General features: G+C 43.4%; 6 protein-coding genes and 6 long non-coding RNA genes across 19 annotated transcripts; 6 read left to right on the top strand and 6 right to left on the bottom strand.

Annotated features, from left to right (window-relative positions):
- Positions 1-44,728: 44,728 nt before the first annotated feature.
- On the top strand, positions 44,729-47,155 carry LOC310688327. The gene is made up of 2 exons (XR_014516847.1): positions 44,729-45,160; positions 46,881-47,155. It is a non-coding gene; the product is annotated as an uncharacterized lncRNA (long non-coding RNA).
- A 6,058-nt stretch (positions 47,156-53,213) lies between these two features.
- Positions 53,214-229,504, top strand: MARCHF3 (membrane associated ring-CH-type finger 3). 3 transcript variants are annotated; one of them, XM_083464642.1, is made up of 6 exons: positions 53,214-53,399; positions 74,800-74,904; positions 169,635-169,878; positions 178,386-178,590; positions 204,834-205,043; positions 229,044-229,504. In XM_083464642.1, the coding sequence occupies exons 3-6, from the start codon at positions 169,691-169,693 to the stop codon at positions 229,200-229,202; spliced, it is 762 nt and encodes a 253-aa protein (XP_083320768.1). In that variant the 5' UTR covers positions 53,214-53,399; positions 74,800-74,904; positions 169,635-169,690; the 3' UTR covers positions 229,203-229,504. The 3 variants fall into 3 exon arrangements, with proteins under 3 accessions (XP_083320768.1, XP_083320770.1, XP_083320769.1); XM_083464644.1 differs by lacking the exons at positions 53,214-53,399; positions 74,800-74,904 and adding an exon at positions 126,511-126,530; XM_083464643.1 differs by lacking the exons at positions 53,214-53,399; positions 74,800-74,904 and adding an exon at positions 131,526-131,606.
- Positions 151,522-153,220, bottom strand: LOC310688366. Its single transcript, XR_014516898.1, has 2 exons — positions 153,099-153,220; positions 151,522-151,757 (listed from the first exon to the last, which is right to left on the bottom strand). It is a non-coding gene; the product is annotated as an uncharacterized lncRNA (long non-coding RNA).
- A 2,225-nt stretch (positions 229,505-231,729) lies between the features above and the next one.
- On the bottom strand, positions 231,730-233,558 carry LOC310688558. The gene is made up of 2 exons (XR_014517036.1): positions 233,479-233,558; positions 231,730-232,050 (listed from the first exon to the last, which is right to left on the bottom strand). It is a non-coding gene; the product is annotated as an uncharacterized lncRNA (long non-coding RNA).
- Positions 233,559-241,887: 8,329 nt separating this feature from the next.
- On the bottom strand, positions 241,888-269,994 carry LMNB1 (lamin B1). Of its 2 annotated transcripts, none has more exons than XM_083464545.1 (11): positions 269,764-269,994; positions 254,081-254,237; positions 252,529-252,654; positions 251,395-251,565; positions 249,620-249,745; positions 247,853-248,073; positions 246,932-247,157; positions 245,169-245,273; positions 244,123-244,242; positions 243,745-243,861; positions 241,888-242,572 (listed from the first exon to the last, which is right to left on the bottom strand). In XM_083464545.1, exons 1-11 carry the CDS (start codon positions 269,919-269,921, stop codon positions 242,531-242,533), a joined length of 1,569 nt encoding a protein of 522 aa, XP_083320671.1. In that variant the 5' UTR covers positions 269,922-269,994; the 3' UTR covers positions 241,888-242,530. The 2 variants fall into 2 exon arrangements, with proteins under 2 accessions (XP_083320671.1, XP_083320670.1); XM_083464544.1 differs by lacking the exon at positions 269,764-269,994 and adding an exon at positions 266,154-267,247.
- On the top strand, positions 243,008-630,578 carry LOC310688356. The gene is made up of 3 exons (XR_014516888.1): positions 243,008-243,636; positions 470,759-470,879; positions 630,404-630,578. It is a non-coding gene; the product is annotated as an uncharacterized lncRNA (long non-coding RNA).
- On the bottom strand, positions 322,590-327,317 carry SPMIP10 (sperm microtubule inner protein 10). Of its 2 annotated transcripts, XM_083464690.1 has the most exons (4): positions 327,245-327,317; positions 326,095-326,242; positions 323,917-324,025; positions 322,590-322,856 (listed from the first exon to the last, which is right to left on the bottom strand). In XM_083464690.1, exons 1-4 carry the CDS (start codon positions 327,276-327,278, stop codon positions 322,650-322,652), a joined length of 498 nt encoding a protein of 165 aa, XP_083320816.1. In that variant the 5' UTR covers positions 327,279-327,317; the 3' UTR covers positions 322,590-322,649. The 2 variants fall into 2 exon arrangements, with proteins under 2 accessions (XP_083320816.1, XP_083320817.1); XM_083464691.1 differs by lacking the exon at positions 327,245-327,317 and having other exon boundaries at positions 326,095-326,279.
- Positions 330,669-343,529, bottom strand: PHAX (phosphorylated adaptor for RNA export). Its single transcript, XM_083464641.1, has 5 exons — positions 343,361-343,529; positions 336,297-336,922; positions 334,133-334,253; positions 333,816-333,899; positions 330,669-332,470 (listed from the first exon to the last, which is right to left on the bottom strand). Exons 1-5 carry the CDS (start codon positions 343,448-343,450, stop codon positions 332,201-332,203), a joined length of 1,191 nt encoding a protein of 396 aa, XP_083320767.1. The 5' UTR covers positions 343,451-343,529; the 3' UTR covers positions 330,669-332,200.
- ALDH7A1 (aldehyde dehydrogenase 7 family member A1) lies at positions 349,959-379,672 on the top strand. The gene is made up of 18 exons (XM_083464563.1): positions 349,959-350,161; positions 352,779-352,832; positions 353,279-353,344; positions 354,514-354,594; positions 355,006-355,129; positions 356,990-357,122; positions 358,585-358,629; positions 359,613-359,690; positions 360,739-360,836; positions 361,369-361,410; positions 363,094-363,188; positions 367,105-367,189; positions 371,541-371,647; positions 373,754-373,870; positions 374,276-374,373; positions 374,558-374,631; positions 376,168-376,243; positions 378,556-379,672. Exons 1-18 carry the CDS (start codon positions 349,961-349,963, stop codon positions 378,608-378,610), a joined length of 1,629 nt encoding a protein of 542 aa, XP_083320689.1. The 5' UTR covers positions 349,959-349,960; the 3' UTR covers positions 378,611-379,672.
- On the bottom strand, positions 400,617-458,990 carry GRAMD2B (GRAM domain containing 2B). 4 transcript variants are annotated; one of them, XM_083464605.1, is made up of 15 exons: positions 435,324-435,425; positions 428,785-428,841; positions 417,743-417,865; positions 416,224-416,311; positions 415,392-415,458; positions 414,862-414,965; positions 414,218-414,313; positions 410,526-410,597; positions 410,357-410,437; positions 408,768-408,879; positions 407,393-407,515; positions 406,081-406,171; positions 405,042-405,146; positions 404,525-404,618; positions 400,617-402,596 (listed from the first exon to the last, which is right to left on the bottom strand). In XM_083464605.1, the coding sequence occupies exons 2-15, from the start codon at positions 428,802-428,804 to the stop codon at positions 402,555-402,557; spliced, it is 1,218 nt and encodes a 405-aa protein (XP_083320731.1). In that variant the 5' UTR covers positions 428,805-428,841; positions 435,324-435,425; the 3' UTR covers positions 400,617-402,554. The 4 variants fall into 4 exon arrangements, with proteins under 4 accessions (XP_083320731.1, XP_083320729.1, XP_083320730.1 ...); XM_083464603.1 differs by lacking the exons at positions 428,785-428,841; positions 435,324-435,425 and adding an exon at positions 458,735-458,990; XM_083464604.1 differs by lacking the exon at positions 428,785-428,841 and having other exon boundaries at positions 435,010-435,531.
- A 242,279-nt stretch (positions 630,579-872,857) lies between the features above and the next one.
- On the top strand, positions 872,858-883,854 carry LOC310688365. The gene is made up of 3 exons (XR_014516897.1): positions 872,858-872,963; positions 879,777-879,856; positions 883,823-883,854. It is a non-coding gene; the product is annotated as an uncharacterized lncRNA (long non-coding RNA).
- Positions 883,855-999,020: 115,166 nt separating this feature from the next.
- LOC310688371 lies at positions 999,021-1,043,822 on the top strand. The gene is made up of 3 exons (XR_014516903.1): positions 999,021-999,133; positions 1,031,601-1,031,677; positions 1,043,762-1,043,822. It is a non-coding gene; the product is annotated as an uncharacterized lncRNA (long non-coding RNA).
- The last annotated feature ends 109,611 nt before the right edge of the window (positions 1,043,823-1,153,433 follow it).

The raw sequence follows: 1,153,433 nt of genomic DNA on the forward strand, positions 1-1,153,433 counted from the left end.
TGGGAGCTCACCCCGTCACAGGGATTCGAACCACCAACCTTCTGATCTGCAAGTCCTAGGCTCTGTGGTTTAACCCACAGCGCCACCCCGCGTCCCTACAGTGCCACCCGTGTCCCTAGTTCATTCATAGTCTTCTGCAATTGAGCAGGTGAAATAGAACTGTTGCTTTGTGGGGTAGTTCGCAAGGTTTATGACTGATGTTTGACACCAATGCTCCCAATTACTCCTCTTAATATTGCCTCTCTGGTTCAAATAGAGAGATTCTTTGTTCGGAGATTCTGTGTTTTCCCTGGATGCTTCCAGTCTGGCGTTTATTGTGAGATGAGTTCTGCTTACATGTGCAAGTTTTTCAGAGTCCAGACAACGCCATCAAAATTTCAGTCCATATTCCCCGCCCCCCTTAATCCAGATTTACCCTTTACAGTATGTGGGGAAGTTCAATACATTTTTTTTCAAAGCCCCACTGTTGCCAACAACCTGGCTGTGATATACAGTGGTACCTTGGGTTAAGAACTTAATTCGTTCTGGAGGTCTGTTCTTAACCTGAAACTGTTCTTAACCTGAGGTACCACTTTAGCTAATGGAGCCTCCCGCTGCCGCCACGCCACCGCCGCACGATTTTTGTTCTCCTCTTGAAGCAAAGTTCTTAACACGAGGTACTATTTTTGGGTTAGTGGAGTCTGTAACCTGAAGCATATGTAATCTGAAATGTCTGTAACCTGAGGTAAAGTAAAAGGTAAATGGACCCCTGACCATTAGGTTCAGTCGTGACTGACTCTGGGGCTGCAGCGCTTATCTCACTTTATTGGCCAAGGGAGCTTGCGTACAGCTTCCGGGTCATGTGGCCAGCATGATGAAGCTGCTTGTGGCGAACCAGAGCAGTGCACGGAAACGCAATTTACCGTATTTTTCGCCCTATAGGACGCACCGTCCGATAAGGCGCACCTAGTTTTTTGGGGGGGAAATAAAGGGGAAAAAATTATTTCCCCCCCAGGCACGGGGCTGGGGTGGGGGAGGCCCGAGCTTCCCCCGACCCCAGCCCCCAAACAGGCAGCGCTCTGCAAGCCGTGGGAGCCCAGCGCTGGCTCCCGCTGCTTGCGGAGAGGTCCGTGAAACCTGGACGCACTGATCTCAGCGCACACAGGCTTCGGCATGCCCACAACTCTCCACAAGCAGCTGATCTCAGCGCGCGCAGGCTTCGGCATGCAGGCAACTCTCCGCAAGCAGCGGGAGCGCTCCCGCTGCTTGCGGAGAGGTCCGCGAAGCCTGGAGAGCGAGAGGGGTCGGTGCGCACCGACTCCTCTCGCTCTCCAGGCTTCAGCGAAAGCCTGCATTCGCCCCATAGGACGCACACACATTTCCCCTTCATTTTTGGAGGGGAAAAAGTGTGTCCTATAGGGCGAAAAATACGGTACCTTTCCGCCAGAGTGGTACCTATTTATCTACTTGCACTTTGATGTGCTTTTGAACTGCTAGGTTGGCAGGAGCAGGGACCAAGCAATGGGAGCTCACCCCGTCGCCGGGATTTGAACCGCTGACCTTCTGATCAGCAAGTTCTAGGCTTGCCTGTGTCCCTGTACCACTGTACAAATGACCTATTTGCTACATTACGAGTGTTCACATTCCCAACCTAGAGCATGGCAAAGTTGGGGTTTTTTGGCTTCGTTCCCCTCTAGCTGTTCACATCAGCACAGTTTCAGTAGCGGCAGATTCATTTCTGTTTGTGTACACAGCAGGTTTGAGGTGTCTTTACCTTAAACAGACGGTGTGTGGCAGGGGGGCGGGGATAGAATATATATTACCTGTGCAGAGGGGGGCAGCAGGGGCTATTGCCCCATGCACACATCCAGAAGAGTACAACTGTCATTTGGATGTTGTCGTAGTTGTTGGATATTCTCTCTGTGTGCATGAGAATCATTTGTTCCAGAAACAAAGAAAAACAGAGAAGTTTCAAGAAGCAGCAGAAGGCTGAGGTTGTTTTGTCTATGCAAGGACGTTTTCTGTGGGAACTGTTCTTTGGATGTGCACAGTGTGGCAGGAACTACTGGTAACAACGGTTCTGTGTAACTTGTTGTAACTTCTTGTGAGTCTCTTGCTTGCATCTTGTGCTGAGAGAAGCAGAGCGAGAGCCTTGGAGCCTTGTTGGACTCTAAGCATGCCTTGACCAGCATGGTGTGGTGGTTAAGAGTGGTGGACTTGTAATCTGGTGAACCGGGTTCGCGTCTCCGCTCCACCACATGCAGCTGCTGGGTAACCTTGGGCTAGTCATACTTCTCTGAAGTCTCTCAGCCCCACTCACCTCACAAAGTGTTTGTTGTGGGGGAGGAAGGGAAAGGAGATTGTTAGTCGCTTTGAGACTCCTTCGGGTAGTGATAAAGCGGGATATCAAATCTAAACTCTTCTTCTTTTTCTTCTTCTTGACCATGGCCATGGTGAATGTTTGTATATATTTGCTACCAATATGCTTTTATGCCTCTACACTTGACTGAATCTTTATGGCATCCCTGAGTGTTTATTGCCGACTGTGTGAAACTTCAACCCCAAAGATTCTTCCAAGGAAGGAGCTGCGTTGAGATGCAACTCTGCTGAGTATGGATACTGCCACATACACACAGTGAAAGTTACCCAATCCTTCTAAATCATCCATCAGAGACTGAAAGATTGATCCAGCAGTTGTCCCATCCTGCCAGCCACGGCAAAGCTCAGTGGAGAGTCAGCCAATCAGCCAAGTCTCAGAGGAGTACTTGCCTGGAGGCAGAGTCCACATGCAAGGTTCAGTCCAGTCCTAAGGTTAAGAGTATCTCAGTTCACATAGACAATCTGGGGGTCAAGTAAGCCAAGGGTCCAAGGTCACGAGAAGCAAGAAGCAGCAAGGTCTGGCCAGGAACAACAAATGTTGTTTCCAGTGACTGACTCTGAGGCTGGAAACCCTGCTTGAGAAACCTGGAGCCAGCTGGTTCACATCAGGAGCAAGAAGGCTGATCAGCAGCAAGTGGAGTCACTTCACCTTCTGCTCCTTCAGGCTGCTGCCCAGCTGGTGAAGCCGACTCCTGGCCCGTGACAGATGTATGTGCTCAGTCAAGAGGTTAAGCTCACCACAGAAAACAGCCATTTAGCAGAGTTGTCTCTGTTAGGTCAACACCAACATATACAGACTTTTTACAGATGTTGCAAGTAGGCTTCTCTCTCTGAGCCCAGAGAGGGCTCTTTGCATCAAAGTCCTTGCTGTGCTGAAGTCCGCAGCCAAGTCCTTAATTCAGTTGCTTGCAAAGTCCTGCAACTGACAGAGTTCTCTGAGTTCTGAAGTTCGGCTGTTTTCCAACTTCTTCCTCAGACAGTATCTCTTCAAAAAGTCTTCACTCTAATCCACAGTTCCAACATATAGCCTTCCACAATTCCTACAGTGCCCTACCATGACCCACATGGTATGCTGTAACCTGAGCCCTTTTATACACAGAGTTACTTGCCAAATCTGCCCAATAACACAGATACCAAATGCCTGTAGGTGCCTTGTAGGGCATGTGCAATCTTTGCACATTGAAAACTAACCCATTCGCTGTATTCCTTAACAGGGGACTCCCAAGGAAGAGGCAGATCCGACCTCCAAGGAGCATGCCACAGCCATTGCTGTGCATTCCTTGGAGTCTGCTGTCCTTGTGGATTCTGATGTCTCATGCTTGGGTCAAGCCTGATTGTACCAAATACTGCAGTTCCACTAGCACAGCAGACTTCAACTTGCGCAAAGGAGATTTCCCCTCCTCTTACCTGCAGCCGTCGGAGCACCCTCAAAATCTGCTGCAGAGGCAACTTCTCGGAGCATGTGGGGAGAGGTAGGGGAAATTACGTTAGCGGAACTCTGCTCCTACATCATTGGATACAACCCTTGGTCAATTTGTTCCTAGGATTTGAATGCTAGAGCTTGGATCATCTGCCACAACATTCAGTAAACTGATTTTATTGCTTGGATTTATAAGGGCAAATCTTTATAGGCCACATGCTCTACCTCTGACATTTTAGAAAGCATGGGTTTAAAATATATAACTTAACCTCATGCTGAATTCTGCCTTCTTTATAACCATGACTTCTGAAATCTGTTTGCAAGGCAAGGGTGACTATCCTGTTGTGGCCTTCCAAATGCGGACTCAAGCTCCCATCACTTCCAGCCAGCAGGGTGAATAGTCAGGGATGATGCGAGTTGTAGTCCAACAACACCTGAAGATCCACAGATTAACCAATCCCCATTGTGTCAATGAAAATTTGGCAAAATCAAAAACTTCCTTTAAAAATCAACCCTATTCATGTCTACTTGTAAGTGAGCCCCATTGAGTTTGGTAAGGCTTACTCACAGGTAATGTATATAGGTGAGGTATGTAGCAGGCATAGGCAAACTTGGCCCTCCAGTTGTTTTGGGGCTACAACTCCCATCATCCCTGACCACTGGTCCTATCAGCTATGGATGATGGGAGTTGTAGTCCCAAAACATCTGGAGGGCCGTGTTTGCCTATGCCTGGTATATAGGGATGCGGGTGGTGCTGTTGAGCCTCTGAGGCTTGCCAATCAGAAGGTCGGCGGTTCGAATCCCCGCGACAGAGTGAGCTCCCATTACTCTGTCCCAGCTCCTGCTAACCTAGCAGTTCAAAAGCACCCCAGTACAAGTAGATAAATAGGTACCGCTGCGGGGGGAAGGTAAACGGCATTTCTGTGCGCTCTGGCTTCCATCATGGTGTCCCATTGCATCAGAAGCACTTTAGTCCTGCTGACCACATGGCCCAGAAAGTTGCCTGTGGACAAACGACGGCTCCCTTGGCCTGAAAGCAAGATGAGCGCCACAACCCCAGAGTCACCTTTGAATGGACTTAACCGCCCTGAGGTCCTTTACCTTTTTACTTATACAGTGATACCTCTGGTTGCACACGGGATCTGTTCCGGAGCTCCGGTCGGATACCGAGGTGTGCGTATCTGGAGGTGCCACGTCGGCGCATGCTTTTGGGCATGCATGTGGTGTGTAGAGCACATCTGCACATGCACACATGGCAAAACCCGGGAAAACACTTCCGGGTTTGCCGCATGCATATCCCGAAAGATACATAACTGGAGGTGATCGTTAATAGAGGTACCACTGTATAGCCTTGCAACTTTATAGAATAATCTTAAACCCTGGCTGGGAGCAGTGGGGCAGAGCAGAGGAGAGGATCAATCCCAACATCCAAAGACCCGCATGCTTGCACTGGCAATGGTGGAGGTTGGTGTGCATTGTCATTTTTGACTACATGAGCTCCAGGTTGGAATACAGTGGTGCCCCGCGAGACGAATGCCTCGCAAGACGGAAAACCCGCTAGACGAAAGGGTTTTCCGTTTTGGAGGTGCTTCGCAAAACGAATTTCCTATGGGCTTGCTTCGCAAGACGAAAATGTCTTGCGAGTTCCTGCGGGTTTTTCCCCCCCCCCTTTTCCCCAAGCCGCTAAGCCGCTTATCAGCTGATCCTAAACTGCTAAGCCGCTTAACAGCTGATCCGCTAAGCCGCTTATCAGCTAATCCGCTAAGCTGCTTAACAGCTGATCCGCTAAGCCGCTTATCAGCTGATCCGCTAAGCCGCTTAACAGCTGATCTGCTAAGCCGCTAAGCCGCTAATAGCGCTAATCTGCTAAGCCGCTAATGGGCTTGCTTCACAAGACGAAAAAACCGCAAGACGAAGAGACTCGCGGAACGGATTCTTTTCGTCTTGCGAGGCACCACTGTACCTCTATGGGAACTGGCCTGGCCTAGGATCCAGCAGATCACAGGCTGCCCCTGCTCTGTCTCAGTAAAACCCAGTTTCAGGGGCGCCATGCTGGATTCCGCTGTGGGAAATACCAAGCTAACTCTATACAGTCTAACCTATTGCTGTATGCCCAACCTATCTGGAGGTAGTGCAAAGTGTGAGCTGCAACAGGAAGCCATTTCTCAGAGAGGCGGGGCTGCATATATTTGCATGCTCACCAAAAAAGCACAAAATCTGCTGCCTTGGGCTTAAAATACAGTATTAAAAAAGCAGTCATTATGGAGAAAAGTTGTGAAATGGCTCTTCAGAAACTATATGGTATCTGAATAGGGTTTCCTTACAACAGGTGGGGGTGGTGGAGGGGTATATACAACTTCTAGCCATTTTTGAATACCCTTGAGGGAGCATCTCCACCCCCATCATTCAGCCCGGACACTGAGATCCAGCTCTGAGCACCTTCTGGTGGGTCCCTCCCTGTGAGAAGTGAGGTTACAGAGCAGGCAGAGGGCCTTCTCGGTAGTGGTGCCCGCCCTGTGGAATGCCCTCCCATCAGATATCAAGGAAATAAGCAACTATCTGACTTTTAGAAGACACCAGAAGGCAGCCCTGTTTAGAGAAGTTTTTAATGTTTGATGTTTTAACGTGTTTTTAATATTCTGTTGGAAGCAGCCCAGAGGGGCTGAGGAAACAAATAAATAATAATTTGTGATTGTTGTTATTATTATTGACATAATATACTGGCCATAGATCTCTCCCTTCCTTTATTTATAAAGTATTACATTTATATCACACCTTTCCTGGCTTAAGTCTCGCCGGTCCTAGTTTGACGCTCTATATCATACTCTATAGTCCAGGGTGGGATGTTCTACAGCTTTTCTTCATGCTTGTCTTAGCCTTGGGATGTCAATGATTAAAAAAAGAAGAAGAGGAAACTTACTTTTTTTAAAAAAAAAAAAATACTGAAACCTGAAAATCCTAATTAAAAATGAAATAAAATATTGCTCCATCACTCAAACCTTTATATTCCGTCGGCAATAACTTAAGACAAAACACAATTCATGTGAAGCTGATGCAATTTCTTATCTATGTAAGCAAGCTTTAATTAAGCCCACTATTAATAGTCAGTGCACTTTAAAAGTTATACATCTCTGAGAAGAGCATGCAAATGTTGGCACGTATTCCATGGCTCATTAAGACCCATCCTCCCTTAATTAAAATGAAATATTAAGCCGGAAAAAATGTGATTGCCACATCTTTGCATCTTTCGTTGGTCACAGTATGTCAAAGTTTCAATCCCATGCATGTTTAACTGGGAAGAAATCTCGCTGAAGGAAGTGGAGCTTACTTCTGAGTAAACAGACATACAGTCCGGCGGCATGCCAAACTTTCAAATGGAAGAAGTCTCCAAAGGGCAATATTTATCCTTTCTGACAGCCATGCGAAGATAGCGAAATTGCCTTGAGATAACATTTCACATCACCTTGAAGTCCTGTGATGGCCTGGGAATCTGATTCAGAGGCTGAACCGGAGGCTGAACCCCCCCTCCAGGGCCGGCTGAGCTGGGGCAGGGCCTTGAATCTGAAGGGCCCGCACCTGTGCCAGATCCTCAGGAGCAGGCACCAGCTGAATCCGTGGCCATGTTGCATCTAGTTTAAGAAAAGCCACATTAGGTTCTTAAGTTCAGACATTACAATTATTAATATTTGAAACAGTTTATAATATTTATGTAGTCTTATTATCATCGGAAGACCTTCCATCAAGGATGCTTCCCAGCCAAGGAATGCACACAGCAGAGAGTTAACTCTCTATAGTCAAAGATAACGCAGTCGCTTCTGCAGCTCTGAAGACCTACACACCCCAATCTAGGCATCTATTCCCAGGTCTGTGTTCAACATGTTGACATGCGGAGGGCCGTAAGGTCAGTTGGCTAGCCCCAGCTGGGCCGTCTCTTTCCAGCCGTCCTGCTGCGAAGACCCATCGGCCTCCCCTCCAACGTAAATCAGCGACCTGGGCTTCAAAGCAAGGGCACACTATCAGCAGATCAAACTACGCAGATCAAACTACGCACACAGAATAGGCGTGAGGCTTGTAAAAGCATACTACAACTACAGATTTAATAATCATAAATCAGGACAAAGAAACATGTCGTCTATCTCTTTGTCTTCTCAGAGAGACAGAGAAAAGCAAAAGCAATACATACAACAGAAGTTCCCAGCAAGCTGTGCTGGAATGTAAACAGGCATGTGACACGCAACAGTTCCATGTCTGCTCCTTAAGGTGGAATGGACTATTCCCAACACAACATGTGTTCTACGGAGCAGTTGCAGCAACTAGGGAACAGTCTCCGTCCTTGTCAGGATGCTTTCCTGGTTGCCCAGGAAAGTATAAAGAAAGGACCTTTCTTAAGGATTGCTCCGTCAGACCGCACAGGCTGATCTGGTCCTGTTCTCAGGGTGGCCAGCCAGATAGCGTCATAGGATAGTATAGTTGGAAGGGACCACAAGGGTCATCCAGTCCAGCCCCCTGCAATGCAGGAATTTTTCTCCCAACATGGGGCTTGAACCCACAACCATGAGATTAGGAGTCTCATGCTCTACCAACTGAGCTATCCTAGGAACCTCACAAGGAGGACATGAGCGCAATGGCACATTCAGCACTTTCAGTTCCCAGTCTTCAGAGACATACTGCCTCCGACAGTGAAGGCAGAACATAGCCACCACGGCTAGGTCTTACATTACGAGAAGGTACACGCCAAATGTTTAGGGGACACCCTGTAATGCAGGCATGAGCAGTGCCGGATTTACGTACAAGCTAAACAAGCTATAACTTAGGGCCCCACTCTCTTGGGGGACCCCCAAAAATTTAAAGGTAAAAAACCTGGATGCACATTTCCAAAATATAAGATAAAAAACAAATAAAATAAAACCTACATACCACAACAGAGTTTAGTGTTGTGTAGGCTCCTATGATGTAAGTAATATAGGTAAAGAAGAGTTTGGATTTGATACCCCGCCTTTCACTCCCTTTAAGTAGTCTCAAAGCGGCTAACATTCTCCTTTCCCTTCCTCCCCCACAACAAACACTCTGTTAGGTGAGTGGGGATGAGAGACTTCAGAGAAGTGTGACTGGCCCAAGGTCACCCAGCAGCTGCATGTGGAGGAGCGGAGACACGAACCTGGTTCCCCAGATTACGAGACTACCGCTCTTAACCACTACACCACACTGGCTCTCAAAGGGACCCCTGACTATTAGGTCCAGTCGCGGACGACTCTGGGGTTGCGGCACTCATCTCGCTTTACTGGCCGAGGGAGCCGGTGTACAGCTTCCGGGTCATGTGTCCAGCATGACTAAGCCGCTTCTGGCGAACCAGAGCAGCGCACGGAAACGCCGTTTACCTTCCCACCGGAGCGGTACTGTTTTAAATGTGTAGTTGTCAGGCTTCAGAGACTCGGTTTCCTTCCCTCCTTTTGCCGTAGATAAGCAGGACAAAGCGAAAAGAGTTGCTTATTATTTAAAGAGTCTTTAATCACAGCAAAAGAACAAAGCAGCCATTCTCGGAATGACGGTGTTCCCAATTAAGGTGTTCACACAATTCCATGCCTTGCAACCTGATCTCGCAACCATTGTGCTTTTTGTGTAGCCACCTTATCTGCTCTACATGCCCTTGGACTAATAGGCTGGACAGTCTCCAGTGAGAGAGAGTCTGTTAACTTACTCTCTTTTCCTGTTCTTCTTCACTTTGCTGTTCACTCCCCAGTTCTTCCCAGCTTCTGCCTTCTGTGTGATGTCCCTCTGCAAACCACTGTTCCAGATCTATACTGCTCCACTGCTCCTGGGCAGCTTCAGGATCCTGGTCAGAAGCAGGGGGAAGGGGGAGGCTCTCACCATTCCTCACCGGAGCAGTACTCCTCAGCCTGGTCTCTGAGAGTAGTGCATTTAATGTCATCTAGTCTTCCTGCAAAGAGATTGAGATGAACGCTCAGTGAGCAGGTCATCGAGAAGCATCCTTCAACTGTGTGCTTGCATAAGATTAGGTGGGCACTAGGCAAGCTGTTATTAGGGACGCGAGTGGCGCTGTGGGTTAAACCATAGAGCCTAGGACTTGCCAATCAGAAGGTCGGCAGTTCGAATCCCCGCGACGGGGTGAGCTCCCGTTGCTTGGTCCCTGCTCCTGCCAACCTAGCAGTTCGAAAGCAGGTCAAAGTGCAAGTAGATAAATAGGTACCGCTCTGGTGGGAAGGTAAATGGCATTTCCGTGTGCTGCTCTGGTTTGCCAGAAGCGGCTTAGTCATGCTGGCCACATGACCCAGAAGCTGTACGCCGGCTCCCTCGGCTAGTAAAGTGAGATGGGCACCGCAACCCCAGAGTCGGCCACGACTGGACCTAATGGTCAGGGGTCCCTTTACCTTTTAGGCAAGCTGTTTCTTCCTGCCAAACATTGCAAGGAAAGAAGGAATCTTCACCAATCCATGCAGAGCTAGGCAGGCTGTAATAAGCCAGTGTAGATGTGAATGCCACTCTGTAAAGTCAGATGTAATTACTGACGGGAGCGGGCAGGTTTGATGCAGATGAAACTTCATTTGAAGTCGTGCTCTTATACTTTTTGTTTAATTAAATGTGCCCTTTATTTATTTAGTCATTATTTGTCCATAAATGTCTCTCTCCGAAATATAAAAATCACCCAGCCGAGATTGTGCTTTACAGTTGTAATATGAAGTAAGGAATGTCTGCATGTGTCCTAAAGAATTGGTTGCCAAGTCCCTGCTGTATTATTCAGAAGGCTTCGCAATTTGTAGTCACATTCCAGCTGTGCTTCACATTATTCCGAAGAGCCTGGTGTTTGCCAACATTTCCTCTCCAGTCTACGGATTGGCCTGGCGTGTTATGTTCTCTTCTGTGACTGCCGTTTGCTCCATTGCAGCACAGATACACCCAGAACACCACAAAGAAATCTATTGACACCAAGAGCCAAGCACCTGTTACTAGTAATGGAGCAACTACATTGCATGAATAAGGTCCCATTTTCAATCTCCAGTAGCTCTAAGGAGTGGTGGGAAAGATTCTGAAACCCTTGCCTGTCAGTGCAGACAAGATCTATGCTCTTACTCTGCATAAAGGCAGTTTCCTCTGTTTGGTGTGCCAGAAGTCAAGCGCTACATCTCTCCTTTTGACCCAGTCTTTGTATAAGTAGTGAAGAGTCTTAATATCAGAAGTGGTTCCACTTGCCCTCTCATCTAGCCCCTGACTCTTTAGTCAGGACAGTAAATCACGTCTGACACTGGGAACCAGTGGCATAGCGTGGGTTGCCTCTGCCCGGGGCTGCTCAGATAGGGGTGGGAGGGAGGGAAATGGATGGAGCACACATGCAACTGCCTATTGGCATCCACATCACCCAGGAGATCACCAACACAGAGATGAGAAAGAAGAGTTGTTCCATTGTCAGGAGAAGAGGTCACTTCCTGGTTTGCATGGAAAGGCTGTTTTCAACGGAGCCCAGTGACAGAATTGCACAGCTGTATTGAGGCAGCACCAGGTGTCGAAATTTTGTTCTTCCTAACAATTTTGCGCCTGGGGCAACAGCCCTGTGGCCTCCACCACACTATGGCACTTATGGCAACTTCCAGATAACCTGTTTATTGAGTATTCATCCTGATTCGTCTGGGGGGGGGGGGACCCGCTGTAGACTATGAGCCTTCACTCTGATTTGTTTGCAGGGAAGCTAGACAATGTCACATCAAAGCAGACGTCATTCCATGCTTTCCATCATCACTTTTCTCTTCGCAAAAACACCAGTCTTTGGATAGACTGGATGCATTGCACAAGAGCTCCAGATCAGCAATAACTGGACATGCCAGCTATCTTACCTTGAAGAACAAAGACAGTGACAGGAGCAAGTGAGGCGGTTAGGCTGGGATTGAGTTCCAGTCCCACAACATTGACCATGTTCTTCCTGCCTACTCAAGTCATGCCTCCATATCTCCACAGCGTTCTGACTTTGCCTTCGAAGCCGTAAATATGAGAGCAGGCAGATGGAACAAAACAGTCCTATGCGATGACATAAACAGAAGGTATTGATAAGGCTGTGAGGAGGCTGCTGCCACCATATTGCTCTTCACTATGAGAATCCCTGCTGGAGGAAAATCACATACACTTACACTAGAACAAAGTAGCATTTGGCATCCAACCAAATCTCAGTGGTACAGGGAAGACCAGATGGTGTGTACAAAATGAGACAGGGTTTGTTGTTGATTAGTTGCTAGACACAAGTTGTTGAAATGGATACGATACTTGCTTCCCTAGTGGGTTACTAATTATTTTGAGGGGGAGAATATATGAATTCCTAAGGTTGCAGGTCAAATACAGTGGTACCTTGGTTCTCAAACTTAATCCGTTCCGGAAGTCCGTTCCGAAACCAAAGCATTCCGAAACCAAGATACGTTTTCCCATAGAAAGTAATACAAAATGGATGAATCCATTCTAGACTTTTAAAAACAACCCCTAAAACAGCAATTTAACATGAATTTTACTTTCTAACAAGATCATTGATCCATAAAATGAAAGCAGTCATAAATGTACTTGTACTATAAAATAAATAAGACAGTATTGTAGATGATAAAAATTAAAATTTATTTATTTTTTCTTACCTGCACTGATGATAGTCATTGTTTGGATGGCGGGCTTTTATCCATTTCCGCAGTCACACAATCAATCAATCAATCAATCAGTAGCTGAACTGGGTTCCACACAGTCACAAAAACAAATTACAGTGGTGCCTCGCAAGACGAAATTAATTCGTTCCGCAAGTTTTTTCTTCTTGCGAGTTTTTCGTCTTGCGATGCACGGTTTCCCATAGGAATGCATTGAAAATCAATTAATGCGTTCCTATGGAAACCGCCTTCAGACCAGGTCCGGGGACAGTCTGTCCCCCGACCTCTTCTGAAGGCTGGGGGAGGCAAGGGCTTTTCTTCCCACCCCCAGCATTTTAAAAAACCCCGGGACAGCGGAGGACTTCTCCGCTGTCTGGGGCGATCTTAAAATGCTGGCGGGTGGCATTTTAAAATTGCCCGGGACAGCGGAGGACTTCTCCGCTGTCCGGGGCGATGTAAAAGCCCCTGGGAAGGCAGGCAGGGGGGACAAAGACTTTCGCCCCCCGCCCACCTTCAGAAGAGGTCCTGGACCTCTTCTGAAGGCGGGCGGGGGGCGAAGTCTTTGCCCCCCCCCCCGCCTGCCTTCAAAAGCCGTCCGGGACAGCGGAGAAACGCGCTGCCTTTCTCCGCTCTCCCGGGAAGGCAGGCAGAGGGGAACAAAGACTTTCGCCCCCCGTCCGCCTTCAGAAGAGGTCCAGGATCTCTTCTGAAGGCAGGCGGGGGGCGAAAGTCTTTGCTCCCCCCCCCGCCTGCCTTCAAAAGCCGTCCGCGATAGCGGGAAGCGCTTCCCTGCTATCCCGGACTGCTTTTAAAATGCTGGCGGTGGGGAGCAAAGCCTTTCGGCCCCCGCCGGCCTTCCTGGACCTCTTCTGAAGGCCGGGGGGGGGGGAAAGGCTTTGCTCCCCACCACCAGCATTTAAAAGAGGTCCCCGGAGATTTCCCTATGGGCTTTCTTCTTGCGAAGCAAGCCCATAGGGAAATTCGTCTTGCGAAGTGCCTCCGAAACAGAAAACCCTTTCGTCTTGCAGGTTTTCCGTCTTGCGAGGCATTCGTCTTGCGAGGTACCACTGTAACTGAAAAAGCCTCAAAAACAAAAACGCAAAATAAATAGCAAAAACAAAAGCGCCAAGCTTAATCCGTTCCGGAAATCTGTTTGACTTCTGAAATGTTTGAAAACCAAGGCACGGCTTCTGATTGGTGCAGGCGCCCCAGAAACAATATTCAATTGCCTCATCGGACGTTCAGCTTCTGAAAAAAGTTCGAACACTTAGTTCCGGGTTTTCGGTGTTTGGGAACCAAGGCATTTGAGAAGTAAGATAACACTGTAATAGGATGTCCCTTTTTTCATTGAAGAAATGTTGGAGGGTATGTAATAGCAGTAGTAGTAGTAACAATTTTTATATGCCCATCTGACTGGGTTACCCCAGCCACTCTAGGAGGCTCCCAACAAAATATTTAAAACACAGTAAAACACCAGCTATTAAATACTGTGAGGAAACTGCTCCAAGTAGGGTGAGATAATGTTGGGAAGGGAGAGATTTTGCTCTCTGCCACATAAAGAATACCCCCCCCTTGTGTGAATGGAGCAGTCAAGGGAATGAAAACTCCTAGCTGCTGCTCCATCATGTCATATTTGACCCTTGCATTCTCATTTTTCAGCCGAACACAACTGACAGCAGCCCTCTTATATGGAAGCCATAGCCAAGCCACTTAGACAAACAATGTAGAGTACTGCATCACTGTGACAAGATGAGTGCTCTGTTTACTGACTATGTATTGCAAAGCCTTCATAATTTGAAACATCCCAGCTGATGAAATTAGGGTCTTGGGAGCTTGGTTTGTCACCTGGCCAGACAGCGCTGTTCAAACGCCTGCATTAGATCCTATGTTCAAAAAGCCCAGTTTAACAGAGCAGTTACAAATGAGTCCGAGGGAGACAGCAGGTTTCAGACTCGATAGTAGACGTGGTGCTTTGCTCGGTGATTAATTTTGCTGGCTATGGGGGCAGGATCAGGACTTGTTCCTTCAGGGTCTGTCTTGCTGCGTTGCTTCTTGGTGGATATGAGTAGCGAGAGTGGATTCGGAGCCTGTACTCATGCTTCCAGATAAGGAATGCTAAACACAGAGGAAGGCAGAATTCTAGACAGGAAATCTGCAAAGAAAGAGATTGGGGGAGAAGAGTGATTAATCAAGGAAATGCTATACCAGAGAAGCAGATAATCTATAGGGGTTAAAGTAAATTCGTTTCTTTTTATATATAAAAACATTCTGCAAAAATTAATAGCCATTAAGGGCACCAGAATTCTGCTCTATGCTGATGTCAACCCAAAACCATGCAAAGAACTCATGTTTCATGAATCATAGGTCATTTATATTCCTAGCGGTTTTTCATCCATTATCTTAGGCAGAAAATACTGCTTTCACTGCAAGACCAGATATGGTATTTTGGATGCCTCGGGGAGGCAGTTGATAGGAACAAATATTTTAAAATTTGCAGCAAGCAAGTTTCAGAAGACCCTTTTTGGGGGAAATAATGATCAAATTGTGAAAAGGCACATAGTGGGTGCTATCCAACATTAGTCAAAAACTTACAAAATGAATTTGTAATAGGACAAATGTAAGAGTCTACACTTAGGCAGAAAGAACCAGTTGCACAGATATAAGATGGGGGATACCTGAATTGCCAGTAGTACTTGTGAAAAGGATCTAGGGGTCTTAGTAGACCATGAGCTTGACATATCTCAACAGTCTGATGCTGAACCAAAAAAGCTAATGCTATTCTAGGCTGCATCAACAGACGTCTAGGGTCCAGATCAAGGGAAGTATTAGTACCGCTCTATTCTGCCTTGGTCAGACCACACTGGGAATATTGTGTCCAATTCTGGGCACCACCATTTAAGAAAGATGTTGACAACCTGGAATGTGTGCAGAGGAGGGCAACCAAGATGATCAAGGGTCTTGAAACGATGTCTTATGAGGAGCTCTTGAAGGAACTGGGTATGTTTAGCCTGGAGGAGAGGAGACTGAGAAGAGATATGATAGCCATCTTCAAATATCTAAGGGGCTGTCACATGAAGGATGGGCATGGAGGCTCAGATCTGAACCGATTGATTCAAATTACAAGAAAGGAGATTCCGACTAAACCAGGAAATACTTTCTGACGGCAAGAGCTGTTCAACAGTGGAACAGATGCCTTCTTGAGGTGGTAGACTTTCCTTCCTTGGAGGTTTTTGAGCAGAGGTTGTGTGGTCAATTGTCAGGGATGCTTTAGTTGAGATTCTTGCATAGCAGAGGGTTGGACTCGATGACCCTTGGGGTGGGTCCCTTCCAATTCTACAATTCTATGTAAGGGAGAAAAATGGAAGGTCAGCAAAAGGTTGAGCCTCAAGTGCAACTATGAGAAAGAACTCTAGCAAGGAAAGGGAATACAATTCATGAAATGGGTCTCTAGGTAGAGTGGCAAATTAAGGGAGGCTTGACCTCCTTTATCTAAAGCATCTTAGATTTAAAGAAAGAAAACACATTCTGTAGCAATACAATAAATTCAAGCGAGTAAGCAAACAAGAAAGGAAGAGATGCAAAAGAAAGAGGTTGGAAAATTAGAAGGAACCATGTTAAGCTAAGGAACTTGCCAGAGGGAGATCATAATGATGGCTTGAATATATTCTTAGAAGAAAAATTAAAATCTTCTTGGGCCTTCCTGACCGTTGTGCCACAGAGACTGAGCAGGCAGAAATGAGCGAGGGCAAAAAAAGGCTGAATTTACCTAGAGGCATTTTAATTAAATTCCGCTGTGCTCAAGTCTATGAGGCAATTCTTCCCGCGACATGGAACGGTCACAAGTTTTGTTTGGAAAGGGGAAAGATTCGAATCCTGGATGTTCATTCAAAACATGTTACCGCAAAAAGGGGATATTAAAGGAGCAATTACTTAGGTAAAGGTAAAGGGCTCCCTGGACAGTTAAGTCCCATCAAAGGTGACTATGGGGTTGCGGCACTCATCTCGCTTTCAGGCCAAGGGAGCTGGGCTTTGTCTGCAGACAGCTTTCCAGGTCATGTGGCCAGCAGGACTAAACTGCTTCTGACACAACAGGACACTGTGACAGAAACCAGAGCACATGGAAACACCGTTTACCTTCCCCACCACAGTAGTACTTATTTATCTACTTGCACTGGTGTGCTTTCAAACTGCTAGGTTGGCAGGAGCTGGGACAGAGCAACAGGACCTCACTCTGTCATGGGGATTTGAACTGCCGACCTTCTGATCAGCAAGCCCAAGAGGCGTCCTTGGTAGCAATTACTTACCTGTGAGTAGCATAGGTGCTGCTTTGCAGATGGAGCTAGAGCTCTGTTGGCAGGATAACACTTATTATCGAAGAGACCTGGGAGGTCACCCAGATTTTCCTGAAAAATTCAGGCTAGATGGTTGACAAGCCTGATCCCATCGAGGAGAACTCATCACTTCTACTCCAAACACTCTTGCTGTTATGAAGTGCCTCCTAATCCTTAGCCATTATCTGCTTTCCATCCATATCCACACCTTGGCTTTAGTCCTGCCCTCTGGAGCATCTATGAAAAATTCTGCTGCATCTTCTTTTTGACAGTCAGATATCTAAAAACTGCTGCTCATTAGTGCCACCAGAAGTCCTCTGACATTCTGGTAGAAAGCTTTGTGCTCATAGCTGTCTCACTATCAATTCTTTCCTTTCAAATTCAGAAGGTAGCCATGTTTATCCATCAATCCATGGTAAGGCAACATGTTTTTCAGGCAAGGAAAACGTCACAAAATAGCGTGCAAACTTTCAGATGCTCCAGAATTCTTCACCAGGCTAGATATTAAACAATGCTGGGAGTGGGTTCTGGGTGAGGAGGTTGGCTGTGATTTCGCCACTGAAGAAGTACAACAACTGTACAATATCCTAAATAACATCTTTGAGCAGGGAACCATTTGTATCCCATGAGGAGCAATTAGTACTTTCCTCTCTTGCAGCAGGAAGGAAGCAATCATCGTTTCCATTCCCCCGGCTCCTGTTAGTTATGTTATTTGGATATCATGGATATCACATCAAGATTTATCACGGGAAAAGCTGGAACAATCCAAGCAAAATTTGTTCAAGCAAGACAAAGGAGTTGGCTGAAACAGGAAGAATCTTAGTTCTTTTGGCACTATGCTTCATGGGAAAATATACACTGTCCATTTCAGCTAAAAGTAACAGCAGGTGTATTGCTATAGTCCTTAGGGATACACGGAACATAAACAGCTTAAGAAGCACCTGTTGGGTCAGGCCCATGGCCCATCAAGTCCCAATGAAGTTTTCACAGAATCAGAGAACTGTAGAGTTGAAAGGGACCCTGAGGGCCATCCAGTCTCACCCCTTGCAATACAGAGATATTTTGCCCAATGTGGGGATTGAACCCACAACTCAGATTAAGAGGCTCATGCCCTGTGCTTGTTGCTGGGGGGGGGGTCACTAATTTTTGGGAAAGTGCTGACACCAGACAGTGGTGCAGCTAATGTCAGACTATGAGGTTCTGACAGGGGTCTTCTTGAAACAGCCACAATTAACATTTTTCTTCCCTGACCATCATCAAATTTTTTTAAAAAATTATTTGGTTTTTCAAATTAAAGTTTTACAATCACATACCCAACATACATCATAAAAACAAGACTCCAAAGAATCTCCTGGATTTCCCTCCTCCCCTTTGTGGGTCCTATTGTTACTCATTTCCTCCTGCATCTTTTTATAATAATCCAAATCTTTTACATCTCCATTATATCCAAAATTCACCATTAAACTATAAGTGTTATTCCAATCCTGCTAGTGATTCTAACTGTTTACAATTATTTTTTAAGATAAATTATAAATTTCCCCCATCCCTTATTTAAGTTTTGGTCTTTCTGGTTTCTGATTCTTCCAGTGAGTTTTGCCATTTTGGCATAATCCATCCACTTGATCTGCCATTTTTCTCTGGTAGGGACTTTATCTTCTTTCCATCTCTGGGCCAATAACATCTGTGCAGATGTGGTCACATACATAAATAATATTTTCTGCTCCATTGGGATTTTGGCACCACATGTCTTGTCTACATCTCAAATAAAAAGATAGCGAGATACAGTGGTATCTTGGTTTTCAAACTTAATCAGTTCCTGTCATGGACATGGCTTCCCACAGTCAAGATGAGCAGGATGAGTGAGGGGGCAGTCAGTCAGAAGAGGAAGAAATAGACCTGCCTCTTTCTCAGTGAGCTGAAGGCAGTGGGCTAAAAAAACCCAACCCTTTCAGGAGGAGGAGAGACTGTACTTTATCAGCACAGCAAGAGTGGACTGGACAGTGGCCCATTCTCTGAGGAGCAACTGTTAGTCACCTTATGGGGAGGGAAAACTCTTTGTCAGAGGAGGAGGTCGGAGTTGACCCCAAGAGTCTGAGGGCGTGCAGACAAACAAAGGTTAAGAAAAGGTGTCAATCAAAGAAGAAGGGGGTGGGGATTTTGTGTTTCCTGTTGGTGGTGTACTTTGAGCTCAGATGCCTCAACTTCATTGTGATAATACAGCCGCTAATATTAACTCTGAGGTTAATTACTGTGTATTATAAATCTTCTTGTAAATACAACTACTGAGTGCTGATTACCTAAGCCGGCAGGATGTCAGTTCGGGAAGTCTGTTCCAAAACCAAAGTGTTCCAAAACCAAGGTGCGCTTTCCCATAGAAAGTAATGCAAAATGGATTATTCCATTCCTGACTTTTAAAAATAACCCCTAAAACAGCAATTTAACATGAATTTTACTATCTAATGAGACCATTGATCCATAAAATGAAAGCAATAAACAATGTACTGCAGTCACACAATCAGTCCATCAGTGGCTGAACTGGGTTCCACACAGTCAGTCTCTCTCTCTCTCTCTCTCTCTCTCACACACACACACACACACACAACCGCAAAAGCAAAAAGGCAAAATAGCAAAAACAGACAGACCTCAGCCAAACACTCAAAACGGAAGTGTGGCACTCAAATTGGAAGGGTAACACTCAAAACGGAGCATGTTCGGCTTCCGAAAAATGTTCTTAAACCAGGACACTTACTTCTGGGTTTGCAGTGCTTGTGTTCCACGTTGTTTGAGTACGAAGGCATTTGAGAACCATGGTATCATTGTAATTCTACTGGTCTCTGTAGCTCAGTATGGGGTGAAGACAGGCCTTGTGTGAATCATTAAATCAGAACTTTCCAAACTTTTCATGTTTCATTTCTTTCAAGATATACATTATTTAGTGCCACAGTAATTCAGATTTACTATCAAACTGGAGGTTCAACTAACCTGCTTGGCAGGGGGTTGGACTCGATGGCCCTTGTGGTCTCTTCCACCTCTATGATTCTATGATTCCATTTCCAGCCCCGGAAGGAGCAAGTGAGTGTTTGCACGACACACCTATACAGGTGTCTCAACACACAGTTTGGAAAACTCTGCATTAAATAAAGTCTGGACCCAGCATCACAGGGGAGAAACTGGTGACCTTCAAGAGAGCCGAGGCAATGTGGGTGACCCCAGCCCTCTCACGCCAAGTTTTGAGTTAGCTGCAGAAGAAATCCTACTTACATTTTTAACATTATGAAGTTTCTCTGTAGAAAGGTAATTTAACACACACAACCAAAACCTATGTTTTCTACCTCCCTAAAACCCACTTCAGCTACTCCAACCCCTACCCCTAAATATCAATCTAAAAATATACAAGGCTACGGGAAGCATCAAATAAAAAGATGAATGAAAATGTGTAAATAGCAAAAACAAAATATAAATCCTCTTCTCCTTTCTCACACACGCACGGACACACACACTCTTACACTGCTCCTACCACTCCTGACTCCTGGACTGGACACCTCTGGTTTGTGACTTTTAAGCCAGAATTCAAAAAGATGTCACAAAGGAGGGCAGGTCACTGTTACCTTGACAATCCACCTACCTTGGCATTGCTCCTCAGCCTTCAAAGTTCTTCAGAACTTTGAGGCACCTGATAGTCTGTCCGAAACATCTTGTTGAAACACCTCTATGTCTTGCCAAATGCGAGGTGGTTCTTTGTGTGAGATTCAGAAGCAATACAAACACAAGTGACTGAGAAAATTAAAGATTTTATTCTAAACAGCAAGCATTATATACATTACCAAGCAAGCACTTCGATCTGCCACTGGGAAGCCCTCAAGAAGTGGTGAAGTGACCCCCCAGGTTGTACGACCCCCTGACCATGAGTTTGTACACGCACATCTGAGGTATGCCTCAAAATCATCTAATTTATAGATTATTGATATCTAGCCTGTATGGCTTGCCCAACTGCCTACATGCAGATTATTCATTAGCTAGCCCCCTCTTCCAATACCCCACGTTCCTCCAAACAATGTCTAACATCAAAGAAGGTCAGAAGGTACCCTGCATTATCGCTTCTTCCTTCCACCAGATTATACATTAAAGGTTGCTCTCAGCTATCATAGAGTAGAACAACAGATAGTGGGGAAGTAAACAGAAGCAGGAAGAGAAGACCATGTCAGATCACTTATCTCCTTGAAATACAATTGTCTTCTGGATAAATTGCCCCTACACTTGGTTCATATTCATATCTCCATTTCAGATTATCCTGATTTTTAAGAGAACCACCCCTCCTTTTAAATCTCCTTTTAAATACAGTATGAAATGCATTTCGATAACACAGCATTAGGCAATTTGCTTTACAAGCAGGAGGTCCCAGGTTTAATCCCTATCATCTCTGGGTAGGGACATTTTTTTTCCTTCTAAAAATAAAATAAAATAGGGATACTCTCCTTTTGACTCAAGAAAATCACAATTTTTATAATTCAAAACAGGGGAAATAAATACAGTAAATGGACCAAAGTACAAAGATTCACAAAATGTTTAGGGGTGTGCATACCCCTGTGTTTCCCCAGAAAAAAAGCATTGCTTCTATGATTCTGTTGTTTTGATGGGGTGAAGTTAAGACACTGGAATCAGCAGGAATCGTCCAAACATTATTCAGCTATGAAAAGCTCTTGTTTGGAAATTTGCTGAAATATTTCTGTTAAGGAATTATCATTTTCTTCCATATCAATAACCTTTATTTATTGATGTGGAACATTTTTAAATCCTGCCTGTGAGCATAAAATATCCAAGGCAGCTAATCTTGCCAACACTGAGCCATCAAGATCTTCAGTGCTGTTGAATATTGTATTGGAAGGCAGTCCTGTTGAGGGAAGTTTTTTATGGCAGTTGTTTTTCATTGTGCTTTTAATACAAGGTGTGATCAGAAAGTTTGGAGAATGGTCACAGAAATCGGACAGCAAGAAATATTTGAACATACATACCTTACAGGCCTTCAAAGTAGCCCCCCTCGGATACAATGCACCGTTGACAACGTTTGTAGAACTGTTGGAAACTTCTGGAAAAGTCATCTTCTCGTACTGCTGTCAGTTCCCTCATCACAGTAGCTTGGACGTGTGAAATGTTGGAAAATCTGTGCCCTTTCACTGCAGATTTCAGTTTGGGGGGGGGGAAGAAATGCGGTGGGGCCGGATCACGAGAATATGGAGGGTGGGTGTGATGGCCTGGGAATCAGATTCGGATGCTGAACCTGAGGAATCCCAGCCTGCACAGGAGTCCCCGCCTCCAGAACCAGCTGAGCCGGGGCTGGGGCTTGAACCTGAAGGGTCCTCACCTGTGCTGGATCCTCAGGTGCAGGCATCAGCTGAGTCTGCTCTGGCTCCGGAGGTGATCGAGGACCCATTGCCTGCAGGTGCTCCACTCTCTTTTTTGTGATAAAAAAAAAAACCAATAAATTTTTTATTGGTTTTTCAACATTTATATAAACGCAAACAATGCACAATACAAACAAACAAACAAACACATAAACACACAAGTATAATTTCAATTCTTTTTTTTCTTAAACCCTACTTCACCGACTTCCCCGTACCTCCCCTTTCTGCATCCCTATTCCCAAATTTATTTCAGCAAATCCTCCCCCTTAAATTTATCTAATTTTCCCTTGTTCTTCTCTTTTACTTAATCTTTTACAGCTGTAATCCCCTTTTTTCTATAACCTCAACATTTTAGCACTCATTAATTTTACAATATTTCTTAAGATAATTTTAAAATTTCTTCCAATCTTCTTCCGCCGTCTCTTTCCCTTGGTCTCGGATTCTGCCAGTCATTTCGGCCAGTCCTATATAGTCTATCACCTTCATCTGCCATTCTTCCAGAGTGGGTAGATCCTGTGTCTTCCAATACTTTGCGATGAGAATTCTTGCTGCTGTAGTAGCATACATAAAAAAGGTCCTATCTTCCTTTAACACCAATTGGCCGACAATGCCCAAGAGAAAGGCCTCTGGTTTCTTGGGAAAAGTACATTTAAGTACCTTTTTCATTTCATTATATATCGTCTCCCAGAAAGCCTTAATCTTTGGGCACGTCCACCAAAGGTGGTAAAAAGTACCTTCAGTTTCGTTACATTTCCAGCATTTATTATCGGGCAAGTGATAGATTTTTGCAAGCTTGACTGGGGTCATGTACCACCTGTAAATCATTTTCATAATATTCTCTCTTAAGGCATTACATGCCGTAAATTTTATACCGGTGGTCCACAACTGTTCCCAGTCAGCAAACATAATATTATGACCAATGTCTTGTGCCCACTTAATCATGACTGATTTAACAGTTTCATCTTGTGTATTCCATTTCAGCAACAAATTATACATTCTTGACAAATTCTTAGTATTGGGTTCTAACAGTTCTGTTTCTAATTTTGATTTTTCCACCTGGAAGCCAATTTTCCTGTCCTGTTTACACAACTCCATTATTTGATAATAATGGAGCCAATCTCGTACTTTGGACTTCAATTTCTCATAACTCTGTAATTTCAGTTTTTGACCTTCTTGTTCCAGAATTTCCCAATATTTTGGCCATTTGGCCTCCATGTTGAGCTTTTTCACAGCTTTAGCCTCCATTGGCGACAACCACCTTGGGGTTTTGTTTTCCAACAAATCTTTATATCTAATCCAAACATTATATAATGCTTTCCTCACAATATGATTTTTAAAAACTTTATGAGCTTTCACCTTGTCATACCATATATATGCATGCCATCCGAAAACATTATTAAACCCTTCCAAGTCTAAAATGTCTGTATTCTCAAGAAGTAGCCAATCTTTCAACCAGCAGAAAGCTGCTGATTCATAGTACAGTTTTAAGTCCGGCAGGGCGAATCCCCCTCTTTCCTTTACATCAGTTAAAATCTTAAATTTTATTCTGGGTTTTTTGCCCTGCCAGACAAATTTCGAAATATCTTTCTGCCACCTCTTGAAACAGTCCATCTTATCAATAATTTGCAATGCTTGAAATAGAAATAACATTCTAGGCAATACATTCATCTTAATGACAGCAATTCGACCTAACAAGGAAAGCTTCAAATTTGACCATATTTCTAGATCCTTTTTAACTTCTGCCCAGCATTTCTCATAATTATCTTTAAATAGATTCACGTTCTTAGATGTCATGTTAATCCCCAAGTATTTCACTTTCTTGACCACAGGTAAACCTGTTTCATTCTGGAACCTCTCCCTTTCTATACCTGTTAAGTTTTTCTCCAATACTTTAGTTTTTTGTTTATTCAGTTTAAAACCTGCAACTTGACCAAATTCTTGAATTAATTCAAGTACCCTTTTTGTACTAGTGTCTGACTCTTGTAAAGTAAGTACCAAGTCATCTGCAAAGGCCCTCAGTTTGTACTGTTTAGCTCCGACCTGTACCCCCTTAACCAGCTGGTCCCTTCTGATCATGTTTAGCAGAACCTCCAGGACTGATATAAAAAGTAATGGGGATATTGGGCACCCCTGTCGTGTCCCTTTTTCAATTTTAAATCCTTCTGTAACCACATTATTTACAATTAGCTTTGCCTTTTGTTCAGAATATATTGCACCCATACCATTCTCAAATCCTTGGCCTACCCCCATCCCATGTAGATTCTTCTTCATAAAACTCCAAGAAATGTTGTCAAAAGCTTTCTCCGCATCCACAAATATCAATACTGCTTTAGTATTTATATTCACCTCTAATAATTCCAAAATGTCAATAATATTCCTCACATTATTTGACAAATGTCTTCCTGGGAGAAAGCCTGCTTGGTCCTTATGAATCTCTTCCATCAGTACTTTTTTCAATCTTTTTGCCAAAATGTCTGCAAAAATTTTGTAATCCACATTAAGTAATGATATAGGGCGGTAGTTCTTGAGCTGAGTCTTTTCAGTCTCTGTTTTCGGTATGAGTGTAATATACGCTTCTTTCCACGATTCTGGCGCCTTTTCCCCCTCTAAAATTTCATTACAAACTTCCTTCAGAGGTTGTAACAACCACTCCGCAGGTGCTCCACTCTCAGCCCCATCAGGGGAAGAGGAGGTTGCCTCTGGGTCCGGTAACCCTCCATCCTCTCCTGAGCTGCAGAGGCTCAGGGCAGAGAGGCGGAGGGAACTAAGTTCCTGCAGGAGGAGTGGTCACCTCCAGGCCAGGAGAGGTGAGTCACCTGTGGACCGGGGCCGCCCTATGCCTCGGGGCAGATAAAAGCCAGCCAGCCCAGTCCCAGGTTGTGGGAGCAACATTGTTGGTAGCCTGTTCCTGCCTGCACCCTGTCCTGCTCTTCTGCCAGAGTTCCTGACCTCACCCAACTCCCTGCCTTGGACCCCGCTTCAGCCTTGACGGACAGCCTCCATACCACACCCTTGACCTCAGACTGGACTCGGACTACACCACACGGTAACCCCCTGGGACCAGCACAGTGGGACAACTCAGTAACCTCAGTAACGATTTCACGTGGAATGTGCAATTCTTCCACCACCGTTCAGGCCGACAAATGCCAATCCCACATCAATAACTCATCATCTCTGTCGACATTTGCCACTGTTCTGCTCGTTGATGGTTTGCCAGACTGAGGGTCATCTTCGATGGTTTGCCACCCTTCAGAGAAACGCTCAAACCACTCATACGCTGTCTTTCGAGTTACAGCTTCATCTCCGTACACAACTGTCAGCATTTTGTGGGTTTCTGATGCCGATTTACCCAGTTTGAAACAGAATTTCATATTGACTCTCTGCTCCATTTTTAATCACAACGCACTGCACTATTAACAGCTACAAAATGCTATTGCATGAACGTAGACCTGTCAACAAATGCCAAGACACATGGACATATGTTAGCTAAGATACGGGCGAACGCCTCCCTCGTGTCTCTGCGAATCTGGCAGTTCCCATTATCACATACAGCAGTGATTCACCCTACTTTCCAGTCACACCTTATATTTTGTTGGGAGCTGCGGCCACCCGGTCAGATGAGCACCATATAAATAATAAAATTATTATTATTATTATTACCCAGGAAAGAGGAAACGGCAGGCAGAAATAGGGGTATGTAGCTAATCCACAAATAGGGTAGATTCTTGAATTCCTTGAGCCCTTGAGATTTTGCCATGTGATGCCAATAAAGGTTTGATGATAATGATGATGATTTTGCCCTTTGAACTGGAGTAAATCACTGTCCCCTGTATTATAAAGCAGTTTTCATGCTCTGTGATATAAAGGGTGATTGATTAGCTACTGCACTGTAACTGCTTCCTTTGGTTGCTGTAATGAAGATGTTTCAATCCTTTTAAAATAGCATATTATATTTGATTTTATTGCCATTGCTTCTGACAGCCTGCAATAATCTTTTTTAAAAAATATAAAGACATGTTGCGGGTGCAGCCTGTTCATTGGCACGCCTGTCTTCTGCTGATGTCCGAAATGTGAAGCCAGGAGACTGTCTGTCTCGTATAATTGCATTGCAAGCAAGTGGAAGTCATAAGGTTGGGGTCACTTTTCCTGGTGATGCTTAGCAATGCAAACAGGAGTGCCCTCCACAATTTATTTATATATTGGTACAAATGTATTGATTGAAAAGAGGGTGAAAGTTTGTTTTTTTTCCTCAATTGGAAAACAGTGTGAAGCTACTTTCCAAAATGTATAAGTTGTTGCTAGGATGGCATACTAAAGATGAAGAAGTTAAATCAGTGATGATACAATGGGCATAAGATATTGGGCAATAGTATTCAGTTTTCATCTGGGGAAAAGTTATGGAGGGAGGATTTAAAATTTACTGCATGCTGTGCATTGAATAAAAACTATATGAAAATGATGTATCGTTGGTATTTAACACCTATAAAATTAGCAAAAATGTATAGCACTGCTTCAAATGTATGTTGGAAGTGTAAGGAAAAGGAAGGCACATTCTACTATATGTGGTGGACATGCAAAATAACAAAGGCATTCTGGGAAATGATATATAATGAGTTGAAAAAAAAGAAGTTTAAAATAACGTTATGAAAAAACCAGAAGCTTTTTTACTAGGAAATTTAGATGCAGAAATACCAAAGGGAGGAGAAAAGATTGTTTATGTATGTGACGACAGCAGCGCGGGTACTACCGGCCCAGAGATGGAAAGAAAATAAAGTCCCGACCAGAGACGAATGGTTGATAAAGTTGATGGACTACGCCGAAATGGTGAAAATGACTGGGAAAATCAGAAACCAAGAAGATGGAAACTTTAATAATGTTGACGATTATGATTCTTGTTTGAATACAAATGTATGTTGTAAAATTGATTTTTTTAAATTAAAAAAGGGGGGGAGTATCCCCCCCCCCCAGCTAGAGTGAAGGCAGTTCTCATTTCATCACATAGCCAATTCTGATTAGCTGTGTGTGATGCCTTATTTTCTGGGATTACCTATGTCACAATTTGTAGAAAACAGAGATAGTACTGATATGGTTAAAATGCTTCCACTTCAGTGCAAGAGAGGGCAGGATCAAAATAACTGTTCTTTTAGAAAATGCCGCCCAAACCAAAGCACTACTTTCAAGCCAACTTTTTCTAGACCTGGTTCAGACATGACACTAAACCACAGTTTAGCATTGCGTTTCTCATTCCCCTCTCCTTTGGCATGACCCCAAAGGAGAGAATGGAAGGATCCACTTCTGTTTCCAGAGCTCAAAGGGAAGCCAAGTTTTGCACATGGTTTTGGGCCATGTGCAGAGTTCCAATGGAATCAAGCTTCTCAGTAGCACCTGTGCCCACAACCTCATTTGTGGTTTACACTTGGGGGGAATCTAATATATACGTATATAAAAAGCATAATTTTATCGGTATGCCACCTTTGCGCAGGTCAAACCATGCTCAAGGCATCATATGACATGAAAAGAATACATAACTACAGCATAACATCCGCGACCAGAAAGAAGAGGAATATCAAGAAGACTGGAAGAAATTTAAAGACTATTTGAATAGAGATTGCAACATTGAAAATTAGAAGTTACCTGAAAGTATCAATTAGGCCTAGGATTAAATTAGGATTTAATTATTAAATGAGATTTAGAAAGTTAAGAAACTTGACTATAATTGGAATATTGTTTTTGAATAATGATATTGGAAAACTGCTACATTTAGTTACAAGGAAATTCAGATGGGAGGGACTGGAGTAAGTCAAGTAATATGTTTATGAGGCTGGAAGTTTAATCAATTATTAATTTGTATTGTGTTTGCGTACTTGTTGTTATATCTTTTGTTGTTATTTGCTTTATTTGTTTTATTTTTTTCCTATTCTTTCTTTATTGGTTTTTTAGTATGTGTTATATTTGTAAGAAACCTAATAAACATTATTGGGGGAAAAACACATAACTACAGCATAACAAAAGCAGTCATAAACCATAAATCAGACATTAACAAATACAAAACCAAACTGAACAATTCCCACATAAATCACAACAAAATGTAAAATAAAGATACAGAAAACCAACAGCAACATCTCTCACCCCCCCAAAAAAAACCCCCAATATTCCCACTCAAGAGTCTGTTCAGCAGCCTCAGCTTTTGTAGCTGGAGTCAGTCAAGGCCCCACCTTGCCAGGCCAGGTAGGACAAGGCCCACAAGGAAGGTAACAAGTCTTCCAGGATTTGCAGCCAATATTGAGGCATGTGTCAGAGCAATCATTTGGATGCTACTTTAATTTATGACAGCTTTCAAAACACAGGTGGCCATTTCATGCAGTAGCTTAATGCATGGAGGAGCCAAGTGCATGCAGTGGTTTGTGCAATGTTCTTCACCGGAGGCCTTCTTAAAAAACCAGGACCGTCATATTACAGTCATAGTGTACGCACCAAACCTGCATCTAAGCATGGAAATGTTTCCAAATTTTAATTCAGTTTTTAAAAAATGAATGTGTATTTTAAAACTATGTCTAAAGCCGCCGCCTTCTTCTTCTTCAATCACTCGTAACCGAGTAAGATTGTCTTCCATGAACACGGTCTTAACAGTGAGTCCATAAGTGACTGTGGAGGCCAATTCTGGATCCACACGTCCTTCCACAGTGGGGACATAGGTTTCCGGGTGGGTGTTGATCGTGGTGAGGGTTTGTCAAGTGTGCCTTCCTCTTAGCACGTTTCTTGTCCTGAGTTCGAGTGCCTTCAAAGCCCATGACACCTTTGGTCTAGGCCGTTCTCCAATTGGAGAAGAAGAAGAAGAAGAAGAAGAAGAAGAAGAAGAAGAAGAAGAAGAAGAAGAGTTTGGATTTGATATCCTGCTTTATCACTACCCGAAGGAGTCTCAAAGCGGCTAACAATCTCCTTTCCCTTCCTCCCCCACAACAAACACTCTGTGAGGTGAGTGGGGCTGAGAGACTACAGAGAAGTGTGACTGGCCCAAGGTCACCCAGCAGCTGCATGTGGAGGAGCGGGGAAGCGAACCCGGTTCCCCCGATTACGAGACTACTGCTCTTAACCACTACACCACACTGGCTCTCACAGGCCAGTGTTTCACAATTGTTGGTGTTTATCCCACAATTGTTTTTTAAGATTTGCCTTGAGAGAGTCTTTAAACCTCTTTCGTTGACCACCAGCATTACGCTTTCCATTTTTAAGTTCGGAATAGAGTAGTTGCTTTGGAAGACGATAATCAGGCATCCACACAACATGACCAGTCCAACGAAGTTGATGTTGAAGAATCACTGCTTCGACATTGGTGATCTTTGCTTCTTCCAGTACACTGGCATAAGTTCGCCTACCATGTTACCAAAGTTTCTCCATTTTGGATTCTTTGGTGTGCATCTTTGGACTACCAGAGTTGAGCCTTGTTCTGTTGCCCAAAGCCAATGCGGCAACTTTCAGTCAATGGAAACCCTTTGACTTTTTGCCTTTCCATTCTGACTTGAGAGCCAGTGTGGTGTAGTGGTTAAGAGCGGTAGTCACGTAATCTGGGGAACCGGGTTCGCGTCTCCGCTCCTCCACATGCAGCTGCTGGGTGACCTTGGGCCAGTCACACTTCTTTGAAGTCTCTCAGCCCCACTCACCTCACAGAGTGTTTGTTGTGGGGGAGGAAGGGAAAGGAGATTGTTAGCCGCTTTGAGACTCCTTAAAGGGAGTGAAAGGCGGGATATCAAATCCAAACTCTTCTTCTTCTTCTTCTACTGGGGAATGTAATTCTCGTGAGTTTATTGGTCCCTTTTGTGATGCCACTGGATGACTATGGAATGGGCAATTTGGAAGAAAGCCCTGGGTAGTAAATATATTGGGTGATTTAAGAAGCTAAACTATCATAACAGAAATTATGGTTGTACCACAGGGGATATATTATTTCTGGTTTCCTGGCCAGCTAGTATAAAATACAAAATACATTTCTGTTTTTCTATCGGTTCATAGTTGCTCTGTCAGGCAAGCCTTTGGCTTTTAACAACGCACATGTGATTAGGCAGATAAAGAGATCATGAGGCAGAAAATAGATCTTAACAGCTGATTCCAGATACTCATAAGTGTGTTTAATAACCTATCATTTGATATCCCATGGTTATAGCAGCCATTAGCTTGACACTCTGGGATTATTTAAGAAATTGCCGTTATTAAAAACGGGCAACTGAAAAGTGAGACATATTTATCTCTTAGTTTTACGCACAAGCAATTAATTGGTCTAAATTATACTTGGTTCTAATGCTGGGGCTTATTTATAGTGTAGCTGAGGATTTATTGCTCTGCTCTGCTTCCTGGAACATATCACTGGCCAAGTTTGGGCATTCTGTGTGATTATTATAGCTATTTTGCAAAATGGTGAGGGAGAGAGGAGTGTCCGGAGCTCTAGGAGGTTTTATTTCATTACATTTTAGATTTATAACATGTTTTAACCACATAGGCTAAGAGTGGCTAACAACCTTATAAAGAAAACTAAAGCTATTTTTTGTTTAAATCCCACTAAAATAACGCTTACTTGTCCTCAGCCAGTAAGGTCTATTTCACACAGTTGGATTATTCGTACAATAAATGTGGACCACACATCTTTCACTGAGTTTATATTGCATCCCAGCACACAACTGCAGTATTCCTCTGCTCCTTGAGTAGCCAACATGGTACCCTCCATATGCTTTGGACTACAACTCCCATCATCCTGGCCATTGACCATGCTGGCTGAGACTTCTGGAGAACATCACATTGACTTCCTCTACTCTACTTCCACACTGTTTTTTTGTTTTATTTTATTTTAATTAGATATCGCCCTATACCAGGAGGTCTCAGGGCTGTTCACAGAAAAGATCACAATATATAAAATCAAAATAAGAATAATAACCCAATAACACCCCCCCCCACACACACAAAAAGAGCCACATTTTAAAAGGGTATAGGATGTCAATCAGATCAATCAAAGGATTGGTTAAAAAGGAACATTTTTGCCTGGTGCCTAAAGGTGTATAGTGAAGGCGCCAGGCGAACTTCCCTGGGGAGAGCATTCGACAGACGGGGCGGGGGCAATGCAGAGAAGGCCTCTTCTCATGTTGCCACCCTGTGGACCTCTCAAGGAGGAGGCACACGAAGGAGGGCCTCAGAAGATGATCTCAGGGTCTGGGTAGGTTCATATGGAAAGAGGTGGTCCTTGAGGTATTGTGGTCCTGAGCCATTTAAGGCTTTATAGGTCAAAACCAGCACTTTCAATTGGGCCTGGAAATTAATTGGTAGCCAGTGCTGTCGGACCAGGATCAGTGTAATATGCTCAAACCAACATGGCCACTGAATTCTGCACTAGCTGAAGTTTCCAACTGTCTTCAGAGGCATATAACACATTGCAGCAATCTAACCTTGAAGTTACCAGAGCATAGACAACAGTAGTTAGGCTATTCCTGTCCAAATAGGGGCGTAGCTGGGCCACCAGTCGAAGCTGATGGAAGCTACTCTGGGCCACTGAGGCCACAATTGAATATAGTTCTGCCAATGTCACATGCCCATCTTGCAAAAATCTCCAATGGTCACAGAATGGCCTAGTGGTTGTATAGTTCATGGCACTTGAATGAGGCCTAATGTAGTATATTTGTGGGATACAGGTTTGCAAAGATGGTTACTGATATTTAATCCTGAACCCTGCTAGTCATTGACTGGCTCCACTTTGGTTGGTTTGTCTTTCCAAATCCGCCTCTGGAAATGGTCTGTGGCTTGCTTGTGACCAACAAACTAGACTATGAAACCATGGTTTGAAGGCAGCTTATGAATCTTGGCTTGTGTTAACCGCAATGTCATGTCACATGCCAACACACTATCCTGGCTTAATCTTAGTTTCATAGAATTGTAGAGTTGAAAAGGACCACGTACTGCAGAAATTTTTCACCCAAGGTGGGGCTCGATTCCATGAGCCTGAGATTAAAAGTCTTATGGGCTACTGAAGGAGCTAATCTTATTTTTGTGCCCTGTCTCACCTGGGTATAGAACATGGTATGGTTACTTTCCTTGTGTATAAAACTCTTGCTTGGTTTGTTCCACCAACCATGGTTTAAAACAAAGCTTAGCATTATGTGAAAACACAACCACTATGGCGTCTGCTCTCTTCTCCACTTCTAAATATGTCTCAAAGTGTTTGAGCAGTGGAGTGTTCAACTTTGTTGAAAGTTCTCTGGCTAAGTAACTGGCAGTCAAAGTGTCACATTTAGTGTGCCGACAACACGAACAAGAATTATGCTGCAGTATATTTTTATTTCCTTCTAGCCCGTAATGATGTCTCATTATAATTTTACTTCCATGCATCGTGTTAAATAAGCGAAAATTAATTTGCTCTTAATGCCGTTTTTAATAATGTCACATAACCAGTCCACTATAGCTCCTCAATCACTGGGACAAAGTGCATTGGGCCAAATGTGATCCAGCGAGCAATGTTTTACCATGCAATTTTCCTGATCCAAATAAAATCATTTCTGAAAAATACAGGCTGTTCACATGTCCCAGTTTTTTAGAAAGAAAAGTTGTGATTTTGCTGTTGCTTTTGAACCTTTCTTCATAGAAAGATGAGGGTAGCAACACTCTAATTCTAGTGTTATATACAGTGGTACCTTGGGTTACATACGCTTCAGGTTACATACGCTTCAGGTTACAGACTCCGCTAACCCAGAAATAGTGCTTCAGGTTAAGAACTTTGCTTCAGGATAAGAACAGAAATCTTGCTTCAGCGGCGCAGCAGCAGCAGGAGGCCCCATTAGCTAAAGTGGTGCTTCAGGTTAAGAACAGTTTCAGGTTAAGAACGGACCTCTGGAATGAATTAAGTACTTAGCCCGAGGTACCACTGTATCAGTATATGTTCTAATTGGGATTGATGATATACTTTTAACCTGTTTTGACTCTTATGGGTTTATCTGACTGTACTCTGCTTTTTCCTTTAAAGTGGCATATAAATTAAATAACAACACCAAATCAAGATATGGTGCAAAGGGAAGGAGCAGCGTGTGACTGTACCGATCACGGTAATAAGACTACAACTCCTGAGTGTTAGTTATATAAGGAGACATGGGACACAGGTGGCGCTGTGGTCTAAACCACTGAGTCTCTTGGGCTTGCCGATCGGAAGGTCGGTGGTTCGAATCCGCATGACGGGGTGAGCTCCCGTTGCACTGTCCCAGCTGCTGCTAATCTAGCAGTTGAAAGCACACCGGTGCAAGTAGATAAAAGAGGTACCACGGTGGCGGGAAGGTAAGCGGTGTTTCTGGGCGTTCTGGTTTCCATCACGGTGTTCAGTTGTGCCAGAAGCAGTTTAGTCCTGCTGGCCACATAACCCAGAAAGCTGTCTGTGGACAAACGCCGGCTCCCTCGGCCTGAAAGCGAGATGAGCACCACACCCCATAGTTGAATTTGATTGGACTTCACCATCCAGGGGTCCTGGACTCTGGGGTGCAGTGCTCATCTCACTTTACTGGCCGAGGGAGCTGGCATTTGTCTGCAGTTTTTCCGTGTCATGTGGCCAGAATGACTAAGCCGCTTCTGGCGAAATCAGAGCAGTGCATGGAAACGCCGTTTACCTTCCCGCCAGAGCGGTACTTATTTATCTACTTGCACTTTTGGGTGTGCTTTCGTAAGCATTACTTACTTTTGAGAAAATATGCATAGGATTGTACTGTAAGTGTGCCTACCTGTTGGATTGTATATATGGAGTTGTATCAAACTTAATTATACTGAGTGCTTTTTTCTGGGGGGTACGCAGGGGTACACACTGTCGAAAATCAAGCCTATATCGGGCAATTCTCCCAGGCACCCGGCTTGGTCTCCTGTTGACCTCCCTGGCTGCATTCCCCAGCAAGATCCAGGCTAGGTCACGATAGGCGATTCTTCCCAAACGTGGGAAGAACACACCCCCTCCCTCCTGCTCCCCCGGCAGGGAAAAGGAGATAGACAGAAACGTATTTACATGCTTTTATTTCTGTCTTTGCAGCATTACAGAAAACATGTCTGTACTCTTCAAACTCCAGCAGTCAAGTGACAAAGACTTCCTGTACTTCCTGTACATACGCAAGAGGAAGAGCTCATATTACACTCTGAGCTTATTCCGGTGCATTGCCCTGTGAACTGACTGTCCCTCTGTTTCCCACGGACAGTCCCAACATTCCATCATGTAATGCTTTCAAGCTAGCAGCTTACAGCTGCATTGCATCCATATCGTAACACACACACACCCTAAACATTTTGCGAATATTTGTACTTTTGTCCATTTATTGTATTTATTTTCCCTGATATGATCTATAAAATGGTGATTTTCTTGAGTTGAAATGAGAGTACCCCTAAACATTCTTTTTTGGGGGGTGGAAGCACTATACTCTGGATAAACCCATTGAAGTCAACAGACAATTCGTTATAATGAATTTAAATTCACTTATTTCAATGGGTCTACTCATTAAGTCAGGTAAAACCCATACTCTTTATATGCAGCAACGGTATCATTGATACTGTCTTTCTCCCCCACCCCAATAAAAAAGCAAGAAAAGGAGCCACATTGAGGGGGGAAGTCAGCATTAATCAATAAAGTTACAAATCAATATGTGCACCAAATTATAGTTTATAATCTTCCCAAATAAAACTTAAACTGCACTTTTCTTTTTTAAGTAAAGCTTGCTTTAAAGAAGTCCAGCAATAAAATATTTCATACATTAATTTACTGTTGCTTTTTAAAAAAACCCACAAGGTAATTTGCAAGCTTTTAAGTCACATTACAAAGTTAAATCATCTTGACTCTTTTTCATGTTTGCTGCAGGACGCATTAGTTTAACATTTCAGCCTACAGTACCGGTTGTTTATTAGAATAATTTTGAAGAACTACGAATATTTTATGCCAAGCAATGCAGTAAGATTATCAGAGGTTCAAAGCACAGCACTTTGTGTTCTGCTAATACTGGCTAATACTTACTGGCATGTGTCTCCTTGAAACTGTGTAATGTATTTATATCAGCTGTTGTTTTAGTGAATTTAAAAGAGGCATTACAGGAAGAAAATGTAATGTAAATTCTAAACAGTGCCTCTTGTGCTGCATTAAATTACTATGCTTGTCTGGTAGTAAACTTTTTTTTCTCTCGGAGCGATGTGAAAATGATTTATAATTGCATTTATGTTTCAAATCTTTCGTTGAAGCATCCTTGCTATCTGGTGACTGTCTGCTGATATATAACTTACGGCCCCCAATTAAAATGTGCCATGCGTATAATTGCAGGGGAATATTTTATCATTTCTACAGGGTATTTCTGGTTCTGGTTTCAGAGCTTGACAAAATGCTCAAGTCCATTGCAAGGGCTGGCGGGGGAAGCAAGTGCCAGTTTACCAGTTCACCAAGGTAAGCACAACTTTGCTGAATGAACCAAGCATGATGACCCAAAATGTATTTTGGAAAACCTTGGAGGCAGCGAATCACAAGAGCAGGCGCTGGCAAAAATCACGACGCAGGGAGAACCGCGAAGCCAGCTGATGCCTCCTCAGAGCTCCATCATTATTTCAGACATGATATACAGTGGTACCTCGGGTTAAGTACTTAATTCGTTCTGGAGGTCCGTTCTTAACCTGAAACTGTTCTTAACCTGAAGCACCACTTTAGCTAATGGGGCCTCCTGCTGCCGCTGCGCTGCCGAAGCACGATTTCTGTTCTCATCCAGAAGCAAAGTTCTTAACCTGAGGTACTCTTTCTGGGTTAGCAGAGTGTGTAACCTGAAGCCTATGTAACCTGAAGCATATGTAACCCGAGGTACCACTGTATCAGTATAGCACAATGTTTAGCAGGTGATATATCGCAATGTTGAAAACCAGATATTGCCCAGCCTTACTGTTCCCCCCGACTTAGTTCCATCTTTATTTCAGACATCATGGTATATTGATATATTGTGATATTTAGTCAGTGATATATTGTTGTAAATCAGATATTATCCAGCCCCAATCGTCATCATAGTAATGACCAGATTTGAGGTTTATTATTATTATTATTATTATTATTATTATTATTATTATTATTAAATCATTTATACCCCGCCACTCTGGGCGGCTCCCAACAGAATATTAAAAACACAATAAGACATCAAACATTAAAAACTTCCCTGAAGGGCTGCCTTCAGATGTCTTCTAAAAGTCAGATAGTTGTTTATTTCCTTGACATCTGAGAGGAGGGCATTCCACAGGGCAGGTGCCACTACCGAGAAGACCCTCTGCCTGGTTCCCTCACTTCTTGCAGTGAGGGAACCGCCAGAAGGCCCTCGGCACTTGACCTCAGTGTCCGGGCTGAATGATGGGGGTGGTGACGCTCCTTCAGGTGTACTGGGCTGAGGCCATTTCGGGCTTTAAAGGTCTGCACCAATATTTTGATTTGTGCTCAGAAACGTACTGGGAGCCAATGTAGATATTTCAAGACCGGTGTTATGTGGTCAACCTCCTATGACAGATGATCAAGTCTATGCCTACATCTTACACTTATTTCAGTTCCTCCAGTGCCTACCATTTTTAAGTGGATGACTCCTGCGGTTGGTAGCGTGGAACCCTCACAATTAGACAAATGTTCCTGCCAAGCTGTAAAGAGGATTTGGGGAGGGAAATGGAAGCAAATGTTTGATGCAAGGTGTAATGGGTACCGCAGAACTAACAATAAACCTGATCCTGGAATATTTGGTTTCGCTAATATGATCCAATTAAGCTGAATCAAAGCAGCCTTGGGTTCATTTGCTCAAAGCCATTCCTTCGATGAGGAAACATTAAGTCACAGGTCTCCTTCTCCCTTTCTCTCTCTCTCCTTCTCTCTGCCAGCTGCCCATGCGGTTTTATAATCCAAAAAAGCAATGAGGTAGTGAATAACGGGATTACTTTTAGAGGTTAATAATTGGGTGATGGGAAAGTCTTTTGTGATGCTTTAGCACATGCCGAGTCATAGCAGTTTGAAACGTTAAGGGCAAATTGTCACCAAGAAACTGGAAATAGTATTTTAGATTGGCCTCTTTTGTTAAATGCGTGCTTATGTGAATGTGGGATTGATTTTTTCTCTCTTTTTTTTGCAGGGAATGTGTGGACTCGCGGAGCAAAGTTATCTCCCTAAAGTGCAGGCTTCTTTTAATAGCTTAATTCGTGTTCCCAGCTTGGGTCCACTCAGTCCAGCCTCAGTTATGTTTTTAAGTCAGGAGGGAAGTATGCTGTGAGACTGCAGGGAAGGGATAAAACTCGCCATTTCACATTCTTGGTGCCCAGCAGGTCTGTGTGTCCGTTCTGTGGAAGATTTTGCTTTCCATTTGCGACTGGAGCAACTGAGTGCTCTGCGGAAAGGCATTACCTTTTGAGAAATCTCCTTTGGCATCCCATAAAAAAAGCTGCTTAAAGCTAGGCTGCTGAGAATCTGACCAGTAAGAGTATTATTTTCAGAGAGGTCTCCTACTGGAGCTACATCCCTGTTCCAAAAATGGACTATTGTCGAGTTGGCTTAGTTCTTTCTAAGGGAAGTGCCAGGCTATTTAACTGTCCACGTCCCGCGACTCTGGAGTATGAACTCTTCTAAACGTAACTCTGTTCTGTGTTCATCTCCCTCTCCTCCCATGAGTTTTAATAATAATAATAATAATAATAATAATAATAATAATAATAATAATAATAATTTATACCCCACCCATCTGGCTGAGTTTCCCCAGCCACTCTGGGTGGCTCCCAATCAAGTATTAAAAACAGTACAGTACGTTAAATATTAAAAATTTTCCTGAACAGGGCTGCCTTCAGATGTCTTCTGAATGTCATGTAGTTGTTTATCTCTTTGACATCTGATGGGAGGGCGTTCCACAGGGTGGGCGCCACTACCAAGAAGGCCCTCTGTCTGGTTCCCTGTAGCCTCACTTCTTGCAATGAGGGAACCGCCAGAAGGCCCTCGGCGCTGGATCTCAGTGTCTGAGCAGAATGATGGGGGTGGAGATGTTCCTTCAGATATACAGGACCGAGGCCGTTTAGGACTTTAAAGGTCAGCACCAACACTTTGAATTGTGCTCGGAAACGTACTGGGAGCCAATGCAGATCTCTCAGAACCGGTGTTATGTGGTCCTGGCGGCCACTCCCAGTCACAAGTCTAGCTGCCTCTTTCTGGATTAATTGCAGTTTCCGGGTCACCTTCAAAGGTAGTCCCACGTAGAGCTAGTAGTCCAAGTGGGAGATAAGTAGAACATGCACCACTCTGGCGAGACAGTCCGCGGGCAGGTAGGGTCTCAGCCTGCGTACCAGGTGGAGCTGGTAGACAGCTGCCCTGGACACAGAGTTAACCTGCACTTCCATGGACAGCTGTGAGTCCAAAATGACTCCCAGGCTGCACACCTGGTCCTTCAGGGGCAGTTACCCCATTCAGGACCAGGGAATCCCCCACACCTGCCCGCCTCCTGTCCCCCAAAAACAGTACTTCTGTCTTGTCAGGATTCAACCTCAATCTGTTAGCCGCCATCCATCCTCCAATCGCCTCCAGGCACTCACACAGGACCTTCACCGCCTTCACTGGTTCTGATTTTTAAAGAAGATGTAGAGCTGGGTGTCATCTGCATACTGATGAACACCCAGTCCAAACCCCCTGATGATCTCTCCCAGCGGCTTCATATAGAAAAAGGATTTGGCCTCTGTGAACTTTGTTTCTGAGATCTGAAAAGAAGAGAAAAATTCCACTGCAGAAAGGGTCCACCTGGCAACTTTTTATCGGCGTTTCCAGATGACCTGTTTATTGATATTTCATCCTGATTACGTAAGAATCATAGAATCGTAGAGCTGGAAGGGAGACAAAGGGTCAACTAAGTCCAACCCCCTGCAAAGCAGGCATCTTTTGGTGGGATTCGAACCCGCAACCTGAGATTCAGATGTTTTCAGGGAGGCGTTGGCTGTTTCAGGAACATCCATTTTGACATGCTGGGTGGCCGTGTGTCAAAGCTAGTGTTACCCCATCACTCTCTTTATTGCAAAAAGTCTGATTTGGGGAGGAAATGAGCTTGTTGCGCAACTTGAATTTGCTGCTCTGTGATTGAACCCCAACTGGAAATAGCAAAGGCCCGACTGCCCCATGTTCCTTGTTGAAGAATACAGCAGCAGGCCCATTGTCACTGAAAGAAGCCTATCATGCAAGGCTGAGGCTCAGTGACAGAGCACATGCTGTCAGGATGATGTCAGCGGCTCCCAGCTGGTTGCCCAGGAAAGTAGAAAAACCAGGAAAAGTTTCTTACCGCCCTTTTTTCTTTCAATATTACAGAGAGAGGCTATAGAACCTAGTCTCTTGGTTAATGGCGTTGTCCCGAGTGACTGTCCACCACCATCTCTCCCACTTCCTCATTCGTCATCATCACCATCATCTCCTCTACAGGTGCCGCTAAGTGCCCTCTGCCTTTGAGCTCTTTGCTCTCCTACTTTTAAGGCTTGCCGGGTTCTGGAGATAGAGGGTCTGGAATGCTTTCTAGTGACAACATGTCAGCCAGCTGCGCCTCCAGTTCTGCCAGTGCCAGATTTATGTATAAGCTAAACAAGCTATAGCTTAGGGCATGGGTAGGCAAACTAAGGTCCGCAGGCCAGATCAGGCCCAATTGCCTACTGGATCCAGCCCGCAGACGGTACGGGAATCGCCGTGTGGATCGCTAGCAATTGCGTTCTTTCCCTTTCCCTCCCTCTCCCTCACACAGCGGTTTCGCCTCCTGCCTCCCTCCTCCTGGCTTCTCCATGCCCTGCCTAGAGGAGGAATGAGGCTGGGCTTTGTTGGTGCCAGCAGCAGCAGCAGTGCTTGAGCGGCCGCCATTTTAAGCAGCCCCTCTCAGAAGCCTTTTTGCACACCACTCATCGTCCCTCCAGCACCGCCACTGCCAGCCCCTGCTGCTCGGAAGATACAGGTAAGCAGCCACCGGGGCTCGCGGTGCTCTTGCATCTCCCCCCCCCAAAAAAAAAATATAGTCTGGCCCTCCACAAGGTCTGGCCCCCTGCTGAAAACGTTTGCTGGCCCCTGGCTTAGGGCCCCACTCAATTGGGGGCCCCCAAAAAAATGAAAGGGAAAAAACTGCATGTACATTTCCAAAATAAAAGATAAAAAACAAATAAAATAAAACCTACATACAGCAACAGTGTTGTGTGGGCTCCTATTTGTTATGTGCAAATGGCTTTAGATACCTATTAGGTCCATAAATTACCATATAGCATATATTCAAAACAAAAAACAGCGGCCATTTGTTGTTAACAAAGGACAGCTGGACATACTAAGGGTCCCATTACCTTCAGTAGCTTAGGGCCTCATCAAACCTAAATCCAGTCCTGGGTTCTGCCTGTTCCTCCTCTCCCATTATTTCCTGGCTTTTCCCCTCATCTGCCTCTGAGCTGTGAGCTCCTTCAAACCCCTGTTGTAAATCTATACTGTCTTCCATTTCCTCCTCCCTGGAAGGGTCAGGATGGGGAGGCGCTCTCCACCATTCCTCCTCTGCCCAGCCCCAGACATCACAGTGCCCTCCCACCCTGTGGTTTCGGTCGGTTGGGGAGGCATGTATGGAATGCCCTTTGCAAGTCTGGCACATGGACATGTTCTGCGTACTCCCATGATCTTTCTTCAGGGCCATAACCCTTCCACACAATCTGGTATTGCAACTTCGTTCTTTGCATCCTGGAGTCTAGAATTTGCTCTCCCTCTACCATGACGGGAAGCGGAGGTTCTTACGGTGCTGATGTCAGGGACCCCATCATTATTTCTTTTTCATATAAAAAAGCCCATGAGAGGTTTCCAGTCCTTAACCAATGTTAGCAATGGCTTTTCTCTGATGAAGCATGTCCATTTCAGCATCTCAGCCAAGTCTGTTGATTTGAACAGCCTTCCTTCCATTGCTGGGTCCTTCCATCTTTGTGCATGTAAAAGTAGTGTCTTGTAACCATAATCGAGGTCCTTTTCCACGATGTCCTGTTCTCTTCTGCTCCGGTAGCAGCAGCAAATAGGCTGATTCCAAGAAATGGAAATGATGCCTGCATCTTCTCACGGCATTGCATTTTACATTCCAGTTTGCATTTTATATCGTAAGCAGCCCTGTCATCCTTTGATTATTTATTTATTTAATAAATAATAATTGTGACACACTGCACGCTGGCTTGCAGATCCTGACCTGGCATGCTAACTCCTTTGCTCTGTGCCACAGAAGCCAGCGGCATCTTAATATGGAGCAGGTTATGACAGTGATGAAGATCTTGCAGGATCAGTTGTCTGAGAATATGTTAGCAAGGGAGCTTCATGTGTCGCACAGTTTCATTTAATTGCTGTCTGTCTCCCCCTCTCTCCTGAAGCATCCCTGCTTCTTGTGTGATGAAGCCAAAGCGGTGCTTGAACTGTGGGAATGTTGAGGATGGTAGGAGAGGATATATTGATTAAATATTATCCTTCCTCACTCACGTTAGTGAGCTAGTAGCAGAGCACATTCCCTTGTACATTGCAGGAAGCTAGTTGATGGATTCATGAGAATCGTTTGAGTTAAGCAATCCAGTCTGGCTTGTCCATATTGGAGTGTTCTGTCAGTGTTTGTAAAAAAAAAAAAAAGGTTCTGACCTCCCTTCGTCGCCTCAGCCTGGTCCTCGGACTCTTGTCAGCATAAAAGAGTCCACGAGAAGAATATCCTTGCAGATTACTTTCTGCTTTTATTCTTAAAAGTCTTTCTGCAAAAGCGACCAACTGTACACACATCAACACTACCAGCTTTCACTAACCAACCAACCAACCAACACCAAACTAACATTTCTCACTCTATATATATATAAGTACAACCCGGTGAAAGGGTGCATGAGTCACTGCAGGCCGCTGACTCATGCTGACCCAGCTTTTTTAAGCATTAAAGAAACAGCGGCCAATTTTTAGCCTTGACATGTTGCTGGTAAATCCCCTTTAGTTCCCTCTTGAAAACAATAATGACATAGCAGTCTTCTTTTAAAAGTGATGATAAGGTTTACTTACATTCAGTTCACAGAATGATCCTGAAGGCAGGCTTTAGTTTGCAGTTACAGTTACAGAGAAAAGTGTGGGTTCATCCTCTTGTGAGGGAGATGCCCATGTGCTGCTGGCTGAGAGCCAGCAGACAGCAAAAGGCATCAAGAAGAGATGGGATCAAGAGAGTGAGAGATGGCTTCGTGACTAGCCCCTTTATAGGGTCTGCCAGGGTCATGCCCATCTACCTGGTCACATGCAAGTGGAGTAAGTTCCAGATCAGGTGTGACAGGAAGTCCTCCTGGCTGGTGCAACATTCCCCTGTGAAATATACTCGGAGTCCTATAGTGATTTCATGCTCTTTATTGCAGCTTGTAAAACAGTGATTGAATTCCCCCCCAAACCTCAGGCTTTTATATACATTATTTACACAATGAGTCCCATCTGATTGGCTGATTTTGCTTCCCTCCTGGAGCCTGATTGGTCTTTTCCTGCAGGCCAATCAGTTGTTGCATTCTATGATCCTACTTGCCTAGGATCCAAGGTTAGTACATAACACCCTGTATGTCCACTCTGGGCAAACAGGAAATGTTGTATTTGACTGCTTCAGTGATGTTACATCCCACATGAACCATATGAACACAAGGTAATGTAACAGAGCCCTATAGTTCTTTGGATGCATGCAATAAAACACATAATTTAAAATGGCAACATTTTGGAGGAAGACTTTGTGTTGACCTTTCCGTGCTCTTTCTCCAACTTCCTTGAAAGGTTTGCGCTGCCGAGTTCCATAATACTAATTCCCAGAAACCGTTGGTGTTCTTGTCCCCCCCACCCCCGCTTTATATCCTTCTGCTCTACATATATTTGAGGTATCTGAATGCTTAGCTGAGTGGATGAAAATCAAGATACAGCAGTGTCAAGGTCAAAGCTGTCCGTCACTCACTGACAGCGAAGATGAGCACCTTGTCAGGTGTAGCATGAACATGATGCAAATCACTCTCACAAAACTGCAATTAGAACGGCAATTGCTGGATTCACTTCCGGCTAGATGCTTTAAGGTTGAGATATCATATAGAGGAGGCTCTTCTCGATGTTAGTGGGCTACAGCACCTGGGGGGGGGGGAATCACATCTGTCAACCAAATGCCCCTTTGGTTTCAGATAGTACATGGGTAGATGAGTCTAAAAAGCCCAGGACACAAATTTTCACGGTCCTCTAGCAGCTACAGTGGCTGATTTACCAGAAGGAACGTATTTAGTGTTAACTCTTGAAGTGTATACACGAATCTGACTGAACCAAGCCTCCTGGTGTATATTATGCTCTAAGAAGCTTAGTTTGGTCAGGAACAATTACATAGTTTCAGAGTTAACACTAAATACATTACTTCTGGTAAATGAGCTACCATATCCTCTAGAGGGCCGTGAAAATTTGTGTCCCGGGCTTTTCAGACTCCTCATACAATCTGAAACCAAAGAGGCACATTGGTTGCCAGACATGAAGTATATTGGCATTATTTTCAGCTCTCCTACCCCACTCTGTGGAGTAAAACGGTACCTTGGTTCTCAAATTTAATCCGTTCCAGAAGTCCATTCCAAAACCAAAGCGTTCCAAAACCAAGGCAAGCTTTCCCATACAAAGTAATGCAAAATTGATTATTCCGTTCCAGACTTTTAAAAACAACCCCTAAAACTGCAATTTAGCATAAATTTTACTATCTAACGAGATCATTGATCCATAAAATGAAAGCAATAATCAATGTAATGCACTATAAAATAAATAAGACAGTATTGTAGATGATAATAATAATAATAAAATTTCTTACGTGCACTGATGATAGTCAATGTTTGGATGGAGGGCTTTTATCCATTTCCACAGTCACACGATCAATCAGTAGCTGAACTGGGTTCCACACAGTCACACACAAAAAACAGAAAGAGCCGCAAAAACAAAAAGACAAAGTAAATAGCAAAAACAGACAGACCTCAGCCTAACACTCAAAATGGAAGTGTGGCACTCAAAACGGAGCATGTTCGGCTTCCAAAAAATGTTTGTAAACTGGAACACTTACTTCCAGGTTTGCAGTGTTTGGGTTCCACGTTGTTTGAGAACCACGGTACCATTGTAATTCTACTGGTCTCTGTAGCTCAGTGGGGAGTGAAGACAGGCCTCATGTGAATCATAAAATCAGAGCTTTCCAAACTTTTCATATTGGTGACACACTTTTAAGATATACATCATTTAGTAACACAGTAATTCAGATTCACTAGCAAACTGGAGGTTAAATTAACCCATTTCCAGCCCCGGGAGGAGCAAGTGAGCGTTTGCATGACACACCTATACACACTGCAGGTGTCGCAACACACAGTTTGGAAAGCTCTGCCTTAAATGAAGTCTGGACTCAGCATCACAGGGGAGCAACTGGTGACCTTCAAGAGAGCCAAGGCAACATGGGTGACCCCAGTCCCCTCACGCCAAGTTTTGAATTGGGACAAGAAGAAATCCTACTTACATTTTTAACATTATGAAGCTTCTCTGTAGAAAGGTAATTTAAAACACACAACAAAAACCTACTCCAATCCCTACCCCTAAATATCAGTCTAAAAATATACAAGCCTATAGGAAGCATTAAATAAAAAGATGAATGAAAATGCATAAATACCAAAACAAAATATAAATCCTCTTCTCCTCTCCCACACACCCATGGACAGACACTCACACTGCTCCTACCACTCCTGACTCCTGGACTGGATACCTCTGGTTTGTGACCTTTAAGTCAGAATTCAAAAAGATGTCACAAAGGAGGGCAGGTCACTGTTACCTTGACAACCCACCTACCTGGGCACTTCTCCTGAGTCTTCAAAGTTCTTCAGAACTTTGAGGCATCTGATTGTCTGAAACATCTTGTTGAAACATCTCTGTGTCTTGCCAAATGCAAGGTGGTTATTTTTATGAGATTCAGAAGCCACTAGGAAGCCCTCAAGAAGTGGCGAAGTGACCCACAGGTAGCCTAAGGTTGCGTTGCTAGATTTTTTGTTTCACTTACTAGAACATGGCAACTGCATCTACCTTGTTGTGGGTGTCTGACTCCTATCAGCACTTATAGGCCCACCCAAAAGCCTCCAGGAAAGGGCCTCATCCAGGCATGTTGGTTCTGAAAGGCATCTGGGGTGACTGTAGCCTGTGCATTGCCAAACTGTGGCAAGACCTTGGAGGGATGGAAGCAGGAGGCCTCCCAAATCTGCTGTGCATGTTGCTGTAATCACAGAAGCCTTTGGGCATGAAACTTACCATTCTAGAATGAAATCTGGCATGTAGTTATGGGATCTGGCTGGTTTTTATCCAAGTCTAGGGGGAAACCCACATGCACCAGTTTTACAAAAGTGGAACCAGTGGAGTTCTCCCATACCTAATTGGTATGCATTCTTCTACTTCTTCTTTTTGGGTGATTACTCATAGCCAAGTAAGATTGTCTTCCATAAACACAGTTTTAACAGTGAGTCTGTAAGTGACTGTGGAGGCCAATTCTGGATCCACATGTACTTCCACAGTGGGGACAGAGGTTTCCAGATGGGAGTTGATCACAGTGAGGGTTTGCCAAGCTTGCCTTCCTCTTAGCACGTTTCTTGTCCTGAGTTCGAATGTCTTCAAAGCCCATGACACCTTTGGTAAAGGCTGTTCTCCAACTGGAGCACTCTCAGGCCAGTGTTCCGTGGTTGTCTGTGTTTATACTACATGTTTTTCGATTTGCCTTGAGAGAGTCTTTGAACCTCTTTTGTTACGCTTTCCATTTTTAAGTTCAGAATAGAGTAACAGCGTAACAGAATAGAGTAGTTGCTTTGGAAGACGATAATCAGGCATCCACACAACATGACCACTCCAACTAAGGTGATGTTGAAGAATCATTGCTTTCACACTGGTGATCTTTGCTTCTTCCAGTACAATGACATTAATTCACCTGTCTTCCCAAGTGATGTGTAAAAATATTGGGGGACACCATTGATTGGATCTTTTGAGGAGGTGGAGATGGCGTTTATAAGTGGTCCCATACTCTCCCATACCTAATTGGTATGCACTCTATTATATGCAGGCAGCTTAAGATTGCCACTTTGAAAGCCAACAGGCACGTCTACAGAGGAGGCAGCTGAAAATTAAATTACTTTTCAATGTGCAGGCTGCCAATTTCAAAACTGCACATTTCTCTGGAACTAAACTGGCACAAGAATTCTTTCTCAAGAGCCAATTGATCTGTAGTGCACCTTCTCATTGAAGGGCCAACATCTGCTTGCTCAACTCATTCAGAAATTATTGCTGGCTGCACAAGATGGTATCCAATGAGTGTTTGTCTACTGAAGGAAAGCATCTTTCATTAGAATGGGTCGGAAGGCAATTCTCAGTGATTCCTCCTTCCCCTATAGTTTCCTGCGTCCTCTGAAAATCTGTCCCACAAGGTCCTCCATTCCTTCTGAGCAGATTTTGGGCACCATGCAAGACTCAAAATGGTCTTGCATCCTATTGCACTGATGGGTGCTTTCCATCCACAGAAGAACCAATGGAACCATAATAAATGCAATGAAAAGCTATTGTTTTACAATACACCAACTCTACACTCTGATTGCAAATGTGTTTTCTTTAGAGGCCATTCCAGTTACTTCAGTGCAGCTAAGTAAGTATGCATCCTTTGTTTTTAAATGCTTCTTATTTGAGTTTTGCTGTCTTTAACAGTTTATTTTGCAGGAAGCGGACATCACTGTTCCAAATCGCTCATCCCGGTTTGGAAAGTACAAGTATGACATTCCTGTCTTTCATCTGCATGGGCAATTTCTAATGAAACATCGTGTGGATATACAAAAACTGGAGTATCGGCTGTTGAACCTAGAGCTGCAAGATGATGGCAGCGGGTGAAGAAAGGATTTGTAGTTCAGCTGTGGGCTGCAGAAGAATGCTTAGATCATTTTGTATCGCCTTCTTCACAAATAAGCGGCATGAATTTCTTGAAATTCAAATTTATATGTTTTACTTGGTTTTGCAGCCTTGATAAAACCCTGCAGAGCAATGCATACGCAGTTCTATTCCCATTTCTGGCTACCAAACAACTTGACTTTTAGATAAAAAAGAATCTTTGTCACCATCACGTTGACCTCCATGTTGTTAAAATGCTGTTCTTTGCAAATGAAGAAATGGCAAGATTATGTCTGCATACTTCTGTGCTTGTAGGGATTTAACAATGCACTTCAACTTCTTTTGCTCAAAGTGGAAAGGAGAGAAGGCATATTTTAGATTAAATGTAACTTAGATGATGAAATACAGTTGCTTGGGACTCTAGAGTATCATTGCAGCTTTTCAGATACCTGACATGTGACACAGCACTAATATCTATGTAATCATTTATATTTATTGTGGAAATCTTAAGCTCTTTGGAGTTCCTGCTAATACCATCTGCATCAGCTCATAAGTGTCTTTGTTGAAAGTCAACCAGCATAATGCGACTTGACCCTGAAATAAAATGGAACATACTGAATATGCTTCTCTATGCCACCTTTCTCTCCACGTTATCAAAAGCGATACAATTTTTCTCGCAAGCCTGCTAGCAAAAGATTAGGGATGCTCACATTCTTCTTTTAAATTGCTACTAAGGGCAGGATATACAGTTTTCTAATGGTGCTGAAACATTGTTTTTGCTTAAGGGCCTTTGGGATTTATTGGATAGGCGAGCCATTTCAAACAATTGAAAAAGAGCTTGAGTTTCTGTTAAATGTGGTTGGCTAACCTGTGGCCCTCTAGACACTGCTGGACTACAAATCCCAACAGTTCCAGCCAACATGCTGGTAAGAGATGATGGAACCATCGTCCAACAATATCTGAAGGTCCAAAGGTTATCCACCCCTGTTAAAGCTGGGGATCTGTAAATGTTACCAAACCTGGAAATGAGTTCCATGGGCATGCATAGAACATGCCTCCCCAACTTGGACTACAAGTCCCATCATCGTCACCACCATTTATTAAATTTCTCCGTCTCCGCCTGACCATTGGCTGTGCTGGCAGAGTTTAATCAGTTGTGAACACATTGCCAGCTTAAAAAGTAGCTAACTTGTTTCTCCCTGTTGTGTTTCAAAGCACATTTGCACAATGATGTTAATGTGCAATTAGAAGTATTTCTAAATTGCCAGACTGCCCAACTCAAATAAAATATTGTGGGGGACCAGGTGAGCCCCACTGCGCAAAATTGATCTTAAGATGTGGCACACACCATTTGTTGTTTTTTGAAATAATTTCTATTTGATTTTACACGTGTAGAGTTACAACAATACAAAGTGCATATCCATATTTAGAGATTTCTCCAAATCTCTAGAATTCCCACCATCCCCTTCATGGGTCCTATTATAAACCTTTTCAACTACCGGTACATATTATTTCATCATCCAAATTTTATGTCTCTCCATTTTCTCCTTAATATCTTCTGCATTACAAGTGTTATTGTAATCCTGCTAATGTTTTCATCTGCTTACAGTGCTCTCTCAAGTAAATTATATCCGCCCCCCCATTCTTTATTGAAGTTTTGGTCTTCTTGGTTCCTGAGCTTTCCGGTCAGTTTTGCCATTTTGGCATAATTCAACAGCTCAGTTTGCTATTCTTATCTGGTGGGGACTTTGTCTTCTTCCCATCTCTGGGCTAGTAACATCCGTGGGGCTGCTGTTGCATACATAAAAAGTCTTTTTTGCTCCTTTTGGATCTCGGTACCTACAATTCCTAATAAAAAAGCTTCTGTGTGGGTTTTTTTAAACAAAAGTTGTTTTAAACATTTTTTTCAATTCATTGTATGTCATTTCCCAGAATGCTTTTGTTACCATACACGTCCACCACATATGGTAGAAGGGTGGCACATGCCATTTGAATGGCAATGGCCATCAGCTTTGGGGTGCCCTGGCCCCCTCAAATATTTTAGGGGAGGTGAAAAGACCTTGGCCCCTAGGAGTTGGCTCCTATGGTCCGTCCACCCCAGTAGTCGCAGAGGCAGTGGCGTAGCGTGGGGGGTGCAGGGGGGGCCGGCCGCACCGGGCGCAACATCTGGGGGTTAGGGTTAGGGGGCGCAAATCCATGCATTGGGGGTGCAAATCCATGGGTTAGGGGGCGCAAATTACTTGCCCCGGGTGCTGACAACCCACGCTACACCACTGCGCAGAGGGAATGTGGAGTGTCTTCAAATGGCTTACATTTTGAAATCGGATCAAGGCTGGGTTTGGCGGGAAACGTATTAAAAAGCAAGAAAGTGTAGGATAGATGGGAATTGTGGCTAACATGCGCACACAGCTTCAAACCCGCAGTGGCGTGTGAATGCAGATGAAAGTATGTACCCAGCCCAAGTTTGCTATTAGTACAGTGGTACCTCAGGTTAAGTACTTAATTCGTTCTGGAGGTCCGTACTTAACCTGAAACTGTTCTTAACCTAAAGCACCACTTTAGCTAATGGGGCCACCTGCTGCCGCTGCGCTGCCAGAGCCCGATTTCTGTACTCATCCTGAAGCAAAGTTCTTAACCTGAAGAACTATTTCTGCGTTAGCGGGGTCTGTAACCTGAAGTGTATGTAACCTGAAGCGTATGTAACCTGAAGCGTATGTAACCCGAGGTACCACTGTATATGTGTTTTCCTCACATCTGAAAACCCCGTTTATCTAGGAACAAAGTAAAGCTAAGCTGCGCTCTTGCATATTGCTTTGAAAAAGACTACGTATTTTTATGGCGGAAGAAGCACACATCCAACTTCTCTGCTAACCTTGTTTCTACATAATTTCCCTTCTGCTGTAAGACTTTATTCTTAGTATGCTTATGCCTCATTAAATATCATTATAAGGAGCTACCATAAAGCAAGGCCCCTGCGTCAGCCCTGAGTGAAAGCCCCTGATGTGATTTGCTTTTACTCTCATGGAGATGTAGACAGAATGAGTTGAGAGGTTATCACAATCAGAGTAAGTGCACTTACTTTGAATAAAGGATTGAGAGATTCTGTACACAGTGATATTCAAGCTGGGCTTCCCAGTCAACTCAATCTGATAGAAGGCTTTTTATAATCTCTCTTCTAAAGAAAACTGCTTGAAGGACACTGTTTTCCCAGCAAACTCAAGAGCATTTTAAAAAGGGATAATTATTCATTAATGCCAAAAATTAAATATTTCAGTCGTCAGTTTAGTTGTTAGCTTTCTGAATAGATCTTTGGTAAATGGAGAGTAATATTCCCTTTATGTGCTTTCTCTGCCCCGCTCTTTAAATCCTTTCCTCCCCCCCTTCATCCAGACTCTTTGATGCTTCTGGTTGCTTTGATTACAATTTGTGTTCTTTCTGCTTCGCACTTTGAACGACTAAAGCATATTGCTTTAAACAACTAGAGCTTATTATGGTTATGAACTCATTCATCTTCATAACTGGTCCAAGCTGTGAGTGAGATTTTTAATGCCCACCGTTCAAGCAGGGAAATGGAGGCTCCGGTCCAAAAACAATTGTGTGGAAAGTAAGTGGCTTTAAAGAGTTGAACTTTGGCGCGGTGGCCCTGATCCAGGCATTTATGCAGCAGCAGATTGTATGCAAGCTATTCTTCTGGCATAGCAAACTAGGCGCTGGCAATTTTGACAAGCACTGATTCCACCCAAAAGTGAGAATTTTGGAGTGATTGGAACAAGCCTTCCCACGCCACCAGCATGTGATTGGAGTTATCATCTGTCCATGGCAGTGGGGGTGAACTTCTGAGTCCTGAGTATGGTTGGGTATTACTCAGTTGAGCACCTTTACCCATGGGACCCAATTGAGGGACACGGGTGGCGCTGTGGGTTAAACCACAGAGCCTATGACTTGCCGATCAGAAGGTCGGCGGTTTGAATCCCCACGACGGGGTGAGCTCCCGTTGCTCGGTCCCTGCTCCTGCCAACCTAGCAGTTCGAAAGCACGCTAGTGCAAGTAGATAAATAGGTACTGCTCCGGCGGGAAGGTAAATGGTGTTTCTGTGCGCTGCTCTGGTTCGCCAGAAGCGGCTTAGTCATGCTGGCCACATGACCCGGAAGCTATACGCTGGCTCCCTTGGCCAATAAAGCGAGATGAGCGCTGCAACCCCAGAGTCGGCCATGACTGGACCTAATGGTCAGGGGTCCCTTTACCCTTTACCCATGGGACCCAATTGAGGAAGTGATCTACAGGTGCACAGATTACCATTCTTGGTGAGAAATGAATGTGTTGAGGCATCCCCTCTCTCTCTGGGAGAGTTCTGCTTCTGGTTGTAAGCTAAGGTACCTGTCTCATATCAGCCATGAGAGGATGAGCAACGTTTGGGTTTAAAAAAGGGTTCTGTTAATCTTCAGTGCTATTTTTCTAGAAAAAGAGGTGCCAGAACTCATCACAAATACCTCCCCTTTTCTCTTATAATGGCAATGGTGCCCAGTTGAGAGGTGCCGAAACTGAGCTCCGGCTGAAAAAGCCCTGGTTATTTTAAACTCTACAAGACAACTACAAAGAAAGTGGTTTGCCCTATAGGTAAAGGTAAGGACCCCTGGATGGTTAAATCCAACCAAAGGCGACTATGGGGTTCCAGTGCTCATCTTGCTTTCAGGCCAAGCGAGCCAGCGTTTGTCCACAGACAGCTTTCCAGGTCATGTGGCCAGCATGACTAAACTGCTTCTGGCGCAATGGGACATCGTGACGGAAACCAGAGCACACGGGAACGCCATTTACCTTCCTGCCACGGTGGTAGCTATTTATCTACTCACACTGGTGTGCTTTCAAACTGCTAGGTTGGCAGGAGCTGGGACAGAGCAACAGGAGCTCACCCCGCCATAAAGATTCGAACTGCCAACCTTCCAGTTGGCAAGCCCAAGAGGCTCAGTGGTTTAGACCACAGCACCACCTGCTCCCACAGGAAGTAAAATAATAATAATAATAATTTATTTATTTATTTATTTATACTCCGCCCATCTGGCTGGGTTTCCCCAGCCACTCTGGGTGGCTTCCAACAAAGTATACAGTGGTCTGTTAAACATTAAAAGCTTCCCTAAACAGGGGTGCCTTCAGATGTCTTCTAAAAGTCTGGTAGTTCTTCTTCTTTTTGACATCTGGTGGGATGCACCAGTAAAAGGTAAAGGTAAAGGGGCCCCTGACCATTAGGTCCAGTCGTGGCCAACTTGGGTTGCGGCGCTCATCTCGCTTTATTGGCCGAGGGAGCCGGCATACAGCTTCCGGGTCATGTGGCCAGCATGGCTAAGCCGCTTCTGGAGAACCAGAGCAGCACATGGAAACACTGTTTACCTTCCCGCCAGAGTGGTACCTATTTATCTACTTGCACTTTGATGTGCTTTCGAACTGCTAGGTTGGCAGGAGATGCACCAGTAGTGCCCACCAAAGAAGAATGGATAAGTAAAGTGATGGGACTCTGCGGAATCCACAGAGCTACCAGCTAAAATAAGAGAAATAAATAAGGTGGGGGGGGTAAGAAAATAAAATAATAATAATAATAATAATAATAATAATAATAATAATAATAATTTATTATTTATACCCCGCCCATCTGGCTGAGTTTCCCTAGCCACTCTGGGCGGCTCCCACTCAGTGTTAAAAACAGTACAGCGTTACATATTAAAAACTTCCCTGAACAGGGCTGCCTTAAGATGTCTTCTGAATGTCAGGTAATAAAATAAGAGAAGAACCTAATGGTGAACGTTTTGTGGAAGAATGGAAAGCTTTCTCGGACTATTTCGAACCGCCGACCTTCCGATCGGCAAGTCCAAGAGGCTCAGTGGTTCAGACCGCAGCGTCACGCGGGGACGGAGGGGTTAATGGGCAGGTGTGCGGCGCCAGCTGCATCCGCATCTACCTGGAGCATCTTTCCGGCGCTCTTACCTGGACGCTTTTCCCGGTTGGCTTCCCCTCTGTGGCCACTAGGGGTCCTCCCCGCCGCCCTTTGTCCTCCTTAAACGCGGCTTCCTCCGCCCGGTTCCCTTTCCCAGGGCGAGGAAGGCAAAGAGGCGGCGGCTGTCAATCAGGAGAGCTGGCCCCGCCCCCGCCTGGACTGCCTCTCTCTTTCCAGCGCAAGCAAATAGGTCCATGAATTGCCGGCGCGGGGGGCGGACTCGGCTGCTCGCCTGCCCGTCCGCGGATCCCGCAAGGGCAGAGACGCGGCTGCCCGGCGCCTCCCATGCCGGGGAAGCTGCGCCTTGAGAAGCGGGACCCCTCCGGAGAAGGAAAGAAAGAAAGAAAGAAAAAAGGGTGAGTGGATCTTTCTTTCTTTCTCTCTCTCTAGCCGGGCTGGACCCGGAGGAGACGTGGAGTCTTCCATAAGGTCCGCGCGTGATTCCCTTCTTCCAGGCAAGAGCTTGCCTAGGGACCCCCACCCCCAGTTTGTAAAAGGGCTGGGCTCTTCCCTATCCCCCACCCCCCAACTTAGTTCATACCAACCAGAGAGAAGAGAGGACGATGGTTTTAAGGAGAGGTTGGCACTCAGCAACGAGTCTCCTTTTGCAAACCTAAAATACAGGAAGCCGGAGAATCGTAGAGTTGGAAGGGACCTCGAGGGTCATCCAGACTGACCCCCTGCAATGTAGGAATTTCAGCCAAAGCATCCATGACAGATGGCCATCCGACCTCTGCTTAGAAACCTCCAAGGAAGGAGAGAATCTGTTTCACTGTTGAACAGCTCAGAAAGTTTTTCCTGATGTTTAGTCTTGTAACTTGAAGCCATTGGAGTCCCATCTTCCAGAGCAGGAGGAGGGGGGGGAGACCCCCCTTTTATCATTTTTGTTACCTTTCCTCCCCCAGTATTTGCCCATCTTCTTGAGAAACTTCGGTTAAGGTAAGATCACAGAGTTGTTGCTCTGCTGAGAACGACAGACTTTTAAAAATAGGTCTTTAAAATTGGGGACAACGGCGTATGGGAAAAAGTTGTCATCCTTTCTTGGCAGTAATTTTCTTAGCAGTATTTGGTTTTTGTTTCCACCACCCAAAGGGCAGAGTATGCCAAGGGAAGCTTCCCTGATGGTGTTTCATACTATAATGTGACAATTACCTTGTGTAAAGACGGAAAAAGCAATTAATGGAGCACACAGAAGGCTATGTATAATACAGATGTGCAATACAGAGCCTATGTTCTAAATAAATGTGCATGCAAGCCATCTCTAATGCAGGGTGCAGTTGCTGTACATGTCAGAATTGTGTGTATGTGTGTTTATTACAAATATAACACATGCCATGGTAACTATTTGGTTGTAAACACAAACTAACAAAAGCTGGCTGGCTTGGACTAAATTTCCACTTGGGCTATCTTTTCTTCCTGTCTTAGAATAGCGAGAGATGGGAATAGTTTTTCTTAGGGCAAACAAATACTCAGTAGCTATCCTACCCTTAATTTCTTTTCCTCCTATATGCTGGATTTGACAACAGGGGGGAATTCCAGCCACCATCCATGATAGTTGCCCAATGCCTCTTTCTGTTTCTCTTGTTTGCAGGCTGTGTTAAGAGATGCTAATTTCTTTGGAGACTGTATATGTAGTATTTTTTGTTTCCCTTCCTTTGTTTCGGCCAGATGAGGAGCTGCAATGTATGTGAGAGGATTGTAAAGCCGAATGCCAAGTCTTGAACTTCCCCTGCGCGGTTGGGGGATGGAAGCAGACTGCCTAGCGATGTGTACTCTGTGTGTGACCTCCTCTGTGTGTGATTGCGTACAAGTCTGAGTCTGCCTGTGTCCGTGAACTTTACGAGCGCTCGGTTCCAAATCATTCAGTGCAGATTCCACACGGCTTGCTGGTTTACAGCCCACAGTCTGCCAGCGAGCCCATCTGTTAAAACACACTCCAGACAGAGCTCAAGAATCCAGGAAAGAGTCGCAAAAAGAACACTGCCTTTCCTGAATCTTAAAACACAGTATGAAATTAGGCATGTTGTTGAACTTGTGTGTAGCTTTGGAAATGGTGGTTTTGAGAACCTGAGCACAACTGAGTTAACATCCTGGCAAATCAAGGGTCTGGAGGGCTTTTGTTGTTGTTGTTGTTTGTTCCTTGCCAAATTGTTTTTAATGATAGGCTTCTGTGAATGGTTTGTTTGTTTGGGCTATTTTGAGGCTGAGAGGCAATGAAGAGTTATCTAATTAATGGAAAATCTTCACATCTTAGTCTGTTCCAAACCATAGCTGGTTAAGGAAATCTTGCATGCCGTTTTCCTTAACTGTTCGTCAATCCAAAGCTGTGCTGTGTCTGTAACAGGAAAAAAACTATTTCATGTGGTGCTAAAAACAGAGACATTCTGCTGACCCTGAGGTTTATTGAGAAGTAAGTCCAATAGATTTCAGTAGCACTTACCGTGAAGTAAATATGCTCACAATGATAACCCAAGAGGAATAAATGCACAGTGATTAAAGTGAGTATTCCACCTCAGTAACTAAATGGTTTACCAACATGTTCTGTGGAAAACTCCGAATCCCTCTAGGTGATGGTAAAGGACATATTGCTTGCATGTTCTAGGCTTTGTGTGTGTGTTGTGTTTGCACTAGCTGAGTGTTTTGTGTGTGCACTAGCTGCAAAGAGATAATCCTGTCTGCCTTCACATACTGGAAGGAGCAGCTTTGTGTATAGGAAACAGTGGCGTAGCGTGGGTTGTCAGCACCCGGGGCAAGGCAAGTAATTTGCGCCCCCTAACCCCCAGATGTTGCGCCCGGTGCGGCCGGCCCCCCCTGCACCCCCACGCTACGCCACTGATAGGAAATATTTGTTTAAAAATATAATTCTATAGACAAAATAGATACCTGTGCTTAACAAATATTGCACAAACTTCGAAAGGTGGGGGAAGAGGATTAAGGCAAAGCACAAATATTGTTTTGTTTTTATTGTAAGAGAGATACCCAAATCTGTACCGGGAGGGGCTAGACTGATGTCCATATGTGGTGCAATAAACGCAGACTCAGTATCAATAAGGTGGAGATTCTTTTGGTAGATGGTTACTCAGTCCAAGAATTGGGAAAACTTCCCTGATTCCAGTTAATTCACAACTTTGCCATTCCTCCAAATTCCTTCAAATATGCTTCTATTACTTGCATATTTTCCGCCCAATTTTCAATTATCAGCAAGGCGCCACCTGCAAATAAGCTCATTTTCTCTTTTCCTTTATTACCTTTCCCTTTTATATTTTCATCATCTCTAATTACGTTGGCTAAAACTTCAATAAGTAATACAAATAAAATTGCAGAAAGGGGGCATCCTTGTCTTGTACCTCAGGTTTAGTGTTATTTGTTCTGTTATGCCATCGTTCACTATGGCGCATGCCTTATTCCTTGAATATCATTGGTTTACAGGAATCAGGGAAACTTCCTGTTCTGGGTAGCATCGAACTCCCCACCCCCAGAGAACAGGTGCAAATAGCTTCAGCTGTGAGGACTGCCTATGTCCAGCTAGCTATGGCCTTTCCTGTATCAGAGTAATCTGACTTCAATGATTCATGCTGTAATAGACTCCTCGTAGGACTACAGCAATCCATGGGGCCACCTTGAAGACAGACCGGAACCTGCCGCTGGTGAATTATGCCACTAAAGGTAAAGGGACCCCTGATCATTAGGTCCAGTCGTGGCCGACTCTGGGGTTGCGGCACTCATCTCGCTTTATTGGCCGAGGGAGCCGGCGTACAGCTTCCAGGTCATGTGGCCAGCATAACTAAGCCGCTTCTGGCAAACCAGAGCAGCGCACGGAAATGCCGTTTACCTTCCCACCAGAGCAGTACCTATTTATCTACTTGCACTTTGATGTGCTTTTGAACTGCTAGGTTGGCAGGAGCAGGGACCGAGCAATGGGAGCTCACCCCGTTGCGGGGATTCAAACCACCAGCCTTTTGATCGGCAAGTCCTAGGCTCTGTGGTTTAACCCACAGTACCAGGTTGCTATTGGGGAGCAGCAAGACGGGATCGTGTGTTACTGATCCAGGCAGATGATTTGTGCTTCCTTGCAAGAGGGGATGGTTCCTGCCTGTTTGAAGGAGGCAGTGGTAAAACCACTCCTCAAGAAACCTTCCCCAGTTTCTGATCTCCCCTTCTAGGGCAAAGTTCTTGAGCAGGTCTTGTGGACCAAATCCAGGCACTCTTGGAGGCAACTGATTTTCTACATCCATTTCAATTGGGGTTTAGGACCAGTTTCAGCACAGAAACTGCTTTGATCACCGTGTCAAGAGAGAGGCAGAGGAAACGTGTCCCTGTTAATTCTCCTCAACTTCTCAGCGGTGTTCAATACCATGGTATCCTTCTGGAGCGGCTGTCCAAGTTATGGGTGGCATCGCTTTTGCAGTGGTTCCAGTCCTACTTGAATGGAGGTTTCCGGGGGGCGATGCTTCAGCCTCATGGAGCCTTCAATGTGAGGTTCCTCAGGGTTCAATTTTATCCCCTATGCTGTTTAACATCTACATGAAACTGCAGAGTGGGGTTATCAGGAGGTTCAGAATACATTGTCAGCAATATGTTGATGGCACACAACTCTACTTCTCCTTTGCATCTGCAGGTGAGGCAGTGGAAGTGCTGGACCATTGTCTTGCCTCAGTTATGGACTGGATGAGAGCCAATAAACAGAAGCTCAATCCAGATAAGATGGAGGCCCTGTTAGTGGGTGGTTCCTAGCATAGCTGTCAACTTACAGATTTGAAAATAAGGGACCAGCAGCCTTGAAAATAAGGGACCAGCAGCCAAAATAAGGGACCTGCAGCCTCACCTGTTCCAGGCACTCCAGTCTTCCTGTCCTCCTGCAGTCTGGTCAAACTCATGCTGGTAGCTCCGAGAACACTGTCCAACCAACTTTGTAACCAGAGGTTCAACTGAATAGAATCTGAATCACATGCACCACAAGGCCTATGCAGCCTCAACTTAAGATGGCTCCCCGGCCTGGCTTTGCACTGCAAAGTTTGCAGCAGCACGTGCAACAACATGGCGTCCAGCATTCAAAAAACCCCTCAGCTTGCATTAACTAGCCACACACAAGGCATGCAAGCTCCACCCCCCAGTCGTTCTTAGACTCCTTATTGGGTGAGCAACACAGCCAAGCAACACAGTTGGAGCCTCCCTCCTCCCTGGCCGGCAGGGAGGGAGGGAGGGAGGGAGGGAGAGGAGCTGCTTCCTTGAAATTTAAGGGACATCATTTAAGGGACATTTAAGGGACATCCAACAATAAGGGACAGCAGCGGGACATGGCGCTGGAATAAGGGACTGTCCCTTCAAATAAGGGACACTTGACAGCTATGGTTCCTAGACCAGGTGGATGGGAGGTTGCCCGCTCTTGATGAGGTTACACTCCCTCTGAAGGAGCAGGTATGCAGCTAGGGATAATTCTGGATCCTTTGCAGTCCCTTGAGGGTCATGGGCACAGATGAGGAGAGGCCCTGCTTGTAGCCCCCTGCTCCTGTCCAGTAGCCCATGGGACCACACCACAAAACAGGGCCTTCTTGGTGCCAGTACTTTGCTTGAGGAACTCTTTCCCTGTGGAGATTTTGTTGTACCCCCATGTAATTGTCAATTTAAAACATATTTGTTCAGGCCTTTGGTCTGCAATTTGAGTGGAGTTTAATAGTCCCATGTACTGTTGTCTGCTGCATCGTCTTGTTGATGTTGTTTTTAATTATTGTGTTATGCTGACCATGAGGACGGAAACCTCTCTGGCAATTTTTCAAAGAACTAAAGCTGATCTATATCTCACAGCATCGCTTGGTTTTCTTCTGAGCCCTAAATGCATATTAGTAGGTGCTGATTTGCACAGACAAATGTACAAAGAGTCATTATGGCAAATTATAATGAACCTAGAGGAATTGCTGGCAAGATCACCTGGCTGTTTTCACTGGAGAAACGGCAGGTGTTAGGTTCAGGAATATCTGACTTGGGCTTACATTTCTCTTCAGTCATGGATGTTTGGTCCTAGGTGGCCTTTGACAATTGTGAATTGCCAAGTACCTTGGCCTTCCCTTCCAACCAAGGGTTCATCCAGCCTCAACTCTGATTGCCAGAAGCTTTCTGGCAATAGTCTTTCCTGGTACAGCATTGACAGTGCACTGAGGGATGAATCTGAACATGTGAGATAAATTATTGGATTTGAGAATGAATGGTGAAATGTCTAATGCTGTCCCTGGTGATGGCACTTTGTACTAAGGAAGACCTTTCTATCACCTATGACAAAAAAAAGCTAAGTCTCTTGTCCTTGAACTTCATGTGGTTTTCCCAGAAGGGAGGAATACCTCAGTATAGGACCAGGCATTTGGCTTCATCTATACTTCTCAGAGCAGTCTGGCTAAGAGAGCTGATGCTAGGAAGGACTGGAATCCATACATTCAGGGTTTGTGTTCCACATCTGTCACCTCTAAATCATACCCCAAATTCATCATCCAACATTAGCTCTTCTGGAGCCTTCAGCCTCCCTCACAAATGGCCTAGCCATGATTAGGCTAAATAACCAATGTGAGAGGGAAAAGGAACAGCAGACCCAAGACATTTTGCTACTTGAGCTAAAAGGCAATGTGGCAACCATCTTTCTGTACACAGAAGCTGACCAGACTGGAAGTTGTATCATGTTTCAACACTGATGACAGGGCAATGTTCTTTGCCATATTGTGGGCACAGGGCAGGCTGTCTGGTGTGTGTATACACACAGTTCTTGGTCACCCCTTCCCTTGTCTCCAGCATTTGCTGCCTGAGGCAGCTGCCTTGCCCTGCCTTACGGTAGGGCCAGCGCTAAAACTATTTTCTATGTGGATGAAGCTCACAGTTATTTCCGTACTACAGCTTTGGAGAACTTCTGATACAGTTTCCAGACCCTACAAGTGTCCCTATTTTCCAGGGACCGTCCTGGTTTTACAGAAGCCATCTGGGTTTCTGATTTGATTCCAAAATGTTCTGCTTTTCCTTAGGACATCCCTATTTCCATCAGAGAAATGTTGGTGGGTATGCTAGGATGTCCCTATTTTCATCGGAGAAATGTTAGGGGGTATGGAGTTATCCAACCCCCCGAGCCATTTGAAGGCAGCCCTGTTTAGGGAAGTTTGTCAATGTTTGATTATGTTTTTACATATGTTGGAAGCCACCCAGAGTGGCTGGGGCAAACCAGTCAGATGGGCAGGGTATAAATCAAGGGTCAGCAACCTTTTTCAGCCATGGGCCAGTCCACTGTCCCTCTGACCATGTGATGGGCCGGAGTATTTTTTTGGGGGAAATGAACGAATTCCTATGCCCCACAAATAACCCAGAGATGCATTTTAAATAAAAGCATACATTCTGCTCATGTAAAAACATGCTGATTTCTGGATCATCCGTGGGCCGGATTGAGAAGGCAATTGGGCCGCATCCAGCTCCTGGGCCTTAGGTTGCCTACCCCTGGTATAAATAGTAAAATGAAAGGAGATATAGCCACAATGCCTAGTAGTCATTAATGGTCTTACCCCCCATGAATTTGCCTAAAACCCCTTTGAAGCTATCAATTTGGCAACCATCACTGCATCTTGCGGTATCAAATGCTATAGATTTTAACTATGTGTTACAATCTAGCATTGTGAGAGAGTGAGGAAAACATCTCTCTGTCCCCTTTCTCCACGCGAAGCACAATTATATTCTCTTCTAACAAGTTTCGTTGCTGAGTCAACTACAAAGGCCCAAATGTTGCAATCTCCCCTCAGCCAGTCAGCATTTTCAGAGGACTATCCGCCATGACCCCAAGGTCTTGATCCCCGTCAGTCACTGAAGGTTCACCCCCTGTTAATGTATATGTGAATTTAGGAGTTTTTGCCCCAGCATGCATCACTTCACATTTGCTTACATTGAACTTTTAATGTTTAATCCTTACAACCAGGGCATTTTTCCAGCTGGATCTCACTGGAACCCAATTCCAGCAACTCTCAGGTGGGCGCCATTGCCATTATAAGAGAACAAGGGAGTTGTTCATTGAGTTCCGGCACCTCTTTTTCTATAAAAAAATAGCCCTGCTTACAACCACCCCTTAAGATAGATCCCTATTATATTTTCTGTACAGTGGTACCTCGCGTTAAGTACTTAATTTGTTCCGGAGGTTTGTACTTAACCTGAAACTGTTCTTAACCTGAAGCACCACTTTAGCTAATGGGGCCTTCTGCTGCTGCCGCGCCGCCAGAGAACAATTTCTGTTCTCATCCTGAAGCAAAGTTCTTAACCTGAATCACTATTTCTGGGTTAGCGGAGTCTGTAACCTGAAGTGTATGTAATCTGAAGCGTATGTAACCTGAGGTACCACTGTATATGAGGAGGAAGGGCAGGCAGAGAGACAGACAGACAGACAGACAGACAGAGAGGTTTACTCAAGGCCACCGAATTTTGACAGAGGCAAGACTAAAACTCGTGGCTTCCTGCTTCCAAGCTCGGCTTCTCAGCCGTTATACTACAGTATCTGAAAGCAGCCCGAGTGAATTAGATTTGAGGGACACGTGTGCTGTTAGACCCCTGCGAGTGAGGAGAATTGGGTCTTTAAAATAGAATTCTGACTGCTTGCTAGTTCTTCATGGGTGCTCTGATGACAGCTGAGGCAGAAGCCATCAGCCTCATCTGTCATCCGACACAGAAATGATGAGCCTGTAATACTGACCTTGAATAATGTTATGCCGAGTGAAGCATGCACAAGAACGGGGACCGGACCGGACTCCCAATTAATTTAGTCCTGGAAGCTGCAGCTTTTCGGCAGTGCTGAAATGAACGGGCTAACTTTCCTAATAAAATCTGAACTGTCTCATTGCCGTTCACCAACACATTCAAACTTGCACCTTGGCAAAAGCTCACCTGTCCTGAAAGAATGGCAACTTCAGCATGAAACAGGGATGCGCAGGTCAGTGTGCGAAAACAATGGCGCAAGGAGCATTGCTCCTGTAAAAAAAAAGGCCTGAGTGTTTACACTGGGTTTGTGTGAATATCTGATCAGATCTGGAGATGAATAATTTTTTTAGGTATAACTTCAGTAGCCAAAATTTCATATGATTTAGGGTTGCCATATTTCGAAGAAGACACATTTGCCTCCTTGGGGCTACCTGTGAAGGTGACCCGGAAACTACAACTAATCCAGAATGCGGCAGCTAGACTGGTGACTGGGAGTGGTTGCTGAGACCATATTACACCGGTCCTGAGAGACCTACATTGGCTCCCAGTATGTTTCCAAGCACAATTTGAAGTGTTGGTGCTGACTTTTAAAGCCCCAAATGGCCTCGGCCCAGTATACCTGAAGGAGCGTCTCCACCCCCATCATTCATCCCGGACACTGAGGTCCAGCTCCAAGGGCCTTCTGGCGGTTCCCTCACTGCAAGAAGTGAGGTTACAGGGAGCCAAGCAAAGCAGAGGGCCTTCTTGGTAGTGGCACCCACCCTGTGGAACGCCCTTCTGTCAGATGTCAAGGAAATAAACAACTATTTGACTTTTAGAAGACATCTGAAGGCAGCCCTGTATCAGGAAGTTTTTAATGTTTGATGTTTTATCATATTTTTAATATTCTGTTGGGAGACGCCCAGAGTGGCTGGGGAAACCCAGTCAGATGGGTGGGGTAATAATAATAATAATAATAATAATAATAATAATAATAATAATAATAATAATAATAATAATAATACTTTTAACTATGGATTGCTATGACGACTCTTGTATTACATACCCATGAAAAAGAGGATGTGTCCTGCAAAAAGAGGACATATGGCAACCTTAATATGACCATGCATGGAATTCAAACAATTTCGAATTCATTTTATGGCTCTCTTATTCTATGACTATAGCACCTTCAGCTGCTCCAGTTGGGTTTGTTTACACCGTAGAGACTGAGTTACGCATGTTGAAAACAAGAGAAAGTATCCCTAGATGATGACAAGCTCTATGTTGTCCTCTGTTGTGATAGCATTACCCTGTATATACAGTGGTACCTCTGGTTAGGAACTTAATTCGTTCTGGAGGTCCGTTCTTAACCTGAAACTGTTCTTAACCTGAAGCACCACTTTAGCTAATGGGGCTTCCTGCTGTCACTGCACCGCTGCCACACGATTTCTGTTCTCATCCTGAAGCAAAGTTCTTAACCCGAGGTACTATTTCTGGGTTAGCGGAGTCTGTAACCCGAAGCGTATGTAACCAGAAGCATCTGTAACTGAGCTACCACTGTAAAGTTAAAAATGGGCAAACAACCTCTTAGGAATCCTTCCAGTATAGACAAGAGGTTTGTTTTCAGGTTAGCTCTAAACCAACCGTTGAGCATCCTTGATGATACCTGAATATGGTCACTGATCAACAATGGAAATGGCAACACAAAATACCCATCACTATCATAATTGGCCCTTGATGAACAAGTGAATGCCCGAACTCCAAAATTCAGGTAGTTTGAGGGAGCTATGCGGGATCTTTTTAGCTAATTTCTTAATGTATGCCAGTTTCCCCCAATCTTACGCCTTCCAGATGTTTCGAACCATTACTCCAATTGGCATAGCCATGTAGATTGAGGAAGGCTCATGTATACAAATTGGCTGTAATCTCTAGTTGTATATGGTGATGTCACCTTACTTTGATATGTAAAAACTATTAATATTTTAATATTAATTTCCGAGTGCCATGTTTGCTTTTAGCAAACTAACAAATACTATCAGTTAATGGAAATCTGTTTGTGAACTTCTTGAGCAAAGCAAAATGGAAAGATTGCTCATTCTGAGTTCTGAATTGCTGTGTCTGAATTATTGAAGTATATGTATCTTTTTTTTTTTTTTTTTGGTAATTTTCATTTATATACATTACGACAATTATTTAACCATAATTTTAACATTTTAAATTCCGAGTCCCTTCCCCCTCTTTCTGTGGTTCCTTAACTCATTCTTTTAGTCATCTATTCTCATATATATCTTATATATATATTTAAAACAGCAGGTTTTTACGATAATCCTGCCAATGTCTTGATCTGTTTACAGTTTGTTTGTCAATACTTAATAAACCATTTCCATTCCTTTCTAAAAAGTTTGTTGCTTTGATTTCTTATTCTTCAGTAAGTTTCACCATTTCTGCACACTCCATTAGTTTCTGTATCCATTCTTTTTTCGTCAGGACCTCTTCATCCCTCCACTTTGGGGCAAATAACATTCTTACAGCTGTAGTCGCATACAGAAATAAATGTCTATACTGTTTGGGTAGTTCTAATCCCATCATTCCCAAGAGAAAAGCTGCTGGTTTTTTTTTTAATGAATGTTTAAAGTGTATGTCTTGAATATCTCCCAGTTTTATGCAACTTATGTATTTAGCTGTTATAAGAAGTGGAGTTTGATTTGGAGGCATATTTAGAAGCCATCTGTTTCACAGCACATGAGTGCCCAAACAATTGTAGGCCAAGGAGAAGTTTAATTCTTGAATTACGGTGAAAGCTTTTTGTAAGCTCATGGATATGTGGAAAGGATATATCTGTGTCTCCAAAACATCCCATGCAATGGCAATGGAAATATAGGTGACCTTTTACATGCCTTAATGGAAATAGAGGACTTTCACAACTAGGGTGCTGAAGTGACAGTTCTATAGTAGTAGTAGTAATAGTAATAGTAATAGTAATAGTAATAGTAATAGTAAATTATTTATACCCCACCCATCTGGCTGGGTTTTCCCAGCCACTCTGGCCAGCTCTGAACAGAATATTAAAAACACGATAAAACATCAGACATTAAAAACTTCCCAATACAGGGCTGCCTTCAGATGTCTTCTAAAAGTCAGATAGTTGTTTATTTCCTTGACATCTGGTGGGAAGGTGTTCCACAGGGCCGGCAGCACTACCGATAAGGCCCTCTGCCTGGTTCCCTGTAACCTCACTTTTTGCAGATCAGAAGGTCAGTGGTTCGAATCCCCATGATGGGGTAAGCTCCCGTTGCTCAGTCCCTGCTCCTGCCAACCTAGCAATTCGAAAGCATGTCCAAGTCCAAGTAGATAAATAGGTACCGCTCTGGTGGGAAGGTAAATGGTGTTTCTGTGTGCTGCTCTGGTTCGCCAGAAGTGGCTTAGTCATGCTGGCCACATGACCCGGAAGCTGTACGCGGCTCCCTTGGCCAATAAAGCAAGATGAGCGCCACAGCCCCAGAGTCGGTCACGACTGGACCTAATGGTCAGGGGTCCCTTTACCTTTACCTTTATTGAGTTGTTGTTTTTATTTTGATTTTATATATTGTGATCTTTTCTGAGAACTGCCCTGATACCTCTGGCATAGGGCAGTATATAAATTCAATCAATCAATGAATCAATCAATCAATCAATCAATCCATATCATAGGAGGTCTCTGTCCATTGCAATGCTAAGTACTGTATTTTAGAAATGTTTGAGAAGTGCTTCTGTGTATATGTGGATGCTGCATATGTCAAAGCAGGTTTTTGGGTTCTTGCCATGTGCTGTAAGTTTCATATTTGGCCGGAAAATAAATGGAATGAAATATTATTTGGTCACCCGTGTAACTAGTAAAGCTCTGCCCAAAATATACTTGTTTCAGGATAGATTCTGTATGACATCCTCCTCCTTGCTTGTTTAGCAATACTGCAGTAACTACTGTCTTCTAGAAAGTCAACATTAATAGGCAGCATCCTGTTTATCTGAAGTAATATTCTTTTACTGGATCTGCCTTTTGACATTTATTAACAGTAAAACAGCTTGCACAAACAGCTTCCAAATAACTTCTGACAAATAAAAATGAAAATCCCAGATAAATAACACCAGACACCACAACTTGGACAGATAACTATTACGTTATATTCTCCACTGTTAGTTGTAGACCTAATTTGAGCCAAGGTTTGCGTGTTCAGACCCTGAAATCTCCCCCCTAAATAAATGCACACATGACTCAAATTTTTGGTTTGGTTTTTGGCAGAATTTAGGCCACAACTTTATTGATTACAGAAAGTGATTGGTTGCATAGCCTCTGGTTCGACTAGCTCCCTGCCACGCAGGTAGCGCTGACCCAGGATTCCAGCACAGGTCAGCCAAGGGTGAACACCTGGATAAGCTGAAAGCCGGGAACAGGCTGTCTCCGCCACCCAAATGTCCCCCTGGACTCAGGCACGGGCACAACCCCCTCACAGGGTTGACCAAACCATCGAGTCCCTGGATTCCTTTAATGGAATACCCTTCACATAGGGGTGGTGAGAGCGTTCTCCCATCCCTGTCACCTGAATCAGTGCCTATCTGCAACCTTACAAGTTGTGACGATTTGCTACGCGGCAGGCGAAACCCAAATGGCAACAGCCAATCAGCCAAGTGGGGAAAATTCCTGCCGTGCCCCTGTCCCAACGACAGACGACACATGACGGTAAAGCAAGGTCAAGCGCAACAAGCCCTAAAAGTAGGGAGAGGTGGGCGGGTGTTCTGAATGCACACGCCAAAAGAGGAAGCTCTGGGTCACGTGCATGGGCATAAATAGGTCCTTCAAACCGTTTGGACTGCGTCCCATTGGCCAGATTGTACCCAGCTTCAAGGGACCTACCAATTGGGTGTTGTGGCTGACCATTCGTACCCACCCACAACACAGGGTGTCGGTTTGCAGGGTCTCACTGCAATACGTGCCCTCTTTAAGGGAGGACCTGATTTACCAGTAAGAATAACAGTATGTATCATTTGTACAGTGTTCTCAGTGCCTTTCATGTGCCATCTCTGCTTGCAGCAACCCTGTAAATCAGTATTATTCCCCATATTGCAGATAGGAGGACTGAGGCAGAAATGGCATTTCTAAGCCTACTAGTGAGTTCATGGCCGAGATGAAATTTTATTGAAGGACCTCCTGATTGGCAGTCCAATTTCTCGGCCACTCTGCTACACCATCTCTGGTTTTTAATACAAGGTGCAATCCTGGATCATGTGAAATCAGATGACTAGATATGAGCAGGTAGAGTTGTTGACCTTGCTACTGAGTCACTCACATTCATGGCTCTTGTGATCTGGTTCAAAAATAGATTCCATGCCAAGGAATGTGGCTTCCCTTCAGGATTGGGTCTTGTCCTTCTTTCAAAATACTGCTAAGCAAGTGTCTGTAAAACTAAGGGAAAAAAGTAAGCCAGTGGTCTGAGGAAGTCCTAAAGGTGAAGAGCAATCATTCTGGTGAAAAGTCTACATCACAATGGAAGGGCAAAGAGTCCGGCATCTCCTGAGGGGTGAGAGGTGTTGAAGGTTCCATACCCTCCAACACTTCTCCAATGGAAATAGAGACATCCCATTCCATAATGATAATTTTACTATTTATACCCCACACATCTGTCTGGGTTGCCCCAGCCACTTGGGGCGGCTTCCAACATATATACAGTGGTATCTCAGGTTAAGAACTTAATTCGTTCTGGAGGTCCGTTCTTAACCTGAAACTGTTCTTAACCTGAGGTACCACTTTAGCTAATGAGGCCTCCTGCTGCTGCCACTACACAATTTCTGTTCTCATCCTGAAGCAAAGTTCTTAACCCGAGGTACTATTTCTGGGTTAGCGGAATCTGTAACCTGAAGCGTCTGTAACCTGAAGCATCTGTAACCTGAAGCATCTGTAACCCGAGGTACCACTGTAAATACATAATAAAACATGAAACATTAAAAAAAATCCCTTTATAGGATTTCCTTCAGGTGGCTCGGTTGTCTGATAACTCCATACCCTTCAACATTTCTCCAATAAAAAAAAAAATAGGGACGTCCTAAGGAAAAGCAGGACATTATTGGATCAAATCAGAAACCAGGACAGCTTCTCTACATCAGGGACGTCCCTGTAAAATAGGGACACTTGGAGGGTCTGAGGTTCCTGTGAATACATGTAAATGAAATTAGTTACAGCTATTGCCATACTCTGGGAAATTTAAAAAATAACTTTGGAAAGCAAATGTCCCCTTTAAAAGGCAATTATATGCATCTTTGTCTTAAAATCATTGTTCCGCACCAAATATTCAGAGACACAATTTCATACAAATGTTGTCTCTACTGATCCTAGAAGTTTAAAAAAAGAAAAGAACAAACCCGTTTAAGTCTTACCTTGGAAGCACTGCACTTCAGAATTTTAAAGAGAAACTATCGTTTGGAGACCTTGAGCAGTAAACAAATCCTGTTTTTGCCTCGCGACTAGACATTCAGCAGTCATAACCATGACATCTTCATCTCTTGGTCATGTGGGCCTTTCTCCTGTTGTTTTTCTAAGAGGCCCACCCAATAGCACCCCTGAAAGATCATCAGGATCAATGCGTCCTGCGCATATTGGGTTCTGTTTGTTTTATAATGAGATATGAAAGAGAAGCCGCCTCGTTTCCCCTCTCCAGTTTGCCTACCAATAAAGCTACAGCGTTGCCACCAGTGAAATTTCATTTTTCATTGAAGTGTCAGAAAGCATTTAGGTCCTACTTCTGCAGGGAGCCCAATTTCCATAATGCTGCGCTACTGTTTCATTATTCTGATATCAGTTTGTTCATGTGGTTCTATTTTGTTATTTTAATTGTGATGTTTTTGTACCTTCTCGACCACCATTTGGCAAAGTGCAAAATAAATAAGAAATGGCAAACTTTAGACATGCTTTAGGCTTTTCTTGTGGCATTCCCTGACAGAAGTATGGTATGCACAAAATTACTTTGCTTCCCTGTGGGGTATTTCTAGAATATTGATGGAAATTGGAAATTCAGTGCAGAAGTTGGAATGTGATTTATTTATTTTTTTACAAGGCAGGAAGCAAGTGGCAAAGATCACCATTGTTATACAGGATTAGCAATCTGTTATATAAATGTCCTGCGGTAATCTTCACAAACAGCAGGGACCCAGGCTGAGTGAGCCTTAGCCGTTGCCTGTTACTTTACGATTACTTCCTTCCAATTTTTCAACCCAGAGTAAAGAAAGATTATGGAAGTAATAGTGCATAGTGAATCCAGTCTTGGGTGACAGTTCAGCAAAGGAAATGAAACCACAATAAAACAAAATTCAAATTCCGTAGGGGAGTTCCCATATGAGGCCGGGGGGAAGCGTGTTGGCACATAAGTATGTCCGCCTATGTATGTTATTCACCTTATTTGGGTGTTCATTCATATGATTTTAAGAATCGTGTAGAGGGGAGAAAGGGACCATGCTCACTGGCTCACCTGTTTGGTTAATCCGGACTGTGTTAGAATCACTTCTGCCATTGTAGAAGCGCTTTCTCTAGTAGTGATTTCTCCCAATCCACCTCCATCATGGAAATAGCTGCCAACCACTGCCTGTTTGGTCACCCAGCTGTTTCTATAATCAAAACCCTAGAAATTAATAAATGGTAGGGTTTTGATTATTTGGGATGTGAAGGGAGAAATCAGAATTCCTGGGCTAAGCCTATGCAAAATGACCTGGCCAAGCTAGGGCCATTAAGAAACCACTGGGGGCCAAAGAACTGTCCTTCTCCCCTTGTCCCGAAGTGTCAACAAAGACTGGGCTTTGAAAGGTTGCCAGGGCAACTTGGTGCGAGGTTTTAACAGGCTGTTCTTTGAGAAAGAAGCAGGAAGAGAAAAGACTGGGATCCATCTTGGGCAGGCTGGCTGAAGGCTGGCTGGGAGAGATGGCTTGGACACCATGGACTGCTGTGGAGGACAATGAAATGACCGTGCTGTAAGATCTGGACTCCCTCCATGCAGACTGAAGGTGAAGAAGCCATATTTCTTAAAACTATGACAGTCTCCACCGTGTCTCAATTCTCCAAAGGACCACAGGCCCTGGGTGAGTGCCTGGAACCCCCTGAGATCCTGCTGCAGCTCAACAGACAGTTGGAGTGGAACCCAACTTTTGTAACACAGCGCCCAACCACTGCATGTTTGGTCACCCAGATGTTTCTCCCTGTAATCCTGTGATCAAAAATGGAAAGAAGCGGTCATCATGCTTGTGTAGCTGTGCTTGGATTAATTCACATTTTGGTAACAAGGAATGCTGTAACATCTCTTTTATGAAAAATAACAACTTGACAATAACAATGTCCTCTACCAGGGCAAGCAGCCGGTGTCCCAGAGAGGCAAGAAACAAGCACACACCGTCCTTTCCCTAATCTCGTTGCCAGAAATGGATTGTGTTCTTGCTGAAAGGCAAAGCGGCCCTAGTGATATATTAATGATCTGTTATAAACGATGAGACCAACTAAATCCATACTTTAAAATTACAACAGAGCAAGAACAGTTGTCCTGTGATACATGTGCTCTTTCCTAAGCATTTGTTTGTTGGACAGCAATATCTTAAATCTGAACAAGGAAAATGAATAGGCAAATAATTAGACCTATAAACTGATCAACTTTGTTCTACTGTTAGAGAAACGCATATACAATGCTACCTTGGTTCTCAAATGCCTTGGTTCCCAAACGCCAAAAACCCAGAAGTAAGTGTTCTAGTTTTTGAACGTTTTGCGGAAGCCAAATGTCTGGTGCGGCTGTTGGCTATTGTTTCCGGAGTGCCTGCACCAATCAGAAGCTGCACCTTGGTTTTTGAACATTTCGGAAGTCAAACGGACTTCTGGAACAGATTAAGTTTGGCGCTTTTGTTTTTGCTATTTATTTTGCATTTTTGTTTTTGAGGCTTTTTCGGTTAATTGCTTCTTCTGGCTTTGTGGATGATAATTTTTACTATCTACAATACTGTCTTATTTATTTTATAGTATAATACATTGATGATTGCTTTCATTTTATTGGATCAAGGGTCTTGTGAGATAGTAAAATTCATGTTAAATTGCTGTTTTAGGGGTTGTTTTTAAAAGTCTGGAACGGATTAATCCGTTTTGCATTACTTTCTATGGGAAAGCATGCCTTGGTTTTAGAATGCTTTGATTTTGGAACGGATTTCTGGAATGGATAAAGTTTGAGAACCAAGGTTGCAAACAAGCCCTCGTGGCTGACTACCATCAATTCCCACCGCCCCCATTAGGAAAATGAATCCAATAACAGCATATTAAAATGCTTACTTTTTCAAAACAGCCACTAGCACAGGGGTCAGCAAACGTTTTTGGGAGGGGGCCGGTTCACCGACCCCAAGACCTAGTGGCGGGCCGGACTGCTTGCGCAGGCTCGTGTGCACTGGGTGGAGGGGGCTTCTCTCTCTCCCTCTCTCTCCCCCAGCCCCTCCTCTCCCCCTGCCTACCTCCTCCGCCACTCTGCCTGCAGTTGGGAGCTGGCGGCAGTGGCAGCGCTGTTAGGATATAGTTCCATTCCACCTTAAAAGGAGCAGGCATGGCTGGTGTATCACATGCCTGTTTACTTCCAGCTCTCACTGGGAACTTCCGTTTGTATATAGCTTTTGTATTGCTGCTGTTTTTCCTGGACACGGAGGCAAGCAGTCATGTTTTTCCTGTGGTCAGGAGCCAGTGTGGTGTAGTGGTTAAGAGCGGTAGATTCGTAATCTGGGGAACCGGGTTCGCTTCCCCACTCCTCCACATGCAGCTGCTGGGTGACCTTGAGCCAGTCACATTTCTGTGAAGTCTCTCAGCCCCACTCACCTCACAGAGTGTTTGTTGTGGGGGAGGAAGGGAAAGGAGAATGTTAGCCGCTTTGAGACTCCTTTGGGTAGTGATAAAGCGGAATATCAAATCCAAACTCTTCTTCTTCTCTTCTTCCATCTCCCTGGACGTATCCCAACAAAAGCGCCTCTCCTTTTTGGGCCAGTTTTCCCGGACACCAGGCATGGGGCCAGTAGGCGTGCCAAGCTCCAGCCCATAGCGCAGCCATGGGGAGAGGCAGGTGGTGAGGCTTCCTAGCAAAGCCCAGCCCCCTTCCTCCGCAGGGCGGGGAGAAGCCAGGAAGAGAGAAGGAGGAGAACAAATTGCGGCGATTGCAGAACCGTTTGCGGGCCAGATCCAGAGGGCAATTAGGCTGGGTCCGGCCCACGAACCTTAGTTTGCTGACCCCTGCACTAGCACAACTTGTTTGTTTTCTGCTTCCGTAACAGCTAAGTTTGTGCGGAACTCAGTGGAAAGCAATCATGATCTCTAAGCCTCTCTTGGCATTTCCCCAGGTACCGAACAGTTCACAGTAAATCAAGTTCATTGGGGGAGACCTTGTTTATTCAGAAGACTTTTGCAAACGTCTTGCAGCATTCGATACGTTCTCCTACGCTCAGGCGAGCTGAAAAACAAAGCCATTAGAACAGAAACTCGTGTGATTTCTTGGCAGCAGCTGACTGCTGTCAATATACACGGTATGCCAAGACTTGCCATATTAATAATACAAGGGGAGAAGGCAAGAAGGAGAAGAAAAATCTGATTGATTGATAAAATACCAGGTTCAATTGGCTTGTCTATCGAACAGGGAAGGCATGTGTTTCCACTTCCTAACTTCTCCGGGTAGCAAAGCAGCATGAATTCATACAAAATGTATAGCATAAGTTTTTGCATTTTTTTTTCAATTTTTTATTTTAGGTTCTGGAATGGGCACACATAGCTGGAATATTTCTCAAGTAATCTGAGCAATGCTCTTTGGGTAAAGCCACAGCCGGGCATGTTCTGCTTCCTCTCTCTCTCTCTCTCCCCCCCCCCCCCCCCCGTGAACACACTGTATTTTGAAAGCTCTTTTATGATGCACGAAAGCAGCTGTTTTGGAGCTGAAATGGCACCAGGCTTTTTAAAACGCCGTTTTAACTAGGTATGCTACAGACTACTTCCATCTGTGCTAGGCTATTTGGTGGAGCTGAGCCTTGGGAGAGATGGTGTTCGCCCACATTTTGCAATGCAGATAAACCTCAGTAGAAGATTTAGCTCTGCACCTGGCTGTAGTTTAAACAGGACTGCTTTCTTGCAAGCAACACAGCTGTGGTTGGTAGTGCCATTAAAAAGCAAGGTGTGTACCGGGATAGTAAAAAGCAAAATGTGTATTTTAGGAACATACCAGTTACCAGGGTCACATTCCTCATTACATTTTCCGGCGAGGCTTTAAGCGTTGTTGTTGTGTTTTTAAAAAATAAAATAAAAATCCCAGTGATTTTGAAATGGAGAGGGTCTTCATTGGATTTTACGAGGAAAAGGTGAGAACAGATTAATAATAATAATTTATTTAGGTGCTACTGGAAGGAATTTTTTTATTTTAATAATTTATTATTTATACCCTGCCCATCTGGCTGGGCTTCCCCAGCCACTCTGGGCGGCTTCCAACCAAATATTAAAATACAGTAATACATCAAACATTAAAAGCTTCCCTGAACAGGGCTGCCTTCAGATGTCTTCTAAAAGTTTGGTAGTTGTTGTTCCTTTTGACATCTGGTAGGAGGGCATTCCACAGGGCAGGTGCCACTACTGAGAAGGCCCTCTGCCTGGTTCCCAGTAACTTGGCTTCTCGCAGTGAGGGAACCGCTAGAAGGCCCTTAGCGCTGGACCTCAGTGTCCGGGTAGAACGACTGGGGTGGAGATGCTCCTTCAGGTATACTGGACCGAGGTATATGGTAACATAATATTAAGACCAGTGTTCAAACGTAGCCAGGCGCATTTTGCACCTGACTATTGTCCACTTGCGACCAAGTGAAGAGGCCTGGGTGCCAGGATGGCACCTGACGTCTTCAACAGCGTTCGAAACTCCCATTGTTCTGGGCACCATTTTTGCGACAGGGGATTTCATTAACACGAGCCATTTCTGAGCTCTGGGTGCAGTACTATGCCTGAGATTTCAGATTAAAACTGCAGAGTGGAAGGAAAGGAGGAGCTTTTTCTGCCTCCCCCCTTCCAGCCGCTCTCTGAAGACCGTAGAAGAGACCCTCTTAAGAATATTAAGGGGGTGACCCAAACTGTATAGAAATTTATTCATGTGTGCAGCTACAGCGGCAAGAATGCTACTTGCCCAAAAATGGAAAGAAGAGGAAGTCCCAGTAAAGGAAGAATGGATACAAAAACTGATGGAATATGTGGAAAGGAGAAACATTACCTGAAAAATAGGAAATCAAGATACCAAACTTTTTATAAAAGAATGGAAATGGTTTACTGAATATTTACAAACAATCTGTAAACAGATAAGTACATTGGCAGGGTTATTGTAATAACCTCCAGTTTCATAAGAGTATATATTTAGAGAAGATGATCAAATGAGCAAATTAAGTTAATTAGGATATGCAGAAGATATTAAAAATAAATTTAAGGAACCCCAGAGGTCAAGTTTTGAAATGTCAAAATAATTGTAAAATCAGTGAAATGTATAAACCTAGAAAGTATAAATAAAAATTGAAAGAAAGAAAGAAAGAAAGATAAGGCTATCAAGCCGTTTTGTCCCCAAATGGCAACCAGACATTCTGTTTTGGTGACTATAACCTTGGTTTCAGGAGCCATTTGGCACCTCGCTGATATATCTTGGGTTTCTAGCGCCGATTAAGCATCTTTGAAAAGGCAGTACAGTGGTACCTCGGGTTAAGTACTTAATTCGTTCTGGAGGTCCGTTCTTAACCTGAAACTGTTCTTAACCTGAAGCACCACTTTAGCTAATGGGGACCTCCCACTGCCGCTGCGCTGCCGGAGCACGATTTCTGTTCTCATTCTGAAGCAAAGTTCTTAACCTGAAGCACTATTTCTGGGTTAGCGGAGTCTGTAACCTGAAGCGTATGTAACCTGAAGCATATGTTGTAACCCGAGGTACCACTGTAGTAACTTGTGAGTTAGTGACTTTTCTTTTCTGCGCATAGCTAAGAAGCATCGGTTTTTTCACCACGTCTTTCTGTTTCTTCGTTACATTTCAGGTTTGGTCAGTCGCCTTTGGCCCCAGCGAGCCAAGTTGGAGCGTTTCACCACCGCCACCACTGTTAATCTAAAGCTCGCTGCCGAAATGACAACTGGCGTCAAAGGTATGGCCTCCGCCGCAAGTAGCAGAAAGGTGTTTTCCGATGCTCCAGTGAGAACGCTTGAGGGGAAGGGGGTTGTCTTTGTCCGTCCTTCCGTTGGCGCTTTGGGGAGGTGAGACGAGCCCCTTTGCCACTCGGATGACGCAGGTGGTGGCATGCTAGCCTATACATTCCCTTTGCTGCAGGAACATGGAGTGATCAGGCTGAGAGCATGGGGAACTGTGACGCAGGTGTGTTTAGCAGCCCCTTGTGCAGAACATATGGATGTGCCGTTTGCATGAGTGTAGGCCCTCTGGAACCCATCAAAATGAGGATTGTGCTCAGGCTTTCTACCGACCATTCAGATGGCCGAAAAGAAGCTGCGGATGCCTCGTCGCGCCAGTTGAGCTCAGCACGGGGACGGTGCAAGTGGGTGGCGGGGTCCGTGGGCCAGATTTACGAGCCTGGTGGGCCGCATCCGGCCCCCGGGTCGTAGTTTGCCGACCCCTGGTCATTGTTCTTCCCTTAATTCTTCCAGAGGTGGTTGTAATGCTCCTCTTGAAGAAACTTCTCTTGAACTCTCATTATTTCTCTGCCTATCGTCTAGTAGCAAATCTCCGTTTGGGGGCAAGATGCTTGAGCAACTGTACTGAAAAGCTTCAGGTGCAATACTGATTTTCTGGGCCCATTTCATTGTGGCTTCCAACCTGGTTATGGAATGGAAATCCCTTTGATTGTCCCCGATGACTGATCAGATGTGTGATGGGGAGTGCATCCCTGATTATTCTATTGGATCTCATGACTGAAAGTAAATTGGAAACACTGTTTCTCAAAAGATCTGCAAGTTGGTTCCAGAAGGTGATATTGCCAGATTGGAATAGGGTATCATAGTACTTGTTTTATGGTATCCCACAGAGTTCTGTTCTGTCCCCATGTTACTCCAAGCACAATTCAAAATGTTGGTGCTGACCTTTAAAGCCCTAAATGGCCTTGGCCCAGTATACCTGAAGGAGCGTCTCCACCCCCATCATTCTGCCCGGACTCTGAGGTCCAGCTCTGAGGGCCTTCTGGAGGTTCCCTCACTGTGAGAAGTGAGGTTACAGGGAACCAGGCAGAGGGCCTTCTTGGTAGTGGCACCCGCCCTGTGGAACGCCCTCCCATCAGATGTCAAGGAAACAAACAACAATCTGACTTTTAGAAGATAGGCAGGCCTGTTTAGGGAAGTTTTTAATGTTTGATGTTTGATGATGTTTTTAATATTCTGTTGGGAGCCGCCCAGACTGGCTGGGGAAACCCAGCCAGATGGGTGGGGTATAAATGTAATATTATTATTATTATTATTGTTATTATTGTTGTTGTTATATTGCATTATGGGAATGGTCATCTGAAGTTGGGTGCTATCAATAAGTGGAAGACACCCAACTCTGCTTCTTCCTTTCATTGGAACCTGGTGTGACTGTAAATAAATAACAGGTAGATGGAGTCAGTAGTAGGCTGGATGTGGGTTAGTATACAGATTAATACAGACAAGACCGATGTGCTGTTGGTCATTCACTTGTCAGCTGAGGGAAAGGATATTCAACCTGTCCTGAATGGGATTGTGTTCCCTCCTAAGGATCAGGTCTGCAGCTTGGGTGTGATTTTAAATCCCTGATTGCTGATACGTGCACAGGTGGCATTCATAGCTCATATTGCCTTTCATCGGTTCTGGCATGTACGCCAGCTGCACCACTCCTTGGAGAGCTATACTCCGGTCACAGTTATTCCATCTCCGATGACATCCTATGGAATAGGGCATAAATTGGTTAGGGTTCACATGAATGTCCTCACTTCTTAATTCCAGCTTCCTAAACATAAACTAAAATGCATCAATCCTTTGAAACTTGCACTTCTCTGCATTTTGCAATGTAGTTTGCCCAGCAAAGTAGGGACCAAAATGTATGTTTGGGGAAAGTGTGTACACAAATGTGTATATTAGTGAAAGCAATGTGTAGAAAATTAATTATATCACAGGAAAACGGCTTGCAAAAATGTGTATATCGGGCAACAATGTGTACAAAAATGTATGAAAGAGGAGTAAGGTGCATGAAAATGCTTATCAGGTTTTGGATAGATGTTGCTATATAAAAATTGCAAATTGGTGCAGAAATGGGGTGAACTGGATATAAGATTGGAGAAATGAGAAACCAGGATTGCTGGATTGCTCCATCCCTGTGCGTCACTCATGGAGCTGCTTTTAAAAAGCTTTTTGCAACTATAGCTGGCACATTTGGGCTGACCACTGAGAACGTTTTACACCAGTGCCTAAATGATCTGCACTGTCTGCTAGTTTGCTGCTAGGTGGAATCCAAAGTGCTAGTCTTGGAATTCCCATCATCCCTGACCACTGGTCTTGTTAGCTAGGGATGATGGGAGTTGTAGTTCAAAAAATAGCTGGAGACCCAAGGTTGGGAAACACTGGTTTAGAGCTTTAAAGGCTATCTATAGGGACACGGGTGGCGCTGTGGTCTAAACCACTGAGCCTAGGGCTTGCTGATCAGAAGGTCGGCGGTTCAAATCCCCGCGATGGGGTGAGCTCCCATTGCTCAGTCCCAGCTCCTGCCAACCTAGCAGTTTGAAAGCACGCCAAAAAGTGCAATTAGATAAATAGGTACCACTCCAGCGGGAAGGTAAACAGCGTTTTCATGCATTGCTCTGGTTTCACCAGAAGTGGCTTAGTCGTGCTGGCCACATGACCCGGAAAACCTGTCTGTGGACAAACGCCGGCTCCCTTGGCCAGTAAAGCGAGATGAGCGCTGCAACCCCAGAATCGTTCATGACTGGACTTAACGGTCAGGGGTCCTTTACCTTTACTTTTACCTTGAATCTGTCCGTCAATTATAGTTTTTATCAGAAGCTCCTCTTAAGATTATTATAGCAAACATTAGAGCAAGGGATATTTTTGCTATTAAATTCTATAAAATATTAAGGATTCGTTGTATTCAGTCTTGATTTAGAGCAGGCCCAATTAAGGCATGATTGGCCTCCATATTTGGTCAAGCCCTCATCCACTTGCCCTATATCAGGTGTGGGTTGGGTCAAGTAATGGCTAAGACAAAAAAGGGGTTTGCAGGCTGTTTGTGGTCCTTTGTAAGTCTTGAAGATTTGTAGTGCTTGAAGAGAGTGGTGTAGTTAAAGAGGAGTGGAAACCTCTTATAAAATACTTAAAAAGTGATCGTAAACATACTAAAACACAAGTAGGATTTGAATAACGAACAGCCGTGAACTATGTCTTTTATAATAATATGGAGATGATAGGGTGCAAAATGAGTCATAATATGCAGCAATGTTAGAAATTACTCCACTCCACAGAGGAGTGGAGGGGAAGTCAAATGTTAGTTGAAAATTATGGAGGAATTTAAAGATGTATGTGTGTTAAGCTTGTAACCTTTTGAAAATCAGTATTCTCAGAAGCCCCAATGATCAGCTGATTGTCACGGCTTCAAAGCAGTGCACAGGGCTCTAATAATCAGGGTTGCAGGAGACCCTGTGCAAAGTTTTGAACCTCTCAGGGGCAAAAATGGGTCACCTGACCAGTGGCGTAGCATGGGGGGTGCAGGGGGGCCGGCCGCACCGGGCACAACATCTGGGGGTTAGGGGGCGCAAATCCACGGGTTAGGGGGTGCAAATCCACGGGTTAGGGGGCACAAATTACTTGCCTTGCCCCGGGTGCTGACAACCCACGCTACGCCACTGCACCTGACATCATCATGTCAGGTGACTGACAGGCAGGCAGCCCCACCCACCTGGCAGAGGTGGCCAGCAGTCCCCTGCTTTACAGTGTCATTAGTATATTTTAACATTTATATTAATACCAGAGGTGTACATGGCATTTCACAGAAGATCGTAGTTGAAAAGAAGCTTACAATTTAAATGTTGACGAGACAGAATGATGAGACCAAGGCAAGGGCAGCTAGGGAAGAATGCAAGCAATTTTGGAAAGATGGAACACTCTTATTAAATGGTTCCCCTCACACAAATACGTTTAGGATCACAGAGTGTGGCTTTGTATCATAACAGACAGAAGAATATAAAAGAACCACACAAAGAAGGCAGTGCTTTTCAGAACCAGTGGTGGGCAGATATAAAATAAAGATTTAGTGTTTCAGATTTGAGATTTTTAAAAGCTCCGACAATCCTATAGAGCTGAACAAGGAAATCAGTCATCTCAAACACGAGACGGGAAATGTCATGGTAAGCCGAACTGATGCATTTTCCACCAGCCTGACACTCCTCTTTGTACATTGATGCCATCTGAAAGAGTTTCTAAACTATCTGAATTCATACCAGAGAATGAGCGGGAACCCTCTTTCCCCCAATTCGGATAATGCCCTTTTTCATTCGGGAAAAGGTAACTGAAGTATTTGGGCTTGTCTGCTGCTGTGATCTTAGAACCATGCGAGACATCAATGTCTGTGCTGTAATAAAGAAGCAATTGCTGTGGTGTAGCAGGAATGTGAAATAAGCTTGTTGCCGGTGGGGGGGGGGGAGGAGAAGGGCTGAAAACACATGAGCGAGCAGCGTCTCCTTCTGCAGAGGAAAATGAGAAGGATGCCAAAGACCTCGGTTTTAAAGCCAGCTTCCATAAACGTCAAGATTTAGAAGTTCACGTGGCCACCCGTTTGCTGTGATTCTTCCACAGGAAGGGACTTCATCTGCTTCCTAATAACCCACAAGTTATTTTCTGAAAATGGCAAACCATCTTCTTTTAACCACTTTGTTGTGTATATTTATTTGCAAACTATGTACAGTGGTACCTCGGGTTACAGACACTTCAGGTTACAGATGCTTCAGGTTACAGAAAGCGCTAACACAGAAATAGTATCTCAGGTTAAGAACTTTGCTTCAGGATGAGAACAGAAATTGTGCAGCAGCGGCACAGCAGCAGCAGGAGGCCCCATTAGCTAAAGTGGTGCTTTAGGTTAAGAACAGTTTCAGGTTAAGAACGGACCTCCAGAACGAATTAAGTTCCTAACCAGAGGTATCACTGTATTCCACTTTTCCCGTAAATTGTTCTCATATTAAAGCCCAGAGGCTGCCCTGTATACTTGAAGGAATGTCTCCACCCCCATCATTCAGCCTGGACACTGAGGTCCAGCTCCGAGGGCCTTCTGGCAGTTCCCTCCCTGCAAGAAGTGAAGTTACAGGAGACCAGGCAGAGGGTCTTCTTGGTAGTGGCACCCGCCCTGTGGGACACCCTCCCACCAGATGTCAAGGAAAAAACCAACTCTCTGACTTTCAGAAGACATCTGAAGGCAGCCCTGTTTGGGGAAGTTTTTAATGTTTGATCTTTTATCGTGTCTTTAATATTCTGCTGGGAGCCGCCCAGAGTGGCTGGGGCAACCCAGTCAGATGGGCGCCATATAAATAATAACGTTATTATTATAATAGAATTATAATCAGTGGGGACCACTCCCCTCTCAATTTTTCTGGAATTAATAAAATTGTCAAAATTGTCATAGATGGGAGGGGGGATTTAACCATGCTATTTTCATTAATTCAGTGTTAAGATACCAGATTTTTATTCTGGTACTGAACAGAATATGCACATATGTCCTAAGAGCGTATTGACATGAAAACTGTGTTGCCATTTCCGGCACAAAGGACATGATAGACTTCCTTAATAATATGCCAGCTCTTTCCTATGTTGGTGCCATCTTGCACCATGGGCACCCATAGTGTGGGACACATCTGCTTCTACTTCCTTTTCAGCTATTGTTAAGGGTATTTGATCTTCTGGGTGTTATTAGATTGTGTATCTCCTAATACAGTCTTTCAAAGTTACACAGTAGATTGATGCTTTTCTCTCAGACAGATGGAACCATCATCTGCCCACCCCCATCCAATCTCTCAATGAGTTGCCAAAAATCCATTCACATCTTCTAGTTTGTAAAAGTTTGCACTATACACATACTGAGGTCTAGCCCCCTTTCTGTTGGGATTTTATAGCACAGTAATAACCCACCAATAGCTGTTTTGGGGAAACCAAGTTTGGGCAAAATGGAAAGTGGCTCAACGCATATGCAAGATCAGCCCAACATAGGATATTTTCATATGAAAGAGAGAAAAAGAGGGAGAATAAAGGAGCTTTAAAATAATTTAGGCACATACGTGACCTGCTGGATTGGGCCAAAGTCCCATCTAATCTAACTTCCTCTTCTCACAATGGCAACTGAATGCAGAGCCTCCAAGTGTCCCCATTTTCCAGAGACAGACCCAGATGTACAGAAACCATCCTGGTTTCTGATTTGACCCAGGAATGGCCCACTTTTCCTTAGGACATCCCTATTTTCATGGGAGAAATGTTGGAGGATATGGAGTTATGCAGCCCACGAGCCAAGGAGATAAGCAACTGTACACCCTTTAGAATAATTTTTTTTAATAGGTAAGTTTTTTAACGTTTATGTTTTATTATGTTTTTATATATGCTGCAAGTCATCCAGAATGTCTGGGGAAACCCAGTGAGATGGGAGGTGTATAAATAATAACATCATTATTATTATTATTATTATTATTAACCCTATTTTTATCAGATTAATGTTGGAGGGTACACAGCTGTGAATGAGAAGCCTGCCTGTAGATGGCACATAGCATGGACTGACTTTAGAAATATGTGCATCTGAAACTTAAATCTTCTTGATTTTCACACTGGGAAATTAGTCTGGATGTCTTCACCTGAGGGGTTCCTTACAGCCCCATGATTCTTGATTGTGAAACAGACGTTTGATCAGAAGAGGATAAATGAAACCAGGAGGAGTGGTGGAGATTATCTTGACTTGATAGCTCTGGCAAGAGTGGCCAACTACCTGCTTTTGTTAAGGTGATTTGTCTCAATGGATGGTTTCTCCCTGATAGGACAGATCCATTTGGGAATCTAGGCTTATCCTCCCGTCCCAAGGAGCCTTGCCTGAGAGATAAAGAGGGCAACAGTCTAGCAGTCTTGTGTGAAGGGAACACAGAAGCCTGCCACACTGTGAGAACCCAGTGTTGATGCACTTTTGAAACCTTATGTGGGTTAGCAAAAGGTAAAGGACCCCTGGGTGGTTAAGTCCAGTCAAAAGCGATTATGGAGTTGTGGTGCTCATCTCCCTTTCAGGCCGAGGGACCCGGTGTTTGTCTACAGACAGCTTTCTGGGTCATATGGCCAGCATGACTAAACTGCTTCTGGCACAACAGAACACCGTGATGGAAACCAGAGCACACAGAAACGCTGTTTACCTTCCCGCCGGAGCGGTACCTATTTATCTACTTGCACTGGTGTTCTTTCGAACTGTTAGGTTGGCAGGAGCTGGGATAGAGCAATGGGAGCTCACCCCGTAATGCAGATTTGAACTATTGACCTTGTGATCGACAAGCCCAAGAGGCTCAGTGGTTTAGACCAAAGCACCACCTGCATCCCAAATAAACAAGCACACAATCACTGATAGGTCCCCCCACCATTGTGAGGCTCAAAGCAATGAAGATGATGCCTCCCCAGCTGTTGCCATTGGCTGTGGGTTTCTTGTGATGTCACAAAAGCACTTGGCAACTCAGTAGAGATAAAGCCAGACCAAGGGGAAAGCCCCATTCTATTTCCAGCAGGACACACCTGGCAATGGATGTGACATTCAGCACTGCCCAGGTTTCTTCCACTTGGAGGAGGCAAACTGGTGAATGGAAGGAGGCAATCCTGTGGCAGTGGGATGCTAGGGAGTGATAATAAGGCAAGTTTGCTTGCTTGAAGGCTGCTGGCATCTGTGGTTGGAAGCTGGAGGACATCTCATGATGGACCTAACAGTAGCTTCTGGCACAATGGGACACCGTGACAGAAGCCAGAGCACACGGAAACACAGTTTACCTTCCTGCTGCAGCGGTACCTATTTATCTACTTGCACCAGTGTGCTTTCAAACTGCTAGGTTGCCAGGAGCTGGGACAGAGCAATGGGAGCTCAGCCAGTCACAGAGATTCAAACTGCCAACCTTCTGATTGGCAAGCCCAAGAGGCTCAGTGGTTTAGGCCACAGCGCCACCTGTGTCCCTTATGTGAGAGCAGAATCTGTTTGAGTGTTGATACTATGATTCCCCTCCCACCCCCATAATTTGTTTGGTCTGCTTTCATAAATAAAGCATCATCACAGAAACCCCATAGGTCTCCAGTAACTTTGTTCAAAGGAAGCAAACCCCATGGCGTGAGGCGTACCCACTGAAACCTCTTGCCACTCGGAGACTGTGGTGCATGCTATATCATCAGACATGTTTAACTCGACTAAAAGAGCATGCTGGTATTTATTTCAGAGTTGCTGCTCTGTGTGCTGTTTTGGTAAGAGTGGTTTTCACTGAGGAAAATAAAATATCAAGCCTTTATTCCCCATGCAAAAGGAAACTTACTTGCAAATCAGCTATGCTTGATAAAAGACACAGTTTCTATTTAGGTCCTTGGCAATCTCAATTTTTTAAGATGTAGGCAACGCAAGTCCAACAGGATGAACTATCTAAGTTTATCTTTAAGCGTAATGATATTGTAGTGCTTGCTTCTAAGAATGGGGGTGCTGAAAGCACAGCTTAGCATTCATAAGGCACTTTCTCTGTGTTATAATCTTTACCCCTCTCATCTTTGCAACAAAGCTGGGAGGTAAGCTTTAATATTGGAATTAATAATTATGATCGCCACCAAAAACTTACTAGAACGGCTGCTTCCATTCTGTGAACTGTTGATCATAGAATAAATTTTCCCCCAGCATCGCTTTTTAATAATAAATGAGTAATCTGATTTATTTATTTACTGGGTTTTTCTCCCTCGCCGCCACAAAGTTTTAAAATGCCATACAAATGCTTCCTATCAACAGCCTGATAGGCCTTGGTTGGGCTAACTCTGCTGCATGAATCAGTCTTGATCAGCGCACAACATGGATCTTGCCTTTGGGCATTTATTTTCATTTATTTTTAAAATAATGTCTATATACCAGGTTTATCTGCCAATGATCTCAAGGTGGTGTGCATGAGGCAGGTTAAGTGAGCTTCCTGGCGGAGTGGAGATTTGAACCCTACTCTCCCGTGTCCTAGTCTAATGCTCTAAGCATGGGTGCTGAAAGAACGCATGCACTTCCTTTCCCTCTGCCATACATTGGACTACTGCAATGTGCTGTTCTACGTGGGGCTACCTTTGAAGGTGACCTGGAAACTACAACTAATCCAGAATGCAGCAGCTAGACTGGAGACTGGGGGCGGCTGCCAAGACCATATAACATTGGTCCTGAAAGACCTACACTGGCTCCCAGTATGTTTCCAAGCACAATTCATAGTGTTGGTGCTGACATTAAAAGCCCTAAACCAGGCATAGGCAAACTTGGCCCTCCAGATGTTTTGGGACTACAACTCCCATCATCCCTAGCTAACAGGACCAGTGGTCAGGGACGATCATAAATTGTTGTTGTTCTTGTTCTTCTTCTTCTTCTTCATGTTGTTGTTAAGAATGCTATACAGTCATACCTCGGGTTGAATGTGCTTTGGGTTGAGCGCGTTCGAGTTGCGCTCCGCAGCAACCCGGAAGTAATGGAGCACGCTGGCACGCTGGCATGCGCAGACGCTCAAAATGACATCATGCGCATGCACGGAAGCAGCAAAACGCGACACGCGCAGACGTGCCGTCGCGTCTTATGTTCTGTTCGGGATGCGAACAGGGCTCCAGAACGGATCCCGTTTGCATCCCGAGGTACCACTGTATATGCATTCCAACCTCTTGGGACTGTAACGCTCCCACATGCAATGGGCCCTGCACAAGGGAAAGATAAGTAGTGGTGGCTGAACTCTTTTAGAGAAATTGTAATCTGCTGCTAATGATTGAGAAATTCCCAATTATGCAGTTGGTCAGAAACCCCGGTGTTTCTTGGAGAGCAGTTTGAAATCTGCTAATCAATCATGAAAATACGTAAGGATTTCTGTGCTTTGTTATGGATTAGTAGCAAGCTCCAAATCTCGTAGATGAGATGCGTTTGTTCCAGGGCACTCCTGGAGGAGAGCATCTGCCTTCCGAGGCCACTTCCCATGCTTTTGTTTGCGCACTGAACCAACAGCGTGGGAAGCTGCCATGTGGATGGGCCCTGAGATAACCATATGCCATAGAAAACTGTGCAGCACTTTGTTGCATAAACACTGGGTATTTATTGACGAGGCTTGAGTCGGCTTGGCAGCAACTGCAAACACCATCGTGCAAAATGACACCTGGGCTGTCAGGATCCCTGTTCCCCGTTGGTGAGGAGTACCACATTCTTAGAATTATTCATTTGGTTATTATTATTATTATTTTTATATATTGTATTCCACCCATCTAACTGGGTTGCCCCAGCCACTCTGGGTGGCTTTCAACTAGTGCTTTCCCCCCCTTTTTTCTTTTATTGTTGTTAGCCGCTCTGAGCCCAGCTTTGGCTGAGGAGGGCGGGATATAAATAAAATTCTACTATTATTTATTAGTATTATTATTATTAGAAAAAGAGGTGCTGGAACTCACCGTGAAGTACAATAAAAGCCACACATTTTAACAACAACAAAAGAGGTGCCAGAATTTTGTACCCTTGGGTACCCCCTGAAAAAAAAGGCATTGCTTCAAATGCATATAAAAAAATAAGAAAACATTTTGGAGGATTGCATCTGGGGAGAATAAATTTGTTTGGCAATCTTCCCCTTTTTTGTGTGGGTAATAAACTGTGAACAGAAGGAATGAAAGAGTCGGCTTTCTGTGACTTGCAAGGTTCTGCAGTAAGCTAAGAAGCAGGGAGGAACCCCACGCCAGGTATTTGTGTATCGATAAATGCACACACCAAAATTGAAAAGGCCGTTTGAAAAGCTTGCAGAACACATTGCCATTTATCACGAGAGAGTGGGCCCTCTCTTCCGCCTCTAATTCCGTGTTTGCTGGTGCTACTTTGAATCTTTGAAACCATCCCCTCATGCTAGATTAAGCACTTGGATCGGTGCCCAAAATGCCTGGGGTTATTTGGATGCGTCGATGGAAGCATGCAGCGATGATTGAATTTGAATCTGTTATTGGAGCAAGTATTCCTTCATTTGCCAAACAGCAGAAATAACCTAAGCTTATGAACACAGGGTACCCTGCACAGATGGCTGTGGAGCTGTTGCAGTTAAGAGGCTGTTACTAGGCTTCCTCCCCCCCCCCCGCTCCACGCCCCCCACCCCCACCCTTAAGAGAGTTACATGCAATACATGCGTTGCCATCTGAATGCTTCTGAATGCGTATTCTCTCTCTTTTCCTTTCAAAGAAGTTTTCCGGGCATATTTTACCTGACATGAAGCTTACCAGGGCAAGGGCCTTTTTGAAGTTTAGATCCGAAGTCCATCATCTTACTCAAGGCCAGGGCTGATGACCTAGTATTCCCTCCCCCTCCCCCTCCCCCAATTCTTTTAAAGAAACTGTGGTGTGGGGTGAGTTCCTCCCGAAAACAGCAGGGCATCACACATGTTTGGAAGAAGGATGCTACAGGAGGGTTTTGAGCCCAGGAGCTTCTTCCTTTTGCTTAAATGAGAAAGGAATAGATTGGTCTGCGGAGTGCTCTGCCCTTGAGGGTTTTGCTCCCTGCTGCCGCAAACAGAGGCATAGCTCTTTCTGCCTTGCTGTCTCGCTTCATTCTCTCTGGTGCCAGACAAGGGTTTGGAGGGTGGGGGGAAAGGAGTTGTAAGCACATTATGGGGCAGCGTGATTGGTCTCTTGGGAAGATGCCAGATTCTCAGCTCTCCAGCATCTTTTCCCCACCCCTAGTTCATGCAGAGAGCAGCACTGATGTATTTTTTAAAAGAAATCTGGAGACGTCCCAGCAATCTGTCTCCAGCGATGAGGATAAAACTGAATGACCGCGTAATAAAGCAGAGCTCACCTTTATGCTCACCTGGACTATGAGGTTGTTGCTTTTACTTGAAACAAATAACTGAGACTGGAAATGCTGCTTTTCTGGGAGACTGACACTGGAGAATGACCATGTCTCCACAGAGCACCGCTTTGGCAAGGTGAAGTAAGGATAGTGCAAATGTAGCCAAGAAGCTCAAATCATAAAGGTAAAAAAAGGGTAAAGGACCCTCAGATGGTTAAGTCCAGTCAAAGGAGACTATGGGGTTGCGGCGCTCATCTCGCTTTCAGGCCGAGGGAGCTGGCGTTTGTCCACAGACAGCTTTTTGGGTCATGTGGCCACCATGACTAAACTGTTTCTGGTGCAACAGGACACTGTGATGAGTGCCAGAGTGCATAGAAATGCCATTTACCTTCCTGCCACAGCAGTACCTATTTATCTACTTGTACTGGTGTGCTTTCGAACTGCTAAATCAAATATATGACTTGACACTCTTCTTTGGAAATTAAACCAATGTCCAGACTTTAACATTCCAAAACTTTACTTGCAGAAACTTATAGATGAATTAGAACATAATATTTACATGCTTGTCCAAGCATGGGCTTAGAGTCTCTTCTTCTTACTTCCAAACAACACTATTTTCCTCTCTTTCCAGAGCTCAGCACTTTCAGCCTTCTGTATCTCAATTAGGCCATGCCTTGCAGCTCCTATGAGAGATTTCCACTTTCTCCTTCTCCTGCAATTTTGCTCTCTCTCTCTCTCTTTCAAGCAGAGAAGAAGCACTGCGACACTCTACTCAACTTAGCAGTGTCCACAGTGGAGTCTAAAACACAGTCACCTTGCATCACATAAAATCACTGGTTATCTTCCATGTGTCCAATGTTAGCCAATCACATGAGAACTACTAGAATACTCTCTAGAATTCAGTTACCAAACAGTCAAATCTAAACCCATAGTAAAGCATGCAATCATTTACAATTTCAGTGAATTAAATTACCGTATTTTTCGCTCTATAACACGCACCCGACCATAACACGCACATAGTTTTTAGAGGAGGAAAACAAGAAAAAAAATATTATAAATGAAACAGTGGACGTATGATTTTGTGGTTCATTCTGTGGCCACAGACATGTGATCTGACGGTGAGTTTGGGGTAGCCCAATGCAAAAATCCCGAGGATCCATGTGGATCCATTCTTTGTAACCACGTTTTTGCACCACTGCGGCCCCAGGCAACAGTGGGTGCGTGATTTTTTTGGTGCAAGCTGTAGCCATGGACATGCTATGTGATCTGATGGTGAATTTGGGGTGACCCAGTGCAAAAATCCTGAGGATCCATGTGGATCCGTGCTTTGTAACCACGTTTTAAGTGGGGAGAGAAGGAAAAGCACTCAAGGGACAAGGAACACACGTGGGGTGGGTGGAGAAGGATGCTGTTAATAATGCAAAAAAGGGATATAAGAGGAGAAGGCTCCTCTCCTCTCCCGCTTTGCTCCTTTAAAGCAAGCAGGCTCTCTGTCCCTCTCTCCTCCCCATTCAGCGGCTCTTCTCCCACTTTGCTGTTTCAAAGCGAGCCACGGAGGAGGGAAGGAAGGGAAACCATGGATCCTCTATGCAGCTCACAACTGCAGCAGATCCCCCGCCATCTGTAGGCATTCGCTCCATAACACGCACAGTCATTTCCCCTTACTTTCTAGGAGGGAAAAAGTGAGTGTTATGGTGCAAAAAATACAGTACTATATTTAAGAGAGCTGAACACTGAAAATGTGGTGGTATGTATATCACCTTGGCTATGAACTCCTTTGATGGCAATCCACTTGAGGGAGGCCTTACAGCTGTCTAGTTCATTCATTCGTTCATTCATTATTGCATAAGTATCCAATTTTTCTTCATGCAGCTCAAGGTATGGTTCTCCTGCTCCCCATTTTATCCTCACAACAACCATGTGAGGTAGGTTAGCCTGAGAGATAGTGACTGGCCCACAGTCACCCAGCGAGCCTCTTCGCTGAGTGGGGATTTGAACCTGGTTTCCCAAGTCCCTAGTCCAGAATTCTATCCATGACATCACACTGGCTCTCAAACTTTTAAGACTTTTAAGTCTCAGACTTATCACCCTCTTCCATGCAATGCTTGTTCAAACTCGGACAGTGGCGTAGCGTGGGGGGTGCAGGGGGGACCAGCCACACCGGGCGCAACATCTGGGGGTTAGGGTTAGGGGGCGCAAATCCACGGGTTAGGGGGCGCAAATTACTTGCCTTGCCCCGGGTGCTGACAACCCACGCTACGCCACTGAACTCGGATCAAACTATAGTGGAGAGACATCTTGTTCCCAAGTAATGGAAGAGGGGACCAGTGCCATCTTCTTAAATATACACTGATTTTTCTCTGATCCTAAGATTAGGCCCTGCCCCCACCAAATAAAGATTTCCCCTGCCCCCACCAAATATCCCAGATTATTTTTGAAGTTGCTAGGAATGGTGGGTGAAAATTGCAAAGCATTCGTATTTCTCTGAATTGTTTCCCTTCGAAATGAACAAGGGCAGGGGGCGGCAAGGTTTGCCTCGCCTGGGCCGGTTCACTCCAGTGGAGATCCTTCCATGGGCCGGCGATTTCCGGCGTCTGCGTCTGTGCAGACACGATTTCTGGTGCCACAGAAACAAGTCCCCGCACCGTGCTGGTTTAGTGCAGTGCGCAGGGACTCGCTGAGCGCGCGGCTCAGTTCAGGGGCAGCTCGTGGGCTGGTTAAATGACTCCCGTGGGCCACTTGTGGCCCATGGGCTTAGGTTGCCAATCCTTGAACATGGGTGTGCTCCACATCCATTTCTTGGAAATTTGTGTGTGTGCTTGAAGAGTCAATGTAGCTCTTCATATCCTTTCACAATTGTTTGGGTGCATGTGTATATTTTGAAATCTAGTATCTAATTGGAGCACAGAGTATCAAGAGAGAATACAGCCCCAAAGTTGTTGCAGTGGGAGATTCCAGTAGCGCTGGCAATTTTTAGTTGGCTTATGTTACTGTTTTTAAAGACCTCCATGTGTCTCATGGCATGGCAGAGGAGTGCTCTAAAGAAGATTAAAATTTGAATGGAAATGGAAATAAAATTTGACCCAAGTGTGGGCAGGATTGTGGGGAGGGGGAGGCTATGAAGTGCTTTTTTCTGGGGGGACGCATACCCCTACATATTTTGTGAATCTAATGAGAGAAGAAACTGGATTTTTTTAAAAAAAGTTTCTTCTCTAGCACAGTGAATCGTCAGTTCCATTGCTACCCCCGATGGTGGCCTCATTTCCTTTCCCAGTTTTTCCTGAGTCTCAGACAGAAGCGAGCATTTAATGTGTGAAGCAGTGTGGAATGTGGATGTGTGGTGTTTTACTGATGAAAGTTTGGCCTCACTGAGGGGCAGTATTTCAATATGAGTAGGAAAATTACTAACTATTCGTCATCAGAGGAATCAGGAAGATGTTAGTGCACACAGCCTCATGCCAATGTGGAAGTTACTGTGAGCTATCAGCTGTGTAATATGAGGTAATAATGCTTGTTCTTTGTACTTGTGTCCATTTACTGTATTTAATTTTGTCTGTTTGAACTATAAATTGGTGATTTTCTTGAGTCAAAATGAGAGTACCCCTAAACATTTTTTTTTAGAAAGAAAGCACTGAGGATATGTATCACTATTTGGCATAGTCCAACAGGGACTTCTGAAGATCATACAGTGGTACCTTGGATTACAAATGCTTCAGGTTACAAACGCTTTGGGTTACAAACCTGGAAGTAGTTGCTCTGGGTTGCGAACTTTGCCCCAGGATGAGAATGGAAATTGCACGGCGGCAGCGGGAGGCCACATTAGCAAAAGCTCACCTCAGGTTAAGAAAGGTTTCAGGTTAAGAACAGACCTCCAGAACGAATTAAGTTTCAGGTTTCAGGTTAAGAACAGACCTCCAGAACGAATTAAGTTCGTAACTGGAGGTACCACTGTATAACCTTATATAACAACAACAACAACTTACTATTTATACCCCACCCATCTGGCTGAGTTTCCCCAACCACTCTGGGTGGCTCCCAACAGAAAATAATAATAATAGTAATAATAGTAATAATAGTAATAATAATAATAATAATAATAATAATAATAATAATAATAATGTGATACAACATCAAACATTATAAACTTTCCTAAACAGGGCTGCTTTCAGATGTCTTGCTATAGTGATTCTTAAAGCTTTGGGGAAAAGAAAAAAGATTGAATCAGTGTTCAATGAGTTCAGCACCTAGAATGGGGCCCTATTTTGTCTCAGCAACTCTGTGCCTCTTGAAAACCTACTCCAGAAGGCCGGGGACATGGAGAAATGGCATGGGAGGTAGTATGGAGTCGGGGGGAGGAATTGATGGAAATTTCCCAAGCCCCTACTTCTACTTGTGGAAGACTCTAAGTTCTAAGACCCTTGCATTCACAAAAGTGCATGTTATTTGAGTGAAAGACTCCTTGCTTTGGGGATCCAACCAACTGTCACTTGGGCAGAAATTCTGCCTTAAGGAAAGACATCTGAATGTTCCACAGCAAATCTTTGATAAATAAACTACCGTGCACTTGCTTTACCAGAAACTACCGTAATCCTCTGGCAACATCCTTTAGCCTCAGTTTTCCTGCCTAGTAAAATGAGGACCACGACCACCATATTGGTCTGTTATGAGGATAAATTAGAACAGGGAAACGTGCTTTTCTGAGGTTTGGAGGAAAGCTGGGCTACGAAGACAAGCAAATTATTTGAAAAGAGATAAGACAAAGCCGTTTGTTTACAGTGAGATAGTTCTAATGTTCTCCTTGAGAGATGTGCGACAGGATTGTGTTTAATCCATTTGGAAAGTGAACGAGAAATTGCCGTTTTCAGAGTTGCAAATGACAGCAGTACCTGCAGCAACTAATCCTGCTATGTCAAGATGATTACTTCATAAGTACACCCCTTCCTTCACCACAGGCTTCTGCATCGGGAGAAACGTCTCTGTAACCAATTAGTTGTTTTGACCTTTCCTGGGTTCTTGCATTGTCCTCAGTCACAAAAATAGACAGCTGCCTTCAATGACTAGAGGCATGTATTGTTATGGGGGGACGGGGACTCTGTGTCACAAGAGATGAGGGTGACAACATAGGAAAAACTGTTCAATCAATTTAACAGGCTCTGCTCCCTCGGGGAAGGCAAGCTGGAAATGTCCGTGTCGTTTGCTCTGGGCCAGTGCGGCTGTGGGTAACCTCATACTTCGTGTCTGTCTACTAAGGCATGGATGATGCACATGGGAACACTGAAGGCACATCAAGACATGCGTTTCCCCCCAAACGTTGGTTGATGAGCCTTTTCCAGGTGCCATTTCTGGGTTGTTTTTATTATTATTTGTATTCAAAATGGGGGGGAGGGGTAGAATTCCTTTTAAAGTAAAGTGTTGTTGTTGTTTAGTCATTTAGTTGTGTCCAACTCTTTGTGACCCCATGAACCAGAGCACGCCAGGCACTCCTGTCTTCCACTGCCTCCCGCAGTTTGGTCAAACTCATGCTGGTAGCTTCGAGAACACTGTCCAACCATCTCGTCCTCTGTCGTCCCCTTCTCCTTGTGCCCTCAATCATTCCCAACATCAGGGTCTTTTCCAGGGAGTCTTCTCTTCTCATGAGGTGGCCAAAGTATTGGAGTATCAGCTTCAGGATCTGTCCTTCCAGTGAGCACTCAGGGCTGATTTCCTTCAGAATGGATAGGTTTGATCTTCTTGCAGTCCATGGCACTCTCAAAAGTCTCCTCCAGCACCATAATTCAAAAGCACCAATTCTTCGGCAATCAGCTTTCTTTATGGTCCAGCTCTCCCTTCCATACACCACTACTGGGAAACCATAGCTTTTACTATATGGACCTTTTTAAAGTAAAGGATGACACTCCAAATAACAACAACAATTTATTTATACCCTGCCCATCCAGCTGGGTTTCCCCAGCCACTCTGGACGGCTCCCAACAGAATATTAAAAACACGATAAAACATCAAACATTAAAAACTTCCCTAAACAGTAATAAAAATGCAATTAAAAATCATGCAGCACCTACAGTATGGAACTGCAGTGTGTATTTTCCTTCTTCCGTTAGTCACCATGTGTAAGACAGTGAGCTATGAATGCGGGTAGATTGTGGTGTTTTGTGTGTGTTCTTGTCAACCTGATTTGATTTAATATTGGTCATGATGAGAAATTCCTGAAGTAATGGAAGATGTTTTTTTAAAAAAACTTTTTATTGGGAAAGATAAAGCCTGTTTACAGAGGCTTATGAGTAACCTATAAATCAAATATAAGTATTTTAAATATATGTATATACAGACCCCATTCTAGGCAGCTTTGAAAATTAACTGCAAAATTTCCTTTCTTGTGTTTGTGTGTGACATGAAGAATAATTGCTTTAATTCTCCAAACTTGTAATCTATAAACACTGAGTTATGTTAACTGTCTGTGCTGGGCCAGGTGGTGATGTGGAGCTTTAGGAAAAATAGTGTTGGCTCTGAAAATGTTGCAGTACATGGAAGCAGGCAGCATTGATTTCTGTCTCATTTCTAGCCAGAATGCTGGAGTCACTTGGCCAAACCTGCAAAATACTGTTGCTGTTTTTTCAGATAGAGATCTAATAAACAAATCCAATCTTTTATGCTTAATTAAATTTCAATTTTTTTAAAAAAAAACACACACCTCACCAACCTCAATTTTTAGTTCTTTGTATCCAAATAAACCTTCCATCTGCCTGGTTTTATGTGCAGAATTGTTCATGACAATCTATTCGTAACATCAGCAAGGTTCAATAGCAGGATCAAAACTGCTCACATTAACCAAAGTAGTGTAGATAACTATATGGTTTGAAACTGTGCCACAGAAGGCACCCTTAGTGCAGAATCTGGGAGCTATCATGCAAAAAATTGAACACTCATTTTAAAACAATGGCAGATTCCCTGCTGTTATTGCCAAGAAAACCTCTAGATATGAACAGCTTGGTGCTTCTACCAGGGGCCTCAAGAGTATTGTTGAGTATGAAACTTATTACTTCTGGCACAGATCCCACTTACCTGTTAACCCACAAAGGATCCTAAGTTATGCAATAAAAGGGCTAGCAGAAAATATGGACAACTGAACTTAATTTACTGACTCTTTTCATTCAGTGCTGGATCCAATTTGAACCTATGAATGCATCAACGTGGTCCCTGGGTGTTCTCTCTGAGTGGAGATTCGCTCTCATTAGAAAGCTACTCTTCCGACAGGCAGAATGAGATTTATGGAAATGTTATACTTTTCATAGAAATCAATATTATTCCTGTGCTGAGCCTTGGAGAGGTTAGATTCTTGCGGCCATCACAGCTGTGAAATGCAGTGCTCATAAAGTCGGCAAGATGCGCAGGTTCATTAAATGAGTTGCTTGTATGTTTATGTTATCCAGATGGCCTCTAAGAAGAATGGCCACTTCACCCTTGTGCTCTTATAATTCTGGAAGATGCCCAGGGGACACCTGGGGGAGGCAGTCAGGAAGAGACTTGTGAGGGAAATGTCTCCCAAAAAGACAATTTTGGTTTATTTTTCAAAAAATAAAAGTCCACACACATTGAAAATAAATCCACATATTGCATCTGCTCTGTAATCATCCTGCCATTTTTGGGGCAGTGCCCCTTTCCTAGGGATGCTGCCAGTTCCAAACATTCAGATTTCATGCAGCTTTTGTAACCTCTGAAGGGCTAGTTCCATAAATGTTCCCCCGGTGTCTCCTTCCCAAAGCCCCAAAAGCTTCTGTCCAGCTTAGGGAGGGAGGTGTGATGCTCACACGCACAACATCAGACACGCAATGTCCCACATCGCCCTTGGAAGCTGGCGTCTGTTCCCCTGCGAAACATTTCGCCGCACGCCACTGGCTACTGTTGACCTTACATTTTGTGGACCTTTCAGGTAGTAATGTTCTTTTTGGAAGCCGCCTTCCTGGGCTGAAATGTACTTCCAGATATATGTATTAAGACAGCTTCTTTGGCGATCACTCGTAGCCGAGTAAGATTGTCTTCCATAAACACAGTTTTAAAAGTGAGTCCGTAAGGGACTGTGGAGGCCAATTCTGGATCCACATGTCCTTCCACAGTGGGGACATAGGTTTCCAAGCTGGAGTTAATCATGGTGAGGGTTTGCCAAGCATGCCTTCCTCTTAGCACATTTCTCCCTTTTGTCCTGAGTTGGAGCGTCTTCAAAACCCATGACACCTTTGCTAAAGGCTGTTCTCCAACTGGAGTGCAGTGTTTCCATTTATGTGTTCAGACCCAGAAACCTCCCCTCTAAATAAATTCACACTTGACTCAAATTTTGGTTTTGGTTTTTGACAGAATTTAGGCCACAACTTTATTGATTACAGAAAGTGACTGGTTGCATAGGCTCTGGTTCGACTAGCTCCCTGCCATGCAGGTAGCGCTGACCCAGAGCTCTGTCATAGGTCAGCCAAGGGTAAACAGCTGGATAAGCGGAAAGCCGGGAACAGGCTATGTCTGCCACCCAGATGTCCCCCTGGACTCAGGCACGGGCACAACCCCCTCTCAGGGGTTGACCAAACCATTTGAGTCCCTGGATTCCTTTAACGGAATACCCTTCACATAGGGATGGTGAGAGCGTTCCGCAACCTTACAAGGTGTGCCAATTTGCTACACGGCAGGCGAAACCCAAATGGCACCAGCCAATCAGCCAAGTGGGGAAAATTCCTGCCGTGCCCCTGTCCCAACGAAAGACAACACACAACGGCATAGCAAGGTCAAGCGCAAAAGCCCTAAAATTAGGGAGAGGTGGGCGGGTGTTCCAAATGCACACACCGAAAGAGGAAGCTCTGGGTCATGTGCATGGGCATATGTAGGTCCCTCGATCCATTTGGACTGTGCCCCATTGGCCAGATTGCACCCAACATTGAGGGACCTACCAGTTATGTGTTGTGGCTGACCAATCTTACCCACCCACAACACAGGGGATCAGTTTCCAGGTCTCACCGCAACACGTGCCCTCTTTAAAGGAGGACACAATATATCAGTGTTTATACTACCTTTTTTAAGATTTACCTTGAGAGAGTCTTTGAACCTCTTTTGTTGGCGACCAGCATTACACTTTCCATTTTTAAGTTTGGAATACTGTAGAGTAGTTGCTTTGGAAGATGATCATCAGGCATCCACACAACATGACCAGTCCAACGAAGTTGATGTTGAAGAATCATTGCTTCGACACTGGTGATCTTTGCTTCTTCCAGTACACTGGCATTAGTTCGCCTGTCTTCCCAGGTGATATGTAAAATATTTCGGAGACACCGTTGATGGAATCTTTCAAGCAGGTGGAGATGGCGTTTATAAGTGGTCCACATTTCACAAGCATACAGTAAGGTTGGTAGTGCCATAGCTTTGTAACCGAGCATTTTGGTTTCCCATTAAGATATAGGTACAGTGGTGCCTCGCAAGACGAAATTAATTCGTTCCGCAAGTTTTTTCTTCTTGCGAGTTTTTCGTCTTGCGATGCACGGTTTCCCATAGGAATGCATTGAAAATCAATTAATGCGTTCCTAGGGAAACCGACTTCAGACCAGGTCCGGGGACAGTCTGTCCCCCGACCTCTTCTGAAGGCTGGGGGGGGTGGGGTGGACAAGGGCTTTTCTTCCCACCCCCAGCATTTTAAAAAACCCCGGGACAGCGGAGGGCTTCTCCGCTGTCCGGGGCGATCTTAAAATGCTGGCGGGCGGCATTTTAAAATCGCCCCAGACAGCGGAGGACTTCTCCGCTGCCGGGGCGATTTAAAAGCCCCTGGGAAGGCAGGCAGGGGGGGACAAAGACTTTTGCCCCCCGCCAGCCTTCAGAAGAGGTCCTGGACCTCTTCTGAAGGCTGGCGGGGGCGAAAGTCTTTGCTCCCCCCGCCTGCCTTCAAAAGCTGTCCGGCCCAGGCTTCCCGGACCTTTCCGCCAGCAGCAGCAGCGCTGCCGCTGCTGGCGGAGACTTGCCGGCATGCCGAAGCCTGCGCGCAACGCGCCCAGGCTTCGCGGACGTCTCCGCCAGCAGCGGCATCGCTGCCGCTGCTGGCGGAGACTTGCCGGCATGCAGAAGCCTGCGCGCAACGCGCCCAGGCTTCGCGGACGTCTCCGCCAGCAGCGGCATCGCTGCCGCTGCTGGCAGAGACTTGCCGGCATGCCGAAGCCTGCGCGCAACGCGCCCAGGCTTCGCGGACGTCTCCGCCAGCAGCGGCATCGCTGCCGCTGCTGGCGGAGACTTGCCGGCATGCCGAAGCCTGCGCGCAGCGCGCCCAGGCTTCGCGGACCTCTCCTGCCTTCAAAAGCCGTCCGGGATAGCAGGAAGCGCTTCCCTGCTATCCCGGACTGCTTTTAAAATGCTGGCGCTGGGGAGCAAAGCCTTTCGGCCCCCGCCAGCCTTCCAGGACCTCTTCTGAAGGCCGGAGGGGGGGAAAAGGCTTTGCTCCCCACCGCTAGCATTTAAAAGAGGTCCCCGGAGATTTCCCTATGGGCTTTCGTCTTGCGAAGCAAGCCCATAGGGAAATTCGTTTTGCGAAGCGCCTCCAAAACGGAAAACCCTTTCGTCTAGCGGGTTTTCCGTCTTGCGAGGCGTTCGTCTTGCGGGGTACCACTGTATACAAACACACACCGTTTTTGTGTGGAGGGGAGTTATTAATCTCCATAAATTGTAATATGGAAGGGATGTCACACTCTCCAAATGTACTATCAAAGGCGTGAGGGCGCAAACATCTCATATCCCCATGTCCACTGCTCCATCTCCTTCCATTTCCAACGGGTGGAGACGATTGGTGCTGCTATGTGTGGTGGCATGGGGATTAGGATTGGCTTGCACAGCTCTGCCAACAAAGGTCCGTATAGTAAAAGCTATGGTTTTCCCAGTAGTGATGTATGGAAGGGAGAGCTGGACCATAAAGAAGGCTGCTCGCCGAAGGATTGATGCTTTTGAATTATGTTGCTGGAGGAGACTCTTGAGAGTCCCATGGACTGCAAGAAGATCAAACGTATCCATTCTGAAGGAAATCAGCCCTGAGTGCTCACTGGAAGGACAGATCGTGAAGCTGAGGCTCCAAGACTTTGGCCACCTCATGAGAAGAGAAGACTCCCTGGAAAAGATCCTGATGTTGGGAAAGATGGAGGGCACAAGGAGAAGGGGACGACAGAGGACGAGATGGTTGGATAGTGTTCTCGAAGCTACCAGCATGAGTTTGTCCAAACTGCGGGAGGCAGTGGAAGACAGGAGTGCCTGGCGTGCTCTGGTCCATTGGGTCATGAAGAGTCGGACACAACTAAACAACTAAACAACAACAACAAAGCACAGCTCTGCACTTTTTAGATAAGTTTATGCTCTCGTGCATTTGGCTGAGCACTATTGTGCCGGATCTGAACTTCACAAAATACCCTGGAAAATCTAAAAAGGGGGATAATAATAAAATGCCTTTGTCTCATCATAGCCATATGGTCCTTTGTCTTCAATTTATTTTCGTAATCACTTGTAAAGGTGGTTAATGCGGCACGCAGGAACCATTTTTAACTGAAACTGCTGTGCCCAGAAATCTGGGTGTTAAATGTTGGATTTTTTTATTTTGACTCTTGTAAAGTTTTCCTGAGAAAGGATGTGATGTTGACGATGTGCTTTATCAGCCTTTGCTATGGCAACTAATGGCAACAAGATAGGCTCTTCTCCTGGGCAGAGTGTCTTCTAGAAAACAACGGTACTAGTAGTTCTATCAAACAATGTTGTTGTTGTTTAGTCGTTTAGTCGTGTCTGACTCTTCATGACCCCATGGACCAGAGCACGCCAGGCACTCCTGTCTTCCACTGCCTCCCGCAGTTTGGTCAGACTCATGTTTGTAGCTTCGAGAACAGTGTCCAACCATCTCGTCCTCTGTCGTCCCCTTCTCCTTGTGCCCTCAATCTTTCCCAACATCAGGGTCTTTTCTAGGGAGTCTTCTCTTCTCATGAAGTGCCCAAAGTATTGGAGTCTCAGCTTCAGGATCTGTCTTTCCAGTGAGCGCTCAGGGCTGATTTCCTTCAGAATGGATACGTTTGATCTTCTTGCAGTCCATGGTACTCTCAAGAGTCTCCTCCAGCACCATAATTCAAAAGCATCAATTCTTCGGCGATCAGCCTTCTTTATGGTCCAGCTCTCACTTCCATACATCACTACTGGGAAAACCATGGCTTTTACTATATGGACCTTTGTTGGCAAGGTGATGTCTCTGCTCAAACAATGTTAAAAATGTTATTTTGAAGTGACAAGTGATATGTCAGCAGATATGTCAGACAAAGGAGATGGCGTTGGACTTTCGGAGGAAGAGAGGGGAACTAGCCCCGTTGTATATCAGGGGGGATGTGTGGAGAGAGTCTCCTCCTTTAAATTCCTGGGAGTTTACCTTAGTGAAGACCTCACTTGGGAAAACAACATAACTCAGGTGGTTAGGAAGGCCCAACAGAGACTCCATTTTCTCAGGGTCTTGCGAAAGAACAACGTTAAACAACAATTGATGACCTCCTTCTACCGGTCCTCTCATATTGTATCACAGTGTGGTACGTTGGCTTGACAGCCATGGACAGAATGTTGCTTTGACAGCCATGGTGAACGCAGCATATGATATCATGGGCTGTCCCCTGAGCCCTCTAGATGACATTGCAAGGGATTGTTGCCTTAGGAGAGCGAGCAAAATTCTCATGGACGATTCACACCCTGGCCAGCACCTCTTTAAACTTCTACCCTCGGGCAGGAGATATAGAAGTATAATCAGTCGTACCAACAGGCTAAAAAACAGTTTTTATCCATGGGCTATTAGGCTGCTGAATGGAAAATAATATAGTGCAACTGACTTTGGGGTTGGTGTGTTGTGCAACAAGCACACAGAGTGCAATGAGATTGAGGAGGTTTGGGGGGGCTCGGTTAATTTCATTGTACACAGGCTGTACGTTAACAATAAAGGTGGTATTATTATTATTATTATTATTATTATTATTATTATTATTATTATTATTATTTCCCTCTGCCACCTTCCACTTTTCTCTTTCCCAGTAATCATTCTGCATTCTGTAGACCTCATTGGACTGTTTTCTGAGGGGGTTTATATATACTGTTACCAGAATTTATGGAAAGGTGGGGGATGTTGCCCCTCCAGCCGATATCATACACCCCCCACAACTACCAAAATCAACACAATCACTCCTACAAATGTCCCCACAAAACACTTCATCACACAGTTCCCCACCATCACCTCTATTTAAAGGGCCTCCGCTGCCACATTACCAAATGTAACAGTTCACTGATAAATGTATGTATGTACTGGCTCATTGGGGACGCGGCTGGCACTGCGGGTTAAACCACAGAGCCTAGGACTTGCCGATCAAAAGGTTGGCGGTTCGAATCCCTGTGATGGGGTGAGCTCCCGTTGCTCGGTCCCTGTTCCTGCCAACCTAGCAGTTCGAAAGCACATCAAAGTACAAGTAGATAAATAGGTATACCGCTCTGGCGGGAAGGTAAATGGCATTTCCATGCACTGCTCTGGTTCGCCAGAAGCGGCTTAGTCATGCTGACCACATGACCCAGAAGCTGTACGCCGGTTCCCTCAGCCAATAAAGCGAGATGAGCACCGCAACCCCAGAGTTGGTCACGACTGGACCTAATGCTCAGGGGTCCCTTTACCTTTTACTGGCTCATTGGGAAAACTTTAGAAAGTCATATAAAATCGCTCCAGCATCAGAATTGCGCCATTCCAACTTTGTTCTGTTCAGGGAAGGAATGGCTACCAAGGGGGGAGTCTGGAATATGGGCAGCCATAATCCCTCAAGCCCGAGACCACATACTCAGCAGCCTCTTGCCTGGATGAAAATCGCTGGCATCCTGGCCCCTGAGTGCCAGACAGGTAGCAATTCCAGAAACAATGGTAAACCCAACCTCAGTTGATTAGGATCTTGGTCAAGACAAAGGGGTGTGATTAACTTGGCTGGGAGAACAGGAAAATGTACATATGTACTCACCTTTTGTTTTACTTAATGGGTGTGAAGTGGAGGTCAAGGGAGGGATGGGGACAAACCTAATTCTCAGGTTTCTGCCAGGAGACCCTTCCCAGATTGTGACACAGCTGTGATGTATAAATGTGATGCTTCACTAAGGGTGTTGTGGGTAAAAAGGGAAACTTATAAAACTTGGAGCCATCCTTTGTTCTGGGCTTCTTCCTGCTTCTTCCATGTGGTGGGTGGAGGTCCTGTTGCAACAGTTCCTTGAATAAAGATAAGGCCTACAGGCTTATATTCTTGGCTGGTGTCTTTGTTTGGCAATCCAAGTGAGCCCAGGGATTTCCTATCTCTCTCTCTCACACACACACACACACACAAACACACAAACACACACACACTTTTAGGTTTGGAGTTTCTAAGAAAATATTTTTTAAACACTTGTATAAGCCTTTCTTTGTTTTTCTTTCTGTTTTTGCTTAGTTATTTATTAATTTATTAAAATATTTATATACCACTGTACAGTGGTACCTCTGGATATGAACGGAATCCGTTCCGGAGCCCCGTTCACATCCTGAAGCGAACGCAACCCGCATCTGCACATGCACGGGTTGCGATTCACCACTTCTGCGCAAGCTCTTGATGTCATTTTGACCGTCTGCGCATGTGCAAGCGGCGAAACCCGGAAGTAACGCATTCCGTTATTTCCGGGTCGCCGCAAAGCGCAACCCGAAAACGCTCAACCTGAAGCAACTTCAACCCGAGGTATGACTGTATCTTAAGAAATATATCACACTGGTTTGCAGCAATATCAAAACCAAAGTTCCCCTGAGTGTCTTTCTCTTCTTTCTCATTGACTCTGTTTCGGCTACAGTGAGGGCTCTTTTTCCAGTCGGAACTCCCCCAGAACTCAGTTCCAGCACCGCTCAGGTGGGTGCCATTGCCATTCCAAGACTACAAGTGAGGTGTTTATGGTGAGTTCCAGCACCTCTTTTTCTAGAAAAATAACCACCTGAGTTTGCTATTAGAAAGAGTGATCATGCGTGATATAGGGCACTATGATGTCACTTTGTGGAGATGCACAAGATGTAAAAATGAAGAAGTTGAAGGCAGTGGCTCAATTTTTTGCATGTAGCAATGAATTGTGTTGCTTTTCCCATCTGTTATTGTGCCTAAAAACGATTTAAGCATGAAAACATGTTGCAACAATGTGAGCCATCTCTATTCTGCAGCACTTTGGCTTGGTCCTTAATCATAAGCAAACTTCCTGGAACGTTTAAGTTCTATATTTTCCTATTTTGTGTGCTCTCTTTTTTTGACAGGCCATTTAGTTCATTTAGCTGCTCTGCTTCCTTACTGCTTTGTGCTGATTCAGTTGCCCAACTCATTTTGCATCATTTTTGCCTATCATAGTTGTGTTGATCAGTGCAGAAATAAAATGGCTCTGCATCGTAATCTGCATGAATTTACAGGAACTACAGGCCTTGGAGCCATGCAAAGCCATCCTTTATGCATACCGTAAGCTGCAATTTCCAACTGAGCCAGTATGTGTTTCCTGAGATGAAATTTGAGGCAATCTCATCTTAGGATCCAGCATAATGGAGCAAGCTGATAGAGGGCCTTCTCGGTAGTGGCACCCGCCCTGTGAAACGCCCTCCCATCAGATGTCAAGGAAATAAACAACTATCTGACTTTTAGAAGATACCTGAAGGCAGCCCTGTTTAGGGAAGTTTTTAAGGTTTGATCTTTTATCGTGTTTTTAATATTCTGTTGGGAGCTGCCCAGAGTGGCTGGGGAAACCCAGCCAGATGGGTGGGGTATAAATGTGTTAGAATTCCTGCTCCGTGATTGCAGTCATAGGATTTTTGTCTATCACCTGACAGTGTATGTTTTGACTCCACAGAGTGGGAAGTGACGAAGACAGGATGTTTGTGTTACTGTGTTCCGTGAAGTGGGACTATTGTCCTTTGTTCTTCTTTCTCTTTGCTGTCTGGTGCTAGAGAGAGAGGGAGCCATGTTGCTGTGTGTGTTTATATGTAAATAAATTAGATTAGCCAAAATGCTGAGTTGCTGAGGTCTGTCACTCAAGCTGCGAAGACTCTGCGGATCCCTAAGTGTGTCGATGTCTGTTTGCATTGGTCGCTGTGATGTTCAGGCAGAAGAAAGCTTCTGAAAGTCTGCCAGGGTCCTACTCGAGTGTAGGACGAGCTCCTGACAAAATGATGGTGATGGTGATGTCTGGTCCTCAGCCAGAAGCCCCATATGAATGCAGCAAACCTAAAAGAATGTTCAGTTCAAGTATTTGCAACAAATAGCATACCCTCCAACATTTCTCTGATGAAAATAGGGACGTCCAATGAACTAAGAATAAGAATTTTATTATTTATACCCCACTCATCTGGCTGGGTTGTCCCAGCCACTCTGGGCAGTTTCTAATACACATAAAAACATAATAAACCATTAAACATTAAAAAAAAACCTTCCCAATACAGGTCTGCCTTTAGATGCATTCTAAAGGTTGCAAAGTTACTTATATCCTTGGCTCGGGGGTCACATAACTCCATACCCTCCAACATTTATCTGATGAAAATAGGGACGTCCTGAGGAAAAGCGGGACACTCCAGGATCAAATCAGAAACCAGGATGGCTTCTATAAATCCAGGAAAATGTTCTTGGAAAATAGGGACACTTGGAGGGTCTGCAACAGCACTTCAGGCAATCATGAAATGATTGTTGAGTCATACAAATTTGCTCACCATTCTTCTTCTACCACAAACCATTTCGCACTTCTTTGAGCTTTACGCCATCTGCCCACACCTGTAATTCCTGTAGCACCTGGTATGTGTAATAGCTGTACCTGAACTTTTGTTTATAGCGGAGCAGAACTTGCGCTCCATCACAAAGCCTCACATACATCCATTACCAAGAGTACAATAACACCCGCAGCACCTAATTGGTGGGTGACTGGAGAGTGATGTCAGCAGGACGTGTTTTTTCCTTTTCTTGGAGGAGCTAATAAGAATAAAATATCATTGGAAATTAATAGGGCTAGTTTTCCAGTGGTGTAAAAGATCTGGTCTGCTACTAAGATTTTTTACAGCTATAGGTAACTGTGGATGTAACTGCATTGTGCCCCTCTGAAGGCAGCCGTGTATCGGGAAATTTTAATTTTTTTAATTTTTTTGTTAGAGTGTTTATTAATTTTCCATGTATCAGGAAATTTTTAATGTCTGATATTTTACAATTTTTTATATGCCCTGGAAGCCACTCAGAGTGTCTGGGGAAAACCAGCCAGATGAATGGGGTATAAGTATTATTATTATTATTATTATTATTATTATTATTATTATTATTATTATTATGCAGACATCTCCTGAGCAATATGCTTAAAACAATGAATGTTGCCAGTAGTTCAAGGGTCTCTTGTTACTGTCACAGATCTTCCTGGTTTTTGCAGCCCATTTTTGCCTCGGTAGCCGTTCTGCAGCCATTAATCCACCATGAAAGGAAAATGGGACTTCCTAGGACTCCTCTTGGAAATGAAGTAGTGTCACACAAGGAGTCAGAAGAGCACCACTTCCAAATGCTGAACAGTTTTGAGTTGAAACACCCAGTTTTCACAGCTGTACCAGTCTTTACTGTACTTAGCGGATTTTTCTACTCAGGGAAAACCTGTGTAATACTGCGTGACTCGCAGGCAGTGTGGGAAAAGAGGTTGGGACACGTTCCACTCCAGTATTATGATGAGCTGATGTGCAGGTGAAATGAGTATCTGAGATGCTGCAAATGCAAAATGGCTGATGCTAGAAGAACCCTCTGTTACAGTAGTTCAAGAACATCCTATCCTGAATGTTCCAGTTTGGCCAGAACAATGTATTGGACTTTTTACCTCCCTTTAAAATGGAGTCAAGCTCACATGTAAGGCGTGTGTGTTGTCTGTTTGAGCTTAAGTTTTATGTTTTAACAGAGCCATAGCTACAGTGGGTAGTTGCGCTAACCAGGTTTTTTTTGCCTCGGGTGAAATCTCCATTGAGGCTCCCAGCCTCTGTGTGTGTGTGTGTGTGTGTGTGTACACAAATATGCATGAGGGTGTCAAACAGGGTCTTTGACCCGGGCGAAATTTATTTATTTGGCTCTTCAGATTAAAATTTCACAGTCACATATCTCCCATACAACATAAAAACAAGATTCCAAGGAATCTCTTGGACTTTCCTCCTCTTCTTTGTGGGTCCTGCTGTTAATCATTTCCTCCTGCATCTTTTACAATAATCCAAAACTTTAATCTCAATTGTATCTAAAATTCACCATTAAACTACAAGTGATATTCCAATCCTACTAACGATTTTAACAGTTTACAATGGTCTTTAAGATAAGTTATAAATTTTCCCCGTTCCTTATTAAAATGTTGGTCTTCCTGATTTCTGACTCTTCTGGTCATTTTAGCCATTTTGGCACAATCCATCAACTTGATCTGCCATTCTTCTCTGGTAGGGACTTTATCCTCTTTCCACCTCAGGAAATAAAGCCTGGTTTCACCCCTGCTTGAATGGGTGCTTGAAAGAGAAACTTCTTCCATTCAAGGTAGACAGGAGTAGGTGAAAGCAGCGATTAGTTCAATTTCTGTAAAAGGCCGCTCTTCTATGTTGCAGGGTGAAATTTCCTTATGGCGGGAAACTTCACCCAGCATATAACTCCCCGCTGGAAGAATTTGCACTGCCTGCCAGTCTGCTACTGGGCCATGTTCAAGGTGGTTGTGTTAATAAAGATAAAGGTAAATGACCACTGGATGGTTAAGACCAGTCAAAGGTGACTCTGGGGTTGCGGCGCTCATCTCGCTTTCAGGCTGAGGGAGCCGGCGTTTGTCCACAGACAGCTTTCCAGGTCAGGTGGCCAGCATGACTAAACCACTTCTGGCGCAACAGGACACCGTGATGGAAACCAGAGCGCACGGAAATGCAATTTACCTTCCTGCCACAGCTGTACCTATTTATCTACTTCCTCTGGTGTGCTTTCGAACTGTTAGGTTGGCAGGAGCTGGGACAGAGTAACAGGAGCTCACCCAGTCATGCCGATTAGAACCATTGACCTTGTGAGTGACAAGCCCAATAGGCTCAGTGGTTTAGACCACAGCACCACTGCATCTCGAATAAACAAGCACACAATCACTGATAGGTCCCCCTGCCATTGTGAGGCTCAAAGCAATGAAGATGATGCCTCCCCAGCTGTTGCCATTGGCTGTGGGTTTCTTGTGATGTCACAAAAGCACTTGGCAACTCAGTAGAGATAAAGCCAGACCAAGGGGAAAGCCCCATTCTATTTCCAGCAGGACACACCTGGCAATGGATGTGACATTCAGCACGGCCCAGGTTTCTTCCACTTGGAGGAGGCAAACTGGTGAATGGAAGGAGGCAATCCTCTGGCAGTGGGATGCTAGGGAGCGTTAATAAGGCAAGTTTGCTTGCTTGAAGGCTTCTGGTATCTGTGGTTGGAAGCTGGAGGACGTCTCATGATGGACCTAACAGTAGCTTCTGGCACAATGGGACACCGTGACAGAAGCCAGAGCCCACGGAAACTGTTTCCCTTCCCGCTGCAGAGGTACCTATTTATCTACTTGCACTGGTGTGCTTTCGAACTGTTAGGTTGGCAGGAGCTGGGACAGAGCAACGGGAACTCACCCCGTTGTGGGAATTCAAACCACCAACCTTCTGATTGGCAAGCCCAAGAGATTTAGTGGTTTAGACCACAGTGCCACCCATTGCATTAAGATATAAGGCATAGTACAGGTCAGGACCAGCTTACTTGAGGGACACCTTTATCCAGGGCTATTTTTCTAGAAAAAGAGGAGCTGGAGCTCACCATGAGCTCACCCTTGTTCTTTTAGAATGGCAATGGTGCCCACCTGAGAGGTGTCAGAACTGAGGTCCGCTTTGCTCCAGCTGGGGGAAAAAAGTCCTGAATATGTTGACTAACTGCACTTTCCAGAAACTATTTAAGATATTTTTGTTCTGACAGGTTTTCCCAGCTAGATAAACTGGTCTCTGCCACGAGTGTCTATTTTGTATGGTTTTTGTTTTGTTTTCAATGTATCTGCTTGGGTTTCCTTGTATGTTTTTAAATGTTTTAAATCTGTTTTGTGTTTTACATCACATTGAGGCAATTATACAGAAGATGATTAATAAATTAAATAATAATAATAGTGAATTTAGTCTGTGATTATTAAAACATTAAAGTTTATAAATCTTCAGTATCATGGTATTGTTGAATGACTATTTTAATAATGTATGTAAGATATTATCTTGGTAATTTGCACAATGATCCTGCAAGATAAACCAGTAATAATATCCCTAAGGCAGGTACTTTTGTAGAGGTCTGATTTCCCTTCCTGTTTATTTCTCATATTATTTTAGCATTGTCTGCATCACCCAGGCCTTCTGCATGATTAGTTTAAAACACCAGTACAGCATTTTTCATTAGCGTGTTCAGGCCAGCATGCACCTGTAAAATCAACTCCATGCTCCATAAATTATACTAAATTACTATGGCTGTTGTGTCCCAATACATCATGCACCAAAAATTCTGACAATCCTTGCATTTCTATGTGATGCAGTAAATTATAAGATTTTTAATAGCCCAGCTTTTAAAGTTCTTCTTTGCTCTTGGCATGCAATAATTGAAGTGCTTGGGAAATCTCAATGCCAGACACAGCTTATCTCTTATTTTTACATGTAAGCCAATACCCACTACAGTCATAGAATAAAATCAATGTCCTCTTGTAGGTCATGAACTAGGTGCATAACAGGAAGCAGAGCATGGGCATAAATGCACCGTTTTCTCAACAGAGGGATGTAGAAAGTTGAGTCTTCCCAAGTGTCAATAGTGGGAGCTGTGCTTTTTAATTTGTTCATAAACAATCTAGAGCAGGGTTTCCCAAACTTGGGTCTCCAGCTGGTTTTGGACTACAATTCCCATCATCCCTGACCACTGGTTCTGCTAGGTAGGGATGATGGGAGTTGTAGTCCAAAAACAGATGGAAACATTTGGAAACTCTGATCTAGAGTTAAGTATAAGCCAGAGGCCTGCAACCCGCGGCTCCAGAGCCGCATGTGGCTCTTTTACACCTTTGCCGCGGCTCCGGGACAGATACTAGCGAGGGGAGGAGGTGCATTGTGCGCCCCAACACTCCCCACTGTGGCGGGCGCTGTACAGGCTGTGACGTCGCATGGGGGCGGTGCGTGTGTTAGTCACGCACCGTCCCGACGTCACCTTCCCGCCCGCCCACCCGCTACATTGTAAGGGGCATGTACACTGGTCACTGCATTGAAAGGGGGCATGTACGCTGGTCACTGTTTTGAAGGGGAGTGAAGAACACACCCACACAAAAAAAGGTAACTTGTTAATTTAACGTTTATTTCTATGAGGAGGAGTAATTCTGAGGGGTCAAACAAAGAAATAATAAAAAGTGACAAAAAAGTTATTTTTATAATGACGAGTTTTGCGGCTCCCAGGTTTTTTTTCCTTCGGAAACGGGTCCAAGTGGCTCTTTTTGTCTTAAAGGTTGCAGACCCCTGGTATAAGCATATCATCATATGCTGGTCATAATTGTTCAAGATCAACAAAAAGGGATTGCAAACTGCTTCAAAAGGACCTATTCAACCCGACAAAATGGGCCATAAAAAGGCAAACGCAATTCAACGTAAACAAGCATAAAGTGAGGCATGCTGGTGGCCAAAAATCCTAATTTCACATGTACACTCATGGATTCTGAAGTGGCCTCAACTGACCAGGAGTGAGAGTGTGTACAGTTCAGTTCAGGTCACCTTACCTAATAAATGGTTATTGTAGAACTGGGAGAGGTTCAGAACAGGGGAAGCAAAGTGATCAAGGAGCTGGAACAGATTCTGCAGAAAGGATGTATACAATGATGCCTGGCATGGGGAAAGCGGATAGAGGAAAGTTTCTCTGCCTGTTTCGCAACACAAGAGCTCATGGGCATCCAGTGAAGCTACGTGTTGCAAGATTCAGGACAGGCATCGAAATATACCATACCCTCCAGCATTTCTCCAATGAAAACAGGGACATCCTATTCCATAATAATGATGATAATTTTATTATTTATAGTCCACCCATCTGACTGGGCTGCCCCAGATGCCTTGAAGGGCTGTGTGTGTGTGTGTGTGTGTGTGTGTACACACATACACATAATAAAACTATACAGGGCTGCCTTCAGATTTCTTCTAAAGGTTGTCTTGGCTTGGGGGTCGCATAACTCCATACCCCCAACATTTCTCCTAAGAAAACAGGGATGTCCTAAGAAAAAGCAGGACATTCTGGGATCAAATCAGAAACTGGAATGGTTTCTGTAAATCCGGTACTGTCCCTGGAAAATGGAGACACTTGGAGAGTCTGATACAGTGGTACCTTGGTTTTAAAACATAATCCGTTCTGGAAGACATGTTCAAAAACCGAAAACTCAATAGCCAACAGCTACGCCTCCAGATCTTGCTGTTAGAATTCCTGCTCCATGATTGCAGTCATGGGATTGTTGTCTATCACATGACAGTATATGTTTTGACTCCACAGAGTGGGAAGTGATGGAGACAGGATGTTTGTGTTACTGTGTTCCGTGAAGTGGGACTATTGTCCTTTGTTCTTTTTCTCTTTGCTGTCTGATGCTAGAGAGAGAGCCATGTTGCAGTGCTCCATGTGTGTTTATATGTACATAAAGTAGATTAGCCAAAATGCTGAGTTGCTGAGGTCTGTTACGCAAGCTGCGAAGACTCTGCGGATCCCTAAGTGTGCCGATGTCAGTTGGCATCGGTCGCTGTGATGTTCAGGCTGAAGAAAGCTTTTGAAGCTCCCAAACAATTGAACAGGAGGCAGAGAACATGCCAGTCGGGCATGTGTCTCTGCCAGGGACCTACTCAGGTGTAGGACGAGCTCCTGACACTTGCAGTCAGCTGAAGCCGCGTGGCATGTTTGACTTCTGAGGCGTGTTCGCAAGCCGAAGCATTTACTTCTGGCTTTACGGCGTTCGGGAACTGAAATGTTCGTCAACGGAGACGTTCGAAAACCGAGGTACCACTGTATACTTCTTTAGACACAGAACATATTTAAATCTGTGGAATTTGCTCCTGCAAAGTGCAGGGATGGTGACCAACGTGGTTGGGTTTAAAAAAGGGTTAGGGAAATCCATGGAGGATAAGGCTATCAGTGCCTGCTAGGCATGATGGCTATGCTTTTAGGGCTGGAAGCAGTATGCTTCTGGGTACCAGTTGCTGGAAAACACTGGGAGTGAGATTGCTCTTGGGCTCAGGTCCTGCTTATGGGCTTCCCATGGGCTTCTGGTTGGCCACTGTGGGGCCAGGATGTTGGATTAGAAGGGCCACTGGGCTGATCCATCAGGTTCTTCTTATGTTTTTATATTCATAATAAATTAAAGAAGATGTCACTTTGCATTTCCTAGTGCTGAAAGTATTGCTCTGATGTGTGGAGATCTTTCCTATTCTACTTAATTCAAGAGGGTTCTGAAAGCTTCTCTGTGTGAAAGAAACAAGCAGAAGGTTCATGTTGTTTGGGTTATTGCTTCAGAGAAGCTGAGTACAGCTGGCTTAAACTGGCTCTGTTATCTCTTTCTGTCAAGATCATGCTGACTATAATAATAAGGCCAGAAGGAGCCAGGGTTTACTTTCTATCGCTCTTTCCTTCTGGTGTGGTGTTCTGTATATAGTATTCTTAGTGTTAAGGTTTTAGACTTATTATAAGTTATTTTAAGTTTAAGTTAAGTCTGCTGCAACTGGATTTCTTATGGATAGGGCCAATCCTTATTGTATTGGATTTGTGACCATTATGCCCATTTGCCTTCAGTAGCAGTAAAGCTCTGTTGGATGAAATATTAATTGCCTCTGGTCTATTTTTGGGGAATCCTGCAATGTGTTTAGGTTTTTACTCTGGTAACTATATGTCGGAGTTCTGCTCTGGATCAATAAGAGTAGTATTCAATGACAGAAGAAGCCACTTATTACCCACTGGTTAAGTCTTAAAATATTTTAGAATCAATTAGTTCTAAAATATTTCAGAATTGTTACATCGTAAATATGCTACCACAAGAATGTGGAGTCCTGTGTCCTTAATGCCACAGAAACTGAGAGAGTTCTTCCAGTTTTAGTCATTGTAGTAGGGTATTTGGAATATTCCATTCCTAATTTGTCACGGGCTAATATGGGTTAGATCATAACAGCCGCTTAGTTGTCTAGCTGGAAGAAAAGTGACTCCGTATTACTATAAATCTTTTTCTTTGTTGCTTGGGTGGTAGCTTTTTTATTTTCCTGTCATTGAAGAAGGAAAGACAGAGGCGAGCAAGTGGTTATCTGATCTATCTGCTACAAGTAGAGCCGCTGATATAGCAAACATCACTACAAGCACTTCAAAAGAATGGTTAGCACTGCTCAGTCAAAAGCTGGATCCACCATGGGATATGACAGGTGACTGCTTCTTCATCTCCATCTTCTGCTTGTGGCACCGTTATAGAAGAAGAAAGAAATCCCACAAGAGTAGTCTGTGAATTAGAGCAGATCCGCACTTGTTTTCTCGCTGTCTTTTCCCCTACGTGCGGTTCAGATGATGTGACTAATATTACAAACATTGTGTTTTGTGTATGGCTACCCTTCTCAGCAACTGCCTTGCTATTGGAAAGTATTTTCATTCCGTCCCCCTTTTTCCTCTCTCTCGCTAGCGAAATTGATTGTAACGAAGGCTATTTGTTGATTTCCATCTGGTCAATTTTACCACGTCCACTGACCTTTTTCGGACCGTGGGAAGGCAATGCAATTAGGAATTATGAAAGGGAACAGGTCCCCCTCCTCTCTAGCCTTCGTTTGTTGATCTGCCTACTGATGCTGAATCGGCAACGATGACTGTAGAAATCACCTTTTTTGTTTTGTTCTGCCTATTAATCTGTATAATCATCTGTACAAGACAAAATACACCGTTTGGTACACACAAAAGAAAAGAAATGGAAACCAAAGTTAAGGCAGCTGAGATAAATAACCTTAACTATCACAGAAAACATGCTGAGAAATTAACCTAAAAAACCTGGCAGGGCAGCATAAAAAAATTGCCAGGTGTTGTTTCACGTATTTTCAATCCCCCTCCCCACTGACTTCTTATTGTGAAAATATGTGGTGGCGACTTATATCAGACATTAAAAAGGATACAGTGGTACCTTTGTTTTCGAACATCTTGGAAGTCGAATGTTTCAGTTTTCGAATGCCGAAAACCCGGAAATAAATGCTTTGGTTTTCAAATCCTTTTCGGAAGTCGAACATTAAACACGGTTCCCGTATTGAGTTTTTTGCAAGTAAATGCTTCCGGAAGTAAATGCTTCAGTTTTCAAACATTTCAGAACACAAACAGTCCTCCGAAACAGATTACGTTCGAAAATAGTGGTACCACTGTAGCACAAAACAAACAGTTCAGTATAAAAAAAAGGTTTTAACCTTGATTAAAGTATTGTACACAGTCTAAACCAGCATAAACTGATGTTGATACCATGGTGACAATTATGACAGCACCAAGAATTCTGAAAGAATTCTGAAATCTGGGTGACAAAACAAAGAAGCCACTCACCTAACTTCTGAAAAGCAGGAACCCAGATAAAGGTCTTAAAAAATTATATTAACTGTTGAGAAAGTACATATGAGAGAAGGCAGACCATTAAATGTAGTACCAAGCCCCTTGTGATAAGATTACACCTTCAAGATAACCATAATATGTGGCCTGGCTCTCAGCCAATGGTGGTGATATTTTTTATATCGGTATTCACATATTCACAATCAACTAATGAAATGGCCCTTTCGGCACATGGTGGGACATATATTAGGGATTTTTTTATAATAAAAAAAAGAGTTTTGAATAAAGTTTGTCAATATGATAGTCACCGTCACTCGAAACCCTCCTGTTAAGGAAATTATACCTTACTGATATTTTAAAGGTAAAGGTAAAAAGGTAAAGGGACCCCTAACCATTAGGTCCAGTTGTGACCGACTCTGGGGTTGCGGCTCTCATCTCGCTTTATTGGCCGAGGGAGCTGGCGTACAGCTTCCGGGTCATTTGGCCAGCATGACTAAGCCGCTTCTGGTGAACCAAAGCAGCGCATGGAAATGCCATTTACCTTCCCGCCAGAGCAGGGACCGAGCAACGGGAGCTCACCCCTTTGCGGGGATTCGAACCGTGACCTTCTGATCGGCCAGTCCTAAGCTCTGTAGTTTAACCCACAGCGCCACTCGCGCCCCTACTGATATTTTACCATACTGCAATAAAGCATTTTTTAAAACTGGGGGGGGGGGGGGAGAGAGAGAGAGAAAATTGGAAGATCCTTCTCAGGTTTTATGAAAATCAGGACCAAGCCGAAATTGCCTTCCCAATGTCTTACTGCCCCATTTGCAGGTGGTGACATGGTGAAAATTTTGATGATTATGGGTGGGGGAATGAAACTGTTGCTTTCTGTTGCCGGCTGGCTGCTGCTATCTTTTCCCCAATATCCTCCATCACAGTGATATTATGTCGCCACATAGCTGTGTTCTTTGGATTTTTGGGGGCGGTGGGAGGATGAGGAGTCAGCAGCTGTTGGAAGAATAGCAGTGGGATCTCGCTCTCACAAATTTTGTTCTTCTCCCTGAATTTTGCCAGGGGATTTTGAAACACTTTGGATTATAGCTCCCCTTTTGTCCCCCACCCCCTTGTCATAATTCAAGCTAAATTTGGACTCTGTAGCGTCTGAAGTCAGTTGAGGTTGATGTAAAAGGGTCATCGTGACACTCTGAACTTCTGTTAACTGAGGTGATGCAAGACCTCTGTGACATAACGTTTCTTTTCCTCCCTGAACTTAAAATCCGGTCACACATTTGACTTTTACACCTGGAAAGTATGCATATATGAGTAAATAAGTTACTCTTTTTGGTGTCCCTGCTTATTTTGAAGGAGGAGAGTTCAGAGAAGAGACCTTTGCGGAGATGCGCCCTCTTTTAGAGGGTGGGCAGTTCTGTATCTGGAGCATTCGAAACCACTTCCATCCTAGCCATTGCAAAAATGGCGCCTGCTTAGATCATGGTGTTGGATTCGCAAGTCTTGAGCTTGAACAGGGGCAAAGCCAACAGTTATCCTTTAATTGTGGGCCTATGCAAGTCATTTTTCTCTTTTACAACACAAATTTTAGACATCACTCGATAAACGAAATCTGATGAGTTTGAGAAGCTTTGGATAAGCGCTTAAGGACTCCTTTTACCCAATTCCACCCTCCCCTCCCCCCACTTTGGGCCTAACAAATACTTTCCCTGGAACTGTTAGTGTTTGCAGAGCAAATATTTGGTCACCATGTGGCTTGAAGGAAACTAATTTGGTGCAAGGTTCGAGTGGGCTAAACTGCGCATTACACTAAATGTGTGTGTTTGTGTGGTTTGTGGTAACAACTGATAGTTTGGGTTTCTTTTTAGAGGGGGCTGTCTAGATTGGTAGAGAAGTTCAACTCTTTTGTTAGGGCCATAGAGCTCACTAACTCCCTTCTCCCCCCCCCAGCTGCCATAGGCTTCAAATCTATGGGGCCCTGGTCTCTTCAACCCCCCCCCCCCCGGAGAGTATTTAGGGGAGCTCCCCAAAAAAACATTTCCTGCAAATTAGTGCCTTCTTCCCTCCCTTGGGCAGACACCTCCCTGCCCCTCCCCCCCAGCCACACACCACCATCTTTTCCCGACTTGCCTACCAACTTTTGGACCATTTCCAAGCACATCTGAGCCAAGGCAGCTGGAGAGGTCAGTAGGAGAGGTAGGTGGTGGTAGGCATGGGGGCAAGAGGCAGGGTGTGGGAGGTGGGTGTGCAGGCAGAAATTGTTGCAGGCATGGGGGGGCAAGAGGCAAGCAAGGGGGGAGGGGAGGCCTGTGCCCGGTCGCAAGCAGTGTTGGAAGGTGTGCGTCGCAGAAGTGTGAGTAGGGGGAGAAGTGTGTGGTGCGCCCCCCCCCCCATTCAGGGGTACCTTGGTTCTCAAACGTAATCCGTTCCAGAAGTTTGTTCCAAAACCAAAGCGTTCCAAAACTGAGGCGCGCTTTCCCATAGAAAGTAATGCAAAATGGATTAATCCCTTCCAGACTTTTGAAAACAACCCCTAAAACAGCAATTTAACATGAATTTTACTATCTAACAAGACCATTGATCCATAAAATGAAAGCAATCATCAATGTAAAGGTAAATGTAAAGGGGCCCCTGACCATTAGGTCCAGTCGTGACCGACTCTGGGGTTGTGGCGCTCATCTCGCTTTATTGGCCGAGGGAGCCGGCGTTTGTCTGCAGACAGCTTCTGGATCATGTGGCCAGCATGATTAAGCCACTTCTGGCAAACCAGAGCAGCGCACGGAAGTGCCATTTACCTTACCGCCAGAGCGGTACCTATTTATCTACTTATTTATCTACTTGCACTTTGACGTGCTTTCGAACCGCCACTAGGTTGGCACAAGCTGGGACTGAACAACGGGCGCTCACCCCATCGCGGGGATTCAAACTGCCGACCTTCTGATCAGCAAGTCCTAGGCTCTGTGGTTTAACCCACAGTGCCACCCATGTCATCAATGTACTGTACTATAAATAAGACAGTATTGTAGATGATGAATTTTTTTTAAAAAAAATTTCCATACCTGCACTGATGATCGTCATTCTTTGGATGGGGGGCTTTTATCCATTTCCGCAGTTGCACAATCAATCAATCAATCAATCAATCAATCAGTAGCTTAACTGGGTTCCACACAGTCACAAAAACAAATTAACCAAAAAAGCCTCAAAAACAAGAGTGCAAAATAAATAGCAAGAACAAAAGCGCCAAACTTAATCCGTTACGGAAGTCCATTTGACATCCAAAATGTTCTAAAATCAAGGCACAGCTTCTGATTGGTACAGGTGCCCTGGAAACTATAGCCAACAGCCACATTGGACGTTTGGCTTCTGAAAAATGTTTGCAAACCGGAACACTTACTTCCAGGTTCTGACGTTTGAGTACCAAGGCATTTGAGATCCAAGGTACCACTGTATTTTGTTCAAGTTAGCCCCGATGCAATCAGCTATTTGTCGCTGGAAGGAAGTTGCTTTTGGATCCAGTAAGGAAACTCTTGCTTTCCCGCATTCTAAGAACGTTTCCTCTCTATGAATGGGCTTGGATTCCATTAAGAGACTATGAAGGCTCCTACTGGCAGAATAGCGAGGCAATTTTTGCCAATTCCCCTTTCCTTCCATACTGCTCTGGCGAGTCTCTAGAGTAGATTTTTTGGAGAGTTGAGGGGACTGTGAGGGCCTCGCCGCTTCTGCCAGTGGGGACATTCTGTGAACAGGGTTCAGCTCTTAAGCAGTCTGGATCCAAGCCATTGTCTCTGCGGAGAACATGTCAAATAAAGCTATGATAATGCAATACAAGGAAAGGAATGGCCAATTACAGAAGAAGCTGTCAGTGCTGTCTGAGCTGTTCTGCAAGAGAGGCTACCTAATGCTACTGCAGTATATGAAAAGCTTAACCAGTCCTACTGAGGACCTTTGGAATTGCAGATGAGGACCCTGTACTGAGGCCAACGATATTTTCAGGCCAGTTGTATCGCCTCCACCTTCACCCACTTATATTATCCTTTCTGGTTTCAGTTGCTTGATCAGTGCTACTGGCTTCATGACAAATGTTTTCACTCAAGCCAGAGACAAGAGGAATCTCTGCCAAGCCAAGGCTAATGCAGTGTTGGTTTATTCTGTTTTTACAATTTGCCGAGTTTATCTGGCAGTCATTTACTGACATTCAACACATCTGCTCTATCGCTTGATATGCATTTTAATATAAAACCAAGTGATAAACAAAGCTTAGGAACTCAGGTTGCCAAGTTCTCATTTTTAAAAAAGTCAGAATGTTGATCCAAACTTCAAATGTGGAGTCCTGACTTTGTGTCTGTAGAATAAGGCTTAGTAAATGTCTTCGCGGCTTTGCAGTACAGTCGTACCTCTGGTTAAGAACTTAATTTGTTCTGGAGGTCCGTTCTTAACCTGAAACCGTTCTTAACCACTTTAGATAATGGGGCCTCCCGCTGCCACCGCACGATTTCTGTTCTCATCCTGGGGCAAAGTTCTTAACCCGAGGTACTACTTCCGGGTTAGTGGAGTCTGTAACCCAAAATCTTTGTAACCCGAGGTGTTTGTAACCCGAGGTACCACTGTACAGTCATACCTTGGATCCCAAACACCTTGGGAGTTGAACGTCTTGGCTCCCAAAGGCCGCAAACCTGTAAGTGTTCCAGTTTGTGAACATTCTTTGGAACCCAAATGTCCAACGTGGCTTTCACGGCTTCTGATTGGCTGCAGGAGCTTCCTGCAGCCAATCGGAAGCCGTGCCTTGGTTTCCAAATGTTTTGGAAGTCAAACGGACTTCCGGAATGAATTCCGTTCAACTTCCGAGGTACCAGTATACATGATTAAGAGATTTGCTTAATGGCAAGAAGTTGTAGTACATAACGATCAATATCCAATATGGCACGTGGATGATTGTGCAGGGGGAATTTCCTGCTACTTCCTCCCCAGTGGAGACCCTGTTCACTCTCTAAAGCCTCTCCTAAGAATCCAGAGAACCTCAGGTAAAGCCTGAGGAATGAAAGTCATATCCTCCTACATTTTTCCAATGAAAATAAGGATGTCCTATTCCATCATCATCATACTCAGCCCATCTGACTGGGCTCCCCCAGCCACTCTGGGCAGCTTCCAACATTTATAAAAACATAATAAAACATTAAACCTGAAAACACTTCCCTATACAGGGCTGCCTTCACATGTCTTCTAAAGGTTACCTAGTTATCTCCTTGGCTTGGGGGTTGCATAACTCCATACCCTCCAACATTCCTCTGATGAAAATAGGGGCGTCCTAAGGAAAACGGGGACATTCTGGGATCAAATCAGAAACCGGGATGGCTTCTGTAACTCCAGGACTTCTAGAAAATAGGGACACTTGCAGGGGTTGAAAACTTGGGAGGGCTGCATTGAGAGCAGGCCACCAGGTAAAATTGGGTGAGGGCATCTTATGAGAAAGTGCTGCGAGCGCATAGGCAGTAATCCTCAAGATGGCAGCAGGGCAGGGCAGGTGAGAATGATGCAACATGAGCAAGGAGGTCATGGCAGGAAGTTAGCCGGCTGACGTAAGAAATGTACCCTATCCAGTTTTTACCATTCATCCAATGAACTACTCTATACTAATTTTTTTTTTAATAAAGTTGAATCATTGTAGCTATATCATGATGATTACAACTCCCAAAGTGGCTGATAACAATGAATTAAACCCTGCATTGGGTTTGGAAATGAATGGACAACCAAGACAGCAGTATTAAAATGGGGGTTATTATCACAACCAGGAGGCAGGTTCCATTTTTCTCCTCTAATCCCTATACAGTGGTACCTCGGGTTGCAGACGCTTCAGGTTACATACGCTTCAGGTTACAGACTCCACTAACCCAGAAATAGTACCTTGGGTTAAGAACTTTGCTTCAGGATGAGAACAAAAATCGTGCTACGGCGGCAGCGGGAGACCCCATTAGCTAAAGTGGTCTTCAGGTTAAGAACAGTTTCAGCTTAAGAACGGACCTCCGGAACGAATTAAGTTCGTAACTAGAGGTACCATTGTAGTTTTTTGGGTTGGTTTTTTCCAATTTATGCTCCTGAAAATACCACTTGGAGAGACTTGGAAATCAATAGATAGTCTTGAAATAGTATCCCAGCCTTCTCCAGTTTGGTACTGGTCAGATGTTTGTCCCTCCCCATTGGTTGTGCTGGCTGAGGATAATGGGAATTATAGACCAACACACCTAGAGAGCACGAGGTTGGGGGAAAGTGTGATATGCTATTAAATGACTAAAACAGTTCTTCAAACTATCCTGTTTGTTTAAGGAAACTTCTATTGGGTATTCTGCACTGGCAGTAAGGAAATTAACCTTGCTTGTTGGTGGTTTTTCCAGAACATGCTTTGGAAAAAGATTCAAGAACTGAAAGGGGGAAGGAACTGAAATTAAAGAGATTTGTTTATGTAAAAAGTTATATAACCAAGAGTCAAAGCTGTAATTTTTTTTTGCAAAGTTTGCCTCCCTTTATTGAGCACTCATGTTCAAAAAACAAAGTCTATTTTGGGGCTTCGGCCTTGTATCCACTGAAGGTGACAGGACTTACTTCTGAGCAAATTTGTATGGGATGTCATGGCACATGTTCATTTTCTTTTGGCTCAAGTTGCTTCAATATTTTTACAAAAAATACTCAGGCAAAAAAAAATATGTGAGCATACCTAAACTCATTATATGTTGTGAAAAAAACAACTTTGATGATTATCCAAGCAATTATTCTTGGATGTAATTAGCATTCAGGATCAGAACTGAAGACTAAACAGTCATTTTCCTTTAAGACACTAATGTGTTTGTTAATGGTTTCAAACGTTCTTTGCTTCACTGTTGAAATAATGAAGCTGCAGATGATTCTTTTGCTTCAAGATCCACCATTTAAAGTGTTCATAATCCTTAGAGTACCTTAAAACAGTGTTTCCCAACCGGTGTTCCGCGGCACACTAGTGTGCCGCGAGACGTTGCCTGGTGTGCCGCGAGATGTTGCCTGGAGGGAGGCGGGCGAGTCGGGTGGCGAGAGGCGGGGCGGCAGCGGCGAGGAGAGGCTGCCCAGCACGGGGCTCTCGCCGTCTGCCTGGCTGGCTGCCTGCGTGGCGCTGACGTCACGGGGCTGTAACGTGCCCCACATAGGCACACGCGGGGCGGCGAGCGAGCTCCCTCCCACATCCCATCGCCGCTCGCTTCGGCCGGCCTACTGGGCTGTCACAGGCGGAAGGCCTGCGCATGCGCGAGGTTTTCGCGCCTTCGGGATTCCCTTCACGCCTTCCTCCTCCCGGGTCCTTGAGAGCGCGGGAAGCGGCAGCGCGAGACCGGCGTTGAGCCTGGTAGGTATTGCGCTTGCCAAGGCAGTCATTTGGGAAATGAAAACTTGCAAAGCAAGCAACCAGTTCAATCTGAGGTACGTGTATGCTTAATATCCTGTATCTGAAACCTGTTCTGCCCCCTCCCCCACACTTGGTGCCATTTTCATCTACACATGCAGCAGAGTAAGTTGACCCAGAATAGTACCAATTCAGATGGCAGATGGGAGAATGACAGTGCTGAATGCTTTCCCATGTAGAACAGTCCCTGCAAATAAAAACCTAGCATATTTGGAAGAGGGATGCTAGCCTAACCATTACCTTCTATGCTGTTACTATTTTTTTTAATTTTTTTTACATAAGTAAAAAGTGACCTTTCCCCATCTGGCATGATACAAGCCCATTCTTACAACTCAGAATTTTTTCGACTATTTCAGCTACATATGTAGAATATGCCTTCATTGATTCCTATTAAAGAGAGTTACTTTATATATAGTCAATATAGGCACAGAGTTAATTTTTTAAACATTTTCTAATGGTGGTGTGCCTCGAGATTTTTTTCATGAAACAAGTGTGCCTTTGCCCAAAAAAGGTTGGGAAACACTGCCTTAAAAAACCCCCCACAGAACTGACATATTATGGGAGAATTTTTATGACCATGCCTTTGCTTTCATTTCAAGGAACGCCGAATAAGAATTGCGCCAGATTAGCACAGGAGAATTTGCTACAATTGATGAAGTTTGCTGGTGAATTTAGTTAGTATTTTCAAAGATTAATTCTTGGCCCTCCATCATAATCTTCTTCTTCGGTGATCACTTGTAGCCGAATAAGATTTTCATCCATGAACACAGTCTTAGCGGAGTGTCAAAAGATGACACAATATCATAGAGGCATCAACATAGTTTCTGCTCTTTAAAAAATCAAAACAAAACTCTATATGTTCTGAGTCGTCCTGGGGTCAACAAACGCTGGCTGCTCTGCCTGGGTCACACCGTGGTTTATTAAACTATGGCATCGTGTTAAATTGCTGGACAAGGTTCACACATAACAATGGCTTGACAACAAACCACAGTCTGAAACCATGGTTTGCTGGTGCCTTATGTATCTTGGTTTGTTTTCAATATTGCTTGCTGTCTCACCCTTCCTCAACTGTTCTTTGTTCTCTAGTAACATTTTCCATTGGATTCAGGTGTTGACAAGAAATCTCACTGTTTCTCAAAAGCTCCTGCAGAGATTTGTTGGACTGGAGCGCGGACATGATGTGATTGCCTTTTGATAAAAACCCAGTATTTCTTCTAGTTGGGTATCTGTTGCACGCCATAGAAAACTCTCTTTGGACCTTGAAGTCACATAAACTCCTACACTTTTGCCAGCGAATTCCCAGAATTAGAAGCCTAACCTTGCTCAGAACTGTGGCTGGAGATCCTTCTTGCCTAGTGAACAAGTTCACCACGGCAATTACTCTATAGGAATTGAAGTTGAAAATAAATAAATAGATCCTATGCTGATTCCAGGGAAAATCCCACCACCTTTTACTTTTATCCCAGTTTACAAGAATCCTTTCCGGAGCTGAGCAGAAAGAAAGCAGTCATCTGAATGCTGCTGAGCACTCAAAGCTTGGGGCTGCTTCTTCCAGCTGCTTCTGTCTGTCTTCATCACGCTGTTTGGGATCATCTAGGTGGTGCAAATGTTGAATCAGCTGTTGCTGAAGCTACTGCTCTTTTGCAATCACGTGGCCGGCAGGGACTACAGGAAGCTGCGATTGTTCACTCAGGAAAGTGACACAAGTAAAGCAAGGATCTGATTGATGAATGTGGTTGGTTTTCTTGTGGTCTGCAGGATCAGAAAGACTGCTTTGACTCTCTGAAACGCAGGCTGAATGGACCACGAAACAAAGGGACTTGTGCCTTCTTAGCAGCACACAGGGAGACCAACACTGACTGGAAAGCTAAGTCCTTTTGCGATGCTTTTAAGGACAAGCTCCTGCTCTTTTGCATATTGAAAGTCAATTCAGGTTAATTTGAGAATGGAGGTCTACAAAGGCAAGGCGCTTCATTATCACCATGACATTTCAGTAGCTTCTGGGGCAGTTGCAATGGATTAGGCAAAATACCAGCTCAGCAGTGATCCGTTCGGTGGCCGAGTATACACTTCAGAGGATGGCATTTGGGTCACGCAGCTGCATGTACTTCACATAAGTCACTACCATATATGCTGGCTCAGCGGTTCGATTGCAAAAGCGGGGAGCTTAAAGGAAAGAGAGGAATGCCTGCAACCCATAAGCTAATTTCCGCAGCAATTTTGCTTGCTAATAAAATGTATGGAAAGATGTCTGCATGTCTGCGCGGTGATGAAAAGAAAACCCACGTGGAAAGTTGCACACTTTAGTTGATTAATTTCACCCACTAATCAATTGAAATTAAAATCTTATTAAAATCTCCTCCTACTGCAGTTAATTGTTGGGGGCTGACAGTGCCAGCACAATACATTTTCCTACCTGAAGATTAAGCCTTCTGTTTTTGTTTTTTAAAAAATAAATGTTGCAGGTTAGGTTACTTCCTTGCATGAAAGAGCAAGCATGAGGAGCTTAAAATTAAGTGAAGTCCTACATCTCTTTTAAGACCTACAGCCATATAGGCTATGTAAAATATCTTTTAAAAATACAAATAACACAATAGCTCATGTTGTTTGTATTATTGTTGCATACCCTCCAACATTTCTCCAATGAAAATAAGGACGTCCCATTCCATAATAATAATTTTACTGTTTATACCCCACACATCTTACTGGGTTGCCCCAGACACTTTGAGCAGCTTCCAACATATATAAAAACACAATAAAATGTTAAACATTTTTTAAAAAAACACTTCTCTGTACAGGATTGCCTTCGTATATAAATAAAATTAAAAAAATTAAAAAATTGTCCAGTAGCACCTTAGAGACCAACTAAGTTTGTTCTTGGTATGAGTTTTCGTGTGTGACAATTTTTTTATTTTATTTATATATTTCTACTACGTCAGACCAACACGGCTACCTACCTGAATATAGGATTCCCTTCAGACGGCTTGGAAGTCGGATAACTCCATACCCTCCAACATTTCACCAATGAATATAGGGACAGCCTAAGGAAAATGAGGGACACGGGTGGCGCTGTGGGTTAAACCACAGAGCCTAGGACTTGCCGATCAGAAGGTTGGCGGTTCAAATCCCCGTGATGGGGTGAGCTCCCGTTTTTCGGTCCCTGCTCCTGCCCACCTAGCAGTTCGAAAGCACGTCAAAGTGCAAGTGGATAAATAGGTAGCACTCCAGCGGAAAGGTAAACGGCGTTTCTGTACGCTGCTCTGGTTCGAGCTTCCTGCAGCCAATCAGAAGCCATGATTTGGTTTTCAGACGTTTTGTAAGTCAAATGGACTTCTGGAACGGATTCCATTTGACTTCTAAGGTACGACTGTACAAGCTTCTCCTGGGTTTTCTGCTATATTTTAAACCTAGGCAAAGGTTTGGTAAAAGGTAATTATTCTGTATCCTGACCTTAGGGAAATTACTCAAATTCTAATTGGGTAATTGAATTATGTTTGCCTATGATTCTTCTTGATATGTTAAGCATTATATCACTGGCTGAAGCTTTCAGATACAGTTGCTAAATATCCACGCCACCCCCCATACTTAGGTTCCAGAATCGTGGAGATGATATAATCTCTTCTTGGTTCATTTACTCAGTCCAAATATGTCCAACTTTACTGTGAATGCTTTCCCAGTATAGAGAATGGCTGGAATTGGATGGTACAAGATTAATGTCTTTACACAGCAAATTATTTGCTTGACTTTTAGGCTGAAGACAGATGGTAGTTGCTCCAGAGGGTAGAGGATAGCTTCGAAAAGGAATAATCACTCCTAATGTCTACAGGCCTCCTCCATTTGCCTCTTGTACAATCTGTTCTGCAGATTTTCACTTGGGACTCAACTATACGGCTGCAAATAAAACGTTTTAAGTGTGTTTTTAGTGCAATATACAACATGACGCTACATGGCGATGGTGAGCCTCATGGAAAATTCAATGTATTTTTAAAAACGCTTTTAAAACAAAGCATTTTCAGAACGTTTTTTTATGTGTGTGTAGATTCCACCTTGGTTTTGAAAATCTCCGAAATGCATTTGACTAGAGAGCTGGTGAACCTTGTGTGTATGTTATGGGAAACAAAGTCTCTCTTGCTAATTGGTCAGTTCCCTTAAAATCCATTGTGATTCTCTAGTCTTTCAGGGCAAGTCTGAGCATGTTTACTTTGAAATACATCCCAACGTCTTCATTGGTTATCATAGTCCAGAGGAGGGCCTGACCAGCTGGAATCTTGACTAGGAGCATTCCTGTTAGAGGGCTAGGATTGTTGTTGTTTAGTCATTTAGTCGTGTCCGACTCTTCATGACCCCATGGACCAGAGCACACCAGGCACTCCTGTCTTCCACTGCCTCCCGCAGTTTGGTCAAACTCGTGTTGGTAGCTTCGAGAACACTGTCCAACCATCTCGTCCTCTGTCGTCTCCTTCTCCTTGTGCCCTCCATCTTTCCCAACATCAGGGTCTTTTCCAGGGAGTCTTCTCTACTGGGAAAACCATAGCTTTAACTAAATAGACCTTTGTTGGCAAGGTGATGTCTCTGCTTTTTAAGAGGCTGTCTAGGTTTGTCATTGCTTTTCTCCCAAGAAGCAGGCGTCTTTTAATTTCATGGCTGCTGTCACCATCTGCAGTGATCATGGAGCCCAAGAAAGTAAAATCTCTCACTGCCTCCATTTCTTCCCCTTCTATTTGCCAGAAGGTGATGGAAACCAGTGGCCATGATCTTGGTTTTTTTGATGTTGAGCTTCAAACCATATTTTGCACTCTCCTCTGATACACTGCAACTATCTGCTGTAGACATCATGTGTCAAGTTCAAATCTCCCTAAAATATCTTGCAAACAACCTCTCATGCACCAGCTCGGTTTTGAAAGGAACTCTTCCAAAGAGTGCTTTTTTGATCTTCAGTTCTTGCGAAGCTTATCTCAGTTGTTGATAACACCGTTTAGAAAAAAAATATCCCTGGACAAATACTTGCGATTAGTCACCTAAAATTAAACTTGGGCAAACAGAAGAAACAGTTGAGGTGATTAAGATGCAAAAGGGATGCAAGGCTGCAGTCTGGAAATTGATGCTATGCCAGTATTTTCTGTCCCACCTGGGAGATGTTGCAGTCACTTTTTCTCCCACAGGTTTTGCATATTTCCTAAGGGAAGGTGAGAATCTACTGCTGACTCAGGAGACGCAAGTGGCGCTGTGGTCTAAACCACTGAGCTTCTTGGGCTTGCTGATCAGGAGGTTGGCAGTTCGAATCTCTGCGACAGGGTGAGCTCCCATTGCTCTGTCCCAGCTCCTGCCAACCTAGCAGTTTGAAAGCATACCAGCGCAAGTAGATAAATTGGTACCACTGTGGTGGGAAGGTAAACGCCGTTTCCGTGCGCCCTGGTTTCTATCACGGTGTCCCGTTGCACCAGAAGCGGTTTAGTCATGCTGGCCACATGACCCGAAAAGCTGTCTGCAGACAAACGCTAGCTCCCTCAGCCTGAAAACCGCAACCCCATAGTCACCTTTGACTGGACTTAACTGTCCAGGGGTCCTTTACCTTTACCTTATCAAAACATTTGAAAACCAAAGAGCGGCTTCCAATTGGCTGCAGGAACCTCCTGCAGCCAATCAGAAGCCGCAGAACCCCTGTTGGACCTTCGGGTTCCGAAGAACGTTCGCAAACCGGAATACTCACTTCCAGGTTTGCGGCTTTCGGGTGCCAAAATGTTCGGCTCGCAAGGCATTTGGGATCCAAGGTACGACTGTATATATTAAAAAATCTTAAACAATTAACTTAATGGTTTTACTGAGGGTCCTTTACGTCTTTCAAATATGAAGCACGAAGATATCTCCTCCATCTCAACAGGCAAAAACTGATCCTATGCATGGTGTCTCAGAAGTAAGTCCCGCAAATCTTATCCCCAAACCTCCTCTAAATTGTCTCCTTAAATTACTGTATTCCTCCTAATTAATATTCTCCCCACATGACGATTGCTCCCAGTCAACTTCTCCTAATTTTTATGCACTCAGATCCTGCCCTCTGCTCCCACCCTCATACGCCATAAGATTAAAACTTTCTATTTAGTTTTATTGTGCACTGACCACAGGATTGGGTTCAGATCTGTCTCTCATTTTAGGAAGCAGTCTGATCTATTCTGAACCATCCAATTATACTTTTATTTCTGGTCTGAAGCAGTTTAGCTAAAAACAAAGCTCTGTTTCTCACCATTCAGTATTAGAGGGAATAAAAAGTGGCTGTATTATTATTATTATTATTATTATTATTATTATTATTATCTGCTTCTTTTCTAGAAGTGGATGACATTTGTAGGCATAGCAGCCGCCCCTCAGAGTGGATTAAGACTGCCAAATTACAAGCAAATCCACCCAGAGGGCTGGACATTTGTTTCTTTGTAGAAAAAGGAATTGCCTCAAACTTGTTCGTTGGAGGGGAGAACCGGATGAAATTTGCAGCAAAGGCATCCCTGCCAAATTTCAGAAGAATGGCTGTGATGCTTTTCCTGCAAGAACAGGCTTTGCAGGATGGGATGTGTAAAAAAAAAGGAATCGCTTAATCACCCATAGTGTTTTGTGGCTTGAAAACTGAAGACACAGGAGAGGTGCTCCTGAATAACAAACGCATCAAGTTGCAGACAAACAGATCCAGGGGCTTTTGTGCTTTAAAGTTGATTGCAGGTAAGTAAAATGGATTCATTTTCCTCTGTGTGGTCTTCTTTCTACTTACTTATCCCTTCCCCAAACCATTGTGACTGCAGAGCCATGGTAAATCTTCCCTGCTGGTTAAAAGTGAGATATGTCGAAAGATGCACATTTCCTTTGTATATTGTAAACTTTACATCTAGAAAGCTCCACCCTTCCTCTACCCAAAACAGGCGTTTCCTGTATGCAGTGCTTTTTTCTGGGGGTACGCATACCCCTCAACATTTTGTGAATCTTTGTACTTTCGTCCATTTACTGTATTTATTTCCCCCGATTTGAACTATAAAATGTTGGTTTTATTGAGTCAAAAGGAGAGTACCCCTAAACATTTTTTTAAGAAAAAAAAGCACTGTCCCTACCTGGAGATGATTGAGATTGAACCTGAGATCTCCTGCTTGTAAAACAGATTGCCTAATGCTGTGTTATTGATATGCGTTTCGTATTGTATTTAAAAGGAGATGGGATGGTTCTCTTAGAAATCAGGATAATCTGAAATGGTGATACAAATATAAACAGAGATGTTTCAACAAGATGTATCAGGTGCCTCAAAGTTCTAAAGAACTTTGTTCTAAAGAACTTTGAAGACTGAGGAGCAGTGCCCAGGTAGGTGGGTTGTCAAGGTAACAGTGACCTGCCCTCCTTTGTGACATCTTTTTGAATTCTGGTTTAAAAGTCATAAACCAGAGGTGTCCAGTCCAGGAGTCAGGAGGTATAAAACATAGGTTTTGGTTGTGTGGTTGTACAGAGAAACTTCATAATGTTAAAAATGTAAGGATTTCTTCTGCTGCTACTCAAAACTTGGCGTGAGGGGACCGGGGTCACCCATGTTGCCTTGTCTCTCTTGAAGGTCACCAGTTGCTCCCCTGTGATGCTGAGTCCAGACTTCATTTAAGGCTGAGCTTTCCAAACTGTGTGTTGCGACACCTGCAGTGTGTATAGGTGTGTCATGCAAATGCTCGCTTGCTCCTCATGGGGCTGGAATTAGGTTGGTTGAACCTCCACTGTTTGGCGTTCTTCCTGTGTGTTCCTCCTGCTTCCAAACTGCAGCTCCAAGCTTCAGTTTTTCTGAGATCAGCATTAGTTCAAAAGCAACCCTATGCTCAGCTGGAAGGAATAAAGAGGTAGGTGCTTTATTTACACACACACACTCACTGGGACCCACCAACATCTGCCCAAAGGTCAGAAGGCCTCTCCACTGGTCCCTTGTGATGTGTTTGCTAGTGTAATGCTCTCCCTTCCCTAACCCAGCCCTAAACGCTGGACATGACATCTTCCTATGTTAGCAATAAAAAATATTTGGTTCTGCTGATCACACTGATGCTTAATCAATGTTTGGTAATAATGGATGGTGGGAGCTCTGTTGTGAAGGATGCATTAATTTTCCGGGCCTGCGGTGATCTTTCTCCTTTTGCAGCATCCTTGCCAGTCATGCCATCAAGTAGCTCTCTTAATGGATGTTGCACATCTAACCCTTAACAGCTGGAAGAAAAATGGCTTTGTTAATGGGCAGCGCAAGACGGAGCTTTGCATTCAAAACAGAGCTGCAGAATTAAGTGGTGGAAGGGCATTGGCCCTTGTATAACACCAAGCCCATTGTCTGCAGTTGGGATTTTTTAAGGCGGTTTGTTAATAGGGCAATAAAAACGTAGTAGTTAATAGCCAGGATTTTCATTTTTTTCCTCAAGGCTGTTTGGATATTTCCCCTATGGGAGCACATGTTTAATGTTTAATAAAAGGAATTATGTTTGCAGTTAAACCAATATTCTTAGGGTGATTTTCAGCTAGGTTTTACTCGGACTGGACTTGTTGAAATGAATGGACCAAAGTTAAGTCATGTTCATTAATTCCAGTGGTTTACTCCAAGTAAAACATAGTAGAGCGCCACCCTTAATGCTTTCCTGCCTGAGATCATCACCGACTATTTATTCGTGTGCCACTTTCCCAGAAAATTGTTCTGCAAGTGATTCACGGCATATTAAGTGACTGGAAAGGAATACAATGCAGGAGACGTATGAGATACAATTAGGAATAATTATAATAACAGTTAGCATTAAAAAAAAACACAACACCATACACCCAACCTTCACAACATCAGCTTTTACATAACGTCACCTTTTAGTTCAGCTATGTACATTTCTCTGATGAAAATTGGGATGTTCTATTCTACATCAGGAAACCTCTTCTGCATTTGATCTCACTGAATATATGTATACGTCATAGACACATATACATTAGTCACTGTGGGCCAATGGCAACCTCTCTGCTGTACCTACCACACAAGATTATTGCAAAGAAAAAATGTGTGAGGGAAGGGATCGTGTGCAACATCTTCCACTGATAAATGGAATAAAATATTCCTTTAGTGATAAGCTGTCTTGAGTCCCTGTCAGGAAAAGGCAGGGTATCATCATCACCATCATAACCAAGTGGATTGGTGACCTCTTCCTTCAAAATTATAGAAAGGGCTTCATATGCCCACTTCACCATTTCCTTCATTTGCTGCAGGTATTTTATTTTCAGTATAAACTCCATTTTTGCACCTACGCACAAACCCCACTTTTAATTGTTCTCTGAGACATGGAGGGGAGGAAAAGGGAAAAGTGGGACATTCCGTGATCAAATCAGAAACCAGTATCTCTTCTGTAATTCCAGGGTTGTCCCTGGAAAATAGAGACACTTGGAGGGTATGGACCAGGCTGTCAAGAGAGCTGTGCCCTGTGCCTACACCTACGGGTCAAATGTCTTCTCTTGTCTCCAGCCCATCTATTTCCCATAAGGTTTTACCAGAACGGAATTCAGCCGCACTCCTGTTTGCCAGGTATCAGCAAAGATAAACTTGCATATTACAAGGATACAGGAAATTGTCTTACGCTGAGCCAGACCATTGATCCATCTAAGTCGTCTTCTTCTTCTTCTTCTTCTTCTTCTTCTTCTTCTTCTTCTGCGATCACTCATAGCCAAGTAAGATTGTCTTCCATAAACACAGTTTTAACAATGAGTCCGTAAGTGACTGTGGAGGCCAATTCTGCATCCACACATCCTTCCAGAGTGGGGACATAGATTTCTGGGTGGGAGCTGATCATGGTGAGGGTTTGCCAAACGTGCCTTCCTCTTAGCACTTTTCTCCCTTTCATCTTAAGTTTGAGCGTCTTCAAAGCCTATGACACCTTTGGTCAAGGCTGTTCTCCAATTGGAGCGCTCGCAGGCCAGTGTTTCCCAGTTGTCGATGTTTATCCTATTTTTTTTAGATTTACCTTGAGAGAGTCTTTGAACCTCTTTTGTTGACCACCAGCATTACGCTTCCCATTTTAAAATTTGGAATAGAGTAGTTGTTTTGGAAGACGATAATCAGGCATTAGCACAACATGACCAGTCCAACGAAGTTGATGTTGAAGAATCATTGCTAGCGTCCATCTAAGTATTCTGTACACTGACCAGCCATCCCTCTCCAGGGTTTCAAGCAGAAGATACCTGGAACTGAACCTGGGACTTTTTACATGCATAGCTGATGTTCTAGGACCAACCCTGCCTGTCAACATTTGCCGTAAAGAAATGATTTGAAACCCGAATTATCCTTCTCAGAAATGTCATCCTGTCAAGGCAAGATTCAGGCACAGCTCAGCAGTAGCTCACAAGGTGCCAGCAAAGGCACTCTTTATTCAGAGAAACAAAACAGTGCAGGGCTAAGGAGCACAGACACTTTCTTTATCCAGCTCGTCCCTTTGTCTTTTATGGGAATCCTGTGGTTGGAGTACCTTCACAGTCGTACTCTTGCTACGGGAAATTTTTCCATGTGAGCAGATAAGTTAACTGCATGAAATAGTGGAGTAATATAAGGGGTAATTGGACCCGTCTTTAAAAGACTCTGTTATGAGGCGAATGACTGCAATCGCCTGCCACTAAATTCATTCCATTTGAAATGGCTTATGGGCAGTAAAAAAAATTACGAACACGGTGAGCTTTGGTATCCTATGAGCATTGAAACTGCAGAATGGAATGGAATGATAAGGCTCTGAAAATGCAGCGTAGGTTTTTCTGGAGACTTTGGGATACATTTTTTTTTAAAAAAAATGAAGAATATCAACTGACTAAAATAAGAATTTTAAGCACGTGCATCCAAAATGTTAAGAACCGCTCCATCTCAGGTCAAGTTGTGAGAGCAAACGGCCTAGATTTTTCTACACAAGGTTGTAGGGTACTACATGAAGTCGCTTCTGGTTCATTTGAAGAATTAGGGAGAAAGCAAAACAGAGCACCATTCTCTTGCACAGCCTCTGTTTAAACAAAATGGAAGCTGGGTGAGCGGTGCTTCTGGGGCAGTCTTCCTTCTCCTGAGGACCTCCAGATGGTTTCAGATGCAACTCCCAGCAGCCAGAGGCAGCCTAGTTGGTGGAACCTGTAGTCCAAAACATTGGAAGGCACCAAGCTTGAGAAAACTAGCCTAGAAAGAGAACTAGCCTTTGATGTCCTTAGCATTCCACCAGTCTTCAAATTCTCAGTATGTGACTTAGGAGTAGCAATATTTTTCAAAATAACTTTTGTTTTCTCTCTTAATGTGTGTTTTTGGTAGGCGGAAATAGAAAGTGGAAGGGTAATGATTCACTAGCTTAAAAGGAGCGGAATGTATTTCTGAAAGTGCTTTTATGAAAAGAAATTATACATACCGAGAGCTTTAGCCTAGAAATGGTGTGACAAGCTAGAGAGATAGCAAGCATTCAAGTGAATTGATCTGAAAAATCACCTACTATCCCAAATTATGCAACAAAGCAAAACTTCAGAAGAGGAAGGTTGAATAATACTTAGAACTCTTCGGTTTCTTATATTTCTGAAAGCCCTAGGAGATAGTTTAGGCTCGAAGAGAGGGAGACAAACTCTCCAAATGTTCCTATTTTCCAGGGACAGTCCCAGATTTACAGAAGCCATCCTGGTTTCTGATTTGATCCTGGAATGTCCTGCTTTTCCTTAGGATGTCCCTATTTTCATCAGAGAAAGATTGGAAGGCATGGAATAGGATGTCTCTATTTTCATCAAAGAAATGTTGGAGGGTATGGGGTGAGTGTGGACCAAGATAGCTCAGTGAGCATCGTGGCTGAATGGGGATTTGAACCTGTGTCTCCACAGCCCTAATCCAACACTGTAACCCAGGAGTAGCCAACATGGTACTTTCCATATGTTGGTGAACTACAATTCCCATCATTCCTAGCCATTCCTGCCTAATACAACTTGCACTTCAAGAACATATGGAAGGCATTATATTGACTACCCCTGCTCTAACCATTGCATTGCAGGGGGTTGGACTAGATGCCCCTTAGAGTCTGTTCCATTTCTATGGTTCTTTGAATACTGCCCCCCGCCCCCATATGATGATTTATAGTGGTACCTCGGGTTAAGTACTTAATTCGTTCTGGAGGTCCGTTCTTAACCTGAAGCACCACCTTAGCTAATGGGGCCTCCTGCTACCACCGCATCACCAGAGCACGATTTCTGTTCTCATCCTGAAGCAACGTTCTTAATCCGAGGTAATATTTCTGGGTTAGCGGAGTCTGTAACCTGAAGCGTCTTTAACCTGACGCGTATGTAACCTGACGCGTATGTAACCTGAGGTACCACTGTAGTATCTTTCTTTGGGAATGAGGAAGCTGTTTGGAATCCTTCCTATGGAAACAGATGCCCAGGATTTTCTTCACTACATCACCTATAAAATGTAGCATTTTATCAATACCACAACGGGCTAAACAATACTCCCAGTTGTCAAACGTAATCTGGCACCTGATTATTGTCCCTTTTCTGATGTGTATACACCCCACACAGTTCAGTGGGTGTATGTGTGTTGTACACATATACAGTGGTACCTCAGGTTAAGTACTTAATTCGTTCCGGAGGTCCGTTCTTAACCTGAAACTGTTCTTAACCTGAAGCACCACTTTAGGTAATAGGGCCTCCTGCTGCTGCCGTGCCCCCAGAGCACGATTTCTGTTCTCATCCTGAAGCAAAGTTCTTAACCCGAGGTACTATTTCTGGGTTAGTGGAGTCTGTAACCTGAAGCGTATGTAACCCGAGGTACCACTGTAATCCCAAAAGGAACGAGGCCAGGACATCATACAGTGGTACCTCAGGTTACAAATACCTCGGGTTACAAAACTTCGGGTTACAAACTCCACTAACCCAGAAGTAGTACCTCGGGTTAAGAACTTTACCTCAGGAGGAGAACAGAAATCGCATGTTGGCGGTGCGGCGACAGCGGGAGGCCCCATTAGCGAAAGCATGCCTTAGGTTAAGAATGGTTTCGGGGTAAGAACGGATGTCCGGAATGGATTAAGTTCGTAACCCGAGGTACCACTGTATATTCTTTGTAAATATTTTATTAGTTTAAGAAGGTCTGGTGTGATATCTACTATAAACACTCCATTTCTCCATGTTTAATAGGTCATATTCACTTGAAACATTCAGCCCTGAGGCTAGCGGTTGTGCTCCCGGATTTCTAACATCATTCTTTGGCTTCTATTCGTCTTCTCTTTCCCACCCTCCCAATGCTTTCCTACCCCTCCAAAAAAAATTCCCTTTTAAAACTTGAGTCTGGAAATGTGAAGAATGGGGGGGGGGGGTGAACGGGTTGACTTGTGTGGATGTATAGTCTAGAATCAAGGATGATCCTTTGATGCTTATCTTTGTTGTCATTCCTCAGTCCCAAGAATGTAAGGCTGGGAGATAAACCATGATAAAACAGCAATATCACCAAGGAAATAGAACTGTCATCGCTCAGTGATAAGTGCAGTGCTTTGCATACGAAGGTACCCCCAGGTCTAGTCTCTGTCATTTCCAGAGCTGGGCTGGGAGAGACCCCAACTCAGAGCCACTGAATCACTGCCGTTCAGTATGACAATACTTTTTGTTTCCTCCTTTAACTTTTGTGCATCGTTGGCTACCTTAGAAATACCAAACAATGTGCTGGAAGTGGAAAGACATTTCACTTACTTGGCTGGTTTGAGGAAGGAACTGGAAGTTCCCTTTTATTGTTTTTAAAATATCAAACTACAGCTACAATTAAATGCTGACTTCCTGTGTGTTGGCTTTGGGAGTTTTATTGTATCTGTCTATGCTACAGCAGGTTGAAAGGAAAGATTTGAAAGGAATGGAGGTGTTATTTCCACGTCAACCAGACCAAATTATTTGTAATCTCTCTACCCCAAGCCTTGCCTGTGTGGGAGAACAGAGCAAATAAGAGAAAAGAGATCAGCTTTATTCTCATACTTTAAAAATAGGTAAAGGTAAAGGGACCCCTGACCATTAGGTCCAGTCGTGACTGACTCTGGGGTTGCGGTGTTCATCTCGCTTTATTGGCCGAGGGAGCCGGCGTACAGCTTCTGGATCATGTGGCCAGCATGACTAAGCCGCTTCTGGCCGTTTACCTTCCCGCTGGAGTAGTACCTATTTATCTACTTGCACTTTGACGTGCTTTTGAACTGCTAGGTTGGCAGGAGCAGGGACCGAGCAACGGGAGCTCACCCCGTCACGGGGATTCGAACCGCCAACCTTCTGATCAACAAGCCCTTGGCTATGTGGTTTAACCCACAGCGCCACCCACGTCCCTAACCTGAGGTACCACTGTCTACCACTGTATAAAAATATGTATTGGAAGATATAGTTCCCCCTTACACTGACCGAGTTGTAAGGTATGAGAAACATACTGGCATATGTGGTGTGGATGTCATTATGTACACAAGTTCTGGAAGCAGGTTACATTTGAGATTGGCATTATTGCTGGCAAATAGGCCTCCTTGGACCCTAAACTATGTCTCTTAGCCATTTGGACTCTGGGGTTGCGGTGTTCATCTCGCTTTACTGGCCGAGGGAGCCGGCGTACAGCTTCCGGGTCATGTGGCCAGCATGACTAAGCCGCTTCTGGCGACCCAGAGCAGCGCATGGAAACACCGTTTACCTTCCCGCCGGAGCGGTACCTATTTATCTACTTGCATTTTGACGTGCTTTTGAACTGCTAGGTTGGCAGGAGCAGGGACCGAGCAACGGGAGCTCAGCCCGTCACGGGGATTCGAACCGCCAACCTTCTGATCGGCAAGTCCTAGGCTCTGTGGTTTAACCCACAGCGCCACCCTGTACTTAAATAATAATAATTTGTTAATGTGTAATTTCCCACTTTTTCCAGTTTGTGATCAAAGGCAACCTGCCAGCTAGGTAGGTGGGTTTATAAACTTCTCTTTTTTACGGCTTCCCTGGAACACAAAATGGTGAGGAAATGTCAAGCAACAGAGCATTGCCGCCTTGGGTTTGTTGAGTTACAGGTTGTGCAGGCTTGCTTGATCAGCATTGAACCATCACAATAATATTGAAAGGTTTGGCTGGGGCTGGTGGAAATTGTAGTCCAAAACACCTCGAGAGCAGCAGGTTGTTGAAGGCTTAAACAGAATAGCACAATATTCCTGTTTTGGATGGAAGCGTTTGGTTCGGCAATTGACGGATAATAAACAACCGACCAACAATAAATAGGTAATGTTACTGGAACATGAGTGCTTTTCCAATGCTTTATCATGAAGTAGGTATAATGTCAGAAGACAATCTAACAAACATTTAGGAGGGGAAATAGAGGGACACAGGAAATTGTCTTGGCCCGGATTCAATCATCTGGTCCATTTCAAAGCGAGGACAAGAAGTCCGGTTATCTAATTGCATATCTGATGTTCTCGTGACGCTATCGCTCCTTACAAATAGCTCTCCTTACGTAAATAATTCATGGCAATGAACTTTGTGTTGCAGAGCAGTATGAAAGATTCTGAATGTTCAGACGGCAGGAGCTTGTGTGACTTGTACACACACCCACAAAACCACACACAATCTGTAAAAGATCAGGCATCAAGAGAGAGACTGAGACACTTTAAAGTATATGAGACACAGGTATATGTGGAATAGATTTTAGACAGCCAAGTAGTACGAAATCCCTATTGAAAAGTACCAGGTGGATGAAAGGAGTCTTGTGGCTTTTTCTGTAAGGATATCTCCTTTATTAAGGAACTGCAGAAAGAGAGAGAAGGAAGTCAAGTTTTGAAATGTTAAAATGATTGTAAAATTAAGGAAATGTATAAACCTGAAAAGTTTAAATACAAATTAATAAAATAAAATAAAATGAATACACTTTGAATGAAAAACTGCAGTTGTCGAGGTTAACCGAGAAACACTGAAACACAAGCTAGCTTCTCATGTTGACTGAATTGGCACGGGATAAATACTGCTGTTTTGCAGCCATTCACTAATTCTATGGCCTAGCAGTTGGGTGGTTCCGCCATCATTGCCAGCAGAGGATGCCATGGCAGTCATTTGCTCAGTCGAAACTTTACTGGCTCAGTAGGCACCTTGGCAAATGAACTGAAAAGAAAGGCTGGGTTCCCACTTAGAAATATAACGAGGAGAGAGTACGTCATCTCTTGCACGTGAAACATTAGAGATTTAGCAGGCTAACAGTCCAGTCCTCTAAGAATTTATAGTGCAGCTGCATAGATGTTTGTGCGAGATGACTGACTTGAGGATTGCTGGCCACTGGGGTCCTTTGTAGTAATTGGTAGTTCATTAAAAGGACTGTCTGTGTGCCAATGGTGCTGCACTTTCTGGAAAAAAGGGAAGTTGATAACGGTTCCCATTTAATTTCATATATTGCAGTCGCAGGCTTTATTAGCAGAGAGCGAGGAGTGAAAAGAAATGTGCTGTCTTGACCTCTTCTAACTTGTGAGATACCGTTTTAACATTGTACCTGCTAAGGACAAAATAGTTGGATTTATTTTATTTTATTTCTTTAAGCAAGAAGAATTTGCTTTGAACTGAAAGCCTCCAGTCATGGTGTTTGCAGCTAGTTCATAAAAGTTTCTGAGCAGATGAGCATGTTAATGAAGTCCTGGCTCATTTGTTTTAAAAGAGAAAATGTAACTAGAAAAAGGGACTTTAGATTAGCTCTGAATATGTGAGTGGTAACCTGGTTTTAATCACTGGATGGTCTTGAATAGCAATGACTCATTGGTAGCCTTTCCAAAGGCAAGGCAATGTTTTGTCTAATGTTTGCTGACATTCCCTCCAGGTTAGGATTAGGGCTGTTCCAGAAGTTGTGGGTTACCTGTGGTAGAGCAGGTAAACCACTGAATCTGCTTTGAGATATTGCTTCAACATGCTCACCTGTTATGGAAGGACCTACAGTTCTAAGTGGGGTTAAACCTCTAAGACAAGGTTCTAATCAGTTGTATTTCTTGTACCAGCAAGTTCAGCTGTTGCATCTTTTGCTAAGGTGTTGCTTTATTGATTGATGTCGGACTTGAGATAGCATATCATCAGTATGCAGATGAAACCCAGCTCTACCTCTCTTTTAAATCAGAACCGGTGAAGGCAGTGAAGGTCCTGTGTGAGTGTCTGGAGGCAGTTGGAGGATGGATGGTGGATAACAGATTGGAGTTGAATCCGGACTAGACAGAAATACTGTTTTTGGGGGGCGGGGGGCAGGTGTGGAGGACTCCCTGGTCCTGAATGGGGTAACTGTGCCCCTGCAGGACCAGGTGTGCAGCCTAGGAGTCATTCTAGACTCACAGATGTCCCTGGAGGCACAGGTCAATACTGAGTCTGGGGCAGCTGTCCATCAGCTCCATCTGGTACGCAGCCTGAGACCCTACCTGCCCGCAGACTGTCTCGTCAGAGTGGCGCATGCTCTGGTTATCTCCCGTTTGGACTACTGCAATGTGCTCTACGTGGAGCTACCTTTGAAGGTGACCCGGAAACTACAACTAATCCAGAATGCGGCAGCTAGACTGGTGATTGGGAGTGGCCGCTGAGACCATACAACACCAGTCCTGAAAGACCTACATTGGCTCCCAGTACGTTTCTGAGCACAATTCAAAGTGCTCAAAGGCACTGACCTTTAAAGCTCTAAATGGCGTCTCCACCCCCATCGTTCAGCCAGGACACTGAGGTCCAGCTCCGAGGGCCTTCTAGTGTTTCCCTCACTGCAAGAATTGAGGCTACAGGGAGCCAGGCAGAGGGCCTTTTCAGTAGTGGCACCCGCCCTGTGGAATGCCCTTCCATCAGATGTCAAGGAAATAAACAACTTCCCTGTTTAGGGAAGTTTATAATGTTTGATTGTGTTTTTAATATTCTGTTGGGAGCCGCCCAGAGTGGCTGGGGAAACCCAGCCAGATGGGTGGGGTATAAATAATAAATTATTATGATTTGATTATTACTGACCAGCCTCCTCACTATGGCAGCAAGTTCTTGCTGGGTGACAGTATGGTGTACAGGGAAATGAAATGTAAAATATCTCCTCAGAATATGATGGATTATCCCTTGCCACATTCCAGAGAAACACTGGGCATGTCCCAACATTGACAAAACATAAGACCTAGTGGAGTAAAGTCTGTGGTTTGGTAAAGTCCCTTCCATTTTGAAACTTATTGGCAATCAAAAACTAGTGAAAGAGTCACCATGCAGTTATTTTCCCCATTGGTGGCATCCTGGTCTAATTGTCTTCTGCAATAGTCCTCATGTCACAAAACCCCAGTGCTGGAAAAGAAGCTCATCCATCTCTAGAAACAGTTATTGTTCAACCATCCAGCCATTTCTGCCCACCTCGGTGATTTCAGGCAATGTAGGGCCCGTGTCGTGTGAGAGGAATGGGATGGAGTCAAGTGCTATGTCTTTTTCATCTAGCAGCGACACAAGACATGGATTCAGCAGCCGTGAGCAGACTTAACTGAGTCTTCCCTCTCCTTCCATAAGCTAACCGATCTCTTTTTCTCAACGATTAGTCTTCAGTTTGATGCCAACTAAACATCAAGTTGAATTGCTGTTGTGATGAGATGTTGTCGTGTACTCGCTGGGTGGCCTTAGGCTAGCTGCTAACTCCCCACCCCAGCGGAATTATGGAGATAACGTATATGAACTTCTTCAAACATTTGAAATGTGCTGCATAAATGCCAAGCGGCAGTAGAAGACGGTGCAAAACTGAGCCACAGTTGTCATCTGGCATTTTATTTCCTGCTATAATTGTTTGCTTTTTCAAATTAATAACCTGCATTTAAGCTACCGAATACCAGTTCTGTCGTTTTCAGCTAAAATCCACAAGCCATTTACTTCAGTGCAAAGCTCTTTGTGTCTGTTGAAGAGCCCTTAAACGAACTGCTCTGGCTTCACCGCCACCTCCTGTGCTACAGTTGAAGCAGTGATTGACAGAGGTTTTTTTATGAATGTATACTCTTTCTCTCCTGCCAGTGGTCTCTCACGCACACACAAATGCAAATGCCGACTGAATTTGTCACATTAAAATGTTGGAAAGCGGCGTTGTTTACTCATGCCAGATGCTTGGCAAATCTGAGCAAGCTGAAAGCTGGCAGAGCCTCGCTGTCATAAGTCCATTACAGCGCAGGCGTTTGCTTTTCGAAGGACTGAATAAAGGCATAGGGATGGCACAAGATCAGTCGTCCTTTTCTGCTTATCAACTCATAGTACGTAAGAAAGATCCCAAGTCACTTGTTCAGTCTCCAGCAGGCATCCTCAGACACAGAACCCACTTTTATTTTTTTATTATTCAATTTTACACTATACATTTGAACTCAAACATTAATCATAATTGTCAACATTTAAGATTCCCTGAATCCTTAGACTTCCCTCCCCCCCTCCATGGTTTCCATTATCAAACTTTTTTTACTGCATCGCATATTTTCTCCGTTTTTCTTAAAATAGTTCATTTTTACCTTAGTTTTTAATACAAGTGTTACTCAAATCCTGCCAAAGTTTTTAGTTGTTTACAGTGTTCTCTGAAGTAAATTGCATCCCCCCCATTCCTTATTAAAGTTTCTATCTTCCTGGTTTCTGATTTCCCTGACCAATTTCGCCGTTTCAGCATAGTCCATCATCTTCATCAACCATTCATCTCTGATCTTGACTTTATCTTCTTTCTATCTCTGGGCCAGTAGTATCCGCGCTGCTGTCATCGCATACATGAATAATCGTTTCCGTTCCTTTGGTATCTCTGCATCTAAAATTCCTGTAAAAAAGCTTCGGTTTTTTCCACAAACGTTATTTTAGACATTTTTTCCAACTCAATTCAATTCAAAAGCAGAATGCTTTTGTCATCTTGCACATCCACCACCTATAGCAAAACGTGCCTTCCTTCTTATACTTCCAACATACATTTGAAGCAGTTCTATACATTTTTGCTAATTTTGTGGGTGTTAAATACCAACGATACATCATTTTCACATAGTTCTCCTTCAACGCACAGTATGCTGTAAATCTTCAGTCCTCCCTCCATAACTTTTCCCAAGATGACACAGAACCCACTTTTAACTGAAACACTCTTTTGGATACCCAATTCTTAACTTTTTTCCCATATATTTGCATAGCGGTTGCTCTCCTGTTGTCATCTGTTGTGGATCTGGCCACAGCCCGCTACTGGGTCCCAACCCACCAGTTGAAGACCAGTGGTCTAAAGCAGCGTTGGAGAACCTGTGTGCCTCCAGATGGACTACATCTCCCATCATTCCTGACTATCTGCCAGGCTGATAGAGCTGTTGGGGGTTGGAGTCTACCCACATCTGGAAAGTCACAGGTTCCCAACCCCTGATCTAGGGAGCGTAAAGTAAATATGAAAAGAGTAAAAAAAGACGAAAACTAAAGGTAAAAATAAAGGATGCCTGGACAGTTAAGTCCAGTCAAAGGTGGCTATGGAGTTGTGGTGCTCATCTCACTTTTCAGGCCAAGCGAGCTGGCATTTGTCCACAGACAGGTTTCCAGGTCATGTGGCCAGCAGGACTAAACAGCTTCTGGCGCAACAGGACACCGTGACAGAAACCAAAACGAACGGAAATGCCGTTTACCTTCTCACTGCTGCGGTACCTATTTATCTACTTGCACTGGCATGCTTTCGAAGTGCTAGGTTGGCAGGAGCTGGGATTCAAACCGCCAACGTTCTGATTGGGAAGCCCAAGAGGCTCAGGGGTTTAGACCACAGCGCCACCCGTGTCCCAAATAAACAAGCACACAATCACTGATAGGTCCCCCCACCATTGTGAGGCTCAAAGCAATGAAGATGATGCCTCCCCAGCTGTTGCCATTGGCCGTGGGTTTCTTGTGATGTCACAAAAGCACTTGGCAACTAAGTAGACATAAAGCCATACCAAGGGGAAAGCCCCTTTCTGTTTCTAGCAGGACACACCTGGCAATGGATGTGACATTCAGCACTGCCCAGGTTTCTTCCACTTGGAGGAGGCAAACTGGTGAATGGAAGGGGGCAATCCTCTGGCAGTGGAATGCTAGGGAGCGTTAATAAGGCAAGTTTGCTTGCTTGAAGGCTGCTGGTTTCCATGGTTGGAAGCTGGCAGACGTCTCATGATGGACCTAACAGTAGCTTCTGGCACAATGGGACAACGTGACAGAAGCCAGAGTGCACAGAAATGCTGTTTACCTTCCCACCACAGCGATACCTGTTCATCTACTTGCACTGGCATGCTTTCGAACTCCTAGGTTGGCAGGAGCTTGGACAGAGCAACAGGAGCTCACTCTGTTGCAGGGATTCGAACCACCTACCTTCCGATCAGAAGCCCAAGAGGCTCAGGGGTTTAGACCACAGCACCATCCGCCTCCCTATGAAAAGAGTAAACATACAGGATATGCAACAAGCCCCCAATATTGCAATATTTATTTCCTTTCTTTTGTAATTGATAAAATAATAGAAACTACTTAGCACTGTGCAGCTAAGCACCACAGACAGACCTTGTTCTCCTTAGAATAACCCTGTGAAATAGGTATACCTTCTCCCCGTATTTCTGATGTCACAGAGGGTGGTTTGAAACTGAACTTACATACCCTCCAACATTTCTCTGATGAAAATTAGGACGTTCTATTCTATTATTATTATTATTATTATTATTATTATTCTCCACCCATCTCACTGGACCCCAGCCACTCTGTGCTGCTTCCAACATATATTAAAACATTAAACATTAAAAAAATTCCCTATATATGGCTGCCTTCAGATGTCTTCTGAAGGTTGTATAGTTACTTATCTCCTTGGCTTGGGGTTGCATAACTCCATTACCCCCTCCCCCCAATATTTATCTGGTGAAAATAAGGGTGTCCTAAGGAAAAGCAGGACATGCCGGGATCAAATCAGAAACTGGGGTGGCTTCTGTAAATCTGGGGCTGTCGCTGGAAAACAGGGACACTTGGAGAGTCTGAACTTACCGTAAGTTTCTGATTTGTGGTCTACAGTGGCGTAGCATGGGTTGTCAGCACCCGGGGCAAGGCAAGTAATTTGTGCCCCCTAACCCGTGGATTTGCGCCCCCTAACCCTAACCCCCAGATGTTGCGCCCGGTGCGGCCGGCCCCCCCTGCACCCCCCACGCTACGCCACTGGTGGTCTAGGCTTCTAACCAGTGGACTGTACCTAGTAATGTTAGAGGCATATCAGTGAATATGCAACACGACTGGAGTCCTCATTTCTCCAAAATGAAGCAGATAAGCGTGTGCGCCCGCTTTTTATCTGAAGTCAACGATTCACAATGCAATGCATCGTATCAGCATGTAATCCTGTCTGCTGCACTTGGATTTAAAGGGGAAGGACATAAAATTAAACAAGGTCATAGTGCCTATGGGACGATGTCAGAGTATTTGGAAGATAGTAGCAATTTTTTTAAAAAAAAATAAAATGTGACAAAACTTCCCAATCTCTCTCTCTCCTCTACCTTCACACCAAAACTTCAGCAATTGGACTGTATGTAGAATTACTGAGGCCATCATTCTTTTATTTTAGCAATCTGTCCAAACTACTCTGCAAAACACCCCCAACTTCCTTTCTTCTTTGGATCCATCATCTAATAGGTTTCCGAGAATAGTACATCAAAGTATTACAAAAGCAAAGTACAGTTTAAGACAAAGGCAGTTAGAAAATGTGTTGCCTACCTGCTCAGGCACAAATCGTAATAGCGAGAATTGCCCCCCTTTCAGCTCTACGGAGCACAATGGCTGGTTAGTCCTGACTTGCCATAGGCTCTTTATTGCATAAACATTAGCGTGCTAATAGCCAGTGGTAGCTCATCAGAAATGACAGCCCTGCCTCTGGAGAAGAGAAGCAACAGACACAAGCCTGAGGACCACTGCTGCTGTTTAAGAGGTGCATCAAGGCAAACGCTCTTGCCGCATTTCATTCTCGTTATGTCACTCACTGCCCTGCCATGAATCTTTGCATGCTTTCTATAAGGCTATGTGTGGTCGTTTTAATGGAATCGGATCCCACAAACACACGTGTTAATCCTTTAAATGTGCAGTAGCATCTGTGCATCCATATATAACCTAATAAATTTAATAGTGTCTCCAAAAGTTTGGGGTCCGGGCAAGATGAGCCAAACGAATGAAATTGCCAGGATCAGAAATCATGAAGCAATGAAGTTTTAGCTTTGACGGAAAGAAATGATCAAGGGGTCTCCAAATGCAAGTCTGGGGTAAAGGTGGGGGTCCTGGATCTGCAAAGGGTGAATAAAACTTGTTTCGTTTATACTTTGCCCCTTTAAACTAAAACTAAGGCCTGCAATGAGCTTGAGATGAATGCTAAGCTTACATTGTATAGCTGACATTTCCATTGGCACGTGTGAAACTTCTGGGATACAAAGCTGTCAGTCAAGTCCAACATTCCAAGAGGACTAACTGCCTCTATGTGGCAGGCAGTTTGGTCAGATGGTTGGTTGGTCAGTTGCTGCTAGGAGTGTTAACTGGTAACCTCTCAGATGCAGTCTTCTCATGACTTACTACTAGCTAGTATATAGTTTATCTGTTATGTAACCTAAGCCTGCCTTCAGAAACAACTGTGTAAACCTGAATGAATCTGATAGTAAAGTAAAAAGGTAAAGGGACCCCTGACCGTTAGGTCCAGTCGCAGACGACTCTGGGGTTGCGGCGCTCATCTGGCTTTACTGGCCAAGGGAGCCGGCGTACAGCTTCCGGGTCATGTGGCCAGCATGACTGAGCCACTTCTGGCGAACCAGAGCAGCGCACAGAAACGATAGCAAAGTAGTGTACAGTGGTACCTCGGGTTACATATGCTTCAGGTTACATACACTTCAGGTTACAGACTCCGCTAACCCAGAAATAGTGCTTCAGGTTAAGAACTTTGCTTCAGGATGAGAACAGAAATTGTGCTCCGGTGGCGTGGCGGCAGCAGGAGGCCCCATTAGCTAAAGTGGTGCTTCAGGTTAAGAACAGTTTCAGGTTAAGTACAGACCTCCGGAATGAATTAAGTACTTAACCTGAGGTACCACTGTATGTTAATATGATTCAGGTTCATGTGTGTTTTCTTTAAGAGGGACAGAAAGGGATTATCAACCAGGAAGGTATAATTATTGATAGGACTCAAACGAGTTAGCAACCTGCTTGTCGCTGCATAAACTCAAACAGGGGGTCGTTTAAACTGTGCTAAATTATATAAATGTTCCCACAAAACTTTCTATCATGGTGGTATCCCCCTCCTCTCTAACAATGGGATTTAATCTGGGTTTCTGGTTGTTGTTTGATTGTTGCCCACTGCGGCCCCTCAATGCTTTCCTGCTAGAGGAGAGCTGGGAACTGAGTTTCTGTAGGCTTGTCACCAGTAGGAATCAGCTCCTCAGCCAGGCATGTGGAGAGTGAACAGTCGTGTACACTTGCCCTAGGCCTTGGAGGGATAAATTGGTCAGGGGCCCCTACCAGGGACCGGCTACTTTTTTGTTTGAGTTTATAAGTCAAAGGTAAGGGACCCCTGGACAGTTAAGTCCAGTCAATGGCGACTATGGGGTTGTGGCGCTCATCTTGCTTTCAGGCCGAGACAGCTGACGTTTGTCTGCAGACAGCTTTCCGGGTCATGTGGCCAGCATGACTAAACCGCTTCTGGCACAATGGAACACCGTGATGGAAACCAGAGCGCACGGAAACGCCGTTCACCTTCCCACCACAATGGTACCAATTTATCTACTCGCGATGGTATGATGGTACGATTGATTTGGGGTCTTTAGATTTCATGCTTATCCCAACCTGTTAATTACAGCACAAATCTGACTAAGGTAAAGGTAAAGGTACCCCCTGACCATTAGGTCCAGACACGGACGACTGGGGTTGCGTACTCATCTCGCTTTCAGGCCGAGACAGCCGGCGTTTGTCCGCAGACAGCTTTCCAGGTCATGTGGCCAGCATGACTAAACCGCTTCTGGCATAACAGGACACCATGATGGAAGCGCATGGAAACGCTATTTACCTTCCTGCTGCAGCAGTACCTATTTATCTACTTGCACTGGCGTGCTTTCGAACTGCTAGGTTGTTAGGAGCTGGGCCAGAGCAACGGGAGCTCATCCCGTCACGCACATTTGAACCTCTGACCTTCTGATCGGCAAGCCCAAGAGGCCCAGTGGTTTAGGCCACAGCGCCACCCGCGTCCCTTATGAGATTGAGTTTATAACCTTATTCTTACAATACTCCCGCCCTGGGCTTCAGACAAGCTCTGCACAGGCCTATCAGAAGTTGTACATTTTTACAAAAGTTAACCACCATGAATTTAGCTCCTGGCACCCAGAGCCTCTGCAGTGCTCTTACTACACTTTTAGCTGATACTTTAATAAATTAAATAACTAAATGGGTGGTACTTATTTCTCCTCATACAGCTGCCTCGCTCAATGCTTCAGCAGGTTGAGGTGTTAGGGACTTGCCTCTTGCTTGTAGGTTGTTTATGGGACGCTGGTGGTATCAGCTCAACTTCTGGCATGTTTGGAGGAAGCAATTTGTCTGGACCAAATTCTAAGAAGCCTCAGGCCCTTACCTTGAAATTACCTTGGTCATCAGGGAAGAGGCAGGGGGAGTTCATCCTTGCTGAGCCGCTTTTGATCTTGTTGACCACAGCATCCCCTTGCAGCTGCTCCCTAGGGAATTGGAGACACAGTGGTTCTCCTGAAAGGTCACTTTCAGAAGATAGTATTGAAATATGACTGCTTGGCCCCATTGGAATTGGCCCAAGGTCCCATAGGACTAAGGGATGTGGGTGGCACTGTGGTCTAAACCACAGAGCCTAGGGCTTGCTGATCAGAGCCTAGGGCTTGCTGCCCCCCCCTTCCTACGCCCCTGGTTCCAAGGCGTTCAGCAACCAAGGTACGACTGTATATTTAAAGAAGATGAATAAATGAGTAAATTAAGTTAATTTGGATATGCGGAAGATATTAAAAACAAATTTAAGGAACTACAGAAAGTGGGGGAAGAATGCAAAGTTCTGAAATGTCAAAATGATTGTAAAATTGGTGAAATGTATAAAATTAGTGAAATGCATAAACTTGAAAAGTATGTATGTATGTACAGTACGTATGTATATAAATGAATGAATGAATGAACTGCACAGGTTACCAATTTTCTTCAGAGCTCAGTTCCAGGTGCTTATATCCAAATATAAAGTCCTGGACATCTTGGGAACATCTTGGGAATATTCAAAATTATTCCTCCTCCAGTACTGGCCTGCCTATGGGCTTAAGATCCACCAAGGAACCCCAATTGTGATTCCAACAGAGGACTGGTGGTGTGAGAACTTGCGGCACAACCTCACTGCTGAAGCCTTGTTCCGACTTCATGGCATTTTGTCAACAGGTGAAGACACACCTGTTTGCCCAGGCTTTGGGGACAGAGGGAGGTTTATTGTCAGTTCTGTTATCCTTGGTTATTGATTTAATTTGCCTGCTGCTTCTGTGGGGCACGCTTCTGACAGTTAAAGTATTGACTTAATTTTTTTTGTGAGTATTGGATTTCAGATGAGTTATTTTATTGTTTTAATGTCATATATGAACTTCTGTCCAGGGACCATGAACTCTGGCGGGTGGGTTTATAAAAGCTGTAACTAAAAAATTTTAAAACGATCATTATTTATTATACTGCTTAATGCTGGAGTAGGCTGACAATTAAAAATAGATTACATTACCCATCCGTATGCATCTCATCACTGCTGTGTCTGCAGTTGTATACACATGTGCCTTGAAATAAGTCTTATAACTCAGTAGGGTTTACTTCTGAGTAGACATTTATAGGAATACACTGTAATTCCCTGTTCTGTTTTTGGTTATAGTCTTCAGATGGGAGTTTTTTCACTAAATTTTCTTTTTAGGAAATAAGTTTCAATAGATGGTGTGGGAACACATGCTAAGCAGACTTCCTTCTGGATCATTGTTTCCTTCTGGTTTGGGGAGTTTAAAAAGAAACAATGGACTTTTTTAGGCACCAAAGCTACGCATCATGTTTATATTGCAGCCCGACTATTGTGTCTGAAATCCAACAGTTCCTCGCTTCTCTTTTCTCTGCCCCACCTCTCTTTCCCCAGCTGTGGATATAACGAACCTAGAAGGAGAGAATTACTGGAAAGTATAAACTCTAGAGGAAACAATCTGCTGTACCAGAGTTGCTTTTGACAGACCATTAAACAAATTGACATCACATATGAATAACCCAGAACAATGCCCAGATGGTGTGGGAACTGTAATTAACCAGGAGCAATTCAGCCATCTCAACTGTGTGAATAGAAAACTTGAAGAATTAAAAGTGCATGAGGAGTTGGGGGGGGGGAGATCCTGATAATTGCATATAAGTGGGATTGCTGTCATGAAAAGAGGATCTTTCAGAGTTTCGAACGATGGCAGGGACTCCTCTCAATGTATTAATGGTCAGTTTTATAACCTTCAGTTCATGCCCCTGTGATCTCATTTAACCTAGACAGTTCTCACTGCTTTGACTTATTCGTACAATACACCCATATCTCCTGATGCCATCCTTCTTAAAAAGTGGCAGATTTTTATTTTTTAAGAAGTGCATGAGCAGACATACTGGCTTTAGTATTGTGCAACCTCACATACCCCATTAAATGCTTCTTGAAATTTTGTCACCAATGTAAATCAAGTCTTTCTTTTCCCCCTTCCTCTCCACCCCCCCCCCCCCAGTTTTTAAAGGGTTGCTGGTATATTCTACAGTGGTACCTCGGGTTAAGAACTTAATTCGTTCTGGAGGTCCGTTCTTAACCTGAAACTGTTCTTAACCTGAAGCACCACTTTAGCTAATGGGGCCTCCTGCTGCCGCCGCGCCGCCAGAGCACGATTTCCGTTCTCATCCTGAAGCAAAGTGCTTATCCCAAGGTACTATTTCTGGGTTAGCGGAGTCTGTAACCTGAAGCATCTGTATAACCTTCGGAAGCAAGAGAAGGCCTTCTGCTAGCCATTGGGTTAGAGCAGGGCTTCCCAAACTTGGGTCTCCAACTGTTTTTTGGACTACAACTCCCACCATCCCTAGCTAGCAGGAACCGTGGTCAGGGATGATGGGAATTGTAGTCCCCAAACTGCTGAAGACTCAAGTTTGGGAAACCCTGGGCTACACATTAGGGCCCAACATTCTTACTCCATTTCTCACTGTTTCTAAAGCGCTTCTAGCCCTAATCTTTAAGTGCTTTCATTCCTTCGTTCCTCAGTTAAGCAGAAGATAGTGTGAAAATGAATCATAATCTGCATGCGCATTTCTTATTTAGCAGAGCTCAGTCCAAAAACCTGGGTCTTCTTGGCACAGGATTCGAGTTTGTTACACGGTTGTGATTAAGCTGCCGTGACCTGCTTACCTATTCCACGGTGATCAGGAAATTCAATAGTAGCTGTGTTAATTAAGCAAGAGACAACACTTGATGTGCCAGAGGTGTGCTTGGCATACAATGAAACTTTCAACCTGTGTTCACATCGCCTAATTCTTAAGGCTAGAGCACATGCTTAGTGGAACCATGAAAAAGTATTAAGAAGTATTAAGTTGCAATACAAAGCTGTAGTGAACATAATCAATCCAGCCATTTGTACACTGACATTCATAAACACATCCCCCAGAATGGTTTGCAAGACAATTAAAAATCCAGAGCAGCAGCAATAAAAATATATATGGTGAAATATTAATGACTAGGAAAACAATTTTGAAATTTCTGAAATTGCCAGTGATTTAAAATGCCAGGATAAAATCATCTTAACCTGGGGCCTTGTGAGCCAGTGTGGTGTAGTGGTTAAGAGCGGTAGATTCGTAATCTGGTGAACCGGGTTCGCGTCTTTGCTCTTCCACATGCAGCTGCTGGGTGACCTTGGGCCAGTCACACTTCTCTGAAGTCTCTCAGCCCCACTCACCTCACAGAGTGTTTGTTGTGGGGGAGGAAGGGAAAGGAGATTGTTAGCCGCTTTGAGATTCCTTTGGGTAGTGATAAAGCAGGATATCAAATCCAAACTCTTCTTCTCTTCTTAAAAGAGATTGGAAAAGGTGTAGGTCTTTTTGGGAGTGTTCCAGAACTGGGAAACCACAAATGAAAAAGCCCTTTGTTGCCACTTGCTGCTCCCAGTCACCAGTCTAGTTGCTGCATTCTGGATTAGTTGGAGTTTCCAGGTCACCTTCAAAGGTAGCTCCACGTAGAGCGCATTGCAGTAGTCCAAGCGGGAGATAACCAGAGCATGCACCACTCTGGCAAGACAGTCCATGGTAGGTAGGGTCTCAGCCTGTGTACCAGATGGAGCTGATGGACAGCTGCCCTGGACACAGAATTAACCTGCACCTCCATGGACAGCTGTGAGTTCAAAATGACTCCCAGGCTGCGCACCTGGTCCTACAGGGGCACAGTTACCCCATTCAGGACCAGGGAGTCTCCCACACACACCCCTGTCCTCCCAAAACAGTACTTCTGCCTTGTCAGGATTCAACCTCAATCAGTTAGCTGCCATCCATCCATCCTCCAACTGCCTCCAGACACCCAACACAGGACTTTCACCACCTTCACTGGATCTTCTTTAAAAGAGAGGTAGAGCTGGGTATCAGGCAGAAAAATTCTGCTAGGATTTGAGAAGATAGACAGTGCCAGTATTCCAGTAGCCCAGAGCATGGCCAGATTTAGGTTTGATGAGGCCCTAAGCTACTAAAGGTAATGGGGCCCTTTATATGTCCAGCTGTCCTTTGTCAACAACAAATTGTCGCTGTTTTTTGTGTTGAATATATGCTATATGGAAATTTATGGACCTAATAGGTATCTAAAGCCATTTGCACATAATAAAATATGCATTTTATTAAAGTGATTGTTGAACTGAAATACAATTAAGAAGAAGTATATTAATAGTGAAATATAATTAAGAAGTATATTCATAGTGAAATAATCATTAAGCTCTAACATTAAATGATTTTTTATTCACAACAGACTTAATAATGCAAATACATTGGCATTTGGCAATAACAAAAGTACTTTTAGAAACACAATTTACAAAGACTCATAATTTGGGGGGCCCCCAAGAGAGTGGGGCCCTAAACTATAGCTTGTTTAGCTTATACCTAAATCTGGCACTGGCCCAGAGATATGACTTCGTGTGGCACTTCCAGTTTGTAGGAAACTAGTAAAACCAGCCAAATGCTGAGGTGTAAACCTAATCAATGTTTTAGTTCAACCCAGGGGTCTTTTTTCTGGAGCCCAAGAGCTGCACAGAGCACACTCTGTCACCTTCTCATTTGGCTTTTTGCAGCCATGCTAACATGCAGTGGTCTAGTTTTTCACTTTAGCCAGTAAATGTGAAAGTCAAACTGAGGTCAGGCTTGGAAGAAAAGATGCGCTGTAGTAAATCAATGTGTCATAGGATCGAATTAAGCCTTCCCTATTTTTGAAAATACACTGCAAGTAAAGGATCTTTTTATCTGCGCCTAGATAGGAGGTCACCGTTTCTGCAGAGTACGGATTCTTGCGACTTTCTCCCTCGTTGCGAGAAATAAGGAAAGCCGCCTCCAATTCCTTTCTGAGCCACAGCCACCCAGCCATTATTTTGCTCTGTGGCTCCTCCAGCGATAAGAGAGATTTGCCAAGATTCATGATTCAATGAAGGCTGTTGCTGCTGAAGTTGCGAGATAGCGGTTCATTACAAGATGGAATTGACTTATCGCGAAATACAAAGGACCTAGAGCTGTTTATCCAAACATTACCAGTTCCCATTTTAATGGACAGCCAAGAATAAATAAATAAAAAGCAAACACAACATCTACAAAACGAGAAAGTTAAAACATCGTCTACTGAGCAGGATGTTCGCAGTGCAACACATAGTAATATATCTATTATAATATTTTTTAAAAAAAGAAAATACAGTGGCTTCAGTCCTAAGATAAGTTTACTTAAGGAACGAAAGCATCCTCTGCCACTGGCATATCTGAATAACTTCTCTGGGAAATTGGGGGCTTTTGGGTGGTGTGAGGGGGCTTTCGGGGGTGGGGAGTCACTCAAAATCAGATGGCACATCCAACTATAGCCTTCCAAATTTCCCTGAGGCATCATTTTATTCATGCACACAGTGTGCGGTTTGCTCCTCCATGTTTAAAAAATCTTTTGAAAATAATATATATATATTTAAAAACACCCTGATACTGGAAGATTCCAAATCAGTGACATTTATTCCAAACACCAATTTCCATCGTTGTATTTTACTTTTATCATCTTTTCCATTTTTTGCTACCCATTTATTGCAGTGTATAATCTTCCATGAACTGTGCATGTAGTGAAATGGCGTTGCCAGTGAATGGATTTCATTATTCAGTTTTGCAAAGCAAAAAAAGAAGAAGAAGAAACCATTGGCAGCAAATGGTTTGAAAATGAAATTAAGGCATATTGAGAAGTATCGTGAGTCATGGTTGTGCACTGAAAGTTTTTCTTATAAGTGTGCAATAAATTGAGGAGTAGTTACAATGGATTGCCTTAGCCCCTTTCTCTAAAACTCATCATTAATTCTGGGAGAACAGCTCCTTGCTCCCCCAGTTGCACTGCGTAGGTAATTTATATAGATGTTCATAAAAGACCCTCAAAGCTCTGTGCAGTTACTTTCAGACCAACGCAGCTGAAAATTTCCTATACCCCAGAATCCAAAGCAAGGGTGATACGAGCTCAAAGAAAACCAGATAGATTTGCTTTTTCTGTATTGATTAAATCTGGCATGACTATATGTTGTAAAAGATTACTGCAGAATCCAGTGGGTTGCATCCAGTTGTCTCCCTCCACTGATGGAAGGCTCTTTGATCCGATGGCAAAAGCTTCCAAGAGCAGCAAGTGATTTTCGCTGATTCTCCGTTTGAGCTGGAAAATCAACGGTTTGCTTGTTGTGGACCGCGAGACTTTCAAATGACACTTTTTTGTCCCTGTCAAGAGGGCAGAATCAGATGACCACAGTGCAATCATTTAAAACTGTCCGTGTGGTGTCCGAAATCATGTTGTGAGATAGTGCCCTATATCCTCCAACCAGAATACCCACACGTAGGGGAGGGTGATGTGATGTAGAATCCTGGTTTTGCGAGCATCTGCATTATATAGGGAGCTCACACAAGTAGAAACAGCCCCTCACACTTTAGACCAGTGGTTCCCAACCTTTTTTTGGCCGTGCCCCACCTAAGCATCTCTAAAATCCTGATGCCCCACACCCGTGACATGTTATGTTTTCCATTGATATATTATTTGACATCTAAGTAATTTTTTAGCTTATTATATATCAGTGGCAGTAGTGGTGCTCTCTAATGATTTGCAGAGTAGCATTTCTTCAGCAAAAATCGCCTTTATTAATATATAGTGGTACCTTGGTTCTCAAACTTCATCCGTTCCAAAACCAAAGCGTTCCAAAACCAAAGTGCACTTTCCCATAGAAAGTAATGCAAAGTGGATTAATCCGTTCCAGACTTTTAAAAACAACCCCTAAAACAGCAATTGAACATGAATTTTACTATCTAACAAGACCATTGATCCATAAAATGAAAGCAATAAGCAATGTACTGCAGTCATGCAATCAATCAATCAGTAGCTGAACTGGGTTCCACACAGTCACAATAACAAAACAAAAAAGCCGCAAAACAAAAACGCAAAATAAATAGCGAAAACAGACAGACCTCAGCGTAACAGTCAAAATGGAAGTGTGGCACTCAAATCGGAAGCGTAACACTCAAAATGGTTGCTTTGAGGATGCCATGAGATAGGCATGCACACCCGCTTGAGCTCTCTAGTGGAAAGGAGGGTAAAGATATAATAACGGTAAAATAAATGCAGACATAATCCCAATACTACTGCAGTTCGGATAGCTCAATTGGTAGAGCATGAGATTCTCAATCCCAGGGTTGTGGTAAGAGCCCCATGTTGGGTGAAAGATTCCCAGAATGCAGGTTAGATGACTCTTGTGAGGGATGTGGGTGGCGCGGTGGTCTAAACCACTGAGCCTCTTGGGCTTGCCGATTGGAAAGTTGGTGATTCGAATCTCCATGATGGGGTGAGCTCCTGTTGCTCTGTCCCAGCTCCTGCCAACCTAGCAGTTCAAAAGCACGCCAGTGCAAGTAGATGAACAGGTAATGCTGTGGCAGGAAGGTAAACAGCATTTCCGTGCATTCTAGTTTCCGTCACGGTGTCCCATTGTGCCAGAAGCTACTGTTAGGTCCATCATGGGACGTCCGCCAGCTTCCAACCACAGATACCAGCAGCCTTCAAGCAAGGAAACTTACCTTATTATTGCTCCATAGCATCCCACTGCCAAAGGATTGCCTCCTTCCATTCACCAGTTTGCCTCCTCCAAGTGGAAGAAACCTGGGCATTGCTGAATGTCACATCCATGGCCATGTGTGTCCTGCTGGAAATAGAAAAGGGCTTTCCCCTTGGCCTGCCTTTATATCCACTCAGTTGCCTAGTGCTTTTGTGACATCACAAGAAACTCACAGCCAAGGGCAACAGCTGGGGAGGTATCATCTTTATTGCTTTGAGCCTCACAATGGCAGGGGGACCTATCAGTGATTGTGTGCTTGTTTATTTGGGACACGGGTGGAGCTGTGGTCTAAACCACTGAGCCTCTTGGGCTTCCCAATCAGAACATTGGCGGTTCGAATCCCCACGATGGGGTGAGCTTCTGTTGCTCTGTCCCAGCTCCTACCAGCCTAGCAGTTAGAAAACACGTCAAAGTGCAAGTAGATAAATAGGTACCGCTGCAGCAGGAAGGTAAACGGTGTTTCCATGCGCTTTGGCTTTGTCACAGTGTCCCGTTTTGCCAGAAGCATTTTAGTCCTGCTGGCCACATGACCCAGAAAGCTGTCCACGATCAAATGCCGGCTCTGAAGCAAGATGAGCACTGCACCCAATAGTCCCCTTTGACTGGATTTATAACCGTTCAGGGGTCCTTTACCTTTTTAGATTAGCCTTGTGGTCCCTTCCAACTCTAAAATTCTAAGATACTAATCCTTACTTTCTTTAATTTTTGTATGGCATGGTAAACTTTATTTAGGGGACTACTGCATACACCCTCTCTGATTGCATGGAGCCCGGACAGCCCCGTGGTTTTCCACGGATCTGAGGGCAATGAAACAATCGTTGAGACGGCTAGAGCGCCGGTGGCGGATAACTCATTCCGAATCTGACCAGACACAGGTTAGAGCTCAACGTCAAGCCTACCAAGTGGCGATAGCAACGGTGAAGAAGAATTTCTTCACCGCCTCTATTGCATCTGCAGAAAACAGCAGCAGGAGACTTTTTCAGGTGGTTCACAATTTAGCGGAACCACCTGCAACATTGGGGCCCAGTACGGGCCACATGTTCTCCTGCAATGATTTTGCAAAGTTTTTTGCAGATAAAATCGCTTAGATTCGGGAAGAAGTAGACTCCACCGTGGGAGCAGGGCCGGGGCGGGAGAGTGCTAGAGTTCTGTCTAGTCAAGTTGAGTGGGATCAATTCCAATCTGTTACCTCCGAGGATGTGGACAGGCTGCTTGGACGAGTGAAACCAACCACCTGTCTCCTGGATCCTTGCCCATCCTGGCTAATAAAAGCTAGACGGGAAGGACTGGGTGATGGGCTTTGTGGGGTGGTGAATGCTTCCCTCCGTGAGGGAGCCTTCCCAGACCCGCTGAAAGAGGCGGTTATTAAACCGCTTCTTAAAAAACCATCTTTAGATGCGGCCATGATGGCCAACTATCACCCAGTCTCAAATCTTCCATTCTTGGGCAAGGTGATTGAGCAAGCGGTTGCTGAACAACTCCAGGCACGCCTGGAAGAAGCGGACCATTTGGATCCCTTCCAGTCGGGATTCAGGCCTCATCATGGGACTGAAACTGCCTTGGTCGCACTGGTTGATGATCTCCGGCAGGCTAGGGACAAAGGTGAGAGCTGTTTCCCAGTTCTGCTGGATCTCTCAGCGGCGTTTGATACCATCGACCATAACATCCTTCTGGACCGTCTTGAGGGGCTGGGAGCTGGGGGCACTGCCATACAGTGGTTCCGCTCCTTCCTCCTGGGCCGTGTTCAGAAATTGTGGAGGGGATGAGTGTTCAGACCTCTGGGCTCTCACTTGTGGGGTGCCTCAGGGTTCTGTCCTCTCCCCCATGCTTTTCAACATTTACATGCAGCCACTGGGAGAGATCATCAGGAGGTTTGGGCTGGGTGTTCATCAGTATGCGGATGATACCCAGCTCTACTTCTCTTTTAAATCAGAACCAGTGAAGGCGGTGAAGGTCCTGTGTGAGTGTCTGGAGGCGGTTGGAGGATGGATGGCAGCTAACAGATTGAGGTTGAATCCTGACAAGACAGAAGTACTGTTTTTGGGGGACAGGAGGCGGGCAGGTGTGGAGGATTCCCTGGTCCTGAATGGGGTAACTGTGCCCCTGAAGGACCAGGTGCGCAGCCTGGGAGTCATTTTGGACTCACAGCTGTCCATGGAGACACAGGTCAAATCTGTTTACCAGCTCCATCTGGTACGTAGGCCTATCTGCCTGCAGACTGTCTCGCCAGAGTGGTGCATGCTCTGGTTATCTCCCGCTTGGACTACTGTGGGGCTACCTTTGAAAGTGACTTGGAAACTACAACTAATCCAGAATGCGGCAGCTAGACTGGTGACTGGGGGCGGCCGCCGAGACCATATAACACCGGTCTTGAAAGACCTACATTGGCTCCCGGTACGTTTCCGAGCACAATTCAAAGTGTTGGTGCTGACCTTTAAAGCCCTAAACGGCCTCGGTCCAGTATACCTGAAGGAGCGTCTCCACCCCCATCGTTCTGCCCAGACGCTGAGGTCCAGCGTCGAGGGCCTTCTAGCGGTTCCCTCATTGCGAGAAACAAAGCTACAGGGAACCAGGCAGAGGGCCTTCTCGGTAGTGGTGCCCACCCTGTGGAACGCCCTTCCAGCAGATGTCAAAGCGATAAACAACTACCTGACATTCAGAAGACATCTTAAGGCAGCCCTGTTCAGGGAAGTTTTTAACGTGTGATATTTTACTGTATTTTTGGTTTCTATGGAAGCTGCCCAGAGTGGCTGGGGAGGCCCAGCCAGATGGGTGGGGTATAAATAATAAATAAATTATTATTATTATTATTATTATTATTATTATTATTATTATTATTATTATCCCTATTGTTATGTGTTGAAGTTCTCACCCTGGCCACCAGGGGTATTGTGTATATAGTTTTCACTCAGGTCCACGTCAGTTAATTTAGGCAGGAAACCCTGGGTTGTTGTTGTTACAATGTTGACAGCCAGCTGCCTATAAAAGCAGGCCAGCTGAGCTATTTGCTGTTCAGTTCAGTTCCACCTTACTTATACAGAACTACTTGGAGAAATCTCTGTGTCGTCTGCTATGTCCACCCACTACTTAATACCTATCATGCGAAACTATCCATATTTAAACTCCCATAAGGTTAATTTCAAACTTAACCTGGCTCCCCTCTCTTCTGATTAATGACAGTGATAGTTTTGCTCTTTGTGTGCCTCCAGTCTACAAACTGAGATTTCAGTGTACCTTTGAATATGATTCTGCCTACTGAGCATATTTGCTAGCAGATAGTGTTGGTGCTGCTGTGATGATGTTGCAGCGCCAGCATGACATCATGTTTTGGGAATTTTACGTTAAATATAGCTTAGCAGCCATCCGAACCCTTCCATCCCACCTTGATCACTGAGATCATGTGTTAATGGCATCTTTGGTTGTCTCCCAGTTAACTAAATAAGAAACATTCTCTCCCGCAGCCTAGCATTCCATGTACTGGAGCAACAGGTTCTGGGGTGGAGAACCTGTGCCCCCCCCCAAAAAAAATTCGATATTTTTTCATGTATAAGACTATGTTTTTTTGCTAAATTTTGTTAGTCAAATCAGTTCTCATTCTACTTTACATTTCTCTTGCTTTCCTTTACATCAGATGTTCTCAATGGACGTCAAAATATCCCCTTGTCTCCACATGCAGTGGGTGATTTGCAGAAACGTGAAATTTTGCAAACTTGTATCTCAGTTTCAAAAGAGTCATAAATAGGCTGTAAGCCCTTAGCTTCATATTAAATTGGAAAATAATTAACCGTGGATAATGATTAACTTCCACAATCAACGGCATTTTAATAATTAAATATATTTGAACGTCAGCTAAAATACACATGGCATGTTTACCGCATGCTGGCAGAATTTATAGTTTCTCGCGCAGAATATAAAAACCAAGGATGATTATTTGCTTTCCCAACACACATATTTTTCATTCTAAGGGTGATTCTCCCCTAACTCCCTATTTTAAATAACTGGCTGCCAGGCTGTTAGGACAGCTTCCCTTGGTAACAAGCGAGTTGTATTTTTCTTCCCTTGGTCTTAAAGTCTCAAAGCTGCAGGATACCAAGTTTTTGAGTTGCATTTCTTGGAACTTAATAGGAGACTCCTGGGAATACTGTGAAATAGGAAGTTTAGTGTGGGTTTCTGAGTGCTTGAAAGCGTTTGAAGACTGCGGATGCATTCAGTGCTGTTTTTAATAAAGGTGCTGAAAAGGCACAAATGGGAAATTCACATAAGAGCTCTACTTCAATATTTGTATAACTTCTGCCTCCCACAGCTTACAGTATGAGAGCTTTTTTTGTCTCATGTGAATCAAAAACCACTCAGGGTTTTCTGCAGCGACTCTGAGGGGAATCTCTCCTTGTTGAAATGGGAGGGGGGGGAGATCCACTTTGGTAATTGAATTCATCAACATGGTAGTTCTTGATGCAGAGGAGAAATGAGCTCAATTTATGCACGGTAGTCAAAAGTGCAATGAGGGCTCCAACTTGGCTTTCTGTTGTAAATGCAAATGAGCCCGTGTTGAAATTCATCTCCAGGCTGGCAAGGCTGCCGTTTGACATCTCCATATGTTTGACTATAACTTAATAAGAATCCCTGGGCCTCGCTCGCAGGCATGTGCGGAGTCCTGCCGTTTTCCTTGATTTCAGAGCCACGCATCTCCTGCTACGCAGTCCTTCCATGATGGAAAACGAGCACTTCATTGATGGGACCATTTGAGGAATTTCTTGCAAATACGTTGACAATAATATTGCCTTGTTGGCATTGCCTTGGCATGAGAACTTACACATTGGGTCCCTCACTGCCTTGGAATTTCTCAGCGAGTGATTGTGGCGATCACACAGGGTCCCCGGATGTTTAACGGTCTATTGATCCCTGTGCCACCACTGTGCCCGCTTACCCACTGCCACCAACCCGTTACTGTGGGTAAAACACTGAGTCCAGACAGTTGTTAAAATTGAACCAAATAAACAAGTTTATTTTAGCAGCATTAACAAGTTTATGGTTTCTCAGATACAGTCATACCTCGGGTTGAAGACGCTTCGAGTTGAGCACGTTTGAGTTGCGCTCCTCGGCAACCCCGAAGTAACGGAATGCGTAACTTCCAGGTTTCACCGCTTGCACATGTGCAAACGCTTGAGAATAAAACCCCAAGGTGGCTGTCACCAATGGAAGCGAAGGCTCAGAAAAAGCTCAATATGGAGGCTAAATGGCCGAAATATTGGGAAATTTTGGAACAAGAGGGAGACAGATTAAAACTGCAGAGTTTTGAAAAATTAAAAAATAGAGTGCGAGATTTGCTTCATTATTATCAGATAATGGAGGCATATAATTTGGATTAAAAAATTGGCTTCCAGGTGGAAAAATCAAAATTGGAAACAGAACTGTTAGACTCCAAAACTAAGAATTTGTCAAGAATGTATAATTTGCCGTTGAAATGGAATACTTAGGGTGAAACGGTGAAATCTGTTATGATTAAATGGGCACAAGATGTTGGACATAACATTATGATGGCTGACTGGAACAGTTATGGACCACAGGTATGAAGTTCATGGCATGTAATGCCTTAAGAGAGAATATAATGAAAATGATATACAGGTGGTACATGACACCAGTCAAGCTTGCGAAAATTTATCATTTGCCCAATAATAAATGCTGGAAATGTAAAGAGATGGAAGGTACATTCTTTCACCTTTCGTGGACATGCCCAAAGATTAAGACTTTCTGGGAGATGATCTATAACGAAATGAAAAAGGTATTTAAATATACCTTTCTGAAGAAACCAGAGGCCTTTCTCCTGGGCATGGTCAGCCAATTGGTGCCAAAGAAGGACAGAACTTTCTTTATGTATGCCACAACAGCAGCAAGAATACTTATTGCAAAGTATTGGAAGACACAAGATCTACCCACTCTGGAAGAATGGCAGATGAAGGTGATAGACTATATGGAACTGGCGGAAATGGCTGGCAGAATCCGAGACCAAGGAGAAGAGTCAGTGGAGGAAGATTAGAAGAAATTTAAAGACTATTTACAGAAACATTGTAAAATTAATGAATGTTAGAATGATGTTGGAATGAATCTATGTGACTTTAGCAAAAATGTATCAAAGATTTAAGAAAAATAGACTATTAATTGGTGAAAAGAGGGAAAGTAAACTTATATTAAGATCAAGATAAATTTTCAGGATAAAAATTTTGAAGAGGGGGAAAGGATTTGCTGAAATGGATAATTGACTTAGAATACAAAAAAGGGAGGTGTGAGGAGGTCAGGGAAACAAGCAAATGAAAGATAAGTTATGGGAAGGCTCGATTTGTTTTTGATTTTGTTTTTAATTGTTTCTATTTTTCTGTTTGTTTTTTATTGTGATGTGCTGTTTTGTCATTGTTTAATTTGGTGTTTTTTCTTTTGCCTTTTTGTAAACTTAAAACCTTAATAAATACTATTTAAAAAAAAAAAGAACTTTGCTTCAGGATGAGAACAGAAATTGTCCTCTGGCGGTGCGGCAGCAGCAGGAGGCCCCATATGCTAAAGTGGTGCTTCAGGTTAAGAACAGTTTCAGGTTAAGAACGGACCTCCGGAACAAATTAAGTACTTAACCCGAGGTACCACTATACATTCATATTTTGAACACATACAGAGGGAGTGACATGATAAAATTGCAGTGGTACCTCAGGTTACAAACTTAATTCGTTCTGGAAGTCCGTTCTTCACCTGAAACCATTCTTAACCTGAGGTGCGCTTTCGCTAATGGGGCCTCCTGCTGTCGCCGCGCTACTGGCGCGCGGTTTCCATTCTCTTCCTGGGGCAAAGTTTGCAACCTGAAGTAACTACTTCCGGGTTACTGGAGTTTGTAACCTGAAGCATTTGTAACCCGAAGCATTTGTAACCCAAGATATCACTGTGTATGTAAAATAATATTGACCTGAAGTGGATTAATGGAACAGAATAAGGAAAGAAAAAATAGTTTATTGGACTAATATTATTTAATTTAATGTATTATTTGGGGTGTCTGAGCCTACAGGCTGAAAATGGATTACGGCACTGGGAGAAAACTAGGCACGAATAAAAATACCCACACCTTAATATAAATTCACCAGTCCCAACAGATTTGAATCACAGCCTCGCTCTTTCTTTTTTTAGCTAATGGAAAGCTTTCAGTAAACGCTCAGCCTCGGACAAATTTCTAAGAGAAGTGAATCGCACAACTTTAGGTCAGCCACAAATATCCTGTTTCTGATTCCCATTCTCCAGTGTGAATTGGAAGACTCTGTAGGTTGGTCTAATGGGTCATGTGGGGAAAAGGCAGTTTCTTTCAGTAGGAAACATTAAAGCCCACTAGAAGTGTGAAGGTCAAGCTATTACCTGGCTAGCCAACATGCTTGAAGTACTGATGTAAGTACTCCAAACAAAGATTACCCCGTGTTGAGAATAAAGAAGTGATAGATATGGTTCTAGGAGAAACGTGACCTTCTACCTGCGGGCTCCATCCTTGCCCTACTTGGTTGATAGCATGTAGCAAGAGGGGATTTGACAAACTGCATCGATGAGATGATTAATGCCTCCTTGAAAACAGGAGGATTTTCCCAGCTCTAATTCTAGCCTTCCTGAAACGCAATCTTTGATCTTCCCAGCAAACTGTTAAAAGTACAGGTCTACACCTGGAGGTTACGAGAACAGAAGGCTATGTCTTTAGACTGTCCTAACTTCTTTGCATTCTCCCAAAATTGCTTCCCCAGTCTCTGCACTGCTCTTGCTGTACGTAGCATTGCTTTTCTATATCCATGCCTCACAGGAAAGCCAATTCATTAGCTGCAAGATTTTTAGCGCTCCTTGGAGGGGCGGTTGTGTGTATTGCAGTACCATCACCATTCAGCATCCACACACGAGGAGTCAGTCGGGAGCAGTCTGACTCCCTGCACTTTTCACACCTGTCATTTAAATCAACAGCAGAGATGCAAAAGGGAAAAACTCGCCTGACTCCGTGATGCTCCCTTGAGGAACAAGCGGGTTGTAATGACAGTATTCTCTGCAGCAGCTAGCGTGATTTCTTTCTCTTCCTTCTGCAAAAGAAAATTTTATGGGGTTTTTTTTAAAAAAATTATTAAAATTTTACAACAAGTTTTAGCATAATTCAAATTACATTTTACATTTTCAATTACCCCCCCCCCCAGCTCTCCCAACTTCCGTTTCTGGTTTATAGCATACCGTATTTTTCGCTCTATAAGATGCACCTTTTCCCTCCTAAAAAGTAAGAGGAAATGTGTGCGCGTCTTATGGAGTGAATGCAGGCTGCACAGCTAGCCCAGAAGCCAGAACAGCAAGAGGGATTGCTGTGCAGCGATCCCTCTTGCTGTTCTAGTTTCAGGGATATCCGTGCAAAGCCTCTTCAACAACATTTGATTCAGAATATTTTTTTCCTTGTTTTCCTCCTCTAAAAACTAGGTGCGTCTTATGGTCTGGTGTGTCTTATAGAGCAAAAAGTACGGTACTTATTTCTTCTGCTTATAATTTTATATGCCTTATGTACTAAAATTAAAATTGTACCTTGTCAATCTGTTGTTAACATTTTAACCTCATATTTATATTTTCTGTTTATGTTTGTCCATTGTAAGTGTATTACTTGAATCCTGCAAGTGAGTTCATTTCAATGCATTGTTTCTGTATATACATCATAAAAGGTTCCCAATCTTTTTTGAAGTCATTGTTGTCCTTATCTTTGAGTCTCTCAGTTAGCTTCGTCATTTCAGTGTACTCCATCAACTTTTCTTGCCATTGTTCTTTCGTTGGTAGTTCCTCGCTTTTCCATTAAAATTTTAATTTCCCTTTGCCTACTTTCCCCCCAGACTTCTGCCTTCTACACTGCAAGAAACAAAATGCAGTATGGCAAGCATTCGTTTTAAGATGCAGCAATGGTATGGTGACATTTTGAACTTACCTGTCACCTGAACGGGGCAAACCAGATAAAGGGAACATCCTCCATTTGGTGCCCTTTCCTCTGTTGAGGAAGGTGCAGGATCATGCTTATAACCCACAAGTTGCAGAGCTTATTGGAAAACACATCAAAAGTACTTGGTGAAGTTGGGTGAGCAACTTGTTCAGAAGAAGACTGAAGGCTAGAAATGCAGCTCTGCAGTTATGTGTTTAACCAGACGTACAGACAGAAGAAATGGTTTTTAATAGCAAGGGACTACTGTTTCTCATTTCAACCATCTTGATTGCTAAGACTGGCTTGAAGACGACCTTTTTCAGAGGCTCCCCATTTTGGATATTAGATGAGTGCCAACCCAACATTTTCAGTGGCAGCACCCCATCTTTGGAACATCTCCCCAAAATGTACTTTTAGGGACACCTACATGATCGTTTTGGTTCAGTGTTGTATTTATTCAGTGCCAAAATTCCGCTTCTGTTGTCTAGCTCATAAGGTTACGAAGATAGCCTTGAAACTAGATGAGAAGTGTCAATGAGATCACGGGAGCCAACGAAGGAAGCTTAGCAGGATTTTTAGTGGCCAGGGAGCAATGTTTCACTGTCCTGCATTGCTCTCTGCTCCCTACCCCCCAAAAAATATGAATAGCAGAATCAGAATAAATTATGCAAGATAAGTAAATACATATACATTTGCATGACTTAGGCAGGTTGCAGAATTCCGATTTCTTGGTGCAGAATTTAGATCATTCCTTAAGCATATATATCGGCAAGGGTCTTCTGCCTATCATCACCACCTCAGACCTATGTCTTAACAGCTCTTAACAGCTGTGCCAAACCGTGATGAAATGTGTGAATGACTAGAAAATCCCTGTGGTAGTCTTTTGGATTCTGACTTTTGTGATTTGGCAACCGTTTTCTGGTAGGTCCAGTACTCATTCTCTTGGCTTCCCCTGTTTTTCTGACTCTCTGCTATAATGATACAATATAGGCCTTGTCAGCATCTCTGAATGAACCTTATGGCCCTGAAAATGAACAATATCTGCTCATGGTCAAAAGCTATTTCCATGTGTTTCATATGAAAGCGCATAAAAAGAATACAGCAGCATTTATTCAGCCAGGGGTTTTCTTAGGTAGCAAGATTTATTTTTGCTTTTGTATGCACTGGCATTGCCTTAGTCAATAGGTACTTCTCAGAACAATCATTCTTGATATTTACCTCCAGAGTTCAATATGCGCTGCTTATTACTTACACCATTTTCAAAAGTGTATATCATGCTGCATTTTATGAGGGAAATATTGAAAACAAACTCAACTGTTGGAATTGGATGAATTGCATTATAGGGCTTCTGCCGGGGTTGAATTATTATGATTTTTAATACATGTTCAAAAGGCTGGTATTTATTTTGTGTTGTCGGAGCTTTTCTAAAAATCAGAACTTTGGAAATCAGGGTGGCACTGGTAAAATGCTGGGATTAGACCTGTTTTCAAATGTCAACGTCAGCCATGAACGTCAGCTGCCACGGCCAAGCTGCTCCCTCGCTTTCTGTTTTCCGTATAACAAAAATGATTTCCATCAGATTTTCAAGTGCCTTGAATAACAGAAATCCCATATCCATTGAAATTAATAGTCAGATATTCCTATTTTAAAAATATGTTATCAAGCTGCTAAGAAGAAACATATTCTGCTGGGCTGCCCAAATAGCTCTCTCTCTCTTTTAAGTAGCCGCTAAAGCAAAGAGTTGCGCATATATTAATATTTTGCTCTTAACGGCATCATCTGGTGGTTAAGAAATACCCTTAAACTCCTCAACTGACTGACGGATGCCTTTGTCAAAGCATGGATGGTCATTTTATGCAGAATGATAATCTTCCTGCTGTACATAATGAGGTCAGCGAAGCAGTGAGCAAGGAAATGTATAATTCTGTAGCATGGGTCTATAAGCACAGCCCTGTCTAGGCTATTTAAGTTTAATGAGGCATCTACTGTGCTGCTGCATACTCTCGTTGAACAGTCTCAGCATGCATTTCAAAACTAAAATGTAGCTCATAATCCATGTCCCTACGCACGCTCCTTGGAGAGTCTGTGGCTGCCGTTCTCATAAGGCTGCATTCTTTTGCATTTCTTTGTGTGCTAATGGTCTTGGAATTAGTCATTTGCTCCATTGTCATTGTATATGAGGATCACAACGCTATTCTTTTTCTTCATTGTTCTTTGAGCGTCAGAACTGCAACGAAGTAGCGCATAGGCAACATGCATGCTCCCTAGGGAATGTATTCTCTGCAAAAGTAGCTAAAGCCATCCCCGCAATGATAGGTGTATCGTCAAGCACTCAGCCCTGTTCGTAAATCTTCTTCTTCTTCTGCGATCACTTGTAGCTGAGTAAGATTGTCTTCCATAAGCACGGTTTTAACAATGAGTCTGTAAGTGACTGTGGAGGCCAATTCTGGATCCACACATCCTTCCACAGTGGGGACATTGGTTTCTGGGCAGGAGCTGATCATGGTGTGGATTTGCCAACCGTGCCTTCCTTCTAGCACGTTTCTCCCTTGCGTCCTGAGTTCGAGTGTCTTCAAAGCCCATGACACCTTTGGTAAAGGCTGTTCTCCAACTGGAGCGCTCGAAGGCCAGTGTTTCCCAATTGTTGGTGTTTATACTACTTTTTTTTTTAGATTTGCCTTGAGACAGTCTTTAAACCTCTTTTGTTGACCACCAGCATTATGCTTTCCATTTTTAAGTTCGGAATAGAGTAGTTGCTTTGGAAGACGATCATCAGGCATCCGCACAACATGACCTGTCCAACGAAGTTGATGTTGAGGAATCATTGCTTCGACACTGGTGATCTATGGGAGTGGTATGGCATCTCTGATGTCTCTCTGCCTAGATCCAATTGCTTTCTTGCCTCAGCCAGCTGCTTGGCTAACTCTGGAAAGTGCCACAAAGTGCTTTGTGGCAGTTGATTATCAAACTACAAAAGGAATGGCCAAGGTTTTGATTTTTAAATTATTTTGGTGTTAAGGCAAGGAAAGCGTGTCCTCCCTAAAAGAGGGCACGTGTTGCAGTGAGACCTGGAGACTGACCTCTTGGTTGTGGGTGGGTATATTGCACAGCCACAACACCCGATTGGTAGGTCCCTCATTGCTGGGTTTAATCTGGCCAATGGGGAGCTGTCTAAACTGGCCAAGGGACTTATATATACCTACGCACATGACCCAGAGCTTCCTCTTTCAGCTCGTTCATTGGAACACCCACCCACCTCTCCCTATATTTAGGGAATTTTGCGATTGACCTTGCTATGCCATCATGCATTGTCTGTCGTTGGGACAGGGGCACGGCAGGTATTTTCCCCACTTGACTGATTGGCTGTTGCCATTTTGGGTTTCACCTGCCGCGTAGCAAATCGTCACAACTTGTAAGGTTGCAGATAGGCACTGATTCAGGTGATAGGGATGGGAGAACAGTCTCACCATCCCTATGTGAAGGGTATTCTGTTAAAGGAATCCAGGTTGTTTGGTCAAGCCCCAAGAGGGGGTTGTGCCTGTGCCTGTGCCTGAGTCCAGGGGAGCATCTGGGGAGTGGACAGAGTCTGTTCCCAGGCTTTCCACCTACCTCAGGTGTTCACCCTTGGCTGACCTATGATAGAGCTCTGGGTCAGCGCTACCTGCAAGCATGCAGGGAGCTAGTCAAACCAGAGCCTATGCAACTATTCACTTGATGTAATCAATAAAGTTGTGGCCTAAATTCTGCCAAAAACCAAAACTAAAATTTGAATCAAATGTGCGTTTATTTAGGGGGGAGGTCTCTGGGTCTGAACACACAAATAAAAGAATGGTGTTCAGTACAGTATTTGGATTGTGTCTGCCATGCTCTATCATGGTTGTTTATATATCTACAGTGTGTGTGTGTGTGTGGCCAGATTGGTGGCTTCTGCCTGTGGTATCTCAGCCATTGGAGCAGAGCTGATAATGCAGAATCTTGGAATGTGACAAAATCATCATCTTAGTACTTGCTACAGGAGTCTGAGAAAAGTAGGGTACCAGAAGCTGCTGATTGCTGGAGCGACAGTGCATTTCCCATAATGCCTGCTTCTGCGCTTAGCATTGTGAAGACATGGGGGGGGGGGAGTGGGGAAGAGCCCTGGGAGGTCAGAATTCCCAAAGTGTTTTCCTGCCCTTCTTGTGCTCCACAAAAAACTATAAAAATCATTTACAAGAAAGAAAGAGGGAATAAACCTATCCCTGAGGAATCACACAAGCACTCGCTCTGGGGAGGACGGGAATCAAAGGATAGGGCTCAGAAATGGGAAGGGGGAGAGTATGAAAATGATTGCTGGCACACACACAAGCACTTATAACTCTTTGTATGTGTTGCCCCATAGCCACTCTCAGCTTTCTTTTCCTGTTGCGCAACCGTTTTCGGTGGCTGCTACACTGAGCCTCAACAGTGACAGGACAGTGGAATACCATTAAAAAAGAAGGGGGGGGGAGAAAATCAATAAAATACATTGGATAGGAGTATTCCCCAGATAAGCAGTTAGGTGGCATTTTTTGAATTAATGCCAGGGGCACTAAAACACATTTCTTTCTCTACCTTTAATGTGCTTTAACGCCACCTTCCCCAACCTGTGACTGCAGATGTATTGGACTACAACTTCCATCAGCTCCAGGCAGCACAGTCAACAGCAAGAGATCATAGAATCATAGAATTGTGGAGTTGGAAAGGGACCCTGAAGATTCCCTCTTCCAACCCCCTGCAATACAGCTGTCCCATACGGGGATCAAACCTAAAACCATGGCATTATCAGCACAATGATGGGAGTTGAAGTCCATTGGCAGTGAAAGAGCACCAGGTTGGGGCTGGCTTCTTAATTCTTCTTCTTCTTCTTCTTCTTCTTCTTCTTCTTCTTCTTCTTCTTCTTCTTCTTCTTCTCCTCCTCCTCCTCCTCCTCCTCCTCCTCCTCCTCCTCCTTCTCCTTCTCCTTCTCCTTCTCCTTCTCCTTCTCCCTCTCCTTCTTCAACGTACCACCCTTCATCCAAGGATCACAGGGCAGTTTACAGTACAGTGGTACCGCTAGCCCAGAAATAGTACCTCGGGTTAAGAACTTTGCTTCAGGATGAGAACAGAAATCGTGCAGCCGCGGCGCAGTGGCAGCAGGAGGCCCCATTAGCCAAAGTGGTCTTCAGGTTAAGAACAGTTTCAGTTAAGAACAGACCTCCAGAATGAATTGATTCTTAACCTGAGGTAAAGGTAAAGGGACCCCTGACCATTAGGTCCAGTCATGACCGACTCTGGGGTTGCGGCGCTCATCTCGCTTTATTGGCTGAGGGAGCTGGCGTACAGCATCTGGATCATGTGGCCAGCATGACTAAGCCGCTTCTGGCCGTTTACCTTCCCGCTGGAGTGGTACCTATTTATCTACTTGCACTTTGATGTGCTTTCGAACTGCTAGGTTGGCAGGAGCAGGGACCGAGCAACGGGAGCTCACCCCGTCACGGGGATTCGAACCGCCAACCTTCTGATCAACAAGCCCTTGGCTATGTGGTTTAACCCACAGCGCCACCTGCGTCCCTAACCTGAGGTACCACTGTCTACCACTGTATAAAAATATGTATTGGAAGATATAGTTCCCCCTTACACTGACCGAGTTGTAAGGTATGAGAAACATACTGGCATATGTGGTGTGGATGTCATTATGTACACAAGTTCTGGAAGCAGGTTACATTTGAGATTGACATTATTGCTGGCAAACAGGCCTCCTTGGACCCTAAGCTATGTCTCTTAGCCATTTGGCCTTACTGACCTTAACTTCTCAACAGGGAATTCTATATCCTTTGGTTGCTGCTCATCTAGTGATCTCTCAAGGATGGAAAGATGCGTCTTGTTCTCCTGTGGCTCGATGGTTTAAAGAAGTCTTGTTCATTCCCTTTTCCGGAAAAATGACTCATAAAATACACACTGCCAGGGGTGATGCAGACCCCTCTAACTTTGTTTCTACTTGGGGGCCATTTGTGACTTATATGAGCAATCTTTCTCCTGGTTAGCTCAGTCCTTTCAAATATGAATTTATTTGGCAACGTCCATGAATATTTGGTATGTTTGGTAGAAATATGAACCTTGCATTCCACTGTGGAATATATTTTATGCCACTCATTTTCTTTTAAGTTTTCTATGTTGTTGTTGATGATGATGAAGTTGATGGTTATGTTATCTGGTAATTTTATTCTTCCTGTTTTATTGGCTGTTTTTAAATCAGTAGAGTGAACCTACGGAATTAGCAGCTAGCCGCAGTCAGGCCTTTGAAGCGTCCTTCGCTATTAGGGCCGCTGACTTCTAAGGAAAGGGCTTGTTCTGTGATGTTCGTATTTGAACAATCTGTATGTGGTCTTTTATGTGCATAAACACACACACACAAATACGTAGCATAATAACCAACAATACACTCACATCTTCTATAAGGCCTGGAGGTGTTGTTATACTCTCACACTGGTTGAGGAGAGCAGAGCATGGCACTTCCCAGTAAATTAACCCACATTTTCTAATGTCACATATTTCTGTTGTTTGTGTTTCTGTGAAAAATTGGCCCCTCAATTGTTGGGGGGGGTTTGCCCACTCCTGCCTATCACAAGTTCTGTTTTCCTGTACAATTACTGTCCAGCAAAACATTTTAAATGTCATTACTTGAAATGCTTGGGAGAAAAGAGCGTGGCATACACAAGTATGATTTCTCTTTTTCGCCACCCCCCTCTAACCTTACCTTGCAGCCTGTATTATTGCTGCATGCAGGTTATCATTAAGGGGCCGGAGTCGTGGGGTTGGGGGAAGAAAACCCCTCTGTCATTAAATACTGATTTGGGTGTTGTGCTCCCTATTTGATGGTGTAACGCACTTCGTAATAACAGGTTATTTTCTCCGAGAGATTGCGAATTTATTTGGTACTTTTCTTGTGTTTGTGGGGAAGAGGCTGACGTGTAGCTGAAGCGAGCCCAAGCTAGGTGTCCTTAGCACCTCACAACTGGGGGGGGGGGGGAGTGGAAGGTGGCAGCAAGGGAGAGAGAGAGAGACAAAAGGTTTTCAGCCTTTCCATTTATCACCAAGGCATTAAAGTCTGTGGAGAAAAGTAAAGGGGGAAAAATTGCTTTTCAAGATAATACACACTTCATAGAGATGCAGTTTCTCAACTCCACGTAATTGTGAGGCTGCTCATCCCCTGCAAATAGCAGGAGCAATTTTTAAAAGGGGGGGGAGAAATAGGAGGTGCAGGGGGGCCAGAGAGAGAAATATCTCATTTTCAAAGAGAATCAATAAGACAGTGTTGTACACAGAGGTGCTTGCTGCACTGTTATTAACAATTCCTGCCTTTCTATTCTCCCCCCCCCCTTTCCACCTTTGTGTTAGAATATTTTCTAATGGGAAGCAATGCTCTTTGAGTCCTGCTGAATTTTAATGATGGAGACGTTGGTGGTTTGTTGCATGTGTGTCTTGCCCGGCGTCCGCTCTCAGCAGCCCCTGCCTTCGATAAATTGTTTTCTAATCTTTCTTTCCTAGATGGAAATCCTGTATGAATGTGGAAGCCATTAGCAGAGTAATTGCTGTCTGTTACCATGACAACCAGCCGCTGCAGTCACCTGCCCGAAGTCTTACCAGACTGCACCAGCTCGGCTGCTCCGGTGGTGAAGACGGTGGAGGACTGTAGCAGACTCGCGAATGGGCAACCGCAGTATGTCATGCAAGTTTCGGCCAAGGACGGGCAGCTGCTGTCATCAGTAGTACGGACGCTTGCCACACAGAGGTACGGTCGTACCGAGCCAAGGAAACATCCAATTGCTTGCTAAGCGTGGGGAAGAAAGTGCCGGGAAGGGGAGGGGGTTTGCGATTGCAAGACCCGAACCTTCCTTAGTGCACTTGGGATCTTTCATCTCCGAAGTCACAGGTCCGTTTCAGGGGCAGGCGGATGGGAAGCTGCACGTTCAATTCTTCTGTATTATTATAGCCATGCTTTCCGAATGATGCGCACGGCATTGCTCACTTTAAAGAGAGCAAAAGCTCGACTCCTCTTCGAGTTCGTAATGTGTTGCAACTTTGTCGCGATCCCCGACGATTCAACTCGTTCCGCTTCGCGCAAGGAAGGGGGTGCGGGGACCGCTGGGGGAGGCAGGTGGCAAAGGGATGGAGAGGCCATTAATCCTCCTGAGGCGAAAGAGAAAAGTTCAGGAGTGACATTCTGCTGACTTGAGCATGGTGCTCGCAGCTTCCCAGTGAGGGCTGTCGTTTCACGTTTGCATGTGTGTGAGAGAGATTGGGAGGAAAACTCGTATCTAGCCTCTCGCGTTCTGTGTGGAGTATTGTGGACTTTCATCTTTTATACTTCTAGACCACGTTTTGTATAGCTGGGCAGCTGGGCAAACTTGATATTCAACACGATGCCCGCTGCCTAGGTACAAAATTTGCTGTTCTCTTTCATGTCCATGGACTGGAGTGGGTCTTGGGGGTGGTATTGTATGAGATTTTTTTCACCGCTGGCAGGCTGCAGTTTGATATGGTGTAAGTAAGCAGTGGTCATGTTATATATTTTTTAAAGTCCATTCAGAAGAATGTCTAATGGCTTGGTATGTCTATTGGTAGGCAATTGGTCAATGCATGTAGAATATACTATTTACGAAAATAGTTATATTTTGTGGGGGGGGCATGTTGTTCAACCAGTGCTGATTTCAAAAATATCCCCTGTCATGCCCTTAACCATAGCTTTTCTTTTCAGAAGGGTAGACTGGAAGCTCCTAGAGTGAGCTGATATCTTTCTAGAAAGTTTTGTGTATGAAGAGCTGTGCTTCAATTACATTTTTAAATTCATAGATTTGCCTTCCAATAAACCAGGCAGAGGGCCTCCTCGGTAGTGGCACCCACCCTGTAGAATGCCCTCCCACCAGATACCAAGGAAATAAGCAACTATCTGACTTTTAAAAGATATCTGACGGCAGCCCTGTTTAGGGAAGTTTTTAATGTTTGATGTCTTATCGTGTTTTTAATATTCTGTTGGGAGCCACCATGAGTGGCTGGGAAAACCCAGCCAGATTGACAGGGTATAAGTAATATATTATTATTATTATTATTATTATTATTATTATTATTATTATATACGTTTTTATAGCAGTGTAGACAAAGGATGTGGGTTAAACCGATCAGAATGTCGGCGGTTCGAATCCCCGTGATGGGGTGAGCTCCCATTGCTCGGTCCCTGCTCCTACCCACCTAGCAGTTCAAAAGTACGTCAAAGTGCAACTAGATAAATAGTAACTGCTCTGGCAGGAAGGTAAACGGTGTTTCCGTGCGCTGCTCTGGTTCGCCAGAAGCGGCTTAGTCATGCTGGCCACATGACCCAGAAGCTGTACGCCGGCTCCCTCAGCTTATAAAGCAAGATGAGCGCCGCAACCCCAGAGTCAGCCACAACTGGACCTAATGGTCTGGGGTCCCTTTACCTTTACCTTTATAGCAGTGTAAGTGTGCTTTTTTTAAAAAAAAAAAAAAAGCGCAATTAGTTAGTTAGTTAGTTAGTTAGTTAGTTAGTTAGTTAGTTATCCATCCATCCATCCATCCATCCATCCATCCAATTTGTATCCTGCCTTTTCTCCAATGAGGTCAAAGCAGGATACATGACATTTGTTTAATCCTTGCAATAACTACCCTGCAGGGTTAGTGAGAGGTGATGCTGTGCACAAAGGCTACCCTGAAAGATGCATGACTGAGAGGGAATTTGAGCCTCCAAACCTACTACACCAGCCTTCCCCAACTTTGGTCCACCCAGCTGTTTTGCACTACAGTCACAATAATAGCTGACCATTGGCCATGCTGGTTTGAGGCCGATGAGAATGGTGGTCTAAAATGCCACACTGTTAGGAGAAGCTACACTACGGTATACTGCCTCGGAATGGAAATACTTAAAATAAGCAGAAGAGGATCATATTGCTAAGCTATTTTTAATTGATGTAACTCTGAATTAGGAATAAGACAGCTGAGCAAACGGTAATGTTTAAGAAAGAGAACAATGTCTGAAAATATGCACAGGCACTCTCCTTTTCTTGGCTTGGCAAAAGTTGGACCAGGCTTGGTTCTGATGGAGGAGTCTCCTTTCTTGTAACTGGAAGCCATGAGTTTGAGTTCTGCCTTCCAGAACACCAGAAAACAAGCTTTCTCCCTCCTCCATGTGACAGCCCTTGAGATATTTGAAGATGGCTATCATATCTCCTCTCAGTCTCCTCTTTTCCAGGCTAAACATGCCCAGCTCCTTCAACCTTTCCTGTTGCGTTAAGGAGATTGCTTCCTTGGTTGTGATGGAAAGGAGAGACAAAGTTGTGTGTCGTCAGCATGGCTCCAAAACTCTGGTGAGCTCTTCCAGAGGTTTCATGTTTACGTATGTTAAATAGCATGGGACAAGATGGAGACCTGAGGGACCCCATATTTAAAGCACCACAAGATTGAATGGGAGACACACACCCCAGCCCCACCTTCTGAACTTTCCCCTCTAAGAAGGACAATATCCACTGTAAAACAGTGCCCTCAAGTCCCATCCGAGACAGACAGTCCAAAAGGATGCCATGGATGATGGTCTCCAAAGCCACTGAGAGGTCCAGTTCACCATGCAGATTGCCGACCAAGATAACCAAAGCAGTCTTCGTTTTACAGCCAGGCCTAAAACCAGATTGAAATGGATCTAGGTAATCTGTTTCATTCAGGAAGCCTGATGCTGAGATGCCACCACGTGCTCCTAACACCTTGCTGAGGAAAGGAAGATTGGAGACTGGTCTAGAATCAACCACAGGCCTAACCAGTGTTATTTTTCTAGAAAAAGAGGTGTCAGAACTCACCGTGAACACCTCCCTCGTTCTCTTAGAAAAGCAATGGCGCCCACCTGAGAGGTGCTGGAGCTGAGTTCCTGTGAGTTCCCCCTAAAAGAAGCCCTGGGTCTAACTCAGTTTAAAGCTGCTTGATAGGCAGGGTTGGCCTGAGACGTTTTGCTGCCTGAGGCAAAAGACAATATGGTGCCCTTTCCGCATTGCATGTACAAAAGCTGACGGGGCTAAATCTTCCTTCAGCATTGGCAAAGGTGTGATGTCGTTCACAGGAATTAAGCTTAGCAGGGGCAAATATATACCTGTGTCCTTCAACAGAGGGGAACCTCTGGGGGGCGGAGCTCAGGCCAGGTGATGGCCGCTGCTTCCCCATCATCATCATCATTTATTATTTATACCCTGCCCATCTGGGCAGCTCCCAACAGAAGAAGAAGAAGATAGCAATAGAACATCAAACATTAAAAACTTCCCTAAAGAGAGCTGCCTTCAGATGTCTTCTAAAAGTCAGATAGCTGGTTATTTCCTTGACATCTGAAGGGAAGGTGTTTCACAGGGTGGGCACCACTACTGAGAAGGCCCTCTGCCTGCTTCCCTGTAACCTCACTTCTTGCAGTGAGGGAACTGCCAGAAGGCCCTCGGAGCTGGACCTCAGTGTCCAGGCTGAACAATGGGGGTGGAGATGCTTCTTCAGGTATATAGGGCTACCTGAGGTTGATTCCTGCATTGCGGGGAGTTAAGCTTGATGACTCTCGTGGTCCCTTCCAACTCTACAATTCTAGAATTCCACCTCCCTTAGCTTAAGGAAAGTTCCAGCCACATTGAATCATTTGTCTCTTCTAAGATAATCCACTTTCCTTTTATAGTTTAACGATCCTTTCCTCAATCCTTATTCGTGAAAGAGTCTGGGGAGCCTAAGGAACATGAAAAACAGGCAAGCACATACAGAGATATAAAGAATCAAAGTGGTGGCAGGTGAGCTGGTGGTCTTCCACAAGTGGAGAGCTTGCAGTCGCTTTGCTTCTCAGCAGTCCTTGCTGCTGCCGCACCACATCAAGCCAAGGTTTGAGCGTGTTGTCTAAGCCCAGGCTGATGGTTTAGCTCTCTCTACGGCAGGGGTCAGCAACCATTTTCAGCCATGGACCAGTCCACCATCCCTGAGACCATGTGGTGGGCCGGACTATATTTTGAAAAAAATAAAAATGAACGAATTCCTATGCCCCACAAATAACCCAGAGATGCATTTTAAATAAAAGGACACATTATACTCAGTTTAAAAACATGCTGATTCCCTGACCATCTGCAGGCTGGATTTAGAAGGTGATTGGGCCACATCCGGCCTCTGGGCCTTAGGTTGCCTACCCCTGCTCTATGGGCTAACCGTGAGCTGTAACCATGGTTTATGACTCTTGGTTTATGACTCATGATTACCATGGGGGATTGAAACTGTGAGCCCAAGTTTGGATGTCACAATAAGCCAAAACTTGGCTTAGCTTGGTAAAGGTAAAGGACCCCTGGATGGTTAAGTCCAGTCAAAAGCTACTGTGTGGTTGCGGCACTCATCTTGCGTTCAGTCCAAGGGAACCAGCGTTTGTCCACAGACAGCTTTCTGGGTCATGTGGCCAGAAGAACTAAACTGCTTCTGGAGCAACAGGACTCCGTGATGGAAACCAGAGCGCACTGAAACACCGTTTAGCTTCCCACTGCAGTGGTACCTATTTATCTGTTTGTACTGGCCTGCTTTCGAACTGTTAAGTTGGCTAGAGCTGGGACAGAGCAACAGGAGCTCACCCCATCGTGGGGATTCGAACCACCAACCTTCTGATTGGCAAGGACCAACAGAGAGCAAAATGACTGTGACTGGAACTTAGCATGTTTGTGCTGAGCTAAATGTGCCAGGCCATTGCGAGCCTCTGAGATTCACCAATGAAAACTCTTCCTTAGAAGGGCAGGATGCCTCTCCTCAACAAAGCAAGCCTCTCCTACTCCTTAAAGGTGAAGGGACCCCTGACCATTAGGTCCAGTCGTGGCCGACTCTGGGGTTGCGGCGTTCATCTCACTTTATTGGCCGAGGGAGCCGGCGTACAGCTTCCGGATCGTGTCCTGGTCTGGCGAACCAGAGCAGCACATGGAAATGCTGTTTACCTTCCGCCGGAGTGGTACCTATTTATCTACTTGCACTTTGACGTGCTTTCAAACCACTAGGTTGGCAGGAGCCGGGACCGAGCAATGGGAGCTCACCCCGTCGTGGGGATTCAAACTGCCGACCTTCTGATTCACAAGTCCTAGGCTCTGTGGTTTAACCCACAGCACCACCCTCCTCCCCCTCCTACTCCTTGCTTACCACCAAACAAGAACAAGAGACAGTGCACCTCATCTTGGCAAAGCCAAATCCAGCCAGCATAAAAGGAAACTGGAAGTACAGATTGAACCTTTCAATGAACTTGGAAGAAGCAGAGACAGGAACTGGTTCTACCTGGAAGAGGAGAGGTGATAGCTATGACATAAGGAAGAGAAGACAGAAGAAAGGAAGTTAGGGATCAATACCTGATAGGGATCATATGTTAGCCAGCAAAATTCTACCAGGAAATAGAATTGCTATCTCCACAGAAAGTAGACTTGCTAAAGACGACAAGAGAGCTTGTGTTTCCATCTAGATCTAATAGCCGCAGAGGCTGTATCTGGAGCGTGCATCATAAAAACCTTGTACTTGACAAATGACGCATAGGTAATGTCAGAGAGTGAATGTTTAATCCCGTCTTTAAGGGGCACCACCTAAGGTTTCCCTTGGAAGAGAAGATACAGTTTTGGTCATGTTTGTTGCAATTTTAAGTTTAACCTTCTTGACCATACGCCAAGTGCAATAAGCAGAATGAATACAGGAATGGAGAACATATTGAAAACGCTTAGCCTGTTCAGCCTGGCCGAAAGGAGTTGTAGAGTGCATATAACTGCACACTACGAATACACTAGAGAGACTGAGAAAGACCATGGGTATAAAAACTAATGGCTATACGTGGTCCATTAAAAATTAAAACTTGGGAGCAGAATATGGTTTCCAAGGAAAAGAGGCGAAAAATTCTTAAACAGACTGCAAAATAGTCATCTGAGCAAAGAACCTCGCTGATCTCAAAGAACATTAACAAAGGATTTTCTTTTTTTAAATATTCATGTTTTGTGTAATGGCTTCCTAGTAATGGCTAGGAAGTGGTCTTTTACCAACCAAGACTTTAGTATACCCTGCCATTTTTTACAGCATGCAACAGTTTGCACAGTAACGCTCTGCTACTGCTATAGAGGGGAGAGCAGGCTGTGCATATATTGTTCAGTCGGTGGGTGGTAAACACAAAGGTCCCAATGCCTTTAGTGCATTTATAGCCTAACTGTGCTGGTGAGAAAACAGCCTAGGTTGGTGTGTCCCAGTGAACATAATTTGGGAAAGTCACTGGCCTGGTTCAAATGTAACAGTATCCACAAACTCCCTTCTCTCTTAAGCATTAAAGCAGCACTTCAGGAGTGTGTTGAACTACAGCTTAAAGTCCAAAACAAAAGAAATTACAGCTTGAGCCCGGGCTAAAAACAAACTATATAATATAAATATATTATATTTATATTATATAAAAGGATGTCACATAGAGGAGGGAGAAAGGTTGTTTTCTGCTGCTCCAGAGAAGCGGACACGGAGCAATGGATCCAAACTACAAGAAATAAGATTCCACCTAAACATTAGGAAGAACTTCCTGACAGTAAGAGCTGTTCGACAGTGGAATTTGCTGCCAAGGAGTGTGGTGGAGTCTCCTACTTTGGAGGTCTTTAAGCAGAGGCTTGACAACCATATGTCAGGAGTGCTCTGATGGTGTTTCCTGCTTGGCAGGGGGTTGGACTCGATGGCCCTTGTGGTCTCTTCCAACTCTGATTCTGTGATTCTATGATTCTATGAAACCATAAAAAGCTAAAGGTAAAGGGACCCCTGACTGTTAAGTCCAGTCGTGGACAACTCTGGAGTTGCAGCGCTTATCTCGCTTTACTGGTCAAGGGAGCCAGCGTACAGCTTTCGGGTCATGTGGCCAGCATGACTAAGCCGCTTCTGGCAAACCAGAGCAGCGCAAGGAAACGCCATTTACTTTCCCGCCGGAGCGGTATCTATTTAGCATCCATGACAGATTCTATTGGGAGCCACTGGAGAGTAGCTGGGGAAACCCAGCCAGATGGGTGGGGTAAAAAAAATAAGTTGTTGTTGTTGTTGTTGTTGTTGTTACCCGGCTGAATTGCAATGTACATTGCAGCACAGAAACAAAACAGTGGGAGAAACGATACAGTGGTACCTCTGGTTACGTACTTAATTCGTTCCTGAGGTCCGTTCTTAACCTGAAACTGTTCTTAACCTGAAGCACCACTTTAGCTAATGAGGCCTCCACTGCTGCCGCGCGATTTCTGTTCTCATCCTGAAGCATAGTTCTTACCCTGAGGTACTATTTCTGGGTTAGCAGAGTGTGTAACCTAAAGCGTATGTAACCCAAGGTACCACTGTACTATGGAACCAAAGATGTTACACCTCTCTAGATAGTTTGTGTCTCGGAATTTGCTCTGCAGCTGGTTGGTCTCCATATCTGCAGGTGAGAAAAAATGCCACCCCAGGTCAGGTTAGCTAGTAGAGATGGAGGAGATACCGTACTTTTCCATCTATTAGACGCCCCTGTGTATAAGACCCCCCACTATTTTGGGGGACTCAATTTTAAGAAAATGAGGGGAGATGGCCCAACATTGTTGAGCCTCCCCCCCATGCAGCTGCGGGCAGGAAACACTCCCTAGATCATTTCCTGTGGGCAGGTAGCGAGTGTTTCCCTCGGGCAGCAGCTTCGAGGAAAGTTGCGCTCCAGCCAGCCAGCCGGTTAGCTGAATGCGGGAAACGATCCAGGGAGTGCTTCCCATGCACAGCGGCAGCGGGGGAAGCTGCGCACCACTAACCAGTGCCCCCAGATCGTTCCCTGCGCACAACATCTCCCCACCCCATGCCACTATCCGTGTATTAGATCAGTGTTCCCCAACCTTGGGCCTCCAGCTGTTTTTGGACTACAATTCCCATCATCCTTGACCACTGGTCTTGCTAGCAAGGGATGATGGGAGTTGTAGTCCAAAAACAGCTGGAGACCCAAGGTTGGAGAACACTGTATTAGATGACCCCCAGTTTTTTGACATGATTTTTGTGTCAAAAAACCTCATCCAATACACGGGGGAATACAGTACACCTCCTAAATTGGGGTGGGATGTGACTGCGTCCTCTCGATGAGTGAAGCTACCTTGTATACTATTGTCTGGTGTGGTTACTGTGGAAAGGCTTGTAATTGTGTGGCGATGAGTTGGCGTGGCAATGGGGTTGGGCCAGATAATCATCCCATTTCCTCCCCTCCGTGACTCCGATACTAACCCACGACCCCTCTTCCTTGTCTTCCAGCCCTTTCAATGACCGACCAATGTGTAGGATTTGCCACGAAGGCAGCAGTCAAGAAGACTTGCTCTCTCCCTGTGAATGTACGGGAACCCTGGGAACTATACATCGCAGCTGCCTGGAGCACTGGCTGTCGTCTTCGAATACCACTTACTGTGAACTCTGCCACTTCAGGTTTGCAGTAGAGCGCAAACCAAGGCCGCTGGTCGAGGTCAGTAAACGGGGCATGTCCTCCCAAGCTTTGCTTTAATGATGTCTGTTTTTACACCAGGATCACAACAGATTTGCAGCTTCGATGAAGCAAAAGAAAAGCTATACATTTGGGGTGTTTTTAGAAGCGGGGGGCGGGGAATGAAGGGCAGGAAGAGGGCAACCGTAATTAAAACCTTCATTTTTCCTCAAAGAACATGGGTGAGAACAATAGGACAAATGGTTTGGCTCCTTTGTAGGACTCTGCATACTTTGGGGGAGAATATTTACAGCATATATTTTGTTCTTTGCTTTAACAGAGACCTCTTGGGGGGGGACATAGATCTACAGAACACTATTTTAAAAAAAACACATTACTGCAGATTGTAAAATGTAGATCAAGGATTAATGTTTTTAAAAGTCACCCCATGGACGGATTTTTTGTATTGCCACTTTATAGATTTAACACTGGTTTGTTTATTGGCCAAACATTAGTCACATCAGCCAATTTTTCTTCTTCTGGTTACTTACGGTCTGAGACTTGCAGGTTGTGGATACAATTATTTTAAATAAATTGGACTGCACATAAAATTTCAATCTGCTCTCTGGGCCGCAGCCGCAGTCTCTTCCTTTCTTTTGAAATATGATATTATTACAGGTCACTTCTTTCCTTTAGGAATTTGAAAACGGAGCCGTGATGATGAGAATTCAGAGTCAGCTATACAATGAATTATAGAAAGTTGGTTGAGAAAATGACAACATAAAAATAACTTATATCAATCACAGTGGGGGCAGCATAATTCTGATCACACAAAGCTGCATGGGTGCTTGTCTACAACAGTGGAGCCTTGCTTCATAGGGAGCTGTTTGGCCCATCTAGCTCTGGCGGTTCCCTCACTTGCAAGAAGTGAGGTTACAGGGAACCAGGGCCTTCTCAGTAGTGGCGCCTGCCCTGTGGAACGCCCTCCCATCAGATGTCAAGGAAATAAACAACTATCTGACTTTTAGAAGGCATCTGAAGGCAGCCTCGTTTAGGGAAGTTTTCAGTTTTTTATCATGTTTTTAATATTCTGTTGGGAGCTGCCCAGAGTGGCTGGGGAAACCCAACCAGATGGGTGGGGTATCAACAATTATTATTATTATTATTATTATTATTATTATTATTATTATTATTATCTTGTCTGCACTGATAGGCAGATGTCTTTCTCTGCCCATCCTGTGGATGACAGGGGTTTAAGTTGGGATCTTCTACGTGCAAAACTCTGCCATTAACCGACTACCCTTTCCATTTGAAATGTAAATGCTGACCACAACAAATTGGTAATACAACAAAAGAAGTCGCTACGGACGTGCAGCACAGCTTAGCAGCCCCTGACAGTCCAGAATGTGCTTCCCTTCAGATTTTGTAAGGCAAGGGTAAATGGCAGTTGAAGGAGAGTATTCTTTCCGTCAGGGAGCAGGAAATCAAGCTGCCTTCTTCTGTTCAGTCTCCAACTGATGGCTTGAGCCACACTGTCATCTTTTTGTCACGGTATTCTTCCTGGCAAGGCGGAGGCCTAGTAATCCAGTAGCCCTTTAACCCCTTGCCAAAGGGTCCTTCCATTCAAGGACTGCAGTCTGAAGGTAACTGGCAATTTGATCCAACTCTTCTTTCTGGCAGTTACGAGCTTCATGGTTAGTTCGATCTGACAAAGTCTTGTGGTACCCTAAAGTCATTGTGGCGTGAGCTTTAGATTTCAGTTAAGCAGCTAAGTTTGGATAACAAGACAGTGGCATCTTGAACAGGCGTCTTATACAGCAGAAGCCCAAAATCAACATTTTTGATTATCAGTAAATGCAACTTTTGCAGGGAGGGGGAGGAGTGTGAGACTGTAAGTCTACTAAGATAAAAAAATGGTCGCAAGATAGCATTGAGTAAATAAATAGATTTTAGGGCCCAATTTATTGCAATTTCACCTTTGGGATTGAAAATGTTCTTTGCACAAATGGAATGTGACATTTCTTGAGAATTAATAGTGACTGGGGAAGTTGAAATTGAACGTTAACCCTTCCAGAGCTGGAGAAGCTTTGCTTTTTAACATCCTATGGAGAAATGAACATTCCCTCTGACCAACGGAAAAAAGCAGACGAAATCAAGAAGCAACAAATATGTTTGTGTTTGTTTGTTCAATGGAGGGGAAAACAAAGGAACAGTAGTAACAAAATTCATAATACTAGTAACTACTGTATTTTATCGTTGTGGACTTTTCAATTATCCTTCCCAGTAAACATTTGACTGGTATTGCAAGGCTTGCAATAACAAAGCTCTAATTCATGGGTAGGCAAACTAAGGCCCGGGGGCTGGATCCAGCCCAATCGCCTTCTAAATGCAGCCCGCAGACGGTCTGGGAATCAGCGTGTTTTTACATGAGTAGAATGTGTCCTTTTATTTAAAATGCATCTCTGGGTTATTTGTGGGGCATAGGAATTCATTCATTTGATTTTTTTCAAAATATAGTCTGCCCCCCCCCACAAGGTCTGAGGGACAGTAGACCAGCCCCCTGCTGAAAAAGTTTGCTGACCACTGTTCTGATTTAAATAAAAAATATGTTCTAGATGTAAGAGATTGTTACTTTGTGGAAAGCCAGTGAACTAAGGCTTCATTAGATACTGGAAGTATATAAAATATCAAAGTACAGTTAACAGGAACATATGCAAACAGTAAAGCCGCTGAACTGATATACAGTATGAGATTTCCTCCCCAAATGGGCATTTTTTCTATTATCCCCTGAAGAAGTTGGTAGAGCATGAGACTCTTAATCTCAGGGTTGCGGGTTCAAGCCAAACCTTCTTGCATTGCTAGGGTTGCACTAGATGAGACTCGTGGTTCCGTCCAATTGTACAATCTATGATTCCACGGCTTAAGAGCTGGCATATTGGTGAAATAGTTATATTTACTGAAATATAATGTAAGATCTGCAAATCAAGAGCCAATTCATAAGTGAGGGCAGGTGATTTTATTCCTTATAAATATAGGGGAGCTCCCTTCCGTCCCTCCACCCGCTTTGCTGGGAAGGCAGCACTACAAGAGGCGCTGCGCAGCTCTCCATCTTGCTGTGCTGGCTTCAGCGATAGCTGCGCAGCCTGCATTCGCTCCCTAAGACGCACACACATTTCCCCATAATTTTAAGGAGGAAAAAAGCACATCTTATGGAGCAAATAATACAGTACAGTGGTGCCTCGCAAGACGAAAAGAATCCGTTCTGTGATTCTCTTCGTCTAGCGGTTTTTTCGTCTTGCGAAGCAAGCCCATTGACGGATTAGCGGATTAGCGCTATTAGCGGCTTTTAGTGGCTTATCGGCTGATCGGATCAGCTGATAAGCAGCTTAGCGGCTTAGAAAAAAGGGGGGAAGAGGAAAAAACCCGCAGGAACTCGCAAGACATTTTCATCTTGCGAAGCAAGCCCATAGGAGATTCGTTTTGCGAAGCACCTCCAAAATGGAAAACTCTTTCGTCTAGCGAGTTTTCCGTCTTGCGAGGCATTCGTCTTGTGGGGCACCACTGTACTTGGTAAGAACTGTTTTTTGGTTTATCTCCTTCTTGGCTGCCACCATGGGAGGGATCAGATTCCCTGAAGCCTGACATTGCCCTACTAAATGACCCTTGGTGGGTGTGGGGGCTGAGCATGCACGCTGTAACCTGGCAGCAAAGTGTTGATCCTAGCCCAGCCTATGGACACTTCAGACCAGGGGTCAGCAAAGTTTTTGTGGCTTGGGATGGTTCACGGTCCCGCAGACACTGCGGTGGGCCAGAGTGTTTGCCAATGGGAAGCCGGCCAGCGTTGCAGAAGGCGGTCCCTGCTCTGCTCTGCTCTGCGCTGGTTTAGACCCTCACCCCAAGCCTGTAGCTTCACTGTTTTTACCAATATTCCTTCCAAAGTAAACTCCCCTCCTCTCACTAGTGTAAAAACTGAGGAGTCAGCATGGCTGCCCAAAAGTATCCCGCCATCACTCTTCATGGATGGTAGCTCTGCACTGCTGAGTTCTATTATACTTTATACGACTGATGAAATTAGAGAGTAGACACGTTTCCGTTGGGTACACCTTTCAATGAGCTGTTGGACAAGACGACTTCTGTGACACGCTTAATCCTCCAGTCTCTTGTAGCTTTTTTTGTTTTGCTTTGCAGAGAACGTGGATTTGTGCCAGAATCAGCCTTGACTTGACATTAGCCTTATGCCTCATTCATTGCGCAAAGCAGGTGGGCTTAAAGGCTTCAGTTTACAGCAGGGGTCAGCAGGGGGCCGGTCCACTGTCCCTCAGACCTTATGGGGGCCGGACTATATTTTTTTGGGGGGGGGGGTAAACAAATTCCTATGCCCCACAAATAACCCAGAGATGCATTTTAAATAAAAGGACACATTCTACTCATGTAAAAACACACTGATTCCTGGACTGTCCGTGGGCAGGATTTAGAAGGCGATTGGGCCGGATCCAGCCCCCAGGTCTTAGTTTGCCTACCCCTGGTTCACAGCTTCCTTTCCATTTTTATCTTACCACAACGTACTTGTGCTCCATTTTTTCAGAGTAAACCTAGAGCATAGCTTTTTAAACAAAGGCCAGTCATTATAGGTCCTCTCTTATTATTTCACAGTCTAGCCTAAGATCTTTTTCCGTGTGGAACAATAATCCTAGAGTGGAGTTTACGAGGTCAGCTGCATACTTTATAATTGTGAGGAAATGGAACCAGGAAAATGAAAATTCAGATGCCAGGCTTTGCATGATGTTTTGATCTTCCTTTTGATAAGAGGCATCTTTTTCTTTTCTTTTTTGGCCCTAGTGGGAGAGATTAGATTTTTCTCATTTCTTTTTCCTGTTAAAAGACCACAGTGCTATAGATAAGAATTGTATGAGCAATATAAAAGAGGCTTGTTTCCTGCAGGCGGCAGAAGTTTTAACCAAATAGCAGAGATTCTGTTCTCACAAGATCAGGCATAAAAATGTAACGGAAGTGATATAGTGAATAGGCATTCTGAAGGCGGACCAGTTTATATTTTACTGCAACAACGAAAACAAAAAACCACATTTGCAATGTGCATTGCTGACGGTGCATGCCTTATCTACTGCTGTAAAAACTTGGTCTTCCAAAGGAAGTTGCAGTTCACTGGCCAAAATATAGCACAGCACTCCCCACTTTTTAATAATACTTTATTCTGATGTATCAGACCCATGTAGAATTTTAACTCTCTTCTTTCCTCCCAGCTGGACCCAAGAAAGCAACCACTAAACTATGGTCTAGCATCATGCGCATGAGACTGGGATGGGCCTCAGATGCACACATTCTCTCTCCTTCTCGTTGGACTTTTATGCATGGCAATTCCCTGCTTCCATTCCTGGTTTGAGGCATATCATGGTTTGCTTTTTCTCCCAACCAGCAAAGTGTGGTTTGTGCTACTGTCAGGGACAGGATAGGAGGAGAAATGGTGTAGACTGCCTGTGCCTCCTCAACCTTCCAGAGAAGAGGAAGACAGTATAGATTTACAACAGTGGTTTGCGGGAGGTCAATGCTCAGAGGTAGATGAGGGGCGAAGTTGGGAAATAATGGGAGAGGAGGAGGTGGCAGAGCCAGAGGGGCAGCTGGCTAACACGTTATTACTAGAAAGCATTCCAGATCCCTCTTCTCCCAGAACCCGGCAAGCACTGGAAGTAGGAGAGCAAACGGCCTTAAGTGGCCACCATAAGGTGTGTGATGCTATTGACCAGGCATAGGCCAACTCGGCTCTCCAGATGTTTTGGGACTACAACTCCCATCATCCCTGACCACTGGTCCTGTTAGCTAGGGATGATGGGAGTTGTAGTCCCAAAACATCTGGAGGGCTGAGTTTGCCTATGCCTGCTGTTGGCGATTGAGGAGAGAAGGGGGTGGAGATTACTCGGAGAAATGCCATTACTCCAAGAGGCTGCATTTCTAAGCCTCTCTCTGTGAATATTGAATAAAAGACATTGGTAAGAGCCTTTCTTGACTATCTATTCCTGGCAGCCTACCATGGAGGGGATAGGATTCCCTGACGCCTGATAGCTACCCTGCAAAGCAGATTTTTAAAACAGACTCAAACCTTCATTTGATGTTACATTTGGCCACGCTAGTAATAAAAGTGAGTTCATGTCCTTCCTTATGTGGAATTCCTGCACCAGGTCTCAGTTTCCATTCCTGGCATCTCCAAGTAGAAAAGACACCCATCTGAAATTCCAATGCCAGCTTTTAAGCTTTCAAACACACTAATAGATAAGAGTTACCCTATATTTTCTGCACAAGAGGATCACAGTGTCATTAAGCTGATAGTGTTAGTCCAGGGATGGGAACCTGTAGTGGGACCCCCGGGTATAGGGCGGTATATAAAATCTAATAATAGTAATAATAGTAATAGTAATAATAATAATAATAATAATAATAATAATAATAATAATAATAGTTGTCAGGGATTATGGGAGTTGAAGGTCCACAGGTCCTCATCCCTCTTAGACCAAGCACAGATTTGTAAGTTGGTTTGTTATGTAGCAGTTCTTTCTGTGCCCAGAATTCCACATCAGACTTAGTATTTTTGTCTTTAATTCAAACTGTCCTTTCATGTTACATTTAGCTAAGTTTGCACATGTGGAATGACTCCCATATTAACTGCCGATCCAGTCATGAATGAAGGAACGAATAGGTGTTGCAGGCAAATTTGCTTTGTCTTAATTATATGTGGGGAAACGAGTGATTTTCCTGACTTGGAGGACCTCCATCATGACAAAATTTGATAATTCACTGATCCGATAAATGCCATTTCTTCTCTTTTGTGTTTTTCTGCTTAAACATAATATGAAAGAGTAAGACACACTGCATGAAGACGTGACAGAAACATGTCTTATCATAGAGTCCTATATGAAATGGACAGCCCATTTCTGCATTGCTGCTTCTTGTGGAAAGCACAGTAGAACTTCTAGAAGATTAAATTCAGTGACATGGATCACAAGACTAGAAAAGTTTTATTTTTGAGTATACCCACAGACTTTAGTACATAGTAAAGAGTGAATGGTTTCTGGATTATACTCTGGGTGTCAGTAATATAAGGAATTTGGGCATGAATTTCCAGGTCGATATTTTTATTTCCAGTGCTCAGGTACACATAAATTTAAAAATAGAGTCGTGGGTTACTTTATAAGTTACTACTGTGTTCTTGTAACAAAGAATTGTGTTACCTCTTACCAGATCATAAAGGACTATATACAGGCAGCCCCCCATTTATGTGAGGGCAGGAGTGACAACTTGTGCCCCCCCCACATTGGAGGGGGAAGCATCATGTGACACACCATGTGATGTCATGTGACATGTCCCGTCCAGTGGGACATGCCGCAGGGCATGCGCTGGGGGACAGTACACACAGAGAGCCAGTGTGGTGTAGTGGTTAAGAGCGGTAGACTCGTAATTTGGTGAACCGGGTTCGCTTCCCTGCTCCTCCACATGCAGCTGCTGGGTGACCTTGGGCTAGTCACACTTCTCTGAAGTCTCTCAGCCCCACTCACCTCACAGAGTGTTTGTTGTGGGGGAGGAAGGGAAAGGAGATTGTTAGCTGCTTTGAGACTCCTTCAGGTAGTGATAAAGTGGGATATCAAATCCAAACTCCTCCTCCTCTTCTTCTTCTTCTTCCCCCTCACTTGTTCCCTCCCGGGTGGGGAGTGAGGCACCCGGAGGGCGGTGGTGGGGGATGTCGGCCCCCTGAATATTGGGGGCTGGGCCCCCTGGTTCAAAATATTTAGGGGGGCTGTAGCCCTCAGCGCCCCCTATACCCGGTGTCAGTGTGCGAGGATTATGTTCTGAGGCACCGCACGCATCAGTAAAACCACGTATAATGGAAACCTGTTGAAAAAGCCTGCAAACACCGTGCCCCCATTCTGCCCTTTTAGTGGCATTTCAGTGACATCTTTATGACATTTCTGGGTTGGCGTGTTACACGTAAACACAGTCCCTCAGATATTGAACATGTACTTTAAAAGAAAATGCAGGGGATGCTATAATCTAGTAAAATAAAAGTTAACATGCAATATAAAAATACATGCAAGCCATCCTTTGATGCTCCTACTCAACTTTGCGTCTTGAGCCCTGCAATAAACATCATTGATTAGGACTTGTTACTTTCTTCTCTCTCTCTTTTTACCAGTCACTGGGCAGCTGGGAAGCTGTTGCTGGGGGATGGGCAGTCAGCTTCAAGCATGAAAGGATTAAGATGAGCTTGCTTGGTAATTGAAAGCTTTCTGAAGCCTTGTACTGAAATATGAAGCTCATCTGACTGTTTTTCCATGTAAAGCTTTGAACCGACTTCCGTTCCGTCCTCCCTTTTGTACATCCCAGCCCTCCGCTGTTCAGCGAAGCAGGAGTTTGGTATCCTGTTACCGCAGCAGAAGGCCAGATGCTCTCCGACACAGTTCACAAAGAGATCACTGTCAAGGCTAGAAGGGAAAAGGGGTTTTCGGCATGTAATCAGCGAGACGAAATGGCCCACTGGCTTTAAGGGCTAATGGAGGCAAGAGCTGGCATTCCACCCTGCTGAAGCCAAACAGGGGACAACTTCATTACACTCTCCTGAGGTGGTTAAAGGCAGGGCTGAAAGATTTATCTTTTTCTTTTAAAAGCTCATTTCAAAGAGTAAGAAACGAGAGCAGTGAGAGACATTAGGACAGAATAAAAATGATGATGTCCAGCTAGAATAAACAGCTTGGAAAAGCTGAAAGGGCTCCACTCTGTGTGTAAATAGTAAAGGTAAAGGTACCCCTGACCATTAGGTCCAGTCAGGGATGACTTGGATTGCACGCTCATCTCGCTCTATAGGTCAAGGGAGCTGGCGTTTGTCCGCAGACAGCTTCCGGGTCATGTGGCCAGCATAACTAAACCGCTTCTGGCGCACCACAGCAGCACACGGAAACGCCATTTACCTTCCTATGTTTGGGGTCTGGTAATAATGATCCCCATGGGACACGGGTGGTGCTGTGGGTTAAACCACAGAGCCTAGGACTTGCCGATCAGAAGGTCGGCGGTTCGAATCCCCACGACGGGGTGAGCTGCCGTTGCTCAGTCCCTGCTCTTGCCAACCTAGCAGTTCCAAAGCACGTCAAAGTGCAAGTAGATAAATAGGTACCACTCCGGCGGGAAGGTAAACAGCGTTTCCGTGCACTGCTCTGGTTCGCCAGAAGCGGCTTAGTCATGCTGGCCACATGACCCAGAAGCTGTACACCGGATCCCTCGGCCAATAAAGCGAGATGAGCGCCGCAACCCCAGAGTCGGCCACGACTGGACCTAATGGTCAGGGGTCCCTTTACCTTTAATAATGATCCCAGTAGCAACAGGAGATCTACATGAGGCCTTGTAGCTATATCCTATATACCTCAGCTGAGTGGTAACTTAAAAATGGTTGCTAGCACCCCAAAAACATTTTTTTTTTTTGGTGTGATATACGTAGCTCAGGAGCCACTGTGGCATAAAAACTCCTAATCTGGCTACCTCCCACACCATCTACTCCTGCACCAATCTTGGGTTTCTAGCTTGCTCATGCACACACTCTGTTATGTGTTCTCATTATGAACTTCCATTGAGCGTTGTTGCCGCATACTCTTTTAGAAAAAGCCTGACAGCTTTCAAAGTCCAGATTAAGAAGTGTATATTTATCCAATTACTGTAATTTGACATTTTTAAATCTCCCAAATCCTACTCTTTGTCTTGCATATTTCCTGGCAGCTGGTAGAAAACAATGACTTTAGTGTCTTCTTGCCTGTGATGAAGTAAACCAATTTACGATAAAGCCTGCGTATTGATTCTAGGATGTGGATTTCTCTTAACATGAGCTGAAAACATGCTGTGACCTTTTAAAATGGCTTCTGTTGCCGATGGTGGTCATCCCATGTCCTTTATAACCTTCCCCCTTATATCTGATAGGCTGAGCATTTGATGTTGCAGTCTGCTGGAAAACTCTGTACTGATCTCGTACGTTTACAGCCAAATCTACAAAGTTATCCAGCTTGTGTGTTTAGCCTGAGCCTACTTTGTCCCTTAAACATTGCTGATTTTCACCGGTGAAGATTTAGATTTTGTATACGTTTCCTTGGAAATAAATTCCACTAAGTGCATGGAATCTGCTCCCCAAATTATTCTGGATAGGATTGACATGCTATGCACACTTACTTGGGGAGTGCCTTTGATTGAACATGGTGGTTTAACGTCTCAGCATTTTAGGATCGAGGTGTGTACATCTGTAATCCTACGCAAATATAGCTAGGCCAAAGTCTTATTAAAGTCAGTGACACTTATTTCTGAATCAACATGGTTAGGATAGGACTGATAAACCCAAATATTCAAGCTCTAGCTGTGGATCCATTCCTATTTAAATAGCTGATGAATTTAAAATTCCCCAAGGATTTAAATGACTGAGTGTTGGAAATTGCACTTAGATCTTCAGGCTAGCTAGAATATGTGCAGAGTCTTATGAGATGTGTTCACTATATGCTAATTGCTCATCCAGAGAAGGTCAAGAGTTCCCATTTAATCCACCTAAGGCAAATGATTGCTTGACATTTGCTTCTGTTCTGAAAAGTGCCTGTACAAAAATGGCACACTTTCCTTTAAGAAGTGCTCAGTGTTCATTCTCGTTAGCTGTGTAAAATCAAAACTCTTTAATCTTAGGGTTGTGGGTTTGTGCCCCACACTGGGCAAGAGATTCCTGCAGGAGGGTGGACTAGATCGGGGTTCCCCAACCTTGGCCCTCCAGCTGCTTTTGGACTACAACTCCCATCATCTCTAGCTAGCAAGATTAGCGGTCAGGGATGATGGGAATTATAGTCCAAAAACAGCTGGAGACCCAAGGTTGGGTATAATGGGTTGGGAGTTACTCGTGCGTAATCCTGCTCCGTTTGAGCATTAGATTGCCTGGTTAAACCCTCCGGACTGCACAGCCCATCTCAGCATGGCTGCCCTTAGTCACTCGTAGAATCTGTCTGTGGGCGTTTCTTAAAGCGTTGCCAACATAAGAGTTGTTTGACGCCCAATCGTCTCCGCCTCTCACTGCACGGGAGTCTCCTGCGCAGGGTGGGCGTGGGCAGCGGGGTGCTTGGGCTCTCCTCGCTAACTTCCAGTGAAGAGTCCTGGAGCCCCTGCACCTCCCTGTCCCGTTGCTCTCCTGGATCCCTGGTGTTACACTCATTCTCTTCCCCTTCTTCCCGGCTGAGTCTCCCTCTAGCGCTTGGACCTTCCCCTGCAGAATCAGAGACCCTCTCCTTCTCCCGTGCCTCTGATGGCAGTTCCCTGACATTGGGAAACCCTGGACTAGATGATCCTCATGTTCCCTTCCAGCTCTACAATTTTATGGTTCTATGAACTATTTATTTCTTTTGTACAAAACAAGAGAGGCTCAAGACTATATACTGATATATGTGAGTATAAATTAAGATCTGGTAGTATACAGTGGGGGGGGGAGCATTTGATCCCTTGCTAAATTTGCCTGTTTGCCCTCTGATGAAGAAATGACCAGTCCATAATTTTAATGGTAGGCTTATTGTAGCTGTGAGAGACAGAATAACAACAGGAAAACCCCCCAGAAACCCAGAAGACAAAAGTCAGAGATTGCTGTGCATCATAATGAGTGAAATAAGTATTTGATCCCTTTGCAAAAGATGTCTTAGTACTTGGTGGCAAAACCCTTGTTGGCAATTACAGAGGTCAGACGTTTCTTGTAGGTGGCCGCCAGGTTTGCACACATCTCAGGAGGTATTTTGTCCCACTCCTCTTTGCAGATCCTCTCCAAGTCACTGCCATTTCAGAATCAGGATGATTAGAAAGATGTACGAAGCCATTCATTTTTCCGATCCTGATGTTTTTGTCATTGTCATATGTCATGAAAACAGGTGACATCCCAGACAGTTGGATAGCTGGATTGATGGGTAAAGGTAAAAGGTGAAGGACCCCTGGACGGTTAAGTCCAGTCAAAGGTGACTATGGGGTTGCAGTGCTCCTCTCGCTTTCAGGCCGAGGGAGCTGGCGTTTGTCCACAGGCAGCTTTCCAGGTCATGTGGCCAGCAGGACTAAACCGCTTCTGGCGCAACGGAACACCGTGATGGAAACCAGAGCACTTGGAAACACTGTTTACCTTCCCACTACAGCGGTACCCATTTATCTACTTGCACTGGTGTTCTTTCAAACTGCTAGGTGGGCAGCAGCTGGGACAGAGCAACGGGAGCTCACTCCGTCGCGTAGATTCAAACTGCTGACCTTCCAATCGGCAAGTCCAAGAGGCTCAGTGGTTTAGATCACAGCGCCACCCACATCCCTAGGATTGATGAGTAAACATTACTGCCAGTTTATTAAGGGGATGGGAGAATTATCCTAATCCTTGTCTACCTCAAGTGTTTCAGACTGTGGCAGGCTCGTGCAACTTTCAGATGAATCTTCCCATTTAAACTGCGTACTTACAGAAATGACAAACTTAGACAGCATCTTAAAAAGCAGAGACATCACCTTGCCAACAAAGGTCCGTATAGTTAAAGCTATGGTTTTCCCAGTAGTGATGTATGGAAGTGAGAGCTGGACCATAAAGAAGGCTGATTGACGAAGAATTGATGCTTTTGAATTATGGTGCTGGAGGAGACTCTTGAGAGTCCCATGGACTGCAAGAAGATCAAACCTCTCCATTCTGAAGGAAATCAGCCCTGAGTGCTCACTGGAAGGACAGATCCTGAAGCTGAGGCTCCAATACTTTGGCCACCTCATGAGAAGAGAAGACTCCCTGGAAAAGACCCTGATGTTGGGAAAGATGGAGGGCACAAGGAGAAGGGGACGACAGAGGACGAGATGGTTGGACAGTGTTCTGGAAGCTAGCAGCATGAGTTTGACCAAACTGCGGGAGGCAGTGGAAGACAGGAGTGCCTGGCGTGCTCTGGTCCATGGGGTCACGAAGAGTCGGACATGACTAAACAACTAAACAACAACAACAGCTTACAGAAATGCATTTCTGCAGAGCTTTGTGGAGAAAGAAAAAACAACCCCATAGTATGTGATATTTTAGGGTCACCGGAGCATGGATAATAATTCTGCTGTTTGCCTCTGTTGTTAATAGCCATCCACTTAACAGATCTCTCCCCACTGACATTTTCTATAGCTTTAATTTGATTCTGTGCATGGTCACCTCTGCATTTCACCCCAGACAGGAGTCTTTCACAGCTTGCTAGCACCTACCATATGTCTGCATCAAAAAGCCCATTCAGCACTTTATCGAGATCATTGTGCAGCCTTTGCCTCCATGAATGGATCTGCTGGCTTGACTTTTTCCTCTGTAGAGTAAGTTGACAGTGCACTTTTCTGAAACACAGCCTGGAAACTACATTTAGAACAGAAACATGTCTAGGAGAAATTAGTGCATGCTATATTAGGATGTATGCATATGCCACTTTCAGTAACTGCTGATGCTTAATATCATACATCTTAATTTATACCAGAGGGTAAAATAACATGTAATGTATTCAGTTGTGTTCTGTGTATAGTGAAGTTTTTCCAGTAATATATTTGTGTGGGGGTGGTGTGCTTCTATTTATTTATTTTAGTCATATCCAGTCTTGCAATAGTGCTAGTCTTGGGCACCTGAATGTAGCCAGATGCCATTGTGATACTAATGTGAGGTCCAAATTTAGATGCTACCTTAATCCCACACTTTGGCTTCCGGTCTCATTTTCTTGTTTCAGGAAAAAAGAATTTGAAGGGCAGGGAATCCCTTTTCGCCATCCCTGTGTTCATGCATACAGTGGTACCTTAGTTGTCGAACTTAATCCATTTTGAGAGTCCATTCGACTCCCGGAACCATTCATAAACCAAGGTGCGGCTTCCAATTGGCTGCAGGAGCTTCTGGCAATCAATTGGAAGCCACGGAAGCCGTGTCGGATGTTCGGCTTCCAAAAAAATGTTTGCAAACCAGAACACTTACGGTACTTCCAGGTTTGCGGGGTTTGGGAGCTGATTTGTTCGTGAACCAAGCTGTTCAACAACCAAGGTGCCACTGTAGAAGGATAGCTTGACCAAATGCAGTTTAAAAAGTAAAGGGACCCCTGACCATTAGGTCCAGTCGCAGACGACTCTGGGGTTGCGGTGCTCATCTCGCTTTATTGGCCGAGGGAGCCAGCGTACAGCTTCTGGGTCATGTGGCCAGCATGACTAAGCTGCTTCTGGCGCGCGAACCAGAGCAGCGCACGGAAACGCCGTTTACCTTCCTGCCAGAGCAGTGCCTATTTATCTACTTGCACTTTGACGTGCTTTCGAACTGCTAGGTTGGCAGGAGCAGGGACCGAGCAACGGGAGCTCACCCCGTCGCAGGGATTTGAACCGCCAACCTTCTGAACGGCTAGTCCCAGCGCCACCTGCACCCCAAATGCAGTTTAAGGAATCTGATTTGAGTAAAGTAGAATTGGAAACTAGGGGTCAAAGAAAACAAACTCAATTCAGTGAGGTTGTGCATAGGGAAGTTCCCAGTAGATTGAGCTCAGGTTCTGCACCTGCAGTTCCCACCACAATCAATGAAAAGTCCAGGTGCTCATTCTCTAACGCTGCAGGTCACCTTTTAAGCAAACAACTTTCCCTCCAACTCTTTGGCAGTCGGCTTTGAAAGAAGCACTTTCAAGTTCCTCTTGGTTGTCTTACAGTTTCTCATTACAAGGATTCATGGAAATTGAACAAGGTGTGGGTTGCAATCAATCATGTCTAGAAGCAGCCCAATTGTAATCGGGGATTGCAACAGCACCTTCATCCAGCTGCTATCCTCAGCGGTATTTTCTAAGGAAATGAGATAAATCCTAACAACAGAACCCTTCAACCTTGCATAAAATGCCCAAGAACTGCGCAAGAGTTCTGTCTGAATGTAATTTAACACGCCGCTTTGTGTGTGTTTTTTCTAAAATGTCATCTTCCCAACTGCCTTGCCAGAATGTTTGACTAACCTTGAGGTGACAGCAATAAGTGATATGCAAGGAAATTTGAACATTTAGTCCCCACCTTCAAGCAAAATTTGGCATTTGCAAAGACCTTCTGTTCCAGAATTTTCTTTTAAAATGCCATTGAATTAATCCTCCAAAAGTATACCCCATGGTTAATACATGCTAATCATTCCTTCATAACTGCAGCCTCTGGTGATAAACATGTACAGTCATACCTTGGTTCAAAAATGCCTTGTGACTTGAACGTTTTGGCTCCCAAACACCACAAACCCGGAAGTATGTGTTCCAGTTTGTGAATTTTTTGGGAAACCGAACGTCTGACGTGGCTTCCGTAGCTTCCAATTGTATGCAGGAAGCTCCTGCAGCCAATTGGAAACTGTGCCTTGGTTTTTGAACGTTTTCAGAAGTCAAACAGACTTCCAGAATGGATTCTGTTCGAGAACCAAGGTACGACTGTATGTACAAATGAGCTGTAGCACATCTTGCAGCCCTGAGAGTATTCACACCTCCTGTTGTCACTACAGAATACATTGTTTCAGTGCAGTCGTTGCACACATTCAGCTGTATGGTCTGTAGAGCAGGAATAGAGAACTTTTTAAGCCTGGTGGGACTGGTTTTTCTCTCACTCACCCTTCATGGGCTATGTTAGACAGGTGGGTGGACCTGTCCATCTCCTGATGTCACAATGATGTCAGGAAGCCTTTTTTTGCCCACAGGGATCTTCAGAAGCCACTTTGAAGATCTGAAGTCCAGTTAGAAGCACCTTGAGAGGACCTTCTGAAGACACGGTTGGATCACAAGAAGCCCATCCCATATCTTTGAAAGGGGCTTTCCTGGTGTCATCAATGTCATAAATGATGTCAGGTTTTGAGCAGGTGGCTGGGACATGGACAAAATGGCCTCATGGGTCAACTGAAGATGCCTGACAAGCCTAGCTAGACCTGTGCATTGGGGTTTCCCCATTCCTCCTTTACAGTAACAATCAATAGGCAAGCTGGTGTGAAGGCATGTTGAGATACTTACTCCTGTTTACAGGATCTGACTGGGTCAAGAGTGGTAAAGAGCTGGAACAAGATCGCAGAAGGGAATTTTGGATATCTGCCCGGCACTAATGGCGGAAGGCTAGATCTCCCTTTGTCTTGGATTTGACGCACTGAGAATTGCCTTTCTGTGCAGAAAGCGAAAATGGATGAGCGTCGATGAGAACTTTGGATTACAACAGGAAAATGAAGAAGGAGAAAATTAATATATTTCACACAGAACTACAAAGGCCTAACCTGCTTGCTAAATGAATTCAGAGGCTGTTAAAAATAAATGAAGGATCAACATTGGAAATGTTTTAGTGGGACTGTTTGGACAAATTAAGGAATGCAGTACAATACTGGATCATCACTCCCCAAACTTCAGAGCGTGGGAAGTCACCAAAAGATATATAATTTGGCATGAATATTTGGCTTTTTTGATTGTATTATAATTTGGAATGTTTTGATGTGGTTTTTACTGGATTGTTAAAATGGAAAAGTTAAAAAATATTATTTTTTTTTAAAAAGAGAGGTAAAGAGCGAACACACCAGGTCCAAGAACAACGTTTCACACATGTGAAATGAGTTTTATATTTATGAGAAGTAACAGAGGCACTGTATGTAAAGAGAGAATAATGGTCAGCTGTGATAATGGACTAACTTCAAGTGAAGGATCAAGTGGATATTAAAGAAGAGATGAAGTGGAAGCGGGAAACCTGATTTTTTAAAAAAGAAATTGTATTAAAGTAATTTGGTCTGATCTGTAATAATTTGGAAAACCAATAAAAAATATTCTAAAAAAGAGAGGTAAAGAGCGTGCCTGAAAATGCAACGGGCCTAGTGGTGAATTCAGACTCAAGGAGTTGAGATCTCAAGATGTTGCCTCCGGTGAGGCTTCCTGTGTCAGCATTTCCTTCAACTGGCCAGCGGTGAATGTAAAAAACCTTTATTCCCAATCGCGTATATGCAGTTTATCTTCGGCATTTGCATCCTATCTTGTAGAAAAAAAATATATATCCACACGTAGCGCACGGCAGGCACGAAAGAGATTCTGCTGTGTGTGAAAAATCATCTCTGTGGTTCTGAAGCATGGAGGCTGCATTCAGACCAGGAGAGCTTGGCAGATATTTGTGTCTCTGGCAGGGAATATGGCTACTGGTTGACAGATTGAGCTTTTCATGGAAGAGCTTCATTATTTATCTGGGCCGAAGTATCACTTTGTTTCCACAGTGGCAGTTGTTGTACCTCTCATCCTTCACGAGTAGAGCCATTTTCTTTCCAGACTGTGTCCTGCCGGTTAACTTTTTGCCATTGCATTCGAAAAGGTGCTGTATCAATTTCTCCTGTGTCGTTGCCATCCTACTAATCCATTTTATGCTGATATTAAATCTAAGCAGTTCAAAGAGGTGCTATGGTGGTTGTTCCGGAAATGCAAGCTTTTCAGCTTGCCAGATGGAACGATGCCCCCTCCCTCTGTTCACTGTTCTGGGGGGGGGCGGTTTCCCGGTTCCCCCCTAAAGTATGGTTACCAGATTTTTTTTAATGAATCCGGGGACACTTTTTTATTTTTATTTTGAAGTTGAGTAGCAACAGGGGGTCAGTAGTGGGGATGGTGAGGCAAAAGACCCTGGGCCCAAGCACACATGCATATTTTATAAAGGTGCAAAGCCCTTCTTTCGCACCCTGTGAAACATTAATCTGCAGAGTTTTTTAAAAACCGGGCAACGGCGCACCACCCGCAACTCCCGAGCCTCCCCCGATCAGTCAAAACAAAGAGGGAAGGGGATAGGAGATCTGTACTGCCGGATGTCCCTGGTTCCCCTTCAGCAGTGGCGGCGGCGGCAGTCAGCAGCCCAGAGCCAGCCTGGTAGCACAGTTGGCTCTGGCTGGCTTCAGGAGCTGCTTACTGCTTGCTGCATTGTCGCCCACCATTTTTCCTTGCCAGAAGTCCCCATATGATGTGTTACGCACAAGACACATCATATGGGGACTTCCAGAGAGGAAAAATGGTGGGCCCAACAGCAGCGAGCAGCTCCTGAAGCCAGCCAGAGCCAACTGTGCTACCAGGCTGACTCCGGGCTGCTGAGGCTGTTGCTGCCATGTTTCCCGGGGACAGATTTGCAAATCCGGGGACTGTCCCCGGGAACCAGGGACACCTGGGAACCCTACCCTAAAGTCTATTTTATAGCAATGGGGGAAGGCCCATTGCTCTAAAGGAAGTTCTTGTGCAGGCTTCCAGTGATGGGACTAGTCAGTAGAATCCCACCTATACCTTCTTCAAAAATCTACTTTAGGGTATTCTTCCACGTACTTCTCATCCCCTGCTTTTGGTAAATGCCATCCGACATGTAGTGGGATGGATGCAATACACAGATGTAATAATTCAAATTCATAATGTATTAATAATAAAAATCCTGGAAATTTTAAGAAATAGATACAGGAGAAGTCAGAAGAACTGTTGCTCGATAGCAGAGGGCAAAGTGTTATGAAGTGTATGATTGATTTGGGGTCTTTAGATTTCATGCTTATCCCAACCTGCAGTGGTGTAGCGTGGGGGGTGCAGGGGGGCCCGGCCGCACCGGGCGCAACATCTGAGGGTTAGGGTTAGGGGGCGCAAATCCACCAGTTAGGGGGCGCAAATCCATGGGTTAGGGGGGGCAGATCCACGGGTTAGGGGGGGCAAATTACTTGCCTTGCCCCGGGTGCTGACAACCCACGCTACGCCACTGCCAACCTGTTGCAAAGTTACAGCACAAATCTGACTAAGGTAAAGGTGAAGGTACCGCTGACCATTAGGTACAGTCACAGACGACTCTGCGGTTACGCACTCATCTCACTCTATAGGCCGAGGGAGCTGGCGTTTGTCCGCAGACAGCTTCCGGATCATGTGGCCAGCATGACTAAGCCGCTTCTGGCGAACCAGAGCAGCACATGGAAACGCCATTTACCTTCCCACCGGAGCGGTACTTATTTATTTACTTGTACTGTGACATGCTTTCAAACTGCTAGGTGGGCAGGAGCAGGGACCAAGCAACGGGAGCTAACCCCGTCACGGGGATTCGAACTGCCGACCTTCTGATCGGCAAGTCCTAGGCTCTGTGTTTTAGGCCACAGTGCCACCTGCATCCCTACAAATCTGACTAGTTCAGTTTAAACTGCATTTAAGGGAGGGGGTGTTTGACTTGTATGAGTTGCATTCCTTGTTCACTGGTATGTTAAGTGTTACGTTGAGGCGGAAAAGGCCAACTAGATGTTTAGCAAATGTAAGTGGAATTACAGGAATATGAAATTTCTTTATCTCTACCTGTTTTGTTAGAGCTTCAGGATAGACGTGATGCCTAAAGGAAATGATTATGTATATCCTAGATTGTGAAGAATTTTCTGTATGGATTTTTATTTTATTTATTTTATTTTGGAAAAGTTTTACATCATAGTCTTTGCTGGTGCCAGCTCAATGGGCACAGAAAAACATCTCGCAATCTCAACCCCAAGAGACTTCCCTAAGAAATGTTCAGATTATTTTTTAAAGTGCTGCACCTTCCTAGCCTAAAACAGAAATATTGAAAAACAAAATAGAATGTTTGTGAAATGGCATTTCTAGCCTTCTGGAAGGGAATGGCCTTGTTAGCATCGTCAGAAATCACTGTTGCGATCTCTTATAGGATTAAAATAAGAAGACATGCAATTTAGACAGGTCACAGAACTCATTATTCTCACAAAGGAAATACAACCTTGAGGAAAGACGTCTGAATTGTGTGTGTGTTAAATAGATTACAGACTCACAGGCACATTGCAACAGGTTCAGAGGAAGGAAACAAAGATTGCCAGCAATGTGGAGAATAAGTCCTATGAGAAAAGATTGGAAGAACTGGGTATGTTTAGCCTAGAGAAGAGGAAACTGAGGTGGTGGTAGCAGTGGGAAACATAAGGGCATCTCCAAATAGCTGAATGCCACAAAAAGGGGAGGACGACTTGTTTACTGCTGCCCTAAAAGAGAGGGCAAGGTGTTAAGGGTTTAAGTACAGGATGGTAGAATCAGCTGAACATCAGAAGAAATTCCTGTTACATTGAAGAGCAATTCAACAGCCAATTTCTGGGAATGTTCTAGGTCTCCTTTCCTGCATCTAGGCCTGGTTTCCTGGTTCTGTTATTACAATTGTGCAGCTATTGTGCTTTAAAGCATTAAAGCCAAAGAATCTAAGACTCCTGGAATCTACATGTGCCACAACTTTATTTTTTCACTGAAGAATGAAGCAAATAAAGCCACAAATAAGTCTCACACACTTTCATTTTTCAGCTTGTATGAATGTTAGAATTCCTCCTCCATGATTGCAGTCATGGGATTGTTGTCTATCACATGACGGTATATGTTTTGACTCCACAGAGGGGGAAGTGATGGAGACAGGATGTTTGTGTTACTGTGTTCCGTGAAGTGGGACTATTGTCCTTTGTTCTTTCTCTCTTTGCTGTCTGATGCTAGAGAGAGAGGGAGCCATGTTGCAGTGCTCCGTGTGTGTTTATATGTAAATAAAGTAGATTAGCCGAAATGCTGAGTTGCTGAGGTCTGTTACGCATGATGCGCAAACTCTGTGGATCCCTAAGTGTGCCAGTGTCAGTTGGCATCGGTCGCTGTGATGTTCGGCCTGAAGAAAGCTTTTGAAGCTCCCGAATGATTGACCAGGAGGGAGGGAACATGCCAGTCGGGCATGTGTCTCTGCCAGGGTCCTACTCGAGTGTAGGCTGAACTCCTGACAGTCCATACTGAATATTTTACCATTTGAAGCCATTCACGTGCTTCCCTCATGTTTGGTCTGGAGGGTCCCCCAACTTTCTGGAATGGGTTTAAGGAGAGTTGCACAGGGAATTGCCATGAATCCGCCCCTATTTTGCTGGTGGAACCTTACTGTCTCCTGAGTGACACTGTGGGCAACAGCCCAGTGATAAGAGAAAAGGTTGCTTCTAGGTGACCTGTTTGTTGAGCATTCATAGAACCATAGAACTCTAGAGCTGGAAGGGTCCCCGAGGGTCATCTAGTCCAACCCCCTGCAATGCAGAAATCTCAACTAGATCATACAGGGCAGGTAAAGGGTAAAGGGACCCCGGACCATTAGGTCCAGTCATGACCGACTCTGGGGTTGCAGCGCTCATCTCACTTTATTGGCTGAGGGAGCCGGCGTACAGCTTCTGGGTCTTGTGGCCAGCATGACTAAGCTGCTTCTGGCGAACCAGAGCAGCACATGGAAACACCGTTTACCTTCCCGCCGGAGTGGTACCTATTTATCTACTTGCACTGCATGCTTTTGAACTGCTAGGTTGGCAGGAGCAGGGACCAAGCAACGGGAGCTCACCCCGTCGCAGGGATTCGAACCACCAACCTTCTGATCAGCAAGCCCTAGGCTCTGTGGTTTAACCCACAGCGCCACCCACATCCCTTTACAGGGCAGGTAGCCACCCAAAAACCTCCAAGGAAGAAGAGCTCACCATTTCCAAGGGAGTCCATTCCACAGTTGAGCTCTTACCATCAGAAAGTATTGTTCTGTTTTTATATGTGCTGGAAGTCACCCAGAGAGGCTCCCAGATGGGTGGGTAATAATAATAATAATAATTTATTTGTATCCCACCCTCCCTGGCCGAGGCTGGGCTCAGAGCGGCTAACATCATAAAAACAACACAATAAGCATAAAAACAGACATCAATTAATTAAAATACATCTTAAAATTAATTCAGACAAGTTAAAATCTGGGCAGGTGGCAATTATCAGTGTTGAATTGAGAGTGGTTAATAATTGCCAAGACCAACAGTTTCCACTGATTATGCAAGGACCTGTGAGCGGGTTGGAGGCCTCCTTCGGGCTTGTTTTATACAAAGGAAAGTGAGTCAAACTGTATCCTGCGCAAAGGCCTAGCAGAACAGCTCCATCTTGCAGGCCCTGCAGAAAGATGTCAAATCCCACTGGGCCCTGGTCTCTTGTGGGAGAGCATGCCACCAGGCCGGGGCCATGGCCAAAAAGGCCCTGGCTCTGGTCGAGGCCAGTCTAATTTCTAATAATAATAATAATAAAAGGTCTTCCTGATGTTTAGTCAGAATCATTTTGTTAGTTTTGCCTCAGTTCTCATTCACCCTGATTTGTTTGCAGAAGGTGCGTTGGGAGGTTAGACAATGTCCACTGTTTACTGAGCATTGCTATTCCACACTTGTCTATTTCCCCAGAAGTTGTTCTTGTTGTTACGGAAGGGAGTTTATTGCACAAGGACATTAAATCGGCTTCAATTGCATGGGATGTGACTGAATCCCACCTACAAAATAACCACAGCCTGAAAATGACTTGAAATTGTCTTGGATCTGCTAAAAGATGCATTTATTTGGGTGGTTTTAATGAATATTTTTTAACAGTTATTTACACTTGAGAATTTTGCATTCTTCTCATTTTTTAAAAAATTTTGCTGCTATCTAGGTTTCAAAAGTAATTGAACTGTCTGATAAAAAACAATTAGAGCAAGTCAAAGGCTACAGATATGAGACCTGCTATTTCTTTGCTACAGTTACCTTTCTGGTTTATTCCCCAGTTCATGATTTGTAGCATACAATGTAACTTGGGATGGTGGGGATATTATTAAACCTGCTTTAGAGGGGGAAATGTAGCCATTAGAGCTATGTTTTTGTAAGCTTCTTGCTACAATTGTAGGAACTGAGACATTTGTTTTCTCTGCTCCTGTTTTCCAAATCTTCCTTCCTATTTTGTGCGGACTTGGTGACATTTCGGCTCTTCCCATCTTCTTTTCCTCTGCCCTTTTCCCTCCTCCTCTCAACGGCTGAGATTTATTACTGGCTTCATATTACTTTTAGTATCTCAGTAACACAGGAGAAGTTTCTTAGGTTAGAAAACTCAATTGCAGCCTTACCCTCTCTTAGTTCATTGTGAAAAGTGCTTTGAGATACGGCGCTGCAAATTAGGACTTTCGAAAGGACAAGAGTCAACTTAGTCAAATCCTTAGCTCTAAGGCAGGAGGAGACCCCGGCCACAACTCCAAATATCAAACAGAATAGTCACTTCAGAACATGATTTGTTGCTAGAAAAATCTCTAGACTCAGCAGGAAAAAATACAAGTCATGAGCCATATAGTTGTGTGGGTTTTTTTGGTTTTTTTTTAAAGGTAAAGGGACCCCTGACCATTAGGTCTAGTCGTAGCCGACTCTGGGGTTGTGGCACTCATCTCACTTTATTGGCCAAGGGAGCCAGCGTACAGCTTCCGGGTCATGTGGCCAGCATGACTAAGCCACTTCTGGCAAACCAGAGCAGCGCACAGAAATGCCGTTTACCTTCCCGCCAGAGCAGTACCTATTTATCTACTTGCGCTTTGACGTGCTTTCAAACTGCTAGGTTGGCAGGAGCAGGGACGGGAGCTCACCCCGTCGCAGGGATTCGAACCGCCGACCTTCTGATCGGCAAGATATGAGTGTGTAATACTTTTGTACCTCTAGTATAATGATCAGTGAAAAACAGTGTGGTCAAAACTCTTCTCTTAAGTAGTAGTAATAGCTCCACTGGGTGACCTTGAGCTTGTCACTTTCTCTCACCCTAACCGACCTCACAAGGTGGCTGCAATGATAAAACAGAAGGGAGGATATCTGTGTACGTTGCCTTGAAAGGCAAGATGCACGTATAATTAACTGAATAGCAGCAATCGTGCGATCTATAAGCAGGGATAGTGATCTCTACAGTTATTTCTCTAGGGGCTGGGATCTAAGTGAATTAGGATACTATAGACGTTTTAAGAGTTTAGGATTTTAAGTGCATTGGCTCTGCTAGTTTGAGAAAAGAGAGACACAGCAGTTACTGGTAAGCAGCACAACTTATTTATTCATTAGCTTTCTTGGCTGCCCTTTACCATAACGTCCCAGGGTGGGGTACATATTTTTTTAATACAATTATGAAACAAACAAAACAGTTACAACCATAAAACAGGAAAAGTGCAAAAAGTCTGTGTGTGTGTAAACAGTTAAAATAGTTCCAATATATGTGCAGGCTAGGATAAATATTGCCACCTAAAAGCCTTGTTGAAAGGTGAAGCTCCAAAAAGACAACATGGATAGTACCTGTCTAATGTAACAGAAGGAAGTTCCAAAAAATACCGTATTTTTTGCCCTATAGGACGCACTTTTTCCCCTCCAAAAATGAAGGGGAAATGTCTGTGCGTCCTATGGGGTGGGTGCAGGTGTTCGCTGAAGCCTGGAGAGCGAGAGGGGTCGGTATGCACGGACCCCTCTCGCTCTCCAGGCTTCAGGAAGCTATCCGCAAGCCTTGGGAGCTCCGCGGGCCCCGGGCTTCGTGCAGATATCGGACAGCCCCACAAGCTCGGGGGACAGAGGGGAGGCAGAGCGCCGCCATCCCGCTATTCCCCGACCTGGTTTGCAGAGTTGCCTGCATCCCGAAGAGAGATGCCTGCATCCCAAAGTGGCTGGGGGGGGGATAAATTTCCCCCCCTTGATTTCCCCCCCAAAAAACTAGGTTCGCCCTATGGGCCGGTGCACCCTATGGGGCGAAAAATACTGTAGGTGTCACCACACTGAAGGCCAGATTCCTACATTGCATGCATCTCCTGGTAAGATGTTATCCGCAGGAGGCAATTTTGATGATTGGTTGGATATATAAGGGGGGAAACGATCTTTTAGGTTTCCTGGTCCCACACTGTAATACATGCATTGCATTGTAATCTGAAACTGTTTAGCATTGCATTTCAGCTATTCCCTCCTTAAAAAAAATAAGTAAGTAACAGGTTTCATGGTACCTCTAACGGCAGTGGTTTTCTCTCTCCCAGACCCTGCCTAGAGGTTTGCCAAATTGTAAAAAAGTGATCTTTTCAGCCTGTTCCTATGCCCATGCCCATCCATTCACAAATATATAAATACAATACAAGGCTTATAGGCAGGTTATTGATGCTGTTTCAACAAGAGAGCCATTACTAGTCTTCATTAAATTAGTTTTACCTTCAGTTTCCAAAACACACCTGTAAAAGCCAGCATTCCCCAGATAAGCTGTGAAATGTCCAGATTTGGGAAAGGGTGAGAATAAGTGCTTTTCTGTCCTATATACTTGGTCTGTATGATCAGTTTTTTCTAAGAGCCTTTTCAGCAGTTACCTCATATCTTTGAAGCTCCCTCCCTCAAGGGGTTTGTTTGGCTCCCTCCCTATCTTCTTTTAGATAAGCATTAAATACTTTTTTTTCTCTCTTTGAGAGAAAGAGGGCGGCGCGGATTTTTAAACTGATACTGCTTTTAAAATGCTTTTAAATTACAGTACATTTGACTTAGTTTTCTGGTCTGAGTTATTTCATGCTGCTGTTTTGACATTTTATATACTCGTTTTATATTTTCTATCTTTTTCCATTTGATTGTAAGCCACCTTGGACCAGGGTGTGTGGGGTGTGGACTTTGTTTTGCAACGTGGCACAGAAATTCTTAAATAATTTTTATAGCATTGAGTGAATTATCAGCTTTTTGCAAGTATTGCATCCTATAAATGAAAAAAAGTCAATGTAAACAGCAAATAAACCCAACTTGCCCTATTTCAGATGAAGTACCTTCACTTTACCTCTTTTTAATAGTGGTTTTTAATAGCATTTTCTTTTTCTTTTTTTGTTTGTTGTTTGTTTTGACAAAGTAATAATCATAAATAAATAAGAATAAACATGTGCACCCCACCACTGAAACCATTCCATTGTAACTATCCAACCTCCCAAAATTTCAACACCTCTTGTGATGGTTTGACACCTTTCCATTTTAACAGTACAAATTCTACAAACATCCTCCACATCTCCTCAAAATCATTTCTCCAGCATATTCCCCGTCTTTCTGTAATGGCACATGTTAATTTTTTGTTAATAGCTATATCCCACACCTCTTCATACCATTCTTCCATTTTATATTCTGCTTGCCCCTTCCAATTCCCAGCTACAACAATTCATGCAGCTGTCAATAAATTTGTGAGCAAGTCCTCCATAGCCTGTGAACCTTACCTCTCTCTCTCTCTCTTTCTTTCTTTCTTTCTTTCTTTCTTTCTTTCTTTCTTTCTTTCTTTCTTTCTTTGCAGTCATCTGGCTTGTGTTTTGGGTTGTTTGAACCATCCGTTTTACAAACAGAGCAGAGAACTAAATAAAAAGACAGTGGAATGTTGTGAGTTGTGTTAAGGGAAGGGAGCCAAGTTATCCGGATGAAAGCATTGATTTTGTTGAGACTTATTCTGTGCTAATTCTTTCTACAGTGGCTAAGAAATCCCGGCCCCCAGCACGAGAAACGAACTTTGTTTGGGGACATGGTGTGCTTCTTGTTTATTACTCCGTTGGCTACCATCTCTGGCTGGCTGTGTCTTCGGGGAGCAGTGGACCACCTGCACTTTAGTAGTAGGCTAGAAGCTGTTGGCCTCATTGCACTCACTGTCGCACTCTTCACAATTTACCTCTTTTGGACACTAGTAAGTACTCTTTCTTTGTTGTTTTGTTGTTAACTTTCATTTAGATTGGAGAGCCATGGTTTTTTTCATGTCGCCATGATGTAGCAGTGTTCAAAGATCACCCCGCACAACTCTTGTCTTATCAAAAGAGGATCCAGCTTTGTAACTTTGATTTTGACTGCGGAGATGTAGAGTTATTATAAATTTATTTATTTGATTTCTCAACTTAAAAATTTACAGAAATATATCAAAAATAAATCATAAAAACAAGATTCCAAGGAATATCCTAGACTACCATCCTCCCCAATGTGGGTCCTATTATTAATCCGTTCCTCCCACATATTTTATGATAATCCAAACCTTTTACTTCTTCCATTATGCCGAGAATCAACCTTAAACTATGATTGCTATTCCAATCCTACTAACGATTTTAACTGTTTAGAGTGGTCTTATAAGTTATAAATTTCCCCCATTCCTTGTTAAAATTTTGGTCCTCCTGATTTCTGACTCTTCCGGTCATTTTAGCCATTTCAGCGTAGTCCATTAACTTCATCTGCCATTCTTCTCTGGTAGGGACTTTATCTTCTTTCCATCTCTGGGCCAGTAACATCCATGCAGCCGTGGTCGCATACATCAATAGTCTTTTCTGCTCCTTTGGGATTTTGGCACCTGAGAGATGTAAAGTTAGCCTCTAAACATAGGAACTTTGGACAGACTCTAATTAGAGAAGGGAGAAGTTGAATGGACTTGGAAAAATGGGCTGAAGAGGCAGGGCACTTCAGTTTCCGATGTGTACACGCAAAGGAGAGGTGGATGCTTCCCTCCTACAAAACAATACCTTTCCATATCAGCTAAATGCAAAATAAAATCTGGAGTATAGGGATCCCACCCAGCATACATTCCTTTCCTCAGTTAGTAGGTGTTGGAAGAAAAACGCTTGAGACAAGTGTGCTTTCTTATTCTAATGCAAATTCTGCAAGACAGCTGAACTTGCCTCAGGACAAGAAGCTCACAAGACCTTTCTCAGTCTCCCTAAATAGGTCTTCTGTTGACACTGGGCAAGAGCAACCTGGAATGCACTGAACGAACTACAGTGGGAAAGAACTGAACCGTTCTCATTCCTTTGATATGGAGTGCCGAAAAGTCAACCTTTTCCAAGGCTCAGTGATGTTCAGAAATAACAAGTCTGCTTAACACTGTAGGTTAGACAATGATAATGTTGTTACAGTGTTGAAAGGGTGGTTTTGCGGGGGGTTTTACTGCACTAATTTGAGTTCTAGCACTTTTAAAAATACAATCTGGTTTCCTCGTCTAGACATCTGTGACTTGGTGTCATTGACTGAACTTGCTCCTCTAATCTGTGGGAAAGGTTGGCAGCTCGATCACAAGTTCGTTGGAGACAGAATACATGAATACGTCAAGTTGGCCTTATCTGTTTCCAGGGGACTGCCAGTCTGATGCACAGGCATGGAGAAATTGCACTGAATTCTCTTGCCTGGAAGATGTCTTATTGTGGTACACGGATTTGGGGAAAGGAGCAGCTCATAAAGCAGGGATGGGGATGGAAAAACCTCTGGACTCCAGCTCCCCCTCATCCCTAACCATTAGGCATGTTGGTTGCAGCAGATGAGAGTCTGAGGTCAGCACCCCACAGGCATTTTGACATGGAAGTAGAAGTGCTTTTGAAGTTGCACTTGCAATACTTGCACTTTTGTGTGTGTGTTACTATGAGATAGCAAGTTTAAACTGTGTGTACATCACATCTGAAATACCCTGATATGAAAGGCAAAAACTGACATCCCTGAAATTGCTTCTCCTTACCTGAAATTTTGCAGTACCTGATCTGCTCCTCCATGCACCCTGCCTGTTGTAATAATCAAAGTTGTAGTAATGGAAACAAGTGAGTTCCATCTATGTTCAGGTTTTCAGCAATGTGCAATAACTAACCTGTTGACACACTAAATCGAGGGTGGGATCCTTTTTTGGGTGCATTCCCTCATGCGGGGACTGGATCTCTTTGGTGGGCAGAGTGAGAGGCAGGTGGACCAACAGTCGCGACTCTTATCTGAGCACAAAAGCCTACATTTTGAGCCACGCCAATGTCAGAAGTTTCTGTACAGATGCATATCTCCCCGGCCTCTGTTCAGGGAAGCAAGTGGGCATCATCATAGTTCAAGGACACATTCCAGCCAGGCAGAATCTCTCAAGGAGGCTGTGGCATGAAGAGTCCCAAAGAATGAACAGAGGGCCCCATTCGGGCCCTAGGCCTGAGATTTCCCATCCCTGCATTAAATAGGTATTTTGAGTTTTGTGAACGAAAAATATTGTGGCATCTTAAAGTAGCCTTGGGAATTCCACGCAGTAAGAGTGGGTTAGTGGACGGAGACACAGATATCTCCAAAACCAAAGTGCTGCACCAACAAGTACAAAATAACCCCTCTGCAGCACCACAAATCCAACTCAATGGTGTAACATTGGAAAATGTCGATCACATCTCCTACCTGGGCAGTTATCTTTCCACAAGGGCCGACATTGATGCCGAAAATCCAGCATCGCCTGAGCTCTATGAGTGGGGCTTTCTCCCAATTGAAGTGCAGAGTGTTTGAGAACCGGGACATTCGCAGGGAAACCAAAATGCTTGTTTACAAAGCTGTTATACTACCAACCTTACTGTATGCTTGTGAAACATGGACCGCTTATAAACGCCATCTCCAACTCCTCGAAAGATTCCATCAACCGTGTCTCCGAAAAATTTTACACTTCACTTGGGAAGACAGGCATACTAATGCCAGTGTACTGGAAGAAGCAAAGATCACCAGTGTCAAAGCAATGATTATTCAACATCAACTTCGTTGGACTGGTCATGCTGTGCAGATGCCTGATGATTGTCTTCCAAAGCAACTACTCTATTCTGAACTTAAAAATGGAAAGCGTAATGCTGGTGGTCAACAAAAGAGGTTTAAAGGCTGTCTCAAGGCAAATCTTTAAAAAAAATGTAGTATAAACACCAACAATTGGGAAACACTTGCCTGCAAGCACTCCAATTGGAGAACAGCCTTTACCAAAGATGTCATGGGCTTTGAAGACACTTCAACTCAGGACGCGAGGGAGAAACGTGCTAAGAGGAAGGCATGCTTGGCAAATCCACACTGTGATCAACACTGTGGAAGGACGTGTGGTTCCAGCATTGGCCTCCACAGTCACTTATGGACTCATTGTTAAAACTGTGTTTACAGAAGACAATCTTACTCGGCTACAAGTGATTGCCAAAGAAGAAGGAAGAAGAGGAATCTCCATACCTCCCCCAGAAGCCCACCTGGTTTCTGTGCTAGCCATCCAGGGAGTAAAGTTCTTCCATGACCAGCATGGAAATGGCAAACAGGATGTAGAGTGATGTGTCTCTCATCTGTCATCCTACCCAGTGCAAGTTGAATAGTCAGCATTTTTACAATGGCTATGAAGGATGAGAATGTAGGTTACAAGTCTCTTAGTTGGCTAGTATTGGGGGGGGGGGGATAGGCTAGTGATTTTTATGGGCATATCTACAGGTCTAGCAGATTTAGTGTGCCATAAGCTTTCAAAGATGCCTGGCGTGTTATCCTCAGTTGTCAGAGAGAGAGAGAAATTACAGAGAGAGAGAGACCTACAAGGAAAATAGTAACCAGCAGGACCAAAAGGTCATGCCGTGAGAGATACAGTCTGACATTCTGTGACTGTGCCTCTTGCGTTTTGTGATCTTTTGGACCCACCGTTCACATTCCTCCCCCTCCCCCCCCCCCCGCAAAATGAGAATGACACTTCATATATCTGCTTAAGTGAGCTTTAGTCTACAAAAGCTTATGTGACAATAAATCTGTTTTGCCTTTAAGGTGCCAGAAGACTCTGGCAGCTTTTACATTGGGCTCTTACTGGGGAACAGCCACAGTGAGTTCCACTCACCTTTTACAGAGCATCCATTCAATGTCATTAACACAACACCACTTCTTGTCTCTACTCCCCCCCCCCCCAATATCTCAGAAAATCCAACTTTTAAAACTTATCGCCATCTTTGCGTCTTTGAATGCTGCCTTTCCATAGTAAACCATCTTCAAGGTGGCTCCTGGCATCAAAACATGGTGTGTAATTCACTAACAGAAGATGTAAGAAATGTAGCCCTGTAAACAATAAACTAATGAAAGTATCTCACATTGAAAAATTAGACAATCAGCTGATAGAGGTGAAGTTACAGGGAATCGGGCAGAGGGCCTTCTTGGTAGTGGCACCCACCCCTCAGATGTCAAGGAGATAAGTAACTAGACAACCTGAAGCCAGCCCTGTATAGGGAAGTTTTTAAATGTTTTATTAGGTTTTTGTATATGTTGGAAGCTGCATATAGTGGCTGGAGCAGCCCAGTCAGATGAGGAGGGATTTACTTTTATTATTATTATTATTATGGACGCGGATGGCGCTGTGATCTAAACCACCGAGCCTCTTGGGCTTGTTGACTGTAAGGTCAGCGGTTTGAATCCCCGCGACGGGGTGAGCTCCTCTTGCTCTGTCCCAGTTCCTGCCAACCTAGCAGTTTGAAAGCAGGCCACTGCAAGTAGATAAATAGGTACCACTGCGGTGGGAAGGTAAATGATATTTCTGTGTGCTCTGGTTTCTCTCACGGTGTCCCATGGTGCCAGAAGTGGTTCAGTCATTCTGGCCACATGTCCCGGAAAGCTGTCTGCAGACAGATGCCGGCTCACTCGGCCTGAAAGCGAGATTAGCGCTGCAACCCCATAGTCACTTTTGACTGAACTTAACCATCCAGGGGTCCTTTACCTTACATCACCACCACCACCACCATCATCCTTATTATTATTATTATTATTATTATTATTATTATTATTATTATTATTATTAGGTTGTGCTGTAAGACTCTTACCAGGTGTAATTCTGACCTTATTTTCTTTTGCCTCCATCTGCCTCCCCAATTTCATAGTCTGCAATTTCACACTAACATTTTTCTGTTGCCGCCACCCCACTGTTTGTTATCTGTTCCAGCCTTTGAAAGTCACCGGCTTTCTGATTACAGTGCAAGCAGTCTCCTCCAGTCAGTAAACCAAATGATTTGAAACCTGATTTGCTTCGGTCCCCTCCAAATATGTAACTTTCTAAAGAAATGCCATGTGCGTAGCTCTTTGACTGCCCCCAGTTAGGAAACCACTGGAGTGAACATATATATATATATATATATATATATATATATGCAGGTTTTGGTGTCCTCGGGTGTCTTCCCGTGTAAAAGTTGGGGTGTCTAGGCGACGTTTCGACGAGGTCTCACTCGTCATCTTCAGGCTGGTGCTTTCGGCTTCTTGTTACTGGAACAGAGCGGGATCTCAGTGTTTGAGTTCCTATAAATACTGTAGAGGGGTGTGGTGTATTGCCTCAAAAGTTCTGGGCAGAGGGGAAGTTCCCAGGCTAGTGTTCTTTTCTTCTTTTGTTCCTTAATTACTTGAGGGATATCTTGAGTGATTTCTTGAGTGATATTCTGAGTACCACTTAGGTGGGTCATTAGGTGTGGATTAGTTGCTAAAGCCTTCGTGTCTTGACCTCTTGAATTTGTGAAGAGTTTTTCTGGGAAGATGGCTGTACTGCACTTAGTTGTGCTTTGGCTTGGCTTCGTGTATAGGGGCGAGCTGTGGTTTTGTGCCCTGTGCCAGCCAGATCTGTGTAGGGATTGCAGGGGGGTGCAGCATCCGGAGGTGCCACTATGGTTTGGTTACTGGATGGTGTCTGTAATTTATCTGTGGAGAGGGTCTGGGTTTGGGTCTGGTGTGGTTGATTGGTGGTGGCGTTCTGTGTGCCTCTGGATCTGGTGTCGGTTTTTGTGGGGAGGGCTAATTTCCAGATGTCTGGCAGGCGGGACGTGTCGTCACGCTTGTTCATGTTGTGAGGGTGTTTCTCTATCTCGATGGCTTCCATGATTATTCTCTTGTGGTGATGTTCCATGTTAAAGAGCAATTTGGAATCTGCAAAATTAATTTCGTGTCCTGTTTCTTTCATGTGTTGGAAAAGAGAGGAAGATTTTTCTTCTTTTTTGACGGCATTCTTGTGTTCTGCGATACGTGCATTTATTCGTCTGTTTGTTTGTCCAATGTACGTGGCTGGGCAGACTTTGCAGGGTATTTCATAGACCCCTTGGTTTTCCAACTGGATTTTATCTTTGGGGTTTCTGAGGATATTGGCTATTTTTTGGTTGGTGCAAAAGGCTGTTTTGATATTGTGTTTATGGAGGATTTTGCTAATTTTATCTGTAGTGCCCTTGATATAAGGAAGGAGGGCCATGCCATTGTTTTCTTCCGTGTCTTGGTTTTTGGGGGGTGTTTCTTTTTGGATTAGCTTCTTAACCCTGTTTTGCTGGTATCCATTGGCGATTAACACATTTGAGAGATTCTGTAACTCAGTTGTCAAGTGGTCTTTGTCAGCCAGGCGTTTGGTTCTGGAGATGAGGGTCTTGGCTACGGAGTTTATTTGTGCAGGGTGGTGGTGTGATTGAGCATGTAAGTAGCGGTTGGTGTGTGTTTTTTTCCGGTAGATAGTGTGTCCTAGGGAGCCATCAGGTTTTTTGTAGATTAGGACGTCAAGGAAGGGAAGCTGGTTGTTGGCTTCTATTTCCATAGTGAATTGTATTTTGGGGTGTAGGCTGTTGAGATGTGTGAGGAAGCTATCTAGTTTTTCTTTCCCGTGTGGCCAAATTACAAAGGTGTCGTCAACATATCTGAGCCAAAGTTTGGGTTTGTGTTCTGACTTGTCTAAAGCATTGGTTTCAAAGTGTTCCATGTACAGATTTGCGATGACCGGTGAGAGGGGTGATCCCATAGGTGCTCCTTCTATCTGTTTGTATCTTTGTCCATTGTGGATGAAGTACGTGTTGGTTAGGCAGTGGTTGGTCAGGTCCAGGATGTATTCGGGGGGATTGTATTTGTTTTGAATGGCTGTCAAGGCTTCATTAATGGGCACTTGTGTGAAGAGAGATACAACATCGAAGCTCACAAGTAGGTCATCGGGCTGTAGGTTTTGCTTCTTTATTGTTTCTATGAACTGGAAGGAGTTTGTAACGTGTGAAGAGATGGATTCTGCATAGGGCTGAAGTTGCTTAGCGAGAAATTTAGCGAGATTTTGTAGAGGTGAGCCTATGGAGCTGACTATTGGTCTGAGTGGTGTTCCTTCTTTGTGTATCTTGGGGAGGCCGTAGAGTTTGGGGCATCTGGATGATTTTTCTCTGGGGATGATTCTTAGCTGGATTTCTTCACTGATAGGAGAGGCTTTTATTTTGGATTTGGTGGTTTTTTCCAGATAGGTGGTGGGATCTGTTTTTATAGGTTGGTAGGTAGGGTCTTGGAGTAGATTTGATAGTTTTGCTTGGTAGTCCGATGTGTTCATCACAACAGTGGCATTACCTTTGTCTGCTGGGAGAATGATTATGTTGTTGTCTTTCCTCAGGTTGGTGAGTGCTTTCTGTTCTTCTTTGTGTAAATTGCTTCTGGGTGGTTTGCTGGAGCAGAGGATGTTGGTGACTTCAAGTCTGATTTTATTGGCTTCATCTGGGTTGATTTTGGTTAGGCTAGCTTCGACTCCGCATATGATGTTTTCCGTGGGGATGCGTCTCGGGGTAACTGCAAAGTTGAAACCTTTGGAGAGTACTTTGGTTTCAGTTGAGGTGAGGATCCTGTCTGATATGTTATGTACTGTTTGTTTCATGGGTTGTTGTGGAGGGTGGCTGGGCTTCTGGCGTCTCTCTAGTTTGTGGAGTTTGTTGGTGTGTGTGTCTGTCTTATGTGAGGTCTCAGTTTCAGCTCTCCAGACGGCTAGTTGTTTGCATTTGTCCCAGAGTGCAGGGTGGATTTTGTTACAGAGTTTGAGGTGAAGAGTGAGCAGATCTTTGTTGGTTTGGTTTAGTAGGTATCTTTTCTTATGTAGTTCGTTTCTGATTAGGGATAGTTCAGTTCGTTTCAGGATCCTTTCGGTAGCTGGGGTTTTAGAGTGGAATTTAAGTTGGAAGCATGTGGGAATTAAGTTGTTGTCTCGGCAGTTGCGTAGGAACAAGAGATCACATAAGATGGTGGCTCTTCGGATTTCTAGTTTCTCGTAGGTTCTTGTCAGCTGGAAGGTTTCCTCCCCGTAGAGGTGAGATATTTGTTTTCGTAGATTTTCACGGGTACAGGAATGCAGGTTTTGGTGTCCTCGGGTGTCTTCCCGTGTAAAAGTTGGGGTGTCTAGGCGACGTTTCGACGAGGTCTCACTCGTCATCTTCAGGCTGGTGTTCTAGCCTGGGAACTTCCCCTCTGCCCAGAACTTTTGAGGCAATACACCACACCCCTCTACAGTATTTATAGGAACTCAAACACTGAGATCCCGCTCTGTTCCAGTAACAAGAAGCCGAAAGCACCAGCCTGAAGATGACGAGTGAGACCTCGTCGAAACGTCGCCTAGACACCCCAACTTTTACACGGGAAGACACCCGAGGACACCAAAACCTGCATTCCTGTACCCGTGAAAATCTACGAAAACAAATATCTCACCTCTACGGGGAGGAAACCTTCCAGCTGACAAGAACCTACGAGAAACTAGAAATCCGAAGAGCCACCATCTTATGTGATCTCTTGTTCCTACGCAACTGCCGAGACAACAACTTAATTCCCACATGCTTCCAACTTAAATTCCACTCTAAAACCCCAGCTACCGAAAGGATCCTGAAACGAACTGAACTATCCCTAATCAGAAACGAACTACATAAGAAAAGATACCTACTAAACCAAACCAACAAAGATCTGCTCACTCTTCACCTCAAACTCTGTAACAAAATCCACCCTGCACTCTGGGACAAATGCAAACAACTAGCCGTCTGGAGAGCTGAAACTGAGACCTCACATAAGACAGACACACACACCAACAAACTCCACAAACTAGAGAGACGCCAGAAGCCCAGCCACCCTCCACAACAACCCATGAAACAAACAGTACATAACATATCAGACAGGATCCTCACCTCAACTGAAACCAAAGTACTCTCCAAAGGTTTCAACTTTGCAGTTACCCCGAGACGCATCCCCACGGAAAACATCATATGCGGAGTCGAAGCTAGCCTAACCAAAATCAACCCAGATGAAGCCAATAAAATCAGACTTGAAGTCACCAACATCCTCTGCTCCAGCAAACCACCCAGAAGCAATTTACACAAAGAAGAACAGAAAGCACTCACCAACCTGAGGAAAGACAACAACATAATCATTCTCCCAGCAGACAAAGGTAATGCCACTGTTGTGATGAACACATCGGACTACCAAGCAAAACTATCAAATCTACTCCAAGACCCTACCTACCAACCTATAAAAACAGATCCCACCACCTATCTGGAAAAAACCACCAAATCCAAAATAAAAGCCTCTCCTATCAGTGAAGAAATCCAGCTAAGAATCATCCCCAGAGAAAAATCATCCAGATGCCCCAAACTCTACGGCCTCCCCAAGATACACAAAGAAGGAACACCACTCAGACCAATAGTCAGCTCCATAGGCTCACCTCTACAAAATCTCGCTAAATTTCTCGCTAAGCAACTTCAGCCCTATGCAGAATCCATCTCTTCACACGTTACAAACTCCTTCCAGTTCATAGAAACAATAAAGAAGCAAAACCTACAGCCCGATGACCTACTTGTGAGCTTCGATGTTGTATCTCTCTTCACACAAGTGCCCATTAATGAAGCCTTGACAGCCATTCAAAACAAATACAATCCCCCCGAATACATCCTGGACCTGACCAACCACTGCCTAACCAACACGTACTTCATCCACAATGGACAAAGATACAAACAGATAGAAGGAGCACCTATGGGATCACCCCTCTCACCGGTCATCGCAAATCTGTACATGGAACACTTTGAAACCAATGCTTTAGACAAGTCAGAACACAAACCCAAACTTTGGCTCAGATATGTTGACGACACCTTTGTAATTTGGCCACACGGGAAAGAAAAACTAGATAGCTTCCTCACACATCTCAACAGCCTACACCCCAAAATACAATTCACTATGGAAATAGAAGCCAACAACCAGCTTCCCTTCCTTGACGTCCTAATCTACAAAAAACCTGATGGCTCCCTAGGACACACTATCTACCGGAAAAAAACACACACCAACCGCTACTTACATGCTCAATCACACCACCACCCTGCACAAATAAACTCCGTAGCCAAGACCCTCATCTCCAGAACCAAACGCCTGGCTGACAAAGACCACTTGACAACTGAGTTACAGAATCTCTCAAATGTGTTAATCGCCAATGGATACCAGCAAAACAGGGTTAAGAAGCTAATCCAAAAAGAAACACCCCCCAAAAACCAAGACACGGAAGAAAACAATGGCATGGCCCTCCTTCCTTATATCAAGGGCACTACAGATAAAATTAGCAAAATCCTCCATAAACACAATATCAAAACAGCCTTTTGCACCAACCAAAAAATAGCCAATATCCTCAGAAACCCCAAAGATAAAATCCAGTTGGAAAACCAAGGGGTCTATGAAATACCCTGCAAAGTCTGCCCAGCCACGTACATTGGACAAACAAACAGACGAATAAATGCACGTATCGCAGAACACAAGAATGCCGTCAAAAAAGAAGAAAAATCTTCCTCTCTTTTCCAACACATGAAAGAAACAGGACACGAAATTAATTTTGCAGATTCCAAATTGCTCTTTAACATGGAACATCACCACAAGAGAATAATCATGGAAGCCATCGAGATAGAGAAACACCCTCACAACATGAACAAGCGTGACGACACGTCCCGCCTGCCAGACATCTGGAAATTAGCCCTCCCCACAAAAACCGACACCAGATCCAGAGGCACACAGAACGCCACCACCAATCAACCACACCAGACCCAAACCCAGACCCTCTCCACAGATAAATTACAGACACCATCCAGTAACCAAACCATAGTGGCACCTCCGGATGCTGCACCCCCCTGCAATCCCTACACAGATCTGGCTGGCACAGGGCACAAAACCACAGCTCGCCCCTATACACGAAGCCAAGCCAAAGCACAACTAAGTGCAGTACAGCCATCTTCCCAGAAAAACTCTTCACAAATTCAAGAGGTCAAGACACGAAGGCTTTAGCAACTAATCCACACCTAATGACCCACCTAAGTGGTACTCAGAATATCACTCAAGAAATCACTCAAGATATCCCTCAAGTAATTAAGGAACAAAAGAAGAAAAGAACACTAGCCTGGGAACTTCCCCTCTGCCCAGAACTTTTGAGGCAATACACCACACCCCTCTACAGTATTTATAGGAACTCAAACACTGAGATCCCGCTCTGTTCCAGTAACAAGAAGCCGAAAGCACCAGCCTGAAGATGACGAGTGAGACCTCGTCGAAACGTCGCCTAGACACCCCAACTTTTACACGGGAAGACACCCGAGGACACCAAAACCTGCATTCCTGTACCCGTGAAAATCTACGAAAACATATATATATATATATATATATATATATATATATATATGCTTTCGTAGATTTTCACGGGTACAGGAATGCAGGTTTTGGTGTCTTCGGGTGTCTTCCCGTGTAAGAGTTGGGGTGTCTAGGCATATATATATATATATATATATAGTTTCACTTGCTCTGTACTTTTCCTGCTCTGCTTTTCAAGTCCTTTCCTGTCTGATTTTCAAAAACTGCATCTTTGGCATTTACCTTAAGACCAAGTAAATGAAATAAATGTTCCAAAGTAGCCAAAAGAAATTGGTGCCTGTCAGCTGCGCAACCTCTGCATAAGTTAAACCGTTTAATTTTAGACGGGCTGTTATTTCTTTGTGTTGTCTAGCATTCATAATGCTCAACATAAATCAATGGGTGGCTGGTGCCCTGTTCCCTCTGCCAGTTTGTGACGCTGCAGAAATCTTTATAGCCTTCAGTTTGACCTGGTCCACCCTCCCTTAAGGAAATCTCAACACCTAAACACGACAGCAGCTTGCGACACAACAGCCTTATCTCTGCAACCAGCAAAGGTTTTCAGGGAAGGAAGCTGTGATATTAGCTATTGTCACTTCAGTACCCATATAGCTGTGAGACAATGGCAGCTTTCCTGGAAACAACTATTTTCACTTTCTGCCAAGCTGAGGGAGGAATAGGACCTCTAAATACAAAGGGAAAGGGTTATAAACGAAATATTATGCAGCTAAATTGACACCATCTGCACACAAGCAGGTGGTAGTTTCTGGCTTGGAGGAATCCTAAAGTTTGCAGAAATTAACCTCTCCCTTAAAAGGGGGGGTCATTCTGAGTGGGGAAAACAGCTCATTGAGAACTGAATGTGCTCAATAACCACGGAGTGCTTTTATTTGGGGGGGGGGCACATAGAAAATGGAGGGAGAAGTGGAATGGATAGTCCTGGAGGAGGGTGTGGTCTGACTGCCTGGAACAATGAACAAGAACACTCTTCGCTGCAACATTTTAATGCCGATCGTACTTGCGATGCCCTAAAATAGCAGGCTCTTAAGAGGGATGGAAAATTCTGCAATCACCATTTCTGTAATTGCCTTATATCAAGTGGTGCTAAGAGCTGCCGTTCACCTCGGGGACTCTGAATGGGGTGGATTAAGGATCCCAGACAAAATATGAAAGGTTTTTGTGGAGACGCAGAATCTCTTAAAATAAAACAGTGCCATCTGCCAGCGCTGGCCTGCCTGAGATGATGGGCATGATGGTGCCACTTATCTCGCCATTTCCATGTACAGGATCCTATCAGGCTGGCAACTGAATCTTGCTTCATCACAGCTGCTGTGACAGCACCCCACAACCTCCTCGCTTGAGGGCAGTAGGCTAGCTTAGGGGGCCTAGGATGGGCCCCATGGCATAGAAGGCTCCGTCCCCCAATATCTGCACCTGCATCACTTTGCCTAATACCCACAGGGGATGGGTTCCGCCCAACTTAAGGGTGGCCCAGTGCACATAATTGACGTCATGTGGCAGGAGGAGGTCTGATGGGGCCGGCCACTGGTGGGGCCCGGTGGGGCCTGTCATAGCCGGGGGGGAGGGCTGGCGAGGCCTGTCGTAGGCCAAGGAATATTGATGGGGCCCATCTCTCTGCTTAAAATTTAGAGGGTCCTCAGGAAGAAGAAGTTCCCACCAGAGAGGGATGGCAGACCAAACTGATGGACTACGCGGAGATGGCGGAAATGACTGGGAAAATCAGAAACCAGGAAGAACAGAATCTCAATAAAGAATGGGGGGAATTTATAACTTTCCTTGGAGACCACTGTACACAGCGGAGCTCTTTAGCAGGATTTGAATAACACTTGTAATGTAACTAGGGATATATGGGATATTTAAAAATTGGAGTGACTTAAAATATGCAGCGGAAAAGGACTATCGACGGAACCCATGGAGGAGTGGGCGGGGAATCCAGAGATTTGGTTGAATCGTTGTTTATTTTTTCATAATTCATGATTTTGAATGTGAATTTTAATTTGTAAAACTAAATTATACACACACACACACACACACACACACACACACAGTGGTACCTCGGGTTACATACGCTTCAGGTTACATACGCTTCAGGTTACAGACTCCACTAACCCAGAAATAGTGCTTCAGGTTAAGAACTTTGCTTCAGGATGAGAACAGAAATTGTGCTCCGGCGGCGTGGCAGCAGCAGGAGGCCCCATTAGTTAAAGTGGTGCTTCAGGTTAAGAACAGTTTCAGGTTAAGTACAGACCTTCGGAACGAATTAAGTACTTAACCCAAGGTACCATTGTATACACACACACACACACAATTGGGGGATCCTCGGCCCTCCGGACCCCATAGATCGTGCCCCCGCTAATAGCAGAGCCAACCCTACAGCCAAGCTCCTGCAGCCAATCGGAAGCCACAGAAGCCCTATCAGACGTTCAGGTTCCAAAAATAGTTCACAAACCGGAACACTCACTTCCTCGTTTTTGATGTTCAGGAGCCAAAATGTTTGGGAACTAAGCTGTTTGAACTACACACACACACACACACACACAACACAACACAACACAACACAACACAACACATATAGACACTGAAAAAACAGGCAAGTAACAAAGGAGGGAAAGTAATACCTCTTTTTAATACAGATCTTTTTCATATTTCTCTAGTATATTATATTCCTTTAATAAGCATTCACATGGTGGTCAGCCTTTCATAACGGATTCTCTTCTCTCCAGAAAATAGCTGTTCAAAGAAAAGGGCTGTGGAACTATTACTCTGTGCACATTAAGAGCATACAGAGCATATTAACACTTTTATCACTGATGGTTTCTATTTTCCAGTAATGTTCCTCTGCTTCTTTGCTGCACTCCATGGACTGTAAATGTCATCTTAAGTTGACATTTTAACTATAGGGTGCAGGCCGCTCTTTCTCTGGGCCCTGAAAGCTTCCTATTTTTTATTATGTCTCCCAAATTGCTGCTAGTGACTTGGAGTGATGTAGGAGGAGTTCTTTCCTGAAACACAGTATTTAACTTGCACCCTGAATATGCTTAATCGCTGCTCAGGTGAATATGCATTTTAACTGCGAATGCTAACAACTATTTATCAGTGCAACTCCTCAGAATAATTTGCATCTTAAAATAACTCATGAGATTAATATTTTTAAAGTATTTTTCAGCCAGGAACAAAATATCTATAAGCTGCACATATTTTTTGCATTGTTTCCCATGTTTATATATCGTGGTCATAAGCCTGATACGAATACTAGATAGATGAGTGTACTTCTAATAAATTATCAATTGCATGGTAACCTATAGCTTGTCTTTGCAGCCAAGTGGGAGATCTGATTCCATTCCTATTCTATTAAGTCCAACAGGAGGGGGCTTTATTAATGAGGCAATGTGCTCTCCAGCTCAGGCGAGGAAGAGATTTCAGATTTTCGTTGTGTATCAGCAGGGGCTCAATTTAATAGGGAACATACATAACTGTTGGAACACAAAGCTGGCAATATAATAAGAGGACGCAGTGTGTATACAGAGGACTTGTACACTGTAGTGCTAAACATATATAATGGGAACAAGTTCCATAGGAAACTATGCGACACGTGGCCCGAGCATGTGGGCTATGCGCTGGAGGGAGCTGCAAACTCACACACTTCCCCCACTGAATGGCTGCATAGCTCAGTGGTAGAGCATCTTCCCTGCATGCAGAAAAGGCCCAGATTCAATGCTTAACATTTCCTGGTAGGGCTGGGCAGTGGCGTAGCATGGCTTACCAGTGCCCGGGGCTGCACAGAAGCAGGGTGGGAAGGAAATGCATGGAGTACACATGCACATGCAACTGCCTAAGGTGTCCACATCACCCAGGAGATCACAGGTGCAGGGTTAAGAAAAGAAGAATCATGTTGTCTGGAGAGGTCATTCCTGGTTCTCATTGAGAAGTTGTTTTCGGTGGAACCCAGAGACGGAAGCATGAGGCTGTTTTGAGGCGGCACCAGGGGTTGAAATTTTGTGCCTGGGGCAACCGCCCCTGTGGCCCCCTTCTCCACGCCACACCACTGGAGCTGGGACTTTCCCTTGGCTGAAATCCTGGAGAACCATTACTAGTGCGCAGACCATTATGAGCTAGATGGACCTGTTGCCCGACTCCGTGTATGACAACTTCCTGCGTTCCACTGCGCATGGAAGTTTTAGTGCATAGTAGGGCAACCGGCATGATTCATCCATGAAAAGTGGGGCACAGATGTTGTTAGGCCCAAGCGTAAAGGCTGTGGTTGACAAAGGTTCTGTACATAATGGGAGATGGTACGAGCCTCAGCCTTACTCTCACCTGACTCTCTGTCCAGTCTAGAGGCCGCCCTACAGGCAAACCAACCCTCGCATTCAAGTACAGTCATACCTTGGTTGCCGAATGGAATCCGTTCCGGGAGTTGGTTCGACTTCCTAAAACATTTGACAACCAAGGTGCAGCTTCCGATTGGCTGCAGGAGCTTCCTGCACTCAATCAGAAGCCGCATTGGACGTTCAGCTTCCAAAAATTGTTCGCAAACTGGAACACTCACTTCCGGGTTTGCGGCGTTCGGGAGCCAAAACATTCAAGTCACAAGGCGTTCAAGATCCAAAGTACAACTGTATGTGTCTTGTTCTGTAAGGCACTATTGAGCAGAGTATGGAATGACTTGCCTTGATCTGGTATAGGGGTCTTCACTATTGAGATGGGAGGCAATTCTGATCTGCTTGCCAGCTGAACCCCTAATGGGTCAACATAGTTGCCCCAAAGTCATAGAATCATAGTTGAAAGGGATCCCGTGGATCATCTAGCCCAAGGGTAGGCAAACTAAGGCCCGGGGGCCGGATCCAACCCAATCACCTTCTAAATCTGGCCCGTGGACGGTCCAGGAATCAGCGTGTTTTTTACATGAGTAGAATGTGTCCTTTTATTTAAAATGCATCTCTGGGTTATTTGTGGGGCCTGCCTGGTGTTTTTACATGAGTAGAATGTGTGCTTTTATTTAAAATGCGTTTCTGGGGTATTTGTAGGGCATAGGAATTCTTTCATTTCCCCCCCAAAAAGTATAGTCTGGCCCGCCACAAGGTCGGAGGGACAGTGGACCGGCCCCCTGCTGAAAAAGTTTGCTGACCCCTGATATTTTAGTCTAGCCCCCTGCAATGCGGGAATATATGCCCATACAGGGCTCAAACCTATGACTTTGACGTTATCAGCACCACAATCTCACCGACTGATCTCACCGGCAAGGCTCGGTACAACTAACCTCCTGGGATGCTATATAGATGTTTTCAAGCCCTATCTCAATTTCTGTCCGGCTGCATGCCGCGTTTTGATATTTCAGTGTGCTTCATTAGGTCCTGTTGCTTAAAAGTATTGACACTAGATCATTGTTCTTAGATTCACTCACAATGGCCCAGCAGGTGACCCCAAACTACACAGTGATCGTTATAGGCGAATCTAATTGTTCCTTTGCTCGGACAAACACTCATAACATTCGACTGTAATATTCCCTGAGCACTTTGGTTTCAAATGTTGTATGGGGCTTATTTTTAGCCCATTAAAAACTCTTCGGCAGGAAAGACACGAGTGCAGCTCCGATAATCCACGCTGCCTAATCGCACACACGGCCAAATAATCACAGAAAGTAGCTAGCCAAACTTTAAATTTGGTAGCGACCTCAGGCTGCTAGCTTCCAAAATGTGCTGGCTTTTCTGTTTCCAATAGTCCATTTGCTGCCTTGCAGTGCTTTTGGCTGCCACAACTGAGTACTGGCCAGAGAGAAGCGTTCTGTGTGCCAGTTGGATCACAGGAGGATAGCTGAATCCATGGGTGCTTGATTAAACTTTGCCACCCAGTGGCACCCATTTAATTTTGGCTTTGAGATACCCACAGATAAGTTGAGGCCAAATGAATTGCTCAGGACATTTCTGAGTTTCGTAATGGCAATGCCTAGAGGAATGGTTACCATAGCAGACCCTCCAAGTGTCCCTATTTTCCAGGGATGTCCCTAATTTAGAGAAGCCATCCCGGTTTGCAGTTTGATCCTGGAATGTCCTGCTTTTTCTTAGGATGTCCCTATTTTCATCGGAGAAATGTTGGAGGGTATGGTAGAGAAAACCAATAGTTGTTAATAGCTGTATTTCAGGTGTTATTTATGGTATTTGGGTACCATGCCATTAAAAGGTGTGTTTTTTAAAGTTACATTGTCCCTAACACAGACCTTCCAAGGGTCCCTTTTTTCCAGGGACAGACCCAGACTTTTAGAAGCCACCCTGGTTTCTGATTTGATCCCGGAATGTCCCACTTTTTCATTGGAGAAATGTTGGAGGGTGTGGAGTCATGTGACGCCTGAGCCTAGGAGATAAGTAACTAGACAACCTTTAGAAGTAGTAGTAGTAATTTTTTGTTTATACCTTGCCCATCTGGCTGGACATCCCCAGCCACTCCCCAGCGGCTCCCAACAGAATATTAAAAATATGGTAAAACATCAAACATTAAAAACTTCCCTTAACAGAGTTGTCTGTTGGAAGCCACCCAGAGTGGCTGGGGCATCCCAATTAGATGGGCAGGGTTTAAATAATAAAATCACCATCGCCATCATTGTTATGGAATAGGTTGTCCCTACACTGGTACCCCAGTATTGATGTATGGAAGTGAGAGCAGGACCATAAAGAAGGCTGGTCGCTGAAGAATTGATGCTTTTGAATTATGGTGCTGGAGGAGACTCTTGAGAGTCCCATGGACTGCAAGAAGATCAAACCTATCCATTCTGAAGGAAATCAGCCCTGAGTGCTCACTGGAAGGACAGATCCTGAAGCTGAGGCTCCAATGCTTTGGCCACCTCATGAGAAGAGAAGACTCCCTGGAAAAGACCGTGATGTTGGAAAAGATGGCGGGCACAAGGAGAAGGGGAAGACAGAGGACGAGATAGTGGGACAGTGTTCTTGAAGCTACCAGCATGAGTTTGACCAAACTGCGGGAGGCAGTGGAAGACAGGAGTGCCCGGCGTGCTCTGGTCCATGGGGTCACGAAGAATCGGACACGACTAAACAACTAAACAACAACAGTGGTACCTCTGGATATGAACCACCCCCTTTGTGAATGCTTCAGGCTATGCACGCGGCAAACACGGAAGTAAAGTAAAGGTTTCCGCCGACAGCTCCTGCACAGGAGCGGGCTACTGCCACCCAAGCCTGTGCAGAACAGTGCACCTCTGGATGTGAATGTTTCAGGGTAAGAATGGACCCCCAGAACGAATTAAGTTCGTATCCAGAGCTACTACTGTATTTTGAGCGGATAAATGTTGGAGGGTATGCCAACACCAAGTGATGCATATAATAATAATAATAATAATAAATTTTATTTATATCCCGCCCTCCCCAGCCGAAGCTGGGCTCAGGGCGGCTAACAACAATCAAATAACCATATAATTGAATAATCACACATTCTAAAATATTTCATTATAAAAATTAATTAAAATCAAATTGATGGCAACCAAAGTGCAGTGCAGGTTGCCAGAGGAGGGAGTCAGGCTGCGCCCTGACCAAAGGCCTGGTGGAACAACTCTGTCTTGCAGGCCCTGCGGAAAGATGTCAGGTCCCGCAGGGCCCTAGTCTCTTGTGACAGAGCATTCCACCAGATTGGAGCCACAGCCGAGAAGGCCCTGGCTCTAGTTATGGCCAGCCTAACCTCTCTGAGGCCTGGGACCTTGAGGATGTTTTTATTTACAGACCGTAGGTTTCTCTGTGGGGCATACCAGGAGAGGCGGTCCCGTAGGTACGAGGGTCCTAGGCCGTATAGGGCTTTAAAGGTTAAAACCAGCACCTTAAACTTGATCCTATACTCCACCGGGAGCCAGTGCAGGTGGTATAGCACCGGGTGAATGTGATCTCGCAGCGAGGACCCCGTAAGGAGTCTCGCTGCGGCATTCTGTACCCGCTGGAGTTTCTGGGTCAGTCTCAAGGGCAGCCCCACGTAGAGCGAGTTACAATAATCCAGTCTGGAGGTGACCGTCGCATGGATCACAGTGGCTAGGTCAGGGCGAGAGAGATAAGGGGCCAGCTGCTTCAAAAGCTGCCCTCTGGGTGATCAATGCACTACTGCAGCCCATTGAACTTAAGAGTTTAGTGGAAGTAACTATTTTAGGAACAGAGACCCATACATTTGCAGAGAAGCTCTTTTCCGTCATCCTTAAATAAGATCCTGTCTCCCACAGAGACTGCTGTTTCTCCATTTGAATGAATCTCATCTTTGTTTCCACGATCAACACACAAACCTCGTCTCTGTTCTGCACAGGAAAGCTTTTGAATCCAAGATTCTGGGGTGTGTGGTTTTTTTAAGCATTGAAGGGGCAAATCCTTCCTTGGCTCATTGAGCCTCGCCTCAGCAAGATTGCACAGAATTACATCTCCCTAGAATGGCTGATAGTTCGCCAGAAATACTGCACAGTGTTTCAGAAAACTCAAAGGGGAATTTAGAAATGGTTAGGCTTCACATTTTGGGTTTGTGAACTATTTCTCTAAGACTTGAGCAAGTTGCAGCTGCTGCCCAGAGAGCTTGCTGGCGAAACGGCGAGGCTGAGCTGTCCTGGCCGCTGCTGAAATTTCAGTAGCTGACATCACTTGGAGAGTGCCTGAAGGCAAGAACCCGTTGTAAACAAGCTGTCAGGCTTAACTAGGATATCCTGTGAAAATGTCTTAAACAAACGAGCAGCCACTTGGAGCCTGGCTCAACAAAGCAGCTATTCCTGGAGAAGCCTTGCTTGAGCTTGCATGGCGATCTAAAGAGAAAATCCTGCTTTTTCAAGAGGCACCACTAGGTTTTTCCAGCCAGAATTTTACATCCTAAATTGTACCCAGGTGGTCACCGCCCTACAAAATGATATCAGTATGATGGAGAACATGGAAGCCCAATGGCCACTGTGAACTAGGCAGCTGCAAGCACTGAATATTTTTTTAAACCCAACCCTAATCACTTTAATTTTTATATTATTTTTTTGGCTTAAAATGGGGAATCATTTTCAACCGAGTGCTGCATTGCCTATTAGCGCACCACCTGGGGGTTTCATGACAGTGGTGACCAATGACAGTGGTGACCACTGACCACTGGCAGCAGTGGGCACAAGTGACACCACTTAGCCATATTCAAGCATTCATTTCTCTTAGATTCCTTCCCCACACATCTGGCAAGATCTGCCCACTCCAGCCTGTCAGTCTCCTTTTTAACAGTTGACCATCATTTTTACGAAGTGGGAAGTCTTCTACTTCTGGAGGGTCCCCCTGTTATTTAGAAGCCTTACATCATATCAGGGGATGTTGCTTTTTTCCTCCCCTTGGCATCTAATAATAGCAATTTTGAGGCTGTTAGCAAATTAAAATTTGTTTCTCATCAGAGGGGATTTTTTTTTCTAGTGGCAATCCACGATATGGATTGAATGTACTTCCGTTTCTTAATACGCATTTATTGGTTGTGTTATGTGGAACTGGGAGTGGAAAGCTAATGTACTAAGTCCTACTGCAATGCGCTCTACATGGGGCTACCTTTGAAGCTGACCCGGAAACAACAATTAATCCAGAATGCGGCAGCTAGACTGGCTACTGGGAGTGGCCGCCGAGACCATATTAGACGAGTCCTGAAAGACCTACATTGGCTCCCAGTATGTTTCCAAGCACAATTCAAAGTGTTGGTGCTGACCTTTAAAACCCTAAATGGCCTCGGCCCAGTATACCTGAAGGAGCATCTCCACCCCCATCATTCTGCCCGGATGCTGAGGTCCAGCTCCAAGGGCCTTCTGGCAGTTCCCTCACTGCAAGAAGCGAGGTTACAAGGAACCAGGCAGAGGGCCTTCTCAATAGTGGCGCCCACCCTGTAGAACGCCCCCCCCATCAGATGTCAAGGAAATAAACAACTATGTGACTTTTAGAAGACATCCAAAGGCAGCCCTGTTTAGGGACGTTTTTAATGTTTGATGTTTTATCACTTTATTAATAATAATAATAATAATAATATTCTGTTGGGAGCTGCCCAGAGTGGCTGGGATATAAATTTGTTGTTGTTGTTGTTAAATTAAATAATTTAAAATACATGGACATGGAACAAGAACAAGTTGGGCTATACATCCTGGCGGAATTTTGGCTGACCTGGGATTGGAACAGACTTAGAGCAGGGGTGGGGAATATTTGTAGGACTGCAACTCTGACCATCTCTGACTATTGGCCATGTTGGTTGCAGCTGATGAGAGCTAGAGCCCAGTATCACCTGGAGAGCCAAATCTCCCGTCCCTGACATAGAGCATAGAACCAACCTTTGATTGGTGGTGCCATCACTGGGGGCTGCCCAATAGGCATTGACCCATGGCAGAGCCGATTGGGTGGTAGGTCCCCATTTGTGAAGGCCCGCCTTAGTGAAGTGCATCTGTCTCCCTTACTGACTTCCAGGCATTTGATGGTTGAAAGGTACTGGGTGAAATTATCATCCTATCAGTGCAAGCATTTTAGCTTGCCAGATGCAAAGAACTCCCCCCTCTTCCCCCAAGCCATTGGGGGGGGGGAATACAGGGAGGGAAGCCCTGTTGTGCAAGCAGAAGTCTTTGCCCAGGGCTTCAGCTCACAGGATTTGCTGAGTGAATCTCGCCCATCGTTCCTGGCACCACTGAAATTACGGGTTGAGAAAATGTATTTAACCGTTTTTTAGAATGCTATTAACAGTGTTTTCAGTATTGATTGTGTTTGTGGCCCTGGGCTCCTTTGGGGGGAGGAGGAGGGGCAGGAAATAAGTTAATGAAATAACCATACCTCCCTACTGTGAGCTTATACATTGCACAGCTGGGTAGCTCTTTATAATCTTGCAAGAGCCTCAGAACTGCTTCTCGATGGCTGGACCTCAACCTTCTTCTGTAACGTTTAATAGGTCTGGTCCTGTTATGAGTGCGCACCTGGACTCACAGGGACGTTCATATACACAACTGCCGAGAGGTTTGGGATCTTACCTGGTGTTATGGCATACACTTGTTATGGACGTGTGTTAACATTATGCCCACAGGATGCTCTCACAAAGAAATAAAGGACGTTTGGTTTATTAGATGAAATGGGAGTGACAGAATCTATAAAGATGCTGCTTTAGACAGCAAACTTACATTCTAAGCAGGTAGCAAATTATGATACATACACACCTTGATTAAAGAGTAGAAGATTCTCTAACTGTTCTGAAAGGCTTACAAAAACGTGGGCATAAACTTGAATTGAAGAGGGGGTGGGGGCAGTTTACCTACCCTTTAAGTAAAGGAGAAATATGCTGAGTCCTGAGGAGCACTGGGGTAAGTGCTGTCCTGTTGCAGCTAGCCAACTAACCTTGTGGAGCTGTGGTCTAAACCACTGAGCTCCCGTTGCTGTGTCCCAGCTCCTGCCAACCTAGATGTTCGAAAGCACACCAGTGCAAGTAGATAAATAGGTACTGCTGTGGTGGGAAGGTAAACGGTGTTTCCGTGTGCTCTGGTTTTTGTCACAGTGTTCTGTTGCACCAGAAGCGGTTTAGTCATGCTGGCCACATGACCCGGAAAGCTGTCTGTGGACAAATGTCGGCTCCCTCAGCCTGAAAGCAAGATGAGCACCGCAACCCCATAGTCACCTTTGAGTGGACTTAACCATCCAGGGGTCCTTTACCTTTTCACCTTTACCTGTATATAATGCTTTTTTGTATAACTTTTTGCCAAGGTATGCCAGTGGAGAGGGGAGAGGCTGTAAAATGTGTCTGACAATTTGCACAATCCCTTCCAGACTTTCCTGCCTAGTTCTTACCTTGCCCATCTTTGGCCATCGTGTTCCTGATTGCTTAACAAAAGAGCAAAAGACTTCAATAGTATCTGCACCTGCGCATCTCTGTCGGTGATCTGCCTTTACATCACCTTACCATTGTGGGGATGGATCTCACTGAGGAGTTGAGTATCATGTACAGTCTTACCTTGGTTTTCAAACAGCTCAGTTCTCAGACGTTTTGGCTCCCAAACGCCGCAAACCCAGAAGTGAGTGTTCCAGTTTGTGAACTATTTTTGGAAGCCAAACTCCCAACGGTGCTTCCGATTGGCTGCAGGAGCTTCCTGCAGCCAATCAGAAGCCACACTTTGGTTTCCAAACATTTTGGAAGTCGAACGGACTTCCGGAATATATTCCGTTCGACTTCCAAGGTATGACTGTACTTGAAAACTAAATTTGCATGTGTTTGTCTTCTGGTCATTTATGGGTCAACTCAGGATGTGCCCAAATGCCTTTCAGCAGGGGGCTGGAATCTGGCTTGTTCCAGGATCACCAAAGCTCATCATGGAGGGTCTCATGTTATATTTGAGTTAATCTTATACTTATGCCACGATCTATAAACCGTATCATAAATTCTGATTAACGCTGGACCTTGAAATGCTATAGCTGAGTGAAGATACACTATATGAAATGCATTATTTTTTTTTGCTCTCCGTGTTTCGCTCTTCTCATCTCAAATATGCCCTTTCCCCTTGTTCTTCCTGCAGGTATCCTTTAGGTACCACTGTAGATTATATAATGAATGGCGTCGGACCAATCAAAGAGTTATCCTCCTCATCCCAAAGTCTGTCAGCATCCCTTCAAACCAGCAGTCATTGCTGGGCCTGCATTCGGTCAAAAGGAACTCAAAAGAGACAATCGTTTAATTGTGATAATCATGAGCTGGGGCCATGAACTACATGCGGGGGTCTAATTCCATCCAAACCTGATAGTGGTTATTATGAAAAGACAAGACTCTTTACTCCGAAGAGAGGACACGACTGTTGGAATTGAAATCATGGATGCTGCAATCATATGATATTTGCTGAGCTGCCAAACCTGCTTAAACTTTAGCAGATACTGTATGAAATTCCTCAATCCCATGTTGATATAGCTGCATCGCTAGGGATGCAACCCTTTTTTATTGTTGTTTAAAGATTATTAAACTATGATGGCAAACAATGCAAAACACGTCTGTGGCGGTATTTCTTTAAGTGGTTCGACAGGTTTCCTGCCGCATTCCTCCTCTCCCACCTACATTAAACAAGAAGAATAGGAGGATGTTGTGCTGCAATTGAACTTTAATAAGTGAAATGCCATTTGAAAAGAGAGAGAAGTGTTGGTTTGACACACACAGCACATTGGTCTCATAAGAGACTTAAGATTTTCTGCTCAAGCCTCACAAAGACTGGCCAAATGTGCAAAAGAAAGTCTATTTCCTGATCACCCTTTATTTGGTTAACATACATGGGAACAGGAGCTTCCCAATTACCGTATTTTTCTCTCTATAACACTCACATTTTTTCTCCTAAAAAGTAAGGGGAAATGTCTGTGTGTGTTATTGAGTGAATGTGTGGTCCCTGGAGCAGACTGGCCCGAGTGCAGGGGCAAAAATCAGATCCCGCGTCACGGAGGAGGGAAAGCTGTAGAGGAGGCTGCTGCTTTCCTGCATTCTGCCTCAGGGTCACCCCAAATTCACCATCAGATCACATAGCATGTCTATGGCTACAGCCTGCACCAAAAAAATCACGCACCCACTGTTGCCTGGGGCCACAATGGTGCAAAAACGTGGTTACAAAGCACAGATCCACATGGATTCTCAGGATTTTTGCATTGGGCTACCCCAAACTCACCGTCAAATCACATGTCTGTGGCCACAGCATGAAGCACAAAAATGATACATCCACTGTTTCGTTCGGATTTTTTTTTTCTTGTTTTCCTCCTCTAAAAACTATGTGCGTGTTATGGTCAGGTGCGTGTTAAAGAGCGAAAAATACGGTATTTTCAATGGCATATTTTCAAATTCTGCTCCTGGGTGCCTTTCCCCCGCTAATGAGGAAGAAGGTAGCCGCTGCTCAGGTATGGGGCTATAACTCCCACCATCTCTGACCATTGACCATGTTAGCTGCAGCTGATGAAAGCTGGGTGTCCAGTATCTGCCCTCCCCCGCTTTAAATGCTTAAAACCTGCAAATTAGGTAGCGATTAGCATAATCTGCCAAATGTTGGATGATCTGCTCCATGTGCTCCATGCAAGGTTAAAATATTTTGATTGGTTTCTTTAAAATTGTCATCTTAAGAGCAGAGAAAAACAAGGAAGAAAACACTTATTTTGGCCATGCTAAAGATAATGGACGGGACGCGGGTGGCGCTGTGGTCTAAACCACTGAGCCTCTCAGGCTTGCCAGTCGGGTCAAATCCCCATGATGGGGTGAGCTCCCATTGCTCAGTCCCAGGTTCTGCCAACCTAGCAGTTCAAAAACATGCCAGTGCAAGTAGATAAATAGGTACCGCTCCGGCGGGAAGGTAAACGGCGTTTCCGTGCGCTGCTCAGGTTTCGGTGTTCCGTTGCACCAGAAGCAGCTTAGTCATGCTGGCCACATGACCCAGAAAAACTGTCTGCGGAGTGGACAAACGCCAGCTCCCTCGGCCTGTAAAGTGAGATGAGTGCTGCAACCCCATAGTCATTTTTGACTGGACTTAACTGTCAGGGGCCCTTTACCTTTAAAGATAATGGACTGGTTACTAACAGCAGAGTCTTGTACACGTTTAGTCAGAAATAAGTCCTGTTGAGTTGAGACTTCTTTCCAGGAAAGTAGGAATAGGATTATAGCTAACCATGAATGCTGAGTTTGCAGAGGAGAATCGGCAATGTATAGTACAGGTTTTGTTAGCCTCGCGCCCTGCAGAAGCTTGAGCTACAGTTCCCACACCACCCAGCAATGTTAGCTGGGGCTGACAGTTGTACAGTGGTACCTCGGGTTAAGAACTTAATTCGTTCTGGAGGTCCGTTCTTAACCTGAAACTCTTCTTAACCTGAGGTACCACTTTAGCTAATGGGCCTCCCGCTGCCGCTGGGCGATTTCTGTTCTCATCCTGAAGCAAAGTTCTTAACCTGAAGCACTATTTCTGGGTTAGCGGAGTCTGTAACCTGAAGCGTCTGTAACCCGAGGTACCACTGTAGTCTAAAACATCCGATTTCGTATCTGACCAGAGGAAATCTCCTTGAGGGATATACAGGAGATTCTGCATGTTTTTCCTATCTATCCCCTCCTTCTGGGATTCATAGCAGAACATCCTGGGGCATTACTCTTGAAGGCCAGAGTAATGTTGTAGCTTCATACCTCACGTACCAAACATATCAGTGCCATAAATACTGGTGTAAATCTTGAGTGAGCCACGTTACATCAGAACAGAGTTTTGCCCTAGTTCTCCAGATTTATTTTGTAAAAGGAGCTTCTGCATACATAACGGACTGCCTCATTAGACGTGTTCTAGGAAGACTGGGCCTGAGTTGCATAACAATCAAGTAAAGCTACAATTCTCTGCTGGATTTTCCGCTTGACAGGTAAATTTAGATGAGAGTATGTAAGACTACTTCTTCGTACCAGTGAGACTTCAGGTCTATTTGTGAACAAATGTTTACAGCAAGCTTTGTAATTGTGGCCAATTCCAATTTGGAATTCTTTTTTTAAATTCCTGGGTGGTGGTACGCCTTGCTTACGACTGCCCCTTCCTAAGGAGGGGGGGAAATTGTTTTATTCATCCCCTTACCCTTTTTAGAGTTAAGCTATCAATGGACTTGCTTGTACCAACAATTACTGCTGGCAAGGCGGTGACATGTAGCTTCTGTGCAATTTATTATCTTTTTCTAAGTCATGGCAAATATATAGGGGGTAAGCCGGCATTTGGCTTATATTTCCTGTTACAATGGTCGAATGGGAGAGGATATGTAAAAAAATATGGCTTATATTTCAGATGGAATAAGCAACTGTTATTTGGCCAAAAAAAAACAACAAAAAAAACCCCCCACATAATTAAACGAAGAAGTTTGACCACCTTTTTGAACAGATGAATGTACAGTGGTGCCTCACAAGACGAAAAGAATCCGTTCTGTGATTCTCTTCATCTAGCGGTTTTTTCGTCTTGCGAAGCAAGCCCATTGACGGATTAGTGGATTAGCGCTACTAGCGGCTTATCTGCTGATCGGATCAGCTGATAAGCGGTTTAGCGGCTTAGAAAAAGGGGGGGAGGGGAAAAAACCAGCAGGAACACACAAGACATTGTCGTCTTGCGAAGCAAGCCCATAGGAGATTCATTTTGCGAAGCGCCTCCAAAACGGAAAACTCTTTCGTCTAGCGAGTTTTCCGTCTTGCGAGGCATTCGTCTTGCGGGGCACCACTGTATCCTTATATAATTTTGAATACATTCAAAACAGGAGCATGGGTGCCCTTTAGATACTGCAGAATTCTTCGAAATGACAATCCAGTAAAAGCTACGATATTAGGACTTCAGTATTTCATTTTATTTCAGCAGTGCACCACAGCCTGAGGTCCTTCACTCAAAACCCTAATTAAAATGGCCCCCCACTGCCCAATCTATACCTGCTTGGCATGTGAGCAACGAGTGCCAAAGCTCCCGAGGCTTATTCAAAGGATTAGCTCTGCAGCTTCATCATAGCACCTATGTGACTTAAGACTCCAGAGCCAAAGATTTATGCCTGCTCAGGCTTTTGGCACTGGAAGGCCTACTTACGCCTTATGCAGGGGTTTCTTACCCCTTGCCAGAACACTGGTAGGAGGTGCCCAAGGGGGGCTTTCACGACAGGGAAGCACACAGATTGGCCCGCTGATTAGATTGTATACCTGAAGGAGCATCTTCACCTCGCTGTTCAGCCTGGACAATGAGGTCCAGCTCCGAGGGCCTCCTGGCGGTTCCCTCAGTGGAAGTGAAGTTACAGGGAACCAGGCAGAGGGCCTTCTCAGTAGTGGCACCCGCTCTGTGGAACGCCCTGCCATCAGATGTCAAGGCGTAACTATACAACCTTTAGAAGACATCTGAAGGCAGCCTTGTATTGGGAAGTTTTTAATGTCTGAAAGTCGCCCATACTACTACTACTACTACTAATAATAATAATAATAATAATAAATATGCAGCAACAAACCTAAGTTCATTAAGCCGTGGTAGGCTCTCATATTCAGAGAATGAGTTGTGTTCAGGATCACCATGTATCCTAGTTTTCAAAGGACAGTCTCTATTTTGAAGCATCCAAGTGTTATTGAGGAACTATAAGGGAGAACTGAAGATGCCCATGAAACATTTAACACATGCACAACAGTCTGAGCAGGGACGAAAACCACCTGGTGCCAGTCTTCCCCACTATGGCATAATGTAGTGTGTTTCTTACGGTGGATTGGCACCTATAAATTAGCGTGCACAAATTTTATGCAAAGTTATATCTTTAATCATCTCCTTTTGAGAATGTGTGAAGTGGTCCTCTGGGTGTGTTTGGCCTAGTGAACCATAAATAGTGCAATCAACAAACCAGAAAGGGGTAAAATGCCTACTCCCAGTTTGTCAGGGCACAACCTACACAGGGAAGGCTCTTCTTAGGACAGGAACATAAACTTCAAATGCGAGTGTTGACCTGTCAATCAACTTGTACCTGGGTAGAGAAGGCTCTCAGGGTTCTACAATTTGAGAAACAACTTTCTATTGTTTAGTTAACGCAACTGAGAATCATGCAATTAAATACTTTAATGGGGGGGGAATCATTTGCAAGGCATTTTTCAGGTTTTGCTGTTTCCTCATCTACCCAACTCAGGCACAAAAATACAAGATGGGGCAGCAAAGAGAAGCATAAGGAAAGGATTTCCATCACTCCTTAGCAGCTGCCTGAGGCTCCCTAGGGACGGCAGCCTTGCAATGTGAGAATTCCAGTATCAGCATTTTAGACATGTGATAAATCCATTTTTAACTTTCAGAATCCGAAAGGCTGATCTTAGTAGATACCAAAATCTTCAGACTTTACAGTTTAATTGTAAGAGTACATTCAATAGGGAAAGCAAAGAGAAATATTTCTGTGTGGTTTTTATCCTAAAATAAAGCTGATCTAAGAAATAGGTTTTACATTACATTGCCTAGCTCAGCAGAAGGCAGAAAGAAGTGCTTCCCAAGCAGCAACTGTGTCACCAAGTGACAAAAAAAGTTACTCTAGGGTACCTTGCCATCTAACCAAGAGAAAATATTTAGCATTGGTAGCAAAGTTCTGATGCAAAATTGGATGAGGGAGTTTGTGATACTGTTGTAACATTTCGATCAATGTGCAATCAGAAATTTAGTTTAATGGAAGTTCTAATACATACATTTGACAAGCAAGACAGTGACAGTTATTTCAAAGTATAGCTGCTTTTGACTGTACCCTGAGTGCTTTCAACTGAGAACACAGAGAGGTTCAACATGAAAGCTTTTTCACTACTCCAGTCTGGTAAATAACCAGTTTTATGGTCCAGGAAAGCTAAGGGGATGATCAGCATTATGTTAAGAGATGAACCCAGGGAGGAAGCAGAACCAAGGTCTCAACTTGGGATATTGGTTTATGCATGAAGTTGCATTCTGTGAAGGATCATTATTCAAGCTGTAACAAACAGTAATCCAGTAACAGGTAGGTAGCCGTGTTGGTCTGCCGTAGTCGAAACAAAATAAAATAAAATTCCTTCCAGTAGCACCTTAGAAACCAACTAAGTTTGTTATTGGTATGAGCTTTCATGTGCATGCACACTTCTTCAGATACACTGAAACAGAAGTCACCAGACCCTTATAAGAGGGTGGGGAGGGGTATTACTCAGAAGGGTGGTGGGAGTGGGTGATTGGTTGATAGATGTGGTAAACCTGTCACAACTTGCAGGAAAAAAGCAAGGGGTGAGATGGCTAAAAATAGCTTTATCATGTATAATGAGATAAGAATCCAATGTCTCTATTCAGACCAGGTCTCTCCATGGTTTTAAGTTTGGTTGTTGTTGTTTAGTCGTGTCCGACTCTTTGTGACCCCATGGACCAGAGCACGCCAGGCACTTCTGTCTTCCACTGTCTCCCGCAGTTTGGTCAGACTCATGTTTGTAGCTTCGAGAACACTGTCCAACCATCTCGTCCTCTGTCGTCCCCTTCTCCTTGTGCCCTCAATCTTTCCCAACATCAGGGTCTTTTCCAGGGAGTCTTCTCTTCTCATGAGGTGGCCAAAGTATTGGAGCCTCAGCTTCACGATCTGTCCTTCCAGTGAGCACTCAGGGCTAATTTCCTTAAGAATGGATGCGTTTGATCTTCTTGCAGTCCATGGGACTCACAAGAGTCTCCTCCAGCACCATAATTCAAAAGCATCAATTCTTCAGCGATCAGCCTTCTTTATGGTCCAGCTCTCACTTCCATACATCACTAGTGGGAAAACCATGGCTTTAACTATACGGACCTTTGTTGGCAAGGTGATGTCTCTGCCTTTTATGATGCTGTCTAGGTTTGCCATCGCCTTTCTCCCAAGGAGCAGGCGTCTTTTAATTTCGTGACTGCTGTCACCATCTGCAGTGATCATGGAGCCCAAGAAAGTAAAATCTCTCACTGCCTCCATTTCTTCCCCTTCTATTTGCCAGGAGGTGATGAGCCCAGTGGCCATTATCTTCGTTTTTTTGATGTTGAGCTTCAGACCATATTTTGCGCTCTCCTCTTTCACCCTCATTAAAAGGTTCTTTAATTCCTCCTCACTTTCTGCCATCAAGGTTGTGTCATCTGCATATCCGAGGTTGTTGATATTTCTTCTGGCAATCTTAATTCCGGCTTGGGATTCATCCAGCCCAGCCTTTCGCATGATGAATTCTGCATATAAGTTAAATAAGCAGGGAGACAATATACAGCCTTGCTGTACTCCTTTCCCAATTTTGAACCAATCAGTTGTTCCATATCCAGTTCTAACTGTAGCTTCTTGTCCCACATAGAGATTTCTCAGGAAACAGATGAGGTGATCAGGCACTCCCATTTCTTTAAGAACTTGCCATAGTTTGCTGTGGTCGACACAAAGGCTGTGGTAAGAAGTTGCAATTCAGCAACTTCTCTTTCCAGTCTATTTCTGAAATTCTTCTGTAATATGACAGCTACTTTGAGATCTTGTATATAAATGTCCTGGGAGATTGAAGTGTTCTCCTACTGGTTTCTCTGTCTTGTGATTCCTGATGTCAGATTTATCCTTTGGCGTAGGGTTTGGCCAGTTTGTCCAATATAAATGTAGGGGAGGTGTGGTGATTATAGGGGAGATTATAAGTGATTAACTTCATTACAGAACGGCCAAAGAAAAACAAGTCTAGAAATCTCATAGATTCAAAAAACACAAAATAGCAAGGTGATCAAAGAATGAAATGGTTGGGGAGCGTATAAGTGTGTAATATAGTCACAACGGGATCAATTTTTGTTTTTGGGGTGTAAGGCAGGCAGAACAGTGTCTCAGCTAAGACAACTTATTAGTAGAGCTATCTATGAAGGGTTCTGCATCACGGCTTTCTTCTTGGGAGATGTTTTGTAGCTCCCACCTCTCTATCATCCGACTACCGCCTATGCCTGGCTGTAACCTTGTACAAAAAGCAGACAGATACAGAACTCTCCATTGCGATGCATTCAGGCAGTAAAATAAACTGGGAACGGGAATGTTATAAAATACAGGCATTATTGTAAAATCTTAGCAGATACCACAATGCAGCGAACCTGCTGATACGAAGACTACACCTTATGTTGCAATGACAAGTCTAATTAAAAATTTAGCATGAAAAAAATGGGGTTAGGTTTAAGGACTCGCCAAATCCAAAGAAACTCGGAGTATCGTTAAGACAGCCCTGATATTTAATTGAGAGGGAAAGAGAAAATGCAAAACAACAACTATCTCTAGTACCTCATTAGAAAGAAAACAATTGTTTTGGGTCTATAGTCCAGGCAAATCTTAGCTACTCCGAGTAAAAAAAAAAGCAGAGAAAGATAATTTTAAAAAGCAATAAGGCTTCCCTTGGCGAACCAATTCTCTGTGCAAACAGCCTCCAGAGCAAAAGCCATGAAGCTAGATATTGTAAACATATCACAATGAGCCATTACCAAGCTTGGGCAAAACATTTGCTACAATTCACATATATAGGGAAAGATAACATTGGAGCCTTCTCTAAATATTAGCCGCCGCCACGTATCTGAAATTACTACTAAAACAAAAATAAAACTTCAATTTCAATAAATGTTTGTAAACCAGGATGGTGGTGGTTGCAAACAGCTTTTCACAGTAGCAGATTCATTAATTTCCAACAGAAAGTTATATAACATAGAGAGGGATTTCAAGGAAGAGGATCAGCGGTATTTAATACAGGTAAATAGCTTGTGCTATCTGACAGATTCTCAGTAGAAAGCTTTGCTTTTAAAAAGTTTATTTTCTATCCTGTAGTTTTTGTTACCATGTTAAATTCCAAAGCAACTTTGTGCCAGTTTTTGAAAGGCTTGCTTTTATGCAGAGATTAAAAATTATACAGGTTATGATAAATTTATTCCTTGCAGCTGTAAAGGGAAATTTGTCCAGAACAAATGGAATTAAAAAGCCAATGAAGAAGTTTGTTGCCTGTTTCTTCCCAAGCTTCTTCTCCCAGCTACTGAAACAAGATGCCAAGATTTGGCCAAAAAACCCCAAACTAGATAGAATTCAAACTATCGTACAAAAAGCAAAAAATCTTTTTTTTTTACAGCTAACGGGAACCAGCAGCTATCAACCTAATGAACACTTCCTAGTTCTGTATACTATTTCAAAACAAGCTTGATTTGGCGTGAAAGTCCCTTTCCACTGAAGCCCCTTCCCCATCCTCCGTCATGCAGAGATTCACAGATTGTCTCAAGATGCTTTGCCAAAGCAGTTAGGTCTGTACACCTTGACACTTAGCAAAAGTGCAAATCCTACTTCAGCCTTTGGTATAGAAGTTATTGACAAGCAGGGCTTCGGATTTCTCCCAAGAAAATGCCTTGACCAGAACTAATCAAATTAGAACAGCTGAAGTTCACTTTTCTGGCTTGTCACCCAACAGGAAATTTCAAAAATAAGATGAGGCAGAGCTTGCCGACAATAGAATATGTAACACTTTCTCCTCCAAAGGAAGAACATGTCTCATCACTGTATCTTTAGCTGACATTCAAATACAATCATGCATTTAATCATTTCCTAACTGCACATCAAAGACACCCATCAGGATAGCTGGTAAGAGGGACTATGGCTCGGTCAGTAAAACCTGAGACTCTTAAATCTGAGGGTCATGGGTTTCAGTCCCAAGCTGAGCGAAGAATTCCTGCACTGCAGGGAGCTGGAGAAGAGGGTTCTTGTGGTCCCTTCCAACACTATGATTCTGAGTCTATGTCAGCTTCCCCAGCCTAGTACCCTTCAGATGTTTTGGATTCAAACTCCCATCATCCCAAATCAGCATGGATCTGCTGGCTGGAGCTGCAAGCTCAAAGCTTATGGAGGAAACAAAACTGGGAAAGGTCAATCTTGGTTGATATGTATTTTTCCCCAACTACATGTTCAACTCATCCAGTATCCTTAGTTATAACAGGAGAGGGAATGACTGTATGTTAGATGAACTTGTACATAAATATAGGGTGGGGGAGAGAAAATATGGCCTAGCGACTGCCTCTCTCTTTTAATCCTATTAATGTGCATACTGTCAAGTGACCTCTTGACTTATCGTACTCTTTCTTCTACCATGGAAAAAGAAGGTATACTACTTTTGCCAAGATTCTCTCACAAACACAAGACACAGAATTAGGCAATTTATCCTATAAAGATCCTTTACATAACATTACACCATCTGATATTTTATGACACAGCAAAAAATGATAATTATCAAATTAGATGCTAATCAATAAGTAACTGTCCCTTTGCTGGTGTCTTAACAGTACTGAAGAGAGCAAAAGATCTAACATGTAAGCAACTTTACTTCAGCTCCTCAGCACACAAAGTCTATTATCTAGAATGATTTTCAAGGTATCCTTAAGCAAATCCCATTTTATTTTAATTTCCCATGACTCTATTACACTATTTTGATAAACGAGAAGCACAAACATGTCTACAAACCTGAATTTCATGGTTTCTTCTCAGAGCTATTTAGCTAGAGCACTATCAAGGTGTAAACTGATGCAATTCCAGGATTCCAAATGGTTGTTCTCATCAGCCAAAACAAATCCTATTTCTGTTACAAGACTAAACTTTAAATGGGGCATTAATTTTGGTTAACATTTACCAACTTTCTTACACACTTCCCTGCCAAACATTACTTATAAAAAATGAAAAGGTGCAGGATGACCACTTTTAGATCCTTTCATCAACATTATCTCTTTAAAGCCCTAAACGGCCTCGGCCCAGTATACCTGAAGGAGCGTCTCCACCCCCATCGTTCTGCCCGGACGCTGAGGTCCAGCGCCGAGGGCCTTCTGGCGGTTCCCTCATTGCGAGAAGCAAAGCTACAGGGAACCAGGCAGAGGGCCTTTTCGGTAGTGGCGCCCGCCCTGTGGAACGCCCTCCCATCAGATGTCAAAACGATAAACAACTACCTGACATTCAGAAGACATCTTAAGGCAGCCCTGTTCAGGGAAGTTTTTAATGTATGATATTTTAGTGTTTTTTTGGTTTCTGTGGAAGCCGCCCAGAGTGGCTGGGGAACAAATAATAAATTATTATTATTATATTATTTATTTTACACGCCCTATGAGACACTTGTAGCCTATTTCAAACACATTATCAACCTGAGTTCAACACAGACCACTTTCCTCCATCCTCAGCTTGAACCAAGCACCACTCAGTTTATCCTCTTTGGGGGGATAAACAGTCCAAATCTTCACTTCACACATTAAAAGGCATTGTGGGGAAGGATAACAGAAGTGAAAGGGAAGTGTTCTAGGGTGTTGTTTCATTTCAACAACATTCATATCCTTAGATATGAATCTAAGGTATGTTGTAAGATATGATAGCCAATAATGCATATGAATGTAGCATCTCTCTTAGACATTAAGTAGATATTAAGACATTTTTAATCTCCAGTACTTCAGCACAGCTCAAATGTTTACTTCTTGAGTTTGATACGGTGCTGTAATGAACCTTGCAAAAGTAGAAGTCAATTTTATCAGTGAATTGCCCTTTTCCTATCTTCAATGAACACTCCAATAGCAAGACTCCCATCTTGTGGCGGAATGGATCGTTGTAGAACATGAATCGCCAGAGAAAGCTTTTGGCTTTCATGGCATTTAGAATAGGTCATGTCTATTTCTGATTTCCGTATCCTTTCTCAAAATACGTATCGTTGAACATTCCTCTTCATGGCTGGAAGCCAATTTAGCTTGATTTTGTACCCTGGCAAAGGAACATTTCTGCTTGCAAAACATTTAAAACAATGCACCTACAAGCCAGAATATTTGTTTTTTTTCACTTTCATTAACTGATAACAGTAACAAAAAAAGGCACATTCCACTTTCCCAATTATAACCAGCTATATCAAGGCTTCTCTGTAGCCAACCTAAGTAGCTCTAATCAATCCAGCTAATAACCAAGGGTTAACACCCACTCAATAAGGAAAAGGCAATCTGTAATAAGACCAATGAACAAAGAATCTATGAACAATAGAGATGATTCTGAGATACTGCTGACACAGCTGTAAGCACTGAATCTCTAGTTTGGTTGAGACATGGTAGATGCAGACAATGTAAGGTTGCCTAAAGGACTGGAACTCCTCCTTTACCTACTTCACATATCAAACTTTTCTATTAGTGTTTTGTTAGCATGAAAGAATAATTTCTTCTAAATATCAAATGCGGGTGGCCCTTTTGCAGGGGTGAGGAATCCCTGGTCTACAGGTCAATTCTTGCTTGCCTTTAGAAAACAGCCTAAGGGGAGAAAGACATTGAGGTTCTCATGTCTTGGAAGAGCAGGGAGGAGAAAGGGATCTCTCGGACCTTGAATTAAATTGGACGGTTTGCAAAGCAGAGGGATGGTCTCCCAAATATGCTCCAGGCTGGGTGCAAGGAACCTCCTTGCCTTGGAGAAAAGTGTGGGGAAATGCCCCTCAGAAGCATCCAGTCTGCAAGACGCTTGACCAAAGCAGGAAGACTGCTCCCCATCTTGTTATAGGCTGGGTTCAACATCAGGTGGTGAAACTCCAAACACACAAACACCCCCAGGAAAATCTAAGCAGTATTTTGTTGTGGTTACTGAAAGCTGATTGGTGTTTTAAAGGTGTAAGTGACAAGCATATTGTAAAATGTTGAAGGCAAGTACAATTGGGATTGAGGACTGGAGTGATCATTCTGTGATATTATAGCAGTGGACAAAGCTGTATTGTACCTTTTGAATAAATGTTTACTAAAAATAAAGACAAGTACATAGCTAAAACGAATTGGTCTAAGCAGAAAAGGTACACCGGTCATTAAAGACAGTTTCTTTCACCTACAAATATGATGGTTCCACATATCATTTCTAAAGGAAAAGAGCCCCCCCCCCCCCGCCAAAAAAAATACAAGTCCCTTCTTAAGGTAACTTTTATTTGTTAATTTGACATGAAAAGGTATGCAGGTTACACTAGAATTTAAAAAACACACCTAACACATTATCATAAGCCTGATTTGTGGTAAAGTTTCTAAGTGAAGCAAAACTAGCAAAAGAATTTTATTGAATCCTTCATCCTTCTATTTACGATGCAATTCTTGGATAATGTTCTTTACAAATGTTCCAAGTAAAACTTGTATAACCTGATAGCTAAAATACAAAAGTTTTCAGTACAAAAGGTTTTGTTGAGTGCCCCTTTACTTCCCCTTCCAAAAAAAAAAAATCTAATAATGTAAAAGGACAAAGAGTAGATGGCTAATCTAACTAACAAACCCCCCACACAGTAGTTTATTATTCTTAAATGAAGATATTAGAAAAGGACCAGCATAAAAATGAGGACTGTTTTTGAAAAACAGTACATTATTCAGTGTCAATATTTCACATTTCAAAAAGCTATATATATGGGTTTCACTTACAAAAAGCTCCATCTCTGTGACAAATGAAATTAAGGCCAGACACAGCTTTAAAATTCACAAAAGGAAATACAAAAATATTGTGCTTCCAAACAGGTTCTCCTCTGCAGGAAGGGATTAACATAACTGAGGATATACAGATGACGAGTTTACATGATTGCACAGCTTTTGTTGGCTGTTCGTGGGTCTCCCTGTTTTAAAGAGGGAAAAGACAGCTTTAATTAAGGTTAAAGTAGGGACATTTTAGGTATCTTTCAATAATTGTAGTTTGATGAACTGTTTTTTTTAACAGTCTGCCTTCTTCACTGAGCTTTTTGTCATGGGAACTGCTTGTGGACAAATTCATGGGCACGTTTTATCAAGCAGGAAACACTTTGAGCCAGGGGTGGAGAACATGTACTTTCTTCAGATATTGTTTACTCCCATCAGTCCCTGCCAGCATGAGCAATGTTCAGGGATGGAAACCTTTGAAGGGCTTGAGCAGGAGCTCATATGAAAAGGATAACTACCAGAACATTCTAAATTCATGGCTGATGAGCAAGGAGATCTTGCTCAGAGAGGAACCAAAACCACTGCTTTCCACCATATAGTGCCTTATTGGAAAGCCAAGTTTCAAAATGTAAACAGAATATTGCCTGCCACAGCTCTAGGCCATGATTTTGATCTAGTACAATACAAGCCATGCATGTTTAAAGCTGTGATGAGCAATGCAATTTAGTTTCAGCCCTTTTAGCCAGAGTTGGCCCACATGTTCTCCAGCACATCAGTGTCTCTGCAGCCATGAGATTCTCAAATTACCAATGAGAGCCTATGTTAGGGATAGGGAACCCATGGTCCTCCTGTTGCTGTTGGACTACAACTCCCATCATCCCTGACTATTAAGTCATCCTGGCTGGGGCTGATGGAAGTTAACCCAATAACATCTGGAGGGCTAGGTTCCCCCGCCTTTGGGCTCTGCTTGGGACTCACATAATGCTTACCTCTATAGTAGCCACTAAAATTGCTACATCTTAAGACCTTTAGATACACAGGAGGTTACTATGGACATAACTTTGCTTCACTGTGGCAATATGAAAGAGTTGCAGAATTCTTCCAAATACCAATATTTTGATTTTTTAAAAACAATAACCTGGATTGTTCTCCTGCCAAGGTCACTACAGAAATAGGTTTATTTTCCATATCACTATTTAAGTTACAGGAAGCGGGTGGCGCTGTGGTCTAAACCACTGAGCCTCTTGGGATTGCCAATCGGAAGGTCGGCGGTTCAAATCCGCATGACAGCGGTGAGCTCCTGTTGCTCTGTCCCAGCTCCTGCCAAAATAGCAGTTCGAAAGCATACCAGTGCGAGTAAGTTATAAGATACCTGCTGGTGGAATAGATCCTCTTGTTCTACAGCTTCAGCTGGTTCTTCATCTACTTCCTCCACCTCTTCAACTTCAAGTAAAGTTGTCTTGAAGACGGTGCTTCTCTGAGCAACTTCCTGTAACAGATGCAGCTGTTCAGTTATTCAATGCTTGCAACATTAAGGTAATGTTAAGCTATCTGGCATTTTTTAGTGACCATTTGCTGGATGTTAGTATGACTGTTGTCAATCTAGAATCTGACACAGACTGTACTAGTGGCATGTACCAGTACACTATATATCCAAGCAAAAAGTACAGCTCTGTTCCACTTTGGGGGCTATTCTCATTATACAAATTAGTTTGTGATGAGCATAGGTTAGCAAGGTTTCCAACATTACCTCTCCCTGAGAGTTTTTCAGCACAACTTTCACATCTTTGCCAGTGCCCCAAGAGTTTTGGTTCTTCCAGATGAGGTCAGAAGGAGGACTGGCCGTTACTCCGGCATTAGCAGCCCAGATCTGGGAAAGGGAAAGATACATCAATCAGGATTAAAATAAGTCTTCCAAAAAAGAATTGTGCAAGCTGTATCTATAGCAATAGTTCTGGAAGCAAATAAATGGCAGAAGACCTAGACAAAAACATTCAGCTTAAAGGGATTGAACGATAATAACTGCATTTGTAATGAGTTAAATTTTCTTAGCTGAACTTTATAAAAAGCGATTTATAGAGCACCATACAAGTTGCACCCCATTTGCAATATCTGCAGATATTGTAGATATCTGCAGGGTGCCCTTCCAAAACAGACCCAGGACCCACAGCTTTCTGGAGAGTTCTGTAATTGCCATGGGTGCAGGTTAGATGGCTCACACCAGCTTTCCAAACTTTTCCAGTTGGCGACACACTTTTCGCGCATGCATGCTCTATTCTGCCTCTCATGTTTAGAGGTGCCTAAGCGCAAAGTAGCATCACTCGCTAAGCAGGAGTTACTGTTTCCCTCAGAATACTGACACAGGAAAACTGGTGTTGGGGAGGAGTGACAAACCCACCCATCTCCACCTTTTACATTTTGCTTCTAACCAGGCTCAGCACCAGAAAGCCTGGCAGTAGAAGAAACAGCCTAAGTCTGAGAGAAAAATATCGAGACTGGCACAGGGAAAAGGTTAAAAGCTCATTCTGTTCCAACCAGATAAATATTCCACCACCATTTTCCTATTATTCCACCAAAGGGTTTTCAAGAGATGAATTTACTAGGATCACTGTGTGTAAACAATTTTTGCAACTCTTTAGGAAGCCACTGAAAGTCCTTAATAGAAAATGAAATACATACACCTAGATTGGAGCAGCAGCAGCAATTACCAAAGAACCCACGTTAGACCCAAAGCACGTTTCCAACACGCTAATCCCAAGTTACATTTTGATATCTCAAAAAGTAGGTTTCACTTACTGTAACAGTCTGGCCTGCCTTCAGCACATATCTTGAGGTATATTTGTAAGTGACAGAAGAGTCTCCTATTTTCCTTATCATCTCCCAACCTCCCATTGGTTGGTCCTAAACAAAAGCAGGTGATGTTTTCATGTCAAGCCATTATGTACTCATTTCTGAACATTAAGACTGCAGTCTTATAAACCAGGTTGTTTTTATCCCCACCCGACCCCTTATGAACAACATTTGACATAGACAGGCTGCCCACCTGTCAATCACCTGACATCACCTTTTCTGACTGCAGGGGTCTTCAGAAATCCCTCTGTGATCTTGCACAGCACATTGAAAAGGGCTTTGCCAACTGCTAGTGCCTGCAGGCATCCCTTTCAGTTAGTAAGGTTTTTAGCTGCCCCCCCCCAACCCATCATATGTGTCAAATGTAGGACAGGTGCACATGCCTTGGGACAAAATGCTCTGGTGGGCATGATTAAGACCACAGGCCAGAGGTACCCCATTTCGACTATATATGGTTACCTGGGAGGAAGTCCTGCTGAATTCAGTGGGGCGTACTTCTGAATATCAATGTATAGAATGTCACTACAGTGCACTTGCAAGTTATATGCATTTAACATGTGCGCATTAATTTTTTATTTTTTTAAAAAAAATGATATTTATTGGGAATTTAAAGTTACATAAAAAAAGAAAAAGAAAAAGCAAGAAAAAAGAGATTAAACAATACAAATCAATAAAAGGAGAATAAAAAGTACAAAACATACAATACACTAAAATCAAAAACAAGAGCAAAAGAATAAATTTAAAAACAAATCCAATATTCCCATATCCTTATCTTCATTAACTTGTTTCATCGACCTCCTCACACCTCCCTTTTTTGTATTCTAATTATTAATTATCTCAGCAAATCCTTTCCATCTTTCCCTGTATTCTGTCCTTTAGTTGTCTTAATTTATTTTAGCCTTATCTTACCATAAAAAAACTTTAGAACTTAAAAACTTATTTATACATAACTCCTTATAACATTTCTACTAAAGCCTAATAGTTTCATTCCAAGATTTTCCTAACAGTCATTAATTTTGCAATATTTCTCTAAATGAATTTTTAAGCTTTCTGCCAATCTTCATCCACCATCTCTTCTTCCTGGTCTAGGGTTCTGTCAGTCCTTTCTGTCTGTTCTATCTAGTCCATCAACCTGGTGATCTTATGTCCAAGGCTCTTAACTCTTTTCCATGTCCCTTCTGCAGATCTTCTTCATAATTGTACCTGCACTTTACTTTGTCTTCTGCTGGTCTTGTACGCATTCAGCTTGGCAAAAATATTAATTAAAAATGGGGTGGAAAGAAGGGGGGCATCTGGAGGGGGGAGGCCTTTGGCAATCCCGCCTGCCATGGCACCCAGTTTGTTTTAACTAGATATGATTTTGGCTTTAGGCACTATCCCTGGAACGTTTAAGTAGCTGGCTTACCATATAAGTCATTATATACACTTGAACATTAAGCCATTCAAAACACAGGGAGGATGGTGAAATAGATATGCCCTCTAACCCTTTCTATCAACTTGATCGCTATGCAACCCTTATTGTTTCACCTGGGACACATCTTGTAAGACCATTTAAGAGTTTTACACTCTTGATCCACTCTCAACTTTTGCAGGACAAGTCATCAGTCACAGGAGAACATTTGTTTGTTGCTGCTGCTTCTTTCTCCGGTCATCCAGGGAAATGTCATCTACATTTTAACCACCTCATCTGATTATTCAGGTTTCCATACCTGCTCAGAAGTGTTTTTCAAGCGGATAAACTTGCCGTCTACATCTATTTCCTCAATGCAGATATTTCCAGTAGCGGAAGCTGAATGAGAGATGCTAACGCTACTACTGGCCTCAGATTCCTCAACATCAACCCTCTTCCTCTTTCCCCTGGTTGTGCGCACACTGCGGCTGGATGATGCCCGAGAGACTGTCACACGAGAAGATGGGCTGGGAGTAAGTTTCAATCTGTGGAAGAAGAGAAAAAAGGAAACCCATCAACACACACGTTTCAAGTGTGCTTTCATCTCTCTCCTTCTCAGGCAGCATGGATTAGTAACATGTTTTGTAAACTCTGATAATTACTTTTGAGTATATTAATTACCTGCAAGGTTGGATTTCAAGCAAGTATGTGCATTTTGGATTATTCCCCCACCATTTAGAGTGGGTGGGAAGAACCAGGGCTGGGACTAAGGGTTTTCAAGGACAGGGTTGGCCTGGGAATGAGGGATTAAGTTTCCTTTAAAAATTATTATTATACTATTTCAGTTGGGAGTGCCCAGGGTGAAGAGCAACATTTAAATCAACCATTAAAACTTCAAGAGAAAATATTTGCCTTGCAAAACACCAAGCATAAGAGGAATAGTTTGGCTGGATATACCTATAAACCATAATTTAAATGCCTTCTATTTCATAAGACATTATACCTGGAGAGATACTAGTGTTCACATTCAGCAACTGGGGAAAAGTTTTACACTTGACTGAGAAGCTCTTTCCATCATTCATCTCTAGTTGTCAAAACATTTTGCTCTTCACATATAGCCAATATCCCTTCCCCTTCTTAAACATGGACTGCATGTGCCTGGAATAATTGGGCAGGTAGTTGGAGTACATAATCTTTAGGATAACTTCCATTCTCCTGTAAAATGACAACTATTTCTTACCTTTCTTCTTCACCTTCCAAGAGCTTTCTGTATGCACTGATCTCCATGTCAAGCGCCAATTTTACATCAAGGAGTTGTTCATAATCACTCAACTGCTGTTGCATTTGGTCTCTTATCTCTGCCATCTCTCTCTCTTTATCAGACAGTGCCCTGCGAAAGTTATCTCTTTCTTTAGCCAGGATATCCTCCAGTTCTTGCATCCTTTCTAGCCATTCTCTAGACTAAAAAAGAAAATAAAAAATGCACAGACACCAACTTCAGGAATTTTAATTTCTAAAAGCCAATATTCAAAGACATAGAATGAATATGAAGAGCTATGCAAGTGTTACATTCCTGTTTTTAATACAAATTGCCTGTTGTGCAAGGTATTGTGTCTATTGCTTCATATTTAAAAGTGACAAAGCTGATGTCTATGGTTGTGAATCTGTTTTCAAAAAAAGCACAAACAGAACACACACACGTACAGACACTTCCTATGTTGGGCAAGAATAAATCTAGCAAGTCACTGAACAATTGCAGAACTGGCTCATTACTGGAACACAGACAAGCTGCAGCACTTCTTATATTTTCTCATTTGCTAGCATATTACGCATATTGGGCATGGCTTAAGAAAGAGAATGGCATTAAGATGCAGCTGGTGATAATCAGTGATGTTGTGCACACTGAACAGAAAATTGAAAGTGAACCAAAATAATCTCAATTTTGCAACCCATATAGTTCTGTAAATTAAGCAAGCTTACATAAATGCCTGGATTGGCTATGAAGGACCATTTTGATTTTACTGGTTAAAAGAAGGGGCTAAGGAGGACCCTGAAGCCCTACCCCAGACCCTGCAAATAATGTTTGGGCCCCTCTAATCTTCTGAGGAATCACTACATATCACTACTGTATGTCAGTTTCACTCTCCTATCCTGACATGGTGAGAGAAGTCAACCAGGCTCTGCTGACTGAGATTGAGCCAAAGGCTTCTTCCTGGGACCAGAGCTATGGGGTGCTGGCGCAGGGATGAAAGTCTGTCATTTGTTTTAACTCTGTATTTACTGGATACAAGATGAGATCCCAAACCATCCTTGACCTCCCCTCACTGACTTCAAACCTTGAGAGGGGCTGTAGCACCAACTGACAGGCAAAAACAAACAAATCCACCCCTCCCCAGTGCCAAGTTGGAGAGGAACAATATAAGAGTTTCTGTTTGCCCCTGAAGTGCTATGTTTCAAAGATGCAGCATAAGGTCAGGGAGAAGTCCCCACTCCTTTGGGCATGTCCTAGTGACAAGCTTTAGTTGGCCAACAAAGTCACTCAAAATTTGGATATTCCCTACAAACGTTCCAGCATATCTTCATAAGCATAAGGGCCAAAAACACTGTTCATTATTTAAAAATTAGAAATGAAAGCTGAGAATCTCAGGAAACTGAATTCTATGCTCCAGCAGAATGATAGCACAAACACACAATGAATTCCTCTTGTCTAAAAAGAAGCACTTGTTCATTTTCGGTAATCAATACAATGGAGTCAGACTGAAGGATAGTAACAGTTTCATAAATCAAGAGGGGAACAAAAGGTGGAATTGACCCAAAAATGGACAACAAATTGGCCCAGTCTATTTCAAACGCAGGATTTTTTAAAAAAGAATAAAAAGATTAAAGTACAACACACACAACAGTAGCCCGGAAAACCACTGAACTACTTGTAATGTAATGTATAAAATATCTGAGAAGTACTTACCCGCTACTAAGGTGATAAAGACAGGACTGTGGAATCCCTTACCTCTTTCTGCAAATTAGCCAGTTGGGAAGAGAGGCTGTCAATGCGCATGCGACTTTCCATGAGTTCTTCTCTGACAGTGTTGGCTGCAGAGCTAGACATTTCAGAAGAGAGTCTGGCGTTCTCAAGCTGCAGGAAAACAAGCAGAACACACTCCACATTTGGTCTGCCAACAAATAGAGAAGCAAGTGCTTGTACTTTAAAATATCTGCAACAACGTTAAGTAAGGCACACATTGCGTGTAATACAGGAAACCTGTCATGCAGGCTTTTCTGAAAATCTGACAGCTAAGGACATATGTAATATTTCTCCGGGACAACTCCTCCAACCACAAAAAATATTCAGATTCTTTTATCCTTATTTTCCCCTTAGGCCACGTGCCATTTCCTCAACTCTTTTATCAACTAAATATGGAAGCATTTAATAAGCCAAGGAACTAAGATAGCAAATAATGTTCAAAGAAATGCAAGGATTTACTAGAAAAACCATCAAAGCGACCTTCTGAACTTATAAAATGGCTCCTCAATAACTTTCAACAGTGATCCAAAACTGTTCAGTCATATAGCTACAAGTGCACTTAATTTAGTTGAAGGTAATGGTGTTGTTGCTTAATGCTTTTAAAAGAAAACAATCCACATCAGCTATACTACAGTTGCAAGTTTTCCAATGAAGTACAGCTTCACAAGACAGCACAAAGATTAACAGACAGTATCTTAAGAATGCCTTCTGGGGCTAGCTAAATTTTAAGGCTGCATATGAAGGAAAGAAACACAGTTGCAGGAAATTCATTTGACTGCCGAATGACTCCGTCTTGGAAAAGCAACTACAGTCATACCTCATGTTACGTTTGCTTCAGGTTGAGCATTTTCAGGTTGCATCCTGTGGCGACCCAGAAGTACCAGAAAGGGTTACTTCCGGGTTTCGCTGCTCGTGCATTCACAGACGCTCAAAATGCCATCACTTGCATGCGCAGAAGCAGTGAATCGTGACCCACGCAGACGCAGGTTGCGTTCTGCTTATGTTGCGAACGGGCATCCGGAACGGATCATATTTGCAACCAGAGGTACCACTGTATTCACCATGTTAAGACCTTCAGGGTCTCCATAGAAGTAAATCTACAAATGTGTGCAGGAGTCTTTAGGTGCATAGCAAAGGCCCTTTCAGCTCAACTGCAACTAAGTAGGATGCACAAGACAAGGAAATGTGATAGCCTGGAATGTTGGCCAGATATGGAAGACTAGCAGTAACTTTGGCTGCACTGATTGGATAGCCTTAAATTGTGCGGGCCCACACTACCTTTTCTTAAGCAAGTGGTTTATGAACAGCTCATTCTGTACTAGATCAGTCAGGTATGGCACAGGGAAGCCTGCAGCCCCAGGTTGACTAAAAGAAAAAGCCCTGCTCTTCAAACATTCCAATTGTCTACAGTAACTCATCTTTAACATTAGTAAAGCTTTTCTGAAATGTTAACATGCACCCTTCTTGACTTGAATATATATTCCACTTTGCTTCTTTGCCCAGATTTAAAAAAAATGTGTTGAGTTTTATTCACTACAGCTACACTAGTTCAAAATAAGTTTTGTTTTTAAAAGGAGCATTCACGTTAAAGGAAATTTCTATTTTGAATGTTAGTGTTTAACCCATTACTACCTATCAATCTCTAGAAGAAATGAAATTTAAGCTCACATCCAGAAACAGTTTCTATTTCAATTATTCAGACAAAGTTTTTGTAACGCAACTATCAGGATTTTATTATATGCAAGAGTAAAAATTAATACTTTGGCATGGTATGTCTCTTCAAGCTCATCCTTATACATTTTCACTTGCACATCATGCTGCTCTCTCATTTCTTGAAGCGCCTGAGCAAGTTTGTGCTCATAATCTATCCGACGCCCGGAGTCCACCTCAACAAGACGGGTCTCATGCTTTCTTCTTGTCTCATTGATTTCCTAAGGAGGAATAACATTACTTTTCAATAACACAATTTCACTAAGCAACGAAAAGCAAGGATGGCATATTAAATAAAGTATGACCCCATTGGCTTTCCAGCTAGATTGCAATTGCTTTGTGTACTGATAAGAAGGAAAGTCTCGCTTAAATAGGTTTCTTGGGGCTCAGCTTTTAAGAGAAATACTCCAAATATTTTTTTTGGGATATGCCACTTTTACGAGGATGCCCCCCCTCCAAATCTTCTTACTAAATGTGCTGCAATATATTACTGTTATGAGCTTGGGGATTAGAATGGGTATCCTCTTGGGATAGCTTCCAGTCTTAGGGTTCTTTATTTGTAAGACTGGATCTAAGAATATTGCTAAAAAGGTCAAACCAGTTCTTCTGTTAAGTAAACAGTCCTGGCCATGTCTCTTCAGCACCCCCTTTTGCCATGTAAGCTAGGACAATGGGCTGGCACAGGAAATAGCTGGAGACGCTTCAGGTATAGAAAAAGGAGGGTATATCTCCTCCTTCACTGACTGGAAGCAACACTGAGACAGACAGGGATACAAGCACAAGAAACCCACAGTCTTGGAGAGTCTGAAGTAAAGATGGAGAAATGTATTTGGTTTGCTTTTATAAACAACTGACCTTATACTCACTTCCCATACTTATACATGGATCAAAACACAATAATCCTTCTACTCAAATTTTTTACCAAAATGCATAAAACATGTATTTTAGGATAAATCACCTTTAGAAATACATACATTGAGACATAGCACACATCTAAATTTAAGTTCAAATCAAAACACCAATTTGTGTTGTTGTTTTTAAAATTGAAGTTTAGTGCTCACAGATCAGAAATAGACTGATCCATCTATCACTACTTGGAGGCAGACACAGAGACCTGATTTGAAGCCAGGGTGCACACTGGCTTGTCACTGCATAACATTACCTTAGACCCTGAACTATATTACCTCTTCATAAATATTTTTTCGGAACTCCAGGTCTTCAATCAAACTTTGACAGCGATTTTCAAGATCCACTTTCAGTAAAGTTTCATCCACGAGCTGCTTCTTAGCAGCAGCTAAAGCAGCTTCAAGCTTAAAAGAAATAATTAGAAATTAGCAAAAACACAATTCCAGCATAAAATAATTATCACAAGTAAAAACTAAGTGCCATCTGGCAAAGTTTTCATAAAGCTGGCCAATTATAGAATAAAGCACATTTGATGCACTGAAATTAAGTTCACTCTTCATTAAGTACTGCTCATTTACTGATCCACAATGTCTCACATACTGTTGTCTGGTTTATCATCATGGGAACAAGCAACGGCAAGTCTTGGAGCTTACACACTGCACCCCTTTGCCTGGCATAAAGAGCTGGGAGGTTTTTGCTTCAGTTCAAAACTAACATTAGGTAAGTGAACCCAGACAAGCCACAGTTAGTCTTAGCCAGTGTGAAAAATGCATATATAAACTAGGCACCAAATAGCTCCCCTTAAACCAAGGTTACACTCACCAAAATGGAATGTCTAGTTGCCATTTTGGGGCAAGACAGCTCTATAGTCTTATTGTTCAAATGGACTGACTGTTATTATCAGTTAAACATATGGCTAGTTCAGATGACGACTCTGGGCTAGGTCAAGAGCATTGAAAACTTAAAGAAGAAAAGTCACTTGATTCAGCAGCAGTCCACATATGTACTGGCCTATTCCAATCTCTTTTTCTTAATGGTGACTGTCCCTGCTCAGGGTGCACAGAAAAAGTAATTTGGTTCCAGAAATTCATTCTGATTGTGCAGATAACATATATCTAATTCAATTCTACAAGATGGGGTCTTAATGTGTGAAAGCAGCTCATTCAATGTTCCCCAGATGGTGGATATGCCAGGTGCTATGCTGGCGCCCAGGAACCTTCATGTGGTCGCAAGTGGTCAAAAGCCAGCTGCAAAATGCGCCTGGCACCTGGCTAATGTCAAATACTGGTCTTAGCAATGATAGGCCAAAACAAGTAAATTTCAACCCATAGTTTAGGAAAACTGATCTGCTTCAAATAACCATAGTTAGGATTAACTAATTTACAGTCTGAACACAATGCTAAACTGTAGTTGATTTAAATCAAAGGTTAAAGGTTTTGATTGCCTCCTGGCTGCACCAAAACAGCTGAGGTGCGAGTGCATAAGATCTAGGCTACTGTACATTACAGTAACCATTATCATTACATCCAAACTAGGCTATTATGAGAAACTAAGTTGCTTCCTATGGTGTCACAAGTGCAATAGACTTCAGGTTGCACAACAGACTTCACCTTCCTTTCCCACCCCCCATTTAGCCTCCTGTTCACACCAAAATCTGCTCTGGTGTGCAGATCCCACCCTGTAATTTCTCAACACACTCACCAGTTTTGTTTTAATTAAAATAGTGAGCATTATTAACTACTCAACGAGCTGTAGCCACATTTGTAAGATGCTGTTGCTGCTTATTCCAAGCTGGCCTGAAGCACACTGTGTAGTAACTTATATATTTACCTGAGCAATCTGATCTTTTAAATCTTCAAGGTCCACCTCCAGGCTTTTCTTGTCACCAAGTGCTGTGGCAAGTGCAGCTTCTTTAGCATTCAGAGCAGCTTCAAACTCTCGAAGCTTAAGCATTGCTCCATTTAGATCAGATTCTTTTTTTGCATAGCTAAAAACAACAATAATTAAAAAACAGGAAAACGAAGTTCAATAAGGTGCCTCAGATATTTTCTTCAATGCAAGATGAAACTTTAAAAGAGCTGTATGACTATCGTTCGATTCCACTGGTTTGTGGGGAATGGAAAATCTGCTAAAAGACTGAAACTCTAGTGAGATGTAATTTACTTCATCCTTACAGTTCTTAATATATAAGCCATGTGAAGATAAAAGCCTCATTCTGTGTAATCCTTTCTAGTGAAGAACTAGTACAGTGGTACCTTGGGTTACAGACGCTTCAGGTTACAGACTTCGCTAACCCAGAAATAGTATCTCGGGTTAAGAACTTTGCTTCAGGATGAGAAAATAAATTGTGCAGCGACGGTGCGGCAGCAGCGGGAGGCCCCAATAGCTAAAGTGGTGCTTCAGGTTAAGAACGGACCTCCAGAACGAATTAAATTCTTAACCCGAGGTACCACTGTAACACTAAACTAATATTTCATGATAGTACATAGCTAGATTTTCATAAGCGATTAAGATTTTGCTGGCTGTATATAAACCAATCAAAAACACTTAGCTATTTTTGCAACGCAAGCACTCTATGCCAAAACAGTGAAGAATAAGATTGCAAAGATGCTAAGATTAAGTATAGCCTCTATTTTATAGACAAAAACCAAAGTGCAATATTAACTTGCTGAATGACTGTAGAACCTGAAGTTCAAGTTATTCAGCACACTCAACTGCTTTTAGCACCATCATAAAATTGTTATTGTGCAGCTGGGACACTAGCACTGTAAAAAGTAAAAGCCCAAAACATATCTACAAAAAACTTTGAATTTGGTACAATCCAAATTATGTGCCAGGGAAAGCAGTTCTGTGAGCAGAATAAAATACATAAGCAGAACAAATTTGTACAATCTACTCTCCTTTTCCTAGTCATGGGGAAAAGGCAAGCAGCTACTCAAGTTACTAAAACTCCACTCATAGCCACTGGAATAAATTTAATGGGTCTACGCTGAGTAAAACTTGGTGGGATATGACCTATAATTTTCTCTCTCCTTGCTGCACATCTATAGAGCTCTTAGGTAGAAAACTTAGATGAAGAGTGATTTGATGTCCTTCAGGCCCCAGAACGGAAGCTACCCCAACAGTACATAAGTTGGTGGGCAGGCCTGCAGCGGAAACCAAAAAACCCACAATTCTTCCCAATGCAAACACTGAGGTGGGCCTTCATAAGTTTCATAGGAAGCCAGCTTATGAAATCCTCGTCTTAATGAGAACATACTAGAGACTTTCTATATGTAACAAGTACTTTACCAAACATTTGCTTATTTGCTTAAGTGTTGTACAACTGTGGCTTTTATGTATTTGTTTATTTATAAACTACTTCACAGCTAAAGCTATCAAAGCTGTGTAATGTTATAATGCAGTTCCTTATTGTGGGGTGCCATACCCCATAACTGGAATATCCATTGTTCTCCATACTGTCACCAAGATGAGTCTGGGCTAGAGAGAAGAAACAGAAATTCCATTCTCAGCAAGGAAGGTGGTTTCCAAATCCAATAGCTCAGGGAACAGATTAGTCTGACCCGGAAGAGATAACAAGAGGTGGAACATACTAAGAACACACACATTTATTCGTTTTTACCAGGAGCCTGGTTTACTTCTTGGGCAAAACTGAGTTTCTTTTCTTTTACTTACTATTACCTTTATGGGTTTCCAGAATACTGAGCAAGATGGTCTGGCTTAGTAAAGGGCAGTTTCTGAGTCTCCTAGGTAAAAATGCAAGTAGTCTCAAACCCTTTGCCACAACACTATTCACAAAACATGAGTTTCAGGGCCACTACAGCCATTTCACCACAGCTAGGGCTTGCAATTCAATGGGCTAGACTGAATGTAAAGGAAGCAGGCAGCTGCTGGCCAAACAATCCAGTAGGGGTGCTAGGTTCACACATGCCACCGAGCCACTGTTCGGTACTAGGAAACCTCCAGTCTGGAGCCTAATTAGGGTTAGGTCTGCCAGGCCTCCCCATTGGGACCATGACATGATTTGGCTTGAACTATGTCCACCTGTTATCACCTGGCATCAGGCGCAGCACAGGTAATCCTGTGTGGCAAATTAATCACCACGCATCAGGAGTGCATTCGAAGGGCACTCTTGAGTCTTCCTTTGCTGCTAGTGGTATACTTCACTGCTTTTTTAAATTTGGCACCCAATTCAAAAAACAGTAAATTACTGTAATGTAGATGGTGATTTGTTCTCTCTTTCCTGGGAACCTAAGTTTGTTCCCCACCCCTACCCCATATATGCTTTTAAAAAGTGATAAGGCAGTAAAAAAATACAGTGAAAAGTAACTTAGTTTTAAGATTTCTAGCACAGCCTTTAAAAACATATAGTACCTAATTATTACAGGCTGTAATATTCAGCATCAATGACCTTAAGAGAATAATATTGACTAGCTTTTTCTCTCTGCATTATTATTGTCCTTAGTTATCAATGGCTATTTACACCATCAGCTCAAGATGATGTACAATAAAACCAGCAAAAACACAGTTAAACACACAAAAACAGCAGATGTATTTAAATCAAAACAATACAAAATAGACACTCATGGCAGAGACCCAGTCACCCAGCTGGTAAATTCTCTGTTTCTAGAAAGCTCAGATAGTGTGCACCTATCTTATCTTGAAAAGAATGCCACTCTACATCCATGCCCTATTTGGGGGCGGGGGGGGGGGTATGCCAAGGAGTATCTGAGACATATTAAATTCATGTAAGTTCAAAAACTCTTGATTTAAGAGTACTGTGTTACACCAAACACGTGGGGCCAGCACATGACAAATTGGACAGTTTTCAGTAAATACTTGAAGTGACCCAGCTGCCTTACTTTGCCGTAACCATATGGCACATTTGGCAAATCACTGAAAAGCTTACAATTACAGTAGTTGTATGCTGAATCAGAGTAAATGACAGACAAGAGCTTCATCTACCTATAGTCTGATTTCATAAGCACAAGGAATCAAACACTGAAAATAATCATTGTGCCAACAGTACAACGGCCATGTGCAAAAAGGATGATTTGGATAATAGTCTGAATTGCAACTGAGGGAGAAACATTCATTTAAATCAGATTATACTAACTCTCCTATTGAGGTCCATACTTTAACATAGCAATATGGACTTGGGACAGCTGTTTCAACTATGTTTACCCTCTGAACAGTTGCCCTGTGCACCAGCTGAACTATACTTAACACTTGCTGAATCAATCAAGTCATTGTCTTAAGAACAGGCCCATAGGGATGTAGATTTTCAATGCAATTTCATAAATATGCCTTTTTAACAAAAGGACGCAGGAAAGTAAGAATGAAAAAAAACGTTATTTCCTTAAAAGAAATCTTCTGTTCCTGGAACTGGATGATAGTAACAGGGGGAAAAATTGTACAAGATTCTGTTCCTCTTAGCTGCTGGCAATCTTACTATGTAAGCTAAATGATTGACAGCTAATAGATACTGTACAACCTTTCACGTCTGCAGCTGTGTGCTTAAGAGTTTCTCTTGTGGCAATCCTCAACCTAGCAGTTGCAAAATATAGTCTATACACTTATTCACCACAGAACTTTCAAACACTACGGTATTGATTAATGTGAAATTGGCACTACATGCAGTATATTCTTTTTAAATTGTGTTCTAATTTGTTTAACTGTTTTAAAACTTACTTTTCATCACATTTAAATAATATGAGGAAAATTAAGACACAAAGTCTGAAGATTACAGAAGCCCCTGTTACTGATATGAAGTCTAGTTTTCCACAATAATATTTAGATGGCAAAAGTACCATGCTTTACAATTTACTCTTAGGCAAGATTGCACAATCTTGCAAGCAATTTGAAACTGATGTATTTGGTTTCAGGTAATGCCACCCAATACAGATTTTACAAGCATCTGATTTGAGATTTACTAATAAGCATTAAGTATTATACCACAGAACTTCACATATCCATTTCACTTTTCCAACCCTGTCAAACTTATTTTGACCATATTCAAAATCATGCAGTAGCAGCACAAGGAATGAAGCAAAGTTGAGGTACAATTAACAAGCAGCTAGGTTTGTTTCCTACAGTAGAATGCACAAGGGTAATAGGCAATACACTTACCAAGGACACAAATCCATCCTATTTACTGCTATATGTATGCAGGCAACTCCCATTTACATGTGATCTATTTGTATGTGACTGCACACATGCGTGGTGCCGGGTATTCGGAAATAGGGAGCACACTCCTGGCTTGCAAGGAAACTCACCCCAGAGGATCTCATCGTGAAGTGGAGGGGCAGCGGGGCTTTGTTGAACTGTTCAGCCTCACTGCCTAACAACTGACGTGCAGGCTGGGTTCGAAATTAGTAGGGTGCCAGGCACATTTCACGCCTAAAGATTCTCCATTTGCGAGCACCTCAAAAAAGTCTGGGTGCCATTTTTTGCACCTGGCTTACACTAAAGGATTACTGAACTATATGTGCTTTGAAGCCTTGAAGTATACAATAAGGATAGACAATATGCTAAGGAGTTTAACAATAAAGAGTAGTGTGTTTTGAAAACTGAAGCATGATATCAATATTTTTAGTATAAACACCAAATTAAACACAAATTAACAATTTCTGCTAAAAATGTGATATTAACAATGTGTCACTTATGTGAATTGCATATTAGTTCATGCTTATCAAAATAATAAATAGAAAGTGTGGCTGACCCCCCTCCCCCAAAATGGCCAATAGACATTCTGTTTTGGCATCCACAACCCAGGTCCCAGGAACCATTTGGCTTTCTATCCCAGTTTCTAACACTGTGTGCCAGGTAGCGCAGCAGCAGCCGCTTCCCAGTGCATCAGCTGAGCAAGCCCTGCTGCCCCTCCAGCTCACGCTGAGATCTTCTTTGGGTTCTGGGGACACGTCTGATGCTAGGAAGTGAGGCTGAGCAGCTCAATAAAGCCCCACTGCCCCTCCAGCTTGCGAGGAGATCCTTCCCAGAGTCCGAAGATGTCCTCTTTGGGATCTCAGGTGGGTTTTCTCATGAGCCACTATAGTTCTCCAGGGTGCTCACCTGTGTACAGTAATATCTCTTACAAGGGTTTTTCTCACTGGGTTGTTACTCATTTTAACAGCAGAAGTTAAGTAGTTCACCCAGAACTGAGTGCTTATACAAGATTGTTCTTAACATTAATGGAGAAAGCAGCTCTCTATAATATTGGTTTTTCCCTTCTTAACTTCCAGAAAGCCAACCTGCTACTTAAAGTTGAATACAACCTTAAGAGATGTGTCAAAACACACCACCCAAGATTAGGAATCACAGATTTCTGCATTTTATCTGGCTATTAATATAAGCTACTATAAGAAGTAACAAAGGAACCAGTGATTATATTAAACTTAAGTATTATACTTACGTGTAAGTGCACATTTCACAAGCTCAAACAGGAGTTACCACAGATGTACTTTAATCCAAGCCCTACTTCTAAATCACACAAAATTTGCTTCTAACTCAAAACCTTTGCAAAAAAAGAGAAGAAGTTTCAACTCGTTTTTGAGGTAGGAATACAATAACTCAACCACCATCCAATTACCGTATTTTTCGCTCTATAACACGCACCCGACCATAACACGCACGTAGTTTTTATAGGAGGAAAATCCGTAGGCATGCCATCCGTAGGCATTTCCTCCATAACACGCACAGACATTTCCCCTTACTTTCTAGGAGGAAAAAAGTGAGTGTTATGGTGCAAAAAATACGGTAATTAGAACATGACATCTAAATAACCCCACATGGGCTTGGAACTAGATAAACTGCTTTGCTTTTGCCAATCATGTGCAAATCAGGCCTTAAGATGAGAAGCAGGGCCTGAGGATTTAAAACAAATAGATGAGAATCAAATTACTGGCACTTTAAAATATCCCTCCCACCCCCGGTTTCCAACCTTGTTTTCATTAATATGGAAAATCCTGTTTATTAAAGGTTTAAGGGGGTAGTCTGCACAGAAATTCCTGTCCCTTCAAAAGATGTACATTTACTTTGATCTCAAAGTATCCCATTCACCATAATTATTCTAGCAATTTGCAAATCCAGCTTTTCAGTGGTAAGCTGGAGTTCCCAGAGAAATAGAATCCATATCAAGAGTTACACTATTCAGTCACTAGGCAGAAAACCACATCATATTTCTACTATAAGATGCTTCAGAGCTAATTATGACAAGCGAACACATGCACAGCACTAGTTTATTTTCCCGGTTTTTTAAAAACGAATAAATGTAATTTAGAAAGCGTACAACTTCAACAGAAGCAACAAGAAAAGGGGCAACAGTTAAGCACAATACTTCTCAACTTCATTCTGCTACAGATTTAACAAAGCTACTCAATTTGGAATTGACTGACAAATGATGAAGTGCCTAGAGACACACAGTCAGGTCATGTATCCACAGCAGTGACCAGAGAAGAAATGACTGCTAGAGGGGCACAGAGAGAAGAGATGTCATGACGCATCTGTAGCAGTGAAACCAGACGCCTTCATCTGCCCCAGCTGCAATAAAACATGTCTCTCCTGTATTGATCTCTATCTCAAGACAGAAGGAATGAATGAGTTCATCCTCCTGAAATCATGTTTGGACCCATGCACTGCTTTTTCAAGTAACAGATTTTAGGGCAAAATGCAGCAGAGGCATCTGCTAACTTAAGGAAAGAGGAGGCATTTTTGCTGATTCCCTCTTTATCCCTCCTCTTCATGCCACTTACCACAGGAGGGTCCCCCAAAACCATCTAGAACATTATTGGAGAGAATGCAGTGGGCTGAGAAGTAATAAATAATCTCTTTAATTAGCAGACTCTTCTGCTGGATTAAAAGCCATTTCACATGCATAATTCCCACACTTAATTTCACCCTTACAATTTAGACCAGCTATACAAAACCCTAGAAGTTACTGCTACATAGAAACCTAATTATGAAAAGAGCAAGGCAACAGAAACTCAGTAAAGATGGCCTCAAGATTTAAGAACCACCACCAAGCCACAAGCAATGGTCTTCACAAAAGCAGAACACCGTAACTCCAACCAGCTATTGTGGATTCTCCTATTCTACTGCCAACATATGAAAACATAATTTTATCTCAAGCACTCTAGTCAATTTGAAACTGCCCAGCACAAAATTAACGAGTGTGTGTTTGTGTGTGTACAGATAGATGGTTCTACAAATTTATCCTTCATGACTCCATTACCACCACATATGGATTGATGGATGTGCAACGTATCTCCTAACACAAAAAGATACATACCTGGCTCTACAAGAATGATAGCATCACCTTCTTTTCCTCACTGCAAGACAAAGTCCCTAAGCTGCAGCAGCTAGACACATTATTCTTCCTCCCAAATATTTATATATACTAATACACCTCACAAAACCAGAAGGCTGTTATCTGAGACTATTACTAATGTTTAGAAGTAGCTTTTCCCAGGCTTTAAAACTTGCCCACCACAAATTATACCACAGCAAATGTTGCTGAGGAGGCACAATTAGTAAAACAGAGCTCTGAATATGGTGGCAACAAAGCTTTGAACTCTAATTTATAGCATTAAAAAACCAGTTAGCAGTTCAAACGTGCAAGTTGAATCAAGAAAAGCATGCAAGCAGACGCAAAGAAGGACGCCATAAGCATAACAGCAAAATGAACATAACTTTCTTCTTGAAGAAGTTTTTAGATCAGGGATCAGTCAGCAGGTAAGATGCAACCACTGCAGCAATTTTATCCAATTTAAATATGTGGACAGGGATGATCCAATAGACATTTCATACATAGTACTTTCAAAAAGCTTTTACTATCGGGTCCCTTACCAAAGTGATCTTAACACATGGGATAAGAGGACAGACCCTCTTATAGAGCAGTAACTGGTTAAAGAACAAGAAGCAGAGTGTAGGCTTAAATGGACAGGATGTAAGAAGTGGGTCCCTCAAGAATCTGTATTGGAACCAGTACAGTCATACCTTCAGGTTGCGTTTTTTTGGGTTATGGGCCGCTCTTTTTGGGTTATGGTACCCGAACGGGTTACTTCTGGGTTTCGGCGGTCGTGCATGCGCAGAAGCACCGAATCGCAGCCCACATGTGCACAGACGCGGGTTGCGAACGTGCATCCCACACGGATCACATTTGCAACCTGAGCGTCCACTGTACTCTCTCTCTCTCTCTCTCTATATATATATATATTAAACATGCAGTTGGGGTGAGCAGTGAATTGACCAGGTTTTCTGATGACACCAAATTATTCAGAGCATTAAAAACAGAAAGAGACCGCAAGGAGTTCCAATCATCATCTGAGGCACTTCTTTGCTCCCTCCACAAGACACCTGGGGAGTAGCAACATGAGAAAGGGCCTTTTCTGCAGTGGCTCCCTGTTTGTGGGATGATCTCCACAGGGAGGCTCCCCTGGCACCAGAGTTCAAAATTAGAAGGGTGCCAGGAGCATTTTGCACCTAAAGATTCTCCATTTGTGAGCACCTCAAAAAAGTCTGGGTGCCATTTCCCCCCCTGGCTGACACTCAAGGATTACTGAAATGTATGGAGCCTTGAGCTGTACGTTAAGGATAGACAATATGTTAAGGAGTTTCACAATAAAGAGTACAATAGTACCTCGGGTTAAGTACTTCATTCGTTCCGGAGGTCCGTTCTTAACCTGAAACTGTTCTTAACCCGAAGCACCACTTTAGCTAATGGGGCCTCCTGCTGTTCTTATCCTGAAACAAAGTTCTTAACCTGAAGCACTATTTCTGGGTTAGCGGAGTCTGTAACCTGAAGTGTATGTAACCTGAAACGTATGTAACCCGAGGTACCACTGTAGTGTGTTTTGAAAACTGAAGCATGGTACCAATATTTTTATTGTAAACACCAAATTAAACCCGTATTAACAATTTCTGCTAAAAATGTGGTATTAACAATGTGTCACTTATGTGAATTGCATATTAGTTCATGCTTATCAAAATAATAAATAAAAATTGTTGCCGACCCCCCCCCCCCGCAACTAGACATTCTGTTTTGGTGCCCACAAGCCAGATCCCAGAAGCCATTTGGCTCCTAGCTTTTCTATCCCAGTTTCTAACATTGCCTGGTGCCTTCATTACATATTGTTAGGCACCAGGCAAAAACATTCTACTTCTCCTAGGCCACTTGAGAGGCACATTTGCAGCACATTCTTTTCCTCAAAGAATTCTGGAACTGTAGTTTACTGCCCCCTCAGAGTTGTAATTCCAGGAGTACTGCCATAAGAATACAGAAGTTGGCCAACTTTGATGATGAAGTGAGCAAAAGATGATTACTTGGCATAGTTTTTCACTGTGAAATATACTACAAAAACTGCAACACCTGAACCATTTTTTCAAGGTATTCAAAATTGTCCTAAATAAATTTTAAAAAGCTTTTAGAACATATAATTAAATACATCTTACACAATTTCACTTAAACGATTGCAACAGTACACTGCCAACAAACAAAGAAATGCAGAGCTTGGGAGGGGGATCAGAGAAGAGAACTGGAAAAATGGCAGGCAACAGGACTTCTAGCGCCTTTCCGCTCCCCCTCCACTACACCCATTCTGTTTCAGAATAAGATTGGGGGGCAGAGGTCTACAGGGAGAAAAGTCTCATTGTGTTCTCACCCCAAGTGTATGGCCACACACCACATTTGAAAATGGTTAAAATAAACTAGGGAATAGCACAAGTGGAAGCTTCCTAAGAAACAAATTTTGGGTGCCATTAACAAAAAATAAAAAGGCAAAGCAACAGCAACAGCAAACTGACAGGACAAAACTGTTAAAGGAAAGTTTTAATAGCACCCCTGAAGGCATTCCTTTGCAGAGCTCTGGAGGTGTATGAATCAAGCTTATCAGTGCAAGCAAGCACCTGCTCATTCCAAAGAAGTGAGGCCAGCCAGCAAAAGGAACATACCCAATACTAGAAAGCATACAAAATGGAAAAGGTTCCATGGAGTTATGAACCAAATTATTCACTGAGCACTGGAGAAAAGGAGCTATCTGCCCTCTCCCAAAGTTACACACATTTCTTTAGGCAGGCAGCTCTGCAAAGCTCAAAAATGTAAACATGAACATAAACAGGAGTGATTTAAATTCTCACATGTATTGTTAATGCTTGACCAGGAATGCTCTTATCAAAATAGGAAAAAATTCATATTAAGCGCTTCTCTTTCAAGAACTGCATTTAAAATAAGTACCTATCTTGTTGCAATATATCTCGCCGGTTTTTCCCCCCCTAAAATCAACAAAAGTAAACACAGAAAAACTTCCCCTTCTATTTTAGCTCTAAAGTGGACTACCACTTTAGATAAGCTATTTAAAAAGTTAGCCAAATTGTGTAAGTTGACAACTTTGTACATAAGTATCACATGTTAATAACCCATGTATTTAGATCAAATCTGAACATATGAAATGATGATGAAAACATGGCCCACCCCAGTGTCATACACCTCATACTGTCAGTTAGGCCGGAAACTGCTCTTAAGAAGAAACCTCCCAGCCCTCTTTTTCATTCATTCAAATATTACCACACTAGCTATAGCACATGGCAGCAGCTAGAGGAGTCAGACTAATATGCTCACTACTCGAGAAATGAATGGGAGGAAAGGGGAGGAGACAATAACACGCTCTCAAACCATGCCTGATTCTCATCTCTCAATGGAGTAAAATGTGGATTTTGAATCTGTTGTTAGCTCAAGCTTTGCCTTGTTTTAAAGTGAAGATTACAAAACATGCTCTTACTTTACTGCTCACCTTTACATAGAGAACATGCATGGACAGAAATACAAATAAATTAACAGAAGGAACCAGAAAGGAGGAACCGAACATCATGCGCACCTCTATAAAACAGGATGAAAAGTGTTGCCGAGGGAAACACATGAATAAAGAGTTCTCTCACACCAAAATCTCTACGTAGATAGCATGATTCTAACTTCTGACATGGTATCTCCCCAAACATGAAAGTGAGGGGAAGTTATCAAACCCTCTTATGAAACGAGCTTCATGGAGGAGTTCCACGCTGACCTATATTAACTGCTTTGGGGGCACGCAAATCTAAGGTGGCCACCCCAAGCAGGAGTAGGGAAGGCATGAGGAAGTATGGTGTGGAGATTCCAAGGGACAGGGTGGGGTTGGAGGCAGGAAATGGAAGAGGGTCTATGACGTCAACATGCAAGCAGCGGAGTAAGACCCAGACCCTGGTCTCTCCAGCAGGCAGTCCGCTTCAGTCATGTGCTGCAATGTGAGAAGGGAGCTTCTTGGGGACCAAGAGAGGCCACATGCTCCTGGCCTGATGACCTCCAGCCAGTGTTAGAAAGTGGGATATGAAAGCTAGGAGCTAAACGGCACCTTAAAACGAGGTTACAGGCGCAACAACGGAATGTCTGGGCACATGCTTTCTATAACAAGAATACAGTGCTGAAAATGAATGAACGGCAGCTAAAATGTTATGTTCATTTTTCACCTGGTTTAGCCCACCCCCGTAATATCTTCTCCGGTCTTTGGAAGTGGGGAGGCAGGGAAAGCTCCTCTTTTCCTTCCACTCTGCAGTTTTAATCGGAAATCTAAGGCGCAGTGCTATGCCCAGAGCTCAGAAACAGCACGCAAAACGCGCCCAGAACAATGGGAGTTTGGAACACCGAGCGCCAAATGGAGTGAAATATTGGGGGGGGGAGCCCCGCCTCACACAATCACATGTTGTGCACGCGCAACATTTGAATGCCCATCAGCTTTGGGCGGGGGGGGGAAACCCTCTCACATATTTTATTTGGGGGGGGGGGGCTAGCCCTAGGAATTGGCTTCTATGAACTCTTATTGAAGCCAAGATAGGACGAGAGATCGAGGGGGCCTCCGTCTCCTCCTCGGCCACTTACTTGCCCAGGAGCTGGTCGTGCTCGTTGCGGATCTTGCCCAGCTCGATCTGTAGCTTGGCTCTTTCCCGGGCCGTGTCGTCCAAGGCTCTCCGGGCATCGGCGAGCTCGGCTTCGTAGAGGGACTTGAGGCCGGTGAGCTCCCGGCCACGCACCTCCTCTCGCTCGGTGACCTGGAGGTGGAGCGCGCTGTTCTCGATCTCCAGGCTGCGCACCTTGTCGATGTAGACGGCCAGGCGGTCGTTCAGCTCGCGCAGCTCTTCCTTCTCTTGCAGGCGGCTGATGCGCGTGGGGCTCAGGGGGGTGCTCGCCGCGCTGCCCCGAGAGCGCTGCCCCGACGGCGTCGAGGCCATGGCCGCCACCGCCGCCGCCATGGCGCGCAAAAAACGCGCGGGGAAAGAGGGGGAGGGAGGGAAAGAAGCCCAAAGGGAAAAAAGAGGGGAAAAGAGCCCGAAAGGGGTTCAAAAGCGGAGAGCTTGGCAATGCAAGGGTTAAAAAAAAAAGCACAGCAATCCTAAAAGCAAATTGCCAAAAGAGCAGCGAGGCAGGGAGAGGGAAAAGTTAAGCGCGAAAGGAAACGAACCGAGGATGCAAATGAATGAATAAAAATAATAACCCGCGAGGGTGAGGAAGCGAGCGAGCGGGAGAAAAGGGAGGAGGGGGGGAGGAGGAGCGAAAAGAAACGAAGGCGGCTCTGCAGGTGCTTCGCTGAGGCGAAATGGATGTTCCAAGCAAATAAAGAAAGGGAGCGAGGAGAAGCGGCTCCTGCTCAGCTGGGACCCGGCGCCGCTGCAAGGAGCGGAGCCACCCGCCCGGCCAGCCTCGCGTATCCCGCCTCCGGCCGCTCCTCCCCGGGCAGAACACACAAAACAGGCGGGCTCTGCTCCGAACCAATATGGCCGTCGCGCGCTCGAGCGCCGGCCCTCCCTCTCTTCCCTTCCTCCTCCTCCTCCTCCTCCTCCGCTCGCCTATGCCCCCACCGCACGTGACCCGCGCTCAACCAATAGGGCGCCGAGCGGGGCTCTTCGCCGAGGTCTAGACGCTAAATTCAAAACCCTCAACTGCCGGCGAGGCAGCGGCGCGCGCGCGCGCTCTCTCTCTCACACGAACACGCCCACCCACGGCTGAAACCCCCAAGTGCGCGTGCGCGGTTAGGCCGCCGACGTTCCTTTCTTCTCTCCCTCGCTCTCCGCCATCTCTTGTGGAGGAGGAGGAGGAGGCGGAGGAAGGGAGCGGGCGGACGGGCTGCTTGTTTATCGGGCCCTGGAGCGCTTGGAAGGAGCCGCTGTGTTGTTTTTCTTTCCCCTCGCGCACGCATTTGTCCTTCCTGGCTATCTGTGAGGGCTGGCGGCGTGAAACTTCCCCTAAGCCGCTGTTAAGCGGGCAGCCCAGCATCCTCTTCCGTTCGGTCTGTTTGAACGCGCGGACCGTTGGCTTTCGGCGGGAAAACCCTGAGGGGAACCGAGGGGGCTGCGTTGGCCAGCTCAGGGTGGCGTCCAAGATGCGGGGATGGGAAGGCCAAGGTTGTGAAACAGGCGGGCTCAGCCCTGCCGTTGAGACAGGTGAGCGCTTCAGGCGCCCCGTCGAAAGAGTCTCGTCCCGTTTTGATGGATACAATAATGGAATACTGAATGGTTTAGTTTCTGTAAAATATGCTGGGATTTATGATATCCAAAATGAATTGTGGAAAGAGAAGAAGGGAAGTCAATGGTTTTAAGGATGTTTAAATGAGTATTTTAAATGGCAAAACTGGAAATTTGTGTTTGTGTACGTACATGTGTGTGTGTACACACACATTTTATATATATATATATATATATATATATATATATATATATATTTGCTTTCGTAGATTTTCACGGGTATAGGAATGCAGGTTTTGGTGTCTTCGGGTGTCTTCCCGTGTAAGAGTTGGGGTGTCTAGGCGACGTTTCGACGAGGTCTCACTCGTCATCTTCAGGCTGGTGCTTTCGGCTTCTTGTTACTGGAACAGAGCGGGATCTCAGTGTTTGAGTTCATATAAATACTGTAGAGGGGTGTGGTGTATTGCCTCAAAAGTTCTGGGCAGAGGGGAAGTTCCCAGGCTAGTGTTCTTTTCTTCTTTTGTTCCTTAATTACTTGAGGGATATCTTGAGTGATTTCTTGAGTGATATTCTGAGTACCACTTAGGTACTCTTTTCCAACACATGAAAGAAACAGGACACGAAATTAATTTTGCAGATTCCAAATTGCTCTTTAACATGGAACATCACCACAAGAGAATAATCATGGAAGCCATCGAGATAGAGAAACACCCTCACAACATGAACAAGCGTGACGACACGTCCCGCCTGCCAGACATCTGGAAATTAGCCCTCCCCACAAAAACCGACACCAGATCCAGAGGCACACAGAACGCCACCACCAATCAACCACACCAGACCCAAACCCAGACCCTCTCCACAGATAAATTACAGACACCATCCAGTAACCAAACCATAGTGGCACCTCCGGATGCTGCACCCCCCTGCAATCCCTACACAGATCTGGCTGGCACAGGGCACAAAACCACAGCTCGCCCCTATACACGAAGCCAAGCCAGAGCACAACTAAGTGCAGTACAGCCATCTTCCCAGAAAAACTCTTCACAAATTCAAGAGGTCAAGACACGAAGGCTTTAGCAACTAATCCACACCTAATGACCCACCTAAGTGGTACTCAGAATATCACTCAAGAAATCACTCAAGATATCCCTCAAGTAATTAAGGAACAAAAGAAGAAAAGAACACTAGCCTGGGAACTTCCCCTCTGCCCAGAACTTTTGAGGCAATACACCACACCCCTCTACAGTATTTATATGAACTCAAACACTGAGATCCCGCTCTGTTCCAGTAACAAGAAGCCGAAAGCACCAGCCTGAAGATGACGAGTGAGACCTCGTCGAAACGTCGCCTAGACACCCCAACTCTTACACGGGAAGACACCCGAAGACACCAAAACCTGCATATATATATATATATATACACACACACACAAAAGGTCTTGTCCTTTTCTGCCAAGGATATTCTTCCGCAGACACCCGAGAAGTGGAATGAAGAAACATTCCTGGCAACAAGGGCATTGGCAGGATTATTGTAATAACCAGCAGTTTCATAAGAGTAAATAGTTAAAGTCAATGAATAAAAGAAGTTAATTTAGAATGGGCAGGAAATGATAAAATAAATTAAGGAATGGCACAAAGAGGAAGAAGGAAGTCAGGTTTCAAAATGTTAAAATGACAGTAAAACTATTGAAATAACTGAAAATCATAAATATAAAAAATAATGATAAAGTAACTTGGCCGCACACCTCTCCATTGACAGGGATGCCTTTTGCTGCTCTCTGTCTTGTTAGTTCTTACGTTTGTACACTTCCCTTCAGCTGAACCTCACTAGGCAGTTCACAACATAAAGAAAATGAAAACATATTTGACTGTCGCAGTGCTAACTGGCCTTTCAATCCATGCTCCAAGGTTTGAGGAGGAAAAGGGGAGTCTTCTAAAAAAAGGCCTGCCTTTTCTCCACAAATAAATTCAGATTACATGTATTCAGATTTAGGAAATTCTGTGAAGGAAGTTCCTCCCCGCCTGTCCTACCTTGCCAGGAAAGTGGGAGCAAGTGGCTGTTTCGTTACAGCCTGCCAGGTCCTCCGCCCCTTGTAAATATGTACTCCCATTTCTGCAAAGCTATAACTTTTCCCTTGCTTCAGCGAAAAGAGGCCTCCTTTCTGCAGCAGGTGGAGTTTTCTTGGCATTTCGCTTGGAGGCAATGGACACAAGACGAACTAAGATTTATAAGACAACGCTGAGCAGATCTCAACGTTGTATCTCCTATAAGGAAAACAAAAACTCATTGGCAGGTTCTCTTCCGATAAAAAAATATGCAATTCTGAGGAGGGGCTGGTAAGCCACTGCTAACGTTATTTGTCAACGGCTGTCCTGTACACATGACATGCAGTGGACGCTCGGGTTGCAAATGTGATCCAGGCGGGATGCACATTTGCAACTCACAGTGTTCAGAGCCCCCAGTGGCGCATCTGCACACACGGGGGTTGCGATTTGGCGCTTCTGCTCATGCACAAAGCGCAATTTAGCACTTCTGCGCATGCATGACTGCCGAAACCCAGAAGTAACCCATTCCGGTACTTCCGGGTTTTGGCAGGTCCGTAACCCAAAAAAACGCAACCTGAAGCGTCTGTAACCCAAGGTATGACTGTATAGGAAAGCTGGACTCTGATCTCTTGTGCACCTTTCCTTGGAGACTAAAAACCAAGAGAGAGAAAAATATATTATCGTGTGATAATATGTGTGGCAGCCTCTGAAGACGGTTGGGAAGCTTCAGCAAATGCAGAATTCAGAGGCCCAGTTGCTCACCGAAGCAAGACAGTTTAAGCCATCCTGGTTTGACTGCACTGGTAGCCAATTAGTTTCTGGGTCCAATTCAAAGTGCTGGCTTTTACCTATAAAGCCTTAAATGGCTCAGGACTGCAATACCTCAAGGATCGCCTCTCATATGAATCAACCTGGACTCAGCAATCACCATCTGGGCCCTTTTTTGTGTGCTCCAGGAGAGGGTCAGAGGGTTGCAACATGGGAACGGGCCTTTTCTGCAGTGGCTCCCCATTTGTGGTATGCTCTCTCCACGGTGGCTCGTCTGCCGCCTTCATTATCTTTAGGTGCCAGGCAAAAACATTCCCCGTCTCCCAGGCCTTTGACTAATTACAGTATTTACTTAAATCTAATGCACACCTTTTTTTTTGCCAAATCACATTGCAAAAATTTAAGTTGTACATTAGATTCGATGGCACATTTACAGTGGTGCCTCGCAAGACGAAAAGAATCCGTTCTGTGATTCTCTTCGTCTAGTGGTTTTTTCGTCTTGCGAAGCAAGCCCATTGAAGGATTAGCAGATTAGCGCTATTAGAGGCTTTTAGCGTCTTATCTGCTGATCGGATCAGCTGATAAGCGGCTTAGAAAAGGGGGGGACCAGCAGGAACTCGCAAGACATTGTCGTCTTGCGAAGCAAGCCCATAGGAGATTTGTTTTGCGAAGCACCTCCAAAACGGAAAACTCTTTCGTCTAGTGAGTTTTCCGTCTTGCGAGGCATTCGTCTTGCGGGGCACCACTGTACATTTGCCAGCAAATACTTTTTTGGTTTTGAAAATTGAGGTGTGCATTAGATTTGATGGTGCATTGGACTTGAATAAATACGCTAGATAATGTGGGGGTAATTAGGGAGGCAGGAGAGGTTATATTATTTAATAATATCATTCCAAACTTGCGCTAGCAAGTTCCATATTCTAGCAGAGTTCCAAACATCGCCCTTTTTAGATTATGCAGCGATCAGCTTGTTGCTGACTCATCTGAGTCTTACTATTAAAGATTCCTTCCTGGTAAAATCCCTTGCCTTTCCCTCTTAAAAAGAATACAGTGGTGCCTCACAAGACGAAAATAATCCGCTCTGCGAGTCTCTTCGTCTAGCGGTTTTTTCGTGTTGTGAAGCAACCCTATTAGCAGCTTAGCGGCTATTAAAGGCTTAGCGGCTAAAAGGCTATTAGCGGCTTAGAAAAAGGGGGGGGGACCGAAAAAAATCGCAAGACTCGCAAGATGTTTTCGTCTTGCGAAGCGCATCGAAAAATGGAAAACCCTTTCGTCTAGCGGGTTTTTCGTCTTGCGAGGCATTCGTCTTGCGGGGTACCACTGTAAACACAATAATCTGATTAACGTTAATATAAAAATAGGGACACAGGTGGCACTGTGGGTTAAACCACAGAGCCTAGGACTTGCTGATCAGAAGGTCGGCGGTTCGAATCCCCATGACAGGGTGAGCTCCCATTGCTCAGTCCCTGCTCCTGCCAACCTAGCAGTTCGAAAGCACGTCAAAGTGCAAGTAGATAAATAGGTACCGCTGCGGCAGGAAGGTAAACAGCGTCTCCGTGCGCTGCTTTGGTTCACCAGAAGCGGCTTAGTCATGCTGGCCACATGACCTGGAAGCTGTACACCAGCTACCTCAGCCAATAAAGCGAGATGATTGCCGCAGCCCCAGAGTCGGTCACGACTGGACCTAATAGTCAGGGGTCCATTTACCTTTACCTAAAAATAGTTTACTCACAGATTCATTCAGGTTCACAGACATATCCCTGAAGGTAGGTTTTGGTTACTTAACAACTACAACTATTCCATAAAGAAGTTAGTCCCAAGTGACTGCAGCTAAGCAGTCACTTATCCAATTATACAGCAACATCCAAAATGGAGAACACACACACTAATCAGAATGTGGAGGCCGTGCGCTCCTCCATGCTAGTACAACAGACCACACCCTCTTAAAGTCACATGTCTACTGTAGGAATGTTGTACTTGACTGCAGTTTTACATCCCACAAATCTATGGCTTTTTAAACTGGAGGGGGATGTTTTTGTTTGTTGCTATGGTATGTATTTTTATGTTTTTATATTGCAAACAGCCTTGCAATTTTTAGGTGAAGTGTGTTATAGAAATTTAATAAATAATAATAAATATCTTAACTGGGTTTGAACTGGCACTCTAGCAATCCATGGGGTCAGAGGGTAGAGCAGCAGTGGGGAACCTGGGGCTCTTTAGATGTTGGCCCCAGCCACCATAGTCATTGGTCAAGGGTGATGGGAGCTGCAGTCTTAACTTCATCTCTGGAGGGCCAGAGATTCCCATCCCCTGGGGTAAAGTATAACCCCAGTACTGTATGTATAAAAGACTACATACACAAAAAGGTAACTGAAACAAATCACTTGTTTTATTGATGCATAATGCATTCAGAAACTAATGTTACAAATTTGATGAACTTTGAAGGGAAATGTAACAACGTAGAGGAAATGGCAGGCAGCTTATTTAGACAATGATATGGATTAAGAATTACATAATTGCACTCGCAAAGTAATGCAGGGTAAACTGAATAGGCATATAAGGCCATGTCTACATTATGGTCTTAAAATACAGCCAAGTTCTTTTTTCAATTCATACTGAAACTAGTTTGGGTTAAAATTAATCAAAACAATATTTCATGAGACAGAAGAGCTATGGATAATATTCTATGTACTATGCTTTTCCTTATAACTGAAAATTGTGAAGCTCTTTTGAAGTTCCTATTTTAGCATACAGAGTTTTCAAAAAGTATTTCTAAGTTTCCTGACATTTTGAGATAAAGTACTTCTAAAAGTCAGAATGTTGTTTATTTCCTTGACATCTGATGGGAGGGCGTTGCACGGAGCAGACGCCTCCACCGAGCAGGCCCTCTGCTTGGTTACGTGTAACCTCACTTCCCACAGCGAGGGAACCACCAGAAGGCCCTTGGAGCTGGACCTCAGTGTCCGGGCTGAACGATGGGGGTGGAGATGCTCCTTCAGGTATACTGGGCCGAGGCCATTTAGGGTTTTAAAGTTCAGCACCAACACTTTGAATTGTGCTCGGAAACGTACTGGGAGCCAATGTAAGTCTCCCTACATTGGAAGAGGTGGTAATCCTTTGTTCCTTATTCACACTGCTCACAATAAATCTAGCTTTCCATTTTTGACTCACCACACACTGATTTGGTAGACTTCCTCTTTCATCTGTTAGTCATCAGTGCAAACCAACTTCCCCTCACAAGCACTAATCCTGATCTCAAACTATCTAAATCTCAGTATTAGAACCTCAGGAGAACTGTGGCAACCCACATTCTGCACCTAGCAATGTTTATTTGGAAGTAGTCCCACTGAGTTCAAAAGTGCTTTTTCAAAGAAACATGGACAGAAATATATAGTCTTTAACATTTGCTAGAAATCTAAAGTACATGTGGAGTGGTAAAATCTGCAGATAAAATGAAGCCAGGAAGCATTGGTTATAGAGAAAAATCAGGAAATTATACAAGATTAACTGTATCTTCTCATGTTCTGAAGTAATAGAAATGGAATGTAATTCATAAGTAAATGTCTCTGGAGGCAAATGACTGTACAACTAGGCACTGTGAGTGCAGGAGCAAAGGATAGCAATTTAGCAAGGCTAAAAAGCACAGCAGGTCCAAAAGCAAGAGTCATGGTCCCTTAAAGCAGCGTTTCCCAACCGCTGTTCCGCGGCACAGTAGTGTGCCGTGGAACTTTGCCTTGTGTTCCGCGTGGAGGCGGCCAAGTCGGGCGGTGAGAGGCGGGGCGGCGGCAGCGAGCACATGCGGGGCTGCGAGCGAGCGAGCTCCCACCATCGCCGCTCGCTACCGGGCCTGCGCATCCGCTCGCTAGTGAGCGGGGAATCCCATCCGCCCCCACGTGAGGGGGAATCCCATCCCAGCCCCCGCGAGAGCAGGGGAATCCCATCCGGCCACGCCTCCTGGCCAGCCAATCGGCTGGCTGGTGGGGGCGTGGCTTACCCTTTTTAGGGCCGGAGCAGAGAGGGCTCGCCCTCTCTTCTCCGGCTAGCCCCATCGCCGCTCGCTATTGCCGCTACGAGGTGCCGCTACTGGGCCTGCGCCTGCTCGGCAAGCACACGTGGGGCGGCGAGCGAGCGAGCTCCCACGTCCGACGGCACCAGGCAGGGGCCCTTGGCCGTGCCGGTGCCCACCGTGCCCGCCTCCGCCCAGGAGGGCGGCAAGCAGCCACCGCCACCCCCGCCGCTGCCCGGCAACCGCGCCGCCACCCCCGGCTCCCCGCGGCGGGTGATCGTGCAGGCTTCGACGGGCGAGCTGCTCCGCTGCCTGGGGGACTTCGTGTGCCGCCGCTGCTACCACATCCCATCGCCGCTCAGCCTGCGCGTGCGCGATCGCTGCGCGCTGACGTCATGGGGCGGGGCTTTAATGGTGGTGTGCCGCGAGATTTTTTTTTTGTAAACAGGTGTGCCGTTGCCCAAAAAAGTTTGGGAAACACTGCCTTAAAGAGAGATAATATACAAGTGTTTATATGCTAATGCTAGAAGCCTCTGAGCCAAGATGGGTGAAACAGAGTGCTTAGTCTTAGAGGACTTCATTGATATAATAGGCATAATGCAAAACTGGTGGAACAGAGAAAACCAGTGGGACATTGTTATATCTGGATACAAATGCTATAGGAATGTCAGAGAAGAATGTACTGGAGCTGGTATCATTCTGTATGTTAAAGAGGTCATTGACCAAGTCCAACATGCTAGAAATCCCAAAAGGGACAGACTCCTCCACAGAAACATTGTGGGTGATGAACAAGGCCCTAAGAATAATATAGTACACGAGGTGTGCTATCGTCCCACTGAGGAAAATGCTCGAGGAAATATTAGGATGAAGAATAAAATCAAGGAAGCATCCATAAGAAGAAATGTTGATTATGTTAGTAATGGGCTATTAGAACTAGTCTCGCATAGATTGGCTACATATGTGTTCCAGTCACAACAAAAAGGAAAAATTTCTAGATACCCTAATATGACTCTGCCCTAGAACTGTTGCTCATGGAACTGATCGGAGGGGTGGTGACCCTAGAATCTGGCACGAGGTATAAGAAGTGATGTTAAGCCAGTTGGAAGCAGTAGCCATAGTGCTATTAAATGAAATATACATGTACATGGCCAATTGCCAAGAAAAGCCAGCATGGTCAAATCTGAATCAAAATAATAATAATAAATTTTATTTATATCCCGCCCTCCCTAGCTGAAGCCGGGCTCAGGGCAGCTAACAACAATAAAACAGTACAAAAGTACAGCATAAACAACACTCTAAAATCATTCATTATAAAATTAATTAATTCAAGCCACTGGCAACTATTGGGCCAGAGCTCTGCGAAGATTGCCGAGGGAGGGAGTCAGGCTGTGCCCTGGCCAAGGCCTGGTGGAACAGCTCTGTCTTGCAGGCCCTGCGGAGAGATGTCAAGTCCTGCAGGGCCCTAGTCTCTTGTGACAGAGTGTTCCACCAGGTTGGAGCCGCAGCCCTGGTCTAGTTGAGGCCAGCCTAACCTCTCTGTGGCCTGGGACCTTCAAGATGTTTTTATTTGAAGACCGTAATTTTCTCTGTGGGGCATACCAGGAGAGGCGGTCCCGTAGGTACGAGGGTCCTAGGTCGTATAGGGCTTTAAAGGTTAAAACCAGCACCTTAAACCTGATCCTGTACTCCACCGGGAGCCGGTGCAGCTGGTATAGCACCGGGTGAATGTGATCTCGCAGCGAATACCTCGTAAGGAGTCTCGCTGCAGCATTCTGCACCTGCTGGAGTTTCTGGGTCAGTCTCAAGGGCAGCCCCACGTAGAGCGAGTTACAAAAATCCAGTCTGGAGGTGACCGTCGCATGGATCACAGTGGCTAGGTCAGGGCAAGAGAGGAAACTACCCCCCCCCCGCCACACACACACAAGCAGATGAATGTTAAAAAAGAATTTGAAAGACAAAGGCTTTTAACAGTGAGTCCGTAAGTGGCTGTGGAGGCCAGTTCTGGATCCACACATCCTTCCACAGTGGGGACATAGGTTTCCAAGCAGGAGTTGATCATGGTGAGAGTTTACCAAGCGTGCCTTCCTCTTGGCACATTTCTCGCTTTCGTCCTGCGTTTCAGCGTCTTCAAAGTCCACAACACCTTTGGTCAAGGCTGTTCTCCAACTGGAGCGCTCGCAGGCCAGTGTTTCCCAGTTTCCAGTGTTTATACTACATTTTTAAAGATTTGCCTTGAGAGAGTCTTTAAACCTCTTTTGTTGCCCACCCGCATTACACTTTCCATTTTTAAGTTCTGAATTTACAAATTTACATTGGAACAACTCTGAAAGCATACTCACCATGCTCTGGTCAGCTATCCCTGTCGCTTTCCAGAGTTGAGCTTCAGGAAACTAATTCAACTCATTGTCAGCAGAAGCTGGCCTCCGGTGCGCATTATGCTGATTGGTTGGTTCTGTGATGTCACAATAGGACATCCCTTTCTCCCTCATCCTTCAATCCAGGAGAGGTTTGAGAAAACTAAAAATGCACTGTGCTTTTTTTAAAGAAAGAAAGAAAGAAAGAAAGAGAAGGAAGGAAGGACAAGGCACCAATGGATGCTAAATTGAATAAAGAAGCAAGTATGTAGTCCTTTGAAAAGGTAAAGAAATAAAGTCTACCTGAACCATGTCTGAACATTGGAGTTTCTGGAAAAATATGGAGGAGGAATCCAGGCACACCTCAGGGGAGACTAAAACTGTAGCAACTGCTGCTATGTACAGTATACATTCATACCACACCCTATTGGTCCTTTATAAAAACATTAAAGAGCAGTGTCCTCTCTCTTTTTTACACAGTTCAGGCCTTTAATGATAGAGGTTTTTCCTCTCCGCTTTCCCCAGTCTGTTGTAAGCAGAAGGGATGCCTTAAGAACAAGAGCTACAGAACAAGCTGCCTTGCTGCACCTGCCACAATATAAAGTTGCCATAGAGTTAGGATTACAGCATTAAATAGCTCTGTGTAGCAGCTGGTGCTGAAGTGAAAGAGTCTGTGTGCACACATAACCTCAGAGCCAAAATAATAAAATTGTGTGCGGTGCTGAGGAAGTTGAGGTCCTGTCCAGATGTTTAATGCTGGCTTCAATTCCCTTTCTTAGGCTGCCGCCTGGGCTCAATAGAGCTTACTTCTGGGTATATATATATATAACAAATATTTATTTCCTGGGGGAAAAAACAACGGCATTTTTCCTTGAGTAGAATATAAGTGGATATCCAAAAACATGCCATTAAGCCATCTTACAAGGCAAAAAGCCCAAGGTAACCATGGTAGGGTTGCCATATTTCAAAAAGTAAAATTCCTGACACCCGCAAAGTTGTCGGGGTTTTTTTAAGAGAATCACCAAAATTGTTGTAATTTTAAGCTGCTTTTTGCATACATGTGAGTTTTTTCCAACATTTTGCAGATTCCCCCCGACGCCATTTTTACACCCGAAAACCAGGCCCTGTCAGGAATTTTCCTCATGTATGGCAAGGCTAGAAGAAGGAGGAGTTTCCCAGGGCAACGGGGTTGTGATGTCATAAAAGTCCTTTTACACAGGGTTTGTTTTTTGCAAGGTTTTCTGGGAACAAGGAGGAGGAAGCAAGGAGAACACTGTGCGGCGATGAGAAATGTTATAAAGAAATATGAAATGTGGGTGGTTCTGTGGCTATCTCAGAGCACTGGGTGTGCTTATCAGTGATGTGGATGCCCCGTGTTTGCACATGTGATGTGAGCACGCCCTGTGGCGTGTGCACACAGCCACTGCAGAACTTGGGGGGGCTGCCCCCCACCCCCCTTGACGCACCTGCTGATTATCATCAGGTCATGGCAAAACTAGCTGGATTCAATTAGCTGACTGCAATGCATCTATTGGGAAATGGAGTGAAATCAATCATTGGGTTTGTTTCCATAGATGAGTGTCAGGTATGGAGGTACAGCTTCAGTTTGGCCCTTTCAGTGGTCTTAGCTAAAGGTAAAGGACCCCTGACAAGTCCAGTCGCAAACAACTCTGGGGTTGTGGGCCTCATCTCACTTTACTGGCCAAGGGAGCTGACGTTTGTCTGCAGACAGTTTTTCCGGGTCATGTGGCCAGCATGACTAAACCACTTCTGGTGCAATGGGACACTGTGACAGAAACTAGAGCACACAGAAACACCGTTTACCTTCCCACCACAGCGGTACCTATTTATCTACTTGCACTGGCGTGCTTTCAAACTGCTATGTTGGCAGAAGCTTGGACAGAGCAATGGGAGCTCACTCCGTCACAGGGATTCAAACCGCCAACGTTCTGATTGGGAAGCCCAAGAGGCTCAGTGGTTTAGACCACAGCACCACCCATGTCCCAAATAAACAAGCACACAATCACTGATAGGTCCCTCCGCCATTGTGAGGCTCAAAGCAATGATGATGATGCCTCCCCAGCTGTTGCCATTTCTTGGGTTTCTGGTGATGTCACAAAAGCACTTGGCAACTGAGTGGATATAAAGACCTTAGGCTCAGTGGTTTAGAGCACAGCATCACCCGCGTCCCAGGACTCAGCTACACAGCTGCAAATAAAACGTTTTAAGTGTGTTGTAGAGGGCATTATACAAATGAGACACTTTACGGCGATGGTGAGCTATAGCAAATTCAATATATTTTTTCAAAACTTTTTTTTAAGAAACATTTTCACAACGTTTTTAATACGCGTCTAGATTCCACCCCAGTCTCTCTCACTGTCTTGCCTACTGCACATATGTACAATTGCAGACACAAATAGGCGTAGGAGGTTTTATAAGCATTTTAAGATCATATATGAACAAATAAATCTTCATAACTGTATATATAAACCACAAGTCTGAAACCCCACAGAAAAAGTCCTGAACAAATTGACCTCAAATATTTCTCTGCAAGGTCAAAGTGGGAAACCTCCCCATTGTCTCTTTCCTCACAAATCCTGTCCTCACAAATCCTGTCTTAAGGGCACATTCAAGATATGATCAGGGTGTGAGCCTGTGACCTAGAGTCAGGAATTAGTTATCATAACAAAAAAGTGGCCAGGATACCATTTAATCCAATCAGCTAACCTGCCAGACAGGAAGAAACAACACACCCAGATTTCTGCTCCTTCTCTGATGTGTTAATGGAGTGATCTGGGCTACACCCCTTCTGTGATGTATTCTGTGATTTATTTATGATGCTTTTGGGAGTGGTCTTGTTCTGCAGGGCTGGCAATTTCAAATGTCTATATAAGGGCTTAAAATAAAAAATTCCTTCCAGTAGCACCTTAAAGACCAACTAAGTTAGTTCTTGGTATGAGCTTTCGTGTGCATGCACACTTCTTCAGATACCAGTGTGTGCATGCACACGAAAGCTCATACCAAGAACTAACTTAGTTGGTCTTTAAGGTGCTACTGGAAGGAATTTTTTATTTTGACTATGGCAGACCAACACGGCTACCTATCTACTATATAAGGGCTTGTGCGCCTGTGCTTGAGGTCTCTTCCCCCCCCTCCGTGTATGGGGGGGGAGCACCCTGTTGCAACACCTTTAAGAAAGATCAGGCTTATTAGCTGCCTTGCTTCTCAATATTCTATGGTTGGCCTCTGTTATTTTTCCCTATAGACAGAGAACCTAAAAAGAGGACTCTATATGGGCTCTTGGGTACCCCATAAGTAGAAAAGAGCAGGTTTTTTTCTTATAACAGAGGTAACTTGGTAAGGAAGAAAAAGTTTAAGAACTTTTAAAGTCATGTAAACAACACTTCCAAGCTTTAGCAAGTGGAATGACCAGTTCTCCATCTTTATTGTATAACCAGTTTTCAGCCGGAATGAGGAAAATAAAGCAATAGCCAAGGAAAATAAAGCAATAGCCAAGATTATATCTTGTTCATTTTGAACACGATCACTTTACATAACTTTTGATTTCTGCAGTGTATGCATTTTATTCTTTATGCATATGCTGCTTTTTTAACCTTTCCTATGACGCGGGTGGCGCTGTGGGTTAAACCACAGAGCCTAGGACTTGCTGATCAGAAGGTCAGCGGTTCGAATCCCCGCGACGGGGTGAGCTCCCGTTGCTCGGTCCCTGCTCCTGCCAACCTAGCAGTTCGAAAGCACATCAAAGTGCAAGTAGATAAATAGGTACCGCTCTGGCGGGAAGGTAAACAGCGTTTCCGTGCGCTGCTCTGGTTCGCCAGAAGCGGCTTAGTCATGCTGGCCACATGACCTGGAAGTTGTACGCCGGCTCCCTTGGCCAATAAAGCGAGTTGATCGGCGCAACCCCAAAGTCGGCCATGATTGGACCAAATGGTCAAGGGTCCCTTTACCTTTACCTATGCATACAGTGAAACCTTGACTTATGTATGGCTCTACTTACGTACGATTCCAGTTACAACCTTCAGTAGGTGCTTCGACTTATGAACTTTCCTCTAGATACAAACAGAGGCCTTGCCAGCAGCCCGGAGCTCACCTGGCCGGCTGCAGAGCTGCGCTGGGGCCTCTGCTGCCAGGGAGAGGGCCCCCATCCTACCTCCAAAACTATGGAAGAGGTTCCGCCTGCAAGAGGCACAGAGGGCACACTGCAGCCCCAAACCCCACCGAGAAACTAACCTGAGGAATTCCAAAGAAGAACCTGGCCTGGCAAGAAAAAAAGTGACCCTGGCCAAAGTGAACCAGCACTTTACTGCCCCACCCACAGCTTGTAGTCAAGTAAGCCCATCCACTCTCAGTGCACGTAAGGAAAATAAAATGTTAATTTTTTCATCTACAATACTGTCTTATTTATTTTATAGTACATTGATTATTGCCTTCATTTTATGGATCTATGGACTCGTTAGACAGTAAAATCCGTGTTAAATTGCTGTTTTAGGGGGTGTTTTTCATCATCTAGAACAGATTGATTCACTTTTCCATTACTTTCTATGGAAAAGTGTGCCTCTACTTATGTATGTTTCTAGTTATGACCGGACTTCTGGAAGGGATTATGGTTGTAAGTAGAGGTTCCACTGGTAGAACCTCTACTTACGACTGCCTCTACTTGGGCCCGATCCAAGTTGCGACTGCGGCAAACCCGGAAGAAAATACTGGGTTTACCGCGATTCAGATGGACGGACCTCCGGAACTGATTACGTCCGTAAGTAGAGGTTCCACTGTAATAGGCCAGAAGGAGCCTGGGTTTTGCTTTCTCTTTCTATCTCTTTTCCTTCTGGTGTGGTGTTCTGTACATAGTATGCTTAGTGTTATGTACTGAAGTTCTCACCCTGGGCCAGCAGAGGGATACTGTAGATAGTTTTCACTCAGGTCCACATATGTAAATAAGGGGTTGAAAGTGATGTTCAGTGATTGGATAGTTACAGAAAGTTGTTACAGTTGCGTTGTAGTGGAGCTCTATATAAGCAGGCTGGCCGAACCCTTCAGTTCAGGTCTGTTCTGGCCTGTGAATAAATAAGAGCTGTTTGAAGAATCGCTGTGTCGTCTGATATGTTCACCCACAACTTAACACTTAGCGTTAAGGTTTAGACTTATTATAAGTTATTGTAAGCTTAAGTTAGGTCTGCTGCAACTGGATTTCTTATGGACGGTGCCAATCCTGAATGTATTGGATTTGTGACCATTATGCCCATTTGCCTTCAGTAGCAGTGAAGATCTGCTGGATGAAATATTAATTGCCTCTGGTCTATTTTTTTGGGAATCATGCAATGTGTTTAAGTTGTTACTCTGCTAACTACACATTGGAATCTGCTCTGGATCAATATTGAGTAGAATTTCATGACGGGCCTGGCACAGAAGCCCTTCACATCCCCAGAGGGAGAAGTGACTTTGCCACAGCCAGGAATGCCTTCCAGCCAGCCGGTATCGCAAGCTTCGAATTTGCCCTGTCAGATGCGACACTGCTGAAGCGTCAGCCCTCCATATGGATCCCAAAAATAGATATACACCCAATGCCTGATCAAAAGCCTACCTACACCTGTAATCAATAAAAGTTGCGGCCAATTTAAAATCCCATAACGCTGTTCTATTCGGTTTGAATCCCCACGACGGGGTGAGCTCCGGTTGCTCAGTCCCAGCTCCCGCCAACTTAGCAGTTTGAAAGCACACCAGTGCAAGTAGATAAATAGGTACCGCTCTGGCAGGAAGGTAAACGGCGTTTCTGCACACTGCTCTGGTTTTGGTGTTCCGTTGCGCCAGAACGTTGCGCCACATGACCCAGAAAAACTGTCTGCAGACAAATGCCAGCTCCCTCGGCCAGTAAAGTGAGATGAACGCCGCAACCCCAGAGTCGTCCGCCACTGGACTAAACTGTCAGGGGTCCTTTTTCTTTTTCTTTTTAAACTCTAAATCTGCCCCTAGACATATAAATTAATAAATGCAAATCCATATCCTCTTCTGTCCCCCCTTTCAGAGATGCGTTTTCTTCTTTTCCGGCAATACAGTGGTACCTCGAGTTACATATGCTTCAGGTTACATACACTTCAGGTTACACACTCCACTAAGCCAGAAATAGTGCTTCAGGTTCATAACTTTGCTTCAGGATAAGAACAGAAATTGTGCTCTGGCGGCGCGGCGGCAGCGAGAGGCCCCTTTAGCTAAAGTGGTGCTTCAGGTTAAGAACAGTTTCAGGTTAAGTACAGACCTCCGGAATGAATTAAGTACTTAACCCGAGGTACCACTGTATGTAAGCGGCTGCTCTACCTGCTTAGCTTCAGCAAGGTGAAGACTCTACCCTGACAACCATAAATCCGCCACCTAAACATGTTTCAGAATATCAATTATATTTAAGTGCTGAGTTTTGCACACCATCGGTGCTGGAGGCACAGTTGCGGAAACTTACATTATGATTTCACCTCTTAAATGTCCCTGTTGTGCTGTAGAATCAAGATCAGCAGAAGTAGCAATCATGGTGATGTGCGAATCAGGCATATATTTAAAATTAATTCTACTTGAAACGGACACTGTAACAAACACTCCAAACCCTGCTCTCCCTCAAAATATGTCTTGTCTGCCATGGACCTTTCTTCCAGCCACAAAGGAAAGGAAGATCAGGGATGACCCTATTATCAGACAGAAAGAGGCAAACACCTGAGACAGCAGAGACAGGGGAGTCAGCCCTGAGGGAGACTCTTTTTACTCGTAAGGCCCAAGCAAGTGAGCAAGCATCTTCGTTTGTGTGTGTGTTTGTGTGTGTTTCAACTGCAAACTCATAAATAATATAATGGAGCCTGCACCATAAAATCATTAAAACAGCATCAAATCATAAAACCCTTAAAACACAATAAATAGGGATTGTAGGACAAGATCTGCGAAGAAAAGTAAAGAACTTGTTTATGTATGCCACAACAGTAGCAGAGTCTTGTTAACAAAAGGATGTAAGAATGAGGAAATCCCAACAAAAGAACTGTGACAAGAAAAATTGATGAGCTATGTGGAATTTGGGCCAAATTGACATATAAACTATGTGAAAAGGACAACTTCAAGGAAGAATGGGAGCTTTTTCAAACTATCTAAAAAGACAACAAAATGAACTGGACATTCACAAATTTATTAGCTGAACATATGATAGACAAAGTAAGGATATGTACAATTTTATAACTTGCAGAAAACAATATATGTAAAGAAATCAGGGAGGGGAGCTGAGGGAAGTCCGTGGGGGGGGGGAGAGGGAGGGTTGAGGGGGGAAGGGGGGAAATGATGTAATTGGTTAAGAGGATTGATAAATTGTTATGTGGAAATTGGTTAATAAAAATATAACACAATAATATAACAAAATCAAAAGCAAAGGTTTAGTTTGAGTAGAAAGAAGCTAAACAAATGTAATCAGTGTTGGGTAATCAGGATGACTCCTCCAGATAACCACAGTGATCTGCCTAAGGGACAAGGTAATCCAGGTCATTTAGGATTTTATACGCTTGAACTTTGCTCAGGAATGTACCACCAGCAGGTGCATTCTGCACTAGCTACAATTTATCAATGAAAGACAAGCGCAGCGTAGAGCACATTGCCAGCAGTTCAGACTGCAGGTTAGCAACTTGCTGCCTCACTGCCTCTGTCCAGGAACAGCTGTACCAGATGAAGCTGCAAGGACTCTTCAACAGTACTAAGGACACCTGTGCCTCCGTTGACAGTGATGGATCTAAGAGATTTCCCAAGCTACATACTTGCTCCTTCACAAGACAGTGCAACCCTGCCAAGAACAACCAACAGGGAACAACTCACTCACACAGGGCTTACATCATACCAGAATTCAGCCTCAGTTTAGTGTCTCAGGGCTGTCTTAAGCATATCCGGCACTGTGGTGCAAAGATCCCTCCAGCGCCCCACCTCCCCACCCCATTTCCCAGAGTTGTCGACCTTTTCCCAAGCCTCTGCGGGAATCGCTCACCTCCTGCGGAGGCTTGGGAGGCAAGCTGCACGCCTGCCAGCCATATGGTTGATGGGGGGCAGCTGGCAGGCATGCAGGAGGGAAAGGGGAGGCCGCCAGCAAAGCCGCACAGCTCCCCCACTTGCTGGGGAGCCCCTGAGAGGCCGGCACCCTGGTGCAACACACCAGTAAGCCCAATGGGAAAGACGGCTCTGTATTAACCATCATGTAACCCATCACTGGGACATTGGTGGCGCTGTGGGTTAAACCACAGAGCCTAGGACTTGCCGATCAGAAGGTTGGCGGTTCGAATCCCCACGACGGGGTGAGTTCCCATTGCTCGGTCCCTGCTCCTGCCAACCTAGCAGGTCGAAAGCACGTCAAAGTGCAAGTAGATAAATAGGTACCGCTCCAGTGGGAAGGTAAATGGCTGAAGGTCACATCCATTGCCATGGGTGTCCTGCTGGAAACAGAAAAGGGCTTTCCCCTCGGCCTGCCTTTATATCCACTCAGTTGCCAAGTGCTTTTGTGACATCACAAGAAACCCACAGCCAATGGCAACAGCTGCTGAGGCATCATCTTCATTGCTTTGAGCCTCACAATGGCAGGGGGACCTATCTGTGATTGTGTGCTTGTTTATTCAGGACACGGGTGGAGCTGTGGTCTAACTAAACCACTGAGTCTCTTGGGCTTGCCGATCGGAAGGTTGGCGGTTCGAATCTGTGTGACGGGGTGAGCTCCCGTTGCTCTGTCCCAGCTTCTGTCAACATAGCAGTTTGAAAGCACATCAAAATGCAAGTAGATAAATAGGTACTGCTCCGGTGGGAAGGTAAACAGCATTTCCATGCGCTGCTCTGGTTCGCCAGAAGCGGCTTAGTCATGTTGGCCACATGACCTGGAAGCTGTACGCCGGCTCCCTCGGCCTATAGAGCGAGATGAGCACCGCAACCCAGAGTTGGCCACAACTGGACCTAATGGTCAGGGGTCCCTTTACCTTTACCTTTTAGCCCATCACTAACACCAGACATTGGTCCAGGACTTGCCTCACTTCATTTGTAGTCTATCAAGATCTAAATGGCCACAGGTTAATAGGCCACCCCTGAGTCTAGAACTACATGCACGACCTGGAATGAACCCACGGAAAGCTCTGGGGTCACACGATGCCCTGTCCTCTTCCAGGAGGACTTTGTCCGGGTTAGTTTCCCTTTCGCCATTTCTTGCAAACCGGGGAGATTGGTTGATCACAAACTCCAGTTAGTAAAACGAGCCAGATTGAAATAAAGTTGGCTCGATCAGAGTAGGATTTGCAGTGAACCAAGATATCTGGTTCTACATTTCAAAGGATGTGGGTTTCCCCACTGTGATTTTCATATTATAATTGCTCTTGTGGTTAAACTGTTTCAGGACCTACTTTTTGCTAGAAAATGTTAAGACAGCAACTGTTTAACTGCTGCTTTTCAAGACCTTTGATAAAAAACTAAATTTGTTGTGGTTTCACCTTGGCTTAATGACTTTGTTTTCATTTCTGTACCTTGTGGACTTTACTCACCTCTTTATCTAGCTTAGTGAACTGGCTCAGTCCGTAAGGAAGTTGATAGGAAATGACAAAGTTATAGTGGGTTAAGGGCTGTTTTAGTGGAGGCAACCAGGGAAAACACAGTTAACTGGTTTTCTCCCTCCCTCTCGTGGTGCCGGCTGCGCCCCATGATGTGACAATGGCTTACGTTGTTTTTTGTCCTATACTTCTCTCTCCTCTATGATGCATGCATCTCAAAAAAAGCCGAGCAAATGTTTTCATACTTGTTCTCTTTGCATACATATTGATACACTGCCAGTTCAAATAAGTGCAGGAAGTGCAAATCATTAATCCATTGCTGTATGAAAGGTTACGATCTCTTCTTCTAGTGTGCCGACATCATGTGTTTGGCTGACTCTAATGCATACATAACCCATAATTCATGGTCCAGTGCTAAATTTCAAATAGCAGGAATGTAATTAATTAAAGGGTGCATATCACTGTGGTATTGTAAGGCTTCCAAGATTAAATTAATAACTAAACTTAGTGGGACTTACTTACAAGTAAAATGCAAATAACTTTGCTGAAAAGCTGTGATCGTCTGCAAATTCTCTTGGGAGTACAGTGGTACCTCGGGTTAAGTACTTAATTTGTTCCGGAGGTCCGTTCTTAACCTGAAACAGTTCTTAACCTGAAGTACCTCTTTAGGTAATGGGGCCTCCCGCTGACGCTGCGCTGCCAGAGGACGATTTCTGTTCTCGTCCTGAAAAAAAGTTCTTAACCCGAGGTACTATTTCTGGGTTAGCGGAAATAAAAAAATTCCTTCCAGTAGCACCTTAAAGACCAACTAAGTTAGTTCTTGGTATGAGCTTGTGTGTGCATGCACACTTCTTCAGATACCCATTAGCGGAGTCTGTAACCTGAAGCGTCTGTAACCCGAGGTACCACTGTAATTCCTTGGTCTGTAATCCTACACACTTAACTAAAGAGTGTGTCTGAATGCAGTGGGAGTTCACATCCAGTGCCGGATTTACATATAAGCTAAATAAGCTCTAACTTAGGGCCCCACTCTCTTGGGGGCCCCCAAAAAAATTAAAGGAAAAAAACCTGGATGTACATTTCCAAAATATAAGATAAAACACAAATAAAATAAAACCTACATACAGCAACAGTGTTTTGTGTTGTGTAGGCTCCTATGATGCAAGTAATGGGCCCCGCTTGCTCCCTAAAATATCCCTGGTTTGCTCATTTCTATATATAGGGTGTCTACATTCTGCATGGGACGCGGGTGGTGCTGTAGGTTAAACCACAGAACCTAGGAGTTGCCAATCAGAAGGTTGGCAGTTCGAATCCCCATGACGGGGTGAGCTCCCGTTGCTCGGTCCCTGCTCCTGCCCACCTAGCAGTTCGAAAGCACCTCAAAGTGCAATTAGATAAATAGGTACCACTTCAGCGGGAAGGTAAACGGCGTTTCCGTGCACCGCTCTGGTTCGCCAGAAGCGGCTTAGTCATGCTGGCCACATAACCCGGAAGCTGTACGCCAGCTCCCTCAGCCAATAAAGCGAGATAAGCGCCGCAACCCCAGAGTCGGCCACGACTGGACCTAATGGTCAGCCTTTACATTCTGCATGGACTGGTTGCATGGTAACATGCAGCATGCAGCTGCAGCCTGCAGTGCAGCACAGTTGAACATATAAAGGGCCCCATTACCTTCAGTAGCTTCGGGCCACATCAAACCTAAATCCAGCCCTTATACATCTTATGCTATGTACCCACCATACATAGATTCTGTAGGAGGAAATAATGTGCTTTAAATGTATGGTAGGTATGCAGTATCAGCAAATATGATTAGGATTGCATTGCACATCCCATTTACATCCAAGTGAAGACTAATAGAATTGACCCGAGATACGCAGAGATACCATTGACCCCCCAGCTGGGGAGGCTTGCTAACCTTTCGGATAAGTCTAAACTTATTTTCTCCTCTTAGGCAAGGACCACAAGATGACCTGGATGGTTGCCAGATTCTGCGCGCAGATTTGCAGGCACAGACCACCCCCTGAAACAAATTAGTTCACTAGGAAAACAGTCGAAGTCAGCCTCTATGGTGGCAGGGCCAATTTGTATGGTAGCCCAAATTTTAGGTCTTTATGAGTATATGCGTTTATCTTAGATTTTAATCTTTAAGATGGTGTTGTACAATGTTTAAAATGTATATTTTATTCTTGTGAAAGCTGTCCCAGCTGTGCTTTTCGAGCTGGTCTTTGACCGTAATAAAATTACGAAAATGAAATAATAGAATTAACCGGTAAGACAATATTGTGACATAAAGTTCTGCGGATTAAAACCGACTTTGTCCAACAGATTAAGTAATCTAGAAAGTTGATGGGTAAGATTTAAGAAGATCGTTAAGATGAACAAATATTTTATGCTGTGAGACTTAAAAGGCAAAGAAATAACAGTAGGTGCATCAATGTTTGCTGTTATTGTTGCAATGCACAAATAAATTCAAGATCCAACCATATGCATTGTGGAATTCTGTACTGTGGATAAAATATTCAGTAATGCAAATTGGTATAGGTTTAGAATCATGGGTTGCAACAGTACATTTAGAATTTGATTGATAAATGAGGCTGATCATGGAGTTTCTGCTGATGCTATTTACCATATCTATGGAACGCTAAACACTTTTTTTAATAGTATATTTGCAGATGGCGGTTTTTCTTCTGCTGCATTTTTGGCCGTGTGTTGGAGTCTCACAAGACTATAATCTTTTAATTAAAAATGGATATGTTAATCCCTAGTATATTCTTAATTTAATATTATAGGCCATTCCTTCCAGGCTTCACATTAGTGCTACGTTTCAGCATCCAGTGAAACAGTTTTTCTAAAACCTATTTGCTTTTTAATTAAGAAGTACATAAAGTTAATGCAGCCATTTAATAGCTAGTGCAGAAGCAATCAGCCACTTCTAACAAAGCAAATGCACCTGCTATTAATAACCTTCTGCATGTTTGGTTCCACTGCAGCTGGTAATATTCATTTTAAAAGTTAAGGGCACTTTCTGGTTGGATAGTTTCCTGGAGCAGAAATTCAGTACGGGGTTGTTTTTCCTTCTTTTGTGATACTAAAAAATATTAGCAAACAGGCCGATATGAATGTTAGTCTCAACTAGTTTTAATTCTTTGCTCAAACTATCAATGGTTTATCCCTGTTTTTCAGACTTTTGGAGAATGATTAATTGTTGTTGTTTTTAACTTGGCTTCATTGTTGACACTAGGCAATGGAAACGGTTATGTTTTCTTGCCTTTTATGGGAATATATCATTGCCCGTTACAGCGACGTTTTTGCAAATGAAGAAAAGCTTTGAGCACTTTGAAAAAAATTTACTTTTTGAGGGGAGGCACATCACTTTATATAGCATAGTGCATGCTAACTTTTAGGGATGCGGGTGGCGCTGTGGCCTAAACCACTGAGCTTCTTGGGCTTGCCGATCAGAAGGTCAGTGGCTCAAATCCCCACGATGGGGTGAGCTCCCGTTGCTCTGTACCAGCTCCTGCCAACCTAGCAGTTTGAAAGCACACCAGTGCAAGTAGATAAATAGGTACTGCTGTGGCAGGAAGCTAAACAGCATTTCTGTGAATTCTGGCTTCTGTCATGGTGTTCCCTTGCACCAGAAGCGGTTTAGTCATGCTGGCCACAAGACCCGGAAAGCTGTCTGTGGACAAACGCCAGCTCCCTCGGCCTGAAAGCGAGATGAGCGCTGCAACCCCAGAGTCGCCTTTGACTGGACTTAACCGTCCAGGGGTCCTTTACCTTTTTCAATCTCTCACTGCTAGCGGTGACATATTGAATGCTGGCGCAATTCTGGCTGAAGTTAAATCTGAGAATAACCAACATGTCTGGAGGATCCTTGTGCTGTTCTGAGCAATGTTGCTGATTCCTGACAGAGCAGAATAACCAATCGTGAAACATGCTCTTGGCAATCTAGATCCAGGTGATTCAAACTAAGGAGACAGAACTAAGAGCTTTAAGAAAGCAGTATAAGGCTCTCGCTCGCCTCTGTGGTGGTTGTGTCAAGGTTACTACAGGAGTGCTCTGCCCTGCAAGGCCTCCACACAGGCTGAAGTTCCTTTGGCCTTGGACTGCTACACCTGATGGTGGCGTCCTGCTCCATGCAGAATAAAAAACATAATAAAACAAAATAAGGTATTTGACTCATTGTGTGGGGAAGCAAAACCGATACAGTGGTACCTCGGGTTACAGACGCTTCAGGTTACAGACGCTTCAGGTTACAGACTCTGCAAACCCAGAAATAGTACCTCGGGTTAAGAACTTTGCTTCAGGATGAGAAAAGAAATTGTGTGGCTGCAGCGGGAGGCCCCATGAGCTGAAGTGGTACCTCAGGTTCAGAACAGTTTCAGGTTAAGAACGGAACTCCAGAACGAATTAAGTTCTGGAGCACACGATAAAATAAATTTACTTAGTGAAAGAGACATGTCTAGAGAGGCTTGCTTAAACAATTTTTTTAAAAGGGCGCTGTAAACAGTATAGAGAAAGCACCTGCCTGATATCAATGGACAGGAATTCCACCGTGTACAGTCTGCCAGGTGGAAGGATCAATTTCTTGCAAGTGCAGAACAAGCATTATGTGGTACTTGTAAAAGTGCCCGTGTCGCAGATTGAAGCAGCTGAGTAGGCATATATAAGGTAAGGGGATCCTTAACTTAGGTTACCATAAGATCTAGGCCATTGTCATTACCGTATTTTTTGCCCTATAGGACGCACTTTTTCCCCTCCAAAAATGAAGGGGAAATGTGTGTGCGTCCTATGGGGTGAATGCAGGTTTTCGCTGAAGCCTGGAGAGCGAGAGGCATCAGTGCGCACCGACCCCTCTCGCTCTCCAGGCTTCAGGAAGCTATCCGCAAGCCTTGCAAGCCTGGGGGAGGACGCCCCGTGCTTTGGGAAGGTGTCCGCAAGCCTCCCGTGCCTGGTGGAAGGTCCTGCCGGGCTCGTGAGGCTTGGGGCGGCAGCCTGCATCCCAAAGCACAGGGTGCTCTCCGGAGGACGCCCCGTGCTTTGGGCGAGTGTCCGCAAGCCTCCCGCGCCTGGCGGAAGGTCCTGCCGGGCGCGCGAGGCTTGGGGCGGCAGCCTGCATCCCGAAGCACGGGGAGCCCTATGGAGGACGCCCCGTGCTTTGGGAAGGTGTCCGCAAGCCTCCCGCGCCCGGTGGGAGGTCCTGCCGGGCGCGCGAGGCTTGCAGGCAGCAGCGTGTTCTAGGGGCTGGGGTTGGGGGAAGCTTGGGCTTCCCCCGCGCCAGCCCCACGCCTGGGGGGGGGGGGAATAATTTTTTTTCTTTATTTCCCCCCCCCAAAAAAACACACAGGTGCGTCTTATGGGGCGGTGTGTCCTATGGGGTGAAAAATACGGTATTTAACAAACAAAATATCACACTGAACTAAATAATGCAACTTTATTCCATACCAATAAAGATGACCGATTCAAGGTAAATTCAGCAGAAGGACTGCAGCTCAGGTGTAGACAGTGACACGGCCAGAAAGTTTTCTGTTTCCTAAGTTCTCGACTAATAATGAATTGCAACCAATTACACATACAATATCAAACCTGACAACATTTCTCCAATGAAAATAGGAATGGCCTATTTCAATAATAATAATAATTTTATTACTTATGCACCACTCATCTGACTAGGCTGCCCCAGCCACTCTAGGAGGTTTCCAACATATATGAAAACATAATAAAACATTTAAAAACTTCCCTAAAGATTGTCTAGTTACTTATCTCCTTGGCTCAGGGTTCACATAACTCCATACCCTCCGTACCCTCCAACATTTCTTCAATGAAAATAAGGACATCCTATGGAAAAGCGGGACATTCCAGGATCAAAACAGAAACCAGGACGGCTTCTGTAACTCCAGGACTGTCCCTGGAAAATACAGTGGTGCCTCGCAAGACGAAATTAATTCGGTCCGTGAATTTTTTCGTCTAGCGAATTTTTCGTCTTGCGAAGCACGGTTTCCCATAGGAATGCATTGAAAATCAATTAATGTGTTCCTATGGTCAAAAAAAGTCCAAACAAAGCCAAATTTGGTACAACAAGAGTTTATTAAGTGCTCTTTAAAGTCACACATACTGTAAAGAGCATTTCAAAATTCAAACCAAGAATTTTTTTAAAAAAACAGCAGAGTGGCCCAATGGTCACAGGAAATCATAAAAATGCAGGGAAAAAACCACAAGCTTCCAGATTCTTGCAAACCCCTCCCCAACTGTTCCCCCAGCCACCCAGCACACAGAAATTCAAATCCAGATTTTTTTAAAAAAACAGCAGAGTGGCCCAATGGTCACAGAAAATCATAAAAATGCAGAAAAAAACCACAAGATTCCAGATCCTTGCAAACGCCTCCCCAACTGTTCCCCCAGCCACCCAGCACACAGAAATTCAAATCCAGATTTTTTTTAAAAAAACAGGAGAGTGGCCCAATGGTCACAGAAAATCATAAAAATGCAGGAAAAAAAACCACAAGCTTCCAGATTCTTGCAAACCCCTTCCCAACACCAAGTCCTTGAATTCCAAACACCCCAACCCAAAATCCAAAAACCCCCAAAAAAGTTTTAAAAGCTTAACTTACCAAATGGCTGCAAAAGAAGTTTTGGAAAAGCTTCAAAAATCACCAAAGTCTTTAAAAACCTCAAAAAAGGCTACTATGTACACTGCGTTCTATGAGTTGCTCCTCGAAGTCAAGTTGCAACTGTATTAACGGTGTTAAGAAAAAGGAAACAAACTTGCAAGACGTTTTCGTCTTGCGAAGCAAGCCCATAGGGAAATTCATCTTGCGAAGCAGCTCAAAAACGGAAAACCCTTTCGTCTAGCGAGTTTTTCGTCTTGTGAGGCATTCGTCTTGCGGGGCACCACTGTAGGTTCCCCTGGAGGGTCTGCAATATTAGACAAGCTTGGCAGTTTCAAGGATCTTCACATTTAGTGTTTTTTGCTCAGCCAGCAAGGCCAATGGTCAGGGGATTATGGGAGTTGTAGTCCAGCAACATCAGGAGGGCAGCATGTTGCCTACACTTTCTCTAGGAAGGCATCCAAATATTTTGCAGTACAAACTGTCAATCTCCCTATGCAAATTACCCAAATTTGCATGGAAAACCTTTTCAGTTTTTTCCACTTAACATCCGGGATTTGGGTTTAATTGTACATTTTGTGTTACTATTGATTTAACTTGTGCCATGTACAGCTCTGGAATAAACAACAGAAATGTCAGTACAGAAGTGCCTTAAATAGACAAATAAATGATTGGACGACCCATGTAAGACGCGATTCCTCTGTTATCAGGTGTCAAAATTAATATATGTAATGCTTTGATGAAGAGAACAAATGGTGAATGTAATGTATTTCCAATCTTAAAAGGAAAAGAGTTTATTGCATGTCCCAAATGTTGATGTTCCAAACTTTCCTTTTTTGACACTCTGAATTTTCCATTTTTAGTTCTTGCTTCATAAAAGATTGATAGTTAAGAATTTCCATTTTTTTGAGGCGTATGTCTAATGAAGCAATTTGAAACTGCTTAGTTATGCTTTTAGAGTCATTTTTGAAAGATTAACTCCTCTGCATTTGATTAGATGGCCGTTGAGAATTAACTTTAAAAATGCAAAATAGCATCCCTCCTCCCATTGCTCTTGTAAATAAGTCAAACCATTTAAAACAAAATGGAAATTGTCTCTCTCCGATCCTGCAGCAAGGAGGAAATTTATACTAATCTTTTGCACTATTAAGCTGCAGCATTAAACACACTTACTTGGGAATGAAATTCACAAGTGGGATCTGTAGCAAAATGTGAACCAGGAAGTGACTATCCAGACAAATAGTTTGTTTTTCTAGATTTATATCAAAAAAATCTGTCTCCTTCTCTTTTCCCGGTCATTCCATTTCCTTCCCCCTCCCATCCATTAGCCAGTTTTGCCCCTTCCAGATCATATTTACACAGCACTATGATACCGCTTTAAACAATTGTGGCTTCCCCCAAAGAATTTGGGAAGCTGCAGTTTGTTAAAAAAGCTGACAATTATTATTTTTAAAATGAAATTTTATTTGATTTTCCAAAATATAAACATACAACAAAAACAATACCCAATCTAATTATCGAAATGACTCTGAATCTCCTGAAATCCCCCCATCCCTTCCCTGGGTCCTATTGATTCTATTTTCAACTGCGTATCAATACTTCTCCAATTTTTCATCTTCCTAGGTTATCTATATGTTCTGTTGCATTACAAGTGTCTTTAAAATCCTGCCAATGTTTTGACCTGTTTACAATGATTTCATATATACATTATAAACATTTCCCATTCTTTTTTAAATTTCTTTTCTTCTTGATTCCTGAGCTTCCCAGTTAGTTTTGCCATTTTGGCATAGTCCATCACCTTGATTTGCCATAGGAAGCTGACAACTGATGGGAGACCCCTATTCCCTTTCCAGAGCTACAATTCTCGGTGTGTTTAACGACCAATCCTTCGCAGTGAACTCTGGAAATTGTAGGCGGTTAGGGACCCCCTAACAGGGACACAGGTGGTGCTGTAGGTTAAACCACAGAGCCTAGGATTTGCCGATCAGAAGGTCAGCAGTTCGAATCCCTGCGATGGGGTGAGCTCCTGTTGCTCGGTCCCTGCTCCTGCCAACCTAGCAGTTCGAAAGCACGTCAAAGTGCAAGTAGATAAATAGGTACCGCTTCAGTGGGAAGGTAAACGGCATTTCCGTGCACTGCTCTGGTTCACCAGAAGCGACTTAGTCATGCTGGCCACATGACCTGGAAGCTGTACACCGGCTCCCTTGGTCAATAAAGCGAGATGAGCACTGCAACCCCAGAGTCGGTCACGACTGGACCTAATGGTCAAGGGTCCCTTTACCTTTAGGGACCCCCTAACTGCTCTCAGCACCCTTAGCAAACAATGACTCCTAGAATTCTTTGGGGGAAACCATGACGGTTTAAAACTGGTGTTTTAAATGTATAGTGTTGTCGTGACCTCAGTCTCCAACATCGCATGCTAGTTGAGCTCTTATGGGGTTGATTTGACCCCCACCCCACGGCGAGTGGGGTGGCATCTACAAGCCTCAGGGTTATCTCAGGTTTCCTGATACCTCTCTCATCTGCATGAATGATGCCTTTTCGGCTATGAGCACAGGTGAATTTGGATTGGCATTAGAAGAAAACAAAATAATGATGGTTGAACTCAGTGGATCTTATTAGTAAGAACACATACATAGGATTGCACTATCATCAGCTGTTATGTACTAAGCTTGGATCCTAGAACAATAGACAGGTAGGCTCCTAGAAGGCAGCAGCCTGATTGGTCTGCAGGAGCCAACCAATCCGGATCCAGGAGGAAGTGAATCAGCAACCTGATTGGCCTGCAGGAGCAGCCCAATCAGGCTCCAGGAGGGGAGTTGAATCAGCCAATTACGCGGGACCCATTGTGTAAATAATGTACAGTAAATATAGCCAGAGGTTTTGGGGTGGGGGAGTCACTCACTGTTTACCATGAGCTGAAATAAAGAGCATGAAATCAACACTCAACTTTGAGTACATTTCATCAATAGTAATAGACCCTCTCTCTACCTTTTGCCTTTTATAAAGTGACAAGAATGGGGGAAAGTGCACAATGAAGTTATTTGGTGTCGTGTTATTTGCACTAGCGCATATTCAAGGCTGGTTGTGAGTTAGTACAATTACCTGGATTGTTATTGGAAGTCTCTCCAAACCCTTTCGACACCTATGATTGTAGTCCTATAATATTGTTGAGTTTTGCATGCAAGACCCTTCTAACCCCTGGATCCAGAAAGTGTTAAAATGTAAGCCAGGCTAGCTTCCTATGTTGAAGAGATTGCCTGGGTGATGGGCCATTAGGAGAACAAAGAAAAGGGGGTTCCGTGTGTTTTGGCAAATGGGTGGGGCCAACGTTGCAGCTATGGGAAAAATAAGACCCTCTTCGGGTGTTAATGCTGTGAACCCCTTCCTCAAAGGCTCAGGTTGTATATATGTGTGTAAATAAACCATATATCATAAAGACACTTTAGTGTCTGCTGTGCCTCATCCCCAACAGGAAACACAAATCCTGGGTACCCCTGGAATCTCACACCACTGAGAGATTGGAGTGGTGTTAAACAATATGGCTCCCAGTCTCTTTCTGAGTGCAATCCAAATTGTTGGTGCTGAGCTTTAAAGCTTTAAACAGCCTTGGCCCAGTATGCCTAAAGGAGTGTCTCCACCCCCATCATTCAGCCTGGACACTGAGGTCCAGCTCTGAGGGCCTTCTGGCAGTCCCCTCCCTGCGAGAAGTGAAGTTATAGGGAACCAGGCAGAGGGCCTATTTGGTTTGTCATGCCCACCCTGTGGAACGCCCTCCCATCAGATGTCAAAGAGATAAAGAGCGACACAACTTTTAGAAGACGTCTGAAGGCAGCCCTATATTGGGAAGTTTTTAATGTTTGATATTATATTATGTTTTTATATATGTTGGAAGCTGCCCAGAGTGGCTGGGGCAACCCAGCCAGATGGGCGGGATATAAATAACAAAATAATACTATCATTGTTGAGTAGGAAATCCCTATTTTCATCTAAGAAATGTTGGAGGGTATATTATTATGTGTGTTCCAAGTTCTATTTTCCATTGCACAGATTTTCTGAAAGCAAAGGCATACTTTGCCACAGCCTAAAGGAACCACTAAAACCCATATCAATATGGGACACTCCCCCCCCCCCGTATGCCCCTCCAAAATCTCCTTCAACTGTCTACTTACAGAGCTTTGATCTTGCTCGTATGCAGAGCAAATCTGCAGATGTTTCTGCTAGGTTTTCCTGACACTAGGTCAACTAATGAAATACAGCTTTAATATTTCTGCTTCCTCCCCTGCCAGAGTTATATTTCTATTTTCATTGAATTATTAAAGGATTACACTCAGGCTTTGCTGGTGCCAAAAGAATGCTTGGAATCCTAAAAATTAGCTTTTTGTGGCTAAGCAGATAAGAATATAATTTAATGTGGCATCTCATGAAGGGTTAGATTCCATCGTGGTATGTTTGGCAGCTGTATTTTCGGAGAAATTGACCTGCCTGCAACTGATGAAAGACTTTGGTCTTTGTAATGTTTATTAACACAAAGGTATTTGCTGTGTTGGAGTACATACTGGGAGTATTATGCATGTCTTGAACAAGTTAATACAAGTCTTCACAACTACCTTGATGTTGAATTGATTCTCTGTTGAGTTTGCTTTGCAAGGATGTCATCTGCTTAGATATGGAATGACAGCTTCATTGTGTTCTTGTATTCCTGTGCCAAAAGAAGAGATTTATGAGCTTGCATAAGATAAGAGAATGCCTTGCTAAGTAGGGTTTTATTCCTCAACAAATGCAGTTAATAGAAGGTTTGTTGGGCTTTTCCAGTGTTTGTGGTACACCATTCAAGGAAAGCTGAGCAATGAAGAGTCTAGACACACCTCTGCGGGGAAGACGTTCCTCAGTTTATCACTTTGTTACACCCACTGTTGGAGTATGAAAATGATGGCTGCCAAAATTCAAATTGGCTGCAATGCTATAAAAAAATATTTAAACTATTCCTGGCGCAGGCCACAAAACGTAGTTGTAGGAGGAACTCAAGCACAGTGGATAAGGAAATTGGGTACAAAAGGTCACAGGTTCACTCTCTAGCCCTCTAGGTACGGTTGTCTGAAACTCTGTGCAACCAGGGATGGAGAAAGAACCTATGGCCTTTGCTAGTCTCTTAACGCCCATCAGCCTCAGCCAGCATAGCCAGGAATTGTGGGAGTCAAGACTGAAGGGCCTCAGCTGTAAAAATCCTGAGCTAGATGGACAAATGTTCTGACTTTAGGAGGCAGCCCCCACGACAGCGGGAGATCATTGGCGAAGGAAAAACAAGGGTGGTTGAGGGTAATTATCATTGCAAATTCCCCCCAGGGATAGGGGGAATGGGCTTCACTCACAGTTCATCTCAGGAACCTGACTCTTGCTCCAGCAAGGAATGTGGGGGGCAGGGAGGCGCTGGGTGCAAAAGAACTTCACCTGGTGAAAACCCTCCAATGGCGCCATTAAGAAGCAGAGATTCACCTGTTTATGCTGCTTACCCTCCCCGTCTAACAGCTGACATACGGGGTAGCACAGCAGCAGTAGCAGCTGCTTTCCCATGTGTCCTCCAGCCTCCTGCCAGCCCCAGAGCTTCAATTCTGGTTGTGGATATTTTTTGACACAGTGTTTTTGGTATGGATTGAGGAGAGAGCAGCAGAGAGGGCACTTTACGCGATTTCACTTATGGTGGCCCAGAATGTGACCCCTGCGTATGGGGGGAGTCACCTGTACAGTGGTACCTCGGATTACAGACGCTTCAGGTTACAGACTCCGCTAACCCAGAAATAGTACCTCAGGTTAAGAACTTTGCTTCAGGTTAAGAACAGTTTCAGGTTAAGAACAGACCTCCAGAACGAATTAAGTTCTTAACCCGAGGTACCACTGTACTGTTAATGTAGTCTTAGATGCCATGGGCCTGTAACCCCAAAGCTACATGCCAGCATAATTAAGATGGCTTGCTAGTTCTCTGGTCTCTGGAATCAACAGACTGTCTATAGCAGGATGAATCCACCCATTTCTAGGAAGTGTGAGCAAGCTGTGCTTCCTGTGGTTGTGCATCTGGCCTAGTGAATGAGGGGACAACTCATTTACTTCATCAGGAGGAGCTGCATGAGCTGTTCCTGCATTGGGAGCCCACACATGTCCCCACAGTGAAGAAGTGAATGCTCATTCTTCCTCCATTACCCAATAATTGCAAAGAGAAACACAGTTCCTCTTTGGGCGTTTTATTTGATCATTCTTCCTTGGAGAACATATGCTTCTATTTCCTTTATAAGTGGATTTTTCTTTCTTCCCGAGTGAAACTGGCACAGTTAACTGCGCAAATGTTCTCCGCATGGAAAGAAATAAAGAGATTTCATAAAACATGAGAACAATAGCGACACATATCTAAAAGTGTGCCATTCGTATGAAGCACTTTGTTTTGATGTTTTTGCTTATTATAAATGCATTTCTCAATAAAAATTTAAATGTCTATCTAGAAGAGACATAGAAGGAAGATGGCTAGCATGCTGTGCTGTGTCCACAATGCACACTGAATGTGTTTCTAATAGGTAAGCAATGAAAATAAAAGAAAACCTCAAAAGAAAGAAGGCATCGTATTACATTCCACCCTATATTTGTTCCATGCTGTGCTCTTTCCTGTTCTGCTGTAGTTCATCTTCTGCCCAAAACTGCATTATTAGTCTTGTTATCTGTTGTGGTGAAATTATATACCGTATTTTTCGCCCCATAGGATGCACTTTTCCCCCTCCAAAAATGAAGGGGAAATGTGTGTGCGTCCTATGGGGCGAATGCAGGCTTTCGCTGAAGCCTGGAGAGCGAGAGGCATCGGTGCGCACCGACCCCTCTCGCTCTCCAGGCTTCAGGAAGCTATCCGCAAGCCTTGCAAGCCCGGTGGGAGTTCCCGTGGGCTCACAAGGCTTGCGGACAGCAGCCTGCAGCCCCCGCGAGTGTCCGCAAGCCTTGCGCGCCCGGCAGGAGGTCCCGCCGGGTGCGCGAGGCTTGGGGCGGCAGCCTGTCGCCCGAAGCACGGGGAGCCCTCCGGAGGGTGCCCCGTGCTTCGGGCAGGTGAGCGCAAGGCTTGGGGTGGCAACCAGGGCGGGGGGGGGGAATAAATTTTTTTATTCATTTCCCCCCCAAAAAACGAGGTGCGTCCTATGGGCCGGTGTGCCCTATAGGACGAAAAATACGGTAACTTACGGGGGGAGCGGGTGGTGCTGTGGTCTAAAGAACTGAGCCTCTTGGGTTTGCTCATCAGAAGGTCAGTGGTTCAAATCCCCACGACAGGGTGAGCTCCCGTCGCTCTGTCCCAGCTCCTGCCAAGCTAGCAGTTCGAAAGCAAGCCAGTGCAAGTAGATAAACAGGTACCACTGTGGCGGGAAGGTAAACAGTGTTTCTGTGCACTCTGGTTTCCGTCACAGTGTTCCATTGCGTCAGCCAGAAGCGGTTTAGTCATGCCGGCCACATGTCCTGCAAAGCTGGCTGTGGAGAAGTGCTGTCTCCCTCAGCCTGAAAGCAAGATGAGTGCCACAATCCCATAGTCGCCTTTGACTGGACTTAACCACCCAGGGGTCCTTTACCTTTACCTTTTTATATAACTTACATAATTAATTTGTGAATTATGCTGTCATTCTTTTATTCCACCCCTGGCATGTGTTCTCCTTTAGCTGTCATGGAGCGGGTGGTCTGAAGAAGAATGAGAGGAGCTCAGTAAGCTGGGCAACCCTTTGGAGGGGTCTGTGGGTTGTAGAAAGTGTCAGTTGGACCCATGAAATTGTCCAAGCCTAGGGACATGTCTGATAGCCCGGGGGGTGATGGGTGTGATGGCCTGGGACTCGGGCTCAGAACCAGAGGAATCTCAGTCTGCACCAGATCCTTTGCCTCAGGCGTCATCTGAACCAAGTCTGGGGCCTGATCCTGAAGAGTCCCAGTCTGCACAGGTTCCCCTGCAACAAACACCAACTAAGCCGAGTCAGGGGCCTGAGCCTGCCCTGGCTCCAGTTGCGGGGATTACCTCGTTGCCTTCAGCTGGGCCATCACTTACAGCTGCTCCACTACCGGTTTGGTCAGGGGAGGCTGAGGCGGCCTCTGGGTCTAGTAACCCACCGACGTCTCCCAAGCTGCAGAGACTAAGGTCTGAGAGAAGGAGAGACCTGAGTATTCGCAGGAGGAGTGCTCGCCTTCGGGCGAAACGGAGGTGAGTCGCTGGGGGATCAGGACCGGCCATTACCCTGACAAAGATAAAAGGCTGTTGGACCCTGCCCCAGGTTGCAGGAGCAACATTGCTGTATGCCAGACCCTGTCTGAGATCCTGTACCTGTCCTTGCCTTGTGCCCTGCCTTGATCCTGTCAGACTGACTCCTAGCAGAACCTATGGATTCTGGACCACACCTGGACCGTGGTTCTTGGGTTACCCCCGGGCCCAGCAGAATGAGCCAGGGTGGCACCAAATGGGCTAGCAGAAGAGTGTTCTGCTCTAGTGACACCAGACACTCCATCTCCTATTGTGGAACTAGTGGTTCTCCCTGTCAGTGATGAGTCTTCTTCAAAGAACAGGACTGCCGAGACTCAGTCAGATACTGAACCAGCATAGACATCATCTCCATCTCCTCGGACATGGAGACACCAGTGATGGTGCAAACAGGCCTTGCAAGCTCAGCCAACCCAGAGAAGTGCCAGTTTGCCTGCCCAATCTCACTATGGCTATTTCCCATGCTAAGTGCTGTGCCCAACCCATCCTTCCAAAGGAAAGTGTGGCAGGTGTGAGTCACTTGTTGGATCAGTGCATTCGCTTGCACTTAGCCTTGTATCTAATCCCCTTGCATACCTGTTGAACCATGTAAATGTTCCTTGTTGATGTACCAATCTAGTTTCTGGCAGAAGCCCAGCTGGGGGTTCATGTTCTTCATCAGCAGCGAGGCTTCATCATCAGCTCCATTCATTTCAATGCAAATGAAACTCAAAGCGCAGGAAGGGGATGTCATCAATGAAAGCAGAATAGAGCAGAATGGAAAGGGGCGGATCACATTTGGCCTCGCACAGGATGATGCTGAAATTTGAAAGACCAAAGTTCATCCTTGATTAAAGCAACAACAACAGGGTTGATTTTCATCCTGGGCATGGGCAAATAAGCGAACGTGGGCAATTGCCATTTCCATTTTTGTCGGAACTCTCCAACAGCCTTATGCGTAAAGGTAAAGGTGAAGGGACCCCTGACCATTAGGTCTAGTCGTGACTGACTCTGGGGTTGCGGCGCTCATCTCGCTTTATTGGCCGAGGGAGCCGGCGTACAGCTTCCGGGTCATGTGGCCAGCATGACTAAGCCGCTTCTGGCAAACCAGAGCAGTGCACGGAAACGCCGTTTACCTTCCTGCCGGAGCGGTACCTATTTATCTACTCGCACTTTGACGTGCTTTCGAACTGCTAGGTTGGCAGGAGCAGGGACCGAGCAACGGGAGCTCACCCTGTCGCGGGGATTCGAACCACCAACGTTCTGATCAGCAAGTCCTAGGCTCTGTGGTTTAACCCACAGCGCCAGTCGCATCCCATAGGGTTGCCATATTTCAAGAGGCGGATGTGAGGGCAATCTGGCTGCAACATCTGTCACCCCATTGATCGCCAGGGTTGATTCGGCTGATCTGGCTGGCTAGGCGGTTGTCCCCTTCCTCCCTCACCGCTCCATGTGCGTCCCTCCCGAAGCCGCATGCTCGGTGGAAGAGGATGACCATCCCAGAGAGAAGGAGTGTACAGTGGACGCTCTGGTTGTGAACGTGATCTGTGTGGGATGCACATTCGCAACCCGCAGCGTTCGCAACCCACATCTGCGCACGCGCGGGTTGCGATTTAGCGTTTCTGCGCATGCGTGACCGCCAAAACCCAGAAGTAACCCATGCTGGTACTTCCAGATTTCGGCGGTCCGTAACCTGGAAAAACGCAACCTGAAGCGTCTGTAACCCGAGGTATGACTGTACCGTTCTTTAGTCAAGGGTATACGATAGCTGCGCTCGCCTGCTAGAACCTCCAAACAAGCTCAAGGCCATATTTCAAGAGGTAAAAATCCGGACACACAAAAAATGTTTTAGGGCAATTGCCTGACAGCCCCTCTGCCACTGCTAAGCTCACAATATAGAAGCAATGTGGGAACAGAGGGACAGTCTGTTCACAGTGCTGAGCACCGGATTTAGCTCAGAGTGTAATGTGAGCTGTACAGGAAGTACAGGAGGTGGAGTTTTTCTCTCTGCTGTTGGAGTTTGAAGAGAGCAGACGTGTTTCTCTGTAACGCTGCAAAGACAGAAATAAAGGCATGTAAATACATTTCTGTCTATCTCTTTCCCCTGCCTGGGGGCAGGGAAGAGTGGTGTGTTCTTCTCACGTTTGAGGAGGATCGCCGATCGTGACCTAGCCTGGATCCTGCTCGGGAATGCAGACAGGGAGGTCAACAGGAGATCAAGCCGGGTGCCTGGAGAGTGGCCAGTTTCTCCTGATTGAGGCAAGATTTCCTGACAGTCTAAGCCACCCACGCCAAAGCCAGAGCCCAAGCCAAAACCTGGATTGCCCAAGTCAGAGCCAGAGCCAGAGCCTGAACCAGAGCCGCCAGAGCAGATACAGCTACAGCTACAGCTACAGCTATAGCTACAGATACAGATACAGGTACCCAGTGCTTTTTTTCTTTAAAAAAATGTTTAGGAGTACTCTCATTTTCCTACTCATATTGAAATACTGCCCCTCAATGAGGCCAAACTTAGATTCTCAAAATGTTTAGGGGTATGCGTACCCCTGCGTACCCCCAGAAAAAAAGCACTGCATATACATATAGAAAAAAACCCAAAATCCCAGATATTTGCTTTAAAATGTAAAATTCCCCCTGGTTGGGCATGTAGGACCCCCCAAAAGAAGACACGTCTTTGTGATGTAATATGATAATGTTTGCCGATGTAACATAAGAACTTTAATAAATAAATAAAATTATGGAATTCCTGGATGTATGGCAACCTTACTTATGCATGAGTAATCTTCCAAACTATTTAGCACAAATCAAATAATTTTGCAGCCCACATGATTGCTATTTCTGGCAAGAAACAAACAGTTTTCGTAAATTTTCAAGATTAACGTGCAAGGTCAAATTATGCAGAAAGTGAGAAAAATATCCCATTAATGACAATATTAAAGACTGATAAAAAAATTTTAATATTTGTGTGCTCTCCAGGTAGTACCCAGTATTTATCGCCTTCCGCGTAGATGCCACACATTCGCCAAACTTTGCATAAGAAGTTACAGATCAAAAAAGTGTATGTGACTCTGCTCAAATAATCTCATCAGCAGAGAAAGGAAACATTTAATTCATGCCACAAGCAGCCAATTTCTTACTGAACAATGATAGCATGTCTCAACAGGGACCGCAGAGATGCATTCATACTGCATTTGTTTCTAACCTCTTGGATAACTGACAAGAGATTGTGGGACTGACACATCTGATGAATGAAAAGATCAATAGAATCACTTGTTTAACCACTAGGCTACGTCTTGCTAGTATTTTTGGGTGCTGACTCATTACGAAACCACCTACACTTAACAAAAGCTGGCTGACAAGTCGCCCCTCCTGCAGAACTCCAGCCTTTCCAAGAACAACATCTGTCACGCTTTTACACAGAGGCAATTTGTCTTGCCCAAACATGATAGGGTTTCCACTTAACTCTCTTCCTGACCTTGGTCACATGTGTAAAAACAAAGTGCTGCTTCTCATTCTCAGGTTCCCTGCTAGTGTGAATTCCCCCTTGGTTTGTTTTTCAAAGACATAATTTGCATTAAAGATTTTCTTCGTTTGCAAAAAGCACATGCATTGTCTCTTTCTTCAGGTTGTGTTTTCTACAGATCAGTTACATTTGTCGTGAGACATCGGTGTTATATTCAGAATAGGGATGGGAAGAAAGGGGGGGCTGGAAAGAGGGGCTGGGGTGGTAAAGCTTATGTTCTTTTACTTAGTGCATGCATGGAAATTTTGTGTCAGTGGCACTTGGGCAGATTCTCTTTCTATTTGCTTGTTATGTCCCCTTGGCAGTGAGCCGTCCCGGATTTATGTACAGTGGTACCTCGGGTTACATACGCTTCAGGTTACAGACTCTGCTAACCCAGAAATAGTGCTTCAGGTTAAGAACTTTGCTTCAGGATGAGAACAGAAATCGTGCTCCAGCAGTGTGGCAGCAGCGGGAGGCCCCATTAGCTAAAGTGGTACTTCAGGTTAAGAACAGTTTCAGGTTAAGTACGGACCTCCGGAACGAATTAAGTACTTAACCCGAGATACCACTGTATAAAGTGATGTGCTTCCCCTCAAAGTGCTCAAAGCCTTTCTTCATTTGCAAAGTACAGACCTCCAGAACAAATTAATTACTTAACCCGAGCTACCACTGTATAAGCTAAACAAGCTATCGCTTAGGGCCCCAATCAATTGGGGCCACCCCCAAAAATTATGAGTCTTTATAAATTGCATTTCTAAAGGAACTCTTGTTATTGCCAAATGCCAATGAGTTTACATTATTAAGTTTGTATGAATAAAATATCATTTAAAGTTATATCTTAATAATTATTTCACTATTAATATACTTCTTCTTAATTGCATTTCATTGTTAATATACTTGGGACGCGGGTGGCACTGTGGTCTAAACCCCTGAGCCTAGGGCTTGCCGATCGGAAGGTCGGCAGTTCAAATCCCTGTGACGGGGTGAGCTCCCGTTGCTCTGTACCTGCTCCTGCCAACCTAGCAGTTCGAAAGCACACCAGTGCAAGTAGATAAATAGGTACCGCTGTGGCAGGAAGGTAAACAGCATTTCTGTGCACTCTGGCTTCTGTCACAGTGTCCCATTGTGCCAAAAGCTACTGTTAGGTCCATCATGAGACGTCCGCAAACTTCCAACCATGGATACCAGCAGCCTTCAAGCAAGCAAACTTGCCTTATTATTGCTCCATAGCATCCCGCTGTCAGAGGATTGCCTCCTTCCATTCACCAGTTTGCCTCCTCCAAATGGAAGAAACATGGGCAGTGCTGAATGTCACATCCATTGCCAGGTGTGTCCTGCTGGAAACAGAAAGGGGCTTTCTCCTTGGTCTGCCTTTATATCTACTGAGTTGTCATGTGCTTTTGTAACATCACAAGAAACCCACAGCCAATGGCAACAGCTGGGGAGGCATCAACTTTATTGCTTTGAGCCTCACAGTGGCAGGTGGACCTATCAGTGATAGTGTGCTTGTTTATTCGGGACATGGGTGGAGCTGTGGTCTAAACCACTGAGCCTCTTAGGCTTACCGATCAGAAGGTCGGCGGTTCAAATCCCTGTGATGGGGTGAGCACCCATTGCTCTGTCCCAGCTCCTGCCAACCTAGCAGTTTGAAAGCACGTCAAAATGCAAGTAGATAAATATGTACCACTCCGGTGGGAAGGTAAACAGTGTTTCCGTGCGCTGCTCTTGTTCGCCAAAAGCGGCCTAGTCATGCTGGCCACATGACCCAGAAAAACTGTCTGCGGACAAACGCCGGCTCCCTCAGCCTATAGAGCGAGATGAGTGTGCAACCCCAGAGTCATCCGCGACTGGACCTAACGGTCAGGGGTACCTTTACCTTTATCTTATTAATATACTTCTTAATTGTATACCAGTTCAACAATTACTTTGATAAAATGCATATTTTGTTATGTGCAAATGGTTTTAGATACCTATTAGGTCCTTAAATTACCATATAGCATACAACAGATCTAAAAACATAATAAAACATCAATCCTAAAAAAACTTCCCTAAACAGGGCTGCCTACAGGTGTCTTCTAAAAGTCAGATAGTTGTTTATTTCCTTGACATCTTAGTGCGTTCCACAGGGAGGGTGCATACACTCCCATTACTCAAAACATTTTGGACTCGTTAGCTGGACTGGTCATGTTGTGCGGATGCCTGATTATCATCTTCCTAAGCAACTACTCTATCCCAAACGTAAAAATGGAAAGCATAATGCTGGTGGTCAACAAAAGAGGTTTAAAGACTGTGTCAAGGCAAATCCTTAAAAATGTAGTATAAACACCGACAACTGGGAAACACTAGCCTGTGAGTGCTCCAACTGGAGAACAGCCTTTACCAAAGGTGTCATGGGCTTTGAAGACGCTTGAACTCAGGACGCAAGGGAGAAATGCGCTAAGAGGAAGGCACTCTTGGCAAATCCACACCGTGAACAATTCCCGCCTGGAAACCAATGTCCCCACTGTGGAAGGATGTGTGGATCCAGAACTGGCCTCCACAGTCACTTACGAACTCACTTTTAAAACCGTGTTTATGGAAGACAATCTTATTTGGCTGTGAGGGATTGCCAAAGAAGAAGACTGAATCGTATTCACTCTGCTTTGGAGTGAATTGGATAACGTTGCGTTTTTGGTGAAACTGTGACCCTGCAGGTTAGGGCACTGAAGGTTCATTTTGTAAGGCGCCGTGAAACATGGGATTTTCACTTCCAATCAATGCCGGGGTCCTTTTGCTGGTTTTAAGCAGAGTTTTGGATTGAATCGGACGACGTCGCATTTTCTGCAAAATTGTGAACTTGCGGGTAAGGGCCCCGAAGGTTTTTCATGGGGTGCAGTGAAACCTTCAAACGAAAGATAACAGTGGATCTAAACAGACTGTCTAAGTACACAAATTAAAAACCAGCTAAACAAGATGGGAAGAAAGAAGTCGCAACCCCGTACTATCAAACAGGTGGGGTGGGGGGAAGACAAAGAAATCAAGGTTTTATTGATTACAGTTCTGGCAGCAGGGGCTTTCAACAACTTGGGTGCCAAAGGAAATAAGGTTTTAAATCACAAACCAGATCGGTTTTCTGTGTCCTGTGTGCTTCTCCATATGTTTTGCAAAGTCATCCTTGGGAAATGTCGTTTTGATAGAGTGGTTTAGGGATTAATTTCGGGGCTTTGTTGCCCAATAATTGAACCAACAAGACTTCCAGATATGACAAAGTAAACCTTCTTCCCAGATATTTACAAAAGTGAGTCGCTAAGGATTTTAAATGGTAAAAATGGAAAAGAACTCAGAATTAAACTGAATTGCAAGGACCTGAATTTACTAGGGAGAAATTCATAGTGAAAAAGCAGTTTAACAGAAAAGCAAGGACAGAAAGATAAACTCCTGCAAGGTTGGGAAGTAACAAACCATAAACAATATTGAACCAAAGGAACACCTGCGTTGAAAAATACGGTAGCTAAATTGCACGGAGCAAACGTACAAAAGTGTCTCTGGCGCCATCTGGTGGCCAAAAGGGAAACGGGAAAGTGAAATAGAAACAGTGGGAAAAGAGAAAGAAAATAGAAAGGGAGAATAATGTACTGAAATGAATATATAGACAAAGGATTTGCTGTGACAATTAATAACTAGGATACAAAAAAGGGAGGAGTGAGGAAGTCAAAGAAAGAAGGTAATGACAGTTAAGGATTTGAGAATATTGGATTTGTTTTTAAATGTTTGTGGCTTATTTTTGTCTTTTGATTGTGTTGTGTTATTTTTTTATTTTGATTTTTATCAATTTGTATTGTTTGATTGTGGTTTGTTTTTATTTTGTTTTCTTTATTTCCTTTTCTTTTTTGTTTTTTTCTGTAATTCTAAAACTCTTAATAAATATCATTTAAAAAATAAATAATGAAATGAATAAAAAGACATTGGGGGAAGGAACGGAAAGTGAAAAGAAAGAGAGAGCAAGTGAATATAATAAGATTGAGGTTGAGAAAGGAGAAATGGCGACAAAAGGAAAGCAGGCACCCTGGCCAAGGAGAGAGAGGATCTGAGCAAGAAGGGGAAGCCAATATAATGGAATTCTTAATGGAAATTAGGAAATATTTACAAAGCCATTCTATGAAAGTTGATGAGTTCTGGTGAGTTCCGGCTGAAAAAAAGACCCGCGTGTACAGGACACATGCAGAGATTAAATGATCAGGCACAAACAGGGGTCTAGACACGTCGAAAAAGCGTCTCAGGAGAGAACATAGTTAGAGTCATGCTGAAAAGTCAAGGAGAGGCCAATGGCGAATCATAATGGTTTTGCAGGCTGGAGAATGAACTAATTTAGACTGCAATCCTATGCCCACTTAACTGCATGCCCTTTCAGTATCATTTGGATATCAGAATTACTGCGCTTAGTTAAATGCTTACGGCATGTCACATACCATAAATGAATCTCCTTGGTTTAACAAATAGGATTCAATGTCCTTGTTTTCAAAAGCTTAATGTGGTAACAGAAATGCGCAGTCGTTATCTGCTGGCCGTTTTGCTTCATTTTCCCGCCAGTAATAGTTGTTTGAGTGTTCATTATTTGTAGCTGTGGTTTCAGGCAAGCGCTGGCTTCTTAAATCAGGGTTCTTGATCTTTCCATTACATCTGAATTGAAAAGAGATAGCGTCTCTCTAATAGAATTGCCATTCAAAAATTGGGACCATCGCTGTAAACAATGCTATCACTAACTCCTTTTTTTTTTTTACGTATTGCCATTAATTTCAGATCTCATTCAGATTGATTCTTACAGGAAAATATTTTAATAGATTTTGACATTGTCCTCAAAGCAGGCAAACCTGACAAGCAAAGCGATTGGCTGCCCTCTGCTGGAAATACGTACGTTTTGACTAAGGAACGACTGTGCTTATTTCAGCATCAAAATATACCGTATTTTTTGCACCATAACACTCACTTTTTTCCTCCTAGAAAGTAAGGGGAAATGTCTGTGCGTGTTATGGAGCGAATGCCTGCGGGTGGCGGGGGGGATCTGCTGCAGTCGTGAGCAGAGGATCCATGGTTCCCCTTCCTTCCCTCCTCCATGGTTACAAAGCATGGATCCACATGGATCCTCAGGATTTTTGCATTGGGCTACTCCAAACTCAGTGTCAGATCACATGTCTGTGGCCACAGCATGAACCACAAAAATCATATATCCACTTTTTCGTTTAGAATATTTTTTTCTTGTTTTCCTCCTCTAAAAACTACATGCGTGTTATGGTCTGGTGCGTGTTATAGAGCGAAAAATACGGTAACTTTATTTCAGTTGTATATAACTAAATATATATGAAGTGTTTCAGTAGCAGCCTAAAAGACTAGAAAATACCGGTTGAAATGGTTCATTTAATGCAAGCCAATCAATTCCAAAAGCGTTAAGAGGCATGTTTTGAAAATTCTGCAAAACCTTAATCCACACATTGCATAAAGTTCAATTAGTTGCGGTTTAACATCAAGATCTTTCCCTGGCTCCTGATTCGCACTGATTATTTTTTGCTCTGGTAAATAAAATAGCGAATGACATCTGTGAAATAGTTTTTTTAATTACTTCTAATATGTATAACGCTATCCAATCACAATTTTAAAATTTGTGCCATTATCCATGGCATTTGATGCTGTAAGAATCATAAGAATTCACAACCACATGATTATTTATTTTTACTATCAGTAATATTTTTTTAAAAAGACTCGTATCACTTGAGATGGTGTTTTCTCCTTTATGCCAGAATTCATTTTTTTCAAGCTCACATTGGATTTGCTTAAGTTCAGAAAAGTCTGTGTTTTGCAGAACTCAATGAAATGGACCTAATAGTTTTGCCATGTTGTTGTTGTTTAGTCGTTTAGTCGTTTAGTCGTGTCCGACTCTTCGTGACCCCATGGATTAGAGCACGCCAGGCACTCCTATCTTCCACTGCCTCCCGCAGTTTGGTCAAACTCATGCTCGTAGCTTCCAGAACACTATCCAACCATCTCGTCCTCTGTCATCCCTTTCTCTTTGTGCCCTCAATCTTTCCCAACAAGCTTTTCCAGGGAGTCTTCTCTTCTCATGAGGTGGCCAAAGTATTGGAGCCTCAGCTTCAGGATCTGTCCTTCCAGTGAGCACTCAGGGCTGATTTCCTTAAGAATGGAGAGGTTTGATCTTCTTGCAGTCCATGGGACTCTCAAGAGTCTCCTCCAGCAATAGTCTCTTCATTTAAATAAATGGTGTGAAATGATGTCGTGAGCCACTTTGCGCAATCATGGAAAGGCGAGCTCTATACACATTTATCTGGGAATCGGTCCCATTGAGCTCAGTAAGGCTTGCTTCTGAGTAGACACGCGTACGGTTGCCCTTGTCAGTCAAGGGCTTGCCTGCAGGAGTGCCATGCTTGATCTCTCAACATATTCACTTTTCTGTAATAAAGGTCTGTTCTCCAAACATCTACCGCCACCCAAGTATAAATTGAAATACACACCCTATTTCAAGAACAGCTCTCATATCCATTCTAGAAAGGGGGAAAGTATATACAACAAATTGCTGCACATCCATCGCTCAGTGGTAGATCACCCCCCCCCCCATTTTTATGTATTTTTATTTTGTACTTTTCAAGTTTGTACATTTCACTAGTTTTACAATCATTTTGACATTTCAAAACTTGACTTCCTTCCCCCTCTTTCTGCGGTTCCTTAAATTTGTTTTTAATATCTTCCTGCATATCCAGATTAACTTAGTTTGATCATTTATTCATCTTCTTTAAATATATACTCTTATGAAACTGCAGGTTGTTACAATAATCCTGTCAATGTTTTTATCTGTTTATAATTTATCTGTTCAATATTCAATAAACCATTTCCATTCTTTTATTTAAAAAATTGTTATGTTGATTTCTTATTCTTCCGGTAAGTTTCACCCTCTCTGCATATTCCATAAGTTTTTTTTTAACCATTCTTCCTTTGCTGCCGCTTCTGCTTCTTTCCATTTTGGGGCAAGAAACATTCTTACTACTGTATTAGCATGCATTAATAAGTTTCTATACATTTTAGGTAGTTCTGTCCCTATAATTCCCAAAAGAAAAGCTTCTGGTAAAATGACAAAGGTTATTTTACAAAGGTGTTTTTTTTATACAAAGTTTATTTTAAACATCCTTTTCATTTCGGTATATATCATTTCCCAGTAAGCTTTAACCTTACTACAAGACCACTACATATGATAAAAAGAATCTTCTTTCTCTTTACATTTCCAACACTTATTTGATTTATATTTTTGCCAATTTACTCAGTGCTAGGTACCATCGATATAACATTTTCATATGATTTCCTCTTAGACCATAACATGCTGTAAATTTTATACCCATATTCCACAATCCTTCCCATGCTTCCACGTCTATATTATGATCAATATCTATTTCCCAGTATATCATTGAGGGTTTTACTTGCTCATCCTTTGTCTCCCATTCCAATAATATTTTATACATTGGAAGAGCATCCTCTTGGCTTGCAGACTGTTCCAAATTTAATCTCCCGCATTTCCAGGTAGGACTGGGAATGTTCCAGGTCAGTAACATTGGAGTACCACTTCCAATTGGTGTGTTAGTATTATCATCAATAACAAAAGTGTGTAAACTGACCTTTATCTGAAGATCACAGGGCAGTTCACAACAGGGGCATAGCTTGGGGGGCTGCGGTCCTGGGCACACAATTTTGAGGGGGCACAAACCAGGCATCCCCATGCAGCGATCTCCGTCCTGCCCTACCTGCCGTCAGGGGTCTCTGGGCCCTGGAGCCTGGCGTGGCCTTGCCACTGCATCCCCTTGCTGAACGGCCGCCTGGCCAGCACTCGCTCACTCCTCGCTCAGATGGTGAGTGGCTGCATGAGGAGGGAGAAGGGCAAGGGGCGATCCCAGCATGGCCCAGTCTGCTTTGGCGGGATTCACCCGTCAAGGGCTGCGTTGGCCAACTCAGCTTTCCCCTGTGCGGGCAGGCAGGCAGGCAACACAGCATGCCCCGGGCACCAGCAAATGACGCTATGCCACTGGTTCACAGCATAAAAGGTGTAGACGACAGTGAATGTCCATCAGCCAGAACGAATTAGCTGCCTCGGGTGGTGGATGCTGACAGGAGGGCAGTGAAGTGATGGAGGAGAGGTGGCAAGCTCTGTGCGCCACTTCGGCTGCCCGTCCCCCTTAAAGTTAGCCTGCTGAACTTGGTTGTGATGGTGGGTCCCGTCCCCCCCGTCATCAGTGTGGCTTCTATACATGTCATGGAAGGCCACCATCTTGTCATTTGAGCAGCAAAATGACTTCGGCCAAACCAGGGGTCTGCAACCTTTAAGACAAAAAGAGCCACTTGGACCCGTTTCCGAAGGGGGAAAACACTGGGAGCCGCAAAACCATTGCGACATTCAAAGCATGCGTGCCGCTGCCCTCCAATCTGACAGCAGGCGGGAAGGTGACGTTGGGACGGTGCGTGACTAACGCACGCACCGCCCCCATGCGACGTCACAGCCAGTACAGCACCCGCCACAGTGGGGAGTGTCGGGGCGCACAATGCGCCTCCTCCCCTCGCTAGTATCTGCCCCGGAGCCGCGGCAAAGGTGTAAAAGAGCCACATGCAGCTCCGGAGCCACGGGTTGCAGATCCCTGGGCCAAACCAAGCAACCTTCCAGAGCATGACAGGTATACAGACTTTGACCAAGAGGCTGATCCAGAAAGCCAGGGTAGCCCTGGGATGAGCAAACAGGAACATACATCAGTGGCAGAAACAGCACCAAGAACATGAGTAGGCAAACTAAGACCTAGGGGACGGATCCGGCCCAATCACCTCTAAATCCGGCACGCGGACAGTCCGGGAATCAGCGTGTTTTTCATGAGTAGAATGTGTCCTTTTATTTAAAATGTATCTCTGGGTTATTTGTGGAGCATAGGAATTCATTCGTTTTTCTTCCAAAATATAGTCCGGCCCCCCACAAGGTCTGAGGAACAGTGGACCAGCCCCCTGCTGAAAAAGTTTGCTGACTCCTGACCAAGAAGAAAGAAGATGAAACTCAGCAAAGAGGACTCGTTGGCAACATTAGATACAAGCCTTTCCCTTGCAGAAGTTGAAGCATTAGCATTACACCTGCTCAACTACCAAAGCTAATTAGCCCCCTCCGCCCTTATTTCAAAGCTATTTTTAATGTTTGTATCAGAAAAGCACCCGGCCAATTTGGTTGCCAATAAATATCTCCACAGACTTTTCTGAGATCACAGTCTTTCCAACGAGTGGCTCCTGTCCAGGTTTGTTAATTGTCTTACTTTAAATGTTGTGAGGGTCTTATGGGGGGTTTGGGGGGGGTATTGGGGTTGTTGTTCTTATTTTGATTGTGCATTTTGTGTTTTATATTTATTTTATTCCATGAACTGCCCTGAGACCTCCAGGTATAGGGCAGTATATAACTTCAATAAAACAACAACAACCATGACCCTCTTTCGGAACTTAACTTTATCCATCTGACAGATTCAACTGAGGAAAATTCAGTTGTAAGCAGAAACATCTCGATTTCTATTTCTCTCGACTCCAGATCTCTAAGGTAGAATTCCTCACAAAAATACATCCTTGAAACCTGAACATTGGTATTCAGAAACCACTTTTGGTTTCTCGTGCTTTCCTCGCAGAAGTACATAAAGCATGGTTGTTGCAAAATAATCAGGATGAAGGGAAAGAAGGAGCCAGTGCTCCTTCATAGAACCAAGCTCTCAGTCCTGGAGATGGATCAAGATAACATTTAACCTTTCCATCCCCATACATTCATCTGTTCCGCTCGGCTTTGCTGAAAACTGGAGTTTGACTGCCTCATAAATCTAGGAGATGCAAGGTCACAGTCATTTTGCAATCCCACCACACGAAGAAAAGAGGTTGAAATGTTATTTGGACCTTAACGCTATTTTGCTGGAAACAGAAACTCCATTGATGGGAAGAAGAATGCTTCACAAAACATACTTTGGGCAGTCAATATCTACTGAATTCAGACCAGAAAGTTTATGCTGTGAGGCTCAGGTCTTGTTGTTTGCAAGATTTAAAAGATGAGATCGAGTGTAGGAGAAAAAGCAGCAACAACAACCTCCAGCTGGAAATATGAGGCGCCGCAGAAAGATCAATAACTCGTTAAAAGTGACAGTTTGAGCGCGAAGGAAGCTCAGTCTGTCTTTGAAGGCTTCGGTTCAATTTAACAAATGAGTTCCGCGGAGCACCATAGATGCTCATGTGTGATACATCTCGGGCCATTTCTATAGGCAAGGTAATCCCGAGTGCTTCAGTGGGAAAAATAGGTGTGTTGATGGTCAGTTCAGGAGCCGCAAGAACTCGAGAACTTGTAACAGAATCACAGAATCATAGATATGGAAGGGAATTATGTGGAACAGTGGCATGCGTCATTGGACTGAGGGGACTAGGCTAGTTCCCTAAATGTTCCTCTGGCGTCTCCTTCCCAAATCCCAGGAAGCTTCTGCCCAGCTTAGGAAGGGAGGCGTGAGGCCTTGATGGGTCCAAGAAGAGGCGTCGCAAGATCAGGTGGTACCTGGTGCAAAAAAATTCTTGCCAACCCCCTCCCCACACACATTCAAATTATTAAAAGAAGGAAATATAAGATACAGTCGCAAGTGTCATTTTCTGGTTTATTTACTGACAGTGGCGTAGCGTGGGGGGTGCAGGGGGGGCCGGCCGCACCGGGCGCAACATCTGGGGGTTAGGGGGCGCAAATCCACGGGTTAGGGGGCGCAAATCCACGGGTTAGGGGGCGCAAATTACTTGCCTTGCCCCGGGTGCTGACAACCCACGCTACGCCACTGTTTACTGAACATTGGGAGTATAAGCAACTTTGGCTTAGCGGCCCAGGAGGTCGTCCATGGCGCCCGCGCTGCCCAGAGCCCAACCGCTGTTGGTGGCCGCCTCAGCCTCTGTAGGATGGCCTTGGCCTTTGCAGGCCACTGCTTCCTCGGCAGGTCGCTGCAGCGGCCCAAAAAACCCAACTGCTGTTGGCAGGGGGCCTTGGCAGCATCGGGAAGTCGGTCTTGAGAGCACCAGTCCTTTCCTTGCCTTTGCCCTGCCCTCAGCCTGCAGCTGATTGGCCAGCTGGGTTGGGGGCGGGGCGAAGGTCCCAAGGCAAGGGGAGTGGCATCCAGGACCCAGGAAGTCCCCCCACCTCTCGGAGAGGAGCTTCAATAAGTTTATTTCTTAAATACTTATTCTTTCCAGTTTGTCACCCCCCTCAGCGGTGACACCTGGGGCGGCACACCCCTACCGCAGCCCCGTTCCGATGCCACTGGGTCGAAGATCCATCCTGCCATCTTCCCAAAGCCCGTCCAGGGCTTCAGCATCCCTTAAGGGCCCTGGCACCTCCTTTGCAAAGCCCGGGAAACTCCTGGTTGGCTTAGGGAGGGAGGCACAAGGTCAGGATATCACAACGTCACACGTGTGACATGGGTCCCCCCTCCCCATCCCTCTCACAAGCTGGTGCCTCTGGCCCTCAACTGCTCCCCTACAAAAAAGTTCACCGCACACCCCTGATGTGGAAAGCAATTAACAAGGAACAAGAACAGATAACAAGTGGCGAAGGCCAGGCTTGCTGCACCTCAACAAGGATGCTGTTCCACAGAACGAGGGCAGCTATTCAGAAAGCACTGCAATGAGCTATTCTGGATCATGGTGCTTACATGTGAGCAGCAATGCGTGAAAGGGGTATCTGTAGTCCTGGTGGTCTTCCGGTTGCTATATTTCAAGAATATGGTGGCACTGTGGTCTAAACCACTGAGCATCTTGGGCTTACCAATCAGAAGGTCGGCGGTTCGAATCCCCGCAATGGGGTGAGTTCCCATTGCTCTGTCCCAGCTTCTGCCAACCTGGCAGTTCAAAAGCATGCCAGTGCAAGTAGATAAATAGGTACCTCTGTGGTGGGAAGGTAAACAGTGTTTCCATGCACTCTGGTTTCCGTCACGGTGTCCTGTTGCTCCAGAAGTGGTTTAGTCCTGCTGCCACATGACCCAGAAAGCTGTCTGTGGACAAACACTGGCTCCCTCGGCCTGAAAGTGAGATGAGCACCGCAACCCCAGAGTCGCTTTTGACTGGATTTAACCGTCCAGGGGTCCTTTACCTTTACCTTATTTCAAGAAGTAAAAAATCTGGACATTGTTCAAAAAGTTGTTGAGCTGTTTCGGGGTGGACATCAGGGTGGCGATCGGGCTTCCGAAATTGCCATCTAGGAGGCAACAAGGAACTGACTGCTGCACAGTGCTTCTGCTGGGGAACAGATAAAATCCAGGACATTTACTATTGATTTAACCCCGGGGAACCAATTTAGCCCCCACCTCCCAGACATTACTGGAATTTTCCGGTACATATGGTGACCCTACTTCAGATGAAAAGTGGAACTCGAAATTCTAACTATTCTTTTACATTTCTCTTTGGTACCTGAAAGGAGGGGGGGGGGGAATTATATTTTATATTGCTGCACCTCAGACGTTTCTTATCTGATTTTCCTGAAATTTGTCTCCTTCCGCTGCAATAGTGGTGATGCTGGGCTGTTTCTAAGCGGTTGTTTCTGGTTTGCGTTGATTCATGAATTATAATTTTTATTACATTGCTGTGAACTCAAAGAGAGTGCCATCTCTTTGTAGTGGTTAAGAGCGGTAGACTCGTAATCTGGTGAAACGGGTTCGCTTCCCCACTCCTCCACATGCAGCTGCTGGGTGACCTTGGGCCAGTCACACTTCTCTGAAGTCTCTCAGCCCCACTCACCTCACAGAGTGTTTGTTGTGGGGGAGGAAGGGAAAAGGAGAATGTTAGCCGCTTTGAGACTCCTGAAGGGGAGTGAAAGGCGGGATATCAAATCCAAACTATTCTTCTTGGAAAAAGGACGGTGATGTATACCGTCTTGGATTTTTAAAACCCTATTTGGAAGTGCTGACAGAGGAGCGAAAAGTCACAAAGGTTTAATAACTATTTTGGCTGCAATCTCCCTTTCTTGCTATAAATATTGCTTTACGTGATGTAGAGACTATCTACCGTGTAACTTTGAAGGAGAGAAAAAACCCAGTAATATATGTGTTCTACTTCTATTCAAGAGGGTGGGGGGAGACTTTTTTTACACCTGCTGTTTAGAATGATTATACCTGCTTTTAAAAAAAATATAATCTCTGTAGATGGACAATACTAAGCACATATAAAGTGTAGTTAAGTGTTTTGTTTTGTTTTTTAAAAAAACCTCTGCTTGTCTGTTTCCACGGCAACTTCAGAACCGTAAGTCCTTAATTGTTTAAAAATTGCTTCTCCCTGCAGTGTGCTTATTAGCGAGAAATCCTCCCCAGACCCCCAAATCTGGAATTAATTTAAATAAACGCTCAGAATTATGTATTTGTATCAGTGCTGCAGAGTTTTAAAAGTATCTCGGTGCATTGGTATATTTTACATTTAATTATTACACTTCACAGCCAAGTCCGGCACTTAATGGTCTTTGTAAATAGTATGGGCAATCTAAAAACATCTCATCAAATGCTTCTCCCTTCTGCCCCTAGCCCAACATTTCATCTGGCGTAGCTGCTTAAATCATGAACGGAAAGTGTTTTGAGCATTTGGGGCAAGTGTTGTGGAAATAATAATCAGCAGCTCTACAGCATTTGAGAGCATTCAAAGCAATTCCCGCACATTATTATCCATCACCACCATCATTTTATTTGCATGCCGCCTTTCCATAGTTAAAACATTGCTCAAGGCGGCTTGCGACATGACAAGATTTACATAATTACCAACGTAACAAAAGTCATAAGCAATATAGAAAACAAACCAAAAAGTACACTACCAAATGGAAAACAATTTCCACATAAATCATAAAATCCAAAACTAAGGATACAGCATTAATATCAGTTGCAATTTAAAATGACATACAGTGGTGCCTCGCAAGACGAAAAGAATCCGTTCTGCGAGTCTCTTCGTCTTGCGGTTTTTTCGTGTTGCGAAGCAAGCCCATTAGCGGCTTAGCGGATTAGCGCTATTAGCGGCTTAGCAGGCTTAGTGGATCAGCTGATAAGCGGCTTAGCAGCTTAGCGGATCAGCTGTTAAGCGGCTTAGTGGCTTAGGATCAGCTGATAAGTGGCTTAGCGGCTTGGGAAAAAGGGGGGGGAACCCGCAGAAACTCGCAAGACATTTTCGTCTTGCGAAGCAAGCCCATAGGAAATTCGTTTTGCGAAGCACCTCCAAAACGGAAAAACCTTTCGTCTAGCGGGTTTTCCGTCTTGCGAGGCATTCGTCTTGCGGGGCACCACTGTAGATAAAAAATAAAAGCAATTTTAAGAAAGCCCAGATGGAAGGAGGCCGGCAAGGCCCTTCAGGCCCTCAGCAGCAGGTGAGTCTCAGAATTCCCTGCAACAATCCTGTTATTTCCCACTTTGGACTGCGCCAGCCTGTGGATTTGCAGAGGTGGACCAGGCTATGTGCCTCCTGCTGACGACAGAGTCTGCAGAAGAGTACCTGGTTTTTTTGGGGTGCACCCTACTGGGCTCCAGGCACCTGTCTCCTCTCTTACCTACCCCCTTCTATTTTGGGGAAGTTTGCACATATTTATACCTCTGTAGGGATGCGGGTGGCGCTGTGGGTTAAACCACAGAGCCTAGGACTTGCCGATCAGAAGGTCAGCGGTTCAAATCCGTACAACGGGGTGAGCTCCCGTTGCTCGGTCCCTGCTCCTGCCAACCTAGCAGTTCGAAAACACATCAAAGTGCATGTAGATAAATAGGTACCACTCTAGCGGGAAGGCAAACGGCATTTCTGTGCGCTGCTCTGGTTCGCCAGAAGCGGCTTAGTCATGCTGGCCACATGACCCGGAAGCTGTACGCCGGCTCCCTCGGCCAATAAAGAGAGATGAGCACCGCAACCCCAGAATCGGCCACGACTGCACCTAATGGTCAGGGGTCCCTTTACTTTTACTTTTACACCTCCATAGGGACGTGGGTGGCGCTGTGGGTTAAACCACAGAGCCTAGGGCAGGGGTCTGCAACCTTTAAGACAAAAAGAGCCACTTGGACCAGTTTCCGAAGGGAAAAAAAACTGGGAGCCGCAAAACCACTGCGACATTTAAAACAAATATATCTCCGGAGCCGTGATCTGACAGCGGGCGGGAAGGTGACGTCGGGATGGTGTGTGACTAATGCATGCACCGCCCCCATGCGACGTCACAGCCAGTACAGCGCCCGCCACAGTGGGGAGTGTCGGGGCGCACAATGCGCCTCCTCCCCTCGCTAGTATCCACCCCGGAGCCGTGGCAAAGGTGTAAAAGAGCCACATGCGGCTCCGGAGCCGCGGGTTGTAGACCCCTGGCCTAGGGCTTGCCGATCAGCAGGTCGGCGGTTTGAATCTCAGCAACAGGGTGAGCTCCTGTTGTTCGGTCTCTGCTCCTGCCCACCCAGCAGTTTGAAAGCACGTCAAAGTGCAAGTAGATAAATAGGTCCGGCAGGAAGGTAAACGCCGTTTCCCTGCACTGCTCTGGTTTGCCAGAAGCGGCTTAGTCATGCTGGCCACATGACCCAGAAGCTGTCTGCAGACAAACGTTGGCTCACTCAGCCTATAGAGCGAGATGAGCGTGCAACCCCAGAGTCATCCGCAACTGGACCTAACGGTCAGAGGTACCTTTACCTTATACCTCCGTAGGTTTCTTTGCATCTAACCAGCATGCTTTTTAAAAATGCAAATAGCATTAGCCGGTGTGCATGTGACAGGAATCATTGGGACTGCAGTGAAAATTTAACACTTTCCTCTTCTCTTGTGGTCCCTTGGAAAATCTCCCCTTTGAAGAGCCAGTGTGGTGTAGTGGTTAAGAGCGGTAGTCATGTAATCTGGGGAACCGGGTTCGTGTCTCCACTCCTCCACATGCAGCTGCTGGGTGACCTTGGGCCAGTCACACTTCTTTGAAGTCTCTCAGCCCCACTCACCTCACAGAGTGTTTGTTGTGGGGGAGGAAGGGAAAGGAGATTGTTAGCCGCTTTGAGACTCCTGAAGGGGAGTGAAAGGCGGGATATCAAATCCAAACTCTTCTTCTTCTTCTACTTGCATTGGGAGAAAAATATCCATTGGCGTCAAACCCTTCAGAGGAGGGTTTTTCTTCATTATTGCCGTGAGGAAGGAAAGAGGTAAACTTTCTTTCCATACCTTCCGCCATCAGACAATTACCATCTAGTGCCATCTTTTTTAAACAGAACAAAACTGCCAAGGCCCAATTATTAAAAATGAAAAATTAAAGGAGATTGAGCAGGCATGGTTCACAATGGATTGTTTAAAATGGGGGTAGTGTGTTCGCAGCTTTTTCCATTTCTGAAAGTCTGCTCCCTTTCAACTCTACCCGACTCAATAAAAGAACATTAGATTTGACACAGAGACTTGGATGCTCCTCATAAAACATCCCTGTATAATGACCCAATTATTTAATAAGGAAAAACCCTAGCCTAAATCTCTGGAAGTGGTTGCCAATCAAATTTCAAATTCACCCAAGCAGGAAGAAGGAAGAAAAAGTCACATCATTCGTTTAACGGAACACCTTACAAACTTTTTTTAAAAAATAAATATGTGGGTCTGGCTGGTTGTCTTTCGTGGGCTGTAGCGAGATTTGTGTTTGTGCTTGAGTGGGTGTGGATTTTTGGATCAGGTTAGTCTTCTTCTATTTGTCCCCATGTCATTTTCAGTTTATTGGTTCTAGTAAGGCTGTTTCTCATACTATTTGATACCATTGGTCCATGTTCACTCCTGACAGGTCTCTCCAGTGTCTGACTCTGCTGCTTCCGGCTGCTGAGAGTAGGGGGGTTATGAGCTCTTTATGAGTGGGCATTATCTTGGAAGGTGTTCAATAGGGCCAGTTCTGGGGTGAGTTCTACTACTTGCTTAGTTATTTTGAATATTTCTTGTATTACTGATGTCCAGAGTTGTATTCTGTTTTTTTTTTATATATAAATTTTTATTGGTTTTACAAAATTTTTAAAACAATACAAACATATAAAAAGACATACAAACACGTATAGTTTCATGACCTTTTTTTTCATAAACCTTGTTTCTCGGACTCCCCCATACCTCCCCTTTCTGCATCCCAATGTCCAAAATTTTCCAGCAACTTCTAAATAGTTCTGTCAAACATATGTCTTCTTAATCTTTCCTTCAGTCTAATCTTATATCGCTGTAACCCTTTCTTTCTCAAAACCTCGACATTCTAACATTCATCAAGTTTATAATAGTCCTTAAGATAGATTTTAAATTTCTGATGTCCAGAGTTGTATTCTGGGACATTCCCACCACATGTGGACGTATGTGCCTGTGGAGGTGCATCCTCTTCAGTATTTTGGTGATGTTCCTGGGTGTATCAGCGCTAGTTTCTTTGGTGTTAGGTACCATCTGTAAATCAGTTTAAGAGTGAGTTCTTTTCTTTTCTCTGATATGGATTTAAAGGGAGGTTTAGACCACATTCTAGTCCATTGGGTGAGGTTAATCTCATAGCCTATGTCATCCTCCCATTGTTTTTGGATTATGCCGAGGGGGGTTGTGGGATTTTGGAGCAGTATTTTGTATATTGTGGATACCACCCCCTTGCCATGTCCCTTTGTTGTTAGGAGGAGATTTTCGAAGGTTGTCAAGGGCCTAGTTGGTGCTGATTTTACTACTGGATTGTTTAAGAGCATCTTACAGACTTGAGCAAAAGTTAACACAATTAGAAAAAGGGTGAACAAATTGTGCGCTGTTTTCATGCAGCATTGTTTAATTTGTGGCCGATGCAGCTGTCACTGGAGAAAAGCACCTCAGAGTCTAATCCTGAAGCCATAAGCCACCATGGACTTATGGTATCTAGAAAGATGGGAATAAATGGGAATGTCTTCAACGGTCAGTTGACAGGGAACTTTTTGAAGAAGCTGCTTTCGGTCTTCTCCATGACAATGCCTTTCACGCTTCTCCAGAAACAGACTGTCTTCAAGGGGACCGGTATATAGCTCAACAAGTTTAGCATGCTAAGGAAAAGAATTCAAGCAATTGTCAATAAATAACAACATCACCGCCGATAATAAAATACCAAGAATTAAGCAACTATGAACTTAGGAAGTCCTTCGGGATTTGTACTTCTCTGGTTTTGCCATTTGGTTCTTCAGTGTGTAAAAGCGGTATGAAAATCACCAACAGAGATGCCTCATATAAGGGAAATCGCTTTGCAAAATGGTGTGAAATGAGCTTTATCTGCGCTAGAGTATATGAGAAAGCATGGCGTGAACTCCTTATTCTGTGCAGCCAACAGGACACAGAATCAGAAGAAGCCTAATTTGGGGAGAAGATCCCCACAGGGCAATTGCTTTCTTCAAAGAACTGCAATGTCACCAAAAGACCAACTCCAAACAACCTTTATTTATATCTTAACATTGCCTCTGTGCTTTGGTCTTTGACATCTGAGATGTATGTTTTCAGCACGCATCCTATTCCTGTGATTGTCATTTGCTTGAAAATGTTTTTAATACTGTAATTTAGATTGTAACATGCCCTGGAACCTTAGGACGAAGGGTGGGTAAGAAATAATAATAGTGATAATGGTGATAATGGTGATAATGATGATGATGATAATAATAATAATAATAATAATAATAATAGAAAAGCTACAATGGTGGATATGAGTGAACAATATATACATCATTCAACTTCCTGTATCAGGACATTATTATTATTATTATTATTATTATTATTATTATTATTATTAATAGAAAAGTTACAATGGAGGATATGATTGAATGATATATGCATCATTTAACTTCCTGTATTGGGACGTTTTTAATGTTTGACATTTTATTATGTTTTTATATGTGTTGGAAGCCGCCCAGAGTGGATGGGGCAAGCCCGCCAGATGGGCAGGGTATTAAAAAATAAAATTGCTGTATTACATTGGAATGATATCTATGTTAATGATAAGAAATGCTCTCAAATTGCAGTGACTTCAACAGGTACTTTGTCGATGCTTAGTATCTTTCAAAAATTAGAGTCCTTCTTAAAATGAGAGTCTCCAAGGAAAAAATCTATTTCCCTTACCTTTAAAGCCATATCCCGATACTTCATATCTTGTTTCCAGGGCATCACGTAGAGCTTTGGGATCATTCCATGTCTGTACGAAAAGCTTGGCAAATGGCAATGAATCAGCCTGGAACATGACAAGAGTTGGTTTTACGCACACACACACACACACACACACACACACCATGTGGATGTTGCTGTTTTTAAAACTTATTTAAATACAGAGGGGGGAGACAAACAACACAGAGGAGAACAATTCCCTTCCTTCCCACCCCTATCTGAACTTATATGACAAAAAGAACCAGCACGTGGTTTAGTCATGGAGGTCCAGTTGTTAAGAGTGTTGGACCAGAGAGGAAGGGATGCAAGTTCAAGTCCCCACTTGGCCATAACCTTGGGCCGGCCACATTCCCTACCACAGAGGTGGCGAAACTATGGGGTCTTTGGAGGAAAGGTGGTGCCTATAAACAGAAAACAAACAAATCAAGTCACATGCTTACCCCTTTCCTTGGCGATGGTCTGGAATCAAATTGCAGAGTTAGGAAAGAATTTAACCAAAATATTATTCCTGGCCTGAAACTCTGTCAAGTTTTGCCAGTTCCTGCACGAATCTTCTGGAATTAATCCATTTACTAGCCATGGATGTCTGCCCTTCGCATGATGTCAGGTGTAGAACAGCTGGGCATGGCTTGCCCCAAATAGCTTGGCAACCCAAATTTGTTCCATGAGATGATGGTTATCCCCCTTTATGATATGCACCAACATGGAACTAAAGGAATATCTGCCCCATATGTTGAAAGCACTGTGATACTGTTTCAAACTGTCATGGCTTCCCCCAAAGAATTCTGGGAGTTGTGGCTTGTGAAGGGTGCCGGCGGGTGTTAAGAGATACCCCATTTCCCCTCACAGAGCTTCAATTCTCAAGAGTGGTTGAGCAATCAAGCCCTCTTCCCAAGGAACTATAGTTCTGTGGGAGGAATAGGCAGTCGCCTAAAAACTGTCGGCGCCCTTAACAAACTACAGCTCCCAGGATTCTTGGGGGGGGGATGGCATGGATGTTTAAAGCTGCACCATAAAGCTTTGAATGATGAGTAGATATAAATAGGATTGCACAATCAACCGGTTTGGCAGGCCTGCTTTATTGTTAGTGTACTGGAAGAAGCAAAGATGGCCAGTGTCGAAGCAATAATTCTTCAACATCAACTTCGTTGGACTGGTCATGTTGTTTGGATACCTGATTACCGTCTTCCAAAGCAACTACAGTGGTACCTCTGGATGCGAACGGGATCTGTTCCAGAGCCCCGTTCACATCATGAGCAGAACGCAACCTGAGTCTGTGCATGCGTGGGTTGCAATTCGCCTCGTCTGTGCATGTGCGTGACATCATTCTGAGCACCTGCACATGCATGAGCGGCAAAACCCGGAAGTAACCCATTCCATTACTTCCGGGTGACCGCAGGATGCAACCTGAAAAGATTTAACCTGAAGCGTCATACCTCATGTTATGTCCGCTTCATGTTATGTTCTTTCAGGTTACATCCCGCGGCGACCTGGAAGTACTGGAAAGATGCGCCGCTGCGGGTTGCGTTCTTTTCATGTTGCGAACGGGACTCCAAAATAGATCCTGTTCGCAACCAGAGGTACCACTGCACTCTATTCTGAACTTAAAAATGGAAAGCGTAATGCCGGTGGTCAACAAAAGAGGTTTTAAGACAAGGCAAATCGGAAAAATATATAGTATAAACACAGACAATTGGGAAACACTGGCCTGCGAGCGCTCCAGTTGGAGAACAGCCTTTACCAAAGGTTCCATGGACTTTGAAGACGCTCGAACTCAGGACAAGAAACATGCTAAGAGGACGGCACGCTTGGCAAACCCTCACCACGATCAACTCCCACCTGGAAACCTACATCCCCACTGTGAAAGGACGTGTAGATCCAGAACTGGCCTCCACAGTCACTTACGGATTCACTGTTAAGACCGTGTTCATGGAAGACAATCTTACTCAGCTACGAGTGATCGCCAAAGAAGATTGTTAATCTTTAACATCACAACTTTCCTTTCCAAAATGGTTTAATGTGCTTGCTAGCCCATGGGGGGGGGGAGGTGATCAGGACCCTCAGGGAACAGAAAGGCCCGCCCACCCACCCACCCACTCCTGAATGCTCCTGCTGGAGATGAAGTCTCTGTCTTACCCTTTCAGGTCAGTATTGACTGCCTTTGAAACCAAATTGGGATTAGAGTCCTGTCCAGGCACAGCATTTGGGTTACTCATGCTGCCGCCGTTGTCACTGCTGCTTCTCTGGGCTGAGATCTGTGCAAACAGCCGGTCCCTGTGTGTGCCTAGGTGAAGATTATGATGCATCAGCCATTGTCAGGCTGATGACACTAGAGCAACAACAAGGGAAAATGTTATTTAAGAAATATCGGGAAGGGATCAGGTCCACTTGAAAACGGTGTGATTAGATAGATGTAGAAGAATATCATGATACAACTTCATGAAAGTGGACGAAGTTAGAAGGAAAGGCATTAATTAGGTTCCCTGGAGAGTCGCAAATACTTAATCAAAACAGCTTGAATTAAACTATTCCTGGGAGTGTGAAGCTTTTGCCATGCCAAGTACTGGTGGTGAATAAAAACCCCATGCAATACCACCTAGGTAGGTAAAGGGACCCCTGACCATTAGGTCCAGTCGTGGCCGACTCTGGGGTTGCGGCACTCATCTTGCTTTATTGGCCGAGGGCGCTGGCGTACAGCTTCCGGGTCACGTGGCCAGCATGACTAAGCCGCTTCTGGCGAACCAGAGCAGCGCACGGAAACGCCGTTTACCTTCCCGCTGGGGCGGTACCTATTTATCTACTTGCACTTAAGAGTGCTTTCGAGCTGCTAGGTTGGCAGGAGCAGGGACCGAGCAACGGGAGTTCACCCCGTCGCGGGGATTCGAACCGCTGACCTTCTGATCGGCAAGTCCTAGGCTCTGTGGTCTAACCCACAGCGCCAGCCGTGTCCGCGATACCACCTAAACAGCACCAAATCCAAGTGGAAGCTGCAAAGGAAGTTCCTCTGCCTTTGGCGCAGTTTGAATTTGGTGCCTTACACTGTCAGCCACGTCCCGGCAGTGATTCAAGAATTCGGCAGTGACTCAAGAATTCCTGCTTGCTGTTTCGCGACCCCACTTCTCCAAAGTGTGCCTTCCATAAGCTGGGAAAGGGGCCTAGGTAAAACTATGATGGCAAAGGAATGATCTTAAGGTTTATGTTTCTCACCTCCAACACCATACGATAGCTTGTTTGGCTGGTTCCCCACCCCTGCTGGAGTCAGGTCCTCAACCAAGCAATTACTCACCAGAGGCCGGCGAAGTATGTGGGATGTGATCCATGAGAGGCAGTCAAGTACAACATTCCTTGTAATGCTAGAGCAGTGTTTCCCAACCGGTGTTCCGCGGCACACGAGTGTGCCGTGAGACGTTGCCTCGTGTGCCGCGAGATGCCTGGAGGGAGGCGGGCGAGTCGGGCGGCGAGAGGCGGGGCGGCGGCGGCGAGGAGAGGCCGCGCCTCCTGCTGCTGCCTGGCGCTCCTCCTCGCAGCCGGCAGCGCTGCCTGGGCGCCTCCGCGCGACTCTGCCTCGCTGGGTTTGGTCTCCCAGCAGAGACGGGTCACACGCGCCCCTCCCTCCCTCCCTCAGCCTGCGCGGAGGGAGAGCCAGAGAGAGGCATCGCTCCTGCGCTCCGAGGTGGATTGAGCGCAGCTGAGAGGAGCTGCCGAGGGAAAAAACTTTCACTTTTGTGCGTCCCTCCCGGCGTGACGCTGCGCGCTGATGTCACGGGGCGGGGCTTTAATGGTGGTGTGCCGCGAGATTTTTTTTCAGTAAACAGGTGTGCCGTTGCCCAAAAACGTTTGGGAAACACTGTGCTAGAGAACACATGTGGGGGAATGTTTGGTCCACCCAGTTGAAACTTCCTGTTCCTCCTGGCTGGAGCATCCTTCCTTTTGCATGTGATAGAAGGTGGGTGTGACCTTACCTGTCCAGGTAATAAAAGGATGAGTTGCACAGCACCCCCTTTTTTCACCTTCTTTGTTTGACCAGCTTTTAACTAGGACTGCTCTGGTAGCTCTCAGCTAGCAGCAGCACTGGTATTATTCCCCCATGGGGTAGATCCACATGTACACATTTGTAACGAAGTCTGCTTTCAGGAATCCAGCTGTGAACTGATGTGAGTAAACTTCTTTTATCATCTTTGAATAAGATTGTGGAATCTTTATTTTTTTTAAGAGGGATTCAAGGGAACTTACCAGGAATGCACAATTCAATCTGAGACAGATTGAACTGTATAATAGTGAGAGGCTCACACGAGCCTGCAACCAGTTATCTGCTGTGCGTGAGAAGGGGATTGTAAACTCTGCTAAGTAAAGGAACTTGCTAGCACAAGTTAGGAAGGGTATTAACAAAGAACATATCCTCTCCTGTCACCCTGAACATTCCCACAAAGTTAACTCTTCCTTCAAGCAAACCACAGCTTAGGCCTAGCACCCTCAGCAACTCTTTCAAGGAGTGTCTTTGAACAGCCACCCTCTGCTCAGCCTGTTTCATTTATCTCTGTGTTCCAGGAGACCAGTGGAGAGGGGAGCTGGTCACAGCAGAAGGGGGAGACTCCCTGGATTCTTCAGCAGCCTGCCTCCACTCTGCCTCTTGGTCTCCCTCTGCTCCAGCCTTAGAGTCTGAACTGCTCTCTGCACAGCCTCTTCCTGCTCACTAAACCCCATTGCCTCTTCTGCTGCTGACACCTCTTCCCAGTCTGCTCCCTCTGACAGCTCACCGTCATCCCACCACCAATTCCCTGGCTCTGACCCTCTTCTTCCCTAGGGGCTTCCCCAGCTGGTGCCTTCTCTGCATCCAGTCTGTGACACTGGACTAGATAGATCTTTGGTCTGATCCAGCAGTGCTCATTGTGGGTACTCACCCACTCCTTTTCTACAATGCATTTGAATCATCGGATGCAAACCCATTCAAATGCATGGCCTGATGCTGGTGAAGGAATCTGGGTAGCTGAGTTATGAAGAGAAAAACCTGGGTGATATCAGCTTGTTCCCCTCCTGGTCCCTATACCATTTCCTGCAGGGACTGGGTGCAATGGTGATTGCATGAGTGACCCAAGGACACTTGCTTTTTCTTTACTAAATATGCATGAGGAATTGTCCCCATTGTGCTCCCTACCGGGATCAGATCACGGCCAAGAGCTGCTCTTTGCTTAAGAAAAAAACACACAATGGCCAACCATGTGAGTCAAGTCACATCTAGCTTGCCCTTAGAAGTCTGGCAAAGAAGACAGTACAGGCTCCTTAAGTATGTTTATATCCATAGCCTTAACCAATTGTATCTTCTATAGTAGTGGCTAAAAATCTGTTATTTTTATCCTGCTCACTGTATAAAATGCCATAAGAGACATTCACGCCTGAAGGGCTCATGCTCCAGAAACTAAGTAGATAAAATGGGTGTGCTAAACTCGAGAAAACGACAAGACAATATTGATCCGTTCCACAGACAGCGGCCTCCGGCCATCACCTATTTTATCAACTTTTCTTCCCCCTTTTGATCCCCGCAGCAATAGCTTAAAGAAGGATTAAAAGAATTCCAGGGCAATGTGGTTCCCTTTTAAGTGCAATGGGAGTTTGTATTGTTAGTTTCCCTGAGTACACCTGTCATGTCAAAAGGACTGCAAGGCAATAAAGGGAGACTACAGGAGTATGGGAAAATAAAATTTTGCCAAAGGCAGTTAAGTGATCAAATACTTTTTGACACAACGGGGGATTGAAACATGTGTGCTCAGTGCCATCTTCTCCTGCAATAACATTTCTTACAGTGATTCATTGTGCAGGTCTGAGCTGAGTAGTCAGATACTCATAAAAACCGCATTGCAAGTGAAGCGTCCATACATTGAGAATAAGCACACAATGCTGATTATTCTTGACTCAATAACCCCAACGCTGTGCTGTTTCACTTTCTATATTGTTTTTTAAGCCTCTTTCAAGCTCAGGGGTGGGGTGGGGCGGGGTTAGAAATCAAACATTCGGTACACACCAAGTTTTATTTAAAAATCAAACTATCTTTTAATTCCTACAACTGAACATAAAACCATACGTGAGAAACTCTGCTTTTGTCCTCTCAGTCTCTTTACAAATGGGATATTTGCATGCCTATCATTATGGTTCAGGCAAATGTGTTGCTAGATTTTAACTGTTAAATCCCATGACCTTAAAGGAAATGATCTTCAACTGTGATGGAAAAATCAGGGATTTATATGCTCGGTCTCATTTAAATGTTAAAATATTAAATAAAGCAAAAATAAAGTGCTCTTGGCAACTGCAGATGGCAAAACAGTTTTACTCCAATTAAGTGGTCTTAATTAAGAAACAGGCTGTGGGGTGGTTCTTTTAGACTTCCTACACCCAGCATAAGGTTGCTAAGGATGCAGTCTATTAACAGCCTTGGCAAAGAACCCTACTTTACCAACACTGTAATGGTGTTTAGAGCAGCATTTCAGATAGTTTTCTAGCTAACAGCCTGCTTTCATGTGTATATTCCCAGAACAGCAGAGGATTGTAGTCCCTAGGATGTTAAGGACTAGAGTTGCAAAATACCAATTAATAAATAAATGGAAAATTACCAAGACCACTGCAAAAGGATGTCCAACTTGAAGTATATGCAATAGTTATCTTTTAAGTACAGTACAACCATCTTATAGGTGAAGTTTGAATTCTCTACAATACGGTTTGAGAGAGCAATCCTTTATTAGCTGGCAATAACATGTCATTGTTTCCACATCCGGAACAGCAGTTTTAACTTAACATTTTGGAATGAAAACACAAAAATAAATACCCCATACGCGTGTGAGGTCATCTCGGATACCAGATACTAAGAAAAGAACATTTCTATCCCAAGAAATTTAGTTACTGTGGATATCTTTAGCCTTGTTGATCTTTAATGATCTATTGATAATTGGTATACTTGTTATTTGAGCAGCAACTCACAAAACAATTAAGTCAGTGTAGTCAAGATTTAAGGCAATTTAGTGCCATGAATTTTCAGCGTAGGTGATATGCAGCAGACTGTTAGACCCTCTGAAGGCTATCAGCGGACCACAGCCTAAGCCTCAACAACCCTTTCGTGAAATTGTTGGGCATTAACACAAAAATACAGAGGAGAATGAGCCAAGAAGTCAGCCTGGATAAGTTCAGATGGGCTTTTTTTCACCCGACAAGCTGTACTATGCACAACTGCCATGTACAACACAACACTTGCATGTAGCTAAACTATGCAACTCAGATTCCCACCCCCCATAGATAATGAAGCAAACAAAAATATGCATTTAGAAAGAGTACTGTAGTCCTAAATGGTAACCAAGAATCTTGAGTCTGGCCTACTGGGGGCTGCAATTCTGTAACCAGTTACATTGTGTTCAAGGCCCAACAGATTTCAGTGGTACTTAAGTACATGTAATTTGACACAATATCACACCATTAGCACAAAACTCATCAGCATAACTAAAAGTGTGGTGCAGTAAATCCATGTGTCTTACTGAACAATATTCAAAAATGGGATAAGAGTTCTGCAAATTTTTGCATCTACCGCTTCAGATAGGGAAAAAAAAATCCCAGATACTTTGTCATTTAAAACAAAACATAAATCTGAAGTTTCCTTACAATCTTCTAGAGAAAACAGTCTCGTGGATAGTAATGTACATTCAGACAAAGGACACCTAATACCTCTGCACTGCATTCCTTCCTATTATTAATGCTGCATCTAAAGAGACATTTTCAGTAATTTGCAAGCATTTGGAATACCGTATTAGAAAAATGTTCCCAAACTCTGCAACCATGAACACCATGCTTATTATAAATGCTTCCATGGCAGATTAAATGTCCAAGTGTGGTATGTCACTTTGTTGCATATTACCTTCAGTTAAATAATACAGAAAACATTTCTATGCAGTTAGCAGGCGCCAGACATGAGCTTTACTCTGGAATGAGAATATTCAGTTTTGCTCTTACCTAGAAACTATCCCACAGGTGAGGGAACATAGCATAACTAGGTGCTGAGCTATATAACAAAGGAGATAGCGGATCAAAGTATTTTCATGATCTAAATCAAACTGAAAACTCAAGTATGGACACTAAGTTAGAAAACAAAGGCCCTCTTCAGTATACAACCATCGCCACTAATGAAAACAAGACGTAGTCTTAATATAAAAACTGCAATTTAATATATCTCACAAAAAGCATGGTCTCTCAAGTACCCGATGCATTAAAAGAGGTCCACGTCGTGCGTGTGATCAATTTCAATAGCATCTTCAGGATCCAGTTTCATTTCTCCATGTCCTTCCTGCAAGTCATCCAGTGAAGCCAATGCCTCGTTTGTATCACTAGCAAAAGTCTCTCTCGAGGCATCATCATATTCTTGAAGGTTGAGCCCTTTAATAGCTTTCTTCATCTTTTTCCCCAGGACTTGAATTCTCCTCTTCTTTGCTGCTTTCTTGTTCTCATACTCCTTCTGGTTTTCAATATAGAAGATTTCCTTCAAAGAGAATGTTAACACTCCATGAAGTGCTGAGGAATAATAGGCAATGTCACCTTTCAGAAACCACCACTTTCCTTCGCTAACCTTTAAACTAGAGATGAAAGCTAACTGTATGACAAAAAGAACAAAAATCTCTTTTGAAGAATGCCATATCCTTTCAAATGCCGCTACAGAATATTTGAAAATTAAGACTTCAGCTCCCTGAAGTGAGAGAGGCGCTCTATTTTAAACAGCTGCAAGTCTGCCTGCCCAGAATACAGAAAGGGCTGTTTCTGAAGCCCATCATCGCTACAGTCATTTGTTACATATTTTGCAGTTAGAAGGAAGATTTTAATTTTATGATTTCACTGATTTACTAATAGACTAGGGGGAAAAACAGGGAAATATGATGACTTTTTGGATTATGAAAAATGTTAGGGGGTATTTTTTTACTGTCATGTTCTTTGAAGAGCAAACCTTCAGAAATACAGTTGTAAGCTACAAATGCTAAGACTGCTAAAAAGGCCTGAGGCCACCTTGTCTGTGAGTCCTTTAAGACCCGTTCCCTACCCCTGCAGATTTTTTTGTACCTAGCCTGGGAAGGTGGGGCCCAGACTGACTCCAGCTACAAAAGCTGAGGCTGCTGAACAAACTCCTGGGCTGGGGGGTTGTTTGGGGGGGGGGAGTTGTTCGATGGGAGGGAATGGTTGTTACTCTTCTTGTATCTAAATAATGATGATAATAATGAAGATGATAATAATAATAATAGTAACAACAACAACAACAACAATATTATTATTATTCCGCCCATCTGAGTGGGTTGCCCCAACCACTCTGGGCGGCTTCCAACACATATAAAAACATAATATAACATCAAACATTAAACACTTCCCCATACAGGGCTGCCTTCAGGTCTCTTCTAAATGTCAAATAGTTGTTTATTTCCTTGACATCTTGATGGGAGGGCATTCCACAGGGCGGGCGCCACTACTGAGAAGGCCCTCTGCCTGGTTCCCTGAAACCTCACCTCTCGCAACAAGGGAACCAGCAGAAGACCCTTAAAGCTGGACCTCAGTATTCGGGATGAATGATGGGGTTGGAGGCTGTTTAGGGCTTTAAAGGTCTGCACCAACACTTTGAACTGTGCTCAGAAAACATACTCTTAGTAAAAATATTAAAAATGGGATCTTTAAAGAACAGCTGGCTTAACGAGATGTCCATTTTCTACTTTAGAAGATGTATAAATTGAAATCAGAAGTCAGCAAGAAGAGATATACTTTAAACATTCTCATTTAACATTTGCTTTTCAAAGTAATCTAAAAATGTGCTTTTTTAAATGGTTTACATATATTATGTTATTTACCTTGATTTGTTCTCCAGTTACACTAGGTGTGTTTTTCAGCAAGTTTAAATAAACTCCTCCCGGTGTTCTTCTTCTAGTGCCATTCTGCATAATGGAAAAATAACCTTTTTAAAGCTTTCTATAGACATAACAGCTGCAATCCTATACACTGTTCAACTCAATAGGACTCGCTGCTGTAAATATGCTGTTCCTCAGAAACTCAAAATATTTTTAAGAAGTCGTGCACAGAACCCTTGGAGCAAAGATTATGTAAAATATATATATATATATTTGTTAAAAGATTAAGTATGTAGGCTGAAAAAGCAATTATTTCCTACCACTATGAAAAGGCCTCCATTTTGTTCCACTTCAGCTGTTTCCATCAGTAGTTCAATAGATTTTTTCTTCCCAATGATTTTCACAACCCGTATGATCAGATCCTTCTTTGGCTCACAAAGCCTAAAAAGAGAAGGGAAATTCTAAGAAAACTGGAAACCCTTGCATTTTGTAACCTGCTTGAATGACAAAACATAATTATGAACAAATGTACCCCTGTTACAAGTTTAGCACTATCTGACACTCGCCTAGCATTGCTGTAGTGAAGGCTCGCTGTGCTGAGTTTTGGGAAGAAGGGTGGAATATATCTGAATTGGTAATATTTTTTAAAACTGAATTGTCAGCCTGTACTTTCTACTTTTAGTTGCCCTTGACCTTACTGCTTACCATCACTTACTCCCCCAATTTTACACACACTCCCCCCTAAGGATAACCTTCCAGGCAGGTGGGAGTGCAACCCAAAATTATCTTTAGTCCTTTGAATATGGTTTAAGAATGTTTTCAGTTATTGGGAATTACAGACAGACACCTATTTTAACTGAGTATTACCAGCTATCAAATTATGAGGGTAAAGAATGGTCCAATGATAATTATATGGTCTAGTGGAACTTTTTACCTTGAAACTTTAATTTTATAAAGTCTCATTCTCTGGAGCCTAAAAGCATAAGATACACACTGGCTAATTTGCTCCAAATTCCACATGGGGCAGCTGTGCCCTCTGCAACAACTGCAAACCAGGCAAACAGAAAGACTGCATCATCCACAGAACCCGTTGGCCTCATAAGTATCTTCTAAAAAGGGGGGGACGGGACACAGGGAACCTTCCTGTTCTCTTCCTGACAAAGTACAAAACCGCAAAATTTTACAACTGTATCAGTCCAAGGCCACAGTGGGAAACCAGAAGCACACAGCGGATAAACCAGAATTAAGAAGATAATGCAATTAAAACATTTACACATGCACAGACCCAATAATCACGACAAACTGTAATTCTGTTTGTTCATATTACTTTTGGTTCCTATTGATATAACTTCATGCTTTTCTCCAGTTAACCACCGCCTTGGTAATTTCACAAACCCCATGCAATTGTCTAGGACACAGATTCGGTCTAAAGAGGAGAAAACGAGATAGTACCAAAATGGGTCCAACGTGCATTCCTAACTTCTCACAGTGATTTTTTAGTTGTGTCTAAGTAAATCAAGATATATTTCAAGCATATTCTATGGCTGTGCAGCGGAGGGTGCCACACAATTCATGTGAACAGTACATATTTTCAGGGTGAGTCTAAACAGCTGAATTTTATCAGAGTCCTGAGGTTTCTGTATAGTGCAGTGGGGTTGTACCAAGCACCATATTTTTTGCTCTATAGGACGCACCAGACTACGCACCTATTTTGGAGGAGGAAAACAAGAAAATAAATATTCTGAATCTCAGAAGTCAGAACAGCAAGAGGGATCGCTGCGCAGTGAAAGCAGCAATCCCTCTTGCTGTTCTGGCTTCTGGGATAGCTGCGCAGCCTGCATTCGCTCCATAAGACACACACACATTTCCCTTTACCTTTTAGAAGGGAAAAAGTGAGTCTTAAAGAGCAAAAAATATGGTAATTCTTGGACGGCTATATAAATCTGTAATATTTTGACTGAATATCTGGGCGACTAGGGGACTTCATGCAAATAAACATTATGAACTGGGGTTATGCTTTGGGGAAGAGCTGTAGAATCTGCTTAGTATGCAGAGGCTCCCAGGTTCAACTTTACACACAAGATCAAATAATTCAGTCAGTTTTAAGTAGAAGCCAAAGCATTTGTCTGCCCAGTCACCATGAATTGAAACAGAAACCTCAGAACTCTGATTTCATGCAATGACTAAAAACACTGGCAGGTGGGAGCAGCCAGACTAGCTCAGTTCACAGAAACTGCTTACAAGGGTACCTGCATATTTTGCTAAAGACTTGGTTTCTTTTTAACCGGAATCTCAAGGATCTGGTATCCCTGAGCCAATGAAAGCACGGCACTGGCGGGTTGGTCACCCTGTAATAGCTTTTCTTTAGTACCGTTATTTAAAAAAAATAAAAATAAACACCCAATGTCCCTCAAGTTTTGTTATTGTGTAAGGTGACATTTATTGAAAATCTGACGAAGGTGTATTAAAAGATCAAAACCTTACCGGTAGGCAATTTCATCTGCCACTTTTTCCTCAGGATCATCCTCAGTAATTTCATACCTCCCTTTGTAATTCATTTCTTGTCTTTCACCCAATCTGTCCTTAACAGGCCGTTTCCGTTTCAAGACGCCTTGTCCAATTTCCTCCTCCTCCTCCTCCTTTGGCAATGTCTTTTTGTCATCCTGCATATATTCATCTAACTCTTTGTCTAATGCTTCACCCACTTCTGGCTCAGATTCTTTCATCAGCTTTTTCGCCAACAAGTAATTGTAAGTCTCTGATGCCCGGCTTCTATCAATGCTTCCCTCCATCCCTAGAATCCCAAGTTCTGAGGCCACCGCATCTTGGTTCTGCTCCTGAAGCACTGCCCCCCAGATGTTGTTGATCTTTTTACCCCCTACAGTAATCTGTTTCTGAGGGATCGGGCCAAAATTGAAAGGCTCTGGTTTAGGGGGAGGAAGATTCGAACATTTCTGTCGCTTCCGCTTCCACAGACAGCTGTCTTCATCTGAATCTGAGAAGCTCTCGTCACTGGAGTCCAAACTTTTGGTTGTACGGTAAGGGACACTTGGTGCGCAGGGGGGAATGCCAGTTGGAAAGGATCTGGCTGAGTTGATATCATGCTGTTTCTGAAATGGAAAAAGGAAAGCAAGACAGATGTTTGCTGTCGTTGTTTAAAAAAAGGAACATTTTATTGTGCACTAATTTGCCACCCTATAGGAGATTTTTTTGGGGTGCAAAACTTCCCAAGGCAAACTAGAGTGTAATCAGCCTCCTCTCTCATCATTTTACTTTTGACACTTGCACGCTGCTATGTTTCTCTGGGAAGCTTACAACAAATTAAGTAAAGTAAGTTCAAAACAAAACCAAAAGCTACATAAATGCAAACACAAAACTCACCGCACCCCCAAAATCAAAACAAAGATTTAAAACTCTATTATCCACAAGAAGACAGGCACTAGAGCAGGAAAGGCTTGAGGTCCTCAAACAGGATACACAGTCTTTCAGGAGAGTAAAAAATGGGGGGAGAACACCCATCTGTCCAGGTCCCCACTGACATAGGATCTGAGCCCATCTCTCTCCTCTCAGTCTGACCATAGGCAAATCGGAAGCAGGGAGGTGCCAAGATCCAATTTAGAGCCTCTGGCACTCAGCTTATTCTCATTTTCTCCAAGCTCCTCATGTGTATCAGCATGCCAAATAAGAATGAATCGCTAGAAAATTGTGATCAAGACTCAAGGCAAAGCTCAGTTCCCATTCTCTCTCACACACACAACCTCTTTAACTTTTAAGCGACAGTACTCCAATTTGAACTGAACAGGTATTGAATTTCAAAGTGACTTACAGTATTGAATAGAGAATCAGCTTTCACCCCCTCCTATCCAACTGGTCAGTTAAAACGTTATAAACTTCTGAGTACCATTCTAAGTGCGCAAGAACAGCCCTGCTAGATCAGGCCAGTGGTCCATCTAATCCAGCCTCCTGTTCTCATAGATAGATGCTCTTGAGAAACTGGCAATCAGGATCTGAGCACAAGAGCAGTCTACCAGGCTGCAGTTTACTGGTGTTCAGGCGCAATACTACCTCCAACAGTAGAGAGAGAACGCAGCCATCCTGTTTAGCGGCCATTGCTAGTCTTCCTCCATGCATTCTGTCTCAGCTTCTTTTTAAAACTATCTAAGCTGATAGCACTGGAACCCTGTGGGAGCGATTTCCATAGCTCAAATATGCCCTGAAGAATTACTTTATTTCACCTGATTCTTCTTGCATTCAGCTACATTGAATGACCATGAGTCATACCTTGGGTTGAATGTGCTTCAGGTTGAGCGCTTTCGGGTTGCGCTCCGCAGCAACCCCTAAATAACAGAGCACATTACTTCCGGGTTTCGCCACTCGCACATGCGCAGACGCTCAAAATGATGTCACGTGCATGCGCGGAAGCGGCAAAACGTGACCCGCGCAGTCGCATCTTACGTTCCATTCAGGATGCGAACGGGGCTACGGAACGGATTCCATTCGCATCCCAAGGTACCACTATACTATGAAAGAGAGAAATGTTTCTCTATCCACTGTCTCAATCCAGCAACATCTGAGGACCCAAGGCTCACGCACACTGGGTTAGAACATTTTTGCTGCTCTTGCACACTTCTAGGCACTTTTATTTGGAAGGAATCCACCTTTGAATCACTGGAACTTTCATTCAAAGAAATATGTTCATTGACTGCCCTGTAATTGGCTTTGGCAAGTTAGGCCTTAATCTAACCTTTTTCATGACATAGCTTTAAGGTTAAAATACCACACTGATTTGTGGCCTTCTCTTCGAAGCTCAAATAAATTCGCCCACTACCAAGCTTCCAAGTACCTAAGGAGGCTGAAAACCACATTGGATTGGTTTAAATCATCAAGGGGGAAATGGGCCAATTGAAAAAACTGATTTAAAATGGGAAATAAATGCATTTCCAGGGAAAGTGTGCATATCAAGTGGTTGCTGCATGATTAGAACAAATTGGCTGGAAAGTATTTAGACTCTTACAAAACCCAGAAGCATACAGTAATGTGAACCTTACCCTCTGCATGCACTGCAGAATCTTATCTGCTTAACAAGAAACAAATTTCTGTTTAACTCTCTGACTACACATGCAAGGACACAAAGTATAATCACTTTCTTGAATGTTAAGCTTTCGATTCCACAAACTATTATTTGCAACTAGGATCAAATTAGTAAGACAACAAGTCTTGCTTCCATCCACAGCAGAAGTTGGCTACCCCAAGCCTGCTTGTGGCCAGATATAAGGCATGACCCTAGCCATAGAGTATGGTGCAGAAAGCATTATTCCTATGCTGTAGGCACACTTGTAAGGAATGCGGGTGGCGCCGTGGGTTAATCCACAGAGCCTTGGGCTTGCCGATCAGAAGGTTGGCGATTCGAATCCCCGCAATGGGGTGAGCTCCCGTTGCTCGGTCCCAGCTCCTGCCAACCTAGCAGTTCGAAAGCACATCAAAGTGCAAGTAGATAAATAAGTACCGCTCCGGCGGGAAGGTAAACGACGTTTCCGTTCGCTGCTCTGGTTCGCCAGAAGCGGCTTAGTCATGCTGGCCACATGACCCGGAAGCTGTATGCCGGCGCCCTCGGCCAATAAAGCAAGATGAGCGCCGCAACCCCAGAGTCGGTCACGACTGGACCTAACGGTCCCTTTACCTTTACCTTAAGGCACACTTGTCACCCAATCACATAGCATGGGTATGCACAGCTGCTTTCTTGGCAACTCTTATTTCTCTTTGTGACAGCTTGCACAAAAGCACAGGAATGAGGCTCCTGACCCCTCTTACTGGCTTTGCCCCTGCCCTGTGCTGATATGTGGGTCCCAACTATTTTCCTCTTGGTGAAATGCTGCTCTCAACTTCTGCTTTTATTTTATCAAATTTCAAATGCTTAATAATTTTACTTTTATCTAAAAAACACACCTGTTTTGATGTACCCTATTGAAAATTCACAGCCCAGATTCCTGAATGACAATACAGTCTTACATAAAGAATGTACGTCTTGTCTCTTTCTGACACCTGGAGGAGCTTCAGAAACTTAGCTATTGCCATGTATCATCTGGAAGGTTTACATATAAACACAGCATATAAATATTTCACCTATTAGATATACTATGAGATTTATACATATATTGCACATTTGCTGTTTATTTGGTTCACTTCAGCAACAGAAGGCTGCTTTCAGACTATCTTGGTCACATAATGAAATATTTAACTGTGTTGTGTTTGAAGGATATCTGATAGTGTGACCAGCACATTTCAGCAGAGCCTAAATTCTTGAGTTCTACTGCTACTCAAGGCCTCAGTGTCACAGTCAGATTTTAGGGGAAATGTTGAAAGCTCAAACAAGAGAAGCACCCCATTTTTGTTATCACAGAGCATTACCCAGTGTTGTTTTACAAAAACCTAGCATAGATACATGCTTAGAGACTAAAAAGCCAAATATAAAAAGCAAGCAAAGTGAGCACATTGCAGTTTTAAATGATTAGGGGGGGGAAACCTGTGGCCCTCCAGATGTTGTTAGACTACAACTCCCATCAACCTGATCATTCACAGTAATAACTGTGGCTGATGGGAGTTGCAGTCCAACAATATTCCTGCGTGTAAACATGCTAGCTTTCTAACGAGGAGGGCAGAATGAAAGACTAGGAGAGGTAGAATAATACACTACTGACCCCACTTTAGCCACCAGCCCAAAAACTATCAGTGTTATGATCAGCTTACAGCAAGTTGCCCTTGCAAAGTGTAAACATGCATGTGGCTATTTGAAAGGCCCACACTGACCTGACTTTCTAAGTGGAAGAATTTTCAGTTTAGCTACTGTAGTCAAGGTCTGCTTTGTATTAACAGTCCTCAGCAAGTCTGGCACCACATTTCCACTGGGCTAGCTCTGCTTACAGCAGAACTGGGTCAAAATTTTGACGGGAGAAAGGAAAATTGCTAACATTCACAAAAGGTTCAAGTAATAGGTCTTTCAAGTGCAGCCAATTGAGCTTTGTTGGGCTTGGGCACAGCCCTCTAGGTGCAGGCAGTAGTCAGCTACATCATCTGGCGCAGGAATGTATGGCCTTTGTGGTGGAATCTGAAAACACCCATACCCTGACACCCCAGCTTGTGTGTAGAGGTTCAATTCAACAAAGCCCAGCAGCAGCTGGTTTCCACAAATGGGTGTGGGGAAAAATGGCCATGGGTCCAAAAATTTCACAGCAATACACTGTCTGAATTTGAGTGCATAGATGTTATCAGTCCTCCTCCAGCCTCCGCACATCCCCAGGTACTAGGACCACTTCCCACAGCCAGAAATGTAGAAATACTATGCTCAGATTTATAAGCACCATCTCCCACATGTGGCATAAAGTATACATCCATAAGTAAACACGCCTATTTCTACAATCCTTCCACCCCTTTCTGAGGCTGAAAGCATGTAAAAACTGAATACATGCCTACGGAATATCAAATGTATCTCACTGATTTCTACTGGATGTATAATATTTCTATGCCGAGATTTGAAACAGTGTGGAACTTCACAAAAAATAGCACTACCTTGTTAGTTTTGATAATTTTATGTAAAATATGTAAGAGTTCTACCACATTTTTTACTTAGCCATACCAGAGGTGATGGTAATATAATGATGAGTATCATTTGCTCTACAGAAACTAGCTGACAAGTCCAGAAGCTTGGAAAATGAATGACCAATTTGGCGTATGCTGAAAGCTTTGGTTGAATACCTTTCAGGAAAGTGAGTCTCCTCTACTTCATTACACCATTATTCTCTTTCCTATCTAATGATAGACAAAAGCAGCACAGCCCTAAACATACAAGCCAAACTTTGATACAGAGGTAGTTTGAACGCACTGTTTGAAATCTCTTTTAGGACATCTCTACTAGCACAAGGAGAATTTGGTGGCAATCTTGTTAAGAACAGTTAATGCAGACAAACACTAATTATAATAGTTTGTTTTAAGTTAGAAAGCCAAACATTGTTTTAAGTTAGAAAGCCAAACATTGTTTTAAGTTAGAAAACCAAACATTGTTTTACGTTAGAAAGCCAGGTCAATGTGGCCCTCGAAACAGCCACACACAGAGTTGTTCCTTTCAAGTACAAACTGCCATAAGCAAATCAAGAAGGCTTGGTCTGGGGGGAAAATTAAGACCATGTCTGCTTCCATATATCGTTAGAGAGCCATCACTGTCTAGTGCCAAGTGTCCCCAAAACAGACGTCCATACATGTGTCCACAGAGGCCTAGTCTGGCAACCACAGGTTCCCCTGCTTCTGCTGAAGCCTGAAAGAAACATTATATTGTTGCCAACAGAATAGGATGTAGAGTGTGCTTGGTTGCAGGAGATTTGTGTGGCGGCAGCCCATGGCAGTTCCCCTGATTTACAAATGTTCACGCAGGCCCCCAAAGTTTGGAGACTTCTGGTCTAGTAGAGACAACTAGATCTGGATCAAGCAGATATGAGCCCAAGGTGGTTCTGTCCGGCTTGGCGAGGGAGGCGTGAGGCTCAGATGACTCCAAGATCCGTCCTGCCACCTTCCCAATGCCCAGGGAGTAGGAAGGAATGAGATAGGTTTTAGGTTATGTTATGCCTTTAACAGGTCATGCTATATTCTGGATTATGTTATGTTTTATAGATTATGTCTAAATAGGATGAGAGTGTCGGAGATACGTGCAAATGTATATGTGAACCCGGTCTTTGGGTGGGTGTTTGATTTTCGTTGTTGTGTATACTGTGTATATACGGACAATGACAATAAATTTATCTATCTATCTATCCATCCGGCTTTTGGAAGGAGCCAGGAGGGCTCCAGCATCCCATCCGAGCCCTGGCACCTCCTTCCCAAAGCCTGGGAAACTCCTGACCGGCTTAGGGAGGGAGGTGCGAGGCTCACACACACAACATCAGGCTATCACATGCATGACGTTGCCCCACCCCCCTCACAACCTGGCACCTCTGGCCCGCAACTGCTCCTCCATGGAAAATTTCACCGCACGCGTTGCTGCACCCTCGGCTTAAGGCAGGCACCCCCAACCTTCAGCCCTCCAGATGTATTGGACTACAATTCCCATCATCCTTGACCACTGCTCCTATTAGCCAAGGATCATAGGTGCCACTTAAGGTGCTGTTTGGCACCCCCAGGTTCCCCATCTCCTGTTTCTAGGCGTCGCTTGTGCATGGGAGAACGGGCCGGACCCCAGGATCTCCCCAGCGGGCACCTCCAGACGGCGGTGACTTCAGGCGCCAACCTGCCAGCCGCCGGGGCAAAACGCGCCTGGTGAATTTCGAACGCCACCGACGGGGCGACGTTTGCGGGAAGCAGCATTTCTTGTCCTTGGCGGCCGCCGCGGAGGCAAAAGCGAAACGCAGCGGGGAAGGCCGCAAGCCGGGGCCGTCCCCTCACTCGCTTCGCCGCGGCTTTTCCCTCAGGAAAGAGAGCGCGGAGCTGCTCTGGGCCTCAGCCGCCCAGGCGGACCCAAGCCTACGGGGAAAGAAGCGGTTGCCGCCGGGCAGCGGCCTCACCTGCGAGGGGCTCCTGGCGGAGGCGGGCATTTCGCAGTCGGAGTCCGAGATCTCCCCGTCCTCCTCCATCCCGCGAGCCTCCAGCGCCATCTTTCCCGGCTCCTCAGCCAGCGCGGGAGGAGCGCGCGGGAAAAGGCCCGGCCTCAGCCGAGCCAGGACTACAGCGCCCACAATGCTTTGCGCCGGGAGGAGCGGTGAACGGCGGGACCAGCCTTCCGAGTTGCATGCCGGGACTTGTAGTCTGGGACTTGCCGCTTTCGTCGCTGTGGGAAAGACTACGCAGCCTGAGGGGGGGGGAGTGGCGGGGGAGGGGGAAGAAACGGAGACTACGCGCGTACTTTCGTAAAGCAAGGAAATGTTTAATAAAAATAATATCATTAAAAACAAAAACCAGGCACACGCGAACCACAGGTCCCGAAGTGTAACGGACTCAGCGTGACCCGCTCCATATTTCCTTCACAAAGATGTAAGGGCTAAATGTAGCTCTATGCATCCATCTAGGAACAAAGACACTGGAACAAGAGAAATGCCTCGAGAGAGAGATGTTTATAAAAGAATGTGTCCAGTTGGATCTAACTATACAGCATACCCTCCAACATTTCTCCGATGAAAATAGGAACGTCCTATTCTATTATTATTATTATTGTTGCTGCTGTTAGTGTTATGTACTGAAGTTCTCACCCTGGGCCAGCCAGGGGATACTGTAGATAGTTTTCACTCAGGTCCACGTCAGTTATTTTAGGCGGGAAACCCTGGGTTGTTATTGCTACAATGTTGACAGCCGGCTGCCTATAAAAGCAGGCTGGCTGAGCTGTTTGCTGTTCAGTTCTGTCCAGATTACAAATAAAGAGCTGCTCTGGAGAAATCGCTGTGTCGTCTGCTATGTTCGCCCACAACCTAACAGTTTTTTACTATTATAACAATAACTGTGGCTGGGTTGCACCAGCCACTCTGGGAAGTTTCCAACACATATAAAAACATAATAAACATTTTAAAAACTTCCTTATCAAAGGCTGCCTTCAGTTGTCTTCTAAAGGTTGTGTGGTTACTTATCTCCTTGGCTCAGGGGTCACATAACTTAACACCCTCTAATATTTCTTCTATTATTATTATACATGTGACTGTGTTGCCCCCAGCCACTCTGGGCAGCTTCTAACATATATAAAAACATAATAAAACAAACCTTTAATAGCTTCCCTATCCAAGGCTGCCTTCAGATATCTTCTAAAGGTCATATAGTTACTTATTTCCTTGGCTCAGGGGTCACAAAATTCCATAGCCTCCATCATTTCTCCGATGAAAATAGGGATGTCCTATTCAATAATAATAATCATCATCATCATCATCATCATCATCATCTGCACATCTGGCTGGATTGCCCCAGCCACCCTGGGCAGCCTCCAACATATATAAAAACATAATAAAACATTAAACTTCCCTATACAGGGCTGCCTTCAGATATCTTCTAAAGGTTGTCTAGTTACTTGTCTCCTTGGCTTGGGGGTTGTTGTTGCATAACTCCATAGCTTCCCACATTTCTCCCATAAAAATAGGGCTGTCCTATTCTGTTGTTGTTGTTGTTGTTGTTGTTGTTGTTGTTACACTCTGCACATCTGACTGGATTGCCCCAGCCACTGGGCAGCTTCCAACATATATAAAACATAAGAAAACATCCAGCATTTCCCCGATGAAAATAGAGACGTCCTATTCTATTATTATTATTCTCCGCACATCTGAATGGGTTGCCCCAGCCACTGGTCAGCTTCCAACATATATAAAAACATAATAAAACATTAAACCGTTAAAAACTTCCCCATCCAAGGCTGCCTTCAGATGTCTTCCAAAGGTTGACTAGTTACTCATTTCCTTGGCTCAGGAGTCACAAAATTCCATAGCCTCCAACATTTTCCCGATACAGATAGGGTCATCCTATTCTATTCTTCTTCTTCTTCTTCTTCTTCTTCTTATGAGGCATCTGATCAAGGCCTGTATTTTAAAATGAGCTTAAAGATATATTTGCAAATGTTTGTATGTTTCATGCCAGGCAGAAACCAGCTGGCTAAGTACTTTGGCAGTTGTTTATCTTCCTGCTCTCCTGAACAAGGCCCCCCCTGATTTATAGCAGTAGCAGGAGACAAGTTTTTCAAAGTTGTAAAAGGAAATTACAGGCTGGGAGCAAATGTTACACTGACCCTACATATTACAGAATACAATCAAGCTGCAAAAACACTAATTAAGAGTTGGTAAATAGTAAGATTTATTGTTTAACAGAAAATAATACCATGTGCCTCCCATCAGACTCTAGCCATATTTTCCTAAGGTTTAAGGTATACTGAGAGAGTTAAAGGGCAATAAATTTTGGGAAGAGCTAATGGGAAAAGCAGCTGGCTGGGAAAGGGGGGTGTAAACTGAAGAGGCTTCTTTTGAAGCTGTTTTTACTGAGTTCCTTTTTTGCTTTGCAAAGGCCTTTTCTTCTAAAAAGCTATCTATGTTATGTATGAGATTTGTTGGCTTAATGTAATTATGCAAAGGATTTAGAAAGTAAGAAATGTTAGATTCTTATGTTAGTTTCTTATTTCATTGATGGTGTGTGAGAATGTGAACCCAAGATCTCTGTTTAGATACAATTTAATACCATGAGCCATTTGTTTTGGAATGCAGGGGCAACAGGGGCAAAAGGTGATCTGGTAATTAAGGTGCCTTGTCGAGGCAAATGTAAGATATATGGCTACTTGTCTGCCATTTATGGATAGAAGGAAATATAGCTCTTTGTCTCCCATAAAAGGTAATAGGAAATGGGTGTATCTTTTATGATTGGTTCTAGCAAACAGCCAGTAGGAATTTCAACCAGGCTGATTGGACAGAGGCAGCCATAGGAGGAGCAAGGGGGCTGGGCTGAGGAAATATAAGTGCTGGCCATCAGGGCTGGAGGGGGGCAGAGCTTTGGTAACCATATACCACTGTGCCTATCATTTATTTGTCTGACAAATTATTATTTTAATTTCTCTATTGCTGTGTTGAATATTTCATTCCAGCTAAGCGTTAACCACGAGCAGGGTGCTACAATTATTTTCCACACATCTGACTGGGTTGCCCCAGCCACACTGGGCAGCTTCCAACATATATAAAAACATGGTGAAATTTTAAACATTAAACTTCTCTATCCTAAGCTGCCTTCAGATGTCTTCCAAAGGTTGTCCAGTTACTCATCTCCTTGGCTTGGCGGTCACGTAACTCCATAGCCTGCGACATTTCCCCAATGAAAACAGGGACATCCTAAGCATGGGTGTCCCCTAAATCAATACAAATCAATACAAATCTGAGGTTCTGACCCTCCCCAACAAAAGCCAGCCACCCCCAACAAAAATCCTTGCTCCGCCCATGGTCCTAAGGAAATGTGGGACATCCCAGGATCCAATCAGAAACTGGGGTGGTTTCTCTAAATCCTGGGCTGTCTCTGGAAAATAGGGGCACTTGGAGGGTCTGTGATCTGCAGCTTTTACCAGAGGCCCAAAGGGTAGGGGTGGCAGGGGGCAGTTGCCCTCCCAATCAAGTAAATAAATTTAAAAATACTTAACTAAAAGTAAAACTACAAAAATAAAACTTAAAGTTAACTCTTTTGGGGGAGGTGTTATTGGGTTGTTGTTTTTATTTTAATTATATATATTGTTGTTTTTATGTTAATCTTTTCTGTGAACAGCCCTGAGACCTCCGGGCAGAATATAAATTCAAATTAATAATAACAACAACAACAACAATAATCAGAATATTTGAAACTGAAATGTGCTACGCTTACTGAGTGTGCCCAGAAAAAACTGCATTGGGAAAAAAGGAGGAATTTGAGAAGGAAGTGCTGACAAGGTTTTCAGCAGATCCAAGGAAACTTGCTTTAGATAAAAAGGTTCTTTGCGATTTTGCAAAATATACCCATTAACAGCATGAAAGGTACTCCCCGGTGTTAATCTTTTTTATTTAACTTCCTGGTTTTCAAACGGCTGAAGGTTTTGACAGATTTTTCTGAGTGCTTGGGGGAGACCTCGGATTTCTCCGTTAACAGGGTCAAAAGAAAGCAATTTAAAACAACTGTTGTTTTAAACGTATCGCCTAAAACAGTGGATTTGGAGAGAGAAGGCTTGTCTAATATTTCAGTTTTGCATCGAGGCTTCTTCTCTTTTCCCAATTGGAAAAATGTAAGGACTTGATACAGTTTTGCCATGTGACTATCACAGCTCAAGGCCTAGACAGAAGAAAGGTTGTGCACAGTGGCGTAGCGTGGGGGGTGCAGGGGGGGCCGGTCGCACCAGGCGCAACATCTGGGGGTTAGGGTTAGGGGGCGCAAATCCACGGGTTAGGGGGCACAAATTACTTGCCTTGCCCCGGGTGCTGACAACCCACACTACGCCACTGGTTGTGCATGCTTATGGAAATCATCCAGGTACTTTGTAGTTTCTCATTTATCTCTGTCTTTTCCCTCATGTTATAGCTGGAAGCTTAATTGAGCAGGATTTCTTGCCCCACAGTGACATGGTGTAGAAAAATTACTGATCAGTTCTATTTGTTGAATGATTTGCCTATGCAGTGATTTAAATCCCGGTCCATAAACAGCCTTAAAAATATACATGTCTATGAGCTTCAGAACATGGGTAGACCACATTTCCCAAATGAATGTGCAACCATTTCTGTGATTTTCCCCCCTATTCCACCTGCGTTACAAGCCAGGATCAGGACCAAGGTTTAGTAGCACTGAGCAAAGGGGAAAGCGGCCTCTTTCTAGCTGAAAAACCAGATATCTCTCAGGGCACCTCTCAGACTTTATTGTCTCTTTGCCAGATGTCAGAGTCAGAACTTGTGAACAAAATCTCTCTGAAGTAGGGTCACCCGAGTTCATAATCTCTGTGAGGCTTCTTGTCAATTTCAAAGGCTTGTGCCTGGGCTGCCCGCCTTTCTAGGGGCTCATTGTGACAATGAATGGTATACCATGGCAGTTATAGCCACAAAAAACCTTTTAATTAAGTGAAATCGGAAGCTGCTCTTTAAGTATATGTTCTTGCTTGATCTACTTCTGGGGCAGCTGAAGTTCCGACTGCATCAGAAACTGCACAACTTACAGCCAGCTGGAGCCTACTTGATGTTAGGAACTAAATTAACCTTTTAGGAATAAGACTTGGTCTAAGGGTCACTAGAACGAAGTTCAAGAGATACAGCGCAGAATGAATATCTGAATGTAATGGATTTAAAATCTTTGAATTATTTAAACTTGTTTTCTTTGGAGATCAAAGGTAAAAATCCCCCCAAAAGAGGACATGATGGGGGGGGGCAGGCTTTTGTTAGCGGGGTGCAGAACCTCAGTTAACGGAGTATTTTTAATGCTTTTCAATAATTTTTGAGGATTGGCTATGCCCATGGGTTGGCCAGCCACCTGTCAGAGATGCTTTAGTTAAGAGTCATACATTGCTGGGGGTTGGACTAGATGACCCTCGGGTCCCAACTCTACGCCTCTATGCACAGAAAACATTACATGTCGGTCTGTGCCAAGAAGTAGCAGCAACTAAACCACACAGAGCAAGGCTGCAGACATGCGCTCAGTAAGGGGGCACAGACCCCTGCAACTGACTTAGCCCGGAGTCCCCATGGGCCATACTGTATTTCGGATGCCGTATTTCAAACAGTGAATATCCAGACAGATAAACTATTTATTTATTTTTTGCAGAGCTGTTGAACTCTTTTGCAAAATAAAAATAGAAAAAAGAGTTTTGACATATATCTGGATTTTGCTGGACATTTAAGCGATTTCCACCCAGATGCTGTTTGCGATGGCTCAATACTGCCTATGCCCGGGAATTTCCGGATGTATCTATGTCAACCCTAAGTAATGCAACCAGGGAACAGAACTGGATAAATTGCATGAAAATGACAGTTGTGGATTGGAAATAGGCAAATGATTCCATCTCATGAGTTTTTTTGGGCAAAAAAGCCAGGGTTTCCATATTTCGTAAACTTCCTGAATCAAATCTGTTTGAGGGTTTTTTCCCCCGGAAGTCCACAAAATTATTGAGCGTTTTTAAAATGGAAACCCACCAAAATGGTTGAGCTTTCTTTTTGGGAACAATCCCAAGTGGTTGGGCTTTTTCGGAGGGAGAAACTTCCCTCCAAAATAGTGATCTTCCAATTAGGGAACTGTTTCTGCTGCTTTCCCCATCGGGTTGCCATACGTCCTGATTTCCCGGCCCAAATCCCCCCCTTGATCTTCAGAAAACAGGGATTTTCCTGACTCGTGGCCAGCCTATCTTCGGAGTTCTTTCCCGGGGAAACCGGCTTGCCGCGCGCCCGGATTCCCCCGGACCCCTGCTACTAGAGACAGCGGTGCCGTGTCCGGGACATCCCGGACGCGTGGCAGCGCCCGGCGAGAGGGGCGTCGCCTTCCCTAGCGTCACCTGCGGGGACGAGGAAAGCTCCTGTTGCTCACCTCGCCGCCGATTGGACGCGCCTCCGCCTGGTCCGTGGGCGGGGTGCCCTGCCGGCCAATCGCCGCCGTCGGAATGTGTTTTGGGGGGCGTGGCGGATCCTCTCCCCCTCCGCAGCCTCCTGGCCGGCGCGCAGATGGCTCTGGGCGGCGCGATGCTGCGGACGACGCTCCGCCTCTGCGCTCTGTCGCGACGCGTCCGCTCGGCCTCCGTCGCTTCCAGCGCCTCCATGTCGACCCTGCTGATCAGCCAAGGCCGCTACTCGTGGCTCCAGGAGCTGGGGCTTCGCGAGGAGAACGAGGGCGTCTACAATGGCTCCTGGGGAGGCCGAGGAGAGGTAGGCAGCCGCGGGAGGGAGCAAGCCTGAAAGTCACCGCAGCCAAATTTGGAGCGAGCCACGGATTTGCAGTTCTCCATGTGCTCCCAGACATCTGACTTTAGCAGGGTTTCCCGAAACAGCTTTATTCCTATTATTTCTTTAATTTATATACATTGCAACCAACGCCTGATTTATGTATAAGCTAAACAAGCTATAGCTTAGGGCCCCACTCTCTTGGGAGCCCCCCCAAAAATTTAAAGGAAAAAAATATTAATATACTTCTTCTTAGTTGTATTTCGGTTCAACAATTACTTTGATAAAATACATATTTTGTTATGTGCAAGTGGCTTTAGATAACTATCAGGTCCATAAACTACCATATAACATGTATTCAACACAAAAAGCAGCAACAATTTGTTGTTGACAAAGGACAGCTGGACATATAAAGGGCTCCATTACCTTCAGTAGCTTGGGGTCTCTTCAAACCGAAATCCGACCCTGATTGCAACAGTGATTTAGCCATCATTGTAACATTATCATGCTAAAATAATTGTAAAATTATTGGAATGTATAAAATTGAAAACCACAAATTTAAAAAATCCTCTCTTCTCATATCTAATATATTTTCAAAACTGCCAACGTCTTGATCTGTTTGCAGCTTGTTATTATATAAAATAATTTTCATTTATATACATTGCAACAATTATTTAGCTATAATTGTAACATTTTTACTTTTGACTCCCTTCCCCCTCTTTCTGCAGTCCGTTGCGTTTAATTTCATCCTTTCCTGCATGCTCCGAATTGTCTTATTCTTTTAATCCTCTCTTCTCATATCTATCTTATATATGTTTTCAAAACTGCAGGTTTTTACGATAATCCTGCCAATGTCTTGATCTGTTTGCAGCTTCTCTCTCTATACTACAATTCCCATCATCCCTAACCTCTGGTCCTACTAGCTTGGCATGATGGGAGTTGTAGTCATCAAAAAGCAGCCGACTTTGGGAAACCCCGCTTTAGACGAAAGCTGAAAAGACAGTGAAGATTAGCTGGAAGCGAAATACAGTGATTTGTTGTGGTTAATTAACATGGGAGCGTTGGTAGCAAGTTAGCCCACGCTGGGGCATGTCTAACATGCCCCTGCGGTGCACTTTTTATTTGAAAAAGTCATCATCCCGAGACAGCACAATGGTGCCACAATTGCATTTCCCGATAAATTGCAATTTGTGAAGTTCTGCGATGGCCAAGTCTGGCTACAACCAGGTTGCTTTTGGAAGTCGAAATGTCCTCAGGTTTATGATGTGGGATTTGTGCACATTCATATTCTGTGGAAAAGGAGCCTGCCTTTTAATGTGTAACCTTTCGGTGGTTTTGAAACACACTTGATTTTGTCTATCTTTTAACAAAAATGTTGCCCTTTACCAGTTGCCACAGTTCGTTTCCTGGCCAGAATCGGCAGGAGAAAGGGACACGTTAATCATTCATATTGTTGGGCTGAGAAAATGTTTGTCCTTTGGCTATGCTCCTACCTTTGGACCTTCTCTTTCTGGAGATGTTTGGGCACCCTATTTGGAGGGCTCCCAAAGACATCTAGCCTGGCCACTGTAGGTGGATGCTGGTCGAGAGGGAGGGATTCCAAACCCATTAGGCCTTCCTTAGCTATTTATCATGCATATGTATAGCCCGCTCTTTAATAATATCAAGAGAGTATAATATCCAGAATATCAAACCATAGGAATACGGAAACATGCTACTTAGGGCTCTTGCCTGGTCTCTTGGGCAGAGTAGGAACTGCTTCTGGATCACCAAGCAAGAAAAAAATCTATAATTGGCTGCTAACTCTTGTGTATATCTGCATAATAATAATAATAATAATTTATATCCCACCCATCTGACTGGGCAGCTCCCAACAGAATATTAAAAATACAATAAAATATCAAACATTAAAAACTTCCCTAAACAGGGCTGCTTTCAGATGTCTTCTAAAAGTTGTGTAATTCTTGAAATCCGAAGAGTTCCACAGGGTGGGTGCCACTACTGAGAAGGCCCTCTGCCTGGTTCCTTGTAACCTCACTTCTTGGAGTTAGGGAACCACCAGAAGGTGCTCAGAGCTGGACCTCAGTGTCTGGGCTGAATGATGGGGATGGAGACGCTCCATGTATATTGGGCCGAGGCGAGGCTGCTATATGCGATGGGCAGAACAGCCCTGTGCATAGTCTTAATAATCTACTTAGAAGTGAAACCCATTCAATTTGGCCTTAAATGCACTCGGGAGAATAAATATAATTGCCTCAATCTAGGGACGGGCAGCAGAAGGCTGCATGTTTTGTGCGATGGTACCATCTCTCCCCAGAGCAAGGCCGCTTCATAGGAATCCAAACTCAGGATCTGTGTATCATCTTATGGGTTTTCCCCACAACGGTACTGCTCAATGTGCCCATAGCTTGCTTTGGTGTGCAGATTGTGGTTCTCATTCCGCTGCAGATCAGGGTGAGTGTATTCAGATTGAGATAATAGGACCATCCATACTATGTCCTTTCCCGATGTAGAAGCGACTCTTGAACCTTAATCCTTAAAGCTAGAGAAGAAGCTATGTTCTTGGTGATTAAAGGGGATTGGCATATCTTTCTCTCTTTAGATCGTGACGACATATTGCCCTGCAAACAATCAGCCAATTGCCAGAGTTCGTCAGGTATGGGTCTTTTTCTTTCTTTGATCAGTCTATAGATAAATGCTACACTGGAAATTTTTGCAGTACTCTTCACATAGCCAAAGGCTAGGTTTGGAATGTCAGTAGAGCTAATTGGGGAGGGGCTGTGGAAAAGTAGCTGAGAGCAGTGGAAGATGGAAATTTTATGGTTGTACGCTCCCTTCCTTTGCTGGATTTAAATCACATGTGTTGAAATGGTGCTTGCGCCACAGAAATGGGTTCGTGGTATATTTCCTCTTTTATTCTACCACTTCAGGCAAACTATTTCCAAAGGTTCTGAAGCTTTTTTTGTTCAAATAGCACCTCCTTCTTCCATAAAACTAGAATTTGCTGGCTGGGTACATTCTTTTTCCATTGCTGTTTTCTACAAGAGTCAAAAAATTACAAATGTTGTGACTCTTGTTTATTTAAAAAATATATCATTACAGGCCAGTATTGAAGACTATGAAGAAACACTAAAGAAAGCTAAGGAAGCCTGGAAAGTATGGGCAGAGGTACGTTTGAATTCCTTAATATTTTTCTGAAATACAGGCAGCCTCCCGTTTACACAGGGGTTGTGTTCAGAAGCACCTCGCAGGTCGGCGAAATCATGTGTAATTGAATCTCATTGAAAAAGCCTGCAAACACCGACCCCCGTTCTGCCCCTTTAGTGACGACGACAACAACAACAACTATTTATTATTTATACCCCACCCACCTGGCTGGGTTTCCCCAGCCACTCTGGGCAGCTCCCAACAGAATATTAAAAACACGATAAAATATCAGACATGAAAAATGTCCCTAAACAGGGCTGCCTTCAGATGTCTTCTAAAAGTCAGGTAGTTGTTTATTTCCTTGACATCTGATGGGAGGGCATTCCACAGGGCGGGTGCCACTACCAAGAAGGCCCTTTGCCTGGTTTCCTGATGTTTCCAAGTCACTTCTGGGTTCGGCACTATTCGCTTACACACAGTCGTGCATGCATTGAATGCGCATAAACGGGGTACATTCTTTGATGAGCCACAGACTCATTAAACTCATTTTTATTAAGCAACGCTGTTAGATTCTGATGTGTTTGCCTTAATTTGTGTGAGTCCTCTTTCTGATGCTTTATGCCTTACGCTGCCACTGTAAGCAGTTGCTATTAGAGTTGTGCTTTACAAGTGGCAGTTTGTTTGGTAGATCTGTGACTTCATTAGTACTAGAAAAGTAAACGGCAACACCAAGATTTCAAAGATGTGGGTCATAGAAAGGGAAGCCACAACTTTTGAAGAACTAAAGACACACTTTGGCACACTTGCATTTTTGAAAAACATCTGCATCTCTTGACAGATTTATTTGAATTGTCTTATGAATTCTCTCTCTCTCTCTCTCTCTCTCTCTCTCTCTCTCACACACACACACACACACACACACAATGGGAAGTATCCAGAAGCATCTGTAGCTTTCGAAATACCAAATAAATTTTTCTTCTGATTTCCCTGGATTCAGACAAGTTGTGTCACTCAAGAAATCACCCACGATTTTTTTTTTCAACTGATAGGATTAGTTACCTTGATACTTTCAGTGGTGTTAATAGAGATTGCCTCATCTGGATACACATTATTTAAACGTACGGTTTTGGACAAAGTCCACAGTGTTTCGTAAGACTGGGCTTAAACCCGTTTTTCTCTTCTTTGTCTAGGTTCCTGCACCCAAACGCGGAGAAATTGTGAGACAGATTGGTGATGCCCTGAGAAAGAAAATCAATGTTTTGGGAAATCTGGTACGGTTTGCTGCTGCGACAGTAATCGCTCTGGCTGAAAGTTTTGGGACCATGTCTAAAATACAGCCACGTCTGTAAAATAAGAAATGATACAGTTTCATTTGTGTGAATACCGTGGGGTTGCAAACCCCGACAATCGGCAACTGATCATAAGTGCTTGCAAAGTGCAGAGCTCTGCTTTGCCCTCACAATTCGATTCCAAACTGCCTGGGCCAAAATGGACCACCCGGCGCCATTTTGACAGCAGGTGATTGACTGCCCGCCTGTCAGACTTGACACATGGGAACTGAGGGGATGGGGATCCAGCTCATTGGTCAGTGCAGTTCCTTGCCTCTGATTCATATAGGGCTTAGTAGAATATTTCCTATTCAGTGATTGAACAGGACCAACATATTTCCTTAATACCGTCAGGTTTCTTTGGAGATGGGGAAGATCTCTGCTGAGAGTGTTGGCGAAGTCCAAGAATATGTGGATGTCTGCGACTATGCAGTTGGCTTATCCCGGATGATTGGTGGACCTGTATTGCCTTCGGAAAGTAAGCATGTATCTTTCCTTTTTTTCTTTCTGAATACATAGGTAAAGGGACCCCTGACCATTAGGTCCAGTTGTGGCCGACTCTAGGGTTGCGGCGCTCATCTCGCTTTATTGGCCAAGGGAGCCGGCATACAGCTTCTGGGTCATGTGGCCAGCAGGACTAAGCCGCTTCTGGCGAACCAGAGCAGCGCACGGAAACGCCGTTTACCTTCCCGCCGGAGCGGTACCTGTTGATCTACTTGCACTTTGACGTGCTTTCGAACTGCTAGGTTGGCAGGAGCGGGGACTGAGCAACGGGAGCTCACCCCATTGCGGGGATTCGAACTGCCAACCTTCTGATCGGCAAGTCCTAGGCTCTGTGGTTTAACCCACAGCGCCACCTACGTCCCTCTCTGAATACATACTGGATGCTATTAAGTAACCCAGGGCAGGAAAATCTCAGCACTGTCAACTTTGCAGCTGCATTTCACGGCTGTTATCTTGAGCATGTTGGCACAGTGAAGAAAATTTGTATTTTCTTGTATTTTCCTCCAAGGAGCAGGCTGAGCGATGCCTTCATGGGTTCCAGCGGAATAAGTTATCATCCCTATGGATCACCTTGTATAACTCCTCAAAATGCACAAATAAATGGGATGCAAGCGCAAGATTCTCCTTGCCAAACCTTGCTTCCCACTCAGAATACAAAACTAGGAAGAAATAAGCTCTTCTGGCAGGATTGCAGCCTTGAGATAACAACAGATATAACTTTCATTGCATGGCTAACAGTTGGGTGTGGACTTTTCAATTACTCGGCTAGGAGCGCTCCAATTTTCAGTGAGCAGAGGTGGGAGGTTTAACCCTTTCCTTGCGTTGAGAGAATAAAGGATCACACCTCCACTTTCCCCATGTACTGTGGTCCTAGTGAAAATCCTTGCAGCTGGCATTATGATTTTTTTCAAGCAGCACAGGTAAATAGGTTGAAATGGATGTATTGAATAGTATATGTGAAATATGCGGCATTTATGTGTAACACTGGAAACCATGGAAGGGAAGTCCACGGGTGAAGAAATTTATGGGTTTTTTTGTTTTTGTGAAAAATCAATAAATAATATTTACAAAAAATATCATTTTTTTCAAGCAATACAGTTAAAGTACTTTTATATGAAGTACTTTTAAAGTACTTGCAAAAAGAGATCTTATTTCAGATTATATAAAAGATGCCTGTAAGCACTTTTGGGCTCAAAAAGTAATGAAATCGTCCAGTAACTGGTGACCTCTTAACTTACAACAGGTGTTGCACCTTTTGAGTATATTTCATGGCTGTTGGAAATCTGTACACCATGCTTGAAAAGACCACTAAATTGGGAGCAACCATTGAATTAGGCTCCTTTCGTGCTGGTTTGCGCTCAGTGCCGAAACATGGTTTAATGCACTCAAACCATGGTTTCTCAGGCTGGCTTTTTAAGCTAAGCAGAGTCTGTGTTGAACCAGCGCCTCTGTTTTGAACACAGCAATAAGCTCAAGATTATTTTAAAAGCGGAACTTTACCGAGTCAGTCGTCCTCTGAAGTATGCCGGAGGAGAAAGGGAGGGAGGGAGCCTGACTCTTTACTCAAGGTGGTTTCGGGCTTGTAGATCTCATCCTATGCAAACAGTTATTTTTTGTGCTTTGATGCGAAGGGCTCTGCCATCCGATTATTTACTAAAAGAAGCTCGGTGCCTAAAAAAACTATCACAATAAGCTTTACGACACAGTGTGCTTGTGGGGATGGAATTTGGCTAATTCTTGTGTACACTGAGTTCCTTGGATAACGAGATGGATAAATAGAATAAATGAAATCCTATGCTCATCAAATGTCCTCTCCTTGGCTTTTTATTTGCAGGGCCTGGGCATGCCTTAATAGAACAATGGAATCCTTTGGGATTAGTAGGAATCATCACAGCTTTCAACTTTCCTGTAGCAGTTTATGGCTGGAACAACGCAATTGCAATGGTCTGTGGCAACGTCTGCCTCTGGTAAGTCGATCTGTCCTCCTTTATGGTGATGGTTTTAACTGCTGGCCTCTAATCTAACAAGGGGCGCTGCGCCGTTTGAGTATATTTCATGGTTGTTGGAAAGCTGTGCACCGCAGATGCAGAAACTGGGCGTTGATGGATTCCAACTCCCATGAGCTCAGTCAGCACGGCCAATGGTTGAGGATGATGGGAGTTGTAGTCTAGCAACTGGCCACCTCATGAGAAGAGAAGACTCCCTGGAAAAGACCCTGATGTTGGGAAAGATGGAGGGCACAAGGAGAAGGGGACGACAGAAGACAAGATGGTTGGACAGTGTTCTGGAAGCTACCAGCATGAGTTTGACCAAACTGCGGGAGGCAGTGGAAGACAGGAGTGCCTGGCGTGCTCTGGTCCATGGGGTCACAAAGAGTCGGACACGACTAAACAACAACAACAAAAAACGTCTGAATGGCCACAAGTTCCCCGACCCTTCCGGATGCTAAGTATTTATTCCCTACACAGCAGTTCTCTGGAATGTACTTAAAGCAGCGACTGTTTCCATTTCTTTATTGAATCTCTGTTCAGCAGCTAAGATGGTTGCCTAGAACTACTGAGTCATATTTTTACAGTGGAAAGATTCTGATGCTTATTTGGTTAGGTACCCTGGCCATTGGACACTTGGGACCAAGTGAAGATGTTGGACATCTCCACCCTCTGCCTGGGGATCATTAGATCTGGACTGTTTTTACACACTAGCAACACATCCTGTAGAATTCTATCTGTTATATTTTATTTGCACAATCGGAATGAATTTCAGGAACCAAAATGCTTTTTCTGTGCAGCCTGGGCAGGAGCAGTGAATGAGATTATAGTTAATTGTTCTAGCTTATTTTAACTTATCCCACCTCACTGCTGTGCTCGCAGTTGGGAAGAATTTTCTTGTATTATGAATAGTCCGTGTCACTGCTAAGAAAGAGGTCGGAACAGGCCAATATATAGTTGGACTGTCCCTGGATCAAGTGACTTTTCCCCTTTAAGTTCTTGAAGTTCTTATACTAGCTGAAGGTTGTCATCTGAACCAGCCAGATGCTTAACTGAGAATCAATCACAGTCAGTCCATCGTTTGAAAAACAAGACTTTAGAGTCATCTTGCCCTGAAATGGCAACAATACATTCCATTTTGGCAACTGTAACCTTGGTTTAAGGAGACATTTGGCATGTAGCTTATACATCTTGAGTTTCTAACTCTGTACCCAAGTTCTAAGTAACCAAACATTGGTGGCCTGTTACTTCAAAGTTGCATGTTGTTTGGAGTTCTCTCATTTTAGCACCTGTTAAAATGAAAAGATGAGAACCTGGTAATCTACTGATTTAGGTAATTTTAGGTGTTCTAACGTAGCAGTTTCTTAAAATATCATGCAATGTTCATTTTAAAATAAGCAGTTGGGAAGAATAATCTTTCCTGGTTTGTTTCCCTCCAAAGGAAAGGTGCTCCCACAACGTCGCTCGTTAGTGTCGCCGTTACAAAGTGAGTTTTCACTTACCTCTATTGCTAGAACCTCTGTGCTTCCTTTCTGTCTCTTGTTCGTTCTTCTGCATTCTTTTAAGAAGCTGGCCGAGTGCCGCCTTCGCTGCAACTTGCATTCTAGGCTTCTCTGGTAACGTCTGAAATGAGAGGTCTAGGTCAACCTCCCTACTTTGGTTGCATTAGGGAGGGATGCGGATAATAATAATAATAATAATAATAATAATAATAATAAATTTATTATTTATACCCCACCCATCTGGCTGGGTTTCCCCAGCCACCCTGGGTGGCTTCCAACAGAATATTAAAAACGTGATAAAACATCAAGCATTAAAAACTTCCGTAAACAGGGCTGCCTTCAGATGTCTTCTAAAAGTCAGAGAGTTGTTTATTTCCTTGACATCTGACGGGAGGGCGTTCCACAGGGCAGGCGCCATTACCAAGAAGACCCTCTGCCTGGTTCCCTGTAACTTCACTTCTTGCAGTGAGGGAACCGCCAGAAGGCCCTCACTGCTGGACCTCAGCGTCTGGGCAGAATGATGGGGGTGGAGACGCTCCTTCAGGTCTACTGGGCCAAGGCCATTTAGGGCTTTAAAGGTCGGCACCAACACTTTGAATTGTGCTCAGAAATTTACTGGGAGCCAATGCATGTCTCTCAGGACTGGTGTTATATGGTCCCGGCGGGCACTGCAAGGTCATGTATGAGCTGCCTCTTCTCCACATAGTTCCACATCTCATTTTGGGGGGTTTCTACAAACTCTCCAGAACAGATTTAGGGGGTACATGTAGGTGAAGGAGGGGAAAGTCCTGTTGACCAAGCCGAAGTTCTGTGCATGCTTCCAGCTAGCTCTCGGTTGAATACGACCTTTTCGTCTGTGCGTTTGGCAAGGTGATGAAAAGTCAAGTCTCACTATGTCCTGCAAGTGTAATCCTTTTGCCAATGAACCATCAGGACATCTAATCAATCTTCTTTCTTTGTTTCCTAGAATAGTTGCCCAGGTTCTGGAGGACAACAAATTGCCTGGTGCTATCTGCTCTCTGGTCTGTGGTGGGGCAGATATTGGGTAGGTGCAACATTTGGTATTTTTATGCACAATTTGGGAAGATAGTCTGGTGGATCTTAATTAATCTCTTAACGGTCCTTTTAATCTACAGCTGCAAATATTTCCTACTCTATTGACTCATTGCATCAGAACAACAACGAGCCTTCGCTTAAACTGTGATCTCCTTACTAAAGGAAAACCCATCCCCTCAGTGACCTAGATTTGACACGACAATGCCATCCCCATCATATCTGCTTGGAAGTAAATTCCGCTGGGTATGGCGGGGCTCACTCCAGATAAAAGGATCGCATTGTGCACTCACTACCACAAATATGATGGCTAGAAATGTCAAATTCACTAGGAGGTTGAATTTACAGTAAGAAACCACACTTGTCCCTGATCAGTCATTCTAAAAGCCATTCTGAACCTTCCTCAAGGTTCAATTTTGCACACTTAAAAGAAATAGCTGTCTTGTGGCACCTTTGGTGTGTTCTCCCTCCAAATACAAAAACTTTCAAATATACGTGCTCCATAATCTTTGAGTGGCAGAGCGGAACGCTAAAGCGGTGGTTTCCAAATTTTTCCCATTGGGCCACTTGAAAATCGCTGGTGGTCTTGGTGACCACTCAATGATCTTTCTTGGTGGACCACTTTTTGATCTTTCTGCAATTGCGATAACTTTGGGCTAGATCCGGCATGAATTTTAATTGCATTTTACGGCTGATATTTCTTTCGATTTGTTGTTATTGCCGTTTGCATTCCATAGACGTCTGATTGTGATGTGATCAAATACAGTGTAGGAAACAAAAGAAGCAATGGATTTGGAAAAATGAATGCACACTGGGACGGCAGAAGGAAGCTTGTTCATTCTGTTAAAAATACAGACTTTCCGTTAGACAAATAGCGAAGTTGATGGCTGAGGAGTGTCACAAGAATTATAAATTTGATTGGCACAAATGTAACGTGTTTTGAGAGTGAAGGGCAGGGCTCCCCCTTCCTCCCACCCTAACATACTTTCTCATTCTACCTGTTTTGCCACTGACTAAGAATCTTCCTCTGTCCTTTGTAGCAAAGCGATGGCAAAGGATGAAAGAGTGGATCTCTTGTCCTTCACTGGCAGCACCAATGTGGGCAAGCAGGTCGCGATGGTGGTTCAGGAGAGATTTGGTAAGTGGCGTATCGTGATCCAGTATCTCTCCTGAATTCAAGGAGTCTTACAATTTTCCATGTTGGCAACTGCTCCGTGTTCTTCAGGTGAAGGGCAGTACACAAATTCAAATAATAATAATAATAATAATAATAATAATAATAAATTAATTAATGCAAGTGGAAAGAGTGCTGGCTTTGGTCCAGCAGAACTCTTCCTATGTTCTTACAAGAAGCATCATGCACAAGTCCTTTGCATGCACATAGAGGAATTCTGAATTGTGGCCTGCCTCAAGGTTTTTTTTCAGCTTACAGAAAAAGCTGCTTTTTAAAAAAACAACAACAACTTTGACTCCCTTCTTCTTTTGTGATCCTCTTTATTTATTTAGTCCATAAATTTTACACACTGCTTGGTTGTTGTTTTTTATATAAAAAAAATACTCGCTCAAAGATGCAAAGTCAATATGACAACTGGGCGTGAGGAGGGCATATTCCTAGCTAGGAATTGTGGGTAATGTTCACATGGCTTACTGCTTTTTTTTATTTCCAACAGGACGGTCTCTGTTGGAGCTTGGTGGAAACAACGCTATTATAGGTAATTAATATTTTCATTAAACGTTAAAGCCGATCTCTGGCTGAGTGAATGCGCATGGCCAATGGCTTTGCTGCAGATACTTAGGATTTTCCTGGAAATTTGAGTCCACGTGCTTTCATGATGAGCTGCTGGTGTGTGCATTTAAGAGGGTGCTCAATATCTGTTTTGAAGTGGCACTTAATAGCCTTTCCTTTCAAGCTCACTCCACCAAATGAAGGTCTTTTGCTTCATTTGTTACTTGCCACGTTCCTGCCCAAAATTCCGCAGTCCTCTTTGGCCTCCTAATGCCAGCGAATAAGATTCCAGAGAAAAAACTGGGGTGCCCTTGTTTTTCTTGAGCATAAAGTCGGGGGCCGGATGGCAGCTCCAATTGCTTTGCTGCGTTTGCTACAGTTCCAGATCAACGGTGGGAGCAGAATGGTTGCAGAGCAGTTATATGTGGATTGGAGTTGCAGTTCAGCAACATTGAGAGGGCCAGAAGTTCCCTATAGAAGACGTTTCTGCTTTATCTTTTTTTGTGCAGTGTGTGTTTTGCACTATCCAGTTATACTCCACTGTGTACCTGTCTCACCAGATCCGCGGGGAACTGGGCAATTCTCCTCGATTCAAAACAAAAGGGGGTTTTCAGCTGTTACTCAGAGTAAAAAAATTAGAGTTGAAATCAGTGGGTTGAACTTAGTTATGTTTGGTGATTTTTAACTACTACCTACAATTTTTTTTGGGGGGGGGATGCGGGTGGCGCTGTGGGTTAAACTACAGAGCCTAGGACTTGCCGATCAGAAGGTCGGCGGTTCAAATCCCCGCGACGGGGTGAGCTCCCGTTGCTTGGTCCCTGCTCCTGCCAACCTAGCAGTTCAAAAGCATGTCAAAGTGCAAGTAGATAAATAGGTACCACTCTGGCAGGAAGGTAAGCGGTGTTTCCGTGTGCTGCTCTGGTTCGCCAGAAGCGGCTTTGTCATGCTGGCCACATGACCCGGAAGCTGTACGCCAGCTCCCTCGGCCAATAAACTGAGATGAGTCCAACCCCAGAGTTGGCCACGACTGGACCTAATGGTCAGGAGTCCCTTTACCTTTACTTTTACAAGTTTTTTTATGTGTGTGGCTGCTGGCAATTCTGTACTCTGAGGCCTTTCAGGTGTTTTGCTACTGCCTATAAAGGCCATTGAATGCCTTCAGAATCAAAACCTGCTTCTCTCTTCCCTAATTCTATTTTCTTTTTTGAAATCATTTTTATTTGGTTTTACAAATACAAAGTTATAAAAATCCAAATATATATTCACATACAGAGATTCCTCCGAATCTTGGGACTCCCCGCCCCCTTTATGGGGTCCCATTTTGAACATTTACAACTGCATATTCTTTACAACTGCATATTCTTCCATACTTCTTCCATAACTTTTATATCAATCCATCTTGTCCATGGTATTCGTTACAAAACAAGGGAAATCAAAATCCTGCCAATGTTTCCATCTGCTTACAGTGGTCTCCTAAACAACTTATAAAAAATTTCCCATTCTTTTACAAAGCTTTTGTCCTCTTGGGTTCTGAGTTTTCCAGGCACCTTTGACATCTCTCTTCCCTCATGCTTTTTGACTGACTGCTCAGACCGTCGGTGAGAGTCTCCTCCGTCTCCCCAGTTGCATCTGAATTCTCCCCTTTCTGTATCTTCTCAATGCCTTGCAGTCTTCGACGATGCCGACCTTCAGCTGGTCATTCCGTCGGCCCTCTTTGCGGCTGTGGGGACAGCAGGCCAGAGATGCACAACTGCCAGAAGGCTGGTAAGAAGCGCTGGGATTTCCGTGTCTTCTCCAAACGCCTGTTTGGATGGTAGTCGGACGCCTGCAGTGGTGTTAGGAACAGTGGTGGTTTGTGCCCAGGGCCAGATTTAGGTTTGATGAGGCCCTAAGCTACTGAAGGTAATGGGGCCTTTTATATGTCTAGCTGTCCTTTGTCAACAACAAATTGCTGCTGTTTTTTGTGTTGAATATATGCTATATGGTAATTTATGGACCTAATAGGTATCTAAAGTCATTTGCACTTAACAAAATACAGTGGTACCCCTGGTTACGAACTTAATTTCTTCCAGAGATCTGTTTATAACCTGAAACCATTCTTAACCTGAGGTACCACTTTAGCTAATGGGGCCTCCCACTGCTGGCGCACAATTTCTGTTCTCATCCTGAGGTAAAGTTCTTTGTCGGATTCTCAGGCCGCAATCAGAGGTAACTGGCCACTCCCTAGGCACTCGGCTTGAGATCCTTGTTGACCTCCCCATCTGCGTCTCCCGGCAGGATACAGGCAAAGTCACATTCGGCGATCCCACTCAGCGTGAGAGGGACACACCATCTCCTCCCTCCTCCCTGCTTCCCTCAGGGAGGGGAAAGAGCAGACAGAAATCTATTTACATGTCTTTATTTCTGTCATTCCAGCAGTACAGAGAAACACGTCTGCACTCTCCAGTCTCCAACAGTAGAGCGAGAAAACTCCACCCCTGTACTTCCAGTACAGGTCAGATGACACTCTGAGCTAACATCCGGTGCTCAGTACAGTGAATAGACTGCCCCTTTGTTCCAATAGTACAGTTCCAAATATCAACATCCTGTTTTGCATTCCAGCAACTTGCAGCTCGCTCTCGCATTGATGCTTTTTCCTGACATCCTTAACCCGAGGTACTACTTCTGGGTTAGCGGAGTCTGTAACCCGAGGTGTTTGTAACCCAAGGTGTTTGTAACCCGATATACCACTATATGTATTTTAATATTAGATAACAGGTACAACAGCTTGACCTACATTCAACTGTGCTGCGCTGCAGTCTGCAGCTGCATGCTACATGTTGCCATACAGCCAGTCTATGCAGAATGTAGGCACCCTATATATAGAAATGAACAAACCCGTGATAGTTTAGGGAGCAGGCTAGCAGGTGGGGCCCATTACTTCCATCATAGGAGACTACACAACACAAAACACTGTTGCTGTATGTAGGTTTTATTTTATTTGTTTTTTTATCTTATATTTTGGAAATGTACATCCAGGTTTTTTTTCCTTTAATTTTTTTGGGGGCCCCCAAGAGAGTGGGACCCTAAGTTACAGCTTGTTTATACATAAATCTGGCACTGCTTGTGCCCGTTGTGGCTGGTAGGATGGCAGGCCAACAGCTCGGTGGAGCCAGAGCCCAACAGTAGACAGAGCCTGGTAGTTATCGCTTTGACTCCCTCTTGGCCGTCCTCCTTCCTGGAATTGTGCAAAGGGCGACACTGCCACTAAGGAAAAAGAAGCGAGTAAAGTCTGGCTGACGACGGACTGAGCTTGGTTTGTCCTAATGCAGGCAAAGGCAAACTTGGCCCTCCAGATGTTTTGGGACTACAACTCCCATCATCCCTAGCTAACAGGACCAGTGGTCAGGGATGATGGGAGTTGTAGTCCCAGAGGATCTGGAGGGCCGAGTTTGCCTTTGCCTATCCTAAGGGACCAGCCTCCACCGATTTAGGAGGGGCTCTTGTGTTTGTGCGTGTCTGTTGCTCCCCTTCTCCTGCCTGAGCAACACAATATCTGTCCAGTTCCAGGAAGGAGTTGTCGTCTGAGCACATCAGCCGTTTTAAGCACTGCTCATTCTATAATGGTCTGACTGCCCGTAGAAACTTTTCAATGAATCATTACATAACTATTAGGTATATTCCTGTTGCATTATTATGTAATTTATGTGAAAATACTCCACATCATAATGATGGAATGCTCTGTTGTTGTTCGTTCGTGTATGCCTTCCATCATCATTAAAACAACAACAACAACAACAACTTATTTATTTATACAGTGGTACCTCGGGTTACATACACTTCAGGTTACAGACTCCACTAACCCAGAAATAGTACCTCAGGTTAAGAACTTTGCTTCAGGATGAGAAAATAAATCGTGCTCTGGCGGCGTGGCGGCAGCAGGAGGTCCCATTAGCTAAAGTGGTGCTTTCAGGTTAAGAACAGTTTCAGGATAAGAACGGACCTCCAGAAAGAATTAAGTTCTTAACCTGAAGTACCACTGTACTCTGCCCACCTGGCTGGGTTTCCCCCGCCACTCTGGGCAGCTCCCAACGGAATATTAAAAACATGATAAAACATCAAACATTTAAAACTTCCCTAAACAGGACTGCCTTTAGATGTCTTCTAAAAGTCACATAGCTGTTTATTTCCTTGACATCTAATGGGAGGGCATTCCACAGGGTGGGTGCCACTACCGAGAAGGCCCTTTAGCAAAGAATGGAACCAGAAGAACTCTGGTTAATTCTGAAGCGATTATCTTTCTTTAAATTTGTCTCCAGCACAGTTTGTATTGGTGCGGTTCTGTAAAAATGATACATATTTTTTTCAATATTTCAAGCATTGGATAGTTTTTGTTTGCCAAATGAGTCATGCTTAGCCAACAGATCACAGGCTTCATAGCAGCCTGGGGGAAATCCCAAATGCTCTTTTAATTTTTTTTTTTTATTCCAAAACCATTAGTTCTAAACTCAAAAGGGGATTTTTGTAGAACAAGATTTTCCCTCCCCCCCCCGACCTGTCTTCCAAATATTCTATGGAGGGTCCTTAAGCTTTTCAAGGTGTATTTTGGGATGTTGGAGCTGCAGGAGGAGAAAGGAAAGACCCGTTCTATTAATGGCTGTCTGCTTGTGCGTGATGTTTGATGTCTCCCGTTATTACTGCTCGCTTTTGAAATAAGGTTATTTAAATTCTGATCAGATCTCCCTAGTTCACAATGAATAGGAAAATACAGTTCCGAATTGCAGGCTTATGCAAATGAATAAAACCCAATAGGTGAAGCAGAAATGTTGGCACATCTCATTTAAGTCAGCAGTTACTTAAAACCTCATGGGTATTAGAGAGATTTAGGAGAAGTACCTAGCTTTCTCTTGATTGTGCACAGCGAAATAATTCCACATTTTTTCCTTAAAGACCAAAATGTGCCCTGGATTCTAAGTCTTTGATTAAATGTTTTAACTCAAAGTGCTATTATTTGGCTTTAGGCAGACCAAAGATCTTCAAATTCTGTTTTATGGTTTGCCAGACCAATTGCCGCGTAAAGAAGAGCCCTTTGTATGCAAAAGTAACTGGATTCTAGAGCCTTTCGCTACTGCTGTTTGAATATGTTGGGCTTTGTTAATTTCCGCTTTAAACGTCTTAGGAATTTTACCCTGAGATGGTGGAAGAATTTGCCAGCTTTCAAAAACGCCATCTGGTTGAGAAATAGAATGCGCATTTTTCAGTATGTATCTGGGGAGAAAGAGGAACTTGCCATAATTTAGCTTGATATTGAGGACAGAATAAAAATGGAAGTACTTCACAGTCGTATCTTGGTTTTTGAACAGCTTAGTTCTCTAATGTTTTGACTCCCGAACACCACAACCCCAGAAGTGAGTGTTCCGGTTTGCGAACTATTTTTGGAAGCCGAACGTCTGACGGGGCTTCCAATTGGCTGCAGGAAATTCCTGCAGCCAATCAGAAGCTGCACTTTAGTTTTTGAACATTTTGGAAGTCACACTTTGGTTTTCGAACGTTTTGGAGGTCGTAGTTCCAAGGTACGACTGTATTGGCATTTTCGCCATTCAGAACAAACCTTTAGCAGCCCCGCTGCTCTCTGCAGGACCTTGGAAGTTAGCACCTCTGTTGCCAATCTTAAACCTATTTTTTTCTTCTGTTTTCTTAGTTTTTGCATGAAAGCATCCATGATGAAGTGGTGGAGAAACTTGTAAAGGCGTACGCACAAGTCCGTATTGGAGATCCTTGGGACGGTAAGAGCTCCTCTTTGCTCTGGGAAGCATTGCATGGTGGTTCTTGGTTGGCATTGGAGTTTGGGAGAACTGAACAGTTGCCCACTTCCCAAGCTGCCATTTTGGGGGGCGGGACGCTTCTTCATAGCTCTGCCTCTGCCTTATGGGATTACCTGTGAGGTGTTTGAGAAGAAACTCTGTGCGCACATGTGGGGGGGGGGGGTTGAACCACCCAAAGGCCTTGCCCAAACTGCTGCTTCTCTTGCTTAGGAAAAGAAAATTGCTTCAAGCGGCTCCAACTTGGGCCAAGCGTAGCTAATCCGAACTTCTCTCTATATATATGTATATAATGCTTAAAGATGAAAGTCTATGAGTCATGGTGAAGGGGAGAGCATGTATACAACTTCAACAGGGCTTTGTTTGTTTTGTTGCTATTTTGTTAATGTTGTTAATACTATTTTATAGATATGAATAGTGCCGTACTTTGTGAATCCTATAATATAATATAATATAATATAATAGGTTGGTGTAACTCAGGGGACAGCAAACTTTTTCAGCAGAGGGCCCGTCCACTGTCCCTCAGACCTTGTGGGGGGCTGGACTATATTTTGAAGGAAAAAAATGAACAAATTCCTATACCTCACAAATAACCCAGAGATGCATTTTAAATAAAAGCACACATTCTATTCATGTAAAAACACCAGGCAGGCCCCGCAAATAACTCAGAGATGCATTTTAAATAAAAGGACACATTCTACTGATGTAAAAAACACACTGATTCCCCGGACCGTCTGTGTGGCAGATTTAGAAGGCAATTGGCCTGGATCCACCCCCCGGGCCTTAGTTTGCCTACCCATGGTGTAACTGATGTTTAGCTTATTTTTTAGTTGCTTTGTTAAGAGTGTTACATAGATGGTAATTATTTTATTTGGGATTTGGGATTGTCTTCCTGATGATTTGGTAAATATTCTTTACAATTTGTGCTGTATTTGTGATGTTGTATTATGTTATTTTTATCTTTTGTTTGTAAGCCGCTTTGGGATTCATTGGAATAAAAAGGGGCATAGAAATAGGAAAAAAAAGAAAGAAAAAGATCTGATCCTATTCACAGTGCAATAGTCCTAGGCATTATCTGGATTTCAACATTGTGATATATCAGCAGCTTGAATCCCTTGATATGCTGATATATCACAATGTCTGGAACGTATCTTGGCTGCTTCTTCCTCCTTAGGGTTGCCGTATCTTGAAGAGCAAAAAAGAGGGCAGCAGAAACCGCTGCCAGCCTGAGCCCCCCACAAAAAAACCCCCAGACATTTCCTTTAAAATGTAGAAATCTGGTAATATAAAAAATTAGAAGTCACTTGAAAGCACCAAATAGGCCTATGATTAAGTTAGGATTTAATTGTGAGTAAGTTGGATTTAGAACAGTAAGAAAAGAGAATAAGATAGTTAATTGCTGGAAATAATTTTAGTTTAAGAATGATATTGGAGAGCTGTTACATGCAGATACATGCCTCGCAAGACGAAATTAATTCGTTCCGCAAGTTTTTTCTTCTTGCGAGTTTTTCGTCTTGCGATGCACGGTTTCCCATAGGAATGCATTGAAAATCAATTAATGCGTTCCTATGGAAACCGCTTGCCAGGCTGGCGGTGCGGAGAAGGGCTTTTCTCCCCACCGCAAGCCTTCAGGACAGGTACGGGAACAGAGGGGAAGGCGCGCAGCGCTTCCCCTCTGTTCCCGGGGCTTGCGTGGGAGGAGGGTTTTTCCTCCCCACCGCCAACATTCAGAACAGCATGCTGAATGTTGGCGGTGGGAAGGAAAACCCTCCTCCTACCCCAAGTCTTCAGGAAAGCCATCCGATGCCGGGCGGCGGGAGGAGGCTCCCCCCCCCGCATCGGAGCTTCGTTCCGATGCCCGGCGGCGGGAGAAGGCTTCCCCCCCGCCCGGCATCGGAGCTTCGTTCCGATGCCCGGCGGCGGGAGAAGGCTCCCCCCCCGCCCGGCATCGGAGCTTCGTTCCGATGCCCGGCGGCGGGAGAAGGCTTCCCCCCCCCCGCCCGGCATCGGAGCTTCGTTCCGATGCCCGGCAGCGGGAGAAGGCTTCCCCCCCCCCCCCGCCCGGCATCGGAGCTTCATTCCGATGCCCGGCGGCGGGAGAAGGCTCCCCCCCCCGGCATCGGAGCTTCGTTCCGATGCTGGGCGGCGGGATAAGGCTTCCCCCCCCCGGCCCGGCATCGGAGCTTCGTTCCGATGCCCGGCGGCGGGAGAAGGCTTCCCCCCCCCGGCCCGGCATCAGAGCTTCGTTCCGATGCCCGGCGGCGGGAGAAGGCTTCCCCCCCCCCCCGCCCGGCATCGGAGCTTCGTTCCGATACCAGGCGGCGGGAGGAGGTCCGAGGACAGTGGGGAAGACGCGCTGCGCTTCCCCGCTGTCCCGGAGATTTCCCTATGGGCTTTCGTCTTGCGAAGAAAGCCCATAGGGAAATTCGTTTTGCGAAGCGCCTCCAAAACGGAAAACCCTTTCGTCTAGCGGGTTTTCCGTCTTGCGAGGCGTTCGTCTTGCGGGGTACCACTGTACAATGAAATTCAGATAGGAGGGATCTGAGGAAGTCAATGAACAATGTAAGAGAAATTGGGTTTTAAAGGTATGTGTTTAAGATTTCTTCTTTTTTGTTTTGTTTTTTAGTACTGTATTGTGTTTTCTTTTGTGTGTTTTCTCTTTTCTATGTTATATTTGTTATAATTGTGGAAAATTCAATAAATTTTTTGGGAAAAATAATAATGTAGAAATCTGCCCAGATGACCATGTTGGCCCCCCAAAAGAGGACATGTCCAGGTTTCCCCAGACATATGGCAACCCCGTTCCTCGCCACCTAAGCTTCCTGCCCCCCAGCCAAGTGAGCCCCGATACTGCTGTTGCTCTCGCGAGCTGGAGGGACTTCTTTAAACGGTTCGGTGGAGGCAAGGAAACCTTTTTGTGCCCCAGCTGAACAAATCACTTTGTTGTTTTGTTCACGCGAAACAGCAGGGCTTCTGTAAACAGCTCAGCCGAGGCATGGAAGCCTTTTTCCAAGCAAGCTTCATCATAGCTAGAGGAAAGTTCCTGGTCTGCGTCTGTTCTGTGGTTTGCTGCTCCCTTTGCTGAGCCGGCAAAGCGACAGACAAAAGCATTTTCTGGTTTCGAGTGGTTGATCGTTGGGGCAAAACTTTGAACCAGTTATCATGATGTGGATTGAAATCTGGTTCTCAACGATCTATTGCCAGATTGGCCAGGTCTATAGTGCGGTTCTCTTTTTATATACATATAAAACATATACGAGGGACGTGGGTGGCACTGTGGGTTAAACCACAGAGACTAGGACTTGCTGATCAGAAGGTCAGTGGTTCAAATCCCTGCAACGGGGTGAACAGCATTTCTGTGCGCTGTTGTGGTTTGCCAGAAGCGGCTTAGTCATGCTGGCCACATGACCTGGAAGCTGTACGCCGGCTCCCTCGGCCAATAAAGCGAGATGAGCGCCACAACCCCAGAGTCGGTCACGACTGGACCTAATGGTCAGGGGTCCCTTTACCTTTATACAGTGGAACCTCGGTTTTCTAATGTCTCAGTTGACAAATGATTTGGAACTTGAACGCTGTAAACCCGGAAGAAAATGCTTCCGTTTTCAAACATGCCTCCGAAGTTGAATCCTCGAGGCAGCTTCCGTATTGAGTTTTTGGTTTTCATGTTTCGGAACTCGAATGGTCTTCCAGAACGGACTACGTCCAAAAACTGAGGTTCCACTATGTACACATACATTTTATACATTTTTTCCTGTTTTATCATATAATTAGTGCATAGTATGTTACAGTCAAACACCTGGTATTAGGAAAGGGGGGGGGGATAACATAAGCATAAGACATATGTCTGTAAATAATAGTATCATAACTATATATCTCTAATTAATAATAGTAGCGTAACTTGTTCCTCCAATTTAATTCACTCTTATAAGCCTTAATTTTAACTCCCCTTCCACTCTTTTTCTGGTTTCCTATCTGTTGTCTTTTTGACTTCATTTTCTTACTTTACTAAACTATGTTCATTACCATTGTCACGTCTACAGCTGTGTATTTCTTTCCCCCGGTCTGTTACACTTATTTTCTTGTTATAATATTTCCCCCATATATTCTTTATATTATGTCCAGCCCTCTTTTGAATTCTTAATTGTCTTTATTTCGAGAGAAGAATGGCACCTTAGAATATTGGAATATATAGAACTTGGTGGCGTGACAAATAGATGAAGAAATATAGTGCAGTTCTCAAGACGACACAGCGGTAGGCATTGTGGTAAATGTGAGCTGTGGGCCCTGCTCAGATATACACTTTTCTTTTTTGCAGCAAACACCCTCTATGGCCCTCTGCACACGGAGCAAGCGGTGAAGTTGTATGTTGATGCCGTGGCCCAGGCCAAACAGCAAGGCGGCTCTGTGGTCTATGGTGGGAAGGTGATTAATCTCATAAATACTTGAAAATCTCTCTATAGTTTCCCTGCGATTACAAAAAAAGTTAAAGCTGTCATCTTGAACTTGTTTCTCCCAACAATGGTGCACTTTTTTTTTGTTGGAGGATAAAAGCTGCTTGCAGGATGGGTCATTGATTAGTTTTATTTCTGATCAGGGTTTTCTGGATGACGGATAATTTTAAAACAAAGCCCTACCATAAAGCCTAAAAGGTGAAATTCCTTGGTAATATCCATGGGCTTTTCAAAGTTGATGGGGAATCTTCTGTCTTTGTGAGGTTACGAGTTCTGCTGAAAGCAAGCCGTTTTAGTGAAATGAGACATTTTAGTGAAATTTCCGTCCTGTTCGGTTCTGCAGGTGTTGGAAAGGTTTGGCTGCGTTACGACTGTTCCTTTGTGTCTGTGATGGTGCGTAAAACACAAGAAGGGTTCAAGCGCAAACGGAACAGTTGATGTAAGCCTGATGGTTGGTCGGCTGGCTTCAACGTTGACGTGAATAGCTCCATTGGTTAGAGCGTGATGCTGGTGACGCCAAGGTTGCAGGATCAATCCCCGTTAGGGACAGCTGCATAGTTAGACTAGAACAGGGATGTCCAACTAACCAAAGAGACTGATCTACTCCCAGAAAAAAAACTCGCAGTGGTCTACCCATGGGGGGGGGAGTTCAGAATTGTTGAGCTTTTTTGAGGGGGGGCAGTTGTTGACCTTATTTTAGGGGGGCTTTCCAGAGTTGTTAAGCTTTTTCGAGGGGGGGGGCTTACCTAAGTTGTTGAGTTTTTTTTATATAATAATAATTTTTTATTTATACCACGCCCATCTGGTTTCCCCAGCCACTCTGGGCGGCTCCCAATCGAGTGTTAAAAACAATACAGCATTAAATATTAAAAACTGAAGGCCCTCTGCCTGGTTCCCTGTAACCTCACTTCTCACAATGAGGGAACCGCCAGAAGGCCCTTGGTGCTGGATCTCAGTGTCCGGGCAGAACGATGGGGGTGGAGACGCTCCTTTGAAAGTAAGCGTACAGAATTGCAATAAATCGCTCACCAACATCTCAGCCGCTAACAGATGAATGCAGCGCTGCAGCAGACAACAAAGGAATTTCCACTAAACGCGACGCAGGGGAAGACCGAGGGGGGTGGTCAGAGACAAGATTCTGAACAACACGAGCGATGAGGATACAGTGATTGACCTGTCGATCGCGGTTGACCGGTTGGACACCCCTGGAGTAGAAGATCCTCAGGATTCCTTCCAACTCTTTGATTCTTTTCACCAGCCAGCTGTGGAAGACTTTGTCCAGCCTGCAAAGAAGCAAAGCGTGGTCAGAGTCAAATATTCTGCTAGAGCAGATCTGGCCAATGCCATGCCCTCCAGACGGGCTCCCATCAGCCCCGGCCAACATGTCCAGTGGTCAGGGATGATGGGAATTGTAGTCCAGCAACACCAGGAGGGCCAACAGTTAGTCATCCATGGGTTAAAGGAAGCAAGTTTTCTTCTAGACTGAAATCTCTTATGCCACTCAGAATCTGACTTAAAGCAGGGCATCTCTTGATGGGCCCGAATGTGTATGCCTTGTTTGGCAGAATGTATTTAAAAACGGAAAGCTCTTCCACAGGTCTATCTGCCCCACTGCTTTCCCCCTGGAAAATCTGCTTTTCAGCGCTGAATTCGAACAAGCGTCAATCTATCCGCAGATGGACGGTTGTTTAAGTTCAGCGGTAAATGGCTGATTTTCCTGGGCAAAGCGGCCGGAGAAATGAAAGTGTGGATGAGCCCAAAATCTCCTTCTTGAGACCAAGAATAAACTAAAAAGATGACTCTTCTGGCCAGTCAGTTCACAAAAACATGTTTGTGGCATGATCACCGACTTTCGAACACTTCTAGAGCTGCAATTTTTTAGCTTTTCCTGACCCTGCATTCTGTGCCATGGACACACCAACCAGAGAGAGTTTTATGAAGTGATCATTTTATTTTCTGACAGTTACCTCCTTGCAATTGGAGAAGCAATCGCATTGGAGCATCGGGCATTTTATGTATGACCTGTCTTGCCCGAAACCAACTGCTTCCATTTTCGTTTTCACCTTTTCCATTCCAGGTTATAGATCGTCCCGGAAACTATGTTGAGCCGACCATTGTGACCGGCCTTCCATATAACGCGCCGATCGTGCAGACGGAGACGTTTGTCCCTATTTTGTACGTGATAAAATTTAAGGTAAGCAAACAGGTCTGGTTTGGGTGTTAAAGACCCCCTTTTTTTACACATTCAAAGGTGGTAGCATCATGAAGAAGGGAGGAGAAATTATTGGCTCATAAAAATGGTGCTGAATTGCACGTGTCAGCCTCCAAGTATTGGAAATTATTTATACCCTGCCCATCTGGCTGGGTTTCCACTCTGGGCGGCTCCCAACAGAATATTTAAAAAGCGATAAAACATCAACCTTTAAAAACTTCCCTAAACAGGGCTTCCTTCAGATGTCTTTTAAAAGTCAGTTTGTTTCTTTGACATCTGATGGGAGGGCGTTCCACAGGGCGGGTGCCACCACCAAGAAGGCCCTCTGCCTGCTTCCCTGTAACCTCACTTCTCGACTCATTTAACAATGTGCACTTTCATTTCCAGACGGAAGAAGAAGCCTTTGCATGGAACAATGAAGTAAAACAAGGTCTCTCCAGCAGCATCTTTACCAAAGATTTGGGCAGGATATTCCGCTGGCTCGGGTATGGCTCTTCCCTTTTCTGTGGACAAAGGTGGGGGATATTCTATTGGAGGGCGGGGTATTTACATCTTCTTCAAACATTGCCTAGATGAGATTTCCAACTCCAGCTTCGTTGTTGGAGATTGCTCCTTCTGGAGAATTGAGACTGACGTCTGCTTTGGTAATCGATTTTCCTTTCTTTCCAGGCCAAAGGGATCAGACTGTGGCATTGTAAATGTCAATATTCCAACCAGTGGGGCTGAAATTGGAGGTGCCTTTGGTATGTCCCCCCATCCCTTCTCCAAAAAAATTGTTGAATGCTATTGGACCTACAGAAAGTTCCTAAATTTCCATGCAGATCCATAGATGGGGGTGGTTATAGTTTACAGATGACCTACACAATTGTGTCTGCTTTTGGATCCCTCCAGTCTCCCAGCTTTAGTCCAGGGTATTCGTTGTGTATTTTGATGTACAGATGGATCCTGTCTGCCCCATCCCACCTTACGGTCAGGCTGTAATAAATTGGGCACCATCTAGAACAATGATGACCAAACTTGGCCCTCCAGCTGTTTTGGGACTACAACTCACATCATCCCTAGCCAACAGGACCAGTGGTCAGGGATGATGGGAATTGTAGTCCCAAATCAGCTGGAGGTCCAAGTTTGGCCATCACTGATCTAGAAGGAAGGGCTTCAGAGTTAGACATACATCAAACGCAAATGTTCCTATTTATTCAGCGCAAGTCAAAAAGATGCCTTATTCCAAGTTTTGGAGTAATTCTTTGTTGGAGTATTTGGAGTACAGTGGTACCTTGGTACTCGAACAGCTTGGCTCCCTAACAAATCGGCTTCTGAATGCAGCAAAAGTGAGTGTTCTGGTTTGTGAACGTTTTTTGGAAGCCAAACATCTGACGCGGCTTCCACTTGGGTGCAGGAAGCTCGTACAGCCAATCGGAAGCCGCGCCTTGGTTTTCGAACTGTTTCGGGAGTCGAACAGACTCCTGGAATGGATTAGGTTCGAGACCCAAGGTACCGCTGTACAATGGAACCTCTGTTTTTGAGTGTCTCAGAAGCCGAACGATTCAGAAGCCGAATGCCGAAAACCTGGAAGTGAATTCTTCCGTTTTCAGGCGCGCCTCAGAATTCAAATGGCTTCTGAGGCGCATTTCTCCATTTTTCTCAGTGGAATTTGCCGACCGCCTATTGTGCCTCAGTTGTTGAACGTTTCAGAAGTTGAACGGTCTTCCGGAACAGATTATGTTCAACAACCGAGGTACCACTATATCTGTAGAAAAAATATGTAGCCTAGGCACTCCTGCTCTTCAATGCAATTTCTGTACAGTGGTACCTCAGGTTACATATGCTTCAGGTTACAGACTCCGCTAACCCAGAAATGGTACCTCGGGTTAAGAACTTTGCTTCAGGATGAGAACAGAAATCGTGCTCCGGCGGCGCAGCAGCAGCAGGAGGCCCCATTAGCTAAAGTGGTGCTTCAGGTTAAGAACGGACCTCCAGAACGAATTAAGTACTTAACCCGAGGTACCACTGTATAAGGTTTTTGTTCTCTAGTTGGAAGAATGTACTGAATATTTCTGGCTTCACGATGGAATCCCTGCTATCATGAGAGCTGTGAATTTGAGACGACTTGGGCATTTTCAGGAGGATAGAGGATGCTGAGATTGTTTAGCCTTCAGTGAGGAGAGGAAAGAGGCCGAATGTTTCTATAGCCTGTCTAGATATGAGCTTCTTTGAGAAGTGCAAAGCGACATTCCTTGGTTTTCAACCTGCAACATCTCTTACCACCCCCTTCTCCCTAGGCGGTAATAAACACACTGGAGGCGGAAGGGAATCTGGCAGCGATTCGTGGAAACAATATATGAGACGATCCACTTGGTAAGAGCTCAAGGGTTATGGCCATGTAAATATTATCCGAGTTGCCCTTCCGGGGAAAGCCAAATAAGCAAAGCAAACCACAATTTAGCCTTAATCGTAAGTCTAAAGGGGGAAAGAACGCAAAAACATAATTTAATTAACCGAGTAAAGATCCAAAATCAAATGTCAGCGTTCACCACTGCCCTCCTCCCTGCAGCTGTTATTTTAAAAGTAACAAACATGGCATGCTAAACACATGTGCGCATCCTCTAACTTGACCCTAATTTACTGAGAATTGGATTATAATTTTGTGTCGTTTCATTTCTTTTCCTTAATGTTATATGCTTGGTTGAAAATAAAAAGTACAAAATCACAAGTGCACAGAGTGAGGTAAGACACGCAAAAAAGGAGCAAGAAATAGTCCCCACAGAAAACCAGACAGAAAAAAGATTCTGTGTAAAACAAAAAAAAAGGGGGGGGGATTCTTATTGTAGTTAACCAGGTTTAATTTAATAGTGTTATTTCAATTAAGAAACCCCTACGCCTATATGCCAGTGTGGTTTGCTGTGTGACTTGTTCCATTAGTGTGATAGCACAGCACTAGAGGGAGCTGTTATGTATAGCTTAATGTATATGCATAACTGAATTAATTATATATGCATTATTCACGTCAGGAGTAAGTCCAGCTTGTTTATTTCCACCTTATGTGTGTCCACGTGTCTTTGTTATCCTGGCAACTTCAGAGTAGAGGTGTGCACTTTTCTGGCAGAAACTCTGCCAATGCTTTCCTCCCAAAACTGTGACATTAGTTTGTAGTTGCTTCAGGCTGATCCACATTCGCCTTATCTCGGTGAGAGCATTTTTAGATCTACTAGGCTGCTGTGGGGAACAGGATTGTGCACTTAACAACAACAACAACAACAACAATGCCGTACCTTGGTTTTTGAACAGCCTAGTTCTCGAACATTTTGGCTCCCGAATGATCGAAACCCAGAAGTGACTGTTCTGGTTTGCAAATGTTCTTTTGGAATCCGAACGTCAGATGGGCTTCTGCAGCTTCCGATTGGCTGCAGGAGCTTCCTATAGCCAATCAGAAGCCATGCTTTGGTTTTCAAATGCTTTGTTGTTGTTGTTGTTAACAGCAGAGCAGCAACTTGCATCCCATTCAGTGATGCTAATTCAGGGATGGGGAACTTGTGGCTTTCCAAATGTTGGGCCTCCCGATTCCCATCAGTCCCAGCCAGCATGACCAGTGGTCAGGGTTGATGGGAATTGTAGTCCAACAAGATCTGGAGAGTTGCAGTTTCTCCATCACTGTGCCAAACAGATCCAGAGTGGTGTGCGAGATAATCCTGAAGCCATATGATATGCTGACTGAAAATGCAAATACAGTAAATGGTTTCTAAAAGCAACAGTGGAACACAGAATTGCAAAAGATGTTCTATGTTAAAAATGGCAGCAGAAAAACTCATGTTATACATTATTATTATTATTAGTAGTAGTAGTAGTAGTAGTAGTAGTAGTAGTAGTTTCATTTCTTAATCACTTTATGTGAAGCATCCTGAAGTGATTTTCAATATAAAAATGTCTTTAAAAGCAGTTAAAACAATTGATTATGCAAAAATAATTTTAAAGAGCAGCTATAAACATTAAAAGCCCAATGTCTTCAATTTCTTTTTTCTTTTTTTTACATAATTTTTATTAAATTTTCTGTTTTACAATTTAGAATATTCATTTAAACAACCTTAAAATATTGATGGCTTCTCTTCTTCTCTTTCCATGGTTCCTTTTTTGTAGCATAAATCCCTGCATATTTTACATAAACTAAACCGTTCAGTATTCCATTACTACATCCATCAAAACTTATCTACACTGTTGAATTTATCTTAATGCTGCCAGCATTTTCACATGTACACAATTTCCCCCCATATATTCAATAAACATTTTCCAATCTTCTTTAAACGTATGTTCTTCTTGTTCTCTTATTCTATATGTTAGATCTGCAAGCTGTGCATATTCCATCAGTTTAAGTTGCCATTCTTCTTTGGTTGGGTCCTCGCTTGTTTTCCATTTTGGAGCTAACAAAACGCGGGCTGCAGTAGCGGCCTACATAAATAACCTTCAATTTTGATCGAATTGTTTGATCCAGTAGGGTTCTTGGCTTTTCTTTTGCTCCTATAACCTGCATATTTTACTTAATGGCTGGGGCAACCCAGTCGAATGGGTGTGGTACAAATAAATTATTATTATTATTATTATTATTATTATTATTATTATTATTATTATTATTTAATTTTCAGTGACCAAATCTACTTTATCTGTTTATCTTTCAGCACCATCAATTACAGCAAGGATTTGCCTTTGGCTCAAGGAATCAAGTTCCAATAGCATCCTTGCAAATGTGCTACCCTGGCTGAACTTTGCGTTGAAGAATCAAGTCCCCGTTGATTTGAAATGTTGGACGTGGAACTCCCTGTAATCATGTGGTGTTGAGGATACTTGACTGCTCCAGTGTCCCCGGAGACATACTGAGGGTCCCTCGTGGCCCCTGGGCCCAAATCCCTTTGCCGCGATAGCCGTATTAAAAATGACTGCATTTTACGGAACCCAAGTACTCAAAAGGGTCTGGAGAGGAGGAAGGCTGAAAAAAGCTGTCTTTGTGCTACAGTGTGAGGAGGACGGGAACATTCTCCTACGTTCGATCTCTCGGTGCATCACAACACAAATATACAGGCACACCTCGTTTCATTGCGCTTCAGTTCATGGCCCTTTGCATATATTTTTCCTGGCCACTTCCAGGGTAAGGAAGCCCCACACCCCACATGCTGCCCCACTTTTGGCCGCAGAAGTGGAGTTGAAGCTGTTTCCCTCGCCCTCCTGCCCCCGCAGCCAGGTGAGCCAGCTTAATAGACTATAGTACGGTGCAAACATCACTTTTATACGCACTGGGAAACCCCTCAAAATTGTGTGACTTGCTTCATATTGCAAATTTGGCTTGCCGCAATATCTCCGAGGTATGCCTGTATATCATGCACTCCGTAATCGTCTGCCTTCAAACCGCCTTGCCATTGCTCCTACTGCTCAGCTCCCAATCTTACACAGACGACTGGAAACAGATTTTGGGGGGTGATTTTTGCGCCCAGCTCCTCCCCCACCAGGCCAATTTTGTCGACCCCCAGGTATGTCCCCGAGAGTCCCTTTCTAGAAATCCCAGTTAGGCAGAATATTTGCACACATTCTAATCATGTATCCTGGATTCTGGCGCTGTACTTAAGTCCCAGAGAAGCACCTGTATCTCTTTGAATCTTAGATCATGACCTACAAAATTCTACAACGCCGCCTGTGCCTGTTGCATTGGTCACGCACAACGAAACTGTGCCAAAGTGTATTGGAAAGGATTCCTATGTAGCTGGTTGCAATGCAAAAATAAAACTTCTACAATTCTTGCTATCCTGACCGACCTGCTTATTTATTTACTTGGGATCTCCAGTGTGCTGAAAAGTAATAATAATAATAAAAACTCTCTGGGATTAGGCAGAATTTTTGTGCTCACAGTGTGCTGCTTGTGGTGAGATGAAATTCATTCCTTTTTCTTAAAAAAACAACTGTGAAACAATGGCTATTGAAGGCCTATGATATTTCTATGCAGTGCTATTTTTTCTAGAAAAAGAGGTGCCGGAACTCACCATGAACAGAGAGGGACCAGAATTGAGTGAAAGCGAGACTATGTAAAAGTGTCGTCTTTGGCAATCACTCGTAGCCAAGTAAGATTGTCTTCCATTAACACGGTCTTAACAGTGAGTCCGTAGGTGACTGTGGAGGCCAGTTCTGGATCCACACCTCCTTCCACAGTGGGGACATAGGTTTCCAGGTGGGAGTTGATCACAGTCCGGGTTTGCCAAGTGTCCCTTCCTCTTAGCATGTTTCTCCCTTTCGTCCTGAGTTTGAATGTCTTCAAAGCTCATGACACCTTTGGTCAAGGCTGTTCTCCAATTGGAGCACTCGCAGGCCAGTGTTTCCCAGATGTTGGTGTAAATACTACATTTTGTGCAAAGCATAAGACCAGCAAGCTTTTTCAGCAGGGGGCTGGTCCACTCTCCCTCAGACCTTGTGGGGGGCCAGACTATATTTTGAAAAATAAAATGAATGAATTCCTATGCCCCACAAATAACCCAGAGATGCATTTTAAATAAAAGCACACATTCTACTCATGTAAAAACACACTGATTCCCAGACCATCTGCGGGCCGGATTGAGAAGGCGATTGGGCTGGATCCGGCCCCCAGGCCTTAGTTTGCCTGCCTGTGCATAAGACTAATGGCTGTTCACAGCAGTAGTAACTTCTTCCCAGTTTTTAATACCCCAGAGGGAAATAAATCCTCGGGTAACATACAGCTAAAGATACATTTGTAGGTGGAAATTATTATTGAACATGCGGTTGGGAGCAGGGCAGAGGAAGGAGATGCTTGGCCCCCCCCCCACATGTTTAATCGGGTTTCCAAAAAAAAATTTAAAAAAATCAGATCGGCTGGTGAGAGGGGCAAGGATGTGTTGGGTCCAGTCCTGCTGCTTCCTCAACAGATTCCCAGCACAGACCCTGCAGAAGCTGCCTGTTTCTTTCCCTGCTGCCTAACCACCCTGGGTCTCTCCAGGAGGGCTTCCTCAATCCAATCTGGGCCAAGCCTGGACTGAACCCAGTTTGGTTGGGGATGTGGGCTTCAATCAGATTGGACACACAGCTCTAGGAAGTGGCAGTGTTGCATACCCTCCAAGTGTTCCTCTTTTTCAGGGATGGTCCTGGATTCTCAGAAGCTGTTCCAGTTTCTTATTTGACCCCAAAATGTCTTGCTTTTCCTTGTTTAGTCGTTTAGTCATGTCCGACTCTTCGTTACCCCATGGACCAGAGCACGCCAGGCACTCCTGTCTTCTACTACCTCCTGCAGTTTGGTCAGACTCATGCTGATAGCTTCGAGAACACTGTCCAACCATCTCATCCTCTGTCGTCCCCTTCTCCTTGTGCCCTCAATCTTTCCCAACATCAGGGTCTTTTCCAGGGAGTCTTCTCTTCTCATGAGGTGGCCAAAGTATTGGAGCTTCAGCTTCACGATCTTTCCTTCCAGTGAGCACTCAGGGCTATTTCCTTAAGAATGGATAGGTTTGATCTTCTTGCAGTCTATGGGACTCTCAAGAGTCTCCTCCAGACCATAATTCAAAAGCATCAATTCTTCGGCGACCAGCCGCCTTTATGGTCCAGCTCTCACTTCCATACATCACTACTGGGAAAACCATGGCTTTAACTATGCGGACCTTTGTTGGCAAGATGATGTCTCTGCTTTTTAAGATGCTGTCTAGGTTTGCCATCACCTTTCTCCCAAGAGCAGACGTCTTTTAATTTTGTGGCTGCTGTCACCATCTGCAGTGATCATGGAGCCCAAGAAAGTAAAATCTCTCACTGCCTCCATTTCTTCTCCTTCTATTTGCCAGGAGGTGATGAGCCCAGTGGCCATGATCTTCATTTTTTTGATGTTGAGCTTCAGACCATATTTTGCGCTCTCCTCTTTCACCCTCATTAAGAGGTTCTTTAATTCCTCCTCACTTTCTGCCATCAAGGTTGTGTCATCTGCATATCTGAGGTTGTTGATGTTTCTTCCGGCAATCTTAATTCCAGCTTGGCAATCATCCAGCCCAGCCTTTCGCATGATGAAAGTAAAATCTCTCACTGCCTCCATTTCTTCCCCTTCTATTTGCCAGGAGGTGATGGAACCAGTGGCCATGATCTTAGTTTTTTGCCCCTATTTTCATCGGAGAAAGGTTGGAGGGTATGGAGCTATGCAACCCTACGGACTTTTTAAATGCTTAATTGCATTTTTATATATATGTTGGAAGCCGCCCAGAGTGACTGGAGCAACCGAGTCAGATGGACGAGTTATAAATAATAAAACTATGATGATGGTGGTGGTGGTGGAATAGGACGTCCCTATTTTCATCAGAGAAATGTTTGAGGGCATGGTCTTGTTTGCAGAAAGTTTGGTTACCAGGCCTTTGGGAGGGGAGGTTATTTCTGCATGCAGAGGAAGGAAGTGTATTGCGTCTAAAAAGCATTGCTGAAGAAATGCTCCAAGCTCAACATGCATCCGAAATTGCAGTTTGCTTGTCTTTGGCCTTCTGGTTCTCACTATTGCAGCTTTATCTAAGCTTGAATGAATGCCTAGCAACTAGGTGAAGTCCCAGGACCTCTTTGTCCCCATCAGTTTTTACAGTTCTTCTGGGCAATTCTGAACATCCTACAGTATCTGTAATTCTGATTAGGGATAGCCAATCCTTCTGACGGAAGGATGGTACAGTGGTACCTTGAGTTAAGTACTTAATTCGTTCCGGAGGTCTGTTCTTAACCTGAAGCACCACTTTAGCTAATGGGGCCTCCTGCTGCTGCTGTGCCGCCAGAGCACAATTTCTGTTCTCTTTCTGAAGCAAAGATCTTAACCTGAAGCACTATTTCTGGGTTAGCGGAGTCTGTAACCTGAAGCGTATGTAACCTGAAGCGTATGTAACCTGAAGCGTATGTAACCCGCGGTACCACTGTATTTTTGCAGCTACATGTAAGCAAATTAGGCAGATGTTGGGAGGGGGGGGGAAATGTTTTGATTCTCAAAATTCATTGGGATGGCTTTTTAGCACAACTCCCATCATCCATTTGACGGTTTGCCATCCTGGCTGGGACCAATGGGAGTCGTCATCCGAAAAATCTGGAGGGCACTAGGATAGGGAAGGCAAATTCTACCTCTTGGCTTTACAGTGTCCTCAGGGAAGAACAGCACTTTGGTTTGCTAGATAGCTTTTGCAACCATTCCAGTGGGAAGAGGCCTTTCAGAAGCAGCCTTCAGCAAATATTCTTGGCGTGGAGTCCAACGTTGCAGATAAGCTTTTTTAGAAGAGCAGTATTTATGAGGTGCTAATGAAACAAAGACAAGTTTAGAGATACTGTAAACAAGTTGATGATCCTTAATTTCTGGTTTAATTATCAGAGGCTATTGAGTAGATTATAAACTGCAGTTGCTGCTAGTTGATCATTGTTCCCCGAGGAGCATTGTTTGAGTAGTTGTAAAATATGTCCTAGAGCTGCGACCGTATTAGGCGTTGCAAGGAGCTGCTTGCCACTTCGTGCAGCTGCTGTTTGCGTCTTCTGCTGTTGCTCAATTGCCATTGAGCACATAACAGCAGTGAATCCAGAGTGTTGAATTACACGGACGATCAATAATTCACCGGCCAGCACTGTATTTGCTTTCTGACAGGATGACCTTGAAGGAAATATTCTCTTCCCCTGGCATCTTTTAGAGGTTGGTCAATGAAACAGACACTCCACTGTATGCAACACAGTGCAAGAGGTGGTTTTGCACCCAGGAAAACTCTGGCAAGAGACTGCTTACCGGCTCGGTTACCTGCTAACACAGGCTTCCTCAACCTTGGCCCTCCAGATGTTTTTGGCCGACAACTCCAATGATCCCTAGCTAGCAGGACCAGTGGTCAGGGATGATGGGAATTGTAGTCTCAAAACATCTGTGCTAACATTTTGTACATGCTATTTATAGCACTGGGGAACAATTTTTTTTTTCATTTTCTGTTGCCTGTGATTTTTCAACTGTTCTTATATGTTCTTTCAATGCTGATTTCAAATCTGAAATATGTAAATATGACATATCGGCAAAAGTCAGAAATTGAAAGATAACTATAGCATGTACACGAAAATCGATTTCAGATTTGAAATCAGCTTTGAAAGTAAATATAAGAACAGTTGAAAAATCTCATGCAAAAGAAAATGGGGAAAAAAATGTTCCCCAGTATACTGTGTGTCCCAAGGGAATACATTTTTTTGCATACCTCCAACTGTACATGGATATACATGTCATTTTAAATGCTATACATGTCATGTTCAGTGCTATATGTCACTTACGTTTATACTCATATTGTACTACTTTGGCTATGTGTTTAATAAAATATTAAATTCTTGCATTGTGTAAAACAAAGATTATGGTGAAAAGCGAAAAACATGAATCTATCCAAATAGTGTTCATGCACCATGTCATGTTATCAATGTGGTCTAGGGATGGGACAAATCTGTCTTCTCTCCTAATTTTTCCAACTTTAACATTCAGTTTACCGCATTTTCACATCCGTTTCTGAGTTTTAAAAAAATCCAAACACCACAAAATTTGTCAATAATTTAGTGTGCATTTCTCCTAATATACACATTTTGCAAGCATTTATTGCTAATAATGTTTTCCTCCCCTCTATTATTTCCATTGAGATACACATTCACACACACACACTTTCCCCTAACACAGAAACCTCTTTAGTTCCCATTTTTGGTTGGAGAACTGCTTTGCAAAATTCAGAAAAGCGCACATTTCGGAGGAAAACTCCATTTTGCTTTGCACGTTTCAGAAAGTGTGAATTTAATTCCCATTAAAATGCAAACCACACTGACTCTCTCCCCCATCCCTAGTGTAGTCAGTAGGAGGCTGCTCCTCCAACACTGTTACAGACCAACAAGTCCTGTTTTCTTTCCCCATGAAATTATAATTGTGCTAAGGATAGTTCCTCTCATTTCCCCAGAATATATATATATATATATATATATATATATATATATATATATATATATTTGCTTTCGTAGATTTTCACGGGTACAGGAATGCAGGTTTTGGTGTCTTCGGGTGTCTTCCCGTGTAAGAGTTGGGGTGTCTAGGCGACGTTTCGACGAGGTCTCACTCGTCATCTTCAGGCTGGTGCTTTCGGCTTCTTGTTACTGGAACAGAGCTCTGTTCCAGTAACAAGAAGCCGAAAGCACCAGCCTGAAGATGACGAGTGAGACCTCGTCGAAACGTCGCCTAGACACCCCAACTCTTACACGGGAAGACACCCGAAGACACCAAAATATATATATATATATATATATATATATATATATATATAATATTATATTCCAGGTTGGCTGCAAATTATTCCCCCTCCCCCAATATTGCTGCCATATCCTTATTTGTGAACACTGAACGAAGCTATTGTTTTCGTTTCCCTCTGATTCAGAGAGCCCAGGACTAATTATTATTATTCTTTTTTACAATCCTTTCTGCAGGTAGCAGCCATGTGCTTCAATTCTAACCAAATCATTGGGCTGAATACATTTGTGGCTTGGAAGTCAATTTACATTGTCTCGATGCTGCAGCTGGTATGAAATTGCTGATCTAGAATGCACCGGCAAATTTAATTCTATTTAATTTGGGCTTAGTTGGTGCCATGGGTATCTTTCATACCGTGGATGTTAAGTTAGCATTGCTAGAAAGGCAGCATTATAGCCAAGAATGGTTACTGAGGTTATGAATAGGCCACTTATCTGACCCTGTATCTTATATTTGTGGGTTTGGCAAGTGTCACTGCTTACATTTCCGGAGTGAGCATGTGCATTTGAAAGAAAGGAAGAATATAACTTGCTAAATAACTGTCTTTACTCCATTAAAATACATGCTGCAACAACATATCCTCCAGCGAAAATAGGGACATCCTATTCCATACCCTGGGACGCAGGTGGCGCTGTGGTCTAAACCACTGAGCCTCTTGGCCTTGCTGATCAGAAGGCTGGGGGTTCAAATCCCCCAACGGGGTGAGCTCCCATTGCTCAGTCCCAGCTCCTGCCAACCTAGCAGTTCAAAAGCACGTCCAAAAAGTGCAAGTAGAAAAATAGGTACCACTCCGGCGGGAAGGTAAATGGTGTTTCTGTGCGCTGCCGGCTCCCTTGGCCTGTAAAGCGAGATGAGCGCCACAACCCCAGAGTCGTCCATGACTGGACTTAACTGTCAGGGGTCCTTTACCTTTATGCTTTATTCCATACCCTTCAACATTTTTCCAAAGAAAAGAGAGACGTCCTCTCCAACATTTTTCCGATGAAAATAGGGATGTCCCAAGGAAAAGTGGGACATTCTGGGATCAAATCAGAAACTGCGATGGTTTTTGTAAAATCAGGACCATCCCTGGAAAATAGGGACACTTGGAGGGTCTGCAATAAATTAGTTACTCCTTAAGGTGCTACGAGAATATTCCTCCTCCTTTTGGGTACAGCTGAGTGATTGGGTGAAATTATGGAAGGAAGGTTTAAAATTTACTGCATGCAATGCCCTAAAAGAAAATGTGATGAAAATGATGTATAGATGGTATATTACACCTGTCAAGTTAGCGAAAATGTATAAAGTCAGTTATAAATGTTGGAAATGTAAAGAAAAAGAGGGAACATTTTATCACATGTGGTGGGAATGTAAAAAGGTGAAATGCTTCTGGGAGATGATATATAATGAGTTGAAAAAAATGTTGAAATATACATTTATAAAGAAACCAGAAGCATTTTTATTGGGCATTGCGGGGAGTGATATAAATAGAAAGGAATGTAAGCTCTTTTTATATGCAATAAGAGCAGCAAGAATATTATTGGCCCAAAAATGGAAGCAAGAAGAGTTACTGGAGGATGAAGTTAATGGACTATGCAGAATTAGATAAACTAACAGGAAGGATTCGAAACCGGCGAGACCAAAAATTCATGGAAGACTGGAGTAAATTTACGGACTATTTGAAAAGTATTTGTGAAGAACAGAAAACGTTTGTAGGGTTGCAAGAAGTTTTGTGAGGAGTATTATTAGAAGCATTGTAAAAATGGACAAGGGGGAGGATGATTTGTTAAGAGATGTAAAGGCAATATAAAGTTAAGAAATGCATAAGACGTGGTTAAAACGGTGGATCATCAGAGGTGCTGATGGAAGTCTAAAAAGATTGTATAAGTGATAAGTTTTGTGGTACATTTTATAATTTATATGTAAATTGTATATTATAAAAAAGAGAATATCCCTCCTTCACCTTCAAAATAGTCTAACACAACTGTCACTCTAGAATAAAACAGGCAGTAGCTGTAACAATATTGTGCTGTTCCCCATTCATTCCTTTGCACTAGGTGTTAGCGGATAACTCCTGGGTCATTCCACTAACGTTTGAATGAGGATAGAAATTTTTTTGGGAGGTTAATATCCATAGATTAGATGAAAAATCAAGTTTAGAGGATGAGGATTCACCAGTCCTGCGATGTGCTAATAGTTTCTTCTGTTATTCTTTTGTAGCCTTTAGGTGTCACTGTTGGTCAGTGGGAAACATATACTTGATCGTAGGAGGAGGAATGTTAGTTTTCTCGGTTTTCTCTTTTTCTTCTCATGAGGTCACAATGGATCAGCCTCTGCATTCATTAAGGCAGATGTGTGAAATGCAAGCCTCTACTTTTATGAGCTCTTGTACGTTCCAGCACAGCTGGGGACATTGGTTTGTGTGTTTTTTTAGTTGATAATTACATCTACTTCAGTCAGCTTAAGTCTCAGTTGATTAATATCATTCTGCACATACCCGCAGCTCCAACAAGTAAGATGAAAATAGCTTTTTTAGGTTTAACTGCAATCTAGCAGCCGTTTTCCGCCATGAACCGTACACCATATTGTTTTGGCAAATATACACAGGTGTGTTTGCTTACTCCCATGTAACAGGCAATCTGCCAGATTGTGCTGGTGCTAATGTTATTGCTGTTTGTTCAGCAAAAGTCACCAGGCCTGTCTCTGTTCTGTTTCTGAGTTCTTTTAGAACACCAATTAATCCGACACCTTTCTTTTTTCTTCTTTTTAAAAGCCAGACACGTTTGCTTGACTGAGGTTAGAAAAACGAACAAATACATTGAGGTAGGTGAGAAGGCAAGCTGTGCCCCGAGGGCTTTGCTTCCTTGCAATCCTTTCCCTAGTTTCCTGCTTAGAAACTAATGACTGGGTTGGTGAACTGGGCAAGCATGTATTGTGCCTGCCTTTGCTATTGAAGAATTGATACGTTTCTGCAACGTGGTGCTTTTCTGTACTGCTGGGACAAATGATCAAACCACTCCAACAGTCTCTGTGGAGCTACTGGCAGCGAGTAGGAATATTGGAGAATTCCGGTGGAAATGGGAGCGGACTTTGTGTACTAAGTCCAGAACGGAAACCAACCCAGTGAATACAATTGGCATTTGTTGTTTTCAGCCTGCAAACAGTGTGTAATTGATGACTCTCCACTACCCCATTTGCATGGCATGGTTTAAACCACTGAGCCTCTTGGGCTTGCTGATTGGAAGGTCGCCGGTTCGAATCCATGCAATGGAGTGAGCTCCTATTGCTCTGTCCCAGCTCCTGTCAGCCTAGCAGTTCAAAAGCATATCAGCACGAGTTGATAAAATAGGTACCGCTGGGTTGGGAAGGTAAACGGCATTTCCGTCCACTCTGGTTTCCGTCACGGTGTTCCAGAAGTGGTTTAGTTACGCTGGACACATGACCCGGAAAGCTGTCTGTGGACAAACGCTGGCTCCCTCGGCCTGAAAGTGAGAAGAGCGCTGCCACTCCATAGTTGCCTTTGACTGGACTTAACCAGTCCAGGGGTCCTTCACCTTTGCCTACCTTTGCATCAAAATAAATGTAGAATAATGTAACATCTATGTAAAATTCCCCCACCGTGGGCAGCGAGACAAATGGCATAGTTTTTGTTAGAAGCCGAACTGCAGCACAAGAGAGACAGTGCTGCATGCAATGAACATTGGTGAGAATAGAAATTGGTGCCTTCTTACATCCCTGGCCTCCTGCCAACCTAGCAGTTTGAAAGCACGTCAAAGTGCAAGTAGATAAACAGGTACCGCTCCAGCGGGAAGGTAAACGGCGTTTCCGTGGGCTGCTCTGGTTCCCCAGAAGCGGCTTAGTCATGCTGGCCACATGACCCGGAAGCTGTACACCGGCTCCCTCGGCCAATAAAGCGAGGTGAGCGCCACAACCCCAGAGTCAGCCATGACTAGACCTAATGGTCAGGGGTCCCTTTACCTTTTACATCCCTGGCAGGGAACATCTCATGGTTGGGGAGCAGGGGGAAGTTCTGTTGTTCAATGTGTGTCTGCAGGTTAGGTCCAAGTGCGAGGTGGAGCTAGTGGGTTATATAAGGGGTGCAGGGGTCATGTTTTTGTTTGCCCTCTTGCCCTGGGCAAGATAACTCACTCGAATCAGTTCGATCATGTTTCCTTCTCTGCTGAGGTCTGTAATTTAAATGTCACTCTGGTCCACCCATGTATTGTGCTCTGCCTCTTTTTATTACCTGTTCTGGTTGCAGATGAATCTTAAAACATTGCGGCATAAACCAAAAACTGCCACTCCTTATGAATCGGCTCTCCGAGGAAGAGAAGCAAGAGATGTCTCCTTTACCACTGTAACTAGCTCCAAAACCCACGGCATAGTAGAGCTCTGCGATATGGAAAAAGCAGTAAGGACAGACCTCTCCACACCCTAGTTTTCGGCTTGCAGTGTGCATTCTGCATTCAAATTTCCTGAAATGGTGGACCAAAAGCAAACTGAAGGATTACTCAAGGATTTACTGACTGTATTTGTACAGGAGTGGCAGCTAGCGAGAATTCTGTATATGAACGAGCCAAATGCCCTCCTTAGCCTTGCTGAGGCAAATCGAAGCTCTTGATTAAAAGCTCGCATCTTTATAGCAAGAAATGGCATCAAATATATAGAGAGAGAAAGTATAAGGTATAAATATTAAGTGGTTTATCTGTTGTCAGCACAATCCTATGCCTTTATAGCAAGAGATGGCATCAAATAGAGATAGAGAAAGTATAAGGTACAAATATTAAATGGTTTATCCGTTGTCAGCACAATCCTATGTCTGATAGCAGAAATCCCACAGAATTCCTGCCTGCCCCTTGGTTGCACAGATTCAAAGTCCTAGACTTTAATAAATATAATAACCATGTTTATGGCACTCAGCTGATAAATGTAGGGGAACATAAGTAGCCAGAAAGAGGAAATGTGAAACATTATCGAAGGACTAAGGCATTATCTTAATTTCCCTAAATAATTACTGTCGTACCTTGGTTGACGAACGCCTTGCGACTCGAACGTTTTGGCTCCCAAACGCCGCAAACCTGCAAGTGAGTGTTCCAGTTTGCGAACATTCTTTGTAACCCGAACATCCCACACAGCTTCTGCGGCTTCTGATTGGCTGCAGGAGCTTCCTGCAGCCAATTGAAAGCCACGCTTTGGTTTCTGAATGTTTTGGAAGTCGAACGGACTTCTGGAATGGATTCTATTCAGCTTCTGAGGTATGACTGTACTAGGTAAATCCCCTCAAATAGAGCCTTCCCAGGATGATGTTACTTCTGTGTCAAGACATATTTAAATATCTGCTCGTTTTATGACACTTTTGCCTCGGTGATGGCATAATATATTTTTATGACATATTATCTGAAGACAGCAGTGTTTGAAGGCAACGTTCAAAGTTTCCAAGTAGACTGATTTCAGCCGGTCTGAAGCAGTACATCTGTTTTTATGCCTTTCGTAATATGTAGCTAGGTAAGTGCATAAGGACAAGTCCTGCTGAATCAGGCGAATGGCTCGTCTTGTCCAGCATCCTGATCTCACAGTGGCCAAGCAGATGCCTCTTTTGATAAACCCATAAGCAGGATCTGATCCCCCACACATTTCCTTTTCCCGTGGCTTCCAGAAACTAGCATTCAGAAGCATCAAAGGGACGGACACCAAAAGTGTGCTTGTCTCCCTTTCTTTTTTTGCTGACTTTTGACCATGGAAGGGTCAAGTTGCCAAGGGTTTTATTGTGTTATTATGCATTCTAGCTGTTGTTGTTGTTTAGTCGTTTAATTGTGTCTGACTTTTCGTGACCCCATGGACCAGAGCACGCCAGGCACTCCTGTCTTCCACTGCTTCCCACAGTTTGGTCAAACTCATGTTAGTAGCTTCGAGAACACCATCCAACCATCTCGTCCTCTGTCGTCCCCTTCTCCTTGTGCCCTCCATCTTTCCCAACATCAGGGTCTTTTCCAGGGAGTCTTCTCTTCTCATGAGGTTCCCAAAGTATTAGAGCCTCAGCTTCACGATCTGTCCTTCCAGTGAGCACTCAGGGCTGATTTTCTTAAAAATGGATAGGTTGCAGTCCATGGGACTCTCAAGAGTCTCCTCCAGCACCAGAATTCAAAAGCATCAATTCTTCAGCGATCACCCTTTTTTAGTGATGATTGGAAGTGAGAGCTTGACCATGCATTCGAGTATCACCGAGTAACAAACACAAACAATTGACCAGAGTGCAAACTGTTCCCTTCACTATATTTTCTAAGCAGTTGGTCCTTACCTTTCCCACCCCGACCTGGCCACAGTGATCCATGCGACGGTCACCTCCAGGCTTGATTACTGTAACTCGCTCTACGTGGGGCTGCCCTTGAAACTGTCCCAGAAACTCCAGCGGGTGCAGAATGCTGCAGCGAGGCTCCTCAACGGGGTCCTTGCCATGGGAGCATATTCACCCAGTACTCTACCAGCTGCAATGGCACCCAGTGGAGTATAGGGTCAGGTTTAAGGTGCTGGTTTTGACCTTTAAAGCCCTTTGTGGCTTAGGGCCCTCGTATTTACAGGGCCGCCTCTCCTGGTATGCCCTGCAGAGGACCTTAAGGTCCATGAATAATCATAGTTTAGAGGTCCCAGGCCCTAAGGAAGTCAGATTATCCTCCACCAGGGCCAGGGCCTTCTCAGTGATGGCTCCGACCTGGTGGAATGCTCTGTCCTATGAGACCAGGGCCCTGCAGGATTTAACTTCCTTCCGCAGGGCCTGAAAGACAGAGCTATTCTGCCTGGCTTTCAATTTGAACTTAGCCTGATCTTTTATTCCCCTTCCTTCCCTCCCCCTCCCCTTTTTATGAAGATTACCCGCTCTGGGATCCCACAGCTAATTCTCCCCTGGTCTCCTTACTGGCTCAAATAGGACTAACTTAGCCAGCTAGCCCTGGTGATCATCTAATGTTTACTGGATGGATTTCCCCCCTAAATTGATTTTTGAATTCTGAACGTATTGTTATTCACATCTTATACTGTATTTTATGCTGTTTTTTGTTGCATTAATTGTTTTAAATTTGTTGTTAGCCACCCTGAGCCTGTTTTTCTGAACCGGGAAGGGTGTGGTACAAATAAAAAAATATTATTTATTATTATTATTATTATCCATTGTGCCACATTGGTATTCAGTTTCTTTATTTTGACGAACAGATGAATCTTGGAAAAATTAAGTTGTGAAATAATTCACCTCCCTTATAGCATACCAATCTGTCTTTCATACTATTACAACATTGTGGCCTGAGACATTATGCTGGCGAGGCAAGGGTTATGTCTAATTCTACACATTTATTTCAGGCTAACGTTCGGCATAGGTTGCAGCCTCCGGTTCTTTCGCTTTTATATTGGAAAGACCCATTTTCTACATATCTGTGACTACCACAAAGGAGAGAGTTAATTTTTAATTTTTCACTTGGCAGCACATTCAAATTATTGCCTTCCAATCTCCTGCTAAGCACTGGCAAGATGCCTTCTCAATGGAAAATTACCTCATCAAATCCTATTATTTAAGAGTACAGGAACTGGCAATTGCCTTAACATTCTTGACCTGCATCTGTTCTATCTATCTTGTCAAAGCTCAACACAGTTGTTTAGGGAGAGTGGATTTAGTCCCCTGCTGAAATAAACTTGCTTAAGCGAGGTAGCATTTTGCTCCTTGCTTATCCTACTTTTCTATTAAAAAACAATCAAGCCTGGTAATATAAATAATAAACCCATGCAACTAGCTTAAGGGGGGAAAAGGAGTTATAAACAGAACAGACTAGCAGACAAATGTTTTATAACGATAGCAGTAGTACCCTAAAAACACTGATCGGAAAATAAAAATTGTTGGTGCCCACGAAAAAGCAAAGACAGTATGAAGTGTGGGGTGGACCCTTCTGGGGAGAGCATCATGCTAAATGGTTAGGGACGAATCCTGTGGTCCCTGGAAGGATGGCTGAAGGAACCAAGGATGCAGCAGCAAAGCTAATAATAATAATAATAATAATAATAAATGTATTTATACCCCGCCCATCCGGCTGGGTTTCCCCAGCCACTCTGGGCGGCTTCCAACAATAGATTAAAAATACATTAAAACATCAGTCATTAAAAACTTCCCTAAATGGAAAGAGAGCTGTCCGCTGTCAGGATTGTCCATCTATTTCATTTATTTTTATTTTATTTATTAGATTTATATCCAGTTCCTCTCAGAAGTAATAAGAAATAGAAGCCCACATGCTCCGGATAAAACATAGTGACCACCTTTGAAAGCTTTCCCTGTATTTCTCTTTCCTTTTGCTTTTGAAAATGCTTTTGTGGGTCTTTGGACACCGATATAAAGAATGCATGCATATACATCAAAAAATCTCAGGGTAGCCCACAAGATAAAAATACAACAAGAAAGCACAAGTAAGGAGTTAAAACAGAAACGGCAAAACAATAACCTTCAGATTAAACATCAGGAAAAACCTTTCTGACAGTCAGAGCTGTTTGACAGTGGAACGGTCTCCCTCGTGAGGTTGGGGACTCTCCTCCCTCAGAGGTTTTTAAGCAGAGTTTGGATGACCATCTGTCATGGGTGCTTTAGCTGAGATTCCTGCATTGCAGGGGGTCAGTCTGGATGACCGTTGGGTCCCTTCCAACTCAATGACTCCCCTCCCACAAACACCTTTTTAAAACTGAGAAACGGGCCAATTTTATTACAAAGCTTTTTCTTCAAAGAAATGAAAATAAAAAGTTATTTTTTAAAAAAAACCACACCACAATATAATTATTATTAATAATAATACTTTATTATTTATACTCCAGCCATTCTAGGCGGCTCCCAATAGAATATTAAAAACATGATAAAATATCAAACATTAAAAACTTTCCTAAACCTAGACAGCATCTTAAAAAGCAGAGACATCACCTTGCCAACAAAGGTCTGTATAGTTAAAGCTATGGTTTCCCCAGTCGTGATGTATGGAAGTGAGAGCTAGACCATAAAGAAGGCTGATTGCCAAAGAACTGATGCTTTTGAATTATGGTGCTGGAGGAGACTCTTGAGAGTCCCATGAACTGCAAGAAGATCAAACCTCTCCATTCTGAAGGAAATCAGCCCTGAGTGCTCACTGGAAGGACAGATCCTGAAGCTGAGGCTCTAATACTTTGGCCACCTCATGAGAAGAGAAGACTCCCTGGAAAAGACCCTGATGTTGGGAAAGATTGAGGGCACAAGGAGAAGGGGATGACAGAGGACAAGATGGTTGGACAGTGTTGGCGAAGCTACCAGCATGAGTTTGACCAAACTGCGGGAGGCAGTGGAAGATAGGAGTGCCTGGCGTGCTCTGGTCCATGGCGTCATAAAGAGTCGGACATGACTAAATGACTAAACAACAACAACAACAACAAACATAGATAGATAACTAGATACAGTGGTACCTCGGGTTACAGATGCTTCAGGTTACAGACTCCACTAACCCAGAAATAGTACCTCGGGTTAAGAACTTTCTTCAGGATGGGAACAGAAATTGCCCAGCAGCAGCAGCGGGAGGCCCCATTAGCTAAAGTGGTACCTCAGGTTAAGAACAGTTTCAGGTTAAGAATGGACCTCCAGAATGAATTAAGTTCTTAACCCGAGGTACCACTGTAGAGCTTTCCTGCCCCTTCCCCAAAAGACACAAATAAAGTGTAACAGAACCTATTAATAAATCACATTATAAAGAGAACAAAATGCAGCAAACCACAAGGGAGCTGGGCATGTTTAGCCTGGAGAAGAGGAGGTTAAGGGGTGATATGATAGCCATGTTCAAATATATAAAAGGATGTCACATAGAGGAGGGAGAAAGGTTGTTTTCTGCTGCTCCAGAGAAGCGGACACGGAGCAATGGATCCAAACTACAAGAAAGAAGATTCCACCTAAACATTAGGAAGAACTTCCTGACAGTAAGAGCTGTTCGACAGTGGAATTTGCTGCCAAGGAGTGTGGTGGAGTCTCCTACTTTGGAGGTCTTTAAGCAGAGGCTTGACAACCATATGTCAGGAGTGCTCTGATGGTGTTTCCTGCTTGGCAGGGGGTTGGACTCGATGGCCCTTGTGGTCTCTTCCAACTCTATGATTCTATGAAGATTGCAATGTTTGGTATTAAATTTAAAACGTACGGAAGTCAAGGTGGGGTGGAAGGAAGCAGTGGTGATGGCCAGTCACGGGGGTGGGTACAATTCTTGTTTGTGTAAAAAGTAGTTTATTTTTTGTCTATGTGTTTCTATGTTACTTTTTTTACTTTTTGTATTTATAATAAGTAATAATAATAATAATAATAATAATAATAATAATAAAGACACAAATACAAGGATCAGATCACATCGAAAATATGAGATTACGCTTCTGACCATTTCCCCCTCAGTTGCCTGCCTGTAGTGATGTACCTGAAAGATCATCTCGCACCAATCAATCATTGTGCTCTTCAGGTACCATTTATCAGGTCTACTCTGTACAATATAGGAATCAGGACAGCCTTTCAGCAGAGCTCTTTCCCAGTCTGCATCTCTATTGCAATTGCTTTTAGTTGCTGCCCAGCTATCGAAGGTCAGCATCAGAGACATTTCTGAAGCATCTTGTGACCTGTAATATCACTCCAAGTCATGGCTGATGCAACTCACTTCCATCTAGGTCATGGGTAGGCAAACTAAGGCCCAGGGGCCGGATCCGGCCCAATCGCCTTCTAAATCCGGCCCGTGGATGGTTCGGGAATCAGCGTGTTTTTACATGAGTAGAATGTGTCCTTTTATTTAAAATGCATCTCTGGGTTATTTGTGGGGCATAGGAATTCATTCATTTTATTTTTCAAAATATAGTCCGGCCCCCCACAAGGTCTGAGGAACAGTGGACCGGCCCCCTGCTGAAAAAGTTTGCTGACCCCCGATCTAGGTCCTACCTAATCAGTCCATGTTTACCTCGAGCTGAGCAACTGATGTCAACACCTGTTACCTCCTAGTGCCAGTACGTAAGCAGTAAAAATATGTGATACCAATTAATTATTTCTGTGGGTGCGGCAACAGGGTATAATTTTAAAGCTTGACAGCCAAACCCAATATTGGAATCTGAGTTTCGATATGAGCGTTGTCATATTACAAATGCCAGAAGAGAGACTGGGGTCAAAATACTTGATGGCAACCAAGTTTTGAAACACCTCAGTTTCCAAGTTGTGCTGCCCAGTTTGTGGAACTGAGTGCCACATGCAGATCTGGAGAGCACCAACAATGGGGTACTTTTGCAAATAGCCATAGATATTTCAGTTTACCCCAGCATTTTCAGACTGTTGATACTGATTTTTGTTGTTCTGGCTGCTGCTGCTGTTGGGATGATGTGACTTGTTTGGATGTTTTAACTAGTTATTTATTGATTTTCATGGTTTTGTGCATACTGTGAACTGCTTTGAGATTTTTAAGCAAATAATGACAATAAAGAAATAGAGATCTACATAAAAGCAACAACAAATGCCAGAAAAGGCAGATCTTACTGGTCGTGAACAGTAAGAAAAAGCAGAGCAGAATGCCATCATAGGTACAGTGGTACCTCACGTTACATATGCTTCAGGTTACATACACTTCAGGTTACACACTCCACTAACCCAGAAAGTGTTCCAGGTTAAGAACTTTGCTTCAGGATAAGAACAGAAATCGGGCTCTGGTGGCACGGAAGCAGGAGGCCCCATTAGCTAAAGTGGTGCTTCAGGTTAAGAACAGTTTCCGGTTAAGAACGGACCTCCGGAACGAATTAAGTACAGTTTCAGGTTAAGAACAGACCTCCGGAACAAATTAAGTACTTAACCCGAGGTATCACTGTAGTTAATAGAGAATATGGCGGCGCAAATTAAGCAATGTTTTCATTTTGGAAGGGTTCAAGGAGAGTAACAAACCCCGCACAACTACCACCAGTCACATGTATTTAGTGCGGTGGCTGCAAGTAATCTACTTCCAGCTACAAAGGTGGTCCACAGTAAACCTTATCAATAAAACCTCATTCTTATGAGACTGCCCTCCAAGATATGGGCCAGAAAAATAATGATATCCTGGTTTATGAAATGTATTGTGAGGTGGGCTTCAGAAGGCCTGCTCTGCTTGCAGAAGAGAACATGGGTAGGGTTCTGTTGTCTTCCTTGGTTTCCAACGCAGTGGGTTGCTGCTGCTTACCAAGACAGAGAAGGGCCAGGCATTGGGAGCTCAGTAAAATCCATCATGGCAGGAGCATCAGGCTGGCATCGCTGCCATACACCACAGATCCTTCCCTGTGCCCTGCTTCTTCTCTCCGGTAAGCAGCAGGGACCTGCTATCTTGGGAAACAGAGGAGTGCCATCTGCACTTCCTCACTGGTCACAACATTTGGTCTAAAGGCCAAACTACCTAGGATCCTATAATTGTAGAGTTGGAAAGGACCCCCAGGGTCATCTCTGTAGTGGCACCCACCCTGTGGAATGCCCTTCTGTCAGATGTCAAGGAGATAAATATATACAACTTTCAGAAGACATCTGAATGCAGCCCTGTATAAGGAAGTTTTTCTTTTTAATGTTTATAATGTCATGGTTTTTTAAAATGATCTTTATTAATTTAAATTACACACATATACAAAGAATTTACAATCTCATACTACAAAAAGAAAATTAAAGAAAAAACAATTAAGAAAAAAGAAAATACAGAAAAAAGCAGATTTACGTGCATAAAAAAACTGAATCATCCTAATTAATACTTAAATAAACACTTAAATAAGACTTATGACAAAGTGAGTCTTCCAGTCATTCTCATTGTACTGTTTATACTGCCGTTGCTTTTTTCACAGTTTTATATTCTTTAATATTGTTCCCGTCTACTCCACAAACGGTATTTGTTGTGTTTACAAGTATCACTCAAGTTCTGCTAATATGGTGTGGTTGGTACAATATGATCCTATATAATCCTTAATTATTCTCCATTTTCCAAATATTTTCTGGTTCAATACTCCTCTAACTCTTCCCATCAGTTTTGCAAGTTGTAAATATTCTAACATGTCTTACGTTTTTATAGATGATAGAAGCCACTCAAGGTCACTGGGGCAACCCTGTCAGATGGGCAGGGTACAAATAAAAAAATTATCATTATTTAGTCCAACCCCCTGCAATACAGGAATCTCCGCTAAAGCATCCATGACAGGTGACCATCCAACCTCTGCTTAAAAACATCTGAGGAAGGTGAGTCCATCACCTCCCAAGAGAGACCGTTCCACTGTTGAACAGCTCTTTCTGTTGGACTTCCTGAGGTTTAGTTGGAATTTATTTTCTTGTAACTTGAAGCCATTGGTTGGAGTCCTACCCTCCAGAGTAGGAGAAAACAAGCTTGCTCCCTCCATCATGTGACAGCCCTTAAGATATCTGAAGGCTATCCTATCTCCTCTCAGTCTCCTCTTCTCGAGGCTCAACATACCCAGCTCCTTCAACCGTTCCTCATAAGGCTTAGTTTCCAGACCCTTGGTCATCTTGGCTGCCGTCCTCTACACACATTCCAGCTTGTCAACATCCTTCTTAAATTGCGGTACCCAGAACTGGACACAGTATTCCAGGTGTAGGATTCTCTGAGTGGAATTGTCAATGCACTTTATACAAGGAAATTGAGAGATATAGAGTTGTGTTTAAATAGGGTGGTAGCTTTTTTTAAACCAAAGAAGTCTACACGCTATTATCTAGAAGCGTCTTTTGTCTGCTTCTGCTAGGGCTCATGCAGTTTGTTTAAAGTGCAACACACCTGCAAGCTTAAATACATAACGATTAAGTCAGTGTCCAGATCTTGCCATTGCACAATATCCTTACCTAACATGTTTGCTCCCATTTGGACTTACCTTTGCTGGAATGTTGCCATGTAGGACAAAGGCCACTTTCTACACCCAGTCTTGGTTTGCTCAACAGCAGCAAAATGACATCTTGGAAATCCACAATGTGACTTGCATGTCACTTGCATCAGTATGGTAAAACCCAGTCAGGTGCAAGGCATCTTGGGTTTCAATGATGGGAAGGCAATAGCATGAAAAGAAACATGGCTCCCAGGCAAATTCTGCTCCACCTGCAGCCTTTGTGTGACTCAACCTATTTTTAAAAAATTAAGACTTAAAAGTATGTGCCAAGAAGAGCCAAATTCTACAGCTCTGCATAGCTGTTCCCCCCCATTAAGTTGATTTACATATTTTTTGCATTCTGTCTTTGATGGCCATGGAAGGGGAAACTAGCGAGACTATCGAGTCAGCAGGCATCGGAAATCCTGTTTAAACGTTGTAGTCCAAAACTCTTGTTATTTTACCAGGTGATACCAGCACACTCTCAAGCCTGTCCTGGGATCTTTAGAAGTCTGAATTTTTCTCCCAATGCCACATTTCACACCTTTGCTGCAATTACACAGAATCCCAGTGTGCTCACAGATGCTTGTGAGCAGAAATCCTAGAATCCTAGAGTTGGAAGGAACCACGAGAGTCATTTAGTCCAACCCTCTGCAATGCAGTAATCTTTTGCCCAAAGTGGGGTTCAAACCCACAATCCTGAGATTAAAAGTCTCATGCTCTACTGACTGAGCTATCCCAGTAGTCCAGTAACAGTATTTGCAGTATTTGTCTTCGGAAACAATTTCTCTAAAACTCTGGTTACATAAAATTGCCTGGCATCTACAGATGACTTTATTTGCATGTAGAATATTACCCAAGGCCTCTATTGCACTTCATATCTCCGTATGACCCAATGCTACAAAATCAAAGAATGGAATAGGGTGGGGTTGTCCAACTCCCTGCTCCATACAGGAAATCCAGAGCTCAAGCATAGTCAGAGGATGTTTCTTCATCTTCTACTCAACACTTTGCAGTGAGGGAGATCTCATCACCTCCCTAGGAAACTGGACCCATTGATGAACTGCTCTTATCGTGAAGAAGTTTCTCCTAAGCTTCAGCAGAAATCCATCCTCCTGTAACTTAAGCCTCTTAGATCTACTGTAGTCCTGTCCTTGGGGGCAGCAGACAGCAAGTCTTTGCCCTCTTCCATATGACAGTCCTTTAGGTATTTGGAGAGTGCTGCTAACATATTCCCACTCTCCTCTTCAAGCTAAGCCTTCTCTGTGCCTCCAATGTTTTCCATAGTGCTGACCACCCTCGGAGCCCGCCTCTGAACCCCTACTTGTCAATATCCTTCTTAAAGTACAGCAGCCTGAACTGGACACAGTACTTCAAATGGCATGAGCAGAATTAAGTAGAACTGTTACACCCCTTCCCTGGAAACTATGGTTCTCTTAAAGCAGGTTTTGATCTCATTGGCCTTTTTTTTGGGGGGGGGGCAGCCATTATCACCCTTCTATCTCATGTTCAGATTGTGATCAGCTAACCACGTGCAGAATTAGCTTCCAGGTTAGAAACACTTGAATACATACTCGCACACACTGCAGTTTTAGAAAGTTTATTTTAAAAATGAATAAGTTACATTTCACAGAAATGATAAGGTAGTCTCTCTACTATGTAAAGAAAACACTGTATTTTATAGATCCGAGTTATTTTAAATAATATTAATATGAAGCAACTCATCTGGCTAAAACTAATGAATTACCAGGTTTTTCACTGATAAGGCACTATGAAGACAGTAGTATGCGGCAGAATATGGGCTATGGATATTCTAGTGGCAAAAAGTGTTGCTATTTGTCCTTCAGTTTCTCAAAAATTTGTTTCCTATGTAAAAGAAGCTTCCATTTTTCTGTCCTATTCTTAGGGTACTTGAAAATTTCTGTAGAATTTCAGTCAATAAAGGGTTTTGAGCTAATTTTAAGGATGGTGCATGTGGAATTTTTTTTCATTCCCAGGGAACATTTTTTCAGCACTCTGCAGCCTCCCTGGCTGCCTGCACTTATTGATGAAAAAGTCCCATGTAAGGACTTACCTCATGTCTTACCCTGGGCTTTAATTGAAGTGCAGGCACCCAGGAAGGCTGCAGAAGTGCAAACTAGTGTTGAGATGGTTTGCGGACTGAAAGACACTTGCAAACACCTCAAAAGTAAGGTAAGCACATCCAAAGCCTGTACCCTTCTCCCAAAAGTATTGCATCAAAATTTCTTTCATCCATTTGGAAATGTCCTAATGCAATTCCTTTTCATATTGATGGGAAATGGTTGGAATAAATGCAGGAGAAATTGCCAACACAGCACTAAAAATAATGGTTCCATCGTAGATCAAAATACCATGGAGTTACCATTAATAATAATAATAATAATAATAATAATAATAGAATTTATACACCATCACATAATCTTTGAGAATTTGTAATCACTAGCTAGCCATTCTTCCAACAGAGTGAATGAAAGCAACACAATTGAATGACAGATTGCAATCCTCAAACCTAGTAACACATGTACCTAGAGTCAATATGATTTAATTTTTTTTAAGAAAACCCTTCCTTTGGAGTACTTCAAGTGCATTTTCAAAAATAAATACGGTAATTAGGTGTCAGATATCCTGATACAGAAATTAAGTACATGAAAGCAATTATTAATTTAGGTATCTGCAGACCAGTTAAATGGGCTAAACTCTGCTGGTATATTTCTGCTCCAGTAAAATTTATGGGTTAGGCCCAGACCAAGTTTAACACACCCATCCATCATCTGGACCAACCCTATGCAACTAGGGTTGTCAGCTTTTCAATTAGCCTTGCTAATGAGCCTTCAAGAACATTCTGACTTGTGGGGTGGCCCATTAGCAATGGATGCTCTTCCAGAAAAACTTTACTCATTGCTACATTTCTTTGACAGCAGAATGGCATGCAGAATAGGGCCATTTGGCAAGTCTGCACGGAATGTGTCACCTCCTACTAGTGAAGAACATGAGCAAAGTGGGAACGGTGTTTTGCTCAGCACCTCGCAGAATGAAGCCCATTGGGTCCTGCTGCTTAACACGTCTGTCACGTGCCCAATTTCTGTTTCGGCAAAAAAAGAAAAGTGAAACAAGCTGGGCAATACATGCATGTGAAAGACACATAACTTTCCAGACATGATTGTACAGCAAATGTTACATCCGCACCAAGCATTACTCTTAGTCACACAATATTAAGTCTGAAAGTCACACAAAGAAAGTAGAATTACTGTGGATTTAAGTAATATAACAAAGCACCAAGATCAGTCTTCCCAGTTATTCACAACGTTATAGGTAATAGAAAGGCATCATCCTCTGAATAGAGACACTTTATTGCACAGATTCAAACTTCCACGGTCAAGTGGAGAGTGAAGTTTTTGGAGTCAGTTGAAGGACATAACACCCTGGCCAGCAGAGTCTGATGTCACATTTAGAGTTGCTTATCAGGAAGGAAACGAAGTACGAATGAAGGTAGCTGGCAATTCATTCGCCATCTTCAAGTAGCTTTTGTAAATTGCTTTGGATCTTTAATAAGGAAAGAAAAATACAAGAGAAAGGATTTGAATAAAACTTGCAGCCACTTGTACAACAGATGAACAGCCCAGTGTCATACGCTTTGCTTAACTGGAGTATGTTCTCTGAAGTCAAGGCACTCAATCCAGTCAAATCCAAGCAGCCCGCAAATTAAATTCTATAAACTCTGTAGCAATGGTTTGCACAAACAGTTCTTATCCATCCTCAGGGATGCTTTTAAATGGACAATCACTGGGGAAAGTATCCTGAGGTCAACTAGCATGCTTCGAGTGCCTCTTCCCCAAGGTCTATGAAGATTCTGTTCGTCTTTGTGTGATGAGTATTTGTTGATGGGCAACAGAAATACCTTAGCAGGTTTCTGTTGTCTGTTTCAGGAGTGAGGAACCTGTGGCCTTTTGAGATGCTGCAACTCACCACTAGTCCTGCTGGCTTGGGCTGATGGAAGCGGAGTCAGCAACATCTCAAGGGCCACAGTCTCCCCATCTCTGGTCTATTGCCTATATACTAGTGAACATATTGCAGAAAAGCAGCAGCAAATAGACGTGTTCTGTGGTTTCTGAACCACGTCATCACGTAACTTTTTGAATTTTGGATGTGGAACTATTCTTGGGGAAGTACAACACCGAACAGAAAAGTACTCAGGGGAAAACCTCTCGGTCTGAATTAACTTGACTGTAACTGAGATTTGTACATTGCAGTGTGAAGGGGCCTCCACACCTAGTTTTAGGCTCCATTCAATCTCCCTGGTAGAGGTTAGCAAGTTCATTTGTTTCGACTGTTGGCAAATGAACCTAAATGGGTACCATCTGCAGGGAGCAGGAAACTAGACAAGCAAATCTCCTAATAACAAATGGCAGAAATGAAGCCCCTGTCCATTGGAAATACAATATTGTTTGGGAAACAGAGTGACTGATTAAGGCTTTTCTTTTAAATAGAAAGGCAGGCTTTGCAGTTTGCCATATAAATATGAAGGGCTCATTTGCACATTGCAAAAGGGCTTAACGTGTTCTGTTCCAGCTGTCCACAAGGGCAAATTTTCTGTCCTCCATAGAAGCCTCAGTGCCATGGTAACGATTAGAAGCTCTGTGGAAGTCTTATGTTGCGTTTTGCTAATGCAAAATCATTCCCACAAAGAGCCCTTTTATAGTGAGCCGTAAGAAATTATGAAAATTATTTGTAAATAAAACTCACAAGAGCTTTGGGAGCTAGGGCAGGTGTGTGACAGGTAAGGATGCAGCTGCAAAGGAAGAATCTAGCCATCTTAAAGTGCACCTGAGATTGTTCCTTGTCAAGCAGGGCTTGTATCTGCCGCCATTTAAGTTGGCACCAAATGCCACTCGGAGCTGCTATGTGGAGCCAATTCTGGAAACAAGTGAGACTTGTAAGGCTGATTCCTTTGCACAATTCAGTTTCATATTCCCTTTGACCACCATGGTTTGAAATCAAGACATATAAGCAAAGGAAAACGCGTTGCCTGTCATGGTGAGATCAGGCGACTGACAGGTAGGCAGCCCTACCACCTGTCAAAGTAGCCTGTGGATCCAGTTCCCCTAACCTTCAGGTAGGAATTTCCCCCACTACTTTGCCAAATGGGCTGGCACAAAAGCAGTGCTAAGGGTTTGGGAATGGTTGTTAAGCACCATGCCACCCTTATAAACATTAATTTCACTTTCCATGCTCATACAGACCAGCAGCTGTTTCTTAGGACAGGAATGGGGAACCTTTTGCCCACCAGATGTTGTTGGACAACAACTCCCATCATCCCTGATTGTTAGCCATGCTGCCTGGGGCTGATGGAAGTTGGAGTCCAACATCACAGGTTCCCCATCCCTCTTCTAGGACTTGGAAGGTCTGGCTACCTTGGGAAACTTTTTTTTAAAACGCATCAATTCTTAGTTACACAGTTCTCTATTAGTCACCTTTTCCAGTTTGATAAGATTAGCTGTTAGCTCCTCAGAGAGACCAACAATGTTAAGAGGCAGTTGAGATCCTAGACCTTCTTTTATTGGATATCTGAAATGGAGAGTAAATGTGGGGAAAGGGAAGCAGAAGACAATTTAAAAATGCACAAAGGAGATGTCTGGAGTTTTGTGAGATAGTGAGATAAGCAACTAGAATGAGAATGTACAGAAATATAGCACTGGATTAAATTTTACAGTTTTACCTCATGTCAGTTAAAGATCAAACACCAAAAATAATGTGCACTATGCATATGCAATCGTATACATGTCTATTCAGAAAAAGTCCTATTAAATGCAATGGGAATTACTCTTATTGTAAGTGCAGATTTAAAATGACTGCTTGAAGAAGAGAATGAAAGCCTAACTCCAGGGGAGAAACTATGGGATAGATGATGATGAAGCTAGGTCTAGCAGGATGACTATAGTATTAAAAATGGAAAGATAAAGAATATTCCAACAACAAAATTATTCTTACGCATGGGGATGTGAATCCACATAGGAAGCCATGCTGCCAAGCTGCTCTTCCAGAATGTAGATTTTATATCTCATGTAGAAAGTCGAGAAAATGAGTACACAAACACTGTAGGAGAGGTGGATTGAGGACAAAAAAAACACCACACTTGATCACCACACACCAAATCGCTGTTACATTCATTTAGCGATGTAACATTATAAGGAATTTAACAGTTAAATTTCCACCCCATTAAGCTGATGTGCCTCAATTTCAGACAGCAAAGCTCAATAGTGCAAAAAGACTTTCAGAGTGACATTGCAGGTATTTTTTCCTCAAGTTTTTTCCTTTTGGTAATATAAACTCATCCAGATCTTCACCCTTTACAACAGAGGTGGCTAATGTGGGGTCTTTCAGAATACAATGTTGGACTAGAACTCCCATCAGCTCTAGCGAGCACAGCCAATGGTCAAGAATGATGGGAGTTGTAGTCCAATGACATCAGGAGGGCAGCAAGGAGGCTATGCCTTATTTAAAAGATGCAATGGTGCTTAACCCTCCACTGCTTGCTGCAGCCAGGGAACCAGCTGATATCACCCCAGAAGACAGCAGAATATATACAGTGAAGCTCTACTACTGTCTACTCCACCAACCTACATATCTGCAACCTGGTTTGCAATGTTGTTGGCTGTTTCAATTCACCCATGGTCTTTTAAAATATCTCTCAATCTCCTTTCAGTTAGCTTCCAAGGGTCCGGCAAAATGCTTTTAGAAAATCGCATAAGCCTATTATCCATATAACACAACTCTGAGCAATTTATAAAGGTCACACATTTTTTGCTTCCATTTTCCGCAATGGAAACTTGTACTGTGGAACATATTCAGATTCTTTACTGGTGTGCAGCTAATGTGTGGGGGGGGGGGGGGGAGAAAATGTGCAAGCCATTTATTTAGCCACAGGAATCCCAGCATTCTGAAAGCATCCCAGATTTAAGCCAGCAAAGTTTCCCAGAGTCTTGCTTTTGCAACCTTGCAGTTTGGGGAATGGGTTATATATACTTACAGAATTGCATAGAGAATAAGTATGTGGTTCACAGTCAAAAACTTCTGGTAATTCACTCTGTAAAGGACTCCAAGGATTCTAGGAGGAGGCGCTATGAGAAGAATAAAATATTTATTGAAGAATCTGAAAATGATACGACCAGACACGCTCCATAAGACAACAACTGCCAAATGACTATAGGGTGCAAGTTGACTGTTGTTGTTGTTTCTTCCTCACTAATTAAAAATATTACAATATGTTAATTCAGGTTATGCTCTGAGGCCACTTAATGAAGGGTAACTGGCTTGGTCTATTATGCAATATGATTATGCTCTAAATCAACTGAGCACATTGTTTAGAGTTAAGCCATCAGCACTGGACACCTTTATACCTAAGGAAGCCTTGATTAAAACCTACAGATTAAATATGTGGTTAATAGACTGATGAGCTAATGTTCTCAGCCATATGTAAGATAGCATTCCAAATTGCAAGTTGATCTGAATGGGATATTATTTAGAACAGTGGGGCAAAGAAAGGAATTCTATAAATATGCAAGGCTATGATTGTACTACATGGAGCGGAACCTGCACAGAGCAAGATCTGGTGTCATAAGTAGACTCCAGCTGTAAACCAAAGGAACACATAGCTGGGAGAAGTTTCCAATTATGGGTGCAGTCTTTGCCCATTCCTTCCTCACTTCCTACCTACAACAGGCATTCTCCCTACCGAAATGCTGATTTTCACCTTTCTGATTTGTATGTCACATTCTATCAGGAGGTTTGCATATGTGATCATAGAATAGAATCATAGAATCATAGAGTTGGAAGAGACCACAAGGGCCATCGAGTCCAACCCCCTACCAAGCAGGAAACATCATCTCCTGCATCTTTCCAGAATTTTGCCTCAAAAATTAAGATCAAATAAAACTGAAAGTCTGTATACATTTTTTTTTTGCCACTGTGAGCTGGATCCACAAAAATGTGAGCAGAAGAGAAGCAGCTGCTAGCTTTGTTTGACAAATACTTTCATATGAGTTAGTGCTATCAGAGGTAGATTCTGTAGCAGTTCTCTGGCTTCTGCTTGGGCAAGAGGTTGCATAAGTTCTTGCACAAGTAGAAGAACACCTGCAGAAGTAATTTCACTTTTCACTCCCAGTGTTCTGCACAATGTGCAATATAGGGAGCCTCTCTGTGAGCAGGAGATACTTTCCACATATAGAAGGCGATTTCTGGATTCTACCTATGGTCATTTTTAATTTCTGAAATCCAACCCTGCCTGGATCTATCAGCCTAGCCCACAACACCAGCTTCAAATGGGGATTTGCTCTATTTACCATTTCTTGGAAGATTCCTGATTTTATCATCACACAAATATTTAGCCTTAACATCTGTATGGACAGCCTTTGACTCCACCCTGGAGGTTTTCAGATGAGTCTGGGTCTCAACAACATGGTAATCTGTTGAAGAACAAGCATTTCAAACTAAAACAAATGCATGCAGTATTGGGATAACCAATGCGGTGTACTCCAGATGTTATCAGATGACAATTCCCATCATTCCCGGCCAGCACGGCCAATTATCAGGCATAATGGGAGTTGTGAACAACTTAAGGCATTGCATAACACCACAAAGTGTAATGCAGGTGCATAAACATTACTGTGAAGTTAGCCTCATTTCAGTAGGACATGTCTTACATCCATAATTTTTGTGGTTGTCAGAACCATGGATCAGATGCTTAACAACCAGATTGATTAAGATTTTAGTGTAGTCTGCCTAATACTTCAGCACAGGATTCCAAGAGGCAAAAATGGTTTGCCTGGATTCTGCACATTTGTGGGGGGTGGGAAGAGAGGAGATGTCCGATGGTGGTGGCTTCAAAAAGTATGAAGGTGTTTGATCAAAACACTGACAAGAAGTGGCCTGTAGCTCAGTGTAGTGTACATGTTTTGTATGGTCCCAGGTTCAATTCCTGGTGTCTCCAAGCAGCCTTGGGAAAGGACCTGGCAGAAATCTGGAGATCTACTGCTAGTCATTATGTAGACAACTCTGAGCCAGAAGGACCAATGGTTTGACATGGTATAAAGAAACTTCCAGCATTCCTGATCAGCATGAATATGCTGAGAAGACATTGATTTGGCCTAAGTGCTCGAAAAATGAATTTGCAACCTCAAGATGAGGCTTCACACAATTATGTTCCCTTGGTGCTACTGAATAGCTAATACTTCAATCCACAGTGTGATTTTACACAGAGCATGTTGGGACTAACCTATTAATTCTCTTGGACAACTGCCAATATGTGTCAAACTGTGCCTGACCCCTCCCCTCCATACAATAAAAACCAGGCCTTATATGGACAGGTCTTACCTATGTGTTGAAACCACTACAAAGAATTTAAAGCTTTTTGCACATTAAAAAGTACTACATAAACAACAACATTTCCCTATCTTTGGCTGCATGCACACCATACTTTTAAAGCATATTTAAAGCACATGGCATCTCCCAAAGGAAGCTGGGAAATGCAGTTTACCCCTCAAAGAGCTATAATTTCAAGCACTCTGAACAAAGCACAGTTCCCAGGACTCTTTGGAGGAAGTAATGAGCTTTAAATGTACAGAGTGTATGTAGCCTCTGGGAAAGTGCTCTAAATTCCTAGATAAAAGGCTGCAGTTTCTGCTTCTGGATAGTAAAGAAATGGTTTATTATTCAAACCTTGGAAGGCTTCCAGTTCTGGAGTTTGAGAACCAGTGCTGCTGGATTCTTCCATCTCTTGTCTGCGCTGTTGGATGATGCCATCCAATTCAGAAAAATCTTCATTGAAATCCTGAAGAAAAGATGCACCAGAAATGTTAGTTAAGAATTAACGATCTGCTCAATATTCTGCAGCCACCCCCCCAAATGTCACTTTCAGCAATATGGATCAATAACATCACAATAGTAACAAATATTAAGCATATCTAAAGCAATGTGGCGCAGTAGAAAATAGAAAACTTAGGTTGCAGTTCCATAAAGATTTTGATCCGTCAAGTCAAGCTCTCTCAATCTAATCTAGTTTTCAAATAACTTCATTCACCTGAAACTCTTGAAATACAGTTGGAAAGGATTCCAGAGCGTCACCAGATGTTATTTAACTTCTTAGTACAAATGTTCCAGAAGTTACAATTCTCTTACAATTCGCTTAGCTTGTTGCCCAAACTAGGGCTCTTGGTTAAGTTCTCTTTTCACCAACCACAAGCCTGGGTTCAGATGACCCATTAAGCCACACCTGGGCTTATTTCAGGGCATCAAAGAAGTAAAACAAGGACTGGGGAGGGGGAAAGTGGCTGCAAGCTTTTCTCCAGGAACCCACATTTTTGTGTGGTCCTGGAAGCCTATGTCTTGAGAACCAGGCCACAGTGAGAGATCTATGATAGATTTCTGCTCAATTTACATGGAGACTGAAAATTCCGAATAATTATTGCTTTTATATCTGAAGATATTCATGTAAACCTCAAGCTTTAAATCTGGTTTGCCTGGGAAAAGGGCAGAACTAGATCTTAAAAAGTGTGATCCACCTTACTCAAATATATAAAACACTGATTAGCTCATTTAAGGGGAAAATGCATCTACATTTGATACGCCACATTGAATTCATGAAAAAGGATGTATCTTTGATGTCCACATGCTCACAATGACATCTGAAAGGGGAAGTCTCTGTGTGAGCATCTACTTGTCCATGCAATCAAGACTGTGGACTGGTATCAATCATGTGGAAGCCTATGCATGAACAGCTGTTCATGTGGAAGCTTCTCTTTTCAAATCTCTGTACAAGTTACTCATGATGAATGTTGGAATAGAGCTCTAGTGACTTGCCAGAGGTTGACCAGGGAGCTTTACAAGTAAGCAATTAGTGAAGCATTTGATTGCAGTGAGCTTTCAGTAATCATAATGACATCAAGTCTTCAACAATCTTAATAACATCAAGTTCAGCATGTACATGCAGGTGTGCATCATGCATGAAATGGTCCATTAATGCCTTTGTCAGCTCACTGCCCTCCAGATGTTTCTGACTACAATTCCCATCAGTCCTAGCCAGCATGTTCTGGTTGGGATTGATGAGAGTTGCAGTCTGAAATGTCTGAAGAACAGCAGGTTGGCAAAGGCTGGTCCATGCCAGAATTGGAGCAATGAATTTCTTACAAGGCTTCCAATACTACCTCAAAACAAAAATCTTATTACTGAAAATTATATTGGCTCATAGCCATTCTATATTGTTCTTCATCAGTTCTTTGCTTTTAATTTTATTAAAAAACAAAACTTACCAGTGGTAAAGTTGTCGGGCGATTTGCCCGGAAGCTATTTTCTGGAGAAGGGAGACTGGGACTGTTGCCAACACTAACATCCTGAAAACACATTTTAAAATGACACCATTTGATCAACTACTAATACTGAGAACACACACCGACACACCTGAAAAAGGTTTTCACTCACCTCTAGATGTTGACAAACTGATTTTAATAGTTTGTAAGCAGTGTCTCTGGACAGAAAGGACACGAACATGTACTGAAAAGAAAACCACCAAAATTATTATTCAGCATTTGGGGAGACTGCCATAGCTTGCTTTAGCTAAGAACAAAGGCACATAAAAGTCATTGTGTGTCATCCAACATGGCAGGCTACTTTTTATCATGTGCCTGGATCATTTGTACTTACTTATCAAACCTTTATTAGGCATTGTGCAAATAAAACCATAAAAGAGGAAATAACATATAAAAGCTTTGAAATATATATAAAAGGCAGCAGTTGGCTACATACATATATATATATATACATATAAAATCAGTGGTTTTCGTTGTTAACCTGCTCCTTGGAGGACTGCTACCAAAAACTCGGCTACCCCCGCCGTTACCCTTTGGTCGACGTCGGATAGGCAGAATCCCACACATTCACCTTGCTGGGGTTCCAGACCACCCAAAAGAGGGGACAGCACGCGTTGACGTGGGATACTGTGCAATGGGCAATGAAAGAGAATATGCTCTACAGTGTCCGGGACATTCATAGAACATCTGCAGAATCTCTTGTTTCTAGGAATGTTTTGATATCTTCCCCTGACAAATGCTGAGGGAAAAACATTCAAACGGGCCAGCATAAAAGCCCTACGTTGGGCTGGGATTATTAATTTAGTGACGTAATTGGCTCTGCTATCTAAGATATTTAAATCATAGAATATGGGGGAGCAAATTTTGTTTACAGCTGCCATAATATTTTGTCTCTCAACATCCTTTAGTCTAGTTTGGATATTATGGAAAATGTATTGCTCATTAGAATTGAACAGGGGCTCCAGCTCGATGCCTAAAGATTCAATCTTTTTTTCGAGGTACTGATACCATCTTGATTTATAGGAGTCTTTGAGCAAATCAGCGAGCAGACTTGATGGAGGGCAGCGAAAATGGCAGCGTAACCAGTACTTTATTGAGGTGGACCATGCCCAATATTCCATTGTGTGTATGCCTATTTCTGCACACATTGTTTCATATTTGATCACAGCTGGGAGTCCAAGAATACGTCTCAGAAAGCTGGAGTGAATCTTTTTTAAATCACTGTTATATGCTTGGACCCATAGCGGGATTCCATAGAATATCTGGGATTGCACTTTTGTTTGAAATATCTGATTGGCCGCAGGAATAAATTGATTACCTTTCTGATAATAAAAACGGGCAACTGCTGATGAGGTACACTTTGCCTGTTTTATGGCATTTGTGCGATGATTTGCCCACCCTAAATTGCTCTGGAATAAGATTCCCAGGTACCTATAGATTTTCACTTGTTGGATTTCTTGCCCTCTTATTTTCCATTTCTCTAATTTCCAACCATTCGAGAAGACCAAAATTTTTGTCTTCTCATAATTTATAGAGAGTTTGTTACATTCGCAGTAAAGGATCAGAGAAGATATAAGACGTTTCAGACCCAAGCTCGTTAATGATAGTAGGACAGCATCGTCTGCGTATAATAAGAGAGGAACTGGTTTCTGATTAAGTTTAGGGGCATGTGATTCTATTTTTTGGAGGTGATCTGGCAAGTCTGATAAAAATAAATTAAATAGAAAGGGAGCGAGAATACACCCTTGTTTTACCCCTTTCGAGTTTGGGATGTCTGATGAAAGGTGACCTTTGGTGTTAAGTTTGACTTGACAGGTATTGGAAGAGTATAGATTTTGTATTAGAATCAATAAGCGCTGATCAATTTTTAATTCTGCGAGTTTCCTCCACAGCTTTGGGCGGTCAATTGAGTCGAATGCACCACGAAAGTCTACAAAAGCAGCATATATCTTAGATTGCCTTTGGGATCTATATTTTTCAACCAAATGCATAAGTATAAGGCAGTGGTCTAATGTAGAGCAACCTTTGGAGAAACCTATTTGTTCTTTCCCTGGTAAATTTAGATTTTTCATCCAGGTAAGAAGTTTAGATAAAAGGTGCTTAGCGTAGATTTTCCCTATCACTGATAATAGGCTTATCGGTCTGTAATTCCTTGGTTCTTTTGGGTCGCCATTTTTAAAGATTGGGATAATTATTGATCTTAACCATATCTCAGGTATGATCCCATATTTATCTATGAGAGTAAACAATTGAGCTAAGGGTTCTGCCCACCAATCTATATAGGTCTTGAATAATTCTATTGGTAGACCGTCTGGCCCAGGAGATTTCCCCGATTTGAAATTTTTAACTATCTCTCTAATTTCCTCTTCTTCTACCCTTGGCCACTCCTGGAGTTTATTGATTTTATTTTTAGTGGTCTCATTTCCTTTGAGTTCACTGTGTAGATTGTTAAATACAGATGTGAAGTATTGGGACCATTTGGATTCTGCAATTGGTGGTAGAGTTAGTTGGTTTTCGGCTTTCAATCCTCCGTACACCAGGTTCCAGAACGCTTTGTTGTTTTTACTCTGAATTGAGTCAAGTAATTGTAGCCATTTTTGGGTTGCATATTTCTGTTTCTTTTCGGCCAGAATGTAATGGTATTGTCTTTTTTCATCAAGATAAGAGGGCTCTAGTTTAGCGCGATTATTTTTAAATGTTTGGCGCAGCTTTCTTTTTAGCTGGAAACATTCATCATCAAACCAAGGGCTAGCGCTATGTTTAAGTACCCAAACTTTAGGTGGAGTACTAAGCTCTACGAACATTTGGAAGATTTCATTATAAATTTTCGGAATATCACTGCTCGCTTCGGCAGCACATATACTAAAATTGGAACGATACAGAGAAGATTAGCATGGCCCCTGCGCAAGGATGGATCATTTGTATCCAAGATAGCTGCTGTCAGTATTGAGTTCCCCCTACAAGCTGACCACTACTAGGATATCTCAATCCTATGGCCACACTCAGATAAGCCTGCCCAACAGCTAGTTTTCCTAGACATACTTGGAGGGGCAAAATAGGCCTGTATCTCTATTACCACTGATTCAGGTGAAATGCTTGCATTCCTGAGGGCCCCAGCCACCACCATACCACATAGCCCAAAAACTATGTATCTTGGTTAGACAACTGCAGAGAATGGCACCAGTTGTAAATCTCTGCATTACAGGAGGAGTGTTACTCTTCCCACAACATTGGTTCAGGGTCTTTTAAATTTTATTATTTATTAAATTTGTACACTGCCCTAAACCCGTAGATCTCAAGGCGGTTCACAACATAGTCACAATATAAAAAACAGAAAATACGTAATAAAAGCAACCCAGTACCACCCCCACCCCCCCGCTTCCACAACACACTTTAAAAGGGTAACAGATGTCAATCAGCTGAAGGCCTAATTAAAGAGGAACATTTTCGCTTGGTGAAAACACTTCTTTTGTATTAAGAGTTCCAGATATTTTCTTGGCAACTGCTTCCTGATGTTTCCAGTAACTGGGGCTAAGGATGGGTAAAAACATGAGGGGATGATAAGCAAGCCGTGTGTTTATTTTATTTTGTTTTAGTCCAAGTTAGATCTTGCTTTTCTTTTCTGTATAAATGCAAAGTGATAATAAATAAAAAATAAGTAAAAATCTAACCTTCAATAAAAACCAGGACAGCCAATTAACAAGACCAACAGCTAATGGAGAAGGACAGGGAAAGGGGAGGAAAAACAAAACAAAATGGGGAATTAAAAGGTGCTAAGAAGCTTCTCCCAAAATGTGCACTTACCCTATCAGAGACTGTTGTTATAACCAGGGCATTTGGCACTAGAAGGGCTGTCTTAGTTTTCTTTATCAGTGTCACTGACAACACAGGTATACTAATCTGAAATGAGATTGTATCAGTTATTAAAGATGGTAACTTGGCTCCAGTAGTTTTCATGGTTACTGAGAAATAACCCATTGTGAGAAAGCTGGTTCTTGCATAGACCTGTCACAAAGCAGCTGACATCTGCTTCCTAAGATACTTTGAGATATACAACTAAACATGCAAGTCACACCCTGCTCCATCTCCAATTAAACCCTTGCTTAGAAGGGAAGCAGTATGCTGCTTCCTTAACTCGGCTTCTCCAGAGATACACATATTGAACTGAGAAGACTAGTCAAATTACGTTACCACCACCAGCTGATTTGAGGTTCTTTTTGTAGACCTAATGCTGTATTAACAATTGGTATAGTCACTTCTATTAATAAATTCAAGATTATTTCACCCAGGGTTGTGGGATTGAAACCACCGGATCCTTTTTAATTTTCTAATTCTACAAATGTTCCATTATTTCCATTAACATTTATATCATCACCCCAACCATATTAAAAAAAGAATTAGGCAAGAATAATCAAGTCCAATGCATCATAACACTTGACTTCATTTACCTTAGTGTCTTTGCCAAAGACCTTAGAATGGAAGCAAATCCAGTTCTCCGATATGAATAGCTTTCCTTGGTACAAGATTTCTTTTTGTAACGCACAGGTAAAATCTGAAAGGGTCACAAGTACAATATTATCTAACAGCTGCACTTGTGCAATGCTGTAAGCAATGTATTAAATACTGTCTATGAAATGTAAATGCTGTTATTCATGGAGGGGGAATTACTCTGAAAAAGTCAAATAGCTTTAGATCATATCCTAAGTCTCTTGCAGCTGAACTCTGATCTATTAGGAGAAAGCTACTCAATACAAGATAGTCGTTGAATTATATTTGGGAAAGGAAACATCTTGGCTATGAACTAGAAGAGACTATCAAAAACTAAACATCCAATTTCACATGTCAATGGCCAGAAATCTCTCACTAATATTTTAGCTAGTAATAGAATTCCTTGCAAAAACTTTGAGGCAAGCCAAAGGGTTAGTGTGACAGAAAATTCAATGTAACGAAACAGGAAAAAATATAGCATTCAACTTACTTTTTCTCAAGGGTTCATCAATTGGGACATCCAGAAACAGCTTGTGAAAGTGAGCATTTGCCTTAAACTAAAGTTGAGGAAACAAATGGATACATTTTGGTTATTGCTGCATTAACATTATTATATACACCAGCTGATGTCTATCTTTGCATCAAGCAACTAACTGTTAAGTCCCTTTTCTACAGAAGATGTAGGAACTGGGGTTATATTATGCTATTCAGGAACAGAGGTACAGTTTGAGGGCCTAATATTATTGGAAGGGAACGAAGTCCCAGGCAATGGATAACAGTGGCAGTGGAAACCGATTGGGTCAGAGGCCCAAAATGCCACTGTTATGTCTGAGGGAGAATTATTTTGATACTTTGTGCAAGGTCCAAAAATTCTCGAGGTCATTGTTGTAGTTTGGCACAATAATACAGCAATTCACTTTGCCTAAAGTGGGTATTTATTAAAAATAAAAATAAAAATTAATACTGCTCTTCATCAGAAGATCACAGGGCAGTTCACAACATAAAAATATAAAATGAGAATACAAAATATATTGTAAAACAAAAACAAACCAAGCCCCCAAACACATTTAAAAGCCCATACAAGAATGTTTAATCAGCCAAAGGTCTGGTTATAGGGAAACACTTTCGCCTGGGAATTAAAGATATGTAATGATGGTGCCAGGTGAGTCTCCTTGAGGAGAGCATTCCACAAATGGAGTCACCACAGAAAAGGCCCACTCTTGTGTTGCCACCCTCCGGACCTCTTGTGGAGGCACATGAAGAAGGGCCTCAGATGATGACTGCAGGGTCTGGATCCCAAGCAAGTAGATTCTCTCCAGTACCTGATTTGAGGCACTCTTCTTCCTTTCGGGCTTTGAGACGTTCTTGCCATCTGTTGCCAAGAAGGTATTATCCACTATTGTCTTTGACCTAGAGCAAGGCAACATCCCATGAATATAACACTGTTTTCAAAATGAGGTTTTTCTTTTTTAAAAAGCTCCCAGGCAGCATTTCTGCTGCAGGGATGGGGAGCCTGTGGCCCTCTAGATGTTGTTGGACAACAGTTATCATTCTTGACCAATGGCCATGCTGGCTGGAGCTGATAAGAACTGGAGTCCAACAACACCTTACCCTTAAAGGTCTCAGGGGGGAGTTCTTTTACATAATCTGCTCACTTTTGATACCCGTGTTCACCACACTTTAAAAATAAATAAATCCAGAGAAATAGTAGGTAGATCTGGAGCCAATATGCTTATTTTGAAGTTTTCAAATGACTACTACTGGAAGCTTTGTAAACACCCGCTCAGTCACAAGAACCATGCATGTAAATTACACATTTTAAGGAAACCATCACTGAAGTACAATGTGGCCTATGGTGTGCTGGGGAGAGTGGACACCAGGTCATGCCAAGCCTATGACTGAAGACTCCTCCTTTACACAGGCAACATTCATCATATGAGCTCAAATGAATTCAAACCCAGAGCCCTAATTAACTGATAATGGTCCCTTACTGCCATTAATGATGCATAGGAATAGGTTTAGTTCTGCCCTGGTATTTATCTCATCTGGGGGAGAAGAAAGCTAGTTGCTCCATCCATAATGGAGGTTCTTCTATCAGGGAGCAGATTGAGGATGAGTGTAGCTGCATGTAGAGAAGAAGGAAGGAAATACAAATTTGGCAGGGAGGAATGCATTTACAAAAACTATGCTGATGACAATACTGTGAAATGTATATGCAAAATGGATGTACAGAAAGATGAGTATGGTAATGGCACACATATATTATTACATAGGTGCAGTATAGAATTTTGGGCCAGCTTATGATAGGACAAACTGAAGAGCTATCAGCCAGTAAGATCTTCTGTTAAGAACCCAGAACATGAATATCTAACGAACTGGCAAAACACCAAATCCTATTTCCAGATTTGTATGGCATTACTACCCTTGTTTCTAATTACTAAGCTACGACTTTGCAGAATTAAGTGAGAAGCTGAAGATTATTTATAGATTGAGACTCACTGGTTACTCATATGATATCAATTTCAGGTTTGTTTATGTGTTCAAGAGAATTAAAACCAGATGTTTAATAACTGAGAGGAAGGGGATGTGTCTGTGGTTAGTTAGGGACCCTCCACTCATCTCTATTTACTACAGTTTGTAGCAGGGACAGGTAACCAGTGGCCAGAGTCTGGATCTGGTGGCCATCTGGACCAGCCTTTCAAACTCTCCTGAGCCCCACACCACATTGGCAGTGGTCCAAATGGGACTGCAAAAGCAACATCCTCTGGAACTGTGTGTCTAATAGCTTTCTTTGGAAGAGTTACACTATTGAAAAGTTTGTTTATTTGGATTCTTTATTACCGTGAAGTTATAACCTTCTTCTGGTCTTCAAAACATTCAAGATCACTTGGTGATGTCTGTGACAGCCCAGGATATGGTTTCCCACTCTTCTTTTTTTCTTCTGTCCCATTTTCACTTTCTGAACTGCAGGAAAAATGATATTTATCATCAGTGCCACTGCATAATTCCTTAAATTCCAAGCCATCTACATTTTAAAAGCAAACTTTAATAAACAAAGCAAATCCCAACCCATCACCCTAAAATCTAATACTTAAATTGTGCACCTGCCTGCCTGTTTATCTAGTTAGGATTTAGCACCATGCTTTCATAACAAATGTAACATTTTTATACCAACTGCAATATGTACACACCAGCTAGTTCAGTTCTCTTGTTGCTAGCTGGGACTTTGCACTGCTGCTTATCACTGTGGAGATTTGCTCCTGCCACCTTTGATCTATTCTGGTTCTATGATCCGAAGCACTTTTAAATATTTATATAATCTAAAATATCAATGTTATCTAATACTGCAGACCTAATCATATTTTAATTGGGCATAATCCAGTTGAAATCAATGGGATGTTCAAAAAGAAACGTGGAATGGGGCCATCATTGTGAAATATAAATATGCTTATTCTTGGGAAACATGCAGTAGGAATATTTTTTTGTCTGCTGCTGCACTGAAGACAACAGTTGTTCTTGGGTGTAAGACAAAAAAAGCAGGAATAAACAATGCCAGCCCAATACATTTTGCTGCCTGAAGCAAAAACTAAATAGTGCCACCTCCTGCTGCACAACTCAGACACCAATTCCTGCTTTCATCTATCACCCCCCCCCCCGCCACATGGTGCCACCTTGGCAGGGCAAGTGCTAAAACAATAGCATTAGAAGTCACAGTGTGCTATCATAGCAGAAAGACCACTGTCTGTATATCTGTAAAGAAAACATTCTGGAGTTTGTTGTGTGTGAATATTGCCAGTACAAGCAGGATAGAAGGTAAAATGACTTGAGGAAAGACAAATAAAGCAAGGTACTGGGTGTGTTGAAATAAGATGGCTTTGTTTTGCTAGTGTAGTTAACAAATATTGTACCTGTCCCAAGCAACATGAGCTGCCGGTTGCAATTCCCAGCAAAGATCAGAGAAGAGATAGCCGCCTCACTAAGTCTGCAGCCTATAAAGGTTGTCTGCAGCATATAATCACTTTACTAATTTGAAGGAGGGAAGGAGCAGATCCAGACTGAAGTGCAGTTAAGGCAGCAAAAAGCTTGGGATATGCACTATGCTCAGTGCTAATGCATTTATTTACACGGAAGCCTCACTGCTTTCAGTGGAACCTACTTCCAAAAAGCATTCTCAGGAATGCTTCCTTAAGTACAGCCTTCTTCAACTTTGGGTCCTCAAATGTTGTTAGAACTATAACTCCCATCATCTCTGATCACTGGCTAAACTGGCAGGGGATGATGGAGACTGTAGTTCAACAATATCTGGGGACCAAGCTTGAATAATTCTGCTTTAGTGACAGGTAAAGAGACATGGTAAAATGGAGCATGTTAAATTTTTCTATTATGATTAAATGAACTTTGGCAGGTTCTGCTTACTTACGGCTTTCAAATGGTCACTCTTTTCACAGTCAGGGTGGTCATTTCAACCAACAGGGACAAAAAAACCAACCAACCCATTCGTCTCTTCCTCCCTAACATTTTCATTCAGGTACACTGAGTCAACTTCCCTTCAACAAAAGAGCTGAAGCTCAAGAATTCATCATACTTGCACTCAATGACAATGAAAAATGATAGAGTGCTGTCCTCTGGAACTTGACAGCTCGCATCTTTTTTTACCAATAGAAATTGATTCAGTGTTTCTCATTCTCTAGGAACAAAACAACCAGCAGTTCAGAATGAGAACTGTCACTGAAAAGCAGCTTCTTTACATTTTCTCTTTCCCCTTTCAGATCTCTTGAGATAGAAAAGCTTTAACAGTTCCACTGGCAGACGGTCTTTCAGCTGTGGGATTTGTAACCCAAGTTGCAAATGGCACAACCAGTGTGGTGTAGTGGTTAAGAGCGGTAGTCACGTAATCTGGGAAACCGGGTTCGCGTCTCCGCTCCTCCACATGCAGCTGCTGGGTGACCTTGGGCCAGTCACACTTCTGTGAAGTCTCTCAGCCCCACTCACCTCACAGAGTGTTTGTTGTGGGGGAGGAAGGGAAAGGAGAATGTTAGCCGCTTTGAGACTCCTGAAGGGGAGTGAAAGGCGGGATATCAAATCCAAACTCTTCTTCTTCTTCTTCACAACGTCAAAACTGAATATTTTCATTCTCACTAGACAATATGATTGCCATTGCTTCAGAGAGTATGTTTTCTAAGGTGAATAAAATTAGTCTTCTTACTCATTCAAAAGAAGGCCCCATATTGAATTTAATGGGATTACTTTGTAACTGCACAAAGGATTGCACTGAGAGTCAATCATATCCGTGGCATGTTTGTTGTATTGTTAGGCTTGGGTGTTTGTTTGGTTTTTTTGAAATCTTGAGATTTAAATTTTTATTGCAAGCTGCCATCAATTTGATTTTATAATTGGAAAACAGGATAAAAATATCTTAAAAAAATAAATACAGCAATGGAGGACAGGATACAACAGTAATCCTGATGGGAGATATCTAGGAATGCCATGTATGTGGCCCCAAAGATGGGACATAAATGTACAAAATGAAATATTTAAAAACATGATGGCCCCACATCCAATTTATTTGTGCTTTTTAGAGACCTTCCGAATGGGTTGGAGCTACTTAGTTATACTGCAGTCATAAAATAATAAGTTTATTTTATTTTGAAGGGCTGCAGAGTAGCTTCTTCTTCAGGGACTTCAACTGAACTTTGTGACAATAATTTTCATAAGCATTATGAGAAAGCAGAACTGAGATTTTGATTTTTGCTTGATGCTTGTAATGCAACAGAAGGGAAGGAGAAAAATCACAGGAAATGTATTGTAATTTTAAGATATGCACTGTGAAAAAGAATGCCTCAACTTTAAGAGAATGCTTCAACTTCAATGACGACAGGTTTTTAAACAAAATATTTTATGTATTTAGAAGTTTTTGTTTGTTTCCCATATGATAGAAGTTCATATTTAGGAATTATTTTTGAAGCTTCAGGATGATTAGGTGATATAAGGATGTAAATGTACCACTTGTTGGAATTAGTACAGTGGTACCTCAAGTTACATACTATTCAGGTTACAGACTCCGCTAACCCAGAAATAGTACCTCAGGTTAAGAACTTTCAGGATGAGAACAGGATGAGAATATAAATTGTGCTCCGGAAGCGTGGCAGCAGCAGGAGGCCCCATTAGCTAAAGTGGTGCTTCAGGTTAAGAACAGTTTCAGGTTAAGAACGGACCTCCGGAACGAAATAAGTACCTGAGGTACCACTGTAACTAAAAAGTCTGCAGACAAGTACCGTATTTTTCGCTCTATAAGACGCACCAGACCACAAGACGCACCTAGTTTTTGGAGGAGGAGAACAAGAAAAAAAAATTCTGAATCTCAGAAGCCAGAACAGCAAGAGGGATCGCTGCGCAGTGAAAGCAGCAATCCCTCTTGCTGTTCTGGCTTCTGGGATAGCTGTGCAGCCCGCATTCGCTCCATAAGACGCACACACATTTCCCCTTACTTTTTAGGAGGGAAAAAGTGAGTCTTATAGAGCAAAAAATACGGTAGTTACCAAGGTTAGGGTGTTGGCTCCTATATATAAAGAATCTGCTTGATCCACTTCACGTTTGGAAGAGAGGACATGATAGATGGGACAAAGGAAGTTATGGCTTCTGGTAAAACAACCAGAATTACATTGAAAATGCTTTGCCTTCCACACCTATCTTTGAACTGGCTTGAGAGTGCTGCAGGCTATCACCCACCTTTGACCTATCTCTTACTTTTTCTGCTGATGCATAGTGATGCAGAAGCAATGAAGTCACTGAATAGAATCTACTGGATGTCATGGCGTAAAGCCTAGCATGTTGCTGCTTAAGGGCTTGTGTACACTTGCTGGAATCCACATTTTCTCCCTTTGAATTTGACCTTATTAGTCAAATTGAAGTTGAAGATCAAACCTGCTTGATCCTGTCCAGACCAGCAGCTATTCCCTTTTGTCTTTGTCTGCACCTTACAATCTGTTCGTTTGAATGTGTTAATTTTGCACAACCAGGGCATGAACATAAGAATCAGCTGAAAAATTGTGTCTGCCCAGGAATGGCACACTTCCAGGAATTCGGGGGGGGATCGGGGATCAAGGCAATGCATCCACTCTCGGTAAAGCAGTTTGGATATATTTTTCAAAATGTACCGCTGGAATGGGGAAATCTGAATTTACAGCGGAAAACCAAAGGGAAAGGGGCTGTTTGAGGGTGATGTCATGTGGATGATGCTACTTAAATGGGAATGCAAGCAGCTAAAAGCGCATATTAAAAGGAGCTCTATTCCCTTCTGAGAGCCACATACACATGGTGAGTGGTGCAAGAAATAAAAGTGGGTGGAGCAATGGATTTAAATTTCACCCCTGTGCAGTGAACTAGTTTCTACACACACCTCTCTATCCTCCGTCCAGGGAAGCAAGAGTCATTATCAGAGTTCAGTGATGCATTCCAGCCCAGGAGGGTGTTAAGCAAGACCAGTGAGGCCTGTGGCTTGGGGTGAGAGGTTCTCCATCCCTGCTCCTTTGTAGCAGCCTAAAGTTGCTTAGGGGAAGGGATGGAGTAAAGAGCAAGCAATGAAGGAAAAGGGATGAGCAAGGTTCTTGAAGGCTCTTCCTCCCACCCATGGATTCTCTCCATGAAATTTCCTTGGCCTTCTGCTAGCAGCTAGCTAACAGCTAATCGGTCGCTATCAGGATTAAGAAAAATTTTAAAGAACATCTTTGTAGAGTCTAGTCAACAATACTGGAAGTAGCCAGGGCTTTTTTCAGTAGGAACTCACTGGAACTTAGTTCCAACACCTCTCAGGTGGGTGCCATTTCCATTATAAGAGAACAAGGGAGGCATTCATGGTGCTTCTGGCACCTCTTTCTCTAAAACTTGTGCTGGAAGCAGCATATCATAACTTACAGATGGGGACAGGCAGGTGTACCACTGTGCAAGAATTAAGATCCAATGGAAAAGATACAGACATGTAACCCTTAATTTGTTATTCAAACCTGTGGTGCAAATCCCAGCAATTCTCATTGAAAAGAGACAAGAAAATTTGCATTTGCATCCTGTCCTTGATTCCATTAAGTCAAAACAGCTTGATTTAGACCTGGTTGACCTTCTCCACAAAGAGGCATGCTGTTTTTCACAGTGGAACCTAGCCGATAATGTGTAGATTGTAAAACATGCTGGATTAATCATGCAGAAGAGGAAGAGGACACCCCCCCCCCGGTTTATGCACATGTACGCTGAAGGCTCTTTAGCTCTTTGGAATCTCTTTTCTGCCTTTTGCACTATAAACTATAAACATGGCATTTAAATTGGTAAATAAAATAGGGGGTGTCCTTAAAAATACAAAAATAAGTTGGAAATCCATTCCTGAAACCCTGATAGCTCAAAGAATGACCCTGCTTCATGAAATGTAATCTTCATCCAGCATTGGGGGTAAACAAAACACTCTAATGTTTTGTTTTTAAATATAACCCCTGTATAAATTAATCTTATTGCTCTGCATATGAGGTAACTTGCTCTTAACCTTTATTAAATACCTTGTAGGATAGGCACCTTTTTGTCCAGCAGCTGTATGTGTGAAGCTGCACATATTAACTCACAGATAACTATCATAATTTAAAATGATGACTGAATAATTAGCTCATCCAAGAATGGGAAGACATTTCTTCACTTATAGAGTAACATTAATGCCAGGATTACAAAAGCTTTTGAAACAGCAATCTATGTGAGCAATTAAAAAAAAAAAACCCCACAAAATTATCTAAACAGGAAGTGAAATTTATAACTCATACAAAATAGTGAAGTATTTTGTAAAAAGAGGAAATTGATTCATCATGGGTAAATCTTGCTCCGGGATATAACTGTCAACTATTTCCAAAGACTTACATGCCACTGTTGACAGCCAATCTATAATGAAACACTAGCCTTTCACATCCTAATACAATATGTACGTTGCAGATATACTAGTTGGTGGAAACATGCCTACAATGAAGATGCGTTCACTAAAAGTTACCAGTTTTTTTAACCAAGGATATGAAATTAACAACTCACTAACTCTTTAATTTTAGAAAAGCATCAGGAACTATAAAATCTCTTTTATATTAAGACACCTCAAAAGCATACTAATAATCTGATGTGTGAATAGAAGGAGGACTATTCAAAAAAGGACATCCATATACATTTACAGGAGGCAACAAACTACAAAGCTTTCTTCAAAGTTAAGATTTCAGTGAAATTTGCCCACAATCCAAAATAGTTATCCAAACTATAATGAAGTAGCCTCATGGTTCAGGTAGCAAATGAGAAGACTGGCAGGCTGCATTCCCGCCCAACACAGATGGGGTTGCCTGTCACTGCCACCGTCACCATAGCTGGCTGCCTCCCCACTGGCTACTATAGCCACTGTCACCCACAAGGAAGTGCCATCACCAGCACTCTAACAGGGCTCTCCTGAACCACCACTCCTCACTCTGAGGAAAGATTCCTTTCTCAGAGCAAAGCATTGTGGGGATAGTGGCTGTAAAGATTCCTGGATCCACTTCTACATTGTGAGGGTGGCAAATCTTGGTTCAAATTTGAATTTCAAGATGCATTTGACACTGTCATGGGAAACTAGTGGCAGATACCAATAATGCCTCACTCCATGGACCCCATCCTCAGAGTGAGGCGTCCATTCATTTATTGAGGCCCTCCTCAAACCTGTTGCTTTCCCTCCTTTTTCTTAGGGACGATCTAATGTAAAATCCATGACACTGTCAGTGTATCATTTTGGGTTCCTAGTACAGACTTACAACACAAGCACCATGATTCAATCCAGTGTTAGAAACTCAGATATATAAGCTAAACACTAAATGGCACCTTAAACCTAGGTTACGGTCACCACAATGGAATGTCTATGCGCCTGTTCCCGCCCACCTGATGGAAATTATTGGTTGTTGTTGTCGTCGTCGTTATCATTTGTATGACTTTATATTTAAAGAACTAATCTCAAAGCCGTTTACAACACATTAAAACATCAAACAAAACAATTCAGAATAAAACAAATTCAAGCCTCAAGGAAAATATTTCAGATCCGTCTCTAAGTGATGTTTTGCTTTCCCCAGTCTCCAACCTGGCACTCAGAAATCTCTACACGGTTGCAACTGGACCTGTGCCAGTCACAAAATGAGCCTGGAACCTGGCTAATTTCTAATACTGATCCAATCCCATTCAATATTACAAATCTTGAAAGAAATGTTTCTCTTGTGATTCTTAAACTAGATTTCCCACAGTTCTGGTATTATACCATGGCTCACAACAGGTCTGACTATATCCCTTTTCAGGCATTCAGACTGAAAAGTGCAAAGGGGCCAGTAGGAATTTATGCGTGGAGTCCCACCCCTTTGATGTTGCTGTATCAGCTGGGCTCATTCCCCAACCAATACGTGATCAGTGTTAGTCTTCAGGGAGCTGTCTTACTTGCATATAGGGCTTTCAAAATGGGAATGGGAACCCCAACTGTCAGTGATATTTTTGTTTATGCTGCTGGACTGTTACATTGGTCTCTGTAGTATACATGTTCAAATTTCTACTGAAATTTATTTTTGTTTCTCCTCTGTAACTCATCTGGTACTGTAGATGAACAAGAATTTGTTTGTTTGCAAGATGGAATACAGGAAGTGACCCTTTTATTTGTGTGACAATGTCAGAGCCAAATTCAGTATCCATTATACAAGCCGATTCTTTGAAACATGCACAACAATTCAGCATGCCCTCTCTCTGTAGGAAAGGAGAAGATGAAACAACCTGAAGGAAACACATAACAATTTAAGAGATTGGTTTTGTGGAGGTGGTTTGAGGAATTAAGTGGGCAGCTGCTCATTAGATGCACAGCGCATTAACTACATTATAGACACATAGTAATTAAGCAGCAGGAGTACCTCTTAATTCTTGACCTGGGAAGGCACTATTCATGCATTTACTCATGTGTACTCCTGGCCCCACTTGCAACCTTTGCATGTTGAGCATGGAGATCTGAAAACCTTTGCACAAGCATCTGCTTGTGAATAGGGACTCCAGATGAGTGACATACCCAGCTGCTTCCATGGATTCCCTCTAGGCAAACAGTTGCTTTCATGAAAGATTCCGTTCAGACCTTTGCACTCGGCATGCAAAAGTGGGGAGAAGCAACAGTGTTACAATGCATGTGCAAGGCTATAATCACAACTCCACACCACCTGCTGCACACAAAAGTCCTACATGTAAGTAAATGCATGACTAGGGCTATACGTGCATCCAAATGCAGATATAAATAAACAACTCATTTAAAAGAACACAAATCAAACTAACAGTGCAATCCTGTGTGTGTTTATTCAGAAGTAAGTTCCATTATGTTTAGGATTGCAGTGTAATAGTTCATGTTTGTTGGGATTCTCCAGACTGAATGGATCAAGGCAGTAGGCAATCTGCTTGAGTGATATATGCAAATACAAACAAAAACAACACCTCATCAAAATTTTTGAAACCAGAGACTCACCAAAAAATGTCAGAGCCAGTGTGGCATAGCAGTTATAGAGTCTGTCTAGGACCTTGGAGATCAGCGTTCAAACCCTCACTTGGATGTGAGGCTCACTTGGGTGACCTTTGGCTAGTCACTAGCCAAAGGTCAGTGTAACCTACCTCACAGGGTTGCTGTGGGAATTAAATAAGGAGGGGTGAACTCTGTATGCCACCTTGACCTCCTTGGAGAAAAATGTGGGATATAACTGCAACAAACAAGATACAGTGGCACCTTGGTTTAAGAACAGTCGTTTACGAATGATTTGGTTTATGAACTCCGCAAAACTGGAAGTAGTGTCCTGGTTTGCGAACCTTACCTCGGTCTAAGAACGGAATCCGAACAGTAGAAGGGCACCAGTGGCGGGAGGCCTCTTTAGGGAAAGTGCGCCTCGGTTTAAGAACAGTTTCAGTTTAAGAACGGACTTCCGGAATGGATTAAGTTCATAAACTGAGGTACCACTGTACTGGTTTCTGTGTAAAACCACACCTGACAGACACTAAAACAACTTTTCTGTCTCGAAACAATGAAGTGAGCCTCTTAACATATAATTAGCAAAAGCTGAGAAGTGTGCCTGTGAGTAATGGGTCAATGGAATCCCATCTGCTCAGCTGACTAATGTGTTCCCATGATCTGCAGGAAATGCAGCAGAATAAAGCTCTGATATTCACTGCAGTGCTCTCACACCAGCTCCTGTGACCTGAATGCTAAGCCATCCTACTCCAGGGATGTGTAATCTGTGGCCCTCCAGATGTTCTCACAATTCCTTGTCATTGTCCATGCTGACTAGGGCTGATGGAAGTCGGAATCCAGAACCACTGGGAAGACCCCAGGTTCCCCATACCTGCTGACTGTTCTAGCAAGAACGGCAGACCAAAATGAGCACAGGCATCAGATCCAATCATGCAGGCAGATGTTGGAGCTCCAAATAAAATACAATGCTCATATGACCTGATTATTTTAAACATAGCAATTATTTAATATAGTAAACGTATCACTATAGATGGATAGAATATAGAATATTATGGAATATTTACAGTAAACATTGATATAGCAGTGCAGTCAAGTGATTTAACAGAATTAGAGTGAATGGTTTAAAGAAATTCTAACAAGGACCCTTATGTGTGGAACCCCATGAGCTGAGTTTCCACTTGCTGTTGTTTGACTTTATAAATGGAATTTCTGTGTGTATCTGTGGTGGGGTTGTTTTTTCACAGTTGTTTACTTTTGCTCATATGACAAGAACAGAGCCTGATTCAAAACACTGTTAGTAGGGTAGCAGACTGCATAAACAGCAGAATTTTCCTGCTCCAAATGTTGCTGGACACACGGGGCGGAGGGAAGAGATTGGCAAGCACTCTTAAGATCATTTGTGCATAAACCAATCTACACGCTACTAGGTTTGTGGAAATATTTGAGATGCAAATATGTATCCTAGCTACTCTCATGTCTTCCTCTCCCTGTTGTTGTTTCCCTTCCCCAACTTCTGTCTTTTTCACTATCAACTTTTAAAGTCCTTGACCCAGTGACTTCGTATGTTACTTGTTAAATTTCCATGTATATTAATAGCACCTGATACATAATAACATGAACATGGGGAGTTTTGTTTGATTTATATCCCAAATTAATTGTGATGTTTCTGTCCTGGTCTTTTTGGGTGGTAGTGGTTTAGTTTCTATATTGGAAAGAGGACTAGCTCAAATACCAAATATATTATTAACTTATTTCAGTAAGAGTGTCTTCTATAGTGACAAATATTCAGCAAAGGACTGTCTGTGGCCTTTTCATGTGCCCTGTAAGTGGTGCCCCTAAATTTAGATCAATATTCAAAACTCCTATTGTTCTAGGCGCATTTTGCAACAGGGAATTTCACTAGTGCGAGCAGTTTTTGAGCTTTGGGCGAAGTACTGCGCCTAAGATTTCAGATTAAAACTGCAGAGTGGAAGGAAAAGAGGACCCTTTTCTGCTTCCCCACCTCCAGCTACTTTCCAAAGACTGGAGAAGAGACCCTCTTAAGAATATTAGGGAGGTGGGCAGGGGAAGGATCAGACCATGTGAAAAATGAACATAACATTTTAGCTGCAGTTCGTTCATTTTCAGCTTTGTATTCTTGTTATTAAAAAAGCGCACCCAAGCATTCTGTTGTTCTGCCCATAACCTCGTGATCCTTAAAATATTGCAGGACCACAGTTTGCATCAATCACAGACAGCATGTTTAATGGCCAGGGATGATGGGAGTTGTGATTCAACTATGTCTGGTGTGCCACAGGTTCCCTAACTCTGATCTAGATTAGCCTAGAAATTTGCACGATAAAAATAAGTAAACAGCCTGAGCACAAACCTCTGATTATGGGGATGCATCCAGTTACTTTCACATCTATGGCACAATGATTCTTGACTGCAAGTATGACAAGTTAAAAGGTGTTAAGAGACAATGTAGACTACTTACACTGGATATTTCACATTAGATATAATTTGCCTGCTAATTTTGCCCTCTGTTCAGTTTGGAAAAATTACTTTCAATTTTTATCAAGTATTTTTCAGTTCCTTAGAGCAGGTGTAGGATTTTCTTCCTCAGGGAGAAATTCAAATCAGTTCACGTTTAAAGCTGAATTTATCAAATTCCCACTTTCCAAAGCAATACAAGAACTAAAACATAGCCATCTTTCAAAATTTGCACTTATCTAAATTTTGCAATCCAGTTCTCCATTCCGCCCATGCAATATTAGCAGAAATTGTGCACAGAAATGAATATATTAGTTAAAATAACATATCTTTGGAGAAATTGGTGGAAAAAATGTGTACATTAGTCAAAACTGCATACAATAAATGTGTTTATTTAGGATAAATTCATACTAAAAACCTGAAGAATTTGCATGAGGAGTTTAAAAAATAAAGTTCGCAAATTGCTGCAGAAATGTACAGAACTGAATTTAAGGTTCAAAAAACGATAAACTGAAATTGACAGATCCTTCCATTGCTACTCTCAGCTAACTGTGCCTAGGATTGCAGCCTAAGTAGGCCATCACTACAGAATGTGCCAAGCGCTGATCAAACTACAAATTGACAGCAGCATGTTTAATATTATTATTATTTGCTCCAAGGCGACATAAAAGCTTAGTTGTGTATGTAGTTCTCCGCACAACCTGCCAGGAAAAATATAGGAGGAACACAGCCTGCAAGTAAACACCTGCCACTTTAGATGACACCTGGAATTAAACTGGTGATCTCTAGTGTGAGGCATGATTTGCTGTATTTAGAGTTTAAACGCCTACCTCTCTCCACCTGAGGCTGTAACCTCATCTGGACTGGACACAGAGGTGGAAGCCTAACATGATTGACCATACGTTACAACAACAGCAGCAGCAGCAGCAGCAGCAGGGCAAGCCACTAAATTTACAAGAAGCTTTGAAGTTCTTCACATTCGCAGAGAGAAACTGACCTTCAAGTGACAGGTTTTTTTACACGGTTAAGTTTCCTGAGTCAAATATGTTAGGCATTCATACTCTTTAAGAGCTTTTTTCAGACAAGTGGAAGTCTTCTACATGGCAGGTTTTATCCGGATAGAGGAGGAAATGACAAGAGCTAGATAAAAGAAGATAAAAGGCAGAGCAGTAAGCTATGAACCTTCTGGCTCTTTCACCATCACCACTAATCTAGTGCATGCTTGAATAACAGAGTAAACAGGGGACAGAAATTGACAGATGTGATCCTCTACCAAACTCCATTTTGAAGTTATCTTCTTAGAAAACCTGGAAGTGCTGATGCCCCACCTGATGTCTAGAAAGGTATAGGGATGCACCATTTGGCCCCATCTACATCCAAGGACCCTATATCTCCCCGCTCTGCAAGGATCTTTCTACCACGTCTCCCTTTGTATGAAGGGCAATTGGTCTCCAGATCTACACTGCTTCACTTATTCTGGCTGCCTATCAAAATCCACTAATGTTCAGGGCTTGGATTACAGGGGAGCTAGAGATGGATGGGCCCTCTTATATTGTGTGGTTGCTCCTTTATAGGCTGCTTATAGCCTGTGTTCGCATAGGGCATTCATGCATATGTGAGCAACTGTTTCCATCTGTGCATGCATTTGTGCACCTTCTTCTACACACAAGCTCTTTAAATTTTGTGTCTCCGAAAATCTATCTCAGTGGCTCCCATCTATTGCTTGATGAGATATATTTGTGCTGTGAGTATTAGAATCTTAATACACTGGCACTACTAAGCCCATCAACTGACCCCGGTGCAAATAATAATAATAATAATAATAATAATAATAATAATAATAATAATAATGGAATACCCCACCCATCTGGCTTTGTTTCCCTGGCCACTCTGGGCAGCTTCTAGCAAAGTATAACAACATAATAAAACATTAAACATTACAGGTCTGCCTTCAGAGGTCTTCTAAAGGTTGTGTAGTTCTATATCTCTTTGACATCTGATGGGAGGGCATTACACAAGGTGGGTGCCACTGCTGAGAAGGCCCTCTGCCTGGTTCCCTAGAACTTCACTTCTTGTGGTGAGGGAACTTCCAGAAGACCTTTGGAGGTGGACCTCAGTGTTCGGGGCTGAATGATGGGGGTGGGGACCCCCCCAAATAATCAATTATATTATTTCACCATTTCAATTTGTGTGTGTGTGTGTGTGTGTACAGGATACAAAAACTGACCTATTAATTTGAACTACCTCCATTAAAAGAAATAACACATGGTAGTTCTTCGGAAAACACAATCCAAGATCCTGCTGCAAACAGCACTGGATGCAGTGGGGGTATTTTGGCCCATTGTCCCTGCATCAGTAGCTAGTCTCTCCCCCTGAATTACTCTTCAGCACTCTTGCAGGATGCCCACCACAACATTACAAGCAATACTCAAAGGCTCTTTCAAGGCAGGTTTCTACCAGTCCCTCAAATCCTATCCTGAAGGTTGCCAGACAAGCATTTGATGCATAATTTTTATTAGTTTACAAAAGTCAAAGTACATAACAAACTTTATCAAAACTCATATCTGTTCACTTAAAGAAAAGAAGTTGACTTCCTTCAGTCATTCCACGAATCGTCCAAAATAACATTAAACAATAAATCCGCATTTCCATATTTGTAAAGCCATAAGTCATTCTCATCCATCCATTTTCTTTTAGCCTTACCCTTTACCTCTTACAGAGCTCCTTGGAAACCTACTAGTGTTATCTGTTCATCGATTAAGCTTTCCAGATATTTCGTAAGACTTTCCCAATTTTCAACAAACCTCTGATCTTTTGTGTATCTAATTTTACATGTCATCCTGTCCATCTCCACATATTCTAATAATTTACTTCTCCATTCCTCCGTTGTTGGAATACTCTCCTGCTTCCAATTTTTTGCTATTAGGACCCTTGCTGCCGTTGTTGCGTATTGGAACAATTTATAGTCTTTCTTCTTAATTTCCTTTCCTACCAAACCTAGCAAGAACGCCTCTGGTCTTTTGTTAAAGGTATATCTTAACATTTTTTTCATTTCGTCATATATACTCTCCCAGAACCCTGTGACCTTTGGGCATTCCCACCACATGTGGTAGAAGGTACCCTCCCTTACCTTACATTTCCAGCATTTATTGCAGGATCCATACATTTTGGCTAACTTAACCGGGGTCAGGTACCAGCGATAAAACATTTTCATTAGGTTCTCCTTAAGTGACACACAGGCCGTGAATTTTAGGTGTTGTTTCCAGAGTTTTTCCCACTCTTCAAAATAGATATTGCGGCCAAGATCTCTAGCCCAGTGAGTCATTACCGCCTTAACCTCTTCGTCAGCTAAGTTCCAGTCCAGTAAGTACTTGTACATTTTGGATAATATTTTTGTGTTACTCCCCAGGATCTCGGTTTGGAATCTAGAGTTTTTGTCGGCGTAGCCTTTATCTTTTACATCTTTCCTAAACATATCATTTATTTGGTGGTAGTGTAGCCAATCGTATACTTGAAATTTAACCTGATCGTACGGCCTCATTTTCCATTTTCCTTCCTCCTTCATAAGCAGTTGTTCGTAAGTTGCCCAGTTGGTTCCCATATTAATCTTTTTGATGGCCATTACCTCTAATGGAGATAACCATTGGGGTGTTCTGGGTTCTAACATCTCCTTATATCTTTCCCAAACCTCCAACAGAGGGCCCCTGAATATATGGTTCCCAAATCCTTTGTGGCCCTTCTTCCGCCCATGCCACAGGTAAGCGTGCCACCCATATCGGTTATCGTGACCCTCTAAGTCTAGCACTTCCCCGTCTTCTAATTTTATCCATGTCTTTATCCAGCCAGACAAGCATTTGACCTAAGCCTTGCAGACTAAGGTGCCAACCATGAGTTCTACCAAAGAGACTTTTCCTTGGGTTGCCTGGCAAATGGAATGGAAGTGTGCAAGTCTATTTTATTTGCCTCTTCTAGATACAAGCCTCTGCTGCCAGACAATGTGTTTGGGGCTATCTAAAACAAGAGCACACATACAGTATAGAAACTGTGTGTCTCTTTTTAACAAAATTAAATGTAGAAACTGTTAAGCTGTTTTTAATGGCAGAACTTAGCCAGGAAACGGCGAATTTATCAAATGCCTCTACTGAACATGCCAAGTAGAGGAGTAGCAACCAAGGCAGAAGGCAGATTCCAGACAATCCTGAATCCCAGCCAGTGCCATATCTCAAATTAAGCTCTGTTGATGATTTTAGAAAATTACATCTTACAACTGGGTAGAAATCCTACAGAGAATGCAAGATTTAATTCATAACTTAATTATAGCTGAATTAGCCATTGACATGAACGTCAACTATCTAGGACATGTCTACACATGTATTTCCTTTGCTGTCACAGTTTTAAATCAGTGTCCAAATAAACGAGGCATCCTGTTGCATCAATTCAAGCTGCCATACTACCTACCTAACCTACCCAGAGCTTTGTATAGTTTAGCCTTCTTATGCTGTGTTCACCTATATGTCCGAACATAAAACAAATCCCTACGATGCCACCCAATCCAATCAAAGCCTCAGTTCTCTATGTAAGAAACAGACCAAGGAACAGCACGTTTGTGTCTATTTATTACTAAGTGTTAAGTGGCGACTGGCAAACGTGTGAGATGGATCATAAATCAAGCCACAGTCTGAATGCTTATCACCTGGTAAATATGTACAGTGCTTATGATGGAGCCAATTTGCAATGAAGAACTATCCAGTGAAAAGTTACTGATTTATGTACATAACATGTGGCAACAGACTGAACCAAACTTAGCATAATGGACTTTTACACGCCATCCCACTACAAGCTTGGAGCACCACTGTTACAGTCATCAAACCACCTAAACCATCTTGTTGCAGCCTCTTTGGGGGAGAGCACCACATCCCATTTCATTGCTGTGACAAATCAAAGCCACTCTGTACTAACCAATTAGGGCAACCAATTTGGGCAACCTTTTGAACACAAATAGCCAGACAGGGCTGTGGCCCCCAAACGAGTTAAATATAAACATGAACAAAAATTGCCACGACAACCAATTCCCACAAACACTGGCAAAACCAGCATGAGAGCGCTGTGGCTTAGTTCTGAGAAGTTACTTCTGTACAAAGAACACAAACGTCAAGTCAGACAAGTGGCAGAGTAGTCCGCAGAAAACTTGTCTGAGGATTGGAATGCTTTTGCAGAACATCTGAAGAGCCATTAGAATTGCACAAAAATGTGAGCAGCATTTGAAATATCAGCAACAGTAGAGAGGCATTAAGGCCAATAACCCAGGATATATATGTGTTTGTGTGTGTGTTTATGTATATATGTGTGTGTGTACACACCTACACACACACACACACATACATACATAAACACACACACAAACACATATATATCCATAGAAGTGTGTGCACACACCTATACACAAACACACGCACACACACACACACACACATATATATATATATATACACACACACTCACACATATATGGAGTGTTAAAATACACAGCATTAAAGGATAAACATAGAGAGGTTGACCATATTTCAAACAGTGAAAATCCGGACAGAAAAGTTGGCAAATTGTTGAGCTTTCCGGGGGGGGGGGTTCTTAGTTTTGCCCAGAGTCATTGACCTGTTTCCTTTTTTGGGGGGTGGGGGGCAGAATTGTTGAGCTCTTTTTAGTTAAGTTTTGCGCAAAGTTGTTGCAAAATCGCAAAAAAAGAGAGAGCTACCTAACATACACCACCATGCAGGGGCTGTGTGTGTGTTTAATGGTGGACCATGATTCATCCAAGCTATTGCTAATGGCAAAGTATTTGCATATGGTTTGTTTTTTTAAAAAAATAACTTTTTCATAAAGTCCCCCCCCCCAAAGGTTTATCTCTCTCCCACCCCCAAAAAAGAAAGCGCACATCCCCTTGTGACAGGGTGGCCATGTGTCCTCCTCCCCCCGCCCCATGTCCCCCCTTTTCCCCCCAGGGGTCCAACTTGGAGAGACTTATTTTGATCGGCCGTCCGAAGCGTCCTCTGGGAAAAGATGGCCAGCCTGGCGAGGGGAACAGGTGGCTGCAGCTACGTGGTGGTGAGGAAAGGCTACTTACTGGGTCAAGGCAGCTTTTTCCTTTTTAGCGGCGGCCGCCCCGTCGTGCTGGAGGTCAGTCATGAGGAGGAGCACCATTCGGAAAGGGGAAGCCGAACACCCGTTTCCCCCTTTTCCCCTCACGGCCAACCCACTCCTGGCGGGGGCTAGAAACTTTCGCCCCCTTCCCCTCCTCCCTGCTTCCTGTCACCTCACGACGCTCCGCATCCTCCGAGGAAGAAAAGAAAGAAGGAGAGAAAGAGAGAGAAGGAGGAGGAGAAGTTTCGCAGCCCCGCCCCCCCCCCACCGCCCCGCGCGCGCCTCAGCCTCGCTAACCTGAGCGAGTTTCGACCGGTCTCCGTTCGCGACCGAGGAGGAGAAAGGGAGGGAAAGCCCCGGCGAAGGCCCGTCCCATTCTCAACCCGCAGAGCGAGTCCCGGCGAGGCTGGAGGGAAAGAGGAGGAGGAGGAAGAAGAAGAAGAAAGGAAACCGGCCCGACGAGCTCCTCTGAGAGGGAGCCGGTGGCCCAAAACGTGCCCGGGAAGAGCGCGGCAGCGCGGGGCATGTCGGGTATTCACCGCACGAGAACATTCCAGAAGGCGGCGGGTTTTTTTGGGGGGGGGGCGAGCTGCCCCCGTTGGTTGGGCAAAGGCCTCGTGAGGGGAAGGGCCTTCGTTCGGATTTCCCCGCCTTTTTTTTTGAGGAGGGGGATGGCGCTTTTGAGGGGAAAAGAAAAGAAAAATGCTCAACAAGTTCTTGGGGGTGGGTCTAAAAATAAACCTCGAAAGCTTTCGGGGTTTCCCAGAAAGAAACTAAAGCACAACCATTTTGGGAGTTTCCAGAAAAAAAACCACCACAACTCAACCATGTTGGAGGGCTTCCCCAAAAAGAAAAAAAAAAACCCTCAACAACTTTTGGGGTGTCCTGGTTTTTACTTATAGAAATATGGCAACCCTAGCTGCTTATTTCGTTCGGTTTAGGGTTGCCGTATTTCCAAAAGTAAAGTTTCAGACACCTGCAAAGTTTCCTTTTTGAAGGGTGCCAACAAAGTTGATGAGCTGTTTTTTTTTTAAAGGAAAGCACCACCAAAATTGGGTACAAACCCAAACCTCCCGCCGAAATTGTGATTTTCAACTTCCAGGTTCCCCCCCCCCTGACACCGTGTTTACACATGAAAACCAGGAATTGCCTGACATGTGGCAAGCCTAGTTCCATTCCTGGATTGCTTCCGGTGAAACACCTCAAAGCACTTCCACAATATAAGCATGGGGACATACCCGCCAGTTGCCCCAGCCACTCTGGGCAGCTCCCAACATAATTAATAATACAATAAAACATTTAAAGCAACCTCCCCATACAGGACTGCCTTCAGATGGCATGGAGGTGAGATAACTCCAAACCCTCCAACATTTCTCAGAAGAAAATAGGGATATTTGGAATTTTAATTTGGACAAAGTTGGGAAGTTTTACTACAGAAACTTGCTTGTTGTCCAAAATTAATGTTACTGAATATTTCGGATGATGCCAATGCAGATACATTGTCAAAAGAATATATATGATGTTGGCAGCACAAATAGTAATTGTGACTCAGTGGAAAACAGCCCAAAATCTTGTACTGGACTGGATGCTTGATAACACTCAATTTGGAATATAGCCATAACAGAGAAAATCACACATTATTTGAGATTTCAGTAAAACACTTTTTATACAATTGGGCATTCTTTTGTGACATATAACCCTCATGGCAAATCTGAAGCTATACTTGATGATCTTGATAACACCAATAGTCTTCACTTGGAGTTTGTTATTTTAACTCACATGCAACTCATGCCTATTTTACAGTTTTTCATCTTTGGATATTCATAGAATCATAGAATCATAGAATCATAGAGTTGGAAGAGACCACAAGGGCCATCGAGTCCAACCCCCTGCCAAGCAGGAAACACCATCAGAGCACTCCTGACATATGGTTGTCAAGCCTCTGCTTAAAGACCTCCAAAGTAGGAGACTCCACCACACTCCTTCGCAGCAAATTCCACTGTCGAACAGCTCTTACTGTCAGGAAGTTCTTCCTAATGTTTAGGTGGAATCTTCTTTCTTGTAGTTTGGATCCATTGCTCCGTGTCCGCTTCTCTGGAGCAGCAGAAAACAACCTTTCTCCCTCCTCTATGTGACATCCTTTTATATATTTGAACATGGCTATCATATCACCCCTTAACCTCCTCTTCTCCAGGCTAAACATGCCCAGCTCCCTTAGCCGTTCCTCATTTGTTGTCAACAGTTGATTTAAAAAACTTTTATCAAAAAACAAAACAAAAACCCTTTACCGAAACCCACAAACAGGCATTTAAAAACATGGTATGTCATGGGAAGATGTTCCAAAATGTAAGCTCAGTTTCTCCATTCTACAGAGTGGACCTTTTCATAAGATGCTATCTTCAGGAGACCGTCTCCTGCGGAGTAGAGTAACCCCTTGGATATATAAGGTGTAAGATGATCTTCTCGATATCCTTGTCCAAAGCTGTATAGGGCTTTGTATACCACCAGCACCTTGAACTTAGCTAAACTGGTAGACAGTGCTCACATCCAACTTGGCTTGAATGACACAATGTCAACAGAAGCATGTGTATTGATGTTGCTCTCAGGTTAAGTGTCATTAGCCTGGTTTCATTATAAGTCCATTTCTCCCCTGCATTTTGCCTCTCTAACAACTGCTGCAGAACCAAACGCTTTTTAAACAGGTGAATTTCTCCTTTTAAAAAATCATCTCTATGCCAGAAAAAGCTTGACTCACTAACTGCTTGTGCACCAGGAAGCTTTTAAGAGCCCTATCAGAAATCAAAATACGGGCCCTTGTGTCTTTTCTTAAGGAATCCACAAGGTTGCATTTTCTGGTCCCCAGCCCCACTCCACTCCTTGATGAATGTCATATCTGATCATGCTACTGTTTCCTGGATTATATTACCTTCAGTTGCTTCAATAACACCAGGTTGCATAGCTTCCACAACACCAGTTTGAGGATGCTTGAGGAATTCATATATTGCAAATTGAGCTGACCCAGTCCCCAAGCTCCTCAGCTAATATATGAACTGAAAAATAGTTATCCATCAGACTTTTTCTGAATACAGGTGACTCTCGACATGCTGAGGTTATGTTCCGGGGATAGTGCCTAAAGCCAAAACCAGGTATTGTCAAAACACATTGGGTTCAATGGTGGGTGGGATTGCTAAAGTCTTTTTTCCTTTTTGATTTTCTTCCCTTTTTTTGGCAAGCCTGTAAAGCTGAATGTGCACAAGTTAAATGTGCTTAAGTTGCGGGTTACTTCTACTGCAATAGTTCTTTGCCCAAAACATTATGAAAACAACTTTTAAAATGCTTATTTTGGGATAAAATATATTCTGAAATATGTAAAAACTTGTTTGGAAAGTCATATTTGATACATAAGTAAATACAAATTATTGTTAATATTTTATTTATTAAAATATTTATAGACCACTATTTCATAAAAAGTGTCTTACGACAAGAATACTTAAAACCACATTGTAAAACCATATTAAAAAGTTAAAAACAGACATTGATTAACCATTGTGGAGAGATTTATTCTTTATTGCCTGGATAAGCTTGGCGGAATAGAAAAGTTTTCAGCAGGTGTTTAAAAGCTAAAGCAATTTAAAAATTTGCAGACGAATGTGGGGATAGAATGGAATGGACTTATGGCTGAACACATGTGAAAGTGTGAGTAACGATGACAAAATTATGCTCCGCAACATGTCCATTGAATGAGACGTGCTCCCAGGAAGGTGACTATAGGACTGCAGCCTTAGACACTGTGATTGTATTAATCTTGGGTAAAACCTGGCAAATCATTTTAATCTTAATAAAAAATTCCTTCCAGTAGCACCTTAAAGACCAACTAAGTTAGTTCTTGGTATGAGCTTTCGTGTGCATGCACACTTCTTCAGATACACACGAAAGCTCATACCAAGAACTAACTTAGTTGGTCTTTAAGGTGCTACTGGAAGGAATTTTTTATTTTGACTATGGCAGACCAACACGGCTACCTATCTACATTTTAATCTTGAGATTGTGCCAGCAGCATCAAATAGGAAGCAGAATCCCCAGTACTCTATTTGCATTATTGTATCATCAGGTTAACTGACTTTGTTCACTGAATTAATGAAGCATTGACATATGCTTTTTTCAGCAATTTCTCCTCATCCCATACTAGGGTGGATCTACACACGGGGGGCGGGGGGGAAACACAATAAATAAATCAGAAATTAAATTGTTATGACACAAAAACAACAACACGCTATGTAACATTGCAAAGAAACATTCCTTGCTCTCTGATGCTACCTGGTTTTCTATGTTCATAACACATTCAAAGCGCTGGATTTTTTTTTTTAGTAATGTAGCTGAGTCCCTAGTCTGTTTTATTCCAGATTAAAGAATTTGGGAATGCTCTTACATCCAAAAATAAGGGTTAAGAGGATTGCCAACTTTTCAACAATATTTCATTTCTTTATTTCTAAAACTGGCATCTTGCTGACTAACTCAGGAGGTTCCCATGGTGTATTAACATACAGTATTAAAATGGTATTGAATTAATGCAAAAATAAAAATATAATCCAGTCATTTAAAGGAACCAGCACCCAAATCCAGCTGGCAGGTGAATATACTGTTGCTTGTGAATGACTCATTAAACACTTGAAGTTCCTTAAAACACTTGTGTAACTTCATTGAATCCATTGCAGAGTCACGCATATCCTAATGTGCAATTTCCTGTGGCTCGTTTTTCTTGTTCTCCTTGTATGTGGCTTATAATGTGTCAGAACATACTCTTACATATTCCTGTTACATTTATTTATTTATTTATTTATTTATTTATTTATTTATTTATTTATTTATTTATAGTCCCTGTCTTGCAATAAAATTTATTTCCCCTACATAACATTGAGCAACTACAGTATAATAACGGTATTTCACTTAGCATGCATAAGTCTCCAAAATACTTTTTTTGTGCTATGGTTGCAATGGACAGGGAAAATGTTCATTCTTCTCCACCATCCGGCCTTTCGGATTGTGATGTCACATTGTTATTCTCCCCCTCCTCCTTCACAAATTGTTCTTTGATGACAGTAAAATGAGAGGCATCTCTGGAGGGGACAGGGTCTCCTTGTTCTGTGATAATAGATTCCTCAAGTCCTGCTGCTCTCAGCTGGGTTTACGTTGAAGGACTTAAAACAACTTCGCTTCATTCTGATTTGCTTTATTCTGCTTCACTGTATAGTTGCAATTCTATACACTTGGGGGTGTTACTGTTTTCATTTTGATTATGTATTTTGTGGTTTTATATTTTGATTTCGTTCTGTGAACCGTCCTGAGACCTCTGGGTATAGGGCGGTTTACAAATTCTAATTCTAATACTAATAATACACTCTTATTATACACTCTTAAGCGCTCCTTGTGCATTCAGCTGAATATGTGAAATGGCAAGTGGGAACCATCAGCCCTTCACCCTCAGTGAAGCTCTTGAATGCCCTTCCCTGCTGAAGCTAATTGGTGCATAGAGTTTCCAACATGGGAATGGGAACCTTCAACAATGAGGAAAACCCTGTGTGCAGTTTCGCTGGTTTTTAACATTGTGGCATAACACCTACCCACCCTAATTTGCAATATAGGCCAGGTAAAAAAGCATGAAATATGGACTTTGAACCAGTTTAGGACGATATATCGCCCAGCCCTAACGCACAATCATGATTTGCAATATATTGCCAGGTCAGAAATTATGAAAACGGTATCATGATACGGACTTTGAACCTGTTTGGGATGATATATCAATATATTGCCCAGCCCTAATGTGCAGGTGAAGCAGCTCCCTTCATTCTAAAGTTGATTATGCATTGGTCAGGGGTGTACCTGGTGCATAGCATCATTGAGGGGAAGACTTTACCCTGCGCCTTTCCCCTTTGCACATTCAGACTGAGTGCCTATAGAGAGTTTCGCTTGGAAACCCCTCTGAGCTTCATAGGAGAGCTGGGAAACTGGGCCATTCCATATCTACGAAACAAACCCTACTGAGCTCTTCCTATCCCATGGCGTCAACTGACTGGACATTAAGGAAGGCAGCTACTGAAACCTAGATGGCCTCTTGAAGCCAACATTCAGCCTGCAAGGCTTGCAGTCAGAAGACAGTGCTGGTGACACAGAAGACAACGTTTGGTGTCTGACTGCTAGGAGCCCTGGTCAAGATGCCCCTACCCCCAGCACATTGCATTAGCAAAATTATCCTATTTGTTACAGGAAACAACTTTTACTTTGCACGCGGGCTCAGACCTGGTGCCTTATGATTCCAAGTCAATAAACCAGAGCACAGATGCATAAAAGAGTCTTTGCCCTGGGCCTATCAGAATAGTTTAATTCTTAGTATATTTGCTTTGTCCACTATGGTCCTGCAAAGAACTTTGAAACTTAATAGTCTGCACAATTGTACTATTGGCCCAATAAAACAGATTAGCTAACCCTGCTTTATCTCCATTGTGTATGTATATGGATTCATTGAACTCACATGAAGTCCATCCAAATACCTCTCTTCCCTTAGGAAGCTAAGCATTGCAAGTAATATATTAACAGTCCTTGCAGTGCTCTCTGACAAACAGAGGCTGCAGGCAGCTATTGTGTAGTGTATTATACAGCAGGGGTAGTCGGCGTGACATACTCCAACATTTCTCTGATGAAAATAGGGACATCCTATCCCAGAATAATAATGACAATAATTTTATTATTTCTACCCCACCCTGATTGGGTTGCCCTAGTCACTCTGGGTGGCTTCCAACTTATATAAAAACATTAAACATTAAAAAATTTCTGTATACCAGGGCTGCTTTCAGATGTCCTCTAAAGGTTGTGTAGTTACTTATCTCCTCAGATCAGGGGTTGCATAATTCCATACCCTCCAACATTGCTCCAATGAAAACAGGGACACCCTACCATACTCTCCTACATTTCTCTGATGAAAATAGGAACGTCATGAGGAAAAGCAGGACATTCCAGAATCAAATCAGAAACTGGGACGGCTTCTGTAAATCTGGGACTTTCCTTGGAAAACAGGGACACTTAGGGGGTCTGGCATGGTGCTATGCAAATGTTGTTGGATTCCAAGTCCCATTAGGCTCAGTCGGTCTGGCCAAGAGTCTGGAACGATGGCTGCATCTGGGGTACACTATGTTTGCTACCCTTCTATACAAATAACCAAAGCTGGTGAAAATACACAATCTGTGAAAATGCATAATTAATTTGGTCTTTGCTTGTTGGGAATATGCAAAGACTAAATCCCTATGAACGACAAAAGCAGAAAGATCATGCAGATTGCAAAAGCGGCTATCGGTCCTTAGAGAGCTCCTTCTCAATTGCTCTTCGGGTATCCATACTCTGTGTAGCATGGAAGATTCTTGGCTCATTTGGATATTACTGCAGGCCCAATCAATTGTGGACTGCTTCTCTTTCATTAACCAGAGGCCGTTGCTCAGGAATGGGCTATGGAATGGGCATGCTTGCTGGTGCTGATGTGGTTTGTATCCCACAATATCTGGAAGGCATCAGGACATGTCCTGCACAAAGTATGAGCTTCCACTACAGACGACAAAAGGTGTGAAGGGAGAGTCTAAGCCCATTCATCTGACATGATGAGACTCTTCCTCTTTGTGTCTTGCTCATTGGCGACATAAGCCTGATGCCCCCCCCCTTTTTTGGACAGGAGGGAATGGGCATAGCCAGGATTTTGGGGGGGAAGGCAGGCCTTTTGTTGGGGGACACACACAAAGCCTCAGTTAGTCTATGTATTTTTTATTGATTTAGGGAGGGCTGCTACCCCTCCCTGTCCCCCCTTGGCTATTTCCCTGTGCCCGCTCTATGGTTTGAGTTCTCATACATTTGCATTGTCATGAATTGGGGGGGGGGGTAGACTCTCCATATACAGTGGTATCTCGGGTTAAGTACTTAATTCGTTCCGGAGGTCTGTACTTAACCTGAAACTGTTCTTAACCTGAAGCACCACTTTAGCTAATGGGGCCTCCTCCTGCTGCCGCGCTGCCAGAGCATGATTTCTGTTCTCATCCTGAAGCAAAGTTCTTAACCTGAAGCACTATTTCCGGGTTAGCGGAGTCTGTAACCTGAAGCGTATGTAACCTGAAGTGTATGTAACCCGAGATACCACTGTATCTAAGTTTAATAAAGGGTCATAGAACCATAGAATTGTCAAGTTGGAAGGGACCACAGGAATATTTTGCCCAACATGGGGGTCAAAACCCAGAGATTTAAGAGTCTGGTGCTCTACCAACTGAGTTAATCCAGCTAGGATAGAATTTAGCTGCTTTTTGGAATATGAAGGGAAGATGCCAGGCCAGTGAAAAATACAGGCTGAACCAGTTCTCCTGTTCAGGAGATTGCTGATAGCGATGCCCTTATGAAAAACACAAGAAAAACGTAAGTACCGGGCCATTAAGAATGATTGATCATGCAGGCGCCGTTCTTCCCGCAGCTGAGAACTAGACAGAAACAGAAGAATTGAGAGGGGCAGGTTGTCAGGGTCAGAAGGGGCATGATACCACCCCAGGAAAAGAGGGTGTCCTTTTACAACAGAGGTTTGGGGAGCAGGGATTTTCTGGGAAGAAGGAGCAGGAAGAACTCCATGCAGAGACTGAAGGGCGGCAGAAATGCTGGCTGGTTGGAGCAGGCTGTTACAGAGCGATATGGCGATGGCGCTTAGGATGCCTCTCGATCCAGTGTTGCCCTGCCGGGAAGGACAAGCCCCTCTGGAGATGTAAATGTTGTGAACTCTCTCTGTGTGTGTCAAGATTCAGGTTTTAAATAGTGTAAAATAAACTACATTTCACAAAGACTCGAGTCTCCACTGTGCCTCATTTTCCGCAAGAAACACAAACCCTGGTTAAGTGCCAAGACCCCTGGAATCCTGCTACTGCCCAGCAGCAATTGGGGTGGCCAGTAACACTATGAATGCTGGATAGGGCATTGATGTCCCTAATAATGGATTAGGGCTAATCAGGTCTCTAAATTAACTGAAAAGACTTCAAAGGAGAGTGGGAAACAAGCGTGCAATCCCACAGCCTGTTCTCAGTTTCATATCCAGTTATGGATGCGAAGCATTTCCATTTGCACTGGTCCTCTGCAAAACAGGCACAAGGCATGCAGAATCAAATTGGAAACTGCAAGGCCCAGATCCTGAGGGTGATTCTTTAAGAGATGTACAGACGAGACAATTCAGCCAGGTGCGGCAACAAAGAGAGAAGCCACACTTGGTGATGTTCTCCCTTCCTTCTGTGTAACTCATAAAGACACAGAAGTCCTCTTAGAGGCTGAACCTGGCAACTTTATATGCAATGCCACCACTTGGAGAATCCATGGATTGGACTGTGCAAATTTGGACAAGATGGATTCTTACACGGGGCTCCAGATTTTTGAGGAGTGAAGTCAACGAACTACTCCCCATTCAACGGTCATTAAAAAATTAATGTTTTAAAGGGGCCTTAAGTTTCAAACCCGCAGAGTCTTACAAAAGATAAATAGGAAACTGAGCAGTTGCCAATGCAGATGGAAAATCTTCTCAAACTGTGAGCTTTTATTCTGCGGCAAGATCTTGTTACGCAACTACGCAGCTCAATCGTAGCTGTATTATTATGTAGTCTTAATAGCCTATGTATTATGGATGCAGGGAAAACATCTCTGTGAAAAGCCAATGCAGCACAATTGGAAGCCCCTATTCAGTCGAGCAATCCACACCCTAAACGGCCCATCTAGATGATTAACAAAATTGCATCTCGCCCACTTAGCATGACATTGTAGCCATGATTTAGATTAGAATATAGCAATGCTACATACAGGGCTGAACAGTACCCTCTTGAACAAATCTACCATTGTTACATTTTAATTTTTTTTTACTTGTTGTACTGAGATCCATTCTTCATATTTTTCATGGCCGTTCTGAAATCCTGCATAATTTCGGATCTTGAGGTCTTAACCCATCTGCTCTGAACTTTGGAGAATGCTAGATCGGCACAAAGTCCTGCTTCTCCCCGAAGCCTTCCAACATACGCAGAGAGTTAGCAACAGGAATTTCTATCATTCGCACAGCACTTTGGAGAATGTTAAGCAGCAGAGGCTCCCGCACTTTCTTATCTTTGTGAGACTGCCGTCAAATCCGCTTCTTCCCTAAGTGCTTTGTGCATACCAGAGGGAGGGAGCTGGTGGTGAGGCCACACAGCGGAAAGCCAATATTTATAGGGTGTTATGTACACGGATAAATTGGCATTTTATATTCAAATCAGACAGGGCAGAATTATCAAGTCAGTCTTTGATAGATGGTTTGTGCCTTAAGGAATAACAAGGGCTTCTGCAAGGATGTTTTGGGGAGGGGGAGATTAAAAACAAAACAAAAGGGGGAGCAGGCTAATTTCTTTTTCTTTTCTTTTTTGAATATTTTATTAGTTGAATATAAGAACAGCATATAATCAAATACAAGCAATCAAATACAGTTTCCCCCTAACCCCTAAAAAAACCCCAGCCCCAACTACGTCCAGGTAATTACATTAGTAATATAATCAAATAAAAAAATATTTCTACAGTTGCTGGTTTAAAAAATATCATTCCACATGCTCCCATGTGTCTTAGGTGGTTTAAATGCATGTTCTGTCTTTGATGCATATGTAATAAAGGAGGATCACGTTATGTGAAAGTTACATAGTTTCTCACATTGTTTTCTTTCATGTACCGTTTCTGTTAACTTTTCCATCAAAAATAATTCCCAGACATAAGCATACCAAACTTCATATACATTCACGTTTAATGTCCTCCAGTGTCTAGCAACAGCAAGACATGCTGCAGTTATAAGATGCACAATTAAGTCTTTGTCTCTAAGATTTTGTAAGGCTAATTTCTCAAAAAGAATGAGAAGAAGAAATGAGTACGTTTTGTCTCAGGTTTTTCAAATGCTAGAAATCTATTGTATTTCAAATGTGAAATCTAGAGGTTATGGTTCATCAAGGGAGGGACCAGCTCCACTGTAGACATCTACAGTATGAGGAATAATTTAAGGCAAGTTACAGGGCTATAAAATGCCAGGTATCATTTCTGTAAATTTGTACCTACTGTATTTTTTGCACCATAACACTCACTTTTTTCCTCCTAGAAAGTAAGGGGAAATGTCTGTGCGTGTTATGGAGCGAATGCCTGCGGGTGGCGGGGGGGATCTGCTGCAGTCGTGAGCAGAGGATCCATGGTTCCCCTTCCTTCCCTCCTCCGTGGTTACAAAGCATGGATCCACATGGATCCTCAGGATTTTTGCATTGGGCTACTCCAAACTCACTGTCAGATCACATGTCTGTGGCCACAGCATGAACCACAAAAATCATATATCCACTATTTCGTTTAGAATATTTTTTTCTTATTTTCCTCCTCTAAAAACTACGTGCGTGTTATGGTCTGGTGCGTGTTATAGAGCGAAAAATACGGTAATTTTGTATCCCGAGTGTGTTTCTTCTTCCTCCTGCTGTGGATATGTTCTAACAAACTTTCTGAAGTCAGAACCGCAGCATACAGTGCTGGAGAAATGTGATTTTGCTGCACTGCAAGTGTTGCCTTCAGGAATGGCGTTTATCCCATGCTGCATTTGAAAAAACCACTGCACAATGAATGAACAAAAAAGGGCATCATCTTGAAAGGTCTTGATCAGTTTAATTGGGGTCCTGTTTCTTTGCCAGGATCCGAAAGTGCTGCTTTAGGCACATCAAGGACTCGGGACACATCTGGAGAGATTCTCCGTCCTTTTTTCATTGAACAGCAGATTTCTGTGCTGCATCACACAGACAACCTTTGAAAGTTGCAGCTGCGAAAGGGATTTTCTGTGCCACATGGGGTACAGACTGTTCCAGAAACACAAGCCGAGCCACCACCACCACCTCTGGCAGGCTGAACACTGGTTCTCGGGCATGGTTTTCAAATGGATCTTAAAGAAATTTTTTGCCATGCATTTCTAACTTCAAGTGCACATGTTTTCAAATAGATACACGCAAATAGGACATCACAATGTTTGGTTACAGAACTAGGTTTGTCTCCTATTCTGAAGATCACCTTTCTGTTCTGTTTATATTCCTGGAGCCCGAGGGAGATATAACACAGCTGCTGGTGACAAATTCTGACTTTAACATTTCACGGTTTTTAGTAGTTTATTAGAAACTGTTTCTAGAAACTTAAGAAGCAAACCATAATAGCCAACCTGTTTAGGGGGATGCCAACTGGTTCCATAAGAAGACCTCTCCACATATGTTTTCCCCATATATGACAATGCCAGTCATGGTTCTCCTTCATCTAGCAATTCTTCTACCTTCTACGCACCACATTTTTCACTCCACAAGACGCACCCGACCATAAGACGCACCTAGTATTTAGAGGGGGTATGCAAGAAAAAAAAATTCTTTAAAGGGAGCGCTGAGCAGAGCCGGTATGCATCCCTGGCTCTGCTCAGCGCTCCCTTTCATGAGCTGTGTGGAGCGTGTGTGCGGCGCTTGCAGGCATTTCCCCGAGGAGGGAGAAGGTCAGCCCATCACTGACTTGGGGAAAAGCCCCCAAGAGCCACACACACGCTCCGTGCGGCTCTTGGGGGCTTTTCCAGGAGGTGGAGGAAGGGACTGAGGGGCTAAACCAGAAGCTAGAACAGCAAGATCCTTCATCCAGGCAAATAAAAGCCATTATCAGAACTCAAGGACACATTCCAACCAGGCAAAAGGAGGGCACAAAACAGGGCCAGTGAGGGGAATAGCCTGGGTAGAGATGATGTAACTTGGGAAGAGGTATGGTGCTGGAGGTTCCTGAGGGCCAGATACAGAAGCGTGGAAGATCACATTTGGCCCCCAGGCCTGAGGTTACCCACCCCTGATCTAGCCCTAGTGGAATCTTCTGATGGATAGCCTTCATACCAGGAAGCCTTCAGCAGGAAAATCCTATGTTTTGTGATGGAGCCCATTCTCATTTGTTTGCCGGGTCCCATCACATTGACTGAATTCTGTCCTAGACTATCATACCCCTCAAGAACCAGATACCCCTTAAATCAGGCCATCCAATTTTGGATGTGTGCTCATGTGTGACAGCACTGCGCCCCCACCAAATTTTGGGGGCTCCATACTCTCATGGGGATCACATGAATTGAGCAGGGGTGCATCCCAGAAGATGTGAGTCCTAGTTTTTGGCCTGGATATGTTGGAGGGAATGTTCACATTGTACACCCTGGAAGTCTTTGTATTCTTCTCTCCTGCCCTCTTTAGCAGTGTTGGGTTTTTTGGGGGGTTTTGCATTCTGGCCTCCTTGGGAAAGACACAGAGTATTTGTGCACCCATTTGTTGAATGCTTCATTAAAGGCCCTGGCAACCTGAGGTCCCCTGTAATAGGCTTGGGTCTACTTTGGAGTTAGTCCTTAGTTCTTATCCAATTGATATGGAAACACTTTGAACCTCTGTCTACCTGCAACCTTTGTCTCCTTTCTTTCAAGTTAGTGTTGCCCATACCTAACACCTTTCCCAGGAGGGCATGTGACCTATGCTTCAGACTCTCTTACTCACCATAGCGCTGCATCTACCAGGGAAAAGCGTTTTGACATCTAGTTCACTGTTCCTAAAATCATCTCTATTTTTCATTTAGTCTTCTCCTTCCAGTTCTCCTGCCTGGCTCTAATAATCAACATGCTCTCCAGACCCTAGGCTCCGGGCCTTATGACAGGATGGAACCGTTCCAATGACAGGGGAAAACCCTATTGATTTGTTATGGTGAGCCATAAAAGGTTCATCACACTTCTCCTGAATGACTTCTCCTCAGTGACTTCCCTCCCACTGGATTGTTTCCACTATCACATGCTGTGAGTTGGCAGAACAACCTCTCCTTGCCTCATTGGAGGACATTCATTAACAACCATGAAACATTTACTTTACCTTCTCCAGAACAGTCCTAGTCATGGAGCTCTGGAGGAAGGCTGCTTGATCAAATCTATCTAAATCTGTGAAACACTGTGCATTGGACTGAAACGCATAGACAAATGCTCTTCTTGATAGGGCTGTCATCCATAAACTGCTCTGCTCCTTAGGCATTCCAGATCACCCAGTTTTGCCTGCCCAGAAAAATGAACACCCAGAGGGGGGAAGGACAGTTTGCTTACCTGCAATTTATGTTCTTTACACTGTCATCTGTGAAGTCCCCTCACCCTCCTTTCCTATCTCCTTTCCTTATGTGGGATAGGTAAAGGTAAAGGGACCCCTGACCATTAGGTCCAGTCGTGACCTACTCTGGGGTTGTGGCGCTCATCTCGCTTTATTGGCCGAGGGAGCCGGCGTACAGCTTCCGGGTCATGTGGACAGCATGACTAAGCCACTTCTGATCGAACCAGAGCAGCGCACGGAAACGCCGTTTACCTTCCCGCTGGAACGGTACCTATTTATCTACTTGCACTTTGACGTGCTTTCGAACTGCTAGGTTGGCAGGAGCAGGGACCGAGCAACGGGAGCTCACCCCGTCGCGGGGATTCGAACCACCAACCTTCCGATCGGCAAGTCCTAGGCTCTGTGGTTTAACCCACAGCGCCACCCGCTACGTGGGATACTCCCATGGTAATGATAATGGAACTGGGCAGAAGAATGCTCACCCTCTTCTTTCAAGCAGACTTTCTCTACCTGGCGCCCTCCAGATGTTATTGGACTACAATGCCCATCACCCTAACTATTGGCCATGCTGGCAGAGGTTGATGGGAGTTGTAGTCCAAAATATCATGAATGCACCAGGTTGAAGGAAAAAAAAGCTACTTAAAGGCATGCACAAAGGGAGAGCAATGTTCCCTTTGGAAGTAGGAGCAAGGCTTGACATGTCAGCATCTAGGCTTTTGGCCTAGAAAATGCACAGGCATTACTCATGGATTCTAGAGAAGAGGAACTGATACGTATGACTGAGGAGACATTAGTTAGATATATGCGGTATTTGAATACCAAGAATACTACAGGAGGAGAGCTGGAGGAGTCTTAACCTTATTCACCATCACCACTCATATCTCTGCAGCAGCACTAATCAAATATATATGAGAAATGAATACCTTTCTCTTCCCTCATTGGCTCCTGATTGTCAGTTTTCAGCTGTTTATCTAATTACTGCCTCGGATCATTTGCCTGTCGCATAGCTGACAATGGTATGGATTTTGGCCAGCCTGAAATCCTCTCATTAAATTACTTAAAAGATCAAAGATTTGCGAATACAGTTGTGAGGAGTAACCACTTGCATAGCAAGAAGGATATAATATTATTTTTTTAGCGGTGCTTCTGAGTAACTGAGAAAACCAAACTCTTAATCAGCTACGCTTCAAAGAATGGATGTGACTGCCCACAGGTAATACAGTATAAAAATAAGAGGAAAGGGCATCACACCTAAAACTAAAACTAAAAAAAAGCCTGTAGCTTCAGCAGAATGCATTGAACATTTAGGGTGTGCCTGTTCATGCACTTAATACCACAGATAGATATGGGCATTGTTTTCTCTGTACTGTAAGATCCTGAGAAAATCCATGACTGGCTCTGGTTTCCTGCAGCATGAGTAATTGGCATACGTGTAGCAAGATGAATTTATGAAACAGCATCACATACTATATATTGGCAGATCACGTTATCCATTCACTTACTCCATTTACAGCCCACCTTTCCTCGAAGGAGTTCAAGGCAGCAGCATCCCATTTTATGGTCACAATAAGTCCCGTGACATAGGAGTGGCTGAGAGGGAATGACTGGCCCAAGGTCACCCCGTGATATTCGTCACTGAATGGGGGTTGGAACCTAGGTCTGAGAATCATGTTGTAAGGATGCCCAAGGGGGTCGTGGGGTCACATTGCAAAGCCCTGCTTGCTACAGCCAATCCATGCACTGAATAAATTCCAGCAACTAAAGCTTATCCTACCGTAGAGACAAGCCAACCGTTTCAGGAAGCACATATAAATCTACAAAAATCATCCTTTGCAGTATTCTAAAAATCATCCTTTGCAGTATTCTCTACCACAGAGCCTAGGGCTTGCCGATCAGAAGGTCAATGGTTCGAATCCCTGCAACGGGGTGAGCTCCCGTTGTTCGGTCCTGGCTCCTGCCAACCTAGCAGTTCGAAAGCACGTCAAAGTGCAAGTAGATAAATAGGTACCACTCCGGCGGGAAGGTAAATGGCGTTTTCCATGTGCTGCTCTGGTTCGCCAGAAGCGGCTTAGTCATGCTGGCCACATGACCCGGAAGCTGTCTGCGGACAAACGCCGGCTCCCTCGGCCAGGAAAGCGAGATGAGCGCCGCAACCCCAGAGTCGTCCGCAACTGGACCTAATGGTCAGGGGTACCTTTACCTTTACCTTTAAAATAGGATTATGAACTGGACGGGGATGTCTCCAACTTTTCAAAAGTATTTTTAGAAGGTTTTTTTTTTTTTTAAAAAAGGAATCTTTCTATGTTAAAATACAAATACAACCAAACGGGAGAACATAGTTGATACAGAGCGATGAGGACACTACTTCAGATGCCTCTTCCAGCAGGAGAATCTTAAGAGGTTTTCAAAATATGCTGCAGGTTGGTTTTTTTAAAACTTTTTGAGGAATTTTATTGTTTTGTAGTTTTTTCGATTCATTGATGTTTGTGTGCATGTACATGTATAATATATATATATATGTATATACAGAGGAAGAGAAAGAATTCATTATTTTTGTAAACTGCTTAGAGGCTGTTTCAGTACTGAGCAGTATATAAATAAACATATGAAGCAAATAGATCAGAATGGTTGGCTGTTTGCTGCAACGCCAGCCAACATGATTAGCCCCCTTGAAACGAGATCAGAGTGCAGCAGAATCGATTTTCGCACAGTAAGTCTCATTATTTGGGACACAGGTCAGCTGGGCACGATCCAGACAAATATTGCTTGCTACACCACAGTCATTTTAGATTGATTCCGTCTCCATCCCTGAGTCACAGATACTTCATCATCGTGGAGACATGTCAAGATGTGCACTTGTATAAATGATAGTGCCCTTGCTAGAAACATCTTTTGGGTAAGGCCAAAATAGCAACATAAACTCTGCTAGATGTTGAAGGTAAAAATACAATCCAGGAAACAAACCTGATGGCCTCTTTTTCTTTCTATCTTTCTCAGGTCACAATCATGATGATTCCCAAGGGTATCTGTCTGGTGGCACCATGTGGATAGTTTTCAAATATTATCTGTATAGTTAAACGATCTAGACATAACCATGCCGACAAAGGTCCGTATAGTTAAAGCTATGGTTTTCCCAGTAGTGATGTATGGAAGTGAGAGCTGGATCATAAAGAAGGCTGATCGCCAAAGAATTGATGCTTTTGAATTATGGTGCTGGAGGAGACTCTTGAGAGTCCCATGGACTGCAAGAAGATCAAACGTATCCATTCTTCAGGAAATCAGCCCTGAGTGCTCACTGGAAGGACAGATCCTGAAGCTGAGGCTCCAATACTTTGGCCACCTCATGAGAAGAGAAGACTCCCTGGAAAAGACCCTGATGTTGGGAAAGATGGAGGGCACAAGGAGAAGGGGATGACAGAGGACGAGATGGTTGGACAGTGTTCTTGAAGCTACCAGCATGAGTTTGACCAAACTGCGGGAGGCAGTGGAAGACAGAAGTGCCTGGCATGCTCTGGTCCATGGGGTCACGAAGAGTCGGACACGACTAAATGACTCAACAACAACATTTAAACGATTTCTAGAGTTATATCTGTCTATCCCAGGGGTCGGCAAAGTTTTTGTGGCTTGGGCTGGTTCACAGTCCCGCAGATGCCACGATGGGCCAGAGAGCGCACATGCATGCGCAAACACTATTTATGGCGCTCCTTCTGGCGCAGAGGAGGTGTGCGCAGCTTCCCATTGGCTGCCAGACCTTCCTGCAGCCAATGGGAAGCCTGCCAGCGCTGAGGAAGGCAGTCCCTGCTCTGCTCTGGTTTAGCACGACGCACGGGAGCCGACCGAGCAGGTGGTGGGGGTCCCTGAGTGGGCGGCGGGGGTCCATGGGCCAGTTAAACAACCCCATGGGCCGCTTGTGGCCCATGGGCTTGAGGTTGCCGACCCCTGCTCTATCTGTTATAGGAGGGCTTTTATCCAGCCAAAACTTGTCGAAACTCAATTCCAGCATCTCTCAAGTAGGTGCCATTCCAAGAGAACGAGGGAGGTGTTCATGGTGAGTTCCAAAACCTCTTTTTCTAGAAAAAGAGCACTGGTTATAGGATCCAGAGCAGGTCAGGCATTTGCTATAACAAAACAGGATTGTTGGGCTATAGCAAATATCAACAAACTAGTGTGCGTCTGTGTGTGTGTATGTGTATGCCTGCATTCAGAGAAATCCAAGTCTTCTGATGAAAAGGTATAGGATAAAAATGCTATCTATTGATTAGCAGGGGAAAAGGGGAGCCAAACACACTGTTTTGATTGGCTATTACGCAACTCTAGTAGGATTGGTTTTCCATCCCAAGGTGGGATTGCAAACGGCGTTCTGAGAGTACTTTGAGCAGCTGGAAGTTGGGGAAGAGGAAGGAAGAGAAAGAGTGACCGTATGGAAGCGTTCACCCTTAACTAATATGTAAGCTCCGTGTCTTGTAGTTTAGGGTGGAAAGCAACATAACAAAGATATCTACCAGGAATCAGAGGACAGGGTTTTTCTATTTTATTTTGATTACCTGCTCAGCTTGGCTGTCTGTGTGCAGAATTAAAATTGTTACTGCTAGAGAATGAAATACATGGCTGAATGTGCTTTTCTAGTGAGGTTTGGACAAATTCAATTCCCCTTTTCAAGGTTAACAGCTTTCACGGCAACAGCCAGGTTACCTTTTTATACTTGAGGGTACAGGGTAACAGAAGGAAATTCATTAAGTGGTGGAGGTAGACTGGTATATATCTCATTCCCTTCAGGATGAGATGTGATACAGTGATGCCTCGCAAGATGAAATTAATCCGTTCCGCGAGTCTCTTCGTCTAGCGTTTTTTTCGTCTTGCGAAGCAACCCTATTAGCGGCTTAGTGGCTTAGTGCTATTAGCGGTTTAGCGGCTATTAAAGGCTTAGCGGCTATTAAAGGCTTGGCGGATTAGCAGCTAAAAGGCTATTAGCGGCTTAGCGGCTTAGAAAAAGGGGGGGGGAGCGGAAAAAAATCGGAACACTCGCAAGACGTTTTCGTCTTGCAAAGCAAGCCCATAGGGAAAATTGTCTTGTGAAGCAGCTCAAAAACGGAAAACCCTTTCGTCCAGCGGGTTTTCCGTCTTGCGAGGCATTCGTCTTGCGGGGCACCACTGTAGTCCCAAGACTGGCAGAAGGCCCAAACAACACTGCGTTGCAAACTTTACACAATCCACTTCCATTTGTACTTCAAGAACGCTGGCTGTCCATAGGTACAGAGAATGCGCCATACAATACAGTCATACCTCGGGTTACGGACGCTTTGGGTTGTGCAATTTCGGGTTGCGCACCGCGCCGAACCCGGAAGTACCGGAATGGGTTACTTCCAGGTTTCGGTGCTTGCACATGCACAGAAGCACCGAATTGCAACCTGCGCATGTGCAGATGCAGCGCTGATGGGTTGCAAATGTGCTTCCTGCACTGATCACGTTCGCAACCCGAGCGTCCACTGTACAGTCATACCTCGGGTTAAATACGCTTCGAGTTGAGCGCGTTCGAGTTGCGCTCCGCGGCAACCCGGAAGTAATGGAGCGTGTTACTTCCGGGTTTCGCCAGTTGCGCATGCGCAGACGCTCAAAATGATGTCACGCGCATGCACAGAAGTGGTGAAAAGCAACGCGTGCGTGCGTAGATGTGCCGTCGCTAGATACGTTTACCTCTAGATGCAAACGGGGCTCCGGAACGGATCCCGTTCGTATCTAGAGGTACCACTGTACTTTAAATAAACCACAAGCAGATCAGAGTCTAAGGCTGTGTACGCACTAACCCATCTGTAGCATAAAAATGTGTTTTTTTAAATCAATCCAGCATTATTTATGCTCATCCTCAATATATGCCCCAGGTGATGCCAAGCGAAATGAGACAGGAATGGCAGCATCTGCCCAAGGGCGAGGAGGATTCTTAGGCGAGGGTGGAGATAGCTCAAGTGGTGACTGGGAGAAGCATTTTAAAACAAGTGGGAGGGCTGTGTCCAGTGCTTTTTTTAAAAAAAGGTTTAGGGGTACTCTCATTTTTGACTCAAGAAAACCACCATTTTATAGTTCAAGTCGGGGAAAAATGAATACAGTGGTGCCCCGCAAGACGAATGCCTCGCAAGATGGAAAACTCGCTAGACGAAAGAGTTTTCCGTTTTGGAGGTGCTTCGCAAAACGAATCTCCTATGGGCTTGCTTTGCAAGACGACAATGTCTTGCGAGTTCCTGCTGGTTTTTTCCCCCTCCCCCCCTTTTCCTAAGCCGCTAAGCCACTTATCAGCTGATCCGATCAGCAGATAAGCCGCTAAAAGCAGCTAAAAGCTGCTAATAGCGCTAATAGCGCTAAGCTGCTTATCAGCTGATCCGATCAGCAGATAAGCCGCTAAAAGCCTCTAATAGCGCTAATAGCGCTAATCCGCTAATCCTTCAATGGGCTTGCTTCGCAAGACGAAAAAAACCTCTAGACGAAGAGAATCACAGAACGGATTCTTTTCGTCTTGCGAGGCACCACTGTACAGTAAATGGACAAAAGTACAAAGATTCACAAAATGTTTAGGGCTATGCGTACCCCTGCGTACCCCCAGAAAAAAGCACTGGGTGTGCCATACATTGGGGTTCTTTTGCTCAAGCTTAAGCTTAGCTACCTATCCTAGCCTCTGCCAAGGTATCTTTTGAGCCTTCAACTTGTAACCTGAGCTGATGCAAAGGTCATGTGCTAACTTCCTTGATACAACTCTCAGGATTTCCTGAACAGTGAGTCCAAGTCTTTTGTTTGAGGGTGGGAATCAGGACATTCTAGATCCTGCTGTCCACAAGGTGTGGTTACTTGATATGGATTTGGAAACCCTTCCCATGATTAGGTCATCCATGCCTTTTCCTCCTTACACATGCCCCAAGTGGAGAAAGGAAGCGGTGATTGTGATCTTGGTATATTCCCACCTATAGCATCAATGGGCAGGTGTGCCCATTTCAACGGGGCACACCATGGGGTAAAGCAACGAGCTTTTATTTTCACAGCGAAACTAGTTTTTTTACGAAACACTTTTCAAGAGCAAAAATATGCAATAGAACTAGATTTTGTGTGGACTATGATATAAAAAAGCAAGGACTCAGTTTCCATTGATTCTAGAATAAAATGTTGTGCGGCTGCAGCCTCTATCAAGATAGCTGGTGCCCATTTTATTTAGCTCGACTGAATTGCCTGCTGCTGATTCAACACAAAGCACACAGAAATGATTGCATTTCTCAGCGTTATTGGCAGTTGTTGATATTCAATAGCTGATTCAAAAGAGACATCTAATTTGGGAGGGGAGACGGAATATTTGCTTCTGTACAATTTCTCACATTTGCGACGTCAGCAATATCAAAGTGTCTCATCAACAGTTTGATAGCATTATGTAAGGATGCCAAAGTTCTTGCTTGTGGAAGCTTCACAGTGCAACCGTGAAACTGATTCCTGTTACCTGTGAAGCAGGCTTGGATCTCATCCCAAAGTTGATTTAAAGTGCACTAGAAAGTGCCAGCTCCAGCATTTTTAGGGTGTGAGGAGACGGGCTTGGGCAAGGTACCCCCAGTGTGTCTGGTAACCTGGGATATCCAAATCAAAAATTCTTTCGGTCCACATCTCATCTTTTGGGTGCTATGGCAGTACTGTGGGTTGGGGAGCTAGACCACATTAGCTCTAGAGATGGGATAATTTGCATATTTCCAATCCACTACAGTGGTACCTCGGGTTACATACGCTTCAGGCTACATACGCTTCAGGTTACATAGTCCACTAACCCAGAAATAATACCTCGGGGTAAGAACTTTGCTTCAGGATGAGAACAGAAATCGTGCTCCGGCGGCGTGGTGGCAGCGGGAGGCCCCATTAGCTAAAGTGGTGCTACAGGTTAAGAACAGTTTCAGGTTAAGAACGGACCTCCGGAACGAATTAAGTACTTAACCCGAGGTACCACTGTACTGTCATTTTAATGTATTTTACTCAGTTCTGTTCCATGGTTGCATTACTTAGGGTTGCCAAACGTCTTGGACATAGCTGGTATTTGGCCTTCGCAAACAGTGTCTGGGAGAAAAATGGTTAAATGTCTGGGAAATCCAGACATATGGCCACCCACGTTGGGAATGTTGATTTGGGTGAATTTAATAATAAAAAAGCTCAACAACTCAAAAAGATCAACAACCTTTGTGTCCGGATTTTCACTTTTTGAAATTTGGCAACGCAAATGTACATTATACATTTTTTTAAAAAAAGAAACCAGAATGCACATATAAATGCATACTATTTATATATTTAAAGCCCCAAGAACTGTTAGAACAGCCAGAAAATGCCAAAATCTAGTTGAAAGCGTGATTCCCATCTGTACATTAGTCTGAGAGGTGTGGATTGGTTCATTTCATGTAGGAATGAATAAAGATCAAATTCTCCATGCACCCCTATTTCCGTCATATCTACTATGGTAGTGAAAATGAAGCTTGTGTGGGAAATGTAAAGAAAAATAAGGTACTTTCTATCATATCTGGTGGACCTGCCCCAAGGTGAAAGACTTCTGGGAGAAGATTTATAATGAATTGAAAAAAATGTTGAAATATACATTTATTAAAAAACCAGAGAGGCCTTTCTTCTTGGAATAACAGGTCTGGAATTGCCCAAGAAAGTTGTTAAATTATTTTTGTATGCCACAACTGCTGCTCAAATTTTATTAGCTAAGAATTGGAAAACACAAGAAGTACCAGCGGTGGAAGATTGGCAGATGAAGATGATGGACTTTTCGAAGCTAGCCGACCTGACTGGAAGAGTCCGTGACCAGAAGGAGGAGGAGTACCAGGAAGAATGGATGAAATTTAGTTAAATATGTTAAGTTAAACTAATTGGGAAAAAATTCAATTACCAGATAGGTTTAGGATTTAAATACGTAATGTGATGAATCAATATGTTTAATGTTGAATTGGAAAAAAAGAAAGATGTTAAGCGATTAAGTTAATTTTTGAAGAATATTGGATTTGGAAAACCGTTAAAATGGTATACATTGAAATTCAACCAGGGGGACACGAGGAAGTCACTTAACAATGTAACTGAGTTTGATTTAATTCGGTGGAGATTTATGTTTGTTTGTTTATATGTCTGTTCATTTAATTTTTTGGGGGGGGAATTAATAAAAAATGAAGCTTGTGTGAATCCACTTTGCGTCTCATAACTGAGACTGAACTCTCTAAAACTGCCGATTAGATTAAATGGGGTGTGCCACAAATGCTTGCCTCTATTCAGTTATCCCAAAAGTGACCCTAAACATTTTAATTATGGGGTCTGCCTTTACAGAATCCGAGCTTGGCCGGACCTGATCCTCGATGCAAAACTGAAGCTTCATTAACGTCCCAGGAGAAATGTATCAGCTACACTGAGTGACCCATTTAGAAGCAGTAGATAATAATCCATTGTGTCATCGGTAAGGTCATAATTATAAACCATTAGGTCAAAATACTCATGGAACGATTGGAAAGAATCTTTTAAACATACCTGATGAACACCGAACCAGTACTCTCGGTAGCGCTGAGGGGAGGAGGGTCGTCGCTTGACTTGCGGGAGCGGGACCGTCGCTTCAAATGAAAATCCAAGTCTTGTAGATCGTGCATCTTCTTAACCATTTTAACAAAATTAAATGGCCGTTGGAAAAAGAATAAATGCTTCTCATCTGTTCCTGAACATATCCTTCCGCAGCACAGGTGTTTGCTGATATTTGACGTCGATTTTTATGCTGAACCTAGCTCAGGAAGGAGCTTTCTTTATGAGTTAATAAGTTACTTATTTGAGCAATGTCACATGCCTCTTGTGTGTACCTGTCTGAAGGCAGCCTTATTTACTTAGTACTAAAACCTGGGTATTAGTAATACTAATATACCACTAAGGGGGCTAAGAAATTGAGCTATTTAAACATATATTCCTTTGGTAAACGAAGCAGTATTTGAAAGCCGTACTCTCGCAACATGGCTCATTAACCCGCTTTTATACTGAGCAGCATTGCTAAACACAGTTTGCCAAATCTGTGCAGTAAACTGAGTCTGGGTATTGGAAATGGGTTAAGTTTCTAAGCACTGGTAAATCCTGCCTCCCATTGAACCCTGCTAAATCCGGTGATTTCGGTGAGATCAAGGCTAAGTAGCAAAGTACATGTTGTATCAAAGGTTGGCACAGGGCTGGGGAAAACCCCTACCAAAGAATTGGGGAGCTTTCAGAACTCAAGGTCAGACTCAATAAGATACAGGAGATGCACAACTGGATTCCTCATTGCTTTCTGTTTTTTCTTAAGAGCAGTTGGAGTTGGAGCCCTTCCTTGCTTGCCATTCCCCAATTTCCAACCTTTCCCAACCTTGGGTCCCTAGATGTTGTTGGACTACAACTCCCATCAGTCCTCGCCAGCGTGGCCAGTGGTCAGCGGTGATGGGAAATGAATAACACTGGTTCTGAGAGATCTGCATTGGCTCCCAGTACGTTTCCGAGCACGATTCAAAGTGTTGGTGCTGACCTTTAAAGCCCTAAACGGCCTCGGTCCTGTATACCTGAAGGAGCGTCTCCACCCCCATCGTTCAGCCTGGACACTGAGATCCAGCGCCGAGGGCCTTCTGGCGGTTCCCTCATTGCGAGAAGTGAGGCTACAGGGAACCAGACAGAGGGCCTTCTCGGTAGTGGCACCCGCCCTGTGGAACGCCCTCCCATCAGATGTCAAAGAGATAAATAATTACCTGACATTCAGAAGACATCTTAAGGCAGCCCTGTTCAGGGAAGTTTTTAATATGTAATGCTGTACTGTTTATAACACTGATTGGGAGCTGCCCAGAGTGGCTGGGGAAACTCAGCCAGATGGGCGGGGTATAAATAATAAATTATTATTATTATATTATAATACCTGGGACCCATCTTTAAGAAAGTCAGTCAGTCACAGCGGCGGACCAAGCCGATTGGGTGGCTGGGGCGGTGCGTGTTCCCTGTGCCCAGGGGCAGGGGGCTCCGTGGGGCCTCCAAGGAGTCTGCCTTCCTCCTCCCACTCAGCTGCCCTACAGCTGAGGGGGAGGCAGCGGGTGGACCGTTTGGGGCAGCACAAAGCCTGCGGACCTCCAAGCCACAGAAGAAACGCGAGGCTCGGGCACGCTGCAGGCCCCACAGTGAGTACTGCCCGACATTTTGTCACACCCTTCAGTGGTGACACCTGGGGCAACCCGCCCCCACCGCACCCCTTACTCCGCCCCTGGTCAGTCTGTCTGTCTGTCTGTCTGTCTTTAGTTTGTTTACCACCTAATAATAATAATAATAATAATAATAATAATAATAATAATAATATCTTTATTGTCATAACCATAGATCTCAGGGCAGTTCACAAGATATTAAAAACAAACAACCAGAAAATACATAATAAAAACAAAACCAACCCAATAATTTTCCCTTCCACAACACATTTTAAAAGGGCATTGTGATGGTCTGGGATTTGGACTCAGAGGCTGAACCTGAGGAATCCCAGCCTGCACAGAAGTCCCCGCCTCCAGAACCAGCTGAGCCAGGGCTGGAGCTTCAGCCTGAAGGGTCCTCACCTGTGCTGGATCCTCAGGTGCAGGTACCAGCTGAGTCTGCTCTGGCTCCTGAGGGGATGGAGGACCCATTGCCTGCAGGTGCTCCACTCTCAGCCCCATCAGGGGAAGCTGAGGTTGCCTCTGGGTCCGGTAACCCTCCGGCCTCTCCTGAGCTGCAGAGGCTCAGGACAGAGAGGCGGAGGGAACTAAGTTCCCGGAGGAGGAGTGCTCGCCTCCAGGCCAGGAGAGGCGAGTCACCTGAGGATCGGGGCCGCCCTATGCCTCAGGGCAGATAAAAGCTGGCCAGCCCCAGTCCCAAGTTGCGGGAGCAACATTGTTGGTTGACAGTTCCTGCCTGTACCCTGTCCTGCTTTCCTGCCGGAGCTCCTGACCTCATCCGACTCCCTGCCCTGCACCCAGTTTCAACTTCTACAGAACCTTCGACCTCGGACTGGACTTGGACCTCGCCTCTTGGTTAGCCCACGGGGCCAGCACAGGCATTGAATGTCAATCAGCCAAGGTCTGGTTAAAGAGGAATGTTTTCGCCTGGTGCCTAAAGACACCAGCCAAACCTCATTGGGGAGAGTATTTCACAAATGTGGAGCCACTGCAGAGAAGGCCCTGCTCTCATGTTGCCAATCTCTGGATCTCTCATGGAGGAGGCACACGAAGAAGGTGTCTAGAAGATGAGCAGGGGCTTTCTTAGACCTACCCATCAATGCCTCAAGACTAGATGTGGCGGACAGGAGCCCACCTTGAGGACTGGCTTCCGTATGTGGAATAGGGAGGGAATGCCATCTTGTCCTTTACCTCTGGCAGAAAACTGTTTTGGGGCCTAGCCTTGGAGTCAGAACGCACGGCAACTATGCTTCAAGTCGTTGCCTTTTGCCAAATTGCACAAAGCTTTATGTGACGCGGAGATGAGTTTTGACTTGGCTGGTATATCTCACGACAAAGCTTGCATGAAGGTATCTTCAAGTAAAGTAGGCATGGGGAACCTGCTGTGCCCCCCCCCAAATGGTCTGGGAGGAGAGGAGTGTTGTAAACAAAAATTGCCCTTCTCCCTTATGGGGTATCCAAAAGCCCATATAGAGTCCTTACATAGGTTCCCTATTGGTAGGAGAAGATAACAGAGGCCAACCAGAGAATATTGAGAAGCAAAGCAGCTAGTAAGCTTGAACTTTATTGAACTGTTGCAACAGGGTGCTCCCCTCACACGAAGGAGAGAGGAGGAACCCAGAAAAATGGCGCGCAAGGCTTTATAAAGACTTTTGAAATTGCCACCCTGTAGATCAGGACCACCCCCAGAAACATCATACATACATCACAGAAGGGGTGTTACCTAAGACCACCCCTCAGATACATCACACCTACATCACAGAAAAGGCGGTCTAAAAACAGAAATTTGAATATTGTTTTTCTCCTGTTGTTGTTTATCTCCTGTCCGGCAGGTTACTTGATTGGATTGCCTGGGGAGCCCGCCCATTCTTTTGTAGTGATAAATACTTAGTTCCTGGGCCAGGTCACAGGCTCACACCCTATTCATATCTTAAATATGCCCTTAAGACAGGATTTGTGAGGAAAGAGACAATGGGGAGGTTTCCCACTTTGACCTTGCAGAGAAAACATTTGCTCAGTTTAGGAATCAAAATGGTTCCAGGTTGGTCTTCCTGTGCTGATCAATTTATGTGCTTGTTTGGTACATGTCAGGGAACTGCCATCAGTGCCGGAGGGAGAGAGAGAGCTCCAGAGGGATCCCAGAGAGCGTCCCGGGACTGGGAGAGGCAGCCCATCTTCTGGGGAAGGGGAATCAGCTCAGCTCCAGTGGAGAAGGGGGGCAGATGGGGGAATCTGAGAGGGAGTCACATGACTCCTTGCCGGGGACCAGCGGGGAGAGTAGGGGTCCTCAGCTGCCTACGCCTTCCTTGCGCAGAAGGCTTCCGCGCAGGGAAAGTAGGAGGAGACTGGGCGTGAAAGAACTTCTTTGCCGGAAGAAGTTTAAGAAACGCCCACTGACGGATTCTGCCAGCGATTGAGACAGCCACGGGTGAGTGGCTGTCCGGACAGAAAAGGTTCACTTAGGCAACCCAGCCAGGTGTGGGAACCGGCTTACGCACGAGCAACCCCTTGAACCATTACAGTACACTTATGAACATTGCCATATATCTAAGACCATAAAATTCCTGTCACAGGAGCCTAGCATCATCTATTTTTTTATAAGATATTTATTAAAATTTTCAAAAAAATTACAAAAGAAAAAGAAAAAAGAAAAATACAAAATACAAAATAAAAATAATTAAAAAACAGTTCAATCTTTCCATCACATATTTTTCATTTGCTTATTTCCCGGACCTCCTCACGCCTTCCTTTTCTGTATTCCAGTTCCAGTTGTTAATTCAGCAAATCCCTCCCCTCTTCATTCATCTTAATCTTCAATTTTTAAATATTATAACATTAATTCCCCCCCATTAATAACCATTTTCTCATATTCCCTTATAGCATTACAGCAAAAGACCACTTAGTTTCTATCCAACATCATTCTAACATTCATTAACGCCTAGCATCATCTAGAGGACCACAGGTTCCTCACACCTGAAGTAAGAGACATGATTTTTAGTCCTGACTTCACGCCCGTCAAGATAGAGAGAACTTCCATTAAGGAAGGTATAGAGTATAGAGAAACTTTTTTTCTGGGGCCAATATACAAGCACAAGACAGCAGCAATAAAACAATGTCTGTCCAATAAGATGAATCATGTGTGCAGCTGTGTCTGTGTTCCTGGTTGTTCTCTCTTTTTCCCTCCCTCTCACACACACGCCTTGAGGAATTGGAAAGCTGCATCACCTTCAGCGATCAATATCAACACAGTTTGAAAGAGCCAGAGATTCGATTGCATTTATTCCGTGAGGCTGGTAGCATTTCTGAGCATTTAAGCTGGCTAGGAAGTTTCCACAATGTGGAATGTTTTCCCACACAAAACATCCCTTGCTATTTGCTTGTTTCATTCCAATACTTTAAAGCCCTTCATCAGTTTTGTCTCAAACATGATTCAAATGAAGATTAAATGAAACAAAACACCATGCACACAGAGTATCATAAACCAAACGGCATTAAAAAAATGCTTATTAGTATTCGCAATGTTTTGACAGAATAAGTCCAGCTAGTTGGATTGTACAGTGGTACCTCTGGTTAAGAATTTGTTCCGGAGGTCCGTTCTTAACCTGAAATCATTCTTAACCTGAGGTACCACTTTAGCTAATGGGGCCTCTTGCTGCCACCACCGCACGATTTCTGTTCTCATCCTGAGGTAAAGTTCTTAACTCGAGGTACTACTTCCGGGTTAGCGGGGTCTGTAACCTGAAGCGTTTGTAACCCGAGGTACCACTGTACTTTACAAGCATGAGACCTGCTCTCTTTTAACACTATAAGAACTCTGGGCTGGATCTACATTGATCTCCTAAAGGTTATTAAATATAATGTTCTATAACGTTTAATCACAAGTAGTTCCCAGGATGTCTCTAGTCCAGACACTGATGAGACCCAGACCTGCTTAGCTTTAGCAAAGTGGTGGCTTCATAGAATCATAGAATTGTAGAGTTGGAAGGGACCCCAAGGGCCATCTAGTTCGAAGTGCAACTCCCTGCAATGCAGAAATCTCAGCCAAAGCTTCCATGACAGATGGCCATCCAACCTCTGCTTAAAAACCTCCAACGAAGGAGAGTCCACAACCTCACGAGGGAGACTCTTCCACTGCTGAGCAGCTCTTCCTGTCAGAAAGTTTTCCCTAATATTTAGTTGGAATCTCCTTTCTGTCAGGAGGTCCTACACACGAGTAGGAGTAGGAGTCCAGCAGACACACATGCCCGACTGGCATGTCTCTCCCAGTGTGGTGTAGTGGTTAAGAGTGGTAGATTCGTAATCTGGGGAACTGGGATATCAAATCCAAACTCTTCTTCTTCTTCCCTCCTGGTTGTTTGTTTGGAAGATTTAAAATCTTTCTCCAGCCCAAACATCACAGCAACTGATACCGCAAAGGCATCAGCACACTTTAGCAGAGTATAGGCAGTTAGCGTTCAGACTCAGTAGCGCAGCATTTTGGCTAAACTATGTTTATTTACATACCGTATTTTTCGCTCTATAACACGCACCAGACCATAACACGCACATAGTTTTTAGAGGAGGAAAACAAGAAAAAAATATTCTAAACGGAATAGTGGATATATGATTTTTGTGGTTCTAGCTGTGGCCACAGACATGTGATCTGACAGTAAGTTTGGAGTAGCCCAATGCAAAAATCCTGAGGATCCATGTGGATCCATGCTTTGTAACCATGGAGGAGGGAAGGAAGGGGAACCATGGATCCTCTGCTCACGACTGCAGCAGATCCCCCCTGCTACCCGCAGGCATTCGCTCCATAACACGCACAGACATTTCCCCTTACTTTCTAGGAGGAAAAAAGTGAGTGTTATGGTGCAAAAAATACGGTATATAGTGGTACCTCTGGTTGCGTACTTAATTCATTCCGGAGGTCCATTCTTAACCGGAAACTGTTCTTAACCTGAAGCACCACTTTAGCTAATGGGGCCTCCCGCTGCTTCCGCACCGCTGCCACGCAATTTCTGTTCTCATCCTGAAGCAAAATTCTTAACCCGAGGTACTATTTTTGGGTTAGCGGAGTCTGTAACCTGAAGCGTCTGTAACCTGAAGCCTATGTAACCCGAGGTACCATTGTACACACTTGGAGCATAGTAACTCAGCTCCTTCCTCTTCAGCATCAGACAGCAAAGATAGAGAGAACAAAGGACAAAAGTCCTACATAACAGAAACGCAGTAATCCAAACATCCTGTCTCCATCACTTCCCACAATGTGGAATGAAAACATACACCATCATGTGATAAAAACCAATCCCATGACTGCAACACAGGAAAAGAATCCTAACACTTTCTTGTAACTTGAAGCCATTGGTTGGAGTCCTACCCTCCAGAGCAGGAGAAAACAAGGTTGCTCCCTCTACCATGTGACAGCCCTTAAGATATTTGAAGATGCCTATCCTATCTCCTCTCAGTCTCATCTTTTCCAGGCAAAACCTCCCCAACTCCCTCAACTGTTCTTCATAAGGCTTGGTTTCATGTGCCTTGAGACCTTATCCACATGAGGTTGTGTTTTGCTTTAACTCCCAGATAGGTAAACAGGTTACCCTCTGGCAGCAAAACAACAAAGGCTGTGTTATTTGCACAACAAAGGTGGCACAAATATTTTACATGTATTGCTGTTTGTCAGGGGTTTAGGAGCAGAGGCAAGGGCAAGGGAGGAAACAGAGAGCGAAGGGGAGGAGGCAGAAGAAAAGATGAGTGATGACGACGACCCGAGATCTCCGAGTCTTTCCAGTGAATCAGAGGATTCACAGAAAGGAGCACCAGTGGCCAGGGCAAGGGGGGAGTCTAGGGGGGCACCCCAGGAAGATAGAGCCAGAGGGGACTCAGAGGAGAGCAGTTGGAAATCGGGACCAGCGTCACCGCCAGAGAGCAGGGAAGAGGAAAGGAGCCAGGGGGCAAGCGCTGGCAGCTCACCACAGGAGGGAGGGCACGAGTCAGGAGTGGCCACACCTCCATCGGGGAGCGAAGAAACGGTTAAGCGGAAAGTGGAAGGTTGGGCGCGCGCGCCAAGTTCAAATGCAGAGGAAGGTGGCGCAGTAAGCAGCCCGGAAAGGGAGCCAGGTCCTAAAGCCCGGCGCAAGAAGACAGGAGGGTCCGGGGGGTCAGCGTCAGAAGAATCCCGGAAGGAAGAGACCCCGGGGGGTAGAGGGACCCAGAGGAGGACAGTCAGGCGGAAAAGGTGGAGCCGAGCTAGGATATTAAGTTGGTGCACACGGGGCGGAGACTCAGACGGAGCCTCGCCGATCTAGCTACTAGACGTAGAGTTGCGCGCAGCAGCGTGAGAATGGAAACTGTAACTCAATAAAGACTTTTACTTAATGATCGCTGGCTAGCGTGATCCTCTGTGAGCTAGGATCTTCAAGCAGCTCTGACACTGTTGTCCATGAATTCATTGATTGATTGTTTTGATCGTTCTGTTGCTGTTGGTTGCCTTGATTTTTTATATATAGAAAGGTGGAATACAGATATTTTCAATACACAAGCCTAGCTTGACAATCTATGTTGCACAGAGACAAAGACTTATGTTTACTTTGGAGGGCAAATTGCAAGTTCTACCAAATGGTAGAATCCATGTCTCTGCTGGAACTGAGATACTTAAAGAGAAAACGTACCAAACAGTTGCAGGATCAAAGAAACACCCAACAAGAGGCCAAGGTCTTGCGTCAAAACTGTGAAGGAGTGATTTGAAAAGCCTGCCGGTATCAATCTATCTAGACAAACTGCAGACTGTTGAAAAGAAGCTGACATATAGCAGAGTATTTATCCATCAAATCTGATCGTTATGACATCCTGCGGTTTATCAAGCACTGTTTGGAGATGGATATGTCCTAGGGAAAATAATAAAGGGGATTTTCAAAGGATTGGACAAAAATAATACCCAATGACTTACACAAAACTTTATCTTCTATTTATCTGGAAGAGTGGTGGGAAGATTTCTAATAATAATAATAATAATAATAATAATAATAATAATAATCCCGTTTCTTCTGTAGGAAAGGTGAGTTTTAGTTGTCAGCTGAGTTATATGCCTTCTGAAACAAATCTTTCATGTTTTGAGGGGGGTGTTTGTGTGCTCACTACCTCTGTAAGCAGTGACTCATACAAAAGCCTCGAAGCATTGCATAGTATGACTGATTCATCAACACATCTGATGATCGTGAATGGAGTTATTCATAATGAATTGTGATAACAATCTCTAAGCCTTAGCTGATGGAAAGCTTATGCTCGATCACAGTTTCCCGTTGGTGATAATGTACTAATGATGGATTTGCTTCTAGTTAGGAAGGAATCCAATTCATTATGAATTGTGCACAATATAATGCAATTATCTAACACACTTGATTTGTCCACAATATGCATTTTCAAAAATAATTCTAATTTTGTAAAGAGATGCAAGCCTAGCCCACCAAGAAACAAGAAGAGGAGAAACGAATAGGTGCGTTTAACATGTTTTATGCACTTGAGAAATTGGCTGAAGAGGCAAGCCAAGGTTTTAAAGTGGCTTGTCTCTTCTGCCGAGTAGCTAGCTGCAGTAGAAACTTCTCAAAGCCGTTTGGCTCTTCATGTTAATCTCCTTTCCATATGAATTGTCAGTCTTGCATTATGCCACAGGGAGCACAGTTACACCTGGAGCTCCAGAGTTTCCACTGATGCTGGCACAGGATGAACTATTGAAATTTGGGGTAATTAAATGAGCAATAATGCCAAGAAAGCAATACATACTCATGTACAAAGAATGCTTAAATAGCTGGAATCCATATTAACATGTATTAATATAAGCTTTAAATTAAGGATAGAAGGATGTGCTGTCAATATAATGATGATACAATGGATGGCATTTATAAGTGGTCCATGTTTCACAAGCATATAGTAAGGTTGTCAACTGTGTCTCCGAAAAATTTCACACATCACTTGGGAAGACAGGCGAACTAATATCAGTGTACTGGAAGAAGCAAAGATCACCAGTGTTGAAGCAATGAGTCCTCAACATTAACTTCATTGGACTGGTCATGTTGTGCCGATGCCTGATGATCGTCTTCCAAAGCAACTACTCTATTCCGAACTTAAAAATGGAAAGCGTAATGCTGGTGGTCAACAAAAGAGGTTTAAAGACTGTCTCAAGGCAAATCTAAAAAATGTAGTATAAACACTAACAACTGGGAAACACTGGCCTGTGATGCTCCAATTGGAGAACAGCCTTTAACAAAGGTATCATGGGCTTTGAAGACACTCGAACTCAGGACACAAGGGAAAATGTGCTAGGAGGAAGGCACGCTTGGCAAATCCACACCGTGATCAACTCCCACCTGGAACCCTACGTCCCCACTGTGGAAGGATGTGTGGATCCAGAATTGGCCTCCACAGTCACTTACAGACTCATTGTTAAAACCGTGTTTATGGAAGACAATCTTACTCGGCTACAAGTGATCACCGAAGAAGAGGAAGAAGAAGAAGAAGAAGAAGAAGAAGAAGAAGAAGAAGAAGAAGAAGATATAATGGTCATTATAACTCAGCACTCAAATGCTAACATTTTGTTTCAACTTTCAAAATTGAATTGCATTAAATATATGGACAGCTTTTGTTTATGTAAAACCCTGAGATTTTTCTTTCTTTCTTTTTTTTTAAAAAATGAAAATAGTTTCGTGCTCTATATTGTGTACATAAGGTGTTGTTGGGAGTAGGATACAGTGCTTATGAAAAGAATAATAGCCGTTTAAAACAATGCCAATCTTTGGGCAATTTATCAGTAATAAACCTTTAGGCATTTAAATGGCCATTAATCCAAATATGTAGTACATATTTTTTAGGGATAGCATCAGGTTTGAGTAGGCCTTCGACCTACTGCCATCATCAATCTTGTCCCGTCCCCCCCGTACTATTGTCCTGGACGCGCTGAAAAACCCTACCCTGTTGGTAGCAGTACTTATGCAGTTGCTGCCAACATTGTCTTCTTCCTTCTCCTCCTTGGCTATTCACCCAAGTATTTCTGACTCTCCAAGTATCCCTATTTTCCAGGAACAGTCCCGGATTTACAGAAGCTGTCCCAGTTTCCAATTTGCTCCCACAATGTCCCGCCTTTCCTTGTTGTTGTTGTTGTTTATTCGTTTAGTTGTGTCCGACTCTTTGTGACCCCATGGACCAGAGCACGCCAGGCACTCCTGTCTTCCACTGCCTTCCACAGTTTGGTCAGACTCATGCTGGTAGCTTCAAGAACACTGTCCAACCATCTCGTCCTCTGTCGTTCCCTTCTCCTTGGGCCCTCCATCTTTCCCAACATCAGGGTCTTTTCCAGGGAGTCTTCTCTTCTCATGAGGTGGCCAAAGTATTGGAGCCTCAGCTTCAGGATCTGTCCTTCCAGTGAGCACTCAGGGCTGATTTCCTTCAGAATGGATAGATTTGATCTTCTTGCAGTCCATGGGACTCTCAAGAGTCTCCTCCAGCACCATAATTCAAAAGCATCAATTCTTCGGTGATCAGCCTTCTTTATGGTCCACCTCTCACTTCCATACATCACTACTGGGAAAACCATAGCTTTAACTATACGGACCTTTGTTGGCAAGCTTTTCCTTAGGATCTCCCTATTTTCATGGGAGAAATGTTGGAGGGTATGGATTTATGTGACCCCCGAGCCAAGAGGATAAGTAACTATACACCATTTAGAAGACATCTGTATAGGAAGTTCTTAATGTTTTATTGCATTTTCATATACATTGGAAGCCGCCCCGCGTGGCTATGGAAACCGTTAGATGGGTGGGGCATTATTTTTATTGTTATCATTATTATTATTATTGAATGGGATGTCCCAATTTTCATTGGGACATGGGTAGTGCTGTGGTCTAAACCACAGAGCCTAGGGCTTGCCGATTTAAAGGTCGGTGGTTCGAATCCCCGCAGCGAGGTGAGCTCCTGTTGCTCAGTCCCCCCTTCTGCCAACCTAGCAGTTCGAAAGCACGTCAGAGTGCAAGTAGATAAATAGGTACCGCTCCGGCGGGAAGGTAAACGGCATTTCTGTGTACTGCTCTGGTGTCGGTGTTCCATTGCGCCATAGCGGCTTAGTCTTGCTGGCCACATGACCCAGAAAAACTGTCTGTGGAGTGGACAAACGCTGGCTCCCTCAGCTTGTAAAGCAAGACGAGCGCCACAACACCAGAGTCGTTCGCGACTGGACTTAACGGTCAGGGGTCCCTTTACCTTTACCTTTATTTTCACTGGAGAAATGTTGGAGGGTATGGTATTTGATTTGGTAGTTTCTATGCCTGGTATTGGGAGGTGGGTGGCGCTGTGGGTTAAACCACAGAGCCTAGGACTTGCCGATCAGAAGGTTGGCGGTTCAAATCCCCACGATGGGGTGAGCTCCCATTGCTCGGCCCCTTCTCCTGCCAACCTAGCAGTTCAAAAGCACAAAGTGCAAGTAGATAAATAGGTACCGCTCCGGCGGGAAGGTAAACGGCGTTTCCGTGCACTGCTCTAGTTCGCCAGAAGCGGCTTACTCATGCTGGCCACATGACCCGGAAGCTGTACGCCAGCTCCCTCGGCCAATAAAGTGAGATGTGCGCCGCAACCCCAGAGTCGTCCTTGACTGGACCTAACGGTCAGGGGTCCCTTTACCTTTTATGCCTGGTTTTATTCTCAGAGACTTGCCCAGGTTTAAATTCCTATTGATTTCAATGAGAGAGTTAAGTCCATGCTCAGTTCTCTCCTATGAGAATCAACCAGACTTGAAAGTGGTTAGTAGTGACGGGATTATTATACTTCCTATTGAGAACAAGAAGCAGTGCCAAAGCTTCCCTCAACATCACAGTGTAGTTATGCCATCTACTGTTCTCTTCAAGTATCACATTTAATTTGCCTTGGCAAAATTGTGTGGTGAGCCCGTTTATTTGAATTGTGACGAATTTGGATTTGAGAGGCAAATTTCATATCCCGAACCAAAGATGCAAAAAGAAGCTTAGGTGGGGCAACGGCACAGTAATACCAAAGAATACCAAAGAAGTCCAACGTGGCAAAATTAAAACAGTTCTGGCTGATGTGTTGAAAATTAGCATAAATCCGTATCAAAACGCGCCAATTGTTTGTAACAAAAGGCCAATTTGTAACTGAAGTGTCAACGCATCGATTGTTAGAGTCAAATTGATAACGAGCCAAAGTCTAGTACATGGCAAACTAAGGCCCGGGGCCGAAGCCTTCTAAATTTGGCCCACGGACAGTCCAGGAATCAGTGTGTTTTTACATGAGTAGAATGTGTCCTTTTATTTTAAAGGCATCTCTGGCTTATTTGTGGAGCCTGCCTAGTGTTTTTACGTGAGTAGAATGTGTGCTTTTATTTAAGATGCATCTCTGGGTTATTTGTGGGGCATAGGAATTCATTCATTCCCCCCTCCAAAATATAGTCTGCCCCCCCACAAGGTCTGAGGAACCGTGGACAGGCCCCCTGCTGAAAAAGTTTGCTGACCGCTTCAGTCTGTATATTATTGCAGTGAAAGAATCTGTACTTGCAACCAATTACCGTATTTTTTGCTCTATAAGACTCACTTTTTCCCTCCTAAAAAGTAAGGGGAAATGTGTGTGCGTCTTATGGAGCGAAAGCAGGCTGTGCAGCTATCTCAGAAGCCAGAACAGCAAGAGCGATTGCTGCTTTCACTGCGTAGCGATCCCTCTTGCTGTTCTGGCTTCTGAGACTCAGAATATATTTTTCTTGTTTTCCTCCTCCAAAAACTAGGTGCGTCTTGTGGTCTGGTGCGTCTTATAGAGCAAAAAATAAGGTAATCTCATATTTTGCTAGTAAAGCAGCGGTCTACTGTATGTGCTACTATTGTAAGGCATGTTGGAGTGCTGATCATCCAGTGGCCAGCTCTCTCTTGCTCTGAATCAGGCACGCCAATTCTAGGGGGCAGAGGTGTCACCAGCCCCCTCAATATTCCTTATCAGGGGAGTGATGTTGGATAGAAATTAAGGGGTTTTCAGCTGTAATACTATAAAGGAATATGAAAAATGGATTATTAATAGGTAAAAACTTAATGTTACAATAGCTTAAGATTAAAGACTAGGATAAACAAAGAGGGTAAGGATCTGCTGAACCAACAAACTGAACTGGAATACAAAAAAGGGAGGCGTGAGGAGGTCCGGGAAATAAGCTAATGAAAAATAAGTAATGGAAAGAATGAGTTGTTTTTAACTATTTTTATTTTGTATTTTCTTACTTTTTTATTTTTATTTTGTAATACTTTGAAAATTTTAATAAATATCTTATATAAAAAAAATATTCCTTATCAGGGGGCTCAGCGGGATTGGCACAGTCTAGCAGAAGACTGCAGCAGTCTGAGTGACATCTCCTGACACTGCAGAGGCTGGGGCAGCTGTCCGCTAGGAGGCACAAGTCTGGCCAGTGCAGCGTTGGAAGACACCAATTTTGGGGGCCAACCAGTGCCTGTGCTCTCAGTGATGCTCAGTCTACCTCCTTGTCTCAACAAAGTGACAGTGGTGCCTCGCAAGACGAAATTAATTCGTTCTGCAAGTTTTTTCTTCTTGCGAGTTTTTCGTCTTGCGAAGCACGGTTTCCCATAGGAATGCATTGAAAATCAATCAATGCGTTCCTATGGAGACTGTCCGGGGACAGAGGGGACCTGTTTTAAAGCAAGGGAAGGGGCAGCGGGGAGAATCTCTTCTCTCCGTTGCCGCCCCTTGGTTCAAAAGGGGTCCGGGGACAGAGGGGAAGGCGCGCGCGCGCCTTCCCCTCTGTCCCCGGAGATTGCGGGGCTAGCAACGGGGAGAAGTGATCTTCTCCCCACCGCCCCTTGCTTCAAAAGAGGTCGGGGTGCGGGGGCAAGCTTCGTTTTGCGAAGCAAGCCCATAGGGAAATTCGTCTTGCGAAGCAACTTGAAAACGAAAAAACCTTTCGTCTTGCGAGTTTTTCGTCTCGCGAGGCGTTCGTCTTGCGGGGCACCACTGTACCTCCAACTCCTCAAAAGGTTCCCCAGCAGAGTCTCCGAAATTCTACACATCACTTGGGAAGACAGGCAAACTAATGCCAGTGTATTGGAAGAAGCAAAGATCACCAGTGTCGAAGCAATGATTCTTCACCATCAACTTTGTTGGACTGGTCATGTTGTGTGGATGCCTGATGATCATCTTCCAAAGCAACTACTCTATTCCAAACTTAAAAATGGAAAGCGTAATGCTGGTGGTCAACAAAAGAGATTTAAAGACTGTCTCAAGGCAAATCTAAAAAAGTGTAGTATAAACACTGACAACTGGGAAACACTGGCCATGTTGTGCGGATGCCTGATGATCGTCTTCCAAAGCATCTACTCTATTCCAAACTTAAAAATGGAAAGCGTTTAAAGAGGTTTAAAGACTGTCTCAAGGCAAATCTAAAAAAATGTAGTATAAACACCAATACCTGGGAAACACTGGCTTGTGAGCGCTACTATTGGAGAACAGCCTTTACCAAAGGTGTCATGGGCTTTGAGGATGCTCGAACTCAAGACGAAAGGGAGAAATGTGCCAAGAGGAAGGCACGCTTGGCAAACCCTCACTGTGACCAACCCCCTCCCAGAAACTCATGTCCCTACTGTGGAAGGACATGTGGATCCAGAATTGGCCTCCATTGTCATTAATGGACACACTGTTAAAACTGTGTTTACGGAAGACAATCTTACTCAGTCTCCTTGTCTCAACAAAGTTATAGTCCCCCTCTCCTTTTCTAACATTCACTGCACAATTTATAAAACCCAGTATATTAAAAAGATTCCGATTGTGTACCTGCAACAGACAATGCATTATTTTTAAGTACAAGGTAAAAGGTAAAGGTAAAGGTACCTCTGCCCGTATGGGCCAGTCGTGTCCAACTCTAGGGTTGTGCGCCCATCTCACTTAAGAGGCCGGGGGCCAGCGCTGTCCGGAGACACTTCCGGGTCACGTGGCCAGCGTGACGAAGCTGCTCTGGCGAGCCAGCACCAGCGCAGCACACGGAAACGCCGTTTACCTTCCCGCTATAAAGCGGTACCTATTTATCTACTTGCACTTAGGGGTGCTTTCGAACTGCTAGGTGGGCAGGAGCTGGGACCGAAAGACAGGAGCTCACCCTGCCGCAGGGATTCGAACCCCCAACCATGCGATCGGCAAGCCCTAGGCACTGAGGTTTTACCCACAGCGCCACCCGCGTCCAAGTACAAGGAGGATGGTGTAAATCTATGTGGTTTATTCTAATCATACACTATAGGGCTCTCAGTGATAAAAACCAGCTTTGCAAAGCACAGTTAGAGATCTTTCCATTGTATTTTGGAGGAGTTATAATAAGTGTTGGCAGGATAGCATGCAATTCTCACTGCTTACGTTTCGCTTTGGTTATAGCTTCAAATGTCCTCATACCTCACACGACGGGAAACGAATGCAGAAAACAGAAAGCAGTGACAACTGCCGATAGCTTTTATGAACTGGATGGCACCTCCATGCGACTGTAAAATGATAGGCTGCAATAAAGACTTCCGGTGAATAGGGCATAACTATGTAATAGCAACAGAAAAGAGGCAAATTGTTGAGCATGTAAAGGTGTTTTTCAGGTTGATTTACTTTTCTCGCTCTCTTTAGCTCTGCACTGCCTTTTCTTGCCTACTGAAATTCAGAGGTTTTATTGTATTTCCATTGACTGCCAGACAACCTGCTAATGAGGGCAGAAGCGAAACGAAGCGGACTCGACTCAACCGAACATATCCAATAAGCTCTTAGTGGCTTCAGCAGATGATGCGTTTGCATTTAGACAAATGGAACACAATGGGTTTTTTCCTATTAAGAGCTACAGCCAGCTTGAAAAAGATGCGGGGGAAGCTTCTGAGCATCAGGCGCACAAAATTCATGAGCTACAGGAGAGGATTATTATTATTATTTTAATTCAAATGAGATCTAACAGCATTCATTGCTGAACAAAATGATTTCCACCATTGTTTTTATCAAGGGACACTCCGATCTGGGCAAGACTTGCTCCCAATATGTTAGGAGTCAAAACAATGACTCCATGAATCAGCAGCCTTGTATATTGAAAGACACGGACAGGATTGGGTTGGGGTTCAGATGTGTTGATGTAGCAACGATGGCCCATTAGTGGCCATATACCACTTGAGGGAATGGGGGAAGCTATAGAAAGTGACCTTTAGTGTGTATGGCCTGTCCCTTAAAAAAAAAACATGTCTGGTTTATGATAGCAACTCATACCCTCCAACATTTCTCCAATGAAAATGTCTTCCTCTTCTTCGTCTTCTTCTTCTTTTTATACCCTTCCCATCTTACTGGGCTGCCCCAGCTACTCTGGGCAGCTTCCAACAAATATAAAAACATAATAAAATATTAAACATTAAAAATCTTCCATACACAGGGCTGCCTTTAGATGGCTCATGGGTTGGATAACTCCATACCCTCCAACATTTCTCCGATGAAAATTGATACATCCTAAGGAAAAGCACGCCGTTCCATGATCAAATCAGAAACCTGGGTGGCTTTTGTGAATCTGAGACTGTCCCTGGAAAATAGGGACACTTGGAGGGTGTGGGAAAACTCCATGTCTTGTTGGGTACGATTCCCTCTGTAGTTGAGTGGAAATGAGATGGACACTTAGCCTTGCCTGTTTAGATGCTTTGCTGAGCCACTGATTTGTTTTTTAAGATACAATCACTGAAGTTGACCTGACTCCTGCTTCTTCTTGATTATTAGGAGGGCACAGCGTTGTAATATTCCCTCACTCAGGGAATACCCTTCCCAAACCTGCAGGATGCTACCCAACCACCCAACCACCATATTTCTCCACCCCATGTTTCTTTCTTTTTTTAACTGAAAGACCAGCTCAAAGATTTGGCAATGGGAGGGAATTGTTTCCAGGCAGCTGAACACAATTAGAAACTAGCTCTGTTAATGTTCACTTTGAGCAAATCGAATGCTGCTGGACAAATCCAACGAATAAGGCAACATCCTTCCCCTCTGCTCTGGGCTGCTCTTATTTATGGTGCCCTTAATTGGTTCTGTGATGCTGAGAGAGTGCTTTGGCAGCCAACAGGACGATTCCAAGCAGATTGAATTGTAAATAACCAGATGTTAGTGGGATTTCAGACAGAGGTCACTGTAGGAAAACACAAAAGCCGCTGCCTTTTAACTCCACTGTAACACACTCGGCTGTGTGATGTCGATGCCTTGTCTAATTGATGTGCAAAGACCAAGACGCTAATTTGGTGTTGTCTTGTAATCAAGCAATGGAAGGAGGGGGGCTTTGCGGATTTCTGCGAGACAAATGGATTCCCTCTCTGTGGGCACTTTTACTTTTTTATCTGAATCACAGAGGCAGGCTATCCACGATTTACAAGGAAATGTAGCGCTAGACGGCGTGATTTAGAGCTCAAATGAAATTTGATCTGGACATTGTCAAAAGCCAACAGACACCGAAAAGCAAAAGCAGCCGCAACGTTAAAACTTCAAAATGTGATGAAATCCGAATGCTTTTGGACTGCGGAGGCCATTTCCTTGGCTGAATCGTTGTCACCTGGCTTCAAGAGATCCCTTTTTATTGTTTCAGATTGGGTTCCTGACCTCATTTTTCCATTCCTCCATTGCCCGTCCAACAAAGACAGTGGCCCCCCTGAGCAAAATATAGCTCAACTACTATTGTGCATGCAGTGCCTAGAAGACTGTTGGCAAACAATGAATATAATTCAGCAAGTGGATGTTACTGCAAGGGCTTGTCCATACAAAATAATTCCTCCGTGATTTCCAGGCATGGTCTACACTTTCAAGCACTTTTTTTTGCCTTGTCACTTTCCCAGTGGTGTAGCATACAGGGGGTACTCAGGGCCGTCTTGTCCATAGAGGCAAGTGGTGAGGGGCGCCAGGGCGCCAAGTTCTGGAGGGCACCAGGGAAGAGGCAGAGGCTGGGCATGGCACCTCCCAGCATCAGCTCACCACCCATGCCCGCCTAACTGAAGCAGCGCCGCGCCCGGAGCCTCCGCCTTTTCCCTGCCAGAGGAGCTGCCCTCCAGCCGCTGCCCACCTCCTCCAGCCCCGCAAGGCTGCCGGCAGTGCTGTAAAAAGGTCAGCAACTCTGGGAAACCGGCAGCGGATATACTTAAGACGGCCCTGAGGGTACTTGGCCCAGATGCAAAAATTTTAAGGGCGCAAGTTGGACGAGGGATGCCTCCCCACCTCCAAGCCTCGGTTACTGCTGGAGCTGCTTTCAGTTCAATGGACTGAGTTTTCAAGCTGAAATTTGGAAGGTTGTGTGTTGAGAAGCATCCCTACACATTCTGGCTGTAGAAGGTAGCCAAAGAGGGTTCCTACTTCACTTTCGGCCGCACGGTCTACTGGGAAATGTGCCTTCTCCTGAGCTGCATGTTGTGGGTTGTGGTTTTGGTGCCTCACCTCCCCACTGAAGAGGTGGGCAAGCTGCAAGGGCTCTTTTGCAAAACCTGCTGGCTGTTACAAAATAATGTGAAACGACTTTCTAAAATGTATAAATGATTGTTGGAATGGTTTACCAAAGATGAAGAAGTTAAATGATTCAATGGGCAAGAGATTTTGGGTACAATATACAGTTTGCAGCATGGGAAAAACTGTGGAGAGAGGATTTGAAATTTACAGCGTGTCACACATTGAAATAAAATTATATGAGAATGATGTATCACTTGTATTTAACCCCTAGTAAATTAGCGAAAATGTATAGGACTAGTTCAAATGTCTGTTTGTAAGGAAAAGGAGGGCAACCTTTTACCATATGTGGTGGAATTGTAAAGTGATAAAGGAATTCTGGGAAATGATATATAATGAATTTAAAAAAAATGTTTAAAATAACCTGAAACTGATACTTGTACTTCCAGTTTACTTGGTAACCCCCCTCCCCGGGAAAAGTTAATGTTTGAATAGCAGCTGGTTAAGGAACAACATTGGGCAGATGCCATGATTTGATCTTATCTGGACTGTGTGTCCATATGGCAGCTACCTGCAGTGGAAGGCTCCTGGACTGATTTGGCAGAAACACCAGTTTGTGAATTTACAGAGGGGAATCTTGGACTACAGATTTGGACTATAAAGAAGAAAAGACAAAATCCACACAGAAACATTTTATTTGGACTTAAACTCACTTGCAGAATGAATGCAGAGGCTGTTGAAAAAAATGAAGGATTAACATCAGAATGTATTAAGGGAATTATTGTAATATTTTGAAATGCAGTAGAAATATGAGATGATTAGGATTCCCTCTGATCTCAAAGCAAATTATTGGATAATTTGTATAATTTGGAATATATAATTTGGTTTGATTGGAAAATTTTAATAAATATTATTTTTAAATAATAATAAAAAACAGAAGCCTTTTTGTTAGGAACTGTAGGCTCAGAGAAACCGGAGGATCTGAAAATACTGTTTATGTACGTTACAACAGCTGCAAGGATGCTGCTAGCCTAGAGCTGGAAGGATGACAAGAGACCTACGAGGGCAGACCGGCAGATGAAATTTTTGGATTATGCTGAGATGGCAAGACTGACCGGGGAAATCAGAAATCAGGAGGATCAAAACTTCATCAGAGAATGGGACAAATATAGACTGTCTTTAAAAGACCACTGTAAACACTTGAACTCTTTGGCAGGCTTTAAATATTGTGGTACCTCTGATTATGCTCGCTTCAGGTTACGAGCTCCGCTAACCCAGAAGTAGTTGCTCCCGGTTGCGAACTTTGCCCCGGGATGTGAGCGGAAGTCGCGTACCAGTGGCGCGGTAGCAGCAGGAGGCGCCATTAGCAAAAGCGTGCCTCATGTTAAGAACTGTTTCGGGTTACAAACGGACCTCCGGAATGAATTAAGTTCGTAACCAGAGGTACCACTGTAACTCTTGCAATGACACAAAGGCTTTGAATAAAATGGAGAACTGTAAACGGGATGGACTTAAAATATGCAGTGGAAAAAGTTACTTAAAGAACCCACAGAACGAAGGAGGGAAGTCCTAAGATTCAGAAGAATCTTGTGTAAAATTCTAATATTTGCAAGAATATTATTGGTGTGAATGAATTTATAAAATAAAATACAATACAATAAAATACAATAAAATAAAATAAAATAAAATAAAATAAAATAAAATAAAATAAAATAAAATAAAATAATGCCTCACTGAGTTCAGTGAGGCGTATTCCTGAATAAGGGTGTATAGGATCTCAGCCAAGCGGCATTTTGTTTCCAGGATTATTTGACTGTTCAGGCTGGTTCACAATTTAATGTACATGAAATTTGTGTTTACAAAGTAGGCACAGTCCTGGCATCCAGTTTGGATGGAGGGTTGGGAGTAAGGGTGGAATGCCCTTCTCTCTCTCACTTTGCCTGTAATGTTGGATGTAAAAAAGAACGGGTGGGTTGGAATATGGTACGGAGCAGAAAAAAACACCTCTTTCTTGCTGTTTCATGGTTGTAATGGGAATTGGGGTTGCTTGTGGGTAAACTGCAAACTGCTCCAAGCTAGTCGTATAGCTAAAACTTTCCCTGGTTTGACAGCCCTTGCAACGCGACTGTCTTAGTCACTGGCAGAATCCGTGAGTGGGCGTCTCCTAAATTTCTTCCAACATAGAAATTCTTTGACGCCCTGTCTCCTCCTAGATTCTCTGTGCGGAAGCCTTCTGCGCAGCGTGGGCGTGCCAAGCGGAGGTCCAGTGCTCTCTCCGCTGATTTCACTGGAAGAGTCTCGGAGCCTCCTCTCCGCAGTACTCTCCGCCTCTCCTTCCTCCCTGGTGTCCCCTGGATTTCCTTCCCCAGCGGAAGCTCTCTCTCTCTCCTTGCTAGTTCCCTCCCCTGCATCATTGGAGCGTCTTACCTCTCCTCTCGCCTCTGATGGCAGTTCCCTGACATCTGTCAATGTTGTGGGTCACTGATGTGATGCCTGCAGGTGTACACAGGCCCTTCCCTGATGCCCACCAAATCTTTTCCGCCACCCATTACTCTGCTGAAATTAGACTTGGGGGAAGTATTCTCTTGTAGCCAATTTATTTATTTGATTTATTTAAATATGTATACTTTGCAGTTTGGTAAATTAGGTCATGGTGGCTTACAATATTCAACATTTAATAAAAAGGTAAAGGGACCCCTGACCATTAGGTCCAGTCGTGGCTGACGCTGGGGTTGCTGTGCCCATCTCGCTTTATTGGCCGAGGGAGCCTGCATACAGCTTCCGGGTCATGTGGCCAGAATGACTAAGCCGCTTCTGGCAAACCAGAGCAGCGCACAGAAACGCCGCTTACCTCCCCGCCGGAGCGGTACCTATTTATCTACTTGCACTTTGATGTGCTTTCGAACTGCTAGGTGGGCTGAGCAACGGGGATTCGAACCGCCGACCTTCTGATCGGCAAGTCCTAGGCTCTGTGGTTTAACCCACAGCGCCACCTGCATCCCTATAACATTTAATAAAATCAGTCCCTAAATATCCACAAAACACAATTAAAAAAAACATCAACTGTAAACATCTGTGGTGTTCATTGGTTTAAATGTTGCTAGGATGCAGTGCTTGGCTTAGCTGCTGCGTGTTAATCTGTGTGGTGCACACCATAATTTCTCCACTTTGCAAATGCGCTCATGGGCCCTGTGTCGTTGGCAGTCCTCAGACCAGGCTCTTGAAACTGCGTGGACAAGCTTTTTTTCATATGTCACATTCCTGGTACTAATAGAGATGCTGGGAACATCTGTGTGAGCAAAAAATGGCGCTGTGTGACATCGGAAGTAGACTTCAGAGCAGAGCTTTGCTTCACCGGAAGAGATCTGGCCGTAATACGGCACCAGTTCAATATTAAAATGAAAAAATAATAATGGCTTGACTAGCTGGTATACGTACTTATCAGGTAGCTAAAGTGGAAGAACCGCTTATGTACTCGAAGCAGAAGGTGAAATTCAGGGGGCAGAACAGTGCGTCTGTTTTCTAACAGCTCTTACCAGCTTCTGACCTGTATTCCCCAACCCGATATGCAAAGCTGTATTCCTAGATGTTAACTCCTGCCTTTGCAAATCGCAGGAGGATCTGCATGGATATTAGGAATAAAAAGCTCGAGTATGTAAACCTGGTGTTATTTTATTCTAAACTTATTTGATCACCGCAGATTATTACCAGTCAATTTGTACTCCGTCTAAAACAGCCTGATGACCTGTAATGACTAGGATTTGAGTCCCGTAATCTGAATTTACTTAACAAGATAATTAAATATTTAAAGTCAGTTCATTTACAGGCTGCAAGGGATTACCCCTCAGCACACGTAGATTTCTGTCCTTCCATTAGTATGCACGGCTGCACTCCCCCAATTTTTGTTACAGCTTGTCTTTCACATCTCATATCTCTGTCTTTGGCATAGCAATTAGGGCCTTAAAAAGCTTTCCGTTGTCCTAGGAACGAAAGCAGGAAAGGACGAAATGCTGAATAAGGCAAAAATGGATCCAGCCTGCAACACGGTGGAGAAAAGCACTCAGAAAAGTTAATTAAGCCCGGGAAACAGGCAGCAAGATAATTAAAACGAGGCTTAATTTTATACGGTATGCATTCTGGGCTGGTTCCCCTCTCTCCCCCTCAAAGGCTGAAAGGATGTCACAGAGAGTGGAAAACCCCACGCCTTTGATCAAATTCTCAGGAAATCGTTATGCCTGATGTTAAGCAGTTGGACGTATGAATGTGGCAAGATAAGTGCTCCTTTACATTTCTTAACAATGTTGCCATAGCTGTCAACAAACAGGAGCATGTAATTTGCTGCTGCTGCGGGCGAAAAAATGTTTAAGTTGACTCTTCGCTAAAATAAATGTTTTTAAGAGGTGCCGTGGTTAATACCTGACATGTCAGACACGAGTCTGTGCTACAGGCTGCAGAGTTCTAGGAAGGGGTTTGAGTGAAATGGAATTGGAGAGAATTAGATGGGACCAGAGCTGTGGCAGATCCTGGGGTCTTAAATGTCAGAGGCACCCTGTTCGAAACAACCCATCCCCCCAAGGAAATCAACAAAGGAAAGTTTGAAAGAATATTGGAAGTTAGAAATTCAGGAACAGATTTTAGATGAAGAATCAGAAAGAATCTTTCGGCAACCACTCTTTGTTGCGGCCTCTAGGATAATCCAGGAACAGGGCTTGAAGTTGGTACAAAAATGGTATTATACACCTGTAAGGTTATTATCATATTACAAAATCTGGAAGAAAGCATTGTTGGAGGCAATATGGAGTGATGGGAATGTACAGCCATATGTGGTGGGATTGTCCGTTAGTTAATGAATTTTGGAAACAGATTGGTATAGAAATATCGGGAATTGTGGGTAGGAAGGTGGGAATATCTAAATTAATGGTTCTTATTAGTCTGAGTAAGGTAAAGGTAAAGGGACCCCTGACCATTAGGTCCAGTCATGACCGACTCTGGGGTTGCAGCGCTCATCTCGCTTTATTGGCTGAGGGAGCCGGCGTACAGCTTCCGGGTCATGTGGCCAGCATGACTAAGCCGCTTCTGGTGAACCAGAGCAGCACACAGAAACGCCGTTTACCTTCCCGCCGGAGCAGTACCTATTTATGTACTTGCACTTTGAACTTTTGAACTGCTAGGTTGGCAGGAGCAGGGACCGAGCAACGGGAATTCACCTCATCGCGTGGATTCGAACCGCCGACGTTTTGATCGGCAAGTCCTATTAGTCCGCGTCCCTATTAATCTGAGTAGCACTGAGTTAAAAACAAAAGAGGAATGTAAATGGGTAAAATTGACGGTAACCGCAGCCAGACAGGTTATAGCGAGTAAGTGGAAAAATGCAGAAGACTAGGGGTGAACCAATGGAGGAAAAAACTGAATAATATTATAATTTTAGAATATCTAACTGTGAAGATACATAGAATGAACGGGTTTAAGGTCAGTGAGAAAAAGAAAGATTGGTTTGAGAAGATATTGAATTATTTGGGTAGGTTTGAACATTTTGGGGCATTTAAAATTTTAAAAGTTAAATAAACCTTGTGGATGAAGGAGTGTTAATGTATATAAAACTGCACATATGGTTGATTTGAATATATTATTATTGATTATGTACACCCAATGTATCAGCCGCCTGGGAGGTGTCACTGTTTGTGTTTTGGTTGTTGGTAAAAAATTAAAAAATTAAACATAAAACAAAACAAAACAACAACCCCAAATTCAGCGCCCCCTGTCACTCTCCCTGCATTCTGCATCGTACTGTAGTTGTGGAGTCCCCAGTGGTACCCGAGGGCGAGTGAGCCTCCCTTAGAATAATGTTGCTCTGATGCAGGAACTGGGAACCGCTGTCCCAGGACCCCTTCATGCATTTCTGTCTGGCCCTTGGGACTCTTTTCTGGCCACCCTTTTACTTAATTTCCTGCACTCTTTGCAGGCAACACCAGCCCTACTTCCTAAATTTCTGGAGTATTTTTGCCTGGGTGGAATGTGTCCTCATATATTTATTACATTTATATCGTACCCTTTTCATTTTCATTTTCAAATAAAATTTCCAAAATACAAACAGAAAAAAGAAAAAAAGAAAGAATACAGTTGACTTCCGTTTCATCCATCCATGGTTTCCTTAAATTAACAGTTGCTGCTCTGCATTTTCCCCTAATCAATCTTACATCTATATTTTCCTCCATACAATGATTAACTGCGGAGCTTACTCCAAACTGACTCATTTAAAAAAAATAAATTACAATGATTTTTCATATAATCTATGTAATAATAGTTTCCAATCCTCTTTAAACACTGTCTTTTCTTGGTATCTAATTTTACTTGCTAGGTTTGCTCATTCGATACCCTTCATCCAAGGATCACAGGGTGGTTTACCAACATAAAAATGCAAAATGCATAAAATAATAATAATAATAATAATCAGTAAACCCACCCCTTCCCTTTGAACTATAATATGACGATACCTCCTACATGCTTGGATGCAGTATAGAGAGGTACTAGAGTACTGCAACAAAGGTAAATTTACATTTGCTGCTTCGCCTGCTTTATTTATTTTTTAAAAGATATTTATTAAAGTTTTTTTAAAAATATAACAATGAAAAAAATAAAAAATAAAAAGAAACAAAATACAAAATACAACATAAAAACAGTTAAAAAACAAATAATTTTCCATAACATATCTTCCTTACGCTTATTTCCCCAGACCTCCTCATACCTCCCTTCTTTGTATTCCACTTCAATTTGTTAGTTCAGCAAATCCTTACCATTAAGCTTTTACCCATTTATAAACCTTTTTTTTCGTAACTCCTAAAGCATTACAGCTGGAAACCCCTTAGTTTCTATCCAACATCCTTCTAACATTCATTAATTTTACAATATTTCTGTAAATAGTCTTTAAATTTCTTCCAGTCTTCTTTCACCAACTCTTCTCCCTGGTCTCGAATTCTGCCAGTCATTTCTGCCAATTCCATATAGTCGAGCTGCTTCGCCTGCTTTAGCCTCCAGCCTTGCCCGCCACTACTATGTGGCCCTCAGAAGCTTTCTCAGATGGGAATGTGGCCCTTGGCCTCATAAAGTTCCTCCACCCCTACTCTAGCTTGTAGCTGCAATGCATGACAATGCTCTCGGTTCATTAAACCTACATGTTTCCATTATAGTTTTTCTCCTGGATGCCGTTCGGGGAAAGGCCACAGATTAATGGCAAGCGAAGAGCATGTTATGAGAGGAGTCTTGCCAACGACATTACATTGGGTTCGCTGTGTTGTTGCTGGTAAAAAGATCTTCTCGTCTTCTTCTCAGGTGCACTCGCTGCACCTTGGTTGCAAATTAAAAGAGCAACTCCTGCTTTCGATTTTGCTATTGCTCTTCTAGCTGATTACATCTTTTGAGAACAATGTAGCCGGTCTAGCCTTATTTCCTGTGAAGAAATAGCAGATATGCAAATTAAATCAGAAATTCAGTTGTTGCGGGGTGGGGGAAGATGATGAATACCTACCGTTCGCAGTCCATTGCGACAAGTTATTAATTTGTAAGATGAAATATAAGGTTGCACAAGAAACCATCTCTGTTAGATGATTATGCTAGGGTCAAGAAGTTCATATGCTTGCCTGTGAGAGGAAGGATGCTCACGGCCAAGTCCTTGGTCTGCCAAGTTTCATATTGTACAATGACTGGTGGTGGCTCTCACACTAAACAGCCTCGGCCCAGTAGACCTGAAGGAGCATCTCCACCCCCATCGTTCATCCTGGACACTGAGGTCCAGCTCCAAGGGCCTTCTGGCAGTTCCCTCACTGCAAGAAGTGAGGTTGCAGGGAACTAGGCAGAGGACCTTCTCGGTAGTGGTGCCTGCCCTGTGGAAAGCCGTCCCATCAGATGCCAAGGAAATAAACAACTATCTGACTTGTAGAAGACATCTGAAAGCAGCACTGTTTAGGAAAGTTTTTAATGTTTTATCATGTTTTTAATATTCTGTTGGGTGACACCAGAGTGGCTGGGTAGGCCTGGCCTGATGGACGGAGGATAAATAATAATTTATTAATTTATTATTAATAAATTATTATTATTATTATTATTATTATTATTATTATTATTATTATTATTACAGTGGTACCTCAGGTTAAGTACTTAATTTGTTCTGGAGGTCCGTTCTTAACCTGAAACTGTTCCTAACCTGAAGCACCACTTTAGCTAATGGGTCCTCCCGCTGCCGCCGCGCCGCCGGAGCATGATTTCTGTTCTCATCCTGAAGGAAAGTTCTTAACCCGAGGTACTATGCCTGGGTTAGCAGAGTCTGTAACCTGAAGCGTCTGTAACCTGAGGTACCACTGTATTATCATTATTACTTCAGGAATCTTTCCTAGGCCTGCCCTAGAGATGCCAGGGATAGAAGGGATTTTCTGTGTACAAAACAAAGGCTCTACCATTTAGCTATGGCCCAGTGGATAAGTTTCCCCAGCAGTAATATCCATACTTTTTATTTGGGGTGGTGATGGGGATAATTAGTGCTGTCAAAACAGATTTTTTTTTCCTATGGAAAGTTTTGTGGACCTCATGACCTCTGGATCAGGGGTAACATACATCACTGAACTTACCAGATGTCAGATGGCTGGATGAGGAGGAATGGTGGAAGCAACCTGACCCAGAGCCCCCAGGGATAGCACAGAGGGAGAAGATCTGGACCCGGGCTCCTGGTGGGGGGAAACCAGCCACACCCCAGAGGAGGGGATGTGCTGGGAGGTACTGGAGGCTGGGAGCATGAAGGATGATGAAGAGGAGGAAACGGACAGTGGCCCCAGCACAGGGCAGAGACAGGAATCAGGCTTGGCAACTCCACCACAGAACCACGCTTGACAGCTTTTCTGCTTAGAGCAGTGATGGCCAAACTTGGCCCTCCAGCTGTTTTGGGACTACAACTCCCATCATCCCTGACCACTGGTCCTGTCGGCTAGGGATGATGGGAGTTGTAGTCCCAAAAGAGCTGGAGGGCCAAGTTTGGCCATCACTAGCTTAGAGCCTGCAAGTCCCCCACACTCCCAGAACAAACTATTGCATGTCACCGAGCAGAGAGCCAGGCAGAAACAGAGAGGATCCTTTGCGGCTGGCTGTAGACCAGGCTTCCTCAAACTTGGCCCTCCAGATGTTCTGAGACTACAATTCCCACCATCCCTGACCACTGGTCCTGCTAGCTAGGGATCATGGGAGTTGTAGGCCGAAAACATCTGGAGCGCCGAGTTTGAGAAAGCCTGCTGTAGACAGAGGGAGGGGCCTGACACAGAGGGATAGAGAGTGAGGTGGGAGAGTGAGCCAGTGCAAGCAACTCAGATGTCTATGTATGTTCTGCTTCCTTAATAAAGAAACCAACTGCAAGTTAGCTGGTGATTTCCTGTCTTTCTCTGATCTGTGAACAACCTGTTCTCCTTGTCAGCTCCCTGACACCAGCCACGGATAAAGTAAACGTCTATTCCGCCCCCTCCCCAAGATTCAACAGGAAAACCATCCCAACACATGTTTAAAAAATGATAGCTCCGTTTATTTCAGGGTCCCCTTTTACTCTCCGTTATCTGAGCCTTTGAACGGAGCGATGTTTTTCGTTTCTAGTTTTTGGCTGTAATCATCAAGGCTAGAAATTAATAATAATAACAATAAAGCGATTCCTGCTGTTGTAACTTGGGGCTTTGCACATGCAGTTCTGCTCTTTCAAAAAATAATAATAAAGAAAGGAAAGGCAGGATTTCAGTGCTCTAACAGGAGGAACAAGAAAGGTAATCTTTATGCGCTGATGAAGTGACATTGATTTAGCAGCGATACATGAGCAGATACTAAATTTAATCAGGTTTTATGTAAATCAAACCCCTGGTGTATCATTTTAATGATAACTGAAAATAACTCACTCTCCTCAAGCAACACTCATTTCCATGTGCAACACTCCCTCGTCAAGAGAGCCTCGGTTTTGCACCAGACAAAAGGGAAACTGTCAGGGAGATCACTGAATCGTGCTGCCTACTAAGACATCACTTCTTTCTCCCACTACATTCAGTTAAGCGGCAGGCACTGTGATTTTCCATTTTAATGAATACAGTATTTTCTGCCGAAAGGAAAGCTGTTGGAGTGGGGTGGGCAAACCCACAAGCATTAAGAACAACTGCAGGACAGGATGGCAAAAAACCCCCAAACAAACTACATCTTTTAAGTCATTGGTGTGAGCCATGGGTGGGCAAACTAAGGCCTAGGGGCCAGATCCGACCCAATTGCCTTCTCAATCCGGCCCGCGGACAGTCCGGGAATCAGCATGTTTTTACTTGAGTTGAATGTGCCCTTTTATTTAAAATGCATCTCTGGGTTATTTGTGGGGCCTGCCTGGTGTTTTCAGATGAGTAGAATGTGTGCTTTTATTTAAAATGCATCTCTGGGTTATTTGGGGGGCATAGGAATTCGTTCATTATTATTTTCCCCCCAAAAATATAGTCCGTCCCCCCATAAGGTCTGAGGGGCAGTGGACCGACCCCCTGCTGAAAAGGTTTGCTGACCCCTGGCGTAAGCAATGAAAAACTAATGCATTTGTTATGGTTCTGTTTCCTTGGAATGAAGGTCAATGGGGACTGTGTTGTCATTAGGATTTTGGGTTTTATTTACCCACATATCCAACCTGAGCATAGGATTTGGGGGTGGGTGTCACAGCATTAACACTCCAGCAGATTCCACCCCCAATTAAGTTTCCAGGGAGACCCCCAAGCCACAGCTTTGGGGTTCTGCACAGAGGAAGAGAAGGCCTTGTGCCTCCATTTTTCGGCATCAGCCAAAACTTGCACCCTCTCATCCCCCGCTTGGCCTCTTCTTTCCCATCCTAGGGTGATGTGGCCTCCAACCTGGTGAGGAGAATGGAGGAAATGCCTACAATGTTTCTAGAGCACCATCACTTAGCTGTCGCTATGGCAACTAGCAGATCTTTTGAGATGCTGATGGGAGCACTTAACTGGCTAAGGCCGTTACCTGACAAAGGGACTAGTCTGAGTTGTTCAGCAGGTTTCATTTCATAGATTCTAATGTCACACAGATCTTCATCTAGACTGCTCCCGCACCCCCCGCTATAACAGTATTAAGGCTGTCAAATATCAAACTGCATAAATTTTCACGGCCACATTCCCAGCTTCTCCAGAGGTCCAAATTTTGCCACGGCAAATACAGCAACACCCATACTTAGAGGGGTATAAATAACCCCACATTCCACAAATATTAAGATAATGTTCTTTAAATAGTGTAACTAGGTGAAACCATGGCCGCTTCCCCATTTCATAACACGGCAAATCTTGCAGCGTGTTGAGAAGGTTTCTTTTAAGGAGCCCAAAGTGGCGTACAAAGTCTTCTTCTTCCCCCTATTATCTTCATAAGAACCCTGTGAGGTTATATAAAGCTTTTTGCGGTCATGCTTAATGGTCAGAAAACATTTGCATGACACCCTGTAAGATAACCATTAAAAGGCAGCAGAAGACAACTTCGAACATGACAACAAAAGCGTGCAATACCTAATGAAAGCTCCAGCTCTCACAGGATAAATCAAGAGCAATTCCCATGAATTCACCCTTTGCCACTTTGCAAATCTACAAAAGAAGGGAATTCAGTCTGCATTTAGGAGAAGATGCGAGAAGCGTTAGCCAATATATTCTGCTATGACATTTATGGCCCCAGTGAACCATCTCAGTGCACTGCAGTAATTAAAAACTCATTTCATAGGAGCGTATTATTCCTTGATTCACAATTACTGTGTCTTTCAAGAGCCTCCAGGACCCAGGCGTTATCAAAACATGAAGCTTCCTTTACTCGCGCGATTCCTAACAAATCTTCAAAGGAGCTGTAAAACCTTTCTGAAGCATGCTGATAAGAATCATGAATTTTAAAAAAAGAGGATGATACGAGCATTTTAAGTGAAAATAATTAGGCCACAGTGGATGCTTTCAAAGATGGAAGAGTATGAAAGAAACTACCCCCCTCCTCACCACCACCATGAACTAATGTGCCAAGGAGCCATGGAAGTCGGACAGAAACATTGCATTCATTCCGGCACCAAAATATTAGATCTGCAAAGATTGCATCGGGCCCTCTCCCCCATTTTTGATCCATTTTTGAAACACGAACAGGCAAGTGGACCTGGTGATTCTGGAGCAATCTGTCCACAGTACGATGTCTCTAGTGCGCAATGTTACATTGTTTGAATGATTCTGTTCCTTTGCCGCTTTTTATTCAAATAAATCCCAAGTTAAACAACCCAATTGCGAGCGGTTTGCATGGCAAACATTTAATAGGTTTGGGGAGGTGGGGAATGAATGACGCAGGCCTCCATCACGCAAACAGCGCCGCAAGCCCATAGTCACCTTTGACTGGACTTAACCATCCAGGGGGCCTTCACCTTTTACCTTACATGTGGAGAAGCTTCTCTCCCACTGAGCTACAGCCCCTTCTTGGACCATCTCTGGAACCCCTGGAACGAAAAGATGATGACATTATGAGTCCCGCTTCCTGATAAACACATCCCATTTAGGGGAACCCCAAAATGTTGGCCAGAAACCAGAAAAGAACCCCTATTATAAGAAGGCTTTGAAATGGATGTTTTCAGAAATTACTCAGCCTTCTTAATATACAGTAGATGTCCTTCAAGCCATTTGAGTTCACTTCAGCTTCATTAAAGGTGTGCATGAAATAAACTACCACTAACTACACTGTTTAAATATTGATTTAGCCATTTGAATTAATGTAATTTTCAGTTTTCCCTCCTTACTTAATGCACTGCAGGACTTTGGTGACCCAGTCAATAAGATCAATAGTCCTGAAATGAAACAGCAGTTGCTTACCTTTGCCCTTCTGTCTGCTTATTTCAGCAGGGGGCCAAAGATAGCTCTAAAATCATCTGAGCCGCCTATGAAAGGTTTGGAGATAGCCCAATGCTTGAATGGATGTTTTCAAATTGGTACTGAAATGTTTTTTCCCCCTCCCCAACCAGGAATATACAGGACTCTACTCGCCAGTACTTAGCATGAATATATTGTTACAAAAGTTGGGTGCCGCCCTGACTCTCTGCAAGATTCCAGGGGGTTCCAGGCACTTGCCCAGTGTCTGTGTTCCTTTGGGGAACTGAAACACAGCGGAGACGGTTGTAGCTTTAAGAAATATGCTTTATTAACCTCTTTACACTTTCAGTCTGCATGGAGGGAGTCTAGCTCTTACAGCATGGTCATTTCAAAAGGGGCTTGTCCCCCACAGCAGTGCAGTCACGTAGTCCGAGACATCTCTCCCAGCCAGCCTTCAGCCAACCTGCCCAAGATGGATCCCAGTCTTTTTTCTCTGCCCTCCGCCTTCCCAGCGCGACTTGCTAAAAATTCTCTTTTCCTGTCGCCTCACACCCAGTTATCCTGGCAACCTTCCAAACCCCAATCTCTGTTTAAATAAATTCATAGATGACAATGCTACCAATGACGACTAGGCAGGTATCAGGAGCTGGACTGAGGAATGGTGGGAGCTGCCCCCTCTTCTCCTGAACCTTCCCAAGGGCAAGAGTGATTTAGAACAGTGGTTTGTAGAGGGGCATAGTCCAGAATGGAAAAGCTGGGAAATACTGAGTGAGGAACAGCTAGAAGAGGGAACACCAGGAGAGAGACAGCTGGCAGATTCAGGGTCCTTGGACAGCATTCCTGACCCCCCCTTCACCCAAGACTAGACAAGCATGGAAAGTGATAGAGCAAGAAAGCGCAGAGGCAACAAGCTCAGATTACCCAACATAGGAGTGACGTAGATTAATGGGGATGGAGGGGGTAAACCTTTCCTGAGAGCAACACCATTTTTAGAGAGATATGCATTCCTTTGTCTCTTGCTGTGATTATTAAAGAAACTGTCTGGTAAGAATGCTCCTTTCATTGACCTGCTTAATTACTGCCACTGGGGAAGGGATCCGATCCCCCAAAGCCTAATGGCTTTGTTCCTTCTCCACTGCTGGAGGGGGCCTGACCTGCGGTGTGTGTGTGAAGCCATGCACAATTTTGTGTTGCCTGGAGAAGCCGGCCATTGAAGCTGTGACATGTGACACACATGATGTCACATGTGCACAATGCATGCTGGTCCCCTTCAGCAAATATCGACGGGACCAAAGACCCCTCAGCCCCCTAGAGTTGGCATACCTGCTCTGAATGCAAGTTGCTGGGAATTACAAGTGGGGAGTTGTGCTGTTGCACTCAGGTCTTCCTTGAGGTAAGCTTCCCCATGGCATCTGGTTGGCCAAAGTGAGAACAGGACGTCAGATTAGATGGGGCATTAGTCAGATCCAGCAAGACTCTTACTACGTTCTCAGATCTTTGGCGTTCTTTTTGCGTGTGTGTGTTGCTTGGAACCCTTGTACAGTGCCCGCATTTCCAGTGTCATCCTCATCTGGAGAAGATTAGGTGGGTATTTGGCCATTGAGGTGGGTTTCTCCTCTTGGACCTAAATTAGCCAACAGTTGCACAGACATTTAAGATGGCCCCAAAGGGAAAACAATAACATGTGCTGAATATTTGAAGTATACTGCTTTTCTTACAGGTCTGCAGAGGGCAGAGATACACACCCAGACCTCCTAAGCAGGGTTGCTTGCTTGAATATTATGGGAACACTGTAGCATACACCGCTTGGTCTTGAATTAGAAATCTCTTGTGCTTGGCTCATGCAGTGATTACAGAAAGTGGCAGGGATAACCCAGGCCTTCCCATGTTTGATGTATGCAGTCTAATCAAACATTACATTGAAGACTTACACAAAATCGCAACATACTGTATGAACAACTTGCACATTTTCTTCTTTGGCAATCACTCATAGCCGAATAAGATTATCTTCCATGAACACGGTCTTAACGGTGAATCCGTAAGTGACTATGGAGGCCAATTCTGGATCCACACATCCTTTCCACAGTGGGGACATAGGTTTCTGGGTGGGAGCTGATCATGGTGAGGGCTTGCCAAATGTGCCTTCCTCCTAGCATGTTTCTCCCTTTCGTCCTGAGTTCGAGCGTCTTCAAAACCCACGACACCTTTGGTAAAGGCTGTTCTACAATTGGAGCGCTCGCAGGCCAGTGTTTCCCAGTTGTCGGTGTTTATACTGCATTTTTAAAGATTTGCCTTGAGAGAGTCTTTAAACCTCTTTTATAAACACAGACTTGCCATGGACAAATTCAATGATATTTGGAATCCATTCTCACAAATACTGCAATAGGTTAAGATCTGGTGAAGTACAATAACAATTTTGTAAAGTATACAGTTTTGGGCCCCCCCTTCCTTTACTTTCCCTTCTACACGGGTGCTGTTTCTCTTTTTCTCTTTTATTTGCGTCTCATCATGTTTAGTGCACATATAATTATGTACTTTTAAACTTTCAAAAAAGATGTCTGGGGGGGGGGGATGTTTGATGTAAGCAGTCCACCCTCCCCACCCCCGCTCTCTGTGCCACATAGTGGCCGTGATTAGAAAACAATGGCTTAAACTGGGTAAGAAGAATTAAATTAACCGGAACAAAACAGCAAAGTGGAAGCAGGCCTCCTGTCCTAGATCCAGATTACACAATGGAGCACGGCGATCAATAATGCAAGCCTCATGCTTTTCCCGCTGTGCCTTCCCACCTCTGAGAATGAATTCAGATAACAACTCCTTGGTTATTTTATTCACTTCACGCAAGCCTCTTTGGAGCTTATATCACATCTCGGGTAGGTAACACGAAATCACATTGCCACCAAGCGATGCAAAGGAGACCGGCGAGCATCATCATTAAATAGTTCGGCTGTATGTAAGGCATGTGTGTGCAGAAAATCATAACATTAACATCTCATTTATCATCCGGACCACTTACCGACAGGTTACAAAGGCTGCCAGAGTATCTTGATCGCTGATTGGTTATAGAGCTGTGGAGGGCGAGGGAAGGGGAGATAATGCAATTCCAGTTTGCAAATGCATTCTTATGTAAAGCTAATCTAAATTTGCTTTTGTGCTTAAATAAACAGCCTACTCTCCAGATAGGGATAGCCGGGCTTCCTTTGTCTTCCCTGGTTATATTTTCATTCACTTTGTAACCTTCTCTATTGTATGGGAGTGTAACAGATTAAAAACAGCTCCAGGGAAGCTTCTTTCCAAACTGCCGATTTCCTTGTTTGTTTTGAAAAGGCCTTCTCATCAATGAGGGAAGGAAGCACGTTGGTCTCATGAATATTACCCCTTTCCACATCCTCTGTGTCCTGCTCTTCCTCCTCCCCCCAGCACTTGGCTCCTCTCTCTCTCCCCTTCCATTGTTTCGCAGGCGCACACTGGAAAGATAAAGTGACGATTAAAAATGCTCATCATGACCATCTGCGTGTGTGCCCTGTACATTGTCAGTCCGCTGTTGGGTATCAAAGCTGTATCATCAATGTTCTTTGAAGACTAAGCAGGTTGGACATGCAATTTAGATGAAAAACAATTACGCCGTGTTAGCTTGCTTTTGGCAAGAGTAGTGGGGCTCATCTCAGAGACGGGAAACAAAAGCAGCACTTCATCTTCATGAATTTCAGATGAGGGGGGAAGAGAGAAAGCGGGACAGAGAGCGTTGTCTGCCAGGAGTCATTCTGTATAACCTTCGCCTAACTAGCTCCTTTCTCAGAAGAATATGCTTTGCTTCTGCCACCGACTTCAGGGAAAGGGAGCATTTATTTCATCTCCCCAGCCCCGCTTCCTGAAGACAGATAATGCTAATCATTCCACTGCGAGGATATCTTTGTAGTCACCTTTTGTCTGAGTATTTACATTTTAAAAGGCAACCACAACTGGGACTAAATTCATCACTGGAAAGCAAAAGGAACCATTCAACTTTAAACAGCATGAATGTTATTATAAAGACACAGAGGCTGGTTTTGGGTGACCTCACTGGGGGGAAAAGGAAACACACGTGAAGAAAACTTTGCTGAGGACGCAAGTGGTTGTTGTTTCTTCCTTTAAATCCAGTGGCGTAGCGTGGGTTGTCAGCACCCGGGGCAAGGCAAGTAATTTGCGCCCCCTAACCTGTGGATTTGCGCCCCCTAACCTGTGGATTTGCACCCCCTAACCCTAACCCCCAGATGTTGCGCCCGGTGCGGCCGGCCCCCCCTGCACCCCCCACGCTACGCCACTGTTTAAATCAGCACCTTCACCTTTGAGAATCAGCTGAATAGCTAGTCAGCAGTGGCTGGCAGGCATATCCAGTCTCTAAATAGTATTTTCAAACACCTGTCTTGTAGCTGGTGGGCTGCGACCAGGGCGGTCTTTACCTGGGGGTGCAAGGGGTGTGGGGCACCCGGGCGCCAAATTCGGGGGGGGGGGAACCAGGCGCCAACCGCTGAAGTTGCCTATGCTCTTAATTATCTACCTGTTATGAAATAATAAATAATTCTGTTCAAGCTAAAAAAACAAAATACATATATACCTATGTATTACCGAAATGTATACCTACTGTTTCACTAAAGGACTTTTGACTTTGTGTGCTCATTTACCAAAGATGCGCCTCGCCAGCGGCGGCGCTTGTCATTCACGGCGGCGCTTGTCAGACTCAACGATGGCGCGTGTCATTCACAACGGTGCCATGAATGCAAAATTAACTCTTACTTCAAAATATTATGTTACGTATTTAAAGCCCTAAACGGCCTTGGTCCAATATATCTGAAGGAGCATCTCCACCCCCATCATTCTACCTGGACACTGAGGTCCAGCACCGAGGGCCTTCTGGCGGTTCCCTCACTGCGAGAAGCCAAGTTACAGGGAACCAGGCAGAGGGCCTTCTTGATAGTGGCGCCCTCCCTGTGGAACGCCCTCCCACCAGATGTCAAAGAGAACAACAACTACCAGACTTTTAGAAGACATCTGAAGGCAGCCCTGTTTAGGGAAGCTTTTAATGTTTGATGTATTATGGTATTTTAATATTTTTTGGGAAGCCACCCAGAGTGGCTGGGGAAGCCCAGCCAGATGGACGGTGTGTAAATAATAAATTACTATTATTATTATTATTATTATTATTATTATTATTATTATTATTATTATTGAGCTCCTATATGGCAGCGGGGTCAGCGGCACCTTTGACATGACTGATGTTTCTCCTAAGTAGGTGCCTAAACAATACTTACACAGTGGTACCTCAGGTTACATACACTTCAGGTTACATACACTTCAGGTTACAGACTCCACTAACCCAGAAATAATGCTTCAGGTTAAGAACTTTGCTTCAGGATGAGAACAGAAATTGTGCTCCGGCGGCGCGGTGGCTGCAGGAGGCCCCATTAGCTAAAGTGTTGCTCCAGGTTAAGAACAGTTTCAGGTTAAGAACGGACCTCCGGAATGAATTAAGTACTTAACCCGAGGTACCACTGGTGTCACTGTATACTTAAATATAAGTGTATTGTAAATAAATGTACAAATAAAAAGGTTTGTTTCTTTTTCCTCCCTTCTTTTGTAAACAAGAGATAAGGCGTAAGCGTGGTGTCTGACATAAGCATAATAAAAGTTAATTTGGGGGCTAAATAAATTTGGGGGTGCTGGGCGGATCTTTGCACCCCGGCGGCGCATATGCTAAAGACAGCACTGGCTGAGACCATTAGTGGATCACAGCCAAGTAGGTTGCAATGGGAGCATGAACACCATGCAAATATAGGGTAAACAATTAAGAAATGGGTCCCTGAATGAATATTTGGGTTTAAAGTGGGTCCTGGGTCTAAAAAGCTTGAAGGTACTTGTTTAAATGTATTTCCTAATGTTAAACCATTTTACATATAAGCACTTGCAACATTTGTACCCTGAATGGCATTGAAAGCTCAACATAAGACCGTGCCAGGTTTAGGGTGGTGAAGGCTGCACAGGGCGCTGGGTCAAGGGGGCCCAAAATCAGGAAGACCCATTTTGGGGCACCTGATTTTGGCCTCGCACAGGGTGCAATATTACCAAAGATTTCCCAAGTCCGCCCCTGAATAAGGAATCCCTCTTGGTCCTTAAGGTATGAAGTCAGGGCCCCATCAGGGTATAGATGGACATTTCATTCTCTTTTTTAGATGGACTTCCTTGATGCTTTTAGAAACCCAGATTTCAAACTGTTCAGCTTCTTAATTTCAAAAACTGGGACTCGCATCTTTCAGGACACACCCCTGGGCAAGTCATGTGACTCGTGCGGTGATCTTGCTGTGAAAAAGCATTTTTGGGGGAGAGAGCACGGCATGCAAAAGTGCAGCATAGGTGACAGCAGCACCCAAAATGGCCACTGTGTTCTTGCATGCAAAAAATGGGATGTCCCATATTTTCCAGGACACTTGGCGGATATGAGATTTCAGTTATGCATTCTGTTGATTTCAACAATTCCGCCCCCCCTTTTCTTCCTTTAAAAACCCTTTTAATTTTTGCGCAGATAAATATATTTGTATTTGACAGGCATCCAGAAAGTGTTTTTTTCCTGTTTATTGCTGAAGACAACCACAGTGCTTCCTGTACTGAAACTTAAATGCGTACATTTTTATTCCACAGCTGTGGTTTTATAAATACTTCCAGTAATAGCCAGATACTGTTTTATGTTTGACAGCTTGTAACTGTGTTTTTTTCCCTGGCTCTTAATAATTTCTGTAAATTTACTTTTGACTGTTTCCCATGGGAGTGCAATGCCATAAAAATTCCAAATGGTATTAAATACTCTTCTTTTTAAGAGCACTGTAAAAACTGGTTGGCGAGTATGGACTAGACTAATGGAGTGGGGGTGGAATGAAAATGTTCAAATATTTACTAATTCCTTCCTCCACCCTCGCCTTTTAAGACTCTTTCCCTAGGAATAAAGGAGCAAAACAGTTCATCTCAATATGTAAACATTTTCATATAAATGAATCAAACTCCAAGAGAAATGATGTCCTATCGTTTCTTCTATTTATGAATTTCAGGAGTGACTTCTGATCCTTCTGTAAGCCAAAAATATATCATATAAGGGCAAGAGGGAACTACTAGCAGACCAGGGGAAAAGCCTACCCCCCCCAAAAAAGAACAACTATTGGGGGGGGGGGGAGAGAATCAAGAGGCCAATTCTTCAAAAACAGCCCATTGAGGAATCATCACAGGAGAGAGAAGGCAAGGACCACAGAGGGGATAAGTTCTATCTCTGTATCTTTTCTGCCATCGTCCCTTGTTCCATTTCTCCTTTTCTTTGTCCTCTAAAGGAAATGAGGAGAAGAGAATGGAAGAAGAGATATGCGCATAGAAAAAGTATAGAGGGAACTATCTCCTTGTACGGCTAACTCATTCACACAGTGAATATAATTTTTTAAGTGAGAAAGAAAGGTGTTCCTAGAAACCAACAGATAATCCGGGATGTTTATGCAGCTGGGACTGAGCCATAGCTGTCAACCGCCCCTTATTTGGCGGGAAAGTCCCTTATCCCAGCGCTGTGTCCCGCTGCTGTCCCTTATTGATGATGTCCCTTAAATTTCCTGGGTTTCAAAGGAAGCTGCTCCTCTCCCTCCCTCACTGCCGGCCAGGGAGGAGGGAGGCTCCAGCTGTGTTGCTTGGCTGCGTTGCTCACCCAATAAGGAGTCTAAGAACGACTGGGGGGGGTGGAGCTTGCATGCCTTGTGCAAATCAAATTGGACACATTGCCTAGGGACTCGTCTTTGCTCAGCGCTTCCCAGCGGAGAGGTGACGGTGGTTTCCCTTGCTGCATCCCCTTTGCTGGGTTGCTGCGCTGTGGGAATCACCGCTTGAGGCTTCGTTCGGCTGCTGGCTGGGCTTTCTGACTTTGGCTTGGAGGGGCTCAGAAGTTGAACATACCTGTGCCTGGAAAATCCCTTATTTTGGCTGCTGATCCCCTATTTTCGAGGCTGCTGGTCCCTTATTTTCAAATCTGTAAGTTGACAGCTATGGACTGAGCACTCTTTCCCAACCACTTAATGACTCAACAATGCTTGTTGTATCACTTCCTTCAGCTCATCTCAGTACATGGATATGTCTTAGAGATGGACAAGAGATGGAATATTACTGTTGCACCTGACCCCAATCTCCACAAGATGCCAGGGGTTCCAGACGCTTACGCAGGATTGTTTTCCCATTGGGAAGATTGAGACATAGCAGAGGCTGGTGTCTTTGGGAAATATGGTTTATTAACACACATTTACACCTGGAAGTCTGCAGTGGAGGGGGTGCAAAACATTATACCTCAAGAGTGTCTCTCGTTGACCCTCTCATAGCTTCTGCAAGCTTGGCTCCAAGACAGCAGTTAATCGTGGTTCCCGGTCTCTTAGTGCAGCCTTTACTAGGAAGCATAAAGATGATTCTGATCTCCAGCCTCCTTACCTGCTCCTTCAGGTATACAGGGCTCAGGTATACAGGGCTCCTTCAGGTATACAGAAATTTATGTGGGAATGTTCAGGGAGGCAGGAGAGGATATATTGTTTATTAATATCCTTCCTAACTTGCGCTAGCAAGTTCTTTTACTTAGAAGAGTTTTACATTCCCCTTTTAAACGCACAGTGGATAGCTGGTTGCAGGCTTGTTTAAGCCTCTCACTATTAGGTTCTTGGTAAGTTCCCTTATATCCCTCTTAAAAGAATAAACCCGCCACAATCTTGTTTAAAGTATATAAAAGACGTTTACTCACATCAGTTCACAGTGGGCTCCCTAAAGGCAGACTTAGTTACAGATATATGCATGTGGATCTATCCCATATGGGGACAATCCCAATGTCCTCTGTTGGCTGAAAGCAACTGTTGGCTGAATGCGTACCAAATCTCTGCTGGAAGAATATTCCTACCTCAAGGGATCTGTGACACAAAGTGCTCAATTTCTGGTTGAGGCCAGCTACCTCAACTACCACCATCCCTCTGTTGGCTGAAAGCCAACAGAGCATTTCTAGCTAAAAAGCTGGTCCAATGATGGAGGAAGTGAAAAAGAGAGAGAATGTGCTGCGTCTCTTGTCCTTTTGTTACCTGGACAGGTAAGGTCACGCCCACATTCAGTCACATGCAAAGGAAGAATGTTCCAGCTAGGAGGAAACAGGAAGTTTTCGACTGGATGGACCAAACATTTCCCTGCATGTCCACTCTAGGAAAACAAGGAATGTTGTACTTGACTGCTAAATATGTATCACATCCCACAATTTAGGGCTTTAAAAGTCAGCACTAACACACCTAGAATTGTGCTTGGAAATGTACTGGGAGCCAATGTAGATCTTTTAGGACTGGTGTTATATGGTCTTGGCGGCTGCTCCCAGTCAGCAGTCTGGCAGCCGCATTCTGGATGACTTGTAGTTTCCTTCAAAGGTAGCTCCACGTAGAGTGCATTGCAGTAATCCAAGCGGGAGACAACCAGAACATGTACCACTCTGGCAAAACAGTGCGCTGGCAGGTAGGCCAGTATACCACATGGAGCTTATGGACAGCTGCCCTGGAAGTAGAACTCACCTGTGCTTCCAGGGACAGCTGTGAGTCCAAAATGACACCCAAGCAGTGCACCTGGTCCTTTGGGGGCACAGTTACCCCATTCAGGACCAGAGAATCCTGGTCCTGCCTGCAACTCCTGTCCCCCAGAAACGGTACTTCTGTCTTGACGGGATTCAACCTCAACTCAATTTCAATCTTCACTGCAGCTCATATAGGCATAAACTTAAATACGGACTTATGAATAAGCAAAACCTGCCACTCATTCTGCCTCTTATTTCTGGCTTTTCCCTTCTATCGTGCTAAGATCAGGCTTTGCCAACTTGCTGCCCTCGAGATGTTTTGGGGTGCAGCTCCCATCAACTCGACATCTTGAGGGCACCTGTCGTAGATCAGGGGTCAGCAAACTTTTTCAGCAGGGGGGGCGGTCCACTGTCCCTCAGACCTTGTGGGGGGCCGCACTATATTTTGAAAATAAAAATAAAAATGAACGAATTCATATGCCACACAAATAACCCACAGATGCATTTTAAATAAAAGGACACATTCTACTCATGTAAAAACACACTGATTCCTGGACCGTCTGCAGGCCAGATTTAGAAGACAATTGGGCCGGATCCGGCCCCCGGGCCTTAGTTTGCCTACCCATGTCATAGATCAATCTTAAGCCAGTGGATACATAGTACTAAGGTACTATACTGAGGGTACAAAAATCATTTGAAGCAGCTGGGACCATTATTTTTTTGCTCTCCCTCTTGCCACTTCAAGTGAAAGGTCCTTTCAGTTGGTTAGGACGCTAACCCTAGCATTTGCTTCAGTCTTTGTTAACTGGAACTTCTTTCAAAATCCTTTGATAGAAACGACCTTTCCCCTGACCTTTATCTAGAATTGTTTACTTGAGTCTCATTGGAGAGAAACATTCGACTTACAAAACCCCCCACAATAGATGCATTACAGCTTAAATTATCTCGAGACTTTCTGTTAGGCTATCCAATTTAGCATGTGCATTGTGTGTGCATGTGCATATATTATCTTAGAACTCGAAAACTGCCAAATTAATTTCCTTTTTAAAAAAAATATGTTTTACTTCACCCATTCGATCTTCTATCACTACATTGTGTCTGTTCACAAGGTGTGCGTTAACCTAGCCAGAGACTATAAGATGGTTAAACTCAAACTAAGGAATATCAAAAATTTGTTGAGTAATAAAGTAAAAAACAACAACACCTAGGCTATAGGCTACCTTGCTCACTTTGCTTTGAGGTGGAAAACCAAGACTAACACCCTCCCTCAAATAAAACTGGTGACATTTTAGGAACATCAGTATACAAAATAGGGAACAGCTTCTAAATACAAATTAAAGTCTGACCAAATGTTTCATTTAGGATAATGCCAGAACACGGCATATATAATAGTAACCTTTTTTTTTTTTTGCAATCCATAGTGGAAATTAATTTTGAGGATACTGCCACTGCCGCTTCCAAATCTCCCTTTCCCCCTCTGACCATAGTGGCATTTGTCAGGAAAAAGCAGCAATGCAAAAGCCAGCAGCAGGTGGCTGGAATGCAAAACAGGATGTTGATGTCTGCAACTGTACTAGTGGAGAAAGGGGGCAGTCCTTTCTCTCTACTGAGCACCGGATGTTAGCTCAGAGTGTCATCTGACCTGTACTGGAAGTGCAGGGGCGGAGTTGTGACTCTACTGCCGGAGTCTGGAGGGTACAGACACGTTTTCTCTGTACTGCTGAATGACAGGAATAAAACATGTAAATAGGACTCCTGTCTGTTCTTTCATCCCCTCCCTGGGGGAGTGCAGGGAGGGAGAGAAGGAGGAGGGTGTGTCCTGCTCACGTTTGAGGAGGATCGCCGATTTATGACCTTGCCTGCTGGGAGACGCAGACGGAAGGTCAACAAGGATCCCAGCCGAATGCCTGGAGTGAGGCCGGTGTACCTCTGACCGCGGCTGGAATCCTGACAGCATTTTCCTTGTATGGCAAGCTTTCAGAGAAATGATTCCCTTTTAGCAGACGTGCTGTCTGCAGATTTTTTATCAACATTCAAGTCTCCAAATTGCATCGGTGGTCCCTGCTTTGGTTTGACTCAGACAAGGATTTGTCCAAAGCAGTCTGTTTTAATTCAGAATTCATCAAAATCCTATACACTAATTTCCAAATCAGTTAAAAAAAGTATCTTTGTGACAACTCCTACTTATTTGTGTGCATTGCTCCTAATATATACATTTCCCCATGTGCTTTCCTCTAATGCATGCTGGGATATTATTTTCACAAAGGTGTGAATTTGGTGCACACCTTCCCCTGATGTATGCCTATCTTGCTTGGGGAACGGCACTGCAAAATTCGTAGGAGGGTAAGTTTTGAAAGAAAGCTGCCTTTCATTTGGTATGGGAAATGTGAAATCTGTAGTTTTGCATGAAAATGCAAACTGAATTCTTTTCTCTCCCTTCCTGAAGCTCACGGGGGGCTGTGGGGTAAGGAGAGGAAACAGAAATATAGTTGTCTACTGAGCATGAAGCATCATACACGGTCTGACCCCAACCCATATTTAGAATTTGTCTTGGGTTTGTTTGTCACCTGTTAAGTTGTGGGTGAACATATCAGACGACACAGCGATTCTTCAAACAGCTCTTGTTTATTCACAGGCCAGAACAGAACTGAACTGAAGGGTTCAGTCAGCCTGCTTATATAGAGCTCCAGTACAACGTAACTGTAACAACTTTCTGTAACTATCCAATCACTGAACGTCACTTTTGATCCCTTATTTGCATATGTGGACCTGAACTATCTACAGTATCCCCCTGCTGGCCCAGGGTGAGAACTTCAGTACATAACATCACCAACTGCCTTGTAGGTTACATTGCTATCTGTCCTGCGCTAGATTGATTTCTCTGTGCTCTGAGAGACCAAGCACTAGTCAATTTTCTTAATTAGGATTGCTTATCAATACAAGATCAGACTCCTTGCAGGAAAAGTGATTCTGGCTATGGCACCTGTCAAGGTAGCACTGCCGCTGGTTAAAGCCTGCCATTTTATTCCTTATTTATGTCATTCTTTCTCGGCAGCCCTTTTACTCTTTGCAAGAAGAGCTTGGATAAACGAAGCAGCAACAGTTTGTAAACTCACGAGCAAAATGATAATGCAGAGATCTTGCTGTAGATTCCACCCCCGCCCAACAAATGCATCTTTCAATGCCATTTAAAAAGGCTGTTTGGTAACAGTCACCCCCCCCACAAGATCGTGTGCAAAGTAGAAATGTTGGAGTTTGCAATTTAAAATGAAATACCATTCTTAATATAGTGAGCACACTGTTTCTCTGTTGCTCTTTACTTCCCACGGATCTTTAGCGTTAGCAAGTACATAAATCTCCTTTCGTGACTCCCAAAAATGAATTGGGAGAATTATAAGTCTCATAGCTGATGTGGAGGCAAGGTGGGTTTTTTAAAAAAAATGTTTTTTTTTTTAAAGGCTAGGCCTGCCTTCTGCTGTTCAGCATGAACAACCACACAGTCGCCCCAAATTTATTTTCAGAGTATTTTAGTGACCTTGAGCACAAAATGGAATCACAATACCGTTTCTCTGAGGAGATGCGCTTACGATGCGCTGGTTCTTGAAAGCTCTATCCTTGGAATTCCTTCAGGGGCTCACCTTCATCATTTTTTCAAATATAAAATAAAAGCTTTGTATTTGCAGAAAACACCGTCTCACAGGCTTTCCCTCGCGTGCTCTCTCCTCCATTTCTAGCTTTGAAGTCCCACAGCCCAAACGAGGGATGTAAGATAAGGGATACTGACTTTTCACTGCTCTGGGAGCAAGTTTCATCTCCTCCATGTATTTTAGGTGAGCATGGACATGTGGCTTTTAAACAGGACTCTGTGCATTTTTTACTCTCTTGATGCAAACCCAGCATCCTACAATGTTTTTTTAGTCATTTGTCAAATTTATATTCTGCCTTTCCACTCAAGGATGATGATGATGATTGAAAAAGGCAAACCCCATGCAAGGGATCATTAGGAATCAAAAATCAAACTGCCTGCAATTTCCTGTGGGAGATCTCACCAAAATCTCGTGAGAATGCTCACAGAGCACAAGAGCTCTCATGAGATTTTGGTGAGGTCTCTTGAGGGAGATGGCACCGCCTGTCTACCAGTGGCTGACGCAGTGAGGTGGTCATGAAGGTGGTGAGAAGGGTGGGGCAGCAGAGCAGGGTGCCATTGTCCATTTTACCTCAGGCAGTGAAATAGGAAATACTATTCCTGTGATGAAAACAGGTCAGAATGGAAGTTGCTGGCTTCTTACATTCCTAACCACCACTATGAATCGTGGCTCAAAGTAAACAGGCACCCATTGTTCTTTACAAATGGGTGTGGTGCCCAAAGACAGTGGACCCAGACCCAGGGGGCGGATCTACTGTGAAACTAATGAAGCTTAAGCTTCGGGGCCCCTAATCCTGGAGGGGCCCCAGAAGCAATTTTAGTCTAGGTAAGGGTAAGGGGACCCCTGACCATTAGGCCCAGTCGTGACCGACTCTGGGGTTGCAGTGTTCATCTTGCATTATTGGCCGAGGGAGCCGTCGTACAGCTTCCGGGTCATGTGGCCAGCATGACTAAGCCGCTTCTGGTGAACCAGAGCAGTGCACGGAAATGCCGTTTACCTTCCCACCGGAGTGGTACCTATTTATCTACTTGCACTTTGACGTGCTTTCGAACTCCTAGGTTGGCAGGAACAGGGACCGAGCAACGGGAGCTCACCCCGTTGCAGGGATTCAAACATTGCTTTTAAAAAATGGGTCTAGTAAAGGTAAAAGGTAAAGGACCCCTGGATGGTTAAGTACAGTCAAAGGCAACTATGGGGTGCCGCGCTCATCTCACTTTCAGGCTGTGGGATCCAGCGCTTGTCCACAGACAGCTTTCTGGGTCATGTGGCCAGCATGACTAAACCACTTCTGGCACAACGGGACACTGTGATGGAAGCCAGAGCGCACAGAAATGCCGTTTACCTTGCCACCACAGCGGTACCTATTTATCTACTTGCGCTGGTGTGCTTTTGAACTGCTAGGCTGGCGGGAGCTGGGACAGAGCAACAGGAGCTCACCCCATCACATGGATTCGAACCGCCAACCTTCCAATAGGCAAGCCCGAGGCTCAGTGGTTTAGACCACAGCACCATGCCCCATTTGAGTTGCCCGACTCAAATTGACTGATATTTCATTGTATATATTTCAACAATTCCAAAGTTTGAGAGTCAGTAGCACAGATGTTGTAAAGGTGTGATGATCCATCGTGGAACAATCCCATTGAAGAAGATAACAGTGGTTACCCAAACCTCATTGCTGGTTGCGAAGGGGGCCTCGTAACAGTTCACGCTACAGTGCCCCAAAAATGTAGGTCCACTAATGCCCAGACCATTCAGATCTTTATTGGTAATGTAATGGGAACCTGCTGTCAATACCCCAAGCCAGATAACAATTGGCCAGCCGTGCTCTGAAACAACGTCAAATGAGTGCAGGATGACTTCTCTGACAGGGGGAAAGGTGTCTTGCCAAATGCAAGGTGGTTCTTTTAAATGAGATTCAGAAGTAGTACAAAACGCAAGTGAGTGAGAAGATTAAAGATTTTATTCTTTTTTATTATTATTTTATTTTTTTACCAACAACCAAAACACAAACAGTGACACCCCCCAGGCATGCAGATACATTGGGTATACTTAATCAATAATAACATATTCAATTCAATCATATGTACAATTCTATATACATTAATACTCCTCCCTCCACAAAGTTTATTTAACTTTTAACATTTTAATTGCCCTAAAATTGTTCAAACCTACCCCAATAATTCAATATCTTCTCAAACCAATCCTCCTCTTTCCCACTGACCTTAAACCCTTTCATTCTGTGTATCTTCACAGTTAGATATTCTAAAATTATAATATTATTCAGTTTTTTCCTCCATTGGTTCACCCCAGCTCTTCAGCATTTTCGCAGTTACTTGCTATAACCTGTCTGGCTGCAATTATCACCAATTTTACCCATTTCCATTCCTCTTTTGTTTTTAACTCGGTGCTACTCAGGCTAATAATAACCATTAATTTAGATATTCCCACCTTCCTACCCACAATTCCGGATATTTCTATACCAATCTTTTCCCAAAATTCATTAAAGATTTTATTCTAAACAGCAAGCAATATATATATACATACATACCAAGCAAGCACCTTAATCTGCCACTTGGAAGCCCTCAAGAAGTGGCAAAGTGACTTCTCCAGGTAGCCTCAGTCTGCACGGCCACGTGGCCATCAGTCCACGCATGAGCTTCTCAGACTCTGCCCAACACCATCTGATTTATAGATAGCTAGCCTGTTAGCCTGCGTGACTTGCTCAACTGGCTATGTGCAGATGATTCACTAGCTACCTCTCCCAATGCCTCACATTCTCCAAACAATGTCTGGCATCAAAGAAGGTGAAGGTACCCAGCGCTATCACTTCCTTCTACAGATTAGGGCATTAAAGGCTGTTCTCAGCCATCAAAGAGCTGAACAAGAGATAGAGAGGGGGAAGCAAACAGAGGTAGGAAGGGAAACCAGGTTAGATCACAAACTCCTCAAAATACAAATATCTTCCAGATAGATTGCCCATACAAAAGGTCAGGAATTGGATTGCTAAGGTAGCGAGTTCTCAGGTTAAATAATGGTTTCATTGAAAACATGGGCAATAATTGTAAATGGTGAGCACAATCCAGCTGGCATAAAGGAACCTTAACTTCCATGGCTTTCAACTGGAGAATAACACATGCGCTTAATGGTCCCCTCTTTGAACTCAATGGGACCTTAAAGTGCTTCACTTTGATTGGGTCATCATGCCCATGAGAAGTAATGAATCTGTTTGTTCACTAGGTGACAGTGTGGCATATCAATAACTTCGGTTCCTTTCCCGTCGGAAAGAAGAAGCCAGGATGCCAAAGAATTTCTTTAAGAAGTTGCAATGTAGGTCATAGCGAAGAACTTTCTCATTTGCAAGAGTACAAAAGAGGACTGGAAAAGAGTCCATCTGAAATCCACTGCCAAAGTAAAGATTAAAGATACCTTTCTTAAAGGAATATGGCCACAGATCTTTTCCTTTTCCTTTATTAAAAAAACACTTCTGTAACATAATTAACTCCCCCATACATTTCCAAGGTTACCTTAACTGTGCGCAAGAATCCTCTGTATTGCAGTTCCCAGAAAAGAAACTGTGGGAGAACACTTTCTATTTGGACGATTAGCGGGGTTTCAAATTACAAGAAAGGACATTTTTAATTTCAAGGTGTCATATGATTATGACATCCCTTGTGAAAGCTGTTCTCCAAGTGAAAAACTTTTGAATGTTGATGGGAGGGTGTTTTCTGAGTCTTCTTTAAAGTACAGTGGTTCTCGAACTTAATCCATTCCGGGAGTCTGTTTGACTCCTGAAACCGTTCGAAAACCAAAGCGTGGCTTCCGGTTGGCTGCAGGAGCTTCCTGCACTCAAGTGGAAGCCGCGTTGGACGTTCGGCTTCCGAAAAACATTCACAAATCGTAACATTTACTTCCTGGTTTGCGGTGTTTGGGAGCAGATTTGTTTAACAACTAAGCAGTCTGAGAACCAGGGAACCACTGTACAGAAATGGTTGCAAGTCTTCTCACAGTTGCAATGCCTGATTTTGGTAGAGGGCCTGGTTTGCACGTCATATTAACCATGGTTACTGTCAGGTTTAGTGCTTCTCCCACACAAGACACGGAATGCTGCAGTTTAAGTAGCTGAGGTTTATTTCTCAATAACAGGCTTAGAGCAGTCCAAGCTTCCACAAGTCATCCTTCGCTGTCGGAGTCAGTTGACTGGCTTCTACAATTAATCCAGAACGCGGCAGCTAGCCTGGTGACTGGGAGCGGCCGCCGAGACCACATACCACCGGTCTTAAAAGACCTACATTGGCTCCCAGTACGTTTCCGAGCACAATTCAAAGTGTTGGTGCTGACCTTTAAAGCCCTAAACGGCCTCAGCCCAGTATACCTGAAGGAACATCTCTACCCTCATCGTTCTCCCCGGACACTGAGATCCAGCGCCGAGGGCCTTCTGGTGGTTCCCTCACTGCGAGAAGCCAAGTTACAGGGAACCAGGCAGAGGGCCTTCTCGGTAGTGGCACCTGCCCTGTGGAACACCCTCCCACCAGATGTCAAAGAGAACAACAACTAGCAGACTTTTAGAAGACATCTGAAGGCAGCCCTGTTTAGGGAAGCTTTTAATGTTTGATGTATTACAGTATTTTAATATTTTTTTTGGAAGCCGCCCAGAGTGGCTGGGGAAGCCCAGCCAGATGGGTGGGGTATAAATAATAAATTATTATTATTATTCAGACCCCTCCCAAGGCCATATATAAGCCACATCTTTTCCCGACTCCTGCTGGCCTGCCTCTGCTCTAATGGCTTGCTCCGCCTCCTACTTCTTGGTGACTCAGGTGCAGCCAATTTCTCCTTCTCTGGAGATTCCTCTCTGCTTGGCGAGTCCCTGACAGTTACATTCAAACTTGTTGGTGGATCTCAACCAGCACACCAGCACATAAGGAAAAACTTTTAGCCAATCACCACCTGTTGCTAGGTTTCCCTATCTCTAAGCAGACTTTCTCACATACTCTTGCTTTACTTGGCTTCTTGCCAACTCACTAATTGTCCACTTCAAAGCTGCAGTTTCTCACAAACCTCAACGAAACTATGGTTTAACATGAACACGCAGCATGTTGGAGCACAGTGCTGAAAGGTTGTCACTCCATTCCTACCCTGCTCCTCCTATACTGCCAGGAAATAAACCAGGGTGTGGTCTGTCATGATGTCTGAGCCCAAACTCAGTTTGTTTCTCTCCAGACAAATCACACCTAGCCCTGACTTGGTGTGAGGCCTAAAACCCCTTGAGGATGAATCAGACAGGCTGAGAACCTTGAGGAGCTGTCAACAATATTTTTGTGCGTGTGGTACTGGGAAGGCAAATGGACACATGCAGATAAATTGACACCAGTAGCACAACTTCTTTTGAATGCAATGGCAATGGGTTCCATTCAAAGACCCAAACAAAACTTTGAGACAACTCAGACAAACACAATTTAGATCAGAACAATTTGGCGCAGAGTGTTTCACGTGTAGGGGAAATACATGTTCATTGAAGGTATGAGTTGCTTTTATTTGAAAGGGAAAGAAAAATACCAATCAGGATATTATTTTATTCCTGTTCCTAACTTACTGGGAGAGAGTAGCACAATGAAAGAAGGGAAACTGTGGGGGAAAACATTAAGAATGGCTTTACCGACCTTTGAAAACAAAGGCTCTCTTTTGTATTGAACCTTCCAGGCTTGCTGAGAAACATCTGAGAAAGACTTGAGTACCAGTCTTTCCCCCTTGGCTTATTGGAGAACCATTCCATATTCTCTTTGAGAATAAAGCAGGGTGAGAGATTCTTTCTAGGGTACTAAGGCGATTCCGTCTTTAAAATTTGGATGAGGGTGGGGGTGGGGAAAAAAGACTTTTTCTTTCAAGTTTGGAGGTGTCCACTGATAGACGCGGACCACAAGTATTTTACATTCGCTTACTGCAAGGCCATTCCCTATTCTCTTTCAAAACCGAGCGGGCTACTCATTGCATTTCTTACAAGCTGGTGCAATATTTTTAGAAACGGGAAGAGAAGCCATGTTTGAAGACATCTCTTGCCATCAATGGGGGTTGCTTCACGCAAATGATTCAAGAAAACAAAATAAAGGAAATCAGCTTGTGAATGACTAAGGGCAGCAGACATAAATGATTGGCGATTGGCTGAGCAGGCTGGACCTTTGAAGTAACTTTAAAGAAAGCAAATAAAGTTGCTGAATGTTATCAAAATCATCTGGGTGTGAGAATTTGACCTGGAATCACAAGTCCAGAAATACTCAGAAAGCTCAAAGCGCTCAACTCAAGTAACATACTCGAGTAAGTCCCACTGAATTTAATGAGGCCTACTCATGGGTAACTGTGGTAAGGATTGTAGCCTCAACCTGCTTCTTACTGGGAATTTTAAAAACCAATGGAATGCAACCTTCCTTGTTGTGATTTTCATATGGAAAGAAATGATCACTTTTGTTACCTGTACAGTACATACTTTATCTAGAATCCTCATTTAAAGCCTGAGACTCTTTGCGAAAGGGTTGTTGAGACAAAGCTATGCAATGTGAATTTATTTTTACCAGCTCATGTTGTATATTTGTATGATGCATACTGTCTTGATGGCTTTGAATTGTGTTGCTGTTGTTATTATTAAGGTGTGGTTTCTAAACATTTAAATAAAGTGGGGGCAAACCACCTGGAACTGGAATTTTTGATGATCCATTCATGCCCTAAATATTTGTTTTTGTTTTGTTTTAGGAGTGCTCTTGCCCCACTCAGCGCTCACAGCCAAATCCCAGCTGAATTTTAAAACCGACGGAACACAACATTCATTATTGCTCTTTTTCACATGGTATGAATACTTTGGCACACAAAACTATTTCAAAATGTCAAACGCAAAATTATGTTTACCACAAACAATTAAAACATAAATTAGCTTGAGCATCGTGTTTCAGCAGACACGCACACACAACCATTTTCTGTATAAAATATTCATTTTATGAAATAAAAAGTTGCAAGAAAAAATGACATAGGTGATTAATTGAAGAAGAGGGGCTTCGATCCTAATTCTGGTTCTAAGCCCTATTGCATTTGATGGGACTGACATCTGAGTAGACACTGTCAGAATTGCAGCCATAGATGGCTTTGTGATAGGCCACTACATTAACTTTTTCTTTAAGATGCCACAAGATTTTTTATTATTTTTGCTCCACAGCACTAACAGGGCTACCCATCTGGAAGTAAAATAAACTACCAGATGAAATTGCAAATGAGTATTTGACTGGATCAAGGTACCGTATTTTTCGTCCCATAGGACGCACCGGCCCATAGGACGCACCTAGTTTTTTTTTTTTTGGGGGGGGGGAAATAAAGGAAAAATTTCCCTCTTTATTTCCCCCCCCCAAACCAGGTCGGGGAATCCAAACCAGGTCGGGGAACAGCGGGATGGCAGCGCAGGGCTCCCTAGGCTGCGGATGTTTTCACGAAGCGCCGGGCGCTCTGCTTTCAGCGCGCCCTGCACTCCGGGAAGCAGGCTGCTATCCGCAGCCTAGGGAGCCCTGTGGGAACTCCCGTGGGCTCCCCAGGCTTGCGGATAGCTTCCTGTAGCCTGGAGAGCGAGAGGGGTCGGTGCGCACTGACCCCTCTCACTCTCCAAGCTTCAGCGAAAGCCTGCATTTGCCCCATAGGACGCACACAGATTTCCCCTTCATTTTTGGAGGGGGGGGGAAGTGCATCCTATAGGGCGAAAAATACGGTATATTTGTACGTCACTAACAGGATGAGGCTCCTGATCTTCCTGGTAGCTGTTGAATCGGGAGACCCACTTTAGTCTCTGATTCAACACTTGTCCATATGAACATATAAGAGACTGAGGTTCAAGACAGCATAGGGTTGTATCCAACGTTGTGTGAGAAGAAGGCAAATAGGCACAATATGCATAACTCCATACCCTCCAACATTTCTCCGATGACAATAGGGGCATCCTAAGGAAAAGTGGGACATTCCAGGATCAAATCATAAACCAAGATAGCTTCTGTAAAATAGAGACAAAGGGTCTGAGCTGCATTGTCAGGGGCTACAGTGGGAAGAGGGAATTGTCTGCAACTGGGCAAAAGTATATTTTCTTCACCAGTTCATGCAATGTTGGCTACCACCCATATTATGTAACTAAGCCCCAAATCTGGAAATCTTACATATCAGACTCTGACAATATTTACATCTGTAGAGTAGCTCAGAATGAGAAAGATGGATGACAGCTTCACAGCCCACAGACTTCCAGACTCCTTCCTTTCTTGTCTTCCTATTAGACTCAGGGAATTATCCCTTCATTTGGCAGTGCTTTCCAGAAGACTTTAGGCTTCTTTTTTTAAACTGTAATATTCAATATCCATAAATTGCGGTTCCCAACTGGTGTTTTAAATCCGTACTATGCTGCTACCCTGACATGAACTGGTCAAATGACTAGTGAAAACGACATAATTGCAGCCCTAGCAAATGCCAAGCTTTTGAAAAGCTTTTTTCCTAGAGTTGTAATGACTTAACCTTTTACTTAGTCAAAGAATCTGAGAAGAGAAGAGGAAATGATCTTAACGGGGAACTCTATCCATAATACAACATATGATAAGGCACATGCTTGCAGCAAACGAGAGCTGTGCTAAAATTTTTATGGCTCAACGCTTTCATTGTGAAAAGGGGGGCTTCCAGTGTCCTTGAAATATGCTCACATAGTCCGCGAAAAATGTATTTTTGCTCCAGTGTGCTTCAAAGTGTGCTCTAGTGTTGATTTTAGCAGCCATTTCTGAATCAACCCCACTCTCAGCAGGGTTCTTCTTGCTAACCACATGATTTGGGAATTATTTAATAATGGCTGAAATGTGCAGGGGGGAGTTGATTTCCCCCCCTTTTGGGTAAAACACATCCATATTTTTGGCTCAGCTCTGCTACAAACAACCCCATGTCCTGGATAAACAAACTCCAGCAACAAATAAAATCTGCATATCTTTACAGCCATAATTTATATTTTATAAAATAAAGACACAATCTGGCTAAAATAAAGCATGGCAAATCTCAATGATTTCATCTAGGAAATCTAAGCATGCACTCAACGCTCTGATTGAAATCAATGGGACTTTAAAGTTCTGAATGTCTCATGTTCTGGAGAGATTTCTACCAATGAGGTTACTTTAGGGACAGGTTTATACAGTGCTTTTTCCCTAAAAAAATGTTTGGGGTACTCTCATTTTGACTCAAGAAAATCACCATTTTGTAGTTCAAATTGGCAAAAATAAATACAGCAAATGGAGAAAACTACAAAGATTCACAAAATGTTTAGGGGTATGTGTCTCCCTGCGTACCCCCAGAAAAAAGCACTGGGTTGATATAGTCTGATGTTATTTAATGTTCTGTTACTGAGGACAAGCAGGCACCTTTGCAAGGTAAATACATCCTAGCTTTTTACACCCTGTTATCTACTTTTTGGTTTGTATTCTGCTAGAATCACTTTTTGCAAGATAATTGGCTTTTTTTTGGAAGGGTGTTGCTTATAGCTTCATTGTAATATGCACTGCCTTCCTTGTGAGAGATTGCCTCAGTGCCCTTAAATCAGATAATTATTTGAGGGCAGCTATCACCCAAGACAGGGACATGGGTGGCGCTGTGGTCTAAGCCACAGAGCCTCTCGGACTTGCTGATCGGAAGGTTGGCGGTTCGAATCTTCGCAACAGGGTAAGCTCCCGTTGCTCGGTCTCAGCTCCTGCCAACCTAGCAGTTCAAAAGCATGTCAAAGTGCAAGTAGATAAATAGGTGGGAAGGTAAACGGCGTTTCCGTGCGCTGCTCTGGTTTCGCCAGAAGCAGCTTAGTCATGTTGGCCACATGACCTGGAAAAACTGTCTGTGGACTAATGCCGGCTTCCTCGGCCAGTAAAGCGAGGTGAGCCCCACAACCCCAGAGTCATTCGTGACTGGACTTAACTGTCAGGCGTCCTTTACCTTTCGTTTTTATGACCCAAGACATTACAGTGGTACCTTGAGTTACAAACGCCTCAGGTTACAAATGCTTCAGGTTACAAACTCTGCTAACCTAGAAGAGTTACCTCGAGTTGAGAACTTTGCCCCAGGATGAGAACGGAAATCGTGTACCAGCAGCGCAGTGGCAGCAAGTGAAAGCACGCTTCTAATTAAGAACAATTGCAGGTTAAGAACGGACCTCTGGAATGAATTAAGTTCGTAACTAGAGGTACCACTGCATTATCGTTGATCTGATCCAGAGAATATTCCACCATTAAAAAACCCCTGCCTTTTGTGTATCTCACATAAATCCCAGTTCATGCGCATGCCTAAAGGCTCTTCTCTTGGGTACCAGTCAATCTCTAGCTTTGTGTTCACAGGAATGGTATGTTTTCTCTGCTCAGAATGGGGTGTGATTATTTTGTTCTCTTAAAACATCCAATTCCTCAGAATTGGCGGAGTTTAGTACCGATGAAATAACCACATTCTAATGAACGTGGCTCAGAATTAGATGTGATTTAAATCACCACGACTTCTTGCGTCTTTAGACACCCAGTTGGCACTCCACTGTTAATATTAACTGAAGCACATAATTTGTTCATTGCTCATTCATGGATCCTTTTCAACAGAAATTCAATATCCACAGCTGTTCTAGCAATGGAAGTTACTATGGGGATCTGAGATGTGGATCTCAGAGTCCGAGGCTGTGTACACATTGACAGCTTAAGACACAGCTAAGCTGTTCTTTTTCTCAGTTTGGATTGAAGCTGATTTGGGGAGCAGCACATTAATGCACAGTATTTTGCAAGAAATGACCGAATACAGTACAGGTATGGATTGTGGCTAGCTTTGTGCATATGATGCTCCCCAAACCAGTGGTGGAAGCACACTAGATACAAAGCAAGAAGGAGTGTGAACACAGTCTGATGCCACGGCCAAAATGGGGCAAGCAAGGTTTCAAGGCTGGCTCTTGATTCCATTTGTGAGCCCGCCCATTTGGACATTCTCAGTAAACTCTGATTTGGCTTACAGTGTTGTGCGAACCACATCAGCGTCTGGAACGAGGAGTTGGCCAGATAACTGGTTATGAGGAAGAACTAAGTGTAGTCTGAAATATTGCTCCTTTCTTCTTTGGCAATCACTCGTAGCCAAGTAAGATTGTCCATAAACATGGTCTTAACAGTGAGTCCTTAAGTGAGGCCAATTCGGGATCCACACATCCTTCCACAGTGGGGGCATAGGTTTCTGGGCGGGAGTTGATTACCGTGAGGGTTTGCCAAGTGTGCCTTCCTATTAGTTCACTTCTCCCTTTCGTCCTGAGTTTGAGCATCTTCAAAGTCCATGACACCTTTGGTAAAGGCTGTTTTCCAATTAGAGCACTCGCAGGCCAGTGTTTTCCAGTTGTCGGTGTTTATACTACATTTTTAAAGATTTGCCTTGAGCCTTTAAACCTCTTTTGTTGACCACCAGCATTACACTTTCCATTTTTAAGTTCGGAATAGAGTACAGTGGTGCCCCGCAAGACAAATGCCTCGCAAGATGGAAAACCTGCTAGACGAAAGGGTTTTCCGTTTTTGAGCTGCTTCGCAAGACGATTTTCCCTATGGGCTTGCTTTGCAAGACGAAAACGTCTTGCGAGTGTTCCGATTTTCCCCCGCTTCCCCCCCCTTTTTCTAAGCCGCTAAGCCACTAATAGCCTTTTAGCCGCTAATCCGCTAATCCTTTAATAGCTGCTAAGCCTTTAATAGCCGCTAAACCGCTAATAGCGCTAATCCGCTAAGCCGCTAATAGGGTTGCTTCGCAAGACGGAAAAACCGCTAGATGAAGAGACTCACGGAACGGGTTAATTTCGTCTTGCGAGGCACCACTGTAGTTGCTTTGGAAGATGATAATCAGGCAACCGCACAACATGACCGGTCCAACGAAATTAATGTTGAAGAATCATTGCTTTGACACTGGTGATCTTTGCTTCTTCCAGTATACTGGCATTAGTTCGCCTGACTTCCTAAGTGATGAGTAAATTTTTCAGAAATATTAAGATGGGGTATGGCAACCCTGTTCCTTCCCTAAAGAAGTATTCCTGCTTACTCATAATTTAGAAACTTTTTCACTGACCTCAGCAAGTGTCTTTTTCAACCTCGCTGCCATCTAACCTCAGACTGTGGATAAGATCAGTAGCGAGTTGCCTACATTATTTATGACACGCATTGTGTCATTTTTTAAGAATGGTCCTTTTTGTTTAGCCACACTTTCAAAATTAAAATATCTGCTACCGAGTAAATGTGTAGCTAATGGCATCTCCTGCCTGAATATCTAGAGAAGAAAGAAAGAAAGAAAAAACCCAGGGAACATTTTGTAAAAGTTAATGCTGTTCTAAACATCTTGCGATTAAGTATCAGATTATTATGTAAAGATGGTTCAGATTGTAAATGCTTTTGTTGGTTTATGTATAGGTCAGATTCTAATTTATGTTTAAGTACCGAAATGACCAAGGATTAAATACACAAACAGCCTTGGCGCATACCTCCTTGTTCTGCTTCAGATGTTTGCTTTTCTTACTGCATCTTGGCATCTTTACATACTGTCAAATTGTTGAAGCTTTGCCTCCCTTGTATGGGAATGCGTGAATAGTCAAGAGAAAATAGCCGCTTGCTGAATTGCACTTACTGACAGAATGCACTGGCAAAATGGAGGGGGGAGGACTGCACAATTGACAAAGACGTGTTGTTGGTTGTAGGATCTGTGGCACAGCATCTTGTCATTTGTACACCCTCAGTTCTCTTTTTCAGCTGACACTAGAGCGTTTAGAGATCTGAATATGCACATGAACTTGTTTTTATTAGAGCAATGTATGCGTTTTTCTATTATTGAAAGCCCTAATTACAGCTGCCCATTGCAATTGCCAGCTGATGATATCCCTTCCTCATATATTTAAAGAAACAGATAAGGAGATATAGCGTCTTAGAAGTGCCGTGTATTATGGGCTGTACCTTTGCCTCTCCAAGTAAGTTCTAGTGAGCATGCTGTGAGGTCACAGTATAGGAAACATTTTTTATTCTAGTCGTTACGCTTACGCACACAGTAACTAATGCACCAATTGTACGCACACTTATTTCAGAGACCACTGAACTCAGTGGGATTTATTGTCAAGTAAACAGGCCGGGAAACACGCAGGGCCAAGCTAACAACGAATAAACATGTCATCTGTCTAATATTATTAGGGAATGAAATCTTGGCAGCGTCCCTGAGATCCTTTAGCAGGAAATCACTCTAAGAGATGCAATCACACCGTAACACAATATTATTATATATTACTTTTGAGGAACTAGCTGGTAATGCATTAACAGGCAAAGATGTGGAATAATAATGTTTGCTGCACATAGAATAAATCCATAAATTTACTGTCTAACTAGGGGTGAATGCTGGCTACAGCCTTCTAATGGAAAACCAACAACATCAGTTGACTGAAATAATGGACATTTTTCGAGTCGCACTTTTCACTGGGAGATATGGGGGTAGAAGCTTAGTCTATGTTCTCTTCTATGACCTTGGAATAAGAGAGCATTGTCTAAACTGTTTGGCACTGACTCCTCAAGCAGCAAGTTTCCCCAGTCTCACCTGAAGATGTGGGGACTGAATCTGGGACCCTCTGTGGGCAAGGCATGTTCTCTGCCATGTGGTGTGTAAGCACAAAGAAATTCTTCATCCTGTGTGTGTACAGCCTAACAGATGACCACCACGACCAGCTTTTGTGAGCGCTGATTGCCCTTACAGGTAGGCTCAGGGGAAAAAAAAGAGCCCAGCTCTTCCACTTCCCAGACACTCAACAGCACGGTGTAATAGTTGGATCTGGCACTATTACAGGCGTCACATCATACTCATTCTGTACTTGTAAGAAAGACTCTCCTCCTGCAAGAGAGGGGAGTGGTTGTGCGCGGGAGCCGAGCTCCGCCTCTAGCAGGGGGCATTGCCCCCTGCCTCCCACTCACCTGGCTGGTGCCCACGCTCATCAGCAGGCACCCAACCAGGTGCCTCCGAGGGGGCGTGTTTAGCAGCCCAAATTGCTGTGGCACCAGCCTTCCGGCCTCACTTTTCGTCGTCCCGTCGCGAGTCACCCACCCTCCACTCCCTTAGAGCTCAGGGTCTCAGTTTTCTTTTGGCCTAGCTATGGACCTTAGGTTGATCGCCCTGGTCGTCCCAGGGGCCTGGTAGGAATTTTTCCATTTGGCATTAGGCTTTTTGGTTTTTTCGCCTACCTCGTAGCAATCGTCACAACTTTCGTGGTATTGGTGGGTAGGTTAGGCATTGGAATAATGTGTTGTGGTGTGTTGAAGGGCTAGGTGTGGCCATCGCCTATGCCTTCAATTTTTGGGTATTCCGTTAAAGGAATCTGGCGGTCGTGTATTCTGTCCGATGCCTGCTTGGCGGGAGGCCATGGCACAACCCTCGGTGACATCAGGGGAGAGCCTATAGTTGGATTAGCATCAACAGGCTCCACCTACTGGTGAATAAACCCCCCTTGTTTTAGACTCACCCCTCTCTGAGGGGGTGGAGTCAGCTGACATAATCCAATGCCTAAGCCAATACCTTTTCACTTGCTGTAATCAATAAAGTTGTGGCCTTTTCTTGCCCATTAACCTTATATCACGTGTCCTCGTGTTTTCATTCCACTACGTGGGGATCGGGTCCTCGAACCACAACCTATCCATTCTGAAGGAAATCAGCCCTGAGTGCTCACTGGAAGGACAGATCATGAAGCTGAGGCTCCAATACTTTGGCCACCTCATGAGAAGAGAAGACTCTCTGGAAAAGACCTTGATGTTGGGAAAGATGGAGGGCACAAGGAGAAGGGGATGACAGAGGACGAGATGGTTGGATCGTGTTCGCGAAGCTACCAGCATGAGTTTGACCAAACTGCGGGAGGCAGTGGAAGACAGAAGTGCCTGGCGTGCTCTGGTCCATGGGGTCACAAAGAGTCGGACACGACTAAATGACTAAACAACAACAACGACTTGTAAGAAATCAGCTTTTAAGTGTAGCATCACCTCAACTCTAGAACTCCCTACCTATTTGTTAAGTATAGTAATTTAATTCACTGAAATGGTAAAGGCTTGCATGCATTATGATGTGTTTAGATCTGACTGTTTGGTAACTGAATTCTAGAGAGTATTCTAGTAGTTCTTATGTGATTGGCTAACATCGGACACATGGAAGGTAACCAGTGATTTTATGTGATGCAAGGTGACTGTGTTTTAGAATCCACTGTGGACACTGCTAAGTTGAGTAGAGTGTCGCAGTGCTTCTTCTCTGCTTGAAAGAGAGAGAGAGCAAAACCGCAGGAGAAGGAAAGAGTGGAAATCTCTCATAGCAGTTGCCAGGTATGGCCTAATTGAGATACAGAAGGCTGAAAGTGCTGATCTTTGGGAAGAGAGGAAAATATACCGGTATTTTTAATTTTTTAATTTTTTAATTAATTAATTTTTATAATGAATGATTTTAGAATGTTGTTTATGTTGTACTTTTGGACTGTTTTATTGTTGTTAGCCGCCCTGAGCCCGGCTTCGGCTGGGGAGGGCGGGATATAAATAAAATTTATTATTATTATTATTATTATTATTATTATTATTATTATTTGGAAGTTAGAAGAGACTCTAAGCCAGCCTTTCTCAACCTGTGGGTCCCCAGATGTTGTTGAACTACAACTCCCATCACCCCTAGCTAGCAAGGCCAGAGCTCAGGGATGATGGGAGTTGTAACCCAACAACATCTGGGGACCTACAGGTTGAGAACTGCTGCCTAAGCCCATGCTTGGATGAGCATGTGACTGTAAATATGTTTTAATTCATCTCTAACTATACGTTTCTGCACATAAAGTTTTTGAATGATAAAGTCTGGACACTGGTTTAATTTCCAAAGAAGGGGGTCAGTCATATATATATGATTTGAGCTTCTCAGCTGCAATTTCACTACCCTTACTTCAACACTATTGACACTGGGCTGTATTCTTTTTGGCACCTGCTTAAAACATTTTTGCTTAGGCAAGCTTATCTACACATGTAGCATGCTGGCATGTATGTTAACCTCTGTTGATTTTAATTATCGTTTGAATGTTTCCTAATAATAATAGTAGTACCCTGCCCACCTGAATGGGTTGCCCTAGCCACTCTGGGCAGCTTCCAACAAAATATAATAACACAGTAAGACATACACCAAACATGAAAAAATTGCCTTCAGATTTCTTCTAAAAGTCGTGTAGTTGTCTATCTCCTCAACATCTGTTCTCACAATGAGGGAACCGCCAGAAGGTCCTTGAAGCTGGACCTCAGTGTCTGTGCTGTAAGATGGTGGAGATGCTCCTTTAGTTAAATAAGTATTTGACTATCTTTTATTGATAATTTTAATTTTAACACACTTGCTCCCACCTTCAGGGTTCTGGCCAATGCTTGCAATGGTGGTGGGGTAACTGCCAAGCATTAGATGTGTATTTTTAAGTTTTACCATATTTTATTTACATTTATTTATATTAGGTAGATATATCTACATTGTGGCTTATTCTACCACCATTGTTTTTGCTTGTGTGCCTGCTGTTAACTCCGATAACTTCTAAAGTTGTGAGGGAAACGAAAGGACTCAGATGTTAGGCAGAGGATGCACAACGTTCTGCTGAGCTCCTGGTTCCATGGATTAAGCCAGAGAGTTCAGATGTTCCTTCCAATAGTCCTAAACCACACATGGATTCCTAGGAGTGAGGAATCCAGTGGGATAGACACAGCCAGGATTTGACCACAAATAAATCTGAAAACAAGCAGAAGTTCAGCATAATTTCCTTCATACCTTTCTACCTTTATAAGTGAGAGAATGAAAGTTACATTTGCCAGTCTGCAATTGGATGTTTTAGTTTGCAATTGTTGGATTCTCAACAGGAGGCTCAAAACCGCACAGCTACCTTTTGATCCGTCCTTCCAAAAATCTATCCTTCCCAAACGTACAAAAGAATAAAAAATTAATGGAGGTGAGAACACTCAGGGAATGGCTAAGCATTTCAGATCAGCTTTGTGGCTTTCTGCTTCGAGCGTTTGCCTGCAACTTGAAGCGCATATGAACAGCAGAAAAAAAAAGTGTGTCAAAACAGGCCTGCATAGCAGGAGGCCCAGGGGCCAGTTGCATACCTGCCAGGTGTCCCGGGAAAAAGGGGTATCCTGTTTTCTTGTGTGAGGTTGTGGCAGCCATTTTGGGTGCCGCAATCTCGCACCAAAGAAAACACTTTTTCAGGGTGAGATCGTGGAAGGGGTCACGGGACTCTCCTGGGAGCACTCTCCATTTGCAGCTCCTTGCACTTCCCAGTACGGACGGTTTGTGTTCGTGTGTCAACGTTTTTGGAAAGGCATCTGATGTCCAAAGTAGATGTGACATGGCAAGGTCTGTTGCTTTAGCTTTCCACCCCTTTCTTTTCTCTCTCTCTCTCTCTTTTTTAAACAATTTTTTAATTAGTTTTTTTAACATATCATTTTCAACAGTAATTAAACATACTTTTACATCTTTATTATTTTTTTGACTTCCATCAATCACATCTGAAAATTGTCCAGTCTAATCACTTAATATACATTTCTTACTTTCACTGTTACATTTAAGTAACTAATATAACTAATAACTAATATCTCTATTCTTTTTCTGCTTTGCAATGTTTCATATAATTTTCCTTACAAAACTTATTGTAGCCCTACTAACGTAGTTTGTTGATCACAGTTGCTCTTCAAATAGTTCCTATATTTCTTTCAATCTTCTGTGAATCTCTGGACCCGCAGGTTTCGAATCCTTCCTGTCCTTTTATCTAATTCTGCATAGTCCATTAATTTTGCCTGCCATTCTTCTTTCGTCGAAATTTCTTCTTGCTTCCATTTCTGGGCTAACAATACTCTTGCTGCTGTTGTTGCATATAGAAACAATTTAACATCTTGTCTATTAATGCCCTCACCTATAATACCAGTAAAAATACTTGCCTGGTGGGGAGACACCTTGATCACCCCTTTCTGTTTCTCAAAACATCTCTTTCTCTATGTGATTTAGATTGGGACCGCTGTGCCGGGAAAGAAGGGGACTGCCCCTCACCTGCTATTAATGCATAGCTAAAAGCAGTTTTAGCTATGCACTCCTGCCAACCTAGCAGTTCGAAAGCATGTCAAAGTGCAAGTAGACAAATAGGTACCACTCCAGTGGGAAGGTAAACGGCGTTTCCGTGCGCTGCTCTGGTTCGCCAGAAGTGGCTTTGTCATGCTGGCCACATGACCCGGAAGGTGTATGCCGGCTCCCTTGGCCAATAAAGCAAGCTGAACGCCGCAACCCCAGAGTCGGTCACAACTGGACCTAATGGTCAGGGGTCCCTTTACCTTTTAAAAGCAGCTGGGAGTGGGACGCGGGAGGCTCTGGTCTAAACCACTGAGCCTAGGGCTTGCCAATTAGAAGGTCGGCGGTTCGAATCCCCGCGACGGGGTGAGCTCCTGTTGGACCTAACGGCCAGGGGTCCCTTTACCTTTTAAAAGCAGTTGGGAGGAGGGCAATTTGAACCAGAACCACAGCACGGAAGCACCCCTGGGAGTTTTAGTTTAAGCTTTGTGGTGTCTACGTGGCAGGGGTTTGAACTAGATGACCCCTCGTGATCCTTTCCAATTTTACAGTTCTATGATTCTACTTCAGAGAGAGTGTTCTCACTTTGCTTGTGGATAAAGAGTAAAGGGGACCCCTGACCATTAGGTCCAGTTGTGACCGACTCTGGGGTTGCGGCGCTCATCTCGCTTTACTGGCTGAGGGAGCCGGTGTGCAGGTTCTGGGTCATGTAGCCAGCATGACTAAGCCGCTTCTGGAAAACCAGAGCAGCGCACGGAAACACCGTTTACTTTCCCGCTGGAGCGGTACCTATTTATCTACTTGCACTTTGACGTGCTTTTGAACTGTTAGGTTGGCAGGAGCAGGGACCAAGCAATGGGAGCTCACCCCATCGCGGGGATGCGAACTGCCGACCTTCTGATCGGCAAGTCCTAGGCTCTGTGGTTTAACCCACAGTGCCACCTGCGTCCCTTGCATGTGGAGAGTTGTATACAAAAATACACACGCACCACTGTTTCCAATATTTTCCTTAAAGATCTAACTGGGCATTGTCCATCTGCCCGTCCATCCATCCCTCCCACTGCAGCAGAGGTTTTATGTTTACCTCTCCGCAAAAAACGGCCATTCAGCAGCCTTTGTGCCTGTCATCTCGACTTTAAAAACAGAATTTATGGCCTTGTTTTCCTCTTAGTCGTTGGCGTGGTCCATGTGCAGCTGGCTTTGCAGATGTTTTCTGAGCAAAGGCAGTCAGTGACTTTTTAAGACTTTGCAAATGTCGGCAGAATTACAACCTCGTATGTTCCTGCTGCTTTGGAAGGCTGCAACACACAAGATGCTTCCGTCCTCCTCGACGGCTAGCTCATTCCCCGGCTCGCTGGACACAATTCAGAGAGGGAGAGTGCAGAACACAGTGCTTTCCCGACACTAAACATAACACAGATGTCCTATTAACATATATAGACATATGTATATGCCACACTTGCACTCGCTTTACAGAGCTTAAATGTCAGAGTTGCATATCATGGACTATATTGCCGCGTGGAAGACTTTGGCTTCTTAGGGAAGCCTTTTCCAACTCTTGGCCCTCTGGGTGTTGTTGAATTACACCTCCTATCATTCCTGACTGTTGGCCATGCTGAATGGCAGGAGTTGGGAGCATAGCTGTCAACTTTTCCCTTTTTAAAAGGGAAATTCCCTTATTCCGAATAGGATTCCTCGCAAGAAAAGGGGAAAGTTGACAGCTATGGTTGGGAGTCCGGCAATATTTGCTATTGTTTGCCATGCTATCATGCAGGGGCACTATTGAGTGGAGGACGAGCCCCCCCCCCCATTTTCAAGGAGAGGACAGTGCCCTCAATATTCTTTGGCCTGTGGTGAGTCCTGTTGGGCCTTCGCATAGCAACAACGGGCCCCGTCAGGTCTTCCTGTGGCTGCACTGGACACTACCAGGCCTCAGGGGCGTAGCAAGGGGGGCTGTGGTGGGGGTAGTCTGCCCCAGGTGTCACCACAGAGGGGGGTGACAAACAGTAAAAATTTTTTTTATAATAAACTTATTGAAGCTCCTCTCCGAGAGGTGGGCGGGGCTTCCCATGTCCCGGATGCCACCCTCCTTGCCTTGGGACCTTCATCCCGCCCCCCAACCCAGCTGGCCAATCAGCTGTGGGCTGTGGGCAGGACGAAGGCAAGGAAAGGAAAGGGCTGCTGCTGCTGAGGCCAAGTGCGGTCTGCCAAGGAAGCAGCCGCTTGAGGAGGCCGAGGTGGCAGCCAACAGGGCTTGGGCTCTGGGGCACGCAGGTGCTGCGGACGACCTCCGGGGCCGCTGGGCAGCCTGCGAGGCCGCCTGCGGTCTTAGCCCCCACATCCCCCAACAACAGCGCTTGGGCTCCGGGATGCATGGGTGCTGTGGACAGCCTCCTGGGCTGCTAAGCCAAAGGTGCTTATGCTCACAATGTTCAGTAAATAAACCAGAAAATAACACTTGCGATTGTACCTTATTTTTCTTTTTAATAATTTCATTGTGTGTGTGGGGGGGGGGGTGAGAAGAAATTTTTCGCACCGGGCACCACCTGACCTTGCTACGCCTCTGCCGGGCCTCCTCCCACCATGTGACATCATGCGCATGCGCTGGGCACCCCAGGTTGGGCAGAACCCGGTGCCTTTGTTATTGTGGAATGGTTTTGAAGTGGTTGTTTGAGTTACATTCCTGTTCTCTTTGCTGTGAGCCACTTTGAGCATGATTTACGTCTCTGTGTTGAAAAGTGGCATACAAATTGTCGGGGGCTGGGCAGAGGCGGAGGAATGGTGGAGACCACCTCCCCATCCTGACTCTTCCAGGGAGGAGGAAGAGGAAGACAGTATAGAGTTACAACAGGGGTTTGCGGGGGGGTCACAGCTCAGAGGCAGATGAGGGGCAAAGTTGGGAAATAATGGGAGAGGAGGAGCAGGCAGAGCTGGAGCAGCAGCCGGCTGACACGTTGTCACTAGAAAGCATTCCATAGCAAACGCTGGGCCAAATAACGCGCTTTCTTTTTTTTGAAGAACCCAAACTGCAGCAGCAAAGAAACGGCGCTGCTTGTGACACATACAGAGCAGAATGGGAAATTATAATTTTTTACATCCCTAGTCATCTGTGTCCATTCCATGATCAGGATCGTTTGGCTATAGTGGTTTAATCATTAGTAACCTTGAGGACAGACTATTATAATGTATTTTATGTCAGACTACCCTTGAGGCTGGTTCAGAAACTGCAGCTGGCGCAGAATTTGGCAGCCCAGATGCTATTATACATGAGCTGCTGACAGCATATTACATCTGTGTTGAGGGAGCTGCACTAGTTGCAAATAGCCTACTGAGCAATCTGCAAGGTTCTTACTATTAAATATAAATCTTTAAACAACCTGGGGCCAGTGTGGTCATCTTATTCGCTATACCCCTGCCAGATCTTTGTGATCTGCTACTGAGACATGTCTGATAGAGCCTGGCATTGTCTGACCATCACGGATTTTAAAAAAGCGGATTTAGTTATGGAAATTTCTACCTAATAGAATCAAGCTGGCACTGTCTCTAATGAGTTCTTTTTTTTATTATAAATTTTTATTAATTTTCCAAACACAAAATAAAAACAAAACAATACACAATACATACACAAACAAACAAACAAACATATAAACACGTATAATTTCATAACCTCTTTTTCATAAACCTTACTTTCCTGACTTCCCCATGCCTCCCCTTTCCTGCATCCCTGTTTTATAATTTCTTCAGCAACCCCTCACTTCAATTAGCTAATTGCTTATTTTCTCCCCCCCCCCTTCTTCTCTTACTTAAACAATTACAGCTGAAATTCTATATTTTTCTTTTCCCTTGACATTTTAGCACTCATTAATTTTACAACAGTTCTTAAGATAAACTTTAAATTTCTTCCAGTCTTCTTCCACCGTCTCCTTTCCTTGGTCACGGATTCTGCCGGTCATCTCCGCCAGTCCCATATAGTCAATCACCTTCGCCTGCCATTCTTCCAGCGTGGGAAGTTCTTGTGTCTTCCAATACTTTGCTAAGAGAATCCTTGCTGCTGTAGTTGCATACATAAAAAACACCCTATCCTTCCTTGACACCATTTGGCCGACCATGCCCAATGATGGGCATGGTCTCTAATGAGTTCTAGGCACCATCTTTAGACATGGTTAGTTCAGCAAGCCTTATTAAAATGATTTACTGATTTTAACCCCTTTTTTCCAGGCTCCCTCCCCAAACACACACTAACAGAGGATATTCTCTGCAAGTAAGAGATCATTCTCTTACTTATAGCAAGTAAGGCTATAGATTCTGCAGCAGATGTGTGCTCAGGAGTCATCGTTCTGGAGTTTGGTAGCAGGGCCTGATGTTTGGAAGTAGGCAGAACGACAAAGATGTCCCAACAAATTTCCCCTCCTTGCAAGGTTTTAAAGATGTGGGATGGTGCGCTCACTTCTGAGACTCAGTGCTGAGCTTGCAAGAGTGTGCTCTGTCGGGGCAGGTGAAGGTGGTGCCTGGTTCTAGGTGACAATATTCCTTGCACCGTGCTGTGCTGCACTCCTGTTTTCTTCCCACACAGGGCAGCCCTGTCCTCTGCCTGCCCCTCAGATCTGGGGCATCACGCGGCACCAGCCTCTCCCCCTTCACACCCATTCTCCAGCATCCACCATTCTCCAGCATCCATCAGAGCCAGTATGGTGTAGTGGTTAAGAGTGGTGGACTCATAATCTGGTGAACCAGGTTCGCTTCCCTGCTCCTCCACATGCAGCTGCTGGGTGACCTTGGGCTAGTCACACTTCTTTGAAGTCTCTCAGCCCCGCTCACCTCACAGTGTTTGTTGTGGGGGAGGAAGGGAAAGGAGAATGTTAGCCGCTTTGAGACTCCTTCGGTTAGTGATAAAGTGGGATATCAAATCCAAACTCTTCTTCTTCTTCCACTACTAGCTGCCTAAGGGAGAAGGACAATAAAACAATAAACAGGGTGGCAATACAATGACTACTACCAAAGGTGTTGTGGGCTTTGAAGATGCTCAAACTCAGAGCGAAAGGGAGAAACACGCTAAGAGGAAGGCACGCTTGGCAAACCCTCACCGTGATCAACTCCCACCCGGAAACCTATGTCCCCTCTGTGGAAGGACGTGTGGGTCCAGAATTGGCCTCCACAGTCACTTATGGACTCATTGTTAAAACTGTGTTTATGGAAGACAATCTTACGAGTGATCGCCGAAGAAGAAGAAGACAATGACTACTGAAATCGACACAAGATAATATCACCAAAGCAACTACAGTGGTACCTCGGGTTACATACACTTCAGGTTACATACACTTCAGGTTACAGACTCCAGTAACGCAGAAATATTACCTCGGGTTAAGAACTTTGCTTCAGGATGAGAACAGAAATTGTGCAGCGGCAGCACAGCAGCAGCAGGAGGCCCCGTTAGCTAAAGTGGTGCTTCAGGTTAAGAACAGTTTCAGGTTAAGAACGGACCTCCGGATCGAATTAAGTACGTAACCAGAGGTACGACTGTATCTGTAAACAAACAATAAACGTCCATGGAAATGGCAAAAGTAGTTTCTTTCCCAAATAAGTTTTATCTCAAACAATAGCAAATGCAGTAAATAAAGAATTCACTTGTGATATACCTGGGTTCAGGGCTTGGACGTCGTTCCGGTAATTTGATGTATCGTTGTTAAGGAGCTTAGTCATCAAGCTTTGTAGTAAATAATATACAAGAGAAGACAGAATGTAAACAACTTAAAGCAGGCGTATCTCCGTCCCCATCTGCATGTTTCCATCGGGAGGAGCATAGAAAGAGGACAATGTCCTTCAGTTTGTTAAACCTCCTTAGGATGAGGACGACAGCAGCAACCCTGGAGAGACAACAGGATGGTCTCTTGCAGCTGCCGCTGCTAAGGACCATTGCTGTCTCATCCTCCTCCCCAAATTTGGCAGTGGCAGGAAACAGAGAGGGGGAAACAGGGACATTCTGGGATCAAATCAGAAGCCAGGACAGCTTTCATAATTCTTTTGGTATTATAATTTTTATTAAATTTTCAAGTTTTACAAATTAAACATCTTTTCTTATACCAAATGTTCATTGACTTCCCTCCCTCCCCTTCCAAGGTTCATTTAACTTATCCAGCATTTCTGCAAAGTTTAATAATTCAATTTACTTTTCTTGCAATGCTTCACAATATGTTATACTGTTGAATTACTTTAATATTGCCAGCGTTTTTAACTGTAAACAATTATTTTCAATATAATCAACAAAGAATTTCAACTCTTCTTTAAATACCTGTTCTTTTTGTTCTCTTATACTGCTTGTTAGACCTGGTAGCTCTGCAGATTCTATCATCTGAAGTCCTTCTTACTAGGGACCTCTCTCACTTTCCACTTTTGGGCTAACAAAATTGGAGCCTCTGTTTTTGCACACATAAATATTTTTTTATGTCTCCTGGAAACCTCGGTCTGAACAATTCCGAAAAATGCCTCTGGGTTCTTCTTGTGTGTGTGTGTGGTTTTTTTTTTTTTGGTTTTTTTTTGGGGGGGGGAGTTGTTTTAAACATTTTTTTCATCTCATTATATATCATTTCCCAAGGCTTTCATAATTTTGGGTCTATCCCTTGGTACACTTGGACGGTAATTCCTGTTCCCAACAACTATAGTATCTGCATTATCACTGACTACTTTTTCTTTGGTTCTAAAAGAATACGTGACTGGCACTGGGCACAATCCACCAGGGAATTCTTCTGAGTAAGCACCGTTGTGATGATTCCCGTAGAAGATGATAGTACCCATTTGTTGCAATGAGACTTGAGAAGGACACTATTCCAGTGGATTGGGCCCCTTGAGAATATTTCACTTGTTTTCCTTGGCCTGTAAAAGAGTTCTATGTCACTCAAACCCTTGCTTTTCATAGTACAGTCGTACCTCGGAAGTTGAACGGAATCCGTTCTGGAAGTCCGTTTGACTTCCAAAACGTTCAGAAACCAAAGCATGGCTTCTGATTGGCTGCAGGAAGCTTCTGCGGCCAATCGGAAGCCACGGAAGCTGCGCCGGACGTTCAGCTTCCAAAAATAGTTCGCAAACCGGAACACTCACTTCTGGGTTTGCGATGTTTGGGAGACAAACCGTTCGAGAAATAAGCTCTTCGAAAACCAAGGTATGACTGTATTAAAATTAGCTAGCCTTAAAAAAACCATCATCTCACTTGCTTCAGGCTTTTTGAGAGTGCTTTTACCCCACTGAAAGATTGTACTGGGTCTATATTTATTAGCATTTGTGCAGGATTACGCTATCTGAGGCATCAGCAATAATGTTTAAAGTATTTTGTCATTGCCAGCATGTGGGTAACAAATCCTGAAATTGCTCAGTTAGCCTTTGTCATGCTCTTGCATACAACATTCATCCGTTTTATTTGGATTTTGTCATTTGCGAAAGGGATGTTTTGAATTAATTCTTCCTTGCTAGAAGCAGGCATTCAAAGAGTTTGCTACCACTAGCCTTGGATTTGATGTGACGGAAATATATTTAATGCAAAGCAAAGCACACACACGAAACTTGCATTGAAAGCTCATTGTGACCGCGTTCATGCAAAGCGAATTATATTAATAGCCTGCTATTGTTAAAATGTCAAGAGTCTTCCCCCACCTCACATTTTGAAGGATCATTTCTCTGTTCAGGGTATTTGGCTTTGCTTATCGCTTCTGACGTGGGAAAAAGATAAATGTAATCTTACATGAAATATTCAACTTCCCTCCACCTCTCCACCTCTTTTTCTTAGATGATCTAAAGGAATAGTTACATCACTGACACATGGAATGTAGCTATGAACTAAAGGAGAATTCCTTCAGCTCACCAAAACCCACATTCCTTAATTAAAGTCACAGGCAGTTCAAGTCCTATTAGGCCTGTATCTGCTCTGCTGTTTATCAGCCTAGTACATAATGGTCAGGGATAAGATAAACTCTTAGAGAGTTGGCTGAAGAAGTGTGTGCATACGAGTGAAAGATCATTCCTGCCTTTGAACCATCTGCATAAACACTCGATAAAGGAATGAGTTGCACAACTTGAGGTTAATGCAAATCAGGAACACGCTAGGGCCAAATTAGATGTGAGGCTAACTGCACAATTGGATTTAACAAATAACAACAGCAATATGTTTCTGTGCGCAGCCACACAAAGCAAGACTGGACTTTAATCCTTTCCTCCCTGATTAAATTAGTTCTCTCCCAAAGTTGCTATTTTTTTTAGGAGAGAAGTGTCTATTTATGCCAAAGGTAGCACATAAGAAGGGTTTTTTTTTTTGTGGGGAGGGAAATTCATTGGGATCACGGGTTGGGAAGGTAGGGGTTAGCTGATTCCTCCCCCAGCCGTATTTTAGATGATCATAAACTAGGCGCAGAAAGTATTCCTCTACTTTTCACTATTTTTCATTTTCTTTAATTGCCCCAAACTTCCTCAAAGGAAGAAGAAATGCGAGCCATTGTTTTAGTATGCTAGCCAGGGACGCAGCAGCGATTCATTCTAATGGTTTTGCTCCAGCAAGCCAAATCAAATTCAAAGTGATGTTTTCATCTGAAAGTCTATTTGGATCCAAGATGGATGAAATGTTTTATTTTAATTAAAGCCATTCCTTGCAGCTCCATAAATAAATATACTACTTTGTATTCCATCAGTGAGGAAATTCTGGCTGCAAGCTTGGCAAGAGCAGCAAAAAGCTTGCTCTCCTTTTTTCAAGAGAGAGAAGAAAGGCGGGCTCAGCTGGTTCAGATCAAGAAGGTTTCTTCATATTCTCTCTGCATTTCCACTTCATTTCTTTATTATCCATTATTACTATTGCCCGATAGTGAGCGATGCTCAGTTTTGCAGGATTTGCATATGCATATTAATCCAATTTTCAAATAGTAAATACACCCATGTTACGGAAAAGCAGCAATGCGAGAGCGAGCTGCAGGTGGCTGGAAAGCAAAACAGGATGTTGATGTTTGGGACTGTACCATGGGAACAAAGGGACAGTCTATTCACTGTGCTGAGCACCGGATGTTTGCTCAGAGTGTCATCTGACCTGTACTGGAAGTACAGGGGTGGAGTTAATCTCTCTGCTGTTGGAGTCTGATGAGTGCAGATGCGTTTCTCTGTACTGTTGCAAGGACAGAAATAAAGACATGTAAATACATTTCTGTCTGTCTCTTTCCCCTCCCTGGGGGAGGCAGGGAGGAGGGAAGAGTGGTGTGTTCTTCTCACGCTTGAAGAGGATCGCCGATAGTGACCTAGCCTGTATCCTGCCGGGAGACGCAGACGGGGAGGTCAACAAGGAGCTCAAGCCGAGTGCCTGGAGAGTGGCCAGTTTCCTCTGATAAGGCTTGAGAAATCCGACAACCCATTCACATTTGTTAATATGCTTGATCAGGTTCCAATAAAGGGATCACCCAAAGGCAGATTTCTTTGGGTTCTCCAGTGGCATCCTATCGCCACCTGACCATAAATATTGGCAAATTGGTGCGCAACACTTTGTGGGATACGCTAATATGTGTACAGCAGACCCTATTTTCCAGGATTTACAGATCTGATCCCGGAATGTCCTACTTTTCCTTAGGACATCTCTATGTTCACTGGATAAATGTCGGAGATAAATCTGCCCTTTTCCCCTTATGGGGTATCCAAGAGCCTGTATAGAGTCCTTATGTGGGTTCCCTATTGGTAGGAGAAAATAGCAGAAGCCAACCAGAGAATATTGAGAAGCAAAGCAGCTAGGAAGCCTGATCTTTATTGATCTGTTGCAACAGGGTGCTCCCCTCACACGCAGGAAGACGGAGGAGGACCCAGAACAAAGGTGTGCCTGCCCTTATACTGTGTAGACATTTTAAATTCCCTGCCCTGTAGCTTAAGACTACATACATCATACCTACATCACAGAAGGGGTGCAACCCAAGACCACCCCCAACAAACATCATACCTACATCACAGGAAAGGTGGTCTACAACAGAAATTTGAATGTTGCTGTTTTTCCTGTCTGTCAGGTTATCTGATAATGCCTTATCTGATTGCCTTTCCTGGTAGTCTGCCCATTCCTTTGGGATGGTGATTCCCAATTCCTGAGACAATGGGAAGGCTCCCTGACCCCCTCCCTCCTTGCAGAGAAAACATTTGGTCAGTTTGGGAGTCAAAATGGTTCCAGGTCGGTGTTCCTGTGCTGATCTATGTACTTGCTTGGTTGGTACATTTATGAACATTTATTATATATATAAGACCTTAAATTTTATTATAACAGAGGGTATGGAGTTATGTGACCCCTGAGCCAAGGCGATAAGTAATGACACAGCCTCTAGAAGACATCTGAAGGCAGCCCTGGATAGGGAAGTTTTGGGTTTTTTTAAAAAAAATGTTTAATGTTTGATTCTGTTTTTATATACCGTATTTTTCGCCCCATAGGACACACTTTTCCCCCTCCAAAAATGAAGGGGAAATGTGTGTGCGTCCTATGGGGCGAATGCAGGCTTTCGCTGAAGCCTGGAGAGCGAGAGGCATGGTGCGCACCGACCCCTCTCGCTCTCCAGGCTTCAGGAAGCTATCCGCAAGCCTTGCAAGCCTGTTGGGAGTTCCCGCGGGCTCACAAGGCTTGCGGGCAGCAGCCTGCAGCCCCCGCGAGTGTCCGCAAGCCTTGCGCGCCCGGTAGAAGGTCCCGCCGAGCGTGCAAGGCTTGGGGCGGCAGCCTGTCGCCCGAAGCACGGGGAGCCCTCCGGATGGTGCCCCGCGCTTCGGGCAGGTGAGCGCAAGGCTTGGGGCGGCAGCCAGGGCGGGGGAAAAATAATTTTTTAAAATTCATTTCCCCCCCAAAAAACGAGGTGCATCCTATGGGCCGGTGCGCCCTATAGGATGAAAAATACGGTATGTTGGAAGCTGCCCAGAGTGGCTGGGGCAACCCAGTCAGATGGGCGGGGTTTAAATAATAAAATTGTTCTTACTATTATTATTATGGAATAGGGCGTCCCTCTTTTCATCAGAGAAATGTTGGAGGGTATGTGTACAGGGGAAATAAAAAATATTTGGCTACAATGCAAGTGCTTATTTGATCCCACCCAGAATCCCGATTTCGGATTTTTAGAGAACAGATCTTGAATGGAGAGAGACATTTGGCAACGTTTGCCCTTGTCTTATAGAAAAGGTTGTGCAGATTTTGGAAGCTGTTGTTTGCCTTCGTATGACAACTATATTTTAAACTTAAGTCTCCTTTGCAAGAAACTGAAGTCCAAGAACCTTCTGTTCCAAAAGGAAGAAAAAAAAGCAACTAGGTATATTCTGGACAGCTTTTACTGATGACTGAAAGCTGTGTTCAGCAGTATCTTGCTGGTTCTTAAATTATAGAGTAGAAATCAATTATTCTTCATTGCAATGAGCTGGAATATGAAGCATATGGAAACAGAATCTATTTCCCATCATGTCATCTTGTAACTGGGGGCAAAATACCTTCTCTTAGCTATGAGCTATTTTAATGTGACAAATTGCTCTCATTCTCCCTTCTTTCCCCCAAGAGCCCTTCCATTAACCGGTCAAGAGTTTATTAAGGATATATTTATTTATATTACTGCCCTGCTTTAGCCTTATTTATAATCCTCCATTTTACAGTTAAGGGTTGTTAATGGGTTGTTTTCCTCATAATCAGAGCTCCAGCTAACGTAAATATAGCATAGCATGTAGTTTCTCCCTGTGAAGGGGGGGGGGGAAGGGAAGGGGAAAAAAAAGAATGAACAGCAGTAGATGTGGTATTTATTGGACTTCTTAAAAGAGAGCATGAAATAGTGCTATATTTACTTCCGGGTTGGCAATGGCGGAATTCCTCTGATCGGGAGGAATTTGCCCCGCAGGAATTTGGGTCTGTACCGCCACGGCGAAGGTGGAGACCCGTAAAAATCACAGGCGGGAGAAGCCTGTGAACGTGGGATTCGGCGGGCACCTTTTGCACCTCCCCTACTCGTGGGGAAACCCGGTTTCGGGAATCCGGAGCGACGTGGGGTGAGCGGCGCGGTGCTTCGAATCGTCTGCTTCTTCCATGGAGCGAAGCCGCATAGCTGTTGCCGGAGAGCACTGACTTTTTCCTGTGGACAATTGGACTCTAAAGTAATTACCCGTGAGTAGAGCTGAAGTGGGAGAATTGGATTTTTAAACGGTTAATTTGGCATCGAAACGGGGAGGTTCAATAAAGGAAGTCCGCCTCCCCTTTTGTAAATAAATTAAAGCAATGAGCCTGCAAGCTGAAGTCTTGGAAAGCCTTTTGTAAAAAGACTAAATCTCCATCGGTTGAGAAAGAGAGGTATTCGGGGGTTAGTATGACTGCCAGAAATGTGAATTTATTCAAGGGTAATTGTGAAGGACGTTGGATTGAAGAGAAGGGGGATTTGGAAATATGGACAAATCTGAAGTTGTTATTGTTGGGCCGAGTTGCTGTGGTGGGGATGAGGGTTGCTGTGTTGTCGGGGATGTTGCTTTTGTTTCAAACATTGCAAGCTTTGGATGGGATGGATTGTTTCAGGAGGTGGCAGAGGGACGTCTCTAGATTTGTTTGGCAGGGCAGGAAGCCACGAGTAAAATTTAAGATATTGACAGATGCCAAAGAAGGAGGTGGACTTGCCCTGCCAGACCCCTAAACTTTGTTGTGAACCATCTGCTTTTTGCTGGCTGAGAGAATGGTTGCTTCTTGAAAGCAGTGAAGTGTTGGATAATAGCAGATGAAGTTGATGGACTATATGGAATTGGCGGAAATGACTGGCAAGATCCGAGACCAGGGAGAAGAGTCGGGGGAAGAAGCGAAAGTTTAAAGACTATTTATAGAAATATTGTAAAATTAATGAATGTTAGAAGAATGTTGGAATGAAGTTATATGGCTTTAGTAGAAATGTTATAAGGAATTAAGTATAAATAGATTAACAGAAAATTAAAGGAAAAAATAAGGCAAGAATGTGTTAAGATAGAAAACAGAGGAAGATGGAAAGGAATTGCTGAAACAATAAATAGAAGTGGAATACAAAAAGGGAGATGTGAGGAGGTCGTTGGAAATAAGCGAATGAAAGATAAGATATTGAAAATGTTTGAGGTGTTTTTAAATTGTTTTTGTTTGTTTTTGTTTTGTTTTGTATGTAGTGTTTTTGTATTGTATTTGTATTGTTCTTCCCCCCCCTTTTTTGTTTTTTTGTAGTGTTGTGTTGAAATTGTTCAAAAAGTAATAAATATCATTTTTTTAAAAAGAAAAAAAATGAAATAGTGCTATATTTCAAATGGCTGCTTTTTAGACGAGCATTATTTTTACAATCATGCAATAAAAAGAAAACACATATTTAGAAGCCAGAGGGGTATTTTTCCTTATGAAGAAAAAGAAAGTAAGGGGAGGGGGGAGAGAAAGCAACATAAAAGTAAAATTATTCTGCAGTCTATACCTATAGGAACCAAACTGTCAAGCTGTTGTTATTGACATCTGTCTGTCTCGAGAGACAGTGGAGTGACCTGTCCAAAATATTCGTCTGCGTTTAATGAAAGCAATTTTTTAAAACCACTCTAAATGCCACAACCCTACGCAGAATTAAGTCTACTTGATTTCATTTTCGCCTGTGCCGTGATGACAAAAAAACCCCCAGAGTTCAGTGCTCTAGGTTGTGCCCTTTCTACTGTAGGCATCTAAGTCATAGCAGCTGGAAGAGAAGAGGGCTGCAGAGGTCATATAAAGAGCCATTTTTAGAGGGGGTGTACTATTTGCCATCCTTTGTGGACCCCCTAGGAAACTTCTCTAGCCTGGAACCAGGCACAGGGGGAGCAGCTGAATGAGGAAGCTCCACCAACTTTGGATGCTGTCCATATTCTAAGCAAGCATAGAATATGGGCTAGAATGATGCCAGCAAATTCCAAGAAGCCTCTTCATTATGAGATTGGGGGGGGGGGTTGTTTCTTGCATTTGTTTGGGCCCTTGGTTAGAGCCAAGGTCCTTGGGTAGAGTCCTAGGTAAAAGAGAGGTTGAGGAGAGTGTTGGAAGGAGAAGAAAACATTATCTGTACAGTGGTACCTTGGTTGTCGAACTTAATCCGTTCTGGGAGTCCGTTCGACTCCCGGAACGGTTCGAAAACCAAGACGCAGATTCCAATTGGCTGCAGGAGCTTCCTGCACTCAATCAGAAGCCACGGAAGCCGCCTCAGATGTTCGGCTTCCAAAAAACATTCGCAAACCGAAGCACTCACTTCTGGGTTTGTGGTGTTCAGGAGCCAGAACGTCCGAGTACCAAGGCATTCTACAACCAAGGTATAACTGTATATAGGTAAAGGTAAAGGTATCCCTGACCATTAGGTCCAGTCGTGGCCTACTCTGGGGTTGCGGCGCTCATCTCGCCTTACTGGTAGAAGAAGCCGGCGTACAGCTTCCGGGTCATGTGGCCAGCATGACTAAGCCGCTTCTGGCGAAACAGAGCAGCACACGGAAATGCCATTTACCTTCCCACTGGAGCGGTACCTATTTATCTACTTGCACTTTGAGGTGCTTTCAAACTGCTAGGTTGGCAGGAGCAGGGACCGAGCAACGGGGGCTCACCCCGTTGCGGGGATTTGAACCACGATCTTCTGACCGGCAAGTCCTAGGCTCTGTGGTTTAGACCACAGTGCCACCCGCGTATACTTGTTAGTATATTTGTGCTCATGTTCTTTTGTGTGCATAATTTTCTTGGTATTTTTTTGTTTGTTTACGTTTTCTGCACGCCATATTTTGTATGTGACAAGATGCAGAAGTGGCAATCTAAATAAGTAAATAAACAGGCCACACGTCACAAATGTCACCAGCCGCTCATGTCGCTAAAGGAGGGCAAATCTGTACCACCATTGTTTTCACGTTCATGCACTGTTATCAAGTGCTAGTCAGTTGGCCCGAAACTTCCATCACACATTGGTATTCTCCCTGAGAGCCTCTTCAACCTAAACAAGCTGTAACTGTCAATGGAAAGTCAACTTGGCCATGTCAAATTAATTATCACACGAATGTGCGACTCTAGCTGAAGACATGCCCTAGCTTAGATTCTGCCCCAGCCACCCAGAGACTAGCAATTTCCCCTGCTTTGGTTGCATTGTAATTAACAGGTTTCTGCTTATAGTGTTTTGTTTTGCACTTTTTAAAAACATGTCATCTATTCATAATAGGTTTTGATATAGCAAATTATCTTTTCTGCAAGTTGTTTCCCTTTGTGTTTGCCAGAATCTGCTGTTCTCTCTGTTTTCCAGTAAATGATTGTTTTCTCTGTATTGCTTTACGTGTTGTAATTGCTTTGTTATCTATTTATAAAAAAAAGGTAGGTTCAGTTTACTCCTTTCATCACTGACAGAGCCTCAGTGAATGGGATTGCCACTCTCTCCTCATTACCATAGTTTTCTTCTGCTTAGTTTTTAACGATAATTGTCCTTGTCAGCTCTGTGTAACACTAGCTGCAAAAATCTTGTGGTTAAAACATGGGCGTGCACACACACACACACACACACACAAGCACTGTCGCACAACACAAAGACAAAGGAAGCTAGCAAGAGATTAATTAGGCAGGATATTTTGTTGATAAAGGAAATGTTTGCCTTTCATGTCACGGAACAGCTGGGTTGGAATTCTCGGAGTAAACATGACAAAAGAAATGGAAGATGACAAAATAAAAATAATAATAAAAATAAAGCCGGGATAGATTTTGTGTAAGCAGGACCCACGTTGGGTCCAAATGGCACTTTTGTCGTGCCAAACCGATGTGAAGTTTTTTGGGTTTTTTGGTGCTTTTGCAGGATATGCACTTTAGTCCTCAAAGATAATGTTTCTTCAATTTGCTCTCATTTGCTCAGAGTATCACGCTACATGCAGCTGCTGGGTGACTTTGGGCTAGTCACACTTGTGGTTCGAGGACCCGATCCCGCATAGTGGAATGCAGTGGCGTAGCGTGGGGGGTGCAGGGGGGGGGGGCCCGGCCGCACCGGGCGCAACATCTGGGGGTTAGGGTTAGGGGGCGCAAATCCACGGGTTAGGGGGCGCAAATCCATGGGTTAGGGGGCGCAAATTACTTGCCTTGCCCCGGGTGCTGACAACCCACGCTACGCCACTGGTGGAATGAAAACACAAGGACACGTGATATAAGGTTAATGGGCAAGGAAAGGCAAGGAAAGGCCACAACTTTATTGATTACAGCAAGTGAAAAGGTATTGGCTTAGGCATTGGATTACGTCAGCTGACTCCACCCACTCGGAGAGGGGTGAGTCTAAAACAGGGGGGTTTATTCACCAGTAGGTGGAGCCTGTTGATGCTAATCCAACTATAAGCTCTCCCCTGATGTCACCGAGGGTCGTGCCATGGCCTCCCGCCAAGAAGGCATCGGACAGAATACACGACCGCCGGATTCCTTTAACGGAATACAGTCCTCAAAGATAATGTTTCTTCAATTTGCTCTCATTTGCTCAGAGTATCACTCCACATGTAGCTGCTGGGTGACTTTGGGCTAGTCACACTTCTCTGAAGTCTCTCAGCCCCACTCACCCCACAGAGTGTTTGTTGTGGGGGAGGAAGGGAAAGGAGAATGTTAGCCGCTTTGAGACTCCTTCGGGTAGTGATAAAGAGGGATATCAAATCCAAATCCAAACTCTTCACAGGGACTTTAAAGCAGATCTGATGAGGTTTGGGAAGACAGAAGAGTCTTAGTCTCACTCCAAAAAGATAGCAATGTGAATGACAAATGGTCTTCCTCAGGGAAAGCATTCCATAGCTGAGGAAGGGGACATGTCGGAAAAGCACCTCTCTTCATAGCACAGGAAGAATCTGTGTCATTGTGCCAGCCCCACAAGGCAACTGAAGACGGCATCTGGGACCAAACTATCTCCCTGTGTCCTCACTATCTCATACCCTTCAAGTGTCCCGATTTTCCTGGGACATCCTGGAATTACAGAAGCCACCCCAGCTTCTGATTTGATCCCGGAATGTCCTGTTTCCCCTCTCTGGCGCTGCCCCTGCGGCCGAGCTCGGAGAGGAGGCTGACCCAGTGCTTCCAATGGTGCCATGCCCTCGCGCAAGTCAGCTGACAAGAGCACAACACCAAAAGACACACGCCCTGATTTTCATCAGCAGAATCTTGGCGGGTAGAAGAAGAGGAAGAGTTTGGATTTGATATCCCGCTTTATCACTACCCGAAGGAGTCTCAAAGCGGCTAACATTCTCCTTTCCCTTCCTCCCTCACAACAAACACTCTGTGAGGTGAGTGGGGCTGAGAGACTTCAGAGAAGTGTGACTAGCCCAAGATCACCAACAGCTGCATGTGGAGGAGCGGGGAAGCGAACCCGGTTCACCAGATTACGAGTCCACCGCTCTTAACCACTACACCACACTGGCTCTCCTCCTCTCCCTGGTTTGATGTGAGAAGTTTCAGCATTCCAGTCATAGGGTAGAGGCAACATCTGTGGCTGTCAACAAAGGATGGGGAACCTGTGAGGCTCCAGATGTACGGTCAATTGTAAGCAATGATGGGGGTTGTAGTCCAACAACTTTTGGAGGGCCATTGGTTCCCCATATTGCTCTAAGCATTCTCCTTTTGCCACCCATTCTTATCCCAAGCTTTAATCAGCTGTGGAAATTCCTTTGGCAGCTGGAGCAGGAGAAAAGGCAAGCCAGCCTAGGCATTCAAGGCCTTGAATAGGCATGAGAACATTCACTCCTGAGCCTATGAACTTTGTTTTCACAGAACCGCTCATCGTACTGGGCTCAGTTTCATAATTCTGCAGACGCTGTTTCATGGTGGGTCTGTACCTTCTGTCTGGTGAAATGCTTTTTAGAGGTAATTGCAAGTTGAAAGAAACACTTTAGAGCAGGCTTTCAATTTTTATTTTTATTTTAAAAATAGTGCTTCTAAGCAACAGCTTTCGGTACGAAACCCTCTAAAGTGTAATGGTGCCCAAGAAAACCACTTTAGCTAGTTTTTAATTATAACGAAAGGTGAAGGAAGAGTTCGCCAACAAAGCAACGCAACCCCTAACAATTTGTTCCAACTCAGTGAGGCCCAATGAGCCTTGAAAGAGAGATGAAAACATATCTCTGAGTGATCCTCAGTTTTCTTCTTTAAAGGTGCAGAATAACAACATGTACAGGCATTTTATATTTTATTTATTTATCTATGACATTCTCATAGCACTTAATACGGCAAAAAAGCAATAAAAAACCCCAACATTCAGTAAACTAGTTAAAAATTAAGTATGACTGTATGTCACAAATAAAACTTAACAGTGGAGGGAGGCGAATGGGGGGTGGCGGTTCGAGTAGCATCAGTTGATGGGGAGTGAGAAAACTTCCTATTTCCATCTCAGGAATGTTGAAGGGTATGGAAGTTTTTAGGATACAGGAAGTGCTTGGCCTCAGGAGAATGCTCAGCTCTTTGGTTTATACACAAGCCACTTATTTCTGGTTTTGCAGTGCTTTGACAGGAGGCTTTTCTGTTAAGTGTGTTGCTCTAAATGCACCCACCAGTATCTGAAGTGGGTTCTCCATGTGTGGAGCTGCTCTCTGTTCTCTCAGTTCCTTATCTTCCAGTTCCATACCTTTTGGGCACCACATTTCCTGGTTTCTTCATTATATATTAGGGCTGGTGATGTATAGATAACAGAACGGAACTGATTGGCTCCAGCATCTAAAAATAGCTTGCCTGCGTGAAGGGAGTGTGACAAACCTATCTTCCGGGAAAACAAGACAAGTGCTTTGTTGCATGTAGCCAGGCCATCTCCAAGGGAAAATTTTTGACATGACAAATTTGACATCTGTACACTACTTTGGTTATACTATATTGAGCAAAAATAATATTTAGCATACGGCATGAAAACCTATTGTAAATTTTTGGCTTGGGAGGCAGAGGAAAGATACCAAATTTATTCGAGTCTACCACACCATTGAATCTAATGTGCACTTCAGTTTTCAGAACCTTGAAACAAAAAAAAGTATTTGCCAGCGAATTTAAACGTGCCATCGAATGTAATGCGCACCTGAATTTTCTCAACATAATTTGGCCAAAAAAGGTGAGCTTTAGATTCAAGTAAATTGTTTAAGACTGCCATGGTGTTTTCATTTAAAGTATTGTATTGGAAGAAAAAAATGGCAAGGGTTTACATTATATATGTAGCTTAGGACAGAGTGTCAGTTCAAGATGATTCATTGTGCTGCCTTCACAAAGATAACAACCAGGGAATATCTCTGAAAGGTTTGGGAGAATATGCCGTTGCTAAATAAGAGGATACTTATTACATATAAAAGCAGTGATAATAGAAGCAGCTATTATTTTAAAATGCCTAAATAGCGTAGCTCTAGATGTAATCTTTTCCCTGTGACTAATTCATACTTTTGGCGAATGCAATTCTTTGCTAGTAAGTGGTAAGTTACTTTAAACATTTTTTCCAATTCATGATATATCATTTCCCAGAATGCTTTTATTACCTTATAGGTCCACCACATATGGTAAAAGGTGCCCTCTTTTTCTTTACATTTCCAACAGATATTTGTACTTGTCTTATATATTTTTGGCAACTTACTAGGAGTCAAGTACCACCGGTACATCATTTTCGTATAATTTTCTTTCAGCGTACAACATGCTGAGAATTTCAAATCAGCTTTCCATAATCTTTCCCAATCTGAAAGTTGAATATTATGTCCCAGATCCCTCGCCCAGTGTATCATTGAAAGATAGAGTTTCTAACCATGATAGCTATGTTCTACCTTCACTGTTGGAGGCAGTAGTGAATGCTTCTGTGAGAATAGGATGCTAGACTAGATGGGTCAATAAACTGATCCATCAGGCTCTTGCATACTTATAGGGTCCTCTACCCAGATCCATTTTCTCAGGTCTTGTCTACAACAAAGCCTCTTCCTTTAAAGAGGAAAGTGCATAAAAGTTATAAAAATTGGATAAATGGCTCATTTAGTGTTAATGTGTGAGATGTTTGATGCAGGGAAAATATAGGCAACACTTGTCTTGAAAATTTAGGATATCACTTACTGGGAGAAACAATTGTCCAGGGAGACTAGTGGACAGATGTGATCAAATATTCTTCTATGATTTTTCATCCTGGTGAAACCTCCAGATGGGAAATGTTCTTCTGAGCATCTGTGCTTTTTTCCCCATCAGGAATTTCTTGACAAGCAGATGTGAAAATGTGAGTCAAAAACAACAGCGCAGTAGCATTTTCTAATTTTGTACACGCAACACAGGCACCTCTAGTCCTTTAGTCACTCGGTTTATTTTATCTTTCAGTGTATGTCAACTTCATGAAAGTCATGGTTGCTTGAGGGCGAGTTTGTAAGAGGGACTGGAGACGGGAAGCATCTCAGAGGGGATGCGAGTTGCAAGAAGAACGCTGCCGTTCTGAGCCACATCTGCTCTACAGAGGTCAAAGGAATAATTCTTGTGCTGCAATTCAAAGTCTATTTACTTGAGAAAAAGCCCCATTGGGACCTGTGGGGCTTTCCTCTTAGTAAACAAGCAGAGGCTCAGGCTTCAATGCTAGTGATTTGCATACTGCATCCAAAACTAGTACAAGAATTGACAACACATCTGGCATGTTAAGGGCAAAGCAAATAGCTGTCGTTATTGTAGCTGCTTGTAGAAATGATTCTGTGGGAACGGACAGGGCAAATGTGAGGGTGAGGAAATGGTTCTGGGTCAGACAGAAAGGCCGTGTATACATTCACTGAGTGAGTAAATAAATGAATGAATGAGAACAGCCTTGTAAGGCAAATGATCATTATAGTCTCCATATTGCAAGAGGCTGGGTGAGCTGTGGAAGCTGTCCTGAAAGTGTAGGCTTATGCCTTTTACTTTGCCAGAGAATTGCTTACCCGCGTCCCCAGGGCCGAGAAGAGAATAAAAAAATTCCAGGAAAGTTTCTTCTTTGGAGAAAAGAGTTTATTGAGATCTGAGCACAGAGTCAAGGTCTGTACTCAGAGACAGCCAACTGGATAATTCCTAAAAATATTCTGGCTGTAAAGCAAGTCACTTCAACAGTCTTTCTTATACCCGCCGTACTTCCCCAATCGACTAGCAAATATTGCTTGCTAAATCATTTCTGTCTTTCTGCTAAGCCAGCACTCCCTCCCACCTCCTTGTGCACGTGTCTTCTTTTGTTAGCTAAGCTTTTCCCTTCGTATCTCTTCCTATCTTGCATTACTTAAAAGCAGAAGTAAAGCAGGAAACATCTTGTTAGTGGTTTTCTTCTTGCATTACTAAGCAGAAGTAAAACAGGAAACTTCTTGCTAGTGGTTTTTCTAGTTAACAGCAGTTTCTGGCTGGGCAGGAAGCGACCTTCTGACCTGTAGCTAGCATCAGCAGTTTCAAGTAGCTGATTAGGCAGGAAGCGGCCTCTTGACCTGTCTGTTTTAGACTTTGCAAGCTACTGCAATTTTTTGGGCTGTTTTTAACCATCCTAGCAGAGTGCAGGAATGTACTATGTGTAGATAATATTTAAGAGCAACAGAATAAAATATTGAGATAAACCTTTCTCCCTTTACTCCGTCCTCTTCTTTTGAACAATCTATTACTTAGATTCGTTCTGGGGTAGGGGTCTATATTCTCTCATTACAGCAATCACGCGAGGTCCCATCATGCGAGACATCATCTTTCCCATCATATGTTGCAGGCATTGCATTAAGCAGGGTATACAGAAGCAAAGAAGCAATAGAAGCATTATTGGGCCTATTCTTCCCACAAATACGATACCGTTCATGCCAACAGAAATACGAGAGCATCCATATGACAAGAGCGGTACATATCACTCCTACCCACCAAACCCAATATCTCCATGGTTCCTCCCACCAATATTCAGGGGGTGTGCTCATTGTTGAAGAGCCCACTGATATTTGTGCCTCAAGGATCTCATCCTCAAGGATGAGAGCCCACCGGTGAGCTGATGCTCCCACTATGTGGGTCAATTTTTCTATTAACCCTGTTGGGTGGATTGAACTCTCGTGCTGCCTCCCCAGTGACCAGAGCATATGGAAGCTGAAATCCTGGGGTGGCAATTCTTACTGGCACTTGTTTAGTAATTTCAATGCACACCTGGCTAAGGCTCCCACCCCTGCAATACTTGCATTAAGATAGGTTCTGTCCCATCTATGACCTGGGTTAAGAGTAGGACCTGTTCTATCAAATGAGGTTGGTACAGTGCTCTACCTTCCGGATAACAGTTGACTACCCTCCCACAACAGCAAGAGCGGTACAGAACTAGATAGATTTCGAACGTCTCTGCAGCTTCCCGTAAGAGCACTGTCCATGCGTGCTGGTCAGTGGTGTGGGAGAGGAGCCACAACGGGGTAGTGGGGTGTCTTAATACGGTAATCTCATCAGACCCCAGTTTCCAATAGCCAAGGAGCACGCCATCTCTTACCACCGGCAAGACGAACCAGTCGTAGCAGAGGTCAGCAGGCCAATAAGGGCGGTATGGTTCGGTAGGGTCAGGGCAATAAGACATAGAGCAAGTCAATAAAGAAAATAAGAGAGAAAAGAGAAAGTCTTTGTAACTGTCCTTGTGATGATTAGTCGCAGGATCGCGTTGCCCGTGGTCCAACGCTTTTTCCTGGTAGCGTCAGACACAAGGTGATGATCAACTTCAGAGGGTCAGCAGGATTTCTTTTGCAAGTCCAGACACCCTTCTTCAGATGCGTGTGATGTACCCAGGGGATCACCTCGACTACTTTCACTGCAGTTGGGGATGAGGGGGTCGTCAGACGCTGTCACCCAGAGGGACTGGTGAACCGGCTCAGCGAGACTGCCGCGGGACTGCAGGTGTACGCTCGAGGGAATACCTGGAAAGGAAGCAAACACACACAACAAACACAGGGATTGCACTTGTTCTTGGGTGATGTGATCTCCCATCTGCCCCAAACTGGCGGGGATGCCTCGGACGAAAGGGGTTGGCCTGCCATATAGAAGTTCAAAGGGTGATAGTTCTCAGTCTCTTGGTTGGCGCACAGGGCACATTTTGGGATATAGCAGCAGTTAGTTGAGGTAGAATATTCTCCCAAGGTGTGCTTTAGCAGCTGGGCCTCCCAAATGGGTGGACTCGTGGTAATTCTTTACAATTGTGCTGGCCAGATGTTGGGGCACAAAAACACGGCTGTCTGGTCCTTCCTGGAGCGTTGCTCCTTCTTGGCTGGTCCACTGCTGTTCATCAAGGGTGTAACGTGGTTCCACATCATCTGGAGTGAGTTCTGGTACCAATATCAAAAGTCCTGGTGGTGCCTCTAAATTGGCTGGAGAACAAATGTCTACGTTGGGGGCGCTGCCTGTGGGCGCCCCTCCCATCCAATTCTTCACCGTGCGTAGAGATATCAGCCTCTGGAGTGATATCAGCAAGGCAGTCGTCACTGGAGGGGATCTTCAGGATGCTGAGACACAGTCCAATCTGAAGCAGCTTTCTCCACTTGAATGTGGTGGACCCAAGGGGTGGCGCCAGCGATCTTCACAGCTGTGGGTGTGGAGAGCAGATGGGCCCTTCCAGCACGGTTGCAGTGGTGCCTGGGACCAGTCTTATCCACACCTCGTCACTTGGCTCAAACTGGTCACGCAAGGAGTTCGGGCCTGGGTTGAGAGAGAGAATCTCGAAAGAGAGACTGTACATAATTGTTCAATTCCACATCTTGAGCAGGGATAGGTGAAAGCATGCACACATAAGGAACCGGTCTCCCAAACATCACTTCAAAAGGGTGACAAGTGAATACGTTTCAATGGGAGGCTACAAACTCTAAGCAAAGCCAAGGGCAACATGAACACCCAATTAGACCCTGTTTCTTGGGTCAATGGTTTTTCAAAGTCCTTTTCTTCCTTTCCTATTTTCCAGAACTTTGGGGCCTATATGCAGTACCCACCATCTTCCTTCTTCACTGGCAACAGTGGGGTGTTTCACTGTGATTGGCATTGTTTCAAGATTCCATGTTGAAGCAATCGCTTCAAATGCACCCACACTCTTTCAGCTGCCTGTCGTGGGATGGGGTATTGGTTTTCTTTATCCTCCGCCCATAGTCCAGGGTCAACATCATGAAGCAGGCTAACAGGGAGGATTCCCTCCTCTTCTTTTACCATCATCAAACATCAATGGTCTCACAGGGGCATTTCTAAAGAAAACTCTCCTGCTGGTCCAGTTGTCATCATTACTTCCCCATTGGTTGGAAGGAAATCTGGGCTTGCAATTTTGTTAACAAGTCTCGGCCCAATAAGGAATGGGACACTCTGGTATATACAAAAATTTGTCTAGGCAGCAGGTAACAGACTGCAAAAACGGGGCCTTTTGTGATTTACCTGTGGCTCTAATTATATTAACCACTTGGTTTGTGGGTTTTGTTACAGGCACAGGTAAGACTGAGTGGGCAGCTCCCTTGTTCACCTTCTCCTACCTGTAATAAGGTAGCTAGGTTAAGGGCTGTGGCAACCTGAAACTTCAGGCGTGAATGTAATAACAGCATCTGGCACTTCCTCTTGGAGTTACACAGCTGGTGTCCTGTCCAAACGTGAATTTATCTGCCTTTGTGAGTAAGGTGGCCACTGCCACAATCACCCTCATACGAGGGGGGGGGGCAACCTCTGTTCTGCTGGGGTTAGCTTCTCTGACAAGTATGCGACAGGTTGCTGCCAATTTTTCAGTTTCTGGCATGAGACTCCCTTGGCTACCCCCCCTGGTCTTCATCTGTGAACAGGGTAAAAGGCTTCTTGGGGTTTGGATGCTAAGCACTGGGGCTTGTCACTTTGAGATCCTGAAAAGCCTGCTGCTGTTCCCTGCCCCATATAAAAGGATCCTTCTCTATTCCCCTAGTTGACTCATGCAGGGGCCAAGCAATGCTTCTGTAGTTAGTAGTGAGTCCAGGGGATATTGTTCATCATCATAAGTGGGATTATAGGTTTTTAAAAAAATCCCTTCAAACAATTTTATAATCTTTGCTGGATTCTCCTCAAAAGAGGGGTTCTGATTTCTTCAATTACAAACATCTGCACTTGAAAAAGGGTATATGCTGTCTGTGGTGCCTTCGCTTGTCCAGCTGGGACAGGGGCTGGTGGATCATAAACCCTCTGAAGGGGCATTTCTCCAGTTGCCTGATCCTTCCTGGTTTTCTCATACTGTCTGTGAGACATAACTCTCTTCGCCGCCTGTCCCCACTTACGTTGCCATCTCTTCCTCTTCTCAGGGGTGCAGATTTCTGCTGCCTCAACTAACAAAGGGCTTACATCCAATTTCTTTCTCAAATGGCTTTACAAACTCCTTTAGTCTCTTTTTCTGTCTTTCTGTCCACATTTTCTTTCCTTGATTCATATCATCTAGTGTTTTCCTAAACTCTTCGTTATCTTCCTTATCTTCCTCTTCTTCCGTCTCACTATCCTCCTTCGCAGGTCCTCCCCCCCCCTACACCAGCACCTCCCTGTGCTTCTTGATCTTGGCCGGGGGGGGGGGGGGTTGGAGGGGCTGTTGGTGGAGTGTAAGGTGGTGGCTTAATCACTCCCCCTCCTCATCTTCTGGGTCTTCTAACACCAGAGGTTTCACTGTATAAATCCTGTTCTGTGTGTTGCTGTCACAGCAAGACTTTAGCCATGGTAGATTCTTTTTTTTACATTGGTCTTCCATGTAGAGATATAGGGGATCTGGTCTGGGTGGACATTTAATATATTTTGCCACAGGGGGTTGATTTGCCACAGGGGGTTGATTAATTGCAAATCAAAGCCACGCAGTTCCCTGGGTTGACAAGTCCACCTCACATAAAGTTTTGAGTCTCTGTTTTTGTTTTGTTTTTGTTTTTTTCAATTTGAATCCCCAAATCATCACTCTTCGTGGCTGTTTTCCAGTTATTTAAAAAGCATTCCAGAGGAATACATTGGCTTGCTCCAAATCCTATTTTTTTCAGATACTCCCGCTCCTAACTGGGTTTTCAAAATTCTCTCACACTCCACATGCTACAGTTTGTCAGAAAATGCACAATCCTACAATCGCTCGGCCAAGGGGACACTAAGCCTTAGCCCTCATTCAACAATTCATCCACTGGAGTATCTGACACACATGTCAACAAAACATTCAATTCCCTCTGCCCCATTCCCTTTCCCAAACCTTTCCCAATTCCTTTCCTGGTGGCATTCTTACTGCCGGGCACGCTACTGCCAACTACCAGGTGAGGCTGATCAGACCTCTGGCCCCTCGGGCCCCTAGCCCTTTCCCTCGGGCCCCTAGCCCTTTCCCTCGGGCCCCTAGCCCTTTCCTTCGGGCTTACCTTTTCCGCTGCGGACCTGTCCCCTCGGCGCCGTTCTGTCCTCTTATTCTCCCTCAACCAGATGTCTCTGCTCCAGGACGGTGTGGCAATCTCCCCCTACAAACTGGCAGGGTGTGCACCGGAAATGCGAACGCCGATCGGAGCTGTTCACCTTGGTTGAGCCTGGCCCTCCCCGGGGCCCCTGGGGTGGGGCAATTCCCGGCCAACGCACCAAGCTGTAGGCTTATGCCTTTTACTTTGCCAGAGAATTGCTTACCCGCGTCCCCAGGGCCGAGAAGAGAATAAAAAAATTCCAGGAAAGTTTCTTCTTTGGAGAAAAGAGTTTATTGAGATCTGAGCACAGAGTCAAGGTCTGTACTCAGAGACAGCCAACTGGATAATTCCTAAAAATATTCTGGCTGTAAAGCAAGTCACTTCAACAGTCTTTCTTATACCCGCCGTACTTCCCCAATCGACTAGCAAATATTGCTTGCTAAATCATTTCTGTCTTTCTGCTAAGCCAGCACTCCCTCCCACCTCCTTGTGCACGTGTCTTCTTTTGTTAGCTAAGCTTTTCCCTTCGTATCTCTTCCTATCTTGCATTACTTAAAAGCAGAAGTAAAGCAGGAAACATCTTGTTAGTGGTTTTCTTCTTGCATTACTAAGCAGAAGTAAAACAGGAAACTTCTTGCTAGTGGTTTTTCTAGTTAACAGCAGTTTCTGGCTGGGCAGGAAGCGACCTTCTGACCTGTAGCTAGCATCAGCAGTTTCAAGTAGCTGATTAGGCAGGAAGCGGCCTCTTGACCTGTCTGTTTTAGACTTTGCAAGCTACTGCAATTTTTTGGGCTGTTTTTAACCATCCTAGCAGAGTGCAGGAATGTACTATGTGTAGATAATATTTAAGAGCAACAGAATAAAATATTGAGATAAACCTTTCTCCCTTTAAAAGGTTAAAGGGAGGCAGGAGTGAATAGAAACAGCAAAACAGAACAGAAAAGGGAAGGCAAGCCTTAAACTGGTGCTTGAAAATGGCATTTTATAAAATATTAGCAGAAAGTATCCAGTGTTACCAAGAATTATAAGGCACTAAAATATATTGAGTTTTTAAACTGATTTACAGTGGTGCCTCAGGTTACATACGCTTCAGGTTACAGACTCCGCTAACCCAGAAATAGTGCTTCAGGTTAAGAACTTTGCTTCAGGATGAGAACAGAAATCGTGCTCCGGTGGTGCGGCAGCAGCAGGAGGCCCCATTAGCTAAAGTGGTGCTTCAGGTTAAGAACAGTTTCAGGTTAAGTACGGACCTCCGGAACGAATTAAGTACTTAACCTGAGGTACCACTGTAGTTAGTTTCTTAAAGGGAAAAAAAAGTATTTTTGAGGGATGTGTACGCCCGCCATTCAGATCTGAAGCCTGATTGAGTGCTCTTGCCCAACCCAACTAAGACCCAGCCCCAAATCAGTTTGGGGGCCAAACCATTGTGCCCAATTCCATGACGATATATTCAGAGGTGTCTGAGTGCATAGACAGAGAAGCAACTTTCTCAAATACTTTCCCCCTGAAAATGCACTGTGTCCTACTAGTACAGACCCTCCAAGTGTCCCTATTTTCCAAGGACAGTCCCAGATTTACAGAAGCCATCTCGGTTTCTGACTTGATCTTGGAATGTCCCACTTTTCCTTAGGACGTCCCTATTTTCATCGGAGAAATGTTGGATGGTATGGAGTTATGCGACCTCCGAGCCAAGGAGATAAGTGTATAAGAGATACAACCTTTAGGAGACATCTGAAGGCATTCAATTTTTGCACGTAAGTTCTGCTCTCACTGGTTTTATACAGGTTTTTAACTTATGGTGGCTTTAAATGTTGTTGTTTTTTGGCCATTGTGATTTTTTAAAATAATTAGCTTTAGTGTTTTATGGTGCTTTGCTTGGATTGCATTTGTATATTTTAACGTCTCCGTAAACCATCTAGGGAACCACAAGCTTCCACCAAGTGATTATGCAAAGTGCCGACAATCCATATCTAGCAATAGGTGGTAATTTATATCAGGGATCAATGTGCTGAGACAATCATTTGCTGCAAGCTTCTATGGGCCAACAAATTTCAGGAACAGAATAGCGCTTGGAATAACAACAAAGGGAAACTCTGAGGGCCATGTAACTCAGAATACAGTGGTACCTTGGGTTACATACGCTTCAGGTTACAGACTCCGCTAACCCAGAAATATTACCTTGGGTTAAGAACTTTGCTTTAGGATGAGAACAGAAATTGTGCTCCGGTGGTGCAGCAGCAGCGGGAGGCCCCATTAGCTAAAGTGGTGCTTCAGGTTAAGAACGGACCTCCAGAATGAATTAAGTACTTAACCCGAGGTACCACTGTATTACTTAAACAACAAGCAGCATCCCACAGCAAAAAAAACAAGGGAGCTTCACAGTTCCATCTTAATCCTAGAAAGAATCCTTCATTGAGATTGCTCACAGTCCCTCTCCTACAGCAGCTTCTTATGACACACCCTCCAACATTTCTCTGATGAAAATAGGGATGTCCTATTCCATACCCTCCAACATTTCACTTATGAAAATAGATATGTCTCCTCCAACATTTCTCTGATGAAAATAGGGATGTCCTATTCCATACCCTCCAACATTTTTCCAATGAAAATAGGGAAAGTAGAACATAAGGAAAAGTGGGACATTCTAGGATCAAATCAGAAACTAGGACTATTCCTAGAATATAACGACACGGAGGGTCTGTAAGAAGGTTTCCAAGAGCAAAGGGAGAACTGGCAATACTCTGTGACATATCATGCTGGGTTTCTAAATCATGATATAACAAAAATGTGGGAAAGGATTTGGTATAGAACTGGACAAATTTGCCTGGTAGATTTGCCAGTTCTGTGGTACCTCAGGTTACAGACACTTCAGGTTACAGGCTCCGCTAACCCAGAAATAGTACCTCAGGTTAAGAACTTTGCTTCAGGATGAGAACAGAAATCGTGCTCCAGCGGCGCGGCAGCAGCGGGAGGCCCCATTAGCTAAAGTGGTACCTCAGGTTAAGAACAGTTTCGGGTTAAGAATGGACCTCCAGAACAAATTAAGTTCTTAACCCAAGGTACCACTGTAGTGGGTTAATCATATGTTGTCAGGCCTGCTTGACAACAGGGCAGGATAATGTGCTTCATGCATTCTACTTCCTGGTTAGTACAGAGACATAATCTTGCAAAGTAAGGGACACCAGAAAAGCTACTTGGGAGCATTTCTGAGGAAAACACATTAAATCTGGCCTTGCTAAAAAGAAAGAAAGAAAGGCTACGGTAATTGGGAACTGTCAAATTCCTTAAATATTCAGCTGTGAAAAATGACCCGACATACTGTATACTGTTGGTAAGCATGAATAGGCCTGGAAATCACAGAAGACAATATCCCACAATCTTTGTTTTACTGAATTAAGGGCAATGTCATAGCCCATATGTAAGAGAAGAGCTGAGGACAAACCAACTGAAAGAGCTTTTTGAGAAATGAGGTGAATCAATTGCATTTGCAAATGTGCACTGATTTCCATGAGTCGTGTGGACATCTGGATTCAGAAGGCACATCTTCCTGCCATGTCAATGTCTGCCAAGAACATTACATGTTCTGAGTCATAAACTGGAATGCGCAAAAGTAGGAACACGATAGATCCAAAAATATTTTGCTTCAGGCATAGTACTGGGCTGATTTAAATAGCATTTAACGAATAGCAGGCATGTTTTCCTGCTATTTCAGAACTTTTATGATATTTCCGAGGTCTTATTATTTGACATTCCAAAACAAAAGGGAACCTGCAAGAGTGCTTTATAATATATTGTCTGGAAGCCTACCACCCAGATATTCCCTGACTATGTATACCAGAGAAAAGGACACAGAGGGATCTATATCTATGTTTTTCTTCTTCTTCTTCTTCTTTGGTGATCACTTGTAGCCGAGTAAGATTGCCTTCCATGAACACGGTCTTAACAGTGACTGTGGAGGCCAATTCTAGATTGACACGTACTTCCACAGTGGGGACATAGGTTTCTGGATAGGAGTTGATCACTGTGAGGGTTTGCCAAGCGTGCCTTCCTCTTAGCACATTTCTCCTTTTTGTCCTGAGTTTGAGAGTCTTCAAAGTCCATGACACCTTTGGTAAAGGCTCTTCTCCAATTGGAGCACTCGCCGGCCAGTGTTTCCCAGTTGTTGGTGTTTAGACTACATTTTTAAAGATATACCTTGAAAGAGTCTTTAAACCTCTTTTGTTGACCACCAGCATTAAGCTTTCCATTTTTAAGTTCAGAATAGAGTAGTTGCTTTGGAAGACGATCATCAGGCATCCGCACCCTATGACTAGTCCAACAAAGTTGATGTTGAAGAATCATTGCTTCGACACTGGTGATCTTGCTTCTTTCAGTATACTGACATTAGTTCAACTGTCTTCCCAAGTGATGTGTAAATTATTTTGGACATACATATATCTATGTATCTGTATCGGTACAGTGGTACCTCTGCTTACAAACGTGATCCATTTCGCGGTGCTGTTTGCACCCTGAAAAGTCCGTAAGTAGAGCTCCACTACTGCGCATGCGCGAAGTACGCAAATTGCTTATGCACGCGCAGTGAACCCGGAAATGTTTGCCGCGTTCGTAACCTGAAAAGCCGCAACGTGAAGCAAATGTAACACGAGGTATGACTGTATCTGTCTCTGTATCTGTATCTATCTCCTGTGAGTATTGTGTACAGTAGCCTTTTCTGGCTGTTGTTCTCCAATGCCTGGTATTGAGAGCTATTTGCAGCCAATTCTGGACGCGGTGTATCACCAGCATGGCTAGTAGCTACTGACAGACTTATAGTCCATGAATTTGTTTAATCCTGTTTTGAAGCCATCTAAATTGGTGGCCATCACTTCATCTTGTGGTAGCAAATTCCATCTGCAAAACTATGCACTGGCCTAATCCAAGCCCTGCCTGCTCTGGTGCATTGCATCGACCCAGTTCAGAACCCTGCATCACTCTGAAGCTGAAATGGAGAGTCACCTCTCTCCAGAGAGCTAGCCTGCGTGATCGAAATCCCTGGTCGTTCAAGACTTCATTTTGTCCATCTTCTGCCATTCTGTTTCCCTTTCAGCATTTCCATTTTAGGTAGCTCTCTGTTTGCCTCCGCGTAACATGTCAAATGACCCTAATGTTGTCTTCTCCATTTTTCAATTATATGGAAAATACATCTCCCCACACCCCAGCGATACAGAAAACTGCTGCTTGCTACTTGCTCTCATCAAATGTTGGGGGGGGGGGGGTTTGAAAAGAAAAGAAAAGAAAAAGAAAAATGCTTTGCACATGACACTGCAAGAGCCACTCTTTCGAGATAAGACTCAACATATTTCCCAAGCAGTTATTTTCAGAGCCCAGTTTCGGCAGGCACTATGAATGAGCACGAACTGCTGACAATGAGGGAATATCTGCTCTGCTGCTTTGGCTGGGGGTGCTCAATCACAGAATAGTCAGGCAGTCTCGGAAAGGGATGCATTATAAAACGGTTGGATATTTTAGGCTGCTTGTAGTTAGTCACTAAAGCTGGCCTTCGATAGTCTCATAAGGCTTGGTGACAGACAGTAATCTAATCTGTCTTCCCATTTGTTCTTTGTTCTTATCTACTAAAAGCAACTCTATCTTCCAGTTGGCTGAGCTGTGTGCTATTTAAAAGATGAACACGGCATTCCATCTTGTTGACACCAGGAAAGCGGAGGTGTTTATAATCGCCATTGTGTAGAGGCAGGCAAACACTGCCAATGATATCCTCAGATTTCCCCCATCCCTTATCCCTTATTTTTTGGGTGGTGGTGGGGTTTTTTGTTTTTGCTTTTTTTTGACTAAAGAACATCTGGGAGGTGGAATGCTTTAAACAAACGAAGAAAGAAATATCCTCAGAAACACATACTCACAGGAAATATCTGGGTGGTGGACTTGCCACCATTCTCCTTAATATGTTGTTGTTTAGTCGTTTAGTCGTGTCCGACTCTTCGTGACCCCATGGACCAGGCACTCCTGTCTTCCACTGCCTCCCGCATCTCCTTATTATAAAGAACATCATTCCTACAGGTTGGAATTGATCATTGGCATTCTGCAACAACCAGTAGGAGTTCATAATACAGGGTATTTAGCAAGTCTACTGCCCAAGCCTTTTCTGACTGTATTTTGGATAATGGAAAAGGTACCTGACCTAAAAAAAAAAGCAAAGACATCTGATAAAGCAGGTTCTTATCTATTACAATTTTATCTGAGAATGAAAATGATTCCTTGGATTAAGCTGAGAGAGGAGCTGAGTTTCCCTAGTAAGCTTCATGGTTAAATTGAGATTTGAATCATGGACTCTTTGGCCCTAGCCTGATATTACCACTAAACCATAGCTGTCAACTTTCAGATTTGAAAATAAGGGATCAGCAGCCTCACCTGTCCCGGGGATATCTAACAATCCAGGATAGCAGTGGGAAGCAGCGGGAAACGGTGCTGGAATAAGGGAATTTCCCGCAAAAAAAGGGAAGGTTGACAGCTATGCACTAAACCACTTTGGCTCATGTCAAAATAAACATGTTAGTGGGTTTTATTTTTATGTGCCATAGGTTTGTTTGTGGCACATACATATAGAACTGATCCCACGTTAGCAGTGTTATCAAATTGTGTGTTATAAGGGGTGGCGGGCAGGACTTTGGACAAATTGACAAATGGACGTTTTCACCAATTTAGCACTAAAGAGTGGGTTTTTGTGGAGAAAGCTCTAGGGCAAACAAAGAGAGGCATAGGCTTGGACGTGATAGTGGCATAGCGTGGGGGGCAAAAGGAGAGGTTGCCCCGGGCACAAAATTGTTAGGGGCTCAAAATTTCAACACCCAGCGCTGCCTCAATACAGCTGTGTGCTTCTGTTGAAAGCGACTTCTCCATGCGAACCAGGAAGCGACCTTTCCAAACAATGGAACAAATCTTCTTTTCTTGTCTCTGCGGCTGCAATCTCCTGAGTAATACAGGTGTTGTTAGGCAGTTGAATGCACATGCATACTCCATCCGTTTTTCTCCATTCCACCCATCCCTCCACACAGCCCCGGGCACCGGCAACCCAGACTACACCACTGGGACATGGAGCTTTTAAGTGTGGACCTGTGCCTGAAAAGAGTGGGCTGAAAACTTAGTGTGGTAAGCCTGGAGTGATAACAAAACCAGCTTTATCACTACCACCCCGTTAATCTTTATGCAGTCTCACAGTTTTCAATGGTGGTTCGTATGCATGCTGCCTCCATCTTCATCCGTCGAGGCTGGGGGTTCATGCAACATTTAAAAAGAGGTTAATATTAGCTGAATCTAGGTTTTTGAATGCCTCAAATACGCCTCTGGCACAAGTTCCTCTGACTCGGTAAGATATTCACAGTTAACTTGGGGTTTCTGTCTTAGAGAAAAACAAATGAACCTGTCCTTGCCTTAACCTCCAACACCTATTCAGGTGCATAAATCCTCCTCTTCAAACTGTCTCGCCCTTTACTCCTGAGGGAAAAATAAGTGTCACTCAAACTCAGTGAGTCGTGCCTTTAACACCCAGCTGTTTGCTGAAGTCCAGCAGAGTTCTGCCGTAAGTAAATGCCACAGTCTAAAATGAAATATGGATGTGGTTGATTCAACTTATTCTTTTCGCTGCTATTTTTTTAAAAAACCAATAAAAATGTCAGCAACGGAAGGGGGGGGAGTGTGCATTTGATTGGAGTGAGGTGTTCTTTTTAAACTCTTAAAGATGCTAATGGCCCATTGTAACATTCTGTCTTTTTCGAGGGCTGAAAAGATATTCGAAGGCAGCACAGCTGGTCTGGCTTTGTGCTTGCCATTGTAAACCTCTTTGAGGAATGCTTATATTTTGTCTCTGATTTGATGTGTTTGTGCATGACTGCCAGAAGGTGAAGGAGTCTTCAGAAATGGACAAGTGAAAACTGAGGCGGGAGGAATCTGTATTCTGTTTCCTTTTGCAGATTAGTGGTATGCTTTTTGTCTACTTAAATCACTGTCCGCTGCATTGTTGCTGTAAAAGCTCCTTGCCACACTTATGAAAATCAGCTGTTGTAAACCCCCCGGTGGAAAAGGTTCTTTTTTGTGTCTTGGATAACTGAGTTGGAAAGCTAGCTGAAAAACTACTTCATCCCTGGACGAAACACCATCAAGAATTGAAATCTGTTGAAATGGAATAGGGCTTGGAAAATGAATCATGATTAAGAAGTGAGAAAAATGTTTTCTTATGGCCTTAGCAGATGTTTCTTTAAAAGAAAGAAATCCCCCCTAAAATTCTTAAAGGAACACTAGCCCTTATCCAGAACCAACATTGGGATTCCTTCCCGGTAAATAATGTGTTTGGGGCAATAGGTAGAGTTGCCATACATCTGGAATTTCCCGGACACATACAGAATACTGCTGTTTCTATCAGTGTCTGGGCAGAAATCAATTAAATGTCTGGGAAAATATGGGTGTATGGCATGCTGTTTTTGCCAATTTCCCATAAAAATAGCTCAAAAATGGCATTTTGGGGGTTTTTGTCAATAAAATCTCAACAACTTTGCCCCCCCCCCAATCCTCAACAACGTTTCTGTTTGGATTTTCACTGTTTGAAATATCACCATGAGGTACAGTGGAACCTCGGTTTTCGAGCGTCTCAGAAGTCGGGCGTTTCGGCTTTCGAATGCCGAAAACCCAGAAGTAACTGCTTCAGTTTTCAAACACCTTTTGGAAGCCGAACATCCCACATGGCTTAGGTATTGAGTTTTTCAGACGTAAATGCTTCTGGAAATGCAGGCTTTTCGAACGTTTCGGAAGTTGAACGGTCTTCCGGAACGGATTAAGTTCAAAAACCGAGGTTCCACTGTGTCACAATGGTGAAACTTCAGAGGAATTGGAAGGAAAGCAAAATAAATTTAGATTAAAAACAGAGCAATTTCTCAGGGGGAACTTTGTCGCCAGGACACATCCTTGGGTACAATCCTGCAATACAAGAATGGTTATGAAATGCTGGAGCAGCTAACCAACTCTTGGAAAGATGTAAGGGCTCAATCAATACTTTCATCTCCCTACCACAGCATTCATACAGTAAATACAATGGCTTGTGTGTGTCCAATTAAGCCATACTCAGAATAGATGAACTGAAATCCATAGACAAGTGGACTATGGATCAATCGATTTCAATGGTCTACATGGAGTGTAGCGTACTTGGATGTGACACAGGGGTGGGATCATGACAGTTTTCTAGGTAATCAGTTTATCTGCTGAAACCTGGAAAATGGACACTCTTTGAAAACAGAGTTTCTCCAGTGAGCTAGTAGTGGAAACCAGAAAGGGACTAGAGTCAGACCAAAAGAATATCAAACTGGAAAAATGGAATAAAATAAAAACAAAGAAGTGACAAAGATGTGTCTTTCAGTTATTGCTAAAAATAAAATGAATGAATGAAATATAAGAGGCAATTCTGTTAAGGTCAGTCAGAGAAATATAAAAGTAGCAATGATAGGAGTAATGGGCTAAAAGAAGCAATCAGCATTACTTTGTAGACTGGCAGATTCTTGAACCTCAACAAGGCGCAGGGAAACTCATGAAGGTCGCTCAGAGCTACTAGCAATAAGTCTTGTGTCTTCTTCACATCGACATATGGCTAAAGCCTGTCAAGGCATTCTGTTTCCCAAATTCCAGCAGGGTCCGGTGAAAGCAGAGCAATTGCTACCCTTAATATAGGCATTTGGATCTACCTCAACCATGAGCCAGAATTTCTTGACCAAAGTTTGGCCCCATTCTACTCCATAGCTCACTTGAACTCTCACATTCACTGCACATCCAGATTTCGCCCACCAAATGAACTGAGTAGCTATTCTCACATAGAAGAACATCACCTGGTCCCTATTAAAGTAGTCGGCAGCTGCTACACTGTCAGAAGCCTTAGCATGAGTTGACCATTAGTCTGTCAATACAGAGTTAGACTTCACTAACGGGCCGTCGTTCTCCAGGGTTTCAGAAAATAGCATTGGCCCAGCCGTACCTGCAGATACTGAGAAGTAGATCTTCTGCCTTCCGGCTTCCAAGCATGTGCTCTACCACAGAGCTTCTGTCAACAGTTCACCCCTTCTATCTGCAATGTGTTTCCCAAGATATATGCATAATTGCCAGCTTATGGAAACAGAGTGAAGATCAATTTATGGATTTGCAGCACAGGGCTTTTATTCTTTCTTTACTTATTATTGTTTATTCTGCTGTGGGTTAAACCACAGAGCCTAGGGCTTGCTGATCAGAAGGTCGGCAGTTCGAATCCCTGTGACGGGGTGAGCTCCCGTTGCTCGGTCCCTGCCCACCTAGCAGTTCAAAAAGCACGTCAAAGTGCAAGTAGATCAATAGGTACTGCTCTGGTGGGAAGGTAAACGGGGTTTCTGTGCGCTGCTCTGGTTCGCCAGAAGCAGCTTAGTCATGCTGGCCACATGACCCTGTATGCCGGTTCCCTTGACCAATAAAGCAAGATGAGCGCCGCAACCCCAGAGTCAGCCACGACTGGACCTAATGGCCAGGGGTCCCTTTACCTTTACATTTATATACCACCCGTTACCCAAAGATCCCAGCATGCTGTGAAACAGTAAGAGCATGATTTATGCAGCACAATAAAATAATAATAATAATAAAATAACAAAATAATAATAATAATAAATAATACACAGCAAAATACAAAAATAATCATAATGACAGCCCCCCCATTTAACAGGTTATAGATAATTTAATGGCCGAAAGCCGGGGTAAAGAGGAATGTTTTTGCCTGGCACCTGAAGACATAGAATGCCAGACGAACCTCTCTGGGGAGAGCATTCCACAGATGAGGAACCACCACAGAAAAGGCCTCTTCTCGTGTTGTCACCCTCCAACCTCTTGTGAAAGGGGGACATGGACGCGGGTGGCACTGTGGTCTAAACCATCAAACCTCTTGGACTTGCCGATTGGAAGGTCGGCAGTTCAAATCCCACAACGATGTGAGCTCCCATTGCTCTGTCCCAGCTCCTGCCAACCTAGCAGTTCAAAAGCATGCCAGTGCAAGTACAGTGGTGCCTCGCAAGACGAAATTAATCCGTTCCGCGAGTCTCTTCGTCTTGCGGTTTTTTCGTCTTGCGAAGCACGGCTATTAGCGGCTTAGCGGCTTTAAGAAAAAGGAAACAAACTCGCAAGAACTCGCAAGACGTTTCGTCTTGCGAAGCAAGCCCATAGGGAAATTCGTCTTGCGGAACGACTCAAAAACCGGAAAACTCTTTCGTCTTGCGCGTTTTTCATCTTGCGAGGCATTCGTCTTGCGAGGTACCACTGTAGATAAATAGGTACCGCTGTGCTGGGAAGGTAAACAGCGTTTCCATGCATTCTGATTTCTGTCACGGTGTCCCATTGTGCCAAAAGCGGTTTAGTCATTCTGGCCACAAGACCCAGAAAGTTGTCTGTGGACAAACGCCAGCTCCCTCGGCCTAAAAAGCAAGATGAGCGCTGCAACCCCATAGACACTTAACTGTCCAAGGGGTCCTTTAACTTTGCTGGTGTACACATTATAACTTTAAAGCACATTTGAAGCGTATTTCCTCCTCAAAGAATTCTATGCTGGTGTACACATTATAACTTTAAAGCACATTTGAAGCGTATTTCCTCCTCAAAGAATTCTATGCACTGTTGTTTACCCCTCATAGCGTTGCAGTTCCCAGAGAGCCTTAATCAACTACAGTGCCCATCACTTTTTGAGAAGGGAAATGTCATTTAAATATGTTTCAAAGTTGTATCATGCACATAGATTTATTTAACTTTTTAGATCAAGCATTCTCTTCATTTAATTGGCCGATTTCAGAATTTGTCATCTTACTACCAGTCTAGCACAGGCAAATCTGATTTGAAAATGTGGTTTAAAAATACCGTTCAGCCAAAAGGGTAACATAAAATATCACTGCTGTTTTATGAGCTGAAATTACATATAAGAAAACATGATTTCTTCCCTTCGTGTACAAATGTTGAAAGGTTAGTCTGGATTAGTTCTGCATTTTTTAACTTCATCACTCGAGACTACTCAGAATTGTAATTCAACCATTTGTCAGGCTGGATGTTATATCAAACAATAAAGCTTTATCAAAGACACATGCTGAAAACAAACATGCTCAAATTTTTTGTGTTTTTTTTTTAAAAAGAGGGGAGAAACTGAATGAATGGTTTTCATAATTTTTCCTATGAAGTCAAATAAAACTTGTATGAGATGTTTCTATTAAGCAACATGAGAGAAAAGACTACAATAACAAATTGTGAATCAGTTAGAACCAGACTTCGGACAGCACATATTTCGTTAATTATACTTCATTGCTTGCAGTTCTTTTTCCTGGATTAAATTTTGAAAGGGCACAAAAGAGCCCCAAAACCCCAAAGTCAGGCAAGTTATGTAGTACTAGAAACTACGACCAACCATAGCGGTACCTCGTTTGCACTGAGTGTAGGACGCTTGGCTACCTTCTTCCCTGAAAGGGAAACAAAATGCCATTAGGGGGTTATGAAAGAAAGGAAAGAAAGCTGAGATTCTCAGGAAACCAAATATGGTGCCTGAGTGTTGTTTCTGTGCTGTTCATGGGGAGTGTACTGGAGGAAGTTCAGAGCTTTGGTACGTTCGTATCACATTCTCTGATCTATGTACCGTATTTTCCGCTCCATAAGACTCACCAGACCATAAGACGCACCTAGTTTTTGGAGGAGGAAAACAAGAAAAAAATATTCTGAATCCCAGAATATTTTCTGCAAGAGGGATCGCAAGAGGGATTGCTGTGCAGTGAAAGCAGCAATCCCTCTTGCTGTTCTGGCTTCTGGGATAGCTGCACAGCCTGCATTCGCTCCATAAGACACACACACATTTCCCCTTACTTTTTAGGAGGGAAAAAGTGAGTCTTATAGAGCAAAAAATATGGTAACTAAAAATGTATTTTATCACAGCACCGGCTTCCACTAATTATAGGGCAGACACAGCATTGCCTTCTACTGTGTTGAAGAGGGGGGCTCTATGCTTGAAGAATATTTGCCCAATGTCAGAAGATGTGCTTCAAAACTATGGGAAGATATAACAGGACGGTGGTAGTCTTTCCAGACAGTTGCAAAACAGCCCTTGCTAGCAGTTGCCCAGAGGCGGACGCGAACAGCCTGTGGGATGCAATCCACTGAGAGCAGTCAAATACAACATTCCTTGTTTTGCTAGAGTGGACATGCAAGGGAATGTTTGGTCCAGCCAGTCGAAACTTCCTGTTCCTCCTGGCCTGGAGCATCCTTCCTTGCATGTGACTAGTGGGTGGGTGTGACCTTTCCAGACCTGGTAAAAGGCCAAGGCATGCTGCCACTCTCTCTTCCATCTTCTTTTTGTCCTGCAAATTTCCTGGAAATGGGGTCCTCCCTTAAAGAGGGCACGTGTTGCGGTGAGACTGGGCAACCAAACCCTGTGCTGTGGGTGGGTATGACTGGATAGCCACAACACCCAGTTGGTAGGTCCCTTGATGCTGGGTTTAATCAGGCCAATGGGACACTAGCCAAACGGATCAAGGGACCTATATATACCCATGCATGTGACCCAGAGCTTCCTCTTTTGGCCCGTGCATCAGAACACCCGCCCACCTCTCCCTACTTTTAGGGCTTATTGTGCCTGACCTTGTTATGCCGTCGTGTGTCGTCTGTCGTTGGGACAGGGGAACGGCAGGAATTTTCCCAGTTGGCTGATTGGCTGTTGCCATTTCGGTTTCGTCTGCCATGTAGCAAATTGTCACAACTTGTAAGGTTGCGGATAGGCTCTGGTTCAGGTGATAGGGATGGGGGAACACTCTTGACATCACTGGTAATTTATGAACGGACTGCTTACAGGCACAGACTCTGTATGGATAAAAACGATAAAATTTGGAATGTAGTAGGCTACATTTACAGAAGCACTAGAACAGTAACACTATACCAATTTATACAAGAATGTTTGGGGAATGTATGCTTTCTCGTTTTTGCATATTTTTGCTTTTATATGTATCTTTGTTGTGGTTGCTTTTCTCCCTCTTACTTTTCCTTCTTTTTTCTGTATCACTTTAATTCTTATAACTGAAAGTCACCTTAATAAAATATAAATATTTTAAAAGTCAGAAATCAGACCATTATAACAAAAGAAAAAAGCGCTATGGAAATCTGCATAGAATTTTTTTCTGCTGTCTTGCGCCCTCTGGTGTTCCATGTTTATAATGCATTCAAATCATTGTTTCTTTTCTAAGAAAGCTGAGTCCTAGGTCATTTCTCTGAAAAGAGAAATGGGACTGCATTCTTAGTGGTGATACCCTACTAATAGGAATGCCTCTTGTCTCTAATGTCTCTAAACGTATTTATTCATCCAAACTTTTGAGGCAAATGGTATGCTATTTGCACTGTAGATATTAACAGCTTCTCTTTTTTTAATAAGATAACTGTGCATTTTACATGCTTTAAGTGTTTTATCTCTTTTTGCACAGGGCGGGGTATTGTCTTCTGCGGTAAGCTATGTCAGGTTCCATTTTGGATGGAATAAATATTTAAATATAAATATATTTATATATAAATATTTTGCATACTCATTTAAGGCACTTTTGTGCCACTTTTAAAGGGAGGGAAACATCTCCCAAGGCATGAGGGGAAACAAAATTGGGCTTGGTTGAACAATACATATCTTTCTTTTGTTGTTTTAAAAATATTAAATGTCAAGTTGACGCATAGTATTTATACATAAATTCCATTAGCAAAGTTAACGCAGCATAAACTCTCATCTTGCATAACTTGCACCTAAAACTCAATAAAAGAAGAAAAAAGTAATAAAAAACACCCAAAAAGGGGGGAAAAGAGAAAGGAGAGAAAACTAATAAACCATATGTTTAAGCTTCCTCTTGTGCTCATACTATTTTGTTTAATGGAAAAAAGGGAAACTCATAAAAATTAAGATTTTCAGATAGGCAAAATAAAAGATTAAATGATTGTGGCCCTGGTCTTCTTAAGTTTATCCCCTTACAAAGCTGCTTGAACAATATGTATCATTCTGACATCGAAAGCATAGGACCAAAAAGGTAACACTCCAATGAATTCAGCTTCCTCTTCTGTTTTCTAATTTGAATACATTAACGAAACCACTAAGTGTATTTTAAATAACATGAACAATTTTGTTTAAGTGTGCGCAGAGCCTTCAAAGTTATTAGCAGATTTGCTCAAGAATTAAATTGAAAACCTGTTTTAGCCTATAGCAATAAGAGCTACTTCGTTTAAAATAAAGGAACAAACTTCTGAATGCCTTGTATATTTGCTTTACCATTTACAGATAGGTAGCCGTGTTGGTCTGCCATAGTCAAAACAAAAAAATTCCTTCCAGTAGCACCTTAAAGACCAACTAAGTTAGTTCTTGGTATGAGCTTTCGTGTGCATGCACACTTCTTCAGATACACTGAAACAGAAGTTGCCAGATCCTTCTATATAGTGAGAAGGTGGGGAGGGGTATTACTCAGAAGGGTGGTGGGAATGGGTGATTGGCAGATAGCTGAGATGAGCCTGTTGACGACTCTTAACGACTGCAATAGGTCTTACAGGAAAAGGTAAGGGGTGAGAAGGTGAAAAATGGCTTTGTCATGTATAATGAGATAAGAATCCAATGTCTTTGTTCAGACCAGGTCTCTCCATGGTTTTAAGTTTGGTAATGAGTTGCAATTCAGCAGCTTCTCTTTCCAGTCTATTTCTGAAATTCCTTTGTAGTAAAACAGCTACTTTGAGATCTTGTATATTACCAAACTTAAAACCATGGAGAGACCTGGTCTGAACAAAGACATTGGATTCTTATCTCATTATACATGACAAAGCCATTTTTCACCTTCTCACCCCTTACCTTTTCCTGTAAGACCTATTGCAGTCGTTAAGAGTCGTCAACCGGCTCATCTCAGCTATCTGCCAATCACCCATTCCCACCACCCTTCTGAGTAATACCCCTCCCCACCTTCTCACTATATAGAAGGATCTGGCAACTTCTGTTTCAGTGTATCTGAAGAAGTGTGCATGCACACGAAAGCTCATACCAAGAACTAACTTAGTTGGTCTTTAAGGTGCTACTGGAAGGAATTTTTTTGCTTTACCATTGTGATGGCTGCAGGACTTGTTTGCTAAAGTTTGCTCACCAAAGGACCAACTGCAAAATGCAAACCATACAGTAGTTAACTATGGTAAGGATTCCCAAACTGTGGTCTGTGGCATGCCCACATTAAATAGTCATCTTGATTTTTAATTGTACAATAATTGAACAAGAATGCGTTTTATTGTAATGCAATTTGAATTCACGGCACACATATTGTAATACAGTCATACCTTGGTTGTCAAATGCCTTGGTACTTGTACATTTTGGCTCCTGAACAATCGAAACCCGGAAGTGAGTGTTCCGGTTTTCAAACGTTTTTTAGGAAGCCAAACGTCCAGTGTGGCTTCTGCTATTGTTTCCGGCACGACCGCACAATCGGAAGCCAATCGGAAGCCGTGCCTTGGTTTCTGAACGTTTTGGAAGTCATTCCAGAATGCATTCTGTTCGAAAACCAAGGCACGACTGTACAGTAAAATTTGATATACAAAATAAAACAGGCAATAAAAATGCAATTAAAATCATACAGTATCTAGCGCAGCACATAACACTTACTACAGCAGGCAGAAAAATCATGAAGGGGTCCAACAAGACCAGAAATTTTCAGGTGGTCCATGGGGCAGAAAGTTTGAGAACTAGTGGTCTATGGCCATCATTTTAGGCCATCATAAGAATAACATCGCAGAGACAGGGTGGTTGTCATAGTGAAACTATCTTACAGACATTTTGACTCGATTAACCTTGCTGTCTCTTTCCCTGGTGATGGGGCTGGACAAATCTGTCAAAGCTGGTTTCTCTCAGTTCTCATTTTTCCAATCTTGAGTCGCGTTCTCCACATTTCTGCATCAGCTTTCAGTTGTTTTAAAAAGTCATCTGGAAAATACATCAGCATTTTAACACACATATCACCTACTGTGTCCATTTGTGCAACCTATTTTCCATGATATAGTGCATTTGTAATGTAATTTTCACTAATACATGCGTTTCCATACACACTAATATACAAATTATTGTATACATCACTTGGTTGGAGAATTTTTTAAAAAAATAATTGTATGATTCATATGTCCTTGTTTCTCAATCTGAGCCTTTAATGTGGCTTTGTGGTATCTTATGCATTGTGACTTTCCATTATTTTTATAGTTTGGCAATTATTTATTGTCATTGCTAAATGTAAACTGTTTAAATATTATTTGCTGGTTACTATTACTTTCCAACGGGCTGTTGAATATTGCTTTATCTGATATAAGGTGCTTATTTTAAAGTTATGTTTTTATTAGGATTTTTTTTTTTTGTATAGGATCAGATTGTTAATAGGTGTGCGATCTTTGCTGTGTACAGTGGTACCTTGGTACTTGAATGGCTTGGCTCCCAAACAAATTGGCTCCCGAACGCCGTAAACCCGGAAGTAATTGTTCCAGTTTGTGAAGGTTTTTCGGAAGCCGAACATCCAATGTGGCTTCCGCTTGAGTGCAGGAATCTCCTGCAGCCAATCGGAGGCCATGGCTTGCTTTCGAACAGTTTCGGGAGTCGAACGGTCTCCCGGAACAGATTAAGTTTGAGAACCAAGGTACGACTGTATTGTGTTACTTCTTCAGCTTGTAAACTGCCTTCAAATGAAATGAAATGGTGTATATTGGATTGCAGTCCGAGGCATTTTTAAATACGACACCTCCTATGTGTGCTTTATCCCATTTGTGATCTTTTCCGGACCTCGCCTGGAGAGTGACTAATGCCTTAAAGGCTCCATTGGAAGTGCCCAACTTTTCGACGTGGTAGGCCTTTTCTAATAATTTAGGTAAAGGTAAAGGGACTGCGCTGGATTATGGAGAAAGCTAGAGAGTTCCAGAAAGACATCTACTTCTGCTTCATTGACTATGCAAAAGCCTTTGACTGTGTCGACCACAGCAAACCATGGCAAGTTCTTAGAGAAATGGGAGTGCCTGATCCCCTCATCTGTCTCCTGAGAAATCTCTATGTGGGACAAGAAGCTACAGTTAGAACTGGATATGGAACAACTGATTGGTTCAAAACTGGGAAAGGAGTACGGCAAGGCTGTATATTGTCTCCCTGCTTATTTAACTTATATGCAGAATTCATCATGCGAAAGCCTGGGCTGGATGAATCCCAAGCCGGAATTAAGATTGCCGGAAGAAATATCAACAACCTCAGATATGCAGATGACACAACCTTGATGGCAGAAAGTGAGGAGGAATTAAAGAACCTTTTAAAGAGGGTAAAAGAGGAGAGCGCAAAATATGGTCTGAAGCTCAACATCAAAAAAACGAAGATCATGGCCACTGGGCCTATCACCTCCTGGCAAATAGAAGGGGAAGAAATGGAGTCATTGAGAGATTTTACTTTCTTGGGCTCCATGATCACTGCAGATGGTGACAGCAGCCACGAAATTAAAAGACGCCTGCTCCTTGGGAGAAAAGCGATGGGAAACCTAGACAGTGTCTTAAAAAGCAGAGACATCACCTTGCCAACAAAGGTCCGTATAGTTAAAGCCATGGTTTTCCCAGTAGTGATGTATGGAAGTGAGAGCTGGACCATAAAGAAGAACTGATGCTTTTGAATTATGGTGCTGGGGGAGACTCTTGAGAGTCCCATGGACTGCAAGAAGATCAAACCAATCCATTCTGAAGGAAATCAGCCCTGAGTGCTCACTGGAAGGACAGATCGTGAAGCTGAGGCTCCAATACTTTGGCCACCTTGTGATAAGAGAAGACTCCCTGGAGAAGACCCTGATGTTGGGAAAGACTGAGGGCACAAGGAGAAGGGGACAACAGAGGACGAGATGGTTGGACAGTATTCTTTAAGCTACCAACATGAGTTTGACCAAGCTGCAGGAGGCAGTGGAAGACAGGAGTGCCTGGCATGCTCTGGTCCATGGGGTCACGAAGAGTCAGACATGACTAAACGACTAAACAACAACAAAAGGGACCCCTGGGATGTGGGTGGCGCTGTGGGTTAAACCACAGAGCCCAGGACTTGCCGATCAGAAGGTCGGTGGTTCGAATCCCCGCAACGGGGTGAGCTCCCGTTGCTCAGTCCCTGCTCCTGCCAACCTAGCAGTTTGAAAGCACGTCAAAGTGCAAGTAGATAAACAGGTACTGCTCCGGCGGGAAGGTAAACGGTGTTTCCGTGCGCTGCTCTGGTTTGCCAGAAGCGGCTTAGTCATGCTGCCCACATGACCCGGAAGCTGTATGCCAGCTCCCTTGGCCAATAAAGCGAGATTAGAGCCGCAACCCCAGAGTTTGGACCTTAAAGGGACCCCTGACCGTTAGGTCCAGTCGTGGACCTAATTTACAGAGCTCTTTTTAACAGCGGTGCTTCATTCCCATTTACGGACGAGAAACCTGGCCGCATCGTGAGTCTACGGCATCCTTCTGGACCACATGGGCGCTGTTTATAGAGACCATATGAAGCTTTAGTTGACGTTCTGTTCTTTGGCTGTGCTTCACAGACCACACACAGGCTTGTAAAAAACGGGTGGACTCGCCACCCCTGCCTCTTCGTTTACCTTGCCGCTTTGCATTTCATGCTGATCTTTCGCAGGCGGGCCTAACTTATTTGTGCCGCGTTTAGCAACAGGCAGCACTTCATTCCTGAATGGATGCAAACAGGCAGCAAATTGGAAATACATGCTCAAGAGATATAGGTGGATGCTATCGTGTAAACCCTACTCGGTTTTCTGAAATTACAATTAGGACACCCCTGGATGATCTCTGATCCTGCCGTATTATGATGTGACAGATGTATATTGCTGTGATTTCTCTTGTGGCGCTGGCTCTTGCTTCCTTGTCAGCTTTAATAATAAAGCAACTGGACGGACTAAATTGAAATGATTTATCTTCTCTGAATGTTATAGTCAAAGCATGCTGTCATAGTAACAGGTTCGGCTTCCTCCAATGAGGTTGTCACACACGATGGCTGGCGCTGTTTGAAACCACATCACGTCTTATAATATCACTTGTTACCCTCTCTCTCCCCCCCTCCCCAATCAAATCATATGCAGTTTATTCTTTCCACTGACACCTAGACTTCCCCTTCCAACTTCACATTAATCAAGAGAGTTACTAAACAATGATCCATCGCTTCTTTACCAGTAGAATCCTTAGTGCTAAGGTACAAAAAAATAAAGAAATGCTGTGTAGAAGCCTCTTCTTCAATTTCTTATTTTCTGCCCCATGAAAAAATGCCTTCCATTTTTCTGTCTCACCTTCAGAGCACCAACTACAGTGGTACCTCAGGTTACAGACATTTCAGGTTACAGACGCTTCAGGTTACAGACTCCGCTAACCCAAAAATAGTACCTCAGGTTAAGAACTTTGCTTCAGGATGAGAACAGAAATCGCGTGGTGGCGGCACAGCGGCAGCGGGAGGCACCATTAGCTAAAGTGGTGCTTCAGGTTAAGAACAGTTTCAGGTTAAGAACGGTCCCCTGGATGGAGACAATTGGAGGCTGCAGAGCTTTGAAAAATTAAAGAATAAGGTGCAAGATTGGTTTCATTATGCTCAAATTCAAGAGGTTTTTAAGTTGGACAAAAAAACAGGATTCCAGGTGGAAAAATCGAAACTAGAGACAGAACTGTTAGAACCTAAGATTAAGGTACTTTCGAGAATGTATAACCTGCTGCTTAAATGGAACACTCAGGATGAGACAGTCAAATCAGCCATGATAAAATGGGCTCAGGATATTGGGTACAACATTATGTTTGAAGACTGGGAAAGGTTATGGACCACTGGTATGAAATTCACGGCATGTAATGCCTTGAAGGAAAATATGATGAAAATGATATAAATGGTACATGACCCCAATCAAGCTTGCTAAGATATATCACTTGTCTGATAATAAATGTTGGAAATGTAAGGAGGCTGAAGGGACATTCTTTCACCTCTGGTGGACCTGTCCAAAAGTGAAGGCCTTCTGGGAAATGATTTATAATGAGTTAAAAAAGGTATTTAGGTATACCTTTCCCAAGAAACCAGAGGCCGTCCTCCTGGGCATTGTCGGCCAGAAAGTGTCAAAGAAGGATAGAACTTTTTTATGTATGCAACTACAGCAGCAAGAATCCTTATCGCTAAATACTGGAAGACACAAGATCTACCCACACTGGAAGAGTGGCAGACGCAATTGATGGACTATATGGAACTGGCTGAAATGACTGGCAGAATCCGAGATTTGGGAGAAGAAATAATGGAAGAGGACTGGAAAAAAATTAAGGACTATCTACAAAAATATCATAAGTTGTATGAATGTTAAAAACTGCACGATTTGGAAATTTTAGCTTCAGCGATTAGATTTGGTGAAACCGGAAAATAAGTTATAAGTAAGGAAAGGTTGAAATTTAAAGTAATATTATGGTTGATTTAAAGTATAAGTAATTGACAAAAAGTATTTTAAATTTAAAAGTATAATATCTGAAAGGTACAAACTAAGATATGAAATAAGGTAATAATTTGTTGACATGTTTATTGTAGAGAACGCATGGTGGGGGAGACGCGAGGAAGTCCGGTTGGTTATGGAAAATGTTTTTGAAAATTGGATTATTTTTTCTTTTCTTTTTTCTTTGTATCTTTTGTTTTCTATCTATGACTTTTACATTCTTGACTGTGTATTCGAAAATGTAATAAAAATATTTATATATAAAAAAAAAGAACGGACCCCTGGAATGAATTAAGTTCTTAACCCGAGGTACCACTGTATCTGAAAGGCTGTCTCCAGCCTTATAGACCCTCTTGGGTGTTAAGTTCATCAGAGGGGGCCATCTTCACCCCCTCCAGAGGTTTGCATGTTTGCGTGTGTTGTGTGTTTGTGCGTAAGTCTGGGAGAAGGTATTCTCTGTGGCAGTGTCTAGTTCAGTGCCGAATTTACATATAAGCTAAACAAGCTATAGCTTAGGGCCCCACTCTCTTGCCCCCCCATTTCCCCCCACTATTAATATTCTTCTTCTTAATTGTATTTCAGTTCAACAATTACTTTGATGAAATATATATTTTGCTATGTGGAAATGGCTTTAGATACCTATTAGGTCCATAATATTACCCTATAGCATATATTCAACACAAAAAACAGTGACAATTTGTTGTTGACAAAGGACAGCTGGGCCTCATCAAACCTAAATCTGGCCCTGGTCTAATTGTGTCATTCCCTTTCCGCAGAGGTGTCTCTGCAACCTTCATCCTCTAATTTCAACTACTTTATTTTTTTCTTTCTCACCCTTTACCCTAAGGACCCTGGGTGGGTTAGAGCATTCCAACGCAATACTAAAAACAATTAAAAACAACATAAAACCATAAAAATAAGGTGGATCAAAAGAAACATACATGCCGTTTCTCCCCTTCCCCTTTGAACAACACAAGATTGCAGGGAGTCTCCTTGCGCTGTTTTGATTGAATTTTAATCAATCAATCAATCAATCAATCATCAGTCATCTTATTTGTGTGCCGTCTTTCTACAGCGGAAACCATGCTCAAGGTGGCATAAAGGTAAAGGTAAAAGTAAAGGGACCCCTGACCATTAGGTCCAGTCACAGACGACTCTGGGGTTGCACGCTCATCTCGCTCTATAGGCTGAGGGAGCCGGTGTTTGTCCGCAGACAGCTTCCGGGTCATGTGGCCAGCATGACTAGGCCGCTTCTGGCGAACCAGAGCAGCACACGGAAACGCCGTTTACCTTCCCGCTGGAGTGCTACCTATTTATCTACTTGCACCTAGCTTTCGAACTGCTAGGTGGGCAGGAGCAGGGACCGAGCATCCCAGGAGCTGAGATTTCAACCGCCGACCTTCTGATTGGCAAGTCTAAACCTCTGTGGTTTAGACAACAGCACCACCCGCTACATTACATATACATAAACAATAAACAAAACATCAAAAAGCATACAACCAAATTGAACAATGTTCTATGAGAAGTAATTGTACCATTTATCCTTTATTAGGTACTAGCTAAATAACAGCATTCCCTCCCCCCCAAGAGTTATCAATTAGTTGACAACTGTTATTACATTAAATGGCACCTCACCTCACATATCAAGTAAAGCATTTTAATTGTGTTGCTGTGCTTCTAGATGCCTCTTGTGCATTTATTTTTTATTATAAAAATCATACGGTAAGCTGCCCTGAACGCTCTGAGTGAAATGGGGGGGGGGGGGGAGAGAGAAGGGCTAGAAATTCTGCAAATAAAATTAACAAAGAAACAAATGCTGTGTTAACAGCAATTAATTCTACCGATTCTGTTCCTGTGACTGAAGTGGGAATAGGGTTGGGGCTGCTAATTTTCTTGCGTGGTTGTCAAAGAGCACCACACATGCCCTGTGTGAAAAGAGATACTGGTTTATGGGTTTCCTCTCCCAGGAAACTTACACAGAATGCGACCAGAGCTTGAGAATTAGATAACTTTTCAGGCTTCATCTAGCTCTAATTACATGCTAAGGTAATAGAAAAAGTCTTAAACTAGACAGGGAGGCAACACAAATAATATAGCCGTGTAGCTTCATAGGATATTAACCCACAATTATCCTTCTCTCTGCGTAGCAACTGATGATTGCGCAGTAACCACAATTTAAGCTCTAAATTAGATATAAACATGAAGCAAGATAAATCTAACAGACTAGCTACCAAACTTTTTAAAAAATAAGATTTTCACCAGAAGGGAAACTTGTTCTTTTGTTTAGTCTATGGTTGCTTTCGTAAGGACACAAATTTATCCAGATTTTTTTGATGTGAATATCTTAATGTGGGCTGTTGGTCTTGTTTTTAAGGAACAAAATTTAATCAGGTTGCATATTGTGTCAGACGGATGTTCAAAAGCCTTTGTTTTTCACCCTGAAACAAAGAAAATGGAATGTTTTTCATATGCTACACAGAGTCAAACTCGAAAGCTGTGTCGATGAGACATTCATCAATTGTTAAAGTGTCTATAAGTCTCCTCTGCACTTTTGGGAATAAAACCTAGTCTGTAGCTCCTATTAGCAGTAATAGCACTTCTTATTCATCCCCCACTGTGTTGAAAATGTGTGCTATAATGACTAATTTAAATTTTTCTCTGTTAGATTTAGTGAGTTAGAAAGTTTATATTGGAAATAGACCAGCTGGTGAATATTCATGCACTGTAGACTCATATAAATCAAGATGCAGTTGGGTGGAAGGACTTTTCTATTTTTCGCCTACTCTTAGGAAAGTGTAGGATAGATTTTTAACCAAATCTTCGAACTTCTCAAATACTCTTTGGAGGCAATGCGACCCCAATGGAGTAACTCTATGTTCCTTTGTTATAATCTTTTCCCTTTCAGAACTGTAAGCCTGAGGGCAGTATTGGATCTTGTTTCCCCCCCAACACAACTACACTATAGTGCCAAAGTTTGGAAACACTTTATAAATAATAATTCCTAACAATGAATGTTGCTTGTTGTGCTTGTAAACTTTAAGGTCAATTGGGGCAAGCCATGCTTTTCTACTGTTTATAGCTCCAAAGTGGATGTCTTGAACTGGCAGAGCAATGGGGAGGAGGAAGAGGACTGGGAGGAACTGGGGCAAGCTGGGGATGGGGAAGGAGAGGTTGGCGTAGGAAGTACTCGTGGGGTGAAAGAGGATGATGAGGGGATGGGGGTTGGTGCACAGGAACCAGGGCAGCAGGACCCATCACCAGAGCCAGAGGGGCCCTGTCTCCATGAACATGGCAGGCTCTGGGGCATAGGGAGCAGCGGGTGGGCTGCTCCAGGAGGCTGAGACAGGCCAGGGCCCACAGCCCAGCTCACTAGCTGATAATAATAATAATAATAATAATAATGGGCAGCTTCCCTCTGCCTGGTCCCCTGTAGATTTCCTTCTCACAGTGAGGGAACCGCCAGAAGGCCCTTGGCGCTGGACCTCAGTGTCTGGGTAGAACGATGGGGGTGGAGACCGGTGTTATGTGGTCTCGGGGGCTGCTCCCAGTCACCAGTCTAGCTTCCGCATTCTGGATTAGTTGTAGTTTCTGGGTCACCTTCAAAGGTAGCCCCACGTAGAGCGCTGTACTTCTGTCTTGTCAGGATTCAACCTCAATCTTTTAGCCTCCATCCATCTAGCTAGCTCTGGGAGGTGGGGCTCTCTAGCTCTGGGAGGTATGTGATTCCTTAGTGGATTAGGCCTGAAACAGGTGAGTATCACCAAGCCCAACAGCGTAGTTAGCCACTCGGGTGCCCGGGGCGGTGCACGTGCCCTGCACCTGGGGACAGAGTGAGCTGCCCATGGGGGCAGGGCGAGCCAGGGAAGGGTGCACTGTGCACTGCGCAAGGCTCTCCGCCGCTCCCCCTCAGCTGTAAGGTGGGCAGACGCAAGCCCCACGCTGCCGTTTCAAGCAGTGTGGAGCCTGCAGGCGCCAAAGCCACCACGTCACTCCCTGGAAAGATGCGTGGCTCGGGCACGCTGAAGGCCCCGCAGTATGGTGCCCAGTGCCAGCTGTGGTTTCTTGCGTTTGTTGACTGAACTAAAAAGTTTCATGAGCCCACTTTGTAAAATTTTATTTTAAAAACTTATATTTTTCCTATTGTGTCACTCCCTTCAGTGATGACACCTGGGGCGGCCTGCACTCACCACACACCCCTTCCTAAGCCACTTGCCAAGCCCAGATGCAGCAATTGGCATGCAAAGTATAAAAGGGCACCAGAGCTGAGATGCTTGGTCTGCTCAGCTGCACTTGTTGATGGCAGTGGCGTAGCGTGGGTTGTCAGCACCCGGGGCAAGGCAAGTAATTTGCGCCCCCTAACCCGTGGATTTGCGCCCCCTAACCCTAACCCCCAGATGTTGCACCCGGTGCGGCCGGCCCCCCCCTGCACCCCCACGCTACACCACTGGTTGATGGACCTCAGCTTGGATGTTCCAGGATCTCTGTGGGACTGTGCTTTGGTCACATGGATTGACCCTGGACTCAGGACTTGACATACTGACTTGTCGCCAGGTAGGCCAGGAGTTCAGTACAAAGGAGTTTGGAGCATATTTATAGGCAGCTGGAAAGAAGTATTGTATCCACCTATTATATCCATCTATTCAGAAGTGTGTGGACCACCTTTCAGCCATTTGGTTACAAGATCCTCATTTCATTTTTATTTCTATTGTGTCTTCCTTAATAATATTCAAAATGTGGTTAGTGGCTTGAGCCATGGGTGACTGAACAAAGCATATTTCTAAATGGGATAGAATAGATTGAGTAGACAGACATGTCCCATTATGGACAGGATTTGATTTATTTATAAGGAAACAAGCCAGCAGGTCTCTAACAGAACCCAGTGACTGGACAGTATGTTTTGGATACAGAGCCTGTAGGTTTCACAAGGTGCCCTAATAAAGCAGTGAATTCCTAAGACTGAAGCAAATCCAAGGACAGAGCATGACGCGCATGTTAGCAGGAGGGTAGGACAGCAAGTGGGTATAGAAATCAGAGAAGCAGATTGTAGGAGCTAAGGAACAGAAAGAAGATGGTAGCTGAGAACTAGTCTAAAGGAGTTATACTTCTAGCAATTGCTGAATGTGAGGGCTTTCATCCTGGTGAAACACTGAAATAATAAGGGCCTTGCTTTTTCGGAAGCTCGAGGTCATTTCATCCCACTTTAACTTACATTCTTAGGAGATATATATATATAATAGCAGTCTTGGGGTCCCTTCAGACTGGTGTCTCACTGCAGGTGTATACTGAAGCTACAACAGTGGTGGATTTATTTTGCTTTAATTTGTTTGGCAGTACAAACTACAAATCACTTGCTATCCAGAGAGGATACGGCACAACTAAAAATGGGGCAACAATGAACCCGAACATTAGTGTCGTAAAAAGTCATGGGATTTCAGCAGGAAGTTATGGGATATGTGTTAAGGATAATTGTTTCATTGAAATGAAAATAATTCTGTATCTGCCTATATGTGTATCGCTAAAGGGAGCATGGAAAATTCCATTGGAGCTAAGTAAGGCTTTCTGAGTGCCTAACAGGTTGATAATTAACTAAGAATGTATGCCTGCAGTTCTGTCACAAGGTGTTTAACTTTAGGTCATGTGAGGCGTATTCAATTGCAAATCTCCATTTTGTGTGATATAGTCTTTGTTCTCAAGACAAAGGGTATGCTAATCTCTCTCTAGGAAAGAACAGCCTCAGGCTGGAATGGTGTGTGTGTGTGGAGAGAAAGAGCTTTGACTTCCGTTCTCTTTGAAGTAATTCCATATTTCTAAGATGCTGGACCTGTGCTTGCGACTGTTTGGATGAATCATAATTGTTGTAAGACTGGTTTGGAACAAGTTCTGTTAGTAAAGCTTTGAACCCATATTTTTGGACTGGGCAATTTTTATGCCGAGAAGATCAGTTTTTATTCATCCTTTTGCTTCCAAATGTGCAATATTAATAACTGTGATCATACGCACTGATTGGAAATGAAGCACTGTGATCACCCCCAAATGTTTGCAGACACAATTGGTATTGAAAGTGAGATCACAGGTGACTTCCTCGATAGCATCATGATCACAAATAATCAGGGTTATATCTGGAGGGGTCCTTGCTTAGAGGTGGTGTGAGCACCTGAAAAGTTGGGCTTTTGAAAATGCTATGCTAAACACCCATTTGGGTCCCTTGTGGTCCATTTTGAGTGCAATCGAGACTCCTTCAGGCTTTGACGAGACTCAAAATGGGGCTCACTTCCTGGTCCGTGTATTTCTTCCTTCCAGCTCCTCCTCCTTCCTTCCACCAAGCAAAGAAAAGAAGAATAAAACAACAACAACAACATCATTCGCCTTTAAAAATAAATAAACCATATTGCATAGAATTTGTACTGATCATGCCACATTACTTCCATTTTCTTCTTTTTAATACCTGCATATCTTGAAGTTAAAGCATGTGCTACACAAAGCTCCAGAGGCAATTGAAATGGGTGATTTATTTTCTTTTTTTAAAAAAAAGGCAAGCCATAAATGGTGAAGTGCGATGATCAAGCCCCTGTGAATTTTTGCTATTTTTTTTTATTATAAAGGAGCAGCAATCACTTATCTTACGTCTGCCATAGTTCATTGAGAGACAGCCCTTGAAAATATAATAGCTGGATGATCTTAGGATGCAAGGGATGCTTCAGATGTTTTCAGAGACTCGTTGAAACGTGCTTCACTCTGACAAAAGCAGGAAATGTTAATTTTCACCTCTCTTACAAACACCGAGATGATATGTAAAGGAAATGCTATTGTCACAGCAAATGCACTCTTGAGGGATTCAAACCCAATTAGTACTTATATGATGCACTTTGAATATATTTGAGGCAGCAGCGAGCAAACTGGTAAACAGCTTTTCATATTTAGCTGTCAGGTTCGGGAAGAAGCCCACCCTTTTTATTTTCAAACATAAGAGCTCACAAAGCTTTCCACTTGAATTCACTACAATGCTACACCATCTCTTGACAGTTTACAAAAAATATTTATTATAACTTATGTCCTAATAATAATAATAATAATAATAATAATAATAATAATAATAATGGGGTAGCCGTTCTGGGCCTTCCCCTGTACCTCCAATTCCTTTTCCCCTTAAAAAACCCCCTAAAATAATTCTTTTAAGTTGACTTCCCACCCCCACAGCATTTTTAATCAAACCTTTTCTACTGCATTATGTCTCTTTCTATTTAAAGAAGTTTCGCTATTACAATTATTTAATGATTTTTCTTCCATTGCTTTTATCTTGACACCTGCCCGCAATTTCATTTGACTGTAATTTTTTTTAATAGTCCATGAAAAAACCTAAAATATTTTTTGGGGCGTGTGTGTTAATATACAGCGGTACCTCAGAATTCAAATGGAATCCGTTCCAGAAGTGCGTCCGACTTCCAAAATGTTTGGAAACCAAGGTGCGGCTTCCGATTGGCTGCAGAAAGTTCCTGCAGCCAATCAGAAGCCACGGAAGCCATGTCGGACGTTCGGGTTCCAAAGAACGTTCACAAACCGGAACATTCACTTCCGGGTTTGCGGCGATCAGGAGCCAAAACGTTTAAGTCGCAAGGTGTTCATCAACCAAGGCATGTCTGTACTTTGATTAGATGCCATCACAATTTGCCCAGAGATTCTTCTTTTAGTTCTAGCATTTTCCTAAGCAGACATTCTTGGCAAGGGATTGTAGGTGGGGAGAAATGGCCAAGCCACATTCACATACTGTCCAACTTTTTCTGACCCCAAAATGGGACATGTGTCTTCTGGGACATGCTGTTGCCTGAGTCACGGGGCCAGCACCTCGCTCTTGCCCTGAAATAAGCACTTTTTTCATGGCGAGAGCGCAACGTGAGAGCGTGCAAGATTGTGCCCCCCCCCAAATGGCCCCCGTGACCTCACACAAAAAACCTGGATGTCCTGTTTTTTTCTGGGCACTTGGTCGATATGTATTCAGCATACTGGGCCCAGAAAATGCTGTTGGGTCACTCATAGCTCTAAATAAGCCCCGAGAGCAAGGTTTTGCTTCCAAATTTGCATCTGTACATCTAGGCCTGTAGCCAGCACTGCTCACACAACAGGTTTGTGTGTGCACAACAGAGCTTCCTCTCCCTTTCTGTTATGTACTAAGCTTGGATCCTAGAACAATACACAGGTAGGATCCTGGAATGCAATAACTGATTGACTTGCAGGAGAAGACCAATCAGGCTCCAGGAGGAAGTTAATCAGCCTATTAGGCTGGTAGGATCATAGAATGCAACAACTGATAGGCCTGCAGGAGAAGACCAATCAGGCTCCAGGAGGGAAGCAGAATCAGCCAATCAGACGAGACTCAGTGTATAAATAATGTACAGTGGTACCTTGGGTTACATACACTTCAGGTTACACATGCTTCAGGTTACAGACTCCGCTAACCCAGAAATAGTGTAGCACCCTGCTTGTGGTTAACGCTTAGCTGGAATGAAATATTCAACGCAGCAACAGAGAAATTAAATAATAATTTATTTGTCAGACAAATAAATAAGAGGCACAGTGGTATATGATTACCAAGCTCTGGCCTGGCCTCCTGCCATTATGGCCAGCACTTATATTCCCTTAATCCACCCCCCTTTGTTCCTCCTGTGGCTGCCTCTGTTCAATCAGCCTGCTCGAATTTCCTATTGGCTGATTGCTATAACCAATCACAAAAATACACTCATATCCTCCTGTCCTTATATGGAACACAAAGAGCTATATATTGTTACATCTATAAATGACAAATAAGTATTAATATATCTTACATGCGTCTCAACAAGGAATCTTAATTACCAGCTCACCTCTTGCCCTCCTTGCCCTATTGCCTTCTAAAACAAATGGTTAATCTTAAATTTTTATCTTGAACAGATGTCAGAGACCTCGGGTTCATATTCTCATGCATCATCAATGAAATATCTCCTTTTAGAGGTCTTTAAACAAAGGTCTGACAGCCATTTGTCATAAGTGCTCGATTGGCGTCTTCTTGTCTGACAGGGGGCTGGGCTCAATGGCCCCTGTGGTCTATTCCAACTCTAGGACTCTATGATTCTATGAAATAAGAATTTAACATTTCTTTCTTTCTAGATCCTTTGCATAATTACATTTAAGCCAGGATATTTCATACATTATCATAGATAGCTTTTTAGAAGGATAAACTTCCTAAAAGTAACAAGGAAGGAACAGTTTACAGCCTCAAAATAAAATAGGAAAAAAGCCTCTTCCCCTTTTCACACTTCCCCCCTTCTCCAGCCGGTTTGTTTTCCATGTGCTCTTGGCCTTTTGACCTTAGGCTCAAGTTTAAGGCACATGGTTTTATTTTACTGTTTACCAAACTCTTAATTATATAGGGTCTGTGTAACCTTGGTCTTCAGCCTGTAATTCCAGCTTTTACGACTTCGAGAATTGTTTTCTGCTATCAATCAAAGGGGGGGCCCTTGTCTAGGAGGAAAAACATTGCCAAGGCTCTCTGAACAGCTGGTCTGCCTGGCATGAAACTTTTGAAAGTCTAAGCCCATTTACCTGATCAAGATATAAGCCAATATATGCCTTGATTAAAAATGCAGTCCATATTCAGATGCCACAATCCCCCCTTTCAAGCTCAAGGACCTTGCTACCAAGCGTCCTTGATAGCTTGATCTTCCTGAGTTAAAGCTCTGTATAGGGCCATGATATGAGGTAGAGTTTCATTTGAAACCATCTTGCTAATTGTACTTCTAAAACATGAAATGATACATGGCATCATACATAAAACCATTACTACTACCGTCAAGAAAAACAAGCAAGACAATAGTATCCCTTTGAGTCCTGTGACATTGGGTAACCATCCCATATCCCATCCTTCCCATGTTTGTACTGGGACATGTGCTATATTCTCCATCTTTGTGGCCAACACACGGATTGCCTCACCATTATCAGAAATGTTAAAGCAACAGGCATTCCCTGTCAAGTTCAAGACTCCACATAGGCCTCCCTGTTTGGCAAGTACATAATCCATTCCCATTTTCAGCTGCAAAATGGTGGCTCTACTTTCATCCAGCTGTTATGCAATAAGTCTCAAACTCTGGGCCGTTGCATTGGTTACAAGTTCCACTACTGCTTGCAATCGAATTATTCTGTTTAGATTATAAATAGGATCCCGTGCCCCTTATATGAGCTCACCAGGATTCCAGGAGGCAGGATCATAATAGGCTATAATGCGCTCTGGTGGCCAATCATCAGTATCGCTCCAACTTTGGGTACTTCCTCCTGCTATATGAGAAATATACTAGTGGGCAAAATCCACATTGGTGGTAATACCCATCCCAGGAAACAAGTCCCACTCCATTTGGAAGGGAGTTTCTTGTATGCCCATTCTTCACATATCCACCACAACCATCGGGTCTGAGGTTTTTGGTATGTGGAGTGCATAAGGCGAAATATCACAAGAGGTATAGAGTTCACAGTGCAGTATGTTAGATTGCCTTTCTTCTGTCACAGTTATGTTCCATACCACTTTCCATGCATGAATAAAAGGAAGTGCACAGGGCAAGGTATTCCGAGTTCGATAGGTAGTACCGTGTGCCCAGGTATTCTTAATATTATCCCAAGTATAGTGACAATGAGAAGAGCCTATCATGGGAGAATCAGCTGCATCTGATGATTTATGTACACAGAATTCCCCTTGTACAGGTATAACTCGTAATGGTTTAGTTGAGTTCCATCCGGGGAAATTCTGTACTTCTGTTTGGTGTAGCATTTCGCTTACCATACCAATGGCATTTAATGGTATTGGTAATAAGGGCATACCTCCCTCTGAATCATCTGGCCCAAGAGAGCAAACAAGGCAATTGGTCCTATTTCCAACACTGGCTACCATTTCAGCGAAACCTACCCACATATTGTGGTCATAGCGGAATCCATATTTAGCAAATTTGGTCAGATTCAAGGACCCTTCCCCTTCCCAAGGGATCAGGATTAATAATAAAATCATGTTGATGTCTAGCATATGCATTCCTTCCACAAAAGATTACCTTATTGTGATAGCATAAATATTAGTCCCAATATAATTCCCCCAGTGACAGGAATGGGGAACCACCAAGACCAAAACATATATCCCAAGGATCCCCAATGTGTAATATCCCTGATAATTGTTCCACAAGGGGGCAGTCAATCAATTGTATAAGAGAATCTTCCCTTTCACAGTCTCTGGTTCAGACGCTCCTCAAGCTTCAGGCGTGCGCAGGTCAGCCAGCTTCCAGGTTTGTGGCTGCAGCAGGCCGGTCGTCTAATGTTGCCCGTGACCTAGCCCGTTCCCCGTAGGGCTAGATACAGGGGTTTTTGGAGAGAGTCAGTTTTAAAGGATTAGGGGGGTCACCTTTGCACGTCCAACTGCCTTCGGACTTCTTCAAACGGGAGTGATGAATCCAGGGGGTCACCTCAGCTACCTTCACCGCTGTTGGAATAGAGAGCAGGACGGTGTAAGGTCCACGCCACTTAGGTGCAAGTGGATCACGTTTCCACTCTTTCACCCATATGCTATGCCAGCCTGGAGCTGATGAATCGGCTTGGCAATGCTGCACGGCGTGCGCTCGAGGGCCCACCTGTTAAGATAAAAAACAAAACAAAACAAACAAACACGGGAGAGAGACAAAAACACGGGAGAGAGATTGCACTTGTCCCTGTGTCACATGTTCTCCTATTTGTTTGAGGTCAGTTGGAATATCCTGAACAAAGGAGGGCGGCCTCCCATACAGGAGCTCAAAAGGTGACAACTTAAGTCTTTTTGTGGGTGTGCACCGAACACGAAACAGTGTTATGGGTAACACGTCTACCCTCCTGAGACTTTAGACATATTAGTGGGCTTCTGGCATGCCCTGCAGATACCTTGCACAAGCGTCTGGCGATAGGTGGTAAGCCTGGCCAGGTGAATTGCATTGTTTGGATCCCAATTAGGATCTTCCAAGGGAAAGTTTTCCTGGAGATGACGGTCAATATTATAAATATTTCCCACTCTGGCCTGCTCACGCAAATATATCTGTGCCTTTTCAATTATGTCTCTCCTTTCCTCAGTGGTGAAGAGAGTATTCAGGAGCTGGCGACAATCTGTCCAAGTAGGACTATGAGTATTTACTATTGAGGTCACCAAGTCCATCATAGCCTGAGGTTTTTCTGCGAAAGATGGGGTGTTTTCCAATTCATCAGATCCGTAGTTGTGAATGGAATGTACTGGAGGATCGAAGTTCGAGGTGGCCTTGGTCCGGGTTGCCCATTAACCAGCACAGGCTCCTCAAGTGCATCAAATACTCTTCTAAGAGGGGCTACTACGTGACCTTTTTCTTCGCTTTGCTCTAGGGACCTCAAATCATAGGGGATGGTATCTGTCCCAAGGCGTTCTTTTAGCAGCTTTATACGCCTGGCTGTATTGCTTGCTGACCGATTAAGGTCTCCCTGTAACTTCTGTAATAATTCTCTAGGACTTGGATGTACAGGGGTTTGGGGTAGGCAATCAGTTGTTCCACTAAAGGAGACTGTAGATGGAGTTCTACTGGGACTCACAGGTGGAATAACCACTTCTGCTTGAGCTTCATTATAGGACTCCAATGCCTCCTGAAGATATTTTTCATAATCTATCAAGGAATCAAGTTCTGTGACTCCACCCCCATTATTCATTCCACTTTCTTGCCTTGGGGTTACAACTGGTGGAGGGTTTGGATTAGGCTCCCTTCGATGTGGAGCATAGGGTGGAGGTGGAAACACCTCTTCCTCTGGTCCCTCAAAAATGGGTTTGAGTTTATTTGGCAAGATTCCTTTCCTAGCTTCGGCTTTTACAGCCAATAATTTGCATCGTTGGACTTTGCATTCCCTTATCCATGGAGGATTTTTATTTAATGTGCTCAGCCAAGAATCTATATATGAAAATTGTTCTGGGCACCCTCCAGTTTCTTTGGTGATGTTAGACCAAAGTTTGCTTACTAAATTTATATCAAAGGTTCCTTGAGATGGCCATCCAATATTTTGTTTTGGCCATTCTAGTTCACATAACGTTCTCAAGCGTTCTGGCGTCATTTTGACTCCATATGCCCCTGAGAAGGCTTTCTTAAAATTATTTAACATACATTCAAGAGGTGTATTTCCCCCCTTTGAACCCCCAACTCCCATTGTATGGCCCTGTGAAGTATCCACTCAGTCACTCACACACACACCTTACTGGGAAACGAAGTAGTACTCACTCCACACTTAGGTCAGCTACACATTGTACTTTCTCACACATGCAATGCGCCGGATACTTCACCACACACTACCTCCCATTCTTCCCTTTTCCCTACACCAGACCACCATCTGATATACCCAGCCACCTAGCGTACTCAGTTCCCCTTTACTGAGACGCAGAAGTTTGATCAGGACTTCTCTTCCTCCCAATTAATTGGAGGGCCAAAACCCCTTAGTGCACTTACCCTTAGCTGGTTCCCTGTTTATTTCTCTGGTCCCCCCCGGTCCGTCGCCGTCAGTGGGCAGGGTATCAGACAGACGAGACTGCTGCATTCCCCTGGAAAAAATTTTTCCAGTGCGCGCTGGGTAGGCACAGTTGTCCTCTCTCTTGTACCCCGCTCAGTGAGGCGAAGGGGCTGCGTTCCAGCAGACCACTTATCCGAGTCGCAGGCACCATAAAATGTAGCACCCTGCTTGTGGTTAACGCTTAGCTGGAATGAAATATTCAACGCAGCAACAGAGAAATTAAATAATAATTTATTTGTCAGACAAATAAATAAGAGGCACAGTGGTATATGATTACCAAGCTCTGGCCTGGCCTCCTGCCATTATGGCCAGCACTTATATTCCCTTAATCCACCCCCCTTTGTTCCTCCTGTGGCTGCCTCTGTTCAATCAGCCTGCTCGAATTTCCTATTGGCTGATTGCTATAACCAATCACAAAAATACACTCATATCCTCCTGTCCTTATATGGAACACAAAGAGCTATATATTGTTACATCTATAAATGACAAATAAGTATTAATATATCTTACATGCGTCTCAACAAGGAATCTTAATTACCAGCTCACCTCTTGCCCTCCTTGCCCTATTGCCTTCTAAAACAAATGGTTAATCTTAAATTTTTATCTTGAACAGATGTCAGAGACCTCGGGTTCATATTCTCATGCATCATCAATGAAATATCTCCTTTTAGAGGTCTTTAAACAAAGGTCTGACAGCCATTTGTCATAAGTGCTCGATTGGCGTCTTCTTGTCTGACAGGGGGCTGGGCTCAATGGCCCCTGTGGTCTATTCCAACTCTAGGACTCTATGATTCTATGAAATAAGAATTTAACATTTCTTTCTTTCTAGATCCTTTGCATAATTACATTTAAGCCAGGATATTTCATACATTATCATAGATAGCTTTTTAGAAGGATAAACTTCCTAAAAGTAACAAGGAAGGAACAGTTTACAGCCTCAAAATAAAATAGGAAAAAAGCCTCTTCCCCTTTTCACACTTCCCCCCTTCTCCAGCCGGTTTGTTTTCCATGTGCTCTTGGCCTTTTGACCTTAGGCTCAAGTTTAAGGCACATGGTTTTATTTTACTGTTTACCAAACTCTTAATTATATAGGGTCTGTGTAACCTTGGTCTTCAGCCTGTAATTCCAGCTTTTACGACTTTGAGAATTGTTTTCTGCTATCAATCAAAGGGGGGGGGCCCTTGTCTAGGAGGAAAAACATTGCCAAGGCTCTCTGAACAGCTGGTCTGCCTGGCATGAAACTTTTGAAAGTCTAAGCCCATTTACCTGATCAAGATATAAGCCAATATATGCCTTGATTAAAAATGCAGTCCATATTCAGATGCCACAATAGTACCTCGGGTTAAGAACTTTGCTTCAGGATGAGAACAGAAATTGTGCTCCGGCGGCGCAGCAGCAGCAGGAGGCCCCATTAGCTAAAGTGGTGCTTCAGGTTAAAAACAGTTTCAGGTTAAGAACGGACCTCCGGAACGAATTAAGTACTTAACCCGAGGTACCACTGTATATAAAAGCCTGAGGTTTGGGGGTAGAAATTCAATCACTGTATTACAAGCTGCAATAAAGAGCATGAAATCACAGCAGGACTCCGAGTATATTTCACTTTCCATCTAGTTTGGACTATATGGATCTTTAGGCTGATCCAGCAGAGAATTCCTATGTACTCATCTATAAGTGCCATTAAACACTGTCAACTTGGCTTCTGAGTAAATATGCATAGAATCAAGCTGGTAGTTTATTTTTTTTTTTAAATGCTTTTTATTATATTTCCTTCATCATACACATCCAAAGAAGCACATCCAAAAAGGTACATTAAAAGTTAGACATTAGACATTAAAAAAACACTAAGTAAGAAAAGAAAAATAAAGAGAGAAGAATAAAAGAAAAGACACCTACCACACAGTTACATCGACTTCCTTCCCTCCTGATTTCGGGTTTCTATTTTTAAAAAATTCATCTTACAGCTGGTGTTGGTTTTAGTTTATAACATCGGAAGAGTTAAATCAGACCTACTGCAGTTGTTAAGTTACCAGAGTTGCCTTCAATATATACCATAAATTTACTCCAATCCTCTTTTAACTTTGTATTTTTTTGATTTCTAATTCTTTGCGTCATTCTTGCCAATTCTATAAAATCATATAGCTTCAGTTGCCAATCCTTCACCGTTGGTGTGGTTGGGTTTTTCCAATTTTGGGCAATTAGCATTCTAGCCGCAGCTGTTGCGTATTGGAACAGGGTTTTATCTTTTTCCGGTATTTCTTTTCCAACCATCCCTAGTAAAAAGGCCTCTGGTTTTTTGGGAAATGTGAGTTTAAATATTTTTTTTAGTTCATCATATATCTGATTCCAAAAATTTTTTATTCCCTCACATGTCCACCACATATGTATAAAGTTCCCTTCATTTGTTTTACATCTCCAGCAGGCCTTGTTAGAATCAAGCTGGTAGTTTAGATCCATTGAATTTAGGCAAAAGTCATCCATATAGGTCTCTGCAACAGAATCAACACTCCCCACACCCCGTTCCCCCTTTCCTCTTCCTCTTGCCAGTGTACTGTTATCAATTCCTGGAAAATCATTTGCAGTACAGAAAAGCGCCATTTCCTTTTGCATCTCACATGCGAAGCAATCCCTAGAGATACATTTCTGGCAGATTCTTCAATGGACTTTTCTATATTCCAGTAGAACACAGGCCACTCTCTGCCTGCCATATTTTTTTTAGATACCAACACTAGCAATTTAATGGGCTCTTGGTTGGCCGAGATAGAAATAATGGGGACTTTTTATTTTAGAAAAAAACAAACGGGGAGCTTAGAGCACAGTGGCAAGCTACTCAACAGGATTTTCTTTTTCCTCCCGACAGAACATGTTTTATTTCACAAGGGCGATCCGGGTTTTAGCTCTATTAGCTCTTGTTTGCCTGACATTACCAGGTGCTTTATTAGACTTCAGAGATTCTTGTTTTCATCAGCAGGGGAGCAGAAAGATGGTGTTCCACCGTGTCACTTGGCCTTGTGAAGCATCAACTTCCCCGTTGTGTTTCAGTCAGGGAGAAAAAAAATAAAGCTCCTTTCTTGCTAGTGGGTTTGGATGAATTTTGAAAAGAAAACTGCAACGAAGAGATGGCTGCTTTGAGGGAAGCGTTTGTTCTCCAACGCTGTATTTTATTATATATTTTTCCTCCAACCATGTATTTTATTATATCTATATCTGTTTGGGGGGGGGGTGAGTCTCTGGATTAGGGTTGCCATATGTCCAGATTTCCTGGACATTTCTGGAATTTAGCCATTGGAAACAGTGTCCGAGCGGGAAATATCCCCTCAACAACCTTTGCTAAAAAAAGTATCTCAACAATGGATTTCCACTTTTTGAAATATGGCAACCCTAGTTTCTTTGTCTCAGCCATACGTGACTTGGCTTGTTCCATCACACTTTGTACACACATTTATTTCTGAATGAAATAAATTCATGGATGATTCAGTCAGTAAGCTTTAATTGCAATAATGAGAAATATCAACAATCATAGGAACCAACTCTTAAAGGGTGAGGTCCCTTCAGCTCCCCTAATAAAATATTTGGCAGGGCCCTTCAAATTTGATGGACATTGCCATTCAAATGACTGTGTGTGTGTGTGTGTGTGCGTGTGTGTGTGTGTGTGTGTGTGCCGCATCTTGTGATTGATTTTGTGGGGCGGGGCTTACCTGCCCCCCCATATTTTATTCAAGTTGGCACCATTGTCAGCAATGCAACACATTCAGCATATAGAGGGCAAAGATAATATATTATCAGATGCTCAGTACTTGTGAAGGTTACATAATCCTATCCATTGTTACAAGGGACTTGGCCCCAGTGAAACCATGGGGTTTAGTTTAGGTATTTGTAGGATAACACTGTATAGTACCATAATGGTAAATCTGTAAGTTTCCCTAGGGTGGGAGTTGATAAACTTTGCCCTCCCCCAGACGTCGGGCAAATCCACACCACAAATTAAAAGCACACCCAGCATGCATTTAAAACACATGGTTCACTCCTCCCCCAAATCCTGGTAACTGTAGTCCCCCCAGAACTCTAATTCCCAGTCTCACTTGCTAAATATGTTTGCAGAAACTTATATGAAAAGCTTGGCCTATCGCTCAACATCCGAAAAACCAAAGTGCTGCACCAGCAAGCACAAAACAACCCCTCTGCAGCGCCACAAATCCAACTCAATGGTGTAACTTTGGAAAATGTTGATCACTTCTCCTACTTGGACAGTTATCTTTCCACAAGGGCAGACACTGATGCCACTGTGGAAGGAGATGTGGATCCAGAATTGGCCTCCACAGTCACTTACGGACTCACTGTTACAACCGTGTTTATAGAAGACAATCTTACTCGGCCACAAGTGATCGCCGAAGAAGAAGAAGAAGAAGAAGAAGAAGAAGAAGAAGAAGAAGATTCCCAGTATCTTTAACAAACTACAGTTTCCAGGATACTTGCTTACCTAAGAGTAAGCCTCCCTAAACTTGATGGGACTTACCATATTTTTTGCACTATAACACTCACTTTTTTCCTCCTAGAAAGTAAGGGGAAATGTCTGTGCGTGTTATGGGGGGAATGCCTACGGGTGGCATGCCTACAGGTTTTCCCCCTCTAAAAACTACGTGCGTGTTATGGTTGGGTGCGTGTTATAGAGCGAAAAATACGGTACTTTAGAATTGGCCTGTATCAGGTTGTGCTGCCCGTTTATTAAAACAGGATTTCCTTCCTATCATTAAAGCAAGAGGTACGTAGCTTGAAATGATTGACTGCATAATTCTTAAAAACATCCCAATGTGAATGTGTGTATCTTGTTTCCTGAAAATATGCGTACCTCTTTGTACGTTAAGAGAAACTAAAAATAATGTTCAGCATATGGGGAAGTGTTGGTAACCTGAACGTCTAACTAAATAGGATTGCTTTACACAAGCTGTTGCTTGTTTCACCATGCTGATTTAACGTCTGCAGGGAACTTTTTGTGTAAATAACAAACCCACATCCACATTAAAGCCTGCATAAAACACATCAATCCTTTTCATTGTGTTTTGTAAGCCATGACACATTTGATGACTTATTTTCATTGTGCATATTTCAAACCCACTTCCTTATAATTCCATTAGAGAGGAGCACACATCTTCATGCTTTATCTCATTAGCATGTGTTTATCATATGTTTTCTCCGTAATTACTATACTTGAATAATGCACACAACATATTAGATCCCATCCTTCTAAAATGTGTCAAGGCAGACTCAAGTGATAATCCCCCTCTCCTATTTAGGCTCTTGTGCATTGAAATTTTGATTCCCTTTCAATAATAATAAGGATTCCTACTGTTTGGCCACTTTATCTTTAGAGAGGCTAAAGAGAACAATGTAGGGACGCGGGTGGCACTGTGGTCTAAACCACAGAGCCTAGGGCTTGCCGATCAGAAGTTGGCGGTTTGAATCCCCGCGACGGGGTGAGCTCCTGTTGCTCGGTCCCAGCTCCTGCCCTCCTAGCAGTTCGAAAGCACGTCAAAGTGCAAGTGGATAAATAGGTACTGCTCCAGTGGGAAGGTCAACAGTGTTTCCGTGCACTGCTCTGGTTTGCCAGAAGCGGCTTAGTCATGCTGGCCATATGACCCAGAAGCTGTCTGTGGACAAATGCTGGCTCCCTCAGCCTATAGAGCGAGATGATCGCGCAACCCCAGAGTCGTCCACGACTGGACCTAACGGTCAGGGGTACCTTTACCTTTACTAAAGAGAACAATAGATACCTCTGCAACTGCTGTAATGATGCCTGCTTTTCTGTTGCTCTGCAGTGACTTTAGTCAAAGGTTTTGCTATCAAATTGTTTTCCTGGAGTTCAGTTCTACCAAACAGCAGCAACATCTGTAGGTGGGCTCAAAAGCGTGCTAAGTTGCATTTGGCATTGAGACTGGTTTGTGGCAGCTTTATCACAAACATTCAGTGTATCATAGGGGTCAGCAACTTGGAGACTGTGGGCACACATGTGCCCACAAAAGCCTTCCTTGGTGCAGACAGGGTCCCTTGTTAAGTATAATTGTTTAATCAGCACTGAAATGAAAAATTCCTGTGTACTGCTAACAGTGGGGATTTTCCATGGCAGTGAACTAAGAGCTTTCTGACCTCCAACTGAGTTAATGATTAACTGAGAATGTTCTCGGCTATAACACACGAGTGTTTAACCTTAGATCACATGATTAAGGTATTCAGCTGCAAATCACCACCTTGAAGGACAGGGTGCAGGCTACTGTAGGCAGGAATGGGAGGGAGGCAGTTTTGATTTCTGGAAGAAGTAAAGTTATTTATTATAAGATGCTGAGGCTGTGCTGGGCATGCACAAGATAGTGTATGGGATTTTTGGGATGTATCACTATTGGTTTTTTTATGCACCCAGTTGCTTCATGCTTCGCAATATTAGTATCTGCAATATCCCTCATTGAAATTAGCTTTGACAGAATCATTCTATTGCAACCAATATACAGTGGTACCTCAGGTTACATACGCTTCAGGTTACATACGCTTCAGGTTACAGACTCCGCTAACCCAGAAATATTACCTCGGGTTAAGAACTTTGCGTCAGGATGAGAACAGAAATCGTGCTCTGGCGGTGCGGCAGCAGCAGGAGGCCGCATTGGCTAAAGTGGTGCTTCAGGTTAAAGACAGTTTCAGGTTAAGAACGGACCTCTGGAACGAATTAAGTATTTAACCCGAGGTACCACTGTAATAGGTTGTGGTCTGGGTTTGAGGCCCATAACGGTTTCCCCAGCCAGTTTGCAAATGTGCCTGCAGGCCCAATAATGTTGGTAACCCATAGTATAGAGAAAGGAACCACATTTTGCGGGGAGATTGCAGCAATCATAAATCTGATTATTTAAAAATTATGGGTTTTTTGTTTTTTAATTTAATGCTTATGATGTGAAAATCTGTGTAGGTGAAACTTGTGGTTAGTTTAAGGCTGTGTTAAGGTATACAGTAATGTAAGATTCCAAATAAAGCAAACATTTACATTGTATTAAATTGTTTCAAAGTGAACTTTGGCTCTGGGGGCGCTTTTAACTTGGTTGACAAATTAAGTGACCAAACTTTAATGAAGCTGGTGACTGCGCAAGTCTTCTTAAGCAGCTTCAGGGAGTTGTTTGTGGGGGAAATCCTAATGTGAGATAAGACTGATTTGTGTTCAGTTTAATCACGGTATCACGTTGCTTATTATTCGGCAACAAACATCTAGCATTATGTGGGTGGAGAAGAATTGTCCACAAACTGAAAGGACTTCACTAAGAACTCTGCATTGCCAACTCCTCTGTGAATTCTGCGTCTGAATCCTCTGCCAGGCTACAACAGGGAAGAGTGATTTATATAAAAGCAAAACTCGTACTCACTTTATGTGCAGGCAAACAATACAAGCTATTTGTAGCCGAAATGGCACTGGAGAAAAGCTGAAAGGAACTGGAAAAGAAAACAGAAGGGCTTTGTCCCAGTACACAATATCAGAGGAGTTTCTAAATTTAACGGCAAATGCTCTGATACCTACAGTTCGCCTCTGTCCTCTTTGCAGCTGCAAGATGAAGAATAAGAAGGGAAGGGTCTAGATCCAGCATTAGCGCAGCCAACCGGAACCCAGCCTCTGTTTTCTGTCCTCTTTTGTGGTCCTGGGACATGATCCAGAGCTGTCAGGAACACTAGCAAAGAAGGCTAACCGTGTAGTTCTATGCATGCATAGTAAATCCCACTTGTCCAATGGGCCTTGCTCTCTAGAAAGTGTGCTGAGGATTAGAGTGTAATGTTGTAATCCCCTATCTACAATAATCCCCACTGAACTTGCTGGGATTCACTGCTGAATAAAGTTAAAGTGTAAAGGGACCCCTGACCATTAGGTCCAGTCATGGCCGACTCTGGGGTTGCAGCGCTCATCTCACTTTACTGGCCGAGGGAGCCGGGTACAGCTTCCGGGTCATGTGGCCAGCATGACTAAGCCGCTTCTGGCGAACCAGAGCAGTGCACGGAAACACCGTTTAACTTCCCACCAGAGCGGTACCTATCTACTTGCACTTTGACATGCTTTCGAACTGCTAGGTTGGCAGGAGCAGGGAGCGAGCAACGGGAGCTCACCCCATCGCGGGGATTTGAACCGCCAACCTTCTGATCGGCAAGTCCTATGTTCTGTGATTTAACCCACAGCACCACCCGCGTCCCTCACTTCTGAGTAGTGAGTACAAAATTGCACTGGAAGTTTTTATTTATCTATCTCACCATTTCACCTTTGCTAGTCCTGCTACCCCATAGGCTATGTGTTGGCAAACCTCCTCTAAACACATAGGCTGCCCTGATTGCACAAGGTTTGCCATCATGAGGATGTGCATTTACATGTAGAGAATTACCCCCCTTTTAGATCTTCTCCCAATGCATGAATGGTGGGGCTGGGCGTGCAGTCTGAGTTTCCCCCTCCTAACCATGCAGTGAGGATATTATGTCCAAATCGTCTCCTTTTATGCTCTAGCAACACTATAAAAGATCTAATAATGTCATCCGCATGTCAGGGGTTCAGTCACCTGCTAATCTGCCAACATGATATTCCACCATCAATCACCCAACAATGTTCTTCTGCTTTTTACATGCAACAAATGGGCCAGTATCTATGAAAAAGAATGAATGGAAACAAATTGGACACCCGAAATAGCAATATTGACAAAGCAGGATTGAATTGACCCATTTTTTTGAATAATTACTCTGCATGTGTTAATTGACTTACCAATGCTACCAACGTCTCTCTTATCAACACAATGGTTGTATGTGAACGACTGTTGTTAATACTGTAATAATAACGGTTTATATTGTTTTGCATTTAATTTTCTTCTACTCTTACTGCATAGCATTCTTCCCCCATCTCTCTCTGTGTGTTTTCTTTCAATTCAGGATAACACTCTCATCTGATGCTTGAGAGCTTACACATGATGAATTGTTAGTCTTTAAAACGCCATAAGGCTTTTTGTTGTTTTTGCTCAAAGAGACAAACACGGTGACCTCTCTCAGCAGTGAATGCTTTCCTCTGTGGAGAGAAAAAACACACCACACATTTCAGGAGGGCATGTTGTCCTTCATATTCTTTGCTAAGCACATAAAATTGACCTGAGTCTCTTGTCATTTATTTTTAATAGATTCCTGGCAGTTCCTTGCCTTGTTTTGAGAACAACTCGGACTGCCTGTACCTTTTGGATAAGACGTGACTCGGGCCAATTTTTTAAAATTGTTAGCTAGGCTACTCTAGCTTTTTGATATGTCAGCGAGTGCTTATGAGTCAACAACATGTTCACTTTGAAGTTGAAATCCAAGCTAAAGTCTGTATTAGCTAACCTGGTAAATGTAACCCTGAACATAAAACAGAACTCTGCTAGTCAGAAGACCACAAGGAAAAACTCGTAAGTTTTGAAGGAACTGAGAAATTTAAGGATGGTGCATGCAAATCTCATTGTCCCAAAATACAACCTTGCCTCTCAAAACTGTGCCCCCCAGATCCCGTCAGTCCATTTCAATAATTTCAAAATTTCAGATCTGCTTTAGTGTGTGTGTGTACGCTCTCTCTCTCTCTCTCTCTCTCTCGCACACACACACAAGTTATGTGCACTTAATATGTGTGATTTCAACTATACACAGTTGAAAGCTGACCAGCTGAAATCACACAAATTAAATGCACAGAAGGAGAACTTACCTGGCTCTGGGAGACTCTCACGAAATATCAAAAGCCTCCTAAAACCCAATAAACAAGGTGGCAAGTTTAAAATCTCGCTGCCTTGCTTGGTGATGGTGGTGGTGGTGGTGGGTAAGACCCATTCTCTGAGTGGTGCAAGATTCCAGCAGTTACTGGCACTTACCCAGGGTTCATGTTTCCTTTGGAATGAGGGACAGCGGAGACTGTGGTGTCTTTAGGATATATGGTTTATTTACACTTCTCTACAACCTGAGCCCACGATGGAGGGGTTTACAGCATTAGCACCCCAAGTCAACTGATAGCCACAGCCTTGGATTCCGACAGAGATCAGGCATAGCTTTGTCTCCCAGCTGCGCAGCTTGCTGGGTTCTAGCTTCTCCTTCTCTGACACCTCAACTCTCCACCTCTGGCCTTTGTCTTTCTAACTACTAAAGAGTTGGAGGAGGGGCAACACCCATTTTCTGTGTGGCACAGAATCACACCCTTTGTTACCTTAATGGCCCATACTTAGAGGGCCATTGTGTCACTGGGAAGCTAGCCTGGCTATTCCAGGAATTTAATTCATGTTGGATCAAGGAATTAGAAGGGATCTCAAGTATCCAGTCTCCCCCCAACTCACAATGATAATGGCCCTCTTCTTTAAAAAAACAAAACAAAACCTAGTTTTGTTGTAGCTTGTCAGAAAACATCCACATCCTAAATCATATTCTCTCTCGGCTCCAGTGTTGCTACAAATAACTTCATAAAGCATTGTGAATTCTGCAAGTGTAAATTATACCATATCCAATCATCTGATAGTCATGAATTAAACATGCGTGGGCCTGAGCGCTAAAGCAGAATGCAAAGCAGTCATCTGCCTTTGTAAGAGGTGATGAAATTAAAACAAAAATCAGTTCTGCATTGCATCTGTAAGTCAGAAGATGCGTCAGGTTGCAGTCCTACACACAAGCTGCTTAAATCTCCCTAATGGGATTTTAAGCAGTTCAAACTGTGTGTAGGATTGCAGCCTTAATGTTTATGTATAAATATCGATGATTAATAGTGAAGTTCTTCCAACCAAGAAACAATAAAAAGCCAGCTAATTCCATGGAAAGTGTGGCGTTATTGATGATTTACACGCCAACTTGCTATTGAAATGTCCCTCCCTGTTCATCATGATTCAAAATGCTTCCTTATTCTGATTCAGGAGATTCTAAATGTTCACAGCAATAATGACTGGTGATCAACCTTGTCAGTCTTGAAGAATGATTCAGTTTGTGCCATTGAAGAGGAGGTTGAATCAACACAATGAATCAGCTGCTGCTGCTGCTTGAGATGGGGGTTATTTGCAGTTTATGAGTTTTATCCCGAGCTCAGAAGACATTTAAAAGAGCACAGATCACCCAGAATGCTCAACGTCCACTGAAGTGAAGGCTAAAAGCCAGTGTTGACTGCTGCTGATTGAGACAGGTGGGCAGAAGGCAGGGAGGTCAACACTAGGTGGCGATAGAGATAATGAAAGGCTATAGTTTCACATTTTTTATTTATATGCATTTGTCACTCCATATTTTCAGTCCTATAGCTGTGCTATAGTTGTTTGTTTGTTTCACTTTTCTGAACAGATGTTGTGTTTTCGATATGGCCCCACAGAATCCTGGTTTTATAGTACTCCTCCTCTAAATTAGATCTGTCACTGAAGGAAACCATGTAAGTTGCATCTGAGAGTGATTCAAGTTTTCCCATGAAGATGCACCCAAATTTGCAGAGGAAATAGTAAGAGAAATGCTCAAGTTTTTAAAATCTGCTATGAAAGAGAAGCCTGCAACTGACATGAATAAGCTTCAGTGAAAATCTGCAAACATTACAAGCTTCTTTCTGATGCAGGGATTGGAATTTTTATTTGGATTTAATGGCTTTTCACTCCATCGCATGTCTGCTTGGAACAAACCAACCGGTTAAGCATGGAAACTTTGTGGAGAATTCCAGAAAAACAAAACATGCTAGATAAGCGTTCATAATGACCAGTGTCATATATCTACATTGTGGTCTGAAACAACCTTCGGTGACCTCCCATTTTAATCAACAGATGTTCTTCACATTATCTAAATCTTTCTTAATTTTGATTAAGAAATTGATATTATGGAAAATCAGTGGAAGTTTTTTTAAAACGTGATTGATTCTTATTACCTTTCTGACCTGTTAAAATAGAAATGATAAAATAGTAATCCATTGCAATTTATGAGGTGCATATTTATAGTCATTTAATAGATGAACATTACAAAAAATATGAACGGCCAGATATAGTCTTGAAATCTGTTGTTCCAAAATATTGTAAGTAAATAAACAAATTCCTACTACTTTGATTGTCTCCTGTTCATAATAAATCCATAATATGAAGCCGCACAAGAAGTCAAATTTGAATTGCAGCATTCAAGATTCTTCGGTATCATTCTGTAACAGGAGGAGTTTTTTCCTCAAGTAGCTTTAGCGCATTATATATGTGTGTGTGTAGCAGTGAGTAAATTCACAGCAAACAAGTCTCTTAACACACAGGAGAGAGAGAGATTTGGGATTGGATTCGTCAACAACCACCACCTAATAAAACTAGCATAGCAAATTCATTGACATTTCCCTCATGAAAGCGAGACAGTCTGACTGACTGTAGCTTATCTCGAAAATAACATCCATTGGCTTGCTGGATGCTTTTAAAGACCTAAATTGTGTGTTAATTATCTGTGACAGAGATTCGACTGATTAAATTTATTCCAATAAGCTTGCAACAAATAACGCGCTGAAATAGCTCTTAGCATTCTTTCCCTCCTCTCCTTTCTCCTGACAAAAGGCTGCTGTTCTCCTGTGTTGTGTTAACACTACAAGCGAACACTTAAAATTTTGAACAAGGAAGGAAAATAAAAGCTTTTCATCAGTGATAAAAAAAGAAGGGAAAAAAAAGAAATATTGTTTTGTGTAGGCAGAGTAATTCAGCAGTGGCTCGTTTTCCATCAGCTTTTATTTCACAGCAATTGTAAAATAAACCACTCGGAGCACATGTTGTTAATCTCTAATCCCCAGAGTGTAACTGCCGTTACACAACAGAGGTCACATACTAGCTGAAGTGTGCAGTAAAAAGGTGGAAATTAATAGCGGTCGTGCTGATATTATTCAGTGGGCTATTTAAATCTTTTAACAGCATTATGCCAGTATAGTGCCAACCAGTTGCCATTATGCCATACTGCACAGAAGAAACTCTGACAAATATGTGGTCCTTGCTTCTGAGTTATAGAGCAAGAATGCTTTTTATGGATGAGCACCGCACCCCATCGGACCGCGGGTGGCGCTGTGGGTTAAACCACAGAGCCTACGACCTGCTGATCAGAAGGTCAGCGGTTCGAATCCCCACAACGGGGTGACCTCCCGTTGCTCCTGCCAACCTAGCAGTTTGAAAGCACGTCAAAGTGTAATTGGATAAAAAGGTACTGCTCCAGCGGGAAGGTAAACGGCGTTTCCGTGGGCTGCTCTGGTTCGCCAGAAGCGGCTTAGTCATGCTGGCCACATGACCTGGAAGCTGTACGCTGGGTCCCTCGGCCAATAAAGCAAGATGAGCGCTGCAACCCCAGAGTTGGCCACGACTGGACCTAATGGTCAGGGGTCCCTTTACCTTTACCGCACCCCATAGTTGCCTTTGACTGGACTTAACCATCTAGGGTTCCTTTACCATTTTACCTACACAGACCCCTGAGATCATCCTCCGAGGCTGTGTGCCCTCCTCCGTGAGAGGTCCAGAGGGTGGCAACATGAGAACGGGCCTTTTCTGCAGTGGCTTCCCATTTATAGAATGCTCTCGCCAGGCAAAAACGTTGCTCTTTAACCAAGCCTTGGGCTGACTGACATTCAGTGCCCTTTTAAAATCTGTGTGTATTGTCTTTTTGCTTTAACTATGTATTTTGTGTTTTTACGTTGTGTTCTTACGTTGTAAACCACCCTGAGACCTGAGGGTATACGACAGTATACCAATTTAAATGATGATAATGATAATAATGAATAAATATTTTGCAGTTTGGAGAGAGTGAAAAGCGTAAGAATGGACACTGTTTGGAAGAAATAATTGTCCAGACCCATAAAAATACTATCCAAAGTTTACTTGCAGAACTCTCAAAAACAGAGCAGAAGCATCAAAGATACATCTAAAATATCCACACCATGTCTTGTGCTGTCCAGCACAGGTTCAGCATCTCAGTATAAATAAATAAAAGACTCCAAAAATCCAAACCTTGTCCCCATTGCGGCCTGCCTAAGGCTATGCAGCTTCTCGAAGAGCTTCATTTACACCATTACTTTCTCTGTGGTGTTCATAGAAAGACTGAAGCCACCACACTTTCAAAATGATGATTTGCAGTTCAGTACCTTTGTCACTTGATCTAAGGTTACAACACTCACATGTTAGCTAGTGGAAAACAACAATTCGTTAATTATCAGCTCAGCAAGAGCCCAGAGTGCTCTTCGTGGTTTTCAGTGGAATCTCCTCATGTTGAGCCTTCATTAATACACAGACATTTTCCATTTCTGTGTCAATTAAACCAATGATACTTAACAGCTGCTTCCTGGCTCCTCCTCCTAAGCCTCCAGCCATTCCGTTCTGTCAAAGGACAGGGCTCTGTTTGCAGTGGAGGGCATTATTTCGCCACCAGAAACTTTCAGTCACCTGTCCATTTGGACACATTGGCACTGTGGTCTTAAACCACTGAGCCTCTTGGGCTTGGCGGTTGGGAGGTCAGCAGTTCGAATCCCCGCAATGGGGTGAGCTCCCATTGCTCTGTCCCAGCTCCTGCCAACCTAGCAGTTCGAAACCACACCAGTGCAAGTAGATAAATACTGTAGGTATGGACTGCAAGAAGATCAAACCTCTCCATTCTTAAGGAAATCAGCCCTGAGTGCTCACTGGAAGGACAGATCCTGAAGCTGAGGCTCCAATACTTTGGCCACCTCATGAGAAGAGAAGACTCCCTGGAAAAGACCCTGATGTTGGGAAAGATGGAGGGCACAAGGGGAAGAGGACAACAGAGGACGAGATGGTTGGACAGAGTTCTCGAAGCTACCAGCATGAGTTTGACCAAACTGCGGGAGGCAGTGGAAGACAGGAGTGCCTGGCGTGCTCTGGTCCATGGGGTCACGAAGAGTCGGACACGACTAAACAACAACAACCACCGCTGTGACGGGAAGGTAAACGGTATTTCCGTGTGCTCTGGTTTCCGTCATGGTGTCCTGTTGTGCCAAAAGTGGTTTAGGCATGCTGGCCGCATCACCCGAAAAACTATCTGCGGACAAACACCAGCTCTCTTGACCTGAAGCGAGATGAGTGCTGCAACCCCATACTCACCTTTGACTGGACTTAACCGTCCAGGGGATGGGGAAAGGGGATCATTCTGTCATTTGCTTTTGGCAGCAAAACATCTTGGGGCAATCCTGGGTGACAGTCTCTTCGCCTTTGTGATCCAAGAAGGAATATTCAAGTCATCTAGACAAAGCTTGATTATGGGGAAAGGTAGCACACAAGACCATTCATCATACACCTGCGTCAGCAAATGTCAGGTTAAGATGGTGAAACCTTAGAACCAACCAACTAACCAAACCTCAAAGAAACACAATCCAGGCCTGTTTGTTTGTAATAAAAACTTAAAGGGGCTTCCAAGAGATATCAACATTATCAATGAAAGCAGTTTTAAACAAGTAATTAAAAACATGTAAAAGATAGCTGAAATCAACAGCAGGCAAACAAGAGATTAAAACATGTCAACATCCGCATTTCTGAATAGGCTTGCCTAAACAAAAATGTTTTAAGCAGATGCCAAAAAAAGAGTACAACAAAGATGTCAATAGGCAAGGAGTTGCAAAGTGTGGGTTTTGCCACACTGCAAGACAAATTTATTAAGTGTGTGAAGCAAATATTATGTGGCACCTGGGACTGCGCCACTTCTGCAAATTGAAGCAGGCAAGTGGACAAATATGGAGCGGGAAAACCTCACAAGTAAATTGGTCTCTAGCTGTAATGCTCAGATCAACTGTGTTCACGATCAGCTATGGATAATAGTCAACTATGTATAATCAACTATGTGTAATATCTATGCAGAACATAATAATCAACTATGTATAATGCCCAGGTCAACTAGCTATTCATGTAGAGTTCACACATGCATGAAGGGGAGTGGGAGGTATAGGGGAATTTATAAAAAATTCTAATATAATATTTCTAATTGTGTTGCATTTATATATAGCAAAGGGAAGTCTATAGCAATTAGGTAGATTTTAATCTAGTCAATTATGTAATAGGCTTATGTTAGAAAATGAATATGGATTTTGAATTTGATGTTTGTAATTCTTTTTCAGTTTTGGAATAAAGTTTTTTAAAAAGAGAGAGTTGCCATAAGTCCTCTTTTCCCAGTACTCTTTTTCATGGGTCTGTATAATGAGAGTTGTCATAGCGATCCATAGCTAAAAGTTGTTGTTGTTGTTTAGTCGTTTAGTCGTGTCCGACTCTTTGTGACCCCATGGACCAGAGCACGCCAGGCACGTCTGTCTTCCACTGCCTCCCGCAGTTTGGTCAGACTCATGTTTGTAGCTTTGAGAACACTGTCCAACAATCTCGTCCTCTGTTGTCTCCTTCTCCTTGTGCCCTCCATCTTTCCCAACATTAGGGTCTTTTCCAGGGAGTCTTCTCTTCTCATGAGGTGGCCAAAGTATTGGAGCCTCAGCTTCAGGATCTGTCCTTCCAGTGAGCACTCAGGGATGATTTCCTTCAGAATGGATACGTTTGATCTTCTTGCAGTCCATGGGACTCTCAGGAGTCTCCTCCAGCACCATAATTCAAAAGCATCAATTCTTTGGCGATCAGCCTTCTTGATGGTCCAGCTCTCACTTCCATACATTACTACTGGGAAAGCCATGGCTTTAACTATACGGACCTTTGTTGGTAAGGTGATGTCTCTGCTTTTTAAGATGCTGTCCAGGTTTGCCATCGCTTTTCTCCCAAGGAGCAGGTGTCTTTTAATTTCATGACTGCTTTCACCATCTGCAGTGATCATGGAGCCCAAGTAAGTAAAACCTCTCACTGCCTCCATTTCTTCCCCTTCTATTTACCAGGAGGTGATGGGCGCAGTGGCCATGATCTTCTTTTTTTGATGCTGAGCTTCAGACCATATTTTGCGCTTTCCTCTTTCACCCTCATTAAAAGGTTCTTTAATTCCTCCTCACTTTCTGCCATCAAGGTTGTGTCATCTGCATATCTGAGGTTGTTGATATTTCTTCCAGCAATCTTAATTCCGGCTTGGGATTCATCCAGCCCAGCCTTTCACATGATGAATTCTGCATATAAGTTAAATAAGCAGGGAGACAATATACAGCCTTGCCGTACTCCTTTCCCAATTTTGAACCAATCAGTTGTTCCATATCCAGTTCTAACTGTAGCTTCTTGTCCCACATAGAGATTTCTCAGGAGACAGATGAGGTGATCAGGCACTCCCATTTCTTTAAGAACTTGCCATAGTTTGCTGTGGTCGACACAGTCAAAGGCTTTTGCATAGTCAATGAAGCAGAAGTAGATGTCTTTCTGGAACTCTCTAGCTTTCTCCATAATCCAGCACATGTTTGCAATTTGGTCTCTGGTTCCTCTGCCCCTTCGAAATCCAGCTTACACTTCAGGGAGTTCTCGGTCCACATACTGCTTAAGCCTGCCTTGTAGAATTTTAAGCATAACCTTGCTAGCGTGTGAAATGAGTGCAATTGTGTGGTAGTTGGGAGCATTCTTTGGCACTGCCCTTCTTTGGGATTGGGCTGTAGACTGATCTCCAATCCTCTGGCCACTGCTGAGTTTTCCAAATTTGCTGGCGTATTGAGTGTAGCACCTTAACAGCATCATCTTCTAAAATTTTAAATAGTTCAGCTGGAATATCATCACTTATAGCTAAAAGTATAAATCGGCAAATGTCTCCTCTTTTCTGCTCTTCAAAATATGATAGTCCTTTTGGATACTGTAATGGTTCTAGGGGTTGCTCGTGCATAAGCCGGTGCTTATCTCCCCGGCTGGGTGCAAACACCTGGCTGGGTTGCCTAAGTGAACCTTTTCTGTCCGGACAGCCACTCACCCGTGGCTGACTCAATCGCTGGCAGAATCCGTCAGTGGGCGTTTCTTAAACTTCTTCCAGCAAAGAAGCTCTTTGACGCCTAGTCTCCTCCTACTCTCTCTGCACGAAAGCCTTCTGCGCAAGGAGGGCGTGGGCAGCGGAGGACCCCTACTCTCCCCACTGGTCCCAGGCAAGGAGTCATGGGACCACCTCGCCACTTCCCCCCTCTGCCCCCCTTCTCCACTGGTGCTACGCTGATTCTCTTCCTCAGAAGATGGGCTGCTCCTCCCACTCCCGGGACGCTCTCTGGAATCCCTCTGGCTTTTGCTCTCTCCCTCCGGCACTGATGGCAGTTCCCTGACAGATACATTTCCATATTCTGGAAATGTTTGGCTTTGTGCTGTGGTTTATTATTTGGATTAATTTTATATGACCAAGAGTCTCGTGTTGGACCATATGGCAACATATGGGAGACATTTGGTTTTTATTAGCAAGCTCACTTTTGCCCTTGTTTTTATTGCCTGTAAAAGCTTCAGTCTCTTTAATAACATGCAGATCTTTGTTTTCCATTCAACTTGTTTTAACATATTATATCACTGTATCATTTTGGGGGGCTTGCATGCAGGTGTAAAAAGGAGGGCTTAGCCTGAATTTTCCAGTGTTTAGTTTTGGATTTGAGGTTTTTTTGGGGGGGAATCCATTTGAAGGAGCAGGATTATTTTACTGCCTCACTGAGAAACTTTGCTTCTTTGTTAAAGAAAATGTGCTTGTTCCTCTTCTTAAGGAAATCAGCCCTTAGTGCTCACTGGAAGGACAGATTGTGAAGCTGAGGCTACAATACTTTGGCCACCTCATGAGAAGAGAAAACTCCCTGGAAAAGACCCTGATGCTGGGAAAGATGGAGGGCACAAGGAGAAGGGGATGACAGAGGACGAGATGGTTGGACAGTGTTCTCAAAGCTACCAGCATGAGTTTGACCAAACTGCGGGAGGAGCTGGAAGACAGGAGTGCCTGTTGTGCTCTGGTCCATGGGTCACGAAGAGTCGGACACGACTAAACGACTAAACAACAAAATGCTTTCCCCTATGGATACACAATTCCCTTTTCAAGCATGATTCATGTGTAGGACTATCATAGAATGGAACCACACAGGCAGCTTCATTTTCAATGTTGCACCCCTCTCTGATCCTGTCCTTTTTGCCATCCATATGTTCAGCATGAAACACCTTATGAAGAGAGCTACAGTATGGACTCTCTTTATCTAAATAAAAAATTCCTTCCAGTAGCACCTTAAAGACCAGCTAAGTTAGTTCTTGGTATGAGCTTTCGTGTGCATGCGCACTTCTTCAGATACACACCAAGCTCATACCAAGAACTAACTTAGTTGGTCTTTAAGGTGCTACTGGAAGGAATTTTTTATTTTGACTATGGCAGACCAACACGGCTACCTATCTGTAACTGTCTCTTTATCTAAGTTCTCTTGGTGATCCCATCTTCTTAAAGTATACATATATATTAATCCTAGGGATATAAATTCCCCCCCATGTTCAACACTATCAGACATTTCCTTGTTGGCTACATGACCCGTAAAGCTGTCTGTGGACAAACGCCAGCTCCCTCGGCCTGAAAGCGAGATGAGTTCCACAACCCCATACAGTGGTACCTCAGGTTAAGAGCTTAATTCATTCTGGAGGTGCGTTCTTAACCTGAAGCTGTTCTTAACCTGAAGCACCAAATGGGGCCTCCCGCTGCTGCTGAGCCACCACTGCACAATTTCTGTTCTCATCCTGAAGCAAAGTTCTTAACCCAAGGTACTATTTCTCGGTTAGCGGAGTCTGTAACCTGAAGCGTCTGTAACCTGAAGTGTCTGTAACTGACTTCCGGGTCAGCGCCGGATCGGAGGAGCAGGCTCCGTAGAAACTGGGTCTTCCCGCCATGGCGAAGGTGGGGACCCGCTAGAAATCCCAGGCGAAGGAAGCCTGGGAACGTAGGGTTCGGCAGGGCACCAGGAGCGCCCCCCTACTCACCGGGAACCCCTTTTTGGGGCGCCTGAGCGAAGTGGGGTGAGTGGCGCGGTGCTGCAAACTGATTGCTATTTTTACGGAGTGAAGCCGCATAGCCATTGCCGGAGAGCGCTGACTTTTTCCTGTGGACAATTGGATTCAAAACAAGTACCCGTGAGTAGAAACGGAAAATTGGATTAAGAAATATCTTAATTTGGCATCGAAGCGGGAAGGTTCAAAACAGGAAGTCCGCCTTCCGCTTTTTGTTTATAGACTAAAGCAAAAACTTTGTAAGCTAAAGCCTGGAAAGCCGTGAAAAAAGTCTAATTTCCTTCATTTATAATTACTGAAACCCCCTTGGAAGTAATAGAAAAGGGGGGAGAACTTTGTTTAACCCCTGTAGGAGAGGGAGTGAAGAAGGATAAACTTCCACCGTCTCTAACCTGGGAATGGGGTGTCAGAGACAGAAATAGTTGGAAAGGTTCATTGACTGTGAATGGAACATTTTGACAGATAGCTAAAGAAGAGAAATAGACTGATTCCAATGTTGCCTTTTGCATTCTAAAGAAACAAAATATCTGAAAAATATCTGAAAAATGAAAGTAATTTTCCTTTGTTGGACTTGCCTTAAAAAATGGATACAAATAGAAATTGCCTCCCCTAGAGGGAGCTTGTTAAATTGTTGCTGCAGTTTACTTGAGGACTCAACAGCTGTGAGATTAAGATTGTGGGACCAGTCTTTTCTGACCTTGACTAAAGATGAGCTGGGAGGAAGATTGGGTGCTTGCTTTATGCAAGACAAGTGCCTTGCTGGAACAGATGCACGAGAAGATGAATTTGATGAATGAGAAAATGGACTTGATGACTGTTGTGGTTAACAACTGTGGACAAACAGGGAATATTGATACAGAAACCATTCAGGGACCAACTCATGAACCTGTACTGACTGGGCAAGTGCAGAAGATAATGGAGGAGGATGCGGTTGCAACTCAAATAACACAAATGGAGAAACCCGAGGCCCTACAGGAGTATAAGCCACTGTCATTGAAGATTGAAGTTGGAGTGGGCCAGGGGGAGTCTGGAGCTGAGGAGGGTCCTAACTTTGGAGAGACCTTGAAATATGTTTCTAAATATTTTTTGGATTACATTGATGACTGTGGGGAGTGGGGCTGTGGGGAATGGGCGGGTTTGATGAAGGGAGATGGAGACAATTTTGGGTTGGAACCCCCCAGAGACCTACTCCTCAATGAGAAAGGAAAGAAATTAAGAAAGAGACCAACAAATGACAAGGAAAAGGGCAAGTATAAACATCAGAAGAAGATCTGCAGAAGGGACATGGAAGATACTTAAGGGCCTCAGACATAAGACTTCCAGGTTGATGGACTAGATGGAATGGACAGTAAGGACTGACACGACCCGAGACCAGGAAGAAGAGACGTTGGATGAAGATTGGAAGAAAATTTATAAAGAAAATTTTTTATTTGGGGAATTAGCCTAAAATCAATGAATATTAAGGAAAATGTTGGAATGAAACTATATGACTCTAGCAGAAATGATATTAGGGGTCATGTATATTTGAGTATTAAGATTCAAGCTTTAAGGTACTTTATGGTAAGATAAGGTTAAATAAATTAAGGTAATTTGAATAACAGAATATGGGGAAAGATGGAAAGGATTTGTTGAGTTAATTATTAGGTTAAATTGTTAAGATAAGTTATTTAACAAAAATTGAGAAAGATGGAAAGAATTTGCTGAAACAACTAATTAAACTAGAATACAAAAAGGGAGGTGTGAGGAGGTCAATGAAACAAGCAAATGGAAGTTAAAGATATGAAATTTGGGATTTGTGTCTTTTTTTTCTTCTTTTTTATTTTTTTGTTGTATCGCTGTATTGGTTTTTATGCTTTGTGCTTTTTCTTCTTTTTATGTATTGTAGTGTTGTTGTTATTTCTATTTTTTCTTTTTTTCTATTACTCTGAAACTATGAATAAGTATTATTATTTTTTTAAAAAAGAAGTGTCTGTAACCCGAGGTACCACTGTAGTCACCTTTGGCTAGACTTAACTGCCCAGGGTTCCTTTACCATTAGCTTTTTTTTTTAAGCAGACATTTCCTTGTTGGACTTTGCGGTTAATGATCTTCTGAACTGGGGTGCTTCCTGTCCCGATGGAAGCTACCTGTGGGTTTTAGACACCTGGAAAATCTGGGTTCTAAAATGAGCATGGAGTCTCTAAAACTACAGGAGGCTCCCTACTTCAAAAGACCACCTGCCAATTTGTGGAGGAGGTTAGAGCATCAGTGGGGGAGCAGAGCTTAGGCACTTGTCCCTGCAGCCAGCTCCATTAATGTGTGACCCCAAAATTTCAGATACAACCCAGACTGATGCCACCTGCCTGCCTGCAGACTGTTTAGCCAGAGTGGTGCATGCTCTAGTTATCTCCTGCTTTGACGACTGCAGTGTGCTCTACATGGGGCTACCTATGAAGGTTACCCAGAAACTACAACTAATCCAGAATGTGGAAGTTAGACTGTTGACTGGGAGTGACCACCAAGAGCATATAACACCGGTCCTGAAAAGCCTACATTGGCTCCCAGTACGTTTCTGAGCACAATTCAAAGTGTTGGTGTTGACCTTTAAAGTCCTAAATGGCCTCAGCCCAGTATACCTGAAGGAGCGTCTTCACCCCCATCATTCTGCCCGGACGCTGAGGTCCAGTGTCGAGGGCCTTCTGGCGATTCCCTCACTGTGAGAAGTGAGGTTACAGGGAACCAGGCACTTCTCGGTAGTGGCGCCCACCCTGTGGAATGCCCTCCCACCAGATGTCAAGGAAATAAACAACTACAGTGGTACCTCGGGTTAAGTACCGGTACTTAATTCGTTCCAGAGGTCCGTTCTTAACCTGAAACTGTTCTTAACCTGAAGCACCACTTTAGCTAATGGGGCCTCCCACTGCCGCTGCGCCGCTGGAGCACGATTTCTGTTCTCATCCTGAAGCAAAGTTCTTAACCTGAAGCACTATTTCTGGGTTAGCGGAGTCTGTAACCTGAAGCGTATGTAACCTGAAGCGTTTGTAACCTGAGGTACCACTGTATCTGACTTTTAAAAGACATCTGAAGGCAACCCTGTTTAGGGAAGTTTTTAATGTTTGATCTTTTATTGTGTTTTTAGTATTCTGTTGGTAGCTACCCAGAGCGGCTGAGGAGACCCAGCTAAATAGGCAGGGTAACAACAGCAACAACAACACCCCCAATTTGCTGTGTCAATTACTCATTTTGGGGCATGGCACAAAACATGGGGCTCACAAACTTTGCATCAGTTTGGGCAGGGGATCTGAAATTTTGGGCTCACACATTAATGAGCTCCTGCAGCCCTTCTCCCTCCCACCCAATGAAAAGATGCACATAGAAGGCTACAGATTGCCATTTGTTTTGCTGATGTGATGTCCATATTGCCATCTGAAGGCATCTAAACTATTCTAAAGGAGAAACAGCTTTGTCTCCTTTTAGATGATACATCTGATAAGAGCATCCCTTTCCACATCTCAGACTCTCAGGTTATTGGCTTACAGTTGGATGCTGGTTTTATAGACTCTATAAAAACAACATGGAAGAGCTCAAAGGGCTGCTCTTCCCCTTTAATGCTATGCAGTGCACATGCCATGTATCTCTGGTTTTCTAAATGAGCAACAGTTTTTAAGAGATCAATTGTGGCAAAAACAACATCCGTCCTTTCTTGCTGCATTTTGTATTTCTTAGCTGCAGAACATTAAACGTGACTAGATTTACAATTTTATCCCTATTTGTTTAAATGAAAAACTGGCTGTGCCAGCTGAAATATGACTTACAGGATATGAAGAATGGAAATCCAGAACTCAGCTGGGATTAGTTTTGAGGCAGCAGGCGGGGGGTGGATGGGGAGGAAACAGCAATAAAAATATCCAAGCTAAATTCCTAACATTCTTAACAGATTGTTTGTCTTAGCATATGCTTCTATTAATTAGGAGTTGCACTTGTACATTTGCCTCATTATAAAATTTCATGAAAGAACACTTGTGCTTTTGATCTGTAGATGCTACTTTCATGATGAACATATATTCCCTGTGTCTCTTGGCACCTTCTTTAAAATACCAGACATTAGGATTTCCTAGAAATTCTGCTTAGCTTTAGCTGGAGTGCACAGCCATGTCCTTTGAGTTTGCCTGTGCCTTTGGTTAAGAGCAATCGGGAGTAGAGGAATGTCACCTTTGCAAATTCCTTTACAAAGCAGCCTGATCCAGACTCCTCTTGCAGATGAATGTGTGGATCAGATTTCAGCTATTCGTTGGCTTTTGCATTTCTCCAAAAGTTGGGATAGAGTTCACAGCTCGAAACGTACACACACTATAGCATATTTTGAGAGAAACATGTTTTGAGATTTATTTATGAGATTTCTAAGCTGCCATTCGAAACATAATGTTTTCCCATCTTGGTTTACAACACGCATAGGCAAACTCTGTCCCTCCAGATGTTTGGGACTACAATTCCCATCATCCCAAGCTAACAGGACCTGTGGTCAGGGATGATGGGAATTGTAGTCCCAAACATCTGGAGTTGCATATGTGACTAAATTTCTATACAGTTGGGGTAGTTCTGTCCTTATAATTCCCAAAAGTAAAGTTTCTGGTTAGTTTTTTTAAAACAAATGTTATTTTAAACATCTTTTTCAATTTCTTATATATCATTTCCCATTATATATCATTTCATCAAATGATGGATTCATTTATTGCAGGTTAATGTGGGAATGGGATGAAGTGGCCCATATCTCTGTAGCAGCAAATCGTATCTATGTTTTTTTGTATTTTTGCGGCATTCTGAGAACCACTCCCACTCAGAAAGGAGACCTGTATTTTCACGATACCCTCAATGAGCCAGATGGATGTATCACATCCCTGCAACACTTACCTGAGCACAAACAGATCCAGGTGTGAGCCTTGGGTCTGCAAAACTTGATGGAAGGGGGAAAGCCCTATCTGTTCAAGGCATCTTCCATTTAGATGTCTCATTTTGGCCTAAAAGAGGGACTTTCATTCTCAAACCTTTTGTGATTATTTCTTTGTATGCACTGCTAGTCGAACACAAGGCCCTATCTAGCCAGGTGTGGATTGGCTTCCTCATTACTGAGATAATGTATATGAAGCACTCTGGACACTTTATAAATATTAAGTACACTTATTGTATTCCTGGGAGCTTGCCTAGCCATCTGTAGCGCTATCCTCCCTGGACATAGCAACTACTGTATTGGCCTGAATATAAGTCACACTTGCAAATAAGCCGCACCTTTAAAATTTAAGGGAGGAGGGAGAAAGTTTTTTTAGTTTCTGTTTGCCACTGTGCAGTGCTTTGGAGTCACAAGATTCTGTTTACATTCCAGAGACATTCCAGGCTGTTGGAAGTCTCACGGGAGACGGGAGACAGATGTGATGTTACTGGTTTCCTGTTCCTTTGTTTGGTTCAGTTGCTCTCTGCTTTCACAGAGAGAGGATGTATTTCTTTTCTGTCTGCATAGTAAGAAATAAAGCATAGTGATGTAGCCATAAATCTCATCACTTCCGTGTGCTGCTTTGATTCTCTGCGTAATGGGAACGTGCCTGGAGGCCTCATCAAAGGCTCAGGTCATTAATCACGTCAGAGGGCGATTCTGGAAGATGAGCTTTATCAGCTCGGTCGAATGGAGATTCCTACATTTTTGGTTATGGGCCCAGAAGAATGGCAGAAGAACGGAATGCAGCTTATCTTCTCTGCGTGTCAAGAAGATTGATGAGAGGTATGTGCTCTTGCCCCGGGAAGCCTGCCAGTCCCTAATTAATTGGCAATAAGCGTGGTCTTTGAACTATACCCGAGCTGACAATACCTGAACTGCTTCCTGGAGGGGGTAGGGGGAGACTCGCTGCTTTGCCAGCGGCCTTCCCCCCTCCCTCCTTATTTCCTGCAGCTCAGGGTAGGCTTGGGAGCTGCAAATATAAGCTGCCCTTTATTTTTTCACTGTCGGAATGTGGGGGGGAAATTTTGGCTTATATTCGAGCCAATACGGTATTCTTTTTGTTCTCTACGGTAACTGGGCTTAGTTTATTTTCCTTTCCGCTTCACCTGTATTCTTCATTAGTCATATGCTGAGATGGAAATCAGTGTGTTTTGCAGGATGTGAGCTGTATGGGCGACATATCAGGAAATACATTGAGAAGCACTTGGGAATGATTCAGTGGCCTATCTCCCTGCTTGGGAGGTGGAAGATGTGCTCTTTACATGAGGGATGGAAGAGTTTAGAACAAGCTCTTTCGCGCACTAGGCAGAAGAAATGTCCACAACAAATCTCTCTCTTCAACTGGCTTAGGACCTGGTTTCTAGAGCTCGTGAGCCTTGTGTAAAACCCAGACTGGAACTGCTCCAAAGTCTTGTGAATTGGAGTACGTAAAAGACGGACTGTTTCCTTTTAACATTGCAGTAGGGTCTGTCCTTTCTGGTTTCTAGAAAATATCTATTTCTCCATTAGCCTCTGATATAGATTCTTTTTTTCCTCTGGAGTCTAGACTGATCACATTAGCATCTTCCATAGCAGTCTTTCTGTTTTGTTTTGTTTTTAATATTTTTATTAAACAATTTCAACACAACAAATGATCAGTCCAAATAATCAATTACATTATTTCTTCCCCTCCCCCCTCCCCTCCTCAGGACTTCCCTCAGCTCCCCTATCTGGTTTCTTTGCACATATTGTTCTCTGCATATTATAAAATTGTACATATCCTTGCCTTGTCTATCATATATTCAACTAATAAATTTGTGGATGTTTATTCAAAACCTGCCAAGGAGTCCAAGTCATTTTGTTGTCTTTTTAAGTAATTTGTAAAAAGCAGTCTTTCTTAACCTTCACCACCTTGGGCTCTTTTGGGAGAAAGGATGGGATATAAATTTAATAAATTTTAAAATAAATAAAACCTGGTGTTCTCCAGATGTTTTGAACTCCAACTCCCATCATCCCTGACCATTGACTATGCTGGCTTGAGCTGATGAGAACTGTGGTATAAAACCTCTGGAGAAAAAACAACAACCATGATTAGGAAGCTTTTCTGTAGTACAGTATTGTACTAAACAAATGTTTAATAATAGTACTAGGATTTCCTTCTTTTTTATGGACAGGTGCATAACTGACAGAAATCAACAGGGGCAGCTTCCACCATCACTGTATCTCCCTGCCAGGAAAATTTCCAGCTGTTATTTTCTGTCCCTTATGCAGCTGCTGAAGTCATGGGGTTTCCAGACCATATAATGGTGTAAAAGAAAACACGATGGTTGCTTGAAAGGAAAAGGGAACTTACTTATAAATTTTAAGCGCAACTTAATGAAATGATGCACCAGCTGAAATGCACCCTTCGGCGCAGGCCATTCCACAAAAACACTAACTGATTTTGCACGTCAGCGTTTTCAAAGATTGATGTGTCAGGGCAATAACTGAACCTGCCTGAAGCCTTGATTATTGTTTCTACATTCATGAATTTAAAGAAAGAAGAGAAAGAAGTGACAGACTATAAATAATGCAGCTTGTATAAACTTCAGAGACATCATCCTTCCAAATTGTCATGTCATCTGAACACATCTGACACAAATGTTTTTCAAGTGTTAAAGAATCTGACTTGGATTATTACGCCTTTTCTTTCTCTGCCAACTCCCTTAACAAAAAGCGGCTGTTTCCAAATATCTTTGAAATTGGTGGTATCACATGCTAACACAAGTGGTGCCTAAGAACATCAGATGGAAAATCCAAGCATATTAATTACATCATTAAAGTAACGTTTGGTACACCCCTGAGATACATTACAATAACAATAACCTTCATGTATAATAAGATACAAAGTCAGCATTCAATGCAGTAGGAGTCTACAACCAAGAGAATCCATGAGTGTTTCCTGGAGTAACTGAATAGAGTCAGGAACCAACCCCAATGTTCTGTTTCCAGTAAAAATGGCATTAAAATTCTATTTATTAAGATGAGTTATGTGTATGGATCTATTTTTCTGTATATAATGGATTGGCTAAGCACAAGAAAGACAAAGGAAGATGTAACAACTGTGGAGGGTGGGGAATGAGGGAACAATCTGAAAGCCGACTCGGCTGATCTGGAAAAGGCAGAGCCAATGATATGGGAACTCACGCTGGCTTAGAAATTGCCACAACTGAGGTATAGCTAGGTCTAAATGTCACAGCTGACAAACAAAGGAAACATTTGGGTTTCTCCAGACTGTGCGGAGCTCTGTTTGTGTGGTAAAACCATGCAAGACATCTGAAGGCAGCCTTGTTTAGGGAAGCTTTTAATGTTTGACGGACTATTGTATTTTAATATTCTGTTGGAAGACGCCCAGAGTGGCTGGGGAAGCCCAGCCAGATGGGCGGGGTATAAATAATAAATTATTATTATCATTGATATTGTCGTCGTCATCATCATCATCATCATCATCATCATCATCTTACCTGGCTGGCTAACTGGTGGAGAAACGCAACTGCAGATTTAAAATGGTAATTATAATTCATGGGGTATAGGAGCCATTTTTAATTCCTGTTGCCTACTTGTGTTCTTTAATTCATTCTTCTGCTGTCAAAATAGTTTCACAATTGCAAAAATAAAACTAATAATAATAATAATAATAATAATAATAATAATAGATATGTAAAGAACAAAGTTTGTAAGGGGAAAAGGTTACAAATGCAAGTAAAATCAGAATATTTGTCAAATACAATATAACAACACAACTGTAAAGATAAGTTATAGAATTAAGGTCAAGCAACAATGGAAGGAAGTCAGATTTTAACTCACATTTCGAGTTATATCGAACCAATGGTGGTGGTGGGGTGAGGTGGTGGGATGCTTTGTGTTACTAACATATACATATGTGTAAACCTTTCTTTCTTTCTGTTATTTTGTAGAGATAAAAACTTCAATTAATAATAATAATAATAATAATAATAATAATAATAATAATAATAATAATAATAATAGATTTGTTTCCCCAGCCACTCTGGGTAGCTCCCAACAAAATATGAAAAATACAATAAAACATCAGACATTAAGAACTCCCCTAAACAGGGCTGCCTTCAGATGTCTTCTAAAAGTCAGATAGTTGTTTATTTCCTTGACATCTGATGGGAGGCCATTCCACAAAAAAATTGTCTCCAAAGAGTGTCTGCTGAGCTTAGGACCATTAAATAGCAGGGGTCAGCAAACTTTTTCAGCAGGGGGCCGATCCACTGTCCCTCAGACCTTGTGGGGGGCTGGACTATATTTTTTTTGGGGGGGGATGAACGAATTCCTATGCCCCACAAATAACCTAGAGATGCATTTTAAATAAGAAGACATGTTCTAATGTAAAAACATGCTGATTCCCGGACCGTCCGTGGGCCGGATTGAGAAGGCAATTGGGCCAGATCCGGCCCCCGGGTCTTAGTTTGCCTACCTATGTTTAAACGGTATCTATATTATTTAGCCAGAAGAATGGTTGAACTTTAATAACTTTCTGTTGCAAGAAGCTTGGGATATAGTATGGTGGGGAGGTGATATTTTGTGACATTATCCCTCCCCCTTCCTGGATTTATTTGTTCTTTTATCTTGTTTTCGATTCATGAAATTGTTGTTGTTGGCATCCATCTGTCTTGATTCGATGCGCGGAGAGAAGAGAGGAAGCTCAACGCTGCGCACAGAGAATATATAACCTAAGGTAGTCAATCAATAATTGGCAACATCAAACTCTCCCCAACAACAAGAGGAGCCCAATTACAACGGTGGACATCCAAACTAACCCGCCCAGCAACAGTGAGGTGTCTTGTTAACCCCACCGCAACCCGTGGTCTCCATGAAGGAGAACATGCTTTGGCACCAGCTTGGTTGCTGGAGTTGCCAGAAGGAGGCCAACAAGGCACCATCCAACCATCTTATGGACTCCCCTCTGGATTTGTGTAAGGTTTACTCCTTATCCCTTTCTTCTCCAGGAAATATCCTACAAGGCAGCAGAGGTTTAGGATCAGAGGTTTCCTTCTCTTAGCTGGGCTATCTTACCAGGTTGATGAGCCCCATTCATCGCTTTTGTAAAATTTTGTGCATTTAATTTTTTATGTGGTACTGAGCTATGGCCCTTCCATAGACCCAGTCAGGGCTGGATTTAGGTTTGATGACGCCCTAAGCTACTGAAGGTAATGGGGTCCTTTATATGTCCAGCTGTCCTTTGTCAACAACAAATTGCTGCTTTTTTGTGTTGAATATATGCTTTGTTGTTGTTTAGTCGTTTAGTCGTGTCCGACTCTTCGTGACCCCCTGGACCAGAGCACGCCAGGCACTCCTGTCTTCCACTGCCTCCCGCAGTTTGATCAAAATCATGCTGGTATATGGTAATTTATGGACCTAATAGGTATCTAAAGCCATTTGCACATAAGAAAATATGTATTTTGGACAATGTGCATTCGGTTTTTTCCTTTAATTTTTAATTTTTGGGGGGCCCCCAAGAGAGTGGGGCCCTAAGCTATAGCTTGTTTAGCTTTTATGTAAATCTGGCACTGGACCTAATGCCAGGGAATATTTGGGGGTGTGCAATGCATTGAGATGCTTAAGCTGTTGTGGGAAGAGAGGAGCACCTGAGAATCATAGGGTGTTTTTTTCCAGGTTTAGAAGTGGGCGATTGCTTCTGATTCATATCCATGCACTTGCTCATTTACATTTTTCACCCCAGCTTTCAAATAAGGATGTTCAAGGTACCCCCTTCAATATAGATTTAAAAAATATGCATTACAACACCTGTTCTGTGCACAGGACTTCTCAAACTCCAGTGATCAGCTGAGCCGTGCCTTTGCCTGGATGGCATTCAGAAGACATCTGAAGGCAGCCCTGTTCAGGGAAGTTTTTAATGTCTGACATTTTAATGTATTTTTAATATTTGTTGGAACAGGGCTTTGTTGGAGCAGGTCAATTCTGTGTCCAGGGCAGCTGTTTACCAGCTCCATCGGGACGCAGGCTGAGGCCCTACCTGCCCACAGACTGTCTTGCCAGAGTGGTGCATGCTCTAGTTATCTCCTGCTTAGACTACTGCAATGCGCTCTACATGCGGCTACCTTTGAAGGTGACCCAGAAACTACAACTAATCCAGAATGCGGCAGCTAGACTGGTGACTGGGAGCGGCCACCGAGACCATATAACACCGGTCCTGAAAGACCTGCAATGGCTCCCAGTACGTTTCCGAGCACAATTCAAAGTGTTGGTGCTGACCTGTAAAGCCCTAAATGGCCTCGGCCCAGTATACCTGAAGGAGCATCTCCACCTCCATCGTTCTGCCCAGACACTGAGGTCCAGCGCCGAGGGCCTTCTGGCGGTTCCCTCGCTGCGAGAAGCCAAGTTACAGGGAACCAGGCAGAGGGCCTTCTCAGTAGTGTCACCTGTCCTGTGGAATGCCCTCCGATCAAAGAGAAAAATAACTACCAAACTTTTAGAAGACATCTGAAGGCAGCCCAGAGTGGCTGGGGAAACTCAATTATTAGTATTATTATTAATTATTATTATTATTAATTTCAAAAGACAAAAACAAATCACCTGACAACACTGTGACATCAGGTGATTGACAGGTGGGCATCTGCCAAATTTGGTCCTGGTGGGTAGGGGATACAGTCATGTGGCTCTCTGGCCAGATCCACTTTACTGCCCATGATTTAAAGTTTTGGGGACCATTCACCTTGTGTTATGTAAAATAGAGGTTGATGGGGGAAGGGAATCAACCACTGATTGATTTTTGATATGCACTGAAATATGCATATTAAAATTTTAATGGCCTTCTTTCTACTCCGTTGTGTGTGCTATCATTTGATCATTGAAATATCCAATATGCTGAATATAAAATACTATGTATTTAATGGACAAAGTTCCAGAAAAGAGCAGGGCATCATGGAGTTCTTTAAGCTAATTCTCATCCAAAAGTTAGGTGGTAGATTCTCTCAGCTAGCTGGCCCTGTTCCATTTCAAGAGGCCTATGATGGAAACAAGAGCCGCAGGAAAGTCTTTGTCTGTTGCCCTCTGCCCAATGATTTGTTCGGCTGAAAAACACTCTTTATAAGAATAAGCCATTAATAACAGATAAGAAAGTATTTGGTACCGTGTGGTGATATATTTCTCTTTCTGCTTTCCTTTTGAACTCCATCTTCCTTGTCTGAAAAGGAAACAACAACAAGAACAAAAAGGAAGTGGAAAGAATGAACAAAGCCAGATGAAAAAGAAGATAGCAATTCAGCTAACCCATATCTGTTTGGAGGTCATCTGAAGGAGCGACTCTCGGAAAAGTTGTCAGACACCACAGATTACTCTAGCAAAAGGGAGAGCAATATATGCCACAGGAGTGGCATATATTCTCAGTACAAAAGGAATCAGGCTTTCAGCGCATTTTGTTCTGTTGCCTCAGGTTGAACCTGACAGGGCAATTTGACTCGGTGTATTTACTAGTGCTGTGTTGAAATGGGCCCTCCAATTTCTTGAAAGTTTTCTTCCCCTACAAAAGAGGCATGCATCTTTCTGCCTTTTTCTCAGGGTCCTTAAGATTTTCATTATAATTCTGGTGGACATGGGAATCCATTTACCTTATCATTTGTTGTGGTTGTTGTTTAGTCATTCAGTTGTGTCCGACTCATCATGACCCCATGGACCAGAGCACGCCAGGCACTCCTGTCTTCCACTGCCTCCCGCAATTTGGTCAAACTCATGTTAGTAGCTTCAAGAACACTATCCAACCATCTCGTCCTCTGTCATCCCCTTCTCCTTGTGCCCTCCATCTTTCCCAACATCAGGGTCTTTTCCAAGGAGTCTTCTCTTCTCATGAGGTAGCCAAAGTATTGGAGTCTCAGCTTCACGATCTGTCCTTCCAGTGAGCACTCAGGGTTGATTTCCTTCAGAATGGATAGGTATGAACTTCTTGCAATCCATGGGACTCTCAAGAGTCTCCTCCAGCACCATAATTCAAAAGCATCAATTCTTTGGCAATCAGCCTTCTTTATGGTCCAGCTCTCACTTCCATATATCATTACTGGGAAAACCATAGCTTTAACTACACGGACCTTTGTCAGCAAGGTGACGTCTCTGCTTTTTAAGAGGCTGTCAAGGTTTGTCATTGCTTTTTTCCCAAGAAGCAGGCTTATCATAGTGACACCTAAAAATGTGTGGCCATTGGTTTGGTTCTCAGGGAAGTCTTTCCTTATACAAGGGTTTCTTTGAGGAGCACCCTATTCTTACAGGAAAGAGCAGCTGCAGATGTCATGGGGTTTTCAGGAAATTTGTGCAGCCGAGAAGACCACCAAATTTCAGAGTAGATATGCGCAGTGAAATAAAGGATGCTCACAAACACCTTTTAGCCACTTTGGAAGGTGGGTGAGTACTTCAAAAACCCCACAGTCCTGTCTCACCTTTCTTAATTTTCAAATGCAATTATTTTTCTCATAAATGAAGGAGATCGGTCAAGGAAAACACATCAACCATACAGTGCTAGGAGGACCAGTGAAGGGCAAGCAGGAGTAAACTCTTCTCTGGGGGCCAGAAGTTTTACACAGTCCTGGTAAACCATCGTTTGGCTTCTTGCAACATACAAAGTAGGCCAATTGGTTGATTTGAAATATTTCTTGCTCGCCGTTTAATCCATAAACACAAACACACGTTTGCAGTCAGCAAAATATACAAACAATAAAGCAGGCTTATCATAATCATAACATTAATGTTATATCATCGTTAGCATGGGCAGAATTATTGACTGAAAAATAATGACGTACAGAAGTCAACATTGATCACTTCTTCTAGTCATCTTACACAGCTATGCATTCCTTTCTGTTTAAAGAGAACAAAGTGTAATAGAAATGACCATTTTACAAATTAGAAGACTTGTGCGGAATCTAAGTAACTGGCTAATAAATGAATTTGCTAAAGATTAAAGACCCAGATTGCAGCAGAATATATAATGCCACTCTTTCCCACCCCATTCTGTCTCCTACTTTTTTTTTTTTTAAATGTAAGCATTCTGAATAATGATTACTTAGTTTTGGCCATATAACAGTAATTAGCCATGCAGTTGAACAAGTATACATATAGTTGATAGACCTTCTATATAACATTATTCCACGGATATGCTGTTTCTTTTTATCTTTATAGAAACTTATAACCTACCGTTGTTTTCAGGAAAGCAAGAATTAAAATGACCTGGGTCTTGCACACACTTTACGTGATATTTTTGTTTTGTTTTTAAAACCTGCATTTAATTACTATTTTACAGAATGCTGTAGCTGAAATATTCTTTAATATGTTGAGGGGAAATCTAAGAGCTGTTGAAAACGATCCATTGTAAAATTGAAAGCATATGTGCTCAAGAGTGCTTTAATACAAGAAACAGAGAACTAATTTAATACATTTTGGGCTGCCTCTAAGAAACACTAAGGAGTAAGCTCCATGGAATATAATTGGACTTAATTCTGAGTTGACATGATTAAAACTGTGCTGTATGTGGGATTCAAAGGACGACACACAGTGCTGGGTCTTCCATGTTTACTCCAAGCCTTTCTGACCCTCTCTTCCTACCGTAGCCCTTTTGCACCAGAAAAAGCTGCTCCTGAGGACTGTAAGAGGGGTTTCTGAAACAGGATTCAATGTGGAAAGAAGGGTTGGAGTTGGAAAGGAAGCAGCTTCTCTCAGACCTGTAAATGGGGGCACTTTCTATGTTCATGTGGCCTGTCTGGAGTTCCATTTGTGTGTTCAGACCCAGAAACCTCTCCCCTAAATAAATTCACACTTGACTCAAATTTTTGTTTTGGTTTTTGGCAGAATTTAGGCCACAACTTTATTGATTACAGAAAGTGAGTGGTTGCATAGGCTCTGGTTTGACTAGCTCCCTGCCATGCAGGTAGCGCTGACCCAGGGCACCAGCATAGGTCAGCCAAGGGTGAACACCTGGATAAGCAGAAAGCCGGGAACAGGCTATCTCCGCCACCCCCTGGACTCAGGCATGGGCACAACCCCCTCACAGGGGTTGACCAAACCATCGAGTCCCTGGATTGCTTTAACGGAATACCCTTCACACAGGGATGGCGAGAGCATTCTCCCATCCCTATCACCTGAACCAGAGCCGATCCGCAACCTTACAAGTTGTGACGATTTGCTACGCGGCAGGCGCAACCCAAATGGCAACAGCCAATCAGCCAAGTGGGAAAAATCCTGCCATGCCCCTGTTCCAATGACAGACGACACACAATGGCATAGCAAGGTCAAGCGCAACAAGCCCTAAAAGTAGGGAGAGGTGGGTGTTCCGAATGCACACGCCAAAAGAGGAAGCTCTGGGTCACATGCTTGGGCATAAATAGGTCCCTCAAACCGTTTGGACTGCGTCCCATTGGCCAGATTGCACCCAACTTCGAGGGACCTACCAGTCAGGTGTTGTGGCTGACCAATCATACCCACCCACAACACAGGGTGTCGGTTTTCCAGGTCTCACCACAATACGTGCCCTTTTTAAGGGAGGACCCAATATCAGCTAAAGTAAGAAGTTATTGCCTAGATTTTCTTGTCTTAAGCAGTCAGGAATATAATTCATTGTATTTGCATGGGTAGTGCCCAACACACTCATTCCATTAGAGCAAGGACTTTTGTTTGAGCAATGGAATTCCCTTCCCTTTCTGCCCTGCACTTCTCCCAAATCCGTAACCTGCAAGAAAAACGGGGATATCCTGTTTTTTCTCACAAGAGAACAGTGGCTATTTTGGGGCACCGTGATCTCTCGCAATTTTGCACTGCGATTTCCCCCAGAAAAAGTACTTTTGGGGCCAACTGTTTTTGGACTACATTTCCCATCATCCCTGACCACTGGTCCTGCTAGCTAGGGATGATGGGAGTTGTAGTCCAAAAAGCAGTTGGCACCCAAGTTTGGGAAACCCTGGAATTGACAACACTGGACTAGATAGACTAATAGCAGCTTCATATGCTTGGAGCATTACAAACAAAGCCTTGTTTCTTTGCTGCGAATATTCTCCTGGGTTTCTGCTGTACAATATTGCATTTATTTGGGTATTTGTTTTTGTATCAAACGAAACGGCCCATAAGCACACCATAAACATAACATAATCACAATTTTATTTGCTCTATTATAAAATATATGACAATATTGTGTTTATGGTTAAATATAGCCACAAGGACCTTGTACCGGTGCCAGACAAGGAAGTTGTTTTCAATTAAGTACACCGAGTCAGGACTTGGTAAATATACAAGATTATTTATGTATGAGCACGGCTTGATGTTTTCAGAAAATGGGCAATAGGCGCATTTGCTCTGCTTTTATTTGGGCTTAAATATCTGAAATTTAGAGAGCAATAAAAATATTGTGTCTGCAATATGAGTCTTCTTGAGCAGTGTTTAGTTAGCTGCTTCCTTCCTCCCTCCTAATATATGGCAATTTCTAACGATCCTTCCAGAGCTTAAATAACAGAATTCAGCACAAATGCATTTGTTGCGAGCAGCAGAAACATAATTTCTCTGGAACTGCAGCTGCTGTAGTTGAAGATTAGGCTCTTACTATCCATTAGGGAGATTACCGTCTCTGCCAGCTGACTTAGTTTTTATACAGCCAGCGATTTATTAGATTGCTTTGCTCTTAAGTGTGATAATAGGCCTTATGCTTAGCAAGGTTTAGAGACTTCCAGTACATTAATAGTTTATGGCAATGACAGTCAAGACACATTTTGTTTACCTAACGAGACAAGCCAAGCTAGAGCTGATGTGTGTTAAAGATTAGCACTTAACTCATGCAGGAACCTGGCCAATTCAGTGCTTTATTGCTTTGCAATGGCCTTTTTGGAATTGCAGTCTAATAATTTACATATTTGGTGCATTAATGCTGTATGCAAACACTGTGTACGACTGCAGTTCTGCAGGAGGCATTAGGAACCAGAAACTTCTTGCCTACCATTTATGACTATCAGCTCACAGGCACACCCATTCTGTTATCCTGCTATGTCAGGCAGCTGTGACTTCAGGGGCTTATACTAGTTAGCAAATCTTAGGTGCTTCCAGCAGTAGGGCTGGACAATATTTGGTTTTCAACATCCCATTTTATATCTCCAGCTAAACATTGCAATACAGTGGTACCTCGGGTTAAGAACTTAATTCGTTCTGGAGGTCCGTTCTTAACCTGAAACTGTTTTTAACCTGAGGTACCACTTTAGCTGATGGGGCCTCCCACTGCCGCACGATTTCTGTTCTCATCCTGAAGCAAAGTTCTTAACCCGAGGTACTATTTCTGGGTTAGCGGAGTCTGTAACCTGAAGCGTCTGTAACCTGAAACGTCTGTAACCAGAGGTACCACTGTATTTAAAGCTCTAAACGACCTCGGCCCTGTATACCTGAAAGAGCACCTCCCCGCCCCCATCATTCAGCCTGGCACTGAGATCCAGTTCTAAGGGCCTTCTGGCGGTTCCCTTACTGTGAGAAGTGAGGCTACAGGGAACCAAGCAGAGGGCCTTCTTGGTAGTGGCATCCGCCCTGTGGAATGCCCTCCCATCAGATGTCAAGGAAATAAACAACTCTCTTAGAAGACATCTGAAGGCAGCCCTGTTTAGGGAAGTTTTTAATGTTTGATGTTTTATCATGTTTTTAATATTCTGTTGGAAGCCGCCCAGTCAGTTGGGTGGGGTATGTATGTATAAATCAATAAATATCATGATGTCTGAAATAAGGATGGAACTTTGTAGAGGCGAATGGTAGGGCTGGGAAATAGCTGGTTTTCAACTTCATGATATACCACTGGCTAAACATCTCTCTCTCTCTCTTGTCTGAAATAAGGATGGAACGTACAGTGGACGCTCAAGTTGCGAACGTGATCCGTGCGGGATGCACATTCGCAACCCACAGTGTTCGCAACCCGTGTCTGCGCACATGCGGGTTGTGATTTGGTGTCTCTGTGCATGCGCAAAGCACAATTTAGTATTGTTTAGATTGTTCCATCCATTCTGCACGTGCGCGACCGCCAAAACCCGGAAGTAACTTGTTCCGGTACTTCCGGGTCTGCAACCTGAAAAAACACAACCTGAAGTGTCTGTAACCCGAGGTATGACTTCACTGTTTTCCCCACATTGTGATTTTTGTATAGCGTGCACACACATCATGATTTGCGATATATTGCCAAGTCAAAAACTGTGAAACCGATATCATGAAGTTATGAATTAATGCATTATGGATTTCAAGCTGGTTTGCGATGATATATCGATATATTGCTCAGCACTATCCAGCAGCAAAGTCAACAGCGCCACAATTTCCTTAGACACAAATGGCAACACAGCCATGCATACGGCCTTTCCATAGTGTTCCTGGCAACTCTGCTGTTGCCCGTGAATCATTTTGGTTGATGGCAAACAACTCTTCCCTCTCAAAGATCTCAAAGTAGCTGTTTTACTACAAAGGAATTTCAGAAACAGACTGGAAAGAGAAGCTGCTGAATTACAACTCATTACCAAACTTAAAACAATGGAAAAACCTGGGCTGAACAAAGACATTGGATTCTTATCTCACTATACATGACTAAACCATTTCTCACCTCCTCACCCCTTGCCTTCTCCTGTAAGACCTATTACAGTCGTTAAGAGTCGTCAACAGGCTCTCCCAGCTATCTGCCTATCTCCCATTCCCACCACCCTTCTGAGTAACACCCCTCCCCACCTTCTCACTATATAGAAGGATCTGGCAACTTCTGTTTCAGTGTATCTGAAGAAGTGTGCATGCACACGAAAGCTCATACCAAGAACTAACTTAGTTGGTCTTTAAGGTGCTACTGGAAGAAATTTTTTTATTTTAACTCTTCCCTCTGATACTCATGAATGGAATCAATCAATTGACACATGACGGCAGGAATGGTGTGGCAACATCACCCCACTGAATGCGCATGCATTCCATCCATACAAAACGAAGAAGCACGTCCCCGGAAATGGGTTATGGTACATCCCCATCAGAGGTGGGATTGAGATGTTTGCATGTAGAGCCCAGATTTACTAGGAGAAGGGTTCACATGTCATGGGGGCAGTGGGGGACCTAAATGGGCAAGGCCTCTTCCTAGGGACTTTGGCCACTTAGCTAGGTGTCTTGCTTGGCTAGGGAACACCAACATCCAGCAATTCTGTAGAAGGAAACGTGTATCGCCATATTGACTTGTTGCTACCTGTGACCATTGTTAGCTAATGGCCCACCACCAGGTGATGGAGAACAGGTTCTGGCCAGCCGGTAGGATTCTGAGCTCCTTCACAAGCCACTTTGACAGGGGGTTGGACCACCACTTGTCAATCATCCGATGTCACCGTGATGTCAGGCAATCTGACTTTAAAGGAAAGAGGCAGGTGCTCAGGTCCTGCTCATGGGCACTGTGGAAAGATGGGCTAGATCCAGCAGGCTCTTCTTATTCATGAGCTCAAGCCAGGCTGCAAAGGGAAATCCCTGCCAAAAATGGGCTTTGCAAACGCCGCCAATCAGCTGATTGGGAGTGCCAGTGACCTTCACTTTGGCAGGAATCAGCTCCCCTCCATATTATGGTTTTCCGTGTGCATGCAAGTGAATCAGTGTATAAGGTTCTGGGGACGTCGCTCATACTCCGATACATCTTCTTTGGCGATCACTCGTAGCCAAGTAAGATTGTCTTCCATAAACACGGTGAGTCCTTAAGTGACTGTGAGTCCTTAAGGGACTGTGGAAGCCAATTCTGTATCCACACGTCCTTCCACAGTGGGGACATAGTTTTCCGGGTGGGAGTTGATCATGGTGAGGGTTTGCCAAGCGTGCCTTCTTCTTAGCACGTTTCTCCCTTTCATTCTGAGTTTGAGCATCTTCAAAGCCCATAATATCTTTGGTAAAGGTTGTTCTGCAATTGGAGTGCTCATAGGCCAGTGTTTCCCAGTTGTCGGTGTTTATACAGTGGTACCTTGGTTTAAGAACAGTCTTGTTTATGAATGATTTGGTTCACGAACTCCGCAAAACCGGAAGTAGTGTCCCGGTTTGCGAACTTTACATTGATCTAAGAATGGAATCCAAATGGTGGAAGGGCACCAGTGGCGGGAGGCCTCATTAGGGAAAGCGTGCCTTGGTTTTAGAACAGTTTTTGTTTCAGAACGGACTTCCAGAATGGATTAAGTTCATAAACTGAGGTACCACTGTACTACATTTTTTTTAGATTTGCCTTGAGAGAATCTTTAAACCTCTTGTGTTGACTGCCAGTATTATGCTTTCCATTTTTAAGTTCGGAAGAAAGTAGTTGTTTTGGAAGACGATAATCACGCATCCGAACAACATGACCAGTTCAGACATGCACACTGTGTGTGCTAATTTTGGGGAAGGAGATGGGTTCTCAAGCAACTTCTACTAACCCAAATTTGCTTGAAAATATTGGACAGTGTATGCTGTCTTCCCAAGTAAGAGTATATTGCAGCCTTCCTGAATAAGACTGGACCCAATTAGCAAAAAAGACAGAACCATAATCAATGGATGCCAAATCTAACTTTTGCATTAATTGCCTTATCTATTTTGTATGAGATACTGGGACCGGCAAGGCAACTTTCTTTTTCATCGCTTGGCATTCTGCATGGCGGGTGGCGCATAAGGAGAGCTGCATGATGCTAACGAGCTCTGTCAGTTACTCAGCGCAACCTGATTAGCCAAACTACAGAACTTCAATAACAAGAATGATTCCGGTCTTGACCTGCATGAAGTTACACACTCTTCATGGTTTGTTTGGGGGGATGGGAGAGGGAAGGATACCCAACAACACAGCAGAAGGGAAAGTATAAAAGGGAAAGTTTATTTAAAAAGCTGGGGTTAGGGGAAGATTGCAACGTCAGTGCCAAACTCCATAGAAAGGGCAATCGTAAGGCTGTCTGATAGATTGCATTCAATTGTTATTTACAAATATTTCCTTCAATTGAAGCTGCAAATGAAGACAAAAATCAATCAGTTCTCTCTGGGGTCCACAACTGAAAAGGGGATATCATGCCGAGCTGAGTTATGCTAATGAACCTTTTTAAAAATAGCATTGAGGAGACGCATGGAGAGATGTTGCTTTGATGGTGGTAGCCAATCTGTACATTATTTCTCGGTGCATGGGATTCCGATCTTTTCCAGGAACATTATGTGTGGGCCATGCATATGATCAGCAGCAATTTCTATCGCCGCGGTGGCACTTCTTCCAGCTGCTGCCTTCATGGAGGAATTGCTGCCATGCATATCCATCAACACTCAGTTTGTACATTACATTTGGAAATAACAGACGGGTGAAAATGGACCCATCTCTCCAACAGGCAGGCCACATTGATAATCTAGAACAAAACTCCCAGGGGTGCCTCCGTGCTGTGGTTCTGGTTCAACTCGCCCTCCTCCCAACTGCTTTTAAAAGGTAAAGGGACCCCTGACCGTTAGGTCCAATGGGAGCTCATCCCATCGCGGGATTCGAACCATCGACCTTCCGATCGGCAAGCCCTAGGTTCAGTGGTTTAGACCACAGCGTCACCAGCATCCCATTCCCAACTGCTTTTAGCTATGCATTAATAACAGGTGAGGGGCAGTCCCCTTCTTTCCCTGTACAGCGGCCCCAACCTAAATCACGTAGAGAAAGAGATGTTTTGAGAAACAGAAAGGGGTGATCAAGGTGTCTCCCCTGCCAGGTAAGTATTTTTACTTGGTATTATAGCTGAGGACATTAATAGACAAGATGTTAAATTGTTTCTATATGCAACAACAGCAGCAAGAGTATTGTTAGCCCAGAAATGGAAGCAAGAAGAAATTCAGACGAAAGAAGAATGGCAGACAAAATTCATGGACTATGCAGAATTGGACAAAATGACAGGACGGATTTGAAACCTGCGGAACCAGAGATTTACAGAAGATTGGAAGAAGTATATGAATTATTTGAAGAGCAACTGTAACCAACAAATTACACTAGTAGGATTACAAGAAGTTTTGTAAGGAGAAATATACGAAGTGTTACAAAGTAGAAAAAGATAGAGATATTGGTTATGAGTTTGAAATGTAATAAGGAAAATAAGAAATGCATACTAAGAGATTAGATTGGAAAATTTCCAGACAGGATTGATGGAAGTCAAAAAAATTGAATAAGATGTAAAAGTATGTTTAATTAATGTTGAAAATGATATGTTAAGAAACTAATAAAAATTTATATATCTCTATCTCTCTCTCTCTCTCTCTCTCTCTCTCTCTCTCTCTCTCTCTCTCTATCTCTCTCTATCTCTATCTCTATCATCTCTATCATCTCTATCTCTATCTCTATCTCTATCTCTATCTCTATCTCTATCTCTATCTCTATCTCTATCTCTATCTCTATCTCTATCTATGAGATGATCTAGAGCAAAATTTCAGCAGGCAAGCTGATAAAGAAGGGGAACCTGGAGACCAAGGCCTACAGTTCAAAGGGCTGGGCTTCACCTGAACTGGGATGGAACCAGACTGCTGGTGCTTAAGTTCAAAAGAGAGGCAGAGCATCCTATAATGTGATTGTGGGGTGGGTGGAGGGAAGCCACCAGGGCAGGATGTGAACTAATGGCTTCAAGATACAAGACAGGAGAGTCCAACCCAGCATCAGGAAGAACTTTCTGATGATAAGAGCTGTTTGGTAGTGGAATGGACCCTCTAGGTAGGTGGTACACTTTCCTTTATTATAGGTTTTTAGACAGACTTTGGATGGGCATCTGTCATGGTTGCTTTAGTTGAGATTCCTGCATTGCAGGGGGTTGGACTAGATGACTCTTGGGTCCCTTCCAATGCTACAATTCTAGGATTCAACTGTGTTAACAAGAACAAAACAACTCAATAATAAACAAAGGTTGAATAAGGATTACCTTTTCCTGAAGTCAGCTAAAGTTTATCAACACATATGGTTGAAACTATGCAATTATTATGAACAGATTCAATGCAGATTATTAAATATTTATTTATTTAATGGAAATAGTTATAATCCATTCTTTTGGAAAGTAATGAGCATGATAATGAGCTTCCGGTCTAAGGTTTGATCTCTCTGGACCCCCAGCCCCTTGGAAAGTGTCTCCATTTCTCTCTCTGCCCCCTACGTGGACCCCACTTACACTGAACCTGTCACCCTTGTTGAAATAAAATAAAATAAAATAAAATAAAATAAAGAGCAGTCAAATGAAGAGTTCTCCCCCTCTCAGCATTAAATGTTTTAAGAATTGTCACCATATCATTCACTCAACTTAATCTGATTTTTGATGGTTCAAAAATAATGATTTCCAATCAGCAGTGCGAGCAGTAGTAAATGTCATGATTATGTCCTTGCATTTCTATTTCAAGATAAAGCAACTATATGTAAATGCATATGCCAATTAGACATAAGCCTGAGGGCCTGGCAGGTTTCTAATGTGGCCCCCATGGAGGAATATGTGGATAGCCTTGTTGCAAGGGATGTGAAACTAGTTAGCTTGCAAAGCTTGAGGGCAGAACGGATTGCTGACAGAGCACAAGAAACTGATTGAAAACATCCTGATATTTAACCCACATTTCAGTCTGCTTTTGAGATAATTCTATACGTTTTGTCAAACGTTGATTTGGTATCAATCTGCAGGCCTGGGCATCTTCCTCCCACTTACTCCAGCTATGGGAAAGTGGAAGCCAAGTGGAGAATAGGATTGGCCCAGACATCTTGCTCCCAGAGGCAAAGGACAAGATGGCGTCCAACTCTATCCCATGTGCAGAAGCCGACTGGACTGGCTGTTGACTCTTACTTCAACACTGGTGCTGGCATAGCATCTTCTAGTACAGCTTGAGGGTGGTGGCCTAGTCTAGAGCATGTATTCTTGTGTCATGCATAGCTCTGATCTCCAACTGGTGGACTTGGGAGATGCATCCAAGTGGTAGGGGCACACAGTGCTGCCTCCTGGTATCTGCTGCCTGAGGTCACTGCCAGTGTGGTGTAGTGGTTAAGAGCGGTAGATTCGTGATCTGGGGAACCGGGTTCGATTCCCCGCTCCTCCACATGCAGCTGCTGGGTGACCTTGGGCCAGTCACACTTCTTTGAAGTCTCTCAGCCTCACTTGCCTCACAGAGTGTTTGTTGTGGGGGAGGAAGGGAAAGGAGATTGTTAGCCGCTTTGAGACTCCTTCGGGTAGTGATAAAGCGGGATATCAAATCCAAACTCTTCTTCTTCTTCTTCATCTTGTGTAATTACCTGAAGGAGCGTCTCTACCCCCATTGTTCAGCCTGGACACTGAGGTCCAGCGCCAAGGGCCTTCTGGTGGTTCCCTCACTGCGAGAAGAGAGGTTACAGGGAACTAAGCAGAGGGCCTTCTCGATAGTGGCACCTGCCCTGTGGAATGCCCCCCATCAGATGTCAAGGAAATAAACAACAATCTGACTTTTAGAAGACATCTGAAGGCAGCCCTGCATAGAGAAGATTTTAATGTTTGATGTTTTATTCTGTTTTTAGTGTTCTGTTGGGAGCCGCCCAGAGTAACTGGGGAAACCCAGCCAGATGGGCGGGGTATAAATAATAAATTAATATTATTATTAATATTGAATTTATATAAGAGTAAGACCAGTGCTGGTGGGGAAGGTGAGGAACAGGAGACAACCCCAAATCTAGAACCTGCCTGACTCTACACATTAAAATCCAAAAGCTGCACATTACTACCTTTACTGGAGAAGGTATTTGAATTTTTAAATCTATGTTATTAAAGGAATTGTTGATGTTATGAGCATGCCATTGCACTATGTGATACTATGTGAAATATAGTTGTCTTGGAGTTATTTAAATTTTAACACAGTAAGACACTACCCCACCATATGACTCTATGTTTAATTTCAAAGTAAGATTAAGCTCTGTTTCTGTAACACCTGCCCAGCTGTTCCATTAGGATAAGCACCACACAAAATTATATTATTTGAAAATATGCTGTTTAAAGGGGCGTGCATGTTCTGTATTGAAAACAGTGTTGATTTACAATAGTTTTAGAGTACCTCTTGCTTATTTTAGATTAAATCCAGACACCTGTACAAATAGAATGGTGGTAATATGAGAATTGAATTATTCTCCAGATTTTGATTTTGCGGTTGAAACACATCTGTGTGCTTTCCCCTGCCAAAATCTTCCAACTAATTAGTCTGAATGTGTGCGACCTGTAACAGAAAACATGCGGGGAATTAAGTAGAACTGGAGAGTCGCAAGGGACCTGTCTGCAGGACCAGAAAGATTGTATATGGAATGGAAAAAAATGTGTAAATTTTGCTCATGAACAGTGGCCCTTTCTTCATGGAAATTCCACAACCTGGACCACAGAAAGTTTCTCTGCGTGAACTGGTAGACTTGATGAGGTTTTATGATGGGAATTATGCATTCTTGGGGTGATATTGTCACAGGAGCCAGAATATGCCAGATCTACCACAATGGTTCCTTCATTAAAGCTTTAAAAACTTCCCCCTCCCCCCAGATCATTGTCCAGATGTTGGTGGTCCAGTCAACAGGACCAATGATCAATGAATCTTCAACGACATTCCAAGTCCAACAACTTTTAAAGAGAACCACGTAGAGCACCTCCGGGCTATTGGCTCCTGATTGGTGATCTTTTATTGATTCGCTGATTGTTTTCTTGACTAGGATGGCTGTCGTTCATTGTTTTCGCTGAGAGTCATCAGGAGAACTTTGCCAAAAAGTGGGCTTCAAATCTAATACACAAACAAGTGAACCCTTCATAAAAAGACCTGCATTGGATATATGGAAAGCACAAGAAGACACATGTGTTCATCTTTGTGTAATCTACAGTACAGATCTCATTTTCTAACTTTCTCTCACTCACTGCATCACAAAACTGTTTAAGGGGGGAAAAATGTGGAACTGAAATGTGAAATGAGGAGGAGGGACAACATTTTCTAGAATGAGAAATGCCTACAGACAACTAAAAATGAAGCTAGTTATTCATATATATATATATATATATATGCAGGTTTTGGTGTCCTCGGGTGTCTTCCCGTGTAAAAGACACCCGAGGACACCAAAACCTGCATTCCTGTACCCGTGAAAATCTACGAAAACATATATATATATATATATATATATATATATACACACACACACACACACACACACACATACACATATACACACACACACACACATATATATATATATGGATCTTTGGGAAAGAACTTCAAAAGAATGTATAACCGAAGTATGAAATGTACCATAAAAATTTTAATGCACGACAAGAAAAACAAAAAGTCATGTCAGGAAAATGTTTTCAAATTTGTAGCACCTCTTTATTTCTCAGGAAAATTTCCAAAGTATACAATGTAAGAGGTAAAACCTTCCTCGGAGTAGTTTGGTTTATTGAGTTCTCTGTGCCTTGAAATCCCAGGAGACTCCTATAAAGATGTATTACATCATAAAGAAAATGAAGGATAGTAACCCATGTTATTAAACTGTCAACATACATTATATGACAATTTGTCCACAATCCAGTTCAACTTAAAGCCTTAGCGTTGGCTGTAACTTTAAAGAGCAAGACTATTCAGTAATCAACAAAAGCCTAAGGTACTTGGAGGAGGAGGGAATGTTGAAATAATTGCCCTACTGTTCCATTGCATTATGTGTGAATTTCATTGATTCCTGTACCGCAAAGGCTCGTCCAATACATGGGAGAATTCAGAGGGATTACTGCTTTAAAGGCTTTTATTAGCTGCGCAGTAGATTTCTCATTTCATACCATATTAATAATGGTTTATTGCGATACTACTAATGAAAAATAAACATTAAAGCCTCGTGCTTTTATAACTTCCACATGGATATTTAAGAAGAAACCTGGGGGGGGGGAGTGCTGCTTTTTGGGGGAGGGGAACACCCACCCATTTAATATCAGGAACCAACTTGCAATTCTGAAATGAGGGTGCTTAAGCTGGCCCTAGGGACGCGGCTGGTGCTGTGGTCTAAACCACTGAGCCTAGGGCTTGCCGATCGGAAGGTTGGCAGTTCGAATCCCCATGATGGGGTGAGCTCCTGTTGTTTGGTCCCAGCTCCTGCCAACCTAGCAGTTCGAAAGCACGTCAAAGTGCAAGTAGATAAATAGGTACCACTCTGGCGGGAAGGTAAACGGCATTTCTGTGTGCTGCTCTGGTTTCGCCAGAAGCGGCTTAGTCATGCTGGCCACATGACCCGGAAAAACTGTCTGCGGACAAACGGCAGCTCCCTCGGCCAGTAAAGCGAGATGAGCGCTGCAACCCCAGAGTCGTTCACGACTGGACTTAACTGTCAGGGGTCCTTTACCTTTAAGCTGGCCCCATGAATATTTACAATTGAGATCTCTGCTTAAACAAGTGACAAGAGAGTCTTCTTGTTTACAAGAGGCTGGTATACAGAGCTTTGGGTTCAGGGATCCACATCCAATTCTGTGCCAGCCTCAAAGTTTAATGAGGACTCATGTGAGCTGATGGGTTATTATTGTCTCCTTGTGATCTCTCCTGTGTACAGGCTCACATAGTTAAGCAAGGGATCTATGAATGTGGAGCTAACAGGAGCCAGCGTGTATTTTCACAATTATGGCAGCTGGAAAATGTGTTGCGAAAACAGACTGTTGGCCACGGCAGGCGTTAACCATGCACATCCCATTTCACAAGCGTGTCTGGAGCAGTGCAATTGTGTATGCAGCAAAGATTGTACAGAGAAAGTATGTGACTGCTGCTCATGCGTGAACTGGGTCCTTGCAGTTCTGGGTCCTCCATCAAAGGAATGATTGTGGTAAGTAAGAGATGTGTCATCGTCAGTTAATCAGCTGATAACAGAGATTAGGACTGGGCATAAGAAAGAAGGCAATCCTAGGGATGTGTGTTTGCTTCTCCTAAGTCTTAGGTGTGCAAATACTCTGTAGACAAACTGGCTTGCACTGAATCAGACCATTGGTACTGGAACTCATCATGAACACCTCCCTTGTTCTCTTAGATTGGCAATGGCACCAACGTGGTTCTGGAACTGAATTTCAGTGAGTTCCGGCTGGGGGGAAAAGGCCTGGACACATCCAAATAATTGCATAAAATCATATGCTTGTCCATATGCTCAGCATCTTAAAAATATGAAATGACCTCAAACAGAACTGAACTCAAGTTATTTCCCTTTATATGGACTCCATTACAACACGAGGCTGTGCTCTCTCTGAAGAAAGAGATATCATTAGCACACCATTTGTCTTCAGCGGCTTGAGGAAAAAGAACCCACTGCCACAAAATGGAGATTTGCAACTGAATACCTTTCTCATGTGATTCAAGCACCATGTGAGAGAGCAGCAGAGATATATTTTCAGTTAATAATCAACCAGTTAGGCACTCAGAGAGCCTTGCTTAGCTTCATTGGAATTTTCCAGGTTCCCTTTAGCAATACACATACAGAGCTATTTTCCATTTCAATGTACAATTAAACAGTTATACTTAACAAGCTTCTGCCTGCTTGGTTAGCGAGATTGTAGTGCAGTATGGTGTAGGAACACTAACAAAATCCCTCTTCTATCTCTCTGGCCCAACACCACAAATAGTCCCTCAAACTCAGACACTGGTGAGGGAGATTATTTTATGGATGATTGCTACCTGCCCCTCAGATCTGGAATGGTGCTGTACCAAGTACCAAGGCAGACACACGTGAGGTAACATATCTTATACTTTGGGGAATATTTTCCCCCTCCAGCAGTTCTCACAGCAAGAAGCTTACGAGCCATGTATGAAAATAATAAATGGCTAAGGAGCAAAACCCTTTATTTACAATTTTTTTGAGTTGGACTGCGGCTTAACGTCTGTCACCAATGAGAAATTACAGCATGCAGCGCTCCCCTGCCAAGGGAAGTGTCTGCAAAGGCATATAAAGTATATTTAAAATTGAATATTTTTGGAAATTCCAAACTTCTGGTTGGTTCTTACTTACATAACATCCCAGGAGGCCCCAACACTTCACTCAAGGAAATGGCAGCTATTCTGGTGAAAAAGGATGGAAGAGGGAAGAAAGGAGAGACTTCTGAGGTGCTTGTGGAAAGTTATTTTTCTTAGTGCTTGGATTGCGAACCATAATATTTTGTTCTGTTCAGATGAATATCTAACAACGGTCACTGAAAATATCATGGCATTCATATATGATATACAATGCAAATGCAATATAATATCTATTGCCTCAAATTATTATTTAGGCACACATTTCATACAGTGTTTTTATGTGGCCCTTTTGTGCTCTGTGAGGCATTGCTGTGCTTATCAGCTTTGATATATGTGGTCAACCACTTTTTGCAAAGAAGGTTGTATAGGTGCTTATAATTTTTAAGCTGCTTTCCTGCTTTTTTCCTGTTGAATGCAGATTATAAGACTAGCAAAAATGAAGCTGACAATCTGGCTGTTGGCTATGTGGCCTGGTATACCTGAACCTCTTTTACTCACTGCTGAGTGGCCCCGATCCTGAAATGCCATTTGAGAGACATTTGGTGTTTCAGTTTGTCTTCACATACTGAAAAACGTTCTCTGTGTTGATGTCAGGATGCTGTCAGCCGCTCCCAGCTGGTTGCCCAGGAAAGTATAAAGACAAGGGAAAGTTTCTTATGGTCCTTTTTTCATTTCAAACTTTACAGAGAGTGGCTATAGAACCCAGCCTCTCGGATAATGACATTGTCCTGAGTGACTGTCCACCCACCATCTCTCCCTCTTCCTCATTCTTCTTCATCATCATCTCCTCTATGGGTGCTGCTACATACCATCTATCTTTGAGCTCTTTGCTCTCCTACTTTTAAGGCTCGCCGGGTTCTGGAGATGGAGGGTCTGGAATGCTTTCTAGTGACACTGTGTCAGCTAGCTGCTGCTCCGATTCTGCCTGCTCCTCCTCTCCCATGATTTCCCAGCTTTTCCCCCTCATCTGCCTCTGAGCCGTGACCTCCCGCAAACCACTGTTGTAAATCTATACTGTCTTCCTCCTCCTCCTCCTCCTCCTCCCTGGAAGAGTCAGGATGGGGAGGTGGTCTCCACCATTCCTCCTCTGCCCAGTCCCTGACATCACCTCCCTCTCCAGTGTCCTCCTCTACCCAGTCTCTGACAGCTGATGAGACAAACATGGTGGGGTTGTAAGCTGTTGTTGTACCCTAACCCTTGTGGAAACAAGGAAGGAGGGCATTTGGGATGGGGACTGGGGTTGATGACAGTGCGTTAACACCAACAGAATGTTCACTGCTCACTTTCTCTTCCAGCAAGTAGGAAAATAACCAAAGGAGAAGAAATTCATTGCTTTGGATCTGGAATGTTGGGTGGTTTTTTGTCGAGGAAAGAGCGCTATTTACCCCAATCTCTTCAGTGGCTCTTCCAAATCATGTTGAACAACGGAGGAAAAACTCGCAGAATATGCCATACCTTGGGTTACAGATACTTCGGGTTGCTCACCTTGCAAAACCCAGAAGTACCGGAATGGGTTACTTCCGGGTTTCGGCGCTTGCGCAGAAGCACTAAAGTGCGCTTTGTGCATGCGCAGAAGCGTGAATCGTGACCTGCCATGTGCAGATGCGGCGCTGCGGGTTGCGAACACTGCGGGTTGTGAACATGCTTCCCGCATGGATCATGTTTGCAACCCGAGCATCCATTGTACTTGAGTGCTAGGACAGATTGATAATACTATAGTTCATTGGTTTTCAACCAGTGTGCTGTGGCACATTGGGGTGCCTTGAAGGATGGTCGGGGTGCTGTGGACAACACTGGCCTCTGTCCCTCTTTCCTTCCCTCCCTCCTCTGATGACTTCTTGCATCTCTGCCTCCCAAAGGCTTGCAAAGCTGTTTGTTGCAGCAACCCTGGCTACAAGCTCCACAGGTGAATGGTACCTCTGGGACTGGCCAGGGGGTGCTTCCTAGGCCCCTGTGAGGAGGCGCCTTTCTTTGGGACAGGGTGGGCAGCTCAGAGACCGGGGCGGTGGCAATGACTGCCCAGAGGACTCCCAAGGAGAGAGGAGAGGTGGCTGAGGGAACACGCCACAATGGAGGGTGTTTGGAAGAGGGTGAGAGGCTGCCAGCTCTGCAGGCAAGGGGTGACATAACTGGGCTACAGGGCCCCACAGGGGTGCCACAGAAATAATGTAGTTGGTCAGTGGACCCATAAAGATTGAAAACCTCTGCTCTAGTTTGTTTCCCAATCAAAATATAATAAATAATAATATTTTTTTTATTTATACCCTGCCCTTCCCGGTTCAGAAAACTGGGCTAAGGGCGGCTAACAACAAATTTAAAACACTTAATTGATGCAACAAAAAACAGCATAAAATACAGTATAAAACATGAATAACAATAAATTCAGAATTCAAAAATCAATTTAGGGGGGAAATCCATTCAATAAACATTAGATGATCACCAGGGATAGCTGGCTAAATTAGTCCTATTTGGGCCAGTGAAGAGACCAGGGGAGAATTAGCTGTGGGACCCCAAAATGGGTAATCTTCATAAAAAGGGGAGGGGGGAAGGAAGGGGAATAAAAGATCAGGCTAAGTACAATTGAAAGCCAGGTGGAATAGCTCTGTTTTACAGGCCCTGCGGAAGGAAGTTAAATCCTGCAGGGTCCTGGTCTCATGGGACAGAGCATTCCACCAGGTCGGAGCCATCACTGAGAAGGCCCTGGCCCTGGTGGAGGATAATCTGACTTCATTAGGGCCCGGGACCTCTAAACTATGATTATTCATGGGCCTTAAGGTCCTCTGCAGGGCATACCAGGAGAGGCAGTCCCGTAAATACTAGGGCCCTAAGCCACAAAGGGCTTTAAAGATCAAACCCAGCACCTTAAACCTGACCCAAAATGAAATATGAACTCTAGTTAATAATACCAGAACCTATAGCAAATAACTAGCGATTGCCGAACAAAAGTTTGATATCCTAGGTCACACAGAGCAATCCTAACTGGGTATCCTCAAAATTAAGTCCCAGTGAGTTCAGTAGGACTTTTTTCTTGTGTAAGTCGTTATAGGATTGCAACCCTACTGTGGCGTTTGCCTCCTAGGTGGGTCATAAGGAAAGGGTTAAATGTGTGTGAAGATGATTGGCCAGTGGGAACGCAAGGGAGAGTGAGAGTCAGAGATGTGTGGAAGTCAGTTGAGAGTTTGGAGTTGAAGAAGAGGGAAGTTAAGTCTGTGGGTTGGTCGAGTTGTGTGGTGAGGGAGTGAGAGGAATTGTTAGGTGGAGTCAGATAGATAGTTGGAATAATCAGTTTGAAGTTGTTAGGAACACATAGGACAGTTAAGGAACTAAGACTAAGAAACTGCCAAGGAAAATTAACTGAAACCATAAGCTTGTTCATCCCTATAAATAAACTTGATTATTTGTTAATGTTAACAACTGTCTGGACTCCGTGATTACCCGTGAGAAATGGGTTGGTGGCAGCGAAGAAAGCAATCACAGTGGTGGCACAGGGTCAATAGACCGTCAAACGTCCGGGGGCGTTCACCTACATTCTGTGAATTGAATCCAACTAAATGATTGCAAGAGAAGAATGGATTCCACTTGCACAATGTAAAGTCTCTTCCCCTAGAGCAAATTTGGTGGAGGGTGTGCTGGAAAAGGAGGGTTTAGAAGTGCCAGTGCATAATTATAAGTTGTACCGCTCAGGCAATTAATTAGATACACCCCTGAATGTTTGCATCTGCCTGAAGAAATCAAACTTGGAACAACTGAGAGCAGAGAAATAATGCCCCCGTGTCATATTACCTAGAGGAAAATGGGAAGGTTAAAAAAAATGAGAGATTTCTATCTAGTGCATTACCCTTTGACGTCTTGAGAGCTAAAATTGCTAAATTGTCTGTACTCAACATTTTTTATGAGAATTCAGTTGAATTAAAAATTTGTATTTCTCCTTGCCCCTCCCCCCCCTTTGCTGGGAGTGATTATAGGTATGTGGAAACAGAAGGGTATGTTATTTTATAGAGGAGCTGGAGAGATGCAATGGATCATTTGGGCTGCCCTTCTTTCCAAGAAACGCTCAGACTCACATCACTTCAATATTGCATCTAGGTTTTGTTTTTATAAATGCAGTACGCTAAATTTCAGGCCAGAGACAGAAAATTGGCACTGATGTAATAATAATTGGGGGGGGGGGGAGCTGGGGAAAGCTATGCAATGGTCCTTGTTGATGTGTTGCCTAGTTGACAGCAGCGAGCGTATGGAATGGAACTTCCCTGCATCTCTGCAGAACAATTAGTCAATTGGGGAACTGGATGGAGCCGCAGAGGCACTGTTGTTATGCTTGGGATACGTAAGAAGAAGAAGAAGAAGAGTTTGGATTTGATATCCCGCCTTTCACTCCCCTTCAGGAGTCTCAAAGCGGCTAACATTCTCCTTTCCCTTCCTCCCCCACAACTAACACTCTGTGAGGTGAGTGGGAGAACGAGAGAACGAGAACCTATGATCAATCTACAGACACACATATTGCTGGCGGGCGTAATGGATTACTGCTGTGAGAGTTTAGCAGGATCCTCCAACACACTTGTGGTCTGGGAAAAGCGCTCTGACTTTGAGCCTGCCAGCTACTCAGCAAGATCTCTGTCTCTCTCTGCAAATTCTGTTTGGAGATCTCATCTGGCTGTGGGATGGAAAAACCTCACCTTGATGTGAAATCCTACATGCCGCAACATCTTGCTCCTGGATGATAGCCCTGGGAGTAAATGGTGTGTGCACAGGATTTCAGGAATAACCGTTCTCTTTTTAATCAGGTTGAAGGAAGGATTGACAGAGACAAAGATTAAAGCCTGCACTGCTCTCTTATCCTTCCTGAAAACAGCAGGACTACTCCTGAGAAAGTGGCTTGCAGAAATCAGTCTAACAGCTGGCAGCCCTATTGAACTGAACTCCTCAGATTTAAGCTGACAGAGGCCAGTTAACTGGCTGTGGTACTGTCTCATGCAGTCTATGAGGCAAAAGCAGATGTTAAGTCTTGCATCTCCTTGAGGCAAAATAGAATGACAGAATTCCATTGGAGAGGTCCAAAATTGTTTTTATGAAAGGATTTTTGGGAAGCTTTATGTTTACAGTGGTACCTTGGGTTACAGACGCTTCAGGTTACAGACTCCGCTAACCCAGAAATATTACCTCGGGTTAAGAACTTTGCTTCAGGATGAGAACAGAAATCGTGCTCCGGCGGCGCAGCGGCAGCAGGAGGCCCCATTAGCTAAAGTGGTGCTTCAGGTTAAGAACAGTTTCAGGTTAGGAACGGACCTCCAGAACAAATTAAGTTCTTAACCCAAGGTACCACTGTACTTATATTCACAGCACAGGATAATTTAAATTGAAAAAAGATTGCAAAGTCAGAACTACCCAGTGTTTAAGAAGACATTTCGACTTGCACCAAACTGCATACATTCCAGTGTTGCCAGTTTCCAAGAGGTGTGCAAACTTCAGGTGTAACAAATAAATGTTTCTTTCTGATTGGATGATATCAAAGCGGCATGGGACCCAACTTGGCAAAAGCAGGTCCCATGCCAACATATGAATGGGCATATTCAAATTGTTAAAAAAAGTTGGGTGTCTCCACTTCTCTCTGCCCAGCGGTAGCAAGAACCCAGGGGGTTTGAAGCACTCACCCGGGGTCTGTGGTCCTTTGGAGAACCGAGACGCAGCAGAGACTATTATAGCTTTAAGAAATATGGCTTTATTCACCTATTTGCACATTCAGTCTGCATGAAGGGAGTTCATAGCTTGGCTATTTCAAGAGGGGCTTCTCCCCCATGGCACTGAAACCGAGGCATCTCTCACAGCCTACCTGCAGCCATCCTGCCCAAGATGGATCCCAGGAACCCTTGCTAAAGGCTCTCTTCCTATCATCTCACACCCAGTTACCATGGCAACCTTCCAAACCCCTGTCTCTGTTCACACCTCAGGGCATGTGAGGACAATTCTCTTGCATTGCCAATGGCGCTCAGTGGCCCTGTATTGTTTCTTAATGGCCCTAGCTAGGCCAGGTCGTTTTGCATAGGATAGCCCAGGAATTTCTCAGCAGCTTGTGTTTCTCCCTTCACACCCCAAATAATCAAAAATCCTACCATTTATTAATTATAGGGTTTGTGGAGGGGAGGTTCCCCCTCTCAAATCTATAACAATTTTTTAAAATAATACTTTATTTATATATTTATTCATACACATATGGTCAGGTGGTATAAATAAAATACATAACTTTGAATATTCAAGCTATAATTTAAACACATGATGTATTTTCCACATTTAACATTGCATTGTATACCCACATTAAACCACCACCATCATCTTAATCAAACCTTTTATTGGCATCACATACAACAGCCAAAACAAATCAATACAGAATTACCACTTCCCCAGAGGCACAAAACATTTGCTGAAAGAAAGGAGGCAGAGCAGTCTATCGTCACATCTCTTGGTCTCCAGGGAGATCAGACGTCTGCAATGCATTTCGACGACAAAAAACCAAATAGAGATATTTAGCCACTAACTTGATGAGCTCCTGATCATATTAAACCATATACAGTTGCATCTTTCCTCTTCTCGGTGTTCTCCAGTGACTCCCCCCCCCCCCGTTCATGGCATCCTTAATACTTCTTTCTTAAAGTACAAACACAATATATAACAATATTTCGGAAGGCAAGGAAAAGTGTCAGGTCACTGTCGAGAGCAGGGGTAGTCTACATGATGTCATTCAGAGGTTGTTTGACTCTTAAATTCCGTCATTCCTGACCAATGGTCATGGGGGGCTGGTGGAAGTCGTCATCCAGTAATAGAGCGGATCATGTTGTTTGCCTCATGTTTACAGATTCTGTACAACCAAGAGTAGCTCAATCGCTTTTCTGAGGGCATTCTGTGAAAATGCCAGTCTCTTTCTTCTTTTAGTCAAAATATTTGCTTGTTCCTTCCAGGCACACCATAAACTCTGGGTAAATATTCAAGCTGAACTGCAGGTTAACCTAGCAGAGAGAAAAAGAATACGATTCCTTTGCTAGGCATGCTTGCCGCTTTCTTCATGTTCACAAACTCTCCGTGTAAAATCCCCTGCGGAATGAAGCGCTTTTGTGTTCCCGGAACGTGAAATGCTGTTTTCCGGGGGTCCCGTTTCGACTCACAGCTTCGTGGGTGAGATTCGCACACACCCCGTCACCGAGACAGCTGGAAATGCTGTTAAATGTATATCAATAATGAAAATAACAGTATTTGTGTACTGAAGTCATTTGCAGCTGCTGGGCTACAGATGTGTATCCCTGCAGGAAAAAGCAACAATTGCAGAACCTCCTGACTCTTTTTCCTTTCGCTTCACCCCTTGGCGATGGCTAGGACAAGCTAGACTGATTAGCTTCACTGGTGCTTTTCTGGGGAACAAATGAAATGGAATTGTATTATTTCTGCTTTGAGTATTTGTTGCTATTTGGGTGGCTCAAATGCATTTCAGTGGTGTAAGCTCCTCTGCCCTTTTATTTTTTATTTTTTTACTGTTTGTATATAATTTTTTAAATAAAATTTTCTGTTTGACAATGTAAAATACTCATTTTTACATCCTTAAGATATCAATGACTTCCCTTCTTCCCTTTCCATGGTTCATTTTGCATATCATAAATCCCTGCATATTGTACAAAAACTACACCATTCTGTATTTCATTATTACACCCATCAAAACTTATTTACATTGTTGAATTTATCTTAATGCTGCCAGCATTTTCAGCTGTACACAATTATTTCCCATATATTCAATTAATGTTTTCCAATCTTCTTTAAACATATGTTCTTCTTATTCTATATGTTAAGTCTGCAAATTGCACACATTCTGTCAACTTAAGTTGCCATTCTTCTTTAGTTGAGACCTCGCTCGTTTTCAATTTTTGGGCTAACAAAACACAGGCCGCAGTAGTGGCATGCGTAAATAACCTTTTTTGGGGGGGGGGACACCAGGGAATTTCACTCTGAATTATCCCCAACAAAAAGGACTCTCTGTGTTGTTGTTGTTTTGGAAAAGTACTTTTAAACACTTTTTTCTTTTTGTAATAATTTTTATTAGTTTTCCATACAAACATACATGTAATACCATATCAAAATTTTCACAAATTTTCTCTTTTGGACTTCCTTCAGCTTCTCTGCCAATCATCCATATTTAATTTTTTTAATTTCGCATTTCCTAAATTTAATATTGCCTTTTAGTATACCCTTCCAATCTTGTTTTCCTTTTTACAATACTCCTCATACTTTTACAGAGCTTCTTGAAATGCTACTAGAGTTATTCTCTCATCACATATACATTCCAGATAATCTACAAATTTTCCCCAGTCCTCGATGAACTTTTGGTCTCGTAGATATCTAATCTTCCCTATTAGTTTATCCAGTTCTGCACAGTCCATCAGCTTCATTCTCCATTCCTCCAATGTTGGTAATTGCTCCTGTTTCCATTTTTGGGCCAATAATATTCTTGCCGCTGTTACTGCATATTGGAAAAGTTTACAATCCTTTCTATTTATTTCATTTCCTACTATTCCTAAGAGAAACATTTTTTTCCAATTCATTATGGATCATTTCCCAATACACTTTTAACCTCCACTCACTGTCTTTTTCTGATGGCATGTGAGGAAAGGATGTGTGCAAAAGGCTCCTCCAAGGTGGAATATATGGCTAAATGGTCTTAGCATAGTACTTCATAGGCACAACTGAGGGATCATCCACATTTCCAATTGTCTTGTCACTTTCTCTCAGGAAAATCCACTCCTTGCTGCCCAAACTGGGTTTTCCATGCATTGACGTTTGCTTTGATTCAGAGGTAAAGAGTGGGTTTCCCCAAGGAATGCAGCAGAGCAGATGGAAAACTGCTTAGACATATGCCTAGAATGCCCATACGTTTCCGAACACAGTTCAAAGTGCTGGTGCTGACCTTTAAAGCCCTAAACAGCCTTGGCAAAGTATACCTGAAGGAGCATCTCCAACCCCATCATTCAGCCCTAAGGTCCAGCACCGAGCGCATTCTGGCGGTTCCCTCACTGCGAGAATTGAGGTTACAGGGAACCAGGCAGAGGGCCTTCTTAGTGGTGGCACCCGCCCTGTGGAATGCCCTTCCATCAGATGTCAAGGAAATAAACAACTATCTGACTTTTAGAAGACATCTGAAGGCAGCTCTATTTAAGGAAATTTTTAATGTTTGATGTTTTATCGTGGTTTTAATATTCTTTTCAGAGCCACCCAGAGTGGCGGGGGAAACCCAGCCAGATGGGCAAGGTATAACAAATATATTATTATTATTATTATTATTATTATTATTATTATTATTAATTGTCATCATCATCATCATTATAGAAAGCATGGGGCAGGCAAAAATAATTTGTAACTGTGCTTTCTAGGCTCGGGACAACTGAAGTTTGGATGATCCAAACTTCTGGATACAACCTTTTGAGTTTACCAGGATTCTTTTTCAGCAATAAAGTTAATATGCTATGTTATTTTTCTAATGGACCAACAGGGCTGGCTGTATTTTGTGTGTATCTGAAGAAGTGTGCATGCACATGAAAGCTCATACCTAGAACTAACTTAGTTGGTCTTTAAGGTGCTACTTGAAGGAATTTTTTTATTTGTATTTTGTGTGTGTGTGTGTGTAACCAGTTGATCACAAATACAGGGGTGCAAATATTTATATATAATATGTATTTCTGGGGAAACGGAATTTGGTTTTTATCTTTTTATGACTGATGGTGGATGGGAAATTGGGCAATGATTATATATTTTACAGATTTTGAAACACACCGGACTAGTTAGTTATTAATCCAACAAAGAACCTATATTTGCAGTGCCAACTTTAGGAGCTTTTTTGGGGACGACGATGGCAACAACCCTTGTATAAGATAACTTGCCTTTACTCCCCATTGGCTTGCTCTCTCTCTGTAGGTCCAAACTGCACACCAAGAGAGGGCAAAGGTGAGTGGAATATCCTGCTCCATCTCACTCTGGCCACTGTTGGCATGCTCAAAGAAGAAAGGTTAGCAGGCAGTAGCAGGACATGTCCAGGTAGTTAAGAAGAAGATAAGAAGAGCAGAGGAACACAGTGTTGTTTAATGAAAACAACTCCAATCTGAGCTCTGATACCTCGAATTGATGAAGACCTGAGTTATACTTTGTGTTCTTACATTTTCCTTTCTGTTGACGACTCCCATTCATTGTATTATACCTTCACACAAAAATCAAAATAAAGCACTGTCTTTGCGAATGTGACTCGATCAAGACTCAACTTGAGCTGTGCACGTCATGCGACCATCCCAAAATGGGAAGATTTGGCAGCCTCATTTGACATTTGACATCTTAATTTATTGTGCAATGACTTTAATGTCCAGATGAATGGGGGGGGGGAGTTCTGTTTATCTATTGATTGTAGTAAAAACAACAAACAAACAAACAAACAAACAAACAAACAAACAAATGTCCTCGCAGCAGGTCTGGAACATTTGGAGGTGCATAACTACCCCATGAAAATGCACCCCATAATAGAAACTATACGTCCGATAAAATGGCAATAACATGAAAGACTTCTATCATTTGCTTGGAATAAAGGACCCAATGGAAGCTTGAACTGATGGATTTCTTGGATGGCTGCTCTTCTGCTTCCATTGGCCTAATTTATTTAGTAAAACAAGCCAAAAAAAGCTTGCATTTAGGCAAATCACCCGGTTTCAAGAGGGGAGCAATATTTCAACTTTAAAATGCCCTTTTCAAAAGGATTCCAGCTTTCTTTTGCTCTCACAAAGGCCTGTCAAAATGGACATCACTTGGGATTTGGGGATTTGATATTCAGCTTTTATGTGGACCCCTGTTTTGAAATTTTCCTCTTCCACAGCACACTTTTTTGGCATGCTGTCTGTAACAAATGTGCTAGCCTTTTTACTGTTGAATGTCCTGGAGTGGCAGGAGGTTTTTAATGTTGTGAATTGCTTTGCAGCTACTTAGATGACTGGAAAAATAAAGCGACTGCCAACTCAGATTTCCATGTGATAGCTGATAATATTGGCCGAATGCTATCGGATCCTAGAATCCTCCAAGCAAATCTTTGAGCCCCCATCAGAACAAGCATGAGGATAAACACAGATGTGAGATGATCTCAGAAATGCATCAAAAACATAGAAGCCACTTATTTTCAAAAGGTACGGGGGAAAACAGGTCATGATGCACCACTGAGCCGAAGTACCCTGCCACTAAAAAGCATCTTCCTTGGGTTTTTCCTATGTCAGACTTCTGTTCCAAGGATGGATGAAGATATATATGACAATAAGCAGATTTAAGATACTGTTATAGATTGGGGGGGGCGCCTCTAAACTCTAGAAATTAATAAATGGTAGGATTTTGATTAATTGGGATATAGATGAAAGCAGAAGCTGCAGAAGTGTGCCAGACAAGGAACCCATGGGCTGGATTATGCAAAGCAGCCTGGCTGGCCTAGCAAAGAGCAATTCTGTTAACAGCGGAAAAGGAGTTGCTGGGCCATCTGAGAAGAATCTTTCGGCCTGGATAGACAGATATTGCCAACAGGGCCATCTTAAGCATATCCAGCACCGTGGTGCAAAGATCCCTCTGGCGCCCCCCCCCCCGTTTCCCAGAGTTGTCGACCTTTTTAAGGGGGGGACAACCCCAAAGTTGTTGACCTTTTTAAGGAAAGGTTCCCCAGAGTTGTTGACACCCATCTGAAAAAGACACGTGGTAACTGGGAAAGGGGTCTTCTCCATTTCAGCACCCCAGTTATGGAATGCTCTTGCAAAGGAAATTTGTTGCCCGCAATTTTGTCCTGATCAACACTGTAGGTGACAATCAGAATTTTGAAAGAGTCATAGGAGCACAAGTAGAGCTTTGCTGGATCGGGCAAATAGCTCATATCAGACCTTCCAAGTGTCCCTATTTGCCAGGGACAGTCCCAGATTTACAGAAGCCACCCTGGATTCTGATTAGATCCCAGAATGTCATGCGTTTCCTTAGGACGCCCCTATTTTCATCGGAGGGTATGGAGCTATGAGACTCCAGAGTCAAGGAGATACAACCTTTAGAAGACATATAGGTTGGAAGCCAGGCCATATGTTGGAGTGGCTGGGGCACCTCAGTCACATGGGGAGGATCTAAGGATAATGATGATGGAAGAGATGGCCCTAGTTTCAACATAGAAATTGTTGAAGGGAACATTCTGTTCTCATTGTGGCCAACCATAGTGGCAGTGGTGTAGGGTACCATGTAGTTGCACAGTCCTGGAAACCAAGTTTAGCTTGCTATGTAGGAGTTTGAAAGCCAGAACCTTTAGGGTAGCTTTGCCTCAAATGATACAAGTTCCACATGCACAGCCAGCTAGAGCTTCACAGTTGAGGAGTGTCAATATACAGATGAGAAGTGATGGTGTTAGGAGTAAGTTTTGGGATTTCGGAGGCAAGGAGGATGTTTTGAGACAACCCTTGCCTGTACAAAAGGAATGGGCTTCATTTGAACCAAACTGCCTAAAACCAGAAAATGTGGCAGAGCGGTTGTTAACCTGATCCCTGGAGAAAAGTCAACAGGAGATGAGAACAGACGTGCTGTGGAAGACCAACTGATTCGATAGGGTCAGAACCAATGTATGCATTTGATTTTATAAACAGTTTTATGGTGCTTTTGGAAGAGTTGTCATACTGTGCACCTTTCTAAATTCAGTCCAGAATGCTATTGCTGTGATTCTGCTGGGCAACTGAACATTATGTAGCCAGACTGAAAAGCTCTGTGTTCAGCCATTCACAATGATGCCTATGGAGTGGAATGTTCTTCCCATTTGGATTGGACATTCCTAGAAGTCAAAACCAGGTGACTTACGAAGTCAAGTGCACATCTCTCTCTCTATCTATGAAGTGCTCCAATAATTTTAAATTGCTCTATATTGCACATTTTCAGGTCTCTGATCACCTTGAAATTCACATACTTACAAAATTGCTCTAATAATTTTAAATTGCTTTGGGTAGAGCGATTTGGAATTGTTAAAGTGCTTCAAAGGTTCTTTTCTTTACAGTACTTTAATCTAGAAGCAAATCTTGAGTGAAACTCCAATAACTTTTCGAAGTGATGTAAAATATTAATATATGGAAAGAAAATCAAATCTCTAAAAATTTCATCTCTATGAGTGTGTTAAGGTACACTCACACATACAATTTGACAGGGGAATATATTATACATATATTAGACAATGAAGACACCATTGTCCTCAAACATCACAAAAAATAAGCATATTATTTAGTCCACTCACCTGCAGTGTTGTGGCAGGGTATCCAGGACCTCCCAGTGACTTGACTGTGGGCAGAGGGATGTCGCCCACGTCATGGGGGCTCCCGGCCACATCACGCCCCCAGCTTACCAATCAGCACAGCCAGGGGCATGGCCGCCTGCCCTCTTTTCATGCATTGCTATGACAGCGGCCTTGCTATGGACTAATGTTGGCCGCCATATTGTTGGGGCTGGGTAATAATTTTTCCACTTGGCAAATTGGCCCCAGCCATTTGGTTTTCGCCTACCTTGTATCATCATAGCTTTGTAAGGTTAGGCATTGGCTAAGCCTTGTTCAAGGGATGCGGGTGGCGCTGTGGGTTAAACCACAGATCCTAGGAGTTGCCGATCAGAAGGTCGGCGATTCGAATCCCTGCAACAGGGTGAGCACCCATTGCTCAGTCCCAGCTCCTGCCAACCTAGCAGTTCGAAAGCACCTCAAAGTGCAAGTAGATAAATAGGTACTGCTCCAGCGGGGAGGTAAATGGCATTTCCGTGCGCTGCTCTGGTTTGCCAGAAGCAGCTTAGTCATGCTGGCCACATGACCCAGAAGCTGTACGTCGGCTCCCTCTGCCAATAAAGCGAGATGAGCGCCACAACCCCAGAGTCGGCCATGACTGGACCTAATGGTCAGGGGTCCCTTTACCTTTAGATATGTTACAAGCTGCCCAGAGTTGCTGGGGCAACCCAGTCAGATGGGTGGGGTAATAATAATAATAATAATAATAATAATAATAATAATAATAATAATAATATCAGTGCTTTTTCTGGGGGGATGCAGGGGTACACATACCCCTAAACATTTTGTGACTAACTTTGGCCTCATGAGGGGCAGTATTTCAATATGAGTAGGATAATGAGAGTACCCCTAAACATTTTTTTTCCAGGAAAAAAAGCACTGGTTATTATTAATATTATTATTAAAGAGGATGTCCCTGTTTTCATCGGGAAAATGCTGGAGGGTTTGCAGGGATTGGAGGTACCAGAGTGGCAGAGATGGGGAACCAAACAATGGCTGCAAACGGCACTGATATAAATATATATATACTGTTTGGCATTTAGGAGAAACATTTCAGCCTTCCTTGAAAGGAGCATGCCTTTTGTCCCAAAGATGTTCACAAGAGAGCCTTCATTGCATCCCTAATTGGGGCAGATTCATTTTGCTTACTGCCAAAAAATTAAACCCTCCTGCAGCAACTGCTGTCATGATTAGTTGGAACCAAAAAGATCTCTCCGTTTCTTTGCACCATGCTGATTAGGCCCTTCACTTTGTTTAGTGTGTTAGGAAGGTAGCTCTAGCAGATAGAAAAGACTCTGTCCCTGTGGTAAATATATTGACATTTACAGACACAGCCTGAGCACAACATGAGGAGCGTAATGAGGAATTTGACTGCTTTCTCCTCGTTCTCAGGCTTTCCGGCTTAGCACCGCGGCATCCCACGGTGAATTACTAGCTACAAAAGAAGGGCTCTGTTTAGAGGCTGACAATTGAGAGCATTTACAATTAGCTGAATTGATTAACCTTTACAAATGCTGTTACCTTCATGAGGATTTCCTCCTCCGCCCACCCTGGCACCCGTTGAACAATATGCCTTATTGATTAAACACACAGTCCTTTTAGGACAGCTCTGATTTGCTTGGGACTTTGTCAATCATAAAACCCTCTTGGGTTAAAAAAAGAAGAAAAAAGAACAAGAAAAAGTGGAGAGAAGGAAGCAGGAGAGGCTGGCATGTGTTCCCTACCACAGGGTTGACAACACCGAGTGATTGGCGCCATGTGAATGGCTTCCCACCCCCCTCACACCTGAATGCGAGAGAGAATGTGCTACAAAAAACAAGGGCTGCGAATCTGCCTTCCATATGTTCATGCAAAGCCTCGGTCTGTGTATCAACAAAAGTGAGATATATATTGCACATTCTGCACCTGACATGAAGATTTCTGGGCTAACTGAAAGAGATTGGCAGCTATGTTACGAACATTATCTACGACGACGTGCACACACACAAATTGCTTAGGTTACACAGCGTTGCGTTGTGCAACTGCTCTTTTGCACTGACTGCAATCCTTGACGTTATTAAATTTTGGGGCTGGAGGGGGGGGCTGGTGGTGCCATTCTTACTCTCCGCCCCATATCCCTAAGCGATCTCCCCCAGCGACTGATGTCAGTCAACCACTCCTTAGGCTTCAAAATAATGTATGTTATTGTCAGGCGGATGTCTTCTTAACCTCGTGCCCCGCAAAGCTTCTTGAACACACAGAGAATCCCATCTGCGTGGCTTTTGAAGGAGGCTTTCTCCCTTCCCGTTTCAAAGGATGGATTTCTGTGATCGTGAAGGTTAATGGACTGACAGCAGAGGTGGCTGCGGTGAAGATTCATCAGTGTGCCAACCTGGTATACCTGTTAAAGCAGACTCTCCCCTTTGAGAGGGAATAACAGCAGCTTGGCATTCTGCCCCCCCACCTCACCATAGCAATTGAGATGGAGGCTTCTCGTTATTCTGAGCCTTTGATCCATTTTGGATCCTGTATCACATTATTTGGCTTATTTGGTCTTGGTCTGTGACTCAGCAGGCACTGATCTGAGGACGCCAGATTCATTTCATTTCATTAGGAGGGCTGCTGTATTTACCCAGAGACTGAAAAAGACACCGAACGTGATGGAATTGGCCGGGATAAATGTATTCAGCAGCGTATCTGAAACATGAAATATTCAGATTTAGTAATTGTTCAGTGTGGCAAGCCTTTAAATTATTTCATATTCCTCACAATCACTTTAAGGGAAAAATACTGCAATATTTTTTTGGGTGGGTGGGTGGGAATGAATAACAATTTGAAAACGAAGCTATAATTCCATTCCATTTCTTTTTTTAAAAAAACAACAATTTAAACTCCATGTTTCTGCGCAGGTATATCTCAGCCTAAGCTTGTGCCGTATATAGGTGGCCATATGAAAGCCATTTATTATGTTCCCCATTTATAAAAGGCAAAACAAAACATGATACTCTGGATGAAAAACGGAGGAACAATGATGGCACGCTGCCATTTCTTTTCCGAGTAACTAGGGATCCCCCCTCCTTTTCCAAGTAAAACCAGGGAGCCGCTGTAGCAAAGACTGTAGCATTCACAGCATGACAAACAAATTAGAAAACAGCAGATGCAGCACAAATTAAGATGTATTTAGCACAGCAGTCCATCAGATGTGTGAAAGTCTTTTGTATAGCAGCTTTACGAGATTGATGTATTGCACTTTCGACAGCTGATAATGAACCCTTCCAGCAATTAGAGGTGGAAATACGGAGGATTCAAAATTGGTGTGATTCCCAGTGGGGTGAAAAGAAATCACTGAAGAAAATGTTATTGTGAGAGTTACTATTTGGGGCTAGAGTGGGGGGAGGGAGATCACTAGATAATGCAAACGTTCAGTGGAATTCTTCCCTTTCTAACGCTGTTCGTACTAGTTTTTTTCGCTCTCTCAAAGCAACCGTGCACATATATATTTTTTGTGCTATCCCATATGCTCCAAACTCTCTAGCAGAACACCCACTGGGTGTCACCTCTTCCAGGCTGGCCCCAAAACACTTTTGTTTTCTGTAGCAGTTCCCAAATGGTATGTTTTACTTAGGTCGACATTTTAACAAATCTCGCAGCACCATTCAAAGTAAAGACGCGCCAAATTTCCTCCCCAACTCTTGTACTTTCATAGTACCACTTATTTCCTCACAAAAATATGTGCTGGATATTCAGTGACTGATGGCAGGGGGCAAAATTTTAAGAATATTTAGTCTTACCGCTTCAGCCAAGTATTCCTGAAGGAGCGCCTCCACCCCCATGGTTCTGCCTGGACACTGAGGTCCAGCTCCGAGGGTCTTCTGCTGGTTCCCTCACTGCGAGAAGCAAAGTTACAGGGAACCAGGCAGAGGGCCTTCTCGGTAGTGGTGCCCTCCCTGTGGAACACCCTCCCTTCAAAACAAACAACTGTCTGACTTTTAGAAGACATCTGAAGGCAGCTCTGTGTCAAGAAGTTTTTCATTTTTGTTGTTTTATCGTGTTTTTACTATTCTGCTAGGAGCCCAGGGGGTGTCGGGGGAAACTCAGCCAGATGGACAGGCCAACAACAACAACAACAAATAATAATTAAAGACAAGGCAGCCAAAGAATTTTCCTTCTTCTTTTTACAAGAAGCCATGCGGCTTGGCAGCTCTCAGTTGTACAAACACATTCCTTAGACAGAAGACTCCAAGAACAATGCTCCATTGTGATACATTGCCATTCCAAGGGTTAACTTGGGAAAAAGATGGCTCCACTCATTGACTGCAGTTCAGCCCAGCACTAATTCAACCACCAATCCCTTCCTTTCTTTACCCCCCGCCCTTCTGGGGAAGGATGGTATTAATATGTTTCTCCCTCATGCATAGCACGTAGGGATGAATAGATCAGTCGAAATGCATTACGTTTCATTTGTCCTGGCACTCAATTGTAGGACTGTTCCATCCTGTTCCATAGAACGAGTCCAGCCCCCTGCAATGCAGGAATCTCAGCTAAAGCCTCCATGACAGTTGGGTGCATATATTTTTTTAAAGAATGCGTGAAAAGTTCTCATTGAAACCAAACTCAACATTATACACAATTTTTGTACCCATTTCCCCCAAATATGAACCTTTCAGTGCTTTTCAATGTGCTTCCTTGTCATATAATATTTTAAACCATGAAATACGTACAGTGGTGCCTCGCAAGACGAAAAGAATTCATTCCGTGAGTCTTTTCGTCTTGCGATGTTTTTCCTCTTGCGAAGCACGGTCCGTCACAACTGCGCCTCTTCAAGCGGCTTTATAAAAAAAAGCGCAAGACGTTTTCGTCTAGCGAAGCAAGCCCATAGGGAAATTTGTCTAGTGAAGCAACGCAAAAACGGAAAACCCTTTCGTCTAGCGAGTTTTTCGTCTTGCGAGGTGTTCGTCTTGCGGGGCACCACTGTATTTCTGTGCACACTTTTTGGTACAAGAAAATAACCTTGCAAAATTCAGAGAAGCGGGACATCTGATTGGGAATTGTGTTCCTGCCTGCAAACAGGTTCAGGACTGTTGAAATGAGTCTTTCCACTAGCAAACAAATTTATCCTCCGTCCCTCACAGTGGAGCCAGTCTTCTTCCTCTCTCCTTACCACCAAACCTCTTTTCAATATTTATCTCTTCCGTGAAGCCTTTGCTGCAGCCCTCATTGAAAGGATGCTAAGAAAACATATCTGCATTTGCTCCTCTTCCTTATCCCCACTGCCTCTCCACCTCACCCTCCCTTTCTAAATTTAGTTTTATAGCCTCTTAGGGGGCAAGGCTTGTCTTTTGCTTCTGTCACTCTGGACTGTACCATGCGCACTGATGACTATAAATACCACATAATATAGCTGTGATTTAATTTTAGGTGCTATTGATGTTTAGCGATCCTGAGGATTAACATAATGTCTGTTGTGTGTGCAATGTATTATTTCCCTCTAATCTGGCATTATTTCTATAAGCTGGTTTTTAAATATGAAGAAGCATACTAATAGTTTAGCCTGTTTGCATTGATGCAGCGTGTTTCCTTATGCATTTGCGTCAAGGTCCTGGAATGGCAAAAAGGGTAGCAAACACGGAAGAGAAAATGAGCAAAGTCGACATTGGCCATACTAGGACTACGTCAATCTCTGTGTTAACTCAGGCTTTCTTCCAGTTTGGCTATTGTCTCCACATACTCATTCATAATGAATACATGTGTCTTTGCAGGTGGGGAAGTACATTATTAGGCAAAATTGTGGAAACCTTTTGGGGAAAGTGTATTTCCGAGGTTTGATGGCTCATAACACCTGATTGACTTCCTGAATGCTGATGCTCATTGGCTACATTCAAACGAAGGAACGTTCCTGCATATCAACCTAAGCAAGTTGTGCTTCCTTTTTTCTGGTTATTTGGCTATAACTTTTGATTGAATACAGATAATTGAACAAGCTTTGTTGCATTACATTCTTCATTAAATTATCTTTCTATTGATATATAATTTTATGGTATTACTCCAAAAGAAAGTGGAGTTATGAGCCATCAAACCTCTGAAATACACTTTTCCCGAAAGGTTTCCACAATTTTGGCCACAAGTGTAGATACCTGTGGATTCATTCAAAGCCAATGTGGTTAGCATTTACAGTGTCAGACTAGAGCTGTGAAGTCCTGGTCTTAAAAGCCAAGTTGACCATGAACCTCCCTTGGTGACCTTGGGGAAGGTTAGATCACAGGATTCTTGTGAGGGTAAAAGGGATGGGGAATGATACAGACCACCCTGAGCTCCTTGAAGGAAGGATGGTTTCTAAAACAAACAATAAATTAATCAATTTATTTATTTAAGTCAGCGGTGGGAAACTTTTTCCTGTGAAGGGCTGTTGACCCATGAGAAAAGCCAATAGGGGACCACAGCCATGGCAGCCAAAAGTGTGTGTGGGATTGCATAAGTGGTTTGATCCTTTAATAATTTTTTAACAGTATCCAATCCCAAAGCCAGCATAGGCAGGACACTTCATAATATAACTTCGGGGGTCCTTTACTTTTACCTTATAGTTATGTCTATCTCAGAAATTTCTATGGGTGAAACTGTCTAACTAAAGAGATAGTGGACTTTTTTAGATGTCATGGGCACACCCAGTTTGCCTTATTTTTTCTGAATTCATCTGCAATACATTTACATACACGTGTGCACACACACTGTGTGTGTTTTTTAAATAATATTTTTATCTTCTCTTCATTCTGAAGTGTAGTAGGAAGTTTTACATGGCAAAGTGCTAAAGGCATTGGTCTCTCTTCACACATCAGGGTTTAATTCTGCAAAACACTGAATGTTCCTCTTTCCCATTTATTTAATGGGAGACGGAATCTTGGCAGTTCCTAGGAGAGAGGCCCTGCTGAGAGCAGAATATTACACTGCAGTCAAGCGCTGTCTCTTACACAGATAATAATAGTTCTCATTTTTATAGGCTTTCATCTGAGGATGTCAAATGCTTTACAAATTGCACAAGCTCCAGTGTTATTCTTGCACTGATATATGAAGAAGTGCTTTTTAGCAAACAAGATTAATAAAACAGTGCACCCTCCCTAAATTTATAGCAGTCGCTCATTCAAAAACTACAAAATACATCTTCTGGTATTCACTGAAATAATTAATTTAGTCTAGAGACATTTTTAAAACAGAGTCTTTGGGTAGATTTTATTAGAATCCCTCTGGCAATAAAGATTTCAAAGGTGACTTTTAGATTATTAAAAAGCTAAGATATCAATTATGTTGAATACGTATTGCATTAATTTTTCATCTCTTAATATTAATGACAGTAATTTGTATCTTTGTTGCAGTGATTTCCAGTGTATAATTCCTTGTCTAAATATATTTTATTTGAAAACAAGCTATATAATCAAGGGACATGAAGTATGAAGTACTAGCAGCCTTATACCCAGCATTGCTTGGGAGATCTAAGAAACAAAAAATAAAAATGTGCTGTTTTGAAATTGGTGGTTAAAATCTGTGCTGTTTTGAAAGGTTCAGTCCACCATCTTAATTCAAAATGGTGCCCAGTTGCATGCAAACTTGTTCATTGAATTCAGGGAATCCATCATGCAAAATTTGGTTATGATAGGTGTCAGGGAACTGCCATCAGAGGCAAGAGGAGAGGTAAGACTCTCCAATGATGCAGGGGAGGGAACTAGCAAGGAGAGAGAGAGAGAGCTTCCGCTGAGGAAGGAAATCCAGGGGACACCAGGGAGAAAGAGGAGGCTGAGAGTACTGCGGAGGGGAGGCTCCGAGACTCTTCCAGTGAAATCAGCGGAGAGAGCACAGGACCTCCGCTTGGCATGCCCGCGCTGCGCAGAAGGCTTCCGCGCAGAGAATCTAGGAGGAGACTTGGAGTCAAGGAATTTTTATGTTGGAGGAAATTTAGGAAACGCCCACTGACAGCTTCTGCCAGTGACTGAGACAGTCGCGTTGTAAGGGCTGTCAAACCAGGGAAAGGTTTAGCTATACAACCAGCTTGGAGCAGTTTGCAGTTTACGCACAAGCAACCCCAATTCCCATTACAATAGGTTAAGATGTGTCCAAAGCAAGCAGTCTTCCAATATATATATATACTAGGCGAGCTGAAAGCACCCAGTGTTGTCCAGGAACTCTTAAGGAACCAAACAAATATTGAGATTTATCACGGACAGGATAATCTGTTAGTTTTAGGAAAACCTAATGCCCTCTCTGCACATTTAAAGAAGCAGCCATGGATTCATGGGAACTGTAGTTTCTTAAAGCTGCTGAGAGTTGCTATGAGACACCTTCTCCCCTCACAAAACTACAATTCCCAGAGTTCCCCAAGAAGAGGGATTGACTGCTAAACCACTGCAGCTCTGTGAGGGGGATAGGATTCTACTAGCAACTCTTAGCACACTTAAACTACACTTCCCAAGATTCTTTGGGGAAAGCTATGGCTTTCCAATGTGGATTTAAAGGCATTGTGCACATACCAAATAAGAAACAACAGCTGTCAGGCATGCAGAAGGAAGGCTCCCACCTTTCTGCACCAACAGGAAAGCTGAGCTGAGGTTGTCGTGGAGTTTTCGGGAAGCAAGGGCACCTGGGAAGGCTGCAGAATACAAACCACTAGAGAGATGCAGTAGAATAAAATAAAGAAACCGCACAGCATCCCCATACCACTTCAGTATGGTGAACACAATGTTATGATATAGAAGCAATGCGGCCGCGAGCTGCTGCTAGCTTGAAAGCAAAACATAATGGGAATGTTGGGACTGTTCCGTGGGAAACAGAGGGACAGTCTATTCACAGTGCGAAGCACCGGAATTAGCTCAGAGTGTAATATGAGCTGTACAGGAAGTACGGGTGGAGTTTGTCTCTCTGCTGTTGGAGTTTGAAGAGAGCAGACGTGTTTTCTGTAACGCTGCAAAGACAGAAATAAAGGCATGTAAATACGTTTCTGTCTATCTCTTTCCCCTGCCCGGGGGGGGGGCAGGAAAGAGGGGGTGTGTTCTTCTCATGCTGAGAAGGATCGCCTATCGCGACCTAGCCTGTATCCTGCCGGGGAATGCAGACAGGGAGGTCAACGGGAGATCAAGCCAGGTGCCTGGAGAGTGGCCAGTTTCTCCTGATAAAGGCTTGATTCCCAACACACAATTCTGCACCTCGCACATGGGCTATCATAGAAATGTTTGATCCTTTTTGACTGTGATTCGTTTTATTATTATTTGATGAAGAATAGTTGGAATAAATGCAGAAATAAATGTTGGCAGAGCCCTAATTCTAGGCCGGGATCAGCAAACCTTTTCAGGGGGCCGGTCCACTGTCCCTCAGACCTTGTGGGGGGCCAGAATATATTTTGAAGAAAAAATAAATGAATGAATTCCTATGCCCCACAAATAACCCAGAGATGCATTTTAAATAAAAGCACACATTCTACTCATGTAAAAACCGACTGATTCCCGGATTTAGAAGGCGATTGGGCCAGATCCAGCCCCCGGGCCTTAGTTTGCCTACCCATGTTCAAGGTCACTCCTCTCATTCACACAGGCATTTGTTTTTGTTTTTTTTAATTCTGGGAAGGGACACAATGGGGAGTAGTAATATATCTGAAATATTTGGTATCAGTTGATGGATGCTTCCAGATGTCATAAGAAGGCTGCAGAGATAGTGCAGGATAATGCGCACCCTGTAAATGATCTCTTTCAGCTTCTGCCTTCTGGAAGAAGGTACAGGGTTATAAAGACTAGGACTAGCCACCTGAGAAACAGTTTCTATCCAAATGCGATTTTGGTTTTAAACGCAGTGTAAGGTAGTCTCTATGGGAGAATATTGTATTTAATTATGGGATATCAGAGTTTTTAGGGGGTTACCCAGGCTGGGATAGCTGGGATAAAATGCGTGTTGCTTTTTGAATGTCTGATGTAGATTTTTTTCAATTTTGTTGTTCTGTATGGGTCAATGACAATAAAGATTATCGTATCGTATGGATTGTGTCACTGGCTGAGGAAATCAATTTAATGTGTGTTCTGCTTTTATGAATCTCCAGTAATTTTGACCCTCTTCAGTCGCTTCTCAACTTGCGCTGCCCCAAAGGGTGAGTCATGGGTGTTGTGATTCTGCTTTAACCCTGTTTTTCTAATAGTTAGGTCTTAGTTTAATTGAAAATGTAACGGCAAGAATGTGTTTGCTCTGTTTTCAAAAACCCATGTTTTCTTTTAATGAGGATCTCCCGGTGGACTCAGCTGCAGTAACGTTGTGACATACAGTGAGTTTGATAGCGAAAACTTTTAAAGAAATGAATGAGATAATGTTACACAGTTTTTACCATGTAGCACTTTTGCCAGTCATACTTACATTAGAGGTGAAGCCAGCCACTAAAGTATTTATCAGGGTGACCTTTTTGGTGCAAGCCAAGACTTTGTGTCTTGGAAAAACCTCACGGTGCCTATTTAGCTTTCGTGTCGCAGCTTTTGACCTTCATTTCTGATACCATATAATACTGGAAGTTATTAGCAGTTATCTCCTGATATGATTGTTAATACATTAGACCAGATTGCCAGGCAATGCTCACTGATTGCATTTAATCAGAAAGCAAGATTATTCTCCCTGGGCAAGTGCGTTGCTTTTTGCGGCTTTGGAGGGATGGAGAGAGAGGGAGAGAAATAACGTAATCAATTGACTTGCTTTGACAATACCCTGGCCTTCATGCTTATTTTATTTATTTCATTAAATGCATTACAGTGCAGACGCACAAGCTGTAAGAACAATAAAATAAATTCAACAAACTCTTAAAAAACCCCAAAACAGTCACCCGTAAAAACAAAACACACAAAAAATCTACTGTATATTTGTGGTTTGTCTGTCTGTTCTCCATATGTTTGGCTGCCTCTTGAGATAGGTAAAGGTAAAGGTAAAGGTAAAGGGACCCCTGACCATTAGGTCCAGTCGTGACCAACTCTGGAGTTGCGGTGCTCATCTCGCTTTATTGGCCGAGGGAGCCGGCGTACAGCTTCCAAGTCATGTGGCTAGCATGACTAAGCCGCTTCTGATGAACCAGAGCAGCGCACGGAAACACGGAGTCTGTAACCTGAAGCGTCTGTAACCCGAGGTACCACTGTATTCGGGAGGAGGAGGTGGCAGCAGCAGCAAGATGAACATTTGGGGGTGGTGGGCGGATCTTTGCACATATGCCAACTTCATGTGAACTGGTGTCCTCTTTTGCCCTTTAATTTCTTTCTTTTTTAAGTGATGGAAATTTTCTTTGTTGGTGATGCGATTGGGCCAACCTTGGCCTCTCTGGACCTCCTTTTTATTGCACATGCTTTCAATTCCATTTGTACCTGCAGTTTTTTATACCAAAATAAGTTCTAGTTCATTTTTGTCTCATCCTTGTTGCGCTATAGCCCCTCTGCACAACAATGATGTGGTAGCATTTGGGAATCATTCCAGAACAGACTAAAGCAGAATAGACCCACCGCTAGTTATGGCACTATTATGCCAAGAACATGTTGCCAAATAAACCAGCGATGAAGCACCAGTCTGGAGGGGCCTGGAGGGTCTTTTCAGCTTGTTATTAATGAATAAAATACATCCATCTTAGCATCTTAAACCTACCCATTCAATGATTTGTCCTACCACCACAGTGTTAGCTTCCATCTCGGTAGTAGGGGATGTGGGACTCAGGTGGCACTATGGTCTAAACCACTGAGCCTCATGGGGTTGCCAATCAGAAGGATGGTGATTCGAATCCCCATGATGGGGTGATCTCACATTGCTCTGCCCCAGCTTCTGCCAAACTAGCAGTTTGAAAGCATGCCAGTCCAAGTAGATAAATAGGTACTGCTGTGGCAGGAAGGTAATTGGCATTTCTGTGCGCTCTGCTTTCCGTCACCATGTATCTTTGTGCCAGAAGCGGTTTAGTCCTGCTGGCCACACTAACTGGAAAACTGCCTGAAGACAAACACCGGCTCCCTTGGCCTGAATGCGAGACAAGCCCAAAGTCACCTTTGACTGGACTTAACTATCCAGGGGTCCTTTGCCTTTAGTAGGGGATGCACAAGACATAATCCTGAGGAATTACAAATTACAAACTTCTGGATAAGCCCTGAAGACGGACTAAAAACAGATAGGAAGCAGATGGAGGTATAACAAAGCTAATAATGGTGGTATTAAAGAAGATAACAATTATTCATGTGGAATTCAAATACTCCATGAGTATATGGGGCTGCTGCTCTGGAGGTGTCCTGTGGCTCAGTGGGTCAGTGTGCCTGGCTGTTAACCCGAAGGTTGGTGGTTCGAGCCCACCAGGGATTGCTTGGAGCAGAATTCCTGCATTGCAAGAGATTAGACTAGATGTTCCTCAGGTCCCTTCCAACTCTATAATTCTATGATTTTATTAGAATTTGGATTTGATATCCCACTTTATCACTACTCGAAGGAGACTCAAAGCGGCTAACATTCTCCTTTCCCTTCCTCCCCCACAACAAACACTCTGTGAGGTGACTGGGGCTAAGAGACTTCAGAGAAGTGTGACTAGCCCAAGGTCACCCAGCAGATGCATGTAGAGGAGCCGAGATGCGAACCCGGTTCACCAGATTACGAGTCCACCGCTCTTAACCACTACACCACGTTGGCTCTCCCCACCTTGGATTGACTACCACTGAATATGCTCTTACTGATCTTTCTACTCTCTGTATTGCACAGTTTCTCAGCTGAAAGGCTTCCTGATTAGTAGTTATTCTTTTGCCAAGGTTCCCCTCCTCCCATGGCTCTCTAGTCCATGCTTCTTTTCAGCGCTAATGTTCAGGATGTTTCTGAAGATTGCCTGCATGAGCCCTGCTTGAAAATTATAGCACTTTACGCAATGACGTTCAAAGCTGAAATCTTTTCAGCGCGTACGGAATAAATGATCAAGCTACATGGTGTTAAGAAAGATTAATGACATGGGGAGGGGGAGGCATTGATGCCCTGAAGTGTGTCCAAGGGACCGTTCACCCCAGCTGCTTCTTAAACCCCGGGATATGCTCAATTTCAAGGTCATTATTGCTATTATGAGACAATCAACAAACATTTATAAAACATTGCCCTGGAGATTATTTTCTTTCTCTCTCCATTTCATGTGTCACGATTATTGCACTGGTGCTAGTGATTTGCAAAGAGCCCGCTACTTTTAAGAGCTCTAATATCCTTTTCATTCTGTGTCCAATTGTATGAGTCATTTTAATTATTTCGTACTTAATACCAGAATTTATTCTCCCTAGGATTAACAAACCGGTTGTAAAATGTATCTGCGGAAAGCAATCTAGCACGCAAAAGTACCAGCATGCTGGCATGATGCTTGTTGTTAAAAATAGGAAGAGACAGACTAGACTTTAAATCACACAGAGAAGCCCAACATACTGTGAAAAATTGTGAATTGCTTCTTGGGGCACAGCATTCCCTAGGCAAGAAGGAGAAAAGGAATATAGATTGTAGTAGTTAGTACAACTGCTGAGGTGTGTGTGTGTGGGGGGGGGCAGATCAGCACTATTATGTTCTCATCCCTCAGACCATATGGGGAAATAACTTTTTCAGATATAATTTAACAGTTTTAATAATTGCACACAATGTCAACGGGGAAATAAGTAGAAAAATGCAAGCGAGGCAAATGTTACTTACAACATCTTTTATCTTTCCAAGACAGTGATTTAGACTGAGGTGCTATGGGTGATCTTTGGGGTGTGTGTGGGGGGGGGGGGAGAAGGGCCTACTGATACACTGGGAAACAATTTATTTTCATTTTCTGTTGCATGAGACTTTTCAGCTGTTCTTATATGTTCTTTCAATGCTGATTTCAAATCTGAAATCGATTTTTGTGTACATGCTATAGCTATCTTGCAATTCCTGACTTTTGCCGATATGTCATATTTACACTGGGGATAAGTGGACACTGACATGTTGATCTACCCTAACCACATGGTAATTATTGTTTTGCAAACTTAATTTTTCTTTATTGTTATAGTTTTGTAACCTAAATATTTGTATTTTTCAGATTGGACCATGGCTTCTTCAAGTAGACAAAAATGTGTAAACAAGCCTTTGTTCCCCAGTATACTGTGTATCCCAAGGGAATTCATTTTTTTGCATAACTCCAGCTGTACATAGATATATACCGGTATGTCATTTTCAATGCTATACATGTCATGTTCAGTGCTATATAAGCCACATACGTTTATACTCATATTGTATTACTTTGGCTATGTGTTTAATAAAATATTGAATTCTTGCATTGTGAAAAACAAAGATTATGGTGAAAAGTGAAAAACATGAATTGCAAAAAAACTAGAGCTTACAGAGCAAAACCAACTTCAGATATGAAACCAGCACGTCAAAGTTAGGTTAGAACAACTCCAGGTGTCAATGCAACAAAAATTTTGTCCCCCAGTGTAATGGTTCTTTAAAGAAAAAAGGGGGGGAAAGGATCACCCTAAAACTTTGCTCCTGAAGGAGGAATGGCTTGAGGAATTAGCTCTGAAGGGACTCAGATTTGATGTTCTCGAACTCACTTTCCTCAGGAATCGTTAGCTGGCAGGAAACGAAACTATCTTATTAACAGGTTCCATACTTGCATCGATAACTTTGTTGTCTTATTCTCTTTGTAAACCGCTTTGAGGTTTGTTTGGTTTTTTGTAACCACCAGAGAGGTGGAAATTTTACGAAGTAAAACAAATAATTAAATAAATCTCACGCACTGAAGTAGAGTACTATTTGTCAGGGTTAATGTCAATTGTCCACTGATGTCAGCTGCCGTTAAAAAGAAAAAGCCTGGAGGTTATTTCCCAGGAAAAAAAGGGGCAATGATTCTCTATTTTTTCATGGTCTTTCTTCCTTTTCTTTTCCTCCTCAGCAATAAGTCTCACTGGGGAACTCTTCCTGCTCAAGATTAAAGGCTTAGCTGCTTTTTCTCCACTTGATTCGAAACTGCAAAGATTTGAACTTCCACAAATATCTGATCTTGCTCTGAAAACGTGAAGATACATATGTGGATAGGCAAGTGATTTTTTTCCCTAATGGAACTGCCCTGCCACTTAATATATAATCTGATAGTCTCCTTCGAAGAAACACCTTTTTCACCTGTCGCCCTAGGAGTTTCAGTAGCAAGGTTACAGTAGTTCTGTCACTTACTCCGAAATACCTTGGTGCCATTAACAAATTTTAGACACGGCTCCAGGTTCTTACTTGAGGATTCTCTTTGGATGGCAAACGTATATGTCTCTCCTTCCTTCAAAATTTGGTAAGACACTCCTGCTGTGTTTGGGGAGGCTTCCTGCCAATTCTGTCAGCGGTGTCCTCGACTTCTTCCCCCAAAATCTGCCTTGATGGTACCACTCCTGAAATGGTCCTGTTAAATTGGAGTCCTTCCAAACAGTGTACCCTAATGCAGATGTCTAATTTGATTATTATTTTTTGCTTCAACTATGTAGCAGAACTGATTCCCCCCCCTACTTCAGTTACCGTATTTTTCGCTCTATAAGACGCACCAGACCACAGGACGCACCTAGTTTTTGGAGGAGGAAAACAAGAAAAAAAATATTCTGAATCCCAGAAGCCAGAACAGCAAGAGGGATCGCTGCGCAGTGAAAGCAGCAATCCCTCTTGCTGTTCTGGCTTCTGGGATAGCTGCGCAGCCTGCATTAGCTCCATAAGATGCACACACATTTCCCCTTACTTTTTAGGAGGGGAAAAGTGAGTCTTATAGAGCAAAAAAATAGGGTAATTGCCGTTTTCTGTCTCAAAATCATTCTGTCTAGCTCTTTTCCAGTAGGGCTCATCTTGGGTTCAGAAGACATTCTTCAGGTACTTGGGTTTTTTTAGCACACAAGTCAAAATGGAAAGTGTTCCCCAAAGGTGGGAAGTTTAAAAACTGCTGACTTAAATAATTGAGCCTTCAGCTGCTATTAATATGACTTTCTAATTAGCTTTTAGGGTGAGGTAATCTTTCACACATTTTTGAAGGCATAATAATGCTGGAAAAATTGAGGTAAAAATAAATATAGAATTGTTGCTGATCTTAAGAATATCATTTTTCATCACCAGGATATATTTAAAGCTATCTGCCATTCTAACACAAAAGTAATCTTTCCTTTTGGAGCTGTTTTACATATAAAGATTAATAATTTACATATGTTGCTATGGCAACTAGGTATCAAAGTACAATAAGTCTAGACAGTGCTGTTTCTGCCCTTTGAAACCAAAATTGAAAGTAAATATCAGGTTTTGAATCCAGCTACCAAGAATAATTCACTAAAAAATAAAACAGTGGAAAAATGGCTGCTGGGCTCACTACTATTAAACTGGATTTGCAAAGCTAGTAGAAAGCTTAATTTCTTTTAATGTGCTTAATGGTATAAGCCATATGCCTTCAGTTCATACAGTAATTAATACACAAATGGATCCCCCCCCCCATGGAACTCTGTATATAGTAGAAAGCACCCTGGAAATGTTCATGTCCTTGCAATATATACAAAATCAAAGGATAATCAAACCAAAGGAAGGCATTGCTTCTCTCTTGAGCTATAAAATAAATGTGCTTCAATACAAGTGAGGTGCAGTTAGAAAATATGGGGGGAAATGCACTGTACGTGAGGTAAAGGTGCACCAAATATTCAGCACTATTACCACAAGACCCTGGTGAAAAGACACAATTGGCACAATGGTCTAAACCACTGAGCCTCTTGGGCTTGGCAATCAGAAGGTCGGTGGTTCAAAACTATGCGATGGGGGTGAGCTTCTGTTGCTCTGTCCCAGCTGCTGCCAACCTAGCTGCCTGTGGACAAACGCCGGCTCCCTTGGCCATCTCACTTTCAGGCTGAGACAGCCGGCGTTTGTCCACAGGCAGCTTTCCGGGCCATGTGGCCAGCATGACTAACCGCTTCTGCTGCAATGGAACACCGTGACGGAAACCAGAGCGCACAGAAACGCCGTCTGCCTTCCCGCTGCAGCAGTACCTATTTATCTACTTGCACTGGCGTGCTTTCGAACTGCTAGGTTGGCAGGAGCTGGGACAGAGCAACGGGAGCTCACCCCATTGCGGGGATTCGAACCACCAACCTTCTCATCAGCAAGCCCAAGAGGCTCAGTGGTTTAGACCACAGCACCATCCGCATCCCCATACTGAGGCCCCGTACTCTTCGTTCCGGATGTCCGTTCTTAAGCTGAAACCGTTCTTATCCTGAGGTGCACTTTCGCTAATGGGACCTCCTGCTGCGCATGTGCCTCTGGTGCACAATTTCCGTTCACATTCTGGGGCAAAGTTCGCAAGCAGTAGCAACTACTTCCCAGTTAGCGGAGCTCACAACCTGAAGCGGTTGTAACCAGAGGTACCACTGTATATATAATTGTACTGTATTCCTGCTGTTGTTCTCTGATCATCTTCTAGTGTTGTCCTATTATTTAACCGTATTACCCTTGGTGTATATTTTAGGCTTATTTTTGTTTTTCTGTACACGACTCCAATACATCTTTTTTTAAAAAAAAAAAACAAATAAGCAATTGCACATACATTCATTGGACTTTAGCATCTTGGAGAAGCACATGTTGCAAAATGTCATCTTCCCAAGTGAGAACTTCAGTCTTGGGCAAAGACAGATTTACTTCCTATCCCATTTATAAGAAATGTTGCACTTATATCCTAAGGACACGGGTGGTGCTGTGGTCTAAACCACTGAGCCTGGGGCTTGCTGATCGGAAGGCCGGTGCTTCAAATCCCTGTGACGCTCTGAACTCCCGTTGCTCTGTCCCAGCTCCTGCCAACCTAGCAGTTCGAAAGCACACCAGTGCAAGTAGATAAATAGGTACTGCTGCAGCGGGAAGGTAAATGGCATTTCCGTGCACTCTGGCTTCCATCACGGTGTCCCACTGTGCCAGAAGCGGTTTAGTCATGTCAGCCACATGACCCAGAAAGCTGTCTGTGGACAAACGCCAGCTCCCTCGGCCTGAAAGCAAGATGAATGTCACAACCCCATAGTCTTTTTTGACCCATCCAGGGGTCCTTTACCTTTACTTACATTCTCCTTGCGAGTTTCCTGCAGACATCTAGTTTGCCACTGTGAGAACAGGATGTGGGACTGATTCAGCAGATTCTTGTTATGTTTGTACGTTCTCCTTTAAAAATCGCAGCCCTTGTAGAGTGTGGTTCCTGGGTGGAAGTGGGGGGTTAGTCCCCACGGTCACCCTGCGTTGAATTGCTAAAAGTATATAAAAATTAATTCCACTTTTTAGTTTACCACGCTTGGAAGTCTCTGAATATTGCTGATTTGGAAAAACACCTCTCTCCATGGGAAGCTTGGTTCTAAATATCCTATGCTCTTTGTAAGCAGAATCTATGCTGGTTCCCCAAAATTTTAAATATTAAAAACCTTTCTACTTTGCCACACATTCTTTCTTTTCCTTTCTTCTCAGTAGAGATTCCCATTTTAGGTTAAGAGAAGTATCTGATACAACTTTTTAACAGAGGAGAGATGTTTGTGAAGAGGAAATTCTGAAGCATTGCTTTTTCCTGTGAAGAAATGCTTAATATTTTTTATTGCTTATTGTCTGACAAAAAAATGACAATACAATCTTATACATACCTACCTACTCAGAAGTAAGTCCCATTCACTGGAATTAACTTCCAAGTAAGTATCTATAGGATTGCAGCCCTAATGTAAAAGGTCCCGTCCCCCACATCTCAGTAAATATCAGCTATCTGGCATCATGGTGATGAAGGGACAAGGACTCATGTAAGCTGATAGCTTTGAGACATCATAAAAGAAATTCTGACAGATGTACTGAAATATGAGCCTCCAACAGAAGCCAAATTTATGTAAAGATTACTGTGGGATTACTACTTATATCTGATATATAAGGGTTGCAGCTTATCTCTCTCCTTCCCATTTCCTGGAAATCTGGCATTGGATAAGATAGTGTTCTACAAAAACACTTTAAGGCACAATATATACACATATTTGAAAATCTCTATGAACAATAACAGCTTGACTACATGTCTCGTTCAAAGTGTGTAAGATCAGCTTAATGCACCATAAATCAATGCCCTTCAAGCTAACAATTGTGGAAAGCATAAACTCATTTTAATTTGGTGACTATGTTGAGTCAGTTTTTCTTCCCTCAGCTGTGTACATTCTCCCTTGGCTGTGTACCCTGCATTCAGTGCACTCCCATCGCTGGTTTGTGAAGCAACATGCACACAGTGTTTGCATGACCCACACTGATCCTGTATTTTCTTGAGTGATACTGATGTGTATCACCCCAGACCGGCTTCAATCTGATTTGAAAATGTAAGGCATGTGAAGACAAACACACACCCTCTCCACCAACTTATGAAGAAAGACAGTGCGTGACTTAGAAACACCTCCTACCTTTTAACAGGTAGGAGACCTTGAAGCCCCATTAAGAGCTTCCTGCGACTGAGCGATAGATAAGAAATTTGCACACCTAACACAAGGGAAGAGATTGAGCTGCGTAAGTAAATAGTCCCAGACCCCTGAAAATTAGGTCTGGACATGAGAGGAGCCATTGTTGCACACTACTAACTCCTCTCAATACAAAGGCCTTTCACATTCCCATTACAGAGACTATTTTCGCAGATTATTTCTCCCCCAGAAGCCCCCATGCCACATTGCAATACCTCGGGTTACAGCCGCTTCAGGTTGTGTTTTTTCGAGTTACACACCTGCCGAAACCTGGAAGTACCGGAATGGGCTACTTCCGGGATTCGGTGGTTGCAGTGCTAAATCGTGCTTTGTGCATGCGCAGAAGCGCCGAATCACAACCTGCGCATGTGCAGACGTGCCGCTGCGAGTTGCGAATGTGCATCCCGCACAGATCACGTTCGCAACCCGAGCGTCCACTGTGCTTAAGAGAATCTCCCAACCAGGGCTGGATTTAGGTTTGATGAGGCCCTAAGCTACTGAAGGTAATGGGGCCCTTTTTATGTCCACCTGTCCTTTGTCAACAACAAACTGTTGCTGCTTTTCGTGTTGAATATATGCTATATGGTAATTTATGGACCTAATAGGTATCTAAAGCCATTTGCGCATAACAAATAGGAGCCTACACAACACAAAACACTGTTGCTGTATGTAGGTTTTTATTTTTATTTTTTATCTTATATTTTGGAAATGTACATCCAGGGTTTTTTTCCCCTTTAATTTTTTGGGGGGCCTCCAAGAGAGTGGGGCCCTAAGATATAGCTTGTTTAGCTTATAGGTAAATCCGGCACTGCCCCCAACACTCTGGAGCTGACATTCAGAGCGCTCTGGGAACTTCCTGTGGCAATCGGCAAGAATTGCCTATTATTATTTCATTATTTATTTCACTTCTATACCGCTTTATATTTTTCTGAAAATATATATAACAACAGCATGTTAAAACATCACTAAAACATCACCAAAACCATCTGAAGAAAGTCAAATATAATCAAAGCAACATAATTAACAGAAAACTAAAATATTATCTTAAAGATTTCAAAATAAAACACTACAAAGGAGGTCAACTACAGAATACATATTTAACACAAACTAAGTTAACAAATAATAATCATCTTAAACATTTCAAAACAACAACAACGTTGCTAAGTGATGTCAAATATAAAATGCACATTTGAAACAGCAAAACTAACAAGAGAATAAAATACTATCATAAGCATGCTGTTTGGCAGGAACAAAAAGATGGGGCAAAAGAGTTGAATAGTTAGGGTTTGTTGTCAGGCATAGCGATGTCCCACTGGTCTCACCTGGAGCCTCTTCAGTAGAGCTGGGTTAGACGATGCATCTGCTGGATCACAAATCCCTTCTGTGAGCAGAATAGAATCAGTTAGGTCCCACTCTGTTTAAACTAACTCCTTTGGAAAGCATTTGAAGGAACATGGGCTTACTGCCTCTGGCGTCTGAACCACGATGCTTCATTTACACATGCCAGTTGCCATTTAATGCTGCATTCATCACATGGTGAATAGACCCTTAGAGAACATGTTTTGTCCAAATTCTTGCCTACTACGGTTGGTGGATATCCGGGTCACTTTCCAATTATGGCTCAGAAGAAAAATATTGTCTATGTCTAGTTCTCCAGGCAGGAGCTGCAGTAGAAAACACAAATACATCAGGGAAAGGCTCAGATTATGAGGCGAATATTGGGAGCCCTTAATAAAATTCACAAGCAACACCCTCAGATGCCCCCCACTGTCCGGCAAAGGATGTCCCCATAGCTTTCCAAAACAGTAGCATACGAAATATAAGTATGTCAGGTGCTCTCTGCCCTCACCCCTATAATTTGAGCACAGCCATTGAGATCCTACCTATGGACTTCCAATTCAAATTCAGAATTCCTATTTGTAGGTCTACAAAAGGTAGCTTCATAGGTAAAGGTGTGGAGCAGATTCAGATGAACAACATATAACACTGGTCCTGAAAGACCTACATTGGCTCCCAGTATGTTTCCGAGCACAATTCAAAGTGTTGGTGCTGACCTTTAAAGCCCTAAATGGCCTCGGCCCAGCATACATGAAAGAGCCTCTCCACCCCCATTGTCCAGCCCTAACACTGAGGTCCAGCTCCGAGAGCCTTCTGGCACTTTCCTCACTGCAAGAATTGAGCTTACAGGGAACCAGGCAGAGGGCCTTCTCGGTAGTGGCGCCCGCCCTGTGGAACGCCCTCCCATCAGATATCAAGGAAACAAACAACTGCCTGACTTTTAGAAGACATCTGAAGGCAGACCTGTTTAGGGAAGTTTTTAATGTTTTGATGTTTAATAATAATAATAATAATAATAATAATAATAATAATAATAATAACAACAACAACAACAACAACAACATCAGATTGTGGTGATTCTGTCTTTCGTGCACTGTGCACTGGCTCATTTAAAGAATGAATTAATCTTTAAAAAATCTTGTGTTTCTGAAACAAGGAAATTCTGGGAAGTAATTTTCACAGTCTTTGTCTCGCTACTAAGCAAATGTAAGAATCAGACATGGTACAATGGGGGTGGCTTTCTGGCCCTGCATTAACACGAGAACTCCTCTTTTCTGAACATACAGTAAGGTCAGCAAGTTCATGATTATAAATTACCTAGGTGGATTTGTATGTCTGTAAACTGGGTTGAGTGTTCCTGTTTCGTATAATTGCTTGTTGGCCCTGAATTAATGTAAGTGTTTCTGCCTTGCATATTGATGTTGGGTTGCAGTATTTAAAGCTTTAAACTAATCCCTTTAATACCAAAACCCTAAACCAAGCAGCAGCATAATAAAACTTTTCAGTCTAGCACTGCTGCTCAGAACCCATTTAATTCCAAAATATTGGAAGGCAAACATAAATGTACACTTATGGTTCTTTTCTTTAGCCAAAGTTGCTTGATATTGATTTGTTATTTTCTGCCATCCTGCTTTATTTATTTGAATTCAAGACTCTGGAGCATATTTTTGTCACAGTAAAAATAATAATTTCCCACCATTTTGTCTCTTGTTATAAAAATAAATATGGTTATGAAATTAATCTGGTTTATAAAATAAAGCTGGTTATAAAATAAATCACATAAGGGCAGACCACATGAGAAATGCTATGCCTACTTTGTTTCTAAGAAAATGCCCCAATATCAAAAATCTTCCCTGTGGAAGGTATACAAAGCACCTTCCTTCTTAAAGCTATGAAACCAAGGGAATGAAAGTTGGGACTTTTGAGAATTGGTTTGCCTTGAGGGTAGGTAGTAATGTTATTCTCCAGCAATTAACAATTGAGCTTCCATCCAGTTATCTCATATACCGTATTTTTCATCCCATAGGACGCTCCGTCCCATAGGATGCACCTAGTTTTTTTGGGGGAAAATAAAGGAAAAAAATTTTCCCTTTATTTCCCCCCCAAAAGCAGGTCGGGGAAACCGAACCAGGTCGAGGAACAGCGGGATGCCGGCGCTGCGCCTCCCTGCTGTCCCCCGAGCTTGTGGGGCTGGCCCATTTCTGCCCGGTGCGCGGGGCGCTCTGCTTCAGGGTGCCCCACCCGCCGGGCAGCAGGCTGCGATCTGCAGTGGGGGGAGCCCTGCGGGGAACTCCTGCAGGGCTCCCCACACTGCGGATGTCTGCCCGGTGCGCGGGGCGCTCTGCTTCAGGGCACCCTGCCCGCCGGGCAGCAGTCTGCTATCCGCAGCGTGGGGAGCCCTGCAGGGGCCTCCCGCAGGGCTCCCCACGCTGTGGATGTGTTCCCAAAGCGCCGGGTGCTCTGCTTTCAGGGCGCCCTGTGCTCCGGGAAGCAGGCTCGCTCTCCAAGCTTCAGCAAAAGCCTGCATAGGACGCACCCAGATTTCCCCTTCATTTTTGGAGGGGAAAAAGTGCGTCCTATAGGGCGAAAAATACGGTACATAGCACAAAGCCTGCAAAAAAAGCATCTGATGTTCGTATATAAGCAGTGTTGCTAACAGTAACCACCGTCCTTGAAAATTAAGCAATGGTTTAGCAGTGCTATCAATCCCCCTCTTTTTTCTTCTAACCCCCAACTAGATTTTGGAAGAACAAATAGCAAGCATTTCCTCAGGTTACTTGCTTCGGAAGGTAGCATTTTCAGAGCCTTGGCATTACTAAAACATCATAATTTAGTTTAATAAAACTGTGAAAGGGCAACCTCTCATGAGCACTGTAAAATATGGATAATAATGCCTTTTGTAAACAACTGGACCACCTTTGAATTTAATCACTGCCTTAATAGGTTTAATTGAAACATATGTTTGTGGCACTGGTTTTAGAGTTGTTACCATCTGGCTTTAATTCAGCTCAAACAGAAATACAAAGTCTATCTTTAAAAAACAAAGCAAAAACCCTTTTTGGATTGTTGATGAAATGACAACAATAAGGGCACTTTTAGACATCCTAACATCTAGAGCATATCTGAGAAACTGTCTGTTGCTTGGTTTTGAGCAATGTATTCTCTGTTGCTTAAGCTGATCCCTGTAGATGGTGTAGAATCGGTGTGTGGATCAGCGTTGCTGCCAAATGAATTGTGCACTGACGACAAAAAATGCTATAATCATCCAGGAAAGCTGATGTCTGGAAGGAAGCATCTTGACCACACTAGTAGGACTGTGATGAATTTCCATGATGTTCATTTCTCAGGAGGAAAAAGGGCTGGATTTTCCAGCAACTAAATTGTGTTCCACCACAGTTGCCAGAATAACAGCTTGACCATCATTGTGACCCTTAATCTTTCCACTGCAACATGGGAGGCAATACTAACACACCACTGTCAAGGGATCTATTTGTAGTAATATTCAAAGGCAACACGATGACCAAGTACAACAATGCGATGTCAATATAAACTCTTTATATAATCTATACAGAACATTGAACAGTATGAAATGTATGAAATATATATGAAATGTGTACTCTCTGCAGGCAAAATATGCACTTTTGATGGATTCTCTTGAACACATAAAACCAAATAAACATATTATATTGACATCACATTGTTGTACTTGGTCATTTGTTTATTTAGTTGTTTATTTCCTTGACATCTGAGGAGAGGGCGTTCCACAGGGTGGGCGCCACCACTGAGAAGGACCTCTGCCTGGTTCCCTGTAACCTCACTTCTCGCAGCGAGGGAACTGCCAGAAGGCCCTTGGAGCTGGACCTCAGTGTCCGGGCTGAGTGATGGGGGTGGAGACGCTCCTTCACGTATACAGGACCAAGGTCGTTTAGGGCTTTAAAGGTCAGTGCCAACACTTTGAATTGTGCTCAGAAATGTACTGTGAGCCAATGTAGGTCTTTCAGGACCGGTGTTATATGGTCTCAGCAGCCACTCCCAGTCACCAGTCTAGCTGCCTCATTCTGGATTAGTTGTAGTTTCCGGGTCACCTTCAAAGGTAGCCTCACATAGAGCGCATTGCAGTAGTCCAAGCGGGAGATAACCAGAGCATGCACCACTCTGGCAAGACAGTCTGCGGGCAGGTAGGGTCTCAGCCTGCTCGAATATGACACATGGAATCCTTTCTCATTTTAGGATGAAAGATCTATTTTATTCCCAGGCAAACTTGGATTTGCATCTGTTCTGTCAAATTCAGAGCTTTTAATAAGAATAAAATGGAAGTGGAATTTGGGTAAAGAACTAGAGATCAAATTCAATGAGGATTGAGGATATATATATATATGTCTCCTTTGCTAGTGGGCTAGTGAATGACAAGTGAGGTTAAAAGGGGGAATATGCCCTGAAATCTATTTTTTGCCCTTGTTTGATTTTCTCATTGCTGTGGTATTATCTATTGCAAAAGACTTCCTTTTGCAGCCTTCAGGGAAGTGTTCTTTGTTTTAAAAAGTCTTTTCTTTCATTCTGCAAAAGAAATGAAGCAATTTGATATGATCCTTTTATCCCACAGAAAGGGCATAGCTTCTTTATTTTCAAGGTTGAGCTTTTTTTTTTGTAAAAAAAGACTGTAAAACATACTTTGGTATTGAAGCCATAATTATATGCACTTGTCAATCATTCTTAACCTACTGTGGTATGGCTGTGGCATTTTATCTAAAAAGAGGAGGATTAAAGGCTTTGAGTGAAATGAAAGGTACATATAGCAAGGAAAGTATAATGCATGTTATTAGAATTGTGGAGAGGGAGAAAGAAACAAGGGAGATGCAGCTATGACCAATATTTGATTTTTCACAGGCTTAAAGAATTATGGATGGATGGATATCTGCAGAAAGGGTAGTAATTTCTCACTTGCCTTTGTTCTCCCCACAAATATTGCCATCAGTTTCTTTATACATAAACTATACATCTATTCAAAGTTTAGAAATCCCAGTTTTTTAAAATTTCCGATTTGCATATAAATGCTTAAGCTAAGATTAGATAATTGGAATCTGCAATGTGAAAAGTCACATTCTTTCTCATTTTAAACTTTGAAGCAGGGCTGGTCTAATACATTTGGTTGATTGATGCGAAGGAAAAGATGGTCCAGCCCCCAATTGATGGGGCTGGTAGTTGAATCTTACTTCAACACTACCTGCAATGGGACAGTGTCTTTCAATGGGGGGTGTCACAAGCAATGAGAATGGCTCAGGATCCAGTAGATCCTGGGCTGGCTCAATCCCTCCCTTTCTTCAGAATTCTGCATTTCAAGAGTTTCCACCGTTCCATGTTCCATAGCACATTTACTGCTCTGCACACCTGGCAGCTGGTGGAAGGCTGACTGAGGTTGGAGAACTGGGCAGAAAGACATCTCCATCTAATAAACACACACACACCCCTTCCCAGCACAAAAGATGTTTGGATTGTTATTGAGAATAAGTAGCCTTTAACTCAATGGGTGTCTGGCTTCAGGGAATTGGCTCCCCCCCCCCCCGTGGCAGTAGATAAGCAGAACAAAGGAAAAGGAGTCTTCATACCAGTTAGAAACTTTAATCACAGCGAGAAAACAAAGAACCCATCTCCTAGAAATGGTGGTGCTCCCTATTAAGGATTCCATCCCCTTCTGTCCCTATTAATCCACGTCACTTCTGCATCTTGTAATCTGAGCTTCTCCCCACTTTCTTTCTTTGTGGCTTCTGCCACTTTTTCAGCTCTTCTTGACCTTGGGGAGAGGGGATGCATGCTTTCCAGAGACAGTGAATCTGTCAACCCTCTCTCTCCCACTGTTTCTTCCCCTAGCTGCTCTCCATCCAGTATTTCCCAGCTTCTGCCTTCTGAAGTATGCCCCTCTGCAAACCACTGTTCCAAATCTATACTGTCCTCCTGCTCCTGGGAAGATTCAGGATCTGGAGCAGGAGCAGGGGGAGGAGAAGGCTCCTACCATTCCTCCTCAGTGCAGCCCTCCTCAGCAGGGGCCCTGACAATGAGGCTTATTTTCATGGAAGCACACATCAGAAGAGCCTGGTGGATCAGGCCAATAGCTCATTGAGTCCAGCATCCTGTTCTCACAGCAGCCAACCAGATGCCTGTAGGAAATCCACAAGCAGGACCCAAGCAGAAGGGCATCCCCAAGTAGTAACTACTCATGCTGTGAAAGGCCTGGAGTTCCTGGAATCACCAGTAAGTTCAGAGATGCCCTGTGTCTCTGTTTAAGGACATGAAATACTTATACCGGTCCTGAGAGACCTACATTGGCTCCCAATACATTTCTGAGCACAATTCAAATTGTTGGTGTTGACCTCTAAAGCCCTAAATAGCCTTGGCCCAGTAGACCTGGAGGAGTGTCTCCACCCCCATCATTCAGCCCGGACACTGAGGTCCAGCTCAGAGGGCCTTCTCCCTGCGAGAAGTGAGGTTTCAAGGAACCAGGCAGAGGGCCTTCTCGGTAGTGGCGCCCGCCCTGTGGAACGCCCTCCCATCAGATATCAAGGAAACAAACAACTATCTGACTTTTAGAAGACATTTGAAGTCAGCCCTGTTTAGGGACGTTTTTAATGTTTGATGTTCTATCGTGTTTTTAATATTCTGCTCAGAGCTGCCCAGAGTGGCTGGGGAAACCCAGCCAGATGGGCGGGGTACAAATAATAAATTGTTATTATTATAAATTATAATACCCTCCAACATGTCTCTGAGGAAAATAGAGATGTCCCTGCTGACGCTTCTCTGATGAAATTAGGGGTTTCCTATTCCATACCCGCCAACATTTCTCCAATGAAAATAGAGACATCCTAAGGAAAAGTAGAACATTCTGGGATTGAATCAGAAACCAGGCAGCTTCCACAAATTCAAGATTTCCCCTAGAAAATAGGGATGGAGGGTCTGAAATGCTATCCAGCTACCACGAAGGAGACCAAGGCTGGTATGAAACCTTAGATAAAAAGAGGCAGCTAGACACGAACACTTCTGCAGCAGTCAAACATTTAAAATGGAGATTGTAGTTAACTAGGAAACATTCCAAATCTTTTGTAGCATGTGCCCAGTGTGAGTGGGTAGAGCTGGTGCATGAATTATCCCCGCAGACCCAAGCTTCTGACGCTAAAATGTAAGATTAGATTTATTAAAGGGTTTGCCAGATTTCTGGAGAACCAGTGAAAATAATTTCTTTAAAGCCGTTTCTAGCTTTGATACTACTGGACTCTCCTGGTGATAGTACAACCAGGAAGCCTTTGTTCTTCCCGGGGAAAACAACACTTCAAATTTCAAGCCACCCTTAACAGAAGAAAAAAGATGGTCGCTGCCACAGTTTGTAAACAAAGGAGGAAAAACTGTGAGGCATCCTTCTTCCCATAGATCTCTGGGGCCTTCTTATCTTGAAGAAAAGAAAAGGATTTTGGTGAAATCTCTCTTTGAGAGAGAGAGGAGTGCTTTAAGATATCCCCACACACCTGTTATTGTCAGGAACAGTTTACCTGGAAGAAAATAGATTACTTAAGCGCTGATCATCTCCGTTTGTTTTTTGTTTAAATCTAGCCACAGCAACTGGGGAGCAAATTCAAGAAAAAAGCACACAACTTTTGATTTTATTGCGGCTTCTGTGCTTCCCTACTAAAGTGAGTGTATTCGAGGAGTGCATTTTACCCTTTATGCTGAATCTTTCCCTTTCAACCACTAGCTTAAATGTGTGTATAATAAATAAAATTCTTCCTCCTTCTCTCTCTCTCTCCCTTTCTCTCTCTGAATGCATTGAAACTACCTTGCCTGTGTTCTTGGGGCTTAGATGGACATGAAGCAGACACTATTGTTTTTCAATCCCTGCTGTATTACAGAAAGCTTTTGTTGATCCTTGCGTGCAGTGCAGTTTGTCGTTTTTTGAGCTCCCAGGCAACAACAGCCTCTCATCATGATTACAGAGCCTCCTGCAGAAAGATGGCCCTAATCCCAATGCTCCATCAGCTCAGTAATCTATTCCAATCAGGAACTTGATAGATTTGACAGGCCATCTGTAGCCAAGTGAGGCAGACTCATGGGCAGTAAAACACACACACACACACACACACACACACACAGAGAGAGAAAAAAAACAGAAAAGCTTGGCTTTTCCCTGATAGAGTGGCTATAATGCAAACAACCACACACAGAGATAAAATGTGCCTGCTAATAGAGAATAAAGTGACGGAAAGAAAACCATTTTTCATGGGTGAAACTGAATTTATTTTAAAAATATTTCTATCCGGTTCCAGTTCAGTGATTTGGGACAGCTTACAGTTTGAAAACCAATTGCCAAGGGGAGGGGAGAAGCATTTTTCAATTCTTTACATTTTTGTCAAAGGCTTGAAAAAGAAAAGAAAAGCAACTTGTTTAACACACTTTCTTGTGATATATCCATTTTTGCAATGAATTTCCCAAACATGGTGCATTTTTGTATTTTCTTTCCCGTAATATATGCCTCTTGTGTTAAACAACCCCAGAATATTGCATTGAGTGTTTTGGAGTAGCTTTGATATTTAAAGTGAGTCGAAAATATCAAGGCTACTCCAAAACAGCTGAAATAAAGTAGGTTACCAAAGCTCCTCCTAGTCTGACCAGGAGACCTCTTTCATACCAGATTGTTTTCCTATCTGTCTGGTACTGGACATACAGAAAAGGCAGGCAATCGTTCTTCCTTCCCCATTCCCCATTTCTTTTTCTTTTATCCAGTTCCCAAAATTAGTAGAGGACCACCGAGTACAGATCAGGTTGTATTAAATTTAGAAATAGTATAATAGCATCTTCAGAATTTATTATTATTATTATTTCTATCCCACCCATCTGGGCAACCACTCTGGGAGGCTTCCAACTCCTTCTGGAGCTCTCATGGAGGAGGCACACAAAAAAGGGCCTCAGATGATGATTTCAGGCTCTGGGTAGGTTCATTTGGAGAGAGGCAATCCTTGAGGTATTGCGGACCTTGAAAGCAACGGTATGTGATAACTTTGGAAGATGGTAAAGGTAAAGGGACCCCTGACTGTTAGGTCCAGTCACGGACGACTCTGGGGTTGCGGCGCTCATCTCGCTTTATTGGCCGAGGGAGCCAGCGTACAGCTTCCGGGTCATGTGGTCAGCATGACTAAGCCACTTCTGATGAACTAGAGCAGCACATGGAAACGCCGTTTACCTTCCCACCGGAGTGGTACCTATTTATCTACTTGCACACTGTGCTTTTGAACTGCTGGGTTGGCAGGAGAAGGGTCCGAGTAACGGGAGCTCACCGTGTTGCGGGGATTCAAGCCCTTGGCTCTGTGGTTTAGACCACTTGGAAGTGGTCCCTCTTGGAAGATGTTACTTTGAGCCAATAGAGAAGACATTCCCCACCACCACAATGCAGCGTCCCTGGAAATGGAAATAGCATTGCATCCTAGGATCATGTGAGACTTTAAATGGCAGTGTGAATGGTGTGACAGTAGGTCAGCAGCAATAGCTGAGCTTTAGGACCTTCTGTGGATGCCCCACCACTGCCCAGGAGCTGGAGTAGGAGCTGAAGCGCTGGGCCTCCCTGGCTGTGGGTAAGGAAAAGTGGGCAGGAACACACCCAAACTGCTGCTTTCAGAGATATGGCGTGGACCAGGGACGGAGGAAGGGGGTGCGGTGGGGGCGGGTTGCCCCGGCTGTCACCACTGAGGGGGGTGACAAAATGCCGGGCGGCACTCACTGCGGGGCCTGCAGCGTGCCCGAGCCTACGTCTCTCCTGGGAGTGATGCGGTGGCTTGGGTGCCCACAGGGTCTGCGCTGCCCCAAACGGTCCGCCCACTGCCTCCCTCTTAGCTGTAGGGGGGCTGAGTGTGAGGAGGCAGGCAGACTCCTCAGAGGCCTTACGGAGCATCCTGTCCCAGCTCACCCTGCCCCTGGGCATAGGGCACATGCGCCGCCCCAGACACCCAATCGTCTTGCTCCGCCTTGGACAAGTTCTCTGCATGATTACTCTGGAAGCACACTGTGGCAGTTGAAAGTGACCATGGTGTAAATTGCAGACTGGGCTTGGTATGTGTCATGGAGACATCTTGGCACACAAACAATGTTGGTGGTTCTCTCTTGGAGAGGCAACCGTGGGGTGTAGAACAATCTTAACCTTTAACCTTTAATCACCGGATTCTTGAAAAAAGGGCCAAAGACCACCTACAGGGCAACTGATCTCATAACAAGAATTTCCCCACCCTCATAAATATTTGTGCACCCTATTTATTTTGCTATTAATTTAGGGGGAGGTGATGAATTGGTTAATTAACTGAAAGGGAATTTATTTGGAGCAGGATCTGGTGGTGGGATTAAATTTGGGGCAAATTAATTGGGGAGAAACTTATTTGGGTTGATCTGATGTAGGGCTTGCAGTTAATTGAACTTGGATGGGAAATTAATTAGCTGGCTTTCTGTGAAATTTAAATTCCATTAATTATTTCTAATTTTGCATCTACACACATAAATCAGCACATGCAGGTTTTATGCAAATTTGTGTCCTCATCATTTATTGGGGCATATCTCTCTCTCGCTGTGTGAGTGGCTACTCTAGCTATAATTCTAATAGAACACAGTATATTATAGAAAATCATAGTTAAATTCATTCGTTTCTGTTCCTGTAAAATAGTCACTCTTTTCCCCCTATACATTCCTAGGATGGTGCCTTATCTTTCCACAGCTGACTAATGTGACTTAACAGCTCTTTTTAAAAAATGGCTTAATATGTGGGTGTGCTTCTTTTGCCTTAGGGATCCATTGTACACAGTGGTGGTTAATTTAGATTTTTTTAAAATACCCCCCCCCCCCGGCTTCTAAGAATAGATGCACAGTTCTTATTGTGTGAAGGTACCCAGTAAAGAATGGAAATATTTCAGGGTATAATGGTGTAAATATCATCATTAAGTGGGAGGGGGCAACCTTAAGTTTGCAGCAACACACGATTCTTACTTTTCAGTAATGGCATCCCTTTGTTCCCATAAACTCTGGAGGAAACTTTAAATGTGATCTGAAAAGCTTTTAACAAACAAGCATTTAAGATAAGCAACAGCAGCATTCTTGAAGTACATTTCCCCCTTAGTTCTCTGCTTCTAAGCCTTTCCTTTCAAATCCCTTGTAACATAAACACATCAAACTATAACCCCATGTCTGTCTTGGGTCACTTCTTAGCCAGCAGCTGTTTTGAGTATGTTCTTTGGTCGAGTTCAGCTTTTGCAATCTAATCACATCTGAGTACTTCTGAATTCCCTATTGAGTGCTAATAGCATGTTGGAATGGAATGTGAAAAAGAGTCAAAGGAATTGACTGTCTTTAATAAATATAAAAGACATCACCCCCCTTCTCTCATTTAAAATTCAAGAATACCGTCACATGAATAGATTCAAAGGCAGGGGGAACCACAACAGGTCTGGTTTGTTAAATGCAAGGGAGAACTAGCCTACAGTAGGGTCTCTGTTTCTCTCCCAAGTCTGTAATAACACAGAGAGAAGGCGTTTTAATGAAGCCAGGAGGAGGAAGGGGTGAGAATGGAAAGAGTCTCCTCTATAGCCTGTCATAACAAGCTGCACGAACAAATCTGTGATCATTTTAAGGAGACAGCAGGGTGCAAATAGTTAGGGTCTAATTAATTTTACAGGCCCGCTGCAACTGTTCAACTCTCGTTACCGCATCTGTGGTTCATCCTTTGCTCGGTTCTCCGGAGAGATTATTTTTTGCTCAAAATGAGTACCAAGAACTCTTTTGTTTCATTTGCTGCTAGCCAAAAAGGAGAATAAGGCTAAGCCTTCCTCGCCTTCCGACCCTCAGTCATGTGCATAGCCTCATTTTCCACATCCATGTGTCAAACCGAAAAGTCACATTTACTAGAATGAGCTCAGGAAAAGAAATGTCTGCCTTTTGTTCCATCCACTGAGATTTACATTCACAAGGAGTGCTTTCCAGAGGCTTCCTTCAACTGCAGCAGAGGTAAAAGGTAAAGGTAAAGGACTCCTGGATAGTTAAGTCCAGTCAAAGGCGACTATGGGGTTGCGGCGCTCATCTCGCTTTCAGGCTGAGGGAACCAGCATTTGTCCACAGACAGCTTTCCAGGTCATGTGGCCAGCAGGACTAAACTGCTGCTGGTGCAATGGAACACCATGATGGAAACCAGAGCGCATGGAAACACTGTTTCCCTTCCTGCCACAGCGGTACCTATTTATCTACTTGCACTGGTGTGCTTTTGAACTGCTAGGTTGGCAGGAGCTGGGACAGAGCAACGGGAGCTCGCTCTGTTGTGGGAATTCGAACCACTGACCATCCGATTGGCAAGCCCAAGAGGCTCAGTGGTTTAGACGACAGTGCCAGCCACGTCCCTCACTGCAGTAGAGACTGTTCCATGGGGCACAGCCCCTCCAGCACAGTTTTTCCTCAGCCAACTCCCACCTGCCTGCTGTCTTCCTTTCAACCTGTCCAGATGGTGGCACTCTGCCCTCACATACCCCCCCCCCAACATTTCCATCCCCCAAATTGGGACATCAGGCGAGGTGTGCCTTCTGGTCAGGTATTCTAGCGCTTGACAGCAGGGTACATCAGAGCTCCGGTGCGACCCTGCTGTCTTGCGCAAAAGTGAGCATCTTTTGGTCCAGCGTTCTGGTACAACGACTCCCGCCAGAACACCAGGCCAAGAAACAGGACATTCCAGGATGCAAACAGAAGCTGAGATTGGCTTCTGTGATATCCTGCTTAAAATGGGATGGTTGTGTTTGTGGGGGTATGCTTTCATTGGCTGCCATTCTTCCTAGTACTGACCCCTTTGCCATCTGCCCTCCTAGTACCAACAAATTGCGGCCACCACTGTACAATTGCAAATGTCCCCCATACCAGGGGATGAGTTTCCATGGGTTAAGAAGAGGACAGTTCTCTATTTTAAAAGTTATTGACAGAGTTATTGCCAAAATGACAATAGAGGGGTGTTGTGTGATGCTATGAGTTAGCAAGTGTGAGAGTGAAATTATGTTGTGCGCCTGCTCACGATATATACATGTGTGTGTGCACGCTTTACCGCATACACATGTGTGAGTAAACATGCGCCCTTTTGTCCGTGCCCACTGTCAACGTGTGGCCCTTAGAGGGGTGGCTGCCAGTCAGTGTGGCCCCCCCAGCTGAGAAAAGCTAGTCGCCCTTGCTCCAGGCAGAGTCCGTTCTCATCCCAGATACAGTCATACCTCGGGTTAAATATGCTTCGAGTTGAGCTCGTTCTAGTTGCGCTCCGCGGCAACCTGGAAGTAACGGAGCGTGCTACTTCCGGGTTTCGCCGCTTGTGCCTGCGCAAATGCTCAAAATGATGTCACGCGCATGTGCAAAAGTGGTGCAAAGCGACACGCGCGTGCGCAGACGTGCCGTCGCTAAATACGTTTACCTCTAGATGCGAACGGGGCTCTGGAACGGATCCCATTCGTATCTAGAGGTACCACTGTATATGCTCAGATCTTTCTGTGAAAAAGCAAATGACGGTTTATAGAGTTCCCCAAAAGAAAGCCAATACAGTTAATAAATAAATAAATTCCAAGCACCACCAATCAATACATTGAACAATACACTGAACTATGAGGATGTGAAAAGGAGCGCTGATTTTCTGCCTGTCGGCATCGAGATCTAAAGGGGTGGACTGGTTCGCCTGTCGTGCGTTTTGAGACTTTGATTCTGGGCCAGCCTTAACGGAGTTCGTTCTCTTGTTCCCCACCCAGCCATATTTCGATAAGCTCTTTAGAGGAACGGATCATTTCATCTGAGGAGGGCAAAATGAAATGTCCTTGCCACTTTGTAACAGCTTTCAACATTAAGATGTTTTACCAGGCGCATCTCTTTTTCAGCCAACTGCCATGGGACCAGAAATGCTGGCATCAGCAGAAATCGAGAAGCCTACCATTAAAATGTCAGGCCTGATGGATTTAAATGCTCGTACCATAGTGTTTATTGCATATCCCTTTCCACCCCTAGGAAGAGTAATTTGTATTAGAGAACTAGATGATATTCCAGGGTTAAAAAAAGGGGGGGGAGTACATGAAGACAGACGGTAAATGATTATTGTTGTTACTCCCTTCATTTATGAAAGTGCAGCAAGTAAATTTTACTATTGAAATATAAGGACCGGAAAGTCTGTGTTTGTTCTTTGATGGTAAACAAGTTTTCCTTTGGAGATTTTGCTGGCAAATGCAGGGATAGGGGATAATAGATAGGGCTGCCAGACCCGGCATTCATCTGTCAGAAAGGGTTCAGGTGGAATTTCCTAAAATTGCTAAAAACCCATGTCTGAATTGTTTTTTTTTTGTGTGTGTGTGTTTTGTGGGAAAAAAGCTCAACAACTTGCCCCCCCCTCAAAAAAAAAAGCTAGCTTGAAATATATATTTTTTAACTCAGATGTTTTTCAGATTTTGTGTTTTGAATAAAGATGAATTAAAACACATTTTTGGTGATCTGTTTTTAAACAATGTTTCACATATTTACTTGAATGTAAGGCATTCATGGCATTCATGTCTGCGCACTGCGTGGTTGGTGCTCTGACATGCCCTGCCACAAACAAATGAAAAAAGCTAGATTTTCTTTTCATTCTGAAAAATCACCATTGTTGATATTTAACGAACGGAGAAGTGTTTCTTTTGGCTACTTGAAAATGAATGAAAGATTATTTCAGATTATTTAGAATTTTTTTTGGAGTCAATGAATTTCAGTGGTACTTAGCAACTGTGTTTTTGAAAAGCTGTAATGTGCTTCTAACATGACAGCAATTTTGAAAGCCAACATTGAGACATAATGGTATATGGTAGGCAATATTTGTTAAACAGAAAGAGTTATGTCAGAAGATGCTTTCTCAGTTTTTCTGGATGACTCAGCAAACTGTAGGCATAAGAACTCTGTGCCTGATATATTGCTTCTCAATTTTCATTTTGTCAGATTGTAAAATAGAAAGAGAAACCACGTTATTTATGAAGACCTTGCTGCAAAAACCAGTGGTGAGTGACTGCCTAGGTAAAAACATCATTAACTATCTGAAATGAAATGTCAAACCTAGTATATCCTTGATGCCATACAGCCATCTAAAGCTTATTAACAAGAAACCTGACTTGATTCCCCCTCCCTTTTGTAATAGAATAGGTGTTCTGTTTTTTCTTTCTTACACACATAAAGAAAGACATACAAATTATGGTCCAGCAAACCATGGTTTATCAGACTGAGTTTGCTTCTACCTCCTCTTTCTCTTTTCTTTCTCTCACGCACCTTAATTCAATACTTTCCAGGCTTCTTTTTATATCTTTTATTTAAAATGCATCTCTGGGTTATTTGTGGGGCATAGGAATTCGTTCACCCCCCCCAAAAAAAAATATAGTCTGCCCTCAACAAGGTCTGAGGGACAGTGGACTGGCCCCCCGCTGAAAAGGTTTGCTGACCCCTGGTCTAGACAGCTAAAGCAGGAAGCTGGGTTTGGATGCCAAGCCAAGCCATGGCTTAGTTCAGTGTGCTGCTGCAACAAAATGAACAGGGAAGTGTTTTGGGGAGCCTGCACGATGGTGCGTTCACGCTAAGCCATGGTTTAGCTTAGCATGACATGGGAACAATGCCATTGTCTGCTTTTGTCTACTTGCCACTGCAGATCCATTTGTTTTGCACCCAGCAATAGGAGCCACTTGCACATGTGGTTTACTGGACTGGGTATAGAAAGAGGAGCCTATGGATGTCCATAATATGCCTTGTTCAGCTTGGTAGAGTTGATTATTAACTGCAATGTGAATTTTAACTAAATTAAATGACAGATCATTTTCAGCATTTCCTTAAAGCCATTCTAAGTTCACCATTTCTAAATAAGTATTATAATAGAATAATTTAAATGTATTACTCCTATACACAACTGCTGAATAAGTGAGTATTCATATTCTGGGTGACAGAGATAAATGAGATTAACTTAGAGGTTGTTGCAGGGGTTTTTGTTTTGTTTTGTTTTTGCTTGACAGCATTTTCCCACAGCATATGTTCAGTGCTCTCCGGGTTATTACAGCGTACATGGACTAATCAGGTACAGAGATTCACAAACAATGCCTGGAACGCACTGAGGGACTTCTTCGGTGTTATAAAGAGCATTGCAATCATTTGTAAGCATGGCCAAATAACATATTAACCGTTTTGATAATGCTTAGGAAATGGAAGCTTTGCAGTCTGCCATTTTGAAATCTGCAAAAAAAAAAAAAAATGCCTTGTAGCATTATAAGAAGTCAGTAGAAAAGCTATGGAGTTCCTTTTTGTGGCCTTAAGGCAGTAATCCTTATTGCGTTATATACCCACTTACCTGGGAATGAGTCCCATTGAACTGATTAGAATTTATTTCCGAATCGCAAAGAATAGATAGGGTTGCACTATAAACCAACTAAGAGCTTGCATTTAAAATGATAAAGGAATAGAATGTGTGTTGTTAACAAGGGCAACATGATTTATCACTATAGGTATCAAGAGCATCTTCCTGTGCAGAAAATAGCAAATGCCACTTATATCTGTAAAAATCCCCATCTGTACTCTATGTTTAAAGCGGTAGCATACCCCCTTAAACTGTGATGGCTTCTCCCAACGAACCCTGGGTGCTAAAAGTTGTTAAGGGTGCTGACAGGAGCATAGAGTGAGGGTTACCGGGGGGGCTGTGGCCCCAGGTGCACAATTTTTGAGGGTGCACACCCTGAGACCTCCGGGTATAGGGCAATAAAGGTAAAGGTATCCCTGACCATTTGATCCAGTCATGGACGACTCTGGGGTTGCGCGCTCATCTCGCTCTATAGGCCAAGGGAGCCGACGTTTGTCCGAAGACAGTTTTTCCAGGTCATGTGGCCAGCATGACTAAGCTGCTTCTGGCGAACCAGAGCAGTGCACGGAAACACCATTTACCTTCCTGCTGGAGTGGTACCTATTTATCTACTTGCACTGGCATGCTTTCGAACTAGGTGGGCAGGAGCCGTGCCCGAGCAACGGGAGCTCACCCCATCATGGGGATACGAACCGCCAACCTTCCGATTGGCAAGCCCTAGGCTCTGTGGTTTAGACCACAGCGCCACCCACGTATAATAATAATAATAATAATAATAATAATAATAATAATAATAGATCAGATTTCACTCTGAAATTCTCTGCTTTCTACATGAATGAGGTAAGCACCGGTAAAAGTTAGTGTACTTAATTTAAAGATGCTCATACACTACGTTGGCAATTAGATTTCTGTATCTAAAGCAGTCTGATGATAACATGGGTGAATATATCTTTCCTATCAAGATATTCCTGTGGTGTTTGCACAAGCTGCCAGAGATTAGCTTTAACACCATTTACTTAGATGTGCCAAAGGCAGAGAGAAATAATTTAACAGTCAGCTACCTTGGCTGTGTGCGCTGCTGCTTCAGTGATCTACTTGCAAGAGATTCAGAATGGCAATAAGGGGAAAAGAAACTATGTTTTTCCAACACAAGAATTCAGCTGAAAACTGAAATGGTGCAAGTTAAACTGCCAAAAACAGTTTTTCATTAAAAAAAGAAGATTTGATGATATTTCATCCCTGTTTTAGAAATATCCTCCTTTGATCTCAGTTGATTCTTATTCATTATCTGGGCTTAAAAAAAAGAAAAAGTAATAATAGTTGGACAGCGTTGTTTTACAGAATGGTGGAAATGGAATGAAGACAACTTTGTTTAAATTCCCCCTCCCTCTGTCTGTCCCCCTTCCTGTCAACACACTCTGGGTGATATCTGTTTGGGGTTCCCCATTTGTGGAAAAGAGTTCTGTACATGTGAACAGGACTTCCCTGTCCTCTCTTGCCCCCTGCAACTCCATCACACATTCCAAAAATCTGCTCTGGGAGGTTGAGGAGCAAACCGGCTGGAGCAAACTGAGGGTCACAGGAGAATGCAGGGTGAGGGGAGAGAAAGGAAGGGGATATCCTGGCACAATAAAAGCTCTCAGCCATTGCATTTCCCATCCCAATAATCTTACTGGATGGGACAAAGGAAGGTTGGAGATATGCAATAGGAAGGATAAAACTCGGAGTAACTTGGAGCCAGGGGCGGAACTAGCAGCTCCGGCACCCGGAGCGGCAGGGGCGGAGTGAGCCACCCATGAGGGCATTGCAATGATCTGCCCAGGGGGGTGCCATAGCGAGCTGCCCACGGAGTCTGCCTGGCAGAAGCAAGCCCCATGCAGCTGTTTCGGGCAGTGCTGGGCCCCGAGCCATTGCATCATTGCCAGGAGAGACACGTGGCTCAGGCGCGCTGCAGGCCAGGCCCCGCGGTAAGGGCTGCCCCCGCAGTGTACCATTTTGTCACCCCCTCAGGGATGACACCCAGGGCGGACCGCATTCCCCGCACCCCCTTCCTACGCCCCTGCTTGGAGCGAGGCTTTTAGCATTGGCTGCCATACTTCTGTGGAACAGCAGTCTAGTTGGGATACAATGGGGTCCCACTATCTGTACTTTTCAGAAACAATCGAAGACGTTTTTGTTCCAATGCACTATCCAAGATAGATAACGAGTGCTTGCCATGAGTATTTTGTACGAGGTTGTCAGGGAACTGCCATCGGAGCTAGAGGCAGAGGGAAGGCTCCAGAGGGATGCTGGAGAGGGTCCCAGTAGGGAGAGAGGCAGCCCGTCCGCTGGGGAAGGAAATCAGCGTAACACCAGTGGAGAAGGGGGGCAGATGGGGGAATCGGAGAGGAGGCTCCAAGACTCCTCGCCGGAGACCAGCGGAGAGAGCACGGGTACTCCGCTGCCCACACCCTCCCTGCGCAGAAGACTTCCGCGCAGGGAGAGTAGGAGGAGACTTGGCGTCAAAGAACTTCTTTGCTGGAAGACGTTCAAGAAACACCCACTGACGGATTCTGCCAGCAACTGAGACAGCCACGAAGCTAGAGGCTGTCCAGACAGAAAGGGTTCAACCAGGTAACCTAGCCAGGAGTGGCGGCAACTTACGCACGAGCAACCCCTAGAACCATTACAGAGGGTTTTTTGTTGTTTTGTTGTTTTAGGTATCTGTGTGTGGTGTGTTGTTTTTAAACTCTTTCCCCCTTTTTGCTGTACATCATATTAAGATGATTGTATAGAAGATGATCAATAAATGGACAACAGCAATAACAACACCGATAAGCGCTAATTCTGAAGGATGGGTGCGTTTCAGTTCAGCTATTGTTTCACAAAGTGCAAATTAGGTAGATGTGAACTGAATTTCTTCCCTATTGCTGGTTTGAGCAAAACATTGTCTTAATTAATGACATAATCGCACCGTCAAATCTGATAACTATGTGGCACTGTGACATCATCATAATCCAAATACGATCCTTGATTTGCTGAGAATACACAAGGGGAAAAGCTAAGAAATAAATGATTTAAAGCAGCAATTCAGGAGAAAACAGGTGCTGAGAATCACGATGAAATCAGTGGAGAAAGGCGTTCTTTAGTTGTTTTGGGGGGAATAATCGGTAGCTCCCCAAATCTCGTCTCAGCTGTATTTCCATGGGCAAAAATTCAGCACAGTGCTACATAGAAGTGTATTGGATTTAAAGGTCTGCGTTAGAACATTTCCAAGAAATACATTACCTAAGTGACAATTCACACACATTACAGGTAGAGGTCCCTGATCCCATTAGCAGGAGAAAGCCTGGAGAGTAGCCTACACTGTGCAGGAAAACTTGTTACTTAAACCTTGGCTTCAGGTCAAGCTGCAAAATTACACAGAGAATAATTTAGGCTGCTTTTGTGAATTTGACATTAATTCAACGTGTTTGTGAGAAGAATGCCTGATGACTGCAAACAGTGTACCTAAACCAAATGTGAGCATTGCAAATTACCTATTGAATGCAGTGCTTCAATTCAAGCACTCTCAGCGCGGAGGCTATCTAAAGTAATTTCTCATTGCTGCCCTTGGGTTTCCATATCCAGGCGATACATTAGACTTCCTCACCAGTGCATTATTCTGGCAGCTCAGTTGCAGCGGTTTTTCTGAGCAATTTTAGAGTCCTCTCCATAGTTGTGAAATCAGCTTTGCAGGAAAGTGTGCAATACAGGTGTTAAAAGGGAGCATAAGATCTCTGTGGGATCTGGGCAAAGACTGGCCTAGACCACCATTTTAGGTTCACAGTGACTAATCAGATACTTATGGTCGTACTTTGCCACTCATGATCCTCAGTTCCTGGCAATCAGGGGTATTGTTGGCATCCATCTGTCTTGAGAGGCAATGGAGTACACCTCTTGGGGTGAAGTCAACTCACTGGGTTACCAGCACCAAAGTGACCTCCTAGGGCACAAGCCTGGGCAGTGTGTTCAGAGCTCCTGGGCTGCCCATATTACTCCACAGGGAATACTCCCAAGCCTTTTCTTCCGCCAAAGAGACCCTGCAAAGCAGTGAAGGTCTAGGATCGGAGTTTTCCTTCTCTCAGATTTGGAGGTATACTTCAGCCAATATTATTGCATGCACTAATGACTTCCTTAGTCCAAATTGATGGCCATCACTATATTTTATGGACACGGGTGGCGCTGTGGAATAAACCACTGAGCCTCTGAGGCTTGCCGACCAGAAGGTTGGCGGTTTGAATCCCCACGATGGGGTGAGCTCCCGTTGCTCTGTCCCAGCTCCTTCCAACCTAGCAGTTCAAAAGCACACCAGTGCAAGTAGATAAATAGGTATCGCTGCGGCGGGAAGGTAAACAGTGTTTCCATGTGCTCTGGTTCCGTTACACCAGAAGCAGTTTAGTCATGCGGGCTACATCACCCAAAAAGCTGTTTGTGGACAAACATGGGTTCCTTGGCCTGAATGCGAGATGAGCGCTGCACCCCATAGTCACCTTTGACTGGAGTTAGCCATCCAGGGGTCCTTTACAGAGGAGAATTCCACAGTTTGAGTATGCATTGGGTGAAGATGTATTTTGTTTTGTTTGTCCCGACAATTCCAACATATACCGTATTGCTCCAAATATAAGCTGCGCCTGAATATAAGTCGCACCTTTAAAATTCAAGGGGAAAAAAGAAGAAAAGACAATACTCGAATATAAGCCGCTCCCATAAAATTCCACAGGCACTCACACCCATTCCGTTTTACCGTTTCAGCAGCGATATAGTAAAAGCCAATTTTTGTAAGGTCGCGAATTTAAGCCACACTTTTAACTTTTCCTGGTTGGAATTTGGAAAAAAAGGTGAGGCTTATATTCAGGCCAATACAGTAATATGTGATGGAGAAAACCTTTTTCCTGTCCACACCACGCATACCTCTATCATGCTTACCTCTGGCTTGCCTTTTGTCTAAACTAAAAAGCCTCATTGTACCCTTTCCTCATAAGGTGTGCCACAATCGTTTGCGTCTTTTGAAGTGCATTACTGAAAGCCACACACCATACTCCCAAGTGTGCTTGCATCACAGAGTTGTATAAAGGAAAAGAGATATTGAAATTTTGACTGCATTCAATGCAGTGCTAAACAACTGTCTCGGCAGGGCAAGGATCTATGTTTGTGCAGCGGTCTTTCCCCCAACCCTGTGTGTGTCTCACAGCCTTACCTAATCTATTCTGTAGTGTCTCGGAAACCCTAGAACAGATTTGGAGGGTGCACAGAGAGGGGAAATTCCTGTTGCACAAGCATAAATCCTTGCACTGATAGAGTGGTTTCTTAGTGCTGCAATGGATGTAAGCCATAAATATCAACCCCTTTCCTCAAAATCCCTTACACAGATTTGCCTTTTTCACAGCTGCCACACACTGGATCAACATGTTAATGAGTCTGGATAATTTTGCTGCTTTTCGGGATGAGGAATGCTCAAATGATCTAGGCATACATGATGCAGGAAGAGAGTAGAACTAGTTGCCCCCAGTAATGAGTGAATATTTAATCTTGCAGAGATACAACATCCCCTTTGGGTGAATACCACCCAGCCATTAATTACTCAGTTTCTTCTCAGCTAACTTCTTCCATGTCACAACAGCAAACCCTGGCACAGAGCTTGAGAATTACTGCTATAGAACCCACTAAAGTGCATTCTTCATGTCCACACACATTTTATTCACCAAACCTCAGTTAATCTTTTTGAAAAATGTCTAAACCTCAGACTGACAGAAGCTAATATTAGATGTCAAGGACTAATTTTTTTTTAAAAAAATGCTGCCGGGGCTCCAAATGATTGAAACAAACTATGTGTTGCAATGTAGCTGCATGCCATGTTAGCCCGACAGCCATCTCTCTACTGTGATGGGGATAATTTCATGCTCAGACCAAGCATATACCTCCCACCCTAGTGGAGATCCAGACTTGTGTTTTGAGGTATTTGCACTTTCTCCAATAGGCATCTTGGATCTGGTAGCTCTGAGCTGGTTTACTCTGTTAGTTTCTGCTAAATCCTTTCTACAGCAATGCACATCTCTGCAATGTTTGTCTGAACTGGGTCGTTCCATATAGCGTGTTCTCACTAACAGAGAGCACGTGTTGCGGTTGGGAGAACAGGCCACTGTGTCATGACTAGGCAAATTTGGTGGAACCCAAACCTGTAAAGGGTTAATTGGGTTGCTGGGGATTTTTGAGTGTTGCCAATTTGGAGGAGGGGTCAGAGGCCATAAGTTTAGGAGCCAGACGTTGGGACGTCCTCTTGGCCGTTTTGCACCGGATCACCCGCCCCCCTCCCTTTTATAGGGTGGTTTCTTGGTTCATTTGACCTTGCTATGCCTGTCATGGGGTCGTCCGCCTTTGAGCGGGGGCCTGGTAGGAATTTTGCCATTTGGCTGATTGGCTGTGCCATTTGGTTTTTGCCTACTGCGTAGCAAATCGTCACAACTTGTAAGGTTGGCGGTTAGGCATTGGTTAAATTGGTTCTTGGAGGGGTAAGTGCCTATCCCTCCAAATGATGCGGAAAGGGAATTCCGTTAAAGGAATCCAGGGGCTTGCCATTCTTTCGTCCTTGTCCGTGGAGCCGGACTTGGGCCGTGCAAGCCCCACCGGAACATGAGGGGAGAAGTGTTGGATTGATTCCCAGCCTCATTTCTCACCCAATACTTGTTTCCCACGCTGGCTTCTGGTGGTGTCCGGAAGTGCCAGCTCTGTTCTTGGGGGCAAGGACAGATAGTCAAACCAATGCCTAAGCAACCACTCACAATTTTTGTATTTGAATAAAGTTGTGGCCAAAATTATGCCAAAAACCTTAAACAAAAATTGAAGTGTGAAGTGTGAATTTTTTGGGGGTGGCACTGTGGGACTCAACACGCAACCACTATTTTGCCATGATCGTGGCAGCCATTTTCTCTCCGCTGCTCATCCTGGGGCCCACTTGACAGTTAATGGTGCCCTGATCTATGCTACAGCCAGTCAAGTCAATGTTGGTTGGCCTGGCATAAGGGACCAGAGTGGAGACTTCTTTTCAGTCCAGGCCTGTGGTATAACTTTGGCCTCCTTAACAACTAAGGCAGAATGAGGCAGCTAGACTGGTGACTGGGAGTGGCTGCAGAGACCATATAACACCGGTCCTGAAAGACCTACATTGGCTCCCAGTACGTTTCCAAGCACAATTCAAAGGGTTGGTGCTGACCTTTAAAGCCCTAAACGGCCTCATCCCAGTATACCTGCAGGAGCATCTCCACCCCTATCGCTCAGCCTGAGGTCCAGCTCCAAGGGCCCTCCCTGGGAGAAGTAAGGTTACAGGGAACAAGTCTTCTCGGTAGTGGCACCCGCCCTGTGGAACACCCTCCCATCAGATGTCAAAGAAATAAACAACTATCTGACTTTTTGAAGACATCTGAAGGCAGCCTTGTTTAGGGAAGTTTTTAATGTCTGATGTTTTATCGTGTTTTTAATATTCTGTTGGGAGCTGCCCATCCATAAGCATGGAAGTGAATCCAGTCCTTGATGTTTTCCTCCCTTTCATGCCTCTCTGCTGTGTTTGCCATCTCCCCACCATCATCTTGCCATCGTTTCCTTTGCAACTTCTGTACATATTGTAGCAGGCCTGCACTTTGACTCTAAGTGGCTCCTGGTGTTGGTTTTCTTAGATTAAATGCTTGCATTAACACGGCTGGTTTCGTTCCCATGATTTCTACATTGTGAAACAAACCAGGGAGTCAGGAAACTGAAATCAGTTTTAATCGGCAGCTCCGGGTATTGTTTTTATTTCTTGTACATTAATGTAATGGAAACCCTCACAGCAGCAGATGCAATGACATTTGGTGACAAAATTCTCCCTGATACTGCACAACGTTAATCAATCATTCATTTTATGGCACGAAGCCAGAGCACTAAATCATCACTGAAGTGTGTGTATTTCTTTTAACATAGGCCTTTTTTTGGCTTTTGTAAAAAGAATGCTTAAAGACCTATCAAAATATTGATTTGAAACTGCAGGTCTAATTGGTTATTCCACAATTATGTCACCTAGCCAAAAGAAATGGCATTACTTCTGGGTAATTATTCATAAAGAGTAAAGCGGTTAGAACTGCAGATCAATTACCTATTGGCTCTGACCAGACTCACAGAGAAAGATCGTGTTTGATCAATGATTTACTTTTCCTTCAGTAACCGTGTACAGCAAATTCTCATTCCATGCACATTTGATCACAATTATGAATATATTTATGTGGCTAATCATGAATTCAGTTTCCCCTCATCTTTCTCTATAGGTATCATGAAATGCAAGACCTTGGTTGTGATGTATGGCACATACCTAGAATGAATATGCTTGGAGTGTTTCATTCAGCCGTCTGCACCCATTAAAATTCCTTTGCTGACCTTCTGGGTAATATTTAACTCCCGTAGTTTTGCTATAGAACCATTTGTTAGCTGACTGGTGACTTACAACACAATCCTATGCCTGTTTACTCAGATGTCAGTCCCAGAGTGTTATTTATTATTTGTACTTATTTATTATTAAAAGAAGAAGAAGAAGAAGAAGAAGAAGAAGAAGAAGAAGAGTTTCAGTTTGATACCCCACTTTATTGCTGCCCTAAGGAGTCTCAAAGTGGTTAACATTCTCCTTTCCCTTCCTCCCCCACAACAAACACTCTGTGAGGTGAGTGGGGCTGAGAGACTTCAAAGAAGTGTGACTAGCCCAAGGTCACCCAGCAGCTGCATGTGGAGGAGCGGAGACGGTTCACCAGATTACGAGTCCACCGCTCTTAACCACTACATCACACTTGGTCTCTGAGGCAGATGAGGGGGGAAGCTGGGAAATAATGGGAGAAGAGGAGGAAGAACAGAATTGGGGTAGAGACAGCTGATGTACTCAGTGTCTTTAGAAAGCATTCCAGCCCCTCCTTTCAGAACCCGGCAGGCATTGAAAGTAGGAGAGCAGAGAGCTCAAAGGTGAAAGGCCCTTTTCAGTACCCGTAGCAATGACTCATGAGAAAGTAGGAGAGATGGAGGGGTGGGGTTTCACTTGGAGCAACACCATTTCTGCAAGAGGCTGCATTTCTAAGCCTCTCTCTGGGAGTATTGAATAAAAGGCAATGGTAAGAACTTCCCTTGTCTTATCCATTCCTGGGTTGGATCCTCTGATGCCTGACACCCAACCTAACTATGAATTCTAGCTGATAGAGTGATGTGAACAGGATTCTTGGGCTGGTGAGATTGTCCACATGTACGCTTGTGTAACATCCTGTAATAACAGTGATTGCTGTAAGCCAAGGTAGAGATCATTTTTCAACCCAGTGATTGCATCCCCTTATGGGCAATCATTGAGAAGCTGCATGCTTTGACTACATGGAATTGGCAGAAATGACTGGCAGAATCCGAGACCAGGGAGAAGAGTCGGTGAAAGAAGACTGGAAGAAATTCAAAGACTATTTACAGAAACATTGTAAAATTAATGAATGTTAGAAGGATGTTGGATAGAAACTAAGCGGTTTCCAGCTGTAATGCTTTAAGAGATAAGAAAGGGAAAAAAGGGTTTTACAAATGGTTGAACTAACAAATCGAACTGGAATACAAAGAAGGGAGGTATGAGGAGGTCCGAGGAAATAAGTGTATGGAAGTTATGTTATTGAAAATTAATGTGTGTTTTTAACTGTTTTTTATTTTGCATGTTTATTTTTCCTTTTTTTTTTGGTTATATCTTAAAAACTTTCAATAAATATCTTTTTAAAAAAAGAGAGAAGCTGCATGCTGCCGGTGGGTGAGGCCAGGAATAAAAAGTGGGTGAAGTCAGAGGAAAAAGTGAGTAAAGCAACAGATGATACTCTTACCTATGTACAATTGGTTATGCAAAATTTAACCATGCAAAATTCAGAAGATACACTTCTTTCCACCCTCCAGCCAGGTAAGCAGGCACTCAAGGAAGGCACAGAGCAGCAGGGACAGAGAGGGGTGTGGCCTGGAGAGGTGGGTGTGGCCTGAGGGGGTGCCAACAGAGAGGTTGGGGGGCAAATTCAGCCCTGGGGCTGTGGTTCACCGCTTCTAAGCAGGCAAGTATAAAAGAACATGAAGCTCAAAGAACGTGTTGTTTACAATATGAAAATATACTTGCTCCAAGTTTCTCATCCAAATTTTATTTTAAAAAATGGCAGCCAAATTTTCCCACTCCAAATGTTTTGTTTTAATCGACTTTGAGTGTTTGGGTTTCACCCAAAATTCTTTTAGGGGACTGAGTTATTTCTTCCCAATAGCCTTAGCCACTGAAGAGAATATATTGCTGTAGATTTTATTACTGTAGAACATAGTGATCTTTTCTCTGCAATGACATTTATTTTAAAAAGAAAAGGGGACAGACCATAGGTAAGCATTTTTATTGAGTTACTTGGCGTTCTTTCAAAAACTGATTTAGCTGCACTATTAAATTATTACAACAGGGAAGGAATTGACCCTAACAACTTTTTCCCTCTGTATAAGGACATTATAGCTATGGACTGAAAAATCTGCTGCTGGAGGTGAATTTTTAGGCTTGTGGGAGTTAATACACTGAATGTGTACAGTCTTGAAGATATCAGAAGCTGCTTTCCTTGTGGGATTGTAAGTACCTCATAAATCCTGATGGAATATCACTAGAGACGTCCATGAATAAGAATAATAAGAATAATGGTTCAGTTGGTCAGGACAGAGCAGGTGGTACCAAACTGGGTAAAATGTTGATTGAGGTATAACTGAACTAAGAAAAAGGTAAAAAATATACATCAAGAGGTTTTTATATATTAAAACAAATTCCTTTTGTGATTTATTGGGGGTGTGGAATGAATGAGCATGCCATCACACCCCTCACATTCAGATTAGGGCACTTCCAAATGACCCTTTTTGCAAAGCTGATCAAAATTTGCTTCTGACCCCTTTTATTTTTTAAAGAAGTGTGATGTCACCACTACAGTGATGTCATCATGTATCCAATCAGATTTGTCTCTGAGCATAAATGAGCTTTGTTCACCCTCAGCTGCCCTATTAAGATGTTCCTCTTTCTAGGGGCATGCATGGCCTCAAAGTTGCACATTATAACTGTTATCAGTGTACTTGAAAAAATAATAATCCAATTTGTTTATGAGTGGCTCTGTGTTCCCTTTGCTTTGATCATTGCTCTGGGTTCTGAGACAATCTGTATAAAATGAAGCCCTCTGGAACAGAAAATAAACTGGATTATTAAAACTGCTGCAACTTTCTCCTCTTTTAACCAAAGTGGATGAAATTTACAGGTACAGGAGCCCCTCAAGTGTTTATTAAGCCTGCCCAATTGAAGAGAAATAGATCCAGGGTTTTTGTGGATTATCCCATAATCCCTTGTGAGGTAATGAGCTATTCCTGCCCCCTCTGTCATATTCCCAGTCCCCCTACTGTCCTGGCTCCCATCCCAAACCAGACAACTGAGGCATTTCCTTGCTAGCAAAGAAGTGAACTTTTATTATAGAAGTCTTACAATACAGACCCAGCAGCTAGGGAATAGCTCCAGGTGCTTTCACAAACCACAGGAGTAGCAAAATAAATCCAGTCTGAGAGCAAAGGCCAAGGTTCGAGAGTCCAAGATTAGTAGCAGGAGTTCCAAGACTGCGTGAGAGACGCAGCTTTGTTCCAGAAAGTTTCCACATTTCTCTGCCAAGTTTTTAAGCAAGGGAGGAAGTCTCAGCTATTCATGATGAACCTTATCCCTGCAATCATTCCTGGCCTGGAGTTGGGTGATTTCCTCCCCCCCCCCAATTTTCTTTCTCCATTTTATAACACAAATAAAAAACACAAACAGAAAAGACAAACAATACAAACAAATTCTTGTCATATCCTTATTTTTCTAAACATTGTTAAGTGGGCTTCCCCAAGTCCCACCTATCTGATTTTCATTTTACTTCATCTTTAGCAGTTTACATATATCATAATTTCTAACCATCTCCCCCCCCACTTACTTTAACTATTAAAAACTTCACATTTTATCACTTATAAAATACACCATCTTCTACTTCTAACCCTACCGCCTATATCCACTTCCAAAGCTATTCTAAGATTTAAATATTAACATGTTTTTTCCAAATATTCCTTAAACTTCTTCCAATCTTCTTCCACCGTCTCTTCTCTCTGGTCTTAGAGTCTCCTGGTCAGTTCGGCAAGTTCCATATAGTCCATCATCTTCATCTGCCATTCTTCGATAGTTGGTAAATCTTGTTTCTTCCAATTCTTCGCTAGCAATATTCTTGCAGCTGTTGTGGCATACAGGAAAAAAAAGTAACATCCTTTTTGGGGATTTCACCCCCCCCCCCGCTATATCTAGTAAAAAGGCTTCTGTTTTTTTAATAAATGTGTTTTTCAACACTTTTTTCAATTCATTATAGATCCTTTCCCAGAAGTCTTTTACCTTGGGGAACGTCCACCAAGGAGTTGGGTGATTCTCAGCAAAGCATGAGTTTTCTCCCTTCTCTTGATATGTTGTGTCTCCCTGGGAGATACTTTTGGGTCCACTTCCTCCTTAGTACTCTTGAGACCAGCTCTGCCTCCACAGGCTAGGAAGGGGCAGTCCCTAGGTCTCTTGCTTCATCAAGTCTGAGAGCATCTGGCGAGGGAGAGCTTCATCAAGTAGGCTCTTCTGTGTAGCCCCCTCTCCCTTCTTCCCCTTCCCCATCCTCTGGTGCCTCCCACTCCTGCTCTGAATCCGAAGGCTTAGAGGGAACCATAACAACTGCCCTCTATGATCTCTGTTCAGAGAGGCTCTCTGAACAATTGATAATCCTTTATGATCAGGGTTTGAAATCACATGGGGAGCCTCTCCATGAAATCACACGGGGAGCCTCAAATTGACTCCTCACTGGAGATTTTCGGCCCCATCATGTAGATGGTAGTGGGGTTAGACTATCAGAAACATGAAAGCAAGTGTGCTGTCACTGTCTCCCCACCACAGGGTAGAATACATCAGGGAAAGCACCTGGATAGGGATATAGATGTCCAATTTGGTTGGTTATTGCGATTAAAAAGAAGGCTTTCCTTTTTTAAAAAATGAGGCCAATTCAGAAAATCAAACAAGCATAAAAATGTAGTCTTTCCAGGGGCCTTTCGGGAAATATTTTGTAACGCTTCCTTTTTATGCTGGAAATATTTGCTGCATTTCTAATATAGAGTAGTTCTGTTAAAAAAAATTGCTGCATTTGTAAAGTATTTTTAAAGAGTGAAGTTACCTTATGTCTGTTGGGTGTGTAGCAACTTTTAGCCAGTGGTGGAGCATATATTCACACATACGGGCTGGTAAAATCCCAGCCATTTTGTTTTAATTATGAATCTCACAACTGGTTATTCGGCTCCATACATGTGTAGCACATTGGAAATGTTACAATGTGTTAGTTTTAGGTCATAAAAGGAATAGTTAAAGGAAATAGCTGTACTAAAGTCTTTAAAAAAAAATATTTTTTGATAAAGTGTCTCAGTCACTGAGTCTCATTTTTTTTATTTTGGCCTATATCATTATATTAATGCCTCGCCTTCCTTGTTGTAAAAATGTTACACTAGGACCTCTCAGGCAGATCTCTGGGGCTGTAGCATTTTCTTTGGAATGATCAGCACATTTTCTCTTGACGCTCCTATTCTGTCATTCACTTTCACCTTGTCCTGTAAACCATCTAAATCACCGTTCATTGGGGGCCACTAGGGGCGCATTGGAAGATGGCCGACAATACCATCTCTCCGGCTCACACGAGGTAATTAAGAGGCTGATATGGGAGTATGCAGCCTCCCTTGTTGCCCCAAGGAAATGGGGAACACTGCCTTGCCTGCTGTGGCCATAAATCACCCCCGGATTCAAAAGAAGGGGGTGAGGGCATTAGGCACAAAGCCCTTGTGTGGGTCTGGCTCTCCCGGACGCTGTCTCTGATTGCGCACTAGCTGCATCAGCTCAAAATAAACAATTAGAGAGAGAAGCAAATGCACATACTTCAAGTGAAGATTGGGAGTAAAGACTGCTAATTAAAGGGATCTCTGAAGTGGAAGCGATGGGCTGGATTTAACAATAAATCAAGAAGAAGAGTCATCAAAGGATTGGTATATAGCGGAACTGAAAAGGGGGGGGACTTTTCTTTTTTTGCCTTATGTGAGTACCTAATAACCCTCCCCCCAAGAAAAGAATCGTTGCAATTACTGATCACAAGCAGGAGGATTAAGAAATGTGTGGAAATAAATTACTAATCAAAGAAATGGCTGGTGGGAAGATTGGGAAGGAATGAAAGTTCTGTGTGACGCAGCAATGAAAAGAGATTTGTTACGGCAGGCCTGCCTACAGGAGGACGAGGGGGAGGAGGACCATGGCGTGTTACTATGTCGGAATGTGAGTCGGACCTGGCAGGGCCCCCTGAGAAAATTGATGAAAGACTGGCAGGCCTGTGGAAATCAACGGACAGACCATGGGAATGTTTTGTATGGAGGTGCGGAAATGGTGTCTTTCTTTTTTCTTTTTTTTTTACATGGCTCTTGGAGGAGTGTAAAATCCACACAGGATATAACAACGTTTGTTTTCAACCCGCTCGTGGAGACTATCAGAGATCACAAAGAAAGGAATATATGATAACAACAAGAAGATGAGGAGAACAACAAAGAGAAGGTACATCAAAGCAGCAGCAAGAGAGATGTTTGGATCCCTTTCGGAGCACGACGTATGGGTACCCCCAACAAAAATTTAAAAATTTGGCTGTGTAATTTGGAACTAATGTGATTTGGAATTAATGTGATGTGATTGGCCTGTTAATAAAAATTATTAAAAAAAATAAAAATAAATCACCATTCATTGCAGCAAGAGCCAACCAACATTGGTTTGCTAGCCAACCAACCTGTATTTTCCCTCACCACCTACTACAAATATATGTATGCGGGGAGCAAAATTTGGTTTGGTACACATTAAAATTTGCACTCCCTGAAACAATAAGTAAAGGTAAAGGTAAAGGACCCCTGACAGTTAAGTCCAGTTGGGAACAACTCTGGGGTTGTGGCGCTCATCTTGCTTTACTGGCCGAGGGAGCTGGCGTTTGTCCGCAGACAGTTTTTCCAGGTCATGTGGCCAGCATGACTAAGCCGCTTCTGGTGAAACCAGAGCAGCGCACTGAAACAATCCTGAAACAATACATGAATTCAAATGCCACTATCTCAGAATTTTGTTATGTAGTTCACCATCCAAGAAAAATGCATACAATATTTTTTAAAATTTGGGAGTAGTGTGTGTAAAAGGCATATATTAGCAATAATAATGTACAAAAATGTATTATATTAGGGAAGATTCATTTGTATATTAAGCACAACACATCAAATTGCTGATGAATTTAGTATGTGGACATTTTAAAAAGAGATTCATAAACTGATGTGAAACTGTGGTCACATGGAGTTGGGGGGGAAAGTGAGAAATGGAGAGAATCCAAAATCAACAAAATCATTTTCCGAGGGCACAGCAGAGAGATAGGGATTTCTCTCATTTGTGTCAGGTTGCGGAGAAACTGACTTATTTTTCCCTTTAACCTTCTCCCAAGCCCAGCATGAGACAAGATCTCTGTACTTGTCAAAGCAAATAAGCTGAGTTTTCACTTGTGCTAAGGTTGAAACAATAAAAAAGAAAGCAAGAGTTTCTTCTGCTGTTTCTTCTGCATTGAAAACCTCAGTACAAGGGCAATAAGACACACAGAGGCCGTATCTCAGTGTTAGATCCCATGCTTTGCATGCAATCCGTAGCAGATGGCGTGGCAGTACTTGCCTGACCTGCCAGCAGCTGAATTGCTGCCGCTTACCATGAGGGAGAAGCAGGAGGGGTGAGGTGGCAGGAAGGTTGGTGTGGTTGAAACGCAACAGCAGAGCCAATCTGATGATCCTGCCAATGCATTTGCACTGTGCTGACCTCACTGCCACCTTGCCCTTCCTCCTTTCTTCTCAGTAAGCAGCAGTAACTCACCTGTTGGGAGGCTAGATGTCAGGATTCCTCCGCCGTGGCAGTAAACAAAAGATTGAACGAAAGGAGTGTCTTACCAGTTAGAATAGGTATTAATCACAGTGAGAGAACAAAGAACATGTCTCCTAAAAATGGCAGTGTCCCCAGTTAAGGATCACTCCCCCCCCATCCCTATTAATCTATTTTTTATTAAGATTTTCCAATAGAGTTGTAACATAATCAATACTAAATTTAAAAAACACAAATTGCATTTTACATTTTCTATTACCCCCATCCCGACTTCCCCCGACTTCCCTTTCTGCTTTATTACATACAGTGGTACCTCGGGTTACAAACACCTCGGGTTACGAACACTTCTGGTTACAGACTCCGCTAACCCGGAAGTAGTACCTCAGGTTAAGAACTTTACCTCAGGATGAGAACAGAAATCGCACGCTGGTTGTGCGGCGGCAGCGGGAGGCCCTATTAGCTAAAGTGGTACCTCAGGTTAAGAACGGTTTCAGGTTAAGAACGGACCTCCAGAATGAATTCAGTTCTTAACCCAAGGTACCACTGTACTGGGCAACTCTACAATACAGTACAATTTCACACCCACCCACCCACCCACCATTGCACTGGAGTAACTGATAAATACAGTTGTACCTTGGAAGTCGAACGGAATCCGTTCTGGAAGTCCGTTCGACTTCCAAAGCCAAACTGAGGCTTCTGATTGGCTGCAGGAAGGTCCTGCAGCCAATCAGAAGCCACGGAAACCCCATGGGACGTTCAGGTTCCAAAAGAACATTCACAAATCAGAACAATCACTTCTGGGTTTGTGGTGGTTGGGAGCCAAAACGTCCGAGTTCCAGGGCATTCGGGATCCAAGGTACAACTGTATGCCATATTTTTAAAATAAAGGACAGCAAAACAACCTAGGAATAAATTAGGCTCACGTCCATCTCAATACATGATTAGTATATTACCTTGCTAGTGTAGGAGGGTAAATGAGGACCTACAATGTCATTAAATGAAGGTTTGTTCAGAGAGTCTGGTCCCTTTACAGGCCACAGATTTTCCTAAAATAGACTGGTTTTCCTCTCTCTCAGTTTTAACCTTGACTATATTTCTACTGCTAAGCCTTGGCTGAAAGATGGTCTCGTTTCCATCCCATGAAATCTGAAATGGAACTCTAGATGAGTACAAGAGAGAACACGATGCGTCTCAGGTCGTGTGGGGATATTGCTTTGGAGTAAGTTCTGTGTACCAAAGTGCTTGTTCAAATGAGAAAGACAGATGATTGATTAGACCAACTGGAATGTAAATGGTGTGGCGGATTCAGAGCGAGTCAGGCAGAATGACTTCACGAATTTAATGGAACTGTGGGTAGTACAATGTAGCTGCTAGAAGGAAGCAATGGAGCAGAGGAAAAAGCAGAGAATTTGCTCTAGATATTGAACCACATCAGTTGGGTATATTACAGCAAGGTGCGATATTAAATACACATTCCTAGAAGGAAAAATATGTGATATTCTCCAGTAATGCACATTCATTTTGAAACATGCTATCTATTAACATGTGTTTTGCATATAGCTGAGGAACAACTCCTATTTTATGGGTTTTTAAAAATCATTTGCTTGTTATTTCCACTAGTCATTTATGTCCACGTAATGCAAAATATTTGTGCTGGATTTGCGTTATGCAAAGTGGCATCGTTTTCCCAAGTGATGTGCACATCTGACATCTGTTGCTATGAAAATTGAGGACCTGGTATTTATTATTTAGTGGGCTGCAAGGGAAAGTTCGTCTTTTGGTGGTTTGAGTGTGACTTCTTCTATCAAAACCACCAGCATTTGAAACATGCTGGCGTTTCAGGCCTGGTCTCCTTGTGTAAATCCAAAAAAATGATAATGAAAAACATACAAAATTAACACTTTATTGCTTTCTTAAAATAAATAAATAAAAGTCACCAGACTGTTGGTGGAGAAAGACAATTCGCCTTCAAATTCCTACATTTTGAAAAGTGTTTGTGTGCGCAAGAGATGAGATAGAAGCAACTCATTTGCATCTACCAGTGTGGCATAATGGTTAGAGTGCTGGACTAGGGCCTGGGAGAGCTGGGTTTGAATCCCCATTCAGCCATGAAGCTCATTGGTTGACCTTGGGCCAATCGCCATCTCTTAGCCTAACCTCACAGGGTTGTTGTGACAATGAAATAGAGAGAGGAGAACCACGTATACCACCTTGAGATCCTTGGAAGATAAAGGTGGTATAGAAATGTAATAAACAATAGTAATACTTTTAAGAAGATGGGTTCTCTGTACATGGGGTGTACAACTAATCCAGAATGCAGTAGCTAGACTGGTGACTGGGAGCGGCCACCGAGACCATATAACACCGGTCTTGAAAGACCTACACTGGCTCCCAGTATGTTTCCGAGCACAATTCAAAGTGTTGGTGCTGACCTTTAAAGCCCTAAACGGCCTTGGTCCAGTATATCTGAAGGAGCGTCTCCACCCCCATCATTCTGCCCAGACACTGAGGTCCACGCCGAGGGCCTTCTGGTGGTTCCCTCGCTGCGAGAAGCCAAATTACAGGGAACCAGGCAGAGGGCCTTCTCGGTGGTGGCACCTGCCCTGTGGAATGCCCTCCCACCAGATGTCAAAGAGAACAACTACTACCAGACTTTTAGAAGACATCTGACGGCAGCCCTGTTTAGGGAAGCTTTTAATGTTTGATGTGTTACGGTATTTTAATATTTTGTTGGAAGCCGCCCAGAGTGGCTGAGGAAGCCAAGCCAGATGGGTGGGGTATTTTATTATTATTATTATTATTATTATTATTATTATTATTATTATTATTGGAAAAATTGAGTTCCGTTGTTTCTCAAACTCTGAATGCAAATGAAAACACATTGCACCAACTTCTTCTGTTTTCTGGGCAGATGTAACCATTTCAGCAGAATGGTGGGAGTATTCTGTGGTAGAAAGCAAGGCAGACCTGCGTGTTTCCAGTGCAGGGGTGCAACGGAAAGCAAATATTTTAAAAATGTGTGTGTGTGTGAAACATCTTTAAAATGTGAAAAGGGGGCCCCAGTCCAGCCCTTCTCATGCATGTGCCTGCCATTAGATGTACACGGTTACATATGCAGCTTTGTATATGAAAGAACTGCTAACAAAGGATGCTCAAGGTATTAATGTGAGAGGGGGAAAGGACACCATGTGATGTTAAGGATAATGCAATGTAGCTTCTTTTTCTTCTCGTGAGCACCCCCCATGTGAGCTCTACTCTAATTTTGTCCACACAATCTGTGCATTAAAAAATAATCTTAGATGTTTCCAAGTTGCTCTGTGCTTTGTCAGTTTTTCATCTGTGCTTCCAGTTCTGAGCCACCTAGTACAGTATATAAAATGAAGGAATATAAGGAGGAATTTACTATCAACTTTCCCCCTGGCCAAAATGGATGAAATTTGCAGGCACAGAGGTCTGTCCATAGAGGACCAAGTGTGCCAAATTGTAGACAAATACATCCAGAGGGGTTTTTTGTGTGTGTGCAGGGCACCTTTAAAATGCATTTTTTTAAAAAAGAAGATGTATGGAACTTTATATGTTAGAATTGGATGAAGTTTGTAGGTCCCTTGTGAGAGAGGATGCAGCCTGCAAAATTTCAGCCATTCTCTTCTGATTTTTTTAAATCAATCTGATTATGGAATTGAAATTGTGTATGTGCTTATTATGCACTACCAGAGCTCTAGGCTTTTACATTTGTTGTTGCAAAATATGGTGCTTTGACATACAGTATTGAAATGCCAAAAACTCCCCGTGAGTTTCACAGTGCAGTATAAAGGCAGATAAGAGCTTTGCAGTTGGCTTCCAACCCAGCAGACTTCCAAAGAATGAGTCAAGAGTTTCAGGTCAAAAGAACAATGATTTACCAGAGAGCTCTTGGCAGTAGGAATGATATACATGGTTCTACTTGAACTTCCTAAATTATAATTACTAGTCAGGGGAATACAGTGAGAAACATGAGAAATAGATTTTCAATAGATGCAGTTAAAAGCGAAATAATTTTGCCATCTGAATTTAGCTATCACACAGCTGAGCATTCCTGCAAAACGGATGACAAAAAAGACAGCTTCCAGCATGCACATTTCTCAGTGGCTGAGGCTATTCATTTATTAAACCGAGCCAAGGAAATTGCCCTTTCAAAGCTAATTCACAACTGGACTGTGCGAGCCTTTAACATGCTCTCTTCATATGAACACCACTATGTGGATTGTTCCAATGCACCTTTGAGATTGGATAGAAAATGTAATAAGTTTATTTCTGCATTTATTTAGTTCAGAAAACATGCACTTCACTTTTCCACCCTATCTATCATCTATCTATCTATCTATCTATCTATCTATCTATCTATCTATCTATCATCTACACACACACACACACACACACACACACACAGTGGTACCTCGGGTTACATACGCTTCAGGTTACAGACTCCGCTAACCCAGAAATAGTGCTTCAGGTTAAGAACAGAAACCGTGTTCTGGCGGTGCGGCAGCAGCAGGAGGCCCCATTAGCTAAAGTGGTGCTTCAGGTTAAGAACAGTTTCAGGTTAAGTACGGACCTCCGGAACGAATTAAGTACTTAACCCAAGGTACCACTGTGTGTGTGTGTATAATCTATTACATTATTATTATTATTATTATTATTATTATTATTATTATTATTATCCCACTAAAAATAATCAGGCTAGTGACAGAGCATTTGTTTGGCATAGAGATGCTTCCCATCATTTACACTTAAGGCTAGATATTCCCCCTGCCTGAAACCTCGGAGAGTCACTGCTGAGCTATATAAAGCAATGACCTGACTAGATAGCACTTTTAATCTACACTTTATCCTTGTATATGCATCTTTGTACACATTCCTTGTTTGCAGAAGTACATTGCAAAATTCAGAGATGTGTGAATTTTTGAAGGACGTCTTTATTTTGGTTTGTGTCTTGTTTGGGAAATGCAAATTAGGTAGGTTTGCCTTTAAGTATGAACTGAATCAAATTTCTCCCCAATTCCTAGCAAAAATGAAGGCATGAGACTGAGACTCGCGACACTCAGCAGATGCTGGGGGCAACAGCACTAACCAGTGCTATTTTTCTAGAAAAAGTGGTGCTGGAACCCTTGTACTCTTATAATGGCAATGATGCCCACCTGAGAGGTGTCGGAACTGAGTTCTGGTGATTTCTGGCTGAAAAAAAGCCCCGACACTAACCAACCATCTAATCGCCAAGAACCTGAGATGAAAGTTGTGTTTTATCTGGTGACAAAAATTCAATATCTCCAGCCACATCACAGAGAGAACATTTTACAGTTGAGGTGCTACAGCAGAGAGGACCGTTCAAGGGGTTCCTGCATAAGAGGTTTTGTTCAACTGTAGGAGGACCCAAAAGAGCCCGCCCTGTAGATCTCAACTCCCAGGCAGACCAGGATGAGAGAACTTGAAACTAATTGTCTAATGGGACAACTTGAGACCTAAATACTTGAAGGAGCACCTTCTCCCATGCCAATCTAGATAGCTTCTTCATCGGCCACATATAAAATTAGGGCAAGTTATATAACTGAGTACTGTGTTGACAAAACACTGCATGGTACATAATTGCACAATCTGTCCTCAGCACATGAGCAGAAGACAAAGAAGTTACCCAGTCGGTACCTGGAGCACCACAGAAGCAAATGTTGAGGAATCAGCACTCATGTCAGTGCAGGAAATTTATAAATACAGGATTTCCTGCACCAGCTGTTCTGCATTGCTTATTTAGAGAGTACAGCCTTCTCTTCACTGAAGAGAAACAAAACCCTGCCCTCTTTTTGCCCTTTTTCATAGCACCAACATTCTGAAAAGAGAAAAATGAAGGATAAGTAAAGCTTCATCTTTTCCCTCAGGAGGCTTTCATCCAAGCTTCTGTGGCAGAGATACATTATGAATCGTATTGATTTTTCTTTGACCTGAGTCAAGTAACGTGAGGACTTAGCTGAAATTTATCCTCACCTTATTTGTTATCAATCACGCATGTGCCGATATTCTATATTTGAATGCTTTGTGCACATTAGCAATATTGTAAAATCATATTGTATTAAGTGACAGGCCAGTAAATTTATGGCACACAGTAGGCTTCATCTTGGCAGTGCCTGCCTAATGAATAATAAAACAGTTATTGATTTTAATGACAGATTATTACAACATTATTATTATTATTTTTATCTTGAGGCAGGGCCTTTCCCCTGCTTCTATAGCACAGATATGCATGAAAACAGCACTGCCACAGCAAGCTTTCTTTTTGTGCTGTAATGGGGCTGTTCATCATCATTATGTTATGTCACCACACACACGTAGGTCAATCTGAATTCAAAAGTGCAGGCATCTCTTTTCTTCTCGGTGCATGTGTGCATTAGATGATTTGCTTCCTCGGAAAACCAGCAAGGATTATGTATGTGTCACCAAGATGAGGACCATTCATCCTTAGCGGCCCATGCATGATCATTCCTGGTTTTTCAAGGAGGCAAATTACCTGATGAGATGAGGACCATTCATCCTTACATCGGAAACTGGAGTCAACCAACTTCTGGGGGCAGGGGTGCCAACTTGAATAAAAATATTGGGTGCCCCAGGGTAATCAATCACACGATGCTTCTCACAAACACCATTTGAATGGCAATGTCCATTAACATTGGGGGGCACTGGGACCCTCAAATATTTTATTGGGGGAGATGAAGGCCCATCAGCCCCCACAGTTGGCTCCTATGTCTGGAGGGCCACAGGTTAGCCACCCAAACTCAGAAAACCTTGGAGAAAAAGTTTAGGTAACAACTAGAGCTTGAAGGATCCAGTTTTTCTCTTAAGTTGCAGTCCTAGAAATAATCAGTGGTGTGTGGTCAATGGACTAGGGAGAGTAGAATAGTCCCCTAAACATTCCTGGTAAATTAGAGTATGAAAGTATTAAAGTCTGGTGCCTCCTTCCCAAAGCCCAGGAAGCTTCTGCCCAGCTTAGAGAGGGAGGCATGGTGCTCAAATGCACAACATGTGGCACCTCTGGCCCTATTAAAAAAATTCACCTCATGCCAAAGTGGCTTCTCTGGTAGGGCATGCACATTCATGCCTTCAAGGAAGAAAGCAAGTCTGTGAAAACCGATAGAGGATTGTGAATACATGGAATTTATAAATAGCTCCATAGATGGAATCTTTTACATAGGCATATTCAGATTTCTCTGCTAAATCTTGTAGGATTTTAAAGGAAATGTTTCTGCTATGGGAGTTTAGGGGGGTGACTTTGGAATGATGGGTTTGGTTGGAGCAGTGAAAGAGTGGTAAAGGCGTTTATTAGAGAAGTGTTTGCCACCTACTTTCCTTGGCCATGCCGCTATAGAGAGGAGAGGGAGAAATTTGGCCTTCAACTACTACAGTCAGTGGTGGACCTAGAAGAGGCAGGAAGTTTGAAGCAGGTCAGGTGGTGGGCAGAACCCCTCATGTTTGGGTGGATTTTGTCAAAACAGTTCACAGTAGATCATGCTGTGGATTGTATCATTGACAGTGCAATCATGTATACAGCCAGTCAGAAGTATGTCACGTTGATTTCGACAGGGACAGATCTTATTCCCAGGTAAGTGGGTACAGGACTGTAACCTCAAAGTGGCAACACATCTGCCACTTTATAAGAAGTAATGTGCAATGTGATACATCATGAGGTCTTTCTCCTTTTGGCTAGAAAGGAAAATGGATTGTGAACATTTTCACCTCATTTTGTATAGCCCTGCAGAGTTTAAGGACCTATTGTTTCTCTTTGTGCCTGTTATGCTTGTTCTACACATCTTTCCCCCCCCTGGGAATTTTGAATTGTCATGTTTACTGAGGCAACTTGAATTCCACATCATCTTGTAAACTATTCTATTTTAAATAAAGGCTGGAACATACTGTGAATTAAATAAGCCAATGGGTCTTAACGTGACTGTCATTTCCACATTAACTATTGCCCGATCTGCCTTCTCTGCAATTGCTCAAAATAAGAGAATATAAAATTAGTTCCACACGAGCATATTAAAGGAAAGGGGCTGTACTTCATCCCCCTTTGAAACAGCCATTGACATTGCAGTCCATATTGCTTTCAGGGAGGTGACCAAAGATCAAATCACTTCAAAAATTCTTAGCAAGCTCTCAGAGCCTTCCAATTAATGTAGCACTGCACTTCATTAATCCGATTGTGAAACTAAACCAGCTGAACCTTATTTTTATACATCTGCTGAGATGTGCAATAGGTGGCACATTCTGAAACACAAACATTACGGGAAACTTTGTAGCCACAAAACATTGAAAGGAAATACAGTGGTACCTCGGGTTAAGTACTTAATTCGTTCCAGAGGTCCGATCTTAACCTGAAACTGTTCTTAACCTGAAGCACCACTTAAGCTAATGGGGCCTCCTGCTGCCGCTGCGCCGATTTCTGTTCTCATCCTGAAGCAAAGTTCTTAACCTGAAGCACTATTTCTGGGTTAGCGGAGTCTGTAACCTGAAGCGTATGTAACCTGAAGCGTATGTAACCTGAGGTACCACTGTAATTAGATGGAACTTTTCTTTTGACAAAAATGGAAGCAGTCATAGTATTCTAAAACACAAAGACCTACAGGGTGGACATTTCACTGAAGCTATTTAGCATCTTTCCTACCAATCCTTCTTCAAGTTGGCTCTGCAATGCCCGTTGCTCTTTGATATTTTACAAGGTCACTGGAATGAAGGACTGGACTTGCTTTGCAAGTGTTTCTCTTAAACGCATAACTAAGAGTCATTGATGGTGATTCATATCATTTCCGATGGCCTGCAGCAGCTCAAGGGTTGCTGGACATGTGCCCAAGGGCAGAGAGGCTTGGCATAGGGGATTTCTCCAAGACACTTTGCATAACAATCAGCCGTCATCTCATTAGCAAGCACACATTATTAATTCATCGCTGCACTTCTTCAACCTTCCTTGTCCTAAAAGCCATCAGTTGGGAGAGGTTTGTTCTGTCTTTTTCATTTCATGGATTATCAGCTGTGGCCATTTTGTATCCAGTTCAGACGCCAAAGTCAAGAGCAGCATTTACATATCAAACAGGACTTTTAAACGTCTATACCGTATCAACCATGGGCTTAGGAGTTAGATCACTTGCAAAATGTTTTGCGCCGAGAAGATGAGGAGTTTTATTTCATATACTGCGAAGTTCAACAAAGTCAATATGTTGATTTGGGAACTGAATGGCACTTTCTGAAATTTCAGCGTGGGCCTTCACCATCACAGTAACAGAGGGAGATGAGTCAGACCAATGGTCTATTTACCCCAGTACTGTCCACAATGACAGGCAGCCTCACTCCATCATTTCAGACAGTGGGCATTGCCGCCATATCTAGAAATGCCAGCGATTGAACCTTTGTTCTGGCAAAATACAGGACAGGGTGGGGCAGGGCAGTTCAGCTCAGGGGGCAATTTATCTTTTCATCCATTATAATCCATTGCAGCCTAAAAGGATGGCCCCTCTGGAATTGGTCAGGCACACACAAATTTGTAAATCCGCCTGTGCTTTGCTTCCCAGAGCTTAAATACATGACCTATCACACACCCTTTCAAACACACATATTTGGAGAGGATCCTTATATTGGCAGAGAGAGAGGGGGGGGAGAGAGAGAGAGAGAGAGAGAGAGAGAGAGAGAGAGAGAGAGAGAGAACTATACAGAACAAAACTGTATCAATACAGGACATAGCATTTTACACTGAAATGTGGGACAATCCTGCATTATATAGGACTGGTAGCAACCCTGCTTTCCCATAATGTCCCCTTAGTGGCTGCTTCTGATGGTCTATTTTTTACAGTGTAGTGTAGTGGTTAAGAGCAGTGGACTCGTAATCTGGTGAACTGGGTTCGCTTCCTCACTCCTCCACATGCAGCTGCTGGGTGACCTTGGGCCAGTCACACTTCTCTGAAGTCTCTCAGCCCCACTCACCTCACAGAGTGTTGTGGGGCAGGAAGGGAAAGGAGAATGTTAGCCACTTTGAGACTCCTTCGGGTAGTGATAAAGCGGGATATCAAATCCAAACTCCTCCTCCTCTTCTTTTTCTCTCTCTTCTTCTTCTTCTTGTTCTATTTTGTGATTTGTGAAATCAATCTTTCGTTTTCAGAGACATGACTTCACCCTCCCCTCTTTTTCTTTTTGAGAGCCTAATTTTAGCAATGCATATTCGAGAGGGTTGATGAATTAAGCTTTGGCATATGTTGGCTCCTTTCCAAGAGGAATAGCTAAAGGCCAGATCAAAACCATAATAGGGGCTGTTTTCACAGCAATGGCTTCAGTCAGCTGAAATTGTGTGGATGTTGATGCTTTGTGGCGAAGCGAGCCTAGTTCAGATCTTTGTATGGCAATTCCGGGTCCAGCTTTTTGATAACTTTTAATGCTGTAGAATAAGTCAATCCCTACTGACAAGCATGTGGCATGGTGGAGATTGACTCAATATATGCCAGGGAAGCGAAAAGTCAACACGGGCTGACTCTAAATTATGGTTTGCCACCTGCTGAAATATCATAAGAATGGACTATGGTAGTGGTGGCAATTTGAGTTGAGCCTTGGCTGAATTATGGGCACAGTGAAGTGGACTTGGGACCAAGTCATCACTTAGCTCCCGTTTACCATCCTATTATGCACTAGCTGTGGATGAGCCTAAAGAAAATGAGATGAACAGGGTAATTTGCAGTTAGCGTTCACAGCTTTCATCTTCTATACTTGGTCATACTTGACAGAAAATAGTTTTTCATGAGACAGAAAAATGCAAGGATCAGTGGAGTTCAGGGTGATTTTGTTCTGAGCAAATCCTTTTCTTTCTTTCTTTTTTTAGAAAATGCGCCCAGAGCCAAGGAGTTTAAATCCACTCATCTCTGCCTAGTGAGATATTTGTCTTCCATGATGAAACCCATCGACAGCATGCCTTAACGCAGTAGAGTTTACATAGCTGTTTGACATTACAAAATCAGCACATGAGAATATCTCTTTCCCAGGCTCAGAAATGAAAAACACCTGACACTTGGAGCATGATTTGAATGCCATTAGGGGATGTTGTTACACGTTTTGTATTACAGCCGTTACGTTTGTAACCCAGCCACAATACTTGTGTTATGTTTGCTTTAGAAAGCTCAGCGTAGATCCCTCCGGCACTCCATTTGCAGGCAGTCCCATGTGAGATGATAGCAGCAGGAGAAAAAGTGAAGCGCAGGGAACTGACAGCAATTCTTCAAACCAGCTTTCAGTTGATTGGAGAAATGGACAACCTATTTCAGGCTTCTAAACTGAAAACATATTGCTCTGAAGCTTTCCAAGGCTCTCCGGGAAGGCCGTTTTCTTCCCTGCTGAGAAATAGCTCGCAAAGCACAGGACATCTGGCCTCTGTCTCTGGAATAGCACTTGGGAAGAGGTGTTTTCAGAAAGCAGATCACAGAACTCATGAGCACAGAGGGTCATAGTACTCAAGCATGAAAGTGGGTTGTAGGACAGTGTTGGTCTTTATGTGTCGCCTCCATGGAGAGCTCCTATGGTCTGAACTCATTTCCAAACGACCAATGGGTTATCAACAGTTATGTGGAATGCAAGAAACATTAAATACAGAGGTGTTTTTTTAAAAAATTGAGAGATGAAATCAGCAAAAGGGCTTAGAATTTTTGGAATGAATGGAGGGGTGAAGAACTTGGAGCAGGAGCAGACCATCTTGAGGGGTTGCATTCCCTTATGGATAAGTGGTTGGGGCTCCAGCACATAGTTAAACAATGGAACCCACTCCCACAGAAGGTAGTGATGACCACTAATTTAAAAAAACTCCCCCATATATAAGATGCTCCCTATTTTGGGGGACTCAGATTTAAGAAAATGGGAGGAGGTGGCTCACAGTTGTTAAGCTTTTTTGGGGGGTGGATTGCCCAGAGTTTTACAGCTTTTTTTGGGGGGGGTGCTGAAAATTGCTTGCAGCCGCCAATCGACTGCATTTCTGTTATGTATTGAAGTTCTCACCCTGGGGTATTGTGTATTGAGTATATAGTTTTCACTCAGGTCCATATCAGTTAATTTAGGCAGGAAACCCTGGGTTGTTGATGTTACAATGTTGACAGCCAGCTGCCTATAAAAGCAGGCCAGCTGAGCTATTTGCTGTTCAGTTCAGTTCCAGCTTACTTATAAAGAACTACTTGGAGAAATCTCTGTGTCGTCTGCTATGACCACCCACTATTTAATGCTGGCGACGAGGATGGGATTTGAACCTTTCAATGCCTGTTAAACACATCCTCCTTGTCCCAGCCCTCTAAAAGTGGTCTCCTCCATGCTCTTTCCCATCTACCTTCCTTTCTTGGATGACTGCTCTATTAAGCCCACTTCAGGTATTCACCACAGAACATGCAAATGTGCCTGCAGGAACATGTGGGGTTAGCTGTGGCCCTTGGATGACATTTGCATGTGCTGTAAATGTTCTCCAGTCAGTACATGATTGGCTGAGTCTGAAGGAAGGTGGTTCATGATGCAAAGGGTTTCTAACATGGGGATGGGAATCCTCCCCAATCAGAGATTGCGGTTCAAGGGTGACAATTTCTTGACTCTTAGCATAACCTACTCCACAGGGTTATCATAAATTGAAATTTAGGTTTTCCAACTAGCAGAAGACTCCCCTTTAAATGCAACATCTTTCTGCACCTTTAGGCTGAAAGCTTTGTTATTATCCAATAACTTATTTTCATTTTCGTTAGAGGAAGACTACAGCAAGGTTGTACACCTGTCTTTCCATCTTTCTGGCTACCAGATAAAGCAAACATCTTCTGGTTTGTTTCTCCCTTCATCTGTAAAATTTCAATTAACTTTTTTGTTGATCTTTAAGGTGCTGTTTTATTTCAAACCCTTGATTAACAGGTTTGTGCCTCGGGGTCATTTATGAGGTTTTTGCTGCCTTTTTGTACGTGTGTGTGTGTGTGTGTGTGTGTTCATCTGCAACAGGAGATATTGTAATATTTTCTTTTGCACGAAAAGTGGTTGGCGATGACATTAACAAACTGCAGGAGGTCTTGAATTAAGCTACTGGGACTGTTTAAGCCAGCGATGGTGATTTTATTCAAATGACTCTTTTGTGGCCACTTATTTCCCATACTTAAATAGATGGCGAGTCTCTGAAGTAGCTTGCGTTGCATCAGGTATTGCGTCTCAAACTGCATAACAAATCAACAGGAACTAAGTATTTACATTTATAAATGCTAAAATTCTGTGACAACCTACAGTATAGATTTTGCTTGCTGTTATTCAGTTTTACAAAAAGGGCAGCCAATTTCTCCTTGCATTTTAGAGCTAGTGTCATGCAGTGGATAAGAAATTGAGGTGTGAATTAGGAGGTCGCTAGCTCAAATTTAGCTTGTAAAGCTTTTTGGTGCCCTAGTTTTTGCCCCAGCCTCCATTGACTATATGGTGGTGGTAATTTGGACAAGAGACCCAAATGTATAGATATTTTGCATTAACATGAAATTGTTGTCTTTAGAGCTTTGGTCATATTTCATAGTGATCTATTTCTTATACTCCACTTCAGTCGCTGAGATCCCATACCCTCCAACATTTCTTTGATGAAAATAGGGACGTCCCAAGGAAAAGCGGGACATTCCAGGAATAAATCAGAAACTGGGATGGCTTCTGTAAATCCCTGTAATGTCCCTGGAAAATAGGGAGATTTGGAGGGACTGAGATCTTTTGATGGGGAACTTCTGACAGTTTCCCATGCTTCTGAGATTCGGTTGGCCAACAGGTTCTGCTGTTGATTGACGACCCTCAGGAGAACTGAAATTGTAGAAGAAGACAGAAAGCTGGTTGATTTGTGCTGTGCTCATGCTTCAGAAAGAAGAATAGGAAGCCATGCACAGACCTACAGAAAAGTGGTCTAAGAATGAATATTATTGTGAGTCTGGGGGTTAGTCTACATGATGTTTGAGTCCCTTCTAATTCCTTTAGGGTTAAAACCTTAAGGAGGTTTCCTTTGTTGAACTAGTTAAGCAAGTTTGTGAAAGAATGGTCACAATTGCCACCTAAGGACCAACATTAGTATAACAAAGGAAGTGATGGTACCCATTGGGCAAATTGGGTGGGCCTTTGCCCCTCCTCACCTGGCTGGCTGGTAAAAAACCAGGAAGAAGTGGGGGAAGGGAAGCAGGCTGCAGACAGAAGCCAAAGATCCATGCTTGATTTCTGTTTGCATCTAAGGTTGTGACAATGGGAGAAGCAATAACTTTTGGGGTGTTGATGCTGTGAGCTCAGGTTGTATATATTTTAAAATAAACCATATATCATAAAGACACCACAGTCTCTGCCATCCCTCATTCTAACAAAACGGATCCCTATTTAAGTACTGAGAAACCCTGGAATCTCACACCACTCAGAAATTGGGGTATTGTGTAACAATATGTTACAGGGTAGAATTTTTGTGATATTGTGGTATTGTAAGTTTAGGGAAAGGCAGAAGGTTGATCTAGATTTGTTCATAGATTTCTGGGTGATTTGTAGTAAATCAGCAAGGATTTCTGCCCGCCATATATAGCAGCAACAAAATGCCCCCCCCCCTCAAAATTATACTGCTACAATGTAGAAAGGTTGGGCTAACCAGGAATGGTGTTTGTGTGCGGAAGGACTGGGCACTCCATTTAGTTCTGGTACTCAAAATAAATTCTTGGTCTCAGAATTCTTTAATTCTAATTATATATTTTGCACCTAGCTCCAGTTGGATTTGGGGGTTCTGGTAAAAACATAGTAGATCATACAAGCCTGAATACTGCCCACCCCTCAGTATTGGACCAAGGGGGTCTGGATTCCACCCAGGGTACTCACTATATTCCAGTCTATATCCCAGGTTTTAAAAAGCTATTGAGAGTTGTGTTTTCTGGAGATTGGGAAGTAAATAAAGTTGCATTTTTAGACATATTTACCTGTGTGTAAGCCCTATTGAACTTTTAATTGTTATTATTATTACTTATTAAATTTGTATACTTTCCTTCATCTGAATATCTCAGGGTAATTCACCTAGGGCTTTCTCCTGCGTAGATGCACATAGGCTCATACTGTTAAATGTTTGATTCTGCCAAATGCATTTGCTCAACATTTAAAACAAATATGAAGTGTTGAAAAAAGAATGTGTACTTTAGATCTAAACATATTTTGCAGCTATTCAGAACAGATGGTTGCTGACCTGAGCTGTAATTATTACCCTCTAACTATGGTTTAGAGCTTTCTAGTATGGATTGCTGCTTTGAACTTTGCTTTCTAATTTTATCTTCAGTGTAACATGGTTTCTCCCTAATGACCTCTTTTTCACCTTTATTTAGATCCAAAACTCTCCTGTAATTACTTGAAATGAGAAAAAAATACTCTATGGATTGATTTTCATGAATTACAACCATGTCAAGTGTTATTACATTCTGAGAGAAAAGGTCAAGGAAGCCTGCTTGTTGCCCTAGAGGAAGATTTGCCTATAACCAGACAAAGATCCTTCAGAGAACAGTAGCAGCTTGCGGTTATAGAGGGAAGAGAATATGATGTTTTGAAAATATAAAACAATGTTTTAGTAGCTGTATAAGAGGCACCACTTTAGCTATTCCTGCTACAAGGTGTCTGTACTAGCAACTTAAAAGGTAAAGGGACCCCTGACCATTAGGTCCAGTCGTGGCCAACTCTGGGGTTGCGGCGCTCATCTCGCTTTATTGGCCGAGGGAGCCGGCGTACAGCTTCCGGGTCATGTGGCCAGCATGACTAAGCCGCTTCTGGCGAAGCAGAGCAACGCATGGAAACGCCGTTTACCTTCCTGCTGGAGCAGTACCTATTTATCTACTTGCACTTTGACGTGCTTTCGAACTGCTAGGTTGGCAGGAGCAGGGACCAAGCAACGGGAACTCACCCCGTTGCGGGGATTTGAAACCGCCAACCTTCTGATCAGCAAGCCCTAGGCTCAGTGGTTTAACCCACAGCGCCACCTTCAGTGTAACATGGTTACTAGCAACTTACACGCATTTAACTTGTGCAAATTCAACTTTACACACTTGACTGGGGAGGAAGGGGGTGGGCATCTGGGGGGGGGGAAACATTGACAAGAGTGTTCAGAAGTGCTGGGAAAGAGTGTTTTGACCATACCCAATTTTGGTTTTAAGTGCTATCCCTGGAATGTAACCCAAATGTAAGTTGAGAGTAGACCGGATAATATTTATTTGGGTTCATCTGAGCAGCCTCATTCCTTAACCCTATGCCTATCAAATCTTTGCCACTAAAACACATCAGAGAATTCTGGGATAAATTATTGCCCTCAGCTTTGTGGTTTGGAAACAGCATATTTGGAGATTCTGGAACATGAGGTATAATGTGAATTTTCTGGGACAATGACTGCACGATTTAGCCCACCTCTGTTATGGTGGGCTTCCAGAAGCAAGGCTGGTGGGAAATGGGTCAGCCCATTAAAAGGAAAAGGAAAAGTGCTGTGGCCATTTCAACAAAAACAGTCAGCCAAAACAAATGTGGCCATTTAGGCAAGATGGGCAAGATATTAAAACAAGCAAGCAAGCAAGCAAACATACAAACACCATAAATAACATTCAAAAAGAATGAAATCTGAAAATCTGCACTAGCACAAACGTAGCTGGCCAGCATGGTTAGATAGAAAAGTTAAGGATTCTCATGCTGAAATAGTTTCTGTTGTTGTTTAGTCGTTTAGTCATGTCTGATTCTTCGTGACCCCATGGACCAGAGCATGTCAGGCACTCCGGTCTTCCACTGCCTCCAACAGTTTGCTCAAACTCATGTTAGTAGCTTCGAGAACACTGTCCAACCATCTCGTCCTCTGTCGTCCCCTTGTGCCCTCCATCTTTCCCAACATCAGGGTCTTTTCCAGGGAGTCTTCTCTTCTCATGAGTATTGGAGCCTCAGCTTCACGGTCTGTCATTCCAGTGAGCACTCAGGGCTGATTTCCTTCAGAATGGATAGGTTTGATCTTCTTGCAGTCCATGGGACTCTCAAGAGTCTCCTCCAGCACCATAATTCAAAAGCATCAATTCTTTGGCGATCAGCCTTCTTTATGGTCCAGCTCTCACTTCCACACATCACTACTGGGGAAACCATAGCTTTAACTATACGGACCTTTGTTGGCAAGGTGATGTCTCTGCTTTTTAAGAGGCTGTCTAGGTTTGTCATTGCTTTCCTCCCAAGAAGCAGGCATCTTTTAATTTTGTGACTGCTGTAACTATTTCAGCTGTCAAAGACAGCAGACAGCTGAAATAGTTACTGGTAGACAAGTCTAGAACTTGCAATTGGTGCTCTCTTCCCACATTGAGGGGCATCTCAAGGTGGCATAAAATACACCAGCATAAAAGAAAGAAAAGGAAGGAAGGAAGGAAGGAAGGAAGGAAGGAAGGAAGGAAGGAAGGAAGGAAGGAAGGAGAGTGGCACATGATTTCAACCCATGTTGAATTTAAGATTTTTAAAAAAAAAAAAAAACAAACCTGATTTCATGATCTAAGCTGTTTCTCTGTTGTACATGTGTGGTGTTGAGTGCTATAGAAATCCTACAAACAAACAAACAAAAACAAATTGTCTTGACATAAGATCGTATTTTGTTTTTAGCATAGCTAGAGAGGGCAAATTGAGTAATAATTCTGTATTAGTGAGCCAAGAGATTTTTGGTTTGGCTGAGATGGGTGGGGTTGTTCTGCTGATTTCTCCAATTAGGACCACGACTATATGATAGGAGGAGGGTTTGGACGACCACCCCTCACATCTCTGGGAGGACCCAGGGTCATTTCCACTGCTGTGGGCCCCACCATTGGCATGTGTGCCGGACACACCCCACACCACCCACATGCAAAGGTAGAGCTCCTTTGTGTAAGGGGTGGGGGTTCTGGAATTACTCAGGATCACTCCTTGCATGAGGGCACTCAACAAGTCTTCATCCTTAGGCTTCTGGCAAAGCCAAACACATGAGTGGTGTCTGCTGCCACCAAGCACAACAGCAGTGGGAACTCTTGAAAATGTTCTTTGAGCTTGTGAAGGGAGCTGTTCAACCACCCTCATTTTCCCCTTTCCTTTGTGCAGTCCCTCTTTCCACTCCATCAGCACCAGAGAATATCGGCCACTTCCAGAAGGGGCAGCTGCAAACTACTTTCTGAACCAAGGGAGCTATCTAGCACCAACTGTTGTGTGTTGCTCATTCGAAACATCAGTGTGTATGCTATGAACAAAGAAACTGTATCAGAAACGGCTCAGGACCACAATGACTGCCTCTTTCCATATGTACCTACCCGGACACTGAGATCATCTTCTGAGGCCCTCCTTTGTGTGACTCCTCCTCAAGAGGACCAGAGGGTGACAACACAAGAAGAGGTCCATTTCTGCAGTGACTCCCCGTCTGTGGAATGCTCTCTCCAGGGAAGTTCGCCTGGTGCCTTCATTAAACACCTTTAGGCCTTCATTATACACCTTAAGGGACATGGGTCTAAACCACTGTGGTCTAAACCACTGAGCCTCTTGGGCTTGCCAATCAGAAGGTCAGCAGTTCGAAACCTCGCGATGGGGTGAGCTCCCGTTGCTCTGCCCCAGCTTCTGTCATCTTAGCAGTTCAAAAGCACGCCAGTGCGAGTAGATAAATAGGTACTGCCGATGTGGGAAGGTAAACAGTGTTTCCGTGCACTCTGGTTTCCTTCACAGTGTCCCGTTGCACCAGAAGCAGTTTAGTCCTGCTGGCCACATGACCCAGAAAGCTGTCTGTGGACAAACGCCGGCTCCCTCGGCCCGAAAGCGCGATGAGCACCGCAACCCCATAGTTACTTTTGACTGGACATAACTGTCCAGGGGTCCTTTACCTTTTTGCCTTTACACCTTTAGGCACCAGGCAAAAATGTTCATTTTTAACCAGGCCTTTGGTTTATATCCTATGCCCTTTTAAAATGTGTTTTTTTGGGGGGGAGGGGGGAGCTATTGGGTTGTTGTTTCTATTTTTATTATGTATTTTGTGGTTTTATATTTTGGTTTTATTCTGTGAACTGCCCTGAGACCACCGGGTATAGGGTGGTATATAAATTCTAATAATAATGATACAGTGGTGCCTCGCAAGACGAAAAGAATCCGTTCTGTGATTCTCTTCGTCTAGCAGTTTTTTCATCTTGCGAAGCAAGCCCATTGACGGATTAGCGGATTAGCGCTATTAGCGCTATTAGCGGCTTTTAGTGGCTTATCTGCTGATCGGATCAGCTGATAAGCGGCTTAGCGGCTTAGAAAAAGGGGGGAAGGGAAAAAACCAGCAGGAACTCGCAAGACATTGTCGTCTTGCGAAGCAAGCCCATAGGAGATTCGTTTTGTGAAGCACCTCCAAAACGGAAAACCCTTTTGTCTAGCGGGTTTTCCGTCTTGCGAGGCATTCGTCTTGCGGGGCACCACTGTAAGGATAAGGATAAGGATAAGGATAAGGATAAGGATAAGGATAAGGATAAGGATAAGGATAATAATAATAATAATAATAATAATAATAATAATAATAATAGCTTTGCAATGTGTAAAATGCTACATACTGGGCTTAAAACTCTCAAAACATATCCCACAGTGGAAATATGAATGGTCATTTCAGTTTTTCATGCCACTGGCGATCTACAGAATTTTTTTCTTTCCTTCCACTCCAGGTCGCTAGGAGTAGATCAAAGGGTCGCAAGGGATCTTGCAACGGGGCCATCTGCAGTCTTGAGATCCTGAAAAGAAAAGAAAGGAAAACACAAATCATTTGCTTTCCTGTGGGCGACAACTGATGAAAATGTTTTCTCCTGCCCCCAGCAGCCTCATGTTGTCAGAAAGGGGTGAGTGCGTGGCCAGCAGTGTGTTAGTAGCACCATATGGAATTTTGTGCCGCACTTGAATTGCTGGTGGAACTGTCATGCTGGGACGCTGCTCTAAGACGTCTCTTTGTCTCCCTTGCAATTGTGAATCTTTCATGTGTCTCTCTCCCCCCCCTCACTCTCTCAGTGATTTTCCTCCCTCTGCGCTCTCTCCACTTTACTAATTAAAATTCTAATCACTCTGACAGTTAGAGCAAGGGGAAAATCATTCTTCCATGCTGGAGAAGGTAATTTCAAGGTGTTTTAGCTGCCACAGAAACAAATGGAAATTAGACAAAGAAGCTAGTTGTCATGAGGACAAGCGAGTTGCGTTGTCTCATTTTACTTTCAAAAAACACACAACACATACCAAATGTGAAGAGGCTTTTTGCCTTCATATACTGTACATCATTGCCACATCTTTGGACGCAACAAACAATGCACCCTAGCCTCTTTGTTATTTTATGCAGGGAAATGTACATTGTACATTGGCAACCAATGACATGTTTTGCTTGCCTGTCACTGAGCAGCTGAATCGCACGGTTTCAGACATTTGATTGAGTTTCAAGTGTGACTGTAGATGAGATATGCTTCTTTCTGTGCTTTGGAGCCATTTATTTAAATGTTTATGTTTTTAAAAAATTATACATGGTGGAAGGTAAGAATGTTGGACTAGGATCTTGGGATACCACGCTTCAAAATGCTACTCAGCCACGAAACTCACTAGGAGACCATGGCCCAGTCACTGTCATTCAGCCTAATCTACCGTACCTCATAAGGAGAGCCACAATAAAGGGAGTCCCTTGGTGGAAAGGTGGGATATAAATGTAATAATAAATGAACACATAAAAATGTGGGTTATTTATACATGTGGAAGGAGCAATGAACTAAACTAGAACTTGTAGGCTCAAAATTAACTAGCTAGTTAAACATTTGCTAGCCATTGCTAGCAATGGGACTCGGGACTCGGGTCTAAACCACTGAGCCTCTTGGGCTTGCCGATCGGAAGGTCGGCGGTTCGAATCCCCGCAACAGGGTGAGCTCCCGTTGCTCTGTCCCAGCTCCTGCCAACCTAGCAGTTCGAAAGCATGTCAAAAAATGCAAGTAGATAAATAGGTACCACTCCGGCAGGAAGGTAAATGGTGTTTCCGTGCTCTGGTTTCGCCAGAAGCAGCTTGGTCATGCTAGCTGCATGACCCAGAAAAACTGTCTGCGGACAAACGTAGGCTCCCTCGGCTAGTAAAGCGAGATGAGCACTGCAACCCCAGAGTCGTTCATGACTGGACTTAACTGTTGGGTTTTTTTAGCCATTGCTAGCATTTCATAAGCCTTTGAACGTTGTCATCCACAATCACACAGTGATTGCAGATAGTGCAACTGGCAGAATTCCTTGCTAGCCCTAGCAATCCTAAAGGCTGTTCTCCAACTGGAGCGCTCGCTGGTCAGTGTTTCCCAGTTGTTGGTGTTTATCCTACATTTTTAAAGATTTGTCTTGAGAGAGTCTTTAAACCTCTTTTGTTGACCACCAGCATTACACTTTCTATTTTTAAGTTTGGAATAGAGTAGTTGCTTTGAAATGTCTCAGTCTTCATACACTCTGCACTTCAATCCGGAGAAAGCTGCACTCATAGAGCTGAGGCGATGCTTCTTTAAAAAGAAAAAAGGTGCTCACCATGAAGTTGTTACAGTAAGTGCCACATGTTAAATGTATTCGGGGGGGGGAGAGGTGCCGGTACTCCATACACTTGAGTACCCCCCAATAAAATATTTTGTTGTTGTTGTTGTTAAAGGTTGAAGCTCCTCCAATTTGTTAAATTTTAATCAATATAATCTTTCTTCCAGTTTTGTCTTTCAGTCTTCTTTTGGATGTGAGGCCAAATACTGGAATTAGAAATCATGCTGAAGTCTGTTTTCCATAAGTCATGACTGTGGCACATATGAGCATCAAATAAAGAACTATTTTTCACCTCTTATCTATTACATCTGTTCGTTCCTTGAGGCAATGTGTGTGTGTGTGTGTGTACACACACACACACACATACTAAAAATACAGAAAACTCCTGTCTAAAATAGAAGTGCATTCCATCTGATTAAATTCTACCAACAACAATGTGGTTGGACAAGTTCATAATCGGAAGGCAGAAATTGCTGAATAGATAATGTTCAATGATATTGAAGAGGGACTGGTGCTTAATTCTGTCCAATTGCCCATGCTGAAACCTTTCTTGTATTGTAACTGAAAAAGATTTCCACGCTGAAATATTCATTACTAAGTTTCTGTCTCCTTCAATTGAAATATATTAAGGATGGCATGAAGATGGAGGCTCAAGATCCCAGCCAATTACAGATGGCTCTGACTTTACATTTCTCTCTCTCTGTAGAATTGCCTAATGGAAAGACACGTGGGTTTTCAGAAAACTACCAGATTCCTGTCAGCACCTATACACAAATCTTTCCTGTAAAACCCATGTGGATATTTACATGTGTACAGTTCTACATATTTTCCACGTCTATTCAGTGATATAAATCATTCAGAAACTCCATTTTAGAAAGAAACATTGTGCTGGAGACTCTCCTTTCCTAGAAGTGAATTATGATTAATCTGAAGTTTATTAAAGGGTTTTCTATCATTCTCTCTTTCTCTCTGTGTGTGAAATATTTCTAAAGGCCAATATGTCGAAAGGTGAAGCATATCACGACATAAAAAGAATTCTTCTCTAATGCATTTTTGTTTTTTGTTTCGCTACACACAAATTCATTTCAGTGGTAAAAACTGCTCAAAACATTTAGGACAAAATCCTATGATGGGTGAAGAGGTGCAGCCCTGAAGTGTGCATTTTTGCAACCCCACAAATCACTGTGTCTGTCCCTCCACTGCCATTTGTTTTCCAGTGATGGGGAGGGCGAAGAAGGGTGTGTCAAGGGCAGATTGATTTTTCCTCCAGCTCTACTGTCACAACAATCCTTACAAGGAAATGAAAAATAATCAAGTTCTGGAGCTGACATAGTTCTTCTCCCCCCCCTTGCACACCTCCCCTTCATCCTTAGCCGGTGTGGGACTGGCAGGGCCTAGGATTTGGCCATTCTTCCAACATGGATTCTCTGTCCCCTGCACCAATGGGATTGCACTTTATATTTACCACATATCTGAATGAAAATGCTTTTCCCCCCCTGTCGAACATATGACAGGGTTCTTCTTAGTCACTGAGACAGCAAACTGCATGGGTACTGCCAGTAGACGATGGCCTGGTGGGGTATCTGTGTTTAGCTAACCTCCTGACAGCTGTGATGCTTACTGAGAGAAGGTGGGTGAGGCAGCAGGGATGTTGGTGTGGTGCAAATTCGTGGGCAGGAGAAGCAGATGGGCTCTGCTGATGCAGTTGCACCATGTCAACCTCCCTATCACCTTGGCCCTTCAATGTTCCCTCCTAGTAAGCAACGGGAGTTCACTCCGCCGTGGGGATTCGAACCACCGACTTTCTGATCAGCAAGCCCAAGAGGCTTGGTGGTTTAGACCACAGCGCCTCCTGTGTCCCAGCTCCTGCCAACCTAGCAGTTCGAAAGCACACCAGTGCAAGTAGATAAATAGGTACTGCTACTGCGGGAAGGTAAACGGCATTTCCGTGCTCTCTGGTTTCCGTCATGGTGTCCCGTTGCACCAGAAGCGGTTTAGTCCTGCTGGCCACATGACCCGGAAAGCTGTCTGTGGACAAACGCCGGCTCCCTCGGCCTGAAAGCGCGATGAGCGCCACAACCCCAGAGTCGCCTTTGACTGGACTTAACTGTCCAGGGTCACTTACCTTTTTACCTTTACACCTTTAGGCACCAAGCAAAAATGTTCCTTTTTAACCAGGCCTTTGATTGATCTGATTTACATCCTATGCCCTTTTAAAATGTGGGGGTTTTTTGGGGGGGAACTATTGGGTTGTTGTTTTTATTTTTATTATGTATTTTGTCATTTTATATCTTGATTTTATTCTGTGAACTGTCCTGAGACCACCGGGTATAGGGTGGTATATGAATAATAATAATAATAATAATAATAATAATAATAATAATAATAATAATTGCAGCTTTGCAGTGTGTAAAATGCTACATGATAGCTGGGCTTAAGACACTCAAAACATATCCCACAGTGGAAATTTGAAAGGTCATTTCAGTTTTTCATGCCATTGGCTATCTACAGATGAGCGCCGTACCTCATATTCGCCTTTGACTGGACTTAACCATCCAGGGGTCGTTTACCTTTTTTTACCTAGTAAGCAGTAGGGACTCATCTTTTGAGAGGTCAGCCCCCAACATGCTGTCCATTACTGAGTGCTCTTCTTTATCAGAATGCTCCAAGTCATATTAACTGCATCAGATTTATTATTATTTATTTTATTTTTTAAAAAACCCTCTCCCACCCAAAATTGGAGGACATATTTTTAACAGTGTGGGTAAAAACATCCTGAAAAGAGAGATTCTCAGATCCTGTCAAACTGGTCCAATGCACTTCACAATAAAACAACCGGCTGTCTCGGGTTATGTCTATGCAGTTTGCACTTTAGCGTCAACCATATTGCCAGTGTGATGTATGGATTCAGCTTCCATTAACAAATTAAACAGCTGCCTGGTGTGAAAAGTAATAGTCAGAATTATAAGACTGAAGACAAAAGGTATCCACAGATGTGTCCACTTATGGATGGGAAAAGAGGCTCACTGAGATTTAGGGGTACTGTGACAATAAACCTCATGTCAAGGAGAATCAATGCGAACTGTAGCTAGGAGACAATGCAGGCATTGGCAACAAAGAGATGTCAACAGGAGAAATCTAATTACCTTCAGCACAGCCGGGCTAATGGGAAAAAGGAAATCCAGATTAAAAGGGAAACAAGACAACAGAAACTAGCTAAATTTAAAATCTACCGTAGGACAGGATCTTCATTAGGCCTAACAAAAATGTCACAAAATAAGGAGCAAAGTTTTGAGCTATATCTTCCCATTCAAACTTGACTTTGGATAGTGAAAATATAGATAGTGAAACGAATCTATATTAACAAAATAAAATAAAAAAAAACCCAGTGGTCCATTCACTCCAAAAAAATCTAACTGTGATTGGTGTGTGTATGTGTCTGTCTGTCTGTCTGTCTGTCTGTCTACCTACCTACCTACCTACCGTATCATCTATCTATCTATCTATCTATCTATCTATCTATCTATCTATCTATCATCTATCATCTATCATCATCTATATCTATCTATCTATCTATCTATCTATCATCTATCATCTATCATCTATCATCATCTATCTATCTATCTATCTATCTATCTATCTATCTATCTATCATCTATCTATCTGATATAATATCCAATTAAGAAGCTAGAATGCTTGAGCATTTTGAGTGAAAAATTTCTTCAGGAAACTCCAAAATATTATATCTTTTATTAGAACAACAATAACATGCATTAAAACAACAATAACATGTTTATTCTACACGTACTCTGTCAGTAAATTTTAATAACAAAAAGAAACTGTGCTTTACATTCACAGTAACCGTGGACGACAACATAGGATTTGGGCAATGTTTCCTTTACAACAATCTCAGGCCCTTCTCTTTTCTCATTTCCTCTCCCAGCAGCCAGCAAAATGGGCCGACATGAGGAAAATGTCTGCCAAGGAGCTTTAACGAGAGGCAATTTTTAATTAACAGGGGCCAAAGGTGAGGATAACCCCAAGAGTGCTGGAGAGAAATTAACATGGAAAAGCAGTTTCACACTCCTGTGGGTCCCAAAAGGCTAGTCGTATTAGTGGTGTCTGTTCACATTGAGCCTTCGCTGTGTCTTTTTATTGATTCACTTGTCCAAATCTGACAAAAACAGTGCTGGCCATCAGTTGTTCGGTCACGGTGGCAACTCATGGCTAGAAAGGAACAGCTTAGTTGTAAAACATTCCGCATAGTGAGGTCTGCCATTGTGGTCGCATTTCCCAGAACTGATTAATTTGGAGGAGTATCAAGTGAGCGCTGGAATAAGAAGAAAAGAAGTTGGAGGGGGGGGGGGACACACAAATTAAATACTGTCCACTGTTTCCTCTTCAGAATGCTATTTTACTAGTCTCTATCTGTTTGGCTAGGTCTTTGTAAAAGTCATCGAAATACAATGTCCTGTTTAAGGAAGACATTTTGCATAGCATGCACTCATGACATTGGTTTTGCAAAATACTATCCTGTGGATAAAAGGTTTTCAAAGCTGTGAATCTATTCACATCACCTGTGCGTAAGGCCTATTGAAGACAGTGGGACTGACTTCTAAATCAACATGCATAGAATTATGCTGCGTATTATCTGCTAGGAAGCAAATGTATAAAGAATTAATCTGTACAGCAAGCAAATACTTAAGTCTATTATTTTGATAGCTGGTTGGAAACCCACGTAAAGTTCCCATAAAGGAAAAGCTTGGTTAGTGCTTTTGTTCTTGCTACAGACATGTTGGGTGAAATATATAGTTTTTCTTCTTAATTATTGTTGGCATTGTACAGATTTTAAACAAAATGCAATTTTAGCAGATCTGAAATGGTTTTAATTAAAAAACTTGTTTTGATTTTTTCATGTCAAACTTTATTTCATTCTTGATCTAAATAACCATCTTAACTACGAATCCTTGTTAAGAAATAGCTTTTTAAAAGTGATTATTTTTTCTCTTGTCCTTTTCATAGGAGTTCTTAACCCTAATTTGATTCATGTGTTTAGAAGTCTGAAAATAAACACTTGTCGTGACCATTTACCAGAGCAATCTATATACAGAAAGAGGTTGGCTCTAATGTAGGGGCAGAGAACTGGATTTGACTGGTAGGCCATATCCTTATTTTCCCAATCCATCCATTGGCCAAGTTTGACAGGTAGGTGGGAATGCCCATCTATCAATCACCTGACATCATAATGATCTTAGGCGGCCTGTTTTTGCCTACATGGACAATCAGCTGATTGTTGCTTGCAAAGCACTTTTGTAAGTGTGGGTGATCTGCTGATCAGAGGTGCCTCTAAACCCTCTTTGGCTCAGATATGTCTTTATCTTCCCACATCTGACACCATATATAATGTCAGGTAGGTAGACAATGACATGGCTTGGCCAAAACAGCGTAACAAACAAAACAGGGAATGCTAAGTCTCTATTAGATGCGTCATGGAAGCATCTCACAAAGATCTATGAAATCACCTCAAAGAAGAAGCAAAAAGAAGTTAGAAACTAAGAGTATGGTTGAAGAATTTCCTTTGCCTTTCTTTTGTGCCTTTCACCCACCATGTATGAACTAATAATTTTTTTTATTTATTTTTTTTACAAAAAATCTTCCTCATGTTGCAGCTACTCTTCATGGAAAATTTTCAGATAACTATATGGATGAGGCATCAAATTAAGGCACGGCGCAGTTGGCAAATTCATTTTGCCATTTAACACCGCTCCTCCTCAAAATATGCTCAGTCTGTAGCCCTCCAGATGTCTTTGGTCAGCCATGATAGGAGTTCTAGTCCAGCAAAACCAGGAGGGTCACAGTTTCCTTACCTCTGAATTAAAGTAAAATGGAGGCTGATCTTACCTGCCCAAGCCAACCACTGGTTTTGCTGCTGTGATGACACCAAATGTGTTATTTATAAAATAAAGTACCTCAATCTGTCACTGGCTGATTAACATTCTATGGCCTTTTAAATGTTTCTGTGGCAGGTAGGTTATTGGCCTGTTTTCTTTTCTTATGTATTTTATTTATTTGAATTATATTTCTACGCCGCTCTTCTCTCACATGAGTCACCAAGAGGCTTACATACCATAAATAATAACATAGCAGAACATCACAACTGCAACATAAATCATATAAAATAACTGACAAATCATCTGTGAAACAACAGTCTTCTGTGAAGCACTATTAAGAAAACAACTTTAAAAAATAGGTTGAACAGCATAACCCCAATAAAAGTCATATTATAAAATTCACAAAGCATTACAGCGCACATAATCCACAATGTCCAATTTTGTGTTTTCATTTTGTATTTGTGCGCTGTGAAGCACCCTGTGGTTCATCTTCAGATGAAGGGCAGTATAAAAATGTAATAAATATTTAAAAAATATAAGCATCAAAGGTCTTAGGAAAATAATAGTGTGGAGTGCTGTTTCAGAGGACGAGGCAGTGGAGAATATCCATCTGATGTACCCCCTCAACCACCATTTATGGGATGGTTTGTGTCACTTCATTGCTTAGCCTACAGTTGTGAAAACCTTATGTTATTTCCAGTTGGAAAACCATGCTGTATGTCATGACTGTGCTGGTTTTATTATGTTGGGGCATCACCGCTTAAATCAAGAACATAGAGATACCACAAAAACATTCATTGCCAGAACAAACAAATCTTAGAGGAAGTATTGACAGGTGATATTTTAATTGCTTTGACCTCTAAAGTGATTAAATAATCATGAAACCGCTTCTGTTTAACAACTGCTTGAAGTACTTTATATTCTTGTCTCCGAGTGGAACAGAGTCTAGCTTGTAATGGTGTGATTGATTTTTCCATATCAAATACAATGTTATAGTCTGTTGTTTCCATCGCAAACGTACAAGAATCTGTCTTCGGGCTCGGGCTTTGGCCCGGCACTCTCAAGCCATACTTTATGTGACCACATCCTTCCATTACAAGTATGAGTGGATTAATATTGATTCCCCCCCCCCTTTCTCTTCCAGAGCTGAAGGTCCATCTTAACAGCAATAAATTACACAGCAGAAATATGAGGATAGGTTTCCTCCTCCTTGCTCTTCATAGTAAGGATTGGTGCATTGTCTTAAAAAGCAAGGTCTGTTTCTCTTAACCCGTTGGGAAGTTCCAGGAGAAAGGATGGCTTTGGACTCCGGATGTTTATTTGACGTGGAGCATGCCAGCAGCACTTCTGAGCTGCCTGGAAAGCTGGTTCAAGAAAAGCTTCCAACCCTTTCCACATGTTGACAAGAGCAAGATGGTGAAAAATATAGCAGCAAAGATTTCTGCTAATTGTGAGAACCAAAGACTTGCATTCCTTGATGTGCATCCTGGCCAATGGATAAATCCATCTCTGACACTGGTGTTGTTAAACTTGTTTCTGGATAGAAATGTTGACCTTAATCATGAAGAGCTGTTGAGTCATTTACTCTCAGCTGCACAAGCTGGTGTAGCTCAAAATTGAAAAACACTTCAGAATGTAAATATTGACCTGTGGAATCAAAAAAAGTTTGGCAAGTTGGAATTAACAGAAAAACTAAGTGTGGGAAGGGATAAGGGCCTTATTTGAGAAAACATGGAAAGTGTTTATTAAATACTAGCATGGAATGCCTGGCATTGCCCAGGAATTTGAAGAAACCCAAAAATATTGTGTTTTTCACATGGTAAAAAGGTAAAGGACGCCTGGATGGTTAAGTCCAGTCAAAGGTGACTATGGGGTGCGGCGCTCATCTCACTTTCAGGCCGAGGGTGCTGGTGTTTGTCCACAGACAGCTTTTCAGGTCATGTGGCCAGCATGACTAAACAACTGACACTAGCACAAAGAAGAAATGTTTTGGTCCACCAGCGGAAAAAAAAGGCTGGAATGGAGCTTCTGCCTGCCTCTCTCCCTCTCTCTTCCCTTCCACAGTTGAGGAAACTAGGTTTCCTTTTCCGCTGTCTGGTTCCATTGTTTCCCTACCCATCTCACACCCAGTGAGAGCTGGTTTGCACTCTCCACTCTCCCTTCCTTGCTGCAGAGAGGAGGGAAAGCAATCTGTTATGGCCCTCTCAAGGCCATGGCTGTGCATGGAGAAGTGATGGAAGGCAGCAGAGGTACAGCGAGGTCCTCTGTATGGTAGTTCCTCCTCCTGCCAGCCAGCCAGCAGCTTTTGGCCATGTGTGATTTTGGGTGCCTCAGGAACAGGTAACCCTATAGTGTATACCTGGTTGGAAAACTGCACAGCAAAATTCAGAGAAGTGCATTTTTTTTATAGCTTTTGTTTCAGTTCACGTGTTTTTCTGGTAAATGCAAATCAAGTAGTTTTACATTAAAATGCAATCTGAACCAAATTTCTTCCTCATTCCTACATCTGACTCTGCTTTGAATTTTTTTTTAATTCAGTGGCGATGTACAGTGTTGGATGAAATGATGGGTTTTATATTACAGTGTCAGATAAAATGATTTTGTCCTGCTATATTCACTCAGAGCTTCTTTGAAGTCTACAAAAATAATTTTATCTCTCCCCAGAACATGAGTTCATTCACTATCTTTGGGGGAAAGCAAAAAGTTAATTACGTGGATGATAGCTTGCTTTGGGGATTGTACAGACAACAACACTGCAAAAAATGCAAAACAACAACAACAAATTAATGGTGGTGAGAAAGTCCTGTTGCACATTTTATTGAAAAGTTATATCCTCAATAATTACATTAAAAGGATTACTGTGGTGTAAAAGGTTCCTATGGAGTCTGTGAAGTCTATCACACACTGAAAAATTTCCAGATGTTCGTTTTACCCATAGTGGTTGCAGTAGAGTCCAAATTAATGCAAGATACTGCCTAGAAATCAATAAAAATTTCTAATGCGTACATGGAAAGCATTAAAAAAAAGATTTGAGAAGGATTTGAACTCCAGTAAAAAAACCAAATGTTCTTGTTTGCTCAATTAAAAAACACACACGTTATACCTCTGGAATACATTTAATTCTCAGATTCCTCTTAAAGGAGACAGTCTGTTTATTTCAGTCTTAGGAAGAACCTTGGGGCATAGTATATAAAATGTCAGCAATAAATTTGAAAAATGTTAACTGTAATGCTAACAAAACACATCTGTCCTTAATACGGATAATAAAAACCTGGAACATTTCTAAATGAAAAAAAAGAAAAGAAAATGAAAATGAAAGCATTACCTGAACGCTGATAGGTTCCTAGGTTGTTGCGGACTGTGGAGTCAGGGATATTTATGTCCAATGAACTTGATTTATACCATCCGGGCTGAGTATAAACTGTTGCTTACACAGGGCAAGACCTGGAAAGTCTCATTTGTATGGTAATGATTAAGTTTAGTGCTTATACCACCAACCAGTGCCATTGAAACTACAAATTTGAAGAGAGAAACAAGAAGTGAGCCTATGGGATGGGGGTGGCCATTTCTCCTAATCTCAAGGGCCATATGTTTATAGGTTTCCCCAAAAGCAGCCATGGAGAACTCTGGCCAATTCCTGAAATTTTATATGTAAAGTAAGGTATAACTTTTCCCTGGTGACTAAGCATTTCATTCGCAGTGAGCAATCCGATTACGGTGTTTTATTGTCCTCAAAGTAAATATACTATACTATATACTATATATTATATACTATAGTATATAGTATATAGTGTGTGTGTGTGTGTGTGTGTATCTATATCTATATATCTATATATCTATATCTATCTATCTATCTATCTATCTATCTATCTATCTATATATATATATGCAGGTTTTGGTGTCCTCGGGTGTCTTCCCGTGTAAAAGTTGGGGTGTCTAGGCGACGTTTCGACGAGGTCTCACTCGTCATCTTCAGGCTGGTGCTTTCGGCTTCTTGTTACTGGAACAGAGCAGGATCTCAGTGTTTGAGTTCCTATAAATACTGTTGAGGGGGTGTGGTGTATAGCCTCCAATGTTCTGGGCAGAGAGGAAGTTCCCAGGCTAATGTGCCTTTTCTTCTTTTGTTCCTTAATTACTTGAGGGATATCTTGAGTGATTTCTTGGGTGATATTCTGAGTACCACTTAGGTGGGTCATTAGGTGTGGATTAGTTGCTAAAGCCTTCGTGTCTTGACATCTTGAGCTTTGTGAAGAGTTTTTCTGAGAAGATGGCTGTACTGCACTTAGTTGTGCTCTGGCTTGGCTTCGTGTATAGGGGCGAGCTGTGGTTTTGTGTCTTGTGCCAGCCAGATCTGTGTAGGGATTGCAGGGGGGTGCAGCATCCGGAGGTGCCACCATGGTTTGGCTACTGGATGGTGTCTGTAATTTATCTGTGGAGAGGGTCTGGGTTTGGGTCTGGTGTGGTTGATTGGTGATGGCGTTCTGTGTGCCTCTGGATCTGGTGTCGGTTTTTGTGGGGAGGGCTAATTTCCAGATGTCTGGCAGGCGGGATGTGTCGTCACGCTTGTTCATGTTGTGAGGGTGTTTCTCTATCTCGATGGCTTCCATGATTATTCTCTTGTGGTGATGTTCCATGTTAAAGAGCAATTTGGAATCTGCAAAATTAATTTCGTGTCCTGTTTCTTTCATGTGTTGGAAAAGAGAGGAAGTTTTTTCTTCTTTTTTGACGGCATTCTTGTGTTCTGCGATACGTGCATTTATTCGTCTGTTTGTTTGTCCAATGTACGTGGCTGGGCAGACTTTGCAGGGTATTTCATAGACCCCTTGGTTTTCCAACTGGATTTTATCCTTGGGGTTTCTGAGGATATTGGCTATTTTTTGGTTGGTGCAAAAGGCTGTTTTGATATTGTGTTTATGGAGGATTTTGCTAATTTTATCTGTAGTGCCCTTGATGTAAGGAAGGAGGGCCATGCCATTGTTTTCTTCTGTGTCTTGGTTTTTGGGGGGTGTTTCTTTTTGGATTAGCTTCGTAACCCTGTTTTGCTGGTATCCATTGGCGATTAACACATTTGAGAGATTCTGTAACTCAGTTGTCAAGTGGTCTTTGTCAGCCAGGCGTTTGGTTCTGGAGATGAGAGTCTTGGCTACGGAGTTTATTTGTGCAGGGTGGTGGTGTGATTGTGCATGTAAGTAGCGGTTGGTGTGTGTTTTTTTCCGGTAGATAGTGTGTCCTAGGGAACCATCAGGTTTTTTGTAGACTAGGACGTCAAGGAAGGGAAGTTGGTTGTTGGCTTCTATTTCCATAGTGAATTGTATTTTGGGGTGTAGGCTGTTGAGATGTGTGAGGAAGCTATCTAGTTTTTCCTTCCCGTGTGGCCAAATTACAAAGGTGTCGTCAACATATCTGAGCCACAGTTTGGGTTTGTGTTCTGACTTGTCTAAAGCATTGGTTTCAAAGTGTTCCATGTACAGGTTTGCGATGACCGGTGAGAGGGGTGATCCCATAGGTGCTCCTTCTATCTGTTTGTATCTTTGTCCATTGTGGATGAAGTACGTGTTGGTTAGGCAGTGGTTGGTCAGGTCCAGGATGTATTCGGGGGGATTGTATTTGTTTTGAATGGCTGTCAAGGCTTCATTAATGGGCACTTGTGTGAAGAGAGATACAACATCGAAGCTCACAAGTAGGTCATTGGGATGTAGGTTTTGCTTCTTTATTATTTCTATGAACTGGAAGGAGTTTGTAACGTGTGAAGAGATGGATTCTGCATAGGGCTGAAGTTGCTTAGCGAGAAATTTAGCGAGATTTTGTAGAGGTGAGCCTATGGAGCTGACTATTGGTCTGAGTGGTGTTCCTTCTTTGTGTATCTTGGGGAGGCCGTAGAGTTTGGGGCATCTGGATGATTTTTCTCTGGGGATGATTCTTAGCTGGATTTCTTCACTGATAGGAGAGGCTTTTATTTTGGATTTGGTGGTTTTTTCCAGATAGGTGGTGGGATCTGTTTTTATAGGTTGGTAGGTGGGGTCTTGGAGTAGATTTGATAGTTTTGCTTGGTAGTCCGATGTGTTCATCACAACAGTGGCATTACCTTTGTCTGCTGGGAGAATGATTATGTTGTTGTCTTTCCTCAGGTTGGTGAGTGCTTTCTGTTCTTCTTTGTGTAAATTGCTTCTGGGTGGTTTGCTGGAGCAGAGGATGTTGGTGACTTCAAGTCTGATTTTATTGGCTTCATCTGGGTTCATCACAACATGAACAAGCGTGATGACACATCCCGCCTGCCAGACATCTGGAAATTAGCCCTCCCCACAAAAACCGACACCAGATCCAGAGGCACACAGAACGCCATCACCAATCAACCACACCAGACCCAAACCCAGACCCTCTCCACAGATAAATTACAGACACCATCCAGTAGCCAAACCATGGTGGCACCTCCGGATGCTGCACCCCCCTGCAATCCCTACACAGATCTGGCTGGCACAAGACACAAAACCACAGCTCGCCCCTATACACGAAGCCAAGCCAGAGCACAACTAAGTGCAGTACAGCCATCTTCTCAGAAAAACTATTCACAAAGCTCAAGATGTCAAGACACGAAGGCTTTAGCAACTAATCCACACCTAATGACCCACCTAAGTGGTACTCAGAATATCACCCAAGAAATCACTCAAGATATCCCTCAAGTAATTAAGGAACAAAAGAAGAAAAGGCACATTAGCCTGGGAACTTCCTCTCTGCCCAGAACATTGGAGGCTATACACCACACCCCCTCAACAGTATTTATAGGAACTCAAACACTGAGATCCTGCTCTGTTCCAGTAACAAGAAGCCGAAAGCACCAGCCTGAAGATGACGAGTGAGACCTCGTCGAAACGTCGCCTAGACACCCCAACTTTTACACGGGAAGACACCCGAGGACACCAAAACCTGCATTCCTGTACCCGTGAAAATCTACGAAAGCATATATATATATCTATCTACTATAGTATATGGTATATACAGAGTGCCTGGCGTGCTCTGGTTCATGGGGTCACGAAGTGTCGGACACGACTAAATGACTAAACAACAACAACAACATATACAATATACTGTTATTAAGTATTTTAACAAAATTGCCTTGTAAACTACAATAGGCATGGACTACCTAACTCTGATCAGAGATGTCCCCTCTAGAGCAGTCTTCTTTTCCTTCCTTGCTAAATGACACAGTCCTGAATTCATGTGTTCTCCTTCTCCTGAACAACACTGGCTCTTATTTTTAAATTTTTGCTGTGTAAGTCCTTAGACTGTAGGTAGTATGCTCCAGCAAGGTCTAGAGCAGGGGATGCGGGTGGCGCTGTTGTCTAAACCACTGAGCCCCTTGGACTTGCCAATCGGATGGTCAGTGGTTCGAATTCCCACAACAGAGCGAGCTCCCGTTGCTCTGTCCCAGCTCCTGCCAACCTAGCAGTTCGAAAGCACACCAGGGCAAGTAGATAAATAGGTACCACTGTGGTGGGAAGGTAAACAGCGTTTCCATGTGCTCTGGTTTCTGTCACGGTGTTCCATTGTGCCAGAAGCGGTTTAGCCAGAAGCATGGCTGCATGACCTGGAAAGCTGTCTGTGTACAAACGCCGGCTCCCTGGGCCTGAAAGTGAGATGAGCGCCAGAACCCCATGACCCCACTTAACCGTCCAGAGGTCCTTTATCTTTTTACCTTTTAGAGCAGGGCTGGCTAATCTGCTGCCCTCCAGTTCAACCACAGTTCTCATAATCCCTGTTCGTTGGCCATGCTGGCCGGGACTGATGGCAGGACCACAAGTTGGCTACCCTTGGCCTACTGCAACATGGCATAGATTTATCCAGTTCCATTCCGGCATTACTCTTTTGGTTCCATTATGTTGTGCATTCCACTCTGGCTGTCTTCCATTAGGAAAACGAACTCTTGCAACATTTAGAATGGAATCTGAACATGCACTTTCACACTTTGCTCACTGCATATTTTCTCCCTTTGTATTTTTAAATTGATTCTCTCTGCAGAAAGACTCCAGTGTGGGGTATCTATCAATCAATCAATCAATCAATCAATCAATCCGTCAATGCCACTATTTCATTGGCAGTAGACATATTTTGTAAAATGGTGGTGCTTTTGATATTGTTCTAGGTTAGAAAGAGGGGTGGTAGGCTCTGTCTTAAACCTTTTCTTTTTCTTAAAAAGAAAAACAAGTTTTATTTAATTATCATTTGAATATGATTCACTCCTGCTTTTATACAGTTGAATTCCCACAGACACACACAGTTTGCATGCTCAGCCTCTTTGAAGAGTCATTAGTTGAGAGCTCTTGGTGAAAGGAGAGCAAAAATTTCCATGTTATCATTGGCAGATGGATTTTTTCTTTTTGCATGTGACGCCCAGGGCTTAGTATGTAATGGCTATTTGTGATATGCTTCCTGGTTAACTCAACAAAATATACGAATCTGACGATATCTCATGTAGTGTTTATTTTAGTGTTTCTGTAATGTAGTATAAATTGTAATTTATGAGGTGACATTGAAGAAAATTCCAGGGGAAGTTGAGTATAAGATTAAGGGATTATTAAATCAACTTTATTGTGTTTCTAAAACTTAAAAACACTTTACAGCTGCTATAAATTGTATAAGTGTGTTATCAACCCATAAATTTTAATAATTTAATAAACATTCTTTTGTAAAGTTGGGCACAGGGCCAGAACCCTGAACTGTTTGTCCAATCAGTTTTACTAGCAATGTACTGTTTATCTGCCTAATGCATACATGATCTCTTTGTCATTTGTAAAGAGTGGTTATTACTTTTAATGGACCACTTGTTGGACATCAGAGAAATAAGAAAACAATCAGTCAAGCCTGCTTCCTTCCTTCTCCACTGGTTGTTCCTCAGGACTCACATGCATCGGGAAACAGAAATCACTCCTGCTTTGTTTCATACATCTATGTTCATTTCCTAAAGGATTCTGGGTACTTTCATTTTTGGAATGGCAGACTCCAATGCATGGGGTGGGGGGGGGAAGAAATGGAGAGAGGCCCAGTGGTTGGAACATGGGTTGGAAATGGAGGGATCTTCCTTTTCCCCTCTGACTTCAGCCACTTCAGAAGGGGAAGCAAGGATCCAGCTCTTGTCCCACCAACCTTCCTGCGGAGACCCTCAGTAGAGGCTGGGGAGAGCTCAGTTCATCCATGAGGCGGAACAGGAAGCAGCAGCGACTTAACAGGATCCCATACAGGAGGGTGCTATCTTGCCGCCTAGAACCGAGCACCACCTTCACAGACCCAGCCACTCTAACAGAGCACATGTTTGCAATCCCAACATCCCCGCAAGCTGAGAAAGTGCTGGAGATGCAATGAGGTTGAGGGTACATTCCTTCATATGTGGTGGACCTGTGTCAGAGACATGGCCAGTAGAGAAGAATCTGCAGAGGGGGAGGAAGAGGCAGATGCAGATAAAAACTTGGGGGTGAAATCCCCAAAAAGGATGTTACTTTTTTTCTGTATGCCACAACAGCTGTGAGAATATTGCTAGCGAAGAATTGGAAGAAACAAGATTTACCAACTATGGAAGAATGGCAGATGAAGATGATGGACTATATGGAACTTGCCGAACTGACCGGGAGACTCTGAGACAAGAGAGAAGAGATGGTGGAAGAAGACTGGAATACGTTTAAGGAATATTTGAAAAAATATGTTAATATTTAAATCTTAGAATAGCTTTGGAAGTGGATATAGGCTGTTGAGTTTAGAAGTAGAAGATAGTGTATTTTAAAATAGTATTATTTGTAAGTGATAAAATGTGAAGAAACTATTATATATGTAAACTGCTAAAGATGAAGTAAAATGAAAATAAGAGAGGTGGGACCTGGGGAAGCCCACTTAACAATGTTTAGAAAAATAAGAATATGACAATAATTTGTTTGTATTGTTTGTTTTTTTGCTTGTGTTCTTTATTTGTGTTGTAAAATGAATAAAAAAATTTGGAGAGAAAAAAAAGGAAAATAGAAACTTGATTCGTTCACAAAACGAAAGGGAAATAAGCCCAGCTCTGGAATGCTGCCTCTAAATTTTCACAGCAGCACAGAGATTAAGGAGCAGGAGGCAGGTAGTAGGAGGGGGTTGGATTCTGTCAGCATCGCCCTAAAGCCAGTGCACCAACTGGACTCATGCACCTCAACCCCGACTGGGCTAGGCGAGCTGGGAAGCACCGCCAGAGACCTCCTTTCTCACAGGAACAGGTCACAGTGCTGTGGACTCACAGCTTAGAGCTGAGAGCACCGGATTCACTGTCTCAATAATACAGTCGTTGCGCAGCAGAGTTTTGCAGAGTCTTGCAGAGTATAAACCAGTCGGAGAGCAGCTCTGTAGAATATCTTCCTTTTATTCTGTAACTACAGCTATGATACAAAACTATATACAGAGCTGAATATGCTAAGCATATTCAGTGCTACACTGAGAGTCTGCAGCTGCACTTAGCAGCAATCTTATCTCTAGAATCTCTTACACTCTCACTTTCTCCGATACACTGACTGACTGACTCTCTCACTCACACACTGATATGTTGCTGGGCAGAATAAGTAGATAGGCAGGACACGCCTCCTCCTCTCTGGAGAGTCAGCAGAGACCATCAGGAGATCATCAGGAGATTCTTGGGTATGGGAGGGGTGAAATCTCCTCAGATTCAACTCCAGAGGAGGAAGAATTGACTGCACCCGAGTCTCCAAGAAGCAGGAGGCGGAGCAAGGGATTAGAACAAAGGAGGGCCAGCAGGAAGTGGGGGCAAGCTTGGCATATATCTGGAAGTCAGTCGAGTCAACTGACTCCGACAGTGAGGAATTAGTTGTGGGAAGCTTGGATTACTGGAAGCCTGTTATTGTTAATAAACCTCAACTAGTTAAACTGCCAGCATGTTTGTGTCTTGTGTGAGAGAAATGCTAAACCTGACAACCTGTTTTCCTTGGGAAAACCCGCTCTTTACCTCTGAATCAGAGCAAACGTCAATCCACGGAAAAGCCGGTTGATGTTTGCTTGGATTCGGCAGCAAGGAGTGGATTTTCCTGGGGGAAAGTGACAAGACAACTGGAAATGTGGACAATCCCTCAGTTGTGCTTCTGTCTAATTGAAATCCAGTCACATGTGTTCAAGGGGACCTAAGCCCATAGTGTAACTTACTTGTTCGGGATCCAACCCAAAGGCTTACTAGCAACTTTGTGACTTTTCAGTTTGTCCTATGAAGTACTTTGCTAAGGCCATTTAGCCATATATTCCACCTTGGAGGAGTCTTTTGCACACACCCTTTCCCCACACAGAATCTAGTACACCATCAGAAAAGGGCAGAGGATGGACTTGTAAAAGGGTAAAAGAGTATTGGGGAATAATCCACAATGCAGTGCTTTTTGGGGGGCAGGAGGGGGAGGACTGCACCCGAGTCTCCAAGAAGCAGGAGGCGGAGCAAGGGATTAGAACAAAGGAGGGCCAGCAGGAAGTGGGGGCGAGCTTGGCATATATACACAGGGGTACGCATACCCCTAAACATTTTGTGAATATTTGTACTTCTGTCCATTTACTGTATTTATTTTCCTCGATTTGAACTATAAAAATGGTGATTTTCTTGAGTCAAAATGAGAGTACCACTAACCATTTTTCTTTAGAAAAAAAGCACTACCATAATGAATTGGGGAAAAAAATGTTTAAAAGTACTCCCCCCCCCAAAAAAACAACAACAACCCAGAGTCTTTTCTGTTGGGGATAACTCAGACAGAAATTCCCAGGTGTCAAAAAAGGTTATTTTTGTATGCCACTACTGCGGCCCATGTTTTGTTAGCCCAAAAATGGAAAACGAGTGAGGTCCCAACTAAAGAAGAATGGCAACTTAAACTGATGGAATATGCGCAGCTTGCGGGCCTAATTTATAGAACAAGAGAACAAGAAGAACATATGTTTAAAGAAGATTGAAAAATGTTTATTGAATATTTGGGGGAAATTGTGTACAGCTGAAAACGTTGGCAGCATTAAGAAAAATTCAGTAGTGTAAATAATAATAATAATAATAATAATAATAATAATAATAATAATAATAATAATAATAATTCATTTATACCCCGCCCTCTCCAGCCAAGACCGAGCTCAGGGCAGCTAACAACCAACAATAAAAACAAGTTGATTATTAGAACAGGCTCATATGTATTATTGCAGGATAGTGTACTGTTCTACTGATGAAGCCTAGGATGGCAAAACAAGGCTAAATATAATCCTTGTCTTAGACTCTGTGAAAGGATTCTGTGGAACTGTAACAACCCTTCATGTGGTTCATTATTGGACTCTTTGAACAGACAGGTAGAATAGATACTTATACATGTATGGACCTTATGCATGAACTGACTAGAGAATGAACATCCACTAGGTCTTCTGCTTTTTTCATTGAACTTTATGAGACTTCTGTTGAAATCTACAAATAGATACAATGAATAGTATACCTTATTTATTCAAAAGTACAGCCGGTTACGGTTTGTGTGTTTATTGAGTATGTTCCACGTAACCATAGGTTTGTTGTTGGTTGGAAAATGGCACCACCCCTATCTGGAAACTGCTATTCCAAAATTCGAACCAAACTTACCGTGCACTGTAACCACCAGGTAAAAACGGTGCTTTGTTTTTCGTTTGTTTGTTTCTAAAACCGGCTCTCAATATTAATTGCACCATTCCTCCTCAGTGGTTGTCTCTGACTGTTAAAACTGCTAAATGCCATTTTATTGCAATGTGAGCAGGAATGTCGCATAGTATTAAAATCTCATATGCAGTTTATTGGTGGATTTCAACCCGTTACCAAAGGCTGCTTTGATTTAGTAGATTTCTCCCATTGTTAACTACATTTATCCCATAGGAGATAATACGGAGCTCTATTAAGGAATGCAGTTACTTACATGTACACATTGTACTAAGCATCGCATATAAATTATATATACTAGCTGTTATGCAGGATGTGCTTTTGGCGAAGTAAGAAATCAGTTCTCAAGAAATCTTAATAAACATTAATTTATTTTAATGAAAACATATTTGCCTTTGATTTCTCTGCGCTCTGCAGCAAATAAAAACGAGTTACTTGAAAATGCATCTTACAGTGGGAAATGCTCTGTTCGGAAGATTTATTCTGGCTTCACCAAGTGGAGAACTGGTGCTGTGTTTTCAGGCTGCTTAACGTTTGCCTCTGACAGAAAGCATAAATTTGGAATCCCGGTAAATAGGGAAGATGGACTGTGTCTTTAGTAAAAGGAGAACCTGGACTGCAAAATTCAATGAAGTGATTTTTGTTTCCCTGGTACCAATATGAGCCCGGACATAGCAATAGTCAAAATATGCATGAAAGAGATAGGCCTAGAGTATTTCTAGATTACACATTTAAATGAGTTAGCAGTTTATTGGCTACCTTCATATCTATTTTTATCTATTATGATAATATTGCAAGTGTTTTTAGAATCCTGCTGATGTATTTACTTGTATACAATGCTTTGTCATATTTGCAATAAAGTTTTCCCATTCCTTTTTAAATTTGTTACCATCCTGATAACATTCTAAGTCTACTAGTTAGTTTGGCCATCTCTGCATATTCCATTAACTTAATTTGTCAATCTTTTTTGTTTGTTTATGATTTGGACATGTACAATGTAGTAATGGAACCAGGGAGGGGGTAGAGAGAAGTCGGGGATTGGAGAAATCCCATATTTTGGTACTGTGTTGAATGTACAAACATTATGAAAAATGATAGTTGCTCAAATTTTTATTTCTTATTTCTTAATGTTTATTGTTATAAGATGTTTGTTATATTGAAAACCAGTAAAAATATTATTAAAAATGTAGTTTATTGGCCACAGGGGTGCCAACCGGAATAAAATATTTGGGGGGCCCCAGGTAAGCCCCTCCCCACTTATTCAATCACGTGATGGGGGCACACCCACACAATTTAATAGTGGGGGCCATCCCAGTTAGACCAGAAGAGTAAGCTGCCAGAAACAATCATGACTGTTTCTACGTAGAGAGCAACTGCATTCAGAACAGATACATATGTATTTCTCTCTCACACACACACACACAATTTATTTCCCTCCTTCCCTGTCCTCCGATGGTATAATATTTCCAGCATATATAAAAGTAGCACACATGACTTCAGCTACAATTTTGACTTAATGAAGAGCTTAATAAAAATCGGCATTCATAGCTCCTGTGTAGACCGATAAATTAGCTAATGGAAAAACTAAGTCCTTATGTATTATGCAAAAGATTAGTCTTTACATTTGCATAATGTGCTACAAATGACCTACTGTTTCAAGGAGTAGCAGCTCAGTTAAATGTGATCTGAAAGCCAAAGTGACGTCAATAAACTAATTACTCTTAGCATGGCAGGTCTCATTCATTGTATGGAGTTCAGGACCTCCCTCCATGCTCCTCAGCGCAGAGAGGACAGTTGAAAGGCACAGAAGACATGGCTCAAGAAAACAGCAGAGCGTTAATGAAAGAAAGATATACTCAGCGTGATGGGAGGTAGAGATATTTCCATTTTGCTAAGCTTGTTAAATCATTTGTCTTTCTCCAATGGCATAGAGCTTGTGCTTGTGGCCCCTTGAGCTTGGAAGTGCAAATGAACCCTGGAAAATGGAACGATTTTGCCCCCAAATCCTAGGTTAGAGTTATCTGAGGCAAAATCTCTTTCAGTGTTTTGGGTTTACCAAAAGAAGGGACACTATTTAGGTGAGGAAAGGCAGGAGCTTCAACCCTCTTATGGTATAGGATTTGGAAGCATCTATATTTGTGAAAGCTATGGTTTTCCCAGTAGTGATGTATGGAAGTGAGAGCTGGACCATAAAGAAGGCTGATCGCCGAAGAATTGATGCTTTTGAATTATGGTGCTGGAGGAGACTCTTGAGAGTCCCATGGACTGCAAGAAGAACAAACCTATCCATTCTTAAGGAAATCAGCCCTGAGTGCTCACTGGAAGGACAGATCCTGAAGCTGAGGCTCCAATACTTTGGCCACCTCATGAGAAGAGAAGACTCCCTGGGAAAGACCCTGATGTTGGGAAAGATTGAGGGCACAAGGAGAAGGGGACGACAGAGGACGAGATGGTTGGACAGTGTTGTTGAAGCTACCAGCATGAGTTTGACCAAACTGTGGGAGGCCGTGGAAGACAGGAGTACCTGGCGTGCTCTGGCCCATGGGGTCACGAAGAGTCGGACATGACTAAACGACTAAACAACAACAACAACAATATTTGTGGCTTAGAATCATAGGATTGAAAGGGACCCAAAGATCATCTAGTCTGACCTGCTGCAATGCAGGAATGTCAACTAAAGCATTCAGGACAGATGGTCATCCAACCTCTGCTTAAAAACCTCAAATGAAGAAGAGTCCATCAACTTCCAAGGGAGTTCATTCCACTGTTGAGCAGCTCTCACCATCAGAAAGTTCTTCCTGTTTAGTTGGAATCTCTTTCAACTTGAATCCATTGATTTGGGTCCTACCCTCTGACACAAGCTCCGTCTTCCACGTGACAGCCCTTAAGATATTTGAAAATGACTATCACATTCCCTCTCAGTTTCTTAACTAGACTGAACATACCCAACTTCCTCAACTGTTCCTCATAAGGCTTAGTTTCCAAACCCTTTATCAGCTTAGTTGCCCTCCTCTGAATCCATTCCAGCTTGTCAATATCCTTCTTATATTGTGGCACCCAAAATTGGACACAGTATTCCAGGTGTGGTCTGACCAAGACAGAATAAAGTGGTGCTATTACTACCCTTGATCTGGACACTGTACTTCTGTGGATGCAGCCTAGAATAACTTTAGCTTCTTCTTCTTCTTTTGCTTTTGCTGCTGCATCACACAGTTGACTCATGTTAAGCTTCTTGTCTACTAAGACCCCTAGATCCTTTTCACATGTACTACAGGCAAGCCAGACGTTCTCCATCTTATATCTGTGCAGCTGATTCTTCCTACCTAAGTGTAGAACCTTACATTTGACCCTATTGGAATTCATTTTGTTGGTTTGGGCCCAGTTCTCCAATCTCTTAAGGTCATTTTGAATCCTGATTCTGTCTTCTGCTGCATTAGCTACCTCTCCCAGTTTGCTGTCATCTGCAAATGTGATGAGCATCCCCTAATTCCTCCATCCAAGTCATTTACAAAGACGTTGAACAACAATGGGCCCATGACAGAACCCTCCAACATCCCACATTGTTACTTTTTTCCAGGATGATGAGGAACCATTAGTGAGGCTTGCTGTGGCCCAACCTAGATCTGAAATGTTACTAAATGTGTGAGCTTGAATGAAGAAGGGAATACGGCTATATCCTTTGTCCATTTTTGTGTGTGTTAGAAGTTTACCTTCCCCACCATGTGGCAAAAGAACAGCTGAGGCTGATTCTGAGCAGGACAAAAATGGCCAGAAGGAATTGGGTTAAGCTGCCCTCCCCAACATCATTTCTTTGTTCAAACACTCACTCCCCAAGGCTGTTTTTGATATATATTTTTAAAATGTCAACAGGAAAGATATACAGAACTATATGTCTTATTTTCTGCCTCGTTGGTTTTACACTATCGATGTTATAAACTTCTAAATGGGTCTTGTGCAGAATATATAAATGCCAATGTTATCATCCCTTTACTTTTTTTTAAAGGTGAGTGAATAAACAATGTTGTTATGGCTAAAGTTGTTATGAGGTACAGTATATAGATAGAAAGGCAGACAACAACAACAACAACAACAAATTAATAATAATAATTTATTATTTATTATTTATTATTTATTATTTATTATTTATTATTTATTATTTATTATTTATTATTTATTATTTATTATTTATTATTTATTATTTATTATTTATTATTTATTATTTATTATTTATTATTTATTATTTATTATTTATTATTTATTATTTATACCATCTGACTGAGTTTCCCCAGCCACTCTGTGCAGCTCCCAACAGAATTAAAAGCACAACAGCTAGTTGAAATAAAAAATTAAGGTCATATATGTGTGTGTGTGTGTGTGTGTTCATAAATGTGCTGGCCAGGCGCGTACACAGGAATTGGGAAATCACCATCTCAAAGAAATGGCCAGACTAGCAGGAAAGGCAATCAGATAAGGCATTATCCGATAACCTGGCAAACAGGAAAAACAACAACATTCAAATTTCTGTTGTAGACCACCTTTTCTGTGATGTAGGTATGATGTATGGAGGGGTGGTTTTGAGCTCCAGGGAAGGCACACCTTTAAAATGTCTATATAAGGGCAGGCACACCTTGGTTCTGGGTCCTCCTCCTTTCCTGCGTGTGAGGGGAGCACCCTGTTGCAACAGTTCAATAAAGATCAGGCTTACTAGCTGCTTTGCTTCTCAATATTCTCTGGTTGGCCTCTGTCATTTTCTCCGACCAATGGAGAACCTACAGAGGACTCTATAAGGGCTCTTGTGCCCCCCATAAGGCAATAAGGGCAGATTTTTGTTTATTACACAGTGATGCATTTTATTGTCTGCCAGACCACTGTTGATGGCTGGTTTCTTTTTCTAGTGACATTTTTACTTTTAAACCAATCAATGCCTAAATATGTAATTTTTAATTTAAAAAAGGTAAAAGGAACCCAGGAGCTTTCTAGGAGTGAAGGAACACAGCTGGATACAACTCATAGATTCCCTTCTGTTAATTTCTGTGCTCAGTTTCAGCATTCGTTTGCTGTCTATGAAAAGAAGCCCATCTTGCATTAAACACAAGGGGGGGAATCCACACTCTTACTATAGTTTAAGCTTAGTCATCAGTTATGACAAATCTCAGTACTTTCCATTCAATATGACCTGTGATTGGTATGTGAAATTACGAGTCTAAGAGGCACAATTTCAAATTATTGCTCGGGCTTAGAATTCAGCTCAGCAAGGCTGATTTACAAGCAGCGGGGTCCTGTGTCAGTTGTGCAGCTGTGCAGCTATCCTTCCAGCAACCAATGCGCTTCTTTAATTAGTAATGTTATTACCACTTCACTTAAGGTAGCTGAAAGATTCTCCTGAGATCTATTTGTTTAATCCGATTATTAAAGATAATAAATCTTTACTGCGCTGGACGATCCTCCGCACACCAAACCATTTCATTATTTAAACAAATAATTATTAAACTTTACAATTCCACTTAATGCCTGACCATAACAAATCACAATTATCGGTTATTCAAACTGAATTACTTATAAACCACTAATAAAATGAGATTTTATTGTATTGAGCTGCTTAACACAGGAGCTCTTTATCAGAGTCTTTGATGTGCCATTAATAATTTTAAGAAGGCTGCCAGCTTCAACTACCTTGGTTCTTATTGGAAAACAACTGCAAATGTAGCAGCTGAGATGTTTTATTTTTGATGGCCAAAAGTAGTAGTCATGGTTGTTGTTGTTATGATTTATCATTGTTATTATTTCTGCTCTTCACTCCTACAATATAAAACAGCTCTGGGACAAGGTTACATCTCAAATAGGGATGGGGATAAATTCTGTTCAATTCACATTTAAAAGCAAATCTATCTAATTCCTTCACAAAATACACAAATACAGCCATCCTTTGAAATTCACACTTCTAACTTTGCAACGTGTACCAAAAATGCATAAAAGGTAAAGGTACCCCTGCCTGTACGGGCCAGTCGTGTCCGACTCTAGGGTTGCGTGCTCATCTCGCTCTAGAGGCTGTGAGCCGGCGCCGTCCGAAGACACTTCTGGGTCACGTGGCCAGCGTGATGAAGTTGCAGCTGGCGAGCCAGCATCAGCACCGCACACGGAAACGCCGTTTACCTTCCCGCTATAAAGCGGTACCTATTTATCTACTTGCACTTAGGGGTGCTTTCGAACTGCTAGGTGGGCAGGAGCTGGGACCGAACGATGGGAGCTCACCCCGCCGCGGGGATTCGAACCGCCGACCTTACGATCTGCAAGTCCTAGGCACTGAGGTTTTACCCACAGCGCCACCCACCCAAAATGCACATACTGTGATAAAAAGTGTACATAACAGTGCCTACATTGATGAAACAACATACAAAAATGCACTGTACCATGGGGAAATGCTTGCAGAAATATGTGCATTGGGCAAAATTGCATATAAAACTTATGTATATTGGGATAAATTCTTAATAAAAGCTGATTAATTTTCATGATGATATTTTTTAAGAAAAAAGAAACGCCCAAACTGATGTGGAAATGTGGAGAACTGATTAGAAAGATGAGAAACTGAGAGAAACTCAAACTGACAGATTCACCCACTCCTAGTCTTAATCCAGTTTATTTTCCAAATCCCTGATGAGGACCTTTAAAAGCAAAGGTCTCAAAGTATGGCAAATGTCAAAGATGTGTTCTTTATTTAAGAGAGAAAAATCCACATTGTACGGTGCGTCTAAGGGGGGGCAGATCAGTCTACTTTCTATCTGTAGCACCTTCCACATGTTTTCAGTGTTAAATCTATTCAGCCTCATTTCCACATGAATCTGTGAATTATAGAATCATAGAACCACAAAAATCAAGAGAAATCTGCCCCCCATATGACATTTAAATTCTGTTCTGAATGTTTCTCCCCCTCAGAAATACAAATTTCTTAACGTGCTTTATCTCAAAACACACATTTCTATATATATTTCCCCCTCAAAATATGCATTTTTAAAATGCATCGCAATACATCTTGGAGCCAAGAACTACATCATAAAATGAAATGTGAATCTAAAGTTTAACAGTGTTCTGGTTCACAGGATAATCTGGGCAGTGTGAGGCTGGCTAGTTCATAGCATATCTTGTAGTTTGCAAACTACCCACTACAGGAATTGGAAAGTGGCTTTAGCTAGGAGTCGAATTCAACCCAAATAATGGCAACACCAAGCTAAGGCCTAGGCAAAGACTGGTCTGTTAATTGTTTAATTGACACCGGAATGGAAAATGCCTGTGTGTATTTGCCAAAAGGATTAACACTGGAAAACTCCACTAAGCAAGAAGAGCTCTCTGAGCTGCCTAGATGGGATGGCAATTAACTATTGTCATTATTTTCTAGTAGCTCTAACATTGTGATCACATGAGAGGTGTTGAATTGCAAATTTGCCATCTTGGAGTTGTGGTGGCTGAGTCTTTGTTCCCAGGCTCTGTGGAATTAAGGACGTGTAAATGGTTCTCCTGGAAAACAATTCCAGGAAAAGCTTTAAGGACCTTTGCTTATAAGTCTGCTTGGAAGTTTCTTTTATTTCTAAGATGCTGAGCTAAACAGCAAAAGATATTCTACGGAATTATTTGGATGAATCTTTGATGTTTTTGTTCTGCTTCGAAGAAAGCTCTGCAAGTAAAGCTTTGAATAATATCTAACAGGACTGGACAATGTTTCCATTCCAAATGGAGTCCGTTTTTATGCATCCCGTCGCTTCAAACTGTGCAATATTAATACAGTGGTACCTCGGGTTACAGACGCTTCAGGTTACAGATGCTTCAGGTTACAGACTCCACTAACCCAGAAATAGTACCTTGGGTAAGAACTTTGCTTCAGGATGAGAACAGAAATTGCATGGCAGCGGCACGGCAGCAGCAGGAGGCCCCATTAGCTAAAGCGGTACCTCAGGTTAAGAACAGTTTCAGGTTAAGAACGGACCTCCGGAATGAATTAAGTTCTTAACCCAAGGTACCACTGTATATGCAATATGATCAGTTTGCTGACCTCCTGGTAAGGATGATTGGGTTAGGCCAGGCTTCCTCAAACTCAGCCCTCCAGATGTTTTTGGCCTACAACTCCCATGATCCCTAGCTAGCAGGACCAGTGGTCAGGGATGATGGGAAATGTAGTCTCAAAACATCTGGAGGCCTGAGTTTGAGGAAGCCTGGGTTAGGCTATGGTGATGCATATAAGGTCTGTTTGTAGAACTGGCAGCAAGGAGGAACTTCTTTGGCACTTCAAACAAGCAAACCAACCTCTGACCCCCCATCACTGGTGCCATTTCTCCTCAGCTTTGTGAAATAGACAAAGCAGAAGGGGTTCAGTATCCCATTAATTGCAGTGGGGCTCCTACAGGATAAGCACCCCAGAAACTGCGTCCCTAGGCATCAGAGTTGCCACAGCTGATCCTCATCAATACTATGATTTTGTTTATTGAATTCTCTATTTAAAGTTACCTTATTAAATGTTCTTTTTTATTGTTCCCCTCCTCTTCTTTTCAAAAGTGTTTCTAAGCTGTAACGAAAATAATAAAAGAAAGCACAGGTTGCTGTTTACATTATGTTTTTTTCTCTCTCACCGCAGTGGCATTAATTTTATGAACAAATGTGTGATCTCCGATTTAAGGAAGGGAAAAAACGACGAGCAGGAAAATTGTACGAAAGTCATTATTTGTTCTCCCCCACCCCCACAAACATTACATTTAATGGCCCCATATTGTATTCTGTCACTGGATGTAGTAAAATCTGTGTTAGTTGGAGACTTTTGGCATTGTGAAAATAATTGCTTGAGGCCCGTGAGGTCGAGGACAAAACCCTCCCTTCGGCTGTCAGCATTCAGGCAATTGATCTTCTCATTTTATTTTAATCTCACCATCCACTTCCCCTCTCCACTAAATAGACCCCCCCCTCAATTCAGAAGCTAAATGTCCCCACTGCCAGGAGTGCTTAGTGTAAATGTAATATTACATGAATCAAAGACCCTTTAGGCTATAATATAGGCTGGTAATTTATTACTGAAGAACAGAGGCTTAAAAAAAATAAAAATCTTTCGTTGAGGCAAATCACTGTGAATTAACTAGCAAGAGGGCAGCAGGTGCTCTCATTAAATTTACAGTCCCTGGCAGCAGATATCAAAGTTAAAGGAAAAAATCATGTAGCTCTACTGACACATGTAATTCCAACCATGTACAGATACCTTAGTAAAGCACCAGTGCTTTTTGTTAGCATTTGAGCCAATTTTTGTCAGGGGCTATAAATTTAAGGAAGAGCAGGAGCAGGAAAACCATACCCCACCACCATAATCATTAATTCAATTTATTAGTCACTTTCAACACAAAGGGTCTCTAAGCAACTCTCACAAAAAATTTAAGAGAAAATGAGAAAGCAGACCCAATAAAACAGCAGCAAAAACGTATCAATAAAGAGCAAAATTGTCACAATCCATCAAATATCTGGGAGAAGCGAGAGGCTTTTCGTACTGGAATCAGAAAGATGTTAACGATGGTGCCAAATGGGCATAGCAGATCGCAGTCAAATAATCTGGACTGATGGGGATTTAAGGGAGGGGAGTAAGAGTGGGAGAATATGTCTGTTTCTTTTTCTCTCAGTTTCTCATTTTGAGTTCACTTCCCCACATTTCCACATCAGTTAACAATTTTTAAAGGATGTGTGTGTTTTGGTTTGCATCTTTCTTCAAAAAGCGAGGATTAGGTATTATTATACCCAACCACTACGTTTTGCAGGAGAGGGCTTCTTGAAAATACCATTTTATGAAGAGTCCATTCCATACGATGTAGGAACTGAGCCTTAAATGTGGTGGTTCCTATCCTTTAGATATCAAATGATGCCTCTAGTATCCTTTTGATAGCTGTTGAAGACCTTTCTTTACCAGCAAGCTTTTGAGTGGGCATTTTTTATTGTTAATATTTTTACAAATTGTTAAATGACTTTCAGATATTTTCTGGGAAATGACTCATAACTGCAATTAATTAATCAAGCAGCATCCAATTAACCACTCATCCACCCCACAACCTCAAATTGTACAACTTTGTGCCTCTATTTTTTATCAGTAAGGGACTTACTAAGGCATTAAGGCAAGTATAGCAGAAGGACAGCATCTCTGTACATTATAGGATTCATAGGATGACAACATATCAAGAGACTTGCTGGAGACCAAAGGAACATCTTGACTCAGATCTTGCTTCTTGCAGTGCAGTGGAAACTATGCACAGTGGAAACTATGGCTTCCATTAATTGAATGCAACCAGACATGTTTACACTAATGCATCATTTGGTTTAGGCTTGCCATATGTAAAAAAAACTACTGACATGTCCTGGTTTTTGGGTGTAAAAATGGCGTCAGGGAAGCTGAATCGGCAAAACGTAGGGGAAAACTCAGATGCATGGCAACGCGATGGAAAAAGCACAGGAAACAGCTCCAGAAGCTTAAAATCACTATTTTTGGGTTTGTTCCTACAAAAAAAGCTCAACAACTTTGCTTGTGTCAGTAATTTTACTTTTTGAAATATGGCAACCCTAATTTATCTGCAGATTTATATACCACTTCACAACAAAGAGTCCCCAAAGCAGTGTACCATGAAATAAAATATAAAATACGAAGAATTACAGATTCAATAAACTGGAAAGAGTAAAAACCAGTTCTGCAATTATACAGTTCGTTTTCTTGAGAGATGTGTGTTTTCTTTCCTTATCTGTCCTTTGACAAATAGCTACTGGGAAGAGAGCAAGCCATTGTCTGGAAGTATTAACAGGTAAACATGCTATTGTTTTAAAATCCCCTTTCTGTACAAAATATACGCTCCCTATGCACGCATGGGTACATTATACATGCGCCACACAAACATGCCACACTTCTATCACCATTTGGCCTGGCGTGTTAGTAAATCACCCAAGACAAACACAGCTACTTTGCTCACAGTCTAAGGAATAGATTTACCCCCCTCTTGTGATTCTTGTCTACGGTTCCTCTACATTCACAAAGTAGTCAGATGCAAAAGCCATGAACAAACCACAGTGCTTTCAGCGGAGCAATTTATCTACTCCTTGAGAACATTAGTGTTCGGTCCCCACAGACAATCTTTAGATAATAAGAGTAAAATGAGTCCCATTTGAGTACCTCTAAACAAATTATGTTATATTCCCCAAACTCTTATCAGACTCTGTCCTTTTCTTATAGCTCCTTCGGTGGGTATTTTTCTGACTCTCACGGTGTATTACAATCAGCTTCCTTCCCTCTCCCCATTCCTTACTCCCATTGCCCATCTATCATATCCTGGTGAAGACTATTAGGATAAAAAACCTAGCCGCTGCAGAGGGATTAAACTTCCTGCCAGCCTTGGCTCTGTATCACATGTAGCCTAGTCTCCGTTGTCGAGAAGGAAGGCCAAGACATTATTTAGCTGGATGGGAAAGAAGCAAAGCTTGATGTTTTGTGTTACAGAGGATCTAGTTCTCAGAAAACCATAAGGCTGTGGCCATAAGAAGAATGCGATGAGTATCATGAGAACGTAATTGTGCATTTTCACAATATGGAAAGTTAAGCTTGAAATCTGAAGGCAGCCCTGTTTAGGGAAGTTTTTAATGTCTGATGTTTTATTGTGTTTTTAATATCCTGTTGGAAGCTGCCCAGAGTGGCTGGGGAGGCCTAGCCAGATGGGCGGGGTATAAGCAATTATTCTAATAATAATAATAATAATAATAATAATAATAATAATAATAATAATAATAATAATTTATTATTTGTACCCCGCCCATCTGGCTGGGTTTCCCCAGCCACTCTGGGCGGCTTCCATAGAAACCAAAAAAACACTAAAATATCATACATTAAAAACTTCCCTGAACAGGGCTGCCTTAAGATGTCTTCTGAATGTCAGGTAGTTGTTTATTGTTTTGACATCTGATGGGAGGGTGTTCCACAGGGCGGGCGCCACTACCGAAAAGGCCCTCTGCCTGGTTCCCTGTAGCTTTGCTTCTCGCAATGAGGGAACCGCCAGAAGGCCCTCGGCGCTGGACCTCAGCGTCCGGGCAGAACGATGGGGGTGGAGACGCTCCTTCAGGTATACTGGGCCGAGGCTGTTTAGGGCTTTAAAGGTCAGCACCAACGCTTTGAATTGTGCTCAGAAACGTACTGAGAGCCAATGTAGGTCTTTCAAGACCGGTGTTATGTGGTCTCGGCGGCCGCCCCCAGTCACAAGTCTAGCTGCCACATTCTGGATTAGCTGTAGTTTCCGAGTCACCTTCAAAGGTAGCCCCACGTAGAGCGCATTGCAGTAGTCCAAGCGGGAGATAACTAGAGCATGCACCACTCTGGCGAGACAGTCCGCTGGCAGGTAGGGTCTCAGCCTGCATACCAGGTGGAGTTGGTAGACAGCTGCCCTGGATACAGAATTGACCTGCGCCTCCATGGACAGCTGTGAGTCCAAAATGACTCCCAGGCTACGCACCTGGTCCTTCAGGGGCACAGTTACCCCATTCAGGACCAGGGAGTCCTCCACACCAGCCTGCCCCCTGTCCCCCAAAAACAGTACTTCTGTCTTGTCAGGATTCAACTTCAATCCATTAGCCGCCATTATTATTATTATTATTAGACAAGCTGATATTGCATTATACCAGTAGGTCTCAACTGTTCTCTTGGGAAATCTTTGCCTGCTCTTCTAGGTAGGCTGATATAAACATTCGTGTGTGTATATATATATATATATATATATATATATATATATATATAGTCAGAATAGTATTTAAAGTACTCTGTAAATCAACATACAGCTAAAAAAAAAACAATAGCTAAACCACCCTAAGGACAAAGGTAGGGAATAAATAAATAAATTGATGCTGATAAATTCATCTGCCTAAGAGTTCCTGTTGAACCCAATAGGATTTACTTCTGAGTAGGCTTTATGAAACGTTTTTCTCCACCTGGATTATGTTCCCGTTTGAATCAAAATGATTTTTTATTTTTTTGGTAAAATTTTAAGGTAAGCATAAACTAACATTTCCTATTAGAGTTTAAAGGCTTTCCATTCCATTTTGACATAAAAGCATACTTAATTAAAGTTTGATTTAAAAGAGTTCCTTTGTAGTCATGTGAGACACCCTTTTTCCTTTGCACCAAATATATTTTAGAATGTCATGCTTTCATCTCCAGCTTTTTTATGTTATGAATAGGAAAAAAGGGAATAGCTACACTGTTAATAAGGTGTGATATGACTATGCCAAGAGTGTAAAATACCAGCTGTTCTCGTATCAGTTCACATCTAGATTAAATAAACTGAAGGTCTGCTCTACACCTATGGACTTCTTTGACTGACAGCCTCTTAACTGTCTGGCTTCTAATAAGGTTCTATTCTCTATTCAGAAGTCATGGTGTAACTTCATTATTTATTCTTCGTTATCTTTCAGAGTGACCTCTCTATCGATATGAAACATTCAAAAACATAAGCTCAATTCAGTCATCATGGCAACTGAGAACCAAACCATAGTTTGGTAATCTGCAACACTCTTAAGGCCAAGACATGTCCTCCATTTTTATTACCCTGGCATGTGGATCACAACGATCCCCTCCTGCTTTTCTTATTTTTTGTAATCATATCTTGCCCAGTTCAGTGGTCATGGCAAACCAGGGCTGGAGCATAAACATGGTTTACACCGGTGTTTCTCAGACTTGGGTCTCCAGCTGTTGTTGGACTACAATTGTACCTCGGGTTAAGAACTTAATTTGTTCTGGAGGTCCGTTCTTAACCTGAAACGGTTCTTAACCTGAGGTACCACTTTAGCTAATGGGGCCTCCCGCTGCCACTGCACCTCTGCTGTGCGATTTCTGTTCTCATCCTGAAGCAAAGTTCTTAACCCGAGGTACTATTTCTTGGTTAGAGGAGTCTGTAACCTGAAGCGTCTGTAACCTGAAGTGTCTGCAACCTGAGGTACCACTGTACAACTCCCATCCTCCCTAGCTAGCAGGACCAGTTGACAGGGATAATGGGAAGTATAGTTCAAAAACAGCTGGAGAACCAAACTTGGGAAACCCTGGTTTACACCAACCATAGTTTCACAGTTCAGGCACTGGGGAAACTTGGGTTATTGGTTTGTTTTTGATTTATTATGCATTTTGTGTTCTCGTTTTGTAATTTTATGTTGTGAACCACCCTGTGATCTTTGGGTGAAGCGTGGTGTACAAATTTAAGCAGCAACAACAAACTGTGGTTAGAGCAAGCCGGGGAAGTAAGCAGTGAAAGTTAGCAGTGGGAACCCAACTGGGAAGTGGGCCCTGCATGGCATGTGCCCAATAATTCTGGCCTCTGATAAAAACAACAACAACAACAACAATTTATTTATACCCCGCCCATCTGGCTGGGCTTCCCCAGCCATTCTGGGTGGCTTCCCAAAAAATATTAAAATACTATAATACATCAAACATTAAAAACTTCCCTAAACAGGGCTGTCATTCACATAAATATATATATGAAGGGTCTCATCAACCAAACCCAACTGGTGGCCTCATGGCTTTAATCAGTTGAGTTACAGCCTGTTAGCCAGGCTTCGAACATTGTCTTTTACCTCGCACTGATATTCATCAATGCTCTTACTTCTTACTCCAAAGAAGACCATACAGCAGCAATTCCTTGCGAGTCCTTCGATGGACATATTTCATGCTTAGTTATGGGGTCCATGCACAGAGTAGAAGGTTTGTGCTCAATGAACCATGGGATCTTTTGAGTTCTGTGACACCTCCCCGACCAGACCCCCTCTCTGATATGAAAGCCTTCCCCTCCTTCTTGCAAATAGCTTTTCTGTGTCAGAACCAAACTTCAATGGATTCTCTCCCCACACACCATCTTGGCATGTGTTTGGAAGCCGAGTTTAAAAGGATTTTAACTTTTCAGCCTCTCTGTTTTGTTTCCTTTGGAGACATTTGTAAAGATGTTGTCAGCAGATTTGTAGGAAACAAAAGCAGCACGGAGGAGTGAGGGAATAGTTCTGAGCACTGCCAAGAGCTAGAATACCAGCTTGGAGCCTATGCAAAAATAATTTAGCAGGCATTTGAATTCAATGCAACATAAAAATTAACATTACAAATCCCTTTGTATTATTTCTGCAGCTCTAAGGCCACTCATTTGCCAGACTCATTCAGCTTGCAAGAGAAGAATTGACAAACCCATCCCAAGAGTCAGTAAAAAGAGGTCTTGAGAAATCAGCACTCTGCTAAAAGCGAAATTACACATTTATATATTCTAAACAGAAGGTTAGAGAGTGCTTATGCGATAAATTCCTATCCCTCTCAAACTACCAACGCTCAAGAAATATGCAAGGGAGGAAAAGAAGAGCTATATATTTAAAATAAGTGTGTGGGTAGCTTTATCACCATGTAAACATTGGTGCTGTCAAAATCCTTGCCATTGCAACATGCTCAAAGCCTGCCAGACCATAGGCAGTGCATGAAGGTCATACATTTGAATGCTGAATCTTTCTAATGTGTTGCAGGACCATGTAGCAGAACAAAGGTTTCAGAATCTTTTTTTGGTGATGGAAATGCAGCAATTTTGAGGGGGTGTTCACATGTTTCATTCAACTAGTACACAACTAGTGCTTTTGAATTATGGTGCTGGAGGAGACTCTGGAGAGTCCCATGGACTGCAAGAAGATCAAACCTCTCCATTCTTAAGGAAATCAGCCCTGAGTGCTCACTGGAAGTGCAGGTCCTGAAGCTGAGACTCCAATACTTTGGCCACCTCATGAGAAGAGAAGACTCCCTGGAAAAGCCCCTGATGTTGGGAAATATGGAGGGCACAAGGAGAAGGGGACGACAGAGGACGAGATGGTTGGATAGTGTTCGCGAAGCTACCAGCATGAGTTTGACCAAACTGTGGGAGGCAGTGGAAGACAGGAGTGCCTGGCGTGCTCTGGTCCGACAAAGAGTCGGACACGACTAAACGACTAAACAACAGTACAAAATCTGGATACGGTTGATCTGTATTTAGTAGCATATAATGTTCAGTGAGTGTACAGTCAGTGTACCTGGTTATACAGCAGTTTACAAATCAACAAGTATTCACTCTTGTACACGTATAAACACTTGTACATGTCTACACTTGTACCTGTGTTCAGCGCAATGTGTGAACCAGCCCTATACCAAGCTGAAATTGGGGGGTTATGATATGGAAATGTCCCAGTCTGGCAAACTGAGGGATTAGGACCGTAACTAGCGGTACCATTGTATACACTATTATCGCAGACCGTATCATAGTATACCCATAGTATACCTGAAGGAGCGTCTCCACCCCCATTGTTCTACCTGGACGCTGAGGTCCAGCGCCGAGGGCCTTCTGGCGGTTCCCTCCCTGCGAGAAGTGAGGTTACAGGGAACCAGGCAGAGGGCCTTCTTGGTAGTGGCGCCCGCCCTGTGGAACACTCTCCCATCAGATATCAAGGCAATAAGCAACTATCTGACTTTTAGAAGACATCCGAATGCAGTCCTGTTTAGGGAAGTTTTTAATGTTTGATGTTTTATCGTGTTTTTAATATTCTGTTGGGAGCGGCCCAGAGTGGCTGGGGAAACCCAGCCAGATGGGCGGGGTAATAATAGTGATGATGATGATGATGATGATGATTTATTTTGGTACACATTTCTTGACTGGAGAACTGTATTGCAAAAGCTGAAGACAGTGAATTTTGAAAGCATTTCAGTTCTGTTGTAAACAAAATCTGCCCTTTTCCCCTTATAGGGTATCCAAGAGCCCATATAGAGTCCTTATGTGGGTTCCCTATTGGTAGGAGAAAATAACAGAGGCCAGCCAGAGAATATTGAGAAGCAAAGCAGCTAGTAAGCCTGATCTTTATTGATCTGTTGCAACAGGGTGCTCCCCTCACACGCAGGAAAGGAGGAGGACCCAGAACCCAGGTGTGCCTGCCCTTATATAGACAATTTATATTCCCTGCCCTGGAGCTCAAGACCACCCCCCACAAACATCATACCTACATCACAGAAAAGGCAGTCTATAACAGAAATTTGAATGTTGTTGTTTTTCCTGTCTGCCAGGTTATCTGATAATGCCTTATCTGATTGCCTTTCCTGGTAGTCTGCCCATTCCTTTGAAATTGTGATTACTAAATTCCTGTAATATCGAAGGTGTTTTTTTTACCTCCTCCCTCCTTGCAGAGAAACATTTGGTCAGCTTGGGAGTCAAAATGGTTTCAGGACTGTCTTCAGACGTAGTTTATATATTTATGTACGTGTTTGCTTGGTACATTTATGAACATTTATTATATATCTAAGACCTTAAATTTCTTAAACATTTTGTTTTAGAAAATGCAAATTGTTTTGGCTCACATTTCTCCCCAATCACCAGCCAAATGGCCCCCAGCCTCCTGAATCATCTTTGTACAGCTGCTGTGATTGACTCCAGTAGGTCCATGCTGAGAGTACTAGGAACCTAGCAGAAATGGAACTTCCAAAAACACATCCAGTTCTTTTCACCCCTTGTGCAGCCTCTGAAGAACCAAAGATATAGATCATTTTGTTTCAGAGAACAGCTTGAGGCTGTTACTTGCAGTGGCGCTAACCTCATAGCTGGAGGAGGCAGGCGAGCACATGGCAAGTGTGTCATAGCAATGGAATGCAGGCAGAGACTGTATTCCTGGAGGTGTCTGTCAGGCACTCTATATATCTCCTTCCTGCTCCTTTAGAGAAAGTAATCTTCGTAGGAACCTCTTCATGACATGGGACTGCAGCTTGCCTCCCAACAGATGTAATCCAGCAACATTACAAGCCAAAACGGGATCATTTGCAGGACTGTACACAAAGAATTGTGCAAATTCAACAGAGCATTTCTCTCTACCCAGGCTCCCGTTGCTCAGAGTTAACACATACAATCCTTCCAAGAGCGTTTTTTGGTTTCCGATTTGCAGCAGGTCAAATGTGAAAGGGACACCATATGTTACAATTTCAAATGCCCCCACAGCTTTGTTTTCAGTATAGCAGACTAAATATAAAAGATGATTTGGGAATTGCAAGGCTTTGGCCAAATGCAGCCTTGGTAATAAATTATTCTCTCTTTTTTTTTTAAAAAAAAAAAGAGCGAGTGAAAAAAAGAAATGGGCATGCACGTGTGCATGTTTTATTCCTCTTTGTTTCAGCATCCCATATGTTAGAACCATCACAAGGTTTATTAGTCAGCTGAGGTCAATTGAGAAATTGCAGTATTTGCTTTCATAATAGTGGTGTGTGCTATGCACTGCTTGAACTGGAAATCACACAACGATTTTTATTTGCCTCCAATCACTAACAGATGCCGAACAGTCAGATCACTTCCCTTTAAACTGACCCGAGGGATTAAAAGAATTCAAAGTTTCCAGCTAACTAGTGTCTTTGCTTTCCCTGATTATACTTCTTTGGACATTGGGGGTCTGAAAAGTTGCTTGTAATTTAATCTGCCTTCCCTCACACACACACACCCCCGCCCTCCGATTTATTCACTGCCTCAGCCTGTGTCTTTATAGCCTCAATAGCCATAATCTTTGCAGGGGTTTTCTTTTTGGTCTTCAGAATACCTCAATGTTTAAAGCATGGGTAGGCAAACTGAGGCCCGGCGGCCGGATCCAGCCCAATCGCCTTCTAAATCCGGCCCGTGGATGGTTCGGGAATCAGCGTGTTTTTACATGAGTAGAATGTGTGCTTTTATTTAAAATGTATCTCTGGGTTATTTGTGGGGCATAGGAATTTGTTCATCCCCCCCAAAAAAAATATATAGTCCAGCCCCCCACAAGGTCTGAGGGACAGTGGACCGGCCCCCTGCTGAAAAAGTTTGCTGACCGCTGGTTTAAAGCAATATATGTGTGAATTAATAGGACCAAAAATGGCTGACTTGATACAACTTGATACAACTCAGCCCAAGAAGTTAAGAAAGGGGAGAACCATTGTAGTAGATGGAGCACGTGAGTTGGTCCGAAGTTCAGTCTTCAGCATCTTTAGCTGAAATGATGCAAAAAGAAGATCCCTACTATTGAGTCTGTGTTGTATATACTGTGACAGGAATCTTCTGAGACTGAGCTAGAGGTGCCACTGTGTTATGTACTAAGCTTGGATCCTAGAACAATAGGCAAGTAGGATCCTAGAATGCAACAACTGATTGGCTTGCAGGATTCAACCAATCAGGCTCCAGGAGGAAGTTAATCAGCCTATTAGGCTGGTAGGAGCGTAGAATGCAACAACTGATTGGCCTGCAGGAAAAGACCAATCAGGCTCCAGGAGGGAAGCAGAATCAGCCAATCAGACAGGACTCATTGTGTAAATAATGTATATAAAAGCCTGAGGTTGGGGGGGGGGGAATTCAATCACTGTTTTACAAGCTGCAATAAAGAGCATGAAATCACTACAGGACTCCGAATATATTTCACTGGTGAGAGGCCTGCAATTGCTTACTCTACACCACACTGATTTCTAAAACCAGGGCATACATCTTCCATTATACTGTGAGTCAGGTGCCCCAAAGCAGATCATGGAGCCCAAGAGACACACTTGGGTGAGGGGGCTGTGCTCTCACGGTGCCCCCAGACAAGTACTTGTGGGTGCTGTGCAACATTGCGGCCTGAAAAAGTGTTTTTTGGGGGGTGGGGTGGGGGGCGAGATCTTGGCATGAAATTGCATGATGCCACAGTGACCAAAATGGCTGCTGTGGTCTCGCGGGACAAAATGGGATGTCCCGTTTCCCCCCAGGACATTTGTGAGGTTTGCACTTGCAACCCTAGAGAGCCTCTGCTAGTCAGAACAGGCAAGTTAAATTTGACCTGGTGGAAGTCAGCATCTTATGAATTATATGCAAGAAAATGGAGCCATTCTGATGGATTTTGTCATCCCTGTTCTCACACCAAGAGTCATGATTTGAGCAAACCTGAAGGCACTTTCCGTTATGTTATTAACGGAGTCTGGAATAGTCCCCTGCTGATCCTGCCCCAGAGGCAAGGTGTGTTAGTGTACTAAGTGCAATGGACTCCCAATAATATATTTAATATCACAAAAGAATTGGCTGTACTCGTTTCATAGTAGCTGCAACCCAAACACATTAGCAATATTTATGATCAGGCAGCTGTGGGAGAAGGAAAAGAGGTCTATTCTTGGCAAAGGGAAGCCTTATGCAAGCGTTCAAAAGAACTAATGAGGGAACACCTGGAAAGGGGAAATGGGCGAGGGCATACCTGGCTGTGCGTGGTCCACCTTTGATGCTCCTGCGCGATCTTTTGGGGATTGAAGGGGACAGGTTTGCCTGAAACACTTTAAAGCCTTTCTTTCCAGTTGGGAACCCAGATGAGGCCCCTTCAGACCTTGCTGTTCCATGTGAGAAAATGAAAGAAAATGTGCCCATTCATCCATTCCATGCATTCCTTTCGATGCTTGAATAGAAGCAGAGACATTTCCAAGCCCAGAACTCCAGAAAATGCTGAAGCTCCACATTTAGAGAACAAAGTGGGATTTCAAACAGACAAGAGATACTATATACCCTCCAGTGAAAATAGGGACATCCTGTTCCTCTGTTATTTTTATTTTTATTTCACCCTGCGCATCTGACTGGCTTGCCCCAGCCATTCTGGGTGGCTTCCAACATACAGTCTTACCTTGGAAGTTGAACGGAATCCGTTCCAGAAGTCCGTTTGATTTCCAAAACATTCCAAAACCAAAGCGCAGCTTCTGATTGGCTGCAGGAAGCTCCTGCAGCCAATCGGAAGCCGTGGAAGCCCCGGCGGGTGTTCGGCTTCCAAAATCAGAAACCGGGACAGCTTTTGGAAATCTGGGACTGTCCCTGGAAAATAGGGACACTTGGTGGGTCTGTACTAAGTGCCTCCTTCCTCTCCCCTTCCCACTTCTTCGCCTTTGCCTAGCAAGCAGTGGGTCAGAGTCAGGTCACCCTGCTAAGAAACATGGAGGGCTGTCCATTGTTAGGCCAGAATTTGCTTGCTTGGAGTAGCATACTTTGTCTAAGAAGACAAAAACATTGGTTGAGAGCTGGGTGATGAATGCTGGTGGCATAAGCATCTAGATCTTCAGTACTCTCACCCACTCACTAAATGAAAAATACAAAAAAATATAAATGCTCCCCTCCTCGGAGAAGCATTTGGCTATGGGAAATGTATCATGATCTATTTCACACCTGTTGTACATGTACCTTTTTTTTTTTTTTTTGCTTTTTTATATACAGTTCTTCCCATGGGCAATTTTGGAAAAGCTATCCATGAAAAAGAAAGCTATGATGAAGCAGAGGACAATAAAATAGCCATTTCCTGTTGAAAAGAGTTCTGCAGCCAGATACTAAAAAACAGTTAAGTGCTGATAAGCAGGCCTGAACAATTAAATGTTTTGGCATCTCTGTTTACAATCCAGTTGAGTAAAGATGTCAGATGTAACTGGAAAGGCAACTCATTCCTGTGTCTTCGACGTTGCATTAAAAACGTAGCTTGAACAAAAACCCAAAACCCCATGAATCTTAGTTTATTCAATCTAGTTTATGCTAACATTTGGAACATTATTTTATGATCTTGTGTGAATTTAACCTACGCGAAAGTCTATCTTGATTCCTGGGCTGTTTATTTTAATAAATCCTTATTAAGTAGTTAAATATAATAAACCCTCCCACAAGGTGCAATTTTCACTGCAATTCAATAAAAATAAGCACTAGACATGCATGATCTCTCCTTTCATAGCGCTCACGAACAGGTTTGTTTAATAATAGAACAATGGAGCCTAGAGGGGTCAGAAACATGGTCAGGAAGTAACAAAATGAGCACTCCAATCTGGGGGAAAATGCTAGCTAATATGCCTTGGGAAATGTAATGTAAAACAAAGATCAATTCAATAAAAACGAAACATTTGCGGGCTAATAATGCTGAAATAGACTTAACTCCCTGATCCCTCTGTAAAAACCACCTGGAAACAGCACTTTGCTCTGCTACAGCAACAAAGGCAGCAGGAGGTTGAGTCTGTAACCACCTCCACCCCCAGACGGTGACAAAATCGATGGCAGCTTAGAATAGGAAAAGAACTCATCTGTGGTAGGAAGGCACCACAGATGCCGTTGTAGTTTGTACTTGCTCAAGGTTGGCCCAAAGTGATTGATAAAAGAAGCTCTTGCCCTAAATGGGCTTGGCTGGCTTAATTAACTATTTGATTACTATAGCAATTAGCGTGTATAAAATGAGCACACACAAAAACCTGTCCACATTCGGGGAACTCAGTTACGGTAGCCCAATCTCCTGAATGCTGAGCATCTTCCAGCTTGTTGGTTTTCATCTGCAAAGGACTGAAGTGCTTGCAATCTAATCTGCAGGTCTTAAGAACCCTTTTCTTCCAATGGCTAGCCCTAAGGTTGCCATATTTCGAAAAATACAATTCCTGACATCCGTTTTTACACCCGAAAACCAGGACATGTCAGGAGTTTTCCTGACGTATGGCAAACCTAAACCAGATGATAAAGGTAAAGGTAAAGGACCCCTGACAGTTAAGTTCAGTCGCAAACGACTCTGGGGTTGCAGCACTCATCTTGCTTTACAGGCCGAGGGAGCCGACATTTGTCCGCAGACAGTTTTTTCAGGTCATGTAGCCAGCATGACTAAGCCACTGGTGAAACCAGAGCAGTGCACAGAAACGCCGTTTACCTTCACGTCACAGCGGTACCTATCTATCTACTTGCACTTTGACGTGCTTTCAAACTGCTAAGTTGGCAGGAGCTGGGACAGAGCGACGGGAGCTCACCCCGTCACAGGGATTTGAATTGGCAAGCCCAAAAGGTGCTAGGTTGGCAGGAGCTGGGACAGAGCGACGGGAGCTCACCCCATCACAGGGATTCGAATTGGCAAGCCCAAAAGGCTCAGCGGTTTAGACCACAGCGCCACCCATGTATGTAGAATACTCATGTTTGGCTTGGTCTTTATGTTTCTGTTTATCTAGAACACAGTCATCTGTGGACACAGTATCATTTACTCTGGCTCCAGTATGCTCCCGCTTCTGGGGTGGGAAGCTATGTACACATGCCATTAGGCACAATCCATAACAACCCTGTAGAAGGCTGATCGCCAAAGAATTGATGCTTTTGAATTATGGTGCTGGAGGAGACTCTTGAGAGTCCCATGGACTGCAAGAAGATCAAACCTATCCATTCTGAAGGAAATCAGCCCTGAGTGCTCACTGGAAGGACAGATCGTGAAGCTCCAATACTTTGGCCACCTCATGAGAAGAGAAGACTCCCTGGGAAAGACCCTGATGTTAGGAAAGATGAAGGGCACAAGGAGAAGGGGACGACAGAGGACGAGATGGTTGGATAGTATTCTCGAAGCTACCAGCATGAGTTTGACCAAACTGCAGGAGGCAGTGGAAGGCAGGAGTGCCTGGCGTGCTCTGGTCCATGGGGTCACGAAGAGTTGGACACGACTAAACGACTAAACAACAACAACATAACAACCCTGTAGTTTCATGAGAAATATTGCTGTTTGATGCCTTACCCTTCAAACCAACTTCCATCCGATTTGAACTTGTAAGACGCCTTAACTTCTCATGTAAAGCTGAGGTATGTACATTTGAGATAGATGCTGTGCGTGCCCAGATGACAGCTTCATTGAATGGGAGTTTTTTGGGGAGGTGCAGACATGGGGAAACCAAACAGGTAAAGCATATTGAATGAAGGAGTTCTTGCTGCTCTCTGGTGAGTACAGCAATGTGCAAATGTGATTTGGAACACGGGATGGGAGAACAACCTCACCTCACCTTAAGCCTCTTAATGTGTACATAGCCTTAATGTTTATAGCAAATGAAGTTTTCATGGCCATAATATCTCGAGCAAGACAGATTGATGTGTCAGAATCAGCAGCGAAGTCTGATTTGCATGGAATGCAATCAGGTTTAACATCTCTAAGGAGGGTTAACAGTCTACTGTCTGTTTGGATGCCATTTCAGGGTGGTTTGTGTGTTTTTTGGAACTCTGCCTTGTTCAACAAATTATTTCATTTGTGTCCTTCTGAACCTTATTGAGTAAATGAGAGGTTATGGGATGTTGAAGAGAGATGTGGGAGAACTGGATTTCTGCGCTGAAAATATGCCTTTCTGGCAGAAGATTTGGCATACTTGACAATCACTGGGAAATAGTCCCATATGTGTGAAAGGCTTTGAGTCAAAAACTGCTTCAAAAATGAGAATTATAGGATTGGACACCCGCAGAGAAGCTATTTAGCTTGTATTCAAAAAGTTGCACTGGAATATATTTGGATGCTGAAGCCTCTCAAGTCTGCCGTAATCTTACAAAATACTTTCTGGGTCAAATGTCTCACTGCAATTTGGACACCGTAACTTAGTTACAAGTGTTGGGCTCAAGTCAGGGGGCGCTCCAGTCCAAGCAAAGAGTTCTAGGCAAGAGTTCTGGTACCTGTTAGGCAAGCTAAGCCAGGAAAGGAAAGTTCAGTTTCCAGTAAGACAAAGGAAAGCAAGGCAAATTCCTGTTTCCTCTCAGGCAAAGCAAGACAAAGTTCAAGTTCCAGGTAGCAGCTGGATAGCACCATTTGATACTCAGGTTGAAGAGGCTCCAGCTCTGATTCAGCAACAGACAACTCCAGGCTGAGGCCTAAGCAGGTCTTCAGTTCAGTCTGGGTGGCTAGCTCCATTTCAGCTGGGAGAGGGGCAAATCGTGTCCTCCCTAAAAGAGGGCACATGTTGCAGTGAGACTTGGAGACTGACCCCCTGTGTTGTGGGTGGGTTGATTGGTTAGCCACAACACCTGATTGGTAGGTCCCTCAATGTTGGGTTCAGTCTGGCCAATAGGACGCAGGCTAAACGGATCAAGGGACTTATATACATCTATGCACGTGACCCAGAGCTTCCTCTTTCGGTTCGTGCATCGGAACACCCGCCCACCTCTTCCTATATTTAGGGCTTTGTGTGATTGACCTTGCTATGCTGTTGTGTGTCGTCTGTCATTGGGACAGGGACACGGCAGGAATTTCCCCACTTGGCTGATTGGCTGTTGCCATGTGGGTTTTGTCTGCCACATAGCAAATCGTCACAACTTGTAAGGTTGTGGATAGGCACTGGTGCAGGTGATAGGGATGGGAGCATGGTCTCGCCATCCCTATGCGAAGGGTATTTCGTTAAAGGAATCCAGGGACTCAATTTGGTTTGGCCAACCCCCGAAAAGGGGTGGTGCCCGTGCCTGAGTCCAGGGGGGCATCTGGGTGGCGAACATAGTCTGTTCCTGGCTTTTCGCCTTTCCAGGTGTTCACCCTTGGCTGACCTATGCTGGAACCCTGGGTCAGCGCTGCCTGCAAGGGTGCAGGGAGCTAGTCGAACCAGAGCCTATGCAACCACTCACTCTCTGTAATCAATAAAGTTGTGGCCTAAATTCTGCCAAAAACCAAAACTAAAATTTGAGTCAAGTGTGAATTTATTTAGTGGGGAGGTCTCTGGGTCTGAACACGCAACTTCTTTATTATTTGTTTATTTATTAAATGTATATCCTGCCTTTCCTCCCAAAAGAGCCCAGGGCAGCAAACAAAAAGTAGTTGTAGTTTCCTTTGGTTGCTCTCTCTTCTCTCAGTTTTTCTTTTTCTCTTAAAGATTTTTGAGACAGCAAACAAACAATGGTAGTGATAGCACTAGTACAAGCCTTCTTCAGCTCAAGACATCCCCACAATCTGAACACAAGCGTTGGACTGAATCCCAAGCTAAGACATATATTTGAACTCAAAACCAATAGGAAAGGACTGAGAAGATGAAATGCCTTGGAACTGTCTGTAAAAAGAACCTGTTGGGCTAGGCCAATGGCTCTTCTGGTCCAGCATCCTTGCTCTCACAGCCATAGGGCCACCCAGATGCCTAGGAGAAACCCTCAAGTGGGAGCTAAGCACATGAACACTCTCCCCGCTTGTGGTCTCCTGGTATTCAGAAGCATAAATGCCACTGACCTCTAGGTAGGTAAGAAGAAGAAGAAGAGTTTGGATTTGATATCCTGCCTTTCACTCCCCTTCAGGAGTCTCAAAGTGGCTAACATTCTCCTTTCCCTTCCTTCCCCACAACAAACACTCTGTGAGGTGAGTGGGGCTGAGAGACTTCAGAGAAGTGTGACTGGCCCAAGGTCACACAGCAGCTGCATGTGGAGGAGCGGAGACGCGAACCCGGTTCACCAGATTATGAATCTATCACTCTTAACCACTACACCACACTGGCTCTCTAACTACATCTATAGGCAGATGTAAAGGACAAATGCATAAGGAAAGTGTTTGGGCTGACATTTCAGGCTGCAGTCATGGCATTTGAATGTAATGACTGCTAGCTAAGATTGCTGAGACAGAGGAACTTGTATGATGGCTGCCTTCCCTTCCTCTGCTCACTCAAGTGCTCATTACAGTTCTTTCTTTAAACTGCTGGCTAGACAGCTGCCTGTGCCTCTGAGGAGCACTGAGCAAGGGAGCATATAAATTCCTGTAGCAGTTTACAGCCAAGATAAACTCAAACTGCAGGGTTATAGCCTGAACCGACATAGAAGAAGGACCAAGCAGAGGGGAAAGTATTTATATTGAGTCATGTCACACCCACAAAAACATTTGGACGTTTCTCTCCGTGCATTGCCTCCTGACCTTCAATGTCAGATTAAATAGTATGAGCTGTGTGATGCAAATCACAAATTTCCACCCTTCAGTAAAGCTAAGTTGACTTATCACTGTGTCATCATTAGTTCCAAATGTCAACCAGTTGCTTTGTTCCTCTTTTAAAGTTCAGGAAAACACACACTTAAAACAAATATGTGTCTTAGGCTAAAATTTGTAAGGTCACTCCCTCCCATCTCTATGATGCTCCAGCTACGGAACACTGGCCAGAACCGAAGTGATTCGATGGTTTTTCACTGAACTGCTGCCCTAAAAGTGATTGTGAATTGGAAAGGTTCTCCAACAGATTCCACTTTGTGGGTCTTCAAGGGGAAGGATTCCCATAGTTATTGTTATGTACTGAGTTGAATAGGATCCAAACTTCAGCAGTCTGATTGGTCCTAGAACAATAGGATTCAGAATGCAGCAGTCTGATTGGTCCAAGAACAATGCAGCAGTATGATTGGTTGGCAGGAACCACCCAATCATGCTCCAGATATAAGTGAATCCACAACCTGATTGGCTTACAGTAGAATTCCAGAATTAACCAATCATGTGCAGCCCATTGTGTAAATAATGTATATAAAGCAGATACTTTGAGGGGACTTTCATTCATTCCTCCTCACCACTATGAGCTGAATAAAGAGCATGAAATCACTTTGCGACTCTGAGTATATTTCAGTTATGGAACAGCATCTGAAGGTGATGTTCCACGTGTGTGTCATGACTGCCCTCCTTCAGAGCTGGACTGCACATTCAGAGATATCACACAGAATAATCCCCCTTGGACTGTACCATTTCAGAATGCAACAGGGCATGGCCTGGTTGACTAGAAGAAGAAGAGGAGTTTGGATTTGATATCCCACTTTATCACTACCCGAAGGAGTCTCAAAGCGGCTAACATTCTCCTTTCCTTTCCTCTCCCACAACAAACACTCTGTGAGGTGAGTGGGGCTGGAGAGACTTCAAAGAAGTGTGACTGGCCCAAGGTCACTCAGCAGCTGCAGGTGGAGGAGCGGAGATGCGAACCCGGTTCCCCAGATTACGAGTCTACCGCTCTTAACCACTACACCACACTGACTACTCTTGTAAGAAGAAAAACACTAGGTTGAAAGATCCCTCCTCTTTTTTTCTCCTAGCTTATAAAACGCTGCAGATTTTTCTGCCACGCCAGTAATGCTATCATCCTCCACGAAACTCAGGAATAGCCTATAAAACTGTTACAGGACCAAACACTAACCTGCTGTATAATAAGAATTTGATACACTTCCCATCAGGACCTCAAATTCAAGTTTTCATTGAAGTACATGTACAACAGGATTCAATTTGTGGCCAGTACATTTCAGCTGTAATTATTTAAAATGGACTCGGTAATTCTTCTTTATTTGCTGTTTCCTTTTATTGGAAAACCAACTTACAGCTTCTCATTTGGACTACAGCATTTAATTTTGCATTCAACCAATTACCGTGGGTATGGATTTTGCTTTGTTTATGGATTGCAACGCTCAAGCAGTTATTTTCATAAATATATGGTGTCTTTATTGCAGCCAGCAATGTCAAATGAACTCTGCTTCTTTCTAGCAATTTCAGTCCATTTTTCGCCTTTTTTTTCTACACCACCAGCAATTTCCCCTGAAAGCTGTGTATAGTTTGTGAAACCATGAGAAGCTGAGAAAATGTTCTGCTGGCTGGCTCGTTCCCTCAGGAAACACCACTTGAATGTCAAAAGAACCACAAAGTAGAAATTATTCTTACTTTCATAAAACCGAGGATTTAAACACAGTGTGTGGCATGTATTACTGCTCTGCTGCAAGGCAACATAAAGAGCAAAGCTTTATCTTTCTGCCTGAAACCCGGCAACCTCTGGGAGTGCACGTTCAACATCAAAAATCAAAACATTTTCATAGCATAAACACCAAATGGGAAGCCAGCTCATGGATGAAGCAGGCAAAGAGAAAGTGATTTGGAGACAGGGCTGTGCAATGTTTCAATTGTAAAAAAAATTGAAAGAGAAAGCCAGAAATGGACTGATGGTGAAATTCTCTGACTAATACAATGGTTTAGTATAACCACAATGAGACGTTTCTGTAGCTCTATTTGCTGAGTTTGAGACTAGAAAAATGTGAAACCAAAACTGACACAGTCATTTCATTTATTTATTCATGGAACTTCTGAAATGTATCAGTGCATACGCTCCAACATTTCTCCAACAAAAATAGGAACACCATATCCTCCAACATTTCCCTGATGAAAATAGAGATGTCCCTTTCAACATTTTCCACATGAAAATAGGGTCATCCTATTTCATACCCTCCAATATTTCTCCCATGAAAATAGGGGTGTCCTAGGGAAAACGTGCCATTCCAGGTTCAAATAAGAAACAGCTCTCCTTTAATTTATTTAATGGAAGAAGGTGGAATGGATCCACACAACAGGATCTGAAGCCCTAAATTTCTATATATGAAGCTGCCTGGGAGATTCCACAGAGTTTTGGTTTTGCAAGGGTGAAAAAATGACTCATTAACAAGGGTGCTTTCAGACTGCCACTAATTTGCGAGAGAAATTCCAAGTGCATCCTGTAAATTTAGGTTTGTGCAATTACAGTGGTACCTCAGGTTACATACGCTTCAGGTTACATACACTTCAGGTTACAGACTCCTCTAACCCAGAAATAGTGCTTCAGGTTAAGAACTTTGCTTCAGGATGAGAACAGAAATCGTGCTCCGGCGGCGCAGCAGTAGCAGGAGGCCCCATGAGCTAAAGTGGTGCTTCAGGTTAAGAACAGTTTCAGGTTAAATACGGACCTCTGGAACGAATTAAGTATTTAACCCGAGGTACCACTGTACAGTGCTCCAAGGCCTTAGCATGATAAATCCGCTTTAAAAGCAGTTTTTGCATTTAGGAAAGGGCCAACGAAATGCGTTGAAAAGTGTGGGGCAAGCAAATGATTAATGAGAAGAAATATAAGCACCCTACAAGCAAATCAGGACGAATGCAGCATGGATGCTCAGTTATGTATGACTGCCCTGCCAACAAATTGAAATAAATGCTCAATAAAAGCTGGATATAATCTGTCTGCCCCATAAGCTTTCTGCAAGCAAATCAGGATGAATATTCAATAAATAGGTGGTCTGGAGAACACTAATAATAATAATAATAATAATAATAATAATAATAATAATAATAATAATAACAACTTCTTATTAATACTCCGCCCATCTGGCTGGGTTTCCCCAGCCACTCTGGGCGGCTTTCAACAGAAATATTAAAATACAATAATCTATTAAACATTAAAAGCTTCCCTAAACAGGGCTGCCTTCAGATGTCTTCTAAAAGTCTGGTAGTTGTTTTTCCCTTTGACATCTGGTGGGAGGGCAGGTGCCACCGAGAAGGCCCTCTGCCTGATTCCATGCAACTTGGCTTCTCTCAGTGAAGGAACTGCCAGAAGGTCTTCGGAGTTGGACCTCAGTGTCCGGGCTGAACGATGTGGCTGGAGACGCTCCTTCAGGTATTCTGGACCGAGGCCATTTAGGGCTTTAAAGGTCAGCACCAATACTTTGAATTGTGCTCGGAAATGTACTGGGAGCCAGTGTAGGTCTTTCAAGACCGGGTGTTATGTGGTCTTGGCGGCCGCTCCCAGTCACCTATGTTTAACTTTAATTAATTACAGTTGTGGGATTCTAATTTTCATGCACAGCATATAGAGACAAGAGGTGTGTACCTTCCCAGACATAATCTGGAAAACTCCAGCCTCTTCCTGTTCCTCACTGGTGTGGCTCTGAGGCTTGGGGGGGGGGGCGCGGTTACCATGAACAAATGGACAAAATGCCTTAAATGGTTTAACTTTATTCCCCCTGCCCCTTGTCAGTTTTCTGGGAACTACAGTAGTACCTCGGGTTACATACGCTTCAGGTTACATACACTTCAGGTTACAGACTCCGTTAACCCAGAAATAGTGCTTCAGGTTAAGAACTTTGCTTCAGGATGGGAACAGAAATCGTGCTCCGGCGGCGCGGCAGCAGCAAGAGGCCCCATGAGCTAAAGTGGTGCTTCAGGTTAAGAACAGTTTCAGGTTAAGAACGGACCTCTGGAACGAATTAAGTTCTTAACCCGAGGTACCACTGTAATAAACACTGAGCAGGCAAATCATATAGATGGGCATCACTGTTGCCCCCCCCCCAAAGAAGCAGAGAATATACACAGCAGGAGGTGGGAATGATGATGAGAACCATGTCCATTGATGAGGAAACGTGTTCTCCCTAGCAGAGAGCGCATGTTGCGGTGGGGGATACAAGCCACCCCATTGTTGCTGGGCGGATTTGTGGAGGGACCCAGGCAGTGAATTGGTTAATCGGGTCGCTGGGGAGAACTGCTTGTTGCCAATTTTGAAGGAGGGGTCAGAGGTTTTAAATACTGGTCGCCCAACTTTGAGCGTTCTCTTGGCTGCTTGCACCGGATCACCCGCCCACCCTCCCTGTATTGGGGGGGTTGTTCGCTTGACCTTGCTATGCCTGTCATGGGGTCGTCTGCTTTGAGGCAGGGGCCTGGTAGGAATTTGTCCATTTGGCTGATTGGCTGGTGCCATTTGGTTTTGCCTACTGCGTAGCAAATCGTCACAACTTGTAAGGTTGGCGGTTAGGCATTGGTTCAAATTGGTTGGTGGAGGGGTAAGTGCCTACCCCTCCAATGGTGGTGCGGAAAGGGAATTCCGTTAACGGAATCCAGGGGCTTGCCATTCTTTCTGTCCTTGTCCCTGGCATCAGACTTGGGCTGTGCAAGCCACCAGGGGCATGAGGGTGAGAAGTGAGGGACTGAGGCCCAGCTTCATTTTCTCCCCAAAAATTGTTTCCCTGACTGGCTTCTGCTGGAATCCGGAAGTCAGTTCTGCAACCACTCACTTGGGTGTATTTAAATAAAGTTGTGGCCAAATTCGTGCCAAAAACCCAAACCAAAATTGATGTGTGATGTGTGAGTTATTGGGGGGGGGGTGGCTTGGGGACCTCGACACGCAACAATGCTATTGTTTTTCTCAAAATTCACAGTCACTGGCTTCAACTGCCGCACCAGGTGATTCACGATAGTGAAAGAAGGGGAAAGTGGCTCCAAACTGTGTCTGAAATAAAATCCAGATATTAACAACATGAGAACTTTTGGCAACAGTTAGCAGCTACAGCATGAAAGTGCAAGGAACCCCCTGAAGCCATCTGTTGTACTTCTGGGTTTTGGGCATTCGCTTTGAACTTCTGAAAGCAATCAATTAACGGGAGGCAGCATAGAGTGCTCTAGGCTAAGGTGCGGTCTGCTTTGAAATAGTCCTGCCTTGGCAACTTAGCTCCCACTTATAGAAAATTCTCCTGTAATAGGCATCTACCCTGCAGCTGGAGCGAAGTTTTGCATGCTCGCTTGTAAGCCTAGCTGGCCAATTTAGGTACCGATTGAAAACCCACAGACACCTCTCTTAATTCAGATGGCCTCCGACGACATTCGATAAGGACGCTTCAGCCATGCACATAAATGAAGGGCTGCTGTGCAAGATGCAAAGGTGCAAGACGTAGGAAGCAAACTGCCTGCTGGCCACAAGTTTGCCATGGGAAACAGTTTTTACATTGACTGCTGTAGTGGCTGACTTTGCCTGCTTCTTGGGAGAAAAGCAACGACAAACCTAGACAGCATCTTAAAAAGCAGAGACATCACCTTGCCAACAAAGGCCCATATAGTTAAAGCTATGGTTTTCCCAGTAGTGATGTATGGAAGTGAGAGCTGGACCATAAAGAAGGCTGGTCGCTGAAGAATTGATGCTTTTGAATTATGGTGCTGGAGGAGACTCTTGAGAGTCCCATGGACTGCAAGAAGATCAAACCTCTCCATTCTGAAGGAAATCAGCCCTGAGTGCTCACTGGAAGGACAGATCCTGAAGCTGAGGCTCCAATACTTTGGCCACCTCACGAGAAGAGAAGACTCCCTGGAAAAGACCCGGATGTTGGGAAAGATGGAGGACACAAGGAGAAGGGGACGACAGAGGACGAGATGGTTGGACAGTGTTCTTGAAGCTACCAGCATGAGTTTGACCAAACTGCGGGAGGCAGTGGAAGACAGGAGTGCCTGGCGTGCTCTGGTCCATGGGGTCACGAAGAGTCAGACATGACTAAACAACTAAACAACAACAATATTTGTGGCTTAGAATCATAGGAGTTGGACACAACTAAACAACAACAACAACAACAAAAGTGGCTGGCTTGCATCATACATTGCTCACATCATACGTTTCAGGCATGTCCAACCGGTCGATCACAATCTACTGGTCGATCACCGGGCGTCCCTGGTCGATCCTGGTCAATCGCGTGATCCTGATTGATCACCCCCCCCACACAAAGCATCTATCATCTATCATCCCCCCAAAAAGCTCAACAACTTTGGTCAATCCAATGGGTAGACCACCGCCAGTGTTTTATAGTGGGAGTAGATCGCAGTCTCTTGGGAGTTGGACATGCCTGATACATTTAATGGGTCCCCCGAAAGAAGCCTCAGAACTGTAGCTTACCCTCCCCCAGAACTGCAATTCCCAGCATTCTTAATAAACTAAAGTTCCCAGGATTCTTTAAGCGGGATGAAAGTTTTCACTGAATTCTGCCTACAAGCAGAATTTGGGTCCTATTTGTACCGTTTACGTTGATTTTGCAGCTTTGCAGAGCAAGAGGGAGAGAGGACCTAAGTGGCCTTGGCCCAGTATACCTGAAGAAGTATCTCCATCCCCACCGTTCAGCCCGGACACTGAGGTCCAGCTCCGATGGCCTTCTGGTGGCTCCCTCAGAGTGGAATGCCCTCCCATCAGATGTCAAGATGTCACCTGCCCCTCCCAATGTGCGAAAAGGTATTCTGTTAAAGGAATCCAGGGGCTCGCCTTCCTTTTGTCCGATCCCCTTCCAGGGTTTAGGACCATGCCAGAGCCCCTGGGAGCATTTGGGGTGAGCTTGAGTCTGAATCTGGTTCAATGCTCCTTCAGGATGTTTTCCCTTACTGACATCTGCTGGAGTCCAGGCGTCAATGCTGCCCTGCTGAGGTCAGGTGCAGCTAGTCAGGAACCAATGCCTAAGCAAACCACCCACGATCTGTAATCAATAAAGTTGTGGCCAAAATTATGCCAATAACCTTAAACAAAATTCTGCATCAATTGTGTCTTTATTTATTGAGGGAGGTCTTGGGATCTTAACGTAATAATAATAATAATTTTATTTATATCCCGCCCTTCCCCAGCCAAAGCCGGGCTCAGAGCGGCTAACAACAGTAAAATAATACAGCATTCTAAAATCAATTCATTATAAAATCAGTTCAAATCAAATTAATGGCAGCCAATTGGGCTAGAGTTCTGTGAGGATTGCCAAAGGCCTGGTGGAACAGCTCTGTCTTGCAGGCCCTGCGGAAAGATGTCAAGTCCTGCGGGGCCCTAGTTTCTTGTGACACAGCGTTCCACCAGATTGGAACCACAGCCGAAAAAGCCCTGGCTCTGGTTGAGGCCAGCCTAACCTCCCTGTGGACCTCCAAGATGTTTTTGTTTGAAGACCGTAAGGTCTTCCGTGGGACATACCAGGAGAGGCAGTCCTGTAGGTACAAGGGTCCTAGGCCATACCTGCAAATCCCTTGGGATATCATTTTCAGAGCCCTTAAACTGCAGGGTTTTCTTTTGCACCATGTGGACTACTGGAGAACAGCTGGAGAGAATATGGTGAAGGTATACTTACTGAACATCCTTTCCCCACTGCACAGGAATGACAGACGTTAATGTGTGCACAGAATATGCACCTTTAAGTGTGTGTGCTTGTGGTGGAATACTTGAGAAAATTTTAGGACTGCAAGCAAAGGCTGCTAATTCCTTGTTGGCTTTCAAACAGGCCATCAAGTGTCTGGAATGCGGAACTAATTAGTGGAAAAATAAACCTGTTATTCTGCACTTATTACCTGTGGTTGGGTGGGAGCTCCCCATAAATTCCTCACTTAGTAAATAGAAAATTTAGCTAATATCTGGAGTACTAAGGGAAGGTGCCCGGGGCAGTGTTTAAAAAACTGGCTGAGCCAGCTCTCCTGTTCAGGAGATGGGCTGGCAGAGGTGCCATCAAAGAACACAGGCAGGAGTTCCTCCCCCAGCTATGTGTTAGCTTGCAAAAGACTGGGAGGGGGAGGTTTCCAGGGTTACGGGGGCATGATGTCACCACAGGAAAAAAGGTGTCCCTTTAAACAGAGGTTTTTGAGCAAGATTTTTTGGGAAGAGGAAGAAGGGAGGATCTGAACTCCATGCGTCCCTGGCTAGGAGAGCTGCACCAAGAGACATTTATTTATTTACCGCCCATCTGGCTGGGTTTCCCCAGCCACTCGGGGCAGCTCCCAACAGAATTAAAAGCACAGTAGAACATCAAACAGGGACACGGGTGGCACTGTGGGTTAAACCACAGAGCCTAGGGCTTGCCGATCAGAAGGTCGGCGATTCGAATCCCCGCGACGGGATGAGCTCCCATTGCTCGGTCCCTGCTCCTGCCAACCTAGCACAAAGTGCAAATAGATAAATAGGTACCGCTGCAGCAGGAAGGTAATAAATGGTACTTCCTTGAGCTGCTCTGGTTCACCAGAAGTGGCTTAGTAATGCTGGCCACGTGACCAGGAAGCCGTACGCTGGCTCCCTTGGCCTATAAAGCTAGATGAACACCGCAACCCCAGAGTCGTCCGCAACTGGACCTAACGGTTAGGGGTCCCTTTACCTTTTAGAACATCAAACATTAAAATCTTTCCTAAACAGGGCTGCCTTTAGGTGTCTTCTAAAAGTCATTTATTTCCTTGACATCTGATGGGAGGGCGTTCCACAGGGCGGGCTGTGATGTTCTGCACCTCCTCCAGAAAAACTCAGGTGTAAATATGTGTGAACAAACCATACTTCTTACAGGCACCGCTGTCTCCGCCACGCCTCATTCCAAAGGAACACACATCCTAGTTAAGTGCCAGGAACTCTGGCATCTTGCTACTGTTTGGCGGAGATTGGGTTAGGTACGAACACAATTAATATATCTGAGACAGTTTTTGTGGGCAGTTTTGGGGCAAAGCCAGCTGTATGCTCCATGATCAGATCGTCCAGCTTTTTATTTTTAACGCAAAAGCACTTGGGGGGAACTCTGACTGCCTAGCCTTCCAATTCCTCCAAGCTCTTTTCCCTGATCTAAATTGGCGCCCCCCAGATGCTATTAGTCCTGCAACAGCAAAAAGAAAAGAAAAGAAAAGAAAAGAAAAGAAAAGAAAAGAAAAGAAAAGAAAAGAAAAGAAAAGAAAAGAAAAGAAGATCTAGGTATGTAAAAAAGATATAGGCACCTCCATTGTGCTTTCCTCTTTTTTGCTCCAGGGCTGATAATAGCAGTTAAGAACATTTTAAGAATGCACCTGAAGCTTCAGGCAGCTGGCTCGTGTAGCTCAGAATTGTCCCTACAGATTGGCAGAGGGAACATTCTCATCCCTATATGAAGAAGAAGAAGAAGAAGAGGAGGAGGAGGAGGAGGAGGAGGAGGAGGAGGAGGAGGAGGAGGAGTTTGGATTTGATATCCCACTTTATCACTACCCTAAGGAGTCTCAAAGCGGCTAAAATTCTCCTTTCCCTTCCTTCCCCACAACAAACACTCTGTGAGGTGAGTGGGGCTGAGAGACTTCAGAGAAGTGTGACTGGCCCAAGGTCACCCAGCAGCTGCATGTGGAGGAGCAGAGACACGAACCCAGTTCCCCAGATTACAAATCTACCACTCTTAACCACTTGAACCTGGAACTTTCTTCATGAAAAGCAGTCACCCTCTTACTGAGCTATGCCCCTTTTTCTCACACATAAGCTAATATGTATAATTTTGCACATATGTATATGTGCAAAATTTGATAGTGAGGAAACATTGGGCCCATGTAATGAGATGCCGTCCATTCTTCGACACTGTTTCTTTCCCCACAACAATTAACAGCGGTAGACTTTTTTGTCACATTGAATCGCGTGAGCATCTGAGCTCTCATTTTTCTAATGTGCCAAGAACATGTGGAGCATGCATAATTCCTGGATTAAAAGAAGGGAGTTTTTTAAAAATAAAAAAGCTCTATAATGTTTTGGCATTTGCAGTGCCCCTGGCTGTGTCTTGCTTTCCCCATTTCTTCCAGAGCTTGATTAAAGCCTATCAAGTCATCAGCATTCTTTGAAAGAAAAAAGGAGTAAAATGTGCTTGCCAATATTATGCTTAAGCAATATTGGGGGGCGGTGGGCGGTGGGTTGTAAACAAAACTGGTAAAATAAGGCTGCAATCCTGCAGTCCTGTAGCTAGGAAAAGCATCACTGACCTCAGTAGGGCTTGGTTCTGTAAAAAGGGTTTGCCAAGAGAAAAATATAGGAAAATTGTGAATTTATACTATAAGTCCTGCAAAGTCGGTTTGGTTATTTCTCTGCAAGCCAGAGAGATGGTTCCTTAAAGTTTTGTTTCAACTTACTTTTTAAGAACTTGCAAGGAATGTAGTTCTAAAGTCCAACTTTCTTCATTGCGGACAGCAAGAATTCCATGGCTGGAAAATGTCAGAATTGGTTTCTCAGCAGTCATTTGGAAGTCCTGGTAGGGCAAGAGAAAGAAAGTGACAAATCTCTTGACTCGATTAGCTCGCTATGTAGCTTGTTAGAAGGATAGAAAGGAAAACCAATCGGTTGAACCATGGGACACGATTCTTAGAGAGGCGAAAAAGCAAACAAGACTGAGAGACATGAAAGTAAGTTGCAAAGCTACAAGGAAATCTTAAGAGACATAATTAGCATTCTTCAAAGTGTTCTGATTATTCATGCTCAAATGAGAAAATGTCACACACTGGCATGTTTTTTAAGAAATATCTTTGTTAAAAAGAAAATCCTTCGGATGTTATTGGAACACAGGAAGCTATCACATACCAAGGCAGACTAACTGTCCTAACCAGTCCCATATCATCTCCTTTCATTGGCACAATGGCTTTTCACAGTGTTTCACATCGCCTGTTGCACGAGATAGGAATCTCTTTTTAAAAAATAAAAATAAAAATAAATCTTATTTATTGATTTTTCACACACACACACACACATTTACAAATTTTAACATAGACCATAAATTACTTTACCTGTTGGCTTTCTGTCTTCCCCTTCCATGGCTTCCATATTTACCCTTGAATGCTGCATACTTCACATATACAATTCAGCACACTTGTTTTAACCTATTTATCTGAATAATTCATGCTGTTGCTCATTTCAAGTCCTGCTGGCATATTCACCTCGCTACTTTCTTGGGTTCCATGATCACTGAAGATGGTGACAGCAGTTCATGGAATTAAAAGATGTCTGCTTCTTGGGAGAAAAGTGATGACAAACCTAGATAGCACCTTAAAAAGCAGAGACATCACCTTGCCGACAAAGGTCCGTATAGTTAAAGCTATGGTTTTCCCAGTAGTGATGTATGGAAGTGAGAGCTGGAGCATAAAGAAGGCTGATCGCCGAAAAATTGATGCTTTTGAATTATGGTGCTGGAGGAGACTCTTGAGAGTCCCATGGCCTGCAAGAAGATCAAACCTATCCATTCTTAAGGAAATAAGCCCTGAGTGCTCACTGGAAGGACAGATCCTGAAGCTGAGACTCCAATATTTTGGCCACCTCATGAGAAGAGAAGGCTCCCTGGAAAAGACCCTGATGTTGGGAAAGATGAGGGCACAAGGAGAAGGGACGACAGAGGACGAGATGGTTGGACAGTGTTCTCGAAGCTACCAGCATGAGTTTGACCAAACTGCAGGAGGCAGTGGAAGACAGGAGTGCCTGGAGTGCTTTGGTCCATGGAGTCATGAAGAGTCAGACGTGAATAAAAGACTAAACAACAACCACAATAGTAATTCTTTAAATATTCAATAAAAAGTCTCCAGTCCTCAAGGAATTTTTTCATCATTTTGGTCTCTAGTTTTTGCTGTTAATCTTGCCAGTTCTGCATACTCCATCGTTTTCAAAAGTCATTCTTGCTTTCTTGAAACCTCTCCTTTCTCCATCTTTCGGCATGCAGTATTTGTGCTGCTGCCATTATATATATAAACAAATAAGTTAACCGACTCTTTTGGGTCATTGCTATCTAGGATGCCTAAAAGAAAAGCTTACTGGGAATCAGGAACTTGAACATCTTTTTAATCTCATTATATAACCTGAGATGGCAATCTCATGCCTCTCCAGATATTGGTGGACTTCAGCTCCCATGAATCTCAGATAGCCTGGTCCATAACAGTGTGGGATTATGGGAGTTGGGGTCCATCAACATATGGAGGGCCACGGATTCCTCATTCCCTGTCTTAACTATGAATCTGGGGCCCTTGTTCCTACAACTTGGTGCCTTATGAGCTACAGCCCCTCCCTTTGAGAACAAACTATGCTTGTCAACTTTTCTCTGGCAGAACTCCTGTGTCTTTCAGAGTTCCACTACAATGACAAGCCAAAACTTTTCCTGGTTCCAGTTATAAGAATGGCTTGAGTATGGGAGAATCTTCAAATAATGTGCTTACAACTCCATGTGCATTAAGCTCACTCTTTAGAAATGGCCTTAATCAGTTGTACAGTGGTACCTCGGGTTACATATGCTTCAGGTTACATACATTTCGGGTTACAGACTCCGCTAACCCAGAAATATTAAGAACTTTGCTTCAGGATGAGAACAGAAATCGTGCTCCGGTGGCACAGCGGCAGCAGGAGGCCCCATTAGCTAAAGTGGTGCTTCAGGTTAAGAACAGTTTCAGGTTAATAATGGACCTCCGGAACAAATTAAGTACTTAACCCGAGGTACCACTGTACAGACCTAGTAATATGAGGCAATAGCATAGCATGGGTGGGAGCCCACAGGGGTGGTTGCCCTGGGCACAAAATTGTTCTGGGCACAAAATGCCAACACCCGGTGCTGCCTCAATATGGCTGCACACTTCTGTGGGTGGGCTCCGTTGAAAAACGGCTTCTCCATGTGAACCAGGAAGTGACGTCTCCAAACAACGAAATGACTTCTTTTCTTATCTCTGTGGCTGCGATCTCCTGGGTGATATGGACTCCGTAAGGTGGCTGAATGTGCATGTGTACTCCATCAAAACACCCTGCACAGCCCCGGGCGCTGGCATCCCATGCTATGTCACTGATATGAGGACAACAGCGAATTCCGGGGCTGAAATTGCTAAACAGAGGGATCAAAACAAGGCTGGATACTGAATCTTATAGTGCCGCTCAAACATCTTGAATAGCTCTTTGTCAAGCATGGTAATAGCATCCTGTGCATTCTGGCTTTTATTATCTACTGCCTTTTAATTTTTTAAAAAGAATTATCTGAAGGGGCCAAGGCTATTGATAGCTTTCACAAAGGGTAGTCATGCTTGTCCAGGAAAAACAGTCATTTGGAACCAAATTAGAAACTATGCAATACATATAAAGCCAGCGCAGCTCTGAGCATGAGTCATGTGAGGATAGTCAGTTTATACCTCCTGCCTCATTGCAGCCTTTAATTGAGAGCCATGGGATATCAGTGTTGCAAAGAAAAACATATTATATAGCGTCATTTGGATGAAGAATATTTGGGCCAAGGCAAACCCAGAACTACCCAGAAAAAACTTACCTGAATATTCTTTGAATATTCTTTTGAATAAATGATCAGAACCAAGATCTAAAGCCCAGGCTTACTTCACATTTCTGCTTTGCCTGGGCAGGCAGTATGTGTTGGGATACTGCCAGGGAGATAAAGTCCATCATGGCCCAAGCCATCTGCCAGACGATCCATCGATCTCCCGTAGGCACGTAGTATCAGCAATTGGTGACATGAGTTTCTAGAAAATATCTTGCCACATTCCAGAGCTCATGCACACTCTTATCAGCAGATAATGCACAGCCAAAAGTTGCACTCAGGAGAGCATTATTTACAAGTTTTTATTCAGCGTTGATCAGAACAAAGAAAGACATGACTGCCTGCGTCAGTGTCTCCAACACAGAGAGAAACGAAAGCAATAGGAAACATAAACATCCTGTGAACAGGACATGCACAGACTCTGACTCACAAAGCCTGTTCCCTTTTAAGGTGGAATGGAAATATCCTAACAGTATGCTCATACCGTCCAACATTTTTCTGATGAAAACAGGGACTTCATAATGATAATTTTAGTATCTATACCCCTCTTGTCTGAATGGAGTGCCCCAGCCACTCAAGGCAGCTTCCAACATATATATATATATCTGTTCCAGTAACAAGAAGCCGAAAGCACCAGCCTGAAGATGACGAGTGAGACCTCGTCGAAACGTCGCCTAGACACCCCAACTCTTACACGGGAAGACACCCGAAGACACCAAAACCTGCATTCCTGTACCCGTGAAAATCTACGAAAGCATATATATATATGAACGCCACCACCAATCAACCACACCAGACCCAAACCCAGACCCTCTCCACAGATAAATTACAGACACCATCCAGTAACCAAACCATAGTGGCAACTCCGGATGCTGCACCCCCCTGCAATCCCTACACAGATCTGGCTGGCACAGGGCACAAAACCACAGCTCGCCCCTATACACGAAGCCAAGCCAAAGCACAACTAAGTGCAGTACAGCCATCTTCCCAGAAAAACTCTTCACAAATTCAAGAGGTCAAGACACGAAGGCTTTAGCAACTAATCCACACCTAATGACCCACCTAAGTGGTACTCAGAATATCACTCAAGAAATCACTCAAGATATCCCTCAAGTAATTAAGGAACAAAAGAAGAAAAGAACACTAGCCTGGGAACTTCCCCTCTGCCCAGAACTTTTGAGGCAATACACCACACCCCTCTACAGTATTTATAGGAACTCAAACACTGAGATCCCGCTCTGTTCCAGTAACAAGAAGCCGAAAGCACCAGCCTGAAGATGACGAGTGAGACCTCGTCGAAACGTCGCCTAGACACCCCAACTTTTACACGGGAAGACACCCGAGGACACCAAAACCTGCATATATATATATATATATATATATAGTGGAACCTCGGATTGCGAATGTGATCCATGCAGGAGGCATGTTCGCAGCCCACGGCGTTTGCAACCCGCAGCACCCGCAACCCACAGTGCCACATCTGCATACGCGTGTGATGCGATTCAGCACTTCTGTGCATGCACAAAGTTTGAATTAGTGCTTCTGCGCATGCATGAGCGCCAAAACCCGGATGTAACCCATTCTGGTACTTCCGGGTTTCGGTACGTCCGTAACCTGAAAACGCGTAACCCAAAGCATCTGTAACCCGAGGTACCACTGTGTGTGTGTGTATTTTAGGCTGGTGGTACAGTGGTACCTCGGGTTACAGACGCTTCAGGTTACATACGCTTCAGGTTACAGACTCCGCTAACCCAGAAATATTACCTTGGGTTAAGAACTTTGATTCAGGACGAGAACAGAAATTTTGCTCCGGCAGCATGGCGGCAGCAGGAGGCCCCATTAGCTAAAGTGGTGCTTCAGGTTAAGAACAGTTTCAGGTAAAGAACGGACCTCCGGAACAAATTAAGCACTTAGCCCGAGGTAGCACTGTGTGTGTGTGTATATATATAAAATAAACGTTTTTTAAAAACTTCCCTATACAGGAAACTACCTTCAGATGTCTTCAAAAGGTTGTATGGTTACTTATCTCTTTGGCTCGGGGGGGGGGGTCACATAACTCCATACCCTCCAACATTTCTCTGAGGGAAATAGGGACACCCTAAGAACAGCATTCCGGGATCAAATCAGAAACTGGGACAGCTTCTGTAAATTCGAGACTGTCCCTGGAAAATAGGGACACTTGGAGGTTCTGTAAGCTCCTGCTAAAGGATGGCAGCATGAAGCCTTGAAATGGGGTGTTTTCCAGCCTCTGAAGATGGAACAACATAAAAACTATGGGAGATCACCCATTCCTTTTGCATCCTGGGCAGCTGGTCTTCACTGTACCTACTACTACCGAGACAGGGTGGGGAGGTGGAATCCACATGCATATAAAAACCGTTCTGAAAATGCTTTTTTAAAAAAGCATTTTAAAAAATACATTGAATTTTCCACAAGGCTCACCATCACCGTCCGTCTAGTTTCACATTGTATATTGCACTTAATACACACTTAAAATGTTTCATTTGCAGTCCTCAGGAGTTGTCATGTAACTACAGTGGAACCTCGGTTTTCGAATGTCTCCATGGACGAACAATTCAGAACCCAAACGCCAAAAACCTGGAAGCAATTGCTTCCATTTTCGAACGTGCCTCAGAAGTCAAACGTCTTCCAAGGCGTGTTTCTCCATTTTTTTCAATGGATTTCGCCAACCGCCCTTTGATCTTTGGTTTTTGAACGTTTCGGAAGTCGAACAGTCTTCTGGAGCGGATTATGTTTGAAAAACCGAGGTTCCACTATATATTTTTCTACTTGTGTAAAGGATTTTAAAAGACCTATCATTTTAATTCATTTATTTCTGGAAGGGTGGTTCTAGGTGTATAGATGAAGCCCCTGCACAACTATGGGTTTCTGTCTTAATATTACTGGAGGTTCACCAGAATGCTGGAGAGGGTGCACCTCCACAGGCACATACCTCCACATGTGGTGGGAGTGCCCCAAAATCCAACTATTCTGGAAAACAGCCACGCAAGAAATATGTAAAATAATGAAGCAAGTATTAGACATCACCCCAAAACTGGCCCTACTAAATATCTTCCAAGACAACAATGCCCATTTACACCACAAAGAACTCATAACCCACCTACTTTCAGCAGCCAGAAACACCATAACCAGACACTGGAGAGACCTATCAGGAGTAAGCATGGACCAATGGTACCAAATAGTATGGGAAACAGCCCTACTAGAAAAATTAACCAACAAGCTGAAACTGACACGGGAACAAACAGAAGAAGATGCCTTTACCCCGGTATGGCTCCCCTTTATCACATACACAGCCCAACAAGACAATGACAATAATCCACCAACAGCTTACAAATCAATCTGGCTAACCTGATCCAAAACACCCACCCACCCCACTCACACACGAAAACAAAGATCACCACAGCCAATCACAAACAAACAACCACACCCTAGGCCAACCCCAACCTCTCTCACCACCAAAGGAACACAAGTGAACAGGACAAGCAACGCTGACACCAAACCCTACATACAGTAAGCATAACAGAAACATCGCCACCCGCCCCCACCCATCTCCCCTCCCTCCACCCCTTCTTTTTTTTTCCTCCCCCTAAGGTCTCAACAAATGAAACAGATTTGTAAAAATGTTACATGGAAAAAATACGAGAGACATTACACTTACTTCTGTAAAACAAGAAAATCTCTAATAAAAAAAAATATTACTGGAGGTTAGAGATCTTTCCTAATTTTCTTTTTCCTTGCTTTCTTTCTCAGTAGAACCTCAAATGAATGAGATGGTACCTGTACCAGAGAACTTTACATGGAAAGTGGAACTCAGATGAGGTTCTGACATGGAGTCTGTATCAATCTTACAAGATGCTTATCTCCCTGCCAGCATCCATGTACTTTCCCTCCTCCCTCCTTAACTCAACCACACATATACAGATAATTGCTTTAAGGAGCTGAAAAACAAGGAACGAAGATGCAGGACCTCCTTAGAGCACACTTTCTTTTGGTAAGCAACTATGAAAAGTAGAAATCAAATTTCTTTTTTAGGCGACACTGTAAATGTCTTAAAAGAAACTGGCAGACTCATACGTATAATAAAGAAAAGGAAATAACTTTTCTTGATAGATTTAGAGGAGTTAAAAATCAAAGATTACCTTTCTTTTTTTCACCCAAGGTTTGAAGAGTTCTCATTTATAAACTTAAGGAATATTTTCTCTGATGCCAGAATGACCTTTCTAACTTTCGTGTTCACAAAGGTCCTTTTTCACAGCGTGCAATTCATACAGAGAGCTATGAAATTTTGCATAATGCAAGTGACACTTTTTGATCCATTTTCCTCTTCTTTCTCTTTCTTGTGAATTGCAAATGTTACATCTGCGCCTGTTTCCATAGAAACAGTCAATTTTGGAGTTTGAAAAGGGGGTGAGGGGTGGGGTGCCAGAGAGTTGAGTGGCTTGGGAACGAGTGCATAAAAATGGGGTTAAATCAATTCTTCATTTTAATGCTCGTGAAATATAAAACAAAATTAAACATATGAATCATCTGAGGCACTCATCAGAGACTGGAATATCTGATTAGCTATGGACTCCAGTGTGAATTTGTTAATGATGGAGCTCTGGTACCTTGCAATACTTCTTTTTATTTCAGTATTCCTTTCCCTCAAGTAAAAAATAAAATAAAAAAATCCCACAACTCAAGAATATGCTTGAACTGCTTATTTAAGTAAAAGCCAAGAAGTGATAAGCATTAATGAGTGTTAAATAGCAAAGCAAAGCCCAGCTTTGTTGAACTGAAAATAGTGAGACTTTTCTAGCGTCTTTGAAAACAACTAAGACGGATTGTGTGCAGACTTAACCGGTGTCTTGGGGATCAAACAGAAGTTAATTAAAGAAAGTGGAAAGTTATATTCTGTGGAGGCTAAATTGAAAAAAGGCAGCATTGTGACCTCTTTGTGGAAACTTTGAGGGTGGTAGACGCAAGTCGCACAATGTGGAGTGCAAACTGCTTGCCCAATGTTTTCAGTGCCCTGAATAGCGAAGGAAAACAACTATAGCAAGTCAGGCAAACAATGGCAGGGAAAATAGGGAATTAATGGCTTTGTAGCTTTTCACCTTCTGTGTGATGCTGAATGTCTACTTCATATATTCTCCCAAATAAAAAGGAGAGAACTCCTTCTTCCCTCCACTCATTAAAATGTGGGAGAACTTGCCGCAACACACCATAACTGGAAGTGATTTAGGAGAAGGAGACAGAATAGGAATTTCATGGGAGCATGACCTTTGAACTTTCACATTTTGTCATGGAACTCTAGGTCCAGGCAACAATTTGTCTTTAAATAATACACGGCAATAGAATTCCTCCCCCCATGCTTCTAGCCAAATGCTTCACTATTTTTTAATTTACAGTGGTACCTTGGTTTACAACCACAATCCGTTCTGGAGGTCCGTTTGTAAACCAAAACAGGTTGTAACCCAAGGAGCACTTTCGCCAATGGGGCCTCCAAATTTTTTTTGTTCATGATCCCCCCAAAATGGGTTGTAATCCAAAAAAAGTTTGCAAACCGGGACATGCACTTACGGGTTTGACGTGTTTGTAATCCAAAATGTATGCAAACCAAGACGTATGCAAACCAAGGTATCACTGTATAATATAATACAGTGTTTCCCAACCGGTGTTCCGCGGCACACTAGTGTGCCGTGAGACGTTGGCTGGTGTGCCGTGGGAGGGAGGCGGGCGAGTCGGGCGGTGAGAGGCGGCGGCGGCGGCGAGGATCCGCGTCGAGCCGGGGGTGGCTCCGCGGTGGTGGTGCCGAGGTTTCTCTCTCCATTCTCCCCTCACACACACACACACAGGAAATAACACAGGATCAGCTGACAGGACCCAGCCAATGGGGCGGCGGCGGGGCAGCGCATGCAAAAGGGAGGAGCGCGAGCCAGCGGACGAGGAGGAGGCCGGCATGTCCGGGCAGCAGCAGCAACAACAGCAGCAGCAACTCCCGGCGACGGCTCCTCAAGCCCCGGGCAACCCTACTCCCTCACCGGCCTCGGCCGCCCTCCTGCTCCACCCGCCGCCGCCTCCCCCGCCGCCGCCGGCCCCCTCGGCCCCGCCGCCGCCCCCTCCTCCGCCCGCTATCGCCGCCACCACCACAACAGCCGCCGCCGCCTCAGCTGCCGCCGTCCCTCAGTCCCTCGCTTTGCTGCCTCCTCCCCCCCCACCCCCAAAGCTTGGAGGTTCCCCGGCAAGGGGGAGGAAAAAAAATTGAAAACTTACACTTTCGTGCGTCCCTCCCGGCGTGACGCTGCGCGCTGACATCACGGGGCTGTAATGGTGGTGTGCCGCGAGATTTTTTTCATCAAACAAGTGTGCCTTTGCCCAAAAAAGGTTGGGAAACACTGATATAATATAATAATATAATATAATATAATATAATATAATATAATATAATATAATATAATATAATATAATATAATATAATATAATAATATAATATAATATATTGCAATACAATAGACCAAATAGCTCTGTTTTTAAAGAAATACTAATGTAATGTGTGTGTGTATATAACAAGAACACTGAAATTCTCAATAAAAAGAGTTAAAAACAGGGATTTAAAAACATTCAAAAGATGATTAGAATAATCATGGCTGTGTTCTGCTTCCACAGTTGGAAGGAGAAATGCTTATGAATGCCAGTTGCTAAAAAACACAGGAGGGGCAAATGCAGCTGCAAAGCGTGTTCTCCTGCATGGAGAGCACGTGTTGTGGTTGGGTTTCGCAAGACACCCCCCCCCCCTTTTGTTGCTGGGCGGGTTAGTTTGGATGGTCACAGTTGTAATTGGGCTCCTTTGGTTGTTGGGGAGATTTTAATGTTGCTTATTTTGATTGACAGCCTAGAGGCTATACATTCCCTGCACACAGCGCTGAGCTTCCTCTTTTCGCTGCGCACATCGGATCACCCTTGCTATGCCTGTCATGGGGTTGTCTGCTTTGGGGCAGGGGCCTGGTAGGAATTTTGTCCATTTGGCTGATAGGCTGGCACCATTTGGTTTTTGCCTACTGCGTGGCAAATTGTCACAACTTGTAAGGATGCGGTTAGGCATTGGTTTTATGAATTGGTTGGTGGAGGGGCATGGATTGACTGTGCCTGCCCCTCCAATGCTGCTGCTGCAAGGGAATTCCTTTAAAGGAATCCAGGGGCTTGCCATGCTCTTCTCCGAACCCCTGGCAAGGGGCTAGAGCCACGCAAGAGTCCCTGGGAGCATTTGGGGAGAGGTGAGGGCCTGGCACCCAGATCCATTCTCTCCCCAAAAATGTTTTCCCTTACTGACTTTGCAGGTTTGCGGATGTCAGTTCTGTCCCTGGGCAGGGACAGATAGTTGCAACCAATGCCTAAGCAACCACTCACATTTTGTATTTTAATAATGTTGTGGCCAAAAATGTATGCCAAAAACCTTAAACAAAAAAATTCTGTGTGAAGTGTGAATTTATTGGGGGTGTCTTGGGGACCTCGACACACAAATATAATATAACTTCCCAACATTTCTCTGATGAAAATAGGGACCTCCTATTCCATACCCTCCAACCTTTCTCCAATGAAAATAGGGACGTCCTAAGGAAAAGCAGGAGATTCCAGAATGAAATCAGAAACCAGGATGGCTTCTGTAAATCCGGAACTGTCCCTGGAAAATAGGGACACTTAACAAAATTAATTTATGCTTGCTGCATTAGCCATGAACAATTTACAACAACAGCAACTGTTACTGCATGCAGAATGAAATATTCATTATCCAAGCTGTACAGCTCCTTTATTTGTCTAGGGTTAAATTTACAGTATTAGATTTCAATGCCAGGAATATATGAAAGCTTGTGCAACTTTCGTTGCCCTAGGTGTGCAATGCAGAAAGTGGGTGTCAACTGACAACAAACTTAGACCTTTAATCTTCCCTAGCACAAAATTTTCCCCTATGCACAAGATTAAAAAATCTTCTAAATAAAACCCAGAGTTTCCAGCTTGAAAGGGGATTTGTGCTTTAACCTGGTGTGACCTAGCTAAACTTCAGCAGAGCAGCTATGAAATGGAGGTAGAGAAAGGGGGGGGGGAGCAACTTTCAAAGTCTGCTTTTCAGCAGAAAACGAGGACACCCATTTGTATTCACAGAAGTACAGCAGATTTATGTCAGATAAACATTTAAGTGCTTCTGCACAAGCAGCTTGGCCAGTAGATGTGAAGAAATCGCTGGTGGGCGGAGCAATGGAAGAATCCTTGAAAATCCATAGAGAGTTGGCTAATTTACAGCCGCTTGCTGCACCTGTCACTTTCACAAATCAATGGGAGTGCCTAGCCTTTAATAACACGGGGTCACTGGTAAAGGTTGCATGTGTCGGCCATACAGCCAAGACCTTTTGGGATGCCAGAAAAAAGAACCTCGGTGACGCACATTAACAGCCACGTGCTCTTTGATGCCACTTCCAATTTACTTTATCTTAAATTGTCAACTAGCAGAACTCTCTCCCATATTAATAAACTCGAGGTCTGTATCCAAGCCAGGGAAAAACGAGGCAGCTGGTTTGTTCAGAGGAAATGAAATAGGGGGAAATGTGCCTCAGTCTGCGAACGAAGAGTGAAACACAATGGATTATTATTATTATTATTATTATTATTATTATTATTACAGTGGTACCTCGGGTTAAGTACTTAATTCATTCCGGAGGTCCGTACTTAACCTGAAACTGTTCTTAACCTGAAGCACCACTTGCTGCTGCCGTGCCCCCGGAGCACGATTTCTGTTCTCATCCTGAAGCAAAGTTCTTAACCTGAAACACTATTTCTGGGTTAGCGGAGTCTGTAACCTGAAGTGTATGTAACCTGAAGCATATGTAACCTGAGGTACCACTGTATTTAAAAAGGATGTCAGGTTGTTGTGTAAAACAGAGAAGTGTTTCAATTTTTGCAGCGGTGGGTGACGGTCACTGAAACTAGTAGGGTGGGAGGCCTATGGAAAGCTGGGGCAGACTCAGTGACAAGCAGAGCCATCTAAGGTCCAGTTTTGCCCTCTTCCTGCTCTGTGTTGAGTTCTACAAAGGCTATGCCGAGACTAAGGAGGAAGAAGCTGAGACCCAGGGCCAGCCCTGGAGTTGAAGAAAGAAAGAGGGAAGGCAGGAGGGGACTGGCTGAAAACAGAGTGGAATTGGTGGGGCAGTGCCCCATTTTCCCTCATGGGCCGGCCTCTAGGTAAAGGTAAGGTAAAGGACCCCTGGATGGTTAAGTCCAGTCAAAGGCGACTATGGGGTTGCGGCGCTCATCTCACTTTCAGGCCCAGGGAGCCGGCGTTTGTCCACAGACAGCTTTCCAGGTCATGTGGCCAGTAGGACTAAACCGCTCCTGGCACAACGGAACATCGTGATGGAAACCAGAGCGCACGGAAACGCCATCTACCTTCCCACCGCAGCGGTACCTATTAATCTACTTGCACTAGTGTGCTTTCAGATTGCTAGGCTGGCAGGAGCTGGGACCGAGCAATGGGAGTGCACCCTGTTGTGGGGATTTGAACCACCGACCTTCTGTTCGGCAAGCCCAAGAGGCTCAGTGGTTTAGACCAAAGCTCCTCTACCTCTAGCAATCAACCATCTACTTGATTCGGCTGGAGATCTGAGTAGGCATTCATTGGATGCATGGAGGATCTGGACTGCTCTAGGAAAAGAGCTTTGCTTCCAAGTGTTGAAGACTGTTGCATTGAGCTTAAAGGTTAATGGCAGGGCTCCCAATGACTTGTATGAATCCAGATTGCTTCCTTACTAAAACCATCATTTTTTGAAAAAAACATGTGGCATTCATGGAGTTGGAAATCTTCCAAGTTGCTGGGATGATTCCAAAACTCAATCAACAGTTGCAACATTAGCCCTCTTCCTAATGCTATTTCTAATAAATATAAACATAATTCACCGTAAATTTAAAATCCTAGAAGGTAACACTGAAATGGACCGTGTTAGACCACCTCTGACTCCAGAACCTAAATTAAGTTGATTCTCAAGCAACTGCACCAAAAAATGAAAAACTTGTAAGAATCAGTGAGATGCCGCCAAGTTACTTTCAATCTTGATTTTAATCCTGCCATGTTGATCCAAAATTTCAGACTGGGAGGTATGATGCGTTACAAAACCTGAATTTTATAGCAGCATGCTGTAGGCCTAAAAGAGCAAGGTGTGGAAAAGTCGGCTCTTACAAGCATATCTGGCAAAGATCCCCCACAATTATGCTGTTGTGGAAATGATTTGTATAATTACTATGGAAGTTTGCTCTAGGGCTGTATCTCTGATCTATTAAACTAGTGCAGTCTTTTTTCTTCTTCTTTGCTAACATTTCTACTCTTGGATGACCCAGAGTTGCTTGATCTGACAGCTAGAGCCACTTAAACTGTTCCCTGCAAAAGATAGGGTGCTTTTCTGCTACAAAAAAAGCATTCTAAAGTATAGAGTGAGCAGAAAAGAAAAAATGTGTGGCTGTGAAGAGCAATTTCATTGCTGATGTATAAGACACTGGATTATATTTTTACAGTGCTTTTTTCCTAGAAAAACTGGTGCCGGTACTCGCTATGAAGTTGTTACAGTAAGTGGTATAGTTTTTAACAACAACAACAAAAAGAGGTGCCGGTACTGCGTACCCCTGAATACCTCCTGAAAAAAGCACTGGGTTTTGGTTTTTTTCTATTTGTCATGCTTTTCAAGATGCTTTCTATTTAAATATTGATTTCTTTACCATAATTGGTATTCTACACTTTCTATCCCAAAAGTCCCCCCAGGGCTTACTAAAATAAAATAAAATATAGATATAGCAATATAGAAAATTTTAAAAATGCAAGAATTAAAATCACATACAAAATGCGGGAGGCAGTGGAAGACAGGAGTGCCTGGCGTGCTCTGGTCCATGGGGTCACGAAGAATCGGACACGACTAAACAACAACAGAATGTGTGCTTTTATTTAAAAGGCATCTCTGGGTTATTTGTGGAGCACAGGAATTTGTTCATTTTTTTTTTCCAAAATATAGCCCAGCCCCCCATAAGGTCTGAGGGACAGTGGATCGGCCCTCTGCTGAAAAAGTTTGCTGACCCCTCTAATCCTCTTTTGAAGCCACCTTAGGGCATTCTCTGCCTCTTGAGGCAGCAACAGCATCTTCACCTGTGCTGCCATTTCGAATGGTGTGTGTGTGTGTGTGTGTGTGTGTGTGTGTGTGTGTGTGTGTGTTTTAAAGAAATTCTGGGCATGAACTTGCAGTAGAAAATGGAAGGAATCACTTATGCTGGTCATGGAGCTGAAGGCTCAACTTGTTTTATAATTAAACCATCTTTTCACCTGGCTGAGCAGAGAGCAAAGAGCAAAGAGCAAGCAGCCATGACTGCTCTGTGATGTTCTCTTAGAAAACTCATCTCCATTTGAAAGCTGGATGGATAAGGCCTTTCTTTCCCCTCCTACCTTATTCACTAAGTATTTCAAATAATGTTCTATCCATTTAATTTTCTATTCATATATGCCGATACTTATTCTAAATGTGTGGGGTATGTAGAGGGGGGGAAATTATGCCACAAGAGCCTGAGGAAAATCTTAATTAAAGCCGTACAAGAAATACTGCACCGAGTTAATAGCAGCAGAACAAATCCTAAAGGCTCAGCTTTGGCCTCATTTATCTGCTATTCCTTCTCCTTTTACTCAGCATTACACACTGATATTGCTGCAGGGGCACTTCCACTCCCACAGAGAAGAGTGGAACAACAGCAGCAGGGGATGTTTCAAAGGCATGTGTGAGGCTGCCTCGTTGCTAAAGCTAAGCAGGTCTGGGTCTGGTCAGTACCTGGATGGGTGACTGCCTAGAAACCACCATCATCAACCACCACCATCCTCCTCATGAAGAATTTCCTTGAACTGGTGTGCAGCCCTTCCTTCACTCTTTAGCCCTTTGAATCCTGTTCCCATTGTAATCTTCTGCTACAGTGAGTGGCAGGAACCACTCTCTGGGACTCTCTGGGCCATTGCTCGGCAACATGTAAGATCCTTTGCATTCTAAGAGTCAGTGGGGCCAGAGAGCCATCAGCAGAGAGACTGTCCTGTTGGGGCTGTGGGAGAGCTGCAGGGTTTGGCTCCACTCTGTCATCTCTGTCAGCACCTGCATCATCATCATCATCATCAAATAATAATAATAATAATAATAATAATAATAATAATAATAACAACAACAACAACAATTTATTTGTAACCCGCCTATCTGGCTGGGTTTCTCCAGCCACTCTGTGTGGCTTCCAACAAAGATTAAAAATACATTAAAATGCCACGCATTAAAAACTTCCCTGAACAGGGCTGCTTTCAGGTGTCTTCTAAAAGTCAGGTAGTTGTATGTGAAAAATATGGAACGCTTCACGAATTTGCGCTTCACGAATTTTCTTCCACCCTGGAAGAATGGCAGATGAAGGTGATGGACTATATGGAACTGGCGGAAATGACTGGCAGAATCCGAAACCAGGGAGAAGAGTCGGTGGAAGAAGATTGGAATAAATTTAAAGACTATCTACAGAAATATTGTAAAATTAATGAATGTTAGAATGATGTTGGATAGAAATTAAGTGGTTTTCAGCTGTAATACTATAAGGGAATATGAAAAATGGATTATTAATAGGTAAAAATTTAACGTTACAATATTTTAAGATTAAAGACTAGGATAAACAAAGAGGGTAAGGATTTGCTGAACCAACAAACTGAACTGGAATACAAAAAAGGGAGGCGTGAGGAGGTCCGGGAAATAAGCTAAAGGAAAATAAGTAATGGAAAGAATGAGTTGTTTTTAACCATTTTTATCTTGTATTTTTATTTTGTATTTTCTTATTTTTTTATTTTCACTTTGTAATACTTTGAAAATCTTAATAAATATCTTATAAAAAAAATGTCAGGTAGTTGTTTATCTCTTTGACATCTGATGGGAGGGCGTTCCACAGGGTGGGTGCCACTACCGAGAAGGCCCTCTGCCTGGTTCCCTGCATCCAAACTGGTAAGCTCATCACCCTGCCCTGTGCTGGGCCACCTGCCTGCTTCTGCCTCATGCTCCCTGCTTCTAATACCTCCCAGCTTGTCCCCTCGCCTGAGGTGTTGCTGGTATCCCACCACTAGGATCTGGGATCAATGCAACAGTGAAGGAAGCCGCTCAGGCGCCTGGGGCGGTGAGTTCAGGGGCGGGGTGAGCCACCCATACGGGTGGGGCACACCGTGGGGCCTCCGGAGTCTTCCTGCCTCCTCCCACACAGCTGCCCTACAGCTGGGGGGAGGCAGCGGGCGGACCGTTTGGGCAGCGGGGAGCCTGCGTGCGCCCAAGCCACTGCGTCTCTCCTAGGAGAAATGCGTGGCTCAGGCGCACTGCAGGCCCAGCAGTGAGTGCCGCCCGTCATTTTGTTTCTTTTAAAAAATATTTTTATTAGCAATTTCAACATAACAACTTATCAAAACATATCTGTCAGGGAACTGACATCGGAGGGAGAGGCGAAGGGGAGGCTCCCAGATGATGCTGGCGAAGGACCCAGCAGCAGGGGGAGAAACAGCTCAGTAGAGGGGGAAGCCAATCAGCGCAACACCAGGGATAAAGGGGGGCAGACGAGGGAAGTGGAGAGAGGGCTCCAGGACTCTTCACTGGACATCAGTGAGGAGAGCCCAGGTCCTCCGCTACCCACGCCTTCCCTGCGCAGAAGACTCCCGCGCAGTGAGAGGAGGAGGAGACTGGGTGTCAAACAACTTTTATGTTGGAAGAGGTTCAAGAAACGCCCACTGACGGATTCTGCCAGTGACTGAGACAGTCATGATGAGAAGGGGCTGCGCAGTCAGAAAGGTTTAACAAGGCAAATTAACCGAGAAAGGCACCAGCTTACGCACGAGTAACTCATACCTATTACAATATCATATTCATTATTTCCCCCCTTTCTCCCCCACTCCAGACCCTCCCTCCCCTCCCCTCAGCTCCTCTCTCTGATTTCTCAACACATATTATTCTCTGCATGTTATAAAATTATGCAAATCCTTATATTATCTATCTACCATGTTATCAATCAATAAATTTGGGTATGCTTATTCAAAACCTGCCAAGGAGTCCAATTCATTTTGTTGTGCTTTTAAATAATTTGTATAAAGTTCCCATTCCTCCTTGATGTCACAGTTGTCCTTGTCTCGCAATTTATATGTCAATTTAGCCAGTTCTGCATAATTCATCAGTTTCTCTTGCCACTGTTCTTTTGTCGGGATTTCCTCATTCTTCCATCCTTGTGCTATCAAGACTCTTGCCGCTGTTGTTGCAATCATAAACGCATTTTGTAACCCCCTCAGTGGTGACACCAGGGGCGGCCCGCACTCACCTCACCCCCTTTTCTCTACCCCTGGATCTATGTCATTGTCTTCTGTGCCCTCCGGGGGGGGGGGCTCTTGAGTAAGCGGCTCCCACCTCATCCAGCCAGTCCCTGACATTTTTACAGCACATGAAAAGGAATGATCTTACAAAACCTCTTGGGATTCCTGACTATGGGTAGGCTTCTCCAAGCATTCAATTGAATGTGCATAGAAGCCCACCAGACCTTGCCAGTTGGGTGCCATTTAAGCCCTTGATTAACTCGGAAGTAAACACCGTTGGGGGGTGCGGGGGGTGCTGTGGTCTAAACCACAGAGCCTACGGCTTGCCGATCAGAAGGTCGGCGGTTTGAATCCCCATGACGGAGTGAGCTCCCGTTGCTCGGTCCCAGCTCTTGCCAACCTAGCAGTTCGAAAGCACACCAAAGTGCAAGTAGATAAATAGGTACCACTCTGGCAGGAAGGTAAACAGCGTTTCTGTGTGCTGTTCTGGTTCGCCAGAAGCGGCTTAGTCATGCTGGCCACATGACCCGGAAGCTGTACACCAGCTCCCTTGGCCAATAAAGCGAGATTAGCGCTGCAACCCCAAAGTCGGCCATGACTGGACCTAATGGTCAGGAGTCCCTTTACCTTAAACACTGTTGAGTTTAATGGAACTTACTTCCAAGTAAGTGGGTACAGGATAACATCCTGAGTTCTCCCCGAGCCATCTTTGTTGTGAGAGCAACCTCTGCTATTTGAGAAACTAGTGTGGACTCTCGAATGTCGCCCTGTCATCCCCTGATCATTATATTTTTAAATGGAACATAACATGGTTATCTAGAATTATCAGAAGGCTTTCATTTATTACATGCCTGTGCACCCTCTTTTCCAGACAGCACTGATTTCCTCATTTAAGATCTCTGAACCATGTTACAGTCAGTCACTATTATTTCTAAGTAGAGCTGACAAGTGTAGCACTAAAGATATCCAAAGGCTTCAGTCACAGGCATTTACTGTAGTAATGACAATTTACAAGCAATCAAAAGTTTACCGGAACAGATGCCCGAGTCTGTGTGGTATATTGGTGATAATGATAGCTGGAGCTGGCTTACGAAGACAAACCTCGACACTCGCTCATTTGCAATGATTCCTCACTGAAAATAACCTAGAACCAGCTTGGCCAATAAAATTATGTGCACATTCCTAGAAGTACAAACTGCTTCTAACGTTATATTTATTGTTTCACATTTCAGTCTGTGGAGAAATCACCTTTTAAAGTGCATTTAATGGGACGTGGTTTGCTTTATATATACCGTACTCTATAGGAGTGCTTGTAGTTTTGTGAAGGATTAAGTTTAAAATACAGAGCCACAATTGGTGGCTGGTGCTGGTTGTTATTTAGTTACATTATATATTTTACCTTTTAGTTTATTACAAATAAACAATATATTATTCCTTTATTCGATTACAAAGGTGTCTGACTGGTTTTGAACTACATCTAAATTGCGCTGCTGGGATATAGCAAATCGCCTGCTATTGTTTTTTTTTAAAAAAATGATTGTTTCGCACAGCATATCTAGAGTGGTCCTCAGTTTCAAAAGTATTTGTGGCACGACCAGGGCTGGCCCAAGACATTTTGGCACCTGGTACAAATGACAAAATGATGCCTCCCACCCTGTCAGGTAAGAAGGGATGGGTGAAGATCTATACCAGGAACAAAGAGGGAATAAAGATGGATATCAGGATCTACTGTTCCAGTAGATCCTTCTGCCACCTGAGGAAGCTGCCTCACCTTACCTCATGGGTGCATCGGCCCTGGGGAAAAGGAGTACTGCTTTTGTAGAAAAAGAGGTGCCAGAACTCACCACGAACGCTTCTCTTGTTCTCTTACAATGGCAATGGCGCCCACCTGAGAGGTGCCGCAACAGAGTTTCAGCAAGTTCCGGCTGAAAGAAAGCCCTGCTACTCTCCAAGAAAAACAGGCACAAGCACGCTTGAGTGTACAGATCTTTGGGTTGTGACCAGAATCCTTAAGCACTTGTTTCTGGTCTAACATTTTGAGTAGATTTCTGGCCGGATCTTATAAGCACCCATAAATTATAGAGCCAAACAATGGTCATAGATTACAAGAAAAAAATAATGTATGGTTGAAATACTTTGATTGTTATATGATGCTACAGAACTGATTTCCTCTCTTATCATTTCAGGTGATGGGGGCTGTGCTCCAAAATGGGCATCAGGTTGGGGAAGATTGCTTTCATAAAAAAAGAGACCTTTCTCTTCTCAGATATCAGTTGGCACAATGAGGCATTGTGTGGCATTTCCAATACACTTACATTGTTATTATTATATTATCATTAGCGCATCATTATTATTACTACAGATTTGGTTCATTTTTCTCCTGCACGATAGTCACACAGGAGTAATCTCTGTGCGGAATAGCAGCAAACTTGTTTATCGTCTGTATTCCTGACACAAATGCCATTAGGGCTAAACACTGCTATGGCACAATAGAAGGATTCTTAAGGAATTATTTATGTATCCGTGTTTGAACATTTATTTGAAGCCCTTCTAACATTTTTCTTTTGGCATTTTGAAGCGTGGAGATGTGAAGTGCTGCATACATCTGCTTCTGTGTGGTTTTTTTTGTGGGGTATAATGTCAGGAGCTATAATTAGTGAGACATTGTTTTATGCATGATAATGCAGCACACGATTTCAAATAAGACTTGCTTCAAATCAAATGCTAATTATGACAAGGCTGGATTGTGGAAGTTAACCCTATACCCATAAACCTACTCTCCTCTCATCATTGGCAGAGGCAGTTTCTGAAAAAGTGTTTTCTTTTTTTAAACAACAGCAGCAACAACAACAACATTTTATCAACCACAAATACATTGTTCCTGATGGGGAGGTCTTCTGTTCTTTGGAGAACACAAACCAGACTTTCTCATGCAGCGCAATGTAGCACTTGTGAATTTATGGGAGAATTTCAGGCACAACAGAACATTATGGATTCCTTATTGTAGGCACACACACACACACACACTCCTTTGATGCAATCCTGACTTCTTCTTTTTTGCCATATCATTTTTATTAATTTTACAATAATGCTTTCCATTACAATCTCTCCTCTTATATTATTCATTTTGGCTTTTTAGGGCCATGACTTGCTTCAAACCTTCCTTGTGATTTTCTATCTTTCACTTCAAATTTCTGCATTTTCACTTCTTAACCATTGCTTTCAAATCAAAAACATCAAAGCATCATATTTTCTCATTCTTCTCTGCAGTGATTTTTATACCTTTCCTTACAAAGCTTCTTGCAATCCTACCAACGTGTTTGATTGACTACAATTGTCTTTCAAATAATTTACAAATTTAGTCCAGTCCTTGATGAACTTTTGGTCCCACTGTTCTCGGACTCTTCCCGTCATTTTGGCCAGTTCCGCATACTCCATTAACTTCAGCTGCCATTCTTCCTTTGTCGGTAATTCCTCTTGTTTCCACTTCTGTGCTAATAAAATTCTTGCTGCAGTTGTTGCATATAGGAAAACCTTAATATCTTGTCTGTTAATGTCTATACCTACAATTCCCAGTAGAAAGCTTCCAGTTTTTTAATATACAGTGGTACCTCAGGTTAAGTACTTAACCTGAAATTGTTCTTAACCTGAAGCACTACTTTAGCTAATGAGGCCTCCTGCTGCTGCTGCACCGCAGGAGCACGATTTCTGTTCTCATCCTGAAGCAAAGTTCTTAATCCAAGGTACTATTTCTGGGTTAGTGGAGTCTGTAACCTGAAGCATATATAACCTGAAGTGTATGTAACCCAAGGTACCACTGTATGTATATTTCAACATTTTCTTAATTTCATTATATATCATATCCCAGAAGCACTTCACTTTCTTACATTCCCACCACATATGATAAAACGTACCTTCTTTTTCCTTACGTTTCCAGCATTTATTATCTACCTTATAGAATTTGGCTAGCTTCACCGGTGTAATATACCATCTATACATCATTTTTATCACATTTTCTCTTAAGGCATTACAAACTGTTAATTTTGTTCCTTCTTTACAGAATTTTTCCCAGTCTTCTAACTTTATATTGTAACCAAAATATTTAGCCCAATGAATCATTACCGACACAATCCTGACTTCTTCATCAGTATGCAGTGATAAAGATAGCTGAGAGTGACACATCTCACGTGGGTTTAAACTGTTGTCTTATAACTTTAGGATTCCATGTGGCATATTGAGTGGTTGGCTAATAAGGAGCAGGAAGAAAGAAAGAAACTGGATGAGGAAATGGGAAATGGATATGACTTCACTAAACCCACAATAATTATTTAAGAAAAGTCTACACTACTGTAGTGGTTTGGAGTTACTCGTGCGTAAACTGTCCCCTTTTGGAGCTTGGCTGCCTGGGTTAAACCGTCCTGACTGCACAGCCCATCTCAGCGTGGCTGCCTCAGTCGCTCGCAGAATCTGTCTGTGGGCGTTTCTTAAACCGTTGCCAGCATAAGAGTTGTTTGACTCCCAATCGTCTCCGCCTCTCATTGCACGGGAGTCTCCTGCGCAAGGAGGGCGTGGGTAGTGGAGGACCAGGGCTCTCCTCACTGACTTCCAAGGAAGAATCCCGGAGCCCTTCCACCTCTTCTCCCATTTGCTCTCCTGGCTCCTTGGTGTCACGCTGATTTCCTTCCCCCTCCATCAAGCTGCGTCTCCCCCTAGTGCTTGTACCTTCCCCTGCAGAATCGGAGAGCCTCTCCTTCGCCTGTTGCTCTGATGTCAGTTTCCTGACAACTACCTTTCAAACCATGTTGCCTAGAATGGTTTGTAATATACTGTATTAAAAAAGCAAAAATTAAAGCCGTATTGATGGTCACCAACTTGCACATATCTTGCAACCATACTAAATTATGCTTACTGAGAAAGATACACCACAATAAGGTGGGTTTTTTTTGTTAACTTTGTTTGTGTTAAATATGTATTCTGTAGTTGACTTCCTTTGTAATGTTTTATTTTGAAATCTTTGAAGATAATATTTTAGTTTTCTGTTAATTATGTTGCTTTGACTGTATACTCTATATTTGACTTTCTTCAGATTGTTTTGTTGATGTTTTGTTGATGTTTTAATATTCTGTAAACCGCTTTGAGATTTTTCTTAAAAATATAAAGCGGTATAGAAATAAATAAATAAATAAATAAACAAGAAGAAGTTATATCATCATCATCATCATCATCATCATCATCATCTGTATACTGACCTTCATTTAAAGATCACAGGGTGGTTCCCATCATAAAAAATATAAAATGACAACACAAAATACATAATAAAACAAAAACACAAACAAACCAATAACCTCCCAACCAATCACATTTTAAAAAGCCATAGATTGTTTAATTAGTCAAAAGCCAGGGAGAAGAGGAATATTTTTGTCTGGTGCCTAAAGATATGTAATGAAGGCACCAGGCGAGCCTGCTGGGAGAGAGCATTCTACAAGCAGGGAGCCACCACAGAAAAGGCCCGTTCTCGTTTTGCCAGCCTCTGGACCTCTTGTGGAAGGAGCACATGAAAAAGGGCCTCAGGTGATGATCACATGGGGAGAGGCGGTCCTTGAGTCAAGGTAGTCAAACTGTAGTCTTGAGGGGTGAAGCAAGGTGAAAGAACTGTACTAGAGAACATTTGAGAAACACAGAAGGGCTGTGTTTTCTCTGTAGATTCCCCCTTGCTGAATTGTGCAGAAGCTATTGATTATATTTCAAAGTTTAAATCCCCACCCCACACCCATACCAATGCCTATAACTTCATCTGTCTGGAGCTGTCTAAACTTCAAACAGATTTTTGAAATTCAGGAAGGAAGCAGTGTCAGAAAAATACGTTATATCGCCAAACCGTAAGCCTCTTTACTTCTCAAATAATTCCCCCCTTTTCCTTTCCCTTCTTTGTGATTAGGATGCACATATATTTTCCAATAATCAATTCTTTTCACTCCAATAGACATTTTTAAAAAATGAATGTTTGATTACAGCTGAGACTAAGCAGTTATTGCAGTTTCACCTTCAGCTTCGGAATTTTTTTGAACAACAAAATGAAACCTTTGAAAAGGAAGCCAACTCCAGAGACTCAAGATATTTAGGAGAAAGAAACCATCCAGTCTAAAATGCAAGTCAGGAGCCTAGACGCCAACAAAATAGGAAAGCATGAATAATGAAAAGATTCTTGACCTTTAAAGGTGCAGCAACGGAAGATTACAATTAAAACAAACCTCAGATACGCAAAATGTCTAACGTAAAATCAATTTTGCTCGGATCCATCTCTGCACAGAACAAAGCCAATGTTGACGATCATTTCAGGCATTATATTGTCTAACATACAGTGTAATTTTTGCTACATCATCTGCTGCCACATCCGTGTGTGTATGTGTGTATATGGTGAGATCACATCCCACAAACATTTTACTTGCATGAATTCAGCTTTGCACTCTCAGCTGCAGCCCCAGGGATTATCTCACATGGTGAGTCAAGGAATAAAGCTATATACAGTGGTACCTTGGGTTAAGTACTTAATTCGTTCCGGAGGTCCATTCTTAATGTGAAACTGTTCTTAACCTGAAGCACCACTTTAGCTAATGGGGCTTCCCGCTGCTGCCTCGCCTCCGGAGCACGATTTCTGTTCTCATCCTGAAGCAAAGTTCTTAACCTGAGGTACTATTTCTGGGTTAGCGGAGTCTGTAACCTGAAGTGTCTGTAACCTGAAGCATATGTAACCTAAGGTACCAGTGTATTGGTGTTCCTGCCACTTCTCCGCAAGGAACATTCCCCAGTGAAGTGGGGTGAAGTTCTTCCCATCAGCTACATGCTGTGTGGAAGTCGGGAGAAGGCCTTCACTCACTTCCACAAGGAAAAGGCTTCTCCTTGGAATCTCAGGGAACGGAAAAGGTGGGAAAGAAGGAGGGTAGTGGGAAGGAGAAAACAAACTCAAGGAAGGCAACACATGCTTGGAGAGGCTTTTCTTCCTCTGCCTCTTGCCCATGACCACTTCCTTGGGTGCTTGCCTTCACCTGCTCCTCCACAATCCTGGGGTTAGTGGTTACTACACAGGCATGGTGGTAGTGGGTACACATTATTGTTGTTATTATTATAGTATAGGTGGGTTTCCACAAGGCAAGACACAGTGATAACAGCAAGAACCTTTATTGAACTAACAGAGCTGGACAACAGGGACAAAGCAACTGCTTATATACATTTCTGAAGGCCCAGGCCACTCCCACTCCCAGCGTGATTGGCTGTCTAAACTTCCATGCTGTGAATCATGACTCACATGTTTAAGGGCCAATGGCAGAGGCCCAGATCCTGAAATGTTCTGCGATTGGATATCATGTATCAAATCAGAACACAGGGGCTCAGAATCTTTAGTCCAGACTCAAGCTCAGGCAAACACAGACCACTGAATACATAACAATTATTATTATTGAATTTATATACCACCCTATACCCGGAGGTCTCAGGGCAGTTCACAGAGCCAAATAAAAATATAAAACCACAAAATATATAATCAAAATATAAGCAACGACCTAATAACCCCCCCCAAAAAAACCCCACCACAGTTTAAAAGGGCATAGGATGTCAATCAAATCAACCGAAGGTCTGTTTAAAAAGGAACGTTTTTGCCTGGTGCCTAAAGGTGTATAATGAAGGCGCCAGGTGAACTTCCCTGGGGAGAACATTCAACAGATGGGGAGCCACTGCAGAGAAGGCCCCGTTCTCGTGTTGCCACCCCCCTGGAACTCGAGGAGGGGGCACACAAAGGAGGACCTCAGAAGGTGATCTCCGGGTCCGGGTAGGTTCATATGGAAAGAGGCAGTCCTTGAGGTATTGTGGTCCCGAGCCATTTAAGGCTTTATAGGTCAAGACCAGCACTTTGAATGTGGCCTGGAAACTAATTGGTAGCCAGTGCAGTTGGACCAGGATCGGTGTAATATGTTCAAACCATCTTGTTCTTCAGAGGCAGCCCTACGTATAACCCATTGCAGTAATCTAACGTTGAGGTTACCAGAGCATAGACAACAGTAATTAGGTGATCCCTGTCCAGATAGGGACATAGCTGGGCCACCAGCCAAAGCTGATGGAAGGCACTCTGGGCCACTAAGGCCAACTGAGCCTCAAGTGATTGCAAAGGATTCAGGAATATCCCCAAGCTTTGAACATGCTACTTCAGAGGCAGTGTAACCTCATCAAGAGAGGGCAATCTCCCACCTATCTGGTCTAGGAATTGGCTCTGGCAGTCCTCTCTGGTTCCTCTGGCTTGCTGGCTGGCAAAGGGTGCTGGTTTTGCATCCTTTAGCTCACTTACACTGCCCTGTACCTCAGTAGGGGCACAGGCCAATCCAGGCCACTGCACCCTCTTGCCAGAAAGTAAGCCCTACTGAACTCAAGGAGTAGCTCTTGATCAAATACGTTCTAGGCTTGTACTTTCAAAATGCAAAAGCTGGAGACAGAACCGAAAATTTGTCACTTAATGTGTACTTAAATAAATATCACAACATGTGTCGAAATACAATTTTTTCCTCAACGCATGAATTTCTGAAGGCGTTTTACTCCCAAAATAGACAACTTGCAACGTATTTTTGGTATGTCTTTGAATTGAAAATTGTGTCAGAAAATTCAGAGAAGTGTGAAATCCAAATGATAATTACGTACTGATCTGCCCGTCAGTCCAGCAGGTGTGAATCGTGACAGCTTGCAGCAGAAACCCAGTTCTTCAAGCACTCCTTCCTCGGAGGTAAATCTCACTGAATTATATGGGACTTCTAAGTAAATGTGGTCAGGATTTGGCTGCTAATTAGTGGAGAGCTGTTCCCCTTGATTTGTGAAGGAAAAACCCTATTAAACGTGTGTTTTCCCCCTTCCAGCATCTCGGAGACGTGTTTTAACAAGCTGTTATTCTCAGGTGCCAATTCTGCAAATGGGTAATATAGTGTTGCTGAATGTATGAAATAAAGGAGATCAGTTCATTGGAGAAAAATAGTACTAGCTTTTCATTTCCCTGGCATATGTCTCCTAATTTCAAAAGACTTGTTATATTTGACTTTTCAGCCAATTCCCATATTTTTCTTAACCACAAAAATTTAATAGTTAAAGTCACTGCTTTCAAGAGTCGAGCCATGTTATTCTAGTAAATAGATAGAGCATCTAGTGGTACATTCAGGGTAAGACCCTGGGGCAGGAATCCAAGGCCCCATTCTGCTGAAGGAGCAGGAGTCCTCAGACACAGCAGGGCTAGCAAACCACATTCTGAATCAAGTACCTTCTAAAAAGGGCCTCCCATAAAACCATTAATTCCAGAGACTAAAATTGTCTGAATGAACCACTGAGGTCCTCTGTCTTCAGGTTCAATCTTTTTTTCCATTATTGCTGAGACTCAGTTTAATTGCCACACACACACACACACACACACACACACCATACCTGCCAACATTTCTCTGGTGGAAATAGGGACACCCTATTCTATTATTATTATTATTATTACCCAGCACGTCTGCATGGGTTGCCCCAGTCACTCAGGGCAGCTTCCAACATATATAAAAACATAATGCAACATTAAATATTTAAAATCTTCCCTTTACAGGGCTGCCTTCAGATGTCTTCTAAAGGTTGTATAGGGGTCACATAACTCCATACCCTCCAACATTTCTCCGATGGAAATAGGGGTGTCCTAAGGAAAAGTGGGACGTTCTGGGATCAAATCAGACACCAGGACAGCTTCTGTAAATCCGGGACTGTTTCTAGAAAATAGGGATACTTGGAGGGTCACACACACACATTTAAGCAATAAACAGGGGAATGATGACTGAATGAACACTCTAAATCAGTTTCTGTCTCTCTTGCTAACTAGAAGCACTGCGTCCCTGTTGAATGTCAGAGTTTCAGCCGCAAAGTCCTGAACTTGTTGGATTCCTAATGTAATCTATCTCTAAATATGTTCCTGCTTGACGTCCACAGCTGGTTTTGATCAGTCACCTATGAAAAGGAAGTTTCAATTAGCGCTGATCCCAACCTTTTCTCAAGAAAGAGTTTTATAGCCGCTCAACCAATAGGCCTCTTTGTTCAAACATCACTTACGAGACTGAAACAAAACACAGCCAGAACTGTGAGTCATCCCTGTAAGAACTCCACTTTTGTTGCAGAGGTCAGGCTGTGCCAAAACCATAAGAATTAGCTAGCCAAATTGAATTAGTGGTTGAAACACATTAATTTATACTAGATAAATGTTATTGTGGCCCTGTGGGCAAGTACTTAGGTCATAGGCTTTATGAACTATTTGCAACAAGAGGGCTTAACAGCTGTAAATCAGAGCTGGCATATACCTTTGGAAAATATTTACAGCTCCTTTGCTATCCCCTCGTTGCCAGCCATTGCGGAATGGCTCGCCATTTTTGCACGTGTTTTGCAATACTTAATATACACACAGCAGATTAATAGTTTTGTGGAGGCCCAGACACAGTCTAGCTGAGACACGGCGATCTATTATCCTTGTGGCCCTTTCCACAGGCAGCTGTGTGTTTATCATTCCAGACAGCTCTCTGTGGGTACAGAGCTCTGGCTTAGCACCAGCTTTTCGAAGCAATGCAGCTGTGCAATAAATGGAAGTCTTGATGTTTCCAACACACACACACACACACACCCAAGCCCTGACAAGGCTGTTTCTCTTCTGGGATGGAATTAGATCCACTTAAAGCTGGACTATTTTGAGAGACAGGAGAAGAGAAATAAGTGGTTTCTGGCTGCAAATTGTGGCAACCTAGGAAAGATGCCAAGAGAGAATTATGCATAAATGATAGTGTTTGAACTTGTTTTTATGTCTTCCAGCCTGCCTTTGCCAGAAGGAAGGGGGAGAGGAAAGACCCTGACAGGCTCTCATTGTCGAGAGCTTTTCATTGTGAAGCCACTGACTACATGCACTGATTCATTTTTTTTAAAAAAATAATTTTTATTGATTTTTCCATGTATACTTCTTCTAACAATGTATCTTTAACAATTTTTCAGATTTCGACCCTCCTCCCCGGGACTTCCCCCATACTCCCGTTTTCTTTTATTTCCACATTATTCACCCTGTGTATTGTTTCCCCAAAATTTTCTCAATACATATAGTCTTATTTTTTGTTGTATGCAGGTGTGATTGTTTACTCAAACCCTGCCAATGAGTCCAGTTCTTTATGTTGTCTCTTCATATATGTTGTAAATGGTTCCCATTCTCTTTTAAAGTCTTTGTTGTCCTTTTCATGTAATTTTTCTGTTAGTTTCGCCAGTTCTGCATAGTCCATAAGTTTCCCTTGCCGTTGTTCTTTCGTTGGTATTTCTTCTGTCTTCCAAGTTTGTGCTAATATAATTCTTGCCGCTGTTGTTGCATACATAAAATAATTTCCAATTCTCTTTTTTTACATCTTGGTCTAAAATTCCTAGAAGGAATGCTTCTGGTTTCTTAACAAAGGTCTTTTTAAACATTTTTTTTCAATTCATTATATATCATTTCCCAATAATTTCTAATCTTTTTGCATTCCCACCACGTGTGGTAGAATGTCCCATCTTTTTCTTTACATTTCCAACAAGTACTTGATCCCTTTTTTATACATTTTGACATGCACTGATTCAGCCCAGAGTAGCTGCCCAGCTCTGGTGCACAAGCAGGTGAAAATACATTTGAAGGGTCCAGCCGCACGCCAGGAATTATCTACAAAAAGAGAGACAGAAATGTCAGCCTTGGGCTTTGTACAGATAATGGCTCTCATTCTGGTGGGATCCAGAGGTCTCCTTCATACTGTATGTACTGATTCTTGTAGACTAGGTTGGAAATGCTTTTCGGCTAAAACTGGTTTCGTGTGTAGGTCCCCAGGCCACCCCTCAAATAACTTCACACATAACACGTAATTTTAGTTTTGGTTTTTGGGCACTATTTTGGCCACAACTTTATTAAAATACAAAATCAGTGAGTGGTTGTTTGGACATTGGTTATGACTATCTGTCTCCCCGCCTGGGACAGAACTGACATCCCGAGGTCCGATCGGTAGCCAGTAGAAGAGAAAGTCAAACTTGGGGGTCATTTGAGCTAAGTGTCGGACCCACGCCGCTCACCCCAGCAGCTCCCCGAAAGCTTGCCTGCCCAGTCCTATGACAAGGATTCCCATAACAGGGATTGGGCAGCCCTGGTCCCATAACAGGGATTGGACGAAATCATGGCAAGCCCCAGGATTCCTTTAAAGGAATTCCCTTCAGCGCAATGGGAGGGGCAGGCACGGCCTATCCTGACCCCTCCACCACCAGCATATTATAACCAATGCCTAACCGCAACCTTACAAGTTGTGACGAATTGCTGAGTAGTAGGCAAAAACCAAATGGCACAGCCAATCACCAAATGGCAAAATTCCTACTAGGCCCCTGCTCCAAAGCAGACGACCCCATGACAGGCAAAGCAAGGTCAACCGGAAAGAGGGCGGGTGGGCTCTGCAAAGAGAAAGAGAAACCAGAGTGCACCAATATTTAACTATGGTCCCACCCACCCAATTTGCAACATACAATTTGCCCCAGCAACCCGGTTACCCAATCATGATGCCAGGCAACAACTATTAACCTGCCTGGCAACAAGAGGCCTGGCCTGGTGGCCCACACCGCAACACGTGCTCTCATTTATTGGAGAACACGCTTTGTCATCAGGCCACATGGACCACAAGCAGGTCTGATGGCACCACCAGGAAACAAGCAAAGCCCACTGTTGCCGAAGCCTAAACTGAAACCTGAGCGCTAATGACTACTACAAGCTTCCATTTTTATTTTTTTCGCAGTGTGGCGGAGTGACACTACTTTGGGTACTCTGAGGCATTGTGGGAAATTGGAAATGGCGTCTTCCCAGCTGTCTACGGCCACCTTAGTAACGGCTTGATGAAGGAGCCCACCAGCAGAGGCCCAGCTGTAGCATTTTACAGAGGGAGACCTTGAAATTGATCCTTTAAACACTGGAGCAGAAGAAGCTGCAAAGTTTGCAAGGCTAGCTTCTAAAATGTGACCCCGGGTGACCTGGGGAAAAGACCCCTGGTCTTTTCTTAGGTGTATTTTTCATCAGTCTGGTACTTAACTGGCAGAATGTCTGATCTGTGTCCCTTATTTTTGGAGCAGTACAAGTGCTCAAAGTGGGGTGGGATAATAATAATAATAATAATAATAATAATAATAATAATAATAATAATAATAATAATAATTTCTACCCCGCCCATCTGGCTGGGTTTCCCCAGCCACTCTGAGAGGTTTCCAACCAAATATTAAAAACAATACAGCATCAGACATTAAAAACTTCCCTGAACAGGGCCGCCTTCAGTTGCCTTTTAAAAGTAAAATAGTTGTTCATTGCCTTGACATCTTCTGGGAGAGCGTTCCACAGAGCGGGCGCCACTACCGAGAAGGCCCTCTGCCAGATTCCCTGTAACCTCACTTCTTGCAGCGAGGGAACTGCCAGAAGGCCCTCGGTGCTGGACCTCAGTGTCCGGGCTGAATGATGGGGGTGGAGACGCTCCTTCAGGTATACTGGACCAAGGCCGTTTAGGGCTTTAAAGGTCAGCACCAACACTTTGAATTGTGCTCGGAAACATAGGCTTCCATCCAACTATTTTTCAGCAGACTTATTAGACTCGCCCCACCCCTCAGAAGACTTTGCTTCTCCCACTCAGAAACCATGCCACTTCCTATTTCTGTTCACTTTGTTACAAAAAAGTTTCATGTTCTATGGATTGAGCTAGCCTGTCTTGCAGGGCTCAATGAGACTTACTCCCAATCAAGATGTCAGGGACTGGACTCAAGAGGGTGAGATGGAGGAGGAGGAATTGTGGAGATCACCACAATTGATTTACAGCAGGGGGTTGAGGATTTTGAGGAAAGTCACAGCTCAGAAATAGGCGAACAGAAGAGTTGGGAAATGTTAGAAGAAGGAGGTGGGGCTGTGGCAGGACAGCCAGATGACATGTTGCCACCGGAGAGTATTTCTGATCCCCCTTCTCCCAGAACTTGGCGTTCGTTAAGAGTGCAAGAACAAAGGAATCAGAGACATTTGACCATGAGTAGCCACCGTCAAGGAAGTTGCTGGGAAGGAGGGAGGGGAAGCCCAGTTTGGAGCAACGCCATTGTTAAAGCTTGCTGCGTTCTTTTCTCTTGCTATTATGATTAATGAAATTCATTAAAAAGGACTCTACCTTGTAATTTCTGCTCTTGCTGCAACCGGGGGAGGAATAGCTTTCCCTAAGCCTTGACACAAGAGTACATACAATTGTAGCCCTAGCCTGCAATCTTATGTCCACTTACTTGGGAGTAAATTCCACCGAACACACAAACACTTCCTTTTAAAAATAAATAAAAATATTTTAATGAAATATTTCTTGGTTTACAAAACAATGTGCAATGTCTCTTTTTCTAGTTACATTTTCTACAGATCAGTTTCATTTGTTGAGACATTAGTGTTACATTAGGAAGAAAAGGGGGAAGGAGGTGGAGGGAGGAATGGTGAGTGGGGTGGGGTTGGGTGGCAATGCTATTATTCCACTTAGTGTATGTGTGGGGTTCTGTGTCAGCGTCACTTGTGTGAGTTCTCTTTACTATTTGCTTGTATTCCTTTGGTTGTGAGAGAGGTTGGGGTTGGCCTAGGGTGGGGCTGGCTATTTGTGATTGGCTGTAGTGAACTTTGGTTTTGTGTGTGTGTGTGTGTGTGTGTGTGTGTGTGTGTGTGTTGGCGGGTTCTTGTTGTTGTCTAGTTGGGCTGTGTGTGTGATAGAGGGGAGCCATAATGGGGTGAAGGCGTCTTCTTCTAGTTCTCCCCGTGTCAGTTTCAGTTTGTTGGTTAGTTTTTCTAATAAGGCTGTTTCCCATACTATTTGATACCATTGGTCCATGCTTACTCCTGACAGGTCTCTCCAGTGTCTGGCTATAAAGTTTCTGGCTGCTGAAAGTAGGTGGGTTATGATCTCTGTTTTTCCAGCACAATTTGCATAATTGCAGCAAATGGAAGGACGGCTCCACATAGAGGAGGTTACATCATTTCTCCTTTACTGTTTGGTTGATCTTCCATGGGTAGATCTTACAATGTTCAGGATATTGTTTAAATGAGATTAGTTCAGTTCATGAAATCAGAAATGTAAACAGAGGTAAGTAATGGTAAACTTTTATAAGGGAGTAGCATCTATAATGACAATGTGCTCAGGAAAGCTATGTAAAAGAGACAACTAGCCAGCCAAAACCTCATAATCTACTTATATGTTACAAATGCCAACAGGCTAAACACGAGCACTGAACAAGCTACACTCCTGTCTATTCTGAAGGAGCTGTTAAATCATGAATCTCTGCTCAGCACCTGAGGCAGGCCATTAATAAAGTTGTGTGTTGTTTTTTTGCTTTATTAAGTGAGGCTCTATGTTAAAGCATGCCCATAACTCAAGGCAAAAAAGGGGGGAGGGGGGAAGTATAAAACACAGAACTCATTTTTAAAAAACCAAATATGCTGAACCGGTGGGGTAATATTGATAGATGAAGTAAAAACCGTTGTTTTGGGGAAAGGCTTTCTTCTTTCTCCAAGTGGAGCCTCCATAGCTTTTGAAGGGATCTCCCATCAGCTCCAGTCAACAAGACCTCTCCTCCTTCCAGAGGGGAGGGGTTGTGAGCGGGAGCCTCTTCCCGTGTCAGCAGGGGGAGGGCGTTTTCAGGCCCCTGCATCAGACATTCTGGCTGCTGTGCTGCGCCCCCGCCACCACCAATCGGTCTGGCTTGGAGGCAGGGTTTAGCCACACTTAAGCGGCCACGACAGCGCTGTGCCCTCACAAGCACCTCTTCTTGGAAATAAAAATCCAATAATAACAAATTAACTAACAATTTGCTGCCCTTTCGTGACACCAAAAATCTGCCTGAAGTGGATGATTCTACCCAGTGCTATTTTTCTAGAAAAGTGGCACCCACCTGAGAGGTGCAGAAACTGAGTTCCAGCAAGTTCCAGCTTGGGGGGGGGGAGCTCTGACTATACCTAATGATAAGATACTAAGGTTTTATTAATATTTTTATTTGTAATTGACATCGGTGGAAGCTTCTTTCCTGAGTCAGGGAGTCCTTCAGAAGGATCATTTCATCAGGATCACAGAAAGCGTGTTCTCCTTCAGGGAGAGCACGTGTTGCGGTGGGGTCTACTGAGCCACCCCCTTTGTTGCTGGGTAAGTTCTCCAAGATGGCCAGAGGTCAGTGATTAGATGGCCGAGTTGCTGGGGCAAAAGTTATGTTGCAATTTTGGTGGGAGGGGCAAAAGGTTTAAATACTCTGCACGCAGCCTTGTACTTTCTCTTTTGCTGCGTGCAACGGATCACCCGCCCACCCACCCTAGAGTAAGGGGTTGTTGCGTTGACCTTGCTATGCCTGTCATGGGGTCGTCTGCCTTTGAGCAGGGGCCTGGTAGGAATTTTTCCACCTGGCAAATTGGCCGGCTGGGTGGTTTTTGCCTACTGCGTAGCAAATCGTCACAACTTGTAAGGTTGTGGTTAGGCATTGGTTATAAATCTGGTGGAGGAGGGGTTAGGATAGGCTGGGCCTGCCCCTCCATGGTTGCTGCAGAAAGGGAATTCCGTTAAAGGAATCCTGGGGCTTGCCATCTTTTCGTCCAATCCCTGGAATGGGACTAGGGCCGGCAAGCCTTCGGGGAGCAGGCGGGTGAGAGTTGAGGGTCTGTGTCTCAGCTCCAATTCTTCCCCGACCTGCTTTCCCCCGCACTGTCTTTCGGTGGTGCCTGGAAGTCAGTTCTGTCCCCAGGCGGGGGGACAGATAGTCTTAACCAATGCCTAAACCAGTGTTTCCCAACCTTTTTTGGGCAAAGGCACACTTGTTTCATGAAAAAAATCTCAAGGCACACCACCATTACAGCCCCGTGACGTCAGCGCGCAGCGTCACGCCAGGAGGGACATGAATTGCTAGCAAATTACATAATCACCTCCTTGAGGGCTGGCTCATCTTCTCCGAAGGCAGAACCCCATTAATTAACAGCACAGACTCACACCATAGCCAAGACGAGGGGGAAAAACCTCAGTCATGCACAGTCATGCACATGTGGGGGCTAAATGAGGACGAAGACCGGGCAGAGAGCAGGGTTCAAATCACCCCACCTGGCCAGGACAATCCCTGGGTGCTCCCTTGGGCCACTCGCCTGACCCACCTCGCAGGGCTGTTGTTGCGAGGATAACACGGGGAGAACCACGCGCGCCCCCGGGAGCTCCTTGGAGGAGAAAGCGGGTGATGAATGCAATGCACGAAATATATGAGAGGCGACCAGGTTTTGCAGGTGAGGGGCCCCCGCCAGCCTCCGCTTCCAACACCCGGCGCAACGACGCCGAAGTTTCCACCCGGGCTCGGCTCGGGGAGCAGCGCTGCTCCCCCCCGGCTCCCCTTCGCCCTCCCGGCTCTCTCTGCCGCCCACTGGGGACCCCCCTCACCTGCCAAGTCCGGAGCGCCGGTGGAAGTTGCATGCATGCATGCAGGGCGCCGCGTTGCCATTGCATTGCACTGCACTCCATGCAACGCCTGCACGCATGCATTGCCTTGCACGCCCACCAAGGGGTCTCCCCGCGGTCCGATGCGTCCCCTCCGGCGCGGATGCAGCATTGCAAAAATAAAAAACCCCCCGACGCAGCCCTACCTGGGGGGCAGCCTCCGCCTCCGCCGCTCCGCCTCCGCGGGGATCCCCGGGCTCCATCCTGCCGCCCGATCTCCGTGGGGGCGCAGGCAGGCTGCGCGGGGTCTGCGCGGAAGAGCCCCTGCCCGCCCGGCTGCCGCCGCTGCGCTCATTCCATGGCCGGGAGAAGAGCACTTCAAACAAAACGCCCGGCCCGCCAGGCCACGCTGGGAAACGTAGTTCGCGCACCCCGCGCGGGCGCGGAGCCCAAGGGCGAGGGGACTACGGATCCCGGCAGCCCCCGCGCCAGGGACGGAGGGGGAGAGGCCGGGTGCAGGGATGGAGGGACGGGTGGGCGAGCGAGTGAGTGAGTGGCAGCCGCCAAGCCTTGGCCAAGAGCCAGGAAGGGCCTCCCCGGAGGAGGAGGAGGGAGGCGCAGAGCGGGAGGGAGGGAGGGAACCCCAGGGGTCATCTAGTGACGGCGCCCCAATCGAAAATTTGACTTAAAAAAAAAAATCTTTCGAATTTTTTAGTTTTTCCCGCGGCACACCAGGCAACATCTCGCGGCACACTAGTGTGCCGCGGAACAGTGGTTGGGAAACACTGGCCTAAACAACCACTCACAGTTTGTATTTTAATAAAGTTGTGGTCAAAATCATGCCAAAAATCTTCAACAAAAAATTACGTGTCCGTTGTGAGTTATTTAGGGGGGTGGATTGGGGACCTCGACACGCAAATGCTTAAACCATCCTTGCTCCCAAAGGCCTAGTCTCCTGTAACTTCTATTTAGAGTAATATTACACACACACACACACACACACACACACACACAAACACAGACACATTTGACATCAACTCAAAACAGATAACAATTAGACTTAATCGAGATTATATATAACATATATTTTGATGTTTCCAACTTCTTATCCCTGTCAAGATGGCGCTTGTCAAAAAATGAAAAAAAAAGGGCATTGCAAAATCTCTGTTGTAAGAATCCATGTGCCTTAGTTTCCAGCAAAGGACATAGGAAACCTTAAGCGCTATCCTATTTATTTTAAGATTAACACAATTTATTTCTGAACTGATGGTTCTGAGAATAGGATTCCCCACCGCCACCTCCCTAGAAATTGCAGAATTTCCATCTGAATAGGCTCTATCTTTTTGTGTGTGTGGTCGTCATCATTTACCACCCCACGTACGATGTCCCAGAATAATGCTTTGATCAGGGCATTGTGGAGAATGCAGAATGGTGGCCAGGCTGCTAACACAGTTGCTGCTGTTACCACTTGCTGCTGCAAAAATAAAAAGGAAGGAAGGAAGCAGGGCTGTCTTAAGCATATGCGGCGCTGGGGTGCAAAGATCCGCCTGGTGCCGCCCCCAGGGTGCCCAGTCCCAGGCGCGCGGAAGGGCGCAGCTGCCTGCCCTCCTCAGCTGAACTCGCAGCGCAGAGCCACCCGCAGCAGAAGAGCCAGCCACGGCACTCTGACCGAGGGGCAGGCTGTTCCCCGGACTCAACTCTTGGAACCCAGACTCTCGGCCTGGTGCCCCTGAGAGCCCAGCTACCAGGTGCCCTGCACCCCTAGCACCTATGGGTAAGATGGCCCAGGAAGGAAGGAAGGAACTTTGTGCTGGTCCCGTGGGACAACCGTGAGGTGAGGTCCGAGTCCAGTCCGAGGTCGAGGGTGCAGTAAGGAGGCAGTCCATCAAAGTTGAAGCAGGGTCCAAGGCAAGGAGTCAGGTGAGATGAGGAGCTCCAGCAGAAAGGCAGGACAGGGTGCAGGCAGAAACTGGCTACCAACAATGTTGCTCCCGCAACTTGGGACTGGGGCTGTCTGGCTTTTATCTGCCCTGAGGCATAGGTCGGCCCCGGTCCACAGGTGATTCGCCTCTCCTGGCCTGGAGGCGAGCACTCCTCCTGCGGGGACTTAGTTCCCTCCGCCTCTCTGCCCTGAGCCTCTGCAGCTCAGGAGAGGCTGGAGGATTACCGGACTCAGAGGTAACCTCAGCTTCCTCTGACGGGGCTGAGGGTGGAGCACCTGCAGGCAATGGGTCCTCCATCCCTCAGAAGCCAGAGCAGAATCAGCTGATGCCTGCACCTGAGGATCCAGCACAGGTGAGGACCCTTCAGGCTCAAGCCCCAGCCCCGGCTCTGCTGGTTCTGGAGGCGGGGACTCCTGTGCAGGCTGGGATTCCTCAGGTTCAGCCTCCGAGTCCGAATTCCAGGCCATCACAAACTTTCATACTGCCTCTGCTAATGGTGAGCACCCCTACCAGAAGCAATTTTTTAGGGGGGAAATTCTCCTACTGGTGATATTAACTTCCTAATTTCATTACATACAAATAAGGTGGAGAATTTCAAGAGGCCAGTTAAACACAGCTATTCTATAACTATATAACTCCTGACAGTCACCTTAAGTGCCGAAGGATATTGCCTCTCAGTTGAGCAGCGTTCCTCCATTCATGAAGGAAGCTCTGAAATTAGTGATAGGCTCCCAATGGCTTCTTGGGGCTTCACCAATGGAATGAAGCTTCATCAAGAGGTGTTATCAGTTGACTACAGAGATTAGGATGGGATACAGAAAAAGTGGAGGTATTGAAGAGATACCGAGTTTTAGCCTTTTGTAACACTGGTACGTTTCCTTAATCCCCTTATTTATGAGCATAACATTTTATTGAACAACTGTAGCTCTTGTGAATAACAGGATAACAGAAACTGATTTTTCTCCTATACATAATGTTATTTTTTAAATCTTCTAATGTGTGTGTGTGTGTGTGTGTGTGTGTGTGGATATTTTAGGCTGGTGGTACAGTGGTACCTCGGGTTACATATGCTTCAGGTTACATACGCTTCAGGTTACAGACTCTGCTACTAAGAAATAGTACCTCGGGTTAAGAACTTTGCTTCAGGATGAGAACAGAAATCGTGCTCCGGTGGCGCGGCAGCAGCAGGAGGCCCCATTAGCTAAAGTGGTGCTTCAGGTTAAGAACAGTTTTAGGTAAAGAACGGACCTCTGGAACGAATTAAGTACGTAACCAGAGGTACCACTATATTTGCTAGTTTTAGGCTGCCTTGCAACTTTGCTGTGGTTGAAATCAAATACGTTATATTTATAGAGGCTTTTAGGGCAGTTTTGATGGATTGATTCCGTATGACATCTGGACTTGATTTCCCAAATTGCTGAAACCGTTGGCTTGTTTTTGTCACATCCTGTATCTTGTTTGTATGAGCTTTTGTGTTTCACAGGTTTTTTGGGGTTTTTTTTTTTTAAATTATACCAGGCAAAGCATTCACACTAAAATCTGAAAGCAGGAGTTTCCATTTGAAAGCAAATCAACCGAAGATTTTGTGGAAGCCTGGGCTGGCAAGGAACGCTTCCTCTGCTTAATGTATTTGCCTCTGCCATCTAATTCCCTGGGAGACCATAACTGAAATCTCACTTCCCTCAAGGCACCTTCATTACTACAGCAAGCAGCGACGGGCTGGCTGCTGGAATAACATGTTCCATTCTGCTGCCCACACTTGAGAAAGTAGTAGAGAGAATTCAAAAAGTCATAGGAAGTGTTTACAAAAAGGGATACACACTTTACATGTAGGGGTGGACAAAATTTCCACTTCTTTCCACTTCTCATTTTTTAAATCTTAAATTCAGTTCATCCTATTTCTGCATCTGTTTGTGTGCATTTCATGCCACTAATATGCACATCTTTGCAAGCATTTTCCCCTAATATAATGCATTTTTTAACATTAATTTCACCAATCCTTTGCTCAGAGGCAGTGTTGCCTATAAATACGGCCAGATAAATGCCACCCTGAGACTAGGGACAGCTTTCATAAAAATGGAGGCTAGAGTGTGGGTGACCATACTCAGCTACTGGCTCAGACTATCTTTACAGTGGTACCTCAGGTTAAGTACTTAATTTGTTCCAGAGGTCCGTTCTTAACGTGAAACTGTTCTTAACCTGAAGCACCACTTTAGCTAATGGGGCCTCCTGCTGCTGCCGCGCCGCTGGAGCACGATTTCTGTTCTCATCCTGAAGCAAAGTTCTTAACCTGAAGCACTATTTCTGGGTTAGCAGAGTTTGTAACCTGAAGCTTATGTAACCTGAAGCGTATGTAACCTGAGGTACCACTGTATTTCCCTTTGGCCTTGCCCCACTAACTATGAATGATGATTTTCAATCCACATGGAAACAGGCTGTGGCAACTAAAATCTCAATCCCGGGCTTCTCTCCAGGTTTTATACTCAGCATGGGATACGAACAGACCAAAGCTCTCATAAAACAATGTGTTGTAGACACTGAGTGCCAATTGGATCTAGCCAGGACCCCAACTTTTCTTGCCGGTGAATCCTCCTGTACTCTGTGTTATGTACTGAAGTTCTCACCCTGGGCCAGCAGGGGGATACTATAGGTAGTTTTCACTCAGGTCCACATATGCAAATAAGGAACTGAAAGTGATGTTCAGTGATTGGATAGTTACAGAAAGTTGTTACTGTTGCTTTGTAGTTGAACTCTATATAAGCAGGTTGGCTGAACCCTTCAGCCCAGTTCTGTTCTGGGCCTGTGAATAAACAAGAGCTGTTTGAAGAATCGCTGCGTCGTCTGATATGTTCACCCACAACTTAACGCTCTGCCTCCCCTATGGAAAGTCTAGCTAAACTTGAAGTCCCTAAGCACCGGAGCGCCTTTACCTTGGCTCAATGTCATGCCCTCCCCTCGGCTGTCCTTGAAGGCCGATATAGGAAGATTGCTTATCTGGAGAAGCAATGCCCCTGTGACTCTGGACAAATAGAGACAACAGAGCATGAGCTTCTCCAGTGTCTTTATTATAGAGACATCCGTACTAGCCTCATCTTACCATCGCTGCACAGGGCGCCCAGGACAATTCTATACCTCCCTGCTGCTTTCAGATAGCAACCCTGCTATAACATACAACGTTGCCAGATTCACAGCAGTGCTCAAAATTCGTCGGATGATTATCTGTGTAACAAACTAGATATAATGAGCACTTGTATTAGAGTGCTCTGTAGACTGGTAGCCATAGTCTTATATATACTAACCTTTTACACTCTTCCACTCTTGTTTAATGTTCTTAGCCCTTCTTTTAGACTCTCTTAGCTTCTTTTGGATTCTTACAGACTTCTGTATACACTTTCTGTTTTAAGTCCTTTTAGTTTTTTAAAAACTTTTTTAGATTTTAAATGATTGTACCCCTCCCTCCTTATGCTGGTCTACGACTGTAATAAAGATTTGTTGTTGTTGTTGTTGTTGTTGTTGTTGTTGTTGTTGTTACCTGGTTCCTCCTGCCCTAGGGAACTTCCCAACTATATTTTGATTTGGCTAGTTTAGTTTTATTTACAGGTCCTTTAGGCTGTTATATTTAATAATTTAATAATCTTACATGCAGAATTCATCATGCGAAAGGCTGGGCTGGATGAATCCCAAACTGGAATTAAGATTGCCGGAAGAAATATCAACAACCTCAGATATGCAGATGACACAACCTTGATGGCAGAAAGTGAGGATGAATTAAATAACCTTTTAATGAGGGTGAAAGAGGAGAGCGCAAAATATGGTCTGAAGCTCAACATCAAAAAAACAAAGATCATATGAGGCCAATGGTCCCATCACCTCCTGGCAAATAGAAGGGGAAGAAATGGAGGCAGTGAGAGATTTTACTTTCTTGGGCTCCATGATCACTGCAGATGGTGACAGCAGCCACAAAATTAAAAGATGCCTGCTTCTTGGGAGAAAAGCAATGACAAACCTAGACAGCATCTTAAAAAGCAGAGACATCACCTTGCCGACAAAGGTCCATATAGTTAAAGCTATGGTTTTCCCAGAAGTGAAGTATGGAAGTGAGAGCTGGACCATAAAGAAGGCTGATCTTGAATTATGGTGCTGGAGGAGACTCTTGAGAGTCCCATGGACTGCAAGAAGATCAAACCTATCCATTCTGAAGGAAATCAGCCCTGAGTGCTCACTGGAAGGACAGATCTTGAAGCTTAGGCTCCAATACTTTGACCACCTCATGAGAAGAGAAGACTCCCAGGAAAAGACCCTGATGTTGGGAAAGATGGAGGGCACAAGGAGAAGGGGACGACAAGAGGACAAGATGGTTGGACAGTGTTGTCGAAGCTACCAGCATGAGTTTGACCAAACTGCAGGAGGCAGTGGAAGACAGAAGTGCCTGGCGTGCTCTGGTCCATGGGGTCACGAAGAGTCGGACACGACTAAACAACTAAACAACAACAACAACAGATTACTTGGTGGAGAATTGCAATGGAAAACTCAAAGTGTAAAATTTGAAGGGCGTCTCACTGCATATATTGTGTCAGAAAGTGAGAATTAGCTATGTTCCGTTTTAAATGTGAAGTGAATTCCCCCCATCCCTGCCACCTTACCTCCACCCCAGTCCGGAGCAAGCATCCTAAGTGAATCAGTGTTCCACCTGCGTGAAAGATACGAAACTATTTCTTCACAGTCGACTAAACAACTAAACAACAACAACAAATTTAATAATTATAACCTTTCCTCCATAATACGTTGTCCTGAGTCCACTTTAAAGTCATGAACGATGACAGCAATTGCTACATCTTGGGGTGAATTCCATAGTTTGATTAGGCTTCCTTTCATTTGTCCTGATCCTGCCAGCATTCATCTTCATTGGCTGACTCCAGGTTTGAATATTATGAGTGAGAAAGACTTCTCTCTATCTGCTTTCTACTCACTATGCAAAATTATATACATCTCTACTATGTCTTCCTTTAGTCACACAAACACCCACCCACAGCTACCCAAAAGCTCCAAACTCAAGAGGGGAACTGGTCCAACCTCTGATCGTTTGGGTCGCCCTATTCGGTTAACTTGTACCAGGGTCATCAGCAACTGAAGGGGAATTTAACTTTCTGAATGATCACACCACAGCTATTACGGAGGTAAATTTTCTGCACTGCCCTGACTCGAGCAGTGGCGACAAAGTAATTTAGCAGAGGTGAAATGGAAAATAGTGACGATCTTAAGTGCCCATGTAATTGTGCAGCTGCTTGAGAAAGGAATGTACTTGTTATATGGAAGCTGGTGAATTATTGTAGCTACTGCTTAATAAAATAATCACCTTGTGAGCAAAAGCACTGGAGTGGGTTGCGATGACCTTTAATATACTCTCATCACACCTATTGTGTCAAGCTTTCTTATTGGCAAGGTCGCTAAGGGCAGGAGGGGCCTTGCAGAGACGTTTAATGTACTTATTTCTGTTGCAGAACTCAGAATGCTGGTGACAGCGTTGCTCATGAAGAGAACTGGTGGCTTCAGATTCAGAAAAGGAGGATAGACTTTGCAAAAGACAACAAACACCTTAGCTACATGTGAAGTCATGAAATGTTTTAAGCACATTTTGTAGCTCAGATTCTTTGTTTGTTTATTATTTTATAAGTTGCTTCAAACTAACTTTTCCAAGCAGTGCATTGTTGCTGCTGCTGCTGCTGTTGTTGTTATTGTTGTTATCATGAGGTATATAAAGGGAAAGGACTCCTGGATAGTTAAGTCCAGTCAAAGGCGACTACAGTGGTACCTATAGCTGCAGGCACGATCCGTTCTGGGGTGCCATTCACACCCCAAAAAGTCTGCAACTAGAGTGGCGCTTCTGTGCAAGCGCAGAGTGCGATAGAGTGCTTCTGCTCATGTGTGAAGCACACAGAACGTTTCTGCGCATGTGCACATGGTGAAACCCATAAGTATACACTTCCAGGTTTGCCACGTTCACAACCCGAAAAGCCGCAACGTGAAGCAAACACAACAAGAGGTATGACTGTATGGTGTTGCAGCACTCATCTCGCGTTCAGGCCGAGGGAGCCAGCGTTTGTCCACAGACAGCTTCCCGGGTCATGTGGCCAGCAGGACTAAACCACTTCTGGTGCAATGGAACACCATGACAGAAGCCAGAGTGCACAGAAACACCGTTTACTTTCCTGCCACAGCGATACCTATTTATCTACTTGCAACGGTGTGCTTTCGAACTGCTAGGTTGGCAGAAGCTGGGACAGAGCAACGGGAGTTCACTCCGTCGCAGGGATTCAAACCACTAACCTTCCAATTGGAAAGCCCAAGAGGCTCCGTGGTTTAGACTACAGTGCCAACTGCATCCCTATTATTATTAGTAGCAGTAGTAGTAGTATACCTCCCTATACCTGCAGGTCTCAGGGCAGTTGTAAAATAAAAATACAATATAAAAACACAAATACGTAATAAAAAGCAAAAGAATCCAATAACCCCGTTCCCCAGTGGTGTAGCGTGGGGGGTGCAGGGGGGGCCAGCCGCACCGGGCACAACATCTGGGGGTTAGGGTTAGGGGGCACAAATCCACGGGTTAGGGGGCGCAAATCCACAGGTTAGGGGGTGCAAATTACTTGCCTTGCCCCGGGTGCTGACAACCCACGCTACGCCACTGCCGTTCCCCAACACATTTTAAAAGGGCATTGGATGTCAATCAATCAAAGGCCTGGTTAAAGAGGCATTTTTTTGCCTGGCGCCTAAAGATGTATAATAAGGTACCAGGTGAACCTTCCTGGGGAGAACATCCCACAAATGGGGAGCTACTGCAGAACAGGCCCATTATTGAAAGAGCCTCAGAAGATAATCTCAGGATCCAGATAAGTTCATATGGAAAGAGGCGGTCCTTGAGGTATTGCAGTCCTGAGGCATTTAAGGCTTTATAGATCAAAACCAGCACTTTGAATAGGGCCTGGAAACTACCTAGTCAGACCAGTATATGTAAATTGACCAGTAAATTGTTGCTGGAATCCGTCTGTCTCAGGAAGCAATGGAAGAGTGTGCCATTAGGGGTGAAGTCAAACCACTGGGGAGTTACAGGACCTGCAGTGGCTGTAGAGACTGATAGGGGAGAGAAATGTTTGATTGCAGGTGGGGCAGATGCATCAATACATAAAATACACAACAGGTGTCTTATGCTTCCATTATATATGAACAATACTCAACAGCAAAGTGTCTCTTGCACTTTTAAGACTGGCGAATGTATGCCATAATAAGATGTGAAGGACTCTTTGTTGTTAAAATATAAAATCAGGATATTTTCTTTTGCAACAGCACAACATTGTTTTTAGGGAGTTCCTATATGATCAAACAAAATCTGCTTCATATGTTTGGCAGCTTCTATGCTGAACTTTATATTTTAACAACAAAGGGTTTGACCAAACTGCGGGAGGCAGTGGAAGACAGGAGTGCCTGGCGTGCTCTGGTCCATGGGGTCACGAAGAGTCGGACACGACTAAACGACTAAACAACAACAACAAATGCTGAACTCCTTCAGGTCCTATGAATGTTGCTAACATTGTTCAAACAAAACTGCTTGAGGTATAACCAGGCTGATATTTCCACCTTTGAAAGGAAAGGAAAGGAAAGGAAAGGAAAGGAAAGGAAAGGAAAGGAAAGGAAAGGAAAGGAAAACGTGTCTAAAAGTTGTTTCTAGTGTAGGAGAAGCAGAAGGCAAGACCACCATAAAAAGTTGGTTGTTGTTGTTCTTTCAAAATGGCGGTTCACCCTGAAGTTCACCCTGAGGGAGGATGGATAGCCTAGCTGTTGCTAATAATATTTCAAGGTGAGGTGTCTTGTGCTGGAGATGTACAGTGGAAACTGCATCTTCTCAAAATAATTTTGTTCCATGGACCGCTCTGAGAACTCTGGGTATAGGGCGGTATGTAAATTCAAGAAATAAAAAATAAACAGGTTAAAATACAGATCCCAAATCCCAACAACATGTACAGATGTGTAACACCAGGAACAATGAGTGGAAAGGTAACTATATAACTAAGCTTACTTGACTGAAAGCTCAGGGCCATGTTACAGCCAACTGACCTACTGATGTTCCGGAAAAAAATATCCCAACTGCATTTTGCCTAGCACTCACTAGCAACAGGGCAGAAGTGTAGAAGGAGGCCTGGTCCTGAGCTGTATAGGGCTTTATATGCCAACGCCATAATGTTAAACATGGCTCAGTAGCATATTGGGAGCCAGTGTAACTGCTTCAACAAACTGCTTCAACTGCCCGTTGAGGGAAGGTCATTTCACAGAGCAATTTTGCATTTTGCAAAATCAGTGATAGGGCAGGGAAAGAAGGCATTGCAGGGATCTAAGGGATCAGGTGACCCATCTTAGTTCATGTCTTAGTTCAAACTGCGTCATGAATTTTGCTGACGTTGCTGCAGCAGATGAATATATAAATATATCACTTGATGTATTGTTTTGTTGAAAAAGCAAGTAGAACAACTAGGATTCTGTTTCCTTATTATTATTCCATCGTTATAGAACCAACTACATATTTCAAAAAGTGAAAATCCAGACACAAGTTGCTGAGCTTCCAAAAAAAGGGAGGGAAGTTTTTTAATGATACTTTAAAGGAAATTTGCCAAACATGGGATGCATAATAATAATAATAATAATAATAATAATAATAATAATAATAATAATTTATTATTTATACCCCGCCCATCTGGCTGGGCTTCCCCAGCCACTCTGGGCGGCTTCCAAAAGAATATTAAAATACTATAATACATCAAACATTAAAAGCTTCCCGAAATAGTGCTGCCTTCAGATGTCTTCTGAAAGCCTGGTAGTTGTTGTTCTCTTTGACATCTGGTGGGAGGGTGTTCCACAGGGAAGGTGCCACTACCGAGAAGGCCCTCTGCCTGGTTCCCTGTAACTTGGCTTCTCGCAGTGAGGGAACCGCCAGAAGGCCCTCGGTGCTGGACCTCAGTGTCCAGGTAGAACGATGGGGGTGGAGACGCTCCTTCAGATATACTGGACCAAGGCCGTTTAGGGCTTTAAAGGTCAGCACCAACACTTTGAATTGTGCTCGGGAACGTACTGGGAGCCAATGTAGGTCTTTCAAGACCGGTGTTATGTGGTCTCTGCGGCCGCTCCCAGTCACCAGTCTAGCTGCCGCGTTCTGGATTAGTTGTAGTTTCCGGGTCACCTTCAAAGGTAGCCCCACGTAGAGCGCATTGCAGTAATCGAAGCGGGAGATAACCAGAGCATGCACCACTCTGGCGAGGCAGTCCACAGGCAGATAGGGTCTCAGCCTGCGTACCAGATGGAGCTGGTAAACAGCTGCCCTGGACACAGATTTGACCTGTGCCTCCATGGACAGCTGTGAGTCCAAAATGACTCCCAGGCTGCGCACCTGGTCCTTCAGGGGCACAGTTACCCCATTCAGGACCAGGGAATCCTCCACACCTGCCCGCCTCCTGTCCCCCAAAAACAGTACTTCTGTCTTGTCAGGATTCAACTTCAATCTGTTAGCCGCCATCCAACCTCCAACCGTCCGGATTTTCCCAGACATTTTTACCGATTTACAGAAATTCCGCTTGAACGCAATTTTCGACAGATTAATCCCGGATATGTCCCGGATGTGTGGCACCCCTAAATTATAGCTTTCATTTTATGAATCCAAAGGTCTTATTCTGTCAGGTCCATGATTTATCTAAAAGGTGAACCCTTGTGTTTTATTTGCAAAATATTCACTTTGTTGCATGAGCCATTGTTTTGCTGATATGTGAAGACTAGTTTATATTCCATCATTTCTGTTTTATGTTCTTCATAATTATCTGCTTTTGTTTCTGATTTACACATACAACGTAGGCACATCATAATTAATGGACCATCACACAATGGTTCTCTTCTGGGAAGATTAACAACAAATGCATTTTCCATTTGTAATTTATTCCTGAGAACAGCTACCTTGACAATGATTTGATTGCTTTTTCCCTTCTGGGGGGCAATATTGCTGTCTATGAGGAATTTGCCTGACTTGCCCATTAGTGGTTTTAAAAGGACATTTTAATGCTTGAATTCAAGACCACCTTTAAAGAGAAGTATGTCTTCAGTGGAGAAAGAATTACAACAAAATTAGCTGCGGCTGACTTCTGTCTGGTCTGGCAGTAATTGAATGTTAACTTTTAAAAAACACAATGAAAATAGACATTGCTTTTCTTTTCTGGAAAGAATGCAAAAAATGGAATGAAAATATTGTAAGGCTTGACAATCCCGATGAAAACTGATTTTAGCGGATAAATGCTGGCAGGAAAGCCATTAAAATTTCTAACCCAATTTTAAATATTCTGACATTCTAATTTATGGAAGTTAACATAAAACTTGGTGGGGATAACGGCTGAACTAAAATTAAATACTACATGGAAGATCAAAACATATCTTGGGCCTGCAATTAAAACTATAATTATACATTTTGATGAGTTTTTAATGTCTCTGTCAAGTAGTCCCCTAATCAGAATTTAAATTAGTTCGTTTCCTGTAGTTTATGTTTATGTGTTCTGCCTCCAACTCTGTAGCTGACCCCATACGAGTTTGAAACTGGTGCAGGCGTCATTGTTCTATCATTGAGTGATTTTTTTTTAATGTCCTCCTCATGCTTCAGGGTTTTATTTTATTTTATTATTAATATTTCAAAAAGTACCTTTTGGGCTTTTCTTTTTTTAAAAAAAGTTTCCTATTTTAAAATACTTTGCATCTTTGTGAACTTGATTGTGGTTAACATTTATGACCTGAAATATTTAAAAATGTCTTTCTTGAAGATCGCTGATATTAGAATCATATGATTTTAGCAACATCATATCACATTTAGCCCCAGATCACAGTAAATGTTCCAAAGCTCCTTCAGGTGTTGGCAGCTGAACCTAAAAGCCTGCTCAAGAGCCAAATTAAGCCAATGTACTGGGATTTAAATCGATTTACTTCTAACTGCATTATGGATAGGGCTGCAAGTGACTTCTGCACCATCGCTGTAATGGAGGCGACAATTCTTTCTCAGAAATTCTGACTAGCACATTAAATCAGATCAGATTAAATTGAGTTCCCTTGATACAGCAGAAGATTGCTTAAACCTTCTAATTTGTGACCTATGATTGTTCTCAGTTAAATGTGATATTAAGGTCAAGGTCTAACATAAAGTCGCAGGGCACACCACAAATTCATTACTCCATTTTAATTCATGTAGGGGAGCAGCTGAGAACAAGCTCTTTTACCTTTGACCCTAAGCTGCAAAGGAAATCCATCTTCTCTTAGTTGGTTTATGAAAATCTCTAGAGAATAGATCACTAGACAATAAAAGGGTGTTTTATACTGGGGCATATTTGTATGCCCATGCTTAACATTAATGCCATACTACATTGTCAATGGTAAAAATAATTTCTCATTTATATATTTATACAGTAGCATCTATGTGCGTGATACTTTACAAAGTAACAACAAACATGTCCCTTCCCAGAGGAGTTTTCTATCAAACATTTGACACATTTAAACCTATAAGGACGTTGTTTTTAGAGCTAAAGTTTTAACTTTAATCTAAAGTTCTATACGGAATCTTCATCACTTGCCCAGTGTAATAAACATGATCTCCAATTACCAACTCAAAAGGGGGGGGGGATTGCAAGAATATTTTTGTTAGATGTGTGGCCATCGTAGGAGGGATATTTGCATGACGCATAGTCATTTGAGTTATATGGCACAGCTGGGTTGTCATATAAAAGGTTGCCATTGCATTGTTTGCAATAAGCAGCTCAGGTGAAAGAAATGTTATATAGTTGGCCATAGCTTTTTCATTAGCACTGTCACCTGTCTGTCAATCTTCATATTTACCAAGAAGAAAAACCACCAACCACCCCCACTGTGCTGAATGAAACAGCATTGTAATGTCAAAAGACCATGAGATGGATAATGGTTTATGATAGAAATAAATCATTTATAAGAGCAAACCTAGGAGAATTGCAAGCTTCTGTAAAGGATATATCTTAGTATAGTTATTCCTGACAGTCTTCTCAAATGCATCAGTTTGAGAAGGAAAGGGTTTATTGCAAATAATCATGTACTGAGGCACAGAGAAGGATTATGCCTTTTTCCATATGCTTAGCAAATCTGGGGGTGGGGGAAAATTCCACTGCATTCATTAAAGGATGGTTAATTTGGTCTCCTGCATTTTATGAGGAGGTATCACTTTTCAGCTTTCCAAAGCACCTAGCATTGATCACTCATAACATTAACGTATTAATGCAATCTAAAATGAGATGCTTGCTTTTGTAAAAGACTCTATTTGAAATGCAAAAATCTCTGAATCTAATTTTGTGTCTTCAGAGCATGAATAAGTGAACAATACAGCATCTCAGTGCAGTACATAGCTACAGGCGCTGTAAATAGACTGCATAATCACGGCACTAAAAAGGGTTTTTATTGTTTTCAGAATATGTATAAACAAAATAATGACTTCCAGAGCACAGACATAAAAAAAAGTGGGAGAAATGAAAGCCAAGCCACCCACACAAACACAAAACACACAAACTCACTCAGGGCTTTATCATTGCTAATCCTGCAATGGATGGAAATAATCGGTGGAATAATTGTGGTTGTAAGGGCAGGGATATGTCAACACCCAAATGTGTTTGAATTGCATGGTAACTAACACAGGTTAGGTTGGGTGCGCTCGATGGATGCGTTGTCTCCCACAACAAGAAGTCCTAAAGCGATTCATCGTGAGAATGAAAATGAAAATGCATAAGCATATTTAAAACATAATTAGAACACACCGATCCAAACATTGGTGTTGCCCAAATGCCCAAGGAAACAAAGGAAAAAATGCCTCTTCCAGGTGCTGAGATAATGATAAATTTGATGCTGAGCAGGCCTTACTGACTCCTGACCTCAACTCATCTGAAGGGTCATCATGTCATGAGGGGAGCAGAGAAGACGCAGTTAACAGTTTCTCCTAAACAGTTATCTTTCCATTTTATTATAATGTTTCTTTCATTGTTGCTTAACTTATTTAATACAATATTTGTGAGATCCACTTGTAAAGTGGTATAAATCAGTGCTTAAATAAAAATGTTTAGGGGGTACAGTGGTACCTCGGGTTACAGACGCTTCAGGTTACAGACTCCACTAACCCAGAAATAGTACCTCGGGTAAGAACTTTTCTTCAGGATGAGAACAGAAACCGTGCAGCGGTGGCACAGCGGCAGCGGGAGGCCCCATTAGCTAAAGTGGTGCTTCAGGTTAAGAACAGTTTCAGGTTAAGAACGGACCTCAAGAACGAATTAAGTTTTTAACCCGAGGTACCACTGTACTCTCATTTTCCTACTCATATTGAAATACTGCCCCTCAATGAGGCCAAACACAAAATGTTTAGGGGTATGCACCCCCTGCCCCCCCCCGAAAAAGCACTGTAAACAACAACAACAACAACTTATTTATTTATACCTTGCCCATCTGGCTGGGTTTCCCCAGCCACTCTGGGCGGCTACCAACAGAATATTTAAAACATGATAAAACATCAAACATCAAAAGCTTCCCTAAACAGGGTTGCATTCAGATGTCGTCTAAAAGTCAGAAAGTTGTTCATTTCCTTGACTTCTGATGAGAGGGCGTTCCACAGGGTAGGCGCCACTACCGAGAAGGCCCTCTGCCTGGATCCCTGTAACCTCACTTCTCACAGTGTGGGAACCGCCAGAAGGCCCTCAGCGCTGGACCTCAGTGTCCTGGGCTGAAGGGTGGGTGTAGATGCCCCTTCAGGTATACCGGACTGAGGCAGTTTATATAAACCCCTCAAATAAATAAATAAAATTCGTAATCATTACAATTCATAAGAACACAAGAAAAGCCCTGTCTTGACACCGATCTAGTCAAGTGTTCTATCCTCACAGTGACCAACCAGATGCATATGGGAAACACCAAACAAGGAAGACCTGAGTGCAATAACACTCTCCCCAGCAACTGGTATTCAGAGGCATACAGTTTTGCCATGGGAGATAATATGCAGTCTTCATGACTAGTACCCATTGATAGCCTTACCACCCACAACTTTGTTTATTTCCCTTTTAAGGCTGACCATCGTTACATCTTGTGGGACCAAATTCCATAGTTAAAATAGGTGCTCTCTCCTGGAACCGCTGGCTACCCACAATTTGTCAAGCTATAATATGAAAGAGACTGAAATATACTCAGAGTCCTATAGTGATTTCATGCTCTTTATTGCAGCTTGTAAAACAGTGATTGAATTGCCCCCCCCAACCCTCAGGCTTTTATATACAGTGGTACCTCTGGTTACATACGCTTCAGGTTACAGACTCCGCTAACCCAGAAATATTACCTCGGGTTAAGAACTTTGCTTCAGGATGAGAACAGAAATTGTGCAGCGGCAGCGCGGCGGCAGCAGGAGGCCCCATTAGCTAAAGTGGTGCTTCAGGTTAAGACATAGCTGTCAACCGTCCCTTATTTGGCGGGAAACTCCCTTATCCCAGCACCGTGCCCCGCTGCTGCCCCTTATTGATGATGTCCCTTAAATTTCCCGGGTTTCATGCGCACCCGCACTGGCGCCGTCGTCCTAATGCAAGGAGTTCCATCGGCCCTTCCCCACCCGAGAGGGGGGGAGGGAGAGAGACTCTCGCCCATGCCACCCGCAAGCCCGGAGGCAGCAGCAGTGGTGGCAGCTGAGGAGGCGGCCTGAGGGAGGAGGAAGAGGAGGGGATGGAGAGGGACACAGAAGGGCGGCGCACCAGCGGCCACGGCGGCACCGCAACCACCTCATGCCAGATTGACAGCATCTGTCAATCCTACCAATGTACGTAACTCTTTACAATAGCAAAATCCCTTATTTTGGCTGCTGATCCCTTATTTTCGAGGCTGCTGGTCCCTTATTTTCAAATCTGTAAGTTGACAGCCTTGGGTTAAGAACAGTTCCAGAACGAATTAAGTTCTTAACCCGAGGTACCACTGTACATTATTTGCACAATGAGTCCCGTCTGATTGGCTGATTTGGCTTCCCTCCTGGAGCCTGATTGGTCTTTTCCTGCAGTGCAATCAATTGTTGCATTCTATGATCCTACCAGCCTAACTTCTACCAGATTAACTTCTTCCTGGAGCCTGATTGGTCTTTTCCTGCAGTGCAATCAGTTGTTGCATTCTATGATCCTACCAACCTAACGTCTACCAGATTAACTTCTTCCTGGAGCCTGATTGGTCTTCTCCTGCAAGCAAATCAGTTGCTGCATTCTAGGATCCTACTTGCCTATTGTTCTAGGATCCAAGGTTATTACGTAACAGAGACCACGAAAGGAAATGCTCTTCTTTGTCATTTTGTCTTCCCTTTTGTACGTTCCCTCTGCCGAAAAGCTCAAATGTAATCGCTGCGTGAAGAATATCGTCCCTGCCCCCCTCTCCATTGGTCTGTTTACGTATTTATTTTTGCAACCTGTTTTCTATATGTCTCATCTGGGTAGCAGCACAAACCGTCTCTTCCCCAGGCTCCCACTTTTGCAATGTTCCGTGATGTCAAAGCGTAGGAAGTGCTAACATGAGGCCTCCTCTGTACTGCAGCCCCTTCATCTCCTGCCAAGTATCGCCCTCCAGAACATTGAAATACGCAAAGGAGGAACATCAAAGCTGCTAGACAGAATTCAAATTAGTTCCTCAAAGACTTGTGTAATTACTGGAATGAGGATGCCAATACTTCTCCAAATGGTTGCAAGTCGGCCAATTTCCTTTTAATGCCTAGGTGCCATTTATTTTTAAATGATTGGCTATTCCTTTAAATAATAAAAAAACCCACAGAATTTGCTGGCACTGTAAGCTTCAAAGAACACTCTCATATAGCACCGCAGGCCTGCGTATACACTTTGAGCCACAGATCACTATATGGCCTGAGACCAGGATGCCTGAAAAAAAGGGGGGGGGAGAGATGTGAACCCTGGCATGGGGTGATATATACACTGGCCCTCCTCCTAATGCACCTATGTGCACCAACACAAACACACTCCCCCTCGATCTTTCTCCCTTAAAGAGGACACGTATTGCGGTGAGACCTGGACAACCGACATCCTGTGTTGTGGGTGGGTACAAGTGGTAAGCCACAACACCCAATTGGTAGGTCCCTCGAAGCTAGGTAGAATCTGGCCAATGGTTCAAGGGACCTATTTATGCCCATGCACATGACCCAGAGCTTCCTCTTTTGGCACGTGCATTCGGAACACCCGCCCACCTTGCCCTACTTTTAGGGCTTGTTGCGCTTGACCTTGCTATGCCGTCGTGTGTCGTCTGTCGTTGGGACAGGGGCACGGTGGGAATTTTCCCCACTTGGCTGATTAGCTGTTGCCATTTGGGTTTCGCCTGCCCCGTAGCAAATCGTCACAACTTGTAAGGTTGCGGATAGGCTCTGGTTCAGGGGATAGGGATGGGAGAACGTTCTCGCCATCCCTATGTGAAGGGTATTCCGTTAAAGGAATCCAGGGACTCGATAGTTTGGTCAACCCCTGTGAGGGGGTTGTGCCCGTGCCTGAGTCCAGGGGGACATTTGGGTGGCGGAGTTAGCCCGTTCCCAGCTTTCTGCTTATCCAGGTGTTCACCCTTGGCTGACCTATGCTGGAACCCTGGGTCAGCGCTACCTGCATGGCAGGGAGCTAGTCGAACCAGAGCCTATGCAACCAATCACTTTCTGTAATCAATAAAGTTGTGGCCTAAATTCTGCCAAAAACCAAACCAAAATTTGAGTCAAGTGTGAATTTATTTAGAGGGCAGGTTTCTGGGTCTGAACATGGAAAACAAATAATTTCTTATAAATTTCCCCTTTCATCCTATATTGAATTTTGCAATCCTTTCTTCCCTTCTTTCCTACTTGCCAAATATCTTCTCACATGAATGACGCCACCAACAAGCTTTCAGCCTTTGACAGCTATTCCTTTTCTTCCTACACCCCAGCCCATTGCAACAAATATTGCTGATTTACATTTGCTTTATTGCTTTTATGTATTGGGTGACAAAGGGACTGTGTTGGGTTTTGAATGTTCTGCACTATGTTTACTTTGGATGTTGTGCTCTATATAATCTATTTGTTGAGATCCCTGCTGCCTTGTCCAGATGGCAGAGTCATCTCTTGTCAACTCTGATTCCAGCCTTTTGGTTTATATGTATGCGATATTCTCTAGGATTGCTATCAGATCCCATAAATAGCGGAGGTGGAGGCAAGCTTATTCCCTTCCCCCTTTCCTGGGTTAATAACTTGGTTGCATGGAGAGCACCTAGTTCTCCCCTAGAGCATAAGCTCTGCTTGACCTAGCAAATTGTCAAAAAAAGAAAAGCTCAGTTTGGTGGAAGTGGCAGTGGAAAGATTTCAGGCGGTAATAAGAAATATTGCATTTGGAGAAGTGCTGGGTATCACAACCATTTAAATCATGGCTCTTTGCTGTTTTTTTTAATTCTGGAATCTGTACAATATAAATACTCCATTAATTTGTTTCCAAGGCAGCTTCAGAAAGGGATGAGTTATGGAAATAGGAATCAGATGGTTTAAAAGACGCTTCTGCCCATAGATGTTACTAAATAATGTGCATTATAGCAAGCCTCCTTGTTTCGGTCGTTGACGCGCACTTTCTCAATCTCCCGCTTTCCCTCTGGAAAAGGAAACAGACATTTGAAAGGGCTGTGCTGTTGTTGTTAATGGACTTAGCAACACAATCCACTGGGAAGCTTCCCTCTACAAGTCCCATTGAAATGATTCTGAATGGGAGTAGCAGAAGTAGATTTAATTACAAAGGGCTTTGCACAGGAGGACTTCCCAGTGGATTAAGGCCCTTCTCATCATCTGGATGGACATTGTTATTTTCAACAAAAAAGACAACATGACAAAGGGATTGAATGTGGCTAATATTATTCAAGCTTCTTATTCATTTAAAATTTAGATGGCGTGAATCGCTGACAGTAAGTGCATCAATGGCTGTTCTCTTTTCTCTTAAGTGAATCTATTCCAAAAACGTTATATATGAAATTGCAGTCTTGAAGGAAGTCTCCTTCTAGGCAGAAACACCCAATACGAAGAAAATGAAATAATGACATTTGGATTTGAGGATGGGAGATAATGTTTGTTTGTAGAAAGTGGCTGTGTAGGGTATTATACTGGAGTGGATGAAGTGAATATTGTTCAGCAGTCAGACAAAGAATAAGAAATTCTTTGATTTTTGAACTCTCTCTCTCCCCCCTGCTTTTCTTTCTCTCTCTTTTTTCAATGTTCTTATTGTATTTAGATCAATGTTTTTGTTTTGGACCAAAAAAAGTTATTTGATATTAATTGTTGTATTTCCCTTTATAAATCCTAATGAAAATTATTCAAAAAGAAGAAACACCCAATATGAAGTTCAAATAGCATCAAACAGAATTGGAAAAGTTTCTTTAATTAACAGAAATAAACCCAGATTAGGCCATCTCCTTTATTACAGAGATGTCTCATGAAGTGTAAAACATACAGACTGGCTCTGCACCTCTGCTTTTAAACATGGTTTGTGCGAACATTTTCAGACACTCTTAAGTTTAGAGCAATTAGTGGGTTGAGGTGAGAATATTCTCCGGAGAATATTCTCGAGAATGAGAATATTCGCGAGAATATTCTCTGCTAGAAAATTCTCTGCAGAATATTCTCCACAAACAGTAAATCCTAATGTAAGAACCAGTTTTACAACCCACATTTAAAAAATCTAGTAAATAATATGTCAAGCTGTGATATTGCCAGTGTAAGTAATGAATAATGATTTTTTTTTATCTAGTTACATTACTGGGCACTGTATCATTCACCATTGGGAGTTCTGAAATGTGAGCTAAAGAAAACATTTTGTTTGTTTGTTTTAAAAATGCTATTCATTTAATTTGATGAACATTTGAATTCGTATGTATTTCAACTATATGTAATAGCAATTCTATACCCTTCGCCATACACAGTGTGTTTTTTATTTTATTTTTTACAGAAAGTAGCTTTAATGCTTTATACACTTAAAGTACCTAGGCCTATACAATCATGTGTAACAGCATGTGAGGTGGCCTTGATTTAAACAGTTGACGTTTCTACATTTTTATTTAGTGCCAATAACTGGTTTTTGCAGTGCCATTCAATGGTGCAAGGTGCCATTTACCATAGATTGACATACTGAAATATAGTATCATATAATGATAATATATTTAATGTTAATGGCTTCTTTTTTATATGTATGCATATAATTTTGTTAATCAATTTGTGTTTTAGTCACCAAAACAGTTATTAAGTGTTAGAGCTATTAGACGCACAAGATAGCCTATTACTGAATTTACTTGTATCAAACCTTAACATGCCAATTGTATTTTTTTGACTTATCCTGTAACATGTACATGTTCTAAAGTTTGGTCCAAAAAAACAAAGAATGTGAATTCACTGCATTGCCCCATTGAATAAAAGTATCTGTACAGTTTTTGGTTGCCATCTGAATAAGTTTACCCATGAATAAACATGTATATTAACTAATTATATCATTTTCAATGCATTAAAATTATATCATTTTCAATGCATTAAAATGAATATTCCCCTATTTTAAATGAAAATTCTCTAATATTCTCATTAATTGAGAATATTCTCGAGAATATTCTCCAAAAGATTATTCTTGAGTATTTAATATCACTAAGAGCAATACTCTATCAATATTTGGAATAATTAAAATATTTAATATAACCTTAATTGTATTTGCATGGACAGGCGGAGTCCCCCAAACCCTGTGTGACCCTGTGTGGAATAACGATTCAAGACAACGTGCTATGGGATTAAAATTGGCCACAACTTTATTATGTTTCAGATATGGGTAGACCTTGGCTCAGGCATTGGGCGTTTATCCCTCCCAGTCCCCCGCTGGGGATCTGGAAGACATCAGGGTTATCCAGAGTGTGAGTGGGGGGATGGGCTGGCTCTGGAGAACATATGTTCAAGCAAAGAACACCATCACAGGGGAGAGCGATGACAACCTCTCGGCATATGGCCAATGCCTCCCCTCAAGACAATGGGGAACCCTGGGATCACCGCCGCAAGAGGGGCATGGGTCACCACTTCACGCAACGGGACACCATGATGAGTGCCAGAGCGCATGGAAATCCTATTTACCTTCCCACCTCAGCAGTACCTATTTATCTACTTGCACTGGCATGCTTTCGAACTGCTAGGTTGGCAGGAGCAGGGACTGAGCAACGGGAATTCTATGATTGTTTTAAAGATTATTAAGACCTGAAAGACTAGCTTTCCTTAAGGTTTGGTGTGCAGGTGCAGGAAGGCATGTAGTCATTGATGAAAATAATCTTTATTCTGTGTTTCAGTTCTAAACTAGGCATTTCAGTCCCCTGGTTACATAACTTCTATTTCCTCTTGTAGACATACCCTACATCTCATCAGAAATCAAGGGAATGATACATATGCAGGTTTTGATCATAGCTCTGAGGCAGATGAAAAGAACCCATGTGCACAGCGCTGAATATAAATATTGAATAATTTAATGGTTTAATTTTATGGCATTGTAAAATTCTATTGGTGTGCCAGGCATTCACACTCTAAAAAGGTTTATTATAGGCATTTGGCAGATTAAATCAAACAGGTTTAGCTACATACAGCCCCTTTTCGGTCTCTCGTCTTCCTGGTTACTCTAATTAACTTTAGCGGCCATTTACAGTTCACCACTCTTACGCTAAAAGGGTTTGCTAGGTGCCAGTTCACCCACTTCACAATGTCCAGGAGAAATAATTTGCAGCTTTATTGCGTGCCAAAGGACACTTGTAAAAAGCTTGTGCTGATACTCTTCCAATGGGGCCTCTTCCTTTTGAGTGGATTTTGATAGGAGTCAAGACTCCGCGAGTACAAGAGAGACAGCAGCCCAAGACCTGCAACTCGACTCTACTGTATGAAGTTCATAGTCGAATGCAGACTGTATGTAAGGGTCAAAATTGAGAAAATGCCGGGAGATGTATTATCAGCCTCCTTCTGATGGCTTCGGCTTTTTCGTCTTGACAGAACTCAGCTGCCATGAGACATGAATGTGATATGGAGCAACAGCAGGTTGAGTGGATTCTTAACCCTTTCCCCATGGGTCATTTTCCCGTTCAAAATTACACTCTTTCCCAAACCCTTTTCTTCTCAGAAGGAAAAAGTTGCACGGTCTCATAGCTGTTCTCCCAAGAGAAGGAAGGCATCTGAGGAGATTATTTTGATCAGAAAAAAGAGGAAAGAGTTAAGCAGTTAAGCGTCATTTCAACTTGTCATGTCTCCAATCACAACTCCCCACAGCTACCGTATTTTTTGCACCATAACACTCACTTTTTTCCTCCTAAAAAGTAAGGGAAAATGTCTGTGCGTGTTATGGAGGGAATGCCTACGGGTGGCATGCCTACAGATTTTCCTCCTCTAAAAACTATGTGCGTGTTATGGTCGGGTGCGTGTTATAGAGCGAAAAATACGGTATATTTCAGCTTTTTTAAAAAAAGAGTTTTCAGGTGACACACATTTTCTACTTTGTCATCTAGTTTGCCCCTGATAAGGAAGATTTGATGATCACTTTACCATTCGTGTACTTGCCAGGTTTGGGCCAAACAGATGTATTTATTTATTTAACAGATTTGTAAACCTCTTCACCAGCAGAGGCCATTGAAGTGGGGGCACATAACCCAATTTCTAAAAGCAATAAAAAAACAATAATCCAGCAGGATAAAACATACAACCCAGGCTGTGTACATACTCTTGGCTTCAAAGAAAATTCAAAACACACTTTCCCCCTTGAAGAATTCCAAGCACTGTAATTTGCTAAGGGTTTCTGGGAATTGTAACTCTGGGAAGGCGTTCTTTGAGAGCGGAAATGTGCTGTGAATGTGGTTTAAACGTTTAGTGTGCACACAGCCCCAATTTCCAAAAGCAATAAAATCATTTCTAAATAGGTCTAAGAACGATAATCTTATATCAACTTAATTGGAAGTAAGAGCTCTTGAACTCAGTGGGTCTTATTTCTGAAGAGTAGAACAGGGTTTCCCAAACTTGTGGCTCCAGCTGTTTTGGGACTACAACTCCCATCATCCCTAGCTAGCCGCACTAGGGACCAGTGCACCTTAGCTAGCTGGGACTGTCCCTGGAAAACAGGGACACTTGGAGGGCCTGGAAGGGGGGGGGCTATATAAATTTAATAGATAATAGCCATGGCTTGCAATAGAACAGGGGTGGCCAACTTCCAAGACGCTGCAATCTACTTTCTGGATTAAAATCTTGCAGTGATCTACCTCTGTTTTTTGGGGGTACAGTTTTTGAAGTTGTTGAGCTTTTGTGAGGGAGGAGGAAAGCCCTGTTTGTTAGGGGTTCAGCTCAAAGTTGTTGAGCTTCTGTAGGGGGAGCCAATGATCTACCACAGACGTCCAGTCAGGGCCGTCTTAAGCATATTCGGTGCCGTGGTGCAAAGATCCCTCCAGCGCTCCCCCTTTCCCTGAGTTCTCGACCTTTTCCAAAGCTTCTGTGGGGATCGCTTTCCTCCCATGGAGCCTTGAGAAGGAAGCTGCATGCCCACCAGCCATATAGTTGATGGGGCACAGCTGACGGGTGTGCATGGAAAGGGGAGGCCGCCAGCAAAGCCGCACAGCTCCCCCATTTGCTAGGGCGCCCCTGAGAGGCTGGCGCCCTGGCACAACACGCCACTAAGCCCAATAGGAAAGACGGCTCTGCGTCCAGTGATCTACTCCACGATCTACCTGTTGGACGTGCCTGCAATAGAAACTTCAAAGTCTAATTCCGCAGTGGCGTAGCGTGGGTTGTCAGCACCCGGGGCAAGGCAAGTAATTTGCGCCCCCTAACCTGTGGATTTGTGCCCCCTAACCCTAACCCCCAGATGTTGCACCCGGTGCGGCCGGCCCCCCTGCAGCCCCACGCTACGCCACTGCAATTCCGTTAGCTTACCTAGCAAATGACACTGTTCTGTGAAGAAGGAAATGAAAAAATGAGCTGTGATTGGAAGGCAATATGAGGCCCCTTGATTGGTCATGCAAGTTCCATGGCCGACCTTTCGGCAGAGTGAGGCAGCCACTTCAGGGAGCTGATACTGGAGGGAGGGTGGTGGCAGTGAAGTTTTGGAGCGCAGAGCATTGTGTATCACATGTACCAGTGGGTTGCTGCCTTGCAGTGTGACACAGGACTTGCTGTCTTCTCACCTGTGTTGAAGAGTGACTCACTTCATTGAACAGCTTTGCCTCAGGCAGCAAAATGTTTCCCGCCAGCCTGACTGACATGGCTTCTCCACAAGGAGCATGAGGACTGTAATTTTGTGAGGAGTGAGGAAAAGTTGAACGTCAAAACCACCTACTCGGTATTTGGCAAAATGCATTTGTTTTTATCTGTGGCATCACAGTGCTCACCCAGGGAATAAATTGTACTGTACCTTCATTAGACGCTGATGGACTCAGTTAGTTGCTTCCAGCCCTTCTGCTGAGCAATAACATTTGGAAAATAGATGGGTTGGTTTTTTTTACCCAAAGCGCCTCTAGCCCATGGCAGGTCTCTGCATGTAAGCACCAGTCAGCATTCTTTCCTTTGGCTTAGAGCACTTTTCAGTGAGTGCTAAAGAATTGCTTTAAGAGCTAGGAAAAGCTGTCAGATCCCCTGTGAGATTAAATGAATACACTTGCTGGAACAGAAAAGAAAGAGAAATCTGCTTGTTCAGGGCAAGCATCCTTTGGCTTGCTGCTGTCAGAACAAGAGTAGGTAAGGTACTGGTGGAAAAGGTTTCTGATCATTGCTGCTTTTTCCTTCTATGAAATGGGTATTTTGTAATGCCCGCGACAGCACCTTACATGTCAAAATGAACCTCTAGGCCTAAAAAGGTTGGGGTCTTCTGACTGGCAGCAGTTCTCAAGTGTTACAGACACCTCAACCAAGACATGCCTGGAAATGCATGAAGGATCTTTGCAAACAATGTCCTTCACTACCGAATTGCAGAACTCCATGTTCCTTAGAACGCTGTGCACTGAACTTTTATACAACATTTATCTCCATTGTGTACCAATGAAACTTCAGTTCTGCTCTGCTAGTTTACCGGGTCCCCCCCCCCCCCATTCACAGGGAAAAGACCCGCCCTGAGTTCTTCTCTGATATAAGGGAAGGTTACTCACTTTGTAGTACCCATCCCCCAACCTGTTATGTATCCAGTGGTCTGTGTTGGCCTGAGCTTGAGTCTGGACTAAGGATTCTGAGCCCCTGTGTTCTGATTCGATAAATGATATCCAATCACAGAACATTTCAGGATTTGGGCCTCTGCCATTGGCCCTTAAACTCTGAGTCTTGATTCGCAGCTTGGAAGTTTAGATCAGGGCTGTCTTTAGCATATGCGACGCCGGGGTGCAAAAATCTGCCCAGTGCCCCATTTTTAAAGGGGGGGGGGGCAAACTCAAAGCTTTTCACTGCTGCCTATCGGGAGGGACCAGTATGCTGTAGGTAAACATTTGGCACCCCCCAGAATTCGGCGACCGGGGGTTGAATGGCCAGCTGGCTATCCCCCAGTTGGATCGTCTCCTTCCAGCTGTCACACTGTGAAGATCCTCTGACTTCTGGTGAGACATAACTCAGTGACCCAAGTCTGCTGACATGGGCACACTTCACTTAGCAGAGCAAAACTGCTCAATGAAAGAGGCTTGAGGCATGTGAAGGCATACTAAACAAACTACGGATTTATTAAACATAAATCAGGACAAAGAAACATGTTGTCTCTCCTTGCCGAGTCTTCTGAGAGAGACAGAAAAGCAAAAGCAACACAATGGAAGTTCCGTTTGCGTCAGCAAACAGCGCTGGAATGTAAACAGACATGTGACACGCAACAGTTCCATGTCTGAACCAAAAGGTGGAATGGAATCTCCAACACACCGCACCCCTTGCAACCCCAGTAAAGATGGCCCTGGTTTAGACAACCAATCATGTTGGAAGTGGGAGGCCTTCAGAAATGTATATAAGCAGTTGCTTTGCCCCTGTTGTCCAGTTCTGTTAGTTCAGTAAAGGTTCTTGCTGTTATCACTGTGTCTTGCCTCATGGGAACCCACCTCCACTTCACAAGCTATCCTTTATTTTGCCTGACCTGTCCCATATTTTGCCCAACCAACCACTGCAAATGGAGCTCTGTTGCCCTCAGGTCCTGCTGGCAAGTTTCCCCATGGGAATTTGCTTGGCCACTATGACAGCAAGATGCTGGCGGAGACGGACCTTTGGCTTCATCCAGCAGGGCTCTTTTTACATGTATAAGTTGGTGTTGTAGAAAGAGAGGGAAATGATTTAAAAGTCGCTCGTATTTATAAGAGTGTCAAGCAAAAGACAGCAAGGCATAGAGCAGCAGTTGCATGCAACCAGTAACGTAAACGGACTGTTAACGGTCTTGCGTGACCGAGAGACATAAAATAAATGGATGTCAGTCTTCCTGCAGGGACCGGAACAGTATACAGATGTGTGTTCTTGTGCTGAGCTGCAGCGAGGAAATCTGAGAGTAGGGAGGCTGCTAATTGCAAAGCTTGATTGCAACAGCTAATCAGAGTCATAGGGAAAAGAAGTGTAGGGAATTAATTAGGCAAGGACCTTCAGAACAGCAGCGGGAAGCCTCCCAGTGACCTTTATTTACAGTCAGTTAAACAGAAGTGCAACTCATAATGCCAAGGAGCAAATCACATTATTAATATTGATTGCTTAAAGGAAATGAATAATTTAGAAGTAGTCAGAATAAATATGCAGCCAAAAAAAAAAAAAAAAAAGGTGGGGGTGGAAAGCACACAGTGCCTTTTAAACATGCATCTATCTCAGAGCTCTGTCCCGAGCTCTGAAACTGAGCCTTTTTTCTCTTTTTTGCCATCACGGAACATAATTAGTTTCATGACCCAGCATGCTTGCCGATTCTGCCGCTAGGAGATGTTTTCTAGCTTGCAAAATGGGGGAAACACACACGCCGGTTAACAAAAGAATATAAGGCATTTGCCTACATGTTTTTGGAATGCAACACTTTCATGGAACCGTCAGGATCACAATTTAGAATAAACGTCCATCGTATTATTTTTAATTGTTCATCGTTATTGTTTTATTTCTTACACACCCTTCACCGGAAGGAGCCAGGGCCGGTTACGGCAGTTTAAAAACATAACATGGAAAAGAGTTTAAAACAAATCTCCTCTGCTTACACTATATATGCTTCCTTACAATAGGTAGTTGCTTATATCAGATTCACTGCAGGCAACAATTTTTTTGCCACTGACGGAAAAGACTGAGGTTTGTATACACATCACATTTTGGGTGGCATTTATTACGAGGTATATTAGCTTTACTCCAGTGAAGTTGCTATATATTTTTCTCTGTTTCGTGCTTTTTTCTCATTTAGCAAGCCACATTGCGTGAGCTGAAAGGAAATGATTTGTGCAAATCTATCCGTCATGTACAGAAACCTGGTCCTGCCTATGTAGCAGGGACATATTGCAATCTGCCCTTTGCTTGTTGCAGATCCTTCAGTGTGGAAATTGCTTCTCCAGATATCCATCACTTTTCCCCCTTCCCTTTCTTTTAAACAGCACCTGAATCCTTTAACCGAGAACCCACCATTGTTTCTCCTCGAGGTGTGTTCATATTTGTGGTAATTTGCGTGATTTGCTACTAATGAAGAAGAATTGACATGGAAGAGTCCACAGTGTTATGGACTGCAGGTAGACAGAGGCTATGAAAACATTAGCTGCTTAAAACACAGTGAGATCTCCGTGGGTCCCATTGTTCAACCCTTTCTGCTGCATCTTTTATAATGGTCCAATTTTTTAGATCTCCATTGTTTCCATAGTTCTCATTACATTACAAGTGTTATTGCAGTTCCACTAACAATTTTGGGAAGTCTAGAGAACTGGGCACCACAGTTCAAGAAGGACACTGACAAACTGGAACGTGTCCAGAGGAGGGCAACCAAAATGGTCAAAGGCCTGGAAACGATGCCTTATGAGGAACGGCTAAGGGAGCTGGGCATGTTTAGCCTGGAGAAGAGGAGGTTAAGGGGTGATATGATAGCCATGTTCAAATATATAAAAGGATGTCACATAGAGGAGGGAGAAAGGTTGTTTTCTGCTGCTCCAGAGAAGCGGACACGGAGCAATGGATCCAAACTACAAGAAAGAAGATTCCACCTAAACATTAGGAAGAACTTCCTGACAGTAAGAGCTGTTCGACAGTGGAATTTGCTGCCAAGGAGTGTGGTGGAGTCTCCTACTTTGGAGGTCTTTAAGCAGAGGCTTGACAACCATATGTCAGGAGTGCTCTGATGGTGTTTCCTGCTTGGCAGGGGGTTGGACTCGATGGCCCTTGTGGTCTCTTCCAACTCTATGACTCTATGATTCTATGTTGGAATGTGTTGTGGTATGATTGTAAATTTTAATATGTAAAACCAAATAAAAAAATTTGGGAAAACACACAAACACACACAGTGAGATCATTCCACCCCACCCTTCAAAGCATTTCAAGCCAATTTTTTACATTGCTGCCCACACCAGATAGGGGGCGAGGATGTATTCATGCAAAAAGATCCATTGGTGAGTGTCAGGGCTGCCTCAGGTCCCAGCTCACAAAAGGCCAACGCCAGTTTCTCTTTATATACAGAAGTGTTTATTGAAGTTCATTATCCTCTTCACAGCCGCAGCGCGCAGCCCTACGTCTGTTACGCTAGACCGTTGAAGTCCCCTCTGAGTCAGTCCCTCCCCTGCACCAGTTTAAGAGCCTTGCTCTGCTCCACCTCCTTCTTTCTTCCCTCTTCTGCAGGGTCTTCCTGCCCGCTGGGGTTTCGCCCCTCCTGGATTCCTCTGACGCCGAATCCCCAGATTGCTCCCCCTCCCTCCTGCGGGCTTTAGGACCTGGCTCCCCATCCGGGCTCTCTGTTTTCCCGCGCGCCTGCACATTTGAACTTGGCGCGCGCGCCCAGCTCCCAACCTTCCTTCTGATCGTTACATTGCTCCCTTCACTGCTCCCCTCCCCTTCCAGGAGGATGGCTTGTCCTGACCTTCCTTCCATTCCTGCTGACGGAGCTGCTTCCCCTGACACAGTGGAACTCCCCCCCCCCCGCCACGCTCTGGAGGGGAAGCTGGTCCTGATTCCCAGCTGCCGCTTTGGGATTCCCTGCTGGCCCCTTGTCCCTGATGCGTCCCCCCTGGGACCCCCCTTGTCCTGACCACAGACGCCCCCTTCTGGGAATCCTCTGATTCGCTGGAGAGGCTCATGGAATCCCTCGGGCCACTGTCACTCTCCCCCCCGCTGTCCTCGGATTCTTCCCATTCGCTCTCCATCTCCTGTCCCCGCTGTGCCTCTGTCCCTGAACCCCTGACAGTGAGTATTAAAAGAAAGCTTAAATGTATGCAAACTAAGCTTATATTATGGTTATTATGATTGGACTCTGCTTATTTCAGTGCACTGAAGGCATGGATGAAGTAAACTTGGGTCCGCATAGGTCAATTCTAATTTTAGAAATAATACATCACCATGACCACATGCAATACTTTCCCCCTTTATGTAATCATTTGTTTTACATCACAATGTGTGGCATACATCAGTTCAGTTCAAAGTACTCTGGAATGTATAGCATTATCAGATATAAATATTTTAGTTTTAATTTTCCCCGCTGCCACAGATATAATAACTTACAGATGTAGAGAAAAAGAGAGAGATTTGTTTCTTCTGTAATTGCCTTTGCTTCAGTCGGCTTTCGGTATTTGCATTTAAGCAGATGCATTTGAAATGTTCAGAGTTCAGGAAAGCCCTTGCTTGGATACCCTTCAGTAAAACTGAAATTCTATAATGCATCAAATTAAGCCTGCATTTCGTATACCCAAGAATATTAGTGAAGATACGTTTCCCAGCACAATTCAAAGTGTTGGTGCTGACCTTTAAAGCCCTAAATGGCCTCAGACCAGTAGACCTGAAAGAGTGTCTCCACCCCCATCGTTCTGCCCGGACACTGAGGTCCAGCTCTGAGAGCCTTCTGGCAGTTCCCACACTGCAAGAAGTGAGGTTACAAGGAACCAGGCAGAGGGCTTTCTCAGTAGTGGTGCCCATCCTGTGGAACACCCTCCATTGAGATGTCAAGGGGATAAAGAACTACACAACTCTTAGAATACATCTAAAGGCAGCCCTGTATTGGGAGGTTTTTAATGTTTAATGTTTTTCTATGTTTTATATATACTGTAAGCTGCCCAGAGTGGCTGGGGAAACGCAACCAGATGGGTGGGGTATAAACAGTAAATTTATTATTATTATTATTATTATTATTATTATTATTATTATTATTATTATGAAGGCAGACTTGGTCATGTAGCTGCAATACACCAGCCTTGTTTGAGTAGTATTATTGCAACACTTCTGATTATCAAGTTGTGTTAAACAAGCATCTTTAAAATATTTGTTGTACTCTATTTGTTTGTGAACAGATTAAATATATGATCCCTATTGATGATAGCCCATAATTGAATTGAAGGTTGTGAAGCTGCCTCTGAGTGTGAGAGCATCGCTTGAGCAGTTTATGAGTATCTACAAGCTGAAGATTTAAATGCATCTTTCATCTTGAGTCTGTGACCAGGAATTGTAATGTATTGAGAGTTACAGAATGCATGTCACATTGTAAACATAAAATGAGTAGTTTCAGCTTCGGAAACCACACTTGGTTGTCTGTTGTAATAAATTAGCAATTAGCACAAATTAGCTGTCTTTTAGACATATTTCTAAAATTTCGTTTAGAGGGGGGTTTTAATTGTAAGCTGTTACACACGCCCCCCGGAGGCACCTGGTTGGCTGCCTCCAGTGGGCGTGGGCGCCAGCCAGGTAGGGGGGAGGGGGCTAATGCCCCCTACCAGGGGCGGAGCTCGGTCTCTCGCCCACAACCACTCCCCTCTCTTCCAGGGAGGAGAGTCTTTAATGGACAACCCCATCTGTGAGATCTATGTGCATCTAAAGATCCTGTATAGATTCACTTTCACAAGCTAGGTGTCTGAGCCTTGTCACTGTGGACATGGAGCCTTACCTATGAGTACATTCAATGGATATTGCACTGTCAGTTGGCTAGGGAAAGTGCCATGGATGTGAAACGCTAGCTATCTCTGTCTAACTTAAGAGTAATTGCAAATCTCTGACCGTAGGTGCCAACTCTGTGGGGCAGAGGACAGCTCAACACACACACACACACACACACACACAGTATATGGGGACAGGGGTGAGCTCCCCCAATCTTGAGGAGCTGGGCACCACTGGGCCTCCCCACAGTGGCAGAGAGCCCCACTGTGTCTACGCCTGGTGGCAGCAGGCCTCCCTGGGCAACGTAGCCTCCTCCCGACACAAGTGACGTCACATGTGTATGTCACACGTGTGACATCACACGCATGTGACGAGCCCCCCCCCCATGTCACATGGAACTCAGCGCCTCTGTCTCTGACAAATGTTTACCAAATGTTGCCTTGCATAGGCAGCTGTCGGTAGTAAACATGAGTGATCCAATAGCAGAACAGAAGAACATTAGCATTACCAATGTCTTTTTTTGAAAGACTTTATTTATACTTTTCAAATTTATACATTTCATTATAACAATCTATTTAACACTTCAAAATCTGACTTCCTTCCCCCTCTTTCTGCTGTTCCTTAAATTTATTTTTTAATATCTTCTGCATATCCAAATTCTTTTAACTTACTCATTTAATTATCTACTGTAAATATATACTCATAAAACTGCAGGTTATTACAAGAATCCTGCTAATGTTTTTCTCTTTTTACAATTTATCTGTAAATATTCAATAACCCATTTCCATTCTTTTATAAAAAAATTGTTATCTTGATTTCTTATTCTTCCGGTAAGTTTCGCCATTTCTGCATATTCCATAAGTTTTTGTATCCATTCTTCCTCTACTGGGACTTCTGCTTCTTTCCATTTTGGGGGAAGTAACATTCTTGCTGCTGTAGCAGCATACAGTGGTACCTTGGGTTACAAACACCTCGGGTTAGAAACACTTTGGGTTACAGACTACGCTAACCCGGAAGTAGTACCTCGGGTTAAGAACTTTACCTCAGGATGAGAACAGAAATCACGTGCCAGCGGCAGCGGGAGGCCCCATTAGCTAAATTGGTTCCTCAGATGAAGAATGGTTTCAGGTTAAGAACGGACCTCCAGAACGAATTAAGTATGCAACCAGAGGTACCACTGTACATAAATAAATTTCTATACAATTTAGGTAGTTCTGTCCTTTACAGTGGTACCTCAGGTTAAGAACTTAATTCACTCTGGAGGGAGGGCGTGAGGTAGTGACCCACGCCCCCCTTGCTGCAGTGATCCCACAGATCCCCGTTAAAGGGGTCTTGAGGGGAGGCATTGGCCATACGCCGAGAGGTTGTCATTGCTCTTCCCTCCAATGGCGCGAAACGGGGGGCAGGAGTTTGGATTTGGATTTGATATCCCGCTTTATCACTACCCGAAAGAGTCTCAAAGCAGCTAACATTCTTCTTTCCCTTCCTCCCCCACAACATACACCCTGTGAGGTGAGTGGGGCTGAGAGACTTCAGAGAAGTGTGACTGGCCCAAGGTCACCCAGCAGCTGCATGTGGAGGAGCGGAGACGCGAACCCGGTTCACCAGATTACGAGACTTAACCACACTGACTCTCTGCTTGAACATATGTTCTCCAGAGCCAGCCCAATCCCCACACATTCTGGATAACCCTGATGTCTCCCAGCTCCCCAGCTGGGGACTGGGAAGGATAAACACTCAATGCCTGAGCCAAAGTCTCTTACATCAGAAGTTGTGGCCAATTTTAATCCCATAGCATGTTGTCTTGAGTCATTATTCCACTCAGGGGGTTGCCTGGGGTTGGGGGACTCTGCCTGTCCACGCAATCCCCTTTGTGTGGACACGTAGTTCTCATTTATTTATTCCCTATTCGTTTTCAGAATTTATTTGCTTCTCTTCATTATAAATATGTTGAGGGCAGCTTACAAACAGAGCTGTAAAGTACAGAATAAGTCAACAACAAAATTGTAATAAAACTGATAAAAGCATCATTAAATAGCCAGAAACATGGAGCCCTAAAACTTAAAAGGCCTGGAATTAAAAATATATAGCCATCTGCAACTCAAGATGAAAAGACATTGACAGTAGTTGTTGGTGGGGCAGGCAGCACATATTGCGAGACCCGTTACCCTTGGTTTCTTTTAACACTGCTGTCATTTTCAATAGTAGACACTGGGTTTTTGCATTTTAGGCCGCAATCCTGTAGCGACATACCTGGGTTTAAGACCAAATTAAATCAATGGGCCATACTTCATAGAAGACATGCATAGAATTGCACTGTTAAGAAAATTAATATCTCATTCTGCTGCAATCCTATACCTATTGACTTGGGATTCATAGAATTATGGAACTGTAGAGTTGAAAGGGACCCTGTGGATCATCTGGATTGTACCCCATTGAGGTCAGTGAAGCATACTTCTGAACAGGCATGTACAGGATTGCTCTGTCCCCGTTCATAAATGTGTAGTGCTTGAAGAATATTAAGGGCAAGCAGGGGGCCACACATACATTTTGCTTCTAAAAAATTGTATTTTCCTTCTCTGTATGTTGTTCATGGAGGAGGATATCAAGGCAAGAAGATCCGGCACCTAAGGCGTTAACCATATCTGTAGGTGTGTTGGGCAGAAGGAAATTTTATGACCTCCAATGAAATCACTGTTAGTTTACACCAGCTGAAAATCTGTTGCATATTCATTATCCCATGAACTCTCATCCCACCTAAATTCCTGTTTTATGAATTCCAAGTAAGACTGGGCAAACACTACAAGAAAGTTTCTATGAATATTTATTGAAATAAGTAACTATATTTGGTTGCACTGCTGCCTGCTTTGCATTCTACTAGCTTTTCATTACGATCACGAACCTGCTTGCAGGAGTGGAAAGCAAATAGTAAGTTTCCAATATATGCCAGACATTTTTCATCTTGCTACAATGTGAAAAACCCATGTGGTAGGTAGCCCAGTCTGCTGTTTCCAGTGGCATCTGTATCCCTCATTGTGTCCACATTATTCCTTTTGTGTATTGCAGTACGTTTCCAAGCACAATTCAAAGTGTTGGTGCTGACCTTTAAAGCCCTAAACGGCCTCAGACCAGTATACCTGAAGGAGCGTCTCCACCCCCATCGTTCTGCCCAGACACTGAGGTCCAGCTCCAAGGGCCTTCTGACGGTTCCCTGACTGCAATAATTGAGGTTACAGGGGACCAAGCAGAGGGCCTTCTCGGTAGTGGCACCCGCCCTGTGGAACACCCTCCCATCAGATGTCAAGGAGATAAAGAACTACACAACTTTTAGAAGACATCTGAAGGCAGCCCTGTATTGGGAGGTTTTTAATGTTTGATGTTTTACCGTGTTTTTAATATTCTGTTGGGAGCCACCCAGAGTGACTGGGGTAACCCAACCAAATAGGTGGGGTATAAATAAATAATTATTATAATTATTATAATTATAATTATTTCCAATATCTGTGCATGCATAATCCACACAGGAAAACTATGGGCATTGAGAAATACAAGGTTTATCAAAATGAAGCAAAACAAATAAAACAGAGGAAACCCTTAGGGCAACTTCAGATATTAGGTTATAACGGGGATATGTTTTTATTTGTTTTTATTGGCACATATATACCACCTGAGCATAGGATGGAGGGGCTCACAGCATTAACAGATCTGTCTTCTCCATTAGTCAGAGTTTTAAGCTCCATTAAAGCATGACCCTGAAATTTTGGATTCCCATCAAACTAAGATAAAATGTATCCAACTAAGTCATACTCAGAGTAGACACACTGAAAGCAATGGACTTAATTTACTTTATTTTTATTTCAATGGGCCTTCCCTGAGTGCGCCTTACTTGATATAACCCTAAAAATCTAATTTTCTACAGCTCATTAAAATTTTCATTTTCTAGCAATTAGAATTTGTTGACTTCTTCTCATAATGTATGTATGTATATTTATCCACATAAGAGACGGTTCCAAATTTTTATTTCTAGAAAATCATGTTTGTGTCTGACTGAGAACTGTGGGAAATTCCTTGAAGGACATCTCATACTGGAAGAACAAATATAATAACTGCCAGTCCTTTTTCTAGGTTCGAGTTCAATACGCTCTGATAGCTGGTTCCAGCTAAGTGATTTACAAAATCATAATAAACTGCTCTTTGGAAGTCAGTGTAAAATAATAGCTTGGAGCGTCATGGAGGAGAATGAAGCCAGTGCTTTCAAAATATGTTGAGGGAGGACGAGAGAAGAATTATTTATGTTGAGTGAAAGACAGCTCTGAGTAAAAGGAGGAAGAAACACTTCTTGAAATCAGAAGCAGGTTTCAGATGTCAAGGGCCTTCTCACGTCCCCTCCCAATTGTGGCAGCCCCCAATGTGCAATTTAGAAAACTCTAGAAGCCCCAAACCACATGTGACTCCAACCCATGTCAATGTTACCTCCTGCAATATGGGGCAGCCCCTAATGTGCAACTTGCGAAATGTTAGACCCTGCAGACCATATGGAATTCCAATGATTATTCCTTCCACACCAAGTATCATCTCTCCTGGAATGTGGAGCAATTTATTGACTCTGCTTTTTAACCATGCTGGCATCCTCTTGACCTCAGTGGTATCTGCCCTTAGTTGCAGTATACTTTCAAGCTGAGATTCTACCATTGTGATTTCGAATAACGCCAAGCTTTCTGGAGAGTTCTGACTCCTCTTGAGTTTCAATTTCAACTTTTTACCAATCCCCTCAATTTTTGAGAAGTTTGCTCTGTTGAAATCAACTGTAAATGTATTGGCAATCGACAACTTACTTATATATTTGATATTTGATTAATTATTGTATTTTAATATTTTGTTGGGAGCTTCCCAGAGTGGCTGGGGAAACCCAGCCAGATGGGTGGGTGTGGCGTTTGATCTCCTAGGTATGTGACCTCCTAGGTATACTGGGTTCATAAGGAAAGGGTTAACTAATTGTAAAATGACTAACCAATGGGAACCCAAGGGGAGGAGTTAGACTTAGAGTTAGGGTGGTTGAGAAGTCAGTCTGGAGTTAGAGAAGAGACAGAGAGGATAAGTCTGTGGGTTGGGCTAGTCTGATGTGAAAGAGTGAGAGAATCTGTTAAGAGGAGTCAGTTGATATAATCAGTCAGAAGGTATTAGGAAGGTATAGGCCGGTAAAGAAACTAAAGTTAAGAAACTGACAAGAATATTATCTGAGAAACCATAAACTTGTTAATGCTTATAAAATAAACTTTTTTATTTGGTTCAATTTTAGCAACTGTCTGGACTCAGTGTGTACCCGAGAGTAACGGGTTGGTGGCAGTGGGGAAGCAAGCACAGTGGGGGCACAGGGATCTATAGACCGTCAAACATCCGGGGACTCTGTGTGATTGCCACAGTGGGGTAAAAAGAAATTATTATTATTATTATTATTATTATTATTATTATTATTATTATTATTATTATCTGGATGTTGGTTCAAGGAAACACTTCACACAAAGCACTGGATACGAAGTCCAGATACCTACAAATTTTATCTGTCATGACTGGAACAACATATTTAGCCAGGCAATCGGAGGATAATTGAAGTCTGCATTTGCTAGATGGAGAGGAAACCTCTGGCAAACAGGCCTACCAGACTATTTTGGGCAAACCACACCCACCTATATAGGACATCAGGCTCAGAAAACTTCCAACTGCAGCTTGAAACTTCAAGAAACTTCAAGCTAAAATGAATAAAAAAATGGGAATATAACTCATTTGAATCAAAATGCCAGCCCTTTTTGAATTTGGCACCCTTTTCTGTTGCCTACACAGCAACAAAAGAAAGGTCTGTAATTCACAAAGCTCCAACTTCTTAATGCAAAGGAAAAGTCAGGAATGCACTTAGGCTGCATTCAGGCAACATTTTACTCCATTTCCATGACATTTTCCTAGCTGATTATTTCCACATTTTATGTGATCTTTCACAATGTAAACGCCACTAATCTAGCAGAAGGGTAGCACATCTTTTTGTGATAATTGCTTCCAGAAAAAAATTGGCTGGCAACCCCATTAGTTCAGAAAATCAGGGGAGTTTTGTGCTGTCTTCTGTGAATTTCATGTATCACACCTGATAACATTTTGGGATAACAGAAACATGCAGCCACATAAAAGGTGGCAACATGGGTTTGATGGTGGCTCCTGGTTTTTGAAATCCCTCCACTTTGGGATTCGGAAGACACTGAGACAAACTATATGCGATATTATTCACACTTTTTAAAAAAGGCAGCCACCTTTATTTTAAAGAAAGAGATGCCATTGGCCTCTAATCTGAAAAGCACTCTGCAGGAAAAGCAACCAGCCTTGAATGTTCCTCCATTACCTCCGATTGACATAAAGCCATTTGAAAAGTGGTACTTCGTGAGAGATCACATTGCTTAATGAAGTTCTGTTTGAGTTGGGGTGTTTACACCTTGCCCAGAACCGATAAAAACTGGAGCCTCCTTCCCTGGAAATTGCTGGGAAGCCTCCAGAGATTGAAACAGTGGAATTGCTTCAGAGTCCAATGTTTACCAGTCCCAGGGGGTTTTGAAGCACAAGTCACACATACTTAATGAACACAAGGATGCTTTCGTGTGGTTTAGGCCTCAGCTGATGACAGCGCTTTCACTTGCCTTTCAGCTGCAGAAAAGGGTTCACAGAGATCCCACACTGTAATAAATCAATGGTCAAGTCTACAGTGCAATTCTCAACAAATATTCATGACAACTACATTTAGAGGGGGGAATTAGCAGATCAAAATACATTTTACAGTGATGCTTGGAATTAGATCATTGGAGATATTTCTTCTTCTTCTTCTTCTTCTTCTTCTTCTTCTTCTTCTTCTTCTTCTTCTTCTTCTTCTTCTTCTATCTGATATTTTATTAAAGTTTTAAAAATTCACATATACACTCCAATACATAAGTTTTTCTTTTGCTTTTGTTGACTTCCCATCCCATCCATGATGTTTTTAATTTCTTCCCCTTGTTGCAAGCTATCTTCTGTCTCTTCTACCATAACCAGCATACAATAATCTCTTAATTCCTTCTGTTGCTCATAGTTCAAATCCTGATCGCGAATTCATCATACTATAATATTTCTTAAAATAATCCCCCAAAGGCCTCCGCTCTTCCGCAAAACAATCTTCATTAGGTTCTCTAATTTTTGCTGTTAGCTTTGCCCATTCCACACAGCCCATCACTTTACTCATCCATTCTTCTTGCTGGGAACTTCTTCTTCCTTGCATTTTTGTGCCTAGCCGCTGTCGTTACATTCATAAACAGCTTAATCATCTTTTGGGGGACTTCATTTGCCTAAAAAGAGGAGGGAGAGAGAGAGAGAGAGAGATCCCCAGTATGATTTTCTGACTGAGGATGAGTTAAAGATGTTGTTTGCAAATGTTTATTATTATTATTATTACATTTCCATTGCTTGTTTTTTAAAATGGTTACCCAGCCAGAATCTTAATCAAAACAGATAATGTATCCTGAATGAATTTACTTTTCTTCCTTGGCGGAACATTATATCCTTTTTTTTTTTTAAAGGAGCAGCTGAAGTATCTAATAATTGCCTCCTCCTGACTCTCTCCCATAGACTGTAAAGGGAGAGCTCTTTGTCCACGGCGGGGCCCAGCTTTTTAATTATATCTTCCCCGTGTTTACATGAACTTTCGTTTCCTTTTCAGCAGGCTCATAGAACAATCCTTGCTGCTGACCCGTACGGACTGGTGAATTTCGCCATAAAGTGAGTATTGATGAGCTGAAAAGTTCAGTGAACAGGAAAATTCTGCAGCTTTTATTGCCAGCGTGACAGGTTACTTTATTACCATGCCTTTCACAGCAATTTAACAGTTACCCTGGTAACGGATTCGGCGAAGTAACGGGATCACAGGCATTAGAGGAGAGGAGAGGCGAGCTACCAGAGAAAACCATCTGCTGGCTGATGTTCCTGGGGCTGTTTGCGCAATGCTTCTCAGCCTGACAGTCACTGTATTTCTATGTAAATGAGGTGGGTTAAACCACAGGCCTGCCCTATTTAGCTCAACTCTGGTGATTTGTCTTTCTAATTCTATTGAAATAATAATCAGGATTTGTTTCTGATTAATTAACTAACCTTTTGGTAAAAAGATTAGATAACGAAATTGCTGCCTATTCAGAGATAATGAGATTTTTATTACTCTGTCAAATTGGGGGACCGGGAGAAGAACATTTATGCTGCCATGTCGGGGGAAGTGGGTAAGGGAGGGAGTTCTAAATCTTCTTGTCAGACATTTATTTTCCTCCGCAGATTAAGTGTGTACTTAGTTCAGTGGCAACACATCATCTGCTTTAAAACATTTCTTTTTAAAATGCCAGATAAGGTAGCAAACACACTGGAGACGAGGGTGTGCTTTGGTGCTAATTTGTTTGCGTGTGTGTGGAGGGGAAGTCTCTGAAATGCTTGAAGATTCAGCAAGCTGCCTAGTTCTACGCTGGTGTATTTATGTAAGTATGACAGTGTGAAGAAAGCGGTAAAATCTCAGTGAGAGCACAGTAAAATAGCCTTTGTAAACACATTGCTTTATACTATGGAGTCTTGCCTCGTGCTTCTGGGAAATTCATTTACCAAATTCATCGGGGGGGGGGGGAATGCATGCAAAATCATGACAGTGGTACCTCGGGTTACAGACTCTTCAGGTTACAGACGTTTCGGGTTACAAACTCCACTACCCAGGAAGCAGTTGCTCCAGGTTAAGAACTTTGCCCCAGGATAAGAATGGAAATCCTATCCATCCAGCAGCACAGCGGCAGTGGGAACCCCATTAGCGAAAGCACACCTCAGGTTAAGAACTGTTTCAGTTTAAGAACGGACCTCTGGAATGAATTAAGTTCTTAACCCGAGATACCACTGTAATAGAGTGGGAATTATCTGCCGTTTACACACACACAATGGACCACACATTGTTGTTGTTGTAGTTTAGTCGTTTAGTCGTGTCCAACTCTTCATGACCCCATGGACCAGAGCACGCCAGGCACTCCTGTCTTCCTGTTTAGGGAAGTTTTTAATGTTTGATGTTTTATCACGTTTTTAATGTTCTGTTGGGAGCCGCCCAGGCGGGGTATTGTAGGTACCAACATTCCAAAGGAGCAGAAAATACTTCTTATGTATGCGACGACAGCTGCACGGCTGTTACTAGCCCCGAGACAAAGTCCCTACCAGAGAAGAATAGCAAACTAAGTTGTAGGACTATGCCAAAATGGCAAATGTAACCGGAAAGTTCAGGAACCAAGAAGACCAAAACTTTAATAAAGAATGGGAAAAATTTATAACTCATCTGGGAGACCACTGTAAGCAGATGTCAACATGAGGGGGATTGCAATAGCACTTGTTATGTAGCAAATATGATGGAGTGACATAAAATATGGATTACTGAATAATATGCAGTTGAAAAGGTTGACAATAGGACCCATGGAGAGGAAGGTAGGAAGTCCAGAGATTCGGAGGTATCTCTAAATATGGATATATACTGTTATAATTTTATACTTGGAAAACCAAATAAAAATTATTTCAAAAGAAAGAAAAGAAAAGAAATGAGAATATTGACAACTGTTATGTTTCTCTTTTTATGGGGACCTTACATTTATTAAAAGGGACGTGGGTGGTGCTGTGGGTTAAACCACAGAGCCTAAGACTTGCGAATCAGAAGGTCGGCGGTTCAAATCCCCGTGACGGGGTGAGCTCCTGTTGATCGGTCCCTGCTTCTGCCAACCTAGCAGTTCCAAAGCACGTTAAAGTGTAAGTAGATAAATAGGTACCGCTGTGGTGGGAAGGTAAACGATGTTTCCGTGCGCTGCTCTGGTTCACCAGAAGCGGCTTAGTCATCCTGGCCACATGACCCGGAAGCTGTACGCCGGCTCCCTCAGCCAATAAAGCAAGATGAGCGCCGCAACCCCAGAGTCGGTCACAACTGGACCTAATGGTCAGGGGTCCCTTTACCTTTACCTTTACATTTATTAAATGCTACAACTGATGAGCTAGGCTAGCGTAGTTGCCATTGTGAGTCGTCCAGGGATCCTGTTTTACAAAGAACCGAGCTATATATTTTTTTAAGGAAAGAAAAGCTGTTTTTGTCTACAAGAAGAAATGTTTCTAAAGGTCAAAATGAATGACCCTTAAATTAAAAATTAAGGAAGCGTTGTCGGGCAGCCTAAATGGAAATCCCCAATTCCACCCCTTCTGGGTTTTCTGTTTTGTTTTGTTTTTTCTTTAATACAGAGAATGACATCTGTGGTTTTGCACTTTCGTGAAATGACTGCACACTTAACAACAACATTACTTCATTGACACGCCACTCCTTTTGTGCCCAGCGGCAACCCTGTAATTGTTCCCTTCAATTACGACATGACTATTTTAAACCAAAACTCATCTCATCGGCATGCCAGCGTTTTATTTGTTTTACCAACTATATCTATTTCCATTACTGCAAGGCTGATGGTTTGTCTCAAGAGGAAATCAAATCCATTAATTCAGAAATTTCAAGCACGGCTGGCTCTGCTATAAGCAGCATTTCTTATGCTAATAGCAAATGTGCAGAGACTGAAAAAAAAGAATCGACACAGACCTGGACTGGGTTATTTTTATCATAACTTAAGTGTGTGTGTGTGTGTGTGTGCTTAAGGCAAATTTAATCGCACTAGGAAAATGCAGGCGTGGTTATATATAATTCCCTTTGATGGGATCTAGTGTGGACCACTAGCTTGTTCAATGGTGGTTTAAAATCATACCCCTGTCAGGTTTTCCCTTACTTGAGGGTTTTCGCCGGAATGGCGTCCTGGTTATCCAAAGGTACGTCTAGCATAATTGTGTTAAATATAGCTCTGTGATCTCAGCCATTCGCAGCGGTGCTGTCAGGCCAGGACTTTGGGGCAGAAGTCAAGGGCACCACTCAGCCCTTGAGAGCAAGAGGGCTTCCAAGGGCAATTGGGTTGACTTGCTGCCTTTTGAATACCAGCATCACTGAAAAAGCCCCACACCCACTGTAAGCCCAGAGTCTAACATTTCTCAAATGCATCACTGGCCACTTAAAGTGCAATGAAGTAAAATCAAGATATGTTACATTATTGTCACAGCAGCCTTTGCCTTTATTTGTTTGTTTAAAACAAAGCAGAAAAATCAGATGGTAGTGATTTGCTAATACTATTATTATTATTAAAAACATGCAGGATTGGATCCAAACTTATGGGAGCAGAATTTTCTTGGGCTATGCTCCTCGGGGCAAATTTTCCTTTCTCTACCACCATCGTTCAGCCTGTACACTGAAGTCCAGCTCCGAGGGCTTTCTGGCAGTTCCCTCACTGCAAGAAGTGAGGTTACAGGGAACCAGGCAGAGGGCCTTCTCGGTGGTGGCGCCCACCCTGTGGAATGCCCTCCAATCAGATGTCAAGGAAATAAACAACTCTCTGACTTTTAGAAGACATCTGAAGGCAGCTCTGTTTAGGGAAGTTTTTACTGTTTGATGTTTTATCCCATTATTATTATTATTATTATTATTATTAGTAGTAGTAGTAGTAGTAGTAGTAGTAGTAGTATTCTGCTGGGAGCCACCAAGCCAGATGGGTGGGGAATGAATGAATGAATGAATATTTCTCTCCTGCCCCCATGCAAAGCTGCTTTGGAGGGTCCTCTGGAAGAGTATGGAAGGTGGTGCTCCAGAAAGAGCTGCGACTAGATCGGAGTCCCTTACAAAAGAAAAAGGAGCCCTTCCAGTTGCAGAAAGGTATGACTGGATCCAATGTAGATTCTGAATTTGACCATAATGGTCCAAAGGGCAAGGAAATGGAAAAAGGGGCATTGCAAAGCCTTAACCCAATACTGTGTTAAAATAAACATAGGAGTACATAGAATTGTAGCATTGGAAGGGACCTTGAGGATCATCTAAGTCCAGCCCCCTTCGATGCAAGAATATGCACCTGCCCCATACAGGGATCAAACCTGCAATCTTGGCAGCAGCAGCAGCACACTCTAACCAACTGAGCTACCCAGGGTCATGTGGCATAAACATATAGTCTAACTTGACACCACACCTGGAGCTCACAGACAATCAAATACATCAAACTGAGGTAGTTAGACTTTTAAGGAAGGTCTGTTAGACTAAGAGCTTGCCTTTCCTCCAGTCTTTCCAGTGTGCCCTTTTTTGCCCTGGAGTTTTCCCCATGAAAACCTGCTCTTTAAAGCACATTCAGAGCAAACAGCAATCCCCCCAAAACCCGAACTGATGTTCACTCCAATCCAGCTTTAAAGGGTGGGTTTTTCGTGGGGCAAAGCTTGCAGGGGGAACCGCTTAGATACAGACACTTTTTGCATGGAAAAAGTGTGCAAAAGGTTATGTGTGAATAAGCTCTAACACTGCGAATAAAATAGTATTTTTACTGAGTCCGAATGATGTTGGGTTCATCGTGTGGCAACCCTACAAATGACACAGGAAATTTTCTGAGCGAATGTTCGAGAAACTAATGAGTGGGGAGGGGGGGGAAGCATGGTGTTAAAGTCCTTATCAAATAAAATAATTTGCCATAATCTCTGCATTTAATTTCAGCAGCAAAAGTGCTGAATGGGTATTCTATCAAATAAGCAGTTCTGTCTCCATTGAACTGGATGGGTCAGCTATTTGCCCAAGAGCTCTTCAGGCACGTTGGGGCACATGCAGAGCTTTGGGCTGGAGCAACCATTTTGTTGTTGTTTAGTCGTTTAGTCGTGTCTGACTCTTTGTGACCCCAAGGACCAGAGCACGCCAGGCACTTCTGTCTTCCACTGTCTCCCACAGTTTAGTCAAACTCATGCTGGTAGCTTCGAGAACACTGTCCAACCATCTCATCCTCTGTCGTCCCCTTCTCCTTGTGCCCTCCATCTTTCCGAACATCAGGGTCTTTTCCAGGGAGTCTTCTCTTCTCGTGAGGTGGCCAAAGTATTGGAGCCTCAGCTTCACGATCTGTCCTTCCAGTGAGCACTCAGGGCTAATTTCCTTAAGAATGGAGAGGTTTGATCTTCTTGCAGTCCATGGGACTCTCAAGAGTCTCCTCCAGCACCTTAATTCAAAAGCATCAATTCTTTGGCGATCAGCCTTCTTTATGGTCCAGCTCTCACTTCCATACATCACTACTGGGAAAACCATAGCTTTAACTATACAGACCTTTGTTCCCATTTACTGTTCTACAATGCCTTTAGTTCTTCTCATCGCCGCAACACAACGCAGGGAAAACAGAATGGCTGGTTGTGATTCTCTACTGCATAAGCATAGATACGGCCATGTTACGCTGAGCAAATCTGAAGGAAATGTAATCTCCCCGAATGCCACTCAAAGCAAACCTGCTCCGCGTACCCTCCCCATCTTGTCTCATTTAATGCACTTGCCTCATTTGGTATCATATGGTTTTGTGTTCAATTAGTTGGCTTAACAAGACAAAGCCAGGCACTGACCCAGAAAGAAACAAACCGGGATGCTGCTGAGTCGTCTGTTCCTAGGCGCTGTGACCTGTTTATGTCAATGCAAACTGCAAGATATCTCTATCACAAGAGGAGAAACGTTTTTTGAGATTTTAGGGTTTTGTTTCGTTTGGAGATATTTTATACATATATATATTACGCACAGCACACTCTGATCCTCGCCCTTCATTTTCCCTGCTACCCCTTCCCCCTCCAGTGCTGTAAATCAGCCCTCATTGGGAACTCTTCTATACTGACCGCTGATAAGCTGTTGAGAAGCAGACAGGGCTTTTAGGAATTGCTGAACCATGACACTGACCTGCTTAGTGTTTTGTTGTAGGCTATTAAATCCAGGATTGGTGCTTTAAGATGATTCGGCTTTCTTCTTCTCTTGGCCTGGTTAAGCAACTCAACCCCCCAGCTCATTATTTTAGCTGATTAAAAAATAAAAAAAAAGGGAGGAAAAAGCTAGGGGATGAGAAACCTGCTGTTTGAGAAGCCTACCTTCAGCCATCAAATTAATGAGACTGTCTCACACCGACATAGTTTATAGGCTTATGCAATTTGACACTAATTTCCCAGCTAAGAAAAGATTTAATAACTGTATGTAGGTGCTGCTGTCTTCTGTTGTCTAGCTAGGTGATTCTTCCATCCAAAAGCAAACATTTAAGCTTTGCGCAAACATGCATTATTTGGTTGACGCTGCATGCAGATCCAGGTGGTCCCCCCATCCCCCACTGCAAAGTATTTTCTAATTCAGAGGCACAGCCTTTGTTAAATGAGGAGTAAAGGCATAAAGTTAGGACAATGTTCGAAAGCACGAAAAGGCAAAACTAAGCATTTCTTGTTCTCAGGAGACCAGACAGTGAGAAGCTTTAACTGCAATAAGAGATTGCGGAAGAAACAGTTCTACAAAGCATCCGTCAAATGCAAACCATTTAATTGCCTGGAATTAAATATGCATAACTTATTTCTATATTTCCATGTTTCATATGCCTTCTAAGGTTCAGATCATAAGGAAGACCAAAGGTCAGTTTTGCAGAGATCTGGATTCCTCTCATTATGGCTTTTGTGGGGTGTTATATTGGAGTGGTTTGAGTGAATATTGTTTATATACAGTGCTCAGACAAAGAATTGGAAGTTCTTTAACTTCTTAACTTAATTCCCCCCCCTCTCTCTTTTAATCTCTTGTCTATTTCTTCTTTATTTTTTTCCTCTCTCCTTCTATATTTCCTGCTTTCTTCCTTTTCATTTTCTTCTCTCTCTTTTTCTATGTTCTTATTGTATTTGGATCGATGTTTTAGTTTTGGACAAAAGAAAAAAGATATTTGATATTAAGCTTTGCATTTCTCTTTATAAATCCTAATACAGTGGTACCTTGGGTTACATACGCTTCAGGTTACATACGCTTCAGGTTACATACGCTTCAGGTTACATACGCTTCAGGTTACACACTCCGCTAACCCAAAAATAGTGCTTCAGGTTAAGAACTTTGCTTCAGGATAAGAACAGAATTCGGGCTCTGGCGGTGCGGTGGTAGCAGGATGCCCCATTAGCTAAAGTGGTGCTTCAGGTTAAGAACAGTTTCAGGTTAAGAACGGACCTCCGGAGCGAATTAAGTACTTAACCCGAGGTACCACTATAATGTTTATTCAGAATGGATTCCTCTTGTTACAATCCAGAATGTAATGTTTTCAGATGTTGGTGAGTTGAGGCCATGCGGTTAGTGTACCATATTTACCACAGGGATTTGCCCAGCATATGCAAACTGTCCATGACCCAGTGTAAACCTCGCTACGGAACAAGATGCCCCCTTCTTGTCTCTGACTTGCTTGATAAAGCCGAGTGGAGTGTTTTGTTCCCAGTCACGAAGGAGTCAGACCAGTGTGCACAGGCCCAATTGTACAACTGAAGCTTCACACACTGGTGTCTAAGAGAATATCATGTTGCTCGGTTAGACGGCAAGACCCAACCAGCTGTAAAATATTTACACAATACCTTCGGAGCCCGTTCTCAGATCACTGCACACGGATAATTCCCATTACCATTAATGGAAGTTATACACTGGCAAGAAATTGAAACGGCTCTTTAATTAGGAATAATGGGATTCCAGGCATAGGGAGCTTTTGGAAATCAGTGGGAAACTGCATTTAATTTAAAACACACAATCATTCAAAAGTCAACACACCCAAGTAAATAGGACGTGGAATAAAAATGAAACCTGTATGGCAAGATTTCGGGCTGGCAGCATGTGGTTTTAACTTTTGATGAGAACTTTGTGAGGGCTGTTACATTGCCAATACACCAGGAAGAAGAGTCAAGACAACCAAATGTGGACAAATGGGTTTTACTTATTAAATATAACAACTTGAGAATCTGCAAAACAAACAACCTAGTGAGATTCAACCTACGTAGCCAAATCAAATTAATTCCAGGCAGAGAAAGAGGGAAGAGCGCGGGACAGAGAAGGCTTATATAGCCTGTCACTGTGTCTTCCCATTGGGCAAAATTGCCCTCAGGCCATAATGTCCTGCCCTAGGGAGATACTACCTCTCCTCTTATTCTAGGGGAGGAGGGATGTGGCAAATTCACACACACAATGTATATGGGGTGAACGACAATATCAAAGGCAAAAAGATAATCTATACAGTGGTACCTCATGTTAAGTATTTAATTCGTTCCTGAGGTCCATTCTTAACCTGAAACTGTTCTTAACCTGAAGCACCATTTTAGCTAATGGGGCCTCCCACTGCCGCCACACCACCACTGCACGATTTCTGTACTCATCCTGAAGCAAAATTCTTAACCCAAGGTACTATTTCTGGGTTAGTGGAGTCTGTAACCTGTATGTAACCTGAAGCGTAACCCGAGGTACCACTGTATATTCCTTAAAAGACACACACAAGCTATCTAGACCAGGGTTGGAGAATTTCAGGTCTGAGGTCTGGATGTGGTCTATTTCTCTAGCCCTCTGGACTCACCACAGGTGATGCCCCTTCTACAGGCCACACCACCTCTCCCCAGGCCTCACTGTCCTGTTCGACACTTTCTGCAAGGACTTTTGCCTGGCTGTGACATTCCCTGAAGCTGCCTGCCACTTGCCTGGGCGGAGGAATGGTGTGTGCATATAAATCTCTGGCTTTTTCATGGCTAGAGTGTAGCTTGCTGTCTCTGGCCACACACACGTTTGCCTCTGTCCCCGCCTGCCGCCACTATGTAGCCCAAATATGGTTCCCCATGTGGAAATGGGATGGACTATGGGTTTTATCCGAAGGGTGCCTGGCATTAGTGGAAACCAAATGTTCACTGATTCCCTGTGACGACTGCAGCCTCCTTTGCTCCTCTTCCCTAAAAGCTGTTTTCTGAGGGGTGACTCTCTGGAGCAGTATGGGATATGACCCCCAAGAGCTGCAGTAGTGGGTAGCTTGATACAGTTGATACAACACAGTCCATCCACTCAACCGCTGCCTTGCACACAGCTTAGGGCATTTGCAGGTTATGCAGCACTTCTCCTAGAGGGGTATGTGTGGGTTTTGGAGTGGGGTGAAAACAGTCAATCAAGAGGAACAGAGAAAGGCCTAGCGAGCTGTTTTTGGCCTTGGAACCAGGGCTTTTCTTCAGCCAGAACTCACTGGAACTCAGTTGTAGCACCTCTTAGGTGGGCTCCATTGCCATTAGGTAAAAGGTAAAGGACCCTTGGATGGTTAAGTCCAGTCAAAGGAGACCATGGGGTTGCGGCGCTCATCTCGCTCTCAAGCCGAGGGAGCTGGTGTTTGTCCACAGACAGCTGTATGGGCCATGTGGCTAGCAGGACTAAACCACTTCTGGAGCAATGGAACACCATGATGGAAACCAGAGCACACTTCTGTTTACCTTCCCACCACAGCAGTACCTATTTATCTACTTGCACTGGCATGCTTTCAAACTTCTAGGTTGGCAGGAGCTGGGACGGAGCATTGCCATTATAAGAGAACAAGGGAGGTGTTTATGGTGAGTTCTGGCACCTTTTTTTCCAGAAGAATAGCACTGCCTGGGACCTTAGGTTCTCAAACTTCTGCCCTGGGTATTACTGTGAATACAAATGTGCTGAACACATTCCCAGCCTTTTCACACAGAACTTGTCAACCATCACCTATTCCTTCTATTATCCAAGGTTGCTCTGACAGTACAATGCTGTATGTGCCTACTCAAAAGTGGGCTTGCTCCCAGGGAAACGAGCTTCTGACTTCAGCCTTATTGCCAATGCAGAGCCTACACAATAACAATTGTCCTCCCTGACAAAGAGAAGAGCAGAAACCGTTGTGCCAATTGTAACATGCCATCAGCCTTTCCACAAAACAATGAATGATATTGCTAAATGGACATTTTGAAAGCTGAGAGCCCTCGTGATGTAGGTTTAAGCTAGAAGTGGTGAGAGCCAGGCTCAAATCTCCACTCAGCTGTGTTGTTTACTGGCTACAGTGCCTAGTGTCCTTGGCCAGTCAGTCTCACCTCCCTCATGGGGCTGTTGTGAAGAAAAAATGGAGGGAAAACCAAGTGTGCTGCCCCAAGCTCCATGGGGCAGGGGCATGACATAAATCATGCTTTTTTAAATTACAGTGGTACCTCTACTTACGAACGTGATCCATAAGTAGAGCGTCGCTACTGCGCATGTGCAAGGCATGCATATCACTTCTGCGCATGCGCATGTGGCGAACCCGGAAGTAAACACTTCTGGGTTTGCCGCATTTGTAACCTGAAAAGCCGCAACGTGAAGCAAACGTAACATGAGATATGACTGTGGTAGTATAACTATTGCCAGGGCTTTTTTTTGAGCTGGAACTCACCGGAACTCAGTTCTGTCACCTCTCAGGTGGGCACCACTGCCATTATAAGAGAAAAAATGAGGCATTCATCGTGAACAGCACTGACTATTGCCATTATTAATTTGGGACAGGGGAACGGGAAAACAGAAAACTAAAATTGTCTGATGAACAGGAACACTACTACCATTGTATTGTTGTTGTTTAGTCGTTTAGTCGTGTCCGACTCTTCGTGACCCCATGGACCAGAGCATGCCAGGTACTCCTGTCTTCCACTGCCTCCCTCCAGTTTAGTCAGACTCGTGTTCGTAGCTTCGGGAACACTGTTCAACCATCTCATCCTCTGTCGTCCCCTTCTCCTTGTGCCCTCCATATTTCCGAACATCAGGGTCTTTTCCAGGGAGTTTTCTCTTCTCATGAGGTGGCCAAAGTATTGGAGCCTCAGCTTCAGGATCTGACCTTCCAGTGAGCACTCAGGGCTGATTTCCTTAAGAATGGATACGTTTGATCTTCTTGCAGTCCATGGGACTCTCAAGAGTCTCCTCCAGCACCATAACTGAAAATCATCAATTCTTCGGCCATCAGCCTTCTTTATGGTCCAGCTCTCACTGCCATACATCACTACTGGGATGTATTACCTTTATATAACTGTAAGCTTTCCCCCACCTATCTTGAGGTGGTTCAAAATCTACGTTATAGCCTTCCTCTCTCTTTTTCTTTCTTTCCAAAAGAACAAGGATGACAAGAAAATATAGTGCAAATTCAGTTTGAACTTCCTAGACCTATTAATTTGCTGACTAGGTTTGGAGGCTGTCCTAATTACTTCTTAATGTGTTGCAAAAGCCATCAAATCAAAACCCGTTATTACATCTGTTGAGCACGTGAGTGGCTAGATTAAATTTCAAAATCCAAAGGGGATGTGCAAGTATGGATTTCTTGGTGCATCTCGTTTTATTAGCGTGTGCAATTTACCTTGTCATTAGGGAACTCAAAGCTGACAAACTTCGTTTGTTTTCACATTTTGCAACCATTTTTGACTTTCGCTGCAAGTTCTCCCCTTCCCCACACAGTCAATGCCAATAATATATTAAAAAATAGAATCTATCTTTAATCCTTCTGTCTGGCTTTACTGAGAGAAGCTTTCATTAGCATTACACTTCTAAATGATCCTTTTCTTGCTTGTAAAAGTGCCTGGTAAGTGAGGATTGCCACGAGCCAAAAATTAATCAGTCCAACACTGAACTGCATGAAAGCAAACTATTAGTAATATCATGTTTGCATAGAAGTTATCTTGTGAAGACAAGATTTGGGCTTTAAAACATCTGTGCCTTTGTACTGGAACAATGCTAAAGCATCTGCTTCCACATGTGTCAAATAAAAATAGCTATGTTGTTTTACATTCCTTGAGAATGGGGGGTGGGGAGAGGGGTAAGCGGCCAAGTGACATTATCAAACCACTGCCATAGGATCTGGTTAACCTCTGCTGAATCTTTGGCGAAAGCTCTTTGCACTGACTCAAATAAATGGCCCTGGGTGCTTTTAACACCCTCCCGACATTCAAGAAAACAAATCCCGACCTTCATTTCCAGGGACACGTTTTGGAAGTGTGTATGCCCAGCTTAAACAAATGATCTGCGCAGAGATTCTCTAATATTAATGTTGGACTGTTTGATCTTGTGAATGGATTGCCCTTGTAAACATGACCCCTTCTTGTCAGAAGACAAGCCTCCCATAGTGCTGCTGCAGGCATCTCCCCCAACCCCTATCCCTGATCTTTTGAGGACTTGCCACAAACTGCAGCCTGATAGGAGTGTTGACACCCCAGTAACAGATATATTAGAGAGAGAGAGAAGCGAAGACTATAGCAAATAGCATTTAGCATTGTAAGAACTAGTGTAGTGTTGCAGTGGTTGGAGTATTGGTCTAGTCTAGGACCTGGGAGATCAGTTTTCAAATCCTCACTCAGCCATGTAGTACATTTCAATCAACCAGTCTCCTTTATTGGCATAAAAGTCCATCACTTAACACAGCACATGGATCAGAACACAATACAGTTGACGAAACATAGTAGGAGATACTTTAGCATAAAACTGTCCCAAACATCATGAGGTATCAAAATGGCTCTTAGGACCTATGGTGACGTAATTTCATAGCGTCGCTCAAAAAACTTGCCACATTCTCCACAACGCCATTACAATTGTTCAGCAGATAAGACACCCTGGAAGAGCCAGTGTGATAAATCCCCAAATATGTATCATACATTTTTTGCATAAAATGGGCAATAAAATACAACGTGTGTGATGGATTCGACCTGTTTTGTGCCACAAGGGCAGTACGGGATTTTCGAGAATCAACCTTGCAAAACTGCAGGCGGTAAGACATGAAATCTTGCGAGGGAAAGAGTTCTACGTAGGTCAGGATTGTAAAGCTGGTGTAAATATGGAGAGTCTTGGCCAAACAAGGCTGGAATTCCCAACCCCAATGGGGAGCGGGTTTTATTGGCTGTGCTGCTAATGGTTTGGAACTCAATCTCTAGGATTCTGCGCTTGGTTGTCTGGAATGATTCCAATTGTGGGAGCCTAAGCAGCGACTTTAGTGACAGGCCACAGGTTCTGTTTTACTCTCAATGCATGCTAGCCATTTGGAGTGGTGGGATTCTGCCAGCATGTGCAAAGTTAAAGAAGACGGATCGGACGTGAAATGTAGGCAGAGCCAGAATTTATAGCGGTGAGCCACGCTTTGGTTTCCAGCAGCCTTTGTCCAGTTTCCAGACACCTAATGGATGTTCTTAAGCCAGTCACTCAGCCTTACCTACCTCACAGGGTCATTGTGAAAATAAAACAGGGAGAGAAGCAAATGCACCAACTTTAGCTCATTGGAGAAAAGGTGAGGTATACAATTTGATATCAGAAATACCAATTTGTATAATGCTCTGTTAGATTCTAGATGTAGGTAGCAGAGAGGGCAGATAGAGAAAAAATTCCTCATTTATATCCGTCAGTTTATCTGTATTTTGGATACACTTTATAGTCTGCTCATTATATGCTCTGTTTCAGGAGTGGGGGCCCTCCAGATCTCTCCGTTGGAAAACTGGTTCTCTTCCCAGGCCACAGCCCTCACAGACCCTCCTTTGCACCCAAAGTGTTTTCTCCTGCTTGGACTATGTCCTTGAACTCTGATATTACCACTTGCATGTCTGAACAGGGGATAGAGACAGGTATGGGAGTCTGTGTAGAAACTAGCCTACTGTACAAAAAGCACATTTTGCCTTCATTGTTCCACCCACCGGGGTGGCCTGGTGCCCTCCCCACCACTGGCATGTGAACTTTGAAAGGTTGTCCAGAAGAAGAGGCGTCAACTTCTCAAGATGATTGAGGGGGCCTGATCCAACATCGTGAGCAACCAGGGGGTGGAGGTAAACACCCTCTGAACATTGAAGGGGCCCAGCCCCCTTAAAAAAACAAACACCCCCAGGAGCTGGCACCTATCCCCAGAAGTCACTGTAGTTCTCAGACTGAAAAAGGTTATCCACAGCTCTATATGAAACGTTAAACTCCATTTAAAAGAACAATAAAAGTTTATACCTACTGAAGATCTAGCCCACAGTGTGTCTGTGAATACGGAAAGGAAAAGTGTATGTTTAAAAGCTAATTTCTTCATTATAACTGTATGTTTATTAATGATTGATGGATAACCACCAGACAATGCCTCTCAAGCAGCTACTTTAGATTTATCAAGCTTTGTTCTTCTCCCTCCCCCAATGAACCCAATACCTTCAGTCCCTTCCAGAGTAACTTAGTTCCCTATTAATTTTCAGGTACACCGTGTTCTGCCTTCAAGAAGAACAAATATTGCTCAGCCAATCTCAGTTTGCTAGTATCCAATACTGACTGGAAACATAAACAAACCCATTGTTCCGCTTGCGACTCCTTCTTCGCCTCTGTAACTGGAGTGTAGGAAAATGGCTCTGATTATATCTAGAGGTTGATGCTCAAGGTTTTCTTTTATTAAGCAGCCGTGCTCAGTTAACCACCTTCCTTTTTACAACTTCCCCTTCCATTACACACAGTTAAGCTCCACAAACTGGATCGGCTCAGCATCAAGACTCCGTTACAGTAAATGAAGTGCTGTAAGCTTACATCAGACTAATTAGTCTGAGAGATAAAGGCGGGGGGAGGGGGTTGGGGGAGGCGGGAGAAGAGGAAAGACTTTTCAGGTTGCTTCGTGAAAGGCAGCTCCCTTAATTAAGCCCACCACTAATTGTTAAATATTTTTAGGCATTAACAGAGCTACGCCGAGTGTAATTAAATTTTGATTTTAGTGGTATTTGCAGGGATTAAAATCACAATCTGCTGAGGCACTGGGGTTAGTTAATATTCACTTCACTGCCACAGCTGTCCTCCATTACATTACAAAGGATGGGGGAAAAGAGACAGCCGAATAGGGTGAAGTAATGAGAAAGCTATTCATTCATTTGAACCACCTCCACACTGCACAGCCTTCTACAAATAGATCTGATCTGCATGATACACAGCTAGGTATTAAGTTGGATTTAATTTGATACTAAAGAAGAAGAAGTAAAATCTAACCTCAAATGCATTTTTTTTTAATACTTGAACACTATGCAATGCATCAGAAACATTAACGTATCATTGTTGCAGGACTAAATTCAAGTGGCATTTCTCTGCAGGAATCACTACAGAAATCCACCAGGACCATAAACCTACCCCTGCTAAATGGTTATTTGTCTCGGGTGTGCTTGAATGAAACATATACATTTGTGAAATGTGACATTGTATCCTGAAGGGAATATTTACTAGCAAAATCTGTGTTTTAGGTCACCGTCCTATACCACTTATTAGGGAGTAATCCCCATTGAATACAATGGGACTTACACCCTTGTGCAAATTAATTGAAACAAACAGCAGAAAGGAAGGGGCGTCACCAAGAGGCGTCCGTGGCTTTGGATTGGCTGCAGGAGCTTCATGCAGCCAATCCGAAGCCATGCTAGCATTGTGGAAATCAGTCCCCATGCGGCGAGGACTCTGCACCGCGCTGGTTTAGCGCGGGGAGTGACTGAGCAGGTGGCAAGGTCCACAAGGTTTGTGGGCTGGATTAACGAGCCCGGTGGGCCGCATCCGGCCCCCAGGTCTTAGTTTGCCGACCCCTGGAATAGACTATACTAGAATATAAAGAACTTATGATGGATGGTAAGATCTATGTAGTTAATCTTGTCATGAACTCAACCAATGCCCAAATAGGGGGGAAAGATTTCCCATCTAATTTGAAAATCTGCTGAAGATCCTTCCCCAATGTAACTATTTAAAATATGGGAGAGGACCTCTGTGTCACTCCAGATATCACTGGAGTACAGTTCCTGCAATTCCCAGCCAGCATGGTCAATAGTCAGAGATGACAAGAGGTGTAGTTCAGCAACACTGAGAGGGCACAATAAGATGTTGTGTTAAGCGACGGAGTTTTCTTTTGTCTGTCAATCAATCTGCTGCCCTGCCCATCAAATTCGCTGGGAGAACCCAAGTTTGATATAGAGCTTCCTTCCAAAGAAGATACGCTTAGAGTAATCTGGTTGTCATGTCCAAAGAAAATTACAAAAATGGCACACCAGTGAAATGCACGACAGATGTGTAGAGAACAGGGATGGGCAAATCTCTCGACAGTGGTTTGTCTCAGTTTCTCATGTTTCCCATCTTATTCAGCTCTCTGTATTTCTGCATCAGTTTGCTTAAAAAAAAAAAATAGTCCCTATGAAAATTCATTGGACTATTCTTCTTGAAACAACCTGTAGTCCAAAACACAGCTATCCTTCAAAACTGAATTTTGCAGTGCAGATCTCCAGTCAAGTATGGCAAACAGAATAGTCATTTACTATGGGAAAATGTATATAAAAATGCACATATTCATTAAAAACATAGAAAAAATGTATTATATTATGAGAAATTGCTTTTAAAAGTATATGCACCAGGCAAAATTGCCTTTGAGAATGTATGCATTAGGAGAAATGGGCACTAAAATCCTGATGAATTTTCATGAGGACATGTGGAAATAAATGTGGAGAACTGAATTGACTGGAGAGAGAGAGAGAAATTGATTGGAAAACTGAGAAACGGAAAGGGACCAGAATCGACAGATTTGTTCATCTCTAGGCAATAGTCAAGTTTGGCTCAAGGGACAGTCGGAACTCTATTAGCCGTGAAGTGGAAAGCTTTCAGGCAACTGTGTTGCATCTCCACAGCTAATAGTAGCTCAGAGAGGAGTTGCTAGGCATCTAGGTTTCCTATTCAGACCTTCTGCTGAAGTGTGGAAATCAGGAGTGTGGAGATCAGGGGAACTGGTGATAAGGATTAGGCCGGTGGTGGCAGCTCTCCTCTCCATGAATTCAGTGTACACATGAAGAGTCCTTAGGAAGAAAAGTTAATATGTTGAGGCAGGAAAGGTGTTGGGTAACAACAACAACAAAAACATTTATACCCCGCTCATCTGGCTGGGTTTCCCCAGCCACTCTGGACGGCTCCCAACAGAATAAAAAAGCGATACAATATCCAACATTAAAAACTTCCCTATTACAGTACCTTTATAGCAGCTGAAATTGTTCTCTCTACCTCTTTTCTCTAGTGCCTCAAATTCATCTAGTCTTCTTTCTCTTCCCCCTTTCTCTGGCAGAATGTGCCAAGTGGTTTACGAGGAAAAGCTTTGTCTCTTTTATTGATACAACACTTAGCACTTTCTGTCATTATGCTGGACGGTGCCTGAAGGAAACCATCTTGACTGAACAGAGCTGAGGCATAATGTACCAAGTCATTTGCCAGGAAAGAGGATGAACTACTTGCTCACAATTTAGCGCATTTTGCCTGAGTCCTGAGTCCCAGCCAATAGCTAAGGCAAGAAGCATGGTGGAGAGTTGTACAATGTCATAAAATTCTGCTAGCTTTGTGGGGGGCAGGCAGAGGTCGGTTTCTGGAGTGGGCTCTCTGTCCCCCACCCTCAGCACACACTGCTGCCCCTGTGGTGATACCTATGGGACAATGCAAACAACCCATGCAATAAAATGGAATAATTACTATTAATTTGATGATGGCTAGAATAACAAAGAGAGAAACAAAAATGTTTTTTAATGGAAAGAAGTGGCCAAGAAGCAAGGGTGGTCCACGCGATTTTGTTTCCTGGGACAGAAAATCCAACCCCCAATAAAATAAAATAATAAATAAAATAACTGTCCATTTATTGCACCTTCATTGTCCTCAGAATAATGCTTGATGAGGCGACTGCCTCAGAGTTATCTCTGACCTTGCTTCCATCTGTAGTTATATCTAAATGTAGACAAGCCGTTGGAAAAATATTGAAGTGGTCAAGGTTTCCTGAGTACCAAATTCCTTCCTCTTACACAAACTGCTCAGACCAGGTCCGGTCCTATCATTAGGCAGTGTGAGATGACTACCTCATGCAGCAGATACTGTAGGGTGGCCACCTTATATCTAGGGATAGACCAATCTGCCGACTTCAGTTTCTTTCAGTTTCCTCCCACCCCATGCATCTTAAATCCAGTTCTCCACATTTCTACATCAGTTTGTGGGTGTGTTTTTAATATATAAAAAAATCCTCATGAAAATTCGTCAACACGCTAGTACTTCTTTCCTTTCATAGTCACATTTCTGTGGGCAATTTCCCCAAGATGCAGTAAGTTTTTGTTTGTGATTTTCACTGGTATGTGCATTTTTATGCATACGTTCCCTCAATACACACATTTTTGCACATATTACTTGGCTGGAGAATTGCATCGCAAAATTTGAAAGAGTGTGGATTTTGAAGGAAAGCTGTATTTTGGTTTGTGTATCGTTCTAGAAAGTGAGAATTAGAATTAAAATGTGAACCAAACAGAAAACCCATCCTCATCCCTATTCCTAGCTCCTTAGCTAGGAAGATGCAGACACATTGCCAGTATAGACGAATGATTCAAGTGCCATGCCAGTTGCCTCCTGTCTGTGGAATAAGAGTAGGGGAAACCACCTTGTCCTTTGCTTCTGGTAGCAAAGTATCTTGGGCCAGTTTTCTTCAAATATTACCTTTGTCCTACAGCTGCAATGAGTCATTCTAGAGAGAAAAAAGGGGAATATTAGCGATGATAATTCACACCAAAGACTATATTACATAAGTAAATGAACAATAAAAATGATACATTGGCCAATAGAAAAGATTAGCGAAATAATGCCAACGCATATTCTGTATTCATTACATTGACTTTCCGGGGTAATTACTTTAACAGTTCTACCTATGATTCACCATGGAGTTTTGGATCATAAATTAGACAGTGCATATTTTACCAAACCTCCTGATCTTAAAGGCTGTTCCAAAAATACGTTAACCTTCTCATGAGCGGTGGAGGAAATCCTTGTCTGAACTTTTGTGGCATCCTAAATCTATTGGATTGTCCAACCTTTGCTCGTTGGTCGTCATTTCAGTTTTCCAAAGGAGATAGAAGGGGATAGTATTCAGAACAAGGTTTAAAAGGCCATATAATATTACAATAAAAGGTAAAGGTACCCCCTGACCATTAGGTCCAGTCACGGACAACTCTGGGGTTGCGCGCTCATCTCCCTCTATAGGCCGAGGGAGCCGACGTTTGTCCGCAGACAGTTTTTCCGGGTCATGTGGCTAGCATGACTAAGCTGCTTCTGGCGAATCAGAGCAGTGCACGGAAACGCCGTTTACCTTCCCGCCAGAGCGGTACCTATTTATCTATGTGCTTTTGAACTGCTAGGTTGCCAGGAGCTGGGACTGAACAATGGGAGCTCACCCCGTCGCAGGGATTTGAACCGCTGACCTTCCGATCGGCAAGCCCTAGGCTCTGTGGTTTAGACCACAGTGCCACCCGCGTCCCAATATTACAATATTAAATATGAGAAAGGAGAGTATATTTTAAGAGCGTTCCTTGTGGCTCTTTTTACACTTCATCATGACTATTGCAATGTTATCCATGCTGCCAAATAGTTATTTCACTCCTCTTTTGTGAGCAAATTGTGTTTATGCCATTGGTATTCATAGCTGGCACATAGTGACATTTAACACCTGAAGGACATGCTATGGGGAGACAAGTGGATGTACTCCCATGCCTTACTGTATGTCTCTGCTAATATATAGTTGAAAACAAGGCATGCTGTGACATCATTGTAATAATATCCCTCGCCCCCAAAGAAAGCTAGTGCATTAAGGTAAATTGGTGCATTACAGCAAATTGGCTGCTGCTCCACCAATTTCAGTTACATCCAATTCAGTGAGTGACACTGGCTGTTAGCCTTCTTCTATTTCAGTATTTTTAAATTGTTTTTATTAAGATGTTCTTGGGTAACAAAAGCACATACAGCATCTGTGCTTTCAGTTCATAGAGTCCTTTCTACAGATCAGTTACATTCACTGTGAGGCACTAATGTTAGACAGTATGAGGTGGGGGGAGAAGAGAGGTGGGGGGATAGAGCAGGGAGAAAACCTTCCTTCTTTTACATAGTGGGTGACTGGGAGTGGCCACCAACACCACATAACACCGGTCCTAAAGGATCATCACTGGCTTCCAGTAATTTCTGAGCACAGTTCAAAGTGTTGGTGGTGACCTTTACAGCCCTAAACGGCCTCAGCCGAGTATACCTGAAGGAGCGTCTCCACCCCCATCGTTCAGCCCAGACACTGAGGTCCAGCTCCGAGGGCCTTCTGGTGGTTCCCTCAATGTGAGAGTGAGGTTACAGGGAACCAGGCAGAGGGACCTCGTCTTTAGAAGTCAGCTGGTTGCGTCAGAAGCCACAACTTCAGCTCAGAAATTAGCATTTCATCATCTGGAAAAAGCTTTCCCTTCAAAAGTAACTTCATGGTTGGAAAGAGGTGGAAGTCCAATGATGTGAGGTCAGGAGAATAAGGGGGGGGGTGAACAAGGATTTCATAGCCAAAGGACCATGCTTCTGTCTGAGCAACATGCGAGTTGTGAACTTGGGCGTTATCCTGCAAGAAGCGGACACCTTTGGTCAGCATACCATGCCTCACAATTTTGATGGCCTTCCACAATTTCTGCAGCAGTGAAGCATAGTATGTCCCGGTAATTGTGGTACGCTGTGCCAGGAAATCCATCATAACTACTCCGTGCTGGTCCCAAAAGACCGTGAGCATGACCTTGCCCATTGACAGTTGGACATGTGCCTACTGGCGAGGGAGGTGGTGAGGCAGAGTGCTTTCATTGTTGGGACAGGGATTTAGTCTCTGGGTCATAATGATGGACCCATGTTTCGTCCTGAGTAATTAGTCTGGTGAAGAAGTCATTATGTTTTTTGTGACACATGGCCAAAAGAGCCCGTGAGCATGTGACTCGTTCCTGCTCCTGGAAAGGCATCAGCAGCCAGGGAACCCACCATGTGGACACCTTTCCCATGTGCAAATGGTCATGGATGATTTTTTTCTGCAGAGCCCACACTGATTTTGACATCTGCAGCTAGTTGGTGAATGGTTATACGGTGATCTTCCAAAATGGTGGCCTTCACTTGTCGGATGGTGTCTTCATCAATGGCGAACTGTGGTCACCCAGGAATGGGAGCTGTTCCACCAAAGTCTGACCACACTTGAACTGATGATGCCAGTGCTTGACTACATCATACGATGGGGCATCCTCCCCATAAGTTCCATTTATCTCATTGAACGTTTCCCGTGGTGTGCGCCCTTCCAAGTACAGGAACCTGATGACCGCTCTACATTCAACTGGCTCCATTATCAGACGTGACTCCATGTTAGCACCCGTAACAGAGAAACTGTTAGGAGCTCAGAGCTACAAATTACCACATTACCTATGGAAAGATGTATCATGATACATGTGCAATTTCATCCTCCTATGATAAGCGGAAGTGGGTCAGAGGAAATCTTTAATAAGTGACTCTCATATATATTCTCCTTCTGCACCACTGTATATTTGCAGCATAAAAATATAAGCCACCTTCTTGTTTGGGAGTCTTTCAGGTGCCACAAGGTTCTTTGTTGATCCTGGAAAGTATTGTGATGCAGACACAATAGAGAGACAGCTCAGAGGTGACTACAGTTCCTGGATTCTTTCAGAGTGTTCTGTCTCTCACAGGAGTAGCATGAGTAATGCAAGGTTATTGCAGTAAGCACACATTTCTTATTAGATATCAGAGAAAAATAGGTGTATAAAATGCGCATGCATCACCACCACCCTTGAGAGCCTTGTATCAATGGCGCTGCGTATTCAGAGCAGTAAAATATCTCTCTGCTTTTCGACGGAGGGAGAGTCGACCAACGCAAAGGGGAAAGTCTTGTAAGTCGAGCCCTGCATACAACAGGCAAAACGACACGCCATCCATTTTGCGACCGTGACATTTTGCTTTAAGTGCTCCCCTCTCTCCCGTCACTGTTTTTAGCAATGGCGTTAAATTACAGTGGCACTCTTTATGGGAATTCGTGCATGCTTCTCGTGAATACCAAGTGCATTCTTTATGAGCGGGGCTGCATTCCAGATGAAAACGGCTACTTTGTGAGTCCGTATGCGTGCGTGTGTGTGTGTGCGTGCGTGCGAGCTTTAACCTTCAAGGCAAGCCGACGCATTTCAGACAATATCAAAGCCCCCTTTTTAATTTGTACAGCAGATTTAAATAACGCAGGAGATGAGAACCAGGGCTACTCTGAAGCCGAGAGGAACGGGAGTGGGCAGGAAGATTTCGCCGTGAGAGAAAGAGGAATGAAATGAGAGCCAACAGCCGGTCCCCTGGGGCCTGTATTAATCAGCAGACAAATGGTCTATGCTCCTGGCATGTATTCATTCTTCAGCAAGGAGCTGCCAGCGCGAGACTTTCTTCTGGAAATACAGTCCTAGCTCTCCTCCATTCAGACACTGGATGTGGGGGTGGGGGGATCCCAACCCCAGTGAGATACGCTGCTTTGGGAATCCAACACTGTCTTTCGATCTAGTCACAGGGAGGGTGCAAAACGAACAAATTAGGAATTCATGGCAAAACAGCTTCGGTTCTAGCCTGCTTCAGAGGAAGAAAAGGGTGGGGGAAGGAGGCTGGTTTTCCCCACCTCCCTCCTTCTGGTGTTTTAAAACAAAAGCTTCCTTTTTCCCATTCGGACTGAGCAGTGTGATTCCACCACTCATTGTGCTCCTGGAAGCCTCACAGCTATTCTTATGAAAAGAGATCCTACTTCTTAAAGAGAGATATTTGTAGATTTTTGAGAACCTGGTTTACTTTTCAGGAGGGGACAAAAGGCACCAGGCTTCAAATAAATAAATAGACAGCACTGTTTCCTGTGAGAGGCGCATGCACATTTAAACAGGGACCAAACCACCATTTTAGTGACTGTAGGAAGAAGCAGTCCATGGCATACGCTCCAACATTGCTCTGATGAAACAGGGAAATCCTATTCCATTATTATTATTATTATTATTATTATTATTATTATTATTATACCCCACCCATCTGGATGGGTTGCCCCAGTCGCTCTGGGCAGCTTCCAACATATATAAAAACATAATAAAATATTCAACATTTAGACTTCTGGGTTAGTGCCTCCAGCAATGGCGGATTTCCTCTGACCGGGAGGAATCCGCTTCGTGAAACTAGGGTCTGGACTGCCACGGCGAGGCGGAGACCCACTAAAAACCACAGGCAGGAGAAGCCTGTGGACGTGGGATTCGGCTGGCACCTTTAGCGCCTCCCCTACTCGCGGGGAAACCCGGTTTCGGGGATCTGGAGCGACGTGGGGTGAGCGGCACGGTGCTTCGAATCGACTGCTCTTTTCACGGAGTGAAGCCGCATTGATGTTGCCGGAGAGCGCTGACTTATTCCTGTGGACAATTGAACTTTAAACAACTACCCGTGAGTAGAACGGAAAATTGGATTATAAAACATCTTAATTTGGCACCGAAGCGGGAAGGTCTAAACAGGAAGTCCGCCTTCCACTTTTGTAAATAGATTGAAGCAAAAACATTGCAAGCTAAAGTCTGGAAAGTCGCTTGTAAAGGACTAAATTTCCATCAGTTAAAACTACCAACCCCCCCCCCCCCCTTGGAAGCAGGAGAAGAGGGGGGGGGGAATCTTAGACTGTTTAAACCTGCAGGAGAGAGAGTAAAGAAAGTTAAATTTCCACCGTCTTGAACCTGGGAACGGGGTGTCAGAGACAGATGCTTTCATCGACTGTGAAAAAATGCTTTTTTGACAGATAGTTAAAAAAGAGAAACATATTGATTCCAATGTTTCTTTTTGCACTTAAAAGGAACAAAATATCTGAAAAACGAAAGGAATTTTGTTGCCGGATCTGCTTTTAAAAGGCGGATACAAACAGAAATTGTTTCCTCTAGAGGGAGCTTGTGAAACTGTTGCTGGAGTCGATCTGGGAAATTCTACAGCTGTGGAGATTAAGATCGTGAGAACCAGACATTTGACCTTGAATAAGAATGTGCCCAGAAGAAGCTTTAGTGCTTGCTTTTTGCAAGACAAGTGCTTTACTGGAACAGCTACATGAGAAGATGGATTTGATGACTGTTGCAGTTAGCAATTTTGGACAAACAGTGAATACCTATATAGAAACCACGCAGGAACCAATCCAGGAATCTGCATTGACAGGGCAAGTTGTGCAGGAGACAAAGGAGGAGGTTGTTGTTGAACCTCAAGTAATAGAAATGGAGCAAGTTGTGCAGAAGACAAAGGAGGAGGTTGTGGCTGAACCTCAAGTAACAGAAATGGAGAGAGTCGCGGCCTTGCAGGAACATAAGTTGTTGTCTCTGACGACTGAACCTGGAGAAAGTCAGATTTGGAGAGATGGAGTACTGTTTGGTTTGGAGATGGGAAGCTGGATAGATCCGCCTATGCAGGGATGTTTTGACTTTTGGGATCTGGTTTTGGGCCAGGGGGAGTTTGGAGTTGTGGGGGCCCTTAACCTTGGAGGGACTTTGAAATATGCCTTCAAATATCTTTTGGATTTCAGTGCTGACTATGGAGGATGGGCTGACCTGTCAAGAAGGGATAAAGATACTGTCAAGTTGGAGTCTCCCCGAGATCTACCCCTCAGTGAGAAAGGAAGGAAATTAAGAATAAGATCAGCAGAAGACAAAGTAAAGTGCAGGTATAAATATGAAGAAGACCTGCAGAAGGGACATGGAAAAGACTTAAGAGCCTCGGATAGAAGGTCACCAGGTTGATGGACTAGATGGAAGGGGTAGAAAGGACTGACAAAACCCGAGACCAGGAAGAAGAGACGATGGATGAAGATTAGAAGAAAGTTTAAAAATTCATTTAGAGAATTTTTGTAAAATTAATGAGTGTTAGAAAAACGTTGGAATGAAATTATTTGGCTTTAGTAGAAATGCTTTAAGGAATTATGTATAAATAAGTTTTAAGTTTAAAGCTTTAGGGCTTTTTATGGTAAGATAAGGTTAAAATAAATTAAGGTAAATTAATGACAGAATATAGTGAAAGATGGAAAGGATTTGCTGAGATAATTAAAATCTAGAATACAAAAAAGGGAGGCCTGAGGAGGTCAATGAAACAAGTTAATGAAAGATAAAGATTTGGGAATATCGGATTTGGTTTTAAATTTTTTTTTCTGCTTTTGTTTTTGGTTTTGTTGTATTGTGTGTTTTGTTTTTTTTCCTTTTTTCTTTTTATTGACTTGTATTGTTGAATTCCTTTTTTTATTCTGTTTTTTTTAATTTTCTTGATGTATTGTAACTCTTTACTGTCTCTCCCCCCCCCCGCTTTTTTTGTAATTGTTAAACTTTTAATAAATATCATTTTTTAAAAAAATTCAACATTTAAAAACTTCCCTATACAGAGCTATCTTCAGATGTCTTCTAAAGGTTGTCTAGTTACTTACCTCTTTGGCTTGGGGGTCAAATAACTCTATACCTTCCAACATTTATCCGATGAAAATAGGGACGTCCTAGGGAAAAATGGGACATTCTAGGGATCAAATCAGAAACCGGGATGGCTTCTGTAAATCCAGGACTGTCCCTGGAAAATAGGGAGGTCTGTACATTAGGAGAATTGGTGTGGGTCTCCCTGCCTCTTAAACTTTTGTGATAGCCCTCTTAACTGCTGTTTTTATAGATTTGATTCTATAAAGAAGGGGGTGATTTTTAGTTACATTTGACTGAGAGTTTCATTTAGCCCAACGCCCAATCTGGACACTAGTTGAAAAAGAAAACCCTGCAGAAAATCATGGACGCCACCAGTGCTTCCCCCCCCCCCCCGGGGGGTGCAGGTACCCCTAAAGCAGGGGTCAGCAACCCGCGGCTCCGGAGCCGCATGTGGCTCTTTTACACCTTTGCCGCGGCTCTGGGGTGTATACTAGCGAGGGGAGGAGGCGCATTGTGTGCCCCAACACTCCCCACTGTTTTAAATGTCGCAATGGTTTTGCGGCTCCCAGTTTTTTCCCCTTCGGTCCAAGTGGCTCTTTTTGTCTTAAAGGTTGCAGACCCCTGCCCTAAAGCATAGGTCAGAAAACTTTTTTTCAGCAGGGGGGGCGGTCCACTGTCCCTCAGACCTTGTGGGGGGCTGGACTATATTTTGAAAAAAATAATGAAAGAATTCGTATGCCCCGCAAATAACCCAGAGATGCATTTTAAATAAAAGCACACATTCTACTCATGTAAAAACACCAGGCAGGCCCCACAAATAACCCAAAGATGCATTTTAAATAAAATGCATCTTATATTTTTACATTCTACTCATGTAAAAGCACACTGATTCCTGGACCGTACGTGGGCCAGATTTAGAAGGCAATTGGTCCGGATCTGGCCCCTGGGCCTTAATTTGCCTACCCATGCCCTAAACATTTTGTGAATCTTTGTACTTTTATCCATTTACTGTATTTATTTTTCCCGATCTGAACTATAAAATGGTGATTTTCTTGAGTCAAAATGAGAGTACCCCTAAACATTTTTTTAAGAAAAAAAGCACTGTGTGCCACTAATAATTGGCGGTGCAATACAGCATTTCCCCATTTTAACATGGTACAAAGAAGTACTTAGTTTGTACTTGAGCTATGAAAGGGAGTGTACAATGGGACTTAAAGATACAAATTCAGAAGTGATTGTTTTAGAACCCATCTTTCTATCTGCATGTAGCAAGAGCCCATTAGAGGGGGGCAGAATGTTTACCTTTCAGCCCCTGAAATGAAATCCTCATCTCCGTAAAAATTACACCTTATCAAAATACAACCCAACAATTAATTTGCAAAGGAAATGGTCTTCTCTTGTCAGTTAAGTTATTTTAAAAGCATTTTGATGTGAGGGTAACCTCTGTGCATATGCAGAGGTTATGGGCTCTGAAGCATGCTATGTGGCATGGCGGCTGCCTTTGGGAAATGCTGGAGAACTGCTCCTTTGAAATCTAATCACAGCTCATTTTAGAAGGGAAGTGAGGAAATGGAAATGAGCTAGGAATGTCAACAGTGAGTCAAACATCAGACATTTCACAAGGGGCCTTCTTATGCATAATTAAATTTGATTTATTTATTTCTTTTGTTAATTCAGTTATGCTAATGGATTCACTGATATAGTACCTAGATATTTCTTACATACATATAAGCTGATATATGGCTATTTGGTAGCATACATTTCTCCTACTCTGTGAATGATTCTGCTATCAATTTGCCATAGGAAAATCCATTTCCTTTCTTTCTGCATGAAAAACACAATGCCTTATCAAAGCTTTTCAGAAAGCTATGCTCAATTATAGATGAAGATTTCATCCTCTCAGTGGGTAATGAAAAGTATCTGGACTTCCAGGTTGTCCTATAGGTGATGTGGGGAATTTGTAGTCTAATTTTCTAATATCTGTGTGGCCTGGAAAAAGGAAAAAGAAAAAGTATCTGCACCTGACCGATTTCCAGTGAACAAGAAATGTTGAATAGCAATGTCATCCACATTATTTTCCATTTTGAAATGGGTGATAAGTGTACTCGGTGTTGTAAAACATTCAATAATGTTACAGAAACCAGCCAGGACCATAACTACATGCTTACATTCCCCAAACATATAAGATAGAAGTAAAAGTGGAGACAAAAATATTGTCATATGGAAGAGATAAAGCTGCTTAACATTATCCCACCAGAATGAATGATATCCCCCCCAGTATCCCATTGTTTTCTCATTATACAGCCTTAGTGACTATAGTAAGTTCTTTTAGAGTCGGGATATAATTATTTCTGGATGTTTATAAACCATGAGAGAGGAAGAAGTGGGGAGCAGATGCTATAACTGAAAGGTGAGCATGATTTGTCTTCATTTTTCAATACATTTAAAAAAAATATATTTTTTCATGATTACAATTTTGAAAACCATGTTCACATTGAAATCAACATTCCCCTCATACATATTTTACAATCATTTACAACTTCCCTTCTTCTCCTTCCCTGGTTCCTTTGATTTCCCCACCATCCCTGCATATTCTTATATATCCATTTAGTTCTCTTTTCCCTTTATTCCACTGCCCTCTTCAACATGGAGAAGCTACAGGTAAAGAACAACTGGAAAGGGGCTATTGTCTTTTTGAGACCTATTCCATCTGCTCTGACTTTTTGTGAACTTGGGGAAATAGGAAGATGCTGTGGACCGAGATCATTGGATCGTTGTGTGCACTGACTGGTAGAAGTTCTCAGGGATTTCAGACAAGGACCATTTCCAGCCTTACCTGGAGAAACTAGGAGTCAAACATTTCTCCTTCTGTTTACAAAGAAGATGCTGTACCACCAAACCTACATGGAAAGGGCAAGTTGAGATGCAACAATCTGACTGAGAGCCAGTGTGGTGTAGTGGTTAAGAGCGGTAGTCTCGTAATCTGGGGAACCGGGTTCGTGTCTCCGCTCCTCCACATGCAGCTGCTGGGTGACCTTGGGCTAGTCACACTTCTCTGAAGTCTCTCAGCCCCACTCACCTCACAGAGTGTTTGTTGTGGGGGAGGAAGGGAAAGGAGAATGTGAGCCGCTTTGAGACTCCTGAAGGGGAGTGAAAGGCGGGATATCAAATCCAAACTCTTCTTCTTCTTCTCTTCTCTTCCACCATAGCCTAATTTACTCCCCAATGGCCAATACTTTGAACATCTGATGCCAAGTTCAGATAGTGCCTTCACTGTGGGTCTGTTCAGTTCAGGCTGGCCAAAAAAAGTCAATGCCTATTGAATAAAAGTCCAAAAGCTTCTGAGACTTGTTCCTCAGATTGCAGTGCAATGCTAAGAAGCTTATTGTAGCCATGCATCCAACGAGGATGAATCATTTCCAAAACCAAAATACTTGGCGTCTTGACTACTGTCCCACATTCAAACTGTTCCGCAAGCCTCATTTATTCCAGACACATCTTCAGGGCCGCTAGAAATGAATGGTGGAGCCCTTCTATGAATGTCGATTGTGTGGGAGGATTGGCATTTTAAGGTAAACATTGAGACTTTTCATCCATAAGATGCAGCTGCCGCTACAGATGCTGATATAACTTCTGACACTGATAGTGACGAGTGGAGTATAATGTCAGTTCAAGATGAGAGACTGCAGCATGCCGAAAAGCAATCCATTGAACACAAGTCCCTCGGCGCCATGGCAGCTGATTTTCCTCTTTTGGAAGGTGGCTGGCCTTGGTGTCAAATAAATTGTCAGGCAGTGGTGTCAAATAGTAAAAAGTTAAATGAAGGCTAGTTATTAAGGTTCGCCCTATAGGTTAGAGCAGTGTTTCCCAAACGTTTTTGGGCAACGGCACACCTGCTTACCGGAAAAAAATCTCGCGGCACACCACCATTAAAGCCCCGCCCCGTGACGTCAGCGCGCAGCGTCACGCGGGGGGGGGGGGACGCACAAAAGTGAACGTTTTTTCCCTTCCCCTTGCCGGGGTGGGAGGAGGCAGCAGAGCGAGGGCAGCTGAGGCGGCGGCGGCGATAGCGGGCGGAGGAGGAGCCGTCGCCGGGAGTTGCTGCTGCTGCTGTTGCTGCTGCTGCCCGGACATGCCGGCCTCCTCCTCCTCCGCTGTCTCGCGCTCCTCCCTTTTGCGCGAGCTGCCCCGCCGCTCAGCACCACCACCGCGGAGCCGCCCCCGGCTCGACGCGGATCCTCGCCGCCGCCGCCGCCTCTCGCCGCCCGACTCGCCCGCCTCCCTCCCACGGCACACCAGCCGGTGTCTCACGGCACAGTAGTGTGCCGCGGCACACCGGTTGGGAAACACTGGGTTAGAGGACCAGCTCCGGACCATATCAGATGCTACAAATTCCCCAAAGACGGAGGTCTAGTAGGCAGAGTTCAACACAGATGACTTAGATACCAACAGGACACTGCATGGCAATGCACTAGGCAAAACTCAATTTGAGCTGACCTGAAACAGACTTTTTAGTTTCAGATTCACTTTGGTTATATCGCTGAAAAGCACCTTTATTTTTTTGGCGTGCTCTCAGATGCCCCCTTTGTCTTTGTTTATGTCCTGGACTCTACAATGGAAGCATGCAAAAGTCCCCCAAAGCTAATTTTTTTACAAAGAGAACTTTGCAGAGATTTCCATAAGGAGGGCACCACTACTAAAAAGGTCCTGCAAAAGTTGTAAGGACTTACTCAGAGTCAGGTCTATTGTACGCAACTGTATGAAGTTTTTGGTAAAACTGATGAGCATTTAAAGTCACATGGCATATACGCAAGTGGCTCATGAGGAAGCACAGTTTGATATCAATATACCCCATTTTTCCAAGCCGATCTGTCTCTGATGACCATATTTTTGTTTTATGTGTATTTTGTAGTTGGGGTGGGAGGAATATGGCCATAAACAATAAAAGCCCTTCTGTTTATCTAAGGTCCTGGCTCTCTCTCTCCTTGATCTGCTTCTAGTGAATGAAAGACTTAACTTTCCAAGGGTGTTTTTTCATTCAGTAGTTTTTCTCAATTGCTTCAAAACCACCATCATAAACATAATAATCATAAAGTAATGTTCATGTGCCTTCAAAAAGCTGAAAGAAGTTAATTTTCCTTAGGGGTGCTGTGTGTAGTACATGCAACATTAGTCTGCTGTTTTTGATTTATACAGATGACCACATAAGACTTGAAGACAAAGGAACAGTTTTATTTATTTATTTTTAGTTCTGAGACTTTCTTCTCTCCCCAGACACTCTTAGTTCTGAGACTTGCTTCTCTTTCTCTCTCTCTATTCCCCCTCCCAAACTGCTTTTCCTTCTTTTCTTTTCTTTTAAAAATCCACATATTTGGGGCAAATAAAAAGCAGCTGAGAGCAGCAAACACGGTTCTTCCTTCTCTGCACTCTCGAGCCTCAACATTGATCAGCGCATCAAATGTTTGGCTGTGGAACAATCATAATGGATTTTGAACTGTGTGCAGTTGGAGAGATTTCTCTTGGGGCACAACCTATTCTGCGCCAGCAACCTGCAGTCTTTCAGCAGCATAGCCAGATCAAAGCCCCTAAAGTATTGTTTAAAAAGTACCCTTGATCAAATAATAGATGGCCACTGCTATTGTTAGTGGAGAAGGTGCTATTTATAGAGAATTTACTCTATGTAAATTCTGCAAGAGATGTTCAAATTGTACTCTGACCAGTATCGGATTGAGTAGAAATGGCAAGTTTCTCATGCTAGCAGCTGTTCTTTTATACTTTTAGATTTTAAAAGCAGCATGCTTGCATTTCAATAACGATTGCATGGCTTCGCTCCCTGTCCAAAGATCTATCAATATTGAGTCAGAGTCTAAGCTATAGCAGGGAAAGTCAGAAAATGAGGTCAATCAATTTCCTCCCTACCCCACAGAGCTTCAACATTGGACTTACTAACAATGCCAGCGAGCATCAAATTCATACATTGTTTTTGCTGCATTTTAAGAAGCATGACTACCACCACCCATGGGAAACTGCTTCCATACACCCAAGGGGACTTTAAATTTCTTCTGCTGAACAATAGTTCCTTATGTCACATAGAAAACTACTTTTAAAACTGAGGGGAGCTTTTTAAATGGTTTATGATATAGCCTAGAATCTCTGCTGTCCAAGGCAGAGGAGAGTAAACAGAATTCAATAACAGCATTACTGAAATATTGTAGGCTTACGTACCAAAGTAGCTCTATATACCCAAGTCACTATATTTGTTTCGTGTCCACATCTCATGTGCTATATAAGAGCTCCTCCAGATGACCTATTTATTGAGCATTCACCCTAACAAATCTTTCAGGGAGTTCAGACTCTGCCGAGTCTTTACTGAGCATTCGTTCTGAATTTTTTAATAAGAGGCATGGGCATAGCCGAGAGGGGCAAGGGACAGTCCCCCCCGCCGCAGATCAAGTAAAACAATAGAAATACTTAACTAACTGACCAATCACGCTGGTTCTGCCCCCCTAACACAAGTCCTGCCCCCCCCAGCAAAGTCTTTCCCCCCTAACAAAAATTCTGGCTACGCCCATGAGAAGAGGTTATACGACAATGAACATTCATTCTGAATTCACCCTGATTTGCTTGCATGGTGGTTATATGTTTTCCCATTCATCAATCAGTGCATTTCCCTAACCACAAACCCCCCTCTTTTTTAAAAAGTGGATTTGTTGTGCCAGGGTGACAGAGCATTTCAATTCACTTGAACTGTGCAAGCCTAAATTTATCGTGTGTGTTTGAATCCCTCCTGCAATATAGGGACATTCTGGAGGCCCCAAAAGGTTCTGGCACGAGGGACCAGGGATTTGATATCTTTCTGCAGGGCCTGCAAGATGGAGCTGTTCTGCTAGGCCTTTGGGCAGGATGCAGTTTGACTTACTTTCCCTTGTATAAAACAAAATATTCTCTAATTCCTTTGCCTTGGATAGATGTATTTGTTTTTCTCTTTTGTATTTTCTTTTGTTGTGAATATGTATGTATTTTAACTTGTATTGAATAAAAAATTATTAAAAATTAAAATAATAATAATAATAAAATAAAACAAGCCCTAAGGAGGCCCCCAACCCACTCACAGGTCCTTGTATGATCAGTGGAAACAGTTGGTCCTGGCAAGTATTAACCACTCTCAATTCCACCCTGATAATTGCCACCTGCCCAGATTTTAACTTGTCTGAATTAATTTTAAGATGTATTTTAATTAACTGATGTCTGTTTTTATGCATATTGTGCTGTTTTTATGATGTTAGCCACTCTGAGCCCAGCCTCGGCCGAGGAGGGAGGGATACAAATACAATTATTATTATTATTAGTAGTAGTAGTAGTAGTATTAGCTTGATCCCACCGTAATCAAAGCAGTTCTTTTTTTAAAATCATTTTTATTGACTTTCCAATAAAAAACATCCAATTAATATATCCAATCATAATACATCAATTAAAATAAAAAAACTAAAATAAAAAAGACCAAATTATAGTCCAAATTATAATTATTAATTTTTCAGAGCTGAGATGTGGAGAGATGCTTCAGAGATCCAGACCATGGGGAGCTCCGTAATCAAAGCAGTTCTTGGGCAAAACGAGTTATCAGCCTGTTCCCTGATGAGCTACATCACCACCCACCAAATGACTAGGTGCTGTGTGGCCCAGCCAATTGAGGCATGGCTGAATCAATAAAACTGTGGCCCAATGCTTCGTTCCTCAGTCTGAGCAACTTGTCACCCCCAGAGCCAAGCAGACTCCATGGCCTGTTCTTTAAGAAGGCCACCATTGGCTTGCCTTGAGCCATGAAGTCTGCTCCTGCCCTTTGGCCCCGACTTGTGCCTGTCCTGGAGTACATCATTTGCCTCTCACCATAAAAGGTAAAGGACCCCTGGAGAGTTAAGTCCAGTCAAAGGCGACTATGGGGTTGTGGGGCTCATCTCGCTTTCAGGCTGAGGGAGCCGGTATTTGTCCACAGATAGTGGCCAGCGTCTGATGCAACGGGACACCGTGACTGAAACCAGAGCACATGGGAACGCTGTTTACCTTTCCATCACAGTGGTACGTATTTATCTACTTGCACTGGTGTGCTTTCGACCTGCTAGGTTGGCAGGAACTGAGACAGAGCAATGGGAGCCCACCCTGTCATGGGGATTCGAACTGCTGACCTTCTGATCGGCAAGCCCAAGAAGCTCAGTGGTTTAGACCACAACGCCACCAGCGTCCCTACTTATCTGTATCTGTACCTATCCATGCATAGGTGATGCTCATCTTCTTCAGAATTGCAGTGCTTTTGTTAATCTGATCTAGCAGCGAACAAAACTTCACCTTGATAAATTTACACAAATCTATTCAATGTTAAAATACTTTTTTTTTTTTTAGTTTACAACTCTGGGTTGACAGATAAATCATACTAACATTGAAATTTATGTGTTTCCCCCGTCTCCCAAAATTGAAAATGAAAAACACACACCCTACTGGGATTTTAAAATCTCAGGTTGATCAGCACAATCGCTGACACCCCCCCACCCTGCAAAAATCCCCATACTTTCAAATACTTATAAAAAGCATTCTTGTTGTGAGTGGGACTTGTAAATAAAGAAATCCAGAAGCTGTATATTGAAAGGCTAGTTATTACTAGTTTTTCATTATTAAAGTTATGCCTTTGAGAGTAAGATGTATTATGGAGGGCTATACAGTTTTGGATTTGCTGTAATTGGTATCAAGGAACAAGGAAACTGACATGGAGTTTATTTTTGTGGACATCAATGGCTTGCTGCCCTGTGTGTTCTATAGACTACAGTTAACCTTGTCGGAGAGAAGGTGGTGGTTGGAAGAATTATGGTTCTTAATGGCCTCTGAATGCAGCTGGCCCAAGCCACTGACTCCCTCGTGGATAACGTGTCTCAGCCTTTTCCAGATGAGAAAATGAAAAGGAGCCCCGAAAGATAGAAGGTTACTCTTGGGCAACTGCTGGCAAAACTGTTGCAGAATGAATCACACACTCGAGGTTATTTACACAGGGCTTTTCTCTATAGTGGATTAAGAAAATCTCATTTTTGGTACCATCTAAAGCTGAAGGCGTGGTTTTTCAAAAGGGGCGGGATCAAGTGAGTTAGTTCTTCAGCAGGGGAGTAAACAAACTGCTCCGGTCTATAGTTAAATGGACGGAGTGCTGCTTCAACCCATCTACTTCCTTCCTCCTTCTCTCCTCTTGTTTCATCTGAGGAAAATTAGCAAACCACTCTGAAAACAGATGCTGCAAATGGGAAGCTTCCCATTGCAGGCACATGCCTGCAGAGAAATTTGTTCATTTTTACCAGATGGGGTGGAAGAGGAGGCAGAAAGGGAAGGCAGGAGGTATGTACAGGGGAGTGCCTGTTCTTCTGGCCAGTTATACTGTGAATGTATGTCCGTTGCACATTAACCACATATGGACATATTAGAGCTGCTTTCTACCTATTTTTTTTTTTAATGAAAACCCCCACAGCATTTCATTTTATGAGTTACAGCTGTCTTCTGTTTTTTTATATATCTAAAAAATTCTGATCACAGATTCATTTTAGTTTCCTTCATTAAATCCCTTGGTTCTTGTAAAACAAAACATATAAAACTCATTTATAAGTTCCATAGTCTGTAAATAATTTGTTTTCATGACATTCATTTATATGCCACACTTAATTTTTTAAAAAATCCCAGAGCATTTCAATCACACAAATACACAACAAAACGTTAAAACAAACCATAAAAACCTATCCAACCTTTAAAAGAACAGCAAGTAAACAATCTCACAGTCTGTCCTATAACCCAAATTTCCCTGTGCCTTACTTGTTTATTCATTTTGTAAAAAGAGAGAGAGAGAGTGCACCTCATACAAAATGTGTGCAACAAAATTAACAGAAGGAATAAAATATCATTAAAAACAATTGGAGACAACCTCAAGGAGGCTCAAAGGTCTTTAAGGTGTGCCTGGAGAAACTTGAGTGAAGACAAGGACTGTTATGGCCCCAGAGTGTGGAAATTCCACAGACAGGGTGCCACAACTGAGAAGGCCCTCAATCAAGTCACTGGGTTGCAGCACTCTAAGATTATTTCAATGGCTGACGACTGTATTTGGAGCCTGAACTGTTTAGGGATTTAAAATTCAGTGAGAATACCTTTATATTGGACTCAGAAACTAATAGGCAGCCATTGCGTGTTCAGACCCAGAGACCTCCCCCCTAAATAAACATACATTTGACTCAAATTTTAGTTTTGGTTTTTGGCAGAATTTAGGCCACAACTTTATTGATTACAGAAAAGTGAGTGGTTGCATAGGCTCTGGTTCGACTATCTACCTGCACCCTTGCAGGTAGCACTGACCCAGAGCTCTATCATAGGTCAGCCAAGGGTGAACACCTGAGGTAGGTGGAAAGCGTGGAACAGACTATGTCCACTCCCCAGATGCTCCCCTGGACTCAGGCACGGGCACAACGCCCTCTCGGGGATTGACCAAACCAAGCTGAGTCCCTGGATTCCTTTAAGGGAATACCCTTCACATAGGGATGGTGAGAGCGTTCTCCCATCCCTATCACCTGAACCAGAGCCTATCCGCAACCTTACAAGTTGTGACGATTTGCTACGTGGCAGGCGAAACCCAAATGGCTACAGCCAATCAGCCAAGTGGGGAAAATTCCTGCCGTGCCCCTGTCCCAATGACAGATGACACACGACGGCATAGCAAGGTCAAACACAAAATGCCCTAAATACAGGGAGAGGTGGGTGGGTATTCCGATGCACGAACCAAAAGAGGAAGCTCTGGGTCATGTGCATAGGTATATATAGGTCCCTCGGCCCATTTAGACAGCTCCCCATTGGCCAGATTAAACCCAGCAACGAGGGACCTACCAATCGGGTGTTGTGGCTGTCCAATATACCCACCCACAACCAGGAGGTCAGTCTCCAGGTCTCACCGCAACACGTGCCCTCTTTTAGGGAGGGCACACTCTGCAGGCAAAGGAGCTGGCAGGTCTCTGGGTGCAATGGTGGCTTCCCTGTGAATCTCACACACATCAGACTCCTTTCCATGTAGGATAGCCAAGGCAACTTACAAAAACCCGACAACAAATATAATACCATCAAGCCGTTTGCCTTAAAACTCAGAAGCAGGATAGTCGAGTGGAAAACCTGTTGAAATCATTTCAAACTGGAAAAGCTTTCGGGGATAAAACAAGCTCTCCTTTACACAAAAGCAAATTCCACTTCAGCTTAGATACCGTGCTGGAAAAGCAAGCCCTACGGCAACTGATCAGCAACAAAGAGACAAAGACAAAGGCGAGGCGAGAGGAGTCTTAGGCACACGGAACTAGACAATTGGAGAGCAGTGGGAGACAGAAGGATGTGTAATGTGCATACAGCCTGCCTCATTACAGCAGAGTGAAAGGTCATCAAAATCAATTTGCAGCATGATGTACAAAGGTCAATATCAGACTCAGATTTTCTGTGCCCATTGAAAACACAATAAAAACACCAAGAGCTTCCTTTAATAACTGTGATTAGTAAAAGAAAATGACAGTTCATTGAACCATTTATTTAAACATTTGTGCTGCCTCCGTTCTTATTAAAGACATCACAAATAATGAGAATGGCTTTTTAAAGATTTTCAGTCCTGTACCACTTCCAATTTAATAATGAACCCAGAGCAGCTGAAGGAGGCTACCCAGAATGCAGCAGCTAGACTGGTGACTGGGAGCGGCCGCTGAGACCACAGAACACTGGTCCTGAAAGACCTACATTGGCTCCCAGTACATTTCTGAGCACAATTCAAAGTGCTGGTGCTGACCTTTAAAGTCCTAAATGGCCTCAGCCCAGTAGACCTGAAGGAGTGTCTGCACCTCCATCGTTCAACCTGGAGAATGAGGTCCAGCTCCGAGGGCCTTCTGGTAGTTCCCTCACTTCGAGAAGTGAGGTTACAGGGAGCCAGGCAGAGGGCCTTCTCGGTAGTGGTGCCCACCTGTGGAACGCCCTCCCATCAGATGTCAAGGAAATGAACAACTATCCGACTTTTAGAAGACATCTGAAGGCAGCCCTGTTTAGGGAAGTTTTTAGTGTTTGATGTTTTATCGTGTTTTCAGTATTCTGTAGGGAGCCACCCAGAGTGGCTGGGGAAACCCAACCAGATAGGTGGGGTATAAATAAATGAATTATTATTAAGCAAGTGAATATGAACAATATTCATTGTTCATATGGTGGGATAGGGGTGGGATAGCCTCATGGGCTGGCATAGGTGAGAGTAAATAAGCAGCAGCACCAGGAAGCTTGGGAAAGAACTTACTACAGTGGTAGTTACAGACGCTTCAGGTTACTTGTTTCTGGGTTGCACACCTCGCCGAACCCGGAAGTACCAGAACAGGTTACTTCCAGGTTTCGGCGCTCGCGCATGCGCAGAAACACTAAATCACGCTTTGTGCATGTGCAGAAGTGCCGAATCGCGACCCGCGTGTACGCAGACACGGCGCTGAGGGTTGCGAACGCTGTGGGTTGCGAACGTGCCTCCCACATGGATCACATTCGCAACCCGTGGTTCCACTGTACTTAAGAAGACTCCCTAGGTTTCCTAATTCCTGGTCTGTTCCCCCAACCCCAACAAACATACAAACAAGGGATGGAACCCAACTGGTCTTTCTTTAAATACTCACATACTAGTGCCCAGGTCAGCAAAAGAGATCCGCCAGAAAATTGGTGAGAGCATCAATGAGGGACATAGACATCTAAGGGCTCAGTACTTACTTATTTAGGATACTTAATTAGGACCTGTCTTGGTATTCTAGTTAGGCTACTTTAGGAGGTCAAAATGATGTAGGAGGTTCAAAGGGGGAGGGGGCCATCAAAGGGCTCCCTAGTAGCAGGGTGCACCAGTGGTGGTGGGGACAGAGTTGTCAACCAAGATATACATCTCTGCACCATGGCCGCTTTTGACCTGCCTCCCAATTTAAGATTATTGGTGGCTTAGTTGTAAACCATGTTGCTGGTCAGTGCCATGGATGGATGGAAAGCTACTGGCCATCTTAATTCAGGAAGAGCGTGCTGACATGGCTTGCTTGGCAGAAATAGTTGGATGATGAGGATTGTGTAAATCTCCAGGTGTGGTCTGAGTGGCAAGGGGAGTGTTGAGTGCTTACAAGCTGTCAGGATAGCATCTCTCTTTTCAGATACCCTACATAGGAGTCTACAGATTTTGAGGGTTTGCACTTAGTGCTGGGAAACTGAGGAAGGTAGGAATTCTGTTAAGGTTCTGTCCACCTTGCTTCCTAACAGTCCCCCATCTTGAGCTGATGGATATGGTGTTGAGGACCCCAAGATCAGTGGTCCTGGCAGGTAGGGACTTACATGTCTAGCTCAGGAGTTTGTGCTCCCCATGGCAACCATGGACCTCTCTCAAATAATGGGCAGGATATACTCAGGACCTTGTTTTCTGTACCGGGTGTGGGGGGAATTATCTGTGCATAGGGGAGCCAGTAGCGACTCTTTTGTCAAGGTCAGATCACTATCTGATTCAGATTGATCTTCTGAACACTTTAAACCCCTGCAGGGATGAAAGACTCATTACTATGACCAGCTCTCAGGCTGACAGATCTGGGAGATTTTCTGATGTCTATGGGGGATTTCCCTGCAGCTTTTGCCAGGTATACAGATATATATCACACTTTGTAATCCACCATGGGGAGATACTGTATTTTGAACACGAGCTAATAAAATAGAAATAAATAAATGTAGGCAGAAGCAGAATCATTTCTCCCAATTGACAGCCCTTCAAAATAAAAAGTGCAATATTCATTCTTTATGAACCCTCCATCAATATTTCAAGGACTGTTTGTGTGATTATTTTATTATGTGGACCAAAGCAGAATTCAGAATGTTGGGGGCGGGGAATTGATGTATGGTTAGATTGCTTTATTCTTGGGCAACCTGAACTGACCTAATAATTGTTGCAATCGTTTTAGGATGAGGTGTTGAATGTACAACCCATATTGGCCAACAGGATACAAAGATACTCCACTAATACCTGAGTTTCAGGAGTACCTGACAATGAGTACTGATTCTGAAGACTCGTGATGTGTGGTGAAGTGGAGGGAGCTGGATTCATCCCTGGAAAATTGGAAACCCGGGACAGTTCCACATGGCTCTGAGTTTCCTCTCTCAATAAGAGTGAATTGTTGTTGTTGTTTAGTTGTTTAGTCGTGTCCGACCCTTCGTGACCCCATGGACCAGAGCACGCCAGGCACTCCTGTCTTCCACTGCCTCCCGCAGTTTGGTCAGACTCATGTTTGTAGCTTCGAGAACACTGTCCAACCATCTCGTCCTCTGTCGTCCCCTTCTCCTTGTGCCCTTAATCTTTTCCAGCATCAGGGTCTCTTCCAAGGAGTCTTCTCTTATCATGAGGTGGCCAAAGTCTTGGAGCCTCAGCTTCACGATCTGTCCTTCCAGTGAGCACTCAGGGCTGATTTCCTTCAGAATGGATAGGTTTGATCTTCTTGCAGTCCATGGGACTCTCAAGAGTCTCCTCCAGCACCACTCCAGTAAACATTTCTCCCATGCATGCCTCATGGAAACCAATGAGAGTAGCCCTGTTTGTGCGTGAAATGCCTGAAGACTTGATCCTAGCTTCATTACTTAATCCCATGCTGACAACTAGGGCCATCATCGGAGGAATGGTTTTGTAGACTGAAGGTTATATTGGTTGACTGTTTGCAAGGAAGCAACTGACTCATGTTGCTCCTTGCAATCTGTGGAGTTTTGGTGTCTATATTAATGCAAGAGGGATCCCATCAGAATTGTTCATACTTTTTTTGAGTACAGAAGGAAAAATACCAGAAGTTCATCAGCTGTTCCACACGTTGTTGGGGCATAGCCTAGGTAACCGCACCATTCTTGCTTACAGGAAGAAAATATGCCTCATTTGTGAACGTTCCCACTACACAAAGAATCCTGGGAACTGATTTTTGTTAAAGGTGCTGGGAATTGTAGCTCAGTGAGGAGTAAACTACAGTTCCAATTATTCTTTGGAGGAAGACGTGCACTTTAAATGCATGGGGGTGTACGGAACTAAAGTGGAAATTGGCCGGAAGGAAAAAGGATTAAGCAATCCGGCTTCCCGCCCACATGGTACGTTTCCAAGCACAATTCAAAGTGTTGGTGCTGACCTTTAAATCCCTAAACAGCCTCAGCCCAGTATACCTGAAGGAGTGTCTCCACCCCCGTTGTTCAGCCCGGACACTGAGGTCCGGCTCCGAGGGCCTTCTGGCAGTTCTCTCACTGTGAGGAGTGAGGTTACTGGGAACCAGGCACAGAGCCTTCTCGGTACTGGCACCCACCCTGTGGAACACCTTCCCATTAGATGTCAGTGAGATAAAGAATTATACAACCTTTAGAAGATATCTGAAGGCAGCCCTGTATTGGAAAGTTTTTAATGTTTGACGTTTTATTATGTTTTTGTACATGCTGGAAGCCACCCAGTGTGGCTGGGGCAACCCAGTCAGATGGGGGGGGGGAACAAATAATATTTTTTATTGTTGTTAGTAGCAGTAGTAGCATTAACCAGATGTTCCTGCACTTAAACTTGCAGCCTCTGAGGCTGCTTTTGCTTTGTTTTATAATGGATAAAAAATACACGCAGTTGAATGTGTTTGACTATCTGAACATCACAAAAAAGGAGGGGCAGGTTGTGAGTCTTTACACTTTTCTTCTACTTGCAGATTTCCGATTAAACCTTTAAACCTTTAAATGTACAAAATAAGGGGATTTAATACTTGAAACACATTTCCTATTCTGTTCGCATCCTCCTTGCAATGGCTGATGTCATGCACTGGAATACTTACTGGGCTTCCAGTAATGATCTTCCCCAAAAGAGAGTTAATTGTGCTCGCTCAAGATATCTAACAATGTACCCAGTAAATTCCAGGGGATTAACTGTGTGAGGAAGGTAAATTTCTTGCTTTCTTGCCAGGAAAATGAAATTTGAGCATGGTTTGCACACCAGATAAAAAATAGGTAGCTTCTGTCTAACAGTTTGCTAAAAAATGAAACATATCAATTGGATAATTGGGTGAAAGCATTTTAATTAATTCATCTTTTAACAACAATATCAGAAACTTTGTTTTCATTTTTTTCCTACTTGCTAATGAATTTCTTGTGTCCTTGCGGATATATTTTCTGTTTGAAGGTTTTCAGTTTTAGTGCCTCCTTACAGTGTACTCACCTGCTGTTCCAATTACAGTTTTAGCATTGTAGTGAGAACGTAATCAAGCCACATTAAATTCAGTAACGGCAGAGCCTTGTTTAGTGCTCCAGAGTGTCACTGTTTAGAGCCAGAGACACTGAAAAAAATAACAGGGTGTTCATTTTGTTTCCAAAAAAAATGAAATCTTGTAATGCATTCTCTGTTAGGTACTTTCCATTTTGTTCCTGGAAGGGGATGGGAACAAAACAGTGTTGGATTGTTGAAGCATGAGACCCCTTTGCAGATATCCCACCTTTTTCCTGACTGAGAATCTGTGTACTGAAAAACTTCGGGAAAGTAACAATAGGATCAAGCATCGCTTACAGAAGCAAAAGCAGCCTAATTTGGCCTGTGTGGACATTTTCCTCAAACCACAACCACCTGCCCCACACCTTCTGACATATGGCAGAGGGCCTTCTCGGTAGTGGCGCCCACCCTGTGGAAACACCTGCCATCAGATGTCAAGGAAATAAACAACAGCCTGACTTTTAGAAGACATCTCAAGGCAGCGCTGTTTAGGGAAGTTTTTAATGTTTTATGTTCTATTGTCCTTTTAATTCTGTTGGGAGTGGGTAGGGAAACCCAGCCAGATGGGCAGGGTAATAATAATAATAATAATAATAATAATAATAATAATAATAATAATAATAAAATATAATAATAATAATTTAATGTCAAGTGTGACACAGGTAAAGACATGGCTGCAAAGGAACTATTGGGTGTGCACTCCCAATTGTTCCTTCACAAGTAGGGAGTGGTAAATCTATATAAGTCTCTCAGTGCTTCATTGTTCAAAGCTTAAGTTCACTTCTCTACATTCCCAAAACAATTTTCAAATAGTCCTTATGAAAATTCCTCAAACTTTTAGTGCAAATTTCTGTTAATTATAATTATAATTTATTTATACCCCATCCATCTGTCTGTGTATCCCAGCCACTCTGGGCGGCTTCCAACAAAACACTAAAATACAATAACCTATTAAACATTAAAAGCTTCCCTAAACAGGGAATAAATGTTTTTATATGCATTTCCCCCTAATACAGTGGTACCTCGGGTTACAGATGCTTCAGGTTACAGACACTTCAGGTTACAAACTCCGCTAACCCAGAAATTGTACCTCAGGTTAAGAACTTTGCTTCAGGATGAGAACAGAAATCGTGCAGCAGCAGTGGGAGGCCCCATTAGCTAAAATGGTACCTCAGGTTAAGAACAGTTTCAGGTTAAGAACAGACCTCCGGAACGAATTAAGTTCTTAACCCGAGGTACCACTGTATACATGTTTTATTCAAAGCAGCTTTCCTTAATATAATATGCTTCTGTATATCATATTCACTAATATATGCTTTTATATGCACGTTTTACCCTAGCATATGTGTTTTCATGCAAATGGCTTGGCTGGAGAACTGCAGTACAAAATTCAGAGAAGTGCGAATTTCAAAAAGATGGCTGTGTTTTGATTCATACATTGTTTCAGCAAGTTTGTCTCTAAATAAGAACTGTATCGGATTTCTCCCCATCCCGATTGGCAAGCTCCAATCAGCCGAAAGGGTCCATTTGGGAGCACAGCTTAGAGTCAAATTGCACCTGCAAACAGATATTTCCCCCCTTTAAACGAACATGGTTTTCCTCTGCAGACCAGCTTGCAGATAGAATTGGCAGTTCACTATGTCTGGAACATAGTATATGACAAGCTTAAAAATGTTTAAGTATAACTTTATTTAAAAATACAGAAGCTTTTCTACTAGGGATAACAGACGCAGGTATAGCAAGAGAAGATCAGAAAATATTCCTCTATGCTACAGGAGCGGCAAGGATCCTAATTGCTAAAAACTGGGAAAAAGAAATTGTGGCAACAAAAATGGAATGGCAAGACAAACTGTTAGAGTATACTGAACTGGCTACATTAACAGAGGCAATTAGAGATCACACTAGACAAGAATTTCAAAAACCATGGGGAAAATACAGAGACAAAACAGTGCCCTAAAATTCATACCTGGACTTGTTTCAATTAATGTCTGCAGGAGACTTTGTGGTTATTTAAGTTATAATTAGAAAAATCTTAATAATTATTCATAAAGGAAACAGTTTATAAGAAGTAAATAAGGATGCCAGAAACAGGATAAAGGAAGTGTTTTATTTGGTTGTTTGTATTGTTGTATATTATGCTTTTTGTTTGTTATGTTTGTGTCTGATGGGGGTGGATTTCTGTGTTGGGGGGTGGGGGGTTTGTGTTATGTTGTAAATAAAATTTCCAATAAAAATTTATTATATATAAAAAAAGAATTGGCAGTTCACATCACTCAAGATGTAGCTGCAAAAGAAGATGCGGCAACAGCTTTTCTTCTTCATTTATTCCCTGATTTTTGCTTGTCCTGTGGCCTCCAAAAAGTTGCTCAGAAAAGAATGTGATCCTCAGATTGAAAGGTCCTCCCCATTTTTCATCTAATACATCATAGACGCTGACTCCTAAAGGACAAAACACTTTTGGCCACCTCAATATTTTTTTTAGGGGGCAAAGGCCTCCCCATTGTTCAGGAAGAATGTGGAGCCAGACACAGAGTGTCACACGACATAATGCATGTGATATCAGGATGTCACCTCACAACCCTCAATTATTTTTGGAAGATGGTGCCTCTGCAATACATGCATGCATTCTGAGGGCATATTTTTCCGTGTATAAGACGCCCCCTCAAATTTAGAAAATGGGGAGATGTTGCCCATAGTTGTTGAGTTTCTTTGGGGGGGGGCACAGTTGTTCAGCTTTTTTAATAGGGGGAATGACGAAAATCGCTCGCCCACCTGACCTATGTTGCCACTCACACGTGTCGCAAAAGCCACCTATCGTCTGTCCCCTCGCCGCCAGAAGCAACCAATCGCCCACCCAATTGCCGCAGCGACAGCCAATCAACACCAGCCCTTGACACAGCCACCAATAACACGACCAATAGCCTCAGACAATTTTCGGCTCGCGGCAGCAACCAATCCCATGCCCCCCCATGCGCTAATCCGTGTATAAGAAAACCACCGATTTCCAACATAAATTTGAAAAAACAAACCGTCGTCTTATACACAGAAAAACACGGAACCTAGTTCAGAAAGAAATCCAGAGCATAGCGGAAGTCTCCTTAGATTTTTATCAAAACGGGGGGATATTGTAGCTTTCCCTCTCATACTTGATGCATCATTTCAGAATGCTAACCGCAGCACAACTTCAATCTCTCTCTCTCTCTCTCTCTCTCTCTCTCTCTCTCTCTCTCTCTCTTTCTCTCTCTTGTCTGCAGCCCAGTGACATTATAACAAGATCCCATCCAGGCTATAGCCAGAACTAGCCAAAACAAAGCATTCTATAAATATTATGTTAAGGTTTTATATTCTGTTTCCTGTTAAGGACTGCAGCAGCATCCTTGCGGCAGAAGGGTTTAAATTAAAGCTCATTTAGCTGGCCTGCTGCCTTGCGGTAAAGGTCAGCGTGTCACTTCCTGCATCCTGTTTTCTGATCAGTTCAAGCTTTCCTATCAGTTGTTGACATGGAGTCTGCTGATGAATGAGCCCTAAGAGGATCATAAAACAATTTGTAGAGCAAACTGGAAGGAATGTCATACGTCTGCCTTCGCCAACCTGATGCCCTCCAGATATCTGGGACCGTGCTCCCATCAGCTGTGGTGGCTGGCACAGGTGGAAGTTCTAGTCTAAAGCTGGGCGCCAGGTTTGCAAAAGCTTGTCATGTGCCATTCGCTCTAACCATTCCAGCCAGACAATATGCACAAAAGAAGGATGAATTTGATAATAACCATCCTGCACTTCCCAGTCTCCCACAACTGGCCTTTTTCCATTGGGCCAATTCAATGAAAGGAGAAAGGAACCCTATTCACCAGCAAACAGTTATTTAGGTACAGTCATTTGTACTTTGTCATAATACAATGGCGAGTGTAAATTTGTCTTTGAAGCATGTTTCATTAACTTCCCCCCTCCCTCTATAGAGTTACATCAAAAGAGTCTATAAATAAGTGATGTGTTCAGTCTGCCAGTTCTTACATGCATACCAATTACCTCTATTGGTTTCAGGGCACGTAGTCAGTACTTTAAACAACTCAGATAATATTGCCAACTGAAATATTCAGCATCTCCATCTTGGTATGCTGTCACCAAGCATAGAATGATTATAATTGGTAATCAGTTTCACTGCTGGTAAGTTGAGTGGCATCAAGCATTTTATATCCATGCTTATGTCAAACTCAATTAACATTCTAACACACTGTGTTTCAGAGACACAGACCTAATCTGAGCGAACAACTCATTTATTCTCTCTCTCTCTTTTATGTCAGAAATTCTTCTATTCCACGAAGAGATCTTGAAGTGCAAATACATTTATTAATACAATCACAACTTCTCTCTCTCTTTGGTTTCCAGAAGGAAATGGAAATGAGCTTTATACCTTTATTCCCACTGTAGGCGTTACGTGCCAATGACAAATGGCAAAGCTGAAGCGCTGGGACTTCCAGGAACACAGAATGGTCTTTATACTGGCAACTACAAACTGCTGTACTTGAATACGACTTTCATTGTGAATGGAGGGGAAACGAAAAGTTCATTTCCCCCTTAATAAATGTGAAAGGGTTTCCCCCTCTCTATTCAAATAGGTTGACTCCTAATACACAACCCATAGATTTCCCTTAGATCATAAGCCCGTTCTCACCTTAAGCACCCAAGCTCATCCTTCATGCAGCTAATCTTGAACAAACACTAAATCAGCCACACCTCAAGGCATACCTCATTATTTATTTTTGGCACTTGTACACATTGCCATAACACAAAGTTCTCCGGGTGGTTTACAGTGAAAAACAGCAGCAATGTACTGTACATATAAAACAAAACCTTAGAGCATGGAATCAAAGTTCAACAAAATCAATTCAGCAAAAAGAGAGAACGCAACACCCCAAGGTTGAAAACGCAGCTTTAAAAACCGAGAGGCCCACTACAAAAGGCCTGGATCTTTATCTGGTGATAGGGAAAGATGTTCCCTAAGCAGGGTGCCAGTACTGAAAAGGCCCTATCAGGGATGGTTTTGCACCTTACTTCCAACATTAATTTAGCAGCCCAAGCGCTACCATTGCAAGGAGTTGGATGATACTGAGGTTGGTTGATTAAGGACAACTTGGGTGTAGCCCTTCGGAGGCCTCACAAAAAAACCTGATTTGCATCACAGCAAGTGCCCATGGGAGCAGTTGATAAACCATATGTTTGCTTTTAAGCTTTTAATTTATTTATTTATTTATTTCCAAATGAGCAATTTGTGGGCTGCAGATATGGGAGGAACAGATACATCCTGTGGGTCATGGGTTCACCATATTTCCCCCCCCCCAAAAAAAAAACCTGAAGAAAAACTCATAGAGAGGCTTGGTATTATGCCTAATGGAGCCAAAAAGTCACCTTGGGCTGCAACAAGGCTTGGCAGACTGCCGTGGCATTGTACGCTCAATGATGTAACAAGATCATTTTGTTTACGGACTTTGTGGGTGGTTTTGTATGAGAAATCTGCAGTCCTGTCTATCATCTTCCTTTTAATTTCCCTTTGGTTATTGTTGCCTGAATTAATCAAAAGCCTGGAAAATATTTGTGATCGAAACAATCCTGTGCACAATTTGCAACCCTGATGTTCAGGTTATCTACTCCTGTGTGAAATCTTCACAAACTATATGAAATTGGTATGTTGAATTACTTGATTATATCGGTTCTGGATTTGGGGTGGACAGTTCAATTACGGAATTGGCTTTAAAGTAGTTGGCTTGTATGAAATAGCACATGACTGCTGTGGTTCAGCAGTTCTTGAATGCAGGAAGGGGCCAGAGCTCATCTGTAAATGTCCCTGCTCTCCTTAGGCTTTTGAAGATATAGCTCTAGTCTTTCTGCAACCCCTGGACACTCAAGCCTGATTCTTATTAAGGTAATACCTCCACCATCACAGGCTCCCAACTGTAAAATACCTCTGAGTGACTCACTTCGACAATCCACTTTAAGACCAATTCACTTGGAGGTCCATCTTAAGAGAATCTTCTCCTTCAACAGAAATGGGCATATTAGGTCTACCACAGGGGAGAGAAACACCACACACATCCAGCGGCAATGGTACTCAACATAAAGGATACACAAAGGAGAACATGCCCATAAACAAAGCCAACACTCTTTCAGGATCAAGAACATGTCTGTTTTGAAACAGACCAGAGATCCTATACAAAGATTCCCTGTAGGAAGAGGATACTGCTGTTGGATTCTTCAACCATTCTCCTACTAATCCCAGTTCAGACAGCTAAAACCACATACAACTTAAACCCAGAAAGCCATTTTCAAAATAATGCTTTCAGCCAGGTCAACTTTAGCTTCTTCAGCTAATGACCAGTTGCATTAAGTGGGTTTGTAAGTGTGTGTGAAATACAAAGGTACACCAGAACAAACAATATATCCACAGTGTTTATTAGGGTCCTCCGCTTCTTCCCATTCGGCCTTGAAACCAACTGAGTGAAAGAATTCAAAGTCTATCATATGCAATAGCAGGATATAGCCAACCACATAATTAATACTGAGCAGACATTGATTAGAACAAAAATCACTTTTTGAACCAAAGAAAGTACTGTGAAGGCAGGAGTCATTATAATCAGGCAGTGATATGTCTTTGGGGTACAAAAGATTTATCAAGCACTAGGAAGCCAGCTATACCAACTTACTAAGTTAGTGTATGACAGAGACACACACACATCTATGTTTACGATCCCAATAAATCTGCCAATGTTCATATCACCTAGGTTTGATGGATATTTGGGGACCTGCATGCTGCCAGAAAGCATGATATTAGAAACACGTAATTAAATGCTCACTCTCCTAACAAGTATATTTGAGATGTTTGGCATGTAGCCAACATTGTACATGGGCACTACCAAGATTTTCAGTTCTGTTTGAAAGACCAGCATTTGCAAACCTGCTGTTACTAAACACTTCACTCCCTGCAAATAAGTGTGAATGAGGTAATTCGCTCCCTACAAAAGGAAATGCATTTGAAGAATAACTAACGACCTCCTTAACTCCAGTGTCATGTGTTGTGAGGAACTGCTTCCTGCAATATCCTCATATTGCAACCCTTCTCCTCTCGCCTTCAAAATATCCTCAAAACCTCCTCCAGAAACAATTTGTCACAATCCCTTAGTCCTGTCCCTACTGAAAGTGTGCTTAGGTACATGTAACTGAGCTGAGCTTATCGTTCCTGTTCTTCCTCATCCCCATCAACTACCCTTCCCTCTGTTTAAAGAGGCATGCCGAACGTTGCTGGACTCCAAATCCCATCATCCTCAGCCAGCATGGCCTAGGATCAGGGATAATGGGAAATGTAGCCCAGAAACATCTAGAAGACCGCAGGTCCCTCAACCCTGCTCCATCGTCTTATGATTGCTTACAGTAAGCAAAAGGAGAGCCTTTTTCTTACGACCTTATGACAATAATGAATGCATCCTAACATGCACAGATGATGCTATCACTCTGTATCAGAGTTCAGTGGTCTTCCAGGCTGCAGTTATCAGAGAAAGAAAAGAGGCATGTCAGTTGAGATTTGGGGGACACACAGTGTTGTCTGTGGAAAACTGAACTTGGGAAGGTTCAGGACCTTCTGAGCCAGTGTGGTGTAGTGGTTAAGAGCGGTAGACTTGTAATCTGGTGAACCGGGTTTGCGTCTCCGCTCCTCCACATGCAGCTGACCTTGGGCTAGTCACACTTCTTTGAAGTCTCTCAGCCCCACTCACCTCACAGAGTGTTTGTTGTGGGGGAGGAAGGGAAAGGAGAATGTTAGCTGCTTTGAGACTCCTTAAAGGGAGTGAAAGGCGGGATATCAAATCCAAACTCCTCCTCTTCTTCTTCTTCTTCTTCTTCTTCTTCTGACTGCATGTAGACAGTGAGGTCTCAAGACATCTGGTCCAACTGCCCCTTTCGCCTCCTTCCCAGTTTCCCAAACATGGGCTGTCCTGTTGTGCACCCCAGTAAGAGTTGTGGGGACCCCACCCATCATCTAGCATTCAAATATCCCCTCCCTGGAGTAAACACATGGAGCTAGGATATGGAGCTACGCATCTGCCCTTCATGGCCCACACCTATCTGCTCCAGTTTTTAAAAGAAGGTCTCCTCTCACTTCTTCCATGGATGGTTCAATGTCTTTGGCGCCATGCATTTCAGAATTTCAAACATGACCTGTCACGCATTTCCTTTGGGAGTTTTCCTCCCCTGTCAAAACTTCTGGGAAATGATCAGTCTTTATAACTGATGTGGCAATGCCACCGTTTTGAGCCTGTCCTGACTTTGCTGACATAGAAAACAAGTAGGAGAGCAGCATCTCTTTTCAGAAAATAGCTCCATAATCTCTCCCACCTATAATAAAAACAAGCAAATTGACACCCTGCCAGGAGTAGCCAGAGGAGATCTTAGAAGAGAGTTCTTAATGATACTTTTGCCATATTGCAGGCCTGTAAATAATTCATTAAGTCAACCATCCCTTTGTTTTAAGCAAACATGAGCATATGCCTTTTGAAATGGGATTCAGGCTCTTTCTTTTTTTTACAGCAGAACACGAGCGTAATATGATACTTGAAAAGAATAATGTCATTGTATATTGATTTTTTGTCTCTCATAATTAACAATGGTTACATCTGTCACTTATCAAGAACCTTTGTTTTCCCCTCTCCTTTATTTTCTCCCTTTTGTTACATGTGCGTCTGTTTGCACGTATCCATGCTAAATTTCCGAGCTTATTGCACGGCTGCAGAAGCTAACAATGCAAATGAAAAAGCCATCAGTTACCCTGCCGTGAAGCTCGCTTCTCGTTTAAGAATAACAGCCTAAAGTGGCAACGCCTAAGACCCTGAAGTCTTAAACTGAACAAGACGGTTTTAACCATGTTCCAGAATAATGTCTGCATTTCTCCTCCAATTATTACCTCAAACTAAAAACGAAGCTGAAATTTCACAGGAAACGTGTTGGGTTGTTGTTGTTTTTGTGAGGTTTTTTTTTCTTTTTCTCATTCCCTCCTGAAGAGGAAAAAAAAGCCATCTTGCAAATTTTGGTGCACTTTTGTGTAGTTGTTTACACACACACACGGCCACCCCCTCTCCTTCCTCCCCACTGTGCCCTGGAACAATGCTAAACATAGGTGGCCATAGACAACAAAGGCTGGTACATTCGGACAAATGGGTTACTGCTGCACCAACCTGAGTCTGTCTTCTGCCAATCCTACCTGCCTGCTTAAATTCAATTAAAAGCAATGGAAGGCATGGGGAAAACAGACTTTGCCTGGCACACAAACGAAAACAAAATGGTGTCACTGTCATTCAAGCATGCCTAGAGAGAATTCCATAATTTGGACACTATGGGGAAAGCGGCAACTTTCTACAGTTTTTGTTGTTTAGTCGTTCAGTCATGTCCGACTCTTCGTGACCCCATGGACCAGAGCACGCCAGGCACTCCTGTCTTCCACTGCCTCCCGCTGTTTGGTCAAACTCATGCTGGTAGCTTCGCGAACACTGTCCAACCATCTCATTCTCGGTCGTCCCCTTCTCCTTGTGCCCTCCATCTTTCCCAGCATCAGGGTCTTTTCCAGGGAGTCTTCTCTTCTCATGAGGTGGCCAAAGTATTGGAGCCTCAGCTTCATGATCTGTCCTTCCAGTGAGCACTCAGGGCTGATTTCCTTCAGAATGGATAGGTTTGATCTTCTTGCAGTCCATGGGACTCTCAAGAGTCTCCTCCAGCACCACAATTCAAAAGCATCAATTCTCCAGCAATCAGCCTTCTTTATGGTCCAGCTCTCACTTCCATACATCACTACTGGGAAAACCATAGCTTTAACTATACAGACCTTTGCTGGCAAGGTGATGTCTCTGCTTTTTAAGAGGCTGTTTAGGCTTGTCATTGCTTTTCTCCCAAGGAGCAGGCGTCTTTTAATTTCGTGACTGCTGTCACCATCTGCAGTGATCATGGAGCCCAAGAAAGTAAAATCCCCCACTGCCTCCATTTCTTCCCCTTCTATTTGCCAGGAGGTGATGGGACCAGTGGCCATGATCTTCGTTTTTGTTTGAGCTTCAGACCATATTTTGCACTCTCCTCTTTCACCCTCATTAAAAGGTTATTTAATTCCTCCTCACTTTCTGCCATCAAGGTTGTATCATCTGCATATCTGAGGTTGTTGTACCATTCACTTAATCTCTAAAAGCAGCCTTGTCCTGAGAACAAGTTTCCACAATAATTTTTCTGTTTTCCTTTACCATCCATGACAGTTTTCAACCTAGCAATGCAAGATGAAGACTAATATCAATGATTATAATGGGGAAATTGCTCCCTCATTCAAGATGTTGGCTTCCTGGTGGTGCTAAACTACAACTTCCATCATCCCTGACCACTGGCCAGGGCTGCCTGGGGTTGGTGGGAGTGTAGTCTCACAACGCCTGTGGGGCACCACGTTGGCTACTCCAGTTTCAGATATATGGCTGCCTAAACAGTGAGTGAACAGGCAGCCACAAGAAATTAGCAAACAGGAGTGAGAAGGTTTGTATATGGGCAGAAAGTGTTTGCCACTGAGCTTATGCAGTTGCTAGCTTCTTAGTATTCAATTCGTAGAGTAATTTTGTTCTTCCCATCGCCCTGTGATTATAAAGTATGGATATGTATGAAAAACATTCTTATCTCTAGCCGTGTTTTATTTGCTTTCCCTGCAGCCTGAAAAATAATGTTCTCAACAGAAAAAAAAGCCCTTCTTAATCCTATTTACTAAATCTGACTTGAATATAGAAACCCATTTTAATGCAAAAATATTTCACCTTCTGTATTCTCACACTATCAATTTCCTCTCCAGATCTCATTAAATTCTGTGCATGTCTTTTGGCCGAAAATCTTAAAACAAAGGACGTGTGTTGATTAAGAACAAATCACACACTTGAAAGCTCGGATGAAAAGCCCGTTAAAACTTTAACCGTAGCAGGTAAAGAACATGTGTAAATCAAGTTTTAAAAGCAAATGCACAGGGAACCTTTACATTGCTCCCCAAGATTAGAATAAAAATATTCCCCACTACAGAATTTGTTCCAAATCATTCAGTTCGAGTTTCCACAAAGCAGAAAATACAAAAGATTTGCATGTGAACAGTGGGGAAAGCAAGCTTTTCAGATCTTTTGAGTTTGGGGGTCACAGCTCTTGCGACACATGTTACTGTGAAAGCTTCCTGCCTTTCAGAGGCAGATTTAAGGGCAAACACCAAACAGATGTTCTGGGCGCCATTATGATCTAGTAAATAAAATGAAATGCATAAGCACACTTTATTGGTCCAGATAATGTTACTGAAAGGTTATAGCCTTCTTCTTTTTCACATTTTGCAGTGGGTTATGAGCTATGTAGGAGACATTTCTTGTATGGGAATTAGACTTTTATGGTCTGACAAACCACTCAAAAAGGTCCTCTATGATATTTGTTTTTAAATTGTTATTGTTACAATGGGCCAGCTTTATCACACTGTCCTGATGCTCCTGTCATCTGCTGATGTATCAAAGGCTAATCCCAGGCAATTGTTTCTCCTTCCTATATATGATAGTGTAATGCTGCATAAGGGGAAAACATTCTCGTTCTAGGAATGAATAAAGAAGCAATCTGAACACGGATATAGCTCCACATCAGCTATAAATATTTAGGCGTGCAAAGAAAACCTGTTTATGTGACAGCTGAAACCATAATTAATGTTAAGGTCATGCATTTAAACTTACAAGTTCTTGCGCATGATGGGAAGAGTTGGGTCATGGCTTTTAACCCCAAAATATGCATTTTTGGGTGCAGTGCCTGATAAGTGCATTATGGGGGGGATGGACCAGGGTGCGAAATAGCGTGAGATGATGGCAACCAAGATGGCCACCATGCTCTTGCGATAAAAGACAAGAAGGTGTCACCTGGAAAGAAGGCACCCCATATTTGGGCTTCAAATTGTTGGAGAGTATGCTATGATGGGGGATGCGGGTGGCGCTGTGGGTTAAACCACAGAGCCTAGGACTTGCCGATCAGAAGGTCGGCGGTTCGAATCCCCGCGACGGGGTGAGCTCCCGTTGCTCGGTCCCTGCTCCTGCCAACCTAGGAGTTCGAAAGCATGTCAAAGTGCAAGTAGATAAATAGGTACCGTTCTGGTGGGAAGGTAAACGGTGTTTCCGTGTGCTGCTCTGGTTCGCCAGAAGCGGCTTAGTCATGCTGGCCACATGACCCGCTGGCCACATTTACCTTTATGCTATGATGAGCTGGGAACTAGGAACTGTGGAGAAAGCCAAGAGCCTGGATTAATGGATGGATTTTATCCATGTTCTCCCCGGTTGCCATATTTAGCAGAAGGGCCTTTTAGCTCAGGTCAGACCATTTTCCTCCTTTTCTTTCAACCTGCAGTTTGTGGTTCTTGTTTATTTGTGCTCCCCCAACCCACCCCAGTAAACCTTATTTCCCTTCATGGTGGAAACTTGATTTACCTAAGTTGATATAAAAAGTATCATTTCCCTTCTCCATAGCAATAGGTTTTCTGGAATGCCCACTTTTCAACATTTACTGTTCTCTGATCATTCTAATGGTTGACAGTCAAAGAATGCAAATAAGTTCCAATAATCTTCCCAGTTCCAGAAGACAAATGATATTAATCAATGGCTCATTATTGACTTGGCATTTATTTGGTATTTGCTAACCTCAACTTTAATTGGTTATTTAAAAATAAATAAATCACATAATAATGACGTGCTGTTCTTAAGGCCAGATGTAATGAATGGCTTTATTCCACACAAACACAGCCAACTGCTGCTTGCCATTATGGCCGATGTGGGAGATCTACAGCGTGCTTAATTTTGTTTTATTTCATACAGAATATCAGATCAAATCTTTATGAAAAGATTTACAATATTAATAACCTCAGGCTGTTTTGAATCAGTTTGTCTTTAAGACAACTGCACTGAGATGGTTATTCTTTTATGTATCTGAATGCAAGCCACTGGGAAAAAAAGATAGTTCTGTGCATCTAGACTTTAAGAATGCTCTCCAGAGGGCTTACAGTATCTCAAGTTAACGGGGAACTCTAAGAATAGTATCCAAAGTGTTGTTATCCCCACTACCAAAGTATCAGATTCAATGTTCTGCAGCTTTTCTCTTTATTAAGGCTAAATCCTACAGGCTCATGTTTTGAGGCTGCAGGAGCTCAACAGAGGAAAGAAACGTCAAATGCAAACAGCAAGACTTCAGAAGAACCTAGCTGCAACTTTCCCAGTGATAAGAGTACCACCAGGCAGAAAGATGAAAGACAGATGGCAACAGAAAGGTGATAAAGTCATCACGACTCATCCAGAAAGTGGAAAAGTGATATAGGACAATGCAACCCCCTGTTAATCATTACCAGGGGCAAAGCTGACTTCTTATGTCACTAAGAACATATTTAACTTGAAAGTGGCATGCTTTGTGGGGGGGGGGGGAGCAGTGCTTTTTTCTGGGGGGACGCATGCTCCTAAACATTTTGTGAATCTAACGAGAGAAAAAACAAAAAATATATATAATTTTTTTAGTTTCTTCTCTAGCTCAGTGAATCGTCAGTTCCATTGATACCCCTGGTGGCGGTCTCATTCCCTGTCACGGTGTTGCCTGAGTCGCAGACGGAAGCGAGCGTTTAATGCATGGGTAGGCAAACTAAGGCCCGGGGGCCGGATCCGGCCCAATTGCCTTCTAAATCCGTCCTGCGGATGGTCCGGGAATCAGCGTGTTTTTACGTGAGTAGAATGTGTCCTTTTATTTAAAATGCATCTCTGGGTTATTTGTGGGGCATAGGAATTCGTTCATCCCCCTCCCCCAAAAAATATAGTCCGGTCCCCCCACAAGGTCTGAGGGACAGTGGACCGGCCCCCTGCTGAAAACATTTGCTGACCCCTGGTTTAATGTGTGAAGTAGGAGTTGGAATCCAGCATGGTGATTGATCAGTTTTCTTGTTACTACCTCCGATGGCGGCTTCATTTCCTTTCCCAGTGTTTCCTGAGTCTCAGACGGAAGCGAGCGTTTAATGTGTGAAGCAGTGTGGAATGTGGATGTGTGATGTTTTACTGATGAAAGTTTGGCCTCACTGAGGGGCAGTATTTCACTATGCGTAATGCATGTTCTTTGTAGTTTTGTCCATATACTGTATTTATTTTTCCCGATTTAACTATAAAATGGTGGTTTTCTTGAGTCAAAATGAGAGTACCCCTAAACATTTTGTTTTAGAAAACAAGCACTGGAGAAAAGTATTTGTTTCTTGCTCACCTGCAGCAAAATGAGGTGAAATAATGTAGTAAACTGTACCACAACAGATTGTGGAAAGGGGTCTTTAACAACATACTCAGACTTTTAAATATGGATATTTAAAATCATGGAAGTTTCCTAAACTGTATCATCTACAATATATCCTGTTCATATTGTGCATATGGTTTATCTTTATATCACCATGAGTTCTTTTTTTTAAAAAAAATCATTATACAAAGGTATTACAGTACAATTTGGTGCTTATTTGGAAGAAAACTGCATTTTATTAGTTTGTGTTTATTTAGTACTCATATTGGCCATCTTTTCTCCAAGAAGCTAAAGGCAGTTCTTCCTTGCTCTCCATGTTTATCTGACAACAACCCTGTGAGGTAGATTAGGCTGAAATACAGTGACTAGCCCATGGTCACACAGGAAGCTACATGTCTGAGTGGTGATTTGAACCTGACTCTCCTTGGCATTACTCCCAACACTATAATCACTGCACCAGATTCAATGGGGTTTGTTCCATAGTGTGCTCTAGGATGCTGTAAACAGCTCATTGAGATATCACAAATGGGTTATTGGCAACAGGCTTTTTTAAGCTATAAAACTTCTTTAATAAAAAATCAATGGCTTTGTTATACATCATTTAATATTAACAGGAAAAGAATTACTACCAGCAAATGAATAATCACAGATTTAAGTGGGTAGAGGAAATGGGCAGAGAATTGTCACAGATATTCCAGAGAATATTAGAATGCATGCCATTTGTATACACTTATCCTTCTGCATAGGGATGCAGGTGGCGCTGTGGTCTAAACCACAGAGCCTAGGGCTTGCCGATCGGAAGGTCGGCAGTTTGAATCCCCGTGATGGGGTGAGCTCCCGTTGCTCGGTCCCTGCTCCTGCCAACCTAGCAGTTCGAAAGCACATCAAAGTGCAAGTAGATAAATAGGTACCACTCTGGTGGGAAGGGAAACGGCATTTCCGTGCGCTGCTCTGGTTCGCCAGAAGTGGCTTAGTCATGCTGGCCACATGACCCGGAAGCTGTACGCCGGCTCCCTTGGCCAATAAAGTGAGATGAGCGCCGCAACCCCAGAGTTGGCCACGACTGGACCTAACAGTCAGGGGTCCCTTTACCTATCCTTCTGCCTAAATCTGATGGTTAGCTTTAGAATGATTTCTTATTAGATTACCTCTAAGACTGCTTGCCCATTATGTGTATATTTTGGTTTATTATGCCAATAAGCAAAAAAATTACACCAAGGTTTTAGTGAGTCTTTGTGCTTGTCTGAAATTTCTAACCCATATTATTTTATGCCACAAGAACAAGACCTTGACTCTCTATATGGCAAAATTTATGCGTTGGCAAATAAGATCAGAAAGCATAACATTAGACTTGGGGGCCTGAATGAGAACCTCAAAGGAGAGGATATAAAAGTTTGTCTGACTGAATAATTTGTTGGCTGTGTGGGAACAGATGTAGGGGTAGAAATTCTAATTGATACGACATTCAGGATTAACAGTACATATGCAAATAAAACAAGTCCCCTAGAGACATACTAATTAAATTTATGGATTGGGCCTCTACGAGCAAAGTGTTAGAATCATTCACAGAGCAGCCTAAAGTGGAGTTGGAAAGAGGAGACTTTATTTTAACTGGGGTTTCTCTTACAACGTTTAGGAAAAGGAAGGAGATTATTTCTTTGACAAAGTGCCTACGATGGAGAGCATCTGATATATAAGTGTAATGGGAATTGTAGTTGCTTGTGTGTAAGTCACCGACTTCCCTAAACTGCTTGTTTGTTTAAACCTTTCCCTAACTGAAGCGCACCCCTGTGCGTCTGCTTCAGTCACTGGCAGAATCCGTTAGTGGGTGTTTCCTAAACTTTTTCCAACATAAGAATTCCTTGACAGCCAGTCTCCGCCTAGCCTCCCTGCGCGGAAGCCTTCTGCACAGAGTAGGCATGCCCAGCGGTGGTCCGGCACTCTCCCCGCTGATCTCACTGGAAGAGTCCCTGAGCCTTCCCTCCAAAGTGCTCTCATTCCCTCATTCCTTCTTGGTGTCACCTTGTTTCCCTTCCCCCTCGGAAACCCTCTCTCTCTCCTTGCTGGTTCCCTCTCCTGCACTATCGGGGCGACTTCTCTCTCTGCTGGTCTCCGATGTCAGTTCCATGACAATAAGGATTCCTTTTAAGTTAACTGAGAAGTCCTAAGATTTCTTTATAAATTGGGGAAGACCCTAGAACTTTGCTTCATGACTTGAAATCACATGAGGAAGTTGCAGAGGAAATCAACAGCGTCCACAGAGATGGAAAGACTTTATCAGCATTAACTGCAGAGTAGGAATCACAGCTAGAGCAGAAAATGCCATTCCAAATAAAGTCTATATGCATGTGCATATCTATCTGCCTGCCTGCCTGCCTGTGTGTTTTTGTGTAAGGGCTAAAACACCCTCCCACTTATTTGATTATGTTGCTTTTCACTTTCCTCTTTTCTTCTTTTTCATAATAAAGGACTGCTCCCATTTGCCACATTGATTTACGCTTAAAAAATATAGGATATAGGGGAATCTGGGCAAAAATAAATATGACTTTAAATATGAATGGCCCGAACAGTCCTTTTAAAAGGTACAGGCAAAATAAAGCTACCGGTATACTTTATAATAATTTGTTTTTTTTCTCTCTCTCCAAGAAACAAATATCTCAAAGAGAGATGAATGGTTTGATGGAAATATTAATGTACAGTGGTACCTTGGGTTAGGTACTTAATTCGTTCCGGAGGTCCGTACTTAACCTGAAACTGTTCTTAACCTGAAGCACCACTTTAGCTAACGGGGACTCCCGCTGCCGCCATGCGATTTCTGTTCTCATCTTGAAGCAAAGTTCTTAACCTGAAGCACTATTTCTGGGTTAGCGGAGTCTGTAACCTGAAGCGTATGTAACCTGAAGCGTATGTAACCCGAGGTACCACTGTATAAAGCTGTTTCTATACCACTCGCTCTTAAAATATCAGGGTGGTGTACAACAACACAAAAACGTTTTTTAAACTCATGAAAACCAGTAGAGAACAAGCATTGGAGACAAGAGGTGGATTTTTACCTCTGTATGGTAGGCTGCTTTTTGGACACACTCGTGCAAGCTCTCCAGGTGAGCCAAAGCATAGGGGCATGCAAGGAACATTCTCAGAGATCGGGACAAGAATCACCCATGGGAAATGCTCAAGGAGGGTGCAAAGGAGGGTCAGTATGGGTTGTGGTTCAGCAAATGGGATTGCTGAGTCCCAAGGGCCAGATGGAAAGATCTGAAGGGCCACATTCATCCCTTGGGACTGAGGTTCTCCATCCCTGGTCCAAACATATGAATGAACAAATGAAACCATCGAAGAGGAGAACCCAACACCCCAAAATTTCAGCCACATCAAGAGCATTTCTGTTTCTAATGGCTAATTTCATTCATCTGGGAAGGAGTTAAGACACCCTCTACTTTCTCAGTCTTGCTGGTGCTTCATCTACCCGGTCATTTTTTTTTTTTGTTACCTTGTTCATCATTAGCCTTCCTCGGAGAACACAGAGAGCTTTGAGTGTTGCCATAGCAGTCGGTTATGACTTCCATAAGGACAAGAAAACGTTGTTGACACTCTTGAGCTCTGTTTCCGTTCAACAAGAGCAACAACAAAGCACACGGCAATTTTCTCCAAGGAAGAGGGGCACGCTTGCCAAACACGAGCAGGAAAAAGAGAGCACAAATTGCACAAACAGCCAACAGCATCTCTTTCATCGCTCTGGCCTTACACGCCACCTCATAGTATTTATACTTACCGCTGTTGGTGAGAATGGTGGGTATTTTCGAGTTAGGCACTGCGCTGAATGCGGTCTCAACTCACATAGCGTGGCAGATTTGGACTGGGCTATTTTCCGCATTTAGATTTGAAGCAATCCTATATAGGTCGGTTCGGGAGTTAGTTCCACAGGACTTATTCCCAATTAAGCACGCTTTTGAATTATGAAGAAGAAGAAGAGTTTGGATTTGATATCCCGCCTTTCACTCCGCTTAAGGAGTCTCAAAGCGGCTAACATTCTCCTTTCCCTTCCTCCCCCACAACAAACACTCTGTGAGGTGAGTGGGGCTGAGAGACTTCAAAGAAGTGTGACTAGCCCAAGGTCACCCAGCAGCTGCATGTGGAGGAGCGGGGAAGCGAACCCAGTTCACCAGATTACGAGTTTACCGCTCTTAACCACTACACCACACTGGCTCTGTGGTGCTGGAGGAGACTCTTGAGAGTCCCATGGACTGCAAGAAGATCAAACCGATCCATTCTTAAGGAAATCAGCCCTGAGTGCTCACTGGAAGGACAGATCCTGAAGCTGAGGCTACAGTACTTTGGCCACCTCATGGGAAGAGAAGACTCCCTGGAAAAGACCCTGATGTTCGGAAATATGGAGGGCACAAGGAGAAGGGGACGACCAAGGATGAGATGGTTGGACAGTGTTCGCGAAGCTACCAGCATGAGTTTGACCAAGCTGCGGGAGGCAGTGGAAGACAGGAGTGCCTGGCGTGCTCTGGTCCATGGGGTCACGAAGAGTCGGACATGACTAAACGACTAAACAACAACAACAAATCACACATAGGATTCCCTTGGGATAATCACTTTTCCTCAGCCTACCTCACAGGTTACCCTGCTGTTTAACTCAGTAAGTAGAGCATGAGATTCTAGGTCATGGGTTCAAGCCCCATGTTGAGCATGACAAGGGGTTGGGCTACATCGCCTTTGTGGTCCAACTCTACAATTCTATGACTCTAGGTGCTTTGGGAGAATAAAGGCGCATCTATGTGCCATGCTGCCACAAAGGAGCCAATGGCAGCCGTAGCTGCTCTGTGCTGTGATTGTATTATGGCCAACATTTTCTCATGGACTGCCTCCTTGGAGTCCCCATGAAATTCAATCCAGGTCAGTATATTTTTACTGTTAATTTTGCTCCTGTTCCTTTTGATATTTTAGTTCTTGCTATTATTGTCGTCGTCATTATCATTGCTACTACTATTTGGCAGTTTATTCTACTCTTCAGAGTAAAAAGACTCTTGCTGCCTTTAACAGTTACGTGGCAGGAAAAGTGGAAAAGCGATAAAACACCTACGATAAATGAGTGGAAGATCCAAATGATAGAATATCTGCAGTTGGCTATGATGACCGGGAGAGTCAGAGGATATCCAAAACAGAAAGTACAGAAAGAATGGAAAATCTTTAAAGAATACCTGGAAAACTACTGTAATAACAAACATCTCCTGGCAGAACTAGAATGATTCTTGTAAAATAAGAAACATAATGTCTTTGGTATCTGATAAAAACAAAGAAAGTAATACAGTAATTTGGAACTGTGTGTGAAAGAACAATAGAAATAATAGTACAATGAGTTTAAGAAAATAAATGTATTTATTTTCTTTTTTTAACGCTTTTCTTTATCAATTTCTTTTCTTTTTTCTTTTTTTCCTTTCTTCTTTTCTTAATTTTCTCTCTCTTCTCACTTTCTTCTTTTAGTCTCCTTTTTCTGATCTGCTAAGAAAGAGATAAAGTTAAATATGAAAAGCTGACTAACTCAAAGTGATGTTTTGTAGTTTGTTAACTATTGTTAAAGATGGTCAACTGTAGTGAATTGATGTATTAGTTACTGTTGGTTTATTGTTATTGTCGAATTTCAAATAAAATTTATTTACAAACAAAAAACAACAGTTATGTGGCAGGCATATATTGGATTGAACATAAATTATAAGCGCATAAGTCCTCCCCAGAGAATCCCAGGAGCTTCAGTTTCCCCTCAAAAGTCTTTCAGTGCCCTTAACAAAAAACTACACTTCACAGGTTTCAGTATGGGGTGTGTGGGGCAGGGCAGGAGTCATGTGCTTGCAATGTACTTTGGATGTGCTTTCAATGTCTTCTGTGAATCTGCCCTTTGCCTTTTGTAATGTGGAGCTACAATTTGGGGGGAAAGTGTCCCCTGCTGATATTCTGTCTGTTGGACAGCGTACACTTGTGTATGACTCGTGATTTATTATGGGGTGTTCTGCCCCCACCTTCAAAAGAGGGTACAAACTTGCAAGTGAAATGAGTCGTACACTAATTGTGCCTTCTTTGGCAAATTGCGCCCTCCCTAAAAGAGGGCACGTGTTGCAGTAAGACCTGGAGACTGACCTCCTGGTTGTGGGTGGGTCTATTGGATAGCCACAACACCCAATTGGTAGGTCCCTCATTGCTGGGTTTAATCTAGCCAAAGGGGTGCAGTCTAAATGGATCGAGGGACCTATATAAACCCATGCACGTGTACGAGAGCTTCCTCTTTTGGCGTGTGCATCGGAACACCCGCCCACCTCTCCCTAATTTTAGGGCATTTTGCGATTGACCTTGCTATGCCATCGTGTGTCATCTGTCGTTGGGACAGCGGCATGGCAGGAATTTTCCCACTTGACTGATTGGCTGTTGCCATTTTGGGTTTTGCCTGCCACATACCAAATCGTCACAACTTGTAAGGTTGCGGATATGCACTGGTTCATGTGATAGGTATGGGAGAGCAGTCTCACCATCCCTATATGAAGGGTATTCCGTTAAAGGAATCCAGGGACTCAACTTGGTTTGGTCAACCCTGAGAGGGGGTTGTGCCTGTGCCTGAGTTCAGGGGAGCATCTGGGGAGTGGACATAGTCCATTCCCGGGCTTTCTACCTACCTCAGGTGTTCACCCTTGGCTGACCTATGATAGAGTTCTCGTTCAGCACTACCTGCAAGGGTGTAGGGAGCTAGTCAAACCAGAGCCTATGCAACCAATCACTTTTCAATAAAGTTGTGGCCTAAATTCTACCAAAAACCAAAACTAAAACTTGAGTCAAATGTGTGTTTATTTAGGGGGGAGGTCTCTGGGTCTGAACATGCAAGTGCAACAGAGGGGCAAATCTATATACAGAGTCCTGGGCCCAGAAAACACTGTTGGCATCCCTGGGTACTGGGTGAGCCTAGGTTGTGAGCGACTCAACCCTTGGCTCTATTCTCCAGGGGGAACAGAAGGGATGTGCAGTGCACATGTCCAACTACAGCGCCACATCAATTGGCCAACCGAGGCAGTTGTAAATAAAGGGCTGTGTGACCAAGCTCCACCCTCTTGCTGTCTGTCGGTCATTCTTTAGCCTCTGGCTCCCTGGAAGGACCCATTGATTCACAACAACAGCTTTCCTTTATCCCATAAGAGATATTTACAAGGCCTCAAGGGCTTTGGGTATATTGGTGCTGAACCCAAAACCTTTCACAGGGCTTCAGATTAATATCTCCTGCCTCCCTCCCCGCCTAGGATAAACTCCTCTCTTGCCCGACACACAAATGCCTGTCTTGGAGGGCACAATCGATCAATCACAGCCGAAACAGAAAATTAATTTGCAGAGACCAGGGCAGCCACTTTAACAGCCGAGCCCCTTCAGAGGGGGAGCACGAGCTATAACCAAAGCCGTCCAATCTACACGAACCACTTAATCATGTTTATATATAACTTGCATATTAAAAAGCAATATCCAGTGTCAATGGCGTTGATATAAAAATATCTTAATAGTCAGTAACTGACTAATGAATACTACAGTAATAACAGTTTAATTTGAAGAATTCTGGCAGCTGGTTGCCTTGATGAGTGCTGTTTCCAAGGAGCTGCAGTCTCACGCTGCGAACATCCGCAGCCTGCTGATTTATAGCAGCAGTGCAGAACTGTTTAATGTCAGCGCCTCTCAGCTAAAGCAATAATAAACAGGAATGTTATGGTTTATTTTTCTGTATGAATTGTTCAGGCTCTGAATGGTAAGTACCAACTCAATAGGGGATAATAGCTGCCATACCCCCAGAGAGTTGTAGTGGAGGTTTAAGCATTTTTATTGTCCAGGTTTGTATAGCAAAATTAATCTGGTACAGAGTACGGTGATGTCTCCCAGCCTCCCATTAAGACAAGGAATTTGGGACACGTACTCAAGAGGCGTTCTGTGTCAGAACGCCCCCAAGCTGTGCTGTTGTGCGGCTCCAGTTCCTAGGGGATGTGCAGGAGAACCTCCCAGTAGATTGTGTCTTCAATGCATCACCTTGTCCTCGTTTTGCTATTATGCAGGCTGATCCTGAGCAGAATTACAGGCACCACATGGCTGCTATGGAGAAAAGGTACGTTGATAGGGTGAAATCTACCTATAAAAAGAGTGAGGAGAACCAGGGCCCCTCCAGATGTTACTCCAGCTCCCATTAGCACCAGTCAGCATGGCTAATGATCATGGATGATGGTAGTTTCATTCTGGCTACATCTGGAAGGCCAAAGCTTCCTGATCATAACTTCATCCTGAAAATGTTTTCAAGGAATGAGGTAATAGATAGATATAGACAGACAGACAGACAGACAGACAGATAGATAGATAGATAGATGATAGATAGATAGATGATAGATAGATAGAGATAGATAGATAGATAGATAGATAGATAGATAGATAGATAGATAGATGATAGATAGATAGAGATATAGATAGATATAGATAGATAGATGATAGACAGACAGACAGACAGACAGACACAGATAGAGATAGAAAGATGAGAGAGAGAGATGATAGATTAGATAGATATAGATAGATAGATAGATAGATAGATGATAGATGATAGATGATAGATGATAGATGATAGATGATAGATGATAGATGATAGATGATAGATGATAGATGATAGATAGATGATAGATGATAGATAGATAGATGATAGATAGATAGATAGATAGATAGATAGATAGATATAGCTAGATAGGCAACCTCTGAGAGTACATTAGAAACAATGGAGGACATATAATCAGTGATTTATATATCAGTAGAGTTTGAACAAAAGGTTGATGAAATGAGTAAGATGGTTGCATGCCAACCCAATCTCCAAGCAGTGCAAAGATTGTTCAAAGGTGGTTCGTGTTTCCTTTCCGAAATAAGGCACAGCAGTGACTGTGGTGTCTTTGTGATATATGGTTTATTTACACAAATGTACAACCTGGGCCTATGATGGAGGGGTTTGCAGCATTAACACCCCAAGAGGGTCTTGCTTCTCCCATCAACCTTGGATTCAAACAGACCTCAGCCATGGCCATGGCCATCTTTCTAGCTTGCTGCGTTTTACAGACTGCTGCCTCGACCAGGCAGCAAACTTTCCCTGCTAGCTCACATCATGGCCGACACTGAAATCCAATCCTAAACTCTACTCTGCTTCAAACTCTGGCCTAACTAACTCAGAGCTGGAGGAGCACCCTCCTCACCCCTTATCTTTCTTAATAGTCCGTTGCTTTCCCTTTGTACTTGTTCTTTGTTCTTGTTTAATGGGTCATCTCCCACGTAATTACCTCATGAGGAAACTGGCCTGACTTACATTTTAACATAAGAAGCATCCAGGCGTTCAGTGTTTGGCACCCAGTTTAATAATGCAAGCATTGATTAGATTCTAATATTTACTGGATCCAGGTATTTAGGGGAGTCTAAATACAGGCATAGGGTTTCACTGCCTTCATTGCTCCTTCTACAGAGGCAGATAAGGCTGATATGCAAATTTGCTTCCTAAGCATCATTCATTCAAGTCACATAATTGCCTTTTTTGGTGAAGTATTTGTAGGGTTCGCCTTTTTAGAAACAGGACAACACAAAGACATCTTTATAAAGTTCTAGAGTATAATAATAGGCATATGAATGTCATTCTACTAACACATTAAATTGTGTGTGTGGTCTGAAAACCATAAAAACTCTTTTACCTTTTAAGTTGACATTTTTTAATGAAATCCTATTTGTTAGAACAGACCCATGGGTGCGGGGGAGTAGCCAAACATTGTACTATACTATTGACTTAGGTTCATTAATATTACAGTCTTGCTGCCTCAGAATGATGAATCCTCTTTTAGATTCATTTTCTCTTCTAAAGATGTCTTATTCACAGTGCTGATATATGAAATATAGCAGCCATGGCTTTCAAGTACCAGTGTGGTATGGCCTTATACAGTTAGCTGGCGTCAAGCTAGAAATAATAAGAATCACATTGCTATGATTAATTAAAAGCTGTAAGGAATGTTCCATGCTATTGTCTCAGAGTATTTACTAAACAGATTGATGGTTTGGATTAATGCTGAAATAAATTCTCAAAAATCCTCATTGATCTTGAGCTGGCTGATATTTTGGAGACCACATTTCTGAAGTTCAGGAAAGGGAGAGGGCTCCATTTCAGTTCACTTCAAGACAGAAACCATCAAATTAAACAGGCAGAGTATGTAGCCATCAGATACCATTCACAGCCTGAGAGAAGAGAATAAACTTTGCCCAGTTGCGTGTCGAGGTCCCCAAGCCACCCTCCAATAACTCACACATCACACATCAATTTTGGTTTGGGTTTTTGGCACGATTTTGGCCACAACTTTATTTAAATACATCCAAGTGAGTGGTTGCTTAGGCATTGGTTCCGACTATCTGTCCTTGCCCTGGGGACAGAACTGGACTTCCGGATTCTAGCGAAAGCCAGCGCAGGAAACAAATTTTGGGGAGAAAATGAAGCTGGGCCTCAGTCCCTCACTTCTCACCCTCATGCTCCTGGTGGCTTGCACGGCCCAAGTCCGATGCCAGGGACAAGGACAAAAAGAATGGCAAGCCCCTGGATTCCTTTAACGGAATTCCCTTTCCGCACCACCATTGGAGGGGTAGGCACTTACCCCTCCACCAACCAATTTGAACCAATGCCTAACCGCCAACCTTACAAGTTGTGACGATTTGCTACGCAGTAGGCAAAACCAAATGGCACCAGCCAATCAGCCAAATGGACAAATTCCTACCAGGCCCCTGCCTCAAAGCAGACGACCCCATGACAGGCATAGCAAGGTCAAGCGAACAACCCCCCCTCCCAATAAAGGGAGGGTGGGCGGGTGATCCGGTGCAAGCAGCCAAGAGAACGCTCAAAGTTGGGCGACCAGTATTTAAAACCTCTGACCCCTCCTTCAAAATTGGCAACAAGCAGTTCTCCCCAGCGACCCGATTAACCAATTCACTGCCTGGGTCCCTCCACAAATCCGCCCAGCAACAATGGGGTGGCTTGTATCCCCCACCGCAACATGCGCTCTCTGCTAGGGAGAACACGTTTTTCCAAAAAGACAGTGAAGAAAGTACCTAGCAAGCATGCATGGGGGAAGGAGCGCCATAATTTTCATGCCACCAGACAAAAGACCCTCTTTCTGAAAGCCAGTTGCTTAACTTCAGAAGGCAAGAATACCTGGAAGGCCTCCAACAAATACCTTAATTGATGGGCATGTTTGGCTGGAGAATTTCAAGACTGTTAATATCAAGAATCACAATCCGGAGCAAGTTAGATATTTTTAAGTCCCAGCGATTTCTATGGGGAAAGTTATGAGGATGCTTAACCCTCTCCCTTAATTCAATGGACTTAGCACATTAGACTTTTCCAGGCTGTTGCCCATTGCCCTGCATATGCATTCTGGAGAGGATAAGTTAAGTTATTGTTTTTCCCCCCCTGAAGCACAATGTGTGTGTGTTTTCCTATATTCTAGGTTTCTTACATCTGTGTTGATAATACTTTATTTAAATAGCTGTGGGGAGTCTGATTCTGTAATTTTAAAATATGTCAACAAAGGCTCTGGATCAAGTGTGAAATGTGGCAATTATTAAGGAAAATAGTAAGCAGTGAAATCTAAGAGGCTCCGTTTTCCTCCCTCCCGCATTCAGGAATTGTTTGGGTTAGAATGTCAAAAATTGCCTGAGGGATTACCTCATTCTGAATGGACTGTACCATCTGTTTGTGCAAGGAAAGACTTAGTATTAACAAACTGTTATCTAGGTGGTAGGCCTCGGTCTGTCAGCTCTGCTGTCAACTGTTGTCCTTGTTGAAACCATGACCCCTAAAGGAATTAGTTGCATGATTGACTGACTGATCATGATTGACGTACTCAACAAACACACACTTAACTCTTTAGATGAAAAGGCCTGTGAACTCTGTGAATCAGACAAATGTGCCTGGAAAGCAAAATATAAGCATGTGTCTCGTTAAAATTACTCGGCGTGCTTAGTTTGAATTTGGTGAATGCATTCACAACACAATGCTATTTGTATTGTTGATTGCATCAATGAATTGATGGAATGAATGAACACAGTTCTATTCAAAAATCAGCCCCACTGCATTTGCTCGTACTTATTCCCAGGTAAGTGTATATATAGGAGTGCAGCCTTCCAGATCTGCCTATTGCAGTTTTTGTGATGTGCTTTGCTAGAGGCTGTATGGTTTTTAATTGCATCTTCACAGAGATGCTGTGGGCTACCAGGATGAAGCTCAAAGTTCACTGGTCCTCTACAGACCACAGTCTGAGAACCTTGCATCTAGAGTATCCCAGACATGCAAGCAATGCACATTCACATCTGAGCAAATACAGATTCTGGATAGGAGTGAAGGAACTATCAACCTAAGTGTAAACCCCATTCAACTCAGTGGGATTACTTCTGAGTATAGACACTTCACAGATTGCACTGCAAGGCACTTATTGTTGGATAATGCCTGAGAAGTGTCTAGTGTTGTCTGGCTTTTATAAAATATGAACAAAGCTACTGTAACATATCTATCTTTTCTTTCTTTCCCCCCTTCCTTTCCTTGTTTTTATGTGCTTACTTGATCTCTTTTGCCAAGTTACCCTGGAGCTAGGGAGAAAGACAGGAGCCAGTGGTTTCAGCAAAGGACTAAAAGTCAGAAACCCTTGTTTGCGTTCCTGGCAAGATTGCTGACTCACTGACTCACTTTACACAAATCACTTCTGTACTCAGTGTTTGAATTTACTGCTCCCCAAAGAGAGATTCAACTGGGTTTGGAGAACATAGAAACATAAATGACTACAAAGTGTTTTGAGAATCTTAGATTTTACATGCTATGGGAAAGCATCACTCATTATTTATGGCTGTTGAGTATTATGGTTACACGCACTAGTGTGTTTTGCCTCAAATATATGGAATATCTGAATATATGGCTGGAATATGTAATGCATATAAAGCTGATAGCAGGATTTTATTTGCTTTTATTAGCAAAGCTTTGGCCTCTGTATGTTCTATTGGCAGCAGGACATCCTGCTGTATTTGCATTACCAAACCATGTGCGTCTATTCTAGATGTAATAGTAATTACCAGTACTTTAAAAGGCTTTTTCAGCAGAGCTGCACTACAGATGAGAGCTCTGCTTAGTTGTTTTGCTGTTGTACCTTGGTTTTCGAAAAGCTTAGTTCTCGAACGTTTTGGCTCCCGAACGCTGCAAACCCGGAAGTGAGTGTTCTGGTTTGCAAACTATTTTTGGAAGCCGAATGTCCGACAGGACTTCCAGGGCTTCCGATTGGCTGCAGGAGCTTCCTGCAGCCAATCAGAAGCCGTGCTTTGGTTTCCAAACATTTTGGAAGTCGAGCAAACTTCTGGAATGGATACCATTTGACTTCCAAGGTACGACTGTACTAGGCTGGTTCCAGGCTGTCACCATTTTGAAGGTATGAGCCAATCATATACTGGTAAATTAGGATGTGCAGCTAATAAGAGCCAGCATGGTACAGGGACATGGGTGGCGCTGTGGTCAAGCCACAGAGCCTAGGGCTTGCCGATCAGAAGGTGGCGGTTCAAATCCTTGCGACAGGGTGAGCTCCCGTTGCTCGGTCCCAGCTCCTGCCAACCTAGCAGTTCGAAAGCACATCAAAGTGCAAGTAGATAAATAGGTACTGCTCTGGCGGGAAGGTAAACGGCGTTTCCATGCTCTGCTCTGGTTTGCCAGAAGCGGCTTTGTCATGCTGGCCACATGACCCGGAAGCTGTATGCCGGCTCCCTCGGCCAATAAAGCAAGATGAGCACCGCAACCCCAGAGTCGGCCACGACTGGACCTAATGGTCAGGGGTCCCTTTACCTTTATGGTATAGTCATTACAGTGCCAGACCTGGGGCACCAGGGTTCAGATTTCCACTTAGCCATGAAGCTCACTAGATAACCTCTGGCCAGAAACTGCTTCGCAGCCTAACCAACCTCACAGAGTTGTTGTGGGGCTTAAATGAAGAAGGAGAGAACTGTATGACCACCTTGAGATCATAAAATTGTAGAGTTGGAAGGGACACCAAGTCCAAGCCCCTGCAATGCAGGAATCTCAACTAAAGCATCCATGACAGATGGCCATCCATGGAAATAAAAGATCCTTGGATAAAAAGGTGAGGAATAAGTGCAATAAATAAATGAAGTGGATTTTGAACCCTAACACAACAAACACACCTTCTGCCCCAGAATGGATTTTTCATGCTAATGGTGAGGAAATGCAGGGTAAAGTGTGGAATGACAGAGAGTTGGGCAACACCATATAACCTCCACACCAAGGCCGGCACTTGCATGAGGTGAGGTGAAGCAATTTGCCTCAGGTGGCAGATTTACCTCTGCTGTTGTACCACTGCCAGCCCCACCGCAGCTTCCCCCATGCTGTCCCCGCTTCCCCCACAGCACCTTGTGGTTGTGGTGGCAGGGCTGGTGACAGTGTGGGCACGACGGCAGGGACAGGGAGGGGGCCTGGACCTGGCGGGGCGGGAGTGGTTTTGGCAGTGTAGTCAGCAGGGGGCGCGTTTTGCCTACAGTGGCCAAACATCCCAGGGCATCCATTCTCCATGCAAATAACACGAACAGGTGATGTCTATAAGCGGTGATGTCGGAGATATGTTGCATAATGTTTGCACAAACAGATCAGGATGAGTGCTCAATAAACAGAATGCTTGAATTTTTATTAACTGTTTTAACTGACCTTTTAATCACCGTTCATGTTGTTGATGGTGTTTATTAAATCTGTATACCGCCCCCTCATCCGCAGCTGTCAGGGCAGTTTGCAACATAAAAATACGATACGAAAAGCACAAAATATGTAATAAAAACAAGAACAAACCAATAAGCCCACCACTTCCCACAACACATTTAAAAGGGTGTCAGATGTCAATCAGCCAAAGGCCAGGTTGAAGAGGAATGTTTTTGCCCGGTGCCTAAATATGTATAATGAAGGTGTCAGCCAAACTTCCCTATTGCCTTTATAAGTCTGAATTAATCCAGATAGTTGTGATCACTGTGTCTTTATGATGTTGTATGTTGTTTCAGCTGTCCTTAAAAGGCAGCATGAATGCTATTTTATTTTTAAAAAATAATTGTTCTCTTAGCATTGTTCACTATTTGCATTGCAAGAATCGTTTAGGTTTACTGGCATAGATATACCTCCTCTTCTTGAGTAACGGGCTTGCTTTTAAACAAACAGTAATACTCAATGGCTTCATCCAGACTAGAGGCACTTCAGAAACAGGGTCAAGTAAACAGTATTTATATAATATGTCCTAAGTGCTCATAACTCTCCCTTCACAGCAGGATGAAGATACATGTTTTATCAGGCTCCATTTCTCAGTGAGACAAGTAAGTCTCACTGGGCAAACATTCATAGAACTGTGATGTCATTTTCAATTTTGAAATGTTAGATATCGCAAGTTGTTTTGGCTACATATTTTAATAATATACTATTAATACATTTGAAAATATACATATATTGCAAGTTGTGATGTTGTTGTTGTTTTAAAAAACAGCCAGACCATGAAACTGAAATGAACGTGCGTCACAATGCTTATGTTGTTCCACTGAACCTGAGGGATGGGTCTAATCCCAGGTATAGCCATAGAGATAGATATTTACAACTAGGTCAACATAACATTCCTCGAATGCTATCAGAGCTATAGACTGCATTCACATCAAAGGTATTCCGGCACATGAAATGATTGCCAGTGCTCAGACCTGGACAGGATTGTACTTGTGGGATTATTTTAAGTGAACATACCTGAAAGGGATGACTTATTGGAAACAGGTAATCTGGGAGAAATTAAACCCCTGAAATGGAGCACCCATTTTTTAATAAAAATAAATGAAACAAAGATCAGATGGAAGGAGTGGGGGGGGGCTGAAGAACGATGGAAAGAATCAGAGGGAGAGGAAATGGAAAGAAGGGAAACAGAAGGGGGAATTCCTTCATGTGGAGCTGGAAAGGGAGAACTGGAGGGAAACAGCCTGATGTCATGATTGGCATCCTAAAAGCTAGCCCTCTCAAATTAGGCATGTGAAGCTTCTATGCCAAACCACACAACCCATTTATAAGCTGGAGAGGAGTACTTTCGCAATCCAGAATACAGAGTTCATCTATTTACAGATCAGGTACACTGCAGAAAATGTGCTTGCAGGATAAATAGCTGCAGAGGGCTCAAGCATTTGAAAGGTAGAATCCTCAAATTGCTTCCTCTAGATTAGTGTAATTGAACTAACTGGGTCTACTCTAGGCACCGACTATGCAGGGTGAAGATTGAAACATTAAACTGGCACTATTTGGAATAAAAAAAGACTGAAATTGCTCAATTGCACAGTGGATCACGTTATGGAGCAAAAGATATATATAGCATGCATAACCATTTAAATTTAAAGAGCGACTGAAGGGAAGGAGAAAACAGCCAAGTGAAATCTGTAAATTGAGAGCGGAGTGACACAGAGCGATCCTATGATGAGATGTACTTGCAATTAGTGTGTGTATATTTGTGCACATGAACGCTGCAATTTACAATATTGAATTAAAGTGCTGATCATTAGTAGCTCTGCAAAACTGTATAATATCCCCTTTTAATAAGCATTAGGAAGGAAAAGTGTATTTTATTTATAATTATATTTTATGAGCCCAAATACAAGCTGACAGTAATGAGAAGCTGGTGTCGCTAAATCTATTTTTATGTTAATTGCCGCCGTTAAAATATTCCAAGAGCTGTAAGGACAGTTAATGAACCTTGTTAGAAATGTCTGCCTTAGACCCTGATCTTCTCTTTAAGCCATGATAACGATTATCCCTTCATAGTTTAATATGTTTATTGTTTCCCTTCATGACACTGTAATTAGAGCAGTTTATCTTATATTTTCCCTCTTATTACTGGGCATCTAACGGACCACGATTGAATTAAAAAGTGAAGAATTATTAGGGTGTAAAACATCAATTTAAATATCAAGACACTTGCTGGTTGTTCACCCTGGAAGGGTAAAAGGATAACGTAACCAGCTTCATTATCCAAGCTAGATTGCCTTGAGCCCTGATAAAGGGGAATAAGATCGGCTTCTCTCTGGCATGCCACAAGCCGCTCTTCATGTTAACTACCTTTCCGAGGGCTCCTTCTTTCAAGGCAGCTCTTAGATCTCAGAAGAACTAAAATTGCATTGTGATTTTTAAAATTATTTCTCATGTTGAGCAAGTGCTGTAGGAGGGCAGTGAGCCCGTCAGGAAGCTTTGCCTCCAAATCTGTCAAAGAAGGACTTCAGCAAATGCATGATAAAGAGAGGCTGAGCTGCGAGCCAGTCACATAATGGTTGGGTCAATGTGGGCCAAATTCCTACATCAGAAACTCCTACATTCTGCAGACACCTATTTGGTTCTGTAAATGGGATCCTCATAACAGAGAGTCCTGGTTGCGTGCAGGACCATAGCTGTCAACTGTCCTTTATTTGGCGGGAAAGTCCCTTATCCCAGTGCTGTGTCCCGCTGCTGTCCCTTATTGATGATGTCCCTTAAATTTCCCGGGTTTCAATGGAAGCAGCTCCTCTCCCTCCCTCCCTGCCGGCCAGGGAGGAGGGAGGCTCCAACTGTGTTGCTTGGCTGTGTTGCTCACTCAATAAGGAGTCTAAGAACGACTGGGGGAGGTGGAGCTTGCATGCCTTGTGCCGATCAAATTGGCCGCGTTGCCTGGGGACTCGCCTTTGCTCAGCGCTTCCCAGCGGAGAGGTGATGGTGGTTTTCCTTGCTGCATCCCCTTTGCCGGGTTGCTGCGCTGTGGGAACCACCACTTGAGGCTTCGTTTGGCTGCTGGCTGGGCTTTCTGCCTTTGGCTCGGAGGGGCTCAGAAGTTGAACATACCTGTGTTCGGAAAATCCCTTATTTTGGCTGCTGATCCCTTATTTTTGAGGCTGCTGGTCCCTTATTTTCAAATCTGTAAGTTGACAGCTATGTGCAGGACCCAAGAGCTCACCTGACAGGGTTAAAATGGGGGGGGGGGGAGCAGGAAGTCCTGGCCATTCCCCTGGGATCATGCCAGGCGGTTTTAGCCAATAGCCAGTAGGTGGTGTGATACCAGGGGCTTTAAAAACGGCAGTGTGACGCAAGCAGGGGCACTTTCTTCACACTGCTGAACACCCGCCCACCCTCCCTAGTTTAGGTAGAGTCGCTTGGCCTTGGTTTGGTTTGGGTTGCCTGTTTTGGAACAGGGGCTGGGTAGGAATTTTTCCATTTGGCAGATTGGATTTAGCCGTTTGGTTTTCACCTACCCCTTAGCAAATCATCACAACTTTTAAGGCAGTGGTTAGGCATTGATTCAGTTGGATTGTGGGGAGGGGAGGTGCAGCCATCACCTGCCCCTCCAGGAACTGGGTATTCCGTTAAAGGAATCTGGGGCTCCTGGATCTCGTCCGAAATCCACTTGAGGGGCTAGGGCCATGCTAGGTCCACAGGAACCCTGGGGTGAGTTTAGGTTGGTCCTCATCAACCTAGCTCCCTCGTTTGGTTTACCCCATTGGACAATCACCCTGAGAGGTGGAGTCAGTTATAGTGGGGAGTCAATGCCTAAGTCAATACCACTCACATGATTGTATTTCAATAAAGTTGTGGCCAAAATTTGCCCCAACACTTAAACTAATATAAGTATCCGTGTGTATTTATTTTGGGGTGGGTGAGGTTACAGTGAACCAGGCAGAGGGCCTTCTCAGTAGTGGCACCCGCCCTGTGGAACACCCTCCCACCAGATGTCAAGGAAATAAACAAGTATCTGACGTTTAGAAGACATCTGAAGGCAGCCCTGTTTAGGGAAGCTTTTAATGTTTGGTGTTTTATTGTGTTTTTAATGTTCTGTTGGAAGCCGCCCAGAGTGGCTGGGGAGGCCCAGCCAGATGGGCGGGGTATTAGTAATACATTATTGTTGTTGTTGCTGTTGTTGGAAAACAGCAACTCTTTAGGATCCCAGGGATTCCTGTAGTCCAGGGGTTGTCCACTTGGTCCCTACCACCCACTACTAGTGGGCGTTTCTGGATTCTAGGTGGGAGGTAGGGGGTTCTACGGCAGAAGCTGAATCCTCCTTCCATCGAGCACTGGTGGCCGGTAAGGAAATTTTACCATCAAGAAAGATGCATTAGTGGGCGATAGGTCTAAAAAGGTTGACTACCCCTGCTGTAGTCCAAATAACTCACTTATCAGTCACAGCTTCAACTCTGACATTGGGTTAGTTCCGGGATAACCCCATGGGGAGCACATACTGTCCCATAATATTTTCCTGTACCACATTCAATCTCCCAGCTTTCAGTTGCTGTATATTAAGGTCTTATATAGCAGGGTTTAAAACCTGCCCCCCTCCATTTCCCCCCCTGGAGTTCTTCACTGACCACAGAGGAGGAGGTTGTGAACTATCCTTAACCCAGGAAATATAGGGTGCTGTGGGCCAAGTAAACAGCATTCTTCAATGCTGGCTGTGAATTCCTGAGTCTGGATCTGGTCTCACATCCTCATTGTTTTGAAGCCGCGAATACGCTCATCCATACAAAACCCAAGCAATGGCCATTCTTCATTCTATTTGAGAATTCACAAATGTAAACATATAAAATTCTGCCTCCTCTTTATGTTCCAAGACAAAACTAATAACTTAAAAACAAATTTCAAATCTATTTCTTTCTTTTTAAAACGTTTTTAGCACAACAGATGCATTTTAAAGGGGGGAAATGGCCGTTGTGTATCATCTCTCGGGTTAATTGGGGACAGGGAGCTGCCATTGGTTTAATAAGATTATGTTTATTAAATTGATTAAAGAACTGTTTGACTTGATAACCAAACGGGAGAGTGTTGTTTGCACAATTAGAAATGGATTAACATACACTCAGCCAAATTGGATGTTTTGTATAACAAGTTGTGATCCGAGAGTGAATGGTGGCAACTGTGCTTTTGTGGGGTTTGGAGGCTTGGTTGGGTTTTTGTCACTCACTCTGCTTTGCACTCTAGAGCCGCCCGCGCGCATTGGCTCCCGTTTGCTAAAAGGAATACAATGTCATTGTCACGCTCGAAACCCTTCGCCTGCCAAGCGTTTGGGCTCTGCTGCCGTGGCAATAGGATGTTCTGCCAACAGCCAGAATTGTATCAAAGCAACCTGGCTCCCGTCCTCCACAAACTGGAGGGTAAATGAGCACATCATGGAGATGGTGATTAAGAACAGAAGAATCTCTTAGGATGGCTGCCTCTGTTTATGAAAACACCAAGGAGCAAGTTCTGCACTCGGGACATTGTTTGTGTCACAGAGCCAGTGGGGTGTAGTGGTTAAGAGCGGTAGATTCGTAATCTGGGGAACCGGGTTCGCGTCTCCGCTCCTCCACATGCAGCTGCTGGGTGACCTTGGGCTAGTCACACTTCTCTGAAGTCTCTCAGCCTCACTCACCTCACAGAGTGTTTGTTGTGGGGAAAGGAAGGGAAAGGAGAATGTTAGCCGCTTTGAGACTCCTTCGGGTAGTGATAAAGCGGGGTATCAAATTCAAAATTTTCTTCTTCTTCCCTTCTTCTTCTTCTTCTTCTTCTTCTTCTTCTTCTTCTTCTTCTTCTTCCTCATGCTAGCCAATCACTTTCCAATCTCAAAACCCATTTCTTGGTTGTGGAATATTTAGTTGTACATTCTTTACGTTTCAAAACATTTCAAATCATTATGCCCAGAAAGATGGCTACCTAGATGAAACTAAGGATTTTTCAGTAGATCAGCCAGAAGTTACTTACTTGTCTGAAATCACACAACAGCCACATGCTCTTTGATCTCAGCCCTAAACCCCCCCCCCATTAATTTCCTGGTAGTTCATGATGGAAATTAATGGGGGTGGGGTTGAGGCTGAGGGGGACACGGGTGGTGCTGTGGGTTAAACCACAGAGCCTAGGACTTGCCGTTCAGAAGGTCGGTGGTTCGAATCCCTGCGACAGGGTGAGCTCCCGTTGCTCGGTCCCTGATCCTGCCAACCTAGCAGTTTGAAAGCACATCAAAGTGCAAGTAGATAAATAGGTACTGATCCAGCGGGAAGGTAAACAGCATTTCTGTGTGCTGCTCTGGCGGCTTAGTCATGCTGGCCACATGACCTGGAAGCTGTACGCCGGTTCCCTCGGCCAATAAAGTGAGATGAGCGCCGCAACCCCAGAGTCAGTCATGACTGGACCTAATGGTCAGGGGTCCCTTTACCTTCAAGTTCATGATGGAAAGATGGCTCCCATACTTGGATTCCAATATGTACACCTGAATTGTCTGTGTTTTGTGGTCCAGTGTCAGGGACCGTGCTGAGGAGGGCTACACTAAGGCAGAATGGTGGGAGCCACCCCCTCCCCTTGATCCTGATCCTGAATCTTCCCAGGAGCAGGAGGACAGCATAGATTTGGAACAGTGGTTTGCAGAGGGGCATAGTTCAGAAGGCAGAAGCTGGGAAATTCTGGATGGGGACCAGCTAGGAGGAGGAACACTGAAAGAGAGATTCACAGTCTTCTGGATAGTATCCACCCCCCTCCCCAAAGTCACAGAGAGCTCAGAAAGTGTCGGAACAGAAAGCACAGAGGGTACAAACTTAGACTATTAAGACATAGGAGTGATGTAGATTAATACGGAAGGAGGAAGGAGTGTCCCTTAATTGGGAGCACCGCCATTTCTTGGAGACGTGTTTTTTGTTCTCTCACTGTGATTGTTAAAGATTCTAACAGGTAAGGCATTCCTTTCGTTTGATCTCTTATCTACTGCCACGGGGGGGGGGGAGGAACTGATTCCCCGAAGCCTGACATCCAGCAAGCATGCTTCCATGTGTGAATCATCTTAGCTAAACTGGGACTCTACTCTTGAATAACCATTCTACTTATTTAACCACATTGACTATGCAGTTCTATGCATGACTTCTCAGAAGTAAACCCTATTCAGGTCAACTGGACTTACTCCCAAGTGTCTATAGGATTGCAGCCTAAAATAATATGAAGCAAGAAAGAAGGAAATTACAAACAGGGTCTAACAAACCTACTTATATATAAACCCATATATAGCCAAATGCAAAATGAGATTGTGCTCGGTGTAGAATTGTGTATTAAAAGTGAGATTTTTTTCAACATAGTGTTATGCTTTTTCAAAAATAGTGTTATGCTTTTTGAATACATGCTTGATTAAATAGTGCAGCGAGTTTTAAAGGCTTGTTAAATCGCCAGTAAAAATGGTCATTGGGTTTTAAAAAGATTAAGGCGAAATAAGCACTCGCTAGCCACTGGACAATGGAACTAAAAAAAAATTCCAAAAAAATCTGTCAACTTACAGCCAAGAAACATCCCGATCTTGCCATGCTCTATTGCCTTTAATTACTCATAAGTGCTGGAATTTGCCCTTTCACTACAAATCAATGCAAATGTCTTTGTAAAATCTTACTAAGCTTGACAAATAATAAACTCTTTATGCAGTCTTGATGCATTTAATTGGAAACAATATAATGAACTCAAGTGCCCAAGAAGGTTAGCACTTAATTTTTTTAAGGCTACAGGCCTGTCCTGCTTTTTAAAACTGCACATGGGACTGAAGACTGTGGAAGAAGCTGAGTTTTCATATATAAAAATACTGTGCACATATAATATATAAACAAGGCCAGTGCTTTTTTCTGGGGGTACGCATACCCCTAAACATTTTCTGAATCTTTGTACTTCTGTGCATTTGCTGTATTTATTTTCCCCAGTTTGAACTATAAAATGGTGATTTTCTTGAGTCGAAATGAGAGTACCCCTAAACATTTTTTAGGGGGAAAAATACTGATCAAGACTGAACACATTTGCCCAAAACTCTGTATTTGCTCAAGATTTACGCTAATAATCACTGAAATGTTTGCTGTGAACTGCCATGTGATTATCTCATCTCAAATAGACTAGGCTAGAACATTAAAGCTTAACCAATGTTTCTTGACATAGAGAATAGATCTGTGTTTTTAAACTCTGGCTATCATCCACATGTTCGACAGAATTGTATGAGGATGTAGAAGCTGCAAAACTATACAATTTCACCATACAGTTTCGTAGGGTTGCCGTATTTTGAAGAGCAAAAAAGAGGCCACATTTGCCAACTTCTACTTTTAACTATGGGACGCGGGTGGTGCTGTGGGTAAAACCTCAGTGCCTAGGACTTGCTGATCGTAAGATCGGCGGTTCGAATCCCCGCGGCGGGGTGAGCTCCCGTCGTTCAGTCCCAGCTCCTGCCCACCTAGCAGTTCGAAATCACCCCTAAAGTGCAAGTAGATAAATAGGGGCCGCTGTCTAGCGGGAAGGTAAACGGCATTTCCGTGTGCAACGCTGGTGCTGGCTCGCCAGCTGCCGCTTCGTCACGCTGGCCACGTGACCCGGAAGTGTCTTCGGACGGCACCAGCTCCCGGCCTCTTAAGCGAGATGAGCGCACAACCCTAGAGTTGGACACGACTGGCCTGTACGGGCAGGGGTACCTTTACCTTTACCTTTTAACTATGATCCCTATGACGACTCTACCCATGAAAAAGAGGACGTGTCCTGGAAAAATAGGATATATGACAATCTTTGGATCTTACTTGTGTAGATTATCTGCACAGCTCAGAATGTGCTGCACCCTAAATACACCCAGCAATATTGGAGGTGCACTCTTTTTTATTTATTTATACCCTGCCCATCTGGCTGGGTTTTCCCAGCCACTCTAGATTTCAGCAGGAGGAGCAGAGCTCAGTAAAGCCCACAGGTCACCGAAAAACTGTGAAAAGGCCATTATTGCAATGAAAAAGGTTCTGAAGGGTTAGTACAATACTCTGATGATCTCAGCTTTTGTGGAAATGATAGGTCATTACCACCAGAGACCAGGTGAAGCTGCTGTTCTCAAGCCAAATCCAAATTTATGACTCTTAATGGTGTTAAGAACATATACCAACCATTGGACCACCTTAGTATTGTCTACACTGACTGGCAGCTGTGGCTGTCCATGGTCTCAGGCAGGAGTGGCTCAATTCTACCTGTAGATGGCAATAGGGATTGGACTGGGGACCTTCTTGCAAGCCACTGAGCTGTGGTCCTTACTTTATATTTTATGAAACAGTTCCATTATTTTGGATGGCCTGAGCTCAAGATTTTAAGCAGACGGAGCTGGCAGTCTTCTGACTACCTTTCTTTACTTTATTTTATTTATTGAGGGATGTGAGAATCCCCAGAACAGCACAGGTGGGAGGGGGGATTGTTCTGTCTGGTAATCTGAGATACTTGGCCTGACGAAATGGCCACCATAGTGTGACTTTGAATTCCTTCCTTTATCTTCCTATCTCCATCCACCTTGGAAACAAAGCCTGACTATCTACTGGGAGATAAAAATTCCAGTCTACACTGGGCTTATCTTCTTATTTTTGTTGTTGTTGTTTTATTTGTACCTTGCCTATCTGACTAGTATGCCCTAGCCAGTCTGGGCAGCTTCCAGCATATTCGAAAACATAATAAAACATTTAACATTTAAAAATTCCCTATACAGGGCTGCCTTCAGCTGTCTTCTGAAGGTTGTATAGTTACTTATCTCCTTGAGATATGGCGGAAGGGCGTTCCACAGGAAGGGCACCACTACCGAAAAGGCCCTCTGCTTGGTTCACTGTAACCTCACTTCTCACAGCGAGGGAACTGCTAGAAGCCCTCAGTACTGGATCTCAGTGTCCGGGCTGAATGATGAGAGTGGAGACGTTCCTTCAGGTATAAAAGGCTGAGGCCATTTAGGGCTTTAAAGGTCAGCACCAACACTTTGAATTGTGCTCAGAAACGTACTGGGAACCAGTGTAGGTCTTTAAGATCTTCTTGTCCTGCTGCTTCCCACCTCCTTGAGGAAAACCGCTCTTAGTGCTTAGTTGGAACAAATGGCAATTTGGGATTCCCTACAAATTGCCATTTGTTCTGATTTAACACTAAAGAGTGGATTTTCTCTTCAAAAAGAGCGGGACACGGGGGGAACTGCTTGGGCCCATGCTTTATAGGCACAGAATCAACATAAGTGTGGATAGGCTCATAGGGTCTCAGATTTGCACTTATCTGAGAATAAACCCCATTGAACTTACTGGGGCTTACTTCTGAGCTTCTAAATGACTACACTGCCATGCTATACTCCTGGGCACACTGGCAAAAAAGCTCTGATGTCAATTATTCCTTTTCCTTAGCAAATATGTTAATATTTTCAGGATTGCTGCATTGTGCAGTATCTGAAAATATACAGTTTACATTTTTGCAATGCGATTTTTTTTTTTAGATTTAAAAAAAAGCCTCAAAAATTCCTTTACTTGTTTGCTACGAAACGTATGCTCATTAGTTACAGGAACTAATTTAAATGATAATGTTTTCAAGTGGCCAACATCAAATAAACTTAGGGAGCAAATATCATTGCAACATGGTAAACAAGCTATGAAGTGCAGTTGAGTGTGAAGATGATTATCAAGAGAAAGGGGTTTGTGAGTACAGGGCAAGTAAACCAATCTACTTTCAGATAATAATGTAATTTTCTCATGCAATATGCCAGATTACTTCTCCCTCAGCTCCTCTTGTGCTGCTCTCTACTTCAATAACACCATCCATTTGGTCCTCTCCACTCCTAAGCTGCAGCTCACAAGGGCAATGCCGATTCGGCTCTGTGTGTGTACGTTTGTGTGTGTGCGCGCTCTCACACATTTCTGGTGCATTAATGTATTCAGCTGCTGTAAGATGTTCACAGTTTCCAGAATGCTCATTGATTTGTTTCATCAAACAGAAACCACTGAAGTACTTGTAAACCAAAGCACATGAAACATAATTAATCCGTTCTCTCCCGGTAGAAATGATTAAAAAAAAAAATTGCCATGGTGCTAAATCAGAACAGCTTTAATTGTACTTGGCTCCTTGTTTTACTTTAGGGGTAGGGTTTTTTCCTTTTCTTTTTTTGAAGTCATATATTTAATTAAACAAATAAAGAAACCTTCCACTTATTACAGTCTCACAGGCACCTAACGCATTCACTTTAGCTACTCTGTCTTGTTCATTCTTTGTCTTTCTCAGCCACAAAATAGATGCGTGTCTAACCAAACATTTCTGCTTACCTACTTTCATGTTAAATGAAATGGGTCAGGATACTACTACACTGGTTCTCAAACGCCTTGGTACTCAAACAACTTGGAACCCAAACACTGCAAACCCAGAAGTACCGGTAAGTGTTCCAGTTTGCAAACTTTTTTCAGAAACCGAACATGCTCCATTTTGAGTGCCACGCTTCCGTTTTGAGTGTTCCACTGACATCTGTCTGTTTTTGCTATTTATTTTGTGTTTTTGCGGCTTTTTTGTTTTGTTTTTGTGACTGTGTGGAACCCAGTTCAGCTACTGATTGTTTGCTTGTGTGACTGCAGTACATTGTTTATTGCTTTCATTTTACGGATCAATTGTCTCGTTAGATAGTAAAATTCATGTTAAATTGCTGTTTTAGGGGTTGTTTTTAAGAGTCTGGAACGGATTAATCCATTTTGCATTACTTTCTATGGGAAAACGCGCCTTGGTTTTGGAACACTTTGGTTTTGGAACAGACTTCCAGAACGGATTAAGTTTGAGAACCAAGGTACCACTGTATAATTTAATAGTGAGAATCCTCTGGACTTTGGAAAGACAAGCCTGACTTCCAGGATAATGACAGCAGAATGAGTCTTGGGGTAATGAAAATGGGGGGGGGGGGAATATTTCTGTGACCCTTCAAGTCCCAGATATGAGAAATTAGTTTTAGTTAAGGATGGAGGACAAATGCAATTTGGTTTGCATTTGAAGATGAATCCATCAAATTTGCAGTTTCTGAAACAATATGAGGACCAAAAACACAGACGCCTTTTGAAACTCACCCTTCTCCAAATTATGTGATGCAGTTCCCCCACCAAAGAATGTGTACCAAAATGCATACATTGGGAGAAAGTCTGCATGAAATACATATATTTACAAAAATAACCTACAAAAATGCATTCTATTAGGGGAAATTGCTAGCAAAAAATGTGTACATTGGTCAAAACTGGACAGGAAGTTTGTATATTAGGATAAATTTGCGCTAAAATGCTGCTGAGTTTTCATGAGGGTATTTTTTAAAAAAACAGAGATGGATGAAGAAACATGGAGAACACAATATAAGATTGGGGAAAATTAGAAATTGAAAGAACTGAAATTCCACAGAACAGGGGCAACCATCCAGTGGTGTCCAAGCTTTTTAAAAAGAGGGCCAGATTTGATGAAGTGAAGGATCAACCAGGGGGCCAGCCAGAATTGTTGACCTTTTTTAATGATTTTACCCCAAAGTTGTTGAGTTGAGGGGCCGGATTGGATCAACCAGCGGGCTGAATTAGGCCCGCCCCATTGGACATGCCTGCGAATAGACGATATGGGAGAGGAGATATGGCCTTAAGTGGAAAACTGGTCAAGTTGGAGGAAGGTGAGCCACAAGAAGTATTATGCTTGTTGGGGTAAGGATCTTCAAGCCTCATTCCCTGACACAACTTCATGAGTATAATTGGAAGCCATCTGGTTCAGAAGCCTGTCCTTTGGTGCTTTATAAAGTGCTACACATGCTGATGGCACTGCAAAAATAATAATACAGCCATTTTCTTCTTCAGTAGGAACTCACAAGTCAGGTGCTACGGTCTACTGGACTACTGATGATCACAGTGCCTGGCGTACTGCAAATGCACTGGGTATACTGCAGAAGTCATCCTCATTTCTGACTGGATTCCAGAATGTCTTCTTTTCCTCTGGATAAATGTTGGAGGGTATGGAGTTATGTGACCTCCGAACCAATACATCTGAAGGCATCCCTGTACAGTCATACTTTGGTTCCTCAACGCCTTGGTACTCGTACAGTTTTGCTCCCAAACACCGAAAACCCGGAAGTAAGTGTTCTGGTTTTCGAACATTTTTCAGAAGCCAATCGTCCGATGCGGCTTCCGCTTGAGTGCTCCATCAGCCAATCAGAAGCTGTGCCTTGGTTTTCAAACAGTTTTGGGAGTCAAATGGACTTCCAGAATGTATAGGAATTTTTATTTAATGTTTATTATGTTTTTATATTTGTTGTAAGCTGCCTAGAGTGGCTGAGGCAACCCAGTCAGATGGGCAAGGTATACATAATAAAATTATTATTATTTATTAGGATAGAATAGGACGAGCCTATTTTTATCGGAGAAAGGTTGGAGGGTATGATACTGCAGTAAACATTGATAATGTCATTGCCCTGAAGCAAATTGCAGGGCTTATTATACCTCTAACTGAGGATGGGGACTGCTCTAACCGGTGCTGTTTAAATAAACTAGCATGTCACATTTTAACAGGATTAACAAAATAAGACGCAGCGAATTCAGAATGCCATGAACCCTTCGATTTAACTTTCAACGGCCACCAGATATCGCCCACAAATAACTACTACGCCCAGCTAAAAATGTGACACACCAGTTCATGTTCTTTTCCAGTCCCATTTATGGCTTAGATGCCTCAGTGACTGTTTCTATATGACATGGTTATATCGCCTTTAGTTAATCAGTGCAGTTCAGGAGCTAAAATGGAAGATGCTTAAATGCCACAGCAATCCAAGGTCAATAGACAGGGCTCCAGTCACTGTCACTGGAGAGATACAAATTTCACATGAATATTTCTAATGCCTTAAGTCTTTTTTTTCCACAACACCCAAAAGCCATATTGGCCTGGTTCCCTCTACGGATCAGGCCTAAATCCTGTCAGCCCCTCACCACAGGCATAAGCAGCTACTGCTGTTAATGCAAACAGACAGCCATGCCTGCTATAACCAAATTGCAGATACAGAGCAAATATCAGCTAAGGAAAGGGTAATTTCTTTTGCTCCCACAGTTCATTTCTGTAAATAGTCTAGTACTTCCAAAAGCCTCTGGAGAGGTCTGCTCAACAGCTTTTTTATTATTATTAAACCAACATGGAATTTTACCTCACCTGAAATGAACTGATTGTTCCATTTCACAAAACAGTTCCAAAGAAGCAAACAGAAGCTTATAATACTTACTTAGCCCGCAATTCTCGAGCATATATCTTGTTGTGATCAGCAGTTATTTCTGAAATCTCTCTGGATTTTGTTTTTGTATGTTTGTTGGGGGTGGGTGGTTTTTTTTGGTGGTTTTTTTTTTTGGTAGTGTAGCTTGCTTTAAATCGGCCAGCCTTTTAGAGCAGATAACATTGAAAATGTGCAAGACTGTGAAGAAATAGTGTCGTATCTTTCACGCAGGTGGAACACTGATTCACTTAGGATGCTTGCTCCGGACTGGGGTGGGGGTAAGGTGGCAGGGATGGGGGGAATTCACTTCACATTTAAAGCGGAACCTAGCTAATTCTCACTTTCTGACACAATATATGCAGTGAGACGCCCTTCAAATTTTAGACTTTGAGTTTTCCATTGCAATTCTCTGCCAAGTAATCTGTTGTTGTTTAGTCGTTTAGTCGTGTCCGACTCTTCGTGACCCCATGGACCAGAGCACACCAGGCACTCCTGTCTTCCACTGCCTCCCGCAGTTTGGTCAAACTCATGCTGGTAGCTTCGAGAACACTGTCCAACCATATCGTCCTCTGTCGTCCCCTTCTCCTTGTGCCCTCAATCTTTCCCAACATCAGGGTCTTTTCCAGGGAGTCTTCTCTTCTCATGAGGTGGCCAAAGTATTGGAGCCTCACCTTCATGATCTGTCCTTCCAGTGAGCACTCAGGGCTGATCTCCTTAAGAATGGATAGGTTTGATCTTCTTGCAATCCATGGGACTCTCAAGAGTCTCCTCTAGCACCATATTTCAAAAGCATTTTGAAATTAAAAGCTTTTGCTTTTGAAGTAATCTGTACAAAAATGCATATACCAAGGTAAGGTGTGGTTATAGAAATTCATATATGTGTGGAAATACATAATGCAGTGGTACCTCCGGTTACATACACTGCAGGTTACAGACTCCTCTAACCCAGAAATAGTACCTCAGGTTAAGAACTTTGCTTCAGGATGAGAACAGAAATCGTGCAGCGGCAGCGCAGCGGCAGCAGGAGGCCCTATTAACTAAAGTGGTGCTTCAGATTAAGAACAGTTTCAGGTTAAGAACAGACCTCCAGAACGAATTAAGTTCCTAACCCAAGGTACCACTGTATAGAATAATGTGCAACGTGGAAGGATTTTGCACTCAAATGGTGATGATTTTTCATGAGGACAGGTTTAAAAACGAACAAACAAATATGGCAAAACTGAGTTGGAAATGTGGAGAACTGAACATAGGTCTGGAAAAATTAGAAACTAAAAGAGAAGTCCAGATTTCACCTGTCCCTAGGAAGCGTGTCATCATACAGATGGGGTAGGGAACCTTGTGTCCAGGAGGCCAAGTGTGGCCCACCATGTTGGGGTAATGTGAGCAATTGGTTAAATTGCACAATGCTTGGGCCCATGTCTTGAGGTTCACATCCCCCATGTTGGGATGCTCTGAGAATAAGGGTACCAGGTGCACTGGGTTACCATAGCAACACCAGCCAGGTTGAGTATATGACTTGCCAAGTCATATTTTCTTTGGTTCAGAAAATATGCCTACGTGTAGAGATGGGTCTAATAGCCTCTGGGGCATTGCTTTCAGTATGTCTGTTATCTCTGTACGCTGTCCTGTTTGCTGACTGAATCTGTGAGAGTAAGGGGAAGAGGCTGTGGGTTTTACACAGCAGCGTTAGCTAGCATGGTGATTCTGTTACTGGATCTTTACTTCAGAGACAGGAAGAACTATATATTGTAAATAGTCGTATTTAGCTTTGTCTCGTTTCTGGAGACAATAAACACTTTCTTACTTTGAAGTGTGTGGAAGAGGAGTTTTTCTCCTTAACTGGGGATTCTGTTCAAAATTTGAAGCCTATTATTTCTGTGGGTCCCAGCGCACAGAAAACCAACAGCTAACAGTGGAATCGGCATTTATTTGCCTCACAGAACCATCATGTACTGACTTTCCCACATCCCACCTGCCCAAAAGCTCTGCTGATATTTAAGGCTGCCATCAAACAGATGGGACTAATTCCACATTTGGCTGCTACCTCCTCCAGTGTTGTGGACATGGCCAAGCCATCTCCTGTTGCTAGGCTGTTCATTCTCTTGGTCTGTAAGGTTTCTTCCTTGTTGCCCATTCTGCACGCATTAAAACTCTTTGGAGTTGTTTGAATTACCTTATTTAGCGAGCAAGCAAGAGGGTGGGTGGGGAGACAGGATGATGCCCTGGAGTCCAGACACTCATCTAAGTTTTCCATCAAAATATTGTTTTATCTGTGTATTATTGATAATTATTTTATTTTATGTATACAGCTTAGGGCAGGGGTCAGCAAACTTTTTCAGCAGGGGGGCCAGTCCACTGTCCCTCAGACCTTGGGGGGGGCGGATTATATTTTTTTGGGGGAAATGAACAAATTCCTATGTCCCACAAATAACCCAGAGATGCATTTTAAATAAAAGGGCACATTCTACTCATGTGAAAACACACTGACCGACTGTGGGCCGGATTGAGAAGGCAATTGGGCCGGATCCAATCCAGCTCCCGGGCTTTAGTTTGCCTACCCATGGCTTAGGGACTTTTTTTTGATAAAGCAGTTTACACATTTTTCTAAACAAAAACAAGTGTGCACACAAACAAACATATTCCCAGGCCTAGAATGTATAATGGTTCATGGTAACGATATAAATACAACCCTGAAATATTGTCTCACTAGTGTCTCAGTATTTCCAAGCTACCTCAAATGTTGCCTCAGACTTTATATACCCAAATGACCATAGTGCTTTGCAGGAGAGGGCCTCCGACAGATACCATCCCATCAGGAGATCCATTCTGTGCAAAGTAGGAATCGGGCCTTTAGTGTGGTGCACCACCCTTTGGAGCTACATATATAGGAATGTGGCCTTCAAGATTGGAAAAGATTCTTCAGCTCCCCTCCCTAAATTTGGCTGCAGGCAGGCAGGAAGGAAGGAAGGAAGGAACCAGGAGCAGACATCTGCCCAGGATTGAATGTGTATTCAGAGGCAACCCCTTCCTAATTTTTTTGCTTATGTCTCCCTCCTGAACCCCTCACTCCCTTTTTAAAACTGGCTTTTGGTGAACCTCTTGGTTCTAGTAAAAAGAAAACAAACAATAACACAGATCCCACCAGTCTTAAATTTGCTCTCCCCCTGCCCCCACCACACACACACACGTTGGGAAAGAGTAATTCCCCAGCTTGAGGGAAAGGAAAGCGGGAGGGGGAACCAGCCCTTGATCACTATGGAGATGTTTGTTCATCATGTTCCCAATTCCCCATGAGTGTGAAAAATAAGTCTGCTGGAAAGCTCACAGCAGTGTAATCGACTCTATGGAGCAGCTGTCACAGAGGGTTTTACTATAAGAAATCATATTAGCTTTCCTTTTAAACTTGCTGAAGGTAATAAGTCATCCCTGACATTCACAAGTCATTCAACAAAATGTATCTTTTTCCACCAACGCAGAATGCCTGTCATGTAATTAATATCAGATTTGTAAAGGGCTCAGATGCAGGCCAGCTTCAAGGCGAAACTGCAAAGCTGCAAGAAAAGGCTGGCGAGATAATTTTTTCAGCTTCCAAGAGTGAAACGCATATACAGCCAAAAACAGTGTATTTACTTCTTTAAAAGGAATTAGTCTTTTAAAGGCTTCCTCCCCCCTTAACACCCCCCAACCCCCAACCCCCACGTAACTGGCAAACTGTAGGATGGCATATCTATTTCTACACACATATATACATTGAGAAAGAGAATAATAATTGTGGAGAGCAGGAAATCAAGACACAGTGCCTGCCTGATTTCTCATTCATTTGAAAGGAGAGGGTGGTTCTCTTCAAAATTAGGGTACGTGTTAGAAATGGTCTCCTACCAGCGAATTGGTTGGCATCCTAGCTGTGGCTGTCCCTGACCGAGAAGGTCCCTGGCTCTGTGATGCTACCTCATCCCTTGCTTTGAGCTACGCCACCAAGACCAAAGAGCCAGGAGCCATCATATTGACGTAAACATCAGAAGAGCAATGCTAGATCAGATGACTAAAGACCTATCTAACTCTAGTATCCTATTTCTCACAGCGGCCAGTTAGATACCTATGGGAAATCCACAAGCAAGACACAAGGGCTATAGTCCTCTCCTGATTTTGCTCCCCAGCAATTGGTTATCAGAACCATGCTTACTATACAACGTGAAGCAGCAAATAGCTATCGTGAGTAGGAGCCACTGATAGCATTCTATCAGGCAGGGTTCAACTTACTTCTTGTGTGCATGGAACAAGGTCCACTAGCACAATGGGCTCCTCCCTTCTTCCCCCTGCATCCCCTACATCTGTGATGAAAGGTTATGGGACCCGCACATAATAGGTATATGGGGGACAAAGGGCAGGAGCGGGGACGATTCTTGTTGCATGAGTGAACCTCATTCTTCACATGTAAACCCCACTTAGCACTATGTTGAATTCCATCCCTGGTGTGGAAAATAATCTTAAATGCATTTCCTGGATCAAAAAAATTCACACAGATTGTTCACGTAAGAATGTAAGAGCCCATCTACTCCTGCATCTTGTTGACTGGGAGTGGCCACCGGGACCACATAACACCGGTTCTGAGAGATCTGCATTGGCTCCCAGTACGTTTCCAAGCACAATTCAAAGTGTTGGTGCTGACCTTTAAAGCCCTAAATGGCCTCGGTCCTGTATACCTGAAGGAGCGTCTCCACCCCCATCGGTCTACCCGGACACTGAGGTCCAGTGCCGAGGGCCTTCTGGTGGTTCCCTCCCTGCAAGAAGTGAGGTTACAGAGAACCAGACAGAGGGCCTTCTCGGTAGTGGCGCCCGCCCTGCGGAACGCCCTCCCATCAGATGTCAAAGAGATAAATAATTACCTGACATTCAGAAGACATCTTAAGGCAGCCCTGTTCAGGGAAGTTTTTAATATGTAACGCTGTACTGTTTTTAACACTGATTGGGAGCCGCCCAGAGTGGCTGGGGAAACTCAGCCAGATGGGCGGGGTATAAATAATAATTTATTATTATTATTATTATTATTATTATTATTATTATTATTATTATTATTATTATCACTGCAATGCGCTCTATGTGGGGCTACCTTTGAAGGTGACCCAGAAACTACAACTAATCCAGAATGCAGCAGCTAGACTGGTGACTGGGAGCGGCCGCCGAGACCACATAACACTGGTCTTGAAAGACTTGCATTGGCTCCCAGTATGTTTCCGAGCGCAATTCAAAGTGTTGGTGCTGACCTTTAAAGCCCTAAGCAGCCTCGGTCCAGTATATCTGAAGGAGCGTCTCCACCCCCATTGTTCTACCCGGACACTGAGGTCCAGCACTGAGGGCCCTCACTGTGAGAAGCCAAGTTACAGGAAACCAGGCAGAGGGCCTTCTCGGTAATGGCACCTGTCCTGTGGAACACCCTCTCACCAGATGTCAAAGAGATCAACATCTATTAGACTTTTAGAAGACATCTGAAGGCAGTCCTGTTTGGGGAAGCTTTTAATGTTTGATGCATTACTGTATTTTGATTTTCTGTTGGAAGTCGCCCAGAGTGGCTGGGGAAGCCCAGCCAGATGGGCATGGTATCATCATCATCATCACAGTGGCCAATCAGATGCCTGCAGGAAGCCCACAAGCAAGACCCAAAGACCATAGCCCTCTTCCCATTCCTGGTCCCAAGAAACTGGTATTTATCGGCATATTGCCGCTTGCAATGGTGGCAGAACTTAGGCATGATGGCTTGTAGCCATTGGTGTAGTCCACAGCGATGAAATTAGCAAAGAGGACACACGGATTAGTACAAGACCTTAACATTCTCATCTCAAAAATATGAACAATAAACAGAGGAGATTGGTACTTCACACATTCCCAGTCCCACCCACCCATTGTCCTTCCCAACAGATTTACATTTCTGCCATTATCCCGTGTGTTACAAAGCTATTGTTTGTTTTGCCATGAATATAAACTAGGGGGAAATGTTTCCCATTCCGCCTGTTTCTGCTTATGCCATTAAGCCGCTGCTAATGTGACGCTTGCAAAGAGAGCAGAAATGTGCTGTTCAAAGTCTTCTAATTCTGCCCATTATAAGCCTGCCTCCTGCTTTATTATGCTGCTTTAGAAGTGTTATTTGAGATGGAATATTGCCGTGTAACCTTCAGATTACTGCTGGGTGACTTCTGCAGATGAGGAATTATCAATGCATTAAATTTGAATTAGCTCCGAGGAATCATGCAGATATATGCACAGAGCACTACGGCAAGCAAGGCTGTCTCCAAGGCACCACTGAATTGCTTCATGCAGTTTTAAGGAATCATTTGAGCAACCCTTAAATTGCAAGCATGATGAAGCTGAACCAGCATCTTTTCTCGATTTAAAAAAAACAACCCAAAACAAAACAAAAAAAACCAGAAAGCACATCCAGGGCAGATGCAGCATTGAGAGTTGCCTTTCAGGGAAACCTGATCACAAAATATCTACTGCTGAGTAGGCTATTTAGACTCAAACCTGCCGCCCTGGAAGGCTCAAAAGCCTGTGCTGCAAAAGTGTCACTTAGACTAATGATTATGAATTATGCAGACGGTCACATCCTTTTGGTTACAAGTCATTTCCACACTTTCTTCCTAGAGTTCCCAGCACAGATCCATTTCTATCCTTTTAGGTGGAATCAACAACTGCTTTGAATAGATTCTCAGAAGTGCATTTATTGATGTTTGATTTATTTCCCTCTCTTGCGCCGGGAAGAGCAACACCATCTCTTTCTCTTTTTTTTCAAGAGAGTTGTCACTGGGAGGTTAGAAACACAATTCCACCTTTCAGTCGGGGGAAACGGTTGACAAATGAGACCAATGGGGAAAGGGATGCTGTAAGGCAAAGAGGGGGAAATATCCTTCATCCTGTTATCTCTTCAACTGCCATAAATGAATTATCCCTTAAAACGGATTGGTGGTGGGGCAACACTTGCTTTTTAAAATTCCTAGACAATAAGTATCTTATGAACTTCATTTTTCCTAATAAGGAATTAATCTGGGAGCTCTAACTACCAAGTGCTCAAATTGAGATGTCAGCATAGTTGATGGCTCCATGCCTAGGATGCATACTAGATACGGGCAACTAATGTATTTTATCCAGCGTAGTTAGATACTCTGAGAATGTCTTATGGTGCCAATTAGAATGACAGGAATACATCATGTCCCTGCTTGAAATCATCGCCGGCAAGCTATGTTTATCAAGTAGCCTTGGAGGGAGGAGGGGAAAGCAGAACAATAATTAAGACAGACCATGCAGCTTTTATAGAAGGATCCCAGAACCCTGTGAGAACAAGCAACAGAATGGCAATTGGAAACCAGTATCAATAACTGCAAAGTGATGTACTTGGAGGAAAAAAACCATTCTTAACACACATTCAGTGATGAGCTGTCTTAGGTGTTAGCACTATTCTAACTCAATGCCAGTGTCAGAAAAAGAAAATTCATAGGAATGATTAGGAAGAGAATTGGGCTCATTGCTAAATCTGGGTTCCCCAAATCAAATAAGAAAATTATTTGAGTTCTCCTAAAAAAATAACAGCATTCCACTTCTACCTTTTAGCCAGCCCCTGATACTAGCTTTGAGAAACCAGAAGTGGCAAAAAAGAAAAGAAAAAGGTCCTGTCCGGAAAGCCGTCGTAGAATGACCCTGAGTGACCGCATTAAACTCTGTTCACACGTTACTTTCCAGGGATAAATCTCAGCTTGGTGAGATATTGGATTTATTGTGCTTTCTTGTAAAACTAACTGCCAAGTGGATTGGGCTGTCTGAGTCAAAGGACATGGTGGCACCCTCTTTCCATGTGATTGTTTAATCTTTCAATCCTTGGAAACAGCCTAGGGAGGTTCACCGCAAGTTTTTCCACATGAGATGGTCACCTCACTCTGCCTAATGGTAGCGTTGGCCCTGCACTTCTGAATTTATTTGAAGATTTATGGGAGCTCCTTAACACTGCACTCCCTTTCAGCTCTCCAATAAATTGGAAGTGAGACGCTCTTGGCTTATATCATGATCCTTTCAGAATGGAAGAGAGAAACAATAGACCGTGGGTGTCAGCTAAGGATTGTTGAAGGCCAGTGATTTCTATGACCAAAGAAATCACAATAATTATATGGTCATCATTAAGCCTCTACCCTACTAGAATCAGTGGGAAACGTCTTAATGATGGCTTGATGGAATTCTTCCAGAAGGCAGGTAACATAAATCCTGACCTTGGGCTGCTATATATTTCCTCCGTGGTTGCTGTAGATAGATAGTCCTTTTGCAAGCCAAAGATACTGCTACAGATTCTTAAGGGAGGATTTGAGTGTACTGGGGATGGGGAGGGGTTGTACATTGCATTTATGGTGTCTCTTAGAGGACAACTTTGAGCAGGTGCATATGGCAGCTGGAACCCAATCCCAAACAGTCAGCAAAACCAGCAGAAGAGCAACACTAGACAGTGAGCAGGTGGAGAGGGCAACGGGAGGCCAACACAACTCATTCTTCAATTGTCATTAATTAAACTACAGGGATTGTTGCACAATGCTTACAAAACATCACCAAATCATTAAATTCCTGAAAGATGCTGTATTTAATTTCTGCAGTTGTTCTAGGTGGAGCTTCTGAGTCTATTAAAAAGTTTGTCTTGCCCTCCTTCTCCTTAACCCCAAATATCATGAATGACGCTGTTGTTGCTTTTCCTATTCTTGATTCTGGGGTGTGAGAGAGAAAGCCCTTTGCAAAGCCTCGCCCACAAGATCGCCCCCTCCCCTTCACAGCTGTTGATTGTGAGGTGGATCAGTAAGGAAAGCCAACTGCAGAGGCTCTGTTGGATCCTGTAGGATCATCTGTTGAAGGGAGGGGGCAATGGCAGGGAGTAAGGCTCCATGACTGCAGGGCTTCAACTGATGCAAAGTCCTATACAAACTTCCAGGATTGCAAGTGGATATCAGGCTTGCAAACAGACTTTTCCAGGGAGCAAAAAACTTTATTCCACGGGAAATACTGGGCTGTGGGGGAGGGAGGTGACGGGATTAATTGAAATTGTTAAAGATTGGTATAGTATTTAAGAGATTTAAATTTTTATAAAGATTCTATAAGGAAAGCAGAAAGCAGCAAGAAATATCAAGTAAAGGTATCGGAGAGATCAGTGTAAATGAAAACATGAGACATATGGTTTTGTTACATATGATTTTATTTTGGAGTTGTCTGCTTGTTTCGGAGTTGTTTGTTGTAAAGAATATATATTATGTGAATAAAAAAAACCAAAAACTTTATTCCACTAGATTTCCAGAAGTGGTTTTTATGTCATGTGAAATCTTGAATAACATGCAAATTAACAGTTAGGGAAACATCAGGAAAATGGGGGTGGGGACTGCTGTGTGAATACAGCCTATGAACACGGGTCATTTGAACTGAGTGGGAAAACATAAAATGGAACCAAGGAGGCACATAGGTCCAATACACTGATAGTACAGTCCTAACTGAGTTCAGTGGAGCTTACTCCCAAATAGGTGGGTGCAGAATTGTAGCCTTGGGGCTATCAAGACCACACTAGCACGCCTTAGTATTTACAGCATGTTCTTAATGTTGAACACCACCTTGCAATCTTTTGAAAAAGGGTGGTATATAAATTGAATAAACAACAACAACAGGTTAAAGGATCCAGCCAAAGGCTCGTGATATTGAGTTATAAGAAGCAGGTAAGATGTTTTTCCTTCTATCTCATTCAGTCTTGTAATATTAGTTTAAAATGCAGTGATCAATCCCTAATTGGTACATTTACACAATGGAGAAGTACTCTACCTTCTCAGGCAGAAAGTAGCCAACATTTTTTTTAAAAAATCCTGTGGTTGGCACAATATGCCACAGGTGAGGGATTTGTGGGTCTTCAGATGTTGCTGAACTACAAATCCCTAGCCATTGGTTATGCTGGCTGAGGCAGGTAGGAGGTGGAATCCACTAACATCTGGCGGGGCACATTTCCCCATCCTCGTATCTGTCATATAAAATGAGCAGACCTATATTAAGGAGGATTTCAGATCCATGGTAATTACTAATTAAACAACTCAATACTCCTTTATAATGTGGTAGCTAATGTGCCTCCGAATGTAGAATGGTTCATACCCAGTGGTGTAGCATGGGTTGCCAGTGACCGGGGCAAGGCAAGTAATCTCAGTACCACCCGCCAATAGGCCGGAACAAGGGGGAAATAACTCAGCAACCTACCCAAGTGACAGCCATGGCCACCTCATGAGTGTCAAGCACAGCAGGAAGTGGGATTGCTTGGGAACAGGTATCTTTCAGGGCACCCTAGCAGCTGGTATCTTGCCAGAGCACCCTAGCAGCTGATCATTGCCCAAATCCGCTCTTGAGTCTGCCCATGTGAACATTGGGAGATTCTATGTGTCAGAGGGAAGGCACGATGTTTTTTATTTATTGTTACTACTTCCTTGTTTTTTTCTTTTGAAATTTTGCACCCAGGGCAACTGCCCCTGTGGCCCTGTCCATGCTACACCACTGATCATACCAGCCACTGGTATCTTCTTGAGGTGTCATCTTGGGGAATCTGGGACATAACAGGCCATATGGAATTCAAAACGCCTTATGAAGTCACAACTGCTGAGAGAGTCCGGCTGCATGTAAATATTGAGGGTGGGAGTCAAGCAGAATGCAAGGCTCATCAGTCAAGCTATAGCAATTCTTCCAAAAATACCGTATCCTTTTTAATGCTCTGGGTTTTTTTTGTTGAAAACTGAACTGGTTCCTGAAAAATTCATCCTATCTAGCAGGCAATCAGCTCACTCTTCCATTTACTACCAAATTGAAAAGGTTGTCCATAACCACAGGATTCAAATAACACTTTCCCTGGGGTTATTTCTCCCCTCAGTACAGCTTCACTGTAGTACTGTCTGGCTACAAGAACCACTAGATTCTAAATGTCTGTAAGCAAAGCAATAAAATCCCTAAGTTCTGTGACCTTGGCAGTACAGCCTCTGGCAGTGATTAAATGAGCAGCTCTAGGGCCACCAAAAGGATAATGGCTATCCTTGGCTGAGCGGTTGTGATCCTAGAATCAGGCAGAGCTTATCTTGCCAGTTGTTTCTGATAGCCTCCATGTTATTACTGCAAAATGGTTTCCTGGATAGCACGTTTTTCTGGGACATTTTGGGGAAACGAGATACAATACCAAAAGGGGGGGGGGAGGAGTTCCTACTGGAAGCCACCACTTCCCCACAGAACGATGGGACATCTGGGGCATTCAGGGAAAATGGCTACTGCTGAAATGTATTCTGCCGAAAAATGACAAATGAGTACAAAAGAGGTAATGAAAACCAAATGTATTTGTCCCTCGGTGCATTTGTCAAAATGGAAACGAATAAGCCGCAGTGATTCTGTTCTTCATTTCTTCCAGAATGAATACAGAACCCTGACAAGGAGGTAGGAGAACCTCAGGAAGGAGATTTTCAAGAGGACGTGGTCCAGAGGAAAATTGGGAAGATGAGAAGACCAGGTCTGTGGAAATGGAAAGCTGAGAGAGAGAATGGATAGAGAGGAGGCATAACATGAGCTGGAAAGGTGACAAAAGGTCACATATTGATTAGAAATAGCCAGACAATCTGGCTCAATCCTCTAGAGTCTGTTACTGAAAGAGCAAAAATTGGATTTTCAGGGGAGGGGAAGGTTTTCATATACAGTGGTACCTCAGGTTACATACGCTTCAGGTTACATAGGCTTCAGGTTGCAGACTCCGCTAACCCAGAAATAGTGCTTCAGGTTAAGAACTTTGCTTCAGGATGAGAACAGAAATTGTGCAGCAGAGGCACAGCGGCAGCAGGAGGCCCCATTAGCTAAAGTGGTCTTCAGGTTAAGAACAGTTTCAGGTTAAGTACAGACCTCCGGAACGAATTAAGTACTTAACCTGAGGTACCACTGTACTTTATTTTTGCAGAATGGGTATTATTTTCCCTCCAATAATGTATAGCACAGGATATGTTTGTGTGTGTTTGTTACATTTGTACATGATCCAAACACATGCATGTTGCTCCATGAGGCTCAGCCATCACCTCACTTTCTCTTACCAGGTTAGACTCAGAGACATAGGCTTCTGAGAACTGCAGTTACCTCCTGAACATTGACAATTGAAATCCTATATAGGTAAAAACTATTGGCTGTTATTTGGAGCTGGGGGGAAAAACACACGGAGCAAGCATACAGTCAGTCGCTTCCTCCCCTCTAAAATGACCACCGGGCTTCCGTTGCATACATTCACACTACATAGTTCGGGTCTCCGTTTCTCTGGTCTTTTAAGGAGTGTCAAGAGCTGCCAAGATCTGAACTACAGGTGACAGCTTATCACTGAAGTACCCTCAGGACCCGCACTGGCTCTGCCCTCTCATCTGGCAACTGAATCTTATTGCATAAGGAGTATAAGACGCTCCCTTCCCCTATTCCACTTCAGCTGTAATTGAGTAACAACGTTTTCCTGAACTCTGTATCCTTGCTTGTCCTTCTTTCTCCCAACATCTCCAAATTGCCTTTCCCTTTGCAAGGACCACACAGTGGCATTGGCACAGATGATAACCCTCCTTCTTCCCTGCCCTCTCTGCTCTGTGCCACAACCAGCCTCCATCCTGAGTTAAAGGTAAACAAAGAGGGAATGTGAGAAAGACAATTTGGTGATGAGGTGGGGGGCCCCTCTCCATTCCAGATATCTATGCAAGCTAGAAAAGAAAAGCTTCCCTTTCCTCTCAGGTGAATTTTGAGATTCATTTCCAAGCTAGCTCAGATGAACTCCTGCAACACTCCTGAGGACAACTTTGAAAATAGTTATCAAATACTGTACACTCTGCGGACAGACTGTAGCTGTGTTCCATGTGATGTGTGAACAAGTTATTGGTGAATTTTAATTCTGATTGTGCTTTTATGAAACTGGCAAAAGGAAGAAGCAGTGAACATGGACAAATCGGGCTACAACTTCATTTATTTTTATCGTAAACTACCTACAGAACTTTTGTTAGCGGTATAAGAAAGATGATTTAGCTGTTTATGGGTGGAATGGCAGCAGCTAGGATTCTCTATGCAGAAAAATGGAAGGAAGAAGAAGTTCCCACCAAAGAAGAATGGATAAGTAAAGCGACGGACTATGAGGAATTGGCAAAGTGAACAGCTAAAATAAGAGAACTTTATGACGAATGTTTTGTGGAGGAACGGAAGCCTTTTTCGGAATATTTAAAGAAATATTATAGTATGATGAATTCGGGAGCAGGTTTTGAACTATGAGCAAGAGAAGGAATTAGAGATTAGTGTGTTGTTGTTATGGTATAAAAGAGAGAAGAGAGGGTGCAGCAAAGGGGAGAAATAAAAAACACCATGGAAAACGGGGTGGGAAGTCAACAAAACGAAAGAAAAATATATTATGTATTTTAGTGTATATGTGAAACTTTTGAAAATTTAATAAAATAGAACTGAAACAAATAGAACTTTTGTTAGTGGGTGGCATGCAAATATTTATTGAATCCCAGGACAAAACAAAACAAAGGGACAGTGGGATAAGAAATGCAGAAGGACATGAGTGGCTGAGATTGGCTTGGGCCGGATCCATCTGCCAGGAAACCTTAATGGGAAGAGGCAGCCTTAAGCACCGGCTGAGGCATGTGAGGATTCCCCCAGGGATGTAGTATTCCCTCAGGCAGTTGAAGGCTTTCCAGCTTCTTAACTGCCTTTGGAAACTCTTAAAGTAGGAGATGGTGGTGATCTTACTATTAAAAAGGTATAAAATCCAAATCCAACTGCTGAAAAAAGGCAGAAAGTTAGAATGCTTCCTGATGGGATCAGTCAGATCCAATTTTGTGTGTGCACATTTTGGCATGGCAGCCTCAACCAGTGGTTCTCAAAGGATGTGGCGCTCCACACCAGTGCAGCACAGGAGAGGATGGCAACAAGATTCAAGAATGGTCAAAGGAACCTTTAAGCATCATTATAGTATCAAAATTATTATTATTTTAGTTGTAGAATATGGAGAGATATCTTTTCAAAATGCAAGAGCATCAGGTGATATGGAGGGCAAATCCTAGCTATGTTTTCCAATGCATTTCTTATCAACAAAAAAAATTGCTGTGGTGGAAGCAAATTTTATTCTCAAAGTGTAGCTCAGAGAAAAAAGTTTGAGGACCACTGGCATCAACAGATGTTATTTCTCTCCCCCCCCCCCCCAGTAATGGGAGTTCATCGTTATTTTGCCTCTTGCTGTCTATATCAGTAGGCGGAGTCCGATGAAATCTATACAGAGCAGTGCCGGATTTATGTATAAACTAAACAAGCTATAGCTTAGGGCCCCACTCTCTTGGGGGCCCCCAAAAAAATTAAAGGGGAAAAACTGGAAGTACATTTCCAAAATATAAGATAAAAAATGAAAAAAATAAAACCTACATACAGCAACAGTGTTTTGTGATGTGTGGGCTCCTATGATGGAAGTAATGGGCCCCGCCTGCTAGCCTGCTCCCTAAAATATCACTGGTTTGCTCATTTCTATATATAGGGTGCCTACATTCTGCATGGACTGGTTGCATGGCAACATCTGCAAATGGCTTTAGATACCTATTAGGTCCATAAATTACCACATAGCATAAATTCAACACAAAAAACAGTGACAATTTGTTGTTGACAAAAGACAGCTGGACATATAGGAGGAGGAGGAGGAGGAGGAGGAGGAGGAGTTTGGATTTGATATCCCGCCTTTCACTCCCCTTCAGGAGTCTCAAAGCGGCTAACATTCTCCTTTCCCTTCCTCCCCCACAACAAACACTCTGTGAGGTGAGTGGGGCTGAGAGACTTCAAAGAAGTGTGACTGGCCCAAGGTCACCCAGCAGCTGCATGTGGAGGAGCGGAGACGCGAACCCGGTTCCCCAGATTACGAGACTACCACTCTTAACCACTACACCACACTGGCTCTCACACTGACCCACACTAGAGGGTCCCATTACCTTCAGTGGCTTAGGGCCTCATCAAACCTAAATCTGGCCCTGATATAGAGGCCCAATTGCCTTCTAAATCCAGTCCGCGGACGGTCCAGGAATCAGCGTGTTTTTACATAAGTAGAATGTATCCTTTTATTTAAAATACATCTTTGGGTTAGTTGTGGGGCCTGCCTGGTGTTTTTACATGAGTAGAATGTTCTTTCATTTAAAATGCATCTCTGGGTTATTTGTGGGGCATAGGAATTCATTTATATCCCCCCCCAAAAAAAATATAGTCTGCCTCCCCCACAAGGTCTGAAAAAGTTTGCTGACCCCTGATCTATTTCATACATCCAGCACGTATCACCTCTAAGTCAAATGCTGAAATGTGTGTTATTTAGTCAACAAGACATCAGAATGTTTCAAATGTACACTCGCTGTAAACCACACTGTGGTGAAAATGAAAGAAGGCAATTAAATTTCAGTGCCTATCCTGACTCCCTAAGAAGTGAAGTGCTGGTCAGGTCTGATGTGGTGTAATATTTCTCATTCCACTGCAAATGCACAGAAATCACTTTGCATTTGCCGATCTTGCGGGGGCTAATTTGGGGAAGACAAGAGGGGTTTAAGTTTTGATTGCCTACCCATGGTACAATTTCCTATTCATTCCAATCTAGCCCCCGCCCCACCCGAACACTCTGAGGATCAAGCAGTTTGCTGCGAAAAGCTGTCACCCATTTAGACTTTATTATGGGCACAGATACACATGGCAGAACTTCAATCTCCTCTCCTTTCACCTCCACCCTCCCCTCCCCTTTCGCTTTTAACAATTGTCTGTTGTTCTTCAAGCTGGCTTTCTGCGGCGCAGTTGCTAGCAAATATTCATTGGGGTGTCATCTCTGTTTAAAATCTCATCCTACACACCTATTCATCTGTGTTAAGTGAACAGCAGTATCGGCTCAAATTAAGCTGGCATGAAAACAGCCACTGTTCCAATTTCCAATGATTCAACTTAGCTTCGGATAACAGGTGAAGATGTTTCATAACCGAGGCAATTATAGCTTTGTGAGCACTTTCTGGCTGGCTGTATAATCAGAGGAATGGAATACTATTGCTTCTGGTGCATTTTGAATGGCGAGGCCCAACGGCCATCGAGCCACATTTGTTATCTGCTAGACTGAACAGGCTGCCTGTCAGGGACAGATTCTTAGTACAGTGATTAGACCGTAAAGCATTTGGAAAGGCTGAGAGGATTGAAGTCAATGTTCTTTATGTAAACTTACTGCAGACCTTTCCACTCAAATCAAAATCTCGTAAGCCATCTTTCTCTTGATTTGATTTGAAACCTTATGTAGAATAAGTATAGATGAGAGTGTACACACACAGGCACACGCGCAGACAAGAGGAAGAAAGAAAGTCTTATATCACATGGAATGGCTCCAGTAGGGATGAGGGATAAAGTCAATTCAGTTTACACTTAAAACAGAATTTATCAAATTCGCATTTCCCAAAACAGTACGAGAGCCGAAACTTAACCGTCATTCAAAATTCACACATATCTGAATTTTCTGATGCAGTTCCCCAGTCAAACAATGTTGTGTGTGTGTGTTTGGGGAAAATGTGTATTAAAATAAATACATTAGTGAAAATAACATAAAAATGCATATTAGGATAAATGCTTGGGGGGAATGTATACAGTAGTCAGAACTACTTACGAAAAATTGCTTATTAAGAGAAATTCACACAAAATGGTGAATTTTTCACAATGATTTTTTTTTTTAATTGCAAATTGCTGCAGAAATGTGGAGAGCTGAATTTAAGATTGACAAAATTAGAAACCAAGAGAACTGGACTTTACAGGTTTTCCCATCCCTAGGTCCCAGTGCTGTGAGTTGGTATGTACACACTTACATACAAATGAAAGAAATAAAAGCTTATACCACAAGGCATAGCCCCAATGTGGTGAGTGTTTACTAAAACCACTGTAGAAGAACATAGACTTGTAGCTTGTACATGAGACTATCCCACATTCAAAACATCAATTTACAGAAATCTAGATCTTTGGGGAACTCATTAAGCCAAAGTCTGTAAAGCTATATATATATTAATTAATAACTATGCGAAAGGTGGAAATAAATTGCTCCCAATATCAACAAACCTTGCACCTAGGATAAATCACACATATTAAATGCAGAAGCTCTGAGTTGACTGCATCTTCCGTTTCAGAGCATTATATTTCCATATAATCTAATGGGAGAGTCAACGTATAATTGCTTACATGATTATTTTCATTTGAAACATCTGAATCAAATCATACAGAAAAAGAAAAATCTAACAGTATGGATCCTCACGTAGGTAATTTTCGGTTAACCCTTCCCTTTGGAGACAAGGGGAAAAGAAATCCAGGCAATTTAAATTGAATTTTTATACATTTTTATTTCCGGAAATGTAGTTCTTAATGGTTTCTGATGTGCCTAAAGGCATGAATCTTAAACTACATTTTAAAGAGATGAGCTGAAGGAGCAAAATGAAGAAGGCCTGGCTTTTATGGCAAATATTGAATTTCTATTGTATGCATTAACCAATTTGGAATGAATTGCTGTAGTGTTTTATGAGAATCTTTGTAAAACTCCAAATATATGGGATGTGATATTTCAGAAGCAATTGATTATAAGTCCCCTGCATCTACAAAATGCATAAGAGTATATATCTTTCTGGAAACAATAGTGGTTATTAACTTGGTTTTTAAAGCAGTTTATCAGCATCTTTCAAATGCTACCATCTCTCCCGCTGAAAATAATGCTGATTTATTTCCTCCGCTTTAGCACCAGCAGTATATTTGCTTGACATTTCTTTCTCTTAGCACTCGAAGTGGAGAAAAAGGGACGTGGATTTCCACCCCACCCATATTAATATTTTAATTGCACAAGCAGCTAACACTCTCTGCCTTGTTTGGTTCGTTTCTCAACAGCTTGCAATACACCCTCAACTGCTATACAGTACATTTCTCTGACAATTACTGCCTTTCCTTATCCTAGAAGCTTTTAAAGCTCTATGTAACATTAGCCTATCTAGGCTAGTGAAAATGTCTTTACAGATTAGTGTAATGTTAATACTGTTGGCTCCCTGCTTTTGACCTGAAGTGGAATATATTGCACTGCTAGAGCAGATGGAATCAGAGCTTCATTGGGAAATGGAGATTGGTTGGCTGCCTGCCAACAGTTCAGCGCCGGAGGCAGAATGAGTTGGAGCTGAGACAAGACGCCTTGAAACTCTCCTCTGCTGCTGGAAAGGGAGGAGGGGAAAGGCAGGGGGGAGAGAGTTTATACTGAACAAAAATATGCTTAAGAGTGCTCATCAGCAGATGTTTACACCACATTCTTAAAGTAATTGAATCTTTCCAGGCCAAGAGAGAGAGAGAGAGAGAGAGAGAGAGAGGAAGGTAGCCCAGTTAGTTTTGTGAAAAGAGCTGAAAATACTGACCAACCTTTTGCAATGAGCGTGCCAGTATCCATCACAGTCGTACAAATAGATTTCACATATGTTAACTGGATTTCTAAGAACACCTGCTCTCTTTTGAATCGATGGGAGCCAAGAGCCTAATGAAAAGATCCCCCTATAAATAAGATATACTCGATTTTCAAACAAGTGATTTTTTGCCATCTTTGCAATAATACAAAGGGGGTTGGGGAGGAAACAGAAGGGAGAGGAGCAATTATGGCGTGTAAATCTTGCTCCCCCTGCCATGTGAGATTCAGGCTGCTTATATTAATAACATCATAAACATCAGCTTTCATTATTGGATCAAAAGCTTCTTTCATTTTGCATATATTTAATGTCGCAGCTTTACGTTTTGTTGCAATCATTCCACCCCTACACCCCATATATATATATATATATATATATATATATATATATATATATATTCCACAACAGTATAACATATGCTGTTTTCTGCCTAAGTAGATGGGTAATGTAAGCTGTGATATGTAGGGTAATTTTTCTTATCATTTTCGTTTTGCAGGATATATATAGATATATTGCTAACACACACACACACACACACACACACACACATTCAGCCAGCGAGCGAACGAGGTTTCCACGATAAGAACTGCCATCTGGTAGCTTAAATGTGTGCACATGACACACATTGTGAAAACACACAGCCTTTGTATATATTTCAGAATATGTATCGGAAGCCTCTTAATAAACCCATCCACATATTAGCTGCTTGAAGATGCCAAGCGAATAAGATAACTGTGTAAGATAAATGTACTTAGGGGTGAGAGGAATTAGGTCTGGCAGATTGCCACATGTGTATTTACGCCAGAAGTCCTATTGTGACCTTTTAATATCGCATTGTTTGCAACCACTTCTAGCAAATAATTGTTGGGGGGGGGGGGAATAGAAGCTCTTTGACGAGGGGAAAGCCTTTGTATTCCGGGAGTGGAGGCTGGCATCCTTAGCATACCAATGAGGCCAAGATGTGTGCTGCATGGAGAGCGAGAGGACATATAAATCTGACTTCCTTTGACCTTTAATCTGGAACACCAAGAAGAGAAACGCACTTGGAAAGTTGGTTTGTTGCTGTCGGGAGACTGATAAGCTGGAGTAAAGGTGCACTCGGTTGCAATTCATCCAAAGCTTCCATTGCTATCGTTCTCTCTCTCTCTCTCTCTCTCTCTCTCCTTTTTTCTTACCATGTGTATCTACCTAAATCCCTTTCGATGTCAGCTTGAATGCACTTTGTATTACCTCCAGCTGCGACTGGCGCTGTGTATTTGCACCAATGCGCTTCCGCCTACACTTCTTCCCTCTTGTTTGACAAGAACCAGTGCCAACACCTAATTAAGGATAAGCCACAGAGCTCTCTGCTCTCCTTTTGTCAACGGCTCCATTCTGAGCTTTCTGCCTAGTTGAGTTTTTAATGACATGAGCGCAGTTTCATGTACAACCTATGATAGGCCTATAAGCACTCATTACAGCTTACAGCACAGGCCATCATTTAAAGCTAGATGTTTATACTATAAGCCTAACCGGCGAAGGGAAATTCTGTCTATACGTGTCGGATGTGTGGTATGACACGACAACACCCCTCCTGTTTTTCAAATCTTGATTATTCTCATATCCTTATTATCCAGTTTTTTGAGAGCCTCCTATGCTGCCTTCTGTCAGTGTGATGTGCAGTAAATAAAGCTCTCACTTCCCCAAAGGTCTGATTATTAGGAATTGTTGTGTTATCTTACATGATACTTTTTTAAAGGTGCATTTTCCTGAATGGGAAGACTATGCATAAGTTGTCCATTGTGAGGGAGAGGAATAAAAGCTGGCCACGTCTGAATTCATACCCTCCAACATTTCTTTGATGAAAATAGCAACATCTATTCCATCGTCGTCAATGTCATCATTTCATTATCTATACCCCACCCATCTGACTGGATTGCCTCAGCCACTCTGGGAGGCTTCCAACATATATAAAAACATAATAAACATTAAAAAAAAAAACTTCCTTAGCCAAGGCTGCCTTCAGATGTCTTCTAAAGGTTGTGAGGTTACTTATCTCCTTTGCTCAGGGGTTGCATAACTCCACACCCGCCAACATTTATCTGATGAAAATAGGGGCATCCTAAGGAAAAGCAGGAGGGGACGCGGGTGGCGCTGTGGGTTAAACCACAGAGCCTAGGACTTGCCAATCAGAAGGTCGGCGGTTCGAATCCCCATGACGGGGTGAGCTCCCATTGCTCGGTCCCTGCTCCTGCCAACCTAGCAGTTCGAAAGCACGTCAAAGTGCAAGTAGATAAATAGGAACCGCTCCGGCGGGAAGGTAAACGGCTTTTCCGTGCGCTGCTCTGGTTTGCCAGAAGCGGCTTGGTCATTCTGGCCACATGACCTGGAAGCTGTATGCCGGCTCCCTCGGCAAATAAAGCGAGATGAGCGCCGCAACCCCAGAGTCAGTCACGACTGGACCTAATGGTCAGGGGTCCCTTTACCTTTACCTTTTAAGGAAAAGCAGGACAACGTGGGATCAAATCAGAAACCAGGACAGCTTCTGTAAATCTGGGGCTGCCCCTGGAAAACAGGGACACTTGGAGGGCCTGTGAATTTGCCTTTGTTGCCTCTTTCCATTGACTTGTCAAGCATATGTGAGAAAATGCAACCTGGATCCAGCCCAGCGTTGGGCCGTCAACACAAACCAAAGATGATTTTAGACATTTTAAGGAGCAAACACAGTGTTCCCATGTTCCACATCAGTTCATTGCACACAACGAGCTCCATGCAACCAGGAAGTGCCCTGTTCTCTTCAGTGAATGCTTGTTCAAAGCTCAGCAGTGCATTGAATAGAACGGCACAGTCCTTGCTTCCTTGGCGCACCCCACCTACAGTGGAGCTCACCATGACTATGTGAATTTATGGCTTACCATGACTATGTGAGCCTGCTGGCTCCCGAGGAGAAAATCACAGTTGCCTGTTGACATTTTTATTCCACCTTAAGGAACAGACATGGGATTGTTGTGTGTCACATGTCTGTTTACATTCCAGCACAGTATGCTGGGAACTTCCATTGTGTATTGCTTTTGTTTTTCGCTGTTCTCTCTGAGATGACATGTTTCTTTGTCCTGATTTATAACTAATAAATCTGTAGTTGTAGTATGCTTTTTAAGAACAGTGTGGTTTCTTTTAGGTCTCTTCCTTAACTGTGGCATATAACCATAGTACAATCCTTACTACAGACGGTTAAGGAGGACAAATGTTGACAACCATCCTGGGTTTGGATGACCTAGAAAGACCGGGTAGGAGTAAAGCAGCTATGTCCTACTCTCTGGGAACCAGCATGTTCACACTAAGCCATAGTTTGGCTTAATGTGATGTGCAGATACAGCAAATGTTCACACATCCAAATTTGTGGACCAGTGTGAATAGTTCTTATGCAAATACAGAAGGTCTAGAACAGGAGTCAGCAAACTTTTTCAGCCCTTGTGGGGGGCCAGACTATATTTTGAAGAGAGAAAAAATGAACGAATTCCTATGCCCCACAAATAACCCAGAGATGCATTTTAAATAAAAGCACACATTCTACTCATGTAAAAACACCAGGCAGGCCCCACAAATAACCCAGAGATGCATTTTAAATTAAAGGGCACATTCTACTCATGTAAAAACATACTGATTCCCGGACCGTTTCGGGGTCGGATTTAGAAGGCAATTGGGCCAGATTCGGCCCCCGGGCCTTAGTTTGCCTACCCATGGTCTAGAACAGCTATAGGAAAGTCAAGACCAAAAAACAAGAACTCCACAGCAGAACAAGAGATATGGCTCCCAATGGGTTTCAGAGACACTCTTTATCAAAGGGAATGTTTAGTGTCCATTTAGGGGTGTGTAATACAGTCACGGGTCTCTGCTTCTTCTAGCCCTCCACTGCCCCCACTTTAATTCATATGCATGATGAATTAAATGAAGAGACTGCTTAGGCTGAGGTTGCAGGCTGCATTTTAGAACCAGCATTATGCTTAAGTATAAAAAAAGATTGTTGTTATGTTCATCACTTTACAGTAGCAACAGTAGCCGAAATCATCCAGCATTTTGTTGCTTCCTCTGCGCTATTAAAAACAACAACAACAACAACAACAACAACCTTGATTGTCCTGTGAAATCCATCCCAACTCTCAAGTGTATTGGAAGAGATATTCCTGGCCAGCCCTGATTGAGCTTTAACTCAGCTATATGGATATATTTAGGTCATAGACAGAAGAGTCTCTTTTAGAGTCTTAATTATTCTGCAAAGGTAGAGATTAACAAGACTGGTATCTGACCACCAGACAGGCAATTAAATGAGCAGACTGTGGAACCTTTTTTTTGATAACTAGACAGCATGCATTCATCCAGATATACATGTGCACATACACATGGAAATGTCAAGTACATTTTCCAAATCAAATCTGGGGAGAAAGACCCATAGCGGTTTTGAGACTGGTATATTTTTTGGTCCTTTCTGCACACCAGTCGTTGCTGCAATATAAAGGCCATAAAAGGACATATAATTGATTAACCATACTCAGAATTGTGTATCAGTTTGTTGCATGTGTATTGAAGGTGAAAAGAAAGTGGTAAGCTACTATACTATCTGAAGAAAAATAGAGCTCAGATACTTTAGAATAGTAGTTCATTCATCTCCTAATTGATTCCCAGTGAACTCTTGCTTATTGATCTGTTGCTCTCAGTCTAATTAGTATCACCTATTTTTCTCCTTCTCCCCACATGCAACAATAGGTGCAATCATAGTCTCTTACTGTAAAAATATATTGGGAGCCTTCCTCACAGGCCAGCTCTGCTAGAACTATGTTAAAATAAATTATGGAGCAACAATACTTGGTTCCCACCCCCTCCAGTATATACAAGGAACTTGAGGGATTGTTGTAAATTTCTACCAGTTACAGATATATAGAGGAAATTGAATAGTGTAGTGATTAAAGCTGCCCATTCAAGGTCAGAGTTAAGGCCATCTCATTTTGGCTCACGTTCCACAAAAGCCAGGAAATTAGAAGCTCGGACTTTATTCCTTAACAGTACTGAACAGAGGTGTGATGTTGCCACCAAGATTGAGGGAGCCCAGCGTGCATTGTGCGTGTGTGACATCACACATACAACACTTGTGCAATGTTGCATCCTCTGTAGAAGGCTGAGCACTCTGGAGGAGGCGGGGCTGAAGCTGCAATGTGTGTTGTGTGTGACGTTGTGCACACAAAACGCGCGCCAGGCCCCGCCAACACTGAAGAGGCCTAACCCACTTCCAACAAGTATTGAGGGGGCAGAAGACACCTCAGCCCCCTTGAGTTGACACGCTTGACACTGAGGTAGTGTAAAGTCACAAATTGTGCTTACAATCTTTTCACATTGCAGTTATACTTTCTGTTGGTCTTTCAGGCACAAATCCACTTAGGGAAGATGGAGAACCTGGGACCAGCAAAGTTTTGGTGGGAGTGGACTTCTCTTACAACTTACCAGCCCATTTTCCCATGATAGTCAATGGGGAGACATACAAAGCTTCAGATTTCCAAAGCAAGGGATGCTTTGGACCACAAGTGAATTGTTCAGAGTCCCAGGTGCACTATCAGAAGTACTGAACTCTCATCCGAATTTGTGGTCTAGTCTGAATGTGAAAAAGGGACATGGGTGTCGCAGTGGGTTAAACCACAGAGCCTAGGGCTTGCCAATCAGAAGGTCGGCGGTTCGAATCCCCGCAACGGGGTGAGCTCCCATTGCTTGGTCCCTGCTCCTGCCAACCTAGCAGTTCGAAAGCAAATCAAAGTGCAAGTAGATAAATAGGTACCACTCCGGTGGGAAGGTAAACGGCGTTTCCGTGCGCTGCTCTGGTTCGCCAGAAGCGGCTTAGTCATGCTGGCCACATGACCCGGAAGCTGTACGCCGGCTCCCTTGGCCAATAAAGCAAGATGAGTGCCGCAACCGCAGAGTTGTCCGTGACTGGACCTAATGGTCAGGGGTCCCTTTACCTTTACCTGAATCTGCTATATTATTATTTTTACTTGCTATGAAGCTGTTAAAGACACAGGGTTGTATCAAATGCTAGTCCTACTCAGAGTGGGTCCATTGAAATTAATGGACATGGACCCCACCTATTCTTGCTTCCCAATATCTCAAATTCAATGGGATTATAGTCATTGACTCTAGAGTCCAAACAGCCATTATTGCTAGCATTCATCTATTTTCCTTCTAAACCCATCTATATTGGTAACCACAAATTGGGGCAGCAAATTCCATAAGTTCACTTATGTGCTGTGTAAATAAGTACTTTCTTTTGACTATCTTCTGCCAACCAGTTCCATAAGAAAACCCAACTTTTCTAGTATTGTGAAAAGGAGAATGTTATATATTTTGGCCATTCACATGCACTTGATCTTAGGTTTCGTCTAGGGATGCCTCGACCCAAAATAGATCCCATTGTAACATTACTGCCCACTTTCTTGAAGCAGAGTGTGAACGAGAGAAAAGTATGGGCATATATGGTTAATAAGCAAGTCTCATGTTACAGGCTTAGGTTAAAGGTAGGGCCCAGATCTGAAACAAGGTTGGAGAATATTGGTTTCCAATACTCTGCGCTAACCTTGGCTCTGATTAGAAAAATAAGGCCTCTCACTATAGCAGTCTGAGCAAGGAGCACATTGCAGGCTGAGATGTGAGTGTGGTAATTACTAGGCGCAGTCAATAACACCTCTCTTCAGAATGATTGCAAATCCAGTACAACCATGACCAGCACGAAATTGCTTCAGAACAATCAATAGGAATCTCCTGATTGCATTCCCCGGTGTACGCCTCAAATAGAAAGAGGAAAAAGTGTCCATTCAAACAAAAGGTCAATTCTGGGGGGGGGGGGAGAGGTGGGAATAAATAAAAAAATAAAATAAATGCAGCCTATATCTAATGTGGATTAGTCTTGGTCAATGAGTAGATTTCTTGTGAATGGTTGTGGGAATGGGGAAAGGCGGAATAAAGCTTTACTCTTAGAGTGGGAAAAGAAAAGCTTGTCAGTGAATGATAAGTGTTGGCTGAAGAATCTTAAGTGTGCGTTTTTGTTTGGAAAGTATTTAGGTGTAAGAACAAGCCTGGAAAACATATTTAACCCATCCAAGATAACAATTACAGCACATGAAGCTTATTTTGCTGTATAGGTGCGTGCAATGAAATAAATGAGTGATCCTCAAATATGATGATCTAGACATGATTTTCAACCTTCACAGATGGGCAGGGAATTTATAACAGTGGATGTCTTGTTTTCAGGAAAGTCCTGTATCTTCATGTCACAGATTGTTTTAATCTAGCCCAAAATGAGGGAAATCAGGCCAGACCCCAGATACAGATTTAATAGACACAGAGCAATATTACTAATGCAACTTACCTGGAAGTAAATCTCACTAAATTCAATGTATAGGATTGTGCTTTTAATCCAACACAGGTTTGCAGTAAATATAGTTATGCAATCCAGGCTTTAGACACCCCTCTCTGTTTTGTCTGGAATCACACAGATACCTAAACCCCTTTCTAATATCGACTCTATTCATTTGCAGTGCTGTAATACATGCATTTTTCAAACCCTGCTGGAATCTCTTGATAACTTACATACAGTTTAGCATAAAATTGCTAATTTTCTCTAGGCTCCATTTTTCTCCCTAGCCCATACAAATACAGAATACAGAACAAATAATCCTTACACAATCCAGTGTTGTGTGCAACTTTGGGAATGCTGCTACTTAGACTCTGCAGGAAGAAAATGCTTTTCATTCCACGCTAATCTATCTTTCATTTGACACGTCTTTTGTTACAGATTTCTAAACTGAATAGTTTAACAGGTGCCAGCTTTTCTTAAGAAAAATAAAAATCCAATGCATTAGTAATTTTAGGATATTAGAAAATTGCATTAGCCTTGAGAGATGAGAATGTGTATATCTTTTTTCCCCTTTTTCTTCTTTTGCTTCTTTCAACAACAACAAAATATGTCGAGGATTTGCATTATGTTCTGGATTAAAGTGCCACACTCAAAACAGCATCGAAAGACTGTTATAGCTAATAATTTAATCGTATTCAAGCCAAATATGTGGATGTACAATGGAATTGCATTAGCACTGTGATGGCATGAACATTTTCAATTACTATGCTTAACTGTGCTGAGAAACTAAAATGAAACGCTGTCAAATCTGCAGCTGAGTAGCGGCAACATACTTTTTTTTTTTCAGGGCCCTCCAGTCTTTATCTCATATCCACTTCCGTCGCTAACAGAGCAATCCAAATCCTTTTTTCAACAGGCTGCAGGGTGTGTGGGTGTATGGTTTGGGCAGAGTTGTCTCTCTGACATCATTCAGCTGGCATGGAGCTCATGTTTCCACTAACCTAGGGTGACCAGACGTTCCCAGGGACAGTCCCCAGATTAGCAGATCTGTCCCCAGACAAATTCCGTCCCCGGAATGTCCCCAGATTTGCAAATCTGTCCCCGGAAAACGTGGCAGCGACAGCCTCAGCCTTGGGAGCCTGTTAGCGCAGTTGGCTCTGGCTGGCTTCAGGAGCTGCTCGCTCCTCGCTGCCATGGCACCCGCCATTTTTCCTGCGCCACGGCAGCGAGCAGCTCCTGAAGGCAGCCAGAGCCAACTGCACGACCAGGCTGGCCGCTCCTGGGCAACAGTCGCCCATCCATGACTCCCGAGCCTCCCCTGATCTGTCAAAACAAAGGGGGAAGGAGGTTGGGGGAGGCTCAGGAGTCACGGGCAGGCGGTGTGCCATTGCCCACTTTTTTTAAAAAAAACAACAACTCTGTGCATTTATGTTTCACAGGGTGCAAAAGAAGGGCTTTGCACCTTTATACAATATGCATGAGGGACGCGGGTGGCGCTGTGGGTTAAACCACAGAGCCTAGGACTTGCCGATCAGAAGGTTGGCGGTTTGAATCCCCATGACGGGGTGAGCTCCCGTTGCTCAATCCCAGCTCCTGCCCACCTAGCAGTTTGAAAGCACATCAAAGTGCAAGTAGATAAATAGGTACCACTCCGGCGGGAAGGTAAACGGCCTTTCCGTGCGCTGCTCTGGTTCTCCAGAAGCGGCTTAGTCATGCTGGCCACATGACCCGGAAGCTGTACGCCAGCTCCCTCGGCCAGTAAAGCGAGATGAGCACCGCAACCCGAGTCGGTCACGACTGGACCTAATGGTCAGGGGTCGCTTTACCTTTACAATATGCATGTGTGCTTGGGCCCAGGGTCTTTTGCCTCACCGTCCCCACCACTGACTCCCTGTTGCTACTCAGCTTCAAAAAATAAAAAATAAAAAAGTCTCCAGATTCATTGAAAAAAATCTGGTAACCATAGATTAAATGTCACCTGCTCTACCAACTGAGCTGAAGGCATTTACTATGTTCCACTTCCTTTCAAAAAACAAAAGGTTTCCGTGAAAACAGATACAGAGTTCCAAAGCTTCCTTTTTCAATTAGACGAGTCACTCTAACCATTTCCCTGTCCCTATTTCATAAGTCTTGGACGTTTGCAGGTTTTGGAAGTGCACATGGCCATTTAAGCAGTTGTTTCCCTTTTTTAATAAAAGAACTTTCAATTTACAAACTTTTAAAAATACTTCTAATCTACAAGCACCTTCTCCATACTAGGGAGTCTGCCAAATATGTAGAAATCACAGCCTTTGTTTTTGATCGCCCTGCATTTGAATTCTAAACTGGTAGGCACTCATGCTATTAGAGAAGATGATTTAAAATAACTCATCACTGTAGAATTCCAGAAAATATACACTTGGGGCCAATTGCCATAAAATAGAGAATGACCTAGTTCTTCCATATGGCTTATTGGCTTACCTGCCAGGTGTTGCTATTTCAGCATTGCACTTGATGCTTTGCCACACCACTCACCTGTTGTCTTTTAAAATATCATTTCTGTGCGGCATTTGCAACCATCTGACTTTAAAGGGAACCTGCAAAGGCTTCAGAGCTTTCCATTATCTCTGCTCTACATGTCATCTGCCCGATACAGACTTATTTTATTGTTGTCAAACATCGCCACTGCAACAGTTTCGATGTACTTGTCAAGAGTTTTCTGCAGCGCCGGGTCTTTAAAACCTGAAAGAATAAAAGGATTGCTTTTAAATCCTTTATGCTTGTCTCCCTTCAGATCTTACCATCTGCTATGATCTGGCAATTCAACTAAATGAGTTTGCTCTAAGATCTTTTCATTGTTCTATCTCTTGTAGGTATCACCTAGAATGCTTTCTGCTCTCTAGGCACCATCATCACCTATCATTTATTGAAACAGTTACATTTGACTGCCACTGTCATGGTGTTCATCACAATTGCATTTGGAATGGTAAAACCAATGAAAAGTACTATGAAAAGATAATCTAGAAAGCCAGGGTCCATTCAACAATGTTTTTCCTTCAATATAGTTATTTTATTCTGGGGGGGGAGGTATTCTGTTCACATTTTTGCATCTATTCTTATTTAATTTTTTGGCGCTGCATTTCTTGGCTTGTTTTATTTCCAACTCTTTTAGTTGCTTTGTGTTTTTGTAGTGCAAATGGAATTTCAAATATCAGTAAGATAAATACTGAGCTGCCTATTGGTTCTTGAACAGTGACTTTCCTTTTTTTAAAGAATCCACCCATTTTCAAATAGCTTTCCTGCATTTCTTGGGGCGGAGAATTCAGATGCTATGAATTTGGCTGGAGTAGGGCTGTGTTCACCCATAAATAGCCGGTTGTTCTGATTTTGTGTTGAGTGAAAGAAGTAGCTTATTACCACTTATTATCAGTGTCAAATGTGAGGACAAAGTCCTGCCGAATGAATGAATCTGAACAAATTGATTTGCCCAAAGTGTGCCAAGTTCAGATCTTTCAAATGCCTCTGGCACGTTACCTCTGGTATGTATCTCTAGGTTACAATAATCTGCCACGAGGTGCTAAGATTGAGTAAAACCAGCTTTCAGTATGCCGAACGGCATTCAACAAGCTGTTGAAGGATGCTGGAGAATCTGTCTCATATGAGGATCGGCCAGAGTGAAAATCCATCTGCCATTCTTTTTTTGTCAGCTATCACCTGCCCTCAGATTCCCTGCCAAGTTAAGACCTGTGTTGTTTTCTGCCAGTTGTTGCAGCCTGTCAAACTATTTGTTTGACCAAAAATCTTTTCGGTGCAACAGCTGCTGTATAGTTCATTAAGGAGACGGATTGGTGGCCTGGTTCCATTTTCTGTAATAGAGAGATGCTCTAATACACTTGAAAAAAGAAAAAGGGGAAAAAACTCCTCAATGCTATTTGGCTCCTCTTACAGATTACAAGTCTGACTTCATGGGAAACCAATTGCATCAACACCAATTGCATCCTGTTGCTGTTTTTATTTTGGTTATGTACTTTGTGGTTTTATATTCCGATTGTATCCTGTGAATTGCCCCGAGACCTGCGGGTACAGGGCAGTATATCAGTTCAATAAATAAACAAGCAAATTTTGGGTCCTGGTTTTACTGCAGTGAGTGAGGAGGCAGGAGGAGCTGGCTGGTCTGGGGTACTGGCGGCAAGAGCATCACCAGTTACTGGTATGGTATGGGGCTGGGATTGGGTAGCAACCAATTTGAAGCAGTGTGGAAGCACCAGTGGGAGCACTGGATTGGCGTTGCTGATGCCCCCATGCCACCCTTTTCCTCCTCATCCCAGTAAAAGGCAGTGGCACCATTGCTGGGAGCCTTGACCAAGCTGGGTGCCCCTCCCCCTCCATTATCTCAGTGAAAATTTCTCAGGTTTAGCAGAGGGAAACGGGTGGTGCTGTGGTCTAAACCACTGAGCTTAGGGCTTGCCGATCAGAAGGTCGGTGGTTCGAATCCCCCCCGTAACAGGGCGAGCTCCTGTTGCTCGGTCCCAGTTCCTGCCCACCTAGCAGTTAGAAAGCATGAAGTACAAGTAGACAAATAGGTACCGCTCCGGCAGGAAGGTAAACGGCGTTTCCGTGCACTGCTCTGGTTTGCCAGAAACGGCTTAGTCATGCTGGCCACATGACCCGGAAGCTGTCTGTGGACAAACCCCGGCTCACTTGACCCATAGAGCAAGATGAGCACGCAACCCCAGAGTTGTCCGCGACTGGACCTAACAGTCAGGGGTACCTTTACCTTTAAACCTCTATCAGAGGTGAATTTAGGACAGTGCAAGTAGTGCAGTCGCAGCAAGCATGCAGCCGAGAAGGGTGCCTTCTCAAAGCCCAGGAAGCCCTTGCCTGGCTTCAGGAACAAGGTGTGGGAGCTCTGACAGGGTCCATTTGAAAGCAGTGGACGCTACGGAAATAGTGAAGCCGACAGCAGTATTAAGAGATAGAAATGATGAACTTTTTATAGAAGAATGGAGGCCTTTCTTGACTATTAAGTATTAATAGTCTATTAAGTAATAAGTATTGTAGTCAAATGAAATCTACATTGGCTCCCAGTACATTTCCAAGCACAATTCAAAGTGTTGGTGCTGACCTTTAAAGCCCTAAATGGCGTCAGCCCAGTAGACCTGAAGGAGCGTCTCCACCCCCATTGTTCAGCCCAGACACTGAGGTCCAACTCCGAGGGCCTTCTGGTGGTTCCCTTACTGTGAGAAGTGAGGTTACAGGGAACCAGGCAGAGGGCCTTCTCGGTAGTGGCTCCCGCCCTGTGGAATGCCCTCCCATCAGATGTCAAGGAAATAAACAACTACCTGACTTTTAGAAGACATCTGAAGGCAACCCTGATTAGGGAAGTTGTTAATGTTTGGTGTTTTATTGTATTTTTAATATTCTGTTGGGAGCTGCCCAGAGTCACTGGGGAAACCCAGCCAGATGAGTGGGGTATAAATAATAAATTATATTATTATTATTATTATTATTATTATTATTATTATTATTATTATATTATTATTATTATTATTATAAATCGCAGGCAGGATTTGAGATTGGATCAGTGGAAAATAGCTGATAAAATAATTGTACTGGAGGGTCTTTTTTTGTAATTGATATAAGAGTCTGATACGTAATGTAGTAGAAAAGGGTTTTGTTCACAAACGCTGCAGATGTGAAGGTGGGAAGTCAATATATGAAACAATATAATTATTTGATGTGAAATCCATTTGTGAAACTTTGGAAAAATCTAATAAGAATTATCCTGCCTCCTTCCCAAAGCCAGGCAAGTCCTTACCGGGCTTCGGGAAGGAGGAAGGAGGGCTCTAGGACCCAGGCATAGGGCGGCATATCACAAAGGTCTGCCCCTAGGCTTAGGTCTAAAAAAAATCTTGCACTGGTGCAGAGGAGATTTCCACCAATACTATGATAGGGGAGGCAAGCTGCACATTCATGCGTCAGAAAAGGTTCACAGTGGAAGTCAGGTCAGAATCCATATTACAACAAAATGTTTCCCAGATTAATAGCCTTTCAGGTAAGCTGGTCATAGAGTCCACTTTACAGAAGAAAGTCCTGTATATAGGATGTCGGAGAACAGTACTCTGTTTGAAGGGTTGTTCAATCTGAGGCCAGTTTAAAGGCAACACACCATAAGAATGGAGAACTGGCCCTTGAGGGAGTTGCCCTCTCAAAGTTAGCACCTGAGCAGCAGTCTGGGCAGACAGGCAGATCACCCAGCCATTGGCTGTGGCCAATGCCTGGCTGGCCAGCAAAGGAATTCCCCCAGACCTGGGCCCTGATTGGCCCATTTGAAACTGGCTAATGGCTGAGAGGTATCACCCCATGGTCAGGATGACTGAAGGGAATTCCCCATCGGCTGGTGACCATCCGAGTCTAGCTGGCTGGGAAGGAGAAGGAGAAGGAGAAGAGTTTGGACTTGATATCCTGCCTATCACTCCGCTTAAGGAGTCTCAAAGCGGCTAACAATCTCCTTTCCCCTCCTTACCCACAACAAACACTCTGTGAGATGAGTGAGGCTGAGAGAATTCAGAGAAGTGTGACTAGCCCAAGGTCACCCAGCAGCTGCATGTGGAGGAGCGGAGACGTGAACCCGGTTCACCAGATTACGAGTCCACCATGCTTAACCACTACACCATGCTGGAGAGTGAAGGTCTGCAACCGATGCCCCCCAGGGAAGCGGCGAGTGTCCATTACTTAGCCATTATCTCCCCCACCAAGGTGAGATGTATTTTATTTCTATTTAAATTATTGTAATTATTTCAAAATCTTCATCTATACATATAAATCAGCATATGCACATTTTATGCAAATCTTTTTGCTGATACATTTCCTATTTTTTTTGCACTGCATGCATGACCACTCTCCTTTCAGATTATTTGTTATATTGTAGCTCTGGAAAGATATTGTACAATAATCTAGCAACACACCCAGTTTCTTTTAGGTCTTCAAAACTGGGAGTTCTAAAGTAGCATTAATACTTCTAGAGAAAAGATGACTTTTTCCCCTGGATGTTTTTGTTTGCTTTTGGAAATCTGGAACTTGTGCGATTTCCTGGCTATGCATTCTGTTTAAAGGGTATGATGCATTTACAAATGAGCACAGCTGTTGATATTTTCATTTCACACCTTCTTTACAGGGGCTTATAATTTTCTAATAAAATTACTTACAGAATCTTTATATGATACTTCAGCCAAGGAGACCTTTCATAAGCAAACATGTGCCGGAATCAAAAATACTTCTACTTTCAAGTTAAAGTGAAACGGTGGGTGTTGGTGAGTTTTTTACATCCTTTTGCAACTCAAGGGCAATTTGGATGTGTGTTAAATATAATTAAATATTAGACAGTCATGCCTCTGAGTGGCTGCCCTAGGGCATTGTAATATCACATCCATAATTTCACTGCTAATAAAGTTCAACCACTGCCATTTCACTGGCAGGGCATAAAACGAAAGCAGGGCTGAAGCAAAATCCAAATGGATGAACCTCTTATTTGGAATGAATCAAAACACTCTTAGAAAGCAAGACTTCTGTGCCTTGCCTCCTTCACCAGGAGAGGCATGGCTGCATTTATACCATAGGCTTTGCAGACTAAAATGTTCTTCTCAGAGCATCATATCATACTCTCCAACAGTTCTCCAATGAAAATAGGGACGTCCTATTCCATAGCAACATTTTTACTATTTATACCGTGCCCATCTGGCTGGGTTGCCCCAGTCACTGTGGACAGCTTCCAACATATATAAAAACATTAAATATTCTTTTTTAAAAAAAACCTTCCCTATACAGGACTGCAGTGCCAGATTTACATACAGTTGTACCTCGGGTTACATACGCTTCAGGTTACATATTCTTCAGGTTACAGACTCCGCTAACGCAGAAATATTACCTCAGGTTAAGAATTTTCTTCAGGATGAGAACAGAAATCGTGCAACGGCGGCACAGCTGCAGCAGGAGGCCCCATTAGCTAAAGTGGTGCTTCAGGTTAAGAACAGTTTCAGGTTAAGAACGGACTTCCAGTATGAATTAAGTTCTTAACCTGAGGTACCACTATATAAGCTAAACAAGCTCTCTTGGGGGCCCCAAAAAAATTTAAAGGGAAAAAACTGGATGTACATTTCCAAAATATATGATAAAAATGAATAAAATAAAACTTACATACACAACAGTGTTTTGTGTTGTGTAGGCTCCTATGCTGTAAGTAATGGGCCCCGCCTGCTAGCCTGCTCCCTAAAATATTATGGTCCATAAATTACCCTATAGCATATATTCAACACAAAAAAACAGTGATAATTTATTGTTGACAAAGGACAGCTGGACATATAAAGGGCCCCACTACCTTCAGTAGTTTAGGGCCTCATCAGACCTAAATCTGGCCCTTCAGGGCTGTCTTAAGATGGCTCGGGGATTAGATAACTCCATACCCTCCAACATTTCTCTGATGAAAATAGGGATGTTTTAAGGAAAAGTGGGACATTCCAGGATCAAATCAGAATGGCTTCTGCAAGCCCAGGACTGTCTCTGGAAAATAGGGAAACTTGGAGGGTCTGGTATGTCCCGCAGAGAACCTTAAGGTCCACAAATAACAACACTTTGGAGGTCCCAAGCCGCAAGGTGGTTAGATTGGTCTCAACTAGGGCCAGGCCTTTTCAGTACTGGCCCCGCCTTGGTGGAACGCTCTGCCACAAGAGACTAGGGCCCTGCGGGACTTAACATCTTTCCGCAGGGCCTGCAAGACGGAGCTGTTCCGCCTAGCCTTTGGTTTGGGGGGGAATGCAATCAATTGTGTATTGTTTGCAGGCTGAAAGCAACAGCAGCAGCAAAGCAATTTTGTCATTTTTCTTGTATTACACCCTGCATTTTAACATTGTGATATAAATTACAATGGCATCAAACCAAGTTTGTGTTGCTTTAAAAAGTTTTATTCTGGAAGTTGAAACTTTTTAAATTTGATTGTAAGCTCTAGTTGTTATGAAGAGAATACTTATTTAGTCTAGTTTTTAGTGTGTGATGTTGTATTGTGTTTTAATTGGTTTTTGTTGGGAGCTGCCCAGAGTGGCTAGAGTACAGCAACCAGTCAGATGGCTGGCATATAAATAATGTAAGTAAATTGTTGCTGCTGTTGTCTTCGCTAAGTTGATTTCCATTCTAGGCAAGGGGCAAATAAGCAATCAGTGACAATTTCTGCTCTTGCTTCCATTTCAGTCAGAATTATCTCTACTTTCCAGATCCTCAAATCTGACTGCTTGGGGCCTGATCCCCATTGAAATATACTCAGAGTGGAAAGTGGATTTCATGCTCTTTATTCAGCTCATCGTGGTGAGGAGGAATGAAAGTTTCCCCAAAGTATCTGCTTTATATACATTATTTACACAATGGGCTGCACGTGATTGGCTAATTCCGGAATTCTTCTATAGGCCAATCAGGTTGTGGATTCACTTCCATCTGGAGCTGGATTGGGTGGCTCCTGCATTGTTCTAGGACCAACCAGACTGCTGCATTCTGAATCCTATTGTTCTAGGATCAATCAGACTGCTGCATTTTGGATCCTATTGTTCTAGGACCAATCAGACTGCTGCATTTTGGATCCTATTCAACTCAGTACATAACACCCATCATACTTTCTCAGGCTTTAGACTTAGATCACTGGGTCTTACAGCCAGGTTTTTTAGTTTCTGCACTGCAGATTGCAGTAAAAGAATTCTGTCCACAGCAAGATACATCCTTTCTCCCTTTTGGTATCTAGGGTCAAAAAAGAACACCCAGTCGAGATACAGTATTTCATTGGCTAATATTTCGCAAAGGGTTTCCATTTCTTGAATAGCCATTGGCACTTTTAGTTCCATTAAAGAGAGATGGAGATGAATAGGGAAAGAACACGCCTTTTCACATGTAACACAGTTTGCCAAGTATGTCTTGAAAAAGAATGCCATCCCAAAGGTTAGGCTGAATTTCTGGAGTTGCCTTTTCAGTTGCTAAAACACACTGAATGTTTTTGGCATCGTCTATTGTGTAGCTGTGTTTCAAAGAAGATGTCACGAGCAGAATATAGAATTACGGTCAAAACCTCTAACAGTCGGTTTTGAGAAATCCATTCTCTTGCCACATTTAAATTCGACTGGAATGTTGACAGTCTGTTATCGGTTAGCAGCAAGAGAGAAAAGAAAGTGAAGATAAAGTGATGTGCAGAATGGGGAATGTCTTTTGGGATGTTGATTCAATCTGGAACAATATGGAAGTAATCAAGAGTCAATCAGCGGACCAAATAAGATATTATGAAATGCAAGCACAGACCATAACAACCATGGATTATACTGAATGTCATCTGATTACATAACAGACCAAAATATTATAGGCGGTAACCAGGTTACCTCAGAGAACACCTTACCTTGAATAATCCTGCGCATTCTGTTCAGCCCTTGGGAGAGTCACTCCTAATAGGAGCCCCACAATGCTGTCGGGACCAGCCATGAGTAGGCAGGGTATGATGGAAGACTAGGAGGAAGAAACAGAGGGGAGAGCTAAATTGTGGGAACCCACGTTGGAGGAGGGGAGAGATCTCCTCTTTCCACCCTGACCTGTTGCTTTGGAAGGGGGAGCAGAGCTGCTGGCTCTCCCCTCTGGACTTCCTGGACAATGGCGAGCCCTCAGTGGACGTTGGGGATGGCTCAGTGGACCCATGGGGAAGCCATGGGTTGTGTGTGGCTCTGGTCAGCCATGGGGAAGGGTCAACAGGAGATGGCAACAACTAGACATGAGCTTAAACAGAAGGGTGTAGTCTTAACACCTAGAGCCAGTGTCTCCATCCCTGTTGTTCATCCCGGACTCTGAGGTCCAGCGCCGAGGGCCTTCTGGCAGTTCCCTCACTGCGAGAAGTAAGGTTGCAGGGAACCAGGCAGAGGGCCTTCTTGGTAGTGGTGCCCGCCCTCTGGAACGCCCTCCCATCAGATGTCAAGGAAATAAACAACTATCTGACTTTTAGAAGACATCTGAAGGCAACCTCGTATTGGGAAATTTTTAATGTCTAATGTTTTACTAATTTTTATGTGCTGTAAGCCACCCAGAGTGGCTGGGGAAACCCAGCCAGATGGGTGGGGTATAAATAATAAAACGATTATTTATTATTATGTGCTGCCTTCACAGTTGGGAGTAGACCCAGCCACCCTGGTGGAGTGCTTGCTTGCTTGCTTGCCTGTTCCCATGCGGGGAGATAATCTTGCAAATGAGCATGCCACACCTCATCTGTAAAAACCCTGGCGCGAGGGGCAGGGAAACTTGTTGGAACATGTTTGCTACTGGTAACCTACAAGGAAGATAGGTAAATGTGTGTACTATTATTTCAGTTCAATTCAGCCAGCAAAGAACTTTGGGGGATAAGGAAGCAGCCACCGGTTGGGAAATCCATCTATGCCAGGCAGAAGAAAACAATAATGTGAATCACTAAGAACAATGTCTGTTTCTGAATTACACATGGTGTGTTTGGAAGCTGTCATATTACAGCCAAGATTCTGTGGCACAGCTGTCAGCTCAGTTACATGTTGATGTGATGGCATGTTTCTATTGGCTTATGTTTCCTCCTTAAATGGCTTGCTCCAGTGCTCCATATCATAGAAAGATTGGCTTACATTTAAGCAGGCTGTATAGATTGAGAGAACAGTTAGTATCTTTGGTAGAGGAAATACTCCTATTTATACTGGATCAATCGAACAGCGCAAATGAGCTCCACTTAATAGGAATAGTTGGGCACTGAGGGATATGTTTTGAAACACAGTGTCTATCTTCTGCTGTGTTGATATAAGCATTTGACATCAAACTGTTCCGTTTTTGAATCTGTGAATTTTACCCATGAATGCCCTTTAATTGTTCCAACTGCAGGATGAGAACATTACGAATCATAATTGTGCCATCACAAAAAGCATTTCACCTAGTCCTTCTAAACACAGAATACTTGCCATCTTGCACTTGGAAAAAAACAGTACCCTGACCCTAAGTTATTGTGCCTTTTTGAATTGGATCAGAGTGATATTATTAATGTTTGATGTTTTATTATGTTGTTATATGTCTTGGAAGCCGCCCAGAATGGCTCGGGCAACCCAGCCAGATGGGTGGGGTATAAATAATAAAATCAGGCAATATATTGATACTAACCCAGCTTAATGATTGACGTAACACTTCTCGGATGAGCATGCTGCAGATTAGACAAGTCAGCAAATCTAACCCATCCTCTTATACAGATCCATTTTGTGTCAGTAGGTTGGAGCTGGGTTTCCACATTTCAGCTATGCTTGGATGTGATGCAGCTAACCCACGCTGGAAGCCGGTTCAGTCATCGTGTACACAAACATACACACACACACACACACACACACACACACATCCCATGGACTCCCAGGGATGCTGAACATAGTGCTGTAGATGCGTATGAAATGGGCCAAAAATGAAATGGTCAAAGCAGATGCCGATTTCAGAAAGCTCAAAGATGGCCCGGCTATATGGGCAAGGAGAAAAGATGGCCTAGCAATGTAACAGAACGCAGCAACAATGAACTAATGAAATACACTGGGCAACCAAAATCCTGTTTTGCATTTGGATCAGGCGTATATATTTTTAAAATGTCTTTTAGGTATAAATTTTCATCGTAGGAGGCCAAGTTCCTGTTGCAGCAGAGAGGGTTCTTGTCAAGTTAATCCGACACTGTTTGACACACAGCAGACATAAATAGAATATATTTTGTTGCATCAACCTGCCATTGAAAATGCAAATGATGTAAAAAAAAACCACAACCACAACAACAACCATCCATATACACTTTCTACTTCACAAAAGCAATCTGTTTAAACACATAGGTGTGACTTTATGTTCTTATAGATGGGTTTTCTCTTTTGAAATGAATCGAAACTGAGAACGAAGCTTCCAGTAATTCTAACAAAACTAAACAAAATGTAAGTAACTAATTTATAACTACAGTACAAAGTGTGATGTTTGCTTCTAGGTTCCTTTTCATCATTTGTGCATGTAAATAGTCATAAAATATTCAACGCCAGCTTCAGTTGTAGCTTTGAATGTAGCAAGAAGACAGATGAGATGTCTGGGCTTTTCTTCTGTCAGATTATGCAAGATTTTCACAGTGGCTTCTTTTCTACTACACCTCTCATGTCCCCACTTCTGTCTGCAGTTTTCTGCCTTTTTTTAATAACACAAACAAACAAATCGGCTATCCAAACTGCTGTGAAAATTTGAGTTTGTCTGGCATGCACTCTCAGTACATCTTGGTCGCATCTTCTGCAGAGATCAAGTTAGGGAGAAACTTACTCGTGTGGTTTAAAAGAATCTAGATTTTCACAATGCTGATTGGTTGATTCCTTTGTCAATCAAAAGGTCCCTGGCCCTCCTTCTCAAAAGCAGGGCAGCACAGTGTGAATCAGCTGCCAGGGCCATGGAGTGGGGACGCCCTTTCCAAGCTGGTTGTCCAACCAAACCTCAATCCTTTCTGAAGAAACATACCCTCCAAAATGGAGCAACCAAAAACCAGGGCGCACTCCCGGGCAAGTCACATGACCCATGCAACACATGACAGAGCCAGAAAATGGGATGTCCCTATTTGATCAGGACAGTTGAGGGGTATGAAGCATGAGATCCTCTATGGGCCTCCTGCACTGTCGTTGCAGTAGCTGCTGGAATAGGAGTGAATTTTGGTTCTTCCAGTGGGAATGGCAAGGGGCAGCCAGTGGTTTCTTTAGACTGAAGAAGAAGAAGAGTTTGGATTTGATATCCCGCTTTATCACTACCCGAAGGAGTCTCAAAGCGGTTAACAACCTCCCTTCCCTTCCTCCTCCACAACAAACACTCTGTGAGGTGAGTGAGGCTGAGAGACTTCAAAGAAGTGTGACTAGCCCAAGGTCACCCAGCAGCTGCATGTGGAGGAGCGGAGACGCGAACCCGGTTCACCAGATTACGAGTCTACCGCTCTTAACCACTACACCACACTGGTTCTCACCAGACTGGGCTGCACTGCTTCATGACTCCATGCTAAATGCAGTTCAGGGTTTGCCTTCAGCACTGAGAGGGCTGGTGGACATTCGGGTAGCTCAGAAGTGGCACCTTCCACACTTTGATTGGTCCAGATCAGGATCAGGCAACTGGACCACCAAGTCCAACTTCACAGAGGCCAACCAGAAGCCCATGGGCAGCTTGATAGCAAGAACTGAATATACAGCACTCTCCCCCAGAAACTGGTATTCAGAAGCACAGTGGCCCCAGCCATGGTGGTAGTATATAGACATCATAGCTAATAGCCATTGACAGTCTGACAATTGACAATTTGGTGGCCATCCTTGCTTCTTGTGGAAGCCAGTCCCATAGTTTAACTACAGGGTGTGTGAAGCAGTGGCGTAGCGTGGGGGGTGCAGGGGGGCCGGCCGCACCGGGCGCAACATCTGGGGGTTAGGGTTAGGGGTTGCAAATCCACGGGTTAGGGGGCGGAAATTACTTGCCTTGCCCCGGGTGCTGACAACCCACGCTACGCCACTGGTGTGAAGAAGTACATTCTTTTGTTCCTCCTGAGTCTTCCAATGCTCAGCTTCACTGGATGTTCCCCGGTTCTAGTGTCATAATAAAGAGGGAGAAAAGCTTTTCTCTTCCCACACCATTTATGATTTTGTACACCTCCCTCATGTTTCCACCTTCTTTCGAAACTGAAAAGCCCCAAATGTTGGGTAGTTGGAAGTCATGATTCAATGTGGGATTAGGGCGATTACTTTGTCACTTTTTCAATCTCAAAGGTACTGAATGAGGAACACCGAGATAATAATTAAAAAATTGCCTCAGCAGAAAAGCACCTGCTTTCGCCATTCATAATCACAGAACAGTCACCATCAATATTACAACTTTATTATGATTGCAGCAATGCAGAATGGGGATCAGATTGATGGATTATGTGGTGATACAGAGACAATTCAAATAAATGTTTCTGTAATGATTGTATGTGCTCTGCTTGAACAGTCTTAAAATGATACTACTTTGTATTATAAAAAGCTTATTCTTTCTGTAATGGCGCCCTAATAGAATATGGGTGGGTTGAATAGCTCCCTAGATGTATTAGTAAAGCAATTTCATAAAAAAATGATTTTATGTTCAGGAGCTTTATCCTGAAGGAACCTATGTACTGTAGATCCATAGGCATGTTTGAAATGGGAGTGTTTCAAAGGGGACAATAGATTCCAAGAAGTCTTGCTGGAAGCAAGGGATGGGCCAACTCGCTGTTGGCTACATTCAGAATCAGATCTGTTTTATCCCATTCCTTCTGTGAGTCTGGAAAAGGCTTGCCTGTTTTTTAGTAGTTCTCTCCTGGCCAGCAATGTGGGCGCATAGATGTTGTCGTGCTCCATATACATTGTCATATTGGTTTCCTCTGTGGTGCTCTTGCTGCACAGCACTAACTATGGCAGAGAGCTTCTGGAAAAGTCAAGTGCTCCCTCCAAATGCACCCGGGAACAGTAAAGAGGTTTCAGTCTGGGCAAAGAACAACCATATGAAACATTTGCAAGCAGCAACCAAGAGAACTCGGTGTCTTCAAACAAAAGGCAACTTGATTCGGGGGGAAATATACTGCTTGCTCTGGAGCTTGTTTGCACAGTGCACACCAGAGTTGCGTTGAGGGAAAAGAACTACAATTCCTGCAAATGTACCTAAAAAGAACCTGTCATTGTACTTTACACTTCGCCTGCCATCAGTGAGAACCAAATTTTGGTTTGTTTTTTGGCAGAATTTAGGCCACAACATTATTGATTACAGCAAGTGAATGGTTGCATAGGCTCTGGTTCGACTAGCTCCCTGCACCGTGGCAGGTAGCGCTGACCCAGGGCACCAGCATAGGTCAGCCAAGGGTGAACACCTGAATAAGAAGAAACAGGCTATCTCCACTACCCAAATGCTCCCCTGAACTCAGGCACGGACACAACCCCCTCACAGAGGTCGACCAAACCATCGAGTCCCTGAATTCCTTTAACGGAATACCCTTCACATAGGGATGGCAAAAGCGTTCTCCCATCCCTATCCCCTGAACCAGAGCCTATCCGCAACCTTACAAGTTGTGACAATTTGCTACGCAGCAGGCAATACCCAAATGGCAACAGCCAATCAGCCAAGTGGGGAAATTCCTGCTGTGCCCCTGTCCCAATGACAGACGACACACGGCGGCCTAGCAAGGTCAAGCGTGCAAGCCCTAAATATAGGAAGAGGTGGGCAGGTGTTCCGATGCACACACCGAAAGAAGAAGCTCTGGGTCACGTGTATAGGTATATATAGGTCCCTTGATCCATTTAGCCTGTGTCCCATTGGCCTGATTGAACCCAGCATCAAGGGACCTACCAATAGGGTGTTGTAGCTATCCGAACATACCCACCCACAACACAGGCTTAGGTTGCCAGGTCTACTACTAATGTTATTCATACTTCTTTCATGTCTGTAGCCGAGTACAAGCAATAAACTTCTTCTCGCTCCACTCAGGACTTCATCCAATGTTCTTCACCCCTGCAGTGAGGCACAACGGATCCATGATCCTTAGCACACTTTGCAGTACATTCTCTTGAAATCAGTGGAATCTAATTCTACAAAAAACGTTTTGGGACATTACTGTGCTAGATCATACAAATGACCCATCTAAACCAGCAATCTGACTCTGACAGTGGCCAGTGATTAATAAGCATGGCATGGTATACTATGTCTGATTGTGACGGGTCAGTTCCTAGTCATCAGGTCCTATCCTGCTCACTTCTTTTTCAAAAAAAAATACCCCAAGACATTAATTTCCCCCGTAATAAAATTACAAATATCTATAGTACACACTTAGTGAGGGGATGCCAAGGAAAGGTTGCAAACTACAAATTTAACTGCACATATTGGAACAAGATAATCCCAGGTTCCTCTTTGGAAACTCCAAGTGTTTAGGAGATTTTCCAAGATACGCTCTTTATTCTCCTGTGCTTTGGTACTTTATTAGAGCTCTGCCTGCCAGGGCAGTAAACGCTGAGATTCTGTCAGCATTTCCATTACCAACATTTTATTTGGAGTTTTATAACTCACCTATTTAAATGTCCCTTGAGCTGAAAACTTGACAAACATGTTATCAGCCCAGAAAACACACACACACACATATACATTTTTAAAATGCTTGCAGTATTTGCTCCTATTAAAATGTATGGTCAGAAACACACACACATACAAAATCATTGCATTTAATAAAGTGTTAGTGCATTGCTAACATCCTGTAGCATAATCTGAATATAGAAAGTGAATGGTTTTAGTCTCTTAGCATGGTGACGAACCATTTCAATCCCAAAGGAACCCACTGCCTACTAGAGATGTCAATTCCAGAAAGAGAAATTACATGTCCAATTTTAGGAGCTCAGGATAGCTATGGGGCAGAAGGATCGCAAGGCCCCACTTTCATGGTCTGGCAAATAGAAGGGGAAGAAATGGAGGCAGTGAGAGATTTTACTTTCTTGGGCTCCATGATCACTGCAGATGGTGACAGCAGCCACGAAAGTAAAAGACGCCTGCTTCTTGGGAGAAAAGCAATGACAAACCTAGACAACATCTTAAAAAGCAGAGACATCACCTTGCCAACAAAGGTCCGTATAGTAAAAGCTATGGTTTTCCCAGAAGTGAGGTATGGAAGTGAGAGCTGGACCATAAAGAAGGCTGATCCCCGAAGAATTGATGCTTTTGAATTATGGTGCTGGAGGAGACTCTTGAGAGTCCCATGGCCTGCAAGAAGATCAAACCTATCCATTCTGAAGGAAATCAGCCCTGAGTGCTCACCGGAAGGACAGATCCTGAAGCTGAGACTCCAGTACTTTGGCCACCTCATGAGAAGAGAAGACTCCCTGGAAAAGACCCTGATGTTGGGAAAGATGGAGGGCACAAGGAGAAGGGGACGACAGAGGACGAGATGGTTGGACAGTGTTCTCGAAGCTACCAGCATGAGTTTGACCAAACTGCGGGAGGCAGTGGAAGACAGGAGTGCCTGGCGTGCTCTGGTCCATGGGGTCACGAAGAGTCGGACACGACTAAACGACTAAACAACAACAACATTCATACTGAAAATCAAGATCAAGTGAGTTTTGGCTCCACAGGAGGTTTCTGTCCTCCCTAAGCTCATCTTAGGATACCTGGGTTACAGTTCAACAGGTGCACTGCCCCAGGCACAACCCACTCTGGGGCAGTCAAACTCCACACCTGACGCTATCCCCAGAGTGGGTTGTGCCTGGTATGTGCTTGGAGCCAGAAGTGAGAGCCCCTCAGGGCTGGGCCCCCCACAAGCAGAAGAGCAATATTGTACTCATAGGCAGCTAGTTGGCCACTGTGAAGAAACAATGCTGGACGTAGTAGTAGTAGTAGTAGTAGTAGTAGTAGTAGTAATAATAATAATAATAATAATAATAATAATAATAATAATTTTATTATTTGTACCCCGCCCATCTGGCTGGGTTTCCCCAGCCACTTTGGGCGGCTTCCAACAAAGATTAAAAATACATTAAAATGTCACAGATTAAAAACTTCCCTAAACAGGACTGCCTTCAGATGTCTTCTACATGTTAGGTAGTTGTTTATCTCTTTGACATCTGATGGGAGGACGTTCCACCACTACCGAGAAGGCCCTCTGCCTGGTTCCCTGTAGCTTTGCTTCTCGCAATGAGGGAACTGCCAGAAGGCCTTCAGCGCTGGACCTCAGCGTCTGGGCAGAACGATGGGGGTGGAGACGCTCCTTCAGGTATACTGGGCCGAGGCCGTTTAGGGCTTTAAAGGTCAGCACCAACACTTTGAACTGTGCTTGGAAACGTACTGGGAGCCAATGTAGGCCTTTCAAAGCTGGTGTTATGTAGACCCTCTTATGTCCTTATGGTCCAGTTTTAACGTGCAGCTGCTGGAGGGAATAGCCAGCAGGTACATCATTACTGGAGGGTATGACTAGAAAGTTTGATCATGTTCCCTCTTCACACCACTGAACATGTGGACAGGGGTATGGGGTTATGGAGAGGGTTTTGTGTCCTGCTCTGTGATGAGGTGTGGCCTAGACCCACCCACTCTCCCCAAGCAACATCCTTCGCCAGCTTTTCCTCAAACCTGGTTTTGGCCTGGCTGGAATGTGTCCTTGAACTCTCATAATGACTCTTATTGGTCTGGATGGAGGATGTGTGAATGTATAGAAACCTGCCTACTGTACAAAGGTAACATTTATATTATTTGCCCTGCCAACTTTTGCCCTTGGCTCTACCTAGCACTGGCATGTGAGCACCAGGAGGTTGCCCAGAAGAAAAGCAATTATTGGGCTGAATCAACTTAGATGTTGATTATGGAGTATAGAAAGATGAGATTAAATATTTGAGCATGCCAAGTTCTGCCCAGGTGTTTTCCCTATCATGGTTGGTTCACATCTTCATGATATCAAGGAAGGAGACTTTCCATGGCTTTGACCAGGCATAGGCAAACTCGGCCCTCCAGCTGTTTTGGGACTACAACTCCCATCATCCCTAGCTAACAGGACCAGTGGTCAGGGATGATGGGAGTTGTAGTCCCAAAACATCTGGAGGACCGAGTTTGCCTATGCCTGGCTTTGACACTAATAGTGATAAACCTTCCCTCCCCAGCTCTATTTTTCTTTTTCATCAAACCTAAGCTGTGGCAGCTGTGATTTAGGATTAATATACTGGTAATAAGCAGGGCTTTTTTCCACCGGAACTCAGTTCTCGCACCTCTCAGGTGGGTGCCATTGCCATTATAAGAGAACAAGGGAGGTGTTTGTGGTGAGTTCTGGCACCTCTTTTTCTAGATACATAGCACTGGTAAGAAAGGTGGTGGTGGCTGGTGACTCCTGGACTGCTTAGAAGACAAGACTGCCTGTGCATGGTTATGCTTGTTCCAGTGACAGTGGAGGTCAGAAATCACAACCTGTATCTAGTTCACCAACTGTGCCCTGACCTGGAGCAGAATGGTCTCTTGAGCATTTTGTAACTGTTGGGGCCACACTAAAGCCCAGGCTAGATGTACTGAGGGAGCAGTACATCAATAAGAATTTGGTGGTGTGTCTACGCCATTCATCTGAGGTGTGTGTTGGTGTGTTTCCTGTGGAGCAGATGGGAGGAACCTGGGCAAGATACCTTTCATATCCTAGGAACGTAGAAAGCTTCCTTATACTGCATCAGACCTTTGGTCTAGCTCAATATTGTCTGCTATAACGATCTTTGGCAGGCAAGCAGCCTGATAAGTAGTAACGACTCTCCGTCAGTTTTATGCAAGTTTATTTACAAGAAAAAACACATCCAGAGCACGCACTTCCTGCATGCTCTCATTAACAGTAGTTGCTCAGTCTGACTCATCATCCCTCCCCCAACAGGAAGAATGCCAAAATCTTGCCTTTCTTCTCCAGTCTCCTAGTATGGGAACTGAACGGCTGACCTGTCTCCTCACTCCCAGAAGACACAGCCTCAGGCTCTGGCTTATCTGCTGGTTGCCTAGCAGTGCTCTGACTTCCAACTCTTCCTCTCCTTGGGAGCTAATAGCGTCTTCCCTGGAAATGAGGGGGGTTGGGTTGTCCTCTATAAACTCTGACATGCAGCTCTCCTCTGTAGAGTCGGCCCCTTTCTCGCTCAGCTCTATTTCTGAGGCTGACTCTTCCACTGCGCTCTGGGGGGGGGGCACATTCCTGACTGGTAGCAGTTCTACACATCTACACTGACTGGTAGCAGTTCTCCAGAGTTTCAGACATGGGACATGTCCTGGAGATGCCAGGAACTGATACCAGGAGCTTCTGGATGCAAAATAGATGATACAGGCCTACCCCACTATCAGACGACTTGAAACCTGCACCATTTCTGCAAGTGAGAGCACAATCACTTCAGCATTCCTTAATTCACCTTTCCTGTTCATTTCTCTCAAGAGCAGCTTAGGGAATGGGAGTATTTTTATTATTATTATTATTATTATTATTATTGCAAGAGCATGATTTGGCATGATAATAATAATAATAATAATAATAATAATAATAATAATAATAATAATAAATAATTTTATTTATATCCTGCCCTCCCCAGCCGAAGCCAGGCTCAGAGCGGCTAACAACAGTAAAATGATAAAACATTCTAAAATCATTTCATTATAAAAATGAATATAGGCTCTATATTGACTCCAAGCAGCTGCCCAACGTTGCTAGATGCTGGTGCTAGCCATATCATGCAGAATTTAGAGTTTGTGGATGTTGGGTTGTGTGTGTGGTTGTGTGGTTTTTCTCCCCCCCCTTTTTTTAAAGCATTCAGCTCTACACAGCAATCACAGAAACTAGGAATATGTCTGAGGACGGCATTCTTTTGCTAAGTACTATTTTGGTCTGGTAGTTTTAGTACCAGCCAATGTGTAATTTTAATGAAATTGCAAGCATACTTTTGATATGATTTCATCCAACACCAGCATCTGTGTTGGTTTGACTTAAATCACATTCATATTTCTAGGGCCAAGCCTCAAGAGGACCAGAGTCAGTTTATGAAAGCCTGTATAGTCCTTTTTAAAGTTCCTAGGCAACTTTCAGAACACAAATTGAAAACAAGCTGGATTTTAGACTGTGGTTGGCACTAAGGAAAACAGCTGTGTGTGTGTGTGTGTGTGTGTGTGTGTGTGTCCTGCAGAAAAATGTGAATCTATAAATGAGTCTAAAGCTATAGAAGACTTGCCCAGTGTCTATTGAGTGCTGAGCTTCACAGGCTGCCAATGCAGGCAAAATAAACCATATGTTAGGGCTTCAGATGACAAATTAACCTTTTTACTAAATTTCAAGTATTACATAACTTGTTAAAAAAATAAATAAGCTTATTGCAAGATACATATATTAGCTGGATTGAAAGCTTTTAGCTGCATCTACGTAGAAGCATATATGCAAATATAAAACATTATTATTTCTGTTTTCATTGTCTGTTGGAATAATGCACATCTTTTCTGTCAGTGCCATGGGGCCTCTCAAACTTGACACAGGTTAGCGCCCCTGCAGGCTGCACTCCTATGCTTGAGGGGCAAGACTCATTAAATGGGATCTTCCGAGTAAACATGTTTAGGTTTTTACAGCGTATTTATCCTATCTTTCCCCCCTAAAGCTCTTTGCCACAGTAGGTCGAACATTTCTAGGAAGGAATGGGATTGTTTCCTTTGTTTCTGACCTTCACACATTCAGAGGAAGGTCTGGGCAGGTAAGATCCGTTATCTGCAGCTGGGAGCAGTCCAATGGTAGGATCTGATCACAGACTCTCTACTTATTGTGTGCAAACTGGGAAAGAAGCAGCAGCACAAACATGGTTCACAAACATGAACGGCCACAACGTTCTCCATCTCCAACGTTCTGCAGGCCATTTCTGCTGCTCTGATCATCTAAGCACCTGAACTATCAGAATCAGTAATGTGGAGTCATCTCGGATGTAACTGAGAATAGAAGCCAACTATGCTGATTTTTAGGAACATCGATTGAAAAAGTAATCTTCACTGTGATATTCTATACAGTGGTACCTTGGGTTAAGAACTTAATTCGTTCCGGAGGTCCGTTCTTAGCCTGAAGCTGTTCTTAATCTGAGGTACCACTTTAGCTAATGGGGCCTCCCGCTGCCGCCAAGCGATTTCTGTTCTCATCCTGAAGCAAAGGTACTATTTCTGGGTTAACGGAGTCTGTAACCTGAAGCATCTGTAACCTGAGGCAGTGGCGTGGCGTGGGTTGTCAGCACCCGGGGCAAGGCAAGTAATTTGCGCCCCCTAACCCGTGAGCCAGGTAGGGGCAGAGAGCGCCCCCCCAGATGTTGCGCCCGGTGTGGCCGGCCCCCCCTGCACCCCCCACGCTACGCCACTGACCTGAGGTACCACTGTAGTTGCCTCCATTGGAATGAATTCTTCTGGTCCTGCGTTGCTCCCACTTATTTCAGTTGAGTTTTACAGAGGGAATTCCCAGTGGGCTTCTGCCCATTATGTCTTTATCTCGCCACAGGACGTGAATTTATAAAATTGCTGGCGGGGGGTGGAATCCTACACACTGCTTTGCATGTAAACAATGGGACAAAAACACAAAGCAATGAGTAATATATACGCTCAGCCACTTTGGCTATCTATTATTCATTCTATTGTATTCTGCATGATACACATTTTCTTGTGTGCCAAAGAACCGGCAGGTGCCTTGTGTACACGCATCAGGCTACTCGTAAATTGCACAGAGAGCAATCAGATAATGTTGTTAATATGACGTACATCAGTGCAATTTCTTTGCTCCTCCCTGTATGATTAATTACAACTAAATTCAGGTTGCCAGCGATGATTAATTTACAAGTTCAGATGCAGAGTAAATGAGCTAAGCAAAACTGAATTGGCATTGTCAGGGTTTTAAAAGGCTGCAACAAAAGATTCCTCTCCACAGCACAACTGACTTCTAGCTTTGCTTAACCGATAATTAAAGCAAAGCATTTCGAACAAATATCTTATTTGTAATTTGTGGTGCTGCTCCTGGACGACATGGTTCCATTAAAAACAGTGGAATTACGCCAAGGGTTTATCTTGTCCTTTTCGATCAAGCTGTCCACTTGAATAAAGAGCCATTCAATGTACACGCTTTTGGGAGTACATATACTGTGTCAGCATTTGATCAGAGAGGGCAGCTGCGACATTGATCAGACAAGTGAAGGTTCTGTCCTACAGCCCAATCCTGTGCAGTTAAGCACACCTGAATTTGTTGAAATCAATGGGCTTAAAGATGTTATGTTTTTATGACACACATAAAAACATAATGTAGCATCAAACATTAAAAAGGGCTGCCTTCAGATGTCTTCTGAAAGTTGTGTAGTTCTTCATCTCCTTGACATCTGATGGGACAGCATTCCAGAGGGAGGGCACTGCTGCTCAGAAGGCCCTCTACCTGGTTTTAGAAGGTTTCATGAGTTTTAATTTGTTTTAGTCTATTCTAGGTAAAGGTAAAGGGACCCCTGACCATTAGGTCCAGTTGTGGCTGACTCTGGGGTTGCGGCGCTCATCTCGCTTTATTGGCCAAGGGAGCTGGCGTACAGCTTCTGGGTCATGTGGCCAGCATGACTAAGCCGCTTCTGGTGAACCAGAGCAGTGCACAGAAACGCCGTTTACCTTCCCGCCAGAGCGGTACCTATTTATCAACTTGCACTTTGACGTGCTTTCGAACTGCTAGGTCGGCAGGAGCAGGGACCAAGCAACGGGAACTCACCCTGTCATGGGGATTCGAACTGCCGACCTTCTGATCGGCAAGTCCTAGGCTCTGTGGCTTAACCCACAGCGCCTGGGGTTTTAACTTTCAGTAAGTTTTAAACTGAGGTTGCAATTTTTTAAGTGATAATTTTATTGTTTTATCTTTCTTGCAAACTGCTTGAGGTTTTTCCTACCATCGAGTGGCGTATAAATTTTATGAAATAAATAAAACAAATAAACAAGGATGACTTTTGCCTATGCAGCCCCATTTGCCTGGAATTGGGTCTTGTTTTGAAGAAAAGAGCACAAAGACTAAAACCAATGGATAGCATCCAGCTGCTCATGAAGACATGCTGGCTATTTTTGGCAGAGTGCAGACATGTGCACATATTATTTTTTTCTGCGCTAGCAAAATGTTCTTACAGCGTACTTGGCACGCACCCATGATGGGCAGACATAATGTAATACCGGCAAACACCCATCCATCAAGCCGTCATCCTAAATCTGCTACTGAATCCCATGCAGGAGCAGCAATCTTTGCAAGCAAGCTCTTAACACCTACTAAGAAAAAGCAGACAAAATATGAGAAAGGCCAAAATGGGTGGACTTTAATTGCAATTCTAGAGGAACGACCAAGCAAAAGTCGGAGGACACGGAGAAACAGGGCAGCCATATGCACAATACACTGTACAGTCATTGTTACGGCTCAAGCTGATTAAAACACCACTTGTCGTATTATATACATCATTGTACTGTAGCCGCAGCCAATGTTCCTTGTAATGCATTTTCAAGTACAGAAATTGCTTCGGGAAAAAGAAGGGGGGAGCATTTAGGAAAGTAATTCTGTTGAAACCAATGAAGTGGCTCACATACACATTGTCTGATGCGAATTTGTTTAAGGAAGCTTATTTTAAGCTGTTAAAGTGTGGGCCTTAAGGCCAGGGGAGGGGGGAGAGAAGAAAATCAGCGACTGCTTGGTATAGTGACTTAGAGAACATTGCAGCAGTATGTTCAGCAAGAAACCCTTCATTAATCCTTTCCTGAAATTCTACCCTATTCACCTTCTCCCTTGCCTGACTCAATAGAATGTAAAACCTGCTGTCAGCACAGTAACGAACCCAGAACCCATTCATTACTCAGTCAAGGCATTTGTAACGTTTGCTGATTTATCCGTGAATAGAAGCACAGTGCCAAGCAAGGCGGAGGAGAGTACGTCCCCCCCGCTCTGTTCCCCCACCAGTATAACTGCTGTTTGTGTGATGTGCCAGAGTCGTGTTAGGAATCATCAGAAGCTTTGATGGATTCAGCATTTTGAAGAGCTTTTGGCATTTCGCTCTGTATAACCTCAGAGAAAGATGTGAGGGAGAGAGGGGGAATGTTTGCAGCTGGAAGAGAGAAAAAATATTATGCATCGCTTATTAAGAAGCTACTTATTCTTTGCAAAGTAGGCCACCAACACTCACGTTCAGCTCTCAGAGCCTGGGACTTCTGTTCACTTTAAAGAGCAAAGGCAGCCGTATCTTGGGAATCCCAGGCGGTAGAATGGGACATGTTTAATGGTGAACCTGGGATAATTAGGGCTTTGATTGACTTGCTTGCTGCTAGAAAGATGCAAGGAGACGATTCTACAGGACTTGTGCTGATCAAGTGAAAAAGTAAACAAGGGCAACTCACACAAAAGCTTTCAAAAGAATAATGAAACAGTCTAGCTTGTGTCATGGTAACCATCCCAAAAACAAGGCACTGAATTTCCACTTAACTCTGCACTAAAATAGCATCTCCATTGAGGACAGTGAGGTTTACACAATGATGCTAATGGCAGGATTCTATGATGTGTTTTTCCAAGAGTTTGATTGCATTTTTTTTAAAGTCCTTGAAGCGAAACTGAAGCAATTTGGATATTTGGCTGTAACCATTGCTATTTTTCTGTTTTAAAATAAGAGGTGCTGGAACTCACCACAAATGCCTCCCTTGTTCTCTTATAATGGTAATGGCACCCACTTGAAATGTGCCAGAACTGAGTTCTGGCTGCGGGGGGGGGGGGGGAGCCCTGGCTGTAACTGTAGGTCGAAGGGTATCATCTTGCAGCGTTGATTTACTCCAATCATCAGTGAATGGGATAGAACAATTGCTTATGTCTAGCAAGCATATAGGAAGAATGCTACCACCCCAATTTATTAAGGGTCATCTACACATGAAAAGGGTTGCGGGTGGCGCTGTGGTCTAAACCACAGAGCCTAGAGTTTGCCGATCAGAAGGTCGGCGGTTTGAATCCCCACAACGGGGTGAGCTCCCGTTGCTCAGTCCCAGCTCCTGCCCACCTAGCAGTTTGAAAGCACATCAAAGTTCAAGTAGATAAATAGGTACCGCTCCAGCGGGAAGGTAAACAGCGTTTCTGTGCACTGCTCTGGTTCGCCAGAAGCGGCTTAGTCATGCTGGCCACGACTGGACTTAACGGTCAGGGGTCCCTTTACCTTTACACATGGAAAACAGTGCAACAGTCTCTCATCTTCCAGAGGTATTCAGTTTGAGGCTAGGCAGGATCTACAGGTGAGAAGACCCACTGAAATTCATAGGCATGACTAACTCATTTAAATAGGGCTACTCTGACTATATCTTGGTTGCATACAACCCAGAGTGCCTCTGCACCCCACAATCCCAAAAACAAAAAATGTACTCATCAAGTTGCCTGCATGGAACAAAGGAAGGAAACCTGTGGACACACTTGAGTACAATATGACTAACTGTACCTGCAGTTCCAGTTTATATCCAGTTTACCGATAAACTTGCTTGCAAGGGACGGGGGAGGTTGTGGTGGCCATTGACAGTGGAGGAAGCAAAGTCCATTAGCCAGAGAGGACACATGTATCTAGATTGAAATGACTTAACAGCTGTGCATACTGTCTGCATGGTGTTTAGGTATGGACCCCTGCAAAGCAATATACTTTACATGCAGTTTGGACCCCCAAACTGCAGTGCTTCAAAGACGAAAGTTCATACACAGCCTAAGTGACAATAAGATGACATGCGCAGTGAAATAAAAATTCACCTTGCCAGCGAGTGTGCGCATACGTCATTGCGATAGCGCATGCATGTGCACCGGCAGCAAAATAGATCAGATAGATATTTTTCTGGCTTTGGGGCCACTGATTCTATCAGCGAAACCAGTGGGTAGAATTTTGGCTGGGAATGTAACATGATCGCCACTTGGCCGTCCTGTAATTTTAGAGGGAAGGGCCAAACCACTAACCTCAGAGAGTCAAGACCCCCTCTGTGCGGATGCCTTCCCCAAACCTTGAGGAATCTTGAGCCTCTGCCTGCAAACTGCATCCTCCCAACTGAATTCTGATGAGTCCACCAGTTTAAGGGCTGATCTGTTGTTGTTTCTACCTGCAGCAGAAAAGAAAAGAAACACTGCTTCACCTAATTAGTTTGGTCAAGCCTCTTTCTTAGGGCTGTTGCACTGCAGTTTAGGATCTCACGCTGATCCAGTTGACATAGCGTGAATCACTTTGACCTACTACTGCAGTTGTAGCCCTTTGATCTGGGCCTGTTTGTAATTTGACCCGTTCAGATGACTTTCCTAGAATACCCTAGGAAGACAAAAAACCAAATCAGCTCCATTTATCTTAATGGGCTTGTCTCCCCCTCCCCCGCTCCACCCCCACATCCCAGATATTAAGCCTTGCCAATCTTTTGTAGAGAAGAAAAGGGGATCTGTGTATCTGATGGGCTTTGAACTACCATCTGGTGGTGCTTAATGTTTTTGTGCTCTGTTCTCCTAGTGGTGCGCTGAATCATAACTTAGAAGTTCAATAGCCATTCAGTCACACAGCCCCAATTCAATATGACTGTGTCATTATCAAAGGCTTGTTTACAAAATGCTGCCTTGCAAACAAAGCAGATTTTAGAGACAGTTTTCCCTCCGGCGGACTCAGCTGACTGAGAGGCATTCTTCCAGTGTGAAGTCTGTTTGTCTTACATCTCTCGACTGCCTCTCGGGCACACAGCAGTGCTGTTTAACGCTGAAATTACAGCCCGAGATGAGTAATTGTAGGTGTTAAAGCCAATGTAAAGGGTTTTTAACTAGGGACAGATGATACACATGGAATTCTGTGGTCCTGGGAAGCTCGCCATTGGGAGGAAGCGAGCAAAACCATTGATCTGTAAACTGTTTACCACCTCTTGTGCTTCAAAATTCGCCCAAATGTATCAGGAAGCCTGATCCTATCCATGTGTGTTGAAAAGTAAATCCTTTTACTTAGTCTTGAGATGAGTAGTTTTCTTTCTTGCTGCATACAATAAACCTATTGGAAATATTTTCCCTTCTATAAGCTATTTCATTTAGTAAAACAAAACCCGTTCAAATCTACTATCTATTTCTTCTTTTTTTATAGCACCTTGCCCTGTAGCTTCTAATATTAAGAAGCCAGGACCTGAATCCCACATCCTGATGTCAACATAATAAGGCCATAATTCTAAAGAACTATTACAACAGTGAAGAATATATGTATACTTGAATATTCACTGTGTCAGAGACTTAGTATATTACATAGTATGAGCTCCAACAATGGGGTTTAGAAGTCCTTTCCATTAGCCCACGAAAATAGAAACTGCCTTGAGCTCCTTGGAGGAAGCATGACATACATTTTGGACAAATTCATTTTGCAACTCATAAAATGAAGCTTTGCAGTTTTACCTGCTCCAGGGAAAGGAGCACCAGGAATCCAAATGTGCATGCGTAAGTGGGCGTTTCTGAACCACAGTGGAGTCCCAATGACTTCCTTGTTGCTTATTTTTTAATTATTTATCTAACCAAATTGACATGTCGCTTAATTGCAAATAAAACCTGTAAGCAGTTTACAAAGATTTATAGTATATCTATAACTTTATTTATTTATTTATTTATTTATTTATTTATTTATTTATTTATACATACCCTGCCCATCTGGCTGGGTTTCCCCAGCCACTCTGGGAGGCTCCCAACAGAATATTAAAAACACAATAAAACATCAAACATTAAAGCAGGGCTGTCTTCTGATGTCTTCTAAAAGTCAGGTAGTTGTTGATTTCCTTGACATCTGATGGGAGGACGTTCCACAGGGCGGGCGCCACTACCGAGAAGGCCTTCTACCTGGTTCCCTGCAACCTCACTTCTCACAGGGAAGGAACCGCCAGAAGGCCCTTGGAGCTGGACCTTTATCCCTCCCCTCATCACGAAGCATCTCAGGGCTGGTCACAATACAGAATAAAAAGAAAATACACTATACCTACTGTCAGGGAACTGCCATCAGAGCCAGAGGGAGAGGGAGGGCTCCAGAGGGGTTCCAGAGAACGTCCCGGGAGGGAGAGAAGCAGCACATCTTATGGGGAAGGAAATCAGCGTAACACCAGTGGAGAAGGGGGGCAGATGGGGGAATCGGCGAGGTGGCTCCAAGACTCTTCGCCGGGAACCAGTGGGGAGAGCTCGGGTCCTCCGATGCCCACACCCTCCCTGCGCAGAAGGCTTCCGAGCAGGGAGGCTAAGCGGAGACTAAGCGTCAAAGAGCTTCTTTGCTGGAAGAAGTTCAAAAAACGCCCACTAACGGATTCTGCCAGCAATTGAGACAGTCACGGGTGCGTGGCTGTCCAGACAGAAAGGGTTCACTCAGGCAACCAGCCAAGGGTGGCGTTGATTTACACACAAGCAACCCCTAGAACCATTACACCTACCTTCAATGGCTTTAATTGGTCTTGTGTGTATGCAAGTGAATTTATATTGTTTCTCTCTCTCTGTGTGTCTCGCCCTCTTGTCATACATTTATTCGGGTATAAACAGACTGCATATATTTTGGGTTTGGATTTCGCATTCTGTTCAGCCTGCTGTGTGCCCCCAAATCTACCAGAGGGTTGGGAGATGCTGTAGAGCAGATTTTGGGTGATGCGGGTGGGAAAGAGAGTGAGGCGAAATCCTGTTGCGTGAATGGAAATCCATTCACAAGACATTGGATTTCGCCCTTTACTATCATATGTGCCAAACTAATATTGGATTAGCTACTTTGCATGGTCAACTTAAAATGCTTCACATGGTTTCTAATGCCGAAGCTTGGCTGTCTGGGACGCTGCATGCACCCCTGGGTTCTCTTTGGGTATTCAGAGATTTTAAAATCTATCCCTCTATGTGTTCATCCCTCTATGGGGCAACCCAGCCAGATGGGTGGGGTATAAATAATAAAACTGTTGTTGTTGTTGTGCAAAAATCAGGAATGAATTGCATCTTCTGTTTCCTTACAATGTACAGGTTGAGAAGAACTGACCAGCAAGGGGCAGATGGGCAAAGTTCAGCTGCAAATGTCTTAAAAGCAAAGTGTCCTCCATTGTTTTCTCCCCAAGCCTGTCTCCCTGCACAACAGTCAGTCCCAGTCTATGGACATAATCCAGCCAAAGTTAAATGAGTTTAAGCCCACCAGGTTCAGCACCTGCCCCTTGGCTAGATTGTGTCGCTTGTCTCCAAAACAAGCCCACAAGTGGAATTTGTCTACTCTAGCCTTCGGAGGACCCTGAACACATTTTGAGGCTCAGCCAGAAAAACAACATTTGAGAACTTCTTGCTTCAGGAAGATGTCCCTACATAAATTAGCATGGTCCACCTTGGATAGTTTAGAGATCTAAAGCAAAGTTAATGGTCCCCTGTTGGCATTGGCCTGACTGTAGCAATATTCATGAAACAGCAATTTCTTCCCAAATGCATTTTTTGGCCTTTATGGTTTTTATACCTCAGTGAGCAAGACTATTTGAGTAAACAATCCATCCTTGACTCATTTTGTGTACAGAGGGAAGATCCGCTTTTGATTGTAGTTGTGTGGTTTTTTTGAAATAAACTGGAAGGCAGCCAGCTTTCTCTGGGAAGGGAAACAGCGAATTAATGATAGTGCTGTGAATATAGCTCTTGTTTGGTCTTTCTTCGACTAAATTTAACCTTCACGTGTCCTCCTCCAGCTCCTAATAAAAGGTATCTTTGCTGGTGTTTTCTTAAGCTTCCTAGAAAGAGATACTGATGTGCAAACAGAATGCAGCCTTTTAAAAGTTCTTCCTAGAGCGTTACATGCCAGAGTGTTTTGACAGATGAGTTTATCTATTTAAAAAAAAATAGTTTCGGTTTACATTATCTCTCAAAATGCTTCCATCAACCTGCTGGCCCCAGGATTTATGGTGAAGGAAAACTCGCCATCTTGATCAAATCCTATCAGCTGTGCGCATTCATGCAAACAAAACCAAGGTGTATGTTACTATCTGTATTTTTATTTTATTTTTAAGATTTAACAACATACAGACTGCTAACACAGAACATCCATAAAAGTCGGGGATGAGATCTGCTCCTTCACTCTACTGGATTAGTGAATACCAATCTTACAGCTTTAGCCTGACCCTTAAAGGAAAAGACGCCAATAACTTGATGGGGCTGAGGTTTTCTTCTCCCAGCATTCTGCAGAACTTGTCCTTAAGATATTTTATAAGAGTCAGATGGGTTTTTACACTGACAACTTATAATTGCTGAGCTTTGTTAGAGGAACCCATGTGTGCTTTGCAAAAAAAAGCCCATTTTCTTCCATCTGGCAAGCTGGAAATTCTGTATGTAAAATTCAGAACAGGAAAGGACCATATGGTCTTGTCAGTTCCAACCCCCCCACCCCACCCCTTTGAATCTTATCCTGCCACTCGTCTCTCCCCTTCTCAGTCTCTCCCCTCCCCTCCCCTTCCATTGATTTTGATAAAGAAATATAGACACTGAACGCACATCTTGGGCACAGAATCCTTTCCCCAGTTTTGTGCCATGTTAGGAAGACACCAGACTGCAGAATGTGCCAATTTTGGAAGCCTGAAAACAAAGATGAACATTGGCAACCCAAAATTATTATCAAATCTGAGGTGGAAATGCACATAAGTGTTCCCTGTTTTCCATGGTGAAGAGGCAAAGGGGGATGTCCTTCTTAAAAAAAAATAGAAAGAAAGAAAGAACAACATCAACCTTCATCACAATAGCCATATTTCAAATTCTCTCAAAAAGACCCCAAGTTAGTAACCAAAAATACATCACATATCCCCTCTTTCTCTTTTTTTATATAATTGTGTTTTGTAAAGATCATGAGTATTCTATTTTATATTTTATTTCTCTTTCTTCTTCTTTGATATATTGCTTTTCATTATCTTTTTATAAATGTGTTTGGATTTTAGTGCTCAATATGTTTAAAACCTTCAATAAAATTGTTTTTTTGTTTTGTTGTTTTAAAAAATACTCTCTCCCACACCTGGGTTAAAAGTCCCAAGACAATTTCAAGTTTCTTTTCCATTAATGCCTCCTCTGCCATTATTCCTCATATATTTCCTTAATGCTTTATTGGTTTTAAAAACAAAACAAACACAAAACAAAACAATACGCACCGATCAACAAAAGGCAATCCAAGATCAACACTCATTACAAAAGTAAAGAAAAGATTGAATTCACATGTCACAAATTCCAACATGACTTCCATGGTGGAAGTCTCTTGAGAAAAATATTGACAACTGACAACTCTTCATAGAGAAAATAAAGGGTTTGGGAAGTCCTTCAGAGCCCCACTCAAGACGGCCAACTCTAAACAAAATCTCTTTTTCTACCTCTGTGTTCTGACCATCTTAAAATTCAGTGTCTCAGCAGAGCACTTAGTCGACATGTGATGCCATGTTCCTCAGTTCCCGCAAATGATTTACTCCCTGTGCTTTTTTTCTAAAAAAATGTTTAGGGGTACTCTAATTTTCCTACTCATATTGAAATACTGCCTCTCAATGAGGCCAAACTTAGATTCACAAAAAGTTTAGGGGTATGTGTACCCCTGCAAAAAAAAAAAAAGCACCGTTTACTCCTCTCTCTTTAAAAAAGCAACAAAAAACTAGAAGACACGTCAGTACATTGGAATAAGTTGGATGGATTATTCCTAGGAGTGCACTGGAGGTGGCAAAGCGACAATGTACGAGGGAGAAAAATGATGCTTTGTGTGAAGGAATTGGTATCGATTTTATTTGACAGATACTCGGGTCTTTTGTAAAAAGACTATCATGCTATAAACTATAGTTCAACAGTGAGATCAATACCATATCAGTAGTGAAAGTAGCCTTGATGTCGTTTTCTATGTTATGAAACATACGATTCAACCTTGAAAACGTCACACATTAATGACACCTTGCTGATGGGTAGAGAAGGAAAGGGTAGATGGAATGAAGCAACGTTGGTGTACATGAAACCGCCCTGAGAACTTGGGATGAAGGGCGGAATAAATATTTAATAGATAAAATAAAAATAAAATGCAGCTGGGGGAAATCCAAATGAAAGAAAAGGAAAAAAATTGGCAGAATATCTATTCAGGTACACACACAAAATGCTAATTGGCATCAGGTGGTGGTTCATATGCAAGATAATCACAAATTAGCAGGTGGGGAACCCAGCTGTGTGCAATGCTCTCCCCAAAATGGTTCACCTGTAACCTTCTCTGAAATGACTGGGAGTGGCCGCTGGGACCACATAACACTGGTCCTGAGAGATCTGCATGGGGACGCAGGTGGCGCTGTGGTCTAAACTACTGAGCCTCTTGGGCTTGCCGATCAGAAGGTCGGCAGTTTGAATCCCTGTGGCGGGGTGAGCTCCCGTTGCTTGGTCCGAGCTCCTGCCAACCTAGCAATTTGAAAGCACACCCCCCAAAAAAAAGCGCAAGTAGATAAACATGTGCCACTCCGGCGGGAAGGTAAACGGCGTTTCCATGTGCTGCTCTGTTGTGTTCTGTTGTGCCAGAAGCGGCTTAGTCATGCTGGCTACATGACCTGGAAAAACAGTCTGCGGACAAACGCCGGCTCCCTCGGCCTGTAAAGCGAGATGAGCGCCGCAACCCCAGAGTCATCTGTGACTAGACTTAACTTTCAGGGGTCCTTTACCTTTTAAAATAGATAATTGTCTGTACTGTTATTCTCTGCAAATCATATATTCCGTGATCTAGGAAATTGCTAATATTCAGACAGCTTGTCCTAAAGGCCATTCCAATTGGGTTGATAGATCCCACAAAGAATGAACATTTTTTGCTCAGTTGTTGTTGGAGTGAATCCAGGCATCTCCCCCCACCCCAGGTCATCTGACACACTAAGAGAAATCATAAATCTACCACCCACCAATCAGTGTTTCTTCTGTTATACCTATTACTGCCCTGGTGGGGAAAATGGGACATTCCATTTTCTCCTGAAAAAGCATGGCAGCCATTTTGGGTGGCTTGCTCTTGCACGATGTTGCACCAAGATCTCCCCCAAGTGCTTTTTCTGAGTCTGCGATCTCACACAGGTCACATGACTTGTGCAGGAGTGCAGAACTGGAAAATGGCGTCCTGGATTTGGGCCATGTCAGTTTTGGAGGCTATATTGACACGTGATGTCAATATAGTCCACAATTCCCACCTTCCTGCTATTTTGAGATGCTGGGACTGCTGTAATAAGGAGATGGCGCATCCAAGGCTTTCTTCTCACCGATGGAACACCTCTGCGTCCAGCTCTTCCACTGGGTACCATTAAAAAAACTACCAATCCTGGTCAGAACTGAATATTGTGTCTATGGCTCTCTCAAAATTATTGGTCTTTGCAGAACATGCATGCAGCCTGGAAAAATAATACTGCGTCTTTTAATGATACGGTTTATTTATTTTTATGAAAGTCATCTTGAGATTGCTTGGTGACAAAAAGAAGTACATAAATACTGTAAATGGAATCCCAGCAGTCAGTTAGTTGGCAGGAAAAGAAAAACAGAACAGCTTGGATCCAGTCCCTCATAAGAGTAGAATCCCAGTTTCTCTTACTAGAAAGCTTTGGAAACAGGTTAAGAAATCACACATATTCCCCATCCAGTTAGCGTTATTCAGCTTGAAGCCACTTCTGCAGGCATATAGCCTCTACCTCGCAATTGTACCCAGCCAGAGGGTGTTTTCAGTCTATTGAAGAGTCCAGTAAGAAGAGCACATTTTAATCTTTTTAAGCTCTTTATCCTGTCCTTGAGCAAGTAAATACCAGAGACAAAAACAAAAAGACTTGAGTCACAAAGAGGTTCGATGGTCAACCAGCAAATCCCCTGTATCCTAATAACAAGTCCCCCAACTTGCATCACGGGCTGATTGTGAAATCCTGGCTGTGCCTGACATATAACAAAAGTTAATGGGGATAATTAAATCTAACTGGTCTTGGATACTGCCTCAAATAGCACAATAAAATAAGGTGAAATAATATCTGTAGACATAGTTGTCCTCCAAAGTGGGGAACATAAAAATGTAGAGATGAATTACTATGCTGTGACAGCAATATTTTTATCCAAGTAGATTTATGGGCTGTTGTTTTTAGGTTCTCTCCCATGCCCTGCTGATAGAAGTTCCATTCCATCCCTGCATTCCTCCAACTCCACTTTCCTTACTCGGTCATTATCAAATACCTCCATCTTGTTTAAATAACATAGTACTTAACCTCTGTTTGAAGTCGAGAATGTAGGGCTGCTGAAATTACAACCAAGAGGATATGAGTGTGTGCATGTGTATGAATAAGGAGAACGTTAACTTTCCTCAAAAAATAAAATAAAAAATGCTCAGCTCATTTATTTGCAGCTGCACCACGGTGGCTTCTTTTTTCTTCCTGTCTGCTTTCTTGATATTTACAATGAAATTAGCGCCCTGCTATTGTGAAATATGTGTGCAGGCCCTGGTCCAGAGATCCTTAAAGGCTAAGGAGATTAATTCACTGTGCTGCTTCTTGTACGGTTTGAAGAGGATCTCTCTTGCATGAGAAATCAGACTATCAAGGACAATGGCTCTTCACTAGGATTGCTAAGTGGAACTTCCAGGTACAGAACCTGTTCATTTCTGAATACCAGACCCTGGCTACTAAATACTATTTTGTCTAAGAAGCATTAAGGGTGACTCAGCCATTTCATAGAATAAGAACATAAAGTTTTAGGAAGCATACAGCCTCCTTGTTACCACAGCTCTACTGACGAATCGTCTGTTTCCAGATACAATTCAGAGTGCTTGTTATGACTTTTAGGTCCAAGCTATCTGAAAGACCGCATTCCCTCATACAAATCTACCTAGATTTTGAAGTCTTCGGAAGAGGCCTTTCTCTCAGTCCCACAACTAGGGCTTGGCTATATCAACTTTTCAACATGGCGGTGTATCGCCAGCCAAGCATCGCTGGTTGGCGATACACCGTGATGTTGAAAAAACAAGATGCATTGGCCTCTGACTGCGAGACACCGGGTGAAAGTGCCTCAGCTCTCACCTCGAGAACTGAGGCGGTTTCTCCCAGACTCGTGGGCTGGGACATTGCAGCTTGTTTGCGTTGCTCAGCTGGGAGGAGGGAACGTTCCCCCTCCCCGGCTGAGACACCCCTGGTGCTCTTGTGCGCGAGCAGCAAGAGCATTGGGGCTCCTTTAGCTGTCGCTGCGGTGAGTGGCAACCACACTCCCTTCAAGTGAGCAGTTTCCCAGAGCCTCCACCCTGCAGCCAACTTGTGGGAGCCAGCGCCGGACTGGGGGCTCCTTTAACTGCACACTCCTCAGTCACAGGGGCAGAGCAAGGTGGGGGCGGTCTGCCCCGGGTGTCATCTCAGAGAGGGGTGACATTCAGTGTGTTGCCTGCCTGTGATTCCAATATTAACCATATAATTGTAGCAATGAGCCTTCTGCCTCTGGGTGCTGTGGATGATGTTGTCCCGTTGCCAATGTTGAAATATGAGTCAACTGTCAGTCCTTGTCAGCTTCTGTATATTGAATGGGGTGGGTGGGTGCCATCTTGGCCTTTGCAACAGGCAGCAAAATATCTTGGGCTGACTCTGGCCGGCTGGCTGCCGTGGGAAACAGAATGCTAGACTAGATGGGAATCTTATATTTTCGTTTCCTGAGATTAGTCTAACAAACAGAGAGAGGAAGAGAAAGAAACAATTTCCATTGTAATGAAGAGGTTGGTGGCCAGTTTGTTTGTTTGTTTGCTTGCTTGTTTTAAAAAGGTTACTACTTACGGTTGTAATCTTATTTCTAACCAAGAAGTACGCATTCCTGCCTGTTAAGAAATATCTACTTTGGGCATAAAGAATGCTGCCGTGAAATAGAATAGTAAACTAGCTATTTAAAATAGCCCATCCTGCCTCTGATTCTCGGTCATCTTAAAGCAGCCATTCTCAACCTTGAGTTCCCAGATGTTGGACTACAACTCCCATCATCCATAGCTAGCAGGGACAGCAGTCAGGGGTGATAGGTGTGGTAGTCTAACAACACATAGGAACCAAAGAAAGGCTGTGTTAGAGGATGTGGGGGTAGCGGAATGGTAAACTGATGTGTGTTTCAACACACCCACACCTTCAAAAAGCAAGTAAACATGAAGATTGGTTTGGAGTATGTGTGTTATGGAGGGGTTAATTTGCCCCTGAATGTTTTCACCCCTTTCTGTGTACCCTGTTGCAAAGATTTCTAAACCAGAGTAAAACTCGGGGCAAGTTTCCACTGTTGCCCCTAAGCAATCTCTGCTCATTCCTCTATATCTGTGACTTATTCACAGCTGTTCAGCCAGCCATAAATAAAGGAAGGGTATAGTTTTATATTCATGGCAACTATGTCTAATCTTATTTAAGAGCTCTACAGCTACCGTAGCTAACTAATGCAATGGCACCTGGCCAGGAAAATGCTTCCTTGACTTTTTAAATATCCGGGACCAGCTTGTTTTCCTGCTGACCAGGGAAGCGGTTTTATAGAAACCTGGTTGGCGATGTGCGACTGAGCCAAGATCATGTCACTCTGGGAAACCTTTTTTAGCTTGAAGCATCCTGAAGTCCTAATGTCAGGTTTCGTATGTAAACTATTTTGAATAATTAATGGTTTGCCTTGAATAATGAATCCTGAGAAAGATGCTTCTCTCAAAACAGGGGCTGCCAGAGGAGTTTTCTTTTCCCTTGCGCTTGAGGACACACTGCAAGTTTCTTTGAACTTCTGGAGTAATTGGCTCTGGTTTCGTGTGTGTTAAAAAGCAAAGGAAGAATGTTATTCTTTTCTAAAATGAGGACTTGACGAAATGTTGTCTAGATAGTGTGGAGTTTTTCTGTTGTTTTGGTTTTGAGACTGAATATTTTGTGCATTTATTTCCAGACCATAAGCCAAGCATGGCTCGGGTGCCTATGAAGCCTCTGGGGCTCCCCACATTCCTCATGTACATACTACATTGGTGTGGCAAAAAGATAAAAGGTAAAGGACCCCTGGATGGTTACGTCCAGTCAAAGGTGACTGTGGGGTTGCAGTGCTCATCTCACTTTTCAGGCAGAGGGAGCCGGTGTTTGTCTACAGACAACTTTCTGGGTCATGTGGCCAGCAGGACTAAACCGCTTCTGGCACAATGGAACACCATGACAGAAACCAGAGCACACGGAAATGCCATTTACCTTCCTGCCACAACAGTACCTATTTATCTACTTGCACTGGCATGCTTTCGAACTGCTAGGTTGGCAGGAGTTGGAACAGAGCAACAGGAGCTCACCCCGTTGCAGGGATTCGAACCGCCGACCTTCCAATAGACAAGCCCTAGAGGCTCAATGGTTTGGACCACAGCGCCACCCGCATCCCTTGGTGTGCAGTGCCCCATTGGCCTAATAGACCAACTACCACTTCTGGTTCCAGCTACGGACTTCTGTATAAATGCATACTCTCCAAAATTTCTCCAATGAAAATTGGGATGTCCTATTCCATCATCATCATTATACCCCACCCATTTAACTGGGTTGCCCCAGCCACTCTGGGCGGCTTCCAACACATTAAAACATAATAAAACATTTAACATTTTGAAACTTCCGTATACAAGGCTGCCTTCAGGTGCCTTCTAAAGGTTGCATAGTTACCGGTACTTATCTCCTTAGCTCAGGGGTCACAAAACGTGAGTTTAAAATGAGAAAAGCACAATAAAAACATTGTGCGATCCACCAAAATAAAGTTGTGACATGGTATCTGATCAAACAGAACAGAATGGAGCCCACTTGAAAGGACAGATCCATTGGGTTTCTCATCTTAAGCCAATTGGGCTCCTAACTATTACAATGACCTCAATGTTTATTTGGAAGACTGTGAGACCTTGACCTTATCTGATACCCAGATAAGTTTGTTTCTGAACAGGATTTATTTATCTTCTAAACTGAAGGAACTCTAGAAGCTTGTGTTAACATGAGCATAAAACAAATTCAAACACTATATATTTAACATGCAGTTGACTCTTGCAATATTCTGCTAGTGACACTGAAAGTCTTTCTTCCTGTAAAGCAGCTTTGGCCAATTCCAGTTCACATAATCATCTTACATGAATGGGTTTGCTGGAATCATTTCTCCTAACAACAAATGCCAATTTTGCTATGCAAATACACATTTTATTAACTATCAACAGCTGTGATTCACTTTCATAAACAGGTCAGAAAACTTATTGCCACATGCTTCATGGAGTCTGACGAAACAAGTGGCTAGCTATCAAAGAGGTTGTGTGAATTGACCCTAAGAAGAATAAAAATGCTTACTGATTGTACCTGGGAAGCTAAGCAGGACCTGAAAATTAATCAAGAGGGCAACAAAACATAGCTTCAATAATAGTTGCACCCAACCAAGAAGAAACCTTCTGTCCCATCTCACTTATTGTAGCCAGCCTCCTAAAACATAGGCGGGAAACCTCTGGCTCTTCAGATGCTATTGCACTGCAACTTCCATTGGCCCTTTCCAATATGGCCAGCGGCAGCTCTTCAAAATATGGTGAGTAATGGATTCTGTCCTAACACCTGACCTCATTTAACTGTTTGGTTTTTGTAAAACCATTTAAAAAACAACAGCAATAAAACAATTACATTTTTTTTAAAGCAACAGGGATCACTTAACCCAGGGGTAGGCAACCTAACGCCCATGGACCACAAGCAGCCCATGGGGGTTGTTTAACCAGCCCCTGAGCCACCCCCGAACTGAGCCACCTGCTCGGTGAGTCCTGGTGTGCTGCGCTAAACCGGCGCAGGGACTCACTCTGTGGTGCTGGAAATCACGTCTGTGCAATCGCAGCCCCGCGCACAATCCGGCCCATGGAAGGATCTCCACTGGAGTTAACCAGCCCAGACGAGGTAAACCTTGCTGACCCCTGGCTTAATCCATGGGTAGGCAAACTAAGGCCCGGGAGTCAGAGCCAGCCCAATCACCTTCTAAATTCGGCCCATGGACGATTCTGGAATCAGCGTGTTTTTACATGAGTAGAATGTGTCATTTTATTTAAAATGCGTCTCTGTGTTATTTGTGGGGCATAGGAATTCATTCTCCCCCCCCCCCAAAAAATACAGTCATACCTCGGGTTGAATGTGCTTCAGGTTGAGCGCTTTCGGGTTGCGCTCTGCGGCAACCCAGAAGTAACGGAGCGCGTTACTTTCAGGTTTCGTCGCTCGCGCATGCGCAGATGCTTAAAATGATGTCGCGCGCATGCGCGGAAGTGGCAAAACGTGACCCACGCATGCGCAGACGCGCCGTTATATCTTACATTCTATTCAGGATGCGAACGGGGCTCCGGAACGGATCCTGTTCGCATACCGAGGTACCACTGTAGTCCGGCCCCCCACAAGATCTGAGGGACAGTGGACCGGCCCCCTGCTGAAAAAGTTTGCTGACCCCTGGCTTAATCTATCCCACACATATGCAGAATTGCACATGAGGGGACTCCCATACCAGTGGCCCCTCTCCCCCACTGTCCCCATGCAGTGCGAAGCTGTGTGCATGTGTGCAGAATCACATGTGTGCTGAGAAGGGACTGGATCTATGGCCCAAGTGTAAGAACATAAGAATAGTCTGCTATATCAGGCCAAAGAACCGTCTGATCCATTATCCTTTTCTCACAATGGCCAACCAAACGCGCCAGGGAGTCTGAGCATTCTCCTCTCCCAGCAACTGATATTAGGAAGCATTGCTATAGCATAGCCATCATGGCTAGCAGTCATTGAAAGCCTTCTCCTCCCTGAATTTGTATACTTGCAGTCTTGAATTTGCACATTGAAGTTGTCCAAAACAAATCTGCTTGAAAGTCAACAACTCGTCGAGGGTCAGCGGAGTATGCTGCCAAGTCTATGCATTTAAAGTATATGTGTTTAAAACAGGGGTGTCCTCTCCTCTCAATAAACAGAAGCTCAATGCCTTCTGAATTCCAGGCAACGAGAAGAAAAAGCCCTTCGCTAACACAACACGCTAATGAAAGGCAACTCCTGTGCCCTGTAATTTATGCATTTATGAAATGGTCTTTCAATACAAGGAGAGTGTTGGGGAATGAAAGGAATAGTAGGTTTTAAGGATTCTTTTGATGTTCAGGGTGGGTGGGGGCGAGGGACAGCCATGGATCATATAACAGGGGCTAACTTGTGCCCTTGGTGAAAACGTTCTTATGATGCAGGATACAATTTCTGCTGGAGCACAATGGATATACGATCCTCATTCGCCTGGAAGCAGCCTATAAACCCTCCCATTAAAACCAGATGGGATTTATTAGGAGAGCCATTTTGGAGAATTCCCCTCTGCTAAGGATGAGGGAGACTTGCTAAGATTGGCTAAAGGGGTGGTTGACTCTGCTAAGCAAGCCACACCGTCCCGTTTCCATTCCCCCCCCCCACGTTCCTCCCCAACCTCAGGTGCTTTGTAGGATATTCTCATGGAAACCTGACACAAAGCAGGGAGCTGTAAGGCTGTCTTACTCAGTGATGCTGGAAGCTTTTGAAACAGGAATTGAGGAAAGGACCTACAGTGGTGAGTGACACCAGAATACCCATAAGTCTGGGCTTTTCAAACGGCTGCCAATGTAACTTGGAACACGTCGAACATTTGTCGTTTGTGTGTGTGAGAGAGAAGTACGGAACATAAGTTCCAGTGACACAAAACAACAGAATGTTAGGTACGAAGGGGGAAGCAAAAATATACCTTCATGCTCATCTCCCCAGCGTGAAGAAAATAATCCTTTCACTCTGAAAAAGGCAGCTGCTGCAATATCTGCGACGGACAATTTTGGAGCATCAGAGTTCCTGGACCTTCATCAAGCAATGAATAAGTTTGTACAAATAAGGGCTATCTAATGTAGCTCTTTGTTGGAGATGTAATATGGGCAATGCTTCTTTGAAACTGTGTCCCACACTAAGTTTTGGGAGAAAATGCTGGTCTATATATAAACAAGACACTATGGGGAGGAGGGATAAGATTTTCAGAAGTGAATATCCTCTTGAACTATATACCGATCATGTGGAGATTGACAACAGGACAAGGAAAAGAGATTGATACTGCTGAATTGGAAGAACAGAGATACAATTCCCCTTAATCAATGGCTTGACATGACAACATTGGCAACATACGAATAGACATCTTATAGACGCAAACGTTCTTTGGATAGATGCAAGGATATTTGGAATGAGTTTATACCAAATATATTAGGTCACTGACAATTATATGTGTATTAGAATAATAAGAATATATACTCTTGTATATTAATGTACGGTAATGTAACAGGTTTTTTCACTCTCACTCTTTTTTACTCACTCTATCTTTTTATAAATGAAATTCTCTTAATAAAATATTATTTTTTTAAAAAGCAATGGATAAGTCTTACGAGATTTAAAAACGAGACCCCACCCATTTACCTTGAGAATTAGCTTTAGCTAGAGTGTGAGTTTGTGTTGCCTGAACTAAGATGGAAGCAGGAATCATTCATCTGTTTGTATGATTAAACCTGAGGTCATTAGTCCCTAATGCAAGCCTCAGTTCAACTCAGCTATGACTCATTCTGTGGTTTTAGGCATATTGATAGCATCAGTATGGGGTAGAGAATGCATAGGACTGTTGGAAGTTGCCTCTCAGGGGTCTTACAGAAAAGGAAAGGGTGGGGATGGAGTGGTACCATGTGGCAAGGAAGATGATGCAGTCTTGTGGGCATGGAGCTTTCTAGAATTTCCTGTCATAAGATGCTGCTTAGGTGGATTAGGAAAAGTCATATGGTGGCTTCACTCTTGACATCACTGAGGGCCACCTGTATTTTAGATCTACTGTTTGAAGGACATACCTGTATGCATACCCCCAAAACATGTAGTAAACATGTTGCACATTCCCATGTTGTGCTGCTGATGGTACAGTGGTATCTCGGGTTACAAACTTAATTCGTTCCAGAGGTCCATTCTTAACTTAAAATTGTTCTTAACCTGAGACGCACTTTAACTTAATGGGACCTCCTGCTCCATTGCCAGCGTGCGATTTCCGTTCTCATCTTGGGGCAAAGTTCTCAACCTGAGGTACTACTTCCAGGTTAGTGGAGTTTGCAACCCAAAGTGTTTGTAACCTGAAGCGTTTGCAACCCAAGGTACCACTGTATAGGAATAATACAAAAACAAAAAACCCCTACTAGTGACTGGACCTAGGAATAAATAGGAAATACCAAAGTGATGGATTGAATTAGGACCACAAGGAGAAATCAGAAGTGTGGGAAGCCTATTTAACCCTCACCCCTGGGTGAGCCAAACACCATAAACTCCAACACTTTGAAGCCAAAATGTGGGACACCATCTTCCCATTTTTTTAATCACAAGAGCACTGAGGCCATTTTGGTTACCTTGATCTCATATGATTTCGTGCCACGGTTCCCTCCCCCCAAAAAATAGCATTTTTGTTGAGGCGTGGCATTCTAACACAATATCGTGGCCAGGGGGGAAGCAAAATCATGCCATGAAATGGCACAAGATCACAGGAACCAAAATGGCCACCACGCTCTCATGATAAAAAATGCCCAGGTTTTCAGAGACACTTGTGGGGTATGAAACACTGCCCATTCAGAGAGGCATGTCAATACATATCCCCAAAGCTAGGCCCCATTTTGCCCCCCTGATTCTCTTGTAGCCCCACAACTACAGGCAATAATGGTCCTCATACATTCATTCATTTTTTAGAAAACAAATAATAAGCAGCAGCAGTATTGTGCCCTGCTGCTTCAATTATTAAGAGTTATAAAATGACATTAAATATGAATCATTGCACTTATGTTTATAGAATTATTCCTGCAATATAGTCCTGTTCCTTTGATGACACCTACCACTCTTTCAGTTTTCTCTGCCAACTGTTTGATTATCGCTTCTATATTGAGTTCGGACAGAATGCACGCTATTATTTGCGCCCTGTTTGAAAATTGGCAGCCACAGTGCAAGATCTGAAAGTACAAACGACATCTTCATTTTGATTGTAATCAACCTCTGGCTTGCCCTCTGTGCAGTTTTGATTTAGACCTTCCAACCGAGTCGCAGTAGGGGAGATAAACCCTGAACAGTTTGATAATTTGGGTAGTGGAAATGATGTCTCCAGGGGATCCCAATTGACACTTTCGTACTTTTGCTATCAAATAAAAAAAGATGGGGAAAACCACAGTGAAGTTAGGGGAAATGCTGTTTAAAGTATCTTGAAGCTGTTAGTTCCTGGAAGGTAAAAGTAATTATTTTAAGTGTCTTATTTTCTTGCTGTGACACACAATGCAAAAGAGCCTCAGAATGTACAAAGCCCATTTTTAATTGGACCATATGGCCGTGTTTTGAGAGTTGCTATGCGACTTCACAATTCTATAGGATCAGGAGAAGAAGATCTGCGCCTGTACAACATCACAGCTCGTGGTATGTTGCCAACAATGTGATCAGACTTAGGCCGTTGTATTGGTGCAACACTTGGATCATACTGCAATCTGACCAGACAGTTGGCGGCATTCAAGTCACTGCACAAATCACAGAAATGGGTAGAAGACTTTAACATTTATTAGGTTTGGATAAAGATAATTATAATTCAGTACAATTGTTGTTGTTGTTTAGTTGTTCAGTCGTGTCCGACTCTACGTGACCCCATGGACCAGAGCACGCCAGGCACTCCTGTCTTCCACTTCCTCCCGCAGTTTGGTCAAACTCATGCTGGTAGCTTTGAGAACACTATCCAACCACCTCGTCCTCTGTTGTCCCCTTCTCCTTGTGCCCTCCATCTTTCCCAACATCAGGGTCTTTTCCAGGGAGTCTTCTCTTCTCATGAGGTGGCCAAAGTATTGGAGCCTCAGCTTCACGATCTGTCCTTCCAGTGAGCACTCAGGGCTGATTTCCTAGCAGAATGGAGAGGTTTTATCTTCTTGCAGTCCATGGGACTCTCAAGAGTCTCCTCCAGCACCATAATTCAAAAGCATCAATTCTTCGGCGATCAGCCTTCTTTATGGTCCAGCTCTCACTTCCATACATCACTACTGGGAAAACCTTAGCTTTTACTATACAGACCTTTGCTAGCAAGGTGATGTCTTTGCTTTTTAAGATGCTGTCTAGGTTTCTCCCAAGAAGAATGCCATACAAATTCCTTTTTTTCCTGCCTATCATTGCTTATGGCTGGGATCCAGATGAGTACTTCAGGTACTTAGATATTTTTGTGGGGTTTTGGAAATTCTTCTTACTGTTCCTCATACCACGTATCCCAACCAATTTGATTTCCAGAGAATCTACAGTCAAAATGTATACTTTAGATTTACTTATTTAACGTATCATTTGCTCCTAGAATTGTTTTCTTTCCCACCATGAAAGGGGAAAAAAAAGAGCCCACTGTAGTTTTCATTACCCTTCCACCACTTAATATCTACATTTAATATACATTCTGTACAATTGCAGAGGGAGTAAGCAAACATATAACAATAAATAGCCTAGTGGTACCTTAAATAGATTTATTAGGGCACAAGCTTCCATGGGCTACTGATTTGATGGGGTAAACTTTCAAAAGAGATGGGAGATCCATGGGGAAGACACAAGACAACTATTTGATGATGACACCATGTAGATGTTCCATAAAAATTGAATGAATAAGAAGTGGCTCTTGAAAGATGAAGACCTGGAGCGGACAGTTTTGACAAACCACAAGTGGGGGAGAAAATTGACTTCTGCTTTGTTGAGAACAGCCATAGTTCTCAAATGTTTATCTGGGTCACCCTGTCAAGAATACAAATTTGCTTGCATCACACCAAATTTTTTATTGATAAGAAATATATTGGTAAACAAAAAGCAGCACCTACTTTATAATATGATTATGGGACGTCCGGAAAGTATAAAACGATGCAGCTGCTTATTCTGTAAAAAAAAATAAAAAAATAAAAATTGATACTATACTATACTATGCTGAGATGTTTAAAAGTTTATTTTTATTGTCCTTGAATCTTTCTGCCACACTTGCCATCTTCTCCTGACACACTGGTGTTGTGCACCACACCCTTTAAGAACCACTGTTTTAGAGCATACTTGTTTGAAGTTAATTGTTTTAGCATTCATATTATGTTATTTATTTTTAGAACGTTGGAATAAAAATTATTGTAAAAAAAAAAGAGAAGATGCTGACTTAAGGCCTCCGTAAGATCAGCCGTGCAGTTCATTTTTTGCAAGTGTTTGTTTTATTAGGTAACTAGCCCTGAAATTACTTGGCAATGAAAGGTTGAGCAGAAAAGCTATAAATAAGACACAGCTATAGATATTGGTAGATATGGACATAACCAGTCTAGCTAGCAGTAGTTTCTCACAGAACTAACATCCATGCACATAAAAGCACCTTTTATAACAAGCAACCAGCTTTAAACAACCATTAGACAAGCAAAAGATTCAGCAAAACCAGAGATCCCATAAATCACACCTACAGACACCTCACGATCCAAAAGCATTCCTAAATGAGAAGGTTTTTACCAACCTTCAGAAGGTTACCTAAGATTTCCTTGGAGACCATGCCTAGGCAGAGAGCTCCAAATTAAAATCAATGGGGCTTAAGAGTGTCTTACTCTGTGGCCAGAAAACACACTGCGTGAAGGACCTTCCTTATTTTTCTGCCTTTTCTGTATTAAACTTAGAGATACCACAGCCAGAGAGAGAAAAGTCATTAAGGGAGAGTGTCTCTCTCTCTCTCTCTCTCTCTCTCTCTCTCTCTCTCTCTCTCTCTCTTTCTCTCTCTCTCTCTCTGTGTGTGTGTCTGATTATTGTATTTTTATTTGAGACCACAATAAAATTAGGTCTTGCTGTTTTTCCTTAAGACACGTGGGGCACCTTTTCTAAGTCCAGCTTAAAAAACTGCTTGATTTCTATTTCCCTTTTCTCTCCTTTCTTGTTTTCCCTCCTTTCTTTTGCAGTGACATTTCCTATGATGGGTACTTGGAAAGAATAGCTATTGCTGTTCTTGTCAGTTTTGTTTTGTCAGCTCAGTATTCCGAGCCTGGCTTTGCCATTTTCAAGGTCTCTTTCAATCCTTGGAACACAGCTGGCAGTTCAATCAGGAGCTCCAACCGTGAAGAAATTGGCAGTTGATCCCCAACCAACTATGTGGAAGATATATTATATATTTCACAGCACACAGTGGAATACCCTTTTCATTTCATCATTGAGAGAGACGGCAGCATCACTCATGAGCTCTTCTCTACAAAAATATTAATAATGTCCCATTCTCCTAAGGGATGAGCACATTTTGGAACTGAACTTCAATGACCTTAGCTTGTCAGGCTGATATGACTTTACGAAATCCAGAAATGGAGCTTTTCCGCCCTTGAGGCTCAGTCTTAAGTGCTCATAGTGGTGTCCTATCTGAGGGCATTTTTAATCGTTTTCCTTAAGAAATGTTGGCAGGGAATGTTGAGAGTACATTCCCAGTATTTAACGGCATATCATGAGGTAAAGAATAGTATACATAAAAACTTGGCTTCTCTCTCCACTAGATGATAATTCCCTCATTGGAAGTTTCCTTATACAGTGGCACCTCTGGTTAAGAACTTAATTTATTCTGGAGGTCCATTCTTAACTTGAAACTGTTCTTAACCTGAGGAACCACTTTAGCTAATGGGGCTTCCTTATACAGTGCCTTATTCCTTTAGCTTCCTTATACAGTGGTACCTCGGGTTACATACACTTCCGGTTACAGACTCCGCTAACCCAGAAATAGTGCTTCGGGTTAAGAACTTTGCTTCAGGATGAGAACAGAAATCAGGCTCTTGCGGCGCAGCAGCAGCAGGAGGCCCCATTAGCTAAAGTGGTGCTTCAGGTTAAGAACAGTTTCAGGTTAAGTACGGACCTCCGGAACTAATTAAATACTTAACCCCAAGGTACCACTGTACTGAGTTACACCTCAGTCAATCTAGCTCAGAATTCTCTACATTCACTGGAGTTCTTTCCAGCCCCACCTGGAAATGTGAAGGGTTGAATCAGGAGCTCTTGCATGCAATCCAGCAATGAACAATGTCCATTTCTCCCATTCCATTCTACCTGGTTGCAGCCACATTCTCACGGTATTTCACCCATCTGACCCAGTTGCCCCAGCCACCCTGGGCGGCTTCCCACAAATTATAAAAACCACAGCAAAACATCCAACATTAAAAACTTCCCTATACAGGCCTGCCTTCAGATATCTTCTAAAAATTAGATTGTGGTTTCTTTCCTTTACATCTGGTGGGAGGGTATTCCACAGGGTGGGCACGACTACCCAAAAGGCCCTCTGCTTGGTTCCCTGTAGCTTCACTTCTCACAGTGAGGGAACCGCCAGAAGGCCCTCAGAGCTGGACCTCAGTGTCCAGCTGAATGATGGAGTTGGAGATGCTCCTTTAGGTACTTTGAATTGTACTCGGAAATGTACCTCCTCTTTTAGGAAGAGGAATATGAATAAATATTTGAATAAGAGAGGGAAGAGAGGAAAGGGCCAGTGTGGTGTAGTGGTTAGAGTGTTGGACTAGGAACTAGGAAGGGGAGTGTTGGTTGGTACAGTGGAACCTTGGTTCTCGAACGCCTTGGTACTCAAACATTTTGGCTCCCAAATGCCGAAAACCAGTAAGTAAGTGTTCAGGTTTTCGAACCTTTTTCGGAAGCCAAACATCTGATGCAGCTGTTAGCTACTGTTTCCGGGGCGCCTACGCCAATAAGAAGCCATGCCTTGGTTTTTTAATATTTCAGAAGTTGAACAGACTTCTGGGATGGATTACGTTTGAGAACCAAGGTACCACTGTACACCTCCCTGAGCTCCTTGGAGAAAAAGGTGGATATAAATGAAATAAATAACAAACAAACATGTCTTCACCATAGAGCCTTACTGAAACCAGGGACCTCCACTTTTAGAAAGAATTAGGCATATATACAATCAGCTCAATCCTACAACTGTTTGTTCAATGGGACCAGCAGAAGTAAGTGTGCATATAATAGCAGCCTTAGTGGAGAAACGTATTCAGTTCTGTTTTTTTTTTCATACTTAAAAACCCCCTAAAATGAATTCTACAATTGTTACTAAAACGTTTGCCAATTTTAATAGTTTTTCCATAGTTGGCAAAAATGAAGTTGCTCCGTTTAAATGTTCATCTAACCCACTGTTGTTGTTGTTATATTATATATATATAATTTTTGAGTTGATTCGTCCGCCTTAACATTATGTTCTGTCTTCCATTCTCATTCAACTCCCTCAAAGAATTCTGGGAGCTGTGGCTTGTTAAACGGGCTGAGAGCTGTTAGGAGGCCCCTATTCCTCTCCCATTGCTACAATTCTCAGAGTTGTATCCCTTGTGAAGAGGGGTTGATTCTTAATTACACAACTGAATTACACAACTGTAGCTCTCAGAGGGAACAGGGGCTTCTGCCAGTGTGAGCCAGTGTGGTGTAGTGGTTAAGAGCGGTAGTCTCGTAATCTGGGAAACCGGGTTCGCGTCTCCGCTCCTCCACATGCAGCTGCTGGGTGACCTTGGGCCAGTCACACTTCTCTGAAGTCTCTCAGCCCCACTCACCTCTCAGAATGTTTGCTGTGGGGGAGGAAGGGAAAGGAGATTGTTAGCCGCTTTGAGACTCCTTAAAGGGAGTGAAAGGCGGGGTACATAGGCGCCGACTCCATGGGGCTTGAGGGGGCCCGAGCCCCCTCAAAAATTCGTTTGGGGGGGCTCCGCCCCCAATAATCTCCGGCGCCCCTCCAGCAGAGCGCCATCGCTGCCCCTCCCCCAGCCCAAAATGCACAGGGTCGGGCTGCATGCCTCCTGCCCTCCCTCCCGAGCAAAAGCTCCACCTTCGGAGCTGATTAATAGGAGCAGCACGCTCTCCCCTATTCGCTCACGAGGAGGCGGCGCCACTTTATTTGCATATTCATGAGCTTATTTATTATTCATGAGCTTTCCCGGGGCCCCCCCAATATTTTTTATAAGTCTGCGTCCCTGGCGGGGTATCAAATCCAAACAACAACTCCTCCTCCTACTCCTCCTCTTCTTCTTCTTCTTCTTCTTCTTCTTCTTCTTCTTCTCTCACTCCCTTAACAAACAATACCTCCCAGACTTCTTTGGGGTGAAGCCATGACTCTTTAAAGTAGCACCATAGAGCTTCTACAGACCTGGGATAGCTCAGTTGGTAAAGCATGAGACTCTTAATATCAGGGCCATGTGTTCAAGCAATACGTTGGGAAAAAGATTCCTGCATTGCGGGGAGCTGGACTAGAAGACCCTAGTGGTTTGGATTTGATATCCCACTTTATCACTACCTGAGGGAGTCTCAAAGCGGCTAACATTCTCCTTTCCCTCCCTCCCCCACAACAAACACTCTGTGAGGTGAGTGGGGCTGAGAGACTTCAGAGATGTGTGACTGGCCCAAGGTCACCCAGCAGCTGCATGTGGAGGAGCGGAGACGCAAACCTGGTTCACCAGATTACGTGATTACCGCTCTTAACCACTACACCACACTGGCTCCTTCTAACTCCTGCTATTCATAGTCCTCTTCCTAAAAGTGACAACTCTTGCCAGCTTAGTTAAGTGGATTTTCCCTATTAGAAAGCAGAACTGGTTCATATATTTTAAAAAAGCCCTCTGTTGCCTATTAAAGTACATGGGCATCGATGTTGATCTTTTCCTTTTCCTCATGTCTATGTATTTCAAGGGTGAACCAGCTAACTGCACACATATGCACCACTCTCTAGTATATGGCACCAATATATCAGAATACTGCAGATACTGCAGTTATTATGCAGTAATAATAAACCATAGTTTGATCTGCACTCCCCCCTCCAAAATAAAACAAGTTCCAAAAATGACAAGTTCCAAAAAACTCTTAAAAGCTTGCAAGAGTTAAATGTGATCTAGGATTTAGATTTGGCACTCTAAAATTTACCTTGCTGCACTTGGCAAGGCAGTTTGGGTGCATCTTAGCCGCCCCGGAGGCTTAAACTATTGTATTGTCTTAGTACATTGACTTTAATGCTTCAAAGTATAAAGTTTTCACAATGAAATGTAGTGAAAATTACTTCCAGGAAAGGGTGAAGAAAAGCCTAAGAGAGCTCTTTAAATAACAGTGAAGAGGTTTCTTAATGGACTCCCTTTAACAACACTGATAAATATGTCTCAGAGGAAAAATTAAGTTGGAAGGGACTGATACCCCCAATTCAATGCATTTCTTTATCAGAATTTCACCCCTGAACTGAAGTGTTTGCGTGTTCAGACCCAAAGACCTCCCCCTAAGTAAAGACACATTTGACTCAAATTTTAGTTTTGGTGTTTGGCAGAATTTAGGCCACAACTTTATTGATTACAGAAAGTGATTGGTTGCATAGGCTCTGGTTGGACTAGCTTCTTACACCCTTGCAGGTAGCACTGACCCAGAGCTCTATCATAGGTCAGCCAAGGGTGAACACCTGAGGCAGGTGAAAAGCCTGGGGATAGACTCTGTTCACTCCCCAGATGCTCCCCTGGACTCAGGCACAGGCACAGGCACAACCCCCTCTTGGGGCTTGACCAAACCAGGTTGAGTCCCTGGATTCCTTTAATGGAATACCCTTCACATAGGGATGGTGAGAGTGCTCTCCCATCCCTATCACATGAACCAGTGCCTATCCACAACATTACAAGTTGTGATGAATTGCTACATGGCAGGCGAAACCCAAGTGGCTATAGCCAATCAGCCAAGTGGGGAAAATTCCTGGCGTGCCCCTGCTCCAATGACAGACGACACACGACGGCATAGCAGTAATCAAGGTACTGTACTATAAAATAAATAAGACAGTATTGTAGATAATAAAAATTATTATTATTTTCTTACCTGCACTGATGATAGTCATTGTTTGGATGGGAGGCTTTTATCCATTTCCGCAGTCACACAATCAATCAATCAATCAGTAGCTAAACTGGGTTCCACACAGTCACAAAAACAAATGAACCGAAAAAGCCTCAAAAACAAAAACACAAAATGAATAGCAAAAACAAAAGCGCCAAACCAAGGTGCAGCTTCTGATTGGTGCAGGCGCCTTGGAAACAATAGCTGACAGCCGCATCGGATGTTCGGCTTCTGAAAAAATGTTCGAAAACCGAACCACTTAACTTCTGGGTTTTGGGCATTTGAGAACCAAGGTGTTTGAGAACCAAGGTAGCACTGTGTGGTGCTAATCCAGGAACAGTAACCAAACCTCTATGCTGTGTCCTGAAGTGAAGCAGATGTCTCTGGTTCTATGGTTCCTCCTTTTCAAAAAATACATTGGGTTGGATGCAGATAAAATTGTTGCACATCATTCCCATTGAACTCAATGTGAAAAGTCAATAAGTGAAGCCACTCTGTTTTCAATGGGACCTAGCTAATTTTCCCTGAATCCAAATCACATTTTGCAATGTCTGCATCAACCATTTTAAGGGTTGATAAAAGGGGACAAGAGAATGGTGCCTTGATTCAGATCTCTCGTAAGAACTCATCCTTGTACAACCCCTAATGCAGTAACAAGTAAAATAACCCTCCAGTATCTGGGGTAACACTTATGGATTTGTGCGATATATTTTTAAGTGGCACCTGCTGTGATCATCTCGGTATAACTGCAGACTGCTTTAAGCAAATCACAGATGTGCTACATGGTGGAAACAACTGACAGAAATAAATCGCAAGCTGAACTGAAATGAGCTGAAGAAAGCTTAGGGAGAACAACAGAAAAAAGGAACACGAGTCCTCATTATATTTTAATACTGATAGTGTAATAGATGCTGGACAGGTAAGAGGACTTCTTCTGAAAGTCACCTTTGCTTCGGGGAAGTGGACCACTTGGCTGACCTGCCTGTGAGCTATCAAAGCTTCTATCCAGCTGGTTGGATAGGTTCCCTTTGCTCAAGTTGTTCTCTTAGCTCAGTTGGCCAGTGCTTTGCAAACACTGATTAATTTATATATTCAACTTTATACCCCACTTCCATGCATTTGCATCCATTCATTTAGGACACATGGACCAGTGTTAACTCCCCAAATTTCCTCATGCACATTTCTCTAATCCCTGATAAGGCACCAAGTGCCTTCACAATTATAAAGCAGAAGAGTAACTGTGATCATTTAGATGTGGTCAAAGACTTGTGTGTGCAGCAGCCACAATATTTGAATCCAGTAAATCTGTTGCTTTGGGAAGTAGCCTGATCTGTTTGATTTTTTTTTTATATAAAATATTTATTAAGTTTCACAAATTATATAATCACACACAACAATACAAACATACACAAACAAAAAAAGAACAAGTATAATTTCAAATCCTTATTTTCTTAAAACTTACTTCACCGACCTCCTCATACCTCCCCTTTCTGCATTCCAATTTCAAATATTTAGTTCAGCAAATCCTCGCCCTTAATTTTATCTAGTTGTTAACCTTTCTTTTCTTTTAACTTAATCTTTACAGCTGTAATCCGCTTAATTTCTAAAACCACATCATTCTAGCACTCATTAATTTTACAATGTTTCTTAAGATAGTTCTTAAATTTCTTCCAGTCTTCTTCCGCCGTCTCTTTTCCCTGGTCCCGGATTCTGCCAGTCATTTCTGCCAATCCCATATAGTCCATCACCTTCATCTGCCATTCTTCCAAGGTGGGTAGATCTTGTGTCTTCCAATACTTTGCGATGTTTGAGAGCCACTCTTTCCTTCCTATTTGGTGTGGGAATGTTCAGGGAGGCAGGAGAGGATACAATGGATGCTCGGGTTGCGAATGTGATCTGTGCGGGAGGCACGTTCGCAACCCACAGCGCCGCGTCTGTGCATGTATGGGTTGCAATTCGGCGCTTCTGCACATGCGCAAAGCGCGATTTAGTGCTTCTGCGCATGTGTGACTGCTGAAACCCGGAAGTAACCCGTTCCAGTACTTCCTGGTTTCGGCGCGTCTGTAACCTGAAAAAACGCAACCTGAAGCGTCTGTAACCTGAGGTATGACTGTATGTTATTAATATCCTTCCTAACTTGCGCTAGCAAGTCCCTTTACTTAGCAGAGTTTTACATTCCCCTTTTAAACACACAGCAGATAGCTGGTTGCAGGTTTGTGTAAGCCTTTCACTGTTAAGTTCCTGTTAAGTTCTCTTATATCCCTCTTAAAAGAATAAACACACCACAATCTTGATTAAAGTATATAAAAGACATTTACTCACATCATCAGTTCACAGTTGGATCCCGGAAGGCAGACTTAGTTACAAAGTATATACGTGGAACTATCCCATGTGGGGATAATCCCAGTGTCCTCTATTGGCTGAAAGCCAACAGAGCATTTCTAGCTAGAAAGCTGTCCAACAACGGAGGAAGTCAAAGAGAGAAAGAGTGCTGCATGCCTTGTTCTTTTTTGTTACCTGGAAAGGTAAGATCACGCCCACCTCTAGTCACATGCAGAGGAAGTATGTCCCAGCCCAGGAGGAAACAGGAAGTTCCTACTGGCTGGACCAAACATCCCCTTGCATGTCCACTCTAGGAAAACAAGGAATGTTGCACTTGACTGCTACTTATGTATCACATCCCACTTTTGGTCTGTTATTTCAGACAGATTAGACCTGCTGAAAACAAAGAGTTGCATTCAACAAAGACTCGTTGAAACTGGTTCAACGTTCGTCAAGTCTATTAATTTGAATGGATCTACACTTTGTAGGACTTGCACTGAACACAACTCAAAGCTCAATCCTTTCCCATTCACAATTTCCTTTAATGGGTAATTTTTTTTAATCCCCACAACTTTAAAATGGCGATGGAGGGTCTAGGAGCCCCTCCAGATCTGGGTTAAGCCTGCCAAATTGTAGGCAAGATGCGCCCAGCGGTTTTCATGCAGGACACCATTAAAGTTTGATTTCTTAAACAATGGAAAGTTTGTTTTCTGCCAGAATTGGGCATGGTTTGCAGACATTATAAAGGAAGGGAAGAGGGCGTGCACACAACATTCCATGTTCTTGCTTTGGATAGTGACCATTGATGTTCTGGATTTGAGGCAGAGTCTCCTAAACAAGCAAAATCAAAGCTCAAAAAGGGGCTATTACACGTAGCACATGACTACATACTGTACTTCCGCTAAGCTACCATTCAGTGCAACCCAGAGCACAGTACAATTTAATTTGGTCTTATCATTAAGCAACTTCTCGAATAACTCATTCTTGAGTTCCATCACATTAACAATATATTTCTGAAAGGATCCTCTAGAGCATTGCCTCTTTTTGTAAAATAAAAAAATAAAAATTAATATTTGACAGTTCCCTCTACAGAGAGGAAAGAGCATTTGAAATAATGTTGGGTATTTTGCCAAGTCTGTCAAATGAGTAACACTTCCAGTTTCTCAGTTCCATCTCATTAAAATTGTATTCTAATTCTGCCTCAGCTTGGTCTCTTTGCTTCATAAGTCATTGCCTGCTCATTACTTCTACTGTGAGAGATGAAATTTATTCTAACCTGATAGCAAGGATAAAGAACGGAAAGGCAGGCAGCTAGGAGAAGTGAAATTAGCTTATTCTAATGCTTTTTTGAAAAGGCTTCTTCATAGCCACGGGTTACAATAAGTGTCAGTTTGGATTTGTGACACTATCTTTGTTTAGATTGTTTTCTAAACTTAATATATATATATATATATATATATATATAAAACACATACACAGCAACTGAAGCAAAAAATATGCTCCATTTCTCACAGTGTCTTCAAGATCAATGTTGCTAATAAGGTCACTAATTGTTTCCTCTGGTGGTCCGCAATTATACAGTTATTATAATTATCCAGTTATGATTTATATTTTGAATGCTATCTTATCCTGGAGTAAAATAATGATGATGATGATGATGATGATGATGATGATGATGATGTTTTATCTAATAAAAATGTATACTGTTTAGCTGTATATAAAATGTCTAAGAGGTCTACAAAGAATATAAAACACATGTCAAAATCGTCAATAAAAACAAGTTATAAAATGAATAAAAGCACACATTGTAAGCTATTAAATATTAAAATACACATCATCTGCACATGTCTGGGTAGACTATACTGTTCCACCAGGCCACATGAAATTGGTCAGATGCCCTGCACAGATTGGGCTTATGTCATGAGCTGTCTAAGCTCAGAGAGAAAAATGTCCCATAATAGGGGCCACCACAGAAAAGACCACCCCCCATTTCTGGTTGCCCCCAACTGAGTTACAAAGGGCTTCAGCCCAGCCCAGAGGGCTTCATTAGCTGATACCACTATTCATGCAACCTAGTAAGGGAAAATGTGCTCCTTCAGTTACCCTGGTCCCAAGTTGCTTATTTCTTTATTTTTGGAAGGATTTGTATTGCATTTTATCCACATAACCCAAATAACAAAAGGTAACTTCACAAGACAAACCGATAAAAACTAAACTGAACCAAACCAAACCAAACCGAGGCTGACGTGGGATGTAACATTCACAGGAAGAAATGAAAATGCTGGTTATCTGGATATTTGTAATAAGATACAGAAAAGTGGCAGCATCTTAAAAAGTAGAGACATCACCTTGCCAACAAAGGTCCGTATAGTTAAAGCTATGGTTTTCCCAGTAGTGATGTATGGAAGTGAAAGCTGGACCATCAAGAAGGCTGATCGCCAAAGAATTGATGCTTTTGAATTATGGTGCTGGAGGAGACTCTTGAGAGTCCCATGGACTGCAAGAAGATCAAACCTCTCCATTCTTAAGGAAATCAGCCCTGAGTGCTCACTGGAAGTACAGATCCTGAAGCTGAGGCTCCAATACTTGGCCACCTCATGAGAAGAGAAGACTCCCTGGAGAAGACCCTGATGTTGGGAAAGATGGAGGGCACAAGGAGAAGGGGACAACAGAGGACGAGATGGTTGGACAATGTTCTCGAAGCTACCAGCATGAGTTTGACCAAACTGCGGGAGGCAGTGGAAGACGGGAGTGCCTGGTGTGCTCTGGTCCATGGGGTCACGAAGAGTCAGACACGACTAAACAACTAAACAACAACAGCTCTCCTTCCAAGCACATCTTCCCTCCTAGAATAAAAACAAACAAACAACAACAAAACCACACAAATAAAAAAGTTAAAACAATCATAGCAGTGAAGCTGCCAGATGCACCAATATGACTTGCACAGCAGTTATGTAGATCAAGAAAAAGCTTTATCGCTTGGCCTATAATCTTATTTCATTTTATACACCATAATACATACACGAACATTTCTCTTGTAACATGACATTCTGCACTCACCATTAACTCGAACAATCTAGGCACCAATGTACTTTAAAAAAAAAACAGTAATCATGACTCAGTCTTGGACTGCATCTTTATGGTAATCCCCTGCTGAAATATTTCTGAAATCAATTAGCAAACAAAACAAATACAAGCCAAGCTTAGGTCCAGTCAAAGACGACTATGAGATGTAGTGCTCATCCTGCTTTTCAGACCAAGGGAGCCAGCATTTGTCCACAGACAGCTTTCCGGGTCATGACTAAACCACTTCTGGCACAAGAGGACACTGTGATGAGTGCTGGAGCACACGGAAACACTGTTTGCCTTCCCGCCGCAGTGGTATCTATTTATCTACCTGTACTGGTGTGCTTTCGAACTGCTGGGTTGGCAGGAGCTGGGACAAGGTAACGGGAGCTCACCCCATCGCACGGATTCAAGCCTCCAACCTTCCGATCAGCAAGCCCAAGAGGCTCAGGGGTTTAGACCACAGCACCAACCGCAACTCTGGCAGTGAAAATAGGGACGTCCTAAGGAAAAATGGGACATTCTAGGATTAAATCAGAAACCGGGACAGCTTCCCTAAATCAGGGACGTCCCTGGAAAATAGGGACACTTGGAGGGTCTGTCATCTGAGGCCCTTTATGGGTTGCCTCCCTTCAAGAGGTCCAGAGGGTGGCAACACGAGAACAGGCCTTTTCTGTGGTGATTCCCCGTTTGTGAAGCCTTCCTTACATTTCTTTAGGCACTGAGCAAAAAACATTCCTCTTCTTCCAGGCCTTTGGCTTATTAAAAAATTGATGGCCTTTTAGACGATGTGAGAGTGTATTGTTTTTGTTTGTTACTATGTTATTTATATTTGTGTTTTTATAATATAAAATGTCCTGTGATCCTCGGTTGAAGGGTGCTATAGAAATTTAATAAATAATAATAAATGATTTTTAATTTTATGAAAATTGAAAAGCTTTTCTTTTCTGGAGGAAACAGTATTGGAAGTCCTGCTTTGTGTGACAATAAGCAACCCTTAAGAGAGGCTCTTCAGTGCGCAAGTAACTTGCTAGTTATCAAGGACTCGACTGCCACACTTGTGGGAAGCAATAAAAGGGCATTGCATAGAGTGCAGGAATCTAATCAAATAGACTTAATAACTATTTTATTTATGTATTTCAATTTTTACTTGCCGTAAATCCAGCCTCAAAACACACAAGAGACAAACTCATGAAACACTGGAGTGTGAAGATTTGGCAATGATATTGTTTGGATAGTCTATAAAAAGTAAATAAGAATGGGAGTTCCAGAGAAAAGGGTGAATCTGGAAACAGCCATTGCTTGTCATCAACCCCTCTAGTGAATCGGAGGCCAGATTTGAACCGCTCAAGCTTTCTTTGTATAAGCACCCCAATTAATCAATTAAAGTTTTGAGTCCTGATAGAAACCAGTTTTGGCCTTTTCATTAGTCAAAGCCCTTCTCACAGCTGCGTAGTTATTATGGCAATAATGGTGACTTTGAATTAGTCTCTCAGGGGATAGAAACTGAAGAGAACTGTAGAAGACTGGAAATCTGACTAGAATAATTCACAAAAGGGTCTATGTTCCTTTTTTTAAAAAAAAAAAAAACCCACAACTAAAATCCTGGTTTGGAAGACATAAAAGAGCCTGGAATCACGTATGAATGTGGATGTAATGGAGAGTGTTTTTGTTTCATTGGGATGTGTTAGATTCCCACAGCCCTCAACAAATAGCTCTGGGCCCTCTATTTCCTTAGCCTTTGTTTCCCTACTTTGGAATTCTTCAAAGAACACATTACGCAGCCAACTGGATTCACTACAAAGCCGCAGTGTAGCTCTTTTTATCGCAGTGATCAAGACAACAATTGTGCTCCGACAAGAAAAGAACAACTAAAACCATCGAGCAAACATTAAAAGAACAATTCCTGAGATAGTTGCCTTTGAACTGCAATAATGGGCAACGTTCAGTCCAAGATCTGAATTTTGTGTAAAAGAATTCATTACTTAACTGCCTTCCCTTGTAATTACCCGAGCTGCTGGCAGCCTGCATTTTCAGCGGCATGAATTTTGTCCCGTGTAATATTTTTTTTTACAGGGTCTTGCTGAACCTTGCACAATTGTTGAATTGCCAGTCTGCTTTATGGAGTTAGTTGTGTTAGTTGTAGGGACCCTCTATGAAAAGCAAAGGAACCTAAATTTTGCCTTGGCTTTGTACCAAACCACAGAAAACGGAGCATTGTTTGAGAAGTGGTCGTCCTAAAGTATCATTGCTTTTGTTTAAAAGAATCTTCATTTTGCAGCTATTTTAACTGAAATGGTAGCAGACACTAGCAACCAAGAATCAATGTTCTATTTGGGAGAAGTTCAGCCTACTGTTGTTTTAGTTTTTGAGCCAAACTCCATAAATGCTTTCTGGCAATCTTTCTGCCCACATTCTTTTCTGCGGTTTTTATCATAATAGAAATGTGTTGGAATAATGTCTCTTTAACCAGCGTTCTGAAACTTTCTGGAGCTGAGGCCTGACTGTACAGGCCCATCATGAAGGCAAAGATCTTAAAACAAAATTAAATGTCTTTTGACAGGGGAAAGGCATAAATTGAAGAGAAAACATCTAAAAAGTTACAAAAATGAAATGCTACCGAATATGGGTTGTTTTGTGCATTTGTGTGCATTGCCATTATCTTGTAGTAGCTTGAAGGCCATCTGAAATTTCTATCACTTTTCCTCATAAAAACTGTTTGGAAAACATGCTAATTCTAGTTGTCCTTAGGTTGAAAATTGGTTTATGATATGTCTGTAATAATAATAATAATTATAATAATATTTTTTTTATATACCCCGCCCTCCACAGCCAAGGCCAGGCTCAGAGCGGCTTACAAGCAATAATAAAAACAAGTTGAATGATTGCAACATAAAAACAAAATTAAAATACAACATTAAAATATTGAAACATTAAAATATTAAAATGTAGCCTCGTCGCAGGAGGAGAAGGAAAGGAAAAAAGAGAGAGAGGGAGGGAATCAAACTGGCTCCAAGCCAAAGGCCAGGCGGAACAACTCTGTCTTACAGGCCCTGCAGAAAGAAATCAGATCCTGCAGGGCCCTGGTCTCATGAGGCAGAGCGTTCCACCAGGCCGGAGCCAGTGTTAAAAAGGCCCTGGCTCTGGTTGAAGCCAATCTAACTTCCTTAGGGCCCGGGACCACTAGGGTGTTGCTATTTATGGACCTACTGGGAGAGGCGGTCCCGTAGGTATGAGGGTCCTAGGCCGTGAAGGGCTTTAAAGGTCAAAAGCAGCACCTTAAATCTGACCCTGTACTCTACCGGGAGCCAGTGCAGTTTGAAAAGCACTGGGTGAATATGCTCCCGTGGCAGAGACCCCGTGAGGAGCCTCATTGTAGCATTCTGCACCCTCTGGAGTTTCTGGGACAGCTTCAAGGGCAGCCCCGCTTAGAGCGAATTACAGTAGTCAAGCCTGGAGATGACCATCGCATGGATCACTGTGGCCAGGTCAGGGCGGGAAAGGTAAGACCTGTCTGTAAACAGCCTTGGGACATATATATAGAAAACAATTCACAAAATAGTTTAGGAATAATGACAACAACAATAACAACAGCAACAGCAACAGCAACATATTCCCATATAAATCTACTATAAAAGTAACTAGCCTACAGTTTGTACCAACTTCAGGAAATCGCAAATGCAGAGTGCTGTTGCACTGAAGTTCTGGGCTTCCCATAGGCATTGGTGGCCGCCATGAGAGCCAGATGTTGCTAGACTACAATGCCCATCATCCCAGCCCATTTTTCATGCTGATGAGAGGCCAATGGGAGTTGTAGACCAACCACATCTGGCGGGCCCCACCATAGCTGGACCAATGACATAGGCCAGACATAGGCAAACTCGGCCCTCCAGATGTTTTGGGACTACAACTCCCATCATCCCTGACCACTGGTCCTGTTAGCTAGGAATGATGGGAGTTGTAGTCCCAAAACATCTGGAGGGCCGAGTTTGCCTATGCCTGACATAGGCCAACATTTGTTAAGGGTATTACTTGTAAAATAACCGTCCCTTTGAAAACCAGTGGTAACCAAACCAATTCATCTTTATTCATGATTTGTCATCCCACTACGCCAGGCACAATGGGGTCTCAAATGCTACTGTGCTAAGAATGCTCCCTGCCTATTACCCAACCTGAAAACTCCATCAACCATTATATTTCTATAGATCAATTGATATTGATCTGTTTTGGGTAGGTATAAAGAACTGGACACAAATGCATTCTGCAGTGCACCTAAGTAGCCTTATTTGCATGTCTACTACCTCTATCCCATTCCAGACTGTGACCAGATGTGGACTCCATGGTTTCAACGTCAAATGACTTTCTCCTTTCCCCAACTTTGCTATGTTTACCATCTAGCCTAATGAAAAGTTATGGACAACTCATAAGCTTGCTTCCGAAAAACATTTGAAAAATGGAACACTTACTTCCGAGTTTTTGATGTTTGAGAACCAAGGCATTTGAGTACCAAGGTGTTGAGTACCAAGGTACTACTGTACTTTAAAAAAACAAAAACGCTTTTCAAAATCATGCTTCTTCATGCGTTAGCTGTTCATAACAACCGATGCTTAGTCAGCCTTACCCAACCTTGGTCCCCAGATGTTTTTGACCTAGGTTCCCCCATAATCCCCAGCCAGCATAGCCAATGGTCCGAGCAGTGGTGGCTGATGCCCATTGAGATTGGTATGGCAAAAAGTAGGGAGGGAAATAGTAGGTGGAGAAAGAAGCAATCACAGATGGATCCATCCTTTCACTGGTGGTAGGATGGCACACAGTGACTGGCTGAATTATTTGTTATGAAGCAATCCTGAAATAATCAAAGAGATTTCCCAGAGACTGATTTAAAGTAGGTTGTTAAATTCTTATTTATAAAGTGAGTTTACTCCATTTGTAGTCTCAGGACAAGAGGCTGTTTGTGGATGAACTACACAGGAAAAGGCAAGTAATCGTAAGAACGAGCCAATGGTGGAGCCTTAGCTCCAGCCCATAATGATGGTAGACAATATTTAACTCTGTAATTACTAATTGCTACATAGGTAGCTTACAGATTCGGGATTAGGCACATTTTCTAGCTTTCTCCTGTTCCGTATTAATGCATACAAAATGCTAATTTGAAAAATTAAGCACAAAAATATATATCCATAAACCTCTGGCTGGGAAATTAAAGGATATTTGGGAGGAATAATGTATAAAACATAGATGAGATTCCACAGTAGTCTGACTCGCAGCTCAAAAATGGGAGATTACATTAAAATGTAATCATGAAATCATGCATTATGTATGCAGTTATAAGAGCAGCGCTGGGTCTCCCACGTTTCATATTATTGTATTATTTACTTCAAATTGCAAGTCTTCAACCTATTAAACATAAATGTACTTTCTAAAAGGATATTATTTTAAGAAAACAAATTATTTAGATTATCTTTCAAAATCCCTCAAAGCCCCACAGGCAGAAATAATCCCCTTAACATTAATTGCTGTTTTACTAAATGAACTGTACTTGTTTATTTTGGAACCCCACATCCGGCGGAAAACGCATTAGGGCATATCTATTCCCTCCGCAATCCTAATCTGGAAGAGGACCACTCCTGAAATATACTCGGAGTCGAGAGTGGATTTCATGCTCTTTATACAGCTCATAGTGGTGAGGAGGAATGGAAGTTCCCCCAGAATGTCTGCTTTATATACATTATTTACACAATGGGCCCCACGTGATTGGCTAATTCCGGGATTCTCCTGTAGGCCAATCAGGTTGCGGATTCACTTCCACCTGGAGCTGGATTGGGTGGCTCCTGTAGACCAATCAGACTGCTGCATTTTGGATCCTATTCAACTCAGTACATAACACCGCTGTCGGTATTAAAATAAATAAATAAATAAATAACTTTTTTTAAAAAAAAACTCAGTACATAACACCTTTCTTCATCCGTCTGTGTCTTTGAACATGCAAAGACTGCAACCCTACAAATACACAGTAGGGAGTAAGCCGCACAGACCTTAGTGAGCTTTACACACAAGTAAATGGGTACAGAATCCCAGTGACATCCTAAAGCTACGTACTCAGTTGCAAATCCCATTGGGTTCAATGGGTCTTAGGCTCAAGGAAGATTACTGTATTAATACATTCAAATGGCAAGGAGCCCTAATCCTATGGGAGTTCACTCAGAAGTAACTTCCATGTGATTCAATGGGACTTACTCCCTGGTGTGCAATGACCATCAGAATTCACACTCACTTTATTTTAAGAACATTTTAAAGGCTATTTAAAGAACTTCGCTCCATAACACCCCTTTGCACTATAAATTATTAAGCCACGTATGTGTGTTTTAAAGTAGGTCAGGAGAAGTAATCCAGTCCTATGCCGTTTTATTAAATGGCATTAAAATTATTAAGCAGGTGTGGGGAACTTCGGGTCGGGGTGGGGGGCTCCCTTATATTCACTTAAAAGGGGGGCAGAGTCTAGCCCCATGCCTCTGTACTTGGCCTTCTCCCACTATCAGCCTCCTCCCAATGCGTGTTGCGCAACATGTGTGGCATCATGTGCACATGAAAGCTCCCCTCCCCCTCCCAGTGTTGGACGCAACTCGGTGCCTCTGGCCAGAGCCAAAGAAAGTTGTAATGTGTGCACAAACATAGATGTCTTTTATCATCTCCTCAGATGTCTTCTGCTGTGTATGCACCAAGGATGACAATTAGCAGCTGGCCTAGTTGCGTTCCCTTAAAATTAGCAGGATTTAGCTGTATATATGTGTGGCCCAAATCTATTCCCTGCATTGTGAAGAGCCAAATAAAAAATAAAAAAATTAGTGGTAGTTTTGTGTTGTTCAAAGTAACCTTGGAAGTCCTACAGCCCTGAAGTCACAGGTACAAAATCTTCTCTATCTTTCCTCCTGCTCCCTCATACCATTTCCCTCTTTTCTGCCACGTTATCTCTTGCCGACAGACTCGTACAAAAACAAGTATGCGGGAAAGCTGGAGGCAAAGAGGCTTTTTGACATGTTTGCCTTTTGAAAAGCTTGCGAATCCTTTGCGGATACATAATCCAAGACTGTGAATAAGCCGATGTAGATGTGGGTGTTCTAGTTACATCATAAATCCACCTTATGAACCACTTTTATGGTTCATATCCAGAGCTCTTTTATGTGGATCACTTTTAATCCGTGTGAGCAAAACCGATTTGGTGCAAATCATATTTCAGCTATGAGCTCGTGGTGCCTGTTGGTGTTCACTCCCCGCCCCCCCCCCCAGCACAGCTTGCACAAATGCTCTTGATGCCCTCAAGGGTCCCCCCCCCCCTGCCACCCCCAATTGAGGGTGCCAAAATTATGCACTGGGAGGCATTGTCAACAAAGGAGAAGATTGCTCCCAGTTTGGAAGAAAGCTTTCTGTATCAATGCTCTCCCATTCAGTGTTCGGTCTTTTTGTTTCAGTTTGTTCACTTTCTGTGCATCATATATAAAAGGTAAAGGTAAAGGACTCCTGGATGGTTAAGTCCAGTCAAAGGCGACTATGGGGTTGCGGCGCTCATCTGGCTTTCAGGCCAAGGCAACCGGTGTTTGTCCACAGACAGCTTTCCGGGTCATGTGGCCAGCATGACTAAACTGCTTCTGGCACAACCAACCACTTTGATGGAAACCAGAGCACACGGAAACACTGTTTACCTTCCCACCACAGCGGTATCTATTTATCTACTTGTACTGGTGTGCTTTCGAACTGCTAGGTTGGCAGGAGCTGGTACAGAGCAGCGGGAGCTCACTCCGTTGCGGGGATTCGAACCGCTGACCATCCAATTGGCAAGCCCAAGAGGCTCAGTGGTTTAGACCACAGCACCACCCACATCCCTTTTGCATCATATATACATATGGTGTTGGACCTAGTGGCTTAAGACTCAAATATGGGAAGGGGAACCTTCTCCAGTACCCACCAATTCAGGTTTCCTCAGAGGAAGAGAGGAAAATAGAAATCTGCCTTATTCTGAGAGAGTTGGTCCATCCAGCTCAATATTGTCTACTTTGGCTGACAGTACTGTATCTGTCCAGGGTTTCAGGCAAAAGCTTTTCCCAGCCCTACGTGGAAGGGCATTCTGGAGAGTTCTGGTTGAAAAAATACCATGAGCCTGTCAAAGAGTCCTGGAGAACTCAAGAACGTGTATAGAATTTTGTAATATTTCGGTTGGTCTAACAAGGGTATTGCCCTAAGACGGATTCTGGGATTTTTCTTATGGGGCAATACCTTTACCTTTTGTGACAGTACTGAATATGGTGGTTTTGTGCTATAAATGGCGGTGATGGGGGAGATGTGGCTCTGTAGACATTTAATAGAAGTATGAGCATACCCACCCTGGGACCTGTTGGTGAAGGGTGGGTAGTAGTAGTAGTAGTAGTAATAATAATAATAATAATATGTAAAACAGATAATCTTACACAAGGTAAAGGTAAAAAGATAAAGGACCTCTGGACAGTTAAGTCCAGTCAAAGGCGAATATGGGGTGCAGCGCTCATCTCGCTTTTCAGCCCAAAGGAGCTGGCGTTTGTCCAGACAGCTTTCCGGGTCATGTGGCCAGCATGGCTTAAACACATCTGGTGCAATGGGACACCATGACGGAAGCCTGAGCGCACGAAAACGCCGTTTACCTTCCCGCCAGAGCGGTACCTATTTATCTACTTCCACTGGTGTGCTTTCGAACTGCTAGGTTGGCAGGAGCTGCGACAAAGCAACAGGATCTTGCACAAGATGTATTTTGACATCTAAGAAATCCCACAAGCACCTTTCTCCCTTGCTGGCAGTAAAAATGCATTTAAAAATTGTTATTTTGCTGCTTCTCATCAGCAGGCCGGCTATCCTTTGAAGGAACAGGGTGGGGCCTGGTGTCTGTGATCTCTCTTGATAAAGGGAAGGGCTTTGCTTGTTTGGCTAGAGCCCCCCAAATAATCAGGATTTTCTCATCTTCATTTAGCTTAATAGAAGGCCACACAGATTTGTCAATCAAATTAGAATTACTGTCAGCTTTTAAGAAGGCATTTTAGTTCAGCCAATATCAGTCAGCCCTGATTTATTTGCTTAATACATATCTAATTGACTTGCAGACTGCGCGTCTCCTTTCAGCTCTTAACCGACCAAGTACATCTTTAATTTCCAAGACCGATGGCTTGGTAGCAGCACAGGGAAAGCCTCATTTGCATAAGGCCCCAGAAGGGTGCCAAAACTCTTCACGCTTTTAAACAACAGCCTTTATTATTCTGTAAGTGGATGTGTTGCATTTTCATGCTTTTGTTTCCCCCGTTCAGCCCTGACAGAAAAGAATAAAGTCGATTAATGCCAGCACCCCTGCAGTGCCCTGGGGGACTTATTCAATGTGCCTCATTTGTCTTAATTGGAGAGCCACCCTTAGCACCAGATTTTTCCATGAATACATTAACATAAGAGACAGGAAAAAGTCCAAACTGACTTTTGTACAAGTGGAGAATGTGTGTGTTTGTAATTTCTTTCTTTTTTTAAAAAATAGAGGAGAGAAGAAAAAGGGAGAAAATATGGGAAGACGTGCATCATCTTTTTATGTGCATTCCAGTTGTTGTTGTAAAACACTCTATTATGGTAGATGTATTCAGCCTCCTTTATCTCTGCGTTATTCGAGCTGGGTAGTGAAAAATGTGATAAACACCATCTATGGCAGAGAGCTGAAAGCTGCTCTTTATTCTTCATAATGTGCTAATCCTACATATTTGTTCTTCGATGGATTATGTCGCTTTTTCAGATGGAACGAATAGTTTTACAAGCAGGCAGACTAAAGCACGGCGAGTATTAAACAATCGGGGAGCAGATAGAAAAATCCAGACAAATAAGAATTTATTAACGCTAAAACAAAATGCAGTTATCTCTGTCAGTGTGAGATTCCCGGCTCCGTACCTATTGATTTGCTCAACGGGAAATTGAGTCATTTTTATTATGTATTATTTCATAAAAGAACTCTAAATCTGCACAAACAAGTTGAGTGGCGCCGTATTCAAAATCAAGGTCAAATTGAACTGATGGGATTTAAAGGGTCTTCTTAGTAAGCTGATTCCATTTCCATGTTTCCATGACAAACATGAAGCTTTCCACTGGGGTATGGGAGCTGTGGCCCTCCAGATATTGTTGGAGTTTGAATTCCACAGCCACGGGCAGCATGGCCAATGGATAGGGATGTGGGCATTGGGAGTTCATTGGTTTCTGGAAGATCAAGATGCCCAACCCCTGCTTAATATCTAACAAAGGCTTTCAGCTTATCATTTGCTGTAACCTAACAAAGTGTGGGGGGATGCAGGTGGCGCTGTGGGTTAAACCACAGGGCCTAGGACTTGCCGATCAGAAGGTCGGCGGTTCGAATCCCCACAACGGGGTGAGCTCCGGTTCCTTGGTGCCTGCTCCTGCCAACCTAGCAGTTCGAAAGCATGACAAAGTGCAAGTAGAGAAATAGGTACCGCTCTGGCGGGAAGGTAAACGGTGTTTCCGTGCGCTGCTCTGGTTTGCCAGAAGCGGCTTAGTCATGCTGGCCACATGACCCGGAAGCTCCCTCGGCCAATAAAGCGAGATGAGCGCCGCAACCCCAGAGTCGGCCACAACTGGACCTAATAGTCAGGGGTCCCTTTACCTTTAACAAAGTGTGAATCACAGAGGTGTTTGCCCATCCACACATGCACTGGGTAGGGGACCGGAACATAACCCCCGCAACTCCCCCACCCATTTACACCGGGGTTACATTCAGGGCCCCTGCACACATAAGCAAATATCTCATAAGTGAGAAGCACCCTCTAAAAAGACTCTAAACATCTCTGGGTTATTTGTGGAGCATTTGTTGTTGTTGTTCTTTAGTCGTGTCCGACTCTTCGTGACCCCATGGACCAGAGCACGCCAGGCACTCCTGTCTTCCACTGCCTCCCGCAGTTTGGTCAAACTCATGCTGGTAGCTTCAAGAACACTGTCCAACCATCTCGTCCTCTGTCGTCCCCTTCTCCTTGTGGCCTCAATCTTTCCCAACACCAGGCTCTCTTCCAGGGAGTCTTCTCTTCTCATGAGGTGGCCAAAGTATTGGAGCCTAAACTTCAGGATCTGTCCTTCCAGTGAGCACTCAGGGCTGATTTCCTTAAGAATGGAGAGGTTTGATCTTCTTGCAGTCCATGGGACTCTCAAGAGTCTCCTCCAGCACCATAATTCAAAAGCACCAATTCTTCGGGGATCAGCCTTCTTTATGCTCCAGCTCTCACTTCCATACATCACTACTGGGAAAACCATAGCTTTAACTATACCAGGGGTCTGCAACCTTTAAGAGAAAAAGAGCCACTTGGACCCGTTTCCGAAGAAAAAACAACTGGGAGCCGCAAAACCATTGCGACATTTAAAACAAATACAGCACTGCATATATTGTTTCTTACCTTAATGTCCGATCTGACAGCGGGCGGGAAGGTGACGTCGGGACGGTGCATGACTAACGCACGCACCGCCCCCATGCGACGTCACAGCCAGTACAGCGCCCGCCACAGTGGGGAGTGTTGGGACGCACAATGTGCCTCCTCCCCTCGCTAGTATCCGCCCCGGAGCCGCAGCAAAGGTGTAAAAGAGCCACATGCGGCTCCGGAGCCGCGCGTTGCGGACCCCTGAACTATACGGAGGAATTCATTATTTTTTTTTTTCAAAATATAGTCGTCGTCCCCCCACAAGGTCTGAGGGACAGTGGACTGGCTCCCTGTTGAAAAGGTTTGCTGACCCCTGGCCTAAACAAAGTCCCACTGTGGCTCCAGTCTCTATTCTGCCCTCCCTCTTCGGGCTCCAGGGAAGGTCTCCTTGCGAGTCACAAGGACCCTCCAGCTCTCTCCCACCATTTCCTGGTTTGAATCTGTTTTATTTATTTTCCAGAGACACACATATACGTGGTCGCGTGTAAGTGGGGAGACGCCTGCCTTCTCATGGTCATTTTTACATGGTCCACTAAGGTAAGGTAGACCACTATTTTCATTCCCACATTGCAACAGCATTGGCTGAGATTGGTGGTTTGAGTTGGCTACTTAAGCTGCAGTCCTTTACAGGTCTACACAGAAACAAACCACGCTGAGTTCAGTGATACTTACTCCCAGCTAAGTATATCACACTGCAGCCTTAAAACAGTTTTTTGTTATACTGATATTTGAGCCCTGGATTCCTTAGACTGAGATTCTCATGGCCACATCCCTCAATATAAAAGTTTAGCCAGGATTTGAAAATCTGATCTGGGAAATAAAGATGGTTATTTCTGGAGAGATCTGTAGAAAGTAGGGCTTTGCAGTTCATTTAAATATTTTAAAATATATGGATCTAGTATGAGTGTTAGGTTCCAACAGCAGCTGGCTTGGGAGTATGGCATATGTAAAACCAATAAACCCTTATTTCCAGTGTTTATTCCTTCAACCACTAATGCTCTGTAGCAGTTTCTCAGATGTAGCTGGCACTATCATGCCAAGAGAGAGAAACTTTTACTTCCTGGTCAGGATTTCATCCCCTCCCTTTTCTCTACCCAGTTCCCTAACACATCACGTTGTTGTGGTGAGGCGGACAGCTGGTAACTGAAGAGCAGAAGAAGGGTTTTCTTTCTTGTGCAAAGGAAGCTCCCAGATTCTAATGAAGCAAATGTGCTTTTGGGGAAAGGCTTCCTCCTTCCTTCATTTACATTATAAAAATGACTGTGATTTATCATGTAATCCCCCACCTCTGCTTTGTTAAACAAACAAGAGGCAGAATATATAGCAGAGAGAGGCCTGTTCACACATTAAATCCTTGGGGAGGACTTTCTGACTAGACCTGAAGTCTCCCGACCCCATTTGACTTAATACATTGGCCTTTGTAGAAAGGTCTCTGCATAGGGAAAGAGAGATTTCAAAGTAGGCTCTGGGCAGGGATGGAAAGAAAATCCTGTAGATTAAATATATATACACACCACGCTTGTTTTGTTTGTGTGCACAAGTTTTAACTTCGGCTGTGGACACACCACTGTGCATTTAAAGCACATTTAACGCACATTACTTACCCCTGAGAATTATGGGAACTGTAGCTTACCCTGCACAGAGCTATAGTTGATCGTACCCTTAGCAAACTACAGTTCCCATGATTCTTCAGGGGTATCATGTGGTTTAAATGAATGGTCCATGCATAGACTGTATTGTTTGCATATAAGTGGGCGAAAGATTGCACCTTTAACTAAGAGCTGTTTCACACATTATATCACAAGAAACCATAGTTTGCTGCTGGATGTACACTTAACAGAGGCCACCCCAGCCAAAACCCTATTGGTGCAAAGGGTGCCCCATTAACAAACAGATGAAAGGAAGTTTAAACAGTGTTTACATAATATTTTTTTCTGCTTGGAGATATATTTACTTAAATACTTCAAAGCCATAAATCAGAGCAAGATCGGCCATGCAAACAGAATCAGTGAAGGGATTTAGATCAGTTTTCCAGGTGCAGTCCTGTTTTCAACCACAATACTCATCAGCCAACATTGTGATAGGACTTGTAGTTCAAAACATCTGAAGGGCACCAGGTTAAGGTTACCAGATTTTTTTCAATGAATCCAGGGATACAATACATACATACATACATACATACATACATACATACTACATGTTCGAGGTGTTGATGCTGCAGCGATGGTGGTGGCAGAGGGGCGGCTGCCACCTTGACTTCAACCACCACGTTTCCCCTTCCTCTGAGGCTTCTATCTCCTTTCTCCATGAGCCTGGGTAGCCCCTGAGTTGTTGGTTCTTTGGTGGTGGTGGTGGTGGGGAAGCAGTGTGCGGTGGGTCAGGCATGGAAGGCAGAGAAGGAGGGCCAAGAGCAGCGGTGATGAGGTTCAGGCAGCGCGATGCCTCCTTTCCCATCAGAGCAGCCCCAATCTCATTCCTACTTGCGTGCAAGCAGGAGGGGGCAGGGATCCCTCAGCTGGGAAGGGAAGCTTCCCGTTGCCTAACTCCCTTCACAGCTGAGAGATCCCCGCCCCACTCCTGGTTGTACGCAAGTAGGAGTTGGGAGGCTGCTCTGATAGGCAGCATGAAGCCTCCCTTCACAGCTTAGTTGCTGGGGTCGGGAAAGGTGGATGCAGCCCGGAAGCTGCGTCTTAGAGACCCTGCAGCACCATTAATATGGGGACTTCCGAGCAGCTCTTGAAGCCAGCCAGAGCCAACTGCTCCGGGCTGCTGAGACTGCGGCTGCTGCGTTTCCCGGGGACATTAGATGAAATCCGGGGACATTCCAGGGATAGAATTTATCCGGGGACTTATTCGCAAATCCGGGGACTGTCCCTGGGAAACGGGGACGTCTGGTAACCCTACACCAGGTTGGTGAAGGCTGATTTAGATATTCCTCTAAGCCCAAGGCCTTCTGCTTTTTCAACATGTGGTCCATGATGTTGGCTGTTGTCAAACTGTAGTATATGCAAGCACTTTACCGCTTGTCTCTGGTTATACCACACCATTTTGTGGGTTTCCAAAAGCTATATGCATGGCTGGCGTGCATAGCGTTCACACATTCTCCACTCTGCTTGGCCAAGTGAATAAATGCACCATTTGTGATGCTCACAAGACTGTCCCACATTCTCTCTTTTGGGGGGAAAAAATGTAATTCCAACTGCTCTGCATAATGGCAACTTGGATATCATATATTCCACGTTCCAGTTGGTGCACAACCAGAAAGAGACATTCAAAACTTAAATACAAAATGTACCCATTCATGTACAACATAAATAATGTTATTTTTCCAAAAGCATGGTCTTTCAAGTCCTAGCTGGCTGAAGTTGAGCTAGTGTCACTCTTAAGTTGTTCATGAATAAGGCAGTGTGCAAACTTCACAAGACAGGTACCTTCTGTGAAGCGTCTGTGCCTTTAACATTAAAGTTCATTCTGTCTCAGAAATAACGTTGCCAGTCATGTTGCACAAAGCCGACCACAGTATGCGTGCGCCGCTGATCAAATGGGGAAAGCATGTAAAAAGAAAGCTACATCTTCTCAGAGCTACTTCCATTGAACGCTGGTTGCTAAAACAGATGGTTTCATTAAAGCAAACAGAATTAGTTTCAGTTTTCGCAACTGAAAACTGCTTATCCATGCAATCACCCAGAGTGCTCCCCAAACACATTTTATGCTTTCCACAAATCCTGTGCACCCTTGCCCTGTAATCCACAACAAAGTATGCTCTATAGCTCGTGTCATGTTATGTACAGAACAGACCATGTTCTGTTCAGGAATGGGAAAGCATGGCTTCTGTTTACCACCTCAGCTCTCCCCGCACTGAAAATATGCCACAAGAGGTATACTCTACCACAGTGGTTCCCAATTAGTTAATTACCGAGAACCCCCTATTTTTCAAAAGCCAAGCGACAGACCCCCTACTTTTGAAAATGTTGATAACTCAGTGGTAGTTACCTCTCCAAAGCAATTTTTTGAACAAAATGTGAGGTAACCTCACAGAAGCAAATCATTTTAGGTATACTAAAAAACAGACTAGAGCTGAGAGATATCTGGTTTTCAATATTGTGATGTTTCAGCAGCTAAACATTGTGATATTCCAATATACAGTGGTACCTCAGTTTTTGAATGCCTCCGTAGTCAAACGTTTCAGAACTCAAATGCTGAAAACTCGGAAATAAGTGCCTTAGTTTTCGAATGCGCCTCAGAAGTCGAAAAGGAAACGCGGCTTCCATTTTGAGTTTTCCGTTTTGAGGCTTCCACTTTTTGAATGTTTTAGAACTTGAATGGACTTCCGGAACTGCTTACATTCGAAAACTGAGGTACCACTGTATCACAATGTCTGAAACTGGAGATCAGGCATGGGGATAAGGGAATGAACAAAAGGTTAAAAAAAGGTAAAGGACCCCTAGACGGTTAAGTCCAGTCCAAGGCAACTATGGGGTTGCAGAGCTCATCTCACTTTCAGGCCAAGGGAGCTGGCGTTTGTCCACAGACAGCTTTCTGGGTCATGTGGCCAGCATGACTAGACTGCTTCTGGCAAAACAGGACACCATGACAGAAGCCAGAGTGCACAGAAAATGCCTTTTAGCCTTCCCGCTGCAACGGTACCTATTTATCTACTTGCACTGGCATGCTTTCAAATTGCTAGGTTGGCAGGAGCTGGGACAGAGCAACGGGAGCTCACCCCGCCATGCAGATTTGAAACGCCAGCCTTCCAATCAGCAAACCCAAGAGGCTTGGTGGTTTAGACCACAGCGCCACTCGCGTCTGAAGGGAAAGAGTAGCTGCAGACATTGGATGGGTGAGGGGAGGAGAGGAAGCAGAGTCACATTCACCGCATGGTTTGAGTGGGAGGGGGTGTGGGGTGCTTCAAGCTGCCATTAGCGGGGCAGCCAGCGGTGGCATCCAGCAAAGATCCAAGTCCATTGCGGCTGCTGCTTTCCTGCTGACCAAGAAAAGCGTCTTCGCCTTAGTACCAGGGGAAGATAGTACCAGGGTGCCTTGAAGTGAGAGCGATCAGGACTTCCAGGTTAGCGCGATTGGCAAATGGCGGATTCCCTCTGAGCTCCGGAGGGAATCGGCTTTGTAGAAGACGGGTCCTGCCACAGCGGCGACGCGGGGACCCTCAGAAACCACAGGCACGGAAGCCTGTGGACCTGGTAACTCGGCGGGCACCATTTGCGCCCTCCCCGACAAGTGAAGAAGCCTTTTTAAAGGCTTCAGAGCTGGTGACGGAGAGCGGCGTGGTGCTGTGAGTGGATCGCTTCTTCTACGGAGTGAAGCCGCGAGCCATGGCCGGAGAGCGCTGACTTCTTTCTTGAACATTTGGGCTGCAAAAGTAACAACCCGTGAGTAATACGGAAATTGGACTTAAAAATTTCTTTTAATTGAATTCGGTACGACCGGGGGAGGTGTTAAAAGGAAGTCCGCCTCCCCCCCCCCCTTGCAGGCGTTTTAAAGCAAGAATCGGATAACTAAGGTTGAGAGACTGTCTTTCTCTCGTTTGAGATAAAAAGCTTTTAATTCCACGATTTGGCTACATAAGTTTTGTGCTGGAGGATTAGAAGCGATTGTGAGAGCTGAAGTTTAACCCCCCCGGATCCGGGAGCGACCCGAGAGAGAGCCTGTGGAGGACTTAAATAGAGTTTGACAGCTTTCAAATGAGCTGTCAAAGTCAGGAAATTTGGCTGTGTGCTACTTTTACCGGTTATTTTTGTTACATTGGACTTTACGTTTTTGGAAATAAAGGAGAAATAAACAAAATAACCTGATTGTTGGAGAAAGAACATAGTACTCAGAATCCCTCTAGAGGGGGTTCTGAGACATTACAATGGCTGTAGATGGAAAAGTACAGGCAGAGTTGGATAGAGTGTTTCATTTCCTGGGAATACTGCAAGAGCAGAGTGATGTTTTCGCTACAAATCTTACAACCTTGAACTTTAAAGTAAATATACAGGCTGAAACTGCTGAGGACATGACTCAAGAAGAATCTGCAGCTGGAGAAGAAGAAATTTGTGTTGTTTCAGAGGAATGGAAAGGAGGAGCTGAAGAATCTGCAGCTGGAGAAGAAGAAATTTGTGTTGTTTCAGAGGAATGGAAAGGAGGAGCTGAAAAGCGGCAGGTGAAAAAGGACAACCAGAGGCCTGTTAGGATGGGATATAAGGAAAGCAAGGTTTGGATGATGAAAATTTGGTGTGAAATGAAGAATGAAGATTGGGGACTGTTCCCTATGGGGAGTTCGGAAGACCTTTGGATTACAAATTTGACAAAGGCGAAAATCGGAGGATTTGAGACATTTGGGACATTGGTATTGGAAAAGACTAAGAAGCAGGGCAAGTGCCAGAATTACAAAAGCCATACTGGCTTCTGATTTAATCCTGAAATGTCCCTATTTTCCCTGCCAGTGCTGCCAGTGATGAGCTCAGAGAGGAGGGTGAGACAGAGCTTGTCCTGAGCAAAGGTAGTGGCGGCTGCGAGGGAGCAAACTGTGGCCTCTCTGTGGCTGCCGCTGCCGATCTCCTCCCTTGGGCCACTCATAGCGGCTGCTGGAGAGCAGGTGAGGAGGCGAGGCTAGCACTGTCAAGGCCCAGACCTGCATGATGCGCCAGCTCTGAGGTGCAGCCAGAGGACAAGGCCATTCTGGGTGGGAGGAAAGGGGGAGCGGAGCGGAGCACAAGGAGTCTTGGTTGTTCTTTTTTTCAAAAAAGAAAATGCCCTGTGTGTTCACGTCTCATCTTGCCCATTTCTAAAAAACAAAAAAACAAAACCATTCTGTGTTTTTCTTTTTGTAAATCTACCAAAGAATCTCCAATCAAATCGGGATTAGGTTTTTCCTTATCCAACTCACTGCTTTCTCCAGGCACCAGCATCATGAGGTAATGTCTCCCATCAGGGGGTCCAGGCAGCTGGGGAGGCTGCAGAGTGCTGGAAAAATGATCACTGGAAAGGAAAAACATTTTCCATGGGATGCTTTGGTTTGACCTGCATGAGAGAAGAGAGGGAGAGGCCCACTACCCTTCCATCCCTCTCCCTGACTTTTTTGGAAACTGGCACAGCTTCTGAGTCAACTGAAAGACCTACATTGGCTCCCAGTACAGTACAGAAGCGGGTCTAAACCACTGGGCCTTGGGCTTGCCGATCAGAAGGTCAGCGGTTTGAATCCCCATTACGGGGTGAGCTCCTGTTGCTCAGTCCCAGCTCCTGCCAACCTAGCAGTTTGAAAGCACATCAAAGTGCAAGTAGATTAATAGGTACTGCTCCGGCGGGAAGGTAAACGGCGTTTCTGTGCGCTTCTCTGGTGTCGGTTTTCCGTTGCACCAGAAGCGGCTTAGTCATGCTGGTCATATGACCCAGAAAAACTGTCTGCGAACAAATGCCGGCTCCCTTGGCCTGTAAAGCAAGATGAGCGCTGCAACCTCAAAGTCGTTTGTGACTGGACTTAACTGTCAGGAGTCCCTTTATGCTTCTGAGTACAATTCAAAGCATTGGTGCTGATCTTTAAAGCCTTAAATGGTCTCAGCCCAGTATACCTTATGGAGCGTCTCCACCCCCATCATTCATCTCGGACACTGAGGTCCAGCACCGAGGGCCTTCTGACGGTTCCCTCACTGCGAGAAGTGAAGCTACAGGGAACCAGTCAGAGGGCCTTCTCGGTAGTAGCACCCGCCTCGTGGAATGCCCTCCCAGCAGATGTCAACTACAGTGGTACCCCGCAAGACGAACGCCTCGCAAGACGGAAAACCCGCTAGACGAAAGGGTTTTCCGTTTTGGAGGCGCTTCGCAAAACGAATTTCCCTATGGGCTTGCTTCGCAAGACGAAGCCCATAGGGAAATCTCCGGGACAGCGGGGAAGCGCAGCGCGTCTTCCCCGCTGTCCTCGGACCTCCTCCGAAGCCTGGCGGCGGGGCGGGGACACCTCTTCCTGCCGCCAGGCTTCGGAAGGATGCTCCGAAGCTAAAGAAGCTAAAGCAGCCTGCCGCGACCCTCTCCCGGCTGGAGAAGTGACGCGCGCCTATGGCAGGAGCCTCCATAGGCGCGCGTCACTTCTCCAGCCGGGAGAGGGTCGCGGGGGGTTTCTTTAGCCCCGCGCGCGCTCTCCCGGCTGGAGAGGTGACGGGTGCCTATGGAGACTCCTGCCATAGGCGCGCGTCACTTCTCCAGCCGGGAGAGGGTCGCGGGGGGCTGGTTTAGCCCCGCGCGCGCTCTCCCGGCTGGAGAGGTGACGGGCGCCTATGGAGGTTCCTGCCATAGGCGCGCGTCACTTCTCCAGCCGGGAGAGGGTCGCGGGGGGTTTCTTTAGCCCCGCGCGCGCTCTCCCGGCTGGAGAGGTGACGGGCGCCTATGGAGGCTCCTGCCATAGGCGCGCGTCACTTCTCCAGCCGGGAGAGGGTCGCGGGGGGTTTCTTTAGCCCCGCGCGCGCTCTCCCGGCTGGAGAGGTGACGGGCGCCTATGGCAGGAGCCTCCATAGGCGCCCGTCACCTCTCCAGCCGGGAGAGCGCGCGCGGGGCTAAAGAAGCCATAGCCCTGCGACCCTCTCCCAGCTGGAGAAGTGACGCGTGACTATGGCAGCAGCCTCTGAAGGATGCACCGAAGCCTGGCGTGGGGGGGGGGCGGAGAGACCTTCTCCCCGCGCCAGCCTTCGGATGGCTGTCCTGAAGACTTGGGGTGGGAGAAGGGTTTTCCTTCCCACCGCCAACATTCAGAATGCTGTTCTGAATGTTGGCGGTGGGGAGGAAAAACCCTCCTCCCACGCAAGCCCCGGGAACAGAGGGAAAGCGCTGCGCGCCTTCCCCTCTGTTCCCGTACCTGTGCTGAAGGCTTGCGGTGGGGAGAAAAGCCCTTCTCTGCACCGCCAGCCTGGCAAGCGGTTTCCCTAGGAACGCATTAATTGATTTTCAATGCATTCCTATGGGAAACCGTGCTTCGCAAGACGAAAAACTCGCAAGAAGAAAAAACTTGCGGAACGAATTAATTTCGTCTTGCGAGGCACCACTGTATCTGACTTTTAGAAGACATCTGAAGGCTGCCCTGTTTAGGGAAGTTTTTAATGTTTGATCTTTTATCGTGTTTTTAATATTCTGTTGGGGGCCGCCCAGAGTGGCTGGGGAAACCCAGCCAGGTGGGTGAGGTATAAATAATAAATTATTATTATTATAACATGATGTGAGTGGAAGGATGTCACTCATCACTAGTTTACACACACACACACACACACACAGAGAGAGAGAGAGAGAGAGCGAGAGAGAGAGAGAGCATTTTTTAACAGTTGGTGTTACAATGGCAACCTTTTTGTCACTGCCCGGATTTCATAATTTAAATCAGATGATTTGAGCATTTCAGAACTCTTCCAATTACTTACTTCCTTCCATTGATTTATCCAAAGACTATTTCCTCTGTGGTGCTTCTTCTGTGAGCATCCTGTAAAGCTATCGGATTCATTTCTTTGTTCTGTATAACAAAAGTGATTTAAGAATCTGATTCATGGGGAAAGCCCTAGAGAATCCCAAACATTCCCATTAGAACAAACAGAAGTGCTATTACTTAAGGCTTGCTAAAACTGAGGCGCCGTAACCTATGACAGTGATTTTATACAATAGGGTTTCCGAGTAACTAATATTTAGGTAATCGAGTTCTAATGCACATCAAATTTTACCTCTGCTTGAATCCTTCCATTCATAATGCAATACTATAAACTTATTTTCTCTCTACTTTCTCCAGCTAGCAGGCATTCTTCATTCCTGCTTCTACTAGTTATCGGCATTGTTTCTGAAATTGAGCGGGGGAAATCATTCAATAAAATATAAACTCAATAATGTATATTTTATTCCAGCTGCCTTGCAGTAACTTTTAGCAGTTTGTGTGACACTAAAAAAAACCCCCCACACACAAAAAAAACCACCCTGTAAATTCTATTTCGACTCTTAAAAAGAATTTGAGGGGAAGAAGACGGTGTCCTCTTAGTTGACTATTCTAATATTAAATCTTGTTTTACAGACATGATCTAATATGTCATTGGCCAGCTAGGAAGCCTTCAAAATACATTTGTCACTGGATCCAAATCAAATATGTACTCTGGCTGTTAAGCAGAGTTCTCTTGGACTAAATGACTGCACCATTTTAGACACTGCTGCAAGATTAACGATGACACCGGTTGACCAATTTTCACCCTTGGGGCAATATTATAAAGATGTGCCCTTTCTGTGCACCTGATGTTCCACATATCAAATGCATCATTCCTTCTGCTCTGATGCTAGCAGTGGTCCAAGATTCCCTCTCCCCCACTGAGAAAGATTAACATGGCATGGTTGCAATTTATCTTGTGGCTTTTTTCGGAGAGGCATATACTTAACCGGGTGTTGTGTTAGATAGGTTAATCTCCTAATCAAACAGATGTCTTTACAAGTACTGCATACCTGGAAGAATGAAGGGCTCAGTGGCAGATAACTTCTGGAGCCAAATGGAATTAACCCTTTCTTGTCTGTAGAACTGAAACTGCCAGCAGCTGCAGATTGTATACTTTTTAGGGAGCAGTACTGCCATTGGTTATCCAAAGGCAAATCCTGTAGACTTAAATGGAATTTATGCAGGAGTAGCTAGGTACCATGAACAGCCTATCCTAAAATAAACCCCCTTAAATTCCTGCGTGAGGTTTTTTGGTTTTTTTTAAAGGAGGTTGAAGAGGACAAAGTGCAAAAAGTCTCCACTGATGTGTGGGGAATGCCTTAGTACATGGGTAGGCAAACTAAGGCCCAGGGGCCAGATCCAGCCCGATCACCTTCTCAATCCGGCCCATGGAAGGTCCAGGAATCAGCGTGTTTTTATATGAGTAGAATGTGTGCTTTTATTTAAAATGCACCTCTGGGTTATTTGTGGGGCACAGGGACTCGTTCATTTTTTCCCCAAAATATAGTCCGGCTCCCCACAAAGGTCTGAGGGACAGTGGACCGGCCCCCTGCTGAAAAAGTTTGCTGACCCCTGCCTTAGTGACATTAACCATGCCAGCCTCTGCTGAAACCTTGCAGAACAAGAGAGAAATATCAGCCCTTGAAGGGAAAGATACTTTCGGACTGTCCGTGTGCACTGAGAAGGGATTATCAAAGATTAGCCCTGCTGCTCTATAAATAATCCCTTCTATCATCATTCAGATACTGCAGTTGAAGAGTATTTATTTTTTGCATTTGTGCCCTGTCCATTCCAAGAAGATACAGTGGCCTAGCATGGGTGGGGCCACAGGGCGCAAAATTCTTAGCGGCACAAAATTTCAAAAGCAGAAAAAGAAAGCCACAATAATAAGTAAATAAATGGGTCATGGGGTGTCGAGGCTGCCACTCGGGGAGGTTGCCAAGCAACCCCCTTCGTCCCAGCCTATTGGTGGGTGGTGCTGAGGAGCTCTGCCCTGCCCCATTACCCCCTTGTCAGCTGGTGCTTCTGGTGGCGCCGGGGACAACAGGAGGATAAGTGGTTTATGAGCCATGGACCAATCACCTAAGAGACTCAGGGTGAAGGGCTGATGCCAAGGGAGAATGTGAGTCCCCCAGCCCACCCAAGTATCTCTGCAAAGGGAAGTTGATTCTGGCTCTGTAGAGGAAGCTGATGGCCCCTAACACAGGTTAGAGGGTGCAGTACTTGCTGGCAACCCATGCTACACCACTGAGATGAAAGACACTTTTTACCCTCACAACAAACGCTGCACAAAGGGTGGTAGTTTTGTCCCAAGGCAACTGATAAATGCTCAGTCTCTCTCTCTCTCTCTCTCTCTCTCTCTCTGTGTGTGTGTGTGTGTGTGTGTGTGTGTGAATTACCGCATTGAAAAACGAACACAGAGAAACATAAAATGCTCAAGCAAGGTCCATTGAGTGACGTGGGACTCAGTCCAGAGCAAATGTAGCCTTTATATCAGTAATCTCTGGCCCTATATTCAGCCAGGGAGGTCCAACTGCACTGTTGGTAAAAGGGTGTCTTCTGCGACCATAATCTTCTCCTGCAACTTATCTGTATGGTGAACCATACTGAAACATTTCCCATTTGCCCTAGCGATAACATTACATGAGCTTCTAATTTTGCTCATGCATGTTCACATATTGTGTTGCTATAGTGTTCGCAAGCGTGTCACTCCTTGTCTTCTGTCGCTGACTGAAACTGAACTTGGTGGACTGCTTGAAAATAAAGGAGCAACGTAACTGTGTTACAGGGACTTTCTGCAAAATCTTGCAGAGCCCTTTTCAGAAACCCACAGAGAGTTGTTCCTTAGCCAAAAGAAACAGGAAACTTATAGGAATAAGGAAAGTTTTATTCTTTAGCTTATTCTGAAATAAACCTTCTGCATCTTTTCCCATGCCTTCTCCTTCCCTTCTGCACATCTCCTTCATTTTTAAAGTTATTACGGTCCAAATAACTCAACAAACAGATTAGCCTTTCAGGTTCTCACCTTTATCACTCAATCAGAAATTAATCTCATTTGTTCAGCATTCAAAGTAATTCATGCAAATCGTTTATTATTATTGATCATATTTAAAACATGATTTAAGTCTCTAAGTTGAGAGTAAGCCAAGTTGAGCTCAATGGGACTTTCTTCCGCACAGATATGTTAGAATTGCACTGTTAGGCCACAGTCCTGCTCAGCGTTACCTGTAATTCTCTTTATTTTTTATTTTTTAATGTATTTTTATTTAAAAAAATTCTTGGTTTACAAAAGTATGTGCAATCTCTCTCTCTCTCTTTTCCCCCCAAGTAACATTTATTTACAGATCCGTTTCATTTGTTGAGACATTAGGAAGAAAAGGGGGAGAGAGGTGGAGGGGGGAGAGGTGAGTGGGGGTGGGGTGGTGATGTTTCTATTATACTTAATATATGTGGGGGTTTGTGTCAGCGTCGCTTGTGCGGGTTCTCTGCTGCTCATTTGTGTTCCTTTGGTGGTGAGAGAGGTTGCGGTTGGCCTAGCGTGTGGTTGTTTGCGATTGGCTGTGGTGATCGTTGTTTTCATGTGTGAGAGGGGTGGGTGTGTGTTTTGGGTCAGCCATATTGATTTGTATGCTGTTGGTGGATTTTTGTCATTGTCTTCTTGGGCAGTAATTCTCTTTATGATCTGGGGATCTGCATAGGGTGGTGCTGTTAAAATATCTGAAATTTGGGTAAGGCAGCTCCTACATTAGGACCTTCAGATCGGACTGCAGCTCCCATCCTCCACAGGCAGCATGAACAATGGTTAGGGATGATGGAAACTGTAGCCCTACAATATCTAGAAGGCGCCATGCTGCAGCTTTCGCAAGCAAAACATGATTGAGCAGTACATGTGAAAAGGATCTAGGAGTCTTGGTTGACCACAAACTTGACATGAGCCAACAGTGTGACGCGGCAGCTAAAAAAGCCAATGCAATTCTGGGCTGCATCAATAGGAGTATAGCATCTAGATCAAGGGAAGTAATAGTGCCACTGTATTCTGCTCTGGTCAGACCTCACCTGGAGTACTGTGTCCAGTTCTGGGCACCACAGTTCAAGAAGGACACTGACAAACTGGAACGTGTCCAGAGGAGGGCAACCAAAATGGTCAAAGGCCTGGAAACGATGCCTTATGAGGAACGGCTAAGGGAGCTGGGCATGTTTAGCCTGGAGAAGAGGAGGTTAAGGGGTGATATGATAGCCATGTTCAAATATATAAAAGGATGTCATATAGAGGAGGGAGAAAGGTTGTTTTCTGCTGCTCCAGAGAAGTGGACACGGAGCAATGGATCCAAACTACAAGAAAGAAGATTCCACCTAAACATTAGGAAGAACTTGTCCCATTAAACTTTAATTAGTTTAATGCTAATCATATGTCCAGTGCGCTTCCGATGCCACAATGTCCCATTACAGCAGAGCATTTCGCACAGCGGCTCAAGAAGGGCTGGAGAGTCAGCATCTTTTCAATAAAGGAATCTTGGAGCAAGCGGTTTGGAACTCAAATAAAAGGTTTATTTACACAAAACAAAAAAACCTTGGTGAAGAATCACACATTTCAGCAAACACGCCCCAAAAGAAAAGGGAAGGGGCAAACACAGGCGTGAGCTGACTATTTATACAAACTCACATTCCTAGAAGGTTAACGACCTCCAGCTGCTCAGTGATTAGAGCGTCTTGACTAGAGCTTCTTAACCCTTTAATACCAACACCCCCTCTCGCTCGTAACACTGAGCTGTACCAACTTTAATTCAAATTTAAACCTGAACAGAAACATTTATGAGATTGCGGACTCAAAGCTTTTGTAAAACCGTCTGCGAGATTTTCTTGGCTTGGACAATACTTTAGTTCAATTAAACCTTGTTTTACACTTTGGCATACATTTTGGTAACGGATATCCAAGTGTTTTGTGTGTGCCTTGAATTGACCTGATTTAGCTAGTTTAATACAAGGTTGATTGTCTTCCCACACTCTGATAGGTAGGGAACATTCTCCAAACAATTCTTGTACCAGTTGCTTATAAAATTCCAGTTCTCTACATACATCTGATAATGCATTGAACTCAGATTCAGTTGGACTTAAAGCTATAAGTGATTGTTTTCTTGATCTCCAACCAATTAGTGCATTTCCAAATTTTATCGCCATTCCTGACACTGATTTTCTATCTGGTCCAGCATCTGCCCAACTGCTGTCGGCCCAACATTCAAGTTGTGTGCTGCCCTCTGCTGATAGTTTTAAGCGAAACCTTTTGGTAGTTTGGAGATACCTTAAAACTCTTTTTACTCCTTGCCAAGCATGCATTGATGGTTTTTCAGCTTGTCTACACAGCATGTTGACAGCATATGTTATATCGGGCCGAGTCCACTGTGCAATGTGGAGTAGACTGCCTATCGCTGACTGGTAAACCCCGGGATTACAGAACTCTGTCTGTTGCTCAGTTTGAGCATCCTTTGTGTAACTTAACTCCATTGGGGTTTTAACACCAGCACAGTTGTCCATTTTAAACCTTTCCAGCAACTGCTGGATCTTAGCTGCTTGGCTGAGCCAATAGTTCCCATCTTCATCTTGTTGAATTTTAACTCCTAGATAAACAGATACATTGCCTAGTGATTTTATCTGAAACCTTTCTCCAAGCTTTGTGGCAAATTGTTGTGCAAGTTTATCATCCTTTCCACTGTATAATAAATCGTCAACAAATATCAAGACTGCTTCTTGTTCACATCCCGAGCCTTTTAGATAAAGACACGCATCTGCTGCGCTCTTTCTGAACCCCATGCTCTCTAGAGCATCGTTTAAGCAGGAATTCCAATTATGGGCAGACTGTTTCAACCCATAAATGGATTTGTGTAGGCGCCAGACCTGGTTTGGCTTGTCTCCTTCAAAACCTGGTGGTGGTGTCATATAGACTTCCTCCTGTAAGTCTGCATTTAAATAAGCCACATTGACATCAAAATGAAACAGCTTATTTCCCTTCTTAGCTGAAGAGGCTAAAAGCATTCTTAATGACTCCGATCTTGAAGTAGGGGCATAAATTTGAGAATAGTGAACTCCTTTGCGCTGCGAAAACCCTTTTGCAACTAGTCGGGCTTTATATTGCAACTCCTCAGTAGTTGTGGGCTTTAAACGATATACCCATCGACAACCTACAGCTTGTTGCCCTTTTGGAAGCTCTGTACTTGTAAACACACCGAGAGACTTCATTGAAGCCATCTCTTTTTCCATTGCTTCCTGCCACTTTGCGGCTTCTGAGCTTGGAAGCTGTTGCACCTCTATATAGCTATCTGGCTCACACTGTGCCATATTTACGTATACACTTGTCACCTTAAACCGCTCTGGCGGCTTGCCCTTTGTGGCACGTGTTGACCTGCGCAATTGCTCCTCTTGTGCCCCCTCTGACCGTTGGCTGTCAGAATCTGTCTCAGACTTTATGTCTGGACGTGCCTCTAGGGATAAAGACCTCCGTTTAGATACCTCCCTTGGGCTTGGTGTTGCAGGTGACCTGCTTCGCTTTTGCTGTCTGCTAGGCCTAACGACTGGCGATGTTGGAACACTCTTAGATTCTGGCTTTTCTACCTTAGGAGAAGAACCTTGTGCCTGGTCAGAATCTGCATCTGAACCATGTGCACCGTCCCCTTCTGGCTCATCACCCTCTGGACTTTCTTTCTCAGCATAAATGCCTAAATCATCTCTCAAAATGTCAGGGTTAGCATGTAAGTGAGTCCATCCGGATTGCTCACAAAATTCAGCGCTCCTACTGAGGACCACTCTTGTAGTATCCCCATTTGGGTTCACGAACCTCCAAGATTTGGCGTGTGGTTCGTACCCACAAAAGATGAGTTTCCTAGCCCTTGGACTTCCCTTTTTCCTTAACGCTTTTGGGATAAGTACATAGGCTTGAGATCCAAACACCCGAAAGTAATTAACTTTGGGCTTCTTCCCATATAAAGCAAAATATGGCGTAGTATCAATTACCGAATTATATACTCGGTTCAGAACATGAGTAGCCGTCTTCCAGGCTTCCGCCCAGTAACTTTGAGGAAGTTTAGCATCAAACAACATAGAGTTTGCCAACTCTTGCAGAACCCTGTTTTTACGTTCGGCCACACCTCCTTCTTGGGGGGAATAAGGTGTAGACAGACGATGCTTAATTCCCTTTTTCTTAAAGAAATTCTGCAACACAGACCCGGTAAATTCTGACCCTCTGTCTGTCTGAAAAGCAAGTACTCTAGTACCGAATTCAAGTTCTACTGCACAAACCCAATTTTTAACTGTTTCTGCAGTATCTGCTTTTGTTTTGAGAGGAAAAAACCATGTAACCTTTGTTTTGTCATCTGAGAGACACAGTGCATACCTCGAACCTCCCATGCTAGCAACAGGCATTGGGCCACATAGGTCCATATGCACAAGTTGGAATACTTTGTCAGATTTCCTATTTGAACTGGGATAGCTGCATCTATGAACCTTCACCCTTTTGCATGCAGTACAATCCAAATACTTAACACATTTGTTCAATTTGCACCCTTCTGATAATTCAGGTTGCCTTTTAACATACTGAAAATTAATATGTCCCAAACGGCGATGCCATAAATGAACACAAGAATTATGGGTAGGTGAGTTCACACAACCAGCATGAACCTGTTCAACTTCATCTGGACTTGTCTCAAAATAATATAACCCATCTCTGCATTCCACCTGCAAAAGAGATACGTTATTCTTTGAAATAGTGCAAACCCCATTTTCAAACACAGTTTTAAACCCATTTCTATCAAGTTCTGACACAGACAAAATACACCCCTTCATTCCCTTTAGCACATAGGCATCAATTTCTGTTTGCAAACACTTCAAAAACACTGTGCCTACGGTCTCTAAGGAACGTTTAGTTGAATCTGCCATTGTCACAACTTTAAGGGTTTGCAAATGTCTGCAATTCTGCAAACGGACACTAGATGGCGCCACCAGGTGGTGAGATGCACCACTGTCGATCAACCAGCGTAGATTGCTGCCTTGGCCACGCCCTTGCATCAACGCCATTGCTGAAGCCATGTGCTGTGTGCTGTGGGAGTAGCCACGACCACCTCCTCTTCTTCGACGTCCCCTGGAACTCCTTGTCTGGTAACTAGGGGTAACGGCCTTGGTGCTGTCTTGACCAGGTTCACATGTACAATTCCTGATTAAATGGGAAGAGGAACCACAGCGAAAACAGTGTCTAGCTGCAAAAGCATTTACTGTGTTCTCAAACTCAGCATCCCCACTCTTAGGCACAGCATAACTCCCCTTTGAAGACAAACCTCTTACTCTTTGCCTTTTATCCTGTTCATCAGCAAGTCGAGAAGAAATGTATTCAAGGGTTAATTCAGTTGAAGGCATAGCTTCCAAAGTTAAAGCTAGAGTCTCATAGCTTTTATCAAGAGAAGACAACAATATGTATGACTGCTGCTCCATAGAGAAAGGAATGCCCAGCTGTCTTAGTTGATTAAAGGCAGACACCATTTTGGCAATATGTTCTTTCACACACGCTCCCGGTTGGAGACGTAAATCAAACAAACATCTTGTAGCATGGATCTTGGCCCCCGCAGTGTTTCTGGAATTTAACCGCTGCAGAACCGTCCAGACCTCATGCGTGTTCTTTAACTCAGAAACATAAGGCATTTGCTCTGGTCCCACTGCCAAAACTAGTAGACCTTGGGCTTTCCTGTCGCGTTTCTGTGAAGCTGCTGCTGCTGCTTTGTCTTCTGCAGACGCGTCTGCAGCTGCCTGTAAAGGCGGTGCTTCAGTACAACTCCACAACTCTTTTGCTTGCAACCAAACCCTTACTCTAGCCTTCCAATCTTGCCAATTTTTCCCATTGAGTCGCGTAAATGGGACAGTAAAACTTTCCTGGGACTCTGCCATCCTCCCTGGGGCTTAGGAACGATACTCACAGACCTGTAGACCGTCTCCCAGCTGCTGAGGTGGCTCCTCGAGGAATAAGACGTCTTCCAGCGAGTACAAACTGCGCAGTGCCTCTTTAAAACTTTCCTAGGCACGTTGCAGGACTCAAGCTGCTTTGAAGGCTTTCGTTGTCGGCAACCGCTTCTGTCTTCGCTCCAGTCCTTGCATAAATCACTCTGAACTGCACTCCTTATCTCCTTCTTGACGTACAAACAGCCATAACCTGTCCCATTAAACTTTAATTAGTTTAATGCTAATCATATGTCCAGTGCGCTTCCGATGCCACAATGTCCCATTACAGCAGAGCATTTCGCACAGCGGCTCAAGAAGGGCTGGAGAGTCAGCATCTTTTCAATAAAGGAATCTTGGAGCAAGCGGTTTGGAACTCAAATAAAAGGTTTATTTACACAAAACAAAAAAACCTTGGTGAAGAATCACACATTTCAGCAAACACGCCCCAAAAGAAAAGGGAAGGGGCAAACACAGGAGTGAGCTGACTATTTATACAAACTCACATTCCTAGAAGGTTAACGACCTCCAGCTGCTCAGTGATTAGAGCGTCTTGACTAGAGCTTCTTAACCCTTTAATACCAACAGAACTTCCTGACAGTAAGAGCTGTTTGACAGTGGAATTTGCTGCCAAGGAGTGTGGTGGAGTCTCCTACTTTGGAGGTCTTTAAGCAGAGGCTTGACAACCATATGTCAGGAGTGCTCTGATGGTGTTTCCTGCTTGGCAGGGGGTTGGACTCGATGGCCCTTGTGGTCTCTTCCAACTCTATGATTCTATGATTCTATGAGTCCACCTGTTGCCTGGTATGAACACACAGGTAGGAAAAAACTAACAAACACTTTATCCTCAAGGCTGAACCGACCCTGCATGACAGAGTTTTCTTTCCTCCTCTGCTGCCATGGAATCTTCTTTTAGCCCGTTTTACTTTTGTGGAGCGCAGAACCAAAAGCGCTCCCCAAAGCTTTAGAAAACAGATGACTTTATGGGCCAAGAGATATGGGAAGACAGCATTGCGCCCCAAAGGAATCCGCTGGCATTGAAAAGGACAAGGCCACTTCATCATCTCGACTCTGCATCTCTGAGCAAATACGTTTCAGCCTAGGTGGCTGGGTCCAGTTGCAAATTAATCAATAGTTGTCTCATCTGTACAACAGTTGACTCTGCCAAGCACGACTGTCACTTATTCCACCGACATGACATAGTTGTCTCTTTGCCAGGCAGACACAGTTGAAGTACTTTCCTCCCTCGAATACACCACTGTTCCTCAAGAGAAAATGGCATCTGTTTGAGGCAGAGTCACGTGTCACTGACTGTAAATGAACAAGTATTGGTAGCTTTTTTAAAAAGAGAGAGAGAGAAACCTCCTTGATGTGGTGATATCCTTCATTTCAGTATTCAGCTAGGTGCCATTGAAGGCATCTATCAATATTATTTGAAGGCTTCCGCAATTCAGTGGGTGGATGCATTGATAACAAGCTGGTTGTTTCCTTGGTGATTTGGGACAAAAGAGGCATATCTGCCGAGATGGGTTTTTTTAAATGAAATTCAGACTATTCATATCCAAGTAATCACACATATTTCCACAACTGTAGCCTCTTATTTTCCACTTTCGAAATACAGTACTGCACTAAGCTGTTTCGATTTGGCAGGGAAATGTGCCAATCTCGCTTTCTCCTTCAAGTTAACAGGATAGTCTGATTTTTGCAGGAAGGGAAGGCCTCAATGCAAATTCTCATTTTCTCTGTATAACATTTATGCAATAAAGAATGAGTTTTCATTTCTGTATAGCTGGGAATTGTAATGCATTAAATGCAGGCGAGAGCGTTAATCTCTCAAGCTGCTAAGAAATGAAATGTCACATGGAGCAACTTGTTCTCTGCTGCTGCTTTTTCTGTTAAGAATTTTATTCCCAATAAAATTCTGCCCTCACAAGGCACCACAGCACTTCTGAGTGTGCCAGACTGCAGCACATCTCCTGGCATCCATGCTTGGGGATTTAGATATTACAATTGCAAATGTACATCATTCTGTATTACTTCTCTCACTTTTTAAATCCATCCGTTCATATATTATCACTGCCACCTGAAATTTCTATATTTCACCATATAAAATTCTAGTCAGAAGCAATTCTAGACAAGAGATTTGGAAGTTGTGGGGAGACAACTCCCCTTCAAATGTCATGTTGCCCCAGGCACCTATTGTTTATCCAGAAGGTTTTGTTCCCTCTGAAGTTTGTAGTGTACAGGCCAAGGAGCATTACTTAGGTCTGCCGCCAAATCTCTCCCACCCCCAAAAAACCCTTTGCATTTGAAAAAGAAATGAAACACATTGAAATAGGATTTGCACAACCTGGATGGTTTGGGTAATTTCATCACAAAGTCAATAGCACTCTTCATAGGTAAAGGTAAAGGGACCCCTGACCATTAGGTCCAGTCATGGCCAACTCTGGGGTTGCAGCGCTTATCTCGCTTTATTGGCCAAGGGAACTGGTGTACAGCTTCCAGGTCATGTGGCCAGCATGACTAAGCAGCTTCTGGCGAACCAGAGCAGTGCATGGAAACGCCGTTTACATTCCCACCAGAGCGGTACCTATTTATCTACTTGCACTTTGAGGTGCTTTCGAACTGCTAGGTTGGCAGGAGCAGGGACCGAGCAATGGGAGCTCATCCTGTCGCGGGGATTCGAACCACCGGCCTTCTGATCGGCAAGTCCTAGGCTCTGTGGTTTAACCCACAGCACCACCCACATCCCTCAGCACTCTTCATATGGAGGGTCAAAAGGGTCTGGAAACCAAGCCTTATGAGGAACGGTTGAGGGAGCTGGGTATGTTTAGACCGGAAAAGAGGAGACTGAGAGAAGACATGATCACCATCTTCAAATATCTAGAGAGTTTCCACATGGAAGATGGAGCAAGGCTGTTTTCTCCTGCTCCAGAGGTTGGGTCCCGAAACAATGGCTTCGAGTTACAAGAAGGGAGATTCTGACTAAATATGAGGAAGAACTTTCTGACAATAAAAGCTGTCCGACAGTGGAACAGACTCCCTCGGGAGGTGATGGACTCTCCTTCCTTGGACTCTCCTTTCTTTAAGCAGAGGTTGAATGGCCATCTGTTATGGATACTTGAGATTCCTCCATTGCAGGGAGTTAAACTAGATGACCCTTGGGATCCCTTATTATAGCAAGAAGGTTCTTTTTCCATTAGATTTACCCTTGAACAGTGGGACTTCCCCTCCTCTGCTCCCACCATGCTTCTCCTCAATCTGTTCAGGGGATTCCTCCACACCTCCAGAGGAGATCCAGAGAGGGCATGATGCATGCACAGAGCGAGGAGAAGGGAAGAAAGTTCCATTGCACAAGCATAAATCCTTTACGCAACAGAACCAGGATACCAGCTCAAAAGACTAAATGGAAAATGTTTCTCTAAGTCAGTGTTTCCCAAACTTTTTTGGGCAACGGCACACCTGTTTACTGAAAAAAAATCTCGCGGCACACCACCATTAAAGCCCCGCCCCGTGACGTCAGCGCGCAGCGTCACGCCGGGAGGGACGCACGAAAGTGAAAGTTTTTTCCCTCCCCCCTCAGTCCCTCGCTCGGAATTCAGCTCGTTTGGGGCATCGCTCCGGCTGCTCCCTCTCCCGCCGCGCAGGAGCGATGCCTCTCTCTGGCTCTCCCTCCGCGCAGTCTACGGAGACAAAGCGAGAAATGTAAGACTAAATCTAAGTGAATCAATAAGAAAGGAGGATATGATGGTATGTAAATTAGACGGGCAGGTTGAGATGACAGGAGGGGCTGGGATGGATGCGGCTCTGTAGGAGAGAGGGGCAACCCGGGCAGCGGCTGAGAAACCCGCTGCGTCCGCCGGTTTCCACTTATTCTGCCCCGCGTGGGGAAGAAGGCGGGAGGCCTGTGGCAGGAGCTCCGCCCCGAGGGTTGTCTTCTGCTGCGCCGGGTGAGAGGATCCGTTGCTAAGCCGGACACACGCACGCTCTTCTCCGCCCAGAGGTTCGGGAGCGCACGCAGCTCGGGCTCGGCTGAATCTCCCACCAAGCGCCTCCTGCTCGCCGCTGCTCTTGGCTCCAGCCTCCCTCGCTTTGCGTGCCGAGCGGCTCCTCGCCGCCGCCGCCCCGCCTCTCGCCGCCCGACTCGCCCGCCTCCCTCCAGGCATCTCGCGGCACACCAGCCGATGTCTCACGGCACACTCGTGTGCCGCGGAACACCGGTTGGGAAACACTGCTCTAAGTCAGGCTTCCTTAAGCTTGGCCCTCCAGATGTTTTTGGCCTACAACTCTCATTATCCCTAGCTAGCAGGACCAGTGGTCAAGAATGATGGGAATTGTAGTCTCAAAACATCTGGAGGGCTGAGTTTGAGGAAGCCTGCTCTTAGTTCTCAAAGGCATCCCATGGAAATGCATTGGATATATTACCGTATTTTTCGCTCTATAACACGCACCCGACCATAATACGCACGTAGTTTCTAGAGGAGGAAAATCCGCAGGCATGCCACCCGTAGGAATTCCCTCCATAACACGCACAGACATTTCCCCTTACTTTTTAGGAGGAAAAAAGTGAGTGTTATGGTGCAAAAAATACGGTAACTGTGCATCGTGTGCTAAGACTATGCTTTAGCACTCAATAAACTTTTTAAATAGGAGCTGTGTTGTCCTGAATGTTTGTCCCAACAGGAAAGCAAAAAAATATTGCCACAGCAAACCAAAACATGTTCCCATCTGAGGAGAACAGAAAGATTTCAGGTGGACAACAAGGGCTGCTTTGGGTGTTGGTTGGTAGAGAGACACTTTCTGGCCAAGGTTTATGACAGAACAAAAGGGATGCTGGGGAAAGCTGCTGCACTGCAGTCTTATCATGCGCAGGGTTAAAAACCTTGCTCATTCAGGATTCTGCCTGAGAAAAACCTAAGTAAAGATCTCCCGTATCATAATAAAGCAGAAAACAAATGAAAGCTAGATACACTTCAGTGCTCTTCTCTCTGCTTTCTCCTTGAGGGAAGAATCTTTTGTTCCTCTTCCGACAAAGAAAAGAACTGAAAATACTTTTAAAAATAAAATAAAAAGAGGTTATTTATGGGGAATTTGCTCCAGGCTTGTTTCAGAAGACTTACCAAAGCTCTCAGCAAAAAGTGGAAAGCGGATGAACAGTAAAGTGTGTCTTTTTCTACGAAGGCATTCAAAATGCAAAGTGTCTTGTAAAAAACAACAACACAACACCATGGTTGGAACCAGCGTTTCTTTAAAAAATGGGTCATTAATTGTTCCTTTTTTATTGTGCTCAGATAGTACTTTATGATACTGTTATTAAAATGTCTATATAAAATAGTGTAGCTATTACCCAGTGGGTCCATGCTGAGAGAATCAATTCATAATTATGACCGTGAGCCATATTCCCAAATGTGCAAAGAGAGCTTTTGTGTTCTCTTCTGAGAAGTCGAGGAAGCTTGGTCTGCATGCACAGTGAAGAAGATGCAAGGCTGAATGGAGAAAACATACTTTTTTCTTTCTTTCTCAGGAAAGGGGACTCCTTCTCCATGGGACTCTCTTTATGTTTGGAATGACATTTTAGATACCTGAATGATGTCCAAACACAGGATTGATTTGGGGATGGGAGTAACGAATAATTGTAATACAGTGGTACCTCGGGTTAAGTACTTCATTCATTCCGGAGGTCCTGAAACTGTTCTTAACCTGAAGCACCACTTTAGCTAATGGGGCCTCCTGCTGCTGCCACACTGACAGAGCACAGTTTCTGTTCTCATCCTGAGGTAAAGTTCTTAACCCGAGGTACTATTTCTGGGTTAGCGGAGTCTGTAACCTGAAGCGTATGTAACCCGAGGTACCACTGTACTGGTGCACAAACTGATAAGATATGAGAAAAGAGACTGAAAGGCTGAAAGACAACCACACCGTCCTTTTCTAGCCTTGAACCGGGGGCCCAGTGAGATGGAAGACTGCCAAATTTCAAAAATGCAGCGAGCTGCTGTTAGGCCCCCAACTCCTGCTTTCAGCGGCTTTTAATCATATTAGCTGAGGAATTAGCTCATGTCTCAGTGCAGCCTCCCATCAAATCTCTCCCTCCCTCCCTCCCTCCCAAATAAATAAATAAAACTCTTTACATTTGAAAAGACAGAGGCCGGGCTTCAGCAGATGGGATTAGTATATGCATAAACTGGACAGTTTAGGTCATTTCATCACAAAGTCAATAGAGCTCTTCATATGGAAGAGGGAAGGGGGGGGATTCTATTCTATAGCGATGCCTGAAAGAACATGCAAGGCAGTAATCCTAAATCCAAGAGCAATCTATTAAGAACTCAGCATTACCAATCCTGAGACTCAACTGATAAGTACATTCTTCCCTCTTTCTCTCATTCTCTCTGGGCTTTTTCCTTTTTTTAAAAAAGGTAATCCTCTTAAGGATTGTGCTAAGTAATGAAAGAGTGGGATGAATGATGCCTTTTTATTACTACCACATAAACTGCTTGTGTAAATGTTTCATTAACACACTGCCTGATCAGTATTAATTTCTCCCTTTCTCCTCCCTTCTTTTTCGGCTGCAATGTTCCTGCTCTCTCTGGGGCTAGGAGATGTGCTGGCCTAGTGTTTGCCTATGGCACTCTTTGAAGAAACAGGGAAAGGAGAGAGGAGCCCGTGCACATGACATTTGCAGATCTTTGAAAATGTCTGTTTTAAAGGATCAGATGCAGAGATGGGGAACCCTGAGCCCAAATATAGCACTTCTCATTTTCAGGGCCCCCACCCCATCCCACCAGGCGACACTCCCTCCCCTGCCTCAGTCCTCATCTCCTTGCTTTCTTCTTCCTTGAGTTTCTTTTCTCTGGCTGAAATGTGTCATTGAACAGTGATCATGCTTCTTGCTTGTCTCCATGGAGGGTAGATAGTTGAGCTCACGTTGCCCAGCTCCTGCCAACCTAGCAGTTCGAAAGCACATCAGTGCAAGTAGATAAAGAGGTACCACTGTGGCAGGAAAGTAAACGGCGTTTCTGTGCACTCTGGTTTTCGTCGCGGTGTCCCGTTGCACCAGAGGCAGCTTAGTCCTGTTGGCCACATGACCCAGAAAAGCTGTCTGGAGACAAACGCCAGTTGCCTCGGCCTAAAAGCGAAGTGAGCGCTGCACCCCACAGTCAAATTTGAGTGGACTTAACCATCCAGGGATCCTTTACCTGACAGCAGTGTCAGATCCTCCAAGTGTCTCTATTTTCCAGGGACAGTCCTGGATTTACAGAAGCCACCCCGGTTTCTGATTTGGTCCTGGAATGTCCCACTTTTCCCTAGGATGTTCCTATTTTCACTGGAGAAATGTTGGAGGACATGGTAGGATGTCTCTACTTTTATCTGAGAAATGTCAGAGGGTATGGAGTTACTGGTATGTGATCCCCAAGCCAAGGAGATAAGTAACCATAGAACCTTTAGAAGGCATCTGAAGGCAGCCCTGTATAGGGAAGTTTTTTTTAAGTGTTTAAGCGTGTTCTCCTTCATGGTTGGGGCTGCCAGGACACTCCAAAGTTGTGGGGCAGGCTAATTGATCATTGGCCACTGATCCGATTGGGCTTCCCTTGTTGTTGGGAAGAAGTTAATGTTGCCATTTGTTGATTGACAGCCAGAAATGCTAAAATTCCCCGCACAAGGCGTAGAGCTTCCTCTTTTCGCCCCGTGCATCAGATTGCCCTCCCCCCTCCCCTATAATTAGGGTTGTTCGCATTGACCTTGCTATGCCTGTCATGGGGTCATCTGCTTTGGAGCAGGGGCCCAGTAGGAATTTTATCCATCTGGCTGATTGGCTGGGGCCATTTGGTTTTTGCCTACTGCATAGCAAATTGTCACAACTTGTAAGGTTGCGGTTAGGCATTGGTTTATGGTTTGGTTGGTTGAGGGGCATGGATTGGCTGTGCCTGCCCCTCTAATGCTGCTGCTGCAAGGGAATTCCGTTAAAGGAATTGAGGGCTAACTATTGCTTGTCCACCCTGTCAAGGGGGCTCGGGCCACTGCAAGAGCTCCTGGCTGCATTTGGGGAGGGCTGAGGGCAGGTTCCCTGCTCCGTCGCTACCCCCAAGTATATTCCCCTTTTCTGACTTTCGCAGGCGTGCGGAATGTCAGACTGTCCCCCATGGTGGGGGCAGATAGTCGCAACCAATGCCTAAGCAACCACTCACATGTTTGTATTTTAATAAAGTTGTGGCCAAAATTATGCCAAAACCTTAAACTAAAATTTGGGTGTGATGTGTGAGTGATTTGGGGTGGCCCTGGGGACCTTGACACGCAAATATTTTATCATGTTTTTATATAGGTTGGAAGCTGCCCAGAGTGACTCGGGCAGCCCAATCAGGTGGCCGAGGTATAAAGATGAAGAAGAAGAAGAAGAAGAAGAAGAAGAAGAAGAAGAAGAAGAAGAAGAAGAAGAAATAGGATGTCCCTATTTTCATCGGAGATATGTTGGAGGGTACAGAACCCTGTTCGAGTAGCTCTGCTTGTAAATCAAGACTTTCTCTTTGTGCCCTGCCCAAATCACATGATCATGCTCCATCTCCTGTGGTTGTCGTTCCAATACCTAACAGGTCTTATCATCCATATCAAACAGGCATGTGATATTTAATACCCTAAGCCAGGGGTGGCAGTATGTTTCTCCAGTGAGCTAGCAGGGAGGGACAAAGGGGTCTAGATTGCTGCGTTCACAGGAAACCATTAGCTATGGTTTGCCATGATGTGCTAAGAGAGTCATTTGGGGGTGCTCTAGTTCTGCTGTGCAGCGTTGTATGGGATCTGTCAACGTTCACTTAAAATGAAGCATAATAAGGATGCTGGTTTATAATACATGCTATATATTTAATCAAGTGCTTCTGTATTTCTTCCTGTTAGGTCAAAAATAGACATGACCCACAGTTCATATAAATATCGCCCTAGCTCAGTTATATATATATATATGCCTGCTGGCTGCCATGATTTTGGTTTCGAAGCGAATAGATTCATTTCGATGAACAATCCCCTTAGGGGTAAATTCATAAATAATTTCAACCTTAGTAAGAGCTTTTTTAAAAAAACAAAAACCAAGAACATCAATACTTTCATAAAGCCACTTTGATTTGTATTGACTCAGGTCGAGCTACTAATTAATATACATCATTGTTTACTTCACAGCCCTTTTACATCATTTTATGATTTATAGAAACAGTGATTCAATTTTCTACAAAGAAGTGGTCAGCTAAGACTTCTCCCACAGTCTTTATTGCTCCCCAAACAATAAAGCTGAAAGAGGAAGGCTCTTGTCATCACAGTGCAAAATATGACTCCATAAACGTTCATGTGTGCTACATTTCTGATGCTCTGTTAGTAACAGGTAATAGCTGTGTAGATTTGCTAGATAAGGATGATAAATCACCTACACAAGTTGCTTATGTGCTTGCAGCAAACCATTGCTTATACCAGGGAGGAAAGAAATGCATTTGTCTCACGTTATTATATATGCATTTATGTTATACCGCATGCAAGTATTACATCCTCACATAGCAATAATATTTATGAAGCGCCTAAAGTTTCTCAAACACTGTACACTTATTAAGAAATAAGACAGTCCTGTGCCTGCAAGCTCACAAGTTACTATAGACATGACTCAAAAGGAAAAAAGACGGGTAGAGAAAGGAAAGGAAAGGAAAGGAAAGGAAGCATTAAACCTGTATTTGCAACAAAATGTTTGCAGGGCAGCGGGGGAAGGAGTGTAAAGAAATCCATCTGAACAATCCAGACTCACTTTAGTGCTGGGGAGAGAATCCTTATAAGAAATAGTTAGGTGTGGCGCTGGACCACCACAAATTGGAAAAGACTCCCATTTGGAAAGTTTTAGGATTTTATTTGACCTTGCATCAAGTGCAGGCTTGGAAATATTTTGGTAACTCGTTAACTTTAAGCAGCTACAAAATAACAACTTGAAATAGAAGTTCCTTTAACGGTTTTTAAAGGAAGGACGAAATTAAAATGTTTTGCGAACTTATAAAACAACTGCAAATATGTTCTTTCTTTTTTCAGAAATGTAATCTGACGTAACTTCTGAAATGACTGGAAAATTTGACAAGTCCATGTCAAATAGCTCTTGTAAGGAAGGTTATATAGTACCCACATTACATAGAGCAGGCTTCCTCAACCTCGGCCCTCCAGATGTTTTTGGCCTACAACTCCCATGATCCCTAGCTAGCAGGACCGGTGGTCAGGGATGATGGGAATTGTAGTCTCAAAACAGATGTCAAAGAGAAAAATAACTACCAAAAGTTTTAGACGACATCTGAAGGCAGCCCTGTTTAGGGAAGCTTTTAATGTTTAATAGGTTATTGTATTTTAGTGTTTTGTTGGAAGCCGCCCAGACTGGCTGGGGAAACCCAGCCAGATAGGCAGGGTATAATAATAAATTCTTATTCTTATTCTTATTCTTATTATTTTTATCTGGAGGGCCGAGGTTAAGGAAGCCTGACATTGAGGATTGATTCATCACCAAAGGCAATGCTATAGGAAGCCTTTAATTATATCCTTATGTGTCCAGTGAATGCTATGGCTGTTGTTATTCCAGGTGGTTGTTGTTGTTGTTTAACTGTAGACCAGCCTTTTCTAACCTGGTAGATGTTCCATCATTCCTCCCAGCCACCATGGCCAATGGTCCGAGATGACACAAGCCAGAAGAATAAGCCAGAATCACATTGGCTTGTTCTGAAACCAGTTTATAAACCCCAAAGCTACCCAAGTTTGGATGCTACAGGAAACTATGGTTAGTAGTACACGAACTGGAAGGATGTGTGGATCCAGAATTGGCCTCCACAGTCACTTGCGGACACACCATTAAAACCATATTCATGGAAGACAATCTTACTTGGCTATGAGTGATTGCCAAAGTAGTAGTAGTAGTAGTAGTAGTAGTACACGAACTGGAAGCAGAAGCTTCTGATATCTTCCACTGAGAAACAAAGGGAAAGGGGAGGTGGTTCACGCAAGGCGCACCATGGCTCTCAGAAACATAGCAGAAAACCATGGTTTCCCATTACATCTGATCCAGACCAAAATTTCAAAGCAATGTATGGCTACGTTTTCTTCCTTTATATAATGAGCGGGACTACTTTAGCACAGAATTTAATTACCATTCCAAGACATTTTCTTTTTCTCAGAGAGGCTTGCTGCAAGCAGCAAATAAATTTGGGGTAAATGAAAGAACAGCTGCTGAGTAACTTCTGCGTGAAGATTGTGCTGGGGGTGATTAAGCTGTTGACAAACAGAAAGCTCTTTGTGGCTGCAAGAGATTCACATTTCCAGGGAAGCTAAGCCAGGAAAGCTTAGGCTCACTCTAGGACTCCTCAGCATCTCACAGTTAATTAAAGGAGTGAGTGGAAAGCATCAAGGCCTGCTCCCCTCCCCATGAATAATTCACTGCCCGTATCCATTATTAAAGCCTGTTACTTCACCACAATGATTTCCAGCCCGAGATGGATTGGTCTCAGAAATGAGAGATAAATTGCAACAAGGCCTACAGCTATATTAATAAATTGAACTGAACATTTATTTGCTCATCTAATTAGAACTGTAGTTTTTTCCAAATAGTGTAGTAATGCATTACCTCGACAGCCTTCACCTGCTGCAAGATATAATTAACGGAAGGGCTGTTTCTTTTATATATAGATATATTTATTTATATGCATCCACTTAAAAATTTGACTGCTGGATTGGTGCGTTTGAAGTTTGGTTTTTAGCTACCACGTTCTGCAGAGCCGCTGAGTTCTGTGACAACCAACAAGTATTAAATTTACCAGTACCAGGCTCGTTAGGATATTTAGGCAGACGAGGTTAGGTGGTTTTCTAAATGGACTGTTGTTCTGTTGCATTGTATCAATCTGAACTGAGACCATCACATTTTGCAATTTTATAAACTGCTCTGAGCGGTTGCATACTGAAAAGCACTATATAAAATAATAAAAGAAAAGAAAAGAAAAGAAAACGTATCATATAGAGAGCTTGTTTGCACAGAGCACTGGATTAGGCTGCACCCAGGCAGCACTTTTTCCCATTTCCCCAATGTTTCCTTACTCAATAATTTCCACATTTTATATGATCTTTCACATGACATAAAAAATCACCTCTGGAAAACAAGCACAATGTTAGTCAAAGCTTAGTGCTCATTTCTGTGTTATTTGCTTGGGTTGGGGAGTTTGCAACCCTATGAAACCAGAAAATTGTGTGAGGGGTATGTGTTACACTGGAATAGATGGCAAGGATTGGAGTCACATCCCAGCATAAAGTTCATTCCCACCATTTGAAGTTGAGTGTGACATGATGGTATATTCATCATATAGCCGCAGTGCAGCAGGTAACGCAGTGTAGAGGGAACATTAGAACCTGGGATAGAAGCACTCGCATTATAATCAGGAAAGCGGACACAAAAGGTAAAGGTAAAGGACCCCGGGACGGTTGAGTCCAGTCAAAGGTGACTATGGGGTCGTGGCACTCATCTTGCTTTAGGTCTGTTTGTCCACAGACAGCTTTCCGGGTCATGTGGCCGGCATGACTAAACTGCTTCTGGTGCAACGGGACACCGTGATGGAAACCAGAGTGCATGGAAATGCCGTTTACCTTCCTGCCACAGTGGTACCTATTTATCTACTTGCACTGGTGTGCTTTCGAACTGCTAGGTTGGCAGGAGCAGGGACCGAGCAACGGGAGCTCACCCCGTCACGGGGATTCCTTCTAATCAGCAAGTCCAAGAGGCTCAGTGGTTTAGACCACAGTGCCACCTGCATCCCAGAAGCAAACACAATAGTCCCCATGTCTGAATACAACCTGAGTGTGATCTAGTGTGCCAGCTCCCATGGAGGTTGGTTCATTAAGGTAAATCGGGCACTTTTCAACAAATCTCAGGGCCTGTGTGTACTATACATTTAAAACACCATAAGCCGACTTGAAAGACTCATGGCTTCTCCCCATAAACCCTGGAAACTAGTTCCTTAAGGGCGTAGGAGACACCCCTCATAGGACTTCAAATCCCAGGGTGGTTTAACAATCAATGCCAGTTCCCAGGGAACTTTGGGAATTGTTTCAACCTGACTAAGTTATGTGCTATAAGCTGTTTCTTCTTACTTATCTGTGGAGTAAACCCAATGGAACTCAAATGGACTTACTTTTGAGTAGAATTCAGTAGAAGTGCTGTGCTCCCCCTTCTAATCAGTTGATGCAGAAGGTACGAGAACATGATTTGAGATTCCTGCTTAGAGCAATGTAGACATATATCTCCTCCACTTCTGACTGCTCAGGTACAACTGATACAGGTGTGCGTGATGGAGTAAGCACCTGGCAATGCATAGATAAAGCAGATGCATTAGATGTACTTGAATTTCTACTATTAGGAAAGGAAGTTGGGGTATGGTTCCCATTGAGTACAATGAGGCTTATCCTTGGTCTGTGGGTATAGGATTGCAAGCTATGTATCATCAATCTATTCATAACTTACAAAGCACTATCTGAAGCTATTATCAGCAGTCAGCTTGAAGGAATATTAGAATATAGTGAAAGAAAATGGTATTAAAGGGTTTTTTTAAAAAATAAAAAGGATGGAAATTGAGAAATGAGCTTGATTATAAAATTACAACCCTTATCAGTCAGATCGTTGGGTTTGTTCTTAATTCTTAATTCAGGAACCTGAAATAGATTTGATGAGTAGGCAGTTTCTGTGTGTATTCATCCAACATTGGAAGATAACTTGTGGACGTCAAGAAGCATATCAGAACTGATTTGGTAGGAATGGAAACTGGCGGATGTCGAATAATCATATTTGCACCTCCCCATTGCATCCCAAGCAGCTGCGAGTGTACAATGTAAATACAACAAATTGCATTTCATACACACAGTTAGTGATTTTATCCGGTCACTGTTGTCTTTCTTCTAGGAATTCAATTTGTTTCTCTTACTGCAGGGTCACAGATTGGGGAAATCTTCGCGAACATGGTACGTCTGCTTTGATGCCAGGGGTCAGCGCATTAATACAAAGAGGGAATTAATCCAATGTGCTAGTGCACCGAGTGATGTTTAAATCATTTTAAGGGAACTAGTGTGGGTTCCTATTCTTAGTTTCCATCTGGACAGGCAGAGGCAAATCAAAAGGAGAACTTCACACATGAATATTCAAGGCAAAGTATTACTTCATTGTCAGCTCTAATTGCTAGTTTTACCTTATTAGTAGAAGCTTTTCTGAAGCTGAGGCTGACATCCATTTGTTTGCACACTGTTATTAGTCAAGACTCAGTGAAGTCTTGTAATTAACACCTCCACATTATCTCATGCAGTGAAAGTAAAGACAAACACATATGACTCACTTTGTTTCAGCTTTGTTCTTGTTTTGCTATACCCAAGTACTTAAGAAGGAGTGTAAGCTCATCAGAGCGCCATATGGAATGAACAGAAACCATGAAAGACTTCTTTTTTTCAGAAGCAAGACATAGAAGTTCATTACTCACTGAACACTAATAATCACCAACCAGTTTTAAAACACACTAATAACTCTTGCATGTATATATTTTGCATTTTACTAATTGATGAGGGTTGTCACCACAAAGAATCTCATCGTTAGAAGGGTAACCATGCTATTTCTATTTAAATGCTACCCTTCCTCTGAGGGCAGGATCACCCTCACGGTAGAGTGCTCAGATAAAAAAGAGGACAGGGGTCCTGTAGCAGAAGAAATCTCCACAGGTATAGGTGGCATGAACCCACTGGCCCCAGTACCTTTGTTGTGTCACCGTGCCCAATTCAGTGGCCCTCTGCATGTTACAGACCCCTGGACTGGAGGTCCCAATCCCTGCTACGTCCACTTACTTGGAAGTACAGTGGTACCTTGGTACTCGAACAGCTTGGCTCCCAAAAAAATCGGCTCCCGAACGCCGCGAAACCTGCAGCCAATCGGAAGCTGCCCCTTGGTTTTCCGATCCTTTCGGGAGTCGAACGGACTCCCGGAACGGATTAAGTTCAAGAACCAAGATACCACTGTATGGTACCTTCTGAGTAGGCAGGTATAGCACATTGTCCAACTTTTGGAGACCCCAAACCAGGACACGTGTCTTCCTGGGCACACTCCCAGGGAAGTCGCATGACCTGCTCCAGTGTGGTGTAGTGGTTAAGAGCGGTAGATTCGTAATCTGGGGAACCGGGTTCGCGTCTCCAATCCTCCACATACAGCTGCTCAGGCCCACTCACCTCACAGAGTGTTTGTTGTGGAGGAGGAAGGGAAGGGAGAATGTTAGCCGCTTTGAGACTCCTTCGGGTAGTGATAAAGCGGGATATCAAATCCAAGCTCTTCTTCTTCTACTCACCGATACAGTTTCTTCTTCTGCTCACTCTTGCCCAGAAAAAAGTCTTTTTTCCAGGGCAAGAGCGCAGCAGCCAAAATGGCTGACACAATCTCATGCCAAAAATAAAAACCACCCAGGATTTCCAGGGGCACTTGGCAGGTATGGTGTACAGCTGCATTGGAAATGGAATTTAATGGAAAACATTTGGGTACCAGAAATGCCAGAAAAATATAGCTTAAATATTGCTGCTATTATATTTTGTAAACTGCCAAGCTGTTCTACCATGAGGTGTTGATAGGATGGAGGAAAATCTGACCGCTCTGGTTGTAGCTTCTCCTTCCCTTCAACTGCCACAATTTCCCCCGAGGGGAGGAGAATAGAAAGAATAACAGCTTTTTTATGAACAAACAAGTTATCTTATCCATCTTATTGTCATTTTTTCTTTCTATTATTATTATTATTATTATTATTATTATTATTATTATTACCCCGCCCATCTGGCTAGATTTCCCCAGCCACTCTGCGTGGCTCCCAACAGAAGTAAAAGCACAATAAAACATCAAACATTTAAAACTTCCCTAAACAGGGCTGCCTTTAGATGTCTTCTAAAAGTCAGATAGTTTTTTTATCCTTGACATCTGGTGGGAGGGCGTTCCACAGGGACGGTGCCACTACTGAGAAGGCCCTGTGCCTGGTTCCCTGTAACCTCTTGCAGTGAGAAAACCGCCAGAAGGTCTTCAGAGCTGGACCTCAGTGTCCGGGCTAGATCATGGGGGTGGAGACACTCCTTCAGGACACTTATTTTTGTAATAATCTTATGTAAACCACTTTGTGAGATCTGCCTGAAAAGTGGTATAGTAAATCAGTAAATAAATAAATCTGACTGCTTATCCTTGATGAATGTCTTCTGGCTTGGACTATGGATAGTTAGTGTGGTGAAAACTTGGGTTTTTATTGTTGTAAGCCACCTGAGATGGGCACTATCCGCAAAGATGGGCCAGAAATATTTTAAATAAGAATGATTTAAATATTAACTTTCCTATGCCAAGAGCTTCCCACTGAAAGAGCCCAGGGAGGAAAAAACAGCAAAGCAGCAAAACAATACAATTGGGAAAAAAAATTAAAATCAAAACACAAATAACATACAAAAAGAGGGGAACATGAAGAACACCCAAGAACGTTGCAAAATAATAAATGAATAAACAATAGACATCAACTATAAACTAGAGAGACTGAATAGATCCGCAAAGCAATAAGAAATCCAGTTGCTGTGAATGATAATAATTTCATGTTGCTGCTAATAATATTTTTTATTACTTGAACCTGGCCGTAATTCGCTCAAGTTTGTTTACAGGATGAAAACTTAGAACGCTTTAAGAATTCTTGCTTAAAGAAGCAAGACACATATAAAATGCCCCACAGTAGGAGAAGCAGCCATCAGTGAGGGAAATTATTTAGGATAAAGTGGATCTGGTGTCTGCTCTGTCAATAGACACAGAAGCCATAATGAAGCTCTTTAGCAGATACATTTTGCATCATTACAGTTATTGATCTAACAACCATGTGTGCCTTGCTAGTTTATTATCACGGAAAGGAGCTTTTAAAAACAATTAGGCCACCGGTGTCATTGCATTGTGATTTTTGGAAAGAAAGGAAAAAAGCATTAAACATGTATAATAAATTATTATTGTGATCCAAGAGATGTCTAATTTAAATTTATACAAATAGATAAAATGCGGGGTGGGGGGGTGGAGATCCCAGCAACAAATTAAAACATGTCTCTCATGTAGGTCCTAATTATTACACACTATAATCAAAAACATATTATATTTAACGGAATATTATGACTAGATGGTTCCAGCGTAAGTACTTTATTTATTTTCTACTCGATGAATGTGCTGTTTTCGTTAAAACTCCTTTAGTTAGATCTCCTTCAGCTAAGCTTCAGTTAAGCTAGTAAATAGTTGTACACAGCTAATAATATCATCGCCGTTATTTTTCATATTCAGAGGCAAAAGCCATTACTCTGATTGAAATCAAATGGCATCGTGTGTGTTCTGCTTATTCCGTGCAGCACTCTAAAAGCAGCAGGATTTGGAAATGGTTTGGGGTCCAGAGTTCTGTCTGCCTAGACGGATATCCTCCTCCCAGTGCCATTACAGAAGAATTTTATTTATTTATTAAGTTTGAGAGAGAGAAATTATTCAAATCCTCTGCTACACATGTGCAGGTCTTCTGACACAGTCCCAGCTCACAGCTACATACTGTACTTTTCCGTGTATAAGACTGGTTTTTTTCTGGAAAAATCATGTTAAAAAGTTGGGGTCATCTTATACACGGGTAGTGCATAGGGTGGACATTTGATTGGTTGCTGCCGAGGCTGTCAGCAGCTATTCTGCATGCTATTCGCTGCTGCATCAATGGGTGGTGTTGATTGGCTGAGTGTTGTTGATTGGATGGGACAGACGGGAGGCGGATTTAGCAATGCGTGCGGCTGAGTGATTTTCACCAATCCCACCTTTAAAAAGTTCAACAACTCTGTGCCATCTCCCCCCATTTTCTTAAATTTGAGCCCCCACAAATAGGGGTCGTCCGATACATGGGGTCGTCTTATAGACAGAAAAGTACGGTGATGCCTGAAACACAACGGAAACTCTTCTCATCCCGTGGAAGGCAAAGATCCAAGAACACAAACTGATCCATATTTGAAATATAGAAAACTGAAACTATCCTTATTTCTCAGTGTTATGGATTACAGAGCAGTTAGCCGTTGATTCTGATTGGGGTGGGGGCTGATCCCAATGCTGTAAGGTGTGGCACAAAAACTCCTCCAGATGACCTGTTTATTCTTCATTCATTCTGATTTGCCTGTAGTATGTTTACACATTTCCCTATTCAGTGATTTTTTTCTGGAGGGATGCAGGGGTACGCATACCCCTAAACATTTTGTGAATCTAATGGGAGAAGAAACTAAAAAAAAAATTTTTTTTTAGTTTCTTCTTTAGCACGGTGAATCGTCAGTTCCATTGCTACGCCCGATGGCGGTCTCATTCTCTGTCATGGTATATCCTGAGTCCCAGACAGAAGCGAGCGTTTAATGTGTGAAGTAGGAATTGGAATCCAGCACGGTGATTGGTCAATTTTGTTGTTACCACCTCCGATGGCAGCTTCATTTCCTTTCCCGTGATTTTCTTTAGTCAAAATGAGAATATGCCTAAACATTTATTTATTTATTTTTAGGGGGGAAAGCACTGTCCCCATTCATCCCATCCATTTTAATGCATTTTGTCATCACTTTCCTAACCACAAAATATATGTTTTCTTAAAAGGGGGCAGGATGTATGAGGGAGACTTTAATCTACTTTAATGGAGTACGCCTACATTTCTGGGTTGCACTTGAAGCCTTCCCACAAAATTATGATGGTCAACAGGCACCCCAGTAATGTAACGTAACCCTTGAGTACGGTTCCTAAAAAACCACTACTTTTGCACCCTTCTGGCAGCAACAACTCAGCAGGGGCGTAGCGTGGGTTGTCAGCACCCAGGGCAAGGCAAGTAATTTGTGCCCCCTAACCTGGGGCAAGGCAAGTAATTTGCGCCCCCTAACCCCTAGCCTGCCGCCGCTGCCAGCTTCTTCTTGCTGCTGCCTGGGCTGGGCTGGGCTGGTTCTCTCCCGCGCTCAGCGCTGTGCTGGGCGGCCGCTGCACTGTCCCTCCCCCAGATAGTCCCTCGCTCTCTCTCCGCAACGCACGCCTGGCACCCACCCCCTCCACAGTGGGCGGCGACCCAGCGGCTCGGATCGGGTTCGCACAGCCAGCACTGCAGTGAGAGAGAGTGAGTGAGCCAGGTAGGGGCAGAGAGCTGCGAGTGAGAGTGCACCCCCCCCCCAGATGTTGCGCCCGGTGCAGCCGGCCCCCCCTGCACCCCCCATGCTACGCCACTGCAACTCAGTGAGTACAACTACGCCAAAATGAAGTATGCATTACAGAAGCCAAAGTGAGATGGCAATTTTCTTGTGATCCATTTCTATACTCAAATGGCTTATTAAAAGACTCATGGGGGGAAAACAATCTTTTTATATGCAACAACAGCTGCCAGGGCAGTGATTGCCACTAAATGGAAATCTCAGGCCACACCAACAAAGGAAGAGTGGATTTGTAAATTAAATGAGTATATAGAATTGGCAAAATTAACTTCAATTATAAGATATCAATCAAATCAAAAGTTAAGAATGGAGTGGAAGTATTTTGAAGATTATATGTCAAAATATTGTTCTAAAAGACATGCTAATAGGCTTAGAATAAAAAATGTAAGCAATAACAAAACCAATAAAGAAAAAAAAGGAAAAATCAGAATTTAACAAAAATAATTTATTATAGAATGCAAGGGGGAAAGGTAGAAAGAAATATAAAGTCGTCAAATTGCTGTGGAGAGAAGTAGAGGGTGGGTGGTGGGTTTTATAATTAAGTGTATAATTATGTAGCTGTTGTAATTTAGATATTATATTTTATGTGAGGTAATCATTGGGAATTTGGGTTATTATGTATATATGTTAAGTTTCAATAAAGTTCCAGAAGTCCGTTCCAAAACCAAAGTGTTCCCAAACCAAGACACGCTTTCCCATAGAAAGTAATGCAAAATGGATGAATCCGTTCCAGACTTTTAAACAACCCCTAAAACAGCAAATTAACATGAATTTTACTATCTAATGAGAGCATTGAGCCATAAAATGAAAGCAATAAACAATATGCTGCAGTCACACAATCAGTCAATCAGTGTCTGAACTGGGTTCCACACAGTCACAAAAACAAAACAAAAAAGCCACAAAAACGCAAAATAAATAGCAAAAACAGACAGACCTCAGTGTAGCACTCAAAACGGAGCACGTTCGGCATCCAAAAAAAGTTCGCAAACCGGAACACTTACTTCCGGGTTTGCAGTGTTTGGGTTCCAAGTTGTTTGAGTACCAAGGTGTTTGAGGACCAAGGTCCCACTGCATAAAACAGCTATCTGTGTTCCAGACCAATGGAGAAGGGCCCACACTTTATGCTAAATCAACTCAACTATCAACATGAGGATGGGGTTGGGATTTTAAGATGGGTTTCCCCATTCCTAGTCTGATCATATATTCACGCTTTCTCTCAGAAGTGGTGAGCATGTAACATTTTAAAGAACAGGGCAGTGTTAGCTTGCAGAGCATTGCATGTGCCTCAAAGCCTGCAAATGCTGTCCTATGTTTTTAAGGATGAGAAAAAACTTACCACACTAAGTTTGCCATTATCATTAAAAGATTTGTAGGGATTAGGAGAGAGAGAGAGAGAGAGAGAGAGAGAGAGAGAGAGAGAGAGCATATGTAATGTTAAAGGCATCTGAATATTCATTGCCAAGATATCGGTTGTTACAAGCAGTTAACATCCATTTTGTTGGTTGACCTCCCTTGAAAGGTTAATCGTCTAAAATATGGTCATTAAGTGAGGTAACAAATGTTTTTCCAGGGAAGTTATTGCTTCCATAAACTCCAATCAATGGCTCATAGGTAGCAGCTTCTGGTTCAGTGTTCTGACTAATGAAGAATTAACTATTTCCAAGCAGTTAATAAAGACTTTTCACCAATCCGATGCAGAACATGATTTCCTGGCTTTGTAATTAACATATTATCCCCAGGGTACTGACTCCCACATATGTAGATCCAGAATCGAGTCTCCCAAAGCTGACAAGCCGCGAATGTAACACTGTTTCAGCCGAGATTAAGTTCGCTATTTAAACCAAACCAAACAAGTTCTCGGGGAATCGAGCGGAGTGTTGAGGTTTTAATGAATATTTGCTTACCCAGTCATACTGACAACGTTTTGTTATGACTGAAATTTTTGCACTCCAGTTTCCAGCAAGCTGCAACTTGAAGCCAATTAATGAGAGCCAAAGACAAACAACAACAGCAACAGTAACAAAGGAGAAGCTTAAAAGCACACAAAAAGCATGGATAAATATACATCTCATAACAGTGAATGGAAGGATGCACACCCAGGTACCCCTAGGCTGGTGCTTTGCTTCTCAATGAAAAGGTCATCCCGTCTGAATTTAAGGACACTGACAAACTGGAACGTGTCCAGAGGAGGGCAACCAAAATGATCAAAGGCCTGGAAACGATGCCTTATGAGGAACGGCTAAGGGAGCTGGGCATGTTTAGCCTGGAGAAGAGGAGATTAAGGGGTGATATGATAGCCATGTTCAAAGATATAAAAGGATGTCACATAGAGGAGGGAGAAAGGTTGTTTTCTGCTGCTCCAGAGAAGCGGACACGGAGCAATGGATCCAAACTACAAGAAAGAAGATTCCACCTAAACATTAGGAAGAACTTCCTGACAGTAAGAGCTGTTCGACAGTGGAATTTGCTGCCTAGGAGTGTGGTGGAGTCTCCTTCTTTGGAGTCTTTAAGCAGAGGCTTGAGAACCATATGTCAGGAGTGCTCTGATGGTGTTTCCTGCTTGGCAGGGGGTTGGACTCGATGGCCCTTGTGGTCTCTTCCAACTCTATGATTCTATGATTCTATGATTCTATGATTCCAGATCATAAAGAGAATTACTGCCCAAGAAGACAATGACAAAAATCCACCAACAGCATACAAATCAATATGGCTGACCCAAAACACCCACCCACCCCTCTCACACATGAAAACAACGATCACCACAGCCAATCACAAACAAACAACAACACGCTAGGCCAACCGCAACCTCTCTCACCACCAAAGGAACACAAATGGAGTCTTTAAGCAGAGGCTTGACAACCATATGTCAGGAGTGCTCTGATGGTGTTTCCTGCTTGGCAGGGGGTTGGACTTGATGGCCCTTGTGGTCTCTTCCAACTCTATGATTCTATGATTCCAAGTCATTTCATCTGCTGAGGCTCAAATACATGGGAATGCTCCGAAGGCAAAGCTTGCAATGCTACGACTTGGGTCTCCAGCTGTTTTTGGACTACAACTCCCATCATCCCTGATCACTGGTCCTGCTAGCTAGGGATGATGGGAGTTGTAGTCCAAAAACAGCTGGAGACCCAAGTTTGGGAAACCTAAGTATGGGAAACCCTGTACTAGTGGATTATGGAGACCTAGTTTATAAGAACAGCACAGAGGCATGACTCAGCCTACAGATGTGGTCTAGAGTTTAAATTTGCATGGGAAGCAGAATCCTAAGCAATGAAGAGTATTGACTAAGCTTCAGACTGCATGTATATGATCTGGGTGCAAAGATTCAGCCCGCACTAGGCAAAGCCTGCAGAATTCATGAAGCACCAACAGATCCCAGCCCACCAGCCATGTATGGTGATAACCAATGCTAAGAGTCATGGTTTTGCTGGCTGGCCATGAACAGGTAGTGTCAGTGCAAACTCCAAATTTGCATGGACTATCTTTGGCGATCATTCATAGCTGAGTAAGATTGCCTTCCATGAACAGTCTTAACAGTGAGTCCGTAAGTGACTGTGGAGGCCAATTCTGGATCTACACATCCTTCCACAGTGGCGACATAGGTTTCTGCTCAGGAGCTGATAATGGTGAGCGTTTGCCAAACATGCCTTCCTCTTAGCATGTTTCTCCCTTTCATCCTGAGTTTGTGCTTCTTCAAAGCCCATGGCACCTTTGGTCAAGGCTGTTCTCCAACTAGAGCGCTCGCAGGCCAGTGTTTCCCAGTTGTCAGTGTTAATACTACATTTTTTGAGATTTGCCTTGAGAGAGTCTTTGAACCTCTTTTATTGTCCACTGATGTTTCGCTTACCATTCTTGGGTTGGGAATTTTCATGGAGGAAGTTGCTGAGTGAGATACCTTCAGTGAACGTCCTTCAAGAATGGACTCACATTCTCACCATGACCTCTACCTTTGGATACAATCTACACCATGACCTACACAGGAAAACAGGGCAGGTTCTCTTGGATCCTCTCACTGCTTGTCCACTAGAAGAGAGCAGGTGGTGTTGTTGAATTGGACTCCTAGACAGCTATTCACTTGAGAGCACTGAAAGGCAGGTGGATATTGAATAGTACCCCAAAATATGCAACAGAAAACCTGAAAAAACATCCAGTGAGTTTATCTGATGTCCATTTCAAAAAAGGGTGGAACTATTGCAATCCTTTGTGCAATTCATGGTAAAGATGAAGAAATAATAATACAAACGATTGAAGCTTTTATCGATCTATTATTTCCAAAGGGACAAATTTGTATTAGGCATCTGTTGTTGTTGAATTGGGGTCTCAGTCACTTGAAAACACCGAGGGGGAAGGAAGATGTTCTTGGAACAAGACACCCCCCAAAATGCAACAGAATAACTGAAAAATATGCAGTGAGCTTATCCAGAGTCCTTTTTTTAAAAGGCTGCAATCCTCTGCACTTCATGGTGATGAAGTAAGAATACAAAGAACTGAATCGTTTATTTATCCATTATCGCTAAAGCACAAAATATGCATTAGGCACTTTACAAGACAGTGTAAATAAAAGTCCCTGCCAGCAGGGTCACAATCTCAAAAGCATGAGCCGGGAAGAAAGGCTTCCTTGGGCATCAACATGCCCAGGGTTGTGCTGTGCTTCTTTCATTAAATGTACATGTGCGTGTTTAGTCAGAGGCAACCTCTTTGTTGTGGTTCAGTTCCACGGGAGGGTTCCCTTTTGTCGAGTTTAACTGTGCAGAAATCAAGGCTTTGTGTATTCTTCACACCCACACACACACCCAAAGGTCATACTCATCAGTGGTCCCGGAAAGACTGCTGGGAAGGCTATACTGACTGTGTAGTGATTGAACCGTGGCCCGAAGTTTCATCGCCTTGAAGAACGCAGTCACAATTCCTGGTTGTGTCACCAAAAGATAAAGAGGCTGCTCAGTCACTTGAAATTCAATTTGTGCCTCGCTCAAGCCTACCCTCTTTTCCTTCATGGTACCTAGCAGCTGCTTGCGAGCGCTCTGCATTTCAAATGCCTCAGTCGCAGGACACCCGTTTTTTACAAAGCAGGGTAGGTTTTGATTAATGTAACAAGCTGGAAATAGACAATGATGTCATGCATATTTCAGCGAGAAAAGGGGTGGGGGAACGGAGAGCTCAGATCAAATCCCTTTCGCAGAGAGGAGCTGCAGCGGCAGCAGAGGTGCCCATATTTATATTTCCATAACACCTTGAAGATTCAGAATATACAATATCTGAGATTTAAAGCTGTAATCCTGTTAAGTCCTGAAGCACTCTCTCCAGGTGACGGTGCCAACTTGAAGTTGAAGACTAGATTAAACACATGACATTGACGGAATTGCAACAAGGGCACACGTTGCCTTCCTGCAGAATTTGGATCTTCTGCAAAAGGAAGAATGCTGCAAAAAAGCTCTGGCAGTACTGTATAGAAAACAGAAAAGTTGCCAAGAAGCTGTTGTGCATTGTATTCTGCTACAATGAGGACTGGGTGCTTGCTACTGCAGTGTAGCACCTTTGCAAATGTATTAGTTTTGTGCTGCTAGTTGTGTCAGGACTCTCTCCAAGCCACACCACCTATGCTTTGCATCCTCCCTGTGTGTTCTTGCCTGGCTGGAATATGTCTTTGAACTCTGAACTCTGATATCCCCTCTTTCGAGGGACGCGGGTGGCGCTGTGGGTTAAACTACAGAGCCTAGGACTTGCCGATCAGAAGGTCGGTGGTTCGAATCCCTGCGACGGGGTGAGCTCCCGTTGCTCGGTCCCTGCTCCTGTCAACCTAGCAGTTCGAAAGCATGTCAAAGTGCAAGTAGATAAATAGGTACCGCTTTGGCGGGAAGGTAAACGGTGTTTCCGTGTGCTGCTCTGGTTCGCCAGAAGTGGCTTAGTCATGCTGGCCACATGACCCGGAAGCTGGACACCGGCTCCCTCGGCCAATAAAGCAAGATGAGCGCCGCAACCCCAGAGTCGGTCATGACTGGACCTAATGGTCAGGGGTCCCTTTACCTTTACCTATCCCCTCTTCCTTGCCTATTTAGTGGATAGAGATGGGTGTGTGTGTGTGTGTGTGTGTGAAGAAACTAGCCTTCTTTAAGGGGAAATCTTGAAGGAACAAATGCAGATAATTCCAACAAGAAAGAAAAGTGGGAGGTATCTAAAGAAACTGGGGTGGCTGCTTAAGGAGTTTACAAATAAGATGAGATTTAAGAAGGGCATGTCTAAGAAATGGAAGAAAGGCGAAATGACAAAGGAAGAATATACACTACAGTGGTACCTCATGTTAAGTATTTAATTCATTCTGGAGGTCTGTTCTTAACCTGAAACTGTTCTTAACCTGAAGCACCACTTTAGCTAATGGGGCCTCCTGCTGCCGCCGGAGCACGATTTCTGTTCTCATCCTGAAGCAAAGTTCTTAACCCGAGGTACTATTTCTGGGTTAGCAGAGTCTGTAACCTGAAGCGTATGTAACCCGAGGTACCACTGTAGTAGCCAACAGTTGCAGAGATATGGTCAGGCAGGCCAAAGCTCAGAATGAACTCAGACTTGCAAGAGAGGTTAAAAATAAAAATTTAAAAAGCTTCTTCAGCCATGTTTGAAACAAGAGGAAGAACAAGCAAGTGGTAGGTCCTGTGCATGGAGAAGACGGAGAAATGCTGTTGGGTGACAGAGAGAAGACAGAACTCTTCTAACACCTACTTTGCCTCTGTCTTCACCCAAAGGAACACAGTGCCCAGCTTGGTGATAACAGAATAATGATGGAACCAGGGATTTGCAGCCTAGATAGGAAAAGAGGAGGTAAGGGAACACCTAGCAACTTTAAATGAATTCAGATCTCCAGGGCTTGATGAGCTGCAACCAGGGGTATGAAAACAGCTTGTGGATGTAATCTCAGGGCTTCTGCCTATAGTCTTTGAGAATTCTTAGAGAACAGGTGAGATCCTTGCAGAATGGAGGCAGGCAAATATTGTCCCCATCATCAAAAAGGAGGAAAAAGAAAACCCAGGTAACCCATGATGGAGCAGGCCCCGGCAGTAATGCTGTGGGCAAGACCACACGTTATATAAGCACATTCTCTTTCTAAATGCCTGAAGTAAACAAATGTTAAACCAGCATTAGTGGTCACTGAAGTAATGACAAAAATCATATCCTTCCCATAGGATTTGAAAAAACAAAACAAAACAACCCTTTAATTGTATATTTTATAGCTTTGTTTTCTCATGTTATTGTTGCTTTCAGTAAAAGGCAGGTCGTAAATTATCTGGAAATCCTAAACTGGAGGCCACTAGTTTCCTTTATGTATATATCTATCTGGTTAATATTTGCCTTTAAAATGTGCTCCCGGTCTACCTAGACGCAGAAGCAATAATAACATCTCACATAGATGAGCAAACACACAGACACCATGAATAGTGAATAGCAAACAGTGTTAAGTGCCCTTTTGTGAATAAGCCATAGGCTGAAATTTGTTCACATTAAACTATTCAGCACAGATGCATAAGGTCTATTTTCTTAAAATTGGGATCATTTCTCAAGCAATTCACGAGTGAAGAACAGAGCTACATTCAGATAGTTCACAATGAATAATTAAACTGACTCCAGTAGGGATGCAGAGAAATGCTGAGATGCTGGCAGGGGGTGGAGTTGGTTTATTTTCTGAAAAGCACACAGTTCCATTTCGGCTGCAAGAGAGTAGAGCTATATGGAAAGTTACCCAAGGGTGTGAACAAGCATATAGAATTTCACTGTCTCATAGCATCCCTGGAAAATGGGCTATTACAGTAACAATCCCAAAAGTCAGGAGACAGCACTTGGTAACAACCGCTGAAGGAACTAGAATTTTGCTAGGGTCTAAACTGGGATACTCTAGAAGACACGTTTATACAGCATTCACCCTGATTTGCATGCACAAAACTTACATGACGGTTGGACTATATTTGATCTTTATTGAACATTTGTTCTGATTCATTTACATGGCAGTATTTGGATTGTTATAATCTTATAGTTGTAAAAATCAAATAAAAAATATTTCCAAAGAAGAAGCACAAACTCGGGGTGAAAAGGAGAAACGAGCTAAGAGGAAGGCATGTTTGTCAAACCCTCACCGTGATCAACTCCTGCCTGGAAACCTATGTCCCCACTGTGGAAGGATGTGTGGATCCAGAATTGGCCTCCACCAGTGGCGTAGCGTGGGGGGTGCAGGGGGGGCCGGCCGCACCGGGCGCAACACCTGGGGGTTAGGGTTAGGGTGCACAAATCCAGGGGTTAGGGGGCGCAAATCCACAGGTTAGGGGGCGCAAATTACTTGCCTTGCCCCGGGTGCTGACAACCCACGCTACGCCACTGGCCTCCACAGCCACTTACGGACTGACTGTTCAGAGCATGGTTATGGAAGACAATCTTACAAGTGATCACCAAAGAATAAAAGAGGAAGAAGACAATGTACAAACTGTGCCAGCCCCCTGATATTCTGCAAAGCTGTGGAGCGGAAGAGGCTTTCCAAATTCACCACATGTGGCAGAATCCACACGGATAAATTATGCAGAGCAGCCAAAGAAATTCTGCTCTTTGGTTGCCTTGGCGCTGCTCACCACTCAAGCACAAAACCAGGAATCTAAGAAGCTTCTTCACGGTTATATTCTTACTAAAACTGCAGAAGCGGTAACAATATTATAGCTTACTGACAAATGGTCATATACAGGAGCCAAGAGAGATAAAGGATGGTGGCGAAGACGAGACAGAGTGGAGGTGATTCAGCAAGTGACGTTAGCACAGATCTCTCAAATTTAAGAGGATGCTGAGTGTGTCTTTCTGTAACCGTCTGCTGCCTTTATCCTCATGAAGGGCAAGACAACATTCTATATTGGTTTGGAAAAGAGCGCTTTTAGAAGCTTGGGAGGGGTGAGCGTGATGGCATGGTTGACTGGGGAAAGTGTAAAGAAATGAACAGATTTATTTTTGTTTTATTCAGTGCTTTTTTCTAAAAAATAATAATAATAATTAGGGGTTGTGGCGTTTGCCCACTCATTATGGAGATGTCATACTGGGAAAGAGAGAGAAAGGGTTAATAGGCTGACCAACAAGAAAGCCTTAAACTGTGTTTAAGGCTCAACACAGGGGTTTTGGCAGTTAGTTTGGTTGGTTTCTTGTGGGTGAGAGGCATAGGAGTCAGAGTGAGTTAGAGGCAGAGGGGAAACAGAGAGAGTGGATCGGATTACAGTGTTTCAAAGTATTTAAAACTTGTTTGTGTTCACAATAAACTGGAATCTTTGTTAATACGTTACAACCTGACTGAGTCTGGATATATTACTGGGGAAACCTGGTTGGTGGCAGTGGAAGAGATAAGCCGTGGTGGTGCAGGGTCAATAGTCCTTGAAACAACCAGGGGCCCTGTGTGAACGCCACAGGGGTATTCTCATTAAAGGTAAAGCGACCACAGTCCTTAGGTCCAGTCGTGAATGACTCTGGGGTTGCAGTGCTCATCTCGCTTTATTGGCCGAGGGAGCTGGCGTACAGCTTCCGGGTCATGTGGCCAGCATGACTAAGCCGCTTCTGGTGAACCAGAGCAGCACACAGAAACGCCGTTTACCTTCCTGCTGGAGAAGTACCTATTTATCTACTTGCACTTTGATGTGCTTTCGAACTGCTAGGTGGGCAGGAGCTGGGACCGAACAACAGGCGCTCACCGCGTCGCGGGGATTCGAACTGCCGACCTTCCGATCGGCAAGCCCTAGGCTTTGTGGCTTAGACCACAGCGCCATCCATGTCCCTACTCATTTTCCTATTGATATTGAAATACTGCCCCTCAATGAGGCAAAACTTAGATTCACAAAATGTTTAGGGGAATGCATACCCCTGCGTGCCCCCAGGGGGGAAAAGCACTGTTTTATTCTTTATTTCTTTATATACTCATATTCCACTTTTCCTCCTAGGAGCTCAAGGGAGTGTATGTAGTTTTCTCCCATCCCACCCCATTTTATCATGACGAGGTTGAGAGGTAGGTTAGGCTGAGAGACTGTGACTAGCGCAAGTTCACACAGGGAACTTCATGGCTGACTGAGGATTTGAACTGGGATCTCTCAGGTCACGCAGCCCAACACTCTGACTACCAGCTCTCTTAATAAAGGAACTCAAGTAGACTAATAATTTAAGCACGATCTCTCCAAAATTCCATATGAGGCATTTAGTTGCTCATCTCTATATCACTGATGAAAACCGCTAAAGCTCATGTATGGCCCAGGCCCTGTGGGCTGGTTAGCCTTTGCATCATCACTACTTTGCATTTTTGTAAAATAGACACAATATTTTGCTCACCGTTCACCATTTTGCATAAATACATGCCTTAGTCATAGCAAATTGCGTGGTTCTTTTTAATTCCTCTAAGACAGCAGGATAATATTGTCATGTATTTTGTTGTTTTTGGTAACACCCCCCCCCCCAAAAAAAAATTAAGCGAGCTACTCTTGATGTGGCTAAAGTGATTGTGTCCATTGCAATACAGTGGTACCTCGGTTTTCAAATGACTCCGTTGACGAACATTTTGGTTTTCAAACGCCGTTTTCGAACATGCCTTGGAAGTTGAACATGCCACACGCTTCTGCTGAGTGCAAGATCTGAAGGACTAGCTGTCGGCTATTGGGTTTTCAGTTTTCGAACATTTCAGAACTCGGACGGTCTTCCGGAATGGATTACGTTCACAAACCGAGATACCACTGTAGCATATTTGATGTGCAGTGGTTTCCAGTAGAGGTATCCGAAGCAGTACTTGTGTGAACACATATGTGGGATACAAGCCCACATGTGCATGAATACAGGCGCATAAACAAATCTGGAAACAGCCACAAGATCAGACTCTCCAAGAGCCCCTATTTTCCAAGGACAGTTCCAGATTTACAGAAGCTGTCCTGGTTTCTGATTTGATCTATGAAATGTTCCACTTTTCCTTAGGATGTCCCTATTTTCATTGGAGAAATGTTGGAGGGTATGGAGTTATGTGACCCCCAAGCCAAGGAGATAAGTAACTGTACAACCTTTAGACGACGTCTGAACTGTATAGGGAAGTTTTTAATCATAGAATCATAGAATCATAGAACAGTGTTTCCCAACCGGTGTTCCGCGGCACACTAGTGTGCCGTGGAACTTTGCCTTGTGTTCCGTGGAGGCGGGCGAGTCGGGCGGTGAGAGGCGGGGCGGCGGCGGCGAGGAGAGGCCGCCCAGCGCGGGGCTCTTGCCGTCTGTCTGCCTGCCTGGCTGCCTGCGAGCTCGGCGGGCAGCGCTTCCGTCCACAGCGCCCGCCTCGCGGCTCTCCCTCGTCGCGCGCCTTGGCTCCCGCGGCCGGCGAGGGGAGCCCGGGCCGCGCGCGGCTGCTGCTGCCGCCGCCGCCTCTCCGGGCGGGAACGCTGCGGGTGCGCGAGGGAGGAGGGCGGCCCCCGGGGGCTGGGAGAGCCGGGCTGCCGTGGCCGAGAGGGCTGCTCTGCTGGGCGCCGCTGACAATTTAAGAAAATTATCGCGCGCCTTGGCTCCCTCGTCGCGCGCCTTGGCTCCCGCGGCCGGCGAGGGGAGCCCGGGCCGTGCGCGGCTGCTGCTGCCGCCGCCGTTTGTGGTCATGGCGGAGCTGCTGCCTAGGGAGGAGGGGAGAGGGGGCTGGCTCCTCCTCTCGTTCTTGCTCCTCTTCCTGGCAAAAGGGCTGCTGAGACCCCTTCTCTCTTGGGTGCCGGTGGGTGCTGTGACGTTGACGCTGCTGTGGCAAGTGCCTTTACTTAGCAGAGTGCATTCCCCTTTACACAGGAGGGGAGGGAAAATAATTGAAACTTACACTTTCCTGCGTCTCCCGGCACGACGCTGCGCGCTGACGTCACGGGGCTGTAATGGTGGTGTGCCTTGAGATTTTTTTCATCAAACAAGTGTGCCTTTGCCCAAAAAAGGTTGGGAAACACTGTCATAGAATCATAGAGTTGGAAGAGACCACAAGGGCCATCGAGTCCAACCCCCTGCCAAGCAGGAAACACCATCAGAGCACTCCTGACATATGATTGTCAAGCCTCTGCTTAAAGACCTCCAAAGTAGGAGACTCCACCACACTCCTTGGCAGCAAATTCCACTGTCGAACAGCTCTTACTGTCAGGAAGTTCTTCCTAATGTTTAGGTGGAATCTTCTTTCTTGTAGTTTGAATCCATTGCTCCGGGTCCGCTTCTCTGGAGCAGCAGAAAACAACCTTTCTCCCTCCTCTATGTGACATCCTTTTATATATTTGAACATGGCTATCATATCACCCCTTAACCTCCTCTTCTCCAGGCTAAACATGCCCAGCTCCCTTAGCCGTTCCTCATAAGGCATCGTTTCCAGGCCTTTGACCATTTTGGTTGCCCTCCTCTGGACACGTTCCAGTTTGTCAGTGTCCTTCTTGAACTGTGGTGCCCAGAACTGGACACAGTACTAATGTTTGATGTTTTATTATGTTTTTATATATTTTGGAAGCCCCCCCCCCAGTGCCTGGGGCAACCCAGTTAGATGGGTGGGGTATTTTTTTAAAAGAATAATAATTAAAAAGTTATTCATTTCATAAGCAGACAAACAAACAATAATCATTCACACAGACCGAAATACAAATAATATCCCGGGGGGAGGGGGGAGAAAAAAAAAAAAAAAGAATACAGTGGTACCTCGGGTTACAAACACTTCGGGTTACAGACTCCGCTAACCTGGAAGTAGTACCTCGGGTTAAGAACTTTACCTCAGGATGAGAACAGAAACCGCACGCCGGCAGCAGCTGGAGGCCCCATTAGCTAAAGTGGTACCTCAGGTTAAGAACAGTTTTAGGTTAAGAACGGACCTCCGGAACAAATTAAGTTCATAACTAGAGGCACCACTGTAATATTAAAACATCCACGGTATTATTGCTATTATTGAATAGAACATCTTTATTTTCATCAGAGAAATGCTGGAGGGTATGGAAGATACAATCAGACCAGTAGGCATGTGGTATAGGTCTTTTTCAGCTCCCTTCCCTGAAAACTGGCTTTAGGTCCCCGCTTCCTTTATTTAAAGGAAGCCCCAAAGAACTTTATTTTCCAGTCAACTTTTGGTTAAAGCAAGCTGGGCCGGTATATTGATCCTGTGCTGGGAGTGAGGAGGGCTGGCTCTGGTAATATTATATGGTTTTATTACCTGCCGCTTGTTTGGTTTTTATATTTAAGGACTTAAATAGTGTATTGATTTTGACTGTGTGCTTAACAATGCTGTTTATCATCTTATTGTGAGTCACTTTGGGATGGCCTTTGGGATGGCAGCATAATAAAAACCAACTAAATATATGTGTACGCTCTTAAGGGCAAAGTTTAAAAAAGCTTTTAGTGGTGATTATAACAAGCAATGCCTAATGATTGTAGGATGGTTTTACGCTTTTGTTCGGTTATCTGAGGGTTGGCATGGCGGATGGCAAGGGAAGCAATGGGTATCAGTCCAGCAACATTTGGAAACCCAGAGGTTTTCTTCCCTCCAGCTACTGTGCACTACAAAGGTTACCTTCAGTTGCTCCCTGTTTAAGCAACGCTTCAACGTGGAAAAACCTAGCTTAGTGAATTCAGTGATGTCAGACTATACCTCACTAGTCAAGACAAGTTTATTTCTCAAAGATCAGCCAGCATTTAGCCCTGAACATGTCAGTCCTTTTCCACCTCTCAATATAAATGTATACCTTGGAGTTTCAGCATGAGAGGAAATGATATAAATTTTCATTAAAGAAAACACTCTCTTATGACAGCACTAAATGAATCATCTGCAATCACTTTTAAAATACTTGATTTATTTCCCACCGTTGGGAAGGCTGTACATTATTTTTAAAAAAAAAAAAAATTCACTGACAAGCATGAAATATAGACCACATATAAATAAAAAGGCGCATCTGTCTATATGGTAAGCCCTTCAGGTTATGCGTGGTCACATTTACTACTTTAATAATAATAACAACGGTGGAAAGGGAAAAGAAAATAAATTGACCACCTCACACAGAAGAACATAAAATTCATCACAGCAGGAGATTTTCTTTTCCTGAAATGATTCATATTCATACTGCTTTCAGAGAGATGATCATATATTTGGTGACATTGTGAAATGTCATTGAAGAAAAGGCAATTTGGTCTAGCCTTGAGCAAACATGCAAAAAGTAGAATGGAGCATATGCCAAAACACACACACACACACACACACACACACACACACACAACCTCCGACCCTCTTTTTCTTTTTTGGGGAGAAAAATATGTTTCTTTCTCTCAGATACACACACACACACACACACACACACAGAGAGAGAATCCAAGCTTAGCCTAGTAAGGTGCTGCATAATAAAAACTTGGTTAGCAAACATGTTGTGCAATCAAATGGCTTTAATAACAAAATCCCCAGCAGAGTATTTCAGAGCTAACTGCATTTGCACTCTGCGAGAAGATCAATGCTTTGTCCTCATCGATTTTCTTCATCTGGGGCACCAGCATTATGCACATAGTAAGACTTCTCCATTGTGATTTCCTAGCTAGCTACCATTAAGGGTGCCTACCTCTCTACTATAAACAGAAGGTTATAAAAGTGTAACGTTGGCCGGCTGCTGTGGTTGCGGAATGATAAGCAGAGTGCAATATCATATTCCCAGGCTGTTGCGATCCATCATACAAAAAAACATTATAGTCTTGCTAAACCCACTCCTCTTTATTGCATACACAGCTCCCAAACAAATGGGCAAAGATGCCATGCCTACAAAATGAAACACTTTGCATAGATTTATTTAAGTCTGGAGACACTTTAAGCATAATACAGTTTCCTCTGCAGCAAGAATTCAGATCTCAAGGCAACATATAAAAAAGAAATAATTCCATCCGTGTTTGAATGCAGTACATCTTCAGGACTCAGAATAAGCCAGCAATTTACTATGCGTACTTGGGGGGGAAATCACCCACATGCGTTATAAAAACATATATCAGTAAAACATGACAGGTGACAATCATATTATTAAGGAGTTGTGGTTTTCACCATATGGCAGTTTTGCAAGCAAGCAACAGAAATCCATCAACTGTCTACGTCCAGCTGAAAACAGGAATTAATGTAATGTAATGAGGTTTCTGCACAGGGCTTTAAACCTGCCCTATGCTTTATAGTTGGACACTTGCAGAAAGACAGCAATACAAAAGGAAGGGGAATGTGTGATTTCATACCCTGTTCTGCAGATCATCTGAGTTTCAAAGCCTGTAAGCTCTCAGGGCCTCTTCACACATTATTATTATTATTATTATTATTATTATTATTATTATTATTATTTTGGTGCACACCTAAATTTTGTAAAACGTACACCTAAAAATACAAAGTGTAAATCTGAGAGATGGATGTTTGAAAATATGTGGGTCATGCATTTATATCTGCAAGAAATCCAGAGCGAATGATTCCACAAGTTTGGATTTGCTGCTGTGTAGTCTGGAAAAGTGTGTTCTCCTTCATGGAGAGCACGTGTTGCGGTGTGGGCCGCCAGGACACTCCAAAGTTGGGGGTGGGCTAATTGATCGTTGGCCACTGATGCGATTGGGGCTTCCCTTGTTGTTGGGAAGAAGTTAATGTTGCCATTTATTGATTGACAGCCAGAAATGCTAAAACTCCCTGCACGAGGCTAGGGCTTCCTCTTTTCGCATGTGCATCGGATTGCCCATCCCTCCCTCCCTAGAATTAGGGTTGTTCGCTTTGACCTTGCTATGCCTTTCATGGGGTCGTCTGCTTTGGAGCAGGGGCCTGGTAGGAATTTTGTCCATCTGGCTGATTGGCTGGGGCCATTTGGTTTTTGCCTACTGCGTAGCAAATCGTCACAACTTGTAAGGTTCGCGGTTAGGCATTGGTTTACGGTTTGGTTGGTTGAGGGGCATGGATTGGCTGTGCCTGCCCCTCTAATGCTGCTGCTGCAAGGGATTCCGTTAAAGGAATTGGGGGCTAACTATTGCTTGTCCACTCTGTCAAGGGGGCTCGGGCCATAGCAATGAGCTCCTGGTTGCATTTGGGGTGAGGGCAGGTTCCCTGCTCCGCGTAACCCCCAAGTGTATTCCCCCATTCTGACTTTCGCATCGTGCAGAATGTCAGTCTGTCCCCCATGGTGGGGGCAGATAGTCGCAACCAATGCCTACGCAACCACTCACAAATTTGTATTTTAATAAAGTTGTGGCCAAAATTATGCCAAAAATCTTAAACAAAAATTTCTGTGTGATGTGTGAGTTATTGCGGTGGACCTGGGGACCTCGACACGCAACTCCTTTGAGTATAAGGGAAAGGTAACACACATCCTTGAGAGATAAGATTAGGTGATCACACATCAGTTGTTCGTGTGTTGTTTGTTCAGAAACTGATAATCTGTGCAATGGACATACACCATTCTTTAAATTCCTTATCAGATTGATACAATCTTTGTTCTTTGTACTTCAAACTTTGTGCTGGAACCTGTCCTCCACCTTCTACAAAGTTCACTTCCCCTGTGAAAGAGGCTTCCGCTTTTTCAGCCTCATTCTCGGGGCACTTCAGAATTCCTTTAAAATATTTGGGAGAGTACAGTTTTGAGCTTAACATCATTGCTCGCTATGTGGCTGAGTGGTCTGTGTGTCTTTATCTTCCAAGTGCGGTGGTACCTCGGTTCTCGAACTTAATCTGTTACGGGAGTCCGTTCAACTCTCGAAACCGTTTGAAAACCAAGGCATGGCTTCCGATTGGCTGCAGGAGCTTCCTGCACTCAATCAGAAGCCACAGAAGCCATGTCGGACGTTCGGCTTCCAAAAAACATTCGCAAACCGGAACACTGACTTCCAGGTTTGAAGCATTTGGGAGCCGATTTGTTCAACAACTAAGCCATTTGGGAACCAAGGTACAGTGGTGCCCCGCAAGACGAATGCCTCGCAAGACGGAAAACTCGCTAGACGAAAGAGTTTTCTGTTTTGGAGGTGCTTCGCAAAACGAATCTCCTATGGGCTTGCTTCGCAAGACGACAATGTCTTGCGAGTTCCTGCGGTTTTTTCCCCTTCCCCCCCCCTTTTTCTAAGCCGCTAAGCCGCTTATCAGCTGATCCGATAAGCCGATAAGCCGATAAAAGCCGCTAATAGCGCTAATCCGCTAATCTGACAATGGGCTTGCTTCGCAAGACGTAAAAACCACTAGACGAAGAGAATCACAGAACGGATTCTTTTCGTCTTGCGAGGCACCACTGTACCACTGTAACTTGTACCCAGACCTATTCATGTGATAGTTCAGGTCCACCAATGAGTGGCGTATTTTGGATCAAGATGGTATTTTAAGTAAACAGAGAAAAGCTTTACCCCCACCCCAGAATGTTGTTGTTTCTCAGTGGATCAGGGTGTGTTACAGCCAGCAGATCTTCAAGCAGGTGATACCGTTGCCTTGGGGCAGATGTCGCTGCCCTGGCCCCTGATAAGGCAGTAAACGCCTGTCTTTCCCTCCCTGTATTGAACACCAATTTTTTCAGCAATGGAAATTTCGGGTCCTGTTTTGAAAAGGCTGAATTTCTGCATAATGTGTTTGTAAATTTGATTTTAAAAATTGGAGAATTGGAGAGCAAATCTTTTGTTCTATTAAACCAGGGGTCAGCAAACTTTTTCAGCAGGGGGCCAGTCCACTGTCCCTCAGACCTTGTGGGGGGCCGGACTATATTTTGAAAAAAATATATGAATGGATTCTTATGCCTCACAAATAACCCAGAGATGCATTTTAAATAAAAGGACACATTCTACTCATGCAAAAACACGCCGCTTCCTGGACCGTCTGCAGGCCGGATTTAGAAGGCAATTAGGCCGGATCCGGCCCCCTGGCCTTAGTTTGCCTACCCATGTATTAAACGATTCACTTGGGCTGAACAGGCCATCCAAGTAATACAATAAAATAGAATAGTAAATAGGGCATTTTGGATCAAGATGCAAATTGACTAAAGGGAGAGGGGGAAGCTTAACAAACTTGTAGGTCAAAATATACACCTCTAGCAAAGTTAGAAAATGAAAGCGAACCCTCTCCTCCAAGTCTTGGTCTCCTTTTATCTTTACACTTTGGTGCCCCTGTTACTGAGAAGTGGTGCATTTCAGATTTTGCATGCTTGATCTACTTGATGAGAAGCTAAATAAACATTGTAAAGTAATTTGATAATGAATAAGTAGGAGGATACACAGAAGGAACTCACACCATTGTTTAACCTCGAAACTATGCTAATAAGTGTAGGGTGATAGACATGAAGCTTTGAATAATGGAGCTGTTATTCTAGCCCAGCAGGCCTTTCTCGGGGGACTCATAAGTAGATTTGCCATGCCATGACTAAACACAGCCCCCCCCACTGCATTTTGCATAGCCTAAAGTATCTTGTTGCAGCCCCATCCATGCATTTATCAAACTAAATCACATTTGGAGTGGAAATGCATCTTTCCATTCCAGATAGGAGACATCTGTGTACATGATTTGCATACTGTTTGTCTACATGCAAATAAAATGGAAGAATCCCTTAGAAAGAATCAGGTTGTGAGATGTGTGATACCAGAGCAGTGTCCCATTAACCTTTAGCGTGTTTGTTTGGGGTTGGAAGAAGGGAGGATACATGCCCCATGGGGAAGAAAGATACTGGAGAATGCAAATCATTATGGAGGGAAATGTGTGTGTGTGTGTGTGTACAAAAGTTAGAGAAATGTTGATTGCTGTGTTTGTGCATAGGTATTTTGTGTTTGTCTGTACACCATATAGATACACGTGTATATATGTATATATGTACATATATGTTGAATCTATCTACATGCTCACATGTTGACCTGAAACTGGTTATTAGTCAGATCATAAGACTTAACAGTATGAGTATAGCTCCGGGGGGAAGCCATCTGCAGTTATTCAGCACTGAGTATACTCAGTGCATTTCTTTCTTTTTACAACAGCCTTGCCATGCCAATAAAAGATCAAATGCTTTCGGTTACTGGGCTGAATTTTGAGAAAGTACTTGATGTTCCCTGTGAATCTGCTCTTAGTTACAGCTCATTAAATGAACTGGTCTACTGGTGATTCTGTAAACACAGACATAAGTCGAAAGTGCTGTTTTCAAAGCAGAATGCACAAGGCTGATGTTAAGTGATTTCCACTTCAGTCTATCTTGTTTATACAGTTTGCAGTCCTCAAAGTATACGGTTATGCAAGGGAGGGAGAGAGGGAGGGAGAGACAGAGGAGTGGGGGACTGTTTAGGCCAGGGCACTTGTGTCCAATTTTCAACAGACCTTTTCCAGCACATAACCACACAATTACAGCTCTCTTGAAAAAGACTCAAATGAAGCAGCGCCAGCTTCCATATGTTCACGGTGATGTGTTTTTAGATAAATTACCATTTAAGCACACACACACTGCATGTATGTGTATAAACATGAGAGAATGATTGTGTACATATATGAGAGAAAGACCTACAGGTGCTCATAGTGTGAGCATCTTACAAGTCCAGGCAACTTGGTCTGGACGAAGGTGGATAAACTTCAGCTCAGTTTAGACTACCCAGAAGGGAGGCTAATAGGAGACTTTGTGGAGCAATTGCAAGGGGTGTGTGTGAAGGGGCTGCTCTCATATTGGGAATGTTTTTAGAGGTTGTTGGGTGGTGTGTGTTTTTAAAGGACACCCTTCCCTACTGGTGAAAGAGCACCACACAGAATGGCTTACGATATTCAAACACCACAGTTTTATAAAAATGACCATCTATAACCATCATCCAAAGAGACACGGCCAGATTTAGGTTTGATGAGGCCCTAAGCCACTGAGGGTAATGGGGTCCTTTATATGTCCAGCTGTCCTTTGTCAATAACAAATTGTCGCTTTTTTGTGTTGAATATATGCTACAATATGGTAATGTATGGACCTAATAGGTATATAAAGCCATTTGCACATAACAACATATGTATTTTATCAAAGTAATTGTTGAACTGAAATATAATTATGAAGAAGTATATTAATAGTGGAATACTTTTTTAAAAATTGGGGGCCCCAAGAGAGTGGGACACTAAGCTATAGCCAGTGGCGTAGCGTGGGGGGTGCAGGGGGGCTGGCCGCACCGGGCGCAACATCTGGGGGTTAGGGTTAGGGGGCACAAATGCACGGGTTAGGGGGAGCAAATTACTTGCCTTGCCCCGGGTGCTGACAACCCACGCTACGCCACTGGCTATAGCTTGTTTAACTTATACGTAAATCCAGCACTGCAAAATGAGCAGTTAAAACTGACTAGAGACCTGACTAGAGTGCTGGGCTCCTGTACCAATGGTGAGCCCAAAAGAACCCTATGTAAATTAAAGCTTGTGATCCTTTCCGGAAGGAAAAAGTTGAGTCCTGCATTCAGGATGAGCAAGGACTGCAGGGAAGGCATAGCCTACCTTTTACTCCTGCAATGGAATCCAGCAAAGGACATAACATGACTTGCCTTAAGGCAGCTTCCATCTGTCCATCCAGCACAGTGTTGTACCAGCGTCTCAGGCAGAATCTTTCACTTCACCTGCCACTTCAGATGAATCCCTGGAAATGGCAAAAAATGAACCTGGAACCTTTTTGTGCATGCTCCTCCACAGAGCTGCGTGCTTCATCAAAGGATACAGTTCATCTTGGTTCTCAGACCTGCCCTGGACCCCAAGGAAGCGCACTTTAAGGTCTGTCCCTTACATATGCATTATGACTGTCATAAAGATCAAACCTCTGTCCTTTTGTTCTGAGCCAGGTCTCTCTCTTGCCATCAACTCTGTTCTCTTCCCTTTCCTGCCATTTAGTGTCCCTTGTTATCAAACCGTTTTTTAGATCACTTCATTAATTTCCCCACAGTGCCATAAAGCAAAATTAATACCTTTGTTTTCATTGCCAAATTGCTGGAAATATATATTAAATACTAGCACTTGCCGGGACTGTGGAGCTCAGAGAAGTAGCTCATAATCATTATGAGCATTCTTCTTCCCCTTGTTCATTAATGTCCTGATTATTAAATGGTCAAAATAATTTACATTCCTGAATTATGATCCAATTCATTCCTTTTACGATCACTAATCAACAGTGATGCAAATATTGTTTGGCTTGAAAAGAATAGCTATTTATTCGTCTCAGTGACCTCCTGCCTCAGGGATTATCTAAGGAAATGATCAGACATATGGAACCCGCAGGGGCCTGTACTGTGCACACTTAAATAAAATGATGTCCTCATTATGTGGAAACAATGTTGTTTCTCTGAGCTTGAAAACATCCCATTTGTTACTGAAACGTGCATAAAAGTCAAGGCAGAGAGAATTGTTTTCTGTTAATCTGATCAATACGCTGCAATGCTGCATCTCTCAGTAGCAATTCAGATGCACAAACATTCCTCCAACCCTCCTCCCCTCTGCCACAAGCACAGAGCAATCGTATGTTCAAAATATGTCAAAATGACATTAAGAACCTCAAAGACCTCTTATCAGTCTTAATCAGTCTCATCCAATATCTGGAAAAAGACCAGGGGCAATAAGCGGATCTTGTAATATGCACAGATCTCAGCATCAATAGACCATATGTTCTATCTCTCAGATGCGCATTAAGTCATAGTCCATATAACTTCTAAAACAGCTACAAACAGATGATATCTGGACGCTGGTGCCCAGATGCCAGTTAAGACAAATTAGATCACTCGTCTATTTTCTACAGAGAGATGATCCAAATGGCCGTACATATTATTTTCAGCAGCTGAAAAGACAATATAAGTTCGAAGCATCTGTTTTTAGATTTCTTTGCTTTTTAGAAGTGTTCTGCTCACAAAGTCAAAAAACCTACCGACTAGACAGATTCCGGGGGGGGGGGGGGGGAGAGAGAGACTCCACGTTAGCCTGTTATGAGAAAAACAACTAATTGTTTTGGCCACTCGAAGACTTGGAGATTAAGAGTGCAAAGCTACATGCAGTATGTACTCAGAACTAAGCCTCGTTTGTTTCAATGAGATTTACTCTCAGGCAATTGTGTAGAGGGTTGCAGGTTTTGTGGAGTAGAGCTTGTGATAGCCCTCCCTTTCTCGATCAAAATAGGGACGTCCTATTCCATACCCTCCAACATTTATCCAATGAAAATAGGAGTGTCCTAAGGAAAACCAGGACATTCCAGGATCCAATCAGAAACTGGGAAGCTTCTGTCAATCTGGGACTCTACCTGGAAAATAGGGTCTGCTTTATGTAAGTCAAATCAACATGTGACATGAGTGGGTGTGACATGAGTGGGTGAGAGCCAGTGTGGTGTAGTGGTTAAGAGTGGTAGATTCGTAATCCGGGGAACCGGGTTCGCGTCTCCGATCCTCCACATGCAGCTGCTGGGTAGCCTTGGGCTAGTCACACTTCTCTCAAGTCTCTCAGCCCCACTCACCTCACAGAGTGTTTGCTGTGGGGGAGGAAGGGAAAGGAGAATGTTAGCCGCTTTGAGACTCCTTCGGGTAGTGATAAAGCGGGATATCAAATCCAAACTCCTCCTCCTCCTCCTCCTCTTCTTCTTCTTCTTCTTCTTCTCCTCGTCCTCCTTTAGTTTTCCAGGGATCATAAATACATGCTCCATGATTCTGCCCTCTAACTTGTGAGGGGCAGCTGGAAATGTGATGTGGGCGGAGCTGCTTTGCTTGTCCCAACTACTCTCCTCATGTGTTTACTTCAGTCATGTGCTATTAATGTCCTGCCAAAGCTTCCTGTGCGGTTAGTTAGTTGTGTGTTTGTGTATGTATTAATTACACATATTAATGAATAGTAGGCTTTTGTATGAACTCTTTAATGTTATGGTATACATATTTATGTTCAAATTTTTAAATGTGCTATAAGTTGCTTGGAAACTTTTGGGTAACAAACAAACAAACAAACAAACAGGGAAGAGGGGTTCTCCGTTGTGAACAGTGGAGAACCCAAAGTGAAGATGAAGTCAATGTCATTTGTCACTTATAGCTGCCCATAGTGTTAGAATCTCAGATATATAAGCTACGTGCTGTGGATCCTTAAACCAGGGTTACCATCACCAAAATGGAATGCTAGATGGCTTGAAAGTCGCATTTTTCAATCCAACTTTTTGGTTCCTGAAATTCATTCCAATTGTGTGGATGAAATATAATGGATAGAATTATACAGGTTGTGTTGGTAGTGTGTGAAAACAGGCGAGATCCAAGGATCCCCAGGCATGCACCACCAAATGGTGGAGATGTCAGGCATCGTCCTGACTCCCAGGCATCTTCACTTGGTCACAAGTAGCCGATAGCCAGGTGCAAAATGCGCCAGAGGCCTGATGAATTTCAAACACTGTGCCCGTTCAAAGCATCTCCATCGTATCAAAAGTGATTGCTCTACGGCTAATTCTGGACGATAAATCTCTTGCACAATCTTGGGCTGGTAGGAGTCGCCTTACTCAGAGACAGTCCTTAATTGGCTACTCACTAGCGGCCACAAATCACAGATTGTTGCCTTGACTTCGACTTACCAACTCCAGCTCCACTTAGACAAGCCCTATCAACATTCAACACCTTCTCATCCTCCAGGATGATATTATTTTACACCAGTAATTTGGGCCAGGGCCATAGCTCATGGATAGATCTTCTCCTTTGTACACGGGTGGTCACTGGTTTACTCCAAGTGAACCAGTATCTCCAGTTAAAAGGATCCCAGGTAGCAAGTGCTGAGAAAGGCCCCTCATAACCTAAGATACTGGAGAGCTGCTGTCAATCTTAGATGGACAGTCTGACTAGGTACAAACAGTGCTTTTTCTGGGGGGGGGGATGCAGTGGGACATTTTGTGTTGCCCTTACCAACCAACCAACGGACCGGCATGCCAGCTGTCTCCGCAGTACCTGGAGAAGGGAGTCTGGGATGGCCGCGGTGGAGGCAATGGCGTTGTTCCTCCTCCTCCTCCTCTTGACGGGCTAGAGCCAGCCGGCAAGCGCTCATCCCTCCTCGCTCAAGCCGACCCCGCTGTCTCCATTGCCGGGGGCCTTCTTGTCCTCTCAGCACCGCAGCCTCTGCCTTGAGCCCCTTGTCCGGGGGTTGGGGGGAGGAAGGGGGAGGGGGAGGGGAGCAGCCAAAACAAGAGTACCCCTAAACAATTTTTTAGGTGAAAAAAGTACTGGGTACAAAGTAGCTTCTTATGTTCAGACTAACTTTAAAGGGAAGCACCAGGATGAAACTTTTGAATGAAAATTTATCAGCACATTTGAGCTAATTCCATTTGGACTTAATTGGAACCATGTTTCTTTCATACTACAGATGTTAAATTACCATTACATAGCAGATGGATGTGGTGAATTAGTCGCTTCTCTTACATTTGGGTTCTGCATACCTACTGCTGCCTTTTGAAAAAGTGTATATACATATCTCTCAACTGAGGATAAGCATTCATGTCTCTAATAAAGTGAGCTCTTCTCTGTGAACACTAAATATGCTAGTCTCCAAGGTTCCACGGCTGGAACAGAAACAGTGGGAGTTGGAAGGTGAAGCGTCTACAAAAAGAAGTGTTTAAGTAGGAATCTAGATGCACCCACTTGTAGGATTTTCCAGTTGACCCTTATACCGCTTAACAACATGCACACTGCTGCAACTCAGTAAATCTAACTGAGATCCCAGAGGCAAATGAAAGGAAACATAAAATAAACACCATAAACGTACAAAATAATAATAAAGAAATCAATATCAAAGATGCATTGGCTGTCAAAATGCTAAGGAAAGCTAAAAAGGTCATCATATTACAGCCAATTACTTCAGCCAGTTGAAGAGGCTATTCAATATTGCTCTATACCATCTGGGCTTTTTAGAACATAAATTAAAGAATCTCATTTCCTCCTTGAAATATTCCTCCTTGTGAAAACATGACTAAAGAGAACATTATACTTGCGGGAGATTTTCTGAGCATCATATCCAAACATGAAATTTTGGATTAGGTGCAGGCAGGTCAGCACAACATTTTAATAAGAGTGGAAAATATTTGGCCCTCAATCTGCAGAACATTGACAAGTATCCTTGTTGTGTTGTTGTCATCCTCAGCATCATCTGAATTACTACAACTACTATTACTAATTATTAATCTTTGATGTCATGCTCTGTTCAGTTGCCAATATTTCACTTTTAAGAGAATAGTCTTCTGCTCTCCTCATCACCTTCACCACTCGCAATCCATTATTCGGGATATTAGTAGAAAACTTGTGGCAAGCAGCAGTAAGTGACCTTCTTTTCAGTTTGTTCTTTGGTGGTGAACTGTGTTTTCTGTTCAATATAATTCAGGCTCTGATCTTCTACAACAAACAACACTGCCCCACTTAAAATTTTGACCTCTCGAGATCTTCATCCCTTTTGGAAAATAAGAACAACCCCTTTAGAACTCTAAACTGCAGCTTGACTGGAACAGAGACTTGAATGCTATTTTTAAAAAAATTGTCCATCAAGTTTCAACATTTTAACCTTATCTCCGTAGCTGAGATATCTAAAAGGAAGTGTCTAGAAAAAGCTCCCAGGTGGTAGTTTGTGTTGGCATTTGAGTGCCCTTTCACATCATTTTCCACGGTACATCTTGTTTCTGAATCAGACCTTTAGTGTAGTTTTCTGCATCTGTTCCATCAATCCCCCTGGCAGATCTACAAGCTTGACTTTATTATTTTCTCAATATCATCTACCTTGGAAAGAGGAGGCATCTTTTGGCAGGAGCAAGCTTTTGGCTGATGCTCGCTAGATCTCATGCTTCTCATCCTTGTCATTTCAAATTCCAGTTGATTCTAAGAGATTTTTAGAAACAAAGTTCTGCCTTTGTAAACACGGTTTTGCCTTTTTATCAGGCCAGGCTTGGTTTAAAAAACACCCCCCCCCCAAAAAAAAAAAAACAGTGGAAAGACATCTAAGGCAGCATTTGTGTGAAGGATTCTCATTTTAAGATAGGGGTTGCCAGACTTTTAGCTGGAAGCGCCATTCACAAAATGTCTGCCATACAAGGGGCAGAGCATAACACAAAATGGCTACCGTGGAGACTGTGGCAAAATTAGTGACAACTGTAGGTTTATCTCAGTACCACAAAAAATGTACATCATTCTAATTTCACAGGGATCACTTAGATCCCCCCCTCCACATTTTTCTATCTAGGAGGGCTAGAGACTTACTTAACAACAACAGAACGTGTTCTCCCTAGCAGAGAGCGCGTGTTGCGGTGGGGGATACAAGCCACCCCATTGTTGCTGGGCGGATTTGTGGAGGGATCCAGGCAGTGAATTGGTTAATCGGGTCGCTGGGGAGAACTGCTTGTTGCCAATTTTGAAGGAGGAGTCAGAGGTTTTAAATACTGGTCGCCCAACTTTGAGCGTTCTCTTGGCTGCTTGCACCGGATCACCCGCCCACCCTCCCTGTATTGGGGGGGTTGTTCGCTTGACCTTGCTATGCCTGTCATGGGGTCGTCTGCTTTGAGGCAGGGGCCTGGTAGGAATTTGTCCATTTGGCTGATTGGCTGGTGCCATTTGGTTTTGCCTACTGCGTAGCAAATCGTCACAACTTGTAAGGTTGGCGGTTAGGCATTGGTTCAAATTTGTTGGTGGAGGGGTATGTGCCTCCGGAAATCGCTGGGATCCGGAAGTCAGTTCTGTCCCCTGGGCAAGGACAGATAGTCAGAACCAATGCCTAAGCAACCACTCACTTGGGTGTATTTAAATAAAGTTGTGGCCAAAATCGTGCCAAAAACCCAAACCAAAATTGTGTGATGTGTGAGTTATTGGAGGGTGGCTTGGGGACCTCGACACGCAACAGCTCAGAGTCTGGCACATATGCCTAGGGGCAGCACTGACAATCTTCATGGGCATCAAGAAGCCACAGCTGCTAGGTTGGCAACTCCTTTTTTCAATCTCATGATTTTTATTATTTTTTTCAAAAAAATTCACAATAATCTTCATATCAAACAGTTACATTGTTGCCTAAATTGACTTCCAACCCCCACTTCCATAGTGCTTTTTCTCAAACCTTTTCTACTGCATTAGATCTTTATCTATTGCAAAAAGTTTATTACAATTATTTTAACATTTTGCTTCCGCTAGAATCGTGCCTGCGATTTCATCTGACTTTAGTATTTTTAAAAATAGTCCACAAAAGGTGCTCCATTCATCTATGAAAAGTTCCTCATTTTGATCTCTTAATTTCGCAGTCAGCTTTGCCAATTTATACATAGTCCATTACTTTCAAAAGCCACTCTTTCTTCTTCATTGGAACCTGCTCTTTCCATTCTGTGCATGTAATATTCTAGCTGCTGTTGGCACATAAATAGTTTAGCCATCTTCTTTGGAGCCTCTGTCCCTATTATGCCTATAAGGAAAGCTTCTGAGAATACCTCGAGTAAGCATTTTCTTCATGTCATTATATATCATTTCCAAAAAGCCTTTAGCTTTTTCCAGTGCTTTTTTTCTGGGGGGGGGGGACGCAGAGGTATGCGTACCCCTAAACATTTTGTGAATCTAACAGGAGAAGAAACTAAAAAAATATTTAGTTTCTTCTCTAGCACGGTGAATCGTCAGTTCCGTTGCTACCCCCGATAGTGGCCTCATTTCCTGTCACGGTACTTCCTGAGTCTCAGACAGAAGCGAGCGTTTAATGTGTGAAGTAGGCGTTGGAATCTAGTACAGTGATTGGTCAGTTTCATTGTTACAGTGGTACCTCGGTTGTCAAACGCTTCAGAAGCCAAACGTTTCAGTTTTCGAACGCCAAAAACCCGGAAGTGAATGCTTCTGTTTTCGAATGCACCTCAGAAGTTGAACGGTTTCCAAGCCGTGTTTCTCCATTTTCTCAGTGGAATTTGCCAACCGCCCATTGCGCCTTCTCTGGGGTTTTCTTTTCTTTCTGCTGTAGATTTTTAATAATAATAATAATAATAATAATAAATTTTATTTATATCCCGCCCTCCCCAGCCGAAGCCGGGCTCAGGGCGGCTAACAACAATAAAACAGTATAAAAGTATAACATAAACAACACTCTAAAATCATTCATTGTAAAATTAATTAATTCAGGCCACTGGCAACCATTGGGCCAGAGCTCCGCGAAGATTGCCGAGGGAGGGAGTCAGGCTGTGCCCTGGCCAAAGGCCTGGCGGAACAACTCTGTCTTGCAGGCCCTGCGGAAAGATGTCAAGTCCCGCAGGGCCCTGGTCTCTTGTGACAGAGTGTTCCACCAGATCGGAGCCACAGCCGAAAAAGCCCTGGCTCTAGTTGAGGCCAGCCTAACTTCTCTGTGGCCTGGGACCTTCAAGATGTTTTTATTTGAAGACCGTAAGTTTCTCTGTGGGGCATACCAGGATGCAAATTATGAAAATGTTTTCACACGAAAGGTGCAAGGATTGGATGTATAATATATATTAAGGAAAATCGCTAATTGTGTTTTGTATTAAATTTAGGGCAGAAGATAAAATACTTGGAAGACCTTTGATTCTTTAACTGGGGAATGGCTCTGTGTCAATCGTTTGCTGAAAAATAAAAATGTTGCATGGCATTAGCAACAGGCCATAATACGGAAGGGCTAATACCACAAATATGACTTCCCAAAGTAGGTACTACAACCTTTGTTTTAACATTCAAGCAAGATTAGCCAGATAAAGAAAGAAAGAAAGCAACGGTAAGGAAAAAGTTACACAAGCTACAGGCTACCGTAAAGGGAGCCTAAAGGTCAAAATTGTAATATTAAATAAATCTTACATGGTTTTATAAACCTTAATTTATTGTCTATGTGCAACTGACATTTTAGCTCTTGGTTTAATACCAAACATTTCAAAGTAGTCTTGTAGAAGAATGGTTGATAACCCTCTTACGCGGTATAATTGGAATTCTGTATGTTAGAACATTTGGTTTTTTGCAAATGTTAATAGCTGTCTTTTAAAATGGTGTAAGTGTGAAATGCTATGAAAAGCAAAGGTTTAAATGTCAGCTGGTCTATAATTTCCATACTGTGAAAATGAAATAAGTTTTTTTAAGGGGAAACCTAAAGTCCTGCTTTAGGTTTGAAGATACGTAAGCCGTCATTATATTTCTGTGTTGTTTTTTGTTTGATTTCAACTGATGCTAACAGGCAGGTAATACAGAAAAGGTAACAGTGGCATTTGTGCAGTCATTCCTCACTTGGTACTACAGGAGAAGAGGGATAATTCACTGTCTAAAGATATACCTAATAAACCTTATAGGTCTTCATCATCATGCTTTTCTATTGCTCCACTAACATTCAAGGTGCAATGGGACATAATATTTGTTTATTTTCACTAATGCCTATCCATAATGATTCCCTTCTGCATTCCCAGCTTGTCAACTTATCGCATAACTAGAGTTCCAGTTCTTACTGATTGTGAGCTGGATTTTGTGGTGTTTTGGCTGAGTCATCGTGCTTACCCAAATGAACATGATATTCATCACCTGTTTTGTAGACTACCAGGGCACAGAGGGTCAAAACAAGATAAGCACAAATGCCATGAGTCTTATTAGATCCATGAAAACAGTGGATCAAAAAAAATCATATACGTATGCATATCTTACTATATAATATTTGTCTATGGCTGTCGTCAGACTGCTGGCCAAGTGAGCAAATGCAGTCAAGTTTAAACAGTGTGAGGGAAGCTTCTGTTAGGTTATTTTTGAGTGGGCAGGGGGCCCCAAGTTGATGTTGCTCTTTGTTGCCATCCGCTATTGAGAACTACATCAGCTTACCATTAACAACAGCTAACTCCAAAGTACTCAAAGGTGTACTAACTGAAACTGTGCTCTATCATAATACTTAGAATGATCTAGTGGGTACCCTGATGCTTCCATCACAGGACAAACAGACCACAGTTGATGCCAGGGACTAGGCAGAGGAGGAATGGTGGAGACAGCCTCCCCAGCCTGACCCTTCCAGAGAAGAAGACAGTTCAGAATTACAACAGGGATTTGAGGGAGAACACAGCTCAGAGGGAGATGAGGGGAAAAGCTGGGAAATAATGGGAGAGGAGGAAGAAGAAGCATCAGAGAGGGGTCAGCTGACGGACATGACATCCTTAGAAAGCATTTCAGACCCCTCCATCTCCCAGAACCTGACAAGCACAGAAAGTAAGAGAGCAAAGAGCTCAAGGCAGAGGACACTTCTCAGCACCCATAGCAATGACTCATGAGGAAATAGGAGAGACTGAGGGGTGGAGACTCACTCGGACCAACACCATTAGTCCAAGAGGCAGCATTTCCAAGCCTCTCTCTGTGAATATTGAATAAAAAGCTGTTGGTAAGAACTTTTCCTTGTCTTATCCGTTTCTGGCGTCCTGCCATGGGAGTTGGTTCCTCTGCCGCCTGACAAGTTTATCACACAGCTGACAAACCTTGTCAACAGTGCCGGATTTATGTATAGGCTAAGTAGGCTGAAGCCTACCTAGGGCCTCTTAAATCTAGGGGGCCTTTCCAGCCTGCCCATTCCCTTAGCAGGCAACATCCCCTCTCCCAAAATTGCAAATCCAAGACTTCATGTGAGGGCAGGGCAACTTGGGCCTCTAAATCTAGGGGGCCTTGCGAGCCTGCCATCTCTCCAGTGCCGCAGTCTCCCTTCTCCCAAAATTGGAAACCCAAGACTTCATGCAAGGGCAGGGCAACTCAGGCCCAGCCACTATGACACTCAGGGCTAGCCAGTGGGGCCCAGTTTGAAGAAGTGGGGCCCAACTTTAGTTGTTGGTTTTTTTGTAGGGCTCCAGTTCACAGCCAAAGGCTACAGAATCTTATAGATATAAATAAAATTCATCTAGATTGCCCTGGTGGGGGGGGGCCTTAGGAGCAGCACGCGGGACCCAATTTGGCCAAATTGCTCCAATTGCCTTAAGGTCGGCCCTGATGAGACTGTGCAGGGGTTGGGCTGACAAGCCTTGCGCCTTCTAGGTCCCTGGTGTCACTATTCAGAGTACAGACTCAAGGACTTGTTATGGAAATAAAGGGGGCACTTACTGGAAATCAGTTTTGTCGCCTCTCCCCCCCCCCAAAAAAAAAACCCCGGGACGATGAGCCCAGCCACCTTTTATTCACAATTGCATAAGCACTACACTACAGCATGGCCATAAACCTGTACATTCAACTGCTGAAATACACACCCAATATGTATCAATTGAGATTTATGTTACTGCTTTATGAATAAACATTGTGTTCTATTAATGCACTCTGTATTTTTGGAATTACCTAAGAGCCACCAATAGGGAGCTCTAGAATCTGACAGCTAACCAATTGGGTACTACCAAACAGTGACCTCTATTGCTGAAAGCAGGTAACCAGCAGGAAACGCTTCAGCTCAGCCTTTGCACTGTTGACAGAACACCCCCGGCTGTGCAGATAATGGAGAAAGCTCATAAATTGTATCCCTTCTGGCATCCTGGCCAACTCTATTACACTGGTGTAAACCCTGGTGCACCAGGAGCCCAGAAACCAGCAAATAAAATCTGCTCATACGTCAGCAACTGATAAAAATTGTCAACCAGTTCTTCCAAAGTCTTCCTAAATTATAAAGCTCCAAAATACAGGCCAAAAAAGAGAGCAGGTCTGGGAAGACCAAGGCATACAATGGGCAACACCAGTGAAAAGGCCCTGCTCCATGTAGCTCCTGCCACTTGCCCTCCTTCTTGACATGGAATGCTCTCTATTGGAGTCTCCAGGTCCAATATAAATACTATAAGAAGGGAGAGCAGGGACCTTGAAGTTCCCACAGCTGTTAATCAAGCAAGGAAGCACACAGGTCATCTTTGTCACAGGATGCCTATGTCCTGGCCAGGCCTACACCCAATCATGTTTTTGTATAATCTTGTTTGTAACCAAAATTATATTATCACCATATACAAGCAGAAAAGTTGTTTTCCTTCATTTGCAAGGAATTGAACAAAACAAAGTGGCACTAATAAAGAAAAGTTCCAGGGTGGCAACAGAAAGCAAACTAAAAATGCTTTTGCAGTTCATTAGAACTATACAGCAATATCAAGTTATAGGAAAACTGGTGCTATTAACAGTAACCCTTCTAGTTGATTAATTGATTTGTCAGCTTCCATGCACAAGACGTCTGATGCTAATTCCCCCAAAGAGTTAAATGATAACTCATTAGAGGCAGCTATAGTTGCAATGGCAACAAAATATCTGTGAAAGGAAGAGGAGCAGGTTTGCTCAAGTGTGTTGCAGGTAGAAATACTGTTTGTAATGAAGTAAGAGCAGTAGTTGCTCGAATTAACAAATAACAAAGTTTTGAGAATTTACATGGTAGATTAAAATTGATTAATTCATTGAGAAGGGGATTGTAAGAAAAACACTGGGTCCTAATTTGAATAATAGAGTGCCTGGTATCTGGTGGACAACCTCCTTCATTATTTTCACACTGTGGCTGCAGACCAAATCACCTTTGAGGAGAGCTATGAGATTCAGGTGAGGGCCTTGTCAATCCCAGCAAGTATATAACAGGAAGACCTGGCCTGCCCAGGCCATTACAACTTAATTTTCCTAAGAAATAATGCTTATTCCACAAAAGGGTTACAAAGTTCAGCTATTGCAAAGGTTTTTCAGTGTTAATTTTATGCATTTTAAAAAATCACCATGGTAATTAACAATAACATCTTATGTCCTTTAGAGGAGAAATTGAGAATTGCAGAATTTTAAATACCCATCATCATCTTTGGCTTCACTTAATTTTGTTTATAACACTCTTCCATTTTCTTCTAGTCGTGAAGGTGGGGGATGGGGAGGGGCCTCACAAGTAGAGTAGCCTAGGGCCTCTAAACCCAGCCCTGCTTGTCAAGCGGTAAATGCTTTAGTGGCTCATAAAACTAGTTCATTTATCTGAAGATCAGTTTGATTCTGTGTTGCTGATTCCTAAATTAGATCTGTAAATATACTGCCATGAGTAGTGTGCAGGTTTAATTTTTCAAAATGGCTGCCATCGTCTCATGTCTAGCCTTGACCTGCTGCCAGACACTGAATGCTCAGAGGATGAACCAGACTCTCCACAGGTCTCTGGCTCCTTGTATGCTTGCTCTTGGTTCTATCTCCATTACTTTGCTATGTTGGACCTTGCCTGTCAAATTGACCTTGGACAGTGGGTTACTTCTTGGACCTAGAATGGATCACATTTTGAATATCACCTGTGTCAGGGAACTGCCATCGGCTCAGGGGTGAGAGGGGAAAAGCCGGATAGATTACAGAGAGCCCCCAAAGATCGTGGGAAGCAGCAGCACCTCAGTGGAGGAGAGTAACCACTCCTCCAGTGGAGAGGAGCTGCAGGGCTTGGAGGAGGTGAGGCAGTGGCAGGACACCTTGCCTGGGCAAAGCGGGGAGGAGAGAGGTCCGACGTTACCAACGCCCTCCTTTTGCAGTAGGCTTCTGCGCAGAGAGGGGAAGCGCAGACTGGGCATCAAGAACTACTCTGCTGGGGAAGGTTTAAGGACCGCCCACTCTCAGATTCTGCCAGTGAATGAGCGAGCCATGGAATAGTGGCGCTCTGCATGGTGAAGGTTGTTTTTGGCACCAATAACAAGGCTTTACAACAGACGAGGGAGGCATTTGCCTGATTGCTCTCGAGCAACCCCCTGATACCCTTACAACCTGATTCTCAAACTTTGGCTTGTTTGGCCTTTGTTGTTCCTTTAACCCTGCTTTTCCTTGGGCGTATTTTGCAAACAGGCATTTACTTCCTGGGACTGAGACCCTGACCCCTGAAGGTACTCCCTGGAGTGCAAGACGTAGGGAGCCAAGTTAAGGAGTAAGAGGAGAAGTTCAATTGCATGTTTCACTTGTGCAACGGCTTTGTTAGATACCATTTTTGTATGTGAAAGAGGAAAGCTCTTGTTTTTTATGAGATACTCTTTAAAATGTTCTATCCTTTGCTTAGCATGCTTTATAAAATGCTTTGTAATTTCCAGAGTGAGAGAGAGAAAATACCGTATTGCATTATTTTGCTACCCATATCTCCATCTGCAGTTGTATTTCAAAGATGCTCATCTATATCATATACATCTTGGCACTGCCTGCTTTAAAATAAAAACAGAGAAGACTAGTGCCATATTTACACTATGGAGGCTGTACTGCAGCAGCTCTAGATAGTGTCAGATTGATTTGCATGAGTGATAAATATTAAGAAAACATTGGTGGTGATGGTAGAAAAGCACATTAATACGTTTTATACACTGATGTATGTTTGGGGGGCAACGTTTCTCCCGCCTCACGTTTTCTTTATACAGAATATTTATGTGGAGAGAGAGAGAGAATATACACACAGAGAGATATATACACAGATCAAGTGACCTTGAAATCAGCCCTGGCATTTTGCTGGCAGGAAAAGAGGCTCTTTTTTTCTCATTTGCAAAAATGAATAACAATTTGATCATTCTTAAACTTCTAAAAGGTTAATTATGCTCTCTCCATGAGCACTGAATAAAAGCCTTCTTTATCTCTGCCCAAATGAACCCCACAGGGCTTCTGTTCCTTCTAACTCTGCCTGGAAACCAAAGCATGTGAGCTGTCAATTAACTTCTATCAGCTCATAGATCTGTGTGAGCGGCACTTGATTTTCTCATCCAAAAACTGCTGGCTCTCAATTGCTGGAGCTGTCTGCTGTCGCAGCAGGAAAAAGTGTTATCTAGCTGAGGGTTTAGGGGTTGGAAATTGGGCAGGGGGGGAGGAGTAGGAGAGAAAAGAAAAAGGCACCAAAGATCCTGCTTTAGATAATTCATCATGAACTATGAGATTTCTGTTGGCTTACACTGTGGAAGTGGGAAATATATTTGATCCACATGAGGGTAATTAACAAAAGAATCGGCTAGGGGCCTAGATTCAAAATGTGGACCTTTGCACACTCTCCAGCAGGAGAGAGCCCCCAGCAGAGTTAAAAACACTCCCAGAATTAACCAGCAGCATAGCGTGGAATATGGGTTGTAAAACCCCCTTGCACATCCCATTTAGTCTGCCTTAAAATGCTTGCACTCTCTCTACCCCTCTAGCAATGAACAGACCATCACAAACTGTTAAGTAACTTTTAAAGCTTTACTTACTAAATCCAAAGGTCTGATTCATGCATTGTTCCATGAAGCATCACGGAACTCCTCGGAGCAGAATACACAAGATATTTTCAAACATGCAGTCTGAACTTTGAGCAAGTTCAGACATGCCCATCCTGCTACATTACATGGTGAGAAGAGAGAGTGAGGAAAGGAGAAGCAGCTTCACTTCCTCCCTCACAGAGGTTAAGGCGGCGTGACCTAGATGAGTCTAGGAACAGACCTTTGTGGTCTTAACCCCTTCATGCACGAACTATATAGTTACAATTGACTGCAACTTCCCACATACGAAACTCCTCTTTAAACTCCAGTTGGGAATTTAATAATAATAAACACCACAATAAGTAGCCAACTCCTGTAAAACAAAGCAAGTTGCTCTTGGAGACAGACAGAAAGCAGAAATGTTGGCATGAAAGATTATAGAGCTGCTACTGTTTCCCAGTTAGTTCATCAACCACAAAGTCAGAAGCAATAACAAAAAAGGAGGTAGGAGAATAAATTACATAGGGGAAAGTCATATTTCATTTTTATTGCAAACAGAAAAAGTAATAATCATAAAACAACAATAATAAAAGAAAATAATACTAAGACACTACAACGTTGTTTACTGAGTGGTGAATGATCTCATGTATTTATTCTTTGTTTTCACAAATCAGATTGTGGTCTTGAAAAGCAGATGGTTCAGCAGTATGAGCATACACTGCCCCACTGGTCTTCAGCTAGAAGATAGAAACTCAGTACAACATCAGTGGGTTGTAACTGCAGTACTACCGTCATGGAAATATAGGATGAAGAAGTGGGAAGGGGGTCTCCAAATGCAAGTTTGGGCTAAAGGTGGGTTTTCCTGGGTCTGAAAAGGCTGAAAAGTGCTGCACTCTATGGGAAGCTGCGGGTCTATTTAAATACAGATTCATTTATTTCTTTTAAGATATCCACCCTAATTGACAGAACCGTGTTGTCACAGTTCAACAGTGCTGATTGCACTGGTGAGAAGGGGGGAAGACTTATTTTGCCACCAGGAAGCAAACGTCTGTGAGTCGTGAGTCCAGTCCAGAAGTACCTTTCCTGCTCATCTCCTTCCACTTGTAGGAAGCTGGGATGCTGCTCTGATAATACGTAAATAATGGCCATTCCCAGATCTTGTTGCTCATGTAGATCATGCATTCGACCTGCTTGTTGCTCTTGTAATCAGGCCTGTGATCAAAACTCTGCTGGCACACATTCATATGCATGGCTTCAGGTGGAGTGCAAAGTCTTCTTCAGGACCCATTGTTTCTGTCATTGGAATTCCACTCAATATTGATCCAGAGTAGATTCCAATGTATAGTTAGCAGAGTAACAACTTAAACATGTTGCAGGATTCCCCCCAAAAATAGATCAGAGGCAATTAATATTCCATCTAGCAGAGCTTTACTGCTAGTGAAGGCAAATGAGCATAATGGTCACAAATCCAATACATTCAGGATTGGCCCTGTCCACAAGAAATCCAGTTGCAGCAGACTTAACTTAAACTTACAATAGCTTATAATAAGTCTAAACCTTAACACTAAGCATACTATGTACAAAACACCACACCAGAAGGGAGAGAGATAGAAAGAGAAAGTGAAACCCTGGCTCCTTCTGGCCTTATTATTAGCATAGCTGTCAACCGTCCCTTATTTGCCGGGAAAGTCCCTTATCCCAGCGCTGTGTCCCGCTGCTGTCCCTTATTGATGATGTCCCTTAAATTTCGCGGGTTTCAAAGGAAGCAGCTCCTCTCCCTCCCTCCCTGCTGGCCAGGGAGGAGGGAGGCTCCAACTGTGTCGCTTGGCTGCGTTGCTCACGCAATAAGGAGTCTAAGAATGACTGGGGGATGGAGCTTGTATGCCTTGTGCCAATCAAATTGGCCGCGTTGCCTGGGGACTCGCCTTTGCTCAGCACTTTCCAGCGGAGAGGTGACGGTGGTTTTCCTTGCTGCATCCTCTTTGCCGAGTTGCTGCGCTGTGGGAACCACCACTTGAGGCTTCATTTGGCTGCTAGCTGGGCTGCCTGCCTTTGGCTCAGAGGGGCTCAGAAGTTGAACATACCTGTGCTTGGAAAATCCCTTATTTTGGCTGCTGATCCCTTATTTTTGAAGCTGCTGGTCCCTTATTTTCAAATCTGTAAGTTGACCGCTATGATTATTAGTCAGCATGACCTTGACAGAAGAGATAACAGAACCAGTTTAGGCCAGCTGTACTTAGCTTCTCTGAAGGAATAACCCAAACAACATGAACCTTCTGCTTGTTTCTTTCACACAGAGAAGCTTCCAGAACCCTCTTGAATTAAGTAGAATAGGAACGACCTCTACACATCAGATCAATACTAAAATGCAAATTGACAATTTCAGCATTCAGAAGACACAGGAAGAGTCCGATGGATTCACTGGCTGTTACTATTTGTCAGGGCCACTTATTTCTGTGAGCAGCTCAGCAGTTCTACACACTGAATGCCTATTGTTATGGGGGGGGGGTGAACAGAAGAGGCATTTAGGGTATATGCCAAAGAGGGCTTATGCAAATAAGCTTAATTTAGTTACAATGAAACAACAACAAATGCTGTCAAGATCCACACTTTTTATTTATGCATTGCAAGTTGATCGTCAACCTACACAAGTATGGGTCTTTGAAGCTGGCTGTAAATCTAGCCTTTCCCGCTGATATCATTTTGTCCGACCAGGACTGTCTGACCAGGACCAAGACCTTGGGGTCATAGTGGATAGTTTGATCAAGATGTTCACCCAGTGTGTGGCAGCTGTGAAGAACACAAATTACATTCTAGGGATCATTAGGAAAGGAAATGGGAATTAAACTGCCAATATCATAATGCTGTCATACAAAACTATGGTGCGACTCCATCTGGAAAATCGTGTCCCGTTCTGGTCACCTCATTTCAAAAAGGATATTGTAGAGCTGGAAAATGTTCTGAGAAGGACAACCAAAATGATAAAGGAGATGGAACAACTGTGAGAACAGAATGCTGGTCTAGATGGGCCATTGGCCTGATTCAGCAGGTTCTTCTTGCGTTCTTATGTGCTTACTACTAAAAACCAATAATAAAAACTTAAATACCACTCTATTCTGCCTTGGTCAGACCTCACCTGGAATACTGTGTCCAGTTCTGGGCACCACAATTTAAGAAGGATGTGGACAAGCTGGAACGTTATGCAGAGAAGGGCAACCAAGATGATCAAGGGTCTGGAAGCCAAGTCTTATGAGGAACGGTTGAAGGAGCTGGGTATGTTGAGCCTGGAAAAGAGGAGGATGAGAGGAGATAGGCTAGTCAGCTTCAGATATCTCAAGGGATGTCACATGGAAGAGAACAAGCTTGTTTTCTCCTGCCCTGGAGAACCAAATGCCTTCAAGTTACAAGAAAGGAGTTTCCGACTAAATATCAGGAAGAACTTTCTGACATGATTTGGACCAGTTTCTATGTCCACCAAACAGGGGAATGTCTTCTCTTGCTCTGGACACAGAGGACAGGGAAAGTATTGTGATTTGCAGCAAAGAATATTAATTGAAATGGCAGACGTGATCATTTCCATGTGATTTTTAATGTTTTATGAAGGTTTTATGCTGGTGGATTTAACTGCTGTCTGCAATGTGTTATAGCGCTTTTAAAAATACTTTTAATGTAATTTTTCTATTGCGAGCTGCCCTGGGCTCCCTTTGGGGAGGAAGGCAAGTTATAGATTTGAAATAAATAAAGCACTCAGAAATGTAGGTGCGATTTTCACTCCAGAGACCAAGAGGGGATGAAGTCCAAAAAAACCATGCTTGGTGAAAGAAAAAAGAACAGCTCACACAACTGAGTCTTTCATTTTGGGATGTTGGTACCAACCGTGGGTTTGTAAGATGAGTAGTAGCAGGTATTAATGCCAATTGGCAAATGTGTGTCAGCCATTTCCATGAAATGGAAGCGTCAGATTGTATAAAGGTATCATACAATGAGTAATGTCCTAAATATCCTATGCTCCAGTCTTGTTAAGAAAATGTCTTACTTTTCCTCCCTTAGAATTTTAAGTAGCTTTTATGAAAAAGTGATTTTTCAACAGTTCAGTGCTATAATTAGCGAGGGGTGCATGTGCACAATGATGGATATTTTTTGACAAACATCACACGTATATTACTAAGCTGTATATTAAAGACTTTTAAATAAGACTTTATTTCCCAGTTCATTAAGCAGCAGAACATGTGCAAGTATGTTTGCAGGATATCTTATTTATGTATCAATATTCCTCCACTTCTTGCTTACAAGATGTAATGAAGAGCACAACTTCAAAATCATTTAATTACTCTTTAGACAAAGCAAGAAGCCATAACCTAATGAAACAGCGTGTGTGTGTGTGTGTGTGTGTGTGTGTTCAGGTGCTTACCTGTGCTTCCAGGTCTCCTTACAAAATGTGAGCATTAGAAAATATCCAGTTCATTAAGTGCTAAAATGAGCTCCTGGGAGAAAAAGGTGGTATGTTAATGGAAGAAATAAAACAATAAATAAAACAAATAATAAACTGACAAGACCGCAAGCAAATATCCTCACACTGAGTTTTGTGAGGTTCATTTTCACGAACTGAGAATTCTGTGGATCAGAGATGCAAATGACTGGTTTTGTGCAGTGGAGGCAAAGCAGATCATTGGATGGGAAGAGGGTGTGGGCTTTGAAACATGCGACTCACTAGCTACAGTCTGAAGAAGTAGAATCCTAGTTGGGTTGAGCCATGTGATTTTTCTGAACCTCTCTAACTACTGTACATATTATTATTATGATTAAAAAAAAAACACCTGTTGATTTTCATTTTTCATTTTAGTGTATAGCTAAGCATAGGCCCACCAATAAGACAGAAACAGGCAGGGGGAGATTTAATCATTATCTCACTTCCTATGAATAGTCTTGGCAGAAAGATAAGCTACACACTACACATTTAATGTAACGTGTAGTTAGATGCTTGGAATCCGAGACCAACTAGATGGCGTCTAATTCTTTTTCCTAGTACACAGTTGAGTTTAAGATAGTATTCAAACTGAAGATTATTTTGTCCTAACTGGCATAAATGTAAATGTAAACTTGTTTGACTGGTTGTGGGCTGGTCCCACAAAATTTTGATAAATATTTGATCTGTCAATCAACAGGATAGCGTGTGGCTCTAATAACCGAATCACACAAGAACATTTCTTGCCAATATGCCAAGTCCTTGCAGGAGTAAGCACTTGCCCTAACATCAATCACTGGCTTTCTTTTCATTAGCAATTGTTTTCCTTTTTTGGCGTGATCAAACTTCAGAACCAGCCATGCGGCAATAACCTCCCCCCCCCCCCCAATTCCCGTGGTACTGAGGTGAAAGGAAACACAAGGGAAACATAACAGAAGTATTGAGTAGCACAGCATGCCGAATTTTGCTAAGCATCCATTGCCAGCAGCACATCGATCATCAGCAATGGCGGTGATGACATTTCATCAGAGAGGTGATTTTGGACATCATCAGGAAAACAAAACTGGAGAAAATGTAATCCGAGCAGCGGCATTAGCACAAGAGAATATTCAGAAGCACAAGAGCAAACGAGGAGAATAAGTTGGCAGAGGAACATAGATAATTCATGCGGCACCCATTGGCATACCACGTCCCAGAATGATGTCAATCAGTGTTCTTGGAAGCTGCTCAAAAGTCAGTTGGCCAATGGGCAAAAAAGACACAGTGGTATATTAACGACAAAAAGGAACTGAACAAACAGGGCCCATTAAACAGCATAGAACAGCTCCAGCTTTAGTTAGGATTTATTTTATGTCTGATTCTGATCCTCTTTTCTCAACAAAAGTCCTGTTGTCTTCATTTTGTGCAGCTATTTCATTCCATTCTTCCTCAAAGCAGCTTGCAATTATCCTATTTTATCTTCCTAGCAAATCTATAAATAATAATAATAATAATAATAATAATAATAATAATAATAATAAAAGATTTTCTTGGGTTATAGAAGTATGTGCATTGTCTCTTTTTCAGGTTGTAGTGTCTATTCTAAGGTTACTAGACGTCCCCGTTTCCCAGGGACACTCCCTGGATTTACAAATCAGCCCCCATACAAAATCCATTGAAGTTGAAAAGTGTCCCCAGAGTCATTGAAAAAAAATCTGGCAACCTTAGTCCATTCTACAAATCAGTTACTTTCCATGTGAAACGTTGATGTTGTATACAGTTGGGGGAGGTGAGGAGAGGGGGGAGGTGTGGTAAACTCACAAACTTTTACTTAATATATGTGTGAGGTTGTTGCGGGGTTTGTTTGATTTTTGTCAGCATCACTTGGGTAGATTCTCTTTCTATTCGTTGATTATATTTCCTAGGTAGTGAGAGATATTGGTGGCTGGCCCGGGGCATGGCTGGTTGTCTTTAGTTGGCTGTCAAGAGATTTGTTTGCGTGCGTGAGAGGACTGTTAGGTCAAGTTAGCCACATTGATTCATATGCCGTTGGTGGGTTCTTGGTGTTGTCTTGTTGGGCTGTGTATGTAATAAAGGGGAGCCAAACTGAGATGAAGGTGTCCTCTTTTATTTGTCCCCGAGTCAGTTTCAGTCTGCTGGTTGGTTTTTCTAGTAAGTCTGTGCCCCATACAGTTTGATACCATTGGTCTATGCTTACTCCTGACAGGTCTCTGCAGTGTCTGGCTATGATGCTTCTGGCTGCTGATAGTAGGTGGATTATAAGCTCTTTATAATGTGAGTGGGCATTATTATCTTGGGAAATGTTCAATAGGGCCAGTTCTGTGGTAACTTCTAATATCTGCTTAGTTATTTTGCATATTTCTTGTAGGACTTCTGTCCAAAAGGGTAGGATTTTGGGGCATTCCCACCACATGTGGAGTTTACAGCAAATCTCTGAGATCGGTTAGGGCAGATATATACTGTATTTATTTGTTTGTTTGTTGCATTTATATCCCATCTTTTTCTCCGAGAAACTCAAGGTAGCATACATGGTTCTTCCCCCCCCCTTTAATCCCCACAACAACCCTGTGTGGTAGGTTTATGCTGTGACTGCCCCAAAGTCACACAGTGAGCTTCACAGCTGAGTGGGAATTTGAACCCTAGACTTCCAGGTACTAGTCTAACATGGTAATTCTAATTACAGGTAAGTAGCTGTGTTGGTCTGCCTTAGTTGAAACAAAATAAAAAATTCCTTCCAGTAGCACCTTAGAGACCAACTAAGTTTGTTATTGGTATGAGCTTTCATGTGCATGCACACGAAAGCTCATACCAATAACAAACTTAGTTGGTCTCTAAGGTGCTATTGGAAGGAATTTTTTTATTATGGTAATTCTAAGACTATGACACACAATAGTAGTGTTGCCATCTGGATTGGAAACGTAGGTAAGTACTAAACTTAGTACAGTGGAACCTCAGTTGTCGAACATAATCCGTTTCAGAAGACCGTTCGACTTCCAAAACGTTCAACAACCGAGGTGCAAAGAGCTGTCGGCAATTTCAGTTGTGGAAATTGTGGACATTCTGAGGTGCATTCAAAAACGGAAGCAATTACTTCTGGGTTTTCAGGATTCGGGTTCCGAAACGTTCGGCTTCCGAGACGCTCGAAAACCGATGTTCCACTGTACTGGGTTGTGGCTTAGTCAGTGAATCTTACGGCATTCCAATAAAGCCAATAAGAGAATGCAACTAGCCTGTTCCTACTAAAGCAGCAGCAGCAGGAGGACATATCCTCTATACTTACTACAGATCACATGGTGAAGACATGTTCTCAGGAGGAACACCAAGACCTTTGGGATATGCCAGAGCACCTGCATAGCCCAGCTCCTCCTCCTGGGCATATTCCAGTTTCTGTGACACATCACACAAGTAAGATGTATCAGTAATTCATCCTGAACGAGCCAGCAGTAAATCACACCCAGGAAATTAGAGTTATCTCTTCATTAACAAACAAACAAAAAAAAAGGATCTGCACAAGAGTGTCAGGCCTAATGAGCACAGCAACTCAACTTCGGCAGGTCTTGGCCCCATGAAGGCATCTGAAGGCAACTGTATAGGGTGGTTTTTTAATGTTTCGTGTTTTGTTATGTTTGTATATATGTTGGAAGATGCCCAGAGTGGTTGGGGCAACCTAGTCAGATGGGCAGGGTATAAGTTGTCAGGAGTTCAGCCTACACTCAAGTAGGACTCTGGCAGAGACACATGCCCGACTGGCATGTTCCCTCCCTCCTGGTCGATCGTTTGGGAGCTTCAAAAGCTTTGTTCAGCCTGAACATCACAGCGACCAATGCCAACCGACACTGGCACACTTAGGGATCCACAGAGTTTGCGCAACTTGCGTGACAGACCTCAGCAACTCAGCATTTTGGCTAATCTACCTTATTTACATATAAACACACATGGAGCGCTGCAACATGGCTCCCTCTCTCTCTAGCATCAGACAGCAAAGGGAAAAAGAACAAAGGACAACAGTCCCACTTCACGGAACACAGTAACACAAACATCCTGTCTCCATCACTTCCCACTCTGTGGAGTCAAAACATACACCATCATGTGATAGACAAAAATCCCATGACTGCAGTCATGGATCAGGAATTCTAACATAAATATGATGATGGTGATGATGATGATGATGATGCAATAGGACACCCCTATTTTCATTGGAGAAATGTTGGAGGGTATGTTAACTTACTGATTGCCCGTATGCTTGCCCTCCCAAATGTGCATAACTAGGGACATCAGAATAGGTTCTAAAAAAGGGGAAAGGGGAGTCCTCCAGGGAAACAATACTTAGATAAATTAAGATTCCTCTTTTTTCACTTCTTTGGCTTTATCAGCTTTAAAAAAAGATTACTATTCAAAATGGAATTCTTTTTTAAAAAATTAGTTGTAGCTAAAGTAAATTGCCTTTTTCATTTGACAATACAAGATGGTACGTTTTATAGTACCTAAATATTCCTAAGTCAATTCTTTAGAGCCTCAGAGTCATTGATTTTGAATAATGTTCACTTTCCCCCACCCAATTCAATTCTCTCCGTGTCCACCCCCCAACACCCCTCTTCAGGATCACAAGCTCATTGTCAGGCTAACAAAGGCTGTGAAAAAAGCTCAAGTGAGGAGAAAAAAAGGAGTATCATTTTGCCTCTCTTTGAATTTTGTATGAACCTGTTCCATGTGACAAATTACCACTGAATGGTGTTGTGTAATTTGTATTCCATTGGTGTTTACTAGGAAACCTATTAAATATACAGGTTCAAAGTCACCATGACCATAATTCTGTGAAACAGAAGAAACTATAAGTATTATCCACATCCTACAGGAGTGACTGGCAAAAATAAATTTTAAAAAATTATTGACTTTACCAACTCCAACTTTCATTTTAATTTGCAATTCTGATAGGAATTTTTTCTCCATCGGGTCTTCCTGAGATTAAGAGAATGCACAAGATCATATATATATAAAGATTCTGTCCTTGGTAAAAAAAAATTCTATTGAGTTTTTTAACAACAGCTGCAGGGTTTAAGGGCTGGAGAATGGAATTTACATCAGCTTGAAAATTAAATTGAGTCATATTTACTGCCTTATACATTTTCTGATAGGAATTAATCAGAAAACACCATAATAAAACATTTAAATGTCTAGTCAAATGATAATCTCCCCCCTCCCCCCAGTACAGTTGCATTATTTTTCCTCCAAGCTAGAATGTCAGAGACTGTTCTCTTTAACAAAGTATTTACTCCCTGATCAATTACCTACAGTGCTGATTCACAGATAGCAGTGAATTAATGGCTGGCTTATAAAGGCTCCTCTGGAGGCAAACTGATTATGCCTGTTCACCAACTTTTCCCCCTGCCATCTTTATACAGATTTACCATCTGAAAAATAACATGGACAAGTGTCAGTTTAGATCACTACGCTTTCAGCACTCTTCGGCCTTAACTTGTTATTTCGGTCAAACTGTATACATATCTAATATGCGTTATGTCGGTCAAATTATGTCAGTCAAACTGAACGCACAAATAACAGAAAAGAATCATTATATAGCCAGGGCTCTTATTCAGCCAGAATAAAAGATGGGCACCATTGCCAATTTAGAGAACAAAGGAGGCATTTATGGCGAGTTACAGCAACTCTTTTTCTAGAAAAATAGCACTATATGCAGCCATCGTGTTGTGCTCTAGAACTTCACCATTGTGTTCTGGATCACTGACTTTTAACAACTGGATAGCAGATAAGCCCTCCTTGTGCATTACAATAGCCTTACAACATGTGAGGAGGCAGTAGAGATGAGTGAGATGGTCCTCATCATCATTCCTGGTTGGCTTCCAGTTTATGAAGGGAGCCTTTTATACACATTAAGACTTCCACACAGTCTAGAATTCTAATTTCCCAGGTTCCAAAACACAGGGAGTCTCCACAGAGACAAAAACTCCCTGGTACAGACTGTTGCCTTCCATGAATCATAGAACTGTAGACTTGGAAGGGACCACAGGGGTCATCTAGTCCAAGCAATGAGTTGGTAAATAATGATGGAGAAAGTGATGGAGAAAGTATAGAGCCATCACCTTCATTCCCGGCTCCTCACATGTTTAGCATTAGGCTCATGTAACACCTGTAGAGGGTTATCATTGTGCCTTGTTGGGGGTTATACTGACCCCACTGCAACTGAGCACTAATCCAAAGACTAGTTGATATTAATGTTCATGATTAACCAAGCAAGGTACAATGAAGTCAAAGATAGGATATGAAGACAATGAATGCCCCTGCAAGCAAATTGTGAAGGTGGAACAATTATTCCTCAACCACAAAGTAGTCTGTCTGGTTCTGAAAGGGACCAGAGATCAAGGCATTAGATCAGGCATGGCCAAACTTGACCCTCCAGCTGTTTGGGGACTACAACTCCCATCATCCCTAGCTAACAGGACCAGTGGTCAGGGATGATGGGAACTGTAGTTCCAAAACAGCTGGAGGGCCAAGTTTGGCCATGCATGCATTAGATAGATATTTTGGCAACTAAAATTAAAAAGTTGCTCTTTATACAAGACACTAAGAATTCCGCCTACACTTCCTTATGCTTTTTGCTAAGCCTAAGTGACAACAAAGCCTTTTCAGTGCTTGTTTCTAGAGCTGCACCAACAATGTAAAAGCACAAATAAATAATGACAAAATAACAACCCCACTCCCAGACTGGAAGCGGTCTGAGCAGCAGGTCTACACAAATATGGACAGCAGGTCTACATATTGAGAAAACATGTCTCTCACGAGGTTAGATCCTTAAGCATCTCCAGGAAGGTCTGTTAAGTATAATTGTTTAACTGACACTGAAATGGGGACTGCCTAGATGTGTATTACTGAAGGGTTTAAAGTGAGGAAAATTCACTGAAATTTACTAAGTGGTCTCTGAATTCCATGATGGGTTGATAAGTAACCTGTTGTTTTCTGCTAGCTAACACATGAGTGTTTAACCTTAGATCGGGTGGCAAAGGTATTTGGTTGCAAGTCTGCGTTTTAAAAAGGTTTTTGTTCTCAGGCTCTGTGGGAGTAAGATGCCTCTCCCGGAGCTCAACAGCCTTGGGGACTAGAATGTGGGCTAATGGAGCCTGTGTGAGAGAGACAGCTGTGTTTGTCAGCTCTGATTATAAGTTTCTTTCATTTCTAAGCAGATGAACCTGTGCTGGACTTGCACAAGATTTTGCATGGAATTATTTGGATGTGTCTTTGATGTTTTTGTTCTGTTATGAGGAAAGTTCTGCAAGTGAAGCTTGGAATAATATCTAATGGGTCTGGACAATGCTTCGTTCCAAAAGGAGTCCCTTTTTTATGCATCCAGTCGCTTCAAGCTGCACTATATTAATATCTGCGATGATGGCTGGCAAAGACTGATACCCTGGATAGCCACTGCCAGTCAGTTCAAACAGTACACAACCAGATGGACACCAATGGTTTGATTTGGTATGACTGTTTTTTATATTCATTCCAGCAAAGCTTTATGACATTGTAAATAGCTTCTGGCAGTAATACCCCCATTCTTCCCAAAGAATCTTCTTCCAAACAAAAGAGCCATTAAACATTTCCAGTCAACAATGACTCTCTTGGAGAAAACATTAATTAATTTGTCATGCTCTCTTTTATTAATAAAGAAGGAATACCTCACCAGACATTGCTTAGTAGCTTTTAATGGGCAGCTTGCATTTCCATTGCAGCCGAAACCTCAAACTGAGCCAGTACAAGTTCGGCTATGAGCCCTTAGACCATCCCAGTTAATGTAGACAAAGCTTCTGTCTTTGCGGCATATAGCCAGAGTGTGTGACTTCCTTTTGTGGGCATCATCTGTCCAGTGACATGGGGATCAAATGTAATCAATTCACGGTGCCTGTAGCTGTTGTGAGAACGCATGCTGCCCTGTGTCAAAGCACAGCTTCAATATGCATATTGTTGCAATGAAATCAGGGCAGCAAGCAGTAAAACATCCTAGTACCAGATTCAGAGAGGGAGCTATATGTGAGAAAAGGAGGAGGAAAAAGATCATGTGAGATATGACTGAAATATTTATATTTGTTGTTGTTTGCTTAATCACTTGTTCTGTATACAGGTGTATCTCGGGATGCAAACGGGATCCGTTCCAGAGCTCCATTCGCATCCGGAACAGAACGTATGATGCATCTGCGCGGGTCGCACTTCGCCACTTCCGCGCATGCGCGTGACGTCATTTTGACCGTCTGAGCATGCGCGAGCGGTGAAACCTGGAAGTAACACGCTCCGTTACTTCTGGGTCGCTGCAGAGCGCAACCCAAAAATACTTATCCTGAAGCGTATTTATCCCGAGGTATGACTGTATGTGACCATGTTAATGCTCACCCTCTTTACCTCAGATATTTAAGTTCTACAGTAACTTAAGACGTTACATTTTGCCCCCATACACATTTCCATTTTGATGACCCCCAGTTTACATTTTGCATGGCTGTGCAGTAATTTTAAAGACCGGTTTCATCTGTCTCTACCACTTTATTGTCCCCTTGCTCTGACTCTTTCTCTGTTTCACTATCCTTGTCCTCTTATTGTTTTATTTCTCTCTGCTATTCCTTGGGGTTTTGAAAAACCTTGTTGCTACTCGGTTTTTCTTTTTTTAACTCACTAAAGATATACAAATGTATGTGCTGTTATCAAGTAGGTACTCAGATGTGCAATTCTAAGGCTGGCGGTTTGCACAGGAAACCCAGTGGCAGTTTAAAGGCCGTAGCAGACCATCTCCAATCCAACAGAGTCAAAGGCCCCATTCACCTTTATTGCATGCCCTGGAAAAATTGAGACATCCTTTCCTCCTCACCCCTAAACCCACAAGAGCACAAGGGCCATTTTGGATGCTCTGATTTTGTCCCCCCCAAGTGCTTTTTCTTGTGCAGGTCATATGACTTGTGCAGGAATGTGGTCCCAGTTTTTTGTCACAACGTCCTGTGGGGGGATAGTGCTGAATGGTCCTGCATCAGTCCAGTATACCTGAAGGAGCATCTCCACCCCCATCGTTCAGCCCGGACACTGAGATTACAGGGAACCAGGCACAGGGCCTTCTCGGTAGTGGCGTCCGCCCTGTGGAATGCCCTCCCATCAGATGTCCAGGAAATAAACAACTATCTGACTTTTAGAAGACATCTGAAGGCAGCCCTGTTTAGGGAAGTTTTTCATGTTTGATGTTTTATCGTGTTTTTAATATCCTGTTGGAAGCCACCCAGAGTGGCTGGGGAGACCAGGCAAGATGGGTGGGGTATAAATATATGGAGCCCTAGGTGAGAGCCAGGAGTCTGAGAGAGGAGATGAGGTAGAGCGATTTTGGTTTATATGCATTAATGTAACATTTTTATATGTAATGGCTTATTTTTGTGAAATTTGTTGTTGCTGAAGTGGTCTGTTGTTGCTTTAGTTTTCTGTATCATATATTGATCTCTTTCTCGGTATATTAGTATAGATGTGGTCTAAATGTTTCTATAATTGTAGCATGTAGGCTCTGCAAATTCTCAGGCTCATTCAGACTATGTAGATTCCCTGTAGAAGGTATTTATAGACACAGAATTCCGTAATGTAAAGAGAAGTGTGGATTAGCATTATCAGCAGTAATTGCGTTTCATTTATTAATCACTCCCTATGAAGCATCTCAAAGCAATTTCACAGTACAATAAAACATAGATAAAAGATGTATACATAAAAGTAGTTTAAACCATTACAGTGGTACCTTGGTTTAAGAACAGCCCTGTTTACGAACTATTCAGCATATGAACTCCACAAAACTGGAAGTAATGTTCCAGTTAGTGAACTTCTAGTGAACCTCGGTCTATGAACAGAAGCCGAACAGTGAAAGGGCACTGGTGGTGGGAGGCCTCATTAGGGAAAGCACGCCTCGGTTTAAGAAAGGCTTTGGTTTAAGAATGGACTTCCGGAACAGATTAAGTTCATAAATCGAGGTACCACTGTACATAAAAAGGTAAAGGTAAAGGACTCCTGACAGTTAAGTCCAGTCGTAAACAACTCTGGGGTTGCGGCGCTCATCTCTTTACTGGCCGAGGGAGCCAATGTTTGTCCACAGACAGTTTTTCCGGGTCATGTGGCCAGCATGACTAAGCCGCTTCTGGCGAACCAGAGCAGTGCACGGAAACGCCGTTTACCTTCCCACTGGAGTGATACCTATTTATCTACTTGCACTTTGATGTGCTTTTGAACTGCTAGGTTGGCATGACACCACTGTACATATATAAAAACAAATCTAATGCACATACCCATAGGAGCCAACTCCTAGGAGCCAAGGGGCGTTTCTGTGTGTTGCTCTGGTTCGCCAGAAGCGGCTTAGTCATGCTGGCTACATGACCCGGAAGCTGTATGCCGGCTCCCTCGACCAATAAAGCGAGATGAGCGCCGCAACCCCAGAGTCGGCCATGACTGGACCTAATGGTCAGGGGTCCCTTTACCTTTACCTTTAAAGGTACCCCTGGCCGTTAGGTCCAGTCGCAGACAACTCAGAGGTTGCGTGCTCATCTCGCTCTATAGGCCGAGGGAGCTGACGTTTGTCCACAGACAGCTTCTGGGTCATGTGGCCAGTATGACTAAGCCACTTCTGGCCAACCAGAGCAGCGCACGGAAACACCGTTTACCTTCCCACCAGAACGGTACCTATTTATCTACTTGCACTTTGACGTGCTTTCGAACTGCTAGGTGGGCAGGAGCTGGGACCGAACAATGGGAGCTCACCCCTGTCGCGGGGATTCAAACCACCAACCTTCTGATCAGCAAGCCCTAGGCTCTGTGGTTTAGACCACAGCACCAGCCGTGTCTAAATCTGGCTTGGAATGGGTCACGGTAATTAGTTTCATCCCAAAGTATTGGGAACTGTTGCAGCACAGCCCTCTTGAACAGCTTTCCTAAAGTTGTCATAAACCAATGGATCTAGAGTTGTTTTTTTCAGGAGTGGCTGAACCACTGTTTTTTATAAGAAAATGAAAAATGACATTGTGTTCTTTCACAAGAAAGTAGAATTTCCACTCACATTTGGTCCATGCTTTTCTTGCTGATTCATTTTAACTCAATTACATTCTCTACCACATCTTTTTCTAATCAGGTGAGGGCATCTAAAACTACCAGTCTAAAGTCCTGCTCTGAAATATATTATTTGTTGGGCTTATCCTCTGGGGAACAAAATTTCACCCAGGGCAGCGGAACTGCTTCATAGTAAGACATCAAACAACTGAAAGCCAATTCCCTCCCCCCTCTATATGAGAAGGTCCAGTTTTATCCTAGTCTTATCTTATCCAAGACAAATTTCATTCCTGATTTCTCTCGGCCCTTTGTCTCTCCGTTGTCTGCTAATGAAAGTAACACTCATGAACAGGAGCACAAATTTAGGGAGCAGTGTCATTTTAATGTCAGTTATCCTTGACAATTTAATGTGAGCTCTTAGGGAATGAAACCACTGTGGAATCTTCCAATGTTAATAAATCAGTCATCATCACACAAACCTACAGCTGAGGATGTGCGAACCCTATTATGGCAGGGGCACATCCCATGGCAGTTCCTGTGCTAAATCCATGGTGAAGTGCGAATATGAATGTACCCTTAATTTAACAGTTTTCCCAAAGGGAAAGAGATTACCAAAGCCAGTACTAGATAAAAAACGTTTCTACTTTCATCCATCACTTTTTTGCTACTGTTAAAGGTGATGAAAAAAATATCACTGAGATGGGAGATTCTCTTCACTTATATAGCCTTGAAAATTTCCTAAAAGATGCCATTTAGCTTGAAACAAAAGACAGCCAGACTCCACTACACATTAATCCAGACCCTTCTTTTTTCCTGAATTTTCATTCTCTCATGTTTTTTGTTTTTTTGTTTTTATGAAGCAGAACAACAACAACAATATGGTTGTGATGATTTTTCACAGAATGATGGAAGCACACAACTGTATAGCTGGAAATTAACTGAAGGCCTTTTGGCTAGTTAAAGGAAGGGTCCTTTCTGCCCTCCTAAAATGGTGTTTCATTGCACCCTAATTATGAAATGCATGCCTGACTCTTTAATACAAACCATCTAATATCCAATCTCAGATTAATGCTGAGTTCTGATTCCTCAAAAGAAGCAGGAAGAATGGGAGCAGGAGTTTCAGGAGAAATAAGCTCTATTTGGGCATTAAATTGATTGAGGGGAAATGTCCATGCTTGCTGACAGAGGAGTGCAGTCAGTGAGTAGAGATCCACTCTCTAACTCATGTGATTCTCGTGAAATCCAAGTATCCCTTCCCAACAGTTGCCCAACAAACTACTGGCACTGCCAAAGGAGACCATATGAACCATCTGTTTGTCAGGAGGCATATGCAGATCTTTTTTATGCACCACTGTAAGACCAGTAGACAGTGGCATAGCATGCGGGGCACAGGGGTGGTTGCCCGGGGCACAACATTTCAGCACACAGTGCTGCTTCAGTATAGCTGTGAGCTTCCCTCGCTGGGCTCCGTTGAAAGCTCCTTCCCTATGCAAACCGGGAAGTGACCTCTCCAGACAACGGAACAGCTCTTACCTCTATGGCTGCGCTCTCCTGAGTGACACAGACGCCAGTTGAATAAGCCTGTGTACCATTTCCCTCCATCTCAGCCTTCTCCCTCTGCGCAGCCCTGGGCACTGGCAACCCACGCTGTGCCACTGCCAGTAGATACTGATATGATCACATTTAACCTAAGTAGCACTGCCTCTGCAAATCCCCCCAATCGGTACTGAGATCAGGGTACTTGGGGAGAGCAGATTTAATCCCCCTTTCACCCATCTGAGCAAAAATGGCCACCTCCACCTCAGTGGCAGACCTAGCACTCTCAAATTATCAGCGGTGCCCTGTGCCATGCCAAAATTCAGCACCCCCCTGCATTCCATTCTACATCATAGTTGTGATGCCCCTGCAGCCCCCCCACACACCGAGGCTTCACACCCAGTGCAACCCAGCCAGTCATGCTCCCCTAAATCCACTTCTGTCCATCTCCACTCCATGGCATCTATTTGTTTATGGAGAAAAGCTCTCAGGTAACTTCCCTCTGGAAGCAAATTGCAGCTGCAGGGAATGAGATTTTACTTATTCATTCATTCGTTCATTCATTCGTTTTCAGATTAAAATCAGGTGGAGGCACCTTGTATGAGCCTTTCTCTGGACTCAAACTTTTTTTTAAACATAGAAATAGTACATTTTTAAACCCAGGATAACTTTAAACCACAGAATGTACTTTTAACTAATCTTGATCAGCAAAGTGTAATGACTGTTTGCAGAAACTGATACCGTGAGCTTTATGTTTTCTCACGGAATATTTTGAATTTCAGCACAATCGCTTTTCAAGCTAATCTCTCTTATCTGAGGAATGCCTTTAAGAATGACTCTGCTATGAAGTATAATTTATTGCAAATAAAGGGTGAATTGCAAGCATTTTCTCCAAGAAAGCCCATTAAATAATCCCGTGTACAAATTTGACAGTCGTTTTTGTAAGATATGACAGACCCTTAGAGGGGTTTAGGGGAACAAGATCAGACTCAAGCTTTCAAAAATTCATCACTGAATATTTGTTAACCTTGCTGTCTGTGATAGCTGTAGAACCAAGATAATAACCTTCAGATAGAGATAAATTGCTATCTTTCAAAAGATTATCCTCCATCTTAATCGAGTTTGCTCCTACAGCTGAACAGGCACTGACCTTGTTACTTACATAACAAACGGAGCTACTATTTTATGTTTATACTGGTATATTTTGCCTACTGACATCCCTTTCAGAGTTGTAGTTAAAACTTTTATCAGATTAAATCAACCAAATTAGCTGGCTTGAAGACTTATCCAAAACAGAAAGTACTACAACATCCTAGATAACACTTTCACTGAATATTTAAAATGAAAAAGGGAGCATCCGTTGGGAACCCAAAGGCTTATTGCACATTTTTTAATAACTATAATATCACTAGACTAAACAAAGAAAAAAAATCCAACACTTATTTAAAATGCATAATGACCATTTTCAAGACAAACAAGCCTCTTTGCTGGCATAAACAAACAGTAGCTTTATGGATTTGATTTATGCCAGTTGAAGATCCTTTTCTGCAAAGGGGAAAGGCAACAGTAAACATTTTTGGCAAAACATAAAATTAAGCTGTGTTCAAATGTGCATAAATTCAGCAGTGTGTTTCTCATGAAATGCACTCAGTGGCAATTGGTACATACATACAGCCTTATTCCCAGGGAATGAAAGATGAAACATTTAATTTTCTACCTTAGGAAAAGTTGGATTTGTACACCACTGATTGGCTAGACATTGATCCAGTCCTAAAGCATCTTTAGGACAATATGCTGTATTGTTTTTAACACCCGATTGGCCTGATCCAGCAGGCTCATCTTATGTTCTTATGTGGCCCTCAGAAAGTAGCCAAGAAGGAAACTAGGGTCAAGTGATCCATAGCTCCCCATATGACATAACTTTATGGGCCAGTTTTCAAGACTAGCCACAGTCCTCCAGTGTTGACTAGTCATCAAATTAGGACCTTCAAATATAGAGTGTATGCACTGTTCCTACATCTTTATATGAGCTATGAGCTTTATATAAACATAAGAAAAATTCATGGGGCATAAGGCTCTCAATGGCTGCTAGCCACGGTGACTATGGTCTAAACGGCCTCGGCCCAGTATACCTGAAGGAGCGTCTCCACCCCCATCGTTCAGCCCTGACACTGACGTCCAGCTCCAAGGGCCTTCTGGCGGTTCCCTCACTGCGAGAAGCAAAGCTACAGGGAACCAGGCAGAGGGCCCTCTCGGTAGTGGCGCCTGCCCTGTGAAACACCCTCCTGTCAGATGCCAAGGAAATAAACTACTATCTGACTTTTAGAAGACATCTGAAGGCAACCCTGTTTAAGGAAGTTTTTAATGTTTTTAATTTTCTGTTGGAAGCTGCCCAGAGTGGCTGGGGAAACCCAGCCAGATGGGTGGGGTATAAATAATAAGTTGTTGTTGTTGTTGTTCCAGTGTCAGAAAGTATATAGAGGACAGTATGTTGATGTCCTTTGTGTGCGTGTGTTGTTTTGGTTGATTCCTTCTCTCAAACACATCCTCATCATCATTGTTCCCTCAGGGTTCCATAAAAGCATCAGATGAAGGAACTCATCAAAGACTTGGTGCCTTATCCAGAGAGCTATTAGAGGAAAATTGGCTTCCAGGTGGAAAAGTCAAAATTAGAAACAGAATTGTTAGAACCCAAAACTAAGAATCTGTCAAGAATGTATAACTTGCTGTTGAAATGGAATACGCAGGATGAAACAGTTAAATCAGCCATGATTAAGTGGGCACAAGATATTGGTCATAACATTATGTTTGCTGACTGGGAACAGTTGTGGACCACCGGTATGAAATTTACAGCATGTAATGCCCTAAAAGAAAATATTATGAAAATGATTTATAGGTGGTACATGACCCCAGTCAAGCTTGCAAAGATTTACCATTTGCCTGATAACAAATGTTGGAAATGTAAAGAAACTGAAGGTACTTTTTTTCACCTTTGGTGGACATGCCCAAAGATTAAGGCTTTCTGGGAAATGATATATAATGAAATGAAAAAGGTATTTAAATATACCTTCCTTAAGAAACCAGAGGCCTTTCTCCTGGGCATGGTCAGCCAATTGGTGCCAAAGAAAGACAGAACATTCTTTATGTATGCCACAACAGCAGCAAGAACACTCATCGCAAAGTATTGGAAGACAGAAGATCTACCCACCTTGGAAGAATGGCAGATGAAGGTGATAGACTATATGGGGCTGGCCAAAATGACTGGCAGAATCCGAGACCAGGGAAAAGAGGCGGCGGAAGAGGATTGGAAGAAATTTAAGAACTATCTTAAGAAATACTGTAAAATTAATGAATGTTAGAACGACGCTGGCTTTAAAAATTAAGTGGTCTACAGCTGTAAGGGTTAAGTTAAAAGAAAAAAAGGTTAAAAAATAGATAAAATAAAGAGTAAGGATTTGCTGAACCAAAATTTGAAACTGGAATACAGAAAGGGGAGGTATGGGGAAGTCGGGGAAGTAAGTTACAAGAAAATAAGGATTTGAAATTATACTTGTTATTTGCTTTGTGTTTCTTTGCGTTTTTGTGTTTGTCCTAAAAAATCTGTGAAATTTTAATAAAAATTTATTAAAAAAAGAAAAAGAAAGAAAGAAAGAAAAATATCCAGAGAGCTATTAGGATGTCCTGCCTGCCACAGAAGCATGAGGGAAAAGCAAGAAAAGCTTCCTTCCTGCTCTCTCTCTCTCACCTACCCTCAGGTTTTCACATTGCTTATTTAAAATTGTCTTTAAAATCAGCACAGTCTTTGCCAAACACTGGTGCCCTTCAGATCCTTTGGCCTTCAACTCCCGTCGGTCCCACGTTGGCAAAGGCCGACGTAGTCTCAATATATTATCATGAAACTACATTCACCACTGGATAAAGAAGAAAATATGTTCTAGTTCGTAGACAGATATAGACAAATATTTGAAAAGGAAGCTACGTTTACCAGATTACTGTGGAATAATTTAGGAAGGGTCAAGGAAGGGGGTAAAAAAAACTGGCCTGCCCCTATCCTCTTTGGCTTGTCTTAGACTCTAAGCCTTAGAGGTCTGGCGTATTAACTGATGGTGCACAGAGTTCATCCTTCACAGAAGCGATCGGAGTGGGAATTAAAATGGCATTAATTATTGCATGATGGACATTCTTCTCCCATTGCTGCGCGTTCTGTGTCCACCGTAAGTGTACGTGGAGATGGAAAGTAGGCACTGTCTGGTCTGGCTGTGCAGAGAATGTTTAGCAGGCTTGGGTGAAACCTCCCAAGATATATGACACAACGTTATTCAGGCTAAGCCGCACTCTCCCGCGCGCCCCCTCCCTCCCACCACTCCACTAACAAAATGACCTTTTCTGGGTTGAGTGTTTTTTGATGTCAAACAATGGCCCAGCATGGCAAGAGATCAAGCCTACATAATGGAATGGCCTTTTGCTCTCTCAGGCGGCCTTTGCTCCGATGGGCTGCGCTGTTTGAAGAGAGTTCAAAATTGGTTGTAACTTGAAAGGGAAGCCAGTGCCAATTTGAGGTAACTTATATGGTGCCGCGGCAAATCCATGCATTGTAGCCGTGAGGCCATTGTCGCAACTGCCGCTTGGCTGTACAGGAAACTGTAGGCTTGGTTCGGACGGCAATAAAACAGCAAATTGAAAACGGCATTTACATAGATTGATAGATTTTGTTCTCATAAAGATACTAGGTACGCTCACTGGAGTATCACAATCTTGTATTTCCCTATAACTGACATCCTAAATTTGGTCAGCAAAAAACCCTGGTTATTAGGGGGAGAGGAGTCCTTCTCTCAAAACAGTGGGCATTAAGGACCCCTCCAAATGTCCATTTCATCGTGCATTTGTGATGATTTGTGCTTTCAATACGTTTGCACCAGAAACCATTTTGGGATGGTCACACCACTTCCTTTTCAATCAGTGCATATCCTGCAGCTTCTTGCTGAAATCATGTCACTTTTTGGAATAGAGTCATAGAATAATAGAGTTGGAAGGGACCCTGAGGGTCATCTGGGCCAACCCCCTGCGATACAGGAATCCTGCCCACAGCCTTCCCTGGTTCTGGTCCATTTTGCCTTGCTTTTGTTGCTCTACAGCATCCTCAGGAAAGCCATGATGTATCATCTCAGAACAAGCTAAAGCAAAATAAATCTGCCACTAATGCACTGTCGTTGTGTCAAGACTATGTTGCAGAATACACCCACAATACAGCACCAGTCTGGAAGGACCCAAAGGGTAAATTCAGACAGCTGAGGTGTTTCTTCATGACCCAGAAACCAAAACATTATAGCTGCATAGTCCAAAATGCTCTGATCACTGGAGGAGTTTGTTTTCTCCCTCAAAAACAGCCATGATGTATACACAGATGAGAGCAGGGGGAGAGGGAGAGGGAGAGAAAGAGAATCCAGAACATTTAGAGGACACCAGGTTAGCATTTACACATAATCTTCCTCTGTTACCTTTGCTTCCCTTTTTTCCAAGCTTGGCTTCAAGAGTGTCTAGTTTTTTAGATACAAGGCTTGAAATGACACCTTCCCGGAGACCCTGCCAATCACATGAGGCAATATTGGGTTAAATGGACATTCTTCATATACTTCATTTATCACTGGCCTCCCAAAATGTTTAAAAGCTTATCGGAATAGGGTAACACCTACCTAACTATTGGTACTCAAACTTGCTAAAACGACATACCTCGGTCTTTCTCAATTCACCTCAAACACATGAGAAAGTAGCTGATGAGGAAATATCATTAAGGCTCCACAGCACTGATTGAAATCTCCTTATTTTATATTTATACCCTACTGTTTAACCCTGAGGATCCCTATAGAACACCATTATGGAACACCCAAAGAGAGCACTGTAAATGGAGACTACCACTCCATAGAATATCTCAGAACCCAAACCCTACGCAGAATTTTGTAACATTTAAGAGTTCCGTTCCTTAAGGCGATTCCGCACTGTCGAGCAAATGCGCCTTACACTGAATGATTGGGCCAGGAAACACAGGAATTTAAAGCCGTGGCTATGTCATCCACTCGTGTGTGGCATATGGAGTATTAGGACAGCGGTAGTACCTCTAGTGGGGAACACATTGTCCACCTTCGGTCCTCACCCTGCACTCAGCTTTCATCTGTTGCTTCTAGAAGCTGTTAGCATGCAACATGGGCCATACTCGGGAACAGCTTCAACTGGCCAGCTCAACCAAGTAAGGGTAGCCAGTGGGTCTCAAAGCCTCGGTGAGTGAGGACCTTCCCCTGCATACGAAGACAGGCTCTGGCAGATGGAGCAGACAAGACCAGTAGTGGTCCCAACCATCATCAAGGCAGTTTCTGCAAGTGCTGTAGAGGGAAGCGAGGGGCAGATGAGGCTTGTCAACCTGGGAAGGAAGCCTATCCAGGAGAAAGAAAACTGATCCTGACTCACCACTGCCTTGAGGGACATCTTCAGGGGAAGAAAAGGCTAAGGAGCAATCCCTACACAAATCCAGAGGGAATCTCTAAGATGGTTGGGTGGCGCCTTGTACATCTCCTTCTGCTGTCCTTTGGACCCCATCAGTGAGGCCAAGAGGGGGGTTTTGTCGGCTGGGCAGCCCAGGACCTCCATACACACAACCCAGGCTTATTATGCCCCAGGGAGGTCACTTCGGTGCTGCGAATGCAGTGGTTTGACTCCACCCCCATGACTCCATTGTCGCTTGAGACAGACAGATGCCAACAAAAACTCTTTAGAAATTCAGTTTGAGAACTGAGATGTTTAAAAACCACACACAAAAAACAATTACTTTGTTGCCTGTATCACTCACTGTCTGCTCCTTCCCCCTCTTTATAATATTTTTATTGAACTTTTTCAAATGGAACTTAATAAGCAATCATCAAACCTTAGGTTACAGAGTCAGCAGCTCATTGTCATGTTGCTATAATACAAGACTTCCTATCTGAACTTTTTCATAAGTGTTACGTATGAACCGTATGATACAATGGTCTAAATCTGACACTTCTGAAATCAAGAGGAATTTTGTGGCCTTCAAAGGGAAGAAGGTCACAGGCTCTGCTTAAGCAATTCACATAATTGTGGTTGCACAAAAGCCCCGAATGTTGGCTTAAAAGGATGATTGCCGTGTTATGTTATTTGATTGTTTTGGTAGCTAAACCACCAAGGGATAAAAGTTCAAGCATAAAATGTAACCAGGATGTATGTGCTGCTGTGCTCACTTTGAAGAGGTGGTTAAACGGAGAAGGTGAGAGCATCATCAGAAGGGCTAAAGAACCCATGGGAAATATGGTGGCATATGCTAGGTGAGTCCTTAGATGTTCATTGAAGGCTTCATGGAACAAGCAATGAATTTAAAAGGGATGCAGCTAATTCTGCACAACCCCGACCACTGCTGTATCTTCCCTCTGTCAGCCTTTAGATCAGTGGGAGCCAAGGTGGTGCCGCCCCTCCAGATGTTGCTGGACTATAACTCCCATCATTCCTGACCATTAGCCATACTGGTCAGGTATATCCACGTGTGAATAATGGGCAAAGTCACAGGCGAGTCACACACACACACACACACACACACACACACACACACCTCCTCTATTCTGCATCCAGGCAAGCATTATCAGAGGCCTTAAAGGTAAAGGTAAAGGTACCCCTGACCATTAGGTCTAGTCATGGACGACTTGGGTTGCGCGCTCATCTCGCTCTATAGACTGAGGGAGCTGGCGTTTGTCCGTAGACAGCTTCCGGGTCATGTGGCCAGCATGACTAAGCCACTTCTGGCGAACCAGAGCAGCGCACGGAAACGCCGTTTGCCTTCCCGCTGGAGCAGTACCTATTTATCTACTTGCACTTGACATGCTTTCAAATTGTTAGGTGGGCAGGAGCTGGGACCGAACAACGGGATTCGAACCGCCGACCTTCCGATCGGCAAGCCCTATCACAGTTCAAAGACATATTCAAATCATGCGAAAACACTGAAAGGATGGTGCTAAGGACGCCTGGTGAGAAAAAGCCTGGGATAGAGTCTCAGGCCAGAACATGTGGGGGAACATATGCTTTATGCACGATGTGTCCCCTTGTTGTCACTGGAGACCCAATCCGCTTTCATCTGATATAGTCTGGTCAGGGTTATCCATACTGTTGCTTGAAATGTGACTGGCAGGTAAATAAGAAGTGGAAAAACCAGGCCGTTGTGCCAGGTGCAATGGATTTTTTAAAGCGCCTTTCTCAACAGATCCTCCTCTCCAGTCTTCTAAATCTGGCGCATAACTGTTTCCTATTCAGCTGCAGTTGTTTCCCCAGTGTTTTTACTCTTCAGCTCATTTATGATTTCATTGGTTGATGTGTTATTTTACTGGTTTTAAGCTGTTTTTGTTTTTTGAAGGGGGGGGGACCAGAACAATCTCAAATGCTACCCTAAAAGTAGCAGTGGTGATGGTTCATGGTCGGTGTATAACTTTCTAAATAAAAGTGGGGGAGAGTTGCTAGTGTAACTGTGGGTGTGATTGATGCTAATGGTTATGTTTGTTCTGGTAATGTTATGAACTGGCTGCCAGAGCACTAAGCTCTCTTGTACAGCTGGAAGTTCTTACACAGAAAAAGCCATGTTGCATTTCATTAGACCAGGAGATTCGGCTGACCACCTGGCAGCCTTATCAATATATCCAGTGATGTCACTGTGCTCGCACAGAGGAAATTTCCATTCCTCTCCTCTCCTCGTCTGCCCCACACCTCAACTCTGCTCCAGGAGGTTTGGGGGACCTACAGAGCAGATTGGGGGCAAGGAGAAGGTTGTTTGCAGACACAAAAGTCCGTCTGCAAGTACAACTGGATCAAACAGATCCTGCTCATCACTCACTGGTTTTCCTGCAGTTAAACTGAGGTTAAGGAAGGATGAAGAAATATATTTGCTTTTTAATTCTTCCACCGATAAACCATGTTTCAGAGCACGTAGTAAATAATACTCGCTGTTCTGCGGGCTAGAGGCATTTGTACTCGCATCTTGTTTCACTGTAAACAGTGGAAGAAAGCCACATTTCCTTTGTGCAGGCAATGAGGAGTGACTATTTCTGAAGTGGCTGCTTTCAAGTATGAAATGCAAAATGAGGGAGGTTTCGTTTACTTGAAAGAATGTCACCACCAAGCTCCCTAATCCTTTGTCAACACTGAGCTATTCAACACTGAGCTATTTTATTTTTTGCTTTTTTACGATTAGGCAGGCTAGAAAGTGGGTTAGCTAAATTCGTCTAACATCTCACTGAGCTCATATTGGACTGTGAGGACTTCTGAACATTCTGATGGACTGCTTATGAATAAAGCCCAGTTCACAGGGCTAAAGCAGTGTATAAGCGGTTAACCTGCCTAATAACAAAAAATTAAATAGTCATAGCCATACACACCATCTCATAGGGAACCAAGGCAGTTTTGGGGACCCCGCCCCTCAATGTTCAGCGTGCTTTTGGCTCCACCCCCTGGTTCCTTGCGATGTTGTGTGTGTGACGTCAGGACATTGCATTGGGGCCCCTCAAAACTGGCGAAGATGGCGCCTCAGATCACAGCAAGGAAATAAAAGGCTCTTGCTTCCTCCTTCCTGTTTTCCCAACAAAAAATCCCCTCAGCTGCTATTTGTCCCAGGAGGTAAGATCCCATTGGTGCCAGTGTAAAGGGTAACACACATTTTATTAGCTTGGATCATCCTTTGGAATAGGGAATTTCAGCAGCTGCAGATCACTCATTGCAACAGGCACTCTGGGCAGCTTCCAACATATATAAAAACATAATAAAACATTAAACAGCTTCCCTATACAGGGCTGCCTTCAGATGTCTTCTAAAAGTCAGGTAGTTGTTTATGTCCTTGACATATGACAGGAGAGCGTTCCACAGGGTGGGCGCCACTACTGAGAAGGCCCTCTGCCTGCCCTGTAACTTCACTTATCACAGTGAGGGAACCGCCAGAAGGCCCTTGGAGCTGGACCTCAGTGTCCAGGCTGGACGATGGGGGTGAAGATGCTCCTTCAGGTATACTAGGCCAAGGCTGTCTAGGGCATTAAAGGTCAGCACCAACACACTGAATTGTGCTCGGAAACATACATGCATAGCAGTTTCAAGAAGTGGTATATTAAAGCCTGTCCTATGATTTCTTGAAAGTCCACCGGCAAAAGTGGCTTCCATCTTTCTTATTCTTAGGTGACTTTAGCAATTTTCAGTAGCTGCTGGGATGAGCTTACTCTATCATCGCAAGGTAGCTGAAGGGGATGTTCGTGTGTGTTTCTCTGCCTTAAACAAAAAGCTTTGCAGCTTCCCTTTAAAAAGCCTCATCCAAGAAATTGTCTCATGACACCTTCCCCTGGATTTTAACTGAAGCAAGGGAAGCTCACTACGCACACCTGAGTCTGGTGTCTTTGCTTACTTTCTTTTTAAGACAAGTCCTTCCTTTTACCTTTTCTTTTTTTTAAAAAAAAATCATTTGTATGCAAATGTCTTTAAAAGTTAAAAAGAGAGAGGAAACTTCACTTACACCCTTGTGCAAATTAATTGAAACAAAGCATGTTTTCTATTCTTACTCATAATCCTGTACTCAAAACAAACACAAAAAGTCAGTTGACCATTATGGTGCCAATGGAAGGAATGATGCGCTCACCACAATATATTGAGGTTCATAGGCGCCGACTCCATGGGGCCTGAGGGGGCCCGAGCCCCCTCAAAAATTCGTTTGGGGAGCTCCGCCCCCCCCAATAATCTCGGGCGCCCCTCCAGCAGAGCGCCACCGCCACCGCCACCCCTCCCCCAGCCCAAAATGCACAGGGTCGGGCTGCATGCCTCCTGCCCTCCCTCCCGAGCAAAAGCTCCACCCAGTTTCCTTCGGAGCTGATTAATAGGCGCAGCACGCTCTCCCCTATTCGCTCACGAGGAGGCGGCGCCACTTTATCTGCATATTCATGAGCTTATTTATTATTCATGAGCTTTCACAGGCTCCCCCAATATTTTTTATAAGTCGGCGCCCCTGTTGAGGTTCTACGAAAGAGAGGTATTCCAGAGCTGGAAAAGAGGTATCCTGATGGTACTGGGATATTGCAGCAGGACCTAGCCCCCCTGTCACACATTGAAAGTGGTGAAGAAATTCATGACAGAGCAGCAAAAACCGGTACTTGATTGGCCAGGGAATTCCCCGGACGTAAATCCCATTGAGAATTTGTGGGCTATACAGTGGTATCTCGGATTAAGTACTTAATTCGTTCCGGAGGTCCATACTTAACCTGAAACTGTTCTTAACCTGAAGCACCACTTTAGCTAATGGGGCCTCCTGCTGCTGTCACGCTGCCGGAGCACGATTTCTGTTCTCATCCTGAAGCAAAGTTCTTAACCTGAAGCACTATTTCTGGGTTAGCAGAGTCTGTAAACTGAAGCGTATGTAACCTGAAGCGTATGTAACCTGAGGTACCACTGTATGCAGAAGTTGCCTCCGTGCTGTAGACTGTATAACTATGGAGAAGCTCCTTCAGGCGCTGATTCAAGTGTGGTACAGGGATCCGAAAATCAACAGTGACTTTTCGAAACTAGTAGACACCATGCCAAACCGTGTTCAAATGCTGCTTAAAAATAGTGGAGGTCATATCCGTTACTAGTGTACATATATGTGAGTTTTGTACATGTATTTGTGAGTTTTGTACAATAAACTACATTGTTTCAATTAATCTGCACAAGGGTGTAAATAATAATAATAACAGCTGCTAGTTACACAGCCTCCGAGGCCCAGCTGAGGTTTTGTTGTGTGATTTTTATGAAGTATGGGCTATTGGGAAGACTGCAAAAATCAGACCCCTGAAGATAAGATTTATAGAATTAAAGAAAAGGATATCACAAAACCCATTGGCCACCATGAAACTAAGTTAAACGTGACACCCCCCCCCCTCCACCAATTTCACCCATGAGAATTTCACCAAAATTTTGTGTCCCTTTCGATAATTTACCAGGGCAACTTTTTTCCTCATTAACTGACAGAGAATTGCGGGTGTATACACACAAATGCTGGTAATTTTTTTTTACACAGCCCTTATGCTTAGACTTGGTGCAGATGGGCTTTTTTTCTTTAAAGCAGACTCTTTAACACTAAAAGCAGACACACACAAAAATCAAAATTCCAATGAAACAATGCACAGAAGCAACCATTCCTGCTGCTTTCAGCTGCGTGGCAAGAGTAATTTCCACCATACAGCATCATACTGGTCAGTACAGTTAATACCATTAAAGTAATTAAGGCTGGCAGCTTGTGAGGTCAAATAAAGGTAGCCGTGTAACAACAATATGCCAGCAGAAAATTACTGACATTTCCAAGTAAATTATATTCCCCAAATTGTTGTCTTAGTGCTAAATAAATACTGTTATGCTAATGCGGGGACTGATTACAGCCTGAAAATTAGCACAATTGCTTGTTCTACAGTCTGCTAGGGTTAACATTTTTTAACATAATTAATAGCTTTTGCTCAGTGTATCTGGTTATAACATGGTGTATCTCATTTACATTCCTTTGTAATATGCTGACAGTGCTAAATGTCTCAGGAAAAGGAAGAAGAGGGGGGGGGGTTGGACAGAAATTTCATAAACTGGAACAAAAAAAACCCCCATTCCCCCCTGGTTGTTTTTTTTAAGCTCCTGGCAGAAATAGCTGTGACGTTGTTGTTTTTTACCCCCATATTAATAATGGCCAGGAAAGGAATTGTGGGGGGTGGAAAAGAGAGAGAATGCAGTCCTCTGTGCTGTTTTTCTTTTTTTTCCCTTTTCAGTGGTGTGTTCCAAGTCTTTCCTGGAGTCAATGTGAAATGTAATTGCTCTTTCGACCTCTATCTTCTCTCTCCCCAGGTCTGAGGAAGAGCTACACTGGTTGATTATTGCAGGAATGAAAGGCACTCTGACCTTGTCGACCGAATGCCTTGCTGCTTTCAATGTTGCCCATTATGCTGAAGGCAGGCAACTCCTGGAGAGAGGCTGGAATCTGTAGGAGAACGGCTCTCTGGGCAAGCTGCCAGCAAAAGGCTTCATCGTCAGCAAGTCAGTCATGGCCAAGCAGCCTGGGCAGGCGAGGAAGCGGGGAGGGAAAGGGATCTCCAGACATAGTTAGCAACGCAGCCTTTATAAGAGCTTTCAGGTGCTGATCAGAGATATCTGCCTCGTTATTATGGTTTTGTGGCATACACCTCAACTGGCAGTGAGTGGGAAAGAACAGCACAGAAGGAGAAGGAGAACGGGGTGGAGAGCCAATTACTTCGGACGGACGGGAACATCATTTCTTTAAATCCCCAAACAGCTTGCTTTCACATCAGTGGAAATGTTCTAATGAAGGCATCGCTTTCCACAACAGGAACGGGCGAGATGTAACCGCGCTAAACCGGAAGATACCCACCATAAAAAAAAGATTATTTTTTGATAGCTGTGACAAGTGAAGATACAGTCTGGAAAACACACTTATCTCTTTATGACATTGTTTAAATCCTCTCGAGTTCTCAGACATATTAAGGTTTTTCCGCCGAAACGATACAGCACTGCTAGGTACATAACTTCACTCGCTCCACTTCAGCCAATAAGAATAGTCAAGCTAAGCTTCTGCTTTCACCTGAGAGCAAAGCTAAGGACTGTGGAGAATTTGTTGCTGAGCACCAGTTTTTATATATATATATAAAAAAAACCCTCTTGGCTCTGAAAATAAACACGGATTCCATGTAACAATTTCCAGAAGGGTAGCCCTGTTGGTTTCGTGCAGCAAAAACAACCAGGAGAGCTCGAGACTGACTGATACATCATGGCATAAGCTGTTGTCGACTGTTGTTGTTGTTGTTGTTGTTTAGTCGTTTAGTCGTGTCTGACTCTTCGTGACCCCATGGACCAGAGCACGCCAGGCACTTCTGTCTTCCACTGCCTCCTGCAGCTTGGTCAAACTCATGTTTGTAGCTTCAGGAACACTGTCCAACCATCTTGTCCTCTGTCATCCCCTTCTCCTTCTGCCCTCCATCTTTCCCAAAATCAGGGTCTTTTCCAGGGAGTCTTCTCTTCTCATGAGGTGCCCAAAGTATTGGAGTCTCAGCTTCAGGATCTGTCTTTCCAGTGAGCGCTCAGGGCTGATTTCCTTCAGAATGGATAGGTTTGATCTTCTTGCAGTCCATGGGACTCTCAAGAGTCTCCTCCAGCACCATAATTCAAAAGCATCAATTCTTCGGCGATCAGCCTTCTTTATGGTCCAGCTCTCACTTCCATACATCACTACTGGGAAAACCATAGCTTTAACTATATGGACCTTTGTCGACAAGGCCACATGACAGATGCACGCACTGTGGGGTGGACTGGTGCTGCTCACCAGGACTCGGATTGGTGTCATGAACTGGCAGGACACCAGGGAGGAGGAAGAGGATCTCAGCGATGGGCGTAGGGACACACCGGGGCAAGCTGGAGATGGGGAAGGAGAGGTTGGTGTAGGACGTATTGATGGGTGATGGAGGAGGATGAGGGGATGGGAGTTGGTTCACAGGAACCAGAGCAGCAGGACCCATCACAAGAGCCCATCTCCATGAACACGGCAGGCTCTGAGACATAGGGAGCAGCGGGTGGGGTGCTCCACAAAGCTGAGACAGGCTAGGGCCCACAGCCCAGCTCACTAGCAGGCCAGATGGGGCTTGCTAGCTCTGGGTAGAGGTGTGTGATTCCTCAGCAGGAAGAGGCTTGAAGCAGGTGAGGATCACCTGCCTCATCAAGACCAGATACTGCAGCCAGCATGCGAAATATGAAAGGACAGCAGAACTGAGGTGCTGTGTCTGCACAACTGCCCATGTTGATGGACTTCAGCTTGGACGCTCCAGGATCTGTGTGGGACCATCAAAAAACTTCCTTGTACAGGGCTGCCTTAATTGAAATTGAAATACTTTATTGTCACTTGTACAACTTGTATACAGTGAGATTACACAAGCACCCCCCACTCAGCTCTCTTACTCTTAATTCCCCTCGTTTACTGACGCACACCCACCAAACCCAAAAGTCAGTTGCCCTGTTGTTATCTTTTGCTTCAGCAGCCTAACAGCCCACGGATAGAAGCTGTTCTTTACCCTGTTGGTGTGGCTAATCATGCTTCTATATCTTCTGCCTGAGGGCAAGAGATCAAGAAAGTGCCGGCCTGAGAATTTTCCTCACTCTCCTGAGGCAACGTTCTTCTGATATTTCATCCAGCGGATTCATGGGACAGCCCATAATATCTTGTGCTGTATTCACCACCTTCTGTAGGCACTTCCTATCAGTTGCTGTCAAACCAGCGTACCACACCGTGAGGCATTATGAAAGGACACTTTCTATTGTGGACCGGTAGAAGGAGATCATCAAATGTTGAGTGACATCGTTCTTTCGCAATACTCTGAGGAGATGGAGTCTCTGTTGGGCTTTCTTAACCACCTGGGTTGTATTGATTTTCCAAGTAAGGTCCCAAGTAAGGGTCTTCTAAAGGTTGTGGAGTTACTTATCTCCTTGGCTTGGCGGTTGCGTAACTCCATACTCTCCAATATTTCTCTGATGAAAATAGGGATGTCCTAAGGAAAAGTGGATCAAATCAGAAACCAGGACAACCGGGACACTTGGAGAGTCTGTGACCGTCGCCAGCTTGGACGGGTTTCAAAGCTTGCAGGCGTCCCATAGGCACCTGCTTGATCTGATCCAACAGAGAGCTCCTATGTTCTTTTGCTTTCGGGCATTTCAGTGTCCATGAGGCTAGAAAAGTTTTATTTCTGCCGTTGGAGAACGCAGGGGGGTGGGTTTCAATTTCACGGCAGCATGTGACCAGGGAGTTAACATATATGTTAAATAGGAATGGGGCTAATAGGCATCCTTGTCTAACTCCTCTTTGGACTTGGATTTCTCTAGAGAGTCTGCCGTCCTGTGCAAGTCTTATCTGGAGGGTATTGTTCTCATGAAGCTTAATCATCAGAAGTAATAACCTTCTGTTAATACCCATATTGGCCAATTTGGCCCAGAGCCTACTCCTGGATACAGAATCAAATGCTGCCTTTAGGTTCACAAAGGCCGCATACAATGACTTTTTCCAATGTTTCACATACTTATAGACAAAGTAATCTAACACTAAGCAGTGATCAATGGTGGAACGTCCAGATGTAAACCCTGCTTTAAGTTCCCTTGTGTAACCTTTTTTTTCTTCCTGAGGTTGTTGTTGATTTTTTGTTGTTTGATCTTGTGGTGTTTAGTGTCACTGGCTTTGGCCGCAATAAAACTTGAACTTGAATTTGAAAAGTTTTATTTCAATTCAACTGCTAGGACCTAGATTTCTCCCACTTATTTCTCCCACATCAGGATCTGAATTTATTGTGACTAAACTAAGATGGGAGGAGAGGTAAAATGTGATTGAATTCTCTTAACCAGGGAGAACTTGAAAGGCTGGAAGCAAAGTTGTGGACTTTCTTCCTTCAAAATCTGGTCTCGAGCCTTCCTTCAGCAATGTGATGTCAAATGTCAGGGTGTGCCCAGCACAATGGGAATTTTGTTTTGTACGGATTTATTGCTCAGTCGATTGCTGAAAGCACTTATGAGCATGCCTTTTAGCAAATATACATTCTCTTCTCTTCAAAAATATTTATACACCAGTGGCCATCTTGAACTTTCTCACGTCTCCTTCAAGCAAAGTCCTTTTCTTCAAGTACCTAGAAGTTTTGTAAGAATGCAAGAAGAATTCTAGCTTCGTGTTATGAGAGCATAAAAAGAAAGCACTCTTTCTACAGGGAGCAAATAAATCCAAAATGGCTGAATCAGTATCCTGCCTGCATTATAAATAGCCATTAAGGTGTGAAAACCGCCAATCACGCCTTCTGTGCAATTTCCATTTGTATTCATCTCACTTACGGAGCTGAGGAAGACCGCAACTCAGTGGGCTGAACCAAAGTTTCCAGTTTGGAAAATGTCCAAGAAAATATATTTATATTCTTTCCAAGCTATTTTTTAAGTTAGTTGCTATATAATCACCATGAAAGAGGTATTATAGTCTGTCAAGCAAAGTTTACTTGTTCCTACATTAAGAAATGGGGATCTTTATCAGCTGTTTGCAAAAAAAAAAATTCTCTTAACTTGCTGAATTTAGGTGGAAAATCATTTTAGGAAGTCATGATATATGCAAGTTAACTCCTTGCATTTAATCTCTATGATGTAGGGACTAAATATGATATCGCGCATAAAACATGAAAACATGCAACTTGTGCTATTTAAAACCAAACTCTTCTCTGTTTGACTTGGAATCTTCTCATTAATTAAAAGCTTTTGCAGCAGCTCTGGGGAGGGGAGAGGAAGAACACATTTTCCTTAACATTTTTTTCTGACTTTCTCCTGATCTTTTGATGCATACCGTACATACAGATAATACCATTTGCATCCATCTTAGCATACCACCTTCTGGAAATAAAATTTTCAGCACATAAATAAGACCAGGGCGTGGGGTAGGGATTTTTGAAAGGAGGGCACAGATAAAGAATTGAGAGATTATCTTCCAAATTTAGAAGATACTCATCAAACAAAAGACCACTAAGATTGGGTGCCCTGGTCCTGTACCTTCACAACCATCAACAGGAAAGTCAATGAGATTTTCACTTGGAACTTTCATGAAAGCAAGGGATCAGACCAAAAGATTCTATGGATGAGCCTACAATCTCGTTGATAGCAAAGAACCTTTGGGCATCAGGAAAGCACAACACTGATTGTGCATCTCCAATGTCTTACTTTACACTTTTGTCTAATTAAGAAGAAGAAGAAGAGTTTGGATTTGATATCCCGCTTGATCACGATCCTAAGGAGTCTCAAAGCGGCTAACAATCTCCTTTTCCCTTCCTCCCCCACAGCAAACACTCTGTGAGGTGAGTGAGGCTGAAAGACTTCAGAGATGTGTGACTAGCCCCAGGTCACCCAGCAGCTGCATCTGGAGGAGCGGGGAATCAAACCCAGTTCACCAGATTACGAGTCCACCGCTCTTAACCAATACACCACACTGGCTCTCTCGGGCCACTGATATGAGACTCATAATACAACCAAACATTATTTACCTGAGCAAATCCATATTCTTGAATAGACAATTATGAACTCTACCAATATCACGAGCAATTTGTAGCTCTTCCACTAGCTCCTGAGTAAGCATTTCATAAAATGAGTTTTCTTAGGCACATAGCCAAGCATGTTTGTACATCTGCATTCAGTTATAAATCTGATGCTACACTATGTATTTGTCTTAATAAACAACGCCCATTTCATGATGAATGTTTGGTACTTGTGTGGCCCTGCGCCCATTGAAACCTGTTTACTCTTGATGTCATAGGCTATGCAGTTCCCAAAAGTGACACTTGGTTGTCTCCTCCAGGCTTTTGGCAAGGCATACTTTTTGTTTTGCTTTATGAATGCAAGGTGAACATCCTTCACGTGACCCATGCCACACTCCAGCAAGTATGCTCTGTGCATACAAAGATGTTTCCTGGATGTGATGCGCACAGGCAAAAAATTGCTACATGAAAATAATAATAATAATAATAATAATAATAATAATAATAATAATAATAATAATAATATTTATTACCCTGCCCATCTGGCTAGGTTTCCCCAGCCGCTCTGGACAGCTCCCAACAGAATATTAAAAACATGATAAAACATCAAACATTAAAAACTTCCTTAAAACACGATAAAACATCAAACATTAAAAACTTCCTTTTCAAAGTCAGATGGTTGTTTATCTCCTTGACATCTGACTACCGAGAAGGCCCTCTGCCTGGTTCCCTGTAACCTCACTTCTCGCAGTGAGGGAACTGCCAGAAGCTGGACCTCAGTGTCCGGGCAGAATGATGGGGGTGGAGACGCTCCTTCAGGTATACTGAGCCCGTTTAGGGCTTTAAAGGTCAGCACTAACACTTTGAATTGTGCTCGGAAACGTACTGGGAGCCAATGTAAGACTTTCAGGACCGGTGTGGTATGGTCTCGGTGGACATTCCCAGTCACTAGTCTAGCTGCCTCATTCTGGATTAGTTGTAGTTTTTGGGTCACCTTCAAAGGTAGCCCCATATAGAACGGCATATTGCAGTAGTCCGAGCAGGGGATAACTAGAGCATGTACCATTCTGGTGAGACAGTGCGCAGGCACGTAGGGTCTCAGCCTGCGTACCAGATGGAGCTGATGGACAGCTGCCCTGGACACAGAATTGACCTTCACCTCCATGGACAACTGTGAGTCCAAAATGACTCCCGGGCTGCGCACCTGGTCCTTCAGAGGCACAGTTGCCCTATTCAGGACCAGGGAATCCTCCACACCTGTCCGCCCCCTGTCCACTAAAACCTCTCAACGCATCCTGTATCTGGTGCAGACATACATGTTGAATTGTGTCTGCATATGCTGTCTCTAACACATGGCCAGTACTATCAATTTTGGTGCATTGATACCAAAAGTACCAGTATATAAACGTGTTGAATGAATTAATGATTAACGTTGACCATCTTTTGGTGGGGAACTGATTGAGTGGCACAACACACCCTCCTTGCTTCCTGATAGGTAACCAACACTGTCAACCCTGACAGTGTTAACCAGGGGTCAGTAAACTTTTTCAGCAAGGGGCCGGTCCACTGTCCCTCAGACCTTGTGGGGGGCCAGACTATATTGGGGGGTGGGGGAGAATGAATGAATTCCTATCAGTGGCGTAGCGTGGGTTGTCAGCACCCGGGGCAAGGCAAGTAATTTGCGCCCCCTAACCCGTGGATTTGCGCCCCCTAACCAGTGGATTTGCACCCCCTAACCCTAACCCCCAGATGTTGCGCCCGGTGCGGCTGGCCCCCCCTGCACCCCCACGCTACGCCACTGATTCCTATGCCCCACAAATAACCCAGAGATGCATTTTAAATAAAAGGACACATTCTACTCATGTAAAAACACGCTGATTCCTGGACTGTCTGTGGGCCGGATTTAGAAGGCAATTGGGCCGGATCCAGCCTCCCGGGCCTTAGTTTGCCTACCCATGGTGTTAACCATCTGCTTTTCTTGGGGATATCTTTGTAGGCTTTGCTCATCCTTGGATTGGGGTCTGAGCTCCATCTCACTATAAGGGTGATGACAGAATTTCTCATTCATTGGGAAGCCTCGGCACATGAGCCAACCTCTGTCACACTTTTTCAAAATAAATAGATATGCATTGAAAACACAATTGCAACAAATGATTAAAAGCCGCAGAGAAAGAAAAGCATTCCATCAAGTAAAAAACAACAACCCAGCAGCATCACTAAAAATGGTTGAAGATGTTAAAACCAGCTAACTGACATGATTTTGGAAGGCCTGGGCAAATTTTAAAAATCCTCACAAGGCAATAGTGTGGGGCATGGTTTTATGCCCAGTGAAGGTCCCTCACTCAGAAAATAATTCCAAATAAAAGGATCCATTCATCTAACTTCAGAAAGAGGGGCAACGTGGAAGAGAGCATCTGATGGTAAAATTAACGTGAACCTAACACACAAAGAGATGTACACCAAGCATGGCGAAACTTGGCCTCCAGTTGTTTTGGGGCTACTATTCCCATCATCCCTGACCACTGGTCCTGTTAGCTAGGGACGATGGGAGTTGTAGTCCCAAAACAACTGGAGGGCCAAGTTTCACCATGCCTGGTGTACACAATCTAAAATAGGCAACACTGTTTCTGTTCATAGAATTTTAAGGTTGGAAGAGACCACGAGGGTCGTCTACTCCAACCCCTTGCAATCTTTTCCCCAATTTGGGACTCGAAGATTAAGAGTCTCATGCTCTTCCAATTGAACTATCCCAGGGTGTTCAAGGTATAACCTATAAGATTTGCTATCTCCAGTATGCAGTGATACGAATATTAGCCAATGTCATTCAGAGAGATGGATTTTCCTAAGCAGCTGTTTTGCAATTCAGTCTCTCTTTCAACCACAGCTCCTCCTAAATCAGTAACAGTTTACTAGTGAGAGAACGAAGGGGGGGGGAGTTTTTTTAGAATTGTTTATTGTAGTTGAATGCTTTGATTAATAATTAACAGGTTGGGAATAAATAGAAGAATCGCTTTTGTTACCATGAAGTATAAGCTTGTGTGTTTATTTTTAGGAAAGTCAAAATTATTCAAACAAATGGACTCGCTTCATTTGCTTCCCACCCCCCGTATTGACATAAAACAGTGTGGCAGATGGGAACTGGAGGTTTTTGAAAATATATGAAGGCTCGCTGTCCTACCACATGTTGTTTATTTGAAATGTTTCTGTTTTGGGATATTTTTTTCCCTCAGCCATTGACAAGGCACATTATTTGATTTTGTAGAAATCAAATTGTAGCTCGCCATTTAGAATCCTTCCTATTGTATTTCTTCAAGGAGAATGCATGTCAAATTGCTGTAAGGAGACATATATATTTCTTGCACTGTCTTAAAGATGCCCCCCAAAATAAAAAAATTAAACCGTGCTTTCATTTGCTTTATTAACACCAGAGTATTAAAACGGCTCTGTAAATGGGTGTTGGGATGCCAGCCTCGCCTTGGAAAATATTTAAGCAGTATTATATCGTAGCTGAACATTCAAGCCCCCTCCCCCCATCCTCCTCGGTAAAATTAATGCTTTTAGGCTGAATTTATGTCTGTCAACAAATAATGATCATAGATGTGAGCTGGCTCATAATCCAGAGGTACTAGGTTACAATGTGTTGCCATGGAAACAGTGTTTTATTGCATTTTCTCTACTTGATTTAAGCCATTTGACAATCATAGCAACTGTTTGCCTGTCTTCCCACATCATAAAAAATTCAAAAACCACAAAACAACCTAAAGCTGAGAATATATACAGGGGTTGGACCTCGGAATTTGAGAGGGGGCAGAGAAGGGAGATGAAATGACAAGCTTATATTTAACACGGACCTTTTGTGAACAGTTTATCTCACAGAAATGTCCAGGAGTGTTGGAAAATTCAATCAGTGGTTAGTGGTTGAATGGCTGTGTCTTGCCTGTGGTTCGTTTTGTTTATTGCATCATATATCTTTTATGTTCAGGGGAACTTTAGCTTGAAACAGCATTTTCTTTAACAAAGGCCATGTTTCCTCGAACACTGTTTATTGCATCTGAAACGTTATTCTTTGAATCCATGGTCCATTTTCAATTGAGCAAAGGTCTGTAACTGAATACTGCATGTCTGTGTTTATTCAGGACCCAGAGTAAGAAATATCCCCCGTTCATCTCACATTAATCACTTTCCCAGTGTTCAACTGAGGTCATTGCCACATTCCTAGCAGTATTAAGCCGAGTCAAGATTAATCACGTACATTAAACGCTGCAGGAGAAGGACGTGAAAGGGATCTGAAATTAGACATTTGGTAAGAGAGAAAGAGAAGGAGGGAGGGAGAGAATTGTGTAACAAAATATGTTTGTGGCTTTACCAAGCATTCAGGGTTTTTCTTCTCCTTTGCCATAGTTTACCAATGTCAGGTTTTCAAATTATTCTTATTAGAAAATCAGCTGCAGTGAAACAATGCTAACTTAGTATAATTCTGTTCCTGAGAAATTCCTGTTCTTTAATGAACCATTATAGCACGAACACAGTTAAGCTCAGAGGTTGTGGCGGTTTGCTGCTCCAAGTATTATTTGAACAATCCCAAAAGTCTTGGATCTAATTGCATATGAAATTAAGTGACCATTAGACTAAAAAAAAAAAAAGATTAATAGAAACCCTTCTGTCCGTCTAGCCAGCTGTGAGTAGGAAGGGCCTTTCTGGAAGAAAAATATATCTGGGCAAACTCCACAGTACTGGTTACTTCATACATGTTTAGTTCAGGTGGCTCAGAAATAGCATATTCAGAGACCAGGAAGACACATAGACACTAAATTCCAGATAACTTTAAATGTGAACTGGCCTAGTTCACATGAGAGTGAGTGGCCAAATGTGCCAGAAGTCTAGTTCAGTCAAGGAAGAATCCCTAAATAATCACATGAAGCTGGCCTCTGTACACTCTAGGAATCATAAGGCCCAGGCTACCTGTGTGGTAATGGGACGTGGGTGGCGCTGTGGGTTAAACCACAGAGCCTAGGGCTTACCGATCAGAAGGTCGGTAGTTCGAATCCCTGCAACGGGGTGAGCTCCCATTGCTCGGTCCCTGCTCCTGCCAACCCAGCAGTTCGAAAGCATGAAGTGCAAGTAGATAAATTGGTAATGGGACGCGGGTGGCGCTGTGGGTTAAACCACAGAGCCTAGGGCTTGCCGATCAGAAGGTCGGCAGTTCGAATCCCTGCAACGGGGTGAGCTCCCATTGCTCAGTCCCTGCTCCTGCCAACCTAGCAGTTCGAAAGCATGCCAAAGTGCAAGTAGATAAATAGGTACCGCTCCAGCGGGAAGGTAAATGGTGTTTCCATGTGCTGCTCTGCTTCGCCAGAAGTGGCTTAGTCATGCTGGCCACATGACCCAGAAGCTGTACACCGGCTCCCTCGGCCAGTAAAGCGAGATGAGTGTGCAACACCAGAGTCGTTCGTGACTGGACCTAATGGTCAGGGGTCCCTTTACCTTTACTTTACCTGTGTGGTGGAAAGCACTTCCACACATGGTCCGTGTTCATCTGAATTTAGAAATGTGTGTCACAATTGCATCTTGGAATTGTAGCCCTCTCTTGGATGTCTCTGTAAGGATCTACCAGGATTCAGGGCACAATCAAATCTCTGAGGAGGAAGGGGAACAGGACCCATGTGCACTTGACAAGCTAGAGACTGCATTCTCAAAAGAGAGACCCTCCAGCACCATCAAGGGGACTCCAGTACTGAAGACTACCTCCATCCCACCTGTGGACTCATTATCTGTTTATCACCTCTAAGAGCACTGGAACACTCATGCATACTCTCCAACATTTCTCTGATAAAAATAGGAATGTCCTATTCAATAATAATAATAATAATAATAACAATAATAATAATAAGAAATATTTATACTTCTCTATACAAGGCTGCCTTCATATGGCTCGGGGTTTGGATAACTCCATGCCCTTCACTATTTATCCAATGAACAGAGGATGTCCTACCATATTGTCCAACATTTCTCCAATGAAAAGAGGGACGTCCTAAGGAAAAGCAGGACCCAGTCAGAAACCAGGACAGCTTCTGCAAATCCGGGGATGTCCCTGGAAAATAAGGACAATTGGAGTGTCTGAGTTATGATAGCTGAAGTTTAGGTTTGGCAATGCAATGGCTTACTAGCAGCCCAAAGGCTCTCCTCTATTAGGCCAAACTAGGGTGTGAGAAAAGATGTCCCATAAGTGCTCCAGGTTCTGGCCACGAAGAGGTGAATCATTAGTCCCTGACGACTCAGTGCAACAGCTCCATAAGATAGTTCTTTTATTGCATAGGCTCCAGCTTATTGAATGTGGTACAGTCACCCTCTGCCTGAAATGCCATGATATGAATGGGGGTGGGTGTTTGGCATAAGAAATAAATGCTTCTTAGACCTTCTAAAATAAAAGGTCTTGATGGTTATTTTTTGAACTCAACCCCTAGCTCATGGACAGGGAGCCAGGTGCCCTCTAGATGCTCCCATCATCACCGACCATTGACTTTGTTGACTGGAGGTGATGGGAGCCCAGCTTCTAATGGCTACAAGTTCACCACCTCTGGCTTAGTCCACAGGATGTGCCAATTTAAAAATACTACACACTGATTTTATGCAGTTATTTCTGTGCTATATTCCCTCCAAGCCTGGAAATAGGTTCCCTTTAAATCAATAAGAGCTGTTGTTAAATCAAGCCACCACCATAAATACCTTGTGTACCGTCTGTGTCTTGGCCCATCACACAGTCTCTCCTCTCAGCCTCATTGTTTCAACAGGAATTAAAAGAATGTCTATAAAGTGAAGCACTTTGCTAACAAACCCATGGATGCTGAGCATACCTAAATGTTTTGTATGGCATACCCTCTGACATTTCTCCAATGAAAATAGAGATGTCCTATTTAATAATAATAATAATAATAATAATAATAATAATAATAATAATAATACCCCCCTCATCTGACTGGGCTGCCCCAGCCGCTCTGAATAAACATTTTAGGTGACTGTACAAGTGCAGAGCAAGAAATCAAGTCTCTCAGCCCCACTCACCTCACAGAGTGTTTGTTGTGGGGGAGGAAGGGAAAGGAGAATGTTAGCCGCTTTGAGACTCCTAAAGGGGAGTGAAAGGCGGGATATCAAATCCAAACTCTTCTTCTTCTTCTTCTTCTTCTATGATTTGAGCACTGAAAAGTCATATGAAGAATGCATGTACAAACAAAATTTTTCAACAAGCCTGTACATGAAATTTTGCAACATGTGTTTTATAAGAAACATCTCCCAATCAATATATATGCTGCTTGGGTAGAAGTATCTGATTCCTAACATAATCTAAGTCTGAGGATGAACTATCTTGAGCACTACTGTTCAAAGTTCTTTGAAAGTAGATTTCCATTGACTTGACTGTCCAAGAGATGGATATCAACCACCTTTCTCTGAAAAGGGGAATTTTTTTTTAAAGAAAAAAAATCCAAGGACACAAGTTCCCCTGATTCCGAATAGGAGGTATAATGTCTTTATAATGCAATAATTAAAAGGGGGAAGAAACAATTACGGCAGTCTTATCTGGACCTCGCAGCTGTACTTCTCTCCGTTTGCGTTGCCAGTGTGTGTTGGGAGGTTATGACGAACCATGAAAATTGCATCTTAAGAGGAGTTTTATTTCTCTTCCTATGATTTGATTGAAACAGACAGCTACATTTTGTGTATATATAATTAGGCAGTAAAATAGTCTTTGAAGGCAGATTTCCATTTAGTATGTGAGTCACACACACAACAGGCTTTCATTCAACAGCCAAGGACTGATCTTTTTAATGCTTCAGCTTGCTCAACATGTTTTCTGAATGCAGAAGAAAGATAAAGAAAGAGGGAGAGAGAAAAATATAGCAGAGTAAGTTTTTAGGCCAAATTTCTCCATCCTAAGGGGTGGGGGTGGGGAAAGCAAATATGAAAATCCAATCGGACAAGTCTGTGGTGATTTAATTTTACAACACACTATCTCCCTCACTCCCTGGTTTTTGGCCAGCGCTGCAATGAATACTGCACCAGTTCTAGGCATAGCTAATCCCACTCATAAAAGACTATTGTAGCAGTAAAACTGAGACTGGGGTGTGTGTGTGTGTGTGTGTGTGTGTTTCAATCACCACCCCTCACCACTCCAAACAAATACCCCAGGATTTTCCTCTTCATGATATCTTTTTCAGGGCAGATTTTCCCCTTTAAAGAATAATAATAAAATAAGGAGACCTTTTTTTTAATGGGGATAAGAGCCACATTTTGTTCAGAATCATGTTAGAAGAAACCATCCATGAAACTCCGCTGCCCTTGCGAAATGTGTTGTTCGCATGTTTATTTCCTCAGCGAAATATTTTCTCACAGCCTGAGTCAGAAGAAGGAAACGCATAGAATGAGCAGTGCTTCAACCTTTGTGCTTCCCTGATGCCCATTTCCCCCACATTTCCCTCAAGCTGCTGCAGTGGGAGAAAAATGACACTTTGTGCTATCTGTGTCTATGCCTGTTCTATACAAACAGGTGGCTAAACTGTGGCTGTTTCTCCAGCAACCCTCAGGAAGACGCCCTTTACTGAGCACTGTTCACTTGCCACACAATGGTTACATTCACATGTAACAAGAACCCAAGTACCTTAATAAGCCCTCCTTATGTGCACAGACCAGCTGCTCCTTCCTTCGTGTGAGCAGATAAACGAATCAGGAAGGGAAGAACTTAGTGGCATGTCTGAACGCAATGCTGTAGTTTATTTCTCCCTAACAAGAATCCATAGGCCAACAACATGGCTTAAGCTCTTTAGCAATCCTGACTTGATTGAGCCTCCATGGAGGCAGGGAGCTCGCTGATGCAAACAATCGCCTTCCAACTTGCGGGACACCATGAAAACGGGGTTGGAGTTCGCATGCCTCTCCCCACTGCCCATCCATGTTGCCCATTTTTGGTGCACCTAGGTAAAGGTAAAGGGACCCCTGACCATTAGGTCCAGTTGCGGACCACTCTGGGGTTGTGCGCTCATCTCTCTATAGGGCGAGGGAGCCAGCATTTGTCCGCAGACAGTTTCTGGGTCGTGTGGCCAGCATGACTAAGCCGCTTCTGGCGAACCAGAGCAGCGCACAGAAACACCGTTTACCTTCCCGCCGGAGCGGTACCTATTTATCTACTTGCACTTTGTGCTTTCGAACTGCTAGGTTGGCAGGAGCAGGGACCGAGCAACAGGAGCTCACCCCATCGCGGGGATTCGAACTGCCGACCTTCTGATCGGCAAGCCCTAGGCCTAATGAGGGCTAAAAGGCCCTTGGAATATTGTTAGATGCGAACCTTGTCATATGCGCCTGTTTTCACCACAAATGAGTGTCGTGCCAAACATTTCTGGTGCTTTCCCTCCAATCGTTTGCCATCACTTAATGCCCAAAGAAATCACATTCAGAAATTATGAATTTCAGTTGCATTTTTGTGGATGGAGTGCAGTTGTTGTTCTTACGCTTGCCATCCTTTTGAGGTAATTGGGATGTTCTCATTTGCATCCTTTCTTACATTCTACAGGCCATCTCCCCTGTAGTCGACATTCTGCCATCTTCCTGGATGCCTGAACCTCAGTGGAAGACATCCTAGTGCCTTCCTTCCTTCCTTCCTTCCTTCCTTCCTTCCTTCCTTCCTTCCTTCCTTTTGTATTTTATACATTTATTTATCTTTTATACATTCTTTTTTATTTTTAAATTTTGACAAAGTAATAACCATAAATAAATAAGAATAAAAATGTGCACCCCACCACTGAGAACATTCCGTTGTAACTATCCAACCTCCCAAAATTTCAGCTCCTCTTGCGATGGTTTGACCCCTTTCCACTTTAACAGTACAAATTCTACAGACACCCTCCATATCTCCTCAAAACCATTTCTCCTGCATAATCCCCGTCTTACCTGAATGACACATGTATCATTAATAGCTACAACCTTCACCTCTTTATACCATTCTTCCATTCTATATTCTGCTTGCCCCTTCCACTTCCCTGGGGCTTTTTAAGACCAGGAATTGTGGGCAGTCAAGGAGGCAGCAAAGCAACAGAGAAAAGTTTACTGCCTCACAATAACAAGGTGCCCTCTAAATGCTGCACCCAAAATAATTCTAAAGGGCTCTGAGAATGAGTGTGAAAAGTGGGCGTTCCTTTTGCACAGGAAGAAAACTTTCCAAATACTGGAGGGATAGATAATAGCACAACACTACCATAAGCCTCCAGAGTGTTGGATACCATGATGAAAATGGTGGATCTGCTACACCTCAGTGAAAACCACCAGTACAGTGGTACCTTGGTTCTCAAACGCCTTGGTTCTCAAACGCGGAAAACCCAGAAGTAAGTGTTCCGGTTTTTGAACATTTTTCGGAAGCCGAATGTCTGGTGCGGCTGTCAGCTATTGTTTCTGGGGCGCCTGCACCAATCAGAAGCTGTGTCTTGGTTTTCAAACATTTTGGAAGTCAAATGGACTTCTGGAATGGATTAGGTTTGGTGCTTTTGTTTTTGCTATTTATTTTGTGTTTTTGTTTTTGAGGCTTTTTCGGTTAATTTGTTTTTGTGACTGTGTGGAACCCAGTTCATCTATTGATTGATTGATTGATTGATTGATTGCGTGACTGCAGAAATGGATAAAAGCCCCCCATCCAAACAATAACTATCATCGGTGCAGGTAAGAAATGTTTTTTTGATTATCTACAATACTGATTTATTTATGTTATAGTACAGTACATTGATTATTACTTTCATTTTATAGATCAATGGTCTCATTAGATAGTAAAATTCATGTTAAATTTCTGTTTTTTGGGGTGTTTTTAAAAGTCTGGAACTGATTAATCCGTTTTGCATTACTTTCTATGGGAAAGAGTGCCTTGGTTTTGGAACGCTTTGGTTTTGGAATGGACTTCTGGAACAGATGAAGTTTGAGAACCAAGGTACCACTGTACTAGAATACAATCATAGAGCTGGAAGGGATCGTGAGGTTCCTTTATCCAACCCCCTGCAATGAAGGAATATGCAGCTGCCCCATACAGGGATTGAACCGGCAACCTTGGCATTATCAGCATCACACTCTAACCAACGGAGCTATCCAGCTGATGCCATTTCATTATTGATTACATTTGTTAGTTTTTACAGAAGTCTCAAAGCAACTAAACAGGCTAAAATACAGCGTATAAAAACAATTAAAACCCAGCCATTAAAAAAATGTGTAACACAAATACCTAACATGTTTATTCAGTAACATAAGAAGAAGAAGAAGAAGAAGAAGAAGAAGAAGAAGAAGAAGAAGAAGAAGAAGAAGAAGAAGAAGAAGAAGTAGTTCTACACATCACTAAAATATAAGCATCGCCACAGAGGCTAGCTTAGTTACAAAAGGCCTAACGTGGAAGGAGACCCATTTCCCATACAGTTGCTTTCAAAGCAACTATCGATCATGTGTTTATTTGGCCTAGGGCAGGAGAACGATTTTATTTATGATGGAATCCAATTTTAATGCAGCTACTTGAGAAAAAAATTGTTTTGAAACAGGTTAACAAAACTGGGAGGTACCCTTGTTTTAAAATGTACTTAATATATACACAGAAGTATATTTCTTTCAATATAGGGCGTAAATTACTCTATTAAATAGTGAATGCATTGACTGGTTCGAAAACAGTCCTCCATTTAAAATGTGGCGTGTAAGAAAATGTTAAACCGCATTAGATTGCAGTCTTTCATTTTGACTTCGCAAGATCCTCCCCTTTCAAAAAAGGAGAGACCCAAAAAGCATGGGTAGCTCACGTTCGATGGCTGGCTCACGTTAAGAAAAGATTAAGCATAAAAGTTTGACATACTTCCTGCGGGACTACGTTGCTTAAACCAGTTCAAAAACGAACCCACCAAACAAGTATTGTTGTAGCTTGTGGGCCCTGTAAGAAAAAGGTGCTTAAAATAGGTCACACACGTTTAACAACTATACAGTTTTGCTACCGTAGTATGTTGAAGCAGCTAATCTTTTATACTGGTTGTGGGTTTTCTCTCTCTTTTAATATAGCAACTGTCTTTAAACGTTGATTAGCACCCAAAAATAAAAGAACGTTACCATTGGAAGTCATGTTTCGTAGATCTGGGTTTTCTGTGTGCTTCGCCCAGTTGGTTAGTGTGCCTAACCAGAAAGTTGGTGGTTTGAGCCCAACCAGGGATGGCTGTGGGCATGATTCCTACATTGCAGGGGTTTGGAATAGATGACCTTTGTTGTCTCTTCCAACTCTACAATTCTATGGTTCTATGGTGGGATAAGATCCAAAGCTTACTAGCATTCTGTGCCAATTCTTGGCGTGCTTCAAGATTTGTTGTTTAGTCGTTTAGTCATGTCAACTCTTCGTGACCCCATGGACCAGAGCATGCCAGGCACTCCTGTCTTCCACTGCCTCCCACAGTTGGGTCAAACTCATGTTAGTAGCTTCGAGAACACTGTCCAGCCATCTCATCCTCTGTCGTCCCCTTTTCCTTGTGCCCTCCATCTTTCCCAACATCAGGGTCTTTTCCAGGGAGTCTTCTCTTCTCAGTGAGCACTCAGGGTTGATTTCCTTAAGAATGGATAGGTTTGATCTTCCTGCAGTCCATGGGACTCTCAAGAGTCTCCTCCAGCACCATAATTCAAAAGCATCAGTTCTTCGGCAATCAGCCTTCTTTATGGTTCAGTTCTCACTTCCATGCTTCAAGGGACCCCTGACCATTAGGTCCAGTCATGGCCTACTCTGGAGTTGCAGCGCTCATCTCGCTTTACTGGCCGAGGGAGCTGGCGTACAGCTTCCGGGTCATGTGGCCAGCATGACTAAGCCGCTTCTGGGGAACCAGAGCAGCACACGGAAACGCCGTTTACCTTCCCGCCTATTTATCTACTTGCACTTTGATGTACTTTCGAGCTGCTAGGTTGGCAGGAGCAGGGACAGAGCAACGGAAGCTCACCCCGTCGTGGGGATTCGAACCGCTGACCTTCTGATCAGCAAGTCCTAGGCTCTGTGGTTTAACCCACAGTGCCACCCGCATCCCTTATGCTTCAAGATAGAGGACTCCTAATGCTGCTAATCATTGCTATTGACTTTCCTGTCTTATGTAGATCTTGCCATCCACACCACCAGTCATGAAATAGCCATAATGTAATTTACGTGTGATTGCCCGATTACTGTCAAAACGAAATGTCAAAAAAGGAAGCGCTTAAGCCAGGTGTGGTTTCATTAGGGGGAAAGCATGTTGTTGAAACTGCAGAGGCCAGAGGAGGTGTTATCAAAAATTAAAGCAAGTTGTTTAATTAGTGCTATAACACTCTTCCGTTTAAGTGCTGTTGTGCAAATATTTAAATACTTTTAAAATGGACCAAAAATGTATTTTAGTGCTAATGAGAAGATTTATTTAAAAATAAATAAATGGAGTGATAAAATGGCTAAGAGTAAAAGTGGTGATATCTATGTCTAGCTGTCACGTTACGGTAGATTCTGAAATCGCACGGAGAAAGACGAGCCGAGAACGATTCACACCTGTTAAGATTGCAATACCATTCCATAAAATAAAATAAAAACTCATTCCCCCCGCCTCCCTGAGAATAGACGGTAGAACCAACAAGAAAACCCAGGATGGCCCTGTAGCAGAATAGGTCAGTGCATCTGTTTGTGAACTAGAAAGTGGTGGTTTGATCCCACCCAGGGATGGCTGTGGGCAGAATTCCTGCATTGCAGGGGGTTGGACTAGATGACCCTTGGATCCCTTTCCAACTCTTAATAAATAATAATAATGATAATAATAATAATAATTTGAACCCAGCCCATCTGGCTGGGTTTCCCCAGCCACTCTGGGTGGCTCCCAACAGATAAAAACACAATAAAAGATCAAACATTAAAAACTTCCCTAAACAGGGCTGCCTTCAGAAAGTTGTTTATTTCCTTGACATCTGATGGGAGGGCGTTCCACAGGGCAGGTGTCACCACCGAGAAAGCCCTCTGCCTGGTTCCCTGTAACCTTACTTCTTGCAGTGAGGAAACCGCCAGAAGGTCCTCAGCGCTGGACCTCAGTGTCCGGGCTGAACAATAGGGGTGGAGACGCTCCTTCAGGTATACAGTGGTACCTCGGGTTACAGACGCTTCAGGTTACAGATGCTTCACGTTACAGACTCCGCTAACCCAGAAATATTACCTCGGGTTAAGAACTTTGCTTCAGGATGAGAACAGAAATTGCTCGGTGGCGGTGCGGCAGCAGCGGGTAGCCCCATTAGCTAAAGTGGTACCTCAGATTAAGAACAGTTTCAGGTTAAGAACGGACGTCCAGAACGAATTAAGTTCTTAACCTGAGGTACCACTCCGGAACGGATCCCGTCCGCAACTGGAGGTACCACTGTATGACTGAAACCCTTCTTTGGA

The sequence above is a fragment of the Podarcis liolepis genome (assembly GCF_965112155.1).
Source record: "Podarcis liolepis genome assembly, chromosome: 11".
Classification (NCBI taxonomy): Eukaryota; Metazoa; Chordata; class Lepidosauria; order Squamata; family Lacertidae; genus Podarcis; species Podarcis liolepis.

Coding starts and splice junctions, on each gene's coding strand:
- MARCHF3 (XM_083464642.1), top strand. CDS start 169,691: ATGACAACCAGCCGCTGCAGTCACCTGCCCGAAGTCTTACCAGACTGC. Junction 169,879..178,385: donor CGGACGCTTGCCACACAGAG/GTACGGTCGTAC, acceptor CTTGTCTTCCAG/CCCTTTCAATGACCGACCAA. Junction 205,044..229,043: donor TTTACCTCTTTTGGACACTA/GTAAGTACTCTT, acceptor TTCTTCCTGCAG/GTATCCTTTAGGTACCACTG.
- SPMIP10 (XM_083464690.1), bottom strand. CDS start 327,278: ATGGATCACATCCCACATACTTCGCCGGCCTCTG. Junction 326,243..327,244: donor ACATACTTCGCCGGCCTCTG/GTGAGTAATTGC, acceptor ATCTTCACCTAG/GCACACACAGGGACCGGCTG. Junction 322,857..323,916: donor ATCGGGATATGGCTTTAAAG/GTAAGGGAAATA, acceptor TCTTTTCCTTAG/CATGCTAAACTTGTTGAGCT.
- LMNB1 (XM_083464544.1), bottom strand. CDS start 266,524: ATGGCGGCGGCGGTGGCGGCCATGGCCTCGACGCCGTCGGGGCAGCGC. Junction 249,746..251,394: donor AAGAGACATACCATGCCAAA/GTATTAATTTTT, acceptor GTTTTCCTGCAG/CTTGAGAACGCCAGACTCTC. Junction 244,243..245,168: donor AGGCAGGCCAGACTGTTACA/GTAAGTGAAACC, acceptor TCCCTTTCCCAG/ATCTGGGCTGCTAATGCCGG.
- GRAMD2B (XM_083464603.1), bottom strand. CDS start 458,862: ATGGTTAAGAAGATGCACGATCTACAAGACTTGGATTTTCATTTGAAG. Junction 408,880..410,356: donor GCCCGACAACTTTACCACTG/GTAAGTTTTGTT, acceptor TCTTTTCTTCAG/GATTTCAATGAAGATTTTTC. Junction 402,597..404,524: donor ATCTTATCAAACTGGAAAAG/GTGACTAATAGA, acceptor TCCTTATTAAAG/ATCCAAAGCAATTTACAAAA.
- ALDH7A1 (XM_083464563.1), top strand. CDS start 349,961: ATGGCTCTGGGCGGCGCGATGCTGCGGACGACGCTCCGCCTCTGCGCT. Junction 352,833..353,278: donor CAATTGCCAGAGTTCGTCAG/GTATGGGTCTTT, acceptor ATATCATTACAG/GCCAGTATTGAAGACTATGA. Junction 374,374..374,557: donor AGGATATTCCGCTGGCTCGG/GTATGGCTCTTC, acceptor CTTTCTTTCCAG/GCCAAAGGGATCAGACTGTG.
- PHAX (XM_083464641.1), bottom strand. CDS start 343,450: ATGGCGCTGGAGGCTCGCGGGATGGAGGAGGACGGGGAGATCTCGGAC. Junction 336,923..343,360: donor CCGCCAGGAGCCCCTCGCAG/GTGAGGCCGCTG, acceptor TTTCCATTTCAG/AAACAGCATGATATCAACTC. Junction 334,254..336,296: donor GCAGATGAAATTGCCTACCG/GTAAGGTTTTGA, acceptor TTCTCTTTTTAG/GCTTTGTGAGCCAAAGAAGG.